Below are 1,153,433 nucleotides of genomic sequence, written 5' to 3' on the forward strand. Positions count from 1 at the left end.
AGTCTCCCCAGCCGCAAATGAAACCACAGTCACATGTCTTAACAGCTAAAGAGCTATGGCTGCTTATCTTCTTGGCTGATATATTTAGATTTTGTTCAGCACATGCTTGGTGAAGTTATACTTGCCAAATGAATTCAAGTTGGCTTGAATAAGAGCTTAGTCATGTGGGTCTCAAACTGGATGAAGCTGATTAATAATAAATGTCAGAATTTTAAATAATGAGTGAAATGCAAGAAATGTAGAAGAGAAGGCAGCCTTTTGACACAACCTCTTTCCTTTCAGAGCAGTGTCTGTTTGCTTCACCCTCACCAAAGGCAGGCTGCCAGGAGAGAGGTAGCTAGAGAATGATAAGTACTTTGTGAGTTCACCTTGCCCCTTTGTATGTATGCATGGGTAGGAACCATTTAGTTGCCTTGGGTGCTTTAGTTTCCTGAGTTCTGTGACTGCCCCTGGACTCATCTGAGTATTGTGTAGTACAGGGCAAGTATCCAAGGTGGGATCCTGCCAAGCTCCTCTTGCCCCAGAACTTGCCAGAGGTCTCCAGGATGCTCTGAAGATGGGCTAAAATAAGGCTATGCTTAGCCTGGCATCATGGAACCACAAAAGGAAAAGCCCCATTTGTTTGGCTTATTTTGGCCATGCTTGTTCAGCTTCTGAGCTTGTTGCTTCAAGTACAGGAATTTCAATCATAATTTAATGAGTTAGCAAAGATATATTTTTCTGACATCTAGAAGACACAAAGAAAAATGAGACAAGAAGGTCACAGTCTAGAGGAGCAGGATAACAGTTCTGCACAGGATGCCATGAGTATGCAGCGGGGGGCTTTCTCCAGCCAGCAGAGCATACAGGAGTCATGATGGCTTTCTCAAGGGGGTGACGCATGAAGTGGAGGTCTGATGAAAAATGACAAAAGTGCATTTTATTCATCCATTCATCAAATATCTCTTCAGCACCTACTAAACACCTGACATTTGACCAGTTTCTGGGGAAATATCAGTAAACAAGAGCAAATAGAGCAGGACCAGCCCAGACATGCTAGCAAGCAAACAAATGAAAAAGAAAGTCCTTTAAATTCTAACATGAACCTTGCTCTAAACACCCTATTCTCTACCAACAGGGGTGGAGGGTGGGAGTCGACTTGCCATTTCAAGGTTGCTATGTCTTTGGGTTCAGAACAGTCTCTTGTGGGTACACTCAGTTTCTTTGGGGCAACTGGTTGGCCTTTCAGAGCTTTCCTCCTCTTCCTTTTTCTTTCTTGTTGTGAAGCATCTGGAAACAGGTGGAATTGAGTTAACCTACTGGAGTTGGGGGGGTGTGGAGGGTGGCGAAGTGAATTTGATCCTAGGGACATCCTTCTCTGTTGGCACCTACTGACCTCAGCTTGTCTCGCCAGTTCCTGGGAACTGACTTCTGTCATCCCTTCATCTACTCTGTATACTGTAGGTAGTATTTGATCTTGGCACAGGGTATATGAAATGATCATGGCTTAGCAGCTTGAGTATCTCACTCTGTTGAATAGGCACTACCTCAGCTTTTACTTCCCAGGAGGCACTAGTGGTAAAGAACCTGCCTGCCAATGCAGGAGACATAAGAGATATGGATTCAGTCCCTGGGTCAGGAAGATCCCCTGGAGGAGGGTGTGGCCACCCCCTCCAGTATTCCTGCCTGGAGAATCCCATGGACAGAGGAGCCTGGCAGGCTATGGTTCATAGTGTTGCAGAGTCAGACATGACTGAAGCAACTTAGCACGCATGCAGCTCTTGCTAGGCACATGTAACCTCTAAGGTCTAAATATGACTCCTCCTCCAAACCTTGACTCCTCTAGATTATTACTCCTGCACCCCTTGGTACGTGGACATTTCAACCTTCACTTCAACAAGCTCTCAGTTTCTACCCTCAGCCTTCTTCCTTACCCTCTTCCATCTCTTCTGTTTAGTACATAACATGGAAGCCAGGGAAGACTAGGGGCACCATTTTCCTTTCTACTCTGCTGTGCTGCCTTCCCACAATTCCCAGTGGAAATTGGGGCTCAGACTCTTACTGATTTGACTTCTCTTTCAACCTAAGATTTCTATCTTCTTGACGCACTAAAGTTAGAGAATCCAAGCATCAGTTCTACCCTAGGTCCATCCTGGCTCCTTCCTTCAACTGGAAGAGTATTTCTTCCATGGACAATTGAGAGCTGCCTTTGTGTCATATCCCGAACTCTATCTATGGCTTGTGGTAAATTCTGTTATATCTCTAAGTTTTGTTCTTGGTATGTAAAATGACACTTCTGAAAATTATAGAAAAAATTTTTTACAGGAGCTAAAGTCTGGCTTTTCAACTCTTTGTGTTATGTTGACCTCAGAAGTTTATTTTAGGGGGAAAAATCTGAACATTTTTAAATTTGATTGCATTTCTGCTATATAAATTCTAGTGATTCCTCAAGTATCATTTGTCTCAGAATTAACAGAGGTGAGTTTTATATAAGAAAGAACAAAAGAGGAGTTAATAAAATACTCTGAATTATTTTCCTGAAAACTAGATGAGTTACAATATCTGCTTTCATTGAGTTTATATTTAGTCTCAGGAAACTAAACATAAAAGATGTTTCCTGATATTGGTAAAAGCATTTCAGATAAAACAAGAAGTAACGTAATGGAGTATGACTTTATGTAGGGTTGGGATGAGGGTTCCCTTTAGGCTGCCCAACCATCACCTTCTAGATAGCATCCATAGGTGATGGTTTCCCAGTGGCTTGTAGACTGGCTTCCTGATGGAGTCCACAGTGCAAGTGGCAGGAAGGATGTCTCTCTAATGCTCTACAAGAATTTTATCTGCCACTCTCCCAAGCTTGTTCCTCTCCCCAATTATAGAGAATCTGAGCTGCAGGAGAAAGCTGAGTCTTTGTGCCAGCACTTGGCACAGCTGGGGAAGCCAAGTGCTCACTCACCTGCTCTCCTTTCCTTCCTTGCAGGAGAAATTACAGAGCAAGAAGGTTTTGCTTAGTACTAAGCCATCATGCCTTGGGGGAGGGGTGATACGTGCACAGTCAAGCTGTTTCTCTTATCTGCTCTAAACTCGGTATTTCGTTCCTCCAGTGGAGTGCTGGAACTTCTCTGAAAATCTAGATTTGAACAAAGTCTCTCTGGTTTTTGGATGACTGTCCAAGTCAATGTTCTCTGCTTCCCATACAGTGGCCAAGAGGGGCTGGAACCAGTTCACAGGCCACTGCACGGACCCCAGCCATGGAGGTCTCTCTGCCTGTTATTTGATATACAAGTGGGTAAGACTCCTCCAGGGTTCCTTGGTGTATGGGGCCACAGTTCCCACACAGACACTTTTGTTAATGGATAAATCTCAAATTTTGTCATTGTAGAGGTCGGCAAAAAGAGGGACAGCCTATGTCACCATAATACTGACCTTCGTTCTCTTTCTTCCTTTTTTTTTTTTTTTTCTTAATAGTGACCATTTAATGGGTGAGAGGTGATGTCTTATAATTTTAATTTGAGTTTCTCTAATGAATAGTATTGGAGCTTCCTGGGTGGCACAGTAGTAAAGAATCTGCCTGCCAGTGCAGGGGATGTAGGTTCGATGCCTGGGTTGGGAAGATCCACTGGGGGAGGAAATGGCAACCCACTCCAGTAATTTTGCCTGGAAAATTCCAGAATAGAGGAGCCAGTTAGGCGCCAGCCCTTGGGGTCACAAAGAGTCAGATACGACTGAGCAGTTGAGCACACACACAATGATTAGTATTGCTTAGCATCTTTTTCAAATGTTTGTTGGCAACTTGTATTTTTTTTTTTCTGAGAAATGTCCATTCAAATCCTTTGCCTATAGTTTTAATTAGATTATTTTTTTTCTTTTTGTTGTTGAATTGTAGGAGTCTTTAAGTATGCTGGATATTAACCCTATATTAGATATATGGTTTACAAATATTTTCTCACATTTCCTAAGTTGCCTTTTAACTGTTGGTTGTTTTCTGGGATATGTAGGAGCTTTAATATCTGACACAGTTCCACTTGGTTGTCTTTACTTTTGTTGCCTGTGCCACTGTAGCCTTTTTGAAGGCCAAGTACACAATTCTCCATTCAGCTGCAGTAAAGAACTGCAACTAAACACAGGCTTCATGTCTGTGCTCCATCTGCTAAAGGGCACCATTTTGTAAGGTCTGGCCAAGGCGATCCTCTTCACCTTCATTTCACTGAAATGCCATTGACTTACTCAGCCATTTTTATAAGATGAAAATAATGACTTTTAAATCTCAGTGATAGATGTTGGAGCAGTTTTGGTGAAATTCCATGAGAATAGAAAAGTTTTGGAAATGTGTGAAGGATATATAAGCCTTTCTTTCCCTTTCTCCTGGGGAAGGGAAAGGCTACCCACTCCAGTATTCTGGCCTGGAGAATTCCATGGACTGTATAGTCCATGGGGTCACAAAGAGTCAGACACGACTTGCACACTTTCACTTCTTTTCTAATGTCCTGAAATATTTTCTTTCATTATCTGTAAGTGTGTGTACACATGGTTTGAAAACATGTCTAAACCTTCAGTCAGATGAATTATTGCTGTTTCTCTAAAGTTGCTAATTAAATGAAGGGCTGACTTTCACCTAGCCATAGTTCTTCAAGCTTCATTTGTGTCATATTTAGGTACCATACAAGATTTCCCCAATTTAATATTGAATTAAATTTTAAAAATATTTTTAAAATATTTAATTACAAATTGATTTTAAATGAAGCCACAAAATTCTACTTAACAGTTCTGAAATAGTGTTGCAACATGTTAGATTAAACATATAACAATAGAAATAAAATTATGTATGGTCTAAAGTGACCTTGTGTGGCATGCATACCAGATTTCTCCATTTGCTCACCATTATCTCCTAGTTGCTGAAAAGGCACCTCAAACTCAGGTTCAAAGTCAGGCTGCACAAATTCTAATCATCCTTATCAAACTCTCCCAGCGTCTCTTAATGGAAAGGACTGCCCTCTATCCAGTTGCTTGAGCAGGAAACCCAGGAATCATTCTACCCCTGCCTGAGCCCCCACTATCCACCTTACTCCTGCCTTCCCCACTAATTCACTATATGTAATCCATCATCAAGTCTTGTTAATTTTACCTCCTAAAAATTTGCCTCTTGGATCCATCCTGGCCTGAAACACATTGTCTCAGTCCTAGGCTGCTACAATGCCTCCTGACTGGTGTTGCATGATGCTTCAGTCACTCTGCACTCGGCCCCAAACACTGCAACAGATTGCTCATTTCAAAGAACAAACTTCTTAACAAGACCCTTCTGCACCTCTAGCCTAATTTCACATGGAATTCCTTCCCAGCCTCTTTCACAACTACTGGCCTCTCTCAACCTCTTTTGTGCCTTACACTCTGGTTATGGGGTATTTTCACATACGGACTCCCCTCCCTTCAAAACCTTTCTCTCTTTTAATATTCTTTAGCCTAGTTACTTCCTATTCTTCTTTCAGGTTTCAGCTCAATAACTACCTCCTCAGGGAAACTTCTTTTGACTTTAGTTACTAGGTCAAATTCACTTATTTTCAGTCCTCCTGGTTGATCAGTTCAGTTCAGTTCAGTCGCTCAGTCATGTCCGACTCTTTGTGACCCTGTGAACCACAGCATGCCAGGCCTCCCTGTCCATCACCAACTCCTGGAGTCCACCCAAACTCATGTCCATTGAGTCAGTGATGCCATCCAGCCATCTTATCCTCTGTTGTCCTCTTCTCCTCCTGCCCTCAATCTTTCCCAGCAGCAGGGTCTTTTCAAATGAGTCAGCTCTTCGCATCAGGTGGCCAAAGTACTGGAGTTTCAGTGGTAAAGAGTCCACCTGCCAGTGCAGGAGACGTGGGTTTGATTTCTGGGTCAAGAAGATCCCTTGGAGAAGGAATGTCAACCCACTCCAGTATTCTTGCCTGAGAAATCTCATGGACAGAAGAGCCTGGCAGGCCCAGTCAAGAGTCAGACATGACTTAGAGACTAAACAACAACTGCTTCAACTCTACTTCATTCCACTTACCAAAGTTACAATTTTACATGCATTTATGTGATAATTTGGTTAAACATTTGACTCCTTCATTAAACTGCAGGGCACCATCTGTGTCTATTTTGCTTTATCTTGTAAAACCATGTGCCTGTCATGGTTTCTGGCACATAGAATGACCTCCCTAAATACTTTCTGAAAAAAGTGAATGGATTTATAATGGGTTGTTAGACTGGAACATGAGAAAGAGATACAAGCTTCAGGATTTGCCAAGAAGAGAAATGCCCAGAGAACCAAGTTTAAAATTTCCCTCAAGAACAGGTTACACAGGCAAAGAGCTGGTTGAAAAGCTTCTCATGGTAACTCTTTAAAGACTGATTAAAACATAATCAAACATTGAGTTTGACAGATGTTTCAGAGGAAAGAGGAATGAAAACAGAAATAAAAAGACAAGATATTGTGGAGTAATTATCCTCCAATTAAAAATAAATAAATTTAAAAAAGACAGATATTGATCAAAGAGAGCAAGGCTGAGAAATTGGAGAGTTGAAAAATAGGTTAGAGGCAGAGTCTGGGAGAAAGAGCTGAAATGCTGGACTTATTTAATCTGAGGAATCAATGACTGAGGTGTCATTTAACAATGCCCTTAATATGCTACTGTGCAAGCCCGAGCCTGAGACTGTGGGGAGAGACTGCACACACAGAATTCTGTTTGATGAAGGAGGGTCTTCTCATCTTCATGGGTGACTATACCATGGCCCAGACTAATGGGGAGGCCTGATGAATCTTACTTGGAGATCCTTTAGAAATGAAAGAGACAACAGTTTATCTGGAGTAAAGGCTGTTGATAAACTAGTCTCATTCTTCACTCCTTTGTGCTTTTGGAATGGATCTCCCTGAGGAATCTTTTTTTCCCTGCCTTTTCTGCTCAGATCTACTCATAGAGGCTAGAGTTTTATCTGAGAATACGTTACAGTGAAGGACAGGCTCAGCTACTGCCACCTTACAAAGAAAATGAAGTCTTTCCATCGCCGGGTCCCTTTGAGCTGCCGTCCTGTCTTCTCTTTCCAGGCAAAGTTCTTTAAAGACGCATCTGTATTTGTTGACCTCCTTCCCCATTTATTCTTCTACCGCTGCATCCTGACGTCTTGTCTCCCTTCCTCCCCCCTCAACACTATGAATGCACTCTCATTGGTGTGCCCTAAGGTGTACTTTTATTCCTTATCTTGCTAAAACTTTTAAGAGTAATAACACTTGACTGGTCTCCTTCTTGATCACTTTTCCTCAGATGTTTTTGTTGATATATTTTTTAACTGTAGGAAAATATGTTAAACAGAAAAATTTCCATTTAAACTATTTTCAAGTGTATAATCCCATGACATTAAGTACATTTGCAATGTTATTAAACTATCACCTCTATCTTTTTCCAAATTTTCTCCTCGCTACTCACAGAAGCTCTGGACCCATTGAACAAGAGGTCACCATCTTTTCTTGGATTCTCTGACACCATACTCTTCCAGGTCTCTCTCTGTCTCATTCCCTCCCTTCCTCCAACCCTCTTATCCTTTTTGGGCTTCTCTTCAGTGTCATTTCCTTTGTCCATTGCTTAGTCTGCACTTTTTGAATACTCTCCTTGACCCTTGTCTCTTTTTACTATATTCATGTTTTTTGGAAGGGTTAATCTCAGTCTATCCTGAAGCTCCAATGAGCATCCAAGCTCAGATCTCTTTCTTGGGTCCTTTGATTTAATTTCTTACTTATCTCTTGCCACTTACCAGTGCTATCAGAATTTTTGTCCCTGTGTTTTGCATTATTTTTATGTTTTTGCTTTATATTATTTGTTATTTTTTCTTTAGCGGGATCCATGAATAGTGAGTAACTAAACAAAAAATGCTTGGCTTTATTATCAGTCTTTACTACAAAACTGTAAGATATCTGAAGCCTGGGAAGTATGTCCTGTTCAGTGTATTATTGCAGGAGCACCCCCAGTGAGGCCTGTTGAGGCCTCATTATATGTCTATGAAAGGAGCTAAGTGTGCTGGACTGTAAGTACATGGAACAGGAGTTTTAACTCATGTGGTTCAATTCCAAGGTTTGTGGTTTCCCTTTATCAAAAATCAATTATTATTAGCTAAATTTGAAAAGCATTGGAATATATGCCATTCATAAAAAAACCCTTCCTTTTCTTTGAGAGTGTTACATAAATGATTACTTGTGAGTGAATTACTGATTGATATAACTGGATTGCTCATTTTGTTTTTCAGTGGGACTATAAGCTCCTTGGGGTAAGGAGAGTGACTTGTTTTTTTCATCTAGTTTTATTGAGATACTATTGAAAAAACTTTAGTTTTTTCTTTTTCTCAATGGCACCCCACTCCAGTACTCTTGCCTGGAAAACCCCATGGGCAGAGGAGGCTGGTAGGCTGCAGTCCATGGGGTCACTGAGTTGGACACGACTGAGCAACTTCACTTTCACTTTTCACTTTCATGCATTGGAGAAGGAAATGGCAACCCACTCCAGTGTTCTTGCCTGGAGAATCCCAGGGATGGGGGAGCCTGGTGGGCTGCTGTCTATGGGGTCGCACAGAGTCGGACACGACTGAAGTGACTTAGCAGCAACAGCGGTATACTTGGAATTTATTTCTCCTTTTGCTTCAGTTCAGTTCAGTTCAGTTGCTCAGTCGTGTCCGACTCTTTGCGACCCTATGAATCACAGCACGCCAGGCCTCCCTGTCCATCACCAACTCCTGGAGTTCACCCAAACTCATGTGCATCGAGTTGGTGATGCCATCCAGCCATCTCATCCTCTGTTGTCCCCTTCTCCTCCTGGCCCCAATCCCTCCCAGAATCAGGGTCTTTTCCAATGAGTCAACTCTTCGTATGAGGTGGCCAAATACCCAGGACTGATTTCCTTTAGGATGGACTGGTTGGATCTCCTTGCAGTCCAAGGGACTCTCAAAAGAGTCTTCTCCAACACCACAGTTCAAAAGCATCAATTCTTTGGCGCTCAGCTTTCTTCTCAGTCCAACTCTCACATCCATACATGACTACTGGAAAAACCATAGCCTTGACTAGATGGACCTTTGTTGGCAAAGTAATATCTCTGCTTTTTAATATGCTATCTAGCTTGGTCATAACGTTCCTTCTAAGGAGTAAGTGTCTTTTAATTGCATGGCTGCAATCACCATCTGCAGTGATTTTGGAGCCCAGAAAAATAAAGTCTGACACTGTTTCCACTGTTTCCCCATCTATTTCCCATGAAGTGATGGGACCAGATGCCGTGATCTTAGTTTTCTGAATGTTGAGCTTTAAGCCGACTTTTTCACTCTCCTTTTTCACTTTCATCAAGAGGCTTTTTAGTTCCTCTTCATTTTCTGCCATAAGGGTGGTGTCATCTGCATATCTGAGGTTATTGATATTTCCCCTGGGAATCTTGATCCAGCTTGTGCTTCATCCAGCCCAGCATCTCTCATGATGTACTCTGCATAGAAGTTAAATAAGCAGGGTGACAATATACAGCCATGATGTACTCCTTTCCCTATTTGGAACCAGTCTGTTGTTTCATGTCCAGTTCTAACTGTTGCTTCCTCACCTGCATATAGGTTTCTCAAGAAGCAGGTCAGGTGGTCTGGTATTCCCATTCCTTTGCTTACTTTTCTTCATATTCCTAAGGTTTCAACTTGGAGGTTCCTTCTCCAGGGAGCAGGTTGGAAACTTCTCTTCTCTTACTATGCTGTCATTGCCAATCTTCCCTGCTAGTCTCTACATTCCATGAATGATATATTTAGATAAGAACTACCATATCTATTTTCCATAGCCTGGAAAACCCATGGACGGAGGAGCCTGGTAGGCTATAGTCTATGGGGTCGCAAAGAGTTGGACACGACTGAGCAACTTCACTCACTCACTCACTCACCATATCTATTGTGTATTTCCAGTCTCAGCATACAGTAGGCAATCATTAAATATCGATTCAAAGTAATGACTTTTATTGAATGAAGTTAGAAAGAAGTATGGAGGACATCTAAGTATCTTTATGCTGATAATTCTAGAGGCTGAAAATAATTGATCCTTTCTGGCCTTAGATTGTTGTGTGTGTGATGTAAAAACACTTTATGTCTTATTGAGGAACAGTTAAAAGTAACGATAGGGCTTTTATGGACAATTAACTAGAAGCTTCAAAACCTTATTTGAGACTTAGCTTGATGAATACATTAGCTTAATTGATATTTGTTGATTTAAGATAGTCTTATCTATCATTGTTTAAATTGAGGTTCTTTCTTTTTTTAATTAAAAAGTAAGGAAACAGCTATGAAGGAGAGATGCCTCTGTTCTGATTTATATAGAGCATGCAAATTTCTGGATGCTCTTGCTCTGTGAACTACCAGAAGGAGTCTGTAATGGCCTGTTTTGATGCTGTCTGTGTTCTAGGCACTTTGGAGGATGTGTATTTGCTTTGAAATAGAAAGCCTTGTGGCATTTCAGGTGGAGAGGGGTCTTGCTGAAGAAGATCCAGTTGTACTGAGCGGGGTATGAAAGGACAGTGTGATATCATACATCCTGCAACATCCCATAATTGTGAAATACATGTTTCTAAACCCTTGTTGATAGGAGTTCTATAAAAAGGGCTTGGAGGCATTTTCTAACAAAATTTCCATTATATATGTATTTTTTTTTAGATTTTATTTTATAGTCATAAACTTAGCCTAAAGTTTCATTATGTTTAAAATGACCTTAAGAAGTGTCCAAGTGGGTTGCAAAGACTTGGACATGACTGAGTGACTAACACTTTAAGAAGTAAGTCAGAATGAGAAAGACAGATACCATATGTGGAATCTAAAATATGGCACAAAGGAACCCGTCTATGGAACAGAAACCAACCCACAGACATAGGACTCAGACTTGCGGTTGCCAAGGGGAAAGACAAGAGGGAAAGGGAGGGCCTGGGGATTTGTGGTTGATAGATGGGAACTATGACATTCAGGATGGACAACAGCAAGATCTTACTTTGTAGCACAGGGAACTATATCTTATCTCCTGCGGTAAACCATAATGGAAAGAATATTTTAAAAAGAATATATTTGTGTAAAGTTGAGTCACTTTGCTGCACATCAGAGGTTGGCACAACATTGTAAATCAACTATACTTCAATGAAAAAAAAAATAGAAAAAAAAAATAAAAGGACCTAAGGATCTCAGTCTTAAAATAGCTTCAAGTAGCTTTCATGATTGAAAAAAAATGTATTTTTAAAATTCTTTTTCATGAGATGATACTTTAAAAAATAATTAAAAAAAACCTTAAAAGTCAAGCTTAGGAAAATACATGAAATCAGTAGTTAAAAAAACACAGCAAGTGAGGAAAATGGACAATGGAAATGAATAGTTCCAAATATAAAAATAATAAATGGATAATACATATGAAACAATTCAATTATATTTATAAAGAAATGCAAATTGACAGTAATAAGGTGAGAAAGCTCAGAGTTGTAAAGATATAAAAATTAAAGATAACTTTTTTGTTGGTAATGATAATGATTTTCAGTTATTGAGAGCTTACTTCATGCTAGATATAGCACTTAATTTTTTGCCTCTGCTAATGCTCTAAGCCATTATGAAAAATATTTGTGGTAGATGTTATGGTCAACTCATTTTTATAGATGAGAAAACTATGGCGGAATGATGATGAAAAATTGCTGAAGGATATGCGACTAGTAAGGAATGAGTCAGAAAGTTTGATATGACAACCATTATACCACACTGCTTCATGAACTATTAGGGGAATTGGTGCTGCCAGGAATGACTAATTGGGATGACTGTTGATAGGAATATTCTGGAAATCAGTGTTGGTCTCATTTGGGCTACAGAATATGTGGTTTAATTCTGCAATAGATGATCACCTCTGCTTCTCTTTCTGAAGAAATTTCTTTGTATCTTTTTCCAGTATCCTATCTGCTTTTGTTCCCATAAATATTATCACTATGATTGCATCTTACAATTTTATATCCCATGTCAACACTCATCTGCCCAAGAATTCACTTACCTAGGTATTCATCTTTGTTAACTATCATATTTCAAATCAGTTTTATCTTAGAACATCTTCTGTCTTAAGCTGAACCATACATCAGTGCAGGAAGACAAGGCCCCCAGTGGACTGAAATGACCCCTGTTAGAAGAGATGTGTATGTGAGTGCTCAATTGTGTCCAATTCTTTTTGGGTCGACCCCACGGACTGTAGCCTTCCAGGCTCCTCTGTCCATGGGATTTCCCAGGCAAGAATACTGGAGTGGGTTGTCATTTTCTCCTCCAGGGGATCTTCCTGACCCAGGGATTGAACCTGCGTCTCCAGTATCTCCTGCATGGGCAGGCGGATTCTTTACCACTGTGCCACCTGGGAAGCATTATGGGATTGTTCAAAAGCCATACTTTTCAACTGTGCCCAGAGTCACCTGTGGCCTGGATCATTCCATAGATCTGATAACTCAGAAAAAGGAGATGGCATGGAGATGCTTGAGGATGGCATATTTCCAGTCTCTACCTATGTAAACATATTCATCAATCTTAGCCATCAAGAACAGTGGTCCTAAACATTTTTTGCTCCTCTCCACACTGGCTGCTCCTTAGACAAAGTGCACCTCTCATTAAGAGTCATTCCCTACAGACCTGCCCCCATCTTTTCTACCCAGGGAGGTGTATCCTATGCTTTTTCAAGCTACGTGTTCTCCCCGCCCCATCCTTGCAGCATATACCACCACCCTTAGGAGTGTCTCGCCCACTTGCACCTGGAGAATTACTGTTCTGGATTAAGAGAAAGAATTTAGAAAATTCATGACATGATCTATTTTGCCAAATCAGGAACTTCCGAAACTTAAAATGGATTTATCTGGAGTGAGCGTGTGCTCCTCCTTATCAAGCTGCTCAAGGCCTGAAAGACAGATGCGTTCTGATCTGATCGCCTTCTCTCCAGCCTCCCACCCAGCGTCTGGCACTCCCATTCTGAGTGTAATTCCATTGCATTAATAAAAATGTAGCCCCTCAGACTTTATTTCTAGATCTATAAGCAGTACCCAAGAATATTCTCATGGGCTATGCTTGTTTGAATATGGATATGCTTTAATTTATATGTTTAGGTTAAAAGGCTTAATTTGATCTATAATGGGGATAATTCAGGGTGGGAAGAGTTCTGAGTTATTTATCTACGGATATTTAGTTAGCTGTAGCTCAAGGAAGGCACATTGCTGTTTAAAATCCTTTGAGAGATGTTTATCTAAGGAGTCAAAGAGTGGGATGTATTTGAACATTTTGGAAAAAAGCAGCTGCAGTATATTAAAAACAGCACAGCAAAAAGATTGTTTGGTTTGGAAAGTAAGACATATCAGATTAAGTAAATTCAGAACTTTGTGAGAAAATTAAATAGGGCTCAGTAAGACCAAGAAATAACTAGCAATAATAATCAATAACTAAATTTAAGATATATGGATTTTAGCAAATTATATAGATGAAATACCAATATACAAAGCTATTATTATAGTAAAATTGATACGATGTTCTCCACTCATAATCCTTCTTAATTTGATAATCAAAACAACCTCCTGATTTTACATCTCTGATCACTACTTGATCAGGTTTTTCATATATCGATTTTTTCAGGCTATGCCCTCTTTTGGGAATTGTCTGCACCCTTTGCCCATGTATCTATAGAAGTCTTGTTTTTTTAATTGATTTGCCATCTTTGTGGCGAGTATGTTTTGCTCTGTTTTTTATAGTCAAGTGTACTACTTAGTACGTTTGTAGGTGTTCAATAAATATTGATTGCATTTAAGAGGTGCATCTGTTTTTGTATTTAGAAGTATTTTTTCCCTTGTGTTATTGATTTATTTTATCTAGCATATGAATTTACTGCTGTATTTATTGCTTTAAAATACATTTTAGGTTTATTTGTTTTGTTTTAGTTTTATTTGTTTAGTTTTAGTTTTTAGTTTTATTGGTTTAGTTTTATTCCCAGAGCATTTCCTTTGGAGTCCCCCCCCTCTCCCAGTTCTAAAGCTTTCCATGATTGGTATAAGTACAGGAGAAATTTAAAATGTTCCACAAGGCTGAGTGCTTTCAAAAGAAAGCAGAAGTATCTGAATTTGGGATTCTCTTCTCTCTGCTAATAATAGCTCTCTGCTTTCCATGAGACACAAGTTGTTAAGGTGCTTAAAGGAGTTGAAATTGGAATAGAATGTAATAAATTGATGACAGAAAAGGTTTTTAAAAATGATACATAATTTGTAAGTTTTCTTATTCAAATGGTTTAATTCATTGAGTTGCCTGTTGGTTTTAGAGAGGCAATAAAATCTCTAGTGTAACTGCAAATCAAGTTAGTCTTTGTCATCTTCCTGCTTTCCTGGCAGTGTTAGGGGCTATGACTAATGAGGGACATCTCCTTGTAGGAACATATTCCAGCCCATCATGTTAAGCTCATATCTAAAACCAAGGCCTTCAAATGATTAGATATCCTGATGTTGAAATACAGCCAAATCTGTCTAATGGGTCTGGACTTCCATGGTTACTACTAGACAGTGACCACCATTGACCTTTCCCACTTTGACCAAATGGTCTTTGCTTCTACAAGTAAATTTCCTGATTTTGCTTTTAACTTCAGACTCTTGGATTTGAATGCCTGATGAACTAGAAAAGCTGATGGAAGAGGCTGAGAAGCTGTCTTCTTTCTTGCATAAGCTGTAATGAACTAGACACACTATACTTTTTAAATAAAACCAATCTTTCTATTGATGATTGGGTCATGTATGACAAACAAATCAAACTTAACCAAGATGAGGTTGAATATGAGGGAGGCCAGGAGCCTCTGAGATGATTGGCATTATCTATTTATTCATTCACTTCTCCAATTCAGTAAATATTTGAGGGCTAATCATGGTATGGGCTTTCCTGGTGGCTCAGTGGTAAAGAACCCACCTGCAATGCAAGAGATGCAAGTTTGATTTCTGGGTCAGGAAGATCCCCTGGAGAAGGAAATGGCAGCTCACTCCGGTATTCTTGCCTGGGAAATACCTGTGGACAGAGGATCCTGGTGGGCTACAGTCCACGGGGTCACAAAAGAATCAGATATGACTTAAGGACTAAACAGCAACAACAAATCATGTTATAGGGCCAGCACCTGTAATTGCGGCACTCTTCACAGATTGTATGGGGTTTATGGAGGCTATTGTCAGCACCAGGAAAATGTGTGTAGGTTTTCCTTCTTTCAAAGCAATAGTGAGCAAGCACGGGTCAGCGCCTGCTTTATAGGATGGCCCTGCTACAGAAGCATGAGACGCTGCCTCACTTGCGCTCACATTTTGGGTAAAGGTTCTACCTCTTTTTAAAGATCTTGGGAGGCTTGACCAAACCAATAACCACAGTTGTCCAGAGACTTTTTTTCATGGTGACTAAAAAGCCTGACATGTTCTCATATATTAGATATATTAGAATATTATGGTTCTTGATGAAGTCTTAATTTTGTAATAAAATTGGCTTAAGTTTAACTTCTGAACATTGTTAGAAAATTTTAGAAGAGCCAAATTTAAAATAAGTTTAAATGTTTTTAACTTAATTAATATTCAGACTCAGAAAAACTTTTTTTTTATCAATATATAGGGTTATAAATTTAAAATGGCTAGTCTTTCCCCATCCTTTCTTATCCATACTTACTCCCTTATGTATAATTTGCTATTGCTGGGATTATGAGTGTTTGCTGTTATTTTTATTACTTTTTCCTTTGTAGTCATATATACACATGCATATATACACACAAGCATACACATGTTCAAATACACTCACAAATATGCTTTTAAGCACATAAGGTTACATTGAAAGTGAAAGTGAAGTCGCTCAGTCGTGTCCGACTCTTTGCGACCCTATAGATTGTAGCCTACCAGGCTCCTCCATCCGTGGGATTCTTCAGGCAAGAGTACTGGAGTGGGTTGCCATTTCCTTCTCCAGGAAATCTTCCCAACCCAGGGCTCGAACCCAGGTCTCTTGCGTTGTAGGCAGACACTTTACCATCTGTGCTATATATGTTATAATGTATATATATAGCTTGCTCACTATATAATGTATATATTAAACATTATATATTAAAATTTTGGTTTTCTTTTTTTTTTCAGTAATGTACCATGGACATCCTTTCATGTCAGACTATGTAAATATAATACATTTTGCTTAATGACTTTATAGTATTCCTAGTTTGAACTGTTCATGATTTATTTAAGCATTCTCAAACTGATGGGCATTTAGGTTGATTTCAAATTTTTGCCTTTACTAAAAGTCCTGCCATGGACATCACTTGTCCACTTACTTTGGGATACTTGTACAAGAATTTCTTTAGGGTGTAGTCTTAGAAGTAGAGTTGCTTGGTCAAAAGCTAAGCATATTTAAAATTTTCAGAGATGCTAAGGAGAGAATATCAGAGATTTGAAAGTGCTTCTTGGCCTCTTTCCTCCCCTCCAGAAATGATCACTTCATGGAAAATAGATAGGGAAACAACTGAAACAATGACAGACTTTATTTTCTTGGGCTTCAAATCACTGTAGATGGTGGCTGCAGCCACGAAATTAAAAGATGCTTACTTCCTGGAAGAAAAGCTATGACAAACCTAGACAGTGTATTAAAGAGCAGAGACATTACTTTGCTTACAATGGTCCATATAGTTAAAGCTATGGTTTTTCCAGTAGTCATGGATGGATGTGAGAGTTGGACTATAAAGAAGGCTGAGCGCCAAAGAATTGATACTTTTGAACTGTCGTGTTGAAGAAGACTCTTGAGAGTCCATTGGACTTCAAAGAGATCAGACCAGTCAGCCCTAAAGGAAATCAATCCTGAATATTCACTGGAAGGTACAGATGCTGAAACTTAAGTGCCAATACTTTGGCCACCTGATGTGAAGAGCTGACTCATTAGAAAAGACCCTGATGCTGGGGAAGTGTGAAGGCAGGAGAAGGAGACGACAGAGGATGAGATGGTTGGATACCATCACTGACTCAATTGACATGAGTTTGAGCAAGCTTTGGAAGATGGCAAAAGACAAGGAAGCCTGGTGTGCTGCAGTCCATGGAGTCGGACACAACTGAGCAACTGAATAAGAACAACAACACAAAGGAATGTATCCACCATAGTTTGCCAGAGCTCTGCTCTAAGCCAGGATGTCAGAGGATAAACTATTGTATTAAGGAGAGTCAGTCAGCCAGTTCTCCTGCTTGGTATAAGAGCTTGAATTTATAAATAGAGAAAGGAATACTGATTTTGTTATTACTCAATCTGTTATAACGTTGCTTCCCAGATATTAAAAAAGTAATTTGCTTTGTTTTCGAGCCCAATTTCAAATGGTGTATTCCTTACATACCTTGAGAGGATTGTCTGTGGGCCTTACAAATCTCCTTCCGACTGGTGAGCCCTGGCTCTTTTTCCATCATGGAATCATTTTCCTCTTATTGATTCTCTAGTATTTCATAAGTAATGAATTTGCTGACCCACTGCTCGGTGGCCTATGCTGCTGTGTATGGTTTCACTCCTACCAACTTTAATGACTTCTTAGAAACACTATTGGAGAAGGCAATGGCACCCCACTCCAGTACTCTTGCCTGGAAAATCCCATGGATGGAGGAGCCTGGTGGGCTGCAGTCCATGGGGTCGCTAAGAGTCGGACACGACTGAGTGACTTCACTTTCACTTTTCACTTTCATGCATTGGAGGAGGAAATGGCAACCCACTCCAGTGTTCTTGCCTGGAGAATCCCAGGGACGGGGAAGCCTGGTGGGCTGCCGTCCATGGGGTCGCACGGAGTCGGACGAGACTGAAACAACTTAGCAGCAGCAGCAGCAGCAGTAGAAACACTATGATGGTAAAGGTCAGGTCTTCTTTAAAGTAAAAGAAAGAAAAAAGAAGTTCCCCTTTTTAGGCAATCTATCTTGAGTTTTCTTATCTATAACAATCCAGTGATGCTGGTAACCTTGGTTTATTCCCTCTGCTCCTGATTTTAATAGGTCTGAGAGTCTAATTAAAACCAGAATGATATTTATGTTTGTATATAAGTACCTTAAGCACATATACTAATTTTTAGTTACCTCATCAGTTTCAAATTAATGTCCGCACTGTTTTTCTCTCTGACCTTTAGCCCGCTGTGAGTATTACTGATTCCTCAGTTTCTGCCTTAAATTGAATATATGTTTCTGCTAAGTATACATTCCCTCAGTTGGATAATTTTTCAAGTCTGTTTTACTATAAAAGTAATAAGCATTTATAAGAAACTGTTTAGGAAATACACAAATGGGATATTTAGAAAGTAACCAAATCTCTATGCCTTAAGGAGATTGGCTGTTAATATTTTGTGCATTTTCCCCTAGGATTTAAACTTTTTTAATCTACATGATTTAAATCATTGTATATAAAATTTTTATCTTTATACATTTTTATCATTACACACTTTTGAGTATTTTGTATTGTGGTAAAATATGCATAATATAAAACAGGCCATTTTTATGTGTACTCCTCAGTGGCATTATAAAAGAAAATAGATCATTGTTAAGTGTATTCCTCAGTGGCATTATGAACATTTATATTGTTGTGATCCTATTACCACCATCCCTCCACAGAACTCTTTTCATCTTGTAAAACTGAAACTCTATACCTATTAAACAAGAACTCCCCTTTCCCTCTTCCCTCAGCCCCAGGCTGCCACCATTCTGCTTAACATCTGTATGAACTTGACTATTCTAGGAACTTCATATAAATGGAATCATACAGTATTTTTATTTTATTCATTTAGCATAATATTGTTAATGGTTATCCCATGTTGTGGCATGTGTCACAGTTTTTCCCTTGTTGAGACTGAATTCTATGTGCATTGTATGTGCATACCATATTTCTGATTTATTTATCTGCTGATGGACACTTGGGTTGCTTCCACTTTTTAGTAGTTGTGAATATGGGTGTAAAAATCTCTCTCCTAATCCCTGATTTCACTCCTTTTGGCACTTACATAAAATTGGAATCAAAGGATTCTTTGGGCATATATACAAAAGTGGATTTATATGTTTGATTTCTAAAGACTCGCCATACTGTTTTCCATAGCGGCAGCACCATTTTTTGGTGCACTAACAACCGTGCACATGTGTTACAATTTCTTCACATCCTGACCAACACTTGGTCTTTTCTTTTTTCCTTTTAATAATAGTCAGGTGGGCAGGGAGGCCTGGCATGCTGTGATTCATGGGGTCGCAAAGATTTGGACATGACTGAGCGACTGAACTGAACTGAACTGAATGAATATGAGGTAGTATCTCATTGTGGTCTGGATTTTCATTTCCCTAATGATTAGTGATGCTGGGTATATTTTTATGTGCTTAACTGACCATTTAGAAATCTTTGGAGAAATGTTTGTTCAAGTCCTTTGCCCATTTTTGCTTCTTTTGTTGTTGTTGAGTTGTGGTTTTTAGACATCTGGATGTTAATCTCTTTTCTTAGTTAGTTGCTGCTGCTATATCAAATTTTTTTTTGGTCAGAAAAAATCTTTATACCTTCTTAACTTTTCAAGGATAAATTCTCTGCTTACAGAAGTCTAGATTAGTGGGTTTTTAAAAAATCTCAAAAACTTAAATATTTCACTCTACTCTCTTCTTGCTTGCATGATTCCAATGAGAAATTAGATGTAATTCTTATCTTTGCTCCTGTCTAGGTAAAGGTACTTTCAATATATTAAAAAAAATGTGATATTCTGACGTTTGAATATGATTTGCCTAGATGTATTTTTCTTGGCATTTATCCTGTTCGGTGATCTCTGAGCTTCCTGGATCTATGGTTTGGTGTCTGGCATTAATTATCTCAGGCCTTTGGAGCCTTTATTACTCTGTTACATTAATGCTGCCTTCCCTCTGGGTCTCAAGCACACCAAGCTCCTTTCTAACCTTAAGGTCTACATTCTGCTATTCCTGCTCTTTGATATGCTTCAGCCTTAATTCTTCCTCTAACTTCATTTCATCCTTCAGGTCTGAGATGAACATTTATTTCTGTAGGAATGGAAAAAATAGGAAGTTGACGGGTACTCACTTCTGGCTCAGGCTCTTTTCTACTTCCTGTTGCTTTCTGCAGAGTACCAGGAAGGCATGAGTTTTAACAATTTGCCAGGGAAAACTTAAGGGCAGGAAGTGGATATTTGGTACAGTTTTGAAGGATTTATTTTCAGAGTGTAAACTTTGTAAGATAGTGTTCTGAAGAGATTTGAAGGACAGAGATCCTGTTGTTTAATTCTTTTGTGTTTATCATAGCAATGGATATTCATTATTTGGAAAGTTTGACATTTGCCATTAATACTGTGGTCATTATAAGAAATACTTATTGGCAGGTTGATTTCTAAGTATTTCTGTTTCATTAAGAGAGATTTACTCTTAAGTAGTCTAGTTTCTAGACTGGTCTGCTGTGTTTGTGTATTCTTTGGGCCTCTAGCAATGCACTTATATCTGATTCATTGATTTACCTAGTCACTCATCCATTCAACACACATTTTTTGAGACTTTTACATGGCAGGTGATATTGAAATTACAAAGAAAAATAAAGAATAATAATTGGCTCTGTCCTTAGAGCCAGTAGTTTGGTAAGGGAGACTGATTTGTGAAGAAACCTCTGTACTGTGGTATCAAATATGAGAACCAAGAAAGAATATTTATCAGGCTTTACTCTAGAGATAAAATATGAACAAGTTCTTCAGGAAGAAGTGCAAGCCAGGTAGAGTGAGTGGTGTGAACCAGGGCAGGAAGCTATAGAGATGACACACATATTTGGGAACTGAGGATGGTTAAAGTGATGGGAGTGTAAACTGTGTGTACAGAGAAGGAGAATGACAAAAGGGGAAATGAGAAAACTGAATAAGGACATTTGGTAAAGTAAGCCCTTAAATGTGACACAGCTGTGCTTGAATTTTCTCATGGACTTGATGGGATGGTGACAGTGGGAATGCCCTAATCCAGTTATTGTTTAGAGACTTAATTCTGGAATCAGTGAGGAGAATTTCCTGCATCTGTTGATACTGCATTGACTCAGTTACCCTGTTTACTTTCTCAGATGGTGAAAATCTGAGATAAAATCCTTTTATCTTTTATCCTGTATAAAATCCTTTATTGCTACCTAAAAATAATACAGCCACCCCCTTTTATGGGGGGAAAAAAAAGCTGACTGAGTATAAAACAATCACAGCAAAAAATACAAAAAGATTAATTCCAACCTTAAAAAAACACATCAACTGAAGTGATTTATTTCCTTCAAATTATTTTTCTTTATATAATTAGGTTTTTATTTCCATTTGAACATGCCACATAGTTTTTAATTAGACCTGTGCCTTATAAAATTGAATGATTATATGCTGATTAAACAGATTTTAAGCTTGTAGAGACTCAGAAATTGTTTTGAGAAATAAAGCCAGCACTTAGGTGTTTACAACAGAACACGTCTGTTGAGAGTGAAAAAGTTGAAGCAGACAAGTTTCTGTGAAGGCCTTGTATATCCTGCCACTTATTCCTCACACTTTTTCATTCAGAAGATTCATGAACAAACTAGGGAGATTCACACTCACCCCCTAACAGTCAATGTGTACGTTTACGGGTATAAGTAAAATAAAACTGTGAGTGAGAGTTGCCCTTCTGTAAGAGCTCAGAGTTGTACAGCTGTTTTCTCAGCAGCATTTCACCTCTTTTCTGTATCATTGGCTTTAAGTAGAAGCAGGAGAAACAAATCATTTTAGTGCTTGGAAGCAATGCCAATCATTTTGAGAGAATGAAAAACATCAGAATTTATCTCACTTTTTATGAAAGGTCACGCTAGACATGTGCTATTTCTGTGAAAAAGGGTTTCCTAACTGAGTAACTGAAAAATATCCTACAAGTCAACATCACTGATCCAAAAGACATGAGTTTGAGCAAACTTTGGGAGATTGTGAAGGACAGAGAAGCCTGGCATGCTGCAGTCCTTGGGGTCGCAAAGAGCCGGATACGACTGAGCGACCTAACAACATCCTCATAACCACATGTAGAGATCGAAGAGAAATGTTTATTTCCTTTCTACTTTTTCCAGAATAATTTTTGCCTGGGAAAAATGCTAATCCAGCCTGAAAAACAACTCATACTGATGTTGGTATGTGACCATTTTTCTTTTCTTTTTTTCTTTATTTGTCCAGTAAATATTTATTGTTTTGTTTTGGTTTTGGGGTTCCATGATCCAGCTCACAATTGGGACAAATCACTGGATGCTGGGCCACGAAAGATGCTTTTATTAGGGTTAGCAGCTGATGTGCCCTGTGCTAAGGCACTCTGGTCGTGTCTGACTTTTTGTGACCCTATGGGCTGTAGTCACCCGGGCTCCTCTGTCCACAGGATTCTCAGGCAGGAATACTGGAATACTGGAATTGGATTCTCTCCTCTAAAGGGATCTTCCCAATCCAGGGATCGAACACATGTCTCTTACATCTCTTGCATTGGCAGGTGGGTTCTTCACCACTAGAGCCACCTGGGAAGCCCCAATGTGCCCTGTGCCCCCTTGGAAAATTCTGTGTCTGGGCTTCTGCTAAGCTTGCACAAACAGTGCTCACCCTCTCCTCAGGGAAGTCTAACTGTGGCCAAAGAAAGTGAAGTTGCTCAGTTGTGTCTGACTCTTTGCGACCCCATGGACTGTAGCCTATCAGGATCCTCCGTCCATGGGATTTTCCAGGCAAGAGTGCTGGAGTGGATTGCCATTTCCTTCTCCGGGGGATCTTCCCAACCCAGGAATCGAACCCAGGTCTCCCACATTGCGGGCAGATGCTTTACCGTCTGAGCTACCAGGGAAGTCACTACTGTGGCCAAGGCAGTTGTAAATATCAGGACAGAAAAGTCCTCTCTGCTCCTGGGATATGGGATTAGGAGCTCTACTGTATTCTCTTTGGGATGGGGAGAGTTACTCTATTCATAGATAATTCAAAGAGAATTAGTCTCTCTAGAAGGATTATATTTTATATCAGAGAGCAACAGATATTTAAAGTGAGTCATGGTTAAAATCTTCAGGGATAGAAGAGACTTTCAAGGTCATCTGATGTTGAATTTCCCTCTCCGGCATTCTAATTGGTTTCTCCAGTAGGGAGCTTCCTGATTCTTTGGGTTACCTGTGACTGAACTTGTTAAAAAAACACACATAGATATTGTCCCCCTTATTTCTGCCTTAAATCTATTCTCCCTTATTTCTGCTTTAAATCTATTCTTTTAACTTTCTTTCTATTTGTCCTATTTATACAGTCTGGAGCCTGGATTAGCATCTGATTGTTTAGACCAGTGCTTCTCTACTTGGGCATACTTAAGAAATTGTTACAGTCCACTTTCCTGGGGTCCATCCCCAGATATTCTGACTCAGTAGGTCTGAGGTTCTGCCAGAGACTCTGCATTTCTAACAAGCTCCCAGGTGCTGCTGCTGGTCTGTAGATGACCTTTGAACAGCTGATTCAGACTATCCAATTCCTTCTCCCTTCCTTTGGGAACTGCACTTGGTTTTTCCTTTGGGGACTAACTTGTCTCCTCTGTAGGCAGACTGGTTGGGAGTGGCAGACAAGCCATCCACCAGCTGAGTGTGGGCATGTGACACAAGGTGGGCCAAAGGGATGCTGGTTCTTGAGAATGTGAACAAAGAGGAAGAGAAGTAGGAGCTCTAACACACTGTTGACCACAACTTCTGCCTAGTTCCCTGGGCCTGTCCTGTTTGCCACTGCTTCTGAGTTTAGAACTCAGGTTTTCCTTCTATTCTTTCAACTACCTCATGTATTTTCAATAAATGATGGTTTTTCTTCTAGTTCTATTTCAGTTCCCCCCACCCCCACCCTTCTTTCTCCTCCTTTTCTTCTTCCTCGCCTTTTAAAAAATTAACTGGTTAGTTTCTACTTCTTGCCACCAACAATATGAACAGATAAAGACTACAAAGAATACACCTGCTGTCTTGACTCTAGTCAACCTTCCACGTAAAGACAATGCTGACTTGCTCCTCCAGATCCAGTTTCCCTGTGCTTTCCACGATTCTCTGTAGAACATGCATTTCAAGTCTCCACGTTATCATGTTTTCTTTTGGTTCACCTACTAGTTTCCAGACTTCCCTGGTGGCTCAGTTGGTAAAGAATCCACCTGCAATGCAGGACATCCAGGTTTGATCCCTGGGTCGCGAAGATCCCCGGGAGAAGGAAATGGCTACCCACTCCTGTATTCTCGCTTGGGAAATCCCATGGGTAGAGGAGCCTGGAGGGCCACAGTCCATGGGGTTGCAAGTATCAGACATAGCAACTAAACCATTACTAGCTGTCTCCAGCCCTTTACCACTTCAATATGGCATGATCCAGACTGCAAGGAGGAAGGAGATGTTTACTGCCTCTGCTGTGGTCACTATACTCTGATGCCACCTAAAGCAGGAAGAAAAAAGAAAAAGGAACAATTACATAGCAGTTTGTTTGATAAGTGTCAACAGTGAATAGAGATCACCCAGGTTCCAAAGTGAATCTTTCCTACTGAATGGCTCTTGATTCTGCTGAAAAGCAAGAAGGGAAAGGTGCCTGAGATGGCAGAGAAAGCAAGGATTTCTTTGGACAGCATGTGCTCGGGGTTGGTCTTGTACCTAGGAGGAGACCCAGAGTCATTATCGTGTGTTTGGGGAGTGTGTTGGCAGTTCAGAAAAATAGTAGACACAAAAGGCTCTCCTGGGATTCTTCTTAAATGCAGACAAGACACTTGTTTAAGGGCTCTTTGGCCTTCTTCATTCTGGGAGAATCAGAGAATTCTGAGAGGGAAGCAGGGTAACTCAGGAGCATTAGGAATTAAAAATAGAAAAAACAAGGCATGGTTATTATTGCTATTCCATGTCAATACTCAGAAGTTTAACTTATCGACTTGATATGCATATTCATAACTAGTCATTCCTTGGGCGGGAACTTCTCTGGCAATAACAAATGTTTCTCTTTGTCAAAAGTGATTCTGAATTTAAAGCAGAATGACACAAAGCATTTGGTTTCTTGCCATAACTGTGGTAGGGAACAACAACAATACATCTTTGGATTTTTCCCTCTAACTTACTTAAAATTCCTGTCATGTGTCCCTGAGATTTAGGGTCAGGCTGCCTCTGTCCAGCAGAGTGAGGCTGGACAGAGGGACAGGATGAAGTATGATGCTCTTGCAACAAAGGCCTCCGAGATGCATGGGGAGGTCTACTGTTAGGACGGTCCATCAGAGTTGTCTCAAACTGTAGCAATGGGTCTGAGACATTGTGTTGCCTTATCAGCTGGTCACTGGATGCAGGCTGCCCTTGGCAGGGGATGTTACCTTGGCTGAGGGGGTGTGTTCTCTGTCTGACTGTGGTCTCCACGGATGGCCTCAGCTGAGAGCTGTGAGATGGTCATGATCCAGCAGCTGGCCAGAGGGTCCTGACTGGGGGATATGGAAAGGAGCTGGGCGGTGTTCCCACACCCACGACTGGTCCTGGCTGTCCCGGGGGATGCCTGGTGGGGGTGAGTGACACAGGGGAGTTAACATCTGCAGAGAGGGTTTTGATGGATGATGGGAGATGGAAAGGCACCAACCAATACATTCTCTCCTTTCTTTCCCCTGTTGCTGCTGCAACATGGTTCTTGAGATCAAGTAGGGAGCGCTGCATTGGTTGAAAAGGTGTAACTGGCTTGGTGAGGCCCCCTTGTCTGCACTGTCCCCTATTCTCTACTTCATTCCCTTTCCTTCCTGTTACTCACAAGAGCATACCTTTGCACCAAAACATCAGCACAGTATCTTTTGCCTTGACCCCTGTTTCCTAGGGAACCCAGGTTAAAGCCGGATCACCTTCCTGAAATTCCCAGAACTATAGAACTTCAGTTAGCAGGGGCCTTAAAAATCACCTCATCTAATCCTGCCCATTTTATGGGTCAGGAAGCAGAGGCTCAAATGGTTCAGCTATTTGAATGTATCCCAGACCAAGAACCTAGGCTTCCTGACTCCTTGTCCCAGGCTCTTATCTATGCTAACCTACTTGGAAAGTGATTTTACCCCAGAAAACGGCCCTGTGATGGGATGATAGCAATAGTTGGGGCCCATCCTGGATACACATGCAAGGAGCCTCATGTGAAAGCCTCTCGGAATTTGTCTCACTAGTCTGGTCTCCACACCATTAAAGCTGGTAGGGAATTGGGGGTCAGCAAGCCTTGTGTTTCCAACTAAATTACCATCACGGATCCCTTCTGTTACTTCCCTTCACCTCTACCCCATGATTCTTTTAAAAAAGATTTCTTCTGAATTGCTTTATTATGACTTAATTTCTTTTCTACTCTTTAACTAAAACCTTATAATATTTCCATTGTATTTAATACATAAGCTTACCATTTCAGCCTTATATAGGGTGGATACATACATGGCTTCTACTTATCTCTTGAAACTAGAGAAGAGAGTAATGTTACCATTACAGAATCCTCCCAAGGAATCCCAGGGATGGAACCACTCATCTGCCCTGCCCTCCACACCCACCCTCCACTGCCCCACCTATCAGAGACCCAGCAAATAACAGAGCCTGGACCAAAATCTGGGTCTTCCTACTTGAAGGAGAGGAGGCTCTTTCCAAATTCCTGGCAGCGTTCCTCCTTAAGAAGCTCCCAACCTCATCCGTCACAGTCAAGATCGAGACAGCAGACAGTGTCACTGACCAGATGCTCGCTGTGCCTGTCTCCCTTGGCCTCTCACTCTGTTGGGGATTCCTTGGCTTCATCTTCGGGCAGCCACCCTTCCATCTGGGGAGCCCATGTTACAGGGTCTTGTTAAACTCCAGTTGCTATTTATTCCTTTTCTAGCAGCAGTGGCTGGTGAACTGGCCATCCCACACTGCTCAGCTCCCAATCGCATGCATGACCAGGAGGGAGCGGACACGTGCACGTGGCCTCTGTGTGAGTGGCCGCCTTCAGGTCTGTCCATGTTCAGAGCTCCCTGAGAAGAGAAGCATTGTAGCTCCTGGGGAGAGGAGGTTGCGGCATGATTTCATGGGAGACGTTGTACTGGAGAGGAGTTCCTTTCTGTAGTTACTGTTGTTTGGTCACTCAGTCGTGGTTGACTCTTTGTGACTCCATGGACCGTAGCCTGCAAGTCTCTTCTGCCCGTGAGATTTCCCAGGCAAGATTACCTGAGTGGGTAGCCATTTCCTTCTCCAGGGCATCTTCCTGGACCAGGGATGGAACCCATGTCTCCTGCATTGGCAGGCAAATGCTTTCCCACTAAGCCACCAGAGAAGCCCCTGCATTAGTTATTGGGACTAATTAATTAAATAGATGGATTCTTATTAACCTCCTACGATCAGGCTGGGAATTGAGAGGACTAGGTTCTGGTCCTTACTCTACCGCTCATTTGCAGTGCTCTCTTGAGAACATCTGAACTGCTGTAGGGTTCTGTTTCTCATTTTATGAACAGGGACCATAATAACCATTTTAGCTTCCTGACAGTTGACCACTTTTTCTGCTGCTTTATCTTGGTTCAAGCCATAGTCATTTACCCTTGGACAGCTGCAAGATGGCCTCCCAGCTGCTTCTACTCTTCCTTCATAGGAAGTCCGTTCTCCACAGAAAAGTCAGAGTAATTAAAAAAAAATGGTCGACTATCACTTTCCCGCTTAAATCCCACCAATAGCTTGTTGTTAGATTTAAAATAACACATGAGTGGTTTGTTATGGCTTTCTGTAGTCTAACCTCTGTTTATCTCTTTGTTCTCACCTCTTCCCATTCTTGTGCTGGCATTCCCTGCTCCTGCCACATAGATGTTCTGCTTGATCTTGCAAAGCACCAAGCTTTCTTCCTGACTCAGGGCCTTTGCATTGCTGTCTCATCTGCCTGGAATGCTTTTCTACCCCTGGCTGCCTCCTCCTTCTCAGCTCATCTTGTTTATCCTGTGAGGTCTTTCCTCATTGTCCTATTTAAAGTAGTCCTTCATCCCTACCCTTAGACCTTCTTTATTCCATGATTATTTATCATTATCTTAGGTTATTTAACATCAGTAAATAAATAGATAAACCAGTTGAACAATCAATTAAGCAAGTGAGCCTTTAGTAGGTTTTCTCCCACTAAAATGCCAGCTCCATCAGCCGGGCCCAGGCTGGCCCCTTCACCACTGTATCTGTTTCAGCTACTAGACTCTCAGGGTTGATGTTTGTTAATGAAATGTTAAATGCTTTTATTCATTTCATGATGTTTATTGAGTTCCTACAACATGGTGGGTACTGCTCTAGCCATGAGGATTGGTGGTGGTTTAGTTGCTAAGTCATGTCTTAGCAACTTCATGACTCTTGCAACCTCATGGACTGTAGCCTGCCAAGCTCCTCTGTCCATGGGATTCTCCAGGCAAGAATACTGGAATGGGTTGCCATTTTCTTTTCCATGGGATCTTCCTGACCCAGGAATCAAACCCGGGTCTCCTGCATTGCAGGCAGGCAGATTCTTTACCAACTGAGCTACAAGGGAAGCCCACTTAAAGTACTTATGGTGGTGGTTGGTGGTTTAGCCATGAGGATCATCAGGGAACAAAATAGACAAAGCCCCTGACTTCCTGAAGCTTGTATTCAATGGGGGCTGGTATGGGGGAGAAATCTCAAGTATAAATAAATTAACAAATAAATACATGTCAGGTGGTAGCAAGAGCTGCAGGGTAAGATAAGACAGAGTAATGAGGTTTGGAGTCTCAGGTAAGGATGGAGATCAGGGAATTCTCTCATTTGATGGGAGACTTGCAGAGAATGAGAATACAATTGGTGAAGGCTGGGGATGGTGATGAAAGAACGTTCTGGGCAAGGGCCTCGAGGTGGGTGTGTGACTGGTGGATTTGGAGGAATAGCAGAAAGGTTGGTGTTGCTGCAACAGGGAGAACAGAGGGAAGCAGGAGGAGTCGGGGGGCAGGGGGTGGAGGACCAAGTCAGAGCTCATAGACTGTTAGGTCATGAAACATGAAAGGGTATGGGCTTAACTCCAAGTGAGAAGGAAACCTTTAGAGGCACAGGACTGAAAGTGCATACGATTTGTCTTATGTTTTGAAAAACACACTGGTCATGGCGCTAAGGATAGACTCGGTGGATGGTGAAGACAGGGAGATACTGAGGAGACCAAGGCAGGGATGTTCTGAGTCAAGGTCCATTTCATGGTGAAGCAGATAGGACTTGTTGATAGAGGGAGTGTGGGATGGGAGAGAAGAGAGTCCAAGTTGGTTCGAAGGTTTTGGCAGGAGCAATCAGAAGGCATGCATTGTGCTCAGTTGTGCTCAACTTGTTTGCAACCCCATTGACTAGCCCACCAGGCTCCTCTTGTCCATGGAATTTTCCAGGCAAGAGTACTGGAGTGCCGTTGCCATTGGGTTGCCATTTCCTACTGCAATCAAAAGAATAGGGTTGCTATTTATTGAGATGGAGGAAGTCTGTGGGAAGAGCAGGTTTTGGGGAAAATTAGATGGCAATTTTGGAGGAAAGAATTACAGTTGCTCCTTGAATGACAGGGTTTGAACGGCACAGTTTTGCTTACATGTTGATTTATTTTGATAGTAAATACTTTAGTAATACACCATCTGGGTTGGTAGGGACTGCAGATATAGGGGACCAACTATAAGTTAATGAAGATTTTTGACTGGGAGGAGGGTTGGCGCCCCCTAAGTCCTGCCTTGTTTGAGTCAACTTAAGGTGCCCTTGAGAGTTTTGTTAATTCTAACATCCTCTGCATTCATTTTAAAACCATTTTAATTTAAAAATTTCTTAAAAATATATGTGTGCATGTGTTTACATGTGTGTTTGGGACTTCCCTGGTGGCTCAGACGGTAAAGTGCCTGTCTATAATGCGGGAGATCCGGGTTCAATCCCTGGGTTGGGAAGATCCCCTGGAGAAGGAAATGGCAATCCACTCCAGTACTATTGCCTGGAAAATCCCATGGACAGAGGAGCCTGGTAGGCTACAGTCCATGGGGTTGCAAATAGTAGGACACGACTGAGCAACTTCACTTTGAGGGTATATATAAATGGCTGGAGGGCATGAATAAATCATGCCAGTAATTGACAGAAGCCTAGTTTTGCCATGATGCTAGCTGAGATGGCCCAGCCTCCCAACGCTCCATGTCATTTGGATACTAGACAAACAGGCCCATAGAGGTGAAATGCTCTATTTGAGGCTAAGGAGCTACTGAGTAGGGGAACCAGCCCTGGAATAAAGGTCTCTGCTCTGTCTGGCCTCTGCCCCTTCCACAGTATCACACTCACTCTTTACTACTGTTACATCACAATACAGCATCTGGTATCTTTTGCAGAGCAAGGATTAGACATAGCTTGAGTAAACTAGACATGCTGTTAAAGATCACTGTGTCCTCACAAGTGCTCAGAATCTCCCAAAAACCAGAGAGAAGAGGAGAGGAGGAAGCATGAATGTTTACAGTCACAGGATGTGAAGCACCAAGCATGTGTCTATAACTTACCCCCAAACTTGAGTATTTATTCCCTCTTCTTATGCTTGTAAAGCAGCAGGAAGAGACAAGCTGTTCCATTCAGAAACCACTGAGAGAGGCTTCCGTGATCTGAGGCTGCCTGTAGCATATGGGATAAATTCTTTGCATTTAAGATGCAAACATTCAACAGACTACCCTTCCCTCCCCGAGTCTCCGCCTGTGACAGGGGGCCCTCAGAAAGGACTGGCTGACTGTGCTTGCCTTGGGAGGGGGTGCTGAATCTGTACTCCCCTCCTTTCCCCACCCCAAGAGGGGTCTTTTGCTTGGGAAAGCTGTGAAAGTTCAGTAGAAAAATTGGCATGCTCAGTACTCTTCTTGGATGTTTCTTAAGGTTGGAAAGTGAATGATATAAATGTCTAATTAGAGAAGAAAGACACTTGCACATTTAATCTTGGTGGGGACTGGGGATCACACTTGATCTCATTATCGCCTCTGCTACGTACCGTCTTCCCTGACACTTCTCCTATTACTTTCCAGCAGCCGTGCCAGTCACTGCACTTGAGCAGCTGAGCGGCAGTTTGCTGCAGCTGTCGTTGATATAGACAAGATGGGAAGACCAAAGCTTGGGTCAAGTTTCTTTTATACTCCTTGGGAAAAAGCTACCAAATCCAGTGAAGGATCACAATGAGACTTTTGGCTCTAGATTAATCTGTAGAAAATTTCCTCCCTATAAGACAAGTGTTTGGATAGGTTTCTATAGAAAATACCAGGCTGTCATCTTCTGAGGAGGCATGATTTTTAAAGCAAATTGTTGCTGAGTCACCAAGTTTTGTCAGACTCTTTTGTGACCCCGTGGACTACAGCCTGCCAGCAGCCTCTGTCCATGGGATTTCCCAGGCAAGAATACTGGAGTGGGTTGCCATTTCCTTCTCCAGGGGATCTTTCCCACCCAGGGATCAAACCTGTGTCTCCTGCATTGGCAGGCGGGTTCTTTATCACCGAGCCACCGTGGTAAAGCAAATTAACCACTGGTATTTTGATGATTTTCAGCTTCTGAGCTTTTTCTATACTGTATGGGAACTTGATAGAGTACTACTCTTTAGATTTAAAAGCAAATATATGAATACTCAATGACTGTTTATAATTCCCAGTCTTGTAGCAGTAAAACATTGGGGAAGAGGATACACACACACACACACACACACACACATATATATATATATATATATATACACACACACACATACATATGTATACAACAAACATCAAACAGACCCAAGTGGAAATGTTAGGCTATTTGTCAGGGGTTGGGGCAGACGCTTACTCCTTGGAAGAAAAGTTATGACCAACCTAGATAGCATATTGAAAAGCAGAGACATTACTTTGCCAACAAAGGTCTGTCTAGTCAAAGCTATGGTTTTTCCAGTGGTCATGTATGGATGTGAGAGTTGGACTGTGAAGAAAGCTGAGCACCGAAGAATTGATGCTTTTGAACTGTGGTGTTGGAGAAGATTCTTGAGAGTCCCTTGGACTGCAAGGAGATCCAACCAGTCCATTCTAAAGGAGATCAGTCCTGGGTGTTCTTTGGAAGGAATGATGCTAAAGCTGAAACTCCAGTACTTTAGCCACCTCATGTGAAGAGTTGACTCATTGGAAAAGACTCTGATGCTGGGAGGGATTGGGGGTAGGAGGAGAAGGGGACGACAGAGGATGAGATGGCTGGATGGCATCACTGACTCGATGGACGTGAGTCTCAGTGAACTCCGGGAGTTGGTGATGGACAGGGAGGCCTGGCGTGCTGCGATTCATGGGGTCGCAAAGAGTCAGACATGACTGAGTGACTGAACTGAACTGGGGTGGGTTCATGATATTGTCTAATCACCAACCAGCACATTCCTTTGAGAGAAGAAATCTTAGTTTTCTTATTGCAGGGTGTCAGAAAACATATAGCAGAGTTTAAAAAGAAAAAAAGCACAATTCACAATACACAGTTTGTGTTTGGTTAAAGGCTTTTCAACCCCAATAGCAGAAATTATCCTTGGAATTCCAAAAGCTTTCCCAGTAATTCAAAGGGATGAGGATACCAACAGGCTGGGTTTCATGCCCAATCAACTCTCAACTCTATGTTGAACTCAGCATGTACTCCAATGGCTGACTTCAAACGTCACAGTGGTATTTTGAATTCAGGCTGTGGAAGATGCTCCCTGCCAGGGGTAGCTCCCAGTGCTGCTGGTGGAAAGCCCCCACACCCACAGCTTTTTTTTTCACTGCCCTTTTGGCAAATTAGCATACTTCATTAAAAAAAAAATCTTATTTTTCAAGGTAAAACCAGAGATCTGTTTCAAGAGTGACACCACATCGTGTCAGAAAGAGAGTCCCTGTGGCTGCCAGCGAGGCCCTCTCCGGAAGAGCGCCTGGGGGCCCAGCGCAGGTGTGGGTGGAGGCGCACGCAGCGGGCTGTGGACCGGGGCGGCCACGGGTGCTCTGCACCCAGGCCGCAGGCCTCTGCACAAGGCTGCGGGCGCTCTGCACCCAGGCCGCAGGCCTCTGCACCCAGGCCGCGGGCGCTCTGCACGGAGGCCGCGGGCGCTCTGCACCCAGGCCGCAGGCCTCTGCATCCTGGCCGCGGGCCTCTGCATCCAGGCCGCAGGAGCTCTGCACCCAGGCCGCAGACCTCGTCGCCCGCCATCTTGGCCTGGCGGGAACGGCGGGCGCTCCGCTCCGCCTGCTCCCTGGGAGTGCGCAGGCTGGGCGGGGACTGCGAGGAGGCGGCTAGCGGCTGGCTCTGACATGGCAAGGACTCAGCTCTCCTCTGGAGCAGTGTCTTCTTCGTGTCGGAGGTGGTGACGCTCCCAGGGACTGTGCCGTTCTTCTCTGCTGTTGCGTTTTTTTAAAATTTTTATTTATTCACAGAGCTTCTTGATCTCATGGAGCAGCAACATTCCTACGCAGAGGCTGAGCTCCCGGCCTCCCTCCTACAGGAGATCAGCCCCGGGAAGCCTTCTCTCTCCCACTCTCTCCTTTTTGGTGTTTCATGCAGATTGTATCTTGATTTAAAACTCATCAGAGGAGTACCAAATGCTGTCAGAACTGTAGCGAGCCAAAGGGAACAGCCTATTAATAAAGGGATATTAATTGGAGTACAGATTAAAGGATCAAAGCCAGAGGACAGAAATCCAGGAGGGGTGGCCAAGAGCAGTCTGTTGCAAGGCCCACTCTTGGGCGGAGGTTTTGACACCGGTGATATCGTTGGAATAAAGTCCAAAAAGCCAGAAATGCTTCTGCTTTGGCTCCTCAGGATGCATGGCATCCATTTAGGGCTTCCCACTCATAATCTATCTAAACTTCTTGAAATCTCTTTCTGTACTTTTAGGCACCTTTTACGAGCTGGGAAGGATCTAAGCCAGGAATAAGTGGTTTCTTTTTTTAAAGCTCCTATGTGCTGCCCCAAAGCCATTTAACAATTATGTTGTTAATTTGGAGACTTTTGATTTTGTTAATTGGGCTCCAGTATTTCTCCATGCCCTTCCCAATTAACCCAGTTTCATTTTGAGATAGGGAAATTCCCCAGTGGAAGTAACCCCTTCTAGTGCAGGCTTCTCATAGTGCAGAGATTTCCCCTCCCCCTCCCTATTTTTCTAACAAAGCAAAGCAGGCAGACCTTAGAACTGGTCATTTGAAATGAAGCCCGTGAAAATAGGTGAGCAGAAATGAAATTCTCAGTGTGCTGCAGGGACCAGTGGCTGAGTGAAAAGAACAGAGGTCTCGAGGATGATGGTCCTTTGCTGGAGTGGTTCTTGAAGAGTTGAGTTCCCAGTCCTCCTACAAAGATAGCAGGATAAAGAGGGGAAAAAAAATAGGAGAAAGCCACAAATGAAGTCCAAACCAGCTGCAGGCTCAAATGATGCAAAGAGTGAGCAACTGAGTGTTCTTATGGATTATGACAAAGTCCCAAGATGGCTTATGTAGAGCTGAATTCCTTTTTTCTCCCTCTAATTTTCATTTGCCATCTTCAGTTTCTCCTCACATTAAAAAAAATAAAAATTTCTTAGTTCAGTTTTCACTCCCCATATTTGGCTCATGTCCTGTCTGTGAATAGCCCACTGTCTCATGTCCTTTCCTATGTACTTTGTTTTCATTTTCTAGCCTTTTTTCTTCTCCCATCTTCTCTAACCTTCATTAAATATATGTGGGACACAGTAAAATGATTTCCTGAACAACTGATTTTCTGACAATTGAGAAATAAAGCATCTTTCTACAGCAATTTTTTTTCTTTTATTTTAGAGGCAAAGCTTGTTTGCTTATTAAAAGACATGAATTCTCATTAAATAGTCACCGCATCTATTAGGTTCTAGCCATGGTTAAAATGCTGGAATACACATTTGAATAAGGTAGTGAAAGCAGCTATTTTAGTGGTAAAAATCTGACTGCCAGTGCAGGAGACACAAGAGACGTGGGTTTCATCTGCTGGTCGGGAAGATCCCCTGGAGTAGGAAATGGCTACCCATTCTGGTACTCTTGCCTGGAAAATCCCATAAACAGAGGAGCCTGGTGGGCTACAGTCCATGGGGCCGCAGAGAGTTGACACGACTGAGTGACTGAGCACAGTAGCACTCTCTTCGGTTGTTGTTGTTCAGTTGCTCGGTCATGTCTGACTCTTTGTGACCCCATGGACTGCAGCACAGAAGGCTTCCCTGTCCTTCACCATCTCCTGGAGTTTGCTCAAACTCATGTCCATTGATGCCATACAACCATCTCATCCTCTGTTGTTTCCTTCTCCTCCTGCCTTCAGTATTTCCCAGCATCAGGGTCTTTTCAAATGAATCAACTCTTTGCATCAGATGGCCAAAGTATTGGTGCTTCACCTTCAGCATCACAGTGCTTAATTGTTTGTGTCTTTTTTTTTTTTTTCTGTGCTAACCCTCGCAGCCAGCTTTAGGAGAAAAGTTCAATTTCCTGCATTTTCAGATCATTGCCTTTAAGCATTGGGACCACAATATGAATCCAGCAATTTGGTTACGGAGCCCTGCCCTTAACAGCCAGCTCTACTACCTTCCTTAGTCCCTGCCATAGTGTAGCCTGCTGTTCAGTAAATGTGCATGCAAGCCTGCATGCAAAATCACTTCAGTCATGTCTGACTCTTTGCGACTCTTTGCCAGACTCCTCTGTCCATGTCGATGAGATTCTCCAGGCAAAAATACTAGAGTGGGTTGCCATGCCCTCCTCCAGGGAATCTTCCCAACCCACATCTTTTATATCTACCTGCATTGGCAGGCAGGTTATTTACCTCTAGTGCCACCTGGGAAGCCCCCCGTGAAGGTGGCTGACACGTAAAGTGTGGAGCACTGCTTCCCAGGTGGTTCAGTGGTAAAGAACCCACCTGCCAACAGGCTCCATCCCCAGGTCACGAAGACCCCCTGGAGATGGAAACTGCAACTCACTCCAGCATTCTTCCCTGGGGAATTCCATTGACAGAAGAGCCCCGAGGGCTCCAGTTCATGGAGTTGCAAGAGTCAGACACAATTTAGTGACTAAACAACAACTACAATAAGATGTGTGGGTTGCTGTGCTGTGTGTGTATAGTTGAGCAAGTTGTATATTGCACAACTCTAGGAAGTACCAGTCATCTGTCCTTAAGGATATCCAGTGCTCTAACAGGAGACACAAACTATACAAATACTTTGAATAGGGAAAATTTAATAAGAATTTTTGCCTAGTAATGGAGATTAACTACTAAAGGAGGGTAAAGAGATGTTAAAGAATACAGGAACGGCAGATACAAGACTTTAGTATTTGGATTCCTTTCTGAAACCAGAAAGGGCTTAAAGCATGAAAAAATTATTTTCAGCAGTTGTAAAGAATATTTCATTAACATCTCAAATGCAAATTAAGATTTAACTTCACATATCCAAATTAAGAGGTGTGAAGATGAACTAGTGTGTTTGAGAGATTGTTTTCCACAAGGAAACTAACTTCAGCGTGCTCATGTGTGCTAGACCTCCAGAGAAGAACTTCCCTCCGGTCACAGTCAACGGCCAAACCCCCACCGCGGGCGAAAGGACACAGGGACCAATCATATTTAACATTGGCCTGATGTTGCTTCCAAGAGCTATCAGGTAGCTTGTATTGCAATTAGCATTTGCCCTCCACATTATATGGAACCAGTGGCTTATTTAAGAACCAGTGAAATCAATGTGTGGTTATGTTCGATTTTATCATTCTTTTTCTGGGAAGACTTATGGCTCATAGTTCAAGGATGGAAGTAACCAGAGGACCTTGTAGAGGATAAAAGGACAGCCTGGTTTTTGCATCATGGAAACCTGGGCACTTCATTCAGTCTTACTGTAAATGCAGTTTCCACAGAGTAATACTCTAAATCATTCTCATATGACCAGGATATGCCAAATGCATCCTAGGAACAGGTTGGTTAGATTGCTCAGGTAGGTGTCAAGACCTGAGTCATTCTAGGAGCATGTTTGGTGCCTTCTGAGGGCACCACGTTTAAATGGTAATTTCTTGCTTTAGCTTCTACTCACTTATTTCTCTATGTAAGTCATGAGATTGGGAAAAGTCAGATGGCCAATCAGCTCCTTTCCCCCAAGAAAACCATAAAACAAAGCTCTCCCGCTCATCTTTTCCTATTAATTCAACAAGGTGTCCTGTAACAGCATCACTGGAGCCTTCATCCCTCCCACAGGAAATAGGATTATCATGTACTATTGCTTTCTTGGCTGGCTGCATACACGTCACTCTGCTTATGGTCAGGAAAGTACAAAAAAGCATTGAGTCAGGACAAAGCAGGCAGAACTCACCCCTGCCTTTTTCTTTTCTTTTTTTCTCTTCTACCAGTGTCATAAAGACCTCATGAATTGCAGAAGGCTGGAGATTTGTTTGTTTTTATCCAAAGGCAAAGCAGTGCACTTGGTGTTTGTTTTTGTAGAATTAGAAACCATAGCTCAAACCATCAAGAGAAGGTGAGGGTAAGGAGTATATGCCCGTGCCTTTGCACAGTTTACTCTTCTAGGTCCATGATAAATTTTTTCTTTGAAAAATAATAAACATGATTTCACATAGAAATTCTGAGAGTAGCTTTTTTTTTTTAAAGTAGAGGGTAAAAGGTTTATGTGATCTAAAGGGAAACCAGAATATAGTCTTGTTTTTTCAGTGTAGTGATGAAATGCCAATACTTAGAGACCTGGAGGGGACTAAACAAAGCTGACTGAATACAAGTTAATGAAGCCAAAAAGGGAGAAAATTGTGTTTGCATGTTATCTGTGTACATGGGTTTTCACTGGGTAAACATGGCCCAAGAGGGAATGGAAAAGTTCCTGGTGTGGGGCTGGGTCTGGAGGAAAGATCACTCACAGAATAGGACACAGGAAAGGGCTTGTGGAATATTCTGGTAGCTTCCAGTGCTTCTCTGTTTCTACTCTCAGATTTGAATTTTCTGCCTGATTTCCCTTTGTAAAGCAAGGCTTAAAAAACCCCAGCTTTATTGAAGTGTAATTAACATATTGTAAATTGCACATATTTAAGCTCTGTCGTTTCATGTGTTTCACATAGGGCTTCCCTGGTGGCTCAGATGGGAAAGAAATCTGCCTGCAATGCAGGAGACCCAGGTTCAATCCCTGGATTGGGAGGATGCCCTGGAGAAAAAATGACAACCATTCCCAGTATTCCTGCATGGAGAATTCCATGGACAGAGGGGCCTAGTGGGCTACAGTCCATGGGGTCACAAAGAGTCTGACACAGTTGAGCGGCTAACACTTTTTCACTTCACTTTTAGATATGTATACAGACTCACTACAATCAAGATTTGCGATGTTTAAGTGGCTGAAATAAATGTTAAAGGCTCAGCTGATATGCCTCAGGGAGCCTCTGGAGACCTGGTAAGTCCCGCTCTAAGCAGGGCTGGGGCTGATGGGGTGAGCAGAAGGCAGGGATACACGTCCTTGTGCTGTGGCTCAAATAGACATCTGCTTTTAACTGTTGTGAATCTCACATCTGGCATCACTGGAAATTATCCGTCTTTCTTTTTCTCTTTTTTGGTGCCTCTTGCTCAATATAGTGCAATCTAATCCAGATAACTGTCAGAACAGTTGTCCTCAGAGTTGTTTTTGAAATCATTGTGCTTTATTGATCAGTCAGTGTTTGGGGGAAGAGAGGAGTAGCAAATAAAAGTGAAGAGGAGGGGAAGGAAAGGAGTTAAGTAAGGGTCAAAGCCAAGGGAATCTGGGGTCTTATTGTCATGATTTAAAAAATCCTTTTACAGAGATGATATCTGTGACTCCTCCCTCCAACTTCTCTCCCTTCAAAGCTACTGCTGGTCTGCTTTCTGTAATGTAGATTTAGTTTGCATTTTGTAGACTTTGATGTAAATGGAATCTAATAGTCTGAATTCTTTTCCTCTGTCTGCTTTCATCAGCATCATTATTTTGAGAGTCAGGCATGGTGTTGCCTGCACCAATAAACCTATTCCTTTTCAGAGCTGAGTGTCATTGCCTTGTATGGTTATATCAGCTCACTTACCAGAATGAACTGGTTATATCAGATCATTGTTCATTTACCTTTTAATGGACTTGTGGGTTGTTTCTGGGTATTGGCTGTTACAAAAAAAGTGCTATAAACACTTACGTGCATGTCTTTGTATCAGTTCAGTTGAGTCGCTAAGTCGTGTCCAACTCTTTGCGACCCCATGGACTGCAGCATGCCAGGCTTCCCTGTCCATCACTAACTCCCGGAGCTTACACAAACTCATATACATTGAGTCGGTGATGCCATCCAACCATCTCACCCTCTGTCATCCCCTTTTCCACCTGCCTTCAATCTTTCCCAGCATCAGGGTCTTTTCCAAAGAGTCAGTTCTTCATATCAGGTGGCTAAGTATTGGAATTTCAGCTTCAGCCTCAGTCCTTCCAATCAATATTCAGAACAGATTTCCTTTAGGATGGGCTGGTTGGGTCTCCTTGCAGTCCAAGGGACTCTCAAAGGTCTTCTCCAACACCACAGTTCAAAAGCATCAATTCTTCGGCACTCAGCTCTCTTTATGGTCCAACTCTCACATCCATACATGACTACTATAAAAACCACAGCTTTGACTAGATGGACCTTTGTTGGCAAAGCAATGTCTTTGCTTTTTAATATGCTGTCTAAGTTGGTCATAGCTTTTCTTCCAAGGAGCAAGTGTCTTTTAATTTCATGGCTGCAGTCACCATCTGCAGTGATTTTGGAGGCCCCCCAAATAAAGTCTCTCACGGTTTCCACTGTTTCCCCATCTATTTCCCATGAAGTGATGGGACCGGATGCCATGATCTTAGTTTTCTGAATGTTGAGCTTTAAGCCAACTTTTTCACTCTCCTCTTTCACTTTCATCAAGAGGCTCTTTAGTTCTTCTTCGCTTTCTGCCATAAGGGTCATGTCATCTGCATATCTAAGGTTATTGATATTTCTCTAGGCAATCTTGATTCCAGCTTGTGCTTTATCCAGCCCAGCATTTCTCATGATGTACTGGAATGGGTGAATTTAACTCAGATGACCATTATATCTACTACTGTGGGCAGGAATCCCTCAGAAGAAATGGAGTAGCCATCATGGTCAACAAAAGAGTCCGAAATGCAGTACTTGGATGCACTCTCAAAAACGACAGAATGATTTTTGTTCGTTTCCAAGGCAAACCATTCAATATCACAGTAATCCAAGTCTATGCCCCAACAAGTAACACTGAAGAAGCTGAAGTTGAACAGTTCTATGAAGACCTACAAGACCTTTTAGAACTAATACCCCAAAAGGATGTCCTTTTTATTATAGGGGACTGGAATGCAAAAGTAGGAAGTCAAGAAACACCTGGAGTAGCAGGCAAATTTGGCTTGGAATATGGAATGAAGCAGGGCAAAGGCTAATAGAGTTTTTCCAAGAAAATGCACTGGTCATAGCAAACACCCTCTTCCAACAACACAAGAGAAGACTACACATGGACATCACCAGATGGTCAACACTGAAATCAGACTGATTATGTTCTTTGCAGCCAAAGATGGAGAAGCTCTATACAGTCAACACAAACAAGATCAGGAACTGACTGTGGCTCAGACCATGAACTCCTTATTGCCAAATTCAGACTTAAATTGAAGAAAGTAGGGAAAACCACAAGCCCATTCAGGTATGACCTAAATCAAATCCCTTATGATTATACAGTGGAAGTGAGAAATAAATTTAAGGGCCTAGATCTGATAGATAGAGTACCTGATGAACTATGGAATGAGGTTCATGACATTGTACAGGAGACAGGGATCAAGACCATCCCCATGGAAAAGAAATGCAAAAAAGCAAAATGGATGTTTGAGGAGGCCTTACAAATAGCTGTGAAAAGAAGAGAAGTGAAAAGCAAAGGAGAAAAGGAAAGATGTAAGGATCTGAATGCAGGGTTCCAAAGAATAGCAAGAAGAGACACGAAAGCCTTCCTCAGTGATCAATGCAAAGAAATAGAGGAAAACAACAGAATGGGAAAGACTAGAGATCTCTTAAAGAAAATTAGAGATACCAAGGGAACATTTCATGCAAAGATGGGCTCGATAAAGGACAGAAATGGTATGGACCTCACAGAAGCAGAAGATATTAAGAAGAGGTAGCAAGAATGCACAGAAGAACTGTACAAAAAAGGTCTTCACGACCCAGATAATCATGATGGTGTGATCACTGACCGAGAGCTAGACATCCTGGAATGTGAAGTCAAGTGGGCCTTAGAAAGCATCACTACAAACAAAGCTAGTGGAGGTGATGGAATTCCAGTTGAGCTTTTTGAAATCCTGAAAGATGATGCTGTGAAAGTGCTGCACTCAATATGCCAGCAAATTTGGAAAATTCAGCAGTGGCCACAGGACTGGAAAAGGTCAGTTTTCATTCCAATCCCAAAGAAAGGCAATGCCAAAGAATGTTCAAACTACTGCACAATTGCACTCATCTCACATGCTAGTAAAGTAACGCTCAAAATTCTCCAAGCCAGACTTCAGCAATACGTGAACTGTGAAGTTCCAGATGTTCAAGCTGGTTTTAGAAAAGGCAGAGGAACCAGAGATCAAATGGCCAACATCCACTGGATCATGGAAAAAGCAAGAGAGTTCCAGAAAAACCTCTCTTTCTTCTTTATTGACTATGACAAATCCTTTGACTGTGTGGATCACAATAAACTGTGGAAAATTCTGAAAGAGGAGGGAATACCAGACCACTTGACCTGCCTCTTGAGAGATCTGTATGCAGGTCAGGAAGCAACAGTTAGAACTGGACATGAAACAACAGACTGGTTCCAAATAGCAAAAGGAGTACATCAAGACTGTATATTGTCACCCTGCTTATTTAACTTCTATGCAGAGTACATCATGAGAAACGCTGGGCTCAAAGAAGCACAAGCTGGAGTCAAGATTGCTGGGAGAAATATCAATAACCTCAGATATGCAGATGACACCACCCTTATGGCAGAAAGTGAGGAGGAACTAAAGAGCGTCTTGATGAAAGTGAAAGAGGAGAGTGAAAAAGTTGGCTTAAAGCTCAACATTCAGAAAACGAAGATCATGGCATCTGGCCCCATCACTTCATGGGAAATAGATGGGGAAACAGTGGATACAGTGTCAGACTTTATTTTTTTGAGCTCCAAAATCACTGCAGATGGTGACTGCGGCCATAAAATTAAAAGACACTTACTCCTTGGAAGAAAAGGTATGACCAACCTAGATAGCATATTCAAAAGCAGAGACATTACTTTGCCAACAAAGGTCCATGTGGTCAAGGCTATGGTTTTTCCTGTGGTCATGTATGGATGTGAGAGTTGGACTGTGAAGAAGGCTGAGTGCCGAAGAATTGATGCTTTTGAACTGTGGTGTTGGAGAAGACTCTTGAGAGTCCCTTGGACTGCAAGGAGATCCAACCAGTCCATTCTGAAAGAGATCAGCCCTGGGATTTCTTTGGAAGGAATGATGCTAAAGCTGAAACTCCAGTACTTTGGCCACCTCATATGAAAAGTTGACTCATTGGAAAAGACTCTGATGTTGGGAGGGATTGGGGGCAGGAAGAGAAGGGGACGACAGAGGATGAGATGGCTGGATGGCATCACTGACTCGATGGACGTGAGTCTTAGTGAACTCCAGGAGTTGGTGATGGACAGGGAGGCCTGGCATGCTGCGATTCATGGGGTCGCAAAGAGTCGGACACGACTGAGTGAACTAAACTGAACTCTACATATAAGTTAAATAAGCAGGGTGAAAATATACAGCCTTGACATACTCATTTCACGATTTGGAGCCGGTCTGTTGTTCCATGTCCAGCTCTAACTGTTGCTTCTTGACCTCCATATAGATTTTCTCAGGAGGCAGGTCAGGTGGTCTGATATTCCCATCTCTTTAAGAATGTTCCACAGTTTGTTGTGATCCACACAGTCAAAGGCTTTGGCATAGTCAATAAAGCAGAAGTAGATGTTTTTCTCGAACTCTCTTGCTTTTTTGATTTTTCAATGGATGTAGGCAGTTTGATCTCTGGTTCCTCTGCCTTTTCTAAATCCAGCTTGAATATCTGGAAGTTCACGGTTCACATACCATTGAAGCCTGCCTTGGAGAATTTTGAGCATCACTTTGATAGAGTGTGAGATGAGTACAATTGTGTGGTAGTTTGAGCATTCTTTGGCATTGCCTTCCTTTGGGATTGAAATGAAAACAGATCTTTTGCAGTCCTGTGGACATTGCTGAGTTTTCCAAATTTGCTGGGATATTGAGTGCAACACTTTGACAGCATCATCTTTGAAGATTTGAAAAAGCTCACTGGAATTCCATCACCTCCACTAGCTTTGTTTGTAGTGATGTTTCCTAAGGCCCTGGAATGTGACTTCACATTCCAGGATGCCTGGCTCTAGGTGAATGATCTTCTTTACCATCTTTATTACCTCCACCATAGTTTGGCCACAGGTCAAACAACAGGGAGGGAACACAACCCTGCCCATCAACAGTAAATTGGATTAAAGATGTACTGAGCACGGCCCCACCCATCAGAATAAGGATAAAATTTTTAAGAATAAAACTGGGAGTTTCCCTCTCAATCAGTCTCTCCCATCAAGAAGCTTCCATAAGCCTCTTATCCTTGTCCATCAAAGGGCAAACAGAATGAAAACCACAATCACAGAAAACTAACCACTTTGATCGCATGGATCAAAGCCTTGTCTAACTCAAGGAAACTCTGAACCATGTCATGTAGGGCCACCAAAGATGGACAGGTCATGGTGGAGAGTTCTTACAAAACGTGGTCCACTGGAGAAAGGGATGGCAAACCAGTATTCTTGCCTTATGAACCCCATGAAAAGCATGAAAAAGCAAAAAGATAAGACACTGAAAGATAAAATCCCCAGGTTGGTAGGTACCCAATATGCTACTGGAGATCAGTGGAGATCTAACTCCAGAAAGAATTAAGAGACGGAACCAAAGCAAAAACAACACCCAGTTGTGGATGTGACTGGTGATGGAAGTAAAGTCCAATGCTGTAAAGACCAATATTGCATAGGAACCTGGAATGTTAGGTCCATGAATCAAGACAAATTGGAAGTGGTCAGACAGACGATGGCAAGAGTGAACATTGACATTCTAGGAATCAGCAAACTAAAATGGACTGGAATGGGTGAATTTAACTCAGATGACCGTTATATCTACTACTGTGGTTGGGAATCCCTTAGAAGAAATGGAGTAGCCATCATAGTCAACAAAAGAGTCCAAAAACAGTACTTGGGTGGAGCCTCAAAAATGATGGAATGATCTCTGTTTGTTTCCAAGGCAAACCATTCAATATCAAAGTAATCCAAGTCTATGCCCTGACCAGCATTGCTGAAGAAGCTGAAGTTGAACAGTTGTATTAAGACCTATAAGACTTTCTAGAACTAACATCCAAAAAAGATGTTCTTTTCATTATAGGGGACTGGAATGCAAAAGTAAGAAGTCAAGACATACCCGGAGTAACAAGCAAATTTGGCCTTGGAGTACAGAATGAAGCAGGGCAAAGGCTAATAGAGTTTTGCCAAGAGAACATACTGGTAATAGCAAACACTGTCTTCCAACAACCCAAGAGAAGACTCTACACAAGGAAATCACCAGATGGTCAATACTGAAATGAGATTGATTATATTCTTTGCAGCTAAAGATGGAGAAGCTCTATACAATCAGCAAAAACAAGACTGGGAGCTGACTGTGGCTCAGATCATGAACTGCTTATTGCCAAATTCAGACTTAAATTGAAGAAAGTAGGGAAAACCACTAGACCATTCAGGTATGACCTAAATAAAATCCCTTATGATTATACAGTGGAAGTGACAAATAGTTTCAATGGATTAGATCTGATAGAGTGCCTGAAGAACTATGGGCAGAGGTTCATGACATTGTACAGGAGGCAGTGGTCAAGACCATTTCCAAGAAAAAGAAATGCAAAAAGGAAAATGGTTGTCTAAGGAGGCCTTACAAATAGCTGAGAAAAGAAGAAAAGTCTAGGGCAAATGAGAAAAGGAAAGATATACCCATTTGAATGCAAAGTTCCAAAGAATAGCAAGAAGAGATAAGAAAGCGTTCCTTAGTGATCAGTGCAAAGAAATAGAGGAAGATAATATAACAGGAAAGACTAGAGATCTCTTCAAGAAAATTAGAGATACCAAGGGAGCATTTCATCCAAAGATGGGCCCAATGAAGGACAGAAAAAGTATGGACCTAACAGAAGCAGAAGATATTAAGAAGAGGTGGCAAAAATACACAGAAGAACTATACAAAAAACATCTTCATGACCCAGATAAGCACAATAGTGTGATCACTCACTTAGAGCCAGACATGCTGGAATGTGAAGTCACGCGGGCCTTAGGAAGCATCACTACAAACAAAGCTAAGGTGATATAATTCCAGTGAGCTGTTTCAAGTCCTGAAAGATGATGCTGTGAAAGTGCTGCACTCAATATGCCAGCAAATTTGGAAAACTCAGCAATGGCCACAGGACTGGAAAATGTCTGTTTTCATTTCAATCCCAAAGGAAGGCAATGCCAAAGAATGCTCAAACTACCACACAATTGTACTCATCTCACACTCTATCAAAGTGATGCTCAAAATTCTCCAAGGCAGGCTTCAATGGTATGTGAACTGTGAACTTCCGGATGTTTAAGCTGAATTTAGGAAAGACAGAGGAACCAGAGATCAAATTGCCAACATCCGTTGAATCATTGAAAAAGCAAGAGAGTTCCAGAAAACATCTACTTCTGCTTTATTGACTATGCCAAAGCCTTTGACTGTGTGGATCACAACAAACTGTGGAATATTCTTAAAGAGATGGAATACCAGACCACTTGGCCTGCCTCCTGAGAAAATCTGTATGGAGGTCAAGAAGCAACAGTTAGAGCTGGATATGGAACAACAGACTGGTTCCAAATTGGGAAAGGAGTATGTCAAGGCTGTATATTGTCACCCTGCTTATTTAACTTGTATGTAGAGTACATCATGAGAAATGCTGGGCTGGGTGAAGCACAAGCTGGAATCAAGATTGCCGGGAGGAATATCAATAACTTTAAATATGCAGATGACACCACCCTTATGGCAGAAAGCAAAGGAGAACTAAAGAGCATCTTGATGAAAGTGGAAGAGGAGAGTGAAAAAGTTGGCTTAAAGCTCAATATTCAGAAAACTAAGATCATGGCATCCGGTCCCATCACTTCATAGGAAATAGATGGGGAAACAGTGAAAATCGTGAGAGACTTTATTTTGGGGGGCTCCAAAATCACTGCAGATGGTGACTGCAGCCATGAAGCTAAAAGACACTCCTTGGAAGAAAAGCTATGACCAACCTAGAAAGCATATTAAAAAGTAGAGACATTACTTTGCCAACAAAGGTTCATCTAGTCAAAGCTGTGGTTTTTCCTGTGGTCACGTATGGATGTGAGATTTGGACTATAAAGAACGCTTAATGCCGAAGAATTGATGCTTTGAACTGTGGTGTTGGAGAAGACTCTTGAGAGTCCCTTGGACTGTGAGGAGACTGAACCAGTTCATCCTAAAGGAGATCAGTTCTGAATATTGATTGGAAGGACTGATGCTGAAGCTGAAATTCCAATACTTGGCCACCTGATGTGAAGAGCTGACTCATTTGAAAAGACCCTGATGCTGGGAAAGATTGAAGGCAGAAGGAGAAGGGGACGGCAGAGGGTGAGATGGTTGGATGGCATCATCGACTCAATGGACATGAGTTTGTGTAAGCTCTGGGATTTAGTGATGGACAGGGAAGCCTGGCATGCTGCAGACCATGGGATTGCAAAGAGTTGAACAGGACTGAGAGACTGAAGTGAACTGAATGAAGATAATGGTGATCTCCTTCAAAAGATCCATGCAGGCACTTGCACTGAGTGCCCCTGACCCTGCAACAGGCCACCACCAACCCACGCCTCCCCTGTAAACTCTTGGACACTCATGAGCAAGTCCAGTCCAATCTCTTGTGGGGTCACGGCTCCTTTCTCCTGGGTCCTGGTGCACACAAGATTCTGTTTGTGCCCTCCAAGACTCTATTTCCTCAGTGCCCTCCAAGACTCTATTTCCTCAGTCCTGTGTAAGTTCTTGCAGCTCTATGTTGGGTTAATGGTGACCTTCTCAAAGAGGGCTTATACCATACCGAGGTCCATTGCACCCAGAACCCCTGCCCCCAGGGCAAGCCACTGCATACTCGTACCTTCAGAGGAGACACTCAAGCACAGTTCTGGCTCAGTTTATGCAGGGTTTCTGGGTCCTGGTGCACACAAGCTTTGTTTGAGCCCTCTGAGCATCTTTGGAGAGGATATGTCTTTGTAAAGACATATACATTTATTTCTCCTAGGTAAATACCTAGAAATGGAATTGAAGGATAGTTTTATGTTTAATTAAAAAAAGAAAACAGTTTTAAGAAACTGCTAAGCTGTTTTTGAACGTGGTTTAATCACTTACCACTCCCAGTAGTTGGGTTTGAGGGTTCCAGTTTCTGCACATCCTCTCCAGCACTTGGTATGGTCAAATCTTTTCAATATTTGAAATCCTAATGTGTGAATACACACCAAATTATGGTTTTAACTTGAACTTTTCCTAATTGCCAATGATGATGAGCATTTTTTCAAGTGACTATTTGTCATCTTCTTGGATGATATGCATGTTCAAATCCTTTTTACCCATTAAAATAAAAAGTGGGTTATTTGCTTTCTTATACTTGAGTTTAGGTGGATACTTAATCTATTCTGAATGCAAGGACTTTAGCAGATACATGATTCTCAGTATTCTCTCCCAGTCTGTGGCTTATCTTTTTGGTTCTCTGTGTCTTTCAAAGAGCAGATGTTCCTGATTTGATGCAATCCAGTTTACCTTTTTATTTTTTTAATGGAATGTGCTTTTGGAGTTGTTTCTAAGGAATTTCTGATTTTCTCATGTGTTTCCCTCTAGAAGTTTTATTGTCTTGTTTGTATTTAGGTCTATAAATATATTTTCAGGTAATTTTTATATATGGTGCAAGTATGTGTCAAAGTTTAGTTTTTTTTTGATATGGATATGAAATCATTCAAGCACCATTTGTTGAAATGATTATTCTTTCCCCATTGAATTACCTTTGCATCTTTGTCTAAAACCAATTGACCATATTCATGTGGTTCTATTTCTGGAAACTCTATTATGTTCCATTGATCTATTTGTCTATCTTGGCACCAATACTATACTTTCTTGATCTCTGTTGTTTCATAAGTTTAGAAGTAAGGTAGTGAAAGTCCTTCATATTTGTTGTTTCTCAAAGTTGCTCTTCTTCTGGTAAATCCTTTGCATTTTCATATGAGTTTTAAAGTCATCTTGTCAATGTCAACCAAAGTGCCCATTGGGATTGTGTTGAATCTGCAAATTTATTTGGGGATAGTTATTTTTCCTTGTTAATGTTTTACTCCATTTTTAGTTTATTTATACACTCTATTTTGTGTTATGTATCTGATAATTCCTAGGACTCTAATTCTGCTGACAATTGTCTCTGCTGATTCTCATTCATGACAGTTTAAGTAATTATGTACCTTTGGAGTTTGAATCCATGTTCTGGGGGCTTTGTCTTTGGGAATCTTTTGAGCTTGAGTTGATGACATTTGTCTCCACAGTTGATCTGAGTTTGCTTCTAACTGGAGGAAGCTACCAATCTTTGTTAAGTTAACATTCTGCCTATTTTTCTTCCCTAAACTACTTTGGTAGTACAAGTTGAAATCTTAAACCCTTGTGAAGGCAAGCATGGGATCACATGTACTTGGAGAGATTTTCCTCCTCCTGAGTACAGACTAAGACAGACGAATTTTCTTATCATCTTTGTCAGCAAGCCAACTTCAGTATTCCATTCCTCCCCTGACCGTATAGTCCTGATGCAACCTGGACTTTACATGAGGGTCTCATTTCCAACTTCCACTTTCTCTTCCTGGCTCCTATGTGGTGGCCAGAAGTGAGGCTCTTTATTATCAAGATGGGCAAAGATAGACACATTGACTGTTGCGGCTACTTATCACCTAGTTTCCAGCATCTTCTTCCCTTTTGCTCCTGATCTCTCCTGATTGTTTTTTTCCCTTCAAGCTAAGTTCTGCATTTCAGTGGGGGGCAGTTGCATCTTATTCAATATTTCTTTGGTATTTTATTTTTGTGTTGGAAGGGATTTTACTTTTTTTATGCTATCTAGCAGACGAGAAGGCAATGGCACCCCACTCCAGTACTCTTGCCTGGAAAATCCCATGGACGGAGGAGCCTGGTGGGCTGTAGTCTATGGGATCGCAAAGAGTCGGATACGACTGAGCGACTTCACTTTCACTTCCCACTTTCATGCATTGGAGAAGGAAATGGCAATCCACTCCAGTGTTCTTGCCTGGAGAACCCCAGGGACAGGGGAGCCTGGTGGGCTGCCGTCTGTGGGGTCGCACAGAGTCGGACACAACTGAAGCAACTTAGCAGCAGCAGCATATCTTCATATACTAAATAAAGTAGAAAGAAATTAGTTCCCTCATCCCCCCGTCCCCCATTTAGTATCCCTCTTAATGCTGGATTGATTACCAGATCCACATGAAAGATGGCCAGATGTCATACAATCATGAGGTACTGCAAGGGACAAGAGGCGTTGGACTACATGGGGGGTGGGTTGTTGACAATGGTGTTCTCACTTATTTTCTTGCTTTCAATGTTTTGTAGCATATGGAGGTGTATGTGCATGTGGCTATATGGATTTATGTTTAAATTAACCCCCACAAAATAGACATATGACTTAAAAATATTCCTGCAAATAAGCCATGGACTGTGAGAGCATTAACTGTGCAGCACATGGAAACAGCAGGAGACAGGCAGAGTGAACACTCCTGCATCTAGGCTGAGATCTTCATCAGCCTCATTTTTCATCACTACCAGAATTTAAGGTCATTTTTTATTTTTTCTGTTTTATTTTCTGTGAAGTTTGGTTTGATATAATTGCTAGGTCTATAAAATCTTATTGTACCTGGTTTTCCATTTACTCTCATCAGCAGTGGTATCATGTAAAGGAGTTAGAATATAGTGAATCAGTCTTCCTGGGTTTGAGTTCTGGGGCCACACCCTTCTAATTCTAAGAGTTTACACGTTTCTTAACCCCAGTGCCTTAGATTTAACCACATGTAGTAATATCTACCTCACAGGTCTCTCATGAAGATGAAAGAAGATGCATGGAGTGTTACACAAATAAGCTCTCGCAATAACCTAGCATGTAGCAGATTTAAAAAGAGTGACCATCCCCTCTGTCTTCCTGTTACAGATGAGTTAGGAAGCACAGGTAAGAATTTGTAAGTAAAGTTGCATTGTAAAGGGTGAAGTGATATAACAAAACAAAGAATTATGAAGGTAATTCTCTAAATCAGGAGCCTTCCCGTGGAATACAACAGAGTTGTAGAAGGGAGAGGAACTTAGCAGGACAATGTTTAGGAAGTTTGGGGATGGAGTTCATGTCACAATTTGGACTTTTTTTCCCTTTGGGAAAGCCATTTTTAAATTTTTAAAAATTTTTATTGAAGTATAGTTAATTTAGAATGTTTCAGATGAGAAGTGTTCTATTTTAAACTCATGAAATAGGTGGCAAACTCTCCCTATAGTTATCTTCCAAACATTCCAGTATTCTGGCACTTAGGCAGCTGTGTTTTTATTGTTTCCGTGACTCTGACTGCTGTGTGGCCGGGAACAAGCCTCCTACCATCTCTGTGTTTCCCTTCCTTTTCCACACGTGTGGAAAGAAGATCCCAGCGTCTTTCCTGAGTGAATCTCAGAGCCAAGAGTGGATATTTGTTTTGTGTTTCAGCTGAAGGGTAAGCATTGTTTTCCCTTTGGCAGTCGCCAGTGACACAAGCTTGTCTGTTGAAAGAGGCAGTCTTCTGTGTGGTGTGCAGCTATGCTGTGTTGGAGGCCTCTTTATGGTACGTCCTTTGCCAGGGTTAGGCACCTCCTGCTATTAGCGGGATGTTATCGCCTATCCAAGGCAAGCCTGGCTCCTGCCTTTTCCCTGTGGAACTCCTCTGCCTGTGGCCGCACATCAAAGAGGCAGGACGTTCTTTTCACCGCTCACCACACTGACCGTCTTTAACAGGGTATCTATCTGCACTTCCATCGGGCTGCTGACAGACACACAGCTGGCTCCTTCTAAGTGTCTGTCTTTTGTTGAAAAAGATCATCATCTACAGTCTTTGATACAAAGAAAAGGAAAAAAAAAAAAAAAAACAAAATACAGGCTAAGGTATTTTAATTATATAGGATTATTCCCAGGTCAAGATTCTGCCCATAAACTCAAAGGAAACTAATTAAAATAATGACATAGTATCTTTTAATTTACTTATCTGACTATTGTGTCTCTTAGTGGTCACTATCTTTATCTTCTGAGAAAATGGTGAAGATGTGTTGTGAAGAAAAGGAGAGAAAAGAACTACAGAGCCTTCAGGAGAAAAGAAAGATCAGAAAGTGAGCTTTCCTTGTCTTACAGACCGTTATAGGCCTGGCAAGTTTCCTGGCTGGCCCTCTGTGTGAGTGTGCAAGGTTCCATTTGGGTGAAGGAAGGAGGCACGCTATTTCTTTTCCTCTTTGCAGAGATTGTAGCAGGCACTTAGAGCTCTTCCACTTCTAGCCGTGTGACATTAAATAGATGACTCCATTTTTCACTCTTCAGTCTCCTCATCTCTCAAATGGGAGTCATAATGGCATCTTCCTCATGCCACAGAGGTTTCCCAGCTGGCTCTAGTGGTAAAGAATAGAACTAATAAAGTGATCATTAATTGTGCAACAGTCACAAAACTAGACCCTTTATCCACACAGTCTAATTTGGACTTCCCACCAACCATGCATGCATGAGTGCTAACTGCCAGTGCAGGCGACATCAGAGATTCAAGTTTGATCCCTGGGTGGGAAAGATCCCCCAGAGAAGGAAACAGCAACCCATTCCAGTATTCTTGCCTGGGGAATCCCATGGACAGAGGAGCCTGGCAGGTTATAGTCCATGGGTCACAAAAGCATCGATACAACTTAGCAACTTAACAACAACAACAATAACACCACCACCTACTGGTGGTGTCCTCTAATTGCAGGCTAACAGGGTGTTGCCAGGAGAAATTAAACGTCTTCTCAAGGATAGGGTTGGACTCCCGACCTCCAAAGGGGTAATAATGTCTCAGTCACACACTGTTGACTTGCTGTGATGAGTATGGTGTAACTGACTTCAGGATTCTACAATCCATTTCCTAGAATGACTTAGGATGATACATTTTGTGCTTAGGTTAAAAAGATCAAAGTGCTCGAAGATAAATAGATTTCCCTTTGCTTCTCAGCCCAAAATAGAGATAGAAATAAAAAATCCTTCAAAGTATCTAGAGATTGCTTTTCTCGGAAGGATGAGCACCAGTAAGTATCGAGGTGTGCTCAAGGATTCTCTTACCAGCATTATAAGGTTTGAATTAACTGAAGAGGCTTTCCAACCTGTTAGAAAGCACTATACCTCTTAAAACAAGAGAACACTCTAAAAGCATTACAACACTATGCAAGAAATTAGAAAAAAATAGTCTGTGGCCCCAGCTGACTTTTGTTTTTTTGTTTCCGATGTTTGCGTTACAATGAAAGCTTTCCTTCCAGATAGGATGAACATGATGGCTGCCAGTTAACTGACATGATCATTTACCTTTAATGTCTGGATGAGCCGTGTCACTGGCTGTGCAATGCAGCCCCTTGGCAGAGCTTCCCAGGCCCCCAGGGAGCACCGTCAGCAGCTGCTTTTACTAATTTAGTTGGCATCTTGCATTATGTTTAAAGATCACCAGGACTCAGTGCTGTGGGATTATGAAATCCTCAGACAGGAGGGGGCCACTCACAGAGCCTCAGCCACAGTCCGAGCACTCCGTCATATTGCGTTACAAGGATACAAGAGAAACAGTTCTAGCATTTGAAAGTAGGGTGCAGCATAATTACAGGCAATTAACTAAGGACTCCTTGGGCAGCAGCTCAACTTGAGACTGTATCTGAGAGGCCTTCAGGGCCAGAGAGATGGGGAGAGATCTTATTTTAGCTGGGTTGGGGAAGAAAATGGCAAAGGTTACAGCTGATAGGAGTACATCATGTATAATGAGAAATGAAAAGCTTCTACTTCTGTCTTTGAAACTGTATGAAGCAATCACTTTCAACTACTTTGTACAGTACTGTCGGTCTAGGTGGGGTTCCTTTTTCGTGTCCTCTTACAGGACTGGAGACAACAGTAAAGGGAAGGCAGAGCAGGAACCAAATAGAGGCAAAGTGCATTAGCAACTTTCAGGTACAACCTCTGGTTCTCTACAAAACAAAAAGAAATGCTTTGAGATGATGATTTGGCACGTTCTTTCTATGACACAAGTCATTGCTAAACTTGGACATACTTCCTAGATATGAATGCACAGTGAATGCCTTTCCAGACCTCTTTCTTTCCTCTGCTGCTCAGGGTGAATATTAACTTTATAAAGAAATCAACACTTGTATTTGTTAAGTATGCTGACTCCAGATAAAATGCAAGCAATTCATTCTGGAAATCTAGGATTTGTTTTCTTACATATTTGCTCTAGCTTGGTGAAACTGCTTTGTGTGACAACAGAAATGTACTGTTAGGCTGAGGGAAATCGTTTTTTAATATTAGATAGACTGCTGATCTTCCTGTAACTTTGAGGAGTAAATGTTTGTGCACAGAATGGCTTCTATTAACTAAGGTGGGATTATTTCAGGAAAAAGCCTATCTTTCAAAGGAAGAATGAGGGTAAAATTATAAAGAAAGAATTACATAGGAATGAGAAAAAATTATGTAGGCTCATGAGAAATTATACCAGTTCTGTGCAAATGTCAGTGAATACTCAATGAATGTATTTTACAATAGTGAGCACTGCAGGAAATAGTCCTGGGAGAAATAGAAGACCCTAAGGGATCATTGGAGAAGGCAATGGCACCCCACTCCAGTACTCTTGCCTGGAAAATCCCATGGACGGAGGAGCCTGGTAGGCTGCAGTCCATGGGGTCGCTAAGAGTCGGACACGACTGAGCGACTTCACTTTCACTTTTCACTTTCATGCATTGGAGAAGGAAATGGCAACCCACTCCAGCGTTCTTGCCTGGAGAATCCCAGGGACGGGGGAGCCTGGTGGGCTGCCGTCTATGGGGTTGCACAGAGTTGGATACGACTGAAGCGACTTAGCAGCAGCAGCAGCAGCAGCAGCAAGGGATCATTCTAAAAGCCCAAGACAAATAACTTTGCTGCACACATAGGTTTTGCCTAGTGTTACCTGGCAGCGTTTTATTTGTAGTGGGTATATGCCATCTCCATCTATTCTGTCACTGGGCTACTGGAAGATTGTCTTTGCCTCAAGCTAATCCCAGGCACAACGTTCCGAGTCACAACGTTCGTCTCTTTTTTACCTTAAAGGGCAGGGTTTTCTATCCATCTAAGAATCTTCAGACTCTGGTATTTGGCTCTGGTCTTGTTCATCTCTCCTTTTGCCCCTGAGAGGAAGTGAGACCCCTTAATTACTAGAGGCAGTCAGCATCTGCATTTTCTAAGCGTGTATCTGGATCCTGCAAGCGCTTGCCCTCTTGCTCATTCTCTGTAACTGTAAAGATGCTGGATGAAGTTACTTAGGTATTAACTCTCAGCTCTCCTCCTCCCTTCCCTGCCTCCTACTGTTCCCTCCTTCCCTTTTCTGTTTTATTTTGTTAGTGGGGAGGATCACTGATTTTTTTTTTTTTAATGTGAAAGTTCCTCAGGCATGTCTGACTCTTTGCAACCCCGTGGACTATACAGTTCATGGAATTCTCCAGGCCAGAATACTGGAGTGGGTGGCCATTCCCTTCTCCAGGGGATCTTCCCAACACAGGAATCAAACCTAGGTCTCCTGCTTTGGAGGCGGATTATTTACGAGCTGAACCACAAGTGAAGCCCTTAAAAAATATATATATATATATATTTTTAATTGATTTATGATTGGTTTACAATATTGATTTGATTTCTGGCATACATCAACATGAATTAACCATAGGTGTACATATGTCCCCTCCCTCTTGAATCTCCCTCCCTGAGATAAATGGAGGGAGTAGCATGGATGCATCGGGGAAGGTGATGGCACCCCACTCCAGTACTCTTGCCTGGAAAATCCCATGGATGAAGGAGCCTGGTGGGCTGCAGTCCATGGGATCGCTAGGAGTCAGACATGACTGAGTGACTTCACTTTCACTTTCATGCATTGGAGAAGGAAATGGCAACCCACTCCAGTGTTCTTGCCTGGAGAATCCCAGGGACGGGGGAGCCTGGTGGGCTGCCGTCTATGGAGTCGCACAGAGTCGGACACGACTGAAGCGACTTAGCAGCAGAAGCAGCAGCATGGATGCATATACACTAATATATGTAAATAGATAGCTGATGGGAATTTGCTGTATGACTCAAGGAACTCAAACTGGGGCTCTGTAATATACTAACTGTCTTTTTTGGAGTAGGATTGACATATATACACTCATAGTGGTAAAGAATCCACCTGCCAGTGCAGGAGACACAAGAGATGCATGTTCAATCCCTGGGTCAGGAATATCCCCTGGAGAAGGGAATGCCCACCCACTCCAGTATTCTGGCCTAGAGAATTCCATGGACATGGGAGCCTGGCAGGCTACAGTCCGTGAAGTCTGGTCAGACATGACTGAGTGAATACACAGGCACACATGTAGAATAGATAGCTAGTGGCAAGCTGCTGTATAGCATGAGGAGCTCAGCTTGGTGCTCTGTCATGTCCTAGAGGGGTGAGATGGGGAGGGTGAGGAGGGAAGCTGAAGAGGGAAGGGACATACATATACTTATGGCTGAGTCACCTTGTGGTATGGCAGACACGAACACAACAGGGTAAAGCAATTATCCTCCAATAAAAGAAAGTTTATGTCTTATAGGTCAAAATTTGTTGTGGCAACAAACTCCCTAGTTGTGATCTTCTCGCTTAGTAGGAGGACCAAGTTTTGAGGTGTGATTTGGGTTGGATATTGCTTGAAATCAGTTCCGATGCCAAGTTTCTGGAGGAAAGAAAGAGGAGCCGAGTGGTAGAGGGCACACAGACTGGGAGGCAGCAGGCAGGTGATACCCAGTTGGCTCTCCTTCCGTGGAGAGCCGCTGTGCGTAGCTGGGACGGTCATTTCGCCTTGGGCCTGGGCGTTTCGACCTGCAGCACGAGAGCTTGAGATTTCTGGGAACTCTGTACTTTCTCCCCTTTCCTCAAGGCCTACCATTCTCTGTACCGGTTGAAATGGATTTACCTGGACTTCTGAATTTTCAGCTCCCCTGTCCCCATTCCTCTTCCTTTTCAGTTTTTGCAAGCACCCATCTTCACCTTTGTTTCTTTGTTTCTTAGGGTCCATTATTTCACAGCAGGGAAAAGGAGAATCAGAAAGGTTAAGTGATTTTCTTAAGGTTGCACAGTTAGTGACTAAGAACCTAAATGCATCTTTAGGGTTGGGCCTCTCTTTCTACTACAGTTCAGTTCAGTTCAGTTGCTGAGTCGTGTCTGACTCTTTGTGACCCCATGGACTGCAGCACACCAGGCCTCCCTGTCCATCACTAACTCCTGGAGCTTACTCAAACCCATGCCCATTGAGTCAGTGGTGCCATCCAACCATCTCATCCTCTCTCGTCCCCTTCTCCTCCCACCTTCAATCTTTCCCAGCCTCAGGGTCTTTTCCAATGAGTCAATTCTTTGCATCAGGTGGCCAAAGTATTGGAGTTTCAGCTTCAGCATCAGTCCTTCCAATGAGTATTCAGGACTGATTTCCTTTAGGATGGACTGGTTGGATCTCCTTACATGTCCATAATTTCTCTCTTGTTCTGTCCTTGTGATTCTTCTTATAGATAGTAAGAAGCCTTCAGAAACAAAAGATAGGTTATAGGCAATCATCTTGTATTTTTATCTCCGAACACAAGGACAGGGTCAGAGGGGGCTGGGCCGCGAGGGCTCTACAGAGGCTCTTCCTGCTGGCAGATGGGAAAGAAGCAGCCTGAGTGGGTCCTGGGAATGTTGCTTGTCTCAGAAACAGGGGTGAGAATGAGGCTAGCTGTTTAATGAACAGGATTTCATTGGGGAAGGCAGTGGGAAACAGCAATTGTGTCCACCACCCAAACCCACATTCTAGGTTCTGCTCCAAATGCGAGCCGGGTGGTGTTGAGCATGAGACGACACGAACCTCTTCGGGCCTGAGTTACTTATAAAATAAGCATTTGTTGATTATCAGTGTCAATAACTGGAGAAGGAAATGGCACCCCACTCCAGTATTCTTGCCTGGAAAATGCCATGGACAGAGGAACCTGGCACTTTGCAGTCAATGGGGTTGCGAAGAGTCGGACGCGACTGAGTGACTAACACAACAATGTCAGTAATAATAAAGAATCTGCTTCCAGAAAGGCTGGTTGCAGCATGTGGGTTCAATAGTTGTGGCTCCCGGCTCTGGAGCACAGGCTCAATAGCTGTGGCACATGGGCTTAGTTGCTCCCCAGCACGTGGGCTCTTCCTGGATCAGGGATCGAACCTGCATCTCCTGCACTGGCAGGAGGATTCTTTACCACTGAGCCACCAGGGAAGCACCCCCTTCTGGTTCTATATAGAACTGCATTGTATTTATAAGTCAATTACAATAATTAAAAAGTAGATAGACACTTTCCCGGCTCTTACCTGTCCTAGTAAGGCAGGCTTCCAGAGACAGAGCTCTCCCAGGCGGCCGCCTAGGAGTCCCGAGTATCGTCCTTTTCCTGCTCCATCACCGGCACTGGCACCTTCGCAGGTACCCCCGTCTGGCAGGCATCCCTCTCTCTTAGATGGCTGTTGCTGAGTCCCACCATGGTCCCAATGCCACCCTGGCCCTGCTTACTGACCAAGGGCAGACTCCTTTGCAGCACTACACACACACCTGCAGAAGGTCCTAAATGAGGCCTCTGGTGTCTGCACAGCGAGCCAGGACTCTGGATTTTCCTTAGTGTTTCTAGTTCCCAGTATGGATCCAACTCTGTGTGTTGGGAAGGAAGTAGAAAGGCTGGGCCAGCATGGCAAAGCTGAGTGAGGAACACCTCCACATGCTCAGATCCCGGCTGAGGCTTTGTTCTTGGGCCAAGCACGCTGTGCTCCACGGATGACCAGCTTTCCTGATCTCCTGAGATGGAGTTTCTCAGACAGAGACCCCACCCTGCTGAGACTGGGGAAGTCCCCAGTAACCTGAGAAGGTTGATCATCCTCACGACTCCCTTAGCCCGCATCCCTTTCCGTGGAGTCCCTCAGAGGCCTGGGCACTTAGCCATCTTTGAACCTCAGCAGTGTATGTAGATTACACTCAGTTTAGGACTGCTGCTCTATATCTATATCTATATCTATATAGCAGCTATATATATATATAATTTAGCATACATAAATCCCAATTTCTTCATTTTTTTTCATATTCAAAGAGAACCACTGTACTTGGCACATCACCCAAAAGGGGCAGCCCTTCTCACCTGGGGCATCAATCAGAGGCGATGGAAAGTGCTAAGACCTCAGCAACCTCAGCAAGTATTTACTGAATGTCTATCCAGACCTTATGCAGACCTTGGCCTCTTTAGGACAAACCTGAACTCTCTTCCTCTTAACAGACTATTGAAAGTATAGGAGGATTCTTCAACATTTTCACACACTTTTCTCAGAAAAACTCCAACCCCAAAGGGGATTTTCTGTTCTTTTGTGATTATATCAAAAATTAACAATACTATTTTAGGTAATACCACCTGGGAGTTAGGACCAACCTGGCAGCTTACAGAGATCAATCAGTTTCTCGGTTCTATTTTTTCTTTTACACCACGCAAAGGTAATTTAGCGAGCTTCTAATGGCAATGTATTTAATTACAATGCATGCAGATGTAAAATCAAGTGCTAACACAGGTTGCGATTAGATCATCATGTCAAAAAACCGTTGTGTGTCCGTGATGGTGGAATTAGAGGTGGAGGAGCCCTCAGAGATCACTTAGCTTGTTGTCCTATCGCAGAGCCTTCACACCGCGTTTGAGTAATGCTTTGTGTGCATCTCCTGTGATTTTTACATCACAAAAAGGGAGAAGGGATTGACACAAATATTTATTTTTTAGCCAGCAGCCACCAGACCTGATCTGGGAAGATGACAAAGATGGTTTCACTTCATCTGCCCAGGAGCCCTAGGAGGGAGGTACACACTTTACTCTTACATGTAGATCAGTTCTCAATGCTCAGAGAAATGATTTTTTCTAAGGGGTCACATAGGTGGTATAGGGATGAGCTGGTATGGATGGCCACTCTCGCCACCCTAGAACGTCAGCTGCTCTTGTTTTATGGGGGGAGAACACAAGATCCAAAAAGTGATTTGGCCAAGGCTCAGTGACAGGATGTGAGATGTGGAAGGGGTATTGGAGGTTATGGAGCTCAACTTGCTTATTTCCTGAGTGATACAATCAAGGTTTGGAGAAGATGGGTTGCACTTAAGGCCCATTGGTTAAAACTGTGAAGCCTGTATCCCTTTCCTCCTTCTTCCTACCCTCTCCCCAACTCTTTCCTTGCTCCCTTTCCCCCTCCACCCCCCTTCCCCTCCCTCTCTCTCTTCCCCTCCCTCCCTCTCTTCCCCTCCCTCTCTCTCTTCCCCTCCCTCTCTTCCCCTCCCTCTCTCTACTCCCCTCCCTCCCTCTCTTCCCCTCCCTCTCTCTCTTCCCCTCCCTTTCTCTCTTCTCTTCCGCCTCTTCCCCTCTCTCTCTCCCTCCCTCTCTCTTCCCCTCCCTTGCCCACTTCCTCTGCCCCTTCCCCTCTCTTTTTCCTCTCCTCCCCCTCCTTTTCTCACCCCACCAAGGCTCCAATGTTCCAGCTCAAACAGCCACCCCTCTGCTCTCCTGGACAGCCCCCATGTCAGAAGTCACCTCTGCATGATTAGTTATGCTGGCCTGACTGGTGCCTCTAAGGAAGGCAGGGTGGTAAGTGATGGAGAGCTGGCTTTCTCTCTCTGTAAGAACTCTTCTGCTCTTCTGGTGCCTAGGAACTTGTTTCCACAATCTAGGAAAATGTGACTATCCCCTAGGTGCAGAGATGGAATGACTCTATAAGCTGTAGCTGCGTCCGCTCTAAGGAGGAACCTCAGGCGCCTGAGCAGAGTTACAAGATGTTTTGCAAAACTGAATGTAATTCCCATCCTGGGTGAGTAGAAGTTCATTTGTGAATAATACTTTGTTGCTGCTGGTGGTCCTCAAACTAGCTCACATGTGAATCCAGAGGGCCTGGAAATACTCAAGACACCTTGGCCCTGATCACAGAGATTCTGACTCAGGAGGTCTGGGTTCGGGCTGAGAATTCCCATTTCTTCCTGGTCTCTGGGTGATGCTCAGGCAGTAAGACCAGATGCTGGCCGCCTCCCAGGAGCTGTGCTGCAGTCATGCACTTCGCTAAAGCCAGCCGGGCCTCTGTGTGCTGGCGGGCTCAGGACATGACAAACCTGAATATTTGAATATGGCTGTGCTTTTTAAAAAAGGGTTTTTAGTTTTCAGCAAAATGTAATTTATGAAGAAAGTACGAAGGAGGTCTCCCAGTTTGTCCATTTGTTGCCAATTTATTTTCTTTCCCTTGTAAACAATTGTAGGTTCTACAATTTGTTATGATATATAAATCTGGTTTTATGATGGGTGAAATCTCATCTTCTGAAATATGGCAATTGCACAACAGCGTAACACTTGAACAGTAACATCATTGTTCTACCCAGTGGATGCTACTGGGTTTTTATCCCACTTTGCCTGTCTACAGCATTTCTGTTCTTTCTTGTAGACACCCATGTCTGCATACCAGGCTCGTCTGTAATCTTGGCTTCTTACTGATGGCCCCAGTCTCTCTGGCCTTCCTTTTCCTTAGAGTAAGGAAGACAAAAAGTCACAGGCAGGACTCTATTTACATGGACGGGTTCCCCTTTTCAGTGGCCGTTCACTGATGAGAAGGTGTGAGATCATCTTGGCAGCAAAACTAAGAAACATATCGTGAAAAAATGACTAATTGATCAAAAGAATCAAAGGCTGAAGTGAGGAAATCACCTTTTAAACTGCAGCTTCTCCTTGCTTTAATTTGCAGGAGCACCACCAAACACTTACAGTGTAAAAACCGTGGAGGGGAAGGAGGAGGTATGTTGTTTTCCCTACACCTCCAGAGATAATTGTCCATGTTGACTTGTGATTTATTGCTTTCACTGAAAATTTAGAGAGGAGGAAGGTATTCAGGAGAACAGAAAAAGAATTTGAAGCATGTACTTTTTGGCTCAGAAGGTAAAGCGTCTGTCTACAATGTGGGAGACCCAGGTTTGATCCCTGGGTTGGGAAGATCCCCTGGAGAAGGAAATGGCAATCCACTCCAGGACTATTGCCTGGAAAATCCCATGGGCAGAGGAGCCTGGTAGCCTACAGGCCATGGGGTCGCAAAGAGTCGGACACTACTGAGCGACTTCAACCATCAACCAACTATAGAATGAAACAGCATAAAAAGGACTCTTGACAGCTTTCGTGATTAAATTTGATAAACAATTTGGTAAATCTTAGGATATTTACTTGTGGAATTTACCATAAAGAGCACACTTCTTTGAGGACTGAAAAGATCTGATTTTCCTGTAGAAAATGACATGGTTCTTTGAACTGGGGAAGTGAAGAAACCTGTAGAAACTTGAATTGGGCTGTGAACCCCCCACCGGCTGTCTTGCACCCAGGCCAGCCCAGAGGCTTTCTCTGCTTGCTTGAATTACATCACTCAGTTTGTAGTTGTGCTTTTCTCACCCCAAAAGGAAAAAACTGGAAAATGAATGCTTCATGCTTCTTCTTTTATAGTCTGCTATTTTGGGAGGTATTCGAGGCTGTCTTTGAAACTTATTTTATTTAAATTGTTTTTTCATGCAAATGTTTGCTCTCCACCTAATTTTGGTAATTTTTTTGCAATGCCCTTTCCCAGAAGAAAACCAAAAATAAGGGCTGGTGTCACTGTGTAAAAGCTTGTTACTCAAATGCCCTAAGAGTCCTTAATACAATTCTCTCATATCAGACAACTATAGCTGCTACTCCTGTTGAAAAGAGTATTTTCTCTGCTTCTGACAGATTCTTCCCTTATTGTCTTAATCCTAAGCCCTGCAATTATGGTTAAGTGTCCTGACTTTATGATGAAAGAAAGTGAAAGTGAAGTCGCTCAGTTGTGTCCGACTCTTTGCAACCCCATGGCCTGTAGCCTACCAGGTTCCTCTGTTCATGGGATTTTCCAGGCAATAGTCCTGGAGTGGATTTCCATTTCCTTCTCCAGTGGATCTTCCCGACCCAGGGATCAAACCCAGGTCTCCCGCATTGTAGACAGATGCTTTACCGTCTGACCCACCAGGGAAGTCTTTATGATACCTGAACATAAATGGTTCTTAAACATTTAGGTATTCTTTTGGCAGTTCATTATTTTGTCTTCTTCTTTCTTATGATAGTTATATAAAAAGATTTTCAAATTTTAATGGCTATGACAAAATCCGTTCCTCAAAGCTGAATAATTAAAAATTTTTTCTTATGTACATGATGCTTTTCCAGTTGCTCTTCTATTTAATCAGAAGACATTCCCAAGAGTGAGATTATTTGCTTGAAGGGTGTCATTGTTTTTAGGTCTTGAAACAGTTTGTCAGATCTATTCCAACATGCAACTACAGTTTCACCATGATTGTGCTGGAATTTGGTGTTATTATTTAAGTTTTCTTGGTGATCTTAGTAGGAAGAAATGGTGCCTATTATTTTTACATTTTCATATCTTGCATAACCAGTATGGTGATGCATTTTGTAATACATTTATGTGCCATTTGTATCTATCATTAAAAAATGATACTATGTATTGGTAAATACTGGTTAAGTGAATATTAGTTTAATTTACTGAGTTTACCGGAAATATTCTAGACATGGGCAGAATAGGTAGAGGGAGAGAGGAAGAAAAAGAAGGGGCCTGGGGAAGAAGGGAGAGCTCGTGTTCTAACAATAGTCATTGGCAGTGCTTGACCTTGCTCAAATATGGGCCCATCTTATAAAACCTGTCCTGATTTAAAATTAGACTACCATGAGGGACAGTCCAAATATGCCGGCTTCAGGAACCGAAACCTTCTGTTTAACTATTCTTTGCTTCTTTGTTATGAATGTGTTTAGTGATACCATATGTTCCTCTCCCTTTGAGACGGGCATTTTGCCATGTGTATAATGCTTTGCGACTATTAATTACTCTGTATGAAATAAGTTATTATTACTGTCCTTCTCTTCTGTGATGATTCCTGTTCTCCAGGAGAGGTGGGTTTTCATCTTGTTTGTTTTTAAACAGGCTGCTTTTTATTTTGAGACTTAGGTGTGGTGGCGGGACACGCAGTCATGGTGAGCGTTCATGATAACTCAGCTTTCTGGGGTCTGAATAGCTCGGAGGAGATATTCGTCACTGGTGACACTCTCGGAAGACTTGAACCTGCTGCATGGCTTCTGCTCTGCTTGGGGACACTGAGTGTCTCCTGTGTGCTTTCTTTTTGTGGCCACTGCCAGTGAGGACCCACAGACTTAGAGATGAACCGTCCAGTTCTCTTCCTCCTGGCCTTTAAATGCAGGTTCATCTCTATTTTTCTAGAGTCTGATACTGATGGATGATCTTAAGCTATTTCCCAGAGACAGATGGGAAGCAAATTAGGAAGGTATCCTGTTTTTTTTTTTTTTGCTGTGTGGTTGTTTGTATGTGTGGATGACTGTGTATATCCATATGACAAACACAAACACACACAATCACTCACACAGGCATCTAAAACTATGGAATCTGGGTATTGTAAGGGAGCTCAGAGCTCATCTCTTTTTCAGGAAACAGTTTAAGAGGGTTAGGTGACTTCACACAACCTGTTGGTAGCGGAGACAGCACTGAAATCGAATTCTCAATTCCTAAATCACCTGTACTTCCCTCTTTCTTATGTGTGCTGCGTCACCTCCATCTGCCTCCAAAGGATGCTCCTTTCCTGATAATTCTGTTTGAGAAGTATAGAGAAAAAGTAACAACTGTAGATGGTCATTCACTTCAAAATTATCACAAATTCTCCGAAATTAGCAATTAAGTTTGCAGAGGGACTGGGAGAAATTCTTTTATGTCGGCAGTTCCTCCTAGAGATCTTCAATTAATTATTTCTGCCACTACCTCTAGGTGGCACTGTTTCCTCGTTAACACTTGCGAGCAAGTTCACACCATACTTTCCTTATACTACAGACTGAAGGCAGGAGGAGAAGGGGAGGACAGAGGATGAGATGGTCGCATGGCATCCCTGACTCGATGGACATGAGTTTGAGCAAGCTCCGGGAATTGGAGATGGACAGGGAAGCCTGGCGTGCTGCAGTCCATGTGGTCGCAAAGAGTCCCACCCGGCGGAGCGACTGAACTGAACTGAGAATGGTGGAGGTGAGGTTGAAGATTGTATTTAAAAATCTTCAATGAAAGGTAGAGGAATAACTAAAAGTGTCTGCAGCCTGCAGACTCAGTCTACCCTGGTTTTTGTCCAGTTGCTGCAACTGGACAAAGGGTTCTAGAACCTGGGAGGTGCTAAATTAGAGAAACTGAGGTGGTAGCATGTGTCCAACTGGGGAGTGTATGGGGAGACATGCTGAAGTTGAAGGGATACAGAGAAATCACGTTCGAAGTGTGGGGCATATGGGAATTAAAAGGCAGTATAGCAAATTCATTTCAAGCCCTAAACATGAAAGAGTTAAAGAAAGGGCAAGAAGAAAATAGGAGGCTTGAAGGCAAGAAGAAAAAGAAAGCTTCTTGCAAGAAAGACAAGAAATGGCTGGGACCCAATAAATGTGGCTGTGAAGATGAGGAAGAAGGGAGTGTCTTGGGGATGGAGAAGAAAGCTGGGATTTGGGGAGAATCTGGTTATGCAGAGGAAATGGATGTGAAGAACTAACCTGGGCTTCTAGTTTTGAGTCTTTGTGTAAATTGAGAGGAGATGGAGAGTAAGTAGAGACAAATGTCCCTTGGCAGTGGGAGATTTTTTGGGGAAAAAATCTCTTTGGAAGAGTTGTTGACAGTGCATCCTGGAATCAGGAGAACTTAGGGGACCTGGTCCAGGAGAATGTACTAAGTACTGGTGTGATTTTTAGTAAGACAGAAAGGAGAATGGTGAATAAGGATAAATGGTTCTTCAGTTTTACCACTGCACATTTAAAGCCTACTCTCTACTTGCCAACATTACCTATAAAGTGATGCATAGTCACTTCTTTAAGTTGCACTTCTTGATATGTGTTTACACATAACACAGAAAGAAAATACTGTATGAGTTCAGCTCCTTATTGCTCTTTTCCCACCAGGAAATGATTCTTCTGACCAGAAGGGACTTTCAGTAAACATCCTTCACTGGGGAATGCTCGCCTATCTATGCTCACAGCAAGGGCCCAGAGGAGAGAGGCAGGGAGCTACAGCATCCCCAGCATGGCCGGCACCTGGCACAGCGGTGAGTAAACAAAGCCTCCAGCAGAAATCAGTGACGCTGCTGTATGCTGAGCAAATATAAGCAAAGACCAAGATTTAGTTACAAAGTTTTTGAAACAATAAGAAGTTTCCCTGGAGAAATTGAACTTTTCAGAGAGTATGGCACAGAACTTTTCCTTAGGTGAAGGGCAGGCCTGGCAATAGTTCCACAGGGAGGAGAGGCTGAGCACTGTACCTAGAATTACAACTGTATTCTTTCATGCATAAATATTATGGAGAGTTTCAATCCTCTATAAAAATAGACTGGTATACTTGTAACTCAACTTCAACAGTGATCAACTCATGGCCAATTTTGTTTCAATTGTCTTCTCTTTGTTCTCATATTATTATTTTAAATTGTATTTGTTTCATCTTGGCTGTGCTGGGTCTTCGTCGCTGCACAGGCTTTTCTCTAGTTGTGGCGAGCAGGAGCTACTCTCTAGCTGACAATGTGCGGGCTTCTTATCGTGTTGGCTTCTCTTGTTGCAGAGCAGGGGCTCTAGGCTGTGCAGGTTCAGTAGCTGTGGCGTGTGGGTTCGGTAGTTGCGGCTCCCTGGCTCTGGAAGCACAGGCTCAGTAATTGTGGTCCATGGGCTTAGTTGCTCCTCAGCATGTAGGATCTTCCCAGATCAGGGATCAAACACATGTCTCTTCTTTACCACTGAGCCACCAGGGAAGCCCCCTGGTATTATTTTTGAAGGATAACCCAGACAGTGCATTAATTTATCTTTAAACATTTTAATATACATGTATCAAATATATAATCAATATTCAAACTTCTGTCTCAGAATTGCTATATTTTTTTGTTTAAAGCAGAATCTGAATAAGGTGTACCATTGTGATTGGCATATGTATCTATCAATCCTTTAAAATTTACAGGAACACTTTACTGTCTTCTTTTGTTTATTCCTTGCAATCAATTTGTGGGAGACAACTATATTCTTAAATATAAGTTGTTTGAATGTAAGAATCTTGGTGGCAGAGCCTGGCTACACATTTGTGACTCCTGCTTCCTTTTCCTTCTAAGCACACAGCTAAACTAGTTTTCCTGCCCTTTTTCTGCAGTTAAATGTGACCAGATGACTTGAGTTTGGGTCAATGGAATGTGGGTGTAAGGGTAGGTGACACCACCTCTCAGCTCATAAAGACTTCCCACTGCCCTCTCCATGTTCTCTTCCCTAGTAAAGTGGAAGCCACGCATTAATGATGCTGGAGCCACAAGATGCAAAGAGCCTGCCTCCCTGAATCACCACTTGGAGGATAGTTCCTGGCTGTCTGGGAGTAACTTCTATTTTGTTATGGAGATTTTGGGTTTGTTTGTAACATCAGCTGGCATTTCCTTAACACAAAATTTTTTTTAAGGGAATCTCATTCTAGAATGGTGGTTCTCAACCCTGGCTGCATATTACAAACACCATGGAAACTCAAAAAAGACTGATCTTGATCCAGGACAATTCAATCTGAATCATTGAGAGGGGTTCAGTTCAGTTCAGTTGCTCAGTCGTGTCTGACTCTTTGCAACCCCATGAATCGCAGCACGCCAGGCCTCCCTGTCCATCACTAACTCCCGGAGTTCACTCAGACTCACGTCCATCGAGTCAGTGATGCCATCTAGCCATCTCATCCTCTGTCGTCCCCTTCTCCTCCTGCCCCCAGTCCCTCCCAGCATCAGAGTCTTTTCCAATGAGTCAAGTCTTTGCATGAGGTGGCCAAAGTACTGGAGTGTCAGCTTTAGCATCATTCCTTCCAAAGAAATCCCAGGGCTGATCTCCTTCAGAATGGACTGGTTGGATGTGAGGGGTGCAGGGCATTTAAACAGAGCACAGCATGTAATGCTAGTGTCATGGGCTTGAGAACTACTGTTACCAGTTGTGGGGTCAGTAATTCTTAGGGACTCCTTTTCTCATCTTCCTAAAATACTGAGCTGAAAAATACCTCTAGACAGCTTCTGGCAAATTAGGTTTGAAGAGGAAGAACATATAGAAGACAGACCCACAGCATCATTAAAAGCACAAATAAACGTATCATGAAATGTTAGACTTGGCAGGATGCAAGCCCTGATCTAGTCCAGTGATTTTCAAAGTATGGTCCATGGACCACTTGAAGGCCACAGGACCCTTCAGGTAGTTTTCAAGATCAAAACTATTTTCACTAGAATACTACACATGATTTGCCTTTTTCATCATGTTGACATTTATGTCAAGGGCACAAAGGTAATGGGGGGTGAAACGGTTGATACCTTAGCATGGGTCAAGGCAGTGACACTAAACTGTACTCTTCACTCACAGTAAAAAATAGTTTAAAAAAAAGCCAGTTTTGCTTAAGAATGTTCTTGATAAAACAGAAATTAATTTTATTAAATGTTGACCCCCCAAGTACATAACTTTGTACTCTTCAGTATGACAAAGCAGGAAGCATGCATAAAGCATTTCTGCTGCATATAGAAGTATGGTGACTGCCTTTCAGAAAAGCTCTTGGGTGATTGTTTGAGTTGCAAGCCTAACTAGCCTCTTTTTCATGGTATACTATTTTTATTCGGAAGAACAGACTATGCTTGTTCGGACCTGGGCAGATGGTGGGCATTTTCTTGAAGATAAAAACCTGCTATCTCAAGAAAAACATCTGAAAGTATTTGTTGGTGATGGAAATTTTAGCTTTTAAGCAAAAAACTAGAATTTTGAAAAACATATAACTACTACATATTTAATACTTTCCCAGTAATTAAAGATTTTCCTATGAGATAGGTTGGTAATGTTAATGAATATGACTTTTAAATGTTATACAAAGTAATGTGTCTGTATTTGTAAGATCTGAAATAAGGCAGTAAACCACAGGACCAATGCAGGCTTTCAGAAAATCATGTGTCAGTTAAAATAACATTGAAAGTGCAAGATGGACCATGGATGTAACAGAATATAAGAAGTTTTTGATATGCCTTCCATTTGCAACTGATCTTTAAGAGACTGCAACTTACGAAGTTCAGTATTGAATCATGGATGACTAATGACAATTATCTGGAAAGGCTGTTAAAATACCCCTCCTTTTTTCCTACTGTGTATTTGTGTCAGGCTGGATCTACTTCACCTATTGGGTTGGCCTAAAAGCTTGTTCAAGTTTTTCTGAACAATTTACAGAAAAACTTGAATGAACTTTTTGACCAACCTAACACTTCAACCTAAACCACATATCATAATAGACTGAATGCAGAATCATATTTGAGAATCTAGTTATCTCTTCTCAAGCCAGATATTGAATAGATTTATAAAATTGTAAAACAGTCCTACTCTTCTCATTTTTTTTTTTGTTTTGGAAAATAGTTATTTTTCAAAAAATTTGTTTTGTAGGTTAACATATAATGGATTTACTATTATTAATTTAAAACACTTTTTAATTTTAATTCCTAATATGTTAAATATTGATGGATGTAGTCTACCTAAATGAAAGATTTTGGGGACCTGCAACAATTCTTGTAAGTAAAGAGGGATCGTGAGACTAAAAAGGTCTGAGGACCACTGCTCTAGCCCATCACCTTATTGTTCTAATGGGGAAACAGAAGCAAGAACTAGATAAAAGGTGCATTAAACATCACTAGAATAAGCTGTCGAAATGTAGCTGGCAAAGGATGTGCCTGCAATGGAGACCTAGGTTCATTCCCTGGGTTGGGAAGATCCCCTGGAGAAGGAGACGGCTACCCACTCCAGTATTCTGGCCTGGAGAATTCCATGGATTGTACATATATAGTTGAAAAGAATCGGACAGAACTGAACAACTTTCACTTTCACTCCTTTTGCAGAAGAAACTGCTTTCAGATAGAAAACATACACACAAACAATTCTTTGGTAGAAGTGTTTTCGTTGAGTATTTTTATGACTTGGCAGTACAGTGGTGATCACTGGAGATCCTAAGCTTGAATAATGTATGACATGGTGCAACTTACCAGAAACAGATAATTTAGTTTATTATTCTAAATTTAAAAACCTTCAGTGTGCATCTCAGTCCCTTTTCTTTTTGGAAAACTACAAAAGAAAATAGTAGCAACAAAGAAGGAGTAGCAGCCATAGAGAATGGCTTACTGGTGGCAATTAGAGCTGGTTAGTGGCTGCCCTGGGGCCAGAAGTCCAAGGTTGCAGTCGTCAGCTCAGGTGACTACAAACGAGTCCATCAGCAGCTGTGGACTGTTGAGACACATGTGACTGAGGAGCACAGGGTGCTTTAAAACGCAGTTCCTGCAGGCCATGTCCCTGTCAGAGACACAGGAAGGCTCAGAGGATCAAAAATGTTCAAGGACCAGGGGTAGTGAATTTGAAGTCATGTAGAATTATCAGGGGCTACTGAGGGCTTCTCTGGTAGCTCAGATGGTAAAGAATCTGTCTGCAATGCAGGAGACCCGTGTTCGATCCCTGGGTCAGGAAGATCTCCTGGAGAAGGGAATGGCAACCTACTCCAGTTGTCTGGAGGAGTCTGACAGGCTACAGCCCATGGCTTCGCAAAGAGTCGGACATGATTGAGTGACTTTCACATCACTGAGGAATAGAAACAGCAGGGTTCTGGGTCTGAGGAGGTGGCGGGAAGAGAATGATTCAGACCCGGAGTCATGAGTAGCTTTAAATGCCAGAGATCAAGCTCTCAGAATATAGATCTGGGTAAGGGGACCCCTATGTATTAGAGGCCCCCAAGTTAGCCAGCTGTAACCATGGAGGGCCCCACACACAGGACTCAAGTCTGCAGGGCCCAGGGGACTTCCACTCACTCAGCCCATGCTGTTCACTCGTTGGCCACTTTCTGGGCTCAGGAAGGAGCCTGAGTTCAAGGCTCGTGGACTTCACTGCATAAACAACCCCATCCTGTTTCCATGCTGTCTGTCCTCCTGTGGGTGGGCCAGCCACCAGTGTGTGACCCTAAGTCTGAGGGGAGCTGGGAGTTGTCTATCTGAAGGGCAGGTGGTTGGAGCTTGGATGTGCGGTCTGTGGTGTCCATGCTCAAACACGTGAGGTTCCTTGTGGTGCCGCTGGAGTCCGGAGTCCTGGGTGGCTATCCTCATACGACATTATTCCTGCTGGGTTTAAGTCGGACCTTCTCTACTTCATCACCTCATTGTTGTCAGGGTAGACAGACAGAACCTATTTTTTAACAGTAGGGCTCCATTTGTACTCTTATCTGAGAACCCATAAATGTTAGGGGCCATTTTTCTTCAAAACCATGTTTGCAGATGTGCTGGTGGACCTTTAGTACTAGCATGTTCCTGGTGAGCCGTAGTCTCTATCTATCTTTGATCATTTCTTATCCAGAAACTTCAACACACATTATGAGTTCTTAGCAAAATAAACATGTTTGTGTCTAGGCATTATATCAGAGAATTGTTCAAGTCATTAAAGTTATCGTGAGTTCACTAAGCCTCTCCCTGAGTGGCAGTCAGCTGGGTCAGTGCCCGTGTTCTGAGCTGGCAGGCACATGGTGGTCATCCTTGGGGGAATATATCCAGAGTGTGTGTTTGTGTTGTTGCTGGAATCCTCCCGCACGTCAGTCCGGAGAGATAGCTGCCCCAGGGCAGGGTCACCATGGTATCTGCAGCTGGTGGGGAAGCTAAGTCTGCTAGTTCAGAGACTATCAGACCCAGAGGAGTGATGCACAGAACCAGAGCTCCTCAATCATGACACTGTCTGGGTGCACGCCATACATTGGAGAAATGCCTGTTGACTCACCATCCTCACGGCAGATGGCTCAATTAACAATCCGAACTGTGGCTGCTGTGGGGAGTTAAAGATAGGACGTTTGAAATCTTTGCAAGTCAGTCACAAATAGAGTTGCCTCTGTGGAGAGCTCCCTCCATACCACTAAGCACTTCATCGTCATTGTTGACTTGTTTTAATTTAAATTTGCATAACACGACTCTGAGCCCTCACTGATCTAAGCTTTAAACTATTACTTCATTAATATTAATAGCCTTGTATGGTAAGCGCAATGTTAATTTCATTGTACAGTTGAGGAAACTGAGGCGTAGAGCCCTTAGGTAAAGGACCCAAGGTTGTAAACTAGTATGTGGAGGATTGGGGGCGTGCCCTGGGGCAACCTGCCTCTGGGGTCCAGTTCTATTAATCGTATATTTGACTCAGTACAGGCACACACTGTTATCCCATGTCACGGAGAACATGAAGCTGAGCTCTCCAGTTTCTCCAGCTTCCCTGGAGAGGTTGCAGAGCTGTTGAGAGGTACTGGGGCTTGAGCCCTGTCTACTAAATCAGCTGGATTCTGGAGCTCCCCCACCCCTTTTCTGAGCATCCTGGATCCACAGGAGTTTGTCACATACTGAACAACCGACCGCTGTCAATGTCAAGCCATTGTGTCATTTCCATTCTCCTTAGTGCAGGATAAGGGTCTACAGATGGTCTGGAGGAGGCCCTTTGCATAACACTGGAGATCTGCAGGGAGGAAGGAGGCGCACTGCAGCGAATTGCTAGCCCTTGCTATTCTCATGACTTTGGACACCTTGGTGACTGAGTGCTCAGTTGACCCCTGTACAGTACTGGCGCTGTGGTAAAGAACCTGCCTGAGAGTGCAGGAGACGTGAGTTTGATCCCTGGGTTGGGAAGATCCCCTGCAGAAGGAAACGGCCACCCACCCTGGTATTCTTGCCTGGGAAATCCCAGGGACAGAGGAGCCTGGCGGGCTCCAGTTGGCTGTGACTGAGCACACGCACGCACAGTGGAAGGGCCCTGGTTTTGAAGGCTGGCAGACTCGGATTTGCGTTCCACCTCCCTTGGTTACTTGGCCTGCTTGGAGTCTCACTGCTTCCTCCTCAGGCGGTGGGGGTGGTGAAACTGGCTGCGGGGTGCAGGGGAGGGCAGCGCAGAGAGCAGGCAGCCCAGGGCTGTGCTGGTTTCCTTCCCTTTCTTCATTCAGAGCCTCACAGGAGCCCAGCAAAAACCCAGAGAAAGCTCCCTATACTGGGAATCTGGCTAGCAGGGAGAGTGTCATGCCAGCTTACCCGTCCCCTGGACTCCGGAAAGCGGAGACCTCCCTGGCCAGCAGTGTGGCCTGCTGAGCCCGCTGACGCAATGGCTCGGGCAGAAGGCCCGGCGCTGCCTGGCCCTTTGCCGGGGCTGCTTAAGCCAAAGAGGGCAGGAGCCAGGAGGCCTGGCTGGGGCATGCTGCCGTCTTCTCTCTTCAGTCCAGGGTCTGCATCCCTGGACCTAAAGGGATGTGTGGGGCATTTGCACAATAGAGGGACTGGTGCCAGCTTTCTTCTTTTCATTCCATCCATTCCATCCTGCTGGTTTTATTTTGTGGGGTGGGATCAAGCCAAGTGAGTGGTAAATGTGTTCCTGAGAAGCAATCAGAACTGGCAGTTTGCTCCCTGGGCCGGGACTGCACGGGGTCGGGGAGCTGTGCGGAACCTTACGGATTTTGTCCTCTTGGGTGGAAAGTAAGGAGTCCGGGTCTAGAACTATTTCTAAAGCATTTCCTCCGCTCCCCTAGGCTGGCTTGGAGGGAATACAGGGAGCGGAGCATATGTTCCGTATTGATTTGCATTTGCACACTTTCCTGCATCCATTATCTCACCTCATTAGGGCTTGGAAGGGGAAGCCGCGCCGAGTGTGGCAGCAGCATGCGCTTTCCTGCGCCCTGTGGAGAATTGTCCCGAACGGTAAATGAGACAGTTGCGAGGGCCGGCCAGGTGCCTGCAGGGGGCCTAGTGGAGCCTGGCCGGCTGCAAGGGCCCAGCTGTGCCCGCGTCACGTGGCCCAGCGCGGGTGCATCCTGGCCAGGCCGCTCCGTGAGGGACGATCCCCACTGGAGCTGCAGAGGCCACACCAGGCCCCGTGGATCCCACACAGGCCCCTTTCTTGGTTTTGTGTCCCATGCACTGTAAAACAAATGGCTGAAATGAAGCAACTCCTTCCCTCCTTCCCTGATGGCCACCTTCTAAAAGTGGGGGGTGAACAGAGAACTGTTTAGTTCTTAACGAGAATGACAGTAGGAAAATCGCAAGGTCAGGGCTGATCAAGAGGTGTGGGGAGTGGCGATGGGGTGAGGAGGGGACCTCTTCTGTGTCGCTTTCATGTACACCTCAGATTTATAGCCAAATAAGCCCCAATGTTCAGTTGTATTTTGTGTGAGAGTATTAAAATTATATATATGTATGTTTAATATATATGTGCATGTATATGTATGTATACATGTATCTATATATATGTTTGTGTGTATATGTATATGTATGTATATATGCACTGTATATATGTGTACATGTATGTATATGTGTATAATACACAGGCATGTATATATGTATGATATGTGTATATGCATGTCTTCTGTATCTGCATGTTTATGTATATGTGTGTGTACACATGTATATATCCATATATGTGTATATGTATGCACATATATGCATATAGTCAACCAAATCATTAAAAGACAGATATGGTTGTAGCCCAGGCATCACTAGATCTCTGAATAGCCCTGCTTAGGAGTAACCTTAAATATTTGTGTGATTGTCACCCTTGACCTTTGATGTATATCTTACAGTTTGTTTCTGAGACTTTCCTCTCTCATGGCATAAGAGACGTGTTAGTAGATCTGACTGTGTCTCTTGTTGGTTGTGTGAACATGGACGAACCACTTGACTCTCCTGGGTCTCAATTTCCTCATCTTCTGAGTAGACTGTGCCACGTTGACTGACCTAGTTATGAGGTTGAGGCCACTGAAAACAGAATGACCCAACAATACCTGCACCTATGCTTTTGTGGTGATGAAATGCTATGTAAAAGTGGAGTGGTATCATTTGGGAATGAATAAAGCCATTTTTCCTTTGCCTGTGAAAAATTGTCTTTATTAATTATCTCTTGAATCTTTCCCTTAAAGTATTCTGCACTAACTCAGGGCCTGCCATAAACAAAGCATCAGAAGACCAAAGTTTGGTTTTTGGAAATAAACAGAGTCCTTCATAAGCCTCCGTAAGTGTAGGAATTAAGCAAACTCAGGGCTTACTGAAGAAGGACTGTGACACAGAGAGGTGTTTGGTGGTGGTTCTTGCCTCCATCCAGAATGGGAAATGGGTGATGGAGACTTTGCTGCCCTGCCTTGTGGTCTCAGAGAGAAAGTGGTCCAGGCTGGAGTAGTGTCAGGAAGGCCACAGAGAGCCAGTGGCCAGAGAAGAGGCCCAGCCAGCCCTGGGCCATGGCATGAGCCTGGCACTGGGTGGAAGAGCATCATCTCATGGACTGTGGTCTCCACTGAGCAGACACAAGAGTTGTCAGGACTGCTTTCACCCCGTATCCTTGGAGAAAGATTTCTCATGGGTCTGTGTTTTACCATCTCTAAATTAAGTGGCTCACAATGCCATTTGCTTTAAGATAACTTGAAAAGAAATCATTAGGCCCCAGAACACACAGTACAGAAAAGTGGGGTGGATTAGAAAGTAAAATCAGGCATCAGGATGACAACAGTTTACCCTCATGGAAAGGAATATTCTGCCAACTGTTCCCATATACTTTTGTTTCAAACATCCCCTCATTACCATTTTAAAACATGTGCTTATTCAGCTGCTTTCCAATTCTGCAGCTTGGCAAAGTAAAGTTGGTAGTATTGGCCCAGGTGGGAGCCTGCTGGGTCCTTGGCACCCCAGGGTGTAGGGGTAGGTGGAGGAGGGGAAAGGTGGGTGCAGTCACAGAGTCCGGAAGCTGTTAGGCCCAGGTCCACAGTGGCAAACGGGCACAGCAGAGGAGGGCTCGGGATGAGGGCAAACCAAAGGATCAGGCAGACTGTGGTTGCTGTTCCTAGGCACCAGGATCATGCTGCCTTCAGCCTACGAGCAGGTTCCAGAAGACAGTGTAGAAGCAGAGTATACAGACCCAACCAAATGGACCGTGTGCCTGGCTTAGGCATGAGACAGGGCCACAGGCTGTACAAAGCAGGCAACAGGGCCTGTGGCCCCGTCAGCGTAACAGAGCTGGCCTGACAGAGCTGGCCGAGGGGCTTGCCCTGTCTGCCTGGGCTGGAGGTCTACCTGGCAGGCCAAACAAAAGCCCAGCTGTCTTGATGGGGTTTCTCGTCCCAGTTCAAACCCCCCTTGGCTGGCCAACTATGTGGTGATTGGGTTGGGAATGGAGGCTGCCTGAATCTGAAGGATGGATACTTGAGATGCTGATACAGGACTTAGAGAAGATAGAGGCTGAACTCTGGGGAGGGATTATATGGCTCTCTTAGATATCATTTGCATGGATTCAGTTTGGTACCAAATTACAAAACCCTTTTGAGATGACCATCCTTTATCCTTTTCATATTACCTTAGATGAAAATGGAATCCCAGTTGGCTCCAAGGGCACCTCACACATTCTTCCTACCCCACCCATGATCATTTTCATGGATTTGTTGGACAGGTGGCTGGAGTCAAAAGCAGTCAGCCAGCGTGACATATAGGGAAGGAAATGGGCTCAAACAGGACCTTTTGCCTTGGCCTCGTGACCTCAGGCTTTCCTCAGTTGAGCTAAACTCTCCATTTGGTTGGAGGTAGTTTTGACAACTGCTGCTGCCTTGAGGAGGCAGGAACAGTGTGCATGGTATCTCATAACCAGAGGAGGGAAGGCTCAGGAAGGGAGCTGGGCTCAGCGGCAGGTTGAGCTGTCCATCAGCCTTGTGTAAATAGTAGGACTTCACTTGAAAGTAACATGGAATCTGAAGTAACAAGAACTTTACCCTTGAATTTCCGAAAGGGAGAAGTCAGTCCTGTTTGACAGGGTTTTTGGGTTCTGAACAGCATCCTATCTTTTGAGAATGACAAATGTATATGGCTCAACGGACTGTGACAGACATTTTTCTTCAGTCCTGAGATTCTTTGGACAGTAGTACCTGAGTGTGAGACTTGCACAGGCAACTCAACAATGTGTCCAGGGAACTCTCTGAAAGTGCTTAACACGACCTGTAAATAATAAATAATGGTGATCAGGATGATGATAGTAAGAACTGAAGTGTATTTCTTGGGCCTAAACCGATACATTATCTTGCTAAGGGTTCAGCTTCCTATTGGCTTGCTAAATTACTCTTTTATTTATTTAAGGTACAAAGTTTAGTGATTTACTCCTCCTTGTAATTAGGCTGTGTGATTAGAGAAATCTTGTAGTGACTCTGTTCTTCCCCTTGAGTAACGTGCTCACAGGGAGTCTGAAGGTGACTGCTGCTTGCTGAGCAGAAGAACGTTTAGCATTGGTTCAGAACAGTTTTGCAAAGTGAAAATAAATTTAAATCTTCTCCAGAAATTACCATCAATAATGTCTGTATCAATGTGTGGCAAAATTTCAATGGCTGGTCTGTCTACCTTGAAAGATGTTTGGGAAAATAGCTCTTCCAAATGCAGCTACTAAAATTAGATCCGATGTCTCAAATTTTTGAAGTCTTGCTCCAGTAGAAGCTTCTAGAGGGTTAAGTAGGCCTTCCCAGGTGTTTCAGTGTAGAGAATACACCTGCAATGCAGGAGATGCAGATGTGGGTTTGATCCCTGAGTCGGGAAGATCCCCTGGAGAAGGAAATGTCAATCCCTTCTAGTATTTTTGCTTGGAGAATCCCATAGACAGAGGAGTCCATAGGGTTTCAAAGAGTCAGACACGACTGAGCAACAGCACAGAAAGCCAAATATGAGGCTAGAGTGATGTTACCATCTTGGCTTCATTGGTGGGGATTTCATTTTCAGAAGGGATATCGAATTTTTGTCTCTGCTGTTACAGATCATCTATAACATTTCCTTCAGAGGTGGACTTATTAATGGAGGCTGATTTTGCATGCAAAGGGGCATCCAGATTCAGTCAAGGCTCTGATGGAAAATGTCATTAACTTCCTATATCTGTTTCCTTTCCCCATGTGTGATGTATCATGGAAGAGTCTCAACCTACAAGATACTTGGCATAGATGAGCTTTCAGGAAGCCAGTTTTCTTAGTGATTATATTTAGCAACTTTGATAGCCTGTAATTTTAGTCTTAAAGAAGCACTGTTGTATTATCTGGGTAGTTTGCTCCTAGGATTAGAAAAGAGGGCACTTTATGGGGCATCAAGTGACATACCTGAGTTAGTGGGACTGAGGGTTCTTATGAAGTTTTAATAGGAGTCAGCACCAGGTTTGTTCATGAGAAAGATAAGAATACAATAGGGTGAACCCAAATGACAAGATAGTTTCCATTTTAATGTTCCCAGAGACATAACTCCAATATTTTTTCATTTATGTTATTTATAGATCTTACTTTCCCTCGGTGTAGGTTCAGCATTCCCAAAAAAGTCCCTTATGTTAAAGGTGACATTGCTTTCTCTTTTGGAACATGCACTTGGCAAGGAATTCATTAGCCAGACAGGTGTTTATGTCACTGTCAAACTGCAATTGCTACTTTTTTGGTTTGTTTCTGCCTATGGGAATAACACAGCTATTAGATGTTAATAAGAGGCAAATACCTTTCTATGACCTTTTCTAAGTTTAGGCATGCGAAAGAAACAGCAGCCATTACTCCAAAGGTTGCTTACAATTATTGTTTTCTCTCTACAAGCTTAAAATGACACGAGCCTGGAGGTAAATGGAGTTGTGTATGCTTGGGGACTAGTTGGAAGAGTATAAAATCAATGCAGGAGGCAGTTGGGAGCATCTCATGAGAAGTAAAAGTATCAGATAATACATGGAAGAGTTGATTGTTTCTGTCAAATTATATATAGAGGATGCGGAAGGAATAAAGAGAAAGGAGGCTATATTAGTAAGAATTGAGAAGTTTATACTGGAAAAGTTTATGCACAAATAAAAATGACATGGATGGGGGCTGAAACAAAGATTGAAGAATACATTTGAGCACTATCAATCATTCAGCAGTATTGGTGTTGGTTATGCTAGTTTTGTAGGCCAAAAAAAAAAAAAAAAATCAAGACTATCTCTAAGGTGAAGACATTAGAGAAGAAAGTGGACCTGCCAGCCTTTAGGAGTAAGATCAGAAGATAGTAAGCGAACAAGCTGTTACTAACTTCAAATGGTAGTTAAACATTAGAGGGGAAACGTGAAAAGTTAAAGCTGCAGGAAGCTTAGTAATTATTCAGAATGCTCATCCCAGAGGGGAGACTGGAATACAGCAAAGGTCAATGAGTTGGTTGGCTAGTTAGTGAGACACCTGGGACTACTGCTCATGCTTCTTAGTTCGTGTTTTATTCCAGAGTGCGCTGTCAATGCCTCATGGAAAATAAACAAGAGCGAAGGCTATCCTAGTGTTTTAGGCACCTATGTCATAGGCTAAAATAGAAGTCAGGACTGCACATGCAAGGTGGATACCAATGGTTTCACTATGAAGCAGTGTCCAGGAATGGCTTCTTTTGAACCAAGTGTATAAGATACAATATATGACGGAAAGGACATTTTAAAGAACTTCAATAGGAGGACTTAGATGTTGGGAGTTCCTGGGAGTACTCTAAATCTGAGGTGGAGCTCAGGGTTTGAAGGGTGTGGTTTGGGGCTAATACTAAGGGTAGGCAGTGTAGCTGTAACATACCTGAGAATTTGAAAATGGTCCTGTGGGGGCTCTCATCCCTACCCCCCACCTGTCAAGGCTGGTCAATATATTAGTGTTAGGTCAGAAGTATCTGTTGCCTTGGTTACTCTGACTGGAGATTTATAAATCAGCCTGGTGAACTGAAGGAGTCTTACTGCATCATCAAGTAATACCAGAGAAGACTCTGGGGCCTTAGTTAATTTCTTGAGCTGGTCAGAAGCCAAGTCTGGTTATTTTGAGAGTTTGAGGGCTTCTCAGGGGGACATAGGGATGATGAAAATAATTAATAGGCAGTAATTCCAAGGGTTGACCTTGACTCTTCAGGGATGACTTTGAGCAATCTGTCTCAACTCTGAGTTACAGAGCATCTCCTCATTTCAGTCACTCAGTCATGTCCGACTGTTTGCAACCCCATGGACTGCAGCATGCCAGGCTCCCCTGTCCATCACTAACTCCTGGAGCTTATTCAAACTCATGTCCATCGAGTCATTGATGCCATCCAACCATCTCATCCTCTGTCCTTCCCTTCTCCTCCCACCTTCAATCTTTCCCAGCATCAGGGTCTTTTCCAATGAGTTAGTTCTTCGCTTCAGCTGGCCGAAGAATTGGAGTTTCAGCTTCAGCATCAGTCCTTCCAATGAATATTCAGAACTGATTTCCTTTAGGATGGACTGGTTGGATCTCCTTGCAGTCCAAGGGACTCTTAAGAGTCTTCTCTAACACCACAGTTCAAAAGCATTAATTCTTCGGCACTTAGCTTTCTTTATAGTCCAACTCTCACATGCATACATGACCACTGGAAAAACCATAGCTTTGACTAGACGGACCTTTGTTAGCATCTCCTAGGGCCTCAGATAAAATGTTCCCTGGGAGCCGTTGTTAAGGGGAGCTTCCAGCTCTGCTTCACGTTCTCAACCAGTTCTCTTGACTGGACCCCTGTGTTTCATCTGAGACTAGCTTGTAAGTGCACAGCTCAGCTATGTGTAAGAGGGAACATATTAGAGCTGGTTTCAGAGGGATTACTAATGAAATGATTTCAGTGATGTATGGTGTTTGGTGGTTTAATTGCTAAGTCATGTCCAACTCTTATGACCCCATGGACTGTAGCCTGCCAGGCTCCTCTGTCCATGGGATTTTCCAGGCAAGAATACTGAGTGGATTGCCATTTCCTTCTCTAGGAGATCTTCCCGACCCAGGAATCGAAACTGGGTCTCCTGCATTGCAGGCAGATTCTTTATGACTGAGCTATAAGGGAAATGGTAGTATAGCCTGGTGGATAAGAACATTCAGACATGTCTTTGATACTTTAATTCCATGATCTTGAGCAAGTTGTTTAATTTGATTGAACCTCAGTTTCATCATCTATAAAATGGGCATAATAAAAATACCTGTGTTGTTGGGCTTGAAGGATGATTGAATGAGACAATGTATATGAGGTACTTAACCTTATGCCTTGCTTATGGGAAGCATTCCTTCAATGTCAGGTATTATTATTGTGACGTCTAGTGAGTGAAGAGTCTGGACTGTAGTTTGAAGACTGCTCTGGAAATCTTAGCCCTGGACTGCTATGTATCTTCAACCAGCAAGCAGTCTGGTCTCTCAGTGTATGGTGGGAAAAACTTCCCTGGGCCTAAGGGAAACCCACTGACTCAAGTGTTCATGCATTTGGAAGGAAGGCAGAATGTGGAAGTAAGAGGTGAGTTCAGCACCACCTCCCATCACCCCTAGGAAAGTGGGGTCTATGTATTTTGCAGTTTTGCAAGGGTATGAACCCTGGAGTTAACTGGTCCCCAACACTGAATTACCATGAGCTCCAAGCATGGGGATTTCTGGGTCTGGGCCCCAGTAGGAACAAAACTATTTGGATATTTAGGGAAGGGGGAAATTTGGGAAATGGTTCACCTTCAGGAGCACAGAGGCAAGAGTCAGAGTCTGCATGAAGTACTTGTGGTGGTGGAGACAGTGGGCTTCAGAGAGAGTAGGAAGAAGAAGACCTGGCTTATCAGGAACTCAAGGCCAAGGGCCTGACATTCTACGAGATGACAGGGAGTGAATTCCCACTACTTCTGGCCAGAGTCTCAGACCACAGGGAGGGTGAATGGTGGTGTCAGGCCTGGTTGGTGGGGCAGGTGTACAGGCACTCAGGTCCCCTGAAGGATCCAGGGGGCTCTGAACACAGAAAGAGCTCCTGTTGGAGGTGCAAAGAGTAACAGCAGGGACCAGTAATGGTGACTTCCACTTGCCTGGTGCTTTGCAAAGTGCTTCATGTTGAAGAATAACAAATCTGATCATTTTACTAAAGGGCATGAGTTTCTTTTACAAAAGTAATTGTATGTATGTATTAAATGCTTTGTTAAGCACTTAGGGACAGAAGATAAGGGCCTAAGGGTATGCTTTTTTAAAACAGGACAAAGAACTGCACTATTTTACATCAATGGACATAAATTTGGGGGTGGTAGGCGAGAGGAAAGACGTGCTGGGACTGAGGGAGCAGGACCGAAACAAGACTTAAACTACATCAGGGAGCTGAATGCTGTCTTGCTCAACAGGGCCCAGGGGATGCTGGATGCTGCGGAGTCACATATTTAATTTTAACTTGTTTTTCTTATGCTGTCATCCCCCTCCGTTTTCTCAACTTTCACTAATGTCTGCAACTCACCTGACAGCCTTGGGGAGTACATATGAGTGTGTGTGCAAGATGAAGGAAAGGCCCTGGGTCTGGTGGCTGGGTTGAAGTGGAGAGGAACCCACAACTGGAGTCTCCTCTCAGTCACCCTGTGCCAGTGTGGGTGCCAGTTAGGAGGAGGAGTAAGTCCCAACTTCTTAGGTATTTCATTTGTTCACCAAGTTAAGGTGGAGCAAGACATTTTTTAAACCCTAAAATAATAAAAATTTCTTTGACACAATTCTGTATCAGTTTATCAGGGACCTCATAAGACAAAACCCAGGGGAGAGAGGCATTGAGTGATCACTGTCTGTGGTTGGGACAGGCTAACACTCGTGTCTCTGCTGTTGAGAGGGGCCTGTTCTGGTGAGTGGTCTGCGGTGAATCAGTGTCTGCAGGGATCTTGCAACCCCATGAGCATCTTCCTGCCAGAGATCACAATACCCAAATTCTAGCATCATATGTAGCTGCTAAGTTACTTCAGTCGTGTCCGACTCTGTGCGACCCCATAGACGGCAGCCCACTAGGCTCCCCTGTCCCTGGGATTCTCCAGGCAAGAGCGCTGGAGTGGGTTGCCATTTCCTTCTGCAATGCATGAAAATGAAAAGTGAAAGTGAAGTCGCTCAGTCGTGTCCAACTCTTCACGACCCCATGGACTGCAGCCTACCGGGCTCCTTTGTCCATGGGATTTTCCAGGCAAGAGTACTGGAGTGGGGTGCCATTGCCTTCTCCAATCATGAGTAGAGTCCAGACACAAATTATTTTACATTCTGGAGTTCCCAGAGATTTAATCACAAGTGGCACCAGGTTCAGTATAACAGTTCCAGCTCCTTCTAGATTACTTATTTCCTTGCAGGGAATGAAGGAGGTTGGCATTCCACACGTTACTTCTTTATATCCTCCAGCACATTTTATCTAATACTCCTTGGGTTTTAAGTGCCACTGCCAAATGTCAGCCTTTCCAAATTTCTCTGTAGTCAAACTAGGCCTCCTCCGCCTCCCATTTGCAGTCTATTCAGGATCCGTCCCTGTTCTCCTCTTACATGAGATCTCTAGTGATTCACAAGCTCAGCTGCAATGAAAAATGCTGAGAAATTCCAGTGAGTTCATGGATCCTTATGGACTTTTTTCCTAGTAAAAAAAGCTTTTTAATCTACTGTATAAATGAACATGCTTAAAAGTGTAAACTGAAGATAGTTTTAATATATAACTTCCTTTTAATCTTCATTTTGTTCCTGTTGTTGTTTAATTGTGTTCGACTGTTTGCGACCCCATAGACCCCATGGACTGCAGCATGCCAGGCTTCCCTGTCCTTCACCAATTCCCAGAGCTTGCTCAAACTCATGTCTATTGAGTCAGTGATGCCATCCAACCATCTCATCCTCTGTCACCCTCTTCTCCTGCCTTCAATCTTTCCCAGAATCAGGATCTTTTCAAATGAGTCAGTTCTTCGCATCAGGTGGCCAAAGTATTGGAGCTTCAGCTTCAGCATCAGTCCTTCCAATGAATATTCAGGACTGATTTCCTTTAGGATGGACTGGTTTGATCTCCTTGCAGTCCAAGGGACTCTCAAGAGTCTTCTCCAACACCACAGTTCAAAAGCATCAATTTTTTGGTGCTCAGCCTTCTTTATAGTCCAACTCTCACATCCATACATGACTACTGGAAAACCCATAGCTATGATGCATTTCTCTTTGATTGGCTGTTTATTCTTCAGTGTTTTAAACTCAGATTCTTCATACAAAGTTTAGAAAGCAACATGCTGACACATAGTAAATTATTAGCTTCTTTTTTCTTTTGACATCTTGGTTCTAATTTTCCTTCCATTAGATATCTTCCCAATAATCATCAGAAGCAGCAGTATATCTGGCCTTTAATGTGAATGATCTTTGAACATAAGAGACATTCAGAGTAACTCTCACTGATAAATCTGCTTCTGAAAAAAAAATTTTAAAATTTATTTGTTTTTAATATATTCATATCATTTTGAAAAAGACATGAAAATCCTTATTAATGTACATTACTGATTTTTTTTTCTAGAGTTAAGACTAGTAACATGTTTCAATAAGTAGAATGTACAGGAGAACAGTACAGAAGTTGCTATTATTTCTGAGGACAAGATGGCCATCATTTATTTTTATTTTTTGTTAAAAAAATTTTTACAATGTTGTGTTGGTTTCTGCCATAGAACAACGTTAATCAGCCATAATTATACATACATCCCCTCCCTTCTTCCCCTCTCTCCCCTGGTCCTCATATCCCTCTGTGTCATCACAGAGCACCAGACTGGGCTCCCTGTCCTACACAGCAACTTCTCACCAGCCATCCATCTTAACATGATAGTGTGTGTGTGTATATATATATATATATATATATATATATATATATATATAGTGGTTCTACTTTCTCCATTTGTCCCATTCTTTCCCTCCCCCACTGTGTCCACAAGTCCATTCTCTACATCTTCACCTCTATTCCTTCCCTGCAAATGGGTTCATCAATATAATTTTCCTAGATTCAATACATATGTGTTCAGTTCAGGTCAGTTGCTCAGTCATGTCTGACTCTTTGCCACCCCATGGAAAGCAGTACGCCAGGCCTCCCTGTCCATCACCAACTCCCGGAGCTTACTCAAACCCATGTCCATTGAGTCGGTGATGCCATCCGACCATCTCATCCTCTCTTGTCCCCTTCTCCTGCCACCTTCAATCTTTCCTAGCATCAGGGTCTTTTCAAACGAGTCAGTTCTTCACATCAGGTGGCCAAAGTATTGGAGTTTCAGCATCAGTATCAGTCCTTCCAGTGAACACCTAGGACTGATTTCCTTTAGGATGGACTGGTTGGATCTCCTTGCAGTCCAAGGGACTCTCAAGAGTCTTCTCCAACACCACAGTTCAAAAGCATTAATTCTTTGGCGTTCAGCTTTCTTCATAGCCCAACTCCCACATCCATACGTGACTACTGGAAAAACCATAGCCTTGACTAGACAGACCTTTGTTGGTAAAGTAATGTCTCTGCTTTTTAATATGCTGTCTAGGTTGGCCATAGCTTTTCTTCCAAGGAGCAAGTGTCTTTTAATTTCATGGCTGCAGTCACCATCTGCAGTGATGTTGGAGCCCAGAAAAATAAAGTCAGCCACTGTTTCCACTGTTTCTCCATCTATTTGCCATGAAGTGATGAGACCAGATGCCATGATCTTCGTTGAGCTTTAAACCAACTTTTTCACTCTCCTCTTTCACTTTCATCAAGAGGCTCTTTAGTTCTTTGCTTTCTTCCATAAGGGTGGTATCATCTACATATCTGAGGTTATTGATATTTCTCTCTGTAATCTTGATTCCAGCTTTTCATCCAGCCCAGCATTTCTCATGATATACTCTGCGTATAAGTTAAATAAGCAAGATGACAATATACAGCCTTGGCATACTCCTTTTCCTATTTGGAGCCAGTCTGTTGTTCCATGTCCAGTTCTAACTGTTGCTTCCTGACCTGCATACAGATTTCTCAAGAGATAGGTCAGGTAGTCTGTATTTCTATCTCTCTAAGAATTTTCCAGTTTGTTGTGATCCACACAGTCAAAGGCTTTGGCATAGTCAATAAAGCAGAAATAAATGTTTTACTGGAACTCTTTTGCTTTTTCGATGCTCCAACGAACATTGGCAATTTTATCTCTGGTTACTCTGCCTTTTATAAATCCAGCTTGAACATCTGGAAGTTCACAGTTCAGGTACTGTTGAAGCCTGGCTTGGAGATTTTGGGCATTACTTTATTAGTGTATGGGATGAGTGTATTTGTGCGGTAGTTTGAAAATTCTTTGGCATTGCCTTTCTTTGGGACTAGAATGAAAACTGACTTTTTCCAGTCCTGTGGCCACTGCTAAGTTTTCCAAATTTGCTGGTACTTTCACAGCATCATCTTTCAGGATTTGAAATAGCTCAACTGGAATTCCATCATTTCCACTAGCTTTGTTCGTAGTGATGCTTCCTAAGGCCCACTTGATATCACATTCCAGAATGTCTGGCTCTAGGTAAGTGATCACACCATCTTGATTATCTGGGTTTTGAAGATCTTTTTTGTATAGTTCTTCTGTGTATTCTTGCCACCTCTTCTTAATATCTTCTGCTTCTGTTAGGTCCATACCATTTCTGTCCTTTATTGTGCCCATCTTTGCACAAAATGTTCTCTTGGTATCTCTAATTTTCTTGATGAGATCTCTAGTCTTTCCCATTCTATTGTTTTTTTCTATTTCTTTGCACTGATCCCTGAGGAAGGCTTTCTTATCTCTCTTTGCTATTCTTTAGAACTCTGCATTCAAATGAGTATATCTTTCCTTTTCTCCGTTGCCTTTCACTTCTCTTCCTTTCACAACTGTTTGTAAGGCCTCCCCAGACCACCATTTTGCCTTTTTGCATTTCTTTTTCTTGGGGATGGTCTTGATCACTGCCTCTTGTACATGTCATGAACCTCTATCATAGTTCTGCAGGCACTCTCTCTATCAGATCTAATCCCTTGAATCTATTTCTCACTTCCACTGTATAATTGTCAGGGATTTGATTTAGGTCAAATACTATATTTGACCTATTTTAGGTTAATATACTATATTTGTTTTTCTCTTTCTGATTTATTTCACTCCATTTAATAAGCTCTGGGTTCATCTACATCACTAACACTGACTCAAATATTCTTTTTATGGCTGAGTAATATTCCATGTTGGAAGCCTGGTGTGCTGCTGTCCATATGGTCGCAAAGAGTCGGTCACAACTGAGCGACTGAACTGAACTGAACTGAATATTCCATGGTATATACGTACTATATATTCTTTATTCATTGATCTGTCAATGGACATCTAGGTTGCTTCTATGTCCGGGGTGTTGTAAATAGTACTGCTATGAATAGTGGAGTACATGTGTCTTTTTCAACTATGGTTTTCTCAGGATATATGCCCAGTAGTGGGTTGCTGAATCATATAGATCCAACCAGTCCATTCTGAAGGAGATCAGCCCTGGGATTACTTTGGAAGGACTGATGCTAAAGCTGAAACTCCAGTACTTTGGCCACCTCATGCGAAGAGTTGACTCATTGAAAAAGACTCTGATGCTGTGAGGGATTGGGGGCAGGAGGAGAAGGGGACGACAGAGGATGAGATGTCTGGATGGCATCACTGACTCGTTGGATGTGAGTCTGAGTGAACTCCAGGAGTTGGTGATGGACAGGGAGGCCTGGTGTGCTGTGATTCATGGGGTCGCAAAGAGTCGGACATGACTGAGCGACTGATCTGATCTGATCTGATTCCTAGTTTTTTTTTTTAAGGAATCTCGTACTGTTCTGTGTAGTGGCTGTATCCGTTTACATTCCCACCAACAGTATAGGAGGGTTCCCTTTTCTCCACACCCTCTCCAGTGTTAATTGTTTGTAGATTTTTTTGATGATGGTCATTCTGACTAGTGGGAGGTGATCCCTCATTATAGTTTTGATTTGTGTTTCTCTAATAATTAGCGGTTTGTTATTTATTTTTAAAATAGAAAAATTTCCTAGCATATTCTTTCACAGAAACAAATGTTAGATTTTCTTAAATACATAAAATGTGGGCCCTGGTGGACATGTTCCCTTGGCCACAGCTCTTTAGTGAATGGGATGAGTGAAGCCAGGGCAGGACCAGAGCAGGGTTTTCTGAGCAAGGCCCAGCACAAGTGTCTACTTGCACAAAGTTTAAGGGTGTGCGGTGTCAGAAATAGAGGTTAGGCAGTGATACCTGAGAGACCCAGTAAGATATGGGGATAGAGCTATCAACCCTATAATGTGGCTAGATTTCAATCTATTAGGACCCCGGGTCCTGATGGATCTTGAGTTTCCTTTCACTATGAAACTGGAAAAAAAAAAAAAATCTGTAAGTAATGTGGTCACACTTTCATGTTCTGGAGTAACTCCCAAGAGGGTCCTCAAAGAGAAAAGTTATTTTAAATACATTTTATTTATCTCTTTTTATAAAGTATTACATGATCCCAGTATAAAATTCAAAGTATACAAACACTATTCAGTGAAAAATGTCTTTCTTATGCACTTAGCCTAGCTATCCAGTTATTTCCAAAAGCAACCATTGTTACCAGTTTTGTGTATATCTTTACAGAGGCAATTTTATGCATTTACCACCTAAATATACATATATTGTTATGCATTTTATTTTTTCCCCACTTAATATAATTTGGAGATTCCATACCCTATTGGTACATTTAGAGTTGCCATAAAAAAATGACATATTTTGCCTTTGGTCCTCTGTTTTCCCAGTAGTTTAATAACTGTGGTTAAAGATTAAAAAAGAGGATTTTATAGTTTGCCTGGAAATCTATAAAACTTTTGTATTTTTTCCATATTTCTTCTCCAAGCACTATCTTCTGAAGATTTAATGTAAAATTTGAGTGTTAGCAATTCAAGAGCAATTCATCTGTAACCATATTTAGATTCAATTTCCAGTTGTGGTTTTCACAAAGTAGATGAAATGCATAGACAATCAAAGATAAAAACCAGGTAGATTATTTCATTGAGACTTGTGATGGAAGATACTCCATCAGAATTCACTCTCTGATGATAAGAGTTATCTGAGGTTTTTCATAAATCAACAGTTTTCCAGGCTTCTCCTGGCTTAGGAAGTCTCATTCAGTGGGTCTGGAGTGGGAGCTGGAGATTTGTAGCTACAACAAGTATATTTAAAGTTATTGCATTAGTTATGCATTACCCCCAGTTCCCTCACAACTGTCTGGCTTAAAACAATCATCCTCAGGTCGAAGAGACTAGTGCAGGTGGCTTGCCTCTTCTTCACTGGTGTGTGGGGACTCAGATGAAAGGCTCAGGTTGGACCAGGAAGTGTCTGAAGCTGCTGTTCACTCACAGGTAGTTGATGCTGAACACCTAGGTGGGACTGTCAGCCAGAACACCCACATATGACCTCTCTGTGTGGCCTGGACTTCTTCACAATAAAGTTTGTGTGTCTCAAGGACAATTATCCTCAGAGAAGTGGAAGGAAAGACAGTAGAAGCTATATTCTTGATATGTCCTAGCCTCAGAAATTTAGATAGTATTACTTTGACCAAATCCATGTCCCCACTGATTGGGGCAGTGAACTCCTCCCTTCTCTCTTCCCTCAATTCAAGGGAATAAAACATAGATCCCACCTCCTAGTGAGGGGAGATCTGTCACTCTGTAAGAAGAGTCTGTGGGGTGGGATAAATACATAGATGTGGCCATCTGCTCTGTTCAGGCCACTCGATGGCCACAATTCATATTCCTCCATGTGCAGGGTATGCTCATCTCTTCCCCCGAGACAGCCCCCCCCCCACCCCCACCAACCCTGCAAGCCTCATCCCATCATAGCCTCTGGCTCAGGATTAAGGGCTAGAGATCGTCTGTCCCCATGAGCCTCATGTCATCTGACGTCATGGGATCACCTGCACTGGGTCAGGCTGACCCACATGCTGGAAGGAATACCACAAAATGGACAGTGTGTGACTTCTAAGGGCAGGTTGTAAAAGGCATTGCAGCTTCTGCTTGGTCTCTTGCTGCTTCGTCCGGAGGAAGCAAGCCTCCATGTTGTGAGGTCACTCAACAGCCGTGGGGCGAGACCACGTGGACAGGAACTGAGGCTTTCTAACAGCACTGACTTGCCAGTCTTGTGAGTAAACCACCTTGGAAGTAGTGCCTCTGTCCCCAGTTGGGCCTTCCAATGACAGCAGCCACAGTGGACGTCTGCCTGAAACCTTTGAGGGACTCTGAGTCAGAATTGCCAGCCAAGCTTCCTCTGAATTCTTGTCCCTAAATCTACTGAGTTTTGAGATGATTTGTTTCACAGCATTAAATAACGAATGTAGGTGCCCAGGTAAATCTCATCTTCACTAAAATTTGAGAACCTCACTGAAGACTTCACTGGTCATGCACAGGGAGGAACACCTTTGATCATTGTAAACAGTCTTGTTAGAAGTAAACTGTCCATCTGAGGTGGAAAGTAAAGGTTCCACTTCTCATTTCTGAGATATATCATGGAATGAGGTGAAGAAAAGTAGGGAAGACTGAGTCACATTTTCAAGTATTTTGGAAAGAAACAATTCTGGACCACAGTTGCTTTAGGAAGAAGGCTCCACGATGGCCAGTTTTATCCTCAGATTTTGATTTGAGTTTGTATGTGTCTTGGCAGGTGTTAGCCCTGGATCCCATTAGGAATAGAACTCTATATCACCATGCTTAACTCTTTCTTCTGAGATTAGGTCCCATGCAAAATAATAGTTTTCATGCCAGTTGTTTTTCCTGCAGGTTGCCTATCAGTTAGTAATTATTCTCCCAGGACAAGTCTACCAGGCTGACTCAGCTCTTCATGTCCTTTAAATCTGCCAGCCAGTTGGGCCCTAAGTGTGTTTTTGGAGTGGAAACCACCTTCCTGTGAGTTTATGGTGATATCAGCTACAAAATATGTTGTCAATGTTGTAGGTCGGCAAGGTTTTAATATGGGCTTCCCAGGTGGTACTAGTGGTAAACAACCCACCTTCCAATGCAGGAGACATAAGAAATGCAGGTTCAGTCCCTGGGTTGGGAAGATTCCCTGGAGGAGGGCATGGCAACCCACTCCAGTATTCTTGCCTGGAGAATCTTATGGGCAGAGCAGACTGGCTATATCAAATGATTCTTAAATATTCCATGATTTTTTCCCCTTTGGAAAAGGAGAACTGAAATATTGGCCATGATATTTTCCTATGGTAGGGATAATATGAAAAAGTGTAAAGAGCTAGAATAAATTAAATTTAAAAGATAGAATAAATAGAAAAAGTTCTCCTAGAGGTAGTGGGAGAACTAAAGAAGTAGAATTGAAAACTGAAAAGTAAACTAAATATAACACTTGCATCAGCCATTGGCTTCATCTTTTTTTATCTGCAGCCTTTGTGCCTTTTACTGATGCCAAATATTCACTCTGTTAGGGATCATGTTAGCGAGCACCCAGCCTTCTGATGCTGGAAAGTTCATAGCTCTTTAGGACATACTCTGATGTGAAGTGGCTGAGACTCTTATAGAAAAAATATAGACATAGACAGAGATGTCTGTGACATTTATGTCCTAGGGGACATAAATGATAAACGAGTGCTTGGATATCCCAAAAGAAGATTACCTGAAGGCAGGCCCTCAAATAATAGCTAAGAGTTTTGCAAGTTGTGAAAATAATACATATTACAGAAAACCAAACCAATACAAATAAGAACATGGAAGAAGAAAACCTGTTGTTTGACCACATAGAAATAACCAATTAACTTTGTGACCCCATGGACTATACAGTCCACGGAATTCTCCAGGCCAGAATACTGGAGTGAGTAGCTGTTCCTTTCTCCAGGGGATCTTCTCAACTCAGGGATTGAACCCAGCTCTCCTGAATTGCAGGCAGATTCTTAACCAGCTGAGTGAGCCACCAGGGAAGCCCTAACCAATTGACAGTAAAGTGTATAGTCTCTTGGGCTTCCCAGGTGGTGCTACTGGTAAAGAACCTGCCTGCCAATGCAGGAGACAAAAGAGATGTGGGTTCTCTCTTGTTCTTTATTCTGCTTAGTTATCTTGATGTTGTCAAAATCTACTCATTACATTTTAAAATTAAAGTTGGAATTACATTATATACATTCTGTCATTTCTTCTTAATATAGAGAGAGCATATTTCTTTAAAAAAATTTTAATTGGAGGATAATTGTTTTACAAAATTGTGTTAGTTTCTGCCATGCATATGAATCAGCCATATGCCCCTCCCTCTTGAAACTCCCTCACACCTCCCACCCCATCCCACCTCTCTAGGTTGTCACAGAGCACTGGGTTTGCATTCCCTGCTTCATAAAGGAAATTCTCCCTGGTATTCTAGTTTACATATGGTAATGTATATGTTTCTATGTTACTCTTTCAATTCATCCCTCCCTCTCCTTCCCCTACTGTGTCCACAGCCTGTTCTCTATGTCTGCAGAAAAAGCATATTTCTATATCAACAAATACCTCTCTGTAACATATAAAAATGACGGGCATCTTACTATTAAATATCCTATTGAACATTTAGGTTGTTTCCAATATTTCCCATTATAAATACTGCCTCTTGAGAAACCTGTATGCAGGTCAGGAAGCAACAGTTAAAACTGGACATGGAATAACAGACTTGTTCCAAATAGGAAAAGGAGTACATCAAGGCTGCATATTGTCACCCTGCTTATTTAACTTATATGCAGAGTACATCATGAGAAACTCTGGGCTGGATGAAGCACAAGCTGGAATCAAGATTGCTGGGAGAAATATCAATAACCTCAGATATACAGATGACACCACCCTTATGGCAGAAAGTGAAGAAGAACTAAAGAGCCTCTTGATGAAAGTGAAAGAGGAGAGTGAAAAATTGGCTTAAAGCTCAACATTCAGAAAACGAAGATCATGGCATCTGGTCCCATCACTTCATGGGAAATAGATGGGGAAACAATGGAAACAGTGGCTGACTTTATTTTTTTGGGCTCCAAAATCACTGCAGATGGTGACTGTGGCCATGAAATTAAAAGACGCTTACTCCTGGGAAGGAAAGTTATGACCAACCTAGACAGCACATTAAAAAGCAGAAACATTACTTTGCCAACAAAGTCTGTCTAGTCAAGGCTATGGTTTTTCCAGTAGTCATGTATGGATGTGAGAGTTGGACTATAAAGAAAGCTGAGGGCCGAAGAATTGATGCTTTTGAACTGTGGTGTTGGAGAAGACTCTTGAGAGTCCCTTGGACTGCAAGGAGATCTAACCAGTCCATTCTAAAGGAGATCAGTCCTGGGTGTTCGTTTGTAGGACTGATGTTGAAGCTGAAACTCCAGTACTTTGGCCACCTAATGTGAAGAGCTGACTCATTGGAAAAGACCCTGGGAGGGATTGAGAGCAGGAGGAGAAGGGGGCAACAGAGGATGAGATGGTTGGATGGCATCACCGACTCAATGGACACGGATTTGGGTGGACTCTGGGAGTTGGTGATGGACAGGGAGGCCTGGTGTGCTGTGGTTAATAGGTTGAAAAGAGTCGGACCCGACTGAGTGACTGAACTGAGCTGAACTGAACTGAACTTAATACTGGTAATATGAACATTCTTTTAGCCAACTTTTGTGCACATCCATTCCCGGGGGTGCTAGTGGTAAAGAATCTGCCTGTCAGTTCAGGAGACCTAAAAGATGAGAGTTTGATCCTTACATCAGGAAGAACCCTGGGGGAGGGCATGGTAACCCACTCTAGTATTCTTGCCTGGAGAATCCCATGGACAGAGGAGCCTGGCAGGCTACAGTTCATGGGGTTGCAAAGAGTTGGATATGACTGAAACGACTTAGCACAGCATGGCACATCATTTCCTTAGGATAAAGTCCTAAATGTGAAATTCTGAAAAAGTGTGTATGTAAAAGTTTAGAGCTTGTTGACAGTTGCTTTTCAGACAGTTTTGTTAGGTAGTTAGAATAGGAAAAAGGAGTCCAAAATGGTGGTGGCTAAAAGACAAGGAAGGGAAAAGCCTGGGGAAATAGAACAAAGGAAGGTCAAAGGGAGGTCCAAGGACCTGAGTGAGGACTTCAGGTAGAACAAACAGCACTCCTGGCTAGCCCAATTTGCATAGGGCAGGCCCAGGGGGAGGGAAAACCATAAAAAGAGGAGCCAAAGGGCTCTCTCTCTTTCTCTGTCCCCCGCGTGCTGGCTTGCTCCTCCACTCTCTTCTCTTTGCGTCTTTGGGTTGGCATGCCCTCATGCTTCGAGGGCGGATTTTCCTGCTATCTTCTAAATAAAATAGAGCTATAACACTGATTTGTCTTAAGAGCTATAACACGGTTTGTCCAAGACCCGAGAGCTGTGATACGTGGAGGGCTTTAATGTCTGTCTCTCCAAATCTTTGTTGTGACAAGACAGAACTGAGAAGCATACACTCGCCTGACATCTATGGTCTCATGACTCGGGTTTAACCTGGCTGAAAAACCTCGGCGTGGCCCCCTCAAGGAGGAGGCCAAGCATAGCGGGAGCCCAACTCAGCAAAAGCTCCTGCGGTAGAAGCAGAACGTCAAGAAAACCCAACGCAAGGGAACTGACAAGAGGCCCATTGTGCTGGCGATCAGGACAGCGAAAAACAAACTCAGCAGAAAGCTCATGTGGCTCAGCCTCAGATTCCAGAAGACCTCTGGTTAAGGTAGGAGGTCCTCGCTCCTATGGCTGGAGGGACATGCCTAACAAAATCTTAATTCCTTTACAATCTCTCGTTTCTTGTTTCCTAGAACTGCACCCCCCCACCCCCCCACCCCCCCCCCGCAAACAGGTGGGTGGCAGTGGGTGCAATTAAGGGACTCTGGAGAGGCTACTCTTTGGTATGTCCCAAAGGCACTATCTGCTGGGCCCCCAGTAGCTGTTACCCAAGCCGGTGGGAGTTCTTCTGTCCTTACTTTTCTCTGTGCCAAGAATCAGGCCAATGAAAACTGTGAGCACAGGTCAGGAATTTAGCAGATTTTCTGGCAGGCTATGAAGGGGATTCCTTGGCACGTTTTTCCCACTGCTTTTTCCTCCTGTCCTTCAGCTCTCTCCCGGGACTTGAGCCCGGCCAAAACCCAGGATGCCTGGCTTCAGGACCTAATGAAGCTCAGGCTCTGATGTCTCATTGCAAAAATTCATTGAGAGACAAAGCGATAAATAAGAGGTGGATTTGTTAGGATTCAGAGAGAAACCGCTCTTCAGGGTGTGGACCATTGCTGAGGGCAAGAAACGTGGCAAAACCTAGCCAGGCCATGGAATGTGGCCTGGCTAGGTTTTGCAAGTGGGGTGAATTCATATGCTAATGAGTGGGAGGATCATCCCAACCATTGGGTAACCACCCACTCCTCTGTCTTTTGACAGTGCCTTAGAGCTGTCCTGCCACCTCTGGGGATGTCTGTTGGCTTATAGATTGGGGATTAAGGTTTACTTGAATTTGACTTGTCATCTTGGACCCAGTTGATTTTAATTGGTTTACGTATGCCTTTGTGTGAAAGACTGGTTCCAAATAGAAAAAGGAGTACGTCAAGGCTGTATATTGTCACCCTGCTTATTTAACTTATATGCAGAGTACATCATGAGAAACTCTGGGCTGGATGAAGCACAAGCTGGAATCAAGGTTGCTGGGAGAAATATCAATAACCTCAGATATGCAGATGACACCACCCTTATGGTAGAAAGTGAAGAGGAACTACAAAGCCTCTTGAGAAAAGTGAAAGAGGAGAGTGAAAAAGTTGGCTTAAAGCTCAACATTCAGAAAACGAATATCATGGCATCTGGTCCCATTACTTCATGGCAAATAGATGGGGAAACAGTGGAAACAGTGTCAGACTTTATTATTTTGGGCTCCAAAATCACTGCAGATGGTGATTGCAGCCATGAAATTAAAAGACGCTTACTCCTTGGAAGGAAAGTTATGACCAACCTAGATAGCATATTAAAAAGCAGAGATATTACTTTGCCAGCAAAGGTCTGTCTAGTCAAGGCTATGGTTTTTCCTGTGGTCATGTATGGATGTGAGAGTTGGACTGTGAAGAAAGCTGAGGGCTGAAGAATTGATGCTTTTGAACTGTAGTATTGGAGAAGACTCTTGAGAGTCCCTTGGACTGCAAGAAGATCCAGCCAGTCCATTCTAAAGGAGATCAGTTCTGGGTGTTCATTGGAAGGACTGATGCTAAAGCTGAAGCTCCAATACTTTGGCCACCTCATGCGAAGAATTGACTCATTGGAAAAGACCCTGGGAGGGATTGACAGCAGGAGGAGAAGGGGATGACAGAGGATGAGATGACTGGATGGCATCACTGACTTGATGGACATGAGTTTGGGTAAACTCCAGGATTTGGTGATGGACAGGGAGGTCTGGCGTGCTGCGATTCATGGGGTCGCAAAGAGTCGGACATGACTGAGTGACTGAATTGAACTGAACTGAACTGAATGCCCTTGTGCTATGTCATTCTTTCAAAGGTTGTGCTCTGCCTCCTTCCCTCCTGTTTCATGCTCCTTTCCTCAGCCCCATCTGGGTCCACAATGTTGTCTCTACAATCTTCTGGAGGGACAACCAGAAAATAGCTGGCCTTGGGAGGGAAATACTGTGTAATATCCAACCCCTTAGTCCTACCCAGCACTGGTCATGTTGGAGATCTTAGGGACACCCAACTCCAGTCCAGGGGTCCCAGGAGGTCAACCTGCCTTGACCTGCCCAGGGATCTGGTCCTCAAAAGGTTGTCACGCCTCAACCTGCTTGGGGATCCATCAGTCCAGGGGTCCCAGGAGGTTGTCATGCTTCGACCTGCCCAGGGACCCAATTCTCAGGAGGCTGTCACACCTTGACCTGCCTGGGGATTTGATCTCTAGGAGGCTGTCATGCCTCAGCCTGCCTGGGGATCTGTACCCTGACCCGGGGATGCCTGGCTCTCAGCTTGCAACAGTACTGGGTAGGATAAGCTTCAGAAAGACTCATCCCAAAGGAAGTCCACCCATGAAAATTGAAGGAGGCCTATTAGTTTTCTTCTTTTTCTTTTCCTCCCTGTCATGACTGTCTTTCAGATGGGAAATAACCAATCCACTTCCCGGCAGATGCCTTTGAGATGCATCCTTGGTAACTGGAAGCTGTTCGATCCTCTAACTCTGAGGAGGAGTTGCTTAAAATTCTTTTGTGCCACTGCGTGGCCACAGTATCCACTGGGGGATGAGGAACACTGGCCTGAGGATGGGAGTTTAAATTACAATACCATCCTGCAGCTAGAATTATTCTGCAAAAGACAAGGAAAATGGACAGAGATCCCCTATGTCCAAATTTTCTTCCAACTAACAGATATGAAGGAACTCTGTCTTAAGTATGGGATTGTTGTATGCCCTAAAAGTGAGCTTACTAGGCAAATGGTGTTAGGCACAGGCAACCAAGAGAAGGAACCTCCCTGTGAAGGCTCACCTCCACAGCTCCCGAGTTGTTTGGTGCTTCTTCCTTGTATCCAAACATGCCCCCATATCCGGGAGCACCCCCTCCACAAAAGCCAATTCGAGTATGTCCCTTAGTTGAAACTGGAGGAGAATTTGGACCAACCCGGGTCCATAAGCCCTTCTCCCTCTTAGAACTAAGACTGATCAAACAAGACCTGGGAAGTTATACAGATGACCCAGGCAGATATATAGATACATTTCAACTTATTACCTTGGCCTTTGACTTGAAGTGGAAGGACATCATGGTCATATTTATTCAAATGATATAGGACCCTGAACATACTAGGGTCTTAAAGGAAGCCCGAAGGTATGCAATGGGGCTTCACATGTCCAGTGATTGATACCAGTAGAGGAAAGTGCAGTCCCCTCCTCTGATCCTAATTGGAATTATAATGACCCTGAGCACATCTGAGAAAGGGGCCTTTTCCTAATCTGTGTGAAGGCAGGACTGAAAGCAGCCCAACAAAAAGTAATCAGCTATGCCCGTGTCTCAGCAATAACTCTGGAGCCCAATGAGAACCTCATTGCCTTTCTGGAAAGGCTAAAGGAGGCCCTCCAAAAGTTTACCAATCTGGATTTAGACTCTTACAAGGGACAGGTGATTTTAAAGGACAAATTCCTGTCCCAATATGCATCAGATATCAGAATTAAGTTACAACAGCTACAGCAGCAGGACCCTGCTGCCTCTTTAGATGAGATGATCCAGACAGCCACCAATACCTTTTATAACAGAGAACAGGAGAAGGAGGCCAAGGCCCAGGAGAGGGAGAGAAGGAAAGAGACAAGGCATGTCCAGATGCTGGCCGTCCTCCAGGGAAGCCCTATGGCAAACCCTTAGTCCTTGAAGGACAAGGAAAATGCCTAATCTGTAGACAGGCAGGGAATTGGGCCAAAGAGTGTCCAAACTGTGACAAGTCTCCTAAAATGGCTTGCTACAAATGCCATCAGCTGGGACATTGGGTGGCACTCTGCCCTTGGGACCCAAGAGCCTCAAAGTCAAGCACCAAGCCTTCCCTCACGATGGTTCAACAGGACTGAAGTGGCGCGCTCCAGCCAGCCTGCATGTCACAGATAACCATCACAGGGCTGGAGCCAAGGGTGCAACTAGATGTGGCAGGTAGGTCTGAGAACTTCTTGGTTGACACAGGGGCTACCTATTCTGTCTTGATCTCCTACTTCGGAGCCTTCTCCTCCCAAACCTGTACCATTTTGGGTGCTACAGGAAAAGCAATTACTAAAAGATTCACCCGAGCACTTCTTTGTTGCTGGGATGGACAAATATTTTCTCACCAGTTTCTGGTGATCCCTGAGTGTCATACTCCCTTATTGGGAAGAGATATACTCACTAAACTGGGGACCACCCTTGTGATGGGAAGCTTTTCAGCCCCTAGAGCCCTACAGCTCCTGGTTACTACTGAAGAACCCATTGCACCCTCTCCAATAGAGAGGGACCAAAAACTATGAGAAGACAAAATAACCCCTAGGTGTGGGACCAGGGAATTCCTGGACGAGCCCACCAAGCTGAACCGGTCATCATTGTCCTCTGAGATCCCACTCGGTTTCCTAACCGGAAACAATATCCCCTCAGAAGAGAGGCTCGGGAGGGACTACAGCCTTTAATAAATAAATTTCTTGCTGTGGGCTATTGGTCCCCACCAGTTCGCCATGTAACGCCCCAATCCTCTCAGTAAAGAAAAAGGATGGAACCTGGTGAATGGTTCAAGATCTCTGGATCGTAAATGAAGCTATAGTCCCCCTCCATCCCACAGTACCCAATCCCTATGTAATCTTGGGAGAAATCCCACCCAATGCCAAGTGGTTTATAGTCTTGGATCTCAAAGATGCATTTTTTTTTTTTTTTTTTTGGCATCAGTTCAGTTCAGTTCAGTCACTCAGTCGTGTCCGACTCTTTGCGACCCCATGAATTGCAGCACGCCAGGCCTCCCTGTCCATCACCAACTCCTGGAGTTCACTCAGAATCACGTCCATCGAGTCAGTGATGCCATCCAGCCATCTCATCCTCTGTCGTCCCCTTCTCCCCCTGCCCCCCAATCCCTCCCAGCATCAGAGTCTTTTCCAGTGAGTCAACTCTTCGCATGAGGTGGCCAAAGTACTGGAGTTTCAGCTTTAGCATCATTCCTTCCAAAGAAATCCCAGGGCTGATCTCCTTCAGAATGGACTGGTTGGATCTCCTTGCAGTCCAAGGGACTCTCAAGAGTCTTCTCCAACACCACAGTTCAAAAGCATCAATTCTTCAGTGCTCAGCCTTCTTCACAGTCCAACTCTCATATCCATACATGACCACAGGAAAAACCATAACCTTTACTAGACGTACCTTAGTTGGCAAAGTAATGTCTCTGCTTTTGAATATGCTATCTAGGTTGGTCATAACTTTCCTTCCAAGGAGTAAGTGTCTTTTAATTTCATGGCTGCAATCACCATCTGCAGTGATTTTGGAGCCCAGAAAAATAAAGTCTGACACTGTTTCCACTGTTTCCCCATCTATTTTCCATGAAGTGATGGGACTGGATGCCATGATCTTTGTTTTCTGAATGTTGAGTTTTAAGCCAACTTTTTCACTCTCCACTTTCAGTTTCCTCAAGAGGCTTTGTAGTTCCTCTTCACTTTCTGCCATAAGGGTGGTGTCATCTGCATATCTGAGGTTATTGATATTTCTCCTGGCAATCTTGATTCCAGCTTGTGTTTCTTCCAGTCCAGGGTTCTCATGATGTACTCTGCATATAAGTTAAATAAGCAGGGTGACAATATACAGCCTTGACGAACTCCTTTTCCTATTTGGAACCAGTCTGTTGTTCCATGTCCAGTTCTAACTGTTGCTTCCTGACCTGCATACAGATTTCTCAAGAGGCAGATCAGGTGGTCTGGTATTCCCATCTCTTGAAGAATTTTCCACAGTTTATTGTGATCCACACAGTCAAAGGCTTTGGCATAGTCAATAAAGCAGAAATAGATGTTTTTCTGGAACTCTCTTGCTTTTTCCATGATTCAGCAGATGTTGGCAATTTGGTCTCTGGTTCCTCTGCCTTTTCTAAAACCAGCTTGCATACCACTGGCTAAAGAATCCAAATATCATTTTGCCTTTGAGTAGGAGGCCCCAGGAGAAAAACACCAACAGATGACTTGGACAGTATTACCTCAGGGGCTCAGAGATAACCCTCACCTGTTTGGACAGGCCTTTAGCTGGGATCTCCTAGATCTGGACCTGGGAACTAATGGGAAAATATTACAATATGTAGATGACCTACTATTCTGCTCTTCAGATGAGAAAAACACCCAACAACATGCAATTCAGGTTCTAAACTTTTTGGCAGAAAGGGGATATAAAGTCTCCCGTGCTAAGGTATAGATTGTTGAGACAAAGGTCACTTACCTGGGAGTTCAGATTACACAGGTGTCCAGAAGGCTGTCCTCTGATCGGGTACAAGGAATCCTCCAGTTGCTCTCCCCCACGACTCAAAAACAATTGCGAGCTTTCCTGGGACTAACTGGGTATTGTAGAATCTGGATACCCAACTATGATCTAATTGCCCAGCCCTTATGTGAAAGCTTGGAGAAGGCAATGGCACCCCACTCCAGTACTTTTGCCTGGAAAATCCCATGGGTGGAGGAGCCTGGTAGGCTGCAGTCCATGGGGTCGCTAAGAGTCAGACATGACTGAGGGACTTCACTTTCCCATTTCACTTTCATGCATTGGAGAAGGAAATGGCAACCCACTCCAGTGTTCTTGCCTGGAGAATCCCAGGGACGGGGAGGGTGGGGGGGGGGGTGGGGGGGGCCTGTTGGGATGCTGTCTATGGGGTCCCACAGAGTCGGGCATGACTAAAGTGACTTAGCAGTAGCAGTATATGAAAGCTTAAAGGGACAGAATGAGTCAATCCCACTGATGTGGGGAACTCAAAAGAAGGCAGAGGCTACACTAAAACAGGCCTTAACTCAGGCACCTGCCTTGAGGTTGCCAGACCCAGAAAAAGCATTCCAACTTTATGTCCATGAAAGAAAGGGAATAGCCTTGGGAGTGTTAACTCAAAGGTTGGGATCTGAGCCCCAGCCTGTAGCTTATTTATCCAAGAAGCTCGATCCAACCGCCTGAGACTGGCCCCCCTGCCTTCGAAATCTTGCAGCTATTGCAATCATGGTAGAAGATGCTTTAAAACTCTCCTTTGGGGGCAAACTAATTATTTTTACCAGCCACCAAGTAAAACAACTCCTAAATGGGAAAGGCCATTTATGGATGCAACAACAGACTGGTTCCAAATAGGAAAAGGAGTTCGTCAAGGCTGTATATTGTCACCCTGCTTATTTAACTTATATGCAGAGTACATCATGAGAAACGCTGGACTGGAAGAAACACAAACTGGAATCAAGATTGCCGGGAGAAATATCAATAACCTCAGATATGCAGATGACACCACCCTTATGGCAGAAAGTGAAGAGGAACTACAAAGCCTCTTGAGAAAAGTGAAAGTGGAGAGTGAAAAAGTTGGCTTAAAGCTCAACATTCAGAAAACGAAGATCATGGCATCCGGTCCTACCGCTTCATGGAAAATAGATGGGGAAACAGTGGAAACAGTGTCAGACTTTATTTTTCTGGGCTCCAAAATCACTGCAGATGGTGATTGCAGCCATGAAATTAAAAGACACTTACTCCTTGGAAGGAAAGTTATGACCAACCTAGATAGCATATTCAAAAGCAGAGACATTACTTTGCCAACAAAGTTACTTCTAGTCAAGGCTATGGTTTTTCCTGTGGTCATGTATGGATGTGAGAGTTGGACTGTGAAGAAGGCTGAGCACTGAAGAATTGATGCTTTTGAACCGTGGTGTTGGAGAAGACTCTTGAGAGTCCCTTGGACTGCAAGGAGATCCAACCAGTCCATTCTGAAGGAGATCAGCCCTGGGATTTCTTTGGAAGGAATGATGCTAAAGCTGAAACTCCAGTACTTTGGCCACCTCATGTGAAGAGTTGACTCATTGGAAAAGACTCTGATGCTGGGAGGCATTGGGGGCAGGGGGAGAAGGGGACAACAGAGGATGAGATGGCTGGATGGCATCACTGACTCGATGGACGTGAGTCTCAGTGAACTCCGGGAGTTGGTGATGGACAGGGAGGCCTGGCGTGCTGCGATTCATGGGGTCACAAAGAGTCAGACATGACTGAGCGACTGATCTGATCTGACCTGATCAAAGAATCCTCAGATATCAAGTAATGCTGACAGAAAATCCAGGCCTCACTATATCCTCTTCTGAGGTTCTTAACCCAGCTACCCTCCTGCCTACCCCCGAGGGCTCTCTCCCCTTTCACTCTTTTCTAGAAACCTTGGACCACTGGACAAAACCCCGAGAGGGATTGTCAGAAGATCCTCTGACCAATCCTGAGGAAATCTGAAACACTGATGGAAGAAGCTTTGTCTTAGATGGAAAAAGAAGAGCTGGGTATGCAGTAGTCTCCAGTTTTGAGACCAGAGAGGCTAAGTCTCTGCCACCAGGTACTTGACCCCCATTAGCTGAGCTCATAGCCCTGACTCGAGCTTTAGAGCTGGAAGAAGGAAAAAGAATAGCCGTTTACACTGACTCCAAGTATGCAGTTCTGGTGCTACATGCACATGTGGCTATTTGGAGAGAAAGGGGCCACTTGGCCACTCGAGGGTCCCCAATCAAATATGATGATCAAATTCTTAGACTCTTGGAGACAGTCCATCTGCCTACTGAGGTTTCAGTCTCCCACTGTAAAGGACACCAAAAAGGGAGCAGGGAAGTGGCACAAGGGAACCAAGCAGCTGATCAGGCAGCTAAGAGAGCAGCATTACAGAAGCATGACCTAATAGGGGTTGCCACCCTAGTTCCACAGACTAATTTGCCAGAAACTCCTTCATATACTGAAGGTGAGACTCTTAAAGCTAAGAGTGAGGGCTTTCAAGAAGATCATATGTGGTGGTTCCAAAAGGAGGGACTCATTTTGGAGTCCCTGGGAACCTCCAATGGAAGTTGGTTAACTCCTTACATGCCACCACTCGTTTAGAGGAAAAGGCCCTCCAAAAATTACTACAAAGGTCCTTCAGAGGAACAGGCCTCCAAACAACTATAAGGCAAGTGGTCTCCTCTTGTCCCACTTGCCAATTAAACAACCCACAAGGAGCTCGAAGACCCCAGCTGGCCCAGCTACCCAACGACATGGGACCTATCCAGGAGAGGACTGGCAGATGGACTTCACCCAGATGCCAAGTTCTCAAGGGTATAAATACCTATTAGTCATGATAAATACATTCACAGGATGGATTGAAGGCTTTCCCACCTAGACTGAGAAGGCTGAGGAGGTAGTAAAAAAACTGCTCCATGAAGTCATTCTAAGATTAGGTCTGCCCAGGTCATTACAAAGTGACAATGGAACATCATTTACTTCTAAGGTCACCCAGTTCAGTTCAGTTCAGTTCAGTCGTTCAGTAGTGTCCGACTCTGCGACCCCATGAATCACAGCACGCCAGGCCTCCCTGTCCATCACCAACTCCCAGAGTTCACTCAAACTCATGTCCATTGAATCGGTGATGCCATCCAACCATCTCATCCTCTGTCATCCCCTTCTCCTCCTGCCCCCAATCCCTCCCAACATCAGGGACTTTTCCAATGAGTCAACTCTTCGCATAAGGTGGCCAAAGTATTGGAGTTTCAGCTTTAGCATCAGTCCTTCCAATGAACACCCAGGACTGATTTTCTTTAGGATAGACTCGTTGGACCTCTTTGCAGTCCAAGGGGCTTTCAAGAGTCTTCTCCAACACCACAGTTCAAAAGCATCAATTCTTCAGTGCTCAGGTTTCTTCACAGTCCAACTGTCACATCCATACATGACTACTGGAAAAACCATAGCCTTGACTAGACTCAAAGTAATATCTCTGCTTTTCAATATACTACATAGTTTGGTCATAACTTTCCTTCCAAGGAGCAAGTGTCTTTTAATTTCATGGCTGCAGTCACCATCTGCAGTGATTTTGGGGCTCAAGAAAATAAAGTCAGCCACTGTTTCCACTGTTTCCCCATCTATTTCCCATGAAGTGATGGGACCGTATGCCATGATCTTCGTCTTCTGAATGTTGAGGTTTAAGCCAACTTCTTGCCTCTCCTCTTTCACTTTCCTCAAGAGGCTTTGTAGTTCCTCTTCACTTTCTGCCATAAGGGTAGTGTCATCTGCATATCTGAGGTTATTGATATTTCTCCTGGCAATCTTGATTCCAGCTTGTGCTTCTTCCAGTCCAGCGTTTCTCATGATGTACTCTGCATATAAGTTAAATAAGCAGGGTGACAATATACAGCCTTGATGTACTCCTTTTCCTATTTGGAACCAGTCTATTGTTCCATGTCCAGTTCTAACTGTTGCTTCCTGACCTGCATATAGGTTTCTCAAGAGGCAGGTCAGGTGGTTTGGTATTCCATCTCTTTCAGAATTTTCCACAGTTTATTGTAAGCATTGGGCATTACTTATTATCTCAATTGTGCCTGGAGGCCTCAGTCTTCAAGAAAAGTAGAAAGAGCCAACCAATTCTTAAAATCAGCAATAAAAAAGATAACCCAGGAGACCTCCCTGGGATGGAAGGAGGCTTTACCAATAGCCCTCCTCCACACCTGTATTGCCCATAAGGAACAGGTTGGTCTTAGTCCTTGTGAGATACTATATGGGAGACCTTTTGTTTATGTCAGTGACCTCTTCCTAGATCCAGAGGTTCAGACCCTCCAGTCTTATACCATGGCCATTGGACAATTCCAACAGGATATATGCTTGTGGGGTATGAACGAGGACCCAAAAGACTCTAAGGAGTCACCACTATATGCTCCAGGGACAGAAGTCCTAATTAAAGTCTGTAACGATGAATCCCCAAAGACTCAACTCCAGCCCATATGGAAGGGCCCCTACCCTGTAATACTTTCTACCCCCACAGGAGTCAAGGTACCAGGACATGACTCTTGGATTCACTACTCACGAGTCAAGCCATGGAAGAAAACAGAAGAGAACACTCAATACACCTGTGAGCCCTGGGAGATCTCAGATAGCTATTCAGGACTACCAATGAGTGCCATTCTAATGAACACCCCCAAAATCTGGTCTCTGGGGATAAGATTTTTCAGGACAGCTCTAAAGAGCCAACACAGCTTGGTAGGGACTGTACTCCAAAACAGGAAGGAGATAAATCTTCTGATCCTTGAACAAGGAGGGACTTGAGCCATCCTGCTGATGGGAATTTAGAATTGGCTAATGCCCCTACTAGTCCTTGTTACATCATACTGAGGCTGCTTATGATTGTTCCATGCATTATCAATTGTCTAACCTGTTTTGTCTCTGCTCGGATCAACAAGCCACAACATGCAGTGCCAGTTCAACCAAGATACAAAACTACAGCCGATGCTATGAGGACTCTGAGGCTTGAGACTAGCAAGAGGAGAGGCCCAATACCCCTCACCATCCCAATTCAGCAGGAAGTAGCCAGAAAGACCTTGACACCTCTATTCCCAAAGAATTGGGCCTCCCATCTCTTGAGGGGGGAATGTTAGGTAGTTAGAATAGGAAACAGGAGCCCAAAATGGCCATGGCTAAAAGACAAAGAAGGGAAAAGCCCGGGAAAATAGAACAAAGGAAGGTCAAAGGGAGGTCCGAGGACCAGAGTGAGGACTTCAGGTAGAGCAAACAGCACTCCTGGCTAGCCCAATTTGCATAGGGCAGGCCCAGGGGGTGGGAAAAATATAAAAAGAAGAGCCCAAGGGCTCTCTCTCTCTCTGTCCCCCACGTGCTGGTATGCTCCTCCACTCTCTTCTCTTTGCATTTTTGGGTTGGCATGCCCTCACGCTTCGAGGATGGATTCTCCTGCTATCTTCTAAATAAAATAGAGCTATAACACTGATTTGTCTAAGAGCTATAACATGGTTTGTCCAAGACCAGAGAGCTGTGATGTACCGAGGGCTTTAATGTCCGTCACTCCCAATCTTTGTTGTGACGAGACAGAACCCAGGAGCATACACTCGTCTGACAGTTTGTACCAATCACACTTCCATTAAGGATAGGTATAATTTTAATAGCAGTGGTGGAGAAGTAAGACATTTTAGGCACAGAAGTGATATGAGAAATGGATTGACAAAAAGTGTTTAGGAAGTTTGGCTGAAGCACAGATTCTGTGAAGCAAAGTGGTAGGGAAAATGAATGGGAAGTGTGCTAGATTGTAGAGGGCCTGAGTCCCAAATTTGGAATTTTTATATTTTTCCAGCAGGCAACTGAGAATCACTGAAGTTTTGAAAGAAGACAATAACAGAATTAAAATAAAGCTTTTAGGATATTATTCTTTAAAAATTTGCAGAACAATAATGTCAGAAAGTCCATATAGAAGGTCAAATTGCAGTGGTGGCAGAGAACAGACGTTTTCTCAGAATAGAAAATAAAGGAAATACATGTGAGACATTTGGAGTGTAAGAAAAGAGTTCATGTCAAAGGTCGCTGTGGGGTTTGGGGTCTACTTGAAATGATAATGATAACCATTAAATGGGTTAATGGGAGCCCTTGGGTTATAAAAGAAGAAAGAGCTGCTAGAGGAAGGAAAAGATAATAAGTTTTGTTTGGGATATATTTCAAGTGTTGGTGGTCAATTCAGATAGAATTCACTGGAAAATACCGGACTTCAACTTGGGAGAGAGATCTGGCCTGAAAAGGTTTGGGTGTAGTTTTAGGGATTTTGTTTAGGCTATGGGACTGATGAGATCTGAGGAGGAAACAAGTCAAGAAGCAATGATTAGAACTGGACATGGAACAACAGACTGGTTCCAAATCAGGAAAGGAGTATGTCAAGGCTGTATATTGTCACCCTGATTATTTAACTTATATGCAGAGTACACCATGAGAAATGCTGGGCTGGATGAAGCACAAGCTGGAATCAAGATTGCTGGGAGAAATATCAATAACCTCAGATATGCAGATGATACCACTCTTATGGCAGAAAGCGAAGAACTAAAGAGCCTTTTGATGAAAATGAAAGAGGAGAGTGAAAAAGTTGGCTTAAAGCTCAACATTCAGAAAACGAAGATCATGGCATACGGTCCCATCACTTCATGGGAAATAGATGGGGAAACAGTGGAAACAGTGGCTGACTTTATTTTCTTGGGCTCCAAAATCACTGCAGATGGTGACTGCAGCCATGAAATTAAAAGACACTTGCTCCTTGGAAGAAAAGCTATAACCAACCTAGATAGCATATTAAAAAGCAGAGACATTACTTTACCAACAAAGGTCTGTCTAGTCAAGGCTATGGTTTTTCCAGTAGTCATGTATGGATGTGAGAGTTGGACTATGAAGAAAGCTAAGCACCTGATGCTTTTGAACTGTGGTGTTGGAGAAGACTCTTGAGAGTTCTTTGGACTGCAAGGAGATTCAACCAGTCCTTCCTAAACAAAATCAGTCCTGGGTGTTCATTGGAAGGACTGATGTTGAAGCTGATACTCCAATACTTTGGCCACCTGATGTGAAGAACCAACTCATTTGAAAAGACCCTGATGCTGGGAAAGATTGAAGGTGGGAGGAGAAGGGGATGACAGAGGATGAGATGGTTGGATGGCATCACTGATGAAATGGACATGAGTTTGAGTAGGCTCTGGGAGTTGGTGATGGGCAGGGAAGCCTGGCGTGCTGCAGTCCATAGGGTTGCAAAGAGTCAGACATGACTGAGCGACTGAACTGAACTGAGGAAGAAAAGATAACAAAGTGTATTTAGTTGCTGCTGCTGCTGCTGAGTTGCTTCAGTCATGTCCGACTCTGTGCTACCCCATAGAAGACAGCCCACCAGGCTCTGCCATCCCTGGGATTCTCTAGGCAAGAACACTGGAGTGGGTTGCCATTTCCTTCTCCGGTGCATGAAAGTGAAAAGTGAACGTGAAGTCGCTCAGTCGTGTCCGACTCTTCGCAACCACATGGACTGCAGCCTACCAGGCTCCTCAGTCCATGGGATTTTCCAGGCAAGAGAACTGGATTGGGTTGCCATCGCCTTCTCTGGTATTTAGTTGAATAGCGATGATTTGTACACATGTGCCACAGAGGCCCGGAGGAAAAGTATATTGTTAAAAGATTCATATACCATATATGACATGGTATAAAATCACTGGAAGGTATATTCTACAAAACCCTAAAGCAATTACTATAATTAGCGCAGGAGCTGTTTTAGAATCATAAACTAATTCAAAAGAATCAGAAAATGACAAAAAGAAAACACAGCACAGATGAAACAAATGAAAAGGAAGTAGCCAGATAGTAGATTTAAACTTAATCACATCAGTGATCACATTAGGTGTAAATGATCTAAATAACGAATAGGAAAATATTGTCATATTGGATAAAAAAGCATGGAAGCTTATCCTGCCTGAGAGAAACACATTATAGTATATGGACACAAATAGTTTAAAGAATAGAAAAAGATTTCTGTGCTAACACTAATCAAAAGAGAGCTGGAGTGGCTATATTAATATCGGACAGAGTAGATATTTGAGCAAAGATTTTTACTAGGATGATAGAAGGTGATTTCTTAAACTTAGAGGTTGACTCATCAAGGGGATATCCTAACTTCTCTGGCTTAAACAATGAGGACATGTGATCTCATGCGATAGGAATGCTGCAATATCTGCTTCCAGGGTTGGCTAGTTCAACAGTTCAAAGACATCAAAAACTCAGGTTATTTCTGTGTTTTGGCTCTGCTATCCCTAGAACATCAGCTTGGTCCTTAGGCTGGCCTTCCTCATAAATGAAAGATGGCCACCATCATTCTAGAAGACACAGGAAGTGGATGAAAAGAAACCTCTTTTCTCACCAATTGCTCTCAGCTGACTTTTCCTCAAGGGTCATTTATCAGCACCATGTCAACCCTTGGGCACCTCTAAACTAAACCAAACTCAGGCAAAGGGAAAGGTATTGCTAACTGGATCGGACGAGCATTCAGCAATTTTTTTCTGTAGAGGGTCAGATGGCAAAAATGATAGTTCTGTAGGCCATATGCAGTTCTGCTATTGTAGCATGAAAGCATTCAGAGACGTAAATGATGACATGGCAGTGTATCTTTTTACATATAGAAACAGCCAATGAGCTGGATTTGACTCACAAAAGCCATTGTGTGCTCACCCTTGATACGAATCACCTGGAGTAGTGACAGGACTACCATTGTCACGGGCTGGGTGCTAAAACAAAATGAGTATTCTCTTAGCTAGGAAGTTGGAAGGCAAGGCTGTTGCGTTCGCAGTTAGCAGGATCTGTCACATACAGTGTCTTCTACAGTCCCTGAAGTTGTTTGGTGCTCAGTAAACCCTGGCTGGTTGAACGGTGAGAGATATATGCACTAGGAGAGTGAATGAGCACCTCTGCAGACAGACCTAAGCTTTGATAGGGAATTGTTGCCACATTCTCACCTCTTTGCCCCAGGGCCTTGCAAGCCCTTGACGTGAGATTTGCTCTCCTTACAGCTGTTGTGTGATACAATTTGGGTAAGCTGGAAGGCAACCAGGTGAAAGAGAGAGCTCATGGTGCTGAAGCGACACCTTTGCTCCACCAGGATGACTTGCCTCCCTCGGGTCCCTGACATCAAAGCTTCCCGGTGGCAGCAGCACAAATAATAAATTAAAAGGAAAAAGATCAAGCGTGACAGTGCATGGCTGAAAGGTTGAATGATGATGTTATGAAGCCAGAGAAAGACAGCCCTTCACCCCCTTTAAACCTAGAGTTACACTCCTTCCCTTGGCTAGTGAACACAGTTCTTTTATGTCTGCAAATGCCTTCTTTCTGTACTGAATGTGTAACATGCTGTGAAAATATGTGGGTGCCTACTAGGATGATTCATTTCCCCCCAAACATCTAGCAATTGGGGGAGTCATATCACCCCATGTAATTACAGGTTTGGGGCACCCCTTCCTGCAGCTAGCCAGGAACTACCATATTCATGAGCAATTTGCTGTTAATCTAACCAGGATCCTGGGGAATTCTGAGTGGGGGAGATACTTAAGAACTGACAAATCGGTAGTTGGCTTTTAAATGATTTTCTTACTGGGATGAATTCTAGGAAAGGAAACTTCAGGGTTGATTATAAGAATAGTTTGTTTCTAGAACTAAGAGCTTTCAGGAGTGTTGCCTTTAATTTAACAAAAACAGAAAAATTCTGAACATATAGGCGATGCCAAGTTCAGCTCCTTGACCCTTTTCTCTCAGTGCAAGGGCATTTGTCATAAAATGCAGTTAAGACATGGAGAACACAGCAACCTGTGTGGTGACCCCAGGACGAAAGAGCAGAGAAAACCAAGGAGGGTCTTGGAATGCAGGAACAGAAACACCAGACCCTTATTGTCTGTCCCCCACCCATGTTGTAACTATGAATAAATTTCAGGTCCTCCTGAGCAGTATGACCTGTCTCCCCTCCTACTCCATAGGGAGAAGGTATTTGCCTTACTCTCCCCCACCCCCATATGTGCCTCCTCCTATCAGCAAATGACCCACAAGACCCCTATTCTGCTCCTTATGCCCTGGCTATAAAAATGGACCAAGGACCTGCTCAATGTCTGTTCTCCCTTAGGCCAGCCCACGTTCTAACAGCGTCCCCCACTCTAATAAACTTTATTTCCCTCTCATTCTGTCTCATGTCTGGAAATTTTTTTCCAACCCGCGCATGGAGCCCGACACTCTGGACTCAAGCTTCTGGGTTCAAATCTCATTTCTATAATTCACTAGTTTTCTGAGTTTGGTCAAGTTTATCAAACTCTCCAAGCCTCTATTTATTTAACTTTAAAAGGGATGTGATAATAGCACCTGTCTCACAGAGGTACAATGGAGAGTCCAGCTATGTAAAATGCAAAGGAAGGGAAAGTGACCGAAAAGTTAGAAAGAAGTACAGGGACCATCCTGTTGCAAAAGGGCACGGAGGGCTGGAAAGGATGCTCTGGGGTTATACCTTCTTGTTCCTGCTCTGCGTGCATCCCAGCTTGGCTTTTCTAAATCATCCTCTGAGGAACATGACATTCTCTCAACAGAGAAAAAAATGCGCAGCATTTCCTGGGCGGTCCAGTTCGGGAAGTAAACAAAGGGGTGAACAATTAGTGTCCACCTGGCCCCTCATTGTATGAGGCTGGTAGAACTGGAATTCTAGGCAGAGCAGAAGTGGGTTTCCACTCTGGTTGTCTGAGCTGAGGCCTTCTGTGTCAGACTTCTAAAGATTTTTTGTTTGCTTTTTCCATTTTTTCTTCTCAAGTTTGAGCCAGCTCAGAAAAAACAAATTCCTAAATCTGTATTTTAACCTAGTTGTAAACACTGGTTTTCACAGACAACAATAGGAAACAGGAGCCAGGCTGGGGAAAGGTTTAAAGAATAGCCTAAGCACTATTGTGAAATGTTTTACAGAATGTTAAATTCTTTGAATATGATAATACATATTCATATTCTACTGGAGTCTTTTAATTTCAACAATCTACTTAAACCGCTTAAATTTACATAAATATGTGTTCAGTTTCTTGAATACGTGGTTTTCTTCAATCTGGAATGGTTATTTTCACCACTTACCCTGTATTAGATATTGATATTAGATACAAATTAGATATTTGTGTTGATATACTGATCATGACCCAGGCTTTCAAGGACATTGCATGTAGTTTTCGTTCTACAATCTTATTCTCATTGCTGCCTGAGTTAGTTTTGCTTCAGTTCATGGCAGTCAAGGGGTGGAATTATAGTCTCCAAATCTGCAAGATAGCATTCTCTGTCCTTTCAGGAAACAGTAATAACTAAGGAGCTTAGTGTGATTCCTGGTTCCAGCAGATGTTTCCAGTGTTAGATCCCATGTTACCTTTAATTCTGTCTTTTCTTTCTTTTTTGTTTACTGATTGAAGATTCAAGTACATTTCATACATGAGTTTCTGTCACTTTAAACATGGTTTAAATACCCAGGATGAGTGACAAAGAAGAGAGACTGAAGCCTTAAGGAAGAGGGCCTGAGGACCAAGGCTGACCCCCATTGTCTATTGATGGTCTGATCTTGAGAAAGTCACTGTGTCTCTCTCAGTTATATCTATGAGAATCATTTTAACTCCCATATTGTGAAAAGACCCTGATGCTGGGAAAGATTGAAGGCAAAAGAAGAAGTGGGCAGCAGAGGATGAGATGGTTAGACAGCATCACCGACTCAATGGACATGAATTTGACAAACTCCAGGAGATGGTGGAGGACAGAGGAACCTGGTGTGCTGCAGTCCATGGGGTTGCAAAGAGTCAGACACGACCTAGCAACTTAACAACATTGGGTTTAGTTGTTGGATTTGTTGGAGTTATCACCTGTGTGAAACTGCTTGTTAGTATTTGTTGAGCTACACTGAGCTCAGTTTCTTAGTGATCTTTGCTACTAATCTGTCAAGTAACCCAAAGCGCTCATTGCTTAATTCAATACTTTCTCACAACAGGAAGGAAAAGTTTCTACCCAAAGGAGTTGGATTTCCTGAATTCTTACATCACTGCTCAGATTATTAATTTAAATTGTAGGAATTCTACTTAGTCAGATTCTCTCTCTACTCTGCTTCCCCCTGGTTAATCATATCTATATATATAATTTTGCTTTCCCACTACAACTTCAGGATGGCTTTTGCAATCTCACAATTAAAAGAACAATTCCTGTTTTTCATGAAGTCTTTTCCTTGAGGGAAGACTTTAGTTAGCAGCTGACCAAATCCAAGATAAGGCTTTATTTTTATCAACTTCCGCATCTCACTTAGTTCCTGATGTAACAGTGACATCTTGTTCAATCTGCATAAGCGGCTGTGCAGAGAGGAAATTGCAAAAGGAACACGAATCACTATTATGCCTTTAACTAATTTATGCATGCGGGGTTCATTTCCTCCAGCAGAGTCCAGGATTAGAAGTGATGGATGCCTCCCAGGGGCCCCCATCCATCATTAGTCAGAATACTCTGCCACCTCCTGAAGGAAGAGACTGATTCTTTGAGAGCCTTTTTTTTTTTTTTTCCTTCTCCTTATTTTCTTGACTGTTTCTTGCTTGCAAGGATTATCTTTCTTCAATAACCCAGGCTTTACTGTGACCCTGAATAAGGAAGCCATTCATTCATGAATGGCACTTATCCATTCATTTATTTACTTAAAAACAGAAAAAAAAGCATATTGAAAGTCTACTTGGTGCTAGCCCCTCTACTATGCACTGAAAATAGACATGTGAAGACAAATTAGTTCTAGCCCTCAGGATTTCCAGTTTTGGAGAGGTACTGAAGAGATAAACTAGGCAATGCTTATAAGGGACTGAATGCTTGAAGAGAAGACTGTCTTGCTGTCTTTATACTATTGCTGTGGGGAATTGTGCTAGCTCATCTTTTAGGGCTTCCCTGGTGGCTCAGTTGATAAACAATCTGCCTGCAATGTGGGAGATCTGACTGAGTTTGATCCCTGAGTTGGTGAGATCCCCTGGAGGAGGGCATGGCAACCCACTCCAGTATTCTTGTCTGGAGAATCCCATGGACAGAGGAGCCTGGCGGGCTACAGTTCATAGGGTCACAAAGAGTCGGACACGACTGAGCAACTAAGCACAGCACGTCCTTTAAAGTTTTCACCATGTGCCAGGCACTGTTCTAAGCTCTTGATATGTATTAACTCATTTAATCCACACAACAACCTTATAAGGCAGATACAATTGTATCTACTATTATAGTTGGGAAAATAGGTACCCAGAATTTAAGCAATTTGCCCAGGGTCACAGAGCTGATGCTTTTTTTTAAAGGAAAGAGTAGCTGAGAGACATGGATCTCTGCTACTGGTGTGGGGCTTCCCTGGTGGCTCAGTGGTAACGAATCCGCCTGCCAAGCAGGAGATGTGGGTTTGATCCTGGGTGGGGAAGATCCCCCGGAGAAGGAAATGGCAACCCTTCCAGTGTTCTTGCCTGGGAAATCCCACGGACAGAGGAGCCTGGTGAGCTACAGTCCATGGGCTTGCAAAGAGCGGGACACGACTTAGTGACAGAGCATGCGTGCACTGCTGGTTCTTAGCGTGTTGTGATCAGACAGATAACACTGTTGTGGTTTGGGCACAGAAAAGTGAAAGTGAAAGTGGTAGTCACTCAGTCGTGTTGGACTCTTTGAGACCCCATGGACTGTAGCCCACCAGGCTCCTCTGTCCATGGGAGTCTCCAGGCAAGAATACTGCAGTGGGTAGTCATTCCTTTCTCCAGAGGATTTTCCCAACCCAGGGATCAGAAGCAGGTCTGCATTGCAGGCAGTTCTTTATGGTCTGAGCCATCAGGGATCAAACCTGATGGGCACAGGTTGCCCTTAAAAAGCATGACTATTTACCCAGTTCTCATCTGGGGAGATGTCAGTGTCTGGAAGGAAGGCCAAACTTGGATCCTGAGGAAGGGATGTTCCTCCTTTCCATGGGTTGCTCTTTTGGGCTTGGATTCATCCATGCTGGATAAAACTCAGGCTGCTCCTGCATAGGAAAGGATGGGACTGCCACCCAGGGAAGCCCAGAAGGTCATCAGGACTTTGGTCCTAAAAGGAGTCTGGGACCATGGGTCAGGGCCTGTGGGTTCCTGGAAGAGCTGTTCTAAAGAACAATAATAATAGTGATTGCCCCAACTGGGCCAGTCAAGATCATCATCATCATGATAATAGCTAATATTTATCAGGCACTTCTCCAGCAGACAGTGGTGCTCAACGCATTGACCATAGGAGTTCGCATTTTCTGGCTGAGCAACAAGACACGTAGTATTTGCATTTAGAGATAAGAATACTGAGGAGTGGAGAAATTCTATCATTTGCTCAGAACTGCACTAGGAAGTGAAGAAGTTGTCCCAAGGAACTGAGGAAAAGGCCTGTGGTCATGTTGGGTCCAGAATCATTAAGGGGAGGGCAGGGCCTTCATGCCAGAGGGGGCACTGCAGCAGAGGTGCAGGCCTGGGGGGTTGATGCAGTGAGGGACATGGAGGTGGCGACAGTGACACAGGGGACACAAGTGGCCCTCATGTGATAAGGGAGACTCTGGAGCAAGACAGAGGTGATGTGCAGCTGTAGCAAGGATGCCCACATGTCAGCTCCTTGCTGGGACCACTTGGATAGATGGCAAGGAAAGGTGAGCTCCTGAAACAAGAGTGCAGGTGGGGGCCACAAGTTCACAAAAGCTGCATACTTATCTGTGTTTTTCCAGTCCACCAAATATTTACTGAGCACCTGTTATGCCTCGGTATTGTTTTAGAAGCTGAGGATTCAACAATGGAACAGAGCACAAAAATATTCCTGTCTTCACAGACCTTATATGCACATAGGGAAGAAATCCGGTAAAGAGGTAGAGGAATGAAATACAATATACGTCTATGTGCTCCAGATAAAGATAAAGCAAGAATAGGGGAAAGGAAGTGAATGTGTGTATGTGTGTGTGTGTGTGTGTGTGTGTGTGTGTGTAGGGAGGTGGCTTCAATTTTCAATTAGAAGTCCAGGGAAGATCTCACTAAAAATGTGAAATTTGCAAACTTTCCCAGGTGAAGGAGGTGAGAGAAGAACCTCAGCTCTGAAAGAACAGGATGAGAGGTAGAGAAGGCAGCAAGTGTAAACCCTTGAGGAATGGCAAGGAGGCGGGGGAAGGCGGAGGCAGGATTGCAGGGGAGGAGGTGAGAAGCAGGAGGAGGAGACAGATAAGGTTATATTGATGACCATAAGAATCTTTCCTTTTGTTCTGAGGGATGGAAGTTAATGCAAGACCTTAAGAGTCCATCATCTGATCTACATTGTTACAGAATCTGTCTCTTGCATTGAAAGTAGGAGATCCAGAGAGGAAGCAGGGGGTTATACAGTCTTTGTAATAATCAGGTGAGAGATGATGGTGGACTGGCCCAAGCTGGTAGTGGTGGAGGTGGTGATTGTGTAATTTGAAGGTAGAGACTTCATATTTTGCTGCTGGATTAGATGTGGGGTATGAGCTGAAGAGGGGAGTTTAGGATGAATTCTGTGTCTTTGTTTTGAAGCCTTTGAGAGAGTGACCTTGCCATAGTCTGCAGTGGGGGAAGCCTGGGAAGAATAGGTTTGTGGAGTGTAGGATCAGGGCTCAGACTTGAACTGTTAATTTGGGAGCCTATTAGACATCCGAGTGCTGATGTGTGCTCATGTGTGCCCAAGACTTGTAGAGACTGGAGAGTACTCTGAATTGAATCAAGTCGAAGAAAAGAATGTGTTGAAAATTCTTAGATGTGACAGACAAAGCAAATTCTTGCAATTTCATGTCACTGTACACTTTCACCTTGCTTATTTAACTTATATGCAGAATACATCATGAGAAACGCTGGGCTGGATGAAGCACAAGCTGGAATCAAGATTGCTGGGAGAAATATCAATAACCTCAGATATGCAGATGACACCACCCTTATGGCAGAAAGTGAAGAAGAACTAAAGAGTCTCTTGATGAAAGTGAAAGAGGTAAGTAAAAAGTTGGCTTAAAGCTCAACATTCAGAAAACTAAGATCATGGCATCTCATCCCATCATCAGATGGGGAAACAGTGGAAACAGTGGCAGATTTAATTTTGGGGGGCTCCAAATTCACTGCAGATGCTGACTGTGGCCATGAAATAAAAAGATGCTTACTCCTTGGAAGAAAAGTTATGACCAACAGAGACAGCTTATTAAAAAGCAGAGGCATTACTTTGCCAACAAAGGTCCATCTAGTTGAAGCTATGGTTTTTCCAGTAGTCATGTAAGGATGTGAGAGTTGGACTATAAAGAAAGTTGAGTGCAGAAGAATTGATGGTTTTGAACTGTGGTGTTGGAGAAGACTCTTGAGAGTCCCTTGGACAGCAAGGAGATCCAACCAGTTCATCCTAAAGGAGATATTCAGTCTTGAATATTCATTGGAAGGACTAATGTTGAAGCTGAAACTCCAATACTTTGGCCACCTACTGGGAAGAACTGACTCATGTGAAAAGACCCTGATGCTGGGAAAGATTGAAGGCAGGAGGAGAAGGGGACGACAAAGGATGAGATGGTTGGATGGCATCACCGACTCAACAGGCATGGGTTTGAGTAAACTCTGGAAGTTGGTGATGGACAGGGAGGCCTGGCATACTATAGTCCATGGGGTCGCAAAGAGTTAGCCTTAATCCACAACTGAATGATTGAACTGACTGACTGAACTGATGTTGTTCACAAGTTCTTGTTTTGATGGATCCGTGGTGGGGAAGGCCTTTGTGGGGAAGTCCTTAAGCAGAGTGGTGAGTGGGGTATACTTCCAGAAACATGCTTTTGAGAAGTGATGTCTGAGACTCATAGATCTAGCAAAGGAATTATCAGTATTATAATGTGGATAATCTTTGGTATCCTTTCACTATGGTACCAGTAACTCTTCTGAAGATTGAAACCAGTTAATGTATTTTAGAGAACATCCTTGATTTTCATCATTTGAAATTCCAAGTTGAGTCATGGTCTATTACGTGTGTTGCTCAGGTTGAGATGGTCTGTGGATTAGGACATCTGATAGACCTGGCTCTACTGTTTGCCCTCCTTTCTACGTTTAAATAGATCGTCATCTACAAGGCTAAGTTTGAGAAATGTCTTGCCTAAAACATGTTTCTAACTTGAATCAGATAAGTTTAACTGCACTTAGGAAACCCAGAAGACTTCATGCAACATTACCCAGCAAAATTACTATTTACTCCACAGCAGATAGGTATCAATTATTTGGATTTTTGAGGCAGTGAAGTTTGATGTATTACTGATATCTCTGTAGCTATAGAAAGTCTCTTTTTATATGATCAAAGAGTTCCCAAATGTTTGCAAGTCAAAACATATCTTCTATAAGGCACAAAAAATTTAACAATAAAATGACTTAAGGCATTATTTCTATGAGGCCATTGTACCTAGGTACAAGTTTGTTTTTGTTAGATTCATAGCTTGGGTATGTTACTTTATTAAAGTGCTTTATCTAGTAAGGTCCTAAATATTGCACCTGGAGTAAGTTTTAAGAACAAGAGATTGGGGAGAGGTTCTTGATGGTGATCTGCCCATTGAAAGTAGAGTGTTACATCTGGGTTGTTGTATCTCAGAAGAGAACCTGGGTGGTAGGAAGGGACTGGGGACTTGGAGAACAACATTTAATGGGACTGAGGGTGACACTAGAGGAGATAAATGTAGTGGTAGATGAGTTTTGCTTGTTTGCAACTTTGCCTTAAACCAGCCTTGATCAACATGCATGGCTTGCTCTAGAGGTAGTCCTCTTAGATCATGGGTCCCAGTGAACATCTAGGGAGTAGAGGAGGTTGGGGCACTCAGTTGGAAGGCATGGTTCCTACACTTGCTGTGAAATGCAAAAACCACTAAACTTTCAATGCTGTGCCAGCTAGCAGAGGGTGAAGTCATGGTGCAGACACACCTGGCCACCTTGAAATCAGAGCTCCAGTTGTCGAAGCCATTTATAAAAGCCGACATCAGAACACATGCCACTATTAAGAGATCAAAGGGAAATTTCCCTTGTAGAAATTCTAGGGAGGACATGTCTTTGTTGAACATTACCATTCTGTAGCAGATGTGTACTGTCCAAGCTGCTGAAAGGAGCAAACAAGGTGAATGGTAATGCTTGTGGATCAGCTCTCACGGCAGGGCTGTTTTCTTTGGTCTCTCCTGGCAGAATCACAGGTGGGGATAAGTCAAATACCCTCAGGGCACTCAACTAGTGTGAGAATCAAGCAGAGCAGCCAAACCTCCATGGGCAGGGCACATGCCAAATAGGGCATATTTCCCATGATTTAGCTAAGTCTGCTCACTGTGTAGAACAAATTGGTAGAAAAGGCACGTCCTTTGATCATGGAAGAAATCTCTATAATCCCTAAGTGAAATGATTTTGAATCCTAAAGAAACATTTTTGGTTGCTAGGTTTCTAGGAGGGCAGAAAGTTCAATATTAATTTGTCTGGCAAAAATCTTCACTGTAGAGATGTGGTGAATACTTAAGGACAATCTATGTCTGCTCTGTCTGCTGTGGGAGCCCCTAGACTCAAGTGTCTACTTAAAAATAAATTAGGCAAAATAGAAATCTAGCTTCTCAGTCACACTCGTCACCTTTTGAGTGATCAATAGTCACTTGAGGCTAATGGTACTGTCCTGGACAGCACAGATATGGGACATTTCCACCCTCACTGAAGGTCCTATTGATCAGACTTGATCTGGATCATGACAGTGGCTTAAAGTTTGCTGTTTCACTAAAGAAAGACACAGGTGGAGATTATACACCTGGCACAGATTAGGTACTAAAACACACGTCCTGTGTGGGGAGGAAGGGGTGGTTCTTGGAGCCTGAGCTGCATGAAAATGTTGAAACATGTATATTATCATATGTGAAATAGATCACCAGTCCAGATGCATGAGGCAGGGTGCTCAAGGCTGGTGCACTGGGATGACCCAGAGGGATGGGACGGGGAGGGAGGTGGGAGGGGGATTCAGGATGGGGGACACATGTACACCCATGGCTGATTCATGTCAATGTACGCAAAAATCACCACAATATTGTAAAGTAATTAGCCTCCAATCAAAACAAAACAAAACAAAAAAAGAAAATGGTGCAAATAGTTTTTCTCATCCCCTTCTGTCTCTAAAAACTTGAGGTAAGAATAACCTGGGTTATTTCTTTTGAGTTGTTTTGCATGAATTTTATATATATCCTAGAACAGATATCTTTTGAACTATGGGCTGTGACCCATTAGGTTGTAAAATAAATTTAATGGGTTCCATTGGCATTGAAAACAAAGGAAATGGAATGAAAATATCATCATGTTTCATGTGTGGTGGGAGTGAATATTATTTTGTAAAATTTTGTAGGAGATGTGTACCTATTTGGGTATACTGGTTAACTGTAAAAATGTGTATTTTATTCTGAATCATGTTTACAGCATGTTTAAAAGCCAGCTCTGAAGCTATAAAACTGTGAAATGAGCTCTTCGGCTCTAAAGCAATGGCAAAAGGCAAGTAAATGTGCTAAGAAGCTCATTTAGTTATTTATACCAGTTATTTATACCAAAGTCCATTTATTAAGTCTTCTTTTAATGCTGTTTGTAGATGTAAAAGGGAACAGGGCATTTAGAGATCTTTAAGACAATCCTGTAGTGATCCATGGGGGCACGATAGGTGGGGTAGGATGATCTCTGTTGTCTAAGGTCTTTTAATCCCTAACTACAAATGAGTTTGAAAAGAACGCATTTTGTAAATGTCAAGTAGATAGCATGATATTTAATTCACTTAAGTATTTCATTTCCATTTTGTTGGAAGCAGTTTTAGCGCAAGAGTTGCTGGTAGCATTTCCATTGATTCTGCTAAGTCAGGTGGTTTGTATATATAACTTGCATGTGTAACTTCGTTTTATACCTCGATATAGTCTCTTTATGTATAATTAGGTCTTGAGTAGGAGTGGCAGTGAGAATTCAGTTTTTTGATACAAAAGTGCTTTTCAGAACTGTGAACAGAAGATGGATTCTTGCCTTTGTTCTTCAACAGTGGGTTTTTTTTTTTTTTTTTTTTGCCTAGGGGTGGTCTTTTTGTCTTTTTGCCTAGTTTGAGTAGGAATTTGCTAAAACATAAACAGGTAGTTTGATTGGTTCTGCTGACTTAGACTCTATAGCAGCCAGAGAGAAAGGACACAGATGGCAATAGGTACCAGCACTTTGTTTTTGGAGGTGTTGATTCTTGCCCGAGAGAGTCTCTAAGAGGATTTAACATGGCATTGTCAGAAAATTCTGCTCATTTGCATACTTGCTTTTTGCCTAGTGTCTGTTTATTAGGTGATAAGCTTTGTGAGAACATTAAACTTGCCTGTTTACAGCTGTCTCTGTGCACCTGGGTCGGTACTTGGGACATGGCAGGCACTTAACATAACAATTCAGTGCGATGATTCTCTAAGTGGTTCCCAGATCAGCCACAGGGAGGTGGTAGTCACACAAACTGTAGGGATCCTCCCACCTACTGAAACACTGGAGGTGGGGCCCAGCTGTCTGTGTTTAACAAGGCCCCACTCCCCACCCAGGTGATTCTGAGCTACAGTAAGTTTAGAATGACTTTGCTACGTCCTTCACTTTAGGAGAACTGAGGGCCTTCTGGGGGATTTTTGTATGCTCTTCTCAAGTGTAGTTATTTTTGTTTAGGTTTTCACCTAAGGTCCCATAGAATGAGTTAGAAGATGTGAGAATCCAAGTTTTTAGGAATAAGCCAGTGAACTGGTCTCTTGAAATCCTCATTTATCAGTTTTTAAAGACTCAGCTAAGATGGCCTACCCTGTCATACCTGTCAAGAAGGAATACCAAAGGTGAGAATTGTGTTTGATAGTGCATGGCTAATGTTAATCAATAAAATCATTGAAACCAACTTTCTAATATAAATATCCAGATAGAAAATCTTAATTTGAGCTAGCAGATTTTTACACATGGAATTATCTGAATAAATTGTCAGACATGCTATTATTGCTATTACAGCATTTGTCTAAAATCTTTTGCTACTATAACCTCCAAATGTCCAACTATAGCGGAATGTGCATGCATGCTCTGTCTCTCAGTTGTGTCGACTCTGACTCTTTGTGACCCCCTGGCCTGTAGCCCACCAGTCTCCTCTGTCCATGGAGTTTTCCAGGCAAGAATACTAGAAATGGTTGGCGCTTCCTATTCCAGGGGATCTCCCCGACCCAGGGATTGAACTTGCGTCAGCAGGCAGGTTCTTTACCACTGAGGCATCTGGAAAGCCAAAGTCGTCATCACCTATCACAGTGGAATAAGTAAGCAAAATTATGACACAGTCTTTCTTTGGATTATTATGTAACTAGTAAAATATTCTTAAAGATTTTAAGTGATGTGGAATGCTTAATATCTAAAGCTAAATTAGCAAAGCAGTTTACAGAACATTGTTTTATAAAGTGTGTATGTGAGTAAAGTGGTTAAGAACAGACAGGAAATATAATAGTGATACATTTTGGTTTGTTTTATTTGTTTACGAAGATATTTTAAAAATGGAAAAACTTATATTTCTATTTATGTTGCAAAATAGTAAAAAAGTTAAAAGGAAGAAACTTAACCAACCTTCTGCTGTGCTAGCATAACTGTGTCACTGTGTTCATTTTCCTTCTAGTTTTAGTCCTTATGTGTGCACGTAGTTTTTGATATGTTGATCAATCACATTTTGGCATTTTATAACTGGCCCTAAACACAACCGATTGTCAATTCCTGATGTTTTCTTTTTCAAACTGATGTTTTAGGGTTGCATATTTCTTGGTGTAGTTAAAACAGTTTCAGAATATTTAATGCCCTGAAATTTATTTGAAGAAAGAACACATTACACAGAACACACTGTCAGTTCAAGAGGTGCTTCTAGGGAGTATTTGAAGCATAGAAAACAGGGATCTGAAATGGTGAAGTCAACTTTTCCAAATAGAGATAAGAAGATAAGGACAGTGCGTGGGAAGGAAGTATGGAAGGAAGGGTGGGCAAAGGTCTAGAGAGCGTCCCGAAGCATGAGATTGCTGTCCATGAGGGTGGGCTTGGGGTTCAGACCTGAAAATGAGGAATATCCATTGTGTTCCAAGAACTAGGAAAATCATGGTCTCTATCTTTAGGAAACTTATTCTAGTGCTTATTTTATTACCTATTTTGAGTGAACTGTAACTTGGAAGAAAATAAAAGAAAATGCCGTTGGAACCCGTGGTTCTGAGTAGTGGAGGAAGCAGACTTGGGAGCATTGCAAAGCAGTGCCTACAGCAGCAGTTCCAGGGAGGTTTTTCTGAGCACCAGCCGAGACCTTGACGTTCCCTCTTGCAAAGGAGACACACTTCTGGTATCACACAGCACAATGGGCCGATTACTTTGTAGTTTTACTATAGGTTTACTACAAAAACAAAGATTTAAATATTTGATCATTTTGGAATTTACACTAGTATAGAAAGTATCTAGTATAATGTTGGGGTCCTTTAATGGACTGAAACCTGGTGGTCCGGAGTCGATGATAAGAAAGTAAAAGAGAGAGAGAAAGAGGCTGATATTCTCTGGTTTACGCAGAAAACCGGTAAAGCCCTTGACACAGGGCTTGGACTGCTTCACGTAGGCAGGGCACCCTCTTGAGGGGCTTTGCAAGCCCGGGCAAGAAAGTGAGTTCAGCGGGCTTCTGTGTGCCAAAGAATTAGCCTGAGAGAGAGAGAGAGAAAGAGAGAGAAAGAAAGAAAGACACGGGGACCCAAGCTCTGATGGAACAAGGGTGTTTTATTCAACATAGTGTGGGTATATATACTGTCTTACAAGGTATTTTTTCAGCAAAGATAAAGATCAAAAGTCCAGACTTACAAATTATCAAGGAAACATAAGACAATCCATATCAAAGAGAGAGGGTTGTAAATAATCACTTTTACCATATGGTCCATAAAAAGGAAGAGGGTTGTAAATAGATACTTTTCACCGTATGGGAAAGCTAACAAAGGAAATGCATGCATTCTTCAGCCCCAGGAGTGGTTTGCCACTCCTCTTAATTCCTGAATATTCAGGAATTAATAAGGAACAGAGGATTAATGACAGATCCAAAACAGCACACAAGAAGCCTCCTGTTAAATGCTTCCTGAGAGTATAATATGATCTTATAAGAAAAAAAAAAGTTTTTCCAGAACAGTGGGTAGTTATCTCAATATCATGAATTGGCTTGGAATGCCAAATTTATTCTACAACAAGTTCCTTATGTATTTAGGCCTGTTTCTGAATGCTAATCTCTGCTCTTTTTGCAGACATTGGTACCATTCCGTTTGTGATATGTTTGTAATGTTTTATTATCTGGTTAGGCTAGTCCCCATGACTCTCTTGTTTTAATGGAAAGTTTTGATTATATATGATCTTAAGAATCAACTTATTCAACTTCAAAATTAATGAGAAAATTTATCTTTACAACTTGAATCTTGGAACCCAAGAATAAGGCAAATCTTCCTATTTATCCATCATCCTGTGTATTCATCTTCAGTGTTTCAAACATTTCTTTATCTACAATGAGGTCATCTCTTGCAAATTTCACATCCACATATTTTATCCTTTTGTTTATGTTGTAATGAGTTTTTCTCTTATATTTTGTAATTGGTTATTGTTGTCATATAAAAAATCTATTGATTCTGATATATTAATATAATAACCAGATACATCACTGGATTCTATTACCATTTCTATTCTTTCACTTGAATTGCTGGGGGTTTACAGGTATGAAATTGTATATTCTAAAATGGTGAGTGTTCAACTTTTTTCTAAGATTTGTCTTTTATTTCTCTTAGCTAATTTAATTGAATACTTTCAAAACAGTGTTAAATAGTGACAATAATGTGTTTTTATTACTTTTTTGGGAAATGTTTCCAGTAATGGCTGTGATAATTATAAGTAGTAGTAGTTAACACATGTATGGTACTAAATATCTCCCCCAAAACTCTTCTAAGTATTTGATAAGTATTTAGCATGCAGAATGGTTGGCATTTGACATGAGATATATGTATTTTATCAGGCAATGGAGTTTCTATATATTTATCATTTATTAAAAATTAAAATTCTTCTTCCATACCATGTTATAAAGATGAATGCAATTTCAGCATCTGTATAGCTGATAATATACATGCTTTTATCCTTTTAACTTGTTGAGAGAGTGAATTATATTAGTATGTGCCTTAATATTGAATCATCCTTGGCATGGTTAGTGATACATCATTCTTTTAGGGTAATTCTGGCTTCTATCTGCTTATCTCTTTATATAGAGTTTTTTTTTTTATTAATATTCATGAATTGGATTAGATTATAGTGTTTTTTTTTCCTGCTATATTTATCAGATTTCTGTTTCACTATCATGCAGGCTTTTGAAAAAAATCGGCAATTTGTGTTCTCTCCATCTGTGTTGGAAAATTTTAAACAATTGAAATTGTTCTTTGAAGGTTTTTTAGAACTCACCTGTGACATTATCTGTATAGGTGCTTTTTGTGAGGAAAGTTTTGGATAACATTGTGGTTTTTTCCTACTTCTTATTTTTAGTGTCAGTTTTGAAAGTGAAAGTAGCTCAGTCATGTCTGACTTTTTGTGACCCCATGGACTATACAGTCCACGGAATTCTCCAGTCCAGAATAATGGAGTGGGTAGCCTTTCCCTTCTCCAGGTGATCTTCCCAACCCAGGAATTGAACCAGGGTTTCCTGCGTTGCAGGCAGATTCTTTACCAACTGAGCTATTTAGTAATGTATATTGTCTTTCTCATTTTTGGATTTTATTTGCATAGACTTTGAAACTTTGTAAGCATTCTCTTACAATTAGTATTTTAATTTTCTCTATCTCATATTTGTGTTTATATATTTTTCTTTGCTCTTCACCTCCCTCCATCCCCATGCTTCTAAATGAGGTTTGTTAGTGGTTTGTATTTCTCTCTCTGCTTCTGAAACCAATTTTACCTTCAGATTTAACCTCGAGGTTGTACCTATCTGAGAAATATTACTAAGTGGCTTTTATTAGCTCACTTTTACCCAAGTCTTTGCAAAATATTGACTTTGTTCTTGTCAAGGATCCAGGATCTTTAAAATAGCTTTGTTTTTTTTAGATTAAAAAGGTAACGGAAGAGTAGGTAAGATCATCAACCTCATTGCAGCTCAGTGGAGAGTTTGGAAGTGATGCAAGCCCTCAGCAGGGGAAAGAGGGTTGCCTTCAAGAGTCACCACTGTTCTTGTGACTATATGCTTTCAGGCTTTAGTGGAGAGTCAATTCTTTCTAACCAGTCAGACCTCAGACATAAAAGATCAGATAGCGCTTGTGATTTCATGTTGATCTTGAGCAATTTTCCCTTTTATTTCCCAATTTACCTCTCTATCCCATTAAAATCAATAGTGTTTGGTGACCAATTGGAGAGGAGGGGCAGGAGGGGAGAAGAATGTTAGAGTTTTCACTTGTTTCTAGGCTGGAAGACTGGATGGATGCAGAACCACTAAGCAAGATAGGAAAACAGAAGGAATATATTTGGTTGGAAATGTAATGAATTTCACTCTGTATATGTCATGTTTGCAAAGTCGACAAGATACCAAAAGTGAAATGTCCAGTATGTATTTAGATATGTGAAGACTCAAGTATTTCCCTATCTCTATCTGCAACCTCTGCCTTATTCTTATAATTTCATACATAATTATTGGAATAGCTCTGGTTTTCCTTGCTTGCAGTCTTGAGTTTCAATCATTAAATCCAGATGAAGTTCTTTCAAACTCTTTATGGAGTCTGGCAAGGTTCTTCACAGTTTGCTTTCTCTACTTTTTTCTCTCAAGCTTAACTTCCACAGCATTACTCCGGCCCTAACCCTGAAACAGACACCCCAGGGTCAGTTAGGCTGAACTATTTTATTCTCTGAACACTTTCTCTCATGACTCAAATGAATTTCACACATTTGCTTTTGTTAATTGCTCTACTGGTTGAAATTCAACTTCCCTAAAACTTGTACAACTGAATTCCTCATTCTTTGCAAAACATCCTAAATGCTGTCTCCTCTGTGAAATGTTCCAGACATCCCCCTGTAGGGTTGGCTCATGGTATGTTCACTGATCACCTGATAATAATTTGTTTTCTTATCTAATTTATTAAATAACAGACTTGATAGCAGAGACTCACTTTTATGTTGGTCTTGGTTTACATAGAGTGCTCTGGAGTGTTGGCTAAATGAATGGATTGACCTTTTAATCAGAATGATGATATAGTGAGAATTTCAGGTTGAATGATCAGTGGAGGTGAATTTTGAAATAAGCAGCTGAGATGTTTGGAGCCATAATGGTTATACCTAGCTCTGGGATTTATGAAACAGCCAGATCCACCCATGTGCTATGATAAAGGTGATACTTAAATTCATTGGACTATAGCAGTCACTGTGACTCCATCTGCTTACTTGTCTCTGCCCTCTTTGTGCTCTAATTCTCTCCTCTAAATTTGAACTCTTTGCAGTACCTTCCCAACCAAAATCCTACCTTCAACACCCTGGGACATAAGATATGCTCTTGTTGTTTTAGTTGCTAAGTCATGCCCAACTCTTTGTGACCTCATGGACTATAGCCCACCAGGCTCTTATGTTGAGGGGATTTTCCAGGAAGAATCCTGGAGTTGGTTGCCATTTCCTTCTCCTGAGAATCTTGCCAACCCAGGGATCAAACCTGCATCTCCTGCATTGGCAGGCAGATTCTTTACCACTAAGTCACCCAGGAAGCCCACAAGACATGCTCTTAATCTCACTTAATTTGATTCTTTTCATTCTCTTACTCGTCTGAAGTACCTTATAATAATTGTTCTCAATATATTGATACTGTGTCTGAGGCAGGAATTTCTGCCCCTCCCAAAATTGAAGAACTCACCTGCTGTATGAGAAACTAGATTTCTCATAAAGCAGGCTTGGTCTACTTTGAGGGGGAAATTGAGGTGAGCAATACTTTAAATGATTGCATTTTACCTTAAACTTTTATTTATTTATTTATATTTTACCATAAGTGGCCATAGACACATACAAAACATGGAGAAGGGAATGGCAACCCACTCCAGTATTCTTGCCAGTCCACTCCCATGGACTGAAGAGCCTGGCGAGCTACAGTCCATGGGGTCACAAAGTGTCAGACATGACTAAGCAACTGACACACACACACACACACACACACACGGATAATGATTTTAAGGTTTTGAGGAAATAACTAGTTAGTTTGAAGTATCACAAAGACAAATCTTGACTTTTTGCAAGAGGGTATGATGAAACATCATTAAGCAACGTCAGCCTATTCTGTTGAGAACTCTTTGGAGAGCTGAGGATAAGGCTGGGAGACAAAATCAAGACCTGTTCCTATGTGATGAGCTCTAAGAGGGGCCTGGCTTCCCCAGTATTTAACAACATATGAGTAATGTTAATGGCCATACTTAACTAATAGCTCAACAAGGAAAATCAAAAGCCTCTGTGAAGAGTTGAATAAAAATCCCTCAACTGGCTTTTGTTGAGTCTTGTCTCATGGGTATAAATGTCTTGCCTCTTTTTCTTTGTGCTTTGATTTCTGCCATTAAGTATAAAGTCATTTAGGAGGAGTAATATGCTAACAATTGCTGAGAATTTATTGTATAAAGTCACCATATGGATGAACTCATTTATCTTACAATAACCCTGTTAAGTAGGCAACATTATTTTCTCCCTTTCATAGGCAAATAAACTGCAAGTCAAAGAGGCTTAGTGACTTGTGTAAGTGACATGCTCAATGGGTGACAAAGCCCAGCATTGACTGATGGAAGCCTAACTCCAAGACCTGCACTTGGCTCTATTCTAACACTCCAACCTGAATCCATGTTTAAAGATGGTCTGTTGGATTTGTACACCACAGAACTGATTCTGGGGGGATCATCTCCCCAGTGCCCTGTATCAAAGAGCACAACAAGATAAACTGTGGGTGTAGACTGTGTTGGTGATGGGGAGAGTGATAAAAAACCCAGACAAGGCGAAAAAGCAAGGGGAGACAGTAGGAGAGTTGTGAAAGGACTAGATGTTCAGCCAAGTGGTGCAGAAATAGAAAAGTCTATGGCTTCCTGGAAACATCTTGACGAGATCAAAGGAGACAGAGAATTCCCTACAGGGGAGGCTGGCATGAGCCCATGTGTTGAACTCAAAGCAACAGGACTGGCATCTCCCAGCAGACAGGAGGGGGCCACCAGGAAAGGAGAGCTTACAATAGATTTGCACCTATTCTGTTGTAAAACTTTTCTTTGGCTTCCAAAGTCAAACTTGAGCAAATCATTTTGAAGTAGAATCATAGTCCAGAACCTCTTTGTCTACCAGAATTTTGCAATATTACTCACTTTAGGGGCTCTCATTTCCTCTGATGTCAAGACCCTGTAGTTTTACAACTAGTGATTGGAACTAGGTACACAGGGACTTATCTAGGTCATGTTTCATGATTAATATATTCTACCCTCAGGACTTTAAGAGCTTCTTTTTACTTATAATCAGATTTTTAAAAAAACTGATAATGACCTTTTAACCTATATTCAGGTAAAGTAAAACTCCTCTTTTGGGAATGGCAATTCCTTAATAGACTTATGAATTAAAGATCTCTTTAGAGAAAAATATTTTTTCTGGGGACTTGGGGAGAGCATCTTATACCAAATTTCCTTACTTTTTGAAAAAAAAAAAAAGTGTAGTTTGGCCCATTTTCAAGTAGTGAGAGCTCTAAATAGAAGCATACTTAAGAAAAAAAAAGTACTGTTGAAAAAAATTAGAAAGTTTGCTCAGATATTAAAAAAAATGTAAATGGAAATAAAAATAGGAACGCAAATGAGTCCCAGATTTAGCATAGATGACAGCCCTCTTTAATGTCACCATCCTAAGGCACCCTTTGTACACTCTTTTCTGTTACAAGGTTTTAATGGAAAGCAGCTGCCTTGGAAGGCATTGTTTACAATGGATCTCTGTCATTGCTCTGCATTGTAGCTATAAATAATGTCAACATGTTCTCCTATCCAGCAGCCTAGATGCGATGCCACCCATCCATACCAGATGAGGTTATATTATTCTCCTCAAACATATTCATTATCATCTTAGGCTGTCCCCATCCCTGAGGGTAATGATGACCCTTTGCAACACCATTCATCACTCCCTGTGATTGTTTGCAGCTGAGGCTGTTGGCCTGAGGGTCCTCTCCCACCCAGCTGCTTTGTTGCCTGGCAGTATCCTGTCTGCCTTGCTTTCTTTTGGATCTTTCTTGAAGACATTTTCATCTTTTTCAGTTTATACCTGTGGCTATAAAAGCAATGCAAAGCCAAGGTATTGATACATCTGTGTTAGCATCTGACATACTCCTGTAGTGGTCTTGGCAGTTTAACCAGGTAAGGGATGAGCCACTAACAGAGAGTCTAGGAGACCTTGAAAAGTGGATGGAAGGTCAGGGGAAAGCTGTGAAGTGGGGATTCAGATATATTTTCTTGGAAAAGCTGGAGTGAATGAAGGCCAGTGAGTCAGTGACATTTTCTTGTGTCCACTCTCCCCGGCAGGTTGGTTAGTGTCAGGGGGCCCTGAAGTGTCAGTATATATGTGTTATTCTGGGTAGAAGGTTACTTCATCTTATTGGATTCATGGTTGTAAACCACAGATACAAAATATAATGAATAAAAACGCAGCAGTGCTAAGACATAGGGAGAGGAGCCATCAGTGAACTAGAATTTGAAGACTACTTGAAAGACAGATGGCAGATTGGTGGGGAAACTAAGCTCAAAACAGGTAGAGGAGAAGATGGCTGCAGACTGTGAGATAAATATAGCGAGTCTCTAAAATCAGGTTTAGGTATCAAGTGCAGAAAGTGGTTCCAAGAGTATCGTCAGAAAACTGGTTTATGGATCAGAAAGTGGACTAGCCTCCACCTACCACACTGGCCACTGGGAAGAGTGAAAGGTTCTTTCACCTAGAAAATTATTTACTTGTGGATCATGACCTTCACCCTACTAACCGGAGAAAGGCTGTTGTAAAAATAATATCCACAAACAAGCTAATGGTGAATCAAGCAGAAAAACAAGCCAGCAACTCCAATCTCCAAATGTTTGTAGAACAAGCACCACCAACTCAACAGAGGACCTAATGTCTCAGGTTACAATGGAGTTTAACAATTAAATAGCACGAAATCAAAAAGAGATAAACAAGCACTATATATTAATGCATATATATGGAATATAGAAAAATAATACCGATGAACCTATTTGCAGGGAAGGAATGGAGACGCAGATGTAGAGACTGGACTTGTGGACACAGCAGGGGGGTAGAGGCTAGGATGAATTGAGAAAGTAGCACTGACATACATTATCAGTATATATTAACACTGTATTAACACTGACATACACGTATATTCATACATTACAATGTGTGAAATAGATAACTAGTGGGAAGCTGCTATGTAACACAGGGAGCCCAGCCTGGTATTTTGTGATGGGGATGGGAGGGGGGAGGGATGCTCAAGAGGAAGGGGATGTGTATATATATATAATATTATATATTATTATGTTATAATTATATTGATATTATAGTATCAATATAATTATATATATTATATAATGTAATTCTCATTGTTGTATGGCAGAAACCAGAAGAATGTTGTAAAGAAATTATCCTCCAATTAAAAAATAAACTTTAAAAATAAAAGGAGTATATCTGTTGGCTTCCATGAGATGATAGGATGTCATGTTTACAAAGCAAGAACATTCAATTACATGGTATAGCAAAATCCTTAGAGGTTTTAGGAATAGGAAATAAGATGACCCAGATTGAAAACCAAATGCTCTGTTAACCTGAATAACAAAAGAAACACAATTTATGCACCAAATATTGACCCAAGATACTGAGCAGAGCCCCTTCATGGATCCTTTGGGCTTCAAGGAGATCAAACTTGTCAATCCTATAGGAAATCAACCCAGAATATTGATTGGAAGGACTAATGCTGAAGCTCCAGTATTCTGGCCACCTGATGCGAAGAGCTGACTCATTGGAAAAGACCCTGATGCTGGGAAAGATTAAAGTCAAAAGGAGAAGGGGGCAACGGAGGATGAGATAGTTAGATAGCATCACCTACTCAATGGACACAAATTTGAGCAAACTCTGGGAGGTAGTGAAGACAGGGAAGCCTGGAGTGCTGCAGTCCATGGGGTTGCAAAGAATCAGACACAGCCAAGTGACTGAACAGCAACAACAATGAGCAGAAGATTATCCCGGAACCACCACAAAAAGGCATGGAAGCAAAAAAGCATGAAAAAAAAAAATAGCTGAAAGGAAAAAAACCTAGAAATTTCAAAGTTTATCAATAGGAGCACCCAAAGAAGGAAATAGAAGAGAGAATATGCTTAAAGAAATATTAGAAGATAATTTTCCCACAACTTAGAGGTTGAATGGGTACCTGATTTTGAATGGGCACACTGAGGCCTGGCGGAAGGAAGATGATGACGTATCTTCCTCAATTCACCAGGAAGGAATTCTCAGAACACCAAGTAAGCAGATACTTCTGAAGAAAGAAATCCAAAAAGACACACACATGGAAAAAGAGTTGGATTGCCATCATGTTTCTCAATGGCAACATTAGATAGAGGAAGGCAAAAGATTTGAACCCTGATTTATTAATAAATGTTTAGTCAAATTCTCATTTATCTGTAAGAGCAAATATATGTATCTTTTAGATTTAAAGAAGATAAATTCCACACAACTCCCAGTTAAAGAATAACCAGCATGTATTCTAGCAAAAAGAGCAGTATATGTAACCCCTCCAAAAAAAATGTATTACAAGAAATCAGGATGAGGAAGAATCTGAGAAAATAATGCTGCTGTTAAGTCTGAATAATTGTTCATTTCTAGACAAAAATTTGTATACTTTAATGGGAATTAGAGAATAAAAGAAGTATGAGCTAACCTGCCTTCCTCACTCAATGAGATAGATGTAACTAACTATATGTGGTAGGAAAATAAAAATAAATATTCATATACAAATAGGATGTTTGAATTCCAGATCGCAAAGGAGAAAAAAAAAAATCTAAATTTTTCACTCCAACTAAATACCAGAGAGGAAAGGAAATAAGAAAATATGTTAAATAAAAAAATAAGGTGGCTAACAAAAATTTAAATATACTGGTAATTCTAATAAATGGGAACTGATTAAATTCCCCAATTTGGGATAGAAATTCTGAGATTGGGTTAAAAAAATTAAGCTCCAAGATATTTCAGGAAACCTGTAAAACAAAAGGAAGCCAGAAGTTCAGAAATCAAATCAGGAAAGAGATCCTAACATTTGCCTTTCAAAAGAAAGCAAATAATACAAAACAGCAAGCAAAAATGACATTCAAGGCAGGAGGCACCAAATGACATTTTAACTACATAAATCAGTTAAGAAACATGAAGGACAAACCTTCATAAACCTAGTAACAAAGATTTATGATGTATAAAGCAAAACATTGAAACAGCAAAAGAAGAACAAATTCACAATCAAAGTGGAAGACTTGAAAAAAAATCCAAAAACTTCACTCAGAAATTGATCAAGTAGATAAAATGAATTAGAATATGGAGTGATACAATCTACAGATTTGACCAAATATGATCATCTATATATAAGTTTATAAAGTATGGAGTACAGTCTTCTCAGATATACAAGTTATATTCACAGAACTGGGATTAAAAGAAAATCAAAACTAAATTGAGAAATCATCAATGAATTAAATTGGAGTGAAAGAATTCTGATAAATTTATACATTTAAGGACATTTATTGGACAGCTAGAAACTTAATGTAAAAATAAATATTTTTAAGAAGAGATGTATAAAGATAAAATCATGTTAATAAAAAAAAAGTAGAGATAATCAGTTAAGGTATAAGTTTCCCCCCCCCCCCCTTAACTAGAATCTAGAAGATTCTTGGAGAAATCTAAATAGAAAAACAACAAAAAACCTAAACCTTTTCAAGAGTTAAAAATGGGGTAGAGTTAAAGATGCTAGGAAATTTTATATAAAAGATGTATAACATTATATTACTAAACTTGAGAGTCTAGAAAAAAATGGATGAATTTCTAAAAATTAAAATCATGAACCTTGGCTCATAAGGCAGCTTATTTGAATAGAGCTGTTATATAATAAAATTCAACTGAGTAAATTTAAAAGTTTTTGGCTTTATTTCAACCATTCTTGAATCAGGCAGCATCCCATCTAGCAGACAGAAGGATGCTCCAAGGAGCTTTATAAGATGAAAGCCTTTCACAGGCAAAAGGGAGCTGGAAAAGGAAGCTGAACTAGCAAAATGTGAATTTATTGTGGTAAGGTCACCTTCCTATAGGAAAGGGTAAGGTCTATTGGGCAGATGACCTCAAAAGTGCTGACCAGGTAATTCCAGAGTGACTGGTTCAAGATTCCATTCTTAGGAGATGGTGAAATTGTAAATAAGTGTTAAGTATTGGTTTGGTGATGTGTGCAGGCATAACTGTCTTGCTTTTAACAAAGCAAAAAGCATGAAAGTGAAAATACAATTTAAAAGAAAAAAAATTCTCCAAAAGGTGAGCTCTGCGTCTGAGTCAAAAAATAGAAGGAAAGACTAATAAGCAAATAATTACAAACGTCGTGAGTGTCACATAAGCAGAAAAAAGAATGCCTCCTTTTTATGTGGTTTTGCTAAAAATCCTTGAGGAAAAAGGGAAAAGGGTCTATTTTTCCATCTTTTTCCAGAAAACTCTTGCTGTTTTTAAACAATTTTGCCAGTTTTACACCCATTTTACTCCAGGATACAGGAAAGGAAGAAGCTCAGTTATCATAAAACAAATGAGCGAGAGAGAACTTTACTTTTCTTTTTTTTTTCAGTAATATTTTATCTTTGAAGGCAAAGATTAAAGCAGTGGCAATTATATGAGAAAGACACCCTGTTGTCTTGACTCACACAGAAAATGGAAAGAAAGCGTTTCTAATTTACAGTTCCACGTATATCACAGAATGGAAAACATATTATAACATTTAATGAGTAAATTAATTTTTATGGTGTTCAGTTAATTTGAAAACAATGCTGGAATACTAAGGAATGCTGGTGGTGTAAGATGGGCCTCTAAGCATAAGCGATGAAGTGTCAGGTGGAAGTTACATTAAGTTTGGCACACATCATTAAACACTGTCTCATATGAGCAGATGTTCAATTTTTCACACTGAAGAGGTGGTGCAGGAGATTCTGTTGTAACATAACGTGATGTAGCGGCATAATATGCCATGAAAGTAAAATAAGCCATCTATCTTGGATGTGGCAGTTGGTGTCTGTTTGTGATGTGTGCTAATAATTTCAGTGTTTCTATCTGCAGTGGAAACTGTTCTGAAGGTCCTAAATACCCCTCTATCTACAATTGTTTGTATTCATATTGTACTGAAACAGTACTCTGGGTGCCATACTCGAGTAGTTTATTTAAATATCTGATAATATTATTAGTGGTGTCTGTTAAGACTACTATCTCCCTAAATTTGCCATTATATCTTTTAATACTACCTCAGACTACCCACTTCCTATGTCCTAGAAGCCATGGGAAAGTTGCCAAAAATGAGTGTAGTAAATTTCTTAGAGTTTCAGTTTCCTAAAAGATCTCTTCTTGATACATTTTTCTACCTAAAGCCTGAGTTCTCTAGTTAGCTGGGGTTATTTTAAACTTTATTTTATACTGGAGTATAGGAGAAAGCAATGGCACCCTACTCCAGTACTCTTGCCTGGAAAATCCCATGGATGGAGGAGCCTGGTAGGCTGCAGTCCATGGGGTCACTAAGAGTTGGACACAACTGAGCTACTTCACTTTCACTTTTCACTTTCATGCATTGGAGAAGGAAATGGCAATCCACTCCAGTGTTCTTGCCTGGAGAATCCCAGGGACGGGGGAGTCTGGTGGGCTGCTGTCTATGGGGTCGCACAGAGTCAGACACTACTGAAGTGACTTAGCAGCAGCAGCTAGCTTAAGGTGGACAGTAAAGAGACTCAGCCGTATGTATACATATATCCATTCTCCCTGAAACTCTCATCCCATCCAGGCTGCCATATAATATTGAGCAGAGTTCCCCTGTGCTGTTAATATATAGTAGGTCCTTGTTAATTATCCATTTTAAATTTAACAGTGTGTGCTAGTCAGCTATTTTGAATGGTGATGTTTATTGTCATTCCTGTTTCTCAATTTTTTATGTGTCAGTATCTCAAAAAAAAAGCTGAGCCAAGGGTGGATGTATAGATTCAATTCTCCCAACTTCTCAAAAACAAAAACAAAAACAAAAAAAACAACAAACAATAAAAACAACACAACTCCACAAACCCTTTTCCATCACCATAACTAGGAGTCCGACTTCTAGTTACCAAACTTCAAGTTACCACTAACAGGAAGAATAAACATGAAATCCCAGCATACTGTCTCTCGTATTCCCTGCTGCAAGCCTTTGCGGCTTGTATGGGCACTTTAGCAAAAGACTGCTGCTGCTAAGTCGCTTCAGTCGTGTCCGACTCTGTGCGACCCCGTAGACAGAAGCCCACCAGGCTCCTCCTTCCATGGAATTCTCCAGGCAAGAACACTGGAGTGGGTTGCCGTTTCCGTCTCCAATGCATGAAAGTGAAAAGTGAAAGTGAAGTCACTCAGTCGTGTCCGACTCTTAGCGACCCCATGGACTACAGCCTACCAGGCTCCTCCATCCATGGGATTTTCCAGGCAAGAGTACTGGTAGCAAAAAACTACATAGAAGTAAATGGGGAGTGGGGAAAATTAATCCAATAGAAACTATCCGTAGAAAGAAAAAGGTAGAAAATATAGAAAAAGCATAGTGGTGTTAGGTCAGACCTCTAACTGTAGGGGAGGAACTCAAAAGTATTTGTGGGACATAAGTAAATATATAGTAACTGAGAAGTAACATTGCAGGCAAAGAGGAAGGTTAAGGTAATAGAGAGCCATCCTTGGAAAGTAGCTGGTGGAGGAGAAAGGAAACAAGATGGCGAAGTTTGGACAGAGAGAATCAAAATAGGAAATGACACACCACACCCCTTCCTCATTGCTCCAACCTCCAAAATATAATACTTGAGTAAAAAAAAAAAAAAACAAATCACTCCTTGTTACACTGCTATAAGAAGCTATTTGTTCTTTCTCACAAACACCCCAAATTGCTGGCTCTGTCCACAAAAATGCAGAAGAATGTTTCCATCTTCTTTTTCAGACTGTTACAAAAATAAAACAGAATGAGAATAATCCAGACATTCAGGTGATTAAAGGCTTATCTTCACCAGAACAAACGGCCAAACAGAAAGAAAATGAAATGCAACAATTCAGACTGGATTTAATATCCCCAAACAAGATGTTGTGGTTTCTAGAGAATGCTTTGAATTGTAAGCCCAAAATCTGAGAACAAAATGGACTAAAATGCAAATGAAACAACTTCATTAAAGAAAGAAATAGAAGAAAAAGTTAAAATCATATTGGAAATGTAGACTAGCATATAAGTTAGCCAAAGAATAAGAGACAAAAAAAACCTAAAGAACATAAACAAAAAGTTGAACAGAACTAATATTTACCACTATTAAAAGGACAAAAAGAAAAACTTTGTGTGTGTAAAGGACTTTTTGAAAGTGCTCCTTTTAATAGTGGTAAATATTAGTTCTGTTCAACTTTTTGTTTTTGTTCCTTAGGACTTCAACCATTTAAATGTTATTCCTTCTGTGGTTGTCTTTCAAACCAACCACTATCTCCCTGTGTCTTTTTACTTCTACATTTATCACATTTTCTTAGAGGCTTTCTACTTTTTTTTCTATGTTCTTTAGGTTTTTTCAAACAGTGAAATATGCCTAAATCAGTGATAATAGGGAAACAGTAGAACAAAATTTGTAGCATCTTTATCATAAAAGTGAAAGAATAGAAAAATTGCAAAGACAAAAGTTAGTAGATACCCCAGTGTAAACCAAAAGAGAACACAAGGAAAGACATACTACTGATGAAAGGAGTGATTAAAGAGAGTGATAGAAAACTAGATCTGATAAATTTGTGGTAATTAGAAAACATTAACAAAATAGACAAACCTATGGATACCATTGGACTTTCCTGGTGGCTCAGATGGGAAAGAATCCACCTGCAGTGTGGGAGACCTGGGTTCAATCCCTGGGTCAGGAAGATCCCCTGGAGGAGGGCATGGCAACCAACTCCAGTATTCTTGCCTGGAGAATCCCCATGGACAGAAGAGCCTGGTGGCTATAGTCTATGGAGTTGCAAAGAGTTGGGTATGACTGAGCAACTTAAGCACATGGATACCATGATCAAGAAAAAAAGTAACAAATCACAAATATATAAAATACGAAATGGCCAGAGTGAGTTGGACAAAATTTTAAAATATCATCAGCCTATTTTGCAAACCTCTAAGCAATAAATTTGAAAATGGAGATGAAATAGTTGATTTTCTAGGGCCATAAAAATTTACCAGATTAACCCAATTAAAGATAACTTGTTTGCTCAAACAAATTTCTCTACAAGAGACTGAAAAAGTTATCAGGATACCCCTAGAAAGTACCATGTTCAGGTGAGGATTCACAGGGGAATTCTAGTAAACGTCAAAGAGCAGATGTTCCCAATGCTTTATGTATTATTCCAGAGCATTGAAAATGAAGGAAAACTTGCTAATATTTTTATGAAGCAAGTATAACATTGACATATAAATTTGATAAAGATAGTAAAAAATTTTATGAGCCATTATCATCAATGAATATTGATGCAAGAGTTCAAAATAAAATGTGGTGAACAGAATCCAGTGTTATTGTAAGAAAGCAATATACAATGACTTGAGCTTATTTTAAGAATGTGAGGTTAGTTTAATGTTTGGAAGCCTGTTTATATATAACTAACTTGTATATCTAAGTGATATGTCTAAGGGAAAAACAATCAAAGTTTTGTCTCTACTGATGCTGAAAAAGCTTTCAGCAAATTTCAAAAGGTATTCCTGATAAAATGCACTCAAGCAAATAGGAATTGATGGATGCTTTCTTGGGGGGTACAGATTCAAATTTTAAAAAATGAGATATATATAATTAGGCTCACACCCTCCTGAATTAGGATGCTCTAGCTGGATTTCCAGTAACATGTGAGAGAAACAACTATAGTAGGGAATCTGGGTGAAGGTATCTAGGAATTCTTTTTACTAGTCTTGTAAATTTTGTCAAAGTCTGAACTTCTGTCAAAATAAAATATTTTAAACTGTGTAGAATGAGGTTACTAATGCCTCTTTTCTTTATTAGGACCCAGAACAGGTATCTCTAGCCGTCTACTCAATGCCTAGTTCCCCTTTCTTCCAAATTACTTTTCAGGGAGATCTGAGGTTAAATACTTTGTAGCCCAATTCTGTCCCCTAACATAAATTTGCAAGGGCAGGGCTCCTGGGAAAAATTTCAGAAAATGACAGGTTTGGCTGACAATACCTTCAGGCCTTTTGCCCTTCCATCCTTTCCTCCAGGGAGGCAGCAGTCCCTTTGTCTCCACAAGGAGGGAAGTCACAGGCTGAAGGTGAAGGAACAGGTATAGAATGAGCCTGAGTCCCTAGTGGAGTCAAGGAGTCATTATGGCAGCCAATTTCTGGACGTTTTGCATAATAGTTCATCTTACTTAGGCCATAGTTGATTGGGTTTACCATTTCTTGCATGAATTAAAAAATTTCTTTTTCATGTAGGTATGACATGGACTTTAAATGAGAAAATTAACATAGTTGAGAACCACCACATGATCTAGAATTAAATCTCAAACTGCATTTCCAAGAGAAGGAAGTTCACACTATGTTGAGAACCACTCCAATGCCTTGAGAAGAGCAGCACAAGGCAATAAACAGAGGGTATGCTTTCATCCTTTTTTATCAGTTCAACATGATTTGCTGAGAAACTACTGTCAAAAGTGCTGGAAAACAGCAGTGTGCTTCAGTAGTTCACAAGGACTTTATAATACCTACTAGCAAGTGAATAGGGATATATGTGTTTTAAGAAATAAAACCCACACGTATTATTGGGCTTCCCAGGTGGCACAGTGATAAAGAATCCGCCTGCCAATGCAGGAGATGCAAGAGATGTGGGTCAGAAAGATCCCCTGAAGAAGAAAATGGCAACTCCAGTATTCTTGCCTGGACAATTCTATGGACAGAGGAGCCTGCATGCTATCGTCCATAGGATCACAGAGTCGAACACAACTCAGCACTCACACACACATGCCATTATGTTAAAGATGTCAATAAGCAGTATGGATGGTACAAATCCTAGATGAATTCAAAGACTTGTACTGGATTAAGTGGAGAATTCAGGGAAGAGGTGGTATCTGAATAAGTCTTGGCAAAATGATAAAACTTGGATCATTGGAATGGATAGTGGGAAGGCATTTTTGGCAAAATACATGCCATCTACTGATGGGCGGAAATAATAAAGAAAGTGACATTTAGGGACAGTAAGACAGCCAGTTCTTTTTTTTTTTTAATTTTATTTTATTTTTAAACTTTACATAATTGTATTAGTTTTGCCAAATATCAAAATGAATCCGCCACAGGTATACATGTGTTCCCCATCCTGAACCCTCCTCCCTCCTCCCTCCCCATTCCATCCCTCTGGGTCATCCCAGTGCACCAGCCCCAAGCATCCAGTATCGTGCATCGAACCTGGACTGGCAACTCGTTTCATACATGATATTTTACATGTTTCAATGCCATTCTCCCAAATCTTCCCACCCTCTCCCTCTCTCACAGAGTCCATAAGACTGTTCTATACATCAGTGTCTCTTTTGCTGTCTCGTACACAGGGTTATTGTTACCATCTTTCTAAATTCCATATATATGCGTTAGTATACTGTATTGGTGTTTTTCTTTCTGGCTTACTTCACTCTGTATAATAGGCTCCAGTTTCATCCACCTCATTAGAACTGATTCAAATGTATTCTTTTTAATGGCTGAGTAATACTCCATTGTGTATATGTACCACTGCTTTCTTATCCATTCATCTGCTGATGGACATCTAGGTTGCTTCCATGTCCTGGCTATTATAAACAGTGCTGCGATGAACATTGGGGCACACGTCTCTTTCCCTTCTGGTTTCCTCAGTGTGTATGCCCAGCAGTGGGATTGCTGGATCATAAGGCAGTTCTATTTCCAGTTTTTTCAGGAATCTCCACACTGTTCTCCATAGTGGCTGTACTAGTTTGCATTCCCACCAACAGTGCAAGAGGGTTCCCTTTTCTCCACACCCTCTCCAGCATTTATTACTTGTAGACTTTTGGATCGCAGCCATTCTGACTGGTGTGAAATGGTACCTCATAGTGGTTTTGATTTGCATTTCTCTGATAATGAGTGATGTTGAGCATCTTTTCATGTGTTTGTTAGCCATCTGTATGTCTTCTTTGGAGAAATGTCTATTTAGTTCTTTGGCCCATTTTTTGATTGGGTCATTTATTTTTCTGGAGTTGAGCTGGAGGAGTTGCTTGTATATTCTCGAGATTAGTTGTTTGTCAGTGGCTTCATTTGCTATTATCTTCTCCCATTCTGAAGGCTGTCTTTTCACCTTGCTAATAGTTTCCTTTGATGTGCAGAAGCTTTTAAGGTTAATTAGGTCCCATTTGTTTATTTTTGCTTTTATTTCCAATATTCTGGGAGGTGGGTCATAGAGGATCCTGCTGTGATGTATGTCAGAGAGTGTTTTGCCTATGTTCTCCTCTAGGAGTTTTATAGTTTCTGGTCTTATGTTTAGATCTTTAATCCATTTTGAGTTTATTTTTGTGTATGGTGTTAGAAAGTGTTCTAATTTCATTCTTTTACAAGTGGTTGACCAGATTTCCCAGCACCACTTGTTAAAGAGATTGTCTTTAATCCATTGTATATTCTTGCCTCCTTTGTCAAAGATAAGGTGTCCATATGTGTGTGGATTTATCTCTGGGCTTTCTATTTTGTTCCATTGATCTATATTTCTGTCTTTGTGCCAGTACCATACTGTCTTGATAACTGTGGCTTTGTAGTAGAGCCTGAAGTCAGGTAGGTTGATTCCTCCAGTTCCATTCTTCTTTCTCAAGATCACTTTGGCTATTCAAGGTTTTTTGTATTTCCATACAAATTGTGAAATTATTTGTTCTAGCTCTGTGAAGAATGCTGTTGGTAGCTTGATAGGGATTGCATTGAATCTATAGATTGCTTTGGGTAGTATACTCATTTTAACTATATTGATTCTTCCAACCCATGAACAGCCAGTTCTTTTTGAATAGAAGGTTTTTGACATAATTCTTCAGGAGGATTATAGTCGGATTGAAGTAGAATTTTAAAGTTATCTAATATGTAGGATGAACAGAGGAAGCTTAGAATCGAACAGGATGAAGAATTTAGTAACTTTAATCATAGTTGGAGGAGTAAGAATGGGAAAGACAAATTCAAGAGCTCTTTCTAAGAAAAAATTCACATGCTTCCGTACCTTATCAGATTTATGAGTGGATCAGAAATTATCCTAAAGTTTCTAATGTAATTGCATATAAAAAATACTAGTGTCATTGACAGAAATGGATAGAAACAGGCCTCTTTCCTTGGAGAGAGGAGTGGAGAAGAGTAAGAAGATACTAATTTTCACTATTACACTTACTGTCAAAACTAATATTGGGTCTTTTTTGCATGAGAACATTTACAAATTTGGTTTAAACTCATTGTTCTTATTTTTAGTTATTTGAAAGCTATGACTCTACTCTAAAATATAAATTCTGGTTTCAAAAAATACACTATAATGTCTCCCTTTGTTACTATTGACAATGAAATAATAACCATTAAAGCTATGAAAATATTTTCCACCGTGTTATAGGTTGAAGCAATTTTTCCATTTTTATCTAAGTCCATTTATCTTATTATCATCTGTACTTTTAGACTTAAAATATTGTTTTCAACCTATCTTTCTGTAGACATCTTTTAATTATTTTCCATACATTCTTTGCTAATCTAACCATAAAGAAATAATTTTATTCAATGCTGTTATAAGGCGGCATTTAAAACAATACTCCTTAAGGTTTTTATTTAAAATTTTTACTCTCATACCATTTAATTGGGTATCCTTGTGTGTGTGTGTGTGTAAGGATGAGAAAGATTTATTATTGCTTTATTGCTTTCTTCCCTTGAGTAGCTTACCATCACAGAATTATTAGGAATTATTAGGGTAAGAATTGCTTTTAGATAAATATTTCTTTATTGTCTCTGTCCTTCATAGTATATAAGAAAATGCAATTTTTGGAGAAACTTCTTCCATCAAAACTGTGTTCTTTCATGCTTTGCTACTTCTTTTTCTTGGTGCTTGACATATGGATATTGTATGTAGGCATGCTTATATCTTGGTTAATTTTAATAAACAATATTGCATGGTTCTGATAGAACTCTTCCAAACTGTTGTTTGTCCTTTTTAGCTCAAGCAAGTGTTCTTGCACTTTGACTATTACTTTTATATTTTTTCCCCTAGATGTTATCTGTTAACAGAAATAGCAACAAAACTCTAAAAAACATTGAGAACTCTACTGGAGTTGATGTATTTCATCTTACCTTTTGTATAACATATTTGCAGTTTACATTTGAGATAGTAGAGATTTTGCTATTAATATTATTATCTAGGCATGGTCATTGGTAAACAATATGGTTAATCATAATTATAGACATTTCAGAGGTTTAAAGTAGTTGCTCTTTGATGGCAATTGTATCTGAATTCTAGGTGTTTCATAAGACTATTTTTGCAAAGAGACTTTAGAATATGGAGTAATTTATTTTTTCTGTTGCAGCAAAAAATAAGATATATTTTCTTATCATGCAGATACCATGTTTAATAGTAGTTAGAAGAACACGTGGCTTTAGAATAAGTGCTAAATGCAATAGCTTTAGAAAAAAAGGGCATATCTGAGGAACTAAAAACATTAAAAAACAGAGGTCAAAATAAGATGATTAACATAGGGAATATATGGCATGTAATGCTTTGCAGATATATTAAAAAAATAGCAGTAATATCTAGGCTGACTCTTGATTCTCTCTTCATTTGTTTTTTCTCATAATTTCAGTTGTCTCTGTGTTTGCATTCTGAGAGGTTTGAAGTTTCTCTTCTGCATAACTGATTTTATTTTCAGTAATGTAAAATATACTTTTTATTTCTTCCCCTGCTGATCTTAATTCTCATGTTGAATTTAAATTTTATAGTCATTCTTCATCCTATCCAACTTCCTTTTCATTTCTGCCTCTATCTTGGTTCTAGTTAGCTTTCTGTAATGTTAAGTTCTCTGCTTTTCTTTTATCATCTTGCCTAGAATATATTTCCGGGAGAAAGTTTTTCTTCTCTTTATTCACTGTTGTGTCCTCATTTATATTGTAGAATCTCTATGTAACCCCAGATTGACTGTTTCTGAAATCCTTTTTCCTATCCTATCCATGCCTATATGTAGATGTAAGTATTTAACAGACCAAATGATTTGTTTTACCTTACCCTTTCTGCCTTTTTATCTGTGAATTAACAGCCCCACTAAAGTGTTAACCTGATGGAAAGACTTCTGTTGATAAAAAAAAAAAAAAAAGTGAAAGTGTTAGTCCTCAATCATATCCTATTCTCTGCGAATCCATGGACTGTAGCTCTCAAGGGTCCTCTGTCCATGGAATTCTCCAGACAAGAATACTGGAGTGGGTAGCTATTTCTGTCTCCAGGAGATGTTCATAGCTCCATGACAAATCCCTGGTCCTTTTCCTGGGGTGATTCTGCTAGCCTGAGAAGGGATCTTTTCTTCTTCCTGTATTCTGCGTATCTACTGCTATTAAATTGTTCATAAGAGGACATATTGAGACTTTTCTCTTGGTCATGGATGATCGCTAGGCACAGGGAAGAGGACATGGGGTGTGGTAGCTTGAATTGGGATTTTAGTTTCCTAATGGAATTGAACCTGGGCTGTAGTGGTGAGAGGATCGAATCTTAACCACTAGATTACAAGGGCCAGTGAGCTTGAAAGAGGACCTCAGTCTCTGTCTTCTTTGAGGAAAGAATTCAGCCAGCAGACAGAAGCTAGTGAAGTTTGTAATGTGTTTATTAGAAGCTAAGCCCATGTGAAGGACACAGGTGGGTTCAGAGTAAGCCACATTTTTGGGGTGGCTAAAATTGCTTCCGTGGGGGCACTTTTTCCAGATTTTCTCTGCCAGTCATCTTGCTTATTGTCCATATCTAGTCTGACTCAGGGCCCTTCCTGATGTGCGCACGTATCTTTTAGCCAAGATGGATTCCAGCGTGAGGGTTACGGGGAAGCTGGCAGGGTATATTATGGGCTAGCACCCCCTCCCTTCCCTGGACCCTGAGGATCTTTTCTGCGCATGTGTGGTCTGAGAGGTCTCCTTGATCCCAAGACAAATGTGGCTTCCTTATCTTGTACTTAAGCAGAGCTCTACTTCTGTCATTATCTGTATCTTGAAGAAACAGGAGACAGGTTCCGGCAGCTCATCCTGGGGCCCCGCTATCTCCTGTCTCATTTCCAACACACGTGACCTCCTAGAAAGCAGTGCTTTCCCAGCTCTCTACTTCTCCCTCTTCCCATCACCAAGCTCTTCCTCAAGATGTAGGGTTCTGCCTACTCCTTCCACAAGCAAAAGAGGTGTTACATTCATTGGATGTTCATTAAGTCGGGTGTTCATCAAGTAGGTACAATAAAGGAAGCACTGATGAGGGTAGTAGGGATGAGAAATGCTTTTGTCTGACTCAAGCTGTTTTGAGCAGTAGCTGGGTCACTCCTTATTTTATATCAGAGAAGTCCTGCATCTCTGAAGAAAGGGTCTGCCATTCTGTTAGGTGCAAATTTTCCATGTCTTCTTTCTCACTCTGCTGATTCAGATAGGTTCTCTCCCTTTTCTTGGAGTTCCTCTGGATGTATTGCAAGCAGCTGTTTAATATTACCTGTGCTGCTCTACTTTGCACCTCTCAGGCTTCTATGAATATTTGAATAAGTGGATGAAGGAAAGAAAGCAAAATTCCTCTTCTCTGCCTTTTAAAATCAAGAAATCTCAAATTTCCTTTATTTTGACAGGGCATTCATGGTATCAGGAAGTTACTAGTTCACCAGTAACTGGGTTCATCTATTTTGGGCCATGACACCAGGACACAAGTCTGTGCATGGAACCAGGACACTGTGAAACCCTCAGAATCTGTATGGAGGCAGCAGGCACCGTACTCAGGATTTGGTCCCATGACACTCATACCACATGTCATATGTGGATAACTACCAAAAATCCATAAAACTCTTCAATACACAATGGTTTCAAGCAATTGTTTAGATTTTTTTATTTTGTAGAAATAGGTTCATTAGAGGGAGAATTTTAGTTTATTGTTAGAATAATGGGTGTAAAAGTTAGCTTCAGGGATCAGAAATGGACTTAATGACATACTAAGTAAAAAAAAAAAAAAGGTATATAAAAAGCTTCGATGTGGTTAAAAGAAATAAATGCTGATACCTACTGTGAATCCATATACATAAACCATATAGGACATAATCAGAAGGTGCTGGAGATCATGACTACACTGAGCACAGACTTAACATAACTTTCCAGGAAAGAGCAATGGCAGAAGTTTGCTTTAGTAAACACAGAATGCTGGTGTTGGAAAAGATCTGATAGTTCATCTGCTTCTTTATCTTACAAAGGAAGAAACTGAAACCAGGCAGGTAAAGTGACTTGAGATCAAATATGAGTTTAAGGACTCGTTCTGGGCCTAAACCCCAGTTCTCCTGTGTCCTAGTCCATACCCTTTCCCCACACTTGTATCAGGAAAAGCCCTTTTGGGAAAGATAACAAAAAATTGCCTTGAATATTTCAGTAAAAGTTCAATTGCTCAGTTGTGTCTGACTCTTTGCAACCCCATGGACTGCAGAATGCCAGGCCTCCCTGTCCATCACCAACTCCCAGAACTTGCTCAAACTCATGCCCATCAAGTTAGTGATGCCATCCAATCATCTCATTCTCTGTCATCCCCTTCTTCTCCTGCCTTCAATCTTTCCCAGCATCAGGGTCTTTTCAATGAGTCAGTTCTTCGCGTCAGGTAGCCAAAGTATAGGAGCTTCAGCTTTAGCATCAGTACTTTCAATGAATATTCAGGACTGATTTCCTTTAGGATGGACATTATTTGGAAAAGTAAAAAATCTGACAGTTGAGGGAAAGAAAAATTCCTTAAGGTTTTGAAGCAGAAATGAATAAAAGACAAAAAGGAGAAACTTGGTTCTTTCCTTAAACTTTTTTTTTTTTAACTTTTTTTTTAAAATTTTATTTTATTTTTAAACTTTACATAACTGTATTAGTTTTGCCAAATATCAAAATGAATCCGCCACAGGTATACATGTGTTCCCCATCCTGAACCCTCCTCCCTCCTCCCTCCCCATTCCATCCCTCTGGGTCATCCCAGTGCACCAGCCCCAAGCATCCAGTATCGTGCGTCGAACCTGGACTGGCAACTCATTTCATACATGATATTTTACATGTATCAATGCCATTCTCCCAAATCTTCCTACCCTCTCCCTCTCCCACAGAGTCCATAAGACTGTTCTATACATCAGTGTCTCTTTTGCTGTCTCGTACACAGGGTTATTGTTACCATCTTTCTAAATTCCATATATATGCGTTAGTATACTGTATTGGTGTTTTTCTTTCTGGCTTACTTCACTCTGTATAATAGGCTCCAGTTTCATCCACCTCATTAGAACTGATTCAAATGTATTCTTTTTAATGGCTGAGTAATACTCCATTGTGTATATGTACCACTGCTTTCTTATCCATTCATCTGCTGATGGACATCTAGGTTGCTTCCATGTCCTGGCTATTATAAACAGTGCTGCGATGAACATTGGGGTACTCGTGTCTCTTTCCCTTCTGGTTTTCTCAGTGTGTATGCCCAGCAGTGGGATTGCTGGATCATAAGGCAGTTCTATTTCCAGTTTTTTCAGGAATCTCCACACTGTTCTCCATAGTGGCTGTACTAGTTTGCATTCCCACCAACAGTGCAAGAGGGTTCCCTTTTCTCCACACCCTCTCCAGCATTTATTACTTGTAGACTTTTGGATCGCAGCCATTCTGACTGGTGTGAAATGGTACCTCATAGTGGTTTTGATTTGCATTTCTCTGATAATGAGTGATGTTGAGCATCTTTTCATGTGTTTGTTAGCCATCTGTATGTCTTCTTTGGAGAAATGTCTATTTAGTTCTTTGGCCCATTTTTTGATTGGGTCATTTATTTTTCTGGAGTTGAGCTGGAGGAGTTGCTTGTATATTCTCGAGATTAGTTGTTTGTCAGTGGCTTCATTTGCTATTATCTTCTCCCATTCTGAAGGCTGTCTTTTCACCTTGCTAATAGTTTCCTTTGATGTGCAGAAGCTTTTAAGGTTAATTAGGTCCCATTTGTTTATTTTTGCTTTTATTTCCAATATTCTGGGAGGTGGGTCATAGAGGATCCTGCTGTGATGTATGTCAGAGAGTGTTTTGCCTATGTTCTCCTCTAGGAGTTTTATAGTTTCTGGTCTTACGTTGAGATCTTTAATCCATTTTGAGTTTATTTTTGTGTATGGTGTTAGAAAGTGTTCTAGTTTCATTCTTTTACAAGTGGTTGACCAGATTTCCCAGCACCACTTGTTAAAGAGATTGTCTTTAATCCATTGTATATTCTTGCCTCCTTTGTCAAAGATAAGGTGTCCATATGTGCGTGGATTTATCTCTGGGCTTTCTATTTTGTTCCATTGATCTATATTTCTGTCTTTGTGCCAGTACCATACTGTCTTGATAACTGTGGCTTTGTAGCAGAGCCTGAAGTCAGGTAGGTTGATTCCTCCAGTTCCATTCTTCTTTCTCAAGATCGCTTTGGCTATTCGAGGTTTTTTGTTTTTCCATACAAATTGTGAAATTATTTGTTCTAGCTCTGTGAAGAATGCTGTTGGTAGCTTGATAGGGATTGCATTGAATCTATAGATTGCTTTGGGTAGTATACTCATTTTCACTATATTGATTCTTCCAATCCATGAACATGGTATATTTCTCCATCTGTTAGTGTCCTCTTTGATTTCTTTCACCAGTGTTTTATAGTTTTCTATATATAGGTCTTTAGATTCTTTAGGTAGATATATTCCTAAGTATTTTATTCTTTCCGTTGCAATGGTGAAAGGAATTGTTTCCTTAATTTCTCTTTCTGTTTTCTCATTATTAGTGTATAGGAATGCTAGGGATTTCTGTGTGTTGATTTTAAACTTTTTGAATCTCTTTTATTTATAATAAAATGGGGAATTTTTTAAAAGCTGAATTTAGTCCCAACTCTACTCTAGTACCTTTTCTTTCTTTTTCTTTTTTAAAGAGCAATGGTATTCATTGGCATGGCAAATGGCAGTTTCTGTTTTAAACTGTCCAGTAGTTTCAGCTATTGACTGCATCTTCCAACAATTATTTTGGTTTATTATTATTTATTATATGTATTATTGGAAAAGACCATGATGCTGGGAAATATTGAGGGCAAGAGGTGAAGGGGTGACAGAGGATGAGATGGTTGGATGGCATCATCGACTCAGTGGACATGAACTTGAGCAAACTATGGGAGTGAAGGACATGGAAGCCTGGAGTGCTGCAGTCCATGGGGTTGTAGAGTCAGACGTAACTGAACAACTGAAAAGCAAATGTATTTTGTAATATTAAGTTATTTTTGGAAGGTAACAGAAATAAAGGTATTGATTTAAAACTCCTATTCCCTTATTTGGATTTCTTTAAGATCATTGTTTTCATTCTCTTTTCTGAACCAAGTCACTAATTAGCATCTTGAATGGATACTCCTGGTTTCATCAGGGTTGATGATAAAGCCTCTAAGCTTGGTATATATATATATCTTAAATGCTTATTTTTCTAATAAAATCAGCTGATGGGAAGAGGAAAGGTGGGTTCTGCCTTAGTTTATTTGAGAAAGTAAAATACTTGTCCTAACTAGTTCAGAAAGGAAGAAGAGAAACCACCTACTCCTGGCCCATTAATATGCTTTTGAATTCATCAATTGTATAATTCAAAAGAGTGGAAGCTTTGGGAAGAATTCTGAATGAAGATTCTCCTTCCCAAGTCCTCCCTCTTCTTCCAGAAAGGACCGTGGATGCTGAGCCTCAGAACATGGAACAATCATATTCTGGGAAGGATGGACAAGCTTCTGGGAAGGATGAACAGGTGCTGGAGTCTCTCAGGAAGTCCACAGGCTTGAAGCTCCTGTCGAGATGAAATTCAAGTCCAAGACTGACAGAGTTCCAGTCTGTTGGCCTTTAGTATCTAAAGAGAATTTACTTGAAGAGGAAAGGATCTCTTCCTTTAGATTATTTTCCTATGAGCTAAGAGACCCTGGGTACCAGTTCTGTTTTTGTATGAACTTGGGCAAGTTAATGAACCTCTCTGGTGCTGTGTTTTCATCTGAAAAATGAGTTAACAGTGCTGTTCTACCTTCTTTATGAGGAAAAAAATGAAGTATTGATTGGTAAAAGTGCTTCAAAGAAATAAAAAGACCTGGCAAGTATTGTTATTCACTAATTCATTCTGTTAGAATCTCTACTTTGTCAAAAAGAATTGACTCCTTTTTTCCATGGGAACCATGTCTGATAGATTTTCTTTAATTCTCTTTTGTTTCTGTGCATTTAATTTCTGATTTTTTTTTTTATCATATTGGCAAACTAGATTTGGCTAATAAAAGCGGAAAACAGATGTTCTGAACTTACCATTGAAGGAGGAAACAGACAGAACAGGCTCCATCTTGAAAGCAGGACTCCATCTTGGGCCTGACTGTGGACTTTGAGATATATGCCCAATATCAATGAAAATGACATACCAACTGGAAAAACCAGGCCCCCCGGATGGAAGAACCCCAGGGCTCATACCTAAACTCTCCATTGCCTAAAAGAATACCCTAATTATCTGTGTAACCAAATAGAATCATAAATTCTATTATGCTTATTGGGGTATGACCACAGGCCTATTGATAATTGTCCACTGTTAACTACCTAGGCTTAAGGCATATGAATCATGGGTTAACTTTGACTGTCTTTCTCTTCCTTTGTTCAGACTAGTTTCAAGGAATTTGGGGAGGTGGGTTTGGGCACGTACACTTAGGGTATATAGAAGTGAATTGAAGTCGCTCAGTTGTGCCCGACTCTTTGTGACCCCATAGACTGTAGCCTACCAGGCTCCTCCTTCCATGGGATTCTCCAGGCAAGAGTACTGGAGTGGGTTGCCATTTCCTTCTCCAGAGGATCTTCCCAACCCAGGGACTGAACCCAGGTCTCCCACATTCGAGGCAGATGATTTAACCTCTGAGCCACAAAGGTTTTCACAAAAACTGGTCGGTGTCCTTAGCTAAGAGGAGACTCTGCCTTGGGCCCGCTGGTGTAATAAACTGGACTTCACTATCTGCATTGTCCTTCTGAGTGAGTTTGTTTCCCGAAACGCATGGCTACAACACCATCACTTTGATTCGAAAACTGCCTCAACATCTGGAAGAAAAAGAACACTGGTGATTATATTAAACTGAGCATATATGTTCAGTTTGAATATTTCCCATAAACTGTTATGCTTAATCAAGTTAGATACATGCTCTTAGCCAATGAAATTGTTGACTGAAAAAAAACCAACCAAGCCACCCCCCTAAAAGTTGAGAAAGATGCTTTATTTGGGGATATTATTGAAGATGACTAGGAAAGCAGCCTTTCAGAAAGTTCTGAGGAACTGCTCCAAAGAGTTAAGGTAGTAGTCAAGATTTGTAGGAATTTTTGCTGAAAACAACTTGTATTTGAACATCAGAAGGTTACTGCTAATCACAAAAACAAGATATCTCAAGTTAATGATTTTAGTGCTTTTCTATTTCTGGGAACATGCAAGAGACTGGGTTCCTTGAAATGCTGCCTTTGATATGTATCATAGCTACCTAGGGCCAGGATCCTGTTTTTCTCCCTTCTGAATTCCCCTCAGGTTGCTCCATTTTGGGGGCAGCTGCAGTGGCCGATGGCCTGCTGATGGGCATAATACATTGTTTACTAGAATTGCAGGCAACATTTTTGTTTACTGAAATGACAGACAACTTTGTTCTTTGTCCACAGAATAAATGGTGCATTTCAAGGGTCTTCCACAAAGGAATTTTTGGAAGTACTCTCTCCTTGCCTTGGTCTTGTGTGTGGGAGTCCTTTAATCAGCATTATTGTGAGAGTGTGTGGTGAGAGGTGGGTCCAGAGCAACCTTGGTAATGGCTGATGACCCCTTTCTTAGAGACAAATGAATGAGTCGGAGACTGGGAGCCCTGAGCGGGGAGAAGGGGAGAGGAGGGCTCGCTGAGTGCCCAGTGAGAAATGGAGTAGGGGAAGCGCACACCTATCACCATGGGCAAGAATCAGAAAGAAGGTGATTTGGGGCTTTATAGTGTGGGGAAACTAGAAGGAATCCAGGGCTAAATATTTCAGGGCTCTTGCTTTTTTGTGTGTAGAATTGGGCCCATGAAAGCCAAATGAGGTGATGTGAGGCCTCTAATCTTCTCAAAGAAAATGCAATGAGGGAACTGAGTTACATGATTTATTCATCTGCAGTCTCGTCACTGGCACCCGGAAGAGCATTAGAACTCCAGACAGCAGGTTGAGCTCCTTTGGAAACGCTAATAGACACATAGGAAGTTAAAATTCAAGTCAGGGGCTCAGATTATTTTAATTCCAAGTTCTTGAATATCCAGAGGCAAAATAAACTCGAGGGGTAAAAAGAGATGGGTTTTCATGTGTTTCTCCAGTGATGACTGTATCAGCCTGTCATATCACAGGCTCAGGTGACAGCATCCTGGGAAGGCTCAGTGGGAAAAGAACCAGCTTGTGAGTTTTATCACCAAAAACAGGGGCTAAATTGAAAGGCAGTCTCTTTTGCTTTCCAAGAAAGACAATACACTTAAATTAACGTGTGACCTCTCCCTTCCTCTTTATCAGCTGTCGAGGACCAGTTTTGCCTCTCTCAGGGCTCACTTCAGTAGTCTGTAATTACCAATCTTGTTTTCCCCTCTCTTTCTTTCAATCTAGTTAGGATTTCCAATCATTTTAAGACAAGGTCTCTGTCAGCTGGTTACAGGATCTTCCCAATGAGCACAGAGATTAAATTTCCCAGGTTTTAGTTTGCCAAACTGTTAAGTGGTAAGTAGTTTTGCCCTCTTTTATTTGATCAGCGGTGTGAACTCCTGCAGGCTGCAAATATATTTTGCCTGCAGGGAATCTGTATGTTGAACGGGAAAGAACACCGACCTAGTAGTGAGGACCTGAATCTTACCATCAGTTCTTGGATCTACTTAGGAGTTAGTTTACCTGTTTGAAATTTAGTTTCTCATCTTTAAAATGAGAATGAAAATGAAAAAATAATAGATGGTGTTCACAGCTTATGTGTATTAATCTATGTTACATGTATTAACACATCTCTGTGAAGTAGGTATTATTTTTTTTTTAATCATTTTCTCTATGTCTCAGGTGAGAAAACTAAGTCAAAGATAGTTGTACCTTATCCCCAATCTGAATCCAGGTGGACTGATGCTTAGTGAAGTTGAAGGACATGTTAAAGCATTCTTGGTCACCAAGATGGGAGTCAAATGATTGTATCTAGTCCAATCATGAAGGATGTCATGAAGGAGTTATTCTCCCATCTGTGCAGAGTGGCATTTGTTATCCTTGGATATGTTGTGGCCACTAGTTCAGCTTCCTGTTGAGTTTTGAATTTGTAAAAATGATCCTTCATTCAAATTCTAATTTATACTTGACTGAGAACACCAGGATGCTTTTCTCATACCAAATCTAACATTAACTCTGGGCAAAGACACGAAGTGGCTTCCCTGGTGGCTCAGACAGTAAAGAATCTGCCTGCCCACTGTTTACAATAGCTAGGACATGGAAGCAACCTAGATGTCCATCGGCAGATGAATGGATAAGAAAGCTGTGGTACATATACACAATGGAATATTACCCAACCATTAACAAGAATGCATTTGAATCAGTTCTAATGAGGTGGATGAAACTGGAGCCTATTATACAGAGTGAAGTAAGTCAGAAAGAAAAACACCAATACAGTATAATAACACATATATATGGAATTTAGAAAGATGGTAATGATGACCCTATATGCAAGAGAGCAAAAGAGACACAGATGTAAAGAACAGTGTTTTGGACTCTGTGGGAGAAGGCAAGGGTGGGATGATCTGAGAGAATAGCATTGAAACATGTATATTACCATATGTGAAACGGATCCCCAGTCCAGGTCTGATGCCTGAGACAGGGTGCTCAGGGCTGGTGCACTGGGATGACCCTGAGGGATGGGATGGGGAGAGAGGTGGGAGGGGGCTTCAGGACGGGGGACACATGTACACCCATGGCTGATTCATGTGAATATATGGCAAAAACCACTACAATATTGTAATTAGCCTCCAATTAAAATAAATTAGTTCAATAATAATAAAAAGGAATCTACCTGCCAGTGCAGGAGATGAAAGAGATGAGAGTTCAATCCCTAGGTTGGGAAGGTCCCTGGAGAAGGGACTGGAAACCTACTCCAGTATTCTTGCCTGGAGAATCCCATGGATGGAGGAGAATGGTGGGCTACAGTCCATGGGGTTGCAAGGAGTCAGACATGACTGAGCAACTAACAATTTAACTTTCACTTTTTCCAAAGACACTTCCCTTTACTATGTCACATTCAGTATCTTTCCTTTAAAGCCTAACTCTGTATATATTTTTTTATGGGACTTAATTATGCTTCTTTATATATACTAAATTGATTGTATTTTAAGTTTCCAATTTGATAAATTTTGACTGATATGTACACCCATAAAACTATCACTATAATCAAGATAATGAAAATATTCATATCCCCCACAAGTTGTCACATACACTTTTAACCTCAATACCTATTCCCATCCCTGAGCAAACTTGATCTGCTCTGTCTTTTTAGATTGGCTTGCACACTGTGTTTTATGAGTGAAGTCATACTGCATGTATTATTCTTTCCTCTGAGTGCTTCTACCCATACCCTGCATGATTATTTTGAGGTTCATCCTGGCTGTTGGGTGTGATGTTTGTTCTTTTCTGTTGCTAAAATGTTTTTCATTGTATGATTATACCATAGTTTGCTTATCTGTTCACTTGTTGATGGACATTGACATTGCTTACTGTTTTTTGTTATTATAAATAAGGCATGAATATTCATGAACAAGCCTTTTCCCAGATTTATGGAGGCAAAATTGACAAAACTGTAACATATTTAAAGTGTTCAATGTGATAATATCCACATGTACACTGTGAAAGAATTCCCACAATCAAGATTAATTAACACATCCATCAACTCAAAGTTACCTTTTTATTCCCTTAGTGAAATCACTTAAGATCACAAGCAAATTTCATGTATATTATACAGTATTATTACTATAGCCACTGTACTATACATAAGGGCCTCAGAATTTATTCATCTTATAATTAAATATTTAGTGTCATTTTGCCAAACTCTCCTCATTTCTCCCATCCCCAGCCTCTTGCGACCACCATGGTACTGTTTTTATGAGTTTACTTTTTTTTTAGGATTCCACATATAAGAGATATTAGGCAGTATTTCTCTTTCTGTCTGGTTTATTTAAGTTAGCATTATGCCCTCCAGTTTTATCCATGCTGTTGCAAATGGCAAAATTTCTTTCTTTTTTAAGGCCAAATAATATTTTGCTGTATACAAATACTATAATTTCTTTATCTCTTCATCTATTGATAGATATTTAGGTTGTTACCAAATCTTGGCTATTTATGAATAATGCTGCATTAAAATGGGAATATATGGGAGTTATTTCTTCTAGATAGTTATTTCTTTTCCTTTGGATATATATGCACAAGTGGGATTGCTAAATCCTATAGTAGTTAGTTTTAATATTTTGAGGAACCTCCGTATTGTTTTCCCCAGTGGTTATACCAATTTATATTCCCACCAACAGCATACTAGGGTTCCAATTTCTCCATTTACCTTATCAGCCTTTGTCTTTTTAATGTCCTCAGTGGTATAAGTTTTGATTTGCATTCCCTTGATGATTAGTGGTCTGAGGTCAGGGGCAGAAGCCAGGAGGACCCCATGCCTGAGGGGTGGCATGAGGAGTTACCCCATGTCTGAAGCCAGGGGTGGTGGCTGGGAGGAGCAACCCCACGTCCAAGGAGTGGTGGCTGCGTGGGCGCAGGAGGGCCTAGAGGAGCTATTCCACATTCAAAATCAGGAGGGGCGACGGTGAGGAGATACCCCTCGTCCAAGGTAAGGAGCAGCGGCTGCGCTTTGCTGGAGCAGCCGTGAAAAGATACCCCACGTCCAAGGTAAGAAAAACCCAAGTAAGATGGTAGGTGTTGCAAGTGGGCATCAGAGAGCAGACACACTGAAACCATAACCACAGAAAACTAGTCAATCTAATCACACTAGGACCACAGCCTTATCCAACTCAATGAAACTAAGCCATGCCCGTGGGGCCACCCAAGACAGGTGGGTCATGGTGGAGAGGTCTGACAGAATGTGGTCCACTGGAGAAGGGAATGGCAAACCACTTCAGTATTCTTGCCTTGAGAGCCCCATGAACAGTATGAAAAAGCAAAATGATAGGATACTGAAAGAGGAACTCCCCAGGTCAGTAGGGGCCCAATATGCTACTGGAGATCAGTGGAGAAATAACTCCAGAAAGCATGAAGGGATGGAGCCAAAGCAAAAACAATACCCAGCTGTGGATGTAACTGGTGATAGAAGCAAGGTCCAATGCTGTAAAGAGCAATATTGCATAGGAACCTGGAATGTCAGGTCCATGAATCAAGGCAAATTGGAAGTGGTCAAACAAGAGATGGCAAGACTGAACGTCGACGTTCTAGGAATCAGCGAACTAAAATGGACTGGAATGGGTGAATTTAACTCAGATGACCATTATATCTACTACTGCAGGCAGGAATCCCTCAGAAGAAATGGAGTGGCCATCATGGTCAACAAAAGAGTCCAAAATGCAGTACTTGGATGCAATCTCAAAAACAACAGAATGATCTCTGTTCAAAACCATTCAATATCACAGTAATCCAAGTCTGTGCCCCAACCAGTAATGCTGAAGAAGCTGAAGTTGAACGGTTCTATGAAGACCTACAAGACCTTTTAGAACGAACACCCAAAAAAGATCTCCTTTTCATTATATGGGACTGGAATGCAAAAGTAGGAAGTCAAGAAACACCTGGAGTAACAGGCAAATTTGGCCTTGGAATATGGCATGAAGCAGGGCAAAGACTAATAGAGTTTTGCCAAGAAAATGCACTGGTCATAGCAAACGCCCTCTCCCAACAACACAAGAGAAGACTCCACACATGGACACCACCAGATGGTCAACACCGAAATCAGATTGATTATAATCTTTGCAGCCAAAGATGGAGAAGCTCTATACAGTCAACAAAAACAAGATCAGGAGCTGACTGTGGCTCAGACCATGAACTCCTTATTGCCAAATTCAGACTTATATTGAAGAAAATAGGGAAAACCACTAGACCATTCAGGTATGACCTAAATAAAATCCCTTATGATTATACAGTGGAAGTGAGAAATAGATTTAAGGGCCTAGATCTGATAGATAGAGTGCCTGATGAAGTATGGACATTGTACAGGAGATGGGGATCAAGACCATCCCCATGGAAAAGAAATGCAAAAAAGCAAAATGGCTGTCTAAGGAAGCCTTACAAATAGCTGTGAAAAGAAGAGAAGCAAAAAGCAAAGGAGAAAAGGAAAGATATAAGCATCTGAATGCAAAGTTCTAAAGAATAGCAAGAAGAGATAAGAAAGCCTTCCTCAGCGATCAATGCAAAGAAATAGAGGAAAACAATGGAATGGGAAATACTACAGATCTCTTCAAGAAAATTAGAGATACCAAGGGAATATTTCATGCAAAGATGGGCTCGATAAAGGACAGAAATGGTATGGACCTAACAGAAGCAGAAGATATTAAGAAGAAATGGCAGGAATACACAGAAGAACTGTACAAAAAAAGATCTTCACGACCCAGATAATCACGATGGTGTGATCACTCACCTAGAGCCAGACATCCTGGAATGTGAAGTCAAGTGGGCCTTAGAAAGCATCACTATGAACAAAGCTAGTGGAGGTAATGGAATTCTAGTTGAGCTATTTCAAATCCTGAAAGATGATGCTGTGAAAGTGCTGTACTCAATATGCCAGCAAATTTGGAAAACTCAGCAGTGGCCACAGGACTGGAAAAGTCAGTTTTCATTCCAGTCTCAAAGAAAGGCAATGCCAAAAAATGCTCAAACTACCACACAATTGCCTCATCTCACACGCTAGTAAAGTAATGCTCATAATTCTCCAAGCCAGGCTTCAGCAATAAGTGAACCGTGAACTTCCAGATGTTCAAGCTGGTTTTAGAGAAGGCAGAGGAACCAGAGATCAAATTGCCAACAGCCACTAGATCATCGAAAAAGCAAAAGAGTTCCAGAAAAACATCTATTTCTGCTTTACTGACTATGCCAAAGCCTTTAACTGTGTGGATCACAATAAACTGTGGAAAATTCTGAAGGAGATGGGAATACCAGACCACCTGACCTGCCTCTTGAGAAACCTATATGCAGGTCAGGAAGCAACAGTTAGAACTGGACATGGAACAACAGACTGGTTCCAAATAGGAAAAGGAGTATGTCAGGGCTGTATATTGTCACCCTGCTTATTTAACTTATATGCAGAGTACCTCATGAGAAATGCTGGGCTGGAAGAAGCACAAGCTAGAATAAAGATTGCCAGGAGAAATATCAATAACCTCAGATATGCAGATGACACCACCCTTATGGTAGAAAGTGAAGAGGAACTAAAAAAGGAAAGTGAAAGTGGAGAGTGAAAAAGTTGGCCTAAAGCTCAACATTCAGAAAACGAAGATCATGGCATCTGGTCCCATCACTTCATGGGAAATAGATGGGGAAACAGTGGAAACAGTGTCAGACTTTATTTTTCTGGGCTCCAAAATCACTGCAGATGGTGACTGCAGCCATGAAATTAAAAAATGCTTACTCCTTGGAAGGAAAGTTATGACCAACCTAGATAGCATATTCAAAAGCAGAGACATTACTTTGCCAACTGAGGTCCATCTAGTCAAGGCTATGGTTTTTCCAGTGGTCCTGTATGGATGTGAGAGTTGGACTGTGAAGAAAGCTGAGTGCCAAAGAATTGATGCTTTTGAACTGTGGTGTTGGAGAAGACTCTTGAAAGTCCCTTGGACTGCAAGGAGATCCAGCCAGTCCATTCTGAAGGAGATCAGCCCTGGGATTTCTTTGGAAGGAATGATGCTAAAGCTGAAACTCCAATACTTTGGCCACCTCATGCGAAGAGTTGACTCATTGGAAAAGACTCTGATGCTGAGAAGGATTGGGGGCAGGAGGATAAGGGGACGACAGAGGATGAGATGGCTGGATGCATCACTGACTCTATGGATGTGAGTCTGAGTGAACTCCAGGGGTTGGTGATAGACAGGGAGGCCTGGCATGCTGCAATTCATGGGGTCGCAAGAGTCTGACACGACTGAGTGACTGAACTGAACTGATGATTAGTGAGGTTGAACATATTTTCATATATCTGTTAGTCAACTGTGAATCTTCTCTGGAAAAAATGTCTATTCAAATATTTTGTACATTTTCAAGTTGGGTTATTTGTGGGGTATTTTTTTGGCTTTTGATTTATACTATTGAACTCTTTGAGTTCTGTATATACTTGGATTCTAACCTTTTACCAAATATATAGTTTTGGCTCAGATGTTAAAGAATCCACCAGCAATGTAGGAAACCTGGGTTCAATCCCTGGGTTGGAAAGATCTCCTGGAGAAGTGAATGGATGCTCACTCCAGTATTCTTGCCTGGAGAATTCCATGGACAGAGGGGATTGGCAGGCTACAGTCCATGGGTTTGTAAAGAGTTGAACATGACTGAGTGACTTTCACCTTCACTTGCAATAGTTTATCCCATTCTGTAGGTTGCCTTTTAATTTTGTTAATTGTTTCCTTTGCTGTGCAGAAGCTTTTTAGTTGGATATAGTCCCATTTATTTTTGCTTTTGTTGCTTGTGCTTTTGGCGACAAATCCAAAAAATTATTGCCAAGGCCACCATCAAGGGATTACCTCCTGTGTGTTTTTCTAGAGTTTTATGGTTTAAGGTCTTGTGTTTTATTCCTAAATCTATTTTGAGTCAGTTTTTGTGTATGGTGTGAGATAATGGTCCAATTTCACCTTTTTGCATGTGGCTGTCTAGTTTTCTCAGTACCATCTATTGAAGAGAGTCTTCTCTCCTCCTGTATATTTTTGACACCTTTGTTATAAATTAATTGACTATATATTCATGGGTTTATCTTCTGGTTCTCTTTTCTGTTTCAGCGATCTATGTGGCTTCTTTTATTCCAATACCATCGTGATTTAATTATCATAACTTCATAAATAGTTGAAATCAGGAAGCTTGATGCCCCCAAATATATACTGCTTGCTCAAGATTTATTAAGCTATTCAGTTTCTTTTGTGGTTCATAAGAATTTTAGGATTATTTCCTCTATGTAAAAAATGCCATTGAAAATTTGATAAATATTGCATTGAACCAGTAGATAACTTTGAGTATTATGGAATATTGATTATTCCAGTCCATGAACACAAAATAGCATCTCTTTGTGTTTCCTTCAATTTCTTTCATAAGAGGTTTTATAGGTTTCAAATACTGTAGAAATCTTTTACTTCCTTGGTTAAATTTATTGCTAAGTATTTTCCTTTTTGATGATATTATATATGTTTTTTCCATAATTTCTTTTTCAGAGAGTTGGTTGTTAGTATATAGAAGTGCAACTGATTTTTGCATGTTTACTTTGTTCCTGAAACTTTACTGAGTTCATTTATTAGCTCTAACACTTTTTTTGGTAGAGAATTTAGTTTATATATAAATATGTATATTATTATACATACATATGTGTTCTTATGCACACACACACACACACACACACATATATCTATGTATGCATGTCATCTGCAGACAGAGGAAATTTTTTACTTGGATGCCTGACTTTTCCTTTCCTGATTGGTTTGGATAGGATTTCCAGTACTAGGTTGAAAAGAAGTGGCAAAAGTGGGCATCCTGGTCTTTTTCCTGATCTTAGAGGGAAAGTATTTACCTTTTCACTATTGAGTAGGATGTTCTCTGTGATCTTGACATATGTGGCTTCTATTATGTTGAGGTATATCCCTTCTAGATCCCTTTTGTTGAGAGTTTTTGTCAGGAACTGTCAAATTTTGTTGAGTACTGTCTCTGCAATTATTGAGATAACTGTACAATTTGTATCCTTCATTTTGTTACTGTGTTGTAGCAAGACTTCCCAAGTGCCTCAGTGGTAAAGATTCTGCCTGCTAATACAGGAAACAAAGGAGACATGGGTTCACTCCCTGGGTCGGGAAGATCCCCTGGAGGAGGGCATAGAAACCCACTCCAGTATTCTTGCCTGGGAAATCCCACGGACAGAGGAACCTGGTGAGTTACAGTCCATAGGATCACAAAGAGTCAAGCACGACTGAGCAACTAAGCACACACAGCGTGATTACTGATTTGTGTATGTTGAACCATCCTAGCATCCAAGGGCTACATTGCACTTGATCATGGCATATGATTCTTTTAATATTCTGTTGAATTGGGTTTGCTAGTATTTTGTTAAGAATTTTTGTTTCTCAGTTCATGATCAATATTGTAATGGAACTTTCTTTTGTAGTGTTCTTTTTTGACTCTTGTGTCAGGGTAATGCTGGCCAAGTGTTCTCTCCTCTTCAGTTTTATTGGAAGAGTTTGAGAAGGATTGGGGTTCATTCTTCTTTAAATGTTTGGTTAGTGAAACTATCTGGTCCTGAACTTTTCTTAATTGGGAGGTTTTGGTGTAGTGATCCAATGAGAAAAGAGTCTCATTATTGATTTTCTGTTTCTTTATGATGCATCCTTGATAGGTTGCATGTTCCTAGGAATTTATCCATTTCTTCTGGATTTTTAAACAGTCCCATTTTCTCTGAGTCTCTGATAATAATTCATAGAAATAATATTCCCCAAGATACAGATTGTTTTATTTTCTTCATCATTCTTAATTATAATAATTTCAAAGCTGTATTTTTCTGCCTCAAATTTAGAAATTGTCAAGGTATGGTGCTATCACCTATATTGTATACTCTAATCTACAGACCACAGGTGATCTCAATGAGCTAAAACTCAATGAAATAGTGAAAGAAATTCTAAAACTGTTTTAGGTCTCACAAAGCAAGGTTAATGGAAAGAGAGAGACATAAAGAAGACACGCTGATTGAATGACAGTGAAAGTGAAAGTCACTCAGTCATGTCCAACTCTTTGCCACACCATGGACTATACAGTCCATGGAATTCTCTAGGCTAACACAGAACAGCATTAATTACATCTATTATTTTGTACATCATATCTCCAGTACTTACATAGTCCATGGAATTCTCCAGGCCAGAATACTGGAGTGGGTAGCCTTTCCCTTCTTCAGGGGCTCTTCCCAACCCAGAGATCGAACCCAGGTCTCCCACATTGCAGGCAGATTCTTCAGTAGCTGAGCCACAGGGGAAGCCCGCTGATTGAGTGGGAAGAAAGTAATTTCTCATGAATTCTGCTTTCTTCACGCCTTGTTCTTAATAGGAATTTTAGTATTTAGAAGTGGAGCGAGGGAGCAGGACACAGTACCGGGGCCTGAGCAGGGATGCTAGTGAGGCAGGACAAGAGCTAGGAGAGTGTGGCCTCCTGGGTGCACAGGGAAGACGGTTCACTGACCAAAGTGTGAGAGATAATCAAGCTATTGAGCTTCAAGTGAATGAAGGATGGAAGGATGAAGTGATGGAAGATGAAGTGATGAAGAATGAAGGATGGAAGGATTTGAGTGAAAGAAGGATGTGTCATATCAGCAACAATCTCTTAAACTGGATTAGTGTCCTTTTATCTCATGGGATGAAACAAATGAGAAGAGGAGAATGTTTGAAAGGTTTTCTAAGTCTACTCACTCCTGGAGACTATACAAAATTTCAACTTACATGATTAAACCCTATCTTCAGTGAAATCCAGTATTTTTAACTTCCTGCAGATAGCTAGTCCCTTTTTAATAGTGTAGTTACAGCAAAGAAAAACATGACAGAGGTTATTATTTTAATGTAAATTTTAGTAAATGTTTTAAATTTAAAAAATTTTGAAGAAAAGCAGGCTTTTTTTTTTTTTTCCTGAAAAGAAACAATATCTAGTGGAACAAACATACTCATACTTTAAGCTTGTGGGATAATTTGTCATTTTCATTATTATTCATTAGCAGTTGGGTGACATAACCCTCCCCTTGTAAGAAAAGAACACAGCAGAATCTTTTGCATTTTCTTTGATGTCTGCCTTAAAAACATTTTTTCTTATTTTTTAAATAACAATGAGATTCAGGCCAAACTTATTTTTAGTCAGATATGATGTCCTCTATTAAGATATTGCTCGAACCCTTTTTGAGTATTTTCTACCTCAAAGATGAGGGGATTTTAAGAAGACTTTTGATTTCTTGGAGAGCTGGACAGTTGTGTATATGATGCCAGATGTTCCAAGGAGAAGGTTACAGAAAGACAGGAGCAGGGGGCACCTAGAAAGTTCCCAGTCACTCTCCAGGCAGGTAGTCTAGAAGTCATGGAGGAGAAAGTCATCTACATTTTCTTTGAGGAACAGAGCAGTGTTGTATTTTCATTGTAAATTTCAATGTTACATACAGTTGTGGACAAATTTTTTTCCTTTTGGCTAAATAACTCCTTGTAATTTTCAAATTTTACTTCAAGAAAAATGGTGGACAGAATCTCCTGTATTGGCCCTTTGTAATGACAATATTGTTGACAATGTTTGGCTTGGATTCTGATGTAATCCTCACATCATATATTTTAAATGTGATGTGTTTTGTATGGAAAGATAGCAGTTTCTTTCCTCATTAAATTCTATGTTTGCCTCCAATGATAGTCATTTTTGTTCATATCCACTCCTTTCATCAATATACCATGGGTATTTAAAATTTTTTTTCAAGATTTTAAGTGGTACATATTCCTATGAATCAATAATTTGTTTCTCTTAAATCCAGTCTTTAAAATATTTTAAATATATTTGTAAATAAGTATATAAAATTGGATTGACTGGAGAAGTGGTGAATAAGATTGTACATAGAGACCAATTTATAAAGTTTAAAATTATTTTCATTAAATTTAAAAAAAAATCAGGAAATGAACTATCTCTTAATGTTCTAAATAATTTAATTTGTTACTGAAGAATTTCTTTCTTCAAGGCTAAATTTTGAAAACTTATAACCAGCAGCCAATGCAGTATCTTGTTTTGATATTCTGCTCCTAAACACATTTTGTTATTGAATGAGATATTTTTGAAAGCTGGCTTCTCATGTTTTCTTTTGACTGACTTTTAAGTTGCTTAATTGCAATATGTGTTTTGTCTCACAGTGATTCTCAATAGTATGGTCCCTGAAAAAAAAAAAGAGATAATTTTTCTTTGCAAAGAGCCAAATTTTGAAAAGTTCATCTGGAAATTTTCAAATATACATGAAATAGAAAAGAACAATGATTATCTTTTTGCCTGTCACTCTGTTTCATCATTTATCAAGATTCTGCCCCATTCGCCCTTTGTTTTCCTTTGCTGAAGTTTTTAAAAACAAATGCCACACATTGTGTTGTTTCACTTCTGCATATGTAAGTATCCTTCCCTGAAAAATATAGACCACAATCTTACCATAGTTATCATAACTCCTTGATAACTTCTGATAACTACTCTACTATCAAATGTCTCCAGTTCTCATTGAAGGTCATCTTACAGTTGGTCTGGTTGAGTCAGCACCCAAATAAGGTACACATATTAATTTAGTTGATCTCTTTTTCTTAAATTTCTTTCAATCTGGTGTAGTCTTATTCCTCCTGCCTTTTTATTTTCTGCAGGTGATGTGTTGCAGAAACTGAGTTCATTCCTTAGAATGTTTTCTTTCTTGGGTTTGTCTGTTGGCTTCCTTGTGGTGCTGTTTAACTTGCTTTTCTATTCCTCTCTTGCCAGTAAATGAGAGATGTCTACAGGCTTGATTTTATTCTGGTTCACTTGTTTCCTAAAAACACTTCATAGGCAGGGTTATGTGCTTTGTGTTGTGTCCCACCATGAGAGACACGCAGTGTCTGATTTTCTCACTTCTAAGGATGCTAAGATTGATCACTGGTTCAGGTGGTAACACTTGGTCCCTCCATTGTAATGCTCCCCATCCTTCTATCTAATGTCTCTGTCCACTGGTGACTGTTGCAAGGGGTTGCACAAGGGTGATTTTCTAGTTATATTTTTCCTTTCATATCAATTATCTTAAATTATTCAGTAAAAAATAACTTTTCTCTTGGTTACCCTAACATATAATTTCTTCTAGGAAAGGTGGAATACATGTTTAATTTTTTAATTGAAAATATTTGCTCCTTTAGCCCCAGGCCCATTTGCTGCTATTTCCCTGTGGAACCCACAACTGGGCATTAGCCAAAGTAATCAGCCTCCCTTTGTCTGCAGACCTGGCCAGTGAACACTTGATTAGTGCATCGTGTGGATTCCTGAGTTTAGTAGATTAAATCCAGCCCTCAGAAACCTTTCATAAAAGCTTTCTGAAATTATGCTCAGAATTATGCTCCAAGTCAGATTGTGAAACTGAAGGAGTTTGGAGATTGCTCAGCCGGTGATGGAAGGTTTGTTTTCAGGGTTTCTGGTGAACATGCCATGTGAAAGGTGGAAAGTCTGTGTCAGTGTCCCTTCGTAGTATTGACACATCTTGAAACCACAGGTGTACTTATCATTTGACTGATATTCTCTCTCACTAGACTGTAATGTCAGAGGACCAACTGGGTGGGTTTGGCCACCCAATATGGAAGATAGAACTTACCTGGTTTTAAGAGATCGAAGTTCAACTCAAACTACAGTTGGCCCTTGAACAAAATGAGGGTTAGGCAGTGCTGACCCTCCATGTAGTCAAAAATCCTGAAAAAGTCTGCTTGTTAGTGGACAGGTGCAGTTCAACTTGCATTGGTAAAGGGTTGACTTAATGTGTGACACAAGGATGAATTGTTTGAAAGGTTATGGGGGTAGCTCACAGGGCTGAAGGACAAGTTATAGAATGTTCAGCTGCTCTAGGAATTTCAGGCACTTCAGTTGTACTTGAGTGTCTTCAACACTCTCTTTTCTTTTTACCTGTAGTTGACAGCTTTGTTCTCTCAAATACTTCCATGTGATGGTAGCCACAGCTATGAGTCACACCAGAAGCTGTGTCTTTCTAACATCAGGTTCTGATTGGTCTCTCAAGAAGCTGTGTCTTTCTAACATCAGGCTCTGATTGGTCCCTCAAGAAGCTGTGTCTTTCTAAAATCAGGCTCTGATTGGTCCCTCTGAGATGTGCTCATCTCCGGATCAATTACTATTCCCAGGGGAAGTGGGTGCTCTGGTTGGCCTACTTGGGGTCAAGTGTCCTGCTCTGTATTCATGAGTGGGGAGAGCAGTAATAGTTTCTGTCATTCAAATGATCAAGTAGAAGTGAAGCAGTTCCCCATAGAAACAGGGAGGTGCTGTTATTCATAAAATGAAAGATGTGTGCTTTGTAGGCAAAATGGATGTCTACTATACATTTGTATCTCCAGCACCCAAAAAAGTATATTGGATATAACAAAATGTTGTAGAAGAACAAATAGAATCAAGGAAGGCTAATAGCTTTCATTCAATGCATTATTAGGTTTGTAGATTCCATTAGACACATCATACTCCATAAAATCACAAAGATTTTATTTGCTCTTTGGGTTATCTGATCCTCAAAACATTTTACTTAAAATTGCTGCATTTTAATTAAAAAAAAAAAGACACACTTTGCTCTAGCCTTCATGAATTATCTAAAGTAATGGTGAATTCTCAAAGTTAAACCTTTATAATGACATAAATAATTTCTTTAGTACTAAAAATAGTGAGTCATCAGGACCTACAAATCTCAGCATATGTTCAAGTGCTGGATCCTTTCATGTTGGTTCTGGTACCCACCACTATTCTGTGCTTCAACATGAGAGCTGATAAACATAGAGAGTGAGCCAAACAAGCTTTTATTTTCAAATTTATTCACCAAGTGATGCTTTTTTATTCCAGCAAATAGATATTTATCTTTTTTTTCCTGGGAAAATGAAAGGCCACATAGTTTTTAATCATCATTTTCTGATTTTGTATTATATATATGAGTTAGTGTAGACTGAGAATTAAGACTCCCCGATACCTACTGCTTCAGACTTGACCTAAGTTTATCTATTAATAGTAAGGAATTATGACCCTAAATTCATTCTTCATGTGTGGGTTCATTCAGATCATTTAAAATCATAGGACTCCCTAGGAAGAAAGCAACAATTATCAGTGGCAGAAAAGTATAACATTTTTCATTTCCTAAATTAATGAAATCTTTAAGCAACTGAATACAATCTTTTTTTCTTATTAGTAAATGTGTCATAAAATGTATCACACAAAAATTGCAGCCTTTTTGCCTTGAGTAATTATTCAATTTTTAAATTGGACTCCTTACAATCACCATAAATATATGAATTTGGAATTATCTTAAAAATAAAATAAATATTTAGATGTCTTTAACATTTCATTCCTGTAACTCTTTTTGATGTGTACTGTCAAAGGGAAGTTCATATTTAAAGGTAACAAAGTGTTGAATTTATTGTCCCCTCTTTCCCATTATGGTAAATGTTCATCAAGTTGATAATGAAATCCGCAGTAATATCATGTTGTTTTGATGGCTTTAGATGCAGGAGAATTTGGAAGCCAATATGCAGTTCATTTAACTTGTGCCCAAGCCATCTGCTTATCTGCACCACTCAGCCAGCCAGCTTGCTTCTTTTCTCCTAGCGTCTACAGAGCTGATTAACCTGGATGAAGATTCCTGGCAGCCTCAATTCACTTCCTGAATCTTCCACACCATCCAGAATTCCCTGGTGGAGGTTGGCAGGATATTTGGAAAGGCAAAGAGGCTCTTTTGGCTTGAGATGTAGTGTAGATATAAAATGTCAGCTGCTGAACCATTGCTGGGGAGAATGACTTCAGGGTTCAAGGCTTGTTAGAAGTAAGTTTCAAGTTACCAGCCAACTTTAATAAAGAATCACCAAGAAGAGGGATATTTTGGTCGTGATAGTCTCATTTCTTTGTTTTATAGAAGTAGGAATGGTGTAGTTCAACTAAATTTAATGTGCCAACAAATTATTTATCAAAGTCACTTGGAGGATAAGACAGGTGACTTTTTCTTTTCCTTCCTTCCTGACCTATATTAGAAATGACCTTGTACTACAAGTCTTATTCTCTTGGAGGTGGGGGCTGTACTGTTTAATACGCCCAGGGATCTCATTATATTAAGATCCATTATAGAGGGTCAGCCAGGGCAGCAGTGTTATTTGGGCTAGTGACACCAAATCTCCTCTAAGGGAACCACAGAGTATTTAGCCATCCATTTGTACCATGAATATGGCTCAAGGATCCATCCTGCCTTTCTCCCTCATGAATGTGGTTTTAGTCACCTTGTCCATTTGACCTTTGACTGTGCAACTGCCAGAAACTGTCCAGTTTGAAGAGTATGAAAACTGATGTTAGAATACAGGACTGTAAATCAGAGAAGAAAAATCCCTATGCCAACAGCCCATACGCAGCAGAAAATTTTCTTGCCATGTTGCCATGCTGATGCTGAGCATCCAGACCACAGGGCACACCCACTCATCACTGGGTCATCAATCAGAATAATTCATGGCAGTCATACGTTGCCTTGAGTACAGCCCGACAGCATTTTCTTTTTATTATTTGGCATAGGGTTTCTTTAATGGCAATTGTGGAGAAAATATTTTCCTTTCTTTCTTTTTTTAATGTTCTTTTTTAAATTATTATTATTATTTTTACTTTACAATATTGTATTGGTTTTGCCATACATCAACATGCATCCGCCACGGGTATACATGTGTTCCCCATCCTGAACCCCGCTCCCACCTCCCTCCCCATACCATCCCTCGGGGTCATCCTTTTTCTGATGAAAGTTCCCAATATAAATAAGAAGGAAGATTTTTTAAAAAGCCAGATCTAAGAGTACTATATGTAAAGACAGAGGGATGGTTTACTGATAAATGCCCAAACACTTACTGAGGGTGAAGGCATTCCATCAGACATGACAGGCCCCATCCTCAGACTAAATTGTATGGATTTTGTTGACATTCCTCACACCTCTGCCCTGGACTGACTTTCTCAAAACTGGGAAGTCAGTCATGCCTGTCATCGGTGCCTCCCAGCTTTCTTGTTTGGCCCTATGTCTGTCTCCCTGGTCTCTCTCATGGGCACCCAGAGCCCTCCCACTGAGGGCCCCTCAGAGTCTTGCTCCCTTGGCTGCTCTTTTTATTGCAGCACAGCCCTCCCTCAACCCTCCTCAGTCCTATGCTTTGTCCCAAAAGCACCACTGAAACTGTACAACTGACTAGCAAGAACTGTGGAGTGTTAGGGAGAGAAGTCTGCTGATCTATGTCTTTTTCGGAGGACTGCAAGAGGCCACTGGTGCTGACGCTATGAAAGGACACATGAATGGTGGCATATCCCACTTTTCACCTCTCCTTAGTCCAAGATAATTAGGCTGAAAATTTGATATTGATGCTTGTTAACTATACTCCTTTGCTTCTAAGAGTGTGGTCCACTGACTTGAGGCATTGACCTCACCTGGGAACTTATTAGAACTGAACAACCTCAAGCTCTAACCCAAACTTACTAAATCAGAATCTGCTTTTTAACCAGGAGCCCCAGATAGTGATTTCTCACATTAATATTTGAGAGAAATTGATCTATTCCATACCAAGTTTCCGTGAAAATAAGTGCTATGTTGTGTCAGGTTTCTGGTGAAAATAGAAAATAAGGATCCTGACATAGGTAAACGTGCGAAAAGCTTCATTATTGAAACGTGAGTTACTGGGATCCACCCTCAGTTTCTGATTTAGGTCTAGAGGCCCCCTGAGAATTTACATTAATAAAAAGTCCCCAGGGTTTCCCCAGTGGCTCAGTGGTAAAGAATCTGCCTGCCAATGCAGGAGTCACAGGTTCGAACCCTGATTCGGGAAGATCCCATATGCCTCAGAGCAAATAAGCCTGTGCACCACAGCTACTGAGCTTGTGCTATAGAGCCCGTGCTCCACAAGAGAAGCCACTGCAGTGAGACACCCCTGCACTGCAACAAAGAGTAGCTTGCATTTGCTGCAACTAGAAAAAAGCCCATGCAGCAATGAAGACCCAGCACAGCCAAAAATAAATTAAAAAAATATTTTTAAAAATGTTCCCAGTTTATGCTGATCCTGCTGGTCCAGAGATAACACTTTAAGAACCAGTGATGCATAGTGATAGAAATAGAAACAATCTCTGTTGGTTGGAGTCCTGGACAGGAGCTTCATGGCGGGATCTCTGTTACGTCCTTATATATACAACAAGAACGCTGTTACTTAGAAGCCTTAGCTCAGAGCTTTAGGGCTGTCTTTACCATTGCCTGTCTGGGTGACCTTGTACAGGTCACACTGCCTCTCTTGACTTCAACTTCTGTATCTGACAAAATAAAGAGTGGCTTAGATGCTGTATATCATATCCACAATTTCTAAAATACTATGCTATGCCATTTTTTGTGTGTGTGTGGCTCCTTGAGACCTAACTCAGAGAAGTAATTCTAAGTGGAGGATCTCAGACCCAGGAGATGCAAAGGGGCATGAGCCATCATTAGAGTTAGTTGAGGATTATTTGAGACAATCAGTCATTTCTCTCAAAGTTGGCCAACATTGTGCCTGCAGGCACTCATCTTTCCCAACAACTTATTACCCCAGGAACTACTTTCTATTCTGGGGGATTGCAAAAAATTAAAAGTCCAAATTTTCAGCAGTGTGAACTATCTTAGAACCAAAGGATAGAGTGGTCTCAATATATTTGGAAACCAACTCGGTAGTTTTAATCTTTGGATTTCTGCCAAATGGGCAAACTATATTCTCAGTGAACACACAGCTCTAATTAAAAAATGACCTCACTGTTTCCATAGATTGGGTGTTAATGTCTAGGAATAAGTACAGTCAGGAATTTGGTCTTTCTATTGGTATTTGGGCAGTATTAAAAGCTGAATCTATGTTCTAATGAAATTTTACTTCTGTTGTGTAAGTAAATGGGTCAAGTATCAGGCATGATGATAGTAGCATCTGATAATTGGTGTCAAAGCTCATACATGTTTAAGTACCATCCCCATGTTAACCTGAAATGTTACCAGTTCTCTTGTGAAGGAGATAACCCTTCAGAGAAAGGAGACCTTAAGAGTCAGTTTATACATCCATACATTAGAATTGGGGATAGAGGTAGACAGTGTTATATCAGAATATGCTGAGGAGCAAGCAGAGACTTATGGATTTGTCATGGTGAGAATCTAGTTACCATAGATGATGCCTCAAGCATAAGGAGCAACAGTGAGAAAAAATGTGGAGTCAGTGGTTGTTGAATAGCTTGTAGGAGCATATTGTCACTTGGGTTTCTGATAATTGCTTCTCATATATGTGCCTTGAATTCTCTTTCTGTTCTCCTTCTTGGTGCATTTCATACGTGAAAGAATTTCTCTGGAGATGGCTTTAAAAAACTAACTAAAAATATCCTAGAAGACGAGAAAATACTTCAAGTTTCTGAGGTTTGTTTTATATTTTAAAATTTAAAAAGCATGGAGACCCTGATCTAGCACAAGATACAACATGAGGGCTGGCAGTTACCACCTTCTGAAGTGTGTAGGAAAGTTGGAGTGGGTAATCAAATAGAGCCAGTAACTGAGACGGTCTCACATAGCTCCTGGGACTTCTGCCTTCCTCCTTGGCCCTCTCACCAAACCCCTGTTGCTTTGCTTTCCCACTAATAATGACAATTCTCTCTCCTACTTTTTTTGTTACTAATATTTCTTTTTTTAAAATGAAAAAAAATATTTATGTGTTTATTACTGCCAGGTCTTAGTTGTGGCATGCAGGATCTTCAGTCTTCATTAAGGCATGAAGGATCTTTCTTGTTGCACATGCAAACTCCTAGTTGCAACATGTGGGATCTAGTTCCCTGACCAGGGGTCCAACCCAGGCCCCCTTCATTGTTAGCATGTAGTATTAGCCACTGGACCACCAGGGAAGTCCCCAGAATTTCTTAATTCGTAAGAAATTTTCTCATTTTATGTGTGTATGCTCCGTCAAGTATGACTCTTTTGAGACCCCAGGGACTGTAGCCTGCCAGCCTCCTCTATCCATGGGATTTCCCAGGCAAGAATACTGGAATGGGTTGCCATTTCTTCCTCCAAGGGATCTTCCTGACACAGAGATTGAACCCAGGTCTCCTGCATTGACAAGTGGACTCTTTACCAATGAGCCACCAGGGAAACCCTCCATTTGTGTTTTGATAATCCCCTATCTTTTCTTACTGTTTGCTCCATATGCATCTTGTATTTTCCCTGCCCTGTACCCAAAATCAGTCTTTTCTTTAAGAATCCCTAATTCCTTTTATTAGAAAACCAGGATCTGAACAACAGTCTTTTGATGATTTTCAGTCTTAGTTTATACCATTGTTGCTCTAAATATCCCTTGATCTAACTCTTTGCACATATCTGTGATCATTCTTTATGATAAATACCTAGAAGTAGCATTCTTGTCTTAAAGGAAATATTAGGCATTTTAGGCTTTCAAAATGTCAAATTGTATTCTAGAAAGATTGTACCCATTTATACGGCCATGAAGCATATAGAAATTTCTAGTTTTGGATTTTGAACAGCCAACTTACTTCATTTCCCTGCCAAGTGAGCTCATCGTCATTGCCAGCACACTCATTCACACACACCTCTCGCCTCTGTCACTGTAGGGACCTTGTAACTAGTCTCCTCCTCTGGTCCCACAATCTTCATCCTTTAGTGAAAAGTCAGAACAATGTTTTAAAAAGACTATATATATATATATATATAGAGAGAGAGAGAGAGAGAGAGAGGCTATGTTGTGTTTCTGCTATAAAACCTCTTAAGAGTATACAGAGAGTTAATCAGTGTGATACACCACATTAACAAATTGAAAGATAAAAACCATATGATTATCTCAATAGAGCAGAGAAAGCTTTTGAAAAAATCCAGCATCCATTTATGATAAAACCCCTCAGAAAGCAGGTATAGAGGGAACATACCTCAACATAATAAAAGCCATAAATGATAAACTCACAGCAAACATTATCCTCAATGGTGAAAAATTGAAAGCATTTCCCCTAAAGTCAGGAACAAGACAAGGATACCCACTTTCACCACTACTGTTCAACATAGTTTTGGAAGTTTAGGCACAGAAATCAGAGAAGAAAATGAAATAAAAGGAATCCAGATTGGAAAAGAAGAAGTAAAACTCTCACTGTTTGCAGATGACATGATCCTCTATATAGAAAACCCTAAAGACTCCACCAGAAAATTACTAAAGCTAATCAGTGAATATAGTAAAGTTTCTGGTTGTAAAATTAACACACAGAAATCCCTTGCATTCCTATACACTAACAATGAGAAAACAGAAAGAGAAATTAAGGAAACAATTCCATTCACCATTGCAAAAAAAAGAATAAAATACTTAGGAATAAATCTACCTAAAGAAACAAAAGACCTATATATAGAAAACTATAAAGCACTGATGAAAGAAATCAAAGATGACACAAATAGATGGAGAAATATACCATGTTCATGGATCATAAGAATCAATATAGTGAAAATGAGTATATTACCCAAAGCAATCTATAGATTCAGTGCAATCCCTATCAAGCTGCCAATGGTATTTTTCAGAGGACTAGAACAAATAATTTCACAGTTTGTATGGAAATACAAAAACCTTTAATAGCCAAAGAAATCTTGAGAAAGAAGAATGGAATTGGAGGAATCAACCTGCCTGACTTCAGACTATACTACAAAGCAACAGTCATCAAGGCAGTATGGTACTGGCATACCATACTGAAGACGGAAACATAGATCAATGGAACAAAATAGAAAGCCCAAAGATAAATCCATGCACCTTTGGACACTTTATCTTTGACAAGGGAGGCAAGAATATACAATGGAGAAAAGACAATCTCTTTAACAAGTAGTGCTGGGAAAACTGGTCAACCACTTGTAAAAGAATGAAACTAGAACACTTTCTAACACCATACACAAAAATAAACTCAAAATGGATTAAAGATATAAATGTAAGACCAGAAACTATAAAACTCCTAGAGGAAAACATAACCAAACACTCTCTGACATAAACCATAGCAGGATCCTCTATGACCCACCTCCCAGAGTAATGGAAATAAAAGCAAAAATAAACAAATGGGACCTAATTAAACTTAAAAGCTTCCATGTCCTGGCTATTATAAACAGTGCTGTGATGAACATTGGGGTACATGTGTCTCTTTCAATTCTGGTTTCCTTGGTGTGTATGCCCAAGCAGTGGGATTGCTGGGTCATAAGGCAGTTCTACAGATGTCCATCAGCAGATGAATGGATAAGAAAGCTGTGGTATATATACACAATGGAGTTTTACTCAGCCATTTAAAATAATACATTTTAATCAGTTCTAATGAGGTGAATAAAACTGAAGCCTATTATACAGAGTGAAGTAAGCCAGAAAGAAAAACACCAATACAGTATACTAACACATATATATGGAATTTAGAAAGATGGTAATGATAACCCTGTATGCAAGACAGCAAAAGAGACACAGATGTATAGAACAGCCTTTTGGACTCTGTTGGAGAGGGAGAGGGTGGGATGATTTGGGAGAATGGCATTGAAACATATATAATATCATATAAGAAACGAATTGCCAGTCCAGGTTTGATGCAGGATACAGGATGCTTGGGGCTGGTGCACTGGGATAACCCAGAGGGATGGTATGGGGAGGGAGGTGGGAGGGGGGATCAGAATGGGGAACACGTGTACACCTGTGGCAGATTCATGTTGATGTATGCAAAACCAATACAATACTGTAAAGTAATTAGCCTCCAATTAAAATAAATAAATTTAAATTAAAAAAAAGGAAAAAATAAAAGAAAAAAAACTTAAAAGCTTTTGCACAATGAAGGAAACGATAAGCAAGGTGAAAAGACAGCCTTCAGAATGGGAGAAAATAATAGCAAATGAAGCAACTGACAAAGAATTAATCTCAAAAATATGCAAGCAACTCCTGCTGCTCAATTCCAGAAAAATAAGCAACCCAATCAAAAAATGGGCCAAAGAACTAAACAGACATTTCTCCAAAGAAGACATACAGATGGCTAACAAACACATGAAAAGATGCTCAACTTCACTCATTATCAGAGAAATGCAAATCAAAACCACAGTGAGGTACCATCTCACACCGGTCAGAGTGGCTGCTATCCAAAAGTCTACAAACAATAAATTCTGGAGAGGGTGTGGAGAAAAGGGAACCCTTTTACACTGTTGGTGGGAATGCAAACTAGTACAGCCACTAAGGAGAACAGTGTGGAGACTCCTAAAAACTGGAAATAGAACTGCCATACGACCCAGCAATCCCACTGCTGGGCATACACACAGGAAATAGGAATTGAAAGAGACACATGTACCCCAATGTTTATTGCAGCACTGTTTACAATACCTAGGGCATGGAAGCAACCTAGATGTCCATCAGCAGACGAATGGATAAGAAAGCAGTGGTACATATACACAGTGGAATATTACTCAGCTATTAAAAAGAGTGCGTTTGAATCAGTTCTAATGAGGTGGATGAAACTGGAGCCTATTATACAGAGCGAAGTAAGTCAGAAAGAAAAACATCAATACAGTATATTAATGCATATATATGGAATTTAGAAAGATGGTAATGATGACCCTATATGTGAGACAGCAAAAGAGACACAGATATAAAGAACAGAATTTTGGACTCTGTGGGAAAAGGCGAGGGTGGGATGATTTGAGAGAATAGCATTGAAACATGTATATTACCATATATGAAATAGATTGCCAGTCCAGGTTCGATGCATGAAGCAGGGTGCTCAAGGCTAGTGCACTGGGATGACCCTGAGGAATGGGATGGGGAGGGAGGTGGGAGGGAGGGTCAGGTTGGGGAACACATGTACACCTGTGGCAGATTTGTGCCAATGTATGGCAAAAACCACTACAATATTTTAAAGTAATTAGCCTGCAATTAAAAAAAAAAAAAGAATCACGTAAAAAGAGTGTACAGAGAGTAAAGTATAAGATCTTTGATGTGGACATAAGGCAGTGGGTTTGGGTCTTGTCTGCCTCTCTTGTCTCCTGCTATGCCTCATCGCCCTCCCTCAGTAAGTACATTGGGAAAGCATTGGACTTCTTTATGTTTGTCCAATACGCTAACCTGTTTCCTGCTTCATGGCTTTTATATGAATTCTTTCCATTGCCTTGGAGAAGGAAATGACAACTACTGCCAGTACTCTTTCCTGTAAAATCCCATGGATGGAGGAGCCTAGGAGGCTACAGTCCATGGGGTAACAAAAGAGTCAGACACGATTAGGCAACTTCACTTCACTTCACTTCCCTACTGCCTGGAAATCTTTAAGTTCAGTTCAGTTCAGTTCAGTTCAGTTAAGTCACTCAGTTGTGTCCGACTCTTTGCGACCCCATGAATTGCAGCACTCCAGGCTTCCCTATCACTAACTCCCGGAGTTCACTCAAACTCATGTCCATCGAGTTGGTGATGTCATCCAGCCATCTCATCCTCTGTCATCCCCTTTTCCTCCTGCCCCCAATCCCTCCCAGCATCAGAGTCTTTTCCAGTGAGTCTACTCTTCGCATGAGGTGGCCAAAGTACTGGAGTTTCAGCTTTAGCATCATTCCTTCCAAAGAACACCCAGGACTGATCTCCTTCAGAATGGACTGGTTGGATCTCCTTGCAGTCCAAGGGACTCTTAAGAGTCTTCTCCAACACCACAGTTCAAAAGCATCAATTCTTCGGCGCTCAGCTTTCTTCACAGTCCAACTTTCACATCCATACATGACTACTGGAAAAACCATAGCCTTGACTAGAAGGATCTTTGTTGGCAAAGTAATGTCTCTGCTTTTGAATATGCTATCTAGGTTGGTCATAACTTTCCTTCCAAGGAGTAAGTGTCTTTTAATTTCATGGCTGCAATCACCATCTGCAGTGATTTTGGAGCCCAAAAACATAGAGTCTGACACTGTTTCCACTGTTTCCCCATCTATTTCCCATGAAGTGATGGGACCAGATGCCATGATCTTCGTTTTCTGAATGTTGAGTTTTAAGCCAACTTTTTCACTCTCCTCTTTTACTTTCATCAAGAGGCTTTTTAGTTCCTCTTCACTTTCTGCCGTAAGGGTGGTGTCATCTGCATATCTGAGGTGATTGATCTTGATTCCAGCTTGTGCTTCTTCCAGCACAAGAATTCTTCAAGTAATTCTTCAAGTCTCAGTTTAAATCTCAAATTCTTCATCCCTACTATAATTCTATATGAATGTCCTTTCACTGTGTCTTATACATTATTTTAAAAGCACTTCTACAATTGTTTGATTATTTCATATCCACCTCTCTAGTAGATTTTAGATCCATGAGAGCAAGAATGGTGTTCATGTTAATCAGCACCTAGCAGAGCTTGTGGCATTTAGTAGGAACTCAGCAATTATTTGTTGAATGATATGTGACTCTTGTGTTGAATTCACTCTGTGAAACATGCTCCAGGAGAATATCTGCATTAAAGGAGGTGCTGCTGCTGCTACAGCTGCTAAGTCGCTTCAGTCGTGTCCGACTCTGTGCAACCCCATGGACAGCAGCCCACCAGGCTCCCCCATCTCTGGGATTCTCCAGACAAGAATACTGGAGTGGGTAAGGGAGGTGCTATAGAAGTTTAATTATTTATATTTAGAAGATTATTAATTGATATATTTGAGGAGTGAATGGTCTATCCATTCCCCCACTTAGAATATGCTTTGACTTAGGGGGGAAAAGTTATTTTTGCATGTAAGGATTAGAGCATTTATAATAAGATGGTTGGATGGCTTCAGCTATTCAATGGACATGAACTTGGGCAAATTCCAGGAGCTGGTGAGGGACAGGGAAGCCTGGCATGCTGCAGTCCATGGAGTCACGAAGAATCAGACATGACTTGGTGACTGAAAAACAAAACACCTCTGGTTGATGCTGCTTTAGCCTTCAGAAAGATATCAGTTCACCTTTGGCCTTCTATAAGAGGATACATTTTCCTACAGGTTTTCTGTGGCAGACTGTTTTCTAAGGATGATCACAGCAGAATCTCCCCTCTCACATGGTCTTTATACAATATGACTTTGATACTCCTCACATTGAGAGATGGGGTTTGTTTATTCCTATAGAATTGGGCAGGTTTGTGACTTCAGTGGATTTGATACTATGTGACTCTGGAGGCTGGCTCACAAGGTGATAAGCTTCCATCTGCTTCCCTGGGCACCCTTGTCTTTGGGGGTCTGGGGCCCCACTATGTAATAAAAGCAACACCTCTATGCCAGGCCACATGGTGAGGACACAAGGGTATGGCCCACAGCCCCAGGTGAGTTCCCAGGTGACAGCCGGCTGATGCTATAGGAGTGAAGACACCTCCAAGTGATTCCTGTCTCCCACTGTCCCATCACTGTTCCTGAGTCTTGCCAGTTGAGGCTTTAGATATCATAGAGAAGAAACAAACTGCCCATTGTGCCTTTTCTGAACTTCTGACCCACAGAATCTGTAAACAGAATTAGATGGTGGTTTTTAAGTTGCCAAATGTTGGAGCAATTTATTTTGCAGCAATAAAAACTGAAAGAAACTTCAACATATGACTTTCAATTTTTCTTAGCATGTCTCAGAAACACGTTATTTCTCTTTGAGAATAGAAACCTGTTATTTAAATATGTATTCCTTCTATTACTTATAAGGTTGAAGACATCTTTTTATAAGTATTAACCACTTGTATCTCTTTTCCTATTATCCTTTCCCTGTTTTTCATAAATTCTTCTTTTGAACTTTTAAGACTTCTTTTTGTATCAGGGATATAAACCTTCTTTTTCTGTTATGTGTTTCAGATATTTTATTGTTATCTTCTTGGTCTATTAAGGTGTTATTTACTTGTATTTATTCTTTAAAGTCAGGCTAGAATATTTTTTAGATGTTGTTTCTGGTGAACTTGTGACCACTGAGTCATTGCTTCTCTAACCCCAAGCCAGTGTATTTAATTCCTAGTTTGTATGTTGAAGGGTGCAGTGTTCCCTCAGCTAAGAAAATGATTCCCATAACACTTCTATTTTTCTCTCTCAATTTTTTTTAGATATAATTGACACATAGCACTGTACAAGTTTAAGGTGTACAGCATAGCAATTTGATCTACCTACATCATGAAAACTGACCTCAATAGGCTTAGTCATCATCCACCATCTCATATAGATACAACATTAAGGATATGGAAAAAATTTTTTCCTTGTAACTAGACCTCTTAGATTTACTTTCTTGACAATTTCATGTATAACACAGAGCAGTATTAATTGCATCTATTGTGTTGTACATTATATCTCCAGTACTTATATAGTCCATGGACTTCTCCAGGCCAGAATACTGGAGTGGGTAGCCTTTCCCTTCTCCAGGGGATCTTCTCAACCCAGGGATTGAACCCAGGTCTCCTGCATTGCAGGCAGATTCTTTACCAGCTGAGCCACAAGGGAAGCTTAAGAACACTGGAGTGGGTAGCTTATCCCTTCTCCAGCGGATCGAACTGGGGTCTCCAGCATTGCAGACAGATTCTTTACCAACTGAGCTATCAGGGAAGCCATGTATAATGCAGAGCAGTGTTAATTACATCTATTATATTGTACATCACATCCCCAGTATTTATATATCTTAAATTTGGCATTTTGACTGTTCTTATCCAACTCCCCCCATACACAGCCCCTTCCCCATCCCTGCCTCTGGTAACTACAAATCTGATTTCTTTTTCTGAGTTTGTTTTTGAATATAATTTACCTACAATGCTATTTTAGCTCCTATCATACAACATAGCAATTGCATATTTCTACACATTTTAAAATGACCACCACAATCTAGTTTTATTATATCATCATACAAAAAGATACTACATATTACTATATTCCCTACACTCTATGTTTCATACCCATGATTCATTTATTTTGCAACTAGATCTTTGTACTTCTTAACCTTCCTCACTTCTTTCTTTCTTCCTCTACCCTCTCCCCTCTGGCAAACACCACTTTGTTCTCTGTATCTTTATCTCTGTTTGTTTTGTTATGTTTGTTGTTCATCTCTTTTGCTTTTTAGATTTCACAAAGAAGTGAAATCATAATGTTTGTCTTACTCTGACTTATTTCACTTAACATAATGCCCTCTAGGTTCACCCATGCTGTTGCGAAGGCAAGATTTAATTTTTTATGGCTGAGTAACATTCCATTGTATGTGTATGTACACACACACACACACACACACACACACACACATACACATACACACACACCAGCTTCTTTATCCTTTCATTTATTGATGAGCACTCATGGTGCTTCCATATCTTGGCTATTATAAATAACACTTCTATGTACATAGGGGTGCATGCTGCTGCTAAGTCTCTTCAGTCGTGTCTGACTCTGTGCGACCCCATAGATGGCAGCCCACCAGGCTCGGCTGTCCCTGGGATTCTCCAGGCAAGAACACTGGAGTGGGTTGCCATTTCCTTCTCCAATAGGGGTGCATACATCTTTTCAAATTAGTGTTTTTGCTTTCTTCAGAAGAACCAGAAGTGGTATTGTTGGTTATATAGTAGGTCTATTTTTTAATTTTTTGAGGAATCTCCATACACTTTTCCATAGTTGCTGCATCAATTTACATTTTTACCAACAGTGCACAGGGGTGCCTTTTCTCTGTGTCCTCCCTAACACTGGCTGTTTTTGTTTGTTTTTGATAATAGCCATTCTGACAGGTATGAAATGACACCTCTATTGTGGTTTCAATTTGCATTTCCCTGTTGATTAGTGATGTTGAGCATTTTTTCATGTGCATGTTGACTATTTTATATCTTCTTTGGAAAAATGTCAATTCGGAACCTTTGCCTATTTTTCAATCTTTTTTTGATATTGATTTGAATGAGTTCTTTGTATATTTTAAATATTAACTTCTTATCAGATAAATTTTTTGTGAATATCTTCTCTAGTTTTGTTGGTGTCCTTTTCATTTTGTTGATAGTTTCATCATACAATATGTTTTTTATTTGATGTAGCCCCATTTGTTTATTTTTGATTTTGTTTTCCTTGCCCAAAGAGAAATCAAAAAAAATTTAAGAAAACTGACATCAAAGAGCATAATGCCTGTTTTCTAATAAAAGTTATATGATTTCAGATCTTATACTTGTCTTTAGTCTATTTTGAATTTATTTTTATGCAAGGCATGAGAGTGTAGTTAAGTCTGATTCTTTTGCATGTAGCTGTCCAGTTTTCCTAACACCATTTGTTGAAGAGGCTGTCTTTTCTGCATTGTATATTGTTCCCTCCTTTGTCATAAATAAGTTGCCCATTGGGTTTATTTCTGGGCTGTCTATCGTTTTCCATTGAGTCAGTGGTGGAGTTGGTGATGTCATCCAACTGACTCAATGGACACGAGTTTGGGTAAGCTCCAGGAACTGGTGATGGGGAGGGAGGCCTGGTGTGCTGCAGTCCATGGGGTCGCAAAGAGTCAGACATGACTGAGTGACTGAACTGAACTGATCCTGTTCCATTGAACTTCGTGTTTGTTTTTGTGCATGTGCCATATTGTTTTGATGAACTCAGATTTGGGGTAGTGGAACCTGGATCCCCTTACTCTTTGGGGATTACCTGTGCAGTTGCAGTTATCCTCCCATTTGTGGATTGACCACCTGAGTTAGATATCTTGACTATACTGTGTCTCTACTCCTCCTACCCATCTCACTGTGATTATTTCTTTTTCTTTTTTAGCTGCAGAAGGAGATCTTGTCTGCTATTTTCCACTCTTTCTCATTAATAGTTACTCTGTAAATGTATTTTGATGTGTCCATGGTGAGCTTAGGGTTTTGCTATTCTGCCATCTTGGCCACTCCCCACTTCTAATTTTTCTTAAAACCTTGTTACAATTTGGTTAAATGTATTTTCTTTTCTTTTTTTAAATTTTATTTTATTTTTAAACTTTACAAAATTGTATTAGTTTTGCCAAATATCAAAATGAATCCGCAACAGGTATACATGTGTTAAATGTATTTTCAAAAAGTTATATTGTAGTAAAGCTTATAGTTATTTTAAATATTGAGCTTCTTAATAGAAAAGTGATTTAGTATTTATTTTTATCTTAATAGTTAAAATGTAGTGAAAAAAGACTGTGTTATAAATTGATGTAAACCACAAAGTAATCAGTGTAATGAGGAAATGAAGTACCTTACAGATAAAGGTAAAAAGAACTCTTGAAAAATTTAGAAACAAACAACTAGGAAATTACTAGTAAGAAAATAGTAATTATGAGGTATGTGTTAGCAAAAATTCAGATGAGATACACAGATGTATTGCTTATAGGTGAAGAAATGGGGAAAATCCAGATGCAAGGAGGGTACAAAAAACATAGTAGAATTTTACAAAAAACAAGAAAGGCCAAATATAAAAGGCTATGCCTATTGGTAGCTAAGGAAATGACATTTCAAGAAACTCAATAGATAATTGAAACAAGCCGTAGGCAGGTAAGAAAGGTGCCTATATTTGATACAAGCTTTTTATAGGCCTAAATTACAGAATTAAAGCCATAGATGAACCCTGGAGATATATCTTGTGAAAGATATTTAACCAAAAGTATACTGGTTGGAAAAGTATAATGAATGCAAAAGGAGGAAGTCAAGAGATACCTGGAGTAACAGGCAAATTTGGCTTCAGAGTACAAAATGAAGAAAGGCAAAGGCTAACAGAGTTTTGCCAAGAGAATGCACTGGTCATAGCAAATACCCTCTTCCAACAACACAAGAGAAGACTCTTCACATGGATATCACCAGATGGTCAATACCAAAATCAATTTGATTATATTCTTTGCAGTCAAAGATGGAGAAACTATACAGTCAGCAAAAACAAGACCGGGAACTGACTGTGGCTCAGATCATGAACTCCTTATTGCCAAATTCAGACTTAAATTGAAGAAAGTAGGGAAAACCACTAGATCATTCGGGTATGACCAAAGTCAAATCCCTTAACGATTATACAGTGGGAGTAAGAAATAGATTCGAGGGATTAGATCTGATAGACAGAATGCCTAAAGAATTATGGACAGAGTTTTATGACATTGTACAGGAGGCAGTGATCAAGACCATCCCCAAGAAAAAGAAATGCAAAAAGGCAAAATGGTTGTCTGAGGAGGCCTTACAAATAGCTGAGAAAAGAAGAGAAGCAAAGCAGAGGAGAAAAGGAAATATACACGCATCTGAATGCAGAGTTCCAAGAATAGCAAGAAGAGATAAGAAAGCCTTCCCTAGTGATACGATGCAAAGAAATAGAGAAAAACAATAGGATGAGAAAGACTAGAGATCTCTTCAAGAAAATTAGAGATACCAAGGGAACATTTCATGCAAAGATGGGCTCAATAAAGGACAGAAATGGTATGGACCTAAAGCAGAGGATATTAAGAAGAGGTGGCAAGAATACACAGAAGAACAGAAGAACTGTACAAAAAAGATCTTCACGACCCAGATAATCACGATGGTGTGATCACTCACCTAGAGCCAGACATCCTGGAATGCAAAGTCAAGTGGGCCTTAGGAAGCATCACTATGAACAATGCTAGTGGAAGTGATGGAATTCCAGTTGAGTTATTTCAAATCCTGGAAGATGATGCTGTGAAAGTGCTGCACTCAATATGCCAGCAAATTTGGAAAACTCAGCAGTGGCCACAGGACTGCAAAAGGTCAATTTTCATTCCAATCCCAAAGAAAGGCAATGCCAAAGAATGCTCAAACTACTGCACAATTGAACTCATCTCACATACTAGCAAAGTAATGCTCAAAATTCTCCAAGCCAGGCTTCAACGGTACATGAACTTCCAGATGTTCAAGCTGAATTTAGGAAAGACACAGGAAGCAGAAATCAAATTGCCAACATCCTACCTAGAAAAAGCAAGAGAGTTCCAGAAAAACATTCTACTTCTGTTTTATTGACTATGCCAAAGTTTTTGACTGTGTGGATCACAAGAAACTGTGGAAAATTCTTCAAGAGATGGGAATACCAGACCGCCTGACCTGCCTCCTGAGAAATCTGTATGCAGGTCAGGAAGCAACAGTTAGAACTGGACATGGAACAACAGACTGGTTCCAAATAGGGTAAGGAGTACATCAAGGCTGTATATTGTCACCCTGCTTAATTAACTTATATGCAGAGTATATCATGAGAAATGCTGGACTGGATGAAGCACAAGCTGGAATCAAAATTGCTGGGAGAAATATCAATAACCTCAGATATGTAGATGACACCACCCTTATGGCAGAAAGTCAAGAAAAACTAAAGAGCCTCTTGATGAAAGTGAAAGAAGAGAGTGAAAAAGTTGGCTTAAAACTCAACATTCAGAAAACTAAGATCATAGCATCTGGTCCCATCATTTCAGGGCAAATAGATGGGGAAAGAATGGAAACAGTGAGAGACTATTTTTTGGGGCTCCAAAATCATTGAAGGTGGTGACTGCAGCCATGAAATTAAATGATGCTTGCTTCTTGGAAGAAAAGCTATGGCCAACCTAGACAGCAAATTAAAAAGCAGAGACATTACCTTAACAACAAAGGTCTATCTAGTCAAAGCTATGGTTTTTCCAGTAGTCATGTATGGATGTGAGAGTTGGACTATAATGAAAGTTGAGCACTGCTTTTGAACTGTGGTGTTGGAGACTTTTGAGAGTTGTTTGGATTGCAAGGAGATTCAACCAGTCCATCCTAAAGGAGATCAGTCCTGATTATTCATTGGAAGGACTGATACTGAAGCTGAAATTCTGATACTTTGGCCACCTGATGTGAAGAACTGATTCATTGGAAGAGACCCTGATGCTAGGAAAAATTGAAGGCAGGAGGAGAAGGGGACGACAGAGGATTAGATGTTGGGTGGCATTACCGACTAGATGGATATGAGTTTGAACAAGCTTTGGGAATTGGTGATGGACAGGGAAGCCTGGCATGTTGCAGTCCATGGGGTTGCAAAAAGTTGGACAGGACTGAGAAACTGAACTGAACTGATAAAGACTGGGGTAGGTGGAAAGTCACATATAGTTCAATTCTGGTTTTTAAATTTGAGAATGCATTCTATAGTGAGTATTGGTATCTAAAGATTAACAGAATGTCATTGTAAATGCCCTATGAATTTTTATTTCTATAAGTCATGTTCATATGAATCTGTTCAAGAATGGTATTCTGAATCTTTGATTTACTTTCAGTTACCATGGGAAAGCAGATGGTGGGAAAGATTGTAGGCAGGAGGAGAAGGGGATGACAGAGGATGAGATGGTTGGATGGTATCACCAGCTAGATGGACATGAGTTTGAGCAAGCTCTTGGAGTTGGTGATGGACAGGGAAGCCTGGTGTCCTGCAGTCCATGGGGTCACAAAGAATTGGACATGGCTGAGTGACTGAACTGATTTGAACTGAACATAGGGCTTAACTTGAAAAGTCACTAGATAACATTGCTCTCTTATTAATCAAAAGTACCCTGGTTTTAACAAGTCACAGCAGGGATTTTCAAATTAGTTGTTATTGTTGTTGTTCAGTTACTAAGTCATATCTGACTCCGCTACCTCATGGACTGCAGCATATCAGGCTCTTCTATCCTCCACTATCTCCTACAGTTTGCTCACATTCTTGTCCATTGAGTTGGTGGTGTTATCTAACCATCTCATCCTCTTTCACCCTTGTATCCTTTTGCTGTCAATCCTTTCCAGCATCAGGGTCTTTTCCAATGTATTGGCTCTTCGCATCAAGTGGCCAAAGTATTCAAATGAGTCCAAGAGTCCAAGTCTTTTCTGTTCCATAGGAGTGTAAGGGGATTATAAGGCAATTGTATCCTTGCATAATGATTAAAATCAATGCATTCCTGCAGTGACATTCTAATATCCTTGATCTTAATCCTTAATCCTAGGTTTCATACATGAGAGAATTGTTATGAGTGTTAACATTTATTAAATATGTCAAGACTGCTGAGCACTACTGAGTGAACACAGACGAGGCCATACCAGTAACCTAAACGAATTGGAACCCCGGAGCAGTCTGTTCCCAAAGCCTGCCCTACTAGCTGGTGTACAGAGGGCACACTGCAGGGTTTCCTACCAAGTGAGACTGAAGCCAAAGTCACTCACTCATTCACCATGTTAAATACTATTTCGTTTGATTCCCTAACTATACAGAACAGGAGATTAAGAATCTAGAATCAGAAGGACAGTACAGATGTAGAACAATATATTCTAACTTTATTGCCTAGTCACTGATTCATACCTTTTAAGAGTTAGCTGATTTCATGATTTCCAAGTATCAGTTTGGTTGCTGCTAAGTCGCTTCAGTCGTGTCCGACTCTGTGCAACCCCATAGATGGCAGCCCACCAGGCTCCACCGTCTCTGGGATTCTCCAGGCAAGAACACTGGAGTGGGTTGCCATTTCCTTCTCCAATGCATGAAAGTGAAAAGTGAAAGTGAAGTCGCTCAGTCATGTCCGACTCTTCACTACCCCATGGACTGCAGCCTGCCAGGATCCTCAATCCATGGGATTTGCCAGGCAAGAGTACTAGAATGGGGTGCCAGCATGTAGATTGAAATGGAAATAGTTTGATATGGAGATAGACTATCAATACACAATTTAAAATGTCAAGAGAAGAGCACAACTTACTAGAGATTCTAATCAGGCAATTAATCAAGAAATTGTAAAAATTTACTTCTCTTTCTATTGGGTATCCGGCAGAGGAACCAGAGATCAAATTGCCAACATCTGCTGGATCATCGAAAAAGCAAGAGAGTTTCAGAAAAACATCTATTTCTGCTTTATTGACTATGCCAAAGCCTTTGACTGTGTGGCTCACAATAAACTGTGGAAAATTCTGAAGGAGATGGGAATACCAGACCACCTGACCTGCCTCTTGAGAAACCTATATGCAGGTCAGGAAGCAACAGTTAGAACTGGACATGGAACAACAGATTGGTTCCAAATAGGGAAAGGAGTACATCAAGGCTTTATATTGTCACCCTGCTTATTTAACTTGTATGCAGAGTACATCATGAGAAATGCTGGGCTGGAAGAAGCACAAGCTGGAATCAAGATTGCTGGGAGAAATATCAATACCCTCAGATATGCAGATAACACCACCCTTATGGCAGAAAGTTAAGAACTGAAGAGCCTCTTCATGGAACTGAAAGAGGAGAGTAAAAAAGTTGGCTTAAAACTCAACATTCATAAAACTAAGATCATAGCATCTGGTCCCATCACTTCATGGCAAGTAGATGGGGAAACAGTGGCTGACTTTATTTTTTGGGGCTCTAAAATCATTGCAGATAGTAACTGCAGCCATGAAATTAAAAGATGCTTACTCCTTGGAAGGAAAGTTATGACCAACCTAGACAGCATATTAAAAAGCAGAGACATTACTTTGTCCACAAACATCTGTCTAGTCAAGGCTATGGTTTTTCTAGTAGTCATGTATGGATGTGAGAGTTGGACTATAAAGAAAGCTGAGGGCCGAAGAATTGATGCTTTTGAACTGTGGTGTTGGAGAAGACTCTTGAGAGTCCCTTGGACTGCAAGGCGATCCAACCAGTCCATCCTATAGCAGATCAGTCCTGGGTGTTCATTGGAAGGACTGATGGTGAAGCTAAAACTCCAATACTTTGACCACCTGATGCGAAGAGCTGACTCATTGGAAAAGACCCTGGTGTTGGGAAAGATTGAGGGCAGGAGGAGAAGGGGATGACAGAGGATTAGATGGTTGGGTGGCATCACCGACTTGATGGACATGGGTTTGGGTAGACTCTGGCAGTTGGTGATGGACAGGGAGGCCTGGCGTGCTGTGGTTCCTGGGGTCGCAAAGAGTCAGACACGACTGAGTGAGCGAACAGAACTGATGTTGGGTATCCATTAACAAATTACTGTAGCTTTAGTAGTTATTTTTTAATACTCTTATCCTTTAACCTTTACACTAGAATTAAGTGGTTAACACATGACCATATTGTGGTATTAGTGTTTTCTGAGTTTGACTGCATGCTTACTTTTGCCAGGAAAAATTCCTTTTGCTAATTAGCATCTTTTCATTGTACTTCAAAGAACTTTCTTCTCCATGTCTTGTAAATCAGGTCTACTAGTGCCAAATTCCCTCAACTTTTGTTAGCTTGGGAGAGTCTATCCTTCATTTCTGAAGGGCAGCTTTACTAGATAAAGTATTCTTTGTTGGCAGTTTCTTTTCTTTTAACAATGTGAATATATCATCACACTCTCTCCTGGCCTAAAAAGTTTCTGCCTTATGGGGTTTTCCTTTTATGTGAAGATTTTTCTTTATTTTGTTGCTTTAAAAATTATCTGTTTTTAGTTTTAGTTGGTTCTATCATAATGTGCTTTGGAAAAGAGTTTTTGAGTTGAAATTTTAGGGGGACTTAGGAGCTTTGTGAACATGGATATTCAAATCTCTCCCAAGATTTTAGAACTTTTAGCCATTACTTCTTTAATAATCTTTTGCCCACTCCTTTTCCCTTTCTTTTCTTCTGGGATTCAATCATGCATGGGTTGTTTTTCTTAATGGTATTCGATAGTTCGTAGTATTCTTTACTTCTTTCATTCTTTTTTATTATTTTAATTTTTCTTTGCTATCCTCTGGCTAGATAATTTCAAGTGAACTGTCTTCTACTTCACAGATTCTTTATTCTGCTTGATCCAGTCTGATGTTGATGCTCTCTATTGCATTTTTTTATTCTTTATTGTTTTGTTCAACTAAAGGATTTGTTTGGTTCTTAAATTTTTTTTCTGTTAAATCTTATTTTGTTCATATATTGTTTTCCTGATTTTGTTGATTTGTTTTTAATTATTTTCTTGTGGCTCACTGACTTCCCTTAAAAGAACTATTCTGAATTCCGTATCAGGCAAATCACAGATCTCTTTTACTTTGGAGTCAATTACAGCAAAATTGTGTTCCTTCACTGGTATCATGTTTCAATGATTTTTCATGTTCCTTGAAGCCTTGTTTTGCTGTCTTTGTATTTGAAGAAGCAATCACCTCCTCTAGTCTTTATTGGTAGATTTCAAGAGAGAAATACCTCTTTCAGCTCTGTTAGGGATTCTGAGGCTTTCTCAGATCTTTTTTTTTGTGTTTACTACTGCCTTGCATTTCTTGTTTTCTTTGGTGGGAAATACTTAAGATCGTCTGCTTTCCTTTGATCCTGTAAAGCCAGGCCAGCTGCTGACAACCTTCTGTTTGCTTTCCTGTGGATGGTACTGAATACAAGCTTATGTGCTTTCTCCCAAACGTACAGAATCAGGCCAGCTTACTGCATGTGTTCACTAGCTCTCAGTGCTATTGAGAGCATGCACAGGAAGCTGGCTACAGGGAGGGGTGTGTATGGGTGAGTAATATGGAGTATTGAGAAAGCCTGTGGGCTAGTTGGTCAGACCTGTAGTCAGGGCAACCCCCCGTGGTTCATGAATGGGCTTCTTCCTGAAGTCCATGAAATGGTTTTTAGGGTCTCTGTCCCTTTGAATGCCCTCCAAGAGCCCTGGTTACTGTCTCCCAGCCACTCTCTGCAGACTCACCCAGCGATATAGCATACTTCAGTATTCTGAATAGAGTGAGAAGGAAATGGGCCTCTCTGGCAGCATGTGGCACAGCAAAGAGAGCTGATAACTCACTTACATGCTCCCAGTTCCCCAGAGGGATCCATTGTGGGCTGAGCAAGCTTCTCTTGGCACTTGAACTGTGCTGCCTTACGGGAGAAATGACAAGAGTAAAGTGAAACCATTCTTCTTACTCTTCAGTGCACAGAGTCTTGGATAATTTATTGTTGTTTTTCCATTGATGTCTGAAACTTCTCCATTGACTCACAGGCTTCCGCAAAGGTGCGCTCATCCATGGAAGACTGTCAAAATTGATGTTCTTTGGGGGAAGGGTGGTGGAACACTCCTACCTGTCATTTTGATGACATTCCCTAACATGGCTTAATATCATTCTTTTTGCCAACATAAATGTAATATAGAAATAGTTTCTACTAATGAAAAAAAATCTCTGGTGTTGACTGAGATAGGGATGGAAAGCTGCCTCTGGAATATGGCCTCTCAGATTAAATTAAGCTGTCCTCTGCTGAAATGGGCATTTGTGATTAGTGTCCTTGGAGAGTTGCCTTTACTCTCTGACACCTTATATGACACTATAATAATTTAAAACTAAGTTACAAGTATCATTACTGGATGGGCTGGGAGCTATGAAAGATTAAATGCTGTTCTTTTTCAAAAAGCTTATGAAAATGGGAGAGATCCATGCAGTTAAGATTTATCAGATGCTTTCTGTGTAAGAGGCAGCATTAGGCATTGGGGTTTTAGAGATGAGTAAGATGCTAGCCATGCTTTCAAAGGCATCACCTTTAGCAGAGGAGAAGGACATATAAACAAATAATTATAATTGCATAGGAAAGGCACAATGCTAGGATTATAATTATACACACACACACACACACACACACACACGTAGTTAGAGGAGCCAAAACCTCCAGAGGGGTGTTGAATCAGGGGAAACCTTCTCAGGAAAAGAGACACTTAATTTCACTTTTGGCAGCTAGAAAGAAAGAAAGGATAGTTTAGGTAGAGGGTCAGCACTTTGAGGGCAGGCAGTCAGAAGACAGCAGGCAGTGTTGGAGGAATCAATGTTAGTGCAGGGTTCCTGGGTCACAAAGCACTATAGCTTTTGTGACTGAAAGTTGGGTAGGTAAAGGCTGGATTGTAAATGACTTTGAACATTCAAATCTCTCAACAAGCAAACAAAAGTAACTAGGAAAAGTATTTCTCTTGTTTCACTTAGATGCTGAGGATTTTGTTAGAGGAACTGGCTTTCTATTGAGTGGCAGACTTCTCCTTTCTAAAAAAGTCAAGGCACAAAAATGACTGATGTTTAAGAGAGTTAAGGATCTTTATTAGGACCATCCAATGGTCAAGCTGAGAAGCACATTGAATTTGGCTTTGGGTGGCTTGATATTAAGGTTCACAGGACCCTGTCACAGCTTCCTCAGACTGCAAGTTTTTTTTTTTTTGGTGGGGGGAGTTACTTGGCTGTCTGTTCTACCAAAGCTCAGACTCCCATCCCCTTCAACTCCTCTTCTTACTGATTTTATCAACCAAGATGTCAGTGTCAGTGGTTTATTTTATCACACTAGGCTGTGATGGTAACGATGTGAACAAAATACTGACCAGAATTCCTGCTAGAGGAAGACTTGACTTTGAAAGAAATACTTTGATATTTTGCTTGGAAACGGTATAGCCAGTAGAGCATGCTCAAGCAACATTAAGTACTCAGAAAATGGCTATGACCCAGAGAAGAGGAGCCATTTGTTTTGTTTCAGAGGAAGAGAGGGAGAAGAGTTAAGAGAGAAAGAAATGGAGGTGGTGGGAAGGAAGAGTGGGTGTGGAGAGCAGATATTAATAATAGAAGACTATGCTCTGTGATGTCACTCAAGTCTTCAAGAGAAAGTTGACTGAATTTCAAAGTGCTTGGTGAATGGGTTGTATATGGGTTTGTTCATAAATCATTAAAATCATATGAATATGGATGTTGGAGGTGGAGGGGAGGCTTAGCTAGAGGCCACGAGGCAAATAAGACCAGAAGGGGTGAAGCTCTTTGAGTATTAATAGAAATTTTCAGGAGAACATTACCTTTCCTATGGCTACATTAAAGCTAATTCCATCCAGGTTTAAGGAGAGTTGGGATGGGGAGGATTCTCATGTATCATCTGAATTGCAGTTGTATTTGAAACATGGTTTCCTGGAAGTAATATGCAAAGCAAAAGAATAAGTATAAAGTTGGGAATTTCAGGTTATTGCAGGGGTCCCCAACCTCCAGGATTTAATGCCTGATGATCTAAGGCAAAGCTGATGTAATAATAATAGAGATAAATTGCACAGTAAATGCAATGCCCTTGAATTATTTCCAAACCACATCCACTCGGCCCTGGTCTGTGGAAAACTATTCCACGAAAGCAGTCCCTGGTGCCAAACTGGTTGGGGACCACTGAAAAATGCTGTGTTGGCTGGGCAAGCAGGCCTTCCACAACTCCTCCAGTAAAACTTGGCTCACATGAGGCAGATTGAACGTGTATTTTCTACTTGTTAAGGCCAACCTGAAGCAAGGTAGTTGGATTGGACCCTGAAGTTAACTTTGCTTCTGAGGGACTTTGTGTCCTTAGGTAACACTATCTCTGTAGTCTACAATAAAGCTGTGAAGTCAGCCCTCTTCTTTTCCTGTGTGGCTAGGATGGGGTGACCCTGAGCCTCTGCCTTTCTAGGGCAGACACTCCACAAGTCAGCAGAAAGCTATCTGATCAGGTATCCCTGTCTCTGCCCCCTCTCCTGTTTGCGGGCAAAGTGACCAGCCTGCAGCAGGTACCAGCCACAGTTCACGTTCCTATCAAGAGCTCTGAAAGGCTACTCTTCAAAAATAAAGGAATTCTCATTTCATCCCTTTCCATACAGCACTGGAGAGAGAGGTAAGGAAGCTGCAGACAGTCCTTTTGGATTCTCTGTTACCCAACTGCTTTCAAATGATGAATTCTGAAACTAGAGAGTAAAAGAAGAAAGGGAACTGAGACTCAGGTTCTGAGAGAGATAAAAAATATACTTCCTTTCTTTTCCTCTGGGGTGGGAATCCTACTGGCTGACTTACAATTTGGGGAAGAGATTTCTTTTAGGCTTTTCTTACAGGCTTCCCAGGTTTTCATGTATTTGTGACAGTTAACTTACATGGTGGCAAGTAGAGGATTTAAATTCAAATGCCATGGGAGGGAAGGAATACCAGAATCATCATTACTAGAATGATAGTTGTTAAAAATACTGTTCATAAGTTAGCATAGTTTTGATCTTGTTGCTTTAATATTATAATTACATGAATCATTGAGCTTTGAAAGGTTTGCCAAAATATTTTTAATGAATTTATACTTGTTATCATGGGATTTGGCATATGTAACAGTCAGAAATTAGGACAACAAATGACCAAAATTTATTAACAACTCACTAGGTTATGCCAAGATACTTTTCTTTATGAAAATAGGGGATGTTGAATCCTATGTTCATGGAATTTGTATTTTAGTTACAGAGAAGAACGTGAAATTGTAGACCAAATAGCGTGGTGCCTAATCAGAAAGGAATTCCATTACAGAAGAATCAGTAAAGTCCGGGATTGTCAAGCAAAATGCTTATCTGGATTTGGAAAGAGGATGTTTTGTACGAAAAAAAGTATGGGATGAGGAAACAATATTGAGGAGATTGTAGGACAAATGCACACAGCCACTCTGGAGTGGAAGGCATGTCTTCAGGAGCAGAGGGTGATGGATTTGACTCTCGAAAGATGGATTTGACTCTGGTAGGATGGAGGTCTCATTGAAGGTTTTTGAACAGAAAAATAGCTTTATCAAATGATGGGAAGTCTTGCTGTACATGCAATCAAGGAATTCTACTGATGTAATTCTGGCGACAGTGTTTGCATAGCAGATAATCTGGCCTCTGCTGCTGCTTAGTATGTTGGAAGAGCCAGGATGTCCCTGGGTTTATGTAATCCCTTACCAAAACACTTCCTTTCTCTCACACGCTTTCAATTCACTCCAGTTCTGCCAGGATATTTCTCTCCATATCCACAGTGTGTTATCACAGAACATGAAGTAGGTTTCAGTTTATTGAGAAAGGACATGGCATAACGTGGTTAACAGGCTGAGTTTAGGATGCTTGATTTACATTATGTCTGGAGCAGGGATGAGAGGACTTTCCCTTTTTAAAAAATAAAATACTTAGAAATATCAAGGCTGATTGCTCAGGCTAACAGCCTCATTGACTTAATTGGTTTATAGTCCAAAAAGAGAAGATGGTTTCAAGTGCTAAAGCTTGTATTGTCCACTGATGGCAATCCAGATACATATAGAAGTGTTCCCGAGTATTTATTTTTCTAGTGTCTCCTTGACTTCATAGCTCCTGCCTCTGTGGTGTTCCCTCTCCTTGGAGAAGCTTCACTGAGAGTCAAGTCTTCAAGAGGAACATCTCACCCTGAGTGTTTTAGTGGACACTCTCCTCCTTCAGTCTACACACCCTTCCCCAGTTTTTCCAACTGGACAGGAAACAGAATATGCAGTTTTAGGTTTAGTGCGACACTGTTGAAATTTCACTGAGATGAGAGAGCACTTCTGTACTCTGGAGGTTTTGGTTAGTCAGCCAGCCTCCCTTTCGAACTACTGCTGTGTTGGGAGTAGGGGAGGCAGAAAAGAGGCAGACAGTTCTCTTCCCAGGGACTTCTCCAAATAGTGAGACAGACTCTGCCTGAGCCTGAGATGACCAACCCTTTCCAGCCCTGTGAGTCTTTAATCAGGCTGCTCCTTTGTTCTGGGATTGGATTGCCCAAACTTAGATGCAATGCCCGTTTTTTAAAGGTGGATGTCCCTGGAAAGATGAACACTTTCATCTGTAGCAGAATGTTTTGTGGCTCTTGTAAGAGGAAACCTCCATGCTTGCTTCACTGATACAGCTCATTTTTTTTTTTTTTTTTTACTTTATTTGGTTTTTTAAAATGATACACTAGCGAACTACTATGACATAGTTCTCAGCTTTGAATACAGCTCTGAATTTTTGTCAAAGGGAAGATTTATACCACCAGCTTATAGGGATTCATTTGACCCTGGAGTCATTCAGGAGTGATTTAGCCAATTAGCAACACTGACAGTTAATTGTTTGTTTGGTGGAGCCTGAGAAAGAAAATTTAAACTCACTAGCAATTTGACTTCATAGGAGGACAAAATATTATATACATTTAACTGAAATACCCTGCTTATTTAACTTATATGCAGAGTACATCATGGAAAATGCTGGGCTGGAAGAAGCACAGCTGGAATCAAGATTGCTGGGAGAAATATCAATAACCTCAGATATGCAGAAGACACCACTACCCTTATGGCAGAAAGTGAAGAGGAACTAAAAAGCCTCTTGATGAAGGTGAAAGAGGAAAGTGAAAAAGTTGGCTTAAAACTCAACATTCAGAAAACTAAGATCATGGCATTCAGTCCCATCCCTTCATGGGAAATAGATGGGGAAACAGTGGAAACAGTGTCAGACTTTATTTTTTGGACTCCAAAATCACTGCTGATGGTGACTGCAGCCATGAAATTAAAAATGCTTACTCCTTGGAAGGAAAGTTATGACCAACCTAGATAGTATATTCAAAAGCAGAGACATTATTTGCCAACAAAGGTCCATCTAGTCAAGGCTATGGTTTTTCCAGTGGTCATGTATGGATGTGAGAGTTGGACTGTGAAGAAAGCTGAGTGCCGAAGAATTGATGCTTTTGAACTGTGATATTGGAGAAGACTCTTGAGAGTCCCTTGGACTGCAAGGAGATCCAACCAGTCCATCCTAAAGGAGACCAGTCCTGGGTTTTCATTGGAAGGACTGATGCTGAGGCTGAAACTCCAACACTTTGGCCACCTCATGAGAAGAGTTGACTCATTGGAAAAGACCCTGATGCTGGGAGGGATTGGGGGCAGGAGGAGAAGGGGACAACAGAGGATGAGATGGCTGGATGGCATCACTGACTCGATGGATGTGAATCTGAGTGAACTCCGGGAGTTGGTGATGGACAGGGAGGCCTGGTGTGCTGCGATTCATGGGGTCACAAAGAATTGGACACAACTGAGCGGCTGAACTGAACTGTAATAGCATTGTTATTGATATTATGTTTCTTGGTACTGTAAGTGGCTGAAGAACATGTGAAATGATAAATGATAGCATTGGAAGCCAGTCTTTGAAAATGAATATTATTAATACAAACAGCCAATGAACAGAGCATTCAGTTATAATGGTAAATGTACTAAAATGGAATGACTGTTGATTAGACTGCTGCCAAATAATTCTTATTAAATTTAATAAAATCAGTGGGCAGTATTCAGCTTTACCTTCATAAGCTTCTAGCCACTTATAGTGGAATTTCCCTTTTACTGAACTAGGGTTTATAAAGAAGGTTCTGAATTGATTTCAAGAGGTGTGAATGGCATGGTGATCTCTGCTTTTCATGAGCTATGGCATTTTGCCTAAGCCATTTTCCCTCTCCAAGCCCCAGTTTGTCACCTACAAAACTAAGTCATTTACCCAATGAGCTGAGGATATCACAGGGGAGGATGACATGGTCCCTGTTCTCAAGGAGACAGTATTGCTAGAGAAAGAGACAGCCAGGTAAATGAGCAAAATAATTTCAGATGGTGATGAGTGCAGTGAAAATCACAGAAAATGTATCAGAACGTAGTGGCTGAAGGGTATTTCAGATCAAGCATTCAAGGAAGACTTCTGTGGCATGGTGTCATTTGAACTGAGACCCAGATGACAAGGAGGAGCCAATCTGTGAAAGAGCTGAAGGAGAGATGTATGGAGCAGCCAGGGAGACAGCCCTACAGCCAGAGCACACGTGGTTGGTTCAGGAACAGAAAGGAGGTCAGTGAGCATGGCATACTCTGAGGAAGGGGACAAAAAGGGAGATGCAGAGGTGGGAGTGTGGCCGTGGCTGATTCTGTAGGCCTTGAAAGCCATGTGAGGGATTTCACTCTAAGCATGTGAGAAGCCATTGGAAAGGGTTGAACAAGTGGTGGTGCTTTATAAAGAATCTCCTGTCTGCTCTATGGGAGAAGGATCACAGAGGGACTGATGGAGACAGAGAGATGACTGAGAAAGCTAGCGTCATCATCCCAGGGGCAAGTGACATCACTGAACTTTGCTCAGTGTCCCTTTATCTCTGAGGATACAGATTCTCAACTAAGAAAAAATACTGAAATCCACTTGTCTAGCCTTATGCATTCTCAGGGGGTTATTGTACATCTTGAAGACAATCTATGAATTGCCTCCAGAGAGGGATGGATACTCACTCTGTTTCCTTCACCTCTTATACTATGTTTTGAATGTTTTTGGAGAGAAAGAAGCTATATACACTTTTTTGCATATCCATATTATCACAAAAATGAAAGAAAAAAGAAATATAAAAAGTTTGTTTAAAGTCCTTACTGTTATGTTGCTTGATTTTTCTGGTAATATATAGACTGCTACTGATTTTTTGTATGTGTTACTTCAGTAACTTCATTTTCAGAGCTTGAAGCCCTTCATCAACAATTTCACTATTTCTGATGTTTAAATATTTTGTAGTCTATTTTGGTAACTGCTCATTTTAGATATAGAAGATATTAAAGGTCAGGTAAGGAAGACTTCAGATTTTTATGATATGAAAGCAATTTTACTATATTCTCCTCTGTTTAAATACATAAAGTAATAAAAAAAATCACAAAAAAAGTGACTACAAAAATTCAAATAACAAAAACTAAAGAAGAAAATCCACCTTGAAAGACAGGGGAAAATATCCCCAGTCACAACCCCAAAACTAAGGTAGAAAAATGACCTGCCAAACAGAATGCAATATGGACTTGGGGAAGGAATATTAGAGCAATACAACTGTTGTTGTTGTTCATTCTCTCAGTCGTGTCCAACTCTTCACGACCCCTTGGACTGCAGCATGCCAGGCCTCCCTGTCCCTCACTATCTGCTAGAGTTTGCCCAAGTTCATGTTCATTGTGTTGGAGATGCTGTCCAGCCATTTTAGTGCATCCTCTGATGCCCTCTTCTCCTTCTTCCCTCAGCTTTTCCAGCATCAGGGGCTTTTCCAATGAAAAATCAAAGACCAAAATACTGGAGCTTCAGCATCAGACCTTCCAGTGAATATTCAGGGTTGATCTCGATTAAGACTGACTGATTTTATCTCCTTGCTGTCCAAGGGACTTTTGGGAGTCTTCTCCAACACCACAGTTTGAAGGTATCAATTCTTTGTCCTCCTATCTTCTTTACGGTCCAGCTCTCACAACTGTACATGACATTGGGAAGACAATAGCCTTGACTATATGGACCTTTGTCGGCAGAGTAATGTTTCTGCTTTTCAACATATTGTCTAGGTTTGTCAACATTTTCCTGCCAAAAGCAATTGTCTTCTAATTTCATGGCTACAGTAACCATCTGCAGTGATTTTGGAGCCCAATAAAAGGAAATCTGTCACTTCTTCCACATCTTCCCCTTCTATTTTCCATGCAGCAATAGGGGTGGGATGCCATGATCTTAGTTTTTTTAATACTTAATCTTAAGCTGGCTCTTGCACTCTCTTCCTTCACCCTCATCAAGAGGATCGTTAGTTCCTCTTCACTTTCTGCCATTAGAGTGGCATCATCCACGCATCTAAGGTTGTTGATGCTTCTCTCATCTATCTTGATTTCAACTTGTAACTCATCCAGCCTGACATGTCTCATGAAGTGCTCAGTGTATAGGTGAAACAAATAGATGATAGCAGACAGCCCTGTCATACTCCTTTCTTGATCTTGAACCAATTAGTTTTTCCATACAGGGTTCTAACTATTGCTTCTTGATCCACACACAGATTTCTCAGGAGACAGGTAAGACGGTCTGGTATTCCCATCTGTCTAAGAGATTTCCACAGATTGTCATGATTCACACAGTCAAAGGCTTTAGTATAGTTAATGAACAGAGATAGATATTTTTCTAAAATTCCCTTGCTTTCTCTATAATCCAGAGAATGTTGGCAATTTGATCTCTAGTTCCTTTTCCTTTTCTAAACCCAGCTTGGACATCTGGAAGCTCTTGGTTCACAAAATGCTAAAGCCTAGCATGCAAGATTTTAAGCATGACCTTACTAGCATGGGAGATAAGTGCAATTGTCCTGTGGTTAGCATATTCTTTGGTACTACCCTTCTTGGACATTGGCCAATCCTGTGGAAACTGCTTGGTCTTCCAGATTTGCTGACATAATGAATGTAAAACCTTGATGGCATTATCCTTTAGGGATTTGAATAGTTTTATTGGAGCTTCATCGCATTCACTAGCTTTATTAACAGCTGTGCTTCTTAAGGCTCACTTGACTTCACACTCCAGAATGCCTGGCTCTGGGTGATTATCCACACCATTGTAGTAATCCAGTTCATTAAGATCTTTTTATATTCAGTTCTTCCATGTATTCTTTCAGTTTCATTTTGATCTCTTCAGTATTTGCTAGGTCTTTTATCCTCTATTGTGCCCATCTTTGGGTGGAATGTTCCCTTGAGGTTTCCACTTTTCCTGAAGGGATCTCTAGTCTTTATGCTTTTGCTGTTTTCTTCTATTATTATGCACTATTCATTGAAAAAGGCCTTCTTGTCTCTTCTAGCAATTCTTTGAAACTAGGTTTAATTCGATGTATTTTTCCTTCTCTCCTTGCTTTTCACTTTATTCTTCCGCTATTTGTTAAGTATCCTCAGATAACCACTTTGCCTTCTTGCTTCTCTTTGGGATTGTTTTTGCTGTCTCCTGTACAATATTACAGACCTCTGTCCATAGTTCTTCAGGCACACTGTTAACTAGATACTAATCCCTTGAATCTATTCTTTACCTCTACTGTGAATTCATAGGGGATTTGATATAAGACATACCTGGCTGGCCTAGTGTTTCTCCTGGTTTTCTTTAGTTTAAGCCTGAATGTTGCTATGAGAAGCTGATGATCTGAGCCACAGTCAACCCCAGGTCTTGTTTTTGTTGACTGTACACAACTTCTCCATCTTCAGCTACAAAGAATGTAATCAATTTGATTTCGGTATTGACCATTTGCTGAGGTCCACGTGTAAAGTCGTCTCTTGTGTTGTTGAAAAAGCATATTTTCTGTGACTATTGGAAAACTCAGCAGTGGCCATAGGACTGGAAAATGTCAGTTTTCATTCCAATCCCAAAGAAAGGCAATGCCAAGGAACTTTCAAACGACTGCACAGTTGCACTCCTCTCACATGCTAGCAAAGTAATGCTCAAAATTCTCCAAGCCAGGCTTCAACAGTACATGAACTTCCAGATGTTCAAGCTGGAATTAGAAAAGGCAGGGGAACCAAAGATCAAACTGCCAGCATCCATTGGATTATCTAAAAAGGAAGAGAATTCCAGAAAAAAACATCTACTTCTGCTTTATTGACTAAGCCAAAGCCTTTGACTGTGTGGATCACAATAAACTGTGGAAAAAATTCCGAAAGACATGGGAATACCAGACCACCTGACCTGTCTCTTGAGAAATCTGTATGCAGGTCAGGAAGCAACAGTTAGAACTGGACATGGAACAACAGACTGGTTCCAAATAGGGAAAGGAGGACATCAAGACTTTATATTGTCACCCTGATTATTTAACTTGTATGCAGAATACATCATGAGAAACGCTGGGCTGGATGAAGCACAAGCTGGAATCAAGATTGCCGGGAGAAATATCAATAACCTCAGATATGCAGATGACACCACCCTTATGGCAGAAATCAAGGAAGAACTAAAGAGCCTCTTGATGAAAGTGAAAGAGGAGAGTGAAAAAGTTGGCTTAAAACTTGACATTCAGTAAACTAAGATCATGGCATCCGGTCCCATCACTTCATGCAAATAGATGGGGAAAAAATGGAAACAGTGAGAGATTTTATTTTGGGGGGCTCCAAAATCACTACAGATGGTGACTTCAGCCATGAAATTAAAAGACATCTGCTCCTTGGAAGCAAAGTTATGACCAACTTAGACAGTGTTTTAAAAAGCAGTGATGTTACTTTGCCAACAAAGGTCTGTCTAGTCAGAGCTATGTTTTTTTCCAGTAGTCATGTATGGATGTGAGAGTTGTACTGTAAAGAAAGCTGAGCACCAAAGAATTGATGCTTTTGAACTGTGGTGTTGGAGAAGACTCTTGAGAGTTCCTTGTACTGCAAGGAGATCCAACCAGTCCATCCTAAAGGAAATCAGTCCTGAATATTCATTGGGAGGACTGAAGCTGAAACTTCAATACTTTGGCCACCTGATGCAAAGAACTGACTCATTGAAAAGGACCCTGATGCTGGGAAAGATCGAAGGCAGGAGGAGAAGTGGACAACAGAGGATGAGATGGTTGGATGGCATCACTGACTCAATGGACATGAGTTTGAGTAAACTCTGGGTGTTGGTGATGGACAGGGAGGCCTGGCACGCTGCAGTCTGTGGGGCTGCAAAGAGTCAGACATGACTGAGCAACTGAACTGAACTGAGTGCATTCTCTTGGCAGAGTGAGCAATACAACAGGGCTCTTCTAAAACCAGGGGCCAGAACACTCTGAAGAGGGCTGAACTGAAGGCAGCAGGGAATAAGGAGGGTGGAAGTGAATGGCACACCCATACAGAAAAGACCACCATAGCTCAGTTCTAGCCAGTTTTGTCACGGAGGAAAACTTGCCCTTGAGGACTCCTAGATGATCTGTTTTTCAAGAAGTTGCTGGAAAATGGATTTTTATGTGAAATGTTCCTGTCTTTCAAACACTATGTGAGCCAAACCAAATTAACTGCCAGCTGGATCCCATCTGTAGGCTGCCATTCTGTGATCCCTGTTCAAAAACTAAGGGGCATAATCCTCAGCAACCCATCTAATCATTCTTTGATTAGACAGACAAGATCTAGGAGTGGAAAAGAAGCATCCTCTGAGATGTCTGATTCCACATTATAACCAGGTGGGGAAGTAGATTGCTCTATGACTAGGCTTTCAGGCAGGGCAGTTCCTTACATAAGGAGGGTGAGGGGAAGTCGCAACATTGGTCAACAGTTTCTGGGACTCTCAGGACTACACTGCGAGCTTCCCTGACTCTTCAGAGTGTGAGCACCGTGGGGAGATGTGGCTCGTGGCGGAAGACACACTCAATCTGGTTGCGTGTTGGAAATAAACCCAAATCAAAACTGGAAGTGCTTCAGGTTGCCGCTTTCCTCACCCTTCCCCTCCTGTGCTTTGGCAATCATTGGCCTGGATGGAATTACTGCAGAGATGATGAATCACCAGAAGACACAGCAAACGTGGGCCAATGAACCAGCAGGTATCCGTGCCTACCATACATAAAGGAATAGACGCAAAGAGAGGAACATCTGACCTTACATTGGCTCCTCCTAGAAAAAGAGAAGTCAGGCAGCTGCATTTCTCCAGTTTCAAAGAAATGAAAGACAACAAGGTTGAAGAAGAAATGTAAAACATCAAAGAAAGAGCAATAACGCAGGAAAGCTATGGGCCTTTCTGTTCAAAAATCACTAAATCAAAGGTTCTCTCTGATTATGATGTTCTTGCTTTCTGGCTGACTTATTCTCTCCTCCCCACAATGACTGTTCTCTGGATCCACAAACACTTTTATTCAGTCTGTTAATGTATCTTATTTCCTCCTATTTCTCTCTCCTTTCTTTTGTCCTTCTTCAGTCTTCTTAGATTTCACAGGCCAGTCTTCTAAGAATCCTGTCTTTTGGGGGATTAAGTTTGCTTTCTTTATTTGTGCTTTGGATACCAATCTCATCCATTTTCCCAGAAAATGTAAACTATGGTTTATATTTTCTCCATCTTCTGCATTCAACCTCTCCCTCTCAACAGGAGCTAGTCATTTATTAAAATGCTCAATTTCTCTTATTAAAACAAACAAACAAAAAATAATGACCCCAAGGAAAAAAAACAGCAAACACCCCTAACAAACAAAAAACAAGTGCTTGGCACCCACATCTACATCTAGCTAGCAGATCTTTTCCCTTTTTACTACTCTGGAATTTGCTCTGTTTTTCCTCAACTTTCTTGTGGCTTAACTAGTTGCAGATTGCCCCAGCTCTCCATCAGATCGTCTCTGCTGAAGACAGCAGTGACTCCTATGTCACTCTGCCCAGGAGATATTTTTCAGTCAACTTGTCCTCTCGGCTGATTTGACACTGCTGACCACTCCACCTGCTGGAACGCGTCTCATCTCCTGGCTTTGCAGGCCCCACACATGCTGTCACTCAGCCTCGCTGGCCTCTCCTCCTGTCTCCCTCCTAGGCCCCTGAGGGCTGCGTCCTGGATCCTCCTCCCTTCTGCTCAGAGTCCACCTCTCTCTCTTGTTGGTTACACTGGTAACCATCACTATAGCCATCACGTGTGTGCTTGACTCTCCGAGTCCACATCACCAGCCTCTTTTCCTTTCCCACTGCGCACCCCACTCAGGGGCGACATCTGGCCTTCTTCCAGAGCCATTGTTTGTCTTAGTGTGAGCTCTTTTCACACACATTCGTTCTGAGTAGGGCAACCCTTCTCAAACTCTCTGGGAGTTTTTTTTTAATTATCTAATCCATCACAGACTGATATTTTTATGAGGACAATACAAAGGAAACACTACAAAAGTAAAATGAATAAAAGACACACAAAATCCAAGCCTCAGTTTTTATTAGATTCAAGAGGTATAAAACAACTCTGTCATATTGCTCCAAAAATTTCTAAATGCTTACCCTCAATTACTGTACAGATGTCCCTGCAGCATGGTAACAAGACGTTCAAGGACAAGAATGGGTTAAATGCCCCTCATGTGCGCAGAACTCTGTCCCCCCTTTGCCTGGTGCGCTCATCAGATTTCAGCTGAAATGTGTCCAATTTAAGGAAGCCTTCCCTGATCTCCCTAAGTCACTTATATGTATGATGTATTCTGAAAGCTCACATGCCACTCCCCTGGACTGCCTTGAGCAGTTTTTACATTGTGACCTTTGCACTCTCAGGTAAGCACCATGGTGGCAGGATCTAGGTTTCTTCTTTTTCTATTCACTCCTGTATTTTCAGCACACAGTGCACATTAACAATTACTTTTTCACTGCGTAAGGAGGACAGTGCACAGAGTTAGGTTACCTATTACCTAACTCTGCCCATAGATTTCAGGTGAATTGACTTTTCATTGAGGTGCAGATGGTGGGAAATAGCATTTTGGTGAAGGAAGTGGCATATAGAAAAGCACAGATGCAGTAAAGCACGGAGCTTGTCTGAGGAAGGGGAAGTGGTTAAGGTGCTTGTAGCATGAAGTGAGCTAAGGTGGGGGAAAGGGCTGTGATTCTGTAGCATGGGGATATAGAAGAGAAGACACACTGTGGGCTGTTAAAGTCCTTGCTGTCAAACTAAGGAGTTCAGATTTTATTACTTCTAGCTAGAAAGTCATTCTTTCTAATGATAGAAAGTCATTAAATAATTTATAGCAGTAGAATACATGATTGGATTTGATTTTGTCAAAGATAATTGGTGGTTATGTTGAAGTAAGATTGAAAAGGTCAAGGGGGAGTGGTTCTCAGAATAGCCTACTTCGTGAGTAACTGAGTGGCCATGGGGAATGGAAAGGAACAGGTGAATGGGGGAAGGATTTAGATAAGGCAGCTCTGGGATGAGATTCTTGGGATGAGGAGAGACCATTCTAAAATTATATTCCCTGAGATGGCAGCATTGTGGATTTCTGTTTTATTGCTTTAGTTCTCTGACCATGGAATCTTTTGCTTCACCAGAGTGTTAGAAGTGAGCTCTTGGAGTGTATTTTTCTTGAGACCATAAGTCATAATATTAGCACAAATAACCCTACAAAAAAGTTATGCTTCATCCTCTGAATGTATCACACATCTTTATCAAAGATTATTTCCTCTAAATAACAATAGGTATTGATAATACTAGTCTCTCATGCCCGCACAATAATCAGATATTTTTTTAAGTTGATCTATGGTTCCATGACCTCTAAAAATATCAGCATCAAAACTGTAATATTGTACATCCAGAGTTTGGAGAAGTTGCCTCATATTCTCATTTCAGCTTGGACAGTCATTCTGTGCTGCTCCAGGAGAGCTACTGGGGCTTTGACCAGCCATGGGTCTGCAGGTGGGAGATAAGAATCATCAAGAAAGGCTGCCCGGGAGACAAGCGTGGTGGAGTGGGAGTCACTCCATGTCTGAGTGCTGCATTCTTGATCTCTGACATGTAGTTGATAATGCCTGCCACCAACCCAACTTTCAAAATGCTATCACCAGCTTTTGATTTTCCATTTCAACCTCCTTATTCTGTGCATGCTAAGTTGCTCTTTGCAGCCCTATGGACAGTAGCCCGCCAGGCTCCTCTGTCTGTGAGATTCTCAACTCAAAGATACTGGAGTGGGTTGCTTCCAGGACATCTTCCTGAGCCAGGGGTCAGACCCGAGTCTCTTTTGTCTCCTGCATTGGCAGGTGGATTCTTTACCACTAGCGCCACCTGGGAAGCCCTTATTGTACATGTGCCTTTTATTAAAATTTGCCCCATGCTCTTCAGATGTTTCAGATGGGGGTATTCTTTACATATAAATATCTTAACCATATTGTATGTAAATAATACTACATCCTTTGACATAACCTACTGTACTTTTTTTGGAAGAAAGAACTGGTATTATTTTAGCTTCCAGTTTTGACATCTTGCATGAGAGCTGGAAGAAATGGGCTGAAACTAAGAGGCATTTGTAACTTCAAAAAAACTGTAGGAAATTTTGACACAAGCGTATGAGCTGATTCAATCTGGCGTGGCAGAGAGAAATGTACTCTGCCTTATATCTAGATGATGCTGACTGCTTCCTTGTGGGCCACTTTTTCCTTGTGGAACCAGAGTTTGTCTTGCTAAACAGGAACTGCCAGATAGTAAGTGAATGAACTGAAGGTAGAGGCAGTTAGGGGGGAAAAAAGCCCAGGAAACCCTAGGGAAAAGTAGAGTCTCTTATTCTTTCTTATTTTCATTACCTGGATGTTAGCTTCCTGGGCGAAACTTCCACTGTGGAATTCTTTCTGCTCTTGCTACTATGGGCACTTTAGTTGTTCAAATTTCCCCAGATCTAAATGAGGCCTTTGCTTTGACTTCCTGCTGCTTCTAGACGGAGACCAATTTTGAAAAGTCAACCAAGCAGCTTCTCCAGCTTTGGGAGGTGGCAAAACTTTCCTTAATTTGACCTCGAAAAAAAAGAGAGAGAGAGAGTTCACAGATTGGGCACGGTGACGTGGTGAGCTCTCATTCCTGTCCTGGAGAAGTCAGGAGTGGAGGGGCAGGAGCTGGTGGCGGGGTGATGGAGGGAAAAAGGAGAGGGTGGACTGGAGAGGTGTTTAGAAGCTAGCGACTCTAGGATGAGGCTCTCAGTGTCTTGGGGACCTGCGGATGAGGAGGGATCACTGTTAATTCATCATCCCTGGAAAGGCAGCCTTGTGTTCTCTGCCATCCCCAAACTCCTTGTTCTCTGTAGCGGCAGCTACACTGATGAGTTTGTGTCAGCTGGAGTGGAGGGTTCTAGAAGTGGAGGCAGGCAGTGTTCATAAAATTTGTGAAAAGAAAGTCATAATCACCACCGTGTATATGCAGGAAAATCTCCCAACTCCTCATTCAGTGAATCTGAGTTAAATTTCCCTAAAAAGTAGCACTTTACACTCAGGTTCGAACAAGAAACTTTGTAGAGAATCCAGACTCAATTAAAAAAAAAAAGTGAGACCTTTTGGCTGTGGGATAGTTTCTCCAAAGCAAACAGCAAATGTCTCTATCAGGAAGGGCTAAGTCAAGTGCTTCCTCTCCAGTCATTCTGCTTTGAGTTACCTCAGAACACAACACAGGGGTGGACAGTCTCGTCCTTCCTCTGTGATCCAGTGACGCTTGGCCATAGCATTCATGTGATACATCACAATCTATGATTATGTCTTCGTCTTCAGCTGGAGCTCCTCAAGGGCAAGGACTGTTGCTTATTCATCTTTATGTACTTGGCTTTCGTGCAGAACAAGGCTGAGAGTTGGCATTCTATAAGCATTAGTGGAATAAGTTTGATGATGCTGACTGTTCTTGAAAGCCCCACGAGGAATCTCAAGACTGCTCATGTTGCCGATAGCGCTATGGCCTCTCTGTGGGAGGAGGTCACTAAGACTGTATCAGGAAGCAGGGTCACCATCCTGAACTGGAATGAGTCATGCTTAAAACCTCAAAACTGGACACAGTTCTCTCTCAGCCACTAGAACTCACATTGTTGTCCAATGCAATGTGCATTTGTATACCGAGGAGAAACTGAGTCTATCAAAGTTTGGTGACTGGTCCAACTAACTTGCTGATAACAGAACCCAGAAACTATATGACACAGGTCATACTCCTTTGGTGCTCTTTGTGTCTAGAGGCAATGCAACTTGCAATCCTTGATGATCACTTGAGTCCTCGTTCGCTGGCTTATTTGTGTGGTTATTTTATTAAGGTTAATCTCCCTGAAGGACTATGTCACTTCCTGCTCACCTTTGTTTCACAGCACATCATACAACACCTACAGATAGTGGTCGCTCAGAGACTATTTGAGGAGAAAGGGAAGTTGGGAAGGAAAGACATACTATGGTCTACTTTGGCTCACATCTTTGTTTTTCATCAAAACCACTACCCCTTTCCCAAATGCAACCACTTGATGTCCTCCTGTGTCACAGAGTTCCACAGATCTTACTTGTACTTAAAGGGGGATTTTCTCCTATTATTATCTGGCCACTAGATGTACATATCACTTAAGTAATTTCTTTAATCCCTTTCAACAGGACAGGGTAGAGGTGAATTATAGCCTTTCCTCTTAATTAAAAAATTAGGAGAGACAATACCTTCTAAACACAAAGAGCTAATTTGTTAATTCCAGACAAGTAGACAGGTTGGAAATTGGAAATTGGAGGCTCCGAGAGATGTGGCAGCTGTCTGATGTAGGGGTATCCAGGACGGATGCTGTTGTGCTATTTCAGTTAGGAAATTCTGCACTGTGCGGCACCTTCTGGGGCACACTGCAGAACACTTAGCATCACTGCCTGCCATTCATTAAATGCCAGCAGTGCCTCTCAGTCATTGTGACTACTAATGAAATTTCAAGTATTTCCAATTGCTGGGTAGTGGGAGAAGCGTGGTACTCAGCTGGGCTGAGCACTGCAAGGGGAAGATGGTACAGGAGGTGGAGATGACTTTGCCACCTCTGGATGAATTGCATTTTTAGTGGGTCCTTTTGGAAACTCCATTTCTCATTCCTAATGTATGATTCACTTTGATTATCTTGAAGCCAGAGTATAGGGCAGGGAGATTCTTCAACACTGAGTACTACAGTTGCTTCTCAGTAAGCAAGCCTCCTAAATGGACTTAGTGCTTTCAAGTATTCAGAATTTCCTGTTAGAAGTTCATGATGGTAGATTTGCCATGCTCTTGTCTTTTCTGGTTGTAACCTAACTTCAAGTTCTGTTAAATGAGTCTAAGTGTCTAGATCACTTAATGGTAGTCTATGAAAGCAATTTCACTTGCAGCTTTGAGCTCCCCTCTCACCTCAGCAAAATGACTCCTTCTTCAATCCCTTCAACCATTTGAGAAGGAGAATTTTTGTGTGTTTATAAGGTTAGGGCAAACTCCAGGAGATAGTAAGGGGCAGGGAGGCCTGGTGTGCTGCAGTTTATGGAGTCACAAAGAACTGAGCAAGTGAACAGCAACAACAATTAGATAAGGGAAGAAAGCAAGAGGAGTAGTAGAGAACACGGGCAGAGGAGAATTGAACATCATCTCTGGAAAATCCCATGGACGGAGGAGCCTGGTGGGCTGCAGTCCATGGGGTCGCTAAGAGTCAGACACGACTGAGCGACTTCACTTTGACTTTTCACTTTCATGCATTAGAGAAGGAAATGGCAATCCACTTCAGTGTTCTTGCCTGGAGAATCCCAGGGACAGGGGAGCCTGGTGGGCTGCCGTCTATGGGGTCGCACAGAGTCAGACACGACTGAAGTGACTTAGCAGCGGCAGCTGGAATTTATAGTTGACTAAATATCTAACCAACAAGAAACAGAGAAAGGTGTGTTTTCAGAACTGGTCTTCATTTGGGGCAGTGCTTTATTGCTCTGGCTCTTGCAGAGGACACATGAGCCCCTGGGCAGGGTCAGCCTGCTCAGAATCCCACCTCCTGAGGTGCACAGGGGTGTCATAAGTATGCCTGGGGATCAGGCAGTCCAACTTTGTGACACAGCCATTGGTTTAAGAAAATAAGGGAAGAAACAGTGCTTCCAATAAACAAATTAAAAAAAAGAAACAGTGCTTCCTAGACACGGAGATTTGTTTTTCTAGCACTTTTTTCACTCCCGCCTGCCTGACCATAACTTTTGGGTCACTTTGAATAAACATTCATTTCCATAAATTATTTTTGAAGGAAATATAATATTTAAATACTGTGTTTTATTTTATAAATGTGAAGGCCATGGCATCAAAGTTCTAACACCAATAGTAAATGCAATAAGAAATAATTGCTCCAGACTCAGAATTTTCTTTGCCAGTGCTGGAAATAGAATCTTAACCTTACAGCACGTTCTCTGCATGTGTGAGCCCTGGGTGTGGAAGGGTCCCTAGAGAGTGTCACAGTGTGGTGATAAATGCTGGAGGCCTTGAGTTCTGGTCGTCAGACTGCCTGGCTTCAAATTCTGACTTCAGCATTGATTAGTTAATCTACCTTTCTGGCCTCAGTTTCCCCTTTTCTAAAATAGGGATCATGAAAGCACCTACATCCCAGGACTTCTGTGATGACCAAACAAACCAAAATATGTCAAGTTCTCCAAACATCATCTGACTCATACACAGTACACTACAAGTATCAGCTATTTTTGGTTTATTATCTTGGGTAAAGCTTAATTTGCAGGCTTCTCTTTTAACTCTCTTTGCTATGCACACGGATGTCTTTTTGTCCTGGTATTAATAATGATGAAAAGTGTTAGCTTGAAAATTCTTGAAATGGAAACTTTGGGAGAATATGTTCAGAATACGTCCTGTTGCCCTGTCTCACTCCTTTTTCTCCTGTGCCTTTTTTTTCCCTCCAACAAACAACCTTCAGAACATTGTGAATTGGAGAGGTGTGCCCTGTTTCTTCGGAGAAGGCAATGGCATCCCACTCCAGTACTCTTGCCTGGAAAATCCCATGGACCGAGGAGCCTGGTTGGCTGTAGTCCATGGGTCGCTAAGAGTCAGACACGACTGAGCGACTTCACTTTCATTTTCACTTTCAGGCATTGGAGAAGGAAATGGCAACCCACTCCAGTGTTCTTGCCTGGAGAATCCCAGGGACGGGGGAGCCTGGTGGACTGCTGTCTATGGGGTCGCACAGAGTCGGACATGACTGAAGCGACTTAGCAGCAGCAGCAGCAGCAGCCCTGTTTCTTTACCTTTCTCTACCCTTGGGGCGCCCAGACCTCCAGGAACATACAACCTGTCTCCAGGAGACACCTCCACCTTTCTGGCCCTCATGGACCCTGCTTGGTCTTCCCTCACTGGTCCAAAGACCTATGTTAAATCGTTACCCCAGGTTGGGAAGCTAATTGTGGTGATGACCCCATGTGTTCCCATATCCTGGGATCTTTGCATTCTGTCCTTGAATCCCAGCAGAACCAACACCTAAGTGAATGAAATGAATATCGGTGGAATTTCAGGCATCATGTCATGGCAGCTGTGAGGATTATTTTTGGACAGGGCTCCCTTTAAGTGTCCCTCAGAATGTACTACATAGGCAGCTGCCCAGCCCACTCAGCGTTCCCATGTGTTTCAAGTGGTGAATGAGGCAAAAAGAAAAGCTGGTGCTTTTAAGGGAGGGTGATAATACTGTTAAATAAATATTTAGCTTTTCTTTCCTGGATATGGCTAAATCCCAGCTCAGAGATCAGTTGGGTTGCTGATAAGAAGGATCCTTGCTTACTTCTCAGGAAGGATTGTGAGTGAGGAATGAAAACATGAACAGAATTAGAAGTTTAATTATTTATAAGTCACTGAGTAGCCAGGGGTTATAATAGCTCCTTAAAGGGACTTCATGTTAGTCCAGGATTATTCTAGTCACCTCCTAGAAAGATTTACCCCTTGAAAATGATTGGCTGGAATGAGTTAGGGGCTCGTTTAGTTTGCTCTAATTGGAGATGGTTTCCCTAATCTTTTTAAAGGTCTGGATAAAAAATACTGCATTTTGAATTTGCTACTTTGTCAAAAATGATGGTGGCATTTTTCCTGTTTGGGCTTCCGCGGTGGCTCAGTGGTAAAGAACCCACCTGCTAACGCAGAGGATGTGTGTTCAAACCCTGGTTCAGGAAGATCCCCCAAGGAAGGAAATGGCAACCCTCTAAAAATTTTTGCCTGTTTAACCACTGAAGTTGTGAAACATGAAATGTTAGTTGTTATGGTAGATAGTCTCCAAAGATAACCATCTACAGCCTCCTGTCTCCCTCTGTGAATGCTTTTCTCATATCAAGTCTGGACTGTTGAATCTGGGCTGACCTTGGAATTTCCCTTGACCAATAGAACTTTTCACAAATGATGGTCTGGGATTTTGGAGTTGAGAACCCTAAGAGAACCAGGAGCTCTCCTTCTCTTGGAGCCCAGTTGCCTTGCTGTGAGAGAGTTCAGACTAGACTATGGAATAGTGTGAGAGACCCTGAAGGATCGGAGGTAAGACTATGGAATAGTGTGAGACCCTGAAGGATCGGGGGTACCTTACAGACCCCCAAGGTGAGCCCCCAGTCAAATGCAGCCACATGAATAGCCTCAGCTACACAACATGGAGCAGAAGACTTGTGGGCTGGGACCAGCCAACTTACAACTCATAGAATTATGAGCAATAGGAAATTATTGCTTTACCTCCAAGTGCCGGGATGCCTTTTAACGTAGCACAGTAGTATCTAAGTCAGAGGTTGATCGTCCCGATTCCCTGCAGTTTTCACTTCTTCTCTTGCACTTCACCTCTGGGACTTGCCTGGGCTGAATCACAGGTCCTTCACACCCCTGGGCTAGAAATGTCCAGCTGAGAAGGTATTGATGGGCTAGTGATCCTCCAGAAAAGCGTGCCTTGCTTGTGCCATCAAGCAGGGCATAGGCAAGTCTTTCCAATGGGCCTGAGGGATGTGAAAAAGGATTCATTCACTTGCATGTGTGGGGTTCAGACTGCGAGCTGTTCCATTATAAGTAAATGAAGTGTGCTTCATCTAGGTATTGTGCTGTAGCCTTCTGGTATGTTTCTTCCTATATGTTAGCAATACAGTGAGCCACTCAAATGTGCTGTAGGAGAGGTCCTTCATTTCTCTTCTTTTTTCCCTTCTCTTCTCGCCTCAGCAGCACTGGAGACAGGAAATTAGAGTCAAGCCTCCTGCACATACTTCCAGACAGGACAGAGTTTTCCGATATATGTCCTTCTGAATGTCAGTTCTGTTACGTGGAAAAGGAAGATTTATGGGCACTCAGGTTTAGGAAGAAAATGCTAATCTGAGGTTGGTTGGTTGGTTTGTCTTTTGCTGGATTTTTCAGAGCCTTTGATATATTAACAAGCTTTGTGAATCTCTGGGAGCATTTGTTACTTTGCTTTCTTTACCTATTACCATCGCAAGTTATCCCTTCATCTCAAAGAAAAGAGCATCTCTAGGGAAGAATATTTCATAGAATATTCTTTGGGCACTGTCCATTTGTAACAGGAGATTGTTGAAAACTGTTGGAAACTCAGTCATAAATTTGCATGAAGGAATGCAGATGTTATGATCAATTATCTTTTGCACCAAGAGAACAGTGGAATTGATGTCCTGCCAGAATATCAGATGTACACCTTTTATGGAAATCAGTTCTTTTTCCATATGGCGAGGGGAGAGCAAAGAATGCTTATTCCTAATTCTCTTTTTCGAATATCCTGCTGTATAGGAAAATGTCAAGAAAATGTTTTCACAGTCTGTCTTGTCACCTAGAATGTTTGGGTGTCACTTGACAGTCTGATGCTGGGAGGGATTGGGGGCAGGAGGAGAAGGGGACGACAGAGGATGAGATGGCTGGATGGTATCACTGACTCGATGAATGTGAGTCTGAGTGAACTCTGGGAGTTGGTGATGGACAGGGAGGCCTGGCGTGCTGCAATTCATGGGGTTACGAAGAGTCGGACACGACTGAGCGACTGAACTGAACTGAACTGAACTGACAGTGATAGTCATTCTGACCTTAGGCTCAGGATTCTCCTTTCAGACTTCTTCCCATGGTGAAAAGCCAAGAAACCTCAGACTCTGCTTCCCTAGCTGACTCCCTAGCTCTGTGCTCATTGAGCAATTGCTCCTATCATCTTGAAAGTTCGACAATGACAAGCCCTTACGACCTGTGGTGGTAGGTCAGAGGTTATCCCGTGGCTGGCTAATCATGGCTATGGCCTGATTTCTGACCCTCAACTATAACCTGAGGTTGAATTCTGTCTTATGGTGATTATGGGTTCTGACCTAAGTGGTAGCAATTCTATTCTATTCCTCATATTTCCTCAGAATGGGATTTTGTAGACTGGTAGGAAGGCCTGATCACATTCAGCTATGCTAACCAAAAGGCGGAATTAAACTTTTCTTCAAGAGATGCTTCTGGAGGACAGCTAAACTTAATGAAATCCTATTGCTGCATTATCCAAGAACATTGCCCAATGCAAGATGGGATTGACCCAGTGGTATAGACTGCTTGAGCCTACATTTGTTCCTCACAGTTACAAGGCACATACTTATGACCTTCACTGGGGTGAAATAGATGCCCTTTTAGATATCCTTAGGATGAGAAAATGTAAAGTGTCTCTAGATTAATGGAACACAAGTACCCTGTAACTCTGAATGCAAGGATGGCTGGTGAAACTGGACTGAAGGCAAGACAGAGGGCTGAATTCAAATAACTGCCTTTACTTCTCTGCTGAGTTGATAACAATCCAGCCTGCAATGATGGTCTGAAATGAGTCATTCATCCCACTTCATTGATTAGGACTATGTGTCTACTTGAAGATAAAGGAAGACAGAAAGGGATAAAATGGCCAAAGTGGCAATCATGCCAATGAGTGAAGTGGGATGCTCTAAAAAATTAGATCAGTGACTTTTCTTCCTTGGTAAGGATTGAGTAAAAGAGTGCAAAGAGAAGAAAGGAATGGATACCCCAACATTCCTACCTTGGGGGGAGAGGGAGCTTCAGCTGAAAGTCAGTAGAAATATGATATGAAAGAGAGTATCTCTTTTTTCAAAACAAGCACATTTTCTTAAAAAAATGCAAAGCCCTCCAAATTAGGTGAAACAGGAAACATCAATCTGCCAATTGCAAATGCTGTGTTATTCTGTAAAAAGAAGCTAATAAAATTTGTCATTTTTGCTGTAATGATGTTCCAAAGTTTGCAGTCTGGCATAGGCTGTGACATAGCCTTAGGGTTAGGAAATATTTGATTACTGATGATTCATAATTACTTCCGTTCAAAAACTTGACCCTTCCTGACACTATCTGGATGAATGGTATGACTGCGTGACTCAGTGAAGTCTGGCTAATGTGTCTTAAAAAAATTTTTTTTTTCATTTTATTTTTTTGTTAAAGGATAATTGCTTTACAGAATTTTGTTGTTTTCTGTCAAACCTCAATATAAATCAGACAGAGGTATACATATGTCCCCTCCCTCTTGAACCTCCCTCCCATCTCCCTCCCCACCTCTCTAGGTTGATACAGAGCCCCTGTTTGGCTATCTATTTTACATATGGTAATGTAAGTTTACATGTTACTCTTTCCATATATCCCACCCTCTCCTCCACCCCTCCCCATGTCCATAAGTCTGTTCTCTATGTCTGTTTCTCCATTGCTGCCCTGTAAATAAATTCTGCAGTACCATTTTTCTAGATTTCATATATGTGCATTAGAATATGATATTTATCTTTCTCTTTCTGACTCACCTCACTCTGTATAATAGATTCTAGGTTCATCCACCTCATCAGAACTGACTCAAATGCATTCCTTTTTATGGCTGAGTAATATTCCATTGTGCATATGTTCCACAACTTCTTTATCCATTCATCTGTTGATGGACATCTAGGTTGCTTCCATGTTCTAGCTTTTGTAAATAGTGCTGCAATGAACAGTGGTATACATGTGTCTTTTTCAATTTTGGTTTCCTCAGGGTATATACCTAGGAGTGGGATTGCTGGGTCATAATAGCAGGTTTATTCCTAGTTTTATTTAAGGAATTTCCACAGCGGCTGTATCAATTTCTATTCCCACCAACAGTGCAAGAGCATTCCCTTTTCTCCACACCTTCTCCAGCATTTATTGTTTGTAGACATTTTGATGATGGCGATTCTGACTGGTGTGAGGTGATATCTCATTGTGGTTTTGATTTGCATTTCTTTAATAATGAGCAATGTTGAGCATATTTTCATGGGTTTGTTAGCAGTCTGTATGTTTTTGGAGAAATGTCTGTGTCTTTTTCCCCCTTTTTGATTGGCTTGTTTGTTTTTCTGGTATTGAGTTGTATGAGCTGCTTGTATATTCGGAAATTAATCCTTTGTCAGTTGTTTCATTTGCTATTATTTTCTCCCATTCTGAGGGTTTTCTTTTCACCTTGTTTATAGTTTCCTCTACTGTGCAAAAGCTTCGCAGTTTAATCAGGTCCCACTTGTTTACTTTTGTTTTTATTTCTGTTACTCTAGGAGGTGGGTCATAGAGGATCTTGCTTTGATTTATGTCATTGAGATTTCTGCCTATGTTTTCCTCTAAGAGTTTTAGTTTTTGGTCTTACATTTAGATCTTTAATCCATTTTGAGTTTATCTTTGTATATGGTGTTAGGAAGTGTTCTAATTTCATTCTTTTACATGTAGCTGTCCAATTTCCCCAGCACCATTTATTGAAGAGGCTGTCTTTGCCCCATTGTATATTCTTGCCTCCTTTGTCAAAAATAAGGTACCCATAGGTGTATGGGTTTATTTCTGGGCTTTCTATCTTGTTCCGTTGGTCTATATTTCTGTTTTTGTGCCAGTACCATACTGTCTTAATGACTGTCGCTTTGTAGTATAATCTGGAGTCAGGAAGGTTGATTCCTCCAGTTCCATTCTTCTTTCTCAAAACTGCTTTGGCTATTCAGGGTCTTTTGTGCTTCCATATGAATTGTGAAGTTTTTTGTTCTAGTTCTGTAAAAAATGCCATTGGCAATTTGATAGGGATCACACTGAATCTGTAGATTGCATTTGGTGGTAGAGTCATTTTCACAGTATTGAGTCTTTCTGCCCAGGAACATGGAATCTCTCTCCATATGTTTATGTTGCCTTTGATTTCTTTTATCAGTGTCTTATAATTTTCTGTGTACAGTTCTTTTGTCTCCTTAGGTAAGTTTTTTCCTAGATATTTAATTCCTTTTGTTACAATGGTGAATGGGATTGATTCCTTAATTTCTCTTTCTGCTTTTAAAAAAAAATTATTTATTTTAATTGGAGGCTAATTACTTTACAATATTGTATTGGTTTTGCCATACATCAACATGAATCTGCCACAGATGTACACGTGTTCCCAATCCTGAACCCCCCTCCCACATCCCTTCCCATACCATCCCTCTGGGTCATCCCAGTGCACCAGCCCCAAGCATCCTGTATCATGCATCCAACCTGGACTGGCGATTCGTTTCTCATATGATATTATACATATAGAAATGCAAGTGATTTCTGTGTACCTATTTTGTACCCTGCAACTTTGCTAAATTCACTGATTAGCTCTAGTAATTTTCTGATAGTATCTTTAGGGTTTTCGATGTACAGTATCATGTCATCTGCAAACAGTGAGAGCTTTACTTCTTTTCTGATCTGGATTCATTTTACTTCTTTTTCTTCTCTGATGGCTATAGCTAAGACTTCCAGAACTATGTTGAATAATAGTGGTGAAAGGGGACACCCATGTCTTGTTCCTGATCTTAGGGGGAATGCTTTCAGTTTTTCACCATTGAGAATAATGTTTGCTGTAGGCTTGTCATATGTGGCCTTTACTATGTTGAGGTAGGTTCCTTCTCCACCAATTTTTTGAAGAGTTTTAATCATAAATGGGTGCTGAATTTTGTCAAAGGCTTTTTCTGCATCTATTTAGATGATCATATGGCTCTTATCTTTCAATTTGTTGATATGGTATATCACATTGATTGATTTGCATATATTGAAGAATACTTACATCCCTGGAATAAACCCAACTTGATCATAGTGTGTGAGCTTTTTGATATGTTGCTGATTTCTGTTTGCTCAGCTTTTGTTGAGGATTTTTGCATCTATGTTCATCAGTGATATTGGCCTGTAGTTTTCTTTTTTTGCATTGATTCCCTGTTGGCTCAGATGGTAAAGTGTCTGCCTGCAATGTGGGACCCTGGTTTGATCCCTGGGATGGGAAGATCCCCTGGAGAAGGAAATGGCAAGCCACTCCAGTAATCTTACCTAGAAAATTCCATGGATGGAGGAGCCTGGTGGGCTACAGTCCATGGAGTCGCAAAGAGTCAGACACGACTGAGCAACTTCACTTTACTTTACTTTTCTTTTCTTATGTTGTCTTCGTCTGGTTTTGGTATCAATGATGGTGGTCTCATAGAATGAGTTTGGAAGTGTTCCTTCCTCTGAAATTTTTTGAAAGAGTTTTAGAAGGATAGGCATTATCTCTTCTCTAAATGTTTGATAGAATTCTCCTGTGAAGCCATCTGGTCCTGGGAGTTTGTTTTTTGGGAGACGCTTGATCACAGCTTCAATTTCAGTGTTTGTCATTGGGTTGTTCATAATTTCTATTTCTTCCTGGTTCAGTCTTGGAAGATTGAACTTTTCTAAGAATCTGTCCATTTCTTCCAGGTTATCCATTTTATTGCCATATAGTTGTTCATAATAGTCTCTTATAATCCTTTGTATTTCTGCATTATCTTTTGTAACCTCTACTTGTTCATTTCTAATTTTGTTGATTTGATTCTTCTCTCTTCTTTTTCTTGGTGAATCTGGCTAAAGGTTTGTCAATTTTGTTTATCTTCTCAAAGAACCAGCTTTTAGTTTTATTAATCTTTACTATTGTTTTTTTCATTTATTTCTGCTCAGATTTTTCTGATTTCTTTCCTTCTACTAATTGTGGTGGGGTTTTTTTGTTTGTTTGTTTGCTTTTTTAATGTGTCTTTTGAGAGGTGTTTATCATCTGGTGATCTGCTTGTGAATGGCACATATTCATTTCAACTAAAAGATAGAATGTAGACACATCAAAACTGAAAAGCTCAGAAGCACTAAAGCTCAAATGCCTTGATCCTTCATAGTGTGTTATGAAGATATTAAACAGCCCGTTGAGGAGATGTAAAGGGAAGTAGAAGAAATGAAATGTATGTGTAATGACTGAGCATACAGGAAAAAGAATGAAACCTGACTTAAAGATAAATTAGATAGTGCTTTCAAGGGTTTGGACTAGCAGGTGAGCCAAAGATAGGCATTTTCTTTTACTACCCATGTAATATTTTCAACATTTCACAGCATGGAAACCACACAAAACTCCTGAGAGAGAGAAGTATTACCTTGGTCATTTTGCAAAGAGGGATAGGACTCAGGCTAAAATGACTTGTTTATGGTTGCTCAGCCCAGTATGTCAGAATTTAAACCCATTGTTCTTTTCACTGTATCATACCTACCTTGGTCTTTCCATATAGTCAATTTACTACCATGTCTCCTTGGCTCTGTCTCTGAGGTCCTCCTCCACTCCTACCCACCCACCCTGCTCATTTAAAAAACTGACCTAGAGCTAGGAGAGGATTGCAATCAATGGAAATCAGGAACAAGTCTACAAAAAGCTTTCTCACCCAGCCTGTCTTAGGATTTTCCACTCTCAGCCAGGACATGGGGAGTATTTCCTGCCAGTCTATCTCTAATATAAGGGAGGAAGCAATTTCTTAAGTGGAGATAAGCCATAGCTAACTGAAGCACAGTGAAAGTCCTAGCACTTCTGATACTTTTTTAGAAAGCTGAGCTTAACAGGCAGAAAGGAAGAGTGAAGAATCAACTCTTTCAGCTTTGTATCTGCAGTTTAAAGTCAGTCACACAGAAGGCCTTGTGGGTGTTAAGTTAATCTTATTTAGTATCTTTTCTATGATTTGGGATCAGTGAGAGGTGAACAGAACCACTTGTAATTTTTTCAGGAGCATCAGACTTTGCTGGAGACACAATAAGGGCAAGATATTCTTTTTCAAGCTTCAATTTCAAAACCTATCATAATGAAGTAAAGCTAAAAACAAGCTCTCCTCATTTTGCGAAATTTTCTTGAATGGGATTGAAGGGCTTGTTGCAAACAGCATATTTTGCCTTGGCAGGGAGTGGAATGAGATGTCTACTGGAAAAGGCAAAGATGTATAGTATTTTGTAAGAGGTGTTGATAATGATGTAGGTTGGACCATCCTCTCAGTGGATCAGATCCCAGCTTCAGATAATCCACATTGCTGATTTATTTATTTTTTTTTAAGTATAAAACATTTGAAAAAGAAAAGTTAAGAGTAATGCAATGAACTGTGTACCCATTGCTCACCTCTATTATATTCTATCACTTTGCCATATTTGTTTCAGTATAATTTAAAATAAGTGAAACATGATAGAATCAGAGGAAGCCCCCTGTTACCCATCTCCCCTTTACGGTCCCCATCCTCCTTTTCTTCAAAATATAGGTATACAAATATAGACATTCATTTCCATTGTGTTTTAAATTTTTTAGTTAACATTTTAACCAAATAACACACAGAGAAGTGAGCAAATCATAAGAGCAAATCATAAGGATAGATAATATGCATATAAAGATTATGTCCATCTCGATTGATGTTTGCCCATGTAATTGCTACCCCAATCAAGGTACAGGCTTTTACCAGGACTCTAGAAACCTCTCTTGGGTACCCTCATAATTATTCTCTCCTCTGAAACTAGTTACTATCCTAACCCCTATGATCATTGATTAACTTTGCCTTTTTTTTTTTAGCTTTTTTTTTTAACCACTTCTTTTTTTTTTTTAATTTATTTTATTTTTTAACTTTACAATATTGCATTGGTTTTGCCATGTACTATTTTGTGGGAGACTTCTTAGGCTCCATATTGTTTGTGAAATTAATATGTGTTGCTGCATATTACCAGTTCATTCTTTTCACTGCTGTATGGTGAATTTTACAAATAAGAGTTTACTTAACCTATTCTACAGCTGATGGATATTTGGGTGTTTTGACTCTTATGAACACTGTTGCCAAGACCAGAGATGACAGTAGGTGAGGCAAGAAAGGTGCTTGGGGTGCAAAATTTAAGGAAGCACTCACTGGTCAAGATCACACTGGCACTTTTATGACCCTGGGAGTGAGCACCTCCTCAAATTTTGAGCACTAGGCATCTTCCCTTACTTCTCCCTACTCCTGATACTGGCCAAGAACACCTTCACCTGTGTCTTTGCCTATAGGATATACCTAGGAATGGAACTGATAGATCACAGGATCCATGATGAGCAATTTGCGGCAACATGGATGGACCTAGAAAGTGTAAGTCAGTCAGACAATGAAGGAGAAATATTGTATGACGTACCCTATATGTGGACTCTAAAAAGAAATGACACAAATGAACGTACTTACAAAACAGAAAGAGACTCAGACTTAAAAAATGAACTTATGGTTGCCAGGGGAAAGGATTGGGGGAAGGGATAGTTAGGAAGTTTGGGATGGACATGTACACACTGTTGTATTTAAAATGGATAACCAACAAGGACCTACTGTATAGCACATGAAACTCAATGTTTTGTGGCAGCCTGGAAGGGAGGGGAGTTTGGGGGAACATGAATACACGTATATGTATGGCTAAGTCCCTTCGCTGTTCGCCTGAAACCATCACAACATCGTTAATGGGCTATACCCCAATACAAAATAAACAGTTAAAAAAAAAATAAAGGTACGGCCAAACAATTTCCCAGAGTGATTAAACTAATTTTACACTTAACAGTGTAGAGTTCTAGATGCTCCACATCTTTGCAGCAGTTGATATTGTTAAGGGGTTTTTGTTGTCCGTTGGTCATTTAAATATGCTTTTTGAGGTACCTAAGTCTTTTTCCTTATTATTAATTTAGTTACCTGTTTTTCTCTTTTTCTTGTTCACTTGTAGGAATTTATTTATTGTAGATTCTTTGGCTGTATATGCATTTGTCTGTATATGTATATGCATATAAAGGCTTCTTTCTCTTTCTGGCTTGACTTTTCATTCCTCAATGGCTTATTTTGATAAGCAAGAATTTTATATTTTTAATTCCAATTTATCAATCTTTTATTTACAGTTAGTGTCTTTTCCTCCCGTTTAGGAATTCTGCCTAACTGAAATTCATGACGATACTCTGTTATCTTCTAAAACTTTTACTCTTCTTTAAAAAAAGTAAATTATCTGGCTGCATTGGGTCTCAGTTGCAGCATGCAGGATCTTTGCTGTGGTGTGCTGGCTTCTCTAGTTGTGGGGGATGGGCTCCAGCGCGAGCGGGATAGTACTTGTGTGTGGGCTTAATTACCCCAAGGTATTTGGGATCTTAGTAGCCCCAACAGGGATTCAACCCACCTCCCCTGCTTTGGAAGGTGGAATTCTAACCACTGGATCACTATGGTGAAGTAGAGTTGATATACAATGCTGTGTTAGTTTTAGGTGTACAGCCAGAGGAATTCAGTTATGTTGATGCTCAGTCGCTCAGTCATGTCCAACTCTTTGCGACCCCATAGACAGCAGCGCGCCAGGCTTTTCTGTCCTTCACTATCTCCCAGAATTTTCTCAAACGTATGTCCTTTGAGTCAGTGATACCATCCAACCATCTCATCCTTTGTCATCCCCCTTCTCCTCCTGCCCTCAATTTTTCCCAGCAGCAGGGTTCTTTTCCAGTGAATCGGCTCTTCGCATCAGGTGGCCAAAGTATTGGAGCTTCAGCTTCAGCATCAGTCCTTCCAGTGAATATTCAGGACTGATTTCCTTTAGGATGGACTGGTTGAATCTCCTTGCAGTCCAAGGGACTCTCAAGAGTCTTCTCCAACACCACAGTTCAAAAGCATCAGTTCTTCAGTGCTCAGCTTTCTTTATAGTCCAACTCTCACATCCACACATGACTACTGGAAAAACCATAGCTTAGACTAGAGGGACCTTTGCTGACAAAGTAATGTCTCTGCTTTTTAATATACTGTCTAGGTTTGAAATTACTTTTCTTCCAAAGAGAAAGTGTTTTTTAATTTCATGGCTGCAGTCACTGTCCTCAGTGATTTTGGAGCCCAAGAATATAAAGTCTGTCACTGTTTCCATTGTTTCCCCATCTATTTGCCATGAAGTGATGGGACCAGATACCCTGATCTTAGTTTTTTGAATGTTGTTTTAATATGCATATTCTTTTTTATTTTCTTCTTCATTATAGGTTATTTAAAGACACTGAATATTGTTTACTGTGCTATGTAGTAGGACCGTGCTGTTTATCTTTATTATATATAAGTAGTTTGTGTCTGTGAATCCCCAACTCCTGATTTATCCCTTCCCCACTGTTTTCCATTTCAGTAACCAGTAGTTTTTTATGTCTGTGAGTCTGTTTCTGTTTTGTAAATAGGTTCATTTGTGTTTTAGATTTCACATATAAGTGACATCATGTGATATTTGTTTTTCTCTGATTTACTTCACTTAGCATAATCTCTAGGTCCATCCCTGATATTGCAAATGGCATAGTTTCATTTTTTTATACCTAATATTCCATTGTATAAATATACCACAGTTTCTTTATTCATTCATCTGTTGACGGGCATTTAGTTACTTCCATGTTTTGATTATTGTGAATTGAGCTGCAGTGAACATTGGGGTGCATCTATCTCTTTGAATTATGATTTTCCCTGGACATTTTATCCCAGGTGTGGGATTGCTGGATCATACGCTAACTCTATTTTTAGTTTTTTGAGGAATCTCCATACTGTTTTCTATAGTGACTGCAGCAGTTTACATTCCAACAGCTGTGTAGGAGGATTCCTTTTTTCACATTCTTGCCAACATTTATTGTAAAATCCTTATTCTTTTAATATTTATATCTAGAATCCACATGAGGTTAAATTTTATCTATGATGTAAGGAAGGAGTCAAAGCTTTTCTCCCCATATGTTAGCCAATTGCTTTAGCATCATTTATTGAAGAGATAAACCTTTCTCCATTGTGTTACAGTGACAACTTTGTCATAAATTAGGATATGTTTTTAGATATTATGTTTAGCTCAATTGCTCTGTATGTCTGTATGTCTTCTTTTGCACCAACAAAGGAAGCTTAAATTTTTATGTTCAATTTTTATGATTTATTTTTCCTCTCACCTAATTGCAATGGCTAGGCTGTCCAGTATAATTTTGAGTAGAAGCAATAAGAATCGGCATCTTTATGTTACCCTAATATTAAGTAGAAATTATTCAGTATTTCAAAGTTAGGTATCTTATTATCTGGGTCTTCCTTAGATGCTCTATTAAGTTAAGAAATTTGCTTCCAAGTTTGTGAGTACTTTTACCATAAATGGGTAGTAATACTGTGTCAAATTTTGTTCTATATCTATTATAATGATTATATAATTATTCTCCTTTAGTATGTTACTCTGATGACTTGTGTTCTTTGAGTCTCAAAATTAAGTCAATCTTGGATTCCTAAAATTAATCCCATTCATTTGTGACATATTATCCTTTTTTATTTATGTTTATATTCTATTTGCTAATATCATTATTACTGAGTCTGTGCTCATAAAGAATATAGTCTTCAATATGATTTTGTGATCTCGATGTCAGCATTATGTAAGCCTCATAGAATGAGCTGGCAAATTTTGTATACTCCTTCATTTTTTAAAAGAGTAGTCTGAAATTGATATTTCTTTCTTAAATGTTTGATAGTATTCATCAGTGAAACCATCTTGGAGTGATATTTTCTTTGTGGAGAAATTTTTAATTACAATTTAATTTCTTTAGTGAATATAGATATACTTACATTGTTCTTGTTCCAGTTTTTGTAAGTTTTTCCAAGGAATTTATGCACTTAATGTATGTGGCATAAAATTGTTCATAATTTTTCCTTTTAATGGCCTTGGTATGTTTTTTAGTTTATGTGGTGATGTTTTCTCATTAATTCTTGATATTTAGAATTCATAGTTTCTTTTTTCTTCACTCTTGCTAGAAATTTTTCAGTCTTTTTTTTTTTTTCAAAATAGAAATTCTGACATTAGTCATTTTCACTATTTATTGTTTTCTATTTTATTGATCTCTGTTGTCATTTTGATATTTTTTTCTCTTTTACTTGTGGGTCCAATTTACTCTTATACACCCCCTTAAAGAACAAGCATAGATCATTTATTGTGGCCTTTAAGTTAAAATTTCCTTACAAGTACTACTTTAGCTGTATTCTTCAATTTCATTGATTTTTCTCTGTGCTATATCCACTCTGCATCTAAGCCCATAAAAATAATTCTTCATCTTAGAATTCCCATTTTGAAGACGGCCCCTTCATATAGTTTCATGTGTCTGCTGAAATTATCTATCTGTTCATGCATGTCATCCCTCAGTTTGGTTCAGTTAAGTCGCTCAGTCATGTCTGACTCTTTGTGACCCCATGAATCACAGCACACCAGACCTCCCTGTCCATCATCAACTCTTTGAGTTCACTCAAGCTCATGTCCATCGAGTCAGTGATGCCATCCAGCCGTCTCATCCTCTGTCGTCCCCTTCTCCTCCTGCCCCCCAATCCCTCCCAGCATCAGAGTCTTTTCCAATAAGTCAACTCTTCACATGAGGTGGCCAAAGTACTGGAGTTTCAGCTTTAGCATCATTCCTTCCAAAGAAATCCCAGGGCTGATCTCCTTCAGAATGGACTGGTTGGATCTCCTTGCCGTCCAAGGGACTCTCAAGAGTCTTCTCCAACACCACAGTTCAAAAGCATCAGTTCTTCGGCACTCAGCTTTCTTCACAGTCCAACTCTCACATCCATACATGACCACTGGAAAAACCATAGCCTTGACTAGATGGACCTTTGTTGGCAAAGTAATATCTCTGCTTTTCAATATGCTATCTACCATACTTCACACTAAATTCTATAAGATATTCATATCTATTTTAAAGTCTGTGTCTTGATAAAAACCAGATCATTCTAGCAACCCAGACCTATTGTATAACTCCTGAAGCGAGAGAAACACCACAGGAAACTCCAAGATGCAAGTGAATTTCTCTAGTTACCATCTGCATCCTAAGTAGAATGAAAGCTCCAATAATGTTTTGTAGTTCAGTTTCATTCAGTTTATTCCTAGGATAGTAATGTTAGTCTGGATATTATGAGGAATTGTCTCTCACAGTTATGGAGACTGATAAGTTCTATGCTCTGCCATCTGCAAACTGGACACCCAAGAAAGCCAGTTGCTGTTGTTGTTCAGTCGCTAAATCAGGCTCGACTCTTTGCGATCCCAAGGGCTGCAGCATGCAAGGCTCTTCTGTCCTCCACTATCTCCCAGAGTTTGCTCAAATTCATGTCCATTGAGTCAGTGATACTATCTAGCCATCTCATCCTCTGCTGCCCCCTTCTTTTACTTTCAATCTTTCCCAGCATCAGTCTTTTCCAATTTGTTGGCTCTTGGCATCAAGTGGAAGAAAGCCAGTGGTGTAATTTAAATTCAAAGTAAAGAAGTTCAAGCCCAGTGTCTGAGAACCAGAGAAGGTGATGGTGTAAATCCCAATCTGAGGGCAGGAGAAGACAAGTTTCAGCTCAAGCAATGAGTAAGGAAAAAAAAGGGAAAGTCTCAGTGTTGTCTGACTCTTTGCGACCCCATGGACTCTACAGTCCATGGAATTCTCCAGGCCAGAATACTGGGTTGGGTAGCCTTTCCTCCTCCAGGGGATCTTCCCAACCCAGGTATTGAACCCTGTCTCCCACATTGCAGGTGGATTCTTTACCAACTGAGCTTATCAGGGAAGCCCTAAAAGTAGGGCTCTCCCCCACCTTTTGTTATATTCAGGCCCAAAATGAATTGCATGATGTATACCCACATTTTGGAGAGCAGTCTCCTTTACTAAGTACACCAATTCAAATAATAATCTCGTCCAGAAACACCCTCACAGACACACCCAGAAATCTGGGCATCCCATGGACAATCAAGTTGGTACATAAAATGAACCATCACAGTGTTTTATAATTTTCCACTTTTATATAAATATTATTATTTTATAAATTTTATTTTCTAATTGTTGCTAGTTCATAGAAATACAGTGATTTAAAAATTTTTATCTTGAATTTAGCAATATTTTCTAAATTAAATTATTAATTTTAAAATTCCAGGAAGTCTAACAGGTTCTTTGGATTTTTCTGTGAATACAATCATATTATTTGCAAATAAGAACTTTTTCATTTATTTACATCCTTAAACATTTTGCTTTATTGCAGTGGTCAAAATACTGTAGTATAGTGTCCATTAGAAGTTGTCAAAGCAGATGTCATTGTCTCATTTGTGATTTTCAGAAAAAGCTTTCAGTATTTCAACTTGAAGTGTAAGGCTTGCTAAACGGTCCTCTTTCTTCTTTCTACGTCATCTATTAAGTTAAAAAAATTTTTTCTGTTTTTAGCTTAGTAAAGCTTTTGCCATGAATGTTTTTAGAATTTTATCAAAGGTCTTCTCTGCATTGCCTGAAAAGATCATATTTTCTTTTCCTTTGGTTTGTTATTGTGGTAACATTTATTAATATTGATTATTGCTCTTGACTTCCATTTTCTAATACTTTGTTAAGAATTTTTTTTAATTTAATTTTATTTTTAAACTTTACATAACTGTATTAGTTTTGCCAAATATCAAAATGAATCCGCCACTTTGTTTTTAAGTGATACTGATTTTCAACTTTACTTTCTTGTAATATATTTATTAGTTTTGGTATCACATTTATCATATCCCAGTAGACCAAATTGGAGAGGGTTCCCTTTTTCTATACTCTGAGAGTTCTAATTAGATTGCAACTATTCTATAAAATGGTTAGTTTCCTATTCAGTTCAGTTGAGTCGCTCAGTCGTGTCAAACTCTTTGTGACCCCCATGAATCGCAGCACGCCAGGCCTCCCTGTCCATCACCAACTCCCAGAGTTCACTCAGACTCACGTCCATAGAGTCAGTGGTGCCATCCAGCCATCTCATCCTCTGTCGTCCCCTTCTCCTCCTGCCCCCAATCCCTCCCACCATCACAGTCTTTTCCAATGAGTCAACTCTTCGCATGAGGTGGCCAAAGTACTGGAATTTCAGCTTTAGCATCATTCCTTCCAAAGAAATCCCAGGGCTGATCTCCTTCAGAATGGACTGGTTGGATCTCCTTGCAGTCCAAGGGACTCTCAAGAGTCTTCTCCAACACCACAGTTCAAAAGCATCAGTTCTTCGGCACTCAGCTTTCTTCACAGTCCAACTCTCACATCCATACATGACCACTGGAAAAACCATAGCCTTGACTAGATGGACCTTTGTTGGCAAAGTAATGTCTCTGCTTTTGAATATGCTATCTAGGTTGGTCATAACTTTCCTTCCAAGGGCTGCCTTAAAAAATAATTACAAAATGGGAGGCTTGAAGCAACATAAATTACTCTCTCATAGTTCTGGAGGCAAGACACAAATTAAGGTTGGCAAGGCCATGCTATCTCTGAAGGCTATAGGAGAGGATTCTTCCCTGCCTTTTCCTACCTCCTGGGTAATAGTTGGCATTCCTTGCCTTAGGGAAACATCACCCCAGCATCTCCATTTTCACATGGCAGTCTCTGTATGTCAGGGCCTCTTCTCTTCTTCTTATGAAAATACCAGTTATATTTAATTTAGGGCCTACCCTAATGCAGTGTAATATGATCTTAACTAATTAAATCTACAGTGAACCTATTTCCAAATAAGATCACATTCTGAAGTTCTGGGAGGACAAAAGTTTTGGAGGGATACATTTCAACCTAGTACAATAAATATTTTGAGAAATTCACACTTGGAATCAGAAACACTTGGCCAAGAGTTTCTCTGTGGGGAAAGTCGTTATTTTGAGTTCAAATTATTCAGTTAAAATTTTCAGGTTTTTTTTTCCCTCAGTTTTGTTAAGTATTTTAATAGGCTTTGTCTCTTTTATTTAAATTTTCTGTTTTTGGTATAAAGTTGTTCATTATATTCTATGAACTTAACAACATCTATGTAGGATCTGTAGTGATTTTTTTTTCTGTTTCCTTGACCCCCTGGAGAAGGAAATGGCAACCCACTCTAGTATTCTCACTTGGAGAATTTCATGGACAGAGGAGCTTGACGGGTTACAGTCCATGGGGTCGCAGAGAATCAGACACCACTGAGTGACTATCACTCACTCACTTCCTTGACTAGTCTTGCTAGGGGTTTATCATTTTCTCAGCCTTTGCAAAAAACAATCTTTTAATAGTGTCAAATTTCTCTACTGTAAGTTTTGAATTAATTTCTGCTCTTTATTATTTCCTCCCTTTCATTTTGTCTGGGTGTAATTTGCCATTCATTTTCCTTTTTAAAAAGTTTTAATTGGAATACAGTTGATTTACAATGTTGTATTAGTAAAATTCTCCAAGCCAGGCTTCAGCAATATGTGAACTGTGAACTTCCTGATGTTCAAGCTGGTTTTAGAAAAGGCAGAGGAACCAGAGATCAAATTGCCAACATCTGCTGGATCATCGAAAAAGCAAGAGACTTCCAGAAAAACATCTATTTCTGCTTTATTGACTATGCCAAAGCCTTTGACTGTGTGGATCACAATAAACTGTGGGAAATTCTGAAAGAGATGGCAATACCAGACCACCTGATCTGCCTCTCGAGAAATTTGTATGCAGGTCAGGAAGCAACAGTTAGAACTGAACATGGAACAACAGACTGGTTCCAAATAGAAAAAGAAGTTTGTCAAGGCTGTATATTGTCACCCTGTTTATTTAACTTATATGCAGAGTACATCATGAGAAACGCTGGACTGGAAGAAACACAAGCTGGAATCAAGATTGCCGGGAGAAATATCAATCACCTCAGATATGGGGTTGCAAAGAGTCGGACATGACTAAGCGACTGATTTGATCTGATCTGATTAGTTGTACAGCAAAGTAAATTAGTTACACATATATTCACTCTTTTTAAGCTTTTTTTCCTTATAGGTCATTACAGAGTATTGAGTAGAATTCTCCTGTGTAGGTCCTTATTAGTTATCTATATTATATATAATAGTGTGTATATGTCAATCCCAATCTCCCAGTTTATCCCTTCCCACCTTATACCCTGGTAATCATAAGTTTGTTTTCTACATCTGTAACTCTATTTCTGTTTTGTAGATAAGTTCATTGGTATCCGCTTTTTATATTTCCACATATAGAAAATGATATTTGATACTTGTGATATTTAGTGATATTTCATATGACATTTGTATTTCTCTGACTTACTTCACTAGAGTATGACAATCTTTAGGTCCATCTATGTTGCTGCAAATGGCATTATTTTATTCTTTTCTGTGGCTGAGTAATATTCCATTGTCTGTGTAAAAACAATTTACATTCCTATAGTGTAGGATGGTTCTATTTTCTCACTGCCATTTATTTCTTAGCTTCTTGAGATAATTGATTTTCAATCCTTCTTCTCTGTATCTTTTCCTCTAAGCAGATCTTTAGTTAAACCCCATAAATTTTCATGATTATTCAGTTCATAGTATTTTGTAATTTTTGTTGTCATTATTTTGATCCTATGGTTATTTAGGAGTGTAATGGATAATTATAAACATTTTGGAGTTTTCTAATTATCTTCCTTACTGTTACTGATTTCTAGCTTAATTGTCAGAGAACATGTTCAAGATAATTTCAGTGCTTTGAAATTTGCTGAAACTGCTTTATGGCCCAGTTTATGGTCTATTTTATTAAATATTATAGATGTTCTTTGAAGAAATATTGACAATCTTTAGGTCAATACAACAGAAATTAGAATTTACAGAAATTAACTGCTGAAGAGACACAGAAGTTAAACAAATGATTTATCTCTCTATATAAGGTTAAATTTGCTAATTATGTTAAAAAAAAGTCTTCTATGTCAACTGTACCTCAATTAAAAAATAGAAATAAAAACTAGTTTGGGGACAAATTTTTAAAAATCTACATATCTAGTGATTTTATCTATTTTTAAAATGTTATGATAGATGTGAAAATCTCCAACTAATTAGAATTGTTATGTTTTCATTTATGTTTGATAAATTTCATAATTCTAAAATACCACTTTCAACCTCAAGTAAAACTTTAAGTCTACTTTATCTGATTTTTACATCAATCCATTGGCCTTCTTTCTGTTAATGTTTTCATTAAGTAGCTTTCCATTCTTTTTATATGTTCAAACTTTTTTCTTTTTGGTTGTTCTTTTAAGATCTGTCTCTTGGAAGCAACATATAGTTGTTCTTGGCTTTTTATTCATTTGGCATTTTTTACCTTTTAATTTAAGTATTTGGTTTGTTTAATATTAATGCAAACACCTGGAGTATTTTTGTAACCACTATTAAATATTTTCAGTATCAGTCATCATTATTTCTTTTTTATTCAACTAAGCATTTTCATTGCTTTTATTTTCCTATTCTTCTAGTTAGCTTACAAGCTATACTTTTATTACTGTTTTAGTGCTAACCCTAGTGATCAGAATATCTTTATTTCACATCTTATAATCTATCAGTTTTTACTGTTATGAACATGATTGCAATGAACATCATATAAAAACTTGAAATAATTTTGTTCTGGAGAATAATCTGGAAAAAGCACCCTGGGATTTAGGTTGAACTTGCACTGAATTTATGAATAATTTGGAAAGTGGCATTTCAAAAATATTAAATCCTATCATTTATGGGGATTTTGTTTTACATGCTTTTCTAACATTTTGCAGTCTTCTTCATAACAGTCTTGCATGTCCTTGGTTCCTCTAATTCTGGATATTTTATATATTTTGGTAGAGTTTTAATATATTTTATTATATTAACTTTAATAATTCCAAGTATTCAATAAGATTAATTATTTTTACATATTGTATAAATTTGTATATTAGTTATTTTTGTGGTCTCGTTTGATTTTGGATCCAGTTACCTTGATACACTCTCAGAAATGAATTTGCCATTTCACTTCCCTGGTGGAATAAGACAGACTCAGTATAAACAAATGCTGTTCTTTCTTTCTCTCTCTCCCTTTTCTTCTCTCCCCCTTTCTCCCTCTTTCACTCTTCTACTCTCTCTTACAAAAATCAGTAGGATGAACATGGTTATGCATATAGCTCTTCTGTGTTTTGGAATACATCCTTAGGATAGATTTCCAGAACTGTAATAACTGAGTTAAAGAATATCAACTTTTTATGGCTTTTGAAATATATTTCCAAATTGTCTTCCCAATGACAAAATCTTAAAATCTTGAGATTCCAACTTTCTATGGCTGGTGTATTAGCCACTAATGCACACTCCTTTCTGTGGCACTCTGTCTTTAGTCTGTTTAGACCATTTTTATTTGACCCCTGCTTCAGCTACTTGGGCTTCCCTGATAGCTCAGCTGGTTAAGAGTCTGCCTGCAATGAGGGACACCTGGGTTCGATCCCTGGGTTGGGAAGATCCCCTGGAGAAGGGAACGGAAACCCACTTCAGTACTCTGGCCTGGAGAATTCCATGGACTGTATAGTTCAGGGGGTCACAAAGAGTCAGACATAACTGAGTGACTTTCACTTCATTTTCAGCTACTCAAGTCTCTTTTCACTGAACTTCAATAACCTCCAGAACAACTATGAGCCTCTGAATGATGACCAGCTTGAGGATACAGGAAATGTATAGAATTTGGAATCATACAGTATGTGTGTTCTAAGTCACTTCAGTTGGGGTCTTTGCAACCCCCTGGACTACAGCCCCCCAGGCTCCTCTGTCCATGGGGATTCCGAGGCAAGAATACTGGAGTGAGTTACCATGCCCTCCTCCAGGGGATCTTCCTGACCCAAGGATCAAATCCACATCTCTTATGTCTCCTATGTGGGCGGGTGGATTCTTTACCACTAGATGCCACCTGAGAAGCCCCATGATCACACAGTTGTTGTTGTTTAGTCACTAAGTCATATCCGACTCTTTGAGACCACATGGACTCCAGCCTGCCAGGATCCTCTGTCTGTAGACCTGGGTTCAAACCTCAACTCCATCATTTCTTGGCTCCGTTATCTTCATCATCGTCAGTTCAGTCAGTCTTCTGACTCTTTGAGACCCCGTGGACTGCAGCACACCAGACCTCCCTGTCCATCACTATTTCCCAGAGCTTGCTCAAACTCATGTCCATTGAGTTGGTGATGCCATCCAACCATCTCACCCTCTGTCATCCCCTTCTCCTTCTGCCCTCAATCTTTCCCAGCATCAGGGTCTTTTCCAGTGCATCAGGTGGCCAAAGTAATGGAGCTTCAACTTCAGCATCAGTCCTTCCAATAAATATTCAGGGCTGATTTCCTTTAGGATTGACTGGTGTGATCTCCGTAATCTTGGACATGTTAATTAACTTCTCTGATCCTTGATTTTCTTATTTGTATAAAGGGAAACTACTTACTATCTCACAATATTGCTGTAAATTATTTGAGACAATATATGCAAGTGCCTCTCTAGGGCCTGAAAGTCTATGCTGTTTTTCTAATGCCAGTGAAAATTTAAAGCTTAAGGGAGATGTTCTATCTTGTCACTTACTGTTGTTAATGCTTTAGTGAGTTAAGCACATTTTAGACAAAATAGACACAACTGTGTCCATTATTGAAGAAGCACTAGCATAGAGGCCTGGGTATTTTTTGTGGCATCTGAGCAGAAGATTTTGCTGGATGGACATTATTGATGGATCATAGCATCACTTGAGCCAAACTACCAAATGCATGTTTCTTTCTTTTTAAAATACACTTATTTTTCCTTTATTATCCAACCTTTAATTTTTTTAAAAAAGACTTTATAGTTTTAGAGCAGTTTTAGGTTCACAGAAAAGAGAGACAGGAAGTACAGGAAGTTCTCTTATACCCGTTGCCTCTGACATGCATAATCTCCCCCTTTACTAGCATTCCCTCACCAGAGGGGTATATTTGTTACAAACTGATGAACCTACATTGTCACATTACAATCACCCGAAGTCTATGGTGTGCCTTTGGGGTCATTCTTGATGTTGTACATTTTAAGGATTTGGACCAAGGATGATGATATGTATGTATAATTATGGTGTCATACAGTATTTTCTGCTGTACAAATCCTTTATTCTCCACCTAGTCACCCTTTCCACTGCTGCCACTCACCCCAAACCCTGATAACCACTGATCTTTTTACTTTTGCCATAGTTTTGCTTATTATATAATGCTGTATAGCCAGAATCATGTAATATGTAGCCCTTCAAATTGGCTTCTTTCACTCAGTAATATGTATTTAAATTTTCTTCATGTCTTTCCCTGGTCTGACAACTCACTTCTTTGCAGCACTGGATAATATTCCATTGTCTGAAGGTACCACAGTTTTTATTTATCTATTCACCTACTAAAGGACATCTAGGTTGCCTCTAAGTATTAGTAAATACCACGAAGCATGATTACCACCAGATCATATGGTAGGAAAGTGTTTAGTTTTATAGGAAATTACCAAATTATCTTCCAAAGTAGTGTATTATTTTGCATTCCTACCAGCATTGAATGAGTTTCTCTTGCTCCAGATCCTTGTTTTTCTGTTTTCAGTGTTCTGAAATTTGGCCATTCTAAAAGGTGTGCAGTGACATCTCGTTGTTTTAAGTTGTTTTTTCCTGATGACATTTGATATCACGCATCTTTCTATGCTTATTTGCCCTCTGTGTGACTCTTTTAATGAAATACCTGTTGGCTGATTTTTTAAACCAAAATGTTCATTGTCTTATTATTGAGTCTTACTAGATCTTTATATATTTGGACAACAGTTGTTTATCAGATGTGACTTTTGCAAATATTTTATCCTAGTCTGTGGCTTGTCTTCTAATTTTCTTGACATTGTCTTTCACACAGCACAGATTTTTAATTTAAATGAAGTCCAGCTTCTTCTTTCATGACTTATACCTTTGGCATTGTATCTAAAAAGTCATCATCATATCCCAGGTCATCTAGGTTTTAGAGAGCCTGTAAAATTATCTACATAAATGTAGTCAACAGATCTTTGACAATAGAGCAAAGGCAATATGATGGAGCAAAGAGAGTCTTTTCAACAAATGGGTTTGGAACAACTTAGCATCCACATGCCAAAAAAAGAGAATCCAGACACAGACCTTATATCTTTCATAAAAATTAACTCAATAAAGATTTTAGATCTAAATGTAAAATGCAGATTCCTCTTGGGCTAAAACTTCTAATCACCTATTTTCCTGTATTGGCATAGTTATTAGTGCTAATATTAGGTCTAAGTAACACAAAATAGTTGCTGTTCTTATTAAAGTCCTTTGCTTAGATATGGCTTCCACTCAGGCCTCTGTGTGCTTATCATCAAAAAATTTTATGTATAATTTAACTTGAAAGATGTCATATTCTTCCTTCTTCACCACCAGTCAAATCTGTCACTCTGGACATAAATCACACATAGCTTCCTACTCTTAAAAGTGAAATTGCACTCATACAGGGACCTAGTGTGAATGACAAAGCAGATACAATGTTCTGTTCCACCTGAAACCACCTCACAAACCTACTGATTTTGGCAGGTTTCTCAGAATGTATAGAAAGTAGGAGATTAATAGCAATTTTAAAAGGCATGTACTTTTAGAAAATCATACCCAATTTGATTATACAGAGTGAAGTAAGCCAGAAAGAAAAACACCAATACAGTATACTAATGCATATATATGGAATTTAGAAAGATGGAAACGATAACCCTGTATGGGAGACAGCAAAAGAGACACAGATGTATAGAACAGTCTTTTGGACTCTGTGGGAGAGGGAAGGGGGGGGATGATTTGGGAAAATGGCATTGAAACATGTATAATATCATATAAGAAATGAATCACCAGTCCAGGTTTGATGCAGGATACAGGAAGCTTGGGGCTGGTGCACTGGGATGACCCAGAGGGATGGTATGGGGAGGAAGGTGGGAGGGGGATTCAGGATTGGGAACACGTGTACACCCATGGCTGATTCATGTTGATATATGGCAAAACCAATACAATATTGTAAAGTAATTAGCCTCCAATTAAAATAAATACATTTAATTAAGAAATTAAAAAAAATAAAAATTTGAATGGTTTATGAGTACTGACACTGGTGAGACTAAGATGGAACCTATGCTCCCATATTGGAATAGCTCCTGTTTTATGAAACAGACTGGCTGGTAAACAGATAATTTCAATCCAATGGAGTAAATGCTATGACAGAGGGATGTGTGATGTGTTATGAAATCAGAACAGAGGCTCCCTAAATTAGCTTGATGAGAGTGAGGAGTAGTCATGGAAAGTTTTGTTTTAGAACCAGTGTTGGTCCATCATAAGACAACCAGACATAGAAAGAACATTTTTGACCCTATCATTAAGTCAGTCAGCCAAAGCAATCAACCAAAAATTTTCTAATATTAACTTATAAACATTTTATAAAATTGGATCTTTTCAGGAGGGCAGACTTTTGTGTTCTTTCTAGCCATGACTGACAGGTGACAAGGGCCCAGGTCTGGGAATATCCACAACTAAGGATAAAGCACCAGAGAGCAGAAAACTCCTCCGAGGCAGAGGATTTTCTGTTTCTGCTCAGTTTAGGTGCTTCTGTTTGCTCTGTGGTCTTCTGGGCTTGGGACATCCTTTGCCTGTGGCTTGTGATGACTGCTGCTTCTCTCTGCCTTAGCTGACTGTATCAATATTTGACCCCTCTGGTTATTCCTGAGTGCCAGTCCTGACTCAGACAAAGAGACTCTCTTTGTCTCATGAACACTCATACTGAATTTTGATATGTGTTCTTCTCTATTTTTAACTCTTAATTTCCTAACACATTCTAACATCCTCTTGTGGTTGTGTGTTTATATGTGCATGTATATGAAATAAAGGATTTTTAGAGTATATAGAGGTCATGAGCACACTTTTTCAATTGGCCCTTCTGGATTTCAGAATGTCTATCATTAGAAGTTCTCTCTTTGGCTGGTAATAGGCATACAGACTGCACTAGTTTGTGGACCAAGTGGCACTTTCAGAGGTAATCTTTTGTGGCAGTAAAGTTCTGCCAACAGTTCCTTTGCAATACTAAAAATGAAGCATCTATCCTTTATTTTTCTAAATGCACTGGCTTTTTGATTAGCTTAAGCATGTTTGAGTTTCTGCTTTGATGGTTTAAAAGTAATACAAATCCCTGATAGTTTCCACTATCAGCCTTTTACTGGCATTTCTTTTCATGGTATTTCTTTCAGAGGCTGGTCAGTAAGATCCACGACAAAGCTACCAGTGTGAAAGTCCTTTGAGTAACCCAAGAGTTGTTGCTAATTACATCAATTAATCTTCCAGCAGAAAAGAATGCCATAGCTTTGACAAGGAGCTGTACACTTCTGAGAATTACCCACACCAAATTGCTAGCCAGTAAATCTTCTTTCCAAGTCCATAGATGTCATTGATTTTGGTAAGGGTGAGTCGTTGAGCAATGACAGCTTAAAATGAGAAATGAACTAGATACTATGGTGAAGGCTGGGTCTACTCTGGCCAAAAGAAGCTGAGCCATCAACGAATTAATGAGCTCCTCAATAGAGCTAAATTTTTTCTTCAAATAAGACATTTGCTTAGACTGCCTGCTCAAGCAGTTTTTTGGCAATAATCAATCTTTCCATACTGGGAATAGAATGGTAAACAAGATCATTATAATCATGGAGTCCATGAAGTTTCCAGTGTACTAGGAATAAAAAATTACACAGATTTTTTTATATTTAATTCCAATTTTTTATGAGATTTAAAAAGAACATATGAGACTTTGCAGGCATGAAGCAGGCTCCTCTGTCCAGTTTGGAACAAAAGGATTGCCCAGTAATTGAAAGGTGTGACAAGTTAGTCTGAGAAAGGCAAGAATGTTTCAAGACAAAATAGCATGAAAGAAGGACATAGGTAGACATGAGCTTCATACATTCAGGAGACTGAAAGGTAATGGTCTTTGTATGTGGTGGACAAAGAAAAAAGGGGTACAGGATGATTTGGTGAGAATATTCAGGGCCCCTTTGTGTTCAAAGCATTATATGCATCATGATCAATGTGAATAGTAGCCAACTGAGACCTTCAGGAGGTGGATGACTTAAGGAAAGAGGTGTGTTTGGAATAACCATGAAAACTCTTTAAGTTATCTAAGGTATCAGCTTCTTGCCTCATTAAAGATAAAAAAGGTTGTAGCTGCACATTTTAATTTAAAAATTTAATTTGTCTGCTGGTGTTAGTTTTTGCTGGGGTTGAGATGGACTCTTTTGGGTAAATGAGCAAGGATTAATGCCTTTGCTTGTAATGTCACTGGCTTGACATTAACTTGCAACACGAAAGTGATGTGACACACTTCTAACATGTCCTTTGGCATGGTAGAGTACTCATCTGAAATACCCAGGAGGAAAAGCCATTTCAGAATGGGCCTACCGGGGAGTCATTTACTCTGAGATTCATACTTCACCATTCTCAATGGCTTGTTTGTTTGAACCCAGCAAGTTAAGCTCTGATCTTCATTATAAAAATTTACCTTTTTTTAGAATATAAAATAGACCAATTCTTTCCACTGGAGAAGAGATTTGACCCCACCCTCATTGATTTGTTCAGGCCAAACTATTTTGTCAATAGACATCAACCCAGTGGACCAATGAGAAAAGGCTTTAAATGTTGGACCCAGCAAGTTATTAACATCTGCTTGGATGCATTTCCTTTATATATTCTGACTCTCAGTGCCTCTGAGGTTGCTAGAAAGAGTTTAAAATGTGGAAAGGGAAGACCCATTGTCCAGGCTCTGCATAAAGCAAGAGAATGCTGGGAATACATTACTGTGTCTTTCAGAGTCTCCATTCCTATCTGACAGGCTTCAGAATTCAGTTCAGTTCAGTTCAGTCGCTCAGTCGTGTCCAACTCTTTGCGACCCCATGGACTGCAGCATGCCAGGCCTCCCTGTCCATCACCAACTCCCAGAATTTACTCAAACTCATGTCCATTGAGTCAGTGATGCCATCCAACCATGTCGTCCCCTTCTCCTCCAGCCTTCACTCTTTCCCAGCATCAGGGCCTTTTCAAATGAGTCAGTTCTTCGTATCAGGTGGCCAAAGTATTGGAGTTTCAGCTTCAGTATCAGTCCTTCCAATGAATATTCAGGACTGATTTTCCTTAGGATGGACTGGTTGGATCTCCTTGCAGTCCAAGGGACTCTCAAGAGTCTTCTCCAACACCACAGTTCAAAAGCATCAATTCTTCGGCCCTCAGCTTTCGTTACAGTCCAACTCTCACATCCATACATGACTACTGGAAAAACCATAGCCTTGACTAGATGGACCTTTGTTGACAAAGTAATGTCTCTGCTTTTTAATATGCTGTCTAAGTTGGTCATAGTTTTTCTTCCAAGGAGTAAGCATCTTTTAATTTCATGGCTGAAGTCACCATCTGCAGTGATTTTGGAGCACAGCTTGTACTTCATCTAGCCAGCATTTTGCATGATGTACTCTGCATATAAATTAAATAAGCAGGATGACAATATACAGCCTTGATGTACTCCTTTCCCTATTTGGAATGAGTCCATTGTTTCATGTCCAGTTCTAACTGTTGCTTCTTGACCTGCATAGAGATTTCTCAGGAGGCAGGTCAGGTGGCCTGGTATTCCCATTTCCTTAAGAATTTTCCACAGTTTGTTGTGATCCACACAGTCAAAGTGTTTGGTATAGTCAATAAAGCAGAAATAGATGTTTTTTTCCAATGGATGTTGGCAATTTGATCTCTGGTTCCTCTGCCTTTTTAAAATCCAGCTTGAACATCTGAAGTTCTTGGTTCATGTACTGTTGAAGCCTGGCTTCGAGAATTTTGAGCATTACTTTGCTAGTGTGTGAGATGAGTGCAGTTGTGTGGTAGTGTGAACATTCTTTGGAACTGCCTTTCTTTGTGATTAGAATGAAAACTGACCTTTTCCAGTCCTGTGGCCACTGCTGAGTTTTCCAAATTTGCTGGCGTATTGAGTGCAACACTTTCACAGCATCATCTTTCAGGATTTGAAATATCTCAACTGGAATTCCATCACCTCCACTAGCTTTGTTCATAGTGATGGTTCCTAAGGCCCACTTGACTTCACATTCCAGGATGTCTGGCTCTAGGTGAGTGATCATACCATTGTGATTATCTGGGTCATGAAGATCTTTTTTGTACAGTTCTTCTGTGTATTCTTGCCACCTCTTCTTAATATCTTCTGCTTCTGTTAGATCCATACGTTTTCTGTCCTTTATTGAGCCCATCTTTGCATGAAATGTTCCCTTGGTATCTTTATTATTATTGTAAAAAAATGTAGAAGTAAATTGGACACTGTATATTGAATCTTCTTTTCTTACTTTACATTATCATTTCTTAATTTTCTTGAAGAGATCTCTAGTCTTTCCCATTCTGTTGTTTTCCTCTATTTCTTTGCATTGATTGCTGAGGAAGGCTATTTTATCTCTCCTTGCTATTCTTTGAAACTCTGCATTCAAATGGTTATATCTTTCCTTTTCTCCTTTGTTTTTCACTTCTCTTCTTTTCACAGATATTTGTAAGGCCTTCCTCAGACAGCCATTTTGCCTTTTTGCATTTCTTTTTCTTGGGAATGGTCTTAATCCCTGTTTCCTGTACAATGTCCCAAACCTCCATCCATAGTTCTTCAGACACTATGTCTATCAGATTGAATCCCTTGAATCTATTTCTCACTTCCACTGTATAATCGTAAGGGATTTGACTTAGGTAATACCTGAATGGTCTAGTGGTTTTCCCTACTTTCTTCCATTTAAGTCTGAATTTGGCAATAAGGAGTTCATGATCTGAGCCACAGTCAGCTCCCAGTCTTGTTTTTGCTGACTGTATAGAGTTTCTCTATCTTTGACTGCAAAGAATATAATCAAACTGATTTCAGTATTGACTACATGGTGATTTCCATGTTTAGAGCTCCCCTTGTGTTGTTGGAAGAGGGTGTTTGCTATGACCAGTGCATTCTTTTGGTGAAACTCTATTAGACTTTGCCCTGCTTCATTCTGTACTACAATGTCAAATTTGCCTGGTATTCCAGGTGCTTCTTGACTCCCTACTTTTGCATTCCAGTCTCCTATAATGTAAAGGACATCTTTTTTGGGTGTTAGTTTTAGAAGGTCTTATAGGTCTTCATCAGAGAAGGCAATGGCATCCCACTCCAGTACTCTTGCCTGGAAAATCCCAGGGACGGAGGAGCCTGGTAGGCTGCAGCCTATGGGGTCGCTAAGAGTCGACACAACTGAGCGACTTCACTTTCACACACAACTGAGCGACTTCACTTTCACTTTCATGCATTGGAGAAGGAAATGGCAACCCACTCCAGTGTTCTTGCCTGGAGAATCCCAGGGACGGGGAGCCTGGTGGGCTGCCATCTGTGGGGTCGCACAGAGTCGGACACGACTGAAGCGACTTAGCAGCAGTAGCAGCAGCATAGGTCTTCATAGAACTGTTCAACTTCAGCTTCTTCAGCATTACTGGTTGAGGAATAAATGGACTTGGATTACTGTGATAATGAATGGTTTGCCTTGGAGATGAACAGAGATCATTCTGTCGTTTTTGAGATTGCATCCAAGTACGGCATTTCTTACTCTTTTTGTTTACTATGATGGCTACTCCATTTCTTCTAATGGATTCTTGCACACAGTAGTAGATATAATGGTTATATGAGTTAAATTCACTGATTCCAGTCCATTTTAGTTCACTGATTACTAAAATGTTGACATTTGCTCTTGCTGTCTCCTGTTTGACCACTTCCAATTTCCCTTGATTCGTGGACCTAACATTCCAGGTTCCATCTTTATAATGGTTTATCCACTTTTTCTTTTTTGTATTTTGGTGTTTGTTTTTGCTTGGATATCTAAAAAATTGCTAAAATTTGGGCTTCCTGGATAGCTCAGTTGGTAAAGAGTCTGCCTGTGATGCAGGAGACGCTGGTTCGATTCCTGGGTCAGGAAGATGCACTGGAGAAGGGATAGGCTACCCACTCCAGTGTTCTTGGGCATCCCTTGTGGCTCAGCTGGTAATGAATCCGCCTGCAATGTGGGAGACCTGGGTTTGATCCCTGAGTTGGGAAGAATCCCTGGAGAAGGAAAACACTACCCACTCCAGTATTCTGGCCTGGAGAATTCCATGGGGTTGTGAAGAGTTGGAAATGACTGAGCAACTTGCACTTTCACTTTCTAAAATATTGCAAATGGGTGTTTTGTAAAACTCCATCTGCTTTTTGGCCTGGATAGCCATTTTAGTATATAGTTCCACTTACAAAGGTGGAGGCAGGTGGGGGAAGTTAACAGAGTGGGATCCAGTAAGAGGCAAGATGGGGTATAATATAATATTTGAGTAGAAGGATTTGCTTTGGCGAGGTGGGAGGAGACAAGGATGTATGTGTTCCTTTCAAAAGCAAATAATTATGGGGTCTAGTAGTGGAAGGTGGACAACAGAGATAATAATCCATTTTCCCAGTGAAATGTGTGTTAAATGCTCCAGACATGATGTTAGTTTTAGGAATGATCAGAAATCTCAAAGAAAGCAAATGATTACCAGTTTTATATATTTCTGAGATATATCAATCTTAATGCTAGAAGATGTTAGTTAACTTAAATTGCAGTTTGGATACTTTTTTTTTTTTGATTAATTATAGAAGAGCTCTAGTGAAAGAAATCTTTATTATTACTATAAAAAACATAGATGAAATCTTCTTTTCTTACTCTACATTATCATTTCTTAATGCATTTTATCTGCTTGCTTTTTCGAATATATTTTTTATATGCTTGGTGACATAATTGTTTTAGAAGTTCAGATACTGCATTCTGTATTTTACTAAGTGGGCATAACTAGAGCTTAGTTCCAAAGCTGCATTGCTAATTAATGAAACTTAATGTGACTGGTCCCATTGGGAAATGCACCTTGAAACTTACTGTATAGAAATAATACCAAAATATGTTTGAAAGGGAAGAAAAAGATAACAAAAAAGTTTTTAATCAGCCCTCTATAAATAATTTTATCTTTGATCTGGGGAATGATTAGAAGCCAATGAAGCACACAATGATTTTTTTTAGACAGTTTCTTCAAAAATCTTAACCATGGCTTTCATCTTTCCCGGCTGGTCAGAAACATGGTTTTGGTAGAGGATGAGAGTTCATTTGTTTCATTAGGTTAAAATGAAATGCTTAAGACTAAATGAATGTGGAGTAGAATGATTTACAATTGTGCTGAGATTGCACTGTCTCCAAATTCAAAAGAAAGGTTCATGGCCCCATTTATTTGTGTCCAGGCACAGATATACTCTCATGTACTCCTAGCCTCCAGTCTTCTCTTTTTCAGTTATCTCCCACAGAATATGTTTCTCAATGAATAAATTAGCAAACCAAGTTATTGTAAATTAACTGAGTTAAATATCCACTTAAAATTACATTTATTATTTATATACATTTTAATTTGTTGGTTCATATTTATTTATCAGTTTCCATTAACTATAGGAGGGTTGTTTCTTGTTTTCTGTCCAATAAAATTTAATTCTAGAATCTTGTTGATAAGCTGTGGAAAGAAAATCCCAAATCATGAGGATGTTGTACATTCCAATGACAATTTATTTCTGTGTATTTTTGTTACAAGGATATTCTTGGAGCAAAACAAGTGCACGTACTTCTGAACTGCATATGAATTGTTTGCCATAAATTATTATACATAGTGAACTCTGAAAGAGCCAGATATTTATTGTACTTTTTATTTTGAGCTTCCTAAAACCAGTTCAGATACAATGAATTTTTGGAAAAGGTTTTTAAGGACAGTATGAAAAACTTACACCTTGATCATTGGATTTAGTTTTCAATTTTGTCAGTTATATTCTTTGAAACTGAAAATTGTCTCTATAAGCCATTTATAAATATCTTTTCATTTTAAGAGACATCCACTCTAATAGTAATCTGGTGAGATCCATGATTGTGTTATACTATATGCAGTCTATGCAAATAGTTAAAAAAGTTTTTTACACTCTTATACATATTTTAAATGGAGAATTTATCATGACAATCTAAAGGCAACAGATAAATGATAATTTTTCTCTCCTGTCTTCTTTCATGCCATTTGAGAATGAGGAAAACAGTACCTCCTACAAAGCAGAGGGGTCCTATTCATTTTCCAGCCTATGATGCTTCTTGGTTCAGTTAAAGGTGCCCTTAAAAACCTTAGGTCCAAAACTTCTGAGATTCTATAGAATGGAAATCTAGAATAGTAGCAAAGTAAGGTGTCTGTGGTAAGCAGAATTATAAGATGGTTTCCAAGATCCCCACCTGCTGATATACATACTTAGCATAATTTTGTTCCATTGAAGGACTGTGGATATAACATATTTCACTCTGTAATTAGGTTTCATTGTATGACAACAGTGAAGGGATTTTGCAGATGTAATTAAAGGTCTCAAAACAGCTTTAGTAAATTGAAAAAAGAGATTATGGAATAAGGGAGGGGAGGGTCCATAGCCTAATCAAGATAGCCCTTAAAAGGACTAAGAAGTTTTGAAGGAAGAGATGCAGGCACGAGAAGAACTTTTCAGCTGCAAGGGAAGAAAGCAGAAAGCTATATTGTGAACTGTCTACGAGGGGCACAGAGCAAAGAACTGTGGGTACCCAGAAGAGCTCCAATCTCCAATAAAAATCTGAATTCTGTCAACAATCTGAATAAACTTGGAGAAGACTGCACATCTCACAAGGACTTAGAGTTACACTGAACACTTTGATTTCAGCCTGATGACACTCTGAGCAGATGAGCTAACCCATATTTGAACTTGTGACCTACAGGATCTGTTAGATAATAAATGGTACTTTTTTAAACTTTCAAGCTTGTGGTACTTCTTACATAGCAAGAAAAAATTAATATATATATATATTTAAAGTCCACATCTTATTCCATATTTTAATTACAACATTTTGGAGTGAGATCGTAGGGATTTCTATGTCAATCTTTGAGAGTCCTCAGATGGTATAAAATGTGAAGTCAGGGTTTTCTATGAATAGAAATACTTGGAGTAGGAAGTGTCCATAAGATGGAGTGTTGGGCAGCTTGGAGTAGGGTAAAAGAAGAAATGGTGATGTGTGAGGGGATTGGAGAAACATTGATTAACAAGGTATATGTATGCTTATCTAACTGCAGTAGCTGGTACTACAGTTAGAATCTATAATAGCTGGTATAATCAGTTTATAACTGCAGACTGACTAACCATGCATACTGTTTCTAGAAAAGGTAACCAGTTACAGAATTTTATGTTGTATACAGTATGTACAACACCTAAGAAAAAGATGGTATCTTGATAGTGATTTTGATCTTTAGATAAAGTGATCACATGATGCTTAAGAATTCCTATTCAACAGATTGACTTTAAGATAGAAATCTTTACGATGGCAGTGTAGTTTTCATATGCTTTCTTCTAGACTTCCATTCTTCACCTCATTTTATAAGCCAAGTATCTGAATGAATCATGTTTCACCTAGACTAGTTCTCTGCAACTAGATTTATTTAGAGTCCTTTCAGACAATGTATTTTGCTTAATTTTAAGCTGACTCTGGACTTCACAAAATTTTAGCTTATATTGTAAAATCTACATCATACTGTAGGATTTATCCTGTATTGTTAGATTACACAGACAGGAACTAGCAGACCCATTAGCAGACTAATTTCTAATCTTAGTCTGACTGCTTTATTCTTCTTTTTTATACAAGGAATTTTGTTGTATTGATTGGCACCTCAAGGAGCTCTATAAAATTCCCCAAAGATCTTTTAAAAGGCACAGTTTTGTTTTTTTCTTAACCAAGGTATAGTTGATTTACAACATTCTATTAGTTTCAGATGTTCAACATAGTGATTCAAAATTTCAAAGCTTATAGCCCATTTAAAGCTGTCATAAAGTGTTGACTATGTTCCCTGTGCTATGTAGTATACCCTTATAGCTTATTTATCTTATACACAGCAGTTTGTATCTCTTAATCACTTAAGTTGATAACCACTGGCTTGAGGTAGGATTGTAGAGATATAAACTGCCCTCTTGGGACTACTTTTGCTACAGTATGTCCCATAGATTTTAGATCATTGTATTTTATTTTCATTTTTCTCCAGGTAACTTTTTATTTCCTCTGATTTCTTCAGTGATCCATTGCTTGTTTAGTATCATATCTTTAGCTTTCCATGTGTTTGCATTTTTTGCAGTTTATTTTCTTGTAGTTGATTTCTAATCTCACAGAGCTAGGGTTTGGAAAAATGCTTGATATAATTTCAGTTTTCTTAAACTAACTGAGGTATGTTTTCTGGCCTAACATGTAATCTATCCTAGGTAATATTCCGTGTGCACTAGAAAAGAATGTGTATTTTGCTGCATTTGGATGGAATACTCTACATGTATTATTAAATCCTTTAGACTTAGTGTGACATTTAAATATAGTGTTTTCTTAAATATTTTCTGTTTGGATATTCTGTCTGTTGCTGTAATCAGGGTGTTAAATTAGTATTGCTGTGTTACTGTCGATTTCTCTCTTTGTGTCTGTTAATATTTGCCTTATCTTGGGTGCATATACATTTAGAATTATTATATCTTCTTGTATTTATTACTTGATCATTATGCAGTGTTGTTCTTTATTTTTACAATCTTTGTTTTAAGAGTACTTTGATATAAATATTGCTATCTCACTTTCTTTTGCTTTCCATTTGCATGCTATATCTTTTTTCATCTCCTCACCTTTTCCATTCCCTTACTTTGTATCCATTTGGCCACTTCGTACATGCTTGGTGATGTTGCAGTGGCCACTAATATTGTCCTCAGTTCTTTTTGTTGATTTTTCTCTTTTCTATTCAGCTTGTGTGATTTCTACTGTACTATCTTCTAGCTTGTGTATCTGTTCATCTGTAAGATTTACTCTACTACTGATTCCATCTAGCTTCTTTTTTATTTCAGTTACTGTATTCTTCATCTCTGGTTCTTCTTTATATTTCTGTTAAAAACTTCTTACTTCTCTCTCTGTTCATTCATTATTCTCCCAAGGTCTTTGATTTTCTCTATAATAATGACTTTGAACGCTTTCTTGGGTCGATTTCCTATCGCCACTTCACTTAGTTTTTCTGAGGTTTTCTCTTGTTCTTTCTCTTGGAATGAGTTCCCTTGTTGCTATGTTTTGTCTGATTTGCTGTTTTTATTTCTGTATATCTGGTACGTTATATCTCCCAAATTTGGAGAAGTAGTCTTTTGTAAGCAATGTCCTACGCATCTCAGAATTACACTTCCCAATAAGAGTCAGACACGACTGAACGACTGAACTGAACTGATGGTCATGAAAGTTATATTCTCAAGGGTTTCCCCCTCTGTGAGCTGTGTGTTTCCTTCTGTTGTGGCAGGGTGACTACCAAGAACAGTCTGGGAGGGTCACTGGCCTCTAGTCTGGCTGGTTTCCAGGCCCTGCTTTGTTTGGAGGTTGCCAGGCTAGCTCACAAGGCCGTTTGTTTGAAATCTCAGCAGTGGGGAGGGGCGAGGTCCCAAGAGCAATGCTGGCTCATGCTGGACAGAACTGGGTTGTGGGTGGGTGAATCGGGGGTCAGCGTTTTTAGATCTAATGTTGGCCTGCTGGGGTGTTGAACTATTTCTTTACGTGTCTGGCTATAGTTTTGAAGTATCCCATGGCTAGTGCTGGCCTGCTGGAGATTGGAGCTGGATCCCAAGGTGGCTGGTTGAAGGATCCGTAGTATGTCACAGCTAATATTGTCCTACCGGTGGGTGGGCCTGAGGCCTAGGAGGTCCCAGGTTTTGTACTCACTCACTGATGGGTGAAGCTGTTCCTGGGGTTTGTGCTTGCAGGGCTCTCAGGCTCCTGAATCTGGTGTCAGCCTGCTATGGGGCGGTGCTGGAGCCTGGGGCACCTAATGTTTCTCAGCGCTGGTGTCAGCTTGCTGCTGGGTGAGCTACATCCTGCATGGCACGCTATGGGTCTGCAGTGGTCCTGCAGCAAGTGTCCTCATGCTGGTGGGCAGGCTGGGACCCAGTCTGTTCTGGGACTGCTGCCTGCTCATTGCTCTGTGAGGCCAGTCCCAGGGCTGGGGCTGGTTTGCTAGAAACACAGCTGAGCTAGTTCAAGTCCTAAAAGATGAGGACATTTTGCTGGACAGAGCCATGACTAGGGGTTGCTATGGGCTCACAGAATCTTTAGGCAGTCTGCCTGCTCATGGCAGGGCTGTCTTCTCTAGTTGCCTGATGTGAAGTGTCCCAGTGCCCCCTGGTGGGTGGGGTTAGGGCTGTGTCCTGAGGCTAATAGGCTGAGCTATTCAAGTCCTAAAAGATGATGCTGTGAAAGTGCTGCACTCAATATGCCAGCAAATTTGGAAAACTCAGCAGTGGCCACAGGACTGGAAAAGGTCAGTTTTCATTCCAATCCCAGAAAAAGGCAATGCTAAAGAATGCTTAAACTACTGCACAATTGCACTCATCTTATACGCTAATAAAGTAATGCTCAAAATTCTCCAAGTGTTCTCCAAGTGAGGCTTCAATAGTATGTGAACCAAGAACTTCCAGATGTTCAAGCTGGGTTTAAAAAAGGCAGAGGAACAAGAGATCAAATTGGCAACCTCCAGTGGATCATCAACAAAGCAAGAGAGTTCCAGAAAAACATCTATTTCTGCTTTATTGACTACACCAAAGCCTTTGACTGTGTGGATTGCAACAAACTGGAAAATTCTTCAGGATACTGGAATACCAGACAACCTTACTTGCCTCCTGAGAAATCTGTACGCAGGTCAAGAAGCAACAGTTAGAACTGGACATGGAACAACAGACTGGTTCCAAATAGGGAAAGGAATACATCAAGGCTGTAAATTGTCACCCTGCTTATTTAACTTATATGTAGAGTACATCACACAATATGCCAGGCTGGATGAAACACCAGCTGGAATCAAGATTGCTGGGAGAAATATCAATAACCTCAGATATGCAGATGACACCCCCCTTATGGCAGAAAATGAAGAGGAACTGAAGAGCCTCTTAATGAAAGTGAAAGAGAAGAGTGAAAAAACTGGCTTGAAACTCAACATTCAGAAAACTAAGATCATGGCATCTGGTGTTATCACTTCATGGTAAATAGATGGGGATACAATGGAAACACTGAGAGTCTTTATTTTTTGGGCTCCAAAATCACTGCAGATGGTGACTGCAGCCATGAAATGAAAAGACACTTGCTCCTTGGAAGAAAAGCTATGACCAACCTAGACAGCATATTAAAAAGCAGAGACATTACTTTGCTGACAAAAGTCTGTCTAATGAAGGTTATGGTTTTTCCAGGAGTCATGTATGGATGTGAGAATTGGACTATGAAGAAAGCTGAGCACCTAAGAATTGATGCTTATATTAGAGAAGACTCTTGAGAGTCTCTTGGACTGCAAGGAAATCCAACCAGTCCATCCTGAAGGAACTCAGTCCTGAAATTCATTGGAAGGGCTGATGTTGAAGCTGAAATTCCAATACTTTGGTCACCTAATGAGAAGAACTGACTCATTTGAAAAGACCCTGCTGCTGGGAAAGACTGAAGGCAAGAGGAGAAGGGGACGACAAAGGATGAGATGGTTAGATGGCATCACCAACTTGATGGACATGAGTTTGAACAAGCTCCAGGAGTTGGTGATGGACAGGGAAGCCTGGCATGCTACAGTCCATGGAGTCACAAAGAGTTGGACACAACTGAGTGACTGAACTGAACTATCCCATCTGAATGGGAATAGAACATAGTTCAATAATCACTGCTATAAGGAAATCATTTATTTCTGCTAAAATGATGGCTTGAACAGTATGGCTAGTAGCATGCTAAGTTAAGGCCAATTGAAGGTCATACAAAAGATGATCCACAGTGCCACCCAAATACATTGATTAGGTTAACAAAAAGAAAAACAACAAAAAATCTGTATAGGATCCTGTATATCTTTAGAACTTCTTACTATCAGGAAAAAAAAATCTTATGAAATTGATACTTGTAGTCTGAAAAAGTATATGACTAATCTTGAAATTAACTAAGTCACCTAACTTTCTCACCTCATTTTGGAAGTTGGAGTTGATCTAAAACAGCGTTGTATTACACTGGAGATATGATAGGACTTGAATGCTGCTAAACACAGTTTTTTTATGCTCTTACTCTTGAGTAATCTTCTATATTATTTATAGGCAATAGGATCCATCTAGGGCTTATAATCCAGTGGTTCATTGACCAAATACCACTTTCCTGTGTTTTGGCATTTGTCAAAGTCCTCCTAGAAAGCACAGTCTATCCAGGGTTCATGGTGAAGAGCCAGTTTCAGAAACCCTTGGGCATGTATGCACTTTCTTGACATCTGTTCTTTTTGAAATGTCAGATCTGAAATTGTTGCTTTTAATTGCTAATATTTTTTGACCATTTACTACGGCAAGGCACTTTTTGTTATTTTATAGGTATTTTACCTAATTTTAACCTCCCTGGTGGCTCAGACGGTAAAGCGTCTGTTTACAATGCGGGAGACCCGGGTTCGATCCCTGGGTTGGGAAGATCCCCTGGAGAAGGAAATGGCAATCCACTCCAGGACTATGGCCTGGAAAATCCCATGGACAGAGAAGCCTGGTAGGCTACAGCCCATGGGGTTGAAAAGAGTCGGACACGACTGAGCGACTTCACTTTCACTTTACCTAATTTTATATAAACTACGAGGGAACTACTATAATTATACACTCTTGAAGCTAAAGAAAATAAAGACATTTGCTTGAAGATTACACAGCTAGAAAGTAATCGAGCCAGAAATTTAATCATGACCTAGACCTTACCCAGTTTATTGCTTCTGATTCTGGCAAAATGTAATGTCTTTCCACCTAAAGTTATTCAGGGGCCTTTTTGGAAAATTAATTAATTAACTGACTTATTTATTTGTTTTAGGCTGTGCTGGGTTTCGTTGCTGTGCTTGAGATTTCGGTTTTCTCGTGTTGTGGTGAGCAGGGGCTGCTCTTCGTTGCAGTGTGCTGGCTTCTCATGGCAGTGGCTTCTCTTGTCATGAACACAAGCTGCAGGGCAGCTGGGATCCGGTAGTTGTGGCACGTGGGCTCAGTATTGCAGTCCCCTGGCTCTAAAGCACAGGCTCAATTGTTGTCAGCCATGGGCTTAGTTGCTCCACAGCATGTGGGATCTTCCCAGATCAGGGATCAGACCCATGTCTCCTGCATTGGCAGGTGGGTTGGATTCCTTACCACTGAGCCACCAGGAAGCCCTCCCTCATGGACTCTTTCTAAAGAAAAAAGAATTCTCCTAAATTCCCAAGGTAGATGAATTATTTTTAGAATACTGTTACTTAGACATGCATAAATGTAAAACCAGAAATGAACTCTAGCCTTACAGGGTTTTACAATTATAAAACTGAATAAAAAGTAGCATTTAAAAACAACTCACAAACCTGTAAAATTCAGGTGAATAATATTAACAACGCTATAGATAATATTGTTTAAGGCAAAGTTGTCGATGTTGTGAGTAATAGTCAAAGAATGTATTTTCCAGTCTCATGCTTTATTTGTAGTCAAATGGGCCTTTCATTGAGCTTCCCAGGTGGCGCTAGTGGTAAAGAACCTGCCTGTCAATGCAGGAGACAGAAGAGACACAGATTCGATTCCTAGGTTAGGAAGATCCTCTGGCGGAGGGCATGGCAACCTATTCCAGTATTATTGCCTAGAGAATCCCATGCACAGAGGGCTACAGTCCATCGGGTCGCAATGAGTCCGACACTACTGAAGCTACTTAGCATACATGGGCTTTTCATTATTTTGAGTACAGTGTATCTTTGCTATTTTTCTTCTAAATATCAATATCTTTAGCTATGATGTATTATTTTGACGTGATAGCCAATGGTAGAATTTATTCCCCCAAATACCATGTACTGAATATTTTGCATTATATCTATATCACTATATTTTATGGTAATGAATTGTGGCAAGTTGTTGGGGCAAAAATGAGACCCATGTAATATGTCCCTCTAGCAGTGTATTATATCGACTGTCAGAGGTGAGTTGCTTCAAGTTCTGCATGCGTTTGTTTGTCTGATGAGGAATCAATTTCTTGACTACTTGTTTTTCTTTTAGAATGGACTTGACTTCTCTTTTGTATTGCTAACTCTCAGGTCATTTGTCCTTCAGTTGTGCCACCCAGAAAGTGAACATAAATGCAGTTTGTGTTCTCAGATAGAGGACTGAAACTGAATATTTGACAGTTTTGGTTCTGCCGTCAGGGCTATTATTGGAATGATATGTGTTCTTCTAATAACTTCAAAATAACATACTGTGGGCCAGCTCACGATCTAGTACGCAGCCTCAGTTCCCACATGAGGAAAAACATTTGTTTTACTTTGGTGAATCATTCAAAGGCTTTGAGTTCCTTCTGGTAGGAATACTGCAGTTGGAAACTGGTTATAGGAGCTTACCATACCCCCCAAATATGTTGGAAATGGAAATAAAATGTACAAACAAGATCAGATTCACTGGTGACTCAGACAGTAAAGAATCTGCCTGCAGTGCAGGAGATCAGATTAAATCCCTGGGTTGGGAAGATTCCCTGGAGAAGGGAATGGCTACCCACTCCAGTATTCTTGCCTGGGGAATTCCATGGACAGAGGAGCCTGACAGACAACATTCCATGGGTTGCAAAGAGTCAGACATGACTGAATGATGAACATTTTTACTTTTCACTACCTAGAGGAGTAGTAAGACATTTTTTGTCTGTTTTGAGGGACGTTAGCAGAGCTTGCATTTCTGCATAGCTCCTCTTTCATTTCTCAAGTCTAGCATATTTGCAGAGAAGGCAATGGCACCCCACTCCAGTACTCTTGCCTGGAAGATCCCATGGACGGAGGAGCCTGGAAGGCTGCAGTCTATGGGGTCGCTGAAGGTTGGACACGACTGAGCGACTTCACTTTCACTTTACACTTTCATGCATTGGAGAAGGAAATGGCAACCCACTCCAGTGTTCTTGCCTGGAGAATCCCAGGGACGGGGAGCCTGGTGGGCTGCCGTCTATGGGGTCGCACAGAGTCGGACTCCACTGAAGTGTATTAGCAGCAGCAGCATATTTGCATATTTTAAGTGCAAATGCCCCTGGGAAGAGGCAAATTATTGAACCATAGTATGGATTTTATGGAGTTACCATTTACTTCTAATGGTAGAATCAAAGGAAACTAGAAAGCATTGCTTTACTGGGTTAAAAAGGCAAACAAAACAAGAGGAAATGATGAGGGCACATTTTAAAACTTCTGCCTAGCACCAGTCCATGCTATGGCCTGGTCACATGTGATTTTTGTGTGTCTGACAGTATTTGTGCTGTTACAATTCCTGTACCTTAATCCCTGTATCACTGTGAACTGGGAAGAAAAGAAAAACTCTGATTCCTTCCCTGATAGCTCAGTTAGTAAAGAATCCGCCTGCAATGCAGGAGACCTGGGTTTGATTCCTGGGTCAGGAAAATCCGCTGGAGAAGGGATAGGCTACCCACTCCGGTATTCTTGAGCTTCCCTTGTGGCTCAGCTGGTAAAGAATCTGCCTGCAATGTGGGACACCTGGGTTCACTCCCTGGGTTGGGAAGATCCCCTAGAGAAAGGGATGGCTACCTGAAAAACTCTGATTCTCATCAAGTCAGGTGACTATTTACAATTTTCACCATCCTCCTGGGAATCATGATCACAAGTTAATCCTCAGGCTCTGACATTATAATCCTGTTTATTGTAAAGAAGAGAGGCAGGGCTGTGTTTCCACCCAGCACTCAGAACAGTTCAGGCAGCTCTGGAAGCAGCTGTTGCAGTTCCCCTGGGTAGAGGATAAGGGAGGTTAAAGTGTGTTCCTCTGGGCTCCTCCTGCGAGCCCACGCTTGGTTCTGTTCCTCAGCCACTCATTGCAGGCTCTGTAACTAAAGCTTCCTGCCAGGAGTTCTAGCCCATGTCCTGGGACTGTGCCCTGGTGGCCCTGAAGCCTACATGTCACAGTATTCTCTAGACCTCTCTCTATCCTTAGGACGGACTTCTCTAGCACATCCTCCCTTATTCTCATGTGAGTGAAGTGGAATGAAAGAAGACAAATTATTGGGATTAATTCATTCTGATGGTGGCACTCTCCAGACACTGCCTGTTAGTGAGTCAGTCAGTCAGTCAGTTCAGTCACTCAGTCGTGTCCAACTCTTTGCGACCCCATGAATCGTAGCACGCCAGGCCTCCCTGTCCATCACCAACTCCCGGAGTTCACTCAAACTCACGTCCATCGAGTCAGTGATACCATCCAGCCATCTCATCCTCTGCCGTCCCCTTCTCCTCCTGCCCCCAATCCCTCCCAGCATCAGAGTCTTTTCCAACGAGTCAACTCTTCGCATGAGGTGGCCAAAGTACTGGAGTTTCAGCTTTAGCATCATTCCTTCCAAAGAACACCCAGGGCTAATTCCCTTTAGAATGGACTGGTTGGATCTCCTTGCAGTCCAAGGGACTCTCAAGAGCCCATTAGGTGTTGTCTAATGGTTCCATGGACTGGTCCATTTGTTGCTGTGCTTCCATGGAGCTGGTCTTATTCCTGCTTCTGGTGAGGGCTTTTCTTTATTTCTGTGTAGCCCTCCAGTAAACTGTCTTTTTAAATCAAGATCTCTGATTTGTGCCATCCCTTTTCCCTGGAGACAAGATTCAGTGTCTTTCCATCACTTCCTCTCTTCAACCGTGGATCAGCTCACTCTTCATGTGAGTGCCACATTTGTTCTCTCTGGCCAAGTGAAAAGTGCTCCTCTCTCAAGCACCCCACAGTACTGCTTCCTGCCTGACTCAGAGCTGAACACATCTGTTGCACCTTATACCTGGGAACCTTTGTGTTCCATTTCATGTGGCTTCTACCAGGCGGTGCTAGTGGTAAAGAACTTACCTGCCAATGCAGGAGACGTAAGAGAGGCAGGTTTGATGCCTGGGTCAGGAAGATCCCCTGGAGAAGTGCATGGCAACCCACTCCAGTATTCTTGCCTGGAGAATCCCATGGACAGAGGAGCCTGGCGGTTTCCTGTCCATAGAGTCCCAGAGTAGGACATGACTGAAGTGACTTAGCATGCATCCATGCATCCTCTGTGTTAGTAATTGAAGCTTTCCTTCTGCCTCTTATCCATTAACCTTTCTGTCTTCCAGACTCAGCTTCCCTTGAACCCCAGGACTCCCCTATCTAATGTGAGAGAGAAGTAAAAGAAGAAGTGTAGTTTTTCTCATGCTGATAAAAGGTCAAAATTAAAAGGAAAACTGAAATTTAGAGAAGAGCAAATTATTTCAGATGAGAAGAGAGAAAAAAAATAGGGAGTCAAGGAAAACTGAGACAGGAGGACAGAAAGGAATAAAGAATATGAAGAAGTGAGACATCAGGCAGAAATTAAGGGGTTAAATAAAAGTGTTAGAAAATCTTCTTTTGTGAACTCCCTGAATGCTGCCTTCTCAAGAAACCTTCAATAAAGACATCTTTATCTTTTAGGGTTAAGCAAGTGCAATTTATTTTTCTTTTGAAAGTGTTTTTGTACTAGGATGACCCTTAAGGAGAGAGCAAGTTGGCCTAGTTTCATTTGAGATGCATTCTTCTCTCTAATGACATGAAAGTGGTGAGGAGGAAGAGTACCAGAGAGAAACTTGGATGGGGAGAATCCTATTATATGCTGTTCTTTTTGTCCAGGATATTTCGTGTACTGCAAGTTATAAACAAACTCCCACCTTATCCCAAATTATATTCAGACCTTTATTCAATCAGTATTTTCTTTTTATTTATACACATATACTCCTGACCACTGGTGAATATAGGTCTACCTATGGGGCCTGCAGTGCTCTAGGAAGGAAACCCTCCTGGGCGCTAACCTCTCTGTTCTCTGCTTAGGAAAACTCTAAGGACCCCAGCACTCCCCTCCCCACCCTCCACAAACAGTAGGCCTGGGGGCCATCATCAATACTGCGTTTCACTGGAAATTCATTTACTGGGTTGGTACTCTTCACAGCTCTCTGAGAACTGAGCATCATGGATTTGGGCTCAAAGAGGGGAGAGTTGTTTGGAATTTGGAATATATGGTGGTAGGATCAAGTCCCTCAGCGTCTGGAGATATGGAAAAAAATGTGGTGTTAGGAAGGCCCAGAGGCTCTCCTGAGAAAAGCAGTCCTATGCAAGATCCTTTTATATCATTATCCTCGAGTAGTTATGGGCCACTAAAAGGTAACATTTCTTTTAGGAAGTCTGCAAAGGGCAACCAGTGTTTTCCTAGTGGTTTTCAGAAATGTGCCATCTTGTAGTGATTAGAGCATGAAACGATTAGATTCATTTTTGTGGTACTAAACTTAGACACAGTAAAAGGAAACATACTCTTTAAAAATGTTTAAGGCTCAGAAGAGAATCCTGAGAAGCACATTTTCCATTTTAGTAAGGGAAAAAGGTACAAAGAACGTCAGTTAAAAAATTCATAAAGGTTGCATTACCCTCAGTGGAAACATTTCTTTGAAAAAGGAGAAGAGGCTGGTACTTAAAGATACAGTCACAGACATTGTATAGAGCCCTTCTAAGAAATAAGACCAAGCCTCTTCTCAAATGGAAAGAGTTTTAAAGAAACAGGAAACTTTTAGTTTCATGACGTGTATATGGGCAAAGTGGGTCCATGAAGACTTCTGTAATCACAAGCACAGGTGTTTCAGATAAAAGGATTGCGTTACCATTTATTCACATCAATGGTTATTTGAGGGCTCTCTGGAGACACAATAAATAATTCTGTCCATACGGGCTGTAGTCCATTCAGGTGGTCCCGTGAACAGTCAAGTCAGTTTCCTGGCCCCTGCTTGTCAAGAGTTGTACAAAAGCAAGGGATGGCATTGGCATGAGTTTTGGTTGTACATGCACTATAATTTACACTATAATTTGTTTGTCATTGATCTGTGTTGAAGCTGGAGTGCCTATACCCAGTATTGGGCTTCCCTGGTGGTTCAGATGGTAAAGAATCTGCCTGCAATACAGGAGAGCCAGGTTTGATTCCCAAGTGGGGAAGATCCTCTGGAGTAGGAAATGGTAACCCACTCTAGTATTCTTGCCTGAAGAATCCCATGGACAGAGGAGCCTGGCATGCTATAGTCTATGGGATTGCAAAGAGTTGGACACAACTGAGTGACTAACACTTTCACTTTTTTTTTTTCTTTCTTGCCCAGTATAAGGAAGTAAGAATAAGGCAGGTAGGACCAAGTGATAACTCTTTCTTGATTTTCTTTCCCAAGTCTTTACATGGGAAAAAGGCCAGTGCTTCCTTGAAATCCTGTCTCACCCAAATCTATTCCTGTCAGTGGGTGAGCCTTTCTTAGATCACGTCTTAGCCTGAAATCGTGTCTCACAGTTTCTGCTTGAGTGCCTCATTATTTATCACAGCCAGGTCTTACGTGTGTGTGCTAAGTCGGTTCAGTCGTGTCCGACTGCTTGCTACCGTATGGACTGGAGCCCGTCAGGCTCCTCTGTCCATGGGATTCTCCAGGCAAGAATACTGGAGTGGATTGCTATGCCCTCCTCCAGGGGATCTTCCAAACCCAGGGACTGAACCTGCATCTCTTATGTCTCTTGCTTTGGCAGGCAGGTTCTTTACCTCTACCACCATGCCTGGTCTTGGATATAAGTAAATCTCCACCAAATCTAAGTGCTAAAGATATCCTAGAGATAATCTGTGGCACATACCTCTTTGAGAAGATCTGCAGGGAGGGAAAGTGACTTGCCTAGGTTAGGCAATAGTTAATGGTAGAGTTGGTGACTTGGATTATATCTTTATAAATTGTTTTGGCCATTTTGTCCCATGTGTTAAATCTGTATTATTTGGTACTACTTTTTACCGGGAATCTGAAATCGATTTAGAACAAGAAGGCCCTTTGCTGTTAATTTAAATAACAATACAGGACTGGAGTGAGGCAAGGCTGCTCTGAAATAGCATTTTGCCAGTTGATTATAGTATCATCTACCAAACAACAAGAGCTATTTAATAGCTGGTAATTTTGTCTTAAAAGAGTTTTCCCCAGTGGACTATTACCTGCAGCATCATGATTTTGTGATTACATGTCCAAAAGTAGCATTTATCCCTGCTTTTATGTGAAGTACCTCTTAAAGGGTCTTTCTAGAAAGTAATTTTGAAGGCGTTTCCTTTTATATAGATAACATTTAAAACAATAAAACAAGAACAATACTGTTATCGTATTATTCTATCCTAAATCAAATACAGTCTTGGAACAGGTAATTACGTTAAGCTTCAGAATGCATTAATATTTCTCTCTTAAGAGCATAAGCTCTTATCTACACTGAAGATATTTGTAAAATTTAGCAAGGTTGAAATGTAGCTATAGTGTTGATATCCCAGCTATAAACTGGGAAAATCTTTTCATTCTTAGCTTTCTTTTCCTGTCATGCAATCCCACCTAATCTTGACATAGTCTAAGGCATCTGTATGCTTTTCCATGAAAGGTATTCCCTTTCCAGGGTTTTGCCTAGAAATGTTTTTGTGAGGTTTTCGCAGTGCTGACATCTGACTCCTGTCCTGTCCACCTGTGTTGATTTATTAATCAAACATTGACTGAATGCCTGCGATGCTTATATTGTTTCTCAGTCTTTTGTGTCTCACTTTTATAACTTCTTGAGAGAATGGATTCTGTGCCAGATGTTGAGGATAGAGGAGGGAAGAAAGACAAGAAAAATTCTTACTTCAGGGAACTTTTGTTCTGATGATATGACTCATGATAAATAAGCAATCAAATCAATAAACAAAAGAATTCTGGACAAAGGAGATAGCAAGTACAGAGGCCCCTCGGTTAGAAGTTCTTTCTACATTCTCAAAGAGCCACAGAATTTCAGGGGAGTGTAGTATGACAAGAGGTCAGGGAAGCAAAGAGCAGTCAGATCATGTTGGATTTGTAGGTCATGGGTTTTGAAACTTATTCTAAGGGCAATGAGAATCTGTCAGAAGGACTCAGGAAAATGGGCATTTCAGCATGCTAGAAGCTGGAGGCGCACATTCCTCCGGCATACCTGGGTGCTTTGCTTTTTCCCCTCATATGTGAGTTTGGCCTTGCTGATGGTTCAAGAACTGGACAAGCTTGTTGTGTGTCTATATTACCTTAACTGGAAACCTGTAGATGGTCCATATCATTGCCTAAAAATTGGCACCCCAAAGATATCCAGTCCTACTCTCCAGAACTTGTAAGTGGGACCTTATTTGGAGTAAAGGTCTTTGCAGATGTGAGTAAGTAAAGGATTTTAAAATGGATAGACAATCCTGGATTATCTAGATGGGCCATAAATGCTGTTACAGGTAAGTGAGAGGCAGAGGGATTTTGTATGCAGAGAGGAATGGTGCTGAGAAGTCAGAGCAGAAAGAGAGCTGAAGATGCTGGTTTTGAAGGCTGGAGTGATAGAGTCACAAGTTGAGAAATGACTGCAGCCAACAGAAGCTAAATACAAGAGACAAGGAATGGGTGTTTCTCTAGAGCCCGTAGAGAGAATTCAGCCATAGCCACACACTGATTTTAGCTCAGTGGTACTGATTTCAGACTTCTGGTCTCTAGAACTGGGAGAGAAGAAATTTCTATTGCTTTAAGCTACCAAGTTTGTGTCAACTTTATAGCAGCTACAGAAAATGAATAGGTCTCCATGTAAATATTCCTAGAAAGGTAACCTAAGTCTCAAGTACAAATGGAACTTTCTTATTTTATACAACAGGGCCCTTGGTACCTGTGTGTAATTCTCCTACTGGGGGTTCTGGAGACCAAGGGGAATCAGTGTGAAGGATGGAGCAGAGATCCAGTGTAAGAGATCCTCCCTGTTGTGGCCACCAAAATTCCAATATGATTTTATGTCCTGTCCTCTTGCAATCTACTAGAAGCTCTAGAGGGTGTTTTAAATTGGAAATCTGGTCTCTATGTGCTTAAAAAAAAAAGATCACTCCGACTGCTGTCAGACAGGTTGTAAGAAAACAGTAATAGAAATACTCAAAGTAATTCTGAGATGCGTGTTAGAGATGCCGTTCTTCCTTTACTTTTAAGAGATATTTGATTGGCTCATTCTACATTTCCATAACGTCTGTTTATATAGATCTTATTCTTGTTTCCATGTATAGCCATTTCTTTTAGGAACTCAAATATGTCAGATCTCTATTTCTTAGAAGCAAGGGCACTTTTCTCAAAGAGCTTATCAGCTAAAGTGTACAGATGGGCCCATACCTAAAAAGATAACTTAGTAATACAGAAAATTAAGTCTTTACATTCAGCCAAACAAATGTTTCAGACATTAAGACCTTGAGAATTTAGAGAAGACACGGTGACTATAGGCTGAAGTCCTAGGAAAAACTTTCTGGAGAAACTGGAATTTGATTTTGGAATGAAAAGACTTAGAATGTATCCAGTCCAAACCAGATTAGCATGGCTATTGACAATGTCTTAAACTTGGGTTTTGGTGGTATCTGAAGGGTGGAAAATCCCATGGATGGAGGAGCCTGGTAGGTTGCAGTTCATGAAGTTGCTAAGAGTCGGACATGACTGAGCGACTTCACTTTCAGTTTTCACTTTCATGCATTGGAGAAGGAAATGGCAACCCACTCCAGTGTTCTTGCCTGGAGAATCCCAGGGACGGGGGAGCCTGGTGGACTGCTGTCTATGGGGTCGCACAGAGTCGGACACGACTGAAGCGACTTAGCAGCAGAAGGGTGGAAACTAACACTTCAAATTCCATTTCAGAAAATTAATTTACCATTAATGCTTTCAAATATAATTATAAACTTCTTTTGAGTATCAAATGTGTAGAGAAAGAAATAACTTACTTTCCAAGGGTATCTTATGATTTAGATTTAAGTTACTCATCTAATTTAAATTGAGTGACCTGGTATGTGATGAAACCATGGTGTATGATGGGAATTTTTAAATTGCAGCAGGTGATGTCATGAGTGAGAGAAACTATTCAGGAGTGATTATGTGTATGCACTTGAGGAGCATATGAGAAGAGGTTCTGAGTACTATCTAGAAAATAATATTTTTAATATTTAGTGTAAATATATAATACACAGCACAGAAGCAAGTGATAAAAGCTATCATTATAATGAAAAGTATGGATCAGAAGACAAAGCTAAAGTAAAATGTATGAAATTGGACATTTTGGAAAAATCCAGCAGAGGCTACCAAAGCCATCTGGGGAAATAGTGGGTTGGTCAAAAAGTATGTAATCCACTCTCTATTGGCCAAGCTAACAGGAAAGATAAGGTGGAGAGTGGTGTATCCTCACAAAGATGAAAACAAGGTGAGCCTTGTTTTTTTTGTTTTGTTTTGTTAATTCTAACTTTTACTCTTATATAATTTGCAGAATAGAGTTGAAATGATTGCTATAGGTTTTAATATTGATAAGAATTGGACTATAATACAACTGAAATGCACTGGTGAGCTGAGCAAGTACATTTAAAAATGAACTCACAGACATGATTCTTCTATACATTTTTTGTTTGAGGAAAATTATAAAGTCAGCAAGCAGTCACAGATGAAACAACAAATAAAACAGGTGGACTAGAGAGTTAAGATAAGGAACGAAAATATCTGTTTAAGAGTTAAAAATGGGACAGAGTGGTTTATTTTGCAGCAAGAAGAGAAAACAGGGTGGTGGATGGCAACTGATGGAACAGCAGAGTGCTCAGCAACATTTGCTCTTCCAGCCTGTCACACCTCCTCCACTGCTGAAGTTGGACCAACTAAAGCTGAACCATGCTCAATGGCCCATGAAATAGATCTCTCTTCTCATGACAATGACATAATGAGAAAAGTCTCATGCAAGTGAAGTACAATTAGAGCCAGAGCTTCCAGCTTGGTGGAAGTTCTAGGCTGGACCCTGGGAAGACAGGCAAGAGTACTGGAGTGGGTTGCCATTGCCTTCTCTGCTATGAAGTGATAGTTAAGTGAAAACTTGCTGTGTGGGATGTATGGCTTTTGTCGCTCCTGCAGATGAGACATCATTTAGGAGCATGTTTACTCTCTCTCAACATATTTACACTTTTCTCTACTTGCCATCCCCACTTCCTTGGGAGGAACTTGGCACTGGGAAATGTTGGGAGCTCATTCTCCTGTCTTGGCCTGGAGGTGACTGTGCGGCATGCTTCTTAGATCGCTATTTTTAGCTGTTAAAACCTAGGATGGTTAGGGCAGACCAAAGTGGGTGTTTGATGCAGAACAAGACAAGGAGTCAAAGCAACGATTATTATAATTTTATACAAAGAAAGTTAGCCTCTTAACTGCTGAGCTTCCAAAGGTTGTGACTTTATAGGTCTGTCTTTCCCAGTCTTGGTGTCTCAAGTGTTGTTGGTGCGTCTCTGGTTTCAGCAGGCTCAGGGAAAGACAGCTTCAGCTGAGGACAACAGTCATGTAGCTCAGAACTTGGAAAGTGTCTAGTTGCTTCAGGTGTCCTGTAGGTCAGCAGGGTGTTAAGCTGATAACTTCAAATTTCTTCTTGATTCCTCCCCCCACCAAAAAAAGAAAAAAGATAAATGGAGATCCTTGGTTAATCTTGTCCCACATTTAAAATTTCTCCAGTTTAAAAAAAAAAAAAAGCAGAGAAGTTGTCTTCTTAATACTCACTATGAGTGAAATTCTTAGAGATAAGGGTTTGTTATCAACCCAGGTCCTCAGATTCTTTAATCAATAGAAACTGATAAGAGACCAGACAAGAAATTCAGGCAAGGTTTTACTGGGGCTCATGATGCAGCACAAGGGAGGGAAAAACAAGTGACAGGCTCCCTTGTACCTTCCCGGAGAAGGGTGGGGACCTGGTCCTTAATGGGGTGAGGTTGGGGCAGATTCATGGTTGGGCCAGAGGGGTGGCTTAGGTGGTTTTCCCATACCCTTAGTGGTACTGTATGTGGGGATCATGCCTGATATCCTGCTTTTGCTCCTGGCACCTTGGAAAGTTTGGTTTTTGGCCTTTATCATCTTATAGTTCATAACTTGCCCCGAGTGCACATGCATGCAGTTATTTTTTTTGTCCCTTATCATTTCTTTGTATTCTGTTGCTTAAGGAGACAATTGTCCAGGTACAAATGTGCTGAGTTTCTCAGTCATGTCAGACTCTTTGCAACCCCATGGATGTAGCCCATCAGGCTCCTGTGTCCATGGGGATTCTCCAGGTAAAAATACTGGAGTGGGTTGCCATGCCTTCCTCCAGGGGATCTTCCTGACCCAGGGATTGAACCCAGGTCTCCCACACTGTAGGTGGATTCTTCACCATCTGAACCACCAGGGAAGCTCATCCAGGTACAAGCAGTGCAATAAAGGGACCCAGATCCCAGCCTGTCTTAGATTCAACTGAAAATACTAGGTCCTTGGGATCTGCTATAATAGTCTGAAGGACAATGGGGAAATCACCACCATGTCAGTGCTTCTGCTCTCTTTAGGATCTTCAGTGAGATTAAGAGAAGTCAGACCCTGAGATTTACAAATAGAAGTAACATAGAAACCTATTATTAATTCCTAGCCAAGTAAGTACTTATTTAACTATTTGTCATCATTAAAGAGGAAGTATAAGGATTTAGGTAGCACAGCTATGAGGGAAACCTGAGCTCACAGGTGAAAATAGCCAGGTGCCTGAGAAGGACAAGCCCTCAACATCATGGTCAGCCAGCTGCAGCCCGTGGACAAAAGCTACTCTCTGTTGTTTATATATGGTCCCTCAGCTGAGAATGACCTGTATATTTTAAATGGTTGAATACAAAATGGATACTATTTTGTGACACATTAAAATTATATAAAATTCAGTCTACGGCCATCCCCCCCCAAACATGCCCTATCTCATCCATCTAAAATTATACAAAATTCCAATTTCAATGTCCATAAATAAAGTTTTATTGGAATACAGCCACATACTCATTTACGTGTTGCCTGTGGCTGCTTCACAGTGCAATGGCAGAGCTGAGTAGTTGCGACAGAGACCATCTGGCTCACGAAACCAAAAATACTTACTATCTAGCCTTTTACTAGGAGAAGGTGAAGGCACCCCTCTCCAGTACTCTTGCCTGGAAAATCCCATGGATGGAGGAGCCTGGTAGGCTGCAGTCCATGGGGTCGTGAAGAGTCGGACAGGACTGAGTGATGTCACTTCCACTTTTCACTTTCATGCATTGGAGAAGGAAATGGCAACCCACTCCAGTGTTCTTGCCTGGAGAATCCCAGGGACTGGGGGAGCCTGGTGGGCTGCTGTCTATGGGGTCACACAGGGTCGGACACGACTGAAGTGACTTAGCAGCAGCAGCAGCACCAGCCTTTTACTGAAAATCAGTGTGCTGACCTCAGCTCTATGAGAAAGAAAATAAACTGAAAAGCGTATCCAACCTGAAGGAGAGTTATTGGGACAGCTTAAAATAAGTATAATAAATATATTAAAGAGATAATAAGCTATAAATGAAAAGGAGTTATAGCAATGAAAAAGCAATGAATTTATTTTAAAACAATTGGAAATATTAGGTGTGGAAAACAGAATAGTTGAAGAACACTGTAGATGAGATAATTACTAGGGTAGGCAGTGCTGAAGAATGAATCTAATACTGCTATTTAATTCTTCTCTTTATCAATTTTCTAGAGATAATGAATTAGTTCCCCATCATTCTCTGAAGTTAACCATTTAGTTTATTTTGGTATCATTAGGACTCATGAATATAAAGATATTTGATGGGTTTTAATCTGTCATAATTGTTCAAGTAAGTTGCTGTGCCTGAGGCACAGTGAGGCAGAATGAACCAGGGCAGGGGAGCTGGGAGCAGAGGGAGACCTATTGCAGGCCTCTGAAAGGAGATGGGTGGCTCATGCCCTAAAAAGCCCTGAGATTCGCAAGGGTTTCAGGAAAGCATTTTTAAAAGCCAGGTGAAAGAGGACAGTCACAGGGTATGTGATCAGTCCTTGTACAACTCTCCGATTGGCTGATGGTGAGGTAACAGGGCAGTATCACAGGAGTTAACATTATCATTCCTGAGGATCCAGGAGGCCTGGGCCTATGAGCTCATGGTCATCAGGGAGGTTCATATCTGTAAAGCAATTCAGGAAGTGTGCATCAGATATTATCTAGGTACTTCTGAGAGAAGACGAAGTAGAGGATACAGGGGAAGGGCCTGTCCTAGGAAGCCCCTTAAGGTCCAGCTTGGTTGCACAATTATCTTCATTGAAGCTCAGATTTTCCCATATTGGGCCAGTAGAAGCCTGTTAACGATGGGCCCTGAGTCTTTTGATGTGACCATGAAGTCTTTGAGAACTTCTTTTCTACATGCTATGACAAGATTTTCCTCTTGTCACAGGAACCTCTTCTCCATTTCCTGCTCTAGACCGAGAATCAGCCATTCTCTAAGAAGTCCTGGCTTCTTGTGATTGTAAGTACAATTTCAGGACTACTGTCTCTGTCCTAGGGATGTTTAATATGACTGTGTTGCATGGTTCAGTGGTAAAGAATCCGTCTGCCAACACAAGAGATGTAAGAGATATGGATTCGATCCCTGGGTCAAGGAGATCCCCTGGAGGAGGAAATGGCAACCCACTGCAGTATTCTTTCCTGGAGAATCCCATGGACAGAGAAGCCTGGTGGGCTACAGTCCATGGGGTCACAAAGAGTCAGACACGACTGAGCATGGAAGGGTACATGCATGCTAGTCACTGTAGGCTTTGCCAGTGGTCTCTGTCTTTCACTTTATTTCCTCCTACACAGTTGCTGGTCTCATGCAGGCTTTTATGGCTACTGGTAGTTGGTCCTTACCCACCTGTTTTTTGGGATTCCCTGAAATATTTTATTACTTAGTTTTGCTGTAAAAGTTGTTAATGAGTTTAACAGTTTTGTATTTATTTAAAATTAGTTTTCAACTGTAGAAGAGATAAAACTAGCAAAATAAAACACAAAGGAATTGATAAAGACAAAGTACAGGTTAAATAAAGAAAAGCAAAAAGTTAAGTCAATGAATAAAACTAAGAACTTGTTCTTTAGAAAGACTAACAAGTAAGCTTTACACTGGAGCAATTGTTAAGAATGAGACACATACAATACGAGGAACAAAAATGCAATTTGATGGACAACAATATAACAGTTAATGTGAAAGCCCAAGCAGAAGATTATTTTCCAGGTAAGTATAAACTATAAAAAACAAGCTCAACAATAGAAAACTAAACAGACTAATGTGCAGAAATGTGTTAACACAGCAGGCTTGAAACAGCTTTCTTCAGAAAGACCTCCTTGCAAGTTGGCTCTTGGCTGGCATCTGAGATCTTGGCACTTGACCCATTCTCCCCACTGTTAAAGATGGTTCACTGTGCTTTGGACTGTGTAATCACTCTGACTTATGCTAAATACCTGCTTTCCTTCTGGGAACCTGGAATGTTGGAAAGTGCTCTTTGGAAGAGAAAGTGTGACCAGCCCCTCCATGAAAACCCTGGGCACTGGGTCTCCACTGGCCTCACTAGACAGAAACATTGCATGTTTGACTACATTTTTCATTGCTGGGAAAAGGAACATGTTGACTTCCAGGGATATCCTCCCAAGAAGGAAAGAATGCCTCTAGACACCACCCAAGTGTCCTTTCCTTGTGAATATCATTTTATGATAAGCCTTAGCTGTGAGTACAACTACATGCTGACTCCTTTAATTAACACCAGTGGACCACTGAATGTTACCTTCTGTAAATCACACACTGATAACCCAAAAATAAATGAAAAAGATAGTCAGATTTCTACCCCTCTAAATTTGTATCAGGTTCAGAGAGTTTCAGGAATATCCTACTAAGTTTTTAAAACACCAGGCTTTTAAATTCTCTTGAAAAGAACAAGAAAGTGAAGACACTCAGTCATGTCCAACTCTTTGTGACTCCATGGACTGTAGCCTACCAGGCCCCTCCGTCCATGGGATTCTCCAGAAAAGAGTACTGGTATGGGTTGCCATTTTCTTCTCCAGGGGATTTTCATGACACAAAGATTGAACCTGGGTCTTCCACACTGCAGCCAGATGCTTTTACTGTCTGAGGCAAATTCTCTTATTGAAATCTATTTTACTGATTTTTTCTTGATAGGGATTTCTAAGCAGGATCTTTTAATGTGTAACATTATTTGGTATTCTTTGCCTAGTTTTCTTCTATTACATATCTGTTGTTTAGAATAGAAAGATTTATGATTGTTATTGTCTTTTAATATTTTACCTCCATCTCAATGATGAAAACATCTTTTTATAGAAGATGTGCTCTGAAGTTAGATTTTCCAGATGTGTGTTTTCACTCTTGATAGCTATAAGACTTGTGCAATTTACTTATTTTTTTTATCTTTAGTTTCATCATGTGTAAAGTACTAATACAGAGTTCAGTTCAGTTCAGTCCCTCAGTCGTGTCCAACTCTGTGAGTCCCATGGACTGCAGCACACCAGGCCTCCCTGTCCATCGCCAAATCCTGCAGTTTACTCAAACTCATGTCTATTGAGTCGGTGATGTCATCCAACCATCTCATCCTCTGTTGTCCCCTTCTCTTCCTGCTTTCAATCTTTCCCAGTATCAGGGTCTTTTCAAATGAGTCAGTTCTTTACATCAGGCGGCCAAAGTATTGGAGTTTCAGCCTCAACATCAGGCCTTACAATGAATATTTGGTACTGATCTCCTTTAAAATGGACTGATTGGATCTCCTTGCAGTCCAAGGGACTCTCAAGAGTCTTCTCCAATACCACAATTCAAAAGTATCAATTCTTTGGCACTCAGCTTTCTTTATAGTCCAAATCTCACATCCATACATGACAAATGGAAAAACCATAGCCTTGACTAGATGGAACTTTGTTGGCAAAGTAATGTCTCAGCTTGTTAATATGCTGTCTAGGTTGGTCATAGCTTTTCTTCCAAGGAGTAAGCGTTTATTTTTTTTATTTTTTTTTTTTTATTTCATGGCTGCAGTCACCATCTGCAGTGATTTTGGAGCCTCTCAAAATAAAGTCTGTCACTGTTTCCACTGTTACCCCATCTATTTCCCATGAAGTGATGGGACCAGATACCATGATCTTAGTTTTCTGAATGTTGAGTTTTAAGCTAACTTTTTCACTCTCCTCTTTCGTTTTCATCAAGAAGCTCTTTAGTTCTTCACTTTCTGCCATAAGGGTGGTGTCATCTGAATTTCTGAGGTTATAGATATTTCTCCCGGCAATCTTGATTCCAGCTTGTAATTCATCCAGCCCGGCATTTCTCATGATGTACTCTGCATATAAGTTAAATAAGAAGGGTGACAATATCCAGCCTTGACATACTCCTTTTCCGATTTGGAACCAATCTGTTCATCCATGTCCAGTTCTAACTGTTGATTCTTGACCTGTGTACAGATTTCTCAGGAGGCAGGTCAGGTGGTCTGGTATTCCCATCTCTCTGTTTTTTTTAAATTTATTTATTTTAATTAGAGGCTAATTACTTTACAGTATTGTATTTGTTTTGCCATACATCAACATGAATCTGCCATGGGTGTACACGTGTTCCCAATCCTGAACCCCCCCTCTCACCTCCCTCCCCATACCATCCTTCTGGGTCATCCCAGGGCACCAGCCCCAAGCTTCCTGTATCCTGCATCGAACCTGGACTGGCAATTCATTTCATATATGATATTATACATGTTTCAATGCCATTCTCCCAAATCATGCCCCCCTCCCTCTCTGTTGTGATCCATATAGTCAGTTATTTTATTTTGATTACTGATGTGTGAAGTCATTTGCCAGGTGATTCCCAGGTGGCGCAAGTGGTAAAGAACCTGTCTGCCAATGCAGAAGATGTAGAGAAGTGGGTTTGATCTCCAGGTCAGAAGATCCCCTGGAGGAGGAAATGGCAATGCACTCCAGTATTTTTGTCTGGAAAATCCTATGGACAGAGGAGCCTAGCAGGCTACGGTCCATGGGACTGCAAAGAGCTGGACATGACTGAATGTCTAACCAGGAGCTGACTGTGGCTCAGATCATGAATTCCTTATTTCAAAATTCAGATTTAAATGGAAGAAAGTGGGGAAAACCACTAGACCATTTAGATATGACCTAAATCAAATCCCTTATGATTATACAGTGGAAATAAGAAATAGATTTAAGGGACTAGATTTGATAGACAGAGTGCCTGATGAACTATGGACAGAGGTTCATGACATTGTACAGAAAACAGGGATCAAGTCCATCCCCAAGAAAAAGAAATGCAAAAAAGCAATATGTCTGTCTGAGAAGGCCTTACAAATAGCTGTGAAAGGAATAGAAGTGAAAAGCAAAGGAGAAAAGGAAAGATATACCCATTTGAATGCAGAGTTCCAAAGAATAGCAAAGAAAGATAAGAAAACATTCCTCAATGATCAGTGCAAAGAAATGGAGGAAAATAATTGAATGGGAAAGACTAGAGATCTCTTCAAGAAAATTAGAGATACCAAGGGAATATTTCAGGCAAAGATGGACTCAATAAAGGACAGAAATGGTATAGACCTAAAAGAAGCAGAAGATGTTAAGAAGAGGTGGCAGGAATACACAGAAGAACTGTACAAAAAAGACCTCCATGACCCAGATAACCACGATGGTGTGATTACTCACCTAGGGCCAGACATCCTGGAATGTGAAGTTAAGTGGGCCTTAGGAAGCATCACTATGAACAAAGCTAGTGGAGGTGATGGAATTCCAGTTGAGCTATTACAAATCCTAAAAGATGATGCTGTGAAAGTGCTGCACTCAATATGTCATTAAATTTGGAAAACTCAGAAGTGGGCATAGGACTGGAAAAGGTCAGTTTTTATTCCAATCCCAAAGAAAGGCAATGCCAAAGAATGCTCAAACTACCTCACAATAGCCCTCATCTTACATGCTAGTAAAGGAATGTTCAAAATTCTCCAAGCCAGGATTCAGCAATACATGAACCATGAACTTCGAGATGTTCAAGCTGGATTTAGAAAAGGCAGAGGAACCAGAGATCAAATTGTCAACATCCATTGAATCATGGAAAAAGCAAGAGAGTTGCAGAAAAACATCTATTTCTGCTTTATTGACTATGCCAAAGCCTTTGACTGTGTGGATCACAACAAACTGTGGAAAATTCTGAAAGAGATGGGAATACCTGACCTGCCTCTTTAGAAATCTGTATGCATGTCAGGAAGCAACAGTTAGAACTGGACATGCAACAACAGACTGGTTCTAAATAGAAAAAGGAGTACATCAAGGCTGTATATTGTCACCCTTGTTATTTAACTTATATGCAGAGTACATCATGAGAAATGCCAGGCTGGATGAAGCACAAGCTGGAATCAAGATTGGCGGGAGAAATATCAATAACCTCAGATATGCAGATGACACCACCCTTATAGCAGAAAGTGAAGAAGAACTAAAGAGCCTTTTGATGAAAGTGAAAGGAGAGAGTGAAAATGCTAGCTTAAAATTCAACATTCAGAAAACTAAGATCATGGCATCCAGTCCCATCATTTCATGGCAAATAGATGGGGAAACAGTGGCTGACTTTATTTTTTGCAGCTCTAAAATCTGCAGTGATTCATGGCTGCTATCACCCATGGAATTAGAAGATGCTTACTCCTTGGAAGGAAAGTTATGACCAACCTAGACAGCATATTAAAAAGCAGAGACATTACTTTGTCAACAAAGTTCCATCTAGTCAAGGCTATGGTTTTTCCATTGGTCATGTATGGATGTGAGAGTTGTACTATAAACAAAGCTGAGCACCGAAGAATTGATGCTTTTGAACTGTGGTGTTGGAGAAGACTCTTGAGAGTCCTTTGGACTGCAAGGAGATCCAACCAGTCCATCCTAAAGGAGACCAGTCCTGGGTGTTCATTGGAAGGATTTGAGGCTGAAGCTGAAACTCCAATACTTTGGCTACCTGATGGGAAAAGCTGATTCATTTAAAAAGACCCTGATGCTGGGAAAGATTGAAGGCAGGAGGTGAAGAGGACGACAGAGGATGAGATGATTTGATGGCATTACGAACTCAATGGACATGGGTTTTGGTAAATTCCAGGAGTTGGTGGTGGACAGTGAGGACTGGCATGCTGTGGTTCAAGGGGTCTCAAAGAGTTGGACACGGCTGAGCGACTGAGAGTCTAACACTACTACTATTACTGATGTGTGAAATCATTTCAACCTATGAAGCGTTCCCCTGAAATAAATGTATTCATTTATGTTGGGTCGGCCAAAAAGTTTGTTTGGTTTTCCCTGCCATGGTACAAAACCCAAATGAACTTTTTGGCCAACACAATATATTCACTCACATATTCAGTCATCATTTGTTCACCCAATCTTTTTTTAAAATTAATTAGTTTATTTATGTCTGCCCCGAGTCTTTGCTGCTGCGTGCCGGCTCTCTCTAGTTGCAGTGAATGGGCTCCTCTGTGTGATGCGTGGGCTCTCGTTGCAGTGGAGTCTCTAGTTGCAGAGCACGGACTCTAGGCTTCAGTAGTCATGGTGCAGGGACTTTGCTCCGTGGCATGTGGAATCTTCCTGGACCGTGCATCCAGCCCGTGTCCCCTGCACTGGCAGGCATATTATTAATCACTGGACCACCAGCAAAGTTCTCTTCACCAATCTTAAATGCCAGGTGCTAGTCTGGGGCATGACATCTCGTAGCAAATAGAGATGGGATTGTACTCTGATAAAATGTATAATTGAGTGTTATAAAAACACAGGTAAATAAACCTATATTTTCTATCAACATCTAGAATATATTTTCTTCCAATTAAGTGAAGATTTTAGCATTCTTATATGACTCCCAACTTCCTTTTAATCCCATCCTGTCACCTCCAGTTAATCTACCATGTTAATAAACTTCAAAAGTTTTGCTTCAGAATATGGTTGTTCTTATTTACAAATGAACTCTGTAGATTAAACAATAATAACTATAGCTTTTTTCAACTAAATTAATCTTTTAAATTCATTACTTGTTTGTATTCTGGTTGTAGTCCTAGTGGCTAGACAATAACAACAGTATCAACAAATTGTGCAGGTAAAATCTTACATGCACAAAATGAAAATTTCACATTCTAAGAACTTTGAGAGATTCTTTGCTACTAATTTTTTCTTTTCTTCTTTGTATATGTGGAAACCTTAATTTTGTCCTCAAAGCTGTATTTTTTTTTTAACTGACCTGAAATTCTAGGCTCAAAAATAATTTTCTTTCAAAACTAGATAAATTCTTCTGGTATAACTGATAGAAATTTTATTAATCTATTCCAGAATTCTTTTTTAAAAGAGAATTTTCTCCTACCCTAGAAGCTTTTGGGCTTCTCTGGAGGCTCAGATGGAAAAGAATCCACCTGCAATGTGGGAAATCTGGGTTCAATCCCTGGGTCAGGAAGATCCCCTGGAGAAGGAAATGGCAACCCACTCCAGTATTCTGGCCTGGAGAATCCTAAGGACAGAGGAGCCACAGTCCATGGAGTGGCAAAGAGTTGGGCATGACTGAGCGACTAAACTTACACAGAAGCTTTTGGGTTTGCTTGTAACCATTAATCTGTCCTCCGTATCTATTATTTGTTATTTTAAGAGTGTTACATAAATGGAATCATACAATATGTAACTTTTTGTGATTGGCTTTTTTCTCTGACTCATCATTATTCCCTAGCAATTCATCCAAGTTATTGTGTATATCAGGAGTTTATTTTTTATTGATCAGTGTTCTGTGATATGTACATACCACAGTGTATTCAACCATTCACCTGTTGAAGGACACTTGAGTGTTTTTCAGTTTCTGGCTATAGTGAATAAATCTTCTGGGAACAATTGTGTACAGGATATTCTGTGATTATATGCTATTGTCTCTCTGATATAAATTCCCAAAGTGCAATAACTAGGTTTACGGCTAAGGCATATTTTGTTTTATAAGAAACTGCTATGTTCTTTTTAAGAGTAGCTATGTCATTTTATGTTCTCACCAGCAATGTATGAATAATTCAATTTCTTCACATCCTTCCTAGCATTTGGTGTTATTACTAAATTTTATTTTTTAACAAATTATTTCAGTTATTATTATATATATAGTGATATTTCATTTAGGGTTTAATTTGCATTTCTCTAATGGCATATGATGTCATCTATATGGCCTCTTCAATAAAATGCCCATGAATTTGACCTTTTTTAATTTGATTAATGGATTTTCAGTGTTGAGTTCTGAAACTCAACACAATATATAAAGTGTCCTTAATATATTCTAGATACAAGTCTTTTTTTGGATATGTGCTTTGCAAATATTTTCTTACACTCTTTTAATTCTCTTTGCAGAACAAGTTTTAAATTTTGTTGAGCTCCGACTTAGCAGTTTTTCCTTTTACACATCATGCTTTGGGTGTCAAGTCTAAGAATATTTTTCTAGTCCCCAAGTCCTGAAGAATTTCTTCTGTTTCTTTGTATAAGTTTTTAGTTTTATATTTAAGTGTGTTAATCATTTAGAGTTAATTTTTATAGAAAGTAAATTTTGTTTTCAATGTATTTATATTTTTCCTTGCAGTATCTTCTTGTTACCTTTTTAGAATTATTCATTTATGGCTGCCCTGGGTCTCTGTCGCTGCGGGTGGCTTTCTGCAGCTGCAGTGAGCGGGCTGGTCTCCTAGTTGCGGTGCTCGGGCTTCTCATCGCGGTGGCTTCTCCGGTTGCAGGCAGGGGCTCCAGGGCACCTGGGCTTCTGTAGTTGTGGTGCACACACTTAGTTGCCCCACAGCATGTGGAATCTTCCCGAAACAGGTATTGAATCTGTGTCCCCTGTATTGGCAGGCAGATTCTTAACCACTGGACCAACAGGGAGGTGCTCTTGCTAGCTTTTTATACTTCAGAAGTATAAGTGTGCATATGGGTACAGCTTAATGAATTTTCACAAACTGAGCAAATGCATGAAACCAGCATCCAGTCCAAGAAGTACACTATTAAAAGATCCCTGTGTCTCTTCCTGCTCTACTGATGGGGCATTTTTCCTGCTTTTTGAACGTCCTATTAACAAAGTCATGTTGTGTGTGTTATTTTGTTTCTAATTTCTTTCATTCAATATTATGTTTGTGAAATCCACCTACAGTGTTATGTGTAGTTCTAAGTTATTTATTGTTAAGACTATTATATGAATGTATTTTGATTGACTTACCTATTTCTGCATAGAGAGATACTTGGGTTGTTTCCAGTTTGGGACTGATATGAATAGCACCGCTTTGCTTATTCTTATTCACATATTTGAATGAACAATTATGACTTTGTTGTGTACATACTTGGAAGAACCTACACGGGTGTATATACTCAGCTGTCATAGATACCACCAAAGAGCTTTCCAAAAAGAAGTTCTAATTATCTTATCTCTTGTCCACACTTGCTATCTTCAGTCTTTAAGTTTTAGTCAGTCTAACGGATATGTGTCCCACTGCTACTTTTTTCTTTACGTATTTTTCAACTTTTGGTTTGGGGCCAATTTTGGACTTTGCAAAAAATTCAAAAATGAATGAAAAGAATTGCAATATTTCCTTCACCCAGATTCCTTAAATGTTAAATATGTATGTCTATGTCTATATCTATATCTATATATGGGCTTCCTTGGTGGCTCAGATAGTAAAGAATCTGCCTGCAATGCAGGAGACCCAGGTTCAATCCCTGGAGAGGAGAGAATTGCACCCCACTCCAGTATTCTTCGCTGGAATATCCCATGAACAGAGGAGACTAGTGGGCTACAATCCATGAGGTCACAAAGAGTTGGACACGACTGAACAACTAAGTACACACACAAACACATACACACACACACACACACACACACCATTCAAGAGTAAATTGCAGTAAATTCCGGTACTCCTAAACACAGTGTTTATTTTCTTAAAATAAAGACTTTCTCATATGACCATAGTCCATTGATCACAACTGAAACATTACCGTTATTACAGTAGTGTTATCAACAACACTTACTCAGATTTCATGAACTGTCGCACAATTGCTCTTTGTATCCCCAAAATTTATTCTGGTTTGAGGAGCTTCTCCCTTCTCTGACCCATCGTGCTCTGCCACACCAGCTTTCTTTTATTCCTGAACTGTGCAAACCTCATTTCGGCCTTCGAGGCTGGGCCCTGGCTGGTCCTTCTCCTTGTGGTTTTCTTTTCTCCAGGGTCCTAGATTTGCCTCCTTCCCCTTAAATCTTGGCTTCCATATTACTTCCTCAGAAAGATCTTCCCTATTCACCCATTCTCTCTCTCAAACTATTCTATTGTAATTATCTACATAGGACCCTTTGTTATTCATTTTGTTAGTGTATCATCCATGTCCACCAAAATGAGAGGCCTATGAGAGCAGGGAACTTGGTATCCATGTTCTTGACTGTGTTTCCATTGTCAAGGTAATGACTGACACATAATGTGTAATCAATACAGATGTGTTACTAAATGATTGAACTGATAGTTGATATCCATGGATGTCACATCAAACACTTCAAAGGTATCAGTCTATCTTTTCATGATAGTCTGTCTGAAATGCTTGAAATAAATTGACCAAATGTATTATCAAGAATCAGCACACACCAGGGTCCTACTGTATAGCACAGGGAACTACATTTAATACCTTATAGTAACCTAGAATGGAAAGAATCATAGGTATATCTGTATATGTATATATCTGAATCACTTTGCTGTATACCATAAGCTAACACAACACTGTAAATCAACTATGTGAAAAAAAGTGAAAGTATTAGTCACTCAGTCGTGTCTCTGTGACCCTATGGATTATAGCCCACCAGGCTTCTCTGTCCCTGGAATTCTTCAGGCAAGAATCCTGGGGTGGGTAGCCATTCCCTTCTCCAGGGAATCTTCCTGACCCAGGGATTGAACCCAGGTCTCCTGCATTGTAGGTGGATTCTTTACCATCTGAGCCATTCATTAGGGAAGCCAATCTACTTCCATTTTTAAAAAGCAGTAGTAATTAAGATAATCTCCCAGGACAGTGACTTTGTAATACAGAGGAAGGCTCTACTAGGATACCCATGATGCTACAATATATCGAGGACTAGCCAACGAGAACTGGTTCAGATGACCAATCTGTGACAACAGTGTGAAACTGCCACACTGGAGAGAGCCTAGATAAGGTCAAATAGAACCCTGAAGGTAGAGCATGGACAATTTGTTTTCTGCTCATACTTCTTTCAGGCTAAGTCTACTTTTAAAATTAAATTTGATTTGCAAATTAAATTAATTTGATTTTTTAAACCAAAAGCGGCAGCATTTTTTTTCAGACTTTCATTTACTTGTCCTCAGTCACCACTTTTTCATTTCTTGCTCTGAAACCTGTATGATTACAAATGTTCCAGAACATTAAATTCTGCCTCTTCTGATAATCATGTGGTTAATTCTCAAAGCTCATTGCTCAAATAGCAATCATAGAAAGATGTTTTCAGTGACATGTGAAATTACAGTTGTGCACATTGACACATATGTAACATGTGATAGCTATTCATGTAGTGTTATACCATGCTGTGAGTAGAGGTTGTACCTACTTTACCTCTATACATATGTGAAGAGGTTTACTGAATTGTTCCAAGTTATATAGAAAAGCTATAGTTTAGTTCTATAGGGGCAGCCACCTCTTTAACCATGATTTCAGTCAAAATTGATGAAGTATTATGAAGTCTACTCTTTGAGAATACTCATCCATGGGGCCTGGGGCAGGACCTAGAGAACTGTATTCTTAACTCTCCCCCAAATGACTCTAACTGATATTGAGAAATATTTAATAGTCATAATCCAATGATGGTTGTCTGATCTACCAAGAGAGAAATTTTAAAAATGTATTGGGAAGAGAGGTTCATGTTTCGATTTATACAAGTCCTGTCGGAACATTTTGGCTTTAGCTTGGTACCTCCCATGTACTAATTAGCCTGTTTTCCTGTTACAACCCCTCCTGAATTCTTCTAACTTAGTCACTCAGTCGTGTCTAACCCTATGTGATCCCATGGATCCCATGCAACCCCATGGATTATAGCCCACCAGACCCCTCTGTGCATGGAGTTTCCTGTCAGACATAAAATTACAACCCGTCCTAAATTCTTTTAACTTAGTCTCTCAATCACGTGTAACTCTGCAGTCCCATGGACTATAGCCCACCAGGCTCCTCTGTCCATGAAATTCTCCCGACAAGAATACTAGAGTGGCTAGCCATTCCCTTCTCCAGAGGATCTTCCCTACCCAGGGACTGAAGCTGGATCTCCTGCATTGCAGGCAGATTCTTTACCATCTGAGCCAACAGGGAAGCCCCTTTTAAACTTAATTTGGGATCAAAAAGGGCCACAGCTACTGAAAAAGATAACTGAAAAAGCAGTTATTAGATTGAGTCAGAAAGAACTATGATATTAAGAGGCTATATACTTTCAGGAAGAGTTTGTGAAGTTAAACTCCCTGCTGAAATAATCCCTGTTTAAAGACAGCTTGGGAGACAGATATTGAGAAGCAGCTTTATGAATAAGCTTTTGCAGGAAAAAAAAAATAAAATAAAAAGGAGAGGAAGCCAGATGTATTGGGTTTGCTCCTGTTTTTTGCTTTTTTCCCTCTGAGCTTTAATTCCTGTCTACCTGGTCTAAAGTTTTCTATTATCCGCACCTCACCTTCATCAGCATAACTAATATTTTCCTGTGCAAGTTTCCTTAGTGAGTGCATGAGATGCAAATTTCAAAGATGCTGTGAGAGGCTCAGAAGAAAGATACTCTGCTGGGGTGATTTGTTGGTAAGAGAGGGTAATAACAACTGTTTACTTGGAGCGCTTTCTAGCCCCTTGGGTCAGATTGCAAAATATTAGGGAAGGAGACCTCTTAGGAGCTGAATGTTCATTGAGTACTTTCATATGGAGAGAATTTTATGCCCCACTTCTGCTCTTCTTTCCTTAAGTATCAAAGAGTGATAATATTCTGTGGGCATACTGCCTTTCCAGGAGACAGGTAGCAAACGTCAGAATGCTTGTGTGATTAAGATTGTGGTTATGTGAAAACAAGACTAGGAAGATGTATTAAAGGAGAAGCCTAGGAAGAAAGCAACCTGGGTTCTTGTTCCTGATACTGACCAGTCATGTTTCTTCTCTTGGTGTGAATTTCCACATCTGTAAGAGGGTAGACTAGAGCAAGGGTGGGATCCGGTGGTCTACAGACACATTTTATCCACTTAATTTGGCTTTCATGATGCTTCTTTCTTCCCTTTGTCTTCTCCACCCCTTAATTTTTTTATCCTCCTCTTCCATGAAATTTAAAACAAAATCTGAACATTAGGAAAGCCCATATAACAATATATGTTTTTTATTTTAATTTATTGAAATCTAGTTGATTTACAATATTGGTTTCAGATGTATGAAGTATTAAATCAATAATAATTATTATCCCAGTTTAAGTTATTACAATATAATGACTATATTGCTCTGTGCTGTACAATATATCCTTGTTGTTTATTTGTTTGTTTTTAAATCCTTAAGTGAAGTACAGTTTATTTACAATCATTGTACTAATTTCAGGTATACAGTAAAGTGATTCAGTTATTTATCTATATATCTATCTTTCTTTCCTTCCATATTCTTTTCCCTTATAGATTATTACAAAATATTGAGTGTAGTTCACTGTCTTATATAGTAGGTCCTTGCTGGTTTTCTATTTTATATATAGTATATAGTAGTGTGTACCCGAGAAGGCGATGGCACCCCACTCCAGTACTCTTGCCTGGAAAATCCCATGGATGGAGGAGCCTGGTAGGCTGCAGTCCATGGAGTCACGAAGAGTCGGACATGACTGAGTGACTTCCCTTTCACTTTTCACTTTGATGCACTGGAGAAGGAAATGGCAACCCACTCCAGTGTTCTTGCCTGGAGAATCCCAGGGACGAGGAGCCTGGTGGGCTGCCGTCTGTGGGTCACACAGAGTCGGACACGACTGAAGCAACTTAGTAGCAGAAGCAGCAGCAGCAGCAGTGTGTATATGTTATATATAGTAGCATGTATATGTCAATCCCAAACTCTTGATTTATCCCTCACCCCTTTCTTCATTGGTTACCATGTTTGTTTCCTTTGTCTGTGGGTTTATTTCTGTTTGGCATGTTGTTTAGATTCTCCTAAGAGCTGAGGAGGGATGGTGGCACCAGATCTGGATGGCACCTGCCTGTCATTAGAAGTGGCATGTCAGGGTTTGTGATGTCTCTGTCACTGCCTACTGACTCCCAAACCCCACATTAATGTCAGCTTCTGTTCATCACAACATTGTTGTCTGTGTTGGATAGAGAAATGCATTTCTTACCCATGTCTCTAAAAGGGCTGAAAGTGAAAGACCATGAAGTCTGCAATAAAAAAAAAGGCGTGGTGACAGGGTATTGCATTTGCTCTCTTTCCTATTATCTTGGTCACACCTCTAATGTTCTCCTCCTGAGAAGCCGGCGCCAGAAGTGTGTCATGTTCAGCACACGTCTGACGTGTGCAGTCGCTGTGGTGAGGTGAACCCTGTGACCTGATGCCTGCGAGAGGATTTGATGTGACCTCTGCCCGACGCGGTGCAGCAGGGCCCAGGCCTGCCTGTGGGCATGCTGCTCTGTGCTCTTTCAAGCGAACATTCTCGGCATTTTTTTATATAAATTTATTAATTTTAATTGGAGGCTAATTACTTTACAATATTGTATTGGTTTTGCCATACATCAACGTGAATCCGCCACGGGTGTACACATGTTCCCCATCCTGAACCCCCCTCCCACCTCCCTCCCTGTACCATCCTTCTGGGTCATCCCAGTGCACCAGCCCCAAGGATCCTGTATCCTGCATCGAACCTGGACTGGTGATTCGTTTCTTATATGATATTATACATGTTTCAATGCCATTCTCCCAAATCATCCCTCCCTCTCCTTCTCCCACAGAGTCGAAAAGACTGTTCTATACATCAGTGTCTCTTTTGCTGTCTCGCTTACAGGATTATTGTTACCATCTTTCTAAATTCCATATATATGCATTAGTATACTGTATTGGTGTTTTTCTTTCTGGCTTACTTCACTCTGTATAATAGGCTCCAGTTACATCCACCTCATTAGAACTGATTCAAATGTATTCTTTTTAATGGCTGAGTAATACTCCATTGTGTATATGTACCACAGCTTTCTTATCCATTCATCTGCTGATGGACATCTAGGTTGCTTCCATGTCCTGGCTATTATAAACAGTGCTGCGATGAACACTGGGGTACATGTGTCTCTTTCAATTCTGGTTTCCTCAGTGTGTATGCCCAGTAGTGGGATTGCTGGGTCATAAGGCAGTTCTATTTCCAGTTTTTTCAGGAATCTCCACACTGTTCTCCATAGTGGCTGTACTAGTTTGCATTCCCACCAGCAGTGTAAGAGTGTTCCCTTTTCTCCACACCCTCTCCAGCATTCTCGGCATTTTGTTCTGTTCTTGAATTCTTTGCCTTTGCTTCTATTCTTTCACTGAGGAGGCAAAGACACGTGGGCTAAGGTATTTAATTTCTTGTTGAAACAAAATGCAAACTAAACTCCAGATGCTATATTTCAAATCTCCCAACTTTCATCTTAAATAAACTCAGTCATTTAGTAAGCATTTCCTTAGTGTCTACTACATTCCAGGATTTGTGCTCCACTTCATGATGAAGAGAAAAAAATACCCCTTGACTGACAGGCTAGTGAGAATGAGAGACAAGAAAATAATCGCCAGAGGGTAAAGTCCAAGGCTTTGCCAAAGAACAGCAGGGAAACCCATTGGTCATGCAAAGCTGGGTTCACTGGACTCGATGATCTAGGAGGGTACTACCTTGACTGATTCTCAATGACGTCTACAAAAAAGGGAAGTTAGAGTGATATTATTACTGAATTGGTGTTAGTGGGAGAGGAATGTGAGAACTTGGACTTGTCATAAGCTGGATTTAAGGCAGCAGTTAGCAAGTGAGATCTGGTAGACATTGTTCAAAATTTTCAAACTAGGTGAGTTGCTGGACCACCAATGGTGTTTCCTTCTAGAATTCACCTGGTGTGGGTGATTGGCCAGCATGTTAGGCTGATGGCTTTCCGAGCTTGTGCAGCTATGAGGCTGTTTATTTTCAAACTAACACAGAGCTGAGGAGAGGAATAGGGGGCCGCAAGACTTGTTCTTCCTGAGATTCAGCCATTTTTCTTTAGTAAATACTCCTTGGAGTTTTTGTAGGTCTTTGGTTTATTTCCAGAGTTCTAAAGAAGTAGACTGCGGTCATTTTTGCCAGTATTCTCCTTGTTTTCTGGAGGAGCAAAGTTTCAGTGGATCTCCAGCTCACTAGTGTTTCTTTTGGACTTTAAAGTCAGTTAGTCTGGGGTCTTATATGGATGTGAACACGCTGATGTTAAAAGGCTTTCAGCTTAGCTTGTCCTGCGGTTCTGTTTTGGTACAGCTCTGTGAGTCACAGGACATTTTAAAAGTTGTGATCTGTTTCTTTACACAATGGCTAGTTGTTCTGGATAGAGAGGCAATGGGCTGAGCCTGGGTTTGAAGTGAGGTAAGAGGGAAAAGGGCAGACAAGTCATCCTGGGAGGAATGATGCTGAAGAAGAGGAAGAATGAGCGCAGTGGAAGTGTTAGTGATGTCCTGGAGTGTGGCAGCATCAGCCAGTGATACAGAGGTGAACGCCGCCACCACCACCAGAATCCCTGCTTTTGTGGAATTTGTATTCTGATGCTGGTAATGCTATGAAGAAAATAATCTGGCAGGTGATGGAGACTGACTGTGGCACTATTTTTCACCGAGAGATCAGGAAATTCCTTTCTGATGAGAAGATATTAGAGCAGACTTGAATGAAGTGAGGAGTGAGCCCTGGGGCTTTCTCAGGGTAAAGTGTCCTGAGCACAAGCGATGGTGAAGGCAGATGCCTGGGGTGGGAACTGAAGAGTGAATAACCCTGGGTTTAGAGAAGTGACAAATTGGAGTGTGAAGAGACTTCCCTGGTGGTCCAATGGCTAAGACTCCAAGCTCTCAGTGCAAGGGGTCCAGGTTTGATCCCTGATCAGGGAACTAGATCCCACATACCACAACTAAGTATTCTCAGGCCGCAACTAAAGATCCCTTGTGATGAAACTAAGACCCAGTGTGGCCAAATGAATAAACAATAAAATATACTAAATTTTGTTTTAAAAATTGGGGTGTGAGGATTCAGGAGAAAAGATGCTGAGACTGTCAAGTCACAGAGACCAGAGGCAAGCACGGTGAGAAGAGCAGGGGCTTAGAATAAGGAATGTAGTTCCTTAGAGGGACTCATGGTGCTACCTTTAGGATGTGCCTAGGAAGACAATAGAGAGAGCCCGGTGACATCAGTCGTTGCAAGGTTCCCTAAGATTTCTTAGTCTGAGCTTGTTGTCGGGTGTCTGACCACCATGCTTAGCTGTCCTCACTGGCTCTGTAACCACCGTTGTGAAGTCCCTGCTCTGCCTTTCTGAGCAAGCACGGCAGGAGAGGACTGCCTAGTCTCACTCAGTCTGCCTAATCTTATGGAAGCCCCTCCGGGTTGGCCTAGGAGGACCCAGCATTCCACTGCCCTCAGGAACTGTGTGGTGAACAGGTATCAAAACAGCTACGTGAATATATTTTCATTCTGGGGGCTTCTCCAGTGAGACGATGCTTATGTTTTTCCACATTTTCCTAGCAAGCTTCACCAGTTTTAGAACTGTTAATAAAAGATAACGCATTGTCAGCTTCTTATTTGAATGAATTTGAGTTGCTGTGATCTGTTAGTAGAAAATTACTGTTTATCGCTTACTCCCTGCTGTATCCCCACTGTTGGGATAATAGTGATTCAGACAGAATTCGTTACATGAATTAATAAGTCTGTTAGAAGTGACATTTTAAAAAGTCTGGTATATTGTGAAATGTGATCCTTACCTCCTCTCCTGGGGTCTTTCTCTCTGAGGCTCCTTGCTTCAGCCTGTATAAATGCTTGGGTCTGTCTGTCCTTAAAACAAAATATCCTCTTTAATTCTTACTCCCTCTGGCCACTCCATATCTAGGTCTCATTTCCTTGTATTATTCAATCCCGAAGCCACAGCAGTCTTACTTCCACATGTGTACTGCCAGGTCTCTTTACACTATGGGTTTAAATTATGCTAATTGATTTATGGCTAAAATCAGTTGATGACTTTGGAGCCATGTTTTACTTCATATATAGTACTCTTGTTCTTCAGATATTTACCTCACTTTCATGACATACTTCTAGTTTCCATCTCTCTCTCCGAACAGTTCTCTTGTTTTGTTCACTGCTTCATTGCTGGTCTTCCTCAGAGTTCTGTCCCACCATTCTTGTCCCTTACTCTGTTCTTACAAAAAGACGCTTGGTCGAAGGATACATCTAATCTGAGCTTTACACATAGACTCAGACAGCCTCAAACTTAACAGTCCACAAACTTGAACTTGGATTTATTATCTGCTTTAATTCCTCTCCTGGAAATGTTATTCTTCTTTTCGTCTTGCTTTTCTTTCTCTTTCTCCATCACCTTAAAGACCCTTTCCTCCTGGACCATCACATCTCGTCTGTCCCTAAGAGCTGCCAATTCTGCCTGCTGCTCATGTCTTTTTTTTTCAGTTGCTAATCAGCTGAGCTTATTTTTTATTTGCTAAATGTTTATTTTTATTTACTTATTTTTATTATATAAAATAAAAATTTTACATTGGAATATAGTTGATTAACAATGTTGTGTTAGTTTTAGGTGTACAATAAAGTGATTCAGTCATACACAAACATGCATCTATTCTTTTCCAAATTCTTTTTCCATTAAGGTTGTTGCATAATATAGAGCAAGTTCCTTGCGCTATACTGTAGGTCTTTGTTGAATATCCATTTTAAATATAGCAGTGTGTACATGTCAGTCCCAAACTCCTTAACTACTCCTCCCCTGAGCCCCTCTTCCTGTCCCTGTCTTGAACTCCCATCCTCTGTATTATTTTCTCTCTGCTGACCTTGATTCAGAACTCCTCTGACTCTAGTCAGTGTTATTTAATCTCCTCTCTTCTACTCTCTTCACGGCTCTCCAATAACACACAGGAGAGTTATGTCATAAAGATCAAGTTCATATCTATTATGATATTTAAATTTTTTTTTCTATTGATCCATCAGAGACTGCTAAGAGGCAGCAATCCTTCTTCTGATTATACTTAATTTGTGATGCACACCATTGTTAGATAAGTGGTGAACTTGAGCAGGATCACTGATCTCGCTAATTCCTTTAAATTATGGCATTATCCTTATGGTTTGGAGCCCTTCCCTGTGTAGCAATTTTGGTTTCCTCTCCAAAGCCATTGCCCCATTTCTTTGACAATAGCCCCGTTTCCCCACAGCCGGCTCCTTCAGGGACGTCTAGCCACATGTCTAAGGCCAAGGCATGAAGCTATGATTACACTAGGTCAACCCTGGTAGTCCTTTTTTTTTTGCTTTCACATGGGCACAGGCACACGTAAAAATTCTGAGACTTGCATGGAGATCTGCTGGGAACTTCTGGGCTTGTCTTCCTTGCTGATACGAAACACACAGAACTGGCCCAGCATGGCTTGCGTTCTCCTCCTGCAGCTGCTGGTCAGGACATGGATCCAGAGCTGCTGCAGCGACCCGGTAAGCAGGGAAGAGCTGGGGGGGAGGCCCACTGCCGCAGGCGGCAGCATGGCAGAGTGTCAAGACATCGAGTCTTAGAGGACTTTTATTAGTAGCATGACTTCTGAAAATCTTCCAATGAGAAAGAAAGCATTTTCTTCCTATTTAGTAAATTATATTGAGGATTTCTTGAGGCCAAACTCATCCTAACTGATATCCCAAGACACTTTGCTATGGTGGCATATGCTTGAGAAGTCTTGTCTCAAGAACTGTTTTTTCTCAATTTGATTTTTTAAAAACATTAAAATCATATAAGGGGTAAAAGTAAATTTAGCAATCCTCCACTCTAACGTCTGTCAACTTCAGTTCTGAAACTGGCAAGGCATAAAACATAATGCCATCAATCCTAATCGTTCAATGTCTTTATTTTTACACATTCAAAACTGGAACTCAAAGAGATTAATGACTTGTTCACAGTCTCATCACAGTAGCAAGTGTGGGGTCAGAACCCAGGTGTCTTCCTCATTCTCCACTGTTGTGCTCACTTGGTTTCGTTCATATTTTACATATTGTCATTCTGTGCTTACTCCTCCTTTCACTCAGGAAGGGTACACTTGTTCTGTCACCTAGGTTCTGGGCCTTCTTATATCCTTGCTGATGGCCACTGTCAGTCTCTATGCCTCCTCAAATATTTAGTATACATGTATTTGACCCCACACAAAGACCTAGGAATTTTTGAAAAGTGATGGCTGATTCACTCTGAGCAAAGGCTTAGTAGATACCTTAGAGGCCAAGAAGATTGCTGGATTTGCTTTTATTTGGTGCCTATTAGTAACTGACTAGCAAATCCAATCAACTGTCCAAATAATTCAAGCCAAAGAAATGCACTTGCCTTCCATGTTTGTTTTTTTTTTTTATTTTGGAGGCCCAGGGTTTTGTTTTCATCTAGAGTACCACATCTTAGGGTAGTCCTGGATCCAGTGGTGTGCTAGAATCTGCCTGGAAGATCCCTCACTGAGATCTTTCTAAAATGATCAGAACAAAGTTGTCCAATGACATGAGCCAGGTGGGACTGCAACATGGCAAAGGAAGCAGGGTCCAACAGTGTGATTCCCTGAGCTCCAGACATAACTCTTGGGGCTGGGCTTTTCTGTTTCAGAATGACTGTCCTCTGGCTCATGTTTCAGAGAGGTCCCAACCAGCCCTTCTAAGCAGCTGCTGCATTCAGAAAGCAGAGGTCTTGCTTCTGATCTTTCCCTCTGATGTCCTGACCGAATGCTCCAACTAAAAACTCTCATAACATTCCATCATTACCTCATTTGCCTAGGGCTTGTTTTTTTTTTTGAGAAGCAGTAGAGTGAAAAAAAAATGTTATGGGGACAGTGTTGGGGTGAGTAATTGAATTGTACACATACTTAACATTGAGATCCTGGAGCAACCTAATTTAAGCTTTCATTTGTTCGAATGGATAAGATGTTCATTAAGTTTCAAGAGGTACTTTGAATTTCCCCTGGAGGGTCAATTTCCTTGTCTAGAGTCCTCTGTGTTGAATACCAGCTTGCCCACTGTTGTGACAGCTTGATGAACAAGATTACTGTGTGGAGGACTCAAGGGGAAGTTGGGGTACAAAAATAGTGGTTCTGTCCTCTGAGACATTGCCACCTTTAGATTATGTGTAGTCTAGAACAGTAATTTTCTTCCAGAAAAGAGTCATTTAATAGCTTGTAATTGAACATATTACCATACATTATTGGGTAAAAGCAGAGCTTAGGGATTTGATTTTGTTGTGAGGTAACCTTTGCCATTTATTATTAGTAGTGTCTCCCTTTCTTTCCTTGAGCTGCGATATTCAGGCAAGGACACAGGTGGGCAAGGAAGTGCTGCATTTTAATATTTCTTCCATTTCCCACAATAAGTGAAGTGATAGTATTAGTCATTCAGTCATGTCCAACTCTTTGTGACCCCATGGACATTTTGTTTGTAACCATACATGGCATATTGGATTGCCTTTGACAATTAAATATTAATTTTTTTTTGCTTGTTTCTCTATACACAACACATTTAAGTTAGGCTAAAACTTGCTTGGAGAAATATAAACTATAATTTTATGGTGCTTTTGCTTTGTTTTTAGTTTAAATAGGCTTTACTTTTGCTGATTCTAATACCAAGGGATATGGTGGTAGGGAGCGTTCAACTTTTATCAAGTCTAAATCTTATTCTGCTCTGCTTAAAATTGTCTTTAAGGAAGAATGATAGGAACTGATGGTGAGTTGAAAGGAAAGAGTAAAAACTCTTGAGGTGCGATATTCAGGTCTGGAGTTTGAAAGGAGAGGGAGGGTTGAGATGCCTACTGAATATTGTTAAATACAAGAATCCCTATCCCTGAGATGAGGGATTGTCATGGTGCCAGGTGTCTCAAGGCATTCTAGCGCCTTAAACAAGCCAGAGCAGGCTCATTATGTGCCTCATCATTTATTCTCCAGGGAGGTAATTCAAGCCCTACCTTCTTAGTCAGCTGTGCATCCTGTTGGGTACAGTTTTCCCCACCGTGTACACTGTTTCTGTAGTTGTGAGTCATTCGTTCTTTTAGAGAACGAGAGGTCATCTGATTCATTTCTAAATATTTGTATATTATTTCCTTCCTTTCTTTCTACCCTTCTTTTCCCCTTCTTCCCTCCCTCCCACACCTTCCCTTCCTCTTTTCCTTCTTTCCTTCTTACTCATTTATTCATTCAATCATTCATAATGATTTTTTTCTATTTGCAAAACACTGGGCAGAAACCAAAGATGTCCCTAGTCTACTAAGAAAGATCACTTTTGTATTCATATGATTATAATGCCATGTAGAAAGTGATAACAGGCCATGAGAGTGATGTGAGGGCAGGCAGGAATTGAGAGGATGGAGAGGTCTCCTCTGGTGGAAAAAAATCAGGCAAGTCTTCATATCTTTGCTTAGAAGAGTAGAATTTTTATTGTGAGGTAAAAAATTGATTTAAATGAGAAATATAGAAGGGACTGAAATTTAGTATGCTGACAGTCTGAGATAATTCATTCTCCTCTTCCTGTCTGAATTCATAAGGGGATTTTGGACTTTTTATCCTCTTAATCAGACCAAACCATCTTGATTGCAATGACTGTAAATGAATGAAGATTTGTTTTACTACCCTCTTGTCTCCCATAGATATTTGCATGGCATCTGTGAAATCAATTCCAGAATTCTAGAAGAGAAGCATTTAAAATATTTAAAAAAAAATAAGCCTCACGTGTGTGTGTGTGTGTGTGTGTCACTCAGTCATGTCCAACTCTTTGTGACCCCATGGACTGAAGCCAGCCGGGCTCCTCTATCCATGGGATTCTCCAGGCAAGAATACTGGAAGGGCTTGCCATTCTTTTCTCCAGGGGATCTTCCCAACCCAGGGATTGAACGTGGGTCTCCTGCATTGGATTTCTCCTAATTAGAACAAAGAATTTTGGAGCTACAGGGGTCTTCTGAGGTTATTGTCTAGGTTAACTAACTGCTCCCACTTCATAGATGAATAAACTGAGGCCCAAAGAAGCAAAGTAACTTGTGTCTCTTGTAAATGACCAAGTTAGAAGTGGAGCATAGATTAGAATAAAGGTTTCCTGTCTGCCCTTCCCAAGTTACACATTTCCTCTCTTTTTATAAGCATATAAAATCTGGATTAAGCAGGCATGAGTAATGTATGTGAAGTAGAACTGGGAGAAAGGTAGCAACAGGAAGATCATTTAGAATTTCTATTACTGCAGAAAGGGTAGACATTTTTTTTGCGGAAATATCTTCCTTTCTCATCTCTTTTCCTTTGCTTACACTCATCCTTCCACATTGTTGCTGCAACTCAGGAAATGAAGGTTACTTTTAACATCTAAATCATACCCACGTAGACAAACTTGCTTATCAGTATCTTAGGGTGTTTCCTATACTCGTACTTCTCATCTTACTCAAGGTCCAAGTGTGGATTTTGTTTTACCTCTACTTATTCCATCTTCAGTGTTCTTCCTTTCTTTATATAGGTCTGAATTTCCAATCTATATAATTTTCTTTTTCTCTAAAGAACTTCTTTTAACATTTATTGCAAGGCAGGATTATTGGCAACAAATTCAAGTTTTTATTTGTTTGAACAAGTCTTTATTTCTCCCTCACTTTTGAAGGATAATTTCACAGGGTACAGAATTCTGGGTTTTTTGTTTTTCTTTAAACAATTATTTCACTCCACTCTCTTCTCTCATGCATGATTTCGGATAAACTAAATGTAATTCTTACCTTTGTTTCACTATGAATAAGGGAGGTGTTTCTTTCAGGAATTTTTCTTTATCTTTGATTTTCTATAGTTTGAAAATGATATATCTCAGCATCGTATTTTGGGGGCATTTACTCTGCTTTATGTTCTCTGAGGTTCCCAGATCTTGGGTTTGGAGTTTCACATTAGTTTGGGAAAATTCTCAGTCATTATTGTTTAAAATATTTCTCTATTCCTTTCTTTCTTCTACTTTTGCAGTTGTCCCACAATCCTTGGCTGTTATGTTCTGTGGTTTTTTTTTTTTTTTTTTTTTTTTTTCAGTCCTTGAGGAGCCTACTGATATACCCACTAGCACAGAGATTCCTTCCTCAGTCATGTCCAATCTACTAATAAACCTGTTAAAATTCGTCTTCATTTTTACAGTGTTATTGATCTCTAGAATTTCTTTTTGATTCATCCTTAGGATTTCTATCTCTCTGCTTATATTGCTCATCTCTTTTAACATTCTGTCTCCTTTATTCATTAGCATCCTTACAGAGCTATTTTAAATTCCTGGTCTGTTAGTTCCAATGTCACTGTTGTGTCCGGTTCTGATGCTTGCTTTGTCTCTTCAAATGGTGTTTTTTGCCTTTTGGTATCTCTTGTAATTTTTTTTTTCCTTTTTGATAGCTAGACAGGATGTAACAGGTAAAAGAAATTCTGTAACAGGCTTTTAGTAATGTGGTGGTCAGGAGTGGGAGTGGGGAAACGGTCTAAAGTCCTATCATTGTCTGTCTCTCAGTGAACTTCAAAAGTGTTTCTCATTTTTTTTCCTCCTCCCTCATGGAAAATAGGGTGGCTAGAGGAATGGAATCTGAGTATTTCCTTTCCGCAGGTCATTAGGCTCTGATAATACCTCAGCAAGTTAGGCTGTGGTTAAATAGTTTCCCTAGAGGTCAGGCCTTGTTAAGAAGGTGAGTGCTCTGGCATATTTCTTTTTCCTTTTTTTAGAAAAAAATTTTTTCTTTTACTTTTAATTGGAGGATAATTGCTCTACAATACTGTGTTAGTTTATGCCATAATGAGAGCTCTATGTCCTGTCCAACTGTTGCGATTCCTGAACCATAGCCTACCAGGATCCTCTGTCCATGGGATTCTCCAGGCAAGAATACTGGAGTGGATTGCCCATTTCCTTCTCCATTCTGACATATTTCAAAATGATTCCTTTTCTCCTCCCCCTACCTGAAGCCTGAGGTCTTTTTCTTTGATATTTACATGAGAACCTGGTCAAGCTCCTGAAGGTAAATCACAAAATACTGTGTGCCTCTCCCCCTCCATCACCAAGTTCTCCTGAAGTTTTTAATTCTCAGAGTTGTCCTCACTGAGCCTCCAACAATTCATCTATTATAGTTCAGGTCTTCTTAACCTGGCATTGATTCCCAAGGGAGTCTCTGCTCGTGAACCTCTGCTTTGATAAGCCATGACTCTATTTTCCTATCTGTCTTTCCAGTCTTGGGACCAATGGTTTGCCCCGTGTTCTCTCCATTCTTAGGTATTTGAGCTGTTGACTTTTCAGTTTGTTCAGCTTTCTATTTGTTGTTACGACAGAGTGGTGGTTTCCAAGCTTCTAAGATCTAGAACCAGAAACCTGAAGTCTTAAGTATGAGTTTTGAAAGTTTCTTTTTTATGGTTTAATTCACTAAGCTCACAGTAGCTAGTCAGAAGAGGCACAATCAATCCTTCCTGCCCTCCCCCCCCCAAATAAATGTGTTTATGTATGTGTTTTAATCAGAAGTTCCAAGGGCATACTTGCTTCATTCCACACTGAATTTACTGAGCATATATGCTTTGAAAATAATAACATTTTTCAGAAATGTATTTGCATTTACCAGCACACACTGAATTAAGGATTATGCTACAGGTTGATGATGCAGCTGTAAAAAAAAACCTAGGCAGAACAAAGAAGGGGGATGAAGCTTGGAACATATATTTTTGCATAAGAAATATTTTTTGTTTCTTTTGGTCTGAGAAATCTCTGATACTGCTTTGAGCGTGCTTAGAGTAATTTAGTCCATTCTTATGACACTTAAAGAAGGCTTGGCCTGAGGAAAGTATTCAGGATTTAGCTTAAGAAATTTAGTAAAATGTGATACATTCATTCTGGAATTCAACTACACTGACTGAGTAGGATAAATGCATGGCATTGTTAATGAGTCCTGTGGTAATTTCAGTAACTACAAAGCAGCAGTCTTCCTCAAGGATGCAGATATCTACATATACTGGTGAGAAAATATCTAACCAAACGCTGACCTTTGGAAAACAGAAGTGAGCTGCAGTGGTTCCTGGCACTTAGTAAGTTCTTTTCTTACCATTTGTTGACTAAATCTACTCTTTGCTGGACAGTTTGACCTTTTATTGCTTATAGTCAGCAATCTGGGCTTCGGTCCAAATTGTCCATTCTAATCAGTCATTTCTGATGACTCTCAGATTCTAACTCTTTTCTTTTGTCTGTAATCTGTGGTGACTGCTTGTGGCTACCTTGTTCCCTTTATTGAGGTTTTGTTTTTTTTGTTTTTTACCGCTTTAGTCACCAGCTTGGGCTTCCCTGGTGGGCCAGTGGTTAAGAACCTGCTTGCCAATTCAGGAGTTGTAAGAGCATGGGTTTGTTCCCTGTACTGGGAAGATCCCCTGGAGAAGGAACTATCAACCCACTCAAGTATTCTTGCCTGGGAAATCCCATGGACAGAGGAGCCTGGAAGTCTATTTTCCATGGGGTCACAAAAGAGTCAGACACGACTTAGCAACTAAACAGCAACAGTCACCAGGTTAGCTTGTATGCTATTTCTAGCCTAAGTTATTAACCCCCATCTTGATTTGCTCAACTTATCTCTCTTCTAGAGACATCTCTGCTGTGACCCTGACTTAGAACTCCAATACATCTTGCTGACCAAACCTTATCTCTTCCTTCATTCATGAGTTTCCTGGAGAGCCTGCTTCCTCTAGAAAGTTAATTTTTTTTTTTCCCATGTGCGTCTTCCTCTGTTTGCTCCTAAGCACATGATATCTGCCTATAAAATAAGTTGAAAGCTCTATTTAGCTTCTTATCTTCATAGCTGATTGTCACTAACAGCCTTTTCTGTATATTTTAATGTTTTTGCTTATGGCAAAATGGTAGGGATGAGATTTTGCATTTCAAAGGTTTCATTTATGTGGAAAGGTGGAGGAGAGTCCATTATTTGCAAAGAAGTTGTTCCAAATCATGATACACAGTAAAGACCTCTGTTTAGTTAGTACAGATTACCTGAAGGAATAAGGCCTGAGTCAAATGCCATTCTCAGAAGCGTACATGTGATTCTAAGGCCAAAACACATTCTCATAATAATTAGTGAGCCCATATGTAGCCAAACATTGAACCAAATAAGCAAACATAATCCCTATTTTAGCGTATTCTGGATTATAACATTTTCTCACTACACTTTATAAATAACTTAACCAGTACAGCAATATCTATAAGATGTTAATTTTTTTTCCATATCACATTTTATTTTTTAACAATCTTAGAGTAACAGAATGTGGTCCACTGGAGAAGGGAATGGCAAACCACTAAGGTATTCTTGCCTTGAGAACCCCATGAACAGTATGAAAAGGCAAAATGATAGGATACTGAAAGAGGAACTCCCCAGGTCAGTAGGTGCCCAATATACTACTGGAGATCAGTGGAGAAATAACTCCAGAAAGAATGAAGGGATGGAGCCAAAGCAAAAACAATACCCAGTTGTGGATGTGACTGGTGATAGAAGCAAGGCCTGATGCTGTAAAGAGCAATATTGCATAGGAACCTGCAATGTCAGGTCCATGAATCAAGGCAAATTGGAAGTGGTCAAACAAGAGATGGCAAGAGTGAATGTTGACATTCTAGGAATCAGTGAACTAAAATGGACTGGAATGGGTTAATTTAACTCAGATGACCATTATATCTACTACTGTGGGCAGGAATCCCTTAGAAGAAATGGAGTAGCCATCATGGCCAACAAAAGAGTCTGAAATGCAGTACTTGGATGCAATCTCAAAAATGACAGAATGATCTCTGTTCGTTTCCAAGGCAAACTATTCAATATCATGGTAATCCAAGTCTATGCCCCAACCAGTAATGCTGAAGAAGCTGAAGTTGAATGGGTCTATGAAGACCTACGAGAACTTTTAGAACTAACACCAAAAAAAAAGTGTCCTTTTCATTATAGGGAACTGGAATGCAAAAGTAGGGAGTCAAGAAACACCTGGAGTAACAGGCAAATTTGGCCTTGGATGAAGCAGAGCAAAGGCTAATAGAGTTTTGCCAACAGAACGAACTGGTCTTAGCAAACACCCTCTTCCAACAACACAAGAGAGGACTCTATACATGGACATCACCAGATGGTCAACACCGAAATTAGATTGATTATATTCTTTGCAGCCAAAGATGGAGAAGCTTACAGTCAGCAAAAACAAGACCAGGAGCTGACTGTGGCTCAGATCATGAACTCCTTATTGCCAAATTCAGACTTAAATTGAAGAAAGTAGGGAAAACCACGAGACCATTCAGGTATAACCTAAATCAAATCCCTTATGATTATACAGTGGAAGTAAGAAATAGATTTAAGGGACTAGATCTGATATATAGAGTGCCTGATGAACTATGGATTGAGGTTCGTGACATTGTACAGGAGAAAGGGATCAAGACCATCCCCATGGAAAAGAAATGCAAAAGAGACACTGATGTATAGAACAGTCTTATGGACTCTCTGGGAGAGGGAGAGGGTGGGAAGATTTGATAGAATGGCTTTGAAACATGTATACTATCATGTATGAAACAAGTCGCCAGTCCAGGTTCGATGCTTGATACTGGATGCTTGGGGCTGGTGCACTGGGACGACCCAGAGGGATGGTATGGGGAGGGAGGAGGGAGGAGGGTTCAGGATGGGGAACACATGTATACCTGTGGCGGATTCATTTCTATATTTGGCAAAACCAATACAATATTGTAAAGCTTAAAAGTAAAATAAAAAAAAAAAAAAGAAATGCAAAAAAGCAAAATGGCTGTTTGGGGAGGCCTTACAAATAGCTGTGAAAAGAAGAGAAGGGAAAAGCAAAGGACAAAAGGAAAGATATAAGCATCTGAATGCAGAGTTCCAAAGAATAGCAAGAAGAGATAAAAAAAAAAGCCTTCCTCAGCGATCAATGCAAAGAAATAGAGGAAAACAACAGAATGGGAAAGACTAGAGATCTCTTCAAGAAAATTAGAGATACCAAGGGAACATTTCATGCAAAGATGGGCTCGATAAAGGACAGAAATGGTATGGACCTAAAAGAAGCAGAAGATATTAAGAAGAGGTGGCAAGAATACACAGAAGAACTGTACAAAAAAGATCTTCACGACCAAGATAGTCACGATGGTATGATCACTCACCTAGAGCCAGACATCCTGGAATGGGCCTTAGAAAGCATCACTACAAACAAAGCTAGTGGAGGTAATGGAATTCCAGTTGAGCTATTTCAAATCCTGAAAGATGATGCTGTGAAAGTGCTGCACTCAATATGCCAGAAAATTTGGGAAACTCAGCAGTGGCCACAGGACTGGAAAAGGTCAGTTTTCATTCCAATCCCTAAGAAAGGCAACGCCAAAGAATGCTCAAACTACTGCACAGTTGCACTCATCTCACATGCTAGTAAAGTAATGCTCAAAATTCTCCAAGCCAGGCTTCAGCAATACGTCAACAGTGAACTTCCAGATGTTCAAGCTGGCTTTAGAAAAGGCAGAGGAACCAGAGATCAAATTGCCAACATCCGCTGGATCATGGAAAAAGCAAGAGAGTTCCAGAAAAACATCTATTTCTGCGTTATTGACTATGCCAAAGACTTTGACTGTGTGGATCACAATAAACTGTGGAAAATTCTGAAAGAGATGGGAATACCAGATCACCTGACCTGCCTCTTGAGAAACCTGTATGCAGGTCAGGAAGCAACAGTTAGAACTGGACATGGAACAACAGACTGGTTCCAACTAGGAAAAGGAGTACATCAAGGCTGTATATTGTTACCCTGCTTATTTAACTTATATGCAGAGTACATCATGAGAAACGCTGGGCTGGAAGAAGCACAAAGGGGAATCAAGATTGCCAGGAGAAATATCAATAACCTCAGATATGTAGATGACACCACCCTTATGGAAGAAAGTGAAGAGGAATTAAAAAGCCTCTTGATGAAAGTGAAAGAGGAGAGTGAAAAAGTTGGCTTAAAGCTCAACATTCAAAAAATGAAGATCATGGCATCTGGTCCCATCACTTCATGGGAAGTAGAAGGGGAAACAGTGGAAACAATGTCAGACTTTATTTTTTTGGGCTCTGAAATCACTGCAGATGGTGATTGCAGCCATGAAATTAAAAGATGCTTACTCCTTGGAAGAAAAGTTATGACCAACCTAGATAGCATATTGAAAAGCAGAGACATTTCTTTGCCAACAAAGGTCCATCTAGTCAAGGCTATGGTTTTTCCGGTCGTCATGTATGGATGTGAGAGTTGGACTGTGAAGAAAGCTGAGCACTGAGGAATTGATGCTTTTGAACCATGGTGTTGGACTGCAAGGAGATCCAACCAGTCCATTCTAAAGGAGATCAGCCCTGGGTGTTCTTTGGAAGGAATGATGCTAAAGCTGAAATTCCAGTACTTTGGCCACCTCATGAGAAGAGTTGTCTCATTGGAAAAGACTCTGATGCTGGGAGGGATTGGGGGCAGGAGGAAAAGAGGATGACAGAGGATGAGATGGCTGGATGGCATCACCAACTGGATGGAGATGAGTTTGAGTGAACTCCAGCAGATGGTGATGGACAGGGAGGCCTGGCGTTCTGCGATTCATGGGGTCGCAAAGAGTCAGACACGACTGAGCAACTGAACTGAGAGTAAGAAAACATTTTAAAAGGCAGAACCTGTCATTTAAAATATTGATGCATTTTAATAACATGAAGTTTAACTTGGTATGAACTTTCCCAGTAGGGTATTCGCTGAAGGCAAAATCTTACCAGAGGTAACAAAAATTAAAGTTCTCATTAGGCCATTTCCTTCTATATTTAGGTTATGGTACCAGTATTAAAATTGTTCACAGTAAAAATTATGCACTCATATACTCATATTCAAGGGAATGTTTAACACATGATATTTTCTTTGTTTTTGAACCATCCTGAGCAGTACTCTTGCCTGGAAAATCCCATGAACAGAGCAGCCTGGTAGGCTGTAGTCCATGGGGTCACTAAGAGTCAGACATGACTGAGCGACTTCACTTTGACTTTTCACTTTCATGCATTGGAGAAGGAAATGGCAACCCACTCCAGTATTCTTGCCTAGAGAATCTCAGGGATGGGGGAGCCTGGTGGGCTGCCATCTATGGGGTCGCACAGGGTCAGACACAACTGAAGCGACTTTACAGCAGCAGCAGAGCAGTAGGAATGTCATATGCTTATCTCTGGAGGTGGGAAACAGGCAAGGATAAAAGGTAATCTCCCCATGCAGGTGTCTATGGATCATATATTTGCCTCCAGCTTTCCAGATGTCCAGAAACCACATATACCCAGAGAATTCTAACTCTGATTTCATTTTTGATAAAAATCTACAAGATTTATTGTCTCAAATGTAGACTTTTTTTCCCATTATTACTCTTTAGTTTCCTTCAGTCTTTTCTATTTTTCATTTTTCACTCAATATTTATCTTTCCTCCCTTCCCTCCTCTTCCTTCCTTCTTTTTTTTTTTTTTTTCCTTCCTTGGTTACAGAGATTGTGTCAATGACCTGAAATCTCAGGTCATTACTTAATCAACTTTATTGGTCCCTGAAAATCCTTCTGTATGTATTCTCCATTCTAATTTCTCTCTTCTCTATAGGCATCACATTCCAGTGTTTTCTAAATATCCTTTATTTTTACAAATTATGGCAAAATAAATACTATTATTTTGTGTGCGTGTGTGAGGGCTTATAACCCTCAATCTGTTTTACTTTTTTCATGCCATTTTGACCATTTATGACCTCTCCATTTTATCCGATTCTTTGTGGCCCCATGGACTGTAGCCCACCAAGCTCCTCCACCCATGGGATTCTCCAGGCAAGAATACTGGAGTGGGTCGCCATACCATCCTCCAGGAGATCTTCCCAGCCCATGGATTCAAACCCACGTCTCTTATGACTCCGGCATTGACTGGTGAGTTCTTTACCACTAGCACCACCTGGGAAGCCCCATTTTGCTATCTATGTCCATCCAGTTCATTGCTTCTAATTGCTGTTGTAGAAAGCTTTCACATAGTTTACTAATCCATTTCCCTTTGACAGATGCCCAAATTTCCTCCAAGTACCCAATTTCACAAATAGTTAGCACAAATCAGAACAAATGCTTATTAGGAGTCACAATACATGTAGAAGGGCCTCTGTCTTAATACCAAGTATCTTAAGTAACAAGTCCTTAGTCAAACCCTATTCTCAGAAAAAGAAAGAAGGGTTCCAAGGTCAAAATTTATTCTGTAAAGTCTCTATTCCCTGTGGTATGTGGCCATTGATGTCTCTACTTAGTTTAGCAGTCAGTTAATGATTGAATAGAGATTTCTTAAATGCCTTGAACCAATAAATCTTTCAGTTTTTATCGAAGGTTTTGTTTGCATGTGTTGGACCAAACATTCAATACTAAGGCAGCTTGTAAGTCTACCTTAACCTTTATTTTCTGCTTGTGCAGGGCCTCAAAGTCAACCAATCGGAAGAAAACGCTCAGGGCTCTCTTAAATCTTTGCTGGTCATATGCGGAAACCTGAACATTTGTGTGGCTTTCCTAGATCCCCAGAAATATGTCAGAACTTCTCAAGTCAGCTGTAGATATCTCATTACTCAGATCTTCTTTTACATTTTTTTTGGGGGGGTCGGGTTCTTGTTTGTTTCATTTTGCATCACTGCTTTAAGATGCTATGTTTTTAAACAATTGCTGTTTATTGTTTTTGACAAACAGCCTAAGGATGGAACTTATTTCAAACAGTCAGCTTCTAGTTAGGTCAAATAATGTTTTGTGGGGGTTGGGGGAGTGGGAGCCATGAGATAAACCAAATAGCAGCAACACACTGCTGATGGGCCTTGAGGGTGTGAAGTCCCTTATCTGCCTGTGATGGCAGCCTGACTCATGGTTTTATAGCTACTGCAGATGCAAAGCTACTGGTTTTCAAGGATGCATGGGATTTAGGAGAGAGGCAAGGGAGTAGACCAAGTTAACATGCCCCAAACACTGCCATTCTTACTGATGTTTTAGAGTTTTTTTAAAATAAACTGTTCTTCAGATTGTTATGATCCTTTGGTTAATTTGTAGAGTTCCTAAAAAGTTGATTTTGACAAGTTTGCAGGTGATTTTAATGATTTTATGAAAGAATATATTTACGGAGGCCCTCATCCCACCATTCCAGAAACCTCAGCTCTTGCATTAAAAAAAAAAAAAAAAATCTTACATATAAATCACTTTTTAAGACTTCTGTGGCTTCATCAAGTCCATATTCCTTATGTACTCAATATTAGGAATTATGGATTCAAATTTCTACAGGAATTAGGTATGTGACACAAATCACAGAATGAACTTGTGATAAGGATATAGGGAGTGACGGCAGGTACCATAAGCTCATGTTAGGGAGTGGTTACTTCTCAGGTCCAGCCCACTGGTCTGCACTTGGGAATAGGGACCAAATATTGCTAGATTTCCAGTTTACTGAAATAAGCAAGAAATTCAGATTAAAAAGGAAATATCTTTACATCTATTTCATATATTATTTAATGAAGTCAAATGGAACCCTTCTATAGATCAGATTCTACTTTGTTATTGTTCAGATGCTCAGTTGTGTCCAACTCTTTGTGACCCCATGGAATGAAGCATGCCAGTCTTCCCTGTCCTTCACCATCTTCTGGAACTTGCTTAAACTTATGTCCGTTGACTCGGTGATGTCATTCAACCATCTCATCCTCTGTCGTCTGCTTCTCCTCCTGCCTTCAATCCTTCCCAGCATCAGATTCTACTATCAGGTCACAAAATTGTGTCCCTTATTAATGATTGTGCTGTGCTTAGTCACTCAGTCATGTCAGATTTTTTGTGACCCCATGGACTGTGACCTGCCAGGGTCCTCTGTCCATGGGGATTCTCCAGACAAGAACACTGGAGTGGGTTGCCATGCCCTCCTCCAGGGGATCTTCCCAACCCAGGGATCGAACCTCCGTCTTCTCATTGCAGGTGGATTCTTTACCATCTGAGCCACTAGAGAAACTCGAACACCGGAGTGGGTAGCCTGTTCCTTCTCCAGGGGAATCTTCCTGACCTAGGAATTGAACTGGGGTCTCTTGCATTGCAGGTGGATTCTTTACTGGCTGAACTACCAGGGAAGCCCTATTAATAATTAGTGATGGTATAAGATAGGCATTGTCTTCGTATATTTATTTTCCGCAGAGAAAGTAACATTAAGCCAAATGCTTTTCTTCATGGTAATTGTCCTATTTTGTCATGTGGGGGAAATTTTTATGAGCCCCATATTAGAAGTTTTGTTTCTTTCTTTTTTTAAATTTTATTTTATTTTTAAACTTTACATAATTGTATTAGTTTTGCCAAATATCAAAATGAATCCACCACAGGTATACATGTGTTCCCCATCCTGAACCCTCCTCCCTCCTCCCTCCCTATACCATCCCTCTGGGTCGTCCCAGTGCACTAGCCCCAAAAATCCAGTATTGTGCATCGAACCTGGACTGGCAACTCGTTTCATACATGATATTATACATGTTTCAATGCCATTCTCCCAAATCTTCCTACCCTCTCCCTCTCCCACAGAGTCCATAAGACTGTTCTATACATCAGTGTCTCTTTTGCTGTCTCGTACACAGGGTTATTGTTACCATCTTTCTAAATTCCATATATATGCGTTAGTATACTGTATTGGTGTTTTTCTTTCTGGCTTACTTCACTCTGTATAATAGGCTCCAGTTTCATCCACCTCATTAGAACTGATTCAAATGTACTCTTTTTAATGGCTGAGTAATACTCCATTGTGTATATGTACCACCACTTTCTTATCCATTCATGTGCTGATGGACATCTAGGTTGCTTCCATGTCCTGGCTATTATAAACAGTGCTGCGATGAACATTGGGGTACACGTGTCTCTTTCCCTTCTGGTTTCCTCAGTGTGTATGCCCAGCAGTGGGATTGCTGGATCATAAGGCAGTTCTATTTCCAGTTTTTTCAGGAATCTCCGCACTGTTCTCCATAGTGGCTGTACTAGTTTACATTCCCACCAACAGTGCAAGAGGGTTCCCTTTTCTCCACACCCTCTCCAGCATTTATTACTTGTAGACTTTTGGATCGCAGCCATTCTGACTGGCGTGAAATGGTACCTCATAGTGGTTTTGATTTGCATTTCTCTGATAAGGAGTGATGTTGAGCATCTTTTCATGTGTTTGTTAGCCATCTGTATGTCTTCTTTGGAGAAATGTCTATTTAGTTCTTTGGCCCATTTTTTGATTGGGTCATTTATTTTTCTGGAGTTGAGCTGTAGGAGTTGCTTGTATATTTTTGAGATTAGTTGTTTGTCAGTTGCTTCATTTGCTATTATTTTCTCCCATTCTTTCCATGCAAATAGGGACCAAAAGAAAGCAGGAGTAGTAATACTCATATCAGATAAAATAGACTTTAAAACAAAGGCTGTGAAAAGAGACAAAGAAGGTCACTACATAATGATCAAAGGATCAATCCAAGAAGAAGATATAACAATTATAAATATATATGCACCCAACACGGGAGCACCGCAGTATGTAAGACAAATGCTAACAAGTATGAAAGGAGAAATTAACAATAACACAATAATAGTGGGAGACTTTAATACCCCACTCACACCTATGGATAGATCAACTAAACAAAATTAACAAGGAAACACAAACTTTAAATGATACAATAGACCAGTTAGACCTAATTGATATCTATAGGACATTTCATCCCAAAACAATGAATTTCACCTTTTTCTCAAGCACACACGGAACCTTCTCCAGGATAGATCACATCCTGGGCCATAAAGCTAGCCTTGGTAAATTAAAAAAAAATAGAAATCATTCCAAGCATCTTTTCTGACCACAATGCAGTAAGATTAGATCTCAATTACAGGAGAAAAACTATTAAAAATTCCAACATATGGAGGCTGAACAACATGCTGCTGAATAACCAACAAATCACAGAAGAAATCAAAAAGAAATCAAAATTTGCATAGAAACAAATGAAAATGAAAACACAACAACCCAAAACCTGTGGGACACGGTAAAAGCAGTCCTAAGGGGAAAGTTCATAGCAATACAGGCACACCTCAAGAAACAAGAAAAAAGTCAAATAAATAACCTAACTCTACACCTAAAGCAACTAGAAAAGGAAGAAATGAAGAACCCCAGGGTTAGTAGAAGGAAAGAAATCTTAAAACTTAGAGCAGAAATAAATGCAAAAGAAACAAAAGAGATCATAGCAAAAATCAACAAAACCAAAAGCTGGTTTTTTGAAAGGATAAATAAAATTGACAAACCATTAGCCAGACTCATCAAGAAACAAAGGGAGAAAAATCAAATCAATAAATTAGAAATGAAAATGGAGAGATCACAACAGACAACACAGAAATACAAAGGATCATAAGAGACTACTATCAACAATTATATGCCAATAAAATGGACAACGTGGAAGAAATGGACAAATTCTTAGAAAAGTACAACTTTCCAAAACTCGACCAGGAAGAAATAGAAAATCTTAACAGACCCATCACAAGTACGGAAATTGAAACTGTAATCAGAAATCTTCCAGCAAACAAAAGCCCAGGTCCAGACGGTTTCACAGCTGAATTCTACCAAAAATTTAGAGAAGAGCTAACATCTATCCTGCTCAAACTCTTCCAGAAAATTGCAGAGGAAGGTAAACTTCCAAACTCATTCTATGAGGCCACCATCACCCTAATACCAAAACCTGACAAAGATCCCACAAAAAAGGAAAACTACAGGCCAATATCACTGATGAACATAGATGCAAAAATCCTTAACAAAATTCTAGCAATCAGAATCCAACAACACATTAAAAAGATCATACACCATGACCAAGTGGGCTTTATCCCAGGGATGAAAGGATTCTTCAATATCCGCAAATCAATCAATGTAATACACCACATTAACAAATTGAAAAATAAAAACCATATGATTATCTCAATAGATGCAGAGAAAGCCTTTGACAAAATTCAACATCCATTTATGATCAAAACTCTCTGGAAAGCAGGAATAGAAGGAACATACCTCAACATAATCAAATCTATATATGACAAACCCACAGCAAACATTATCCTCAATGGTGAAAAATTGAAAGCATTTCCTCCAAAGTCAGGAACAAGACAAGGGTGCCCACTTTCACCATTACTATTCAACATAGTTTTGGAAGTTTTGGCCACAGCAATCAGAGCAGAAAAAGAAATAAAAGGAATCCAAATTGAAAAAGAAGAAGTAAAGCTCTCACTATTTGCAGATGACATGATCCTCTACATAGAAAACCCTAAAGACTCCACCAGAAAATTACTAGAACTATTCAATGACTATAGTAAAGTTGCAGGATATAAAATCAACACACAGAAATCCCTTGCATTCCTATACACTAATAATGAGAAAACAGAAAGAGAAATTAAGGAAACAATTCCATTCACCATTGCAACGAAAAGAATAAAATACTTAGGAATATATCTACCTAAAGAAACTAAAGACCTATATAGAAAACTATAAAACACTGGTGAAAGAAATCAAAGAGGACACTAACAGATGGAGAAATATACCATGTTCATGGATTGGAAGAATCAATATAGTGAAAATGAGTATACTACCCAAAGCAATTTATAGATTCAATGCAATCCCTATCAAGCTACCAACAGTATTCTTCACAGAGCTAGAACAAATAATTTCACAATTTGTATGGAAATACAAAAAACCTCGAATAGCCAAATCGATCTTGAGAAATAAGAATGGAACTGGAGGAATCAACCTACCTGACTTCAGGCTCTACTACAAAGCCACAGTTATCAAGACGGTATGGTACTGGCACAAAGACAGAAATATAGATCAATGGAACAAAATAGAAAGCCCAGAGATAAATCCACACACATATGGACACCTTATCTTTGACAAAGGAGGCAAGAATATACAATGGATTAAAGACAATCTCTTTAACCAGTGGTGCTGGGAAATCTGGTCAACCACTTGTAAAAGAATGAAATTAGAACACTTTCTAACACCATACACAAAAATAAACTCAAAATGGATTAAAGATCTAAACGTAAGACCAGAAACTATAAAACTCCTAGAGGAGAACATAGGCAAAACACTCTCTGACATACATCACAGCAGGATCCTCTATGACCCACCTCCCAGAATATTGGAAATAAAAGCAAAATAAACAAATGGGACCTAATTAACCTTAAAAGCTTCTGCACATCAAAGGAAACTATTAGCGAGGTGAAAAGACAGCCTTTAGAAGTTTTGTTTCTAATTTATTTTGCAGGAGGGGAGGTCTATCCCTCTGGAGTTTTCTGAGAGGAGGCATGAGTTGCTTTTGGATAACATCCTCTTTATATCCTTACCTGTAGGTCTCTCGGTGTAGTCTGATCGTGTAGACCTGGGCAAGCTTTTGTATGTTTTTATCAACTAAGTACTTACATGACACAATTCTGGAAATGGTCATCAAATGAATGATGATGACTTGATTCTTATGGGATCTTGCAACATGAGTTTTTTGATCATTCCTCACCATTACTAGCCAAAGCTCTCTCTCTTGAAATAGTCAGTGTTCAACTACAAACAGAATCAAGGACTACACTTTTAAAAAGAAAAGTACAATTGGAAGGGAAGATCAACTTTATTTGCTTCAAGCAGGAACTCATTTAAACCATCTCAGATCTGACAGAGATGTTTTTTGGACTTTATCCACTTATTCTAGGGAATGATAAGCATTGTGTTTTGCTTACCTAACTGTAAAATGTAGCAGCTTGCCCTGAAAACTTGTGAGTATTAGTAAAGGCAAGCAGGTGATTTTCCTTCTAGGAAAAATAATATGAGATTATCTTTTACCTTGCCCAGGCTATAGAATTCCTGTGAGTTAATCTTTTTTTTTTTTTTTTTAATTAACTGTATTCCTTTCTGTGGTCATTGCCATTGTTCTCTGTCAAGCCTTCTCTAACGGTATAATGAGGCATCATAAACGAAAAATTACTCTCAGTTCTTTTCCCCATCAGAGATGTATGCTTTTTTCTCTAGAATCCATAGCTTTAAAGCTTAAAGTGATATTTCTTTGTGGCTGTCCCAGTAAAGTTGCTGTTCAGTCACCAATTCATGTCCAACTCCTTGCAACCCCGTGGTCTGTAGCACACCAGGCTTCTCTGTCCCAGTAATAAACCCTAAGAAATTATCTTGCTATTAAGTCAAATATAGCTGGGCAACTTGAGGTGATAGGTATCCCATCTTAAAGTGTAGACAGAAATTCTCTAACTTAGTTCTCCTCTCCTAGTCCTCACAGGCAAAGACCAATTTACTGCTAATCTTTGGCAAGGGTGGGCTGCATACTAAAATCTGACAGTTTTTAAAATGGGCCCTTGGTGGCTCAGCAGTAAAGAATCTGTCTGCCAATGCAGGAGACGCATTCAATCCCTGGGTCGGGAAGATTCCCTGGAATAGGAAACAGCAACCCACTCCAATATTCTTGCCTGGAGAACCCCATGGATAGAGGTGCTTGGCGAGCTACAGTCCATGGGGTCACAAAGATTCAGACATGACTTAGTGACTAAACAACAGTAACAAAGGAAAAGAGAAAAAGAAATGTTTGAGGAACAGAATTTGAGGGATAAAAATCTATTATAATTAATTTGTGAACAAAATAGCTATTAATATAGATTGGATAAAATTTCTGCATTTCTGAATGTTGGAGGTGTCAGAAAATACTACTTGTAGAATTATCAGTTGGATATCTGAAGTTTACTTGAAGGGACAGACAGCCAAAGAAATATCCTATTCTCCCAAATAAGTACCTTTTTCTATGAGAAATGAAACTCAAGAAGAGTTCCTCCCATAGATTGGAAGGAAATATTTGCAAAATATGTGTCATGTAAGGCTTATCCAAAATATACAAATAATTCTACAAATACAAATATACAAATTCAGCAATAAGATAATAAACCCAACTTTAAAAAAATGGGCAAAGTCCTGAACAAACACCTCACAAAGAAGATATATAATTGACAAATAGGCATGTAAAAATACGTTCAACATCCTATGAATTTAGGTAATTGCAAATTAACAATGAAATACCCCTACTTATCTATTTAGGGTCAAAATTCAAAAACACTGGCAACACCAAATGCTGGTGAGAATGTGCAATAATAGGAACACTCATAGATTGCTGGTTGGAATGCAAAATGGTGCAGCCACTTTAGAAGACAGTTTGGCTGTTGCTTAAAAAGTTAAACATACTTTTACTATGGGATATAGCAGTATAAACACTCCTTGATATTTACCCAATGAAGTTGAAAACTTACGTCCACAGAAAAATCTGCAAATGGATATTTGTAACAGCTTTATTCATAATTGCCAAAAGTTGGAAGCAACCTAGATATCCTTCAGTTAGTGAATGGATAAATAAACTGTGATACATGTGGACGATGGGATATTATTCAGTGCTAAAAAGAAATGAGCTGTCAAGCTATGAAAAGATATGGAGGAACCTTAAATGCATCTTAGTAAGAGAAAGAAGCCAATCTGAAAAGAGTACATACCATATAAGTCCAACTGTATAACATTGGGTAAAAAGCAAAATTATGGAGACTATAAAAAAAAAAATCAATGTTGACCTGAATGGGGGAGGAAAATGATGTACAAGCGGAACACAGGATTTTTATGGCACTGGAACTATTCTGCATGACATTATTGTGGATATGTCATTATATAATTTTGCTGTGAACCTCAAAGTGATGTTTAAAAAATAACATCTGTTTTTAGAAACCTTCAATATGTAGCATGGGGTTATATTGTTATGTATGTTTCCAAAAAAGTATGTTATGGAAAAAGCAATTACTGGGGTTGCAGCAAATCACCCGAAACCTTGTTTGTATATTTATCCCAAGTAGCTTTGTGTTAAGACTTAATGAAAACTAAAATAGTAAACACAATTGATAAGTTCGGCAGGATATATGATGAGTACCTTTGAATGGGAAATTCTAAGTTCTTCTCCCAGGTGGTATTTGAAAAGGTCTTCTTCTCTTTCTCCATCTTTAAATGTGAGTACATTCATCATTCTTGTTTATTTGTTCACATTTTCCATCCATGTATTCTTTATAAAGGCAATGGTGCCAAGAACAAAAGCATTAATCTAAGCCTGATGTGAGCCAATTAATTAAAAATTTTAAGTTTGAAACAGTTTCTCAAAACCCTACATTCAGTGACGGGCTTTTTATTTCCCTGCTGTTTCCAAGGCTGGAATCTGCCCCTTTGATAAAGGAAAAAAACCCATGTCCCTCTTCTGGCTATAATTTGATGCTATGACATGGGAGAGTGAAAATTCAAGATGAGATTATGGAAACCTATTCTGTGAATGCCTTGTTTTTCTCTTTTGGTTGATCACATGGAAGCCAGTAAAAAATTTTAGATATAACTTTTTAATATGTGGACTTCCCTGGTGGCTCAGACGGTAAAGAATCTGCCTGCAATGCAGAAGATCTGGGTCCAATCCCTGGGTCTGGTCCAATCCCTGGACAAGGAAATGGCTACCCACTCCAGTATTCTTGCCTGGAGAATTCCATGGACAGAGGAGCCTGGTGAGCTGCAGTCCATGGGGGTCACAAAGAGCTAGACACGACTGATTGAATAACAGTACTTTTCTCATTTTTTATATGTAACTTTTTAATATATAACTTATAACTGAAGTTAGAATTCTTCTGGAGTGATCTCTTTTACCCCAGTTGAAATGAAATGAACTTGCTGCTCTTCTCAGACCTGTTTTACCTGCCACTTGTATTTAGCCTGAGGTATATTGCTGGTATATTCAGACAGACAGACTGTCACCAAAGATTGGATCCACTCCAGCATTGAGATACCCTGAAAAGGATTTAGAGTTCTTGATGCATTTTTTCCTCTGGTATAAAGGAGATTACATCAAGCTTGGGAAGATTCTGGCCACCAGGGCTTTACAGGTTATAGACAGACTGGGAAGGGAGCATCCTTTTCACAATAGCTCTAGATTGGAGCACTCTTGGATGACTCAAAATGAGAAATTTATAGACAACTTTAAGGCTTCCCTGTTAGATCAGTTGGTAAAGAATCCACCTACAATGCAGGAGACCCCAGTTTGATTCCTGGGTCAGAAAGATCTGCTGGAGAAGAGATAGGGTACCCACTTCAATATTTTTGGGCTTCCCTTATGGCTCAGCTGGTAAAGAACTTGCATGCAATGCAAGAGACCTGGGTTTGATCCCTGGGTTGGGAAGATCCCCTGGAGAAGGGAAAGGCTACCCACTCCAGTATTCTGGCCTAGAGAATTCCATGGACTGCATAGCCCATGAAGTCTCAAAGAGTCAGACACAACTGAGTCACTTTCACTTTCTTTAAAAACTTTAAGCTCTAAATAGGAATTTGCTTTGTATATAAGTACACTTTTTGTTCAATCATAGTTGCGATCTTGGCTGTATTTGCCTCTCCAGTGAGCACTTTTTCTGCACCTCTCCATGAAGAGTGAAGAACACATGTCCACAATGGTTACCATTCAGTTACTGCTGCTCTCGTAAGAGTTTTGTGGCCTAGTTCCTGGCACAGCACATAATTTTACAACTGGTAAAATTATGACCAAAATCTGTTTATCAGAAAATTGCTCTCAGAAAATCTTAAGGCTACAGTGTCCTCAATATGTTGTCTTTGTACTATTATGACATATATAATTGCTGATGATCACCAATAGAATGAATGGTGCTTATAAAAACATATGAATGTGTTTAGTTCACAAAAGGTAAAGGTGGCCAAATGCTTATTAGTTATAAAGTATAACTACTAAGTTATACTTTAACTCACATTTTCCTAGCAAGTCAATCTTGCACTGCTATTTAAAACTCTTATAAAAATAGTAAGAATTGTCAATAATTTAGTAAAAGTATTTTTAAAAATTTAAAATAGTATAATATTACCCAGTGAACAGACAAAGGGAGGTGAGATTATGTGAGGAAGAAGACACATTCATATTAGTGTCTCATTCTGTGAAAATACTAGGTTCTTTTAGTATTTTATTTCCAGTACCTCTAAAACATACAAATAATTCTATTTCAGATCGCAACAAATCCTCCTGTTTATTTATTTATTTGGCTGTGGTGGGCCTTAGTTGCTTCATGAGGAAACTTTAGTTGTTGCATGTGGGATCTAGTTCCCTGACCAACGATTGAACCTGGACCCTCTGCACAGGGAGCATGGAATCTTAGCCACTGGATCACCAGTTAAGTCCCCATCTTATATCCAACACTTTGAGTACCTTGAAGAATAATGATATAGAAACATAGGCCTATCTCCTTCCCCAACCCTCAGTATCTTTTTTCTTAGTTCTTTGTAAGATTCTCACCCACAGTGACTGAAATCCAAGGCAGCATCCATACATGTTCTGCTCAAGGGAATTTGCCATTGATAAACATATGTATGGCTGAGTCCAGCACCCAAGGCAAGTGCTCTCCTTTTGTCTGGTGATATGTAAGCTGCTGAATGAAATTGAATGCAGAGTTCCAAAGAATAGCAAGGAGAGATTAAGAAAGCCTTCCTCAGTGATCAGTGCAAAGAAATAGAGGAAAACAATAGAAAGGGAAAGACTAGAGGTATATTCACGAAAACTAGAGATACCAAGGGAACATTTCATGCCAAGATGGGCACAATAAAGGACAGAAATGATATGGACCTAACAGAAGCAAAAGATATTAAGAAGAGGTGGCAAGAATACACAGAAGAACTGTAGAAAAAAGATCTTCACGACCCAGATAATCACAATGGTTTGATCACTCACCTAGAGCCAGACATCCTGAAATGTAAAGTCAAGTGGGCCTAAGAAAGCGTCACAATGAATGAAGCTAGTGGAGGTGATGGAATTCCAGTTGAGCTATTTCAAATCCTAAACGATGATGCTGTGAAAATGTTTCACTCAATAGGCCAGCAAATTTGGAAAGCTTAGCAGTGGCCATGGGACTGGAAAAGGTCAGTTTTCATTCTAGTCCCAAAGAAAGGCAATGCCAAAGAATGCTTAGACTACCACACAATTGCACTCATTTCACACACTAGCAAAGTAATGCTCAAAACTCTCCAAGCCAGGCTTCAATAATACGTGAACTCTGAACTTCCATATGTTCAATCTGGTTTTAGAAAAGGCAGAGGAACCAAAGATCAAATTACCAACATCCGCTGGATCATTGAAAAAGCAAGAGAGTTCCAGAAAAACATCTATTTCTGCTCTATTGACTATGCCAAAGCCTTTGGCTGTGTGGATCACAATAAAATGTGGAAAATTCTGAAAGAGATGGGAATACCAGATCACCTGACCTGCCTCTTGAGAAATCTGTATGCAGGTCAGGAAGCAACATGTAGAACTGGACATGGAACAACAGACTGGTTCCAAATCTGGAAAGGAGTACGTCAAGGCTGTATATTTTCACCCCCTTTTTTTTTTTTTAACTTATATGCAGAGTAAATCATGAGAAATTCTGGGCTAGATGAAGCACAAGCTGGAATCAAGATGATAAAAGTGAAAGAGGAGAGTGAAAAAGTTGGCTTAAAACTCAGCATTTAGAAAACTAAGATCATGACATCCAGTCCTATCACTTCATGGCAAATAGATGGGGAAACAATGGAAACAGTGGCAGATTTTACTTTTGGGGGCTCCAAAATCGCTGCAGATGGTGACTGCAGCCATGAAATTAAAAGACACTTACTCCTTGGAAGAAAAACTATGACCAACCTAGACCTCATATTAAAAAGCAGAGACATTACTTTGTCAAAAATGGTCTGTCTAGTCGAGGCTATGGTTTTTCCAGTAGTCATGTTTGGATGTGAGAGTTGGACTATAAAGAAAGCTGAGTGCCAAAAAATTGATTCTTTTGAAACATGGTGTTGGAAAAGACTCTTGAGAGTCCCTTGGATTGCAAGAAGATCCAACCAGTCCATCCTAAAGGAAATCAGTCCTGAATGTTCATTGGAAGGACTGATGCTGAAGCTGAAACTCCATTACTTTGTCCACCGAATGCCAAGAACTGACTCCTTGGAAAAGACCCTGATGCTGGGAAAGATTGAAGACAGGAGGAGAAGGGGACGACACAGGATGAGATGGTTGGATGGCATCAAAGACTCAATGGACATGATTTTGAGTGAACTCCAGGAGTTGGTGATGGACAGGGAGGCCTGGCATGCTATAGTCCATGGGGTTGCAAAGAGTTGGACACGACTGAACTGAACTGAATGAAATAAATAAATGATTTTATGTCAAGATTGGAGACATATTTTTTAAAATGGTCCAAGGTAGAACAGCATGAGAAAAAGGGGGGGGAAAAAACCCACAACTTTTAGTCTTCAGTTTCTGAGCTGTGGACAGAGGTTTGATGTTCTAAAAATATTTAATTTGGAAATTTCTAGGGAAAAATTCTTTTGTACTTTTTAAGTAACACTCTTGCTGATTCCCTTGTTGCTTTCACAGTGTATCTCTGTAAGTAGACTGGATTTCCTTGTTCTCAGCCAAGTAGAGGTCATTGCATTACATTGCGGCATGGTTACAGGTTCTTCTCTACAGAGGCACAAAGTTCTTATTTTATGAAGTCCTGCCTTCCACTTCACTCCTTACAGCTGCCCAGTCATTCCCAAAGAGGATAATATTAATAGTGTAGGTAAAGGGGATCTTCAGTTCTCACCAAAAGTTGAGACTTCTCATAGAATAGAAAGAGGAAGAGTATAAATTTTCTTCTTTATATTGAAGAAAATCACTTTTTTTTTGTTACAGGATGTCAACTTTCTGACATGTGAACCCACATTTCTATGTAAGGGGCCTCTTCCTGGATCCTTTCTTGCTCTGACCCACATCTACCAGTGACCCTTCATTTTTTCATAGGTAAAAACTATTATTTTTTTCAAGAAAGCATTTCCCAGACTTTGAGACTGGATCCTCCTAATCCATGGGGTGCACATCTCTTGAGTTTGATGCTCACTGCTATATTGAAATGGTCTTATGGTATATCTGTTCTCTTATGTATCTCTGTACCCTCAATTATACTTCAGGTACAACTCCAGGGTAGACATTAATATTTGTAGTCAACTCAGATCTGTGTATTTCTTATCACAGCTTTCAGGTGAAGTAAAGAATCTTAGCAGTAAAGAATCTGGAGAAGAGGTGGCACTTGTATTTCTTAAAATGGCATCATTTGGACTTGTGACAAGGCTCATTTTTTCATTGTTTTATTCTTACAGTACAGAACTGGACAGGCAATATAAAATTTAAATAAAATGTTTGAATTTAGAAAGATGGTAACAATAACCCTGTATACGAGACAGCAAAAGAGACACTGATGTATAGAACAGTCTTTTGGACTCTGTGGGAGAGGGAGAGGGTGGGATGATTCGGGAGAATGGCATTGAAACATGTATAATATCATATATGAAACGAGTCGCCAGTCCAGGTTCGATGCATGATACTGGATGCTTGGGGCTGGTGCACTGGGACGACCCAGAGGGATGGTATGGGCAGGGAGGAGGGAGGAGGGTTCAGGATGGGGAACACATGTATACCTGTGGCAGATTCATTCCGATATCTGGCAAAACCAATACAATATTGTAAAGTTAAATAAAATAAAATTTAAAAAATAAAAAATAAAAAAAATAAAATGTTTGAGACAAGCAGGTGAATGAATGTATCATGCTCTCAATAAGAACTTTTCAAACCAAATTAAAGTATCCACTTTTTTGTTGCATTCCAAATCTGTGGTTTCTTTCCAAATACTTTTTCTCAATGGCTGTATGTGGTGGTGGTGGTGTTTAGTTGCTAAGTGCTAAATCGTGTCCAACTCTTTTATGAATGCATGGACTGTAGCTCTCCAGGCTCCTCTGTTCATGGGATTCTCCAGGCAAGAAAACTGGAGTGGGTAGCCATTTCATTCTCCAAGGGATCTTCCCGACCCAGGGATTGAACCAGCATCTCCTGTTTGGCAGACAGATTCTTTATCACTGAGCCACCAGGAAAGTCCAGCTATATGTGTACGTATACATTTATAATTTCCTGCACTTCTGAGTGTGCCTGAATGAAGTCATATCTTTGCAAACTTTGGCTCTTTTTCACAGTGTTCAATTATCACATTCCCAGGCCAATCACCCATCCATAACAAAACACCCTGGATTGAACTGCCTTCTGGCATTGTTAAAATGAATCCAGTTTCGACTTGGGTTTCTCTCTTAAAATGCTTGTTTGTTAGGAGAACATCAATTGAGTTCCCCTTAGACTCATTAAAGCTGGTGCTATTTTAATTAGCTTTAGTCAACAGGATTGATTAAAAGTTAACAAGAGCAGTTTTGGTGAAGCACTGAAGTCAAATATTTTGGCTGTTTTTCCAAACTGTGTTATGAACTTAGTAAATATAAATCCAGATTTGTTCAATAGTTTTGCCACCATTTATGGTAAATCTGTAAATTTGTGGCATTTAATAAAAAAAAACACATATAAAAACTACATAGTAAATATTAAAACAGGCATGCATATACAATTACTAGAAAACAAACTTTTCTAATTACATAAAAAATTTTTACTTGCCAGGAAAAAAGGTAAAAGGCAAACCATAAAAATGACTAGAGTTTTCCTTGCTACTGGGAAAAAATTATTTTTAATGTCAGATTTTTTAAATTAAAAAATATGGTTATTATATAACTAAAATGATATAAAAATGTATAAAGAATTAAATAATTTTCTCTCCTTTGCCTTCCCTAAGATAACATGATATATACCTTTACCTTTACCATTATTCTTACTCATTCAAACATAAATCCAGGTACAAAACTGTTTATAAAAATGAGAGCCCACTGTACATGTTTTTCTACTGTTTGCATTTTTCATTTATCCACGTATGACATAGACCCTCAGGAGAGTAGATAGAGATCTAAGCTGTTTTTTTTTTTTTTCTTTCCCCATGCTTACCTTGTATGTTATAGGATGGATGTCACATAATTCATGCAACTGTTTTCTTAGTATTGGATATTCAGATTGTTTCCCATTATGAACAATGATTCAATAAATATCCTTTGTATGTATATATTGGTACTTATTTTTCCTCTAAGAAATTATAAAGGGAATGTATGGATCAAAAATGTATATTTAAATTTTTTTTCATTTAAAAAATATTAAAATTTTTTAATATTCTGAAATAATTACAAAACTTTAAATACTTTGCTGAAATGTTATAGTTGCAGTCAGTTTTCAAACTAATTATTTTCTTAAATTCTTCAGATAAGTCTAGGTTACTTGGAGAGATCACCATTTTAAAAAGTTGTTTTTCAAAGTAACACAAAATATAAACCTAACTTCCATGATATTGTTCTCTTAAACCTATATTATTTATATATATATATATATATATATATATTTTTTTTTTTTTATTAAGCAACTGACCTGTCTAGAAATGTAGAATAGTAAGTTCAATAATCATGAGTTAGGATACTTCATTTCACCTAGAAACATGGGAAAAAATAAGGTTCAGGATTCATAAAATTCAGTAAATTAGATACTGAATGCTGTATTTGATTCCAAGGCATTATTGTATATCACATCCATATTTATTATAATCAAGTAGATGGTACCATACTCATGAATTCACTGGGCTTCCCTGTGATGGCTACATTCTCTCTGGAAGTGAACACTATTACCTCGCAGGGGTGGGTCTACTCCATGGCATGAAAGAGGAGAATGCTTTGGGAGACGGCATAATAAGCAAATTAATTGCATTGAATTGGTGTTTCTGAAAGTGTAATACCTCCATCTCTGATAGTATGCAAATTGATTGGGTTGTAAGAACAGATTGGTAATTTAATTTTTTAAAATTTTTATTGAAGTATAGTTGTTTTACTATGTTGTGTGAGTTTCTACTGTATAGCCAAATGAATCAGCCCTTCCCTTTTGGACTTCCTTCCCATTCAGGTAATTGTATTAGAATTTTAGTTATTTAAATATTAACTGAAAGAAACAACAAAATAGCAAACTCATAATTTCATATATATTTATGTTTATATATATACCTCCATGTGTGTATCTACTTATTCTCACATGGGTATATATAAAAGTATGCATTTTGCTTAATACAATACTAATGTGGGTATTTAAGTCCAACAGGTGAACCTATTGAAAGAAAAATATTAAGAACCGGCGATATGTATGTGTGTATATCTATACACAAACACACACACACACATCCACACGTGTGTGTGCATGCTCAGTCACTTCAGTCATGTCCTGTTGTTTTTAACTATGGATTCTCCAAGCTAAAACACTGGAGTGGGTTGCCATGCCCTCCTCCAGGGATCTTCCTGACCCAGGGATTAAACCCATGTCTCCTGGATCTCCTGCATTGCAGATGGATTCTTTACCCACTGAGCCATCTGGGAAACATCCCCCCCCCCCCCGCCCCCCACACACATATTTTCATTTAACAAATAACTATTGAGTACTTATCATGAGCCAGATGTTCTAAGCACTGGGCATAAAAATGATAACTTCAATCCTGCAAAGGTTATAAAATTGATGTAAAAATTACTGAAGTTTGGGAAAACCTGTGAAAATATACATAGCCATAACTTCATTTTCAGCTGGACTGCATAAATCTAATTTGTATAAACCTTGATATATGAGAGTGCTACATAGGTAGTACCCTCTCTATTTGAGATTTCACTAACCAGTTAGAGTATAATAACCAATAAGTAGTCTACAAATTGTACTTTTTCCAAGTGCATTAGAAATTTATTTCTCACTGTTGTAATAGAAATGAGCAGTGAAGAGGTGGGCACACCACCTTCCTCCACGTGGTCTTTCAAGTGGTAGCTGGTAGGGGCTCTGCCATTTTCCCACAGAGCTTCAAGCCAGCCTGGGAGTTGTCTTCACTCCTGGCACTTGGAGAGGAAAAGAACATGGTAGATTCTGTCATCTAGGCCTAAATCTGACACAGCACTCTTACTCTCATACAAGAACTCACTCAGGAGGTCCAGCTCACATCAAGAAATACTGAAGTGAATAGGCCAGCTCTGACCATGAGAGAATAAAAGGGAGCTGCCAACAGTCTCTACCACTGTGGATTCCTTAATGGTAAGGCGGTCACTATCAGTTCAGTTCAGTTCAGTCGCTCAGTCATGTCTGACTCTTTGTGACCCCATGAATTGCAGCACACCAGGCCTCCCTGTCCATCACCAACTCCTGGAGTTCACTCAGACTCACGTCCATCGAGTCAGTGATGCCATCCAGCCATCTCATCCTCTGTAGTCCCCTTCTCCTCCTGCCCCCAATCCCTGCCAGCATCAGAGTCTTTTCCAATGAGTCAATTCTTCGCATGAGGTGGCCAAAGTACTGGAGTTTCAGCTTTAGCATCATTCCTTCCAAAGAAATCCCAAGGCTGATCTCCTTCAGAATGGACTGGTTGGATCTCCTTGCAGTCCAAGGGACTCTCAAGAGTCTTCTCCAACACCACAGTTCAAAAGCATCAATTCTTCGGCGCTCAGCCTTCTTCACAGTCCAACTCTCACATCCATACATGACTACTGGAAAAACCATAGCCTTGACTAGACCGACCTTTGTTGGCAAAATAATGTCTCTGCTTTTGAATATGCTATCTGGGTTGGTCATAACTTTCCTTCCAAGGAGTAAGTGTCTTTTAATTTCATGCCTGCAATCACCATCTATAGTCTGTCTCTAACTCCCCAGTCTGGAATAATTATAAAGGCACCCTTTGGGTTATGTCTATAAGAAATAGTGTAAGGCATATTATCCTGTGGCCCAGGATGCTATGGAAATGTTTATGATAAGCACAAAATCTAATACCAAGATGGCTTGAACCATTCTCTCCTCCTTCCATAGGCAGACGTGTCAAATGACGAATCTCTGTAGTGCCTCTCCCTTGTCATCCTCTGTACTCATCAAATTTTCCCACCTCGATGCTCAGTAATTCTTCTCATCATTAAATCCAGTGCATTTCTCTCATCACTTGTTTGTTGACTACTTTTCCTGTAATTAGTTATGTAGGAAATACACAAAATACCTATGTTTCTGTAATAAAAGTATTTTTTTAAAAAGCACATACTACACATCAAGAACTATTCCATGTAGTATACAAATATCAATTAAATCCTCATAAAAACTTTATAGGGTAAATCTATTATTAATCTTATTTATAAGTGAAGACACTGAGGCATAAAGAAGGTCACCCAGCTAATAAGTGATGGGACTAAGATTTGCACTCAAACAGCCAGTCTTTAGGTTCTGGGCTCTCATCTTCCATGTGGTATTGATTCTTTTCTTCATTTCTGTTTTGAGCCATATTTTTCCAAATCATGGAAACTTAACCAAAGTTAATTTATGGCAAAATCATCTAATTCCTATTTTCTCAGTCAAATCAGAGCTCTTCACCATCTTTTCCTTCTCTTCTAGATTTCAAGTTTCATGAAGTCATACATAAAGTCAGGGCATGATAGAGTGGTGAGTACCTGGTTTTCCTTCTCCACCATTTCATGCTGACATTGGATATTAACATCAGTGTTTGTGGTCACTGTTACCCCTTCACCCCGCTCTCCATACTGCATCCTGTCACTTTGAACTTGTCATTTCTCAGCATCTTGTCAAAAGAATACCTTCTACTGAGGCTTGGTGATCTCTGTGCTTTGCTCTCAGACTCCATCTCTCTTGATCCACCTCTATTTCAGCACATCATGCAGACCCTGAAACTCTGCAAGGAACTACCACATGACCTCCTTCCACTCTGGAATTTCTGAGCATAACTGGTGCACATTGGCTTTCCCAGGAGACAGAGCATGGCAAAGGACAACACGGACCCTCAGAGATCCCGTGGTGTCCAACTTGTTCCTACTCCAGTCCTTACCTGTCTTTTGGAAAACTTCCCTCCTCATCCTCTGACCTTTGAAAGTTTTTCCTCTTTTGCCTTCTCTGCCAGCTTGTCCAACCTGGTTTTCTGTGTCTCTGGTTGATTTTCCCCTTTATCCTTGATGTCTTCTATTCTTGCTTTCCCTAACTTATAGAACTTCTCTAATGTTAGTTCTCAGTTCTAATCTATTTTCCTGTCACAGAATCATAAGAGAGAAGAATCCCTCTTATGATTTCAACTTTCATTTCTTTGTGACTCCCAAATCTCAGTTTCTGTTCTTTATCTTTCTCTTAGACTCCAGCCTCTAGTGTATATAGACACCTTCACCTGCCTACTATGATTCACCTTAAATTAAACTAGACCTGTCTCAAACCAAACTGACCATCTTGTCTCAAAACTTGGAAAGCAAGTTCCAGTTTGTTCTTATTCACTAGTGCCCTTCTGGGATTAGTAGAGCCTTGTAGTTAGCAGGCACTCAGTTATTTGTTGAATGAATGAATGTCTGTTGAAGGTCTCATGGCTTCTGCCTTTCTGCTACATTGACAACATCTCATGGCTGCCTTGTCATCATCCACTTCTCCCTCACCTTTGAAACTATTTAATAATATTTTGCACCAAGTCTCGTTTTGCTTAATGTGGAAGGCTGAATCTGGTTCATCTTCATTCCTGTATTATATTCTATTGAATGAATGTATTGCAGTTTATTGTTCAATCTATTGTCAGGAGACATGTGATTAGTTCTGGTTTTTTTTTTTACGACCATGAACAATGCTGCCATGACCCTCATTAATATAATTCTGTTCTCTATTTCATGTTTCAGTTCTTCCTGTTTGAGTTTCCCACAGCATCACAATTTGAATACCTAGGTCTATAGCACATGGTAAGCATGACTGTTAAACTTCATACACCCCTATAAATATATATATATATATATTTTAACGGGGAAAGCCCTGCCAAGTGCCCTTACAAATAAGTCTACACTTTTCTGTCCTGGCAGAGTGGATACTGAGGAAACAGAACTTCTTATATAACAGTCACTACAGAAAAGGACAGTGTGAGATGGGAATATAGTATGGTTTGCAAATCTAGGCCAGAAGAAAAAAGTAGATGGAGTTATGCAAAGAACCAGGTCTTGTAGACTGAATATGGGCTCTGCTTCCTTTTTTTTTTTTTTTTGTATTGGTTATGCCATACATCAACATGAATCTGCCACAGGTATACACATGTTCCCCATCCTGAACCCCCCTCCCTCCTCCCTCCCCGTACTATCCCTCTGGGTCATCCCAGTGCACCAGCCCCAAGCATCCAGTATCATGCATCGAACTTGGACTGGCGACTCATTTCATATATGCTATTATACATGTTTCAATGCCATACATTGGTTTTGCCATACATCAACATGAATCTGCCACAGGTATACACATGTTCCCCATCCTGAACCCCCCTCCCTCCTCCCTCCCCGTACTATCCCTCTGGGTCATCCCAGTGCACCAGCCCCAAGCATCCAGTATCATGCATTGAACCTGGACTGGCGACTCGTTTCATATATGCTGTTATACATGTTTCAATGCCATTCTCCCAAGTCATCCCACCCTCGCCCTCTCCCACAGAGTCCAAAAGACTGTTCTATATATCCATGTCTCTTTTGCTGTCTTGCATACAGGGTTATCGTTACCATCTTTCTAAATTCCATATATATGTGTTAGTATACTGTATTGGTGTTTTTCTTTCTGGCTTACTTCACTCTGTATAATAGGCTTCAGTTTCATCCACCTCATTAGAATTCATTCAAATGTATTCTTTTTAATGGCTGAGTATATGTACCACAGCTTTCTTATCCATTCATCTGCTGATGGACATCTAGGTTGCTTCCATGTCCTGGCTATTATAAACAGTGCTGCAATGAACATTGGGGTACACGTGTCTCTTTCCCTTCTGGTTTCCTCAGTGTGTATGCCCAGCAGTGGGATTGCTGGATCATAAGGCAGTTCTATTTCCAGTTTTTTAAGGAATCTCCACACTGTTCTCCATAGTGACTGTATTAGTTTGCATTCCCACCAACAGTGTAAGAGGGTTCCCTTTTCTCCACACCCTCTCCAGCATTTATTGTTTGTAGACTTTTGGATTGCAGCCATTCTGACTGGCATGAAATGGTACCTCATAGTGGTTTTGATTTGCATTTCTCTGATAATGAGTGATGTTGAGCATCTTTTCATGTGTTTGTTAGCCATCTGTGTGTCTTCTTTGGAGAAATGTCTATTTAGTTCTTTGGCCCATTTTTGGATTGGGTTGTTTATTTTTCTGGAATTGAGTTGCTTGTATATTTTGAGATTAGTTGTTTGTCAGTTGCTTCATTTGCTATTATTTTCTCCCATTCTGAAGGCTGTCTTTTCACTTTGCTTATAGTTTCCTTTGTTGTGCAGAAGCTTTTAAGTTTAATTAGGTCCCATTTGTTTATTTTAGCTTTTTTTTTCTTTTAAAAATTCCTTTAATATTTTTTTAAAGTAAACAATATAAAATCATCATAAAACATACTCCAATTTGAAGAAAAAAATTATCCAAATAAATCCACCTCACACTGTAAGCCAGGATTTGTTACTTTGCTTGTTTAGTTAAGTAGGTGGGTCTTGGATGATCCTGCTGTGATTTATGTCGGAGAGTGTTTTGCCTATGTTCTCCTCTAGGAGTTTTATAGTTTCTGATCTTATGTTTAGATCTTTAATCTATTTTGAGTTTATTTTTGTTTATGGTGTTAGAAAGTGTTCTAGTTTCATTCTTTTACAAGTAGTTGACCAGTTTTCCCAGCACCACTTGTTAAAGGGATTGTCTTTTCTCCATTGTATATTCTTGCCTCTTTTGTCAAAGATAAGGTGTACATAGGTGCGTGGATTTATCTCTGAGCTTTCTATTTTGTTCCATTGATCTATATTTCTGTCCTCCAGCTTCATTCTTCTTTCTCAAGATTGCTTTGGCTATTCGAGGTTTGTTGTATTTCCATACAAATTGTGAAATTATTTGTTCTAGCTCTATGAAGAATACCGTTGGTAGCTTGATAGGGATTGCATTGAATCTATAGATTGCTTTGGATAGTATACTCATTTTCACTATATTGATTCTTCCAATCCATGAACATGGTATATTTCTCCATCTGTTAGTGTCCTCTTTGATTTCTTTCACCAGTGTTTTATAGTTTTCTATATATAGGTCTTTAGTTTCTTTAGGTAGATATATTCCTAAGTATTTTATTCTTTCCGTTGCAATGGTGAATGGAATTGTTTCCTTAATTTCTCTTTCTATTTTCTCATTATTAGTGTATAGGAATGCAAGGGATTTCTGTGTGTTGGTTTTATATCCTACAACTTTACTATATTCATTGATTAGCTCTAGTAATTTTATGGTGGAGTCTTTAGGGTTTTCTGTGTGGAGGATCATGTCACCTGCAATCAGTGAGAGTTTTACTTCTTCTATTCCAATTTGGATTCCTTTTATTTCTTTTTCTGCTCTGATTGCTGTGGCCAAAACTTCCAAAACTATGTTGAATAATAATGGTGAAAGTGGGCACCCTTGTCTTGTTCCTGACTTTGGAGGAAATGCTTTCAATTTTTCACCATTGAGGATAATGTTTGCTGTGGGTTTGTCATATATAGCTTTGATTATGTTGAGGTATGTTCCTTCTATTCTTGCTTTCTGGAGAGTTTTTATCATAAATGGATGTTGGATTTTGTCAAAGGCTTTCTCTGCATCTATTGAGATAATCATATGGCTTTTATTTTTCAATTTGTTAATGTGGTGTATTACATTGATGAATTTGCAGATATTGAAGAATCCTTGCATCCTTGGGATAAAGCCCACTTGGTCATGGTATATGATATTTTTAAAGTGTTGTTGGAATCTGATTGCTAGAATTTTGTTAAGGATTTTCGCATCTATGTTCATCAGTGATATTGGCCTGTAGTTTTCTTTTTTTGTGGGATCTTTGTCAGGTTTTGGTATTAGGGTGATGGTGGCCTCATAGAATGAGTTTTGGAAGTTTACCTTCCTCTGCAATTTTCTGGAAGAGTTTGAGCAGGATAGGTGTTAGCTCTTCTTTAAATTTTTGGTAGAATTCAGCTGTGAAGCCGTCTGGACCTGGGCTTTTGTTTGCTGGAAGATTTCTGATTACAGTTTCAATTTCCATGCTTCTGATGGGTCTGTTAAGATTTTCTATTTCTTCTTGGTTCAGTTTTGGAAAGTTGTACTTTTCTAAGAATTTGTCCGTTTCTTCCACATTGTCCATTTTATTGGCATATAGTTGCTGATAGTAGTCTCTTATGATCCTTTGTATTTCTGTGTTGTCTGTTGTGATTGCCCCATTTTCATTTCTAATTTTATTGATTTGATTTTTCTCCCTTTGTTTCTTGAGTCTGGCTAATGGTTTGTCAATTTTATTTATCCTTTCAAAGAACCAGCTTTTGGCTTTGTTGATTTTTGCTATGGTCTCTTTTGTTTCTTTTGCATTTATTTCTGCCCTAATTTTTAAGATTTCTTTCCTTCTACTAACCCTGGGGTTCTTCATTTCTTCCTTTTCTAGTTGCTTTAGGTGTAGAGTTAGGTTATTTATTTGACTTTTTTCTTGTTTCTTGTGGTATGCCTGTATTGCTATGAACTTTCCCCTTAGCACTGCTTTTACAGTGTCCCACAGGTTTTGGGTTGTTGTGTTTTCATTTTCATTCGTTTCTATGCATATTTTGATTTCTTCTGTGATTTGTTGGTTATTCAGCAGCGTGATGTTCAGCCTCCATATGTTGGAATTTTTAATAGTTTTTCTCCTGTAATTGACATCTAATCTTACTGCAATGTGGTCAGAAAAGATGCCTGGAATGATTTCAATTTTTTTCAAATTTACCAAGGCTAGATTTATGGCCCAGGATGTGATCTATCCTGGAGAAGGTTCCGTGTGCACTTGAGAAAAAAGTGAAATTCATTGTTTTGGGGGGAAATGTCCTATAGATATCAATTAGGTCTAACTGGTCTATTGTATCATTTAAAGTTTGTGTTTCCTTGTTAATTTTCTGTTTAGTTGACCTATCCATAGGTGTGAGTGGGGTATTAAAGTCTCCCACTATTATTGTGTTATTGTTAATTTCCCCTTTCATCCTTGTTAGCATTTGTCTTACATACTGCGGTGCTCCTATTTTGGGTGCACATATATTTATAATTGTTATATCTTCTTCTTGGATTGATCCTTTTATCATTATGTAGTGTCCTTCTTTGTCTCTTTTCACAGCCTTTGTTTTAAAGTCTATTTTATCTGATATGAGTATTGCTACTCCTGCTTTCTTTTAGTCTCTATTTTCATGGAAATCTTTTTCCAGCCCTTCACTCTCAGTCTGTATGTGTCCCCTGTTTTGAGGTGGGTCTCTTGTAGACAACATATATAGGGGTCTTGTTTTTGTATCCATTCAGCCAGTCTTTGTCTTTTGGTTGGGGCATTCAACCCATTTATGTTTAAGGTAATTATTGATAGGTATGATCCCATTGCCATTTACTTTATTGTTTTGGGTTCAAGTTTATACACCATTTTTGTGTCTCCTATCTAGAGAATATCCTTTAGCATATGTTGGAGAGCTGGTTTGGTGGTGATGAATTCTCTCAGCTTTTGCTTGTCTGTGAAGCTTTTGTTTTCTCCTTCATATTTGATAGATATCCTTGCTGGGTACAGTAATCTGGGCTGTAGGTTATTTTCTTTCATTACTTTAAGTATGTCTTGCCATTCCCTCCTGGCTTGAAGAGTTTCTATTGACATATCAGCTGTTATCCTTATGGGAATCCCCTTGTGTGTTATTTGTTGTTTTTCCCTTGCTGCTTTTAATATTTGTTCTTTGTGTTTGATCTTTGTTAATTTGATTAATATGTGTCTTGGGGTGTTTTACCTTGGGTTTATCCTGTTTAGGACTCTCTGGGTTTCTTGGACTTGGGCAATTATTTCCTTCCCCATTTTAGGGAAGTTTTCAACTATTATCTCCTCAAGTATTTTCTCATGGTCTTTCTTTTTGTCCTCTTCTTCTGGGACTCCTATGATTCGAATGTTACAGCGTTTAACACTGTCCTGGAGGTCTCTGAGATTGTCCTCATTTCTTTTAATTCGTTTTTCTTTTACTCTCTCTGATTCATTTATTTCTACCATTCTATCTTTTAATTCACTAATCCTATCTTCTGCTTCTGTTATTCTATTATTTGTTGCCTCCAGAGTGTGTTTGATCTCATTTATTGCATTATTCCTTATTGACTCTTTTTTATTTCTTCTAGGTTTTTGTTAAACCTTTCTTGCATCTTCTCAATCCTTGTCTCCAGGCTATTTATCTGTGATTCCATTTTGATTTCAGGATTTTGGATCATTTTCACTATCATTATTCGGAATTCTTTATCAGGTAGATTCCCTATCTTTTCCTCTTTTGTTTGGTTTGGTGGGCATTTTTATCCTGTTCCTTTACCTGCTGGGTATTCCTCTGTCTCTTCATCTTGTTTATATTGCTTAGTTTGGGGTGTCCTTTCTGTATTCTGGCAGTTTGTGGAGTTCTATTTATTGTGGAGTTTCCTCGCTGTGGGTGGGGTTGTACAGGTGGCTTGTCAAGGTTTCTTGGTTAGGGAAGCCTGTGTGGTGTTCTGGTGGGTGGATCTGGATTTCTTCTCTCTGGAGTGCAATGAAGTGTCCAGTAATGAGTTATGAGATATCAATGGTTTTTGGAGTAACTTTGGGCAGCCTGTATATTGGAGCTCAGGGCTGTGTTCCTGTGTTGCTGGAGAAATTGCATGGTATGTCTTACTCTGGAACTTGTTGGCCCTTGGGTGGTGCTTGGTTTCAGTGTAGGTATGGAGGCATTTGATGAGCTCCTGTCAATTAATGTTCCCTGGAGTCAGGAGTTCTCTGGTGTTCTCAGGGTTTAGACTTAAGCCTCCTGCTTCTGGTTTTCAGTCTTATTTTTACAGTAGTCTCAAGACTTCTCCTTCTATACAGCACCATTGATAAAACATCTAGTTTAAAGATTAAAAGTTTCTCCACAGTGAGGGACACCCAGAGAGGTTCACAGAGTTACATGGAGAAGAGAAGAGAGAGAAGAGAGTTAGAGGTGACCCAAATGAGATGAGGTGGAATCAAAAGAGGAGAGAGCAAGCTACCCAGTAATCACTTCCTTATGTGCACTCCACAACTGGACCACTCAGAGATGTTCATGGAGTTATATAGAGAAGAGAAGAGGGAGGAAGGAGACAGAGGTGGCCAGGAGAATAAAAGGAGGGGGGAGGGTAATGAAAAGGAGAGAGACAGATCCAGCCAGTAATCAGTTCCCTAAGTGTTCTCCACCGTCTGGAATACACAGAAATTCACAGAGTTGGATAGAGAAGAGAAGGGGTAGGGAGGAGACACAGGCGACCTGGTGGAGAAAAAGAGTGTCCAAAGAGGGAGAGAGCAGTCAATCCAGTAATCTCACTCCCAAGTAAAAATGGGTACTGAAGATTGGGTTCTTAAAGGTACAAAATTAATAACAAATACCAAAAAGCAAAGATTAAAAATCTAGAGTAGAGTTTGGAATTTCAAAAATACAATATTAAAGAAAAGAAAAAAAAAAAAACAAAGTCGCAAAAATTATAAAAATATATATATATATATATATGAAGTTTGCTTTTAAAAAATAGTGTCTTTTTTTTTTTTTTTTGCAAAGTAATAGTAGGTTATAAAAGTGAAAATTAAAGGAGTAATAGAGGACTTAAAATTTTTAAAAAATTAAAAAAAATAATGATCCCCAAAATAGTAAAAATATATCTAGGACTTTCTTTGGTGTTGTTGTGGGTATTGTGGGGTCAGTTCATTTTCAGATAGTTCCTTGGTCCAGCTTATATTTCTCAATATCTATAGGCCCCTTCCTATGTAGTCAGTACTAACAACAGGGTTTTAATCTATTGCACCTGTCACTTCCAAGGCGGTTCCCTCTGTTTTAGCTTCTTCTAAAACAGAGGTCTCTTCAGTGTCTGATTTCCACCCTGACACAAAGGGGGGGTGGTGGACACTTTCTTTTAGGCTCACTTGTTCAGTCACGCTGTGGGGAGGGAGGGACGCTGCAAACAAATAACACTGGCGTGTGCTCGCAGTGCCTTAGCCACACTGGGCCTGCCCCGCTCACGGCGTGTGTGCCCTCCCTGCCCACACAGCTCAGGCTCTAGGTTGCTGCACCAGGAACCGTCCAAGGCTGGCCCTGGGCTGCCTGCACCTCCCAGGTCTAAGCCGCTCAGGTTCAGGCACTTGGGTAGTCCTCAGAGGCGCAGATTCGGTTGGGCCTGCGTTTTGTGCCCTTCCCAGGTCCTAGCAGCTCAGGTGATGAGGTGTTTGGCGAGCACGGTCACTGCGACTTATCGCCTCCCCCATCCCTGCTGCTCTGTTTTCTGGGTGTACAACCGGCGCATCTTCTCAGGTGGATGTTGACCATCCAGAACCCCAAGAAGTCTTAGCCAGCAAAGAAGCCTGCTTACAGTTTTGTAGATAATGTCTCTCTGGGGCTGCGATTGCCCTCTTCTGGCTCTGGCTGCCTGTCACCAGAGGGGGATGGTCTGCAGCCGACTATCTCTGTTCAGTCCTTTGTTCTGTGCACGGGCCTGGCGGTGTCTTAGGTTGGGGCTGGCTTTTTGCATGGTAGTTATCCCACAGTCTGGTTTGCTAGCCCAAGTTAGTTCACTCAGATTGCACTCAGGGCACTCAGGCCAGATCCTTACTCTAAGCAATGCAGCCCTTGCCTCCCTGCCCAGCCCCCACTTGCTAGTGGTGGGTGCAGCAGGTGTCTGCGCTGCTTCTCCACTGGGGGAGTTACCATTGGGCTCATAATCTGTGGGTTTTAATTATTTATTTATTTTTCCTCCCTGTTATGTTGCCCTCTGTGCTTCCAAGGCTCACCACAGACTCAGCAGTGAGAGTGTTTCCTGGTGTTTGGAAACTTCTCTCTTTTTAAGACTCCCTTCCCAGGATGGAGCTCTGTCCCTACCTCTTTTGTCTCTTTTTTTTTTCCTTTTATATTTTTTCCTACCTCCTTTTGAAGACAATGGGCTGCTTTTCTGGGTGCCTGATGTCCTCTGCCAGCATTCAGAAGTTGTTTTGTGGAATTTACTCAGTGTTTAAATGTTCTTTTGATGAATTTGTGGGGGAGAAAGTGGTCTCCCTGTCCTATTCCTCCACCATCTTAGGACTGCCCCTGGGCTCTACTTCTTAACACATTAGCAAACTGGAAAATTTTCTTCATTTCTCTGATTCTGTTTCCTCATGTGTAAAATGGGATAATATTGATCACTTACAAGGACTATTGGAGGAATTAACATATTGGTGCAGTGGTAAAGAATCTGCCTGCAATGCAGGAGATGCAAGAGATGTGGGTTCGGTCCCTGGGTCAGGAAGGTGCCCTGGAGGAGGGCATGGCAATCCACTCCATATCCTTTCCTGGAGAATACCATGGACAGAGGAGTCTGGCCGTCTACAGTTCCTGGGGTCACAAAGAGCACAGCATACACAGCACATAGTATGGTAATATCTAAGAATAGTCAATAAAATAGGCCATTTTCCTTACTTCTGAGTCTATTTCCAAAATAAGTAATTTATGTCACTATAACTCAGATTATGGTGAAAATGTTCTCTATATGTATGATTGTATATTAATAAAAATAGATTTCAATTAGAATTATAACCCAGGACACCTAGTATCTCTGTAAGGAGAATGTAATTCAGTTTCTTCGAGATAGTTCTCCTTTTTGTCAGAATTTATTACCTGAGAGGTTACAAAGTTCTGTCCATTATGTTAGGGCCAGTAAGCGAATATATCCTTTTTTTTGAATAGGTGGACTATCAAAAGTTGAGGATGTTATTATTAAGTCTTGTTTAAAAACCCATCACTGTCAAAGTGGTTCCAGTCTAAAGGAGCTGAGGCCACATTAAGCACCTAGAAAGAGGCAGTTAAGTGGGCTGCTGGCATTCAGTCATGCATCCTTTGTGACTGACCTCACCCTGATAGTGGGCATTATATTTAATGGCTAAATAAAGGTTCATTTTTCCTTCCAGTCAGACTGGAAAAGAGTAAAGCATTGAGGTAATGCTGTGTTATGCCAAAGGGGAACATGAATCAGGGAAACTGACACTTTGAACTTTTAAACTCTGATTTTTCAGGCTTTTAATACCTTTTGGTGAATGTGATTCCCCAGTGGAAATTTGGAAATAATTTGCTCACTGAGAAGTCGATACTTTATTTCTTAAAAGTGAAGAAAGTATTGGAATTGTGTTTTCTCTGGGTGGTTCTTCTGAAACTGATAAAATTTCCTCGCTAATCCATGGTGGTGGTGATTTATTTTCAATATTGTTGCCTTCTCTGAGTTCTTTTGAGAGTAAAGGTAGCATTGCTGTAAGATCTTGAATGCTTAGTAGTGTTTTAATAGCAGTATCATTACACACAGTTCATAGAACACTGACCTGAATCTTAAGGACCAGCCATGAAAGAGTATTTTCTGAGTACTTACCATGTGCCGTGCAACCTTCTAGGTGGTAGAGGATTGATGGATGGTAGGAGGAATACCCTTGCCCTGTGAATCTTCGGAATTAAAGATGTAACTGATATTAGTGTTACAAGTCTAAAATTATAGTCTGTGATGAGAGAACTAAAGGAAAAACACAAATACACACATATACATGCATTCAAACAAGAGTTATGCAGTGTGGTGGAAATGACAAAATATTTGTTGTTGTTGTTCAGTTGTGAAGTCTCACCTCTCTACGACCCCACAGACTGCAGCACGCCAAACTTCCCTGTCCTTCACTATCTCCAGAGTTTTCTAAAACTCATGTCTGTGAGTCAGTGAAGCCCTCCAACCATCTCATACTCTGTTGTCCCCTTTTCCTCCCACCTTCAATCTTTCCCAGCATCAGGGTCTTTTCCAGTGAGTCAGCTCTTCACATCAGGTGGCCAAAGTATTGGAGTTTCAGCTTCAGCATCAGTCCTTCCAATGAATATTCAGGACTGATTTCCTTTAGGATGGACTGGTTGGATCTCCTTGCAGTCCAAGGGACTCTCAAGAGTCTTCTCCAACACTACAGTTCGAAGGCATCAATTCTTCAGGACTCAGCCTTCTTTGTGGTCCAGCTCTCACATCCATACATGACTACTGGAAAAACCATAGCTTTGACTATATGGACCTTTGTCAGTAAAGTGATGTCTCTGCTTTTTAAAACACTGTCTAGGTTTGTTATAGCTATTCTTCCAAGGAGCAAGCATCTTTTGATTTTGTGGCTGTAGTCACTGTCTGCACTGATTTTGGAGACCAAGAAAATGAAATCTGACACTGTTTCCACATTTTCCCCATCTATTTGCCATGAAGTGATAGGACTGGATGCCATGATCTTCGTTTTTTGAATGCTGAGTTTTAAGCCAGCTTTTTCATTCTCCTCTTTCACCTTTATCAAGAGGCTCATTAGTTTCTATTCACTATCTGCCACAAAAGTGGTATCATTTGCATATCTGAGGTTGTTGATATTTCTCCCTGCAATCTTGATTCCAGCTTGTGACTCTGAGTTATGGTTAAAGCTGTGTTATCAAACATAAATATATTTAATATGTTTCTTGAAGTTTTTCTTAGCATAGTACCATTTATGTTAGATACACAAAGTTTTGCTTCTTTCTCTTAAGATGATGTGATTTTTCTCTCAAAAATTTTTCCAGCTGTTATTAAAATCTTGAGTAGGGGGGTCAGGTATATATACTTGGAGGAGTTAAGTATATTTCATAGGAGACAATAAATTGATTTGATTGCTTGCCATGCACAGTCAAGAAGACAAGTTTCTAGAGATCTGAAAAATATACATTAAAATTTGAGAAAAATATACCTGCAGGTTGGAAAACAGTTTTATCTAAAATATTTTTATTTTCTGTTCTAGATAGAATATAATATGTGAATAAACAGGCTGCTTGTGGAGTACAGATTTTAGGTTAATTCACTTTTATTAGCACAATAATAATTTACTAATGACAGATAATCTTTTGTTTATCTTTACAGAGAAATCTTAATATTTATAATATATTTTTTGGTTTTAGGGAAGGGTCAAAGCAGCTAAATTCCTAGGTATGAGATTACTAGATTAAAGGTTAAGAATATCTTTATAATCTTTTTATGAGTAGATCTGTATAATTCCAATACAAAATAAGATATTAATCTCTCTTGGTCTTGGTTTCTTCTTCTGCAAAAGTAAGATCAGAGACTTGCAATAAAAGCACTGTGTCTCCATCATAGGATATTGGGGAATAAAACAATTGGTGTCAAAGACCTTGTGAAGCATAAGTCAGTGTAAGTGTTAATCACGGCTTGAAAAATTACTTACAGTTAGGTCTTCCATTCCTTGAACCTTCCTGACCTTTTTATGAATCTTTCTAACTACATTTTTGGACACAGCTATAGCTCACTGGTCATTCTTTGTGAATTTATCTGCCTATGGATTCTGCACTCTCTGAAAGAATTACTTTTTTTCTTTTTCTTTATTCATCTTTGTATTCTCAACCTTCATTTACTGCCTAGTTGCATAAATCTTTGGATGAATGAGTGAATAATATTGAAGTAGCAGAGGATTTTGGCACACCACTCTTGTTTCTGTCAATGTTCATTTATCCATTCATTGTTTTATGTTTTCCAACCTCCCAAAGGAATTGTGTAGGTGAAGATGGGCTGGGATTTTGATTTTAATAACAGGAAACAACAAATTCCTTATTGGAGAGTTGTGGGATTTGTTTAGAAAGTTAAATAATGGAAACAGGGTGAGAAGGAAGAAAACTTTCCTTTTAAGAAATATTAGTACTCCTGCCCTTGTCCAGAATATCCTAATGACTGGGTATGTATTTCCCAATGATATCAGGGCAACTATATTTGGCACTGTGTGATGAGTATATCAAGGCTTCTCAGGTGGCTCAGTGGTATAGAATCTGGCTGCCAATGCAGGAGACATAGGAGACATGGGTTCAATCCCTGGCTGAGAAAGATCCCCTGGTGTAAGAAATGGCAAACCAAACCAGTATTCTTGCCTGGAGAATTCTATGGACAGAGAAGCATAGCAGGCTATAGTCCATGGGGTAGCAAAGACTCAGATATGACTGGGTACACACACAATGTTGAGTATATCATTGACTCCAAAAACTCAGAGATGGCTCAAAGGAATCATGAAAACTGCTTGGTACAAACTGATACAGATGAAGAAATGTAGGCATGCTGACTTGATGTCTCACATCAACTTAATGGTAGAACCTGAATTACTAACCTGTCAATTACAGTGCTGTGCTCCGACCATCCCATCTAATTTGACCTGATTGTTGTTCATTGTTCAGTTGTTTCTGACTCTTTGCAACCCCATGGACTGCAGCACACCAGGCTTCCCTGTACATTACCATCTCCCAGAGTTTGCTCATTCATGTCCATTGAGTTGGTGATGCCATCAAACCATCTCATTCTCTGTCCTCCCCTTCTCCTCCTGCCTTAAAACTATCCCAGCATCAGGTCTTTTCTAATGAGTCGGCTCTTCACGTCAGGTGGCCAAAGTACTGGAGCTTCAGCTTCAGCATCAATCCTTCCAATGAGTATTCAAGACTGATTTCCTTTAGGATTGACTGGTTGGATCTCCTTGCAGTCCAAGACTCTCAAGAGTCTTCTCCAGTATTTTGAAGGCATCAGTTATTCAGTGCTCAGCCTTTTTTTTATTGTCCAGCTCTCACATTTGTCCATGATTACTGGAAAAACCAGAACTTTGACGATATGAACCCTTGCCAGCAAAGTAATGTCTCTGTTTTTTAATACGGTGTCTAGGTTTGCCATTGCTTTTCCTCCAAGGAGCAAGTGTCTTTTAATTAAATGGCTGAAGTCACCATCTTCAGTGATTTTGGAGCCCAGTCTGTCACTGTTTCCATTGTTTCCCCATCTATTTGCCATGAAGTGATGGGACCAGATGCCATCATCTTAGTTTTTTGAATGTAGAGTTTTAAGCCAACTTTTTCATTCTCCTCTTTCACCTTCAAGAGGCTCTTTATTTCCTCTTTGCTTTCTGTCATAAGGGGGGGTGTCATCTGCATATCTTAGGTTATTGATACTTCTCCTGGCAATCTTGATTCCAGCTTGTGCTTCATCCAGCCTAGCATTTCTCATGATGTGTACTGCATATAAGTTAAATAAGCAGGGTGACAATATGCAGCCCTGATGTATTCCTTTCCCAATTTGGAACCAGTCTGTTGTTCCATGTTCAGTTCTAACTGTTGCTTCTTGACCTCCATACAGATTTCGCAGGAGGCAGGTCAGGTGGTCTGGTATTCACATCTCTTTAAGAATTTTCCACAATTTGTTGTGATCTACACAGTCAAAGGCTTTAGTGTAGTCTGTGAAGCAGAAGTAGATGTTTTTCTGGAATTGTTTAGCTTTTTCTGTGATCTAATGGATGTTGGCAATTTGATCTCTGGAATCAATTTGGTTCCTCTGTCTTTTCTAAATCCAGCCTGTACATCTGAAAGTTCTCTGTTCACATACTATTGAAGCCTAACTTGAAGGTTTTTGAGCAGTGTTTTTCCAGCATGGTAAAATGAATGCAATTGTGCAATAGTTTGAACATTCTTTGACATTATCCTTCTTTGTAATTGGAATGAATACTGACCTTTTCCAGTCCTGTGGCCACTGCTGAGTTTTCCATATTTGCTGGCATATTGAGTGCAGCACTTTCACAGTGTCATCTTTTAGGATTTGAAATAGGTCAGTGGGAATTCCATTACTTCCACTAGCTTTGTTTGTAGTGATGCTTCCTAAGGCCCACTTGACTTCACACTCCAAGATGTCTGACTCTGGTGATCACATCATCTTGGTTATCCAGGTTATTAAGATCTCTTTTGTATAGTTCTTCTCTGTATTCTTGCCACCTCTTAATATCTTCTGCTTCTGTTAGGTCCATACCATTTCTGTCATCTATTGTGTCTATCTTTTCATTAAATGTTCCCTTGGTATCTCTACTTTTCTTGAAGAGATCTCTAGTCTTTCCCATTGTATTGTTTTCCTCTATTTCTCTGCATTGTTTACTTTAAAAGGCTTTCTCATCTCTCCTTGCTATTCTCTGGAACTCTGCATTCAGATGGGTATAGCTTTACTTTTCTCCTTTGCCTTTTGCTTCTCTTCTTTTCTTTGTTATTTGTAAGACCTCCTCAGATGACCATTTTGTCTTTTGCATTTCTTTTTCTTGGGGATGATTTTGATCCCTGCTTCTTATACTGTATAAGTATGGTACAAACCTCCATCCATAGTCTCTATCAGATCTAATTCCTTGAATCTGTTTGTCACTTCCAGTGCATAATCATAAGGGATTTGATTTAGGTCACATGGGTTTGGGTGGACTCTGGGAGTTGGTGATGGACAGGGAGGCCTGGTGTGCAGGCCGTTCATGGGGTCACAAAGAATCGAACACGACTGAGCGACTGAACTGAACTGAACTGAACTGAATGGCCTAGTGGTTTTCCCTACTTTCTTCAATTTAAGTCTGAATTTGGCAATAAGCAGTTCATGATCTGAGCCCCAGTCAGCTCTCAGTCTTATTTTTGCTGACTGTATAAAGCATCTCCATCTTCAGCTGCAAAGAATATAATCAATCTGATTTTGGTTTTGACCACCTGGTGATGTCCATGTGTAGAGCTGTCTCTTGTGTTATTGGAAGAAGAAGTTTGCTATGAGCAGCAAGTTCTCTTGCTACTGCTACTGCTAAGTCACTTCAGTCGTGTCTGACGCTGTGTGACCCCATAGACAGGAGCCCACCAGGCTCCCCTGTCCCTGGGATTCTCTAGGCAAGAACACTGGAGTGGGTTGCCATTTCCTTCTCCAATGCATGAAAGTGAAACGTGAAAGTGAAGTCGCTCAGTCGTATCCGACTTAGCGACCCCATGGACTGCAGCCTACCAGGCTCCTCCATCCATGGGATTTTCCAGGCAAGAGTACTGGAGTAGGGTGCCATTGTCTTCTCCAAGCAAGTTCTCTTAGTAAAACTCTATTTGCTTTTGCCCTGCTTCATTTTGTACTCCGAGGCCAAACTTGGCTCTTACAGCACATATCTCTTGACCTCCTACTTTTGCATTCCAGTCCCCTGTGATGAAAAGGACATCTTTATTTGGCAGTTCCAGACGGTCTTGTAGGTCTCCACAGAACCATTCAACTTCAGCTTCTTTGGCATCAGTGTTTGGGGCATAGACTTGGATTACTGTGATATTGAATGGTTTGCCTGGGAAACAAACCGAGATCATTCTGTCGTTTTTGAGATTGCACCAAGTACTGCACTTCTGACTCTTTTGTTGACTATGAGGGCTACTCCATTTCTTCTAAGGGATACTTGCCCACAGTAGTAGATTGAATGGTCATTGAATTATATTCACCCATTTTAGTTTGATTCTTAAAATGTCAATGTTCACTCTTGTTCACTGAAGTCCTGTTCACTGATTCCTAAAATGTCCATGTTCCCTTTTGACATCTCCTGTTTGATTACTTCCAATTTACCTTCATTCATGGACCTAACATTCCAGGTTCCTATGTAATATTATTCTTTACAGCATCAACTTTACTTTAACCACAACTGGGTGCTGTTTCCACTTTGGCTCAGCCATCTTCATTTTTTTTCTGAAGCTATTTCTCCACTCTTCTCCAGTAGCATATTGGACACCTGGGGGGATTTATCTTTGAGTGTCATACCTTTTTGCCTTTTCATACTGTTCATGGGGTTCTCAAGGCAAGAATGCTGAAGTGGTTTGCCATTCACTTCCCCAGTGGAGCACGTTTTGTCAGAACTCTCCACTCTGACCCATCTATCTTGGATGGCCCTACATGGCATGGCTCATGGTTTCACTGAGTTAGGCAAAGTTGTGGTCCATATGATCAGTTTGGTTAGTTTTCTGTGATTGTGGTTGTCATTCTGTCTGCCTTCTGATGGATGACGTTAAGAAGCTTGTGTGATAGGTTTTGGTAATTGTTTCTGTCTGTTGAACTAGATTGATCAGCTATGAGGGCCACTATGTACTCACCTCATTTTTCAGAGCCTTCAAAATTGACATCTTAGATGTACACATATTCTTTTATCTTCCCCATAGGTAGGAAATAGCAAGAGGAGCTAAAAATGGTAGCTCTTGCTAGAGAAGGCCTGCCCTGTTGGAGAGTCTCCCATTTCAAGGACCAAATAAGAATCATACAGCAGGTGGGCCTGGGGACATAGGTAAATTCAGCTCCTTACACTGGGGTGGAGACTACAGTGTTCTACTGGAATGTTGCTGGTCTCTGGTACATTTCTGTGAATTGAACATGAAAATTTCCCTAGTTATCAGTGGTACATGGTTTATACAGCTTCAGGGAAATCTATCAACCTTGTCCAATTCTGTTCAGTTTTAAAGGAAAAGTATTACTTTCTGTCCCTCAGGCTGTGCCTAGTGACTTCTGGCTCTGATTCTGTTGCTTGTCAGAACAGCTGAGGGGACAGTGAGTGCTCTGGAATAGACATGAGAAGTAAAGTTGGGCTTGCACATAATTCAAGGACTTGTCATTCCCAGTCATGTGCAATTGGTGTACAGAATTAGGGACAGGGTTCCCAGAGGAAAACATTAAACATCTGCCACTGTCACTGCTATCTCATAAGCTTAAAGGCTTTATAAAAACTGGAGAACTTCAGGATGTGATACAGTTCCTCACACATGGTTCTCTGAAAGACATTAGAGTGTAACATGAAAATATGTAAGGTGACCAGCTTGCAGTGTAAGAAGTCTCATTCGTGGGTTTCTTAAGGATGGTGGTAATTATTCGCAATTATGGAAGGAGAGCAGTAATAGATTACATTCTCCCCAGGTTCAGGTTCTTTGCCATATGATTTTTCAGCTCCTTCCACAAGAGAAGGGGTATGTTTTTCAGCCCCTTAACTTGGAATTCTTATGTGGCTTACTTTATTCAACAGAATGTTATTGATCATAGTATGATCCAAAGCTATGGAAGTATTATGCTGTGGTTGTGCTCTCTGCCTTCACCATAAGAAGATGCCAATATTAGCCACTGGGTCTGAAAAGGAGATGGAGACTTCTGTTCAAACTTAGCCTTTGAAAAGTGAAATAGCACTAGTCCAACCCCACCCACAGGGAGCAAGCTCCACAATAAAGAGGAACCACAAACTTCCAGCCTACAGAAAGGCCACCCCGAACACAGCAATCTAAAAAAAAAAAAAAAAAAAAAAAAAAAAGAAAAGGCAGAGAAATATTCAGCAGGAAAAGCAACATGATAAATGCCCACCAAACCAAACAAAAGAGGAGGAGATACAGAGTCTATCTGAGAAAGAATTCAGAATAATGATAGTACAGATGATCCAAAATCTTGAAAACAAAATGGAGTTACAGATAAACAGACTAAAGACAAGGATTGAGAAGATGCAACAAATGTTTAACAAGGACCTAGAAGAAATAAAAAAAGAGTCAATCAATAATGAATAATGCGATAACTGAGATCAAAAGCACTCAGGAGGGACAAACAGTAGAATAACTGAGGCAGAAGATAGGATAAGTGAGGTGGAAGATAGAATGGTGGAAATAAATGAAGCAGAGAGGAAAATAGAAAAAAGAATTAAACTAAATGAGGACAAATTCAGAGACTGCTGGGACAATGTTAAACATCCCAACATTCGAATCATAGGAGTTCTAGAAGAAGAAGACAAAAAGAAAGGGTGTGAGAAAATACTTGAGGTGATAATAGTTGAAAACTTCCCCAAAATGGGGAAGGAAATAGCCACCCAGGTCCAAGAAACCCAGAGAGTCCCAAACAGGATAAACCCAAGGCAAAACCCCAAGACACATATTAATCAAATTAATGAAGATCAAACACAAAGAGCAAATATTAAAAGCAGCAAGGGAAAAGCAATAAATAACACACAAGGGGATCTCCTTATGGATAACAGCTGATCTTTCAATAGAAACTCTTCAGGCCAGCAGGGAATGGCAGGACATACTTAAAGTGATGAAAGAGAAAAACCTACAACCCAGATTACTGTACCCAGCAAGGATCTCATTCAAATATGAAGGAGAAATCAGAAGCTTTACAGACAAGCCAAAGCTGAGAGAATTCAGCACCACCAAACTAGTTCTTCAACAAACGCTGAAGGATCTTCTCCAGACAGGAAACACAGAAAAGATTTATAAACTTGAACCCCAAACAACAAAGTAAATGGCAATGGGATTATACTTCTCAACAATTACCTTAAGTGTAAATGGGTTGAATGCCCCAACCAAAAGACAAAGACTGGCTGAATGGATACAAAAACAAGACCGCTATATATACTGCACCACCTCAAACCAAGGGATACATACAGACTGAAAGTGAAGGGCTGGAAAAAGAATTTTTTCTCTATTTCATGCAAATAGAGACCAAAAGAAAGCAGGAGTAGCAATACTCATATTAGATAAAATAGACTTTTAAATAAAGGTCATGAAAAAAGACAAAGAAGGACACTACAAAATGATCAGAGGATCAATCCAAGAAGAAAATATAACAATAATAAATATATATGCATCCAACATGGGAGCACTGCAATATGTAAGGCAAATGCTAAGAAGTATGAAAGGGGAAATTAACAGTAACACAATAATAGTGGGAGACTTTAATACCCCATTCACACCTATGGTTAGATCAACCAAACAGAAAATTAGCAAGTAAACACAAACTTTAAATGATACAATGGACCAGTTAGACCTAATTGATATCTATAGGACATTTCACCCAAAAACAATGAATTTCACCTTTTTCTCAAGTTCACATGGAACATTCGCCAGGATCACAGCCTAGGCCATAAATCTAGCCTTGGAAAATTAAAAAAAATTCAAATCATTTCAAGCAACTTTTCTGATCATAATGCAGTAATATTAGATGTCAACTACAGGAAAAAAAACTATTAAAAATGCAAACATAATGAGATTAAACACACGCTTTTCAATAACCAACAAATCACAGAAGAAACCAAAATGTGCATAGAAACAAATGAAAAGGAAGACATGACAACCTATGGGATTCAGTAAAAGCAGTGCATAGAGGAAGGTTCATAGCAATGCAAGCTTACCTCAAGAAACAAGAGAAAAATAAAATAAATAACCTAACTTTACACCTAAAGCAACTAGAAAAAGAAGAAATGAAGAACCCCAGGGTTAGTAGAAGGAAAGAAATCATAAAAATTAGGGCAGGAATAAATAAAAAAGAAACGAAGGAGACTATAGTAAAAATCAACAAAACTAAAAGCTGGTTCTTTGAGAAGATAAATAAAATAGAAAAACCATTAGCCAGACTCATCAAGAAAAAAGGAAGAATCAAATCAACAAAATTAGAAAAAATATGAAAATGAAGAAATCACAACAGACAACACAGAAATACAAAGGATCATGAATGACTACTATAAGCAATTATATGACAATAAAATGGACAATTTGGAAGAAATGGATGAATTCTTAGAAAAGTATTACCTTCCAAAACTGAACAAAGAAGAAGTAGAAAATCTTAACAGACTCATCACAAGCACGGAAATTTAAAATGTAATCAAAAATCTTCCAACAAACAAAAGCCCAGGCTTCACAGCTGAATTCTACCAAAAATTTAGAGCAGAGCTAACACCTATCCTACTCAAACTCTTCCAGAAAATTGCAGAGGAAGGTAAACTGCCAAACTCATTCTATGAGGCCACCATCATCCTAATACTAAAACCAGACAAAGATGCCACAAAAAAGAAAACTATAGGCCAATATCACTGATGACCATAGATGCAAAAATCCTTAACAAAATTCTAGGAAATAGAATCCAACAACATTAAAAATATCATACATCATGACCAAGTGGGCTTTATCCCAGGGATGCAGGGATTCTTCAATATTCACAAATCAATTAGTGTGATACACCACATTATCAACTTGAAAGATAAAAACCATATGATTATCTCAATAGATGCAGAGAAAGCCTTTGACAAAATTCAACATCCATTTATGATAAAAACCCTCCAGAAAACAGAAATAGAAGACAGTTATGTAAAGTTTAAAAATAAAATAAAATTAAAAAAAAAATGACCAATCCTAAAAAAAAAAAAAAAAAGAAGAAGAAGAAGAAGAAACATACCTAAACATAATAAAAGCCATATATGACAAACCCACAGCAAACATTATCCTCAATGGTGAAAAATTGAAAGCAGTTCCCCTAAAGTCAGGAACAAGACAAGGGTGCCCACTCTAACCACTACTATTCAACATAGTTTTGGCAGTTTTAGCCACAGCAATAAGATAAAAAAAGAAATAAAAGGAATCCAGATTGGAAAAGAAGAAGTAAAACTCTCACTGTTTGCAGATGACATGATCCTCTATATAGAAAGCCCTAAAGACACCACTAGAAAATTACTAGAGTTAATCAATGAATATAGTAAAGTTTCAGGATATAAAATTAATACACAGAAATCCCTTGCATTCCTATACACCAACAATGAGAAAACAGTAAGAGAAATTAAGGAAACAATTCAATTCACCATTGCGACAAAAAGAATAAAATACTTAGGAATAAACCTACCTAAAGAAACAAAAGACTTATATATACAAAACTATAAAACACTGATGAAAGAAATAAAAAAATGACACAAAGAGATGCAGAAACATGCCATGTTCATGGATCGGAAGAATCAAAATATGAAAATAAGTATACTACCCAAAGCAATCTATAGATTCAATGCAATTCCTATCAAGCTATCAACAGTATTTTTCAGAGAAGTAGAAGAAATAATTTCAAAATTTGTACGGAAATACAAAAAAAACTCAAACAGCCAAAGCAATCTTGAGAAAGAAGAATGGAACTGGAGGAATCAACCTGCCAGACTTCAGAATATACTACAAAGCTACAGTCATCAAGACAGTATGGTACTGGCACAAAGACAGAAGTATACACCAATGGAACAAAATAGAAAGCCCAGAGATAAATCCACACACCCATGGACACCTTATCTTTAACAAAGGAGGCAAGAATATACAATGGAGAAAAGACAATCTCTTTAACAAGTGGTGCTGGGAAACTGGTCAGCCACTTGTAAAAGAATGAAACTAGAACACTTTCTAACACCATACACAAAAACAAACTCAAAATGGATTAAAGATCTAAATGTAAGACCAGAAACTATAAAACTCCCAGAGGAAAACTTACGCAAAACACCCTCTGACATAAATCACAGCAGGATTCTCTCTGACCCACCTCCCAGAGTAATGGAAATAGAAGCAAAAAAAAAAAAAAAAAAAAAAAAATGGGACCTAATTAAACTTAAAATATTTTGCACAATGAAGGAAACTATATGCAAGGTGAAAAGACAGCCTTCAGAATGGGAGAAATAATAGCAAATGAGGCAACTGACAAAGAATCTCAAAAATATATAAGCAGCTCACACAGCTCAGTACTGGAAAAATAAACGACCCAATCAAAGAATGGGCCAAAGAACATTTGTCCAAACAGACATTTCTCCAAAGAAGACATACAGATGGCTAGCAAACACATGAAAAGATGCTCAACATCACTCATTATCAGAGAAATGCAAATCAAAACCACAATGAGAAACCATTTCACACCAGTCAGAATGGCTGCGATCCAAAAGTCTACAAGTAATAAATGCTGGAGAGGGTGTGGAGAAAACGGAACACTCTCACACCGTTGGTGGGAATACAAGCTAGTACAGCCACTATGGAGAACAGTGCAGAAATTCCTTAAAAAAACTGGAAATAGAACTGCTTTATGACCCAGCAATCCCACTACTGGGCGTACACACCGAGGAAACCAGAATTGAAAGAGACACGTGTGCCCCAATGATCATCACCTCACTGTTTACAATAGCCAAGACATGGAAGCAACCTAGATGTCCATTAGGAGACAAATGGATAAGAAAGCTGTGGTACATATACACAATGGAATATTACTCAGCTATTAAAAAGAATACATTTGAATCAATTCTAATGAAGTGGATGAAACTGGAGCCTATTATACAGCATGAAGTAAGTCAGAAAGAAAAACGCCAATACAGTGCGTTAAAGCATATATATGGAATTTAGAAAGATGGTAATGGTGACCCTATATGCGAGACAGCAAAAAAGACACGGATATAAAGAACAGACTTCTGGACTCTGTGGGAGAAGGCTAGGGTGGGATGATTTGAGAGAATAGCATTGAAACATGTATATGGCCATATGTGAAATAGACGACAGTCCAAGTTCAGTGCATGAAATACAGCACTCAAAGCTGCTGCACTGGGATAACCCAGAGGGATGGGATGGGGTGGGAGGTGGGAGGGAGGATTCAGGATGGGGAACACACATACACCCATGGCTGATTTATGTCGATGTATGGCAAAAGCCACTACAATATTGTAAAGTAATTAGCCTCCAATTAAAATAAATTAATTAAAAAATAAAATAAAGCTTTAAACAAAAGAAAATAAAAAAGTGAAATAGATAACATTAATAAGTACATGGGACAGCACATGTAAACTGGTGCTGTCTTAAGAGAACCAAGATGTATACCACCCTAGACATAATGAGCTCTAAGCTTTTATTTCCGTTCAGTTCAGTTCAGTTCAGTTGCTCAGTTGTGTCCGACTCTTTGCGACCCCATGAGCTGTAGCACTCCAGGCCTCCCTGTGTTTACCCAGGGAGAATCCTTGATGTGTCAGAATTAAATAAGTTAAAAATAAACACGCTCTATTTTAATTCATTTTACTTATGTTGTTAAATTTTTTCAACATTTGCTAGGAACCAAACTGATTTCAAGTGGCCTACACTTCATCATGAATGATAAGAAATGGAAAAATTATGATGATCATATAGGCAATTGGTGTTTGGGGATTTTACAATCAGTGTCAGGGCTTGTTCAGACAAGCAAGTCCACAGCATGTAGAAATCTGAAATTCTACGGGGGTGTGGCTTTGAATCACTTGTACCTTTAGGCCGGTATTGGAAGAATGAGTACTTAGTGAGTGAGCTTACCCAATAGGCTTGTATCTCCTACTCAACTCTGCACCTCTTGATTTTTTAAAAAATTTATCATAAGTCCTGTGAGTTATGAAAAATGCTTCCTTGTGGAAAACTGTGACCACCCAAGTGACAAAAGCTGTAATGAAGGGCTGAAAATATAGCTAACTTGTATTGTGGGCATGGACACAGGAAACATAAAACTCCCCTGAGAAATTAAAGTAGGAATAAAGCTAGAAATTATAAACATATATATATATAAAACATATATAATTATAAAACATATAATTATATAACATATATAGTTATAAAAATTATATTTATATAATTATTATAAAATTATAATTATAAAAAATTATATTTAAAGCTAGGGCCTAGAGGTGGTTTTGGTTTCTTAAACTTTTTTACATTAAAATCAAGTAAAAAGATAAATAGAAAGGTATCCAAATTAATGACTTACCTAGATTAAAGGATCCAGATGAGGGGTAACTGCAGCTTCATTGCAGAGAACTCAGATACTCAGATGCATGTGGTTGTTTTGTTGCTAAGTCGTGTCTGACTTTTATGATCCCATGGACTATAGCCCAGGTTGAGCTATTTCAAATCCTAAAAGATGATGCTGTGAAGGTGCTGCACTCAATATTCCAGCAAATTTGGAAAACTCAGCAGTGCCCACATGACTGGAAAAGGTCTGTTTTCATTCCAGTCCCAAAGAAAGGCAATGCCAAAGAATGCTCAAACTACCACACAATTGCACTGATCTCACACGCTAGGAAAGTAATGTTCAAAATTCTCCAAAACAGTCTTCAACAGTACATTAACCATAAAACTCCAGATGTTCAAGCTAGATTTAGAAATGGCAAAGGAACCAGAGATCAAATTGCCAATATCTGTTGGATCATCGAAAAAGCAAGAGAGTTCCAGAAAAACATCTACTTCTGCTTTGTTGACTATGCCAAAGCCTTTGTGTGGATCACAACAAACTGTGGAAAATTCTTCAAGAGATGGGAATGCCAGACCACCTGACCTGCCTCCTGAGAAATCTGTATGCAGGTCAAGAAGCAACACTTAGAACTGGACATGGAACAACAGATTGGTTCCAAATCAGGAAACGAGTACATCAAGGATGTATATTGTCACCCTGCTTATTAAACTTATATGCAGAGTACATCTTGCAAAATGCCAGGCTAGATGAAGCACAAGCTGGAATCAAGATTGCCGGGAGAAATATCAATAACCTCAGATATGCAGATGACACCACCCTTATGGCAGAAAGCGAAGAAGAACTAAACAGCCTCTTGATGAAAGTGAAAGAGAGAGTGAAAAGTTTGGCTTAAAGCTCAACATTCAGAAAACTAAGATCATGGCATCTGGTCCCATCATTTCATGGCAAATAAATGGGGAAAGAATGGAAACAGTGAGAGACTTTAATTTTGGGCTCCAAAATCACTGCAGATGATGACTGCAGCCATGAAATGAAAAGACACTTGCTCCTTGGAAGAAAAACTATGACCAACCTAGACAGCATATTAAAAAGCAGAGACATTACTTTGCCAACAAAGGTCCATCTAGTCAAGGCTATGGTTTTTCCAGGAGTCATGTATGGATGTGAGAGTTGGACTACAAAGAAAGCTGAGCGCTGAAGAATTGATGCTTTTGAACTGTGGTGTTGGAGAAGACTCTTGAGAGTTCTTTGGACTGCAAGGAGATCCAACCAGTCCATCCTAAAGGAAATCAGTCCTGAATATTCATTGGAAGGACTGATGCTGAAGCTGAAACTCCAATACTTTGTCCACCTGATGCCAAGAACTGACTCACTGGAAAAGACCCTGATGCTAGGAAAGGTTGAAAGCAGGATAAGGGGATGACAGAGGATGAGGTGGTTGGATGGCATCACTGACTCAATGGACATAAGTTTGAGTAAATTCTGGGAGTTGGTCATGGACAGAGAAGGCCGACATGCTGAGGTTCATGGGGTCACAAAGAGTCAGACACGACTGAGCAACTGAACTGAACTGGACTATGGCTCTCCAGGCTCCTCTGTCCATGGGATTTCCCAGGCAAGAATACTGAAGTTACCATTTCATTTTCCAGGGGATCTTCCCAACCCAGGGATCAAATCCGAGTCTCCTACATTGGCAAAAGGATTCTTTACTGTCTGAGCCACGTGGGAAGCCCCTTCTGATGCATGTTCTGATGACCCAAGCCACCACACAGTGTTACATCTTGACCACAGGTTTAACAAAGACTGACTGACTAGATCGTGTCAGGATAGGAGGCAACCAAACCTGGGACCTTGAACTTAAATGCCTTGCAAGACATGTAGCCTCACTCTTTTGTCCTTATGTTATAGGTTATACAATGAGTAGTCCTAATTGCCATGCACAGTAGGGTAAAGAACATTCCTGTATCAGTATCCAATATGTGGCAGGCCCTGAGAGCCTCTTCTATGTTCAGTGTTGATGTTAGAAGAAATAGAATGTTATTAGTCCCCGGAGGACTTCCTCATACTTCTTTCTTCTTAATAATATACTCTTCCTGGTAATTACTATCATGAATTCTACTCTCACTGGTTATTCTCAAAGATTATATGAAAGAATAATTCACTACTTACATTTTTGTGGCTTGCATTTTGCTCAACATCAAATTCATTAATGTTATTGGATCTAGCTGTATCTTTCCATTTTGATACTATCTCATTGTATGGATATGCCATAATTTATCGATTCTTCTGTTGATTGATGTTTGAATTATTTCTAATTTATAACTAGAATAAATGCTACAATGCATATTCTGTTTTTCCTTTTTTTAAAAATTTTGTATTGAGGTATAGCTGATTAACACACAATATTGTGATAGCTTCAGGTAAATAGTGAAAGGGCTCAGTCATACAAATGCATGTATCCCCTCTCCCCCAAATTCCCCTCTCATCCAGCCTACTGCATAACATTGAGCAAAGTTCCAAGTGCTATATAGTAGGTACTTGTTGGTTATCCATTTAAAATAAAGCAGTGTGTATATGCCCATCCCGAACTCCCTAAGTATACTTTCCATCCATCCTTCCCCCTGGCAAGCTCCTACTTGAAGTCTGTGAGTCTGTTACTGTTTTGTAAGTAAGTTCATTTGTATCACTTCTTTTTAGATTCTGCATATCAGTTCAGTTCAGTCGCTCAGACATGTCCAACTCTTTGCGACCCTATGGACTGCAGCACACCAGGTTTCCCTGTCCATCACCAATTCCTAGAGTTTACACAAACTCATGTCAGTGATGCCATCCAACCATCTCATTCTCTGTCATCCCTTTCTCCTCCTGCCTTCAATCTTTCCCAGCATCAGAGTCTTTTCCAATGAGTCAGTTCTTGGCATCAGGTGGACAAAGTATCAGAGTTTCAGCTTCAGCATCAGTCCTTCCAATGAATATTCAGGACTGATTTCCTTTAGGATGGACTGGTTGAATCTCCTTACAGTCCAGAGGACTCTCAAGAGTCTTCTCCAACACCATAGTTAAAAAGCATCAATTCTTTGGCACTCAGCTTTCTTTATAATCCAACTCTCACATCTTTTCTTTTCTCATTTTTCTTTTGCTTCTCTTCTTTTCACAGCTATTTGTAAGCCTTCCTCAGACAGCCATTTTGCCTTTTTGCATTTTTTTTCCTTGGGGGTGGTCTTGATCACCGCCTCCTGTACAATGTCACAAACCTCCGTCCATAGTTCTTCAGGCACTCTATCAGATCGGATCCCTTGAATCTATTTGTCACTTCTACTGTATAGTCATAAGGGATTTGATTTGGGTCACACCTAAATGGTCTAGTGGTTTTCCCTACTTTCTTTCCTTTAAGTCTGAATTTTGCAATAAGGAGTTCATGATCTGAGCCACAGTCAGCTCCCGGTCTTGTTTTTGCTAACTTTATAGAGCTTCTTCATCTTTGGCTGCAGAGAATATAATCAATCTGAATTCGGTGATGTTCATGTGTAGTCTTCTCTTGTGTTGTTCGAAGAGGGTGTTTGCTTTGACCAGTGCGTTCTCTTGGCAAAACTCTGTTAACCTTTGGCTTGCTTTGTTTTGTACTCCAAGGCCAAATTTACCTGTTACTCCAGGTATCTCTTGACTTCCTACTTTTGCATTCCAGTCCCCTACAATGAAAAGGACATCATTTTTTGGGTGTTAGTTCTAGAACATCTTGTAGGTCTTCATAGAACCATTCAACTTCAGCTTCTTCAGTATTACTGGTTGGAGCATAGACTTGGATAACTGTGATATTGAATGGAAACGAACAGAGATCATTCTCTTTTTTTTGAAATTGCATCCAAGTACTGCATTTCAGACTCTTTTGTTGACTATGATGGCTACTCCATTTCTTCTAATCGATTCTCACCCACAGGAGTAGATATAATGGTCATCTGAGTTAAATTCACCCATTCCAGTCCATTTTAGTTCACTGATTCTTAAAATGTCAATGTTCACTCTCGCCATCTCCTGTTTGACTGCTTCCAATTTGCCTTGATTCATGGACCTAACATTCCAGGTTCCTTTGCAATATTGGTCTTACAGCATCAGATTTTACTTCCATCACCAGTCACATCCACAACTGGATGTTATTTTTGCTTTGGCTCCATCTCTTCATTCTTTTTGGAGTTATTTCTTCACTGATCTCCATTAGCATATTGGGTACTTACTGACCTGGGGAGTTCATCTTTCAGTGTCCTATCTTTTTGCCTTTTCATACTGTTCATGGGGTTCTCAAAGCAAGAATACTGAAATGCTTTGCCATTCCCTTCTCCAGTGGACCACTTTTTTCAGAACTCTCTACTCTGACCCATGTATCTTGGGTGGCCCTACATGGCGTAGCTTATAGTTTCATTGAGTTAGAGAAGGCTGTGGTCCATGTGATCAGATTGGTTAGTTTTCTGTGATTTTTGTTTTCATTCTGTCTGCTCTCTGATGGAGAAGGATAAGAAGCTCATGGAAGCTTCCTGATGGCAGAGACTGACTGAGGGGGAAACCGAATCTTGTTCTGATGTGCGGGGCAATTCTTAGTAAATATTTAATCCAATTTTCTGTTGATGGGTGGGGCTGGGTTCCCTCCTGGTTGTTTGACCTGAGGTCAAACTATGGTGGAGGTAATGAAGATAATGGTGACCTTCTTCAAAAGTTTCCATGCAGGCAATGCTGCACTCAGTGCCCCCAACTCTGCAACAGGCCACACCCGACCCACACCTCCGCTGGAGACTCCTGGACACTCATGGGCAAGTCCGGGTCAGTCTCTTGTGGGTTCACTGCTCCTTTTTCCTGGGTCCTGGTGTGCATAAACTTTTGTTTGTGCCCTCCAAGAGTCTGCTTCCCCAGTCCAGTGTAAGTTCTGGCAGCAGGCCTGTGATGGAGTTAATGCTGGGGGAAACAACTCATTGCTGAATGGCCATTGACAGGATAACGTTGGATACCACCAAAAAAAGATACCCCACATTCAACAGCAAAGGAGAAGCCCCAGCAAGACTGTAGGAGGGACAAAATTGCATTTAGAATCAAACCCCGTACTGGCCAGAGATGCTCGGAGGGCTCAAACAAACCTTGTCTGCACCAGGACCCAGAGACCCCACAGAAACTGAGCCAGAACTGTGTTTGGGTGTCTCCTGCAGTGGTATGGGTCAGCAGTAGACTGCTTCAGGGGCAGGGGCTCTGGTGCAGTAGACCTGGGTATGGCATAAGCCCTCTGGGAGGAGGTCACCATTGACCCCACCATAGATTGTTCATATAAAGGATGTCATATGATATTTCTCCTTCTCTGTCTGACTTACTTCACTCAGTATGACACTCTTGTATGACCATGTTGCTGCAAATGGCATTATTTCATTCTTTTTTATGACTGTATAATATTCCACTATATGTATGTACCACATCTTTGGTGGTGGTGGTGGTTTAGTCACTAAGTCATATCCGATTCTTGCAACCCCTTGGACTATAGCCCACCAGGCTTCTCTGTCTGTGGGATTCTCCAGGAAAGAATACTGGAATGGGTTGCCATTTCCTTCTCTAATATCTTCTTTCTTTTCTTGCAAAACCTTTTTGTTACACATAAGCATGTATTTCTGTTGAATATATGCTTAAGTATGGAATTGCTTGGTCCTAGGGCAAGGTTATTTTTAAGTAAAAACTGACAAAATATTTTCCACAGTGTCTATATCAATTTATACATATACTTCTTCAAATTCTTTTCCATTATAGGATATTGAATGAGTGAATGAGTGAGTGAAGTCACTCAGTTGTGTCCGACTCTTTGCGACCCCATGGACTGTAGCCTACCAGGCTCCTCCATCCATGGAATTTTCTTGGCAAGAGTACTGGAGTGGGTTGCCATTTCCTTCTCCAGGAGATCTTTCCGACAATACAATTGCTGTACAATAGGTCTGGTTTTTTATTTTATGTAAAGTAGTCTGAATATGTTAATCCAAAACTCCTCTTTTATCCCCTACCATATTTCCTTTGGTTACAAACTATAGGTTTGTTTTCTAAGTCTGTGAGTCTATTTCTGTTTCATAAATAAGTTCATTTGTAGCATTTTAAAAGATTCCACATGTAAGTGATAGCATATGATATTTTTTGTATTATCAATTTTTTGGCCAATCTTGTATGTGTATAGTTGTAATATTATTGCATTTTTAATTTTCAGTTCAGTTCAGTTCAGTCGCTCAGTCGTGTCTGACTCTTCGCGACCCAATGAATCGCAGCACGCCAGGCCTCCCTGTCCATCACCAACTCCCGGAGTTCACTCAGACTCACGTCCATCAAGTCGGTGATGCCATCCAGCCATCTCACCCTCTGTCGTCCCCTTCTCCTCCTGCCCCCAATCCCTCCCAGCATCAGAGTCTTTTCCAATGAGTCAACTCTTCGCATGAGGTGGCCAAAGTACTGGAGTTTCAGCTTTAGCATCATTCCTTCCAAAGAAATCCCAGGGCTGATCTCCTTCAGAATGGATTGGTTGGATCTCCTTGCAGTCCAAGGGACTCTCAAGAGTCTTCTCCAACACCACAGTTCACCTTTAAATCTAAGGTTTAGAATCTTTTAAAATGCGTATTATCTATTTGAATATCCTCTTTTGTGAAGTGCCTATTCATGTTTTCTTTATTTTTCTATTGGAATGTGAGTCATCTTTTTTACTGTTAGGAAGTCTTTATAAATTCAAAAAGTGAAACACTAGCTGGTTTTAAGTACAGTGAATCTTATCTCCCCATGCTATGACTTGCTTTTTCGCTATTCTGAAGATATCTTTTAAAAAACAGATTTTGTTAATTTTAATACAGTTTAATTTGGCAGTCTTTTCTTTTATGGATAGTGCTTTTATTCTGTTTATGATTTTTTTGTAATTCAAATTATGAAACTGTTTCCCAGGACAATCTTCCATGTGCTCCATTGTTTTCTTTAAAAATATTACAACTTGATCTGATAAATAATTTCTTACTCTTACTCAAGAATGTCTTGAATATTCTTCGCCATTTTAGTTTTCATATAAACTTTAACATAAGCTTGTCAATCCCCCCAATGACAGCTTGATTTTTTATTGATGCTGCATTGAAAATAGACCATTTTAAGAAGAAACTACTGATAATGATCCTTATGGTAGAGAGTTATCTAATTCATGAACATGACCATCTTATTCTAAAACTTTCAGAAAATACTAAAATGTATGAGAAGAGCCATGTTTTGTAGTCTCACTACTGAGATGAACACTGTTAGTCTTTGCTTTATGCGTTTAAAAATCTACTTGAATGATTTATATGTGCACATATATTAAATCTTATATAAGTATGTAAGTCCTTTAAAAATTACTCTTAGAATGCTTTTGACTTTATTATTAGTTCTTACATATGTTTTTATAGACTTATTTTAGATATTTCATATTTTTGGTATTATTGCAAATTATATCTATTTTAAAATTCATTTTCTATTTATTTGCTACTAGTATAAAGAATGTAATATTTAGACATTGGCCTTGTAACCAGTAGTTTATTGAGTACATTTATTACCTTAATGATTTGTCCGTATTTTCTTTTAAATCTTTATATATGCAATTGTCATTTAAAAATAGCAGTATTATTTCCTCTATTCTGAGTCTTTTTTTTCTTTTCTTTTCTTGCTTTATAACACTTATCAGACACCCAGTGCAATGTTTAATATAGTGACAGTGTTAGTCTGCATTCCTGTATAATTTCTAATCTTATAAAGAAAATTTTCTAACATTTTAACTCGAGAAATTTTGTTCCTGGTTTGCTAATAATTATAGTTTAATTTACTATGAATGGATGTTGGATTTTATCAAATGCTTTTTCTGAATCAAGTGTGATAATAGTATATTTTTCTTCCTTTATTCTGTTAATGAGGTGAATTACATTGATGGCTTTCAAATGTAGAACCTTCTTTTTATTTCCAGAATAAGCTCAGCCTCTTCATGATAGATCATCCTTGTTATATGTTGCTGAATTTGACAATTTTAAAAAGTTTTTTTCACCTATTGTTTTAAAATCAGCCTATACTTTTTCTTCTTTTTAATATGTGTGACAGGTTTTGACATCAAGATTATGCTAACCTCATAAAAATGATCTGAAAAGTTCATAAAATGATCTGAAATGAGGTTCATAAAACCTCATAAAATGATCTGAAAAGTTCTCTTTTTCTATTTTCTGGAAAAGTTTAAGTACAATTGGTGGTAATTTTTCTTTAAGTACTCAGTCAATTCATTGGTAAAACCATTTTGGTTTGGATTTTTCTTCGTGAATATGTTTTAAATTATAGATTCAGTTCCCTGATAATTAATTATATTAGGGTAAAGATTTTTTTCTGTGTCTTCTCATGTCAGTTTTGGTAAAATATTTTTCTAAGAGTTTTTGATATGTATTAGCATAAATGTTTATAGTATATGACCTGTAACCTCCTTTTTTCATTCTCTATATTGCTTATTTATCCTTTGTATTTCTTAAATTACTTTCACTAGGGTTTTATCGATTTGATTAATCTCTTCAAAAAACATCTTTTAACTGATTGTCTTCACTGTAGTTTTGATTCTTTATTTCTTTCTGCTCTTTATGATGCCCTGTCTTCTATTATTTTAAAATTTGATTAGCATTTCTTTTTCTAATTTTTAAGACAGAGGACTGTAGTGTTTATTTTTCAGCATCTTTATTTTCTAGTAAAAACTTAATATATAAAAAAAAGTAAAGCTTATATAAATGATAAGGTGTGATTCTCTTTACCTACATCCTATAGATTTTGCCCCTTTAAAAATCATTAATTTCACAAGCGTTTTATTTCCCTTGTGATTTCTTCTGTGATTCATGGTTTGTTCAGCAGTGTTTTGATTAACCTCCAAAGATGTGGAGAGTTATAGTTACATTTTCAAAGAGCAATTTCTAGCTTAATTCCAGTGTGGTCAGAGAGCATACTCTGACTTCAGTCCTTTGACAATTTTGGAAACTATCTTTGGGGACAGTATAAGATCAATTTTTATAAATAAGTGTTCTGTGTGTTCTTGCCAATAATGTATTTTTTAGCAGTTTACCAAACATTCATTGGTGTGTGGCTTGCTGCTGTGTTGGTCAAATCTTTCATAGTCATACTGAATTTTGTTTCTTTTAGTCTGATTGACCTCAGTAACAACTGAGAGAAGTTAAAAAAAAAAATCTCTACTTTCTTTGATTAACAAAATTATGTGGGCTTTTTTGGTTCAGTATTCTTTATGGTATTCTTTTTCATCCCTTTAGTTTTAAATGTTTGTATTCTTATATTTTTGAGTTGTTTCTAGACGTAGCATATAGTTGGGTTCAGTGTTTTTAAATATTTTGATGATTAAAAAATTTGAATATTTAGTACATTTAAATTTAGTATAATTACTGATATACATGGTTTTAAATCGACTTTAGCATTCTTTTGGAGAAGGAAATGGCAATCCACTCCAGTATGCTTGCCTGGAGAATTCCATGGACAGAGGAGCCTGGTGGGCTATAGTCCATGGGGTTGCACAGAGTCAGACATGACTGAGTGACTGACACTTCAGCATTCTTTATATTTAAAGATGTTTAACTTTTCCTCTTTCCTTGCCTTCTTCAGGATTAATTTTTATATTATACCCTTTTATCTTCTATTAACTTGTCATCTGTACACCTCTTATTTTACTTTTAATAATTATCCTAGTGACTAAGTATGTGCCCTTCACTTCTAAATACTTATTATAAATTTTGTATTTTAGCCCTTTCCTAAGAATGTAAGGCTCTTAAAATTCTTTAATGCTATTTATTCCCCTTCTTACTTAAACACTATTGTTTTGGTGTGTATGTCAATTAAATATAAATGTTTCATTATTTTTGTTTTTTTTTTTGTTATAACTCATTTTGTTAATATTTTCTACTGTTAGTGTTTATGCAGATGAATGGATAAGAAAGCTGTGGTACATATACACAATGGAGTATTACTCAGCTGTTAAAAAGAATACATTGGAATCAGTTCTAATGAGGTGGATGAAACTGGAGCCTATTATACAGAGTGAAGTAAGCCAGAAAGAAAAACACCAATACAATATACTAACGCATATATATGGAATTTAGAAAGATGGTAACAATAACCCTGTATATGAGACAGCAAAAGAGACACTGATGTATAGAACAGTCTTTTGGACTCTGTGGGAGATGGAGAGGGTGAAATATGTATAATATCATATATGAAACGAGTCGCCAGTCCAGGTTCGATGCATGATACTGGATGCTTGGGGCTGGTGCACTGGGACGACCCAGAGGGATGGTATGGGGAGGGAGGAGGGAGGAGGGTTCAGGATGGGAAACACGTGCATACCTGTGGTGGATTCATTTTGATATATGGCAAAACCAACACAATATTGTAAAGTTAAAAAATTAAATTAAATTAAATTAAAATAAAAACTACAAAACACTGAAAAAAAATAAATTTCCCATTCAGTAATCCTTTATATTACTCTTTATTTCTTATATCTTTGAGCATCTCTCTAGCATAAACTTTTTTATGCCTAGGAAATCTTCATAGTATTCTTTGATTAAAATGCTTCTCTTTATATTTTTCAAGAAAAATGTTTGCCTTTATATTTATTTTTGAGAGAAAATACTTGCTGGTTATGAAACACTAGTCTGGTAGTTATCATTTCTTTGCTTCTGTCAAAGTTAGCTACCAATATTTTTATTTCTTTGGAAATGATATATTTTATTCCTCTACTTTAAATTAAAAAAAAATTCTACAGCTTACTGTAATGTATTTTAGAGATTTAAGGAATTTTTGTCCATCATGCCTGGGGTTCATTAATTTGTGACTTGATATGTTTTCTCAGTTTTGAAGAATTCTTAGCCATTATATTTAAAAATATTATTTCTATTCCATTTTTCATTAACTCTATTTAGCTGGGGTTCTAACTACATGTGTATGAGATTTTCCTACTGAATTCTTATTACATTTCTTTGTCTCATTTATTTTGGGTCTTACACTTTTTTGTGTTTTTACCTTAGAAATTTTTTTTGACCCTGCATCAAGAATATTTTCTCTGACATTTCTTACACTTCACAAATCTTTCCTTTCATAAAGTCTTACTTGCTTTTAATTTTATCTTTTTAATTCTTAATATCAATTATTGTCTTTTGCAGTTTTAGGATTTTCAGTTGATTCTTTTTTATTTTCTATGAAAAAATTCAGTCTTCTGTTTTGTTGAATGTACAATTTACCCTTGAACAACACAGGTTTAAACTGTATAGGTCCCCTTATAAATGAATATTTTTTCAATAAATATATATACTATATAAATATATTTCCTCTTACGTTATTCTTAAACTTTTACTCTTCTGTAAGGATATAGTATATAATATATATAACATACAAAATATGTGTTAATCAACTGTTTGTTACTGGTAAGGCTTCTCGTCAACAGCAGACTGATAGAAGTTAAAGTTGGTTTTGTTTATTTGTTTGTTTGTTTTTTGTAGTAGTAGTAGTTACGTTTTTGAGGAGTTAAAAGTTTAAGTGTGAATTTTCAACTGCACTGGGGATCAGTGCCCCTAATCTTTGCATTGTTCAAGGATCTACTGTGTGAAGTTAAAGTCTGTGTCTGATAACTCCATTATGAAGGTCTCTTAAGGGTTTATTTCTATAATTTATTGTTTTTCTTGACTTTGTAAAATGTTGCTTACTCTGTAGCTAGTGATTTTTATAGTTGGGTTCGGGATATAGTAGGGATTCCCTGGTGGCTCAGATGATAAAGAATCTGCCTACAATGCGGAAGACTCAGGTTTGACCCCTGGGCTGGGAAGATCTCCTGGAATATGGGAATGGCTACCCATCCAAGTATTCTTGCCTGGAGAATTCCATGGACAAAGGAGTCTGGTGGGCTACAGTCCATGGGGTTGCAAAGAGATGGACTTGACTGAGCAGCTAACATTTTCATGCTTTTTTCAGGATATAATATATGAAACGATTTAGAGATAATGTGGAGTCTAAAGTGTGTGTCTGTTTTATCATCTTTGCAGAAGAGAGACATTTTTTTTCCCTTACAGAAAGGAGGGGCACTAGCCATCTGAATCACCTTAATACTGTTAAAACCAGAAATGATGCCAATCTGAGGTTTAAGTTCTGAAATATGATCAATTTCTTAGTCCACTTTTCTATTGCTAAGACGTCGATCTTCCTGTCTTCCTTTGTGTAGCCCGAACTCTAACCCATATTACTTTGTCACTGTGATTGTCCAAAGCTCTGCTCAACTTCTCAGTGTGCAGTTACAGAATCAGCAGATAATATGGGCATGAGTAGCCCCCAGTATTCTACTCAATTATCCACCTTTCCTTTATCTTACGGATATTGACTTACAATTCTGCACTTTTATTTATTTATTAGCTGCATGAGAACTCAAATGGATTTTTTAAATAATTTTTTCTAGTTATAGTTTTGGTAAGAGGGTCAAATTTCCTTGTTTACCACTAGTGAAAACAGAGCTCTATGCTTAACAGACTTTGACTGCAAGAAAGTATCATAGCCTGAGCATGGCATGGAGGGAGTCAGGTTTGAAGATACTGGCAGGATGTGGCTGATTGACTTGTCTAAAATAGAATGTTGTTTAGGGAGAACAGGGAGAGCTAATGTTCACTGGGGCCAGATGGTGGGTGGGTTTCATGTGCACAAATAAAACTTAAGACTTCACCCCATGGGAGAGTGGTAAGACACTTAGGATTTTGGAGTTGAGGAGAAAAATAATGTAAGTGGCATTTTAGAAAAATGAATTTAACAGCATATAGTACTGCATGAACTGATGTCACAAAATATTGTATCTGTTACCATCTTTCTAAATTCCATATATATGTGTTAGTATACTGTATTGGTGTTTTTCTTTCTGGCTTACTTCACTGGTAACAATAACCCTGTGTACAAGGCAGCAAAAGAGACACTGATGTATAGAACAGTCTTATGGACTCTGTGGGAGAGGGAGAGGGTGGGAGGATTTGGGAGAATGGCATTGAAACATGTAAAATATCATATATGAAATGAGTTGCCAGTCCAGGTTCGATGCACGATACTGGATGCTTGGGGCTGGTGCACTGGGACGACCCAGAGGGATGGTATGGGGAGGGAGGAGGGAGGAGGGTTCAGGATGGGGAACACATGTATGCCTGTGGCGGATTCATTTTGATATTTGGCAAAACTAATACAGTTATGTAAAGTTTAAAAATAAAATAAAAATTAAAAAAAAATAAATAAAACACTAAAGGAGGAAGAAAAAAAAATATTGTATCTGATGCCATGAAAAGATAAGTCTCACAGGAAGTATGCTATATTTTGAATACTATCATCAGCTCTTGTGATTGTTCTTGCTCAAATCTTATTTTCTACAGGACATGCCTTATGTTAGACTTGGGATTCAGAAGTAATTTTGACAAGGTGTTCCCAGGATATGCATGCATGCTCAGTTGTGTGTGACCCTTGGCAACCATAGATTATGTTAAAAGTCAAATAGCCACTGGGGAGAGAGAATATTCACTCCCTTACGCAATGGAAATCTGAAGAGTCTTGAAAATTGATACATGTCTAAGCTATCAATCTGATCTTTGGACTCCTGCAGGTTATCTGCAAAGAGTTTGCTATAAAAATATTTAAAAAAATCATTGAATATTTATGATATTCAGTGCTTCCCCATTGAAGTGTATTTACATTGCACACATCTCTTCCTTCATCAGGGAAATTCCAGTGCTTTGGAGCTGAGAATTTCAGAGTCATATAGAACTTTAGAAATCATCTAGTTCAACCTCCTTCATTTATAGATTGTTTATGGAATTTATCCAAAGCCACACAACTGGTTAATGAGACAGATGGAAATATAAACAGTATAATTTGGACAGTATCCTTCTAGAACACTTCTTATTCCAAGAAATATTTTAAGATCTCTAACAAGCTAAATGCAACTATGAATATGTAAATCAGCAGGTTAAATAGCAGATTATTAGTTAATAAAAGTTTTCTCTGGTGGCTCAGAATAAACTGTGGAAAATTCTGAAAGAGATGGAATACCAGACCACCTGATCTGCCTCTTGAGAAATGTGTATGCAGGTCAGAAAGAAACAGTTAGAACTGGACATGGAACAACAGACTGGTTCCAAATAGGAAAAGGAGTTCGTCAAGGCTGTATGTTGTCACCCTGCTTGTTTAACTTCTATGCAGAGTACATCATGAGAAATGCTGGGCTGGAAGAAGCACAAGCTGGAATCAAGATTGCTGGGAGAAATATCAATAACCTCAGATTTGCAGATGACACCACCCTTATGACAGAAAGTGAAGAGGAACTAAAAAGCCTCTTGATGAAAGTGAAAGAGGAGAGTGAAAAAGTTGGCTTAAAGCTCAACATTCAGAAAATGAAGATCATGGCATCTGGTCCCATCACTTCATGGGAAATAGATGGGGAAACAGTGGAAACAGTGTCAGACTTTATTTTTCTGGGCTCCAAAATCACTGCAGATGGTGATTGCAGCCATGAAATTAAAAGACGCTTACTCCTTGGAAGGAAAGTTATGCCCAACCTAGATAGCATATTCAAAAGCAGAGACATTACTTTGCCAACAAAGGTCCGTCTAGTCAAGGCTATGGTTTTTCCAGTGGTCATGTATGGATGTGAGAGTTGGACTGTGAAGAAAGCTGAGTGCCGAAGAATTGATGCTTTTGAAGTGTGGTGTTGGAGAAGACTCTTGAGAGTCCCTTGGACTGCAAGGAGATCCAACCAGTCCATTCTGAAGGAGATCAGCCCTGGGATTTCTTTGGAAGGAATGATGCTAAAGCTGAAACTCCAGTATTTTGGCCACCTCATGCGAAGAATTGACTCATTGGAAAAGACTCTGATGCTGGGAGGGATTGGGGGCAAGAGGAGAAGGGGACGACAGAGGGTGAGATGGCTGGATGGCATCACCGACACGATGGACGTGAATTTGAGTGAACTCTGGGAGTTGGTGATGGACGGGGAGGCCTGGCGTGCTGCAATTCATGGGGTCGCAGAGTCAGACACGACTGAGCGACTGAACTGAACTGAACTGGTGGCTCAGTCAGTAGAGTCTGCCTGCAGTGTGGGAGACCTGGGTTGGGAAGATCCCCTGGAGAAGGAAATGGCAACCCACTCCAGTATTCTTGCCTGGAGAATCCCATGGACAGAGGAGCCTGGTGGGCTACAGTCGATGGGGTCACAAAGAGACGGATGGAGAGGACTGAGTGACTAACAGTTTCACTTTCACTTTAAGTTAATAGAAAGACATTAGTAATTTTTAAAATTCTGTATAAAATTATTAATATGTACACTAGAAATGAGCTTCAGGGTACTCCTTGAATAACCTACATAATGTTGTATTATTCATGCATTTTTCTCTGGTAAAAATGTTTTTTTTTTTTTCCTTGCCCCTAGTTCTCAAAGGAGTTCATGAATCAGAAAAGATTAATAACCACAACCATAACTTCTTAGACAGCTGCAGTTACAGTGTAGTATTCATTCATTCCATAGTGTTAGTTTAGTACCAAAGTACAGATACTTTGTTAATGGCTCAGAGATAATTGATGTTATTTTCTCGGTAAATGACCCTACATTCTAGTCAGGGTGCAGGTAATGTGATGTGACAAGAAAGTCATACAAACTCCTTATTAGATGATCTGATTCCCAGTTCACTTCTTTGTCTGTCAGATCAAGATCGAATTGTTAGAGCCTGAATAGAAAACTGAAGCAATTATAGAATTAATCTAATCAAATCAGGTACCAAAACTCTGCAGACACAAGTCCAGATTCCTACCTAAAAGAATATGTTTTACTCATTTTTAGATTTCATATTAACAACAGTATCAAAAACACAGGAATGTCCTAACAAATGGTTGTTAACATTTGTCAGTGTTTTCTTAAAGCATTGATCCATGACTATATCTTACTGCCTTGCATGAAGTTAGCAAATCAGTCTGTTTTTTCTTAAAGGTAATTGAAAAAAATTATTTTTCTCTAGATGGACTATGGCAATAAAGAAGCTAATGACTTGCATAGTTAAGCACACCAGAATGGTCATTCAGCAAAATTAACATGCTGGGATGAGTTTTAACTGCACTAAGTGGAACATTTTTTTAAATCTACAATGTCAGTAGCTGTCAGCTTGTTTGGGTGCCAAACTATCCTAAATTACTAGTTTTATGAAGGTAACAAAAATAACATTAAAACCCAAACACTTCCAAAGCTGTTCACTGTTTCTATAGACTATGATGATGGAATATATAGCAAATGTGGGTTTAATAATCAGAGTCCGTGAAATTGCAATGCATTTTCTCTCAATAACAATGACATTTTTCTTTATCCTAAGGGTAAAAAGTATGTAGCAGAAAAAGTAGAATCTCCACTGATGTTCTCCTAGAAATTAGTTTCTCTAGGAAAGACACTGGACTCATGGTAGTGTTCATTTACTCTGAACAGAATTGTCAGGAGATCCACTAGAAATTATGCCAAAGCTTCTGGAGAGATCATTTGTCTTTGGATTACCGAACCTCATGGCATTCTGGAAAACTAAAACCATTGCCTTAGTTCCCAAGTTTTATATGTGCTGTGACATAAGCATTTCTTTTACTTTTTTAAAATATGGATATCCAATTGTTCAGGCCCCTTGCTGAAAATTATCCTTTCCTTCTTTAATTATCTTGGTGCATGTGTATATACACACTGACATATACATTACATATATTCTCTCTAAATATAAGTTTATTTGTAACTTTATGGTCTCTCTTCTGCTCCCTTGATGCATATATTAAATAGTATACCATTATGCCAGCATCACGGTGATTTCAAGTAAATGTTTGACTCCTCCAGATCTTTTCTTCTTTTTCAGTGCTGTTTTGGCTGTATTAGGTCATTTGCATTTCCATTTTTTAAATCAGCTTGTCAATTTTTATAGAAATACTTGCTGAGGTTTTAATGAGATTGCCTGAATCTATAAATCAATTCAGGGAGAATTAATGCTGTAACACAATATTAAGTACTCTGATGTATGAGCATAAAGTATAGTTGAAAAATTAAAGAACCAGAAAGCTTGAATGCTCTGGGCGATTGAACAGTCAGTTGATGGCAGAGATAGAGGAAGTCAAGTATACTAGACAATCAGTATATTGCTGATTTATTTAACCAAACATCCTTAAATGTGCATATTCCGTACATGCCCTCAGCTGGCTATTGTCTGATTTGAATCATCTGTCAACTCCTGCCTTTCTGAGTATTTCTCCCCACCTCTTTGAGCCAAATCTGAGACATAATTTCAGTTATAATGTAAAAGTGTTTTTCTTTATGTAGCTGTGCTGTGTGACATCTAAAGGAGGCAGGACACAGTTATCAAGTGAAAGGCTTCAAGAAACGTGGGATCAGAATATCTCTGCTATGATCTTAAGCTGATTAAACAATGAATGAACTGGAGAAAGCTGGTGAAACAAATAGTAATATTTCTGTGTGTACTAGTGAAGAGTTTTCTTGCCTACACAGGAATTTCAGACATTACTTCATTTGTTCCTACTTTAGATAGAGGAGCAGAGAGGTAGGGGATGATGAAAATGGTTTACAAATCCCATCAAACCAAACAGCAACATTTTTCAAGGTTGAAAAGTTTGGCTTTTCAAATATCTTTTTTTTCTGTACTTCTCCTTGCTTGCAATTTATTTATTAGCATCCTGGAAGATCTTAGCTCTTCTATATTATCTTCAGAGAGCTCTTTCTTAACATCTGAAAGAATTTTTTTTTTTTTGTAATACCTCTTCTGACTTTGGAAGAAACTTAATGAATCAGGTGGTCTCTCTGGACTTCTGTTTAATATCTATCAGATGACTCTTAAGTTCAAAAAAATGGAATTCTAAAATTTATTCAATTACTTAAAAAGGAGATAGAAAAGGAAGAGCAAAAAACAAATAGAACACATAAAAAAGAAACAAACTGGGAAGGTGTAGACTTACACTCCTCAACCATATCAGTGAATACATTAAATGTAAATGGACCAAAAATTTCAGTTAAAGGTTGTTAGACTGGATTAGAAATGAAAAGGAAGACTCAATTATTTGCTGTTTATAAGGGATTCACTTTAAAAGCAAATACACAGACAAATTGAAAGTTAAAATATGGAAAAAGATATCCATGCAAACTCTAATCATAAAAGGATCAGTTAGCTCTAATGATTTCAAACAAATAAGGCTTCAAGATAAGGAGTTACTAGAAATAATTGGGGCCATTTCATGAAGATAAAAGGTCAGTTCCTCAAGAAGACTACATTAATCCATCCTTGATAGTATCTGCCTCACATTCCACCTTCTCTCTACTTTGTTTGTAAGTTTGAATATGAAACAATAAGTAAATATGTTACCAAATGGTTCTGAGCATTGATGCTGTTGCTTTGCATAACACAGCCCTGTGACATATCCCAGACAAATACAAATATGACTCCCAGGGCTTGGAGGAGAGTTCACAGAGACCTCTACAAGAAGGCCTTCTTCAGGGGAATGGTTAAGCACAAAATAAAACAACTCCATTTGCAGCAAAATTTCCTAAAATTTCTCTTGAGCAATTGTTTGCCAAGTCTCACAGGACCCAGTAGCTTCCCTTATTTCCCTCCCTATCTTTTCTTCTTCACTTCTTAGCCTTTTCTACCCCATGTTCCTCCAGGTGTTCTTTTAGGACTATCTACCTCCTTCTTTGGGTTTGTTTCTTCATTTCTGCTTCATTCCATTGACCTTGAAGATACCTCTGTAGACCCACAACCAAACTCCTCTTCAGAAGGTGAGGGAAGGAGAATGCTTGGCAACACTTATGTTTTATTGCTGGTGTCTCTACAAACATCACATGGACTTAATCAGTGTTCTGGCTTTGAGAACTCCCTGATGTGAGGACCTGATATGGGTTTGAGTAAACTCCGGGAGTTGGTGATGGACAGGGAGGCCTGGCAGGCTGCAGTCCATGGGGCTGCAAAGAGTGGGACACGACTGAGCGACTGAACTGAACTGAGCTGAACTGATGTGAGGACCAGCTATATGCAGTGGAGCCAGTTAACTAGAACAAAGGAATCATTGCCCTTTTGATTTTGGGGCTCTGGTAGTATGGGGACCTACGAAAAGCCTGGTCTTGGTTAGAAGACCAGGACTTAACTTGAGGTATTGTGCATTGCAAGGCCTGTGCCATTGAATATGCTAAACTGACTTGAGACTTGGTTGGTCATCTTGTTCATTTATCCAACAAGTGTTCACAGAGTCCAGCACTCTGCCTGTCAGTGTGTATATAGACAATTTTCAGCCTGATCTCTTCTGAGGAAACTGACGATATGATTTGAGTAGAAGGACATAAACATAATTATATGCTAATTATAATAGTTACATCAGTGCTGTTTTAGAGGAATGAGAAGAGTGGGAGGGAGCCCAGCAGATGCAGCAGCCCACCTTCCTGGACAAGCCGTGCCATGTTTTAAATTGGTAGGTGATGTTTGCTCTAGATCCTGATGGTGAGGATTTAATTATAAGGAAGTAAACGCAGCTCTCAATCAAGAGGCATAAATTCCAATGCTTTCAGGGGCCAAACAACGGATATAAAGATACAAAGTGGAGTAGGGGTAGGCAGGGATTCCAAGGGAGTCTGTGGCAAACTGAAGAGTATATGCCTGCTTAAAGTTAGTCAAGCTCAAAATATTTTTCTAAAAGCTCTACTGACCAAACTAACAAAAATCTGTGGGCAGAGAGTGGTAATTCCATGCATAATATGTGTGAGAAACACACTGTAGGGTGCTTGGGGCAGCGGCTGCCAGCAAGGGCAGGGGAAAGCGCAAGGCAGAGGAGATTCGGAACTAGGTGTGAAGGGCCTGAGGAGGTTGGAGCTGATCTAGTGGACAGTACGGAGCCAGCTGTGTTCTTCCATGAGGAGGAGTGACATAATAAGTCTTGTAGGGTCATTTATCTTCCCTTCTCCTCCCGCCCCACTCCCCACCCCGCCCCGCACACCTGCAGAGGATGCCAAGATCTTGGAGTCGCACTGGCCAAACCCACAGTATTAGTGATGAGGCCTGAACCAAGGCAGTAACGGTGAGAATGTGAGGGGTTAAGTAAAAGGAGAGAGAGATTTGTGATGGAAAATGAACCAGTCTTTTGTGAGCTCTTTCAAAAGGGTGATGTGAGTGAAAGCAGTTCATAACCATCACAAAGTGGTGTGCATGGGAGGTGATGGTAACCCCTTACAGGCATGGAATATGGCCAGGCTCAGGGTCTCAGAGCCTGGCATTTTCTTCATCCATTGTCACGGCCTCAAGGCTGACCTCTTTGGTACAGAAGACAGGCCTCAACCTCAGTTAAACTTAGCCATTTCACCTGGGCCTGGGTGCCCATGAATGGCTTCTTCTGTGAGCCTTTGATTTCTTCACTAAGAGAAAAGGCTAAAAAGAGCAGACACTTATATCTGCAGAAATGTTACTCCATGTAAAAAATAACAACATGAATACATCTTACAACTTTTAGCCAAATCTGTTGGGCTGCTGCTATAGCAACCCCCACAGAAAGAATTCAACAAACCCCCAACCAATCCTCTCCCAAATCCATATACCTGACAGTCAGCCTCCTAGTGAGGCTATCTCTCTTACATTACACCCACTAAGTGAAGATCCAAAGCAAAGAGACAGAAAATAACATCTTCTAACAATCTGCTTGTCATTTAGAAAAAGCTCCCTGTATAAATGTCATGGAAACAAGCTGTTCTTGCAGAGACAGAAGAAGAAAGCCCTGCCTCACTTGCTTCCCTTTCAATTTTAATCTTCCTAATAAAAGGGTAACACAAAGCAAATGTTAAGTGTTTGAAAGCAAATATCCCTGGAGCCTGGTTGTGGTGTGGTTCAGCCATATTTAGCCTGCTCTTAGGCTCCAAGAAGCAGGAACTTGAGAGCAAGCTCTAGGTGAAGATCAACTGACTGCACAAGATAATATCTTGAGAACACTCAGCATTCCAAACACGCTGGTAGGAGATGAGAAATATTTTTCTTTAATCAGGATGGAGGATCCTTGCTAGGATATTGCCTGCAAGGCCAACATGTGTGCTCTGCTCAGTTGTGTCTGACTCTTTGTGGTGCTACAGAATGTAGCTCACCACGCTTCTCCATCCATGGAATTTTCCAGGCACGAATACTGGAATGGGGTGCAATTTTCCTACTCCAGGGGATCTTCCCAGCCTAGGGATTGAGCCTGTGTTTCTTGCATCTCCTGCAGATAGATTCTTTACCACTAGGCACCACTTGTACATGCTACATGCCCATGAATGTTTGTTAATTGAACAGAAATATGTTGGCCTTGCCATGGAAAAGGAAATGGCAAAGCCAATGTATTTCTGTTCAGTAAACAAACATTCATGGACACATAGCATCTACAATTCACTGCTTTGATTTCTTGAGGGCTGCCCAGATAAACACCTGTCTGTTCTCTGTTCGTGGGTTAGAGGTCTTGTATGTCTCAGGTGCAGCAGGAAGCAGGGCATGTTAAGCACATGAGGAAAATGAGAGGCCAGAAGAGGGCCCATTTATTTTCAACTGGGATGATCAGGGAAGACTACAGAGAAAGTAATATTTGAACTGAGCCCCAGAGGAGAGGTGGGATTCGAATAGCCTTTGCACATATGTGTATGAATGCAGAGACACATATGGTTTTGTGTGTTATGTAAGTGGAGTAGGAATTCATTTATTTTCCAAGTTTAGGAAGAAAACTATAATACTGTACCTTGGAGAGCTTTCCATGACTGTATATAGATCTATCCCATTCTTTTTATTTCCTGTAAAGAACTCTTCTTATTATATCTTCCCCCTGTTGATTGTACTTTTCTTTGGATATAATTCTGATATAATGTCAAACTTACAGAAAACTTGTAGAAACAATGCAAAGGTCTTTGGTATACTTTTCAACTAAATTCACTAATTGTTAACATTTTTTTCATAGCATTTTATTAGTCTCCCTTCAGCCCCCACCCCCTCCCTGTTTCTTGTCTCATAACGGGTGACATTTTTCTGGACCATTTGGGAGTAAGTTGAAGACATTATGCTCTTTTATGATAAATTTTAAATGTGCATTTTTTAAGAACAAAGCTTTGACTTGTATAATCACAAAAATGTTAGCAAAATAAGAAAATTTAAGATTGGTACAAATCATGACCTAATTGATAGTCCATGCTCAGATTTTGCGAGTTTTCCCTGAAAATGTTCTTCATAATTTGTTTTTTCTGCTAGTCCAGAATCTAATGCAGGAAATTGACTAGCATTTAGTTTATATATATATATTCAGTTTCTGTTTATCTAGAATATTTCCTCAGGCTTTCTTTGTCTTTTCTAAAATTGACAGTTTTGAAAAGTATTGGCTAGTTTTTTTTTTTAATCAATTTGCATTTTGGGGGATTTTTGTCTTTGAACTTTCTGCTAGTTCCTCATTACTAGATTCAGATCATGCGTTTTTAGCAGGAATATCACATGCATAATGGGACCTTCTTATTGCGTCATCAGCTCAGTTCAGTCACTCAGTTGTGTCTGACTCTTTGTGCCCCCATGGACTGCAGCATGCCAGGCTTCCCTGCCCATCACCAATTCCAGGAGTTTGCCCAAATTCATGTCCATCAAGTCGGTGATGCCATCCAACCATCTCATCCTCTGTCATCCCCTTCTCCTCCACCTTCAGTACTGCATCATATGAGGAGCCATATGACATTGGTTTGCACCATTACTGGTGATGCTTCTTTGTTTCCTTGATTGAAGAATTGGTCACTAGGTTTTTGTTTAGTTTTTTTTTTTTTCCAACAGTAAAATTACAATTAGTTCAGTTCAGTTCATTTGCTCAGTCGTGTCCGACTCTGTGAGCCCATGAATTGCAGCACACCAGGCCTCCCTGTCCATCACCAACTCCTGGAGTTCACTCATACTCACATCCATCAAGTTGGTGATGCCATCCAGCCATCTCATCCTCTGTCGTCTCCTTCTCCTCCTGCTCCCAATCCCTCCCAGCATCAGAGTCTTTTCCAATGAGTCAACTCTTCACATGAGGTGACCAAAGTACTGAAGTTTGAGCTTTAGCATCATTCCGTCCAAAGAACACCCAGGACTGATCTCCTTTAGAATGGACTGGTTGGATCTCCTTGCAGTCCAAGGGACTCTCAAGAGTCTTCTCCAACACCACAGTTCAAAAGCATCAATTCTTCTGCGCTCAGCTTTCTTCACAGTCCAACTCTCACATCAATACATCAGATCAGATCAGATCAGATCAGTTGCTCAGTCGTGTCCGACTCTTTGTGACCCCATGAATTGCAGCACGCCAGGCCTCCCTGCCCATCACCAACTCCTGGAGTTCACTCAGACTCATGTCCATCGAGTCAGTGATGCCATCCAGCCATCTCATCCTCCGTCGTCCCCTTCTCCTCTTGCCCCCAATCCCTCCCAGCATCAGAGTCTTTTCCAATGAGTCAACTCTTCTCATGAGGTGGCCAAAGTACTGGAGTTTCAGCTTTAGCATCATTCCTTCCAAAGAAATCCCAGAGTTGATCTCCTTTAGAATACATCAGTACATGACTACTGGAAAAACCATAGCCGTGACTAGATGGACCCTTGTTGGCAAAGTAATGTCAATTAACCCTTTGTAATTTGTAGGATAATGTATTGGGAGATATTTTGACACTTTGTAAATATCCATCCTGTTCTCCACAAACTTTCACACCCCATAAGGAAGAGTTTTGCTTTCTTATTTATTAGGCATGTGAAAGTCGCTCAGTCATTACTCTTTGTGACCCCATGGAACAGTCTATGGAATTCTCCTGGCCAGAATACTGGAGTGGGTTGCCATGCCCTCTCCTCCAGGTGATCTTCCCAACCCAGGGATCAAACCCAGGTCTCCTGAATTGCAGACAGATTCTTTACCATTTGAGCCAGGAGGGAAGCCCAAGAAGACTGGAGTGGGTAGCCTATCCCCATTGGATCTTCCCAACCCAGGAATCAAACCAGGGTCTCCTGCATTGCAGGTGGATTCTTTACCAGCTGAGCCATAAGGGAAGTCCATTTATTAAGCATGGACACATACATTCTCTTTTAATTTAATGGATTATAAACTGTTATAATATCAGTATTTTTGGTGCTCAAATTATCCAGATTTATGACTTTATGATTTGTGTACACTCAGAGTGCCCTTTGTGCCCTTGGGGCCCTCATGCTGTCATTTGAATGTTTCTTACTCTTGGCATAAGATGCCCAGGCTTATTTGAAACTTCCCTGCCCTACTCCTGGAATCTGCATTTCTTCAAGGAGAATGCTGTTGAATGTTTACTGGAGATTGGTTTTAAGAATGCAAGATGTGAGCACTAGGTTTGGATTTTTGTTTTTCTGTCTCTAGGTGCTTACAGTAAGCCAAATTAGGAAATCAACACACAAACATATGTGTACTTAAACATATATCTTGATGCCTGTATCCATGAGTCCATACTGAAACTTCAGTTCAATTCCAATGGCACAGGGTTGTTCCCAGTCTAACGTCATTCCTCCCTGATAACTCCCATCTCCAACAGTGAGAAACCTGGTCCCACTGCCCTCAATAGATGTACTCATTTTCTCAACTTTCCAATGTAGAGAAAGTAGTTTCAGAAATGCTAACCCACACTACTGTGAAAAATGAGCCGGATACATTTCTTTTTTTTTTCTTTTTTCTTTTATTCATTTCTTTTTTCATTTTCATTTTTCTTTTAAAATAAGGTCTGTAGTTAACATTGTACCCGTATTAATTTGTTTTTATAATTATACCATGGTTATTATGTAAGATGTTAACATTAAGGGAAGTGGAGTAAAGGATGTAAGGAAGTAGTGCTTTTGCAAATATTTTGTAATTCTATGATTAGTGCAAAATAAAAAGTTATACTACTAAGATTATTTCCCCTCCCAACACATGCACTTTTATATGGTTGTATTTTGTTTTAGGGTTTTTCTCATATTCTCATTGCTACAATTTTTTGAACCCTAAATATTAACAGGATTCAAAAAGTAAATATGTAATAAGTGCAGCTAGTCACTTGGACTGCAAGGAGATCCAACCGGTCCATCCTAAAGGAAATCAGTCCTGAATATTCATTGGAAGGACTGATGCTCAAGCTGAAACTCCAATACTTTGGCCACCTGATGCCAAGAACTGACTCATTGGAAAAGACCCTGACACTGGGAAAGATTGAAGGCAGGAGGAGAAGGGAATGACAGAGGATGAGATGGTTCGATGACATCACTGACTCAATGGACATGAGTTTGAGCAAGCTCTGAGAGATAGTGAAGGACTGGGAAGCCTGGTGAGCTGCTGCAGTTCATGGGGTCACAAAATGTCGGACACGACTGAGCGGTTGAACCAAAGTGTCAGCTACTCTTCCCCATCCTTTCCACTCTATTCCAAGCTTTGCCCTATATGTGTACAGTTTCATTACTGGTTCTGGCTCACCCTTCCAGTATTTCTGTTTGCAAAAATAGACGTATTTTTCTTATTTCTTCTTCATACATTTATACTGTTAGACTTCCCAGGTGGCTCAGTGGTAAAGAATCCGCCAGTCAGTGCAAGGAGACACTGGTTTGATCCCTGGATTGGGCTGATCCCCTGGAGAAGGAAATGGCAACCCACTCCAGTATTCTTGCCTGGAGAAGCCTATGGACAGAGGAGCCTGGTGGGCTGCTGTCTATAGGGTCATTAAAAGCCGACACACCTGAGCACACATGCACATATATACTGTTGCACTTAGCCTTCTTGACATTTATCAGTTAATCCTGGAAGTCATTTTCTATTTGTTCAGGAGATCATCCTTGGTCTTTTATGTAGCTGCGAAGTATTTCAATTTTGAAGAAAAAATTTTAAATCTCAGTATTTATATTGTATTTATTTTGCAATTACAAATAATACTATAATTTATGACTTTGTATATACTTTCATTATGTTGACGTTAAATCTTCAGAAAAAAATAAAAACCTAAAAGAAGGGTTTCTGGGTCAAAAAGAAATTCAATGTAGTTTCCTTAGATACTGTCAGATTTTCTTCCTGTGGCTTGGACCCTTTGGCATTCCCACATGCAAAGTATTAACATGCTTCTATACCTGTTTCCAAAAAATTATCCTGTCAAACTTTCAATTTTTGCCGGTTTAATAGGTGTGAAGTGGTATATCACTCACTCAGTTGTAGTTTTAATCTGCATTTCTCTTACTGTGAATGAAAAGAACATCTTTTGATATGTTTAAGGATAATTTTATATCATTCTTTGGTAAATCATCTATCTTTTGCCTAATTTTCTATTTTCTATCCGGGTTTTAGAATTTTTTATCCCAATTTTTGGGATTCTTTCTTTATATTAGAGATTTTGGTCCTTTGTAATAAATGTTGCAAATATTTCTTCCAGTTTATCAGCTTCTTTCGACTTTGTCACCTTTTCTTCCATGCTAGGCAGTAGCTCTTTTATTTTTATGTAATCAAATTAATCAGTCTTCTGTTGCCTTTGGAGTCTAGAAAATATTTCATCATCTTAGGTTTTAGAGAAATTCACGCACATAGTGTTCTAATACTTAAGCTGTTTTGGTTTTCACACTGAGCTCTCTGATTCATTTGGAATGTAGTCTTTTGTATGATGTGAAGTTTGGAAAGAGTATTATCTTTTTTTAAATGTCTGTCTAGTTCCTCCACGTCATTTATCAAAAAGTACATCTTTCATGTTTCTGTTAGTTCTTGGCCAATTCTAATAATAATTATTTTTCTTGATACCATGACTATTGATTTTGGTTCATTTGATCTCTCCAGGATAAAAGGGATCTTAAAATCTACCACAGCAATTGTTTTTCCTTTTATTTCTGGTAGGTTTGCTTTCTACGCCTTACTCTTTAGTGCATGCAATTCATGTCAGCTTTCTCTTCAAGGATCAATTTAACATGACCATCCTTGTGTGACTTCATATTGTTTCTCTTCGGTTCCATTAGTCTGAAATGGATGTTGTCATCACTGTTTTTGGTTGTTTGCACTAAACTAAATTATCCCCTGTAATTTGGGTTTTAATGTTTTTTTTCTATAATTTTATGTCCTTTCTAAAAAGCACATAGATGCATTTCATATTGAACTCCATCTTAGAGTATCTATCCTTGAAGAGTGTAAATTAAACCACTGTTACTTGTCAGGCTTCATGATATTCTTTACTTTGGACTCCTTGCTTTGTGCTTTCTCCTTTTCGTGCTTTCTTGCTGGTTTTTTGTTGTTTGTTTCCTCCAAAATCATTTTAATGTATAGTTTTCTAATCATCAAGATCAAGAATGAAGACCCATGTTATACTTTTTTCTCCTTTTTATAAACAAGTTTTCATTAAATACTTTTGCAAAGGTTTTTCCCCTAAATATTTAATCTTCAAATTAAAAAAAAATGCTTTTTAACCAATTTTTAGATTCTCTTTATTATTGATACCAAAAAGATATCTTATTAATGTGACTATTTCTAGAAAAAAGCAGGAACAGGAATCTCATAAAGATATAAAGGACTCCACACTGCAGCTATAGACCAATTGCTAGAAATTTTTTTTTTTAACCTTTTTTTCCCCCACTGCAACCTGATTTAAGAGCAATAACACCTTTGTCGTCAGTGTTCTCTGTTAAGTGAATTATAATCCTCAAACTCCCTGGACTTATTTTAGAACATATACAAGTAGTATTAACATTAAGCTTTTAAAGAAAGAAAGAAAATAAAAAGTGGCCCATTGCAGTTGTATTTAAGGAATTTCTACCTTTCCCCACAGTGGATATTATTTCCCCTACAAACTCAAAAATAAAAAATATTGACTCACTTAAAGTCTTTCAGAAAACGAAGATCATGGCATCTGGGCCCATCACTTCATGGGAAATAGATGGGGAAACAGTGGAAACAGTGTCAGACTTTATTTTTTTGGGCTCCAAAATCACTGCAGATGGTGATTGCAGCCATGAAATTAAAAGACGCTTACTCCTTGGAAGGAAAGTTATGACCAACCTAGATAGCATATTGAAAAGCAGAGACATTACTTTGCCAACAAAGGTCCATCTAGTCAAGGCTATGGTTTTTCCAGTGGTCACGTATGGATGTGAGAGTTGGACTGTGAAGAAAGCTGAGAGCTGAAGAATTGATGCTTTTGAACTGTGGTGTTGGAGAAGACTCTTGAGAGTCCCTTGGACTGCAAGGAGATCCAACCAGTCCATTCTGAAGGAGATCAGCCCTGGGATTTCTTTGGAAGGAATGATGCTAAAGCTGAAACTCCAGTACTTTGCCACCTCATGCGAAGAGTTGACTCATTGGAAAAGACTCTGATGCTGGGAGGGCTTGGGGGCAGGAGGAGAAGGGGATGACAGAGGGTGAGATGGCTGGATGGCATCACTGACTCGATGGACGTGAGTCTGAGTGAACTCCGGGAGTTGGTGATGGACAGGGAGGCCTGGCATGCTGCGATTCATGGGGTCGCAAAGAGTAGGACACGACTGAGCAACTGAACTGAACTGAACTGAAAGTCTTTTATCTAGGGGTTGTCAGTTTTCTCTCTGGGACACAGTGATTTTATCCAACAGAAAGGCTAATTTTGAGCTTATATTCCCTAAGGCCATGAAACTATGAATGTTTGACCTAACAGTTGCATTTATTAACAGTAACTGAATGAAAGTGAGAATGCATGAGAAAGAGGGGCGATAGGTGACATATGATCACATGATATGTGTAAAAACTGGAGAGACAGGCTGCATCTACTCTAGTCTCCTTAAAGGGATGGTTGTTGGCACGGTGAAAATGGTGGGCTTTGAGACAGAAAACTTATTTTTTAAATATTCATTAATTTGGCAGAACCAGGTTTTAGTTGTGGCATGTGGGATCTTCGATCTTTGTTGTGACATGTGGGATCTTGAGTTGCAGTGCATGAGCTCTTCACTGTAGCCTGTGGGATCTAGTTCCCTGACCGGGGGTTGTACCCTGACCCCCTGCATTTGGAGTGCAGGGTCTTAGTCACTTGACTATCAGGGAAATCCCAGAATAATGTAGGTTTGGTAAAGAACCTGCCTGCCAATGCAGGAGATATAAGAGACGTGGGTTCAGTCGCTGGGAAGATCCCCTGGAGGAGGAAATGGCAACCCACTCCAGTATTCTTGCTTGGAAAATCCCATGGACAGAGGAGACTAGTGGGCTACAGTCCCTGGGGTCACAAAGAGTTGGACACGACTGAGCGACTAACACTACTATTACTGGAATGCTATGACCACAGGTTGTTAGATTTTTGTTGGGCTTTGTACCAAACGTCTTCTTCCTAAAGCATTTTCAATTCTTCCTTTACAGTGAAGATACTGTTGTTGCTGTTCAGTCTCTCAGTCATGGCTGACTCTGTGACCCCAAGGACTGCAGCATGCCAGGCTTCCTTGTCCTTCACTATCTCTCAGAGTTTGCTCAGACTCATGTCCATTGAGCCAGTGATGTCATCCAACCATCTCATTGTCTGTCAATGCCTTCTTCTCCTGCCCTCAATCTTCCCCAGCATCAGGGTCTTTTCTGATGAGCCCACTATTCGTATCAGGTGGCCAAAGTATTGGAGCTTCAGCTTCAGCATCAGTCCTTCCTATGAATATTCAGGGTTGATTTCTTTGGGGGTTGCCAGAAGATACTGATGGTACCTTCATTTTAGTGTCATATCCCATCTCTCACCTTCCATCTGAGGAGGGCTGATGGTCACAAGTGTGTACAGTGCTGGCCTGTGTGACTAAGGGCTCAGGAACCACCCAGTTTCAGCAGAGGTGGTAGGTGCCTTTGACCCAGGACATGGGTGACCACCCAGGTTGTTCTATGACTTGTTTGAATCCCTTGTCACTCATAGCCACAAAATGTCCCACAGCACATGAGCATTTTTTCACTTGAGTGAAAGTCCTCAAATATTTCCATTCATTTACCTTGGCTGAGGGTACTAAGTTTCACTGCCCCCCTATATATATACTTTTTTTGGCCAGGGTAGGTGACCTCAGGGAAGTTGACAACTGAATAACTGGGCTCTGGTGAGAGACCAGAGCTGCTTCCCTAACAAGGAGTAGAGGAGGCAAGTTACTAAGAAAGTGGGAGCTGGGAGAGGAGGAAACCTCTTTGCGCTTGGCTGGAGTCTGCAGACCACTGCCTCCCTCACACTCAGCCTTTATCTGGATCTGAAGCTGAGCAGGCTCCAATCCAGAGGGTCTAACACTACCAGGATGAGCAGTCCCACAGTTTCTAATTCCTCTTGTAGCTGCTCCCCACCCCCAATACCATGTGGGAATGCCAAGAACATTGGGTCAGAGGAAAACCTGTAAGTGGAGAAAAGGACAGGTCTGGGGGGAAAAAATTCGAAGTATTTCTAACAACTCAAAATAAGCAATACCTGTGATATGTTTTCTATTTCTGGGTTCACTGACTTGTAACATATTGAATACAGTAAGTTTTAGAAAGCATCACTGCCAGGGCTTTTGTCTTTTTGTCCCCTGGCCTAGAAACCTGAAATACAGCACGCCCATCAGGGCCTCTTGCAATGGTGACAGCTAGGAGAGGTGTTCCTCGTGTCATGCCTTTCGATGCTCCAAGCCGCACGTCTTCCAGGACACTATCTGTTAAACCACCAGTTTGATAATTTTCTCTGAATAGATTGACTTGACAATTTTGCTAGAATGCACACACTGTTTCAGGGAGGGTTACACAGACAGGGAGAACTATGTTAAGGCTCCTGAACTAAAGGCATGGTTTCGGTCTAAGTCTTGGTTGAGCCCACCAGCACACCCCTAATCAAGTCTCCTAATCCTAAGCACAAGGCACAAGCACTATCTACATTTCTGGATCATATTTATGAAGAGATTCTGTGGGAAGGCGAGAAGAAAGAACAGGACAGAACCACAAAAAGCATATATATGCTATTTATATCCGCCTGCCAAGGCAGGAGACACAAGAGACATGGGTTCAATCCCTGGGTTGGGAAGATCTCCTGGAGTAGGAAATGGCAACCTACTCCAGTATTTCTTGCCTAGAAAATTCCATAGGCAGAGGAGCCTGGTGGGTTATAGTCCATGGGGTCGCAGAGTCAGACGCAACTCAGCAAGCACACACACAGACACACATTTTAGGATCACTTAAAAAAAAGAGTTACAGGACCAGGAAATCAATAAATGAATCCATAGTCCAGTAACTTGTTGTAAGAATTAACTAGGTGAGTGGAAGAATTCATAACCTCTACTATGAGGTATTAAAAGTTTAAAAGATAGGCAATGGGATGCTTGATATTTGTTGCGTTACATTGGAAATAACATTTAAAAATACCTACCGTCATTTAAGATAGATGCTAGGATTTACAGAGCTCCACTGATATCTGTGTCTTTTTATACTCATTTTGTAGATGAGAAAAAGGAGAAAAGGAGGTTCAGAAGGATTAAGGGTGCTTAAGTACACAGAACTAGCAAGAATTCAGTTCTAAACCCAATTCTGACTTTTAACCTCCTCTTTCCATTTTTTCATTCTACTTCTCAAGACTGGGCAAAGTTGAATAACAGGAATGTAAAACTTCAATCCATCTTTCAAGATTTGACTGCAACCCAACCAACAGATTTTTATCCTAATTTCCATATTGTTTTGGAATAGAATTATTTGATTGTTGCAGATGCTTTGATGGAGAGTCTCTGGCAAAACAGCTGCCAGTGGAGGTGACATTAGGGAGAAAGCATATAAAATTTTCTAGATCTACTACCTGTTATGACTTTGGTTGATGATTTTTTAAGAGCATGGAATCTTCTTTCTGGTGGCTAACTCATGACACTATGTATAAGTAGGGGAAGTGAATAAAAGTATTGAGGAAGGTGGTGGTGTTGTAGTTCACAATGATCAGCGGTGGGTGTGTGTTCTGCCATTGGCTGTAGAGGAGAGGCTGGGGCATGGTAGGTCAAGGTGTAACACATTCAGTTATCATTAGAAATTTGTGAAAATAAGAGTGTAATCTAGAGCAAGTTATAGAGCTCACTAAAGACTAATCTAAGGTCTCCTCAGAGGATCCTGTTTCATGTTCAATGCCATGTGGGGGAAGGCTTGGTACCATCAGGTAGAGTTACGTTCATTCAACAGATCATTGACCATGAATTCCATGCAACAGATGGGTTCTTGCCTCCTCTTCCAAATTGTGGATGTTTGGTATTATTTAAAATACAGAAACAAAAGACCATATACTTTTGTTTAATGATGACCGGTCTGTATATACTTTGCATAAACAGGAAAAGATGAATTAAATGACATCCTCCATGAGGGACAATTAATGGAGCCGGTGAACAAACACCAGGCATGAAATCTAAATTAAAACTCATTTCTCTGCTCTCTTCTTCAAAAAGAGGAACAATATATTATTTTTGCCCTTGTCTTCTAGTATTCTGGGACGGTGGTGCTAATTGATCAGTAAAGTGATAATTAAGCTTAATTATCTGCTATTATGGTTTTTAGTCACAGAGGTAGACTAGATAAGAACTGCAAGAATCACAAGAATTAATCATTTTTTCACAATTTCTCTCTTCCTTATATCCAGTGTTTATACCAAATACTTGATGTATTTTTGTATGTTACCCAAAATAAACTTTTATCTCATCCATGAAGTAGAAATCCTACTGGAGTAGGAATCTTAAGTTCATTTAACTCAGCAGTTTGTTCCTATAAGCAGTACTCTAATAGTTTTACTTATTTGCAAGCCTTGTCTTCATTCTACACTGAAATATATAAGGTGTGTGAAAGAGCTTTATTTTCAGTCGCTCTGCTTGAGTAATAATAAGTGATTCTCATGCAGTCTGAAGGAATCATACTTTTACGTTCTTGATCTTGAATGGAAACGTTTTAATTTTTGCATCAATTACGGAAAATAGTTATGAAAGTGATTTTATTCATTGAATTATGCAAGCTGATGAATATGTAGCTCTAGTTTTGTGTAAAGAAAAACACTTGGAGGCTGTCTCATAAGGCAGACACCAAAGGGTGCTGTGTAGAATCAAGGGGAAGAGGGCAAAGGCAGACTTCTCTGAAAATGAAGGAGTCTTTTTTAGGTGTAAGCCAGCCCAAGAGGGCTGGTTTCAGAGTTGTCCAAGTGAAGCCTGATTTTTATCATGTTACCCCTGCCAGCTCTTCCTAGGCTCTAGAGACTACCAGATTAAGGAAATCCAAACTGCTATTACCTCAAAGGTGGTTTTCCCAAACCCACTGGATTTTTAGAGTAATTCTGGAAAGAGATGTATTTGCACCAATAAATATTGAGTTCCTTTTCACAGAAACTGATCTTAACAGCCGTGACACAAGCATGCTAAAACTTTTGAAATTTAGCAGATGCCACTCACTTCCCAGTACCAAACATGTAACCACAGACCAAGAGTACAGACCGACCATTTGCTAGAGTTATGCTCATTTATGTTGATTATGCTATTAGGAGCTATGCAACCACATATGTATATGAACATGTATGTATATAATGCAAACAGAGTGAACCATGGGCCTCTCATAATAAATCCATGGGGAAAGATGAAATAAGTAGTTTACATCTAAAATTCTGCATCATTAGTTGATAGACAGTGGTGTACTCTGATACTTTCTTCAAGCAAATTTTCTGGTAAACTAGGAATAAAATAATTCTTGAAAGCATCGGTGTCCCTAGTTCATATTATAGGTTTTGATGTAACAGTCTCACTTTCCACATAACTTGGAAACAAAATTAAATAGAAATGACATGTGAACCCAAAGAATGGTAAGCTGGCTGGGTCAAACAGTTTTGACTATAATATTTCATAATGAGAGAAAATCTTAGTGACGAGGTATGGAGTAATTGGAAGACTTCTGCCTGGCCAAACTTTCGGAAATAAAAATGATCAAAGTGCGTTAGATGATAATCAATCATTTTACCTTGAAAATAATGTGAAAAGTAAGCCTTTAGAAATGTCGAGTGACCAAATGTGTGCAGAAATTAACTTTTTTTTATTATATATCATATAATGTAGTAGTAAAGTCTGTTTGAAGTGCATGAATAAAAAGTTAGTGAAATTACAGGAGGAACAATCTATATAGCAATAATAGGTGCATTCCCTGTGCATCTGAAAGAAAAAAAAAAAAGAGTTTTCACTCATTTTGGCCTAAAACTTAGTGTTCAGGTTCCCAGGATTCTGACATCAGAACCCGGATAACGCTGATTAGAACCATAGGGGCTTTACAATAAAAGCTAAAATATTGACCATATGATGGCAAAAAGTCTTATTTTGTGGTTAACTGATTCTCTTCTAGCTACTCTCTGATGAAGTTGGTGGCGCTGTAGAGGAGGACCGCCGCCTCCTGGACGAGGACCGGGACCGCTCAGCGTCGTAGGGGACGTGCTTGTCGTAGTTCTCCATCTGAGCCTCGAGGAAGTCTCTCTGCTGCTGCCTGATGGTTTGGCTTATGAGCCCAGGCAGGGCATGGATGCTACCAATCAAAGTCTCTAACTTCGTTTCCAGGGTAACGATCCTCTTCTCAAAGTCTTCACTTCTTTCATTTAAGTCAGAAATCATGTCATACATGATGTTCTGGGTCTAGAAAACAGGATTGAGAAGAACAGAGAGACAAAGAATGAAGGTTTAATTACACTTGCCCTGGAAGCAGACTAGCCAGCTATCAGAGCTTGAGGGCTGGTCGCCTTTTGGCAACTTGCAGTGCAACAGGGGCATCAGCTAACTGAACACGTGACCTGGCCAAACAAATTTGGTGTGTTTGTTCAATGCCAGGGCTTAGAAAAGTAAGACCATAGGAATTAATTTGATCCAGTTGCAGAAAATGGTGTGCAGGTATTGCTGGTGCTATGTCCAAGGATTTTAAGTGGTGTGTGGAGAGACAAACATGTTTTGATTTTATATTTATGTATATATTTTAAGGGTTGTTAGAAAAGTTAGCATGTCAAATTCATTATGTACCATGTAATACTAATTAGGGTAAGGCTGATTGTTAAAAACAAGCTGATTTTAAAGAACAACATATAATATTGCAGATGGTATTGGGATATAGCAGACATTTTGACTGGAATATGAATGAAGTTTAGGACAAACTGATTTGATCAAGTAATTTAGTAACTTAAAGCAATTAAAAATGCCTAAATATCTTTTTGCTGCCTTATGTTCCAAATTATAGGCTCTCCTTTGGGTCAAATATAATTTTTACAGATAACTAGCAATGGCACCCCACTCCGGTACTCTTGCCTGGAAAATCCCATGGATGGAGGAGCCTGGTAGGCTGCAGTCCATGGGGTAGCTAAGAGTCGGACACGACTGAGTGACTTGACTTTCACTTTTCACTTTCATGCATTGGAGAAGGAAATGGCAACCCACTCCAGTGTTCTTGCCTGGAGAATCCCAGGGACCGGGGGAGCCTGGTGGGCTGCTATCTATGGGGTCACACAGAGTCAGACACGACTGAAGTGACTTAGCAGCAGCAGCAGCAGCTAGAGAATAAATGTTAGAGGAGATACTAAAGTTACCAATCCACCTTGTTAGCTATGGCTTAATTAGAACTAAGTGGTTTGAAATATGAAAATGTTTTCAGTGTTCTAGCGAATTTTGCAACTGGCTGTCCTGATAAGAGGGTAATCATAACTGACTCCCAGTTATAGTTCTGGATATAGGGAGACAAGAGACAGGGAAAGAGGACTTCCGTGCTGACCAGCTCAGAATCAGAGAGGGAAGAGGGTGATCAAGAAAGGAAGGCTGGTGACATTAACCTTAGCCCACTGCAGCCTTTCCCAAGCCTCAGACCTTTATGGCTAAGCCTGCTCTCCTATCATATTTCCCTCTATAATACGTGTTCTTATCCTGTTTAACAACCCCTTAGTGATGATAAATGAACTTACTGAATAAGGAAGTTACTGTTCAGAACACAGGCAAACCTTCCTGGGTTTGGCCAGGAAGACAGTTCATTAATTCTATGTTTACTATACAGTCTTGAGACTATGTGAGACTATTCATTCAGCAAATACTAAACTCTTAATGTCATGGACAGTCCTACAATAATAATAAGCATGGCACTAAAGAAGTAACTGAAAGACACAGCATCTTGCCTCACAGATATATAATTTTACTTCAAGAGTACATTTATTATGTATAATAGTATATATTATAGTGAAATGATATATATTATATATATTATTTTCAAGTGACCTCTTTTATTTTTTCATAAAAATACCCAATTTCTTTTATCATTCGATCTAGGAGTGATAACAAGAACCTGCTCCTTCTTTGTTCACAACGTGTCCCAGTGAGAACCACGGGTGTAAATATTAGTTGAGCACATCTTCAGGCCTCATATATATGTGCTGCCCAGCTTAAATGAATGATACATGATCTCCTAGGGGTTCACTTTATTTCAGCCACTCAGTCGTGTCCGACTCTTTGTGATTCCATGGACCGCAGCACGCTAGGCCTCCCTGTCCATCACCAACTACCGGAGTTTACCCCACTGAGTCAGTGATGCCATCCAACCATCTCATCCTGTCATTCCCTTCTCCTCCTGCCTTCAATCTTTCCTAGCATCAGGAAAGATGCTAGGAGTCAGTTTTTGACTTTTCAAATGAGTCAGTTCTTTGCATCAGGTAGCCAAAGTAATGGAGTTTCAGCTTCAGCATCAGTCCTTCCAGTGAACACCCAGGACTGATTTCCTTTAGGATGGACTGGTTGGATTTCCTTGCAGTCCAAGGGACTCTCAAGAGTCTTCTCCAACACCACAGTTCAAAAGCATCAATTCTTTGGCACTCAGCTTTCTTTATAGTCCAACTCTCACAACCATACATGACTACTGGAAAAACCATAGCCTTGACTAGATGGACCTTTGTTGGCAAAGTAATGTCTCTGCTTTTTAATATGCTGTCTAGGTTGGTCATAACTTTCCTGTCAAGGAATAAGCGTCTTTTAATTTCATGGCTACAGTCACCATCTGCAGTGATTTTAGAGCCCCCCAAAATAAAGTCTGACACTGTTTCCCCATCTATTTGCCATGAATAGATGTAAATCTTACTCCTAGGAGTAAGTCACTAAATACTTCACTTCTATTTGTAAGATATCAAATATTCCACTCCAACATATTTATACAGTGTGTATTACTAATGGACAGGGAGGCCTGGTGTGCTGCGGTTCATGGGGTTGCAAAGAGTCGGACACAACTGAGCAAATGAACTGAACTGAACTGAACTGATATACACTAAAATGAATTTAATTAATGGCTCTAGGACAAATAGGTATAATTTTTGAAGAATATGATGGGGCCCTTGTAAAGGACATAGTTGTTCCAGCAAACAAAGAGCAGAACACAGTTTTGACTGAGAACTGCCTCTTTCAAAGCATTCATGTTAACAGGCTCAACACATGCATAAATGCTGTTCTAATGCCTCCTTTAAAATTTAGAACATTGAAAGGAATGTCGTCATTGTTGAAAAATATTCATATTTTGAAGTACAGTTCACTTGAAAGGAATAACCAAATTAAACCAGATAAAACATCTAAATGTAATATAAGAATTGGGGACTATTAATGTACTTTTAAAAAGTAGTGGAAGACATATAGATCAATGGAACAGGACAGAAAGCCGGTTGTTTAAAATAGGTAAAAAAAGATTTATTAATGAGTTCTATTTAGCCTTGAAAGTGAAAGTTGCTCAGTCATGTCTGACTCTTTGCAACCCCATGAACTACACAGTCCACGGAATTCTCCAGGCCAGAATACTGGAGTGGGCAGCCTTTCCCTTCTCCAGGGGATTGTCCCAACCAGGGACTGAATCCAGGTCTCCCACACTGCAGGAGGATTCTTTACCAGCTGAGCCAGAAGGGAAGCCCATTTAGCCTTGAACCTTATAGTAAAACCCAAGATCTGGCTCTGCTCTCATAGGGATGAGACTAAGCTACATATAAGCATCCCAAAGGTATTGTCTCATAGCTCATTTATATTTCTAACTGAACTTCAAATCCCTGTAAGCAGCGAAGCTTTTAGAATGGGGTTGAACATGTGTAGAGGGAAAGTGCACACTAAGCAAGAGTCTTAGAAAGATTCTTCTAAGCCGGGCCGTCACGTTGGTACGTTCTGCCTGTTTGATTGGTTAAATGTCTTTGGAGGGGCCGCCTCCTGAAGTGGTACTGTTTTCTCTGCAGGGGTTAGCTCCAACAGGTGTGAATATGGGGGCTGAGACCCCAAGCTCACCTTCGCCAGGTCCACCAAGGTGTTCGCCTGGTCGTTCAGCTTCCTCTGCTCCATTTTTACACTCCTCAATCTAAAAGACAGAATCTGAAGTCAGAAAGTTGTTTTTTTTTTTTTTTCTTTTCTGTGACTATCATAAGCCTTCCAAAGAGCATGCACAAAATTGACAAGAGCAAATAACTGCATGGATAATGCCTTGACTATTTGGGGATAAAGTCCCAATTGGTTATGTATCTGGTACAATGAGAAGCATGCTTCCCCAACACCGCAAAAAGGAAGGCAGAGAGAAACAGATAAGGTGTCCTTAGGACAACTATTTACCAGGGAGTCAAAGTTGAATTGAGAAAGGCTCATAAGGACTTGACCATATGAGAAAAGCCAAAACATTCCTTAAAGCCCCAGTATCGTGACAAATAGACATAGGAAGAAATATGCAAAGCAACAGAATTTTATCAGAGTTGGCACATGAGCACCTTCCTATGTCTACGTGACTAGATACAGGTGTTAGCCCTGTTTAGTCTGAAATGGATTGGGTTAGGTATTTGAACCTGATGAAACACAGTGATAAGTGAGATTCTCATTAGCAACAAGAAAACTTTTATTCAACCAGCAGCAAGATAACTCAAAATACATAATTCTCTTATTCTTCATTGTATTTATTTCACTTGACTTTTACACTGCCACTGAATTTGAAGGGAAGCCAGACCATTTCCTTGAGAGAATTTCCCTTCATTTTTTTTTATTGTAGATAAAAGTCACAGGACAATTCGAATGTCTGACAGATGGTATCTCTTCTACTTGTAAAGTTACTTTTAGAAACTTTTAAATAACATTGAGTATATCTGATTGACAGTCATAAAACCTTTTTTTTTAAATTCTGAATGAATACTTACTATGCTGTAACTGAGTGACAGTAATATTTCAACAAATATTTATTCAGTGCTCATTACCTAGCAAGAAATTAAGATTTTCCAACCAGAGAAAAGCAGTCTATTGCTCTTTAAGTCAACAATTCAAAGCCATGCTCCAAGAGAAGCAGGTCTCTGAGATACTTTGTGAAAACCCATGCTAACCTTATTACTCTGGTGACAAGTCATTTTACAAAGTATAGTGTTAATGCTGGAGCATGTATTCTTGATTATTTCCCAATTTAAATGAAAGGTAATTGGCTAGAAGGGATACAAAAATTCACAGGGCAAGATTTTACTGCCAGGGAGATTTCTGTAACACATGTTCACGATGCTCAGTGATTTTTGTTCTGAAATATGGATCTTCAATATGCCACCAAATCTGTCCAGAGTGAAAAGACAGCTCCTCCTGCCAGTGAGCTTTTAAGTGACACCTGCTTCCGACACGATCTTTACCAATCTCACATAGGTTACGGTCAGATCTTGTGATTGTGACTATGTGTTTCTTTATTAGAAGACTTAGAACTAATTTAACTGGCTCCTTTTTATGCTATTATAGTAATGGAATATGTTTTAGTCTAAAAGAAATCTACAAACACATATTTAAATCTAATATGTTGTTGAGAAATGTTTCTCTCTAAGTACTTAAAAGGGTTGCAGTTCTTGATGTGTGCCTTTTAAAAAGAGTAAAAAACAAAACAAAACAAAAAAAAACCCAAAAAAAAACCCAAACACAAGCAAACCACTTCAAACAGGTGTGGGTCATTCTAGAGAAATGTATCAGTGTCAGACACAGACCCTGTGTTCCTTGGCCCTAACCTGACATTCAGTTTCTTTGTGTGTGAAAAGAAGAGTGTTAGATTGGGATTTTCTTTCTGAAGAGCTGGATTTATACCAATGGAGGTGTTCTAGATGACTAAGTGATACTCAAGCAAGACATTAAAGAACACTAAACCAGATGGAGAGAGAGTTATTCCCTTTAATTCTCTTCCAATTCTTGAATTATTATAAGAAAAATCTCCCGGGCTAGTCCTATCCTGTTTTTATCTCCTAACACCTGCTCTTCCCCCTCCTTTTTTTTTTTTTTAAAGAGGGCGCAGAATCTCATCTCAGAGCTCTCTGCAGGCAACAGCTTGTGGCTTGAGTTCAATACCAGTGGCTTAGTTGTCAACCAGTTTACCGTTACCTCTCTCTCCTTGCTGGGAGTGACATATTTTTAAATCCATTTATGACAGGCATTTATATCAAGCTTTCTTTTCAAATTTAGGGAAGTCATAGCAGAGTTGGCACATGAATGACTCGAAGTTTGGGACCACCAGATGGGAAGTCTCCAGCATCGGGTCAGGACAGCACAGTTCTGAGCTCTGCAAGCCTGCTAGCAGGGCCAGTGCTGGGCCCCTGGCTTCCCCTTCCACACAACACACTTTTCTTGGCTAACTCTATTGTGCCTCTGACAGTAGAATTTTGCCCATTTTATTTTCTGCTAATCTGGAAAGCTGATGTAGAGTAGCCTTGAACTTAAATCATCTTGCCGTGTTGCCGCTTAGACTGCCTGAAAAGTAGAATTGGTACAAAAAGCCTATGTAAGCTGCAGCTGCCAGAATAAAAGGTAACATGCAGATGTGTATTTTACTTCTCCCCCCACCCCAAAAGAAGAATAAGAAACATATGTTGATTTCTTCCTTGTGAACTTCACTTATCACAGGAAAATATCATGATTTCGGAACACATTTCCACAGCAGCAATCAGACTACTAAAATTCACAATAGAGGGTCCGCTTGGATGCATGCAGCCGGCAGGAAATTCTGCAAATCTGAAAGGAGCGGCTCACACAACTTACTTCCGCGCTCTATGTTTCATTTTGTTGAAATAAAAAGACAAAACAAAAGAAAAGAAACTGTAAAATATTCTGGAACAAAACAACACAGAGTGGTGTTCAGTGTGCACAGGGGGCTCGATTCGCTAGCTGGAAGGTCCTGTTAAGATTCTGCAGGATTTGGGCATATTGATCAGAGAGAAACACTATTCCATTACGTCACCACCCTTCTGCACTGATACTGTACTCCCCCACCTGAAAGCACATAGCTTCCTCCAGAACTAGAGTTCGGAAGGAAGAACTTGGATCAAGTTGTCTTGGCCTCTTTGAAACGTGACATTCAAGTAAAATAGGAGATGTTTTTGCCTAGTGTGAATAGGATATTGTTAAATGGATACTACTCTAAACAATAGGATTACACTTTTTTTGGAGGGGATACATCTTTTCCAAGTCGGGGCTATTGGGAAGCCTGGTTTTCTGAAAGGTGGGTAATCTAACTCTCTCTGTTATAGAAATTATTGGCTTTTTGGCTTTGAGACAAGTGCATGTTAATTGATGAGTCTCTAGCTGAGACGTAAGAATGAGAAGCTGTAAAGTTGATACCAGAGAAAGTGGTAAAAGTTACAGAAACAGAATGCTTCATGGCACTAAGTGATGATCCCCAAAGACAGACAGGGTCCTAAAAAGAGGACACAGGCCTGCAGAGTTAGGCATCCATCGGAGACTAGAAAGTCCTGCATCCGGGAGAGAGGCCGTGAGGCTTGGGAAAGAGAAGGAGAGCTGAGACAGAGGAGGCTGATAGAGGGGACAAAGCTACTGCAAAGCTCTCAGGACAAATCAGAGGAGAGCAGAGGCCAGGAGAGCTCCAGTGAATGAATGGGTACATTTTTCCTCAACTGGCAAGGTCGGATTTCCCCTGCTGCTGATGGACAAGGCTGGGCAGTGAAGGCAATAAAGGCCATGCCCGTAGGAATCGAGCCCTATGTGCTTTCCTTTATGACTTCACTCACCAAGTTCAAATGAAAGGTAATTATGCATAATTAGAATAGTCTAGCCCCACCCAGCCCGTCTACTTTTCGCAAAGTTGTAAGGACCCTCCCACCTCAAAGGAAACCCCATAGTCCCAAGACTAATTTACAAAACAATTTATCTTTGAGTTGCTTGAAGCTCATCTGCTTTAGAAGTACACACAGCTACGGAAGAAACAGTGAGAAATGTCTGAAAGAAGCAGAAGAATCACGTGTGGCTTCCTCTGCCCAAAGGCAGCATGCTGAAAGACACATGACATCTACACCATGAAACCCTTCCCATCAGGTCAGTACGTCTGTGGCCGTACACCACTCACGTAGGAACAGCTTTTGCACTTAGTTTCCCCAAATATTTTTTTGCCTTTTTATTATAGGAATTTTCAAACCTACAGCAAAGTTGAAAAAAATTTTACAATGGATATCCCTAAGTTGTCCCCCAACGTTTTGAGTGTGAATGTATTCTGAGCTTAAGAGGTCTATGACAAACTTTTATAAATATATGAATAACCACCATTTATATATGGCTACAGAATTATGAGGAAAATTGTCAAAGCGTTTATTTGTTTCGGTTTGATGAAAGTTTATCAGTGCCATCAAAGGCAAGTGTCAGATTTCATTATACACTGGAGACACGGTACACTAGCAGGAAGGGGCACTGACACAATCCCAGAGGAAACGGGACGTGTTATTGCTGAACCCAGAGACTGACCCACTGGCTCAGTTCCACGTCACCTCTCAGCCTTTCATCCCAGGACACTACAACTTCTCACAACCACAAAGGTGAGTTTTCTTTTTAATAGATCCGAACAAAATAGGTTAGTATCGAAACATTCAAGTACAAAGAAAGAACTCTCCGCAGTATGCCATGTGTACCTCTTGTACGAACGCTGAGGTTACTGTGTTGTATGGTTTGGGGAGGCATGTAGGAATGATCACTCTACCAGGAAAGTTTACCAGGTGACTCTTGACGGGGAGGTGAAAGCTTAGCATCGCTCAGGGGACCCACTGTCTTAGGTCTAAGCCTTAAGAAATCAAGATGTGCAGGTAAGCAGTCCAGGTGTGGTACCTAGCTTTAAAGGTAGCTATGACTCGAGGAAGCAAGTTCCCGCTTGTGAGCTGGGTCTCATACAATGTTCCTCTTTCACTTTTCCTCTTCCCCAGACTTGGAAAGAGTACTACCTTAACATTCTTTTCTTTGTAATGCAGAAAATGCATAGTTGTGTGTGTCCAGTCAAGTCACAGAGCTGAAGCAGAAAGTCACTCTGGTGCTGGTGGCAGTGAGGGAAAGGACACGTGTGGATTGCTAAGACGGCAGTGAAGACCAGCTACTCTGCCGCATGTGCAGAACCTCCTATTTTAGAGCTTGGGTTCTTGGATTTTATTTTCATTAGGGAAGGGAGCAATTTCTGTATAAATACATGTATGTCTATAGACATAGACACATTCCATATTTTCAGTGTTACCTCCTTAAAAAGGGCAGTGGATGGGCAGGTGAAAAGGTAGAGATGAATGCTTGGTGATTTTCCACAGAATGTATGTGTAATATATGTATGAATTACCTAAATAAGTAAAATGAAAACTTCAACCTCAGAACTTCCTGTCTCTGTGCTAATTAGCTCTGAGAAAATACATCTCACTCTCTAATCTGGATACCTAGTATTTACCTACCTTTCCATGATTACCCTGGTAGGCTGCATGAGAAAAGCCAGTTTTCTGACCCACCAATGTGATGCATCTGCCCTTCTCCATATGGAAATGGCATTAAGAGCAAGGCTGCATGACATCACAGCTGACACCCACATAATGTACTTACGGTAACGATGCTGCCAGCCTGGGGGAGAAAGACCTGGTGCTTTCAAATTATCATGGAAACTTACTAGATAGAGATGTGTACTTTAAAGCCTATGATGGTATAACAATAAAATGGTATGAATGACTTAGACAAATTGAGTAACCGTGGCTTGGATAAAGTCCGAATAATGACAGAAGAGTATAAGGCCTATAGGAACTCTAAAATCAATAATGAACACATAGCATATAGAAAATCCCCCAAATCCTGATTAAAAACTAATTTAAAAATTCAAGTATTAAATCAATTGCATGTACTACCTTCATATAAAGATGTATGGCAGTATGTTAAAAAAATCCAAGTAGATCATAAAATGTTAAATTTCTTTTAAGGTTTTGTACTAGATACAAACTAAACATCTTAGAGAAAACTGTATGAATAAATAAACGTAAAAATAAGATTTTAACTGAAATTATTTCTTCTATTTAAAAAAAGAAACTGAATAGACACTTTAATTAATATATTATGTGGCTATTCTCCCAATAATAAATGATTTTTCATCATAAAATGAACTGACAAATGAAATTCTAAGAAAATTTATGGAATTATTAAAATGCCAAAAAATGTCTTCTGGGAACAAACATGATAATGTTCTCTTTTTCACTCCCGCATGAAAGAAGATTAAGTAGGTGCAAGAATTAAAAACCAGAGATACCAATGCAGAATGAAAGTGAAGAATGGTACTTACTGATGAATAGCTTGCAAGAATTTCCGTTGATGTTTTCTGACTTTTGCATGATCTATCTTTTTTACTAGCTTTGTATTTTTGTAAATTAGCCATGTTTCCCTGAGTACATTGGCAGCTGCATTTTTCACCTGTTAGGAAAACAAACAAACACAGCTGGTGATAAGTTTCAGAGCAGAATCCTTTGCAACTTGGTTGGGGGTCTACTCTTCAGCCTGATGATCATGGTAAGCTCTAGCTCTGCTTAGTAACTCAAAATTGTTTTCTTGAACCTGTGCCTTTTGAAAAGTACCTATATCTGTCTGGGAACACTTACAGGCTAACTTCCTCCTTGAGGAAACTTTCATTCACCACTTAGAGAAAAAAAAAAAAAAAAGAAGAAGAATCTACTGTTTTCTTCACCTTGTACTGCAATTGTTCTCTCCATGTTCTTCATTTCCCTGGAGAAAGGCAAGATGCCAGAAGGCCAAGGTTAACCTTGTCCTTTGCAGCTTGTTCAGCATTTCTGGCTGTGCTCTACAGGAAGGGCATATTCCCACTGCTGAATGTACAAGGAGACCCAGTCATCCAGCCTCCCAGCGTGACTCAGCAAATGGCATGCTTGTTAGCACACTTTAATCAACTGACAGAGAGTCTCTGTTGTCAAGATTTTGTTGGTAATTTAAATACACTGTGTTTCACATGGTCAGGACAAACCTAAAGGATGTTAGTGACACTGCCAAACCTATTGCAGCTGATGGAAAGTGTGAACACTTGCTAGTGAGACCTCAATCACTTGCTTTCTTGATTCGTCTTTAAAAATCCCTACAAGTCCTCTTTCTTGTTCATAAGACAAGAACTGATGACCCGGAGCTTTCAATTGTGTTTGTTATAAGCTACTTATTCTGAGGTCCATTCATTTAATTCTTTTGAATGGTAGATAAAGGATGTCTCACAAGGAGAACTGCAGGCTAAAGGGGGACTGGGTGGAGGAAGACAACTTTTTAAAGATGAAATAATATCATTTGCAGCACCATGGGTGGGCCTAGAGATTGTCATTCACAGTGAAATAAATCAGACAGAGAAGCAGAAGCATTGTATGGCATCCCTTATACGTGAACTAAAAACACATGATACAAATGAACTTATTTATAAAACAGATTCAAAGACTTAGAGAACACACTTATGGTTGTCAGGGGAAAAGATTAGGGGAATTAATAGTTAGGGAGCTTGGGATGGACATGTACACACTAGATATTTAAAGTGGATAACCAACAAGGGCCAACTCTATAGCACAGGGAACTCTGCTCAGTGTCATGTGACAGCCTGAATTGGAGGGGAGTTTGAGGGAGAATGGATACATGTATAGGGATACAATACAATGTATATGTATGGTTGAATCCCTTTGCCTTCCACCTGAAATTATCATACCATTGTTAACTGGCTATACCGCAATAGGAAATAAAAAGTTGCTTTGTTTTTTTTTAAAGGCAGTGTGGTGGGGAAAGACAGAACAATGAACTGGGCTTCAGAAACAGATTTTAAGTCCTTGACTTTGGACCAACCAAGTCAGGTCAAGGAGGTTAGCTAACCTTGTAGAACTTGAGTTTTCTCTAACATGAGAAGGTTAAACAGAATTATTGTCAGTCCTTTACAGCACTTAGAATCACAATAAGAGAGAGTATGATAATTTACCAAAACTATGGCCCAAGTAGGCATGTTAGCAGAGAAAGCATCAGCCTTGGTGGCTGATGGTGAATCCTTTTTCTTAGTGCTGAAATGTTTTCTTTTTGAGTGAAACTGGATTGCTAGAACCCACTTTAAGAAAATGGCTGGTATCTTAAGACTGCTTCTAGTTGAGACTTCCTTTGGATATTCATTAGACTCTGCACAGGGAACATTCTCCAACCAACAGAAAAATGACTGAAACATGGGATGCCGAACACCTGCAGTGCATGTTAAGTGACATCACCACCACCCACAGTGAAGTGAAAACGTGCTCCAGTTAATGCTTGGATCTTCACTCTTATGCAAACACATTTTTCTTCCTCACAGAGGTAGGAGTCTGTTCAGAAGGCTCTTCCATCTGACACTGACATCCTTTGTAAAGGTAAGAAATTGAATATAGTGTAAGTTGCTCAGGTTGGAGGACCCGGCTTTTGTTTAATTTTTATTTGGAGTAGAGTTGATTAACAATAGTGTGTTAGTTACAGGTGTACAGCAAAGTGATTCCGTTATACCCATACAAGTATCCATTATTTTTCAAATTATTTTCCCATTTATTTTGTTACAGAATATTGAACAGAATTTCCTGTGCTACAGAGTAGGCCCTGGTTGGTTATTTATTTGAAACACAGCTATGTGTACATGACAATCCTAAATTCCCAGTCTATCCCTCCTCATCCACCCTTTCTCCCTGATCATAGGTTCATTCTGTGTGTTCCTGTTTTGTAAATAAGTTCATTTGTATCATTTTTTTAGATTCTGCATATAAGCAATATCATATGATATTTGTCTGATTTACTTCGCTTAGTATGATAATCTCCAGGTCCATCCATGGTGCTTCAAATGGCATTATTTCATTCCTTTTATGGCTGAGTAATCTTACTCCTTGGAAGGAAAGTTATGACCAACCTAGATAGCATATTCAAAAGCAGAGACATTACTTTGCCAACAAAGGTCCGTCTAGTCAAGGCTATGGTTTTTCCAGTGGTCATGTATGGATGTGAGAGTTGGACTGTGAAGAAAGCTGAGCACCGAAGAATTGATGCTTTTAAACTATGGTGTTGGAGAAGACTCTTTGACTCTCCCTTGGACTGCAAGGAGATCCAACCAGTCCATTCTAAGGGAGATCAGTCCCGGGTGTTCTTTGGAAGGAATGATGCTAAAGCTGAAACTCCAGTACTTTGGCCACCTCATGCGAAGAGTTGACTCACTGGAAAAACTCTGACGCTGGGAGGGATTGGCGGCTGGAGGAGAAGGGGACGGCAGAGGATGAGATGGCTGGATGGCATCACCGACTCAATGGACGTGAGTTTGAATGAACTTCAGGAGTTGGTGATGGACAGGGAGGCCTGGAGTGCTTCAGTTCATGGGGTCGCAAAGAGTCAGACACGACTGAGAGACTGAACTGAACTGAATATCCCATTGTATATATGTACCACATTGAGGTTGGTTCCACATCTTGGCTATTGTAAACAATGAACGCTGGGTGCACGTATCCTTTCGAATCATGGTTTTCTCTGGATATAAAACCAGGAGTGGAATTGCTGGATCGTATGTAGCTCTGTTTTTAGTTTTGAAGGGAACTTCCATACTGCTGTCCATAGTGGTTGTACCAATTTACATTCCCATCAACAGGGTAGGAGGGTTTCCTTTTCTGCACACTCTCTCTAGTGTTTATGGTTTGGAGACTCTTTGATGATGGCCATTCTGACTGGTGTGAGATGATACCTCATTGTAGTTTTGATTTGCATTTCTCTAATACTTAGTGATGTCGAGCATCTTTTCATGTATATCTTGGCCATCTCTATGTCTTCCATGGAGAAATATCTATTTAGGTCTTTTGCTCATTTTTTGGGTTTGATTGTTTGTTTTTGATATAGAGACACGTGAGCTGTTTGTAAATTTTGTTAAAGAATATTATCATTTCATTCTTTCACATGGAGCTGTCCAGTTTTCTGGCACCACTTACTGAAGAGACTGTCTTTTCTCCATTGTATAGTCTTGCTTCCTTTGTCATAGATTAACTGACCAGAGGGGTGTGGGTTTATTTCTGGGCCTTCTATCCTGTTCCATTGATCTATATTTCTGTTTTGATGACTTCAGCTTTGCAGGAGGACCTTGTTTTTAAAGAGTGGAGAGGGAAGTGACTGACCAGCACTGCCTGGGGTTGGGACAGGCCCTTCCCCACTTAGCAAGGAGAAGGGCTGTTTACTGGAGGTCTCAGCTCTCTGAGCAGCTGTACTGCCTGGAAGACTGGTAAGGGATCTGATATATCCTCCCTTCCTGGTTTTATCAGCTCAAGACACAGAATAAGAACCTAGAACACAGACTGGCGAGGCAGCGAGAAAACTGGGTAAGCAGTACTGAGAAAAAACATGTTGAACATAGGAGTGTTTGGAACAGAACATAGCATCCGATTTTGGTTTGGATCCTCATCTACAAAGAGCAAATGTCAAATTGGTTAAGTCCATAAAATTTTCAAAAATGATCCAATGCTCATCCTTAATGTATTTTAAAAGGTTTTTTGGGATGGTAGAGGAATGACTGGAGGGGAGTAGGGACGAGTTATAGCTGAGAGTTCTGACAGAACACTTGCTCCTTGGAAGGAAAGCTATGACAAACCTAGACAGCATATTAAAAATCAGAGACATCACTTTTCTGACAAAGGTCTGTGTGGTCAAAGCTATGGTTTTCCCAGTAGTCATGTACAGATGTGTGAGCTGGACCATGAAGAAGGCTGAATGCCAAACAACTGATGCTTTCAAACTTGTGGTGTTGTAGAAGACTCTTGAGAGTCGCTTGGACAGCAAGGAGATCAAACCAGTCAATTCTAAAGGAAATCAACCCTGAATACTCATTGGAGGGACTGATGTTGAAGCTCCAATACTTTGGCCACCTGATATGAAGAGCAAACTCACTGGAAAAGACCCTGATTCTAGGAAAGATTGATGGCAGGAGAAGGGGGTGACAGAGGATGAGATGGTTGGATGGCATCATGGACTCAGTGGACGGAGACAGTGAAGGACAGGGAAGCCTGGCATGCTGCAGTCCATGGGGTTTCAAAGAGTCAGGCACAACTCAGTGGCTGAACAACAACAACAACAAAGAAATTTATACTACTAAAGGTATTGGGGTGCCCAAAAAGTTAGTTCAGGTTTTTCTGTAAGATGTTATGGAAAAACCCAAAGGAACTTTTTGGCCAACCCAACAGTAATAGTCTCCAGATGACTCCAACCCACTTCACAGGTATAAAGGACATGACATATTACTTTATAATTACTGATGAATCAGCAACATATTAAAGTCATAGGTACTAAGGTAAAATATATTTTTAAGTGAAACAATACTTTATAAACCACAAAACCTCTTATAGCTGATTGACTTTTAACTGAATATCTGCTTTGTTCAATCCTACAAGATACATAGAGCATTATATAACAGGCTACTTTGCTTATAAATTTCCTTTGATTTTTACTACTTTCTTTTTCAACTTGTATATAAGTTATATATATAAATATATTTCTGTCTTTTTCTATTTTCTTCTTCTTGCTTCTTCCTTTAGGGGCTTTTATGAGTGTCTTCCAAAATTCAAGGGGAAGGAACATAATCTGCTTTAAGAAGCAGAAGGGCTTCTTAACTCTTATTCTGATATTTATGGTAAACTGTTGCTCCATATACTATGGGTGATACCTCCAGGATGCCCATGGAGAAACAAAGGTCACTAAGTCTGTGCAGCTTAGCAGGATGTGTACTCTCTGCCCCTGTAGCAGCAGAGATGGATGTGCTTAGGGCACCAACCTTTCTCACCAGCCTGGTCCTTCTTTAGACCAGGTACCTGGGGCAGGGTGAATGGAGCAGGGCAAGGGCTCCATGCATTTGTATTTCGACCCACTAGGATATGTAGCCAAGCATGATATAAAAGCTATACAAAGTAAATCCTCTCGAATTTCTGTTCACTTGTTGAGAGACCTGCAAGAGAGAAAATTATATAACTGCATAATAGCGTTCTTATTATGGATCTGATTGAGAATTCTTAACAGGATTGGAAACACCCACTGTGGACATTAATATGTATAATTATCCTTCATGGTACATCTAGGGACTTGAAAAATTATGTCTGGGCTCTCAGAATTGCTTGTTTTCAAGTTTCTTTCCAAAACGTAAGTAACCAGAGGGCCAAACGCCAAGATTTCCTCTTGGTTCAGACCTGAATGTACAGTAATAGTGATATATTTCCCAAAGCTTTAGCACAGTAAACAGACTGTCTCTGTAAGGTGATTTGCTAGATATCTGTTAAATAGCTGGTCCTGTCTCAATAAGTCTACTGATAAGTTATCGCTATTATGCTTTCTTTTTGAAATTCTTAGAAATTCTGGTTACATGGGCCACCGGCCAGTTTTGAATTGCAGTGTGTCATGTAAACGGTTGTAACTACACAGGACAGTCCTCTGAATGTTAGTGCCGAATGAATTGTGTGTTCTACTTTCAAACACTGCATTTTGTGTGGTGAATGTAGTCCCACAGAGATAAGATTTCTGTATAAAATTGTTCCTCAAACTTTGTGCATGGGGGATAACTTTTCATGGAAATTGTTAAGATATACAATGGAAGACTTGGAAGGTTACATTTTTTCCTGCAAGAGTAATCTATCTTTTAACATTCATATTGCTTTTTCTTTAGGTTCATATTAAGATTTCAAAATGTTGTGACCATTATTACTCCTGTTGACCATCAGGAGTGTTTCAGGGAACGGTTGTAGTTTTGTCTAGCAATAAGGAGCACCCTTGAATTTGTCTTTTGAATCTGTCATGTTAGTAACTATGTGTGGCTTTTAGGTCCTTCTTTATTAAAAATTATAAATGGGCCCACTTAAAAATTCCATAAATAACTAAATGGAAAGGAATCAATTCCATTCATTGGTAACTATGACAAATGATATTCATTGATAACTATATAAAATAATGCAGAGAGAACCACAAAAAGGCTATCATTTTCAGATACTGTATTGAGTATAGTAATGGAATGGCTCTCATAAACTGGAAATTTATGTTTGATTCTAATGCCATCTTAACATTTGCTCTTGTACTTAGTGACATTTTGCCTATAAAAACAGATTTGTCAGCAAGCCTGCTTGAGTGTCTTTTTCAGACCTATTAAAGACTCTGGTCACAAGAAATATTGCAAAGTAGCTTCACTTTTAAGAAATAGTGAGATAATAGAATTAAAGCATAAACATGATGTGTGTGTGCGCTTAGTCACTCAGTTGTGTCTGACTCTTTGAGACCCATGGACTGCAGCCCGCCAGGCTCATCTGTCTTTGGGGATTCTCCAGGCAAGAACACTGGAGTGGGTTACCATGCTCTCTTCCAGGTCACCTTCCCAACCCAGGGATCAGACTCAGGTCTCCTGCATTTTGGGGCAGATTCTTTACTGTCTGAGCCATCAGGGAAGCCCAATAAGCATGATGCAGAATGTGAATTTTGAAAGTAGAACAGTACTTCTTACTGAAAAAGCTTTCTACAAACAATATGACTCTGAATTCAACATTGTTGTAGTTTGGTCTCTAAGTTGTGTCTGACTCTTTTGTGACCCCACGGACTGGAGTCTACCAGGCTCCTATGTCCACGGGATTTCCCAGGCGAGATTACTGGAGTGGGTTGCCATTTCCTTCTCCATAATTCAACACTATTGATAGGAAATTTATCAAATGTATATAAGAACTTACAACAGAAAAGCACTAACATCAGAAAACTTATCAGTTTGGGGAAATCAGTCCTAGTCGTTAAAACTAAAGGAAGGCCACTTAGCTCTCAGATCTAGATCCTTAAAGGGGACCCAAGTGCAATATTAGTGAGAACACAAGTCTTATTTTTGCCAAGCAGGAAGAGACACAACTTTCATCTGATTTGCTGAAGGAAGAGCATTATGAAAGTTTAAAATTCTCTGATCCCTGGAATACAGCTGCTGCTGCTGCTGCTAAGTTGCTTCAGTCGTGTCCGACTCTGTGCGACCCCATAGATGGCAGCCGACTAGGCTCCCCCATCCCTGGGATTCTCCAGGCAAGAACACTGGAGTGGGTTGCCATTTCCTTCTCCAATGCATGAAAGTGAAAAGTGAAAGTGAAATTGCTCAGTCCTTCAGAACCCCAACAATTTTAGACTTATGTGGTCTATTTTTATACTTGAGTAAATACCAAGGTTTCCCAATTATTTCCTGACTGACCTAAAGTTAGGAAAAGTTTAGTCTCCATGTGAAAAAATGGAACTGACTTCAAGAATGCTTTCACTTTAAACCATGCCATTTCAGCTTCAGATGTCAAAGTAAAACTATTATTGCCCAACAGTGATAGCAAACAAGAGCTCCGGACAAGACTCAGAGTAAAAGGATCTGCGCTTACTTTCTCTCACAAAAACACCAAAATCACAACTAACTGCTGAACAACCATCAGCAAAAAAGGACTAGAACCTACCAAAAAAGACAAGTTCCTTCCAAAGGAAGAAGCCACAACGAAACGGCAGGAGGGGTGCCTTGGTGATTCAGTCCAGTCCCATACCCTGCAGGTAGGCAACCCTCACATTGAAGAATAATTATATCACAGGATTCTCTCCCTCTGTTCTCCCACAGGAGTGAAGGTCTGAACCCACATAGGGTTCCCCAGACTAGGGGACTGGCATCAGGAGGAGACCCTAGAGCATGTATAACTAAATCACTTTGCTATATACCTGAAACTATAATGACATTGCAAATCAACTATATCCCAATATAAAATGATTTAAAACAAAGAAAGAAAAAACACGACTCTTCCCTTTGGAGATACAGGGGAGGTAACTTACTCTTTTTGTCAGCTGAGTGTCCATCATGAAGTTGTGCACGTGCTTTTCTGCTTTGGTAAGTTCTAGCTTCCTTGCTACCACAGCTACCACCAGGGCTGTGCAACCAGCACCCTGAAAAGCAGGAGAGAAGAGAAAACCCCTAGAGTTACTATTTTTGGTCTCAGCCCCATTAAATAATGTTTTGTACCATGTACATGACTACCTAGAGATAAAAGTACACTGTAATCATCGCTGTCTTCCATCAATATGACAGAAACTACATGGCCAATAAACATAAGTAACATGCCTTTAGACTGATGTTAAAAAATGTAAAATAGCTGAACTAAGAACTAAAGCATGATGTTTGTATCGAACATATTTTAATTATATGAAATGAACGGTAAAAGAGCAACTTGCTGAATTTTCAGACTTAAAAACAGAGCAAATCAGTTATACTTAAAGACAGAGCAAAACGGAAATATAAATCAGTGTCTGAGCATAAATTCACAGAAAGGAAATAATAATTATTCTTTAAAAAGTAAAATTCTATAATCTGTCAAGAAAAAACCAGCAGTCTTCAGGATGGTCAATCGTGAAAGGTCAGGAATGGAAAGAGATGCATTGTATGCACAGCTTCAAACTGGTCCACGCACAGAACAGAAAGGATCGCAGAAAGATCTGAACCTGGACAACACACATACAGGAAATGCTAAAGGTCAGGGATAACCACCTTACTGCTCCAGATGTTCACCAGTACGAAGAGAGGCACGTGCTACCTTGATTTTGAAAAACTCAACATTGGTCCCTTCTCTAAGTTATAGGCTATCGTACGGACCTCTTAGGAGAAGGGTGATACTGCCATGCCCCAGAGATGAAAGCCCTGCGGCTCTGGGGTCAAGGTGCATGCATTCCAAGTTGTGAGGCATGAGGTCTTCGTGATTCAAAGACCAATGATTACATTTGGGGTCAGGAGGCAAAGCTGGGGCACCTATGGGAGGGCCCAGGCTAGGAGGCCCTGCTTTAGACAGAGCCTCAACCTGGGGAGAACCACAGAGAACTGAGACTACCTAGCTGTCTAGGTACAGAGACAACAATGAACCACAGAAGAGGTGCACAAACAGGTTATGGTACTTGGGGATCTTGCAACAGACTGGAATCCTTTTAAACTACTTTTAAATAGCATCCCCTTTATGTTAGCTAAGATGATAGGATGCTCACTGAATAGCCCTCCAAGAGAATCTCAGATCCCCACAAGGAAACCTGATTTTCCTCATTCCCAATAGGTCTAAAAATCACTAGTTTTAATAGCAACTCTGCAGCCTCTTAAAACTGTGGTCTACATCTTAAATATTTAAGTTTAAGGGATTGGTTATTACTTACAGCATTTTCATATTCTAAAAATAATAAAATTTTATTCCTATAATATCTAAAGACTATAAAATTTAGACAAGTAAGTTAAAAACTTGTATATGTAACTTGCTTCTAATTTTATTTTTTTAAAAGGAATTCATATTTGGGAAGCAAAGAAGCCCAACCGTGAAAAGAGTTTCTCTCTCAATGGCTGGAATACCAGTAAGTTAATTTATTCTTTGTGCTTTCCTTAACAGTCCACATTATTTATATTGAATACATATTACTTATACAAACAAATGCTCACATTTAAAGTGACAAAGTTTGTAGTTTAAGAAAACATTTAACCTAACCTTTACCTATCTTTATTAACCTTAAAAAATTCAACCTAAGAAAATGATCTTTCTTCATAATTCATACTTATGTTTTATTATGTAATTGTAGAATCACTTTATTTGAATTAATAAGTGTAGTTTAGCCATTCAACTATTAACCAAAGAGGGAATTTTTTTTATCTTCTGAATGAGTTGTTACAAAGAGGGACAAGATTGAGGAGAGGAAAAGAAAATACACTGTTTTGTATTGCCACAATCTGATAATTACAAATATACAGAGATGGTCTTACTAATAGGGTAATGCTGTTTAAATACAGTATTTCCAGAGGGTTTAAATATCTCCATCCACCAAGCTCTGTGGAGAAATCAATATCCTCAGAAATGAAGTGATACTGATCATATCATCAGAGAAAGAGGCCAGAGGTTTTTAGACCTACCTGGTTTAACCTTCTGATTTTATTTATTTTTTAATTTTATTTTATTTTTAAACTTTACATAATTGTATTAGTTTTGCCAAATATCAAAATGAATCCGCCACAGGTATACATGTGTTCCCCATCCTGAACCCTCCTCCCTCCTCCCTCCCCATACCATCCCTCTGGGTCGTCCCAGTGAACCAGCCCCAAGCATCCAGTATCGTGCATCAAACCTGGACTGGTGACTCGTTTCATACATGATATTTTACATGTTTCAATGCCATTCTCCCAAATCTTCCCACCCTCTCCCTCTCCCACAGAGTCCATAAGACTGTTCTATACATCAGTGTCTCTTTTGCTGTCTCGTACACAGGGTTATTGTTACCATCTTTCTAAATTCCATATATATGCGTTAGTATATTGTATTGGTGTTTTTCTTTCTGGCTTACTTCACTCTGTATAATAGGCACCAGTTTCATCCACCTCATTAGAACTGATTCACATGTATTCTTTTTAATGGCTGAGTAATACTCCATTGTGTATATGTACCACAGCTTTCTTATCCATTCATCTGCTGATGGACATCTAGGTTGCTTCCATGTCCTGGCTATTATAAACAGTGCTGCGATGAACATTGGGGTACACGTGTCTCTTTCCCTTCTGGTTTCCTCAGTGTGTATGCCCAGCAGTGGGATTGCTGGGTCATAAGGCAGTTCTATTTCCAGGTTTTTCAGGAATCTCCACACTGTTCTCCATAGTGGCTGTACTAGTTTGCATTCCCACCAACAGTGTAAGAGTGTTCCCTTTTCTCCACACCCTCTCCAGCATTTATTACTTGTAGACTTTTGGATCGCAGCCATTCTGACTGGTGTGAAATGGTACCTCATAGTGGTTTTGATTTGCATTTCTCTGATAATGAGTGATGTTGAGCATCTTTTCATGTGTTTGTTAGCCATCTGTATGTCTTCTTTGGAGAAATGTCTATTTAGTTCTTTGGCCCATTTTTTGATTGGGTCATTTATTTTTCTGGGGTTGAGCTGTAGGAGTTGCTTGTATATTCTCGAGATTAGTTGTTTGTCAGTTGCTTCATTTGCTATTATCTTCTCCCATTCTGAAGGCTGTCTTTTCACCTTGCTAATAGTTTCCTTTGATGTGCAGAAGCTTTTAAGGTTAATTAGGTCCCATTTGTTTATTTTTGCTTTTATTTCCAATATTCTGGGAGGTGGGTCATAGAGGATCCTGCTGTGATGTATGTCAGAGAGTGTTTTGCCTATGTTCTCCTCTAGCAGTTTTATAGTTTCTGGTCTTACGTTTAGATCTTTAACCCATTTTGAGTTTATTTTTGTGTATGGTGTTAGAAAGTGTTCTAGTTTCATTCTTTTACAAGTGGTTGACCAGATTTCCCAGCACCACTTGTTAGAGAGATTGTCTTTAATCCATTGTATATTCTTGCCTCCTTTGTCAAAGATAAGGTGTCCATATATGCATGGATTTATCTCTGGGCTTTCTATTTTGTTCCATTGATCTATATTTCTGTCTTTGTGCCAGTACCATACTGTCTTGATAACTGTTAACCTTCTGATTTTAGAGATGAGGCAATTAAGGCAGAGTAAGTAATTATTCAATTATGGACTCTGACTACCATTGGTATATTTTCCACCCTTTACCCCCTCTCATAATACCTTTATCCATATGTAAGATCACATATATTCCTATTTGTGATCATTTCCATATCCATGACACAATATAGAGCACTGTATTTCTAAGCAAAACTTCAGCTTATTATAAACTCTTAAAGTATGAATGTTTAAAAACTGAGCACTATGGTTAGTTATCAACATAAGGCAAAACATTATTCTTATTGTTTGAGTGGTACAACTTTTAAGTCAAGTTATCTTGTGACTAGAATGTTTTAAAGGGCTCCATGTGATTCCAACATAGAGTCACTGCTTTAAGTGAAGGAGGATATGGAGAGAAAATGGCAAGCTACATCAACTGCTCTCTATTTTAAACACAAGATAAAGATTTTTACTTGAGTCATTTCACTTACTTATGAAGACTTTCAGGAAACGATAAACAAGGACCATAAATGAAGAGGGTAAAGAGCACAGGGTCAGCAATGTCTGAGTTGTGTTGTTAGCTATGCTGATATTTTGGGCCATGAGTGAAGCTGAAGTTGCTCAGTCGTGTCCGACTCTTCTTGACACCGTGGACTGTGGCCCGCCACACTCCTCTGTCCATGGAATTTTCCAGGCAAGAATACTGGAGAGGGTTGCCATTTCCTTCTCCAGGGAATCTTCCCCACCCAGGGATCAAACCCAGGTCTCCTACATTGCAGGCAGACGCCTTAAAGGGCCCTAAGCTTTAACTCTCTCAGTATTGACCCTCTCAGCTCACAGGGACCATGTGTAGACAATGAAATAAAGTGATTTTAGGGCTGTGTACTAATGAAGGAAAAGAATGGCCTTTTGAAGTATCTAAACCTATTATATTGCCACAAAATCTAAATAAGTTATAGTAAGAGAGGTTAGCCTGAATCAATGGAAGGAAGAAGTAACCACTCAGGCTAGCCATCAGTACCCACCCACGGCATGAGAACATTCTCTTGACAAGTACAGGGTCACCTGTTGCATGTCTGCTGCCGGCACTCATCAATCATGAGCAATGAGAAAGTCAAGAGCAGCAGTGGCTTTTTAATAAACAGCGAATATAAAAAAAGGAGGGGCTTCGACCACTAGAGAAATAGCTATAAATGGAAGTTGGCACTATATGCTGAATATTGTTCTCCGGTGGCAGGAGGCCACTGGTCCAATTCTTCTGGAAAGAAATCAAAATCCCAACAGGAGTGGAAAATCACTGGTATCAAGAGCATTTGGAAGTTGATTTTTATTTGTGTTTATTCTTGAGCTCTGCTTTTTCCTGCTGCTGGCCCATTTCTTGCTGAGTGTTCTCTAGCTCACCAAAAGTTTTGTATATTACAATTAGTATGTCTGTTGCAAAGTGCAGAAGCAAGGGAATCTGACAGTTAAGTAATTAGTGAAACTATTCCTTATATCCCTCACTCCATGATCACACTCGCACCCTTTTAATTATACCCCAAAAGCCACTTAGAAACCTTTTTTCCCAAAGTCCTTAGCTCCTTATATGTAAGTCTTATACCTTCCAAGTTCGTAATAAATCACAAGATGTTTTGATATGTATAGAATAGGATTTCAAAAAAGTAACTTTTACAATTATGCAAACTGAAGCTGGCTTATCCCCGAAAGTTTTCTAGGTTCAAAGTAAGTTCCTGCTAACACATTAATGATTATAGTAATTTAAGAAATGATGTGATATTATTGTCGACTCAGTATCTACTTCCTGAGCCATTCTGTTTCATAAAGTGAATAAGAATGAATGTAAATATGCTTTTACAACATTCTCTTCAAATCTTGCCATGATCACAATGGATATAGAAACAGTTGGGGCTAACATATGTTACTCTCCGAAATTAAAATCCCTGCATGCCTTTAACGAGATGAGTCATACTTCTTTCACCAAAGTCAGAAAATGTATCCTGGTTACTTTTCTTTCATTTCATTTGTGCTAATAAGAAAAACTAAGCAAATAACTAACCTGCCACTTCAAGATACTCAGAAAACTAATATGTGTGTGTGTGTGTGTGTGTGTGTGTGTGTGTATAAGTATTTCTCATTATGCTAGATTAAAGTGAGCAGACAAAAGACAATCAGAATACATAAGCTATAGTTGAATCCCAACACCTGGAGAGTCTTAGATGCTGACAAATTGAAATGAAGTCTCTGCACAGGAAAGGAAACGACAAAAAAAGATAACCCAAAGAATAGGAGAAGATACTTGTAAATGACACAACCAAAAAGGGCTTAAACTCCTAAATATACAAAGAGCTCATACAACTCAATAACAAAAAAGCCAATTGGAAAATGGGCAGAAGACCTAAATAGGCATTTCTCTTAAGAAGACATAGATAGCTAATTGGCACATGAAAAGATGCTCAACATCACTAATTATTAGAGAAATACAACTCAAAATTACAAGCTATCACCTCACACCAGTCAAAATGGCCATCATCAAAAAGTCTACAAACAATAAATGCTGGAGAGAGTGTGGAGAAAAGAGAACCCTCCTATGTTGATGGTGGGAATGTAATTTGGTACAGCCATTATGGAAAATAGTATGGAGGTTTCTCAGAAAATTAAAAATAGAGCTACCACATGATCCAGCAATTCCACTCCTGAGTATGTATCCAGGTAAAACTATAATTTGAAAAGACATATGCAGCCCTATTTTCATAGCAGTACTATTCACAATAGCTAGGCCATGAAGGCAACCTAAATGTCCTTCAACAGATGAATGGATAAAGACAATGTGGTATATACATACAATGGAAAACTACTCAACTATAAAAAGAATGAAGGAATGCATTTGCAGCAACATGGACGGACCTAGAGATTATTATAAAAAGGGAAGTTAGAAACAGAAAGACAAATAACATATGATATTATTTATATGTGGAATCTAAAATATGGCACAAATGAACCCCTCTAGAAAACAGAGAGAGACTCACAGACAAAGAGAACAGACTTGTGGTTGCCAAGGGAGGGGTGGGAAGGGAGAAGGATGGACTGGGAATTTGGGGTTAGTATATGCAAACTATTATATATACCATGGATAAACAACAAGGTCCTATGGTATAGCACAGGGCGCTGTATGCAATCTCCTGGGATAAACCGTAATGGAAAAGAGTGTAAGAAAGAGTATACACATGTGTATATGTAACTGAGTTATTTTGCTGTACAGCAGAAATGAACACAATGTTGTAGATCATTCACGTTATAAATACAGCAATAAGTAAAATGTACTGCCTTTCTCTGCTGTATTCTTCTCTAATATAGCACATACATGGGAAGCCACGTCAATCCCTAGAATGTAAGAAGTTCAAGTAGCTCATTTTCCCCAAGATCATTTATCACATAGTTCAAAAAATTCAGAGATATGACATATTTTTACATGAGATCACTAGTGATGCTCATCCTACAAATATACTTCTAAAAATCATGTTGAAGCACCACTTTGGGATCAAGCTTTAATAACTTAATATATAAGCCTATGGAAATGGAAATTCCTTTAACAGCACACTGGGAAAAGGTTTTGATTCTTTCCTTATTGAAAAAGGCATCTGCCAAATATTCAACATAATAATAATGAAATTTTTAACATGGAGGGTAGTTCCAGAATACTCACCACCACAGAGAATGACTGCAAAAATTTGCTAATGTTCAAATGATTCCACTGTTAAATTATCCTTCTGTCTTACAATAACTCCTAAAAGGTCAAGCTTCAGTTTTATAGCTGACTGATGGACTATCACTAATAAAAATTTGTTAACATACAGTTATTTTGAAAAAATCATATTTTCTACCAAAAATACATCTAAATTAATGAAATAGCTGAAAGATTACTTTCATTTTAAAATATTAATGTTTCCTTTAAAGGGAAATTGAAAACTTTGCCCATTTTTCTGTCCCTGGAGTTGATTGACTCAATACCCTAGAACAATAAATATATTTTCAATGCACTTTTCTGACACAATTATTTTTTCATAAAAATGCATAAAACAAGCATTCAGCTTTAGTATTATATCCCACTGGAGTTTTACAAGATCTCTTTAGGTCATGAGAATAAACAATATTCAAAATAACTTTGAAGACAAATTCCCTCTATTAAAATGCCCCTGCCTCTGAGTATCTTCAAATACAGTTGGCCCTTGAACAAAGAGGGGGCTGGGGACACAGACCCTCCTTGCAGTTGAAAATCAAGTATAACTTATAGTATAACTTATAGTGTGCCCTCTACTCACAAATTCAATCAACCACAGATTGTGTAGTATGTAGTATTTACTACTGAAAAATATCTGCATATAAGTGGACCCATGCAGTTCAAATCCATGTTGTTCAAGGATGAACTGGATTGTTGATAGGAGGGTAGAGGTCAGTTAAAATGTCCTCATCCTAAGGAAGCAGGGAGAAGGTATGTGTGTGCTTTTTGAGTTCAGTGGTAAAACCTGGGTTTAGGAACCCCAACTCTCCTTCAGACTGATTTGCTTGCTCAGCTCCTCCCTGTGCTTCAGTGGCTGGAAAGAAGGAAGCGGTGCATAGACCTGGTCTTCAACAATGAGTCATCTCTGAGTCTAAATCTCCTTCTTAGCAATGGTGCCAATGTGAGCACACGTATTTCAGAGACAGGAAGGGCAGCTCTGCCAACTCAAAGTGCTGATAGTTTAGAAAATTTAGGTGGCATTGTAGAGACAATGAGTTGAATATGAGAGGGTCACAACAACTTTCAGTTAAAAGCAGCTGCCTTATTTCTTAAGAAATTTTCTTGGGGAGAAGTGAAGGTCTGCTGAGGGCAATGGTGGAGAATTCAGCCTTAGGGCTGAAAAGGCCTATCATCTCTTCTAACTGTTGGGCACAAAATAGAAACTATAGTAAGAATTTAAGGACACAATCTTTTCAATGGGCTTTTATTTGATGAGATTCAATGAACACAGCTTTCCAAAATGGGAGACAATGAAGGACAGAAACAGTATGGACCTAACAGAAGCAGAAGAGTTTAAGAAGAGGTGACAAGAATATACAGAAGAACTGTACATAAAAGGTCTAATGACCCAGATAACCACAATGGTGTGGTCACTTACCTAGAGCCAGACATCCAGGAGTGTGAAGTCAAGTGGACCTTAGGAAACACTGTTGCTAATAAAGCTAGTGGAGGTGACGGAATTCCAGTTGAGCTATTTCAAATCCTAAAAGATGATGTTGTTAAGTGCTGCACTCAGTATCCCAGCAAATTAGGAAAACTCAGCAGTGGCCACATGACTGGAAAAGGACAATTTTCATTCAATCCCAAAAAAGGGCAATGCCAAAGAATGTTCAAACGACTGCACAATTGCACTCATCTGACATGCTAGCGAGATAATGGTCAAAATCCTTCAAGCTGGGCTTCAATACTATGTGAACCAAGAACTTAGAAAAGTTAGAGGAACCAGAGAGCAAACTGCTAACATTCATTGGATAATAGAAAAAGCAAGATAATTACAGAAAAACATCTATTTCTGCTTCACTGACTAAGCCTTTGACTTGTGGATCACAACAAACTGGAAAATTCTGAAAGAGATGGGGATACCAAACCACTTTACCTGTCCCCTGAGAAACCTGTATACAGGAATCAACAGAACCAGACATGGAACAATGGATTGGTTCCAAATTGGGAAAGGAATATATCAAGGCTATATACTATCACTTTGCTTTTTTAACTTATATGCAGAATACATCATGTTAAATGCCAGGCTGGATGAAGCAGAAGCTGGAATCAAGATTTCTGGGACAAATATCAATAACCTCAGATATGCAGATGACACCAACCTTATGGCAGAAAGTGAAGAGGAATTAAAGAGCCTATTGATGAAGGTGAAAGAGGAGAGTAAAAATGCTGGCTTAAAACTCAACATTCAGAAAATGATCATGGCATCCAGTTCTATCACTTCATGGCAAATAGATGGGGAAAAATGGAAACAGTGACAGACTTTATTTTCTTGGACTCCAAAATCACTGTGGATGGTGACTGCAGCCATGAATTAAAAGATATTTTATCCTTGGAAGAAAAGCTATGACCAACCTAGATAGCATATTAAAAAGCAGAAACATCACTTTGCCAACAAAAGTCCATATAGTCAAAGCTATGGTTTTCTAGTAGTCATGTATGGATGTGAGAGTTGGACCATAAAAAAGGTTGAGCACCGAGGAATTGATGCTTTTGAACTGTAATGTTGGAGAAGACTCTTGAGAGTGTCTTGGACAGCAAGGAGATCAAACCAGTCAATCCTAAAGGAAATCAATCCTAAATTCATTGGAAGAATTGTTGCTGAAGCTGAAGCTCCAATACTTCGGCCACCTGATGTGAAAAGCTGACTCATTGGAAAAGACCCTGATCCTGGGAAAGACTGAAGGAGGAGAAGGGGGCGACAGACGATGAAATGGTTGGATGGCATCACCGACTCAATGGACATGAGTTTGAGCAAATTCCCAGAGATGGTGAGAGACAGGGAAGTCCAATGTGCTGCAGTCCATGGGGTAACAAAGAGTTGGACATGACTTATAGGCTGAACAACAACATCAGAAAGAGCCAAAGGGCAAAAATAAAAGTAAAAACCTCTTCAAAATTATCACTTGGAATTAAACACCTCATGTCAACTTGTGTAAGACAGATAAAAGATTTTCTTTTTCCTTATTCACACACGCAACACCAAGGAATGGCTTTAGTCTCATTTTTCAAGACTCCTACTTCTACTGGCAGGGGAAAAGTAATGCTTAAATGCAGACAGGAAGTAGCAGGAATATAATTATACTTTAGGTTTAGCTTTCTTTAATATCAGTCATTCTCTTCATATAAGCTCTGGCTAAGTTATGGTCCTTTTACAAATGTCTAAAGAAACATTTAGACATACCCTAACATACCCTAACATACCCAAGGGTAGTGTTCCTACCCTTCAGGATGAAAACTACTGAACTCTGACAACTAAGAGTTTTTGATATCTGGTAAATTTGATGACAACAGAATTATGAAGTGTTCTTAACCTAATGTGGTGTAAAAAATGATTAAATACTTTGCTCCCTGAATAAAATTTTAAAAATTAACTAATATGATTTTTAAATGATTATGAACTAGAAAACTTTTATGCATTGCTTTTTTAAATACGGAATTACCAATATGATGGAAGAAGCTTAAATCACTCAAATCTGAAGTGACCTCACTTTTGTTGAGGAATCCATAGTGGACTCTGTTGAAATCTAATGTTCACTATCAATAGAGGACCTATTATTAGATAATAACCACTACCTGAAGGAATGTGAAAATACTGCTCCAGATTTTAAAATAATTTATGCCAAAAATGCAGTCATCCACTCTAAATAGTTAAAGGGCCAACAAAGTTGTCATAATTTTATGGAATTAGAGAAGCAAAAATTAAAAATGAATGACTTTCATTTTAATATAAGACAAGAGATACTCTTATGAATGAGGCTGTATTCTACTCTTGAAACAATCATATATACTCACAGGTAAGGAAAAATGACAGCTTTCAGCTTGTGTTGCATCTTTATGTACAGATATAAAATGGTAGATAGGGTAAATTTTTAAATGCTAAGCAAATCAACTGCTTTATAATAAAGTTGGAGAGACTGAGAAACTAGTTGGTATTAACAAAAAGGGAAATTCTATGATTTAACAACATTATTTGCCTACCTCTAATCAAAAGAATAAAGCCATTTAAACTTCATCCCAAATTTTATCATAACATCCACAACAATAAATCCTCAAGTCTTTAGTGCCTCCTCAAAAAGGGGAGGGTTAGGGGATTGGAATCAAGATGATGAAGTAGGATATGGAACACATATTTTACCACAGATACATCAAGAATACACCTACTGAACACTAGCAGACCTCAAACATCTGAAAGGACAAGAAAGACCTCTACAATAATCAAGTAGAAAAAAAGAAAAAGGAAGTGGAACAGGTTCTGTCCCTCTGGAAGGCAGTTCTGATGGTAAGTAGAGGTTCCCACATCCTGGGAAGTCCCCTCACTTCACTGCTGCTGCTGCTAAGTCGCTTCAGTCGTGTCCAACTCTGTGTGACCCCATGGACAGCGGCCCACCAGGCTCCTCTGTCCCTGGGATTCTCCAGGCAAGAATACTGGAGTGGGTTGCCATTTCCTTCTCCAATGCATGCATGCATGCTAAGTTACTTCAGTCGTGTCTGACTCTGTGCGACCCCATGGACAGCAGCCCACCAGGTTCCTCTGTCCACGGGATTCTCCAGGCAAGAATACTGGAGTGGGTTGCCATTCCCTTCTCCATCACTTCACTGGCAGGGAGATTAGCTGGGACAGAAAAGAAACTTCAGAGATTCCGAGGAGAGCACAACAACTCATTAGTGGCAGGACACAGGGAGACCTACACACATAGTCTGTGCGACTGCCCTGTGCACCCCAACTTGAGACACACACATGCTGGTACAGCTAGGGACTGCGTGCTGGAACACCGGGTTTAGAAGATAGAGCTATGGAGAGGGCTGCTGTTGGCGGCATGGAGACAGCCTGAGTGGGCTGGACTGTGGGAAGCAGCAACTAGGAGTGTTCAGGGAAGAACCCTGGGCTGCCATAAAAGTACAGTGCCATTGTCAAATGGCACACAAAGGCAGGAGTGTGGCTTCCATTCTAGCCTCTTTCCCCACCTCTGGCTATTGCCCCCACGGACTCTATGACAGGCTCCCACACAGGCAGGCCTGCACAGCCTGGCCCTTGCCCCAGTCCCCTCCCATTTGGGCAGGCTCTGGTTGCTCCAGCCACCACCTTGGTGGTTCTGGGAGCAGATGCCAGTGGTTGTCCATGCACAGAGGTGAGAATGAAATCACAGCTGAGATCCAGGGGTTGTGCAACTTAGGAAGCAGAGCTGAAATCTTTCCTTGTGGCTGCACAAGCTGCAGATTTACAACTCCACTGCCAGCTTTGTAAATTCAGCATCCATGGAACATTTTAATGAACAACTTGTGCTCCTGTGGCTGGGTCGCATCTGCACACAGCAGTTGTAGATTTTGTGGGTGTGTACAACAGAGGCTGGGTCAGGCCAGGGTGTGAGCTGCCTCAATAGCACCCACAGCCGGTACAGGTGCTTGACTACTACAGTCCTGGGGTCTTACTCCAGCGGATCTGTGCTGGTGGCCTCGTGAAAAACGAAGTGTGAAAGGCACCAGGGCTGATTGCCAGCATCCCTATGTTGGGGCCAAAAGCAGTGCCAACTACAACGTACTTTATGAGCCCACGCAATGGGTAAAAAGTGACATGACAGAGTATAGTCATAGGTGAACAGGCCCAGCAGAAGAATACTCAGTGACTTCTCTCCCAGTGGGACCATGCCAATCCTGCCAACCTCACAGTGCATAACAAACACAGCTCAGAAATGGAGCTGGGGGCTTCCACTCCAATAATTAGGGAGCAGACCGTGTCCTGGATAGGGCTGCTGCTGCTGCTGCTGCTGCGTTGCTTCAGTCTTGTCCGACTCTGTGCAACCCCATAGATGGCAGCCTATCAGGCTCCCCTGTCCCTGGGATTCTCCAGGCAAGAACACTGGAGTGGGTTGCCATTTCCTTCTCCAATGCATGAAAGTAAAAAGTGAAAGTGAAGTTGCTCAGCCGTGTCCGACTCTTCGCGACCCCACGGACTTCAGCCTTCCAGGCTCCTCCATCCATGGGATTTTCCAGGCAAGAGTACTGGGGTGGGGTGCCATCGCCTTCTCTGCTGGATAGGGCAGTGATAACCAAAGAGCAAAGAGGAGGCCCCACTCAATACCCAGTGCAGGATCCAATCACCACAGCATCAGTCACACCTCCTATCAAGGGGATGATGGCCAGCATACACTGAGGAAAAAGGTGACAGGTATCCATACTTCAAACGGCCCTCACACCAAAAATATTAAACCCATGCAAGCTACACAGGAGCATTCCAACATAAAAATAGCCCTCAAGGACCACAATAGATAATTGTTTCTCCTAAACTCGTGCCTGCTTGCTCAGTTGTATCCAACTCTTTGTGACCGACCCCATGGACGATAGCCCACCGGGCTCCTCTGTCCATACCATTTTCCAGGCAAGAATACTGGAGTGGGTTGCCAGCAAAGAAATATAAGTAAAATGAAGAAACTGAAAAACCACTTCCAATTAAAAAACTGAGAGAATTCTCCTGAAAGAACAAACAATGAAAGAGATCTATTTGGTCTAGTAGTCACTGAATTCAACAAGGAGACAGTGAGAATATTGAAGGAATTAAGAAAGGCTATCAACAGAAATGCAGATTACTATAAAAAGGAATTAGAAACCATAAGGAAGAGCCAAGAGAAATTAAAGAATTCATGTGAAGAAACAAGAGCTGAACTAAAGACTACGAAAAGCAGAATTAATAATGCAGAAGAATGAATAAGTGATATAGATGATAGAATAATTGAAATCACGCAATCAAGAGAGCAGACAGAAACACAAATTAAAAAAAAATATGAAAGCAACATAAGCAACCTATGGGATAATATAAAGAATGCCAATCTATGCCTAATAGGGATCTCAGAGAGAAAAGAAAGAGAAGAAAGTATTGCAAATGTATTTAAAGAAATTATGGCTGGAAACTTCTGAAACCTAAAGCAGGAAACAGATATCCAGATATAGGAAGCACAGGTAGACCTACACCAAGACATATTATAATAAAAATGGCAAAATTCAAGGAAAAATAGGACACACATCAATGAGCAGATATTTGGGACAAAAATCAATAAGGCAACAGAGACCCTAAATGATACAACAGAATACCTAGAGTTATTACGGACAATGTAGCTAAAAGAAGGAGAATATGCATCCTTTTCAAGTGCACTTGGAACATGCTCTAGGACTGACCACAAACAAGCCTAAACAGAAATTATTTAAATCATCTTTTCTGACTGCAATGGCATGACACTAGATATCAGCCACAGAAAAAGAAATGAGAAAAAACAGAAACAATTACTTGGTGACTAAACAACATGCTAACAAAACGAAAACAGACAAACAAATGGATCAATGATGAAATCAAAGAAGAAATTTAAAAATATCTTGAGGAAAATAACAACAAAAATACAGCCATTCAAAACCTATGGCATGCAGCAAAAACTATTCTTAGAGGAAAGTTCACACAGGCCTTCTTTAAGAAACAAGAAAAATATCAAAAACAACCTAATCCACCACCTAAAAGAATTAGAAAAAGAACAAACAAAACCTACATTCAGCAGAAGGAAGGAGATAACAAAGGTCAGAGAGGAGATAAATAAAATAGAGATTTAAAAAAATACAAAAAAAAAATCAATAAAACCAAGAGTTCGTTCTTTGAAAGGGTAAACAGAATTTACAAACCTCTGGCCAGGCTTATAGGGAAGACAGATGGCCCAAATGAAATAAGAAATGAAAGAGGAGAAATAACAAGATACTGCAGAGAAAGAAAAAAACAAACCAAGAGAATATTATGAAAAATTATAAGTTGACAATCTTAAAGATTGGACAATCTCAAAGAAATGAACAACCTTTGAGAAACATATAGCCCACTGAAACTGAATCAAGAAGAAATAGATAACTTGAACGGACCAGTCACTAGAAATGGAATCGTCATTAATTAAAAAAAAAAAAATCACTAAGTGCAAAAACCCATGATCAGAAGGCTTCAATGGAGAATTCTAACAAACATACAAAGAACTTATGCCAATACTTCTCAAACTCTTCGAAAAGACTGAAGTGGAAGAAACACTCCTGAAGACATTCTGTAACACCACTGTCACCAAAGACATTACTACAAAAGAAAATTACAAGCTAATATCTTTGGTAAATATAGACAGAAACATTTTCAACAAAATATTAGCAAACTGAATCTGAAAGCACATAAAAAAGGCCAAAAACCATAACCAAGTTGGATTCATCCCACGTTCACAAGGATGGTTCAACACATGCAAATTAATCAATGTGATACTCTACACCAGCAAAAGGACCAAACCCATATGATCACCTCAACAGATGCAGAAAAAGCACTTGATAAAATTCAATATTCATTTATGATAAAAATCCTGATGAAAATGTGTATAGAGTGAATATATCTCATCATAGTAAAAGCTGTTTATGACAAACCCGTAGCTAATATAATACTCAAAGCTGAAAGCCTTCTTACTAAAATCTAGAACAAGACAAGGATGCTGCTCTCACCACTTCTCTTTAAAAACTATTGGCAGTCTTTAAGCACAGCAATCAGACAAAAAAAAGAAATAAAATGTGTTCAAATTCATAGAGAAGAGGTAAAATTGTCATTATATGCAGATGACATGGTAAAATATATACAAAGAAAACCCTGAAGACTCCACTCAAAAATTACTAGAACTGATATACTGATTCAGCAACACAGCAGGATAAAAGATGGACATATGGAAAATGGTTGCATTTCTTTACACTAACAGTGAAATACTAAAAAGGGAATGTAAGCAATCTCTTTTAAAATCACACCAAAAAACCCCCACTAAAATTTAGGAATAAATCTCACCAAAGAGGTGAAAGACTTACATGCTGAAAATTCAAAACATTAATACAGAAAATGAAACATGATTCAAGGAAATGGAAAGATATCCCATGCTCTTGGATGGGAAGAATTAATATTTTTTAAGTGGTCATACTACTGATTCAATGTGATCCCTATTAAATTACCCATGATATTTTCCCACAGAAATAGAACAAATAATACTAAAGTTTATATGGAACCACAAAAGACCCAGAATCACCAAAGCAATCCTTAGGAAAAAGAACAAAGCTGGAGGCATAACCCTCCCAGACTCCAGACAATACTACAAGGCTACAGGAGTCAAAATAGCACGCTATTGGCACAGAAACTGACATACAGATAATGGAACAGAATACAGAGCCAAGAAATAGACCCACACACCTATGGGCAATTAATCTTCAACAAGGAGGCACGAACATACAACGAGGAAAAGACGTTCTCTTTAGCAAGTGGTGCTGGCAAAATTCGACAGTGGCATGTAAATCAGTGAAATCAGAACACACTCTCCCACCCTACACAAAAGTCAACTCAAAATTGCTTAAAAACCTAAATATAAGACAAGACACCATAAAATTCCTAGAAGAGAATATAGGCAAAACATTCTCTGACATAAATTCTACCAATGTTTTCTTAAGCCAGTGCCCCAAGGCAATGGAAATAAAAGCAAAAACAAACCAAAGGGAGCTAATCAAATTTACAAGCTTTTGAACAGCAAAGGAAATGAAGTGAAGTGAAAGTCGCTCAGTCGTGTCTGACTCTTGGCAACTCCATGGACTATACAGTCCCTGGAATTCTCCAGGCCAGAATACTGGAGTGGGTAGCCTTTTCCTTCTCCAGGGAATCTTCCCAAACCAGGGATCGAACCCAGGTCTTCCACATTGCAGGTGGATTCTTTACCGGCTGAGCCACAAGGGAAGCCTATAGCAAAGGAAACTATAAACAAAACAGCCTACAGAGTCAGAGAAAATACTTGCAAATGACACAACTGACAAGGTCTTCGGCTCCAAAACATACAAACAGCTAATACAACTTAATTTAAAAAAACACAACCCAATCCAAAAATGGGCACAAGAGCTAAACAGACATTTATCCAAAGACATACAGATGGCCATTAGGCACATGAAAAGATGCTCAACATTGCTAATTATTAGAGAAATGCAAACTAAAACTACAATGAGGTACCACTTCACACCAGTCAGAATGGCCATCATTAAGAAGTCTACAAATAGCAAATGCTGGAGAGGGTGTAGGGAAAAGGAAGTCTCATAGACTATTGCTGGGAGTGTAAGTTGGTTCAGCCACTATGGAGTAGAATTGCCATATGATCTAGCAGTCCCACTCCTGGGCATATATATTTTCAAAACTACAATTTGAAAAGATACATGTATCCTTGTGTACATAACAGCACTATCTACAATAGCTAAGACATGGCAACAACCTAAATGTCCATCAGCAGATGAAAGGATAAAGAAGATGTGGTATATATAAACAATGGAGTACTACTCAGCCATAAAAAGAAAGAAATAATGCCATTTGCAGCAACAAGGATGGGCCTAGAGATTATCATACTAAGTGAAGTAAGTCAGAAAGAGAAAGACAAGTACCATATAATACCGCTTATATGTGAAATCTGAAATACGACTGAAATCAACATATCTACAAAAGAAAAACAGACTCACAGACATACAGAATACACTTGTGGGTGTCAAAGAGGGTGGGATAGGGGAGGAAGAATTAGGAGTTTGGGATTAGCAGAGGCAAACTATTGCACACAGGATGGATAAGCAATAAGGTCCTACTGTAGAGCACAGGCAACTATACAATATTCAATATCCTGTGACAAATTATAACAAGACAATATGTGTGCATGTATCACTGAGTCACTTTGTTGTACAGAAGAAATTAACACAACATTGTAAAACAACTACACGAGTAAAATTCTTTTAAAAAGAGGAAGGATAGAAGAAGGAAAAAGACAAATAATGACAACCTCAGTGGTTTTCTCTTGAAGGGTAATGAGGACTTTGTCTATTAGGCAGCTCTATAATCTTGTGTTTTTAAAATAAGACCCATGGAAAGGGAAGAGATCTTTGTTTCATCAGCTCTAATATTAGTTAGGTCTTGACTCATTTGATCCATCACAACGGAATTCTTGTTCAGGCATTTTAACATATAAAACCCCTTGTTTTAATATTTTGATAATCATCTTTACATAGCATTGTAAACACAACCTAAAATTTATTTTAAAACCTTTCCATGATTGTCTTGGATTTACAACTTACATTTCAGCCAAGGAGAAGTTATTTTTTGATAAGACCATTTATTTCTTTCTTAGAAATATTATGGAAACTCTCTTCCCTCATGGTTTAACAATACATTTCTGCCAAGAACCATGGCAGAAATGAGCTTTATCTTAATGTCCTTGGCTCCCCAAAGTAATTCATGATATAAATTGTTATTTAAATTTTTTAAATGACAGTTTCATTTTGAGTTTTTAACCAATGAAATGTGAATATCTAAGATGATTCTATGAAATAATTCATTACTTTCATTAGCTTTACGAAGAAAACATGCACTGTTAATTTCTTTACATCTACATTTTTGAAATGGGAAAGCTTTGCAGGCGTTAGCATTCAGATCAACTGTATATTACATACTTCAAAGTGAAACAATCACATAGGGTATAAATTCTATCAAAATTTCATAAACACAAGAACAAGAAAATTGAAATATAAAAGAACATAAGGAATCTCAGTGCTTCAGAGATGATGTGCAAGACGATTCAGGGCTGACCCTGTGCTCTCCCAGGGCTGCTGTGACTTGTGCTTCTTTTTCACAGTTTATCAAAGACCAGAGAAACACTGAGCAATGACTCATGAGAAACGTGACAATGTACATTTTATCCAAACATGCATTGCAAAAGTGCAGGGGTGAATAGGCTGGAAGAAGAAAGAAAGAAAAATATATGAATAAAAGAGCCTGAAATTAAAAGCAAGTCATATCTGACTTAGGCAATTCCAATGCAAAAAACTGGTATTTAAATTTCATGTGATCAAAGGCAAAAAAAAAAAAAAAAAAAAAAGATGTCTGACAAAATTAAAACACAGTTCATCTAAAGGAAACTAACCTTTTATACAAACTCTGAGAAAACCTCTTATAGGAAACTAAATTTATCAGCCACTCTCTGTACAGTTTCTAGGTAATCTCAATACTTAGGCTCCTGATCCCCAGGAAGTTTACATGGGCTATAGCCAACTTCCCAGAAACACCCCCAGACCACTGCTTTGTGGCCTGAGTCTGTGTGAATTTGCTTGGCCAGTGGATAAAGACTATGCCACTGTATACAGTTTTGCAAATAGATTAGTCAAAGAGCACTCAACTTTTCTATATGAAGTACACAACTTCTCATCAAGTTAATTAAGAAACTGTTCTTAAGAGGGAAATGGAATGGAGCTCCTTAGATTAAGGACAGAGGGACTGAAGTTTACAGCAGGAGCTCAGAGGGCAGCAGGGAAGATAGTGTGAATTTCCCAGCATGCAATACTTTTGTGTCCATATAGATCAAGTGGCTTAGAACGTATTCTTTAAAAACAAAGTAAGATTACAGGTGAAACTTAAGCAAGGAAGTAGTTAAAGGCATGAAATAAAAGATTTGTGCTGTCAGATGAGACTTTGCAGGAGCTGCTCTTGAGATGCCAGGGACGGAGAAAAAAATCAAGGAAAGATAAAAGCATTACAAGAGCCAGGGAAGGTTAACCTCAAACTTGGCTCTGATCCATGGCAAATGAAGCGGTTTGTACAAACCCTGAGTCATACCTGATTCAAGAATAAAAGAGTGGATGTCTTGCCAAAAACCAATGCCAAAGAAGTTGTTTCTAAGAAGCATAAGGGGAAAAACTCTGCAATCACCAGTTCTGTGTGTATAAATAGCATCATTCATGTCCCTTGTGGGCTTGTTATGGGCCCTCCAAAAATACACCTATGCAAATTTTATTTCCCAAAGCATTATACTATATAATAAAATGCCATCTTTTGAGGAAAAAGAAAGGGATCCAAGAGTAATCATAAAGGACCATATCAATTGTAATAAAAATTACTAAAATTCATAAAACTGTATTTTCTTTTATAAGCAAAGAATGCTAAATTATATTTTCCACAAATAGTCATCTTGTTACAACTGGTAACCCTAAAATGAGCCCCCAGATTTTATTTTCACAGCTAGCTGTTCAGTACTACCAAGTGGGAGAAGAATGTTCCTACTTGGTATATGTCATGGACACTCAGTCCTTCCAGCTAGTTCTCACTCTTTGAACAATCTTCTTAAGCAGCTGCTACAAGGGTACACACTGCCCTGGCCATGCTTCAATGGTCCTTACTTTGAGAGCCTGCTTCTCTCGTGCCAACCTGAGGGTGGACACAGTGGAGGCGTTGGGCAGAGATGCCTGGCTTGAGGCATTCTGGGAATTTCCTGCCTATGGGGCTCCCAGTGCTAGCTCACATCCTTCTGTAGGCAGAAACCAAACCAGCACCAGGATGATGCTCTTTGCTGTAACCCAGCTGAAAAAGCAGATAGGAATGAGGGGAACCCAAGTCACTAAAACTGGAGCATCTGGGGCAGACATTTCAAAGTTCACATCACATGGCAGTAAATTTTAGACAATTTGATAGCCTTCCATTTTCTTACATCTCAAGTAAATGGTACACACCAGTCCTGGCCAGGTGAGGAAGGGACAAGGAACATGTCTGAGCCTGCTCAGTGTCCCAGCAGAGTGGCATGTCACGACAGGCAGCAAACCTCACTCAAAAGCTCCATAAGATCTGGCCTCCCACTCCCAGCCCTGTGTCTCTTTCCCAATTCACTCTGGACACTCCTGACCCAGCGGCCTTGTGTCCACATACCAAGTCCCTCCCTGGCCTCACTTTCTTCATACAAACCTTTTCCTCTCCCTGGAATGCCCTTCCTCCCTGACACTTTGCCTGGCTCCCACCCTTTCCCATCTCAGTTTCAAAGTCAACTTTCCAGGGATTTCTTTCTCTGAATAGATCCCATTCCTCTCCCTTAGTGCCCAAATCTGATCAGAAGTCTTAGTCCCTCACATACTTGTCAAAAATGTAATTAACCATCATTTGTTAATTAATAAAAAAAGGTGTTAATTATTAAAAAAAAAAAGTGGTCACCTATAAGCTCCATGAAAGGAAGACAGAGGCAGTTTGTCCTTTTTTTGCTCTATTTCCAGTTACTAGGTGAGCACTGTCATTGAGATAATAAAAAAGAAATATTCATTAAAATGATAAACACTAACTATTTAATTGAAAAAGTGTTATTCTTCAACCGTTTGATACATTTCAAGATAGTTTTCATGGCCCACATTTTATAGATGAGGAAAGTACATTTCAGAGAAGAGGATTTCATTTAAGTTCACCTGGCAAGTTGGAAATGGCAGAATCCAGACGTAAAGAAATTCTTGACCTTGAAGCTGAAGCTCTAAGATCAAATTTGCTCATCCCAAAGAGCAAATCCAGCAGCACTGTCTCCTCAACAGAGCTTCATGATGCAAATTAAGATGAAAACTGTGAACCCACGTACCTACAGTCAATTAACCTTTGACAAAGGAGGTAAGAATATACACTGGGAAAACATGTCTTCAGCAAGTGGTGTTGGGAAAGATGGACAGCCCCATGTAAATCAATTAAATTAGAACATACCCTTACACCATACACAAAAATCAACACAGAATCATTTAAAGACCTAAATAGATGACACGACACCATAAAACTCCTAGAAGAGGACATAGGCACATGTTCTCTGACACAAATCATACCAGTTTTCTTAGGGCAGTCTCTCAAGGCAGTAGAAATAAAAACAAAAACAAATGGGACCTAGTCAAACTTATAAGCTTTTGCAGAACAAAGGAAACCATAGACAGAATGAAAAGATAACCTACAGCATGGAAGAAAATATTTGCAAACAATGCCACCAACAAGGGATTAATTTCCCAAAGTATACAAACAGCTCGTACAACTCAACAACAACAAAAAACAACCCAGTTCAAAAATGGGCACAAGAGCTAAATAGACATTTCTCCAAAGACATACAGATGGCCATTGGATACAGGAAAAGATGCTCAACATTACTAATTGTTAGAGAAATGCAAATCAAAACCACAATGAGGTAATCGCCTCATACCATTCAGAACGGCCATCATTGAAAAGTCTACAAATGACAAGTGCTGGAGAGTGTGTGAGGAAAAGGGAGCCCTCCTACACTATTGGTGGGAGTGTAAATTGGTGCAGCCACCGTGGAAAACAATACAGAGACTCCTCAAAAAACTAAAACTAGAATTACCATATGATCCGGCAATCCCACTCTTGGGCATATATCCAGATGAAACTATAACTCAGAAAGAAACACACACCCTTTGTTCATATGAGCACTATTCACAATAGCTGAGACATGAAAACAACCTAAGTGCCCACTGACAGATGAATGGATCAAGAAGATGTGGGATATATACCTGATGAAATACTACTCAGCCATTAAAAAGAATGAAATAATGCCATTTGCAGCAACATGGATGAAACTAGAGATTATCATATTAAGTCAGAAAGAGAAAGAGAAGTACCATAGGGCATCACTTATATGTGGAATCTAAATAAGACACAAATGAACCGATCTATGAAACAGAAACATGGACATAGAGAACAGGCTTGTGGTGGCCAAGGGGGAAGGGTTTGGGAGAGGGGTGGAGAGGGAGGCTGGGGTTAGAAGATGTGAGCTTATATAGAGTGGATAAACAACAAGGTCCTACTGCACAGCACAGGGAACTATATTCAATATCCTATGATAAACCATAATGGAAAAGAATATTAAAAAAGAATATATATATATATACACACACACACACGTATAACTGAATCACTTTGCTATACAGCAGTAATTAACAACACTGCAAAACAACTATATTTCATTCAAATTAAAAAAGGATGAAAACTGTTGATGTTCTCTTCCAGTAGAAAATTGACTTATGTATGCTGCCATTCTGCTGTTGGGAAATAAAATATTTTACTATGACTTTACACATAGATGGAATGGACTAAGTGTCTTCGTGAGTATTCATAAAAGAGACGGACAGTGAAAAGACACTTACCATAATCCCAGTGAGCAAACAGACTCCCTTCCCACAATATGTGTTAGGCACCATGTCACCATAACCGATGGAGAGAAAAGTTATTGATATCAGCCACATTGCTCCAAGGAAGTTGCTAGTCACATCCTGTTGATCATGGTACCTGAAAAATAGCAAACAAAGCCAGTCCTTTATAATTAGTCTAGAGGAGGGCCACCAAGGGCAGTTTGACTCAATCCAGTGAATTTACTAAGTAGCTTCCACAAAATGCTCTATTTAGAGGTTTTCACAGCTCACTATTATAAGTAAAATTGGGGTTCTACCTAAGCAATGTGAAAGACATCAGGATTTCTTCAACTTTAAAAATAATTTGAAAGGGAAGCTGCAAAATATGAAAATAGCTTTTATCACTGGTGTTAGTTGACTAATGCACATTTATCTCTGAGTCCTGTTCTTTGCTCACAAAAATGTCCTCCTTCCTTGATGTTCACTGATGTGCCCAAAGTGTAGGACGATGTGCGGGTGCCAAATCTCCTTCCTCGCCTCTGTATCAGGAGAAGCCGTGGTGTCCCCTTTGCTATCTGATTCCCTAGTGGGCCAATGGTGACCCTTCAAAATCAGTTCAGTCAGGAGCCTCTTCTGTTTTTCTCCCAGCCCCTCCCGGGGGCTCCTCCCACAGGACTAGACTGTACTTGTCCTGTACTAGTCATCCTCCTTGAAGGTGGGAAAAATATCTTCGATTGCACAGTCCACACCCAGAACTAGAGCTTAATGTAAGTCATTGCCCCATGAGTTACACACACAGCATTTGTATTCAAAAGGAGAGATATGTAGTTTATCCTGGTTATCCTAGAAGGCGTCAGGTTTTTCTAACGAGGAGGAAGGTTTTTATATCAGAAAGAGATATTATACAATGTTTTTCTTGAATTACCGGTGTTAAACAGTAACCCGGGCCCCTCGTGGGGCACTACTGTTCTTCACGCATACAAGCGTGAGGCCATGCCAGTTGTCACCCGGGAGGAACTTGCCCTGGATGTGTGCTCTGCACAGTCGCGGGCAGGATGGCCCTCACCCAGGGTTGCAGTCATGGGCATTCTGTACTCTTCACTCTGCTTGTGTTAAGGACCACCCTTTCTTCCCAGCTCCCAGAGCCCACTAGGAACAGCTTGCCCTTCCTTGTTTCTTGGTCTCTGAAGCATGCTGATAACCCCCAAGCTGGCATTCACTCAGTTCTGCCTTTCAGCTCAACCATCTGTGTCGTCAGAGCTGTGGAGACAAGAAGCCTCCCTGTGACCTGAGCCCCAGGATTGATCCCATTCACAACCTACATTGCGCCATTACAACCTCTGAGATTTCTTTTTTCTGTACTTTATCTCATGCCAAGGCTTCTGCCATAACCCAAAGTGCAGAAAAGTTAGAGAGTATAAGCTTTCCCCTGTAGTGCTGTCCCTTTGACAGTGGAGACAGTGGGTCTTATCTCTGTCTTCGGACACAGAATGGCCCATGCTTATCACTTTTACACTCTTTTGTTTGCTTCCAAACAAGAGAGAAGCTAAGAAATGGTATTTCGTGTTACACTGGCCAGGAAAGAGAAAGCCCTGGCTGGAGTGAGTAGAAACCCAGAGCAAGGAGGCGTGATGGCATTACCGTATCTTCTGAAAGGGCAGGTATGCAGCAGCCAGCCCTGCTGAGCAGCATGCTGAGAGTCTCTGGTGGCAGGAGAACAGCAGCCTCACCACTCAGCTCCAGGAAACGGCCATCGTGACTCAGAGGCAGAGTCCCCTCTTCCTAGGATGGCTGAGTGGAGAGGCTGTCTCTGCCAAAAGGGAGGTCAAGATGTAGTCCTCATATTAGACAGATAGATAGACAGATAGATACACATGCTCAGTCATGCTTGACACTGTGCGACCTTATGGACTGTAGTCCACCAGACTCCTCTGTCCACGGGATTTCTCAGGCAAGAATACTGGAGTGGGTTGCCATTTCCTTTTCTAGCGGATCTTCCCCAACCAGGGATCGGACCCATGTCTCCTGCATCTCCTGCACGGCAGGCAGATTCTTTACCTTTTGAGCCACCAGGAAGCCTTAGTCCTCGTATTACTCAATCACTAAAAAACAAATGAAATAATGCCATTTGCAGTGACCTGGGTGGGCCTAGAGATGGTCATACTAAGTAAAGTAAGTCTGACAGAGAAAGACAAATATCATATGATATTGCTTATAGGTGGGATCTAAAAAAAAAATGAAACAAATGCACTTATTTACAAAACAGAAACAGACACAAAAAACAAACTCATGGTTATGAAAGAGGAGGGGAGGGGAGGGGCAATTTAGGAGTTTGGGATTAACAGATACATACTACCATAAATAACACTGATAAATAATAAGGCCTACCATAAATAGCATTGATAAAGAACATACATAGTAGAGAACTATAATAATCTATAACGGGAAAGAATCTGAAAAAAAAAAACATAGGTATGTATAACTGAATCACTTTGGTATACACTTGAAACCAATACAACATTGTAAGTCAACTATACTTCAATTTTTTTTTTTTAAAGATGTATTCCTAACTTTCAAGGAAGATAGATGAGTGCGCTTCCTCTGAGAACCTCTGATAAATAACACGCACATAAAAGCAGAGTGATGTGACACGTGTGAGCTCAGCTACGCGTGGGCTAGCAGGTTCTGTGGGCTGCTCGGGGAGGCTGTGATGCCTGTGTGATGGGGGTGCCATGGGAGAATGTGGTTTCTATTTCAAAAAGAACCCTCAGAAGCACGCTATGGATTATAATCCACTCACAATATTGAGGCTCTCTATGAACAGTCCTCATCAAGCAATTGCCTGAAACAGAGAATATATTACCTTGGCATGAGTGTGGGCTACACAGGAGAGGGGAGGCAAAAGCTTCATGTCCTATTCAATTTTCAGCTGTGACACAAAGTTCCTTCCTAACAAAGCACAATTTACATAAAGATCCGATACGTTTAGGAGCTGATGGCCCTGACTCCTTGATGCAGATGAAATATTTGCTGAGGCCTCACTATGTGTTCAGCACTGAACTTGCATTTTCTCTATTTACAATCTTTGGCTGAGACAACTATGGTCTTTACCCATTATCAACAGTGTTCTCAGTCGCTAGCCATGAAGAAAACATGACCACGTCTGAGTGATATCCTCAAGTTATCCTCATCATGAGTGACTAGCACATACCTGCCTCCTTGCCAGGCACATGCTGTTCCTCTGGTAGAGCAACTACAAAGAGGAAGTTTGAGATTTTGTACTATAAACAAAGGTCTTTAAGGGGCCTTCACTGCTGGGGTGCACAGGTCAGTCTCCTCAGCTTGGGCAAAGGTGTGAAAATCTTTGTCATCTGTTCTTCCTGAAGCGCTTTGATTTGGTTTTCAAAGTATAGAGCACTTAATGACTTTGAAAGTTACAATGAAAGTTAGTTGCCTACATTTAATAAATACACACGTCTAAAATATACAAATTTCTCCCATCCTTATTCAATTCTTCACCATCCTCAAGTATTATGCCATTATATCATTTAATCAGTATTAGTTATATGCTGGGCTGCAGTCCATGGGGTCACGAAGAGTTGGACACGACTGAGCGACTTCACTTTCATTTTTCACTTTCATGCATTGGAGAAGGAAATGGCAGCCCACTCCGGTGTTCTTGCCTGAGAATCCCAGGGACCGGGGGACCTTGTGGGCTGCCGTCTATGGGGTTGCACAGAGTCGGACACGACTGAAGCAACTTAGCAGCAGCAGCAGTTATATGCTACGCAAGTCTATTGGGTCAGACACTGTATTGCTATATGAAGGGTCTAATTAGAAACAGACAACTTTCTAGGAGTTGGCATTTAAATGGCTTGGGGTTCAATGGTAAATTACCTTTTTTTTTTCTTATTAACTAATTAACATGCCTGAAAGATAACTTAGAATGGAAAAAGAATATTTCATACTAATGTTTAAGTAACATTTCAGACACACTTATGACTAGTCAACATGAGGAAGGTAAGTAGGGACCACATTAGCTACTATTAGAACAATCAAAGTTTCTTTCTTGGAAACTCAGAAACAAATATTAAGACTTATCAACAGGATGACATTGCTTAGAACACTTCCAGGTTTTGAATAAATGCAGAGTGACACCATTGTGAATGATTAATATACACAATTTAAAAAGTTAAATATTTTCAAAATATTTCCTACAGTTTTTCACTTCAAAAACTTACTTAGATAATTCCAACCTTCTCCACAAGGAGAACTATTCTGGGAAAGACCTGAAAAAATAATTCATGGGGCAAATTTCAAATTCTAATCAATATGAATGCTTGTTTAATTAAGACATATTAAAGAAGATTAAAATTAGTGTAAGGAATTTCTGATGATCTCAAACTTTTAAAATAAGGGCTCTAGGGTTTACAGAAAGGACTTCGTGAACTGTTTTACAGAACTGCATACTGCAAAGACTTAAAGCTTGTGGGATCAGCTTTAAGGTTTTAAAAGAAGAAAATGTTTATTTTCGTAGTTTCCATTCATTTCTTCATTCACTCTTGGCTGTGGATCTATCACTATTTTTGAAATCACAAATATGACAGTTTTCCATTAGATTTGCTTAAGTTCACCAGGGTGATCTTTCCAAGGGCATTACTGAATTTTTCCCTCTGAATGAGATGGTCTCTACACAGAACTCCTGCCCCCCCTACAGCACCTTTCCATAAGCAACAGGAGCTCTGGCTATAGTAAGGGCGGGCAGTTAAGCCATCCCCTCCCCAGCTCTTTCTCTACAGGTACACTTCCTTCTGCCTAACAAAACCCTCCCCTACCTTCCTAGCCCTGATTTGTACTTTGAGAATCTGGTCATAATTCCTCTTTTCCAGGTTCCACATAGTAATTTTAGCACGGTACTCTGGGTTGGACCACAGAGTACTGTGTCCATTCTCTGTATACCAGGAGCCTCTTACAGGTATCTCTCATGCCATCAATGTCAACATGGCCCAGTAGGCATATAACATATGCTCAGCTTAATAAACAGGCACCAAGAATCTAAATTATAAAGAATTTGAGGACAAAGATTATGCTTTACTCATTGTTTTATCTTTACTTAAAAGAATATAGCAGGAAATTGGTATTTACGGAATTAACAAATATGACAATATGAAACATTTTTTCTCAAACTGACTTGTCCTTAGCTACATGTTAGGCCTTCAGGATCACATATATAGAGATACGAAAAGGGGATAGAAATGAGTCTTTCCCTTCAATCAGTATGAATCGGACTTATCAGTTATGTTCCAAGATCTGTATGCAACTTATAAGTTACTTTTACACATGTAAAAAATAATTCAACAATGGAGATTTACAGCTTATAAACTATGTTCATTAACCCTTTTCTATTAAACATACTATTAATACTATGGAATGTAAAAATACCTTAATTGTCAGCTCTAACCTCAAATGTCAGCCTCAGTTAAATGGTGAAAAGTATTACAGAGATTTACATTCATGTGATCAACCTGCCATCAATTCTTTCTCCTGAATCCACCATTCTCTCCTGAAATAACACTAAAATGATAGTAGAGCAATTGAAAAAGATATAAACCCATAAGAACAAAAGGAAGAGAGAAATCAGAGAATAAAAATTATCATATTTTAACGCAAACACAAGTACATGGGGAATTCTGCTTCCAGCTAAGATGGAACAACAAAGGACTGAATTTACACTGCTTCCTAAAACAACTACAAACCAGAAAAAATATTTGAAACAATAGTTACCACAACATAATTTAGTAACAAAGAACAATGACTCCTGTGAGGTGGTAAACAACTGAAGTGAGTCGTAAAAGTGCCCCAGCTTCACGCCTCAGGAAAGGCTTCAGAATGTCACTCAGGGATGGAGATCAGTGGAGCCCAGACGTCTTCCCAAATTGAGGACAGAACTGGGAATACACAGAGACCATGAGTTTACAGGGCCAAGAACCAGAGAGGAAACATTTGCACAGAGACAGATCCAGAGAACTGTAGAGAGGTCTCCTTGATTATTCAGCCAACTACTTACTGATCAGTATGTGCAGATAAAACTGTAAGGTTTGAGAAGTGAAAATACTGTATGTAAGGTGGTACAGTATCACTTGAAGGTAGACTGTAGTAAGTGACAGAATATCAGGTGAAGATAAGACTATGGTAATTTAGTTATAGTATACCTAAGTGTATAGGTATGCTATAAATCCTAAAAGAATAATTAAAAATAATATATCAAAGAGTAATGAGTTATAGCCTAGTAAAAGATATAAGATAGAATGAAAAAAAGATAAGCAATCCAAAATGAGGCAGAAATGGAAAAAAGGAGCAAAGAACAGATGGGATGAATAGAAAACAAGTAGCCAGAGGACATATTTACCCAAGCATATCTGTAACCACATTAAATATAAATGGCCTAAATACTCACAATTTAAAGGCATAGCTTATTATACAATCCATGGAAAGTTTACAACTTGGAAAAACCATGCAATGAGTGGGTAAAGTCCAAAGTTGAAAACAGGAGAAATTATGATGTCTGAGTATATGGAATAATAGATGCCCAGGTGCCTGCCCCTGCATGGTACTGCCAGACAGCTAACAGGAGACAGAGTTTTGTTCTCTGAGGAAAGACTGGAGATTCTGAGCCAGGGCCCAGCTAAGGTCAGGAAAGATGTTTGGATCTGAAAACATGGTGATTAAATTCAAGTTTCGAAGCTGAACAACATTCCTAACTTCCTTTCTTCACTCCCCGCTTTTGACCCTATATTAGAACTCACTAATACAGAGAAAGGATGTTTCTCTCTGGAGAAACAGAACTGTTTCAGTGAAAAGACTTTCATTACAGGAAGGGTTTTCTAATAAAAAATGCAGCTTTTTGCTTATATACCCCACAGAGAATTTCACCAGCTCCCTCCTCATGCAAAGCTTCCAATTTCCAGTCTGGAACATGAAAGAATAACAAATGATCAGTACACATTTGAAGTATTCTTTCTATAAAAATATACAGCCAAAAAAAATGGGAGGGGAAAAGGAAGGAAATAAGGGAAAAGGAAGAAATAAGAAGAATCTAGAGATAATGTAGAGTGACAGGGTGTGGGATTCCTGCACTTTCTGCACTACATCATGAAAGAGCTAAAGGAAAATATGCAATCTATAAAAAGGAACAGGATGCTACAAAGGAATGCAACTAAAGAATAAAAAAAGAGGAACTTTTAAAAAACCTTAAGATTATAATAAAAAATAATCATAATACAATTAGAATATAAACTGGTAGAAATCTTCCAGGCAGTAGGACAAAAAGAGAAGGGAAGGGAAAAAAGAGAACAAAAAAGATGTATTTTCAGAGAACATAGAGGGTCTAATAACTAACTTTTCAGAAGGAGAATAGAGAAGTGGAAGGAAAGATAAGGGAATTTAAAAAAATTTCTTTGACTTTCCAGGAAAACTGGAAGGTAGGCATCTCTAAAGAAAAGGTCTACTTAGTATCTGCATCAGTCAGTCAGTTCAGATCAGTTCAGTCGCTCAGTCATGTCCGACTCTTTGCGACCCCATGAATCGCAGCACGCCAGGCCTCCCTGTCCATCACCAACTCCCTGAGTTCACTCAAACTCATGTCCATCAAATTGGCAATGCCATCCAGCCATCTCATCCTCTGTCATCCCCTTCTCCTCCTGTCCCCAATCCCTCCCAGCATCAAGGTCTTTCCCAAAGAGTCAACTCTTCGCATGAGGTGGCCAAAGTATTGGAGTTTCAGCTTCAGCATCAGTCCTTCCAATGAACACCCAGGACTGATCTCCTTTAGGATGGACTGGTTGGATCTCCTTGCAGTCCAAGGGACTCATAGAGAATAACAAAAGACCTATGCAGAGAGGGATCATCCTAGATTTTTAATACTAGGAATAGAGAGAACTTCGAAAGTTACAGAGGGGAAAAAGAGATCACAGATAAACCTTAAAAATGGTTGCCTCACAAACACCAACATGTGGATCAATGGGACAGCACTGACAGCCCAAAAATAAACCCACACACCTATGGACAATTAACCTTTAATAGAGGAGGCAAGAATACACAATGGAGAAAAAATGGTCTCTTCAAATCTCTAGAAAAGTTGGACAGCCTCATGTAAATCACTGAAGTTAGAACACACCCTCACCCTAGACACAAACACAAACTCAGAATGACTTAAAGACATGACACCATTCAACTCCTGGGAGAGAATAGAGGCGAAACATTCTCTGACATAAATCATACCCATGTTTTCTTAGGTCAGTCTCCCAAGGCACTAGAAATTAAAATAAATAAATAAATAAACAAAGGGGACCTAATCAAACTTATAAGCTTCTGTACAACAAGGGAAAACATAAACAAAACAAAAAGACAACCTACAGACTAGGAGAAAGTATGTACAAATGACATGACCAAGAAGGGCTTACTTTCCAAAATATACAAACAACTTATATGACTCAACAGCCCCCCCCAAAAAAAAAAAAATCAAACAACCTAATCCAAAAATGTGCAGAAGACCTAAATAGACATTTCTCCAAAGAAGACATACAGATGGCTAGTAGGCACATGGAAAGATGCTCACCATCACTAACTATTAGAGAAATGCAAATCAAAACTAAAATGATATACCACCTCACACTGGTTATAATGGCCATCATTAAAGTCTACAAATCATAAATGCTGGACAGGCTGTGCAGAAATGGGAACCCTCCTATCGTACTGGTGGGAATGTAAATTGGTACAGCCATTATGGAAAACAGTATGGAGGTTCTTCAAAAAAGTAAAAATATAGTTGCCATATAAGCCAGCAATCCAAGTCCTGGACATATACCCACACAAAGCTATAATTTAAAAAGGTACATGTACCCTTATGGTCATAGCAGCTTTATTTACAATAGCTAAGACATGGAAACAACCTAAATGTCTTTTGAAGATGAACGGATAAACAAGATGTGGTCCATGTATAGCACAAGGAATGATATTCAACATCCTGTAATAAACCAAAATGGAAATGAATGTGAAAAAAAAAGGATATGGCAGGGATTCCCTGGTGGCTCAGATGGTAAAGAGTTCAGCTGCAATGCGGGAGACCCAGGTTCGATCCCTGGGTTGGGAAGATCCCCTGGAGAAGGGAATGGCAACCACTCCAGTATTCTTGCCTGGAGAATCACATGGACAGAGGAGCCTCCAAAGTAGAAAATATGAAGTATATAAATATGTATAACTGAGTCACTCTGCTGTACAGCAGAAACACAGCAAATAAACTATATTTCAATAAAATTTAAAAATATATAAATGGTTACCTCTGCTGCTGCTGCTGCTGCTGCTGCTGCATCGCTTCAGTCGTGTCCAACTCTGTGCGACCCCAGAGACAGCAGCCCACCAGGCTCCCCGTCCCTGGGATTCTCCAGGTAAGAACATTGGAGTGGGTTGCCATTTCCTTCTCCAATGCATGAAAGTGAAAAGTGAAAGTGAAGTTGCTCAGTCGTGTCCGACTCTTAGCGACCTCATGGACTGCAGCCTACCAGGTTCCTCCGTCCATGGGATTTTCCAGGCAAGAGTACTGGAGTGGGTTGCCATTGCCTTCTCCCTCTAACATTATTTAATTGTATTAACATGTGTGTGTGGTGGGGGGGTGTTGGGGGGAGGGAGGCAGTCTATCTTCCCAGAGGGGAAGGATGGAGAATCTGGGAGAATGAACTAAACAGGAGTGTTTAGTTCATTTAGTTCTCTCTGCTCTGCCTGCCCATGGAGGAGGCATATTTAATTCTCTATGTGATAAGCTTCCAGGGCCAGGGGTGATCCCCTTCAGAATATAGATGTGCACCTATGACTCCATCTAACTCAGTGCTGAGTTGTCGGAACACTGGGCAGCCCACTGGGATATGGGTCAAGCGATGGTGTCCAGATCTACTTCATGCCCACAATGAAGCTGATATTGTGATGCCTGCCAGTTGAAGACCCAGATTTTAAAGGTCCAAACCCTTGACTAAAATCCTTTCTGAGTAAGGGTGCTCTAAAGTGAAAACACTTTAGTTATATGTATAAAACTACTCGACTTACAGAAATACCCCCAGGTCAGAGAATTTGAACTGGCCCAATGGATGTGACCTGCTCCTCATCCCTTCCTCATACTCCTACTTTCTCCCCTATCACTGAGTCATGAAAACAGACATGATTTTAGGACCTTGGGGATTCCAGGATAGACCTCCTTCAGTACAATAAGTATCCAGAGCCACGCAGTAGATACAGGCCATACAATGTTACCTGTCAAGCCTAACTTTCATCTGGGCATAAGGCAGATTCAATTTTGATTAACTGTGTAATTCTTTAAAACATCAAAATCAGTTTTCTACTTTGAATTTATTTTGCTCCTAAATGGCACCCCCACTCCAGTATTCTTGCCTGGAGAATCCCATGGACAGAGGAGCCTGGTGGGCTACAGTCCATGGAGTTGCAGAGTCAGACACGATTGAGTGACTCACACTTGAACCTTGTACATTTGGAATTCTTTCCTCTCCTGTTAATTTAGAAAAGTCAAAAAGCTAAACATTTCTCTCTTCTTCTCTCCTTTCCCCTACTTTTCCCCTCCCTTTCCCTTTCCTCTGTGTCTATGTGTATCTGTGTCTATGTGTGTGTGTGAGGGAAAGAAAGAAAGAATTTCATTCACGATACAGACCACAGAAGACTGGTCTTTGAGTACAGAGCCTCACTGGGTATGTCAGCCTAAGAGCACGAGTTTCCTCTGAGATAAAGGTCAAAGTCCCTGAAGGAAAAGAGGGGCTAATAGAACATCCATTGATTTTCAAATTTGAAGAATTACATTCCTTACATTTCCCTGAAAAGATGATAAAATGTTTTATTGTCTTACTCTCTATTATTCATGTAGGTATTTTCATTTGTTTGAATAAGTGAGTTCAGAAATGACTCATTTGTCAATAAGCTAACAATCTTAGTTCTTATACATATATAACTATTTGACAATTATCTATGTTAAAAACTTACAGGAATACAATATTACCTCAACATACCCTAAACAGACCTGAAAATACTTATCAGCATTCAGGCTGTTTTTGATAAAAAGGGCTCATGAAATATGCCCAGCCCTAGGAAAGAACTTCCAGGTTAGAGAGTCATAGAAATTAAGAAATTAAAGGTTCCTAAAAATGAATGTGCAGAAAGACCCCAGGGCATAAGTGTCCATCATGAGAGATCTCCCTGAAGGGAAATACTCAGGCAAGGCTAACCTAGAAGACTTAAGAAGAAGTCAGTTGCTTGCACCTATATGTATTAATATAAGCACTTGAATACAGTTCAGGCTTATGAAAGCGTGTAGTTCTGGCAATTTAAATGCCACAGAGCATGATCATACCTAATGTGATTTTCTAAAATGTGAAAAACTTTTGGTCAAATTCCAAATAAAACAAATGACAATTTTCTCTCAATTCACACACTAATAACATTATTTAAAAAATAAGTGTATGTTACAAATGAGCACAAAAATTATGTTACATTTTAAATGGATATAGGTCTAATCTAAGAAAATTATAAATAGGCTTTTAGTACGTAGAATGTCCAACAAGTCAGTCTAATGTCAAATCGGATACAGAACAATTTTTTGTTGGGTAGGAATGTCCCATACAAACCCAATACAGAGTATCTGTGGTCCCACTCAATAACAGAAAAAATAAACCCTTCTCCAAAATGGCCCTGGGGAGCAGAACCACCCGCAGTGAGAACCACTGGTCCAGAGTTTCAGGAAGGTCAGCTGGGTCTCTGCGATAGCCATCAGAAAATCTGGAGCTAGCTTCATTTCCACACATCTGGAGAGCATCGAAACCAGACAACCATGGAATTTGGCACAAATTATACTCTTAGGCCCCAGCTACTTCCCAGGCAATCATAAAAATACCAAGTTTCAGAGCAATGTTATAATCGTGGCTTGCGTTTCCACCAAGGTTCTTTTCCCTTCTTGTTTACAAACTTCCCGACCAACCAGTAGTTCTTTTCATTTTTCTGGGCGACCTCCATTCCTTCTGCACCTGTGATGTGCCCAGCATCCTCCACGCACTGTGAGCTCCTCTAAGGGGCAGGTAGGCGCCTGCAGACGGCCATGGAACCACACTTGGTCAGGCCCAAGACTTCTTACCCCCAGATCAAACCTTCCCTTACCAAAACCATGGAATACAGTTCCTGTCTGACACACCCCAGGCCCTGCTGATGCAGAGAGAGCACGTCTACAAGGGCCTGGGCGGAGGGCTGCAGTTTTAGAAGACCCCACAGCCCCCGCCCCGCCGCCGTTTTCCACCAGGCTGACAGCCCACAGAGACTCACTTCCCTTCCGGGAAGAGCAGCGGGCGGGCAGTCACTAGGTGGCACTGCCACACCAGCTTATCCCCACGGCTGCCGGCTGAGCCAACCGGTCCATCCTCCTGAAGGAGAGCAGTCCTGAATACTCCATAGCAGGACTGGTGGTGAAGCTGCCACTCCAGTACTTTGGGCACCTGATGCGAAGAACTGACTCACTGGAAAAGACCCTGATGCTGGGAAAGATTGAAGGTGGAGAAGGGGACGACAGAGGATGAGATGGTTGGATGGCATCACCGACTCTATGGTCACGAGTTTGAGCAAGCTCCGGGAGTTGGTGATGGACAGGGAAGCCTGGCGTGCTGCAGTCCATGGGGTCGCAAAGAGTCGGACACGACTGAGCGACTGAACTGAACTGCCTGGCTGAGTTTGGGCCCGACCAGTGCAAGTCAGTTTATGAGGGGACTTCCCTGGGATTGCCTTCAGGCAAAAGCCCCTGTCGTGGGCATCATCCTGGAAGCACAGATTGTTCCATTTAAGAAATAGCAGCTACAACTGATATACACAAGCCGGGGCCACTCCCATACCAGCAGCCTCAGGTGTGACGGAGCAAGTTAGGGGCGTCATCTGAGGGGTGTGTGTGTGGGGGTGTGTGTGTGTGTGGGTGAATGTTGGGGTGTGGGTGGGTGTGAGTGTGTGTGGTGTCGGTGTGAGTGAGTGCGGGGGTGTGTGGGTGTGGGTGGGTGTGAGATGGGTGTGTATGAGTGTGTGTGGGTATGTGTGGGTGTCTGGGGGTGTGTGTGTGTGTGGTGTGTGTGTCTGGGATGTGTGTGTGTGGTGTGTGTGTCTCGGTGTGTCTGGGTGTGTGTGGGGTGTGTGTGTATCTGGGTGTGTGTGTGTGTGGTGTGTGTGTGTCTGAGTGTGTGTGTATGTGTGTGTCTGGGTACACATTCCATTCTAGATCCAATCTAAGGTAGCTGCATATCTTCACGTTTCACCCCTCTGAGATTCTCCAGATCAAATGCCACACTGTACCTTGTAAATGTGTAAGAAACAAAAATCCCTGTGCATTTTTCTAACTATGTTGGAGCTGAAGCAGCATTTGCAGACACAGATGTCAGGGTCTTGTTGACTCATCCTGAGAGCAAGTCCAGGAAGCGCTGCTCCGTATCCAGAGGTACTGCCCCTGCCCCAGTCCTTTCCTCAGAGCCGCGGTTCTTCACGCCTGAGCCCCCTTCACACTGTCACGAGAATCTCCTGGATGGCTGCCAGCACTGAGATCACGGAGTGCAAACCCCACACTACTTGATGAGTACATAACGACTGTGCTTCTTTCTACTTGACCAAATCCCTCTCCGTTTGTGTAAAAGCAGACACAGAGAAAAGTCACTGCTTTTGCAAGTGTGCCTTCTTGCACACAAGCAAGGTGGCAAACAGGGCTTTTCTGAGCACAGGCAGCTTTTAGTTTTGCTCCCTTCTGTTGCCACTGTCATGAGCACAGGAGCTATACCACTGAGCTTTACCACTCAGAAAGAGGACTTGGGGAAGGAAGGAGGGGGAAGCAGCAGTAAGGCAGGCACTATCTTGGCAGAGCCAAAGGAGCTGGGGTGAGAGGAGATCAGTCTGTAACACAAGGAGAATAAGAAGAAGAGGGATGCTCAGTAAGAAGTCTGAATGAGACAAAAGAAAAAGAAAACACCTCGCAGCCTTTCTATGACACTCTGTTCTCTGACTCCTCAGTCTCCCTCCCTCCCTCCCACAGTAGTACTTCCATCCTGGGGTGGGGGAAGCGATGGGAAAGTACATTTCAGCATCCTAGCATCTATTACACATTCCTGAGAAATTTCTGATGTCTGTTTAAGGCTCCAATTCGACTGAAAAAGAATATATCCCAGTGACCCCAATCAGCCCAGCTCTAAGTTGCCACATCAACAGTAGACAATTATCATGAATAGATTCTAAAGCTTTAGTTTTCAAAATACAGCAAATGAAAATTCCTACTTAGAACCAATGCTGACAAGCCGTTTAGCCTCCAGCACTTCATAGTTCCTGGCTATGTTTCTAGAAAACATTCCTGAATGTCGTTTTATGAGAGAGAGAGAGAGCCGACAAGGAGTGGAGTCAGAAAACCATGCCACCACACCGAGAAGAGAGCAGGGACAGCTCTCAAGAACACTAAGCTCATGGTGACTCCAGCGAGGCTGAGGAGCAGGACCACACACTTTCTGAGAAGGCCATCGCAAGGCTCGCCAGTTAAATTTTCCCACTTCAATTTTAAAAATTCATCCTCAAAGCCCTGCTAATTGTACTTTGCTTGCTTGAGCATGAGCAGCTTAAACGTAGACTGCAATGCCAAAGCATCATGAACTGAATTAAAACCCAGGCCTAGGCTCCTGGAGGGGGGACTTCTGTGTGGAAAAAGACCATCCTCAAGCCCGACTCAATGTCACCAAGGCTGTCAGCCCTCCACTATGTAAAGATCTCAGAGGTCTGCAATAGAAACACCGTGTCTTTGGACACACTGCTATATTTAAAATGATAACCAACAGGGACCGACTGTATAGTACATGGAACGCTGCTCAAAGTTATGCGGCAGCCTGGATGGGAGGGAAGTCCTTGGGGCGTGCATATGTGTGTCAGCTGTACCCCAATACAAAAGAAAAAGTTAAAAAAAAGAAACTATATGTCTCCTTAAGCCTAGGAAACATATCTTTATATGAGCAAAATAAAAGAGCAAAGACATGATGAGGAGAGGAGGGTAACGTGGAAAAAAGAGGCTGAAAATGAGAACGTGAGTAAAGATATAGTAGAAATTACTGCAAGTGAAACTCTGGAAAATGTGAATAAATGATTGGAGAAAAATCACTGCATGAGCCACAAAACTCGGAAACTTGATTGACTTAAAGCAATTAAAAATCAGGCTCATTTTCTACCATCATGCACAAATATAGCCCACAGCCTCTGCTAGTTCCTACTACTGTTTCCAACTACTCCAGAAAAAGAAAAAACAAGAAAAACAGAACCAACTCAAAAGTCTTATATCATCCTTCAGTTTTTAGTATTCTCAGCATTTAAAATGGTAATCAAAACCACTGCTGGCTGAGACGGCTTAGACTCTGCGCTCCGGATGCCGGGGGTCCAAATTCTATCCTTGGACAGGAAACTAGATCCCACATGCTGCAACTAGAGATCCCAGGTGCTGCAACTGAAAGATCCCACATGCCACAACTAGACCTGGCACATATAAATAATCAATAGATATTAAAAAAAAATCTGCTGGCTGAATGTGTATTACCTGCAGGAGCAATGTGGGAGAGCATACACTCAGCAAAGTGGGCGACACACTCGGCTCAACAAACAGACTGGTGCCAGAAACAGCACCCCTTCCCCAAAGAAACACAATTTTTGCTTCCCAAATAGGTGAGAGTCACTTTTTTTTTTTAATACAGAGAATTCAAGAATACAAAGGAATATTGCAAATGGAAACCTGGGTGGAAAATGACCTCTGCACTTGGGTTATGAGCAGGTAACCAAAAGCCACAGGGGTCAGGATTACAGCAATCACCTAACTCATGAACTTAAGCTTAGCTGTGTTATGCTTGTCAGTCACCTCTTCATCTCTTCAGTACAAGCACCGGTAATGAAATGATCTCTTTCAACTCTATTCCTCTTCAATCGCACTAACCGAATATGAATCTCCTAAGCCAGGAACATTTCCTTCTGCTAACATGGCACAACGGGGCTTATAGAAGCCAAGTGTGACAGCTGGATATAAAAGCAGAGTTCTCTGTGTGATGAACGTAGATGACGAAGGGCTAGCTATGCAGGTATAAGTCAACAGCTCAACACTGGGTTTCTCCTCCATCCCGTGAAACCTGGTTAAAACTCACTTTGTGCATAGCTTGGGAACCATAGAGTGCCCCAGGGGATAAAGTATTTGCATGGGTTCTACATCAGCTGTGAGGCATCTTATAGGAAATAGAAAGCAAAGCTACTGTTTTTTTGTCTAGTCAAAGCTATGGTTTTCCAGTAGTCATGTATGGATGTGAGAGTTGGACTATAAAGAAAGCTGAGTGCCAAAGAACTGATGCTTTTGAACTGTGGTGTTGGAGAAGACTCTTGAGAGTCCCTTGGACTGCAAGGAGATCCAACCAGTCCATCCTAAAGGAAATCAGTCCTGAATATTCATTGGAAGGACTGATGCTGAAGCTGAAACTCCAATACTTTGGCCACCTGATGCGAAGAGCTGACTCATTTGAAAAGACCCTGATGCTGGGAAAGACTGAAGCTGTGAGGAGAAGGGGATGACAGAGGATGAGATGACTGGATGACATCACCAACTCAATGGGCATGAGTTTGAATAAGCTCTGGGAGTTGGTGTTGCACAGGGAGGCCTGGCATGCAGCAGTGCATGGGGTTGCAAAGAGTTGGACACGACTGAGCGACTGAATTGAACTGAACCTGAAAACATGCAAATTAGAATAGGAAGTATGAACTACATTACAGGACTGCTTAATAGAACTTTATGCAAAAAAGTGTGAAACTGTTTACTAATTGTTGTAATTAGTTGTAATCTTTGTTGTCCTATTCAGTGGCCACTAACTAAAGGTGTCTCCCGGACATTTGAAATGTGGCTAGTGCAAATGAGGAACTAAGTTTTTCATTCTCATTTTAAACAATTTAAAATTAAATAGCCATGTGGGTTGTCTGGCTGCCATATTGGACAGTGAGGACAAATGGGCCACATTGTGGCAGGAGAACCACAGACTACACCTCATCAGGCTGTATTAACACAGCTGTTTTAATTCAGCCAGGCTTCCCTGATAGCTCAGTTGGTAAATATTCCACCTGCAATGCAAGAGACCCCGGTTCCATTCCTGGGTCGGGAAGATCCCCTGGAGAAGGGATAGGCTACCTACTCCAGTATTCTTGGGCTTCCCTTGTGGCTCAGCTGGTGAAGAAAACCCAGCTGCAATGTGGGAGACCTGGGTTTGATCCCTGGGTTGGGAAGATCCCCTGGAGAAGGGAAAGGCTACCCACTCCAGTATTCTGGCCTAGAGAATTCCATGGACTGTATAGTTCACGGTGTCACAAAGAGTCGGACAGTTTCACTTTTCAGTTCAGTTTCAAAACGTTCACACTAAACTTTCTCCCCATCAAAGTGAAATGGGATAAAAGAAGTACGATACTTTCTTGGACTTCTAAAACCTTACCCTACATATACATTTATATGATGTTCTGTGCTCCATTGTAATTTGGCTACTTATTTGGCTTCTTGGCTAAAGAAAAGGAGTATTTGATAGAAATAAATTGACTTTTGATTTCCTAGTGTATAACAGTTCATTCGGGCAGGCAATGCTCCCCTAGTTCATGGAGACTGTACCAGAAGCTGGGGCCAGCAGCGCAGACAAAGTACGCTGCTCAACATTCTGAAATCCACAGTGAGTGAAGAACTACCTTAGTCTCCAGAGGCTGGCAAAGCACCCCCAGTCTTCCTATCAGACCTACTTCAGTCATTTTCCATGATCCTGCCATTCCATGGGACACAGCTGGTGCCCCAAGAGGAGTCCACTGAAAAGATCATAGCAGGGCAGCTGTCTTTTGGGTTGACCGCTTTCTAAATCAGACAACCTAAACACTAGAGCACTTCTCTCATTGTCAGTATTCAGATTCTGCTCATGTGGCATCCTATTGAAAAAAAATGACAGAAGCAGTCTCCATTCATATATTTACAAGCTAATTCTGCTTAATGTTTAGTGGTATATATACTGATAGCAAAGTATAGAAAAACATCACGGGAATGGGTGCACAGATGACCTACCATTCTGCATCTTTTGATATATATCAACTTTATTTCAAAGTAGATGTTTCCAAGTGTAAATATTTTATTTATTTAGCTTACAAAGAAACTATTTTGAAGCAGTATGAAGAGTCATGCAGCCCACAATAGCTTTCTTTTGCTCCACTTGATGTAATTAATGTTTGTTTCTGAACTTGTATATTTTACTTAAAAATAACATTCCCATAAAGTCTCTCACTGATGTAAAGTCAGCTGAACACTTTATACAAGTGTTGACCTCTAAAATTAAAGAGGGACTTCAGGAATAACTGCCACATTTTTTTTTTTTTTTTTCTGAGTCAGTCCATGGAGAGAAGGTCTACTGTGGGGCATTTTTGTTTCTACATTAAGGATTTATATGATTCTCAGTTTATATATATGCATTATTAATATTAGTGGTACTTATCCTGCAATCACTTGGCAGGGGTCACTTCATATACTGTTCAGGGCATGGCTTTCAAACCTACAATCCTATCTATCTATCCATCCATCCACCTATCCATCTATCATGTTTCTGCTGTATTTAGAATTATGAGCTCCATCATATTCAGCTCAGGAGCCACTGAACCTCATTTTCTGGGAATTACCAGCATAGACATATGATGGCTCAGGAACAGAACACGATGAATAGCTAACAAAGACACACACTGTGCTTGGTGCAGTGTGGGGTGCAAGACAGAAGACCATTTCAGGAGCTATTCTGGGGCTAAGAGGAGCGGCAGGCTTCCTGCAGGTCTGTGTCCTAACCCCCTGGCTCCACGACGAGACAAGAGGTAGAGCGCTCACCACAGCAGTGGTCGGAGTGCACAGTGGCCTCTGGGGAGGCTTCGGCCAGTCAGCACTGAGACATACATTCTGGCTTCCAGTCTGCGCCCTTTCTGCAGCACGCTGCTGTCCCCCTCCATGACCCTCTCCTCTGTCTAGAGTATCTTCAGACACCAAGCTGCCCTAAGTCAGACAACCTGGGGTCACATGGATGCCTCTTCCCTATGATCAAGGAGCTGTGATGTTCTGAGGCATCCACCTGCTATTGTTCCTCAACCTAGCCGTTTCTTCTGGGCCTGGCCTCTCTGGCTTAGTTCCTGCTTGTTTCACACTTGGATTCTGAGCTCCAGCTGAAGAACTTTCACAGTTCACGGGGTATACATTTTCCTCACCCCTCCAGGCCTCTTCACATGCTGTCCTTTCTTCTTAAACTCTGAGAGAGAGTGAAGGACAGGGAAGCCTGGTGTGCTGCAGTCCATGGGGTTGCAAAGAGCTGGACACAATTTAGGGACTGAACAACAGCAGCAATCCCCATTTTAGCCTGACTTCTGGTCCTTGGAATCCAATCTAAAAGTCATGTCTTAACACTTGCACCCCTCTTCCTCCTGAGAAGGGGTCAGGCAGCCCTGTCTCACGGTCCCGACTCTGCACTCTACCGCCACTTGTCCACAGGGACACACATTATTTCTGGCTCAAAGCTACATGCCCAGTGCTAGTTAGTACTGTCACTGGTGCATGGTAGGTAAAGAAGATATTTTTTTAGTGAATGGACAAGTGAAAGATTCCCCATTCTCACTGTCATATTCTAGGGATGAGATGATGAAGCCTTAGTCAATTGCAACAGACACAATCCCAGCCTCCTTGTCTCTGGCGTCTCTTTCTGCATCTTCTTCCTCTCTGTTTCCTGAGTTATGTTTTTCTAAAACATAAATCTAACAATGTTACTTTGCCTCATAACCTTGGATGGAAAAGTGCCATCTCTTTAGCATAATATCCAAGGCCATTTACCTTGTGGTCCAACCCACTGTTGGTGGTCCAATCCACCATTCTTGCCATTTCTTCCTATCATCAGCTACATACCAAACTCTGCTGTTTTTATTCCTTGGCTTCTAATTGTCCTTAACCTTATTTCTCCATCTTCAACACCCATTCCATCTGAGAAGTATTTTTTAGTTTTCTGAGGCACAAGTCCTTAGGGATGTCACATCATTTGTGTTAAAGCTATAACTTTATTATTTGTTTCTTCCACTAGTCATTAAGAACCCAAAAGGGGCATGTCTTTTAAATCCCATTGGCTAGCTGACTATTTGGTTCCAGTAGGAGCCCAATAAATGTTTGAAACCTAAATTACAAGAAGTTTAAATCTTACATGCTTAATCACTAAAGAAATTTCAATTTTGGAAGTGATTTGCTTTAGATAGGAACACAAAGGCAGGATAAATCAATACAGGTGTATTTTTATTATGTAGGGATTTCCTAGTGGCTCAGTGGTAAAGAATCTGCCTGCCAACGCAGGAGATTGCGTTCAATCCCTGCATTGGGACGATACCTTGGATAAGGAAATGGCAAACAACTTCAGATTCATCCTTGGGAAATCCCATGAACAAGGAGCCCAGCGGGCTATAGTCCATGTGGTTGCAGAAGAGTTGGACACGACTTAGTGACTAAAATAATAACAACAATTTTTGTCATGTAGCCAAATAGTAAGAGAAATACGTTACTTAGAATATTAATGCCCACATTCTCACTTCTAGTTTGTATTGTTTTGTGTTGTAATATGTTGCAATTTGCTGGTTGCTTGTCAGTCTCAACATTAACAAATTTAGTGTATGCAAAGAAAATCTGGATTTTTATTAGTTTTGGTTCAATAATTCTGAACCTGTAAAATTAATTAAAATTATTATTACTTTCCCAAGATAAAAAGACACAAATTCCTCAAATTTCACACATTCCACAAATGTGTAGGATATTATATATTTTAGGCATTTATTAATTTGTGACTCTTGTGTTGTTGTTCTTTTTTTAACTCTTCAGTTTGATTTTTCTTTGCAAGAAAGATATTTCTTACATAATTCCAATGAAGCAGGACCTAATGATTCTAAAATTCTTTCTCAGCCATTAAAAAGAATACATTTGAATCAATTCTAATGAGGTGGATGAAACTGGAGCCTATTATACAGAGTGAAGTAAGCCAGAAAGAAAAACACCAATACAGTATACTAACACATATATATGGAATTTAGAAAGATGGTAACAATAACCCTGCATACAAGACAGCAAAAGAGACACTGATGTATAGAACAGTCTTTGGACTCTTTGGGAGAGGGAGAGGCTGGGATGATTTGGGAGAATGGCATTGAAATATGTATAATACCATATATGAAACGAGTCATCAGTCCAGGTTCGATGCACGATACTGGATGCTTGGGGCTGGTGCACTGGGACGACCCAGAGGGATGGTATGGGGAGGGAGGAGGGAGGAGGGTTCAGGATGGGGAACATGTGTATACCTGTGGCAGATCATGTTGATATATGGCAAAACCAATACAATATTGTAAAGTTAAAAAATAAAAGAAAAAAAAAGAAAAAAAATAATAAAATTCTTTCCATATGTGAACAATGAATATTAAGTCACAAAATGCTGGAAATAGCCTATAAGACTATGCACTGCAACAAAAAAAAAACAATTGCAAAACAACTGTTATTGCTGTATTAAATACCCCAAGTTATTAGCACGTATGTGTGTCACAGATAAATAGAAATACACCTTAGTTCCAAAGGGTCTGATGATTATAAAATCCACAGGGCAAAAACTAACAAAGATCTCTGAGAAAGTGAAGCTGATAAGTCTGGAAGTAACACAGTCACCTGAGTTTAAATAGCAATCAAAAAAAAACTTATTAAATAAAACAAGGTATACCCATACAATGGAGAAATAACTTGGACCCAGGAGTTTGGGATTGAAATATACACACTATGGACTTCCCTGGTGGTCCACTATTTAAGACTCCATGCTTCCAGTGCAGGGGTATATGTTCAATCCCTAGTCAAGAGAATTAAGATCCCACATGCTGCTTGGTGTGTGCCCTCAAGGAGAAACTCTATCTATACACACACACACACACACACACACACACGTACATAAAATAGATAACCAATAAGGACCTACTGTATAGCACACGGAATGATATTTAATATCTTGTAATAACTTATAATGAAAGGAAATATATAAAAGAATATACATCTGAAACTAACACAACACTGTAAACCAACTATATTTCAATACAGTTTTTAAAAATTAAGTTAAATTAAAAGATAATCCCCTGCCAGTTTCACTTTAGAGAAAATTGCAATATACTAATGACTAAATACTCAAGATTGCTGGGAGAAATATAAATAACCTCAGATATACAGATGACACTACTCTTAAGGCAGAAAGTGCAGAGGAACTAAAAAGCCTCTTGATGAAAGTGAAAGAGGAGAGTGAAAAAGTTGGCTTAAAGCTCAACATTCAAAAATGAAGATCATGGCATCTGGTACCATGGGAAATAGATGGGGAAACAGTGGCTGATTTTATTTTGGGGGGCTCCAAAATCACTGCAGATGGTGACTGTAGCCATGAAATTAAAAGACTCTTACTCCTTGGAAGGAAAATTATGACCAACCTAGATAGCATATTCAAAAGCAAAGACATTACTTTGCCAACAAAGGTCTGTCTAGTCAAGGCTATGGTTTTCCAGTGGTCATGTATGGATGTGAGAGTTGGACTGTGAAGAAAGCTGAGCGCCAAAGAATTGATGCTTTTGAACTGTGGTGTTGGAGAAGACTCTTGAGAGTCCCTTGGACTGCAAGGAGATCCAACCAGTCCATTCTAAAGGAGATCAGTCCTGGGTGTTCATTGGAAGGACTGATGTTGAAGCTGAAACTCCAATACTTTGGCCACCTCATGCGAAGAGTTAACTCATTGGAAAAGACCCTGATGCTGGGAGGGATTGGGGGCAGGAGGAGAAGAGGACGACAGAAGATGAGGTGGCTGGATGGCATCACTGACTTGATGGTCGTGAGTCTGAGTGAACTCCGGGAGTTGGTGATGGACAGGGAGGCCTGGGGTGCTGCGATTCATGGGGTCGCAAAGAGTCAGACACGACTGAGTGACTGAACTGAACTGAACTGAATGACTAAAATTTGAACTTGTCTCTGAAGTTTTTTTCTCTATTTGTTCATTGTCTTACTTTCCTATACTTATGAACTGATAAATGGATCGTAGAAGCCTTGCAGTTCAAGTTTCTCATTAACAGCTAAAGAAACAGGCCTAGAAATGTGAACTGACTGTCTAAGGTGAAAGAAGTAATGATCAGCAGACAGGAGCTAGAACCCAGGTGTTCTTACTTCCAATCACACACTCAGCCTTTCCCTCCTTATTGAATCTGAGCTCTGCTATTTGGCATCTAGGGTTCAAGATTTGCTACCCACGGACTTATTTCAAGGGCCTTTATAGATTATTTCTATGATAAAAATTTTAAAAGCTTCTAAAATCAGTACTGTTCATTAAACTGCTTTCCTGAGAGCCCTTGAGGGCAGAAAAATAATTTTAGTTAAATCCACTTATTCATAAGAAATTAAATATTTTATGCAATGGATAATTTGAGATCCTTGTGTTCTTGTTCTTTTTTAACTCTTCAATCTGATGTAGACTCGAGAAGCAAGACATTCCTTACATAATCTCCATGAGGCAGTTCCTAATGATTTTAAAGTTCTTTCTCCGCAAGAACAATGAACATTATGTGACCAAATGCTGCAAATAACCTACAAGACTTCCACTGAAGCAGAAACATTTTAAATCAACTGTTAGTACTGTATTAAAGACCCCTGTCCTCAGGCATTTAAATCATCAGTTATTCTCTTGTAGAAAACACTCTAAAAATCTCTTATGCTGGCATTTGGAGTCTGATAAATGAGGCTCTTTGCTGCCTTTCTGATTCTGCCTCTACACACTGTGTTGTCCAACAGAACAACTAACTTGTATGTCTTCTCTTCCATCTGTTCCACACCTATCCCTTGGTTCACAACTGTTGCATATTCTTCAGGTCCTCAAATGACACTTCTTTCACACTATCATCGAGTTTTCTGTCCCTCTCTTGGGCATGTGTCTCTTTCCAATTTGGATAGCTGGTGATGGAGCCCATTGTCCTGCTCTCCTCCTAACTGGTGAGCCCTCAAGGTGGGTCCTTGGTCCTTTTTGAATTGCATTCATCAGCCATGACAGCATCTGGCAAGGCCTGTTACAGAAGGCACTAGAGGAGGTTCCGCTGAGTGAGAGCAGGAAGGAGGTGCATCTACCCCAGCTGAGGAGCACAGAAGCAGCTGCTGAGTCCGAGAAAGCAGAAGTCCAGGTTGCCAAAGGCTCTTGCCGAAGTTTAGCCCCCACGAGGGAATTTCTGATCACTGAACCCCAAACAACCAGCTAACTTTCTGCATCAAATCATTTTGGCTGCTTACATAATTTTTTCCCTAGAAGTCACTACTTACATGTACTTGTCCTCCTGACTCACTCGACTATAAAGAACAGCAATTCCATTTTGACTCATGACAAAAACTTGCCTCTCTTTAGTTGACTCTAGGTATTTGTTCTCCTGAGACAGTGACACTGCACTGAGGAGTGACGTTTGTCTCCAAATGAGAAAGCACTAGACTGTGGTGTCTAGTGTGGTGACTTTCTCATTGCTTTGTATGTCGTACTCCCATGCAGACAGGCTGTCACTAACTGCTGTAATCCGCTTCAGTCAGGTCCTTCCTTGTCTCTTTTGCAGCTATTGGAGAAATGGGATTCCAAGCTGCACGAAAACATGTCTAATGAAAAAAGGCACGAATCTCTCACTGAGACTGTCAATTATTTTTTCTATAAATAAAGTACATTTCCATTTTAAGCCTATATATTTTTGCCTAGCTTTTGTCCCCTCAGTTGAATTCTGGAAGGACAGGCTCTTAGATAATAGATCACTGGGAGCAAAGAGAGTCTACCCAAGGTCGTGCCTCTATAAAAGAGCTCTTGTTTTAGATAGAAAGTTGCATTAGTAATCTATTATAGAAGGACCCCTCAGGTACTTTCGTGGAAGCCTCTCTGTGATGGCCTGCTGAATTAAAAGACACACAGGATGTTGTATCAAAAGAATAATCCATCATAAAGTCTATATTAATATACAGTTTGGAAGAATACAAACATTTATCATCATGAAGCTTTTTCTACAGAAACAGCCATTATTGCTAGGGTGCAGGAAGGCTAACATGACACGTTTTTAGTTTAAATTTAATTATTGTTCAGTTCAGTTCAGTTCAGTCGTGTCCGACTCTTTGCAATCCCATGAAACGCAGCACGCCAGGCCTCCCTGTCCATCACCAACTCCCGGAGTTCACTCAGACTCACGTCCATCGAGTCAGTGATGCCATCCAGCCATCTCATCCTCTGTCGTCCCCTTCTCCTCCTGCCCCCAATCCCTCCCAGCATCAGAGTCTTTTCCAATGAGTCAACTCTTCGCATGAGGTGGCCAAAGTACTGGAGTTTCAGCTTTGGCATCATTCCTTCCAAAGAAATCCCAGGGCTGATCTCCTTCAGAATGGACTGGTTGGATCTCCTTGCAGTCCAAGGGACTCTCAAGAGTCTTCTCCAACACCACAGTTCAAAAGCATCAATTCTTCGGCGCTCAGCCTTCTTCACAGACCAACTCTCACATCCATACACGACCACAGGAAAAACCATAGCCTTGACTAGATGGACCTTTGTTGGCAAAGTAATGTCTCTGCTTTTGAATATGCTATCTAGGTTGGTCATAACTTTCCTTCCAAGGAGTAAGTGTCTTTTAATTTCATGGCTGAAGTCACCATCTGCAGTGATTTTGGAGCCCAGAAAAATAAAGTCTGACACTGTTTCCACTGTTTCCCCATCTATTTCCCATGAAGTGGTGGGACTGGATGCCATGATGTTCGTTTTCTGAATGTTGAGCTTTAAGGCAACTTTTTCACTCTCCTCTTTCACTTTCATCAAGAGGCTTTTGAGTTCCTCTTCACCTTCTGCCATAAGGGTGGTAACATCTGCACATCTGAGGTTATTGATATTTCTCCTGGCAGTCTTGACTCCAGCTTGTGTTTCTTCCAGTCCAGCGTTTCTCATGATGTACTCTACATATATGTTAAATAAGCAGGATGACAATATACAGCCTTGACGTACTCCTTTTCCCATTTGGAACCAGTCTGTTGTTCCATGTCCAGTTCTAACTGTTGCTTCCTGACCTGCATATAGATTTCTCAAAAGGCAGATCAGGTGGTCTGGTATTCCCATCTCTTTCAGAATTTTCCACAGTTTATTGTGATCCACACAGTCAAAGGCTTTGGCATAGTCAATAAAGCAGAAATAGATGTTTTTCTGGAACTCTCTTGCTTTTTCCATGGTCCAGCAGATGTTGGCAATTTGATCTCTGGTTCCTCTGCCTTTTCTAAAACCAGCTTGAACATCAGAGTTTTGATTTCTAACTTCTCTGTACTATTATCCAAAAGCACAGACCATACATTGATTCTAACTCTAGGAAATATACTAAGATATATTTCACAGATCACATTTGGTCAATTACTGAAAAAGTCTATGAACATTAGAAAGAATGTATAGTCACTAATTGCTGGCTACAGGGCTGAATATAAGATCAAGTTTATTGTCATTCACATTACATATACATCATTTGCATCGTCACTAACTTCTGGTCTGCATGACCCATTGATGCTGCGGTGCATTAGGGATGTGCCTGTGGCGGTGCATCTGTGATGCATCTACGGTGCCCCCTGTGATGGTACGTGTGGAAATCTCTTCTTAGGATTTGTTCATTTTCGTATGTGTTTTTGAAGTTACATAATTAGACTCACACAGATGAGTTCAGAATTCTTAAATCTTTCTAGTGAAGTGTATATGTTATGTAATGATCTTTTTAACTCAATAAAGTTTTGCTTTAAAGACTATTTTTATTTGATAGACAAAGCCATGCCTATCTTCTTCTGATTCGTATTAAATATTTGCCTAATGTATATTTTCCCCTTTCATTTTCAACCTGTTCATGTACTTTAGATATATCTTTCATCAACTTTGTGTAGGTAGAATTTAAAAGAAAATTAATAATGTCACTTGCTGTGCTTACCTGTATCCATGGGTTTGTCTCTATCATAGTACTATGAATTTTTCTTTGCCCTATTTGTTGTACACCTTTTTCATACCACATATTTTTCTGTCCTCTATTTGCTTGGCTGTTACACATTGTAGTTTTATTTTACTGGTTGTCCTTAGAACTTTCAAGCAGAACTTTAGACTTTAAGTTCAGTAACCCTCCTCCCCTAAGTGCTACATGGCCCATAGAACTGAAATCTAATCCTTCTTTCTGAAGGATATCCTTTAGAAGTTCTATTAGGGAGGATCTATCAGGGGTAAACACACTATTTGATAATCTAATAATGTCTTTACATTGACCTTGTTTTAAAATGAACTTGAGATAGTTATAGAAGTCTAGATTGTCAGCTACTTTTTTTGCAACATTCTGCTGATATGTATTCTGCCTTCTGATTTTTGAAGTTGAGATGTCTACTTAAATAGGAATAGCAATCAGTGACAAGTTTCTTTCCTTTTCCTGATTCCTTTTAAGATCTTTCACTTCATGTTAAGTAATTTACTACAATATGTCTACATACATATTTCTTTTTCTTTACCTTCCTGTGATATATTTGGCTTCCTGAATCTGAGGATTCGTATCTCATTGGTCTTTAAAAATTTGAAGCCACATCCCCATTTTCATTATTATCTTCTTCTGGAAGTCTAAATTGAAGTACTTATACCTTCTCACTGTACCCATATGTCTCTTCATTTCTTAAATATTTCCCATCTACTTCTAGACATAAAGAATCTGTACCACTGGAGAAACATTTATTTAGCTCTGTCTTCTGGTTTACAAATTCTCTCTTAGATAGCTCTGTCTAATCTGCTACTTAACCACTGAGATTCTCATTTGGTACTTTTAAAGTTTCCCCCAGTCTTTTTGGTAGTGCATTCTGCTTTATGCTTCTCATTTATCTTTCTTCAATCAACTCAGAAATATCTATTTCTTATTGTGCATATCTGAAGTTCTGAAGGGCCTGGTGTTCAAGTGTTCTGTTGTTACTGCATTCTCTCCTGGTGGTTTGTAGCCTCATGCTTTTTTTGGAGCCTTGGATGATTGAGAATGGGATGGGGGGAGGTGTATGTCTCAGGTTAGGAAAGGCCTCCCGCTGGCCTGTGTTGAGGTATATCCCTTTGGAGACATTTGGGTCTGCTCTGCCAGGTGACTCAGGGTGTCACCTGCCACAGGTATGATGAGCCAGTGGTTATATATTCATTGGGGGAGCCTACTTTTTACCCCAACATACCGCCTAGGCTGGGAGACATGTACATTTTCTGTTTGTTTCATTTCCTTCTCTGGTAGGAGATTTTATATTTAGTCTACTCTTTCATCAAAGGTATATCCCCATAGAGTAGTGTTTTTCAAACTGCTGTCAAGTCCCATTAGTAGACAGTGAAATCAATTTAGTGCTATGGTTCTCAACCTTGGCTGTGCATTAGAATCACCCAGGGAGCTTTTAAAACCCTGACCGCCCGGCCACAACCCAAGAATCAATTAAATCAGAATCACAGAGGGTGGAAGCCAGTAATGTATATTTGTATAGCTCCCAGGTGACCTGAACGAACAGCCAAGATTGAGAACCACCATCATGACCAGCATTTTATAAATAAAATGGAATGGAATACAATAGAACAAAAAGTATATTAGCATTGATCCTTAGTAAGAACTCCACACATTGCTACAAGAGCTGCTGCTCAGTGCTGTGTGTTCTAATATAAATTCTATTCTTTACTGTGGTTTCCCCTTAGGGGGAAAAAAAAAAAACAGAAGCTAGAAACAGTAAGCCTCTCGGTTACCAAAATTAGAAGCTGTCTTCAGACTTGCTGAAGCATAACAGCCAGTTTCTTACCTGAGTCCTACTGCAGTTTTTTTGAGGGGGCATGTGGAGATTTTCCTAACTTTCTCAGACATCTAGCTGTACATTTCCATCTCATCCAGTTCCTCTAGGTGTTTGGTAAAAAGTTATCAGGATATCAAATCTTCTCTGCCATATTGCTGAATATAGACTTTCAGATTTCTTTATATACTTCTGCTTTGTTTGAGGTGTATTCAAAAACACACTATAATGCCTAAGTTAATTCTACATCTAAAATATGCTGTAATTATACTCTCTGGGTAGTAATATATTCTACAAAGACACCACAGAAAGTGACGAAGTGTGCCTTTCCAACTCATACACTCTAGCACCATGCCTGTCATACCTAGATCTGCAGGAAGAGATTCTTTAAGATCAGGGCTTTGAAGTTTTCATTCCCCAGTTCATTACAGCACCAGCAGTTTTCAGACAGGGAAATAAGACAGAATAGGCAGAACTCAAAAGGAAGAACCAGGGCAGAATTTCTTATTGACGAAGCGCTAAAAGTAAGATGAGAGGTGGGCAAAGTGAAGGGCATGGCTGAAGTGTAGAAACATTACCACTTCCCTATAAACTGAGCGGAGGCAGCATCATCGACGCTGTGCTTGCTGTTGCTGCTGTTGGTGGCTAAACTCCACCACTGGGAACATTTAAGCGCCTTCCCAAGGCTCTTTGGGACAGTATTTTTTTTAAGTGAGGCATGAGATTAGGGATTCTAGTTGTTAAGCCCCTTTACTATTCTGTCCCCAACACATCAAAAGATGCAACAGAAATATTTTTCTAATACTGCCATGTCCCATCTCTGGAATTCAACACTTTCTCCTATCTTAATCCTCTCAAATGCCACTGACCTGGCCAAAATTCCATCCACCCACATGGAGTGATAGGAATTGGTTTACAGTGCAGCCTGTCCAAACCAGGCTAAGCATTTCATTATCTAAAACTTGCAGCTCCTTCTGTGTTCCTACTGTGGTGCTCCGACATTTTAAACTGTAAATATAGTTAAGAATGTTCTCCTGGAATCATCATGTACAGAACTGTCACACCCAGACAACAACACAGAAATTTGGCAGATTGTAGGCAATCTGTTTTCTCTCTCCACGGAAGTAAACAGCTGCACAGTTGCTTTAGAAATGCTAAGAAGGAGATAAAGGTGAAACAAAATATATTAACAGATTGAGGTAAGGTGGGGATTTGCGATCTGTTTTGTTTTGGTTTAACCGGTCAAAACATTTAAATATGTTACTATGCCCATAAAACTGGATAATCCTTTGAGACAGATAAAAAAGCAAGAGAAATGTAACTAGACAAAAATAAATTTTTAACAACAACAAAAAAAAAGGAAGCAAGAAATAGGCTTTGGAGGAAAAACCTGTCCATCAGGACAGATGAAGTCTTACTCCTTACATATCACTCAAGCAACTGCTGCCTGACCTTCTCACCCCCAGAATCATAATTTGCCACTTTCCCACGAGGGTGGAGATCCCCTTACACAGGATTATCCTACAGGAATGTTAGTTCTTTAATTTCAAATTGGAAAAACTCTTGAGGTCATCATAAAGGATTTGATTTATGTAACACTTCCAGTAAATTTAACTCTTTTTATTTCTACTTGAATAGAAATTGAGAAGACTCTTGAGCATCCCTTGGACAGCAAGGAGATCCAGCCAGTCTATCTTAAAGGAAATCAGTCCTGAATATTCATTGGGAGGACTGATGTTGAAGCTGAAATTCCCAATACTTTGGCCACCTGGTGAAACGAACTGACTCATTGGGAAAAGACCCTGATGTTGGGAAAGATTGAAGGCAGGAGGAGAAGAGGGTGACAGAGGATGAGACAGTTGGATGGCATCACTGATTCGATGGACATGAGGCTGAATAATCTCTGGGAGTTGGTGATGGACAGGGAAGCCTGGTGTGCTGCAGTCCATGCGGTGGCAAAGAGTCGCACATGACTGAGTGACTGAATTGAACTGATTTCTACTTTTAACTCTATTTCCACTTTTAGCTCTTTCCATCATTAATTTGAAAATTAATTGTTATGGAGGAAGAAGCAGATTTTACTGTTGATTTAACTGTAACTTCATGAGTTTTCATTGTAGAAAGCAGATTAGTTTCCCCTACTGTATTAGAAAGCCAGTGTAGTGATTATACCTCCTTTAGAAGTTCTAAAATTTCAACAAGTAATTCCTACCTTCATCCATATCCTCCCTTCTTCTCTCTCTCCCACTGACTCCCTCTCTTTCTCCCTCTTTCTAGAAGACACTGTTTTCAATTCCTAGAGTGCTCTTCATTTTTCTGGGAAGAAGTCCATTTAATCTGTGCACCAAACTTATTATGCTTTAAATTATCTCTTGGACAATTCTTTCAGATTCTATATATAACCAATTCTATAGTTTTGGTGCCAATTTTTCTTTTGGATAGCTTTCTTTGGATGAAAGACTTGTCCTTAAACTTTTCTGACAACACATGCACACAGACACACACTCGATTTTATAGACATTAAAAAAAACCAACCGATCAACAAACAGAAGTCTAAATCTGTACTAGTCAATATGGTAGCCACTAGCCAAAAGTGCCTATTTAAATGCAACTAAAATTAAATACAATTTTAAAATCTGTACTTTAATAAGTGGCTACATACGGAATAGTGCAAAAGAACAATGTCTTCACTGCATAAAGTTGTATTCGACAGCATTGTTTTAAAATATCTTCAGCACTGGCAAATAACACTGGAAAACTGAAATACAAGATTCACTATTTTTTTCATGTTTTCACATTGCTTCCTTTAACCAAATGAAAAATCTACACAGATGTCTTTTACTAAATGTCAATGACGATACAGTCCAAAAGATAGGGAAATAAAGTATTATAAGGATAAAAATTAAACCACCCCCAGTCTAAGTGAGTTTCAGAAATAAACATTGAGGTCAAAAGTCAGGACTTTCAATGCTGAATTCACAGGGGTAAACTTTCTAAAGGCCTTATCCACCCAATCACATTCAACCAAAATTAAGATTGATATTAAGGCATTCTCTGCCCTCCTAATAGCTGAATGGTTCCATAGGGGAAAGAAGAGAACATGTGACCTATTTATTATTAAATGCATACACCCAGGTTGCTGTTGTTCAATCACTCAGTTGTGTCCAACTCTTTGCGACCCCATGACAGCGACCCCTGGTGGCACGCCAGCTTCCCTGTCTTTCCCCATCTCCAGGAGCTTGCTCAAACTGCTGTTCATTGAGTAAGTGATGCCATCCAACCATCTTGTCCTCTGTCATCCACTTCTCCCCCTGCCTTCAATCCTTCCCAGCATCAGGGAGGACACAACAAAACCTTGTAAACACCAGGACCCAGAAAAAAAGGCGCAGTGACCCCACAAGAGGCTGAGCCAGACTCACCTGTGAGTGTCCTCGAGTCTCCAGCGGGGGTGTGGGTTGACCTGCCACGGCATTGGGGCAGTGACTACAACATCCTGGGAGCTGTGGCACACTGTTGTCAGTCCTTCTGAGGGAGGTCACCATTACTGCCTTTACCCCATCATAGTTCGGCCTCAGGCCAAACTACAGGGAGGGAACACAGCCCCACCCATCAGCAGAAAATTCGATTAAAGATATACTGAGCATAGCCTTCCCCACCAAAGCGAGACCCAGTTTTCCAGACAGTCAGTCACTCCCATCAGGAATCTTCCACAAGCCTCTTATCCTCATCCATCAGAAAGCAGAAGGGATGAAAACCACAATCACAGAAAACTAACCAAAATGATCACATGTATCACAGCTTTATCTAACTCAATGAAACTAAGAGCCATGGTGGAGAGTTCTGACAAAACGTGGTCCACTGGAGAAGGGAATGGAAAACCACTTCAACATTCTTGCCTTGAGAACCCCATGAACAGTATGAAAAGACAAAAAGATATGATACTGAAAGATGAACTCCTCAGGTACGTAGATGCCCAATATGCTACTGGAGAAGATTGGAGAAATAGCTCCAAAAAGAATGAAGAGGCTGAGCCAAAGCAAAAACAATGCCCAGCTGTGGTGATGGAAGTAAAGTCTGATGCTGTAAAGAGCAATATTGCATAGGAACCTGGAATGTTAGGTCCATGAATCAAGGCAAATTGGAAGTGGGCAAACTGGAGATGGCAAGAGTGAACATTGACATTTCAGGAATCAGTGAACTAAAATGGACAGGAATGGGCAAATTTAATTCAGATGACCATTGTATCTATTACTGTGGGCAAGAATCCCTTAGAAGAAATGTAGTAGACCTAATAGTCAACAAAAGAATCCAAAATGCAGTACTTGGATGCAATCTCAAAATTGAAAGAATGATCTCTGTTCATTTCCAAGGCAAACAATTCAATAGCACAGTAATCCAAGTCTATGCCCCAGCTACTAATGCCGAAGAAGATGAAGTTTCTATGAAGACCTACAAGATCTTCTAGAACTAACACCCCAAAAAGATGTCCTTTTCATCATAGGGGACTGGAATCCAAAAGTAGGAAGTCAAGAGATACCTGGAGTAACAGGCAAGTTTAGCCTTGTAGTACAAAATGAAGCAGGGCAAAGGTTAATAGAGTTTTGCCAAGAGAACGCACTGGTCATAGCAAATACCTTCTTCCAACAACACAAGAGAAGACTCTACACATGGACATCACCAGATGGTCAATAACAAAATCAGACTGATTATATTCTTTGCAGCTGAAGATGGAGAAGCTCTATACAGTCAGCAAAGACAAGATTGGGGGCTAACTGTAGCTCAGATCGTGAACTCCTTATTGCAAAATTCAGACTTAAATTCAACAAAGTCGGGAAAACCACTAGACCATTCAGGTATGACCTAAATCAAATCCCTTATGATTATGCAGTAGAAGTGACAAATAGATTCAAGGGATTAGATGTGATAGACAGAGTGGTTATAGAACTATGGATGGAGGTTCATAACATTGTACAGGAGGCAGGGATCAAAACCATCCTCCAGGAAAAAGAAATGTAAAAAGGCAAAATGGTTGTCTGAGGACGTGTTACAAATAGCTGAGAAAAAAAGAGAAGCAAAAGGCACAGGAGAAAATGAAAGCATATATCCATCTGAATGCAGAGTTCCGAAAAATAGCAGGGAGAGATAAGAGAGCCTTCCAAAATGATCAAAGCAAAGAAATAGAGGAAAACAATAGAATGGGTAAGACTCCAGATCTCTTCCAGAAAATTAGAGATACCAAGGGAATATTTCATGCAAAGATGGTCACAATAAAGGACAGAAATGGTATGGACCTAATAGAAGCAGAAGATATTAAGAAGAGGTGGCAAGAATACACAGAAGAACTGTACAAAAAAGATCTTCATGAACCAGATAATGATGATGGTGTTATCACTCACCTAGAGCCAGACATCCTGGAATGTGAACTCAAGTGGGCCTTAGGAAGCATCACTATGAACAAAGCTAGTGGAGGTGATGGAATTCCAGTTAAGCAATTTCAAATCTTAAAAGATCATGCTGTTAAAGTGCTGTACTCAATATGCCAGCAAATTTGGAAAACTCAGCAGTGGCCACAGGACTGGAAAAGGTCAGTTTTCATTTCAAACCCAAAGAAGGGCAAGGCCAAAGAATGTTCATACTACCATACAATTGCACTCATTTCACATGCTAGTAATGCTCAAAATTCTCCAAGTCAAGATTCAACAATATGTGAAACAAGAACTTCCAGATGCTCAAGCTGGATTTAGAAAGGCAAAAGCATGAGAGATCGAATTGCCAACATCCATTGGATGATAGAAAAAGCAAGAGAGCTCCAAAAAAACATCTACTTCTGCTTCATTGACTATGCCAAACCTTTGACTGTGTGGATCACAACAAACTCTGACCATTCTTAAAGAGATGGGAATACCAGACCACCTGACCTGCCTCCTGAGAAGTATGTATGCAGGTCAAGAAACAACAGTTAGAACTGGACATGGAACAATGAACTGGTTCAAAATTGGGAAAGGCGTACGTCAATGATGTATATTGCCACCCTGCTTAATTAACATATATGCAGAGTACATCATGTGAAATGCCAGGCTGGATGAAGCACAAACTGAAATCAAGATTGCTAGGAGAAATATCAATAACCTCAGATATGTGGATGACATCACTGTTATGGCAGAAAGCAAAGAGGAACTAAAGGGCCTCTTGATGAAAGTGAAAGAGGAGAGTGAAAAAGCTGCTTTAAAAGTTTACATTAAAAAAACTATGATCATGACATCTGGTCCCATCACTTCATGGCAAATAGATAGGGAAACAACAGAAACAGTGACAGACTTTATTATTTTGGGGACTGCCATATTTTCTACTGTTAGTGTTTATGCAGATGAATGGATAAGAAAGCTGTGGTACATATATACAATGGAGTATTACTCAGCCATTAAAAAGAATACATTTGAATCAGTTCTAATGAGGTGGATGAAACTGGAGCCTATTATACAGAGTGAAGTAAGCCAGAAAGAAAAACACCAATTCAGTATACTAATGCATACATACGGAATTTAGAAAGATGAATATTAGCCCTATATGTAAGACAGCAAGAGAGACACAGATGTATAGAACAGTCTTTTGGACTCTGTGGGAGAAGGCAAGGGTGGGATGATCTGAGAGAATAGCATTGAAACATGTATATTATCATATGTAAAATAGATTGCTAGTCCAGGTTTGATGCATGAGACAGGGTGCTCAGGGATGGTGCACTGGGAATGACCCTGGGGGATGGGATGGGGAGGGAGGTGGGAGGGGGGCTCAGGATGGGGACGCATGGACTCCCATGGCTGATTAGTGTCAATGTATGGCAAAAACCACCACAATACTGTAAAGTGATTAGCCTCCAATTAAAATAAAAAAAAATACTAAGGAATCTGATGGAAAAAAACCAGACAATATGCAATAGTACTAGGAGATTAATAGTATAAGGAGTGATTAATATTATTATATTATATTATTATAGCATTATATATTATTATATATTATATTATATTAACAATAACATATTATTAACTAGTAATTAATAATAGTAATGTATTATATTATATTATATTGATGTTAATATATTATTATATATTATTAATATAATAATGTTATTATATATTACTAATATAATAATATTATATATTATTTAATAATAATATTACATTAGTAATATATTAATTTTAATATATTGTAAGATTAATTCTATAAGGACAGAGATGAAATCTGTAAGAAAGAACCAAACAGAAGCACTAGAGGTTGAAAACAAACCAAACACTGTAAGACTGGAAAAGGTTGAAGCTTAAAGTAATGTCAATAGAAACTTCCAAAACAGAAAATAGATAAGAATAAACACTGAAAAAAATAAAACAGAATATGTAAGAACTATAGGAGAACTACATGTTAACATGTAACATACATATTAACATAAATGTAACATACATGTATTGGGAATACCAGAGGAGAAAGGGAAAGAAGAAACATCTGAAGCAACTGTGATTGAGATTTTCCCTAAATTAATGTTAGACACTAATCAGTGGCTCAGGAAGCTCAGAGAACCTTCAGCAAGATAAGTGCCAAAAAGTCAACACCTGGGGATGTCATATTCCAACTACAGAAAATCAAAGAAAAGTCTTGAAAAAAGACATAGGGAAAACAACTTACCTATAGAGGGGAAAGGATAAGAAGTATATCAGATTTCTCAAAAATCATGCAATCAAGAAGAGGCAAGATCAAAATACTTAAAGTCTTGAAAGAAAAAAAAAAAAAGCTATAATTCTGTAACCAGAGAAATCATCCTTCAGAAGGAGAAATAAAGACTTTCTCAGACCACCAAAAACCAAAGGAATCTGTTGTCAGTAGATCTTGCAAAAATGTTAGAATTTCTTCAGAGAGAAAGAAAATGATACAGGTCAAAAACTTGAATGTCCATAAAGAACATAAAAAGCACTAGAGAAGGAATACGTGAAGGTAAATTTTTAATATTGCATTCTTTTTCTTATTCTTAATTGATACAACAGATAATAGTTTGATTAAATTAATAATGGCAACAATGTATTTGGTGATTGTAGATTATGGATAATTGAAATAACAACAGCAATGATATAAGACAAGAGGAAAGAATTACAAATACTTTGTTATAAGAAACTTGTACCACCCAGTGAAGCCATACAGAGGCGAGTCTGAGAGGTACTGTGGGTTCAGTTCCAGATCACTGCAATAAAATAAGTATCACAAAAAAGCAAGTCACAAAAGTTTTTCATTTCCCATAGAAAAGTTATGCTCTCTCTACACTGTAATCTGTTTAGTATGCAATAGCATTGTGTTTATAAAACAACATATATACCTTAATTTAAAAATACTTAATTGCTAAAATATGCTAACCATCATCTGAGACTTCAGTGTTTCATAGTAGTAACATAAAAGATCACTGATCACAGACCACCATAACAAATATAATAATAATAAAGCTTGAAATATTGTGAGAATTATAAAAATGTGAGACATAGACATAAAGTGAGCAAATGCTGTTCGAAAAATGGCACCAATAGACTTGCTTGACACAGGATTGTCACAAATCTTCACTTTGTAAAATATGCAGTACAAGTGACATCCACTAAAGCAAAGCACAATAAAACAAGGGATGCCTGTGGTGTTATGTGAAGGTGGACCTGGATTAGTTGCAAATGTCCACCGCAAACTCTAGGACAACCACTGGGAAAAGAAAAAAAAGAAGTATAATTGATATGTTAAGAAAGGAAAGAAAGGAAAATTACATAAAATGCTCAAATAAAAACAAAAAAGGTGAAAGGGGCTAAAGACAAAAAAGAGAAAGAATAAGAGCAACAAACAGAAAACAACAAATATGGTAGATATTAATCTGACTATATTAGTAATCACTCTAAATGTCACTGGTCTAATAGATCAATTAAAACACAGAGTAGTGTTTTCATTTGCATTTAGTTCAAATATTATTAACTAAATGAATGAATAAATCATGATTGAAATGAATGAATTAGAATCATTCAAGTGAATCGAAAACCAATACTAAACTATATGCTGTTCACAAAAAACCCACTTTAAAAGTAAAGACACATGTGAATTGACAGTAAGAAGATGGTGAAAGATATATCATTGCAATACTAATCAAAAAAAACCTGGAGTATCTGCAGTTATTTCAAACAGAGTAGATTTCAGAGCAAGGAAAATTAGCAGGAATAAAAACAGGATTATTATATAATGATAAAGGGGTTGATTTTGAATCAAAAACCTGGTAAAAATGGAAAGATAAATAGATAAACTCACTACTATAGGTGGAGACTGACATTTTGCTACTAGTAACTGTAAGTTCCAACAGGCAGTGATTACTAAGGATATAGTTGAACTGAACAGTATAATCAACTGGCTGGATTTCATTGACATTTATAGAATACTTTGCTCATTAACAGCAGAATACATATTTTTCTCAAGATCACATATTCACTAAGATAGACCACATTCTGGACCATTAAACAGACCTTAAACATATAAAAAAATAGAAATCATACTATGTATGCTTTTAGAGCAGAGAAAATTAAACCAGAAATCAATATCAGAAAGATAGCTGGAAAGTTTTAATACTTGGAGATTAAACAACATTCAAAACTTCACAAAGGTCCTAGGACAAGTCTCAAGAGAAATTAAAAAATATTTGAACTAAATGCAAATGAAAACACTAATCAAAATCTGTAGGATGAAGTGAAAGTAGTGTTTAGAAGGAAATTTACAGCACTGAATGCTTATATTAGCAAAGAATAAAGATATTAAAAAACTATCTAAGCCCTCACCCTTGTTTAGTCACTATGCCATGTCTAACTCTTTTGTGACCCCCATGGACTACAGCGTGCCAGGCTATTTTCTCCATGGGATTTTCCAGGCAAGAATACTGGAGTGGGTTTCCATTTCCTTCTCCAGAAGATCTTCCCAACCCAGGGATCAAACCCACATCTCCGACTTGGCAGGCAAATTCTTTACCATTGAGCCACCTGGAAAGCCCATAAATATTTATAAAAGCTTTACTAAGAATTGCTAAAACTCAGAAGCAACCAACATGCCTTTAAAAAATGAGTAGATAAATTTTGGTATGTCTAGACAATGGAGCATTATTCAACGCTAAAAAAATAAAAGAACTATAAAGTCATTAAAAGACATGGAGGAGCCTCAAATGCATACTGCTAAATGAAAAAAGCTAATCTTAAAAGGCCACATATTGTATGATTCCAACTATATAACATTTAAGAAAAGAATAGACAAAACTGTGAATACAGTAAAAAAAAAAAAATTAATGGTTGGCATAGGGTTTGGCGTAGGAAGGGAGGCATAAACAGGTGGAGAATGGGGAATTTTTAGGGCAGTCAAACTACTCTGTATGATACTGTAAATACTGTAAAGGTAGATACTTGTCATCCCACATTTTTCCACACTCAGAGAATGTATAACCCCAGGATGAGCTTTTACATAAATTGTGAACTTGGCTTGATGATGATGGGTCAACGAAGTTTCATCGCCTGTAACAAAGATACCATACTGATGCTGGATGTTGATGGAGGGGAAGGCTATGTGTGAGGAAGTGAGCGGGTATATGGGAATTCTTTCTGCTCAACCATGCTGTGCATCTAAAACTACTCTAAAAAATGAAGCCTCTTAAATATTAAAACATGCTTATATATCACAACTGTCGTAGTATAATGTTAAAAGCATACAATATTATGTATAGCATGACCTCAACTGAGTGAAAGGCACTGTATTAAGCAGTAGGAAAGAGTGATGAACAGAATAGATTACGGCCAAAGCGCTCACAGTCTGGTGACAGACAATCATCAAAACAAAATGCCAAAATCACCAAAATAAATATATGGCTGCAAACTTTAACAACCATTTTCAAGAAATGTGCCAGGAGCCCACCAGGGAGCCGAATTTAGACAGGAAATGGGAGTAGCATGGCACTAAAGGCCAGGCAATGTGACTTTGAGGAAATGCCATTAAGACTGGACCTAAAAGAGGAGCAGGGACTAACCCTGTCAAGAGATAGATGAAAGAATACATGTGAGGATGTTGTCCCCAGCACGGTGTAGGTGCCCGTCACTGGAGAAAGATAACTGTGGTAAGCATGTGCCGTGGAGCGCTGCCCCGGACTAGAATGGATAAGCTAGGCTGGCAAAACAGCAACAGAAATGGTTCCCAAAACAATGTTGGGAAGGGACGAGAAGCGGAACGAGATTTATCATGCAATACCATTAATGACACTTAAAAACACATACACTCACAGAAAGCACAATATATCAGAGATGGGCATATCTCTAAACACACACTTAACAAAATGGCTACTTTTGTGGGAAAGGGAAAAGGGAGAGAAGGCATGGGATCTGAAGAGAAAAAAATAATAAAACTAAAAAAGATGGAATGAACTGCAGAGTATGACAAACTCAATTTTGCGGCTGAAGGACAAAAAAAGAAAAGATGACACCGGAAAGGGAATTTGCTGGTAGAGGAAACATCATATTCCAAAGCACCAAGACAAGAAAAGTTCTGGCTTTCTGAGGAGCCCAAACGAAAGAGTTATGTGGTATCTGGAGCAACGAGAAGGGGAGGAAGACGTGGCTAAAATACAATTAAGAGCAAAGCACAGGCCAGACTAGCGTGTCCTCAAGAGGATGGGGAACACTTGTACGCCCGTGGCGGATTCATGTTGATATGTGGCAGAATCAATACAATATCGTAAAGTAATTAGCCTCCAATTAAAATAAATAAATATAAATTAAAATAAAAAAAAAAAAGACTCCACCAGGGGCTTTGGATTCCATCCTAGTTACAGAGTCTTGAGAAGTGAAAAGCCAATGAATAGAAAATTTAAAACCACTAGGAAAGAGTTACTTAACATTGATTACATCTGGATGAAATTCTCTTTGGTGGTCTTATAAAAAATGTACCTGTGTTTTAAAAATACTTTTAAAACAAATACTTCTATAGAAAGAAAAGTAGGTTATATTGAAAACACACTTTTCTAAAGTGTTCAAAACTAGCATTTTTGTAGGTTCAAGGAACAGAATTACAATTATGCTTTAGGAGATATCAACTATTCCATAGTATAATAACATATTGTAAATGTGTCTGCAAGAACAAATATTGCCCTTAAAGGGTGTAGTGGATTCATTTAATGCTTGTTCCTTTAAAGCATTTATTACTTTTTGTATTTGTTATTAAAATATTCTTTCATTATTCTAATGAGAAAATCCCCATAAAACAGAGAGAATGAAATGAAAATCCACAGTCTAACAAAATTACTTTCTAAAACCAAGAATTAATACAGATAAAAGAGCTATCATCTTGAATAAATATGAAAGATATAAAGAAACAGAGGAAGAGGCCATAATCATTGAGCAGCCCTTAAATACACTGAAATAAATACGGTTTATTACTCCTAACTCGTGACCCAGGTAGGCCTGAGGAATTACATTCCACTCCTCCTTATCTTCTCATGCATATATGGCCCTTTCATAAAAGCCAAATGGCCATTAGACGATGCATGCTCACAAGAGACAAAGGCTTATACAATTTCGGTCTGAAATAGCAATTTTAAATTAATGCTACTAATTTATTTATACATGTCTGTGACGGATTCACTCTGCTACGAAGCAATGCTAAATATAGCAAAAGGCATCATCAAACCTGGTGCTCTGTGACAACCTAAAGAAGTGGGATGGTATGGGAGGTGGGAGGGAGATTCAAGAGGGAGGGGACATATGCATGAAAGTGAAAATAGCTCAGTCGTGTCCGGCTCTTTGCTACCCATGGACTATACAGTCCATGGACTATATAGTCCATGGAATTCTCCAGGCCAGAATACTGGAGTGGGTAGCCTTTTCCTTCTCCAGTAGATCTTCCCAACCCAGGTATCGAACTCAGGTCTCCCGCATTGCAGGCAGATTCTTTACCAGCTGAGCCACAAGGGAAGCCCAAGAATACTGGAGTGGGTAGCCTATCCCTTCTCCAGGGGATCTTTCTGACCCAGGGATCAAACCAGGCTCTCCTGCATTGCAGGCAGATTCTTTACCAACTGAGCTATCATGGCTGATTCATGTTGATGTATGGCAGAAAGCAACACAACATTGTAAAGCAATTATCCAACTAAAATTTTTAAAAAGAAATTAAATAATCCTAATGATAAAAAAGATGGAACAGAATGAAACATTTAAGTGTTCAAAGGCCTATAGGTCTTTTAGCTTATTCCCCATCTTATTAATAGGCTTTCTCTCTGCATCCAGACCAATCTTCAAAACTTTTTCAAGAAAAAGCCTTTCTTTATCTGGGGAAGACCCCTTTACTGAAAACTGTGGGGAAATACTCCAGGAGAAATCAGCACACAAGAGGAATATTCTATATACAGCGCTTGTATCACCAACTGGAGGAAAGCAGTTTCAGAGAATTGAATCTATAAACTCTGAGACCAACATTAATTTTATTCAGGTTTTAATAAACAAGCCTGGGACAGGTTTGATGGGAATTTATAAGCCAGAGAAATACCCACAGAGCCCCTCGAGCTGTTGTCCTGCTCAGGAATCCCCATCCCCACCTACTGGAAAACCCTCACATAGGGGAGACCCCTCCTCCTCACCAGCCCTATTCAACGTCTCTTCTTCTCTTCTTTCTCCCCTGCATTCAAGCACTCCTACTGCACCCACATGTCAGATTTTTTTTTTATATTTATGGAAAATCTTTCCAAAAAATGGCAAGATTTCCAAAGTACCTGGTGAGCCGAAAGGAGAGACCTTGTTGAACCAAAAGAGAGGCGTTCCAGGCCCAAGGGTGCTCTGGGGAAAGGTACAGGGTGAAAGGGAACAGAAAGAAAACAGGTGTGCACAGCGATGGGCCAGAGATGACATCAGCATCTTTAAGGTCATAGGCAATAGGTATGGCCCACTTGGTTTATTAAAAGAAATCAATAATATATTCCTTGTAGTCTATGAAATGTGAAACTGTCCTTTCCTTTCTTACAGTGCTTCAACCCATGGAAAGATTTAGAACTTAGATTTATTCACTTCCATTAGAAAAATCTGCCTACAACCTGAGGGAAAAGATTGGAAAGGTAAAACTATAACCTTTAGAAAGCAGCTCCTGGACATGATTTGAAACATTCCTGGTGATTTTCCTCTCTTCGTGATGTGAAACCATTTAATACACAAGTCTAGAAAAGTTCTTATTTGGGTGTTATTTTTCATCCTATAACAGCAATATAAAATGCTACAACATTTAAAAAATTTAGTTCAAATAGTCACTGATATTCCAGATATTCATATTTGGCAGAAATTTTAAAAAATAAGCTAGATGGGACAGAAAGCCAGAGGAGAAGCCCAAAAAGACATCAATAAATTCTTTCAAATGTTTAAAGAAGAATTAATACCAATTCTTCATAAACACTTCTGAAAAAGAAAAGAGGAGGGGATATTTCCTAACTCATTCCATTAGCTAGTACTTACTTGACATTAAAATCAGACATCACAAGAGAAAAAACTATAGACTGATATCTATTATGAATATGGATGCAAGAATTCCACCCCTCCACCCCAATTCTGGCAAACTAAACCTAGCAATATATAAAAAGAATTAGACAACATGACCAAGTGGGATTTATCCTAGGAACACAAAAAATTGGTTCTACTCAAATGATTAAACAGAGTTATCACAGGATCTAGCAATTCTTGGCTCCTAGAAATAAACTCAAAAGAACTAAAAAATATGTACATGTAAAAACTTGTACATGAATCTTCACAGCAGCTTTATTCCTAATAGCCAAAAATGTGTGTGTGCGCGCGCACACTTAGTTGCTCAGTCGTTTCCAACTCTTTGAGACCCCATGGATTGTAGCCCGCCAGGCTCTTCTGTCCATGGGATTCTCCAGGCAAGAATATTGGAGTGGGTTGCCATGCCCTCCTCCAGGGGATCTTCCCAATCCAGGGATGGAACCCAGGTCTCCTGCATTGCAGGTGGATTCTTTACCAACTGAGCCACCAGGGAAGTCCATGAATACTTGAGTGGGCAGCCTATTCCGTCTCCAGGGGATTCTGGCTGAGCTACCAGGGAAGCCAAAAGATGGGGATAACCCAAATGTCTATCAACTGAGAAACGGGTTAGAAAAATGTGGTCTCTTCATACAATGGAATATTACTGAGCCATTAAAGGAATGAAGTATTGATACATGTGAGTTACTACTCAATGAAGTTATTAAACAAAAGATCAGTGAACTGAAATACACACAGTTTGACAAATGTTCACTATCAGCATGATTCAAGGGGATGAAGTGGACCAGTGGGAAAGAATGAAGAATTCAGTCACAATCAGGGAGATGGCTGCAATCAAAGCTCAAAAACTGAATAAAAAATTGCAAAAGAAGCAGGCAAGGAAAGCACACGAAATTGAGACTTAGAGGTGAGAATTAATTGAATCTAAAGAAGGTGGCCTCCAAATCTCGTTATCAGAACAACTAGAAGAAAAGGCCTGGCATGTCCCTCTGCAGTGTGGGTAGATCTAGTGATCAGATGAACACAGGCTTTCCGCCCTGTGTGTTACTCCGTGAACAGCTGGGTGGCTGCTTTAGACTGCCTTGGAGCAGAGAACCCTCGCCAAGCAGGCTGCATGTATGAATACTAACTAGGCTCAAAAGTTTACAGAAATAATGCCATATAACAATCCTTTTCTACTAGTTATTTTACAAGTAAAGTTTAGGATTAATCTATTATTTTTTAATCAGAGTTGTGATTTCATGCTAAGAGATGTTAAATCATTTGATTAAATTTGTAAAACAGTGTTAGGGTGTTTAAGTGAGTTTGATCTGCTGTAAGTCTAGTTTATTAGATAAATAAGAGTAGTTGAAGGGTTTGAGAAGTTTGGCTTGTTGGCATTGTAAATGTTTCTTGTCAGGCATTTCAAAGACTTAAAAAGAAAAATGAATACATTAAATTATAATAGAACTTAAATCAGTGAAAGCAATTTAATTAACCAAGTTTGTAAATGAGAACAACTGTTTAAGAATACAGTCGTATCAACTTGAATTAATCAACCATTAATGAAAGTATCAGTAAAGCTATTTTTAATTTAACTATATTTATCAGTTGAGATTTATAAGTTGAGCTTAAATTCTTAAGGGAGACTAGGTTTTAAATATATAATGTTAAGTAGATTTATCAAAAATTTACAACCTAAGTAACATATACTCTTATGTAAAAAAGGCCCCAGACTTTAGTGAAAATACTAATCTTTATATTAATTTCTTTAAACAACTAAATGATGCTTTTAAATACAGAGAGTAAAGCTAGCAGAATTCCTTCATTCTGGAGTGCCTACTAGGGTTCTAAGTGCTGGAGACACAGTAGAAACTGGAAGGAATTAAGTCTTGGTCTGCATGGACCTTACATTCCAGTAGGAGAGATAGGTAATAACAAATACTTATATTTCTAAAAATATATTTATATTGAACGTTTAACAGTGGAAGGCAGAATGGTTTGGAGCATGGATTCTGAAGTCAGACAGCCAAGCTCAAATGGTGGCTCCTTAACAGCTATCTGATCTCTGAAAGTGACTGAGCCTCTTGGTGTCTCAGTTCCCTCATTTGTAAACTGGGGGAATGATAATATTGTTACCCTACAGGATATTAAGAAGTTCAAAGAATTAATATCTGCAAAGCACTTAGAACACTGCCTGGCATGCAGAAACTACTATGACTTTCGTGACAGAAGAATGTCAGGGAACAAGAGGCAAACAGCAGAGTAAGGGGCAGATAGTGCTGGGTCTGGGGAGGGAGTGGGGACAGCTGTCAATGTGTTGTCAGACCCCCACTTCCCTGAAGAGGGGATGACTGATCCTGGGGCTGAGTGTGGTGAGGAAGACTGTGTGCAAAAGTGAGGAGGGTGCTCAGGGCAGAGGGAAGTGCACAGGCCTTGAGGCAGGGGCAGATGTGAGGAGTGTGAGGAAGAGGAGGAAGAAGCCAGTGTGGAGAAACAGCCAGAAGGAAAAGCCTTTGGATGTATTCAAAGTAGATGTCCATCAGCAGATGAATGGATAAGAAAGCTGTGGTACATATACACAATGGAGTATTACTCAGCCATTAAAAAGAATACATTTGAATCAGTTCTAATGAGGTGGATGAAACTGGAGCCTATTATACAGAGTGAAGTAAGCCAGAAAGAAAAACACCAATACAATATACTAACGCATATATATGGAATTTAGAAAGATGGTAACACTAACTCTGTATACGAGACAGCAAAAGAGACACTGATGTATAGAACAGTCTTTTGGACTCTGTGGGAGAGGGAGAGGGTGGGATGATTTGGGAGAATGGCATTGAAACATGTATAATATCATATATGAAACGAGTCGCCAGTCCAGGTTCGATGCACGATACTGGATGCTTGGGGCTGGTGCACTGGGATGACCCAGAGGGATAGTATAGGGAGGGAGGAGGGTTCAGGATGGGGAACACATGTATACCTGTGGCAGATTCATTTTGATATATGACAAAACCAATACAATATTGTAAAGTTAAATAAAATAAAATTTAAAAAAAAACAAAACAGAAAAAAAAACCCTAAGTATAATGGAAAGTTCCTGGAGGGTTTATATGATCGGATCTGCATTTTAAAGGATCTCTGGGTGCCGGGTGGGGACCTGCCATAGGTGCAGTGTGGCCAGAGGGAGCCCAGACAGGAGGCGATAATGCGAGTCAATCTTTTTCTTATTTAATTTTTAATTGAAGTATAGTTGATTAATAATATTATGTTAGTTTTAGGCATACAATAAAGTGATTTGGTGTGACTCATTCTTTACAACCTATTTCCCCTTTAATAATGAGAAATAGGGGTGACTTGGACTACAGCAATAGCTGGTAGATACTGGAAAGTGAATTAATGCTGGATAATATTTTGAAGGGAGAGCCAACAGGATTTGCAGGTGAGATGCTTTGGACAGTTGCGGGCCTTATTACTCAAATTGTGGTCCTTGGACGAACAGCATCAGTATCAACCAGAAGCCTGCAAGAAACACAGAATCTCAGGCCCCAGGTCAGACCTATTTTTTTTTTTATTTAATTTAATTTTATTTTTTAACTTTACAATATTGTATTGGTTTTGCCATATATCAACATGAATCTGCCACAGGTATACACGTGTTCCCCATCCTGAACCCTCCTCCCTCCTCCCTCCCCGTACCATATTGAATCTAACTTGTGTTTTAACAAGATCCCCAGGCAACTTCTCCAAATAGTAAAGCTTGAGAAGCACTAGTCTAGGCAGTGCCGTGGGAGTGGGTAGATGGGGTGGGACAGAGGACAAAGACAGCAAGCTCAAGGATCCAGGCGTCCAGGGTGAGGGATGTGCTGTCTATGCAGGTATTGACAGCTTAGGGAATGACGACTACCATGTAGTGGAGAGAAAGTCAGTAAATCTTCAGTATGCTCAGGGCAGTGGCCAAGAGGAAAGGAAAGAGCTGCAACCAGAAGGGGCATCTAAAGCAGATACTACAACACTGTTTACAATAGCTAAGACATGGAAACAACCTAAATCATCGACAGAGGAATGAATAAAGATGATGTGGTACATTTGTACAATGGACTATTAGTCAGTAAAAAGAATGAAATAATGCCATTTGCAGCAACATGGATGGACCTAGAGATTGTCATACTGAGTGAAGTAAGTCAGAGAAGGAGAAAGATCATGACATTCCTTTTATAAGGAATTTAAAAAGAAATGATACATTTGTATCATCTTACAAAACAGACTCAAAGACTTAGAGAAAGAACTTATGGTATACACTGTTATATTTAAAATGGATAACCAACAAGGGCCTACTGTATGGAACTCTGCTCAATGTCATGTGGCAGCCTGGATGGGAGGGGAGTTTGGGGGAGAATGGATACACGTATGTGTAGGGCTGAGTCCCTCCACTGTTCATTTGAAACTAACATAACATTGTTAATTGGCTATACACCAAAACAAAAGAAAAAGTTGAAAAAAGAAAAAAAGCAGGTGCTTCTACGAAGCAGGGTCTTCTAAGAAGTGTTCTGAGAAGCAAGGAGAGGGAAACATTGGTCCGAGAGCAGAAACCAGGACAAGGACCCCAGCAGCTCCTCCACTGAGAAGATAATTGAGGTTGTGAGTGAAAGCTACCTGAGAGAGCTACAAGAAGAGCAGGGTCCTCAGAGGCAGCCGCTTAGGTTACCAAATGTGACACGAACACAGCATCTGACCCGCAGCTGTCAAAGCGCCAGAAGCATCAAAGTGGGGCAGGTTTTGTTTCTTTGGGTTCTCCCGACAATGCAAACACACCTTGCAATATCTGCACCTCTAAGCATGAGATGCTTCAAAAACATGCCGAAATTTATTTAAATAATTTGCTTCTGGATAAGAGATAGTAACATATGCATACAACTTCAAAAACACTGATAAAAGTCTTTTTAAGTTCCGAAATGAAGATACCTAAACTCTGCACATAATAAGTCTTTAAAAGATTTTATTTTATTAATAATAGACCCTTACGTAACATTTAAAAATATTAACTTTTTGAATCCTCATAACAGTAAGTAGTTAGTAAGTGGGGACCATTCTACCCCCACTTTACAGATGCGTAAATTGAGGCCCAGAGGTTTGGGTACGTCCCACAAGCTCTCACAGTTGACAGACAGCAGAGCTGGGGTTCCGATCCAGGCCATGGAGCTCCAGGCTCTGCGCTGTCATCTCTGTGTTGCTTCTCTTCAACTCAATATAGGAAAATTTCTTTGGAAAAAAAAAAAAAATTAGAGACTCACTGGATATAAGAAACCTTCAGCAAATTATGTTTATTTTCAAGGCAGACTTATCCCAAGTTCATTCCAGACAGATAAGAAATCAATCCTATATTTAAAGAGCCTTTGGGAGGCCATGCCATCATTTCCCCTGATAACTGATTCCAATGTCGGATGCCTCTGACCGCCACGGTCCTCTTCTTCCACTTAACCTGAAACACTTGCAATGCTACAATGCAAGCCCATTTCCCCTTGGCAGCTCTCCGAAGACCAGCCTGCTAGGCTCTGAAATTTTAAATCCATTCCATTTCAGGGCCCCCTCCTTCTCGCCCTTTTTCCCTTGCACATCCTCGAAGTTTCCCCTGCTGAATCATTACATTCATTATTCAGTCCAAAATGCCCTAACTATGATTGCCCTGCAAATCCGCTCTTAACTTGGAGCATGAGAAGCCAGGGACATTGAACGTGTTGTGACCAAGTGTCCTTATGTGACTTGAGCGGAGATTACCTCGGTGGGGAGGCTGGGAGGACAAGCATGTGTCACCAAGGAGATGTGCCGCTCTTGGGTCTCACTCTCAGTAAACACAACCCAGAGGTCTGGCTACACACACAGGGGACCCGAAACTGCAGTGCCTTTTACAAATCACTTCTGCCTCCTCTTGTGTCATTTGCTAGTGACAACAAGAGGAGCAGTTGTGACATGAAGTCAATGATAAGAATGCACTACTATCTATAAGGTAAACAACAAGACCTACTGAACAGCACAGGGAGCTATATTCAATATCCTGGAAAACCTACTGTGGAAAAGAATATAAAAAAGAAAAAAGTGAATCACTTTGTGGTACACAACATTGTGATTCAACTATACTTCAATTTAAAAGAAAGAACTGAGTATCTCCTATGTTTGGGGGCTTTAAGTGTCTCAAAGGCTGAGAACCAATGAATGAGCAGAAGAAAGCAAATATGTGCAATGATCTGCCTAGTAGCTTTAACTTATGCCAATGACATAGGCTGAAAAAGTGTACAGAAGGGCCTTAAACTTACAGCCTAGCATCTTTTAAGGAGAAAGCAATGGCACCCCACTCCAGTACTCTTGCCTGGGAAATCCCATGGACGGGGGGGCCTGGAAGGCTGCAGTCCATGGGGTCGCTGGGGGTCGGACACGACTGAGCGACTTCACTTTCACTTTTCACTTTCATGCATTGGAGAAGGAAATGGCAACCCACTCCAGTGTTCTTGCCTGGGGAATCCCAGGGACGGGGGGCCTGGTGGGCTGCCGTCCATTGGGTCGCACAGAGTCGGACACGACTGAAGAGACTTAGCAGCAGCAGCAGCAGCAGCAGCATCTTTTAAAAACCCTGAAATGCCTTTCAAAAATCCATCTGGGCTATCATAGAAGTATGTGACATGAATTTAGCAGTTGCACCGTTGTCAGATACTTATCTGTGCATGGTAACAACCCGCTGACACACACTGGGAGCTTCCTTTCCCTGGTTCCCGGCCGCCCACTCTGCTGCCTCCATCAACATTTGGCTAAGCTTCATGAATCTAAAAGAATAAGCCCAAGTCTTTACATAAAGGCCACGCTGTTGACCCCCGCCCAGCCAGCTCACGTTCCCAAAGCACCGTGGTCTTCGGGATCAGTCAGAGGGGTTCAACCAAAGACAGGGCACCTCAGTTTCCTGAGTTACAGACTGTGCAGCTACATCCTAAGGATAAACTGCATCTCTCAACCTTTTTTTTCTATCACTCCCCCACTCCCTGCCAATACACCAAGAAGCCTTTATTAACCTAAACACCCGCATGATATTGTGATACCACAGGCTACTATAGATCCGATTTTGTACTTCATATATATTTAAATTTTATACATAAAGAGCAAAATTTATTCATCCCCCCCAAGAACCAATGCTTGCCCCTCTTGAAGATGCCATCACCCTTCTTGAGGGTGTATGGGATAATGATATCTACTTTCCAGTGCTGTTCAATAAAGAGTTCATGAGCATGACTGAGCTCCAGGCACAGTTGAGATCTTTCTTCTACGGCGCTGATGTCTTAGTGGTTAATCTGTGTATGTGCACATTTCCCTGACAACAAGGGAAGTGTTTATTCTTTATCATAATGCAATCCTGTAACACGCGTTGCTAGACTGGACTAAATAATGTAAATGGTGCAACAAAATTTGATCACTGTCCTGTGGACCCATCTCTAAAGCCCTACCAACAGCCTCCAAACTGCCACAGAGCACAAAGCACAGAATTGGGGCTGGGAGGGACAGAACTGGTTAATGTGGCCATGAGCAAATCAGATCTCTTTTCAATGTGGATGTGTATTTTTTTTTAACCTCAGTTCTCCATTGAAGGAGGCCCTCAATGGAGCTAGAAGCATATTTAGGTATTGATAAGCTGTATGTCTGGCTAAAATCCTTATAAAAATGAATACATCCTTTTGAATTTGTGAAACTTTCAGAAAGGAAAAGCAAAATATACTATTCGACTGTGCCTTAATATAAGTCGAGATAATTTAAAAAAAAAAAACACCTCCTTTATGTTATTTCATGCAAAAATGTTATACAATTTAGAAGTGGCTATGAAACAAGCTTTATTCATTTTTCTATTTCTTCTACTATCTGAATTTTTCAGTTAAGCTATGAAATCAAATCACAGAATCTCTTTTAAAGAGACGACAGTTTACATATAGCCATGTAGTCATTTCATGGGGATACCTGAAGGGACCTGACTCTTTATTATTTGTCCTGTAAATCAAAGTTCAGGGTTAGTTTTTCTTGACTGAGGATAATAAGCAAATCCTTGTTTCCCAGTTATTTTTAGGGGAAAACAAAAACATTATTAGCTAATTTTTACAGAATGAGCAGACTGAAGACTCACCCTCAGAGCACAGCGAGTCCTTCCCTCCCTACATGAAGCAAAGCACAACTCTGCCCCGAGGAGCCGAGACTGAACTGCGCCCCCAGGACCAGGAGCGGTGAAGGCCTCACCAGGGAGCAGAAGGCCCCGGGACAGGGCTGAAGCACATGCCCGTTAGAGGGAAAACACCCCCAGCACTGGAATTTGTCTCTTGGAGCTGCTGATGGTGTGCGAGCAGCAGGGGTAGGAGGAGGATGAGAAACGCTCGGGCCGGGCCATGTGGCCCAGGGACACCCGAGGACCAGCTTCCCCCCCTCTCACGGCTCCTAAGGGGAGGGTCAACCCTGCACCTGGCCACACTTGTGCCCCCAGTTCAGCTGTCCCTTCCAATACTCTTGAAAATAAGTGTTTTACCACCCACTTTTCTTCTCTGCGGTCTCAGCTGCAAGTCGAGGTGACCTCAAGCAGACATCGTGTGCACAGCAGCCAGAAACGAGGCCGAATCTGAAAGGGCCGCAAAGGAGAGGGCTTCCGCACCGGCTCCTTCTCCTTGCTTCCTGCCCCACCATCTCATCTCCAGGGCAGGCTCTCGTCCCTAAGGCTAGGTACCCGGCCCCGGCTTTGTTTAACTTTCTCTAAGTGTGTGTCATAACCTTAAATTCTGTGAGGACTGGGACATCTGCCTCCCCTTCTTACTCAGAAACAAAAGAGCTTCTCATCCTCCAAACTGTTCTCCAACAGTCTCCTGATTTGTCAGCTATTTATGGAGCAGTCTCAACGTGCCCAGCACTGGGTTAGGCCACTGTTTCACTCAGAGAGGAGTCAATAGATTGTAAGGACCGTGTCACTGTCCTCAATCTGGTGCTGGAAGAGAGGCTGGCATGCCACCGGCTGGCATATGTGGCTGACAGGCAGACAACTGAAGCAATGCATGAAAGAGAATGACTGCCCGAGCAAGCTGGCAGTCCAACCCCAAGAGCCAGAGTAGTATCACCCCAGGTAGAAAGTGAGGAGTGATGCTTGAGAAGGTTAGAGACAAAAATGTTCTAGAGGCTTTGAAGAGAAAACACAATGCATCTTAAAATCTGTATCTAAATGATATTTCACTATAACTGTTTAATTAAAATACTCTAACCATCATCAAACAGAAATAACCCTCTATTTGTATCAAGTAAACTCTTGCTATGAACCAAGATGTCAGCACGAGTCTGTCTTTTTGCTCTAGTAGAATTCACTTTTCACTTTCATGCATTGGAGAAGGAAATGGCAACCCACTCCAGTGTTCTTGCCTGGAGAATCCCAGGGACGGGGGAGCCTGGTGGGCTTCCGTCTATGGGGTCCCACAGAGTCGGACATGACTGAAGCGACTTAGCAGTAGCAGCAGAATTCAGTAGAGGGTGGGGAAAGATGTCATCAGGAAACTCAGGTTTAGCTAGCCAGTAAAGGTGCTAAGACTGTTTCATCACATTTTGATATATTTACAAAAAGAATAAGTTGGTCCAATGAAAGGCTTTTCTTTTTCAGAGTTGGCCAGGGCATCCTCTGATGTCTCAAGGATAGCTTGATGACCCTTTGTTTGGTTGACAGGATTGAAGAATTAAGTTGATAGCTGGCAAGGTAACTTTGAAAGTCCCTCTCATCGCTAAAGTTTCAAAATTCTGTGACTCTGACAGATGTGTGCATTTGGGGATTGTTGGTGGAGGTCACTCAGAACTAAGAAGGCAGGACCCTTCAGACACCCGTAAGAAACAGGGCATATGAGTTCCGAACTGAATGTCCTAAAGGATTATCATGTGAATCTGAGATTGTAATATTTTGAGATACATGCAGTGTTTGTAATACGACAGTTAAGCTTCTTATTCATACCTGGGCCTTGTGGAGAACAGATTAAGTTATCTTTCATTTACTGAATTTAGATTATTGTCCTTTCTGCACCAAATCTGCTTTCCATATATGGTTTTAACTTCCATTTCACAGAAACCAGAGGTTATCTGATGAAAATTCCCTTAATTTTACTTTCTTTGAGCCTTAACTACTTTCCTCCATTCCCTTCCTCCCATTTCTTTTTTTTTTTTTTTTTTTTTCAGATAAAATATTATAGGTTTATTTAAAACTTAATTCTCACCTTGAGTATGCAAAATACAAACTCCACAAAATGTTCATTTTTTTACTTTGTAGTTTACAAATATACAAAATAGAAGTTTGCTTAAATTTATATTACATATTTATTAAGGCAAGGAACTATATAGAAAAAAACATTTGTTCTGCTTAAGGCATACTTGGGAATAAACCATTGTACAAATTATTGCACATCTGAAACCACAGTGCATAACAGACTGTCTGCATAAAAAGATTAAAGTAAACCAGGTGTATTTACCTGACTTAGGTCATAAATGTAGATCGGAAGACAAAAATAGATTTTCCTTGTCAAAGTATGCAGCAGTTTGAGAACTTTGGCCTCATTTGGTACCTTTAGAACCAAGACTTACCAAGCACCATCGTTTAGGCTATTAAACACCATTTTCTGTACCTGAATTTCTTCCTCTTCTTCTAAGATCGTCAAAATGGCTTTTAGAAGGCAAACAGAATACAAGGTGATCTTTAGGCTTATATTGCATCAAAACAATTCTCAAGGGGTTCTGGTCTTCCCTCCCCCCCAACTCTCAGATCTAATTTATACCCTGATATCCACGACTTCCAGTCACCCCCTTGGCGTTTTGTAAGTCCAGGAATATATATATTCAAGTTGGATTTAGAATTGGAATGATAGAAGATCCAGTCACAGACCCCATTTTTTTTTTTTTTTCTTGAGTTTGTCTTTTGGTTTCCTTGTGTCTCCTGATTATCCATTCACAAGTTGACTTGTTGGGAACTTGACCATGATTGTAGTGCTTTCCAGCTGGGTTCCTCCCCTCACCGGGAAGAGAGTGTGAAAGGTAAAAAATACTGAATTCTCTTCTGGCAGTGTGGGCCACATCCACTGTTTGGGGGTTTAAAAGTGCCTCTTCATGTGTAAGGCGAGGTGGTCCGACCTCGAGAATGCCCGGTCGCACTTCTGGCACTGGAAGGGGCGGTGCCCGGTGTGTTTGCGGTAGTGCCTGGTCAGTTCATCTGAGCGGGCAAACTTCCACCCACAACCATCCCAGTCACAGTGGTAAGGTTTCTCACCTGTGTGGGTGCGCAGGTGTGCCTTGAGATGAGAACTCTTCGTGTAGGTTTTGCCGCAGCCTGCATAATCACAAGTGTGAGTGGCCGTCCTTTTCCGGGGCCACGACCGCCTTCCCCTCTTTGGTTTGGGCTCCTCCGGCATGCAGGAACCGGGTGGCATGAGCTCTTGGTAATGGAGCGGTGGGACCTGCGGCTGCATCTGGTCGGGCAGGAAGGGAGGGTAGTTGGGCCCGGGGTGGGGATGGAAGCCCGGGGGGAGCGGCAGGGCAGGATGACAGTCCCGGCTGCTCAGCAGTTCCTCGGCACCCAGGGTCGGGGTAGTCCTGCTGGGGAGCTGCCGCCCCAAGGGAAAGTCGTGAGCAGGCGGCCGGTGGCCATTGCTGAGAGGAGGTCCAGTGCCCAAGTGGGCCTCTAGGGGCCGACCGACGGTGCACGAGGAGACAGCCTCCTGCTTGATCTTGGGGCACATGCGTGGCGGCCCGCCGCTGTAGGGCGCCACCACCACCGGGTGGCTGCCGTCCGGGCTGCCTTTGCTAACACTGATGACCGACGGGCTGCCGTACTCGCTGCCAGGGGCACTCAGCGACGCCTTCAACACGAACTTGCCCATCAGCCCGCCACCTGGCGGCTGCGGCTGCTGCGGCGGAATGTACACTGGGTCCAATTCGGGCCGCAGGAGCTCGGCCACGAAGCCGCCGGAGGGGCTCACATCGTTGATGTCCGCCAGGTTGAAGGGAGCCGTCGGAGGCGGTGCAGACTCCCGGCCGTACAGGAGGCCGCCGCCCGCACCGCCCGGCGCCGCCACGCCCGGGTCGCCCCCGGCCCGGGTTGGATAGCTGAAGCTGCAGGTGGAGGGCGCACTGGCTGGACCGCTGCTCGACGGGGAGGACGAGGATGAGGCTGATGCCGACGAGGTCACTGTGGCGGCCACGGACTCCTGATGGGACAGCGAGTTGGAGAGGATAAAGTCCAGGTCCAGGAGATCATTGAACTCCTCCGTCTCCCTCCGCGGCAGGAGAGCCGGGTTGCTGCTGCCGCAAGCCGCGCCGACTCCTCCATTCTCCAGGTCGGTGGCCACGGTCGCCGCCGCCAGGTCGTAGGGGCGGCCGGGATCAAGCTGGTCTTAACCACCCTATTCTCTTCTTTCAGTATCTTTTTGGTACCTCCAAAAGAAATCCCTTCATTGCCCCATATTCAAGTCTCTTCTTCCATATTCAGTGTATCTTTAAATTTCCACAACACTCACCACTTCACACAAGTTAGAATCTCAGATTACTCTCCAAGCCTTCTCCCTGACCCCCACACATCACTGGGTACCACTCTCTCAGGACTTGGCACAGGAAAGGAGACAGCCTCTTAGTCTGGGCCCCTCCCTTCTGGCCTAGATCAGATCCTATGATAGGCTCTCGGATGGTTTTCCTGTCCCTAGAGCCCGTTACAATAGGCTGCCAAGGTTTTCCTTCTGAAGCACAGAGAGCATGTGTATTACTCAGATAACCTAAAGCCTGTCGTGCCCTCTCCAGTTCTCTAGCAGAGTTTCTCAAAGTGCAAGACGTAGGCAGTGACACAGGCCAAAGATTCAGGAGGCATCTGACAATGAAATACACTAGCACAGAGACTTGGGATTAAAAAATATCATTTTAATCATTTATTGTCATTTGAATCTTCTTGTGAACTTTTTGATGTGTTTAAGAAAAAGCATCAGTTAGGGTCAGCAGGTCAAGATCAGGCCGTAGACATCTGCCAGTCTCTTTTTAACAAGCCTATAGGCTCAGCTCAGAGCAGTAGTGAAGGAAGATTGTCAAAGGAGAATTTAATAACTCTGTTGGGTTTTCTGGATTTATTTAGAGCAAGTAATATGGGTTTACTATTGACCATAGTGATAGTACATTTCCTTTTAAAGTAAAGGTATTCAAGAAAAACAAAAGCCAATTTAGTAAAGGTTCTCAAAAAAAAAAAAAAAACACACAGGTGTTAATAACACAAGCATTGCAAAGGAAGTCTAAGAGAAAATCCAGACTCATTTTCCCGTGCATCAGCCCCAGTCTAACTAAATCTCCAACCACAGCCCTTCTTTATAAAGTCTCTGCTCTGTGACCCCTCCTGCTGTTGCCCTGCTCCATACCCGTATTTATGCTGTTCTTTCTGTCTGTACTAGTCTTCCTCACTTTTGGACCTTTTAAAATTCTATTTATTTTGAAGTCCTGACTCAGATCTTTTCTCCTCTGAGGAGTCTTCCCCAAGCATTTAAATTCTGATTTATGATCCATGTGCTTGTCCTTTGGCTATGGTGCTTATTTTATTCTCTCTCATGTTAGAGTGTGTTCACACAGCTACCCTAGTATACTGTAAATTCCTAGAGGGCAAAGATGATGCCCGTCTTTTAAAATACATATTTCTGCCCCAAGTACAGATATTGAGAATGACAATATATAAAAGTAAATATGTATGTATGTGTGCATATATATATGCAAATGAAATAATGAGTAGGAATTTTTGATCTTATCTCATTGTCTGCTCCAGAAGCCACAGATAGCATTTTTTTCTCTTAATAAATAACTTTAGAAATAAATCTTAACATAAATTAGAGCAACTCGAGCTTACTGAGTAGAAAACAACTTATGAAGCACTTCCTAAGTCTCTGAGGAGAATAGATTTCTATTAGTCTCCTCATTTAACATGTATGATTTTGTCTTTTTTGGCCTGTGTGTTTTTTGGGATTTTTGGTGGGACATGAGTAGGTGGGGAGCTGTGTTCCAATCTAATTAAGTCTTAGGACATGAAGAACAAAACTTAAATATTAGAATTAACCACTTATCCTTTTATGCAACAACTACTGACTGATGGCTGGCATGCCTCCTGGTACCAGGCACATGGAAAATCAAAGCCACCATGCTGCCCTGGTGGAGCCAAGCTGGGATCATTCACACCACACTCCGTGCAAACAGGGGCATGAGCCTTGCTGCTCTGCCTCAGGTGACTTGCAACTGACAGTTAATAGACTTACTGGACCCCAGCTTCTTGTGTTAGGTACTGGGGAGGTGTGCACTTATCTCTTTCAACTGTGTTTGCCATAGGGCATTATCCTAAGACAGGCCCTGGCCAATCAACAATAATGAGCCCCATGATTATAAAATAACGGGCTTGGAGAATTAAGGACGCTAACAATTATCCAAGTGCTAATCATTTGCCTGGCAAGATGCCAACTGGCCTTAGAAGAACTTGCTTTCTGGACGATTCCAGTCAGCCCTGTGGCAGTCATCTACAGGTCTCTGATGACAGCCCACCCCATGAGGCTCATGACTGCTCAGAGAGAGGAGCCAAAGCCTGTGCCCGAAGGAGAGGATGGGGTCAGACTCAGGGACCTGGCCTCGTCACCACAGGCGCCACGATGGCGAAAAGGACTGGAGCTGATCGGTAAGGTACTCAAAAGACTGCACCCAAACGATCAATGTATATAATTTGATATAATAATGTAATACCATCAGTATTATTTTGGGAGTGTCCAGCCATTTCTGGTCCTTAAGAGACCAGCACACACAGCCTATTTCTCTGCTTTATGGAAGACTAAGACACATCTGAACAATCTCCTTAATATGGAGATGCCGCCGGCAGCAGCAGGAGCTCGCCATCTGACTGAGTCATCTGCCCCTTTGTGCCTCGTGGTGATCTTAGAAAAGCCTCATTGGAAGAATGGGGCAGTTTTAGTAGACTACCAGTGACTACGCACTGCTAATGAAAACCTGGGGAGCAGAAAGGCCGCTCAGACACTGTACTTCCTTTCAAAGCATACCAAGAAAGTTCATTTCAATTTGAATAGAAGTGGGCAAATTACAGATACTTCTTTTAAAATGCATTCTACCTTAACAAGACTTAACCCACATGTTGGCTTTTTTTTCTTTTCTTTTTGACAATTTCACCTAAATAGGCTGGTTCACTAGTAAGTAATAACCATAACTCAGGATTTCTTCCTTTCCAACAAAGAAGTCTATAAAAAGGCTATGTAATATATGCTTAAATCAAGAACATCCAAGGCTATGTGCAAAATAAATTGGAAAGTGCTTAAGACAAGTTACGGCTCTATTGGAAAGGTACAAAAATCTGCAGCATTCAAAAAATAAATTTGTTTGGAGAAAGAAGCGTGTTTCAATTTTTAGTTACATCCCACCTATGTGTCTTCAGTATGAAAAAATGTGCCCATCAAAAACACTGGGTAAGGAAATGGAACATTATTTTTACCTAGGTTGAAAACTGCTATGAAAAGATAGTCCTCTGGGGCCAGATCAGGCCCAGCCAAAATGAGAAATATCTAGAGCCACTCTGAGGGATGGCATGGAATGAGGAGGTGGGAAGGGTGAAGCTGTGATGTGACACTAATGTGAAATTCTTATCAGGCTAAAACACCACTAAAGTTCTGGATCTCCTATAAAGCAAGTTTTGTGAATATTTTCTTAATTTAATATAAAAATGTTATCAGAACCATGGTACTGTCTGAGAAAGCTGGTGCCTACTCAGTCACTTCAGTGGTGTCTGACTTTGTGGACTGTAGCCCTCCAGGCTCCTCTGTCCATGGGATTCTCCAGGCAAGAATACTGGAGTGGGTTGCCATGCCCTCCTCCAGGGGAGATCTTCCTGACCCAGGGATCGAACCTACGTCTCCTGTGGCTCCTACACTGCAGCCAGATTTTTTACCGCTGAGCCACTGGGGAAGCTGGTATCTTTGCTAAATAATAGCTTCTTCCTTTACATTCTTCTGAGGAATGCACGTGATGTTTAGGGAAAAAGCAGTCATGTTTAAGAGAAATAGCAAGCAAACTTCATGAGAGGTCTTAATTCATAAGAAAATCAAATGGGAAGGCCCATGGTAAGTAACATCAGCTGACTTGATAGAAATAGTCCTGCATATGGAAGCAGAGATAGGGCAAAGGCATAGTATGTTATGATGCTACTTCATTGCATAACAGCAATAAAGACCGGATGACCCTTACAGGGGCCAATAGTGAGCAGCATGGAAACCTGTTGCACCCACAGCCCAGTTTACACACCGAGGAACAGGACTGCAAGCAGACTGTAGATGATTTTCTTAGGCAAAGGAAAGTCATTCTGCCAGTGACTACATTTTTTTTTTTTTTTTTTTTTTTTTTTTTTTTAATTTTATTTTATTTTTAAACTTTACATAACTGTATTAGATTTGCCAAATATCAAAATGAATCCGCCACAGGTTTACATATGTTCCCCATCCTGAACCCTCCTCCCTCCTCCCTCCCCATTCCATCCCTCTGGGTCGTCCCAGTGCACCAGCCCCAAGCATCCAGTATCGTGCATCGAACCTGGACTGGCAACTCATTTCATACATGATATTTTACATGTTTCAATGCCTATTATACAGAGTGAAGTAAGCCAGAAAGAAAAACACCAATACAGTATACTAACGCATATATATGGAATTTAGAAAGATGGTAACAATAACCCTGTGTACGAGACAGCAAAAGAGACACTGATGTATAGAACAGTCTTATGGACTCTGTGGGAGAGGGAGAGGGTGGGAAGATTTGGGAGAATGGCAGTGACTACATTTTAACAGCTTCAACTCTCAATCCATCTCATGATCTGTTCCTCCACAACACCCAGATCAGATTTTTTAATGACTCAGTGTTTCTACTGATGTTACCCAAGGTCAGTAAAGTCAAAACCCAGAAGAGCAGACTCCATGACAAATCAAAGGATTTCTTTCACATCTTGTTGAATTATCTTAAGGTGGACACCAGAGATGGGTTTATTTTTTCTTTAAAACATATATAAAAAAGACCTATGCTGGCATCTAGCTAGTACTAGTCAGTATAGCTTAGATCACTGACTTACATTTGGATGACATTTGTACCTAGTACTTGAGCCAATACCAACGTTTGATCCTTTGTCACCAAAAATAGTTTATAGCTAGTCCTAAATACAGTATAAAGATTATCTGGAAAAAACTCTCCTGATTTAAGCTGTGTCAAATATAAATTCATTGCCTGAACCTCAAAGTAAAACCAGAAAAATCCTTTTAAATTGATAATATCATACTGTGCTTGAAACAAACTTGACAAAAATGATGTTTTCTTTAAGACTGGGAGTCAGCAGTACTCTGTGACAACCTAGAGGGGTGGGAGGGCAGTGGAATGGAAGGGAGAATGAAAAGGGAGGGGACATACATGTACCATGACTGATTCACGTTGTTATATGGCAGAAACCAACACACTATAAGGCAATTATTCTCCAATTAAAAATAAATTAATTAAAAAAAACAAAGCTATGGTTTTTGTAGTAGTCATGCATGGATGTGAGAGTTAGACCATAAAGAAAGCTGAAGGTCAGAGAACTTATGCTTCTGAACTGTGGTGCTGGAGAAGACTCTTGAGAGTCCCTTGGACAGCAAGGAGATCAAAACAGTCAATCCTAAAGGAAATTAACCCTGAAAATTCATTGGAAGGACTGATGCTGAAGCTGAAGCTCCAATATTTTGGCCACCTGATGGGAAGAGCTAATTCATTGAAAAAGACCATGATGCTGGGAAACATTGAGGGCAGAAGGAAAAGGTGGCAACAGAGGATGAGACAGTTGGATGGCATCATCAATTCAATAACATGAGTTTGAGCAAACACCAGGAGATAGTGAAAGACAGGGAAGCCTGGCATGCTGCAGAGTCCATGGAGTCACAAAGAGTCGAACACGACTGAGTGACTAAACAACAACAAATTTTTAAAAAAGGGGGTTGGTAGGCAGTACACTTGTTTTATAAAATGCTAGATAGTAACTGTTATAAACTTTGCAAACCACATATGGTCTCTGTCATACAATACTCCCAAGTCAGTGATTTAAAAAGGTAAAAACTGTTCTTATTGTGGTTTGTTTGAAAACAAGCAGTGGGTCAAATCTGACTCATGGACCATAGTTTACAAAACCTTGCTTGAAATATCTCAGCACCCTGAGAATATATCCATTTCCTCAACTCATCCTAATATATGACCCTATACAAAATGATCAACAAGAAGCAGCCATTAAGACAAAGACCAATCCAGACCAGTTCAGTCGCTCAGTCGTGTCAGACTCTTTGTGATGCCACGGACTGCAGGACGCCAGGCTTCCCTGTCTATGACCAACTCCTGGAGCTTACTCAAACTCATGTCCATTAAGTCAGTGATGCCTTCCAAACATCTCATCCTCTGTCGTCCCCTTCTCCTCCTGCCTTCAATCTTTCCCAGCATCAGAGTCTTCTCCAGTAAGTCAGTTCTTCGCATCAGGTGTCCAAAGTATTGGAGTTTCAGCTTTAGCATCAGTCCTTCCAATGAATATTTAGGACTGATTTCCTTTAGGATGGACTGGTTGGATCTCCTTGCAGTCCAAGGGACTCTCAAGAGTCTTCTCCAACACCACACTTTGAAAGCATCACTTCTTCGCCACTCAGCTTTATTTTTTAATATACATTTATGTGTTTTAATTAGAGGTTAATCACTTTACAATATTGTATTGGTTTTGCCATACATCAACATGAATCTGCCATGGGTGTACACATGTTCCCCATCCTGAACCCCCCTCCCACCTCCCTCCATGTACCATCCCTCTTGGTCATCCCAGTGCACCAGCCCTAAGCATCCTGTATCCTGCATCAAACCTGGACTGGTGATTCATTTCATATATGATATTATACATGTTTCAATGCCATTCTCCCAAATCATCCCACCCTCTCCCTCTCCCACAGAGTCCAAAAGACTGTTCTATACATCTGTGTTTTTTTGCTGTCTCGCATACAGGGTTATCATTACCATCTTTCTAAATTCCATATATATGCATTAGAATACTGTTAGAAAAGGCAGAGGAACCAGAGACCATATTGCCAACATCCTCTGGATCATCGAAAAGGCAAGAGAGTTCCAGAAAAACATCTATTTCTGCTTTATTGACTATGCCAAAGCCTTTGACTGTGTGGATCACAATAAACTGTGGACAATTCTTCAAGAGATGGGAATACCAGACCACCTGACCTGCCTCTTGAGAAATCTGTATGCAAGTCAGGAAGCAACACTTAGAACTGGACATGGAACAACAGACTGGTTCCAAATAGGAAAAGGAGTACGTCAACGCTGTATATTGTCACTCTGCTTATTTAACTTCTATGCAGAGCACATCATGAGAAATGCTGGGCTGCAAGAAGCACAAGCTAGAATCAAGACTGCCGGGAGAAATATCAATAACCTCAGATATGCAGATGACACCACCCTTATGGCAAAAAGTGAAAAGGAACGAAAAAGCCTCTTGATGAAGGTGAAAGAGGAGAGTTAAAAAGTTGGCTTAAAACTCAACATTCAGAAAACGAAGATCATGGCATCTGGTCCCATCACTTCATGGGAAATAGATGGGGAAACAGTGGAAACAGTGTCAGACTTTATTTTTGGGGGCTCCAAAATCACTGCAGATGGTGACTTCAGCCATGAAATTAAAAGACGCTTACTCCTTGGAAGAAAAGTTATGATCAACCTACATAGCATATTGAAAAGCAGAGACATTACTTTGCCAACAAAGGTCCGTCTAGTCAGGGCTACGGTTTTTCCTGTGGCCATGTATGGATGTGAGAGTTGGACTGTGAAGAAAGCTGAGCGCCAAAGAATTGATGCTTTTGAACTGTGGTGTTGGAGAAGACTCTTTGAGAGTCCCTTGGACTGCAAGGAGATCCAACCAGTCCATTCTGAAGGAGATCAGCCCCGGGATTTCTTTGGAAGGAATGATGCTAAAACTGAAACTCCAGTACTTTGGCCACCTCATGCGAAGAGTTGACTCATTGAAAATGACTCTGATGCTGGGAGGAATTGGGGGCAGGAGGAGAAGGGGACGACAGAGGATGAGATGGCCGGATGGCATCACTGACTCGGTAGACGTGAGTTTGAATGAACTCCAGGAGTTGGTGATGGACAGGGAGGCCTGGCGTGCTGCGATTCATGGGGTTGCAAAGAGTTGGACACGACTGAGCAACTGAACTGAACTGAACTGATACTATATTGGTGTTTTTCTTTCTGGCTTACTTCACTCTGTATAATAGGCTCCATTTTCATCCACCTCATTAGAACTGATTCAAATGTATTCTTTTTAATGGCTGAGTATACTCCATTGTGTATATGTACCACAGCTTTCTTATCCATTCATCTGCTGATGGACATCTAGGTTGCTTTCATGTGCTGGCTATCATAAACAGTGCTGTGATGAACATTGGGGTACAAGTGTCTCTTTCAATTCTGTTTTCCTTGGTGTGTATGCGCAGTAGTGGGATTGCTGGGTCATAAGTCAGTTCTATTTCCAGTTTTTTAAGGAATCTCCACACTGTTCTCCATAGTGGCTGTACTAGTTTCCATTCCCACCAACAGTGTTAGGAGGGTTCCCTTTTCTCCACACACTCTCCAGCATTTATTGCTTGTAGACTTTTGGATCGCAGCCATTCTGACTGGTGTGAAATGGTACCTCATTGTGGTTTTGATTTGCATTTCTCTGATAATAAGTGATGTTGAGCATCTTTTCACATGTTTGTTAGCCATCTGTATGTCTTCTTTGGAGAAATGTCTATTTAGTTCTTTGGCCCATTTTTTGATTGGGTCGTTTATTTTTCTGGAATTGAGCTGCAGAAGTTGCTTGTATATTTTGAGATTAGTTGTTTGTCAGTTGCTTCATTTGCTATTATTTTCTCCCGTTTTGAAGGCTGTCTTTTCACCTTGCTTATAGTTTCCTTTGTTGTGCAGAAGCTTTTAATTTTAATTAGGTCCCATTTGTTTATTTTTGCTTTTATTTCCAATATTCTGGGAGATGGGTCACAGAGGATCCTGCTGTGATTTATGTCAGAGAGTGTTTTGCCTATGCTCTCCTCTAGGAGTTTTATAGTTCCTGGTCTTACGTTTAGATCTTTAATCCATTTTGAGTTTATTTTTGTGTATGGTGTTAGAAACTGTTCTAGTTTCATTCTTTTACAGGTGGTTGACCAGTTTTCCCACTTTCTTTATAGACCAACTCTCACATCCATACATGACTACTGGAAAAACCATATTTTGACTAGGTGGACCTTTGTAGGCATAGTAATGTCTCTGCTTTTTAATATGCTGTCTAGATTGGTCATAGCTTTTCTTCCAAGGAGCACGTGTCTTTTAATTTCATGACTTCAGTGATAGCTCAGTTGGTAAAGAATGTGCCCTCAATGCAGGAGACCCTGGTTCGATTCCTGGATTGGGAAAATCCACTGGAGAAGGGAAAAGCTACCCACTCCAGTATTCTGGCTTGGAAACCAGTCCATGGGGTTGCGAAGAGTCAGACAGGACTGAGCGATAGTCACAATCCAGATCAGACCTCCAATAAAACTCAAACTAGATAAAGGGCTATGACAAAGGGTCATGTTATCTTTCAAAGGGCTTACTTAGACTTCTGTATTGTTCTTACTGAAAATAGAATCCTTACAAGGAACCAAATCCTGGTGTTTCAAAACTCATGAGACTTCTTTCTGGAAGGCTGTGGTCAGGATTCTGGGAAGTTCCACAGACCAGGGGGAGTAGAACTTGCTGTAGGCATTCCTCACAGGAGTGGGACTAGGGTGTTTATATTAGTCATGTATGGATACTTTCATGTATGGAACATGTATGGATACATGTTCAGGAGGCTTTCGGGAGTGCCCATGACATGGAGCATGCTGTGGGCATGCGGTGGAGTGGCAGGGAGAACAGCAGTGGTCTTCATGAAAGGCAAGATGGAATGCTGTAGAAGGCAGACGCATTTCTGTGCCAGGGTTTCTCTGCACCGTGGAGTTCTCTCACTAATGTCACCTTGGGTGGGTTCCCTCTGCCTTCCCTTGGCAAACCCCAGCCAGTGCTCAGAGCCACACAGGTGCTGAGAACCCCTAAAGCAACACCCAAGATCAACAACTGAGAAACTCTATCAGAAGTCTGTGGCTCCAGCAGAGTCAATGAAGACCCTTCTAGGCTGAACACGGAGAGGCGTTGCTAGCAGAACTGTGCCAGGCCTGTCATGATTCCATGCGGCCGTCTGCCTGCCCGTCCAGCACACAAGGGAGGTTTCAGATTTCCAAGACCAATGTCTCTGCCCGCTTCAAAAGTTCACCAAATGCTATTTTTGCCCCTGCTTGAAAGAAATTTCAAATTAACAGAGTTCCTCATTAACCCCTTTTAACTTACTAACCAGTAAAGCTCTTGCCATTGAACCCATTTTTAGAAGATGATAAAATAAAGACATACAAATTCTTTTCTACATTGAACAGACATTATTCCCATTAGTAGTATTTTTCAAAGTGACTCTTCTAGGGTTCAGCTTTAATACATGAAGTCACTCATGCAGTGTTCCAAAATAGCCTTCTGTTGTCCTGACTCATGGGTAAACATTTGCATGGAATCATTTATAAGTCTTCATGGGGAGATGGTAGTGGTATCAATCTTGACCTGACAGAATTAGATGACTTGTAAGGTCTCCTCTGACCCAGATATTATAGGGCTCTGGACTAGGGGCTCAAGGTGGTACTAGATCTGGTTTTTATTCTTGAGAAGTTGAGCTCAGCTGGGGCATTTATAACTACACCCATTTGCACAGAATATAGAATACCACAGGTGCTCAAAGAATACCTTTAAACTGGAGAGAAAACTCATCCCCTCACCTAAGCAGGACCAGGTAAAAGTTTTGCTCATATTATACCAAAGACAAATAACTACAATCCCTTTTTCGTTCTTCCTCAAGACCACATCAAACCTGTCTAACAAGGCACCTTGAGTCCCTTTTGCCATCCAGCCACCCACTACCACACCTCTACCCAAATACGCGCTCCATCATGAGAAATGTCAATGACCTCAGGAGGATTAAAGAACAGGGATCCCAATGATACACGCATGGATGGTGGATGAGCAGAGGAACAAAAAATATCAGTATTTCAGAAATGAAGACTCCTTAAACAGGAATACAAAACTTGACAGAGTGGCCTCTTAATTCATAGTGACACCTCTGAGCTTCTTAGAACTTATTAAAAAAAACGCCTGACTAACTACTAGAAAGCACAGTAGACAGACTACCATAATAACAGTAGCGAAGTAACTCTAAGAAATTCATCCCTTTTCAGACATAGAACAAGCCAGAAATTCTAAGCGCTGGCCACCACTAAACCAGATTAAAACTACTGATCAAAGCTGATCTTTCTGTACTTGATGCTTCATTTAGTAAGGCTTTCTGGGATAAAAGCATAAAACCACCTCAAAGTAATAAGTGAAGATTCAGGATAATTCTCCACTGATACAGAGCCTCCCCCCAGTTTTATTCAAAAACAGAGTGCATATGATCTCTAATACGCCCAATCACATGAAATATTGGGTACCATTTCTTTAAATCAAGAAAGTTACTGAATTTAAGTTTCCACTGTGAACACTGGCAAAGATATTTTCTGCAAATCCAACTCAATTTGCATACATTGTGCCTTTCACTGTGGCTTTCGTATTTGCAGGCTATCATTCTTACATGAGCTAGTTACATGAGTTTCGTGAGGGGTTCTAAAGCTACAACAATCGACCCCATGGACTGCAGCCTACCAGGCTTCTCCATCCATGGGATTTTCCAGGCGAGAGTACTGGAGTGGGGTGCCATTTCCTTCTCCAATAGATATCACAAAGTCTGCTAAAACTTATTTTTAAATTGCATCTTCTGTTAGGGCTTCCTAGGTGGTGCCAGTGGTAAAGAATTCTCTTGCACATGCAGGAGACACGGGAGATATGGCTTCAATAGAGTACATTTTACGTAACACAGACAAACTTTTAGAATGTGAGATCTATAAGAAACCTCAATGTAAAGGCACTGGGTACTAGTCACTCAAAAATATTTTGCCCCTGAGCCACTGTGAAGTTCCGAGTGTGGAATGTCAATTGCCATGTCCCTATGATTTACACTCGGAAGAACAATCAAACAAGAGTCATCTGGTCAGGTAGCCCATAGCCAGAGCATCACTGTTTCAAAGTCATGACTATGGACTGTCATAAAATCTAGCAAGGTCATACAAAGAAGAGGGGGAGACTGGTTTTTAACAATCTTTACCTACATCCTTAAAACAGGCTCAGGCATGTTACAGATGCTTGCCTTTGGTCATGAAGAGAGCTGTGGATTAATTAAATCAAATTGTTGCCTCAACTTAGGAAGGGGAGTATCAAGTGAGGAACATCTTCACCTTAAGTGCAAAAATGACAGATAGTGTTCAGACTTCATTTTTCATAGCTACTACAATTATCAAAGCAATGCAAGAACTAGAAAAGTATTTAAGTTGAGCTGAAAAAACAATCTCCTTTGCTTCCATCTCTGTTTCCTGTTACTAGAAAATAGTGGTTACTAGAAAAGCAAGACTTCAGGGTAGGAAAAGGGCAGGAAGGAGAATCACATGAAACAGGAAACTTAACAAGAGATTCAAGTCTCTTCAAAGAGTTCACAGTCCACTGGGTATGTGTAGGTGGCTTTCATCTTGTAAGGCTTTGGGAGGCAAGGCTGATTTAGAGAAAGGCAAATGGACAAGGTTTCAGTGTGTTCAGAAAAACAGTAAAGAAAATGAAAAGAGAAGCCACAGAAAATATTTGCCAATCATATAGCTGATAAAGAACCAGAAGCTAGAATATATAAAGACCTCTTACAATTTAATAAGATAAATGACCCAGTTCTAAAAATGTTAAGACTAAACAGATATTTTAACAAAAGAGATACACAAATGGCTGGTGATCACATGAAAAGATGTTCATCATCACTAACCATTAGAGAACTGTAAATTAAAACAAGACCACCTGAAACTCACTAGAAAGATTATATGATTAGGTAACAAAAATAAGCTGAAACTCCAATACTTCTGCCACTTGATGCAAAGAACCGACTCACTGGAAAATACCCTGATGCTGGGATGGATTGGGGGCAGGAGGAGAAGGGGATGACAGAGGATGAGATGGTTGGATGGCATCACTGACTCAATAGACATGAGTTTGAGTAAACTCTGGGAGTTGGTGATGGACAGGGAGGCTTTCCACCTTTTCTCCTTCTATTTGCCATGAAGTAATGGGGCCAAATGGCATGATCTTAGCTTTTTTAATATTTTTTAATGTGTCTGGTCACAAAGAGTTGGGCACAAATGAATGACTAACACATGAATACAGAAGATGTGGTACATGTATACAATAGAATATTAGTCATAAAAAGGATGAAATAATGCCATTTGCATCAATGTGCATAGACCTAGAGATTATCATACTAAGTGAAATTAGAGAAAAACAAATACATGATATCACTTATAAGTGGAATCTAAAAAATTATACAAATGAACTTATTTACAAAACAGAAACAGACTCAGGCTTTGAAAACAAACTTACACTTACCAAAGAAAAAGATGGGGGGAGGGATAAATTCAGAGTTTGGGATCAATATATATACATTATTATATATAAGACAGATAACAAGGACTTGTATAGTACAAAGAACTCTACTCAACAGTCTATAATAACCTATATGGGAAAAGAATCTGATAAAGAATATATATATATATTATATATATATAACTTAATCATTTTGCTGTACACCTGAAACAAATACAATATTGTAAATCAGGTGTACTCTAATATAAAATAAAATGAAGTTTTAAAAAGCTACAATTAAAAGATAAATAAAGGATATGAAGTTTGAAAGGAAACAGAACATAGACAATCCTATAGGCAAGAAGAGAACACTTGTGCTTTTGCCAAACAAGCCCCACTGGATGTCTAAGAAATACACTAATTTTCTTAAAGACACAACAGCTTGACTGTCAGGACATCTACATTTAGACTTTACAATCTTTCTTTTTATCTGGCATGGTGGTTCTGAAGCTGGAGAGAAGAAGGACTTTGCCCAGAACTGTGTACACACACTCTGCATAATGTACTATATACAGATGACCAAAGGGTTTTCCAAAATGGGAAGACACTCAGAATGCATAGTGCATAGAATCTGGACATTGGAAAGAATGTCAGGATACAAGGACTGAGATGAGGTGACTGGATTGCGAGGTTGGATTGCTGAGCTGCTCGGCTTCTCATTTGTTTCTGCTTGAACACTGCTGGTATTTTCAAACTGTACTCAATCAGACCAGGATCTCAAAGGACCTTGCAAACAAATATTAATCCTCATTGTTATCTCAGAAGACACACCTAAAGACAAATCCTATCTACATAGGAATAAAGATAAAATCGAGTTGGAGAGAGTTCTGGCTTTCTTTCTGTAAGACTTTAACAACCAATCTATTTGGCAAACATTATACTGAGCATTGATGCTTTGTGAGGCACAGATGCACGATGAATGCTTTCAAACTGCCGACTTTTATAACTTGAAAGGGCCCATTTTAGAGTTGTGACTCACTTATGAGCCTGAAAATGCTATATCCGTATGTATGAATCAGACCCTGGAAGTATAAGTTTACAAAGTATTACATTACCATCAACCACAGATTACAAACCCATTGATGAAATGCTTAGTTTACTTGGCAACAGCTGAAACTTAAGTGGTGAAAAATAATCTAATTATCCAGGATATGGCAATAAATCAAGGTGCTGGCAGGATGCTTCCTAAGCACTGTGATGCCTCATTTATGACTACTTCTACAACTATCAAAGAAAATTGATCACAGGTAACTTGTTTCAAATTTAAGTAAATCAACAGGAATTGAGGCATCTCTGGGGATCAGGGCTTGAAAAAGGATAGGCCTCTGGATGATTTCCTAAAGATGTAAAAACTAAATCACATGTGGAAGATCAGGAAAACAAGCTTGTGTTCTATGTAGCTTCTCACTTTGCACTCCCCTACATGTGATCTTATTTAAATAATAAAGATAAATAAATAGAACAAATGAGACTTTCAGATCCCATCTACCTCTGTTCTTGAGAAACTGGTTTGCTGCTGTTGCTGCTAAGTCACTTCAGTTGTGTCCAACTCTGTGCGACCCCATAGACAGCAGCCCATCAGGCTCCCCCATCCCTGGGATTCTCCAGGCAAGAACACTGGAGTGGGTTGCCATTTCCTTCTCCAATGCATGAAAGTGAAAAGTTAAAGTGAAGTCGCTCAGTCATGTCTGACTCTTAGCGATCCCATGGACTGCAGCCCACCAGGCTCCTCCGCCCATGGGATTTTCCAGGCAAGAGTACTGGAGTGGGGTGCCATTGCCTTCTCTGAGAAACTGGTTTATATCATACTGAAAAACTAAAGCAAATGAAAACTTTTTTGAAACGAGAAATCGGAAAATTAGAACACAGATCACTTAACCATTTAAATACCTTATTACTTATTGAAACTTCAGGTTCAGTTTTATGTAAAATTGTCCTCTATATAGAGGAAGTTGTAAATGTATATGATTTTAGAGTGACAGGTTCACCTCTAGCTATAAAAAGGTAACGTCCACAATGGTTAATTAATTTCCTAGATGTAAACAGGTTCAATCCCTGAGTTGGGAAGATCCCCTGGAGGAGGAAATGACAACCTGCTAAGTATTCTTGCCTGGAAAATTCCATAGACAGAGTAGCCTGGTGGGCTACAGTCCAAGGGGTTGCAAAGGGCTGGACATGACTGAGCGACTGAGAACACAAACAACTACCATTCTAAATTTGGTTATTTTGGTTTTCAGGAATAAGGGTATTCATTTTATCTTAGTATGGATAAAATTTAGATGATTGATACTCAGGGTTCATATTCAATAGAAAGTGGAGGCCCAAATCAGATGTCCTTTATGAATTGGTGCTAAAAGGATAAAAATCTGTTTAGTTACAAAATAAGATATTCTAATTCTACCAGGATTTTCCTTAGCAAGTCCCCCTTCATAATACTGATGCCTGAATACATAACCAATCCTTGTGTTAAAAACAGCAGGCTGATGTATAGAATAGTCTTGTGGACTCTGTGGGAGAGGGGGAGGGTGGGATGATTTGGGAGAATGGCATTGAAACATGTATAATATCATATATGAAATGAGTCGCCAGTCCTTGTTCGATGCACGATACTGGATGCTTGGGGCTGGTGCACTGGGATGACCCAGAGGGATGGTATGGGGAGGGAGGAGGGAGGAGGGTGCAGGATGGGGAACACGTGTATACCTGTGGCAGATTCATGTTGATATATGGCAAAACCAATACAATATTGTAAAGTTAAAAAATAAAATTAAATTAAATTAAAAATAAAACACAAAACCCAGCAGGCTGGGCAGGCTGAAATGTATGTTGTACAAGGTTTCATTATGGACATGATTTGATGGTGATATTCCACAATATCCCACAGTATAATAAAGTAAGTTTCAATTGCATTTCAGAAATCACCTTCAAGCAATGAACAGAAATGAACTATAAGTGACAGAGGTGTGTTTTTTGTTTGTTTGTTTGTTTGTTTTTGTTTGTTTGTTTTTTTTAGGCATTATCATCTACTTTATTCTTGGATCTTGTCTCCAGAATTTAAAAAGTCCAAATTGATTAATGGAAGAAATGAAACGTGCCTTTAAGACACTGAATGGTAGATTCTAAATGCAATTGAAACTCCATTCCTCAGGTTGTCTTGGATAATTTAAAAAGTAAGTAACAAATTTATTTTCATCTGTTTTTAGTAATGGAAATAATTTATTCTTAATCCACCTAAAATGCAGTTTAGATGATAATAAGCTATTTAAAATAAATTTTATTGTTTGCTTCTCCAATTTTCCCACTTTGAAAAAAAAAAGCAAAGTATTCTTAAATCATTTTTAGAAAATTTTCTCTCAACTAGTGCCTATTAGTTAATGCATACTTAAATGCTCTTAGAGATAAAACAATGAGCTGAATAAAAACAGTGTTTCTGGCTAAAATGTCTTAACTAAAGGAATCTTTTCCAGTGACAGAAACAGTTCCTAGCGTCTCTAGTTTATTATAGACTTCCACAATGGTTGCTTTTCAGCTTGGTAACATTGCCACCTTTCTTTCCCCCTTCTTCAGCTCCACCCCAAAGTTGACCCCTCACCCACATTATAAAACGTGCAGCCAAAAGCAAAAGAATATATTGAACAAAGAAATATTTTTAAAAATTCTCAAACTGTGTCCAAAGTTACAATGCACCTTTCTTTATGTAGCACAGAGCTGGCCCACAGGATCCAGCCCCCACCACTTTCAAAACAGCTCCTCATCTTCCTTTGAAACAGCGTTCAGTGAAACACACTTTGGGATGAACACTACCTAAGCCATCTTCACAGAGCCAGTAAAGTCTGAAAAAGTGTAAGTCAGGATGGGATAATCCCAATTTTCAGGACCATGATCTCTGGAAGACAGACTTCTTTTAATACAAATGCTCCTGAAGTTTCTCTGAAACAGCCTGAGGCCACACTTCCCAGGGTGCTTCAAAAAGGAGTGTTCTTTGCAGGTCTGATGTCCGCAACACAAGGCCAGACCAGAATCAGGGAGAGGGATGCTGTGATCTGGTCTCAGGCAGCCTCCTCCTGACAAATGGAGGCCACAGAAATGATGCCAGATATTTGCCACTCTGCTTCCTCTTATCAAAGAAAGAGAGAAAGAGCGAGAGCGGCAGGAGGGAGGAAAGGAGGGAGGGAAGGAGGGCAGGAGGGGAGAAAGAAAGGAAAAAAAGGAAAAGTTCTTGAATACAGGCAAATCAGAGGTACATGGAAAGTAATGTCAGGAATAGATGCCTCCTATGGGATGCCTCCTCATCAGTGGAGAACATTTTCCAGAAACGTCTATATGTGCTGTACTTGGTAGAAGGGGACAGATAGGTTTGCAAAACAAACTGCTTCAGAAAGCCATCTGCCTGTCTCTCTCTCTCTCCAAAGCTCTCTCCTTAAAAAAAATATTTTTAGAGTTATTCTAATTAAGAAGAGAAGTTCTGTTGGGTGTGAATATCCTTTTATATGGAAAGAATGTTTGGAGGGCTCAAAGATGGGCCTGGTAGAGCTCATACAAATCCGAATTCCAAACCAAATAACAGGAGAGTTGTGTATTATATTGCAGTATTGCAAATTTCACAAAGGAAAAGAAGGCAGGCCAGAAAGCAAGCAGCTAAGGAAAAGAAATATGCAGGCTACATCACATCAAAATTAACTTGCGAAAACAAAGCAAATTTTTAAAATATCTTTGTATCTTACAAGTTATAGTCTAGAGATCTGTGCAACAAAATGGGAAATTTAATGAAAAACAGAATGGGGAAAATCTCCTACTATCACAACACTGGTTAATGATTTTCTTCTCTACACTTGTACAATTATAAATTGTTATCTTTGGAAGAGAAAAGTTTATAAATCCATGTAGTTTTCAATAAGGAATCCTAGGCAGAAAGAAGCAAATTGGTTGGCCCAAGGTTGTTCAGCCTCTAAATTGCTGATACTAAGCCCCAGTGTCCGAGTCACGAGTCCGGGCTTGCTCCCTTCCCCAACCCATGGATTTTGGTCTAGTTAGGTAACTCTTGGCTACAGACTCATTCCTGATATGAAACAACAATTTTCGCTTTCTTGTGCCTCTTTATATGAAAACAGGGAAGGTCCGTCATCTAATAACCTCAGTGTGTTAAAAAAAAACACAAATACTTCGGGATGTGAAAAGATTTGACACAGCTTGCCTCGGGCTTTCTGTATTTGGGGACAATGGATCAAAAAGTTAAGATGAACCATTTTGAAAAGGAAATGAATGACATGTGCAGGATACTGAAGCTATGTTATGCAACTGGCCCTTGGGAAGCAGATGCAGTAGGGATCAGATGCACTAAACATACATATTGTTCGACTATGCTTTTACCTCCACTGTTACACTGTTATGCACCATTTTGGGGCTTCCCTGGTGGCTCAGACAGTAAAGAATCTGCCTGCGATGCGGGAGACCTGGATTGATCCCCAGGTTGAGAAGGTCCGCAGGGGAAGAGAATGGCTACCCACTCCAGTATTCTTGCCTGGAGAATTCCATGGACAGAGGAGCTTGGCGGGCTACAGTACGTGGGTTCGCAAAGAGTCAGACATGACTGAGCAACTAACGCTTTAACACTATGCACAACTTTAAAGTAAGAGTCATCTTCATAGACCACACAGGTATATCAATTAAAGTTTACCATATTGATTCTCCAAATGTTACAGGTACAGCTGCTCCAGAAAATATCATAAGCCTCTAAGTACCATGATTGCTAGGAAAGAAAGCACACCATAAGGAGTCTACCTTTCTTTAAAAGGAAAATCTTTAATCCCTCAAATATCATATTTATGTAGAGAAGTTTTAAAAAAGATTCAGATACTTAGTAATAAAACCTAGTCACTAGGGAATTTCTCATAAAAGCAGGTGGACTCAACAAACACACAGGCCTCAGCTCCCTCCCTAAACCCTCTTAAAATGACTAGACAGCAAACAAAAAAGCACAACTCCTTCATGGGTTATAAGTGACAAGACGGTAATAAAGTAGCTAGAAAGCCAACTGACAAATGGTAAGTGGCTTACCTGACTTGAGAAATGAGAATTGTAGACCCGGATTGGTCAGAAAGCCGCCATATCTGCACTGAGAACTAGCAACCTTGCCCCTCCCTCAATACACACACCAAAGAATCAGGAATTCTCGGCACCAGTACCTCAGTGAGAGCAGACAATGATGGAGCTTTCAGTGAAAGGACAGGTTGAAATATTGTACAAAAGCAGTTAGACACCCAGATTCCTGCTTCTACTCTGTGTTGCTGGTAATGCCTTTCGCCAACCTGGCAGAAGTCTGCAAGTTTCTTGTCTGGAGAGGTAAAACCCAAGGTCTGTCAGCTGACTACAGGGCATTACACACTGGAGAGAGCCAGCCTAACTCCACTGCAACTAGGAAGATAAATAACTATTATATTCACATACTAAATGAAACCTCTTCTTTCTGTCCCATCTTTCAATTTCAACAATACTGTCACCCAGGCATCTACCTTCATTAGGACAGTACCCTGGTGGCACAGATGTAAAGAATCCGCCTGCATTGCAGGAGACCTGCGTTTGATCCCTGAGTTTCGAAGAGCCCTTGGAAAGGGAATGACAACCCACTGCAGTATTCTTGCCTGGAGAATTCCATGGACAGAGGAGCCTGGCGGGCTACAGTCCATGGGGTTGCAGACAGTTGGACGGGATTAACACTTTCACTTTTCACTTTTAAAACAGGTTACCCATGAGTCAGTTGGATTATTCAGAGAAAAGATACTGAAATCAATGTTCTACGCTCCCACCCTAATCACCATGTAGTGAAGTCCATGGTTGACAAGTTCTAGATCTGTACAGAAAGCTTCTAATCAGGTCTTTAGTTCCTCAATCTTAGATATAAGGGGACTGCTAAAGTTACTTAAATACTGAAGGAAAGCTTCTAAAAGAGACTGAAGCCAAAACAAAAACAAACAAACGAAAACCCAGAAAAGTACATCTCCAGTGAAACAGAAACTACACAAAGAGAAAAAATATTAAAGATTATCATTAACATATCTAAAGAAATAAAACAGTACATTTATGAATAAAAAAGCATGATGCTAGTTTAAAAATGGGTATTTGAAGATTAAATATGAGACAATGGATATTAATATATAGTAAAGAAGAAATAAAATTCCAAAAGAAAGACCTTGAAAGAAAAATTGAGATTATCTTCTATATATGAAGCAAAAACAGGTGGAAAACAACACTTAGGGAAATAAGAAAATTATAGAACTCATAGAGAAGGACCAATATCTACACAACAAAAAAGAGGAACAAAAATTATTAAATAATTCAAGAAAATTTCCAAGAACTGAAGGAGATTAATTCCAAGATTGGACAGGCTCAATGCATTAAAATAGAATAATTACACCATGATATACCCTTGTGCTGGAGAAGGAAATGGCAGCCCACTCCAGTATTCTTGCCTGGAGAATCCCATGGACAGAGGAGCCTGGAAGGCTACCGTACATAAGGTCACAAAGAGCTGGACACGACTGAGTGACTGAGCATGCATACCCTGCTGAAATTTTAGATCACTGATCCTAAAATTTTCCGTCAAAAAAAAGAAGATTAAAAAATGAGAACAGCATCAGACTGCTGCACCCTGGATGTCAGAAGGAAGTGAAGTCCCCAATGTTCCAAGAGAAATGCTTTTCAAACTAGAGCTTTCCATCCAGCAAGGGAGACGAATGAAGTTGCCATACCTGCAAGGTCTCAAAAAAATATCTCACCCACCACCTTTCCTCAGAAGCTACTGGAAGATGAATTTTGTTAAAATGAGGGAATAAGTGAAGAAAGAGGGAAAAATGAGGTTCAAGAAAAAAGATATGCAACATACAAATAAAGCAAAGGAAACTTCCACTTTGACTGACAAGCAGTTTAGAAAGTCCCCAGACATTCAAGTTTGAAGCAAAATTGATAGATTTCCCCTAATATATATATAAATCTAGTAAAATTATATGTAAATAATGTAGAAGGATTTAGATATGACTTAGTGGTAAGTATATAGAAAATTAGCAAAAACGAAGATATCTAATTAAATAAAAAACTAAGAAAACTAAGTAAAAAAAAAGAGGTGATTATTAATTTCAAAGAAAATAAAAGGATGTGCAGAAAAGGCAAAATGATTATAATATACCATGTAGTTCAACTACAAGTGCAGCTCACCCAGTAATAATAATGATGATGTAACTATGGAATATAGATGATTGGTGTTTATGTAACTTACTGGGAAGAAAAATTACTTTTTGTGGGGGAAGAGTCAGGAAAGCAATGTGTACATGAAAGTGAAAGAAAACTAAAACCCCAACTTCCCGAAAAATCTAGATGAAAAATCTAGAGGTAGCAGTATAAGCCAGAGAAGGCAATGGCACCCCACTCCAGTACTCTTGCCTGGAAAATCCCTTGGACACAGGAGCCTGGTGGGCTGCAGTCCATGTGGTCGCTAAGGGTCGGACACGACTGAGCGACTTCACTTTCACTTTTCACTTTCATGCATTGGAGAAGGAAATGGCAACCCACTCCAGTGTTCTTGCCTGGAGAATCCCAGGGACGGGGGAGACTGGTGGGCTGCCGTCTACGGGGTCGCACAGAGTCGGACACGACTGAAGTGACTTAGCAGCAGCAGCAGCAGTATAAGCAATATCATTTGGAACTTTGGAAAGTAGTTAACAAAGAAATGGCTAAATGAATTTAAAGTGATTGCTTCTGGAAAGAAGAAATGGGGGAGGTGTGTTCTGGGCTTGTTATTTTTGCAACAGTTTTCATACAGATATTTTTCTTTGTTAAACTATTTGTACGTATTTGTATGTGTACATTTTAGTTTCTTTCAAAAGCTAAATTTAAAAATACCTAGTTACTACAAACACCAACATCCCAATATTTAATAGTTCTATAAACTTCTAAGTCCTTGCTATATGTCTATTGCTAATTCCAACTGGAATTTTCTTCACCAAGGTCACAATAGATTCCCTCTCCAGTTCCTCCCATTTACGTAACAAGTCTATTTTTGCTTGTTTGTTAAATGGCAAGGTTAATATTGCAGATGCTCTAACTGATGAACCCAGACTCGCCAAGCAGTTCTGAGATTGCATCTAGCTCTGCACTACCAGAGCTCTTCAGACAATATATGAAATACACATGGACCCTTCTCACTAACTGTTGAGAGTTCAATAAAACCAAATATACACCTATAAGCCCCTTATCTGTAATCACATGAACACTATTAAAAGTAGGCACTACAATCAGCAAAGCACTTTGAGGCATCCCCACTTGTCTCAATAATAATCAACACTATAACCAAAGAGGCACCAAATGACTCAGTATTACCATTAGACAAGCATTTCTGATAGAAGTCTCCTACACAATGTGAAGGTCTCCAAGTTTTGATTATAAAGGCAGCAAAAGGCAGCCCTCTACTGAAAACTGGTCAGATTAGAAAGAAAAATACATAATCATCAAGCCATTGCTGTATGCGAAGTATCTTAAGAAAAGTTCTTTCTCATTCATTTAAAAGAAGCTCATAATAGAACCCCACATTTTCAAGCGTAAGTCTCTACATGTTTCTGGTCTAAAATGTGTTCTTTCTCCCACTTTTAAGGACACTATAAGGCAAATTATGTTCTCAGGAAAAGAAACAAACTTACCTTTCACAAGCTCGGACAGTCCATGCGGCAATTATCCATAATGAGATACTAAAAACCAAGAGTACAGTTCCTGGGCATATAGTCATTAAAGTCTTCATAACAAAACGCGTATTGAAGTTTATCTTATTAAGTGCTCCAATGCTTCTAGAGGAGGCATCAGTGAAAAGTTTGCTATGTAAAAGCATGACTCTGGCAATCAGATAGAGTCTTAAGAACATTGGTATAGATAAAATAATATCCACATCAGCGGTGGTGGTGGATGGGGCATAGGAGAAGGCAAGCCGGGCCGTCCATGTGAACGTATAATTCCCAGGTATGGGATGAATAGCACACACCAGTATTTCCAAGCAGATGAAGAAAATACGCTCATAAGTCATGGCTATTCTCCAGTCATCTGCTCCATTGTCCACCATGAACAACTGAAAAAATAAAGTAGAAAATCAGCTTCAGTATGGCATGAATGGTCCACAAGTGTTAGTGCAGATTTTTAAAATACATCACAGGTGACTTTAAGCAATCATGGCGAGCGCTAGGTCTTAACTTCTAAATGCTAGTAGCCAGGTACACTATTTTAAGAAAATGGCATTGGCACAGAAGAACTTTATTTTGTAAAAATTAAGATTACAAACTCACTAGACAGGAGCTGAAGCTATTTTGGAGTCTGTGCTCCTGTATAATCATGTCAGTGATATCATTTAAAAATAAGGGACTGGGGCCTATCAGAAATGTAGCCCCCCACCGCCCCCCGCCTTAGATGAAGTCAGAAAGACTTGTAACAAGCTGTTCTTCTCCTTGAGGATCTGGATTGAAACCTTGTGCAATTCTAGCCATATTCTCAGTGAAATTTATTTACAGTGCCTGGGCAATTGGGTATACCCTCTAATGCAACAATACAGGAGCATTCTTACAGATAATCTTATTTTTGGCTTCTGAAAGAAAATCACAAGGGACCACAGACAAATGTGGCAAAAACCTTTCTCCCAGCTTCCTTGCTACTGCTGTATATTTTACCTCATTCTCTCTGCTCTCCCGAAGCCTTCCCTTGGATTATTAATTTGTTTTCCATCTTTCTTTCTATAATAAAGGTTCCTTTCCCCTACTTCTGTCATTCCTCACTCCACAATGAACGAAAAGAAAGAAAAAGAAGATAGACGATAAAAGGAACAGAAAAGAATGTTTCCTGTCTTCCCTGGCTGTTCTGTAAACAAGTCCCCCAGGCTCTAGATCATAAACAGCCAGAGGCATCATTTCTGACTGTCACAGTGGCTTGTGAAGGCTACTGGCATTTACAGCCAGGAAGCCAGTGGTGCCAAGCTCGCTGTAGTTCTGAGAGTCCCACGCACAAAACAGACCTGTCTGCCCAGAATGCCAACAGTGCTCTCCCACTGAGAGAGATGACATATTCTTTGCCTTTTGGTAGGTAGCCAATTTCTGTAGAAAGCATGAGATGAAAGCAACCCAAGTGAGAACAGTGCGTTCTCAGGTAAGTGAGTTGCAAAGGAAGTTGGCTGAGCAGATCTTCAGGATGATTGGATTCTATGATCTCTTCTCCTCTGGAGTCAAAATAGTCATCTCCCCACCACTTGCCTGCTAAGTTGCTTCAGTCGTGTCCGACTCTTTGCAATCCTATGGACTGTAGCCCGCCAGGCCCCTCTGTCCATGGAATTCTCCAGACAAGACTACTGGAATGGGTTGCCAAGTTCTCCTCCTCCACCCAACACTTAGATGGTAACAAATTCCCATTCTAAGTTAATTGTCCTGCAGGTCACAGCTACTGCCCATACTGTTATCCAAACACTGCCATCGGTGCTGCTTGCAAGGACAGGAATTTGAGGACCAAATGATCACTTGTTTCTGGTACTTCAAAAAAGTTGGAGAATAAGCAGGATCTCTTATCAAGTTTTCAACAAATTATGGCAACATATAGTTTTCTGTATGCCTTTATCATTAACTTTCTACCTAGGGAACTCAGAGGGTTTGATAAATAAATGCTAAGAGACAGTAAAAATTAGACTTTCCAGTTTCCAAGAAAGAAACAGATCATAAATAAAGCCATGAAGTTGGTGACAGAAATATTCTTATGCAGTTCACCACTCTCAATACCACAGTGGCATAAAAGACTTCACTAATATACAAAAGATTGTATAGATACAATGGTAGAAGCCTTCTAAACTGTTTATCAGTGAGTATTTACAGGATACTCTCTAACTTTTCAGGAATGTGAACCCAAAATCTCTTGATGCTTATGTCCAAAAGGATGTCTTCCTCCAACTAGCTCCTTTGAGAGGCTCCATACATTCTAGAGACGCTATCACTACTCTTGGTAAAGAGCTATCAAGGGCCAGTGTAAGTCACGTAAGAAAAACAATACTGTTATTTAAGTCTACATTTCCATTTCTATTGAAAATGATATTACCCAGTTTGTCTCCTTTCTTCACCAAACATGGCTCTGAATGACTTGGAAACCAATCAATTCCACCCTCAAAAGGAGTCATAAGCACCAAGACACCGGATAGACAGAAGCTGTGCTACAGATTCTCAGCACGATTCCAAGACAGGCTTTCCCCACGCCCTTCTGGGCAATAGCAGCATCAGTGCAGAATGAGTGCCTTCTGAGGTGAGCGGTAAAGCGATGTATAATGCTGACGTTACTTCCAGGCTCCTATTTCTCCCGATCCTCCCCCATCACTCCCAGAGCACTTGGTCCCCTGACCTCACGCAGGCTACCCCCTCTTCCCAGGCCTTCCCATCGCCCTCCCTGCTCACTTCCCTAAGGAGGCTGATTCACTCCTTCCTTCCCAGCACCGCAGCCACCGTGCCGCCGGAGTCCTCAGCAGCCTTTTCCCTCGTGTTCCGGTGGGCCTGCCCCGGTAACTTTCCATCGGGTCATGCAGGTGGGCTGGGCCCACCACAGGCACGTGCCTTCAGTGCCAGCTGAACCCTCAGCGTCTCTGCCATCATCCCCCGACCCCTACAGCTTCTGCTCCAGACAGGAGTCTTTTCCCTGCAGAGCCAACTTTGTTTCTGTCAGTACACTTGCCCTCAGTATCAGAAATACCTCCATTTTATACTTCAGCCACAAGCTCACCTACATCTCATCCTTTTCTCCTTATTTGCACTCTCTTCTGTTCCACCTATTTACAGCAGTGTTCCACTGAAATCCAGTTCCCCTCCAGTTCCTGTGCTTTCTCCCTCTCAGCAGACGATACAAGCAAATTCAAATCCCCGCTGTTCATTAAAATCAGAGCAACACAAACAAGGGCTTCCCTGGTTGCTCAGATGGTAAAGCAATGCGGGAGACCCGGGTTCAATCCCTGGGTCGGGAAGATTCCCCTGGAGGAGGAAATGGCAATCCATTCCAGTTGCCTGGAAAATTCCATGGACAGAGGAGCCTTGTAGGCTACAGTCCATGGGGTCGCAAAGAGTCAGACACGACTGAATGACTTTACTTCAACACAGAGTCCCCACCGGCTGTGTCTGCCCTAAGCAGTCTTCATTTCCTAACTTTTCTTTCAGCTCCAACACCTCCGTGGGGCTTTCATCCTCATCACCCATTATTCTACCAATACAGCTCTGCCTAAGGGTCAGTCAAAACACCTTCATCATGAACTCTAGTTCTTCCAACTTAATCTTTATCTCACTTGATCTGATATTAATCATTTCTTCCTTTCTAAAAAAGATCTCTTCTCTTGGCTTGTGTGACATTGTTTTTTTAAAAAAATTGCTGCCATTCTGAAGAATCTATCTCATTTCCCTTTCCCCTTACAACCATTCATGAGCCCCTTCTCTAGTGAGCTTCATCTCTGATTCTTCTTTCTGTACTTTCCAGGAGGACCTCTTCCATGCCTTTTACCTCTACAACCAGATTTCTCCTACTGGAGACCTCCTGAAAATGGAAATTGTATAATCCTATTGCTATCAAGATTAAAACCATTCCAAGCCACCTTCCTCCTGTCAATTCAGCAATCTGGTTTTGCCTGTCTCTTCAAACTCATTGCCTATTTCTCCTCTTACATTTCCCTCTGGTTGCAGATTTCAGAACACACTACCCTAATCATTTTCCCTGTCTTTGTCCATTCTGTCTTAAGCAAAGTCTTTCCACCGAGAAAATTCTTATTCCTTTAAGACCAAACTCCACAGTCTCACCTTCCTTGGGACACCGTCTAGGCCGAGACAAATCTTCAAGTCTCCCCCTTTTGATGATCTCACCCACCATGATCTCTGTGTGTGCCCCTTATAGCTGCCACCACAGAGGACAATAAGGATTTCTTTGTCAGACTGTCACTCTACTCGTCTGCAAGGCTCCATATCTATCTGGTAAAGAATTATAAACACTTGGAAAATGAACTGCCTTGCTGTTTCTCAGTTAATATTGATTACTCTAATGATTTAACAGGTCCTAATGCTAATTGAGCACGCTCAAGGGAGAAGAGAATACTAACACGGAACACAAGTGAAATAAATCTATGATATTTTCCAAGTTTGTAGAGAACACACCCTATTAAATGCTAACTCATTGCAGCAGCATAATTCTGCAATTTGACAGCATGTTCAATAATGTCCCCAGAGAAATTTTCTATTGTGCAGTTGCTTTTTACCATCAGGGGTTTAATCAACACCTGAAATTATTTTAATTCTTGGTTTTATCACAGTACATACTTCAGTGCTAAAGAAAGAAATATTTCCTTCTACTCTTCACTTACCCCCCCATCCTGAATAGCTGCTTGTTCCTTTGTTTCTTTCATTTATTCACTAAATATTCAGTGTACTGAGTACCCACTATGTACCAGGCATTCTGCCATGTATTAGCCACAAGGTAGGATTTGCAGCAGACAGAGTCTGCCCCATGGAACTAACTTTCACCAAGAAAGAAAAACAAAATCAAAGAAGCACACGTAAAGCAATTTACTAAAGTAATTATGTCTGTGTATATCGCCAGGAAGGAAACAAACAAGAGATGAATAGAGAACGATAACTGGAGGTGACAGCACGCGTGGTCATCAGGGAAGTCATCTTGAGAAGTGGCACTTACGGCAACATCTGCAAGAAGAGAAGAGCCAGTCATATAAACCGCCAGAAGAAGAACATTCCAGCGAGGAGACAGCACATGTACAGGCCATAGGCTACAAAAGCTTAGCGTGCTTAAGGAAATGTAAGAAAACCAGAGTGGCAGGTCAAGGGGCAGAGAGAAAGGAGATGAGTTTGAAGAGACAAGGGTGGAAAGACATGTGGGACCTTGACGACTATAGTGTCAAGGCCGGATTTCAGTCCAAGGGCACTGAATCTGCTGGAGAGTGTTAGGCAAGGAACGACGCGATGTGATTTACAGGTTAAACCAGAGTTTACAAGGGAGGACACTAGTTAGGAAGTTCTATTGCAACTGACTGGTAGGTACTATCCCCCTGACCTGGACCAGGATTAGTGAGGGTTGCCATGGAAATGAATACAGTGGGTGCACTAGAGAAATATTTTGGAGATCTAGCTAGAACTTGCTGATGGGCTGAATGTGGGAGTCATTAAAAAAAAGAGAATCAGAGATGACCGAGCTTCTACTCTGACAAACACAGTTGATGTCTGTGCCACGTCCTGAGTGCAATGGGCTGGACATGGGGAGCAGGGGAGGTTCCGTTTTGGCCACCGCCATTTGAGTATAGATGCCAGGATTGCAAGTCACTCAGAGGCGAACTCTGGACTATTGAAATAAATTTGGAAGGCATCAGTATTTAGGTAGTTTTATGAGATCAAAAGAAACACTAGAGGAAATGAAGAGGACAGGACACAGGGCCAAGTCCTGAGGAACCCCAAATGTGGAGGGCAGCCGGAAAGCCAAGCCTGTCTGTGAAGCAGGAAGAAAAGAAAGTATTTTTAGAGTCAAGGGTGAGGGCTGTCAATTAGAAACTGTCAAATAATATTTACCAGGTTCAGAGCTATGATAAGGCACCCAATATTCTACCCAGAATAAGAAAACACTCTAAAGTTTCATCAAGTGACTCCAGGTCAAGAATGAAAATCCAACTGTAAAAATATTCCCATTACATTCAATATGACCCATATAATACATCAGATCAGATCAGATCAGTCTCTCAGTTGTGTCCGACTCTTTGCGACCCCATGAATCGCAGCATGCCAGGCCTCTCTGTCCATCACCAACTCCTGGAGTTCACTCAGACTCACGTCCATCGAGTCAGTGATGCCATCCAGCCATCTCATCCTCTGTCGTCCCCTTTTCCTCCTGCCCCCAATCCCTCCCAGCATCAGAGTCTTTTCCAATGAGTCGACTCTTCGCATGAGGTGGCCAAAGTACTGGAGTTTCAGCTTTAGCATCATTCCTTCCAAAGAAATCCCAGGGCTGATCTCCTTCAGAATGGACTGGTTGGATCTCCTTGCAGTCCAAGGGACTCTCAAGAGTCTTCTCCAACACCACAGTTCAAAAGCATCAATTCTTAGGCGCTCAGCCTTCTTCACAGTCCAACCTTCATAGATGATCTCTTTTAAGCTAACTTGTGGGGGAGTTAGAGTAGTCAAAATGACAGCTATTAAACCATCTCTATATTCATTTTTCATTTTGATGTTGATCAAAGAAGAAAGATTCTAGGGCCTAAAGCATGACGGTTTCATCTACTTTAATTCTGGAGCTGTGGTTAATGGTTTTGCCAGAGTAAAGTAACTTGTAGGCATAACAGGACATGCTCTCCAAATATATCCCATCACAAGCTTTCCATTTGCTCAGATATCCAACACACAATCTACTTCAAGCTCACTGTCCAAGATGACCTGGTAGCAAGAGTCAGCAGCAAAAAGAGGGTGGCACAGGCCCATTACATGATCAGGTCACGTGCTTGTACAAGGACCTCAGCTTAGCCAGCCGAGGAGAGTGAGGGACTGAGCGGCAGTGCCTCAGCCACCTTCTAATTGGAGAATAACTGCTTACAATGTCCTGTTAGTTTCTGCTGGGCAATGAACTTAATGAACTATATGTATATCCCCCCCTCCCCTTGAACCTCCCCACCCCTCCAACCCATCCCTCTAGGTTATCAGAGAGCACTGAGCTGAGCTCCCTGTGCCACATGGCTTCCCACAAGTTATCTATTTGCACATGGCACTGTATATATGTCAATCCTACTCTCTCGATTCTTCAGAAAAACAAATATGTATTAACACGTGTGTATGAAATCTAGAAAGATGGTACAGATGAGCCTGTGTGCAGGGCAGGAACAGAGATGCAGATACAGAGAACAGACTTGTGCACACAGAGGGGGAAGGGGAGCTGCCTTCGACACGTGCTCTTTCTCCTCAGTGAGGTGAAAGCTCTCTGGTCTGATCTCGGGACAGTGTCTTATACATCAAGTTTCCTTTTCAGTAGAGAATTCACAGCAGTGTTCAGCACAGAAGTGGTGCATGAAAATCATTCTGAATAAAATAAGTTTAGGCATGTATTTGTTAAAAAAGTAAGTATAGGTAGAATAACCCACCAAACAAACAAACAAAAAACCTCTGAAAAGGAAGAGTAAGATGGAGAAGCAGTTCTGATAGATTATTAAACAAGTTAATGATTGAAACCATGTGGTACTGGGACATAAACTCACTGAGAAGCCAATGGGACCGTACAGAAGACTAGACCAAATAGGCCCAACATACCAGGAAATTCACTTATTATAAAGCAGACCATCAAGTCAGTGAGGAAAACACAGTTTATTAAAAAATGATTTGGGGACAACTAAATAGCCGACTAGAGAAACATAAAGTTGAATGGATGCTTCACACCAAATATATCAAGAAAAATTCCAGGTGGATGAAAGATTTAGATATAAAAATGAAACTAAACTACTAACATAATAGAAGAAACCATGTAAGAATTATTTTGCAAGCTCACTAAAAGGAAGGCCTTTTAAATTATTTATTCACTTTTTATAGATGTATTGATGTACAATATTGTGTTAGTTTTAGGTGTAAGAAAAGTGATCCGGTTATACATGTATATGTATTTTCTTTTTCATATTGTTCTTTATTATGGTAAGGAAAGCCTTTTAACTGTGACAAAAACACCAGAGTCTTAAAAGAAAATATTGATACATTTTTTAATTGACTACACTAATCTTTTTGCTTTCTGCACCTGGCCAAAACTATAATAAAGAGAATAAAAAAGACAAACACCAAAACATGGGGAAACTCTTCATAACTGTTACCACAAAAAAAACTAATTTCCCTAATTGTATAAAATTTCCTTTAATTCTTTATGAAAGAGATAAGCAGACTAACAGAAAAATAAAGAAATGATAAAAAGAGCAGGTCATGGAAAAGGAAATAGAAATACTTCTTAAACCTGTTAAAAAAAAAAAAAGCTCAACTTCAATCATAAGGGGAAAATATGATACCATGTTTTGGACCTGTCATACTGAACAATATCTAAAAGTTTTATAACACACTACTAATGAAGGTGTGGAGAAATAGGAACGCTCATACACTGTGGGTGGAAGTGTAAATCAGTACAACCCCAGGGAGGGCAATTTATCAGGTTATAAATGTACATCTTCTTTGACCGTGCAATTTCATTTTCTTCGATGAAATCTGTCCTACTGACATATTTACATATGTGAGAATAAACATGTATGGATATTTTTATAGCATAGATTGTATATTAGCAAAAGACTAGAAATAATCTCAATATCCACTAAAAGGGAAAAGGGTTAAACAAATTAGAGATTTCCACAAAATGGATCAGTAGGCTGTTTAGAAAAGATGATAAAATTGTTATATATTATTCAAGGAAATGGTCTATTAAGTCACTCAGTTGAACAACAACAATAAAAGCATTCTATATGCTATTTGTGTAGCTTTGTAAATAGGAGAACATATATTCATATTTGTATGTGCAAAAAATATCTGAAAGAATATTCTAGAACTTACTTATAAATGTTGCTTAGTGGAGGTAAACTGAGTGGCTAGGGATGAGAAATGGAAGGCAGACTTTCAATTACACATTTTAAAAAATACTCTTATTGTGGAATCATGTGAATGAATAAATGCAAGTTAATTAACAACAAAAATAAGGAAATGACTAAAGAACAGAGGAAGGGAAAATGAGAATGACTGAGTTCATTAGACTTTCAATTGCAACCCTAACAAATAGTTTATATGTACAAACCTGATAAACTAGAAAGCAGTAACTGACATTCAAAATGATAATCTACAGACATGAAACGCACTGAATACAATTTATATTGAAACTGTTCTGCTTACCAAGGCAAAACCTTGAACCATTACATTACATAACTGTTTTCAACAACATGAACAAAAAATAAATAAGACTCTTTGGTTAACCTTTAAACCAAATAGTCAATAAGACCAAGTTCTGCTGTTCATTCAGATACCGAATGCTTCTGCTTGTAAGGTTCTATGGATACAAAGATTCAAAAGCCTCTTGGTGTTCAATAAGGAAGTGAAATATAAATGAATAATTACTGTGCTGGTGAAAATTTCCAAAAGAGAGGCATGAAGAAGACACTGAGAAAAATAAAGAGGAGGCTCCAACATAAACTAGTACCTGGTACCTCCCCCTTCTTCCCCTTCCATTGCCCGGACTCTTCATATAACTCAGGACTAAGAACTTCCATGCTGAGTTCTTGGATATCAAGGGGATAGTGGGCCAAAGGAAAATGTACAAAATGTGTTCATGCAAAAAAGAGAGTCCTTACTCAGAAAACAACTTTTGGATAAAAAAAGTGAAAAGTCTCTAAAGAGGTAAGACAAATAATGAGGATCTCCTCATTAAGGCATCAGGCTTCCCTGGTAGCTCAGCTGGTAAAGAATCCACCTGCAATGCAGGAGACCCTGGTTTGATTGCTGGGTCGGGAAGATCCCCTGGAGAAGGGATAGGCTATCCACTCCAGTATTCATGGGCTTCCCTGGTGGCTCAGACAATATAGAATCCACCTACAATGTGAGAGATCTGGGTTCGATCCCTAGGTTGGGAAGATCCCCTGGAGGAGGCCATGGCAACCCACTCCAGTATTCTTGCCTGAAGAATCCCCAAGACAGACGAGCCTGACAGGCTGTAGTCAATGGGGTTGCAAAGAGTCGGACACAACTAAGCAACTAAGCACAGCACAGTACAATACAAAATCAATGAAGAATTCAGACCACAACTCCCTGCCACAGACTAGGTCAAAGAACAAACAGGTGAAGGGAGAAGATGTCAGTGGTGTCACTGAGATTCCTGCCAAGACCCTCAGCCCAGGACTGGAGCAAAACCAGAAAGGCTATGTTTAGAATTAATATTCTGGGTTCACTGCTGAGCAAAACTGGGAAGATTTCCTTATCACCCACCTGGAGCCTTTCTTGCTTTTGGAGCCTCTTGCCCACCCCAGCAGTCCCGCGCACTCATGCTGTCCTGAGAGCTTTGTGCATCCAAGAAAGAGGATTTCCAAACTGCTGCACTAAAATATTAATCAATGAATTGCTAACTCTTCCCTGGGGAAAGAGCGTAAAGAACTGGACTGGAATGTAGGAAAGCCAGGCTCAGCTTCCAGATGGTCTAACTTGTTACAGGACCTTAGGAAGTCATGTGAACTTCATGGACCTATTTCTTCTGTCATCTGTAAAATGGAGATAATGCTATTTGCTGTCTCTGAAAGTAGTTGTAATGATGAAATAAACAGTCAGCATACATTAAGGCCAACACTGTGCCACTTCCTTCCCTCTTTTCTCTCTTCTCCATCTCCATTACAGAAATGTCCACTTTCCCAGACTCTTTTTCAGGTATATGTAGCCATGTGATATCATGACCAGACATCATAAGCAGGGGCACTCACTAGAATGTCTTTGCTTTTTTGGATAAAAATGATATCTTACTGGCACAGGATGCTTCATTCCCTTCCTCTGACCCTAAAAAGAGGTGATGTTGAGGTCTGCGGAAGTTATCTTGTGATCATAAGAAAAAGGTGAAAAGAATCACAGTCGTGCCATCCCTGACATCTGGAGCCACTGAGTCAGCAACCACTGACTCCATTTGCTTAAGCCACTATTAGTTGAGTTTTTTGTCAAGCAGCTAAAAGTATGTCTACATTTAATTTAATATACCTTCAACTGCTATGTAGGCTTCCTAGGTTGCTCAATGGTAAAGAACCTGCATGTCAATGCAGGAGACGCAGGTTCGGTTTATGGGTCAGATCCCCTGAAGTAGGAAGTGGCCACCACTCCAATATTTATTCTTGCATGGAAAATCCCATGGACAAAGGAGCCTGGCTGGCTACAGTCCAAAGACTCTTTGGGGTCGCAAAGAGTCAAACACAACTGAGCAACTGAGCACATACACGCTATGTACAGGTCTATAAAAATAGGTCTTCCCTCATAGCTCATTTGGTAAAGAATCTGCCTGTAATGCAGGAGACCTGGGTTCGATCCCTGGGTCAGGAAGATCCCCTGGAGAAGGAAATGACAGCCCACTCCAGTGGAGAATCCCATGGACAGAGGAGCCTGGCAGGTTATAGTCCATGGGGTTGTAAGAGTCGGACATACCTTAGCGACTAAACCACCACCATAAAAATAAGGAATAATCATCAACTTAAACACTCTCAAGAGTCCCTTGGACTGCAAAGAGATAAAACCAGTCAATCCTAAAGGAAATCAGCCTTAAATGCTCATTGGAAGGACTGATGCTAAAGCTCCAATATTTTGGCCACCTGATGTGAAGAGCAAACTCACTGGAAAAGACCCTGATGCTGGGTAAGATTGAGGGCAGGAAGAGAAGGGGATGATAGAGGATGAGATGGTTAGACAGTATCACTGACTCGATGGAGATGAATTTGAGCAAACTCCAGGAGATAGTGAAGGACAGGGGAGCTGGGCATGCTGCAGTCCATGGGGTGGCAGAGATTTGGACACAACTGAGTGACTGAACAACAAAACATGTAATGGAGAGAGCAGCCCATATTTCAAAAGGGATGTATATCAAATATTAGAATTTAAAGTATATATGGTAACTGTTGAGTGGCAGAGTTACTTCCTGGGAGGCTTTTGTTCATGCCTTTTATTTATTTTATTTTATTTTTTTTCTTTCATCAAGTCATTTATTTTTCAGTGCATCATACTTTCACCTCCTTGCTTAAATTTATTCTTATATATTTTAAATATCAACCAGCTGCTCAGATTATCAAATTGTATCAGTTCAGTTCAGTCACTCAGTCATCTCTGACTCTTTGCAACCCCATGGACTTCAGCATGCCAGGCCTCCCTGTCCATCGCCAACTCCCAGAGTTTAATTAAACTCCTGTCCATTGAGTTGGTGATGCCATCCAACCATCTCATCCTCTATTGTCCCCTTCTCCTCCTGCCTTCAATCTTTCCCAGAAATCTGTATGCAGGTCAGGAAGCAACAGTTAGAACTGGACATGGAACAGCAGACTAGTTCCAAATCGCGAAAGGAGTACGTCAAGGCTGTATATTGTCATCCTGCTTATTTAACTTATATGCAGGGTGCACCATGAGAAACGCTGGGCTGGAGGAAGCACAAGCTGGAATCAAGATTGCCAGGAGAAATATCAATAACCTCAGATATGCAGATGACACCACCCTTATGGCAGAAAGTGAAGAAGAACTAAAGAGCCTCTTGATGAAAGTGAAAGAGGAGAGTGAAAAAGTTGGCTTAAAGCTCAACATTCAGAAAACTAAGATCATGGCATCTGGTCCCATCACTTCATGGGAAATAGATGGGGAAACAGTGGAAAGAGTGTCAGACTTTATTTTTGGGGGGGCTCCAAAATCAATTAAAAGATGCTTGCTCCTTGGAAGAAAAGTTATGACCAACCTAGACAGCATATTAAAAAGCAGAGACATTAATTTGCCAACAAAGGTCCATCTCATCAAAGCTATGGTTTTTCCAGTAGTCATTATGGATATGAGAGTTGGACTGATAAAGAAAGCTGAGAGCCAAAGAATTGATACTTTTGAACTGTGGTGTTGGAGAAGACTCTTGAGAGTCCCTCGGTCTTCAAGGAGATCCAACCAGTCCATCCTAAAGGAAATCAGTCCTGAATGTTCATTGGAAGGACTGATGTTGAAGCTGAAACTCCAATACTTTGGCCACCTGATGCGAAGAGCTGACTCATTTGAAAAGACCCTGATGTCATTGTATGACTCATAGGAAATACACACAGATGTTTTGCAGCCAGTGACGCTTGTATTTAATTTTTGTCTTGACCACTTCCTAGCTAGTGGTTTGGGGCAAGATAAATAATCTCTCTAAATCTCAAGTTGCTCATCTACAAAAATTTAAGATAAAGTCAATCTTGCATGATTATCATGAGGCAATAACACACTCTGTAGACCCTGGTAAAAATGACCCCATGGATAAGTAATAATATTCCACAGAATCTTCAAGTGGGGCAAGAATATAAATTAAGTACTAACTTATAAAAATTAGAAAGTCAGTCATGGAAAAGGAGGAAGGGAAATGCAAAAGGAAAAATAGATCAAAGTCATTATTGAGAGGAGGTATAGAAACTTCAAATGTTTCTGAATTTTCCTTTTCTGACTTAGACAAGAGCTATGTCTACAGACCAAAATCTTACACTAGTCCAATTCGGTCCAGTAATTTAAGGTTATCAAAAATCCATGCCCTGCTGCTCTTAAAACTTATTTAAAAGCTTAACCCCCTTTTACATGGCTTCTCTCAATAGATCCACACCTTCTGTGGGCCCACTCAGGCATTTTACATGTGCTGATATATTATTGGGTAATTATGGTCACAGTGTCTTGGAATTCATGCAACCTGCAACTAAAAATTTCATTTTAATTCCATAAAGATAGAATAATTATTTTTTCCCTTTCGCTTCCCTCAACAGAAGTGATATGATGGAAAGCAGAAAGGTGTACGGCTTGGGAGGCTATGCTGTAGAATCTCCTGGACTTAGGCAGATCTAGTCTTCACTCTGACCTTCCACCACTGACTATACCTGACCTCAGCAAAACCACTTAAACTTTCTAAGCCTCAATTTCATCATCTGTTCAGAAGGTCTAGTCTCTCACAGGACTGATGGACAACTAGATGAGACAGTGATAAACAAATAATAGTTTCTTTCACAACAATTCATTTCTGTAGTGGGTCAACAGGTAGCCTCTGATGAAGGCACTCTTACCCTAACTGAAAGGAGACTAAGAGGAGATGGACACAGACATTGACATCAGTGATGATATTAACAGTATTGGAAAGGATGAAAATCAATATTATAGCAAACAAAAAACTGTAATAAAATTCCTCCATGGTCAATTTTTCACTAATGTTTCATTGACATGCTGGTCTAAGTGTCTATAAATTTTTGTAAGTGTCCTGACATCATTTTGGGAGTTGATAGGGAATAAACCACAAGCCGATCCTAAAGAAAATCAACCCTGAATATTCACTGGAAGGACTGAAGCTCCAATACTTTGGCCACCTGACGTGAAGAACTGACTCATTGGAAAAGACCCTGATGCTGGGAAAGATTGAAGGTGGGAGGAGAAGGGGGTGACAGAGGATGAGATGGTTGGATGGCATCATCGACTCAAATGACATGAGTTTGAGCAAACTCCAGGAGATAATGAAGGACAGGGAAGCCTGGTGTGCTGCAGGTTTTTTGCAACCATGGGGTTGCAAAAAACTGTACATGACTTAGTAACTGAACAACAACAAGAACAAGTATAATAAAATAAACATGGTAAGTCTTAAAGCCAGGAAATAGCTGAATATGAATGAATCTGTTGATTCTAAACATTTAATCTGAAGTGAAAACTGTACATTTTTTATTAAAAGCATTACAGCAATTATTGCCACATAGCTAAAATGTAGTATCATCACCTTAGTTATTTGAAGCACTTCAAAAAACTAGCTAAAAGCCTGTGCACATGTTTTAGCTCATTTGCCCTTATAACAGTCCAATTAAAGCACGGGCAATTGAAAGAATGTGGCCATGGTCAAACGGTGAGTTACTGAAAAGCCTGGAGTAAAAGTTCAGGTCATCCAGAATTCACATCATTTGACGGGGGCAGCAGGCTGAACAGAAAAGTTAGATGCAAATCAAACATTTAAAAAGCAAATAAAAGCTTCAATTTACATTAGGAATTCTAAAATGTCACCTCTATTCCCTGATGCTTTAGATGACAGCAGCTCCTGAGACCTCCCGCTTCACTGGCAGAAGCAAATACTTAAATAAAATTACACATTACATTCAACGCCCTGGGGGATAAACCTCTTCCTGGGTTAGCTTTTCTCCAAGTTAGATGTTCTTCATCCTGAATATTTGGTAAAAACTTCAGCTGAATAGAACCTCAAAGAACCTCTTCACCTGAATAGAACCTCAAACCACAGTACTTGAGATGAAACTTCAAAGCCGTTTGGAAGTGTGCGTAGGTCACCGCATGTTATTAGCGCCTGGCACTGCTCTAACCTGTATGTGTTTGTTGTTGCTCAGTCTCCAAGTCTGTCCAGCTCTTTGAGACCCCATGGACTGCAGCACACCAGGCCTCCCTGTCCCTCATGTGTATGTGTACATGTATGAATTCATATTAAATACTTATCTTAAAAGAGTAGATACAATTTCCATCTTTCTCTTAGGAATGAGGGAACTGAGGGGTTAGAGGGTGAATCAGGGTTATATGTGCTGAGGTATGGGTCTGGGATGTGAACCTAGGCACTCCAGCTTCAGATTTGCATCCAAAACAAATCTATGACTGCTCATCGCATACTCAGCCAGTTATAAAACAATTTTAGGAAGAAAATACAGACCACACTAACAACAATATCAAACAAACCCATGTATTATTGACAAGTCTGGTTATGTAGGGCACTAGCATTCAGCTAAGGAAAAACAAAAGATATACAATAAGGAAGGAAACCACAGATTAAAGGAAGGGAATTATTACATTTAGTCAATGAGTTGTAGCAGGAAGTCCTGGCAGAGAGGAAAGATACACACAACAGACAGTAAACACACACATCACACAAAAAGCAGACACAAGGTCTCAAAAGAGCCTACAGTCTTGACTCATTTAACGAAAGACTAAACAATCTTGTACAGCTCAGTCACCCAAAGGCCATGACTGCGTTACGACACACACAATCTCACGTTCCAGTAACAGCTCTGCCTGGAACGATGACTATGAGTTTTGACTGATCCTGTCTTGGAAGGCAGGAGTATGCAGAGTTATGATACCTCTCTCTAAATTTTAGAAAGGCTTCTATCTAGACTGATAAAATAAAAATTGATACAGAATAATTGACTAAAATCTTCAAAGTTCTAAAGAAAATAAGGGTCAGCCTGTATACCTCTATATATAGGTAAAATCTCTTTCAGAGGAAAAAAAGGTGAAAAAGATGATGAAGATAAAGAGCAGACTGGCTGCTAATGAACATACTACAAGCTCAGACTGAAGGGAAGAGGACCCAGAATAAAGGAGTTGGAAGAGAGAAGGAACCAGTAAGCACACTAGTAAGCCTAAATTTAAAATTGCAAATAATTATAGTTATCAGCATCATCATAAACATTAATTTGGATGAGGTTATAAAAGCAAGCTATAAATACTGGATATCAATAACACAGATGGAGGTATGGGATTAAATGAAGGCCTCCAGGGGTTGTGATTCAGTATGAACAAAGGAGGAAAATTCTGATTAACTTTAGATACTGTAAAATATACATATTTGATATAAAATAAAGAAAAAATAAATTTAAAAAATCCTCACATCACCCAACATAAGGAAAGAAAGGAGAAAGAAGTCATGAAAAAGTATTAACTCAAAGTAAATGTCAGAAATTGTTACAAAAAGCATAGTTGCTATAACTAATGTAACTGAACTAGACATTCAAAATATAGTGTTGAGTGAAAAAAAAAAAAAAAGCAAGTTGTACAATGACAGACACAGCATAGCATCTTTGTGAAATGTAAAGAACTCCAAATACTACAGATCGTTCATAAATACAGGTATATTGAGTGCACATATCAAAACATGGACTGGAAAAATGCACACATATTTCTGAATGGCCCTCATCACTACAGAAGGAAGCGATAAAATGAGACTTGGAGAAAAATGAAGAATATTTCAATTCTGTCTGTAATGTTCTGTTTCACCTATGATAAATAAAATCTCTGCTGACAGACAAAACCTAGAGTGCCTCTAGGAAGAAACCCCTCTGCAATTCAGGCTCAGAGCCTCCCTCCCAGCACTGGGCCGGGCAGTCTTTCTTCTTTCCTTTCTCATGTACAACAAAAAGGCTCTGTTGGAGCTGAACCCAGTGGAGAAGCTGTGAAAGAAGAAAGTCACCAGCATGGTTCTTTAAGCTCAGCTGCTCAGAGTCTCGGCAACTGGGAACACATCCCAGCAGTGTATGAAACAAGAGCCCCAAGTCTGTGTATAAACCACAAGGAAGAATCTTTTTTAGTTGTTTATTTTTATTTTTCTAAGTTCAGCCTTCTAAGTTAGCTAGCATGGAGCTTTATGAAACACAGTCAACCCAGTCTGATGACAGTCGAGGTTAAGCGAAAAATGAACTGAATTGTAGCTTAGTGTTGAATGCTCAAAACTTCCTTTTTAAAACATTCTCCTTTACTTGTTCACAACGGTTGTGTGTTGTTATGTTAACTGTTGCTGATTTGAAAACACAACAAGGTAGTCAATAAGTGGCTGCTGCTGCTGCTGCTGCTGCTAAGCCGCTTCAGTCGTGTCCGACTCTGTGCGACCCCATAGACAGCAGCCCACCAGGCTCCCCTGTCCCTGGGATTCTCCAGGCAAGAACACTGGAGTGGGTTGCCATTTCCTTCTCCAATGCATGAAAGAGAAAAGTGAAAGTGGCACATGTGTTACAATTAGCCATGCCTGTAATTAAGTCTGAATCATGGGGAGTAGCTCTGAACCTCCACATGGCAAAACCAGACAGGCACGGCTGCAACAGCTGATGTTTAATAAAGATCACAAATTTGTATTCTTTGGATTCAAACCAGCAAATATACTTGCTCAGTGCTCCAATAAAGAGATAATCAGAGGGGCCACAATGAAGTTTGTATTCTCTAGAATCTCTTTTTGGTCCATTTTGTTCTAATGCTCTTGGGAATGACACGAAGTCCTTCTAAAAACACTGCATCCTAAAGGCAGGCTGTAGAAAATAAGGTAAAAGTAAAAATGTACCTACTTCTTAAGGAACATTCTCTACCAAAAAGCAGAACCACCAAGCTTGTGGATAAATCAGAGGTGGTAAATAGAGAGGGGAACCAATTCCTGTCAAAATCAATCTGAGAGGTTAATTAAGCCAACTGGTTTTTTGCCTTATAAACAGTATCAGCCATACCTTCTTATATTCTTTAGTAGGTGTTTACAGTAGAGACAAAGAAATTAAGAATGAGAGAAAAACAATGTCACTCAATCCTTCAGATAGCAGGAATTTTAAAGTTCCATAACTCTTCTGAATGTATTAAATTCAAAACTAGGGCTACTGCCAATAAATGAAATTGAGGATACATGATTTTTAAATGTGCAGGGAATACACCAAAGTCTGAGGAACCACCAAAACAGAAAACCAGTTTATTATATGTTTCTATACTCCAAAATTCACAGACATGAAAGACCAGAAAGTCCATTACGAATGAGACTTCAGTCACATTTAATGGAACAATCACTCTGAGCCTGTACAACATGCCAGCCACTCCTGGAGATACTACAGTCCATGGTCTAATTTCCCAGGCCAGAATATGGATTGGGTAGCCTTTCCCTTCTCCAGGGGATCTTCCCAACCCAGGGATCCAACCCAGGTCTCCCGCATTGCAGCTGAGCCACAGTGGAGATAAAGAAATCAGCGACAGCCCCTGATGTCAAGGAAATGTTCTCACAACGCAGGGGAGAACAATCAGTGTAAACCAACACCTACACTTCTGTTGAAAAAGCTCCACCACACTCAAGCATTGTGATTGACCTTGAGCAAGTCTCTTTACTCCCTGTACTTCACTTTTCTCAATAAAATAATAACACCTAGCTCACTAAGTTATCACACGACTGTAAGATAAGCCAAATACGGCTGTTAGCATGTTCCCCGACACACAGAAAAGGCTGAGCGCATATTACCCACGTGCCTCATCCGTGTGGTTTATGATCGCAGCCTACCACAGTAGATCATGACACAGTGCTAACACAGAAACACAACTAGGTCAGTTGATGGGGTCAGGAAAAGCTTGCCACAGAGGGAAACCTGAGCCAGGTCCAAAGGCCGGTGGACAAAAGTAGTATATTCCAGGCCAAAGGTGCAACACGTAACACACAGAGGTACAAGAAGCTGAAAGAAGAGCAGTTTTGGCTCTCCATATAGTCTGGGATAGTTCCAATGATGTGTGTGTGTAGCGGGGGAGGCACTGTTAATGAATGCGGCTGAAGGGATGGGAAAGATCAGATCACAAAGAAACTTACAGGCCACGAGGAGGATTCTGGCTTTCCTTGCACAGTATGCATTGAAAGTGATTCTCATGGTTGATACCAGTTATATACAACAAGATGAATATGCACTTGTACATTTCAAATTGGAAACAATACAAGAAAAAGACTAACGTTTTAATTTTTAACTTTGGTTTAACTTCTGTTCAATGTTGCAGAGAAAGGGAGAGAAGATTTTGTTAAAGGGTGGGAAAGAAAGAGGCAAAGAAAAAGGAAGAGGACGGACAGAAATGAAAGAAGCCAACACAGGCACGCAGGCTGGAGGGGAAGACCAAAGGCCTGACCAGCGATTACGTCTTCAGACCCTGACTTCCGCAGCAGCAAATGGTGCAATGTGTCTGCACACCTTGAATGTTATGAGGTAGAGCATTCCACCACACTAAATGCACTCCACATTTATGAAGATCAGCTTCCTAAGACAGTGAAAGTGGCCTCCAGAATCCATCTCAAAGCTGTGCTACATGGACAACCAACCAATAGGAGTTGATGGTGAGAGGAAACTTATTGGCCACAGGCAACTAGAATGCATGTCTCCTTCCCAAGAAATCTTTCCCAAGATGTCACTTGTTTTGGTTGAACACAAGGCTACGCTCAGGAAATATGTGAAAGACCTGAATTAGGGGGTTAAGATGGGAATCCCAGAGTGGAGCATGGACATAGCACAGACTCACATATAGCATCCAGATTTTATTACACTCATCAGTGTTCCTTCCCATCCTCTCCTTCACTTTCCTGGCTAACTGAACACTGGCTTCTGTCCCAACACTGTGGCTCTTTCTGAACAACCCCTAGAGACAGATGAAAAAGACTAAATATGACATATTTTATAGAACGATTAGTTATGGATAAAGATTGCTCTTCCACAGTCTCCTTGTATCAACGGTGGTGAAGCGAAAAGCACATTGTAAAATTCAGAGGAAAAATCTCCCTCATCTACATTAAAGTGAGCCAAAGGCTTGAACATTGTCCATTTTCAAGAAATGGTTATGCTATTTTATCATTATAGCTGATACAGAAAGTAGCATTTTACTTATATATTTCAGATAAAATCACAGCTGAAAGTAAGGGTCATTTTGCAGGAGGAAAGAACTTTTGAACTCCTGGATCTCAATTTCATTCTCAACTTTGCTACTCACTAGCTGAATAAGAATTACAATCTAGATAAAATGAGGCAACATGTATAAATGTACTCAGCACTGTGCCTGTTCACAGTAGGTATATAACTGGCACATTGATTATTCTGATGTCTATTAGTTATTTCACATCTCCAAGGAATAGCCATTAAGCATGTACTAACAAATCCTGACTTCTATTTCATATGGCTCAACAATTTCCACATCAGTGTAGGGGATCTTCTGTTCCTACCCCATATCCACTCAAAGTATTCAGTGCTTATTAAGTCTTCCAGTATCTCCCCTTTGTCTCTCTCATCTTTCTAAGACCATATTTATCTTCAGGTAGTCAATCTTTTTGCATATTCCTTAAGAAATATCACTTTCATCTCACCATTACCTTAGTCATCACATTTAATTTTTGATATAATCATCAAATACCATATGAGTACAAGAGCAATAAGAAAATATAGGGTCAAAACATACACAGACCTCATTGTAGCCTGAGGCTCAGATTCAGAAACAGAAGACCTGGCCTAAAACAAAACAAAACAAAACAAAAAACAAAAAAAAACACCCTTCCAGTGATTGCACCAACCCAACTGAATGGTTTTTCCACTAAAGGTCATATTGGTTATTATAGCTTGCCACCTGGGCAATTTGGAAAATTCTTTTCTGAGATACTCATTTGTTCCCATGAACCCCAATGGCTACCCTCAAGAAGGTTCACACATTCATGAAATGGTTATTCCAACCATTTTAAAGCCAGGGAACATAATATTAAACACAAACAGCTCAGAGAGAAGTTCTGCACATGAGCAGGTTCACTTACAGGGGTTTCACGCAGGAGCTGATAATCCCGGGAGTGGGTGATTCCCAGGGTCAGACATGTGACCAGCAAGGTGGGAGCAGACGCCACCTATCCCTTAGGGCCAGGGGAGCGTCGCCTCTCCCAAGACAAGGGCGCTACTGACTCTTGAGTCAGGGAGAGAAACTCTCCCCAAGATGGTTTTTCTCCACCAACTTTCTCTGTTTTCCTCTAACATACAGAGGAAGAGGTATCGAGGCAAACACCTCAAAGCAGTTTCCTAATGTAACCATATGGAAATAGAGAACACAAATGCTGGTACGTGAATAGACAGAAGATGATAGATTTACTGTTTTTCCCAGAGGCAGCAATAATTGTATGTAGATACCTATACATTGGACAATTATAACTTGAGTTCAGGCTGGCAAATATCCACAACAGACAATTTACTTAATCTGCTAAAACTCCCAAATGATCATATATCACAGAAGCGGACATGGAGATATTATAGATCTCAGAAATGGTCACCTATTAGGACTAACTGAAAAGTTGGAAAATGGGTGTTAAATAGTCATGAAAGGCAAGTTTTGAGCTGCAGATTATTGCTAAAGGATAACAAAAAGGAAACATATGTCATGGCCTTCTAAGTTGCTTCCCACTGGGCAACCATTTTTGAAGCCTATTTGTGAACTGTGATTAAAATGTGGGCAAAGTTATATACATGAGAGAATACTGACCTCATGGCTCATCTGTCAACAGGATGGTAATCTGTCATTCTCTTGCAAGTACAAGTCTCCAGATCCAAGAAGAGGATCATACTTTATCAGATTACAGAGAAGTCTGTATAACCAAAGGATAGGTACCATGCCCTGCCCCCATCACTGCCCAGCACTATCTGGTACTGTCAGAAGAAAACATGGACAGCAGAGATGAACCAGCTCTTGCCTTGCCCCTCCTCTGGTTTAGCTCCATCAGTGTTCTGAATGGCAGCACACAATGATGCAGCTTGGGGGCAAACAGTTGTGCTGTTGTTTTAGTTTTTAAGTCGTGTCCCACTCTTGTGCGACCCCCCATGGACTGTGGCCCACCAGGCTCCTCTGTCCTTTGGCTTTCCCAGGGAAGAATCCTGGAGTGGGTTGTGTGGTTGCCATTTGCTATCCAGGGGATCTTCTCAGCTCAGGAATCCAACCCCTGTCTCCTGCATTGGCAGGTGGATTCTTTACCACTGAGCCACCAGAGAAGCCAAAACAGTTGTGTAACTGCCCATGGAAAGGTAAAGCATATCCACAGAAAACAACTCAAGGAGGCGTAAATACTCGATTATACAGAATGGGAATCAATACAAACAGTACTCAGAAAGAGAAAAAAAATGGTCTGAAATACTTAGACAGGCTTCAAAGAGAAGGTGATGTTTGTGATGAACTGAAGAAGTCCGAGAGTGTTTTTTAAGGATCGAGATGTAAAAAGGACAAGCACAGTGGGAGCCACCACAAACATCGTGCAGGAGATGAAGGGGAGACCCGAAGAGGAGGGTCCTGCCATCAGACAGAAGTGCCGGAAGCTGACCTGTCACCTCTTAGAGTCCCGTGGTTCCCAAGACCCTCCTAAAAGGACCAGGGCTTCCTAATCACAGCACGGCTGTATCTGGATAGGTTCATTTTCACATGTCTTTTGGCCAAATGTACAAAATCCATCTCTTTTGATAGAGTTATGAGGAAGAGAAACAAATGCACCGTTACAACCTCAACCAATGATGTTTAACTACACTTCTGCGTGTTTTAATACTTCGTTTTAATGATTTAAAGTCAAACTGAATTACAAATAGCTAAATTTCTTTTGGGATATAGAAATGGTGGTAGGAAAATACAACAGAGTAAAAAGAACTGATGCTAAGATAAGGCACGTGAAGCAACTATTGTTAGCATTACACTGCCACACCACCTCTAGGACAGGTCGTCTTACACACATGGTCAAGTGATGGCCGTCCCGCTTTCCCAGATGGTGATACAGGGACAGAGGAGACGACTGGCTCACTCACCATCATAGGGATCACAGCAAGATGTATGATTGCTAGATACACCCTCTGCAGGGCTGTTCACTGGGCTGCTCAGCCCTGGGAAGCAGAATCAGACATGACCCATGCCTGATGGATGCCGCTGTAATAGAGACCCCCAGTAATGGACCCCCAAGGCCACATGCTGTACCTGGCACTTCATGTTCTCTCCCAGCCTGACTGCCTCCCCAAACTCTGTGATGCTTTATCCCCAAAGACCCAGGAGAAAGTGAGGATCACAGAGGTCCTGGTTAAGCACAACAAAAACAATAAGAATGCCAAAGTCTGCCTGGTTACTGTGTGCCCAGCACTGGGCAAAGCACAAAATCTCAGTAAAATCCTCAGGGTAATCTCATGAGAGAGGCTCTATTATCCCCATTTTACAGATAAGAAACTGAGGCTCAGTTAACAGGTTGTCAGAAATCATCGGTAAGAAGTTGGAAAAACTTGGTTTGAATCAAGTTTCATTTCTCATCAGGGCTCTTCAGTTCAGTTCAGTCGCTCAGCCATGTCCAACTCTTTGTGACCCCATGAACCACAGCACACCAGGCCTCCCTGTCCATCACCAACTCCCGGAGTCCACCCAAACCCATGTGCATCAAGTCGGTGATGCCATCCAACTACCTCATCCTCTGTTGTCCCCTTCTCCTCCTGCCCTCAATCTTTCCCAGCATCAGGGTCTTTTCAAATGAGTCACTTATTTGCAACAGGAGGCCAAAGTATTGGAATTTCAGTTTCAGCATCAGTCCTTCCAGTGAATACCCAGGACTGATCTCCTTTAGGATGGACTTGTTGGATCTCCTTGCAGTCCAAGGGACTCTCAACAGTCTTCTCCAACACCACAGTTCAAAAGCACCAATTCTTCATCACTGTATAAAACTGGAGGGTAGCCAGGAAAATAAGGTGGGGGAAGTCAGAGGGAGTAAGGGGCTGGGCAGGGAAGGCTTCCTTGGCAGAGATGATCCCTCAATTGAATTTTCATGTACCAGCAGGATTCAGGCAAATAAAGGGGAAAGGGACTGCACACATAGAGGCATGGAACAGTGTGACATCTTTCAGGAACAAGTGATTCAGTCTTGCTGGAGGAGAGGCAGGATATACAGGGGATAAGAACAGGGCTGAATGGGGCTGACAGGCAGACGGGGGCCAGATCATGAGAACACTGTTGTGGGTTTCTGCATTAAAGAAAGTCATCCTGAAAACAACAGAGAGCCATGGGAACATTTTAGAATTGTTGCAACAGGATCAGGTTTATGTTTGGGACAAACATACATGCAGCACTTGGGAGATGGACCATCTGAAAGAGGTGGGAGAGGGGAGGAGAAAGGTCACACTGGGAGCAGGGAGACCACATTCACACACGCTAAAAACAAGGGTGACGCCCAAAGCAGAAATTTCCACAAGGAGCTTGATGTGTTCCTCTGAGATGACTCTAGGCTGAGTTGTTTATTTATAGTTTTAATTCCCTACATGTTAGAAAACATATGCAATTATGATGGATGTGTGTGTGTGTGTGCTCAATTGCTTCACTTGTGTCTGTAGCCACATGGACTGTAGCCCACCAGGCTCCTCTGTCCATGAACTTCTCCAGGCAAGAATACTGGAGTGGGTTGCCATTTCCTTCTTCAGGGGATCTTCCCGACCCAGGGACCGAATCCACATCTCCTGTGTTTCCTGCATTGCAGGTAGACCAGGAAAGTCTCATATGCAATTATACTACAAGTATAATTTCATAGATATTATTAAGATTAGGCTAAAAGAAGAGAGCTGATTTAAATAAAAATATAAATACAGAATAAAAATAAAAGTATGTAAATATTAAAATATGAAAAATAAAATAATATATAACTGCTATATAGTATATAAACATATTTCATGAAAAGTTTGGGAAACACAGAACTAAAGTCCTTGAGAATGTGACTAGGAAGGAGAAATAATGTAAAAGACACTGAGGTGGAAATACCTGTAGGACCCGTTGACTCTACTGGGGACAAGGGTTAGGGAGGAGAGTTGTGTGGAGGAAAGAGCAAGGGTCCTCAGTGGGGCCCTAGGTGGACCACCATTGTGAGGACAGCAGGCAGGAGAGGGCAAGGCAGAGGCCTGGGAATGGTAAGGGCTGCAGGGGCTTCCAAGGGGAGCTGTCCAGCAGGCAGCTGAGAATGGAGATGATGGACAGGAAATATAACTTGAATCACTAGGGAACAGGAGTACACATACTTAGTACATTATACATGCAGCCAGAATTCCAGACCTAAAGAAAAAAGGCAAGATTCTGTGTTGCTTCCCACGTTAATAATGACTTGTGTGTGTGTGTGTGCATGAGAAAATGTAGAGTTAAAACCCTTTTTTAAAAATTTGAAACAAATGAGCCTCTCTTCTTGGTGGAGACCAGCCCCACCAACAAGATCATGAAAATGTAAACCATTCCCCACCTAGCTTTGCAGAGACTAATTTACAGGGCACTGAGGTCTGCCAGGAATGTAGGAGACCTGGGTTCGATCCCTGGGTTGGGAAGATTCCCCTGGAGAAGGAAATGGCAACCCACTTCAGTATTCCTGCCTGGAAAAATCCCATGGATGGAGGAACCTGGCAGGCTACATAGTCCATGGGGGTCACAAAGAGTCGGACACGACTGAGAAACTTCATTTTAAGGGTCAGGCACGCCCAGTGTCTCATCACTGGTCACCAGAAAGGACTCTGAGTTGCAAAGCTAATGCTCAGACTCCCTGTGAAAGTAGTTCCTCCCACAACTATTCTATTCAGCTAAGATGACTTATTCCCCCAGGCCATTCCCCTCCATCCCAGAGTGCAGATCCTACAGGCAGCCCAAGGGCTTGGATTACTGCGGGGACCTCACTCCAGCAGAAATCTGCATTTCCAGATGCGAGCTGTGCTACCTGAACCTCTGCTCATCTAGACACTATCACACTGAGTCAGAAAGACAAAAATACTGCATATTAATCCATATATGTGGAATCTAGAAAAAAATGGTGCTGATGGGCCTATTGGCAAAGCAGAAATAGAGACACAAACATAGAGAATAACTGTGTGGACATGGATGGGGAAAAAGGGAAGTGGGATGAATTGGGAGATTGAGGATGGCATATATACACTATTATAAATAAAACTTGGAGAAGGAAATGGCAACCCACTCCAGTGCTCTTGCCTGGAGAATCCCATGGACGAAGAAGCCTGGTAGGCTGCAGTCCATGGGGTCGCACAGAGTCAGACACGACTGAAGCGACTTAGCAGCAGCAGCAGCATATATAAAACAGATCATTGACTAGAGCCTACTGTATAGCACAGGAAAATCTACTCGGTGCTCTGTGGTGACCTAAATGTGAAGGAAATCCAGAAAGGAGGAGATGTACAATATGTACAGGTGATTCGCTTCGCTGTACAGTAGAAACTAACACAACTAAAGCAACTATATTCCAACAAAAATTACAAATAAACAATTTTTAAAAAGAAGGCTAAAATTGGAGCAAGGAATAAAGTAAGCTATGAGGCAGAGGCAGAGAGAAACACACCTGTGTATGTTTCTCTCTGCCTCTGTTGACCAGCCTGGGCTCTAACTCAATGGTCAGCAAACTTTCTTCTGTAAAGTAAATATTTTAGGCTTTGTAGCCAAATGGTCTCCTTGTACTCAGCTCTGCTTGTAGCACAAGCTGTAGTGCAGAAGCAGCTGTATATGGCATGCAAACAAATGTGTGCCAATACAACTTTTTTTATACAAACAGGCAAGCTGGATTTACCCACGAGGCCAGATTTGGCCCATGGGCGCTAGTTTGCCAACCCCCTGCCCTAACTAATCAAGTATCTGTCTTCTCTGCCCAATCGCCCTGTTATCGGAACATCAGTCATCTCACTGTGATGACATGTGCTCATGTACAACAGTGCAGAGAAGGCCTCTTGTTTCTTAACTTCCTTGAAATATTATCCATTATTATCCAATCCCCTTCCCACTTTGAGAACCTCCAAGACTCTAGGTTCTGCTTCCCTGCTCGGTCTATGATACTTGCTTAATAATAGCAATGATGGAAGAGTAGTAGTGAAAGGGTTAACATTTACTGAATGTGTCGTATTATACTAGGTTTTTCATAAACACTGTCTCATTGAACCATCAAAACAGTCTAGTGAGATAGACGTAATTCTCATCTCCATTTTACAAATAAAGAAATGAGTCTGCCAGGGGTCACATTTCCTTCTCATGGTCACCCAGGGTAAGGCTGAGTTCTGACTCCAATCTGAGTTCTGACTGCAATCTGTCCAGATCCAAAGCCAGGGGTGACCACCACCCAGGGGCTGCTTCTCAGAGGCCCATGTGGGTGTCCAGATAAACGGGGCTGACACGGCCCCTCCTAACCTCCACTGTCCTCTGGGGGGAAGGGCATGCCTTCTGTTGCCCCAGCCTCTGCTGGACAGTGGCTGGCCCTGCCAGACAGCTGGGTCATGTCTAGGCACTGGCTTGTCTACACTACACAAAGCTTTAACACTCAGCATAAACACAAGCACAAGCGTCTGATATGATGCATGCATTTTCCATGACTGGAAAATATTCTATCTATGTCTCCGTCTCCTCCCTCCAACAACAGTGATGCACCCAAGGGTACGGAGAGCTCCTCAACTCAGCCCGCAGGTTCAGAGTCAGCTAGGGAATCCCGATGTGGCTGGAAATCTCAGAACACAGCATGTGTTCCCCCGGAATATTCCCCAGTGCAAACAAGGCTGGAGGAGCTGAGAGGGGTGCTTATGTAAACACACCCAGCAGGGACCTCAGAGACTGCTGGGTAGGCAGGGCTGCTCCTCAAAGGAAGGATTCAACGGGCAAATTTAAAGCAAAGTCAATGAGATGATTTGGAAATTCCCCTGTTCTTATCTTCTTGGTAAAGAGGACCAGATTTGTAGCATTTTTGTCATTTTCCCCACTGTGTTTAAGAAAAGAGGGTGAAAGTCATCAATGTTTTTTGATCCCATTATAACTGTACAGGTCATCGGCATACCACCAGAGGAGAGAGGAAAAGAAAGCCAATTAACAACAGTTCATCTTCAGCCTGGGAGTGCAGGTAGGACATACAGTACAGGGGCGGCTGAGCTCGTCACCTCCACCCCACCAGCCACCTGACCTGATCCTGTTCATCTTTATTGAATCTGGTTCCCCTATGGCAATACGCCACAGTTCAGATCCTGAAGACGAGCCTTCATCCCACCCTCCACCACATCAGTCATCTCACTGTGATGACATGTGCTCATGTACAACAGTGCAGAGAAGGCCTCTTGTTTCTAGGCAAACGCTGCAGAGAAAATGCTCGCCACTGAATGTGCTCCGTGGTCTTTGCCTGAGATGTTCTGACACGGGCGTGAGGGACAAAGTCCTAAACACACATCCGCTCTCCTCTGTGGCCAGTTGTATAAAACTGCAATAAGACGCACTTGATGGATTCACGATTTCAAAATAGCTGCCACAGAAGCAACCTGTGTACACAGTCTCAGACTAAGTGAGGGAGTGAACATGAAGCAAGGGGGCTGGATCTGCATCCCCAATGTACAGAGCACCCAAGGGACCCACTCTGAGGCGGGAGGCAGAACACGGCCCAAACGTAGTAACTGAAAAGTAGGTATGTTGTCAAAAAGGATAAAAAACGACTGTGTCAAGCAGATACACTGAAAGAAAAAAGCAAGAATACAGAAGATTAAGCTTAAAAAAATGATATCAAAAAAAACCTACAAGAGCTAGTGAATTGCAAATCAAGGACATTTTGAAAAATAGTTTTCAGCCTTAATATGGTACTCTTGCCTCTCCCTGCCCCAAGCAAATTAGAGATTTCTCTTTATATCACTATTGCTTAATTTTTGAGTCTGCCCAATGCATTTTCATTAAGTATCCTCTTTGACACAGACAAATGAGAACAAAGAGTGAGGATTCTTGACTAAGATACTAGCGGGAAAGAAGTAAAATTCTTTTCAAAATAATTTTCAACAATAGCATCAAAATTTACATTACCCACAAGTTTAAGCAGTAAGCTGAAGCTTTAAATGATCTTAAGCTATTTTTGCTTGATGGGGAACACATGTAAACCTGTGGCGGATTCATTTTGATATTTGGCAAATCTAATACAGTTATGTAAAGTTTAAAAATAAAATAAAATTAAAAAAAAAAAAAAAAAAAAAAAAAAGTAAGCAACCTGGATGAATACATGTAAACTTTAAAAAAAAAAATAAAAAAAAAAAAAATAAAAAGTCAGCAGTTAAAAAAAAAAAAAAAAAAAAAAAAAAAAAAAAACAAAGGACAGATAGCAATTCATGCTCTTTGATATAAAAACTTTTTCCAAATGTGGGGGGATTTACCAATATGAAAACTGACCTAAGGCAAGTTCCTACAAGCCAAGACTTTCATCTTAAATTTCATAATTAAATCCAAATAAATGAAATAGTGTTCAGTCAACAATTTTGCTTAAGTATATGACTAGAAGCATTAGATATATCTTTGAAAACGCATGAGGTAACTACTTTTGTATCATTTTACATGCATCCAATTTCAATAAATATTCAGCCCAATTATTGTTTTTCAATATTTTAAGTAATCTGTGACCTTAAAAATAAACCCAGTACTAGGATACAATTTCCCTTGACCACTCATGAAAACTTTAAGCAGTTTAAGGATTAGCACTGTGTATTTTTAACCCTCTTGACAGCAGACACTATCCTCAGAAAAGCACTGCTCTAGACCACGACAACCATACTACACTGCTTAATGCCTCCTCCCCAAATTCAGTATGTTAGAGTCAAAACCAATATATAAATATTACAATTTCCTTGGAAGACCAAAATTTTCTGATAGAAGACCACCTCAGTGGATAAAACCAGTAAGGGTTTCTACAGTCCGATTATTTTGTAAAAACCTCATCTTAATACCTTCTGGATAACCACGATGGGTAAATACATAACCAGGTAACAATGCTCAGACAGTCAAGCAAGCACATGGCAAGTTACAGATGTAAAACACTGGCTGTTACAATTCCTTGACACAGTTCAGTTTAAGGTATATGATGTCTAAATTCCCATGTGTTTCACAAACTCAAAAAGCAAGGAAGAAAACTCACCCAACACTATACTACACACATTACTAACTCATTGTTCACAAAGAGAGATAGGCATAATACAGATGCAAGTAATGGTCATTGGAAATGAAACAGAAGAGGAGATATAAGCCATCTGATAAAAGTAAACCCAATCACTGAACAACAAGTATTTTGAGATATTACTTGTCATATTGACACACAAAATTCTTCTCAATTCTTTCCAACCAATGTACTCCAAGCACAATGGTTGAGGATGGTGGCATGCTAAACAAAATTTAACAGAGATAAACCTAATCCAGAAAAAAGATCTAAATATATCATAAATCTTCAAATGAATACAGACAGAAATGCTGTCAATTACAATCCTTTCTACATATGCCTTTGGTTGTTTATTACCTCTTAACCTTTCAGCAGGGATTTCCTATCAGAATTTTCCATTACAAATTACTCCCTTTGCTTACTTTTCAGGGTGCTGTACTTAACTCTTTAAGTCACCGGGGTCCTAATTAGATGGAGATGCCATCAAGCTGTGACCTGAGTTCCTGAAGGAGTTAATGTAGCTCACAAAGAACCTTGCTTCCAGCGAGAAGCCAAACCTATGGTAGGTTTCCAGGCAAAACAGCTATTTTTGTAAAAATGGTGAGCCTAACATCATAGTACTCTAACACTAGTTTGCTGATCTGAAACCTGACAACCAAAATGTATACTTACTTCCTCAGATGGCCAACCTGCCCACAGGGAGAATCTGAACTAACTCAGTTTAAAAAAATATTGGCTGTGCTTAACGGAGAGCAAAGCTTTTGTTAAAAAAAGAACACACACACAGCTATTCGAGTTTAAGTGTTAATAAACTACTGAACCCTGTTTTGAATGCACACCTTTTTTTTTTCTGTTCCCTCCTGTAAGACTTGTAAAAGAAGAAAAAATATCACCACTGTTTCCCAAAGCCCATGGAGGCTGTGCTCCAATTCCTCCCCTTCCACCCCGACAACCCCCAAAGAAGCTAACGGTGACCAGCAGTGACACCCAAACAGCCTTCAGCACACAGCAGGCAGTGTTCTAAGTGACACATATATATGTGTACGGTTACACACACAGGCACACTCAACTCTCACAACAACCCGATGAGAGAAGTACTCTATAGTCCCCATTTCACAGACAAGGACAGCGAAGTGCAGAGAGACCACGTAGCGCACCCAAGGTCACACTGAGACCACGTAGCATGCCCAAGGTCACACTGCTAGTCAGCGGCAGAGCTGGGTGTGAGCCCAGGCAGACTAGCTTTAGAGTCAGTGCACAAAGCCACAGGACGATGCTGCAAAACACAGTAAACAATTCAAAAGCGAGTCTGATGCTTTGCTCAGCAGGGAAGTTTGCAGAGAACAATTTCAGAAATTATGGTTTTCATAGCTTTCTAGAATAAAAAAGATTGGGAACATCTGTAGACAAAGTTATCTTCCAATACTGCTTTTGCATCGGTTCTATACAAACTCTTCCTATCAAGCACAACTACCCTTCGACAAACCTGGTTAGCCAAGATTTAGAAACCAAAATCAAGGAGAAATAAGAAGCTATGAGAGACTCCAGGAGGCACATTTCTAGATTCACAAAGCAGGACAGTAGTCAAAATATGAACCAGAAGGTGAACACAGACACTCCAGAAAACAATTATATCAGTTATTTAACGAAGCGGTCTGTAAGTTCTTTCAAAATCAACGAACTGATATAAACTTTTGGGAGGATAATTTGACAAATTCTCAATTGTCTTAAATAATATCCTTTAAGTAATTACTGCCTTGGAAATTTATCCTTAGGAAATCATTAGACATCCTTATATAAATTCATTTGCAAAGTATTTATTATATAAATATTTAAAATAGGTTCTTTTTAATTTTTCTTTCTAATCTTTTTTAAGTGTCCAAAAATAAGGGAAAGGATTAAACTGAATATACCATATGATGCAAAAAAACTGGAATGGTCAATGGCATGGGGACATGAATAGAAAATTACATGAAAAGAACATTAAATTTCTTTATAGTGATATATAGAAAATATCAGGTCCATGTACTTCATATAAACACATTCTATCATAATAATACTTGTCTCTGGGTGGTGAGATTAAACTAGCATTCTTTTCACATTATCTATGTTTTATAGATTTTCTAACATAAATATTTATTAATTTTATCATCTGGAGAGAAAATCAAAATTTTTAAGAGAAAAGGCATTTGGTCATAAAGCTTAATATATTTTCATTCTTAAAATGACAAGCCAGTTAGTCTTGTTTCCTTCTTGGATATCATGAATAGACTGGCTGATCATGAGCACAGAATACATGGATTTCAGCACAGAATCTGACAGTCCTCATGACATTCTTGTTGAGAAATGTAGGCTGCCCTATAGTCAGGGCCCACAGAGTTGTTATGACATGAAAGGCCGAACCAAATACAACGGATGAGCAGATGGCGAACTGCAGAGAAGGTCCTGCTTCTCAGCTCTGACTGAGGCTCACTCATGCCTTGGGCATGCGTTTCTCAGGTACACTTTTCAAAGTCATGACTAGTGAGAAGCTAGGGACAGAGGTAAGTGTGGGCAAGCGGGGTGACAGCCAATAATATTGACCATGTTTCTGGAACAGAATTGATCACTGATTTGAGTTTTGCCAATGCCATAACCAGTGCATACACAGCATTTTCCATACCTAAATGAAGCGTGTGTCAAATAAACATCACAATTACAGTTCAAAGAATTCTGACAGGCTGAAACACTCATCTGAAACCAAGATGCTATTTAACAGAGTCAATAAATGCAAAGCCATACGTTCCATTCAGTAACAATTTTACAAGTGTACTTGGCAACAGTTTGTGTGAAGCAAAGACCATTTTAGAGGAAATAACAGTTGGTACAATGAAGCATTTTTGACAAAGGGAGGTAACAAGTTCACCGGCAGATGTTACCTGAAAATACTGAGTACATTTCTGACCTTCTTATTCAAAGAGGGAATTCAACAAAACAGAGTCGAAGTCCAGAAGGATAGGATCAGGGACATCCTAAGTGTGATCAGGAATATTCAAAGGAACTGATACTGTTTAAATAGGAGGCATTTAAAGAGACCTAAGGCAATGGCACCCCACTCCAGTACTCTTGCCTGGAAAATCCCAAGGATGAAGGAGCCTGGTGGGCTGCAGTCCGTGGGGTCACTAAGAGTCGGATACGACTGCGCGACTTCACTTTCACTTTTCACTTTCATGCGTTGGAGCAGGAAATGGCAACCCACTCCAGTGTTCTTGCCTGGAGAATCCCAGGGACGGGGGAGCCGGGTGGGCTGCCATCTATGGGGTCGCACAGAGTCGGACACAACTGAAGCAACTTAGCAGCAGCAACCAACGTTGAAATGTTTGTTCTACAATTCTTTGCAGGGAGGATTGACTTATCCTGTTATACTGGAAACTGCAGTCTGGTTTCTGTTTCTACTGTTCCACTGAAATTGTTCATCAAGGTCAGGGATGACTTCAACTCATCGAATCCAAAAGGCACCTCTTTACCTGACATTAACAGACTTCACAGTGTTCAGTACACAGCACTGTGCCCACCTTCCAACACTCCCATCTCCACCTCAGGGACAAGACATTCCTATTTCTTTTCTTTAGTTCCTCCTTCACACAATCTCTAGATGTCAGAGGTTGATCCACTCTCCACCTTTTTCTCTCATCTATTTTCTCTCAGTGATTTTATCTATTCCTATGGGTTTAAATAGCCTCTATGCTGATTACTTGCTAACTTAAATTTCTAGTCCATACATTTCCTCTGAATTCAAGATTCTCTTGTATAATCAGAAGCACTTCCATCAGCAACCCTGACTACACATCCTACCCTTCGGTGTGAGTCCTCCGCTTCAGCATCACACACTCAAGATGCTCCAACCAGAACCCTGGGGATCATCTTTGCATCATCCCTTGCCCTCAGCTGTCATAGCCAATCACTAAAATGTCCATTCTTCCTCCAACTTGGGTCTCAAACCAGACCACTTCCCCTCATTTCCACTGCTGTTAACCAAGCCAATTGAGCATCATGTCTACAATGTGAGTTGCTTAAGAGTCTAATGGTCTCCAGACCAATCTCCTCAGAGCTTCCCCGCCGCAACCCACCAAACAAAACATCTGTTTAAACGGTAAGCTGGATTGTGACTCGTCTTTGCTTCAGTGATGGTCTCATGCACTTTGAAGAAGGTATCACAAAGTATGGGCTCAGGACCCTTCAGTATAACAACCCTCACACCACCCAGTACCACTGTCCCCTTGCTGGGACTACACTGATTTGCTCTCAGTTGTGTAAGTGCAAGAAATCCCTTTCAGTCACAAGGCCTTTGAAAGGTTTTTCCTCCAGACTCTGCCAGTAACTGATAACTTCCTTTCCTTTATATCTTGGTTTAAAAGTCATTTCCTTGGAGAATACTCCCATAATCACCCTGTCTGATGACAACCGTCGGCCCCTAATGATTTTCTACCACAGTCCCTTTTATGGGGACTTTATGACACAACTTATCACAACTTCTAAGGATGTTCTTCCTCAATTTTTGTCTCTCTCCTTAGCCCACCTGCATGGAATGTCAGTTCCTGGAGAGAAGGAACCTGATTGTCTTATTCCTCACTGTATTAGCAGAGCTCAAAAACTATTAAATGTTGAATATGGGAAGACTTCACCCCAACATAAGGAAAACCTTCCTAAAAGTAAGAGCTGTCTGCCAATGGGCCAGCCTGTACTGACAAGCGGACCATCATGGTGAGAGGGTTCGGGCAGAAATGGGGTGGCTACTTTTATCTGAGATGGCATGCCGGCTGGGATCCTGGGCCAGATAACACTGCAGGTCTTTCCAGTTCTAAAAAGAGAATTCTAAAGGAGTTTGGGGTTAAAAATATACTCCCCAAGTAGCAAACATCATATTATTTTCTAATGAGCAGAAATTCTCTCTAAAATAGCCTCATGAGACCACTTTATACCCGGACCAAAAGTAACTCCCTGAAGTTAAATCAGCGCCGGCTTCCTCTGCCCACCCTGCCAGATGTGGTTTGGGGCGATGACAGTCCACAGTGGCCCTCTTACCGAGCAGAAGAAAAACATGGCCCAGAAACGACTTGGCAGAGCAAGCGAACCCACTTGCGGTAAACCTAAAGTTCCAGTCTTCATTCATTTGTGATGCTGCTCTGTAAACACAGCAGGATTGCTTTATTTAGTGTCACACCCATTAATAATGCAGAGATCTTTACACGGGCAGGTGGAGGAAATTAGTCCTGAGTGATTTCGTTACTACAGGGTATACGTGAAGTCAAAAGGACTCAGAGTCTCATTACAACTGAGGCAGAAGCTGATGGCAGTATAGACAGAGGTCATGGAGCTGCCCACCACACCACAAAGCAATATAAGCAAGGTACCCACCTCACGGCCTTTCAGTCTTAAAATGAGTTAATGTTTCTCTGCCTTGTAGATATGGGAGAGATCTAAGGACAACTTGAAGACCATTCCTTCTACTCTTTCACCTTCTTTTATCTCCAAAGTTTAAGTTAAAAAAAAGAAAAACCCAAATTTGGCAAATATTTGCTTCTGATGGTAACTTTACAAGGATTGGCCAGTTTGCCAGCGGATTCAATAATGTACCACTAGACACTGCAAAATGTTGCAAATAACCCTATGAGACCGTGAGCTTTGTCCTTAAGGAATTTTTCACAAAAAATATTTTTCAAGAAAATAGTAAACTTTGCAAATCCACAGTTATTTAAAATTCCTTTTTATAACATTCAATGTAAACAATGTTGTGGGGAAATAATGTGTGGGGAAGCAGAGAATGAAAACTCTGAAGATCTTTCTAAAGGATTGGGGGGCAGTACTTTTCCATTTACAATACAAACTCCCTTCCATTCAACAATCTGTCTGCTGGACATTTATCATATGTGCATTCTCTAATTAGCAGATTAAAATAAGCATGTATGTTTTACTATGGCTTATAATAGCAAAAGCCTAGAAAACGCCAAAGGCCTGTCAGTAAGGCACAGTGCATCCATACAATGGGGTAATAAACAGCGGAAAAAGGATGAGACAGGCCTCCATGTGCTGATGAAGAAAACCAAAATATATCAGCAATGAAAGCAGAGCACGTGTGTCTCTGTTGGTGTTGAGTTGCTAAGTAGTGTCCAACTTTTTGGCAACCCCATGGACTTGTAGCCTGCCAGGCTCCTCTGTCCAGGCAAGAATACTGGAGTGGACTGCCATTTCCTTTTCCCTGGGATCCTTCTGACCCAGGGATCAAACCTGAGTCTCCTGTATTGGCAGGTGGGTTCTTTACTGCTGAGTCACCAAGGGAAGCCCTGTGCGTGTCTCTCAACACAATTAAATATTCATTTTTTAAGATTCTGGAGAAATGCATGAGAAATTTAAAAGTGGTTGTTTATGAAAAATAGGACTGAGAATGTGACTATCATATTTATTTTAAGCTCGTCTGTACCAGTTATTTTTACTATGTATATTTATTTACTATTATTTTATTCACAAGAATAGCAACTATATGCAGCATTTTCTGTATGGTCTGGAAGTATCTAGTTGCTCTCTGCAGGAATACAAAAGCAAGCATCCTTCCCCCGCCCCCTCCACAGGGGAGCCACAGTCTACTCAGTGGACACTTAACCATCCCTCCCCAACCAGTCCAGGAGCCTTCAGAGGTTGTTAAAGTTCCTGTCCTCAGTCACTCCTTTCTCCTTTGTGTGGCCTACATGCACGAGTATAAAGAAATTTTAATTTTTGCCTTTCCAGTTTTAGATCTATAGCATCCATCTCTGAAAAGCTAATTTGAAGAAGAATGCATAGTTACTCTACTGCAAAAGATACCAAAGAAAAATCAGTGTTTTCTCTAGTCCTCTTTATTATATAACTATATTACCAAAACAAAATCAAGGAAGCAAAAGTGTTTTCAACTTTAAAGTATAGTACACTGCATTTTGCCACATCTCATAAGAACCAGAAAGATCATCCAAGATGCTTTCTTCCCAATCTTGTATTTGCCTGTCTCAAAAATACTAAATAGTTCTTTCAACTAAAATTCCTTTCACAAGAGAAACTCAACTACACTAAAGTTGAAAAGATAAAGTGAAATCTACATTCAACTTATTTGATATTAAAGATCTTAAAGAGCATTTGAGCATTGTTTTGTTCTTATTCCATCAAAGAAGAAGGGCAAGAAAAAGAAAAGTCACAGGAAATCATGCCTCTGTTTTCCCTATTATTTGATCTTGTACTTGAGATGAGGAAGCTACTTATTTAGTATCAAGCGACCTTTCCAAAGTGTATAAAACAATCCCCGTAGTACTTTTTCTTTGTCAGAAGATTGCAACAAAAGGCATTTGCTAAAATTTATTTTACATATCAATTCATAATTTTTTAATTTTGCTGCTGAATATAGGAAAGCCAAATATCTATTTGAGAAAACCTAACATCTACTTATTGGAGAAGGAAACAGCAACCCACTCCAGTGTTCTTGCCTGGAGTATCCCAGGGACGGGGGAACCGGGTGGGCTGTTGTCTATGGGGTCGCAGAGTTGGACACGACTGAAGCGACTTAGCAGCAGCAGCAACATCTACTTGGCTGAAAATGTGCCCCGCTAAACCTGATTTTATATAAGCATTCTGACCCACCCACCCCCAAAGAGCGACTTCATTTTTGTTTGCGGGCCGGGGTGTGAAGGTAATTAGTGAAATGAGCAAACGATGCATTGAGCGGGTGCATTGAGCTGTCTGTGGTACTGAAAAATGACAGCAAAGCTGAAATGTACTGAGCTAAGTCCTTACAAAGCCTCCCTATCACACTATTTTAATTCAACCACTTCCATCCATGACTCACCTGAACCATCTAATTTTGACAGACTGTGTATAAACATTTTATAAAAGGTCACACTGACTTGCTTTCCAAGGTTCTTCATGGAAATGTCAGGGCCTCCCCAAGCTTTGCAAAAGAAGTTCTAGTGGACAGCCAGACAGAACACTGGTTTTAACACTGATTTTTTCTGAATGCAGTGAGAAATCCTACCATGCACCAAAAACCCATACTAGCTAGCTCTCACTACCCAACCAACATACTGCTGTGCTAACAAGAAAAAGACTAAGTGTCACGTAAGACTGAATGCTATGTCCAGGAACATGCTTTGAATGGTGGCATGACCCCTACAGTGAGTTCTTTAACTCAAAGCTAATCAATATACTTGGGATTCTTAACAATAAACTGAGAAGTACCTATTTGCTTAAAACTTATGAAAGAAGTACATCTATACCAATGACATCAGTAAGTTAAAAAGGGCACACTTCACCACTTTCCACACATGGATACATTAGCCTGTGTACTCGACTTCACTGTGTTTCAGAGTGAAGTATTTCAGAAGCAATCACTGACTCTGCTCTCTGGTTGAATTAGAACACGCTTTTGTGGTTCTTGATTTCTAGCTCAGGGTCTCCATATTTATTTTGTCTTTTTCCATTTTATATTTTTTTAAAAAATGCAGCTCAGATAAAATTTGTAACTTTAGCTGGAGGAAAAAGTCTCTCAAGATTAAACAGTAACAGCTACATCCAAACAACTAAATGATATCACCCGAGCATCTAATTTGAAATTATCCTAAGTGAGGTTGGTTGGGTAGAAACCATGCATCACCAATTTAAAAAAATCTAACTTTTTGTGATGTTTATGCTGCCACAGCAGTAAAGGGGTTCACTGTGCTTATAACCCTTAGGTGCAGCATTCATGTCTTCACTTTTAACACCTGTGCTATATACATACTCTAATCGATATATCTATGCATTTGTATAACAGAAATTATCCTCAAAATTAGCCAGGAGTGGAATCCTTTCAAGTGTAAAGTGATCTTTAAAAATATGGTTTCTTTTATTTGTATTAAGTTTCAACAGTGTTATCAAATATGATCAAAATTTTTTTATGACACATAATTAACATCCAGCCAGTGTTTGGAGCTCTCAAACTCTTATAAGTTGTTTCAAAATAATTTTCCAATAAAAAATGAGTGTTTTCAGGAAGACAGTTTGTTCTTGATATTAACACCACCAGATGTTCTTCACCATGAGTGTCTGTTCAGCTGTGTGTTTTTCAGAAGGAACAGGAATAATCTGAAAGCTAATGTTTAAGTAAAAAAAAAAAAACAAAAACCAAAAATAAATAAATAAATAAAACAGCTAGGTCTCTTTCCAGCATAGATTAAGTAAAACTGCCCTAGTCTTAAAAAAAAAAAAATTAAGTTACTTGACTTTCATAAATACCTATGAAGATTTTGGAAAAATCTTTTAAGTTTAACCCAATTCAAATATCAAACTTTTGGATTTAGACAGGAACCACAGACAGACATGTCATGTTTCAGGGCTACTGATACGCAGTAGCAGAGCGCAGCGGGAAGCAAGATGGGTGGGTGCTAGGAGGACAGGGCAGTCAGGCTCTGCACTGTCTAGCTGTGGCATCTGGCAGGCAGGTCACCTCTTCTGATCACAGGTTTCTCATCTGGTAAACCAAGTCAAATGGCCATTAGACCTAGTTTGTTCCCCAGCCTTATGCATTTTCCTTCTAGTCAAAATGAAAAGATACTCTTATGTTTAAGTTACATTTCAGTATTACTTTAAAATAGTCAAAGAATCTCAAAAGCCCATGATCACTAGTGTTGAATTAAAGATGGACCTGTGTAAATTATTCAAATTTTAGAGTTCAAATGTGCTTGCCTTCTTTGGCTGGTGCAGTCTTATTACTTACCTCTAGATATTCTTACTCCTTCTAATTCTCCTTCTCTATCCTCAATCCTTCAATTTCACACTTTTCGAAGTCTTTGCAAATTTGAAAGCATGCTTATGTAATTTTTCCATCCTCATGTGGGATCAAGTGTATCTTTATTTTGCCTGGGTAGTAGTTAGAATTGGTTTCTTCTACTGTCTTTGTGAATTACTAACTTAAAATTAATTTAACTTTTAATTAATTAAATATAATTTAAATTTAATGGCAACTCCTAATGGAAAGCACCCTAAATTCAAGAGTTTAATAGTTTGGCCAAATAAATAACAGCTAATCAAAAAAACCAGAAAGTATATATTAGTGTAAGTCGTAAACTAGAAAATCCCAATCTTTCTAAATTTTTGAAAACTCTAGTTATTTTATTCACTAACTTTAGTATGCTGTTGACCAAAAGCTACAGCAAAGTAAAAATCCAAAAAGTGACCCATGAATTTTAGATCAAATATTCTGAAATTGCCAGTTATTGGTCATATCTAACAACAGAGTTCCTGGCTGCATTTAGACAAACATTTTCCTAAGAAGTCCACTCACAAGGGCAGTGGCCTTTGCTCTTAAGTGACATTTTAAATAATAAATGTACCTAAAAATCTACCAAACTACCAGATATACAGAATTTGTATTCTAAATTCACAACAGATTCTTTCTTCTCTCTCTAATGTTAGGGTAAGATATAGAAAAGGTTAGAATTCTCCTCTTGCCTTATTAATACCCATTAGCGAGGAATATCCCAGGACTCTTTTCTTTTTTAAGCTACAGTTGGTATGGAAGGTGATACAGATAGGCACAATCTTCCCTAATGACCCATCCATCTTGTTAAATGTGTATTAAAGGAGAATACTCATCTACCCTACAGATTAAGGCTAGTGCTTAACTGGCCTTAAGGAAAGCAAATGCAATGACAGTCATGGAGAAGTGGACCTACCTAAAGAAGAGAGGGGGGGAATCTGAGGTTTAACAAATACATCCTGGAAACTACTGCGTATTTACATGCTGCACTGTTTTGCTTTCAACTTCTTGAAAGAACAGGTCAGGTGCTAAGGTAAGAACACAGCATGTGTCTTCTATAACCTCAGGCAAGGACAGGAGAGCTTGGAAAAGCATCTGCTGCCTTGCACTTCCCCAGGTTGGGGTCATTCATAAACAGAAGAGCAGTAAGTTACCTGTATTTCCCTGGCGTGGTAAACGATGATCAGACCAAGCAGAATGATCGTGGAGAGACTGATAAGGCATTTCAGAGCTAAGGAATACAGTGACGCCTGCAACAAAGACAGAAGCACTTTTTTAAAAGAAGCACTTTTAAGCCCTGGGGGGGTCGGCCAATCCCCAGCAATTGGATCTTAGCTCCCAGGGGGAGGATGGAGGTAGGGGCACCTGTTTTGGCTCTGTGATCTGTCAGGAAAGTGAGGAGATTAGGGAAGGCCAAGCAGCAGCGGGGGCCGCAACTACACGGACCCAAGTGCAGCTTGTGGCTCTCGAAATGAAATCCATGAGGAAATTAGCTTTGAGTTTAAGCCTTTGGGTTTGAAAGAGACCTCCTAAATCGTGAGCCTCAGGAGAGAAATAAAGCATGCTTTCCCCCACGGAGTTCTGAAATCACTTCTTTAAAATACCCACACTGGCGGGGCATTCACTCCCTCCAGAACTTTGGCTGCGCGCGGAAAAGCTTCCTCTCCAGACTAGGGTTAAGGGTGCGAGTCGGAGTGGCACTCGTCCTCGAGGCGGACATCTCCGATCGTCAGGGGAAAGCTCGGGACCCGCAGGCAGCGAGTTCCCGCCAGCGACCGCCCCAACCACCAGGCGTCCGGCTCTGCGGCCCGGGAACTGTGGGCAAAGGGCTCGAGCACCTACCTTGTCGTAGGCGCCCCACGACAGCTCGGTCTCGATGACCATAACCACGATGCCGAACATGCCAAAGATGAGCGCATAGTCGCTGAGCCGCTTGCGCTTCTCGAACAGGGCGCGCCGGTGGCCCAGCTTGTAGCCGATGTTCTGGTTCTTCTTTTTGCTGGACTTGGTGCCACTGCTGCTGCCATGCCCGCTGCCGCCGCAGCCGCCACCACCACCGCCTCCTCCAGTGCTGCCGCCGCCGCCGGCTCCGTAGAGCGCCAGGTTATTGGAGTTGTTGTGCTCCGGCTTGGATACCACGATCTCCGGGGCTGAGGACGAAGCGGCGGCGGCCGCAGCAGCAGACGGGGAGGACGCGCCGCCACCTCCTCCGACAGACATCGGGGGCTGTAGGGGCTGCGCCTCGGAGTCCATCTCGTGCAGGTTCCGGCGGGACGCGCTCAAGTTGCTGAGCGGCCGCATGACGCCCCCGTTGTACCTACAGCTGCTCATGGCTATTTCGGTGAAGGGGTTGCTCTCGCGGCGCGCCTGGGGCTGGTGGTGCTGGTGGTGCGCCGGGTGCGGGTGGTGGTGGTAGTGCGAGAGCGGGGGCCCGGAGCCCAGGCTGCCGAGGCTGCCCGTGGGGCTGGCGGCGGGCTGCAGGCTGTGGCACTGGCGGTGCTGGGAGGCGGACGCTGGCTGTTGCGCGTACTGCTGCCGGAGCGCACTGGCATGGCTGGACGGCGTCAGCTCGCTCACATTGAGCTGGCTGCCCCGGCGCGACGAGCAGCAGCAGCAGCACGACGAGCCCGACAGCGGCGAGGAAGTGCGGGTCCGGAAGGCGCCGCCGCCGGGCGAGGAGGTACGGAGCAGCAGGGACAGGTTATCCCCCGCCCCCGCCCCCGGGGCACCGGAGGAGGCGCAGCTGTTGCACCGGAGGCATGGGCTGCTGCCGCCGCTGCCCGGCTGCTGGTGCGCGAGGTGCGGGTGGTGGTGAGGGTGCGGGAGGGGCGCGAAGGGCGCGCACGGCTTGTCCTGGCTCTGCTGCTGCTGCTGGCAATGCAGGTGCGAGGAGCGCGGCGGCGGCGGCTGCTCCGAGAAGAAGCCGCGCTGGAACTGCAATGGGGTTTCCATGTCAGGGCTGTTAAAGCTGCAGGGAGACCAGGCGGTGGTGCACCCTGCGCAATGCGTTATGGTCGGGAGCGGAGACTCCTGCTGCTGGTGCGAGGAAGGGCCCATGCCGGCTCCGGTAGAATCCAGGCGGCGAGTCCGATTGGTCGGGCGCACCAAAACAATGGGCATGACATCACCTGCGGGGACCGAGACTGAGTTTGCGGCGCGAGGTTTAGGGGAGCATGTGTGTGTGAGAGAGAGATGGGGAGGGGGGAATCTGCAGGATGAAAACCCTAGGGTGCTCAGGCTAGGACACGGGGAGGGCGAGGGTTCCACTTGCTGATGATCGGGGACTACCCTTGAGCCCCACGAGGGCTGGGGAGTGCAGCGGGTTTGCAGTGAGAGGGGGAAAAGGTAGGGGCGTCCCTCCTTCCCGCGCCACAGCCCCCCTAACTGTTGCCGGACGTGCAGTCTCGATCACTTGCCCGGCCGCTGCAGCACGTTGGGCCACCCCAGCCAGGGCGTCAGGCGAGGGAACGGTGTGGAACCCGGGGCCACTCCTTCACCGGCATGCACGCCTCTTAAGAGCTGCGGAGCAACAGCCCGCTCGCCCCACGCCTACGTCTCCCTGATTGTCCTACTGAGAGTGGGATGCCAGCCACCCGCCAAATAACTGTGAGGACACCCACTATGGAGAGAAAAGGTTTGATGGCTAGCTGAGCCAGTGCAGCAGGGCTTGGTGAGAACCCCGGTGCCTGAGCCCCAGGTTGGCCGCGGCGAGATCCAAGCGGCCCTCGAGCCCTACTCTTCCCCCGCCGCTGGGCTTCGGCGCCTGGTAGTCGGGATAGGCTGCGCGGTGCTCTCGCCCTAGTGCGCTGCGGCGCAGCAAGGGTTAACCGCCTCGGCGCCTGGGCCGGGGAGGATGGGGGCGGGGCCGGAGGAGGGGATCCCCTCCGTCCTCGCGAGGAGCTGGATTGGGCTTCCCGGGTCCCCCTGGCGGGGGTGGAGGGCTTTCCCAGCTACCGCCGCTCACATTTGCGCCTTCTGCGGAACATGAGGGGCTGGCGCCCCCGGCCGCCGGGTCCTGGGTTACGCGCTCAGGCCCTCTGGCCACCCCAGTGGGTAGGTCCGTGGGCTTTTCCTGCCTTGGAGAAGACGCTTGCTTGAGGGTCTTGGGGGATGCTCAGCGACCGCCAGCCACCACCAGCTCGTCTTCTGTTCCTCTTCCTCCTCTCCACCTGCAGCAGAGACACAAAGCAAAGGCGGATCACTGATGCGCAAACACCGAGCATCTTCTGTGCCTGACTGCAGCGGAGGATGGAGAGGGGCCTGGCACGGGCTGATTCACACCGTCAGTCATACGCTGGCTGGGAAATTACTAATAATGAGAACTCGGGCTGAATAATAGTTGCTTGAGGACAGTACTGGAGTTTTGCTCTAGTTAGGTATAATATTTATTTGCTAATAAACCAATAAAAATTACGTTTTGTGTCTCACAAATTTCCTGTGATGTGTTTTCCTTTTAGGCGATATATTGCACTAACAAAGCGGCAAGGGAACCTTTCAAGGGTTCTTTGTTACTGCTCCATCTTACGTCTTTGTCGTTTGTATTTCTTTGTAAATTGAGATCCCCATTTCCAGAAAATGGAATGAAATACACTGGCCAGTTGAATATTTACTTTTTAAATTGTAATTTTAAAGCATGATTTTTATGATAGACGTTATAAAGAGTTAGACTGACCAAGAAATTAAAGTGAAAGCGGATCACCTTCATTAGGTAATTGGAATTCTCAGCTGGATCCAGTTTCTGGATATTCTACTCGGCAGCTGCCCTAAAGTTGCTTACAAGGTACCTGCTCCTAAGAGAGTGTATGTGTTTCAATGCTATGGAGTGAATAATTCATTTTAGGATATCCTTTGGACATGAGTTAAAACAATTTAAAAATTTTTTGTGCACTCAAGCAAACAAATCCAGGAGAAAAAAAAAAAAAAAAAAGTAAAGAGTTGCTTTTAGTCCCAGAGAACGTGCATTTCTCAGTAGTCTTGGTCAAGAATAGAATTTGAATGGCTAAAAGCTGGAGATAGCATTTTATTTTTATATTCTATTATGATTTTTTGCAATTCAATAACACATTTAGAATTATTAAGCTCATAGAATCTTTGGGGTAGCTGAGTAGATCTGCATGAATTGTGTTGTGAGCATGACTTTTAAAAACAATTCTAACAAGTAATTTGAAATTACAACAAAAGCTTCCAAATTAAAATTTTTTCACCTTCTGGTGTGAAGTAAAATTCAACTCAAGCACAAAATTCATAATACATTTATTTTCACTTTGTAATGAATTATATGACCTCCTTCTAGTTGTTACACACAGCTGATTAAGTGAAAAAGTTTGATTCATCCTTCCAAATCTAAATACATCAAATATATTTATCATGGTAAATTAATATTCTCATTAGCCTTTTGTAAATTTAACTGAAAGACTACGTCAATACCCTCTCCAAATATAATAATTGCTACCACACTAAACTGTTAAAGATTTAGATATAAGGTTCTAGAGTTATTAAAATGTTGTTTTAAAAATGACTGCCAAAAAAAAAAAAGCAATATCTGCATCTTTTGTTGTCAAACTGACTTTCTCATATAGCAAACTCAAAGCTTCAAATAAGTTCTACAAACAAAATAACAGGGAAATAAATGTTGTATACTTTGTCTAGTACAAGATTAGGTGCAGTCCCTTTAATCATGTAGAAACAGACTGTTGAGATTTAAGGAGGGTTGGGAGGAAAGGATGCACAAGGTAAGAAAGAAATGGAGTTTTGGCACATAACATGAGGAACCGTAAGAATAACAAAGCTCAAATGATCAGTGCTTCCACTTAGCCAGCACCTTGCAGAAGCTCATGAAATAATATGAAACCCACTGTGATTGGAGAGAGATGAAAGAGTCAGTCAGATATTTATCATCTTTCTGTTTCAATGAATCATCTATCACACACACTCAAAAAATTTTCTTGGTAATAAACGTCTGCATTGGAGAGTATGATCATCCACTATTAGTATGATGATGAAAAATGACAAGATCTCATAGTAAGTTTCTGTTTTAGTCTGAATCCTCATAACATTATTGTTTAGGACATTTTACACTATTGGGTTATGACAGGGGCACGTTTAAGGAGTTCTTTTCATTAGCCTCTTTTCGTTGTAAAATTAACAAACCGATTTCAAGCTTATATGTAAACTTTTCATATAGTTTACCATCATTTTGCTATTTTTCTCCCTATATGAGATTATAGATGTACCATGTAAAGTTAAGTAGTTAGAACAACAAAGATAATATTCTTTCCATGGACAGTACTTCACACATAGTGAATACTCATTTTTATTTGTGAGAGTGAGGAGGGAAAGAGAGAGCAAGGAAATAAAAAGAGGTTGAAAGCAAGGTCACAATACAAGGGCTTGCAACCTCTAATAATAAGCTCTTGGAAAGTTGCATTTGCTTCTCTTTCTGTCATTAAGATGCATAAGTGCTGGAAATTTCTCTAGTTTAACACCAGAGGTCATACTCATCCACAAAATACATTTCAAATCCTATCATTTAAATGCCCTTTATTTTCTAGTGTCATGTTCTTATAAAAATTACCTGTTTCTTTTTTTTTTAACCTTGATGGGTTAGAAAGATTGCTTTTTCTTATTTGTTGTATTTCAAGCTAGTGAACAGACACATACATATAACACTCCCAAAGCACTCCACAAACACTTACTAACGGTCTTAGAAGGATGATTTTCCCAGACCACGGGGGCTTGGGAAAAAGCTTCAGGTCATTTGCACGTAATCCTTTACTTTATGCAGATTTATATTATGCCAACAGTTTTGTTGTTTTTTTTAATTCTCTTTTTCACAGGAATTACTAGTCTATGCTATTTCTGTTTCTTATAAAAAGCAGGACTCATGAATTTCGATGCTTCTGGTCTATTTGAAAAGGCTGTCAGAACAGCTGATGCAGGCACCAGGGCATCTGTTTGCCACATTGAGTGCTCTGAGAGACTCTTTGACCTACAAAGAAAGTGTTTTTCTGAGATTTTTCTTTGTCTTTGCCTGGGTGAGTAAATTATTTGATGGTGCCAACCACAGAAGTTGTAACAAGCCACAGCCTCTTTGAACTTAGTTTGCTTAGCATTTGATGCAAATGGGGACTTGGGAAAATATCAGAGTTGTTCTCTCAGCACAACAATTCTTTGTTTACTGACACATTTCATTAAAAAACACTTATTTTTAAACCACATACTGTTCTCAATTCATAAGAAATGTACATTTGAATAAAACAGTAAAATATCTTTATATATTATATTCTTTATGGTCCCACATTATTATTAGAAAGTATCAAGACCTGAATGAGCTTATTGGTGATAGTCTTGTTAATTTTTAGTAATACCACTATTATTCAGGGATTAATTATACTGTTAGGACTTATTCATTAATATCTTAACATTTCCAAATTTGTTTTACCCTCATCCTTGCTTCCTACCATGTCTCAGCTAATCACCATATCTATAAAAGTCTCACTTGTGCAGCAAAAAAAAAAAAAAAAAAAAAGATAGAAGCTATACTAGTTTTGCTAGTATAATTGAATGATGTTACATAATTAAATAGGTGAACAGGTTGAAATTATTAACTGTGATAAGTCCTTTAAAAATAGTCTATAGATTATATAGATGTACCTGGGCAACTAGAAACACATATTTGAGCTACCAAGTCATAAAAAAGACTTATTGAATAGCACATTCTAGTTTATAAAGCAGTTTCTCATGTATTATTTTATTTTCATCTCTCAAGCACCCTTACCCCAAGGCAAGGCAGTTTTTATGATCACTTCTGCTTTACAGGTAAGGATAAGCCTGAAATGTGGTGCCTGGGCTACCCCAGGTCATGCAGTTACTGAGTAGCAAGAAAAAGGTAACCCTCAAGTACGGTCTTCTGAATCTGTGTGGTGAGTCTGTTTAACATCCTTGTAGCCTTTCCTGCAGAGTAGAAGGATAACCTATTGACTATCTGCTCATACTGGCTGGCACCCCACTAAAAGTCAAGGAACAGAGAGCAGTAGCTGGTTATTACCATGCCTGTCTTTGAATGACCTCATGGACATGTCCTCCCTGGCTTGATTGGGATTCTGAGATTCTCAACTACTGTCATTTTGTTAACTTCATTTGATCAACAGAATAATTCATGAGGCTCTAATACAAGACTGGATAAAACCGCAGTGCTGTATGTATGCAGGTCCAAGGTGCCCAATTAAAAAATATTAAAAAATACAGATCCTAGTCTCTTCAGATACAGTATTCTGCTGACTTTGCTGGCACCCTTGGCATTTCCCATTTTTGGCAACATTCACGGTAAAAACTGAAGGCCAATTAAGACTACTTATTCTCACTAACAGAGTCCATTTTGTCTTTTTACATAATAAGGGAGAAGAAAGAGGCTCAAGCTCCTTGCCCTGTGGCTTAGAGGAACTTGTCTGCAGTCCTGCAGGTATCTAGCAGGACTGGCTGTCAGTTCTTCTGGGTATTTCTTGGCTCTTATAACTGAAAATATAATTACGGAATATGCCAGTTCTGTTTGTTTCAGAGCTTAAGACTTCATCAGGGTTCCAGCAACTTCCCTCAGGTGTTTTCATGTCATTATTCTCTTCCATATATATTGGTCAAACTAATTTACCTTATGGTAGGTAAAACGGCTGTAGCAGTTCTAGGTTTCATATACACAACCATGTTATTTAGAGGGAAGTGATCATTCCTGTCTCAATATTTCAAAAAACTCTGTTGACAAATGTACTGAACAAGCATGGTTCACAAGCCCAGTGCTGTATCATAATTAAAGAACGGCTAAAGGGAGGTATGATGGGAATGACTCATCAAACAGCAAATGCCAATAAAGAGATATAAATTATTTAAAAGAATAAAATGGAAATTCTGGAGTTGAAGAGTACAATAACCAACATGAAGAATTCACAAGAGGAGCTCAACAGATTTGAGCTGACAAGAAAAAAAAAAGATTATTGAACTTAGGGACATCACAAGAAAAGAAATCTAAAGACTCATATTATTTATGAACACAGATGCAAAATTCTCAACAAAATCCAATCATACTGAATATCAGTTCAGTTCAGTCACTCACTCATGTCCGACTCCTTGCAACCCCATGGACGGCAGCACGTGGGGCCTTCCTGTCCCTCATGATCTCCTGAAGTTTGCCCAAGTTCATGTCTTGCATCGGTAATACCATCCAGCCATATCATCCTCTGACGCCCTCTTCTCCTTCTGCCCTCAATCTTTCCCAACATTAGAGACTTTTTCCAATGAGTCTGTTCTTTGCATCAGATGACCAAAATACTGGAGCTTCAGCTTCAGCATCAGTCCTTCCAATGAGTATACAGGGTTGATTTCCCTGAAGTTTGACTGGTTTGATCTCCTTGCTGTCCAATGGACTTTCAGGAGTCTTCTCCAGACCACAGTTGGAAGGCATCAATTCTTCATCATTCTGCCTTCTTTATGGTCCAGTTCTCACAACCATACGTGACCACTGAGAAAACCATGGCCTTGACTAAATGGACCTTTGTCAGCAGAGTAATGTCTCTGCTTTCCAATACACTGCCTAGGTTTGGCATAGCTTTCCTGCCAAGAAGCAATCGTCTTTTTATTTCAAGGCTGCAGTCACGATCCACAGTGATTTGAGAGCCCAATAAGGAGAAAACTGCCACTTCTTTCACCTTTTCCCCTTCTATTTGCCATGAAGTATTGGGGCCGGATGCCCATGATCTTGGTTTTGGTCTTTTTTTAATATTTAGTTTTAAGCTGGCTCTTTCACTTTTCTCCTTCACCCTCATCAAGAAACTCTAGTTCCTCTTCATTTTCTGACATTGGGAGAAAATATTTGCAAGTCACAGATGTGAAAAAGGACTTGCACCCAAAATATAAAGAACTCTTTAAACTTGATAATGAAAAGAATAAATAACCCAAAGACAAAGTCTTTGAATAGACATTTCTAAAAGAAGGTATAATACTGACAAATAAGCACATGAAAATAAACACACAACATCATTAGCCACTAGGAAAATGTCAATCAAAACTATAATACCACTTCATAACCCCTAAGATGTCTTTAATCAGAAAGACAAGCAATAACAAGTGTTGGAGAGGACATGGTGAAATTTGAACACTCATACATTGCTGGTGGGAATGTAAAGGGGTACAAGCAGCTTTGGAAAACATTTAGAAGTGCCTTAAAATATTAATTCTAAAACCAGCATATTATCCAGAAATTCTACTCCTAGGCACATAGACTAGAGAAATGAAAATATATATCTGCAGAAAAACTTACACATGAATGTTTACAGCAGCATTATTTAAATAGCTAAAAACTGGAAAGAATTCAAAGGTCTATCAACTGGTAAGTGTATAAATAAAAACATGGTATATTTTTTAAATGGACTATTACTCATCAGTGAAAAGCAATGAAATATGATAAATGCTACAACAAGGAGGAACCTTGAAGAAGGTGAAGGAAAGTCAGTCACAAAAGACAACATGTATGATTCTATCCATAGGACATGTCCAGTATAAGCAAATCTATAAACAAGAAGTTACATCAGTGGTTGTCTTATGCTGGGGGTGAGGAGGCAGCAGAAATGGGGATTCATTAATGAGTAAAGTGTTTCTTACCGATGTGATAAAAATATTTTAAGGTGGCGCTAGTGATAAAAAATGTGCCTGCCAATCAATGCAGGAGATGTAAGAGACTCGGGTCTGATCCTGAGTCAGGGAGTCCCCCTGGAGAAGGGAATGGCAACCCACTCTAGTACTCTTGTCTGGAGAATCCCATGGAGGGATTCTCCTCCTCCCATGGAAGCTGAAGCTCCAGCCTCTCTCCTCCTCCCATGGAGGAGCCTGGTGGGCTACAGTCCATAGGTTTACAGAGTCGGACACAACTGAAGAGACTTGGCATAGCGTAGCATAGCATGGTAATAGTCACATAACTGTGAATGCGCTAAAAATCATTAATTTGTACACTTGGAATGGGTGACATATATACTATGTGAATTATATATGAAGAAAGTTGTTAACAACTGATGAGAGATATTCCCAAACATAACTGAATGCTAAAATGAAAGTATCAGTTTAAAATGAGCAGTGCTGAGGCAGTAGTAGATAGTTAGAGTGGAGCAGGAACAAGTTTTTCTAAGTAGCATGAGTTACTATTGTGGTGGTTTAGTCGCTAAGTTGTCTCTGACTCTTGTGACCCCAGGCTCTGTCCATGGGATTTCCCAGGCAAGAATATCCATGCATTTTAAGGAATTTGAGGATTCCAGACTTTCTTTTTGAGACTCTATCTAAATGGCCTTTAAATCTTAACAGTATCATGATTCAATAAATATACAAGAAGAATTTCAATAAAAAAATGAGCTGAGGAATTTTTATTTTGATTGTGGAATGTAAATTTCTCTTACATATAAGTAAAACTCAGTTATATTTTGTACTGAATTCTACAGTTAAAAATCACCATTATCATATGATTCTAACAGACAATGAAAAGGAACTAAGACTAAAGTATCCTTTGAAGATAAGTCATAATGGTCACTTGTGACCACTGATTAAGTTCTCTGTGATGTGTCGGCTCTATCCCCCTTAAGCAAATACAGTATGGTGAGACTAAAGTCTTTTTAAAGAGGTTAGCTGTGGAAATCTGGGGAGTTATACACTCTCAGTCTAGAGTGTTGGCAACAAAAGTGCACTCTGCACCCAACCAACAGCACGTGGTCCAGCTGTTTGAAGCAAACATCTTAGAGGACTCAGCAGTCAAGAGAGCACAGCACAGAGGAGGCACTGTGTAGGTGGCAGAGGTCTCATTTGATACTGACAAGTGACTGTAACTCCAGGATCAGACTTACTTCAGTGCTCACTTCAAAAGAGATCAGGAGAGTTAGAGGCCCTCTTAATGAAAGCCAAACCAATGTTCAAAGCTGTCACATGAATGGTTGTCTAGGGGGGCTCGGAATTGGGTATTAAACCAGGGGAATGCAAAATTCCCATTTCCCATTCTTACATGAAGAACTAATTTGTTCATGGAATGTTTTGTCTTTATCTCTAGCCGAGATAAAGGTCATGTTTTTGTTTAAGTTTATTAAATACTTCACTAAAACAGTTTTTTAATACTTTTCTTTTAGTGGTCTCATAGATAATGAAAAAAAAAAAGATTTAGAGAACAGAACACTTTGTTCTTGAGGATAAATATAATATGAAGTGTACTAAGCTATTGAAATAAGATTACTCAAAAAGATTTTTCTAGGTTATTAAGCAGAGTTCCAAGATAAAGTACTTTTATATTTCCTGTTATAGATGTTAGCATTTTGCTTATCCCAAGATCAGCACTGTGGAGAACAGCAAAGAAAAGAACAACAATTTTAAAACTGAATTTTACCCACAAGTAGTAAATTCTGACATAATTGAAGGAGTGCCACTTGCTACCTTAGCAGGCCAGAGTGTTGACCTTTTTTATTAGATCTCCACTCAGGGCAAAGGGTAGAGAAGTCAGTTCTGGTTGGATTTACCAAGATATGGCAAGGAAGGGCTTTTTGTTTCACTTTTGTCCCTTTCTTTAACAAGTAGCAAAGAAAATATCTTATGTTTCTATGTCTTAGACTTATAGTTCTTCAGTTCAGTTCAGTTCAGTCGTTCACTCGTGTCCGACTCTTTGCGACCCCATGAATCGCAGCACACCAGGCCTCCCTGTCCATCACCAACTCCCGGAGTTCACTCAGACTCATGTCCATTGAGTCAGTGATGCCATCCAGCCATCTCATCCTCTGTCGGCCCCTTTTCCTCCTGCCCCCAATCCCTCCCAGCATCAGAGTCTTTTCCAGTGAGTCAACTCTTCGCATGAGGTGGCCAAAGTACTGGAGTTTCAGCTTTAGCATCATCCCTTCCAAAGAAATCCCAGGGCTGATCTCCTTCAGAATGGACTGGTTGGATCTCCTTGCAGTCCAAGGGACTCTCAAGAGTCTTCTCCAACACCACAGTTCAAAAGCATCAATTCTTCGGCACTCAGCCTTCTTCACAGTCCAACACTCACATCCATATATGACCACTGGAAAAAGCATAGCCTTGACTAGACGGACCTTTGTTGGCAAAGTAATGTCTCTGCTTTTGAATATGCTGTCTAGGTTGGTCATAACTTTTCTTCCAAGGAGTAAGCGTCTTTTAATTTCATGGCTGCAGTCACCATCTGCAGTGATTTTGGAGCCCCCAAAAATAAAGTCTGACACTGTTTCCACTGTTTTCCCATCTATTTCCCATGAAGTGATGGGACCAGATGCCATGATCTTCGTTTTCTGAATGTTGAGCTTTAAGCCAACTTTTTCACTCTCCACCTTCACTTTCATCAAGAGGCTTTTCAGTTCCTCTTCACTTTCTGCCATAAGGGTGGTGTCATCGGCATATCTGAGGTTATTGATATTTCTCCCAGCAATCTTGATTCCAGCTTGTGCTTCTTCCAGTCCAGCGTTTCTGATGATGTACTCTGCATATAAGTTAAATAAGCAGGGTGACAATATACAGCCTTGACATACTCCTTTTCCTAGGAGGCCCTTATGATCTGTTTGTTTTTCTCATTTTTTTCCTCAAGGGACTGTGAGTTTTCCTAGGAAGCAGCCTTCATTATAGCAGGTTTGAGGAGGATCATGGTTTCACAGTCTTCAGGGCAGGTCAGAAAATGTGAGAAGGATGAAGTTTTCAGGTGACTAACTAGAGAAGCCTTGATTCCCAGCAGACCGGAAGAGGAAATAAACAAGAGGGAACATGAGTTCACATTTGAATGTAGTAAGGGATATGACACAGAGTATGTCTTTCGGAAGGTAAAAGGACAGGGGACTCAGTTTCTTATTTTATTTTTAAAAACAGACACTTGCCTCAAATGTTTAGAAAAGCTTTCTAAGCCTTCTTTATGTAGTTGATGTAACTAATCTTTAAAAACACAGCTCACTCGATTTAAGAAGAAAAACTACAGAAGTATAGAAGAAAATAAAGGAAATACAGTTTATGATCATAACATGAAAAAGGTTTTCCTAAAACTGACTACACTAAACAGCCATAAAGGAAAAGACAACTGATTTGATCTTATAGCATTACAAGACATCCATAGGAACCAAAACCAAAAAAAAGATGAGGGTCATATTTAACAGACAGAAGATTTTAATATCAAGAAATATGTTTTTTAAAAGGTTTAATAATTTGATATGAGAAAAAAGTAAAGAACTGAGTAGAAAACTAATACAAAGGACATGACACCAGTTTTTTCATATACCATAGATATGAGCATACATTGGTAAATCCTATTTGAAGCCAATTTGACAAGAATCCATCAGATGTTAAATGAATATTTTTCACTTAAGAAGTCCATTAATAAAAATCTATTCTTTATAAATATTTGCAAATGTGCACAAAGATATATTTACAATGATGTACATTATTGGAAAACAAAACAGAATAAAATAAATACCCATGAAAGACATCTTATAATAGTTTTTCTTAAAATGATGAATAAGTCCTATATGTAGAGGATGAATAAGACCTATAGAATTATCGCCCACACTCTTATCATTAAATAAAACCAAATGACAGAACAATTCATACCGTATGATCCCATATATAAAACTTACATGCTTCTATCTGGGGTTTCTCAGGTGACACAGTGGTAAAAGAATCCTGCTACTCCTGCAGGAGACACAGGAGACTCAAGCTCAACCCCTGGGTCGGGAAGATCCCCTGGAGGAGGAAATGGCAACCCACTCCAGTATTATTTCCTGAAAAATTCCATGGACAGAAGAGCCTGGTGGGCCACAGTCCATGGGGGTCACAACGAGTTGGACACAACCGAGCATGCGTACACCCACGCACACACCAGACGCATAGAAGTTCACAGGACAGACGCCATCCGGGCTGTAGTGGTAAGTGCTGAGGTGTACATGTGGCTGCGGCGATGAAGGGCAGCTCTTAGGTGTTGCTTCCCAGGTGAATCTTATACAATAAATATATTCTTTAAAATACAATAAAAAGAAAGGAAAATAAATCCATAAAGCTCAAGCATGTGAACCTATCCTTTTCTAGTCTCTTATATGCCGACCTCTCTATTTCCCCATATTGCAACAAATGATTCCCATTGTTTAAATTAGCATCCGATTCATGCGAGGTGTCCAAGTGTTTGTTGAATTAATATTTAGTTAAACTCATAAAGTTTCTGCCTAGTGGAAAAAAGTAAAACCTAGAGGCTACACAAACATCTGAGAATCGAAGTCTTATTTATTTACTGATGTATTAGTGAATTACTGAATTTTTAGATGTAAACTTAATTTTTGCTTTGCTTTGTTTTGCTTCGTGGAAAGGAAACTTCACTATGGTCTTTAATCAAGGTTGCTAAATGCTTGGTGTTGGTTGTCCATGAACTCAAGATGGTAAGTTACCATCCCAGAGTTAATTAGGCCTCTGTTGAAGTTTCTCTCTATTTCCAAAATGGAAACGGTTGTAACCATCAGGGCAAGAACTGGGTCAGAATCAGATTCTAACTAGCAGATTTTTATGCAGGTAAGAACAAAACTAGACATGACCCACAGATCGGGCTCAGTTTTACCACTGAAGTAGCTGAGTATTTACCTTATGGGGGTAACTGGTCTTTGGGGACTTTAGAGAAACTAAAATAACAATTTCCTAAACTTTGCTATAAAAAGTTAATTCCACTGAACTCTCTGGAACTATCTCATCTAGCACTGATTGAGGGAAAGATGGAGGTGGTCACAGCCATGTGACAACAGAGGTTCTCTGTAGAGTTACAAATCTTCAGCCTTTGTTTTATCCAAATAGCAAGTACAAAGAATAATTTTTTTTTCTATAATCCATGCTAAATGAGAATTATGGGCAAAAAAAAAAAAAAAAACACAATCAGTTAGCTTTTCAAGAAATTAAAGATATCAAATTTGAATCAAGAAAGTCTTCGAGAAAATAAAATATAAAGGGTAAAACTGATAGTTCAGGGAGCTGAAAATAGTAAGGCCACATGCAAATAATATTAATAAATAACCTCTTAAAACATTGCAATCATTGCAAATATAATATTTCCAAATAATATCTGATTTTTTTATGGATTACTGAATGCAATTTGCAAATATTTTGTTGAAGATTTTTACATCTATATTCAAAGATGTGCTGTGTTCTTAGTCACTCAGTCATGCCCAACTCTTTGAGACTCTATGGGCTACAGCCTGCCAGGCTCCTCTGTCCATGGGGATTCTCCAGGCAAGAATACTGGAGTGGGGTGCCATGCCCTCCTCCAAGGGATCTTCCCAACCCAGGAAACAAACCCAGGTCTCCCACATTGCAGGTGGATTCTTCACCAACTGAGCCACCAGGGAAGCCCAAGAATACTGGAGTGGGGGTAGCCTATCCCTTCTCCAGGGGATCCTCCCAACCCAGAAATCAAACTGGGATCTCCTGCATTGCAGGTGGATTTTTCACCAGCTGAGTTATCAGGGCGCCCATATATTCAAAGACATTGGCTTCCGATGTTCTTTTTTGTAGTCTTTGTTTGGTTTTGGTCACAGGGTGATGGTGGCTTCACAAAATGACTCTGGGAACGTTCCCTGCTCCTCAGTCTTTTGAAGTAGCTTGAAAAGGATTGGTGTATGTTTTTTATGTGTTTGGTGGACTTCTCCAGTAAAGCCATCTGGTCCTGGACTTTTGTTTGCAGGGATTTTTTTTTTTTTTTTTTAACAGATTCCATTTCACTTTTAGTGATCAGTTTGTTCCAAATCCTCTGTTTCCTCTTCACTCAGTTCTGGCAGGCTGTATGTTTCTAGAAACTTGTCCATTTCTTCTAGGTTGCCCAATTTGTTAGCATATGTTCATAGTATTTTCTTATGAATTTTTATATTTCAATGGTATCACTTATTTCTTCTCTTTGATTTCCTATTTTGCTTATTTGGGTTTTCTCTCTTTTCTTAGTATATCTGGCTAGAGGTTTGTCAGTTTTGTTTATCTTTTCAAAACACCAACTCATGGTTTTATTGATATTTTCTGTTTTTTTAAATCTCTATGATATTTATTTCATCTCTTATCTTTATTATACCTTCTGCTGACTGTGAGTTTGTTTGTTCTTCATTTCTAGTTCTTTGAATTTCTAGTTCTTTTGTTGTTTATTTGAGATTTTTCTTGTTTCTCAAGGAAAGCCTGTACTGCTTTGAACTTCCCTCTTAGAAATGCTTTAGCTGCATCTCATAGATTTAGTATAGTTGTATTTTCATTGTCATTTGTCTTGAAGTCCTTTCTTATTTCTTTTTCTATTTCACCAGTGACAAATTTGTTTTTCAGTCTCATGTGGTTTAGCCTCCTTGTGTTTGTTTTTGTTTACATTCTTCTTTCTCTTGTTGATTTCTAGTTTCATACCATTGTGGTCAGAAAGATGTTTCAAATAATTTCTATTTTCATAAATTCATTTGAACTTTTTTTGTGACTAAGTTGTGGTCTATCCTAGAGAATATATGATGCAATATTAAAGAGAATGTGTAATCTGAGGGTTTTTTTTTTTTTTTAGATGTAAGATCCTGTAAATATCAATTAAGTCAAACTAATCCATTGTGTCATTTAGGACATTTGTGCCTTACTGACTTCTTGTTTGGGCAATCTGTCAATTGATGTGTTAAATTGGTGTGTTAAAGTCTCCCACAACATTATTCCTGTTAATTTCTCCCTTTATGTCTTCTATTATTTGTTCTGTTGGGCTTCCCAGATGGTACTAGTGGTAAAGAACCCGCCTGTCAAGGCAGGAGCTATAAGAGACTCGGATTCGATCCCTGGGTTGGGAAGATCCCCTGGAGGAGGGCATGGCAACCCACTCCAGTATTCTTGCCTGGAGAATCCCATGGACAAAGGAGCCTGGTGGGCTACAGTCCATGGGGTCGCAAAGAGTTGGACACGACTGAAGTGACAGCATATATGCAAGCACATATTGGATAAATATATGTTAATGAATATAATTTCCTCTTCTTGTACTGATCTCTTTATCATCCCCACTCCACTACTCTTGCCTGGAAAATCCCACGGACAGAGGAGCCTGGTAGGCTGCAGTCCACAGGGTCGCTAAGAGTCGGACACGACTGAGCGACTTCACTTTCACTTTTCACTTTCATGCATTGGAGGGGAAATGGCAACCCACTCCAGTGTTCTTGCCTGGAGAATCCCAGGGACGGGGGAGCCTGGTGGGCTGCCGTCTCTGGGGTCGCACAGAGTCGGACATGACTGAAGCGACTTAGCAGCAGTAGTAGCAGCAGCAGCAGTGCCCTACTTTGTCTTTCTGTATAGCCTTTGTTTTAAAATCTACTTTTTTCTGTTATGAGTATTGCTACCCCAACTTTCTTGTCATTTCCATTTACATGACTGTATTTTTCTATCTCTTCTTTTTCAACCTGTATGTCTTTTGCCCTGAAGTGAGTCTCTTATAGGCAGCATATTGTAGGTTAAATTTTTTTTTAAATTCAATCTGCCATCCTATGCCTTTTAATCAGAGCATTTAGGACATTGGCATTTAAGTAATTGTTTTTTGCACAGCAAAGGCAACCACAAACAAACAAAAAGAGAACCCTCAGAATGGGAGAAAATATTTGCAAATGAAGCAGCTGACAATAGATTAATCTCCAAAATATACAAACAGCTCATGTAGCTTAATATCAAGAATATTAAATAACCCAATAAAAAAAAACTGGGCAGAAGAGCTAAGCAGACATTTCTCTGAAGAAGATACATAGATGGCCCAAAAGCACATGAAAAGATGCTCAACATCACTAATTACTAGAGAAATGCAAATCAAAATTACGAGGTATTATCTCACACTGGTCAGAGTGGCTCTCAGCAAAAAATCTACAAAAATAAACACTGGAGAGGGTGTAGAGACAAGGGAACCCTCCAACACTGTTGGTGGGAATGTAAATTGGTGGTAGTACAGTGTATGGAGAACAGTGCAGAGGTTCCTTAAAAAAGTAGAAACAGAACTACTATATGACCCAGGAATCCTACTCCTGGGAATATACCTGGAGAAAACCATAATTCAAAAAGATATATGTACCCCAATGTTCAATGCAGCACTATTTACAATAGCCAGGACACTGAAGCAACATAAATGTCATCAACACAGGAGCAAATAAAGAAGATGTGGTATATATATAAACAGTGGAATATTACTCAGCCATAAAAAAGAAAAAAATTGCCATTTACAGCAACAGGATGGACCTAGAGACTGCCATACTGAGTAAAGTAAGCTAGACACAGAAAGATGAATATCATATGATACTGCTTATATGTGGAATATAAATTAAAGTTACAAATGAACTTATTTACAAAACTGAAGTAGAGTCACAGGTGTAGAAAACAAACCATGGCTACCGGGGGATAAGGGAAGGTGGAGATAACCTTACAGACTGAGGCTAGGACTGACACACACGCAGCACGGCAAGTGCAACAGTAAGTAGTAAGGGGCTGCTATTTAGTACAGGGACCTCTACTCACTGCTCTGTAATGGCCTAATGAGAACGGAATCTTAAAAAAAGCGTGGAGATAGATATATTTCTGATTTACTTTGCTGCATACTGGAAACAAACACAAAATTGTAAATCAACTGTATTCCAATAAATTTTTTTAAAAAGATAATTATCGATAGGTTTCTACTGACTGCCAATTTAAACATTATTTTCTAGTTGATTTTGTATTTCTTTTTTAATTTCTTCTTTTTGTATTTCCTTTTGTGGTTTGATTTTTTTTTTATTTTGTAGTATGCTTGAGTTCCTTTCTTTTTGGTGTTTGTGAATTGACTGCGTGCTTGAGATTTGTGGTTACCCTGGTTTTCAAGTATGTTGACCCATAACTATATCTACCTGCTTTAAACTGATAGTCACATAAGTTCAAACAAAATCTAAAAGAACTACATTTTTATACTTCCTTCACCCACATTTTTTTATGTTGATGTCCTATTTTACATCTTCATATTTACCCTTTTGTTGTCAATTGTTGGTATAATCAGGTTTACAAAGTTTTTTGGTTGTTTTTTAATCTATCTTCTGGCCTCTTTAAGTGAGCTTCAATTCTTTATATTTTTGCCTTTCCTATTGTGATTTCCCCTTTACTATAGGTTCTTGCCTCTTTTCTATTTAGAGAAGAAATTTCAATATTTATTTTAGGGTAGGTTTAGTATTTCTGAATTCTTTTAGTTTTTGCTTGCCTGAGAAATACTTTCTTTCTCCTTCTATTCTGAATAATAATATTGCTCGGTAGAATATCCTAGGTTGCAGGCTTTTTCCTTGAAGGACTTTGAAAACATCATACACTACATTCTGGGCTGCAAAGTTTCTGCACAAAAATAAACCAATAGCCTTATGGGGATTCCCATGGACTCTATGTCTCTCAGAGCATCCTTTCTAAAGGCATTAGTAAGTTGACGCAGATGCACAGAATATCAAGAATTGCAGCTGTCTGGTCTCATACAAGCCATGCAGTGTATGTGGGGAGGGCGTTTGGGAGGGTGGCATGATAATTATTTGTGGAATGTAGATGAAAGTTCCCTCTAGAAATATTTCTTCATTGTTAACACTCAAAACCAACACATGTGACCTGAAAGTAAGTATCCCAGTAAAGTCTTAACAACTTCAGCTACAGTGAATTCTTGGATTATTTGTAGAACCTGTCCTACTTGACATTCATATGTTCCTCTGCCCTTTAAATTTCCTGTAAGTTGGTTAAATATGCAGTAGGTTAGGGTCACGTCTCCTCTGTTAGGTGCTCAGGGGGATCCATGTATGTGGATCAGGGGTGTGTAACCTCCTGTCCCCACCTATGTTGTTGGCTGCCCCTTGGCCCACTGCTTGGACAGTTGATCACAGCAGGTGAATCTAGAATTATTTGTAGAAAATAAAATTCTAAGACAAAGTTAATGATTTTGGAGCTAATTCTTTCTAAAATTACTTGTATACTTCCCTGTTTTATTAAAAGACTATGGTATACATAATTTAAAGTCTTATTGATTACTTAGGATTGCCACCTGCGATGATTCATTTTGTATGTCAATTTTCAAGATATTTGGTGAAACACTGACTGTTAACAATTAGTAAATCTTTCTGGGGGGAATGTTTTAAAATATTATGAAAAAATTTTAGTTTTGCTTTTATTTTAGTCAATAGCAGGTTTGTTTCATCATTAAGCAAAATCGAAAAGATTAAAAATTCTTAAAACTTCTGTTTCATAGAGACACAGATGTAGAGAACAAATGTATGGATACCAAGGGGGAAAGAAGGTGTGAAATGAACTGGGATATTGGAATTCACACACACGCACACACACACACACACACACAAATATAATTGATATGTACAAAACAGATAGCAAATGAGGACCTACTGTCTAGCTTAGGGACCTACTCAGTGCTCTGTGGTGACCTAAAGTGGAAGGAAATCCAAAAAAGAGGGGATATATGTAAATATATAGCTGATTCGCTTTGCTGTATGGCACAAACACAAGACCGTAAAGCAACTATACTGTTTACATGTATATTCTTTATATATTTGCATTTATATTCTTTATATATAAAGAAAGCTGAGCACTGAAGAATGGATGCTTTTGAACTATGGCATTGGATAAGATTCTTGAGAGTCCCTTGGACTACAAGGAGATGAAACCAGTCAATCCTAAAAGAAATTAGTCCCGAATATTCATTGGAAGGACTGATGCTGAAACTGAAACTCCAATACTTTGGCTACCTGATGTGAAGAACCGACTCATTAGAAAAGACCCTGATGCTGGGAAAGATTGAAGGCAGGAGGAGAAGGGGACGACAGAGGATGAGACTGTTGGACGGCATCACTGACTTGAAGGACATGAGTTTGAGCAAACTCTGGGAGTTGGTGATGAACAGGGAAGCCTGGTGTGATGAACAGGGAAGCCTGGTGTGCTGCAGTTCATGGGGTCACAGAGTTGGACACGACTGAGTGAAACTGAGTGAACTGAACTGAAATATACTCTAATTAAAAAAAAAAGGAGCATTAAAGAAACTTCTATATTTCAGCCATAAAACTAAAATTATTAATAGAAAAGTCTGTAAACTTGCATCATTATTATTGTATGAGTAAAATCTAATGATGTATTTTTATAGAAATTTACACTATATTCTGACTATAGTTTATTTTAATGGAAGATACCTGTTTGGAAAAGTAACACCAACCAGGGGAAAGACATCTATATATGTCTTTGTGTGCTTGACATCACACAGACACACAGCAATCTTCAGATCATAGTCATTTGGAATATAAGCAGTTGCATATAAATAATGAAAATATATGTATTGTACTCCATTGTAATTTGGTTGTCAAGTGGGAGGCTGGGACAAAAAAAGAACACAAGGATTGACAGTCTGCTCAGTCTTTTGGCAAATGATCATTTGAATTTGTCTTTTCATAGGTGAAGTTAAATATTTGCAGATGGAATCACTAAAAATCTCCTTTTGGGGTAGAAAACGTTAGCTTTTACTTTACAATGCATTCTTTTCATGGTGCAATGGAAAACATCTGGACTCTGGAGGCCCCAAGTCCTGAATTTAAACCCTGACTTAAGTTCTGTTGGGCTTCCCTGGTGGCTCAAATGGTAAATAATCTGCCCCCATCCCCACCCCCCAGGTTCAATCCCTGGGTCGGGAAGATAACCCACTCCAATATTTTTGCCTAGAGAATTTCAAGGACAGAGGAGCTTGGTGGGTTACAGTCCATGGGGTCACAAAGAGTCAGACATGACTGAGAGACTAACACTCTTAAGTTATGTATCCATAACAGAAGTGTTTCATCTTTTCTAAGCAAGTTTCTCCCATTGTATGTGGTTAGGATGAGTAAAAATGTAACGAGTGTGTTTTATTTCCCTCCTCTCTTACACTTCTCAAGAGGAAGATAGGAATTTGTATCTCAAAAAGGGACTCAATATCTAGGCAATATCCAGGCAAGTAAACTGGACTTTGTGATTTGAATGTCTAGGAAGACACTGCAAGCTCAAATACGTCCAGGATCCTGGCCTGAAACAAGTGAGTAGAGCTATTAGGGTATAACACAGGGGAGAGGTAGGAACTACAAAAACTGAGAAATATACGCCCCACTTAAAGGAAGCCTCCCAATTAAGCTGGATCAAGCTGTTCCCCTCGAGGTCTGAGGACTTGATAATGCCAGTTCTTGCATTTTTAAAATAAGTATGAAATCCAACATTTTACATTAGCTCTCCTAATCTTTAAATATGTGTGGCTTTAAACTGTTTTTAAACATAAGGCAGTAGATGGGGGAATGTTTTCTGCTCAGAGCTAGTCTAATACCACCAGTTTGCAACTTGGGGCCAGGACCATGAAGGACTGAAAAGCATGATCTGACAAGGTACGGAGGTGGGGATGGAGCAAAGGGGACCTGAGTTCCAGGTGTTCTTAGTAGCCAAGACTCCAGCCTTCTCAAATACTCTAGCTGGGGCAGCAAGATCCCAGTGAGAGCTGGCTATCTAGGTCACCGCAAGAAATCACACCATGTACTGTTGCTTGGGGAACCTTAGTGACAATCCCCCTTACCTGGAGTGGGTAGGGAAGGGAAGAAGAGAACCGCCAGTGAAGTTGCCCTACTCTGAACAGGCCAAGAGCAGACAGTGGCACCAATGACAGAACCGAAAGCCCCCGAGTTCTGTGGCCCAAGGCCAAGGAAACCCTTTTTATTTCCTGGAACTCATATGTTCCTCTTCTGGGTTTTCTCCCTTAATTTGCATCTTCTTCAGGAACTTCTAAGACAGGATGCACTGGAAAGCATCAGGTATCTGCCTGCTCCACGAGTCCGCCCTTCATTTGCTTTACCTTCAACCCCAGTGGAGACGCTGTCTTGGGCCGCTGGGGTCACAACAGAAATTCTCTGGGGTCAGAGAAATTCCAGTTCCCACTCCCTCAAGGAAATTCCCAGCCCAGAAATAATGCTAGGTTTTCAAAAGCTGTAACTAGCATCATTGTTCATTCCCTTATGGATTGTATCCAACTCTCCTGGCTGGGGCTGGTATCCAACCTCACTTCATAGTGATATGCATGTGTGTGTGTTCAGTCCCTAAGTCGTGTCCGACTCTTTGCAACCCCGTGGACTGTAGCCCACCAGACTCCTCTGTCTATGGGATTTCCCTGGCAAGAATACTGGAGTGTGCTGCCATTTCCTTCTCCAGGGGGGCTTCCCAACCCAGGGATCAAACCCACATTTCCTGCATTGGCAGGTAGGTTCTTTGCCACTGAGCCACATGGGAAGCCCATAGTCATGTAGAATCACCAAAAAAGCTATCAAGGAAGGAAGACTAGATTTCAATGCTGCTCCATTCATTTTCTAGTCAGATTAAATTTCAATATTTTAATCTGTAAAGTGAGGATAGCACTTACCTTTCTGGAATAGCATGAGAGTAACTCATATTGATAATTACTAAATGTACCAAAGGGCTTCCCTCGTGGTTCAGATAGTAAAGAATCTGCCTGCAATGCGGGAGACCCAGGTTCAAAGCCTGAGTTGGGAAGACCCTCTGAGAAGGAAATGGCAACCCACTCCAGTATTCTTGCCTGGAGAATTCCATGGACAGAAGACCATGGTGGGCTACAGTCCATGGGGTCACAAAGAGTTGGACACAATTGAGTGACTAACATACACACACACACACAAATGTACCAAAAGGACCTTTAGAACACGTTAGATGTGACCTGAAATATTCAAACTCTCTTACATGTACAACAAGAATATTGTTTGCTTTTCCCTAGATATACATGCATATTTAGAAATGATCAGTGGCATCTTTGGAGAAGGAAATGGCAACCCACTCCAGTGTTCTTGCCTGGAGAATCCCATGGCCGGAGAAGCCTGGTGGGCTGCAGTCCATGGGGTCGCACAGAGTCAGACACGACTGAAGTGACTTAGCAGCAGCAGCAGCAGCAGTGGCATCTTAGATCTATTTTATCATCACCTCCCTGGTGATTACTAATTCATGGAAGTCCTTTTAGCTCCAACCAGTTTTCTTTAGTAGGATTTCAGATGGAAATAGCACTTGAATAATTTGTGTTCACCTACCAAACTGTGTATGAAAAATAAGAAGGAAAGCAAAACTTAAAATACAGATGTAAAAGTACAATGTTGGCTTAATGGACCTTAAAAATTGCTCATAAAAAGTATTGCAAAAGGTACTCAAAGTGCATAGCTGGTTGATTTTGTTCAAGGAAATGACTTGAAAGCCTTGAGAAAAATGAAAACATAGCCAGCCTCTCCAGCTGGTATAAATCAAGACATCTCATCTTTTATTCCTAGTCACTACGTTTATAGAAGGTAGAATTCAGACTTGGGGCCTTAATTAATTTTTCTATCTAAAGGCAAGCCAAATGTAAATAAAACTTTTAATATGTGAGGTTATTTGTACCAGAAAAAGTACCAGAAAAAAAAAAATCTAGTGGACCGGAGTTACAAATTCATGCTGGGTTCTGAGTGTTAAAATTCAACACAAGCCAAGAGTAGATTTTTTTTCCCCTAGATGAAAACACTACTGACTATAGTCATTCACTAAGAGCAACTTGAAAGGACAACAGAAAATAAGGAGAGATCTGGCTACAAACTTTGTGTATTTGTTCTCTATGGCAGTTTAACAAGAGTATGTGCTCTGCTCACATATCAGATCATCACTCAAAGATGTTTCTTAAGGAGCCATCTTCACTGTCCTTTCAAGGGTTCTGCACTTCTGTCCCTTATCTGATTTCTTCATAACTTAACAAACTGCAATTATTTTAGCCATATATTTGTTTACTCTTTCAAGGTGGGGCCTAACCCAATAGAAAAGATGTGGGAAAACAAGAAAAATTCAGAAGGCATTGAAGAGGTTTGTAAGACAGTTAACTGTCACTGCATAAGGAATGAAGGATTCCTTCTACAGAAAAGAAATATGAAGTGGCCTTAAAGTGTCCTGAAAATTAAGACAGGCAGAATCCAATCTAGTAGTAAAGGATGCTTTCTGCAACCTTTGTGAGAATGCAGATGTATGTAAGGGGAATTTGAATGAAGGAGAAACCAGACTTCACTGAAAAGGAAGGAGTCTGATTTCTCCAGTAGTTATATTGACCATAGAAGTACAATGTGCCCATCTGTGACACAAGCAGAATCACTCTGAAAACATGACTTTTGAGACCTCTGTTCTGTTTAAACATCACTGGTTAATAATAAACCATACACCACTCACATGGGTCGAATTATTTTCTTTATGAGTAGATAGTTCTTATCCTTGCGAAAGATTAGAATTAAACAAATGAAATAAATTAAATGCATAGTACAAATACTTTAGTATAAAGGTCAAGATAATATCCATGTTTGATTTTTCTTAATGCTTGTAATGTGTGAGAAAAATTAGCAATATTAGAAAATCCAACAGATTAACTTTGAAATCCAGTTTCAAATGTAAAAAGAATTTTAGACTGTGATTTTTTAAATTGAAAGTTAAATTTTATTAATTATATTAAAACTATTAATATGCATCAAAGTTTGACATTATAAATGTACTTACAAATATATAAACTTTATTAGATTTATAAGAAATTGAATATTCATATTTGGAATGGTTTTCCTGTTAGGGTTCTAAATCCACCAAATCAGACAAGTGAAGTGTTTAAACATTAAATTAATTGTAGGGCACATTGTTTAATGGGGTTCACACATAGATCTGATAAATCTGAATTAACCAAAAATTATCAAAGGATCCCTTGAAAATAACTTTTCTTATTTTATATGATTGAGAATTATCAATAAAAATATTTGTAATTTTAATTTATGGGGTTAAAGAAAATTATATTGCAAATTTCAGATTTTAATAAATTCAGTATTAATTTCAAATTCCCTCAGTCATGTCTCTTTGTGACCCCATGTACTGTAGCCCAGCAGGCTACTCTGTCCATGGAGACAAGAATACTAGAGTGGGTTGCCATTCTCTTCTCTAAGCGATCTTCCCAACTCAGGGATTGAACCTGGGGGGCAGATTCTCATGGGTCTCCTGCAATGCAGGCAGATTTCCCAAGCGACCAGGAAGCCCCTAATTTCAAATTCAAGTAACTTTAAATACTTTTTTTTCTGTGCACAAAAGTTCCCCTTGCACATAAAACTGTCGTTGTAACCAGCTTAACTTCAGTCTCCCACTTACAGCTGCACCAGCCATACAGTCAGCACTGAACCTTTCATTTTTCTCTGCACGCTGGCTTCCCTTCCCAGTTTCTTTCAACGATCCCAAATTTTATCCCAGTCATTTTGGGTGGTTAATGACCCAAAATTGCCTGTCAATGAGTACAGGCAATTTTTGATGAAATGTTGAATACACTGAATCCTTTCTTTCCATTTGCAAAGCTTTTGTCATGCTTAAAGCTCTTAGTATCTCAAACCTTAATTAGGAAATAATCTGCTAATTCTGGTCCAGTCTTCTCACCAACACATGACAGGTTAATTACCATTTCCTTTTGTGAATGAACGGAAGAGGCTCACCTCCTGGAGACTTTCCCACAAAACTCTGACCCAGTATGGAATGTACTCCATGCTCCAGATATGCTATTACATGTTGTCTGCTAATGTTATATTTGTCAGCCTTGTTTCCACGGAGTGCAGACAGAGTTCACCTTCAGGGTTCTTCAGTTCAGTTCAGTTCAGTTCAGTTGCTTAGTCGTGTCCGACTCTTTTCGACCCCATGAATTGCAGCATGCCAAGCCTCCCTGTCCATCACCAACTCCTGGAGGGGTTCTTACCGGTATTATTAAAGATATTTCATGGTACCTAGTATGATGCTGGGCCATTTCAGTCAATGCATATTTTATACACTTTAACAAAATATTTACTATAGTCATAAGATTCCTCAGTGTAATTGCATGGAGATGTAGTTTATTAATATTCATTGTTCAGTGTTTATGTAGTTGCAGTGTTTACATGGTATCTTTCTTTTCCTTTTGTATTATCTTCCCCATATTTTTTAGCTTTAAAAAAAATTGAGATGTAGTTGTTCACAATATTATATAAATTTCATGTGTACAACATAGCAATTCATAGTTTTTGAAGATACACTCCATTTACAGCTATTATCCCTGTGCTGTGCCCTTCCCTCCCTTTTTGTGTCAGGATCCTGTACTGAGATGGGGCTTCCCTAGTGGCTCAGTGGTAAAGAATTCTCCTGCCGAGGCAGGAGATGTGGGTTTGATCTGAGAGTTGAGAAGATCCCCTGGAGAAGGAATTGGCAACCCACTCCAGTATTCTTGTCTGGGAAATCCCATGGACAGAGCAGTCTGGAGGGCTACAGTCTATGGGCTTGCAAAAGAGTCAGACACAACTTAGCAAATAAATAACAACAACTCTACTGAGATATTTATATTTTGTCATTTCTACTACAGAAGGAAGAAGAGAAGTTTCATCTTTCGTGATTCTAAGAAGCTTCATGTTCTGAATCTAGCTTCCAAAGTCTAAGGTAGTAGTGGTTTCAGTTAAAGAGCCAAAAATAGAAGCTGCAAAACACCCAGTTTATTGCCCCTCTTACAGACTGTCTGGAGAGTACAGGAAAATTAAAGAAGGCTTCTGCTAGAGGGGGCCAACAGGTAAAACTGCCCCCACATTTGTAGGAGTGATTCTGTTCCCCTGACCCTTGAGAAGCAGCAGTGCTGGGTGGGTTCATTAAACAAATAATCAGCCCTCGGGATCTGTGGATGGCGAAACCACAAATGCCTAGGGCTGACTATATTCACTGTATCACACCATCTCATAAAAGAGATACGGGCATCTGTGGGGGGCCCGGAACCAGTCCCCTTCAGATACCAAGGGACCACTGTAGAAACTGCCATCTCGCTGCATATTTGCAACTGAGGCTAAGTGATGCAATATCATGTTGGTGACAGTCCAATAAGATAGATGCATTTACAGTCACATGACTGTCTGGAGACCAGGCATGAGAATGAGAAATGTAAGCTTCTTGGGATGGTAAAAAGAAAAGTAATTCACCATTATTATAGCAGAAGGAACAAAACACAACTGAGTAGCTTAGTATTAATAAATGATCCTGCCAGTTTGTGCCTCTAACTTAACTAGCTCCATATCTTATTCTTTCTAGGCTCAGTAAATAACAAACAAGCTCATAAATTAGAATGTCACAAGAAATGCCCTAGACTCCATGCTCCCATGTTTCAGGACAGTGTATAAAGGAAGGCCTGTGCCTTTGTATTTATCTACATTACCCAACACCTGGTGGGCACTGAAGGATTACAGCAATAAAGTATCTGAAACACTGTAATAAAATATCTAAAACTATGCAAGTAATTCTGCAATCCAGGAACCTGTGATACATCTGTAAAATGCAAGTGTTCAGAAAGCAGCCAAGAATCTCTCCAAATATTTCCCTTTACTAACATATTCCAACAACAAAAATAAATGTAATCTACAGAAATACAGAATTACATCAGTTGGTAGTTGTTTATAAAATCACCTGCATGGAAAATATCAGAACTCAGCACCTACGACACTCAACAATTATGACACCAGCACCTGGGACCCCCAGCACAAATCAAATATACTTTATTCCTTCAGAATAAACCACTCCTAAAAGGGAAAGGATTCTGTGTTGTAAACTTTTATAGGAAACATTATTTTGGAGAGGAAATAATAGTTGATGACAACCTTCAGTATAAACATATCAAGACAGAATATGTAGGAATAAAATTCAGGCTATAATTAAGGCAAGAATAAGCAAAAAGATGAATAAACCTCATTTATAATCCCCAGGTAAATCTATATTTCTCTTTTAACTTTTTTCACTTGTTCCATCCCTAATTCCATCTAGTCAAAGCTATGGTTGTTCCAGTAGTCACATATGGATGTGAGAACTGGACCATAAAGAAGGCTGAACACCAAAGAACTGATGCTTTCTAATTGTGGTGCTGGAGAAGACTCTTGAGAGTCCCTTGGACAGCAAGGAGATCCAACCAGTCAATCCTAAAGGAAAGCAACCGTGAATATTCATTAGAAGGACTGATGCTGAAGCTGAAGCTCCAATACTTTGACCACATGTTGCAAAAAGGTGACTCATTGGAAAAGACCCTGATGCTGGGAAAGATTGAAGGCAGAAGGAAAAGAGGGTGACAGAGGATGAGAAAGTTGGATGACATCACTGACTCAATGGACATGAGTTTGCACAAACTCCAGCGAAGTCTGGCATGCTGCAGTCCATGGGCTTGCAAAGATTCGGACATGACTTAGAGAATGAACAACAACAACAACAATCCCTATTCCAATTTTCACTTGGGGTGAGTCTTCCTCATGTCCCCTCCATGCTTAATCCCATGTGGCCTTCCCCTTCGCCCTACTCTGTTTAAAACTAAAAAAACAGCATGCCACTTCCTCCTTTGGTGCTCTTTATTCTCACTCATATCAGCATTTCTTCTTTCAGACTATAAACTTTTAAAGGGTATGAATCACCATATGTTGCCCAATAAATATGACTTTTATGGGTCGAAAAAGTACTCATTAAGGTGAGCAAGGCCTGTGTTATTGTGAGGTGAGGCCAGGTGATGTATCAGCGCAGGTGGGAGAAGTGGGTCTCCCCAAGGGAGTTAGGTGACTGGCAGTGAGAACACTGTCCCAAATCCACATTTGGGGTTGTGGCCAATGAAAACAGGAGTGACATCTGATGGAGTCAAGAGAAATGTAGGAAAGCATGGTGCTTTGGGCTCTGTGAACGTGCAATTCAATTCACTAAGGCAGTTGAACCTACTATGAGGTGCTCCTCCATGGGTTCAACCCCTGAGCCAACAGCAGGTGTAGGAGTGTTGACTTCTACCCCTGACTTTCTTCAGCAAGAGTGGTGCTCAATGAACTGAGATCATGGCTTGCTGGGTACAGACAGTTCTGTCACTTTGGGGGAATAAGACCACTTCAGATCTTATTTCCCCTGGACCTAGTTAAATAAGCCCAAAGAAATGACAGATTCCTATTATGACAATTGAGCCATTTCATAATCCTTTTCCAGCTTTGCTTATCAAACCACTACTCATGTCCCCATCATTTAGCCTCTTCCAACTACTAAATATTTCTGGAATCCTCTATGCTACTTCTTTTCACTGGGTTATTGCTCCTAGCAGTGGGTGGGACAAGTGAAGGAGACATTCTCCACTGTCTAATAATCTCTTATCTGTCTCTCAAGACAGACTAGCTGCTAAGACGACCAGCACACCTCGGCTCAGGCAGTAAGAGAGCATCCACTTTTTGAACTAATTAATTACCAGCCTGTCTCTGTCATTTGCTCTGTCTCTTCTACTTAACCCTGCTCGAGACTTTAAACTCCTTGAAGGTAGAGAATATCTTCTACTTTTAATCTGCATGACCCCATGAAATGCAAAATCCTAGACAGGATATACATGAAATGAATGAACTAATCAAATCTTTGCCTCCTCTGAACTGCCAAAGAGCTCACGCATAACTCTTCCTACCATGGAACTTTTAAGTTTTTAGCTTTTGTATGGTAGACATTTTTGCGTACATAAGACTCCCAACTAAACTCTTAGCAACCTGCAAATAGATTTGATCTTGGTTCTGCTGCAGCCCCATCTGGAAAGCACAAGTCCTGGAATTGAGTGAAGGTTCAACATACAATAGATTACAACAAAGAAGGGGATAACCCTCCAAATGAGTGTTCTCTGAGAAGAGGATGAGTTTGCATGGGAAAAAAATTGGAACACCTTTCAAGAAATGCAGTCCTGTTACTTACAGACAAGTATTTATCATTAAAATATGTTATACTGACTGTAGTCTGACAGATGTTTATAGAGAACATACTTGGTCCTTTGTTGAAGAAGAAAATTAATCACTGTTTCTATGTAATCAGTGCTTCTAAAGTACTTGAAAGCAGTTTATTTTCTTAAGTAGATTAATTATTTATAATTTGCATAGTAAATTCTGCATAGAGCATAAAGCTACATGTTATCACATTCCCTTCAAATACCACAAATTTTGTTTTCACAGAGTTCAAATCAATTAGACTTCTTTGTTTCCTGATATTTTGTTAATACTATAAAATACCAACATGTCTTCTTGGCCTTTGTGTGGTTGAAGCATTGATAAATGAGCCTTACCCCACATCACACTGCCTTCTGCAGACTGGGAGGGGAGAACAGAACCTTTGCAGAGAAGCTCTGCCTCCATCACTCAGCACCCCTGTCCTGTGGTCCCCAACTCTTCCACTTCTACATCATCGACTACTCTCTGTGTATATCCAAACTGTGAGGTCTTCTAGATTTTTTTTCTTCCAAACTTTCCTTCATTCATTTCCACCCTTTTCCTTCAAAACTATCATTTCGCTTTTTGTCCATGCCTCAGAATTCTGTCATCTCTATTATCTGTGTGGACCCAGAACTGGACTACCTCTTCAATTGTTGTAGCAAAGGCATCAGGCAATCTATTGGCTCTGCAGCACTTCAACCAGTGACAGAAACAGAACAGACAATCCACTAGGGAAGTGGAAAATTTGGTGGGCACTTCATCCATGATGATAAGGTAGCTGTGTTTTGTAAACCAAGATGTGTGTATAATCATTCGTGTTCTTCTCTTCATACTTTGCCATCATTTAATTAACATTGCTGCTGCTAAGTTGCTTCAGTCGTGTCTGACTCTGTGTGACCCCATAGACAGCAGCCCACCAGGCTCTGCCATCCCTGGGATTCTCCAGGCAAGAACACTGGAGTGGGTTGCAATTTCCTTCTCCAATGCATGAAAGTGAAAAGTGAAAGTGAAGTCGCTCAGTCGTGTCCGACTCTAGTGACCCCATGGACTGCAGCCTACCAGGCTCCTCCGTCCATGGGATTTTCTAGGCAAAAGTACTGGAGTGGGGTGCCACTGCCTTCTCCAGCAGCTGCTAATTTGCTGTGCACTCAGTTGAGATGTAAATCTGAGTAAGTCAAGGTCATCCTGTTTAGCAGGGAAGTATGGTTTAATGTGAGAGAAAGATTCTGCTCATGGGTAATTACCACACAAGAAGCAAGTTCTCCAGCGTGAGCAGGTGCCCATGGGGCCCAGAGGAAGGAGCAGCTACAGCCATCAGGGAAAGCTTCACAAAGAACTGAGTTTTGAACTTGTCTGAGTGACTGAGTGGGCATTTATCAAATAGACAGATTGAGGGCAGGTTACTCCAAGAAAGGACACATCCTTTAGAGCCCTGGAGGTGTAAGAATCATATATGCTGAGAAAGGCAGACATCAGACTGTTACAGGAGGTCGGGGTGCTCACAGGTAGCAGGAAATGAGGTAAAAAGAACTGTGTGTGGCATGACAGGGGCCATTCTAAGAGCACTGCCATGTTGTAAATTCAGAATGTAGCAAATACCTAAGATGCACATGGATCTTGGTGGGAATTCACAACTGGCCAGAGGGCATAAGTGGGAAATGTGAAGAGTACGTCATTGGGGAGGGGTGGGGTGGGGGGAGAGAGAATGACTGGGGTCCTCGCTGGGTGAAGAGTGTTGATAAGGAGTGGCTTGTTCCACTTGGGGCCCCATGAAGTGCCTGATTGAGGCACAATAAGCAAGACCACCCCTTAGTTGAGAGGATGGAAGAATCTGAGAAGAGCATCAGCTTTGAAGCCCACACTAGAATTCACTTTGATTGAAGGCAACTAGATAAAGGTCAAGTTTCTAATAGGAGAATGAGCTGTACCTAGTACCCACACAGCCTATTTCAACATGTTCCCCTAACACAGTGGAGCCTTGGGCTCCATCCAGGAGACCAGGGGCCACAGAATAGAGTCTGTTTTCCCTTCACTGCTGCAAACCCCTGCAGAAGGCGGTTCTCACAGCAGCTTCAGGGCTGCTCTCTGCAGAGACAGTGAGCAGGACAGAGCAGCATCAGCGCCCACCATGCTTCACAGAGAAGTTTCTGGGAATTTCAGATTTTTGAGTGAGCTAGACTTCACAGGGGACTGGGCATCTTGCATCAGTGTGTTCAGTTCAGTCACTCGGTCATGTTCAACTTTGTGACCCTATGGACTGCAGCATGCCAGGCTTTCCTGTCCATCACCAACTCCAAGAGTTTACTCAAACTCATGTCCATCAAGTCAGTGAGGCCATCCAACCATCTCATCCTCTATCGTCTCCTTATCCTCCTGCCATCAATCTTTCCCAGCATCAGGGTCTTTTCCAAGGAGTCAATTCTTTGCATCAGGTGGCCAAAGTATTGGAGTTTCAGCTCCAGCATCAGTCCTTCCAATGAATATTCAGGACTGATTTGCTTAAGGATGGACTGGTTGGATCTCCTTGCAGTCCAAGGGACTCTCAAGAGTCTTCTCCAACACCACAGTTCAAAAGCATCAATTCTTCAGTGCTCAGCTTTCTTTATAGTCCAACTCTCACATTTCACACATGACTACTGGAAAAACCATAGCTTTGACTAGACAGACCTTTGCTGGCAAAGTAATGTCTCTGCTTTATAGTATGCTGTCATTTCTTCTAAGGAGCAAGCATCTTTTATTTCATGGCTGCAGTCACCACATGCAGTGATTTTGGAGCCCAAAGAAAATAAAGTCTGACACTGTTTCCACTGTTTCCCCATCTATTTCCCATGAAGTGATGGGACCGGATGCCATGATCTTAGTTTTCTGAATGTTGAATTTTAAGCCAGTGTTTTCACTCTCTCCTTTCACTTCCATCAAGAGGCTATTTAGTTCTTTGCTTTCTGCCATAAGGGTGGTGTCATCTGCATATCTGAGGTTATTGATATTTCTCCCAGCAATCTTGATTCCAGCTTGTGCTTCATCTAGCCTGGCATTTCACATAATGTAATCTGCATATAAGTTAAATAAGCAGGGTGACAATATACAGCCTTGATGTACTCCTTTCCCTGTTTGGAACCAGTCTGTTGTTCTGTGTCCAGTTCTAAGTGTTGCTTCTTGACCTGCATACAGATTTTTCAGGAGGCAGGTCAGGTGGTCTGGTATTCCCATCTCTTGAAGAATTGTCCAGTTTGTTGTGGTCCACACAGTCAAAGGCTTTGGCACAGTCAATAAAGGACATTCAGGGATGGATGGACCCTACTACTATACACGGAGAGGAAAGTCAGAAGGCCTATTTAGGCTAAAGAAAGAACTGTTGGCTGGGAATACAGGAAAGAAAATATGAACACAAAGGTTGGCTATGAGGCTATTGGAACATTCTAATGGAATGATGAGGGCAGGCGTGCACTGAGGATAGGGTTGTAGGAATATAATTAAGGAATTTATGAGATAGACGTATATCTCTTTTGGCCAGCTGAAAGGACAATGTCTTGTGGCAAGTGCTATCCTAGGGCTGGCAGCGTGAGGCGCAATGATCTGAAGCGCCCGAAAGTGATCCCTGGTGTCTACCTGGCACTGTTTACAATGATCTAGCTAAATGAGCTGGGGGCGGGGGGTGGTTAGGGTTCTTCCTATAGGAGGGGTGGCTCCAAAGCTCAATTTCCCATGTAACACTGACTTCTTTCTTGAAGAAGGGGGCTACAAGGTATGCCCCATGGTGACCAGGCACTGAATAGCCAGTTCCCTAGACCACCCTTGTAAACAGCTGTCCCTCAAACATGGCGTTGAGACCTCTGTGTAGCCCCTAGTAACAAAGCTGCACTCATACTTGAACTGCAAAAGAGAATGGGAGATGGGAAAGAACAGGAACATAAAGTGTCCCCAGAAGGCATCCTGAGATAGTGGGAAGGCGGCAGGGTGGTGGGGATGGGTTACCTTCCCTTTTCTTGCTGCTTCATGGCTTCATGAGTTTCTCCTGCTCTCAGTAAGGGTGGTTCCTTAACCCATGATACTGTGTTGCTAGAGAATTTGTCTCAGACCCTGAAGTATGACACCTAATGACTGACCCATTAAAGGATCAACCCAACATTACCTATGATTCAACCACAGTTGGTACATCATGGAGCTATGCATTTTAGTAAGAGCGTATAACATGACTAAAATTGTGGTTAGACTGAAGACTCACCAACAAATAAATAAAAGCCAACCACAAATTGACTAATACATTGACAGCGATATAGAATAAAAGGTTCCAAGAGCTCCCAAAGTAATCAGGATGAATCATAATGAAACACACAGTAGTCATTAAATGCTCAAAGGCTTCAGGATCCACATCTTAATAGAAGGCCACGTGCCTCTTCAGTAAGTAAAATGCACAGATTTCCTGCTGAAAGTAGAGTCAGATGGCAAGCAAAGAGATTGGCTGATTCAGGTTACAGTATTTCTGCTGCTGCTGCTAAGTCACTTCAGTCGTGTCCGACTCTGTGTGACCCCATAGATGGCAGCCCACCAGGCTCTACCACCCATGGGATTTTCCAGGCAAGGGTACTGGAGTGGGTTGCCATTGCCTTCTCTGACAATATTTCTAGAAGGTAGTTAAAATTACAAGAGAACTAACTGCTTGTCATGCCCTTATTATATTTTCATATACCACTTAGATTTATAAAATTAAACCAGCTGAACTCTCCTTTGGGAAGTGAATAATGAAACATCTTTGCCCAAGTTCAGCCTCACCTTTGGTCCAAGAGAAGTCACAGCACAGAAAGAAAAGCATGGATGGAGACACTTTAAATGACAATGATGACCAACTCACTGCCAATACAAGAAAATCACTCCTTTGATTCTACAAATTTATCTTGATGTAAATTTTAGTAATTTTTAGTAATTTTTCTAATTTTCTAATTCCAAGCATCTGCGCCCTACACAATTTCATTTACTTGTGTTGGACAGATAATCCTCAGCTCTTACATCATAGTTAAAATCAATTTAGGATAATTATTCTTTTCAAGATAGATTTGTGACTTTTGCCTGTGCTTTGAAGTGATGTAATTATGGTAGCTGTGTTAATAGATCAAAAAGCACCGCGCCAGAAATGCTTACTTGAATCCTACCGTAAAGTGAAGGACATTCAGAGGGACAACTTGGATCTGGGAGCTGCGGGACTCTGCTCCTGCATACGACAAGCTGAAATAAGGCCAACTTTCAAACATCTATTTCAAGGGAGGCAGATGAGAGAATTAAAACCAGTGATGCTTTAATACCCACCAAGACTGTGTTTCAGGGATTGTAGGGTGAAGGCTGGGCTCGTTAATATCTTTCAGAGCATCCTTGCAGAGTATCAAAATCAAGAATTGTTTTCATTTGATCTCAGGGCAAACTTGACATTTCATTGCCAGCAGAACACAATGTTTGCGTTTCTTTCCTGCTTACATTCCACCTCGCCTCGCACTTATATTTGTGTGTGTGTGTAACTTGCTCTTGCCCTCTTTAATTCCTCAGTATTTTGCCCTCTTTAGTTCCTCAGTAATTCCTCAGTATTGGGTGGGAGGAGGGAGAATATTCCACTTCTGCCGTATGTTCCCTCAGCTTGTATATAGCACCTTCTCTCTGTTGCAAGTCAGAGTCCACTGTTGCTAACGAAACAGAATCTGGTGTGTCCTGGGAAGAAATGACTGCAACAGTCAGGAGAAACTTGCCAAACAGGAAGGCAAGAACAGGCTCGACGACTCAGAGGACACCATGCATTAAAAAATGTAATTTATTTAAAAATGAAATTTCATCCTCAAAATTTCTTTGCCGGGATGCCTAGTGTGGCCAGATGGCTGTGAAGGCAATCAGATGTAGGAAGAGAGCCAAACTGGGGCCAGAGGGCATCGGGGAATTCCAGGCACAGTGTAGCAAGGTTTGGTTTCTCCTTGGCTTTCAGAAAAATTGTGGAGAAGCACAGTTTTCTAGAGGCACCCACCCTTTAACATAGGGCTGAAGGGAAAACTGGCCATGGTACTCCCTTTCTGGAAGCTTCTGGAAGATTATGCTGGTACAGAATAAAGCCCACACTCTTGCCTTCCCAGTCCGATAGGAGCTCTGTCTCTGCCACTGTCTGCTAAGTGCATAAGGTCCAGTCAAAGCGTCCTTCTCGCTGCCCTCAGGATGCATCTCTCAGTTCCAGTCTTTGCCTACTTTGCCCATGTTGGGTTTTTTACCAAGAATGGTTCCTTACCTCCCATGGCCCCTCTGTAAAACTCTAGCCACTATTTTGGGTCTAGTTCAGACTCTCCTAGACAGAATTAATACTTCATCCCAAAACACTCCCTTTGATTTCTCAGTATGGCTGAATATCTATTTCTGCATTTTTATATCTCTCTGTATTCTTCTCCCACTCTAGCACTCTTTCTTTACACACACACACACACAGACACACACAGTTGCTCTCTCTTGCTCTGCAATGCCAAAATCTCACCAATTTTGAAAGCTGAAAGGTGTTTTTTTTTTTTTTCCCCATAATTCACTTGGTAGCAACACTGGAATTGAATTTACTTGTAACCTTGATTGATTTCGCTGTTATGAGAATTCATGCATTTTCTGTACCCTCCCTTATAAACAAAGACAAAATAAAACACATGCTTGACCTAAGGCTGCCATGACAGACCTCACTGAAAGTACCAGATAATGTTTAGAATGTATGTAGTACTGCCCGAAGACTCGTGTGGATTCCAAGAACCAGAAGTGCTCCTGGAAAAATCCCCCTTTTTTTGGATACAAAGAACCAGCTGGGCTGGCAAGTCCAGGGGGAGAAACACCCAGACCCAGACCCACACCCACAGGGGCCCTTCCATTCCCCTCCTTCGGGGCACTGTGGAGTCCAGCCCAAGGACACCTGTACGTCAGCGTTCCACTCTGCAGTGGGGCTTGTCTGCAGGTCTTTCCTAGGTAATCCATGTATGTTCTTGGCTCTTGCTGAGATGGCTGGGGTCGGTGCCTTAAGCTTTCTAGAGGCTCCTGGAGTGTATCTCTTAATCTCAGTATTTTCTCAGGCATTAGCAAAGGTTGTATAGCACTACCTTTCACTACTCCTTCAGAGTATGCTTTCCTGACATTAAATCTCTTATTTTTAGTACTTTTGAAAACTGTCTAGGTAGATCATCACACCTTGGTTCTATTAATCCCCTCAATTTATCTCTCTTCTTTCATTTTACTGTAAGTAGCAAGAAAAAAAAAGGCTACACCTTCAAAATTTTATTTGAAAACCTCCTCAGGTAAATAGCCAAGTTCATTATTTACAAAAACTGCTTTCCACATACCTACAGGACCCAATTCTGCTAAGGTCTCTGCCACCATATATCAAGGATGTCCCGTGCTTCAGTTTCTAAGAAAAGTTCATTTCGTTCTGAGCTCTCACCAATAGTTACTTTCCCTTCCAGAGACAGTATTTTCACAACAATTAAGTGTTATTTAAGGTAGTTTATGTATCCTTTACCATTATCCTCACTTCTGAGTCCTCACTGAGTCATCAACAACCAAATTCCCACCAACAGCCTATTCAAGACAATCCAGGCTCTTCCAATCATGCTCTTCTAAACCCTTCCAGCCTCTTCCCAAAGCCCAATTCCAAGCCACCTCCACATTTCAGGTATCTGATACAGCACCTCCTGCTTCCAGGTATCAATATCTGTATCAGTTTCTATTGCTGCTGCAAGAAATTATCATGTGCTTAGTGGCTTTAAAAAGTCTATTATCTTACTGTACAGTTGGATAGATGGGCAGTCTGACATAAAATCGTGGGCTGTGTTCTTTTGTGACACCTTTAGGGGCAGATCTGTACTTTTCCTTTTCCAGCTCCCAGAGGCCATGGAGACCCCTGTCTCCCTTGGCTTTGGCTCTCTTTCTCCATCCTCAAAGCCAGTGCATCTTCCTGAGCCTTCTTCCATACTGACATCTGCATCTGACTCTAACCACAGGCAAAGAAGATTTCTCCTTGTAAGTACTCATGTGCTTAGGTTAGGCCTACCTGATAATCCAGATCAACCTCTATATTGTAAGGTGCTTAACTTTAATCACATCTGCAAAGACCCTTTTCTACTTTCATAGGAATTAGGACAGGAACATCTTTAGGGTGTCGTTATATTTTGCCAACTACTCAATGCTTACTTCAGATTTCACAGGCCTCGGTACAGAATGTGAAAAATATATCATAATGAAACTATTCTTTAATGAAGTTGACAAAAGATGATCAAACAGCAGTCATCTTCGGGCCCTGCCTTTTAGTTCATACTCATTGAACACCTGTTAATTAACGGTTTACAATAATAATGGTTGTTTCTATTTTATACAGCTTTATAGAATGAAACATGCTTTCGATCTCACGGATTAGCTGATGAAACCCTCACTATGTTAATATCATGCATTTACTCCCCGTGTTCAACATGTTTTTTCTCATGTTATCCAGACAGAAAACAAATCAAAAATATACAGTGAGTGTGACTTTAACTTAATTAAGTCAATGCAATTTATACTGTCAATGACAAAATAAATATTTTGCTTACCAAGGTAACTTTCCGTTTTACTGTCTTTAATGACAAGCTTAAGTGGTTGGACTTTAAATGTCAACTCAAGGGATATGCAGCATTTGGTGCTTATGATAGTATCTAAACGAGAAGAGTACTCCTATCAACTCCAGGTGGTACGTAAGAAAACACTGACACACAGATGTCAACAACTCTGCAAAAATTTAATAGCTGGTTAGTAGCAAATCCAGGTTTAAACTTAGAAAATGTGAGTTTAGAGTCTATGCTCTTAACCACTACACTTTGTAGCTTCCTAATGAGATTAGATTTATTGTTGATGGTGGCTTAAGGCTTAATAATTAGGTAATCTTAATGTAAGCTGGGCTCCTCATTGTCCAGTCCAGTCTGAGCAGGGACTCACATAACAGAATAGTAATTTTATTTTTTAAAATTGGGTTTAAACACATTACCATCAAAATGTCAAGCATACTCAATCTCTTAAGGAAGTAACAAAGGCAAGATTGCAGAAATCATCAAGATGCTCCTCAAACCTGTTTCCCTCACTCTCACAGTCTCTCATATGTTTAATTGTGGCCTCAAGCATCCACAAAACATTCTGCTACTCTGCTGTCTTAGAACCAAATTTGAGCGTGTGTGTGTGAGCATGCATGCACACGGACAGAGGCACACACTAAATCCCAAGTTTAACGACAAGACGACTGTCCCTAAACATACCTGATTTATAACTCTTGAACTGTAACTATTTAGCATCCTGACTCACAAAATAAACGGATATGACTACATGAGATGTAAGTCTCCAGCAAGTTCTGAAAATGCAGCCTCCAAGTGGAACTTGGAGACTACACTAAGCAAAGTCTTAGTGTTCAGCTGAATGGTGATTTTAAAAATTCTAAGAGTTGTAAAAGTCTTTTTAACATATTAAACATACTCTTTGGCCTTTAATTAACCTAGTTAACATCTCTCTTTTTCAGTTATGTGAACTGCTAAGTGGAGCGAATGAACTAAGAAAATTTCAAAGTTCCTTCAAGCACCAACATTCTATCATTCTCTGGGTAAGTAACTCGTACTACAGTGGGTTCTGCACACAAAAAAATTGAAATACAGCCAAGAGATTGGAAATTCAAACTGTTAAGTCTTCATGTATTTGCAGCTTAATTGTGGGTTTTATTGTAACAGGATATCAAATGGGACTTCAGTTGTCTAGAATTTCATTTAAAGCATCTAACTTTAAATGGAAACAGGGCAATAAATTCTACCATATTCTGAAGAGAGAAGTTAGATACATCTCTACAAATCTCTATAAAATTTCCAGTCACAACCACACATAAGAGCTTATATAACAGAAGGCAAGAGATCTATTGTAGAAAGGAAACCTCACGAAGAATCTTTCACAGGTGAGAACATTGTGGCATTTACCCTTCCTGCCCTGTGCTTTTAATTTCCTGCCACCAAATCAAGTGAGGGGTTGCCAAGAGAGCCACTCAGAGTAGCTGTTTTCCAGAAGAAGACACTTTTATTTCATTCATCCCCCAACTTGTACCAAAGTTCCTGTAGAAACAGATAGGCCTGCCCACGCTGCCATGAGAGAAGAGTAGCATAACAAAGATCTTGGCAGAGCTCAGGGTTCTTGCAGTTAGGGAACACATATGAACCCAAGACTCCTCATCTGGAGAAGATGAAGGTGAGAAAAAGCTTGAAACACCCCTCAATATAAAATAAGGAAACGGCATCGATGAGGGCAAACCGCACTTCCATGGTTTGGAAAAGCACGAGTTTCCCAGCAAGCAGCTCCATACAAAGATGGTTGCTAGGCTCAAGGTGCATTGAAAGGAATGCTCTGTGCAAAGATGTGGAGAAACAGAGATGCAGCAACTGGGGCAGGGGCTGGGAGAGGATTCTTAAGGGTTCAGCTGGAGACTGTGCCACCCCATTAGGGACTTGTGCAATATGGGTGACCCTGTGAAGTGGGTGTCCCCTCCAGTGAACCTATGAAAACACTGCATTTCAATGCTTGCCATAGCAGTAGCGTTAGTTCCTCAGTCAGGTCTGATTCTTTGTGACCCTGTGGACTGCAGCCCACCAGGCTTCTCTGTTCATGGGATTCTCCAGGCAAGAATACTGGAGTGGATTGCCATTCCCTTCTCCAGGGGATCTTCCCAACCTGGGGATCGAATCCAGGTCTCCTGCATTGCAGGCAGATTCTTTACTGTCTGAGCTGCAGGGAACTCATGGGATGCTTGCCACAATAGAGGATATTTGACACCTAAGAGAAGTGCGAGAAGAAGCCTTCAGCTAAGGAAACAAAGACAGAACGACATCCTTCTCCATTACTTTCACAAAAATGGGGAAACTACAGTACGTGAAGGGTGACCTTCACCAGCAAGATTACATTCTGGGTGGGAAGGCAAAGAAATCCACTGGCCTTGTCCACTCAGGCTCCTCCCATGTGCTCCTCGGTGGGATGGGGCCCTGGGCCTTACTCCACTGCTGTCTGCCACCTGAACTCCCCTGCAGGGAGCCTTCCTAAGAGGGACAAGGTATTTCCCTGAGAACCCTGAGGGTGAGTAAGAAGATCCTATGCAGGTGGATTTCCATGCAGTTCAGATCCAGTCTTTGTTGTTGCCCCTCTACCACCATTTGGCTACTTGCCTCAACGCAGTGGAAATTCACAGTTGGAATGAACTCCCTCATATACAGACATTTAGAATATAGCCTGAATTTCAGAGAGATAAAGAGGTATCTTTTTGGACCTATAAATATATTTAAAGCTGAGATGAGCTGCTGAGTAGAAAGTCATTGTTTCATAGGAAAATATCTACTCTGCTATGGTTATTATATTTCTTGTTCATGGTAAATACATTATTTATACAGTCAGGAAAAAGTTTGATATAAGTTGCACTGAAGTTAAACAAAATGTAGCATAACAGAGTAATTTCTTGCTCCTAAATCAAATCCTATATGCTTCATAATGCCTTACTCAATGTTCCATTATCATACCAAAATGCCATCATTTTTCCACTTTTTCAAAAATAAATTCAAACCAAAGACCCTTTGCACCACCCCATCTTCTATCTCACTCTCGTATGTTTCTGTGTGATAACTGTGATACATATAATAAGCTTAGAGAAACCTTCCATCTTTTTCCTGGTCATTAGTCAAAGGAAAGAATCCAACGTTTCCCTTGACACAGAGTCTAAAGACCTCCCATTTTCTTATCAGCCTGTTTAGCTCCTTGAAGGTCACTGGGATTATGGAGAAAATGGCCAACAGTGATGCTCCACTGTCTTCTTGGATGAAAGTTTTAACACAAATATAGACACAGATCCCGTTTCCCCTAGACCCCCAAACATGAATAAGTAATCCCCAAAGGAGAAACGATTTAAGGGGAATCATGTAACTTATGTATTTAATGGGTTAACTGCATACAGTGAAATCAGGTAAGAGCTTTATTTTTTTACCACTCCTTTAAAATAATCCCTGTCCTTCCTTAAATCTGGAGGCTCTCTGAGTTAGATCCCATATATTTTCTGAGTACTACTGAATATTAGGGTTAAAAAAAATTGAGTCAAATTTAAATAGACAGTGAGAAAGAATTCATCCAATTCCAAGTTTCTCTATCCCCAGTAGATCTGGCCCAGTTAGTGACTAACAGCCAGGACTGGAAGTGGGGGGTCTGGTCTGTTCCTCGCCACCTTTGATGTGTCTCCTTCCCCACTCTCCTAAGACAAAGTATAAAGTGGGAGTCTTGTATTCACTATTTTTGGCAAGTCAACTGTGAGAGGAGTTGGGATTTATGAATACATCCTCAAGGTTTGCACATGGTAGGGTACAAAGGAATGAAGACTAGAATGATAAAAATGTAGGATAGCGTGACTGACACAATATCTGCACCTCAGCTTACCCACAGTTAAAATCCCGCTTCTCCATGTCTCTTTCAGTTCTAATACTTAAATTGTTCAACAAGAATGGTTAAACATTACACGACTAAAATACTGAAACATCACAGGCTTATATAAGCAATACAAAAGGACCACAGTGGAGGGGATATGGGAAAGGATTTATGAAAGAAGAGTATTTAAAAGTGTAACTATGATTTAACCACAGTGTCTAAATTTAACCAGAGAACATTGAATAAAATTATGTTACATAAATAATGTAACTCTCAGCTCAGTTCAGTTCAGTCACTCAGTCATGTCCGACTGTTTGTGACCCCATGGACTGCAGCACTCCAGGCTTCCCTGTCTATCACCAGCTCCCAGAGCCTACTCAAACTCATGTCCATTGCATTGGTGATGCCATCCAACCATCTCATCCTCTGTCACACCCTTCTCCTCCTGCCCTCAATCTTTCCCAGCATCAGGGTCTTTTCCAATGAGTCAGCTCTTCGTATCAGGTGGCCAAAGTATTGGAATTTCAGTTTCAGCATCAGTCCTTCCAATGAATATTCAGGACTGATTTCCTTTAAGATTGACTGGTTGGATCTCCTTGCAGTTCAAGGGACCCTCAAGAGTCTTCTCCAACAGCACAGTTTAAAGGCATCAGTGCTTTGGTGTTTAGCTCTTTTTGCGGTCCAACTCACACATTTCATACATGACTACTGGAAAAACCATAGCTTTGACTAGACAGACCTTTGTTGGTAAAGTAATGTCTCTGCTTTTTAATATGCTATCTAGGTTGGTCATAACTTTCCTTCCAAGGAGCAAGCGTCTTTTAACTTATTTCATGGCTGCACTCACCATCTGCAGTGATTTTGGAGCCCCCCAAAATAGTCTCGCAACTGTTTCCATTGTTTCCCCATCTATTTGCCATGAAGTGATGGGACCGGATACCATGATCTTAGTTTTCTGAATGTTGAGTTTTAAGCCAACTTTTTCACTCTCCTCTTTAACTTTCATCAAGAGGCTTTTTAGTTCTTCTTCAGTTTCTGCCATAAAGGTGATGTCATCTGCATATCTGAGGTTATTGATATTTCTCCAGGCAATCTTGATTCCAGCTTGTGCTTCCTCCAGCCCAGCGTTTCTCATGATGTACTCTGCATTTAAGTTAAATAAGCAGGGTGATAACATATAGCCTTGACGTACTCCTTTTCCGATTTGGAACCAGTCTGTTGTTTCATGTCCGGTTCTAACTGTTGCTTCCTGACCTGCATACTGATTTCTCAGGAGGCAGGTCAGTGGTCTTGTATACCCATCTCTTGAAGAATTTTCCACAGTTTGTTGTGATCCACACAGTCAAAGGCCTTGGCATAGTCAATAAAGCAGAAATAGATGTTTTTCTGGAATTCTCTTGCTTTTTTGATGATCCAGGGATGTTGGCAATTTGATCTCTGGTTCCTCTGCTTTTTTTAAATCCAGCTTGAATGTCTGAAAATTCAAGGTTCACATATTGTTGAAGCCTGGCTTGGAGAATTTTGAGGATTACTTTACTAGCGTGCGGGATGAGTGCAATTGTGCGGTAGTTTGAACATTCTTTAGCATTGCCTTTCTTTGGGACTGGATTGAAAACTGACCTTTTCCAGTCCTGTGGCCCCTGCTGAGTTTTCCAAATTTGCTGGCATATTGAGTGCAGCACTTTCACAGCATCATCTTTCAGGATTTGAAATAGCTCCACTGGAATTCCATCACCTCCACTAGCTTTGTTCGTAGTGATGCTTCCTAAGGTCCACTTGAATTCACATTTCAGGATGTCTGGATCTAGGTGAGTGATCACACCATTGTGGTTATCTGGGTCATAAAGGTCTTTTTTTTAATAGTTCTGTGTATTCTTGCCACCTCTCCTAATATCTTCTGCTTCGGTTAGGTCCATACCATTTCTGTCCTTTACTGTGTCGTCTTTGCTATCAATAGTGACTAGTAATATAGTATACCCAATGTACATATAGTTATAAGAATTATCATCTGACACCATAAACTTCCTGGAAGAGATCACAGGCAAAATATTCTCTGACATAAATTGCACCAATGTTTTCTTAACTCAGTCCCCAAGGCAATAGAAATGAAAACAAAAATAAAAAAATGGGACCTAATCAAACTTACAAGCTTTTGCACAGCATAGGAAACAACAGACAAAATGAAAAGACAGCCTATGGACTGGGTGAAAATATTTGCAAATGATGTGACCAATAAAGGCTTAATTTCCAAAATATACAAACACCTTATACAACTCAATAACAAAAAACCAAACAACCTAATCCAAAAATGTGCAGAAGACGAAAGTAGACATTTCTCCAAAGGAGACATATAGACGGCCTATTACTAAGCACATGAAAAAATGCTCAATATTGCTAACTATTAGAGAAATGCAAATGAGAACTACAATAAGGAACCACCTCACACTGGTCAGGATGACCATCATTAAACAGTCTACAAATAGCAAATAATGGAGAGTGTGAAAAAAAGGGAGGCCTCCTATTCTGTTGGTAGAAATTTAAGTTGGTGTAGCCACTATGGAAAACAGTATGGAGGTTCTTCAGAAAACTAAAAATAGAATTACCATATGATCCAGCAATCCTATTCCAGGCAAAACTATAATTTAAAAAGATACATGCACCCCGGTGTTCATAGCAGCACTATTCACAACAAGTAAAACATGAGAAGAACCTAAATGTGTACTGACAGATGAATGGATAAAGAAGTTGTGGTACATATACAGAGGAATATTACTCAGCCATTAAAAATAACTAAATTATGCCATTTGCAGCAACATGGATGCAAGAGATTATCATACTAAGTGAAGTAAGTCAGAAAAACAAATACCATATGCTATCACTGATACATGGAATCTAACATATGATGCAAATAAACCTACCTACAAAAGAGAAATGGTCTCATAGAGAATAGACCTGTGGTTGCCAAGCAAAGGGGTTTGAGGGAAGGGTGGAGTGGGAGGCTGGGGTTAGTAGGGGTAATCTACAGGATATAGAAGGAATGAACAACAAGGTTCCACTGTACAGCACAGGGAACTATGTTCCATGCTTAATGGCAAACCATAATGAAAAAGAATATAAAAAGTGTATATATATATATATATATATATATATATATATAACTGAACCATTTTACTGTATAGAAGTTAACATTTAAAATCAATTATACTTCAATAAAAATAATTATCACATATAATCATATATTCTCATATAATTCAGTAATTAAATTGCAATTATTATTATAAGTATATAATTATATACATTGTATGATAATATAATAAATCACTGCTGCAGTTTATGTATTGTTTGAAGGCTCGACTCTTTCAGATCTAGGATTATACTCATTAAACAAAATACATCCTTTACAGATAGCTACATAAGGGGCCATCCTTCAGATTTTATTTAATACTAGGAAAGCAAAGATGTTACCTGAGGACATCAAACAAAAAATGAGTGATGACAAGAACCTGGCAATGGACTTCAAATATTCTGTACTGTCTGAGTCACCAGGGAAGCCCCTGACTTCAAATATTCTAAAATGAATTCTAGGCAACCTCTGCAGATAGGACATTTAGGGAACCTGTCTTAAAACCGTATTGCCTTTTCCTCAAAACACAGCCTTATCTTGCCTAAGCAAAAAGGAATCTAAACTAAGAAGCATTTCCAAAGAGTAGAAATGTAGTCAATGCAATTGAAGAGCAAGCAGGTAAGGAGCAGGATTCTGTCGGGTGTGGAGCAGCAACCACTGCAGTGCTGATGCATCAGTGCAGAAATGGAAATAAAAGCTGAGGAGGTATACATCGATTTCTCATTCCGGTTCGTTGTTGTTCAGTCACTAAGTCAACCCCTTGGATATAGCACCCTAGGCTCCTCTGGCCTCCACTATCTCTCGGAATTTGCTCAAATTCAAGTCCACTGAGTCAGTGATGCTATCTAACCTTCCCATCCTCTGCTGCCCCTTCCTCATTTTGCCTTCAAGCTTTTCCAATTTTTCCTAGTTCTGATACAGGGAACAAATAACCAGGTTTCTTGTGGTCTGTAGCTTTGGCCTGCCCGTTAGATCTGGCCCTATTTGGTCCCTTTTCTGTTTTCCTCAGTGTCTTACAACCCGTTTCATGGTCACACTCATGCTGCTGTGAAGATCAGCAGGCATGCTGCCCTAGATGGGCAGTTCCCTGGCAACACGTCATGTCCATTTTGCTCAACATATGATTATTGTGAAGTTGAGTATAATGGCTAATGTGTAAGTCACTTGCATTTCTACGGGTATTTCTCCTTTGTTTTGAATTGTCACCTCAGTTCAGTTGCTCAGTTGTGTCCAACTCTTTATGACCCCATGGACTGCAGCTCACCAGGCTTCCCTGTCCATCACCAACTCCCGGAGCTTGCTCAAACTCGTGTGCATCAAGTCAGTGATACCATGCAAACCATCTCATCCTCTGTGGTCCCCTTCTCCTCCAGCCTTCAATCTTTCCCAGCATCAGGGTCTTTTCCAATGAGTCAGTTCTTTGCATCAGGTGGCCAAAGTATTGGAGCTTCAGCATCAGTGCTTGCAATGAATATTCAGCACTGATTTCCTTTAGGATGGACTGGTTGGATCTCCTTGCAGTCCAAGCGACACTCAAGAGTCTTCTCCAACACCACAGTTCAAAAGCATCAATTCTTCAGCACTCAGCTCTCTTTATGGTCCAACTCTCACATCTTCACCTCAGCTCTCTGCTAGTAGATCTGCTTCTTACTGCCTCTCTCATTATTTCAATTCCACTTTACTGATACCACCACCAACCTCCTGACTGTATAAGGCACTTTATTTCTCCAAGCCCCTAATTCTCACTTGAAAAATGGCATTAGCAATTAGATAATCTTTCAAATTCTTCCTCCCTCGAAAACTTGCACACACCTCACAGAAGGGCAGGACTCCTCAGGATGATGGTCAACACCACCATAGAATAGCTAAACCCAAAACCAGGAGAGGAGGGTGGGTATCAGATATGAAAGTAAAACCCAACAGGAATCAATGTCAGAAAAATGTTAATTTCAAGGCACAGGGTTGAGCCTAACAATTCCAGTCTAAGGGAGAAGAGATCATTTTTGCTAATATTGCAAGCTTTCAACAATGATTAATAAAACTGGTATGAACCAACTGGGATCTTTTAATTAAGGGGTTGGGGTTTTTAAAGTTCAAATTACCTTCAGAGGGGACTGTTTAGTTGAGAGTGAATTGAGAAATGATCCTCTCATAAGAGCCTGAAGGTCAGGTGATATCAGCTTTGTGAAAAGTGTATTCCTTTAAGCTGGAGTTGAGACAATACAAAGCTGGCTGTTGGGAAAAAAAAAAAAAGTGAGATCAATAATTCTAAATTTCTGCAGTCCAGACAAGCCTCTATTTTCTTTTTTATTTCTACAAAATCTCAAGGGGCTCTGTCTCAAAAGCAGAAAGTTATGGTAGCAGCAAAGGGTCGATAGAGGTCCACAAGGAAGAGAGATAAGAGAACACAGCAAGTGGGGGAGGGGGAAAAATGGATCTGGGAAGAAGCTGCAAGGAGGCCACTCTTCTGAAAAGGCCCTTCTGAAGGGCATTCGCTGGTCTCCACGTGCTCTTGCATGAGTGCTGAATCTGGAATTTATTGCGTAAATATTTACTAAGTGAATGCAATGATTCAGAGGGCACACTGTACTACTCTCCTCCCTGCCTTCTTTTTGTGCATGTATGTATATGAACTTAGGTGTGATTACTACAGACCTATGTGAATATAAGCATATTTATAAATTCCATATAGTCCTCTTAATGTTATAATGACTTCACCGGAGCATGTCTTAAATGGTTGAGCTACATAGTAACATGTATTAAATATTTCTACACAAGTGGTTTTAATATGACTGGTTGTGTATGCCTCCTTCAAGGATTCATCTCTGGGGCCAGGTTAATAGCTTACCATGCACCATCATTCCTGAGAATCCTGGCCTTCTGAACTCAGAATAACATAGGATCAAAAGGAAACTACTGTTCAGCAATTCTTACTGAGGAAAATGTGTTTCATTGTGTATCTGGAGATCTATTCCCTTCAGATGGGCAATCTTCAAAAGGATACCTCATCTCTCTGAGCCTAGATTTTGACATCTGTATGTCAGGGTGGTTAGGCCAATCTAGTAGTTTCTGAGTCTTGTTTTCTGAAGTTTTAAGTTCAAAAGGATACCTCATCTCTCTGAGCCTAGATTTTGACATCTGTATGTCAGGGTGGTTAGGCCAATCTAGTAGTTTCTGAGTCTTGTTTTCTGAAGTTTTAAGTTTCCTCGAGAGTATCTTCGGTGCCACCTTAAGGGCCAGGAGGAGGCTCAGGTGACTTCTGGTTTTTAAGACATCAGTTCTGCTTCTGTCTTACATGATTGGGACTCTGCACATGGGAAAAAAGTTTAATGCTAAAGAGGAATTTATCATAATCCAGACCTATAAATTCTGTAAGGCACCATATAACTGTGCTGTGCTTAGTTGCTCGGTTGTGTCTGACTCTTTGCGACCCTATGGACTGCAGTCTGCCAGGCTCCTCTGTCCATGGGATTCTCCAGGAAAGAAGACTGGAGTGGGGTGCCATGCTCTCCTCCAGGGGATCTTCCCGACCCAGGGATCAAACCCAGGTCTTCTGCATTGCAGGTGGATTCTTTACTGTCTGAACCACCAGGGAAGCCCACCATATCACGTTTCCTCTAAGTTAGAAGATCTAAGCCACTTCGATTTTGGGGGCTCCTGATAAAGAAAAGCTAAAAACGGTTTCAAAGAGGATGAGCTGTAAGGGACGTGATGAACACATTTCAGTGATGTCAGTGTTCCTTGCTCCCATCTGCATCAACTTACTTGGTGACAGCCTCTCAATCTGAGGTCCTCGGTAAACATAAGGCCAAGGCTGAATGCTTCTCTTATCTTCCTCCAAATCCCACTCTCAGAATATTACCTAGCTCCTGTCAACTTCCCTTCTCTATGTATCTGCGAGTCTTAACCCTCACTTCTAGGATTGGAATGTTCCCATAAAATTACTCCAGAAGAAAGCTCTTCTATCAAGTATCCAAAGAACTTATAAGGGTTCTTCATATATTTCTATTATATCTTTCTAGATATCACCTTATTAAATGTCTTAACAAGGTTAGTTTATTTCAAGAATCACATTATTCCAACAATTAAAATATTTGATTAGCACAAACCCAATAAGATAAATAAATGTGAATGGATCTGTGAATTCACAGAAATGAGAGCTGACAACTATTGGAATCTGTGTTAAATCAGTGTTTCTTATTTCATAAAAGGTGAAAATCTAGCAAAAAACTTCATTTTTAAGGCCAAAAGGAGCAATAAGATATGAAGATGAATGACAAATAATGAAAACAGTTCCATTTTTTAAGACATAGAAGTGAGAAATATGTAAAAAAAATAAGTTTCTGCTTTTTATGGGTGGCTTTGTATAAAGCTGTTTATTTTCACTGTGTAGCATGAAATGCATTAATCTTGTCTTTTGATAGCTCTGTAAAATAAATGCTAGCACTGTATTCTATCAGATACCTAAAGAATTTGAATTATTAGGGTCCTGTAACTGGTGAGAGTGTGGCTTGAATTAGCGGGACTCACCAGGTACAGTCATTTATGAGAAATGTAAACCACCACACAACATTCAAGGAGACAGAAAAGCAGGTGTTTGTATCTTCTGGAGGCAAAGAGAGTTGAGTTGAGAGCAATGAAACTTTGTTGAGAGGATTCTAATTTCTACCTGTTCCTGTTGTAAGAGGTCTAGTTGGAGTCACTGACACTTTTAATTAACTGATTTAGGAATCAAGCTTAGCCTTGGGGGTGCAGAACAGCATTGAAACTTGTGTGATCTTGCTAGGGAAAGCAGCCTGTGGGACTCGGTCTAGCCTGGGGCTTCAGTTTACCTTTGGTGCATGTGGATTTACCCTCAGGATCATGAAGCCTCCCAAGAGCCCATGTGCGCAGCAATTTATCATGTTGTTAAGGGATAAATTTGACTCTTCAGCTTCCAGCGCTAATATGCGAGAGAGGCCCTGAGCAAGCTTACTAGGCCTCGAGGATACCAAGCAGCTCCTTTGTCCTGGTATCACACAAAACCTTTTTGCATTGCCCACTTCTTTGACCCCAGGAAACAGCCTTCATTCAGCCTCCAGGACCTTCCCTGAGTTCCAATGGGCAGATTCAAACAGTTCTTAATCAGGGAAGGGAGGAGATGTGAGACCAAGGAGAAACAGTCAAGAGCAGCCTTGGGGCAGGCTCTTGGAACCCCATCAACAGATATACTCAACAATATCTTTGAGCCATTCTGCAGATACTGAAACTCCCCCCAGGTGGGAGAAGCTGATGATTAACAGTGGCATGCTGCCCACAAGCATGCAGACCCCAGACCAGCTGGACCTGAAGGTTGATGATGCAGACTCCTTACCTCACCACCAACCCATCAGAGGAATGTCCATGAACTGATCATGTCCTCTTTGAACCATTACTGTAAAAACCTCTATCTTCACCAAGTTAGGATACAGTTTTGAGGGCACTAGCCTACTGTGCCCCCTTTTGCCTGGCAAAGTAATAAAACAGTCCTTTTTTTCACCTCACCCAAAACTCTGTCTCTGAGATTCGATTTGGCAATGGTATACAGAGAAGCTGAGCTTTCAACATCATAGGTGGTCTCCAAAAGGTGGTCTCTAAAACCGATAACTCAGGCTGGTTGTTTTATTCTACGTGTTTGCTATCTTGGCAATAACTTTTGGTGTAAATCTATATCCTTCTTGAAAAGAAAATCTTCCATTAGTTCAGTGATGAAAATGAAAGGAGTAATATAAGTCCAAGGCATGGTTCTTAGCCAGAAAACATAACAGTTTTGAACAGTGAACAGTATTAGCAAAGGCAACACTATAAAGATGGCAAGATGACGAGTGGTTGCCAGGAATCACTGCGGGGGAGGAGAGGTGAGAGAAAGGGACAAATAGGTGTACAGGGCATTTTGAGAACAGAGAAGATATTCTGTGTGATACTGTTACTGATATCATAGTGTTGCATCTATGATACTGCACACTTATCAAAAGCCATAGGACTGAACTACACAAAACATAAACCCTAGTGTAAACTATGGACTCCAGTTGATACTTTATTAATAACAGTTCATCAGTTATAATAAACATACTATGCAAATGCAAGATGTTCAAAGGAGAATTGTGTGCAGGCAAGGGGAGGCACGTAAGAACTCTTTACTTTCTGCTCAATTTATCTATCAATGTAACATTGCCCTAAAAAAAAAAAAAAGTATCAGAAGGTAGCTCAGATACAGAACAGGAACAACTATATAAATACTGTAGAAACAAAAAAAGTGGTCCATGGAACCATTTCAGCTAGAGCTACACTTGGTGTAAATGAGATATAAAGTGTTTATTAAAATGGTATAAGTCATTATCTGGTTACATTTAAAAAGAAAAACAAACTTTTAACTGAACAGTGACACTGAAATAAGCCAAAAGCCTTTGTACAAGTATTTCTATGAAGCAACCAGTAAGACTACTGGGCTGACCTTTTTCACAAGTAAAATTTAGTAAGAGTTTTCAGAAGTGTTTCATGCTGTGAATTTAGTAGGAGAGATCTGCTTAGCTACAAAAACATGTCTTCAGAGTGGAAGAAAGGAAATGGACATATAATAAAGGAAGATGCCTTTGCCACTGTGCACATCCAGGGAAGAAGTGATCTTGGAATCTAAGGAGTCCGAGGGCAGACTGTCTTCTCTAATACCTAGCAAATACACCCCAGGACCCAAGGTCACCGTCCAGAGCTGCTGGCCACCTTTCACTCTGCGTAACACATTTCATCTTCCTCTTCAGCCATGGCCACGTGTCTGCAAATTTTATCATCACTGAGGCAGTTTTGCTAATTTAGTTTACTAGCAAATGATTATAACGTAATAAAGGTTTGGACTTATTTTAGTCTTTAAAGCTATATACCTACAAATGACTTAAGCTCACGTATCTAGAAATGTTAAGGGTCTGAAGAGTTCAGTTAAAGTTTTAAGTGCTAGATGACTGGTGGAGAGAAGAAATGAAATGTTCCTTGAAATGAATCCACTGAGGATTCTCGAAGGCCTTGGGAAGGTCCCTTTTGAATGAGGAGGTCTGCTTCAATTTGAAGGAATTGAGAACATTCAGTGCCCCAGCAGAAGGCAAGTGAAAATCCTACTGTATTTCAGAATAAATGTTTGAATAATGAAGCTAACTATATAAGAGCAATGTAGATGGAAGCCATATGGACAAAAACAAAAGGAACATATAAAAACAACTCAGGCTAATATCTTCTTTTCTATAGAGATCAAAACAAGGTTTCAGAGAGGTAGGGTGGCTCATAAATATGATAGCAGTAGAACAAATCAGAAAAAGTAAACATTTCTAGCTCAAAATACAATTAACCTTGCACTTTGCAATTACTTGTGTTTTTCAGTCTTACAGATCTTCTTTGAGCTACATATGCTACTGAGAAAATTAGCCTGTTACATAGCAATAACATTAAAAGCATTACTTTGAAATGCACTACATATAAAATAAACATTGCCTTGAAAACTGGGAGGTTGCTAGGGAATTATGTCAAGCACAATCCTCTCCAGTTATATCTAATTTTTCCATTTTATACCTTCCTCAATCATTAGGGCTTAACCCCTACAGGAATTTACATGAGGATAGCTTACATACCTCAGCAAATATAAATTTTCCAGGGGTTCCATTCAGTCCTTAAAAGGTCTTAGGCATTAGTGCTAAGAATTTGGGGCAGGGTCAGCTGTTCTAGAAAAGGTCAACACTTGGGTTCCTGACTATAAGGGGGTTTGTACAGAACAGAAGATGGAAGTGGGCCTGGTGTATGTGGACATTTACATTTTCCCCTTCTGTTTCTACAGAATGAATCCAGGGGAAAAAGGCTTAGTGGCAAGCCAAATCAAGTGATTTGAGTTATTTTAAGAAGAAGCAATTCATTGCACTGGTTGCCAAACTTAAAATGCCTGGACAGCCTGTTCAAAGAGCCAGCAGCAGGAAGAGGAGGGATGGTGCCAGAAACTTGGGCCAAAAAGCAGGAGAGGACTGGGGAGCCCCCCTCCTGAGAATCAGCATGTCAGTGGTGCTCCTTCCCAGGGGTCTGAGAAAGCCAGGGACGCCATTTCCACAGTGGGTTGGCTCCTAAGATCTTTCTTTTCATTCATACTATCACTCTCTAGGAAGGGGGGCCATTATTTACTGATAAAATAGGAGTAGATAACAAAGGGAAAGAATTCATTGTGAGATCTGGATTTCTCTTCTTTTCAATGCTAATAGCTATAGCATGTACTGTACTTCACAGAATCCAAAGTGTTATCTTTATTGCATTTAGCATCTTGTTAAACCTCACAGCTTCCCAGATGGCTCAGCAGTAACGTATCTGACTGTCAATGCAGAAGACCCTGGTTTGATCCCTGGGTCTGGAAGATCCCCTAGAGGAGGAAATGGCAACCTACTCCATCTAGTATTCTTGCCTGGGAAATCCTATGGACAGAGGAGCCTGCAGGCTGCACTCCATGGTGTCACAAAGAGTCAGACAAGACTTAGCCATTGAGCACATACGCAAACCTAACAGCACCCTGTGAAATGATGTGCGTTTGCCCACTTAGAGCTGAGGAACTGAGGCCGAAGGAAACTGTAACTGATTGGTTCAATGTATCAACATAATAAGTGGCACAGCAAGAATTTGGAAGCTCAAGTCAAGTGTATTTCATTGAAAATGGAACCAAAGGTCCATTTCTAATCCATGCAGGAAGACTTCCTTAGTTACAGCAGTAAGAAACTGAGCACCTAGTAAATATCTGGTCCTGTGCTAGGTATTCGGCATGCCTGACTCTTTAAATCATTCTATTTGGCAAAACTAATACAATTATGTAAAGTTTAAAAATAAAATAAAATTAAAAAAAAATAAATCATTCTAAAACAAAACAAAGTAAGAGAAAAACATACTCACTGATGCAAGGCACAATGTGGACAGAGATGACCTGAGAATGATTTTCCAGGAGAGAGGGAGCCTGCCAAAATTGGTGAAAATTTTTGAAAGGAAAATTTTAATTTTCATTCAACTCTAAATGAAGAAGAGTCTGCCAAGGGGTGCTGGCCAAAAGCAGCCTCTAACTGGAGAGATTCCACATTCATGGCCACGGCTATTAAACTGTCAGGATTCTGATTTTATACATCAGTTGCTGCAAATAGAGTCACTTTAATTTCCGGAATCTAAAGAGTATCTTCATCAACCACAAATGAGATGGTAAACCAAAGGCCCATTTTCTTTATATTTTTACCTCTTCTTTCAATAACCACAAATATATCTAGGCTAAGTCATTTCTAGTCAGTGCTGTTATCTTTTGAGGAGATTTACCAATGCCTAAAAAAAAAATGCATGCCATGCAGAGACACAGTGTCACTTTAAATATAAAGTCCACTTAGGCTTCATGTTAATATGAGGGCCGTGCAGCTGGTCATTGCTCAGATGTACAGAAAAGCAGATTCTCCATCCAGAAAGCTTCCCTGTTTGCAGGCTGGTATGAGACAGGAAACTGTCAAGTGTTTTCAAAGGAAGACACTGTGACTGATGGGCAGCTCAAATATTACAGTGTATTGGACCTCAGATAGCGCTGCACCTCATTTCCTGGCACATATTTGCCTTCAGGGAAAGGAAAATGAGTTTTGCTCTAAAAACAGAGCATTAATTAGACATGGGTCATAGCTGATGAAACAGAATCTGGCTTCACATATATCCTTAAGCTCTCCACTTCCAATGGTGCTTATTCAACAGGTAGCTGCAGTTTTATCTGCCTACTTTCAGATATAGTGCCAACCCTTTAGGAACTTCCACTTTATGAAATATCCATGTCTAATACCGTCACAGTTGCTAGGTTCTAGCTCTCTGTTCATAATTTTGCAGTTTTCTCTGAATATATTTAGTAAACATTCATTTGAAAAATTTAACCTTTAAAATATTTTAGTGCAGATTCTGTATAGTCCCCCTGGAAATGGAGTATCTAAGGAAATGACATATCCTAAAAATACTGAGCTGAACTAGGTTTAGTTTTTTTTTTAATTATTGAAATATAGTTGACTTACAGTGTTGTGTTCGTTTGAAGTGGAAAACAGTGATATATAAACTCATTTTTAGATTATTTTCCATTATAGGTTATTACGAGATACAGAATATAGTTCCTTGTGCTACACAGTAGGTCCTTATCGATTATTTTATATAAGTGTGTGCCAAGTCACTTCCATTGTGTCTGACTTTTTGCAACCCTACAGCCCGTAGTCCAGCAGGCTCCTCTGTCCGTGGGATTCTCCTAGCAAGAATGCTGGAGTGGGTTGCCATGCCCTCCTCCAGGGGATCTTCGTGACCCAGGGATCAAACCCAGGTCTCTTATGTCTCCTGTATTGGCAGGTGGGTTCTTTACCACTAGCACCACCTACAGTAGTGTGTTTATTTTAATCCCAAACTCCTAATTTTTTATGTTTGTTAGTAAAGTAACACTTCATGTTTTTTCTGGCCCTCATTTAATAGGTTTTAAAACGTGTTTCTAATAGAAAAAAGAAAATTAACCTTATCACTTCTGCACTGCTGAACTGCTCTTCTGTAAAGACCTTTGAGAAGGGTGGCCTTGGGCTGTACGGGTCCTTCTGTTTATCATGTGGAGTGCTGTCGCGGGAGCGCTGTGGTCTGTGTGTGACGGTCCTCCCGCTTCTCTTCCAATCTTGTGTTAGTACACAAACACAGGAGAGCACGTGGCCAAAGGGCAGAAAAGAGGACTTGCCTGGTGAGGGAAATCTTACCTAGTAGTTAGAATAAAAATTCAAAATAAGACCAGAACAAAATCTACGAGCCTTGCTCCTCACTCATTCATGCCCCAATTTTCTTGCAAACTGACTCTTTCTGGAGTCCTGGATACTGGGGTTGCATGAAAGAGTCAGACATAACTCCAGCTGTGAGATGTCCCCTCTCTGGTAAGGGAATTGTGGCATGCATGCAGCAAAATGATCTCAATAATCTAAAACGGTGTGCTATAAAGGCTAGAGAAGAGATATAAAAAGCCTGATGATGAGGTGGTTCTGCACCTTAAGAGAATAAAAGCCTCATGAAAGAAGCTGTATTTGGGTTGATCCCTGAAGAATAGCAGAGTGGTTCTCTCCACACGGCTTGCCATTCCACCTCCACTGTCACCTTTCCAAACCCAAGTTATCCCTCCTTTGGACTCTAGCCTATTTGTGAAGCCACTCCTGAGGCCACACCAGAATCTGTTCATGCTTCTTTGCATTCCTTGGACCAGCAGTCCCTCTGCACTCCTCTTGTAGTTCTTCCTTGTACTACACTCATCTGTGAAGTTAGTACTTGGCTGTACTTGACGGCTAGTTCTTCCCAGCCTCCCTTTGTCCCTTTCGGCATGTAGCCTGGTTTGAATCATAGATCCCCAGGGAGTCTCTGTGACAAAAACTTGAATGAACTAATTTACCTTCCTCTTCATTACATCCACTGGCCTGTGGACTTACATGCCACTTCCTTCAACAAAGAGGGGCAGTCCAAGAAATTGCTTCTCTCCCTTTCCTGATATTGGGGGGAAGTACATAAAGAAGCTTCAACTTATACACCATGAAGACTGGACTTACAGCACGAGGCTGCAGTGTGCACGTTTGTCTCTTACAAGATTGCATGTAACTCAGGAGGAAAGCCGATCTAAAACCCTGATGCTGTGTTATTACACAGCTTCCTATGAATTCCTGGGCTGAAAGTGGGACTTGGTTATATCTAGTTATGTTATATTATGGACCCTAATTTTAACTGTGAATTGCTATTTTCCTCTGAAACATACTGCCCTAATTTTGTCTGCCTCAGGAAAAAACTGTTGGCCCACATAAAACATGTTAAAGGTAAAATGCAGCTTCTTAAATGGACACAAGTGAATGAGTAGAACTACTGACATGGCCTAAGTTAAATATATTTGCGACTGTTTACTAATGGTAAGAAAATAAATCAAACAAAAAGATGAATTTTCAGTTGCTTCAGGACTAACTCTCAGTTCAGTTCAGTCACTCAGTCATGTCTGACTCTTTGCGACCCCATGAATCGCAGCATGCCAGGCCTCCCTGTCCATCACCATCTCCCAGAGTTCACTCAAACTCAGTCCATCGAGTTGCTGATGCCATCCAGCCATCTCATCCTCTGTCATCCCCTTCTCCTCCTGCCCCCAATCCCTCCCAGCATCAGAGTCTTTTCCAATGAGTCAATTCTTCGCATGAGGTGGCCAAAGTACTGGAGTTTCAGCTTTAGCATCATTCCTTCCAAAGAACACCCAGGGCTGATCTCCTTTAGAATGGACTGGTTGGATCTCCTTGCAGTCCAAGGGACTCTCAAGAGTCTTCTCCAACACCAAAGTTCAAAAGCATCAATTCTTTGGCCCTCAGCTTCTTTATAGTCCAACTCTCACATCCATACATGGCCACTGGAAAAACCATAACGTTGATAGATGGACCTTTGTTGGCAAAGTAATGTCTCTGCTTTTGAGTATGCTGTCTACGTTGGTCACAACTTTTCTTCCAAGGAGTAAGCATCTTTTAATATCATGGCTGCAATCACCATCTGCAGTGATTTTGGAGCCCAGAAAAATAAAGTCTGACACTGTTTCCACTCTTTCCCCATCTATATGCCATGAAGTGATGAGACCAGATGCCATGATCTTAGTTTTCTGAACGTTTTTCACTCTCCTCCTTCACTTTCATCAAGAGGCTCTTTAGTTCTTCTTCACTTTCTGCCATAAGGGTCGTGTCATCTGCATATCTGAGGTTATTGATATTTCTCCTGGCAATCTTGATTCCAGCTTGTGCTTCCTCCAGCCCAGCATTTCTCATGATGTACTCTGCATAGAAGTTAAATAAGCAGGGTGACAATATACAGCCTTGACATACTCCTTTTCCTATTTGAAACCAGTCTGTTGTTCCATGTCCAGTTCTAACTGTTGCTTCCTGACCTGCATACAGATTTCTCAAGAGGCAGGTCAGGTAGTCTGGTATTCCCATCTCTTTCAGAATTTTCCACAGTTTATTGTGATAATCACGATGGTGTGATCACTCACGTAGAGCCAGACATCCTGGAATGTGCAGTTAAGTGGGCCTTAGGAAGCATCACTACGAACAAAGCTAGTGGAGGTGATGGAAATCCAGTTGAGCTATTTCAAATCCTGAAAGATGATGCTGTGAAAGTGCTGCACTCAATATGCCAGCAAATTTGGAAAACTCGGCAGTGGCCACAGGACTGGAAAAGGTCAGTTTTCAATCCAATCCCAAAGAAAGGCAATGCCAAAGAATGCTCAAACTACCGCACAATTGCACTCATCTCACATGCTAGTAAAGTAATGCTCAAAATTCTCCAAGCCGGGCTTCAGTAGTATGTCAACTGTGAACTTCCAGATGTTCAAGCTGGTTTTCGAAAAGGCAGAGGAACCAGAGATCAAATTGCCAACATCTGCTGGATCATGGAGAAAGCAAGAGAGTTCCAGAAAAACATCTATTTCTGCTTTATTGACTATGCCAAAGCCTTTGACTGTGTGGATCACAATAAACTGTGGAAAATTCCTAAGGAGATAATGTAGCATTAATTTTTGGTTCTGAATGTCAAGAGGTTAAGCAGAGAAATAGAGATTTGTTTATATTTTACTTAGTCCCTCCATCCATAACAATACTTCAGCCATCCATCCTGGTGTGAGTGGTTACAAAGTGTTCTCCCTTGATGATTCGGGTAACTCGTGCATTATTTCACACCCTTTCAGCCGCAGCGCTTACTAGAGCCATTCCCCATTGCCACCTGACCCATGCTGGCTTTGACCACCTTCATGCATGCCATGACAATGCCTCAGTCCAAACAGAGTGGTCTCACTTCCTATTTTGGGAGGTCTCTGGTATTTGTTTGTAGGATGTTTGTTGGAATACACCTGTTACATATACGTAACCTATCATTTGGGGCAGAGTTCATGGACATGAGGTTGCTGCTGCTGCTGCTAAGTCGCTTCAGTCGTGTCCTACTCTATGCGACCCCAGAGACGGCAGCCCACCAGGCTCCCCCATCCCTGGGATTCTCCAGGCAAGAACACTGGAGTGGGTTACTATTTCCTTCTCCAATGCATGAAAGTGAAAAGTGAAAGTGAAGTTACTCAGTCGTATCTGACTCTGTGCGACCCCATGGACTGTAGCCTACTAGGCTCCTCCATCCGTGGGATTTTCCAGGCAAGAGTACTGGAGTGGGTTGCCATTGCCATCTCTGGACATGAGGTTATTCCTGACCAATTCAGGTTCAAGGATCAGTCGTCTGCAATGTGGCCAACTCGATAATGTGATATTGTATGTTCTTTCTCTCCTTCTCTGCCTCCCCTCCCAAGGCCCTAATTCTAGGACCACTTCTCAAATAACCTACCTGTATTCAGTCCTTCATTGTAAGCTGAACTCTCAGGGGGACAAAGATAAAATGGTTGGTACCAGGACTGGCTGGAGAAAAATGTTATGAGATTTTGGAATTTGATCCCTTAACAGCCAAATAGCAGTAAGGACCTGTATGCAGGGTCACAGTGATACCTAGTATACAGTGGCATCAGAATTATTCTCAGATGTTACATATTAGGATGGAGTAGGAGAAAGGCCTAAAGAAGGAAATAGCAACCCACTCCAGTATTCTTGCTTGGGAAATCCCATGGACAGAGCCTGGCGGACTACATTTCATGGGATCACAAAATGTCGTAAATGATTGAGCAACTAACACACACACACACACACACACAGGAGAAACGCTTAACTGAGTCTGACATAGGAAACACAGTTCCTTCTCCTGGAGGAAATAAAGGAATTGGCCAATATGTCCCAGGAGGGATGAGCAAGGATGAGCAAGGATGAGCAGGGACGGGGCATGAGGACTTTGGACTATGGTATGGAGGAGGAATAAAGCTGAATAGGGGGTGTGAGGAGGAATAACACTGACGGCTGATATGCTTGCAGACCTCAGGGGTCTGCTCCTAATATGCTACTGGGATCAGTCCTTGAAGACGGGCCTCAACGATGCCTCCAGTGAACGATGTGGAGATGTTGAAACCATCTTGGTAGAGTATGAAGGTTAGATGCTTGAGGAGGTAGGAATGTTAGAATGGATTATATAGAATTAGAGAACTTATCCCTTGACTATTTCTCCAGAAGAGCCCAGAAAACAGTACTTTCATTAAGACAATTAAAAAAAAAATGCACTAGTGAGGAAACACTGAGATCTTCAAAACCCACAGTGATGGCCGTCCCCTATAGATCAGAGTTTGCAATGAGAGATTCTACCACAGGACTGGATTCCATAATATCAGTGAGGATGACAGGGGTCTAGAAGGGCAATAACGAGGTAGGTTGCATTAAACATCAGAGGCAAGGTTGATGTAATTGTCGAAATGGGCAATAAGACCAGAGTGCTTATCAGACTCATAGGACCTAGAGCAGCTGGGAGAAATATGTACATAATAGTGATTAATGCTACTTCCGTTTTTAAAATCAGAAATCAGCAAGCAGAGCGCTGATGTCAGTAGCTGCAGTGGAACAAACTGTGATTCCTTCTTTAGTCTCCAGACCTAAGTCAGTTAGCGGACCCACAACCCAGTGACTGATGAGATAATCCTGTAAGGCCACCAGGAACGCGTACAACAAATATTCCCACTATCTTCTCCTAATGGATCTACAGCCATTTACTGGTAACCATGCTAAAGAAAAGATAGTATCTAGACTTTTCCAGGATCAATGGGCACAGTCTACCCCTGACACTAGGGTAACCAAAACATCATCACAGTTCCTTTATTAAAGTGGGGACCTTCAGCTTTATTAAAGCGGAAGGCAGGTGCTAAATGTATGTTTGCCCCCAAGTAACCTTCACTAGGCTCTCAGACCAACCTTGTGTTTATTTTCCTGGGCCCTAAATATATAAATTGAGCTACCAATGATTAGTAGCTAGGAGAATTCCCATAATGGTTCTCTAACCAGTGAAATATGAATCATTTTTGTAGAAACAGTCAAATATAAGCCTCAAAAGCTACGCTTCATAATAATAGTAAATTAGAAACAATACTATATTCCAGGAGGAATTGCATAGATGAGTATAAATGTGAAAAAATTAAAGGCTAAAAATGATCTCCATACTTTCCTACTCAATTTATCTGCTTGTCTTCTGCGAAACCAGTAAAGAGTATGAGGCATGACAGTGGGCACTCATACAGTCAACTGAACTGTATCCCTCATCACAGCTGCTGTGCTGAATGAGGTATCTTACTGGGAGGATCAATGCAGACTCTGGCACTGGGCGTGCAGCCACATTGTCTTCATAGGTAAAGAATACATAGTGAATACATCCTTTCTTAACCCCATCAGGAAGGACACCAGAAGCAGTTTGCTTTTATGTAGCAAAGATACCAGTTCACATTCATGGTCTACCTCCAGGGCTATGACAATTCTTTGACACAATACAAGCTGTGTATCACAGAAGATCATGCTGTTTCACTATACTGATGACATCACGTCATTAGACCTGACCAGGAAACAACAGTTATCCTATGAGAAACATGCACGCCACATCCTGGGTGGCGAGGGGGTGGGGAGGGCAGTGAATCCCTCTGACAGTTACAAATTGATTACCTCAGATCCAAATGCACCCTTCATGAACAGCTTCTGTGGAAATACTTGGGAATTTAGGAACACAGATGCAGAGTCCCAAAGAATAACAAGAAGAGATAAGAAAGCCTTCCTCAGCGATCAATGCAAATAAATAGAGGAAAACAACAGAATGGGGAAGACTAGAGATATCTTCAAGAAAATTAGATACCAAGGGAATATTTCATGCAAAGATGGGCTTGATAAAGGACAGAAATGGTATGGACCTAACAGAAGCAGAAGATAGTAAGAAGAGGTGGCAAGAATACACAGAAGAACTGTACAAAAAATATCTTCGTGACCAAGATAATCATGATGGTGTGATCACTGACCTAGAGCCAGACATCCTGGAATGTGAAGTCAAGTGGGCCTTAGAAAGCATCAGTATGAACAAAGCTAGTGGAGGTGATGGAATTCCAGTTGAGCTCTTTCAAATCCTGAAAGATGATGCTGTGAAAGTGCTGCATTCAATATGCCAGCACATTTGGAAAATTCAGTAGTGGCCACAGGACTGGAAAAGGTCAGTTTTCATTCCAATCCCAAAGAAAGGCAATGCCAAAGAATGCTCAAACTACCGCACAAGTGCACTCATCTCACACGCTAGTAAAGTAATGCTCAAAATTCTCTAAGCTAGGCTTCAGCAATATGTGAACCATGAACTTCCAGATGTTCAAGCTAGTTTTAGAAAAGGCAGAGGAACCAGAGATCAAATTGCCAACATCCGCTGGATCATGGAGAAAGCAAGAGAGTTCCAGAAAAACATCTATTTCTGCTTTATTGACTATGCCAAGGCCTTTGACTGTGTGGATCACAATAAACTGTGGGAAATTCTGAAAGAGATGGGAATACCAGACCACCTGACCTGCCTCTTGAGAAATCTGTATGCAGGTCAGGAAGCAACAGTTAGAACTGGACATGGAACAACAGACTGTTTCCAAATAGGAAAAGGAGTACATCAAGGCTGTATATTGTCACCCTGTTTATTTAACTTCTATGCAGAGTACATCATGAGAAACGCTGGGCTGGAAGAAGCACAAGCTGGAATCAAGATTGTCGGGAGAAATATCAATTACTTCAGATATGCAGATGATACCACCCTTATGGCAGAAAGTGAAGAAGATCTAAAAAGCCTCTTGATGAAAGTGAAAGAGGAGAGTGAAAAAGTTGGCTTAAAGTTCAACATTCAGAAAACTAACATCATGGCATCTGGTCCCATCACTTCATTGCAAATAGATGGGGAAAGAGTGGAAACAGTGTCAGACTTTATTTTTTGGGGCTCCAAAATCACTGCAGATTGTGACTGCAGCCATGAAATTAAAAGACCCTTACTCCTTGGAACAAAAGTTATGACCAATCTAGATAGCATATTCAAAAGCAGAGACATTACTTTGTCAACAAAGGTCTGTCTAGTCAAGGCTATGGTTTTTCCAGTGGTCATGTATGGATGTGAGAGTTGGACTGTGAAGAAAGCTGAGTGCCGAAGAATTGATGCTTTTGAACTGTGGTGTTGGAGAAGACTCCTGAGAGTCTCTTGGACTGCAAGGAGATCCAACCAGTCCATTCTAAAGGAGATCAGCCCTGGGTGTTCTTTGGAGGGAATGATGCTAAAGGTGAAACTCCAATACTTTGGCCACCTCATGTGAAGAGTTGACTCATTGGAAAAGACTCTGATGCTGGGAGGGATTGGGGGCAGGAGGAAAAAGGGATGACAGAGGATGAGATGGCTGGATGGCATCACCGACTCGATGGACATGAGTTTGAGTGAACTCCAGGAGTTGGTGATAGACAGGGAGGCCTGGCGTGCTGCGATTCATGGGGTCACAAAGAGTTGGATGTGACTGAGCGACTGAACTGAACTGATGTATCTCTCCCTTTTCAGAGAGTTTAATATTAATCTTTGCCAATAGAGGGCAGTGGAGAGACTCTGCAGAGAAAGGGGCTTCTAATTTTGGTTCAATTCAGTTCAGCGCTCAGTAGTGTCCGACTCTTTGCGACCCCATGAACCACAGCACGCTGGGCCTCCCTATCCATCACCAACTCCCAGAGTCCACCCAAGCCCATGTCCATTGAGTCAGTGATGCCATCCAACCATCTCATCCTCTGTCGTCCCCTTCTCCTCCTGCCCTCAATCTTTCTCAGCATCAGGGTTTTTGCCAATGAGTTAGCTCTTCGCCTTAGGTGGCCTAAGTATTGGAGTTTCAGCTTCAACATCAGTCCTTCCAATGATCACCCAGGACTGGTCTCCTTTAGGATGGACTGGTTGGATCTCCTTGCAGTCCAAGCAACTGTCAAGAGTCTTCTCCAATACCACAGTTCAAAAGCATAAATTCTTCAGTGCTCAGCTTTCTATATAGTTCAACTCTCACATCCATACATGACCACTGGAAAACCATAGCTTAGACTAGACGAACCTTTTTTGGCAAAGTAATGTCTCTGCTTTTTAATGTGCTGTCTAGGTTGGTCACAGTTTTCCTTCCAAGGAGTAAGTGTCTTTTAATTTCATGGCTGCAATCACCATCTGCAGTGATTTTGGAGCTCAAGAAAATAAAGTTTCTTACTGTTTCCACTGTTTCCTCATCTATTTCCCGTGAAGTGATGGGACCAGATGCCATGATCTTCGTTTTCTGAATGTTGAGCTTTAAGCCAACTTTTTCACTCTCCTCTTTCATTTTCATCAAGAGGCTCTTTAGTTCTTCTTCACTTTCTGCGCTAAGGGTGGTGTCATCTGCATATCTGAGGTTATTGGCATTTCTCCCAACAGTCTTGACTCCAGCTTGTGCTTCTTCCCGCCATTTTAGTCCAGGTGTGCTGTTGTGATGCTTCTTCCTGTGCTGACACAGGCTCGTCACCTGCAGGTGATGCCACTGCTCTTAATCTGCCAGCGTCCTGTGCAGGTATTTCTTATCTGCCCAGGAAAACCAGAGAATTTTCTGTTAGCTGGTGGTTTGCAACCACATGTGTTCCACAATCTGAACTCCAGCCATGGGGAGGGGATCCTCTCCATTGGTACTATGGTAAATTAGTTTCTTGATATTAAACTTTGTGTTTCTAGCTTATGATTACACCCTGACAGATACAATCTCACAAAAACTCAGATCTGCTTCTTTGACGCTTCAAGAGTCAAATGGTCTTTGACATGCTAAGACATCATCTCTAAGGTAAAAGACAAAACCCTCATACCAAAAAACAGGCCTACGACTTGGTTGGTCTCATTAGATTTTGAAGGTACCATAGATCTTTATCCCTGGTTGAGATGAAATATTTGATTATGAGCCACAGACTGACCATGTTGACCAAAGTTCCCATCAGAAGGTGGTTTTATAAAATTTACCAAAATCCTAAGTGTGGGCATGCTCAGTAACAATCTACTGTATGGTCAGTTCAGTCGCTCAGTCATGTCTGACTCTTTGTGACCCTATGGACTTCAGCATGCCAGGCTTCCCTGTCCATCACCAACTCCTGGAGTGTACTCAAACTCACATCCATTGCATCTGTAATGCCATCCAGCCATCTCATTCTCTGTCATCCCCTTCTCCTCCTGCCTTCAATCTTTCCCAGCATCAGGGTCTTTTCAAATGAGTTAGTTCTTTGCATAAGGTGGCCAAAGTATTGGAGTTTCAGCTTTAGCATCAGTCCTTCCAATGAATATTCAAGACTGATTTCCTTTAGGATGGACTGGTTGGATCTCCTTGCAGTCCAAGGGACCCTCAAGAATCTTATCCAACACCACAGTTCAAAAACATCAATTCTTCTGTGCTCAGCTTTCTTTATAGTCCAGCTCTCACATCCATACGTGACTCTTGGAAAAACCAGTAGAAATGGTATATTCAAGGTTAGAGCCAACAGGTCCAGAAGGCCTTCAAAATTGCGTGTTACATGATGAGATGGCCCAGACAGCACCTGCTCTGTCACATAAACTTCTCTCCAGCAACTCACACCTATGGCCCCATGAGAAGTTCCTTCCAGCTAACTGATGGAAGAGGAAAGTCCCAAGCCTTCTTCACAGATGGGTTGGCTCAATATACTAGCAGTAGCTGAAAATAGACTGCTGTTGTCTAGATCCTCTTTGGGGGTAGCGCTAAAGGATAGTCATGAAGGGAAATTCATTTCAGCAGGCAGAGCTTTGATCAGTTCATGTGGTTTTCATTTTGTTTGTGAAAAATGTAGCTTAAGTGTGGATATGCATGGCCTCCTGGGCAATGGTGAATGGCTTGGCTGGTTGCTCAGGGGCCTGGAATAGATACTATTGGAGAATTGGAAATAAAACATTTTGGAGAATGAGTACATGGATGGATCTTTGGGAGAAGAATGGATTTTTGCCTTCTATTTTAATGTCTGCCAGAAACCACTCCTTGTATATGCCAACCAGCATGTTTTCCAGCAATGTTTCAATGGACTCATGAATGAAACAGCCACGAGAGAAAGGATGGTGGCTACCCCTAGGCCATTCCATCTCACCAAGCTACTGCTCACCAACCTACTCTCACATTAGCTACTGCTCCTGCTCATGTGTACTGATTGGGTTTCAGTCATGAGAGAAGCCAAGATTAGGCTCTAAGATTAAATATGTATATTCACCAATGGGCATATTTCTTTGATCACTGCACAAATCTCCTCTGAAGGTCCCATAGGATTGAGCAATGGTGGCCAACTTAATTATCTTTGTATCTGCTTCCTTTCCTTCCTATCTTATCTCCTCTCAATCTTTATTCCTGGCATCATATTTCAAATAATATACCTGAACACAGCCTTTGTCCTTGGCTCTGTTTATGGTTGAACTGTCCAAGACATTAGGTGCCCTTATTTCCCATCTCAAAAGCTTTCTTAATACTGCAATCCATCGTACAATTATTATTTTCTCAAATGGCAGACTTTTGTCTTATGTCCAAGATCACGTTTCCCATTTGTACCATCAACCCTATCACCTTCCACACCCTTCAGGAACTTGCACCATCAAGCATCCTTTCTCTGCCTTTTATCTTCAGTTTTTCCTTTCCATATGATTCTGCTCTGTAGATACACTCTTTGACTTGAGAGTCCTATTCTCTCTTTTATTTTCACCTTCTTGTCTCCTCTGGTTGACCCTCCTTCCCCTCAGCCAATCATCTACACACTCCCTAACATCTGATTGTATAGTGTTCCTGCCCATCATTCTACATCATATTATTTTTTAAATGCCACCAGTGACTTTTCCCTTTATTGAAATATTAAATGGTGTTCGGTCTTAGTTTCCTTGAGCTCTCTGAACTATTGACTCTACCGATAGACTCCTTCCTTCTCTGTTGCCACTGTCCTCTGAACACCAGTGTTCTCTTTTGCTTCTCCTCCTTCATGACTCCCTCTGGGTTTCTTCCTCATTGACTGAATGTACTTAGAGGCTTTGTCCTCAGCCTGACTCTTCTAACTATACCTTGCTTCCTAAGTAATTTGATTCAAATAAAATCTATAACAATATTTGGTACTGTTTCTTATTACTTTCTTTTTAACATAAATGGCTTCTAAATCATATCTCAGCCAAAACTTTTTCTAAGGGGAAGTCACAGATTTCCAGATTTTACAAATTTCCATCTATCAGAAGGAACTCTCTGCCTTTGTACACAACTGATACCTCAAATTCTCAATATCAAAAATATAATACATCACCCTTCCTCCTGAGTTTCCTCTTTAAAATGGCTTCCAAACTTCACTCAATAACTTCTCTTTTTCTAGTGTCCTATTCTAAATCCCTAATTTTTACTGACTTGCCGTTCCACCTCTCTTAAATCTGTTTTATTTTACCAATTTTCATTGTTATCCTAGTTAGGTTCTTATTTCTTATAGGATCTACTGCCACAGGCTTTTAAGTGTCTCTCTGACACTGCATACATTGATTGCTGCTGCTGCTGCTAAGTGGCTTCAGTCGTGTCCGACTCTGTGCAACCCCATGGACTGCAGCCCACCAGGCTCCTCCGTCCATGGGACTTTCCAGGCAAGAGTACTGGAGTGGGGTGCCATTGTCTTCTCTGCATACATTGATTATAAGATCAATTTTCTTCAAGCACAAATAAGGTACTGTCACTCTCTTTCTTCCAATGAATCCATGGTTCCAGATCCCAGGTTTAATAGTTGAGCTCTGGCCTCTGACTATAGAGCTATTTCCACCAATTTCCCTTCATAAACACTTTAACACTAACTTGGGTTGTGTGTTGAAGCAGAAACTACACGATGTTAAAACCAAAAAAATCTGTGTTCAAAAGGCACTCTTCAACTAGTCCCTGGAGTAGGAAATGGCAACTTCATCCAGAATTCCTGCCTGGAAAATTACATGGATAGAGGAGCCTGGCAGGGGATCACAAAGAGTTGGACATGACTAAGTGAATAAGCACTTAAACTAAATGACTGGGAGATCCTGAGGGGAAATTTTACCCTCTACATTGTATGATGTTCAGTTTTTTATTCTGAAAAATTAGCATAATTAATATACACCTTGCTCTAAGGGTGAAATATGCAAAGCACTGAGCACAGTGTCTAACATCTAGTATGAGAGCAATACATACTGTTTTATTCATCTCTTTTCCTTTTTATATATGTTCCAGGATTTCCAGAAGCAAGTCAATTTGCCAAAAATCAACTTGCCCAATGACCAGTATGCCAAAGTGAATTGACTTTTTGGCAAGCACATTGGCACATATCCAATTTTACTGCCTCTGTGCTTTGCTAAGGTTGCTCTATCTGCCTGATGTCACAGTCTATGGGGCCTCTTCTGGTCCCTTCCATTCACAAGTCTTCTCTATTCCATTTGAAAGTCCATAGTGGCTTGTTTGTGTCATCACTCACCTTCTGAGTCTGAGTAATGTAGCCCCTGAAAAGCAGAGTGACATGGGCTTCAGTAGCTCATTTAACCATCTTACGGCAGTTGTATTTTTGAGCTGCCTCAGACATACTGTGTTTCAAACCCAGGCTTGGTTGTATAATGTCTGTAATGTTCTTACACCAGAATGTACCAAACCCTCCAAACTGCTCTGCTTCAGTCTACTGGTCTCAGAATTCTCAGATCCAAGGTAAAATCACAGACCTAGAAAACTCCTCTGACTGCCTTTTCTTTCAGAACAATGTCATATCAAACAAATGAAATACAATAAAATTCTATTTGCATCCTGCCATGTGCTTTGTCTTCCTTTCCTTTGCCAACTACCTGTTCTCATTTTTCTAATTACTTCCAGCAGTTAAGACCTATTATCTTCTTCTGTTTCTTCCACTGCAGCTATTATTCCAATTGTGTTAGTTCCTCTACTGGTTAGATGAAAAATTTCCTTGTGATTAGGGACTTCATGTTTTTATATTGTGTCTACAGTAGCATCTCCTAACATGGTATTTTGAATGTAGTAGATTCTAAATAAATATTTTTGAAATAAGCAAATGTCTGATGTCTATATGTAGACATGATCTATATATCTTTACATATCTAATATGGTGATTTGAATGTAGTAGGTTTGAAATAAACATTTGTGAAATTAAATGTTCACTGTCTATGTATGTAAAGAAATATAGACAAAATCTCAATCCATAAGGAATTTACCTTTAAGTGGGAGATGTGTTACTTACAAATGAACTGTTAATGACTACGCAAGTTCAAGCATGATAACAAGTTCAATAACACATAAAGGAATGACTGTGAGAGACATCGTCTCCCAGCTAAGAGCACTTTCAATCAATGCTCTCCAATTCTTAGGAAGGGAAAAGCTATGAAACTTTACAGATGTAGACTTTAATTTGGGGTGGGGGTAGGGGGGAGGCAGTTGCTACCTAACACTGAGTATCAGTATTTTCAGATCTCAAATAGTAATACATGCCTCATGAGAATCTTCTGAAGGGAATATTCTAGATAATATGTGCAAACTGTTTTACACTTACTAATTACATAACAAGCCTTCTCTGTGAAACTGCCTTGGTCAAATACATTTGGTTTCACCTCAGCATAAGAACTGCCTTACCCTTACCCTGTGGGCTGGAATCTGTCCCCCATGAAGTAGATCAGTTTTACCCTCTTCTGTAGGATTCTACAGAACAACTTCTCAGTCAAGAAGCTAAGGAGGACTCAAGAGTCTGGTCAGGCTGGGCAGTGCTGACTGCAGCCAAGGTCAAGTTGTGTCAGCGCGGCTCCTGCACTGGCCTTCCCCTTGGAGCTCCCTGCAGAGGCCTCAGGAGGAGGCTATGAGGAAAGCGTGCGTCAGGAGCCGGAAAGAGCTCTCAGAAAGGGAGACCGTGAAGAAGGTTAGGAGAAGGGCAAACCCATGTATGCCAGAGGGTCTTTCATGGCACTAGTGGTAGAACAGAAATAGGTTTGTAGCTCTTTTTTAAATGGAGAAAAGGCCCCCCAAAGACGCCCTCAGCAGACAGAGGATGAGGGAAATGACAATAAGGACTTTTTGCTTATGTTATCTAATAATTCTAATCGGGAAATGACAATAAGGACTTTTTGCTTATGTTATCTAATAATTCTAATCATAGTGAAAGTAGCTACCAGGTTTGACATAATTTTCTCATTTAATCCTCACAGAAAACAGTAAGATAAGTTTATCATTCCCATTTTACAGAAGAGGAAACAGAGAGAGGTTAAATGTCCAAGCTTATAAGGCTAATAATTGCAGAAAAGCTACTGTTTCAACTCTAGGAATTAGTACAGTTCCAGGTAGAAGGTCCTCAGGAAAAAAACTGATTTCCCAGTAATGCAGGAATTCCCCAAAGCAGTCCATACATCCCAGTTTGGAAATAGAGTAAATTAATAAAAACAGACCCAAATACTAGTCTGAGGAACTAAAATTTTACTTTTTTAAAGGTTTTTCCATTGTGACTCATCACTAAAGAGAGAAAAAGTAGCTTTCAGTTATTTTAACATTATCATCTAAAGGAAAAATAAAAAAAAATGGAAATGGAGTGAGTATAGCTAAGAGCACTCTCTAAAATGAGGTCAGAGGCCATGGAGGAAGTGAGATATATGCCAGGTGGAATCTAACTCTTGATGGCTTATTGTATTAACATAGGCATCCAGAACATATGCCCCGTGACCCAGAAATTCAAAATACTTATCAGACCTTTATAACAACTCACGACAGCCATCCCTTAAGGACAAATATTTCCTTTCTTGTGTCAGAGTACATCTGCATGTCTTCTGCCTTTATAAACCCCTCTTTCTCATCCCTGGAACACTCTTTTGGTTTTACCTGAAATCTTTATCTCCAGCATCATAATTCATAAGGCCCAAAATAAGCCCTTTTCTTATTCAGTTCAGTCGCTCAGTCATGTCCTATTCTTTGTGACCCCATGGACTGCAGCACTCCAGGCCTCCCTGTCCATCACCAACTGCCGGAGCTTACTCAAACTCATGTCCATCGTTGGTGATGTCATCCAATCATCTCATCCTCTGTCACCCCCTTCTCCTCCTGCTCTCCATCTTTCCCAGCATCAGGGTCTTTTCAAATGAGTCAGTTCTTCTCATCAGGTGGCCAAAGTATTGGAGTTTCAGCTTCAGCATCAGTGCTTCCAATGAATATTCAGGACTGATTTTCTTTAGGATTGACTGGTTGGATTTCCTTGCAGTCCAAGGGACTCTCAAGAGTCTTCTCCAACACCACAGTTCAAAATCATCAATTCTTATTAGCAGCCCTCTACGCCTGGCATACTGTAGTCCATGGGGTTGCAAAGAGTCAGACATGACTTAGCGACTGAACAATGTGTTTTTAGTGGACACTTGTGACCTCACTTTGAGAGGCACTGGTGCAGCCCAGTTCGGTCACACAAACAGTACTGGGTAACAAAAGGAGGCAAACAATTTAAGAGAGTTAGAAAGGCAAATATGTGCTTTATGCTTTCTGAAGGTGATGATAAATGTGAAGTGCTGCTATTGATTGAAAGTTTGTGTCCCTTCAAAATTGGTATGTTGAAATCTAACCCTCAGTGTGATACCATTTGGATGTGGGGGTCTTTGGGAGGTGACTGGGTTATGAGAATCTGAAAGTCAGGCCCTCAAGATTGGGATTAGTGCCCCTATAAAAGAGACCCCAGAGAGCTCTCTCACCCTTTCTGCCATGTGAGGACACAATAAGAAGACACCTTCTACAAACTAGGAAGCAGCCCCTCACCAGACAGCAAATCTGCTGGCACCTCAATCCTGGACTTCCTAACCTCCAGAACTGGGAGAACTTTCTGCTGTTTATAAGTTACCCAGTGTATTTTTTTTTTTTGGCAGCCTAAATAGACCAAAACAAGTACCCTCTTGAGGGAAATGATAAATGTAATTGATAATTATCCCTACAAATACATAGATCAATTCCTACCTGATCTTTGCTAAAGGAGAAGCTCCTTATAGAGACTCTTGATCATATAATCCAGTAGAGCAAAGGTAAGCCACCAAAAAGAACTTCATTTCTCATTTCTTATCAAACTTCTACTCATTCTTCAAGAATTAGCTCAAGTCCCACTACTTTCATGATATCTGATTTCCCTTGCTAGAACTTAATTTTCTCTGAATCCCTATAGTGTTTAATGTCTGCATGATTCTTGGCATTTATTATGTCAGCAAGACAATGTTTAGAAATATTCCTTAATGTAACTACTTTAAACCTGTATTTTACCTTAAAGCCCTTCTGCAATTAAAAATCGACTTGGAGACTGAAAGCTATGGCTCCAGGGAAGAAAAAACAGAAAAGAACTTATTGAGAACAAAGAATTGATTTCCAGTCTTTTGAAATCCAAATTAGACTTTCAAAAACCTGTAGTAGAGACAACAGGCCTAAAAGACACTTTTAAATTCAAGAGAGTGAAAAAGTTGGGGAATTTTCAAAACTTTACTTGGAAACCAAGGGCAAAGCCCAAGAAAGTGGTCATAAAATTTATCCCATAGAAACTTTTAGAAAGAGCTAGTGGTGCTGTAAGAAGGGATGAATGTTGAGTATGAAGAGAGTAAGAGGGCCGGGTAAAGGGTATGGTGTGGACAACAAAATCCCACGTTTGGATCAATGACCTCCAGGCTTCCTAGAGTGTAACCCAAGAAGGGGAAAGCCTCATGGCAGAGGTGACTTTCCAACATGTCCCTGTGTATAGAGTAATGACTAAGGGGCAGTAGATGACTGGGTAGGCCTGGAGATACAAAGTCTGTGTTTAAGTTTTTCACCTTTTCTAAAAAAATTTTAAACATTTGAAAACGGGGACTTATTCAATAAATTTTCATTGCATTCTGAAACAATCAGGATAAATCTGTCTCCTTTGGCTCCGTAGTGATTCAGGAATAAGCATGTAACTCAATACTGTGCTAATGAGTATATTACATGCTTCCAGCCCAAGAGACTAGTTCAGGAATGACCACATGATCTAAGTTGGTCCAATCAGGACATTTGTGTCAATGAGGAGAGCAACAGCCTTTGTTGCTGCTGGCAAACATAGAGGAGGCAGTCTGAGGATAAAACCATCCTCATACAGAGGATGAAAGAGTAAGAAAACAAGACAAAAAAGAATGGGAGGGAGGAACTTCTTGGTGACATTGTTAAGCCATTAAATTAACCTTCACCTTTTGGATTAATTCCTAATAAATTCCCTCTGGTTGTTCAGGTTTGATTGGATGTTTATGATACTTTCAACTGAAAGTACTGTAATTTATACTGATATTGATCAAATGTCGATTTGCTATATATTTTTTTGGGCTCCAAAATCACTGCAGATGGTGACTGCAGCCATGAAATTAAAAGACGCTTACTCCTTGGAAGAAAAGTTATGACCAACCTAGATAGCATATTCAAAAGCAGAGATGTTACTTTGCCAACAAAGGTCCAGCTAGTCAAGGCTATGGTTTTTCCAGTGGCCATGTATGGATGTGAATTTGGACTATGAAGAAAGCTGAGCGCCTAAGAATTGATGCTTTTGAACTGTGGTGTTGGAGAAGACTCTTGAGAGTCCCTTGGACTGCAAGGAGATCCAACCAGTCCATTCTGAAGGAGATCAGCCCTGGGATTTCTTTGGAAGGAAGGATACTAAAGCTGAAACTGCAGTACTTTGGCCACCTCATGTGAAGAGTTGACTCATTGGAAAAGAGTGTGATGCTGGGAGGGACTGGGGGCAGGAGGAGAAGGGTACGACAGAGGATGAGATGGCTGGATGGCATCACTGACTTGATGGACGTGAGTCTGAGTGAACTCCGGGTGTTGGTGATGGACAGGGAGGCCTGGCGTGCTGCAATTCATGGAGTCACGATGAGTGGGACATGACTGAGTGACTGAACTGAACTGAACTGGCCAACACAGAAATTCCCCATGAAAAACACTGTACATCTGAAGTGGGTATGCAAAATAGAGGTATTACATGTGTTACAAGAAAGCTGAATTACTATCATTGCTTTTAGCTTACATGTTAATTTTAGCTTATAAGTATTTTTTTAGCTGATTTATTAATTTACCTTCTAATTATAAAATTTTAGAAAACAGAAAATTTGAAAGAGAACAAAATAATTTACCCAAGATTTTATATAATCCCTTATATAATCCACTATCTGTTATGTCATATTTAGACTGTCTTTTTAATTTCATAAATAGTGCTGTGGTGAATATATTTGCACAGAAAGATTTTTCAAGATCAACTTCTGGATACATTTTGGTTTCTTTAATCTGATCCTTGGTTTCTATTCAGGATGATTTCTAATAGCATATTTATGATGATATTCTATATCATAATTTTTCTTCTTGCTTTATTTACTTAATATATAATTGTAGGAATAAGCTGCACAATTATAAAGCCTGGGCTTGTGCTTTTATCACCGCACTAACACACCTCACTTGGTATATACAGCACAAATGCTTGAACATTTTCCATGCTGTTATAAACACTTAATATATACTATTTTTAATGGCCAAATATTATATCCCTTATATAACCCAACCTCTTTTATGTCATATTTAGAATGCCTTAATTTTTAATTTCATAAATAATGCTGTGATGAATATATCTTCACAGAAAGAATTTTTTGTATTTATGATTTTTCCCCAGGATAAATTCTTAGATGTGGAATTATGAAGTCTAATCATATTACTATTTTAATTTTCTTGAGATAAATTGCAACTTACTTCCCAAAAGTGTTGCAGCAATTTAATTCCCCAGCAGGAAAAGAGGAGAGAGTTCTCTTTCCCAAAATCTCACTATTATTAGATCTTACAGTATTCTTTTGTCAAACTGTTAAGAATAGCAAAGAATAAAATTTAATCATTCTTTCTCTAACTTGTTTTTTATAAGCAAATAATATTTTATAGTAATTAAGAAATAAAGATTGGAATAGGAAATGGCAATCCACTCCAGCATTCCTGCCTGGAGAACCCCATAGACAGAAAAGCCTGGTGGGCTCCAGTCCATAGGGTGGCAGAGAGTCAGACACAACTGAAGTGACTTAGCACAGCACAAGAAAGACAGATAAAAGAAATGACCTAAAGTTAACACCTTACAACTCAATCCTATATTTAAGATATGATTTTATATTATTGAAATAATTAATTATTTATGCTTAAAAAGAATCCAAATATTGCACAACTACATCAGTACCAACTCTTTCATCCATATAACACCAAGGAAATAACTAAGGATGGAATGTTATTCACAGAGAGCCACTGAAATAAAATGACCTGCCAAAGCCAATGTAAATAAAGTCTAAAGGGCTTACTTTACATCTCTCAATTAAAAGAAATAATAAAGATTAAATACATGGGAGTGAAGAAAGAAATATATATATATATATAACCACATTTTAATATTAAGGTGTGGACATGTTTCTTTAAAAAAATACTCACATTCTTCATATTGAGTCTCTGATGCTTGCTTTAACTTTTAAATGCCCTTTCTATTTGGTGACTTCAACTGAAGCCTTGAGAAGCTATAAATAGTTCCATCCCCTCTGTACCATGCTCTCCCTTTCACCCCTTTAGCGATTCATGGCCTCCCTGAGGAATGTGCTTGGGCCAGATGGCCTTCAGCCCAATTTCCTGTAAATATTCATTTTTAATGATAATAATTAAAAACACTAATTTGCTTTTACCCAAGGCCATTTCTACAGAGACTTTTTGGTGCTGCTAATACTAATTAAGCCTCAGAAATGAGACTTTTTTCTAGTCATACTAAATGCCTAAGAATTTGTCCCCAAAGCTACTTTATGAGGGTAGGCAATGAAGTTGGTAGCCGAAGCAAGAGCTTCAGCCTCTTCCTTCCATCAGGACACTGAGATTTGATTCTACTTTGGGACTGAGATGTCGCCAGAAGGGAAAAGTAAGTCTCTTCTCTAGGATGGAGATGACTTGTGGTAGGGCTAGGTAGAGTTGCCCATTCTCCTTCCTTTAACCTCCAAAAAGCACTTACCAATGGCTTAGAGCAGTGTTTTGAAATTAAAGAAAAACCCATTCGATGAAGTTCTTCACTTAGGGTTCTTAGGCCTACAGAGGGTGTGGGGATAGAATTCAGTATGTCTATGAGTTTCAGAAAAACGTGGCATCTTTATTTTTGCTAACCTTTAACTGAAATGTATTATTTCCTTTAATTACTAATTCCATTAATACTAAGTACCTATGACTTTGTCACCAAAAGAAATGATACATATTTTTATATCATATTAGATTATGTAGGTATCTTAAAATACTGTTCATATGTATTACAATTTTGAGATTCAGTTCAGTTCAGTTTAGTTTCTGAGTCGTGTCCGACTCTGCGACCCCATGAATCACAGCATGCCAGGCCTCCCTGTCCATCACCAACTCCTGGAGTTCACTCAAACTCATGTTCATCGAGTATGGTACCTTATTCAAGGTTTTAATTAAAGTCTCATTTATTATTATATCATAACATTTGAAGATATTTTAATAACTGTACAGTGTTTTTCATACTGGAGTGGGTAGCCTTTCCCTTCTCCAGGGGATCTTCCCAACCCAGAGATCAAACCCAGGTCTCATGCATTGCAAGCAGATTCTTTACCAACTGAGCTATGAGGGAAGCCCATATGTTTTAATAACTGTACAGTGTTTTTCATTATAATCCAATATATCATACTTGATGCACAAAATCATAGTCATAGCATAATGCACATTCTTCTCAAGTGTACATGAAACATTCACAAGGATAGAGCATATGTTAGGCCATAAAACAGATCTCAATAAATTTAAAAGATTGCAATTATCAAAATTATCTTTTCCGATGGAAATGGAATGACGTCAATAACAGGAAGGAAACTGGAAAATTCATAAGTATGTAGAAACTAAAAATCATACTCAAATAATCAGCAGCTCAAAGAACTAATCACAAGAGAAATCAGAAACAAAGGAAAACAAAAACAACATTAGCAAAATTTGTGGAACACTGCAAAAGCAATGCTCACAAGGAAGTTTATAGCTGTAGATGCTTACATTAACAAAAATAAACATTCCCAAATCAATAATCAAATTTTATATCTTAAAGAACTAAAAAAAGAAGGCAAGCTAAAGCCAAAGCTGGCAGAAGTAAGTAAATGATAACAGTAGAGATAAATGAAATAAAAAATAACAAAATAATAGAATCAATGAAACCAAAAGCTGATTCTTCAAAAACATAAACAATTGATAAACTTTTAGCTAGACTTACTAAGAGAAGAGAAGAGAGATGCACGAAAAGAAAATCAGAAATGAAAGTGGGGATATTACTACTGACCTGGTGTTTGGCAGAAACCAGCACAATTCTGTAAAGCAATTACCCTTCAATTAAAAAATAAATTTAAAATTAAAAAATAAATAAATAGGATTATAAAAGAATATCATAAACAACTATACACAAAAGTTAGATTACTTAGAGAAATAAAAACTAGAAATACATAAATTACCAAAACTGAATTGGGAAGAATAATAAATCTGCATATACCTAGAACAAGAGATTTTTTTTTTTTTTTTAATCAGTAATCAACCTTCCAATAGAGAAAAGTCCAGGATCAAGCTTCACTGGTGATTTCTACCAAACATATAGAGAAGAATTAACATCAATCTTTCTCAAACTATTCCAAAATAATAGAGCAGGAAGGAAAACATCATAATTCATTCTATGAGGCCTGTATTACCATGAAACCAAAGCCAGAAAAATATATCACAAGATAGGAAAATGATAAGCCAATATTCTTTATGAATAATAAGTAAATTCAAAAAGTTGCAGGATACAAGATCATGCACAATGTTAGTTGTCTTTTACATACCAGCAATGAATGAAAAAGGATATTAAGAAAATAATTCTATTTACAGTAGTATCCAAAAGAATAAAATACCTATGAATAAACTTGGCCAAAGACATGAAAGACTTTTATGCTGAAAACTGTAATACCTGACGAAAATAATTTTTTTTAAATCTAAGGAAATGGAAAGATATCCTAAGTTCATGAACTTGAAGACTTAATATTGTTAAAATGGCGAAATGATCTACAAATTCAAAGCAATCCTATCAAAACACATGTATACCTGTGGCGGATTCATTTTGATATTTGGCAAAACTAATACAATTATGTAAAGTTTAAAAATAAAATAAAATTAAAAAAAAAAAACTCTATTAGCCTTTTTCACAGAAATAGAAAAGCAAATTCTTAAATTCATATTTAAGTTAAACAATCTTGAAACTGGTTAAACTGTCAAAATAATCTTGAAAAAGAACAAATTTGGAGGATTCACTCCAGATTTCAAAAGTAATTACAAAACTAAAGTAATACCAACATTGTGGTGCTAGAAAAAGGATAAATATATATACAGCAATGAAACAGAATTGGGCCTAGAAAAAAATTTTTAACTCTATGACCAAGTGATTTTCAGCAAGGGTACCAAGATCACTTAATGGGGACAGAGACAGTCTTTTGAACAAATGGTACAAGGGTATTAACTGTATGCCCACATATAAAAGAAAGAAGTTGGACCCTTACCCCATATTATATATAAAAATTAACTAAAAATGAATCAGTGATCTAAATTAAGAACTAAAGTTATAGAAAAAATTATTTTTGACTGTGCTATGGAATCTTACTTCCCTGACAGGGACTGAACTCACACCCCTTGCATTGGAAGAATGGAATCTTAACCACTGAACTTCCACGGAAGTTCCTAGGAGTAAGTCTTTATCACCTTGGTTTAGCAAAGGATTCTTAAATTGACACTGAATACTCAAACAACAAAAGAAAAAAAAGTAAATAAATTGAACTACATCAATCTAATTTTTCATGCAAAGAACAGTACCAAAAGAGTGAAAAACAACCTACAGATTGGATGAAAATACTTGCAAATCACATATCTGACAAGGATTTATTATTTAAAACATAAAAATACATGTACAATTCAATAACAAAATAAAAACAAGCCAATTAAAAAATGACCAGAGACTTGAACTGAATGAAATTTCTCCAAAGGAGATATACAAATGTCTGACAAGCACACAAAAAGATGTTCAACATCATTAGTCATAACAGAAATGCAAATCAGAATCATGAGGTACTGCCTTAACCCACAAATGAAAGTGTTAATCGTTCAGTCATGTCTGACTCTGCGACCCCATGGACTGCAGCCCGCCAGACTCCTCTGTCCATGGGATTCTCCAGGTAAGAATACTGGAGTGGGTTGCCATGCCCTCCTCCAGGGGATCTTCCCAACCCAAGGATCAAACCCAGGTATCCCTCATTGGAGGCTAATTCTTCACTGTCTGAGCCACGAGGGAAGCCCATACTCACAAGAGCGGTTATCAAATAAACAAGCAAATAGATTTAAGTGTTGGCAAGGATACGAAGAAATTAGAAAATTTACACATTACTGGTAGAAATATAAAATGGTTAACTCCCTGTGGAAAACAGTTCAGGAATCTTCAAAAAGTTAAAGAATTTTACTTGCACCAACAATTCTAGGTATATACCCAAAATAATCAAAAACAGGTATTCAAATAAATAATACATGTTCACTGTTGTCCTATTTTAATAGCTAAAAGGTGAAAACAGCCCATATGTTCATCAGTGGGTGAATACATAAATAAATTGAGGCACAGACACAGAACAGAATATTATTCAGCCACAAAAATGAAGTACTGATACAAGGTACAAACTTGGCTAAACTTCAAAAATGTTATGTCAAGTAAAAGAAGCCAAATGCAAAAGGTCACATATTATATAATTTGCATAAAATATCCAGAATATATAAATCCACAGAGGAAGAAAGCGACTTGGTGCTTGCCAGGGAGTGAGGGAAGAGAGAAATAGAGAGCAAAAGCTTTTTGGTTGGCTTTTATCCTCTATTCTCTTGGTTCTTAGTATTCTCTAGGATTCTGTCTGTGGGCATTCTTTGAATATTCTTGCAGTAACTTTCCCCATTCTTAGAGTTTAGAATACCACTGACTGGCTGATGATTCTGAACTCACCTTCTATAGGAGTACCAGACACTAGACAAGTGATATTACATTTTGGAACTTTTTCCCTTTACATTGGAAAATAAAGACAAAGATAATATCGAGCTCAAAGTCAGCAATTGCTGGATGCATTTCCAACTGCTAATAGACATTTCTATTATGATATTCTGAAGTCACTTCAAATTAGCCATTTTTTCAAAAACTGTTCTGACTTCCCACATTAGTATGCCAATTTCATCTACTCAACTGGCCCGAGCACTATAACTCATTATCATCCTCGTTTATGCTTTTCATTAATCCCTCTGTTGTCAAATTTTTCTAGTCTTCCTGGTCAACCAAAAGTTCTGAAATAACACGCTTCAATTCCCTTCAGCACTGCTGTTATTTAATACCTAGACCACTGAACTAAAATGTTATTGTTCTCTCATTGAGTCTCTGCATCTGTTAAAGTGTTCCTCAAAATTTCATATTTGAATGTCTTCTTTGGATGATCTAATTGTTTTACTCAGTTTTAACTTCTGCTTAATCTCTGATGACTCCTAAATTAATATATTTATTCTGCAAATCCAGATTTCAAAAACTTCAGACTATTATGTCAAGCATCCTTTCAAACATTTCTAACTGCTCCTCTGATGCCTACATGGGGATGACCAAAACCAAACCCATTTGCTGCCCACCCTCCCCCATCTGTGCCCTTTCCATATGAATGTGAGCAGAATTGACGGCACAAGATCTATCCAGACATTTAAGCATAAAATCTACCCGTCCCGTGGAGGTGAATTTATCATGGAGCCAAAGCGGGGGGAGGGGGGGATTTTATAATTATGCATTATTTTCCATTAAAATAATCTCCCAAATTGTGTATGCATCATGTATTTAAAAATTGGGATTTGTTTCTGCCTGCAAAGAATCCCTTACATCTCTTGTTCTCTTAATTTTTACCTCAAAGACAACAATGAGATGTTATTTTTACCTACAGGGGTATTTAGATCCATGTCAGCTCTTTCCATCTTTACCTCCAGTATAGTGGTTTAAGCCTTTGTTGTCTGTTACCTTGAAGATCAGAATAGCTTCCTAATGATCTCCTCTCCCTCAGTTTATGTCCACAAAAATTTATCATTCACATGGCCTACAATTGTTGATTAAAAATGATAATTAAAAACAAAACAATAAATGTCATCTTGTGAATTTACTACTTAATTCTCATCTGCTTTTTTAGGACAAAATCCAAGTTCCTCAGTATGGAATTTAAGGGCTTCCATGAAATGACTCAATTTATTTATCATTATTTACTCATTATTGCCATTCTTCTTCATTCATCACAGTCTTGTTTTAATGTTCCAGCACTACTAATTCACTTGCACATACCCTGATGAACCAACCTTATTCTTTCTTCCATGTATTTGTTCAGATTTTCTCTAATTGGAATTCTCTATAAATTCTACCCAACTATTTGAGTCTGCTCAGGCTTCTGTAACAACAACAACAACAATAATATATCTTGGATACCTTAAACAGAAATTTATTTTCTCACAATTCTGGAGGCTAAAAGTCCTAGATGAAGATGCTAGCCACCTCAGGTCCCCGTGAGGGCTCTCTGCCTCGCCTGTAGCCAGCTGCCTCCTCACCATGTCCTCTCCTGGGCCTTCACTGTGCGTGTGCATGGACAGAAGACACCACTTTCTGGTGTCTTATAAAGATACTCATCCTATTGGATCAGACTCCCTACCATTAGGATCTCATTTAACCTTAATTATGCCTGCACGTAATTTCTAGCATTTCCATCAGATCATGTCTTATAATTTCTATCTCTAGTAAATTACTCATCTGATTATAGATGTTGCCAACCTTTTCAACTAGAGTTTTTAACACATTAATTTGCTTCTAACTGAATAAGTCATTTAAAGTTGAGCAGACTCTACCACCAGAAGACAAGGATAGCCCTGCTTACTACAAATTATATCCTTTGTTTTAGATGCCAAAAGGAGATCATTTCTTTTGAACAGCAAAACTTCCAAGTGCCAATTATCTAACTGACTAAATGTAACCTGATTAACAAAAGCCAACAATAAATAAATTTGAAGAAAATATTTTAGAGTATAGTAATTTGACATAAAATTATAAATTACAACCAGAAAATTTTCTGTTATCTAGGAAGATGTAGAATTGTGGTGCTCAGGTTAATAGCCTGAGGAAGTTCAATATTTTGTTCTTTTATCAAACATTGATAAAATAAAAGGATTTTAAATAACTATCAGCAAAATAGTTGTATGGGAAATTTTTGTATTAAATATTCAGAACAATCTCACATAAATCATGATATCTAGCAATGGAAAAAAAAAAAGAAAAGGAATTTTAAACCTATGTGTTTAAAGCTCACATGGGACATGATGACAGTCAACATATATTGAGCATTTACTACTTAAATGCCATGCATCACTCTAATTGTACTTTCTTTAGTAATCCAAGTAGGTACTATTATTGTCTTGAGATTAGAAACATGAAGTATAGAGGGACTATATTACTTGACCCAAATTACACAACTAATAAGTGAGAGCTCAGGTTATGTGGCTTCAGTGCCCATGCTGCTGCTGCTGCTCCTGCTAAGTCACTTCAGTCGTGTCCGACTGTGTGCGACCCCGTAGACGGCAGCCCACCAGGCTCTGCCGTCCCTGGGATTCTCCAGGCAAGAACACTGGAGTGGGTTGCCATTTCCTTCTCCAATGCATGAAAGTGAAAAGTGAAAGTGAAGTTGCTCAGTTGTGTCCGACTCTTCGCGACCCCATGGACTGCAGCCTGCCAGGCTCCTCCGTCCATGGGATTCTCCAGGCAAGAGTACTGGAGTGGGGTGCCACTGCCTTCTCCAGCCCATGCTGTTAACTGTCTTCAAAGGCCTGTGGAAGTTGTAAGTTTGAAAGTGATATAGAGGAGAATACCAGACTGTCTCTTTTTATAATGCCTAGTTTGTACTGAACATGGAAAATGTCCAGTTCTTTGCCTTTTGCTGGCATTAATTGCCCAAAGTGTGGTGGTGAAGTTCATCTATAAATCCATGTAGTGGATCCATAAGAGAGTGGATCACTCTCTTATGACAGGGCATGCCTAACTGTCTATTTTCATCCAATATACCCGAGCATATTTCAAACCAGAGTGATGAAGGCAACAGGACTGCAAATGGAGACTTTATCAGTCACTAATACTCAACTGTCTAGATCTGCTTTCAACATGAGCAGTCAATGAAAAATCATTAAACATGTCAGAAACTCATAATTTAAAAGGAGAATAACAAGTTGCCACCAGAAGAAAGAGCTTGAACTGAAATAGACTGGTACTAGAAATGAGTTTTTAAAAGAAAGAAAAACACCAATACAGTATACTAACACATATATATGGAATTTAGAAAGATGGTAACAACAACCCTGTATGTGAGACAGCAAAAGAGACACAGGTGTATAGAACAGTCTTTTGGACTCTGTGAGGGGGTGTGATTTGGGAGAATGGCATTAAAACGTATAATATCATATAAGAAATGAATCGTCAGTCCAGTTTCAATGCAGGATACAGGAAGCTTGGGGCTGGTGCACTGGGATGACCCAGAGAGATGGTATGGGGAGGGAGGTGGGAGGGGGTTCAGGATGGGGAACACGTGTACACCTGTGGCGGATGCATGTTGATGTATGGCAAAACCAATACAATATTGTAAAGTAAAAAAAAATTACAATAATAATAAAATAAAAAAAAATAAAAATTCAGTGTTCAGCATATTGTTCAACCTGCTGGCATAAAGTATAATAAAAAATAGTAAAACAAAAAAAAAGAAAACTAATTATTACAGTCACACAAACTCATACACATAAACATACACAGAGGTTTCCACTTGTGCTTATGACAGACTAGGCCATTGGCATCACCCCATGAAGACCACCAAAATATTTGGTGAAAAAGCCAGAAAATATCTTAATTTCAGTTTGGGTTTTTTTCTGTAACATCTTACAGGAAACCCAAACAGACTTTTGGGCCAACCCAGTAACATCAAACCGGAGAAGGCAATGGCAACCCATTCCAGTACTCTTGCCTGGAAAATCCCGTGGATGGAGGTGCCTGGTGCGCTGCAATCCATGGGGTTTTGAAGAGTCGGACACAACTGAGCTACTTCACTTTCACTTTTCACTTTCATGCATTGGAGAAGGAAATGGCAACCCACTCCAGTGTTCTTGCCTGGAGAATCCCAGGGACGGGAGCCTGGTGGGCTGCCGTCTATGGGGTCGCACAGAGTCGGACACGACTGAAGTGACTTAGCAGTAGCAGCAATAACATCAAACACCCAACAAGACATCATGGGATTTCTTGTTGAGAAGATAAAATAAAAAGAGATCCATTAGGGACCTTCTTTTCAGGCACACTGCCTATGTAGGAGAAGAACCTGAGAGGGAGAGTTCCTGAAATTGAGAAGCAGCAAGGTTTAGGTGCTGAAGATACCAGGATTCAATACCCTGAAGAGTATTCCCTCTTCCCTGGCTGATGCTTTTATACTAATTTGTCTATTTGGGGAGTAAGCACTGAAAGGCAAGTAGATATTTTATGTAAATTTCAGGAGCTGGAAGAATGAATCTGAATTTAGTGCCCACCAAAGGTAGAAAAGGTATTTGCTTCCCTCATAGACCAGTTGGTAAGGAATCTGCCTGCAATGCAGGAACCATTGGTTGGATTCCTGGGTCAGAAAGATCCACAGGAGAAGGAATAGGCTACCCACTCCAGTAGTCTTGGGTTTCCCTTGTGGCTCAGCTGATAAAGAATCTGCCTGCAATGTGGAAGACCTAGGTTTGGTCCCTGGGTTGGGAAGATCCCCTGGAGAAAGGAAAGGCTACCCACTCCAGTATTCTGACCTGGAGAATTCCATGGACTATACAGTCCATGGGGTTGCAAAGAGTCGGACACGACTGAGCGACTTTCACTCACTAAAGGTAGAAACTTAACACAGCATATACTCCATTGGTGGTGGGGAAACTTGGGGGCTGCACTCTGTTCTGACAGGTCAACTGGGTTAGCTTAGAAAATCCCTAAGCCTTGGTCTAAGACCACTCTCACTCTTAAGTACCAGTCACTAAAAAAGCATATTCTTCTCTGTTAGAAGATATATAAGTCTCAAATTATTCCTCAAAAATAAATTTTCAAATAAAATTTTTAGCAAATAATAAAAGACTATATAATACAGAAAAAAGGCAACAATAGTTAAAATCAACACAAACCATAGACAACCGAAATAAAATCAGTGTTTATGAATTATGTAATATACTTTACATATAAAGTAACGTAGTTATAGTTGCTATGATCAATGAGATAGAAGCTGAATTTAAGTATTATAATAAGCAACTGGGAAAAAGTAAGATGTGACACTAAAGATTTGAAAATTAACTGGAAGTTGTAGAAATGAACAATGCAATAATACAATTAAGGACTCGATAGGTGAGTTTAACACTACTAAAGAGAAAATCAAAAAACTAGAAGATAGATTAAAAGAAAACAGCTGGAGTGAAATGTGGGGAGACAAAAACATGAAACATACATTGGACAAGATAAGAGATGTTAAAAGACATAGTTTAACATACATTAATTTGATTTCCAGAAGAATAGGAAAGAAGCAGTGTTTAAAATGAACTGATATTTTAATTCAGATTGATGAAAGAAAACAGTTCTTATTCAATAAGCCTTAAGAAAAATTTACAGGATGAGTAAAAGCAAATCCAGACCTATATACATCAGAGTGAAGCTGCAGAAAACAAAGACATCAAGAAAATCTTAAATGCAAGGACTAAATAGGTAGGAGCAACACAGACTGACTTTGACCTCTCAATAATAATGTTGGAAGTATGAAGTAAGCATAAATATTTCTTTAACAAAACATAACTAGAAGTTGAACTGAATTCATTTATAAAGTCCAGTAAAACTTTCCCACAAAAAAAACTATGGGTTTAGATGGATTTTCCAGCAAGTTCTATCAAAGATATTGAAAAGATATCTTACACAAAGTCTTCTAGAGAATAGGAAAAAGAAGATACATCTCTTCTGGGCTCCTTCTTTTATGAGATTAACATAACTTTGTTATTAAAACTCAACAAAAGTAGTAGAAAAAGGACACAAGTCCAGGCCAGCTTTAGTCATGACCATAGAAGCAAATATCTCACAAAGTTGATTTAATGGCCATAAAGTTTTATACTTCAGTTAATACAGCACAAGAATGTGTAAATCAAAAATTAATAGAAATAAAGGACAATCAACATGATTGTTTTAATAAAGTACCATGAAAAATTAAAGAGAACATTGATAATGCAGTTATCTGGCTTGACTATAAATATAAATAAAACCTGTGTCCTATACATGTTCCAAAACATTTATAAAATGAAAATTTACCAAAAATGAGCTTGCTCTATTATGTGAAAATCTCAATATATTCTGAAGTGTAGACTCCTAGAGACTTTTTTTTTGCTATAATTCAACTAAAGTGAAAACAAATTTCCCTCATGGAGGAATTTATTAAACCACATGAAAGGAGTTAAAAAGGTATTAGAACCAAGTCTCCCTACCACCAAATAGCTGTATTAATAAATAAAACCAAGTAATAGAGACAGATATGACATATAAACTCTGGCATATTTACCAAGAGACCAAAATGTAACCAAATAATGAAAAACACAGACACATAAACATTAGGAATGATAAAAGAAACATAAAAGCATATACACAAAGACTTTAAAATATGAGAATATTATATAAATATTATACCATACATAAACCATATTAAGTGATTTAATTTCCAGAAAAATTAAATTTAATAATTTATGAAAAGGTATAAAATCTTCATGGATCTTAGAAAAACACAGAAGACTGTCAAATTATAACCTTGACCATTGACACTAGATCTAGATATTTTAAGTTTCTCTCAAGATTTCAAGGAAATAATTATGACCTTATTTTAACTTTAAAACTGTTTCAGATCATATGGATAAGCTTAAAATTTCCACTTAATTTTATTTTTTTTTATTTTTTATTTTTTTTACTTTTATTTTATTTTTAAACTTTACATAACTGTATTAGTTTTGCCAAATATAATTTTAAAGCTGGAAGGACTCTTACCTCAAAATCTGATAAGGATAGCATAAAAAACAGAGAAAGAGTGAGAACAACAAAGCCGGGTTCCCAATTCAGGTTCAACAGAGCAATATTGTATAAGCTTTTACTAGTGATATATGGGGGAAAACATTTATCACGTTTAAACAATTATGTGAAACAGGAAGGCCGTAAACAAGGTTAAACAGAATTGCCAGACTTCTAAGAGTCTTTAAAATGCCAAGGTAAATGTGACTTTCCATGACTGCACTTGGAAAGTGCTGTACCGATTGATTGATTCATCCTAAAAATAGCGTGCATGGAGTATCCACTATGCCCTAGGCACTGTTATCACCAGGGAAGACAAAGCAATAAACAACATAAAGACAGACTTCCAAAGAGTTTATATCCTAACAAAGAAACCACAATAAACAAACAAATTACTGTATAATATAATGTCAAGGGTTTTTAATTGTTAGGAAGACAAAACCTGAGCAAAAGGACAAAGACTATAGTGAATGAGATGCACCTCCAGGCAAGGTCGCTAGAAAATATTGCTCTAAGGAGCATGGGCTGTGGCGATCACAGCAATCCGTGGAAAATTCTTAAAGAGATGGGAATACCAGACCACCTGACCTGCCTCTTGAGAAATCTGTATGTAGGTCAAGAAGCAACAATTAGAACTAGACATGGAACAACAGACTAGGTCCAAATTGGGAAAGGAGTACATCAAGGCTGTATATTGTCACCCTGCTTATTTAACTCATTATGCAGAGTACATCATGAGAAACACTGGGCTGGAGGAAGCACAAGCTGGAATCAAGATTGCTGGGAGAAATATCAATAACCTCAGATATGCAGATGACACTACCCTTATGGCAGAAAGTGAAGAAGAACTAAAGAGTGTCTTGATGAAAGTGAAAGAAGAGAGTGAAAAAGTTGGCTTAAAGCTCAACGTTCAGAAAACTAAGATCATGGCATCTGGTCCCATCACTTCATGGCAAATAGATGGAGAAACAAAGGAAACAGTGAAAGACTTTATTTCTCTGGGCTCCAAAATCACTGCAGATGATGACTGAAGCCATGAAATTGAAAGATGCTTACTCCTTGGAAGAAAAGCTATGACCAATCTAGACAGCATATTAAAAAGCAGAGACATTACTTAACCAACAATAGTCCATCTAGTCAAAGCTATGGTTTTTCCAGTAGTCATGTATGGATGTGAGAACTGGACTATAAAGAAAGCTGAGTGCCAAAGAATTGATGCTTTTGAACTGTGGTGTTGGAGAATACTCTTGAGAGTCCCTTGGACTATAAGCAGATGCAACCAATCCATCCTAAAGGAAATCAGTCCTGAATATTCATTGGAAGGACTGATGTTGAAGCTGAAACTCCAATACTTTGGCCACCTGATGCGAAGAACTGACTCCTTGGAAAGACCCTGATGCTGGGAAAGATTGAAGGTGGAAGGAGAAGTGGGTGACAGAGAATCAGATATAATGGATGTGATTTTGAGTAAACTCTGGGAGTTGGTGATGGACAGGGAGGTCTGGCGTGCTGCAGTTCATGGGGTCGCAAAGAGCAGGACATGACTGAGTGACTGAACTGAACTGAAGGAGCATGTGTCTATATATGCAAACTGAGGAATGAGGTATAGGAATATCAGGATATAGAATAGTCCATAAAGAGGGAAATACAAGGGACTGGAGGCAAAAGCCTAGTTGGTGTGTTTGAGGAACAACAGGAAGACCAATTTAGCAAGATTGAGAACAGAATGGGAACAAATAAGAGTTTTAGGAAATAAGCCTGGAGAGGTAGTCAAGGATAAATTGTGTAGAAACTTTGCAGAAATTTGGAATTTATTCTAAATATGATTACAATGCCTGGAAACTTAACCATGGCATTGACAAGACTAGCTTTACATTTGAAAAAGATCATTCTGTTTAGGAACAACAGATTATAAAGAAGAAAAGATGGATACATACAGAACTCTTACCAAGTTACTGGAGTGACAGGCAAAACATCATCATGACTTGACCTATGAAGTAGTAGCAGAGATATTTAAAAGTAACTGGAGCATATATTTTGAGGGTATCTCCAACTGAATTTGTTAACAGATTGAATACAAATTATGAAAGATAGAAACCAAGAATGATTCTAAGGTTTCAGCAAACAAAATTTTATTTAAATGAAAAGAGCATTCCTAGCAAAGGCAAGAGTTAAACAAGGAAGATAGCATTTATAGTTATTCAACATATAATGGCAATTTTGGCCAATGCAGTAAAGAAAAACAGATGAAAAGTATTAGAATAAGACATAATTAAATTTTTTGCTCTTGATATGATGTCTACCTAGAAAATCTAAAGAATAAACTGAATAAAACTAAGAAAACAAACAGGAAAATTCAGTAAGGGAAACTGTTATAAGATAAAAATACCAAAATTAATAGCTTTCCTTCATAGTAGGAATAAAACTTTAGGATATAAATGAATTTTTAAATTATAGGAAAAAACATATAAAACCTTATGAAGAGAATGTTTACTCACATTGACATGGAAAGGTTTCTGGCATTTATCAAGTGAAAAATTCATGATTCTATAAAACATAACATTTAGTATAATTTCTTTAAAATTATCTATACAAATTTTGTGGATTTGCATATATACAAATTCCCTGATAGCTCAGTTGGTAAAGAATCTGCCTGCAATGCAGGAAATCCCAGTTTGATTCCTGGGGAGGGAAGACCCACTGAAGAAGGGATAGGCTACCCACTCCAGTATTCTTGGGCTTCCCTGACAGCTCAGCTGGTAATAAATTCTGCCTGCAATGCAAGAGACCTGGGTTAGATCCCTGGGTCAGGAAGATCCCCTGGAGAAGGGAAAGGATATCCAATCTAGTATTCTGGCCTGGAGAATTCCATGGACAGTATAGCCCATGGGGTCAGAAAGAGTCAGACACAACTGAGAAAATTTCACTTTCGCTTTCACATGCGTCTCTCTCTATATATTTATAACTATAGAAAAGTTTAACACTGTAAATATTGATGGTAGATAAAGAATGGGAAAGGGTATGTCAGGGCTATGTATTGTCATCCTGCTTATTTAACTTATATGCGGAGTACATCACGTGAAATGCCAGGCTAGATGAAGCACAAGCTGGAATCAAGATTGCTGGGAGAAATATCAATAACCTCAGATACACAGATGATACCACCCTTATGACAGAAAGTGAAGAACTAAAGAGCCTCTTGATGAAAATGAAAGAGGAGAGTGAAAAAGTTGGTTTAAAACTCAAGACTGAATAAACCAAGATCATGGCATCTGGTCCCATCATTTTATGGCAAATAGATGGGGAAACAATGGGAGACTTTTATTTTCTTGGGCTCCAAGAGCAGAGCTCCAATTTTCTCTGCTCCATTGCAGATGGTGACTGCAGCCATGAAATTAAAAGACACTTGCTCCTTTGAAGAAAAGCTATGACCAACCTAAACACTATAGTAAAAAGCAGAGATGTGACTTTGCTAACATGGTTCTTCCAGTAACCATGTATGCATGTGAGAGTTGGACTATAAAGAAAGCTGAGCACTGAAGAATTGATGCTTTTTAACTATGGTGTTGGAGAAGACTCTTGAGAGTCTCTTGGACTGCAAGGAGATCAAACCAGTCAATCCTAAAGGAAATCAGTCCTGAATATTCTTTGGAAGGACTGATACTGAAGCTGAAGCTCCAATACTTTGGCCACCTGATGTGAAGAACTGACTCATTGGAAAAGACAGTGATCCTGGGAAAGATTGAAGGCAGGAGGAGAAGGGGACAACAGAGAATGAGATGGTTGGATGGCATCACCGACACAATGGGCATGAGTTTGAGCAAGCTCAGGAGTTGGTGATGGACAGGGAGGCCTGGGGTGCTGCAGTCCATGGGGTCACAAAGAGTCGGACACGACTGAGCAATTGAACTTATTGAAAGAATGGGAGGAAACTACTATTTAAGAGAAGGTATTTTCTCTTCCTAATTAGCACATGTAAATACTGTTTATGAATAAGCATTATAAAAAAACTTACGATTAGAAAAAAGAAAAAGGGTTTTATTAAAGAGCACCACCAACATTCCCAGTAACAGTTAGCATAATAGTTATGTATTAAATACCAGATATTGCACTAAGAACTTCACATATATTTATTCATACATTCCCCATTTAGATAACTGTTCTTCCTTATGACAGTGGTATGACAATTTCCCCCATTTTATAGGAGATAAAGATGAAAAAAAAGGGAGATACAACTTCACACAGAATGAAAGTGACATGGCCAATTCTGGAAAAAGTGGTGACTCAAAGTCCAAACTCCTATCCAATATGCTATAATTGAGTTTAAATAAAAATGGTTTTACACATCATATATACCTTACAGAAAGTAGTCCATATTTTTAATTTTTTTAAATTTTTCTTTTTCTAATTTAATTTTATTTTTTAACTTTACAATATTGTATTGGTTTTGCCATATATCAACATGAATCCACCACAGGTATACATGTGTTCCCCATCCTGAACCCTTCTCCCTCCCCATACCATCCCTCTGGGTCATCCCAGTGCACCAGCCCCAAGCATCCAGTATCATGAATCAAACCTGGACTGGTGACTCGTTTCATATGTGATATTATACATGTTTCAATGCCATTCTCCCAAATCATCCCACCCTCTCCCCCTCCCACAGAGTCCAAAAGACTGTTCTATACATCTGTGTCTCTTTTGCTGTCTCATATACAGGGTTATTGTTACCATCTTTCTAAATTCCATATATAAGCGTTAGTATACTATATTGGTGTTTTTCTTTCTGGCTTACTTCACTCTGTATAATAAGCTCCAGTTTCATCCACCTCATTAGAACTGATTCAAATGTATTCTTTTTAATGGCTGAGTAATACTCCATTGTGTATATGTACCACAGCTTTCTTATCCATTCGTCTGCTGATGGACATCTAGGTTGCTTCCATGTCCTGGCTATTATAAACAGTGCTGCGATGAACACTGGGGTACATGTGACTCTTTCACTTCTGGTTTCCTCGGTGTGTATGCCCAGCAGTGGGATTGCTGGGTCATAAGGCAGTTCTATTTCCAGTTTTTTAAGGAATCTCCACACTGTTCTCCATAGTGGCTGTACTAGTTTGCAATCCCACCAACAGTGTAAGAGGGTTCCCTTTTCTCCAAACCCTCTCCAGCATTTATTAAAAATTAGGAATTAGAAAGGATGGTCATATTGAAATGAAAAGGAGAAAGCATAAGACATGATAGATGACTGAAAATTAAAAACTCCTGCTATCATGATAGAGGTTAAACTTCCCTATGGAGAGAAATCCCTCTCATTATACAGAGACCCTGGGGATAGGAACATCGGTGCTTTTAATTTCCTACTTTGTGTTTTTCTGCATTTTTAAGTTTTTACACTGTCTATGAAATTTATTTAATAGTAAACCTGCTACAAAGTGTTCTGAGTATAGGGTTATCAGATCTAGCAAACATAAATTGTCAACCTTAAATAATGGGAGTAAAACATGACACATATACAACATTTGTGAATGTAACTTAATGACTCCCATTATGCTTCAGCGTCAGACACATAAGCAGTTTCTGTATTAGTGGTTTCAAATGTATTAATAAGACCAGAGAATTATGATAAGATGCCAGATAAATCCATTTTATGATATGTTATCATATTCTTGTCTCAAAGGCCAAAATTTGATGTAAATGTAAGGGTTATTATCCATATTTTCAAAATATTATATAGCTAGAGCAAATGGCTCTGCACAGGCTGATTTGTTTGAAGTTATGAGACAATACAAGCAGCTTGAAATTTGAATAAGAACTCATATGATTGCTTATTATGACCCTTCATATAACCAACAATTACTATAAATTGTTTTATGTCTCAACAGAATTAAAAAATAAGTTGCAAGGTAAAACTATCTAGATCACTTTTAATACAGCAAAAGCTCTCAAAATATTAAGAACAAGGAAGAGCCATTTAATTCCTGATAGATTAACATGTTTCTTATGAACAACTTATAGTTACCCAGGGGGGATGTGAATAAAAATTAACCAAAAAATAATAATAACTTCTGTATGTGCTATTATGGAAAAGTCTAAGACTAACCCTCAATTCTACTATTTTTTTTAGGTAATTAATATTTGGATATTCCTCTGAATTCTGAATCCAGACTGATTAAATAATAAGAATTATTACTTTCACTGCCACCTGAAGCAATCAAATTATTTTCCACCATGAAAATTCTCTCTTCATATTTTGCCATCTGATGGGCAGATTTTCACTTTCACTAGGAGGTGAGGTTTTCTCTGGATCCTAGTCACTGGATCCTAGCCCTGGGGTTCATGCAGAGGTCAGGGAGTCATAAAATAACCTGCAAGTATGAATTAGTTTGCATATGCAGTTACATGAGGAGTGGGTCTACAGTATTCAGCAGATCTAGAGTGGTTCTGTGACGCCCATAAAAAAGTTAAGAAACACCAGGGGAAAGCTGACTTCATCAATCAAGTAGGAAGTGAAAAAGTCTCGGCAAAGAACTTGAGAGAAACCAGTATGTGTGTGTTCCCCTCAGGAAAGTCCATGTGTATAGCTGACAGAGCTGGTTTGGATGTTAGGAACTGCTACTGCTAAGTCACTTCAGTCGTGTCTGACTCTGTGTGACCCCATAGACGGAAGCCCACCAGGCTCCCCCGTTCCTGGGATTCTCCAGGCAAGAACACTGGAGTGGGTTGCCATTTCCTTCTCCAATGCATGAAAGTGAAAAGTGAAAGGGAAGTCACTCAGTCGTGTCTGACTCTTAGTGACCCCATGGACTGGAGCCTACCAGGCTCCTCCGTCCATGGGATTTTCTAGGCAAAAGTACTGGAGTGGGGTGCCATTGCCTTCTCCATTAGGAAAGGAGCCTAGAAAAATTAATTGAAACTTACATCATGCCAAATGCCTTTAGCAAAGCTAGTGTGGTTAAGTGTAGGCCATAATTTCAGGTTGCATAGTCACAGACAATACAAAATAATTAACATAGATGAACAGAAAACTGAGCATTTGAGATTCATTTTGGGTATCTATAGAATATGACTTCCCACTTTCTTGGAGAAACCTGAATGATAAGAACAGACCTAAAGGAGAAGAGAGTATTCTGTATGTGCTGGTGTATCATATAAAAAGAACTTGTAAGAGAAGCCTGTAAAGTTTTCAAGACTTTACAGATGGGTTTATCGCTTGAGGGCAGGCCTTGTCAATTGTAGGGTCCCTTCAGTATCTTGGGGTCCACAGAGAACCCCACAGATGGCTGAGAGACAGAGAGGACAACTTGCCTCTCCTTCCTACTTTGCATTTGCTGCCCAGACACTGGGAACTGCCCTTGTGTGCAGCATTCACATTCTTGAGTTGAAGTCCCCACCAGGAGCTCTAAAACTAAAAATAAAATAAGCCAGTGTTGTCTAGCTTGCAGCACCACCACCAGGAGCTGCTTCTCAGGGACCAGATCAACTGATTCTGTCTAGTAGAGAAATGACCCCTGAGACCTGGGGCCTCAGAACTCAGGCTAGGTTCTACAGGGTGGTTCTGGTCTGCTAAGTCCCCAGCTCCCCAGGTGGCACCTCTGATCATGTCCCACTGCCTCTGCTCTTTTGGCTTAAGTATCACCTACACAAACCCTGACCTCTCCTGCAGAAAAGTAAAAGGAGTCAGGCTGGTCTTTGCACAAAGATGGTTTCATGCCAACCCATGTAAGTCTAAAGTATAGACCAGAATACTGGGGTGGGTAGACTTTCCCTTCTCCAGGGGATCTTCCCAAACCAGGGATCGAACCCAGGTCTCCCACATTGCAGGCAGATTTCTTCACCAGCTGAGCCACAAGGGAAGCCCAGTGAAGGTAAGCAAATACATGATAACTGAATTGGTTCACTGGACTGGACATTGTTTTCTATTCATCGGTTTTCTGCATTTTCCTCTAATTTGGTTTAGATGGTTTGCCAAGGTTCATGGGTTTGATGGCTGTGAATGCACACTGTATGCAGCTTAGGGAGCACATGAGACGATCTGGGAAACATGGAGTAGGAAGTGTTAAGGGTGGGATCATAGGAAATGGCATTTAAAGTGTTCAGCACAATGTGGGAGCAAGACCCTGCAAAAGACCTGACATCCTCCCACAAAGAAACACTGGTCATACAAGCTTCTGAAGAGAGAAAAAGAAACACTAGTTTCCCACATCAAGAAAAAAAATCACTGCAACTTGACTCAAAACTCTGCATCTAGACCCAAGTGCCTGAATTAGCTACAATTTACATAACAAAGTCTGATGTTAATATAAATATTAACAGAATATGAAATTATTTTTTCCTCCTCAAGGGTAAAACAGTTTATTCACTACTTGGGGGAAAATTGTTTTCTCAGAGAAAATGAAATAATTTTTATCTAAGAGGACAGATCAGATCAGATCAGATCAGTCGCTCAGTCGTGTCCGACTCTTTGCGACCCCATGAATCGCAGCACACCAGGCCTCCCTGTCCATCACCAACTCCTGGAGTTCACCCAGACTCATGTCCATCGAGTCAGTGATGCCATCCAGCCATCTCATCCTCTGTTGTCCCCTTCTCCTCCTGCCCCCAATCCCTCCCAGCATCAGAGTCTTTTCCAATGAGTCAACTCTTCACATGAGGTGGCCAAAGTACAAAAGGGGATTTAAAAAACCAAAGTTATTCTATGCTGTATTAACCAATATTATATTCTAGGAAAATCACCACTATAGAACAATGAGCACTGGGTTCTAAGTCTATTCTGTCTCAAAATTCAAGATCAGGCATTCCTTTTAGAGGGTTCTTGTTCCTTGAAAGTTGAGATGAATTTTTTCCCTTGATATATCAGTGACATTGTCTGCCCTCAAACTGACACATAATAATGCCATCACCAAGGGCAGTTCTGTGAGCTGGAGAGAAGACTCAGACTGTGAAGAATGGAGGAGTGGGCTGGAAAAGAGACTCAAAGATGTCTTCACGTGAAGGTCTGCCTGGGAAAGCCACATTAAGAAAGAAAGAGGGAAGAGGACTCATGTAGCGTCTAAATATCAGTTATCCAAATGGGACATGGAGAGGGACCAGAAATGGAATTCTCATATTACCTTAGGGGTATGGTGTGGGGATGGATGAGGTGTCCTCAGGGGAGATGACAAAACTTTTATTTAAAAGGGGGATGCTGGTGAGAAGTATGAGTGAGTGGGATGCACATGATATACATTTGATGAGAATCAGCAAAATCTTACAATAGTAGAATATTTTCACGCAAGGAGGTCCTCATGTGGCATGGGATAGTAAATGTGACTTGGGAGTGAAGTGATACGAATAATGCAGAACAGAAAGTAATATCTAGGAGCAGGGTTGCCCAACAACCAGCCTACGCTAGTTCATAAAAAGTAGATAACCTTGTAACAGTACTTCTGATAGTCTGTAGATTTAGAGTAACTGCGGACCATCCACATCTGATTTTCCCAGGCAGCTTGTCCTGAGAAATTCCACTTGTGTTACATCAAATCCGCCAAACAGGTTCTTTCCCCAAACTCTCAGTTACTTGGATCTCAGACCATAACACAATGTGATTAAGACAGACAAGATAGAGCATTCCTAGCGAACTCTGGATTCACTGCCTATTCAGCAGCTCCTCGTCATGCGTGGCTACAGAGCACTTAGATTCTGGCTTGCTGGAACTGAGATGTGCTGAAGGGGCAAAGTACACACTGTTCAGAGACCAGATTCAAAAAATAGAGTGTAAAATATTTCATTAATAATTTTCATGTGATTGCAAAGTATAATACATTTTAGAATCCTGGGTAAAAGAAAACATATTTTTAAAGTTTATATTTTAAATGTATGGCTGCTAGAAAATCTAAAATTATACTCATGGTTCATGTTTGTGGCTCACCCGCTAATTCTAAGGGACAGCACAGCTCTAGAGGCCTGAAGAACATTGATGTTGAGATTAGCCCTGTCTGGTCCAGTCCCTCCAGGGCAGACATGGTCTGATTTTCTCTGCTTCAATCTTTTCCATTGCCTGGAAGGGAGCTGAGCACAGGGTAGGTAGTCAACGAACACCAATGCTGACTGCCAAAGAACCATATACCATGGATGTGATGGTTAATGTTACACGTCAGCTTGACTGGCCATGGAGTGTCCAGACATTTGGTCGTGTATTATCCTGGGCATTCTGAGGATGAAATGAACATTGAATTGGTAGGCTGAGTAAAGTCGATCATTCTCCCTAGTGTGAGTGAGATCATCCAGTCTATTTAAAGCATGCATAGAATAAAAATACCGAGTAAGACAGAACTCCTCCTGCTTGACTGCTTGGAGCTGGGGCTCTGGTTTTCAGATTTACACTGAAACACAGGCTCTTCTAGTGTCTCAAGCCTGCTGGCTTTTGGAACAGGATGTCTACAATCAGCTCTCCTGAGTCTCAGGCTTTGAGACACAAACTAGAATGACATGTCTGCTTAACAGTCTACCATTGTCAACTGCATGTCTTGGAAATTCTCAGCCTCCATAATGGTGAAAGCCAATTCCTTATAATAAATCATCTCTCTTCACACACACACACACACATACATGTATATGTATTGCATACACAAGCACAGCCTATTGGTTCTGTTTCTCTGGAAAACCCTAATATGATATGTGTAACACTGATTAATCTTATAATCTTCCACAGTATGGCAATTTTAAAATTTAATGAATAAGAGGTTTATTTTCTGATATATTTTACAGACGGCTTGATGACTGCCTAGTTTGGGAACACGGAGAAGTTATTTACTCTGAATCTCAATTTGCTCATTATAAAAACAGAACCTCCTTCACAAGGATAATGTGAAAGCTAAAGGAAAAGATGGCTAAGAGATTGCTTGGTCCCTCAAAAGCTCTCTACAAGCTCTAGTTAAAAGTTGCTTAGTCTCACCTTCTCTCTGTACAGAGAAAAATCAGATGGTGAATACAATTAGGAGATACATTCTCATTGAAGTACTGAAGTGTTGTTAGGTTTCCAAGGAATAGCTGGAATCCATCGTATACACTTACATCCCTTAGGGTACTTGCCCCTTTCATCCTCTGCAGGCCGGTTCCTGGGTCTACGGGGCAAAGTCTACAACCTAAGGAGCAGAGAGGCATATGGGGTCCTCTGGGTGGAATGCTGCTGTTAAGGGGTGCTATTTGTGCAGGAGGACTCATGTACAAGTAATGCTACCAGCAACACGTAGCTTAGCTCTCAATTCCAGACCTACAGGGCTCTTTACACTTTGCTTATGAGGCTAACTCGCTCTTAAAATTGTAAATATTCCAAAATAATCACCTGGGCCATTTTTTCCCCATATTTTCCAAGAGGACTGGGACCATGATGGACACAGATAAATTAACAACAAGAGATGGGCTTCCCTTGTGCAGTTGATAAGGAAGAAGCTTATGCTCTGCTTTCTTTCAACATTAATATCTTTTCTTGGGGGAAAAGATGAATTCTTTCCAAGTATCAAGGTAGAGTTGATCAATAAGGCATATTTAGGAGGGAGCTTAAAATAATCACCTAATTGGAGGGGTGTTTTCTTGTCCAAAAGTTCGCATAAACTTCCTCATTAAAACAGCAACAAAAAGGTGTTGCTGTTATTCAATAGTTCACAGTTTCTGACAAAAGCACCACAATGTTTAAATTTATATTTTATGAAATGTAGCTTTATATAAAGAAATCAGTTGATGTCTACCATTTATCACATGTTTTATATGTGTACAAACTAAGTGCTATGAGAAGGAAAGAACAGGGATTATGGATCATGAAAGATGCTAATAAAAAGCACGTATTCCAATTTATATAGAGAAAAGGTCACAGAATAAGAAATTAAGTATGTCTCAAGTAAGAAGAAAACACACAGAGACATAGAAATGATGAAAAGACGGGAAACTTCAAACTCTTGGGGGAAAGATGGACTGCTTCCAACTCTAAAGGTAGAGTCAGTCATTAAGGCCTGTTTAGCTGGGAGCATGAAATACCTAATTGGAAGGACATTTTTTTTTTTTTGTCTATAACTCATCTTCAGACCTGGTCTTACTTTTCTTGTTAAACTGCACGACACCACTGCGGGGTGGGGAATATTCTCACCACACCCCTGAGAGAGTAGACGCTCAGAGAGTCCTGCTTGCCTTTGGGTCCAGCTCAGAATGAATGTGAAGAGGTGGCTGAGACCCCCGCCTGGAGGTCAGGCACCTCATGCACAGTGTGGACAAGCCCTGTCCTGAGAAGAATCTCCCCAGAGTGTTCAACTCCTCTGTGAGACAAAGGGGAAAACGCACAGTCTGTAAGGTGCTGATCAAACTGACCATTTTATTATTTGATCATTTAGTATTTTAGCAAATAGAATCAATTTGCAGAAAAGGGAGGATTCCAAAAATGGAATATTCTGTATTTTATAAGCAAAAATTGTAAAAATTAAATTAAATTTTTTTAAGCTAAAAATAATAAAAATAGTTCACCCATTTCCCTTACCCATCCCCACCTCCTATAACCATCAATATGTTCTCTGCATCTATGAGCTTGTTTTGTTATTGTTGTTGTTTAGATTCTACTCATAAGAGAGATCACAGAGTGTCTATCTTTGTCTACTTCACTTAGTATAATGCCTTCGAGGTCCAGCCATGTTGCCACAAATGGCAATATTTCATTATTATTTATAGTTGAATAATATTTCATTGCATACACACACACACACACACACACACACACACACACACAATTTCTTTATCCATTCATCCATCAGTAGACACTTGGATTCTTTCCATGTGTTGGCTATTGTAAATAACACTACAATGAACATCTGGGTGCCGATATCTCTATAAATTAGTGTTTTCATTTTCTTTGGATAAATACCCAGAAGTGGAATTGCTGGATCTATGGTAGTTGTATTTTAATTTTCTTGAGGAATCTCTGTACTATTCTCTATAGAGGTTGCACCAATTTACATTGCCATCAGCAGTACACAAGTGTTCCCTGTGTACACATCCTCTCCAACATTCTCTATTTCTTGTCTTTTTGAGTGACCAGTCACTCAAACAGGTCTGTGGTAATATCCTGTGGTTCTGATGTGCATTTCCCTGATGAATAATGATTTCGAACATCTTTTTTGCACTCGTTGGCCATGTCTTCTTTGGAAAAATGTCTGTTCCAATATGCTATCCATGTTTTAACTGGATTACAAGAATGAGAAATAATTAGAGTTGTGTTGTTGGGACAGGAAGAAGCCTGGCTTTAGACAGCACTGGCCACTGAGGAAGAGCTGAGCAGGAAAGGGTTCAAGACAAGAATTCGGTTGAAGTTGGCAACTCAATCTGTGTATTCATCATAGTGTGAATGAGAGTTCTTTCTTATATAGAAATAACTTTGTCTGCCATGTGTTGTGTGTGCGTACATGTGTGCTCAGTCACGCCCAACTCTGCAACCAGTGGAAAGCAGCCAACCAGGCTCCTCTGTCCATGAAATTTTCCAGGCAAAGAATACTGGAGTGGGTTGCCATGTCCTACTCAAGGGAATCTTCCTGACCCAGGGATCAAACCCGTGTCTCCTGCATTGCCAGGCAGATTCTCTATCACTGTGCCACCTATTTTTAAATCAGCAAGAAAATAAATAACAGCTTTCTCATTCCCAATCCCATGGGGTGCAGGGCTTCATGTACTTTCTCTGGACATTGATTCTCTGGTTTCTTGAGACAAAATGCCTGCCTACACACACCCCATCCCCCCCACACAGCAAACCTACCTACAAGCTGGTGATCTTGTCAAAGCTTTTTTTTTATTTTTTCATCTTTCTACCAACATACTTATCAAGTGCCAGACAAGATCAAAAAGAACAACAAAAAGCTAGAGGTGAGGTGGATTAGAAAGACAACTAAGTGGCCAGGCCTGGACCCAATTGTTCTGACTCCAAGTAAAAAGAAATTTAAACACAATCTTTCCTTTCCATTTATACTTTTATTACTTTTACGACTTCTTTTTGAGACTCTCTTTCAAAGCATTTTCTTTAAACTCCAGGATGGAGGATATTATTGTAGAATCATAAAATTTAGTGTTATAGGAAAAATCGGAAATTATCTGGGCCAATCCCTATCTTTATAAATAAGAGGACTGAGTCTAGAAAAGTAAAATCATTTTTCAAGGTCACAGAGCTGGGGGATAGATATGCTACAAACAGGATCCTTTCAACCTTCCCATTACAATAAGCTTCCTGTCTATCAAAGTTATCATTAATGATGGCCCTGATAATACAGACAATAGTTGATTTTTAAAAACACATGTTTAGGCCAGTATTTGAAGCACTTTTCAGGCCTTACCAAATTTAATTAAATCAACCTCATTAAGAAGTTGCAACTATTTTTGCAATTATACAGGTAAGGAAACTGCAGCACAGCAAAATAAATTTCCCAAGATCATTCAGCTAGTCGGTTTCAGAGTCAGGATTCACTCCTAGACATTCTGGTTCAGCAACCCATGTTCTTATGCACTCTGCTAAAATGATTCTTAAAAAATGTTGGTAAGGCTTATATAAACTTGAGAAATCATGTGATATTTTTGTATTTTAACTGCAATTTGTTTTAATGAACCAAAACATGAATTTGCTAAGTGTCTCGTCTTTAGATTTAATTCTCCCTTTCTACAATCTGGGGATATTAAAAGTTTGTACTTTTTCAGGATCAACTATGAAAAAGACTAGCTGAGCCATTAATAGGAGGAGGTGGCTTTACTATACAGATTTAACAACAACAACAAAAAAAGGTGCAATGACAAAAGGCAGGTTCAGGAAAACTAGAAGGGCATAGTAATGAAGTCAAACTGGAAAGCAGAGATCAGCATTAGCAAGTTGCAGACACTAGGAAATTACAGATTGAGACATGAAGCTCCTTAAATTTGGTGTGTATATTTCTACAGCCTCATACTGAGATTTCTTGTAATAAAAACCATGTCACTATGAGTATTTAAAATGTCTAACAGAGTAGTACACAGTGCTGTGCTGGTTTTGAACCAGCCTCCCTGAGTTTTCCCAGGCTAGGTTTGCAGATGTGCACTTCACTAGGGACCATGCAAGGCAGTAGGCACCATATGCCTGGTTCTCCCAGGCCCTCTCCTGAATGGCCGCCACCTGCTCAGATAGGCCTGTGGACCACCAGCCTCTGGGTGATGTGAGAGACCCAGGCACATGGTGTAACCCAGGTTACACTACGAAGTAACCTAAGTCAATCTGCCATTCACAAGGAACAGATTCTTTAGTAAATGTAGACAGTTTCTGACAAGTGGAGTTATCTGCCTACTCCCACAACAATGTCATGAGCAGCAGTAAAAGGCATTAGAAATGATTTCCAGAGAGTACAAACATTTCTTGGGAAACATATCCAAACACATTACGCATCCTGCTCCCATAAGTTCAGAGATATTTGGGCTCTGCCTTTTGGGTGCTCTCATTAGTACTGAACACTTTATGTGAGGAAGCTTCCCTCTGAGGACAGCACACAAAAATCTGACTGTGAAGTCAGCCCTTCTCCCTGAATCACACGCTCAGGACGGGCACTAAGGGACGGTGAACGGCAGGACTGGACGCACTGAGGCCTGCGCCAGGCACGCTTTGTTGAGCTGCTGGGGTCACTGGAGGTAACACTCACGTGGGGCAGGTGTCTCAGGTCTTTGCTCTCATCATGAAAGGGCAGGGACACCTGGGTCATCCTAGCCAACTGGAAATTCTGAACACTACTCATTTTACCAGAAAAAGGCATTTCTATTATTACTGTTGTGATCCGTGGTGACTGCAGCCATGAAATTAAAAGATGGGTTTTCTTGGAAGAAAAGCTATAACAAATCTAGACAGTGTATTAAAGAGCAGAGACATTACTTTGCCAACAAATGTCCGTATAGTCAAAGCTGTGTTTTTTCCAGTAGTCATGTATGGATGTGATAGGTGGACCATAAAGAAGGCTGAGTGCTGAAGAAGTGATGATTTTGAACTGTGGTGTGGAGAAGACTTGAGAATCCCTTGGAATGCAAGGAGATCAAACCAGTCAATCCAAAAGGGAATCAATTCTGAATATTTACTGGAAGGACTGATACTGAAGCTCCAATACTTTGGCCACCTAATGCAAAGAACCAACTCATTAGAAAAGACCCTGTATAAAATCAACACACAGAAATCCCTTGTATTCCTATACATTAATAATGAGAAAATAGAAAGAGAAATTAAGGAAAAAATTCCATTCACCATTGCAATGAAAAGAAAAAAAATACTTAGGAATATATCTACCTAAAGAAACTAAAGACCTATATATAATATAGAAAACTATAAAACACTGGTGAAAGAAATCAAAGAGGACACTAACAGATGGAGAAATATACCATGTTCATGGATTTGAAGAATCAATATAGTGAAAATAAGTATACTACTCAAAGCAATTTATAGATTCAATGCAATCCCTATCAAGCTAACAATGGTATTCTTCACAGAGCTAGAATAAATAATTTCACAATTTGCATGGAAATACAAAAAACCTCGAATAGCCAAAGCAATCTTGAGAAAGAAGAATGGAACTGGAGGAATCAACCTGCCTGATTTCAGGCTCTACTACAAAGCCACAGTCATCAAGACAGTATGGTACTGGGACAAAGACAGAAATATAGATCAGTGGAACAAAACAGAAAGCCCAGAGATAAATCCAGGCACCGATGGATACCTTATATTTGACAAAGGAGTCAAGAATATACAATGGCAAAAAGACAATCTCTTTAACAAGTGGTGCTGGGAAAACTGGTCAACCACTTGTAAAAGAATGAAACTAGAACACTGTCTAACACCATACACAAAAATAAACTCAAAATGGATTAAAGATCTAAACGTAAGACCAGAAACTATAAAACTCCTAGAGGAGAACATAGGCAAAACACTCTCCGATATACATCACAGCATGATCCTCTATGACCACCTCCCAGAATATTGGAGATAAAAGCAAGAAATAAACAAATGGGACCTAATTAAACTTAAAAGCTTCTGCACAACAAAGGAAACTATAAGCAAGTTGAAAACACAGCCTTCAGACTGGGAGAAAATAATAGCAAATGAAGCAACTGACAAACAACTAAACTCAAAAATATAAAAGCAACTCCTGCAGCTGAATTCCAGAAAAATAAACGACCCAATCAAAAAATGGGCCTAAGAACTAAATAGACATTCCTCCAAAGAAGACATACAGATGGCTAACAAACACATGAAAAGATGTTCAAATCACTCATTATCAGAGAAATGCAAATCAAAACCACTCTGAGGTACCATTTCATGCCAGTCAGAATGGCTGTGATCCAAAAGTCTAAAAGCAATAAATGCTGGAGAGGGTGTGGAGAAAAGGGAACCCTCTTACACTGTTGGTGGGAATGCAAACTAGTACAGCCACTATGGAGAACAGTGTGGAGAATCCTTAAAAAACTGGAAATAGAACTGCCTTATGACCCAGCAATCCCACTGCTGTGCATATACACCAAGGAAACCAGAATTCGAAGAGACACGTGTACACCAATGTTCATCGCAGCACTGTTTATAATAGCCAGGACAAGGAAGCAACCTCGATGTCCATCAGCAGATGAATGGATAAGAAAGCTGTAGTACATATACACAATGGAGTATTACTCAACCATTAAAAAGAATACATTTGAATCAGTTCTAATGAGGTGGATGAAACTGGAGCCTATTACACAGAGTGAAGTAAGCCAGAAAGAAAAACACCAATACAGTATACTAACACATTTATATGGAATTTAGAAAGATGGTAACAAAAACCATATATCAGTTCAGTTCAGTTCAGTTGCTCAGTCATGTCTGACTTTCGCGACCCCATGAATCGCAGCATGCCAGGACTTCCTGTCCATCACCAACTCCTGGAGTTCACTCAAACTCACGTCCATCGAGTCAGTGATGCTATCCAGCCATCTCATCCTTTGTCGTCCCCTTCTCCTCCTGCCCCTAATCCCTCCCAGCATCAGAGTCTTTTCCAATGAGTCAACTCTTCGCATGAGGTGGCCAAAGTACTGGAATTTCAGCTTTAGCATCATTCCTTCCAAAGAAATCCCAGGGCTGATCTCCTTCAGAATGGACTGGTTGGATCTCCTTGCAGTCCAAGGGACTCTCAAGAGTCTTCTCCAACACCACAGTTCAAAAGCATCAATTCTTTGGTGCTCAGCCTTCTTCACAGTCGAACTCTCACATCCATACATGACCACAGGAAAAACCATAGCCTTGACTAGACGGACCTTTGTTGGCAAAGTAATGGCTCTGCTTTTGAATATGCTATCTAGGTTGGTCATAACTTTCCCTCCAAGGAGTAAGCGTCTTTTAATTTCATGGCTTCAGTCACCATCTGAAGTGATTTTGGAGCCCAAAAAAATAAACTCTGACACTGTTTCCACTGTTTCCCCATCTATTTCCCATGAAATGATGGGACCAGATGCCATGATCTTCGTTTTCTGAATGTTGAGCTTTAAGCCAACATTTTCACTCTCCTCTTTCACTTTCATCAAGAGGCTTTTTAGTTCCTCTTCACTTTCTGCCATAAGGGTGGTGTCATCTGCATACCTGAGGTTATTGATATTTCTCCTGGCAATCTTGATTCCAGCTTGTGTTTCTTCCAGTCCAGCATTTCTCATGATGTACTCTGCATAGAAGTTAAATAACCAGGGTGATAATATACAGCCTTGACGTACTCCTTTTCCTATTTGGAACCAGTCTGTTGTTCCATGTCCAGTTCTAACTGTTGCTTCCTGACCTGCATACAAATTTTTCAAGAGGCAGGTCAGGTGGTCTGGTATTCCCATCTCTTTCAGAATTTCCCACAGTTTATTGTGATCCACACAGTCAAAGGCTTTGGCATAGTCAATAAAGCAGAAATAGATGTTTTTCTGGAACTCTCTTGCTTTCTCCATGATCCAGCGGATATTGGCAATTTGATCTCTGATTCCTCTGCCTTTTCTAAAACCAGCTTGAACATCAGGAACTTCACGGTTCATGTATTGCTGAAGCCTGGCTTGGAGAATTTTGAGCATTACTTTACTAGCATGTGAGATGAGTGCAATTGTGTGGTAGTTTGAGCATTCTTTGGCATTGCCTTTCTTTGGGATTGGAATGAAAACGGACCTTTTCCAGTCCTGTGGTCACTGCTGAGTTTTCCAAATTTGCTGGCATATTGAGTGCAGCACTTTCACAGCATCATCTTTCAGGACTTGAAATAGTTCCACTGGAATTCCATCACCTCCAGTAGCTTTGTTCATACTGATGCTTTCTAAGGCCCACTTGACTTCACATTCCAGGACATCTGGCTCTAGGTGAGTGATCACACCATCGTGATTATCTGGGTCATGAAGGTCTTTTTTGTACAGTTCTTCTGTGTATTCTTGCCACCTCTTCTTAATATCTTCTGCTTCTGTTAGGTCCATACCATTTCTGTCCTTTATCGAGCCCATCTTTGCATGAAATGTTCCCTTGGTATCTCTAATTTTCTTGAAGAGATCTCTAGTCTTCCCCATTCTGTTGTTTTCCTCTATTTCTTTGCATTGATCACTGAGGAAGGCTTTCTTATCTCTTCTTGCTATTCTTTGGAACTCTGCATTCAGATGCTTATATCTTTCCTTTTCTTCTTTGCTTTTGCTTCTCTTCTTTCACAGCTATTTGTAAGGCCTCCCCAGATAGCGATTTTGTTTTTTTGCATTTCTTTTCCATGGGGATGGTCTTGATCCCTGTCTCCTGTACAATGTCATGAACCTCATTCCATAGTTCATCAGGCACTCTATCTATCAGATCTAGGCCCTTAAATCTATTTGTCACTTCCACTGTATAATCATAAGGGATTTGATTTAGGTCATACCTGAATGGTCTAGTGGTTTTCCCTACTTGAGACAGCAAAAGAGACACTGATATATCAACAGTCTTTTGGACTCTGTGGGAGAGGGAGAGGGTGGAATGATTTGGGAGAATGGCATTGAAACATGTACAATATCATATATGAAACCAGTCGCTAGTCCAGGTTTGATTCATGATACTGGATGCTTGGGGCTGGTGCACTGGGATGACCCAGAGGGATGGTACGGGGCGGGGTGGGGGGAGGAGGGAGGAGGGTTCAGGATGGGGAACACGTGTATACCTGTGGCAGATTCATGTTGATCTATGGCAAAACCAATACAATATTGTAAAGTTAAAAAATAGAATAAATTAAAAAAAAAAAAAGAAAAGACCCTGATGCTGGGAAAGATTGAAGGCAGGAGGAGAAAGGACGACAGAGGATGAGATGATTGGATGGCATCATTGACACAATGGACATGAGTTTGAGCAAGCTCTGGGAGATGGTGAAGGATGGGGAAGCCTGATGTGCTGCAGTCCATAGGGTCACAAAGAGTCAGACATGACTGAGTGACTGAACAACAACAAATCCATGAATCATCAGATATATAGGTTTAAATCATGATGTTGGAATCATTTTTCTAGAGGTCTTTGGAGAGTTGGCTCGTTGAATGGAGCACTTCCATTGTTAACAAAACACTGAGATTGTGCTATTAATTTATACACACTACATTGACCACATGTCTATACTGAATTATTTATTTTTTTAATTTTAATTTTTTCTGTTTTTTATTTTTCATTATTTATTTTATTTTATTTTTTAACTTTACAATATTGTATTGGTTTTGCCAAATATCAACATGAATCCACCACAGGTATACACGTGTTCCTCATCCTGAACCCTCCTCCCTCCTCCCTCCCCGTACCATCCCTCTGGAATTATTTAAAAATAAATCACAGTTAGCAAGACCATTGGAGAAGGCAATGGCACCCCACTCCAGTACTCTTGCCTGGGAAATCCCATGGATGGAGAAGTCTGGTGGGATGCAGTCCATGGGGTCGCTAAGAGTCGGACATGACTGAGCGACTTCCCTTTCACTTTTCACTTGCATGCATTGGTGAAGGAAATGGCAACCCACTCCAGTGTTCTTGCCTGGAGAATCCCAGGAACACGACTGAGTGACTTAGCAGCAGCAGCAGCAGCAGCAGCAGCAGCAGCAGCAGCAGCAAGACCATTCTAGGAAAATCAACACTGCAGGGTGCTTTCATGGTTGTAGCCTTAAGCCACATGGTCTTGAGGGAAAACAGTCTCCCTCTTTTCCCCCTCCTTCTCCCCAGTCTCACCTGGTGAGGCTTAGAGCATATTTGTGGCTTGCCTTTCTCCATGCAAACTCTCGAAATACAGAAATGCGGGAAGACTGCCAGTTTTCCATTTGTAAACAAAAGCCACCTGCATCTCCTGGAACATTCAGCTTTAAGAGGAGAGGAAGACAAACCAGACAGAGAAGAGAAAGGGATTCCCCTAAGAGCGATTTACTTCTCAGGAAAAAGGGAGCTAAAGGTATCAGGAGAGAGTTATTTTCTTTCATTTATTCACTCATTCTCAGAAATATTTATCTGCATTCTACTGTGTTGCAGGCCCTTACTGGATAAGATACTCAAAATTCTTGCTTTTAAAGTTCTTACATGACAATGAGAGATGACAGTATCTTCACATATAAATTTATACACACCAGAAATACAGATACTCAGGAGCAGCAAGATTTGAGCTGACCTGATTGACAAGAGGAGGCGAAACCATGGAAAGATCTGGAGAAAGAAGAATGCAGACAAAAGAAATGGGAAAAGCTTAGGAGGCTGATTTGTAGGATAATTTCAACATTAGGGTAGAGTGGGAAGCAATGACTCTGCATATTAGACCAGGGAAGGGCTTTAAGATTTAACACCAAATGTGAGTTGGGGTTGTTAGTAGGGGAGTGATATGGTCTGATGTACTTTTCAGAAGGGTCCCTCCACTGCTGTGGAGACAGTGGATTATTGGGGGACTAGAATGGAAAGGTGATGACAACTGGGAGCTACTAGAGGTTAGACAGAAGGCATGTTGGAGGAAGGTGGTGGGCATGGACAGAGCATAAAGGGAGAGACTTAGGGTGACTTCTGAGGTAGAACTGAAAAGACTTGCTGAAGAATTGGATGAGGGCTTGGAGGGGAAAAGAGAAAACAAGGATGATATCTGGATTTTATTTTCCTAACAACTTCTGAATCACAGAGTTGGAGGTCAACCTAAGCCCTGGATTTACTACCTGCTAAATGTTTGCTATGTACACCCATTGCCTCCAAATGCTTCCATTTAAGGCTCTGCCATCTCTGATCTGAATGTTAAAAGAACTCCAAACTGCTGCTGATCACAGCCTTCTGCAACCATTCCCTTACTGCTGCAGTCACCTTTCGAGAATGAAAATCTGATCATTGTACAGCGGCTCCTCCCTGTCCACAAGACAAAATCCATTTCTTTCCAGAAGCCTTACAAGGCCTTTCTTGATCTGGCTCCTACTTGCCTCTCACTCCCATGTCTCTCACGGTGTGTTTCTTACTTCCTCCACCTCTGCATATCCTTCATTAAAGGCCACAATAGGCTCTTTATGGTGACTGCATCATGAAATTAAAAGATGCTTGCTCCTTGGAAGGAAGCTATGACAGACTTAGTCAGCATACTAAAAAGCAGAGACATCATTTTGCTGACAGAAGTCCATATGGTCAAAGCTATGGTTTTTCCAATAGTCATGTACAGATATGAGAGTTGGACCAGAAAGAAGGCTGAGCACCAAAGAATTGATGCTTTCAAATTCTGGTGCTGGAGAAGACTCATGAGAGTACCCTGAACAGCAGGGAGATCAAACCAGTCAACCCTAAAAGAAATCAACCCAGACTATTCATTGGAAGGACTGATGCCAAAGCTCCAATACTTTGACCACCCAATGTGAAGACCAACTCAATGGAAAAGACCCTGATTCTGGGAAAGACTGAAAGAAAAAGGCAAAGGGAGTGAAAGAGGATTAGATGGCATCACTGACTCAATGCATGTGAATTTGAACAAACTCCAGGAGACAGTGAAGGACAGAAGAATCTGGTGTGCTGCAGTCCACGGGGTTGCAAAGAGTTGACACGACTTAGCGACTGAACACCAATAACAAGGCTCTTTACACTTTCAGAACACACCATGCTCTCTGTACATTGCCATCTTACTTAGAACACTTTCTTAACACCTAATATACTGGGAAAATGCCTCTTTCTCTTTCTAGAGTTTCCCTCTACCATCTCTCTTTCAGTCCAATTGTAGTTGGCATGGCCCCCTGTGTATGGCTCTAACACTACACTGCTTTGCACCTATAAGGTCTCCATCCTGTATCTTCCTCCTCTCTGGAGTGTAAACACCTGAAGGGCAGGGACAGGGAGTCACTGATATTCTCCTCTTTGTACAGCTGTGTGCCTTTCATAGTGACTCATATATACCAGATGATCTTAAATATTAACTGAACAATTAAATGGAAACCCTGTACATCATTTCCACCAAGTAGTCATCTGGCCTTTGCATGATCTTTACTGACTATGAAATAAGTAGACTTGTTCCATTACTAGGACCTCGTTGTGTTTTAAATTTTTTCACATATTTTTTAGATGCCAGGGTTCAAGGAGTCAACCAACTAGATAGGATCTCTATTTTCATATTATATTCTAATCTAGAGGAGAGAGAGTATGACAAAATATAAGTAAGGAAATTAAGTGCAGTCAGTTGCAAAAAAAAAAAAATCTTACATGTGAAATTGATAAAGATAACAAGGGTGCTTAAACTGGGTGATTCAGGAGTAGCTCTTTGAGGAAGTGACATTTAAACTAACATTTGATTTTTTTTTTTAAAGGCTCCAATCTTGAGAAAATTGGGACCAGCTGGCTCCACACAGAAGGGGCAGCTACTTCAAGGGCTCTAAGGTAGGAACATGCTCCAGGGAGTTCAGGGAATGGAGGTGTGATGTGGTTAAAAGATCATAAGCCACCGAAAGACTGGCAGAGGTGGGTATAGAAGAATGGGCAGAAGCCGGGTCACAGAGCATGCTGGAGGCATGGGATGGTGCTTGGATTCTGACCTAAGTGCCATGGAACACACCTGGAGGACTGGAATCAAGACAGTGGCATGACCTGCACCACCTGTTTCAAAGGATACTTTAAAAAGCTAGGAGTTTGGGATTAACATATACACACCACTACATATCAAACAGGTAAATAACAAGGGCCTGCTCAAGTCTTGTAATAGCCTATAATGGAAAAGAATCTGGGAAAGATCTACCTCTCTTTCTAAACTTAATCACTTTACTGTACCCTTGAACCTAACACAACATTGTAAACTGACCAGACCTCAATTTTAAAAATGTAATTATTTTAAAAAGGCATTTGGGCTATTGTAAAGAGACTGTGTTTTGCGAAAGTAAAGAGTAATAGTAAAGCAGAGAGAAGTGAAGAAATGCTGAGACCTTCTGGAACTGAAGTGAAGTGAAGTCGCTCAGTCATATCAACTCTTTGAGACCCCATGGACTGTAGCCTACCAGGCTCCTCTGTCCATGGAATATTCCAGGCAAGCGTATTGGAGTGGGTTGCCATTTCCTTCTGCAGCGGATCTTCCCAACTCAGGGAATCGAACCTGGGAGTCCTGCATTACAGGCAGATGCTTTACTGTCTGAGCGACCAGGAAAGCCCTAAGACCTTCTGGAAGTAGAGCCAATATTAAGAGATGGGGAAGCCTTCCATATACCTGAATCAGCTTATTGCTAAGACAAACATCCAGTTCTTGTTTATGGATACAATGGGGTCCCCTACCAGCCCTGGTCAGCCTTTCTCGGTCAGGGTTCCTAACCCAGGCACGATTCAGGAGTGTCTGAGTTAGGCAGACTGGTCTGTCCCTCAGCCTAGACAAAGCTCTCCTCTTAGGCGCCACAATCTCATTAGCCTTTCTGGAAGCCACAGGACCCTGTGAATACCTAGTGAACTCTTCATTAACACAGAGACGATCCTGTACTTCTGTCACAGATTTATTGAAGCTAAGAACAAGACTTCACTTTCACTGTAATAAATTCTTCTCATTAAAGTCACCCCATCATTCAGGAGCTCTCTCTGCTGCATCCAATTTCTTATCTTTACTTTCTCCTTTCCATCTACTCCCAGAGCTTCTATGTTTGAATTAACCAATGAATTCATTAAACAGCAATAAGCCCACAAGGGTCAGCCATGGTTCAATCTAGGACTAGGTATTCTTTAGAGAGAAAAAGGAACTATTTAGATTTTTAAATTTTAAAACAGAATTTACTTTGATCTTGCTATTGGTGATTAGTGAATTAAAGTACTTTTGTATTTTATAACCCATTTGAATATCAAAGGCTCCTGTTTCAACTGGGGAATTACACTAAGGAAACAATGGATGTGCTAATGTGAGACCTAATTAGAGTGGGGAAAAAAAAAAGCAGGGTTTGGAATTTGCTAAAGATATTTCTCAATTTGGACCATTTAGTTTTGGTTTTTAATAAATGCAGATACCCATGAAAGTGATCTTGAAAATAGCATAAGAGAAATGTGAAGTGTTAGTCTCTCAGTCATGTCCAGCTGTTTGGGACATCATGGACCATAGCCTACAAGGTTCTTCTGCCGGTAGGAGTCCCCAGGCCAGAATACTGGAGTGGGTAGCCATTCCCGTCTCCAGGGGATCTTCCCAACCCAGGGATCAAACTGGGTTCTCCAGGACTAAAAGCAGATTCTTCACCATCTGAGCCACTAGGAAAGCCCTAGAAAAGTGCAGGTCTATGACATATGCTAGAGAGCCACGTATCAAACCTTCCAGTCACTGTCAGGAAACTTTAGCAGTTCCCCTGTTCATCTGGGTTCCTACCTCCTTTTTAGAACTTGTCTGTAGAAGACAGAGATCTTTAAACACCACACTGCGTGTGACATCTCTCCAGCCAGCCCTTCCCATCTCCTCCCCTTCAACTCTACCACCACCTCACTCCCAACCAAATAAAAAGGACAAGGCAGACATGAAGCAAATGGTTTTCCTACTTTAGAACTCTCTAACTCGACAAGCAATGCTATGGAAACAAACCATTTACATGAGGGACACATCAATGAATTCTTATTGACTTACCAGAATGAGTAAATCCAACTTCATACATTCATCAGATTACTGAATATTTATTTTTGGTAAAGTTCAGCCTATAGATAGTGTCTGGGTAGCAAAATCAGAACGTTCAGCAAAATTATCTTTGGATTTTCGAGTAGAAGTAGTGTTAGTTGCTAGTTGTGTCCGACTCTTTGTGACTCCACGGATTGTAGCCTGCCAGGGTCCTCTGTCCATAGGAAGACCTAGGCAGCATCTTGTCCTAAGCAAGATACTGGAGTGGGTTGCCATTCTCTTCTCCAGAGAATCTTCCCAACCTAAGGATTGAACCAGGGTCAACTGTGTTGCAGGCAGATTCTTTACCATCTGAGCTACATCACATGTTGCGGATTTTCTAGAGTCAACTGAAAACACTTCCAATCACTTTCTTCCTCCAAGTAAATGAATATATTTCATGAAAATAGGCATTTTTTTTAAGACACAGTTTTAGGGGATTAAGGGATATAAGGATGGACACTGGCAAATGAGGCCAGAAAATAATTGTTTTGAAGCACAGATACGAAAAAGAAAAGGCTTCATCCAAGCACTATATTAAAATACAGGAAAACACAACACACACACACACTATAAGCTCATAGGACCTAATACCTATTATGATTGCTTATTTTTTTCCTGAAACATTTACTGTGATAACTTCTTTGAGAGCCCCGTCCTACAGAGTGGGGGCTGCTTTAGCTCAACAACTCTGCTCTCTCAAAGAGATGTTGAGAAAGCCCCTTCTGTAAAAATTAGATGACCTCTACTAGGGTATATTTAGATATATCTGGCTAAATATCAGTTTTAAAGAAATGAAGACTGTTTGTCATTTCAGAGATGCTGATATCTGCTCACCACAATCTCAAGATCAGTAAAATAAATGTTTCTAATCTGCGCATACACAGGATTCAGACATTGCACTTTGGAAGATCTTTTTTCCTTCATGTAGAAGCATTTAAAGGTCTTTTATAATACATTTGTTTATTTCACAAAAAATGGAAAGAAATACTGGGTATATTTTTATATTTGCTATCTTTTAGTATTGCTTTTCAGTACAATGGAGTTTCTTCTGAAGAGTCTAAACCAAAATACTGTAATATATTCTCAGGGTTTCATTTTTTTCACAAATATTTTCATTGGGTTTTTTTTAGTCAGTGAATCTCTGAATAAAAAGGTCTGTAAACTTTATAATTAAGCAAAAACTCTGTGTGCTGTCAAGTTTCTTCTGCTAAGCCTTCCTCAACGACAAAGCTGATGAAGTGCAGATCTATGCCTTTGTTTATGAAATAAAGGTCCTTAAAGTGGAGTGCCAAGACTCATGGATTAATTGCATAATAAGGACTCAATAAAGATTTAATAAGCATCCAACAATCTAATAAAATCATGAAACTCTTTCTGAAAAATAATTATAAAAGATTCATAACCTGTAAAAGCCCGTGGTACACACAGGATAGAGAGGAAATAGCTGTAATGAAAGAGACTAGATTGAAAATAGAGATCTCTTCTTCCTTCTTAAAGCATCATTTCTAACAACCTTTCCCACAACTGAAAAAAAGCTGCATTGTCAGTATTTATTTCTGTTAGTTTCACATGCGCAATCCAGATAAAATCTCAGTGCACCTGCGGCCCTGCTTTTCCCTGCTTCAGCTCTGCCCAGGTAGGAAGCTAGTTCTAGTCACTGTGAGCTTTACTATGTGCCCTGCTCCTCCCAGTGGATACACATTCTGTAAAGCAGCCATCGGAGAAGGTAATGGCACCCCACTCCAGTACTCTTGCCTGGAAAATCCCATGGACGGAGGAGCCTGGTGGGCTGCAGTCTATGGGGTCTCTAAGAGCGGACATGACTAAGCGACTTCACTTTCACTTTTCACTTGCATGCATTGGAGAAGGAAATGCCAACCCACTCCAGTCTTCTTGCCTGGAGAATCCCAGGGATGGGGGAGCCTGGTGGGCTGCCGTCTATGAGGTCGCACAGAGTCAGACATGACTGAAGCGACGCAGCAGCAGCAGCAGCAGCAAGGCAGCCTTGTCTCCCTTCTAACTATTAATTCCAGACACTCTGCATTTAGGGAATTAGGAAAAACATCTAGTAGAGGGAACCTATACTGTTGAGCAAAAATTACAAGGATTTTACACTGACCACTGGCGATGGACAGAAAGACTATTCACCAAGTGCTACTCACCAAAGAGAAACAGGGATTCTTCTCATCTGGGGGATGAATACAGTTTTTAATAAGCCAGGGGAAATACTGAGCCATCATGGAAGCCCAGTAAATATCACAGAAAGATTCTTAAGCCTTTGAGCCTTCCATTAAGCCATGGTGACTTCCCGTCAGTCTCAATCAGGGTTACAATGCTAAAAAAACAAATATTTCAAAAGGCTCAGCAGCAATAAAAATGGGAAAAGCAGGCAAGTTGTAAAGGCACCTGGCAGTACAGTTCAGCGTTGAACCAAGGCCTCCAGAGGTCACTTGTCGTACTTCTACAGGGAGTCTAGTTGACCATTACCAGGATGCAATGTGGTATTGGTATTACAGGAGCTTTCAATTATTCAGATAATTTAAAAGTCTATATATTTTTGTTTGAAATCACTCTATTTTTAAATGTTGGTGCTAATGAGGCCTGCTGATCAAGTCACAGTAGCATTTTCAGCACCATCTGGTGCCAGGATATGTCTTTAAATCCTTAAAGCCAGAGTTAACCTGCTTTTGTGTGTGTGTGTGGTCAGAGAATTATAATATACTCAGTCCTGTGGGTGGGCGAGGAATGGTCTCTGGACAGCTGGAGAGAAGTATGCAGCACCTTTCAATTAGCCCCAGGCTAGACGCAGGCAGTAGGAGCAACTCAGTCACACCCACATGGCTCTAAGTGTGACCCAGAATAGACCGTGGCCTAGCTTCCTCTAAATCCCGCTTGCTCGTTTCAGACTTCCGCCTGCATTCCTTCAGGGGCCATAGACACCATGACACATCCAGTCTCCAGCATCTCCTGGACGCCATTTTTGTCAGACTTGCTGAGATATGCCCGTGCACTTTACCTTTTGATATGATCAGCTGACTTTTCCATCCAAGTACTGGAAATGTCTCTAATTTTGTTCTGGACACATCAAAGGAGACACAGCAGGCTTTCATTTCTAAACCTCTGGTTTCAGAGAACCTTTGAAAATGAGCGCAGTACTAAGCGAGCTCTCTCTGCTCCTCAAGAAAAGAAGATACTTCATCCTCCAGAGACCCTATGTGTGTGGGCTTAGAAACCCAGCAAGACTGGGTTCGTGATGAAGTTGTGATGAAGCGGCTCTGGCCAGTTCCCCAATCCTAAATCCAAACATGCTAAGATGACAGAGAACCATGCTGCCTTTGGGGAGGGGCATTTATTAAAACAATAGTGGGCCTTGTTCATAATATAAATATACTATTCCTTTGACTAAAGGTTCACCTGAAATGCTCACACTAGTCTTGGTATTTCCAACCTCTTTACAAGACAAATGAAAATGAAGATATGGATTCACACTGTCATTAAAAGATTGCTTCCAATTCTCCTAGACTATTATCAGGATCTTACTAGAAACGTACATCCTTAATTTTGTGTATATAGCATGATGAAAAGTACAAGGAACCAGGGAATCCAGGCAGGTCTATACACGTTATCAGAAGAGCTCACATAAGGAAAATCTTCATGTAACCTAAGTCACCAAGATACTAAGCCACTCTTGGGTCACATCAAGTGGGGTACGAAATTCAGCATTTTCAATCTTACCTGCAATTCTTCTCTCTGAAGTCCTATCCACTACATTTTTGCAGAGAAACAGCTTTGCATACCTCTCGCTGAGAAAAAATGCCTCCCATTCACTTTTGTGGAAGCTAGAAAATGTTTTAAAAGTCCTTACCTGTTTAGCTTGTTATTCATTCAGTCTAACTCCAATTTATGCTTATTTTAATAGCTCAAATGATTGCTATAAATGTGAATCTATTACAATATTGTTTGTGAAAAATTCCATTAAGGACTCTACTAAGAATTTGAAGGATACCCTGTCTGTGTCTTCCACAAATGTGGTCCATAGCACTTAAAGCTTCAGACTTAAAAAAACAAAACAAATCAAAACAAAAAAAACCTAGGTTTCATAAACTAGCAATTATCAGCAGGACTCACAAAATGCCCAGCTAATTTGATTTGATTGTCTATACTTTCTTCTAGAATATGCCAAAATGATGTCCTTTTCATCATAGGGGATTGGAATGCAAAAGTAGAAAGTTAAAAGATACTCAAAATAACAGGCAAGTTTGGCATTGGAATATAAAAAGAAGCAGGGAGAAGGTTAACAGTTTTGTCAAGAGAATACGCTGGTCACAGCAAACACCCTTTGCCAACAACACAAGAGACGACTCTACACATGGACATCACCAGATAGTCAATACCAAAATCTGATCAATTATGTTCTTTGCAGCTAAAGAGAGAGAAGCTCTATTCAGTCAGCAAAAACAAGACCTGGGTCTGACTATGGTTCAGATCATGACCTCCTTACTGCACAATTCAGGCTCAAATTGAAGAAAGTAGGGAAAAACCATGAGGCCATTAGGTATGACCTAAATTAAATCCCTCACGATTATACAGTGCAGGTGACAGATACATTAAATGGATTGGATCTGGTAGAGTATATAAAGGACTATGGATGGAGGTCTGTAACATTTATGGGAGGTGATGACCAAAACCATCCCAAAGAAAAAGAAATGCAAGAAGGCAAAGTGGTTGTGTGAGGAGGCTTTACAAATAGCTGTGGAAAGAAAAGAAGTGAAAGGCAAGGGAGAAAGGGAAAGATATACACAATTGAATACAGAGTTCCAGAGAATAGCAAGGAGAGATAAGAAAGCCTTCTTAAGTGAATAATGCATAGAAATAGAGGAAAACAATAGAATGGCAAATTAGAAAAGAAAATTAGATACACTTTCAAGAAAATTAAAGATACCAAGGCTACATTTCATGTAAGGATGGGAATGAAGAAGGATAGAAATGGTATGGACCTAACTGAGAAGAGATTAAGAAGAGGTGGCAAGAAGACACAGAAGAACTCTACAGAAAGGTCTTAATGACTCAGATAACCATGATAGCGTGGCCACTCACCTAGAGTCAAAAATCCTGCAGGGTGAAGTCAAGTGGGCCTTAGGAAGCATCACTACAAACAAAGCTGGTGGAGGTGACACAGGTCCAGCTGAGCTATTTCAAATCCTAAAAGTTGATGCTGTGAAAGTGCTGCACTCAATATGCCAGCAAATTTGGAAAAGTCAGCAGTGGCCACAGGACTGGAAAAGGTCAGTTTTCATTCCAATACCAAAGAAGGGAAATACAAAAAAAAATGTTCAAACTACCATGCAATTGTGCTTATTTCACATGCTAGTGATGTTATGCTCAAAATCCTTCAAGGTAGGCTTCAGCAATATGTAAATCAAGAACTTTCAGATGTACAAGCTGGGTTTAGAAAAGGCAGAGGAACCACACATCAAATTGCGAACAGTTATTGGATCATGGAGAAAGCAAGGGAGTTCCCCAAAACATCTACTTCTGCTTCATTGACTACACTAAAGCCTTTCACTCTGTGGATCACAACAAACTGTGGAAAATTTTTAGAGATGGGAATACTAGACCACCTTACCTGTCTCCTGAGAAACTTGTATGTGGGTCAAGAAGCAACAGTTAGAACTGGACATGGAAAAACCAGCTGGTTCAAAATTAGGAAAGGAGTACAACAAGGCTGTATATTGTCAATCTGCTTATTTAACTTCTATGCAGAATACATCATGCAAAATGCCAGGCTGGATGAATCACAAGCTGGAATCAAGATTGTTGGGAGAAATATCAACAATCTCACGTATGCACATGATACCACTCTAATGTCAGAAAGCAAAGAGGAACTAAAATCCCGTTGATGAGTGTGAAAGAGGAGAGTGAAAAATTTGGCTTGAAACTCAAAATTAACAAAAGTGAGCTCATTGCACCCCCCCCCCCACTCCCCATCACTTCATGGCAAACAGATGGGTAAAAGTAGAAACAGTGACAGATTTTATTTTCTTGGGCTAAAAAATCATGGGCTTCCCTGATAGCTCCGCTGGTAAAGAATCTGCCTGCAATGCAGGAGACCCTGGTTTGTTTCCTGGGTCAGCAAGTTCCCTTGGAGAAGGGATAGGCTATTCTTGGGCTTCCCTGATGGCTCAGATAGTAAAGAATCTGCCTGCAATGCAGGAGGCCTGGGTTCAATCCCTGGGTTGGGAAGATCCTTTGAAGAAGGGAACAGCTACCCACCCCAGTATTCTTGCCTGGAGAATTCCATGGACAGAGGAGCCTTGGAGAGCTACAATCCATGGGGCTGCAAAGAGTTGGACATGACTGAGTGACTGTCACTTTTACTTTCAAAATCACTATAGACAGTAACTGCAGCCATGAAATTAAAAGATGCTTGCTCCTTGGAAGAAAAGCTATAACAAACCTAGACAACATATTAAAAAACAGAGACAGCACTTTGGTGACAAAAATCCATATAGTCAAAGCTATGGTTTTTCCAGTAGTCAAGTATGGATGTGAGAGTTGGACCATGGAGAAGGCAGTGCACTGAAGAACTGATGCTTTTGAACTGCGGTGTGAGAGAAGACGCTTGAGACTCCCTTGGGCAACAAGGAGATCAAATCAGTCACCCTAGAGGAAATCAACCTTTAATATTCATTGGAAGTACTGTTGCTGAAGCTAAAGCTCCAATACTCTGGCCACCTGATGTGAAGAGCTGACTCATTGGAAAAGAACCTGATGCTGGGAAAGATTGAAGGCAAAAGGAGAATGGGGACACAAAGGATGAGATGGTCAGGTAGTATCACTGACTCAACGGACATGAATTTGAGTAAACTCCAGGAGATAATGGAGGACTAAGGAGCCTGGCATTCTACAGCACATGGGGTCACAATTAGTTGGATACAACTCAGCATAGAAGATGTGGGTTTTTTTTCCCATGCTTTATTTTACAAAGCAACAAAACAACAACAACCCACTTTTATTCATGCTTTATTTTACATAACTTTGTGTCTATTGTCTTCTACTGGTAAAAATTTCCTTCCAATTGAGATCTGAAAGGGATCATATAGAAACCCTCTACTGAGGTGACCAAACGTTTCAGCTTTTGCCAGGACCGTCCTGGTTTTCATCTGTTTTTATGGTGTAATCATTGAAGACATTCTTTTTAATCCCAAATGTATTCCAGTTTGAATTATTCATTTAAATGGGCAGAACATGCTGTGAGTCTTTTCAAAGTACCCTCGGTAACTTACAGGTTAATAGGAACAATTTAAGTGTATTTGTTAATAATATATTCATTATCATGGGGCCAGCAAAATTATTGGAAATGTTTTCTTTTGGTAGTGTACAATATATCTCTCCATGATCAGAAATCAACCTGATAAATACTTGCTTGACTTTAATTTCAAGGATGATGCTTTTTTTTCTGTAAATAAATTTCATACCATTCTCCATTTGGTAAAAGAGGCTGCAAAATTGTGTACACTTATTTTTTGTTTTCAGATCAGATCAGTCGCTCAGTCGCGTCCGACTCTTTGTGACCCCATGAATCGCAGCACACCAGGCCTCCCTGTCCATCACCAACTCCTGCAGTTCACCCAGACTCACGTCCATCAAGTCAGTGATGCCATCCAGCCATCTCATCCTCTGTCGTCCCTTTCTCCTCCTGCCCCCAATCCCTCCCAGCATCAGAGTCTTTTCCAATGAGTCAACTCTTCGCATGAGGTGGCCAAAGTACTGGAGTTTCAGCTTTAGCTCTTAGCTGCCAGGAAATAAAGCCTAATGGATTGCATAAGCAGTATAGTTTTTCACAAAAGTGCCGAGAAAAATCTATTCCCTCTTCTTCCTTTGGGGTAGACTCTGAGCCCTTTGATCCATAAGTGCCTTACCTTTTTTTTTGTTTGTTTCATACATGATATTTTACATGTTTCAATGCCATTCTCCCAAATCTTCCCACCCTCTCCCTCTCCCACAGAGTCCATAAGACTGTTCTATACATCAGTGTCTCTTTTGCTGTCTCGTACACAGGGTTATCATCCACCTTATGTATTCTTTTGGAAGTTGGTCAAGTAACCATTTATATTAAGTGTAATATTCCAAAAATAACTAGCCCTTGTATTAGCCTTGCCAGTTCTAAGTGAGATAAGTTAGAAGAAGTACCTTGGAGTACCATTTCATGGTGAACTACCGTTGGTCAGCATTCTGCTGAGGATGTGAATTTTTTAATATCATTATGAGGATAACTCCACTCACAAGCTGAAATCATGTGTATCTGAATTATTTTGAGCCTGTAATATTCATTTCCCTCTTATATCCATGTAACAACCTGGGCAAAACAAAGAATGTTATTATACAATAAGGTCTAAGACTAACAGCGTCAAGTAAAACAACTACAACCCAACCCAAATAATGAAGAAAGCATGGCAAAACTTCTACAGCAGTAATCCAACTGATGAAGCACCTGGAGTCTTGCTCTAAATCAAGATGGAAAGCAAATGGAAAGAGGAAGTCCAGAGTCTCAAGTGGAAAAACATAAAGACAATTAATATTGAATTCTGAAAATAATTATGCTGAGAGAAGTAAACCAGGGCTACCAATTAAATTTGAAAGAAGTAAATACTACCAAATCCAGGTACCTACTGAAAACAACTCCTCTCCTGAAAAATCCCACTTAAATCATTAATAGATACCCTTTTGAGTACTGGTTATGTGCCAGACAATCTTGCTAGCAGTTTTCATGGATTAAGAAATTTACTGTAATTGATTACATCTAAGCTACTGTTAATTGTCTATTGAGTTCTCCAGGCAAGAATTAATGGCAGAAAGTGTAGAGGAACTAAAGAGCCTCTTGATGAGGTTGAAAGAGGAGAGTGAAAGTTGACTTGAAACTCAACATTTAAAAAAAAAAAAAAGCTAAGATCATGGCATCTAGTCCCATCACTTCATAGCAAATAGATGGGGGAAAAGTAGAAGCAATGACAGATTTTATTTTCCTGGGCTCCAAAATCACTGTGGACTTTACCTGCAGCCATGAAAAAAAAAAAAAAAAGATGCTTGCTCCTTGGAAGGAAAGCTGTGACAAACCTAGACAATGTATTGAAAAACTGAGTCATCATTTTGCTGACAGAAGTCTGTATAGTCAAAGCTATATTTGTCCAGTAATCATGTATGGATGCGAGTTGGACCATAAAGAAGGCTGAGTGCTGAAGAACTGATGGTTTTGATTTGTGGTGCTGGGGAAGACTTTTGAGAGTCCTTTGGACTGCAAAGAGATCAAACCTGCAAATCCTAAAGGAAATCAACCTTTAATATTTATTGAATGACTGATGTTGAAACTAAAGCTCCAGTACTTTGGCCACTTGATTTGAAGAGCCAACTCATTGGAAAAGACCCTGATGCTGCGAAAGACTGAAGTCAAAAGAAGAAGGAGGGAGACAGAGGATGAGATGGTTAGATAGCATCACTGTCTCAATGTAAATTTTGCTCATGAATTTGAGCAAAATCTAGGATACAGTGGAGGAGAGAGGAGCCCAGTGTGCTACATTCCATGGGGTTACAAAGAATTGGATATGACTTATTGAGTGAAAAACAAAAAAATATTTATTTTAAAAATAATCATTATGTTGTGTGCCACTAAGAAAGATTAATGCCATGGATATTAAGACATGCCATTGATTACATCAGTTCAGTTTGGTTGCTCAGTTGTGTCTGACTCTTTGCAACCCTGTGGACTGCAGCATGCCAGGATTCCCTGTTCATCACCAACTCGCAGAGCTTGCTCAAACTCATGTACCATTCAACCATTTTATTCTCTGCCGTCCCCTTCTCTTCCTGCCTTCCATCTTTGCCAACATCAGGGTCTTTCCCAAGGAGCCAGTCTTTGCATCAGGTGGCCAAAATATTGGAGTTTCAGCTTCAGCATCACTCCTTCCAATAATATTCAGGATTGATTTCCTTTAGGATGGACTGGTTGGATCTCCTTGCAGTCCAAGTGACTCTCAAGAGTCTTCTCCAACACCACAGTTCAAAGCACCATTTCTTTTGTGCTCAGCCTTCTTTATAGTCCAAATCTCACATCCATGACTACTGGAAAAACCATAGCTTTGACTAAGGGATCTTTGATGGCAAAGTAACGTCTCTGTTTTTTAATATGCTGTCTAGGTTGGTCATAGCTTTTCTTCCAAGGAGCAAGCATCTTTTAATGTCATGGCTGCAGTCACCATCTGCAGTGATTTTGGAGCCCCCCAAAATAAAGTGTCTCACAGTTTCCATTGCTTCCCCATCTGTTTGCCATGAAGTGATGGGACCAGATGCCATGATCTTAGTTTTCTGAATCTTGAGTTTCAAGCCAACTTTTTAACTCTCCTCTTTCACTTCCATCAAGAGGCTCTTTAGTTCTTCTTCACTTTCTGCCATAAGGGTGGTGTCATCTGCATATCTGAGGTTATTGATATTTCTCCCGGCAATCTTGATTTCAGCCTGTGCTTCATTCAGCCTGGCATTTTGCATGATGTACTCTGCATATAAGTTAAATAAGAAGGGTGACAATATACAGCCTTGTTCAGTTCAGTTCAGTCTCTCAGTCGTATCTGACTCTTTGCGACCCCATGAATCGCAGCACGCCAGGCCTCCCTGTCCATCACCAACTCCAGGAGTTTACTCAAACTCATGTTCATCGAGTCGGTGATGCCATCCAGCCATCTCATCCTCTGTTGTCCCCTTCTCCTCCTGCCCCCAATCCCTCCCAGCATCAGAGTATTTTCCAATGAGTCAACTCTTCACATGAGGTGGCCAAAGTATTGGAGTTTCACCTTTAGCATAAGTCCTTCCAATGAACACCCAGGACTGATCTCCTTTAGAATGGACTGGTTGGATCTCCTTGCAGTCCAAGGGACTCTCAAGAGTCTTCTCCAACACCACAGTTCAAAAGCATCAATTCTTTGGTGCTCAGCTTTCTTCACAGTCCAACTCTCACATCCATACATGACCACTGGAAAAACCATAGCCTTGACTAGATTACTCTAATTTCAGTGATAGTAAAATATTGCTTAAATACATTTTTAAAAATTTTAAATGTGATAGATGGTCATTGTTCCAACTATATTATGCATATAGGTACTACCTATTATCTCTGACTGAGGTAATGAGGACACTCTATCACTGTTGCTTGTCCAAGGTTAAGGAAATAGTGAGTAGGAAAATTAGCATTCAAACCTATGCACTTTGGCTTGAGAGACTGTGCTCTCAACCAACAAGCTATAGAACCATTTTATTTCAATTTCCATGACAATGACAGCAGTACTTTCAAAGAGCCCATTATTTTTTGGATAATTCTTAGGGTTAGAATATTACTTTTCTTTACTTAACTGAATAATGATAAGAACAACAATGGTAGCATCAGTAGCTACCATTTATATGCCAGATTGGGTATCAAATGCCTAACAAAATTCTAGAAGGGATCCCTAAGTGCTGGCCAAACAACACACACTGAGACAAATATACCAAAGTCTCACCCATCTTCTGTTAAAAGTAGAGTCTGTGGGGCCTTTGTCATGAGCTTCTGATTTTGCAGGTCTACAGTGGGGCTAGAAGCCAGATATTTTTGGAAAGATTCATAAAATACATCATTTTACCATTTTAACAACCTATGAAGTGGGTATCATTGCAATGTCTCAGTGGGCACATCTCCCCAATGGATCACAGTCTCTTGACTCACCTGAACTTCAATACACTTGTCATGCTTTCTGTAGTATCCAGATTAGCACTACGTGTCCAAGCTTATAGCTGTTCCAGCATCAAATCTGACTGTTTGAGGTTCTGGACCCGATCTGTTTATGGCAGGAGTGACCCTTTGGCAGCACCTCTGCTGTGTTCACACTGGAGAGATGAACCATGACTGCCCCTCAGTGGCATTTGGAACTGAAGAAATTCAGAACATGCTACCTCAGAATATATCCCCTTGGCAAACTGATTGTTCTGAGCTGAAAGCACATGAGAAAGAGCAGATGCAGGAAGAACTCTCTGACTTCCCTCTTCCCACCTGAAGGCAGGTCACCAAATTTCCCATGAGAAAGGTGCCCTCCTTGTTTGAGGAAGAAAAGCACATTCGTATCACCAGAGCCTGGAAGTCAGTGGCAAAACGGACCTTTACAAACCCTCTAAAATAAGCCTATCTGCTGTTGTTTAGTTGCCAAGTCGTATCTGTCTGTCTTGCAACTCCATGGACTGTAACCTGTCTGGCTCCTCTGTCCATGGGATTTTCCAGCAAGGATACTAGAGTGGGTTGCTATTTCCTTCTCCAGGGGCTCTTCCAGACCCAGGGATTGAGCCTACATCTGCTTGGCAGCAGATTCGTTACCACTGGGCCACCAGGGAAACTTATCTTCTGTTGGTTTCTGTTGTATATTTCCTAATCACTGTCCCACAGTTTACTGAACCTAGCCTATGTCTTGTTGCATCCCCATAATTTATCATTCTTCATATAAAAAAGGTATATAAATTTATGGTCCTAACAGTTTCTTTGGCTCTTCATTTGCCTCTCAGACCTCCATGTACAAGTAAAAACATGAAATGAAATTGTGTGTTGTTCTTTTTTCTGTTAATCTGTCTTATATCAGTTTAATTCTTAGGCCTAATTACAGAACCTAACAGGGTAGAAGGAAGTTTTTTCTCCTCTTCAGAACCAAAGCTTGACCTGGGAGTTAGATGGAGAAGAGGGTGAGGTGGTAATATTAAAATATGTTGCCATAGAGAACCTGCCTGAGTGCATGTTTGTGATGGAATTTTCCACTCTTGAGCTGCCTTCCTGTCACTAGGTAATGACCCAGTGAAACTCTCCATCCCAAACCTTCCTGGGAATGGCTTGCACAGAGGCACTGAACGAAGTCACATTGGCTCCTGGCACCAGCATCTTGTCCTCTTTTGAATCCTGACATCTTGAACGTTACATAGGATTTCAGGAAATGCAGCTGGCTTCATCTCCTCCTCTCTCCCTGACTTTCCCAGCCCCTGCTACCTCAGAAGGAAGTGACGGAGCCCAGCACATCACCACTGGCCCACTGGAGCCTCACAGCAACAGTCCAACCTAGCCAGCGTCTCTTCTTGGTTGAGGGGAAGAAACCCATCTCAGATAAAGATTTATAAAGGGATACACTGCCACAGAAGGCTTAGGGGATGCAGTTTGGAGTCGCTTAAACTCACCAGAGTTGTAAAGCTCTCTTTTAGGAGGTGAAGTGGTAAAGGATGTAGCATGAACAAAGAAAATTTCCAGCTTCCTTCCTCACCCTGTAGATAGTAAGGAACCTCTATTCACTCTCTGTGGGCTTCCCAGGTAGCCTAGTGGTTAAGAATCTGCCTGCCAATGCAGGGAGACCCTGGTTCGATTCCCAGGTTGGGAAGATTCCCTGGGGAAGGAAATGGTAACCCACTCCAGTATTCTTGCCTGGAAAATCCCATGGAAAGAGGAGCCTGGTGGGCTACAGTCCATGGGTCACAAAAGAGTAGGATGTGAATAAAGTAACTAAATAACAACAATATTCATCCTTTTTGTCCAATTCATAAGGCAGAACTGGTATAATAGGAGTGTCCACAGATACAGACACTGCAGTAACTGCTGCATATAAGGCCTGTAAGAGTTTACATAAAACTGGCAATGTTTGTGAATATCACAGATGATCAATACATGAACTACTTGGTGAAGTTCAAAGGTACTTGTTACGGCTTAATCTGTATCCCTCTGGGAAGGTAACAGAAATATGGCTCTCCAGAAGCAGCTGAGAAGCAGTCTCTCATGATACTGTTCAGAAAGTTCCCTACGCATTCTTGCTACTTTTTCTAGAATTGTCTCTTTCTTTATGGCCTGAGACAGCCTCTTGACACCTCAACAAGAAACTAAAAATTTCTCCAGTTGAAAAACATCCCATTTAGGAGTCAGAAGACCCTTAGAGGCTCTCCAAAGATACTCTCCAAGATATCTCAAGTGTATTCTTTTAAGACTAGACTTTCTCTCTGGCTCTTATGCAAGAAATCCACACCAACAGATGTGGACAATTGGGTCACAATGCCAGAAACTAGTTTTCCCCTGCCCTGCCCCCAGTTGCCATTTCAGGATCTTTCTTTTATATCCCCCTTGACAAGCGACCTCTACACACTTAATTTAAGATGTTCCCAAGGATTATCTCACCTGTGCTTATAAACACTACCCTCTCAAGCAATGCTTAAGATCTGTAACTTTCTTCATAGGACATAGGACTCTCTCTCTTCCTTGATTGTCCTGAGACAATCTCCAGTTGATTTATCCCAATTTCTTCTGCAACACTGATATGGACTGGTCTGTCAGCTACTCAGGCAGGTATGCCCCATAGAGTTCCCTGACTCAAGGGTTATTCTTTGCTACAACAGGTAATCCTCAATCTCAATATATTTCATGAACATTACAGTGGAATGCAAGCAGTCTTAGCTTTGCATGGTTCAGACATACATGCATTTCAGTTACCATGATTTAGTCAAATAATGCCAGCCTCCATAAAAGGGCAGTGCTGAAATTTCAGTTACCACCATATATAAGCCAGGAGAAAGTACATGAGACACAAACTCTGATGCTAGCTTTTCACTCTACAAACAAATTTCTTGTTCCAAAGCTTATTCTTGGTTGGTTACTGTCTACCTGTCACTCAGTTCACACACAGACAGCAAAGCATATAGATAGTTGTACTGCCTACTTATCCCCCAGTGATAAACCCACATGAAATATTACAAAAATTGTATTTAATGGAGGGAAACAATCAACAAAAATGAAATTGCAACGGAGAAACAAAAGGTTTCTGGAAGCGAATTTGGAATAGAAAGTAAATGGAGTTATAGAAGATAGCTAATCATGAGAATGGTGGGGTGCCAACATTCAAGAGACTGTGATATGCAGCCAGAGAAATTTAGTGAAGACGAATTTATGGCTGAAAAGTGGAGATGGAGATGTTTTAAAAGAACTGTTGTGAGCAAAAAAAAAAAAAAAAAACCACATTAAAGGAGGTTGTGGAACTATTTCATGACACTTGCAAAAAATAAAATATTAGAAATTAATATCACAGTAATCCAAGTCTATGCCCCAACCAGTAACACTGAAGAAGCTGAACAGTTCTATGAAGACCTACAAGACCTTTTAGAACTAACACCCCAAAAAGATGTCCTTTTCATTATAGGGGACTGGAATGCAAAATTAGGAAGTCAAGAAACATCTGGAGTAACAGGCAAATTTGGCCTTGGAATACAGAATGAAGCAGGGCAAAGACTAATAGAGTTTTGCCAAGAAAATGCACTGGTCATAGCAAACACCCTCTTCCAACAACACAAGAGAAGACTCTACACATGGACATCACCAGATGGTCAACACCGAAATCAGACTGATTATATTCTTTGCAGCCAAAGATGGAGAAGCTCTATACAGTCAGCAAAAACAAGACCAGGAGCTGACTGTGGCTCAGATCATGAACTTCTTATTACCAAATTCAGACCTAAATTGAAGAAAGTAGGTAAAACCACTAGACCATGCAAGTATGACCTAAATCAAATGCCTTATGATTATACAGTGAAAGTGAGAAATAGATTTAAGGGCCTAGATCTGATAGATAGAGTGCCTGATGAACTATGGAATGAGGTTCGTGACATTGTACAGGAGACAGGGATGAAGACCATCCCCATGGAAAAGAAATGCAAAAAAGCAAAATGGTTGTCTGGGGAGGCCTTACAAATAGCTATGAAAAGAAGAGAAGTGAAAAGCAAAAGAGAAAAGGAAAGATATAAGCATCTGAATGCAGAGTTCCAAAGAATAGCAAGAAGAGATAAGAAAGCCTTCCTCAGTGATCAATGCAAAGAAATAGAGGAAAACAACAGAATGGGAAAAACTAGAGATCTCTTCAAGAAAATTAGAGATACCAAGGGAACATTTCATACAAAGATGGGCTCAATAAAGGACAGAAATGGTATGGACCTAACAGAAGCAGAACATATTAAGAAGAGGTGACAAGAATACACAGAAGAACTGTACAAAAAAGATCTTCATGACCCAGATAATCACGATGGTGTGATCACTCACCTAGAGCCAGACATCCTGGAATGTGAAGCCAAGTGGGCCTTAGAAAGCATAACTACGAACAAAGCTACTGGAGGTGATGGAATTCCAGTGGAGCTATTTCAAATCCTGAAAGATGATGCTATGAAAGTGCTGCACTCAATATGCCAGCAAATTTGGAAAACTCAGCAGTGACCACAGGCCTGGAAAAGGTCCGTTTTCATTTCAATCCCAAAGAAAGGCAATGCCAAAGAATGCTCAAACTACCACACAATTGCACTCATCTCACATGCTAGTAAAGTAATGCTCAAAATTCTCCAAGCCAGGCTTCAGCAATACGTGAACCGTGAAGTTCCTGATGTTCAAGCTGGTTTTAGAAAAGGCAGAGGAACCAGAGATCAAATTGCCAACATCTGCTGGATCATGGAGAAAGCAAGAGAGTTCCAGAAAAACATCTATTTCTGCTTTATTGACTATGCCAAAGCCTTTGACTGTGTGGATCACAATAAACTGTGGAAAATTCTGAAAGAGATGGGAATACCAGACCACCTGATCTGCCTCTTGAGAAATCCGTATGCAGGTCAGGAAGCAACAGTTAGAATTGGACATGGGACAACAGACTGGTTCCAAATAGGAAAAGGAGTACGTAAAGGCTGTATATTGTCACCCTGTTTATTTAACTTCTATGCAGAGTACATCATGAGAAACGCTGGGCTGGAAGAAACACAAGTTGGAATCAAGATTGCCAGGAGAAATATCAATAACCTCTGATATGCAGATAACACCACCCTTATGGCAGAAAGTGAAGAGGAACTAAAAAGCCTCTTGATGAAAGTGAAAGAGGAGAGTGAAAAAGTTGGCTTAAAGCTCAACATTCAGAAAACGAAGATCATGGCATCCGGTCCCATCACTTCATGGGAAATAGATGGGGAAACAGTGGAAACAGTGTCAGAGTTTATTTTTTGGGGCTCCAAAATCACTGCAGATGGTGACTGCAGCCATGAAATTAAAAGAGCCTTACTCCTTGGAAGGAAAGGTATGGCCAACCTAGATAGCATATTCAAAAGCAGACACATTACTTTGCCAACAAAGGTCTATCTAATCAAGGCTATGGTTTTTCCTGTGGTCACGTATGGATGTGAGAGTTGGAGTGTGAGAAGGCTGAGCATCAAAGAATTGATGCTTTTCAACTGTGGTGTTGGAGAAGATTCTTGAGAGTCCCTTGGACTGCAAGGAGATCCAACCAGTCCATTCTGAAGGAGATCAGCCCTGGGATTTCTTTGGAAGGAATGATGCTAAAGCTGAAACTCCAGTACTTTGGCCACCTCATGCGAAGAGTTGACTTATTGGAAAAGACTCTGATGCTGGGAGGGATTGGGGGCAGGAGGAGAAGGGGATGACAGAGGATGAGATGGCTGGATGGCATCACTGACTTGACGGTCATGAGTTTGAGTGAACTCCGGGAGTTGGTGATGGACAGGGAGGCCTGGCATGCTGCAATTCATGTGGTCGCAGAGTCAGACACGACTGAGTGACTGAACTAAACTGAAAACAGACACTAGTTTTGCTATTTTTTAATTTTTTCTATTTCTTTGTATCCAACCGTAAAATATTTTTTAAGGTTTTGACAAAATTTTTTTTAAAGTTCACAGGACAATCCAAATTTTTCTCATTGACCATTAAGGTCCTTTTGTACATGTTCTGTTTGCACAGTCATTACCATGGTTCTGCACTTCTCGGCATAGTGAATACTCTTTGAGTAGTTTGCTGTATTATTATGGCACTTTGTCGTTAAATTAGAGGATCTCTATGTGACAAAAACTACACTGGCACTCTTTTTCTTTTAGTCCTTTGTTTCCAAACCAACACACTGCATTTTGATCAAGCTTAAGTGATTTTGCCCTTACAAAATCTGGAGTGGGCACAGATCACAAATGACCTGAGATGTTCTACACCTAGTCCCAAGCCCATCAAGTCACTATCCTTTCTATATACCTGCACGACACCTGGAAGCATTGCTCCAGACATTCCTGCTTGAGAACAGTGGAGAAGAACTACCTCTACACTCCTCAAAGAACTCAAGATAGTCTGCCAGATCCCATTGTGGTAAGGCCTGTGTGAGCACGTTCTTAGCAAGTTCAGTATACTGAAAAAGATCGGATGAGTTAATGACTTTCTGCTGTTGATCAAAGTACTCAATCCATCACTTGAAAGAGAATCTGAAATCTGCTTTCAATTCTGGTCCTTTTATTTAAAAGTGTTTAGAAGTTACTCAAGAAGAAAATTTGGGCCCTATTTTCAGCATTTTGCTAGCTTCTTGATACTTGTCAATAAAAGCCAGGCTTCCCCACTGGGTTGACAGGTAAAGAATCTGCCTGCAATGCAGGAGATACAGGAGATGTGGCTTTGATCCCTAGGTTAGGAAGATCCCCTGGAGTGGAAAATGGCAACCCACTTCAGTACTCTTGGTGGGCTACAGTTCATGTGGTCAAAAAGACTCCAAGCGACTAAGCACGCAATAAGAGCCAGCTTAAATCTAAATAATTAAAGTTTATAGTGCCTTGTTGCGATCTTTTAGTCTAACTGGAATTTTTATGGGTCGACAGTGATGGAGATTCATAACTCAAGTGAAGCACGAGAGGATCAGGCAGGTGGAGGGCATGGTCCCTGGCAGGCAGGGCAGGGGGCACCAGCTCTTCCTCACTCCTTTGGTATCACTGATCCTACTCTCTAGACAATGATGTAATCTTAACATTTCCAGACAACCTAAGTTTTGTTTGATTTTCATTCTTGGAATGATGAGGCAGATTAGAGCAAGAATATTCTAACAAAAGTATTATTTTCTTGTGTCAATTAAAAGGATTCCAGTAATTCATCAATTTATATTTTAGAAATTCCTATTAAATTATATTAGATGATAAAAGCATTATTCATTGAGGCTTATAAATGAAGTAAGAGTAACATTGGGTTCTTCTTTTGAAAGTTTAAAACCAACTGGCTTTGGAAATATCTTCGGGCACATGACAATCACAAATGCTTTCCTGTTTAATCAGCCTTAAACTAATATAAGAGTCAGTCATATGACACAAAGTGTTAGAGTTTTTAGTTTTATATGATGATAATGTTGACTTAACTTGGCACAATTATTGATCACTGTACAGCCTTTCTGGATTTTCAATGATTTATTCTCCTCTATAAACAATTCAGTTCAGAGGCCAAAATATATCATTACAATAGGTAGAAGTTCATAGACATGAAAAATGACCCTGATATTGTTTCTCTTCTAAAAATCTCAAGAACACAATTTATCTCTACATTAAAGTTTAGACCACTCTTGCTGCCTGAAGTGATCACAATAATTTTTATCAAACAGGATATATGATCACGCCAAATTACATTTAGTAGGTGCTTTTTATGAGTGCAAAATTTTAAAAGACAGTGTTTCTTGGCCTTTTTAGTATTAGACACACTTTTTTACCTCAAAATATTTGAGAATTTACTGAAACAACTTTATAGAGAAGCTATTCACACTTATAAAGGCAGGAATTCAAATTAGGGACAATTCAACCAACAGATTAGAGGAAAGCAGAAATCAAAATCATGACACTACCCTGAAGCCTGAAGCCTATCCTGATGCAGCAAGAAGTTATTTCTATTTTAGGAAATTTATTTGTATATCTTAATATCCCCAAGGGCTGTGAGGCTACAGTAACTACTGGCCCTTCAGAGTGAATTCTCCATAAGTTTTAGTGGAGGTGACATGAGCAAGGGAGGGAAAGAACAAGGTGTGGGCAGCTCAAGAAAGCACTTCTTGGCTTCGTGTGTGAGGCGTGCTGGCTCATTCCCAGCTTTTCAACTCGTCTCCAACACACTCAATGGCCTTGGCAGAGTTGTTTAACCATCACAGACCCTGCTTTCCCCATCTGTAAAATGAATGGCTTGAACTAGATCACCTCACGCAGTTCTGTGTGTTTTTCTCTTTCATTTTCTTGAGAAAAAATATTGAAATTTCTCAAGAAAATCGCTTTTTATTGTTATTTTACAGTCATATAAATTGCACTAGAGCAAACAGGCAAGCAGCCTTAACCAAAAAGACAGCTACACTGTGGATGAAAGCATGCTGTGAAAGAAATTAGAAAATCAACTTTTGGTATGGTTTCCATGTAAACTTAGGCAATTCATCTTTCCTCTCTGAACTTCATGCTAGTAACAACAGCCTTGAGAAGATTAAGTGAAATAATATAGGTGAAAGCACTTGGTGAAGTATGAAATGCTAAACAAATAAGGTGTTTTATTATAAGTCTAGAGAGAGATCACATTCATCAATAATCCTGCTAACATTCGGGCCACTTTAAGTCTGACCAGACATCCAAATTCCTCTCCACCTCCCCCACCTGCATACCAAGTGCACCCTCTGACTGCAGGTTCAGAGTTTTTGATTAAGGAAGAAAATGATCCAGATTTTCCATTGGGATAATTATTTTCATTAACTTTGACACCTTAATCAGCCTTTATTATTTCAAGGATTTAAATATTTTATCAGTACCTGCTTGCTTGATGAATTTGTTTGCAACTGGCTGAGCACTTTAAGACAATTCTTTTGAAACAGCTAATGCATTGTAAACCCATCAATTCTTGGGTTTTATGCTGAGTAATTTGACAGCCATTAACATTTTTTGGCTTTATTTTATTTGAGGCTTTCACCTGCATGCTTACCATTGAGTTATAGAACAATCGAGCAGTTTTAGGAGTTCCAAAATGAAAGCACCATTTCAAGTGATAAGCAATCTCACTAAGAAAATGAATTTGAATTTACGACTTTAGGGGCCCATAATCTGTGCTACTAGACTCATTGAGCAAAGCTGTTGATAGCACAGTTAATCAAAGACATAAATATAAAACCAAGAAACTGTTGCTGTTGTCCCAAACTTCAGCAAAGAAATATGTCTGGGCTAGTGTCTGAAAAAATCCACACACTTACTTTTCTATCTCTTTGTGTGTGTGTGCTTGTGTGTGCATGTTTAAAGAAACAAGCAAACAATCTTTCTAGCTATCAGGTCCAATTTTTCTACTGATGGTTCTGTCTGGATTCTGTTCACTACTTGCTGCAAAAGAAAAATGGTGCAGTCTCTTTAACTTCCCATTCAGATTTTCAGGAAGTTTCAGAATTTAGGAACAGGGCTAAGTTGATATGAATGAAACATCTTTAGAGGCTGTCTTTTCATTCTTGACTTGCATAACCACACTACTCAGGAGCATCCTCATATATGCTTGTATATTACTGGACCAACAACTGAGGCTAGGTTTGCCAGCAGTCACTGAAATTCAACATTAACTATATTCATCCTGTATCTATTTTTGGTGAGTCCTTCCTTTTGGGATCCTGTACTTACACTCTGCAGTGGTTGAAGACAGGGATTTAAGAGTGCTTTTATACTAATAAAGGACTCTAGATAGAAGCCTGCTCATCTTCTGCCCAGCGGAGAAGGCAATGGCAACCCACTCCAGCACTCTTGCCTGGAAAATCCCATGGACGGAGGAACCTGGTAGGCTGTAGTCCATGGGATAGCAGAGTTGGACACCACTGAGTGACTTCACTTTCACTTTTCACTTTCATTCATTGGAGAAGGAAATGGCAACCCACTCCATTGTTCTTGCCTGGAGAATCCCAGGGATGGTGGAGCCTGATGGGCTGCCATCTATGGGGTCGCACAGAGTCGGACACGACTGAAGTGACTTAGCAGCAGTAGCAGCATCTCCTGCCCAAAGTGAAACTTCCTTTGGTCCTTGGCGGTTCAGAGGGTAAAGAGTCTGCCTATAATGCAGGAGACCTGGGTTTGACCCTACGTCAGGAAGATTCCCTGGAGAAGGGAACAGCAACCCACTCCACCATACTTGCTTAGAGAATTATATGGACAGAGGAACCTGGCATGCTATAGCCCATGAGGTCACAAAGAGTTGGACATAACTGAGTGACTAACACACATAACCTAAGTAGCCACCGAATTGTTGGTATGTGGTTGACACTATATGTCACTGTAGCTTTTTGTTTCCTTTCCTGTTAACTGTAAGAATTTACAATACCTTTTGTCCAAGCTACGATTTAAAAAAATTAGATTTAGGTGATTTCTTTGTTTTTTTCAGTATGAAATATACTGCTGCTGCTAAGTCACTTTAGTCATGTCCAACTCTGTGCGACCCCACAGATGGCAGCCCACCAGGCTCCTCCATCCATGGGATTTTCCAGACAACAGTACTGGAGTGGGGTGCCATTGCCTTCTCTGATGAAATATACTATGTTCTAAGAAATTTGTATTGGAGAAGGGAATAGCAAACCACTCCAGTATTCTTGCCTTGAGAACCCCATGAGCAGTATGAAAAGACAAAAAGATATAACACCAGAAGATGAGTCCCCCAGGTCAGTAGGTGTCCAGTATGCTATGGTGGAAGAGCAAAGAAATAGCTCCAGAGAGAATGAAGAGGCTAGGCCAAAGCACAAACAATGCTTCATTCCAGATGTGTGTGGTGGTGAAAATGAAGTCTGAGGCTGTAAAGAACAATATTGCATAGGAACCTGGAATATTAGGTCCATGAATCAAGGTAAATTGGATGTGGTGAAGCAGGAGATGGCAAGAATGAACAGCTGTATTTTAGGAATCAACAGAAATGGGTGAACTTAATTCAGAAAACCATTGTATCTATGACTGTGGGCAAGAATCCCTTAGAAGAAACAGAGTAGCCTTCAGAGTCAACAAAAGAGTCTGAAATGCAGTACTTGAGTGAAATCTCAAAAATGGCAGAATGATCTCTGTTCATTTCCAAGGCAAACCATTCAATATAACAGTAATCCAAGTCTATGCCCCAACCACTAATCCCAAAGAAGCTGGAGTTGAACAGTTCTATGAAGACCTACAAGATATTCTAGAACTAACAACAACAACAAAAAGAAATGTCCTTTTCATCAAAGGGGATTAGAGTGAAAAAGTAGGAAATCAAGAGATACCAAACAGGGAAGTTTGGCCTTGGAGTACAAAATGAAGCAGGGCAAAGGCTAGCAGAGTTTTGTCAAGAGAACACACCGGTCATAGCAAAAACCCTCTTCCAACAAGCTCTACACATGGACATCACCAGATGGTCAGTATTGAAATCAGACTGATAATATTATTTGCAGCCAAAGATGCAGAAAGCTCTATACAGTCAGCAAAAACCTGGAGCTGACTATGGCTCAGATCATCAGCTCCTTATTGCAAACTTCAGACTCAAATTGAAGAAAGTAGGGAAAATTACTAGGCCATGCAGGTATGACCTAAATCAAATCCCTTACGATTATACAGTGGAGGTGACAAATAGATTCAAGGGATTAGATCTGGTAGGCATAGTATCTGAAGAACTATGGATGGAGGTTTGTAACATTTACAGGAGGTAGTGACCAAAACCATCCCAAAGAAATGCAAGAAGGCAAAGTGGTTGCCAGAAGAGGCTTTACATGTAACTGAGGAAAGAAAAGAAGTGAAAGGCAAAGGAGAAAGGGAGAATATACCCAACTGGATGCAGAATTCCAGAGAATAGCAAGGAGAGATAAGAAAGTCTTCTTAAGTGAACAATGCAAAGAAATAGAGGAAAACAACAGAATGGGAATGACTTGAGATCTCTTCAAGAAAATGGGAGACACCAAGGGAGCATTTTATGCGAAGATAGGCACAATAAAGAACAGAAAAGGAAAGGACCTAACAGAAGCAGAAGAGATTAAGAAGAGGTGGCAAGAATACACAGAAGAATTCTACAAGAAAGGTCTTAATGACCTAGATAACCGCCATGGTGTGGTCACTCAACTAGAGCCAGACATCCTGGAGTGTGAAGTCAAGTGGCCCTTAGGAAGCATCACTATGAACAAAGGTAGTGGAGGTAATAGAATTCCACCTGGGCCATTTCAAATCCTAAAAGATGATGCTGTTGAAATGCTGCACTCAATATGTCAGCAAATTTGGAAAACAGCAGTGAACACATGACTAGAAAAGGTCAGTTTTCATTCCACTCCAAAACAAGGGCTATGCCAAAGAATGCTCAAGCTAGTGTACAACTGTGCTCATTTCACATCATAGCAGGGTTATGCTCAAAATCCTTCAAGCTAGGCTAAGCAGTATGTGAACTGAGAACTTTCAGATGTTTAAGCTGGGTTTAGAAAAGGCAGAAAAACCAGAGGTCAAATTGCCAAAATCACTGGATCATAGAAAAAGCAAGAGAATTCCAGAAAAACATCTATTTCTGCTTCATTGACTACACTAAAGCCTTTGACCTTGTGGATCACAACAAACTGTAGAAAATTCTTCAGGAGATGAGAACACCAAATCACCTTACCTGTCTCCTGAGAAACCTGTATGTATGTCAAGAAGCAACAGTTAGAACCATTTATGGAACAATGAACTGGTCAAAAATTGGGGAAGGAGTACATCAAGGCTGTATATTGTCACCCTGATTATTTAACTTACATAAAGAGCACATCATGTGAAATGCCAGGCTGGATGAATTACAAGCTGGAATCAAGAATGCTGGGAGAAATATCAATAACCTCAGATATGCAGATGACACCATTCTTATGGCAGAAAGTGAAGAGTAACTAAAGAGCCTCTTGATGAGGTTGAAAGAAGAGAGTGAAAAAGCTGGCTTCAAACTCAACATTAAAAACCAAGATCATGGCATCCAGTCATATTACTTCATGGCAAACAGATGGGGAAAATATGGAAACAGTGACAGATTTTATTTTCTTGGGCTCCAAAATCACTATGGACAGTGACTGCAGCAATGAAATTAAAAGACATTTGCTCTTTGGAAGAAAAGCTATGACAAACCTAGACAGAGTATTAAAAAACAGAAACATCACTTTGCCTACAAAGTCCATATGCTCAAAGCTATGATTTTTCCAGTAGTCATGCAGGAATGTGAGAGTTGGACCATTAGGAAGGCTGAGTGGGGAAGAATTGATGCTTTTGAACTGTGATGTTAGAGAAGACTCTTGAGAGTCCCTTGCACTGCAAGGAGATCCAACCAGTCCATCCTAAAGGAAACCAAACCTGAATATTCATTAGAAGGACTGATGCTGAAGCTGAAGCTGTAATGCATGGGCCACTTGATACAAAGACCAATCCTTTAGAAATGACCCAGATGCTGGGAAAGATTGAAGGCAGGAGGAGAAGGGGGCAACATAGGATGAGATGGTTGGATGACATCATAAACTCAATGGACACAAGTTTGAGCAAACTCCAGGAGATAGAAGTTCAGGGAAGTCTGGTGTACTACAGTCTGTGGGGTTGCAAAGAGTCAGACATGACTGAGCGACTAATACACAATATATACATAACATATATATATATAATATTTATTGTGATATATTACAATATAATTAATTTTAATTTTAAAAGTATTGATATAACACATTTTGTATTTAATTTACTTGTGTTGAACTATCTTGCATACCTAGAAGTTAGTTTTACTTACTCACAGATTATTATTCTTTTAATATATGCCTGGATTAGATAAATTGACATATTATATAAATATTCCCAACATTTTTCATAAATGAAATCATCTTTAGTTCTTAGAGATCTCTGTAAGGTTTGGTTTAGAGTTTTTCTGCTTTCTTAAAATGAATTAGGAAGCTTCCATTTTTTACTTTAATTATTTAAGTAATTACAGGCATTACATTTGAAAAATGTTCAGTCAGAATTCAGCTATAAAATTATCTCAGTCTAAGGCTCCAAAAAGTTTAGATTTCTAATTATCTTTTGAAATCTCCTATGGCCATTGCTGGTTTGGTGTTTACAGTTGATGATTCAAAGGCTTTAACACCTGGGACATTAAGTGACAATTTCAGAAAGCTTCCTCAAGAAAACTGGTAAAATGCTTGGTTGGGAAGAGCAAAGTCCTACCAGAAAACCACTGGGGAGTTGCTTTATTAGCTTACATTGCAAAGAATCACCTCTCGTACTTGGATCTGAGTAACCTCTGGAAGCAGTAGAACAATCGAACCCAAACAAGAAGCTTTATTTGTTCCTTTGTTGAGTGTTCCTTCAACCAACAGGGAAAAAAAAAAAAAAACAAGGTTCTAGCCCATTTTCTTTGTCCCCAAACCTGCTTTGCCCCAGTTAGATTTTAAAGCATTTTAAAACAAAGTCAGGAAATAAAGTGGTCATTTTCATTGCAGAACTAATTGTTTAAGCTCCTAAAGATATTTCTCTAAATATTTCAATAAGCCTTTCCTCTCTGGCCTCTCTTCTTCATACTAGTTAACTTTCCCCTCTTCCTTCTCATAGTTTTCAGTGTCTTTTTATCAGGCAGCTTAAGTATGTCCCCTAATGCCAGGCGTTTCCTACATCATTCTGTTTATAATTTTATCTTTGCTTCCCTGAGTGAACTATCTTCCCAACCCTCCTGCCAGCTACACCCCCACATCAGGCATGGGCTTCTTTCCACTGTGCTCTTATTGTTGCTTTGAGTCACCAGAATCAACTTCCAAAGAACACACTAACTCAGCAGTGGTCCCTTCCCAAAATGATTTAATTGCTTCTGACTCAATATCTGGACTTCTCCTGATCATTAGCAATGTCCAAGTTAAATCTATTGTTTTAGAAAGTGAATCATATTGAGCATGCTGTACCACTGGGAGATGAGATGCAGAATGAGCTGTTAAAGGAGATATCGACAAGCTCAAAAATAAAATTAAGTCACATGAAGATAGTCAGAAAGACCATTTGTACTCTGTGTTCTCTTTCATCTCAGAGCAACATAAGAAAAAAAAAAAAAAAACAGGCATGCATTTTATGAGGGAAGTGCCTTGCATTTTGATCTGCATAGAAGGAAATAGATTGCTCAGTCTGACCTACTACTGCACATACTCCATGTGATAGAACCCAGAATTTTTTTAAATTAAATTTTAGTACAATAAAGACCAGTAACCCAATTTTTATATTTTACATTTCAACCCTAAAAGCAATAAAAGTATGGATCCTAACAGGAACACTGGATATTTTCCAGAACACAAAAGATTACACTGGAAATCTTTTGAAAGGATTAACTTGAGGATCACAAGGAACCTTTCTGAGAAAATCTCCACTATTTAACTGTATGTCACCTTGATTCTGATAACCTGCTACATCTGAATTATGCTTCTTGTACTTGGTACATGAGCTAGAGTCAACTGTGGACCAAATGTTCCATGTGTTCCCAGACATGTTCCAGCCATCCTTGTGATGAGCTGGGTTAGCCAATGGGCTGTGAACTCAACTGTCACTTCTGAGCTGAGTCAGTTAAAGCTGGATGTGCTCATCCCATTCTCCTCTTCCTTATGCTGCTACAACCTAAGAGGCCACAGGTGAGAACACAGCATCATAAGACTGAGACAGCCATGTCTCTGAGTTACCTGATGGAGGAGGGCCTCTGTCAATCGTAGCAAGCTTTGTGTGAGTTAAAAATAAATCTGCTGGCTAAGCCACTGAGCTGCTGCTTCTGCTAAGTCGCTTCAGTCGTGTCCGACTCTGTGCGACCCCAGAGACGACAGCCCACCATGCTCCCCCCGTCCCTGGGATTCTCCAGGCAAGAACATTGGAGTGGGTTGCCATTTCCTTCTCCAAATGCATGAAAGTGAAAAGTGAAAGTGAAGTTGCTCAGTCGTGTCTGACTCGTAGTGACCCCCATGGACTGCAGCCTACCAGGCTCCTCTGTCCATGGGATTTTCCAGGCAAGAGTACTGGAGTGGGGTGCCATTGCCTTCTCCGAAGCCACTGAGATTTCGGGCTTTATCAGTTGTATTAGCTAGCATGAATCGCTCTAAATGATACAGTGCATAATCACAGGACAATAGGGCAGAAAGGGACTTAAGAGATCACCTGTTCCAGCAAGTTTCTAACTTTTGATTTGACTTATCAACAGGAAAACTTTATCACATAGAATACAATAAAGGTAGAGATGAAAGTGCAACTTCTTTGTTTGTAGCATTGGTAGATCTCCTAGATTTCTAGCCTTGTCTCACCTTCCTTTCCTCTACTCCACCTTCATCTACCAAAATATCTCCAACATTCACACATTCATAGACATACAAAACAAAGTTGTCACGGGACATAGTTTGAAAGGTGCTAATCTAGCCCAACTTCCTCAATTTACAGATGTTCTAGGAGCTTCAGAGAGCAAAACCAGGGCTATTTCTTTGTGTGTGTGCACACAAGAGAGACAGAAAGAAATTTTTGAGAAGAGAGTTTGTGATGATGGTCTATTGGTTTGCCTCTAGGGTGAAGTCCTGCCCACTAACTATCTGGTGTTGCTGAATGAATATTCCCTGGTTCAATATTTATCAAAAGATGCATCAATGTTTGTATATATCCAAGGTACCAATAAAAATTTAAAATGTAAATGGGAAATGCTGCAAGCACACTGAAAATGAGTCTGATATTATATCCTAGAGATGAACCACAAAACTTCTGTGATTCAGACATTCCAATTTCATGAATATATGCTGAAGAGAAACATATGCACATGCACCAACAGAATTTCCAGTCAAGGGTAGTTTAGCAGCACTGTTCACTACTGGAAGAATCTATTGTGAATAGTGATCTACCATGGGAGAGCTCACGACTGTGAGGTGGTGTATTTCACAAAAGTTAAAAAGAACAAACTGTAGTGGCATATAAAGTATAGGTGAATCTTGGCAATTTAATATTAAAAAATTAATTCCAAAAGACTACGTATTGTATGATATACTTTTTTATAGGTTTAAACAATAAGTGTGTGCATAAATGTGTGTAAATGAATATGTGTAGTATACATGGAAGCAACAGACACAGATTTCACACATAAAAAGGAAGGATAATATTTAGCCTAGATTAAGAAAGACAACAGAACCAAGGTTATATGGTTAGATGAAGGGAAAATCAGTCATGTCTGATTCTTTGCAACCCCATGGACTATACAGTCCATGATATTCTCCAGGCCAGAATACTGGAGTGGGTAGCCTTTCTCTTCTCCAGGGGATCTTCCCAACCCAAGGATCGAACCCAGGTCTCCTGCATTGCAGGTGGATTCTTTACCATCTGAGCCACAAGGGAAGCCCAAGAATACTGGAGTGGGTAGCCTATCCTTTCTCCAGCAGATCTCCCCAACCTAGGAATCGAATCAGGGTCTACCAACTGCACTATGAGGGAAGCATGTGGTTAGATGCCGGTCATTATTTCCAAGGTGTTAGCTTTGGCTTTAGGCTTGTGTTCACATTTGCTTATCATTATTATTATTTTTGAATATTCAGCATTGTGATTTTTTTTAATTCTTAATTTTTAAATTTATTTATTTTAATTGGAGGCTAATTACTTTACAGTACTGTAGTGGATTTTGCCATACATTGACATGAATCAGCCATGGGTGTACATGTGTTCCCCATCCTGAACTTCACCCCCCTCCCACCTCCCTTCCCATCCCATCCATCAGGGTCATCCCAGTGCACCAGCCCTGAGCAGCCTGCCTCATGCATCAAACCTGGAATGGTGATTCATTTCACATATGGTAATATACATGTTTCAATGCTATTCTTTCAAATCATCTGACCCTTGCCATAGATATATGTGGACCAATACTGAGTATGTGATTTGAACCAAGAATGATTAATATAACTCTGGGCCTTCAATCTAAAGGAAAAAAATAATAATGTTAAAAATACTCCAATGGATTTTAAGACAAAAAAAGAAGCAAAACTTGTTTCCTCACCTCTCCATAAGCACACCCAACACAGCCTTTACTTGTTGTTGTTCAGTTGCTAAGTCGTGTCTGACTCTTTGTGACCCCATGGACTGCAGAACTCCAGGCTTCCCTGTCCCTCGCTATCTCCCAGAGTTTATTCAAACTCATGTCCATTGAGTTGGTGATGGCATCTAACCATCTCATCCTATTTCTCCCCCTTCTCCTCCTGTCCTCAATCTTTCCCAGCATCAGGGTCTTTTCCAATGAGCAGGCTTTGTATCAGGTGGTCAAAGTATTAGAACTTCAGCTTCAGCATCAGTCCTTCCAATGAATATTCAGGCTTGGTTTCCTTTAGGATAGACTGGTTGGATCTCCTTGCAGTCCAAGGGACTCTCAAGAGTCTTCTCCTGCACCGTAGTTCGAAAGAATCAACTTTTCATCACTCAGCCTTCTTTATGATCCAACTCTCACACCCATACATGACTACTAGAAACACAAATTTGGCTACTCTTGGTTTAAACATTGAAGGGAAAATAAGCAATTATCTGAAAATATCAGTACCTTTTGGAAAGACAGAAAAAGAACTATTCTAGCTGGCTGCTGCTACTGCTGCTGCTAAGGCATTTCAGTCGTGTCCGACTCTGTGTGACCCCATAGATGGCAGTCCACCAGGCTCCCCCATCCCTGGGATTCTCCAGGCAAGAACATTGGAGTGGGTTGCCATTTCCTTCTTCAATGCATGAAAGTAAAAAGTGAAAGGGAAGTTCCTCAGTCATGCCTGACTCTTCGCAACCCCATGGACTGCAGCCTACCAAGCTCCTCTGTCCATGGGATTTTCCAGGCAAGAGTACTGGAGTGGGGTGCCATCGCCTTCTCCTCTAGCTGGCTAACAGAGTACAAATGGTAAATGATAGCCAATTTAAGAGTAAAAATGGACTTTCATGCCTTAAGGGGGGGAAATATATATATATATATATATATATATATATATATATATATATATACACAAACACACACATACATATATGAAATCCATTAAATTATGAATGTTGACCTATATACAAATGCTCACCAAAGAAGGATAAAGTGACACCAGAATACATCAAACAGACTTTGAATGCATTCTACTTCTCTTTTTATTTACTTATTTTTAATTTTATTTTTTTTAAATTTTAATTGGAGGCTAATTACTTTACAATATTGTGGTAGTTTTTGCCATATATTCACATGAATCAGCCATGGGTGTATATGTGTTCCACATCCTGAACCCCCTCCCACCTCCCTCCCCATCTCATTCCTCAGGGTCATCCCAGTGCACCTGCCCTGAGCACCCTGTTTCATGCATCGGACCTGGACCGGCGATCTATTTCACATTGGTAATACACATGTTTCAATACTATTCTCTCAAATCATCCCACTCTCGTCTTCTCCCACAGAGTCCAAAAGTCTGTTCTTTACATCTGTGTCTCTTTTGCTGTCTCACATATAGGGTCATCATTACCATCTTTCTAAATTTCATATATATGCATTAATATACTGCATTGGTGTTTTTATTTCTGACTTACTTCACTCTGTATAATAGGCTCCAATTTCATCCACCTCATTAGAACTGATTCAAATGCATTCTTTTTAATAGCTGAGTAATATTCCATTGTGTATATGTAACACAGCTTTCTTATCCATTCATCTGCTGATGGACATCTAGGTTGCTTCCATGTCCTGGCTATTGTAAACAGTGCTGTGATGAACATTGGGGTACACGTGTCTCTTTCAATTCTGGTTTCCCTGGTGTGTATGCCCAGCAGTGGAATTGCTGGGTTAGGTCATTTATTTTTCTGGAATTGAGCTGCAGGACTTGCTTGTATATTTTTGAGGTTAATTATTTGCCAGTTGCTTCATTTGTTATTATTTTCTCCCATTCTGAAGGCTGTCTTTCACCTTGCTTATAGTTTCTTTCATTGTGCCAAAGCTTTTAAGTTTATAGGTCCCATTTGTTTATTTTTGCTTTTATTTCCAGTATTCTGGGAGGTGGGTCATGGAGGATCCTGCTGTGATTTACATCAGAGAGTGTTTTGCCTATGTTCTCCTCTAGGAGTTTTATAGTTTCTGGTCTTATGTTTAGATCTGTAATCCATTTTGAGTTTATTTTTGTGTGTGGTGTTAGACGGTGTTCTAGTTTCATTCTTTTACAAGTGGATGACCAGTTTTCCCAGCACCACTTGTTAAAGAGATTGTCTTTTCTCCACTGTATATTCTTGCTTCCCTTTTCAAAGATAAGGTGTCCATAAGTGTGTGGATTTATCTCTGGGCTTTCTATTTTGTTCCACTGATCTATGTTTCTGTCTTTGTGCCAGTATCATACTGTCTTGATGACTGTTGATTTGTAGTATAGCCTGAAGTCACGCAGGTTGATTCCTCCAGTTCCATTCTTCTTTCTCAAGATAGCTTTGGCTATTCGAAGTTTTTTGTATTTCCATAATAATTGTGAAATTATTTGTTCTAATTCTCTGAAAAATACCTTTGGTAGCTTGATAGGAATTGCATTGAATCTATAGATTGCTTTGGGTAGTATACTCATTTTCACTATATTGATTCTTCTGATCCACAAACATGGTATATTTTCCATCTATTTGTGTCATCTTTGATTTCTTTCATCAGTGTTTTATAGTTTTCTATATATAAGTCTTTTGTTTCTTTAGGTAGATATATTCCTAAATATTTTATTCTTTTCGTTGCAATGGTGAATGGAATCGTTTCTTAATTTCTACTTGTGTTTTCTCATTGTTAGTGTATAGGAATGCAAGGGATTTCTGTGTGTTAATTTTATACCCTGCAACTTTACTATATTCATTGATTAGCTCTAGTAATTTTCTGGTGGAGTCTTTAGGGTTTTCTATGTAGAGGATCATGCCATCTACAAACAGTGAGAGTTTTAATTCTTTCCAATCTTGATTCCTTTTATTTCTTTTTCTTCTTTGATTGCTGTGGCTAAAACTTCCAAAACTATGTTGAACAGTAGTGGTGAGAGTGGGCTTCCTTGTCCTGTTCGTGACTTTAGGGGAAATGCTTTCAATTTTTCACCATTGAGGATAATGTTTGCTGTGGGTTTATCATGAAAGTGAAAGTGAAGTTGCTCAGTCGTGTCCAACTCTTTGCGACCCCATGGACTGTAGCCTACAGGCTCCTCCGTCCATGGAATTTTCCAGGCAAGAGTACTGGAGTGGGTTGCCATTTCCTTCCCCAGGGGATCTTCCCAACCTAGGGATCGAACTGGGGTCTCCCACATTGCAGGCAGACGCTTTACCATCTGAGCCACCAGGGAAGATACCAGGGTTTATCATTTATGGCTTTTATTATGTTGAGGTAGGTTATTTCTATGCTTTCTTTCTGGAGGGTTTTTATCATAAATGGATGTTGGATGTTGTCAAAGGCTTTCTCTGAATCTGTTGAGATAATCATATGGTTTTTATCTTTCACTTTGTTAATGTGGTGTATGTATCACATTGATTTGTAAATATTGAAGAATCCTTGTTTCCCTGGGATAAAGCCCACTTGGTCATGATGTATGATCTTTTTAATATGTTGTTGGATTCTGTTTGCTAGAATTTTGTTAAGGATTTTTGCATCTATGTCCATCAGTGATATTGGCCTGTAGTTTTCTTTTTTTGTGGCATCTTTGTCTGCTTTTGGTATTAGGGTGATGGTGGGCTCTTAGAATGAGTTTGGAAGTTTACATCCTCTGCAATTTTCTGGAAGAGTTTGAATAGGATAGGTTTTAGCTCTTGTCTAGATTTTTGGTAGAATTCAGCTGTGAAGCCGTCTGGTCCTGGGCTTTTGTTTGCTGGAAGATTTATGATTACTGTTTTGATTTCCGTGCTTGATATGGGTCTGTTAAGCTTTTCTATTTCTTCCTGGTTCAGTTTTGGAAAGTTGTACTTTTCTAAGAATTTGTCCATTTCTTCTAGCTGTCCATTTTATTGGCATATAGTTGCTGATAATAGTCTCTTATGATCCTTTGTATTTCTGTGTTGTCTGTTGTGATTTCTCCATTTTCATTTCTATTTTTATTGATTTGATTCTTCTCCCTTTTTTTTTTTTGATGAGTCTGGCTAATGGTTTATCTATTTTATTTACCTTCTCAAAGAACCATCTTTTAGATTTGTTGATTTGGGCTATGGTCTCCTTTGTTTCTTTTGCACTTATTTCTGCCCTAGTTTTTATGATTTATTTCCTTCTACTAATCCTGGGGTGGTTCATTTCTTCTTTGTCTAGTTGCTTTAGGTGTAGAGTTAGGTTATTTATTTGATTTCTCTCCTGTTTCTTGAGGTAAGTTTATATTGCTATGAACCTTCCCCTTAGCACTGCTTTTACTGAATTCGATAGGCTTTGGGTTGTTGGTTTTCATTTTCATTCATTTCTATGTATATTTTTATTTCTTATTTTGATTTCTTCTGTGACTTGTTGGTTATTCAGAAGTGTGTTCTTTAGCCTCCATATGTTTGTATTTTTAGTAGCTTTTTTTCCTGTAGTTGACATCTAATCTTACCACATTGTGATCAGAAAAGATGCTTGAGATGATTTCATTTTTTTAAAATTTACCAAGGATAGATTTATGGCCTAGGATGTGATTTATCCTAGAGAAGGTTCCATGTGCACTTGAGAAAAAGGTGAAATTCATTGTTTTAGGGTGACATGTCCTATAGATATCAATTAGGTCTAACTGGTCCAATGTATCATTTAAAGTTTGTGTTTCCTTGCTAATTTTCTGTTTAGTTGATTACTTCTCTTTTTATATCCCAAACACTAGCACCCTGTACTTCCGCTCTGCCTAGTTTTACTCTCTGACCAGGTAGGTTACCTAGAGCATGCTGATCAACTAGTTTTTATACCCGTTTCACCACTGGTTCTTGTGAGTACAAGGGAGCAAAATTTTCCACCCCAAATTGTGTCTCTTTGGCATGAGGATTAATTCAAGCCGATAATTTTTAAGAAACAGAAGACTTAGAAAGTTTTTCATTTTACATCTCCCTTAGCTGCTAAAAAAATTTAGATTCCAGGCCTGTTTCTGGAATAGAGCTATCACAAGAGGTATCTGCCTAGAATATGCACTAAAATTGTAGAGGAAACTCCAGAGGGCCTAGAGATCAGAGTCCACTTTGTGTCCGTTATCTCTGTGTGGCCCAGTAAACATTTATTTACTTTTCTATTTTTATTTGAATTGCCTTCTTCCCCTCTGAAGTCCCAAACCACTATCTGCAACATTTTCTTTTGCCTTTAGCCAAAGATGATATTTAAGGTAAGGTCTTCGGCCGTTTTGGCAACTTACTTAGTTTCCCTGAGTCTCTCCCCATGTATATATGCTATTAAAATTTTGTTTGATTTTTCTCTTGTTAATCTATCTCATGTTAATTTAGTTTTTAGACCAGCCAGAAAAACATAGAGGAAAATTTCTTCCTCTCTGACATGAGCATTAGGAAATTAAAAAATCATTAATACAGGGTCTAATATTTAACATGTTTCAAAAAAAAATGTTGATTAAATATTTTAATCTCAAAGTAGACCAAAAGGAAAGTTGTTGAGATGCATATTCAGTGATGTTTTAAGTATGCTATAATCTGATAAAACAGATGTAAGTCCTTTAAAAATAAATAGCTAAGTCTCATTTCTTCCGCTTTCCTTAAACTATTCATCCAGCAACATAGAAAAAGAAAAATATTCATATATTGGTAATCTATAGGTATAGTTTAGTGGCTTTCTATTAAATAATAAATATTCATTTATAGCATATTTTGAGTTTCAGAGTGATTATTTTGTTCTATTTGGTGCTGTTATAATGAAGGTAATGAATTTCATCTTCATTTTTGTGCTAGAATTCCATTAAAACATTTACTAAAATTGGGTAATTTTTAAACCATGGGAACTTAATTGCGTTAATTATCCTTTCTTAACCTCAAATGTTTTATAATGAAACTAAATAATGGATGTAATAATGAAGCAAAGGACAAGTTGGATTTGCATATTTTATAAACATGCTCAGGAAGTAACTGTGCTATTTTGTTTGGAATGGTAGTTAGGTTAATCATGAGTTGATGAAAGACAGCCCAATTTCCTTGGGGGAGGAAAAGGTGAAGAACGGTGACTTTTAAATGATGTCCTGGGGTCCTCCTTTGCTCTCATATGGGAGAGAAGAATATAAGGTGTTCAGAAATATTCATATTTATATAGAAGATGATTATGTAACTTGAAGCAGTTTTTTCATTGCCCCCCATCAGAAACATAAATATGCTTCATTTATTGAGTGAAAATCTAGACTTAGAAAATCCTTTCAAGCCTTTAGCTCATGAAATGTTCTAAGCTTGCTTCATGATATAAAGATTATTATTAAAAAAAAAAAAAGTTGAAGAGGCTGATGCATTTTTGCTCATTAGTTCCAGAAAGGCCCATTGCTCACTAGGCTGGTAGCCATCCTGCTCCAGTTGCTAGCTCCCACCTTTCCAGGTAAGTAGAATGTTTCCTTGGCTACTCTTCCTCACTTCCCTCTTACACACACACACAACTGAGACTGCACATCCCTGACAACTGTAATGTAAGTAGCATGGTGTGCTTTTGGATCAGTATTTCTCCAAATGATATTTTATTGGGTGAAGAATCTATGAATAAAGAAACACTCTAATTCTTCTAGGAATTGTATTATTTGATATGCTACAGTAGTTCAACATCATAGAGATAACAAGGCCTTGGGGAAAAAAAAAAAAGAGGCACCTGAGCAAAACAGAGTATACTTTATGAAAATCTGACAGAAACTTGGAATTTAAGTGGACACTACTTTGTCTGCCTCAGAGTACATCATGCAAAATGCTGGGCTGCATGAATCACAAGCAGGAATCAAGATTGCTGGGAGAACAATAATATCAGACATGCAGATAGTACCACCGTAAATGGCAGAAAGTAAAGAGGAACTAAAGAGCCTCTTCACAAGGGTGAAAGAGGAGAGTGAAAAAGCTGGCTTAAAACTCTACATTCAAAAAACTATAATCACTGAATCTGGTCCTATCACTCCATGGCAAATAGAAGGGAAAAGGTGAAAATAGTGACCAATTTTATTTTCTTAGGCTCCAAAATCCCCACAGACATTAACTGCAGCCATGAAATTAAAAGACACTTGCTCCTTGGAAGAAAAGTTATGACAAACCTAGACAACACATTAAAAAGCAGAGACATCACTTTGCCTACAACGGAACATATAGTCAAAGCTATGGCTTTTCCAGTAGTCACATACGGATGTAAGAGGTGGACTATAAAGAAGGCTGAGCACCAAAGAAATGATCCTTTTCAATTGTAGTGCTGGTGAAGACTCTTCAGTGTCCTTTGGACAGCTAGGAGATCAAACTAGTCAATCCAAAAGGAAATCAATCCTGAATATTCATTGGAAGGACTGATGCTAAAGCTGAAGCTCCAATACTTTGGCCACATGATGCAAAGACTGACTCATTGGAAAAGACCCTGATGCTGGGAAAGATTGAGGGCAGGAGGAAAAGGGTCCAACCCAGGATAAAATAGTTGAATAGCATCATCAACTCAATGGACATGAGTTTGACCAACCTCCAGGAGATAGTGAAAGATGGAAGCCTGGTGTGCTACAGTTCATGGAGTTACAAAGAGTCAGACATGACTTAGCAACTAAACAACAACAGCCCAATATGTTTATCTGAGAGGAGAAGCTCTACATCACACCTGCGGATGAAATGAAAAACCAAGGTCAATCTTCTATTTCTGTTTACTGAAAGTTCTGATGTTATATTTGAGGACAGAGCAAGAAAAACATTATTTTTTTCCAAATTTCACGTGGCCTATGAAAAATATTGTCAAATAAGATAAATGACACTTCTGAACAATGACACTGCTGACACTCAGTTTTCTTCTGAGAAATCAGAAAAAAACTCCCAGGGACTGTTTGACATAGTCCACAAAGTTTAAGAGACATGACTGCTATTAAATAAAAGGAGGTTGTTATAAATAAACAGTTGAGGCAAAACATCAAACGAATGAGATAAGGAAGAATTGCTAAAAAATAATGCTATACACAAGTTAAAATTTGTGTTGTAGCAGGAAGGGTCAATTCTAAAAAGATGTATATCAGTTAAGTGTATTAAAAACTCAAGGGCCATCTCAGAAGAATGGGACAAAATTAAATGCAAAAGGAGATAACTGATGTAGAGGATGGAAAACAGAACAAAGTCAGCAAACGAGTCGTTCTCTTAAGCGAAAGAACAGAAGAATCAGAACACAAGCAATCAGAGAAAAGCACAGTCAACATTTTCTGAGCAAATTGAAGTGTCTTCATGTTCTAAGTATGACTGATTAAAATATACCTATTGATAAATTTCTTTTTTTTTTACATTAATGATAGAACTTTATTGAGTAGACAGAAACAAGAAAAAAAAAATCATTCCACCATTCCACCACAATTCCACCATTCACAAATAACTCTTAAAATGTTACTCTATATATTTTTTCCTCTATATACATTTTCCTCCTAAATGTACATGTATTTGTTAACAAAATAAGATTCTATGTATTGTTTTGTAATCTGTTTTTTTTATATTCTAATCCACTTTAAGCATATTGTCATTCTGAACTATAAGAAAAAAGGGAATTCTTGTATTCATTAAGCTATCAGAATGAAGAAATAAATTCTGCATTGATTAATTTAGAAAAAAGGAAGTGGTTTCCCAAAAAGTATTCAAACTAGGCTGACTCCAAACCTTTTCACCATCATATAGAATATGAGCTGAGGAAAAAAACATGCAAATAATGATAAGAGAAGACTGTGACCCAATTTTAAAAAAAATCTATGAAACCTATTTTTCATGAGCTAAGGAAGAAACTCGTCCTCAGACATGACATCTGGTATATATATGTTAGGTACATGAAGAGACACTCTAACCCAGAAACAGAGAATTGAAAATTGCCTATCCCCTTAAAAAAGGACTAATTTAAGCAGTAAAAATCTGTTTCAAAAGGCAAGAAACTAAATTATTTTTGTATTTGGTAAAAATACTAAATAGAATATAATAAATATTCCTGAAAATCAGTAATAAATATTCTTTCCTTCAAAAGCACCCTACTGCCTCCATGAACATCACTGCCAATCAATCACCTGCTGAGACCTTATGAAAACTCAGATTCCTACTCAACACGTTCTGAGTCTTCATTATCAATTTATTAGAATTGGCCTTTAAGATAAAACTATGTGACATCACAGGATTAAAGACTAGAACTTTTCAAGCTAGAGAATATAATCCAAAGGGAATTCTTTCTTAAAAGTTCCAACAAACAAGATCATCTAAAGATAACAAAGAAACTGTGAAGAAAAACTTTTAGTTAAGGCTGATTTATTGCGATATATTCCTTATTGAGACTATAGCAATGCATCCTCATGAATATGTACCAAGACCTGCTATAAACAGGAAATTACAAGGCTGGAATACACGGGGACAGATTGGAAGGCAATATGCAAATCTGCAAAGATTATTGATGTCTACAAGTGACTGTTCAGTTTTTTTTTTAATGAAATTTTTAATAATGTATAAAGGAAGAGAAGGAAATACTGAATGATTTAGGATGTACCTTTAATTTTTATAACACTAATTTAGTATTAAATTTAATGTAATACCTGGCAGATGAAATAGGATTGATGACATATGTTCTGATTCTACTTTCAATTCAGACAACACCACCAATTTTCTATTCCATGAAGCTTCTTACCTTAAAAATTTATTCCAATGTGCCATGTTCTACTCTAATTCAAAACAATAAGATGCGTGGCTAAATCACAGATTCTCAGTGGAATATAAAGTTACTGGATGCTTGGGGCTAGTGCACTGGGATGACCCAGAGGGATGGTATGGGGAGGGAGGAGGGAGGAGGGTTCAGGATGGGGAACACATGTATACCTGTGGCGGATTCATTTTGATATTTGGCAAAACTAATACAATTATGTAAAGTTTAAAAATAAAATAAAATTAAAAAAAAATAATAAAGTTACTGGGACTCTCACAATTTTTGCAACATTACTTAAATTCGGGCTATCAGTACATGTTTTAAAAGAAAAAAAAGAATGAAAGTAGTTGACCAGAATTATGTTTTTTATTGAATTCCATTCATTTGAATGTATTTTTGCCAATTCAGATGCTAGTAATCTCAGATCCAATTATCTTACAGATCTGTGTACCCCTAACAGTCTAATGCCAAGTAAAAGATTTAAACAAACAAACAAAAAACCCAAGGAATTTTGTGGGAAGGTAAAAATTAGAAAAGAGGACAAGTGATTAAGTCATCCAGTGATGACCAGGAAATTGGAGGATTCACTTGTCCTATTTACACAAAATTTAACCAACCAAATCAACCTAAAATTTCTCTTTATTTGACTGTCACAGTTTTAAACCATAACTGGCAAACTTAGTTTACACTTGGATTAGAAAAATACTAGAAGCAGATGACTAATAGATGTGACTCAGGGTGTCACTATTTTAGCAGGATTGGTCATAATGTCATCCACTATCACGCATGTAATAAGAGACTGAAAATCAAAGAATAAACCAGTTTCCCCAGGCAACTTTAAAATAAAGACACCACTACTCCTTGGGTCTACTTTTCTCAATAATTCTGGGAAATGAATCCTACTTTAGTGTTTAAATTGCAGTTCAGTTCACTCCCTCAGTCATGTCCAACTCTCTGTGACTCCATGGAGTATTTAAATTTACCTTTCACAATGCTGCTTGTAAATACATTTAAAGGACAAAATTAATTTCCAATTCATCTCAAAACAAATGCAATCACTTGCTGTTGTTTTTCGGTTACTTGGTCCTGTCTGACTATTTTGCGACTCCAAGGACTGCAGCATGCCAGGCTTCCCGGTCCTCAAAATCATGTGCATTGAGTCCATGATGCCATCCAATCATCTCATCCTCTGTCGTCCCCTTCTCTTCCTGCCTTCAATCTTTCCCAGCATCAGGCTTTTTTCCCAATGAGTCAGTCTTCGCATCAGGTGGTCAAAGTACTGGAGTTTCAGCTTCAGCATCAGTCCTTCCAATGAATATTCAAGGTTGATTTCCTTTAGGATTGACTGGCTTGATCGCCTTGCTGTCCAAGGGACCCTCAAGAGTCTTCTCCAGCATCACAATTAGAAAGCATCAATTTTTTGGCGCTCAGCCTTCTTTATGGCCCAACTCTCACATCTCAATCTCTTAGTTTTAGTCAAACTGTTTTAACTTCTATTGTGTTTGAGACATTTTTCACTTTTTTAAGTCTGTTACAGCAATTTGGTATATCTATCTAAAATACCTGGCATTCAATGCAAACAAAAAGAAAAAAATCTATGAGGTGTTCTCCATATATGAGGATGTACTCTGTGCAGGTTCAAGTTCATTCTCTGGACTCAATCCTCTGTCAGCCTCTATGCTTTGCCTTTGTCTCTGGCTTTAAAATGGGGACTTATTTCTTTGTCTTATCTTCCCCAGACTTCCAAATGTTTTCAAAGATCCAGTTGCTTTCATTTTTCTCAGTGGCACCACAATAATAATTTTTTTTTCCTGTTCAGTTCAGTCCCTCAGTCATGTCCAGCTCTTTGTGACCCCATGAACTGCAGCATGCCAGGCCTCCCTGTCCATCACAAACTCCCAGAGCCCACCCAAACCCATGTCCATTGAGTTGGTGATGCCATCCAACCATCTCATCTTCTGTCGTCCCCTTCTCCTCCTGCCCTCCATCTTTCCCAGCATCAGGGTCTTTTCAAATGAGTCAGCTCTTGGCATCAGGTGGCCAAAGTATTGCAGTTTCAGCTTCAACATCAGTCCATTAAGTAAACTTAGGTTATCTTTGCTTTGTTTAAAAAACAAACAAACAAACAACAAAAAAAAACTGTGTGTGTGTTGTGTGTGTATGTGCACACAGATAGATTTAACTGTTGCTTCCATTTCTTCAACTACTATGTCAAAGAATCACAAATAGAATAGATTTTTTTTGCTGTCTCATACACAGGGTTATTGTTACCATCTTTCTAAATTCCACATATATGTGTTAGTATACTATACTGGTGTTTTTCTTTCTGGCTTACTTCACTCTGTATAATAGGTTCCACTTTCATCCACCTCATTAGAACTGATTCAAATGTATTCTTTTTAATGGATGAGTAACACTCCATTGTGTATATGTACCATAGCTTTCTTATCTATTCATCTGCTGATGGACATCTAGGTTGCTTCCATGTCCTGGCTATTATAAACAGTACTGTGATGAACACTGGTGTACAGCAAAAGAGACACTGATGTATAGAACAGTCTTATGGACTCTGTTGCAGAGGGAGAGGGTGGGAAGATTTGGGAGAATGGCATTGAAACATGTATAATATCATGTATGAAACGAGTTGCCAGTCCAGGTTCGATGCATGATACCGGATGCTTGGGGCTAGTGCACTGGGACGACCCAGAGGGATGGTATGGGGAGGGAGGAGGGAGGAGGGTTCAGGATGGGGAACACATGTATACCTGTGGCTGATTCATTTTGATATTTGGCAAAACTAATACAATTTGTAAAGTTTAAAATAAAATAAAATTTAAAAAAAAGAAAATCTGTTTCTATAAACTATTTCTTTTTTTTTGATGTGTCTAATATATCTTTATTTATTTTTGTTGTTTTTTTTAAAATTTTATTTTATTTTTAAACTTTACATAATTGTATTAGTTTTGCCAAATATCAAAATGAATCCGCCACAGGTATACATGTGTTCCCCATCCTGAACCCTCCTCCCTCCTCCCTCCCCATTCCATCCCTCTGGGTCGTCCCAGTGCACCAGCCCCAAGCATCCAGTATCGTGCATTGAACCTGGACTGGCAACTCGTTTCATACATGATATTTTACATGTTTCAATGCCATTCTCCCAAATCTTCCCACCCTCTCCTTCTCTCACAGAGTCCATAAGACTGTTCTATACATCAGTGTCTCTTTTGCTGTCTCGTACACAGGGTTATTGTTACCATCTTTCTAAATTCCATATATATGCGTTAGTATACTGTATTGGTGTTTTTCTTTCTGGCTTACTTCACTCTGTATAATAGGCTCCAGTTTCATCCACCTCATTAGAACTGATTCAAATGTATTCTTTTTAATGGCTGAGTAATACTCCATTGTGTACATGTACCACAGCTTTCTTATCCATTCATCTGCTGATGGACATCTAGGTTGCTTCCATGTCCTGGCTATTATAAACAGTGCTGCGATGAACATTGGGGTACACGTGTCTCTTTCCCTTCTGGTTTCCTCAGTGTGTATGCCCAGCAGTGGGATTGCTGGATCATAAGGCATGTCTATTTCCAGTTTTTTAAGGAATCTCCACACTGTTCTCCATAGTGGCTGTACTAGTTTGCATTCCCACCAACAGTGCAAGAGGGTTCCCTTTTCTCCACACCCTCTCCAGCATTTATTGCTTGTAGACTTTTGGATCGCAGCCATTCTGACTGGTGTGAAATGGTACCTCATAGTGGTTTTGATTTGCATTTCTCTGATAATGAGTGATGTTGAGCATCTTTTCATGTATTTGTTAGCCATCTGTATGTCTTCTTTGGAGAAATGTCTATTTAGTTCTTTGGCCCATTTTTTGATTGGGTCATTTATTTTTCTGGAGTTGAGCTGTAGGAGTTGCTTGTATATTCTCGAGATTAGTTGTTTGTCAGTTGCTTCATTTGCTATTATTTTATCCCATTCTGAAGGCTGTCTTTTCACCTTGCTAATAGTTTCCTTTGATGTGCAGAAGCTTTTAAGGTTAATTAGGCCCCATTTGTTTATTTTTGCTTTTATTTCCAATATTCTGGGAGGTGGGTCATAGAGGATCCTCCTGTGATGTATGTCAGAGAGTGTTTTGCCTATGTTCTCCTCTAGGAGTTTTATATATAAACTATTTCTTATTATGATTATTCAAAAAGTAAATATAAAAGTTTTTTAAGCAGTTAAAAAATCTAAGAAAAGGAAATTTCAAGTCATAATTATACTCCTCTGTTTAAATTTTCAAATAATTGTGAGTGCTTCATTAGTTTGTATTTAGAACGCTACACTTACCTTCCCTTTTGATGAGAATCTTGTTAAAGAATTAGCACATTTCCTCAGGCTATGAGTTATAGAAAGTCTATATGTCTTTCAACATCTTGATATGCTACTTTATCTTTGCCTTTTATGTAAAATTAGATTTTTATATCAGATTTTTGATAATATTTTAAGCATATTTTATATTAAAAATAAAAATTAGGAAGATTAAAAAAAAAAGAAGAGATTTTTTAAGGAAAAGCCTTCTATAAATTTATAACATTTGAAAGAGTTTCATGGATTTGCATGTGAAACACATGAAAAAGGAGGCAGCAACTATACCAGTGAGAGTATAATTGCTATGTTTGAATACAACTTAAGTTCAGCAGAAAGTTCCTAACCAATAAAAGCAAAAAAGGAAATGCAAAAAGTAATGGGAGAAATCTTAGTAGATGGGAGAAGAAAACAAACTAATAGTTCATATTTCCCAGGAATCAAAATTCTAAGAAGAAATCATAATTGAATGAATCATTGTGAAAATGAACACTGAGTGATATAAAAGAAAACAGCTTTATCTGAAGTACTGAAAAGGGATCAGTGAATCTTTTTTATTTTCTAACTTCTAGGCAATCATGTATTTTTGGAGATTTACCTTTTCTATTATTTAGTGAAACTAGTTAAATATCATTGTAATAATTGAAATAATTAAGGAAAACAAATTAACTTCTCCTTGAGCTATTTTAATTGCTATCTTCAGGAATTTATTCTAAAGTTTTTTAAATATTAGGGGCCTTAGGCAGTATATCATGAAATATTTATTATGATTAAGCTATAATGACTTATTGCTGCTGTTGTCTTTTACTTTCGAAAGTAAAAAAGTCATGATATGTGTAAAGAGAAAATTAAAATGACAGATTTTATATGTCAAAAAAGAAAGCCACAATATAAAGCTTAACTTATATAAGCCCCAAAGTTACTTTTATTCTTGTATATAATTGACAATGTTTTAAAATTTCTGAGCCCCAAATTAAATAATGAAGAAGAGACAGTAGGAAACTCATGAAAATACACTTGTCAAGTAAGTAGCTGAGAAGAAAGCTCATTTTACATATCAGAAATGGAGTGACAAAGTAAATTACCAAAATTTAAATTTCAGACATTATACTGCTATTTGATCTATGTTTTGTAAAAAGAAGCTATTCCACCTAAAAAGCAGAATAATACACCACCATGATTTTATTTTGAAGACTCAGATAGACAGTTAAAGGCTATACATTTTAGGCTGCTTTTTAAATGAATTTGGTTGACATTTACGACCCAGAGGGATGGTATGGGGAGGGAGGAGGGAGGAGGGCTCAGGATGGGGAACACATGTATACCTGTGGCAGATTCATTTCGATATTTGGCAAAACCAATACAATATTGTAAAGTTTAAAAATAAAATAAAAAAAAAGAAACAAAAAAAAATTTGAAATGCAGCCACTAAATTTAGTCTTGCTGCTGCTGCTGCTGCTAAGTCGCATCAGTCATGTCCGACTCTGTGCGACCCCAGAGACGGCAGCCCACCAGACTCCCCTGATCCTGGGATTCTCCAGGCAAGAACACTGGAGTGGGTTGCCATTTCCTTCTCCAATGCATGAAAGTGAGAAGTGAAAGTGAAGTCATTCAGTCCTGTCCGACTCTCAGCGACCCCATAGACTGTAGCCTACCAGGCTCCTCCATCCATGGGATTTTCCAGGCAAGAGTACTGGAGTGGGGTTGTACTTCATATGCTAATACAGTTTATATAAATAGATTTTGCTTGTTTCACCTAAGAGATTCAAAAGTAATTCATAAGTTCTTCAATTTATCTGGACTTACATTGAGAGGAGTCTCTATGTTTAATAATTTTTTAATGAAGTAGAATTTGATCTCAGATTCATTAAACAAACATCTCAAGACTGGGATTCTCTTGTTCCAGCATAGTGTATACCTGAGATTTAAACATCTTAATCACTTAAATGAAAATGTATTTCCTTGTTTTTCATCCTTCCGCAAATTACAAACATCCATCAATGAAAACTCTAAGGTTTGGGACTTTTTTTTTTTTTTTATCATAATCACTGTCATAAGTCTCTGTCACAGAGCAAGCACTCGGTGTTTACTGAGCAAATGAATGAATCACCAAATACCCATCTGCTATGTTCCAAGAACTATGCTTCATATATGGCTGCTTGCAAACCTCACACATACATGTTTTGCTGTACATGTAAAAGGTTTCACTGTAACCTTGCAAGTTAGGAATTATAATCCTCATTTACAAAAAGGAAAGAGGTAGGTGGAGGTTAATTCAAAATGAATATACAAATGGCCAAACAAACACATGAAATTATTTTTTTAATATAAATTTATTTATTTTAATTGGAGGTTAATTACTTTACAATATTGTATTGGTTTTGCCATGAATCCACCACGGGTGTACATATCATCTCAGTGCACCAGCCCCAAGCAACCAGTATCATGCATCGAACCTGGACTGATGATTCGTTTCATATATGATATTATACATGTTTCAATGCCATCCTCCCAAATCATCCCACCCTCTCCCTCTCCCACAGAGTCCAAAAGACTGTTCTATACATCTGTGTCTCTTTTGCTGTCTCGCATACAGGGTTATCATTACCATCTTTCTAAATTCCATATATATGCGTTAGTGTACTGTATTGGTGTTTTTCTTTCTGGCTTACTTCACTCTGTATAATAGGCTCCAGTTTCATCCACCTCATTAGAACTGATTCAAATGTATTCTTTTAAGGGCTGAGTAATACTCCATTGTGTATATGTACCACTGCTTTCTTATCCATTCATCTGCTGATGGACATCGAGGTTGCTTCCATGTCCTGGCTATTATAAAGAGTGCTGCGATGAACATTGGGGTACATGTGTCTCTTTCTATTCTGGCTTCCTTGGTGTGTATGCCCAGCAGTGGGATTCCTGGGTCATAAAGCAGTTCTATTTCCAGTTTTTTAAGGAATCTCCACACTGTTCTCCATAGCGGCTGTACTAGTTTGCATTCCCACCAACAGTGTAAGAGGGTTCCCTTTTCTCCACACCCTCTCCAGCATTTATTGCTTGTAGACTTTTGGTTTTGGATAGCAGCCATTCTGACTGGAGTGAAATGATACCTCATTGTGGTTTTGATTTGCATTTCTCTGATAATGAGTGATGTTGAGCATCTTTTCATGTGTTTGTTAGCCATCTGTATATCTTCTTTGGAGAAATGTCTATTTAGTTCTTTGGCCCATTTTTTGATTGGGTCATTTATTTTTCTGGAATTGAGCTGTAGGAGTTGCTTGTATATTTTTGAGATTAGTTGTTTGTCAGTTGCTTCATTTGCTATTATTTTCTCCCATCCTGAAGGCTGTCTTTTCACATTGCTTATAGTTTCCTTTGTTGTGCAGAAACTTTTAAGTTTAATTAGGTCCCATTTGTTTATTTTTGCTTTTATTTTCAATATTCTGGGAGGTGGATCATAGAGGATCCTGCTGTGATGTATGTCGGAGAGTGTTTCGCCTATGTTCTCCTCTAAGAGTTTTTAGTTTCTGGTTTTACGTTTAGATCTTTAGTCCATTTTGAGTTTATTTTTGTGTATGGTGTTAGAAAGTGTTCTACTTTCATTCTTTTACAAGTGGTTGACCAGTTTTCCCAGCACCACATGTTAAAGAGATTGTCTTTTCTCCACTGTATATTCTTGCTTCCTTTGTCAAAGATGAGGTGTCCATAGGTGTGTGGATTTATCTCTGGGCTTTCTATTTTGTTCCATTGACCTATATTTCTGTCTTTGTGCCAGTACCATACTGTGTTGATGACTGTGGCTTTGTAGTAGAGCCTGAAGTCAGGCAGGTTGATTCCTCCAGTTCCATTCTTCTTTCTTAAGATTGCTTTGGCTATTCCAGGTTTGTTGTATTTCCATACAAATTGTGAAATTATTTGTTCTAGCTCTGCGAAGAATACCATTGGTAGCTTGATAGGGATTGCATTGAATCTGTAAATTGCTTTGGGTAGTATACTCATTTTCACTATATTGATTCTTCTGATCCATGAACATGGTATATTTCTCCATCTATTAGTGTCCTCTTTGATTCTTTCACCAGTTTTTTATAGTTTTCTATATATACGTCTTTAGTTTCTTTCAGATCAGTCGCTCAGTCGTGTCCGACTTTTTGCGACCCCATGAATCGCAGCACACCAGTCCTCCCTGTTCATCACCAACTCCCGGAGTTCACTGAGACTCACGTCCATCGAGTCAGTGATGCCATCCAGCCATCTCATCCTCTGTCGTCCCCTTCTTCTCCGGCCCCCAATCCTTCCCAGGATCAGAGTCTTTTCCAATGAGTCAACTCTTCGTATGAGGTGGCCAAAGTACTGGAGTTTCAGCTTCAGCATCATTCCTTCCAAAGAAATCCCAGGGCTGATCTCCTTCAGTTGGACCGGTTGGATCTCCTTGCAGTCCAAGGGACTCTCAAGAGTCGTCTCCAACACCACAGTTCAAAAGCATCAATTCTTCGGCATTCAGCCTTCTTCACAGTCCAACTCTCACATCCATACATGACCACAGGAAAAACGATAGCCTTGACTAGACGAACCTTTGCTGGCAAAGTAATGTCTCTGCTTTTGAATATGCTGTCTAGGTTGGTCATAACTTTCCTTCCAAGGAGTAAGTGTCTTTTAATTTCATGGCTACAGTCACCATCTGTAGTGATTTTGGAGCCCAGAAAAATAAAGTCTGACACTGTTTCCCCATCTATTTCCCATGAAGTGGTGGGACCAGATGCCATGATCTTCGTTTTCTGAATGTTGAGCTTTAAGCCAACTTTTTCACTCTCCACTTTCACTTTCATCAAGAGGCTTTTTAGTTCCTCTTCACTTTCTGCCATAAGGGTGGTGTCATCTGCATATCTGAGGTTATTGATATTTCTCCCGGCAATCTTGATTCCACTTTGTGTTTTTTCCAGTCCAGTGTTTCTCATGATGTACTCTGCATATAAGTTAAATAAACAGGGTTCAATATACAGCCTTGACGAACTCCTTTTCCTATTTGGAACCAGTCTGTTGTTCCATGTCTTAGTTTCTTTAGATAGATATATTCCTAAGTATTTTATTCTTTTCATTGCAATGGTGCATGAAATTGTTTCCTTAATTTCTCTTTCTATTTTCTCATTATTAGTGCATAGGAATGCAAGGGATTTCTGTGTGTTGATTTTATATCCTGCAACTTTACTACAGTCATTGATTAGTTCTAGTAATTTTCTGGTGGAGTCTTTAGGGTTTTCTATGTAAAGGATCATGTCATCTGCAAACAGTGAGAGTTTTACTTCTTCTTTTCCAATTTGGATTCCTTTTATTTCTTTTTCTGCTCTGATTGCTGTGGCCAAAACTTCCAAAACTATGTTGAATAGTAATGGTGAAAGTGGGCACCCTTGTCTTGTTCCTGACTTTAGGGGAAATGCTTTCAATTTTTCACCATTGAGGATAATGTTTGCTGTGGGCTTGTCATATATAGCTTTTATTATGTTGAGGTAAATTTATGAGGTAAATTTCATAAATGGATGTTGAATTTTGTTAAAGGCTTTCTCTGCATCTATTGAGATAATCATATGGTTTTTATTTTTCAATTTGTTAATGTGGTGTATTACATTGATTGATTTGCGGATATTGAAGAATCCTTGCATCCCTGGGATAAAGCCCACTTGGTCATGGTGTATGATCTTTTTAATGTGTTGTTGGATTCTGATTGCTAGAATTTTGTTAAGGATTTTTGCATCTATGTTCGTCAGTGATATTGGCCTGTAGTTTTCTTTTTTTGTGGCATCTTTGTCAGGTTTTGGTATTAGGGTGATGGTGGCCTCATAGAATGAGTTTGGAAGTTTACCTTCCTCTGCAATTTTCTGGAAGAGTTTGAGCAGAATAGGTGTTAGCTCTTCTCTAAATTTTTGGTAGAATTCAGCTGTGAAGCCGTCTGGACCTGGGCTTTTTTTTGCTGGAAGATTTCTGATTACACTTTCAATTTCCGTGCTTGTGATGGGTCTGTTAAGATTTTCTATTTCTTCCTGGTCCAGTTTTGGAAAGTTGTAATTTTCTAAGAATTTGTCTATTTCTTCCACGTTGTCCATTTTATTGGCATATAATTGCTGATAGTAGTGTCTTATGATCCTTTGTATTTCTGTGTTGTCTGTTGTGATCTCTCCAGTTTCATTTCTAATTTTATTGATTTGATTTTTCTCCCTTTGTTTCTTGATGAGTCTGGCTAATGGTTTGTCAATTTTATTTATCCTTTTAAAGAACAAGCTTTTGGCTTTGTTGATTTTTGCTATGGTCTTTTTTGTTTCTTTTGCATTTATTTCTGCCCTAATTTTTAAGATTTCTTTCCTTCTACTAACCCTGGGGTTCTTCATTTCTTCCTTTTCTAGTTGCTTTAGGTGTAGAGTTAGGTTATTTGTTTGACTTTTTTCTTGTTTCTTGAGGTATGCCTGTATTGCTATGAACTTTCCCCTTAGCACTGCTTTTACAGTGTCCCACAGGTTTTGGGTTGTTGTGTTTTCATTTTCATTCGTTTCTATGCATATTTTGATTTCTTTTATTTCTTCTTTGATTTGTTGGTTATTCAGCAGTGTGTTGTTCAGCCTCCATATGTTAGAATTTTTAATAGTTTTTCTCCTGTAATTGAGATCTAATTTTACTGCATTGTGGTCAGAAAAGATGCTTGGAATGACTTCTATTTTTTTGAATTTACCAAGGGTAGATTTATGGCCCAGGATGTGATCTATCCTGGAGAAGGTTCCGTGTGCACTTGAGAAAAAGGTGAAATTCATTGTTTTGGGGTGAAATGTCTTATAGATATCAATTAGGTCTAACTGGTCTATTGTATCATTTAAAGTTTGTGTTTCCTTGTTAATTTTTGTTTAGTTGATCTATCCATAGATGTGAGTGGGGTATTAAAGTCTCCCACTATTATTGTGTTATTGTTAATTTCCCCTTCCATACTTGTTATCATTTGTCTTACATATTGTGGTGCTCCTATGTTGGGTGCATATATATTTATAATTGTTATATCTTCTTCTTGGATTGATCCTTTGATCATTATGTAGTATCCTTCTTTGTCTCTTTTCACAGCCTTTGTTTTAAAGTCTAATTTATCAGATATGAGTATGCTCAATATTGCTCATTATTAGAGAAATACAAATCAAAACTACAATGAGGTACACCTTACAACAGTCAGAATGGCCATCATCAAAAATCTACAAATAATAAATGCTGGAAAGGATATAGAGAAAAGGGAACTCTCTTGCACTGTTGATGGGAATGTAAATTGACACAGCCATTATGGAGAACGATATGATGATTCCTTAAGAAACTAGGACTACCATATTATCCAGCAATCCCACTACTTGGCATATTCCCTAAGAAAATTATAATTCAAAAAGACACATGTACCCCAATGTTCATTGCAGCACTATTTACAATTGCCAGGGCACGGAAATAATCTAGATGTCCACTGACAGATGGATGGATAAAGAAGCAGTGGTACATATTACAATGGAATATTACTCAGCCATAAAGAAGGAACAAAATTGGGTCATTTGTAGTGATGTAGATGAACCTAGAGCCTATCATATAGAGTAAAATAGTCATAAAATGAAAACAAATATTTTATATTAACCATGTATAGGTCATCTAGAAAAATGGTACTGATGAATGTATTTGCAGAGCATGAATAGAGATGTCTCTATGTCTATAGAGAAGAGACTTCTGGACACAGTGGGGTAAGGACAAGGTGGGAAGAACTGAGAGCATTGGCATATACACACTACCATGCATAAAATAGATAGCTAGTGGGAACCTGCTGTATGAGACAGGGAGTCAACTTGGGGCTCTGTGATGATGTAAAGGGCTAGATGAGTGTGAGGAGTGGGCGGGAGGCTCAAGAGGAAGGGGATATATGTATAGGGATTGCTGATACACGTTGTTGTACAGTAGAAAAACTAACACAACATTGTAAATCAGTTCTCCTCCAATTAAAAAAGAATAAAAAGAGTATCATGCAACTTAGAATGAAAGAACTCTTTATTTTTTGGTTTCAAATTTGAACATTCTTCTACTAAGCCTATCAGAGTATTAAGGTACATATGGTAATACTGTCATTAAAATAAGAATTCTGTCAAGTTCAAGGTACAATGATCAGAGTGCTGGAGAACAGAAAGATAAATGGACATGGCCTCTGTTCTCAACAGTCTCTGATCCACTGAGAAGACAGCTGTGTAAACAACAAACGATGCTGTTATGATCAAAGCAAGATGGAGTGAGTGTGGACTGTAGTACAGGCTACTGCAGAGGCAGGAGCAAAGACAAGGTCACTTCCAAGGGAAGGAACTCAAAGGATCCTTCATGAATCAAGAAGCAGTGGAACTAGGTCTTGAAGAGTAAGTATAATTTGACAGGTAACAATATTTTCAGTAGAGGGAATAGCAGGAACAAAATTGAGGAAGTAGCAAGACACTGTGGGTTTATCCCTCACACTTGCATTCATTCATCAGTAACTTCTTGACTGCTATAAACACTGGGCATACAGCAAGTTAGACAATGCCCCTGTCTAAAAGGGCTTATATTCTCGAGGTAAACAGAGTAAAATATCAGATAAACAAATAAGTGAATGAAACTTTTCAGAGTATAAGAATTTTGAGTGAATTTAAAGTGTTTTGGACTGAGTGGTCAGGAAAAGTTTAAAGTCAAAGAAATTTAATAGCATTTGCTAAAATTAGATTCTCACATTTGACCTTGAAGTCTTTCCCTACACAAGAATAGTTGGTGAAGAATATTTATTATTAACAACAGCAACAAGAGCAAAACAGGCATGATCTTAAGAAGTACTAACCACTATGAAACATTATACAGCTATTTTAAAGAACAAATTAGAGCTCTCTTTTATAAGTCTCAAGGGATAACCATGATACACTGCTCAAATAAAGACTAAGCTTAAAAATATGATCAGATTGAGGAAAAAGTCATTTGATTATATCAAGTGTTGTGAAGGTACAGGAAAAAGTACTTTTAAGTACTGTTGACACAGTATAAATTGGCAAATTTTACTACAGAGAATTTGACAGTGTTGCTGTAGTTCATGGGGTCACAAAGATTTAGATACCACTTAGCTACTGTACAACAATCAACATTAAGAATGCTAATATAATTTGATCAAACATTTTTTTAAATGAAACACTCTAAAACATTCTTCTATACTCTGAGTTTTAAGAACATTTAACCTATGGTTTCCATTATGGTAAAACATACTTTTCAAAAAATTTAATGCATTACTATATTTACCTACTGAACAGAGCAGGAAAGATTTTTTCTTCCTCCTGTCTAGTAATCCCCACTCAAATCTCTCCCAGCTCCTGACCAACTGGCTCTTCTGTTAAAATCTTTGGGAATGTTAGTCCCAGGCTGTTATTTTTTCAATGAAGCATAATTACATAAACTTTGCTACGAGCTTTCCTGGTTCATTTGTTCCGCAGTCTATGTCCTCTTTCAATTCATTTTTCTTTTGCTAGAGCACAAGCTTAAATGCTCAGAGGATCTACAGATTAGTATGTTTCTGAGTCTTTGCATACTTGTAAATGTCTTATTTTATACTCACACTTAAATGTTAATGTGGCTGGCTATAAGATTTTATTTTCAAAATTAATTTCCCTCAGAATGTGAAATTTTGCCCCACTTGGTATTTCTCATCACATATAATGCAAATCTAATTCACAATTTTTTCTTTGTAGACACTTGGAATCTGTTTTTTTTTTTTCTTTAATATTGGTGTTCTCAAAATTTACCATTTTACATTTAGACTCCTTCATTCATTTGATAAATCTTTTTTGAGTATCTACTATGTGCCAAGCACTTGTTTAGTCTTCTAGGGATATGACTGTGAACACAATAGGCAAATTATGTGTCTTTCATTATTTAATTCACTGTAGCTTGGTGGGCCCTTTTAAATTAGTATAGTAGTCCACACTGAAAATGCTTTTTAAATAATTTATTTGGTTGTTTCTTACATTCCACCTCTCTTATTTTTTAAATTTTTATTTTCTTTGGCCACATGGCATGAGGGATCTTAGTTCCCTGACCAGGGAACAAACCCATTCCCCCTGCATTGGAAGCACCTAGTCTTAACCACTGGACCACCAAGGAAGTCCCTGCATTCTCTTTTTTATATGCTTGAAATGTTTGGAAGACAAAAATATTATGCATTTTGAACCCATTTTCCACAAAACAACTTTTTGTCATTTTTAATCTGTTTTTCCTCCATGGAGAAAAAACTTGACTTGTTAACTCGTTCTTTAGCTGTGTCTATTCTGCCTTTAAACCAACTAATCTTTAAATTTCTACCAAGGAATTTATATTGGCATAGATATTATTATTGATTCATGTTGCCGTGTTATGTCTTTTTTATTGAAGTATAATTGATTTACAATGTTATACTAGTTTCAGGTGTATAATAAAGTGATTTTTTATGATATATATGTTATATATATGATATACATGTTCTTTTTCAGATTATATTCTATCATAGGTTACTGTAAGATATTGTTCCCTGTGGTACACAGCAGGTCCTCATTGTTTATCTCTTTTCTATATAGTAGGGTGTATATGTTAATCCCAAACTCCTAATTTATTCCTCCTTCCCTTTTCCCCTATCATAGCCATAATTTTGTTTTCTAAGTCTGTAAATCTGTTTTGTAAATGAGTTCATTTATATCACTTTTTTTGATTCCACATAAAAGTGATATCATATGATATTTGTTTTTCTCGGTCTTACTTAAAATAATTAGTATTATAATCTCTAGATCCATCCATGTTGCTATATATGAATTATTTCATTCTTTTTGTGGCTGAGTAATAGCCAATGTGTGTGTATATATACTACATCTTCTTTATTCATTCAGCTGCTGATGTGCACTTAGGTTGCTTTCATGTCTTGGCTACTGTAAATGGTCTTGCTATGAACATTGGGCAAAACTACTAGAACTGATAAATGAATTCAGTAAGGTAGCAGGATATAAACTTACCATACAGAAATCTGCTGCATTTCTTTACTGTAATAAAATGCAACAGATTTCAATGAAATATCAGAAAGAGAATGCAAAAAAAAAAAAAAAAAAACAAACTTATAAAATCACATCAAAAAATAAAATACCTAGAAAAAAACCTGACCAAAGAGGTGAAAGACTTACATACTAGGAACTATTAAACATTGATAAATAATTTTGAAGATGATTCAAAGAAATGGAATGATATCTCATGCTCTTGGACTAGAAGAATTAATATGGTTAAAATGGCCATACTACCAAAGCAATCCACAGATTTAATGTAATCATTATCAAAATACCCATGACATTTATCATAGAACTAGAACAAATTATCCTAAAATTTATATGGAATCACAAAAGACCCAGAATTGGTAAAGCGCCCAGCTGGAAGCATAACCATTCCAGACTTCAGACAACACTACAAAGCTACAGTAATTAAAATGGCATAGTATTGGCACAAAAGCAGACATATAAATCAATGGAACAGAACAGATAGCCCAGAAATAAACCCACATATCTACATTCAGTTAATCTATGATAAAGGAGGCAAACCTATACAATGGAGAAAAGACATTCTCTTCAACAAGTGGTGTTTGGAAAGCTGGACAACTACATGTAAATCAACGAAACTGGAAAACTCCCTCACACCATACATGAAAATAAACTCTAAATGATTTAAATATCTAACTATAAGACATGACATCATAAAATTCCAAGAAGAGAACATAGGCAAAACATTTTTGGACATATCACAGCAAAATCTTCTTAGATCTATCTCCCAAGATAAAAAATAAACAAATGGGACCTAATCAAATGTAAAAGCTTTCACACATCAAAGGAAACCATCAACAAAATGGAAAGATGACCTATGGAACGGGAGAAAATATTTGCAAAAGATGCAACTGACAAGGGGTCAATATCCAAAATAAACAAACAGCTCATACAACTCAATATCAAAAAAACAAACAACTCAATCAAAATTGGGAACATGTGAATAAACATGTCTACAAAGAAGATATACAGATGGCGAACAGGCACATGAGAAGATACTCAACACTTCTCATTATCAGAGAAGTGTAAGTCAAAACCACCATGAGGTATCACCCAACAGTGCTCAGAACAGTTATCATCCAAAAGGCTACAAATGATAAATGCTGGAGAGGGGTGTAGAGAAAAGGGAACCCTTCCACATTGTTGCTGGGAATGTAAATTAGTACAGCCACTATGGAGACCAGTTATGAGGGTTCCTTAAATTGAGGGGTAAAATAAATAAAAATAGAGTTACCATATGATCTTATAATCCCAGCCCTGGACATATTTCTTCAGAATAGAAGAAAATTCTACTTTATGTAATGATACATGCACCTCAACATTAACTCGTTCTTTAGCTGTGTCTATTCAGCCTTGAAGAGAACTAAGATCTTAAGATTTCTATCAAAATACTTACATTGGTATAAATACTGTTGCTGATTCATGTTGTTCTGTATGAATTAAATTCATCTGCTTCCTTTTTCCCCCATATGCATTATCCTGAATTACAGTTTTATAAAACAATTAAGATTATTTTAAAATTATCAATGATTTATAATTACCAAGGCATTTGTTTTTCTTCTGATAATAGCCTTTAAAAAAATAGATATCATATCTTCAATATCCATTATAGTTCCTTTATTATTTTTCTTTGTCTACTCAAATAACTAAATTTTCAGGGGTAGTCATCTTTGTGAATTTGGTGACTTCCTTTCATAGTGACAGACCTTCTCATGCAATTCTTTATTGTCTATTCATCTTTGTATTTCAGAGTCACTGTTTGATCTTTTTCTTTCTTGGATAGTTTCCTCGGGTGTTTGTAGGAAAGGAACAGGGCATGTTTTGTAGGTGACTTTGTAGCTATTCTTCTACTCTCTGACCCAATGCTCCTTCCAGGGGTCATTAACCATATGAGGGACTTCCTCTGTGGCCCATAGCCTACACCGATCCCTTTATGTTGGCAGCAAACTGATACTGTCCCTGCTAGCCCCTTTGCAGATAAAGGGGTGGGGGCGCTGATTGGTTTTCCTCCTCAGAAAGAAATAACCCTATTATTCATCCCAATATTCAGAAGCCTGATCTGCTTCTCATATTCATTGACTTTTAGGTTCCAGCTCCCTCGGAACCACTCCCACATCTGCAGTGACATTCTCCAGCTTTCTTTTGGGATGTGCCTTTCCATCAGAATTCTTTTTTCCCCCTCTTTCTTTCTGTCATGAATTATTATTATTTTATAACATAATTAAGATTTTTAAAAACACCTCTTCAGCTATTTTAAGAAATTTGGGAAAGCACAAGCATATGTTGAGCCAACCATATTTATCCAACTAATTTCTTTTCAGACTCCACTTAATTAATTGAGCAAGAAAAATATTTTCTGGAAAAAAAATGATTATTTTTACTTAAAATACAAAGGTCAAAAGTATTATCTTTCATGAAATAATCATATAGATGATAAGAAAGACAGGTCAGTTTTATTTTATTTTGTTTTCTCCTATGCTCATTATTAAACTGTTACCTCTTAGCTTCAGGTCCACTCTTTTTTTTTTTTTTTTAATAATTAACAATACTATATTGTATATTTTAAAGTTGTTAAGAGAACAGATCCTAAAAGTTCTCATCACAAGAAAAAAATTGTAAGCATATGGTGATGGATGTTACCCAGACTTAACTGTGGCAGGTCCACTCTTGTATTCTTCACTTTTTGTGCTTCTGGGAGGAGCAGGGAGGTGGTGCAAACCATTTCTATTTGGCTAGTGGGATCAGTGTTAGGTTCTGACAATAGGGGGCACTAGAGAAAGAGTAGACAGGATAAAAGAAGGATAAAGAATGAACACTGTCCTTCTAGGTTATTTCCTGTTCCTGTTTTGATTCCTTTTACTCTCATTCAGTTCAGTTCAGTCGCTCAGTCGTGTCCGACTCTTTGCGACCCCATGAATTGCAGCACGCCAGGCCTCCCTGTCCATCACCAACTCCTGGAGTTCACTCAGACTCACGTCCATCGAGTCAGTGATGCCATCCAGCCATCTCATCCTCTGTCGTCGCCTTCTTCTCCTGCCCCCAATCCTTCCCAGGATCAGAGTCTTTTCCAATGAGTCAACTCTTCGCATGAGGTGGCCAAAGTACTAGAGTTTCAGCTTTAGCATCATTCCTTCCAAAGAAATCCCAGGGCTGATCTCCTTCAGAACGGACTGGTTGGATCTCCTTGCAGTCCAAGGGACTCTCAAGAGTCTTCTCCAACACCACAGTTCAAAAGCATCAATTCTTCAGTGCTCAGCTTTCTTCACAGTCCAACTCTCGCATCCATACATGACCACAGGAAAAACCATAGCCTTGACTAGATGGACCTTTGTTCACAAAGTAATGTCTCTGCTTTTCAATATGCTATCTAGGTTGGTCATAACTTTTCTTCCAAGGAGTAAGCGTCTTTTAATTTCATGGCTGCAGTCACCATCTGCAGTGATTTTGGAGCCCCCAAAAATAAACTCTGACACTGTTTCCACTGTTTCCCCATCTATTTCCCATGAAGTGATGGGACCAGATGCCATGATCTCTGTTCTCTGAATGTTGAGCTTTAAGCCAACTTTTTCACTCTCCTCTTTCACTTTCCTCAAGAGGCTTTATAGTTCCTCTTCACTTTCTGTCATAAGGGTGATGTCATCTGCATATCTGAGATTATTGATATTTCTCCTGGCAATCTTGATTCCAGCTTGTGCTTCTTCCAGCCCAGCATTTCTCATGATGTACTCTGCATAGAAGTTATTACCATCCAACAAAGAGGCACCTTTGGCTGGTTATTCCAGTAGTATAGCTGATTCCAGTAGCATTGGCAGGACCCACCTCACTGTGGTTTCTCGCTGGCCCCAGATGCAGCCAGCTGGTACCCCCTCCATAAAGGTCGCGCTCCCACACTTGTGCAGCACCTCAGTGCCTTTCCCAAGGCTCTAACACAGCTTGGCCCCACCCTCTCAGAAGTCTGAGCCCAAGCTCTGTGTGTTCCTCAGCCAAAATTTTAATTTTTGATAATTCTAAGCTGTTCCCTTAACTTTCTCAGCTCTAGGGACAGTCTATGAAATCTTAGTGTTCCTTTTGCCAGATGTCCAATTCCTGGATGACCATGTTTTATATTAAATTCTCCTGTTAAAATTACTTCTATCACCTAAGTAGACTCTGAATAATATACTTCCCTACTTACCATGGCTGTTTTCAAATTCTCAGTGAGCCTTCTGTCTTACTGTTAAAATAACCACTGATTTCATTGCAGGTGAAAAATATTGTATATTATGTACTTAATTGAAACACTGCAAAATACAGTTAAAGGAAAATGGACATGGTCCCCTCTGTCTCATAATTTCAAAGAAATGAGTTTGAAAAGGTAAACAAAAGCATTTCCATAAAATTTTTCTCTAAAGTTTTTCTGAAGCCCCAAACTTTATGTCTTTGGAAATCTTTTCATCACAGTAAATAAGAGTTATTTTTCTATCCTAAACTAGGAAAATGTTAATGTCAAATGGATGCTATCAATTGAAGTATAATTGTTTTTATATTTCTTTAACTCTTGATCTATATTATACATTTTCTTTTAAATAGGTAGCAAAAAGAGAGCAAAAACTGATTAGATATTTAACAGGTGTATGTTCAAAGGATATGAACTTGGGCAAACTCTACGAGATGGCAAGGGACAGGGAGGCCTGGCGGGTTGCAGTCTATGGGGTTGCAAAGAGTCAGACACAGCATAGCGACTGAACAACAACAGGTTTCTGTTTTATTTTTGTAAAAAATAAGTGGATGCTAACTAGCTATTAGTAGTCTGAAAGATGGTAGGTGTGAAAACAGAAAAGACTTCAACATGAATGAGGCCTGGCTTTTATCCTGATGCTAGATCAGCAACTCAATTTTAGCCGGCAGCCACATAACAAGTTTTAAGAATCAAAAACCCCAGATGATGAAACAACACAACATATACAAGACCTGGACTTTTCCATAGCTGGCTCACCAAGAAGTACCAAATAATACAGATCTGGGGACTAGACCCACCTGCCTCATGAAAAGTCTGGCTTTTAACAATGTGTCACACACCCTTGGCAAACATGAGCATATGGACAAAAGCCCTTTCTAAGGTAATCATAAAATTAAGTAAGGGACCTTGACTGTTAGTGCTGGTACCTTAAATATACCCAACTACTGATTGGCAAGCTGGGTATGGAGCAAAAGTGTAAGGAAATGACCATCACTCTGCCAAGATGATGATCTGATCACCAGATTGGAGCTGCCAGGCCATTTCAGAGATTTCCCTAAAGAAATACTAGGGCAGCACACAGCCTGGACAGAAAGTGCTTCTGGAATGATGGTGAGGACCTTGTCTGCCTTTTTTATGGAAAAATAACTGGGTGACGTATCCTGAAAGAATACTTTAAGAATTTATCTTTAAAATACCTACCTCCTTTCCAATCAAGAACCAGATTTTCATTGTTGCTCAGATAAAAGTCAAGATTTTTTTAAACCTAAGATTTATTTAAGACCTAAAAGAGAACTCTCAGAAAACTGTCTCCCCCAAAATTATTCTTTGCCAAAAGTTCTTGAAAAATGTAGACTTTGTAACATGTTTTAACTATAGCTTCATTTTTATCACTGTCTTCTGAGAAAAACAAACTAAGGATATGAACCTCTGATCACTAATCTTAGCACGGGCTGGAAAAGAGAATATATTATTCACTCAATAAATAAATTGATCACCTTTTACATGAGAGGAACTTATCTAAGCACTAGGTAAGCCTACCCAAGGCTTATAAAGACAAATACTTTCTGGTTTTCATCCTCTTATATTATTTAAATAGCAACTGTTTTCCTTTTCTTAGTGTAGTGGTAGTTAGCTAGCAGGAGAAACAGACACGTAATGGTCAATAAAGAGCAAGTCACTATACTGAAAATAGTTGAAACACAGGCAGAGAGGAGGGTGTAACTGAAGTAAACTCAGCTAAGTTTAACATTTTTTTTTCTCAATAAGACTCTGTGAGAGAGGGAGAGGGTGGGAAGATTTGGGAGAATGGCATTGAAACATGTAAAATATCATGTATGAAACGAGTTGCCGGTCCAGGTTCGATGCATGATACTGGATGCTTGGGACTGGTGCACTGGGACGACCCAGAGGGATGGTATGGGGAGAGAGGAGGGAGGAGGGTTCAGGATGGGGAACACATGTATACCTGTGGCGGATTCATTTTGATATTTGGCAAAACTAATACAATTATGTAAAATTTAAAAATAAAATAAAATTAAAACATAATAAAAAAATATATATATATATCCCTTAAAAAAAAAAAGAAAAAAAAATACCGTGTTACATTAGAACTAAATGTACATGTTTTACTCACTGTTGTTGCTTATATCCCACTCCATTCCTTAGATTCACTTATTCTTTTGCTGGAGTCCATCCTTTTGTAGTTCTCTCAGCAAGAATCTGTAAGAGATAAATTCTATTAGATGTTGCCCAACACTATTTATGGGCTTTCATGGTGGCTCAGATGGTAAAGACTCAGCCTTTATATGTAGGATACCCTGGTTCAACTGCTGGGTCAGGAAGATCCCCTGGAGAAGAAAATGGCAACCCACTCCAGTATTCTTGCCAGGGAAATCTTACGGGCAGAGGAGCCTGGCAGGCTAAAGGCCATGGGGTCACAAAGAGTCAGACACAACTGAGCAACTAACACTAAAACTATTTCATCCTTACTTCTGAATGACAATTTTAGTTGCTATACCATGCCTCAGGATGTGAATCCTTTTCCCTCAGCATTTAAAGAGTTTTATTCCACTGACTTCAAGCACACATTATCATACACATATGGGGGAAAAAAAAAAAAAAAACTACCACACAATCGCACTCATCTGACATGCCAGCAAAGTAATGCTCAAAATCCTCCTAGTCAGACTTCAACAGTAAGTGAACTGTAAAATTCCATATGTTCAAACTGGGTTTAGAAAAGGCAGAGGAATGAAAGGTCAAATTGGCAATATCTGTTGGGTCATAGAAAAAGCAAGAGAGTTCCAGAAAAACATCTACTTCTGCTTTATTGACTATGCCAAAGACTTTGACTGTGTGGATAACAACAAACTGTGGAAAATTCTGAAAGAGATGGAAATACCAGACCACCTGACCTGCTTCTGAGAAATCTGTATGCAGGTCAAGAAGCAACAGTTAGATCTGGACATGGAACAACAGACTGGTTCTAAATCGGGAAAGGAGTTCGTCAAGGCTGCATATTGTCACCCTGCTTATTTAACTTATATGCAGAATACATCACACAAAATGCAGGGCTGGATGAAGCACAAGCTGGAATCAAGATTGCCAAGAGAAATATCAATAACCTCAGATATGCAGGTTATGATAACCACGCTTATGTTAGAAAGCGAAGAAGAACTAAAGAGCCTCTTGATGAAAGTCAAAGAGGAGAGTGAAAAAGTTGGCTTAAAGCTCAACATTCAGAAAACTAAGATCATGGTATCTGGTCCCATCACTTCATGGCAAATAGATGGGAAAACAATGGAAACAGTGACAGAATTTATTTTGGGGAGCTCCAGAATCACTGCAGTTGGTGACTGCAGCCATGAAGTTAAAAGACGCTTACTCCTTGGAAGAAAAGCTATGACCAATCTAGACAGCATATTAAAAAGCAGAGACATTACTTTGCCAACAAAGGTGCATTTGACAGTCAAGGCTATGGTTTTTCCAGTAGTCATGTATGGATGTGAGAGTTGAACTATAAAGAAAGCTGAGTGCTGAAGAATTGATGCTTTTAAACTGTGGTGTTGGAGAACAGGGTCTTTGAACAGGGTGTTCTTGCCCTTTTCAAAGGAATATGGCTAGGGGAGCAACTAGAGGCAAAACCTAGGCCATGGGCTCCTCATCCAATCATGAAATTAATGGACAGTATGGACAGAAGGAACTGTTTTCTATTTCATCCAAAAGTGTCATACAGGGTGGCAGTGTTGCTATACTGTATTTAGGACTGACTGAACTTTTATTTCTAATATTTACCAAGAAGACACTGTCTCATTTCTTAAAATCTAGCCTCTTTCCCATTGCCACATTTCTTATTTTTGGAACATATATTAGGTATATGTTAGAATTTCTCAATCTATTTTATGATTTAGGTCTTTAATTTCATTTTCACTTTTTTCTCAAACTTTCAGAGTTTTGCTCTGGTCTTCAACTGATTATCTCTTTGATTACGTTCATCTATTAATTAAAACATGACAGTAATTTTCAATTCCGGAATCTCTAATTTGTTCTGTTTTGTTTTCCCTATTCTTGAGTCACATCTGTCTGTAATTCATAATTACCTTTTCTTATTTTATAAGTATAACTTATTCCTTTATCAGGCCTCCCAGGTGGCACAAGTGGTAAAGAACCTGTCTGCCAACACATAAGAGATACAAGTTCAATCCCTGAGTCTGGAAGATCTGGAGAAGGGCATGGCCACCCACTCCAGTATCCTTGCCTGGAGAATCCCATGGAAAGGGATTGCACAAAGTCAGGCACGACTGAAGAGACTTAGCATGCAAGCACATATGAATTCCTGTATCCCTTTTAAGATTTCAAAGATACTTGTTTTTTTAAAATCTGTTTTGGAAGATTGCCTTAATATATGTATTTCACTGAATGACAGTTCACCTGCTTACTGAGTTTATCAGCCACCTTTCATGAAGTTTTGTTTTCCTCTTCTTGGGTAAGACTCCTCTCTCCTTTTGCTCATTGTCATAGTGATGGAGCATCTAAGTACTACATCTGAATACTAGAGCGGGTAGCCTTTCCCTTCTCCAGGGGATCCTCCCATCCCAGGGTTTGAACCCAGGTCTCCCGCATTGCAGGTGGAATCTTTACCAACTGAGCCACCAGGGAAGCTCCATATACTTCAAGTATATGTTTAAAATATTTTGTCCAATATTGTTAGATTGAAGAAGGTGGATAATACATCACTCAACAACACCATTTTAATCAGAATATAGATTTCTAATCTATTATTTGTTAGACCAGGAGGTACTCAAAAATATTTTATCTATTTGCAAAGTTAGCATTCGGAACTTTTTCTGAAAGACCAATGTTTCTAATTACACAGTTCAGAGATTGGCAAGCTGTGGCCTAATCCAAATTGCCACTTCATTTTTAAGGATCATCAGCTGGCAATTGTTTTCACATTTTTGAGGAATTGTCAAAAAAAAAAAAGTATGTACACTAAAGACCATACTTTACCCTTTACAAAAAATGTTTGCTGACCCTGAAACAGTCTATATTTGATGCAAACCCAGTGATTTTGTTCCCTGGTTGTTTTTTTAAAAGACACAATTTAGAATTTTAGGTTCACAGGAAAATTGAGTGGAAGGTACAGATATTTTCCATAGACTCCCCACTGCAACACATGCATAGTCTCCCTCAATATCAATATACTCACTGGAGTGGTGGACAAATGTATAGTGATACGCATGCATCGTCACAGGATTATACACAGCAGTTTCACTGCCCTAAAAATCTTCTGTGCTCTACCTATTCATCCCTCTCTTCCCACTGGAAACCACTGATCTTTTTACTGTCTCCATAGTTTTGCCTTTTCCAGAATGTCATATAGCTGGAATCCTACATTATGCAGCCTTTTCAGACTTATTTCACTTAGTAATATACCTTTAGGGTTCCTCCATTTCTTGTCATGGCTTGATAGTTCATTTATTTGCAGCACTGAATAATATTCTATTGTAAGAACCACAATTTATTTATCCATTCATTTTGGAAGGACCTCTAGGTTGCTTCAAAGTTTCAGCAGTTGTAAAACTGCTCTGAACACCTGTGTGCAGGATTTTGTGTGGATGTGTTTTCAACTCCTTTGGTAAATACCAAGGAGTGTAATTGCTGAATCACATGGTAAGAATATATTTAGTTTTCTGTAAGAAACCAACAAACTCTTTTCCAAAGTTGCTGCACTGTTTTGCATTCCCACCAGCAATGCATGAGAATTCTGGTTGCTCTATGTCCTCTTCAGATTTAGATGTCCAGCTTTAGGTTCTGGATTTTGACCATTTAACAGATGTGAAATGGTATTTCATTGTTTTAATATGCATTTACCTGATGACATATGATGTTGAATATTTTTTTCACATGCTTAGTTGACATCTGTTCCTTCTTTGGTAAGGCATCTATTAAAGTCTTTGGCCTTTTTAAAAATCAGATTGTTGGATCTTATTGTTCAATTTTAATATACTTTGTATGTTATGGGTGGCTTCCCAGGTGGAACAGTGGAAAAAAATCCACCCGCCAATGAAGGAGATCCAAGAGATGTGTGTTTGAAACCTGGGTTGGGAAGACCCCTTGAAGTAGGAAATGGCAGCCCACTCCAGTATTTTTGTCTGGAAAATTCCATGGACAGAGGAGCCTGGCAGCTACAGTCGAGGGGGTCAGAGAGCATCAACATGACTGACTTAGCAGAGATATTTTGGATAATATTTGCTTATCAGACATGTCTTTTGCAGATATTTTCTCCTGGTTTGTGGCTTATCTTTTCATTCTCTTCATAGTGTCTTTCACAGAGCAGGAAAAAAATTTAATTTCAATGACATCCAACTTATCAATTCTTTATGAATTGTCCTTTGATATTATATCTAAAACTTAAGGCCATCTAGATTTTCATATGTTATCTCTAGGATATTTATAGTTTTGCATTTTACATTTAGGTCTATGATCCATTTTGAATTAATTTTGTGAGGGACATAAGGACAAGTCTTGATTTATTTATTTTTTTAATTATGCATTTTTAAAATTTATTTAATTTAATTAGAGGCTAATTACTTTATAATATTGTATTGGTTTTGCCATACATGAATATGATCCGCCACGGCTGTACACGTGTTCTCAATCCTGAACCCCCCTCCCACCTCCCTCCGCATACCATCCCTCTGGGTCATCCCAGTGCACCAGCCCCAAGCATCCGGTATCCTTCATCAAATCTGGACTGGCAATTCGTTTCTTATATCATGGTATACATGTTTCAATGCCAATCTCCCAAATTATGCCCCACCCCACAGAGTACAAAAGACTGTTCTATACATCTGTGTCTCTTTTGCTGTCTCGCATACAGGGTTGTCGTTACCATCTTTCTAAATTCCATATATATGTGTTAGTATACTGTATTCCATATATATGCGTTAGTATACTGTATTGGTGCTTTTCTTTCTGGCTTACTTCACTCTGTATAATAGGCTCCAGTTTCATCCACCTCATTAGAACTGATTCAAATGAATTCTTTTTAATGGCTGAGTAATACTCCATTGTGTATATGTACCACAGCTTTCTTATCCATTCATCTACTGATGGATATCGAGGTTGCTTCCATGTCCTGGCTATTATAAACAGTGCTGCGATGAACATTGGGGTACATGTGTCTCTTTCAATTCTGGTTTCCTCGGTGTGTATGCCCAGCAGTGGGATTGCTGGGTCATATGGCAGTTCTATTTCAGTTTTTTAAGGAATCTCCACACTGTTCTCCATAGTGGCTGTACTAGTTTGCCTTCCCACCAACAGTGCAAGAGGGTTCCCTTTTCTCCACATCCTCTCCAGCATTTATTGCTTGTAGACTTTTGGATCACAGCCATTCTGACTAGCGTGAAATGGTACCTCATTGTGGTTTTGATTTGCATTTCTCTGATAATGAGTGATGTTGAGCACCTTTTCATGTATTTGTTAGCCATCTGTATGTCTTCTTTGGAGAAATGTCTATTTAGTTCTTCGGCCCATTTTTTGATTGGGTCGTTTATTTTTCTGGAATTGAGCTGCAGGAGTTGCTTATATATTTTTGAGATTAGTTGTTTGTCAGTTGCTTCATTTGCTATTATTTTCTCCCATTCTGAAGGCTCTTTTCACCTTGCTTATAGTTTCTTTTGTTGTGCAGAAGCTTTTAAGTTTAATTAGATCCCATTTGTTTATTCTTGCTTTTATTTCCAATATTATGGGAAGTGGGTCATAGAGGATCCTGCTGTGATGTATGTCGGAGAGTGTTTTGCCTATGTTCTCCTCTAGGAGTTTTATAGTTTCTTGTCTTACGTTTAGATCTTTAATCCATTTTGAGTTTATTTTTGTGTATGGTGTTAGAAAGTGTTCTACTTTCATTCTTTTACAAGTGGTTGACCAGTTTTCGCAGCACCACTTGTTAAAGAGATTGTCTTTTCGCCATTGTATATTCTTGACTCCTTTGTCAAAGATAAGGTGTCCATAGGTGTGTGGGTTTATCTCTGGGCTTTCTATTTTGTTCCACTGATCTATATTTCTGTCTTTGTGCCAGTACCATACTGTCTTGATGACTGTGGCTTTGTAGTATAGCCTGAAGTCAAGCAGGTTGATTCCTCCAGTTCCATTCTTCTTTCTCAAGTTTGCTTTGGCTATTCGAGGTTTTTTGTATTTCCATACAAATTGTGAAATTATTTGTTCTAGCTCTGTGAAGAATACTGTGGGTAGCTTGATAGGGATTGCATTGAATCTATAGATTGCTTTGGGTAGTATACTCATTTTCACTATATTGATTCTTCTGATCCATAAACATGGTATATTTCTCCATTTATTAGTGTCCTCTTTGATTTCTTTCACCAGTGTTTTATAGTTTTCTGAATATAGGTCTTCAGTTTCTTTAGGTAGATATATTCCTAAGTATTTTATTTTTTGCCTGTGGATGTCCAGTTGTTCTAGTACCTTTTGTTGAAAGACTGTCTTTTCTCCATTGTATTACCTTTGCTCTTTTGTAAAAGATCAGTTGACTGAATTTACAGCGGGGGCTGTTTCTGGGCTCTCCATTTTGTTCAATTGATCTATTTGTCAATTCTTTCACCAATATCACACTTTCTCAATCAATGTAGCTTGTAGGAAATTCTTGAAGCCAGGTAATGTCAGTCCTCCAACTTTGATCTTTCCTTCAATGTTCTGTTGACTGTTCGGGGTCTTTTACCTTTCTGTATAAGCTTTACAGTCAGTTTGTCAATATCCACAAAATGACTTCCTGTGATTTTTATTAGAATTGCATTGAATCCAAAAATCAAGTTAGGAAGAACTGACATCTTCACAATACTGAGTTTTCCCACCAATAAGCATTGATTCTTTCTAAATTTATTCTTTGATTTCTTTCATCAGAGTTTTTTAGTTTTCTTCATATAGATATTGCACATATTTTATTGTTTTATTTCTAATTATATACATATAATATAATGTATTATATTATAATAATATAATAAAATGTAAAATATAATAATTTCTTAATACTTATTTCTAAGTATTTAGTATTGGGGGGAGCTAAGGTATATGGTATTTAGTTTTTAATTTCAAATTCTACTTGTTCACTGCAGGTATACAGAAAAGCAATTTACTTTTGTATATCAACCTAGTATTCTACAAACTTGCTCATTAATTTAGGTGCTGTAAGTGGTTCTGGATAGTCTTTATTAAATTGAGGAAGTTTTCCGCTTTTCCGAGTTTAATCAGAAATTTATTGAGTTGATGTTGAATATTGTCTAAAGTTCGTTCTGCATCTATTGATAGCATCTTAATGATTTTATTTAAAAAATCTGGAGTGATGCTCAGGAATTTATCTTTTTGATTAGAACCTCAAATCATTCTGATTCGTCTGAGACACCCTGTCCTAAGGAGTTAATACATCATACTGGCTTTGGGGACACTTTGAGATCTGCCAAATTAAATCTTCCAAAAATGATTACAATTGCATCTAAGCAGTTGAGCATTGTCACGGATTACAGAGTCATGTGCTAATAGTCAAGCATTCCCTATATATAGGTGCAGTCTCTTTTCTCTGACCAAAACTAAGAAAATAAGTTACTGTTTTTTATTTTTTCTCACACTGTTGAAATTTTAAACTATTTTCTTTTCTTGGTGTAACAATAGTAGACTGAAGAGAGAAAGGGGAAGTTACTGGCTGAAACAAATGAGTCACTAAATCAAGAATGTTTGAAAACCACAGACAGAGAGGAGAATCCCAGTTGAAGTGAATCCATTAGACCTAACTTAACATTCCTTTCAATAAACTAACTAAGTTCTATATTAAAATTAAAAAGAACCAAAAGCTACATTTGCCCAATTATAGTTTGGATAGCAGCCTAGTTAATAAACATGCTTCCAATTCTAGATGATGGAACCCTGAATCTTGTTTATTTCTTAGTCTAATTCTAGGCATTAAAAACTCCTGAAAATTTTCAGCCCAAACAGAATTATTTCAGGGCAAATTTACATCCCTTTTCTAACATAAAGGGGCAAGAAAGCTTCTAAAATTGCTTACAGAGCTAGTTTTCAAATATGTGAAGGCCATGGGTGACTTTTAGTTGGCGATGAGAAAACGTCCTTAACGCCTTTCCCTCCTTGGAGGCAGGGTGGGGCTGGGGGTGGGGGGCAGGGTGTGTGTGTGTCCCCCGACCCCCAGGAACTAACTGTGCAGAAACACAGGTGGACGTTTTCATAGGCAGAGAGAGTGGCTCAAGGAAGGAATGTAAAAGGAGGTCTCCTAACAGTTTCCTGTCTGGGGTTCTAATCTGATTTGTTGCTACAAACGTAGTGACAGCACCTGACTATTTTAAAGCCTGGAGACAGCATGATCCCTTCCCATCTTAGTCTCCATCCACAATCCTGCTGAAAGTGTTTTGTGTTACAGAACCTAAGGAATATGTTTCACAGAGAAGAAAGAAAAGTAACTCTCCTTTGCTATTCTTTATCTAGCTACTGATTTCTCTCTCACAGCTGAATATAAAGTATATTTTCCACTTAAAAAAAAATCACCCGTTAGAAATTTTATTCTTATTCATTGTGGCAGAGAAGATAAAAAGTGATTAGAATTTCTATCCTGAGGCTGGGATCCTGGTTACAGCTGACAAGTCTGTACTCCAGTAGAAATAAACTCTTAAATGATTGTTGCCTTGCTGGTTTCCTGTACAACACAACCCGTGAACCTAGTTCTTTAGAAAAACTGAAATATTTCATTAATTCTATCCAAGTTACACTCTTGGCAAAGCAAAACTGTCCTGTCATCAAACAAGGACATTTCTCCTCCTTCTCAGGCTCTAGATTATATGGAGGCAATAAGTAAGACTTCTCTCTGATCTTGGTTTCAAATGAAAAAGAGGAGCCATGATGTCTGGTATCAGTCATTCAGAAATGATGATGCCACCTGTTTCTCATTACCAAAATCACAAGGCTATAGCCTAAAAGTCGCTGATGATTTTACTAACTCCTTTTGATTACCATTGAGGTTGCTCTTAATTTTTCCAGATAAACTTTGTGTGTGTGTTTCTGTGTTTGCTTTTGAGGTGTTAGAGGACTGCAAAGCTCTCAGGTGGAGCTTCACCTCATGCAAATGACAACTGGTGATTTTGGTGCCATTAGTCCATTTTTATGATTCATCCTTGAAAGTAAGCATCTGAGGCAACAGAGCAACGAGCACTGAAAGAGCCTGCCCAGGTTGTGGATGGTGTTGTCGCTTAGTCACTCAATCGTATCCGACTCTTTGTGACACCAAGGACTGCAGCCCACCAGGCTCCTCTGTCCGTGGAATTCCCCAGGCAAGAATACTGGAGTGGGTTGCCATTTCCTTCTCCAGGGCATCTTCCCAAGTGAGGGGTTGAACTCGTGTCTCCATGGTTACTGCACTGCGGGTGGACTCTTTACCACTGCACCACCTGTGGGGAATCCCTCATCTCTTCCTCAAGCACCTTTGCTACTAGTATTGGCCCTGACTTCTGTCACCCTCTATCTCCCTTTAGTAAAGTTCTAGTATCTGACCAACTCATTTGAGGCTTTGAAATGACCATGCATTTTTTGACTCTCTGCCTAATAGCAAGAGTGTAATAATCTCTCTGGCTGCAGCAGAACTTAGTTTCATTACAATGTGTTCATTACTTCTACTTTTTAAAAATTATCTAAGGCAGGGATCCCCAACCTCCAGGATCTAATGCCTGATGATCTGAAGTGGAGCTGATATAATAGTAATAGAAATAAAGTGCACAATACATGTAATGTGTTTGAAGCATCCCAAAATCATCCCCCACCGCCAGATCCATGGAAAAACTGTCTTCCGTGAAACTAGTCCTTGCCGCCAAAAAGGATGGGGACTGCTGATATAAGGCAAAGATGAACAAACTACTGCCCACAGGCCAAATTCAGGCCACCACCTATTTACGTAAACAGCTTTACTGGAACACAACCACACTCATTCTTTACACATTTTCCTAGGGCTGTTTTCTTATGACAATAGCAGAGTTGAGTAATTGCAATAGAGACCATATGGTAAACAAAACTTAAAATATTTACTATGCCTTTATAAAGAATGTTCACAGACTCCTGATTGAGGGTACTGACACTACTTAGTGTTTTCTCTTACTTTCTGGGTGACCTTTTGATAACTCAGCTTTCTCATCTGTAAATTGGGGATAGAAATAGACCTCACTCACAGGAGTGTGAGGAAACGAGGTGCTGTATGGAAATATTCAGTAACTGTTAGTATTGTTGGGATTTGCTGTCTTATTTAAAGTTACCACTTTGAACTAGTTTTTGTGAATAAGTTCATGCAGAGAATAAGAGCTTTCAAGTCCAGGTTCAATCCATATAGTACAGGTTATTATTTATACTATATTAAGCAAGTTACTGTACCTTTTTTTATTCTATGTATATCATAGAAATAATAAAACCTATCACAGAGGGTCATCATACACATGGCGAATATCCCTTTCCAACATCTCCCAATGTCCAACTAAAAAGACAGCAAATTAAAAAGCCCAGATTCTACAAAGTCAGAGTGTTCGTGAAAACATGAAGTAAGTGAGAAATGCCAAGAACTATTAGCAAGGCAGAAAGCAGAACCTTAAGAGCGAACTGGTTAGAGAAAGCTGCAAGCTGAATGTGGACAGTGTGAAGAAGTGAAATCACTCAGTCCTGTCTCACTTTTTACCACCCCATGGACTGTAGTCCCCAGGCTCCTCTGTCCATGGGATTCTCCAGGCAAGGATACTGGAGTGGGTTGCCATGCCCTTATCCAGGGGATCTTCCTGACCCAGGAATAGAACAGGGGTCTCCCACATTGCAGGCAGATCCTTTACCAACTGAGCTACCAGGGAAGCCCAAAAAATGTGCACAGTGGTGGAAGATAAAAAGAAGCCAAGCCACACACTGCAAGAACAGTAAAGGACTGAGGAAAGGGAGGAACAAAGGATCTCAAAGATAGATGGTGTTTGTTCAAGAAGCAGTTAGGGCACTATTTCACCTCTCCTGTTCTGTCCTAAGACTGAAGTCTGGAACAACTGACCTGGAGGAACTCTGACCCCAGCATACAGCAGTGATGTTCACAAGGAGAGGCTATTATGCTGAAAACAGGGGGATTAAGTACAAGTGTCCATGTACCTGGGAAGAGTCTCACCCTTCTTTCCTCCTTGGCTCTGAGAAACGTTGACAGCAGTCTTAGTTCCCTGGGAGGAGAGCAAATAACTCTGTAGAAAAACGTCCTAACTCATGAAACATAGTGGGTATGATTGCACATCGATATGCTGCTATGTGGCTCAGCAACCAACCAAACCTCCAGTGTGATTCCTAGTACCTTGTGCTCAAATAAGAACAAACATCAAATGCCCAAAGACACTGAAGTAAAATGTCTCACACCAACATCAAGACAGACAAAAGTTAAAAAGCATGGTAGAAACAACATTTCAAAGAAACAAAAAACCCAAAGCTACCTGAGAAGACTCCAAAACTACTCTTAATTAGTATCCTTGGCAACAAAAGAAATATACTTATACCTATCAAAGACCCAGAATTAGCAAAATGCAAGCCTCCAAAACAATGAATAGCATTTAAAGTGTTCATTGTGCATGTTAAGAACAGCTCATGAACTCAGAACTTTCAAATTAAAAACTGATATAAAGCTCGGGGGGATGATGCCACAGAATTACTTATAATGTGAAAATGAGGATGTTGGTATTACAATGGGTATCTCCAGACAGCAGGGAATTTGGTGAAAAGTCATTAGCCTATGTCAACTTTAGGAAGGTGACTTAAGTTTCTTTTATGACTATCAGAGGCATTTACAAGAAATAGCCTAAGTTTCACTTATGTTCATGAAATAAGCTAGATTTAATTTTGCTTACATGACTCAAATAGTATCATCTGGTCAGGGAATACTCAAGTCCCATCTCTGTTTTGTATTGATATTTAATTTTAGCACACCCATTAAGATAAAATAGTATGTTATTAAGAAAAAAAGACATAGGTATGAAAATAATAGTTCCTAGAAACTAAATATATGATGGAAAAACATTTAAAAATTAAAAGAATACCAGCTATACTTTAATAAAAATTTAAAAATCAAAAGAAGTATTGGAAAATAAGATAACTTTTATAGGAAAGAAAAAAACAAAATAATTATGAAAAATTTATGGGAAGAATCAGAATTAGAAGATGAATTTAGAAAGATTCATTACCTGACTAGGTGTCTGAGGAAAAAATAACAGATAATTGAAAGGAGGAAAATTCAAAGGAAATAATACTTGGAAATTTCCCAGAATGAAATGGAAGACCTATCGAATCCCTGCAAGATGAATGAAACAAAGTCTTATGCTGAGACACAACACAATGAAATTTCAGAACACCAGAGACAAGGGAAATCCTTGACACTCCTAGTGAACATCAAGACCATCAGTGATGAGACAGATGACCAAGGTTGATGGAAGATCATAACAGACTTCTCAACAACAGTTTATTGTTGTTGTTTAGTCACTAAATCCTGTCCAGCTCTTTTGCAACCCCTTGGACTACAGTCGCCAGGCTTCTGTGTCCACGGGATTTCCCAGGCAAGAATACTGGAGTGGGTCGCAGTTTTCTCCTCCAGGGGAGCTTCCCAACAGAGGAATGGAGCTGCATCTCCTGCTTGGCAGGGGGAGCCTTTACCACTGAGCCACCAACAATGCTGGGAGCTAAAAGGAAATAAAGACATGCTTCCAACATCTTGGTGGAAATGGATTTTTCACCAGAATTCTTTCCTTAGACAAACTGTCATCTAAACACAAGAATAAAGACATTTCAGGAATTCAAATTTAAAAACACAGAATCAAAACAAACTTCCCCTAAGTTCTTTTTGGCAATTTATTGGAGGACATGACACATAGAAAAAAAATTAAAAGAAGAAACAATAAAAGAGGGTGATGTGCTTTCAGGAGCACTCTGGGAAGAAGATAGGGGTTGCATAACAGATTTTAAATTTTCCTGAATTACCTCTAAAGAAAAATCCAATAGAATAAATGAAACAAAAACTAACGGAATGGACAAAACCTACAACAAACCCCACAATGCATCTTCCACCATCAAGAAATATGAATGGGTGGGAAAGGACCACTGAAGTAGTAAAACCCGAGTTTTATCAACAGTGATGTGGGATGAAACATACTGGAAAGTGAGGTGAGGTGGAAGAGACATGGGAATTTCTAATTGCCTTGAGAACCAGAAGAACCAAACACTCAAAGTTTCTATTTGTTTCCTAGTCTAAAATTTGTTAATAACTTCCTCTCCCTCTTCCTCTCCCTTAGCATCTAATTCAAAGGAATATCTCTTTACTCTCAGGAATGCTTCAAAGGCAATTATTAGGCTTATGCTACTTTTTCATACTTACCCACTTCTCTCCCATCATTAGTAAATTACATTATCTATATTGTTAGAGCACAAGACTTTAAAAAAGCTACTATAATCCCATAACTTGAGAACATTCATGTAATTTACAAAGTCAAAAGGTTTTGAGGGACTTCTCTGGTAGTCCATGGCTAAGACTCTGAGTTCCCAATGCAGGGACCTGGGTTCAATCCCTGGTAAGGCAACTAGATCCCACATGCCTCAATTAGGAGTTCATATGCCACAACTAAAAGATCCTACATGCCACAACTAAGACTTAGCATGGTCAAATAAATATGCAATAAAATAAGTAAGTAATAAAACAAACATTTTTTCAAAGTTATAAAAAAAAGTTTTAAGAGTGAAGGGGATCAAGTTAATTGGGCCAAGACAGAGGTATAAACTGGTCTATACTGGCAAACTGGACATGTGATCATTCTATTTGTAACAACCATTTAGTCTTACTACTACAGGTGAATACATACTTAATATTTATCACCTGTCCTTACACTGATATTTTTCTACTCTGGCCTCCTGAAGGTCATTGTCTAGTACATTCTGCACAAAGAGTTCATGAGAGCAATATGCCTTGACTCTGAATGTTCATAGGAGTCTATTTATCCTTGACACTTAAAATTCACATAGTCTGAAGGTGAAAGGTGATTCATATTTCCTGTTAGTAAATTTTTATAGCAGCATTATTGAGATATCATTCACATTTAATGTAATTTACCCACTTAAAGTCACACTTCAATGGTTTTTAGTATACTCGCAAGGTTGTTCACAATAAACTGTGGAAAATTCTGAAAGAGATGGGAATACCAGACCACCTGACATGCCTCCTGAGAAATCTATATGCAGGTCAAGAAGTAACAGATTTGGATATGGAACAACAGACTGGTTCCAAATCAGGAAAGGAGTAAGTATGTCAAGACTGTATATTGTCACCCTGCTTATTTAACTTATATGCAGAGTACATCATGAGAAACACTGGGTTGGATGAAGCACAAGCTAGAATCAAGATTGCTTGGAGAAATATCAATAACCTCAGATATGCAGATGACACCACCCTTATGGTAGAAAACAGAAAGTTAAAGAGGACTGTGAAAAGTTGGCTTAAAACACAATATTCAGAAAACTAAGGTCATGGCATCTGGTCCCATCACTTCATGGCAAATAGATGGGGAAGCAATGGAAACAGTGACAGACTTTAATTTTGGGGGCTCCAAAGTCACTGCAGATGGTGATTGCAGCCATGAAATTAAAAGACGCTTACTCCTTGGAAGGAAAGTTATGTCCAACCTAGACAGCATGTTAAAAAGCAAAGACATTACTTTGCCAACAAAGGTCTGTCTAGTAAAAGGTTTGGTTTTTCTGGTAGTCATGTATGGATGTGAGAGCTGAACTATAAAGAAAGCTGAGTGCTGAAGAATTAGTGCTTTTGAACTGTGGTGTTGGAGAAGACTCTTGAGAGTCCCTTGGACTGCAAGGAGATCCAACCTGTCCATCCAAAAGGAAATCAGCCCTGAATATTCTTTGGAAGGACTGATGCTGAAGCTGAAATTCCAATACTTTGGCCACTTGATGCAAAAAACTGACTCCTTGGAAAAGACCCTGATGCTTTAAAAGATTGAAGGTGGGAGGATAAAGGACAGAGGATGAGATGGCTGGATGGCATCACCAACTCAATGGACATGAGTTTGAGTAAACTCCAGGAGTTGGTGATGGACAGGGAGCCCTGGCATGCTGCAGTCCATGGGGTCGCAAAGAGTTGGACACGACTGAGTGACTGAACTGAACTGAATGCATTATACAGTCTTTTGTAGCTGGTTTCATATATTTAGTACAATGTTACCAAGATTTAGCAATTTTATAGCAGGTATCAGTATTTCATTTCCTTTCATGGCTGAATAATATTCTACTGTATATGCAGACTCAAGCAAAATTAACATTTCAATGGAAAAAGAGTTGACAAAGTTTTAAAGAAATGGTTTGACTGAATTTTTTTCTCTATCAGCATTATAGTTGATATAGTTATCATATTAAGTATGATATGTGTTTAATATATACTTAACAAGTAGAGAATATATTTAGTAGGAAAATAAGTTTAATACAAGTAGAAAGTATTTTATATTTGAATAATTTTAATAAAAAGTTCAATACTTACTTGAATTAAAATGCTGAGTAGTTCATGAAACCAAGTAAAAACATGGTTATCAATATAGAGGAGAAATCAACCCTATTCAATGTCCAGGCATATAGACAAGTGGGAAGGAAAAAAATAAATTTCATGGATTTTTTTCCTATCTATATGGGAAATAGCATTCTCAATAAAGTCATCCTTTAGTGGGCCAATCACTATAACACCTTAAAATAACAGTTTTTTCAAAGCAAAAGGCCCTATCATTCAGTGAACACAGCACTGAGTGGTTAGTTTTCTTAGTGAGAAATGGTTAAAATTCCTGAGATCAAGTATGTGCTTGAGAAATAGTGCACATATCAATTCTAGGCATCAAGGTATAAACTATCTATTCCCTGTGCTTCTCACTACCACTAGTAACTACATTTTTGTTTGATGGGTATTTAGAACCTTCTTGAGAGTTTAAATTTTAAAATTACTGTAGCATTATACAGGTTTTTTTCCCCACTTTGATTATATGAATAGTAAAATTCACTCAAGTCAGTTATAGTAATACGGTATGCATGTGAAAAAAACATTACACCACGCTTATTACTAGATGGAGACGTGCTCTATCTAGAGTTCAATGGATCTGTTTCAACACAAAAGATGCTTGCTCTTGAGGAGGTTTTAAGCTAAGGACCTGTTTGTAAGCCTGGCTGCTCATGGACTCATTCAGGGAACTTTTAGAAGCTATTGATAAGTGAGTTTCACTCTCAGAGAGACTCAGATTTCATTGGCCAGAGTCAGAACCTGAGCATCAGTTTTGTAAAAGATGCCAGGTCATTCCTATGGGTAGCCAGGGTTGAGATCTACTGTTCTAGAAAGATGGACAGGCTGATCAATACACATTGGAACCATATAGTAGATCTGACCTTTGACATTGTCCTTGTATATTGAAAGAAATTAGCACTGAATGGATGAAAAGTTGGAATTTTAAGGAATTACATTTCATCTCCTTTACTTTCTACGAAGTTTAAGGTAAAATCTTCTACTGAGAGTGCAGACAGAAAGATTTAAGAGGTTGTTTATCCCAACAACTGGGGGACAGTTGGCCCATGTATATTTTCTGTTAGATTTGAGGACCCAGATGAAGTAAGAAACCTTGAATCTGTAGCAGCAATGATCTGTATCTGTGTCTGACTTTCTGTCACAGATGGAGAGGAGTGTGCGTTTCATCCTGTCAACAACATGTGAATTCCTCTCACCTTTGTTTCTACCTCTGAGTGCGTGATGTGGTGTCAGTAATGTTGATCTATGCAGACTCTGTAAGTGGTATAACAGATCTGGAAGGCAGTGCTAGTCCCAGCCCACTACCTAAGTCCCCATCATGGAATTTAGTTCTGACATGCACTGCCCCTTCTTGGTTTCATACATCTTGAAAATACTTCTGACTGAGCTGGGGCTTTTAATTAAACAACTGAATTTGATATCACTTTGATTCCTTGAGATAAGACATCTTCATTTTGTTCTAACATGACTTCAGCATGTAAATGGGGCTGGGTAACCAGTGTGTTGAGTAACACTAGAGAGATGAATATCAGTTAAGAAAGAGTTTAATGTTTTCTTTCCTAAACTGTCCTCAAGAGATAAATATAAGAAGACTTAATTTTCTGAAAGTCATCCTAAGAGAGAGACAGTGTATTAGGAGTGTTCCTGTTTGCCTTTCTTTCAAGGACAAGGAAAAACTCCTACAATGATTTTAAAAAGGTTGAGGGTGGAAGGGCAGAAAATAATGTTTCCAAACACCATCTAAATTAAAAGGCTTAAGATGTTGAAAATCAAGTAACATACATTAACTGAGAATTCATAGATCTTTCCAGAAAGATAACACAATACATTAGGTATGGATATTGAAAGTTAGCTGACAATTCATGGTCATAGAAAACATATGTGCAATGGACAGAATCATGGAATTGTATCAAGTGATACATGATTTTCAGTTCTTCCTTTTACACATGAGGAGGCCAAGTCCTAGGAAAGAAAGACCTTGTCCAAGGCAGTTTATTCACCAGCAAAAAATGCCCTGGATAGCAATTTTATCTACTGACACCATGAGGTGGTAAGAAAGTGAAGAACAAGACGTTCTCTGTTAAGTTCAGAGAGCAGTTGTTATGAGAGGTCTCCTCATAGTCCAGTGTTTCTCTGTCATGGTACAAAGCAGGGACCAGTCCCAAGACAGCAAGGTACAAAGACAGCTGTACCTTGCCTCAGCTCCCATCAAGAACAGCTAGCTATAGGATCCACTGTAGATGTCCACTAACTATGTGCCCAGTAAAGTAAAAAGTCTAAAAATAGAGAGGGATGTGATAAATACATACTGGATCTGGATGGGCATCAGTGTGACATTCTAAGTGAGAAATATGGACAGAACGATTCAAAATCAGAAAGAGGAACTAAGATTTTTGCTGGCTAGTCAACAGATTTGGCTTGGCTGGAATGGAGACTCTCGGTTAAGAAATAAGAGAAGGTGACAGACACCAGACCTATATAAATTCTTGAGTCTGTGACCTCACTCTACTCTATGGGCAAAAGAGATGCACAAGAGTGTTGCACTGGTGGAAACTGGGATGAAGAATGATGGGGAGGGCTGCTCTGCTCGTGTGGAGGACAGACTGGGCTCAGGAGGGGAGGCAGGGGATCAGCAACGGAACCCCTGGGGTAGTACTGTGAGAGTCGGGAAGGGCGAGGACGGTGAGGGAGGCAAGAGAAAGAAGAAGCTACTTGAGAGAAATTCACAGGACGACATGGTCTTGAAGAAAACATGGGGTGGAAAGGAAGTAAAGGAAAGAGAGGTAGAAAGGTGATTTGAAGGATCCAGGCCTGTGCTAGAGAAGAAATTTGGTGTTGCAGACAGAAATGATGAATTTAAGATCTACTTCTGAAGGAAAAAATCTAAAATTGGTTTTAGACACATTGAAATAAGGTATATCTTAAAAATTCAAATGGAAATACTCAGTGAAGGGATGGAGATTAGAACTAATACTAGAAGACAGGATAAAGTCTTAAGAGCTGTAGATATGGGAGTGCATGGATTTGAAGCCCATACATGATGTCACAGAAATATGTATCTTGGTTTGGCTGTTAGCAAATACATCAAGTTTTTTCTTGTTTTAGATTGAATTTAAGTAGTCTTTCAGGGTTGTCTACTTTGTAAAAGTAAAAACAAGACAAACAATAGGAGGAGAAAACAAATCCAACTAATTAGCAATTTCTATGAACTTTGAGTTTGAGGTCTTTCCTTGAATGAAACTAAAGAACAGTCACAGTGGGAAATTGAAAATTTAGCACTATCTAGCACATTAACCCGGAGAAGGCAATGGCACCCCACTCCAGCACTCTTGCCTGGAAAATCCCATGGATGGAGGAGCCTGGTAGGCTGTAGTCCATGGGGTCACTAAGAGTCGGACATGACTGAGTGACTTCCCTTTCACTTTCCACTTTCATGCATTGGAGAAGGAAATGGCAATCCACTCCAGTGTTCCTGCCTGGAGAATCCCAGGGACGGGGGAGCCTGGTGGGCTTCCGTCAATGGAGTCGCACAAAGTCGGACACAACTGAAGTGACTTAGCAGCAGCAGCAGCAGCACATTAACCAGGAGAAGGCAATGGCACCCCACTTCAGTACTCTTGCCTGGAGAATCCCATGGACGGATGAGCCTGGTGGGCTGCAGTCCATGGGGTCTCTGAGGGTCTGACATGACTGAACGACTTCACTTTCACTTTTCACTTTCATGCATTGGAGAAGGAAATGGCAACCCACCTCAGTGTTCTTGCCTGGAGAATCTCAGGGACGGGGGAGCCTGGTGGGCTGCCGTCTATGGGGTCGCACAGGGTCGGACACGACTGAAGTGACTTAGCAGCAGAAGCAGCACATTAACAATTGTAATTTTGAAAAATAAAACGATAAATCTGTCTTTTTCACACCCTCCCCTATCTAACTATAGTAGAAGGAGATGTCTTTGGAGAGGACTGACAGGTAATTTTTTTTTTAAAGGCTGTAAGTATCAGTGTGGTTTCTAATACTATATACTCTTATAGCAGTTTGGGTCTGGACATTTTAAATTAGAAGTAAAATATTGAGAAACAAATACTATTTTTAAAATAGAGACTGTCCTTAAGTGAATTATATTTATTCTTCATTTTATTAAGATTTAAATAAGTCACCATAAGTGTGTTTCAGGGGGATTTCTCTCTCAAAAAATCTTCCGAAAGATCTTTAGTCTAGTGATACATTCTGCTTAATGTTCCATTTACATTTGTGATGATAATACCATTTTGTTCTCCTATACCACCTACAGTGACCAAGGCTCATTCCTTTTAATTCACATTCTACTCATTTTTATAGATTATTTAATACTGCATAATAATTAGGCAATTAGGCCACAACCCAGTGCACTCTAAGCAGCATGGGAATGATCCAAAAAACACAAAATGAAGTTAATGTAACATAATAAGGACTGTGCAGTGTAGAAAGAAATCAGGTTACTGGTAAATACTTCAGTGTCATGAGGAGCCTCTGCAATGTCATTTAGCCAGTATTTCCCACATTGTGTGATTTTAACCAGACTATTCTCAAATCTGTTTAAAAACACATACATATTTTTTTAAAAGAGAAGAACCTTAAGTTTAAGTGCATGTCCTATGGGCTCTTTGTGTTACACACACAACAACCAAAACTCAGTCAGTTTTACCTATACACAGTGTTTCACCAAAAGACAGGCATGGCCTACTGAATTCTTTGACAGAAACTGTAGAATCCTCCCTTCTTTTGCCTTCATTTTGGCTTACTTGGTTCTACTATTCTTCAGCCAGCTGGCCAGAGGCTATATTCTTTTCAGTCCTCATTCTCAAAGAACTCAGTACAATGCTTTCAAACAGAGTCTTTTATGCAAAACTGGCTTGAGGCGATGCCTACAAAGTTTTGGAGTTTACACTAATAAGGAAATAGCAGGTTACGCTATGGTAATACATTGACCTCAAAATCTCAGGGGATTAACACAACAAAGTATACGTCTTTCTCCTTCTTCCTGTCTAAAACTGGTAAGCCCACAATGTGTTCCATGAAGCCACTCAGGGTTTTGGAGGCTCCAGTATCAGATGACACTGCCATTTCAAAAAATGTACCCTGTGACAAAGAAGATAGAATGTGAAGAACCGCCGACCTCATTCTCACTTCTACTCACTTGGCAAAGTTGTCTAGGAAACCCAGGGGGAGAAAAAGAACTGCTGGACACTAAGAACTGTCCTGACACCCTCAGAAGGTACCTCTTTTAGAGGCAGCACCATGAGCACAGAAAATTACTAGGCTTGGTGACAAGAAACCTGTCTAATTTGGACAAGATAATTCCATTTTTCTGGGCTTTAACTTGCAAAACGAGAAATTTAGGGGAAGAGGAACATTAGGATGTTAGAAACTCGTGTCCTAACACAGACGGCTCAAGGCTTTAAGTGGTAAGTTTCATCACATCGTAAGAATTTTCTCCCAATATTAAACAAAAGAGGTCTTAGTACTAAAATAGATTTGCTGCTTTTTGTTCAGTTGTCACGTCTAATTCATTGCGACCCCATGGACTGTAGCATGCCAGGCTCCTCCACTATCCCCCAGAGTTTACTCAAATTCACAGTAGTCATTAAATCCAAAGGGGCCAAAAAACTTAAAAGTCTCCTCCCTCCTTCCTTTATTGTCCAGAGCCTCTTCCACCCAGCAAAACAGCCTTGCATGGTGGGGCAAAAATAGAATGGCTTTCCTTTGCTATTAAGTTGGAATTCCTCTGTTAAACAAGCATGCTTCCAGAGTTTGAATCCAATTGGAGGTAATAAATATCTCTTCCTCATTTGATACATAATATCTGATATTTATGATTTTAATATCAAACAAGATATGTAAAATAAGGTTTATTCAAATTTGGGGGATGGAAACTAAGTTTCGTAAAGCACAGGGAACGCACAATGACAAGAGCTGCTACAACTCTCAGGATAAGAAGGAAAGGGAGCCCCACTCATGCTATTTCACTCGGTAAGTTTTCTAAGCTTCCTACCATATCTGCTGCCATTATACGAACATGGGTAAAGTACTATATTATAAAATGATTGGACTTGATGGGAAAGATCTAGAAAATTGTTTTAATTTGGGGGTTTATAAAATATTTAAGAATACTCTTTCTCTGAAGCACAATTATCTAGGTTGTTGCTTGACTCTCACAATATGGAGAAAGCCTGTGTCCAATGAAACCAATTTTGTCATGCAATGATTTCTACCTTAAATTGAATTTTACCAGGACTACAGGGGCCATGGCTACTAGGAGGAAATATAATCAGTAAGCTATTACAATTATAAAGCTGTATACTGTGCTTACAGTAGGGGTAATACCTTAGCTCCAGTCTTAAATCCAGGTAAGAAGCAGAGACCAATGTCAGGTTTGGCCTGAAGTTCAATGCCAGGTAACAAGTCACTGACAGAGGAGCCTGGCAGGCTACAGACCGTAGGGTCGCAAAGAGTCGGGCACGACTGAGCGACTGAAGAACAAGAAGTCACTGCACAAGCAAACCTAAGGACATGATGATCTGCCTGGATAAACTTCTAAGATTCTGTCCCCACAGTGCCATGTGAGGAAGCTCACTCACTGACTATAGCACATCTAAGTTTTCTTGGAACCAGAACAGATTCAGTGATTTTTACTGGATTCAAATTCAATAAAGCCATCTGTGTTCATGAATTAGCTAACAAACGGCAGATATACAGATTCCACAGATAGGAAACAGTTTATTGAATAAACCTTCTACAATTTCATGTTATTAATAGTGAAATGATCCTTATAAAATAATTAGTTAAATAAACCAAAAGTGGGGGAGGAAATATAAGGAAGCAATATATATATATATATATGTCTCATTATATTTCAGAATCTTCAAAAAGAGGGGAGTGGACTGTGGGAAGGAAGGAGTGAGGATTGGAAGACTCTCTCCCAGGAAAAACAATTTAACAGGTGCAAATTTAAAAGAAAAATTATTAATCATTCATATTCTCTGGAAATTTCCCTAAATGCATGTAACAAATGGATGAATATTCATTCAAGAAAATCTACTAAGTCTCAGTAGGAAGAGTGAGAGTCTGTAGCATCTGACCCATAACCCAGTCCATTACACCCATTTCCCCAGCTCCTGGGAAACTCTACCCTAGGCTTGTGCAGCCAAGGCAGGAGCCCTCTCTTCCTCCAACTCCCACTTTGAAATCATAGTTTCACTATAGGAAAAGGAGGCTTCTGCATTTCTCATCTCCCCTTCCTGCAACCCCCCATGTTGCAAAAGTGCTACTCCAGGCAAGTCCAAAAGGACTGGGTCTGTATTCCCCCACCCAGTTACAACGTACAGTGCAGGAGACGTACCTGCAATGCTATAATCTGAGAATACTGGGCCCTGATCACCTTTGCCTCCACTCGCTCATGGGATGGAAATTCCACACTGAGACGCAAGGTGAAAAGAAGCAAAACCAACAGAACTGTAGGGCAAAATAAGCAATTCAACAATGATAGCCGGAGGCTTTAATAGCCCAATAATATGTAGAACAAACTGGCAGAAGATTAACAGGAAACAGAAGACCTGAATAATTCTACAAACCAACTAGAACAAATCTCTGTAGAAAAACTCCACTGAACAGAATATACCTTCTTCTCAAGCACACACAACATTCTCCAGAGTAGACAAAGTGCTAAGCCACAAAACAAATCAAAACACATTTAAAACAACTGAAATAACAGAATGTATGTTTTCAGACCACAAAGGAATGAAATTAGAAATCAATAACTGAGGGAAATTTGGGAAATTGACAAATATCTGGAAGTTAAACACACTAATATCCTGCTGGTTAAAGAAGAGCAATAGAAAGGATTAGAAGAGGGTGCCGTAACAACTGTATGCCAACAAGTTAAATAACTTAGAAGAAACTGACAAATTCCTAGAAAGACACAAAACTACCAAAATTGACTCAAGAATAAACAGAAAATCTTAGTAGGCAAATCATGAATACAAAGATTGAATCAATCATTTACAAACTTCCCACAAAGTCCAGGCCCCAGCTGGCCCACTGGTGAATTCCACTCAGTTTTCAAAAAAGAATGAATACCAATCCTTTACAAACTCACGCAAAAAATAGAAGAGGAAGGGACATTGCCCAGCTCATTTTATGATACTAGTACAGCCCTGCTGGATAACATCACTGACTCAATGGACATGGATTTGGGCAAACTCTGGGAGACAGTGAAGGACAGAGGAGCTTGGCGTGCTGCAGTCCATGGCGTCACAAAGAGTTGGACAGCACTTAGTGACTGAACAACTGCCCTGCTACAAAAGACATGACAAGAAATGAAAACTGTAAAATAATGCCACTCATGAATACAGAAAAAAGATCCTAAACAAAATTGAAGTGAATTCCACAACATATAACAAATGTTAGATACTAAGGGGGAATTATGCCAGGAAGACTGGTTTAACATCTGAAAATCAATTAATATAATCACCATATTAATAGAAGATTGGGGAAAATTGTATAATCATCACAACAGAGACATAAAAAGTACTTTGAAAATCCAATACTACTTATAATAGAAGTGCCCAGCCAACTAAAAGTAGCTAAGTATCTACTTAACCTGATATAAAGTATCTACAAAAAACCTTCAGGTAATTTCATATTTGGTGCTGGAGAAGACCCTTGAGAGTCCCCTGGATTGCAAGATCAAACCAGTATATTCTAAAGGAAATCCGTCCTGAATATTCATTGGAAGGACTGATCTGAAGCTGAAGCTCCAATACTTTGACCACCTGATGCGAAGAACTGACTTATTAGAAAAGACCCTGATGCTGGACAAGACTAAAGGCAGGAGCAAGAATGAAGGCAGGAGGAGAAGGGAATGACAGAGGATGAGATGGTTGGATGGCATCACTGACTCGATTGATGGACATGAGTTTGAGCAAGCTCCAGGAGTTGGTGATGGACAGGGAAGCCTGGTGTGCTTCAGTCCATGAGGTTGCAAAGAGTCAGACATATCTCAGCGACTGAATGACAACAATATCATATTTAATGGTGAAAAAAACGAATGTTTTCTTTCCCTTAAGAACAAGAACAAAATAAGGGTGTTCTCATCACTTCTGTTCTACATTGTACTAGAGGTTTTAATTAAAGTAAATAACCAGCAAAAAGATATAAAAGATGTAGACTGAAAGGGATAGATGAACTACCTCTATTCATAGATGAAATGATCTTATACACAGAAAATCCTCAGGAATTAACGGAAATATTATTAAAACTAAGAAATTCAGCAAACCCTAGGGTAAATAAATTACAAAAACCCATTGAATTTTTATACACCAGCAGTAACACAAAAATAAAGAAAATCTCACTGATAATGGCAAAGAGAAAAAAATACTCAGATGTGCATTCTACAAAAGAATTGCAAACATACATTAAAACTATAAAGTATTATTAAAAGAAATTGAACAATTTGTAAATAAATGGAAAGACAGTTCACATGTTGGCATCCTCATCTGTAAAATGATGCAGTCAGGTTGGTAAACGATTTAGCAGTTCTTCAAGAGGTTAACAGAACACCCATTCCACTCCCAGGTATCAACTCAAGAGAAATGAAAACATATGTTTATACAAAACTTGTACATGAATATTCATAGCAGTATCATTCACACAAACCAAAAAGTGATCATCAACAGATGAATGGATAAATAAAATGAGCTATATTCATATCATGAAACATTATTCAGCCATAAAAAGGAATACGATACTGACACCAGCTATGACAGAGATGAAACTTGAAAACACGCGAAATGAAACAAGCCAGTTATGAAAGGTCTCACACTGTCCGATTCCATTTAGATGGAATACCCAGAACAGACAGATCCACGGAGACTGAAACTACACTGTTGCTTGCCTCGAGCAGGAGTAGTGGGGAAAGGGTAGGAATGTGGAGTGATTGCTAATGGATATGGGTTTCTTTTAGAGGGGGGTCAGATACTGTGTGAAGGATGCACAATGCTGTGGATACACTAAAAAACACTAAATTTTACACTTTAAATGGGTGAATGGTATAGCATGTGAATTATATCTCAATAAAGTTATTTAAGAAATATTTAAGAATAAAATCACACACATTTGTAGAGTAAATTTCTCTTTAGTCTTCAAAATTTTCCTTACTTCCTTAGACCTTCACTTTTTCATATGACCTTTGGAATCAGGTTTTCTGATTTCTCAAAAACTCCTTGAGGATTTGAGTTATAAATGAAGTGAGCTCATGGATTTGGGAGAACAGAGATTTCACAATGCTGAGTCTGACTTTCACGAGAAGGTTATATCCATACCCCCTCTTTATCGTCTTCCTTTTTCCAATTAAATATTTCATTTTTTCACTTGATGAACTTCTATAGTTTCATAAGGTTAACTCCTAGTTACTATTTTTTTTACAATAATGAATAAAATTTATTGTATGAATTCAGTTTCAATCTATTAGAGAATAGGGATTCTGTCACGTTTTATATATAGATCAATATATTTTATATATACATTCAATAAACTTGCTGTATTTTTATCAGTATTAAAAACTTACTTGTGTGGCACCTTGAATGCTCTGTGTACACTCTGTTTAGACTGCAGTTGACACCAGGATTGTACTTTCTAATCTCTGTATATTTTTATCATTCTTATCTTTTGTATTAAGACTTAGAATAAAACTTTTACACTGGCTTATTATTAACGTCCTAGCATTCTGAGACACAGGAACGTATATGGTATAAAGATAGTGTTTGCCTTCACTGTCTGTGGAAACATGCTGCAAGAAATAGCTCTGTGGCCATTTGCCTAGTTAATTGCTCTTCTCTAAAAGGATCAAGAGGGCCAAATGGTTACAGGCTGGACTAGGTCTCTAGGTTAAACCCGTAAGGTGCCAGGAAGACTGAAGCCCTACTTCCCTAGGTATTGACATTGCAAATCATATAAATGCCAGACTTTGAACACATCTCTAGCTCTTAAAGCCCAGGCAGCAGCCATTTATCAGGCCCTTGGAAAGATGTATATACATTTCTAAATGTTAGACTGAGAATCCAGGATCCTTTCTATCCCATTTCAAATAAATCAAAAAGCATGTCTTCTCTTTCATGAGGGAAGGAGGTGGCTGTCTCTCTCCTGTATATTAAAAGATTAAACTCATTTTTCTCCAACCCTCACCTAGAGTCAGACTACTCTTGTAGATTTGTCCATTTGGCTTTTATTGCGTTAAAACAAAGTGAGTCTTGGAATGAAGTGGTTAGGAGAGGCGATGTAGTTATTGTTTACTAAAGACAACTAATAATAACACACACACTCTCACTGAGAATGCCTCATAAGTCATACTGCTGCTGCTGCTGCTAAGTCGCTTCAGTCGTGTCCGACTCTGTGCGACCCCATAGACGGTAGCCCACCAGGCTCCCCTGTCCCTGGGATTCTCCAGGCAAGAACACTGGAGTGGGTTGCCATTTCCTTCTCCAATGCATGAAAGTGAAAAGTGAAAGTGAAGTCGCTCAGTCGTGCCCGACTCTTAGCGACCCCATGGACTACAGCCTACCAGGCTCCTCCATCCATGGGCTTTTCCAGGCAAGAGTACTGGAGTGGGGTGCCATTGCCTTCTCAAAGTCATACAGTACCAAATTAATAAACGTGAATATTAACAACTCACCATATTAGATTTTTCTAATGTTAAACATTTCTGCCTTCCTGAGACAAACCCCAATCGATAATAATGTATCTAATTTTAAACACTTTTTAATGATGGGTGTATCACATGAACTTCTGTATCAACATTCATATGGAGACTCTTGTGATTTTGTTACCCTTTTCTATCAAGTTTGTTATTACTGTTTTAAGAAGCTTAATAACTGGGTAGGTGGTTTAGCTTCTTTCTCTGTGACAGCTTGTATGAAATAAAAAGAATTTGCCCTTAAATAAAAATTATAAGCCTTGAAGGATTACTAATATATCCTGTAACACCATCTGAGCCTGGTGTCTTAATGGGGGAGGGTGGAAGGCAACTGGTTCCAAATCTTTAGTGCTTGATAGTTTATTTCTTCTCAAGTGAATATTTATAATTTCTAAATAAATTATGCCTTTCACTTATGCTTTCAAAATTAAGTTTTATAGTAGGTCTTAAGGCTGATATTGATTATGTTTTGTTGACTTTCAACTTTAGCGCACAAGCATCTCCCTGGCTATGCATTAATTTTTGTATCTGGGATCTTCCCTTCTTTGCTTTTATTTTTTTATTTTTTCAAAATGGCATTAGCTTTATTATTTTTTTTATTTTATTTTATTTTTAAACTTTACAAAATTGTATTAGTTTTGCCAAATATCACAATGAATCCACCACAGGTATACATGTGTTCCCCATCCTGAACCCTCCTCCCTCCTCCCTCCCCATACCATCCCTCTGGGTCGTCCCAGTGCACTAGCCCCAAGCATCCAGTATCGTGCATTGAACCTGGACTGGCAACTCATTTCATACATGATATTTTACATGTTTCAATGCCATTCTCCCAAATCTTCCCACCCTCTCCTTCTCCCACAGAGTCCATAAGACTGTTCTATACATCAGTGTCTCTTTTGCTGATTATTGACTTATTAATTATACTTTATCCAGTATGAATGAAATTTCTTTTATCAGCTCAGTCTTTCATATTGACCACAAAACTGCACTTTATTTTCCTCTCTCAGTGGCTATTTTCACCCTTTTCTCAGTCTTTATTCTAATTTCTGATGGGTTAATTTGAGAATACACTTTTGTAAATACTATCAAATACAATCCAGCCCTTTTTCATCTGGGATTATTGGGGGTTGCCATATTGTAGTCAAGTTTCCAGGACTATCTGATGACACCAAGTTGTAAGGCAAAAAACCACTTATAAACATGTACTGATTTAGTGTATTTGGTCATAGGACTAAATTATAATTTTCCACTAACAGATGGCGTCTAAGATTGCAGATATTCCACAATTCCTTAGTCAAAGAAAGAGGAAGGAAACTGACATTTAAATTTGCTAGAAATGAAATAATCAGTAACATGAAAAATATAGAGAAATGAACAATATGAATCAAGCTGCTCTCATTCTGCTCTAAAGGCTTTGGCCTCAGCTACAGAGTTCATCTCAACTATTACTACAAAGAAACACTCAACTGTCTCCTTAATGTAGTCACCATTACATTTCAGCCTGCTCCCAACACAACTCTCCTCAACCAGGTCACACCAAATGTTTTACCTGAATCAGCTGATGAGCACCTCTTAGCATGATTCTTTGGCTTTGGCTCCCTCCTTGTCATTAGCCAAATTCCTTGAACTTTGAGTAATCATCCAACTTTTGCTCATGGATAAAATGCAAGTCCCATTTGCCTGCTGAATCAATCACTGTCTTATTTTATAAGATTGCCAGATGGTCTAAAATAATACTCACATATAAGGATGGATAGTGTCTTAGATCTAAAAAGCATTCTTAACATTTTTGGAAGAGGAGATTTAGACCAAGAAAGGTTAAAAAGCTTGCACTAGGACACACACATGTACATAATGTTAGAGCAGGCCTTGAACTTCATTCTACTTACTCCTAGTCCTGTGCATTCTCCACTCTTTCATGTTTTCCCCTCTTTCCTTTTTCCCATTTTTAACTCCAGCATCCTGAATCACCTAGAAGATAGTACAAGATGCTCATGAAAACTATGAGCCATACTTATTCGTCATCCACCAACAACCTTTCTAAAAGGTGAAATAAAGGCTTATACTGCAGCATTTAAGTACTAAAAATGGTCTCACTAGACTAATAGATTTATTGTTCCTTATACTTAAAATTTTCTGTTATAAACGACTGAGATAAAATGACTATTAAATAATGCACAGACATATATTACAAAAATAAAAACAAAAAACTCCTTAGATTCAATAAAATTACACTTATTACAAAATCAGTTCCAAAAAGAATCATTTTAAGGAAAATCTGAAACCCCAGAAATTATGGTTAGTACGATAAGGAGAAAGGGATCAGATTTCTAACATCTGAGTGGTAATGGAGACAGGAAAATGGCAAGAATTTTCCATTATTTATCTCAATCTTTAAACAAAAGGGAATCACTAGAACTTCACTAGCTAGTTATTCTGACTAATTTTCAAAACATCAGCACATATTCTTAAATACAAGCATACATTCTTTTTTTTTTAATTTTATTTTTAAACTTTACAATATTGTATTGGTTTTGCCAAATATCGAAATGAATCCGCCACAGGTATACATGTGTTCCCCATCCTGAACCCTCCTCCCCGCTCCCTGCCCATACCAGCCCTCTGGGTCATCCCAGTGCACCAGCCCCAAGCATCCAGTATCGTGCATCAAACCTGGACTGGCGACTCGTTTCATACATTATAGTATACATGTTTCAATGCCATTCTCCCAAATCTTCCCACCCTCTCCCTCTCCCACACAGTCCATAAGACTGTTCTATACATCAGTGTCTCTTTTGCTGTCTCGTACACAGGGTTATTGTTACCATCTTTCTAAATTCCATATATATGCATTAGTATACTGTATTGGTGTTTTTCTTTCTGGCTTACTTCACTCTGTATAATAGGCTCCAGTTTCATCCATCTCATTAGAACTGATTCAAATGAATTCTTTTTAATGTCTGAGTAATACTCCATTGTGTATATGTACCACAGCTTTCTTATCCATTCATCTGCTGATGGACATCTAGGTTGCTTCCATGTCCTGGCTATTATAAACAGTGCTGCGATGAACACTGGGGTACACGTGTCTCTTTCCCTTCTGGTTTCCTCAGTGTGTATGCCCAGCAGTGGGATTGCTGGATCATAAGGCAGTTCTATTTCCAGTTTTTTGAGGAATCTCCATACTGTTCTCCATAATGGCTGTACTAGTTTGCATTCCCACCAACAGTGTAAGAGGGTTCCCTTTTCTTCACACCCTCTCCAGCATTTATTACTTGTAGACTTTTGGATCGCAGCCATTCTGACTGGTGTGAAATGGTACCTCATAGTGGTTTTGATTTGCATTTCTCTGATAATGACTGATGTTGAGCACCTTTTCATGTGTTTGTTAGCCATCTGTATGTCTTCTTTGGAGAAATGTCTATTTAGTTCTTTGGCCCATTTTTTGATTGGGTCATTTATTTTTCTGGAATTGAGGTGTAGGAGTTGCTTGTATATTTTTGAGATTAGTTGTTTGTCAATTGCTTCATTTGCTATTATTTTCTCCCATTCTGAAGGCTGTCTTTTCACCTTGCTAATAGTTTCCTTTGTTGTGCAGAAGCTTTTAAGTTAAATTAGGTCTCATTTGTTTATTTTTGCTTTTATTTCCAATATTCTGGGAGGTAGGTCATAGAGGATCCTGCTGTGATGTATGTCAGAGAGTGTTTCACCTATGTTCTCCTCTAGGAGTTTTATAGTTTCTGGTCTTATGTTTAGATCTTTAATCCATTTTGAGTTTATTTTTATGTATGGTGTTAGAAAGTATTCTAGTTTCATTCTTTTACAAGTGGTTGACCAGTTTTCCCAGCACCACTTGTTAAAGATATTGTCTTTTCTCCATTGTATATTCTTGCCTCCTTTGTCAAAGATAAGGTGTCCATATGTGCGTGGATTTATCTCTGGGCTTTCTATTTTGTTCCATTGATCTATATTTCTGTCTTTGTGCCAGTACCATACTGTCTTGATGACTGTGGCTTTGTAGTAGAGCCTGAAATCAGGTAGGTTGATTCCTCCAGTTCCATTCTTCTTTCTCAAGATTGCTTTGGCTAATCGAGGTTTTTTTATATTTCCATACAAATTGTGAAATTATTTGTTCTAGCTCTGTGAAGAATACTGTGGGTAGCTTGATAGGGATTGCATTGAATCTATAAACTGCTTTGGGTAGTATACTCATTTTCACTATATTGATTCTTCTGATCCATGAACATGGTATATTTCTCCATGTATTAGTGTCCTTTTTGATTTCTTTCACCAGTGTTTTATAGTTTTCTATATATAGGTCTTTAGTTTCTTTAGGTAGATATATTCCTAAGTATTTTATTCTTTCCGTTGCATTGGTGAATTGTTTCCTTAATTTCTCTTTCTGTTTTCTCATTATTAGTGTATAGGAATGCAAGGGATTTCTGTGTGTTGATTTTATATCCTGCAACTTTACTATAGTCATTGATTAGTTCTAGTAATTTTCTGGTGGAGTCTTTAGGGTTTTCTATGTAGAGGATCATGTCATCTGCAAACAGTGAGAGTTTTACTTCTTCTTTTCCAATTTGGATTCCTTTTATTTCTTTTTCTGCTCTGATTGCTGTGGCCAAAACTTCCAAAACTATGTTGAATAGTAATGGTGAAAGTGGGCACCCTTGTCTTGTTCCTGACTTTAGGGGAAATGGTTTCAATTTTTCACCATTGAGGATAATGTTTGCTGTGGGTTTGTCATATATAGCTTTTATTATGTTGAGGTATGTTCCTTCTATTCCTGGTTTCTGGAGTTTTTATCATAAATGAATGTTGAATTTTGTCAAAGGCTTTCTCTGCATCTATTGTGATAATCATATGGTTTTTATTTTTCAATTTGTTAATGTGGTGTATTACATTGATTGATTTGCGGATATTGAAGAATCCTTGCATCCCTGGGATAAAGCCCACTTGGGTCATGGTGTATGATCTTTTTAATGTGTTGTTGGATTCTGATTGCTAAAATTTTGTTAAGGATTTTTGCATCTATGTTCGTCAGTGATATTGGCCTGTAGTTTTCTTTTTTTGTGGGATCTTTGTCAGGTTTTGGTATTATGGTGATGGTGGCCTCATAGAATGAGTTTGGAAGTTTACCTTCCTCTGCAATTTTCTGGAAGAGTTTGAGCAGGATAGGTGTTAGCTCTTCTCTAAATTTTTGGTAGAATTCAGCTGTGAAGCCGTCTGGACCTGGGCTTTTGTTTGCTGGAAGATTTTTGATTACAGTTTCAATTTCCGTGCTTGTGATGGGTCTGTTAAGATTTTCTATTTCTTCCTGGCCCAGTTTTGGAAAGTTGTACTTTTCTAAGAATTTGTCCATTTCTTCCACGTTGTCCATTTTATTGGCATACAATTGTTGGTAGTAGTCTCTTATGATCCTTTGTATTTCTGTGTTGTCTGTTGTGATCTCTCCATTTTCATTTCTAATTTTATTGATTTGATTTTTCTCCCTTGTTTCTTGATGAGTCTGGCTAATGGTTTGTCAATTTTATTTATCCGTTCAAAGAACCAGCTTTTGGCTTTGTTGATTTTTGCTATGGTCTCTTTTGTTTCTTTTGCATTTATTTCTGCCCTAATTTTTAAGATTTCTTTCCTTCTACTAACCCTGGGGTTCTTCATTTCTTCCTTTTCTAGTTGCTTTAGGTGTAGAGTTAGGTTATTTATTTGACTTTTTTCTTGTTTCTTGAGGTATGCCTGTATTGCTATGAACTTTCCCCTTAGGACTGCTTTTACTGTGTCCCACAGGTTTTGGGTTGTTGTGTTTTCATTTTCATTTGTTTCTATGCAAATTTTGATTTCTTTTCTAATTTCTTCTGTGATTTGTTGGTTATTCAGCAGCGTGTTGTTCAGCCTCCGTATGTTGGAATTTAGGGAATGGCAAGACATACTTAAAGTGATGAAAGAAAATAACCTACAGCCCAGATTATTGTACCCAGCAAGGATCTCATTCAACTATGAAGGAGAAATCAAAAGCTTTTCAGACAAGCAAAAGCTGAGAGAATTCAGCACCACCAAACCAGCTCTCCAACAAATACTAAAGGATATTCTCTAGACAGGAAACACAAAAACGGTGTATAAATTCGAACCCAAAACAATAAAGTAAATGGCAACAGGATCATACTTATCAGTAATTACCTTAAACGTAAATGGGTTGAATGCCCCAACCAAAAGACAAAGACTGGCTGAATGGATACAAAAACAAGACCCCTACATATGTTGTCTACAAGAGACCCACCTCAAAACAGAGGACACATACAGACTGAAAGTGAAGGGCTGGAAAAAGATTTTCCATGCAAATAGGGACCCAAAGAAAGCAGGAGTAGCAATACTCATATCAGATAAAATAGACTTTAAAACAAAGGCTGTGAAAAGAGACAAAGAAGGTCACTACATAATGATCCAAGGATCAATCCAAGAAGAAGATATAGCAATTATAAATATATATGCACCCAACACGGGAGCACCGCAGTATGTAAGACAAATGCTAACAAGTATGAAAGGAGAAATTAACAATAACACAATAATAGTGGGAGACTTTAATACCCCACTCACACCTATGGATAGATCAACTAAACAAAAAATTAGCAAGGAAACACAAACTTTAAACGATACAATAGACCAGTTAGACCTAATTGATATCTATAGGACATTTCATCCCAAAACAATGAATTTCACTTTCTTCTCAAGCGCACATGGAACCTTCTCCAGGATAGATCACATCCTGGGCCATAAATCTAGCCTTGGTAAATTCAAAAAAAAATAGAAATCATTCCAAGCATCTTTTCTGACCACAATGCAGTAAGATTAGATCTCAATTACAGAAGAAAAACTATTACAATTTCCAACATATGGAGGCTGAACAACACGCTGCTGAATAACCAACAAGCATACATCCTTAACCTTGTGGCCAAGGTAAATTTGATAAAAATATCAGAGCACAGGGCCATAGTATAATATTATTCTAAAGAGGGCTTCCTTTGTGGCTCACTGATAAAGAACTGTCCATGCACGAGACACAGGTTTGATCCTTGGTCCAGGAAGATGCCACATGCTGCGGTGCAACTAAGCCCATGTACCACAACTACTGAGCCAGCGCTCTAGAGCCCATGAGCAGCAACTACTGAGCTGACAAATTCCAACTACAGAAGCCCACGTACCTAGAGCCTATGCATTGCAAGAGAAACCACTGCAATGAGAAACCCACATACTGCAACTAGAGAGTAGCCCTCAATTGCTGCAACTGGAGATGGTCCATGCATAGCAATGAAGATCCAGTGCAGCCATAAATAAATCTTAAAAAATAATATTGTAAAGGGTAACTCATACTCAAAATTATAAACTTTTCTCAATAATTCTGAAATCATGGCATATAGTTTCTTCACGATTGTAGAATATGAAATCAAAAACTCAATTTCAGAAGCTTTTATTTCTATAGCTTTCTTTATATTTTGATCTGACTCACTTGCTTTAATTGCCCAGTACTGTGAGGAGTTTATCAACATTGTTACCAAGCTGATAACGCTTTGGGGTTTTACCCGTTAAGTCATCCCTTTTGAATTCCTCACCAATCAAAGCATTTCCAAATGCTCTTCGGCAGTCCTGATCATTTATAGCATTTATTTATCAGTTAGGCATTGTACCTTAAGTTCTTTGCAGTAAACACAAGCTTTTCACATTTCACCATCCATAGAACAAACTAAAACATCTAAGTACTCAGAATGCTATAGATATAAGGGCAGAGATGAGGAAGTGAACAATGTGAACTAGTGGAAGAAACACTAGACTAAAAGCTATTAGATCATGTCTAAGATCTAAAGGAGAGATAAGAAAGCCTTCCTCAGCAATCAATGCAAAGAAATAGAGGAAAACAACAGAATGGGAAAGACTAGAGATCTCTCCAAGAAAATTAGAGATACCAAGGGAACATTTCATGCAAAGATGGGCTCGATAAAGGACAGAAATGGTATGGACCACACAGAAGCAGAAGATATTAAGAAGAGGTGGCAAGAATACACAGAAGAACTGTACAAAAAAGATCTTCACGACCCAGATAATTATGACGGTTTGATCACTTACCTAGAGCCAGACATCCTGGAATGTGAAGTCAAGTGGGTCTTAGGAAGCATCATTAGGAACAAAGCTAGTGGAGGTGATGGAATTCCAGCTGAACTATTTCAAATCCTAAAAGACGATGCTGAGAAAGTGCTGCATTCAATATACCAGTAAATTTGGAAAACTCAGCAGCAGCCACACTACTGGAAATGGTCAGTATGCATTCGAATCCCAAAGAAAGGCAATGCCAAAGAATGCCCAAACTACCGCACAATTGCACTCATCTCACATGCTAGTAAAGTAATGCTTACAATTCTCCAAGCAAGGCTTCAACAATATGTGAACTATGAACTTCCAGATGTTCAAGCTGGTTTTAGAAAAGGCAGAGGAACCAGAGATCAAATTGCCAACATCTGCTGGATCATGGAAAAAGCAAGAGAGTTCCAGAAAAACATATATTTCTGCTTTATTGACTATGCCAAAGTCTTTGACTGTGTGGATCGCAATAAACTGTAGAAAATTCTGAAAGAGATGGGAATATCAGACCACCTGACCTGCCTCTTGAGAAACCTGTATGCAGGTCAGGAAGCAACAGTTAGAACTGGACATGGAACAACAGACTGGTTCCAAATAGGAAAAGGAGTACATCAAGGCTGTAAATTGTCACCCTGCTTAATTAACTTATATGCAGAGTACATCATGAGAAATGCTGGGCTGAAGAAGCACAAGCTGGAATCAAGATTGCTGGGAGAAATGTCAATAACCTCAGATATGCAGATGACACCACCCTTATGGCAGAAAATGAAGAACTAAACAGCCTCTTGATGAAAGTGAAAGAAGGGAGTGAAAAAGTTGGCTTAAAGCTCAACATTCAGAAAACTAAGATAATGGCATCCAGTCCCATCACTTCATGGCAAATAGATGGGGAAACAGTGGAAACAGTGGTTGACTTTATTTTGGGGGGCTTCAAAATCACAGCAAATCAGCACATGATGATTGCAGCCATGAAATTAAAAGATGCTTGCTCCTTGGAAGGAAAGTTATGACCAACCTAGACAGCATATTCAAAAGCAGAGACATTGCTTTGCCAACAAAGGTCCATCTAGTGAAGGTTATGGTTTTTCCAGTGGTCATGTATGGATGTGAGAGTTGGACTATAAAGAAAGCTGAGCACCGAAGAATTGATGCTTTTGAACTGTGGTGTTGGAGAAGACTCTTGAGAGTCCCTTGGACTGCAAGGAGATCTAACCAGTCCATCCTAAAGGAGATCACTCCTGTGTGTTCATTGGAAGGACTGATGTTGTAGCTGAAATTCCAATACTTTGGCCACCTGATGTGAAGAGCTGACTCATTGGAAAAGACCCTGATGCTGGGAAAGATTGAGGGCAGGAGGAGAAGGGGACGATAGATGATGAGATGATTGGATGGCATCACTGACACAATGGACATGGGTTTGGGTGGACTCTGGGAGTTGGTGATGGACAGGGAGGCTTGGTGTGCTGCAGTTCATGGGGTCGCAAAGAGTCGGACACGACTGAGTGACTGAACTGAACTGAACTACATCAAACCAGCTAAAAAGGCTGCTTCATAAAATTCTTCTCATTCCTGTGGTATTTTTTTTTTAAAGAATCAGCATACCTATCACTATCACAGAGACAAGCCAAGACTAGATGCTGGCTTTCAAGATGGTAGAGTAGAAGAACCTTGTGCTTACCTCCTGTCATACACTCCAAAATCAGAACCTACTGCTGAACAACCATTGATTGATAAAGACTGGGATCGACCGAAAATATTTTGTATATCTAAAGACATAAAGAAGAAACCATGAAACAGTAAGATGGGGTACTCTTGTGATTTAGTCTAATCCCCTACCCTCCAAGTGGGTGACGCACAAACTGGAGAAGAATTCTATTCAGAGACTCTCCCAGCGGAGTGAGAATGTGATTCCCATACCAGGCTCCCCAGCCTAGGGCTCTGGCATCAGAAGGAGGAGCCCCTGGAGTATTTGGATTTGACTGCCTGTGGGGCTTAATTTCAGGATCTCCATGGACTTGGGGAAATTGGGGGGAGTGGAGGAGGCCCCTGTTAATTCTTAAAAGGAGTCAACAAAAGCTCATGTGCACTGAGACCAAAGGCAAAAACAGTGACTTCACAGCAGCCTGGACTTGGGGGATCTCCTGGGCAGGCAGAGGATGCCTGCGTCTCACTCTGCAGTCAGAAACGCTGCTGCTAGACACTTCAGGGAGTCCTGAACTCTCCTTGAAGCAGACGTCTCACTTGGGTCATTACTACCACAATCTGGTCCCACGCAACAATTTTTCTTGTTTTATTTAACTTCTCGGATAAATAAAGTTGATAAAGCTTTAGTCAGACTCATTAAGAAAAACAAAGACAGAGGGCCCAAATGAATAAAATCAGAAGTGAAAATAGAGAAGTTACAATCAACACAACCTAAATAATACACATGATTATAAGAGATTACTATTAGCAACTATATGCCAATGAAATGGATAACTAGAGGAAACAGACAAATTCTTATAAAGACTGGTCTCTGTCTTCGGCACTGTCTCTTTTTCCACCTCCCTCTCTCTCGTGTCTCTTTGGGAAAACCAAGTTTCAGGCTGTGATCAGCCTTGTGGAGATGCACACGTGAAACCAAAGCCTCAGGCCAACAGGCAGCAAGGAACTGAGGCGTGCCGACAGCCACTGGCATGGTTGTGCACACAGGCTCACCAGCTCCAGTTGAGTGATGAGAACCGCAGCCCTAGCCAACACCTTCCCTAAAATGAGAGAGAACTGGAGCCAGAACCATCTGGTTCAGCCCTGGCCAGATTTCTGACCCTCGGAAACTCTGAGATAATAAATGTTTACTGTTTAACTTGCTAAATTTGGGGGGTAATTTGTTACATAGCAATGGATAACTAAAACAGTTCCTTATATCTATGTTCTTTCAGATGAATTGCCTTGGAGGAATCTCAACAAACCTACAGGTGCTATTGTTTTTGCATTCAGTCTCCAAGGGCTAATCCACTTTCATAGTCCCTCTTAAACTACCACCAGAATTAGAGAAGATGAAAGATCATAGAAAAGAAACAAGCAGGAAAGACAGTTCATTTGCCAAGCACTTCTGGTCTTAACTCTGAAAATACATCAGTACAGAACATCAAAGTACAACCTAAATTTAATACAGCCACATGATGTGACCTTAACAAAATGACAAATGAAACCCTAACTCCATGACTAGCCTAACTTTTAGAAAGAAATAAAATGCAATGGGAAATTAACTGTTGTTTTCTTGGAATCGTTAAAAGAAAGCACTTACATTTTTCAAAAGAATAGTGTTCTATAAAACCAAGAGGAGCCTCCTAAAACAATAAATTAATTGAAGTGAAAAGTTTAAGTATTTAATAGTCTCTTTTTGCATGGAAATATGGTTTGTATTAGGCTTTGGAGGGAAAAGGTGATTGTATCTGTAATTTTTCACCAATACTTTCTGATAATTTTCCAAAGGCATTGAAAGTTATTTTACTTCCATAGAAACTGTCTTCAACATGTTTGACCACATGTAGTTTCTCCTGAAATGTAACATGATTACATAGCTTGTCCTATGTGTTAATTCATTTATCTTCAGATAGACACATTCTATTAGATGAAGCAAATCAGACCAAAGTGAAAGGCAATTGTCAGACAGAAAATAGTTTATGGAATTATCATTTGACCACTTTCCACCTATTTATTATAATTTTTAACTTATGGAAAAATATAAGCCTCTGTAGAAGTCATAACACACACACACACACATATCTAGAAGTCTGTGTATTTCTTATTTAAAGGTCGCCAGACAGAAGCGTAAAGAACACTTAACTGATTGATTTTGGTATGACTATTATCTTCATTTTCTTCCTTTGTGGAGGGGGATGGGTAGTGAATAGAAAGGCTGCAAAAGGATTGACATTTATGGTTAGGTTTATTGTATTTTAGGGCTGAATGAGACAATGTCATGCATTAAAACTGCAAAGGCATCTAAGTTTAACACAGGCTTATCTAAAATGGTAGGATCCTACAGAGGGTATGCTGCTTTACAAAGACCTCAAATCTATTTTTTGAAAGGCCTTTATTTTGAAGGAAGAAGAAAAATGGAGAAGAGATTGCCCACAGGGGAGAGAGATGTTCTGAATCTGGAAGGATTTACCTTTAAAGGGGTAAATATCGCTACTGAATATGAGTTCAGACACTATTAAGAAATCTGATTAAAAGTCCACAAGTCAGCAAAGTTCTATGTTAATCTGTAGACTTTTACCTTGTAAAGATGCAAGTTATTTCTATTTGATGGAAAATAGATCCCCAAAATTTATTCTTTACTTCCTCAGACAACATTAATCAGTTCTGGGTTTAAGATTTTTTTGATGAAATTGTCCATGAATATCCATGAACAGTTTAACATTTTAAAGAAATGTTTAACATAAGTTAACTTTATATTTAAATGAAAGTCATGACTAATGACTAATAGCTTCTAGTAATAATAACAGCACTGCCTTATTATACGTATCACCATAAGAAATTCCATTCTTCTCAGTCATTCACATGATGCCTTCTTTAGCCGTGAGTAAAATGTATAAACTAGCTTACTTGTTCAACCTTATTAAAGATTTTCAAGCCCTGGGAATAGCAGGCTCATGTTCACAATTTTCCTTGACATGAATAAATGAATTATTTCCAAGTGAAAAAGTAGTTAAGGGACTGAAAAAAATAGACATGGTATATTGCTTTGTCTGCAGTTCTCACTAAGAGGCAATTTGACAATCCAGGGGACACCTGATGACATGTTTGGTTACAACAACCAGGGGGAAGGTGCTACTGACGTCTTGTGATCAGAGGCCACGGATGATGCTAAAGAGTCTACGTCACACCAGACGTGTCCAACAAAAAAGAATTACCCAGCTCAAAATATTAGTAGTGCTAACCTTAAGAAACATAGGTCTACAGTAGGAAAATGAGCTGAGGAATTATCAGGTGAAAACAAAGGGGAAGACAATGACAGATGAAATGTAATTCTCTCCAAAAATTATGCATGAGAATATATTAACCTAAGAAATAAAAGTATAGCAATTACCTTTGAAACTCACTCTGTTTTCAGATAATACAACTTGTGATTCATTTCAGAATGGAAGTAGAACATTAAGAATAGCAAATTATTTTCATGTCTCATAATAACTTTGGCCAAATGATAAATCATACAGCAATTCAACTAAAGTAAAACAGCTATTAGGTTTATGGGCTATGTTAATTCTCAAAAAATAAAATATTTCATAGATTTATTTTAATCTTTGGTCATTTATCACATGTATTTTGGGACAAAAATTATTTATTTTTCCCCTGGAAAATATATGTCCATGAATATATCTGCCCATTATATCTCCTTTCAATATTCATTAATGGAACTGAGTAATTATTTCATTTACAGAACTACATATTTTTTAACTAGGATTTTCACAGCAAAAAGAATCCTACCAGGCTCTTCCCTTTGGACACATTAACAAAATCAAAAGCTTTGTAGACCCTTTCAAAAGCTATGCACATTCCATAATACCTAATTATGGATCTTATTCACCTCTGATGCATACAACTAACTTTATATGTAAATATTCAGAGATTCATAAGCACATTATTTTCGAGAAAGGAAACAAAAATCTCTATGTCGAGCAAAATAATGTGGCAGAGACTCAAAATCTGTATAAGTACAATTACTGGCAGAAACCGATCTCTAGTCCTTAGGGAGATTAAACGTCATGATACATATAAGGGACAGGATATAACATTTTCTTTATGTGCTAGAAGAATATTAAAGTAACAATTTTCCATAATCCTAACCTAAAGAGAGAACAGTTGTTAAAATGGCATCATTAATCATCTTAGCTGTTTTAGAAAAATACTTCTAAAACCACAGCTTATAAACTACCTCTCTCCAAACATGCCCAAGCTGATACTACATGGTGAGAAAAAAATGCGAAGTCCCCAGCAATAAATAGTATTAGATGTCAAAAGAAAAACGATGTTAAGGAAGCTGACAATTTTAATTATTTCCTGAAGTGAAGAAACAGCAAAACTTATACAGCCCATTGAGAAGGCTTTAATTTCATATACTGAGGGCTCACATGATAACTTCCTACTTGCTGCCTTGCCCTGGACACAAAATCCAGTTCATTTGGTTGATGTTTGGCAGTTTTCAGGGCAACCAAAATTATCCCAAGAATGGAATATTGAAAATTAATCCAAGACTGGAGGAAGTAGGCCTTTTAGAACTAATCAGGAATTTGATTTCATGAAATGCTGTTTCATGGTGAAGGGAAATAGATGAATTCATCTGCAAGAGCAGGCCAGACAGAGGCTTTCCACTGCATCTGAGCAAGCACAGCATTGTCTGTGCTCGATCAGACACTGAGTTGTCTGATGGTAGCTGAAATCTTTGAAATATACATCACATGCAGTACAGAGTAAATTCCTCCAGCCTTGTGGCACAGATCTTCCACTTTAGGCAAAGGTCAGTTAAAAAATATGCAATACTACAAAACATATGCTTTACAAAGTTAAAATGAGACAAAGGACAGGTCAGTTCCTATCACCTACTCTAAGTAATCCCACCTAGACTATTCTAAAGTCTACAGGCAGCCGTTACACATCTGTGGTGGGTCTTTCTGTGTCACTGCTTGGCTAGAAAGCAGACATCATCGAGGCAATCCTTGGAAACATCTTCTGTGTTATGTTCTAAGAGAGGACTAAGCTCCCAGTAGAATCCCTATACCTGTGAAGCCCAGTCACCAACAGGCTATACTGCTGCTGCTGCTAAGTCACTTCAGTCGTGTCCAACTCTGTGTCACCCCATAGACGGCAGCCCACCAGGCTCCCCCGTCCCTGGGATTCTCTAGGCAAGAACACTGGAGTGGGTTGCCATTTCCTTCTCCAATGCATGAAAGTGAAAAGTGAAAGTGAAGTCGCTCAGTCATGTCCGACCCTCAGCGATCCCATGGACTGCAGCCTACCAGGCTCCTCCATCCATGGGATTTTCCAGGCAAGAGTACTGGAGTGGGGTGCCACCGCCTTCTCCTACAGGCTATACTAGGGGCATAAAATTTTCCAGTTGCCCTTGGGTTTTCTACATTAATTTTCTCTTTAGCACTTCTATTTCAACTGTCCTTAATTTAAGCCCCATGATGAGATTAAGAAATCACATTGACACTATAAGAAATATTTGACTAAAAAGGCAATTTTGGGAAAATGTACCCATTTAGAACTTGTTTGTGAAATCTACTGATCGAAATAAATGCTCCTTTCATATAATACTCTGTCATGGAGACATTTCAGAAGACTTACCAAAGAAGACCTTATTTCATAACTACATTCTTACTAAATTCACCACCTGATTGCCAGTAACATGACATTTTTTGATTTGGTACTTTTAGGCATGGTCACTGACAGAAAATGAGTAATTTAATAAAATATTTTATATAAAAAATATTCTACACACTATGAACATCCATCAATCATACGAGGTAAAGTGTAATGCAAAGAAAATAAATTAAAAATCTCTTTTTTGCGAAGGAGACAGTGTTTCTATCGGAATTCTTTGAAGTGCCTCTTTCATATTTGTAGCATGTTAAATACCAATCCCTGAACATCAGTATGCTACAATTTCAGAGAAAAGTCGGTGCAAAACTTGAACTTCATACAAAATACACTAGTATGTATAGGTAGGACTTGAATCTTCTGATTCTGCCGATAGATGCTAGCTGTCTAGCACATGTTCAGCAAGAGAATGCATAACTTGTTAATTGCAGTAGGGATTACAATGTGAAAAACTGGCAATGACTTAAGTGATAATAAGAGAATATTTAAAGAGATGATATCATAAACTGGAAAAGTCATTGAAACAACCATGAAAACCAAATCTTCATGTACTAACAGAGAAAAATCTTAGTATATGCTGAAGTGAACTAATTAAGTGGAGTGTTTTTTTTACTCTCACACACACCATGTATAACATACAATGTAAACTGGAACTACATGTCAATCATCTCTTGCCATTTTTCCCAGCTGAAGGTTTCTGTGATGAAGTATAACTTTCTCACTCACTATATTTCTCTTAATCTCCAGAAGACCAGAGTCAGTCTTTGTAGTGTTAAAAACTGAATATCCCAAAGACAGATTAAAAAAAGAGGTGAGGGAGCTCAAGGCTATTCTTTGCTCTATAAAAATGTATTCAATTTACCGATTTTGATGCATATTGGTTACTGGGAGAATTCAGAATTAAACTATGTTGGTGAGTGGTAAGAAGGTTGGAATAACTGAAGACCATGGCTTAATAGATAAAATTATAAGTCTTCAATTTTTTTAAAATAATAAGCTGCTTGAAAACGGAAACATCTTTTCTACCTCCTTTGTTAATTTATTAAGTATGATGCCTTGCCCTTAATGAGCATGAAATAAATATTTGCTGAAGTAATGAATGCCGCTGGTCCTTTAAAGTGTGAAGATTATGCGGGGTGAAAAGGCGGAGTTTTGCAGAGTTGAATACCACTGGCGCAGTCCTCATGGTCATCACCAAGTGCCTATCCACCAGTCTTTGTCATGACGTTTCCTTAGTCAGGCCTGGCATGGGATGGCATCATAAGATCAATAAACTTTCCTAATTCCCAAGACCCAGAACAGATTCCATGCATTTTATCTTCACTGCTTTGACACACGAAAGGTAACAATGCTATGAACCCAATGAATTTAGCCAATTATACTGATGTTTTCTCCCCTCCCCAGTTTCAAGTTACATGATTCAAAGTCATAAAGACATGGTGAAACAGCCATAAAATGTTTTTTCATAGGTCAAAGACTGCATTTATAATCACCATGCAAAGTCAGTGAGCAGACCCCAAGGTACTGGATTCATAATTAGGCTTAGGCACCAGGGGGCAAGTAAGAAGGGACAAAGAACATGAACATCCAGAGGCATGAGAGAAGAGAAAGGCTCTGGATTCTAGAGGCGCTGTTGTTCACTAGCTCAGTCATGTCCAACTCTTCAACCCCATGGACTGCAGCATGCCAGGCTTCCTGGTCCTTCACTATGTCTGGAGGTTTGCTCAAACTCATGTCCATTGAGTCGATGATGCCATCAAACCATCCCATTCTCTGTCCTCCCTTTACTTCCCACCATCAATCTTTCCCAGCATCAAGGTCTTTTCAAATGAGTCGGCTCTTTGCATCAGGTGGCCAAAGTACTGGAGCTTTAGCTTCAGCATCAGTCCTTCCAATGAAAATTCAGGACTGATTTCCTTCAGCATGGACTGGTTGGATCTCCTTACTGTCCAAGGGATTCTTAAGAGTCTTCTCCAACTCCACAGTTTGAAAGCATCAATTATTCCGCACTCAACCTTCTTTATGGTCCAACTGACATCCATACATGACTACTGGAAAAACCATAGCTTTGAACAGACGAAACTTCGTTGGCAAAGTGATGTTTCTGCTGTTTAATATGATGTCTAGGTTGTCTTAGCTTTTCTTCCAATAAGTAAGAGTCTTTTAATTTCACAGCTATAGTTACCATCTACAGTGATTTTGTAGCCAAAGAAAATAAAGTCAGTCACTGCTTCGGTTTTTCCCATTTATTTTGCATGAAGTGATAGAACTGGATGCCATGATCTTCATTATTTGAATGTTGAGTTTTAAGTCAACTTTTTCACTCCCTTCTTTCACTTTCATCAAAAGGCTCTTCAGTTCCTCTTCCTTCCTGCCATAAGGTTGATGTCATTTGCATATCTAAGGTTATTGACATTTCCCTTAGCAATCTTTATTCCAGCTTGAGATTCATCAGCCTCGGCATTTCACATGATATACTCTGCAGGTAAGTTAAATAAGCAGGAAGACACCATATGGCCTTGACGTACTCCTTTTCCTATTTGGAACCAGTCTGTTGTTCCATGTCCAGTTCTAATTATTATTCTTGACCTACATACAGATTACTCAGGAGGCAGGTCAGGTGGTCTGGTATACCCATCTCTTTCAGAATTTTCCACAGTTTGTAGTTTTCCACAGTTTCCACACAGTTAAAGGCTTTGGCATAGTCAATAAAACAGAAGTAGATGTTTTTCTGGAACTCTCTTGCTTTTTCAATGATCCAGTGGATGTTGGCAATTTGATCTCTAGTTCCTCTGCCTTTTTTAAAACCAGCTTGAACATCTGGAAGTTCAGTTCATGTACTGTTGAAGCCTGGCTTGGAGAATTTTGAGCATGTGAGATGAGTGCAATTGTGTGGTAGTTTGAGCATTCTTTGGCATTGCCTTTCTTTGGGGTTGGAATGAAAACTGACCTTTTCCAGTCCTATGGCCACTGCTGAGTTTTTCAAATTTACTGGCATATTGAGTGCAGCATTTTCACAGCACCATCATTTAAGATATGAAATAGCTCAACTGGAATTCCATCACCTCCACTAACTCTGTTTGTAGTGATGCTTCCTAAGGGCCAGTTTACTTTGCATTCCATGTTGTCTGGCTCTAGGTGAGTGATCATACCATTGTGATTATCTGGGTCATGAAGATCTTTTTGTACAGTTCTTCTATGTATTCCTTTCACCTCTTCTTCATATCTTCTGCTTTCTGTTAGGTCCATACCATTTCTGTCCTTTATTATGCCTATCTTTGCATGAAAAGTTCCTCTGGTATCTCTAATTTTCTTAAAGAGATGTCTAGTCTTTCCCATCTTATTGTTTTCCTCTATTTCTTTGCATTGATCACTGAGGAAGGTTTTCTAATCTCTCCTTGCTATTCTTTAGAACTCTGCATTCAGATGGGTATATCTTTCCTTTTCTCCTTTGCCTTTCACTTTTCTTTTCATAGCCATTCTTAAGGCCTCCTCAGACAACCATTTTGCCTTTTTGCATTTTTCTTGGAGATGGTCTTGATCACTGCCTCCTGTACAATGTCATGAACCTCCATCCATAGTTCTTCAGGCACTATATCAGATATAATCCCTTGAATCTATTTGTCACTTCCACTGTATAATCATAAGGGTTTTGATTTCAGTCATACCCGAAAGGTCTAGTGGTTTTCCCTACTTTGTTCAATTTAAGTCTGAATTTGGCACTAATGAGGTCATGATCTGAGCCACAGTCAGCTCCCAGTCTTGTTTTTGCTGACTGTATAGAGCTTCTCCATCTTTGGCAGCAAACAATATAATCAATCTGATTTCAGTATTGACCACCTGGTAATGTCCATGTGTAGAGTCTTCTCTTGTATTGTTGGAAGAGGATATTTGCTATGATCAGTGTGTTCTCTTGGCAAAACTCTATTAGCCTTTGCCCTGCTTCATTCTGTACTCCAAGGCCAAATTTGCCTGTTACTCCAGGTAATGTGTCCAGACATGGACATAAAAATGTTCCCACTCTCATTTCATAAGGAGGTGTGTCACACAGGCATCTATAGGTAGGCTGAATTTGGGCTTTGGAAAAATTCTGTTCTTTCCAATACACAAACAAAGAAGGCTCACTGCTCTACCCCTAAAGAGCGCAGCCAAAATTATGTGACCATGGCAAAATTTCTATATGGTTTTTAACATTATCCTACTACTGACTTAATAAATTTTCAATAAAGCCCATATAAGATCTCATTTAATGCAAAGTAGTTTCTTTGGGAATCCTTCAAGATCGATTAGTTATAAAATATATTGCCAGGTAATTGAATGACTTGACCTGCTCTGTCAGAGTGTGGCATGGAAGTTAATTAAGTGATAAAGAATAACTGCCAAAAATATAATGCTTTGGGATTAGAATAGCTGATTTCAAGCCAAAGCTTTGACAATTATTAAATGATATAATCAATTTTCTATTTAGGTTGCTTCTGGTACCTGACAACATAACATACTAAGTGGGAAAGAAGAAGAATCACCTTTTTATTCAAAATACCAGGAACATGTGCCTATAATTAGTCTAGAAAATAATTCAAGTTAATAAGATGAAGGCTAATATGAAAGGAGTTTAAACTGTACTGCTAGTTAACATGAATCAAAACTTATTTGAAAAGATGTCATCAGTCCTTATCATCTTTGACATATTAAGTAGTGGATTCTATTAGAACATCAGTAACCTGGGATCCATACTAAGCTCTTATAACTTAGCCCAAGTGTCCCCAGAATAGAGGAAAGGAGAACACCTATGTCCCTGTTCAATATCTCTTTCAATCTCACTTCTCACCAGGAGGGGTAAACACGAAACTGATTGGTCAGATTCCAAGACCCTTACTGGGCCATATGTCAAGCAGGAGAGGTTGAAGTGCACTAGGAGATAACAGCTCTTTGGTATTCTTCCTATCTTGTTCTCAAGCTGCTGTTCAGTTCAGTCACTCAGTCATGTCCAACTCTTTGCAACCCCATAGACTGTAGCATGTCAGGCCTCCCTGTCCATCATCAACTCCTGGAGCTTGCTCAAACTCATGTCCATTGAGTCGGTGATGCCATCCAACCATCTCATTCTCAGTCGTCCCCTTCTCCTCCCACCTTCAATCTTTCCTAGCATCAGGGTCTTTTCCAATGAGTCAGCTTTTCGCATCAGGAGGCCAAAGTGTTGGAACTTCAGCTTCAGCATCAGTCCTTCCAATGAATATTTAGGACTGATTTCGCTTAGAATTGAATGGTTGGATCTCCTTGCAATCCAAGGGACTCTCAAGAGTCTTCTCCAATACCACAGTTCAAAAGCATCAATTCTTCAGCACTCAGCTTTCTTTATGGTCCAACCCTCAGATCCCTACTTGACTACTAGAAAAACCACAGCTTTGACTAGACAGACCTATGTTGGCAAAGTAATGTCTCTGCTTTTTAATATGCTGTCTAGGTTGGTCATAGTTTTTCTTCCAAGGAGCAAGCGTCTTGCCACAATCTAATCTTCTGAGTACGTTGACTCATTCCTCCCATTTGTCTCTGCTTTCATCCTGCAAGTCAGAACATCTTTTCCCATATGAGAGATTCAGCATTATTTTTCATATACCTTGTACTACTTTCTCACTTTGACTCAAATTTTGTTTGAGAAAGGTCAAGATTCCCCACACGAAACCTCTGGATTTTCTGGTCAAGTGATCTGGGTTCCAATGAGAAAGTTCCCATTTGACACTGTCCCTTGTAGGCATGTATGGATGGATATTATCCCCCGTGGGAGTTTTACTGGGACTGAGGAGACTGAGTAGGGGTGTAAGGCCAGAATTCTTGGGTCTACTGGCCATCTCTTATATACACTAGTATAACCTTACCCTAATCATTAACATTTGATATGATTTTACCAACTGTGAGAAGAGGAACTGCTTTGTGTTATACACTCTGTGATCAAATGACATAACATCACTGTGTCATCCGCTGAAGCTGAGAAAAGAGAGCTCTGACAATAAAACCTTCCTATCCACTGAACAAAACACAAAGAAAATATGGAGGAAAAATAAACATTTTGGGTTGCTCTCAATAAAGTTTACGGTAGCAAGCTGGTATAACCAATGCCAATTCTTCATGAAGAATGTTGCCTGAGAAATAGGCTTTTGATTTGTCAAGGATGGTGCTGGTTAGGTGATGAGAAGAAATTATCAAATCAATTAGAAATTTACATTCTGAGAGACTAAAAAAATGTCTTTTAGACAAAACAGACCAGACCATTTTGAACTAGATGATTAAGGATGGAGGGCTTGTCCTCTTATAAGAATCTAAACAGTGAGAGATTTTATATTTTGGGGCTTCAAAGTCATTGCAGATGGGGACTGTGGCCATGAAATTAAAAGATGCTTGCTCCTTGGAAGAAAAGCTATGACCAACCTATACAGTGTATTAAAAAGCAGAGACATTTCCCCACAAAGGTCCATCTAGGCAAAGCTATGGTTTTTCCAGTAGTCATGCATGGAATGTGAGGGTTGGACTATCAAGAAAGCTGAGCACCAAAGAATTCATGCTTTTGAACTGTGGTGTTGGAGAAGACTCTTGAGAGTCCCTTGGACTGCAAGGAAATCCAACCAGTCAATCCTAAAGGAAATCAGTCCTGAATATTCATTGGAAGGACCGATGCTGAAGCTGAAACTCCAATACTTTGGCCACCTGAAGTGAACAGCTGACTCATTGGAAAAGACCCTGATGCTGGGAAAAATTAAAGGCAGGAGGAGAAGGGGACAACAGAGGATGAGATGGTTGGATGGCATCACTGCCTCAGTGGATGTGAGTTTGAGCAGGCTCTAAGAGTTGATGATGGACAGGGAAGCCTGGCGTGCTGCAGTCCATGGGGTCACAAAGAGTCAGATACGACCGAGTGACTGAATTGAACTGAAAGTAAAACTTGATGGTGGCACAGAGAAAGAGAAACAGACCATTCAAGCTGAAGAGAGGACTTGTAATAAGACTCATATATTTGGGGTGACTACGTGTGTACTTTACTATACTATTCAGATTAGATAATAAACACAGATTCCCAAATTGGAAACCCAAAAGTCCAAGAACATGTGAATATAAGCCAGGACATAGCTATACAATGGCATAATATTCAGTAATAAGAACTTATGAATAACTGATATTTGCAACAAAATAAATGAAAGCCATTATGCTAAATGAAAGAACTCAGGCAAAAGAGAACCTGAATACACAAATTTATTCGTATAACAATCCCATTTATGAAAGGTTCTGTAACATGATTCTGTAACATGCCAACCAATCCACAGTGACATAAAGAATGTCACTGGTTGCCTGGGAATTGGGGTGGAGTATGAGCTGGACTACAACGAGCATGATGAAATGCCTGGGATTAAATGTTCACTGTCTTAATTTTGGTGGTGGTTTCTCAGGTAAACACATAAGTTAGAACTAGTCAACTTGTACAGTTTCAGTATATGCAGGTTATTACACTCCAATTATACCTCTATTTTTTTAAAGTGAGATGGGTCCAGCTCAAGAAAATGGGTTCAAAATATAACAAAATGAATAATAATCATTAGTTAACTGGCAAGCAGGAAAGGGTTACATAGTGGTTTGGAAAAGCCATGGAAAGAGTGAATTGGTCAGAGAAATACTACCAGGCAGCACATTAGGACTAACCCAAAGTTGGTGATGTCTGGTACATTGTAGAACCACCTGCTTTATTCTGTCTCCAGTGGTTTTCAGCTGCTACGGTTAAACATCAGGAAAGCAAACACCAGAGTACATCATTTACTGTGCTTCACAGGTAAAGCTTTTTTTTTTTTTTTTTTTTTTTTTACAAATTGAAGGTTTGCGGCGACCCTGCATTGAACAAACCCTTTGGCACTGTTTCTGCAACAGTGTTTGCTTACTTATGTCTCTGTGTAACAGTTTGGTAATTTTCCCAATGTTTCATACTTTTTCATTATTATATTTGTTATGGTGGTTTGTGATCAATCACTACTACAATACACTGAACGTTCTCAGATGATGGTTAGCACATTTAACAATATTTTTAATTAAGGAATGTACATTGTTTCTTAGACTTAATGCTATTGCACACTTAGAGTGCAGTCTATTTTACATGCCTTGAGAAACCAAAACATTCATGTCACTGGCCTTACTGTATTGTTTGCTTATTGAGGTGGCCTGGAGCCAAATGCACAATATCTTCAAGATGTGCCGATATTTGAGATCATGAGACATAAGGGTTTGCCAGGTGCAAAAACAAAGAGAAAAGGGAATTAAGGGTATCTGCAAGAGTGTTTGAATCATAGAATTATGTTGGATAAGAAAAAAGTTTTTTAAAAGTTAAGCTGGATATTACAATTTTTTTTTTAGTTGAGGGAACAGTTAACATACAGACTGTTTATTCTTATCAAGTAGAAAAATGATAAGAAAAAAATAAAAGCCACACTGGCAAGAATCAGAGCAAGTACAGAACAGTGATTAAAAACACAAGCCTAAAGCCAGACAACCTGGGTTTCAGTTCAGTTCAGTTCAGTCACTTAGTCATGTCTGACTCTTTGTGACCACATGGACTACAGCATGCCAGACTTCCCTGTACATTGCCAACTTCCGGAGTTTACTCAAACTCAAGTCCATTGAGTCAGTGATGCCATTCAACCATCTCATCCTCTGTCATCCCCTTCTCCTCCAACCTTCAATCCTTCCCAGCATCAGGGTCTTTTCTAGTGAGTCAGTTTTTCACATCAGGTGGCCAAAGTACTGGAGTTTCAGCATCAGTCCTTCCAATGAATATTCAGGACTGATTTCCTTTAGGATTGACTGGTTGGGTCTCCTTGCACTCCAAGGGATTCTCGAGAGTCTTCTCCAACACCACAGTTCAAAAGCATCAATTCTTCCGCACTCAGCTTTCTTTACAGTCCAACTCTCACATCCATACAGGATTACTGGAAAAACCATAGCCCTGACTAGACGGACCTTTACTGACAAAGTAATGTCTCTGCTTCTTAATATGCTGTCTAGGTTGGTCATAACTTTTTTCCCAAGGAGCAAGCGTCTTTTAATTTCATGGCTGCAATCACCATCTGCAGTGATTTTGGAGGCCAAAAAAATGAAGTCAGCCACTGTTTCCACTATTTCCCCATCTATTTGCCATGAAGTGATGGGACCAGATGCCATGATCTTAGTTTTCTGAATGTTGAGCTTTAAGCCAACTTTTTCACTCTCCTCTTTCATCAAGAGGCTCTTTAGTTCTTCTTCACTTTCCGCCATAAGGGTGATATCATCTGCATATCTGAGGTTATAGATATTTCTCTCAGTAATCTTGATTCCAGTTTGTGCTTCATCCAGCCCAGTGTTTCTCATGATGTACTCTGCATATAAGTTAAATAAGCAGGGTGACAATATACAGCCTTGATGTACTTCTGACTTTTACCACTAACTTGTTAATTCTAAGCATAGTAAACTTTCTATGTCTCAGTTTTCTCATCTGTATGATGGAATAACAGGCCATTCTTCATGGGATCATTAGGAACATTAAGCTGATTATTCTACATAAAGCACTTAACATAGTTTATAGCATACAGTGAGCAATAATTAAGCGCTATTATTAATATTAAAAAAGGCTGAAATAATTCTTGGTATATAATGGTTTCATCAGATGTCTTACTTGCAGTTTTAAAACCAGCTATATACGTCTGTGCTTAATAAAAGTCCTGGAGTCTACATTATTCTGTAGTTTATAGAATCTTTGTATCACTAAATTTAAATATGTATAACTCAAATATGTACCTACAATTTCAGGAACTTAATTCCAGTTACAGAATCTACATTTTAATGTAGACATTCTGACCTTTCTTGAAGATTTGTTGTGCTTGATTTCTCTTAGAAGCAATAATATTGTCTTTGAACAAATTGAATTCAAGAAATTTCCAAGGCTGCTGCTTCTTGATTTCATTCCATTCATATGGCGTCTCAACAGAGTACCCAAAATATGTTTAGTGTCCAATGGCCCTGACTGTCCATATCAGCACCCATGTGAAAGGAGGCAGTCAGTCTACTTTATCAATAATATCTTGACGGGAATGACTGTAGCACACATTTTTAATGTTCAAATGAAGATAAATCTAAACTGTTTGTGACTAAGGTATGAATAAATTCTTAATGCAGTTAAAGGATGCATTAGTTTTTAATGCCTCATCATACAAGGACTCCTTACACTAATTTTTGTTTCATCCTGGTTCTAATGACACTCATTAAACACAAATTTTCTGACTAGTGCTGATTCTTGGGCCACTAATTTGTCCTAAATATGTTGTATTTGCAAATTGGACTGATTATGCTATATCTCTCAGAAGAGTAATGTCCAGGTATTTTTCTAAATATGTTCATAATCTTTCCTATAAGACATAATACAATTCACTGTAAATTAGCAATTCACTTATTCTGAGAAAGGGGAAACTACCAAAGTAGTATTTTCAAGAACAGTGTGAAACGTAGATAAAATAAATAACTTTTAAACATTTATTTTTTGGGCTTCCCTGGTGGCTCAGATGGTAAAGAATCTGCCTGCAATGCAGGAGACCTGGGTTCAATCCGTGGGTTGGGAAGATCCCCTGGAGGAGGGCATGGCAACCTACTCCAGCTCCCCATGGACAGAGGAGCTTGGTGGGCTACAGTCGACTCTTTGGGACCCCATGGACTGTAGCCCACCTATATTCAACGTGTGCTTTCTCAGCTATCTGCCTCAGAAATACTTCAGTATAAAAATATTGTCTAGAAATGGAATGATTAACCTCTAAAAGATGCTGTGAGACTCAGGTATTTGTTACCGTGTATATACATGTACTAGGGCTCCCCAGGAGGCACTAGTGCTCAAGAACCTGCCTGCCAATGCAGGAGACATAAGAGACATGGGTTTGATCACTGGGTCAGCAAGATCCCCTGGAGTAGGAAATGGCAACACATTCCAGTATTCTTGCCTGGAGAATTCCATGGACAGAGGAACCTGGCAGACTGCAGTCCATGGGGTTGCACAAAGTTGGAGATAATTGAAGCAACTAGCACATTTTTGGTTTTGTTTCTCAATAGCCATTGATAAGTACACACACATATAAATGTACTTAGCATTTTACTGTCTAAATTTTAGATAGAAATGTCTGCCTTACTGGTGAACCTATCTGCAGGGCAGCAGTGGAGATGCAGACATAGAGAGCAGACGTGTGGACACAGTGAGGGAAGGAGAGGGCGGGAGGAGCTGAGACAGTAACATGAAACATACACATGATCACATGATATTTCTTTTATTGAACTGAAAATTTGTTATCCAAATATTTTTCATGACCTTATTAATACTTTTTGCATCCAAAAGTATCATTTTAAAAAATAGGTGACATTTTTCCCATAGCAATTTGTATCCCAATTAATATAGTAGAAACAAAATGGCAGTCAGAACTACAATTGAGATACATTCACTACTATTCCAAAGCATTTATTCTCATCCATAATTTCTGAGCTTTGATTTTTCTGGTTTTAATGCCTTTTTTATATTCAAAAAGGAAATGAATACACTGAAAGATAGGGATTAGCTCCACGTGAGTATAAACATTTTATCTACCACTATCTTATCACTCTGAGAACAAGAACAGTTTAATCTCCTCACTGGCGTCTATGAAGGTACAGCAGTGACACTGTATGAACACAAACATTAGGATTGCCATTTCCTATTTTAATTGAGAAAGATGATAAAGAGAAAGTACATTCCCTGTAGTCCCAGGCAGGAGTTTTATTTTTCTAGGCAGTCCCACCAAGTGTTAAACACCTAGTGTTAAACACCTGGATAAGGCATTGGAAAACACCTCTCCTCCTTACCTCAAACTCATCTGTGTCAGCTGCTGACACTGTGAGTCTAGGACGACTTCACCAGCAGTTGAGAAATTTTAAAATGCTATTAGGCATTTCATTTAAGTGTCCATATATCATCATATGCTTAACTTGATTGGGCTGGCCATTGAACTGACCTTTTATTTTTCGTCCCCATCATCTCTCTCTTTTACATGTTCTTTGTTGTATCTGAAACTCCTATGGAGAGCAAGAACAGATAAGCAACTCTAAATCTACATCTGATTTTCCTGACACTGTTCATTACATAGCGAGAGGAAGAGGAGCCAGACTAGCAGATTGTAATTGGATTAAAGCAGGGGGGTAAATGATACCTGAGTTTTGTCCCTTACTTGTTGCCATTTCATCTTCCTTTAACTCAGTGTCCAAAATTTTAAAAAAAATGAGTGGTGGGATTAATTCTATGGTCCATTAAGCTTTGTGATTTCTATTGCCAGGAGAGAGAGAAAAAAAATGTCATTTTTTTCTTAACTCAAATAGAACTTATATTTTATACTGTAAAATTTTTCACTGTTATTTGGTTTTAAAAAATAATGAGGATGACAGCAACTTTTTGCAACAGAATAATACATAGGAATCAATAAAAAACAGCCTTTTTTTAATTTCTCAATTTGTTGTTGTTCAGTCACTCAGTCGTGTCCAACTCTTTGAAACCCCATGGACTGCAGCACGCCAGGCTTCCCTGTCCATCACCAACTCCTGGAGCTTATTCAAACTATGACTGGTTTGATCTCTTTGCAGTCCAAGGGACTCTCAAGAGTCTTCTCCAACACCAGAGTTCAAAAACATCAATTCTTCCTGGCTCAGTCTTCTTTATGGTCCAACTCTCCATCTATACATGACCACTGGAAAAACCATAGCTTTGACTATACAGACTTTTGTCAGCAATGTAATAGCCACTTAAGAGTATATACAAAAAGCTAAATTCTAATTCTAAAACACTCATAACTAACATCAATTTAGTGAATTTGAGTTATCGGCATAATTTTGTGCTTCCTTAAGTCAATTTGCTTATTAGCAAATTAGAAAGTTACATTTTAATCAAGGTAGAAATTTTTAAATTTTTTAAACTGGATGATAATTGCTTTATAATATTGCATTGGCATCTGCCATACATCAATATGAATCAGCTGCAGGGATACATCTGTCCCCTTCCTCCTGACCCCCTTTCCATCTCCCACCCCTCTAGGCTGTCACAAAGCATGAGACTGAGCTCCCTGTTTCACACAGCAAATTCCCACTTGGGTCAGTTTTACATGTGATCATGTGTATGTTTCATGTTACTGTCTCAGCTCCTCCCGCCCTCTCCTTCCCTCACGGTGTCCACATGTCTGCTCTCTATGTCTGCATCTCCACTGCTGCCCTGCAGATAGGTTCACCAGTAAGGCAGACATTTCTATCTAAAATTTAGACAGTAAAATGCTAAGTACATTTATATGTGTGTGTACTTATCAATGGCTATTGAGAAACAAAACCAAAAATGTGCTAGTTGCTTCAATTATCTCCAACTTTGTGCAACCCCATGGACTGCAGTCTGCCAGGTTCCTCTGTCCATGGAATTCTCCAGGCAAGAATACTGGAATGTGTTGCCATTTCCTACTCCAGGGGATCTTGCTGACCCAGTGATCAAACCCATGTCTCTTATGTCTCCTGCATTGGCAGGCAGGTTCTTGAGCACTAGTGCCTCCTGGGGAGCCCTAGTACATGTATATACACGGTAACAAATACCTGAGTCTCACAGCATCTTTTAGAGGTTAATCATTCCATTTCTAGACAATATTTTTATACTGAAGTATTTCTGAGGCAGACAGCTGAGAAAGCACACGTTGAATATAGGGTGTGGAAGCAATGCATCAAAGCCCCTCACTCAGTAAGATACACAGAGGGCATAAGGCAAGCACATACATCACTTAGCAAGCAGCGAGAGGCTGATGACGTCAGCACAGGCATTCCAGGTGTAGCCTCAACCAAAGGTTTATTGAGTGGCTGTATCACCTGGAATAACAGATTTGGCCTTGGAGTACAGAATGAGGCAGGGCAAAGGCTAATAGAGCTTTGCCAAGAGAACGCACTGGTCATAGCAAACACCCTCTTCCAACAACACAAGAGAAGACTCTACACATGGACATTAGCAGATGGTCAACACCGAAATCAGATTGATTATATCCTTTGCAGCCAAAGAAGGAGAAGCTCTATACAGTCAGCAATAACAAGCCCAGGAGCTGACTGTGGCCCGATCATGAACTCCTTACTGCCAAATTCAGACTTAAATTGAAGAAAGTGGGGAAAACCACTAGACCATTCAGATATGACCTAAATCAAATCCCTTATGACTATACAGTGGAATTAAGAAATAGACTTAAGGGACTACCTCCGATAAAAAGAGTCCCTGATGAATTATGGACAGAGGTTCATGACATTCTATAGGAGAAAGGGATCAAGACAACCCCCAAGAAAAAGAAAGGCAAAAAAGCAAAATGGTAGTCTGAGGAGGCCTTACAAATAGCTGTGAAAAGAAGAGAAGCAAAAAGCAAAGAAGAAAAGGAAAGATATACCCATTTGAATGCAAAGTTCCAAAGAATAGCATGAAGAGATAAGAAAGCCTTCCTCAGTGATCAATGCAAGGAAACAGGAAAAAAATAGAATGGGAAAGACTAGAGATCTCGTCAAGAAAGTTAGAGATACCAAGGGAAAATTTAATGCAAAGATGGGCTCAATAAATGGTATGGACCTGACAGAAGCAGAAGATATTAACAAGAGGTGGCAAGAATACACAGAAGAACTATACAAAAAGATCTTCACGACCTAGATAATCAGAATGGTGTGATCACTCACCTAGAGCCAGACACCCTGGAATGTGAAGTCAAGTAGGCCTTAGGAAGCATCACTATGAACAAAGCTAGTGGAGGTGATGAAATTCCAGTTGAACTATTTCAAATCTTCAAAGATGATGCTGTGAAAGTGCTGCACTCAATATGCCAGCAAATTTGGAAAACTCAGCAGTGGCCACAGAACTGGAGAAGGTCAGTTTTCATTCCAGTCCCAAAGAAAGGTAATGCCAAAGAATGCTCAAACTACCACACAATTGCACTCATCTCACATGCTAGTAAAGTAATGCTCAAAATTCTTCAAGCAAGGCTTCAACAGTACATGACCCATGAACTTCCAGATGTTCAAGTTGGTTTTAGAAAAGGCAGAGAAACCAGAGGTCAAATTGCCAACATCTGCTGGATCATTGAGAAAGCAAGAGAGTTCCAGAAAAACATCTGTTTCTGATTTATTGACTATGCCAAAGCCTTTGACTGTGTGGATCACAATAAACTGTGGAAAATTCTGAGAGATGGGAATACCAGACTACCTGACCTGCCTCTTGAGAAACCTGTATGCAGGTCAGGAAGCAACAATTAGAACTGGACATGGAACAACAGACTGGTTCCCAATAGGAAAAGGAGTACATCAAGGCTGTATATTGTCACCCTGCTTATTTAACTTATATTCAGAGTACATCATGAGAAACACTGGGCTGGATGAAGTACAAGCTGGAATCAAGATTGCCAGGAGAAATATCAATAGTTTCAGATATGCAGATGACACCACCCTTATGGCAGAAAGTGAAGAAGAACTAAAGAGTCTCTTGATCAAAGTGAAAGAGGAGAGTGGAAAAAGATGGCTTAAAGCTCAACATTCAGAAAACGAACATCATGGCATCCAGTCCCATCACTTCATGGCAAATAGATGGGAAAACAGTGGAAACAGTGGCTGACTTCATTTTTGGGGGCTCCAAAATCACTGCAAATGGTGACTGCAGCCATGAAATTAAAAGACATTAACTCCTTGGAAGGAAAGTTATGACCAACCTAGACAGCATATTAAAAAGCAGAGACATTACTTTGCCAGCAAAGGTCCATCTAGTCAAGGCTATGGTTTTTCCAGTAGTCATATATGGATGTGAGAGTTGGACTGTGAAGAAAGCTGAGCGCCGAAGAATTGATGCTTTTGAACTGTGATGTTGGAGAAGACTCTTGAGAGTCCCTTGGACTGCAAGGAGATCCAACAAGTCCATCCTAAAGGAGATCAGTCCTGAGTGTTCATTGGAAGGACTGATGCTGAAGCTGAAACTCCAATACTTTGGCCACCTGATGGGAAGAGCTGACTCATTGGAAAAGACCCTGATGCTGGGAAAGATTGAGGGCAGGAGGAGAAGGGGACAACAAAGGATGAGACAGTTGGATGGCATCACCGACTCAATGGACATGGGTTTGGGTGGATTCTGGTCATTGGTGATGGACAGGGAGGCCTGGCGTGCTGCGGTCTGTGGAGTCACAAAGAGTCAGACATGACTGAGCAACTGAACTGAACTGATAGTTGAAAACAAATCTCATCGTATATGCCAACAAACCTACAAATTTTAGTCTCAGAATCCCTTTGCAATTTAAACAAATTTTGAAGGTCTCAAGAAAGTCTTTTCCAGATGGGCTATATCTATCATTAATACTGTGTAGGAAATTAAAACAGAGAAATTTTTTAAATATGCATTAATTTTAAAATAACAATAAGAAAACTATTTTATGAGAAGACAACATTTATATGTAAAATAATTGCTTCATAAAACAAAAATTATTTAGCAAGGAGAGTGGAATTGTTTTATATGTTTTTCAAATCTCTGGCTTTATACAAAACAAGTATTTTCTTTTATGTTTACCTATTTATTCTGTTGAAATAGTGTTGCTTTGATTGTAGCTTGTGAAAGAAAATCTGGTCTCATCTGGATATATAGTTGGAAGACAGGAGTGTTTTCATTTAATTTTGGATATTCTGAATGAACAGCTAAATGAACTGATCTAAAGTGAAGTAAATGACATATTACTAGATTTAAAAAGCAACTAGTTGATCAATATGTAGAATGACTTCTGATTTAAAAAATAAATGTACAAATATATATATATAGGTGATGTGTAGATATGACAGTATAAGCATAGGGAAGTTCATGAAACATAAATACTGTGCTATTTAAACTCTATAATATTTATTATACATTAATTTAGGGTATATATAAAAAGGATTTATTATGTTATTGCTATAATATCTATTTAACCTCTACCAATAAGCTCTCGAGGTGTGTGGCTCTCCAAAATTGACAAATGAATTGTGGGTAGGTTTTACTTTCCTGTGGGGTTTTCATGTGTGTGATTTTCATTGTTTTGCAAATTTTAAGAGTGGGATTTGGAGAGGAAGCCAGGCAAGTCTCAGACTTCTTTGTAACAAGTAGTGCCAAAAGACACTGGAAAATTTATAGAGTCCTCAGTAAAAATAGTTTTACTCAAAATTTCCTATCTACCAAATCATTTATTAATATGTGAAAACAACACAAAATTCTCAGATAAGCAAAAGATGCAGAAGAAACACCATATACATGTCCTCTTAAAAATTAAGATGTACTGCAGCCAGATAAAAGAGAAAATTCCAAGTTAAGAAGTGGTGAATAAGAAGACTGCCATGTAAAAGAACCAGTTATTAAATATGCTGTGTCTACCATAGGATATTGTAGGTTTCAACAGCAGCCCAATTACTTGAACTAAACACACAGAATAGATTTGGTGGCAAGCAAAACTGATGTAGAACCTACAGTATTCATTCCCTTTGCTTTGAAAACTCTCCCTCCCGCTAGTAAAACTGTCACAAAGTGTGTCCAGAAATCAAGTAAAAACCTTTCCAATAAATCAAAGTTCAGAAAGGAGACTGTAGAAATAAAACTGAAAACTGATAGCTTCTGACCTGTGTTTCTTTTCCTGCTTTAGCCTCATTTGTCTAATTCCTCTACTCTCTTCACTGTATTTCTTAAGTCTCTTATTTCAGGTTGAGAGAACCACTGCTCTACATGGATGCAGAATGGATGAATAGATCAAGATAATAATAGCATTATTGGCTATTCATCTAAAAATATATGTCCCAACTTCTGACTCCAAGGGGAAACAAAAATTTGGACTCCACATTTGGCTACTAAACCTATGACCTCCACTCAATTAGAAGAGAGGCATATATAACCTTGTGCAGTGCTAAGTCATTTCAGTCATGTCCAACTCTTTGCAACCCCATGGACCTAGCCCACCAAGCTGCTCTGTCCATGGGATTCTCCAGGCAAGAATACTGGAGTGGGTTGCCATTTCCTCCTCCAGGGGATCTTCCCAACCCAGGGATCAAACCTACAATTCATGTCTCTTGCATTGGCAGGCAGGTTCTTTACCACTGGTGTTACCTGGGAAACCCATATACACAACATTAAGGAAACTTTATTTTCTGACTCAATAAAAATGTACAGATAGAATGTCCATTATAGACATACACATATTCATTTACTCAAAAATATTTATTGAATACCTAGAGGTATCAAGAACTGTGCTAGATACTGAAGATATAATGAAATATTTATTTCATTTATAGTAGGCAGGTCCTGCCCTCCACTACTCAGGTTCTTTGTCATAATTTGCAAAGATAAGAAAACTCACTAAAGACAACAAATATACTTATAAAATATTCTCTTGAGAAACAGAGTATGTTAACAATCTTTCTTTTTCTTTTAAAGGAAAAAAACTTAACAGAATGTATGTTGGATTCAATGTCAATCTGTTTCCTAACAGTAAGCTGCAAAGTTTAAATAACTGGTCTGAAATTTTTTCCACATGCCTAAAAAAATAAATATTTTGAAATAAATTTAGCTAAATATTAACAAGATGAAAAAATTAATGAAAGTAAACCAGGAGGATGATTGCAAATCCTGACCATCTATAGCAAATGACAAAGACAGAAGCAATAAATTGATTTATTTTCCTGGAATTCTGTTCTTCGGAAGATTATATTTAACATAGTTCCATTTAAAATAACACTGCCACAAACACACTATACCAATTGACTTAAAAATACCAAACTTGAATGAGTTGTCATTATAATTGTTCATCCTACTGTTTCTCAATTTTTTCTAATATGCTCATTTTCCAGATATGCAATATTGTTACATTTCTTCATTACTATTTATCCAACTTTTTCTTGTTTAATTATCTTAATCTTTCCTCACAAATGATTCACCTTGCTTATCATCCTTGTCCTTTATGATACCTTCTAGATTTCTACAGTTAATGAGGTGATGAGAATTTAACAGTACTTAGCAAGCTGTTTTTCTCTGAGAACTAGATAAGGATTATTACCATCTTGTCCTATGTTATATTATTTATATTTACAAACCAAACCATCATATTTTATTTAGACATCATGATATTATGCAAAGGATTTATTATTTCATCTACTCTTAGGTCCTTTTTCACAACTTTCTTATTCAGGAAAATATCTCGCAATGGCTTTATTTCAAATCAATACAAAATTATGTATCCAGTGTCTACTCTCCAGTCCTCTCTGTGGTGTGTGTATGAAGGACCCCTTGTATCCAGAGAAGAAATAGGGCAATAAGGCCATGGACATTATGGAACTCAACCTGAAGAAGAATTGCCACAGAATTTTAAAAATAGATATTTCTGACATATATTAACAAAAACTCTGCTTCACTGACTATAATAAAGCCTTTGACTATGTGAATCACAACAAACTGTGGGAAATTCTGAAAGAGATGGGAACACCAGACCACCTGACCTGCCTCTTGAGCAATCTGTATGCAGGTCAGGAAGCAACAGTTAGAACTGGACATGGAACAACAGACTGGTTCCAAATTGGGAAAGGAGTACATCAAGGCTGTATATTGTCACCCTGCTTATTTAACTTCTATGCACAGTAAGCCATGTGAAATGCTGGAATGGATAAAGCACAAGCTGGAATCAAAATTGCCAGGAAAATATCAATAACCTCATATATGCAGATGACACCACCCTTATGGCAGAAAGTGAAGAAGAACCAAAGATCCGCTTGATGAAGGTGAAAGAGGAGAGTGAAAAAGCTGGCTTAACACTCAACATTCAAAAAACTAAGATTATGCCATCCAGTCCCATCACTTCATGGCAAATAAATGGGGAAACAATGGAAACAGTAATGGAGTTTGTTTTCTTGGGCTCCAAAAGTCACTGCAGATGGTGACCACATCCATGAAATTAAAAGATGCTTTCTCCTTAGAAGAAAAGCTATAACCAACCTAGACAGCATATTAAAAAGCACAGACGTTACTTTACCAACAAAGGTCCGTATAGTCAAAGCTATGGTTTTTCCATAGTCATGTGTGGATGTGAGAGTTGGACCATAAAGAAGGCTGAGCCTGGAAGGACTGATGCTTTTGAACTGTGGTGTTGGAGAAGACTTTGAGAGTCCCTTGGTCTGCAAGGAGATCCAACCAGTCAATTCTAAAGGAAATCAGTCTTGAATATTCATTGGAAGGACTGATGCTGAAGTTGAAGCTCCAATACTTTGGCCACTTGATGCGAAGAACTGACTCATTCGAAAAGAAAGACCTTGATGCTGGGGAAGATTGAAGGCAGGAGAAGAAGGGGACGACAGAGGATGAGATGGTTGGAAGGCATCACCAATTTGATGGACATGAGTTTGAGCAAACTCTGGGAGATAGAGAAGAAAAGGGACGTCTGATGTGCTGTAGTCCATGGGGTTGCAAAGAGTCAGACACGACTGAGCAACTGAACAAAAACAATTATTAACAAGCTTGGATCAGGTTGACTGTTACTTGATTTTAACAAGTATAAAGTATTGTAGTATACTTTGAAAATATTTTTATTTCTATTATGTAAATTTAGACATGTTAATGTAACAGTCTAATAACATTAATTCAAATGGTGTCTATTATGAATCTGGCACTGTTTGGAATAAAGATGAAAAAGCAGTTTCCATCTACAAGGAAAGGTAGTTGGTACAATAGGTAGGTGGCATCGACAGACAAGGCCGTGGTGAAATGTGGGCTCAGAGCTGAGACTCTCAGGCAAATATGACTTATTGTTTTAGCTGTGTGACTGAAACAGTTTTTTAATCTTGGTAACCCTAACCCTTCTCTACAGAGGCTTGGAAACACATAAAGAGGAGTTAAGGCCTGCCATTTGCTGAAGCTTACCTAAGGCTAGCACTTACTATAATTAAGTGCTTTATATGAATGATCTCATTCAGTCATGACTTTCCTTGTGAAGAAAAGACAGGTTCTGAGGGGTTAAGTCAAACAGTTAAAAAAAAAAAGAGAGAGAGAGAGAACGAGATAGAGATAGAGAGATTTGTGATTGGAAAATAGTTTTCCTTCTAATTTCACACCATTTCTTTCTGTTTCTATTCAAGTTTGTCTTAATCGATGATAGTTTATTTGGGCTTCTCTCATGGCTCAGATGGTAAAGAATCTGCCTACAATGCAGGAGACCTGGGTTTGATCCCTGGGTCAGGAAGATTCCCCTGGAGAAGGAAATGGCAACCCTTCCAGTAGTCTTGCCTGGAGAATTCCATGGACAGAGAGGAGCCCTGCAGGCTTCAGCCCATGGGCTTGCAAAGAGTCGGACATGACTGAGCAACTAACAAGAACATAAAAGGGCTTATTATGAAAACCATTAGTCTTCACAGGTCTACTTTTCACCATTTCCAGCTCCTCACAGTTAACTTCCTGTAAGTCTTTTGAGCTGTTTCTTTTGGTATTTACCTCCACATTACCAAATATTCCTATTTACAGTGTACCACTAGATTCGGGCAGGGATAAGGGGTGGGCAAGAGGGACAGATGAACTATTGGCTTTCCACAATGAAAGACGAGACTGAAGCACTCTTTCATCATTTCTACATGTCCATCCATTCCATTCTGCCCTCCCCTTCCATCCCCTCCTAATAACAATATACTGCATTCAGAATTGACATTATTATGTCTATTTCATATTTGTAGCTAAGTAGTAATTTGATTTCTTTTCTTGAACAACTTGTTTTCTTCAGATTTAGTAACTGTTCTAGTTCCCAGTGTGCTTAATGTTAATGTGTTTCCAATCTCTTCTCCAATTTGCTACATCTTTCAATGTATTTAAACCTACTAGGCATTTTTTAAAATGTTTTCTTTATTGGGGACATTTCTCCCAGACCTCTCCAACTTGTTTCACCCTGAGATGCTTGCCCTTTGTTAGCGCACAGTCCTCATCCTGTGCATTCTTTTCATAATCTCTAAAGAGGTGGAGTCCTTATTTCCTGAATCCCATTAATTCCTCTTTCTTCATGCATTCCCTTATTTTAGCAAAGCTATCCCTCTTGTAGCTTCCCAAGAAAGAGTTTTTAGGAGTTATGTTTTTGAGATTTTGCATGCCTGAAGATATTTTAGGCTTCCTTCATACATAATTGATGATTTTGCTAAGCATACAGTTTTAGATTGGATATTGTTTATCCTCAAAATTTGGAAGACTTTACTCTGCCACTTTGCTACTTTTGGTGCTGCTGTGAGGAACTCTGAGGATGTTCTGATTTCTGATCCTTTGCACGGTACAGTCACCTCCCCACTGTTTTTGATGCTTCTAGGATCTCCTGTTTGTCTAGAGTTCTGTTTCTAACATTTCTTGCCTTAGTTTGAGTTTCTTATCATCCATTGTTCTGGGAACTCTATTGGCCCTTTCAATCTAGAAAATCATTTCTTCAATTTGGGGGATTTTTCTCAAATAAATTCTCAAATGTTTTCCTTCCTTCCATGTTCTCTGTTCTTTCTGGAAGTTTTATTATTCAGATACTATATCTTTACTACTGAATTTCCAAACTTACTTCTCTTTTCAATTTTCCATGTGTATATATTAATTTTCAAGAGTCTTTCTCTGAATATTCCTTTAAAATGTATCTTGTTCTTATTTCACAGACATTTTTCTGAGAATGCTGCTGCCAAGTCACTTCAGTCGTGTCCAACTCTGTGTGACCCCATAGACAGCAGCCCACCAGGCTCCCCCGTCCCTGGGATTCTCCAGGCAAGAACACTGGAGTGGGTTGCCATTTCCTTCTCCAATGCATGAAAGTGAAAAGTGAAAGTGAAGTCGCTCAGTCATGCCAGACTCTTTGCAACCCCATGGACTGAAGCCCACCAGGCTCCTCCGTCCATGGGTTTTTCCAGCCAAGAATACTGGAGTGGGGTGCCATCGCCTTCTCCATTTCTGAGAATATTAATGATTAATTTTTAAAGGTTTAATTTCCATAAATCTGTTTTGTTTGCTTTAATCTCCTCTATGTCAGACACTTCATCAAATATTGTTCACTGTTGCCTAATCACTCATATCTAAAACACTGACTGTAAATTCTGTGGGCTACTTGATCACAGCCTTTCCATGGGGGAATGTGGCTAGTCTTTTTCATTTAAGAAATCCCATTATCAGTATCTTTAAATATTTTCTCTTAGACTTGTTTGAAATCCCAAAAACTCATCTTCCAATCACTCACATTTTGGAAGCACAGTGGGAAAAGAGGGCAGGGGTAGGAAGGTCTTAATGTTCGGGTGTAATCTTTCATTTAATACCCCCTTTTCAGCATGGTTCTCTTTTCTTACACGTGTCCAATTCAGTTTATTATCTACTGAGAAAAATATGCTTTATTATCTACAGAGAAAAACCTTCTGTTTACTGTTGGGTTGGAATAGGGGCAAGCGCTGAAGGGAAGGAGGAAACTGTTTCTTTAAAGGTCTTTCAGTCAATTCTCTTGAGCTAGCCCCAGCTTCACCCTCACTTTCTCAGCTATTTGGGACTACCAATTTGTGAGCATATTGGAGGTTTGCTGTGCAAACTGAGGTATTTTAAATGTTTCTCCATGACTAACTCAAGACTCAGCTCTCTCAGACCTACTGAGTCTATTATTTCTAAAATATTTCTGATGTTGTTGTCTCTCTTCTCCATCTATCTTATACCTTTAAAAATTCATATATATATATATATATATATATGTAAATTGTTGCTGGGGTTTTAGGAAATAATTTGGGAAGTGTATTCATGTGTGCCAGATAAATGTGTTCATCACATGCTTAGCCACTAACTCATGTTCGACTCTGCAACCCCATGGACTGTAGCCCGCCAGGCTCCTGTCTATGGAATTTTCCAGGCAAGAATACTGGAGTGGGTTGTCATGACCTCCTCCAGAGGATCTTCCTGACCCAAGGATCGAACCCATGTCTCCTGAGTCTCCTGCACTTGCAGGTGGATTCTTTACCACAGATCCACTTGGGAAGTTCAAATGTGTTCATCACCTATCTTTAACCAGAAGTCCTCAGATTTCATGCTTTCCCCACTATTCCAGGGTAGGGAAATATTGAAGTGTATTAATATTTTAGTTTTTCACATTTCCTTGTTTTTGGCTTTCCCTCTATTCAGCAAGAGACATGCATTGCTTTGAGGAAGATTAGGATTACCATATGCTCAGATGCTCAGTCATGTCCAACTGTTTGTGATCCCATGAACCGTAACCCACCAAGCTCCTCTGCCCACGGGGTTCTCCCAGCAAGAAAACTGGAGTGGGTTGTCATTTCCTCCTCCAGGGTATCTTCCCAACCCAGGTCTCCATGGCTGGAGTGCAAAGGAAAAATGTTGCAAAATAGGCTCCTAAAGCCCATTTCAGAAAAAAACACCTGAAAAGACAAGCTTTCCCTTATAAGAGCCATATTTTGTACTTAAGAGAGAAAAAAATAGGTCTCTAGATATAAAAATTTCCCAATAAATGTTAAGGGCCAAAGTTAAAAGTACCAAGCATTGCTTTTTATGTAAATTTAATATCCTATGTAAACTCATTGGATATGAAATTCCTGCTGTATAAGATGATATAAAACTTTCATCCCAGGGTAGAGTAACTGGCTTGGAGAAAGGGGAGAAAAGAGGAAGCCTCTCCCAGTACTGTGTGGGAAGAGACGCTGGTAACAGAGTATCTCAAGAGGAATTTAGCAATACATGAGCAACATACAGGTGGCTCCCCTGCCATATAGAATATGAGCAAAGACCTCCTTATGGATTATGTCCATCCAATACAGGGCAGGGGCAAGAAAGTTGTATAGTTAGGCAGATATAGTCCTTAAATGGAGTCAAAGTGAGAAATTTAGATAAACTGCTTCTGTGTAATAACAAACTGGAAATATTTTGGTTACCTCCTTAAGAAATGATTTAAAAAATAGAATCAGTATGCATTTTTAACCATCAGCAAGATACCAACAGGCACCTCACAAAGTAAAGACACATATGATGAGAATAGGCATTGATAACCTGAAGAAATATGGTAATAGTGTTAAATGCTTGTTTTTTCTATAACTGGTAAGATCTTCACTCATTCATTTATAACCTAATTCTCCATATAAAGATCCAAATTTCTTTTAGCTAACCTGTACAGTCCATGGGGTTGCAAAGAGTCAGACACGACTGAGTGACTAAGCACAGCACAGCGGCAGATTTCAGAGATCATAAAGCGACACCAGTGAGGTTACCAAAAGGATGAAGCCTCCCACGGCTCCTTTGGAAGCTACGGACTCCTATCTCAGTAACAAAGGCTCACAGAGAAGTAAGCAAACAGGGCACTCGCTTTCCTGCACTTCTCTGGGGTTAGAGGGACTTTTAATAGGCCAGACAACATATGGCATTGAGTTCCCCCAACGTTTCATTCCACAAACAAGTAATTACAAGGAACACTAACAATTACAAAGCAGTTTATCTAATTTTATCATTTTGACCAAAATAGCAAATCAAACCTAGTCAGTGCCTGTGCAAAGTAAAATTCCTATTCCTATTGTGATCATAATGTTCAAGAAGATAGGTGAAAAGTAAAATGGCAGATAAATCACATGGTACAAAAAGAATCATAAAAATAAAATACCTTGGGCTGTATTAGTCTATTCTCAAGGTTATGTTATACCCCTAGTGGCTCTAAAATAATGATAGAGGAATCTATTCCAGAAATAAAAATGTATAATTAGAATCAGTTAGATTATAAATAAAAGGCTGAGATAATAATCAGACTCCAAATAATGCCCAAATGAGATAGAAGTTCATCAGTTATGCTTCTTAAATTTAGGCAGACAGTAAAACCACAAAGAAATTTTTTTTTGTTTTTTGTTTTTTTAGTTTTGAAATATCCTAATCAGTACTGGGCATCAAGGGATTATGAATAAAAGAATCTTGCTTTCTCACTTGGATCAGGGTATATAAAAGGTCCCTTTCAATAGATCATCAGTGCTCATGCATCTTTTAGAATAGTCTGATCACAAGTGAAACAAGTATGACCTTCTACAGTTATGGTCAATGCTTAGACTAGTTTATGATGCAAAATATGCCAACTCATGTGAATTTCTCTAGCAAGCCATTTATCTTGCTTAATAAATTATAAATTAAGATATTAAACAAGACCTTGAAAGTGAAAGTGAAGTCACTCAGTCGCGTCCAACTCTTTGCGACCCCATGGACTGTAGCCTATCAGGCTCCTCCAGCCATGGGATTTTCCAGGCAAGAATGCTGGAGTGGATTGCCATTTCCTTCTCCAGGGGATCTTCCCAACCCAGGAATTGAAACCTGGGTCCCCCGCATTGCAGGCAGACGCTTTACCATCTGAGCCACCAGGGAAGCTAAACAAGACCTTATCTAAGACTAATTTTTATGGCACTGCATGGGATGCTTTCCTATTAATCATTATGCTTTATTTCTGATCCTTTAGCTATTTCCCTGCTAGCTCAGTTGGTAAAGAATCCGCCTGTAATGCAGGAGACCCTGGTTCAATTCCTGGGTCAGGAAGATCCGCTGGAGAAGAGATAGGCTACCCACTCCAGTATTCTAACCTGGAAAATTCCATGGAGTGTATAGTCCATGGGGTCACAGAGAGTAGGACAGGAATGAGTGACTTTCACTTTTCGCTATTTCAATCTAGGCTGCCCGGCTCTATAAGACAATTCAAAATAATAATGAAATGGATAATATGCTTCTCTAAAAATCAAGATGCTAGACATTAAGAATTACAGAGATATATTATCCATACCTAGTTCCTTATTTTTATAAGGTGAAAAATTAAGTACATTGGGCAGAATATAAATATGTCATTGTAAGAATACTGCTTGGGAAACCATATAGGTTTTTCCATTTATTTCTGGATATTCACAGTATTATTTTTGACCCAGAAAATTAGTCACTCACTTGCCATAGTCTGAAGCTTCTTCCAAACTGAGGTCAAACTCTCTGATCTATTCAAGGCGACTAGAGTAGTTGTATCAAAGCACTGAGCTTTTCTGAATGACCGCTGTACATGAACTTATATGAAAACCTGTGCCTCTACGAATACACAGGGTCTGTCTTTCGCATGCAGGGAATTGAGGTTCTCTGCATTTATACTTGGTTATAACTATATAACCAAGTAGACATTGGTTAATATGCCTGCAGGCACTGTGCTAGTTCTGGATTGTGAAAGACAAATTCTGCAAAGTATATTGCTTTCTTACATAGCGGGTAGAGATGAAGGGAAGCAAAGCTAGATGAGAGGATCCAGGTGGACCACAGGCCCAGAAACAGACAAAATCTACATCCAACTCTGCAAGTCAGAAGCGGCAGCAAATCTACAAAGCTGAGATGGCAGAACAGCATGGCACACAGCCGAGGACTCAGAATTAGAGGGTGACAGTCCACCAGAAGCGAGCAGTAGCCTTAAATTTGGGTAGACAAGGAAGAGAAACCTGGATCCTGTCCAAGGAGCTCCGACAGGCAGAACCGCAGCCTTCATTTCCTCCCATGGTCCTGTTTCCTGAATGAATTTAACAATTGCATGAGCCCACATTGCTCATCCTGCTTAAGTTCTGCTAGCACCTAAGTAAGCAGGAAAGAAATCTAAGGAGTGTATACCACTCTATTCTTGAAGAGACTGTAGATTTGAGGACATTTACACCAATTAAGCATGAACAACAAACATAAATTAGAGTGACTCATATAACTGTAAAACAAAAGAAAAAACCTGGAATGTAAAACAAATTTAAAGTACATGTTTAGTAAACTTTATATCAGAAAAATAACAATTGTAAGCAGCAACAGCCTTGCATTCTTAAATGATGACAGAAGCTGGTATACTAGACAAGAAGGCCAGAGGGGTGCCCCGTGTGATTTATCAGTATGATGTATATTAGACAGCTAATACTTAGTGCTGTCTCCACACCACCCGCTGCCAGAATGAATGGGCTGAGAACAAGAGTGGAGGTGGTAATGACTCCTCTCACCACTACATCTTTTTACCTAATTGAACAAGTTTGCACTTGATGCATTTGGAAATCCTAGGGTCCACAGAAGCAGTGATTCTACCAGGAACCAACTTACATAAAACAAAATGGAAACAGAATGTCCCCTTCATCTTGGGTCCCTCATGCTACCAAGACAACAGTCTGAGAAGCAGGTGTCCACACTGGCCATGACTAGTGGGTTACTATCACACAGTGGAGGACTAACACACGATGGGATTCACTGGGTCATATCTGAGTTTCTCTTTGTCGAATATGTGTTGTCAGTGAGAAACCAGAACCATCTAATATAAATAAGACCATGGAAGTCTCAGATACTACAAGAATAAAGAACTGGGCCACCAAGTAGGTAAAGAATATCATCCAGCTGTGTTTGTAGCAGAGTAGGAGAAACATGAAATGATGGGAGGAAAAGACAGCTATGATCAGGAAGGAAGAACTTTGTGTAGCCAGCTACCAGGCTCAGGGACTTTAGCAGCTACATTTTATGTTATCAAATTGTATTTCTAGCCCTCTTTCCCTGTCTCTTCTTGCTATTTTACATGAAGAGCATCAGTGGCACCTAATGTTTCAGGTGGGAGTCTGACCACTGGCATCATCCCTGAGTAAGAGAACTGAGGGGATTTCTTGCATCACCTTTGTTAGGTTTCAGTCAGAGGAAGGCACTAGAGTGGATGCTGACAGGCAGAAGGGTCTAGCTGTGCTGGATACCTTCTAATGCATCCCTATCTGCTCTCCATCTTTCTCCAATCTCTGTGCTGACCTGACATGTATGGACTAATTCAAAGGGCTCTCTTTTACTCTGGATTCCAACTGAGGTTGGCTAATGGAGAGCCACAGCAGAGGTTAGGAAAGAACAAGGAGACTAAGGTCAAGGTACCCATTTTTCTTGTTCCCTTCCATGTCCCACAATCAAAGGGTATTGCTACTCTTTCCATTAATGGCTCCTTCATCTCCTTCCTTCACATCTAGTAATAGCACTGATCTGCTACTGTTAAGCCAGGACACCAAACTCACACCTTCGCAGGTTTTCCTGTCTTTAAATCCCCCTTGAATTATTTGACTTTGAATGTGCCAGCTATTTTCAGATGTTTTAGACCCTGTCTAATACCAGCAAGACAGCACAATCAAAGACACTTTTTATTTAACTAGAAAACTGCAGTATTACTTTACAAGGGAGGAAAATTAAGTATTACTCTGTATCTGGAGTAAACTTGGGGGAATTAATTAACATAAGAAAGTTCAAATAAAACTTAGATTTACTAGAATTGTCTTTGAGGTTTTTTTCATTTGATTTTCTATTTTTAAGTATTAGACAGAAAATAACCTTAGTAAGGAATCCAGGCAGATTTAATGTTAAGTATCCCTTTGAGGGAAAGCAGGCAGATTTTAGACAAAGCACAGAGGCTTAAACTTGACATGAGTCCCAAAGAGAACATGAATCAATAGAATCACTGTTATGGGTCAAATTGTGTCTCTCCAAATGAAATGTTGAAACTGTAATCCCCAGTGCTTCAGGATGTGAAGTTAAATTAAGTAATTAGAGTAGGCCCTAATCAAATATGACTGGTGTCCTTATAAAGTTTGGAGAAATCTATACCCAGAGACCAACACACAGACGGGAGGCTGGTGTGACGAGATCCATGGGAAAAGGTCACGTGGAGACAGATGGCAGGAGTGATGCGGTATGAGCCAAGGAACGCCTGGGGCCACCAGAAGCCGGCAGAGACAAGAAAGGATTTCATCACAAGGTGTCAGACGGAGAATGGCCCTGCCAGGACCTTGAGTTTAGACTTCTATCTTCAAAATGAAGAGACAATAAGCTGTTGCTCTAAGCCACTCAATTTGGGTACTTTGTTACAGCAGCTCTAGGAAACTGATACAATCATTTTTCATTTTCTGTGTTGAGAGCTCCAGCAGTACAAGTTCTGAATTTTAATTAGAAAAATAACAAAACTGTATCTGAATTACTCAGTCTACATATCCAACAGACACTTTTAACTGGGTTTAAATACACTTGAATTGTTACTTGAACTTCCAAATGTTCAAGCTGGTTTTAGAAAAGGCAGAGGAACCAGAGACAAAATTGCCAACATCCGCTGGATCATCGAAAAAGCAAGAGAGTTCCAGAAAAACATCTATTCCTGCTTTATTGCCTATGCCAAAGCCTTTGACTGTGTGGATCACAATAAACTGTGGCAAATTCTGAAAGAGATGGGAGCACCAGACCACCTGACCTGCCTCTTGAGAAACCTGTATGCAGGTCAGAAAGCAACAGTTAGAACTGGACATGGAACAACAGACTGGTTCCAAATTGGGAAAGGAGTACATCAAGGCTGTATATCATCACCCTGCTTATTTAACTTCTATGCAGAGTACATCATGAGAAATGCTGGGCTGGATGAAGCACAAACTGGAATCAAAATTGCCAGGGAAATATCAATAATCTCAGATATGCAGATGACACCACTCTTATGGCAGAAAGTGAAGAACAACTAAAGAGACTCTTGATGAAAGTCAAAGAGGAGAGTGAAAAACTTGGCTTAAAGCTCAACATTCAGAAAACTAAGATCATGGCATCTGGTCCCATCACTTCATGGCAAATAGATGAGGAAACAGTGGCTGACTTCATTTTGGGGGGCCCCAAAATCACTGCGGATAGTGATTGCAGCCATGAAATTAAAAGACGCTTACTCTTTGGAAGGAAAGTCATGACCAATCTAGACAACATATTAAAAAGCAGAAATTTTGCCAACAAAAGTCTGTCTAGTCAAAGCTATGGTTTTTCCAGTAGTCATGTATGGATGTGAGAGTTGGGCTATAATGAAAGCTGAGCACGGAAGAATTGATGCTTTGAACTGTGGTGTTGGAGAAGACTCTTGAGAGTCCCTTGGACTGCAAGGAGATCCAACCAGTCCATTCTAAAGGAGATCAGTCCTGAATATTCTTTGGAAGGACTGATGTTGAAGCTGAAACTCCAATACTTTGGCCACCTGATGCGAAGAACTGACTCATTTGAAAAGACCTTGATGCTGGGAAAGATTGAAAGCAGGAGAAGAAGGGGATGACAGAGGATCAGATGGTTGGATGGCATCACTGACTCAATGGACATGAGTTTGAGTAAGCTCCGGGAGTTTGTGATGGACAGGGAGGCCTGGAATGCTGCCGATCATGGGGTCGCAAAGAGTTGGACATGAATGAGTGACTGAACTGAATTGAGCCCACCTCTCAAGTCTGGGGAAGTTATAAATATCTCTTCATGTCTACAGATGCAGACGTAGGATTTGAACCAGACACCCTGGCTCATAATATTGTACCTTTTCCACTGCTGTTTGGAGTCTGCCCTGGCTCTTCTGGATGGATCTATGACTTCAACAAGTGATTTAAGCTCTCTGAACCGCAGAATCCTTTTTAAAGAGTGAAGTGATAACATTTCCAAACTCACAGGATTCATATATGATTTCTTTTCATTACACACAAAGTATTTAAAACCAGAGCAAGCACATGGTAATTGTTCCACAAAGGCAAACCACTCTTAAGATGAGCCCATGCAGAGTCTGGGTTGACTTCAAGACTCTGCAGGTGACTATACTGCAAACACAGAGAAACAGAGAAACAGAGAAACCATCAAAGGAGTGAGTCCTTCCCTTTCTGGGAAGCTGTAGAGTAGAAGACATAGGGAAGAGAAATGAACATCTCTGCTATTTATTTCAAAATATACTTGGAAAGCAACACACCTACAATTCCATTTTCACTGTTTCATTCAGTTTTACACTAGCAAAGTTCATTAGAACAAATTTTTAAATACATTAATCCTAATGTAACAGGATATAGAAATGGAAGTATTGATCTCAACTGCAGCTAAGATCCAGAGACAACACAGAGGAAAGAGGTCCTATCCTCCCAAGAAAGATGGCAGATCACTTAGCAGGACTTTTAAAGAGTAGCTAACAGCTGTTTGTTGTCTGCCTAGTATCTATGATGAAAGTAGACTTCCCTGGCAACTCTATGCTTCCAATTCAGGGAGTAGGGCTTTGATCCTTGGTTGGGGAACTAAGTTACCAAATGCCATGTGGCATGGCCAAAAAAATTTTTTTTTTAATTCCTGAGGTTAACATATTCTGTTAAGACACTACTTCTCCAGTATAAATAAATTAGAGCAAGATTCTAGGTACCCAAGTGCCCTTTTAGTTGCAGTCTCCTTCATTCATTCAGCAAATATCTGCTGCTGGCTCACTATGTCCCAGGCACTACTCCAGTACTGGGGATACAGCCGTAATCAGAACAGAAAAAACCTTCCTCCTCCAAAGCTTAAAGCTCGTGAAGGGGAAAGATAAAAAACAAGATATATAACTAAAATACGATAATACATGTGGTAATGCCGAAGAGAAAAATGAAGCAGAGGAAAACAAATAGATATTGTGTGTGTGTGTGTTGGAGGTGTGCGCCATTTTTGGCAACCAGAGAAGAAAAGCCACTTTGCACTGGAGAGATTGAAAGGAAGTAAGGAGTCAAACTCTGAGAAAGACATCCAGAATATGGGAGATGGTGATTACAGAGTCCCCAAGTGCTTGCTGAGGATCAGAGAGGAGGCCACTGTGACTGGGACAGAGAGAGCAAGGTGGAGAACAGTAGGAGATGAGTCCCAGAGGTAACTGTGGGTGGGACAAGGGATTTTTTGAAGATACAAATTTTTATATAAAATTTTTTATAAAAGATAAAAAAAAAATTTTGGCCATGCCACGTGGCATTTGGGATCTTATAGTTTCTGTGTGCAATAATCTATATACTCCAAGGGCTTCCCTGGTAGCTCAGACATTAAAGAATCTTCCTGCAATGCTGGAGATCCAGGTTCAATGCCTGGGTCAGGAAGATCCTCTGGAGAAAGGAATGGCACCTATCAAGTCCCTTACTTCACTTTTCACAGTAAATTCCAGGGGGAAGATGATTGTGTGTGTTTTTCAAATTGACATATAGTTGATTTACAGTTTCCCAGTGGCACAGTGGTCACAGAATAGGCCTGCCAATAAAGGAGTCTTTTAGGACACTCTGGTTCGATCTAGAGAAGGAAATGCCAACCCATTCCACTGTTCTTCCCTCCACAGACAGAGGAATCTGGTGGGCTATAGTCCATGGGGTCGAAAAGAGTCAGACACAACTGAGCAGACACATGTGCTGTGATTTATAACACTGTATTAGTTTCGGGTGTACAACAGGGATTTTATATTCTTCATAGGTTATAATCAACTTAAAATTACTACAAAATACTGGCAGTATTCTATGCTCTGTACATTACACCCTTGTGTCTATGTTATATGAGTAGTTTGTACCTCTTAATCCTCTTCTTCGAAGTTTCCCCTCCCCCAACACCTCTCCAGTGGAGACCACTGGTTTGGTTTTTATATGAGTTTGTTTCTATTATACTCACTCATGTTACTTTTAAGATTCCACATGCAAGTGAAAGCATGCAGTACTTGTCATTCACTTATTTCACTAATGATAATACCCTCCAGGTCTATCCATGTTGTCACAAATGGCAAAATGTCATTCTTTTTTAAGGCTGAGTAGTATTCCATTCTCTCTCTCTCTCTCTGTGTTAAGCTTCTCCTTTATCCATTCATTTGTTGATGGACACTTCCATTGCTACCATATTTTGCTATTATATATAATCCTACAGTGAACACTGGGGTGTGTGAATTTTTATGAATGGATATTTTCATTTTTGTCAGACAGAAACCCAGGTTCTGAATTGCTGGATCATATGATAGTTCTGTTTTTAAGATTTTAAGGAACCTCCAACACTGTTTTCCACAGAAATTTTACCAATTTACATTCACACCACCAGTGGACTGCAGTTCCCGTTTCTCCACATCCAGGAAAACATTTATTTCATTCTGACGGGTGTGAGATGATATATCACTGCGGCCCTGCTTTGTGTTTCCCTGATGATTGGTCATGTTCAGCCTCTTTCCATGTGGCTGTTTTCTGATCTGTATATCTTCCTTGGAAAAATGTCAGGTTTTCTGCCCATTTTGCAGTTGAGCTGACCTTTTTGATATTGAGATGCAAGAACTCTTTATATATTTTGAATATTAACTCCTTGTCAGATATATAATTTGCAAATCTGTTCTCCCATTTAGGAGTTGGTTTTGACATTTTGTGCATGGTTTCCTTTACTCTGTTATGTTTATCTTCCTTTCTCTCTAGCTTTTGTGTATCTATTGCAGATTTTTTAATTGTGACTATGATCTGCCTCTTGAGAAATTTGTATGCAGGTCAGGAAGCAACAGTTAGAACTGGACATGAAACAACAGACTGGTTCCAAATAGGAAAAGGAGCACGTCAAGGCTGTATATTGTCACCCTGTTTATTTAACTTATATGCAGAGTACATCATGAGAAATGCTGGACTGGAAGAAACACAAGCTGGAATCAAGATTGCCGGGAGAAATATCAATAACCTCAGATATACAGATGACACCACCCTTATGGCAGAAAGTGAAGAGGAACTAAAAAGCCTCTTGATGAAGGTGAAAGTAGAGAGTGAAAAAGTTGGCTTAAAGCTCAACATTCAGAAAACTAAGATCATGGCGTCTGGTCCCATCACTTCATGGGAAATAGATGGGGAAATGGTGGAAACAGTGTCAGACTTTATTTTTCTGGGCTCCAAAATCACTGCAGTTGGTGACTGCAGCCATGAAATTAAAAGATGCTTACTCCTTGGAAGGAAAGTTATGACCAACCTAAATAGCATATTCAACAGCAGAGACATTACTTTGCCAACAAAGGTCCGTCTAGTCAAGGCTATGGTTTTTCCTGTGGTCATGTATGGATGTGACAGTTGGACTGTGAAGAAGGCTGAGCACCGAAGAATTGATGTTTTTGAACTGTGGTGTTGGAGAAGACTCTTGAGAGTCCCTTGGACTGCAAGGAGATCCAACCAGTCCATTCTGACTGATTCCAGAGATCAGCCCTGGGATTTCTTTGGAAGGAATGATGCTAAAGCTGAAACTCTAGTACTTTGGCCACCTCATGCAAAGAGTTGACTCATTGGAGAAAACTCTGATGCTGGGAGGGATTGGGGGCAAGAGGAGAAGGGGATGACAGAGGATGAGATGGCTGGGTGGCATCACTGACTTGATGGACGTGAGTCTGAGTGAATTCCAGGAGTTGGTGATGGACAGGGAGGCCTGGCATGCTGCGATTCATGGGGTCGCAGAGTCGGACACGACTGAGTGACTGATCTGATCTGATGATAGAGATTATATTTGTTGAGCTAAAACTATAAACCTGGTTTAAACTGACAGAAATTTAAACTTTTGTGGTTTCTCTGTCCGGTGTTTCTGAAAAAAAAAGTTGTCACTGTTCAATAATTACTTATGATTTTGGAGCAAAACTTGTTTTATGAAGAGTCATTTGAAGGTCATTATCTTTTTCTTTTATTTGAACATCAAACAACTATATGAAGTTATCCCTTTGGTAATTTCCATTTACTTACCATCTTGTCTCAGTTGAATTCAGTTGCTCAGTCTTGTTCAAATCTTTGGATTCGGACTGCAGCACCCCAGGCTTCCCTATCCATCACCAACTCTCAGAGTTTACACAAACTCATGTCCATTGAGTTGGTGATGCCATCCAACCATCTCATCATCCTCTGTCGTCCCCTTCTCCTCCTGCCTTTGATCCTTCTCAGCATCACCGTCTTTTCCAGTGAGGCAGTTCTTAGCATCAGATGGCCAAAGTATTGGAGCTTCAGCCTCAGCATCATTCCGTCCAATGAATATTCAGGACTGATTTCCTTTAGCATTGACTGGTTTGATCCCCTTGCAGTCTAAGAAACTCTCAAGAGTCTTCTCCAACACCACAGTTCAAAAGCATCAATTCTTTGGCATTCAACTTTCGTTATAGTCCAACTCTCACATCCATACATGACTACTAGAAAAACCATAGCTTTGACTAGATGGACCTTTGTTGGCAAAGCAATGTCTCTGCTTTTTAATATGCTGTCTAGGTTGGTCATAACTTTTCTTCCAAGGAGCAAGCATCTTTTAATTTCATGGCTGCAGTCACCATCTGCAGTGATTTTGGAGCCCAAAATAATAAAGCCTGTCATTGTTTCCACTGTTTCTCCATCTATTTGCCATGACGTGATGGGGCCAGATGCCATGATCTTAGTTTTCTGATGTTGAGTTTTAAGTGTACTTTTTCACTATCCTCTTTCACTTTCAACAAGAGGCTCTTTAGTTCTTCTTTACTTTCTGCCATAAGGGTGGTATCATCTGCATATCTGAGGTTATTGATATTTCTCCTAGAAATCTTGATTCCAGCTTGTGTTTCATCTAGCCTGGCATTCCTCATGATGTACTCTGCATATAAGTTTAATAAGCAGGGTGACAAGATACAACAGCCTTGATATATTCCTGATCTGAAACCAATCTGTTGTTCCACGTCCAGTTCTAACTGTTGCTTCCTGACCTGCATACTGATTTCTCAGGAGGCAGGTGAAGTGGCCGGGTATTCCCATCTCTTTCAGAATTTTCCACAGTTTGCTGTGATCCATACAAGTCAAAGGCTTTGACATAGTCAATAAAGCAGAAATAGATGTTTTTATGGTATTCTCTTGCTTTTTCAATGATCCAGCAGATGTTGGCAGTTTGATCTCTGGTTCCTCTGCCTTTTGTAAATCCAGCTTGAACATCTGGAAGTTCACGGTTCATGTGTTGTTGAAACCTGGCTTGTAGAATTTTGAGCATTACTTTACTAGCGTGTGAGATGAGTGCAATTGTGTGGTAGTTTGAACATTCTTTGGCTTTGCCTTTATTTGGGACCGGAATGAAAACTGATCTTTTCCAGTCCTGGCTCACTGCTGAGTTTTCCAAATTTGCTGGCATATTGAGTGCAGCACTTTCACAGCATCATCTTTTAGGATTTGAAACAGCTCAACTGGAATTCCATCACCTCCACTAGCTTTGTTCATAGTGATGCTTCCTAAGGCCCACTTGACTTCACACGCCAGCGTGTCTGGCTCTAGTCTAGCGAGCACACCATCATGGTTATCTGGGTCCTGAAGATCTTTTTTGTATAGTTCTTTAGTGTATTTTTGCCACCTCTTCTTAATATCCTCTGCTTCTGTTAGGTCCATACCGTTTTTGTCCTTTATTGAGCCCATCTTTGCATGAAAAGTTCCCTTGGCATCTCTAATTTTCTTGAAGAGATCTCTAGTATTTCCCATTCTATTGTTTTCTTCTATTTCTTTGCATTGATCACTGAGGAAGGCTTTCTTATCTCTCCTTGCTATTCTTTGGAACACTGCATTCAAATGGGTATATCTTTCCTTTTCTCCTTTGCCTTTCAGTTCAGTTAAGTTCAGTCACTCAGTCCTGTCTGACTCTTTGCAACCCCATGAACCGCAGCACACCAGGCCTCCCTGTCCATCACCAATCCTGGAGTTTACCCAAACTCATGTCCATTGAGTTGGTGATGTCATCCAACCATCTCATCCTCTGTCATCCCCTTCTCTTTCTGCCCTCAATCTTTCCCAGCATCAGCATCTTTTCAAGTGAGTCAGCTCTTCACATCAGGTGGCCAAAGCATTGCAATTTTAGCTTCAACATCAGTCCTTCCAATGAATACCCAGGATTGATCTCCTTTAGGATGGACTGGTTTAGGTCATACCTGAATGGTCTAGTGGTTTCCCCTTCTTTCTTCAGTTTAACTTTAGCAATAAGGAGTTCATGATCTGAGCCACAGTCAGCTCCCAGTCTTGTTTTACTGACTGTATAGGGCTTCTCCACCTTCAGCTGCAAAGAATACAATCAATGTGATTTCAGTATTGACTATCTGGTGATGTCCACGTATAGAGTCTTCTCTTGTGTTGTTGGAAGAGGATGTTTGCTATGACCCATGTGTCCTCTTGTCCTTTTTTATGGTAAGCATCTTAGCAGATCAAACTAACAGGAAATGAAGGAATATATACCTACAGCATGTTGTTCACAAACTACAATATTCACAAAGTTTTTATGACATCTTAACTACCATGATACAGACTTTTCAGTATAAAGGAACACTTTCTTTCTGGCTTACTTCACTCTGTATAATAGGCTCCAGTTTCATCCACCTCATTGGAACTGATTCCAATACAGTATACTAACGCATATATATGGAATTTAGAAAGATGGTAACAATAACCCTGTGTACGAGACAGCAAAAGAGATACTGATGTATAGAACAGTCTTATGGACTCTGTTGGAGAGGGAGAAGGTGGGAAGATTTGGGAGAATGGCATAGAAACATGTGTAATATCGTGTATGAAACGAGTTGCCAGTCCAGCTTCAATGCAAGATACTGGATGCTTGGGGCTGGTGCACTGGGACGACCCAGAGGGATGGTGTGGGGAAGGAGGAGGGAGGAGGGTTCAGGATGGGGAGCACATATATACCTGTGGCGGATTCGTTTTGATGTTTGGCAAAACTAATACAGTGTTTCAGGTTTAAAATTTAAAAAAAAAAAAAAAAAGAACACTTTCATTGCAAAAACTTGGGAAAGAAAGAATGCAGATAAGGATTTGACGACTTGACTGACAAGACCTGGTGTGGTCAAAAATTCTAATTAGTGAAAACAAGTAGAAAATAAGGAACCAGGGTAACTGCATAGGGAACACCTAACAGGGAAACGTTTTACAGGTGTTTATCACGAACCGGAAGTAGGCGTGCATACACTAGAAGAAACACAGCAGAGTGGCAGGAATCCCTGTGTTCAGAAACCAAAGACTAAAAAAGAACAAGGCCTAAAACAACATGAGGGAAATTTTGATTTGACAAAAAGGCCTTAACTCCCTAAGTACTGCAACTCAGTATAGGTGAAGCTATGTGAAGAATGCATCTGCTTCCTTTGAGTATATGCAGACCTCCAAGCACAGAGGAACAATGAACAAGAGAATAACAAGAGCTTGCAAATGTGATTAAAAAATCTTTCAAGATTTATTTGGAAAATTACAATGAATTAGAGATATAACAGATCTCTAAACAAAATAAAACATGGCCTCAATTAAAAAGAGTGCTGCCTGGTTCACTTATAATCTAAATTTATCTTTGTATTGCATTGTCGATTTTAAGCCATCTCTCTCACGTTGTTCTCTGTTCCATAAGTCTGCTCTGCAATAGATGGACACATCTCCTCAAAAGTTCTTATTACTAGTTGCAGAAAATGCTGTGTTTCCAAATACACCTGTATTTTTAAAATACAGGAATTTTACCTTCCATTTAAGAGCTTAATTTTATCTAACATTCTTAAATAGCTGCTTCCAGTAACTTCTCATCCCAGGGGCAATTTCTCTCTCAATATCTGCGCCCAGCAGGCTTCTCTTCTATGCCCTCTCACTGCCCTCATTTTTCCTCTCCTTGCTGAGAAGTTGTTGTTGTTCAATTATTCAGTTATGTCCAACTTTTTGAGACCCTATGGACTGCAGCATTGCAGGCTTCCCTGTCCTTCCAGAGTTTGTTCAAACTCATGTTCACTGAGTCAGTAAGGCCATCCAACCATCTCATCCTCTGTCACCCCCTTCTCTTCCTGTCCTCAATCTGTCCCAGCATCAGGGTTTTCTCCAATGAGTTGGCTCTTCACATCAAGTGGCTGAAGTAGGGGAGCTTCAGCTTCAGCATCAGTCCTTCTGATGAATATTCAGGGTTGATCATTGAGAAGTAGGATGCTTCTTATTTCTCTTTTTATTGGGGAGGGTAAATTCCAGCTTTGAGTCTGAAAGTAAAGTTGCTCCATCATGTCCGACTCTTTGAGACCCCATGGACTGTAGGCCAGGCTCCTCCATGCATGGGATTCTCCAGGGAAGAATACTGGAGTGGGCTGCCATCTCCTTCTCCAGGGCATCTTCCTGATCCAGGGATTGAACCTGGGTCTCCTGCACTGCAGGCAGACGCTTTACCATCTGAGCCACCAGGGAATCCCATAAGCTCAACACAAATCCTCCAATGGGCAGTGCAGAGAGCTTATTTCCTGTATACCACCAATAAATTACCCTGCCCAAGAGGGCCATCCCTAGGGCATGAGAGGCTCTTGGCAAATAACTTTGTGGTATCCTTCTCCAAAATGGTTAACACTGGCAAATTTATTTCTAAGGTGTAAAATAGAACTTATGGGCTCAGTCATAATGATTTTTTGATGAAGAGATAGATAATGGGTAGAGTAGACATGCATATTGGTTTATTTTCTTAGTGCCCAGGTACTAACTTTTCCTGTTTGGGTCCAGGAATCATCAATGTCAGTGTCTGTCACTCCGTCGTGTCCAACTCTTTGAGACCCCATGGACTGTAGCCTGCCAGGCTCCTCCATCCATGAGATTTTCCAGGAAAGAATACTGGAGTGGGTTTCCATTTCCTTCTCCAGGAAATATTTCCGACCAAGGGACTGAACCCGGGTCTCCCACATTGCAAGCAGAATCTTTACCATATGAGCCACCAGGAGGAATCACCAACACATGTTCTTTATTGTCACATGCATCATTCCTGGCTAATTTCTTATCACCCACTGGGAAAAAAAGGTAGCATGCTATTATTACTCACAGTGCCATGGCTCTTCAGAACCTTTTATATTTTTTAAAATGCAGGGCTTCTTGCCTCTGAAGTTTCTTTCTTCCACTTATTTAATGCTGGTTACTTCATTACTCCTGACACTATATCATCCATTGTGCTGCCCACGAATACTGGCTCTTGATGACTCTCACAGAAATTTTTATTGTGCTTCACTCATAATGTCCACAAAAAGAAGACTTACATAAAAGATGCAGAGAAATGCAAATGATAATTTGTTTTCTGGTCATGTAATCTGGGGCCTCCAGGGTAGCTCAGCTGGTAAAGAATCTGCCTGCAATATAGGAGATCCCAGTTCAATTCCTGGGTCAGGAAGTTCCCCTGGAGAAGGGATAGTCTACCACTCCAGTATTCATGGGCTTCCCTCATGGCTCAGATGGTAAAGAATCCACCTGCAATGCAGGAGACCTGGGTTCGATCACTGCGTAGGGAAGATCTCCTGGAGGAGGGCATAGCAACCCTTTCCAGTATTCTTGCCTGGAGAATTCCCATGGACAGAGGAGCCTGGTAGGCTACAGTCCATGGGGTTGCAAACAGTCAGACACAACTGAGTGACTAAGCATAACACAGCACATATTAAATTTATTGTACATAACTGTATGATATAAATATAGAACAATGCATCCTCCGATCCCATTTCTACTCTGAACTCTTTAAAACATCACCAGAGCTTTCCTAGAATGTACTGATCTCACCTTTGTCTTTTACACACTGTCACAAGTGGGGAAGACAACAGAAGTACCTGCCTTAGGGTAAGGAAGGCCTCTCCCTTGTCCAGCAACCTGGGAGAGCATGACATCACCATCTTGATCAGAGACAGGAGCAGATATGATATGGAAGGGTTCACTGGCACTACAGAGCAACAGCCTCAAAATGCCCGAGTGGATAAAGGCACGACTTCCCTCTAGGGCAAACCACTATGTAGTAGGGAGCCTATGGAGGGGTGGAGCAACTTTTCTGGGTGCCAGAAGGAAGGGGTCAGGAATAAGAAATATCTGCCTCCAATTCTGCATACTCGGGTGCTGGAGACTGGAAGTGACCCTTTAGCCATGATATGGACAAGCAAGAGCCAACACATGGGTCTAGATTCATGACTCAAGCTCAGGAGATACAGGTGGCCTGAAGGTACTCCCAAGGCCTAAACTTGTTCTATGTCCAACATGTATGAAAGCTCTTCAAAATGATTTCTACGTGAGCACCAGACAGCCCAATCTTGTGTGAGCTAAAAAAATATACTACACTGCACTGGCTAGCAGGAATAATCATCCCCACAGGCTACCCTTCTGGATCGGGCCCATCCATATGAGCCCTGCTACCATGGGGTGCTGAGATGATTCCACAAGGGCAAGTTCCACAGTGCCTCCGGATATCTGGTCAACCCATCATATAAGGTAGAGAGCGGCAAGTACTCCACCTGAGAGAAAATGAGACTGGGCTCACTGATGTGCCAAACCAGGCTCAGGGGGCTCTGGCTAGGCAGCACTCAAAGCCCCCAGCACAGGACCAAACATTTAAGGGGGGGCTAGAACATTTCAAGGACAGTACAGTCAGGGCACAGGGGCCTGGGACAAGGACCCCACTTGCTCAAATGTAAGGACAGTATTACCCCAGATGCAGCATCTCATACTTTTAACTATCACACATCCAGAATGACACTGTACATACACCTGTAATATATATCTCCTAGTTGATGTCAAACTAAATTTAATTCATATGTATTTCTTAACACTCCACCAAACGGCAAGATGTTTCACAATCTAAACATGGAAAATAATTATCACTTAGTCTGTTTTACTTCATTACTGATGAAACCAGCGCCACTCACTTGCCATTTCCCCTCCACCTCTTCACCCCAGCACTCACTCTATACCACTAATCAGGTTCCCAAAGTATAAGGTGGAGGTGGTGGCTGTTCAGCCTCTCAGTCTTGTCCAACTCTTTGTGACCCCATGGACTGCATTCTCAGCTAGACCCTGTGAAACAGCCTTGACTTCCTCAGCACAGTGTAAGATGTCGCTCACCAGCAGTGCTCAGTCAATACTTTCCAGATAAATGATCAAATTCCCATAACATGGATATGACTGAGAGTTCACTTAGCTCAGTTCAACATTGCACAGTGGTGATGATACAGCAAAAGTTTATGACCTTATGAACATGAAAAACTAGATCTCACAACCTAAAGAACCCTGAAATAAGAGCCTCAGCACTGACCTCAGTGATGGGATAAACAAACAGGCAACTGTGATCACTCCAATGTAATCCTATTAATCACAACAGCCCAGAATAAAGGAGGAGGAAACCATGAGGACCGCAGCAAGCACACTAAATTACCTTCCTCCACCACTGTCAACGGGAGGAAACAATTCATCATATTGAAGCCTGAAGCGCGTTTTCCACATGAAAAATGAACTTAAACATAATTTAATGAAACCTCAGAACACAGGTTCATTTCCATAATATTTGGGTATTTTAAAACTCTACAATTTCCTGACTAAATGATGATCAAAGACCACAATGCTACCCTAAATGAAGTTCATTTTAAAATAGCTACTTTTGACCTTTCCTGGCATGGAGTCCTTATATACTCTTTCTTGAATAAACAAACAGCTTTGCCACTGCGTACGTGTTTTTGCTTTTGGGGACTTTCCATTTTCCAATGGAAATGGAAATTATGACAATTATCTGCAGCAGCTCAACTGTCCTCAAACCCTATACTAAACACCTCCACCTCTCCATCAGCATGGCCACCTATCATTTTGCTTCATGTTGAAGTCTTTTTGGAGCTTTATAATAGATTTCAAGGACGATTTCTGCTATTCTCAAAAACTGGAGCAAATGTATGCGTTCAGAAAAACTGGAGAGGAAAAGGGACCTCAATCCATACCAAGAGCTTTTTAGAATATGCACATATTAAATTGAGCCTTGAGCAGAGGGGAGATATGACCGGTCATAAAGGAGGAAGGGGAGAGATTAGAATGCCCGAGGCACAGAGTGGAAAATAGAGAGGGCGTGAGGGATAGGAAGTCAGATGTTCCCGTGGAAAAGTGAGGACACCATTATCCAGAGCCTGGAAAAGCTGGTCTGGATTTCGCTTAACAGAGCAAGGTCATATAGTAGGTATGGATGGATGACTTTGCTTCACATATCCGCATTTCCAGCAACATAAGTATGTGTGTGTCAATTTGAGTGTTACTGTTGGTATGTTAGTGTGCTGTGAATGCCTGGGGAAGATGGCGGATGGGGGATGAACTGCAAGGATCTCCCCACAGCATCCAGGCTCCTGGAAATCATGAGTTAATGGTTTGCCTTTTTACCAGGCTGGGGAAACTACGAAGCAAGCCCTGCCTTTGACAGCTCTCTAGCTCCACAGCTGTACAACTGTGCCAGCTTGGCTAGCGGTGCTGGGCAGCTGTGTGTGTCACAGTGCAGGGCCAGCCTCTCCTCCTCATGGCAGTCATATCTGATCTGCTCCAGCCTCTGCCACTGACTAGCTTTGTGACCTCAGGCAGGTCCCTTCACTCCCCCACCCCTCAGCTTCTTTCCTCAGCACTGAGAATGGTAGCAGCGTGACAGCACCATCTACAGAGGTGAAATGACGTAACACGTGGCAAACATGGGGCAGAGTGCCTTGCACAGCAAGAGGCCTCAGGGAATGCTGACAATGCTGCTATTTCCAGTTTTGGTTCCTGTAGTTCTTCCAGTGCAGAAAGCGTCCCTTCCTCTTCACAGTGACATCTCTCAATGTTCCCACTCCTTTCCTCCAGTCCCCAGGGGTCATCTCTTTTATGGGTCCACACAGGCTGTCTGTCTCTTAGCCTGGGTCCACACAGGCTAACAGATAGTCCCACAGGTGCAGATGCTTCAGAGGTGTCCAGTCATCTCACAGGCAGGTTGTTGTCCCCTAAGAGCATGTTGCTGCTATGGAAGAAACAGTGCCCCAAGCACTGGCGCTGGCTACTTCCAAGTGTCAGATGGTTGGGACACTCGCCATATTTACTACAAGAAGAAGAAAGTCTGAGGCATTCAGAGGGTTGCAAACGCTGTCAGAATGGGTTAGGTAGGAGAAGGGCTAAGATTCAGGATGCCCTGCATAAGCCTTGTTCAAACGGTTCCTGAAACTGCCAGAGTGGTCACAGCCAGTACAGGTATGAGGGTGACCAGGTTAGAGAGTGACCAGGTTAGAAAGTTGGGTCCTAGGCATGCAGCTCTACAGCTACTTTTAAGCAAGCTTTTCTAACATGCCCAAGTCATGTCCCAACCTCTCCTATATAAATCAAGCCAGAAATTAAATGCCCCTCTTAGCGGTATGTGCTCATGCTTTATATCCCCATTGTTTCTCAGGCTGAATGTCTACCACTGTGAAGGTCACAGAGCCCTCCTAGCCCTCTTAGAAGCAGAGAAGGTAATAAGAGACTGTTATTAAGCAAGAGATGTCTGCCCCTCTCCTTACAGGGCCTCATACTCACGAAAGCAGATGGCGATTTTATGATGAATCAAACCAACTGGCAAGTAACTATCCAGGAAAGCAAAAGATGAAGACATATCCTCATCTCTAAAATCCAAGAAAAATTCTTTAAGCAGCACAAGTAAATCGACAGTTGTTCAAAACCAAAGTCACCTACTAAAACAAAACGGAACCCTGTGGGGCCCTCCCCAGAACCAAAGTTCCTGTGTGTGCCCTGCTTCTTATTTGTAGGAGGCAAATAAATAAATAAATAAACCTTCAGCCACCACAGCCTTCCCAGAGTTCCAAAGAGCAGACTCAAGCAGTTAATTATCAGGACGATAGAGTCCCAGGGCTTCTAGTTCCTTCTAAAGGACAGTACACAACAATCTGCTGTATACTTTTAAGTTGTTCTGCAGAAACCAAAACCCCCCAAGCAGGTGGAGGATGGGAATGACATACTGACCACAAGCACATAGAACCCAGACTAGTCAGAGCCCGAAGGCTGAGAGTCCAGAAACATCACACACCCGACCACCCTCCCCGCTAATTTAGACTTTAATCCTTATCTAAAAGCCACTGGACATTTGGGGTCTTCTGAGCGTAAGCTGCCCATTCTCCTTGCTTGCCCTTTGCAATAAATCTTTCTGTACCCAAGACTCTGGTGCTTTGGTTTGCTTGGCTTCACTGTGCATCCAGCACATGACCTCAGGGAAGGCCCAGGAGACTAAGGTCTTTCATTTTTACAAACAAGAAATGGGGGGGGGTGTCAGTGACAAACTGGCACTTGCCAAGGGCATTTGCCATCTGCCTCCGTGGGTATGAAGCCTGGGCTGCTGCAGCTGCTGACCTTCAATGCGCCCTGAAAGGAGTTCACGGGGGGAAAGAATGAGGCACTTTATGCTCCAAGAAAACTGGCAGAGCAGGTCTTTAGATAATTAGATGTTTTCAAGAACTGAATTTATGAGCCCAATCCTAGCACCTCCTCCATCTAGAAGAGCACTACACGCCTTCATGGTGACATCAGCTCCTTGTGACTAGCAGAAAGCCTTTTGTAAGATAAGTGCGTGACTGCATGAACTCCCCCACCACCAAAACCTCTCAGCCTCTTTGGAGCAGTTTCTCAGAGCAATCTGAACTGCTGTGCTCCAGGCTGCAGTCCTCATTTTGCCTCAAGTAAAACTTAAACCACAATGCTCACATTGGGCATCTTTTTAAGTCGAGTGGGGCTTTTGTACTCAGGAGAGACCTATAAGGTTTCAAACCCCCCTTTTCCCCTGATACTCCTCAATCTTGGTGGGAACAGGTATAGGTCAAGAAAAGGAAGAATGTTTTGGACAGAGATGTTAGCCATAAACTCAGCAGAGGAACTCTGTTTTTAACAGGGACTCAGTTTCACTACTACTTGCCAGAGGGTGAAAAATGGACGAAGTCCATGTAGAAATTTACCAAATTCAAATAACTGGGGAGGAGGAGAATGCCAGTAAGTTTGATTTACTAAATATCATTTTAAGTTTCAAAATGTAGCAGAAAGACACATTTATATGTATTAGTTATATTTGTATGAAGTAACAGATTGCTAAACTGCCTCCTAAAGTATTTACTCAAGCAGGTAAATACCAACTCTCTTCTGGTATCATTTCTCAGTGAGCCTTTTCTTCACACACCATATGAACCAAATTTCAACCTGATTCTGGTCAAATGATCATGAAATTAACAGTGATAAACAAAATAATGATTTGCCTTATTCTTTATATTTAAAAATTCTTTAAAAAATAAAAAATTTTACTGTGATTCCTCTTATAATGTGTGGGTCACTTTCATCAGATCAGAAAGCTGGTACTAGTGAACCTACTTGCAGGGCAGCCATGGAGACACAGACATAAAAAACAGGCTTGTGGGCACAGTGTGGGAGGCAGAGGGTGCATGCATTGAGAATAGCATGGAGACTTGTACTTTACCACCCGTAAAAGAGCAAGGAGGAATCTGCTGTGTGACACAGGGAGCTCAACCCAGTGTTCTGTGACAACCTAGAGGGGTGGGATGAGGATGGGGTGGGAGGTGGGAGGGGAGGTTCAGGAGGAAGGGAACACGTGTATACCTGTGAGTGATTCATGTTGAGGCATGCCACAATACTGTAGAGCAAATAGCCTACAAGAAAAAAAAATTTTAAAGGAAACTTCCAGTTGTTCAAAAACTCTCCTTTCATCTCTCTGACTACAGAGGAAATCCATCACTTCATTGCCTTAATATTCATTCTCCCTTTCTCTAGCAATGAAGCCACTGATTTCCTGATTTGTGGGAAGACTGACTTCCACTCTTGGGTCCTGGTGATCGTTTCATAGTCACATCAACTGGAAGGAAGTGGGATGGATAAGACTGTCCCCTATCCCCTATCTCCTCTATTCTCTGCCTTCTGCTTCATTTATCTCATCCTCCACAGGTCTACATTCTCCATTCCCTCATTCCCATGGCAGAATATAGTACGTTTTGTTGTTACAGCCCCTATCCAGTTCCAAAGGACCAAGACTGCAATGAGCACACATTTCTCTACTACTTGATCAAACAGATACTGCCATGAGTGCAGGGGCTTACATTAGTAGAAAGTTGTATGGCCCATTCCTCAAAAATATAGGATCAAACACAAAAGACAGGGTGGGTTCATCAGTTGGTGGCACCCCACCTGAAAGCTGTCTACTATAATCTTCACTTTTAATAATGCCTTTTTTTTCTTCTCCACAATATACCAACATTCCCAAATGATAGCATTCCATGATTCAAACAAGGCAACATTTTTGAAGTCTGGCTGTCAACAACAGTTATAAAGAGAATCTAACATTTCCAAGGTAACATCAGCATCAATGTCATTTTCCATAAAGGATGATGGAAGTTACCCAAGTCATTAGGCATGTTCACAAAGGCTTTATCATCAGCCTCATATATTCAGATGTCTTCATGCAAGAGTCCCAGTAGCTAACCCACAGCAAAGAAAGTTAATCTGCTGTCTTCATAATTTGCCCAATGGCAGCCAGAGTCTGAGGAATAATACAAGCATCACACAGGTGACAAATGATTGGTTTGTTTCAAGGACAAGTTAACAAAGAAAAGGATTATTTGCATAAATTACAAAAGTGTGAAGTATCCTTGAACATCTAGATTATTATCCAAATTCTGCAGCTGGAAGCATACATTTAACAAACAACCATATGGAATAATCACTAGGTTCAGTGAATTTAATGAAAGCTTGACATACAACTAAATGGATTCAGAGCAAAGAGATTCCCAAAAGGAAGGAGAATTAGAGCTTCACGTCATGTTGCCACAGAGATCCTATTAGTTGATAGCAATGAAAGCAGACATCAAATTATTTTTACATTATGTCTATTCCACCAACCAACATTGTGAAGGAAAAAAATATTTCATGACATAATTTAGCAAATACCTCCTCAGAATCTGAGCCATGCAGTCAGCTGTTAATCTTGTGCTGCCTTGCAAAAATCTCTTGATTGCCTTAGGTTGTCATGCAGTGATCTACGTTTGGACTTCCTCTTCTTAGCAAATTACAAGTTCCACGAGAGCCCTACACCTAGCATGAGTAGACTCAATTAATTTTGTTTGAACAACTGATTATAAAACCAATAACAGTGATGGGTCAACTGAAGATGCAATTACCAAGGAAGAATCCAGTTTCCAATTTTTAGACTCACCCCTACAATCATTCCATCATATTCATGGTCCATGAGGAAAAGTACATTTCAATTGTTTGTTTTACTTTCTCAGTTATAGCCTTAGAACTTTTAATGGTGCCTGGCACAATCTAGGGGCTGAATAAGCATCTGTTAAGGGAGCAAATGAATTCCACCAATGTGATCAAGAATAACAGGAAGGATCTGCATCAATTTAACTTTTCATATACAGACAGAACCATCCTTCTTCATTTCTATTTCTGATCCCTCCAAATCAACAGAAAAAACAGAAGACAAAAAAATATATACTGAGGGCTTAGAAAAGGGACTTTTGAGAAAAGGATTGGATGGCTGAAGTTGTTTCTCATGGTGTCAGCATTGGTTGTCTAGGCATCTTTACTTTTTTCTCATCCCAGGTGGTTTGAGTGGTAAAGAATCCATCTGCCACTATAGGAGACATGGGTTCGATCTGTGGGTTGGTCAGGAAGATCCCTTGCAAGAAGAAATGGCAACCCACTCCAGTATTCTTGACCAGAGAATCCCATGGACAGAGGAACCTGGTGGACTACAGTCCACGGGGTCACAAAGAGTCAGACACGACTGAGCACACTCACACCTCGCATACCACATTAATTGTGCAATGACACACCACTTGTTCAATTGGTGATTTTAACTCAGATGATGAGACTGAGAGCTGACTTCATTAATCTCCTTACTTATATGAAGAATTATTAAATGAAAGATTCTAGGGAGCTGCTGGTCATTTTGAATAAGAAGAAATGCCTTAAAGGGAAGCAAGAAAGAACTGGACTAGACATGAGAAAGAACTTCAAATTGATTAGATGTTGAGAATATTCCAAGTAATGGTCATAAAATGGTCCTATCAGATACCTTCAAAGCAGAGAAAAACTTTTTTAAAGTTTTACAAAATCCTCCAAGGAGACTATCTGCAATGGTTCCATAAGGTTCCTGCCTGTTCACTGAGACTTGATTGAGTCCCAATTCCCTCTGCTTCCTTAGGAGTGCATTCCCTGTCTCAGAATTTGAAATCAAAATATCAAACAATTCAGATGTTGATTAATTAAATTCTGCCTTTCAAATTTTCAGGTATTAAAAAAATTATCCAATAAGAGGAATTATTTTCTCTGCACTAAGGATGGAGCGAGGTGCCATTGCCACATACACACTGCAAAGCAATATGCCCTCACTCTCAGGCACAAAACTGGTATTACTTATATTTTCAAAAATCATTTTGATATTTGGCAAAACTAATACAATTATGTAAAGTTTAAAAATAAAATAAAATTTAAAAAAAATAAAAAATAAATAAAACTTTCCATAATAAAAAAAAATTTATTTTAATTCAGTTCTGGGAAAACGTTTAATATAGATTCTTTCCCTTCTCCATCCACACACTCATTTGCATTTTCAGTTTCTAGGTTTGTAATATATAGAAAAAATACTATTTAAATGTATAGTCCTTTGAGATTAACTGCTTTCTTCAGTTTACATATTTACAGAGAAATGGTCCAGGCCCAAAGTCACTGTAAATAATTGGTGGGAAAAAAGATCAAATTAGATCAATGTGTTTTTGCCAAAGCCCATGTGGCCCAGAAGCTGTTTTTAGATGTACATGGCATTGTGTTCATCTATTGCTCTGTATTTCTCATTCTGTGCTCATCTCTGGGTGATATCATTCATGCCCAGGAATTGTCAAGTGTTATCAAGAAGACCTACAGCCTTTACTCTGAATGCTGGACTCATCTAGCAACTGCAACCTGATATTTCCTTTTGGACATTTCAAATGCCTCTCAAAATCCACCAATTTAAACTTTAACTCATGAACTGCTCCTATGTCCTCCTCTGCCAAAACGCACGGCCTCCTCCAGGGATGTCTGCCTCAGGGACGAGAACTACCATCCACCGTGCTGTGCAAACCACAAAGCACTGTCCCATTAGGGCCTGCTGATCGACATGTCCTAAAATATCGTTCACACTTGTTTTCTGTATTTCCAGTGGCTCCACTCTAGTCCAGCCTACGTTATCTGTTTCTGCAATACCCATCCTACTGCTCTCCCTGAATTCATGCTTGCCTCCTCTTCAGTCCGTTCTGGACTCTGTAGGCAAAGTGATCTTCTAAAACTAAAATGTCTCTTCCATCCTGAAAATGTTTTAGGAACAATAAAATCCTCAACAGGGCATAAAACAATCTTTGTGACCAAGCCCATTCCTCTGCTATGGCCCATAATCAGGATATGTGTCTCCTGCTCTGTGCCCTATTACAGCCCTAGGTTTGCTATGTGTCCATGATATGTCCACTGATAAGTCTGACGCTTCACTAGACTAAACAATCTTAAAGGTGGGAATAATGTGCATTTTCCTCAGTCTCATGCTAGAAGTAACACAGTTCATAGCACCAATAGATGCCCCACAAATAACTTTTCAGTGGGTGATGAACAGGTGACCTTTTATTGAAGGGTAAGTAGCCCTCTGGAGAAACAATTTCAGAAAGATACAGATTCAGGATATTACTTTCCTATGGAACTCTATCTCTCCCAGAATATTTGAAATTCCAAGACTAAGGCACAAGGCCTTTTATTCCACTATTTGAAAGAAGGCTTAAAATAGAAAAGCCCTTGGGAGCTGGGGGAAATATATTTAGGCCCTGGAGACAGTATGTCAAAGAGAGAAAAAGGGAAGCTAAAAGGGAGGCTCCTTCCCTTGCAATCTCCCTGGGGCCTCAGAGGAGTTACCAGACAACAGATCAGGGTGTTTCTAAAGCTCCTTCTCCTTATAACTGTGGATTTAATTTCATTCCAGTTTCTAGACTCAATGCTGTCCAAGGGCAAGAGAAATTGAAGGACTTGGGAATCTCAAGCACTCCAGAATTCAGCTAAGCTTGTCTTGACCTTGTAATTTAGGCATAAGATCTGTGATTCTTTTTTTTTTTTTTTTTTTAAGGAGAAAACCATGCTTAATTGAAAAATAAAGCAATGCATCTGAGATAAGACTCTGTTTAACAACATAAATTGTAATTGCTGAGGCCTGTTAAGTGGTACTATGAAATTTAGGTATAAATTATCAACACAGTTTCTTCCCTTACCCCAATTCAGCCATCTGCATATTAAAAACAAGGACTGTCTCATTAATTTGAACTGTGTACCTGTAAAGCCAATCCCTATTCCCAAACAACTGATCAAAGGATGGGAAGTTTTAAACAAAGATTTCCATATTGAGGAGCTCCCAGATAACAGCAAAGAAAGTCAATATTTTCCTTATGAAAAACTTACATGAGGGAGAGGGTGGGATGATTTGGGAGAATGGCATTGTAACATGTATAATATCATATAAGAAACGAATCGCTAGTCCAGGTTCGATGCAGGATACAGGATGCTTGGGGCTGGTGCACTGGGATGACCCAGAGGGATGATATGGGGAGGGAGGTGGGAGGGGGGTTCAGGACTGGGAACATGTATACTCCCGTGGCAGATTCATGTTGATGTATGGCAAAACCAATACAATATTGTAAAGTAATTAGCCTCCAATCAAAATAAATAAATTTAAAAAAAAAACTTACATGAAAGACACATAAGACAATAAATGATATTTAACTAATCCACAAACCTTAAAACACAATTTCATCAAAATGACCTCTACAATTTTCCTTTAAAGACATTCTCAAATCTCAGAATGGTTTAACTTGACATACTGGAAGTACTACATTTTGAAAGAAAGTACTAAAGTTATTGACAGAATGTGGTCCACTGGAGAAGGAAATGGCAAACCACTTCAGTACTCTTGCCTTGAGAACCCCATGAACAGTATGAAAAGGCAAAATGATAGGATACTGAAAGAGGAACTCCCCAGGACTGAAGGTGCCCAATATGCTATTTGAGATCAGTGGAGAAATCACTCCAGAAAGAATGAAGGGATGGAGCCAAGGCAAAAACAACACCGAGATGTGGATGTGACTGGTGATGGAAGTAAAGTCCAATGCTGTAAAGAGCAATATTGCATAGGAACCTAGAATGTTAGGTCCATGAATCAAGGCAAACTGAATGTGGTCAAACAAGAGATGGCAAGACTGAACGTCAATATTCTAGGAATCAGCAAACTAAGATGGACTGGAATGGGTGAATTTAACTCAGATGACCATTATATCTACTACCGTGGGCAGGAATCCCTTATAAGAAATGGAGTAGCATCATAGTCAACAAAAGAGTCCAAAATGCAGCACTTGGATGCGATCTCAAAAACGACAGAATGATCTCTGTTCATTTCCAAGGCAAACCATTCAATATCACAGTAATCCAAGTCTATGCCCCAACCAGTAATGCTGAAGAAGCTGAAGTTGAACGGTTCTATGAAGACCTATGCTGCTGCTAAGTCGCTTCAGTCATGTCCGACTCTGTGAGACCCCAGAGATGACAGCCCACCAGGCTCCCCCGTCCCTGGGATTCTCCAGGCAAGAACACTGGAGTGGGTTGCCATTTCCTTCTCCAATGCATGAAAGTAAAAAGTGAAAGTGAAGTCACTCAGTCGTGTCTGACTCTTAGTGACCCCATGGACTGCAGCCTACCAGGCTCCTCTGTCCATGGGATTTTCCAGGCAAGAGTACTGGAGTGGGGTGCCATTGCCTTCTCCAATGAAGACCTATAAGACCCTTTAAAACTAATACCCCAGAAAGATGCCTTTTTCATTATAGGGGACTGGAATGAAAAAGTACAAAGTCAAGAAACACCTGGAGTAACAGGCAAATTTGGCCTTGGAGTAGAGTGAAGCAGGGCAAAGGCTAATAGAGTTTTGCCAAGAGAACACACCAGTCATAGAAAATCCTCTCTTCCAACAACACAAGAGAAGACTCTACACATGGACATCACCAGATGGCCAACACCAAAACCATATTGATTATATTCTTTGCAGCCAAAGATGGAGAAGCTCTATACAGTCAGAAAAAAAACAAGATGGGGAGCTGACTGTGGCTCAGATCATGAACTCCTTATTGCCAAATTCAGACTTAAATTGAAGAAAATGGGGAAAACCACTAGACCACTCAGGTATGACCTAAATCAAATCCCTTATGATTATACAGTGGAATTAAGAAATAGATTTAAGGGACTAGATATGATAGACAAGAGTGCCTGATGAACTATGAATGGAGATTCTTGACATTGTACAGGAGACAGGGATCAAAACCATCCCCAAGAAAAAGAAATGCAAAAAAGCAAAATGGCTATCTGAGAAGGTCTTACAAATAGCTGTGAATAGAAGAGAAGCAAAAAGCAAAGGAGAAAAGGAAAGATATACCCATTTGAATAAAGACTTTCAAAGAATAGCAAGGAGAGATAAGAAAGACTTCCTTAGCTATCAATGCTAAGAAATAGAGGAAAACAATAGGATGGGAAAGACTAGAGATCTCAAGAACATTAGATATACCAAGGGAACATGTCATGCAATGACAGGCTCAAAAAAGGACAGATATGGTATGTATCTAACAGAAGCAGTGGCAAGAATACACAGAAGAACTGTACAAAAAAGATCTTCACGACCCAGATAATCACAATGGTGTGATCACTCACCTAGAACCAGACATCCTGGAATGTGAAGTCAAGTGGGCCTTAGGAAGCATCACTACGAACAAAGCTAGTGGAGGTGATGGAACTCCACTTGAGCTATTTCAAATCCTAAAAGATGATGTAGTGAAAGTTCTGCACTCTATATGCCAGCAAATTTGGAAAATTTTGCAGTGGTCACAGGACTGGAAAAGGTCAGTTTTCATTCCAATCCCAAAGAAAGGCAATGCAAAAGAATGCTCAAACTACCACACAATTGCACTCATCTCACATGCTACTAACATAATGCTTAAACTTCTACAAGCAAGGCTTCAACAATATGTGACCTATGAACTTCCAGATGTTCAAACTGGTTTTAGAAAAGGCAGAGAAACCAGAGATCAAATTGCCAACATCTGCTGGATCATTGAAAAAGCAAGGGAGTTCCAGAAAAAAACATCTATTTCTGCTCTATTGACTATGCCAAAGCCTTTGACTGTGTGGATCACAATAAACTGTGGAAAATTCTGAAAGAGATGGGAATACCAGACTACCTGACCTGCCTCTTGAGAAACCTATATGCAGGTCAGGAAGCAAAAGTTAGAATTGGACATGGAACAACAGACTGGTTCCAAATAGGAAAAGGAGTACGTCAAGGCTGTATATTGTCACCCTGCTTATTTAACTTATATGCAGAGTATACCTTGAGAAATGTTGGGCTGGATGAAGCTCAAGCTGGAGTCAAGATTGCCGGGAGAAATATCAATATCCTCAGATATACAGATGACACCACCTTTATGGCAGAAAGTGAAGAAGAACTAAAGAGCCTCTTGATGAAAGTGAAAGAGGAGAGGGAAAAAGTTGGCTTAAAGCTCAACATTCAGAAAACTAAGATCATAGCATCTGGTCCCATCACTTCATGACAAATAGATGGGGAAACAGTGGCAGACTTTGTTCATTTGGGCTCCAAATTCACTGCAGATGGTGATTGCAGCCATGAAATTAAAAGATGCTTACTCTTGGAAGGAAAGTTATGACCAACCTAGATGTCATATTAAAAAGCAGAGACATTACTTTGCCAACAAAGATCCACCTAGTCAAGGCTATGTTTTTTTCTGGGTGGGAGTTGGACTATAAAGAATTGATGCTTTTGAACTGTGGTGTTGGAGAAGACTCTTGAGAGTCCCTTAAACTGCAAGGAGATCCAACCAGTCCATCCTAAAAGTGATCAGTCCTGAGTGTTCATTGGATTGACTGATGCTGAAACTGAAACTCCAATACTTTGGCCTCCTAATGCTAAGAGTGGACTCATTTGAAAAGCCCTGATGCTGGGAAAGATTGAAGGCAGGAGAAGAAGGGGATGACAGAGGATCAGATGGTTGGATGGCATCACCGATTTGATGGACATGAGTTTGGGTAAACTCCAGGAGTTGGTGATGGACAGGGAGGCCTGGTGTGCTGCAGTTCATGGGGTCACAAAGAGTCATACATGACTGAATAACTGAACTGAATGTAAGATAAGGACAAAAGGGATTCTCTTTTCAGCATTACAAGATAATATTGTAAGTTTTAACTTTTAACTTATCAAAATAATTTGTTTTTAGATGACCCACCTTTATTTTTCAATTAAAAATGCTAAAACAATAGACTGAACTATAGGCTTCCCTCATAGCTCAGTTGGTAAAGAATCTGCCTGCAATGCAGGAGACCCCAGTTCAATTCCTGGTTTGGGAAGATCTGCTGGAGAAGTAATAGGTTGCCCACTCCTGTATTCTTGGGCTTCCCTTGTGGCTCAGCTGGTAAAGAATCCACCTGCAATGCTGGAGACCTGGGTTCAATCCCTGGGTTGGTAAGATCCCCTGGAGAAAGGAACGGCTACCCACTCTAGTATTGTGGCCTAGAGAATTCCATGGACTGTATAGTCCATGGGGTCACAAAGAGTCGAACACGAGTGAGCCACTTTCACTTTCAATTTTATTAATATATACATCAACTTATTGAAACAGTGACTTCATAAAGTTTTCTCCTTGAAGATAGCACTTTCAGGTACAAAGATGCAGACATCTACAGCCTTCAGATGTTTATTTTAAAAAATTCTTCAACAGCATTTTGATAGCTAGTTTCCTCATCTAGCTGAAGATTCACAAATTCTCCGTAATCAAACTGATGTCTTTTGATTTAGATGACTAACAAAATTTCTAGTAATCTGGCTAGATCTCCCCAAGGAAGAGATACACAAATAGGACACATCCCAGGAACCATCCTGAAAGGTGATCACTGCCACAGTGATCCAGGAAATGCTCTCTCATATTTGATTCTTGACACAAAGGACACTTAAAAGTGGGATGCCCAGAAGAGCTTGTATTCTCTTGGTAAGATTCTGTGTTATCAGATGTGGATGTTTCACTCTTATTACTGTTCCCTACTTGCCAGGAGCCGGCATATTGCATATTGAGTGAGGATCTGTAATAGCTCAACTGGAATTCTATCACTGCCAGGAGCCAGCGTGAGGCACTCCGCCCATGACAAAGGTCATGAGGAAGGAGGCTCGGCATATGCAAAGGCGGGATCGAGCCTCAGGAGTCCCCCTGGAAATTCTCGAGCATCTACCCCCAAAACCAGAGTCTGCCTACTTTCTGCTTTGTGCTTTCACCTACACCTCTGACTTTACAGGGGGCTGTCTCCCACTACCTCTCTCTGAAAAAGAGTTAGCTTACAGCTCCAGTTAATAATTCTTGGATGTGACAGTGTTTAACCTACAAACTCCTTTGGAAATCCTCTAGCCTGCCTGAATAGGTTTTTCCGGCCACATGTGATTGTTCAGAGCCTCCCAACTGTGAGAGGCAGGAGATGTTCTAAACTGCCTAAACACAGATTCCTTTGAGTAGTTAAAAGATTGATTAGAAATTGTATTGGTGAAGGGTTTTTTCACTTGTTGGGCCAATGTTTGCTGCTAAGTCTCCATACTCCTTACCTACTGTGTCCTTGGCAGTGTATTGATTGATATAATGGGTGTATAGAAATGTAAAATGCAGCTTTGTCCAATGCTTTTTGGAAGGCTGGTGCCTGACTTTGGAATAATCACCTTTAGAGAAAAATAAGTTTCCTAAAATGTTAACAGGCCTCCGGGCCAGAAGATGATGTCAATCACCTGAACTTTTGCATATGATAAGTTTGCAGGAAGAAAGCCTGGCTTGCTGCATGACTCTACCCCTTCCCCCATTATCCTCTATGCATAACTTAAGGTATAAAAACTACTTTGGAAAATAAAGTGCGGGCCTTGTTCACTGAAACTTGGTCTCCCCATGTCACTCTCTCTCCCAAATTCTAGCTGAGTCTCCATCTGGAGCGCGGAACCCACCATGCTTGCTAATTATGCCTGGGCTTCTAAGATCCGACTGGGGAGGCCTCAGTGTCTCCTCTCCTTCGGGAGAACGGAAGGATGCCTGCGGCTTACGTAAGTGGTGCAAACTTCTTGTCTTGAAGTTTTATTGGTCTCCCGCGTAAACCAAGCTACTCAGCCTCTTTTCTCCACTGAATTTTCCTACTGAGCTATCCTCATTCTATTACTCTTTGTATCCTTAATTAACGTGTAATTAAGCAATTGTTTCCTGACCCTCGCCTATGCCGTCTCTCCTTCGAATACCTTGGATCAGCTGGGGCTGGACCCCGGCACCTACTGAATCTTGAGAGATCTGCAAGTTTGGAATGACAAAAGAAACAAACACCATATTCATCTCGATACTTCTTATGAGATTTGTAATGATGTCTCATGCAATAGAATTGAATCTGTTTTGCACAGCATCTGCAGCTACCAGAAAATTTCCTCATGATATTTTCAAGGTCTAAGGCCCATTCAGGACACACTCTTTCTATCCTAGTTACATTTCCATGACAGAAGGAACAGTTTATTCCACTTTCTCTCATTGCAGTCAGGAAACATTTTCTACAGAAAATGTGCAGACAGGTCGCGGTATACATGGGGGTTATGAACACCTCCTGACAGACAGGGCAAAAGAAAACATCCTTGATATAGGATGAGGCTTCAGAGAGCTCCTCACCCATGGTGGGGTATGGGGATGAAGGAAACCACAGGGGCAGTGGCCAAAGTAGTGGTGACCAGGGTTCTGACCCCCTGCATGAACCCTGATATCTATGACTCTTATCCCAATCCTTCTGTTTGAAATTTCTGCCCTAATGCTAACAACTGGTGCACAATTGTTATTTCTAAGATCTATGTCTTTTATATCTTGTCCAGTACTGTCTGCTTCCTTGTGTCCCTCCAAGTTCAAGATCTGCAGTACTGGTAGAAATCCCACCCCTTGACAGAATATGCTTTGTAGTTTCTAGTTAGTCGCTCAGTTGTATCCAAATCTTTGCCACCCCAAGGAATATAGAATGCCAGGCTCCTCTGTCCATTGGATTTTCCAGGCAAGAATGCTTGAATGGGTTGTCACTTTCTTCTCCAGGGGATCGTCCTGACCCAGGGATCACACTTGCATCTCCCACTTGCAGGAAGGTTCTTCAGCGCTGAGCCATCTGGGAGCCTCGAGAGGACATGGCAGAAGCTGGCAAGTCCTTGGTGGCGAGTTTTTGCCCCAACTGCCTGGATTCTCTACTCCTCTGCTCTGTCTGGACATCAGTTCAGTTCAGTCGCTCAGTGGTGTCCGACTCTTTGCAACCCCATGGACTGCAGCACGCCAGGCCTCCCTGTCCATCACCACCTCCTGCAGTCTACTCAAACTCATGTCCATTGAGTCTGTGATGGTATCCAAACATCTCATCCTCTGTCTTCCCCTCCCCCTCCCACCTTCAAGCTTTCCCAGCATCAGGGTCTTTTCCAGTGAGTCAGCTCTTCGCATCAGGTGGCCAAAGTAGTGGAGTTTCAGCTTCAACATCAGTCCTTCCAATGAACACACAGGACTGGTCTCCTTTAGTATGGACTGGTTGGATCTCCTTGCAGTCCAAGGGACTCTCAAGAGTCTTCTGCAACACCACAGTTCAAAAACATCAATTCTTTGGCACTCAGCTTTTTTCACAGTACAACTCTCACATCCATACATGACTACTGGAAAAACCATAGCCTTGACTAGATGGACCTTTGTTGGCAAAGCAATGTCTCTGCTTTTTAATATGCTGTCTAGGTTGGTCATAACATTCTTTCCAAGGAGTAAGCGTCTTTTAATTTCATCACTGCAGTCACCATTAGCAGTGATTTTGGAGCCCCAAAAAATAAAGTCTGTCACTGTTTCCCCATCTATTTCCCATGAAGAGATGGGACTGAATGCTATGATCTTAGTTTTGTGAATGTTGAGTTTTAAGCCAACTTTTTCACTCTCCTCTTTCACTTTCAACAATAGGCTCTTTAGTTCTTCACTTTCTGCCATAAGGGTGGTGTCATCTGCATATCTGAGGTTAATGTTATTTCTCCTGGCAATCTTGATTCCAGCTTGGGCTTCATTCAGACCACCATTTCTCATGATGTACTCTGCATATAAGTTAAACAAGCAGGGTGACAATATATAGCCTTGATGTACTAGTTTCCCTATTTGGAACCAGTCTGTTGTTCCATGTCCGGTTCTAAATGTTGCTTCTTGACCTGCATACAAATTTCTCAAGAGGTAGATCAGGTGGTCTGGTATTCCCATATCTTTCAGAATTTTCCACAGTTTGTTGTGATCCACACAGTCAAAGGCTTTGGCATAGTCAATAAAGCAGAAATAGATGCTTTTCTGGAACTCTCTTGATTTTTCAATGATCCAGTGGATGTTGGCACTTTGATCTCTGGTTTCTCTGCCTTTTCTAAATCCAATTGAACATCTGGAAGTTCACAGGTCATGTTCTGTTGAAGCCTGGCTTAGAGAATTTTAAGCATTACTTTGCTAGTTTATGAGATGAGTGCAATTGTGCAGTAGTTTGAGCATTCTTTGGCATTGCCTTTCTTTGGGATTGGAATGAAAACTGACCTTTTCCAGTCCTGTGGCCACTGCTCAGTTTTCCAAATTTGCTGACATATTGAGTGCAGCACTTTCACAGCATCACTTTTTAGGATTTAAAATAGCTCATCTGGAGTTCCATTACCTTCACTAGCTTTGTTTGTAGTGATGCTTCCTAAGGCCCACTTGACTTCACATTCCAGCATGTCTGGCTCTAAGTGAGTGATCATATCATCGTGATTATCTAGGTCATGAAGATCTTTTTTGTATAGTTCTGCTTCTTCATATCTTCTGTTTCTGTTAGGTCCACACATTTTCTGTCCTTTATTGAACCCATCTTTTCATGAAAAGTTCCCTTGGTATCTCTAACTTTCTTAAAGAGCTCTCTAGTCTTTCCCATTCTATTGTTCTCCTCTAATTCTTTGCATTGATCATTGAGGAAGGCTTTCTTATCTCTCCTTGCTATTCTTGGAACTCTGCATTCAAATGGTGTATCTTCTTCCTTTTCTCCTTTGCCTTTCTCGTCTCTTCTTTTCATAGCTGTTTGTAAGGCCTCCTCAGACAACCCATTTTGGTTTTTTGAATTTCTTTTTCTTGTGGAAGCTCTTGATCACTGCTTCCTTTTCAATGTCACAAACCTCCTTCATAGTTCTTCAGGCACTCTATCAGACCTAATCCCTTGAATCTATTTGTCACCTTCACTGTATATTCATAAGGGAGCTGATTTAAGTCATACCTTAATGATCTAGTGGTTTTTCCCACTTTCTTCAATTTAACTCTGAATTTGGCAATAAGGAGTTCAAGATCTGAGCGACAGTCAGCTCCTGGTCTTATTTTTGCTGACTGTATAGAGCTGCGGCGGCAACCGGGAGGAGCTACCCGACACCCGAGGCCAGGGGCCGTGGCTGGGAGGACCAACCCCACATCCAAGGAGCGGTGGATGCACGGGCGCAGGAGGGCATAGAGGAGCTATCCCACGTTGAAGGTCAGGAAGGGCAGTGGTGAGGAGATACCCCTCGTCCAAGGTAAGGAGCAGCGGCTGCGCTTTGCTGGAGCAGCCGTGAAGAGATACTCCATGCCCAAGGTAAGAGAAACCCAAGCAAGACGGTAGGTGTTGCAAGAGGGCATCAGAGGGCAGACACACTGAAACCATACTCACAGGAAATTAGTCAATCTAATCACACTAGGACCACAGCCTTGTCTAACTCAATGAAACTAAGCCATGCCCGTGGGGCAACCCAAGACGGGCGGGTCATGGTGGAGAGATCAGACAGAATGTGGTCCACTGGAGAAGGGAATGGCTCAAAATTCTCCAAGCCAGGCTTCAGCAATACATGAACCATGAACTTCCTGATGTTCAAGCTGGTTTTAGAAAAGGCAGAGGAACCAGAGATCAAATTGCTAACATCCGCTGGATCATGGATAAAGCAAGAGAGTTCCAGAAAAACATCTATTTCTGCTTTATTGACTATGCCAAAGCCTTTGACTGTGTGGATCACAACAAACTGTGGAAAATTCTGAAAGAGATGGGAATACCAGACCACCTGATCTGCCTCCTGAGAAATTTGTATGCAGGTCAGGAAGCAACAGTTAGAACTGGACATGGAACAACAGACTGGTTCCAAATAGGAAAAGGAGTCCGTCTAGGCTGTATATTGTCACCCTGCTTATTTAATGTATATGCAGAGTACATCATGAGAAACGCTGGACTGGAAGAAGCACGAGCTGGAATCAAGATTGCCGGGAGAAATATCAATAACCTCAGACATGCAGATAACACCACCCTTATGGCAGAAAGTGAAGAGGAACTAAAAAGCCTCTTGATGAAAGTGAAAGAGGAGAGTGAAAATGTTGGCTTAAAGTTTAACATTCAGAAAACGAAGATCATGGCATCTGGTCCCATCACGTCATGGGAAATAGATGGGGAAACAGTGGAAACAGTGTCAGACTTTATTTTTGGGGGCTCCAAAATCACGGCAGATGGTAACTGCAGCCATGAAATTAAAAGACGCTTACTCCTTGAAAGGAAAGTTATGACCAACCTAGATAGCATATTGAAAAGCAGAGACATTACTTTGCCAACAAAGGTCCATCTAGTCAAGGATATGGTTTTTCCTGTGGTCATGTATGGATGTGAGAGTTGGATTGTGAAGAAAGCTGAGCGCCGAAGAACTGATGCTTTTGAACTGTGGTGTTGGAGAAGACTCTTGAGAGTCCCTTGGACTGCAAGGAGATCCAGCCAGTCCATTCTGAAGGAGATCAGCCCTGGGATTTCTTTGGAAGGAATGATGCTAAAGCTGAAACTCCAGTACTTTGGCCACCTCATGCAAAGAGTTGACTCATTGGAAAAGACTCTGATGCTGGGAGGGATTGGGGGCAGGAGGGGAAGGGGATGACAGAGGATGAGATGGCTGGATGGCATCACTGACTCGATGGACGTGAGTCTGAGTGTACTCCAGGAGTTGATGATGGACAGGGAGGCCTGGCGTGCTGCGATTCATGGGGTCGCAAAGAGTAGGACATGACTGAGCAACTGAACTGCACTGAACTGATAAAGCTTCTCCATCTTTGGCTGCAAACAATATAATCAATCTGATTTCAGTATTGACCATCTGGTGATGTCCATGTAAATAGTCTTCTCTTGTGGACCACAGCCTCGTCTAACTCAATGGAACTATGAGCCAAGCCATGTAGGGCCACCCAAATGGACCAGTCATGGTGGAGAGTTCTGACAAAACGTGTTCCCCTGGAAAATGGAATAGCAAACCACTTCAGTATCCTTGCCTTGAGAACCCCATGAACAGTATGAAAAGGCAAAAAGTTAGGACACTGAAAGATGAAATCCCCAGGTCGGTAGGTGCCCAATATGCTACCATAAATCAGTGGATAAATAACTCCAGAAAGAATGAAGGGATGGAGCCAAGGCAAAAACAACACCGAGATGTGGATGTGACTGGTGATGGAAGTAAAGTCCAATGCTGTAAAGAGCAATATTGCATAGGAACCTGGAATGTTAGGTCCATGAATCAAGGCAAATTGGAAGTGGTCAAATAGGAGATGGCAAGAGTGAACGTCGATATTCTAGGAATCAGCAACTTAAAATGGACGGGAATGAATTTAACTCATTCCAATTGAGTAAATTTAACTGGGTGAATTTAACTCAGATGACCATTATATCTACTACTGTGGGCAAGAATCCCTTAGAAGAAATGGAGTAGCTATCATAGTCAACAAGAGTCCAAAATACAGCACTTGGATGCAATCTCAAAGACAACAGAATGATCTCTGTTCATTTCCAAGGCAAATCATTCAATATCACAGTAATCCAAGTAATGCACCAACCAATAACACTGAAGAAGCTGAAGTTGAATGGTTCTATGAAGACCTACGAGACCGTCTAGAACTAACACCCAAAAAAATGTCCTTTTTATTATAGGGGACTGGAATGCAAAAGCAGGAAGTCAAGAAATACCTTGAGTAACAGGCAAATTTTGGCAAAGGCAATGGCACCCCACTCCAGTACTCTTGCCTGGAAAATCCCATGGATGGAGGAGGCTGGTGTGCTGCAGTCCATGGGGTTGCTAAGAGTCAGACACAACTGAGTGACTTCACTTTCACTTTTCATTTTCATGCATTAGAGAAGGAAATGGCAACCCACTCCAGTGTTCTTGCCTGGAGAATCCCAGGGACTGGGGAGCCTGGTGGGCTGCACTGAGTCAGACATGACTGAAGCCACTTAGAAGCAGCAGCAGTAGCAGCAGCAGCAACAGGCAAATTTGGCCTTGGAGTAGAGAATGCAGCAGGGCAAAGGCTAATAGAGTTTTGCCAAGAGAATGCACTCATCAGGACATTAAGGAGGTCCTTTTTTGAACCATACTTGGACTGTTATCAGATGGCGGTCTATTACTCAAATCCTTCTTCCTGACAGTCTCTACTCCACATGAATGTGCAGGTCTAATATCAAATACTGATTCCTCCCTATTTGTCACACATCATTGATTTTATTTGTCCTATTCAGTTATATCATCACTCTCTAGGCTGAAAAGCAGAGACATTACTTTGCCAACAAAGGTCCATCTAGTCAAGGATGTGGTTTTTCCAGTGGTCATGTTTGGATGTAAGAGTTGGACTGTGAAGAAAGCTGAGTGCTGAAGAATTGATGCTTTTGAATTTGGTATTGGAGAAGACTCTTGAGAGTCCCTTGGACTGCAAGGAGATCCAACCAGTCCATTCTGAAGGAGATCAGCCCTGGGATTTCTTTGGAAGGAATGATGATAAAGCTGAAACTCCAGTACTTTGGCCACCTCATGCAAAGAGTTGACTCATTGGAAAAGACTCTGATGCTGGGAGGGATTGGGGGCCTGAGGAGAAGGGGACGACAGAGGATGAGATGGCTGGATGGCATCACTGACTCAATGGACGTGAGTCTGAGTGTACTCCGGGAGTTGGTGATGGACAGGGAGGCCTGGTGTGCTGAGATTCATGGGGTCGCAAACAGTAAGATACGACTGAGCGACTGAACTGAACTGAACTGAGGCTAAGAAGATTGAACAAAGTGCTTCTTTGGAGAAGAGATGCTAGGATGGCCCCAGTTAACCCCTCCTCCCGATATCCCATGTCCTGTACAATCTCCTTAGCCTGAGTGTTGGCAAGACCTGTGATTTATTTCTAAGCAGGGGAAAAAGGCAAAGTGGATGAGAAGTCATTTCCTTGATTATGTTACATTCAACTGTAACTTCCTTCTTGTCGGATAACTTTCTCTACTGATTCTATCCTATCCACTGATTTACTCACCGTTGGTTTTGACTACGTAAATTGCCCAATGCAGTATCCTACATGAGAAAGAACTCAGGGAAGCCTTCAGCTAACAGGCAGCAAGGAGCTGATATTCTTCAATAAGGAAATGGAAAAACAAGCTCTAATATATCCATATGATAGAATACAATTCAGCAATTTTAGAAGAGAATGAGGTATCAACTCACTTAAAGACAGGGGAGATTCTTAATTGCATTCAGTATTGGTGACTGAAAGAAGTCAGTCTCAAAGGCTATGTACCGTATAATTCTGTTTGTATAATGTTATCACAAATAAAAACTGAGACAGTGAACAGGTCAGTGATAGGTGAAGATTTGGAGGGGGGAGCTGTATAAGTGAAGCAGAAGAGATTTTTTGGTGCAGTTCAACTATATTGTATTATACTGTAATGGTGTATACATGATCCTACACATTTGTCAAAACCCATGGAATTTTAGAGGGGACTGAATTTTAAAGTATGCAGATTTTTAAAAAGTCATTTAGGAGTCCAGGGAATCCCAGAATGGAAATGCAGACTGTGACAAAAGAATATGCTTTCCAAATGTATACAACTGTGGGAATTAAGGCAATAAAATACAGACCTAAGTAACTTTGGAAACAAGCAGAGTTTGTAAGACTAAAGACAAAAGGAACTACACATAACCACTGTCCTCTAGTCTAAGGATATAGACAAACACATCTGAAATCACTATTCATGTATACCAGAATCAGTCAAGTGAATGAATAGCTGATGATAGAAGCCAGGTTTCTCACTGCTTAAGTGAGAGATCACAGAAAAACACTAAGAAAAGCCTAGATTGATCCATGTGATACCGAATTACATTTGGATGCATAGGAATGAACTCATCTTTAGCTTAGTACAGATATAGCTGGATATCTAGAACGAGGTATGTGTACGTTCATAGGTTCAGATACACACACATCTGGAGAAGGAAATGGCAACCCACTCCAGTACTCTTGCCTGGAAATTCCCATGGACGGAGGAGCCTGGTAGGCTACAGTCCATGGGGTCACAAAGAGTTGGACACAACTGAGTGACTTCACTTTCTTTCTTTCTATACACACACATACTATATTGTTTTGTCTACTAAATGGATCTGATAGCAATAACAAAACATCAGCTATAGATTTCTAATTATATCCTCCAATAAAAGGCACCAGGGCTCCCTGGAGAAATGGAGATTGAGTGGAGATGGAAACATACAAGATGAGCATTTTATGATGCCAGAACATAAGGAATTGCTAAATAATAGTAACAGTGACTATTACATAATAGGATTATACTAGGGGGACAGGAGGCAACTGAAGGAGTGCCCAATGTCCAAAGCTGGAATAATTAAGAGCAAAATATCAGAGTAGTACTGGCTTGTAAACCAAAAGATACAGTAAACAAACATAAACATACAGGAGGCTATACTGATATAACTGAATGAATAAATGACAATCAAACCAATTGTGCAGAAAATTCCAAATAATCGAGGTGGATACTCTACCTTTAAGGAGATGGGAGGATAACTTTATACTCCCTGAAGTATGAACTGACACAGTAAATTTCTTCCAATGAGTATGGTATGCAAAAGAGAAAGGAATGACTACAGTGGAGAAACCTGACAAACAGCACCTTAAGTCAGATGATTAACATCAACAAGAAGTCATGGTAACAGGATGCACCTTTGATATGAGGTGTTCAGATGGACACTTTACCTTTGTGATCATCCTCCCCAAATCCCATAAACACAGTCTAACTTATAAAAAAAGAAATGCCTACAAAACACTGGTCTAGTACTCCTCAAAACTATCAAAGGAGTAAAAAACATGACAAATTCTGAGAAACTGGCACAGTCAAGAGAAGCTTAAGGGTACAGAGGAACTAAATATGATATCTTGGATGGGCTCTGGGATAGATAAAGAAGACATTAGGTAAAAACCAAGAAAATATCAGTAACATATGGACTTAATTAATGATACTGCACCAGTATCGGTTCATTAATTATGACAAATGTACTATACTAACATAAGATTCATTGGAAACGTCTCTGATGCTGGGAGGGAGTGGGGGCAGGAGGAAAAGGGGACGACAGAGGATGAGATGGCTGGATGGCATCACCAACTAGATGGACGTGAGTCTGAGTGAACTCCGGGAGTTGGTGATGGACAGGGAGGCCTGGCGTGCTGCGATTCATGGGGTCGCAAAGAGTCGGACATGACTGAGCGACTGAACTGAACTGAATATAAGATATTACTAACATGAGAAACTGAGTGTGGGGTCTATGGAAGCTGTATTATCTCTGCAATGTCTCTGTAAATCTAAATCTATTCTCACATAAAAAAGATAATTTCAAAACAAGATAAGCCAGACACTGGCAGAAAATACTAGCAGTGTATATGTGTGATAAAGAAGTTATTCACAATATTTTAAGAACTCTAAAATTCAACAATTAAAAACAGTTCAATTTTTTAAATGGTCTAAAATCTTGAACAGATACTACCAAAAAAAAAAAAAAAGTATGTGAGTGGCCAGAAAGCACAGGACATGGAACTCAGCATCACCAGCTTGAGGGGATGCAAGTTAAAGCTATCAGGAGATGGTGCTTCACAGCCCTGGGATAGGTCAAAGGGAGAAACCACCACCAAGTACTGATGAGGATGCGAGGCAACTGCAACGCCCGGCCACTGATGATGGGAGGGCAAGATAAACAAACCACTTGGGAAAGCTCTTTGACAATTTATTATAACTTTAAATGGATACCTGCCTTATGATCTAATGGCAGAAAGCAAACAGGAACTAAAGAGCCTCTTGATGAGAATGAAAGAGGAGGGTGAAGAGCTGGCTTAAAACTCAACATTCAAAAATGTAAGATCATGGCATCTGGTCCCATAACTTCATGGTAAATAGAAGGGTAAAAAGTGGAAACAGTGACAGATTTTATTTTCTTGGGCTCCAAAATCACTGTGGACAGTGACTACAGCCACGAAGTTAAAAGATGCTTGCTCCTTGGAAGAAAATCTATGACAAATCTAGACAGTGTATTAAAAAATGGAGATATCACTTTGTTGACAAAAGTCTGTGTAGTCCAAGTTATGGTTTTTCTAGTAGTCATGCATGGATGTGAGAGCTGGACCATAAAGAAGGCTGAGCACTAAAGAATTGATGCCTTCAAACTGTAGTGCCGGAAAAGACTCTTGAGAGTCCCTTGGACAGCAAGATCAAACCAATCAATCCTAAAGGAAAACAAACCTGAATATTCATTGGAAGGACTGATGCTGAAAATGAAGTTCCAATACTTTGGCCACCTGATGTGAATAGCTGATTCATTGGAAAACACCCTGTTGCTGGGAAAGATTGAGGGCGGGAGGAGAAGGCAACAACAGAGGATAAGATGGTTGGATGACATCACCAACTCAATGGACATGAGTCTGAGCAAACTCTGGGAGCTAGTGAAGGACAGGGAAGCCTGGCGTTCTGCAGTTCATGCGGTCGCAAAGAGTCAGACACGACTTAGCGACTCAACAACAACAATCTTATGATGGAGCAGTTTCACTACCATTTACCCAAGTGAATGAAGACAAATGTCCACAAAATATTTTATAAGATTTCTAAGACATTTAGAAGACTGTTGACTGAAGTTTTAACTAAAAAGGTCCCAAAGTAAAAATAATCTGTCAGCTGATAGAACTGATAAACAAATTTTGGTCTATTCATTCAATGACATATTGCTCAATTTAAAAAACAAACAAACAAAAAATAAACTACTGACGCATGCCACAAGATCAATGAATCTCACAAACATTATGTTGTGACACAGAAAACTGAATACCCCTCCAAAAATATAATTATTCCTTTCACATCAAGTTCAAGAAAAAGGAGAAGCAATCTGTTAAAGAAGTAAAAAATGTGCTGGAAATTGATTGGAAGAGGGCACAAGGGAACTTTTAGTGTAATGAAAATATTCTAAATCTTGATAATGTTGTTGAATACTTGGGCAAAACTTGCCAAATTATAAACTTAAGTTCTGTACAGTTCACTGTGCGCACATTTTGCCTCAATTAAAAAAGACAAGAGACACTGTGAACAATTTTATGGAGATAAATTGGACAATATAGATGAAATTAATTTCTTCCATCTGGAAAACAGCCCTTAGCAAACCACGGATAGTGGCAAACCACAAATCTAACAAAGTGTTGCTAACCAACAAACAGAAAACATCTTACTGGTGTAATATAAAAACCTTTCCTTTTGAGTTTTCCCCTATTACCATATTTACAACAAGAAGTTCTGCTAAAAACCAGGTCTATTCAACACTACCCTGGAGAGCCTATCTAGAAAAAAGAAATACAAGGTATAAAGACTAAGGCTATTGGATAGTCTATATACAATATTAGAAAATAAAATTTCAAAACAATATAATGTCTAATAGCTTTAAGTTTCCTTAAATAATTTATAATAAATCTAATGAAAGAAATGGAGATACTACTGTAAAATATCACTAAGAGAAATTAAAGAACTAGATAAATGAAGTATTTTATATTATATCATATTACATTCAAGAATAAGAAAACTCAATATTGTTGTTTTCATCTGATACCAATTGATACATACGTTCAATGTGGTGGTAGTGGCTTAGTTGCTAAGTTGTGTTTGACTCTTACCACGCCCATGGACTGTAACCTGCCAGCCTCTGTCCCTGGGATTTCCCAGGCATGGATACTGGAGTGGGTTGCCATTTCCTCCTCCAGGGGATCCTCCTGACCCAGGGATTGAGCCCAGGTGTCCTGCATTGGCAGGCAGATTCTTCTACCAGGGAAGTCCACATTCAATTCTAAACAAAATTCCAGCAGTTTTACTTTGGGTGGAAATTGGCAAGCTCATTCTAAAATGCACGTAACACAAACTATGAATACTAGAAAAGGAGATAATGAGAGAACAAACTTGAAACACTGCTTTATTGGCATCCGTCAGTTCAGTCGCTCAGTAGTGTCTGACTCTTTGTGACCCCATGAACCACAGCACGCCAGGCCTCCCTGTCCATCACCAACTCCCAGAGTCCACCCAAACCCCATGTCCATTGAGTCAGTGTCCCCTTCTCCTCCTGCCTTCAATCTTTCCCAGCACCAGGGTCTTTTCCAATGAGTCAGCTCTTTGCATCAGGTGGCCAAAGTTTTGGAGTTTCAGCTTCAGCATCAGTCCTTCCAAAGAATATTCAGGACTGATCTCCTTTAGGATGGACTGGTTGGACCTCCTTGCAGTCCAAGGGACTCTCAAGAGTCTTCTCCAACACCACAGTTCAAAAGCATCAACTCTTAAGTGCTCAGCTTTCTTCACAGTTCAAGTCTCACATCCATACATGACCATTGGAAAACCACTGCCTTGACTAGACGGACCTTTGTTAACAAAGTAATGTCTCTGCTTTTTAATATGCTGTCTAGGTTGGTCATAACTTTCCTTCCAAGGAGTAAGCATCTTTTAATTTCATGGCTGCAATCACCATCTACAGTGATTTTGGAGCCCAGAAAAATAAAATCAGCTACTGTTTCCCCCTCTATTTTCCATGAAGTGATGGGACTGGATGCCATGATCTTTGTTTTCTGAATGTTGAGCCAAAAAAATGTTGCTTTAAAACCAACTTTTTCACTCTCCTCTTTCACTTTCATCAAGAGGCTGTTTAGTTCTTCTTCACTTTCTGCCATAAGGGTGGTGTCATCTGCATATCTGAGGTTACTGATATTTCTCCCAGCAATCTTGACTCCAGCTTGTGCTTCCTCCAGCCCAGCGTTTCTCATGATGTACTCTGCATATAAGTTAAATAAGCAAGGTAACAATGTACAACTTGACGTACTCCTTTTCCTATGTCCAGTTCCTATGTTGTTCCATGTCCAGTTCTAACTGTTGCTTCGTGACCTGTGAAAGATTCTTAAACAAGAGAGAAGTAGCATCAAGCACAAACAAAAAGGTTGATAAGTTGGATTCCATTAAAATATAAAACATCTGTACATCAAAAGTTACTGTTAAGAGAATAAGAAGATATACCACAAAGTAGAAGATGCTTTCAATACAGATATCTGAATAAAGACTTATAGAATATATAAAGATATTGTATAAATCAGTCAAAGAAAGCAGGTATTTTTAAAGAGTTAAAGTACAGAACAGGAATTTCACCCCCCAAAAATATTCAAATGACCAATAAACAAATATAAAGATACTTAATTTCATTAGTCATCCAGGAAATTTAAAATAAACTAACAATAAAATCTGTTATGCACCTGCGAAAACAGTTTAAAATAAAACAGAACAATGCCAAGTGTTTGTGAGGATGTGGATGGAGTACCAACAACTCTCATATATTGCTGTTATGATTTTAAATTATTACAATAATTTTGAAATTCATATTATCACTTGGGAAAACCTTTTGGCAACTCAGTATAGACCAAAACTGTACATATGTAAATCCTATGTGCTAGCAATTCCATTCCCAGAGATATACTCTACACCAATGAATGTACATGTACAACAGAATACTTGTAAAAGAATCCTTATTTCAGCATTCTTTCTAATTTAAAAAACTCAGAACTGGAGGCCCGGCGTGCTGCAGTTCATGGGGTCGCAAAGAGTCGGGCACGACTGAGCGACCGAACTGAACTGAGGACTGTAGAATGTATAAATTGTTAAAAAAAAAAAAAACAATTCAAGCAATGGAATATCACATGGCAATGAAAGAGATCAAAGCACTGCAACATGAAACATCTATAAATCTCACAGACATAATCTTGAGCTAAAAAGGGCAAACATAGTAGAGTCCATTTTCTAACGTTCCATTTATATTAAGTTCTAAAACAGACAAACCAATGCATATTGATAGAAGTTCTTAGAATACTGAGTCCTTTTATGGGGGTTGCTGACTGGAGGGAACAGGAGGAGGCCCACGCAGGTGTTCGTATTCCTTTTCTTGATATGAGTGGTGGTAACACTGATTCTACATACATAAAAACGTTTTGTGCACTATTATATTTTTCTTCAATTAAAACATATACCAGAAAACTGTATAAATCATCCCAGAAGCCAGATGTGTACGACTGATATGCTGTCAAATGCCTAGAATCTTGGTACAATTCATGTTCCATTTTTGAACCAACACCTGAAACCCAGTATTTTCCAGGAGGATGAATGATCAAACAACTACTTCAGAGACAAGAACTGCCATTAAAGCAATTTCCAATATCCCTACCTTGTCTCAGGAAGTTTGTGGCAAGTTACTCCATGAATAGAAGAACTAAATACTCAGTGACACAAATAGAAGGTTACTCCTGTACTCAACAGTTATGCTATTAAGCTTAGAAACGATTATATTGTGGCAAAATTATCACTGATTCAACGTAACTTTCTTACCATTGGTTATTTTGTGATGACTTAGGTCCAATTTTGAATCTTGACCATCAGACCACAGATGTGTTAAAGTAAAGGCCTAAAACATCATGGTTTTAAAGGTTAACTGTACTGAAAGGAACTAAGTGAAGATTTTAAACTCAAACTTTTGAAATATTTACTTGATAAAAGAAAGTCTCAATCTTGTCTTTGTAGTCCTTGGAAATGGATTCTGATTTTTATGTTGATTCCCTACATCTATGTTTACATGATCATAGAAATGGTGATTTTTTCTCCCTTTTTCTTTTTTTTTCCTACCTGTCCATACCTTCCAAGTTTTATTTTCTCTATAAATTTGGTCTTGCAAGATCAGCCACATAAACTCGATGCTTTCTACAACACTGTGGTTTTAATTCTAGCAAGGCTACCAGCTGTACAGTGATGTTCTGGGACAGAAATGTAGAAAGGAATTAGCTCGGCTTTACCAGGTGAGGCTAGCAGAGAGGAGCACTCACTTCAAATCTTCCTTTTCTTAATAAAATTGCTACTCTTTATTCATATATCAGCATCACGGGTCTTCACCTAAGTGCTACTGACATTAGGGCTTAATCATTTTAGAGGAAGAAGTTAAGAAATAGCAACCTCTAAATATGTCAGCAATGTTGTTTTTGAACCATGGTCCCCAGACCATTGTGTCAAAACATCTATGACACTAAATGTGAATGCAACTCCTCCCCGTGCCATGGAGACAGGCCCTGGGAATCTAAAACTCAACAAATCCTCGGGTGATTCTTATTCTTATTGCCACTAAAGTTTGAGAATCACTTTTTTGGGTCTTAGAGGTTTGTAATCACATACCAGAGGGCCAAACCATAATCTATTAATCAAGGTCTCCAGCTGCTGGCTTAGGCCCTTTATGAAGGCCTAATTCCTCAACTGTGGTCTCCAGACCCCCAAAAGCAACATCACTGAAGAACTCGCAAGGCCCCACCCAGAGCTACTCAGTCAGAACCTGTGCGGAACCTGTGGGGACGAGAATCAGGAATGTGCTCTAACAGGCTTTCTGGTATTTTGATACATACTAAGGTTTACAGACCATGGTCCTAAAAGATGGTCACAACTCCTTCATCTCCCACACATTACTGAGCTGCATTGCCACAATATTTACATGTTTCCCTTGCCAGAGGACACCCTTCAGAAGGAAGGGCACAGGCACACACAGCAAACAAAGCCAGAAATGATTCTTGGCACTGAGTTTCCAAGTACCAATGATTCTTGGTACTTGGTAAAGAGTTTCATGGTACTGCCCTCAGAAATTTGCATGTTTTACTCCTAGCACTGTAGAGATTGAGAAACTGTGCCTTAACCTTTAATCGCCTGTTTATAATTTACTACAAAGTAAATACAATTGCTTTCCCAAGACTGTTATTTTTCTGTGTTCTAGAGAAAGCTTCAGTTGATTCAAGAAAAAAATTACTTTCTTTCATTCTGAAGATTAAGTCTACATTTGACTTCTGGTGTTCTAAACTGCCCGTCCCTAAGAATTCATCCCTACATTTTTAGGAGACAGAACAACAAAAGTAATGAAATGATTCCTTGAGACTGCAAACCTCTGTAACAGTTTCTTCTTGATCTGGAGAAGAATTCATTAGCAACCATACTTCTAAATCCACTCTTCTCCTGGACCCATAAGGATTGATATTATCACAAAAAGGATACAGAGGGATATACTCATGAATTTAGATGTTTCTGCTAGCCACTGTCCTAATTTATTATGCTCTTTTCCTTCTGGATTTAAAAATTGTTAAAATTTAAAATAAAATTTGTTTAAATTATTAAAATACAGAAAAGTACAAATAAAGTACCATGACCTATGATCATTAACAATCTATCCTGTTATTCAATCAACTCACTTTTTATAAACTAGAAACTAATGCATATAGTAAAAAAAAAAAAAACTAAAAGCACTGAAAAACTTAAAATTAAAAGTTACTACTCTTTCCCTACAAACTCAGCCACTGTCAACAGCTTAATATGTATAGTTTCAGAAAAAAATAACATACCTTTTGTTTATATAAGGGGAATCATATTATGTATATTCTTGGCAGACTATTTAAAACATATCACCAGTCCCCTCAAAAGATATAGCATTTATCTAGTACAGAAGCAGACAGAACTTCAATTTTACCAATACTAGAAATGAAAAAGGAGACAGAACCGATAAAAGGGACTTAAAAATAAGTATTTTAAGAAAATTTTCTATGCAATTCAATGTGAAATGGAAAAATTCTTAGAAACATATAGTCTACCAAGACTGAATCAAGAACAAATAGAAAATTCAAATAGATCATTACTAGTAGAGACTGAATCAGTAGTCAAAAACCTCCAACAAAGAAAAGCCCAGGACCACATGGCTTCACTGGTGAATTTTACCAAACATTTAAAGAATTAACATCAATCCTTCTCAAATTCTTCCCAAAAAAATCAAAGAGGAGGGAACACTCCCAAACACATTTTATGAGGTCAGAAAAGGACACAATAGAAAACTACAGACAAATATCCCTGATAAATATAGACACGGAAATTCTCGATAAAATACTAGCAAACTGAATTCATCAGTATACTAAAAGGATCATTTACTATGATCAAAAATCCAACACATACAATACAATCACTGTGATAAATCACATTAACAAAATGAAAGAAAAGAACAGTATGATCATCTCGATGGACACAGAAAAAATATTTGACAAAATTCAACATCCATTATTAATAAAAACTCTTATACTAGGAATAGAATGAGTATATCTCAACATAGTAAAGGCCATCTATGACAAACCCACAGCTAATGTTATGATCAATGGTGAAGCTGAAGGCTTTTCCTCTAAGATGAAAAACAAGACAAGGTGCTCACCACTCCTGTTGAATATAGTACTAGAAGTCCTAGCTAGAATAATCAGGCAAGAAAAAGTAATAAAAGGCAACAAAATTGGAAAAGTAGTAAAATTGTCTCTATTTGCACAACATGATTTTGTATATAAAAAAATCTTAAAGATTCAACAACAACAAAATTCATTAGATCTAATCAATGAGTTCAGGAGACTTGCAGAATACAAAAATAATATGCAAAATTAACACACTTTCTATTCAAGTCTGAAAACTTAAAAAAAAATTTCTGAAAAATCAAAAATTGAACTCATTTACAATAGCATCAAAAACAACAAAATACTTTAAGAATAAATCTAACTAAAGAGGTGTAAGATCTCTATTTGGAAAATTTCAAGATAATAATGAAAGAATTCAAAGAAACAAATAGAAAAGTACCTCACATTCATGGATCGGAAGAATTAATATTGGTTAAAATGGTAATATTACCTAAGCCACCTGTAGATTCAAAGCAATTCCTAACATGATTTCAATGGCTTTTTTCAAACAAAAGTATTCATTTTGATATTTGGCAAAACTAATACAGTTATGAAAAGTTTAAAAATAAAATAAAATTTAAAAAAAATTAAAAAAAAAATAAATAAAAAATAAAACAGAAACACAAAAAACCCTGAATAGCCAATGAAGGGATCCAAAAATAAAAGTGAAATCGGTGCATTTATGGGAAAACAAGTTGAATAAAAAAGAATTACCATAAAAGTTTGCCTGGACAGATTCTTTCCAATCATTAAGGAAAAGATAATTCTCATGTTAGGACTTCTCTGGTGACTCAGTGGTAAAGAACCTACCTGCTTTCAATCCCTGAGTTGGGAATATCCCCTGGAGAAGGAAATGGCAACCCACTCCAGTATCCTTGCCTGGGAAATCCCATGGACAGAGGAGCCTGGTAGGCTATAGTCCATGGGGTTGCAAAAAAGTCTGACACAACTTAGCAACAATTCTCATGTTCCATCATGTGAATTACCAGATCACAGAAAAAGACAAATTATAAAGTAAGTATAATCAGTGTATGAGAATTTGGCAAACTCAAACAGAAACAAAAGTAATTAAAAAAATCTAACTTATCCATATGCTTAAGGAATAAAACACTAAGACCAATTAGGTTTTACTCAATGAATTATAAAGTGTTTTATTAGTAGGACATTTATTATCACAGCTTATCATACAAACCCCACTAGACTCTAATCCCCAAGAAGGCAGGATCCAGGCTCTTAGGAGTTTTTTTTGTTTTTTTTTTTTAATCCCTATAAGTACATTTAGTGCCAAGCACAGTGCCTGGGACAAAACAGGATTCCGATAAATATTTCATAAAGTAATGGATCAATCAATTACTTAATAAATTAATCAAAAAAAATCAAAGGAGTTTGAAAAAGAACATCTAAGCCAAATCACCAGCAATATCACACTGAACAAAAGATTTCTGAACATATTCTTCTCATTCATGAGATCAAGTCAAAAATAGCTATTAATATACATATATATCATCAATAGCTAGTTATATATATATATCAACAACATATATATCAACAATAGCTATTAATTATAAAGCATTTATTGAATTAAGCCAAGAAAGAAGAGGTATAATATTGATAAGTAGGAGGAAATTATTTGCAAATAATTTATTTGCAGTAATAATTATTACTTAATTATTTATCTAGATAATCCAAAAAAAATTGTTTTTAAAAAATCAAATGAAAAGGATTAGGAGTCATAGTAAACTATTGACACTAGAAACTAGAGACTAGGTACATGGATGTTCACTAAAAAATGCTTTTAATTTTTCAGTATGTTTGAAACTTTTCATATTAAAGTGTTAGAAAAAAAAGATTAGACCTAATAATATATTTCAGCAGCAGGTTAAGTTCAAAAGAAAATCACAGGTTGAACGATCACACTATAAGCACAATAACAACTTTGGAAAAATAAAAGATCATATTTGACTAAAAAATATATATATAATCTCTGAGAATAACCATAACAACAAAAAAAACAACATAGCTAAAAGATTTTAAAATTTTTATCCAACTCAGGCAAAGGAACTAAAAATACACTACCAAGCAAAACCAGTTGAGAACTGAGATTTACTTAGACATTCATGAACTTCCTTCAGGACTATCTTTATTTCCTGAAAATTTCACAAACATAACACAAAAAAGAGAGCAATGATGATAACCCATTAGCAACAAATTACCCTGGTATTTGGACAGCCAAATTAATGTGAAATATATTTGATATTTTAAAATAAAATTAGAAAAGAATCTGATTAGATGAAAGCAGTATGACATAAACATTGTTATAAATGGGAACATAATTTATCTTGATTTTTTTTAAGACTCATGATGGACTCATGTCATTTTATCAATGCAATGTTGTTTGCCTTATAGACAATTTGTATCGATTGCTAACAGGAAGCATACCAGAACAGAAGCAAACAGGACCCTGTCAGAGAAAATGGTATGCTTTTGCTCTTAGCTTCTCTGTTTTGCCTTTAGCTTTTGTATAAGCAGGGATATTATATCCAGCTCAAACATCTTTCTGTAATAATTATTTAAATTTCAGTTATATATATTGACAGAGACTTCAATAACCAGAACATCTCTGAAGATGAACTGCAGGCAATCAGTGGATTTTGCGGGTGTGCAAAGACAAGGAGGACACAGCTGCTGTCCTCTGCAACCAACAAGCTCTGGTCTAAAGCAATGATAATCTGAGACTGCATTGTAGAACACTTCCCAGGGTACACAATTGTACTTGTGATGAATAAATCTACTGTAACTTAAGGTGCCCCTTAATGAACCAGAGGAGATAGGGTAGGTGATACCACACAAGTTACTTAACCTTTTGCAGCCTCTAGTTTTTCTGGCCATTTCTTTTTTTCTGCAGCAGAACTATTTCTGCAGAACTGTTTCTACTCCTCGAGCATCATCTTCTGTCTTCACCTTAAGAGCTTGCAATTACATTGGCCTGAACAATCTTCATTCATCTCTTTCCTCTGCCTTTGTTCTTTACCCTGTCATTTTCAGTCAGGGCTCAGGGTAGATGAAATATTTTCCTAGGAAACCTCCCGCATGCTCCAGACCCTCCTACATTCTCCCACAGAAACCTGTCATGTTGCCTTTATCAACTGTGTATCTGCCTCTTCGTATGTGGATTGTCCTCTCCAGACTGAGAAGTCTCAGAGGTCTAGGAATGTTTTGTCTTTTTCACTATTTTATCTCAAGGAACCAGGGTGTTGTAAACAAGTATGTTTTTACTTGTGCTTTGCAAACCATAGGTGGTGCCTGTCCATAAACAGTCATATGAACTGTGATACCTAGAGACGTGTGGGAACAACCTGCACCGTCTCCACTATAATCCTGTCATGTCAAAGTCTTAATACATATTTGTGGGATGAATGAATATTAAACCAAAGTTTCCCTAAAATTCTTTCAATTCTAAAATTCTACAACTATTCATGACATTTACAAAATAGATCCCAGTATAAATTACAAAAACTTCCAATTGTATCCACAAAACTTACACACATAAATACTCAGTTCAAAATTTATAGGTACATTCATTTTTACTGTACAATCACCCCCATTTCACCCCTCTATGTCATCAGAGATGAACTATTATTTTTAGAGTAAATTCAGTCCTTTGAAGAAAAGTCTAATCCACAGTAAAATTTCTTCAAGTCATTTGTATTTTAATAGAAATGAATTTGTCTCGTTGTGAAATTTTCTAGCTAGGAGAGATATTAGTGAACTGGTGGAAGATTTCAATTACAGAATGTTATCTGGGACATAAAATGCTTTGTGTATGATCCAACAATGGATGTAATGTCTGATTCAAGATTGGAATCAAATTCCTGCTTCATGTTTCACGTCAGGTTCATGATACCACAGAACCTTTCTTCTTCCTTGAGAAGCCCTCCATAAGGAGGAGGTATGCAAGACTGAGCAATGGCCTCCAAAGCTATGTGGACACTTGCTAATCCCTGGAACCTATGGATATTATCTTACATGGTAAAAAGGAGCCTTGAAGTTATGATTAAAGACCTTGAGATGGTGAAATTATCCAAAGTGGGTCCAATGTAAATCACAAGGGTCCTTAAAAGAGGGAGGCAGCAAAGTCAGGGAAGGCCCAGAAATGAAGCAGAGGAAGAAAAGCTGAACAGCCAAGGAATGAAGACAGCATCTAGAAACTGGAAAAGGCAAGGAAATGGATTATCATCTGGAAGAAATCAGGCTGCCATTAGTTAGGCTTCCTAACATAAGTTAGGCAGCTAGGCTGCCATTGATTTGCTTGTATCTCTGTAAAATTTATTTTCGACTTCTGAACTGTAACATAATAAACTTGTGTTATTTTAAGCCCCTAAGCTGAGTGCCAAAGAATTGATGCTTTTGAACTGTGGTGTTGGAGAAGACTCTTGAGAGTCCCTTGGACTGCAACGAGATCCAACCAGTCCATTCTGAAGGAGATCAGCCCTGGGTGTTCAAGGACGGATGTCAAAGCTGAAACTCCAATACTTTGGCCACCTCATGCGAAGAGTTGACTCATTGGAAAAGACTCTGATGCTGGGAGGCATTGGGGGCACCGGAGAAGGGGACGACAGAGGATGAGATGGCTGGATGGCATCATCAACTCGATGGACAAGAGTTTGGGTGAACTCCGGGAGTTGGTGATAGACAGGGAGGCCTGGCATGCTGCAATTCATGGGGTCGCAGAGTCGGACACGACTGCTGCAATTCATGGGGTCGCAGAGTCGGACACGACTGAGCGACTGAACTGAACTGAAGCTTACGGAACTGTGTTACAGTAGCAAAAAAGAAGCCAATATAGGAAGTTGGAGGAAGCCTAGGGCACTAGAGACCAATTAGCGTAAAATTGCAGGCCATGGGTTGTCAAGAGTCGAACATGACTGAGCGACTGAACCACCACCCCGAGGGAAGTGGTGGCAACTGACGAAGGTGACTCACTTGGTAGATCTGGGTGAGCTGGTGGCCAGACCCAGAGTTTAAGGCGGAACAGAGGTTCTGATTAAAGAATTAGTATTCCAATACTTGAAATGGATGGGGACTTTACCTGCTTTGTCTATGAGGCCTGGATGAATGTTAAAGATACATAGTGACTTGTGACTCACCAACTACAGGACACAGTTTTCCAGCATTGCTAATGAATTTTCACAGATAATGCAACACTCTTTGCTTTTCCCTTGAGATGCTAGAACTCATTTACAGGTCAGTTTGTAATCTGAACACACTGAAACTGATTGGACTCTGTGGGGACCACCTGCCGAACCACAGCTACTTCCTGCCATGTGAAAACTAAGGTACACCAATATTTAACTGGCAGTGTCAACTGGGGGTGGGGGGGGAGTTTTCTTAACAGTTTATTGCAAAAGGAATTTCTTACCAAGTCTAAGCATTAAACTACATCTACCCTTTAGAATTGGAGAAGGAAATGGCAACCCACTCCAGTATTCTTGCCTGGAGAATCCCATGGACAGAGGAGCCTGGCAGGGGTCGCAAGAGTCAGACACAACTTAGCAACTAAACCACCACCACCACCCTTTAGAAGGAATACATTCAGGATCCCTTTGTAGCAAGAGATTTAAGAGACAGAGCACAGAATCAGACAGACCTGTTTTCAAATTCCATGCTCATCTACTTACTAGCTGGGTAATGCTGGGCCAGTTATTTGCAGTCACTTGGTCTCTCTAAGTCAGTTTCCTCACCTATAAAATGGAAGTAACAGCAGAACCTGCTTCAATAGGATTATGAAATGATTACATGGGATATGGTAGAGAAAGTATTCTTGGCTCAGCTGCTATTACTTGGGGTTACCCTCTAAAGGGTTAAAAATGAAGTTCTGTCTTTGAGCTGGTTTTCCTTCAGCTTGGTGGACCCTTAGATTTTCTGTGGCCAAGTCTCTGGGGACTTCCTGCTGAAGAAGAATGAAACCTTCAGGGCTGTGGATTCCCCCACCCCCCATCACCCCCATCAACTTTCATTAGAGCTGATACATGTTAGTCCAATAGAGAGGCTCAATAACCCCTCTATGCATACATTACGGGAGAATTTCCCTCCCTGCCATTTCTTCCCTGTTCCCGTCCGCATTGAGCACACGCCCCCATCATATTCTCCTTCTCCTCCTATAGGTTTGTACAGAGTCCCAAACAGAAATACCTGTGAGTGCTTCCTGGTATTTTGCTTTATATTTCTTTATCTGGCTGTGCCAGGTCTTAGTTGCAGCATGTGGATCTTCAGTTGAGTCCTGTGGGATTCTCATTTACTGACCAGGGATCAAACCCAGGCTCCCTGCACTGGGAGCATCGTGTCTTAAATCACTTGACCACCAGGGAAGACCCTGCTTCCTGGCATCTGTAACAGAAGCCTCAGCCCACAGGAGAACTGGAGTCAGGAGGGGCTGTGGAAGGATGGAGAGGAGAAGGTCTATGGGAAAGGGCAGAGCCTGGCAGTGTCAGGAGGCAGAGAGAGGCTGTCCTGAGGTTCCGTGGTACAGCTCACATGGAGAAAAGGGGAAAGGCTGAAGTCTGAATTCTGAGCAATATCCAGCAACAGAGAGGTGGCGGGAGAATGATACCCCATAGATGACCCTGTGAGGTTTGGGCTGTCATTATACAGAAAGGGTGAAAGTGTTGGTCACTCAGTTGCCGACTCTTTGTGACCCCATGGACTGTCACCCACCAGGCTCCTCTGTCCATGGGATTTACCAGGCGAGAAGACTGGAGTGGGTAGCCATTCCATTCTCCAGGGGATCTTTCCAACCCAGGGATGAAAGCCAGGTCTCCTGCATTTCAAGCAGATTCTTTACCGCTCTGAACCATCAGGGAAGCCAACTTGGTTACAAACTTCTTTATCAACTGGACAGTACAAGCCCTTATTTTGATTTCACTGTGTAACACAACTTGTAACTCCAGACTATGTTACCAAATCAGCCCAGGACCCAGTTTGCCCTGGTCAAAGTTGGTTTATCACTTTGTTTTATGTCTTTTAACATCCAAACCATGGATAGGAGTAGGACACTGCCTTGATACTGTGTTAAGTACTTTAAATGCCTGACCTCATCTAAATGGGACAATGAGGCCTAAGAAAAGGCAGTCTTGTTGTGTGATGGTTGAGATTCATGACCAAGATCATGAAACCTTGGGAGCTGCAGAGTCTGTTAGACTGGTGAGTTGGCTCTCTGTCATTAAATAATGCTATTCCAAGGCAGGGATCTCAACCTGTGGACTCAGACCCAGGAGACTGTCAAGTTATGGCAAGGGGGTCTGAAAGTCCATATGTGGGTTTTCCATAGACCAGATACATACTAGGGTTTCCAAGGTGGCATAGTGGTAAAAGAATCTGCCTGCCAATGCAGGAGACATTGGTTTGATGCCCGAGTAGAGAAGATTCCCTGGAGGAGGAAATGGCAACCCACAAATGGCAAGTGTCCTTGCTGGGAAAATCCCATGGACAGAGGAACCTGGCAGGCTACAGTACAGAGGGTCACAAAGAGTCAGACACGACTGAGCAATGAGAGCCCCCTTAGTCCAGAAACATACTAATACAGCCCATTTTCAAATATATGTAGTGTTGATGTGCCTAATAAAAGACAGACTCACTCACATAACTGCAGATTTAAATCACCTGTTTTAAGCACTATGTGGAAAGGATACAGGAGGTATAATACAGGGCCCAATTTTAAAGCCTTGAAGGAAATACAAGCCCAAGAAATATTGGGGACATAAGTGTACAGATGAGTAGAATATATAGTGAGAAGAATTAATCCCAGAGAAGAAAAGACAGGAGTTAAGCAAACCAAGCCCTAGAGGAAGTCTGCTGGACTAAGCGGAGAAATAAAGAAGATGCAAATAAGGAATTAAGGCCACGTGGATGGTAGTTAAGGACATGACGTTTGGAAAGAATCAGAACTGTATCTCAGTTTTGCCACATGCTTTGTGACCCAGGGAAATAGAACATGTTAAATAGAACCTTTTAGGAGAGAATCTGTAATTCCATCATGTTGCCAAATCTGCCCCTGGATCCAGTGTACCTAGATAGAAGTTTGTGTTCTGTTTTACCTCCAAGTTGCCTTCCTCTTATGAGATACATAGAGATCTTTTGAGTGCTAAGGGAGATAATATGTGTAAAGCATTTAGGACAGTGCCCGGGAATCTCGCTCTAAGCCTCGTCGTGAGGTTTCCGTTAGATAAGGCATAGTGCTGACACGTCACAAGTGGTCCGCAAAGTGCCAGGGACGGCTGGGTCTCTGGCCAAGTCCTGCTCCCTCTCTCCCTGAGACCCACTGATGCTTCGTGTCCAAGCCTGCCTGAAAACAACAGATGTAAATGGAAGAGTTATCTACATGTTAAGAGAAGGAAAAAACAGCCACAAATCCTTCACCCTCTACTCCAGAAGAGAGAGTAGGAGGCATGTGTCATGCCGACTATATATAAAAGAAGATTCAAAGCAACAGCAAAGAACATATTACCAACCATAAAAAGGAGCAATTAGTAGATAAAATTACAATATATAGGAAAATACATTTAAAAAACAGAATGGAATTATTAAAAAGCAATGAGTAGTCCACTGAGAGGTCATCCAGAAACAACAAAACCTCTAAGTGTCTAAGGAAATAGTTCCTACTAGGAAAAGGGTGATTCAAAAAGCCAAGCAGGAGTGTATGCAATGAATGTTAGATAAATTTCAACCTTATAATGTTCAAAATAGCTTTCTGTAAAGTTTTGGGTGCTTACAGTGTTTCTTTAAAATTCACTTATGGAGCAGCTTTTTCTCCAGTCAGCTGAATTGGGAAGTATTACTGTATCTAACCTTTAAAGAATCACATTACTTGTTCCTTTCCTTTTCTTATTGCTCACAAAATGTAGAAGTATTTTCCCTCAAGTCTCAGCCCATTTTTCTGCCATTAGGGCTCACAGGGATGGCTGGGGACTGTTTAGGGACAGGCAGGCCGGTCGACACAGGTTGAAACAAACAAGGAGAATCTTTTCTTTTACCTTCACCAACCCACTCCAGGGTGCCTTCAGAAAGATTCTGCAACAGTGGAGACCCATTCTGAGATACAGTGGTCAGCACAGATGGATCGGATCAGAATCGGATTTCAAATGACTCAAGCCTGGTAGATGTGGTTTGTTAGATAATCTCTTCTGAGAGGAAGACCAGGAGCATAGAAATCTGGTCGTGAGGGGGCAGGACAGGCAGAGAGTGTCTGTAGAGCCATGCGGTCACACAGACATCATCCCTCGAGCAGAAGAGCTTATATAGTCAGATCAGCAAACCTTCTTTAGGGAAAAGAAGGATCAGCCACGCACACATACACAAACAAGAAAACAACCACGAGATATTTATTATTAAGCAGCATGGTAATGGGCAGACAGAATGAGTAGCTGAATTGAGAATAAGCTTTATCAAGTTTTCACACTATATAGTGGAGAAACTATATATATATATATATATGGGTCACTTAACCTCACAGAGCCTCAGTTTTCCATCTGTGAAATGTGGCCAAAGTAACTGCAATAGGGAAGATGCTTTAGGTTGCAAATGAAATAATCTATTGTCATGAACTGAATGGCTGTATCCCCTGCCCATAGATTCATATGTTGAAACTCTACTCCCCACTGTGATGGCATTCGGAAGTGACCCTTTGGTCTAGAGGAGGACTTAAGGGTGAATCCCTCATGTGTCACATCAGTGCCCTTATAAGAGTCATCAGAGCTTGCTGCTTCTCTCTGCTGTATGAGGGTACAGGAGAAGACAACAGTCTACAGTCTGGAAGTGGGCTGTCACCAGAACTCAACCATGCCAACATCCTGATTTCCAGTCTCCAGAACTCTGAGAAATAGATTTCTGTTGTTTACAAGCCACCTACTTTGTTACAGAAGCCTGGATGAACTAAGTAAGGGGAAAATCATCTTAAACTACCTTAAGAAAAAAGGCATTTATTAGCTCATAAAACATGGTCAAATGTGGCTGGACCCAGGGTTCAATCCATTGAGTAACTATCTTTTTATTTCATATGTTCTCATCTCAAAGTTAACTCCAATTCTCTCCTATTCTAGACAACTGGGATTTTCAAAGCATCTCCAAATTCATATTGATCTAGTAACAAGAGCCCAAAAAGCAAGAAGACATTTTCTCTATATTCATTTCAGCAGCAAAGTGCAGGGAGAGCTCACATAAGGCCCTAGAAACCACATACAATTTCTCAGTCACTATGAATAGGAAGGTGCAGGTGGCAATCCTGACTGACCAGACACTGCAGCTAGGGAGCAGCTACAGACAGGACTACGATTAACAGCCTTACTTGGAACCATGTCAGCAGAGCAGGCATTTCCCTAAGGAAGCTGGAAGATGGTTATTGGTATCAGAAGATAGGAAACTGGAAAAGGTGCTGAGCAGAGAACACCATAAGTATCATGAAATTCTATACTCTCTTTCTCACAGTAGGTAATAAGAGGACTAAAATAATATGAAAAATATTTTGCAATCCATAAAGCTCTATTCAAATGTCCTTATTCAATTTGTGCTTGTATCCCCTCAAAATTCAGAACTGTAAAGACATACTATTGTCAGACTTTATTTGGACTATGAAGATTATCGGCTGGTTCTCAACTGATCATAAGATTTGAGATCTAAAGTATCACAATGCTAGTTTCAGTCTGACTAAGGGAAGAATTCCTTCTGAGAGAAAGCTGAAAAAGAATATGATAAATTATAGCCTTCCTTTACTCAAGAAATTTAATAAGAGGAGGCAACTTGTACAGTAATGGTTACAGATGCAGTCTTTCCTGTAGGATACATGAAGCTGTGAGGATTTTATCCAGCCTACCAATTTTAGATAGTTAACCATGCCGGTTCTCTGCAAAACAATAGAACCAGTTCTCCTCCTTAGGTTATACAGGTACTGATGCATTTTTTTCCTGGGAATTTTAGCTCATTGTTGTGATATCTGAGTATGCCTTAGAAGAAAACTTAAGAGAATCAAAGTATCCTGATATTTTTCTCTCTCTCTTAAGGCTTATCAACCACTGTAAAACTGTTAAGATTTTCCTGAATTTTTACCTGTCAATTTATATAGCACTACAAGATATACCACACCTCTCAGATTTTAGATCATTGAAAATCTATAAAATTGCCTTTTTTCTAAATACATGAAAAGACACCTGAAGTGACAAGACAGGATAGTCAGCATAGTTTACATTCCAAAATACTGACTCAAGCCCTTCAGTTTTTCCTGAGACACAACCATGAGAATAAATATTCAATCTCCAATCTCAAAAAGAAAATACTATAAAACAATATAAAAGTATAAAACTGAAGGATGCTTTATCACCACTCATTTGACAGTGCCTCCCATGCAATTCGGAGAAAGCAATGGCACCCCACTCCAGCACTGTTGCCTGGAAAATCCCATGGATGGAGGAGCCTGGTGGGCTGCAGTCCATGGGGTCGCTAAGAGTCGGACACGACTGAGCGACTTCACTTTCACTTTTCACTTTCATGCCTTGGAGAAGGAAATGGCAGCCCACTCCAGTGTTCTCGCCTGGAGAATCCCAGGGATGGGGAGCCTGGTGGGCTGCTGTCTATGGGGACGGCACATAGTTGTCGCACAGAGTTGGACACGACTGAAGCGACTTAGCAGCAGCAGCAGCCCATGCAATTCAAACACACCCAGTAAGCCCAAACAGTCTAATATTCCTCTGAGATGGAGAGAAAACAAATAATTTGAGGTGTTCCAGGGACCCTCTGGCAAACCCAAAAGTTAGCTAAAGGTCAGATGAACCCTACTTAGAACTTGATCTTTGGGAAGTTTGTAAAAAATATCAAAAAAAATTTAACCCATCATAAAAGATCAATGCAAATACAGATCACTTAAAGAAACAGTTACCAAAAGCAGTTCAATGTTTTAAGAAAACTGTGTCCTCTTAGAGAACCAAAAATTCAGGTTTTGTACCACTTTACCTTTAAGATTTTAATTAATTAATTAAGATTTTAATGCTTTTGAACTGTGGTGTTGGAGAAGACTCTTGAGAGTCCCTTGGACTGCAAGATGATCCAACCAGTCCATCCTAAAGGAGATCAGTCCTGGGTGTCCATTGGAAAGACTGATGTTGAAGCTGAAACTCCAATATTTTAGCCACCTGATGCGAAGAGCTGACTCATTTGAAAAGACCCTGATGCTGGGAAAGATTGAGGGCAGGAGGAGAAGGGGACGACAGAGGATGAAATGACTGGATGGCATCACTGACTCAATGGACATGAGTTTGGGTGGACTCCGTGAGTTGGTGATGGACAGGGAGGCCTGGCATGCTGCGGTTCATGGGGTCACAAAGAGTCGGACACGACTGAGTGACTGAGACAGCAAAAGAGACACTGACGTATAGATCAGTCTTATGGACTCTGTGGGAGAGGGAGAGGGTGGGGAGATTTGGGGAAATGGCATTGAAACATGTATAATATCATGTATGAAACAAGTTGCCAGTCCAGGTTCGATGCACGATACTGGATGCTTGGGGCTGGTGCACTGGGACGACCCAGAGGGAGGGTATGGGGAGGGAGGAGGGAGGAGGGTTCAGGATGGGGAACACAGGTATACCTGTGGCGGATTCATTTCGATATTTGGCAAAACTAATACAATATTGTAAAGTTTAAAAAAAAAAAGAAAAAAATTAAAGAAACATATTATATCCCTTATTTGTACTTCAAATATGGAAGTAGAGGACTGAAAACTTCCAGAAGTTCTGTCAAACAAGTTCTTCAAATACTCAATTATCTAAGACAGTGGTTTAACACATATTATGCCCAAGTAAGCACAAGCTAGTGTCAATAATTATTGTGAGAGGTTTCAATACTTTTTCAGCAACTAGTGGAATTAAAGATAAAGTTCAGTAAGATGCAGAAGATTAAAAAAAAACACTATCAAACAACTAACTTAAAGACATTTATAGAACAATCTACTCAATAACTGCAAAATAAAATTACTTTCAAGTGCACTTGGAACATTTACAAAGTTTGATCACATGCTGGGTTATAAAACATATCTGAAATTTAAAATGATTGAAATTTTATAGACTGCATTCTCTTATACAACAGAATTTAACCAGAAATCAATTTTTTAAATCTAGGATTACAATAAAATTAAAGATACAAGGTTAATATAAAAGAGTGAATTGCTTTTCTATATAGTCCAGCAATAAGCTATTGGGATTTGAAATTAAAAACATAATACCACTTATAACAGGAATGCCCCAAAATGAAATACATAAGTCTAGTAAAATATGTGCATGATCTCTATAGAGAAAACTTCAGAATGCCAATGAAAAGCAATTTTAAAAGATCTATATAAATGGAGAGAGTTAATATGGATGGATCTGAAGATTTGTTATTGTTAACATGTCAGCTCTTCCCAACTTGACCTATAGATTCAACACAATCCCAATCAAAATCTCAGCAATTTATTTGGTAAAAATCAATAAACTGATTGTAAGGTTTATGTGAAAAGGTAAAAGACCCATAACAGCCAAAACAATACTGAAGAGAAAGAACAAAGTTGAAGAACAGATACAAGTGACTTTAGGACTTACTATAAAGCTACATTAATCAAGATAGCGTGATATTGGAGAAAAACAGACCCATTTATCATGGAATAGAAATATGGCCCAGAAATATATCCACACAAAGTCAACTGATGGTTGACAAATGTGCAAAGGCAATTCAATAGAAAAAGCACAGTATTTTCAACAAATGGTGCCAGAACAATTTGATGCTGCTGCTGCTGCTGCTAAGTCGCTTCAGTCGTGTCCGACTCTGTGCGACCCCGTAGATGGCAGTCCACCAGGCTTCCCTGTCCCTGGGATTTTCCAGGCAAGAGTACTTAAGAGTACTGCCTTCTCCATAGATGAGCTTAGGTTTCATAATTTTTAGAAAAATACCTAAAGCAAGATACATGACAGAAAAAAAAAAATCCTGGTTAAGTAGGGCCTAATAAAAGTTAAAATTTTCTGCTCTATGAATAACATTTTTAAGAGAATATAAAGCTAAGCCACAGACTCAGAAAAAATATTTGCAACCTATATCTCATAAAGGATCTGTATCTACAGTATACAAAGACTATTAAAAATCAATGATAAGGGGAAAAACTCCAAAATTTGAAAATGAGCAAAAGATATAAACAACTTGAAGATATACAGATGGAAAATAAACATATGAAGCTCTACATCACATGTCACTGCTAAGCCACTTCAGTCGTGTCTGACTGTGAGACCCCATAGACAGCGGCCCACCAGGCTCCCCATCCATGGGATTCTCCAGGCAAGAACACTGGAGCGGGTTGCTATTTCCTTCTCCAATACATGAAAGTGAAGTTGCTCAGTTGTGTCCGACTCTAAGCAAACCCATGGACTGCAGCCTACCAGGCTCCTCCATCCATGGGATTTTCCAGGCACGAATACTGCAGTGGGGTGCCATGTCACTCATTCAGTTCAGTTCAGTTGCTCAGTCGTGTCCGACTCTTTGCGACCCCATGAATCGCAGCACGCCAGGCCTCCCTGTCCATCACCAACTCCTGGAGTTCACTCAGACTCACGTCCATCGAGTCAGTGATGCCATCCAGCCATCTCATCATCTGTTGTCCCCTTCTCCTCCTGCCCCCAATCCCTCCCAGCATCAGAGTCTTTTCCAATGAGTCAACTCTTCGCATGAGGTGGCCAAAGTACTGGAGTGTGAGCTTTAGTATCATTCCTTCCAAAGAAATCCCAGGGCTGATCTTCAGAATGGACTGGTTGGATTTCCTTGCAGTCCACGGGACTCTCAAGAGTCTTCTCCAACACCACAGTTCAAAAGCATCAATTCATTGGCGCTCAGCTCTCTTCACAGTCCAACTCTCACATCCATACATGACCATTGGAAAAACAATAGCCTTGACTAGATGGACCTTTGTTGGCAAAGCAATGTCTCTGCTTTTCAATATGCTATCTAGATTGGTCATAACTTTTCTTCCAAGGAGTAAGCGTCTTTTAATTTCATGGCTACAGTCACCATCTGCAGTGATTTTGGAGCCCCCCAAAAATAAAGTTTGACACTGTTTCCACTGTTTCCCCATCTAGTTCCCATGAAATGATGGGACCAGATGCCATGATCTTCATCTTCTGAATGTTGAGTTTTATGCCAACTTTTTCACTCTCCTCCTTCACATTCATCAAGAGGCTTTAGTTCCTCTTCACTTTCTTCCATAAGGGTGGTGTCATCTGCATATCTGAGGTTATTGATATTTCTCCCGGCAATCTTGATTCCAGCTTGTGCTTCTTCCAGCCCAGCGTTTCTCATGATGTACTCTGCATATAAGTTAAATAAGCAGGGTGAAAATATACAGCCTTGATGTACTCCTTTTCCTATTTGGAACCAGTCTGTTGTTCCATGTCCAGTTCTAACTGTTGCTTCCTGACCTGCATACAAATTTCTCAAGAGGCAGGTCAGGTGGTCTGGTATACCCATCTCTTTCAGAATTTTCCACAGTTTACTGTGATCCACACAGTCAAAAGTCTTGGCATAGTCAATAAAGCAGAAATAGATGTTTTTCTGGAACTCTCTTGCTTTTTTGATGATCCAGCGGATGTTGGCAATTTGGTCTCTGGTTCCTCTGCCTTTTCTAAAACCAGCTTGAACATCTGGAAGTTCACAGTTCACATATTGCTGAAGCCTGGCTTGGAGAATTTTGAGCACTATTTTACTAGCGTGTGAGATGAGTGCAATGGTGCAGTCGTTTGAGCATTCTTTGGCATTGCCTTTCTTTGGGATTGGAATGAAAACTGACCATTTTCAGTCCTGTGGCCCCTGCTCAGTTTTCCAAATTTGCTGGCATATTGAGTGCAGCACTTTCACAGCATCATCTTTCAGGATTTGAAATAGCTCAACTGGAATCCTATCACCTCCACTAGCTTTGTTTGTAGTGATGCTTTCTAAGGCCCACTTGACTTCACATTCCAGGATGTCTGGCTCTAGGTCAGTGATCACACCATCGTGATTATCAGGGTCATGAAGATCTTTTTTGTACAGTTCTTCTGTGTATTCTTGCCACCTCTTCTTAATATCTTCTGCTTCTGTTAGGTTCATACCATTTCTGTCCTTTATCGAGCTCATATTTGCATGAAATGTTCCCTTGGTATCTCTAATTTTCTTGAAGAGATCTCTAGTCTTTCCCATTCTGTTGTTTTCCTCTATTTCTTTGCATTGATCACTGAGGAAGGCTTTCTTATCTCTTCTTGCTATTCTTTGGAACTCTGCATTCAGATGCTTATATCTTTCCTTTTCTCCTTTGCTTTTAGCTTCTCTTCTTTTCACAGCTATTTGTAAGGCCTCCCCAGACAGCCATCTTGCTTTTTTTCATATCTTTTCCATGGGGATGGTCTTGATCCCTGTCTCCTGTACAATGTCACGAACCTCCGTCGATAGTTCATCAGGCACTCTATCTATCAGATCTATCCCTTAAATCTATTTCTCACTTCTACTGTATAATCATAAAGGATTGGATTTACGTCATACCTGAATGGTCTAGAGGTTTTCCCTACTTTCTTCAATTTAAGTCTGAATTTGGCAATAAGGAGTTCATGATCTGAGCCACAGTCAGCTCCTGGTCTTTTTTTTTGTTGACTGTATAGAGCGTCTCCATCTTTGGCTGCAAAAAACATAATCAGTCTGATTTTGGTGTTGACCATCTGGTGATGTCCATGTGTAGAGTCTTCGCTTGTGTTATTGGAAAAGGGTGTTTGCTATGACCAGTGCATTTTCTTGGCAAAACTCTATTAGTCTTTGCTCTGCTTCATTCCATATTCCAAGGCCAAATTTGCCTGTTACTCCAGGTGTTTCTTGACTTCCTACTTTTGCATTCCAGTCCCCTATAATGAAAAGGACATCTTTTTTGGGTGTTAGTTCTAAAAGGTCTTGTAGGTCTTCATAGAACCATTCAACTTCAGCTTCTTCAGTGTTACTGGTTGGGGCATAGGCTTGGATTACTGTGATATTGAATGGTTTGCCTTGGAAACGAACAGAGAATTCTGTCGTTTTTGAGATTGCATCCAAGTACTGCATTTCGAACTCTTTTGTTGACCATGATGGCTACTCCATTTCTTCTGAGGGATTCCTACCCGCAGTAGTAGATATAATGGTCATCTGAGTTAAATTCACCCATTCCAGTCCATTTTAGTTCGCTGATCACTAGAATGTCGACATTCACTCTTGCCATCTCTTGTTTGACCACTTCCAATTTGCCTTGATTCATGGACCTGACGTTTCAGGTTCCTATGCAATATTGCTCTTTACGCATTGGACCTTGCTTCTATCACCAGTCACATCCACAACTGGGTATTGTTTTTGCTTTGGCTCCATCCGTTTATTCTTTCTGGAGTTATTTGTCTACTGATCTCCAGGCATACTGGGCACCTACTGACCTTGGGAGTTCCTCTTTAAGTATCCTATCATTTTGCCTTTTCATACTGTTCATGGGGTTCTCAAGGCAAGAATACTAAAGTGGTTTGCCATTCCCTTCTCCAGTGGACCACATTCTTGCAAATCAAAGCAACAATGAAATGCCACTACATACCTCTAAGAATGGCTAAAATGAAAAATTGACAAAACAAGGATGTGGAGCAAAAATAATTCTCATTCATTGCTGGTGAGGATGCAAAATGAGAACCACTCTGAAAGACAGTTTTAATGTGTGTGTGTTTTCCCCAAAACGAAGCATAGTCTTATTACTTGATTCAACCCTCATGAACCTGTTTACAAAACTGATCTGAAAACATATGCACACAATAGCCTGCATATGAAGTGTGTGTGGCAGCTTTATTCACAATTGTCAAAAACAGGAAGCAGCCACGATATCCTTCAAAAGGTAAGAGGACAGACAGATTGGCAGATCCACACGATGGAGTATCAGTCAGCAATAAAAGGACACGAATTATCAAACCATAAAAAAACAAAGGAATCTTAAATGCATATGATTAAGAGAAAGAAGTCAGTCTGAAAAAGTGCTACAGACTCTATGATTGCAACATTCTGGGAAAAGCAAAACTATAGACACAAAAATGTAAAGGGTTGCCAGGGACTGGAGTGGAGAGAAAGGGATGAATCAGTGGACCACAAGGGATTTTTAGGGCTGTGAAACTATTCTGTGTGATACTGTTATGATGGATACAGGACATTACTCTTTTATCAAAACCCACAGAACTGTAGAAATCAAAGAGGGAACTGTAATGTAAACTATGTACTTTAATAATACTGTATCACTATTGTTTCAGCAATTATAACACAGATCCCACACTCACGTTAATAACTGGGGGAACTGAACAAGAGAGAAAGGGGGTATATGGGAATGATCTGTACTTTCTGCTCAATTTTCTGTAAACCTAAAATTAGTCTAAAATAGTCTATGAATTCTTAAAACCCATTTTTAAAAATAGGTCAACAAGGAAATAAAGAAAATTAGAAAATATCTGAACTAAATGAAAATAAAAACATAAATTTCAAAACTTATGAGATTCAATTAAAGCATTGCTTAGAGAGAAACTTACAGCTCCAAACCCTTATACAATAAAGGAAAAAAAGTGTCTAAAGTTAATTATGTAAGCTTCTCTCTCAAGAAGTCAAATGGCTAACTGAACACAAAGTAAGTAGAAAGGAGATATAATTAAGAAATGAGAAACATATCAAAAAAATGAAAAAATCAAATAAAAAGTTAATTTTCAAAAAAAAAATCCTCTCGATAATCAAAAATAAAAGACAAAACAGCACTTGAGCTCCTACAGAATCATACAAAAAAATAAGGGATTATATTGTAAATAATTTTATATTGACAAATTTATTAAAATAATAAATTCCATGGAAGACTCAAAAGAAATTATGATCTAAATAGTCCCCTGTCTAAAGAAATTGATTGTGTAAATAAAAATCTTCTCACAAACATACCCACAGGCCCAAAAGGCTTCACTAGTATATTCTATCAAAATATATATAAGATATTGCATAAATTCTTTCTGAAAACAGAAAACAAAATCTCTCAACTCTTTATATGGCTTGGATTCCTTTGGTAGCAAAATCAGAACATTACTGTGTGACTAGTCCTATCCCTGCTAATTTCCACTCTGTCATTGCTTAATTTAGAAAAAGCTTAACTTGGTTCTGATTATAATTGATTTTTATTTTATCATGGCTAATGGTGCTATATTATACTTACTGCATCTCCATTACATTTCTGAATGACTAATTCTGGATTTGAAGTTTTTATGAGAATACATTTAAAATTCTGCTGGGTGGAAATGCAAAAAATTCTTAAATACACTTTTTCTCTTAATCATAAAGTAGAAATAAGCAACTTACCAGAGAGAGTCCTTGACCTCACCCAGAAACTTAGTGAGTGGGTGCCTCTGCAAAGGTTTTTACACAGGCAGTTAGGTGTTTGGTTATATTTGAAGCCGGGAGTAGTTACGGAAGTGTGATTATCAGATCAGATCAGATCAGTTGCTCAGTCGTGTCCGACTCTTTGCAACCACATGAATCATAGCACGCCAGGCCTCCCTGTCCATCACCAACTCCTGGAGTTCACTCAGACTCACATCCATCGAGTCAGTGATACCATCCAACTATCTCATCCTCTGTCGTCCCCTTCTCCGCTTGCCCCCAATCCCTCCCAGCATGAGAGTCTTTTCCAATGAGTCAACTCTTCACATGAGGTGGCCAAAGTACTGGAGTTTCAGCTTTAGCATCATTCCTTCCAAAGAAATGCCAGAGCTGATCTCCTTTAGAATGGACTGGTTGGATCTCCTTGCAGTCCCAGGGACTTTGAAGAGTCTTCTCCAACACCACACTTCAAAAGCATCAATTCTTCGGCGCTCAGCCTTCTTCACAGTCCAACTCTCACATCCATACATGACCACAGGAAAAACCATAGCCTTGACTAGACGGACCTTTGTTGGCAAAGTAATGTCTCTGCTTTTGAATATGCTATGTAGGTTGGTCATAACTTTCCTTCCAAGGAGTAAGCGTCTTTTAATTTCATGGCTGCAGTCACCGTCTGTAGTGTGTGATTATACTCGGGCTATAAAAATCAAGTCCTAATCCAAACCTCACAATGCAAATGGGAACTTTCATGTAAATTTCTGATGCCAGACCATAAGACTGATAGACATATGCCAAAAAATATCATATCTTTTCTTGCTAATAATTCTGACAAATACCTCCTCTGCATGTGATATGAGCAGTTTCCCTGCTCACAGTGATGATAGAGAATGAGGCATCAAGTCCCAATTTCTGATTTGAAGTCCCAAACTCCTGGCAATAGAGCTAGACTCCACATTTTCTTGTCCACTCTTCAGCTACAACAGAAAGCAAGCCACTTTCTGAAGATTCCTCTAGGCCTCCAAACACTCTTCTAGAAAAGATATATTCATCTTCATCTTTGAGCAGCCTGTGAGGCTCAAGTACCTTTTCTTTCATAAAATCTCATCCCCATGGGAACTGATCTCTTTCCATTTGCTTGTCAGAGAAAGCTGCATAATCGTCTGATGCCCAGCTCATCATGTGTCCTTATCAGGGTGAGGGGCATGGGGAAAGGAGCCCGGATGGATTGTCCTTTCTTCCTAGACACTCCTGCTGCTGCTGCTGCTGCTGCTAAGTCGCTTCAGTCGTGTCCAACTCTGTGCGACCCCAGAGACGGCAGCCCACCAGGCTCCCCCATCCCTGGGATTCTCCAGGCAAGAACACTGGAGTGGGTTGCCATTTCCTTCTCCAATGCATGAAAGTGAAAAGTCAAAGTGAAGTCGCTCAGTCGTGTCCGACTCTTAGAGACCACATGGACTACAGCCTATCAGGCTCCTCTGTCCATGGGATTTTCCAGGCAAGAGTACTGGAGTGGGGTGCCATTGCCTTCTCCTGCTTTCTTACTATTCCCAGCCTCAAATATGCCCAACCCCCTAAGATCCTGTCTCCTGTCTTCCTAATGACTAGCTCAATCATAACCCCAATTAGGAACTGAATAAAGACCAAATACATGTTAATTCATGTATGCAAAGGAATATCAAGCCAAGAAAGAAAAGCTCTCCTAGCTCACATGTCACCAGGACAGAGGTGAATCAGCCCCCATTCTCAATTCACTGCATTGTGGGGCCCATGTGTTCCATATTCTTATTTACCTTAAATCATCGATGTGATTCTCAATTTGGATTTCCAATTTAAAGCAAGACCCTTAAGGTATTTTCCATTATTTTTTAAAATCCCTTTTAATCACTTTTTAATACCCACCAGAAGCTTGAAATTGAAATGTTATGACTAGACTGCCCTCATTTTCCTTGTGCTACAGCCACACAATGAATGGTCTTCAGATCTGCACTCTAAGTGTACAGATCATTTTCCTTATATTCCTTTTCCTTACTGGAAGAAGCATTATTAAACCAACATCAGAGATGAAAAAACATGCCCAGAAAGAAAGGCTTGGGAATGTTTTAAAAATACATCGAAGACAAATACATCTGCCTCAGCAAATGATGTCTCTCCTGATCTCCACGTCTGATCACAGAGTGGCTAGTGGGGAGCGCAGCAGGCCTCCACCAGCCCCGCTCTGATCCTCAGTCACAGGGAGGCCTCCCGCTGGTTGGAGGAGAGTCGAGTTTCCCCATTTCACACCCCTTGCTTTATGTCTGGCAGTGCTTTATGGATGATGCCTCGACATGACGGCCCGCCTGCCCCGGTGCCAGGCGGGCCTGAGGCCTTCCAGAGAACACACGTGTGTCCTCCCGCCATGGTTACGGCCCCCCGCTTCTCCTCCATGGTTACAGCCCCCCACTTCTCCTCCACGGTTACGACCCCCTGCTTCTCCTCCATGGTTAGGGCTCCCCGCTTCTCCATCCTGAGCTTTCCACACAACAACCAGTCTCAGTGATCTTAGTGAAGATCAACGGGAAAAGGATGGTCCAAAGGGGCCACCTGTCACCTGAACAGAGAAGAGCTGCGGGGCCTCGGAGTCCAGGGCGGGGCTGATCCTGGGATGTGAACACCCTTGCACATATAGTGTCTTGCATCCTACACACCCTGTTACCACTAAGGTGCAGCAGGACCCCCACAGCACAGGATCAAGTCTGGCAACTGTGGCTGTTAGCACCCCAGACCTCTCCCTGCTGAACCGAGCCTCACCCTAACGTGAGGTCTGAGTAATGTGGGGAATGGGGGGCAGTTCTGGGGTCCCCCATGTGGACAAAGTGTGCTCCATGGTGCCATCAGTGTCTGAACTAAGGCAGACCCCACACGTAGAGGTGTAAGTTCCCACAGAGCCCACCCCCCATCCAACCGCCTGCCACCCTGGCTGACTGGGGAAGACATTTAGGCTTCCAAACATCACCAGGAATGCCTAAGTTGTAGCTCCATCTCCAAAGCACTTCTCAAATGCAGCAGTCACTTAAACAGGATGACGCAAATTTTAAAGGGAAAATGGGCACCTGTCTCACAGTACAATCAAATTATTTCCTAGGGATAATTCAGCATACCCCAGATATTTAATTTATCATTTTGGTTAAGTTTTCTCCAGACCTACATTCCACTTTTGAAAGATCTTAAATCATGTGAGAAAAGCAAACCTGATGAGAATGGAATGGAAATAATCCCCAGATCTGGAATGAGAAGACTTCTGTTCCAGTCCCAGATCTGGCACTCATATATCACGGGACCTTGGGCCAGCGACAAAGCTCTCTGTGCAAGGATCCTCTTTTGTAAAATGAGAAGATGGAACAATCTTTAAGGTGCCACCAGCTCTCAAATGCTATCTCCCCTGATTCTTATCCAATTATCCCTCCACCTTTGCCCTAATTATGAAACACCAGAGGTCCCAAAATGAGCTGGACTCACATTACAGTGTGGACCTCTCTGGGAGAGGCCAGCAGTGGCACCAGCAGAAGCGCTGCCCCTCTGGGCACTGACCACCACGCCAGAGACACCAGCACCAAAGGAACCATGAGTCAGAGAGGAGGAGCACAGGTGAGTCATGGTGGTCAAGAGTATTATACCTCAAAGAACATTAGCAGTATCCACCAGGGACCCCTAGAACTAGTGAGGAGGAATTTAAGAAAGGGTGGAATGCCCACACAGCAGGACCAGAGTGTAGTAGTTATCTATCGCTGCATAACAAATCATTCCCACCCGAGTCGCTGAAAACAGCTATTTGCCAAGCTCATGAGGTAGGCCGAGCATGGCAGGATGCTCCTGCTGCGTGTCTCACATGGGCCCAAGCGTGCACGCGTCGGGAGCTAGGCAGCTCTACTTCTGCCACCAGCTGTGCTCTGTGTCCTGTCTTCACCCACTGGGTGGTCTCTGTGTCTTGTCCTCACCCACTGGGTGGTCCAGGCGTCCTCACGTGCAGAGGCCTGTGCCGTAAAGCACAAGCCCGATAGGCAAGCAGTTTCCAAGACTCTTCTTGAGGCTCATGTGCTAATGCCCTACTGGCTAAAGTCAGTCACACGGCCAACCCAGACTGAAGGGGTTAAGGACAAGGACTCCACCTGTTGATAACAGGACTGCTAACATCACGTTCTATGTGTATAAGTGAAAAAGGATTTGGGGCCATTCACACAACCTACTGTGAAGAGAAATAGAGGTGTGTGCCTGGTAATGTGACCATGGCCTTCCCTTGTGGCTCAGCTGGTAAAGAATCCACCTGCAATGTGGGAGACCTGGGTTCGATCCCTGGGTTGGGAAGATCCCCTGGAGAAGGGAAAGGCTACCCACTCCAGTATTCTGGCCTGGAGAATTCTATGGACTCTCTATGGGGTCCATGGAGTCACAAAGAGTCGGACATGACTAAGCAACTTTATATATAATGTGACCTTATTTTTACTCCCAAATTCATATTGCCAAGTAAATAAGTGAAATTACCCTTGAATTTTACTCAACAGCACATTTTACAGTAAAATGTTAAATGAAATTTGTGAGCCTGTAGATCAAAGAGAAATTTGGAGAATTTTTTTTTTTTTTTTTTTGCAAATTGTCAGCCTAGCTTAACGTTTAGGACTCCATCTAAAATTACATGTGGAAATGCAAATGTACAAAATTCCTCATGGATGGCTTGCTCCTGTATCTCCTATTATCCTTGGCCTTCCAAAATCCAACCCTCTGAGCTCATGCCTTCAGGCAAGTCCCTCAATGACATCTTTAAGAAATTCATGAGTAATCACAGCTATTTAGAATTTTTAAATCTCTGAAGTACATGACTATGTAATATATACTACTTTTTCCAATCTCCAATCTGTGTTTGGCAATTAAACTGAGCATTACAGTACTTATTTAATGTATATTTCATACCAATTAAGTATGTACTAGATACTGTGCTAAGGGTTTAGATATAACAGAGACAGGAAGGAAGGCAGAGAAGAAATAAATTGGCCTTGTTGTATCTTGGGGTTCAGTAGGATGCAAACCAGTGACTTTTACAAGGAACACAGTTGAAGAACTTCAATTTATTTTCAAATTTAAAGTGAATTTTGCATTTTAAACAACCTCCAATGGATCACTTTAAATTTTCATACAGTCTGGCTCTTCTGAAGTTTCAAAAGTGACTTTTCACTGTCAAATTGTCACCAAGTTCTTTTTAATTCTGACAGTGTCCTCAAGCTCCTTCTGAAGGTATTAATTTCTTTGGGCAGTTGAAAAAACTTCTGAGTCAATTTCGTCTTACATAGAACCAGTCTCCCACTTAGAGAATACTTCAAAGGAAGTTTGCTGGACTAGAGCACAGGACTAGAGCTGCATGGAGAGGGGCTGAGGACATGGGCCAGTGTCACTGCCCCCAATACTTCTCTTTAAAAACCCACAAAGGCTGGTTCTCAACAAATTTAAAACAAGCAAAGTCCACTTCTGGCCCCTGATCTATTTATACTTTCAAATGTTCTTCTTGATGTTTTCCTCTCTATCTTAACTGTATAAACCATAGAGATTTTTGTCACTATTTTAACTATAACTTATTTGTCTCCTTGTGGAAGTTTTCATTTTTAATAGGCTACCTTAAAGATCCTCCCTTTCCTTCTCTCTCTCTCATATACCACAGCCTTTAAAATTCAAGAGAGATGAACTCTGTTGATGAAATTTTAGATAATACAGAAAGAGATGCCTGGTCCCAAGACAGGTCCCATCACTCAGAAGCCCAGAGCATATCAGTTTTACCTAGCTTTGCTAATCAGTTTAAAGTTCCTACATTTTCCAAGGAAGACATAAAGACAGCCAACAGGTACATGAAAAGATGCTCAACATCACTAACCATCAGGGAAATGCAAATCAAAATCATGATAACATATCACCTCATACCTGCCAGAATGGCTCATATCAAAAAGACAACAAATAGTAAGTACTGGTGAGGATATGGAGAAAAGGGAATCCTGTGTACTGTTGGTGGAAAACTAAGTTGATGCAACCTCTATGGAAAATAGCGTAGATGTTCCCCCAAAAGTTAAAAACATAACTGCTATATGATACAGCCATTCCACTTCTGGATATGTATCAGGAGGAGTGACGACACTTCTGTGAGAAGACACGGGCAGCCCCGTGCTCACTGCAGCATTGTGTGCAATAGGTTAGAAAAAGCATAACCTAAGTGTCCGTCAATGGATGAATGGATAGGGGAAACGTACCTGGCATATTATTCAGCCACAAGAAAGACAGAAATCTTGCCATTTGTGCCAACACTAATGGACTTGCAGGGCATTATGCTCAGTGAAGTAGGTCAGAGAAAGGCAAACAGGATATGATCTCACTTATATAAAATCTAAAAAAAAGTTAAAAACAAACACCAAATTCACAGAAGCAAGAACAGATTGGTGGCTTCAGTGGCAGGAGGTGTGGTGGGTGAAACAGATGAAGGGCATATAAGGCACAAACTTCCCGTTAAAAAATAAATAAGTCATGGGATACAATGTACAGCAGGATGACTGAAGTTAGTAATGCTGGATACTTGGAAGTTGATAAGAGAGTGAAAGTTTTTATTTATCACAAGAAAAAAACCATCACTGTGAGGTGACCCATGTTAATTAGACTTACCAGGGCGATCATTTCGCTATATGTAAACAAATATCAAATCATTATGCTGTACACCTGAAACCAACATAATGTTCTATGCCAATTAAAGCTCAATAAAAATTCCTTCCTTAGATCCCCACAGAAAACTGAGGAAAAATCACTTAAGAAATTTTTTTAAATACATAATTTTTCCTCGAAGAACAATATATGGACAGTAAGCAGAAATCCTAATACAATCCAGGCAAAATTCTGAAAGTTGATGGTATTATCCTTAAAATGCCATCCTGAGAAACTTGAAAGAAAAACAATTCCTTCCTACCACCACAATGTGTTCAAATGAAATCCTACATTATACTGTACAAAGGGAAGAACTCATTTGTCTGATTTAGTGACTGTTTACTGAGGCAAGTATTAATTGCAGCTTATTTTCCATCACTGAAGTGAATACTCAATAATGTTTTCCTTTTATCCTGAAATAGCTTTATCTGTATATACTAGTTATAAAGATCCTGGTACTAGTTATCAAGATCCTAGTTATAAAAAGTTATTGAACATCTACCGTGGGTCAGGCACAGTGCCAGAAAATAGGAACACAATGCTGAAAAGACCTGAGCTCAAGGGATCTCAAAGGCAAATACAAGGAGTGAAGAGTCTTACACATGTTGCTCAGCTGCTGCTGCTGCTAAGTCACTTCAGTTGTATCCAACTCTATGCGACCCCCAGGACTGCAGCCCACCAGGCTCCTCCGTCCATGGGATTTTCCAGGCAAGAGTACTGGAGTGGGGTGCCATTGGCTTCTCTGGCTGTTCAGCTGACACATGTCTATTTTCTACAGGAGAGACAGTGGTGATGGGCAGAAGCTTTAGATTTGAGTGTTATCAGCTTTGTGGGACTGGAAATGGTAAGGCTTTTTTGAATCCACGTTGAATCAGGTCTTCAGCAGAGAGAATGATGTACTCCTCAGACTAAACCTCTGGGACACAACTGATGAGACTATTCCAGTAAGGTCATTTTGATTTCCTATTTGTAAAATTGTATATTGGAGGGCCAATGCATATAAACTATAACAAAAGTTGCCTCCTTCTCATGAGTGACCAGAGAAAAATTACTGTGACTGAGCAATGGTCACCATGCATCATCTGCATATAAGATCACAGGTAGAGGATTCAAATTGCTCTAATGATCTGAAAATAGACATTATTAGCAGCATGTAATTTATCTAAAAATGTTTATATACCTCTTATTTTTAAGCACTGTTTTAAATACTTTGAAAATACCAATTTATTTGTCTTTGCTGCTACCTAATCTATCAATACCTCCATGACACAGATGAGTAAACTGAGAAGTTAACGGTTCAAGTTCCAGGAGCCAGGCAATGAGAGACTCAGGACTGGAACCCATGCACTTGGGCTCCAAAGTCCATGTGCTTCATGAAGACATCATCCCATCTCACAGACTATCACTTATGGGTGTGAATATATTAAGGAGAACCTGGGCCACCGGTGTGCTGGTGCCTCTCAGAGAAGAGGCTGGGACGCCAACAGAAGAGCAACAGTGACGTTAACATCACCACCTACTCGGAGATCTGCATACCCACCACCATGGAAACTTTTTTTTTTTTTTTTTTTGCAAATGCAATACATATACTCTGTCTGGGGCTGGTGCACTGGGACGACCCATAGGGATGGAATGGGGAGGGAGGAGGGAGGAGGGTTCAGGATGGGGAACACATGTATACCTGTGGTGGATTCATTTTGATATTTGGCAAAACTAATACAGTTATGTAAACTTTAAAAATAAAATAAAATTAAAAAAAAATTTTTAGGTGCTAAATCAATGAACTTTTTTTTTCTTTTTTTTTTACTGTGGCAGAAGTGCATTTTGACTTAACCCCTATTTCAGTCTCCTAGAGGTCAGAGAACCAAAAATCATTTCTTGCAATCTCCTGCAATCGTGATACAAGCATGTGACCTAAGTTTTTTCAGACAAACTTCATAAAATTTCACTGTGGGAATGAACAATGTTATTTTGCTTTTTCAGCTCAGAGTAGGAGTTTAGATTTCCTGACAAGATTGAGGGTGGTGAAGATACTTCTGGGGCAGTTGTAATGGAACAATGGTGCTTCTGCCAAATAGTATTTCTTGGTGGTCTGGGGTATGTCTCTTGTCTGTGTGCTTCTTAGTACCAGTAACCCTGCATTATTATCCCCCAGGCTGATTCTCCTGGCCTTCTAGAAACACTGGGAGCTACCTGACATGCTTTAATAAAAATTATTCCTGATTAAACAAGTTAGAGTAGATACTATTGTTTGTAACCAATTATCTTTTCCAATTTTTAAAATTTATTTTTAAATAAGGATAATTGCTTTACACTATTGTATTGGTTTCTGCCAAACATCAACATGAAATCAGCCATAGGTATACCTATGTGCCCTATACCTATGTGAACCTCCCTCCCACCTCTCTCCCCATCCCACCCCTCTAGGTTGTTACAGAGCCCTGGTTTAAGTTCCCTGAGTCATACAGCAAAGTCCCATTGGCTATCTACTTTACATACGATAATGTATGTTTCCATGTTACTCTCTCCATACATAATATGTATAATACACACATGCTATAAGACATGTATCTGGCTAGTGAATCAAAATTTATGATTTCAAAAAAGAAATCATTACTTTACACGAAGTTAATGTTAAAAGAAGTAGTTAAGAAAACTATTTAGGACAGGTGGTGATGCACATGGATTTGAGTCGTACTAATTGAGTTCCACAGAGAAGGCAATGGCACCCCACTCCAGTACTCTTGCCTGGAAAATCCCATGGGTGGAGGAGCCTGGTAGGCTGCAGTCCATGGGGTCGCTAAGAGTCAGATACAACTGAGCTACTTCACTTTCACTTTTCACTTTCATGTATTGGAGAAGGAAATGGCAATCCACTCCAGTGTTCTTGCCTGGAGAATCCCAGAGACGGGGGGCCCGGGTGGGCTGCCATCTATAGGGTTGCACAGAGTCGGATACGACTGAAGCGACTTAGCAGCAGCAGCAGCAGCAGCAGCAACTGAGTTCCAAACCTGGGTCTACCCTTGACGGAGTCTTTGAACTTGGAAAATCTCATTAACTTCTGCATGAATGACTAGAATCTAGAAAAGGGCATTAATTCTTCACACTTCTCAGAAATAAAAAGTATAATTTCCTCAATCCTACATGCAAATACACTAACATTTAGAGAGGTCTGGTGCCCTGCCCAATGTCACACACTAGTAACCATGAACCTCAGTCTATCTCACTCAGGGACACATGCGTGTAGCATCACACTCGGCTGTAGTTATAGCTGACAAATAAAACTAACGAATTACCACCAGAGCTCACAGCTTTGTCTCCATGAGTTTGATTAGTCAGCACCAGTTCTCAGGATACTGTCCATTGCTGAAGACACTGGCAAAATACCAGTTTCAGGACGTGCTGGAACAAGTGCTGGTTCCTGGTGTATGGCAATTCACAAAGCTAACTCTCACTTATGTGCTAACTGGCCCCTTTAAGAAGCCCAGAAAAACTCCTCTGAGAAGATGCTGAGACTAGCTCCTGAAGAAGTGTGGGCATTACCAAAAAAAAGGAAAACAGGAGAGAGAGAATAGTATAGGTAAAAGCAAAGCTCATTGGGTAAATAATAAGTAATGAAGTGCATCAGAAACATGAAAATCTTTCTAGTTGAGCAGTGAAAGAGAAGGCTAGAGAGTAGCAGAAATGAATGCATGAGAGCCTCATATGCCCTGCTGGTGAGTTAGGACAGAAGCCAAAGGAACATCTGAAAGGTTGAAACAGAGAGTGCATGAACAGATTCCATTCCAAAAGAGGTCATGATGTCATGATGCCCAGATATGGAAAGTTGGCGAGACTGGTAGGAAGACTAGTCAGGAGATAATAGCTAGAGTCTAAGGTTGAGAATCCAGTAGTCATGTATAGATGTGAGAGTTGAACCATAAAGAAAGCTGAGTGCCAAAAAATTGATGCTTTTGAAGTGCGATGTTGGAGAAGACTCTTGAGAGTCCCTTGGACTGCAAGGAGATCAAACCAGTCAATCCTAAAGGAAATCAATCCTGAATATTCCTTGGAGGGACTAATACTGAAGCTCCAATACTCTGGCCACCTAATGTGAAGAGCCCACTCAATGGAAAAGACCCTGATGCTGGGAAAGACTGAGGGCAGAAGAAGGGGACGACAAGGATGAGACGGTTGGATGGCATCACTGACTCAATGGACGTGAGTCTGAACAAGCTCCAGGAGATGCTGAAGGACAGGAAAGCCTGGCGTGCTGCAGTCCATAGGGTTGCAAAGAGTCAGACGTGACTGAGTGACTGAACAACAACAAGGTTGAGATGATTAATGATGGCCTACATTATCAGAGGAAAGCAGAGATAAAAAGTAAATATGCAGACTATTAAGGAAGAGGAGCCTAGTTTGATGGTTGTCCCCCCCAAATTATCAGCAACACAGTGAAAATAAAAGGTATCTGGGCAAAATGTTTGAGATGCCTCTCCAGAATTCCCTCAGAAATAAATAACTGGGTAAAGTAGGATGCATTCATACTCTCAATAAATCAAGCTTTCAATAAATCTTGAAATAAATCCATTGGAGAAGGAAATGGCAACCCACTCCAGTGTTCTTGCCTGGAGAATCTCAGGGACGGGGGAGCCTGATGGGCTGCCATCTATGGGGTCGCACAGAGTCGAACACGACTGAAGTGACTTAACCTTCAATAAATCTAGTTATAACTCTATAAAACGTTCTCTTACTGATATCTTTGTGGCACATCCATGATCACCTGCACTCTCTCTGCTGTATCTCTGACCTTTAGCTGAGATTAACTGATGAGGGAGTGACAACGTGATGGGTTGGATTCATGATGGTGTGTACCCGAGAAGCCAGCGTCACTCAGGGCTAACCCAAAAGCCAATTTATGACCTCTAGAGGCAGGAATAGGGAATTAGGCTTTGTGGTCCAAAACAATGTGCAGTGATTTTGAGATTTTCATCCTATAACTGAAAATTTTTTATGGCTTATGATATAAATGGTCATTGTGGAGACCCAAAAGAACTTAGAGAAAAGGAAAATAAAGCTGGCCTTAGAATCCTATGAGCAAAAAAAAGAAAAGAAAAAAATATTACCATGAATCCTACTAAATGGTTTAAAAGTCTTGGAAATCTATAGTTGAAGGTTTTCATCTTCAACAGTATTTAAAAACTGGAGAGAAAGTATTTGCAAAAGTACTTCGAGAAGGAAATTACTTTTTATGTATTTATCATAGAAAGATCAGAGACAACAGACTGCATGCAAATTTTCCTGGTGGGGGTGGAGGCAGTGGGCTGTAATCTTGAGGAAGGGAGAGTTAGGCAGGAAAAGGAGAGTAAACGTGAGGGAGTAAGTAAAGGAGCCCGCAATGGCTCCACTATGGACAAGCAGGCTGTGCAGGCCTCCACCCACCTCCACGTGAGGACAGACTCCTGCACCTTAGAATGGTCTGCAGGTAAGAGAAGGACTGTCTGGTCTGAGAGCGTCTTTATAGCCTTGAAAAAAGATGGAAAATACCACTGATGATAACCATAAGCAGTGGTTATCACAAGCTATTCTATCTCCTGTTTATTCCCTTAGAAATCAATTTCTTCATCCTAAAGAAACTTCTTCTCCCCTTTCTTTTCCTTTGTGACATTAATACAAAAGCTTCTAAGTTAAGCCATTTGCTAGCTACTTTTTTGTGAACTCTAATATACATAAGAATAAAGTTGGGTTTCCTTCCTATTTAAAGTAAAAAAAGGCAAGCAGTTTATCCACAGGCTCCTCCTCTCCTATCTCTCTTTGGTCAACATCCATTTCATATTAAATTCCTCTCCACTCCTCTGGATTGTCACCAGCCCCTCCAGCATCCCAGAGCAAGGCAGAGTCTCTGAAGTCTCTCTTGTGAGTCTATCCTTTATGGGAGGTGGGGGAGGGAGGGGACTGGAGTGTGAAACAGCAGAAGTGACAGCACCCTGAGCTTTCACCCATGGAAACAGGATAAATAAACGCTTGGTCAGTTCTGGTTGCAAATCTGTGGCCCGGGGTGCCCGCAGGGCTAGGCTGACCTGGAACCGTGAATCAGTAGAGTCGGCGATGACTGCAGACCACAGGTAGTCATAACATTTTTCTGTGATCATAAATTTTCTGTTAAATCCATATTTCTTCTCTATCTTAAAAGCTAAAGTTGAGGTTCTGCACAAGTCTGTCTTCTAAAAGGGATAAAATCTTGCAAATAATGTTCAGAGATGTAATTTATAGCTATCTTTCAGGGATGATTGTCCCTGAGGCTAAGTACATTTGTTATACAAAATACATTCATGAGAATATTTCATGTAAAAGTTTTTTTTAATTAAACTTAGAAACAATTTCGATTAACAGGAGGCCAAATGTATTTAACAATATTGTGACAATTAACCATCCAACCATGTTCTCTATGACTTGGTTATAATATTTCCTAATTAAGAATGTATCTAAAAATCTCCCTCCTAGAAGTTACCTTTTGTTTGTAAAATAAATGTGATTCTATCTGTTTAAAGTAAAACACATCTCATTCTTTTACATTTGTAAAAACTACACACAATATACAATTAAGGATCTGTGAGAATAAAATTCTGTCTATAAAATAAGTGAATGAAAATTTTGAGAACAGCCATTAATATCATGTAAGCGCATGGGGTCACAAGGGTCAGGACACAACCTAATGACTGAACAACAATTACAAAGTGAAGAGAAATGATACGGAAAGATGCTTTCAAATTAAACAGCAGTAAATAAAGCAAGAATCAACTGTTACATACAATATACTCAGACTGCCGTGTGGAAGGAATAGGATATAGACACCCACACATAGAAAAAGAAGTCAAATTACAGCTGATTTTAACTAAATGAATTATATATTTCCATTCATTCCCAATTTTCTACATTATTACTTTCTAACCAAAATTTTATAATTAAAGTGAATCTAAAAATACTGTAAACTGAGCACTACGATGGGTAATCAAAACCAAACTGTTCACAATTTATTAAGCAGAAATCTGATCATTTATACCCTATTAGAATAAAGACTGTCAAGTGGGTTCAGTAAGCTTACAGGAGAATACAGTCTCTCCAGGCTCAGTTAATATGAGTCTATTCCTGAAACTCGGGTCCATTTTCAGATAACTGACAAAATGTGGCAAATGAGTTCTCAAAGCTAAAGTCTCGCATCTAGGAGGTAGTGGGTCCCGTTCCTAAAGAAGTGACTGTGGTTTGTTTGTTTGTTTGTTTTCCTTTTTACTAGAATGGCATATTTTTCCATTTTTCCAGTACAGCATCTTGAATTTCCCTGGGAAATCACTTCTCTTACATTCTCAAATTCCTCCCAAATTTGAACATGACTTCACTTTCATTTTTCACTTTCATGCATTGGAGAAGGAAATGGCAACCCACTCCAGTGTTCTTGCCTGGAGAATCCCAGGGACAGGGGAGCCTGGTGGGCTGCCGTCTATGGGGTCGCACAGAGTCGGACACGACTGAAGCGACTTAGCAGCAGCAGCAGCAGCATCCTTTTAAACTCAATCTTAAAATTTGTGTTAAACAAAACTAAACTTTAGAGGTAAAGCCTAGATCTGTTGGTATGGCATGAAGCCACCATGCCGTGGTACACCCACACAAAGAATCAAGAGTTAGTGATAAAATTAGAAAAAGCAAAAAAAGGAGAGCTCTTTATAATACCGTTGCTTAATTCCTGGATAAGGTTGGTCCTATCCACAACCGTTGTCTTATGTGAGCCAAGGAATTATTTTTCATTTGAGCCAGTTTGAACTGACATCTTTCACTCACTTAGGAGTCTTAAGTAAAACAATATCTCTGTGTGTCCACAGACAGAGTATACCTTCCATTCAGGAGAAAAAATTAAGTCCAAAGATCTACCACTTGCTGAGGGGAACATTTGGAAAATCCATCCTCATAGGAAGCATAGGCTATCTGGACATTAAATGCATGCCAAATCTCCTTCATTTGTGAATAAGGTGAACCTAGGAATTGTCACTGGAAAACAAAGATACCATAGGCTTAGGACTTTGCAACAGGGGGAGGGAACAAAGGCATGAGATGTTCTACAATTTCTATAACATGATTGATGGCACATGAGTCTTCCCATGCTCAGTACTTAGAAATATTTCTATAAAAATGAGAGGAAGTCCACCTCTCTGTGCCCCAAGTAAAGAAGAAAAATTGATAACCAGATCTAGTCAGTTACCTCAGTCATGGGAAATAGGAGGGGAGATTACCTGTCCACAGGAAAGGCAATGGCCAGATTAACTTCACAGACTTTAATTATAGACAAGATTTGTTTGCCTACCTTTTTGGAGTTAGATGATCTTCACTACTTACATACATAAAGACAATTGAAAGGAACAAAATCAGCAGCAAACTGATGAGAAACTAGTGAAAACAAGCCCCCCACCCCAATCAACACTGACAATAAATCCTTCAATCTATTCAACAGGCTTTTGATTCTCCTACACAATGGCTCCTTCAACTAGAGTGGGACTGGGTTGCAAAATACAGTGCTATCAGTTACATAAAGCCCTCGATGTTCAGGAGCTACTAGCCTCATGAAATAACTAAACATGGCATGTTTTTGCTCCTCATCTCTTTACCTGTTGCAAAAAAGACTTGACTAGAAAAAGAGTTAACAGCTCATCAAAAAGGATAGGTGTCCAGAAGTGACAGCTCATTGGCGTCCTGCTTCTCTCAAGGTTAGAAAGCACACACACTCCACTCTATATGAGAAAAGACTGGGCTCTGCCTAACAGTAAAATAAAAACAAACTTCTTGGTGTTGACGTTTGCCAACGTCCAGGGATATGGTGGTGTTCAGTAAGATTATTGAAAGGGAAGAGCAGTTAAGACTAATATTGTATTTATATTGGAATTGATACTGAACACATGGCGAAAAGCAGGATGATGATCTACATTAATGGATCATTTCAGCCTCAGAATGTAATTTGCAAGTGTGAAGTGAAAGTCATTCAGTCCTGTCTGACTCTTTGCGACCCCATGGACTATATAGTTCACGGAATTCTCTAAGCCAGAATACTGGAGTGGGTAGCCTTTCCCTTTTCCAGGGGATCTTCCCAACCCAGGGATCGAACCCAGGTCTCCTGTATTGCAGGCAGATTCTTTACCACTGAGCCACAAGGGAAGCCCATAATTTGCCAAAACAAATTATATTTTGTAATTTGCAAAAACAGTATCAAAGTCAGATACCTCAGAGTATGTTTTAGTAAAAACAAGCAAACAAACAAAAAATACAGAAAAAGACTATGACATGGTGCCCAGATTCCTGAGCAGCCACAGAGAGTCAGGAGTACAGAGAATTAACTTCCTGGGGAGTAAAATTTCATCAGTGAGAAGTGAAATTAGAAGGAGCCGGGAAGCTAAGTTCCTCTTTTTCTCTTCTGTGCACTACACGAAGGTTTTGTTCCTTTCTGCAGTGCTTCCAGGGGAGCCCAAACACTGAGCCAGTGCAGAGTGACACAGCGTGTCTTAGCACAGCTCCCTGCTTTTAGACCGCAGCCGGTGTGGCGATACATAGCATTACACAGAATCACATCACGCACTCTTGTGCCTCATCACCCTCATACTCTGGGTTGCACAGCCCAGAAGAACTGATAGCACTCTAAGCACTGCCTTGGGCTCTGCTTTTTCAGAAAACCTAAGAGAAGGCACGGTTGAAGCTACTACGATAACAACAGTGAAATCTTTGTCACTATCATGAATAATTTTATTAACATAGTAATTTTTATTTCCCCTTCAAATATTCAGCAATATGGTTTCAGTTTGCATCGTACTTTGATCAGGATGACAAATAAGTTGTTCCTCATTCACACAGAACCTTCCAAAATGCCTCCTTTGCATTATTATTACCAATAAGTTCAAGAAATACACTTGTGTTTCAGCTATATATTATTCCAAAACCAATCACCCAAAATGAAATGACTTCAGGCAAAGATGAGGGGGGCTTGCCGGCATGGTTCCAAAATCCTGGTGACATCAACTGGGGTCACTCACTTCGCCAAATTTAGCTGTTAGCTGGACCAGACTAGAAGGTCCAAGAAAGCTCCTCTCATATATGTGTGCCCAGCTCCTTCACGCAGCGACTTGCTCTCCCCAAGGCAAGCTGGGGCTTCCTCACAGCAAACTCAGGACAGTCAGACCTCTCACAAGGAGGCTGGCTTCCAAGAGAGAGGAGCCCAGTGCCACCAGGCTACAAGCCCCAGATTTCACTGTCATTAAATTTCATTATTCAAAGCAAGTCAAAAGACAGAAAACTGACATACCCTCTGGCAACCAGGAAGAGAGCAGAAAGGAGGGCGTGTCGATGGCAGCCATCTCGGAAACTCTACCACAGTGACGCCCCCACTGGCCTATGGATTGGGATCACCTGGGGACCTTTCAAACCTAGAAGCACCCAGTTCACATCTTAAACCAATTAATTCACAATGCAGGAGAGGGTAGAACACAGGTATCCCGTTCTTTTTTTTTTTTTAAGTTCCCCAGGTGATTCCAACGTGCACACAAGTTTAGAAACACCCAATCCACTACAACTTTTAAGAGATTTAGAAAAGCTGAAGATGCAGACTGGCAATCCTTAGTTGCATGTGATTACGTGTCAATTCACAGCATGCTTTGGCTTTTCCTGGGTTTAAAATATAAGCCAAACACCATCACTTCAAAGTACCACAAAGCTACCATGATACACCAGTCCAGTCTGCCTTGGAAGATGACCAATCTTCTAGTTGGCCTGAAAGTTTAAGACTTTCAGTTTTAAAACCAAGACAATCAGGGTCCAACTGGATGGCTGGTCACACTAGCATTGCCTTCCCTCCCTCTGCAAGAAGAGTCATGTTCTTGTGAGTTTTGTTTCTGAAGTGCATTCTCAGTGTTAACACCTATGCTTCCTTGAAATTAATGATGTAGGCCAGTGCTGCCTGAAGTGTGGTCCATGAACCTGCAAGCATTTGCATCACCTGAGAGCTTGTTAGAAAATGCTGCTGCTGCTAAGTCGCTTCAGTCGTGTCTGACTCGGTGTGACCCCACAGACAGCAGCCCACCAGGCTCCGTCGTCTCTGGGGTTCTCCAGGCAAGAACACTGGAGTGGGTTGCCATTTCCTTCTCCAATGCATGAAAGTGAAAAGTGAAAGTGAAGTCACTCAGTTGTGTCCAACTCTTCTCAACCCCATGGACTGCAGCCTACCAGGCTCCTCTGTCCATGGGATTTTCCAGGCAAGAGTACTGGAGTGGGGTGCCATTGCCTTCTCCTTGTTAGAAATGGGGTCTTGAAAAATTCTAACAGACAGTATCTGAGATTAGGGCCTAGAAATCTGTGTTTTGAAAAACAGGAATTTGAAAAGCACTGGTCTGGCTTGTCCTGCTTTCATTTCCATCTATCTCTACCATTCCACATGAGGCAAGATCAGTTTCTATTTTTCAGTAAAATTATAAAACACAAACCAGAAAGATTCAATGCTAATTTGCCAGAGATGCCTTGACTAAGGGCAGCCAGTATCTTCAGACATATACATGATAATCACATTTTGGACATAGTGTTTGCCAGCCATTTATCTGAGGGGCTGTACAAAAATTGTTTATATTAACAATGGAGGCTGGGGTCTGGAATGAGGGGTGTGCTGAGCACAGCTGTTTGAAGTTGGCAAGGCTCTTCTCTTTTAGAACACATCAAAATTGTCGGTTACAAGTCAGGTGATAATTTTTTCTCCAACCTGAAAGGAAAAAAATCTTTCCCTGAAAGTTAAGCAGAAAACCAACCTTATCTGGGACTGGATGCTTGGTTTTCAATTTGAATTTACAGTAAAAATCATTTAGGTTTCAGTAGTTTAGAAAGTAGGTTCTGTTGAATTATCTTGAACTGAAGTTATTTAGGAACAATGCAAGTTCTGCTGAGCAAATTAACACCCTAAAATGTTAACCACTTTGAAACAAAAGGAGATTTGTTGAAGGACTAACCTGTTTATATTCAACTGATTTTAACAAGTCCGTATGAATTTTACCTGCACATGAGGAAACTCTCATCCAATTCACTCTGCTGGTACTACTACTGCATGAACTGAAAGTATAACAAAGATATTTCATAAAGCACTCACAATGTGGTTCAGACCTTTTACAATTCAGACCAGTCTCCCTGAATATAGAACGAAATTTTTAGTAGTATTTCTTTACCAGTCAATTAACATATAGCTTGATCCTCAATACACTGAAGCAAATGGAATTTTAAAATCCCTTTTGAAAACTCACCTTCGATAAAGTATGGCTTTTATTTATATTGTGTTTTACAAACATCATATTTAAATTAAAAAAAAAAATGACCTGTTAACCAATCCCCCTCCCCCTCACAAAATAATCTAATCCAAGTTATCCTGGTTAGAGATCTGGGGAGGAGATTGTTCCTTCAGTATTTCTGAACTGCTACAGGCAAAACCATCCTCTTGCTGCACTGCAGGCCTGGCAGGAGGTGTCTGAGATGCCCCACCCACACATTCTGTGGGCAGCAAAAACACCAAAAAACATCTTTCACAAAGATGAAAAACACAATAGATTTGAAAAACACATTTTCTCAGCAACAAACTCACTCTTCCGTGTTACAGTCACAGGACCAGTCTGTGAGATTTTACTTTCCCCAAGTAAATTTAAACACATAAAATTATTTGTGTAAATAACCATAAGCAGATTTCAATCAATGATGTAACCTGTATCAGAAGACTTCTATGAATTTCATAAATGACTTAACTGCAGTGAAACATCTCTGAGAAAGTGTAAATAAGTCATTCCATCTTTAAAGAGGTTCAAGTGACTCCTATATTCTTTCCCTTTTTAGGAGAAACATCCAGGAATACAACTGACTGAATCACTGTGGAACTGGGAAACAAAGAGATTCTTCTGTCACTTCCTCCACTTCCCCACTTCAAAAGCACAGTTAATGAACACAGTGCCTGTGGCTTTCTCAGGGATGCTGTTACAACCCTCCCCTGGGCTTTGCCTCTTGGCCAGTGGCCAGTACCACAATGGAGTCCTAGAGATCAGAAGGGTGGCCCAAGGCTAACTGAGTAGGATCAGTCATCAGTGTAAGTCTGTAGAGAACACAGGTCCCAACACGGAAGCTAAACCTGCCCCTCAAACCCAAGGAGAAAAACTCAGAATCATGACTAAAGCCCGGTCCACAAGGGTGGTGAACTTGACAGACCTCTGCACGGGGACAGTGGGAGAGGCTGGAAGGACAGATCATGGCCCAAGACAGCCTGACTTAATGTAAACACAAGTGGTCACTGGAGTCTTAGGTTGCATTCATAAAATGAGTAGTGATCACGACCTACCTTATACAGTTGTTACGAAAATCAAAAGAAAGAATTCAAAGTGAACCTGATTTGTGAAAGTGAAAGTCGCTCAGTCGTGTCGGACTCTTTGCGACCCCATGGACTATTCAGTCCGTGGAATTCTCCAAGCCAGAATACTGGAATGGGTAGCCTTTCCCTTCTCCAGGGGATCTTCTCAACCCAGGGATCAAACCCAGGTCTCCCTCATTGCAGGCAGATTCTTTACCAGCTGAGCCACCAGAGAAGCCCAAGAATACTGGAGTCATAGCCTATCCCTTCTCCAGTTGATCTTCCAGACCCAGGAATTGAACTGGGGTCTCCTGCATTGCAGATGGAATCTATACCAACTGGGTTATCAGGGAAGCCCGAACGTGATTTGTACATTGTAAATATATCTACAAATACCATGACTATTACTAAGACAGCCTGGGACCTGGGACACTTTACCTGCTTGCACCTGGACAAAGGGCTTCTCCGGCAGCAGAATACAAAGAAACTATAAGGGACTAAAAATAACTGTGGCTTGTGCAGTCAGAGAAAATCACAAACAGTAAGGTACAAACGCCACAAACCAACTGCCATTTCTGAGGTGGGAGGAACAAAAACAGCATACTGGGCATGATGCCTGCACAAAGCACCACCAAGGGTGTGGGCAGGCCACATAAGTCACCCGAACAGCCCAAGCCATGGACCTGCCGCCCTCCCTCAGCCCGCTTAAGGAACCAGCCCATCCTCCTGGGGTGCCAGCAAGGGCACCTGTTACTTGTTTTCATTCCCTTGTGCTGCAGCATGAACCGCAATAAAGCTTTGCTTGAAATTCTCATCTGGCCTCTTCTCAGTTTCTATTGACTAAAGAGTCCAAGGACCCAGATCGGTAACATTACTATGTTCACACCCATCTTGCCAGGGCTGGGCAGAAGTGGGGGTGTGGAGGTCTGGACCAGAAGTAATCCTGTGACTATGTGAATTGTCATTGTCGGTTTATTTGTCTGCCTTCCTAACCAGACTGTGATTTCCTTGAAAGCAGGGGCTGTGTCTTAGGCATCATTGCATCTCCATTTACATAGTAAGACATTCAATCACAGTTTATGAAATGCTGAATGAATAAATTCTGAATCCTCACTGTTATTCAGACTCCTGGCTGGCCAAGAATTATGTACAGTGGAATACTACATGGCATAATGTGAAGAATAAGACAGCAAATGCCCACATGCCCAGGAAATGTTTCCTTTGCCAAAAATGCCTACTACCTCACTGCCAGAGCACAGGCACCTCTGGATAAGGAGGCTTGATTCTCAGAATTAGAAGCATTTCCTTGAAGTTCATCAATAAAGAAGGCATTGACAATTAAACGTCTTAGAAAATATGAATATCTAAACTGTGAAAGTCACTCAGTCATATCCGATTCTTTGTGACCCCAAGGACCATACAGTCCATGGAATTCTCTTTACCAGCTGAGCCACCAGAGAAGCCCAAGAATACTGGAGTTGGTAGCCTATCCCTTCTGCAGTGGATCTTTCCAACCCAGAAACTGAACTGGGGTCTCCAGTATTGCAGACGGGAGAAGGCAATGGCACCCCACTCCAGTACTCTTGCCTGGAAAATCCCATGGACAGAGGAGCCTGGTGGGCTGCAGTCCATGGGGTCGCTGAGGGTCGGACACGACTGAGCAACTTCACTTTCACCTTTCACTTTCAGGCATTGGAGAAGGAAAGGGCAACCCGCTCCAGTGTTCTTGCCTGGAGAATCCCAGGGACGGGGGAGCCTGGTGGGCTGCTGTCTATGGGGTCGCACAGAGTTGGACACGACTGAAGTGACTTAGCAGCAGCAGCAGCAGCATTACAGGCAGATTCTTTACCAATGGAGTTATCAGGGAAGCCCAATACCTAAACTTTACAGTGACCCTATTTTATGCCGGGCACTGTGCTTAGAAGCTTCACATCATTACCTTCTTTAAAACTCACAATGACAACGTTAGGGAGGTTTTGTTATTTTCTGCATTTGACAGATGAAAAAAACTGAGTCTTTGAGAACTGACCCCCCTAGCTATTTGCGTTAGGGCCTGAAATGAATTCCAGTTGATTTTATTCCAAAGTTTACATTCTTAAGCAATACTGTATCCAGCTGTCCAAGGAAAGAGAGGACTTTGTGTGTTTATCTTTAGTGAGAAGGGGATGGTCTCATCCTGATCATCTTAAAGCCAAACAAAAAGGGGAATTTTTCCTCCTCCCTCCTGCTTTTCACAATCCCTGTGCAATGTCCCTTAAGCCAGTCTCTGCTCAGACCAGAGATACACCAGTGAATAGACACAAGGGCCTCGCCAAAAGGAAGGAGACGGGTAAGTAAGGAGACGTGAACTGCAATGTGCAAGGGTGGCGGCTGGGGAACTAGATGGCAGAGTGATGGCACGGTGGCATGGGAGAACCTTATCGGCACAAGCGTAGTCAGGGAGGTCAGCTCAAGCCTGGCTGTGCAGGGTATTGTGGGGGCCAGTGCTGCTCAGGAGGCTCCGCAGGATGATGGGATGGGGTATCTGAGATGGACAGGCCTCAAAGGACAGCACAGCTTGGGGTCTTGTGGACCTGGGGCATATAAGAAGATTGTGGCCAGCCCCAAGGTAGGTAGCTGGTGATTATCAATACGCCTATAATATACACTGGACTTGACACCAAATCTATGGCTCCATTGGTAACAACTCCCTTGCCTTTCCTTTGGTTCAGCCTCTGGGTCCTCTCTCCTCTTGCTGATTTCACCTGTCCCTGCCCCAGCAAGCTCTGCTGCGTTCCTGGCTGAGTACCTGTGCCAGCTCCGTGCTTCTGCATTGGCCTCCCTGACCCTCAGGGCTCTCCCGGCCATCCTTTTCCTTTACTCTCTAGTCTGTGCCATTTGGGGCTGCTGTGAATAGCTCTGGGTACCACATGGAACAGTGGCTCCAAGACCCTGGCTCACATCTTCCTAAAGGGTTGGCATCTCCATTAGACTTGCTTCAGCCTCAGGAGGAACAGGAAAGGACACAGCCTCAACTTTTGGACACCGGTAGGGTCATCTAGGACATTCCCTCCATGGTCCCTCGATTTCTCCACCTCTGCACTGTTGATGCATCCCTCTGGTATCTATTCAACCAATATTTATGGATAACCTATTCTACTTTACCCTCCTCTGAGGATTAAAAAAACAAAATTCCTCTGCCCCCAGGGAATTCACAATCTGACAGTGACAACTTAAGTGAAGGAATTTGGACTCAACCATCTACAGGCTTATACTTTCCACACTTAAGTCTCTTGCCGCAGATTGTCCTTCAAGGTTCACACTCAAACCAACTCCCTACCTGACATGTACACCTGACTGTCTAACAGAATTTCAAAATTAATATACTTAAAATAAGATTTTTTCCATTCGCTGTAAACAGCATCAATATCCTCACAGTCAAATAAAAAAAAAAACAAAAACGCAGGTGTCACTTTTGACTCCTCTCTTTCCCTAACACCCGTCTCTAATCCATCAAGAGGCCCTGTCCATTCTACCTTCAACATGTGTCCCGAATCCATCAACTTCTCTTCAAGTCCATGCTCATGGCACTGATCCCCCTGGGCTGCTGCTGACCCACAGAGCCCTGAGCGCCAATCTCAGAACAGTGCTCTTCCTCCAGGCCTTCAAAGCCCTGTGACAAGGACATTTCCTGACAAGGGAGCAAGAACTAGATTTTGACCTCCACCTGACCTCCAGGCTAGTGCCCGATGCAGTAAGTAACGTGCAGAAACACAGCTGCACCCACGCCATCTCCTCTCCTTTCTTACTACAGTGGCCTCTGAAGTGCCCTTCCCATCGTCTATTCTCCACACAGCCACAGAGGAGCCTTTGAAAACCTTAAATCCAATGTTATTTCACTCTCTCCTTAAAACCCTTCAATCTTTAGCTTGACCTACAAGGCTCTGCAAGATCTGGTTCCAGACCACCTGTCTGATTTGCTGGCCAACCCTGACTCTGGCTGCCCTCCTCATTCTGAGAAACATCAGCCTCCCTTTGCCAGACTGAGGTGTCTACTTCTGTTCTTTCCTACCTTTCCAACACAGAACACGGTTACTTCTGTTCTTTCCTACCTTTCCAACACAGAACACGGTTAGTCTTAATGTTTAATTCATCATTTACTTTCATTAGCTGCATGCGTGGCCTGTCACCTTTCATTATTTACAAGTTATTTTTAACAATGTAACAAGCAGATCTGGCCCTACCAGTCAAAACCTAGGTGAGACCCTGCCACTGACTCACCCCTAAGGAACCACATGGTCACCTGGCTTCTCCCCATCTAAGGTAACCACAAGTACAAATCTCAGAGTCTTATTGTCTTGCTTTCGTATTTTCATAAATTTCCTATTTTTGTATATGCATCTACATATATTCCTAAGTGGTAGGGTTTTTTGTTAATTTTCAACATTATGAGATTGTCTTGCGGTATGTAATCTTTCAGCCAATTTTCACTTAATATTCTATAGCTTGTATGCAATCATATTGTTATGTGTCACCCAGTTAATCCTTTTTGACTGCTGTATAATATTCCTCTTAGTGAAAATATTACACTGTTTATCTATTCCTTGGTGATGGGCATCGGAGTTCTCTCCAAACTTTCATTAAAATCAGACTGTTATGAATGTTCATATACATGTCTCCTGTTGAACGAATCCAAGAGTTTTTAATATATATAAATCTAGGAGTGAGTTGAACAATTGGATCACAGGTGTACAAATGTTCAAATTAGGGCACAATGCCAAACATTTCCCAAAGTCATTGTGCCAGTTTACATTCCCATCAGCAATGTTGGAAGGTCCTGTGCATTTACATCCTCTTAAATCACTTGATATTTTCAAACTTCTTAATTCAAGGCCAACCAAATGGGTTGAGTATCCCATGACTTTGATTTGCATTCCTGTAATTACTAAAGTTAATAACTAGTACACATTCACTAGCTATTTGTACTTCCTTTCCTCAGTGCTTTAAGGTCTCAGCCTGAAAGTTCCCACCACAAAGAGAATGTCCCTCTCTATTCTTGACGTGAAGGTCGCCACTCCCTAGTACAAACTCTGTTCTCTTTCCTTTGTGGCATCTACCACTGCCTGAAGTTATCCAGTCTATCTGCTGAATATATTGTTTGTTTCCCTTAACTAAAATACAGACTCCAAGGATTTTGGTTGCCTTGTTCATCCATCTCAGATAGATGGGCAAATATCTAAGGACACAGATATATAATAAAGAGTTGTGATCCAGAGTCTGATGTTCTGTGTTCCAATCGCAGCTCTCCCACTTAATAGTTGTGTGATCATGAACAAATTATTTAAATCTTCCGTTCCTATGTCACGTGTAAAAAATAATAGTAGTCATTACTTCTTGGGGTTGTTACGAGGTTTAAATGAGTGAATACTTGTAAAGTTCTTAGAACAATACCACAAACACAGTGAGTGCTTGATAAATGGTTACATGATTAATGTGTGATTAATTATCAGGCCTCCAAGGAGTGAGAGCATAGAGGCACCCAACTAGCCTGGATCTAAGACACTCCCTCTTCTTCCTCCTGTCCTGCAGACGTCCACTCCTGCAGCCTAGAGGAAAGCAGAGAGGTTCTCAGGGAAAAGCTGAGAGGCAGTTTATTTTTGAGAAAATGGTCTGGTCATTGAATACAGGAAGAAGTGTGCAGAGTGAGTGCTCAACAATGGTTGATGAATAAATGCTTCATAAACCATCAACCCATCACCCTATCACTCCAGCAGTACATTACAGTCACAACATTCCCGCCTCCCTCCCTGCCTTATGGTTCAAATTTTTGAAGAGAGAAAAGGAAACTTAGAAAGGAGGATGATAAAGAAAGAAAAGTAGGCTGCATCAGGAAAGAGGGGAGCAGGGAACTCAGTCAAGGGAGAAGGGAGGAGAGGTGGAAGAGAAGGAGGGGCGATGGGAAATTTCAGGTCGCACTGTGGCATCTGCGACTAGCCTAGAACCTGAACATGCCGAAAATAAGAACGTAAGGGAGTCTCTCCACCACCCACCCACCCAGGCGAATGTTTCTTTTTAACTTAGGAGCGGAGGCAGGGAAAAGATAAAGCAGAGAAGGCCTGGGAGGGTGAACGGGAGTAGAAGACCAAGGCAAACTTCCTTTCACCATCTTGGCTGGGAGAGGAGGGTCCCATTAAATCTGTGCCCCACCACCCCACCCCAGCCCCTGGCAATGCCACCTTCGTCTCCAGCTTACCGTGTTCTGCAACCGACAGCCCCGCTCCATTTGGCACCTTCCTCTTCTCACGGGGATAAATGCGGCCTCGGTTAAATGTACCAGGAGGCTAAACCCGAGTGAGACTCCATTGAGAATTCCAGCAGGTTCACCTGGAGAAACTGTTTCCATCTGAGAAGAAATCAGGAGTCCTGGCCAGGAACCAGTTGCCTCTCCGGTCTTCAAATTCCGGGACAGCTCGCGGCCTGGGAGAGCCCCGCGCCCCTCCCCGCTCCTCCTCTCCGGGGTCTCCGAGCACCCCCGGGGGAGTCCTGGCGCGCCGAGCGGCCCGGCCGGGTCCCTGCCGCCCAGTGGCGGCTGTTCGGGGTCCACCCTCCGGAGCCCAGCTTCCCCGCGCCCGGCCCTGCTTCAGCACCGACCTTGCTGGACGCTGAAACCGCTCGCAGAACGCCCTGCCGGGACGGGGGACTCCCTCTCTCTCCGTCCCTGCCTGGCAGGGCCGAGCCCGGACGGCGGGGGGCCGGGAAAGCTCAGGGTATTGCCGACCTTGAGGCTACCGAGGGGTGTGCATGCGCCGAAAACAACACACGCGCGCGCACACACACACACCTCGCTTGACAGTTCCCTCCCGAGGAAAGGAACTGTCCAGAGCAGCACGGGGGAGGGTACGCCACGCTGAAATAGGACAGCCAACATGATTCCTCAAACCAAATTTGGGATGGTTTTAAAAGATCTGGATTTCAGCCGCTCGACTTCAAGTCAGGGAACAAACCCCCTCTTGTGTATTTCAAGGCCGGATTTCAAGGGTTAACCAAAGCTCGAAGGGCAAGAGAAGGGGGTGGAGAGATCCCTGGTGGAGGGTTGCCAGGCCCAGGTGAGAAGCGTGTCTCCGTTTCCCTTCCCAGCCGGTTCGCCATCACGCCCTCCCCGCCGGTAGCTGTTTCCCGGAGCTACCCGGAATGGCGAGGGTTAAGGCGGCAGGCCCGCCGCGCAGGCTTCCCCGTCCGGGAGCGCGCGCCGCAGGCGGAGGGTGGGGAGCGGAGAGCCGGGGATCTCCAGCCCGCCCCCTGAGCAGGGCGCTTCCCGCCCCGCTCTATTTATAGCTCACTTCCAGCAGCGGCGGGGAACTCACCAAGCCGCGCTCAGCCTTTGGAGCTGGGAGAGCCTTCCACAGATAGGCTGTTTTCCTGAATTCTGTGAATGGCAAAATGTCTCTAGCGTTCGGAATCTTGTTGCTACTGTTCAGTATGTCTTCACACGTTTCCATTTCCAATTTTATTTATTTTTAAGAGAGCCAAGAGGATTTTGATACAGTTGAATTGCAGGCAGGCAGTTTATCATGCTGGAGACCTTCTGTTATCAGCTGCCTAGAAAAAAAAAAAAATTCCTCCGTGGATTTACAGGCTTCAGGCTTATTTCATATTTTCTGCAACACTCAACCTGTCTGGGTTTTTAATCAGTCACATGGTCATCACAGGTTCGAAGTGACTTCAAGGGCAATGAAGAATCATATCCTTTGCTATCTGATTGCCTTCTTACCAGGGGTCTCAGAGCTGGCTGTCAGCATAATACACACCTCTGGCTGGTTTCTGGGTCAAATCCCACAATGACACCCCTTCCCCTATTAAAAAACAGGCCAGTTACGGTGTCATATATGGGTTCTTGGCCCCAGTGGATACTGACACAGGAGAAAACAACATCTGAGTCCCACCTTTAGCATAGCATGGAGCACAGTGCACCAGTCTGGAAAGCCCTAAACTGATAGCTGCCTTCCAACCCCCTTCTTTCAAGTACTCCTTCCCAAAACAGTTCTTGAGCCCCCGGGGCTGTGCAACTCCCCGGAGGACTCCTAGGTGCTTCAGAGGAGCATTAAACATCTGCCCTCACAGACCTTAACTAGAAGGGCTCTGTCGGTCCACTAGGTGTGGGGGGAGCGAGCGTGGACCCCATCACAGGGCACTCCTCCAGGTCTGACTGGAGGTGCTAAGCCCATCCAGCCTCACCTCTTCTTCCCTTTCACTTTCAGGGTTTTTCCTTTAAAACTCATCCCCAAAGAGTAAGAGGTTACTATTTATTTCACTGTATTTAATCAGAACAATTCTAAAATAGGGCATATAATTAATTTTGCAGTTATTTGTAGGCTGAGGGGAAACTCTTGCTTTAAGTGTTTGTTTTTGCTGAAACACTTTTTCCTGTATTCACTTTCCGGCCTTACTTAGAACAGAGAGGGTACTGGATGTATTATTTCTGGGATGAGTCAGGACCCAGGAGTGAATCGGGGAAATGTAAGAGAAGGGCTCCAGAGTATCAGTCTTGAGTTCAACCTCTTGTTGAATTTATTTTGTGTGCTGCACTTCCTTATCTGTAAAATATGAATAATAGTGATAGTAAATACTCTGAGGTTCTAGTGAGTTTTCATGTGCTAATCTACTTACATTGCTTAGACCAGTGCCTTGCTTAGACCAGTGCCTGGCCTGTGATAAAGCTCCATAGACATAATATATGTCTTACATAATATATGTACTGGAGTTGATTTGGTTGAATTTGTACACACAAAGAGGCATTTTGTCTATGTAAATCCATGATTTCCTTTGCATTGTACTAAAGCAGAGCCCCAAAGGCATTCCATTTACTGAAGTCCCTGGTCGCTGACCCTGCATTTTCTTCTTCCTGAGAAGAAAGCATCCCCTCAAGGCTTTTAAGAAGTGCTGCTGCTAATCTATAGAAGATATCCTCTGATACCTAGGGTACAGAATCACCTGCTGATAGTGCTTCACTGCTGTCCTGGGAATCATACTTTATATATGAAAGGTATTTTTTTTTTTTTTTTTTTTTTACATAAAAACACTCCATGAAGGTTTCCAAGGGACCATGAAGGGGAAGTCCTGAATATTCATTGGAATGACTGATGCTGAAGCTCCAATACTTTGGCCACTTGATGTAAAGAACTGACTCAGTGTTAAAGACCCTGATGCTAGGAAAGACTGACAGCAAGAGGAGAAGGGGACGACCAAGGATGAGATAGTTGGATGGCATCACCGACCCTATGGACACGTGAGCAATCTCCGGGAGGTGGTGATGGACAGGGAAGCCTGGAGTGCTGCAGTCCATGGGGTCACAAAGAGTCGGACACGACTGAGCGACTGAACTGAACTGATGAAGGGGAAGTATTTCTGTTTACGAAGCTTAACACACAGGTTTGTACAATATATTATTTCCCCTCCTAAAAATTAGGCTTCAGAAGATAGGAACTGCGTCCTGTAAAGAGTAGTCCTCTGACTGAAAGGATTAGTTAGCAACCCCAAGTTCGTCCTCCCTTTCAAAAGAAGAGAACCTGTCATTTTGAGACATACAGCCAAATACGCTCTGCTCGATCCGGCCAAGGAGCTATAAAATACATCGGCATCTGGGAGCTTCCAAAAAACCTCCCCAGAGATACCTTGGTGGTGGTGGTTTTATACTGTGTCAGCCTAGCTCAAGTGGAGCAGTGTTTCCCAAGCTCCCCTCCTCTAGTTTGGTCCTGGACTAGGATGGGCTCAGGAGACATTCCCACAAGGTCAGGAAGGCAGAAGTGCAGCGGCAGCCATGGCTACACTAGGAAGGTCACAGGAAAGTCGGGGGCCCTTGCAGCTGGCGCACCGTGTCACAGATCCGCTGGCTCGTCCTGTCCTGTCAGCATGACAGAGCAGCTGGGCCTGCCGCAGTCCCCTCCCTGCTGGATCCTGCTGCTTCTCTAGCTCCTGGACAAGGTGGGTTAGCTGCATGACAAAGCCAGCTTTCCACCAGCCTCCTTGCAGCTGGAGGCTTGGAGGCAGTTAAAGATGAATGCAGCTTCTACTTCCTCTGCGTGGGTTCCAGGGCATCCTTGTTTCTCTCCCCCAAAGTCTGTGCCATCAGGGTTTTGCCAGAGACACAGAACCAGCAGGAGATACAAATTCAGAGAGTCATTACGAGGAACTGTCTTCCACTGAAAGCCAGCTGTCTGTTAGGTAGGCCATCAGGAAGGGCAGGCTGGACCTCACAGACATGAAGGGAAGCTGCAGTTGGGAGGTGGAATTTCTTCTTCTGGGCAGCCTCGGTTCTGCCTTTTGACGGATTGAATCAGTCCTACCCAGATTACCAAGGATAATCTTCCTTACTTAAACTGATTATAGACTTCAGTCACAAATACAAAATCCCTACACAGCACCTGGCTGAATGACAGGGGGTGGCAGCCTTACCAAGGTGACACATAAAACTGACCATGAACACGTCCATCTTTCAGATGGCCTGCCCTGCTCTCCTCAGGCTCAGCACCCATACACAAAACCAGCACAGCAGAACAGAAACAGTTTAACCTATACCCACAGTTTGGAAGGTCAAGTCCCTCAAATAAATCCCCTATTTACTTCACTCTTACTAGTCCTGCTTTTCTGATCACACCTGACTGACACTGACTCAGTAACATTCATATTTTACCTCTTTCTTCTCTTTCCAAAATCCTGCTGTCTAGAATACAGATATGATGGACAGACAAGCCAACCTGGATAGGAGGACAAGGGCCACACTCCAGGGATGGTGGAGAGCTGAGCAAGAAGGACCTGAAACATGCAGATTGCTGGCTCACCACCCCTGAGCAGCCTATCTCTGCATGTCTTTTATAAGAGAGAGAAATCAGTGTCTTTTTAAAGTCACTGCTGTGTTGGTGTTTACTATTGCTTTCAACAAAGCCCTTTCTGACTGGTGTAAGTGCTACATCTTCCACGGAGAGATATACCACAAGTAAACATCAATTGGAAGACTCAGTGTTGGAACATCATGCCCTGAGGTAGGGGGAAGGGAAGTCAAGAAATGATTTGATTTGATTTTCATCTGCTTTTCAGGTGAAATCTGTTACAATTAATCTTACATCTGACAAAGGCAGTCAGACACTCTGAAGACGTAAACCAAGCTTCTTTAAATTTCCAGCCCTCAAATGTCACGTCTGCAGAATAAGACATTTGGACCAGATGGTTTCCAGTATACTTACAGATCTGACGTGTGTGATATCAACTGAGAACAGGACACCCAGAGGAAAGCGGTGCTTACCAGGACAGAAATACTGTTTGTCAGAAAGGCAAGTGGAACTATCAGGTGGGAAATTTTCTTTCCAGAAAACCTATGCAAACTGTTTTACATGAATTATCCACACCTACCCTGAGCCCTCCCTGTACATGGCTTCCCTGGTGGCTCAAATGGTTAAGAGTCTGCCTGCAATGCAGGAGATCTGGGTTCAATCCCTGGACGAGGAAGATCCCCTAGAGAAGTGAATGGTAACTGACTCCAATATTTTTGCCTGAAAAATTTCATAGACAGAGGAACCTGGTGGGCTACAGTTCATGGGGTCACAAAGAGTCAGACATGACTAAAGTGACTTAGCATGCACTCATTAATATGTTGTTGTTGCTAAGTCGCTTCAGTCGTGTCCGATTCTGTGCGACCCCATAGACGGCAGCCCACCAGGTTCTGCCATCCCTGGTATTCTTCATAGATAGTGAATATCTAAAAAGGACTAAATGTTTTTAAGTTATAAAAAAGTTGTTATTCATATTTAGGCACAATGTTTGAACATGGGTCAACTAGCCAATCAAAGTATTAATATTACCCTCTTGATCAGCTAACTTACTCAAGAATTTTGGGATAGCCAGAAAGAAGAAAAAGGGAAAACTATAAGAGCTGAATCAGTGAACTAAAATGGACTGGAATGGGTGAATTTAACTGAGATGCCCATTATATCTACTACAGTGGGCAAAAATCCCTTAGAAGAAATGGAGTAGCCATCATAGTCAACAGAAGAGTCTGAAATGCAGTACTTGGGCACAATCTCAAAATGACAGAATGATCTCTGTTTATTTCCAAGGCGAACCATTCAATATCATAGTAAATCCAAATCTATGCCCCGACCAGTAATGCTGAAGAAGCTGAAGTTGAATGGTTCTATCAGGACCTACAAGACCTTCTAGAACTAATACCCAAAAAAGATGTACTGTTCATCATAAGGGACTGAAAGGCAAAAGTAAGAAGTCAAGAGATACCTAGGGTAACAGGCATTTTGGCCTTGGAGTACAAAATGAAGCACATCAAAGGCTAACAGAGTTTTGCCAAGACAATGCACTGGTCATAGCAAACACCCTCTTCCAACAGCTCAAGAGATGACTCAACACGTGGACATCACCAGATGCTCAATATCAAAATCAGATTGATTATATTATTTGCAGCCAAAGATGGAGAAGCTGTATACAGTCAGCAAACACAAGACTGGGAGCTGACTATGGCTCAGATCATGTAATCCTTATTGCCAAATTCAGACTTAAACTGAAGAAAGTAGGGAAAACCACTAGACCATTCAGGTATGACCTAAGTTCTTTACAATTAAACAGTGGAAGTGACAAATAGATTCAAAGGATTAGATCTGATAGAGTGCCTGAAGAACTATGGACGGAGGTTCGTGACATTGTACAGGAGGCAGTGATCAAGACCATCCCCAAGAAAAAGAAATGCAAAAAGGCAAAATGGTAGTCTGAGGAGGCCTTACAAATAGCTGAGAAAAGAAGAGAAGCTAAATACAAAGGAGAAAAGGAAAGGCATAGGCATCTGAGTGCAGAGTTCCAAAGAATAGCAAGGAGAGATAAGAAAGCCTTCCTCAGTGATCAATGCAAAGAAATAGAGGAAAACAATAGACTGGGAAAGACTAGAGATCTCTTCAAGAAAATTAGAGATACCAAGGGAACATTTCATGCAAAGATGGGCTCAATAAAGGACAGAAATGGTATGGACCTAACAGAAGCAGAAGATGTCAAGAAGAGGTAGCAGGAATATACAGAAGAACTGTACAAAAAAGATCTTTACGACTCAGATAATTATAATGGTGTGATTACTCACACTCACCTAGAGCCAGACATCCTGGAATGTGAAGTCAAGTGGGCCTTAGGAGGCATCACTATGAACAGCTAGTGGAGGTGATGGAATACCAGTTGAGCTATTTAAATCCTAAAAGATGATGCTGTGAAAGTACTACACTCAATACGCCAGCAAATTTGGAAAACTCAGCAGTGGCCACAGGATTGGAAAAGGTCAGTTTTCATTCCAATCTCAAAGAAAGGCAATGCCAAAGAATGTTCAAACTACCGCACAATTGCACTCATCTCACATGCTAGCAAAGTAACGCTCAAAATTCTCCAAACCAGGCTTCAACAGTACGTGAACCATGAACTTCCAGATGTTCAAGCTGGATTTTCAAAAGGCAGAGGAACCAGAGATCAAATTGCCAACGTCTACTGGATCATTGAGAAAGCAAGAGAGTTCCAGAAAAACATCTACTGCTTTATTGACTATGCAAAAGCCTTCGACTGTGTAGATCACAACAAACTGTGGAAAATTCTGAAAGAGATGGGGATACTGGGCAACCTTACCTGCCTCCTGAGAAATCTGTATGGAGGTCAAGAAGCAGCAGTTAGAACTGGACATGGAACAACAAACTGGTTCAAAATCAGGAAAGGAGTACATTAAGGCTATATATTGTCACCCTGCTTATTTAACTTATATGCAGAATACATCATGCAAAATCTGGGGCTGGATAAAGCACAAGCTGGATTCAAGATTGCCAGGAGAAATATCAATAACCTCAGATATGCAGATGACACCACCCTTATGGCAGAAAGCGAAGAAGAACTAAAGAACCTCTTGATGAAAGTGAAAGAGGAGAGTGAAAAAGTTAGCTTAAAACTCAGCATTCATTCCATCCCTGGGAGGAGGGAAGAGGGTTCAGGATGGGGAACGCATGTATACCTGTGGCGGATTCATTTTGATATTTGGCAAATCTAATACAGTTATGTAAAGTTTAAAAATAAAATAAAATTAAAAAAACAAACAAACAAAAAAAAAAACTCAGCATTCAGAAAACTAAGATCATGGCATCCAGTCCCATCACTTCATGGCAAATAGATTAGGAAATAATGGAAACAATGAGAGACTTTATTTTTTGGGACTCCAAAATCACTGCAGATGGTGAATGCAGCCATGAAATTAAAAGATGCTTGCTCCTTGGAAGAAAAGTTACGACCAACCTATACAGCATATTAAAAAGCAGAGACATTACTTTGCCTACAAAGGTCCGTCTAGTCGAGGCTATGGTTTTTCCAGTAGCCATGTACGAATGTGAGAGTTGCACTATAAAGAAAGCTGAGCACCAAAGAATTGATGCTTTTGAACTGTGGTGTTGGAGAAGACTTGAGAGCCCATTGGACTGCAAGAAGATCCAATGAGTCCATCCTAAAGGAAATCAGTCCTGAATATTCATTGGAAGGACTGATGCTAAAGCTGAAACAACAATACTTGACCTACCTGATGCAAAGAACTGACTCATTTGAAAAGACCCTGATGCTGGGAAAGTTTGAAGGCAGGAGGAGAAGGGGACGACAGAGGATAAGATGGTTAGATGGCATCACCGATTTCGATGGACATGAATTTGAGCAACCTCCAGGAATTGGTGATGGACAGGGAAGCCTGGTGTGCTGCATTTCATGGGCTTGCAAAGAGTCAGATACGACTGAGCAACTGAACTGAGAGAGGAAACATTACCTTTAGATTGAGTGAGTAATGCTTCTCTTGTTCATAGGATACAGGTTGTATAAGGATAGCAATCTTTGCCTATTTTGATCACTAATATATCTTAGAATGGCAACCAATATAATGCAAGCTCTCAGTAAATGTTTGTTGAATAAATGAATGATACCAGTGTTATATCCACATTTGGTTGGAAGGAGAACTTCAAATTAACTGAGTAAACCAGTTAGTGATTCAAGTGCTGCCAATTCCCAGCCAAGTAAATTTGGTCTCATTAAACATTATTTTAATTTCACCTCAAAAAACCTAATTCATGAACCACAACTTCCCAATCCAAATGGTAACCTATAAAGATGCTCAAGAAATTGTCACTTTTAGGACAGAGCTAAGGGCCATAGACAACAATGAGCAAGGGATCTCTTCCTAAGAGTATTTTCAGGGCCTTACTAATGAGCAGTCCTCACTCCTAGAGTATGTGGCCCTGACCATATATGCCAGTGGATTTCAGAAAAGGTACAAAGAAACACTATTGTGTATCTTTCATTTTTTTTCATCACAAATTAAAAGACGCTTACTCCTTGGAAGAAAAGTTATGACCAACACAGACAGCATATTAAAAAGCAGAGACATTACTTTGCCTACAAAGGTCCGTCTAGTTGAGGCTATGGGGTTGTTTATTACTGTTATCCTTTTTCATGCCACCATATATATTGCATATGTGGCATGAGGCCAGGTGAGGTAACTTGTGTTTTTATTTCAGAATTCTTAGAATCAATAGTAATCACAGCTGAATCTGACAACCACTACACATTATCCTTTGATAGGAAGAATATTTTGTATCATTCATAGATCCTGGACTTTGATCTTAATGCCATGATTGATTGAGAATTTGAGATTATCTCAATTGTTAAGGGTCCACTGAATGCAGTCCATCCCATGAAATTATGTGGCTATGTGAAATGTGAGTGAAAATACGTCCCTTTGGGGCAGAAGCATTTAATTGCCAGGGCAAGAAATTTCTACCTCTCTCCCCCTCTACTAAATTGCACCCTAAATAATCTCACCCTACTCCAGTACTCTTGCCTGGAAAATCCCATGGATGGAGCCTGGTAGGCTGCAGTCCATGGGGTCGCTAAGAGTTGGACACGACTGAGCAACTTCACTTCTTTTCACTTTCATGCATTGGAGAAGGAAATGGCAACCCACTCCAGTGTTCTTGCCTGGAGAATCCCAGGGACGGGGGAGCCTGGTGGGTTGCCGTCTATGGGGTCGCACAGAGTCGGACACGACTTAAGTGACTTAGCAGCAGCATCAGCAAGATGGTTTTGCCTCCATCAAACTAAAATGATCTGATGCCTTTTGCCAACCAACTGTGTGTATCTAGCTTAAGTGAGAAATACAAATTTTCTGTTTCAAGTCACTGAGGAACATTTGTTGTTCTTGTTATTGTTAACTCATCATAACTTAGCTTATCCCAGTAAATGCTGGTTTATTAAGTGATTCTGTAGAATCTGAATTGTTTGGAAACTTTAATACCAGCTCTAGAAGTTATACCTGTACGAAGTGCAACAGTTAATACTTGTTCATTATTCACCTTCCCTGATAAGCTACAGACTTCACGAGGGTAGGGGTTCTCTTGTTAATTGCCATGTCCCCTATGCACCTAATGCAGGTAAAGTGGGTTCACAACACCTAGTTTAAAAATGAGTGTGTGCTGGACCATAACAAATTAATGCTATTACACTCCATTTCATTATCTTAGGACAACAACTTGATTCTGTTTCCACAGTCATATAAGTAGTAATATTACTGCTACTTTTGTACTTCAAAATCATACATATCTTAAAAAGAGAAAACACTTATCATATCAATATTTTTCATTTTAGATACTTAGCCAATCCTGCAAATAAATACTAAAATTACCACACACACAAAATTTATTCTCTTCAAAAATGGATAGATGGTGAAATAATACTACATTTTTCACCCTTTCCAAAAGAGACAAATACTTGTTCCTAGTAAACATGAAAAATATAGTATAGAGTAAATGACGTTTTGCAGAATATCAAATAGTAACACATATAAAAAAGTATACTTTCTAGACAGCAGTGATTTTTTTTTAAATGTAGTATGATTACAGTAAGACTAACACAAGCTATGCTATACTGACACAGGACATGTTATTAATTTATAATTCTATGAATGTTTCCTCTAAAATGTAGTCTTTGATAATTGATTAAAGTAGTGAGTCAGTAGATATTTAATTTATACTTAGAGAAATTGCTTTGACAAGGTTAAGTTTTATTAGCTTGTTGGTCAACTTGTATTTTGATAACTGAATTCAATTTTTGTAGCCATTCCTAGATCTATTATGATACAGTATCATATTAAGCCAAGTAGACTTTGAATCTTCATTTTCCAAGATAATTTACATGAAAATTTAAGAAAATTTGCCTTATATTTTCTTTAATTTTGAAAGAGAATTTATTCAAGTTCTTTTTTTATGTACTCTTTACTAAAGAAGTAAAGAACACAGAATTTTAAAATAAAAAAGAATAAAAACCTTTCTCTAACATATATAATTAGTACCTGCTGCTGCTGCTGCTGCTGCTAAGTAGCTTCAGTCATGTCGGACTCTGTGCGACCCCATAAACGGCAGCCCACCAGGCTCCCCCGTCCCTGGGATTCTCCAGGCAAGAACAATGGAGTGGCTTGCCATTTCCTTCTCCAATGCATGAAAGTGAAAAATGAAAGCGAAGTCGCTCAGTCGTGTCCGACCCTTAGCGACCACATGGACTGCAGCCCACCAGGCTCCTCCGTAGGTATTTTCCAGGCAAGAGAACCAGAGTGGGTTGCCATTGCCTTCTCCGACAATTAGTACCTATATTATGGCAAAACTAATATAATTTCTTATAAACATCTGAAGCTAACATTTGCTAGTTCTATTTCCTTAAATAATAACACTCACTGAATTGTTTGTATAATAGTGAATCCAAACTTCTGGGCTCCCACAATTTGCTCCTTACAATGAGGTAAAGCTGAAAGATACATGGGATACTTTTCATTTTTCTGGGACCTGACCCAAGGTCAACGGTAATTCTTTTAATCAGCTACAGCTGTGCTGTAACCTCCACTCTGTCTAAGCCAGGGCAAGTACTGTCCACCCAGAGAAATCAACACTAAGAGGAGTTGATTTCCCAGCAAAAGCAATGCAAGACCTAAGAAAATAATGGCTCTTAAAAGGATGACAGGAAAGCAGCCATCAGATTTCCCAGGTGGCTCAGTGGTAAGGAGTCCTCCTGACAGTGCAGGACAGGTGGGTTCGATCCCAGATTCAAGAAGATCTCACCCGCCGTGGAGCAATAAAGTCCGTGTAGCACAGCTTGTGAGCCTGTGCGGGACGCCCGGAGCCAGTACTGAGCCCACTTACCACAACTACTGAACCCAAGTGCCCTGGAGCCTGCGCTCCACAGCGAGAGGGCCGCAGCAGTGAGAAGCCCGCACACTGCAGCTAGAGGGGACCCCCCCCCCCCCGCGGCCCTCACTACAGGTGGGGAAAAGCCCGCGCGGCAGTGAAGACGCAGCACAACTAAAAATAAATATTTTTTTAAAAGGTAACCATCAAGCTGCAATTGAATACCTATTAACATTATCATTCAAGCCTCCCCCCTCAAAAAAAAAAACAAAAACAAAACACAGAAATACTGAAACTTGGTCCAAAAAATCAAGAAAAAAATTAAATAAATACTATTTGGCAAAACGTGAGTGGGGAGGGTGAGGAACGAGCTTGAATAAAAACAGTTTCCTTATCGGCAATCTCTCACTAGAGAAAAGAAGCCCGATGACAGAGGAATAATGATCACAGGAGGAAGGCCAGACCCGTAGAAGGGACAGAATGTACCCCGTGGTAAACACAAAGGCGGGGTATCCACAGAGCTGTTATTCTGCAGCATTTCCAGGACGATGTGAACCTTTTTCCAAATGTCAAATCCCAAGAAAATCAGCTGAGAAACTTGAGAAAATTTGGAAAAGTATAATTCTGCTCTGAGGCCTAGGGTTTAATCAACACAGATATGTCATGATTATGTTATTTAAGGAAATACAACTGGCATGTGTTAGTTTCAGGTGTTTGTAAGAAGTTATATTACTGTTTTGCTACAAAATAGGCTCAGAGGAATCCACCCAGGGCAAGCAAGGTGAGGAAACACTAGCAGGTGCCCGGGGTATGGAAGGGAGAAGTCACCGCTATCGAATTCATCCTGCGTGTTACACTACGGTGTTGTAAGTGTGTCTCTGTGGTCCCGTCTGTTGCCATCAATGAGTCATTCTTGCAAATGAAATTAAGGAAGAAATGTATATACATAATATACTCCATCCAAATCCTTTAAACAGCATTTAAAAAAATAACTTTTGGTAGCAAAATAAGTCGTTAAACTGGCAAAGTTGACACGTGATTCTGTGAAGTAGTGTTAATCTGGCTAGGATATTGGAACATTACATTTTTTTTTAAATACCCAATAAAGGTTGCTTGGTTTTTCCACTGTTTGAATTATTCAGTATAGGCTAGCATTAGAGGGAATGCAAAGCAAAGATGTGAATGTTGAAGGTTGTGAAATATTCCTTTGTAAAATCAGAAACTGATCTAAAATCCAAATTAGTAAAACAATGTATCAATTCCAACAACAACATTAAAACCAGGGCAAGCAGAAAACGTGTTTTATCTCCGTGCAATCATTATAGAAGGACATAAAGGACAGATACACTAACACCCACTTAAACAGACTTTTGGATTCGCTCTTAGAAATTTGACTAATGTCAATACAAAATTAAAATTTTCTATGAAGATATGATATATTTTTACATATTATGATTGAACCATAAGAAACTGAGGGTTTTGTGTATGCAGATATATGTATGTGTACAAGACTGTGTCTGTATGGCTGGGGAGAGAGGAAGAGAGTAAAAATACAGCATAATGTCAAAAAATACCATGGGCTGTAGCTGCGGTTGCAGATAGAGTGATGCTCAGATGAAAATTACACCTGTAATTGCTTATACTAGAAGTGAAGACTTTTTCTAACATTTCACATAGTTAGAAAAAGAAAATACAAAAAACCCAAATGATGTAGAAGTGAAATAGTAATATCAGAAATAAATACAATGAAATACTACCATATAATAGAAAGGATCAACAAAATCAAAGTCTGTGCTTTGAAAAGCCTAGTTTAAAAAATTATTTGTCAAGATTAATCAAGAAAAAAGGAGATATGAATAGACAACATTAGTAAGGAAAGGGGAGAGAGAACTCTAGATGGAACGGATTTAAAAGATAAGAGCATATTATGAGCAACTTTATATCAACACATTAAAGATATAAATGAAATGCACACATTCCCAGGAAAATATAAATTACCAAACTTATTTAAGAAGAAAATTAAAAATCATTAATTGCTTGAGAAATTGAATCAGTAGTAAATATTTTTCCTTGAAGACAGCATCAAACCTACATAGCTTTTTGCTCAAGTGCTACTAAACACTAGAGTTAATAGAAATAGTTACAGAAATAATAATAACACGCTTAAACTTTTAACAAGGGGAAAAAGAAAAAATACAATCCAACTCATTTTATAAGACAAGTATAAATCTGATATAAAAATGTGACATACTATAAAAATAAAAATTTCTCATATTTAATAACTAAATAGACATTTCTCCAAAGAAGACATACAGATGGCTAACAAACACATGAAAAGATGCTCAACATCACTCATTATCAGAGAAATGCAAATCAAAACCACTATGAGGTACCATTTCACGCAGAATGGCTGCGATCCAAACGTCTACAAGCAATAAATGCTGGAGAGGGTGTAGAGAAAAGGGAACCCTCTTACACTGTTGGTGGGAATGCAAACTAGTACAGCCACTATGGAGAACAGTGTGGAGATTCCTTAAAAAACTGGAAATAGAACTGCCTTATGATCCAGCAATCCCACTGCTGGGCATACACACTGAGGAAACCAGAAGGGAAAGAGACACGTGTACCCCAATGTTCATCGCAGCACTGTTTATAATAGCCAGGACATGGAAGCAACCTAGATGTCCATCAGCAGATGAATGGATAAGAAAGCTGTGGTACATATACACAATGGAGTATTACTCAGCCATTAAAAAAATACATTTGAATCAGTTCTAATGAGGTGGATGAAACTGGAGCCTATTATACAGAGTGAAGTAAGCCAGAAAGAAAAACACCAATACAGTATACTAACACATATATATGGAATTTAGATAAATGGGAACAATAACCCTGTATACGAGACAGCAAAAGAGACACTGATGTATAGAACAGTCTTTTCGACTCTGTGGGAGGGGGAGAGGGTGGGATGATTTGGCAAAATGGCATTGAAACATGTATAATATCATATATGAAACAAGTTGCCAGTCCAGGTTCGATGCACAATACTGGATGCTTGGGGCTGGTGCATTGGGATGACCCAGAGGGATGGTACAGGGAGGGAGGACGGAGGAGGGTTCAAGATGGGGAACACGTGTATACCTGTGGCAGATTCATGTTGATATATGGCAAAACCAATACGATATTGTAAAGTTAAAAAAAAAACAGAAAAAAATATATATATTAAAAAAATAATATATATATATAAGTATTTTTCTGGGCTCCAAAATCACTACAGATGGTGACTGCAGCCATGAAATTAAAAGACGCTTACTCCTTGGAAGGAAAGTTATGAGCAACCTAGACAGCATATTCAAAAGCAGAGACATTACTTTGCCAACAAAGGTTCGTCTAGTCAAGGCTATGGTTTTTCCAGTGGTCATGTATGGATTGTGAGAGTTGGACTGTGAAGAAGGCTGAGCGCTGAAGAATTGATGCTTTTGAAGTGTGGTGTTGGAGAAGACTCTTGAGAGTCTCTTGGACTGCAAGGAGATCCAACCAGTCCATTCTGAAGGAGATCAGCCCTGGGATTTCTTGGAAGGACTGATGCTAAAGCTGAAACTCCAGTACTTTGGCCACCTCATGAGAAGAGTTGACTCAATGGAAAAGACTCTGATTCTGGGAGGGATTGGGGGCAAGAGGAGAAGGGGACGACAGAGGATGAGATGGCTGGATGGCATCACTGACTCGATGGACGTGAGTCTGAGTGAACTCCAGGAGTTGGTGATGGACAGGGAGGCCTGGCGTGCTGCGATTCGTGGGGTCGCAAAGAGTCGGACATGACTGAGCGACTGAACTGAACTGAACATCCCTCTTGGTCTCACTAAATGCCTTTGGGTTTGAAGGTCCTTTTATGACATCAGGTTTGTTTCAGTTTTCTTTGAGTATGCATTTGTTTTATATATCTTTGTTTAATCTTACACTTCTCTATCATTTTGTTTTAAATGTATTACAAATGAAAGAAGTACTGGATTTTTAACCTAATCTCACTGTCTTTCAGTGGGGGATTCAGCACTTCTCATTTATTACAACGGCCAATATATACATGGATTTCTTTCCACCATCTTATTTTTACTATTTAATAAGCTTTAAACAACAGAATGGGAAAGACTAGAGATCTCATCAAGAAAATTAGAGATACCAAGGGAATATTTCATGCAAAGATGGGCTCAATAAAAGACAGAAATGGTATGGACCTAACAGAAGCAGAAGATATCAAGAAGAGGTGGCAAGAATACACAGAAGAACTGTACAAGAAAGATCGTCATGTCCCAGATAATCACGATGGTGTGATCACTGACCTAGAGCCAGACATCTTGGAATGTGAAGTCAATGGGCCTTAGAAAGCATCACTATGAACAAAGCTAGTGGAGGTGATGGAATTCCAGTGGAGCTAATTCAAATCCTGAAAGATGATGCTGTGAAAGTGCTGCACTCAATATGCCAGCAAATTTGGAAAACTCTACAGTGGCCACAGGACTGGAAAAGGTCAGTTTTCATTCCGATCCCAAAGAAAGGCAATGCCAAAGAATGCTCAATATGCTAAGTCGCTTCAGTTGTGTCCGACTTTGTCCGATCCCATAGATGGCAGCCCACCAGGCTCCCCCATCCCTGGGATTCTCCAGGCAAGAGCACTGGAGTGGGTTGCCATTTCCTTCTACAATGCATGAAAGTGAAAAGTGAAACTGAAGTCATTCAGTCGTGTCCAACTCTTAGCTACCCCATGGACTGCAGCTTACCAGGCTCCTCCATCCATGGGATTCGCCAGGCAAGAGTACTGGAGTGGGGTGCCAGTGCCTTCTAAACTACCGCACAGTTGCACTCATCTCACATGCTAGTACAGTAATGCTCAAAATTCTCCAAGCCAGGCTTCAGCAATATGTGAACCATGAACTTCCTGATGTTCAAGCTGGTTTTAGAAAAGGCAGAGGAACCAGAGATCAAATTACCAACATCCGCTGGATCATGGAAAAAGCAAGAGAGTTCGAGAAAAACATCTATTTCTACTTTATTGACTATGCCAAAGCCTTTGACTGTGTGGATCACAATAAACTGTGGAAAATTCTGAAAGGGATGGGAATACCAGACCACTTGACCTGCCTCTTGAGAAATCTGTATGCAGGTCAGGAAGCAACAGTTAGAACTGGACATGGAACAGCAGACTGGTTCCAAATAGGAAAAGGAGTACGTCAAGGCTGTATATTGTCACCCTGCTTATTTAACTTATATGCAGAGTACATCATGAGAAACGCTGGGCTGGAAGAAACACAAGCTGGAATCAAGATTGCTGGGAGAAATATCAATAACCTCAGATATGCAGGTGACACCACCCTTATGGCAGAAAGTGAAGAGGAACTAAAAAGCCTCTTGATGAAAGTGAAAGTGGAGAGTGAAAAAGTTGGCTTAAAGCTCAACATTCAGAAAACGAAGATCATGGTATCCGGTCCCATCACTTCATGGGAAATAGATGGGGAAACAGTGGAAGCAGTGTCAGACTTTATTTTTTAGGGCTCCAAAATCACTGCAGATGGGACTTCAGCCATGAAATTAAAAGACGTTTACTCCTTGGAAGGAAAGTTATGACCAACCTAGATAGCATATTCAAAAGCAGAGACATTACCTTGCCAATAAAGCTTCTTTTCTCCTTTCCTCACTTTTGCTGGCTGAGTGAACTGCCTCTTCATTCTACCTCCTCAGCTAAAGTCCTGGGTGATTTTTCCTCTGGTCTCCTATCCCTACTCTCTTGACCAAGTAAGCCTTTAAGAAGACAGGCTGACACTCCACCACCAACCCCTTTCATTCCCTGGACTTTGCTGAGATCATTTAGATTTGTACAGAGCAGCTTAACTCAGTAACACTATATTAACCTTCATCTACACCACCTGCAATAAGAGGTTCGGTGCTCATCCCTGTTGACCCTCTGTTTACTCTCTTCTATCTGGAGATTTCTGTTTTGACTCAAAGGGAATACTTTCTTTAGTGCTTCCTTAAAGATATGGTATGGGGTAGAATGCTCTCTGAAAACATATATGGTTGAAAATATCTTTGTATTAATTTTGTATTGCTGCATAACATATGATGAGTGACTCAGACAGTAAGGAATCTGCCTGCAATGCGGGAGACTTGAGTTCGATCCCTGGGTTGGGAAGATCCCCTGGAGAAGGGAAAGGCTACTCACTCCAGTATTCTTGCCTGAAGAATCCCCATAGACAGAGGAGCCTGGTGGGCTACAGTCCATGAGGTTGCAAAGAGTCGGACATGACTGAGCGACTAAGCACGGCACAGAACATGAACCTTACAATGTATAAAACCACAATGACATATCACTTCACATGTGTTGGAATGGCCATCATTAAAAAGACAAGAGATAACAAACCCTAGGAAGGATGTATAGAAAAGAGAACCCTTGTGTACTTTAATTGGAAATGTAAATTGGTGGATCCACTATAGAAAACAGTATGGATATTTCTCAAAAAAGTAAAAGTAGAACTATCATATGACTTAGTAAATACTTACACTTCTGGGAATGTATCCAAAGGGGAAAAAAACCCCCACTAATTTGAAAAGATATCTACATTCCCATATTCATAGCAGCATTATTTACCATATCCAACAAATGGAAACACCACTAAGTGTCCATGGATGGATGAATGGATAAAGAAGTTGTGATATATACATAAAATGAAGTATTACTCAGCCATAAAAAATGAGGAAATCCTACCATTTGTGACAGCACATATGGAATTTAAAGGCATCATGTTAAGTGAAATAAGTCCAACAGAGACAGACAAATATTGTATGACCTCACTTATATGTGGAATCTGCAAAAAAAAAAAAAAAAACTCATAGAAAGTGAGAGTATGGGGAGAAAGGTTAGAGGAAGGTGGTCACATGGTACAAACTTCCAGTTATAAGATAAATAATTATTAGGGAGGTACTATTGAGTCATCACTCCGCATGATGACTACAGTTAACACTGCCATATGGTATGTAGGGAAGACGAGAGTTAATCCTAGGAGCACTTATCACAAGGAGAAAAAGGTTTTTTTCTTTTTTCTTCTTTAAAACTGTATTCATAAGAGATGATGAACTTCCCTCGTGGCTCAGTGGTAAACAATCTGTCTGCCAATGCAGGAGATGCAGGTTCAATCCTTGGGTCAGGAAGATCCCCTGGAGAAGGAAATGGCAACCCACTCCAGTATTCTTACCTGGAGAATCCCACAGACAGAGGAGCCTGGCTGGCTACAGTCCGTGGGGTCACAAAGAGTTGGACACAAGTTAGTGACTAAACAACAAAACAAATACAGAAAATGAACTTCTGCAGCACTGCTAAACATACAGACACACACACACACGCACACACACACACACACAATTTTTTAGAGTGAGAGAGCACAGTAACTGAAAAAATCAGAAAATAATCAAAACACTGCAGCCAGGGCACCTGCCCTCCACAGGTGACAGCTGATGAGACGGCACCATTTGCACCTGCCCTGTGGGTTGCCAGGGCACAAGCTTTCCCAAAGAAAGAGTGTCTTTCTATGTGGCCTCAGACTCACAACCGCGGCTCCTTACTGAGCAGAAAATTAGCTTGGGATAGTTCATAGCTGATTTACTCTTTGAGGTGGTACCAGACCCATCTCTACTAGTCACTGTTCATTATGTATTCATGAGCCAGGCTGGCTATCTTTCATTCTTTATTGTATTCAAGAAAAAAAAAAAAGCCACATAAAACCATTTTCCTGGCTGAATGGGTGAAATAATTTAAAAGCCAATATGTTAGTCTGGCAGCTTGTCTAACAACCAGAACAATAATTAAAGTAGCTCTTTCTTTATTATATAAATTATTCATTCACTTTTTAACATCAGGTGAATGTTTATGTTATAAAGAATGAGTACTGAAGGCAGTTTCACTATTCCAAGAGTCACCTCCCATTAGCTTGTCACACTTTCATCATGAAATGAAGCTCCCGTGCACCGGCTTTCCTGCAAAGTGAGTATCTTTAACTTACATAGATATGTGATTGCACAAGAAGATTAGTGTGTTTACACTGACTATCTGACTACCTATCGCAAAGGTAGGCATCTACTCAACAGGAACAGAAGTATCCTCAAGAGCAAGAAAACATTTTGTGGATGTCTCCTCCTACACATCCTGGAAACACTGGACTAAAGACATCGTCTCCCTGAGGTGCAGTTCATGGAGACAAGAGGAGAAGATGAAGATTTCTTAGTACCGAGTACAAGCAGTGTGTTAAGACTCCAAATATTCTTTAGGTGCAGGAAGTCCCACCGCTGACCCGTTCACGCTCCATCACCCACCTCACGCACTCACGACCCACCTCACTTGCCTAGACTCCATGCTGTTGCTACGGTCACTTTCTGGTCCATATCCTGAATTCACCTGCCTCTATCCTTCTGTAATACTCAACTGGCTAAACTCGACCAGGTTGAGCTCAACTCTCCACTGACACTTATTAACTATCATTTTTAAATTTTAGCCATCATTATTTGAGTGTAGTATTTCACTGTGATTTTAATTTGCACTGCTTTGAAGAATAATAATATTGAGCACTTTCCCATGTGTATTTATCCATTTAAATATCATTTTCTGTCAAGTACTAGTTCAAGAATTCTGTCCATTTTTCAAATGAGTCATTTGTCTTTTTCTTATTTCATATATTCTAGATATATATCGTTTAAAGTTTATATATATATTTAAGAGTTTTCTCCCAGTCTAATTTTAATGATGTTAATGTTTGCTTTTTGTCCTGTGTAAGAAGTCTTTGTGAACGAACTTAAGATTTATGAATTCACTGAGAGATTAGAAATAACCAAAAGACAGCTTCTATACCCTGACAAACAACAAATCCATCAACTTACCTACCCTTCTACTCACAAATGCTGCCCTCCATCCTTCTGTGTGCATGCTTTGTCATTCAGTTATGTGCAATGCTTTGCAACCCCATGAACTGTAGCCCACCAGGTTCCTCTGTCCATGGAATTTTCCAGCCAAGAATACTGGAGTGGGTTGCCATTTCCTACTCCAGGGGATCTTCCTGACACAGGGATCGAACCCTCATCTCTTGCACCTCTTGTATTGGCAGGCGGATTCCTTACCACTGAGCCACCTGGGAAACCCACTCTTACCCTGCTACAATGGATAAATTTTCCCTGCTCCTTAGTAAGGCGAAACTTGTTGCTGCTTCTTTTCCATGCTTATCTACAATCTTCTCTCTTGCCAGTAGCTTTTTTCTCTTCTTCATCATCAAGTTTTCCTTCTCTACCAGATCATACTCATCAGTATACAAACATGCTGCAATATCATGCATTGCAAGAAGCCAGCAAGAAGTTGATGGCACCAAACTAGGGTGATGTGAGGAGGATTTATAAATGGCCATTTACAAAGGCAAGGGCAGGGTGTAGGAAAAGCATGAAAACTCTGGATTATGACATGATTTGTCCAATGACACTGCAGCCAAGTCTAGATCCCTAGTAGAGAAAGAGATTACTGCTGCTGCTGCTAAGTCACTTCAGTCGTGTCCGACTCTGTGCGACCCCATAGACGGAAGCCCACCGGGCTCCCCTGTCCCTGGAATTCTCCAGGCAAGAACATTGGAGTGGGCTAAAGAGATTACTAGCACTCACAAAGAGGCAGGCAGGCGACTGACTATTGAGAAAAGTAGTAAAGGGAACAAGATAGCTCCCTCCTGTATGGAAACGACTGGAGGAATAAATATCATGAACTTTCCTCTTCTCCAATCTCCAACTGGGATTCTCCATTGCCTTGCTGTTGTTCAGTGGCTAAGTTACATCCATCTATTCATGATTCCATGGACTACAGCATGCCAGGCTTCTCTGTTCTTCACTGTCTCCCAGAGTTTCTACAGATTCATGTCCATTGAGTTAGTGACGCTATCTAATAACCATCTCATCCTCTGCCTCCTCCTTCTCCTTTTGCTTTTAATCTTTCCCAGCAGCAGGGTCTTTTCCAATAAGTCAGTTCTTTGCATCAGGTGGCCAAAGTATTGGGGCTTCAGCATCAGTTCTTTCAATGAATATTCAAGTTTGATTTCCTTTAGCATTGACTGTATGCAGGTGTCTCAGGAGACAGGTAAGGTGGTCTGGTATTCCCATATCTTTAAGAATTTTCCACAATCTGTTGTGATCCACACAGTCAAAGTCATAGTCAATGAATCCAAAGTAGACATTTTTCTGGGATTCCCTTGCTTTCTCTGTGATCCAACAGATGTTGGCAATTTGATCTCTGGTTCCTCTGCCCTTTCTAAATCCAGCTTGAACATCTGGAAGTTCTCAGTTCACTTACTGGTTTCCCACTGGTCAAACTCAATTGGAAGCTAGAGGTTAAGCAGTCCTTTGTTTGTGTAATTCTTATAGATCAGCTTCCTGTGGCACAGAGAAGGGTGGGGAAGGACAGTTCTGAACTGGCAAATGACAAGCAGATTGCACAGCCTAGCCCTTCACCGCTCTTCATCAGTTCTTATTCTTCAAATGGGTGAAAAGTCTGTGTTCCTTAACACAAGGAATACACATTTCATTTAGTTCCCATATTATCACAAAGTAATGCTAATTTAGTCACACTTCCATCTGAGATCTAAAATATTAGTATTACTAGTGTTCTTTATATAAGACAAGAGGGTAAGGGGAAGGGAAAAGAAATAATTATAGTCCCTACCTTTGTGGCAGGAGTCAACACCTAGATTGGTAATTAGGATTGCCTTTTATTTTTTTTAATCATCCATGCCACGCTTCACTCAACTTCTATTAGGACCTCGTCTGAATGCAGTTTTTCAAGGAAAGAAGTGTACTCAATGACTATCATTCATCAGACTGCCCTGATTTTCCGCCACCCTTTACTACTGGGCCATGGAATATTAAGAGACGCTCTCGTCATTCTGTTAGGTTCCAGACACATCGTCTTTGTCCCTACTCTGTAGCAGAGGTACAGTTTCTCCTTGAAACTACAATCAGTTACCCCCACCCATACAGTGACTCATTTCTCTGTTGGTTCATCAGCAGTAAAAACCCAAAATGGTCATGGGGTAGTCTCATTTTTCAGCTCATCAGAACTATGACTATATTTCCTTATGAAAGCATTCCTCCCCTTGGGCACTGAACCTCCAAATTCATCATTTATGGGAATTAAAGCCCCCCCCCCAAATAAAAATCAAGTGAATTACAGGTGATAATACTGAGAGGGGCCAGTTCCACTTCTTCCTTTGCCTTGATGTATTCTGACTATGGAGGAAGCATCATATACTGGCTTTTTAGTTTAAGGCAAGAATCTCACCCTACAGGACAACTCCTCAATTGTCCAAGATACTCTATTTCAGCTGGCACCCAAAATTAGTTTTTATCAGGCTCTTGACCATTCTATTAAGCCAGGTACTACAAGGTGGTAGGGTAAATCCAATGCATTTCACAAGAACAGGCTTACTTCCTTTACCATAAAATGTACTCCCTGGTCAAAGATGATGTTGCGTGGGACACCATGGCCATGAATAAAGCATGCATTCTGTTATTCCGCAAATGGTAATGCCATCAGAAACTTACAGGTAGAGAAGACAAATTCCTTGTGAAATCTGCATCTTCCTTAAAAGGATAGTGATGTACTTTACATAATGGGAGTTGTGGAGCAGAATTAATCTGAACTAGGTAGTCAGCTTGCCTCTGGGTAAATGGTACCACAGAGGATCAGCATCAATGTTTGGTCTGAGAAGACCAGACATTCAGCACAGCAGTAACCAGATAAGGGAAAAACTATTACAGCTTCAATTCCCAGTCATAGCCTCAATTCTGCTATGACCTCATGGTACGTAGATCTAGTTAGGTAGGTTCCAAGGTGGCTGAGAAAAGAGGCTGACATCTAGACAAAGACCTGTCTTGTCCGCCTGATTACTGAGGGTCTCTTCCTGAGTGGTTGCCAGGTACACTGGCAACCAGGTACACATCTCCCTGACATGAGTAACTTCATATCCTGTACCACTTTGAGAAGAGCATCTGTATCTCTTTTCTCCAGAAATCTTTCTTGACAATAGGCCAGTTTGTTGCTATCCATGAGTAGCAAGTCAATGTGTTTGCTCCTGTCTCTGAGTAAATGTATATTTGCACCTTAGACCATCTCTCCTTGAATGCCAAGTTGCTAACAGATGCACCACCCTAAATTCTACCCACTGGGAGAATTTCTCTCCACCACTGCACCCCACCCTCAGTGAGAGGGTAGTCTAGTGGCTGTTTTGCCCTGGCGTATGGAGGGTAAACCTGTAACCAGGCTCATGCTTGTCCTTCTTCCTTTCACCAGCCAGAGGGAGCCCATCAGGAAGGCACAGGTGTGGACAGAGGGCAAGGGAGCCAAGTGAGAGGGACAGGCACCCTGGGGGTCTGAGCCACTCGATCATGCCGTTTACTTCTGTCTCCTGGATCTGCTCAGACCTGGTCCCTCTATTCAACTTTCACTTTATAATAGACTGTACTGTGCATGTCCAATGTTATGGTTCAATGGATTGCTGCTGCTGCTGCTAAGTCACTTCAGTCGTGTCTGACTCTGTGCGACCCCATAGACAGCAGCCCACCAGGCTCACCCGTCCCTGGGATTCTCCAGGCAAGAACCCTGGAGTGGGTTGCCATTTCCTTCTCCAATGCATGAAAGTGAAAAGTAAAAGTGAAGTCGCTCAGTCCTGTCTGACTTTAGCGACCCCATGGACTGCAGTCCACCAGGCTCCTCTGCCCATGGGAGTTTCCGGGCAAGAGTACTGGAGTTGGGGTGCCATTGCCTTCAGATAATGCCAATTCACAACTGATGTCTGAGGTCACGGACTCATTTGATGCCCCACAGCCATTCCCTCAGTGCCCATGAGGATGCAGTAGCAAAACAGAGGCTCAGTTTTAGGCAGAAAATAGCTGTTGGCAAAGATGACAAAAATTTATTTTAAAACCTTTTATTCCCCTACTGTGCTTTGTGAAAATAAAAGATAAATAAATATATATATGATATAAAATCTGTAAGTATATATTTATACTCATTTTATCTAATATTTCATAGTAAATTAATGACATCTTGATACTACACCTGCAAATATCTTAGTATGCATTTCTAAAATTAAAAATACTCTCCTACTTAGCCAAAATATTTAAGTACTTGTTATGTACATTATACTTAACAAAATTAAAGTCCCTATTTAAATTTATTTAATTGTGGGACATCCCTTTCATTAAGTTACTACATTTGCAATATTTCTTAGCCTGATATTTTTAAAATGTCAATTGTAGAGAAAAAAGTGCAAAATCAGACAAAATTAAATTAGACTGCCTAAAATTGCATCAGTTTTAGAAAGGATGCTTTTGAACTGTGGTTCTGGAGAAGACTCTTTAGAGTCCCTTGGATAGCAGGCAGAGCAAACCAGTCAATCCTAAAGGAAATCAACCCTGAATATTCATTGGAAGGACTGGTTTTGAAGCTGAAGCTCCAATACTCTGGCCACCTGCTGGGAAAAGCAGACTCATTGGAAAAGACCTTGATGCTGGCAAAGATTGAGGGCAGGAAGAGAAGGGGGCGACAGAAGATGAGATGGTTGGAGGGCATCATTGGCTCAACGGACATGAGCTTGAGTAAACTCAGGGCGGTAGCAGACAGGGAAGCCTGGTGTGCTGCAGTCTCTGGGGTCGCAAAGAGTCAGACATGGGTGAGTGACTGAACAACAAAAAAAACTGCATACATAACTAGCAAACCTTGAAATAATAGAAGGTAAATGTAGGACAGTGGTTAACTTCGAGGAAAGGGTTATGACTGTAATCAATTAGGTGCCAACAAGGAGCCTTAGGATGCTGGCAGTGTACTATTTCTTGACCTGAGTGATGGATGCATAAGGATTTCCATTATGAATATTCATTAAATTATAACTATATGCTTATTCATATGCAAACAAAGGTGTGATATAAAATATGAATATATATATATTAAAATTACTTTTGGAAAGCAAATTGATATACAACTGTTCAACATTCTTATATTAAGTAAAAAGAAAAGAGCAGAACTTTCACAGTAATCTTTCATTTATAGTGACCAAATCTAAATATATATGGCTTTTGGAATCTGAACTGTTGAAGTTCATCCTGTCAAAAGACATTACCAAGGATCTATTTTTGAGGATAACATTACAATAATGACATCTTATTTTTTATATAAGGCTGCTGGCTTGTATCATAACTTATGAACATCAATTCTAAATCTTGTCTTATCTGTTATTCTAAATAATTCCCATGCATTGTAATATTATTTTCACAGCTTGCTTTGAGAAATGTTCTAACAAACACTATTTGAGGATTTTACAAGAGGACTCAGGAAGGAATTTGTACAGTTATAAAATTTTATGTTTAAAAGCTAAAAATGTCCTTTATTGTCAAATACACACGCAATTAATCTCCTGCTGAAGAGAATGTCCTTCAGGTTTTACCAGGGAGTACAGTCAAGACTGGCTTAGTGGGTTGCAAATAATAGAGCATTCCAATTTCTCCAAATCTTTAGACTCATACCTCTCCAGTGTTTCAGGGAAATTTCAGGTTTTCACCTTTTTAAAATCTAGGGCATTACTGAGATTATGCTTAGATTTGGTAGGCCTGCAGAGGGTAAGTCTCCCAGGGTTCCACTTCTTGAACCAGCACATCAGATCCTAGCTCTTTGATGGTAAGCCCATAGCAATGCATTTGGCCATCTGAGCTGTATATCTCATCTCCCCCACCCTTGTTCAAATTCCTTGTTCCAGCACCCTAGAATCCACTGCCACATGCTCCCCAGGCTCCTGTTCATATGGACTGCTGAGGTCTTAATGAATTTTTGGTCTACAGACCATCTCAACTCTAAGGAACCCTTCTATTTAATCCTTCCAGCCCTTCTATTTAAAAAGTGTAACTGCCCTGAATATAGTAAGAGGTCATAGGGACTGCAGCTGAAGAGCACTGACATCAGTTTGGGAGGCTAATGCCTAAAGTGTAGTCACTGAAAAGCTTTTATAGAAATCCCTCAGTAGTCAAAGGGAATTTAGGAGAAGTTCAAGACATTTTCATCCGGCCAAGGTCAGTCCAAAGGTCTCTATCCTACTTTTCAGGGTCCCACTTCTTCCCTAGTAGTGTCTTTATCTTAGAGTAAGAGGCTTACCAAGACTTCCATCTGCAACCCTATAATCTGTCCTGGGGTTGATCCATAGTCCTATCCATTGTCCTATTACAGGATGAACCCTGAAACTTTAGGAGACAAAGCATTCTTTCAAAGCTATCATTGAGATCTTCCAGTTTTCCAAGTGTGTTCACTGGAAGCCCATGGCCTTTAACTTTCCCTATGTATGCTCACCAGAACCATATTAAGAAGGCTGATGATTCCATCATCTTTATAATCACTTCATTGTTATGATGACAACATTTAACTTTCCGCTCTATTCCATTCTACAGTGAGAACCCAAGTGACTATGATTTCACTGCTTGCTATGGGTTACCCTGATCCTTGCTCCCCTAGTCCTCTATTCCAGGAGGTTATAATACTTGGACATATGAGAAATGTCATCCAGGAATGTGACTCTGAGGATCTGTTCATGAGCCATTTTAATTAAATCCTGTTTGAGTTCCTAAAAAACTGTGCCGTTTTAAGTCACTAAAAACAGTTATTTGTTACAACAGAAAAAAGACACAAACACATCAACTAATAATTGCTATTTCAGGACATCCACCTTCCTTTATTTTACTAACGGATAGAGTTTAGTTACCTTGTCGTTGTTCAGTCCCAAAGTTGTGTCCAACTCTTTGTGACCTCGTGGACTGCAGCATGCCAGGCTCCCCTGTCCTTCACTGTCTGCTGGAACTTGCTCAGATTTATGTCCATTGAGTAGGTGAGCTATCTAATCATCTCATGCTCTGCCTCCCTCTTCTACTTTTGCCTCTATCTTTCCCAATATCAGGGTCTTTTCTAACGAGTCAGTGCTTCCCATCAGGTGGCAGAAGTATTAGAGCTTCACCATCAGTCCAATGAATATCCAGGGTTGTTTTCTTTTACAGTTGATGGGTTTGATCTCCTTGTAGTCCAAGAGACTCTCAAGAGTCTTTTCCAGCAGCATAGTTCAAAACCATCAATTCTTCAGCACTCAGTCTTCTTTATGGTCCAACTCTCACTTGCATACATGACTATTGGAAAAACCATAGCTTTGCCTATACAAACCTTTCTCTGAAAACAGACATCTTTGTTTTTTAATACTTTATCTCAGCTTATCATAGCTTTCCTTCCAAGGAGCAAGAGTCTTTTAATTTCATGGCTGCAGTCACTATCCACAGTGATTTTGGAGCCTAAGAAAAGGAAATATGTCACTGTTTCCACTTTTTCCCTTTTTATTTGCCATGGAGTGATGGGACCAGATGTCATGATCTTGGTTATTTGGATGTTGAGCTTTAAGGCAGCTTTTTCACTCTCCTCTTTCAGCCTCATCAAGAGGCTCTTTAGTTACTCTTCACTTTCTGCCATTAGAGTGATATCATCTACATATTTGTGACTGTTGGTATTTCTCCCAGAAATCTGAATTCCAGCTTGTGATTCATCCAGCCTGGCATTTCACGTGATTTACTCTGAATGTAAGTAAAATAATCAGGGTACCAATAAACAGCTTTGTTGTGCTCCTTTCCCACTTTTGAACCAGTCTGTTGTTCCATGTCCAATTCTAACTGTTGTTTTTTGACCTGTGTACAGGTCAAAAAGGAGGCAGGTAAGGTGGTCTGGTATTCCCATCTCTTTAAGAATTTTCCATAGTTTGTTTTGATCCACACAATCAAAGGCTTTAGATTAGTCAATGAGGAAGAAATAGATGTTTTTCTGGAACTCCCTGGGTTCTTCTACCATTTTTTAAATCCAGCTTGTATATCTGGAAGTTCTCAGTTCATGTACTACTGAGGCCTAGCTTGAAGGATTTTTAGTGTAACTTTGCTAGCATGTGAAATGAGCACAATTGTATGGTAGTTTGAACATTCTTTGGCATTGCTCTTCCTTGGGATGTAATGAAAATTGACTTTTTCCAGTCCTGTGGCCACTGCTGAGTTTTCCGAATTTGCTGACATATTAACAGCATCATCTTTTAGGATTTGAAACAGCTCAGCTTGAATTCCATCACCTCCACTAGCTTCGTTCACAGTAATGCAACTTAAGGCCCACTTGACCTCACACTCCAGGATGTCTAGCTCTAGGAGAGTGACCACACCATTGTGGTTAGCTGAGTCATTAAGACCTTTCTTGTAGAGTTCTGTGCATTCTCGCCAACTTTTTTTAAAATCTCTTCTGTTTCTGTTAGGTCTTTACCATTTCTGTCCTTTGTAGTGTCCATCCTTGCATGAAATATACCCCTGATATCTCCAATTTTCTTGAAGTGATCTCTAGTCTTTCCCATTCTATTGTTTTTGTCTATTTCTTTGCATTGTTTATTTAAGTAGTGCTTCTTATCTCTCATTGCTCTTCTCTGGATCTCTGCATTCAGTTGAGTATATTTTCCCCTTTCTCCTTTTGCCTTTCACTTCTCTGCTTTCCTCAGCTATTTGTAAAGCCTCCTCAGACAACCACTTTTTGCCGTTGCATTTCTTTTTCTTTGAGATGGTTTTGCTTTCTCAGCATCAGTGGTTGGGACGTGGACGTGGATTACTGTAATGTTGAATGATTTGCTAGGAAATGAACCAAAATTAGTCTGTGGTTTCTGAGATTGCAACCAAATACTGCATTTGGAACTTTCCTGCTGATTCTGAAGGCTACTCTATACTCCATCAGTTCAGTTCAGTTCAGTTGCTCAGTTGTGTCCGACTCTTTGCAACCCATGAATTGCAGCATGCCAGGCCTCCCTGTCCATCACAAACTCCCGGAGTTCACTCAAACTCACATCCATCGAGTCAGTGATGCCATCCAGCCATCTCATCCTCTGTCATCCCCTTCTCCTCCTGCCCCCAATCCCTCCCAGCATCAGAGTCTTTTCCAATGAGTCAGCTCTTCACATGAGGTGGCCAAAGTACTGGAGTTTCAGCTTTAGCATCAGTCCTTCCAATGAACACCCAGGACTGATCTCCTTTAGAATGGACTGGTTGGATCTCCTTGCAGTCCAAAGGACTCTCAAGAGTCTTCTCCAACACCACAGTTCAAAAGCATCAATTCTTCAGTGCTCAGCTTTCTTCACAGTCCAACTCTCATATCCATACATGACTACTGGAAAAACCATAGCCTTGACTAGACAGACCTTTGTTGGCAAAGTAATGTCTCTGCTTTTGAATATGCTATCTAGGTTGGTCATAACTTTCCTTCCAAGGAGTAAACGTCTTTTAATTTCATGGTTGCAATCACCATCTACAGTGATTTTGGAGGCCCAAAAATAAAGTCTGACACTGTTTCCACCATTTCCCCATCTATTTCCCATGAAGTAATGGGACCGGATGCCATGATCTTCATTTTCTGAATGTTGAGCTTTAAGCCAACTTTTTCACTCTCCACTTTCACTTTCATCAAGAGGCTTTTTAGTTCCTCTTCACTTTCTGCCATAAGGGTGGTGTTATCTGCGTATCTGAGGATATTGATATTTCTCCCAGCAATCTTGACTCCAGCTTGTGATTCTTCCAGCCCAGCGTTTCTCATGATGTACTCTGCATAGAAGTTAAATAAGCAGGGTGACAGTATACAGCCTTGATGTACTCCTTTTCCTATTTGGAACCAGTCTGTTGTCCCATGTCCAGTTCTAACTGTTGCTTCCTGACCTGCATATAGGTTTCTCAAGAGGCAGGTGAGGTGGTCTGGTGCTCCCATCTCTTTCAGAATTTTCCACAGTTTATTGTGATCTACACAGTCAAAGGCTTTGGCATAGTCAATAAAGCAGAAATAGATGTTTTTCTGGAACTCTCTTGCTTTTTCCATGATTCAGCAGATGTTGACAATTTGATCTCTGGTTCCTCTGCCTTTTCGAAAACCATAGGACAATGTAAATTTTTTCCTTTTCCTTTTTATTTGGGAGAGATATAATACAGAAAATTCAGAAGGACAACAAAAGAGTATTATCATCCACTTGTTTACATATTTTATTGAATGCGCCTTTAAAAAAAATACACACACTACTTTTAATTATAACCCTGGAAGTTATTACTCTGGAGAATTAGTACTATTATTTTTTTGTTAATTTAAAAACTAGATAAAGTCTTGGCATGGTTTGGATACCTGCTTAAGATCATGTAGTTAATATGTGCCTGGATCAGAAGTCAGGACTTACCTGTAGCTCAGATGGTAAAGAATCTGCCTGCAATGCAGGAGACCTGGGTTCAATCCACATGTCAGAAAGATCCCCCAGAGAAGGAAACAGCAACCCAGTCCAGTATTCTTGCCTGGAGAATTCCATGGACAGAGGAGCCTGGTGGGCTACAGTCAAGCAGTTTCAGAGTCAGATAGGACTGAGCGACTAACACACACAACACAGGCCCAGAGGTCAACTCCTAGAACTGTTGGAATTCCAAGTCCATGTTCATTTCATGATGCAGCATGGCTTCCATCACAACAACATTATACTCTAAGCATCTTACGTCAAGCTCGTCCTCCCTTTAGTGTAGCATGAAAGAGCTGTGTATGTAATAATAAAAATCAGTGCCTACTGAGTAAGATTTGTGAGGAGAGGATGTCAGTGAGTGTAGTTTCCCATTTTTATTCCAGCATTTTGTTTCAACTGACCTCAGCTTGCCCCAATAAAGAGGAACTTTGAAGGAGCCAGAGGGTACAGTAAGCAAGTACAGAAACTAATCTCTCAATCACAGCCCTGGATCATATTAAATCAGGTTGCATTTAGTCCTGGGACTTCTGGCCCCACTTAAAGAGCTTCAGAGCATCAGACGATAAATGAGAAAAATTGAAATGGTATTAACTCATTGATAGGGGCTCAGAATGTCACTTTATTTCTATGGATCATGAAATTTGGGATGTACACTCTAGAAAAACTGGTATACATATTTATCAAAAGTATATTCTCACCTATGGGCCCAGATGGACATCAAGTTGGTATCAACATGGACAGCAACTGTGAAAATCTGTTTTACAACATTCTATTTTATTGGCTTCTCCCTTCTACAACATTTACAAGATAAAACTTTAAAGAACAAAATCAGTCCTGAATAATCATTGGAAGGACTGATGCTGAAGCTGAAGCTCCAATACTTTGGCCACCTAACTGGGAAGAACAGACATTGGAAAAGACCTTGATGCTGGGAAAGATTGAAGGTATGAGGAGAAGGGGAAGAGAGAGGATGAGATGGTTTCATATAGGCTTCAATAGTACGTGAACTGAGAACTTCCAGATGTTCAAGCTGGATTTAGAAAAGGCAGAGGAACCAGAGATCAAATTGTCAACATCCATTGGATCACAGAAAAAGCAAAGGAGTTCCACAAAAAACATCTACTTCTGCTTCATTGACTACGCTAAAGCCTTTGACAGTGTGGATCACAACAAACTGTGGAAAATTCTTAAGAAGATGGGAATACCAGACCACCTTACCTGCCTCCTGAGAAGATCTGTATGCAGGTCAAGAAACAAAAGTTAGAACCGGACATGGAACAACAGACTGGTATAAAATGAGGAAAGGAGTATGTCACGGCTGTATACTGCCACCTTGCTTATTTAGCAGAGTACAAGATGCAGGCTGGATGAAGCACAAGCTGGAATCAAGATTCCTGGGAGAAATATCAATACCATCAGATATGCAAATGACACCACCCTATGGCATTAATCAAGGAGGAACTGAACAGCCTCTTGATGAAGTTGAAGGAGGAGAGTGAAAAAGCTGGCTTAAAACTTGATATTCAAAAAATGAAGATCATGGCATTGGGTCCTACCACTTCATGGCAAATAGGTGGGGAAACAATGGAAACAGTGAAAGACTTTATTTTCTTGGGCTCCAAAATCACCACAATGATGATTGCAGCCATGAAGCTAAAAGACATTTACTCCTTGGAAGGAAAGTTATGACCAACCTAGATAGCATATTCAAAAGCAGAGACATTACTTTGCCAACAAAGGTCCATCTAGTCAAGGCTATGGTTTTTCCAGTGGTCATGTATGGATGTGAGAGTTGGACTGTGAAGAAGTTGAGTGCTGAAGAATTGATGCTTTTGAAGTGTGGTGTTGGAGAAGACTCTTGAGAGTCCCTTGGACTGCAAGGAGATCCAACCAGTCCATCCTAAAGGAGATCAGTTCTGGGTGTTCATTGGAAGGACTGATGTTGAAGCTGAAACTCCAGTACTTTGGCCACCTGATGGGAAGAGCTGACTCATTTGAAAAGACCCTGATGCTGGGAAAGATTGAGGGCAGGAGGAGAAGGGGACAACAAAAGATGAGATGGTTGGATGGCGTCACCGACTCAATGGACATGGGTTTGGGTAGACTCTGGGAGTTTGTGATGGACAGGGAAGCCTGGCATGCTGTGGTTCATGGAGTTGCAAAGAGTCGGATATGACTGACCGACTGAACTGAACTCCTTGGAAGAAAACCTATGATCAATCTAGACAGCATATTAAAAAGCAGAGACATTATTTTGCTTACAAAGGTCTGTCTCATCAAAGCTGTGGTTTTTCCAGTAGTCATGTATGGATGTGAGAGTTGGACCATAAAGAAAGCTGAGCACTGAAGAACTGATGCTTTTGAACTATGGTGTCGGAAAAGACTCTTCAGAGTCCCTTGGGCTGCAAGAAGATCAAACCAGTCCATTTTAAAGGAAATCAGTCCTGAATATTCACTGGAAAGACTGATGCTAAAGCTGAAGCTCCATTATTTTGGCCACTTGATGTGAAGAGCTGACCCACTGGAAAAGACCCTGATGTTGGGAAAGATTGAGGGCAGGAGGAGAAGGGGACGACAGAGGATGAGATGGTTGGATGGCATCACCGACTCAATGGACATGGGTTTGTGCTAGCTCTGGGAGTTGGTGATGGACAGGGAAGGAAGCCTGGCGTGCTGCAGTCTGTGGGGTCACAAAGAGTCGGACACAACTGAGCAACTGAACTGATAATGCCACACACTGTAGGATTTTGTCACTCAGATTCTGGGAAAGTTTGTCTCCAGTAAAGTTTGTCTCCATATCACATTCCATTCATTTTTACAGTAGAGTATTCTATATTTTGCTTGGTAACTGGCCTTACACAAGTAAGAAAATTGAGTTTACAATCATGTTTTATTCTTTGAAATTAAACGGTTCTGCTCTTATAAATAACCAGGATTTCACCTTTATCAACAGGAATCTTCAAGTGACTGAATGGTCATCTGCACAGAGTGTTGTCAGAGTGATTTCTGCAAGATGTTGTTATTTTCTCTTCATGCCATTAACCCAAACAGCAGGACCCAGACTACCAACCTTAAGTTGCTAAAGTGGCATCAAACAAGGAAGCTGGTTAAGATGCAACCACTCATAATTTGAACTAGAATCTATGAATCAGGACTAGGACAAAGAATAAATGTCCTTTTGTCAGTAAAAACTTTTTTTTTTCCAATAGCAAAAAGAGCAAGAGTGACACTTGGTGGTCAGTACAAGGCATCGCAAAGGACCGTACCATAAGAAATACTCTCAGGGAACTTGGCCTGGAGTTTTGAAGGCAGGAGAGAACTCTGCTGTTCATAGCGAAACAAGACTCATGTGTGCAAGAATAGCATCACTCTTGCTCTGGTTAGATGCCAAGTATCAGAAGTGATACCACACTGCTGCTATTGTGAATAAACAGAAGTCAGTGTGTCCAAAGAACATTCCAGGGGGAAAAAAAAATTAGACAACTGTTAAAAGTCTGGGCAAAACCCCATGTGATAAATAACAACTGTAAATAAAGAATTATCTGCCACTGCACAGAACTTGGTCACTCATTCTTACGCTCTGAACTTATCATTCTTCCTGGGCTTAAATTGAAACCCCATTTATTAATATTTCTTAGCATAACTGAGTTATTTCCAATCACTGTAACTATCTTCTTATCTTTTGTCAGTTAAAACCCAGACCAAAGAAAGAGCCTATTTTAAAGTGTCTATTAAATACATACATGTGGAAGTGAATGAACAAGGCCAAACAAATGGGAACCAGAATGGTTTAAGGAAATATGACAACGACTGATGGAGAACAGAAGTAGACAACTTCTAAAACACAGCTTTCCAGGAGCAACAGAGAACAAAAATTTCCAAGGGATACCACAAAGGGCTGCATTCTGTCTTTATCCTCTGGGAATAGAGATGGAAAATGTGTTCTAGTGAGCATGTCAGCGTTTATGCCTCAGGTGACCACTCGGCGTGTAGTCTCTGGCAGTGGTTTTCAACTTGGCTACACATTAGATCCACCAGCACAGATTTTAAAATCATTTCATCCAGGCTACAAGGCACATCACTTAATCAGAATTTCTGAGGCTGGGATCTAAGGGTGAGAATTGTTTAAAGGTCCCCAGTCGACTCAGTTGTGCAGCCATGATTGAGAACCACCACATAAAGGGAGAATAACAAAGGCATTCTCAAACATTTGGGTTTCAAGATTTTTCCCTTATTAAAAAAAAAAAAAAAAATTGACCCCGCAGTGTGGCTTGCAGGAGCTCAGGTTCCCCGACGATGGATCAAACCCCAGACCCACAGCAGTGAAAGCATTGCCCACTGAAGCCCCAGGGCATTCTCAAGACCTTTCCACGTTCTTAAAGATTACTGAGGACTCCAAAGAGCTTCTGTTTAGATGAGTTCTGTTTATTGATATTTTTATTAAAACTAAAATAAAAAAAGTACCTATTAATTCATTCAAAATAATAACAATAAATCCATGTTAGCATAAATAACATATATTTATGAAAAAAACTATATTTTCTTAAACCAAAATGTTTAGTGGGAAGAGTAGCACTGCTTTACAATTTTGCAAATTTATGTATGTCTGACCTAGGAGACATAGAGATGCCATGTGTGATTCTGCCTTCATTCTGTTTTAATATTCTACTTTGATAGAAGTAGATGAAGAAAACCTGGTCTCCCTCAGGTACATAGTTGGGAAAGGAAGAAGTATTTTAATTAATACTTTTTCGGACAACTGTGGATCTTCTTCTTTGATACTACATTAAAATTGAACAAATGATAATTGCTTAAAGGATGGCTACAATGTGGAATCTGAACCCACATCAATGAGCTTTTTGAACTTGTTACATTAAAATCCTTTGGTAAATTTTACCATTTGAATTGATCTTTTACCCAGGCATGAGTTAGCAAAATTATGCTACATTCATTGGGAAAATACTGGTTCATGAATTATCCAGACCTTTTAAATATTGACACATTTCATTATATATTATCAAAAGGTTGATTTATTTAAATAATACCATTCTGATATGTACTATTTTAGGGCAGCCAGGCATGAGGATTGTGTTTCTTAGACTTCCAATATCTGTATACTACTCAGAACACTGTCAGTGAACACAGAGATCATAAATTTTTTGGAACACTTAAAACAAAATGGTAAATTCCTTATAATGTTTAAAAATTAAAAAGGTGAATGTCTTTCAAAATTCTTTTAGGGGATATTTGGTAAATTTTACCATTTGAATTGACCTTTTACCCAAGCATGAGGTAAAATTGATGCGGATGGTGACTTCAGCCATGAAATTAAAAGACAGTTTCTATGGAAGAAAAGCTATGACCAACCTAGACAGCATATTAAAAAAGCAGAGACGTTACTTTGCTGACAAAAGTCCGTCTAGTCAAAGCTATGGTTTTTCCAGCAGTTATGTATGGATGTGAGATTTGGACCATAAAGAAAGCTGAGTGCAAAAGAACTGATGCTTTTGAACTGTGGTGTTGGAGAAGACTCTTGAGAGTCCCTTGGACTGTAAGGAGATCCAACCAGTCCATCCTAAAGGAAATCAGTCCTGAATATTCATTGGAAGGACTGATGCTAAAGCTGAAGCTCCAATACTTTGGCCACCTGATGTACAGAACTGACTCATTGGAAAAGACCCTGATGCTGGAAAAGATTGAAGGTGGAAGGAGACGGGGACGACAGGGGATGAGATGATTTGATGGCATCAGTGACTTGATGGACATGAGTTTGAGCAAGTTCTGGGAATTGGTGATGGACAACTTGTTGTAGTCTGGCATGCTGCAGTCCATGGGGTCACAAAGAGTTGGACATGACTGACTGAACTGAACTGAACTGAGGTAAAATTTGAAGGCCACCGAGTTGGCATATTTCTAAACCTTGCTGTTCCCCTTCGCAATTTGCCAGTTTAAGGTTTTATAATATAGCACAAATGTTGTGTGGATTTGGGGCATTTTGTTTTTGTTTGAGAACACAAGATCTCTGTGGGGATCTACAGAGTGTGGAACTCTGCCCACTGGAAAGTTTCTGATTGTCCAGGCAGAGAACTCTGAGTTAACTGTTACAAATAGATCTTTACTCACATATACTATTAAAGACAGAATAGAAAACCACAGTTCATACACAAAAAGGAATAACAGTAATTTTAAAAAGCCTATTCTGGGCTCAAAGCAAAGGACTCCCAGTCCTTTAGTCTCTTTTCTTTAGTCTTTATGATGTAAACATAAGAATTTATAACTAGAAATAATCAGAATAATGCAATTTTAAAGGATTTTTACTAAAAGGTCAGTCTTTATTACCATAACAATTTCAGAAAATGATGATTAATAATTGACTTTCAACACAAAGAGGTCCTAAATACTTTGTCTATTTTATTCAGCTTAATCTTGACCTTCATTAGTACCTAGGGACAGGCAGTCTTTGTGGCACCAGATCTATTCAGTTCAGTTCAATCGCTCAGTCGTGGCAGACTCTTTGCAACCCCATGAATTGCAGCACGCCAGGCCTCCTTGATTATCACCAACTCCCAGAGTTTACCCAAACTCATGTCCATTGAGTTGATGATGCCATCCAGCCATCTCATCCTCTGTTGTCCCCTTCTCCTGCCCCCAATCCCTTCCAGCATCAGGGTCTTTTCCAATGAGTCAACTCTTCGCATGAGGTGGCCAAAGTATTGGAGTTTCAGCTTCAACACCAGTCCTTCTAATGAACACCCAGGACTGATCTCCTTTAGGATGGACTGGTTGGATCTCCTTGCAGTCCAAGGGACTCTCAAGAGTCTTCTCCAACACCACAGTTCAAAAGCATCAATTCTTCAGCGCTCAGCTTTCTTCACACTCCAACTCTCACATCCATACATGACCACTGGAAAAATCATAGCCTTGACTAGATGGAACTTTGTTGGCAAAGTAATGTCTCTGCTTTTGAATATGCTATCTAGGTTGGTCATAACTTTCCTTCCAAGGAGTAAGCATCTTCTAATTTCATGGCTGCAGTCACCATCTGCAGTGATTTTGGAGCCCCCCCAAAATAAAGTCTGACACTGTTTCCACTGTTTCCCCATCTATTTCCCATGAAGTGATGGGACCAGAGGCCATGATCTTCGTTTTCTGAATGTTGAGCTTTAAGCCAACTTTTTCACTCTCCTCTTTCACTTTCATCAAGAGGCTTTTTAGTTCCTCTTCACTTTCTGCCATAAGGGTGGTGTCATCTGCATATCTGAGGTTATTGATATTTCTCCTGGCAATCTTAATTCCAGCTTGTGATTCTTCCAGCCCAGTGTTTCTCATGATGCATTCTGCATATAAGTTAAATAAGCAGGGTGACAATATACAGCCTTGACATACTCCTTTTCCTATTTGGAACCAGTCTGTTGTTCCATGTCCAGTTCTAACCAGATCTATGGGCCTTGTATATGGGAATGGGACTTCTTAGGATCAGTGTCAAATAATGGTTGCTTGTCTGTTCATCTGAGAGGTTAGAAATTCATCACCAGAAATTAAATGAAGTATTTTAGACCCATAAGCATTGGTCAGCCAGTTTCATGGATGTGTTCTATCCCTACCTTCAAGTTCTCTGGGATGCAAAAAGGGACGGGAGAGGGTAGGGTAAGAGAGTGGAGTAAAAGGGAAAGTCCAGTTTCTCCTAGGCCTTGGTAGCCTGGATATATAAGTAGAAATAGAGGGGACTTCCAGCTAGCCCAACAGCAGTCAAGAACTCTGTTCAGTTTACTTTTGTATCCACATTACTGAGCACACAGACTGGTGCAGAGTCAGGCTTTCATCAGCAATGTTTATTTCTAACATTCCTCGTGTCACAGGCCAAGTGTGCCATTCCAGATCTTCAGAGCTGTTGTAGGTCAAACTCTTAAACAATTGTTTGTGGGCATTTAAAAACTGCTTAAGAAAATTTTCCAGAGTAGAATTTAACATTTTTACTATAATAAGTAATTAGCCTTTGAGATTTGCTCAAAAGTAATGATAATTTGTCTTAAATCTTTAATGTACATAATAAAACAAACACAAACATAAGTTAAAATGGAAATGAACTATCTGGAGATGAATGGAATTTCCATCTCAAAAGATATTTCGTATTGGAACAATATAGAAACTCTCTGGGTTAGAGTAAAGAGGAATTCTACCTATGACTAGTAATAATAGCTACCAATTATTGCTATTGCCAAAATTGCTACTTGTCCTGTAGCAAGTAGCTACAGTGTTAGTAGTACTGTGCTCTATCTGTATAATAATCCCATAAATATTCATATCCCCTTTCATTGGGGGAACAAATAAGGTTAGAGAGGCTAAATTACCTGGCCATGGTCAGAGAACTGATAAATGGTAGAGCAAAGATTCAAACCCAGATGTTAACCTAGATAGGGTCCAGGAGCATCTCCAGCTGTGAGATTCAGTGATTGTTTGCCAGTCTCCCAGGAGCCACAGGAATGGCTTGCCCATAAATGGATTGTGAGGCAATGAAAGCTGGAATGAGCTGTGTGGGTTGTAGCTGTGTGCAGCTGAGTCCTACCCAGTTCTGTGTGAGATTTTACTGTGCTGTGGAACTCCAGCACCTTTTCCTGTGGGGATCATTATCTGATTAAGCCCATTGGTAGGCTTCCTAGTGTTCAGCAATTCACTAAAAGCAAGTATAATATAGATGAGCCATGCTTGGTTAAGTCCATCTATAATTTAAGATCAGCCCAATTGGACTCAAAGTTTTTCTACTATTCAGTTGCCAGTTTAAAAAATAACTTTTGGAGCAAGATCAACAGTAGTGCAAAGCATTTTTCCACATGAAGAAGTGCATGTGACAGCTGGGATTTCAATTCTAGTTGCAAATTGCTTTCCAAAGAAACCCACAGTTAACATGTTCAATATACATTTGATTTCTCAAAGGTCTAGATTGTAATTGCCACAGTTTTCTCTGCCTCCATCTATTTCTTTAAACCAATGAAATTCAGCTCCCCGTAAGCAGCTATTATTGCCCTGTGACCCAAAATTCATCATTTAAAAATGTACAAATACTTCTTTATAATCATAAGATAGCAGGATCTACAGAAAGTATCAGATCAGCAAGTATTATTTAAATATAGATGGAAACTCCTAGCCAGATTCTGGCTGGTAAGAAAATATCAATTAGCAGATGACTAAATTGGAAGAATCCACATTTGGTTTTCAGATATCTTGGCTACTGTAGTCTTGTTTTTAGCCCATGGCAAGCCAGATCTATCCAGTCACTCAATAAACTGAAACTCTGAATACAACTAGGGCCCTTTCAGGCTCCCAGGTGGTTCAAGTGGTAAAAAATCCCCCTGCTAGTGCAGGAGACACAAGAGACGTGGGTTCGATCCCTGGGTCAGGTTGGGAAGATCCTGTGGAGTAGGAAATGGAAACCCACTCCAGTATTCTTGCCTGGGGAACCCCATGGACAGAGGAGTCCGGCAGGTTACAGTTCCTGGTGTCACAAAGAGTTGGATATGACCTAGCGCACACACACACACACAGGACCTTTTTTAAAAAACAACTAAAACAGGAAGTACACATTTTTTTTAAAGAACACCGTGTATGCACCTGCTGTTGTCCTTTGTTTCTTAGTCTTGATGACAGTAGGATCAAGATCATGATCTTGAGGATCATGTACGAGAATGTCTAGTTTCGTGCATGAAATTTATCCCAGAAAATTGGCCTAAAATTCAGCAGCTTTGGTACATGACTCCATGGCACTGCTCTAAAGCATTATCATTTCCTGCCCATGTGACCCTAGAAAAGTCACTTAACCTATTAAATGAAGTATTTATATTACTACAGGCAGTTGTCATGAGAATTATGCAGAATACTGTACATGAAATACTTAACACCAGTACTGGTACAAAGTAAATGCTCAATAATGTATAATATTAACATATGTCATTAGATTTCAGAGAAAACTAACATTATTCTGTAAATTCACAACAGTAGTTATGAGTCAAACAGATCTGCTTTCAAATCTAAATTCTACTGTTTTCTAGTGATTTGACTTTGAGAATGTCATTTAATCTCTCTGAATCTTTAAAATTCCAACTGATCTTTCTGAGGAACTAGGCTCTTTTTTTTAAAGCATATTAGGAAGCATCTTATAGAAGAAATATATGCTTAAATTTTGCTACTTCTCAAAATTATGTCTCTTCCATGACCAAGGAAGGGAAGTACATGAAGGGGAGGGGAGGTGATGTGAGAATACCGTTCAGATGTAAAGCCTAAGGGTTGTATTGTCTTCAGATAATATTTAAAAACAATAATTCAACTATAATTGTTATACTAAAAGTTGATATATTAAAAAAAAAAACAATAATTCAAGCTGGATTTAAAAAAGGCAGAGGAACCAGAGATCAAATTGCCAACATCCACTGAATCATAGAAAAAGCAAGGTAATTCCAGAAAAACATCTACTTCTGCTTCATTGACTATGCTAAAGCCTTTGACTGTGTGGATCACAACAAACTGCAGAATCTTCATAAAGAGATGGGAATACCAGACCACCTTGCCTACCTCCTGCAAAACCTGTGTGCAAGTCAAGAAGCAACAGTTAGAACCAAACATGGAACAATAGACTGGTTCAGAATTGGGAAAGGAGTACGTCAAGGTTGTATACTGTCACCCCGCTTATTTAACTTCTATGCAGAATACATCATGTGAAATACCAGGCTGGATGAAGCACTAGCTGGAATCAAGAATGCTGGGAGAAATATCAATAACCTCACATATGCAGATGACACCACTCTTATGGAAGAAAGTGAAGAGGAACTAAAGAGCCTTTTTATGAGGGTGAAAGAGGAGAGTGAAAAAGCTGGCTAAAAACTCAACATTTAAAAAACTACAATCATGGCATCTGGTCCCATCACTTCATGGCAAATAGATAGGGAAACAATGGAAACAGTGACAGAATTTATTTTCCTGGAGTCCAAAATCACTGCAGATGGTGACTGCAGCCATGAAATTAAAAGACGCTTGCTCCTTGGAAAAAAACCTATGACAAACGTAGACAGCATTATTGAAAAGCAGAGACATTACTTTGCTGACAAAGGTCTTTCTAGTCAAAGCTATGGTTTTTCCAGTAGTCAAGAATGGGTATGAGAGTTGGACCATAAAGAAGGCTGAGCACTAAAGATGCCTTCAAACTGTGGTGCTAGAAAAGACTCTTGAGAGTCCCTTAGACAGCAAGAAGATCAAACCAGTCAATTATAAAGGAAATCAGTCCTGAATACTCACTGGAAGGACTGATGCTAAAACTAGAGCTCCAATAGTTTGGCCACCTGATGAGAAGAGCTGACTCACTGAAAAAGCCCTTATGTATGGGAAAGGTTGAGGGTAGGAGGAGAAGGTGGCGACAGAGGACGAGATGGTTGGATGGCTTCATCAACTCAATAGACATGAGTTTGAACAAACTCTGGGGGATAGTGAAGGACAGGGAAGCCTGGCGTGCTGCAGTCCATGGAGTTGCAAAGAGTGGGATATGACTGAGCAACTGAACAACAACAAAAGTAGAGCTTTCCTCATTTTTGTGCTCAAGGGGATTTCCCAGCCCATTCATGAGCAGAGAAGGTCCTTAGGGGTCAACAGATGGAGGGGGCACCAGCCCATAATATGTTCTGCTAACCTCCCAGAAACTCTTGTCCTGGAATCCATCTTGGCTGAAAGATGCACATATATATCAAGGAGCTCCCTGAATCAGATCAAATATCAGCATATGCCCATATACTTTATCTGCTTTGCAATCTCTGTCTCTTTGTTGAATTCTTTCTTCAAAGAAGACAAGGACCAAGGTCCTGCTTCAAGCTACCACATCTCTCATCCTCTAGCTCTGAGATCAAAATTTTGTCTTCTTTTTCTCATCACTATGATTAGATATCAGATTTCAGTCTTTTAAGGATTTTATCATTCCAAGTTTTAAGTTTGTCCTTATGGAAACATATCTATTTTATTTTATTAATATATTAGTATTTCCTTCTCTTTTGTATTTAATATCATGCCATGTGTTATACGTGAAAGTAGATTTTAAGTTGACTGCTGAAATACTACTATTTCTTCATCCAAAGACATTTTATTTGTACAGACTTTATTGAGCATTTTATACTAGAGTGAAGACATTAGAGACATGATGAGTCACAGCTTAACTAGACTGTCACCAAGAATCAGTCTGAGACAGTTAGTACTCTCAGACAACCAGTCAAGCAGTTAATGACTGAGAAAATCCCCTAGTTAATTTGTCAGCTGAAGTCTCAGTGGTTACATGACTTGCATCCTACTCTATAAACTGTCATCTAAAGACCCCAAAAATGGCTAACAGGTAGAAATTCTCTCCCTCCCTTCTGGAATTACTGCTTCCTATGGAAAAGAGGATTCCTGTCAATGCCTAGCCATGTGACAAGGCTGATGAACAACAAGCATAGAAAGACCAACAGCTTGCAGCCTGCTATGGTCCCAGGGAGCCCAAAGCTGTGAATAAGGACATTACTGCCATTTTGGCCAGGGACCCATGCCAGAGAGTGTAAATGAAAACATGTCTTATGCAGAATTGACGTTTTGGACTATTCTTACTGAACTCAAAATACCAGAGTCAGAAACACAATTTGGGCATAAAATCATTTCTAGGAAGTTAGCATATATATGTGTCATATTGATTCAGAGAACGGTAAGGGATCTTCCCAAGACCTTCTGAGAGCAACATGCACCGGATGTAAGGGAGGCAGAAGTTATCCATGCCTGCTAGAAGTAGGAACATTCCCTCACTGCTTGGAAGTCCTCAAGTCCTGGAGTCTGTACTCCTGACTACAAATACTGAAGCTGCTTCAACTTTAATATATGAAGAGAAGAGGAAAGTATGAACAAACAACGGAGGAACAGACAACAAATGACTGAATATAAAATAACTTTTATATTCACAACCAGAACAGAGAGGAAAATGGGCATGGGAATGACAAAATGCTAAAATTCATCTATTACAGAATCTGAATTCTGTATGCTTCTTCTAAAGCTATTTTCTTAATGTGCCAGTTTTCTGGGGAAGCTCTCTGGGAAATTTGATCACATAGTTACATCACTATCCTAGCCTCTCAGAAAGTAGGTTTGAAAGGGATTTAGAAAGTTTCTAGTCCAGTAACTTCATCTTAGGAAAACGAAAATCAGAGCAGTAAGATGTTTTCCCCAAGGTTGTAAGTTAAATTAGAAGTAAAGCTGAGACTAGATGCAAGTCTTGACCCCCCCCGTACAATGACACTTTTTCTCTTCTGTGTATGTGACAAGGGACAATGAAATATCCTGCTCCCAAGTCTCAAACCAGTCATTCTGGTTACAAGGCTACATTGATGTTTTCCTATGAAGGTTTCCTTGGGATGAAACTGGGAAACAACATTTTATTCTTCCCTATGTACAGTTTGTTATAAAGACCTGCCCTGCAGCCCCTGATTCTTCAGGGGTTCTCATGCTAACTTTCTATCCTAAATTTCCCCCTTGGGCAACTCCCTAAGCCTGCTCACAATCCATTTCTCTTAAACTAAAATTTATCTGTCCTGTGCTCTATTCTCTCAAAGAAACTGAAGTTGTTCATTTGTGTCCAACTCTTTGCGATACTATGGACTGTAGCCCACCAGGCTCCTCCGCCTATGGGATTTTCCAAGCTAGAATACGAAAGTAGGTTGCCATTCCTTCTCCAGGAGATCTTCATGATCCAGGGATCGAACCCGGGTCTTCTGCATTGCAGGCAGACTACAGTCTGAGCCGCCAGGGAATCCACTATTTTTTCAAAGTCTCAGCAAACATTTGGCTGAAAATCTGTTGAATCTACCTATATACATGAGGTTCCTTAACCTATAGCCACTTAGCTGACTCTCCAGATTAACTGGCATGGTCCATTCCCGCTTGTGCCCTTAGCACGCTGAGAACTTCCAGCTAGCCTACTAACATATGCAAGCGTGTGTGGTGTGTGTTTTACAGTATGGTGTGTGTGCATATGTGTGTGTGTGCACAATATATATTTTTTGAGAATTTCTATAAAATCTTTGCAGTTTCACAGTAGTAATATTACCAAAAGCACGACCACAAAGTGAAACAGCTAATTTCTGTGTCCTCCTACTTCCTCTTCACTAAAAGCTACCAAAAGTTAAAAGTGTTAGAGACTTAAAACTTGATTACTTTGTGATTGAACCCATAAACTCAGAAGGAAAGAAATTATAAAGAAGGGGAAACAAGTAAGAGGAATAGGGTCTTGTTGACTATTCATCATCTTAACTAAGCACATCCCCTGTTTAGACTTATTTTGCAACAATGCACCATGATTTTTATATCTCCCTGGTTTTTTGATATTATTTCTGTTTTTACATTTGCTTTCATTTAATTTGCTACAAACTTTTTTAATATGTTGAATTGCTCCTAACAGTTAATTTTTTATTAGAATGATGAAAATGTTTTATTTCTACCTTTTATTTCAATTCTCCAGATTTTATAAGGCATAAAAACTTCCTTATTTCTTGAGGAAATATTTCCTTCCAAGTAAAGAGAATGTAGGCTATTATTCTGAGAAAAGAAAAGTCAAGTTTTATTTCAGTAACCACCACATTGATCATGTTTATAATTCTGTCTACCTGAGCACAAAGCAAATTAATCCTGCTCTTAGATTATTGGCAGATTGGAAGAAAACACAAAAACAGTCTCCTGAGAAGATATAACTTATTAAAGTGCTGTCTTAAGATTGTTTAATAAATTTAGAATGAACTGCTTGTCTTTGCCAAATGAACAGAACCAAGTAGAAACCTGAACACCATATTACCTAGATTTTAAGAAATTCTCTTCTTAACCATATACATGCATTTTTAAATAAAAAATTTTAGAATCATTTTTAATTTACAGAGGAGTCATAAATATTTATAGAGAGTTTTTGTATACCTTGAGCTCAATTTCCCCTGATTCCAACATCTGACATTAGTATGGCACATTTGTCATGACTAATAAGCCAATATTAAAATACTGTTTTTAGCTGAAGTCCAGTTCTTATTCAGATATCCTGGGGGTTTTTTTGGCCATGCCACACAGCATGTGGGATCTTAATTCCCTGGCCAGGGATGGAGCTCGCATCCCCTGCATTGGAAGGGTAGAGTCTTAGGCACTGGACCACCAGGGAAGTTCCAGATTTCTACAGGTTTTACCTAATGGCCATGGTTCAGTTCCAGGACACTGTATAGAATACAGTTGAAATCATTAATCGACTCAGTATCAAAACTAAAACAATCTACATACCCCATAGAGTCCCATTTCAACTGCATAATGCAACTTCCTCCTTTTACAAAGTGTGTCCCAAAGGCACAAGATAGCTACCAGATTTATACAAAGTTGGTAAAACTTCAAGTCAATCCAGTGAATCAAAATTATCTACAAGGTTGTTTGCCTAAATAGCCTAACTAACCAAAATTGGTGTTTCAATAACAACTCATAGAAGTAGCTTGTGAACGAGAAGTGGCAAGCTGGGTCTTTCACTGGCTGAACAGGAAGTGAAGTACCTGAAGGACAGGAGATGCTCGCAGGCTGTCCTTTGGGACTTTGTACTTCCCTCTGAGCATCCTGTGTCTTCTTTTCCAATTCCAGATTGTTCTAGGCTCAATAGCTAATCTTTTTTTGCCTCTTTTTATTTTATATTAGGCACTGCTGATCGAAAATAAAGTCTCCTTTGAGTCAGGTTATGCATTCCTTTAGTTTTTCCTATCACATCAGCTGACATACCACAGTCTGTGTGGGAACAAGGATATGAGTATGTGTGTGGTTTCTTTTCCTCTGTGCTTTCCCCAGCAAGAAAATCACAGGGCTCATCCAGACTCCTGCTACAGCTGGTAAATGATTCTGGGCTATCTGGCCATCTGAACTTGAGTAAACCAAGACAGGAACAGCAAAAAAAGGAAACTTTACAAGTGGCTATTCAAATGACTTACCATGTTTTACCAAAGTGTATTACAGAAATGCCCTGAAACCTTCAAATTGGATACTAAAATCCATGGGGGTGCAATCTGTAGACATAAAGAAGGTCCCTTGAGTAGTTTCAAATTTTAAAACTTTCATTTTTATAGTCACTAGCTTATTGCCAGTGCATCTTTTAGCTAAGTTTTGCAAACTATGCTAACTTCTCATCCTACTCTAAGTAATCCACAGCCTTTACTGATCCTGCTAGGATGTGTAACTAATTACTTTAAGACCTTATGCTTAGGAGCCAGACTCCCAAGGCAGGTTTCCCCAGGTTTCTGTTTGGCTAACCTTTAAGTTGCATATAAATACCCCAGGCATAAAACTGGTATCTGGATTTCCCAGACCAGTATTTCTCAACATGTGGTCCACAGGTCAACAATGCCAGAATCTCCAGATGTTACTTAAAATGAAGATTCCAGGGTTTCAGGCAAACTGTCACATTGGGATCTCTCCTGAGGGTGGAGGAGGACAGAGAACTCACTTTTAAATAAGACTATAAGCCACTGTGATAATTGACAGTTATATATGAGTGTGTGTATATATATGTGTGTGTATGGTGTGTGTGTGTATAATCAAGGACAAGATATTTTGATTGTGGGATGGGACTTTTGGATATATGTTTTCAGGAAGGATTTCAGGCTTAGACCATGCTGACCTGAAGCCCTGACCTTCAAGGTCTGATTTATCTGGTACTAAAACTCCTTTGTTGTGTTTGTTATTCAGTCTCTCAGGGATGTCTGACTCTTTGCGACCCCATGGACATTGAGACAAGCACCATCTGAGAGGTGTGACCTGAAGAATGAGGTAGCCAAATATTTCGGGAACAGGGAATGATATGCACCAGAGCCTAAAGAAATGGAAAGGAGGCCAGTGTAGCAAGAGCCCTGGTAACCAAAGGAGAGAGCACTGGGAGACAAGTTTTGGCAATTAAGAGTGTAAGGCAAGAAGATGGCTATATAATGTTTGTAGTCATACTAGTGTATTATCTAAGAAGATGCCTAAGAGTACTCTGACTCTTGGAGGTTGTAACTCACTATTTACCATTGATTAAAGTCAGGGATTTTATATCTCTGTAGAGGTATATATTAATTTACAGGAAATCCATAAACTAATTTTTTCCTTGTAAATAATCCCAAAGGCTATGATTTTATTTCTCTGTAGTATTTAATCCATGTTATATCTAACTCAATATTACTTCTCCAACTTCCTTTGTTTTTAATTTTTCCATTGATCCTCTACATATTTGTGTCTTACATCCTTCTCTAAACCAACTTTTTCATCTTACAGTTTTCCTCATTAATGAATTACATAATTGTTTGAAAATTACACTTTTGCAGTTGCAGAGACAGGCAAGAACTGCTCATATGTGGCCTTGTATGCCTTGTATGCCTGCTGGATGCCTTTTAGACAACAGGTATGAAGGAGGAATGGCAGTAACAGAGAGACTGCTAGAAGCCGACTGCAGTAGGGCAAGCAAGAGATGAAGTCAGACAGAAGAGGGGGATTCTGTGGAGACAGAAAGAAATAGATAAAGTTAAGAATAAACTTACAACCAGCTATTTAGTGAGACTTTGATTTAATAGGATTCAGGGTAGCAGGTAAGTTTCGATATGTGAATAGCATGGTGAAAGAGGGGAAATGTCAAGAAATAATTCTATCAGATCATGAAAATATTAGGAGGAAAACCCAGAGTATAAGACCATTTTGTAGGACATAAAACAACACACCTTTTTAAGATGATAAATAAGGTTCTTGCTCTTTTCAATCAGTCTTACATGAAATAATGCTCCAATAAATTGATATAATAAGAGGAAAATATAAAATAAATTTATAAACATTTAACTTTGTAAAGAGTAGAAAGAGCATGCCTATTAAAGTTCTACACATGGACATCACCAGATGGTCGACACAAAAATCAGATTGATTATATTCTTTGCAGCGAAAGATAGAGAAGCTCTATACAGTCAGCAAAAACAAGACCTGGAGCTGACTGTGGATCAGATCATGAACTTCTTATTGCCAAATTCAGACTGAAATTGAAGAAAGTGGAGAAAACCACTAGATCATTCAGGTATTACTTAAATCAAATCCCTTATGACTATACAGTGGAAGTGAGAAATAGATTTAAGGGACTAGATCTGATAGACAGAGTGCCTGATGAACCGTGAATGGAGGTATGTGACATTGTCCAGGAGACAGGAATCAAGACCATCCCCAAGAAAAAGAAATGCAAAAAAGCAAAATGGCTGTCTGAGGAGGCCTTACAAATAGCTGTGAAATGAAGGGAAGTGAAAAGCAAAGGAGAAAAGGAAAGATATACCCATTTGAATGCAGAGTTCCAAAAAACAGCAAGGAGAGATAAGAAAGCCTTCCTCAGTGATCAATGCAAAGAAATAGAGGAAAACAATAGAATTGGAAAGACGAGAGATCCCTTCAAGAAAATTAGAGATACCAAGGGAACATTTCATGCAAAGATGGGCTCAATAAAGGACAGAAATGGTATGGACCTAACAGAAGCAGAAGATATTAAAAAGAGGTGTTAAGAATACAGAGAAGAACTGCACAAAAAAAGATCTTCACAACCCGGATAATCTAGAACCAAACATCCTGGAATGTGAAGTCAAGTGGGCCTTAGGAAGCATCACTACGAACAAAGCTAATGGAGGTGATGGAATTCCAGTTGAGCTATTTCAAATTCTGAAAGATGATGCTGTGAAATAGCTGCACTCAATATGCCAGCAAATTTGGAAAACTCAGCAGCGGCCACAGGACTGGAAAAGGTCAATTTTCATTCCAGTCCCAAAGAAAGGCAATGCCAAAGAATGCTCAAACTACCACACAATTGTACTCATCTCAGTTCAGTTCAGTTCAGTTCAGCCGCTCAGTCATGTCCAACTCTTTGTGACCCCATGAATCGCAGCATGCCAGAGACACTTAAAATTCTCCAAGCCAGGCTTCAGTAATATGTGAACCGTGAACTTCCAGATGTTCAAGCTGGTTTTAGAAAAGGCAGAGGAATGAAAGATCACACTGCCAACATCTCCTGGATCATTGAAAAAGCAAGAGAATTCCAGAAAATCATCTATTTCTGCTTGATTGACTATGCCAAAGCCTTTGACTGTGGATCACAATAAACTGTGGAAAATTCTGAAAGAGAGGGGAATACCAGACCATCTGACCTGCCTCTTGAGAAACCTGTATGTCAGGAAGCAGCAGTTAGTTAGAACTGGACATGGAACAACAGACTGGTTCCAAATAGGGAAAGGAGTACATCAAGACTATATATTGTCACCCTGCTTATTTAACTTATATGCAGAGTACATCATGAGAAACGCTGGGCTGGAGGAAGCACAAGCTGGAGTCAAGATTGCCGGGAAAAATATCAATAACCTCAGATATGCAGATGACACCACCCTTATGGCAGAAAGTGAAGAAGAACCAAAGAACCTCTGATGAAAGTGAAAGAGGAGAGTGAAAAAGTTGGCTTTAAAGCCAACATTTTTTTGGTTCAACATTCAGAAAACTAAGATCATGGAATCTAGTCCAATCGCTTCATGGAAAATAGATGGGGAAAGAGTGGAAACAGTGGCTGACTTTATTTTTCTGGGCTCCAAAATCACTGTAGATTGTGATTCTAGCCATGAAATGAACAGACACTTACTCCTTAGAAGGAAAGTTATGACCAGCCTAGACAGTGTATTCAAAAGCAGAGACATTACTTTGCCAACAAAGGTCCGTCTAGTCAAGGCTATGGTTTTTCCAGTAGTCATGTATGGATGTGAGTTGGACTGTGAAGAAAGCTGAGTGCTGAAGAACTGATGCTTTTGAACTGTGATGTTGGAGAAGACTCTTGAGAGTCCCTTGGACTACAAGGAGGTCCAACCAGTCCATCCTAAGGGATATCAGTCCTGGGTGTTCACTGGAAGGACTGATGTTGGAGCTAAAACTCCAATACTTTGGCCACCTCATGCGAAGAGTTGACTCATTGGAAAAGACCGTGAGGCTGAGAAACATTGAGGGTAGGAGGTGAAGGGGATGACAGAGGATGAGCTGGTTGGATGGCATCACCGACTCAATGGACATGGGTTTGGGTGGACTCTGGGATTTGATGATGGACAGGGAGATCTGGCGTGCTGCAGTTCATGAGGTTGCAAATAATCAGACATGACTGAGCGACTGAATTGAACTGAACTGAACTGATTAAAGTTCAGTGTTAAAGTTAAGAAAAAGTAGACTTAAGTAGACATTACTAACTGAGCAGGAAAAAAATTAGGCCTCCAGAGAATATGTAAGAAAAAGCTCTTCCTAGACTGGGAAGAAGTTTAGATAAGTAAGAAATCTATTTTACTCAATATATTTAGGAAATTTCTGAATATGAAACTCAGCATTTTACCCCATGCATGATTTTCAGAAATAAATTTAATGACAGAATTACAGGATTTTCAATTTACCTACCAAACTACTAGGAAATTTTACTTTATATGATTCATAAAATCTTTACATCACTTTCTCAAAGTTTATTTACTTTTCACTTGAATTTCAATACAAACAAGTGATTTTCTTTTGTAGTCATTTCTTTTATCACTCTACCACTTTAGTTTTATACTAGTACCTTTTCTGACAGCAAAGCCACGGATTGTTAACAGATACTACTAAACTAATTTTCCATATTAGAGCTATAACAAAAGAGAAAGTACTCTCATCAGTAAGTTCTGCCTTTAAAAGCATGTATGCCCTCAAATACCTGCAATAGGTCTTACAAATGAGAAGTCCTTGTTCAAATTAAGCTGCATGCATCATGAGTCAAAGTTAAAATAAGCAATTGCAAATTACAAAGACAGAATAAAGATGTTCTGTCATTTTGGTACATGTAGTGGGGAAAGTATGAAAGCAAAAGAGATCATATATCAACAGTATCACTGTTGTATAGTTATTGAACCCTCATAAGCAGGAATTCCCAAGTGATTACTCAGTGCTGAAGGTCCAGACTTATTACATAAAGTATCTATCAAAGCCAAGATGATGATTGATAAGCAACTTCTGTGTGATTAATAGGTACAGGAGTACAAAGCAAAGGAGATTTAAAAAGCCAATGGGTTTTATTGATAGAGTCAACCTCAACTCTCAACAAGGCAAAATACTCATTTAATCAGCAACCCAGTAAGCTGCTTAGAAAAATACTTCTCTGCCCCAGGTGAAAAACTAGCATGAGTTTGTAGATGATAGCACATTTAACAAATTCATTCATGACATTCAATAAGAAAATTATTTCTCAAAAGCAACTAAATCAAGATTGTCCTTTAATGGAGGAACAGGGTTTTATCTCATCTAGTAAACCTCTTGAGTTCAGTTGAAAAAATACACTGAAGCTGCTATAGATTAAATTAAGAATGCAAAACCAATACAATGTTGTAAAGTAGCCTCCAATTAAAATAAATAAATTTAAATTAAAAAACATTAAAAAATAAAATAAACATTAAACTAAAAACAAAAAAAGAATGAGCTGCATACACGGTGCTAATCCAAGTAATTCCTCCTGTTTGTTGTTCTGTGTGTGTGTGTCTGTCTTAGGGCAGCCAGATTTAGCAAGTAAAAATACAGAACACCCAGTAAAATTTGATTTCATATAAAAACAGATAAAATTTATTATGTGTAAAATTATCTATTGTTTGTCTGAAATTCAAATTTAACTAGGTTTCCTATACTTTGTCTGCCAAACTAGCACACCAATGTATGTATGTCTCTGTGTATACAGTTGTCTTGTTATAACTACTGTTTTTTTAACACAAGAACAGCTAATATTTACATAGATCATATCCTTAGAACTACAGAGTTTAGAGCAGGAAGATCCATAGACATAATGTAGTTTAATAATTTTATTCTATAATTAAGCAAACTGAGATGCAAACAAATTAAATGACTTGTCAAGATCCCACAGCTAGTTAATATTCAGAGAAAGAACTACAATATAGTTGTCCTGGATCCTATTTCTTTCTAACACTATATATATTCTCTCTTAAGTCTGAACTACTAATTGGTTTCTCAGCAACAAATTTGGGCCAGACTGATGACTTCATTAAGACAGATACACCTATTTATGCATCATTTTTGTTTCTGCATATGGGATAAAATACATACAAACACATACATAGCTGCAAGGAGAGTTTCAAGGCAATACATTATATAGAAAGAACATCTGTTGCTGGAGGCTTCCCAGAATCCATGCCTCCTTTAAATATTAGCACCCAAAATTCATTTTAGGAAAGGAACCTAGCCCACTGAATACAGTCTGATAGAGCTATTGACTGGAACATCTTTCCCAGTCATTAAGTGAACATATGACCCACTCAACAAGCTAAGCTAGTTGACAATTTTCATTTCCAGACTGCTGCTAGACTTCAGTTTTAATTTTGAGGCAAGTAGCTAAGGGATTGGAGAAGGCAATGGCACCCAAATCCAGTACTCTTGCCTGGAAAATCCCATGGACGGAGGAGCCTGGTAGGCTGCAGTCCATGGGGTCACGAACAGTCAGACACAACTGAGCAACTTCACTTTCACTTTTTACTTTCATGCATTGGAGAGGGAAATGGCAACCCACTCCAGTGTTCTTGCCTGGAGAATCCCAGGGATGGGGGAGCCTGGTGGGCTGCCGTCTATGGGGTCTCACAGTGTCAGACATGACTGAAGTGACTTAGCAGCAGCAGCAGCCAAAGGATGATTCCTCCAACCTTACCCCACCCAGACAATGAGATGGTTTCAGGTCATTTGTTACAGTGGAAATGATGAAGCAAGTTCTTACTTCCAAGACCTTTTAAAGTTAATTAGTTCCTTCTGTATAAAGCCAGGTTCTTCAGCTCTTTCATAGTCTTCCAATAAGTCACCTGTTTAGCTAATAGAAGCAGAGTTGGCTTCTGGCTTCTATTGCTTTCAACTAAGGAACTGTGATTAAGAAACAATATATGTACACTTCAAAAAGAAATTGAATTGTAATGTTGATATGCAAATAACTTTTAGCATTATAGGCAATCCAATAACTGAGAGGTGCAAAAGAAAGAATACTGAGTCACTGAAAAATTTAAATATATTAAATGTATATGTTATATTTTATATATTTTATTTGAGTGATTTTAAAATTAATCTAAAATGTTCAGTTGCAAAAAGTCAAAATAAAACTGTTATGTAGATTATTAATCAACTTTCAAAAATTTAAATGTAAAAATTTGGAGTATAAAGATTATAGAACAAACATAGGAGAAAATTGTTTTTACCTTGAGTTAGACCAAGATTTCTTGAAAAGTCACAAAAAGCATAAACCATACAAAGAAAATAGTGATAAACCGGTCCTCACCAAAACTGTAAATTTTGCTCTTTAAAAGATATTGTTCAGGAAGTGGAAAGACAAGCCACAAACCACAGACTGGGAGTAAAAATTTGTAAAAAAGTATATATACATATAAATATATGTATATATATATATACGTGTGTGTGTGCATTAGCCCGTGCACTCAGTTGCTAAGTCATGTCCGACTCTTTGCGATCCCAAGGGCTGTAGTCCACCAGGTTCCTTTGTCCATAGGATTTTCCAGGCAAGAATACTGGAGTGGGTTGCTATTTCCTCTTTCAGGGGACCTTCCCTACTCAGGAATCAAACTTGTGTCTCTTGTGTCTCCTGCATTAGTAGGCAGATTCTTTACCAGGGGCTAAGAAATAGATTTAAGGGACTAGATCTGATAGACAGAGTGCCTGATGAACTATGGACAGAGGTACGTGACATTGTACAGGAGACAGGGATCAGGACTACCCCCAAGAAAAAGAAATGCAAAAAAGCAAAATGGCTGTCTGAGGAGGCCTTAAAAATAGCTATGATAAGAAGGGAAATGAAAAGCAGAGGAGAAAAGGAAAGATATAAGCATCTGAATGCAGAGTTCCAAAAAATAGCAAGGAGAGATAAGAAAGCCTTCCTCAGCGATCAATGCAAAGAAATAGAGGAAAACAACAGAATTGGAAAGACTAGAAAATCAAGAAAATTAGAGATACCAAGGGAACATTTCATGCAAAGATGGGCTTGATAAAGGACAGAAATGGTATGGACCTAACAGAAGCAGAAGATATTAAGAAGAGGGAGCAAGAATACACAGAAGAACTGCACAAAAAAGATCTTCATGACCCAGATAATCATGATGGTGTGATCACTCACCTAGAGCCAGACATCCTGGAATGTGAAGTCAAGTGGGGCCTTAGAAAGCATCACTACGAACAAAGCTAATGGAGGTGATGGAATTCCGGTTGAGCTATTTCAAATCCTGAAAGATGATGCTGTGAAAGTGCTGCACTCAATATGCTAGCACATTTGGAAAACTCAGCAGTGGCCACAGGACTGGAAAAGGTCAGTTTTCATTCCAATCCCAAAGAAAGGCAATGCCAAAGAATGCTCAAACTACTGCACAATTGCACTCATTTCACAGGCTAGTAAAGTAATGCTTAAAATTCTCCAAGCCAGGCTTCAGTAATATGTGAACTGTGAACTTCCAGACGTTCAAGCTAGTTTTAGAAAAGGCAGAGAAACCAGAGATCACATTGCCAACATCCACTAGATCATGGAAAAAGCAAGAGAGTTCCAGAAAAAGGTCTATTTCTGCTTGATTGACTGTGGAAAATTCTTCAAGAGATGGGAATACCAGACCACCTGACCTGCCTCTTGAGAAACCTGTATGCAGGTCAGGAAGCAACAGTTAGAACTGTCCAGTTAGAACTGGACATGGAACAACAGACTGGTTCCAAATAGGAAAAGGAGCATGTCAAGGCTATATATTGTCACCCTGCTTATTTAACTTATATTCAGAGTAAGTACATCATGAGAAATGCTGGGCTGGAGAAAGCATAAACTGGAATCAAGATTGCCGGGAGAAATATCAATAACATCAGATATGCAGATGATACCACCCTTATGGCAGAAAGTGAAGAAGAACTAAAGAGCCTCTTGATGAAAGTAAAAGAGGAGAGTGAAAAAGTTGGGGTAAAGCTCAACATTCAGAAACTAAGACCATGGCATCTGGTCCAATCACTTCATGGAAAATAGATGGGTAAACAGTGGAAACAGTGTCAGACTTTATTTTTCTGGGCTCCAAAATCACTGCAGATGGTGATTGCAGCCATGAAATTAAAAGATGCTTACTCCTTGGAAGGAAAGTTATGACCAACCTAGACAGCATATTAAAAAGCAGAGACATTACTTTGCAAGCAAAGGTCTGTCTAGTCAAGGCTATGGTTTTTCCAGTAGTCATGTATGGTTGTGAGAGTTGGACTATAAAGAAAGCTGAGCGCCAAAGAATTGATGCTTTTGAACTGTGATGTTGGAGAAGACTCTTGAGAATCCCTTGGACTGCAAGGAGATCCAACCAGTGTTCACTGAGAGGACTGATGTTGAAGCTGAAACTCCAATACTTTGGCCACCTCATGCAAAGAGCTGACTCATTGGAAAAGACCCTGATGCTGGGAAAGATTGAGGGCAGAAGATGAAGGGGATGATAGAGAATGAGATGGTTGGATGGCATCACTGACTCAGTGAACATGGGTTTGGATGGATTCTGTCATTGGTGATGGACAGGCAGGCCTGGAGTGCTGTGGTTCATGGGGTCGCAAAGAGTCGGACATGACTGAGGAACTGAACTGAACTGAACTGAACAGAACATGGTAAAGAATCTGCCTGCAATGCGGGAGACCTGGGTTTAATTCCTGGGTTGGGAAGATCCCCTGGAGGAGGGATTGGTAACCCACTCCAGTATTCTTGGCCTGGAGAATCTCCATGGACAGAGGAGCCCAGAGTTGGACATAACTGAAGTGACTAAACAGTATATATATATATATTTAAAACTTGTAGCCAGAATATTTAACAAAATCTCTCAAAACTCTCAAAACTGTAGAAAAATAATAAAAATCGGAAAAGATTTGAATAGACACTTTACCAAAGAAGACACCCATATGCAAGTGAGCATATGCAAATATGTTCAATATCACTAATTATTAGAAAAGTACAAACTAAAAACACAATGGAAAAAAATTTCACAACCAAAAGGAGCCTAAGGATTCATGACAACTTAATATAATTTGTTATTCTACACAGCACCCTAGAATCTGGGAAAGATTCTGGGAAAGAGTCTAGGAAAATCTAAATAAAGGGATAATAAATAAATAAATCTAAATAAGGAAATCTACATAAAGTATGGACTTTGGTTAATGATAATATATTCAATATAGATTCATTATTTGTATACCTGTGGTGGATTCATTTTGATATTTGGCCAAACTAATACAATTATGTAAAGTTTAAAAATAAAATAAAATTAAAAAAAAAAGATTCATTATTGTAGCAAATGTGCTATACTAGTATAGGACATTACTAATAGCAGAAACTGGGTGCATCATATATGGAAACTTCCTGTATTTCAGTAAATCAAAATTTTTCAGTCAATCAAAAGCTGTTCTAAATAATTAAGCCTATTAAACACACACACAACTATTAGAATCGTTAAAATTAAAAGAGTGACTATAGCAAGTTTTGATGAAGACATTGAGTTATTAGCACTCTTAAGTACTACTGGCAGGGATGTAAAATAGACAACTTTGTAAAAGAGTTTGAAAAAACAGATATCTAACTTAAAAATATAAACCTGTATCCAGAATATATTTTTAAAAACTTTTACAATGCATCAGTAAGAAGACAACAACTGAAAAATGAACAGAAGATCTGAACAAATACTTAACCAAAGAAAGTATACAAAGGCCAATAAGTACATGAAAAATAATGAAAAGCATTACCCATTGGTGAAGTGATACAAATGCCAACAAGTACATGAAAATTAATGAACAGCATTACCCATTAGGAAAACACAAATTAATAACCACAACAAAATATCACTACACCGCTAAAATGGCTAAATTTTTAAAAGAACTATGATGCCAGTCACTGGTAAGGGTGCAGAGCAACTAGAATTCTCATCTCCTGTTGGTAGAAGTACAAAATAGGATAATAGTATAACCTGTATGGAAAAGAGATTGCTCATTTCACATGAGGATGAATATACATTTACCATATGAGTCAACAATTCCTCTTGTGGGTATTTATCCAAGAGAAATGAAAACATATGTCCATACAAAGGCTTCTATGTGAATGCTTACAGCAGCTTGGTTCTAACAGTTGGAATCTAGAAACAATCCAAATGTGTAACAACAAATAAATGAATTGAATGGATAAGCAAACTGTAGTATATCATGCAATGGAATTGTACTCGGAAATAAAAGGATGAAACATTGATACATGCAAAAATGCAAATGAATCTCAAGACTATTATGCTAAGTAAAAGAAGCTGGACAGTTAAAGTGATATACTATATGCTTTCTCTATGTGACATTCTGGAAAAACCAAAACCATAGGGATGGAAATCATACCAATGATTATCAGAGGCTGAAGGACAGGAGAGGAGACTGACTGCAAAGGGGTCACTTTTTGTATTGATGAAAACGTTACATATTTTGATTACAGTGGTGATTACAGTGATTACATTTGGCAAAACTCAACAAACCAGTCGAATGAGAAGAACAAATTTTATTTTATATGAAGAATACCACTAAATACCTTTTAAAAATTGAGGCAAACAGAAATTAAAAAAAAAAACAACACAATTCCCAGAGAGATATTAAAAGGAGTCTGATATATGTCAATGCAAACATAAAGGCTTTTTCCAAGGTACTAAAACTGAATGATTAGTGGTAAAGGAGAGAAGCGATTATGTACACAGAGTGTTTGAAGTAGAGAGTGAAGTACGTACAGAGGATTGCTGGTAGCAGGAAATACAGTACACCCTGGTCTGGGAAAATGACAGGGAGCTACAGTGGCTGGGCACAGAACGCAGTGCCAGACAGAGACATGAGCAAAATTTCACAGCATCGGGTGTAAAAGAGGGGCGCAGGTTTCCAGCTTACTGAATGGAATGGACAAGGTGCATCTCCTAATGAGGGAAAGCAGCTTTGCAAGAGAAGATCATGAGGTTGTTCTTATATATGTGGACTGAAAGTTTTCCTCCAGGTGCTACAAATATGACAAGTAAGGCAACTGGAGAGTTGAGGTTAAACCATATGAAAATACTAATATTCAACCACTGTGACCTATAAAAGGTAACTCCTATGTTTGGATCTAGTAAGTTCCTAGAGCTCCTATCCAGCCAAGAGTGATACCATTGCCTGCATTTTTTTTTAAAAAAAGCAAACACTGACTATTCTTCAAGCAAAATTATTATAGCAACTACACTTTTAATGTAGAACCAGTAACAAAGAATATGTAAGTTTCAAAGTTGCATACGATGTGAAATATATTTATGCATCATATATTTTCGGCAGTAGTTATTAATCATTTTATTTAAAAACAAATTAAAGTAATTATGATCCACCACAGAAGCTGATATAAATAACTAAAGGCTTTTGGAAAAGAAGCCACCATTGGATATTTGTTGAAAAATAAATTATTCAAGTATGGCTCACAGTTGCTCCTCTGAGATCAGTTAACTCCTTCTATAAGTCAAACTTCAGATTCCAAAGACTCAAATATGCTATAAAATTCCTTCTGTTGTAATATTTGTGCAAAATTTTACCAATTACTATTCAACTGTAGGTAAGAAAATGCAATCTAATCACCGACTGTAACAGGAATAGGTTTCAGGAGATAACTAATAGGTTCCCATTCAATAGGAAAGAATATATATATAATATATATACACACATATACTATATATTGTCATACATATACACACATGTGTACATAAGTTGAGCACATATATGTTGTCATACATATATGTACACATAAGTGTATACGTGTGTGTGTGTGTGTGTGTGTGTGTGTGTGTAGGGCTTCCCAGGTGGCATTTGTGGTAAAGAACCTGCCTGACTGTGCAGGAGATGTAAGAGACTCAGGTTTGATCCCTGGGTCAGGAAGACTGCTTGGAGGAGAGTATGGCAACCCACTCCAGTATTCTTGCTTGGAGAATCCCTTGAACAGAGGAGCCTCATCGATTACAGTGCATAGGGTCACATAGAGTCAGACATGACTGAAGCAACTCAGCATACACACACACAAAAACACAAATGACCGAACTGAATATGTGACTGAACTGAACTGATAATTGATGTACAATGCTGTGTTAATTTCTGCTATTCAGCAAAGTGATTCAGTTCAGTTGCTCAGTCATTTTCAACTCTTTGCAACCCCATGGACTGCAACATGCCAGGCTTCCCTGTCCATCACCAACACCTGGAGCATGCTCAAACGCACATCCATCAAGTCAGTGATGCCATCCAACTATCTTGTCCTCTGTCACCCCCTTCTCCTCCTGCCTTCAATCTTTCCCAGCATCAGGGTCTTTTCTAATGAGTCAGCTCTTTGCATCAGGTGGCCAAAGTATTGGAGCTTCAGCTTCAGCATCAGTCCTAATGAATATTTAGGACTGATTTCCTTTAGGATGGGCTGGTTGGATCTCCTTTCTGTCCAAGGGACTGTCAAGAGTCTTCTCCAAGACCACAGTTCAAAAGCATCAATTCTTCAATGCTCAGCTTTCTTTTTGGTCCAACTCTTAGATCCATCCATGACTAGTGGAAAAACCATAGCTTTGACTCTATGGATCTTTGTCAGCAAAGTAATGTCTTTGCTTTTTGATATGCTGTCCAGGTTGGTCATAGCCTTTCTTCCAAAGAGTCTTTTAATTTCATGGCTGCAGTCAACATCTGCAATGATTTTGGAGCCCAAGAAAATAAAGCCTGTCACTGTTTCCATTGTTTGCCCATCTATTAGCCATGAAGCGATGAGACCAGATGCCATGATCTTCTCTTTTTGAATGTTGAGTTTTCAGCCAGCTTTTTCACTTTCCTCTTTCATTTTCATCAGGAGGCTCTTTCATTCCTCTTCACTTTCTGCCATAAGGGTGATGTCATCTGCATATCTGAGGTATTGACATCAACTCTACTTCAGTTAAAAGAAAAACAATGGAAGAATAGGAAGATCCTGAGTGTACCTTCTGCCATGGATACACCAAACTACAACTTCACATAGAACAACTATATGTGTGAATGATTGCATGTGTGTATGCCCAGTTGCTCAGGTGTGTCCAACTCTTTGCAATCCTATGGACAGGAGCCTGCCATGCTCCTCTGTCCATGGGATTGTCCAGGCAAGAATACTGGAGTAGGTTGCCATTTCCTACTCCAGAGGATCTTCCCGAAACAGGGATTGAACCCACATCTCCTGCGTCTCCTGAATTGGTAGGTGGATTCTTTACCACTGAGCCACCTAGGAAGCCCAAATGACCTGGAGACTACCAAAACAGTTCTACAACTAAGGATATAAAGAAAAGGCTATGTTGAGATGGGTAGGACCAGGCAGAGATGTGGTATAGTTTGAACTGAGACCCGTGGTGTGGTGACCCATACACTAGAGGGATATCACAACCTTGGAGGTCCCCACTGAGGAGTGAGGAGTCTGAGGCCCATGTCAGGCTCCCAGCTGAGGGGACCTGCACCAGGAAGATGAGCCCCCGTAATGTCTGGCTATGAAAATTAGCAGAGCTTACATCCAGGAAAGCTGGATGCAACCCATCCAGTTGGGTTAACCCAGGTTTAACCCATCCACCTGGGCTTACCCCTCCAAAGCAACCTCCACCCAGCCCCACTCAGCAGGGCATCTCAGCCAGCACCAAGGTTCCTCCAAACTTGCTCTGCCCAACCTAGCAGGTGGTCCTGACCAGCACTGCCTCTAAAACAGCTTTCACTTCCGGGGCCCAGCCTCACACTCCAGCAAGGCCACTGCAACATTTGCAGCCAGGCATCACAGCCACTCACACGGAGGAGCGGCCCTGTGCATTCCTGCACCTGCAGTAGTCTTGGCCAGGCCTCCTAGCTAACCAGACTGAGGACAAGTCCTGCCCACCAGGACACCCGCCACAATCACATGCAAGCTTCAAAGCCAGCCGAGCTGGGAGCCGATCATGTCTACCAGCAGCAACCATAACAGGTGTGTGCTGGCAGCCCACACAGAGTAGACCCCTAACGTTAATTGGAAATGATATGTACACCCTACAGTTCACTGAGTATATTTACAATAGCCAAGATACAGAAGCAACCCAAGTGTCCACAGATGGATGAATGGATAAAGAGTATGTGCTTACATTATACAATGGAATATTTACTCAGTTATAAAAAGCAATGAAGTCTTTCCAACAGCAACAGCATGGATGGACTTATAGAGGGCATTATGTTAAGTGAAATAAAAGCCAGAGAAAGACAAATACCATGTGATCTCACTAATATGTGAAATCTAAAATACAGAACAAACAAAACAGAAAAAGACTCACAGAATAACTGGTGGCTGCAGAAGAGGCAACCACCTGAGGACTTGGATGAAATAGGTGGAGTGTAAGAAGTATAAACCCACAGTCATAAAATAAATAGGTCATGGGGATCTAATGTAAAGTAAAGGAATACAGCTAGTAATATTCTAATAACTTGTATGGTGACAGACGGTTACTAAACTGATTGTGGTGGTCATTTGTAATGTGTACAAATGCTGACTCACAGTTACACACCTGAAGCCAATATGGTATTATACGTAAACTATACTTCAATTAAAAGCAAAAAAGAGAGACTATTAATAAAGGGAAACACAAATGCATTAAATCAGAAGCATGATGTTTGATCTGTAATTATGCCATTTTCATTATACAAAGATGAGGAATATATCACAAGTCACATTTGAAAACTCAGATTCATTTTTGACATGTAATATTTTGTCTCTCTCCATCTGCCACAACTACTGTGCTTCAAATCATTATAGTTAAAACTGTCTAAAGGTGTCAATCTATAAAAACTAGTGTAGCCTACAAATTTCATTTGAGTCTTACCTGAGATTATTTATCTTCTATGTCATTAGAAACTATTTTTATGTTACATTAGGGAAGACTTTCAGAGAAGGCAATGGCAACCCACTCCAGTACTCTTGCCTGGCAAATCCCATGGACGGAGGAGCCTGGTAGGCTGCAGTCCATGGGGTCGCTAGGAGTCAGACACGACTGGGTGAATTCACTTTCACTTTTCACTTTCATGCATTGGAGAAGGAAATGGCAACCCACTCCAGTTTTCTTGCCTGGAGAATCCCAGGGACTGGGGAGCCTGGTGGGCTGCCATCTTAGAGGTCACACACAGTCAGACATGACTAAAGCAACTTAGCAGCAGCAGCAGCAGCAAGGAAGACTTTTGAATTTCTTTGAGAGATAAGTTTTCAATCTGCTATTCTGTAAGTAACAAGAGAAGTATTAAACCAAAAAGGTAGCAATACTATATAATTTAGCTCTAATTCTTTTGCTATTATGGTCAGCAATTATACATTTCAAATAGAACAAAACTGGAAATCTGGTTATCTGGGTTCTGTCTGCCCAGAGTGGCTTTATGTATTAGTATTTTTCATACCCCTAATAAACTAGTTAACTAAAGGTTATCTAATAATTAAATTTCCTTACATTTCAGAAACTCCATGATATTCTGAAAGTCTGCAAAAATACAAACTTGAAATGATTGTATTAGTACTGCTTTTCTGTAACTTTCCCACCAAAGTGACTCCAATGGCAAATATCAAGGTCTCCATAACTACCTCATGGGTTGGTCTTGGGTGTAGCCTGAGGCAGCTACATGAAGCAGGATTTTTAAAAAATTTCTAGATTGATCTTTAAATCCACTCCACATTGCATTTCATAATATATCTAAGTTGCCCTTAATATAAAAATACTGTGTTTTATAAAACTTAAGGCACAATTCACACTCTAGCAAGGTCTATTATGTTTACTGAATGACACAATATACCCCACAGACCACCTTATAATCCATATCCTGTTTTGAGAAATAAAGACCACCAGCAGAAAAAAGTTCTCTATGCCAAGGTTGACGCCTCAAACGTTAAGAAGCTGAGCAGGAAACATGAGTGATTCAGGGCAGTAGTGCAGAAGGCTGTGGTGGGGAAAGTGTCGCTCTCTGGATGACCTAAAGCAACAGTTGCTGCTCAAATTCAGTTAGTCTGTTGCACAGTGTGGCCAAATATTCTGATTCATCAAGCAGGTGAAAGGAGAATTTTATATAAAATTCCTCCTCTTTGTAAAACATAATGCATACAAAATAAAACAGGTTAGGTGGCCAGATTTGGGTCAAATTTTTCTGGTTTTGAGTGCTCAGTTCTAAAGCCTGCTTCAGGAAATGAGTTCAGTTGCATAAGAGAGAGAGTGTCTCTATGGGGAATAAAGTAGAAAACATTTTCAGTGGGTCAGAGTGAAGGCTATGGACTTCTGAGGGCAACAGGGAAATTTTCTTCCTTTCAGTTAGATCATTAGAAGCTGAAAAGGCATCAAATTTTCACAATCATCATGAGTAGCTTAGCCTGGATCAAACAGACTCTACAGACTGACTTCCAGGTTGATGGGAAAGTTATGCCTGCATTTTACCTTGGAATAATGACAACGTATTTTAAAATCAGGTCAAAAAGCTATGGCATGTAAATGAAATCCATTTAGACCATAGGAGTATTACATATACCAAGCTATGGTACCTATGGCAAATGATGATATGGAGACTTCAACTTTTTCAATAATGTGAGAAAGAAAGCAGAGTAGCAATCATAGACATTCAGAAGCTGCTCTGGTACCCACAACTAGTCTATAATATTGATTCACTGAATATTAACAATCTCCAAATCTCATAATCCTCAGACAAGATTACTCTAAGAAGCTTGAGTGCTGAAGAATTGATGCTTTTGAATTGCGGTGCTGGAGAAAACTCCTGAGAGTCCTTTGGACAGCAAAGACTTCAAACCAGTCAATCCTAAAGGAAACCAACCCTGAATACTCATTGGAAGGACTGATGCTGAAGCTGAAGCTCCAATACTTTGGCCACCTGATGCAAAGAACTGACTCATTAGAAAAGACCCTGAGGCTGGGAAAGATTGAAGGCAAAAGGAGAAGAAGGCGGCAGAGGATGAGATGGTTGGATAGCTTCACCGACTCAATGGATTTGAACTTGGGAAAACTTTAGGAGATAGTGAGGGACAGGGAGGCAGAAAGCAGAAGCAAAAATCAAGGTCACTTTGGCCACCTGATGGGAAGAGCTGACTCAATGGAAAAGACCTGATGCTGGGCAAAATTAAGTGTCACCCATAAAATGTCAACACCTCAATTTCTTGGTTAAGATGAGTGATGGCTACTTTACCAGTCAGATCTCTGTCCTCATTCTATTTCCCCCTCCCCACAGATAAGATTTAGATACCCATAGAATTGTCTCTGCTTTCTGACAGCCAGCTTAGAGAAAAGCCCAGCTTCCTTAGACCCTCTCCCAAACCTTTTCCTAAAGATGCTCTTTCTAATATCCAAGGTAGGCTTCAACAGTACATGAACTGAGAACATCCAGATGTTCAAGCTGGATTTAGAAAAGGCAGAGGAACCAGAGACCAAATTGCCAATATCCATAGAATCATAGAAAAAGCACAGGAATTTCAGAACATCTGCTTCATTGACTGTGCCAAATCCTTTGACTGTGTGGATCACAACAAACTGTGGAAAATTCTCCAAGAGATGGGAATACCAGACCACCTTACCTTCCTCCTGAGAAACCTGTATACTGGTCAAGAAGCAACAGTTAGAACCTGACATGGAACAACAGACTGGTTCAAAATTGGGAAAGGAATACGTCAAGCTGTATATTGTCACCCTGCTTACTTAACTTATATGCAGAATACATGCAGAATATGTGAAATGCCAGGCTGGATGAAGCACAAGCTGGAATCAAGATTGCCGGGAGAAATATCAATAACCTCAGATATGCAGATGACACCACCCTTATGGTGTCAGAACACTTCAGAAAGCAAAGAAGAACTAAAGAGCCTCTTGATGAGGGTGAAAGAGGAGAGTGAAAAAGCTGGCTGGAAAATCAACTTTCAAAAAACTAAGATCACGACATCCGGTCCCATCACTTCATAGCAAATAGATGGGGAAACAATGGAAACAGTGCCAGACTTTATTTTCTTGGGCTCCAAAATCACTGTAGATGGTGACTGCAGCCATGATACCAAAAGACACTTGTTCCTTGGGGAAAAAAAGCTATGACAAACCTAGATAGCATATTAAAAAGCAGAGACATTACTTTGCCGACAAAGGTCTGTCTTGTCAAAGCTATGGTTTTTGTCATGTGTGGATGTGAGAGTTGGATCATAAGGAAGGCTGAGCACTGAAGAATTGATGCCTTTGAACTGTGGTGTTGGAGAAGACTCTTGAGAGTCCCTTGGACTGCAAGGAGATCCAACCAGTCCATCCAAAGATCAATCCTGAATATTCATTGGAAGGACTGATGTTGAAGCTGAAACTCCTATACTTTGGCCTCCTGATGCGAAGAGCTGACTCACTGGAAAAGACCCTGATGCTGGGAAAGACTGAAGGCAAGAAGAGAAGGGGACAACAGAGGGTGGGATGGTTGGATGGCATCACTGACTTGATGGACATGAGTTTGAGCAAGTTCCGGGAGTTGATAATGGACTGTGTAGCCTGTGGTGCAGCAGTGCATGGGGTTGCAAAGTGTCAGATGTGACTGAGCGACTGAACAACAGCAATATCCTCTTAATAAGACACCAGGAGATCTCTGTGGTGACTGCTCTCCATTGTCACAATGGGTAATGAACTCTCTCTTCATTATTAGGTGTGTTCCTGCTGGTCTTTGCCCAAAGGGCACTGACAGGTGAACAATCAGCGTGGTTTACCACACAATCAATCCATTCACGTCAAAAGGTGCTGAAGGTGGCTGAAATGATTCTGCTGAGCAGAACACACTTTCCCTGCCAGGTCAGGCCCTACTTCATTCTATTTCTGCTCCTTTCATGTTCTTGAATAGGCATTTTTATTTTTTTCTGTCTCTGATGATGGAGAGGGTTTGCAGGCCTCCCTAAGAGTCATTATTCAGATAACAAATAACCAGTGTCTACACATTTACTCTTATGTGACCTTACTCAAAAAGCCAGTTCCTCTTAAAATGATCAAATTGAAAGTAAAATTATTGTTGCGAGGAAAACAAACAGACTTCAAGGAAGGCAATGTACGTTTTTTGTTTTCTACATTCTCTTTCAGTTGCACAAAAGACAAGCAATTAAATTCCAAAATGCTATTAAGCATGGCATTTAACAGGAAAATATATTCTGCTTTGTGTGACTTCAGAAGACAACAAATGGAATCATGTCCAGTACAGGATGTAGTCTGGCAAATTTGTAGGCACAAGGGAATGATTATACTCAGTTTGGGTAAATGAGGGTTAAGACAGTGAAATGTAAAACCAGGAAATCCAACATTATTAGAAGCCTGCAGCGTTTCCTTGACATTAATTCTGATGATAACACAGAGCCAGGTATGCTGACGTTTACCGACAACTTAAAATATCAGAATTGTTAAACATTGATTATGGATTTGAAAACAAAAATATAAAGATAAAAATAAGACAATGACCCATAATCCTGCTGATCTATTAAATGTAACATATATACACCTAAAAAACACATAATAGAAAGTTACAAGGAAAATGTCTATTTTTCCTCTTGCTTTCATATTGTTTTCCTCAATATAACCCTTGTTGATCATTTCTATGCATCCTTTGAAAATGTGATATTTCAATGAGATACCAGTACACTTATTAGAAGAACTTTCTAATAAACTTATTAGAAGAGCTTTAAAATGTTGTATAATTCTAAATGCTGGTGGTTACAGAGAAACTGTAACTCTTGTACACTGCTGGTCAGAATATAAAATGGTATGGCCATTCTGGAAAGTTGTTTGGTGTCTCTTTAAAAAGTTAAACATTAACTATATGACCCAGAAATCACATCCTTGGGCATTTAATCCAGAGAAATGAAAATGTCTATTAACACACACCAAAAAATTAAATAAAATAAAAAGCTGTGTGTAAATGTTCATGGAAGCTTTATTTATAAAAGCAAAAACTGAAAACAACCCAAATGTCCTTTCAGATCAGAACAAATTCTAGCACATCCATATAATGAACACACTACTTATATATGCAACAAACTGTTCTTAAGAGCATTATGCTTAGGGAAAAAATCAGTCTCAAAAGTAATTCCATTTAAATAACATCTTCAAAATGATAAAATTCTAGGCTAACAGGAGTTGTTAGTTGTCAGTGGTTGTTAGAGTAGGTGGGATGTAAAAGGATAGCAGAAAGGAGTTCCTTGGAGATGATGGAACAATTCTTGATTGTGGTGGTAGCTTCAGAACTCTATATACAGAAAAAAAAAAATGCACAGACTCACACACACAGAGGAATGTATGTAAAACAGTGAAAACTCAGTAAGATCTGTAGTATTGCACCAAAATCAGTTTTGTGGTTTTGATATTGTACTGTGCTTATACAAGTTATTATCTTTGAGGGATGCAAGATGAAATATAGGCAGCTATTTCTACACTATTTTTGCAGCTACTTGTGAGTCTATGATGACTTCAACATAAAAATGTGTGTGTGTGTGTTTTTTAAGTTACAGATATAGCAGCTGTAAAATTAGGATACTTTTGGCTACAAGTAGTTCAGTTCAGTTCAGTCACTCAGTCATGTCTGACTCACGACCCCATGTACCACAGCATGCCAGGCCTCCCTGTCCATCACCAACACCCAGAGTCCACCCAAACCCATGTCCATTGAGTCAGTGATGCCATCCAACCATCTCACCCTCTGTTGTCCCCTTCTCCTCCTGCCTTCAATCTTTTCCAATATCAGGTCTTTTCTAATGAGTCAGCTCTTCCCATAAGGTGGCCAAAGTATTGGAGTTTCAGCTTCATCATCAGTCCTTCCAATGAACACCCAGGACTGATCTCCTTTAGGATGGACTGGTTGGATCTCCTTGCAGTCCAGGGGACTTTCAAGAGTCTTCTCCAACACCATAGTTCAAAAGCATCAATTCTTTGGTGCTTAGCTTTCTTTATAGTCCAACTCTCACATCCATACATGACTACTGGAAAAACCATAGCCTTCACTAGGCAGACCATTTTTGGTAAAGTAATGTCTCTGCTTTTTAATATGCTGTCTAGGTTGGTCATAACTTTCTTTCCAAGGAATAAGTGTCTTTTAATTTCACGGCCGAAGTCACCATCTGCTGACTTTGGAGCCCCCCAAAATAAAGTCAGCCACTGTTTCCCCATCTATTTGCCATGAAGTGATGGGACCGGATGCCATGATCTTAGTTTTCTGAATGTTGAGCTTTAAGCCAACTTTCTCACTCTCCTCTTTCACCCTCAAGAGGCTCTTTAGTTCTTCTTCACTTTCTGCTATGAGGGTGGTGCTACAAGTAGTAGAAAATTCTAATTCAATTGGCTTAAAAAATAGAAATATATCTTACTATCTAATCCAACAAGAAGTATGGAGATAGGTTAGCTCTGTCAATTCAGTCAGTCAGTTCAGTAGCCCAGTCATGTCCGACTCTTTGTGACCCCATGAATCGCAGCACGCCAGGCCTCCCTGTCCATCACCAGCTCCCGGAGTTCACTCAAACTCACATCCATCGAGTCGGTGATGCCATCCAGCCATCTCATCCTCTGTCGTCTCCTTCTCCTCCTGCCCCCAATCCCTCCCAGCATCAGAGTCTTTTCCAATGAGTCAACTCTTCGCATGAGGTGCCAAAGTACTGGAGTTTCAGCTTTAGCATCAGTCCTTCCAAAGAACACCCAGGACTGATCTCCTTCAGAATGTACTGGTTGGATCTCCTTGCAGTCCAAGGGACTCTCAAGAGTCTTCTCCAACACCACAGTTCAAAAGCATCAATTCTTCGGTGCTCAGGTTTCTTCACAGTCGAACTCTCACATCCATACATGACCACTGGAAAAACCATAGCCTTGACTAGATGGGCCTTTGTTGGCAAAGTAATGTCTCTGCTTTTAGGTTAGCTCTGGGACTAAGTAATTAAGTGTTCATCAAAATCATCAAGAATGCAGAATCTTTCCATAGTTCCGCTCTGTCATCATTAGCAAATAAGTGTGTTCCTTAGGCTAGCTTGTACCATGGCCCCAAGATGGCTATCAAAGTTAAAAGTTATCACATCCAGTGGTAGAGGGACCATTTCCTATTAGTATCTCTTTTATTAATAATCATAGAGGCAAACATTTTCCAGAAGCCCTTCTGATAGCTCTTGTTCATGTCTCATTGGCAGGGTCACATGCCAACTCCTAAAGCAAATGCTGGGGCTAGGGGAGATGGAGGGGGTGTTGGGGTGGGGGAGAGGAATGCAGAAATGGAACCACCATGATTGACGTAGACCAAGCATGATCAACTCCAGAGGTTTCAAAAGAAAATGGATGGCTATAAGTAAGAGTTAAATCAATGCACACACAGACAACAAGATATCATACAGCCACAAAAATGAACTAGATATTTATGGGCTGATAAAAAATCCTCAAAAATATAAATGGAAAAACAAGTTACAGAAGCATATATATAACATAATGCTTATTGGGACGATTTTTCAAAAGGATAATAAGCAATATTCATGTTATGAACTGAATGTTTGAGTCCCCTCAAAACTCACACTGAAATTCTAAGCCCCAAGGTGTTGGTATTAGAGGGTAAGGAGTCTGGGAGGTAATCAGGTCATGAGGGTGGTACCCAACCATACATACGCCAGAAACAGGCCCACCCTACACACTGGATCTGCTGGTGCTTTCCTCTTAGACTTCCCAGCTTCCAGAAATGTGGGAAATAAATGTTTATTTATTTCTAAATAAATAAATGTTTAAGCTTCTAGTTTAAGCTTCTAGTCTACAGTATTTTTATTAAAGCAGCTCAAACTGACCAAAACAGTATATTGTAATTCCTTGTTTCTCATCATTTACTTTAGAATCTCTATTTTATTAAAAAAAAAAAAACACATTTATTTGATGAATATGGCAAGTTCCTATACCTTTACTAGTACCAAACATATACATTTTTGCCAATTTAATAGATTTTAAAAGGGATGTCACTATTGTTTAGACATATTTTTTAACAAGTGAGATTAAACATCTCTTCATATTCTTTTGACATTTGACTGTATTTTCTTTAACATTTTCAATCAAGTTGTGCTTCTTTTACTTACTCAATTACACAAATCTTTATACACCCAAGGAAATTACCTTTTAATCTGTCACTACAGTTGCAAATATTTTCCATCTTTGTTATTTTGTTTTACTTTGTTGATAATATACTTGACTATGCAGAACTTTCTAATTTTCATATAATAAAATTTGTCAAATTCTCCCTTTTTAGGTTTTATAACCTGCTTTGAGAAGCTTTTTTTCTGTAACATTATAAATAAGTCCACCCAGTTGTCTTGTAGAACTTTCTCAGTGGTATAAATGTTCTATATCTGCACTATTCAATATGGTAGCCACCTAGCCCCAAGGGGTGAGTACTTGAAATGTAGTTAGTAAAACACAGGAGCTGAATTTTCAATTTTATTTAATTTTAATGTAAATAGTTACAAGTGATGATGGCTACTATGTTGGATAGTGCAATTATAAAATCTTTGTTTTTACTTTATAAAATATCCAAATGTTTGTGTCATTAGGAATCTATTTGGATAAAAGAGTGGATAATCAGGATTTAAATCAGTGACTTCTGTGTTATATTAAGAATACATATTTAAGATTTGAATGAAAGTTGTGGAAAACATCCCCCACAAAATAAATATGTAGAGATAGAGGCAGAGTTATGCATCTTATATTCCAGTGGCATGGATAAACAATACATAAGTACATCATAAATCGAGATAATTTCTGATGATGATAAAAATCAAGAAAGAAATGAGCCAGAGTTATGAGATAGAGACTGACTGTATGAGATGGAGGGTAGGAGACACTACTTCACCAACAACGGACAGGACAGGCCCTTCGAGGGAGGGGACATTTGAGCTGGAAACTCAATGATGAATAGGAACCAGCAATCCGAAGAGCTGGATAAAGAGCATACTAAGCTGAAGAACAACACAGGCAAAAGCTTGAATACAGGAGTAAGTTTCATTCCTTGGAGGTCAGATAAGAGAACTGGTATAGTTAGAGCCTAGTGACTGAGGGAAGAGTGAGATGACAAGAGATGAGCAGGCTCAGGGATCACATTATATCTCTGCTCAATTGTAAAATTGAAACTTGAACAAGCTCAGTAAGTAGACCAAATTCACACATGGGTGAAGTGGCTGAGTCTAGACTCTAGTTACTCCAGAGTCCCTACTTTAAACCACGGCAGTGCACATCCTGTGGTGTCCTTCGCATTCCAGTCTGTTTCTCCATGACTTAAATAACGCCACCTGATACAACCCTTATTTTTTCCTCTAGTCTCATTTCTTGCTACCAATATTCTATTATCCCAAACTATTGGCATGTCCTCAGAGACGTCATCCTGGCTCTGTTCTAATGGCTCCTTATGCCTGTAAAGCCCTCTCTTCCCATTTATGCCTCATAAACAGTTACTCATCTCAATTATATTCTAATCCTATGATCTTCCTGAACTTCTGCCTGTCCTGCTGCTCCTGCAGGTACACTGACCACTCCCTGAATAGCCCACAATGGGCTGTACACACTGCTATGGATCTACTTATGACATTTGATGGCATGTTTTGTTAATATTTCGTCACTTCCAACTAAGTCTCCTTAATACCATAGATCATGTCTTACTCATCTTAGCACATGGTCTGATACACACATTTTTCTGAATGAATGACTAAATTAATGAGTCAGTTTCCCCAGAAGGACACACTTTACATTCTGTCCCTTGTTATGAACCAAAACAAGCACACTATGTTGCTCAGCTGATAATGCAAATAAAGGCTCTATTTGTTTGGAAATGTGGAGCTGAGGTTTGACTGGTGCTTCAGCCCTACTGCTGACTTTCTAGTATATTAAGATAATGCTTTCAAGCTCTCCATATAGTCAAATTAAGTCCTATCTAATAAGGAGCCTATCATTTTTATCTTTCTCTTGAGTTCTTAGTTAATAATTATTCAATTCTTTACTCAGCATATTCTGGAAAGCCTAGTCTATTATTGTCAAAACCTACACAGACTTGATGCTTTGTATTCATACTATGTTAAGCATTCAGGAAGCTCAGAAAATTGTATAATGAACAACATGATTCTCAAGCTATCATTTGAGTATCTAACACCAAAAATCACTCTCTCATTAAAGAGGGACTTAAATAGCTTTGCCTTGAATGAGTCAATAGCTTGGTATGATCCAGCTTTCATTTTCTATGTCATGACTTAGTTTAATTTAACACTGATTGAGCAAGCTGAGTAAATATAAATTGAATTTTTTCAAGAATGATGCTTTGATCATTTAGATCTCTATGTAGCTTATATCTATAGTCATTATGGAGAGAAACCAAGAAACAGAATCGAAGCAGTGTCATACTCATTGGAGAATTACTGCTTATCTAATGTGTGTGAACAAAGTGACCTTGTCAAATAGCAAACGAAACATCAAGTACTGTGAAATTTTAAAGTGATATAATCAAGTATCAGAGCCAAGGCCTACCTTAGACCAGATGATTTAGAAAAAACATTTATTGTTACTACCCAGGACCTTCCTTTCAATGTCTATCTACAGTAAAATTTCTGATAATGCCATCTGGTTGGGAAGTGTAATACCACCATGATAATTTGGTCTAGTTAAAGTACTCCAACATGGGAGGGCCATCAACAGCTGGCATGTGAAGGAAGGCCATAGGACATGCCAAAGAGTCTAACCATGCTTTTGGTGGAACAATTCATACAATTGAATATTTTGCCAAGAATATAAAAGTTTCATCTTTTACTTCCAGTATAGCCATGCAATACATCCTGAATCTTATCTTTGCAGACAACTCTACAAACTTGGGACGAAAACAACATAAAGCAAATCAGAAATGTTCTACCACCATAGGATGACTAAAAGAAGACTGAGTCTAGAGGAAAGTCACTTGGAGGAAAGGACCAGCAGTGTGAGTTGCTCATTTCTAGAGCTTTTAGCCTGAGAGCCATTCATTGTCAGAAGCATGTCATTCTCTAATCATACATTTCTCTTGCTCAAAATATTCAATATCCTATACGATACCTTATATCCTATATAATGAACTCAAAACTTTCAAAAATATCATCCAAAGCCCTTCATGAAAAGGTATGACTTTAGAACTTTATATCATTTCATTCGCCAGGTTTTCTAAGTTTCTGGACTCCTATTCAGGCCAAATCCATCTCTTGGGCACTAGATTCTGTTTTCAATTGCCAGCTCAAAAACATGATTCCTGGGGTTGTCCCTTTCTTCTCTGCCTCATTCCCTTTCTCCTCTAAACCCTGTATCCCTTCAGCTACTGCTTCAGCTCTTGGATCCTGTTTTTAACATAAGTCCTTGAGAGAGTTGTCTGTAGTCTTTCCACTTGCTATCTCCTGAACCTCCTCCAATTGTGCTTTCTGCTTTCAGTCCTCCACTGAAACTGCTCTTGTTAAATCATGAATGACTTTTCAGTTGCTAAATCAAGCAGTTGATTCACAGTCCCCAAACTACATAAACCACCAATAGCAGCTGCATATATGACCCCAGCCTTTTCCTTAAAACACCTTATTCTTGTCCTTTGGGATGCCATGGTGGCTCAGATGGTAAAGAATCCACCGAGATCCAGGTTCATTCCCTGGGTTGGGAAGATCCCCTGGAGAAGGGAATGGCTACCCATGCCAGTATTCTTGCCTGGAGGATCCCATGGACAGAGGAGTCTGAGAGGGTACAATCCTTGGGGTCACAAAGAGTCAGACATGACTCAGCAACTAACACTTTTTCACTTTGGGATGCCGTGTTCTCCAAGATCTCCTTTCCCTCAATAGCTGTTCCTTCTCTCTCTCCTGTACTGGATTCTTCTTACCTTCTGGGTCTCTAAAGATTGGAGTCTTTGAGAATAATTTCTCAGAACCATTCTCTTTCTACATTCCCTTTCTAGGTGATCCCATCTAACCCTAATATTTTGAATATAAACAATATACTTAGTAATCATGAATTTATGTATCAAGCCCAGTCTCTTCACTGAACCTTTATCTGTGATATCTAACTGCCTACTCAACATCTCCAACTTGGATGTCCAATAGATGTCTCAGACTTTATATATCATAAACTGAATTCTTGATTCCAACCCCATACCCACCTTGCTGCCCAGCTTTTTTTTCCTGTGACCTTCTGCATCTCAATCAATAACAACTCTGCCCCTTCCTGTTGGAGTCAGGTCCAACATCTTAGCATCATCTTTCATTCAACTGTTTCTCTCAAGCTTTTAAATCCAATGAATTAACAAAATCTATTGGTTCTACCTTCAAAATACATCCCAAACTATCACTTATCACTGCCACCCTAGTTTGAGCTTTACTATCCACAAATACCAGAGAAAAATAAGCTATAGCTCAATAAACACCTTCTACTATCACCAAAACAAAAGGGAAATATCACTGTGCTGTAGCTGGTGTGCAGGGAATGGTGAGGACACTGCCGCAGCTCTGGTTTCTCCTGTGGTCACATGTGGATGTGAGAGTTGGATTGTGAAGAAAGCTGAGCTCAGAAGAATCGATGCTTTTGAACTGTGGTGTTGGAGAAGACGCTTGAGAGTCCTTTGGACTGCAAGGAGATCCAACCAGTCCATCCTAAAGGAAATCAGTCCTGACTATACATTGGAAGGACTGATGCGGAAGCTGAAACTCCAATACTTTGGCCACCTGATGCGAAGAACTGACTCATTGGAAAAGACCCTAATGTTGGCAAAGACTGAAGGCAGGAGAAGGGGATGACAGAGGATGAGATGGTTGGATGGGGTCACTGACTCTATGGACATGAATTTCAACAAGCTCTGGGAGTTGGTGATGGACAGAGAAGCCTGGTGTGCTGCAGCCCATGGGGTTGCAAAGAGTCAGACATGACCGAGCGACTGAACTGAGCTGCCACAGTGGACAGTGTGCTGCACTAGGAATCAAGAGAATGAGGCCTCTGCTCTGACAGATGCAAGTGACTCTGAGACCATCCACTTCATTTCATTTTGTTCATTTCTTTAGTATTTTATTTGCTCACTCAACCACACTGCATTCTGTTTATTATACATGGGCCTCTTGTAAATACATGGTCTTCTATGGGCAGGGACCATTATTTCTTCCTGATAAGACTGAAGTAGGTACTTAAAAAGTGTTTATTGGCATAGAAATTATTTTTGAAGGTTTTAGTTGGGTTAAATTTGGAGTAGATAGTAAGAAAATGAAATCAAGAAATATTTCAACAATCCAGATATAGATGATAGGAACCAGTGCCTATGATAGGAACCAATGCACATGGAATGGAGATAAAGGAGCTAAATGCGTAGCTAAGTTTCTTAGAGGGACAAGAATTGGATGAATAATTTAGGTATAAGGGAGGATTCACTAATGACCTTGATGTTTCTAGCTTGGGAAAACATGTGGATGGGATTGTCATTAGCTAATGTAATGAAAGCAGAAGGATGAGGCTGAAAAAATGTAGAGACTGAAAAACTAGTGAGACACATTTTAGGTGTGTTTTACTGAAGTATTTTTGCACGTCAAGTTGAAAATGCTCAATAGTAATTTGCAAACCACGTGTGAAGCTGGGTCTTGGGCATGTGTGATGGGTGATATCAGTAATGAACACTACCAGGGTGGATGAAACTGGCTAGAGAGTATGTAAAGAAAGAAGAAAGAACAATCCTAAATTCTGGAGACACAAGTCAAGAGGCAGATGGAGAAGTTGATATAGAAGAGTTAGGAAAACTATGCTCAGTGGACAAGAAGAAAACCAAAATAATATCAGAAACCAATGGGAATAAATCTTCAAGATGAAGGGATTAGTTATTACCACCAAAGTCCACAAAGAAATGAAATAAGATGAGAACTAAAAGAAGACAATTGATGGTTTCCATTAGTCCTTTTGACCTAGTAGCCAAGATAAATCAAATAGCAAAACAGTGAATACAGGAGTAAGGTTAAAACAGATGCACCCTTTCCAGAAGTCCTGTGATGTCAGGAAGGAGAGAGAGGACATTAATAATCAAGGCAGGATTGGTACACATTTTCTTTTTAAATAGAGAGATTTGATTGTGTTTTTAGGGTCCAAAGAAGAAGGAATAATAATAGCTAAGACATTACAGAGGGGACAAAAAGAAAAATAAGCAAAATCTCAGAGAAGATGAATCTCTAAAGTATAGAATGAGAAAATGACATAGAAGAGAAAAGACCCTAATGTTCACACCTTCAAAAAACATATTTACTGAGCATCTATTATATGCTAGGCACTGTTCCAGATCCTTGGGATATATATATGAAGAAAACAAACAAAAAAGCCTGCCCTTATGCAGTTTATATTCTAGAAAAATTGATGGGGGGGGGATGTAATAGAACAAAGAACACAATAAATATATAAATTAAGGTTTGTTAGAAGGTGACAAATGCCACAGAGTAAAAAAATACAGCATTTGGTGGGGTAGGTAAGGGAGACTGAGAGAGTCAAGATGGGAGACTAAGGTATACTTTTTTCATAGCATTATAAAGTAGAGATTATTGAAAAAGTAAGACTTGAAGAAAATGAGGGGATTAGGCCTGTGTTATATGGGCAAAAGGACAGGACGGGCACATACATAGATATATATGGAGGCTGGAGGGAAAATTGCATTTTTAGTATCACAGAAATAAAGATAAATTAGCTAGCAAAAGAAAAATTATTGGTGAAATTTAGCTAAATGTTTATTGGTAGGAAGAAACAGAAAAAAAGAATAACATATGGGCCTTTGTATCTATGAGTTCAATGTCCATGGATTTAACCAGGTACAGATTGAAAAAAAAGTATTTTAATTCCAGGAAGTTCCAAAAAGTGAAACTTGAATTTGTCCAATGCTGGTGATATTTACATAGCATTTACATTGTATCAGGGATTATAAGTAAACTAGAGATGATTTAAACTGTATGGGAAGATGCATGTGGCTTTGTGCAAACACTACGTTTTATATAAGGGACTCGTGCATCTGCAAACTTTGGCATCACTGGTGGTTCTGGAATCAATTCCCCGTGGATCCTGAGGGCTGACTGCAATCTCTGGATGGTTCTCTGGGGAGCCACTCTGGTATCTCTGGTTAGTGTATTAAACATCTGTTAGCAGTGGAGTCAATCAAAGGTCACAGAAGTCACACTACAGAGAATCTAAGCAGGTAGTTCCGTCTCATTATTACAAAACAGCCAAGCAAGGAACTTTACAGTTACTTCTCATGCTTCTCTTTACTGATTCATTTGGTTAGTGATAATTTATTATTAAACTAAATTTACTCAGCATGCTCTTGCATATAGTAAATAATGCCTCTAAACTCACACATGAAGCAAATTTAAATAAAATTACACACTGCCTTTCAGCTAAAAACAGCAACAACATCAAGGAAAAGTCAGTCTAGACAAGGAAGGAACTTCTGAGACTTAATGAAACCAAGAAAAAATGATTACATACCTTATGTCCAATTTTCTCACATGTTCTGTATTTTCAGGAACCAGGAGAGTATGGCTCCCAATTGAAAATGGTATTGTTCCAGCCACGTTGATGTACACTCAAAACTTCCCATGGTGAAGAGCCCTCTGAAAGATGAAACCTCAGATTTTCTCAAAAACCACTGCAGAAGCTGAGGACTTTCCATGAACTCTGAAAGGTTATAGGGTAAAACTGAGAAAAGCTATTCTGATTTGCCACCTGTCTGAAAGCAGGTAGAAGGATATTGTGTTCCTCCTCCACCCACTGAGTCCCCATGCGGAGACTCTAACTCGGGAAACAATTTTTAAATATAATCTGTCAGTTCTTGATTGGTGTTCCTGAAGTAAGCAGATCATGCCTCCCTTTATAGTTTCTCTGTATCCATCGAGAGGCAATAAACCAAGCAGGCCTGTACTGCGTGTGGCACAGTCTAATCTAGGATATACAGATCACACCGAGGGGTACTCTAGCTGGGCATAGAAATTCCCCGGCAGAAAAAACCCTGGCAGTGGTTTGTACTATAATTATAGCTTCTCATGGATCGCATCTGTTCAAAATGTCAGACTGCCAAAAAGAGGGAGCAGGGGAAGCTCCCACCTCAGTACAGCCAAGATGCATTAGACAAACGCCTGCTGAACACTAGGAAGTTGTCTGGATGCTGTCCACTTCAATCTTGCCTCTAAGCAGTAGACTTGACAAGGGGATTTGACCAATACCCAAGCTGACACTGAGAAAAGCCAAGGGAATTCCACACATCCCGTCCTTTGACAAAGAGAGTGTATAGATATTTCCTGCCTTGTTTCAATCAAAGTGAGAGAAAAGCTTTGGCCCCATGAGAGTATCTGCAGAATAAGGAGAAAGGAACATTATCCTACACATTCAAAGTAATAGCAGATGAGTGAAATCACTTCTTACAAGAAATAAGTATTTTTGGAAAACACGTGTCCCTCAAGGACCCAAGAAACAACTGTCTATATATAAAGAAAACCACAAGAAGTAAACGGCAAGGCAAAAATATAACAGGACAAGTTGCAAAGATATTAAATTAAGATTAAAAATGAGCCTAATGCATTGCAAAAGAGTATAAAGAAATGAAAATTTCACTAGATAAAGTTTAAAGGAAAGAAAGTTCAAAGGAAAGAAAAGCAGAAATGTTATATCAGAATTTAAAATCATAGATGTAGAAAAATATCTTGGGGAAATGAGTCCAAAACCCATGAATAGCTTTTGGTGGAGCACTGAAATCAGAAACTTAACGGAAATCAAAGAGAGTAAAATCCAGATCACATATCTTATCTAAACTCTACCATTCCCCATATGCCCATATTTATAAATGTAGCCTCCAGCACTAGAAAAGTAAAAGGGAAGCAACCTCACTCTCAAAGAATGATTTGGAGGGAAAGAGAAAACAGACTCAGACTAGGTGTGATGAACACTATGGAGAATTAACCCACATTACGTTAGAGTATAAGAAGATCTGGGCAGAGCCACTGAAACATAAGCAAGAGGAAAAGTGGAGGGATGGCACCTCTGCCAGTATTCTGAATCCTGGATGGCTCCCATCGGCCCTTATCTCTAGCCCCTTTCCACGCATCTCCCTCCTACACTAACACCCCGGAAGGTTGATGTTCACCACATTTACCTGCTGGCTTCCTACTAGAAGACACTTGCAAAAGGTTAGAAGAAAGGAGAGGAATGAGGCTGGGGAGTTTATTCTCTCTCATCTGACCTCATGTGACCATGGAGAAGCCTGACCCTTTCTTAAAAGGACACAGTTTCTGTCAGGCAGTCTTCTCCGCAGCTGCCTTCCCTAGGCTCCAGGAGGTAAACCATCTCTTCATCCCTTTAGGCTTGAGGGTGGTAATAGTTGGTTCCCGTGTGTTGCTGGCCTAGGGATGCTGCTGATTTGGGCATCCTGGAAGCCTGCCAGTACCTTTGTAAAGTTTCTTTATTAAACTTTCCTTAGTAATCCAGGTTTTCATGTACCATTTACTTCCTGCCAGGACCTTAACTGAAACATATATTGTAATAAATAAAGTAAAACAAAGTAAGAGAAATAACATGCAAAAGGGAGAGAAACAGCTCAGAATTGAAGAAAACATAATCTGTGTGACAAGATTCCTTATATATTTTTGCAAAGAATTGTGAAATTAATTCAACTAATAAGAGCTCAAAAAAAAAAAAGACCATGGAGTAAAGAATAAAATTTAAAAGGAGATTACAGAAAGAATGCAACAAATTGATAACCAATACAATATACTGTCAGAGAAGGCAATGGCACCCCACTCCAGTACTCTTGCCTGGAGAATCCCAGGGACGGGGGAGCCTGGCGGGCTGCTGTCTATGGGGTCACACAGAGTTGGACACGACTGAGTGACTTCACTTTCACTTTCACGCCTTGGAGAAGAAAATGGCAACCCCCTCCAGTGTTCTCGCCTGGAGAATCCCAGAGACAGGGAGCCTGGTGGGCTGCCGTCTATGGGGTCACACAGAGTCACACACGACTGAAGTGACTTAGCAGCAGCGGCAGCAGCACAATATACTGCTCATTAGTGACATAAAAATTAAATAGCAAAAAATAGAATAGAGTTGACAAGCAAAATAATGACATTGAGAAAGAAGACAAAAGAAAGAATACAGTCTAAAGCAAAGGTACGTGGAAGACAAATACAATACAATATAAGGATAATCAAAATCTTTGAAGAACCCCAAAAGTGACACCAAAAATATTTTTAAGTATTTAGGCAGAACCGAAACTGCAAATAAAAATGTCATCTTTTGACTTAAATGGATCAATATCAAGATTTCTGGGAAATACACTTTAATAATAAAAAATGATTCTTTTAGATACGCAGGCACAGAAGGGTAAGAAACCACCCCAGCCTCTGCTTTTCCCACAGCAGTAACAATGCTGAAGGTTAGGAGACATGTCTACATGGCTAGGGGAAAACAAGCAGAAATGGGCAGTGCCCGACTCAGACACATGAAAATTCAATTATAAAAGGAAGAGGAAGACACAATCAAATGTGAAAACATCCAAGGATCGCAATAATTCCCAAAGAACTTTTTGAAAAATTGCCCCATACAACAAGAAAAGGGTAGTAATGATGTTTAGAGCAAGCAAGAAATTGTGACCTGGTGGAAAACGCTGAATTCATCTAGACAAAAGAATGAAGGAATATGGTTGTAAAAAACTTTGAATGTTACAAATGCTAAATAAAATTGAACAACAGAAAATGCAGAGGTGACAGGAAATGAAAAGGAATAATAAAAGAGTGCTAACTTATTCGTTGTTAGCACTCATTGTTAGCATTGACGCATAGCTAGGAGTCAATGAATAAAACAGAAACATGTCTATTATGGGTTTTTCCTTAATATTAGAGGAATGCTTTAGAAATAAATATGTCTTGAAGTAAAGACACATTATTCTGAAGTTTAATAATTCATTTTGTTTTCCTTTAGTTTTCTTTTATTCTAAGTTAAAATACAATAAAATCTAATATTCAGTTTTGAATAAGAATACAATATTATTCTTATGAAATTATTTACATTTACTTATCTATCTGTCCATCTTTATATTTGTATATATACACTGAGTCTGGACTGATGATTGAAAGATGTTAATATTTGTTCAGGATGATGGGATTTAGGGTGACTTTTATGATTTTTTAATATTCTTTAAGTTGTGCTGGAAAACTTTTGTAGCAAACATGTGTCCTATTTAATTTAAAAAGTAAGATATTATAGCATACCTCATTTTATTTTGCTTTGCAGATTTTTTTTTTTTTAAACAAATTGGAAGTTTGTGGCAACTCTGCGTAGAGCAAGTCTACTGATATTTCTTTTCTGACAACACTTCCTCACTTCACGTCTCTGTCACATTTTGGTAATTCTCAGAATATTCCATGCTTTTCATTACTATCATATTAGTCATGGTGACCTGCGAGCAGTGACATTTGGTATTACATTGTAGTAACCACAACTACTTGATGGCTGAACGATGGCTAGCATTTTTTAGCAATAAAATATTTTACATTATGATTGGTAATCTTTTTAGACATAATGCTGTTTCACACTTAACAGAGCACAGTACTGTGTAAACACAACTTGTACATGCACTGGGAAACCAAGAAGTTTGTGTAACTTGCTTTACTGTGATATTCACTTTATCGCAGTGGTCTGGAACTGAACCAAAATATCTCTGAGGTGTGCCTGCCCTTCTAAAGTCAAATAGGCAAAGTTAGAGAAAGTTTCTGGACCCAAAAGATAGAAACAGTTGAAGTGTATAGAAAATATCTATAAGCCTCAACATCTAGGAAGAAAAGACAGGTTTCCTTCTGAGGAAGAAAAATTCCCCTGAGTCCTGGGAAAGGGATAAAGCATTTATTATTCAAGAGTTTGACATCAAACCATTCATGTATGAAGGCAACAGAAAAAATTTAAATGCACAGGGCTCAGAAAATACATCATGTATAAAATATACTAAATATTCCAAATGCTTTGAAACCCGAAGAATAGCTTAGATAATCAATAAATGAATTTGCTCTCAGAGTTCACAAATTGGAAAGATACTGTATAAAAATACCTACAGTTTTCTACTGTTGAAAGTAAATTCTAGTAGGCCAAGTCTCAACTGTGGAAATACTCATATCCAGGGATATCGGTCACTTCACAACCCAAGGTTACTCACATATGTCTGGTTTCTCCACCAAACCTAAGATTCTGAGAAACACTGATCTTAGGGGTGGTGTGGTGGTGATGGCAAGTAAAGAAAACATTGTGCTGAAATTAGGGCCAAAATATACAAATAAATGGCCTGACATTCCTAGTACTGGGTAAGATACAGTAAGAAGCTTGACATTCACACTAAAAATAATTTGAAACTCCCAGGCTTTGGAACTACAAGGACTAAAATTCTAGAGAGAGGAGACACTTTCAGAGTGAACTAAGATCAGTCATGGGCAGTGGCTGACTCTGACTATGGCCCAGGTTGGAGAATCAGCACTCGTCCCTGGCAGAGGATCCACGGATGGGGAGCAGAGAAGCCAGCAGAGTTTACAGTGAAGTGGTGACGAAGCTGCAAACTCGAGGGGTTTCAACTACATGGATGATTCCCCCAACAGCTGCAGAATTCCAAAGCTGTGCTGGGCTGGAGACTAAAATCAGAAGGTGAAGTATAATTTTCTGCATTCTCTTTATGCTTTAGAGAAAAGTAACTGCCAACCAGAGGAGCCCCTAAGCTTAAACATCTTTAGATGGAATAAATCGTTCACATTGATGAGCTGCAACTGTTATTTATTTATTTATTTATTTTTGGTAAGGAGAATATGCCAACTTGGGCTGCATAGAGGCTTGGAATCCAGAATCCAGATCTGGTTCCCAGTATAGGAACAACAACAACAACAAACACAGAAGTTTTGGGCAGCTATATGGGGGCTAGAATGATACAAGTGGAGATTTGAAGGGTCAAAAACACACTACTGGTCTCCCTGTAGAATAATTATTACAGTCTATAGTTATATGGAATAGAAGAGGGGGAAGCTAAGCTTTAAATCTCTAAAAGTAAAACAGAAGTACAAATAACTGGTACACTCTCAAGAGAAAGGCAAGAATAGTGAAAGCCTTGGAATCGGGATAAAGCAAGTAGACTGGATCTCACTTACAGTGCAGCTCAGGTGTGACTCATTTACTTTCTGGCTAAATCAAGGGATTATCTCCCTTGATTTAAGGATCATCTCCATACTCTATAGAGGAAACGGTGAACCTCTCTGGTGGAAATAGCGTCATCTGGTAACTCTCTCTTTTTTTTCTTATAATAAACAAGTCCTTCATTCAGTAACTAATTACTAGGCATGACAAGGCACAGGACCCATATGACACATGCCAAGAAAAAAATATCCAATAGAAGAAAACTCATAGATGATCCAGATCCTGGAGTCAGCAGAATCAAAAGGACATCCTAGAATAGAAAAAAAAAAAATTAGATAAGTTTAATTAAAAATTGAATCTAGTAGAAGAAAGATTATTGAACTTGAAAACAACTTAATAAATATACCCAAACTGAACTGCAATAAGAAAAGGGAGTGGAAAAAAATAATTAACTTCCCATTTAATAGCAATAACTGGTTAGAGAAAGTTGTTTTTTTTTTTTTAAAGATCCCATTCACATCGCAACATAAATAATAAAGCATGTAGGGATAAACCATAGAAGAAATTTGCAGGAACTGTGGAGAAAGACCATAAGAATTCTTATGGTCAGAGAATAAAAACGGCAAGAATAAATGGTGAGATATATATCATGCCCATGGCTAGAGACACTAGGATTTAGAATTAATATTGTAATATTAAAATATATAAATTCTACCAAAATTAATCTGTATGTACAAAAAAATCTATGAAAAAATAATCTTTAAAAAATAGTGAGAAAGTATGAAGGATTTAACGAACAGTAATGGAACAATTGACTATCCATTTGGGAAAAAATAGGCTTCAATGTTTGCTATAGTCTGACTCTTTGATATTTCTATTTTTATCCATATATACTATTGGGCTTACAAATGAAGTCGAATTCTTAACAGACAAGAAATTGGCAGGGGTGGTGGAGATATGGAAGAAAACTGATGAGATCAGTTTGAACATTTTAATCACAGTTCAGAACATGTTTAGAAGATTAATGCTGCAAAAGTTGGAAACGTTACCAAGAGTATTTCACCTTTAGAGATGATAAGTACAAGAAGAAGGAGCTGAGGGATCTGACAGAATTCTTAGTTGCCATGCTGTAGCAGGATCATCTGGGTGAGAAGATAGCCACACATTTCCCTCGCCCCAGCTAGACTAAGCAACAATGAAAGTGTTTGCCATCAGCCAGGATAACAGATTACGAGAGCTCAGTTTGGAGAGAGGGTCTCCATAGGGGTTATAAATATCCAGGAAGACTGGAAAATGCTCAGATCTCAAAGAACAGGCAAATTCATAGAACCACATGTCGCATTATATCTTAAGAGAGTTTAGCAATGTTTCCAGTTAGGAGGCCAATCTATTACAATCAATATCCACTATCAAAACCAATTAGAAAACGTAGTAAGAAAAAAAAGGATACCTTTCAAAATAGAAACTAAAACATAATTAGAATTAAACACTATAAGCAATAGACAAGATCTTTATAGAGAAAAGGCCAAAGTTTTAATGAAGGACATAAAAGAAGTCTTGAAGAAAATGACATTTTCTCCAAATTCATCTAAAATCAATGCCATCTCAAAAAAAATGTTACACGGAGCTTGACAAGTTGATTCTAAAATTCATAAGGAATAGTAAATAAGCTGGAGTTAAATAAATTCTGAAAATATGAAAACAGATTGTGTGAAGAAGGTTGAAAGTTTATTTTTACCAGATATAAAACATATTGAAAGGAGGTAAAATATTATACTATTGATGACATTAATAATTTTAACAATCCAGAAATAGACATAATTGTATATAAAAATATAATTTATGAAAAAGTTACCATTTCACATCATGGGGGAAAGGATAGACTTTAATCATTGGTATTATGAAATTTATCCTTTTGAGAAAAAAGAATTCAGATACTAAGATGCTGAAACAAATTCATTTATTCAAATAAATATTTGATCTCTTGATCTTTGTTCATATTATTCTCCATTGTACAGAAACAAATCCAACTGTGCTCACTGCAGTATAGTTTGCAGTACTGGAAAACTTGAAAAAAACAAAAACAAAAACAAATGTCCATCAAGTATGTATGTTTAAATTAAATTTTCTCTTAAGGAAGCAACCATATCATGGAATACATGTGGCAGGTTTTTTTTTTAAAGATATGGGTACTAATACTAACAGATAGTCAAGAAGATTGCTAAGTGAAAAATGCAAGTTGTGTTTGCTAAAAAGTAAAAGTAACTATACCAATGAATGTAGCTTTAATGAAAGCTAGAGAAGCTCATCTTTTCCGTCTGTTCAATCCTGTTGCTTTCAATTCCCAACAGATGTTCATTCCAAAAACATCCTCCTATGAATTTCCTGCATGTATATCTGTCTCAAAGTGTGCTTTCCAGGGAAGCAAACTGCTACATCAACCTCCTCTCCCACCTCCTCCCCCAAAACCTAGTTTCCCACTGCCCCCCGCAAACAGCTTTAGCTTCTGCCAAGCTGTTCTGCCTCTTGCCCTGCTCATCCATGAATTCAGTTCTGGTGCACTGTTTCCCTTGTCTCTAAATTTCTCATCTCTCTCCTTGGGCTTTTCGACCCCTACCATCTTCAAGTTAACACAAGATCCACTTCCAAATGCCTTTCCCAAACACTGCATCCTACAATGTCTGTATTCCTACTTGATTCATATTATGCATCAACAGGTATTTCAATAATCTTTCTCTTGTTCTTTTTGAACATGCTTGGTTACAGTTCTAGCAAGATTCAACCTGCTCACAGAGCCAGCAGTCTTCCTGTTGAAACCCTGACCAGTCCTACTCCTTTGTATTTGATGCTGGCATCACTACACCCACCCATTCAGAGTGGACTCGGCCCTGGGCAGTTTGTTTCACCTTCTTAGAAGGTTGGAAATGCATTTCTTATGTAATCTTTGTGCCAAAGGCATTCTGAACTGGTCTTTTTCAAGTCTTGATAACTCAATAAGGATTTCCTGTCACTTAAATGTATTTTTTTAACTAATAGCATAATGCTTGAAAAAATATTATTAGTTCTCTGTGATGATTTTACAAAGAGTATAGAAGCCTGCAATGAAGGAGACAAAGAAAAATTTTCCCTAATGTCCTGAAAAGCTAATGAACATTTACAATATGAATTGGGATATAGCCACCCCTAAGACCACATGCTTATATATTTTTCCTTTTCTCCTTGGCTTTTTGCTTCTCTTTTTTTTTTCACAGCTATTTGTAAGGCCTCCCCATATAGCCGTTTTGTTTTTTTGCATTTCTTTTCCATGGGGATGGTCTTGATCCCTGTCTCCTGTACAATGTCACGAACCTCATTCCATAGTTCATCAGGCACTCTATCAGATCTAGGCCCTTAAATCTATTTCTCACTTCCACTGTATAAATCATAAGGGATTTGATTTAGGTCATACCTGAATGGTCTAGTGGTTTTCCCTACTGTCTTCAATTTAAGTCTGAATTTGGTAAAAAGGAGTTCATAATCTGAGCCACAGTCAGCTCCTGGTCTTGTTTTTGTTGACTGTATAGAGCTTCTCCATTTTTGGCTGCAAAGAATATAATCAATCGGATTTCGGTGTTGACCATCTGGTGATGTCCATGTATAGAGTCTTCTCTTGTGTTGTTGGAAGAGGGTGTTTGCTATGACAAGTGCATTTTCTTGGCAAAACTCTATTAGTCTTTGCCCTGCTTCATTCCGTATTCCAAGGCCAAATTTGCCCGTTACTCCAGGCATTTCTTGACTTCCTACTTTTGCATTCCAGTCCCCTATAATGAAAAGGACATCTTTTTTGGGTGTTAGTTCTAAAAGGTCTTGTAGGTCTTCATAGAACCGTTCAACTTCAGCTTCTTCAGTGTTACTGGTTGGGGCATAGGCTTGGATTACTGTGATATTGAATGATTTGCCTTGGAAACAAACAGAGATCATTCTGTCGTCTTTGAGATTGCATCCAAGTACTGCATTTCGGACTCTTTTGTTGACCATGATGACTACTCCATTTCTTCTGAGGGATTCCTGCCCGCAGTAGTAGATATAATGGTCATCTGAGTTAAGTTCACCCATTCCAGTCCATTTGAGTTCACTGATTCCTAGAATGTCGACATTCACTCTTGCCATCTCTTGTTTGACCACTTCCAATTTGCCTTGATTCATGGATCTGACATTCCAGGTTCCTATGCAATATTGCTCTTTACGCATCAGACCTTGCTTCTATCACCAGTCAATCCATAGCTGGGTATTCTTTTTGCTTTGGCTCCATCCCTTCATTCTTTCTGGAGTTATTTCTCCACTGATTCCAGTAGCATATTGGGCACCTACTGACCTGGGGAGTGCCTCTTTCAGTATCCTATCATTTTGCCTTTTCATACTGTTCATGGGGTTCTCAAGGCAAGAATATTGAAGTGGTTTGCCATTTCCTTCTCCAGTGGACCACATTCTGTCAGATCTCTCCACCATGACCCGCCTGTCTTGGTTTGCCCCACAGGCATGGCTTAGTTTCACTGAGTTAGACAAGGCTGTGGCCTAGGTCCTAGTGTGATTAGACTGACTAGTTTTCTGTGAGTATGGTTTCAGTGTGTCTGCCCTCTGATGCCCTCTTGCAACACCTACCGTCTTACTTGGGTTTCTCTTACCTTGGATGTGGGGTATCTCTTCACGGCTGCTCCAGCAAAGCACAGCCGCTGCTCCTTACCTTGGACGAGGGGTATCTCCTCACCGTCACCCTTCCTGACCTTCAACGTGGGATAGCTCCTCTAGGCCCTCCTGCACCCGCGCAGCCACCGCTTCTTGGATGTGGGGTTGCTCCTCCTGGCCGCCGCCCCTGGCCTCGGGTGTGGGGTAGTTCCTCTCGGCTGCTGCCCCTGACCCCGGACTTGGGTAGCACCTCTCGGCCGTTCCTGCACCATCCCAGCCTGGCACTCTTGGCCACTGCCCCTGATCTCGGATGTGGCATAACTCCTCCTGGCTGCTGCCCTTTGGGCATGGGGTCCTTCAGGCTTCTGCCCCTGATCTCGGATGTGGGGTAGCTCCTCTCAGCTGTGCTTAGTGCACTGGTCGCAGCCCCCGGCAAGAAGAGATAAGAAGGACTTCCTCAGCAATCAATGCAAAGAAATAGAGGAAAACAACAGAATGGGAAAGACTAGAGATCTCTTCAAGAAAATTAGAGATACAGGGAACATTTCATGCAAAGATGGGCTCAATAAAGGACAGAAATGGTATGGACCTAACAGAAGCAGAAGATATTAAGAAAAGGTGGCAAGAATACACAGAAGAACTGCACAAAAAAGATCTTCATGACCCAGATAATCATGATGGTGTGATCACTCATCTAGAGCCAAACATTCTGCAATGTGTCAAGCGGTCCTTAGAAAGCATCACTACGAACAAAGCTAGTGGAGGTGATGGAACTCCAGTTGAGCTATTTCAAATCTTGAAAGATGATGCTGTGAAAGTGCTGCACTCAATATGCCAGCAAATTTGGAAAACTCATCAGTGGCCACAGGACTGGAAAAGGTCAGTTTTCATTCCAATCCCAAAGAAAGGCAATGCCAAAGAATGCTCAAACTACTATACAATTGCACTCATCTCACATGCTAGTAAAGTAATGCTCAAAATTCTCCAAGCCAGGCTTCAGCAATACGTGAACCGTGAACTTCCAAATGTTCAAGCTGGTTTTAGAAAAGGCAGAGGAACCAGAGGTCAAATTGCCAACATCCGCTGGATCATGGAAAAAGCAAGAGAGTTCCAGAAAAACATCTATTTCTGCTTTATTGACTATGCCAAAGCCTTGACTGTGTGGATCACAATAAACTGTGGAATATTCTGAAAGAGATGGGAATACCAGACCACCTGCCCTGCCTCTTGAGAAACCTGTATGCAGGTCAGGAGGCAACAGTTAGTAATGGACATGGGACAACAGACTGGTTCCAAATAGGAAAAGGAGTACGTCAAGGCTGTATATTGTCACTCTGCTTATTTAACTTATATGCAGAGTACATCATGAGAAATGCTGGACTGGAAGAAACACAAGCTGGAATCAAGATTGCTGGGAGAAATGTCAATAACCTCAGATATGCAGATGACACCAACCTTATGGCAGAAAGTGAAGAGGAACTAAAAAGCCTCTTGATGAAAGTGAAAGAGGAGAGTGAAAAAGTTGGCTTAAAGCTCAACATTCAGAAAACGAAGATCATGGCATTCCATCACTTCACAGGAAATGGATGGGGAAACAGTAGAAACAGTGTCAGACTTTATTTTGGGGGGCTCAAAAATCACTGCAGATGGTGATTGCAGCCATGAAATGAAGGACGTTTACTCCTTGGAAGGAAAGTTATGACCAACCTAGATAGCATATTCAAAAGCAGAGACATTACTGTGCCATCAAAGGTTCGTCTAGTCAAGCCTATGGTTTTTCCTGTGGTCATGTATGGATGTGAGAGTTGGACTGTGAAGAAGGCTGAGCACTGAAGAATTGATGCTTTTGAACTGTGGTGTTGGAGAAGACGCTTGAGAGCCCCTTGGACTGCAAGGAGATCCAACCAGTCCATTCTGAAGGAGATCAGCCCTGGGATTTTTTTGGAAGGAATGATGCTAATGCTGAAACTCCAGTACTTTGGCCACCTCATGAGAAGAGTTGACTCATTGGAAAAGACTGTGATGCTGGGAGGGATTGGGGACAGGAGGAGAAGGGGACGACAAAGGATGAGATGGCTTGATGGCATCACTGACTCAATGGACGTGAGTCTAAGTGAACTCCAGGAGTTGGTGATGGACAGGGAGGCCTGGCATGCTGCAATTCATGGGGTCACAAAGAGTCGGACACGACTGAGTGACTGAACTGAACTGAACTGAACTGAAGACCACATGAAACAGATGTACCTCCTTCAGGGGAGCTTCCCAACCCAGGGATCAAACCCACATCTCCCACATTGCAGGTGGATTCTTTACTATCTGAGCCACAAGGGAAGCCCAAGAGTACTGGAGAGGGTAGTCTATCCCTTCTCCAGGGGAACTTTCTGACCCAGGAATCGAACTGGGGTCTTCTGCATTGCAGGCAGATTCTTTACCAGCTGAGCTACTGGGGAAGCCCAAAACAGAAGTAACCTGGAATTAAATTAGCACATTCTGGAGTTTCCACAGAAAAGGTCAAAACCAATAACTAACAAATTTCCTAACGAAATAAATTGTTTCCTGTAAAAAGAGCTTTTTTCTTCTTATTATATCAATAATATCTTTTGTGATACCAGCATTGCTTATTTTTATTCTATTTAATTCTCAAAATGGCCCTGGGAATTAAGTTAACCTGCATTTTACACAAGGAGAAACTGATACTTGGGAGGTTAAATTACACATCTAATATTACACAACTAATAAATAGCCAGGTGGAATTTTGAGTCTTAATCTTCTGGCAGTCTAATACCTTTTCCAGTACTTGTACTGCTCTCCACTGGATATTGGGCTTTAACACTAAGCTATTTGTTTGCAAACGGAGGCCATTATTTCAGGCACTAGGCCCCCAGGGGAAATGCAGTACACTTCCTCTAGCCATCAGCATTCTTCTGCAAGCAGCCCTGGCTGCGGCGACTCTCCTTGGTCAAGAGAGTAACTGTGAGGCTGACCATTCTCCTAGGAGTCTGGGTGGTGTGCTTTGTTTCACTTGGATAAGAGATGTTGGCAACTGAGTAGGAACTTGATCTCTAAAGCAGGAAGACAAGAGTTTTCTGAAAAGCTGATTAATTCAGCCTCAACACAGTGACAAAATTAATTACTTTAAAGCTTGTGGTATTCAATTATGAGGTGTTTCCACAAAGAAAAACCACTAGGCTCTACTTTTAAAACAATTTGTATCTTTAGCTTAGAGACAGCCCCAAATCAAGACATTTCCAGAGAGTTCCAAGTAATAGAAGTATACCACCACTACTTAAATATAGCTTTGGTTTTTCTAACCAGCTTCTTTAAAACCTTAAGACTCTGTAAGTTCCATATATATGCAAAAAATATAGCAGAAACACTTCCCGTATGAGCTAACAAACAGCATTTTACAACCAACAATGATGACTCTCAGACTAAGGGTTTTCTCCAACAGTGGGAGTATAAAATCACAGGCAGGAGGAGAAGTGGGTGACAGAGGATGAGATGATTGGATGGCATCACCAACTCAATGGACACGAGTTTGAGCAAACTCTGGGAGATAGTGAAGGACAGAGAAGCCTGGCATGCTACAGTCCATGGGGTCGCAAAATTGGACACCACTTAGCAACTGAACAAGAAATGCCCAGACTGCAGATATGGTTGGGCTTCCCAGGTGGTGCTAGTGGTAATAAATAAGCCATCTGCCAATGCAGGAGATGTAATAGAGGCAGGTTCAATCCCTGGATTGGGAAGATCCCCTGGACAAAGGCATGGCAACCTACTCCAGTATTCTTGCCTCGGGAAGCCCATGGACAGAGGAGCCTGGTAGGCTATAGTCCATGGGGGCACGAAGAGCCGGATGTGACAAAAGTGACTCAGCACAGCACACAGTCCAAGCAGAAGTAACTAGCCACAAGTGTGAGAGGAAGGGACAGGGAGCCTCCCTCATCCAACGGTGACCTGAATTGGTGGGTAAACACCCCACCTTCTTTGTCTCCAGGGCAGAGCAGTTCTGAGCTGTGCTCTGTCTCTCACAGATGCTTAGATATGTAAGCATCCAGGCTAAGAACCTGCTGCACCCAAGGTAACAAGCGTGGCAGACATCTTCTAGAAACCATTGCTGGGAAGCAAAGCCTCACTTTAGAGATCACTAAACAAGCACTCACAGGCAGAGCAAGCGGGCATAGACACAGAGAATCTGCTGAAGTCTAGCCCAGGAAAGGACAAGAGAATAGCAAGGACGCACAGAAAACACGAGCAGCTCCAGGAGAAAGAACCAGATCAGACTCAGGCTGGAGGATTGCAGCCTGGAGATTGAGTTCTGAATCTCAGTCCTCCCTTCTCTTCTCTCGGTCTGCTTTGTCTCATTTTGTGTCAACATCAAAATATTTTATTGTGGTGGCTTTATAGCAATAATATCTGTTAGGCATAGTTCCTCCTTAGAGTTTTCTTCTTTTTAATAACTTAGTCACATGCACATGAATTTTAGAGCAAGTTTATCAAATTCCTCAATCAGTTCAGTTCAGTCGCTCAGTAATGTCTGACTCTTTGTGACCCCATGGACTGCAGCACCTCAGGCTTCCCTGTCCATCACCAACTCCCGGAGTTTACTCAAACTCATATCCATTGAGTTGGTGATGCCATCCAACCATCTCATCCTCTGTTGTCCCCTTTTCCTCCCACCTTCAATTTTTCCCAGAATCAGGGTCTTTGCAAAAGAGTCAGTTCTTAACATCAGGTGGCCAAAGTATTGGAGTTTCAGCTTCAGCATTGGTCCTTCCAATGAATATTCAGGGCTGATTTCCTTTAGGATGGACTGGTTGGATCTCCTTGCAGACCAAAGGACTCTCAAGAGTCTTCTCCAACATCCAATTTCAAAAGCATCAGTTCTTCAATGCTCAGCTTTCTGTATAGTCCAACTCTCACAACCATACACGACCACTGGAAAAACCATAGCCTTGACTAGATATAACCATAGCCTTTGTTGACAAAGCAATGTCTCTGCTTTTTAATATGCTGTCTGGGTTGGTCAAACTTACCTTCCAAGGGGTAAGTGTCTTTTAATTTCATGGCTGCAATCACCATCTGCAGTGATTTTGGAGCCCCCCAAAATAAAGTCAGCCACTGTTTCCACTATTTCCCCATCTATTTCCCATGAAGTGATGGGACCAGATGCCATGATCTTTGTTTTCTGAATGTTGAGTTTCAAGTCAACTTTTTCACTGACCTCTTTCACTTTAATCAAGAGGCTCTTTAGTTCTTTGTTTTCTGCCATAAGCGTAGTGTCATTTGTATATGTGAGGTTACTGATGTTTCTCCCAGCAATCTTGATTCCAGCTTGTGCTTCATCCAGCCCAGCATTTCATATGATGTACTCTGCATATAAGTTAAATAAGCAGAGTGACAAGATACAGCTTTGACATACTCCTTTCTTAATTTGGAATCCGTCTGTTGTTCCATGTCCAGTTCTAACTGTTGCTTCCTGACCTGCATACAGATTTCTTAGGAGGCAGGTCAGGTGGTTTGATATACCCATCTTATTTCAGAATTTTCCACAGTTTGTTGTGATCCACACAGTCAAAGGCTTTGGCACAGTCAATAAAGCAGAAGTAGATGTTTTTCTGAAACTCTCTTGCTTTTTCGATGATCCAAAGAATGTTGGCAATTTGATCTCTGGTTCCTCTGCCTTTTCTAAATCCATCTTGAACATCTGAAAGTTCACAATTCACATACTGTTGAAGCCTGGCCTGAAGAATTTTAAGCATTACATTTTTAGCATGTGAGATAAGTGCAATTGTGCAGTAGTTTGAACATTCTTTGGCATTGCCTTTCTTTGAGATTGGAATGATACTGATCTTTTCCAGTCCTGTGGCCACTGTTGAGTTTTCCAAATTTGCTGGCATATTGAGTGCTGCACTTTCACAGCATCATCTTTTAAGATTTGAAATAGCTCAACTGGAATTCCATCACCTCCACTAGCTTTGTTCATAGTGATGCTTCCTAAGGCCCACTTGACTTTGCATTCCAGGATGTTTGGCTATAGGTGAGCAATCATACCATCATGATTATCTGGGCTGTGAAGGTCCTTTTTGTATAGTTCTTTAGTGTATTCTTGCCACCTCTTCTTAATATCCTCTGCTTCTGTTGTGTGTGCATTAGTCGCTCAGTCATGTCTGACTCTTTGCGACCCCATGGACTGTAGCCTGCCAGGCTCCTCTGTCCATGGGATTCTCCAGGCAAGAATACTGGAGTGGGTTGCCCTTCCATTTTCCAGAGGAACTTCCCAACCCAGAGATTGAACCCTGGTCTCCTCCATCGCAGGCAGATTCTTTACTGTTTGAGAGACAGGGAAGTCTTGGTCCATATCATTTCTGTCCTTTATTGAGCCCATCTTCACATGAAATATTCCCTTGGTATCTCTAATTTTCTTGAAGAGATCTCTAGTCTTTCTCATTCTATTGTTTTCCTCTTTTTCTTTGCATTGGTCACTGAGGAAGGCTTTCTTATCTCTCCTTGCTATTCTTTGAAACTCTGCATTCAAATGGGTATATATTTCCTTTTCTCCTTTGTCTTTTGCTTCTCTTCTTTTCACAACTATTTGTAAGGCCTCCCCAGACAGCCATTTTGCTTTTTTGCATTTCTTTTTCTTGGGGATGGTCTTGATCACTGCCTCCTGTATAATGTCATGAACCTCCATCCATAGTTCTTCAGGCACTCTGTCTATCAGATCTAGTCCCTTGAATCTATTTGTCACTTCTACTGTTTAATTATAAGGGATTTGATTTAGGTCATATCTGAATGACCTCTTCTCTTTCACCCTTCACCTTCACCTTGTCCTGTTCTCTTCATTCACAGTTATGTTGCTCTCTAGTTAGTTTTTTAAAAATGTCAATGTTTCTGTAGCTTGAGAGCCTTCCACAAAGTTTTCCTTCCACCTGAACTGCTCTCAGCACAAGGCACCACTACCATAACTTGTATTTATAGTATCTCTTCTTCAGACTTGTGGTTGCCAAGGGGCAAAATGTTGGGAGAGGGAAGAAGTAGGAGGCTGGGGTTAGCAGGTGTATGCTTTTATATAGAGAATGGATAAACAACAAGGTCCTACTGTGTAGTAGAGGATCTATACATACAGAACCTCTGTATTCAACACCCTATCAAAAAGCACAGTGGAAAAGAGCATTAAAAAGGAATGTATATGTATGTATAACTGAATCACTTTGCTGCAGCAGAAATTCACACATTATAAATCAACTTTGCTTCAATTACAAAATAAAATAAATTATCTGTTCTTCAGTGAAACCTTCTAAACCCACTCACACAAGCCATACGAGGTTAGGTTTCCCTATTATATGCTCTGGCTAATGGAATTCATAAATCTGTCAGGATCTGCTGTGTTTTATTATATTAATGTAATAGAAGGTTATCTTCCTGCTGAAGACCCAAAAATAACCTGAAATCTGTTATCCTCATAAATGAATATGCTTTAAAATAATACAAATCATGTCAAACTACAAGGAGAGTTCTGGAGGACAGAGAATAAATTCTCTGCCTCAGCAGTTTGTTTGGAGACTAAAATTTCCTCATAGGTTTGCTACTCAAGGGGTTCAGCCTTATTTTGAATACTAAACTGTGATTCAGTAGAAGTGCCCCCAACCTGCATGAAGAATGGGGCAAATCAATATTTGCATTATTGTCTGGGGTGTGGGCGAGGAGTGGGAGATGAATGCCCAGATGAGGTAGAGATCTTTCTACTTGAATATTCCAGATCCTGAGTTATTCTTGATTCTGCTGTAGATCAGCATCTTAGAGCACCTGCCTCTCCACAGAGCCCAGACTATCTCCAATCCTCCGGTGATGTTATATTGTCTCTGCTGTGAATGGTGTGCAACTAGATTTTGGTAGAAAATTGCATTGCTAGAGCTTTTATCATCCACTGACACCTCTTTCTAGGGAGGTGAGTGACTGAGAGAAGTCTCAAGACTTAAGGAGAGGAACACATCCCTTGGGCTTTACTAGCTGTTATCATTAGAAATTAGTCCGCAAGTTATCCTATCCCTCAAAAGCTGATTTTCATGGTAATGATTTTACATATTTAGTTACTGAAAATAGCTTCCCATTCTTAAGGATAGGCAATAGCACCCCACTCCAGTACTCCTGCCTGGAAAATCCCATGGATGGAGGAGCCTGGAAGGCTGCAGTCCATGGGGTCGCTGAGGGTCGGACATGACTGAGCGACTTCACTTTCACTTTTCACTTTCATGCATTGGAGAAGGAAATGACAACCCACTCCAATGTTCTTGCCTGGAGAATCCCAGGGACGGGGGAGTCTGGTGGGCTGCCGTCTATGGGGTCGCACAGAGTCAGACACGACTAAAGTGACTTAGCAGCAGCAGCAGCAGATAGGCAATTCCTTTTGTGCCTTACTTTATAGTGAGTTGAACAATTAATAGCAATATGAAACTACAAAGCCCGTTTTCATGCTTTCATATACCTTTTTATAAGTTTTTATCATCTAAAATTTCTAGTCATACTGTTTTTTTAACAAATAGAAACAATTTGATTAAACCATAGACTTTGTGTGTATATGATTGGGTCAGGAATATAAGAAATCATTAAATATTTGCCTTTTGGAATGGAATTAGAGGTAGCTTGACACTGTAAAGCAATATATACCAGAGAATGTGAGGAGTGTGGGCCCAGGCTGACCTCTTAAGATATTGGCATCTGGTACTTTTTAAGAAATCTCATCCTAGCCTATGGGACAGGACCTAGGATTTGTTCTAAGACCAAAAATATAGATTCTCAGAGGGGCCAAGCTTACATTAGCAAATGCCAGAATGTCTTTCTTCATGATCCAGGAATGGAAGCCTCCAGTTGCTGGTAGGTTTTATTTTTTCAGAGGCAACTCTTCAGCTCTGGGGTTGAGATCAGCAAAATGAGGGAGAAAGAAGTAATGCGTATTTGCTGCCAGCAGTCTTTGCTAGCCTGCCTATCGGTAGGGTAAATGACATCAAGTTCGCAGAAGGCCTGATTTAGTGTGTGATTTGTTAGGTTGCATCTGTCTAACGTCAATAACTTCACAGCTCAACTGAATATATCCCCACAGGAATGTCAGCTCCATGAAAAGAGGTACAATATCTATTCAACACAGTATTCCCACGGCCTAAAACAGTGTTGAACATGTTATAGGCACTCAGTAAATCTTTACTGGATAAGTGTTATTTGGTTTAATCGACAAAGAACATACGTTATGTCACCACTAAAACTCAGTTTATACGTTATGATAATTATTAAATTAACTATTCACTAATAAAGGCTGTAGTTACCTGTGCAGAATATAACTGACAGTCATAGAGGTGTGCTGTTTTGATCTCCCTTAGAAAAAGAACTTCCTTCTTATCTTCAAAGTCTATAATGTCTAGAATCTTCAGGATCTGCCTTAAGTTTTCTACCAAGGCCATGTTCTTCCCAAGCAGCACTCACACCATGAAAGCAGATCTGGCTATTTCCAAGATTACTCTATCAAGCAGTCTTTGGGATAGAGCTTCCTGGTGAACAGATTGAGAGTTTATTAGATCTAAATGTGATACAGAAGTACTTGAAGAAAGAAAAAAAAAAAAGAAAAGGAAAAAGAACTTCAATTAACCATATACAAACCTTATATAATATAAAAATTAAGTCAATATGAACCAAAGACCTAAGTAAACAACCCTAAAGCCATTAAAAATCATTTTAAAAGTATAGGAGAAAATCTTTGTGACCTTTGGCTAGACAAAGATCTCTTTTAAAAAACTGGTAAGATGAACTTCATCAAAATTAGTAACTTCTATTTTTTGAAAGATGCTGTTAAGAGAAGAATAAAACAAGTCACAGACATGAGAAAATAATCTGCAACTCACATACCTGACAAAGGAATTGTAAACAAAATCTCAAAAGAACTGTAAAACTCAATAGTAGGGAAAAAAGCAAATCAAACAAAAAACAGGCAAGAAATCTGAACATAAATTTCATCAAATAAACATATATCAAGGAAAAGTATGAAAAGATTTTCAACATTATTACTATGAAGGAGATGCAAACAGAAACCACAGTGAGATACAAATACAAATCTATTAGAATCTATTATAGTGCCCAAAATTAAAAAAAAAAAAAAACTAACCATATTAAGTGCTAGGATGTGGAGGAGCTGAACTCTTCTATACTTCTAATGGGAAGGCAAAATGGCAAAACTCTGGAATATTGTTTGGCAGTTTCTTAAAATATTAAACATAAACCTACCATGACCAGCCACTCTACTCCTAGTTATTTACTTATGAGAAGTGAAAGTAGATGTTCACAAAAATTTTATACACAGAGTTAGTATTTCTGCCATAGATGACACCACCCTTATGGCAGAAAGTGAAGAGGAACTAAAAAGCCTCTTGATGAAGGTGAAAGAGGAGAGTGGAAAAAGTTGGCTTAACACTCAACATTCAGAAAACGAAGATCATGGCATCTGGTCCCATCATTTCATGGCAAATAGATGGGGGAAACAGTGGAAACAGTGTCAGACTTTATTTTGGGGGCTCCAAAATCACTTCAGATGGTGACTGAAGCCATGAAATTAAAAGACACTTACTCCTTGGAAGGAAAGTTATGACCAACCTAGATAGCATATTCAAAAGCACAGACATTACTTTGCCAACAAAGGTCCATCTAGTCAAGGATATGGTTTTTCCAGTAATCATGTATGGATATGAGAGTTGGACTGTGAAGAAAGCTGAGTGCTGAAGAATTGATGCTTTTGAACTGTGGTGTTGGAGAAAACTCTTGAGAGTCCCTTGGACTGCAAGGAGATCCAACCAGTCCATTGTAAAGGAGATCAGTCCTGGGTATTCTTTGGAAGGAATGATGCTAAAACTGAAACTCCAGTACTTTGGCCACCTCATGCGAAGAGCTGACTCATTGGAAAAGACTCTGATGCTTGGAGGGATTGGGGGCAGAAGGAGAAGGGGACGGCAGAGGATGAGATCGCTGGATGGCATCACCAACTCGATGGATATGAGTCTGAGTGAACTCCGGGAGTTGGTGATGGACAGGGAGGCCTGGTGTGCTGCAATTCATGGGGTCGCAAAGAGTCAGACACGACTGAGTGACTGAACTGAACTGAACTGATAATACCCCAAACTGAAAGCCATCTAAATATATATTAACCAGTGAATGGATAAACAAATTATGATAGATTCACCTTTATGATGCAATAGTACTCAGCAATAAATATAAGTCAGCAGTATTCCATGGTGTAAGAAAGCAGATCAATGACTGCCTGGGGTAGGAGTTAGGTATGGATAGGAAGAAGCAGGAGAAAGGGGAATTTTTTAAGGAGCAAGAGGAAATTTGGATGTGATGGAGATATTTAATATCTTAATTGAGATCATAGTTTCAAAGGTGTGCACATGTGTCAAACTTCAACAAACTGAACAACTTAAATACATGAAGTTTTAAATTCTATGTCAATTATACCTCAAATATCTTTTATTAGGCAGTATATCAGTGATTTTTGATTATCCACTCTCATCACGGATACGCATAGTGCTTTTACAAACATCGCCTAATACCACATTTATCACTTTCTAACTAAAAACTGATTTACTGATGAATAGATGAGATTAGATTTGTAATAGATTCAGAAACTCATGAAAGTAAAGGCAAAATAATATTGGCTTAAAAATACGATTTTATGTTCTTATTTAAAGTGTTCACAAGTGGGCAGTCCAGGGAAGAATAGCAGTTTTATAGAGTTGTCAGGAACCCAGGATTCTATAACTTTGACTGCATCATAAGTTAAGATAGCTCTTTAAGAATAAGCATTATTAAAGCCATTCCAGTAGCAGGAATCAAAACCCTTACGATTACACAGTGGAAGTGACAAACAGAGTCAAGGAACTAGGATCTGATAGAGTGCATGAACAACTATAGATAGAATTTCGTAACACTGTATAGGAGGTGATGATCAAAACAGTCCCCAAGAAAAAGAAACGCAAAAAACAAAATGTTTCTCTGAGAAGGTCTTACAAATCGCTTAGAAAAGAAGAGAAGTGAAAGGCAAAGGAGAAAGGGAAAGACATACCCATCTGAATGCAGAGTTCCAGAGAATAGCAAGAAGAGATAAGAAAACCTTCCTATATGATCAATGCAAAGAAATAAACAATAGAATGGGAAAGACTAGAGATCTCTCCCAGAAAATGAGAGATATGAAGGGAACATTTCATGCAAAGATGGGCACAATAAAAGACCAAAATGGTATGGATCTAACAGAAGCAGAAGATATTAAGAAGAGGTGGCAAGAATACACAGAAAGCGTTAGTTGCTCAGTCGTGTCTCACTCTTTGTGACCCCATGGACTGTAGCTTGCCAGGCTCTTCTATCCATGGGATTCTCCAGGCAAGAATACACAGAAGACAATACAAAAAAGATCTTAATGACTCAGATAACCATAATGGTGCAATCACTCACCTACAGCCAGACATCCTGGAGTATGAAGTGAGCCTTAAGAAGCACCACTACGAACAAAGCTAGTGGAGGTGATGGAATTCCAGCTGATTTATTTCAAATCCTAAAAGATGATGCTGTGAAAGTACTGCACTTATTATGCCAGCATAATTTGGAAAACAGTAGCCACAGGACTGGAAAAGATCAGTTTTCATTCCAATCCCAAAGAAGGGCAATGCCAAAGAATATTCAAACTACTGCACAATTGCAGTCATCTGCAGATGGTGACTGCAGCCATGAAATTAAAAGACACTTGCTCCTTGGGGGGGGTGGGGAACTATGACAAATCTAGACAGCATATTAAAAAGCAGAGACATTACTTTGCTGACAAAGATCCATATAGTCAAATCTATAGTTTTTCCAGGAGTCATGTAAGGATGTGAGAGTTGGACCATAAAAAAGACTGAGTGGTAAAGAATTGATAATTTTGAACTATGGTGTTGGAGAAGACTCTTGAGAGTCCCTTGGACTACAAGATCAAATCAGTCAATTCTAAAGGAAATCAACCCTGAATATTCATTGCCAGGACTGATACTGAAGCTCCAATACTTTGGCCACCTGATGTGAAGTGGCAACTCATTAGAAAAGATCCTGATGCTAGGAAAGATTCAAGGCAGGAGGAAAAGGGGATGACAGAGGGTGAGATGGTTGGATGGCATCATAGACTCAATGGACATGAGTTTGAGCAAGCTCTGGGAGATGGTGATGGACAGGAAAGTCTAGCATGCTGCAGTCCATGGGGTCTCAAAGTGTCAGAAACGACTGAGTGACTGAACAAGAAGTAGCAGGAAAAACACAGGGACAAAGATGAACATGCTTTTCCCTTTAAGGACATTTCCCACAAATAAAACTGGACACTTTTACCTGCATTTGATAGACCCAAAGTAAGTCACAGGCCACATATACCTGCAAGGGAGGCTGGGAAATGTAGTCTTTACTCTAGATTCCATTAGGGCCAGCTAAAATCTGATGTGTCATTAGTGAGAAAGAGAGGGAGAATAGATATTAAAAGGCAACTGGTAGGCCCAGATTTCCACAGGAGGTAAATAACTGAAAAAATAAATTGTGTAATTTTTCAGTCATGAGCAAATGACCATTTTCAATTTTGACAATAATTTCCACATGTGGATCTCATACATTCACTGTTCATCTTCACTAGTCAATAAGCGACAATGAAAGAGGCAGGGAGAGAGGAAGGAAGAGTTTTGAATGTTTTCCAATAGTAATGTTAGTCCATTATTGTCACATATAAACATCTCTCAACATCTGTAACTGGTATAAAATGGAAATGAACAAACCATTAGCTTTGTAACAGATTGCTATGTGCTGATTAATTAATTTGGTGGTTTTAGTTAGGGAAAGTGGTGCATATGTCACACACTTCCCTTGTGCATCAATCAAGGACAACTTGGATAGGATCAAGCCATATTAAATAGACGTACATATCAACTGTATATTTTTCTGCAATAGAGTTTCTGTAAAGTTCAATGGGATCCTTTTGCCATCCATCTTTTCCTCCATCCATGCCAGGGCAGAGATTAATAGAAGGAAATGGCAACCCACTCCAGTACTCTTTCCTGGAAAATTCCATGGATGGAGGAGCCTCATAAGTTACAGTCCATGGAGTCGCAAAGAGTCGGACACAACTGAGTGACTTCATTTTCAGTTTCAAGTACCTACAAAGACCTGTGATTTTCAGATTTGGTAGAGGTATTTTTGCTTGTTCTCATTCCACACATTTCCAATCTTGTTGCCTTCTTATGGGACACAGGGTTAATACAAAGACACCAAGTCATTGCAGTTATACTGAAAAAAGTGTGTGAACAATGGATTGAAGTAGAAGTTGGGAGGCAGAGATAGATTAGATTTACCCTTCCTATTCTTTTGATCTTGGCCCCTTTGGGAGAAAAGCTACTGCTTCTAGTGCCTGGAGATTTGAGATTTTGAAAATCCTGTATTCCTAAATTACCTAAATTTCTAAATTCTCTGGTTGAAAAGAAAATGGAGGAGAAGCAAGCAGAAAAAGAGGGCACCGTACACTCAACAACTGCAACAGTCTCCTAAATTCCCACTCCTATCCGTCTTTCAAATACCACCAGTTCCCACTTATTCACTTGCTCGTTAATTAAAAATTGAGTTTCTATATGGTACCACCCAGGGTCTCTCAAAAGTTGAGAGAGAACTAAGTTAGTTTCATATTTTTAAAATTTGGGGATGTTAAAAATGAATAGTGAAGTTTCTGGAATGATAGAATAAGGAATGTAGTGAGCGTACTCACACACAGACAATTAACTATTGAAAAAATATATATGTTAAAAATCTTTTAGAGGTTTTGAAAACTGTCCTATGGAGATACAACAAATTAAAAAAAATATGCATTAAAAAAATCAACTAAGAACTGTGTTTCAGTAAGAACTGTGGCATTTGAGCCAAGGCCACTCCATTCCCACCCATCCCCAATCAGTTTCATGTCATGAGAGTTCTACCCCAGATGTGTGCAGCCAAGATGGGGGACGAGTTTAGATCTACTCCTTCCTCCAGCTCGTAGTAGTCTGTGGCTATGCTTTTATCCTGGAAGGAATAGTCTACTGGTGTTTTGTCTTCAACCCCAACCCCTTGATGCAGAAACTCTATTCTAGGCCAAGAAAATGAGGTCTCTCCTCCCCCATCCAGCCTCATCTCTGGGGTAGATACCATACCCCAGGCACAAAAGAAACAAAATGCTGCACCCTGATCATCACCCCTACTTCAGCTCATTTGTAAGAGGCTTTTTGGGTGTGTGTTGCGATGAAAAGGATCCACAAACACTTTATTAGCAAAAGGAATAAAAAATGCAACATGGGAAAAAGAAGAGCTCTTCCTTTCCCTTCAAGGGCAGCATTAGACCTCTAAAGAAAAAGGAGGATTACCAGAGCGTGCAGAGTAGACACCAGAGTCTCAGATGGGTTGGAATTGAATAAAAGTGATCCATGTCCAGGCAGTAGTGACCTGCCAGATGTTTAACTCCTCCTGCTCATCTAGAGCTGCCTGGACTTGGGAAGGTATAAAGTCACAGGATATGCAGAGAAGCTCTCTTTGGAAAACTGAAAACTTTGGTCCTCTGAGACCAACAGATAGTAGCAAAAATCACATCTGCTGGTCTCTGGGTCCTACTGAAAAGTTGTTGCTGAACTACGCAAGACACCAGGCTTATTGACCTCCAGAGGAGAATTCAATCTGGGGCCAGAGACGAGGCTTGATCACTCAGAGCTTTTGTGTAATAAAGTTTTATTAAAGTATAAAAGGGATAGTGAACCCTTCTGACATAGACATCAGAAGGGGGCAGAAAGAGTGCCCCTTCACTAGTATAAGCAATGGAGTTATATACTTTTTAATTACTTATTACAGTGAATCAAAAGAATGTCTCGAGGTTGTAAAGACCTTAGCAGACCCACTCCCATAATTTACATTTTAAGATAACAGGATTAGCCACAAGTTTTTTTTCCAGAAACTGTCCTCAAGCAGAATACATTCTAAGGAATGTAGAGGAAAAAAACCATTTGTCCTTTTGAGAATTCCAGACCCTTCTCTCCTTGGGGACCCCCGGACTTCTTATCAACCTGCCTAGGAATTGACTCTCTCATTCCTCCCTTTTCTTCTAGGAGAATTATGTTGCCAAGGGAAAGGGACATTGTTTTCGTCCCATAACTACTTCCTGCTGTTTAGGGGCATGGTCCCTAAATTACTGAGGCAACATATTCTCCTAACCCTGGTCTCTGATCCAGGGGCCCCAAGTAATAGTTGGAGGGGGCTGTGCCACTCCTAGGAGCTTGGACAACCATTTGTAACTTAAAAGCTTTCAGACGGTTAGAAACAAACCCTGTTTTACAGTTACAGATGTAAGGCAAAACAGTCATTACACCAAGACAATGTATAATCAAAATTAAAAGTCACATTATGTCCATAGTTAAAGTACAAAGTGTTGCACCAGTCCATCTTAGAGTTGTTAGATGTCATCACAGAGTTGAAGAGAGTCCTCTCCTTGAAGTGGAGAAACCCACCAGGGGGAGTCTTCCATTTGAGGAGGGGAGTGCTCCACAAACCCAGCGATTAGACTGATCGTGGAATGTGGCATAGGAATGAGGCCAGGACAAGAAGGCATTGTCTTGTGGGTCAAACAGCAGACTCAGGATTTTTGGAGTCAGCAGAAGTAGGCTCACATAGATTATCAGGCCCATCTGAAAAGTACAAAGTCAGAGCATAGAAAGTAAAGACATAAAATGATGTTGCTTAGTTCTGATCAGGGTGCCACCTCTTAACTCGAGTGAGATGCACCCACGAATCAATTCCTGGCACTTTGACAGCTGTGGGAGAAGAAAGAATAACCTGGCAAGGGCCTTCCCAGAGGGTCTCGAGAGATTGGCCCCAGATCCCAATGATTTTGTCAGGACCTCAGTTCCTGGCTCAAAAAGAGACTTGCTTAACTTAGAGGCTGGGTCAGGAGTCACCTCCTGGAGTTCCATTAATGCCTATTGAAAAGCTGAGAGCTGAGTTACATAATTAGTTAATTCTAAGGCTTCAGGTCTTATGTCTGTGCATAAGAAAGGCCTTCCATAAATACATTCAAAGGGGTATAGTCCCTCCTTTTTGGGAGGCAGTCCAAGCCTTCATTTATTATTTGTAAATTTTGAACTAGTCTCCATTTACCATTTGATTTCTTTTTACCCAAAATAGGAGTGTTGCATGGACTGTTACAGGGAATTAATAGCCCCTGCTCCTTTAAATTCTCAATGACAGGGTTTAACCTGTCCTTAATCTCAGGTTTCAATAGATACTGCTTCTTATGTGGAAATAAGTTTGGGTCTTTGAGCTTGAAAACTACAGGAATAACATTTTGTGCTCAGTCCACAGATCTTCCATCAGCCCACACTCTAACTTACATTTTGTTCAATTAAAAGGGAGGGCTCCATATTCATGAAAACAGAGGTATGGACTTTGCTCAGTATATCACTCCCCAAAACGGGTGAGGGAGACTCTGGCACGATTAGAAAGTCATGTGAAAATAGCACACAGCCCCAGGTACAGCTTAAAGAACAACTAAGGTAATACCTTTCAGCTTGTCCAGACAGTTCAGTACAGAAGCAGATCAGGAAGAAAGTGGGCCAGGGGCTTCAGTAAGCCCAGAATAAGTTGTCCCAATGTCTAAAAGGAAATCGACGGATTGGTCCCCCACAGTTATTAATGCCTGGGGTTCCTCGGGTGTAATTAGGATGGGAGCTTGTGTGGGGACCCCTGGGCACCTTCAGTCCTGATTGTCTTGAGAGTCCAACCCCTGAAACCTACACTTCTGAGGGCAGTCTCTCCTCTAGTGCGGTCCCTTGGAGACCGGTCATGGAGCCAGGGGCGGCTTAGATGCCTGAGGGAATCCTGCTTGAAGTTCCCCTCCTTTCCACAGTAATAGCAAGCCCATTCTTTTTCACCTGGGTCCCTCTGGGCATTTTTCTCAGGCTGTTTAAGAACGATTCTGACAGCCATTACAAGGGCTTCTGCCTGTTCCTTTGTCTTTTTCTGCCTTTCTTTCTTTTCCTCATATTCCCTACCATAATAGATTGTTTGAGCCAGTTGCAACAGATTATCTAAAGACTGATTTGGCCCATATGCCTGTTTCAATAGCTTACAGAGGATATCTGGAGCCGACTGAGTGAGAAATCTATCTTTTAAGATCACTCTGCCCGCTTCACTTTTGGGATCAATCTCAGTGAATCTGTGAAGGGCTTTTCTCAGTCTATCTAGGAATTTACCAGGAGCTTCCTTCTCCTCCTGTTCTATATTTGCCAATTTGGCATAGTTTAAAGTCTTAGCACGCGCTTGCTAAGAATACGTCCTTCAAGAATACATCTGACAAAATGACTCTGATTCCATCTTCCTTTAGCTGTATTATAGTCCCAGTCTGGTTCTATAGTTGGGATCGCCTGATTCCCAATGGGAAATTCCCATATGCTACTTCTATCCATTTCCCTTGTTTTCCACAGAACTGGTCCAATTGTAAAACAGTAATAATTGAGATCCTTCAACCAGCCACCGTTTGCCATCCTCCAATGGATACCCTGGCCATGCTGTATCACATAGGAAGATCAGGTGTGTCTTCTTTAAGCTCTGTGGATCAAGTCTATCCCAGTATTTCAGGATATAGTTCAAAGGAATGAAGCTGGAATTGTTAGCTCCCATCTGTAAGAGAGAAAAAAAGTGACAAGCACCATCTTTCTACCAGAGGCGTCCCTCCCTGCTCTAAATGGGGGTGTAGACAGACTTTACACCAAAGCTTTCCTGTCTTGGTCGGATTTAGTCTGTCTCTTACTGATACAGGCACCGAACTTGTGCCTCCCTGTCTACCACCGAGATGGGTGGAGATGCACCGGGGGTAGACCTGATGGCAGACTGATGTCCAGTTCTTCACCATTAAAACCTCGCTTGCCTCTGATGCCACCCAGGGTGAAATCAGAGTAACCTTCCAGAATGCCTCCCAATCTAAGACCTCTGGGGGAAACATTCATCAACTGAGTGCCTGTGCACGACCCTGAGTATATTCCTGACCACAATAAGAACATAAAACTAAGATGTTCCTTCCAAGCATCACCACACCAGTAAGCGATAGAAAGAGATGGTAAAGGGCTGGCCAGTGAGGAAAAAGTGATTTTTGTCCTTGAGTTATTAGGTCCAGTCCTTCCAGTTCATTCCCACAGATTCCACAGACAGAATATCTAAGGAGTTGGGACAAAAGCCACTGGAAAGCCTCCTCTGGCCCACTAAGAGCTAGCTTTACCAAAGGAAGAAACTCATTGTACTTCCAATCTGAGTAACCTTTAACCTTAGACATGCTCTTGGAGCTAGAGCTCCATCTAGCTTCCAAACTTCTGACTCCTAGCGAGGCTAGGTGCTTCCTGACTACCAATGCAAGTTTGGGACCTAAGTAACAGTACACAGAAACAGCATGGATCACAAGTCCCTTGAAACTCTATGATCCGACAGATAGGTTAGCAGTTTGAATTCCCAAGAAGTTATGAAATAGTCAAAGAGACCAGAAAGTTTGACCGAGAAAGGACAGTTTGGTCCACACACTTTGCCCATTTCTGGTTGGTCCCTGAGGCAGACATTGAGTGCCTCTTGGCATTGGCAGGTTTCTGCCATAAGCTGTATGAGGTCACCGTGGAACTGTAGAGCAGGGATCCTCACTTGCTTCATGTAGGGTGTGTCATTCATTCACACAAGCACACTGTAGAGTTAGTAAAGTACAGCAGAAAACTTGTTCACTAGAAGAACAAAGAATTAGAGCTCCAAGCATCCTTACCTTGTCCTGAAGAATCCTGGATGAGCCCCCAAGATGAAAGGTTGTTGCTGAACCACGCAAGACACTGGGATTCTTGGCCTCTGCAGGAGAAGAATTCAATCCGGGGCCAGAGATAAGGCTTGATCGCTCAGAGCTTTTGTGTAATAAAGTTTTATTAAAGTATAAAAGGGATAGAGAACGCTTCTGACATAGACATCAGAAGGGGGCAGAAAGAGTGCCCCATCGTTAGTATTAGCAATGGAGTTATATACTTTTTAATTACTTATTACAGTGAATCAAAAGAATGTCTGGAGGTTGTAAAGACCTTAGTAGACCCACTCCCATAATTTACATTTTAAGATAACAGGATTAGCCAGAAGTTTTTTTCCAGAAACTGTCCTCAAGCAGGATACATTAATGTTATATCAGTTCAGCTCAGTTCAGTTGCTCAGCCGTGTCCAGCTCTTTGTGACCCCCATGAATCGCAGCACACCAGGCCTCCCTCTCCATCACCAACTCCCGGAGTTCACCCAAACTCATGTCCATCAAATTGGTGATGCCATCCAGCCATCTCATCCTCTGTCGTCCCCTTCTCCTCCTGCCCCCAATACCTCCCAGCATCAGAGTCTTTTCCAATGAGTCAACTCTTCACATGAGGTGGCCAAAGTATTGGAGATTCAGCTTTAGCATCAGTCCTTCCAATGACTACCCAGGACTGATCTCCTTTAGGATGGACTGGTTGGATCTCCTTGAAGTCCAGGGACTCTCAAAAGTCTTCTCCAACACCACAGTTCAAAAGCATCAATTCTTTGGTGCTCTGCTTTCTTCACAGTCCAACTCTCACATCCATACATGACTACTGGAAAAACCATAGCCTTGACTAGACAGACCTTTGCTGGCAAAGTAATGTCTCTGCTTTTGAATATGCTATCTAGGTCATAACTTTCCTTCCAAGGAGTAAACGTCTTTTAATTTCATGGCTGCAATCACCATCTGCAGTGATTTTGGAGCCCCCCAAAATAGAGTCTGACACTTTTTCCACTGTTTCTCCATCTATTTGCCATGAAATGATGGGACCAGATGCCATGATCTTCGTTTTCTGAATGTTGAGCTTTAAGCCAACTTTTTCACTCTCCTCTTTCACTTTCCTCAAGAGGCTTTTTAGTTCCTCTTCACTTTCTACCATAAGGGTGGTGTCATCTGCAAGCTGCTGATGCTAAGTCGCTTCAGTTGTGTCCGACTCTGTGCGACCCCATAGACGGCAGCCCAGCAGGCTCCCCCATCCCTAGGATTCTCCAGGCAAGAACACTGGAGTGGGTTGCCATTTCCTTCTCCAATGCATGAAAGTGAAAAGTGAAAGTGAAGTCACTCAGTCATGTCCGACCCTCAGCGACCCCATGGACTGCAGCCTTCCAGGCTCCTCCATCCATGGGATTTTCTAGGCAAGAGTACTGGAGTGGGGTGCATATCTGAGGTTATTGATATTTCTCCCAGCAATCTTGATTCCAGCTTGTGCTTCCTCCAGCCCAGCATTTCTCATGATGTACTCTGCATATAAGTTAAATAAGCAGGGTGACAATATACAGCCTTGATGTACTCCTTTTCCTATTTGGAACCAGTCTGTTGTTCCATGTCCAGTTCTAACTGTTGCTTCCTGACCTGCATACAGGTTTCTCAAGAGGCAGGTCAGGTGGTCTGGTATTCCCATCTGTTTCAGAATTTTCCACAGTTTACTGTGATCCACACAGTCAAGGCTTTGGCATAGTCAATAAAGCAGAAATAGATGTTTTTCTGGAACTCTCTTGCTTTTTCGATGTTCCAGCGGATGTCTCCCACATTGCAGACAGACGCTTTACCATCTGAACCACCAGGGAAGCCCATATTGTTATATAATACTAAGGTATATAGAAGGGAAAAACTGTTTGTCCTTTCCTCCTCCTTGAGAATTTTAGACCCCTTGAGAATTTTAGGTCCCCCTTGGGGACCCCCAGACTTCTTATCAATCTGCCTAGGAGTTGACTCTCTCACTATCTATTTGCCCTTTGTCACCTAGAAGAGAGCTCTTTGACACCACCGTTACCCTATGGCTTCACTCACATCTTCCTTCTCCACTGTGTCCACCATTTGCAGATGTCCCAGAGTAGAGGTACCCTGGAAAGAGGGGAACCTGAGAAGACCAGGGACTGCATCCCTTCTCCAGTACTCACTCACAGAGTGTCATGCCTAGAAAGAAGATCATTTCTCCCAGCTCACACTGGGTGCCCAGGGGACTTTCCTGATATAGAAGAAGGCCACGAGAATAAAAAGTCCTGCAATATGCCTGAAGCGACTAATTTATCTGGAATAGGAAGTGGCAAACTCCATGCCTAAGGCCATTGTCCAAAGCAATAGATATCTTGGATAAGAGAATGTATGGTAGTTCCACAAACTAAATATCAGAGTAGTCAGTTTAACACTGAGAACGAGGGAAAGAGACAGCCAAGAAGAGCAACCCTACCGCACCAGGGCCAACACTGGGTGTTGGAAAGGCTGTGCAATTCTGCTAAGCTGAACCCACTCATGAGTGGTCATAGTGGATGGAGGCAAACTTGAAAGAAACTCCAATCCACACATAGACCCATCAACACACAGGTCAGAATGCACTGACACAAGAGGCTTGAGCACAGCCTACGACTAAATACCATCTGAACAAAGAGCTGTTCTGCCCCAGAGATGACTCCTAGGAAGCCAGGTTTATATATTATTTCTAAACACAGCCATTCCTTTCCCTGCAGACAAAAGACTGTGTGTGTGTCCAAGCTGTGCCGTCTCAGGAGCCATCGGAGAAGGAAACTCCGAGCTACTGGTTCTAATCCAAACATGGGGCAAAACAAACAAAAGCAACAGCATAAATTCCCTCAACTGGAGAGCAGCAAGCCTTACACACTAGTAAAGGCTCAAAATCCAACTGGCTAAGGGACATTGACCAATATACTGAACTCTGGGTAGCCAAACTAGAAGATAAAAACAAGGGGGCAAGTCTGTGCGTAGCCATCAGAGGCTGTGCACTGTGTGGGACTTTGGCTGAGTCATCATAGTCAAGCAAATTATCAGCCGAGTGTATGCTTCTCGGTTCTTGTCTCGTCACAACAATGATTTGGAGCGATGGACATTAAAGCCCTTGGTGCATCACAGCTCTTGGGTCTTGAACAAACCGTGTCATAGCTCTTAGACAAATCAGTGTTACAGCTCTATTTTATTTAGAAGACAGCAGGAGAATCCATCCTCGAAGAAGAGATATAGGTGTAATGGAAAGTGGGTGGATCATACAAAAAGAACATTTAGACCCTGTGTAAAACATAGCTAGTTCAGGGAGCTCAGCTCAGTGCTATGTGATGATCCAGAGGGCTGAGGATGGGGGTTGGGAGAGAGATCTTAAGAGGGAGGGGATTCATGTATCTATATAGCTGATTCCCTTCACTGTACAGCAGAAACTAATACAACATTGTAAAGCAACTATACTCCCAATTTTTTACAAAATTCTGGAAAATGTACTTAAAATCCTAAATGTTAAATGTATGTAAAAGTTTTATAACTTTTAGTGAGGTATTTACATATTTACTTCTGAATCTTAAAAAATACTGAATAATAAATGTTTAGCTCTTAAAAAAAAAAGGAAAAAATAAGATATGTATCTTAAACAACTGAAGCCTGGAAATATAGGGGAAATAACAAGAGTTGGGGAAAAAATCATGAGCTCTGTCTTATCCTAATTGAATCTGAATATACCGTGGGGAAGAGCTATTCAGTAGGCAGTTAGACTTGTCTGAAAACGATGTACTGTGACCAAACAAGAAGTAAAGAGGCAGATGGGATCTAAGGAACAGGTTGGTGGCATTCACTACTAATCTTGCCACTGTCCATTTCTACCCCAGATATGTCAGGTCTCCAATCTAGCTTTTATTCACATGACAAAGGAAGGTACTAAATGTACAATCCTTGCATTTCTGTTCAGCTGTAAAATTCTAATCCTCAAATTTCACCTAGCACTCATGACCCTTGTGCTCCCAAATTATGACACATTTCATCTTTGTTGATTATTCTGTCTGTTAAGTCTGAACTATGCTTCCCTGATCTTGTACCACCAGTCCCCCAACAGTCCCTCATCTTGTATCACTTATAATACTTTTGTTTCTGAGTACAAAATTCTTAATTTGAATTAGCCTAAATGGTTAAGTAAATTTGTCAGCTTGTGAAAGGAAGGATTTCAAGTTTCAAATATAGGTTGGCTGAGTACTGAGGTTCCATTTTTCTGCCCTTCTCTCTGTTCTGTGCCCCTTGCCTGGATCAACGTTAGGCTTGCTTCCCTCACTGAGACTATAGTTCACCGTTTCATATCTATACACTACAGAAACTAGAAGGAAAGACAGTACACATGTCATGGAATTCCCAGAAAATTTGACAGATGTCTGAGGTCTGGCAAAATGAATTAAGCCTGGATTACCTGAATTAATTACAGTGGAAAGGAAGCAGGATTCCCTAAATAGACTGGACCAATTAAGGCATATCCAGTGAAAAGATTAGTTCAGTTCAGTTCAGTCGCTCAGTCGTGTCTGACTCTTTGCCACCCCATGGACTGGAGCACTCCAGGCTTCCCTGTCCATCACCAACTTTTGCAGCTTGCTAAAATTCATGTCCATTGAGTCAGTGATGCCATCCAACCATCTCATCTTCTGTTGTTCCCTTCTCCAACTGCCTTCAATCTTTCCCAACATCAGGGTCTTTTCCAATGAGTCAGTTGTTCACATCAGGTGGCCAAAGTATTGTAGTTTCAGATTCAGCATCAATCCTTCCAATGAATATTCAGGACTGGTTTCCTTTGGGATGGACTGATTTGATCTCCTTGCAGTCCAAGGGACTCTCAAGAGTCTTCTCTGACACCACAGTTCAAAAGCATCAATTCTTCAGTGCTCAGCTTTCTTTATAGTCCAACTTTCACATCCATACATGACTACTGGAAAAACCATAGCTTTGACTAGATGGACCTTTGATGACAAAGTAATGTCTCTGCTTTTTAATATGCTGTCTAGGTTGGTCACGGCTTTTCTTCCAAGGGGCAAGCATCTTAGTTTCATGGCTGCAGTCACCATCTGCAGTCATTTTTGGAGCTCCCAAAATAAAGTCTGTCACTGTTTCCACTGTTTCCCCATCTATTTGTCATGAAGTGATGGGACCGGATGCCATGATCTTAGTTTTCTGAATGTTGAGTTTTAAGCCAAATTTTCCACTCTCCTCTTTCACTTTCATGAAGAGGCTCTTTATTTCTTTTTCGCTTTCTGCCATAAAGGTGGTGTCATCTGAATATCTGAGGTTATTGATATTTCTCCCAGCAATCTTGATTCCAGCTTGTGCTTTATTCAGCCTGGCATTTCACAAGATATATTCTGCATATAACTTACACAAGCAGGGTGACAATATACAGCCTTGACATACTCCTTTCCTGATTTGGAACCAGTCTGTTGTTCCATGTCCAGTTCTAACTGTTGCTTCTTGACCTGCATACACATTTCTCAGGAGGCAGGTAAGGTGGTCTCATATTCCCATCTTTTTCAGAGTTTTCCACAGTTTGTTGTGATCCACTCTGCTGAAGACTTTGGAGTAGTCAATAAAGCAGAAGTAGATATTTTTCTGGAACTCTCTTGCTTTTTTGATAATCCAACGGATGTTGGCAATTTGATTTCTGGTTCTTCTGCCTTTTGTAAATCCAGCTTGAACATCTGGAAGTTCACAGATCACATACTGTTGAAGCCTGGCTTGAAGAATCATTTCTTGCAAAGAAATAGAGGAAAACAATAGAATGGGAAAGATTAGAGATCTCTTCAAGAATATTAGAGATACCAAGGGAACATTTCATGCAAAGATGGGCACAATAAAGGACAGAAATGGTATGGACCTAACAGAAGCAGAAGATATTAAGAAGAGGTGGCAAGAATACACAGAAGAACTGTACAAAAAAGATCTTCATGACCCAGATAATCACGGTGGTGTGATCACTCATCTAGAGCCAGACATCCTGGAATGTGAAGTCAAGTGGTCCTTAGAAAGCATCACTACAAACAAAGCTAGTGGAGGTGATGGAATTCCAGTTGAGCTATTTCAAATCCTGAAAGATGATGCTGTGAAAGTTCTGTACTCAATATGCTAGCAAATTTGGAAAACTCAACAGTGGCCACAGGAGTGGAAAAGGTCAGTTTTCATCCCAATCCCAAAGAAAGGCAATGCCAAAGAATGCTCAAACTACCGCACAATTACACTCATCTTACATGTTAGCAAAGTAATGCTCAAAATTCTCTATGGAGAAGACATAGGGTCAATATCATTCAAACTACATTGCTGTGACCTAGCCAACATATTGGCTTGATGCTGAGGAGAAAATCATAACATCTACTAAGCGTGTGTGTGTGTGTGTGTGTGCTGTGTGCTCAGTCATGTTTGACTCTTTGTATCCCCATGGACTGTATCAATAGTTGTCAAAAACATTTTTCATTGTTTACTCCTTCAGATGCTACCTCTTTTCACAGAGTCTTTTCTTATTCACTAAGTAAAGTATAATATTTCCCACCTCTGTTCTATACTTTCCATGCTGCATGTATTTTTAGAATCTATTTTATCTTTTAGCCTATAAGCCTCAGGACAAGAACTATGTTCTATTTCTCTCTCCATTTTCCAATTATCCAATACAATATAGCTTTAGTGATGCTTAATAGATATTTATTGAACTAAATATACGTAAAATATACTGGATGGCTGAAAATGCAGCCTCGTTTTCCTACTACCAATTCTTGGAAGGCAGAAATCACCCACGGGTAAGTAGGGGAGTACCAGAAGTACAAAAGAGATAAGTGGGTCTTTGAGCAATAATTCTCAATATTTAAAATATTCTAACCACATATTAGTTCTTCTTGACTTTTATGACTCCTTGAGGCAGTGAGTGACAAGAGTTTTTAATTTGAATCACTTCACTACAAATAGTTAATTTCCCTCCCCTTCTTTATTGGGAGACCTGAAATCATGGAGAAGAGACCTAAAATATAAATAAATCACCCATACTCCCCTTTAGGAATGATTGAAGAGTCTGTGCCCTTTCTATCTTCAAGAAAGGGAAAGGATGACTGGTTTTTCTTTACTGATGATCTCAGCTCCAGTTTTAATGGACTGCTAAGCTCTACTGTAAAACATCAAAGTTTTTGAGGGAAAGAATGAAGAAGGCTTCTGGGGAGGCAGGCTGTGTTAGAGGATCTTGGGAAGACTGAGAGGAATTCACCCAAGCAATGGCTTTGTGAGATCTTGTACCTGTACCAGCCCTTCCCTGCCCGGCACTGAGAATAAGGTTGGAGCACGCCTGGGAAATCCTGGTGAGCAGCAAAAGCCAAGCTGCCCCAGCCCTGGACTGCCAACCACTGAGCTGTCACACTGAACACTTTCGTACAGCCATCCACAGGCCTCCAGAAGACTGACTGTCTACTCTGCTTCTGCTCATCTGCACCAGTACATCAGCAGCTCACACTTGGAGGTAGCAACTTTTCATCTACTCACAAGTCCTGGGTCTGTTCTGAACCTATTAGATGTCAAGAAAATATCCCTAAATGCCCACAAATAGCTGTAAGCCTAGAGATCATCAGAGGACAGCCCTATATCTGCCCTTGAGGGGCTGAAGCAAGTTAGTTTAAGACCTAGAACAAAGTTGTGGTTAGTAATGCCCACAAATACTATTTTCAAAACATGAAACTGAATATTATTGTATTTGTTTAGAGAATTTGAAAAATTAGTTATAGCCCCTCAAGAAACTAGAGATTCCCCGAGATACTGTAAAACTAAAAATTGTGAGTTTTCCAACAACAACCTAGAGATGGGAGTGGCAGATTCTTCTGTAAATACAACACCTTGGTGGCTCAGACAGTAAAGAATCTGCCCGCAATGCAGGAGACCTGGGTGAAAGATCCTCTTGGGGAAGAAAGGTAACCCACTCCAGTATTCTTGCTTGCAGAATTCCACAGACAAAGGAGCCTGGAGGGCTACAATCCATGGGGTTGCAAAGAGTCAGACACGACTGAGCAACTAACACTTTCAGACACGAGGTATGTAAAAGTAAACTTTTCAGACTTCTGGTCTTCGGTTCCACGTGTAAGGCGCTTAGAAGTCACCACCTCATCTTAACAAGTAAAAAGCTGAACAAACTGAAAAATCATCAACTCTTCTTAGACCTGTAAGAGAACTAAGGTCACAGGGCAAACTTCTGACCCTACACTGAAGAAACAGACAGGCAAATAAATACAAAGAATCACAACACACCAGAGCTGAAGACTCCATGGGAACCAGTGTTGGGGCAGGAAAACCTGAACTGTAATTAACTAGCTGCTGGAGGCTCAGTGTGGACAAGTCTGAGAGCTAAAAATTCCAGGAGGGTCCAGTCAGAGAGAGGCACACCTTTGTGAGTTTTACCTCTAGAAGCTCGACCTGGTTCTCACGGTGAATGCTGGAGAAAAATCTCCTTATGCCTCCTCCAATAGAAGGAGAGGAAAAGGAAGCATTCTTAATGCCCCTCTTTTTTTTTTTCAAGCTGAAGAGCAGGACTGCCCTGATGGTCCAGTGAGACTCTGCACTCCCAAAGCAGGAGGACCAGGCTCAATCCCTGACCAGGAAACTAGATCCCACATGCTGCAACTAAAGATCCTGTGTACTGCAACTCAAACTTGGCACAGTCAAAAACTAAATTAATAAACGCACCAGAGCATTCTGTTCTGAGTAAGGCCTGTCCTCAGGAGAAATGAGTGAACCAGAGCCTAAGCTGCTGGGGTATTTTCAGAACCCACCTACCAATTCCAGCCCCCTTTAACCATCCTGTCCCACCTAAAATAGGAGACATATAACTGAGAAACACTGTGAAATTCACAGTCAAGAGGCACAGGCTCCCTGATAGAGACCTGCTCGTGGGGCACACCACCACATCACTGCAGGAGTACCTTTACCCAGTCATCATGTCTGGCTATTAATAAAATTACAAGGCATATCAAAAGGAAAACACTGTGAAAAGACAGAGCAAGTATCAGAGCCATACAAGGTAGAGATGCTGGAATTATCAGACTGAGAATTTAGAAATAAACTATGATGAAAACACTGAGGGCTTGAATGGATAGATAGCATGCAAAGGAAACCTTCCAGAACATTTGGGAAGGTTTGAAACTGTTCATCTCTTGAGATCTATCTTTTGTTCTTCACATAAGGACTGAGACAAACCAGCTAGCAGAACAAATACAGAAGGCACAGGGAATCACAGAGTATCAGAGCAGGGCTTATGCTCAAAGAGCTTGCCCTCTGACCTTCCGAGGCTGCTCAGCAACCCAGAGGCAATACAAGAGCAGATCCAGGTCTCCGGACTCGGCCAGCTGATCTTCCCCTGAACCGACTCTCCTCGAGCAGACTAAAAGCTGTCTTCTGCTCTCCCTCAAACTGTACATTTCCTATTTTGGACCCTACCCCGTGCTCCAAGCCCTTCTCCATGATCAAGTGCAGAACTCCTTCAGCTTGAAAGAAAAGCAGCTCAGGAACTCATTTCTTTGAAGGGTAAATTAGCAGCTAAAAGTGGCACAGCTCCCCCGGGTGTCTGCATTATAAAACAGGAGCTTTGAAGCACGAAGGCAGATTTTAGAATTTATGATTCCAGGTTAAGGGACTTGGGTGGGGCTTGGAAGTAGAGCTGGGTCTCTTTCTAAATTTCCCAAACTGCACAGGGGCAGCTTAACCATTCACTCTAGGGCTATAAACACTCAAAGTCACTGTCTCTTTGCCAGGGAGGAGAGATTTTCACTAATGGGCTCTTTTTTGAGCTCTCTGACACTCAGAGTTCACAGGCAGCTAATGCTTCTACTTAGAGGTACATTAACTACCGGATGAACTGGGGTATAGTTGGGGACATTGCAACAGATGAATCTGGCTAACCTGTGATGTTTCAACCAGGAAGGTACAGTTTTTAAATACTGAAACAAGGTCTTATATTCTTTTATTTCAATCAGACCCCAAATTAAATCTTTCACCACATTTCAGGAAAGTGTAAAAACTAACAAACATGGGATATGTTTCCTTTGCCTCATCTTCCTTCTGCCACACAAGTGCTAATGAGCAACAAAATGACCCTCCTAAAGAGTAATACCTGGAGAAGGGAATGGCAACTCACTCCAGTATTCTTGCCTGGAGAATTTCAAGGAGAGAGAAGCCTTGTGGGCTACAGGCCATGGGATTGCAAAGAGTCAGGCATGACTGAGCGACTCACACACACACACACACACACAAACACAGTAATAACAACAGGTTTTCTGCACTTGATTGCATAACAGAGTCGGGCACTGTTCTAAGTGCTTGACATGCAGTGCTTCATTTCATCTTCATGAAGAGAGTTAGGCGTTTTCATTATCCCCATGTTCAATGGTTTGTCCAAGCTTTGCAGATAGTAAACAGCAGAGCTGAAAACTGGAGTGCATGACGCTCTTACCATACTACTACTCCTCATCAGAAAAACTCCCATCCTTTCTGATACCTCACCAGAAAAGAAGATCTGGATGAGTGCTAAATAAAGGAAAACTGCTGTTTACAGATTTCAACATTTTTATAATAGCAACATAATTTAAGAGGTAGAAATATAACATAAATAGAATAGATTATCTTAACAAAGATTCTCTATTTTGATAGACTCATTAAACATGTGATATAGCCTATGACAAAGGGTTAGTACAGACAAAGTTATCACTTTTTCAGTGGTCATGTACAGATGTGAGAGTTGGACCATAAAGAAGGCTGAGTGTCGAAGAATTGATGCTTTGGAACTGTGGTGTTGGAGAAGACTCTTGAGAGTCCCTTGCACTGCAAGGGGATCAAACCAGTCATTCCTAAAGGAAATCAACCCTAAATGTTATTGGAAGGACTGATTCTAAAGCTAAAGCTACAATACTTTGGCCACCTGATTCAAAGAACCAATTCATTGGAAAAGACCCTGATGCTGGGGAAGATGCTGGGAAAGGCAGGAGGAGAAGGGGGCAGCAGAGGATAAGATGGTTAGACAGCATCACTGACTCAACTGACATGAATTTGAGCAAACTGGAGACACTGGAGGACAGAGAAGCCTGGTGTGCTATAGTCCATGGGGTTGCAGAGTCAAAGGTAACTGAACAACATCAACAAAGCCTCTGAGCCCCTGCGGAGTTGCCCGTAAAATGATGATAGCAGCTAGTATCTTAATTTGTATATAAAGTTATGTACATGAAATTTCTTAAAAAAATGTCGGACCTCATCCAAGTGTCAGAAGCAATTATTTTTATACATATGCAGGATTAAAATGCAAAATACAAATTGTGTAACTTCAGTGATTCTGCATAAAAGTTAAAAGCTTCTATTTAAACCTGGCATTTTGTATGATATAAAATGAATGTTAAAATTCAAGCTAATAATTTAAAATTTAATTTTTCTTTACTAAGCATTTTATCTATATATTTCATTATATTTTAGCACTTTTAATTGTATATTTTTCCTGGGGTTTTTTTTTTTTTTTTGAAAAGAGATCCCACATATTTTGCACTGGTGCAAAATGAAAAAAAAAGTCCCACAAATGATGTAGTTAGGCCTGGACTCGAGATGGTTCTCCATGAAAGCTCAAAGACATACTCCAAGGCAGATTATACTCTTATTAAACTGATCATCTGATAAAGACAGCATGTCATCACCCTGCATTCCCACACATCACCCATGTGATACATCTACTGTTAACACCATTAACTATCAATACAGGACAATTCATTCTTAGGCTTACTTGACTTATTAAAGACTAAGTAACGTGTACATTACAGATATTCTCCAGAGAAGGCAGTAAAACACGACAATCTTTCTGTGCTAGTTTATTCTTGAGTTTCCTTAACTCTTTGCTTATATATTTGTGAGAAGAATCTTCTTGAAAAGAAAACAAGCTTGCCAAGCTGACAACATACAAATTGATAAAAGCATTTTAACTTTAATTGCTTTTATTGTCATAAAGTCAGTCCAACACTGCTGCTGCTGCTAAGTTGCTTCAGTCGTGTCTGACTCTGTGTGACCCCATAGACGGCAGCCCTCAATGTTTTTGTAATTAGAGTCTAGTTGAAACAATCATAGGATGACTGGTGTCCGCTGCCCTGTTGCTAATGGTAAATAGCTCTTGTGCTTAACCTCAGGCTCTTTTCTGTCTCCTAAACCTAGAGGCCATTATGAGTTTCCTTTTGGTCCCAAGATCAGTAATACTGAGGCCAAGCTTTGTAATCCCCTCTCTCGGATAACAGAAGAAACTTTTGTAAGTAAAAGTTTTGTTTTAAACTGATTACATTTTGCTCTTTTGTTAGTACTGTATCTAGTATCTAGATTCCACTCTGTAAATTTACAGAGTCTATCAGTTACATACTGATAGACTGAATCAATGAATAAATGAACAAAGGGATAAATGACTGAGTGAGATAGGAAGTTAAAAGAAGCCTCTGGAAGTCTCTAACAGAAATCCTTTTAAAAAGGCAAGTAAGGGACAAACATACAGAATATCGGATGTTGTGGGGAATCTCAGGAAGCTCCCACTCTTCTGCTCCCAGCGAGGTCTGGAATTCCCCTGAAACTAGCCATGTAACACATTCCCTTTTTATTGTGATACAGAATGTTAGTAGTTCTTATAAATGTTTCTAAGAGAGATACGGCAAAGATAGTAACAGCCTTTTGAATAAATCACTTCTATATGTTTTTATTTTTTATTTTTTTTTGGAAGGACATGACACCTGCAAACACCAAGATTTGTTTAAGGATCCTGCTGCCTTGACTTTTCACATCATTTCTTTATTTAAAGAGAAAGGTATCATCCTGGTATGCACTTTGCCAGCCAGGTCTAGTATGATAAACCTAAGGAGGCTGTGAGTAGATTTCATCATTCAGCTACAAACTTTACACTTAATTTACAGAAAGTAACCAAGACAGCTTGTGGAGAAGCGCCAACAGGGTCTCCTGTGTCCTTGCTGTCACTCTGCCAACACAGATGCAGGACCTTGGAATGAGAGATACTTCCCACTTTAGGAGGGCTGAAGGCTGTGCAGGTTATGTCTAGAAGCTACATGTAATAGGAAGCAAAACAGCTTGTGCAACTCACAGTTTTTAATCTCTTGAGGCTCTGGAAAAAAAAAAAACAACAAACCTGTCTCTTTGAAGTTAGAAGAGTAAAGAAGGTTGTCCCAGAAATAAGAGTTACCAGTGATCTGGAGCATATCCTGAAATCCTAGTCATCTCTCCTTGTGAAGGGGTTTCAGAAAGAGGGTGATGGTACGTAGAAACAGGCAATTCTGCACACCAATCACAGAAAAATAAAAAGTCTAATACAAACACCACATAATGAAGTAAACAGGGAACCAGGAGTTGGCCCTGAAAGTAAGGCACAATGAACACGGGAGCAAAAGGGGGTAGTGCCAGTTTGCATGGAAAAGTATGGCTTCACAAGCCTCACAGCAGGGGAACCTTAACACAGAGAAAACCCACTCCAAAATATGCTCGTTCAAATGACCACGGAAGATGCAACCAGGTCCAGTACCCCACAGAGCATCAATCCAGAAAGGGCATTTTCCGCTCTGGTATGTGGATGGCTTCCCTTGAGAGCAAATGTGACTAGCTAATGTTAGCCATAGAAATAGATATACAAGTAATGAAGCAAGGAACAACACTCACGGTATGGATATTTTAAAACAGTTGTTAATTATTTTCATCATACCTTCTGTAATTATTGCCATAATGATATGTGTTTTAAAGGTGAATAAAACATTTAAGAAAAATCATCTTCTGGGATTTGTAACTTTATTGAAATGTTTAAGTAATTTCAATGAATTGGTGTTCGAGGTTTAAGGAAATTAGATACATAAGGTTTGTGAGTTTAAATGTATTACGGTTTAAATAATGATCAAATATTTTTAACAATGTCCTTAATCAATTCAGTAATAGCAATTATTCCTGCCTGTGCATAACATTTTGTCAGATGTTTAATACCCCAAAGGCATATAAGGCGAAGTTCAAAACTGAATAACTTCCATGTTGTTACATTAATAAAAATCGAATTTTCAATTTTTATAAAATATGTCCAGTAAAATTTATGTTAATTTCATTTAATTCACTTAAATACTTCTATCAGTTCAGTTCAGTTCAGTTGCTCAGCCATGTCCAACTCTGCGACCCCATGGACTGCAGCACACCAGGCTTCCCTGTCCATCACCAACTCCCGGAGCCTGCTCAAACTCATGTTCATCAAATCAGTGATGCCATCCAACCATCTCATCCTCTGTCAGCCCCTCCTTCTCCTGCCTTCAATCTTTCCTAGCATCCGGGTCTTTTCAAATGAGTCAGTTCTTCTCATCAGGTGACCAAAGTTTTGGAGCTTCAGCTTCAGCATCAGTCCTCCCAATGAACACCCAGGACTAATCTCCTTTAGGATGGACTGGTTGGACCTCCTTGCAGTACAAGGGACTCTCAAGAGTCTTCTCTAACACCACAGTTCAAAAGTATCAATTCTTCAGCACTCAGCTTTTTTCATAGTCCAACTGTCACATCCATACATGAATAACTGCTGGCTATCATGCTACAAAGTGCTGGAGGAATATGAGAATAACTGAGGCATACCCTTTGCCCAAAGAGAAGTTAAGTCTCATGAGACACAGATGTGCAAAAATAACAGGACCTGTATATTCAATGGAGAAGAGAAAGGCCAGGAAGAGAAAAGCCACAGATCATTATTCCTGCCCGGAAACAACTGAGAAAGCAGGGAAATGCAAAGTTGATTTTGGTAGATAATCAGTCCTAAATTTCTCTGTACCAGACAAATTACCACATTAAAAAAAAAAAAAAAAAGGAACACACACTCCAAAAAGCAAGAACTCCTAGGAAAGCAGTTTTCACATGTTCAGTATGCTTAATTGTGTTTTTGCTCTCCTTTATGCATGACTTATGCCAAAAAAAATAGTATATGAAGAATTACCATAACTACCAAGGGCTTCTAATTTTAGTTCAGTTAAGTTGCTCAGTCGTGTCCAACTCGTTGTGTCCCCATGAATTGCAGCACGCCAGGCCTCCCTGTCCATCACCAACTCCCGGAGTTCACTCAAACTCATGTCCATCACATCAGTGATGCCATCCAGCCATCTCATCCTCCGTCGTCCCCTTCTCCTCCTGCCCCCAATACCTCCCAGCATCAGAGTCTTTTCCAATGAGTCAACTCTTCGCATGAGGTGGCCAAAGTATTGGAGTTTCAGCTTTAGCATCAGTCCTTCCAATGAACACCCAGGACTGATTTCCTTCAGAATGGACTGGTTAGACTTCCTTGCAGTGCAAGGGACTCTCAAGAGTCTTCTCCAACACCACAGTTCAAAAGCATCAATTCTTCGGCACTCAGCCTTCTTCACAGTCCAACTCTCACATCCATACATGACCACAGGAAAAACCATAGCCTTGACTAGACAGATCTTTGTTGGCAAAGTAATGTCTCTGCTTTTAAATATGCTATCTAAGTTGGTCATAACTTTCCTTCCAAGGAGTAAACGTCTTTTAATTTCATGGCTGCAATCACCATCTGCAGTGATTTTGGAGCCCCCCAAAATAAAGTCTGACACTGTTTCCACTATTTCCCCATCTATTTCCCATGAACTAATTTTAACCATCAGCCAAATAGAATGAGAGATTCCACTGGGGAAAATGGTTAACCTAGTAGGACCAAGGTTGTTCTGTTTAGAAAGGACACCTTGGTAGGAAGTCCTCTGGCTGGCATCAGGGAACTTAGCTTTTGGACCATTCCAACTCCTCTTGATCCATTATTTCTAACACATACCCTATCCTACCATGTTGCCTGCATCCATCTCCACAAAAGTCCCTATCTCAGGACAGGGAAGTCCTAAGTGACATAAATGACCTCTCCCTTTACTACACATCTTCAAGCAGACTCCCATGCCTCTCGCCCATTGTATTCCCCGGACTCATCCCTTCAGTGACCATCCTCTCAGCCTCTTTAATATGCTCCTTAGTTCCCTTGCACATTTTCATCATCCATTAGTTTCTCCCACATAACGCTGCATATTTCCACTGACATTCCACATGCCTCACAACTATAATTCTCTTGTGATTCTTCCCTTTGAAATACCCATTTCATGCCAATTGCACACATATGCATATATCTTGCTTATAAGCTGAATTTACTTTTCTGCCTATATTACCATGTCTTTCCTGTATATTGTCAGGTGTGTTTTTTACTTTTGTGTGTAAGTATATATGTCTTAAAAGAGCAAATGAATTTTGACACCTTCTGTACAGGACTCAATATATTACAAATGGATTCTTACAATGAATTAAATATTAAAATTATAAAGGATAAGACTAGTAAGGTATCCTAAAGAGCATTAAGCTCAAGTTTTTACTTAAGTATTTTTTACAGACCTATATTTCCAGGAGTACTTAAAAGTTGCTATTTTTTAAAAGCAAAATGGAAAGTTCTTCTGGTCAGATAATTTTTGGCAATGCTAGATAAAATGGTATTTGGCAGATTTCTTTAATGTAGCAATTCTCACAGTTCATGTACTTTGTGAATCTATGATAAGGAGATGTTGCTTCCTGAATTGTCCATGGAATCATTGGGAAGTAACTGTTCCCAAGACTAGTGTTCCATGGAATATATATTAGAGAATGATAATCTATCCTGCAGAGGTGGCACTGGTCACCCACTCCAGTACTCTTGCCTGGAAAATCCCATGGATGGGGAGCCTGATAGGCTGCAGTCCATGGGGTCGCTAAGAGTCAGATGCGACTAAGCGACTTCACTTTCACTTTTCACTTTCATGCATTGGAGAAGGAAATGGCAACCCACTCCATCCAGTGTTCTTGCCTGGAGAATTCCAGAGACAGGGGAGCCTGGGGGGCTGCCATCTATGGGGTTGCATAGAGTTGGACACAACTGATGCGACTTAGCAGCAGCAGCAGCAGCAGCAGTCTATCCTAATCTCCACTCCACCACCAACACACAAGCCAAATAAAGCAATTTTTCTTTTCACGTGGCTGAAGGAAGAATGATGGCCAGAACTTACACCTCTAGATTTCCAGACAAGGCCCCTCACTTTATGTCATAGAAAATCAGTACTAAGGTAGATATGCAAGAATAAACTTTACTAAAATTACCCTTATCTTTCATTAGTTTCTCCCATATATCTACCTTCCCACAACTGACCACCCTTTGAAGTTTATATCCTTTTCTTTTTTCTTGTTACTTCTCCATAAATTTGTTAGAATGGTATATAAGCCCCTGAAACTAACCACCTCTTTGGGGGTCTTCATTTCTTATCTATGAAGACCTCAATGCACATAAACATTAAAATATAAACATCACAAAAACTATATGCCCTTTCTCTTGTTAATCTGGTTTTCATCAATTTAATTAGCAGGTCCTAATGACTGAACAAAAGAGAGTAGAGGAAAAACATTGTTTCCTACCTTGTACCCTCCAACTTGACTTTGAAAAACCACCTCTAATATATCTTATGTGTGCTTAGATCATTAAATCAGATCAAAGCAGAAAAAGAGAGAGCAAAGCTCAAAAATGGTGTGCCGAATTAAAAGGAATAACTATTATGGACAAATGCTGGGCTGGATGAAGCATAAGCTGGAATCAAGATTTCCAGGAGAAATATCAATAACCTCACATCTGTATACAGATGACACCACCATTATGGTAGAAAATGAAGAAGAAATAAAGAGCCTCTTGATGAAAATGAAAGAGGAGAGTGAAAAAGCTGGCCTAAAACTCAACATTCAGAAAACTAAGATCATGGCATCTGGTCCCATCACTTCATGGCAAATAGATGGGGAAACAATGGAAACAGTAACAGACTTTATTTGGGGGGGCTTCAAAATCACTGCAGATGGTGACCACATCCATGAAATTAAAAGACACTTGCCCCTTGGAAGAAATGTTATGAGTAACCTAGATAGCATATTAAAAAGCAGGACCTTACTTTGCCAACAAATGTCCATCTTGACAAAGCTATAGTTTTTCGAGTAGTCATGTATGGATGTGAGACTTGGATCATAAAGAAAACTGAGCACCAAAGACTTGATGCTTTTGAACTGTGGTGTTGGAGAAGACTCTTGAGAGTCCCTTGGATTGCAAGGAGATCAAACCAGTCCATCCTAAAGAAATCAGTCCTAAATATTCATTGGAAGGACTGATGCTGAAACCAAAACTCCAATACTTTGGCCACCTGATGCTAAGAACTGATGCATTTGCAAAGCCCCAGATCCTAGGAAAGATTGAAGGTAGGAGGAGAACGGGATGAAAGAGGATGAGATGGTTGGATGGCATCACTGATGTGACAGACATGAATTTGAGTAAGCTCCAGTAGTTGGTGATAGACAGGGAGGCCTGGTAAGTGGCAGTCCATGGGGTTGCAAAGAGTCATACAGGACTGAGCGACTGAACTGAACTGACTGATTATGGACAAAGACTAAATATCATAGGACATGAGGCTGTACTTTCCAACATATGCATTAATTAATGTAAGCTTTTACTTGTGTATACTCATCTACATCCACAAACCTTCTTAAAAATTCATAGTTCAGCTAAATCTATTCAGAGGAGTCCACACTGGTATTATTTACAGAAAGCATCTTCACATTCTGTGGTTTTACCAAAGTATCTTCAGGAGATTCCAGATTCAGAATCCTTTTAAACAGCTAAGCAAGTTTGATTGTACACTTGATTTGCTTCCTATCTTCCTTCAATAACTTGTTAACCAATCAATAAGCAGAGATGTGCAAGTCTAATAAGGTTTGGGGGCTTTTAATCTTGGGATATAGTCCATATGATTTTTCTAAAGTAAACAGTCCTTTTTACCTTTAGAACTTCATACCCAGGTTACCCTTCCACAGATCAAAATCCAAAAGGCCCCAAAAGTGAGATCAACATAAAACCCATGGGGAGGAGAAAAAGTCCTTTACATGTAGCCTAACTGAACATCTGCTTCATCCTGGACTGGTGGCCTGATTCTCTAAAAGCCCATCGGGTTTTCAGGCTTTAGCTAGAGATGACTACACACGAGCAAGACCCAGCTCTTCATAAATCATTTCCTTCTTCCTTCTCTATTCTACTCCTCCTAATAGTTTCATCAGCAAATGCCAACTAACAGTTACTTCTTATGTGTAAATAATTACTCTGCTAGCATCCTCACAATTTGACTTCTACATGAATGTTAACCACTGCTATGACAATAATCACTGTTACATTTTTACCCACAACACCTCACAGAAGAAGATCATGCCCTGTGTTGTCGAGGGAAGAAACACAGCAAGGCTAATGAGTGAGGATTCTTCACATAACTAAGATCTTTTGATCTAGTTTCTGCAGGACGAGGTGTGAACATATCAAGGGCACCAGTTTCTAATGCAATTTCTAGTTCTGCTCATTTTAACAAGCATTTTTTACAACAACTTAAATATATGCTGATTAAAAAGACCCAAGGTCTTGCCCCCAAAGACTTGAGTTAAGTGAAAGCAAGAGAAATGGGAAAAGGCGTTTTGAAGGTAGTGTGGAGAGTACTGATCAGAGGCAAATTTACTGCGATGGTGATGAAACCCAGGCTTCTGTATCCACAGGCCCTTCTGAGAAGGGAGGATCTTAGCAACATGTTCCCATGAACATAAGCTTTTGTGAGCGACAAAATGTAAATATTTGCGCACACTTTTTCTTAAGAATGGCTGCCCAAACTGTTCAGGCCCCAGGTCCTATGCTATTAGACATCTGTCCTGATGCTACCCTCATGTATTTACAGGGCTCAGTGGATTTCGACTGTTAAGGACTTAGAAATCCACCCTCTAAGCCAGCACATAGACACCTTGTAACACAAATAATAAGTCCACACCACTACGACACTGCTGCTATTAGCAAAGACCTCAACCATGATAATGCAAAGACCTCAAAAATGATCATTTTTTTTCAACATGAAATCAAGACAAAAGTCAATTAAGTAAATAGTTAAAGCTCAATCACTCATCACTGAAGCTACTGAAAGGACTGGCTATCTTCTGAAGGCTCTGAACATCATTAGCAAAGCAACTTTGGTAGAGAAGTGTATAACATGCTAGCTTTCCGAAATGGAAATTTTCATGTGAAGATGAGATAAAGCAATTCATAACACTAACTGGGATGTTATGGAATTTGGGATCAATAAGCCTTGGGAATTCTCCAATTCTAACTATCTATGGAGTATATTGATAGATATATAAAATATAAACATATTTACATACATGTTTATGCATACACATGTGATTTTAATTATGTCAATCCAAATTCCAAGTGTACTTGGATGACTCTACCCAAAACAACCTGCTGTCTTTCAACATGTCACAGAAGCTATGGCAGAGAGCTAAACTCACAACTCTGTTTCTGTCTTATTACCATCCTTAAGTAATGAAACACAGAAGATTGAGAACAAAATCAGACAGACATCAGTTATTATTTGACAGTTGAATGTAAGGAAAAGTAGCAATGGATCTTGCAGTTCAGTTGTTAACATGGCCGGTTTCTGGTTTCCAAATATCATGACTTTTCTCCAAGGCTACAGTCCATCTCTTGAACCATGCTTTAGAGTTAAGGCAGAAGATATTAAGCCTGCCACCTACTGCTCACAGGAAACTAGCCATTCTGAGAGTATGCCCTTCAGAACGCCAAACTGTTTCTATCTCTACTGCTTCTAACACTAGGGACAATAGCTGTGATCCTTCCTATTATTGTCACCATCCTATCTCCTCTTCTCCCACCTTTTCTTATTTTTTTTTTTTCCTTTTCTGTCTTATTCAGAACCTCTCACATTTCCATTTTTTTTTTTTTTTTTTTTGAAAACCAGCTTGTAAAGCATTTGGCTTTTTTTCCTTTTTTATCCAGAAAAAAATACTTAATAAGAATCTTAAACTGGTTTTCAAAAGCTTTTGCCATTTTGTTTTACTCATCCAAAAAAAAAATATTTTTTAGATCCTTTTTTTTAATTGGCTAGATGCCAGTGAGAGAAAGGAAGGACCCTCTCCTTGGACTCCCACTGTGTTCTTCCCTGGGTCTTGTCTAGGTTGTAATGTAGCTATTGTGTGCTTGTCCAATCTCTACTGTGCAGGCTGTAAGCTCCTTTACAGCAAGGTTACTGTCTATCTTCCAAAGTCCTTCACTGGCAGAGACCTTTTCACATAGAAGGGATGCTCAGAAATTACTTTGGAAGGAGGGGGAATAATGCCTGTGAGATTTCATGTGGCATAAAGCATTCAACAGGACTATCCCCATTCCCTTCCTTTTAGATGACAATTAAAGTCTGTCAGCTGTAATATTCCAGTTTTGATAAGTCACCTAGCTGGAAAATCAATTCTAGGTTCTGCTATTAACTAGCTATGTGAGTTTAGACAACCTCACTGAAGATGTTTCCTTGTATGTAAAATGGAGATAATATTTCTACATCATTGAAATATTGAAATAAATAAAAGATGATTTATTTTTACCTAATTAATAAATTTATTTTTATTAGTACCTAATAAGTAGGTACTATTATGACTAATATTATGATGTAAATGCGAAGTATGATGCCTGGTACAAAGTAGGTATTCTCTTTGATATTATCAGCTATATTTATAAGTGCCAGGCACTTAAGGGCCTCTGTTCAGATAATAATGCAAGATGAAGTCTTGTTTCTATTGTGGAGCTCTTTTTTCAATCATGGCGCTTTCACCAAAGTTCCAGAAGATGGACTTTAATGAAAAGTTGTCAGTTCAAAGAACATTTCTGGGAGCTTGAACACTCTATGGAAATATTACACCTAATTTAGACCATTTTGTTTTTTTTTCTCTTTCCCAATGAAGATGCAATAGAGGATTCTACAGTGGTTAAGCCAGTAGCGATAGAGAAATAAAAAGAATTATTAGGCCATTAACTGAGAGTATTACCAACTTCAGCCTTTTAGAGTGGTTGCATTATTTTGTGCTGTGAAGCATGTTGTTAGCAGTCAGATCAAGTTCCAACTCCTAATTCTATCATCCTTTAGTTTTGAGACTCAACACATCTTTTCGGAACCATTCACATCAAAGTTTTCACATCTCTAAAATAAAGATAATGATTGCACACACATGCACACCCCGCAGGGTAACTGTGATGATTTTGTTAAATAATGTATGTGAAACACAGGTGCTCAGTAAATGTCAATATTCCCTTTGGTGAGGGCAGCAGAACACAAAGATTTACTATTGAACAGATGTTACGATCAAGAACAGATTGCATACCCATTTGTGCTCTAATATTTAATAAGATTCTACAAAGACACAAATTATGAACAAATGTAGCTAAGAAATTTTGAAATGAGATATAGAGCAGTAAAGATTTTCCTAACCAATTTTCCCAGAATTATACAAATAATAAAGAAAAAATTACCATGTATAAATTCTTCCATTCTTACATTATCTAAATTTGGAAATCACATTAATTCTTCTTACAATGACTACCTCACTAATGAGTTTACCAACTGATATACTATGTTGCCTGTAAATATTTCATCTTATTCACTTACTAGGTTTATTAACTGAATTTATCATGTGTTTATTTACTGATTTCATCTATTCAATCCATATTATATATCTGAAAAAAAGACTAAGATATAAATGAACCAGACTGCAAATCCCATGAGAGCAAAACCAAATCTAATAAAGTCCACAGAATATGGGTAACCACTGAGTCACATAGCTAGCAAAGAAAAAATTCCTTTCTAATTGCTGATATGAATAAATCTTTACATATGAAATGTGTACCCTCCCCAATAGTGCAATACACACACACAGGAACTGAATTATGCTAGAAACTATTATCTTATATGTTATGAATTTCTCTCATTCTCAGAAAACACAATTCTTTGCAAAGATGGTTGATTATTCAGAAAAAGATTTTAGTCATTTTTAGTGTGTGTGTGTATGTGTTTCAATGTTGGGTAGAGGAACATAGAAAATATCCTGGACCTCAGATGGCCTCAGGATGTGATTAATTACCCTGCTAGTGGATGAACTAGAGGAAAACATCTATTCACCTTTTCTTTTTTTTTTTTAACCATGTTCCCAATTCCTGAGGCTAATGAGGAGTAAACAGCTTAAACTTTCTAGGCTTACTCTAACTGTGGTGTTGGAGAAGACTCCTGAGAGTCCCTTGTTCTGCAAGGAGATCCAACCAGTCCATTCTGAAGGAGATCAGCCCTGGGATTTCTTTGGAAGGAATGATGCTAAAGCTGAAACTCCAGTACTATGGCCAACTCATGCAAAGAGTTGACTCATTGGAGAAGACTCTGATGCTGGGAGGGATTGGGGGCAGGAGGAGAAGGGGACAGCAGAGGATGAGATGGCCGGATGGCATCACTGACTCGATGGACATGAGTCTGAGTGAACTCCAGGAATTGGTGATGGACAGGGAGGCCTGGTGTGCTGCAATTCATGGGGTCACAAAGAGTCGGACACAACTGAGCGGCTGAACTGAACTGAATGCCTATATCCTAGACACACTAGCTTCTGAAATTTAAAAATTTAAATCACCTTTTTTGAAAAGAGAAAGAAAAGCTGACAAGATGGCAGAGTAGCAGGTGGACATGGAGTACATCTCTCTTCACAGATACATCAGGAACATACCATCAGACACAGAAGTACATGCAGAACACCAGCTGAGAGCAGACAGGAGTACCTGCCCAGCGGAAAAGAATATATAGAACCACACAAAACTCAAGATCAAGCCCTATACCTTTGGAGTGGGAGAACTAACTCCATGACCCTAGACTAAGAGAACTAACCCTCGGGAGTATCAAATAGTAAGAACTCCCACAAAGGAAACCACTTGAATACAAGACCCAGCATCACCCAACCACCAGTAGCACCCTGTTACAGGATGCCTCATCCAAACAACAACCAAAAAAAAAACAAAAATACAAACCCAATCATCAGCATACAGGATTAGCACCTCACTCAGCCTTGCCCATCAGAGGAAAAACAAAACAACAACAACAAAACTCAGCAGAAATCTCACCCTATATGAAGCTTATAAAAGTCACTGCACCAATCTTAAGGAGGGCAGAAACCAAAAGGAAGAAAGAATTCAACCCTGAAGGCTTGGAAAAGGGGACCTCAAACACAATAAATTAAAAAAAATAATAATAAATAACAAAAAGGCAAAGAAATACTGAACAAATGAAGGAACAAACTAGAAACACAGAAGTCCAAATAAATGAAGAGCAAATAGGCAAACCACCTGAAAAAGAAATCAGAATAATTATAGTAAAGATGATCAATAACCTTGAAAACATAATGGAGAAAATGCAAGAATCAATTAACAAAGACCTAGAAGAATTAAAGAATAAACATACAGAGACAAGCAACACAAGTACTGAAATTAAAAATTCTCTAGAGGGAATCAATAGCAGAATATCTGAAGCAGAAGACTGAATCAGTGAGCTGGAAGATAAATTCATGGAAATAACTTCTGAAGAGCAGAATAAAGTAAAAAGAATGAAAAGAACTGAAGATAGCCTCAGAGACCTCTCGGACAATATCAAATGCACCAACATTCAAATCATAGGGGTTCTAGAAGAAGAAGAGAAAAAGAAAGGGGATGAGAATATTTTTGAAGAGATTATAGTTGAAACTTTTCCCAACATGGAAAAGGAAATAGTCAATCAAGCCCAAGAGATGCAAAGAGTTCCATACAAGATAAACCCAAGGACAAACATGCCAAAACACATACTAATCAAACTAACAAAGATAAAACACAAATAAAGAATATTAAAAGCAGCAAGGGAAAAGCAACAAATAATACACAAGAGAAACCCCATAAGCTTAACAGATGATCTTTCAGCAGTAACTCTGCAGGCCAGAAGGGAATGGCAGGATATATTTAAAGTACAGAAAGGGAAAAATCTACAACCAAGATTACTGTACCCAACAAGGATCTCATTCAAAATTTGCTTTTCAGACAAGCAAAAATTAAGAGAATTCAGTACCACCAAGCTAGCTTTACAACAAATGTTAAAGGGACTTATATAGTCTAGAAATACAAGAGAAGAAAAAGATATATAAAATCAAACACCAAACAATTAAGAAAATGGCAATAGGAACATTTATAACAATAATTACTTTAAATGTAAACAGATTAAATGCTCCAACCAAACGACACAGACTGGCTGAATGGATACAAAAATTATATATATACTGTCTTTCTCTCTCTCTCTCTCTCTCTCTCTATATATATATATATATATATATATATACTGTCTACAAGAAACCCACTTCAGACCTCAAGATACATATAGACTGAAAGTGAGAGGATGGAAAAATATATTCCATGCAAATGGGGAGCAAAAGAAAGCTGGAGTAACAATCCTCAGATCAGACAAAATAGACCTTAAAATAAAGAAGATTATAAGAGATAAGGAAGGACACTACATAATGATCAAGGGGTCCATCCAAGAGGAAGAATAACAATTGTAAATATCTATACACCCAACATAGGAGCACCTCAATACATAAGACAAACACTAACAGACATAAAAGGAGAAGTTAAAAGAAACACAATAATAGTAGGAGACTTTAACACCTTACTCACACCAATGGACAGATCATCAAAACAGAAAATTAATAAGGAAACACAAGTCTTAAATGATACATTAGATGAGATGGATCTCATTGATATCCTCAGGGCATTTCATCCAAATGCAGAAGAATACACCTTCTTCTCAAGTGCACATGGAACATTCTCCAGGATAGACCGCACCTTGGGTCACAAATCAAACCTCAGTAAATTTAAGAAAAATGAAATCATATCAAGCATCTTTTCCAACCACAATGCTATGAGACTAGATATCAATCACAGAAACAAACTGTAATGCCGGAGTCCAGCTCCAGCATCCAGGGATTCAACCTGAAGGGGTGAGCGGTGTCAGTGAGAAACTGAGGCAGCTTCTCATTTTACTTGGACTGCCTGTTTATTTCAAGCTTATGATTCTCTTTTATACTTTTACAAAAGCATTAGGTCAGAGGTTTGATATTTTTAGTTCCCATGGACCCAGATTTATTTTTCTCCAAAAATCATTGTTGCCCCTCAAAAGGAGTTCCTTCCTCAGCGATTCTCTTATCTACTTTTTCTCATGTGTCCTTGTGAATACACTGTAACTCATGCTAATGTCTGGGCTGCATACCACATTCCTCAGTTTAAAACTTATCTTTCTAAGTCCTGTTTGCCCCTAGTATCCTAAGCTCACTATTTCTTAGAAAGGGCTTCTACCTAATAATATCTCTAAAGTCCCTAATTTCTATAAGCTATAGTAGAATATGCTAACATTACAGCAATCCTTAAATCTTTAGCTTCTAACTATTTTAATTATTCCTAAGCCCTAAATTCAGCAAACTCCTTTGCCATAAACTTTTCTCACAAATGGGCTTCAGATAGCAATCCCTTCCATGGCCTCAAGCTGCAGTCTGTGTGCTCACCCTGGAACACTTTTTTGTAAAAGTCCTTGAACAAATGTCAGTGATTAACTTTATGAATTATTCTTTGAGCACAGCTGCAGAAGGCTTTATGCCTTCTCATGATCCTCTCAAAAACAATAAGCACCTTAATATTCTCTTCAGTCAACTCAGCCCGAGGAAAGAGAAAAACAAGTCAGAATCACAAAGCCTAACTCCTTCATTCCGGGTCCGTGCCTATGGAACAAAGGGAGGGGATTTAAGGCCGTGCCTCTATTTTGTCAGTAATGCCTAATGTGGCTCCTGACACTGTAAAGAACACAAACACGTGGAGAATAAACAATACATTTCCAAATAATCAACCAGTTACTGGAGAAATCAAAAGGGAAATAAAAAAATTTACAGAAACAAATGGCAATGAGAACACGACAACTCAAAACCTATGGGATGCAGAAAAAGCAGTCCTAAGAGGGAAGTTTATAGCAATACAATCCTACCTCAAGAAACATAAAAAAACATTGTATAGACAATGTAACTTTACACCAAAAACAACTGGAAAAAGAAGACCCCCCCCCCCCCAAAAAAAACCCAAAATTAGCAAAAGGAAAGAAACCATAAGGATCTGAGTGGAAATAACTGAAAAAGAAATGAAAGAAACAATAGTAAAGATTAATAAAACTAAAAGGTGGTTCTCTGAGAAGATAAAATTGACAAACCTTTAGCCAGACTCACCAAGAAAAAAAAAGAAAAGAATCAAATCAATAAAATTAGAAATGAAAAAGGAGAGGTTACAACAGACAATACAGAAATGCAAAGGATTATAAGAGACTATTATGGACAACTATATGTCAATAAAATGGATAACCTGGAAGAAATGGATCGATTGTTAGAGAAGTTCACTTTTCCAAGACTGAACCAGGAAGAAATAGATACTATGAATAACCCAACGACAAGCACTGAAATCAAAGCTGTGATCAAAAATCTCCCCAAAACCAAAAGCCTAGGACCAGAAGACCTCACAAGAGAAGTCTATCAAACATTTGGAGAAGAGCTAGTGCCTATCCTTCTAAAACTCTTTCCAAAAACTGCAGAGGAAGGAACACTTCCAAACTCATTCCATGAGGCCACCATCACTCTGATACCAAAACTAGACAAAGACAACACAAAAAAAGAAAACTACAAGCCAATATCACTGGTGAACACAGATGCAAAAATCCTCAACAAAATTTTATCAAACAGAATTCAACAACACATCAAAAAGCTCATACATCATGATCAAGTTGGGTTTATTCCAGGGATGCAAGGATTCTTCAATATACTCAAATCAATCACTGTGATACACCATGTTAACAAATTGAAAGATAAAAACCATATGATAATTTCAATAGATGCAGAAAAAGGCTTTGACAAAATTCAGCACCTATTTATGATTAAAACTCTTCAAAAAATGAACATAGAAGGAATCTACCTCAACATAGTAAAGGCCATATATGATAAGCCTTCAGCAAATATTATTCTCAATGGTGAAAAACTGAAAGCATTCCCCTAAAATCAGGAACAAGACAAGGGTACCCACTTTCACAACTATTATTCAATGTAGTTTTGGAAGTTCTAACTACAGCAATCAGAAAAGAAAAATAAATAAAAGGAATCCAGATCAGAAAAGAAGTAAAGCTCTCACTGTTTGCTGATGACATGAAACTGTACATAGAAAACCCTAAAAATACTATCAGAAAATTACTCAAACTAATCAGTGAATTTAGCAAAGTCACAGGATACAAAATCAATACATAGAAATCACTTGCATTTCCATATACTAACAATAAAAAATCAGAAAGAGAAATTAAGGAATCAATCCCATTAACATTGCAACAAAAAGAATAAAATATCTAGGAATAAACTTACCAAAGGAGACAAAAGAATTGTACAAAGAAAATTATAAGCCACTGATGAAAGAAATTGAAGATAACATAAACAGATGGAGAGATATTCTATGTTCCTGGGTAGAAAGAATCAATATTGTGAAAAATGACTATACTACCAAACTCAATCTACAGATTCAATGCAATCCCCATCAAATTAACAATGGCATTTTTCACAGAACTAGGACAAAAAATTTCACAATTCATATGTAAACACAAAAGACCCCAAATAACCAAAGCAATCTTGAGAAGAATGGAGCTGGAGGAATCAACCTTTTTGACTTGATGAGCAACAGTCATCAAGACAGTATGGTACTGGCACAAAAACAGAAATATAGACCAATGGAACAAGATAGAAAGCTCAGACATAAACCCATGCACCTATGGGTGCCTTATTTTTGACAAAGGAGGCAAGAATATACAATGGGGCAAAGACAGCTTCTTCAATAAATGGTGCTGGGAAAACTGGACAGCTACATGTTAAAGAATGAAATTAGAACACTTCCTAACTGTGGATCACAACAAACTGGAAAATTCTTAAAGAGATGGGAATACCAGACCACCTGACCTGCCTCCTGAGAAATCAGTATGCAGGTAAAGAAGCAACAGTTAGAACCAAACATGGAACAGCAGACTGGTTCCAAATCGGAAAAGGAGTTCGTCAAGGCTGTATATTGTCACCTTGCTTACTTAACTTATATACAGAGTACATCATGAGAAATGCTGGGCTGAATGAAGCACAAGCTGGAATCAAGATTGCTGGGAGAAATATCAATAATCTCAGATATGCAGATGACACCACCCTTATGGAAGAAAGTGAAGAAGAATTAAACAGCCTGTTGATAAAGCAAAAGAGAAAAGTGAAAAAGTTGGCTTAAAACTCAACATTCAGAAAACTAAGATTATGGCATCCAGTCCCATCATATCATGGCAAATAGATGGGGAAATAACGGAAACAGTGAGAGACTTTATTTTGGGGGCTCCAAAATCACTGCAGATGGTGATTGCAGCCATGATATTGAAAGACGCCTGTTCCTTGGAAGAAAAGTTATGACCAACCTAGACAGCATATTAAAAAGCAGAGACATTACTTTGCTGACAAAAGTTCATCTTGTTAAAACTATGGTTTTTCCATTAGCCATGTATGGATGTGAGAGTTGGACTATAAAGAAAGCTGAGTGCTGAAGGATTGATGTTTCTGAACTGTGGTGTTGGAGAAGACTCTTGAGAGTCCCAGTCCATCTTAAAGGAAATCAGTCCTGAATATTCATTGGAAGGACTGATGCTAATGCTGAAACTCCAATACTTTGGCCACCTGATGCAAAGAACTGACTATTGGAATAGACCCTGATGCTAGGAAAGATTGAAGGTGGGAGGAGAAGGGGATGACAGAGGATAGGTTGGTTTCATGGCATCACTAACTCGGTGGCATGAGTTTGTGTAAGCTCCGGGAGTTAGTGATGGACAGGGAAGCCTGGTGTGCTGCCATCCTTGGGGTTGCAAAGAGTCGGATACGACTGAGCAGCTGAACTGAGTGGAACAGGATACACAGCGATAAACTCAAAATTCAAGACCTAAATGTAAGACCAGAAACTATAAAACTCTTAGAGAAAAACACAGGCAGAACACTCGAGGGCATAAATCAAAGCACGATCCTCTATGACCCACCTCCTAGAGTAATGGAAATAAAAACAAAAGTACACAAGTGGGACCTGATTAAACTTAAAAGCTTTTGCACGGCAAAGGAAACTATAAGGTGAAAAGACAACCCTAAGAATGGGAGAAAATAATAGCAAATGAAACAACTGACAAAGGGTTAATTTCCAAAAGATGTAAGCAGCTCATACAACTGAATGCCAAAAAAACAAACAACCCAATCAAAGAGTGGGAAAAAGACCTCATTTCTCCAAAGAAGACGTAGAGATGGCTAACAAACACATGAAAAAGATGCTCAACACTGCTCATTATTAGATAAATCCAAATCAAAACTACAATGAGATATCACCTCAAAATTGTCAGAATGACCATCATCAAAAGTCTACAAACAGTAAATGTTGGAGAGGGTGTGGAAAAAAGGGGATGCTCTTGCACTGTTGGTGAGAATGTAAATTTATACAGTCATTATGGAAGACAGTATGGAGATTCCTTAAAAACTAGGAATAAAACCACCAAGTGACCCAGCAATCCCACTCCTAGGCATATACCCTGAGGAAACCAACACTGAAAAAGACACATGCATATCATTGTTCACTGCAGCACTATTTACAATAGCTACAACACGGAAGCAACCTAGATGTCCATCGACATGAACACAGAAATTTTGGCACATATACACAATAGAATATTACTCAGCCATAAAAACGAACACATTTGAGTTCATTCTAATGAGGTGAATGAACCTAGAGCCTATTATACAGAGTGAAGTAAGTCAGAAAGAGAAAGATAAATATCATATACTAATGCATATATATGGAATCTAAAAATATGGTACTGAAGAATTTATTTGCAGGGCAGCAATGGAGAAACAGACATAGAGAACAGACTTATGGACATGGGGAGAAGGGAGGAGAGGGTGAGATGTATGGAGAGAGTAACATGGAAACTTACATTACCATGTGTAAAATAGATAGCCACTGAGAATTTGCTGTGTGGCTCAGGAAACTCAAACAGGGGCTCTGTTTCAACCTAGAGGGGTGGGCTGGGAAGGGAGATGAGGGAGGTTCAAAAGGGAGGGGATATATGTATACCTATGGCTGATTCATATTGAGGTTTGACAGAAAACAACAAAATTCTGTAAAGCAATTATCATTCAATTAAAAAATAAATAATTTTTTTAAAAAGAGGAAAGAGAAATACAAACCAACTCAGAGATCTGTATTAATATTCATAGACTAGAAGGTATTACAATGATAAACATAAGAGAAACCTGAGCTAATAAATAAGAAATAAAATAAGAAATATAATGTTTGAAATAAAATTTCTTACATTTTGTTAGCTCAAATAATTTCAGCATGGCAGAAAGAAGGAAAAATCTTGTATGTGACAGAGGGAGTCACCATGGGGGCATGGGGAGGGCCATGGAGTGAGGGTTAAGAGGCCTGGGTAATGTCCCAGCTGAGCCCTTGGTAGGCTGTGTGACCTTTCACAAGACCTTAATAGGGCGCAGAATCCTGTTGTATAAAATATAATACGTGGGCCAAAGAATGTTTGTGTAATCTTAGAGATGACTTCTAATGCTTTTTTTCTACAAGTATATGTATGTGTCTATATCTATAAATCCATATTTTATTCTTCAGTGAGGAGACTGAATTGAGCTAAAAACAGGTTAGCTGTCCTGGGGCTGCTGGGCTGGTGGGTGTGGGCAGGAGCTTGGGGATGCAGAAAGGTATTCAGGGACTTCTTTGTATATAATAAGGTGGTGGGCCTTATTCAGGGACTTCTTTGCATATAATAAGGTGGTGGGCCTTATTCAGGGACTTCTTTGCATATAATAAGGTGGGAGAAGAGTAAGTAGCTCAAAGAAGACCACAGTTACAGCTGTAATACAAAAGTGGATTTCAAGGTTATCACAAGGCAGTCAACGGTCATAGAAAATGCAGATGCCCAGACACTGGAGCCAGGGTGCGGAAAGAGAGAAGAGCCCAAAGGTGAGGATGGAGCAGTCACAGGAAGTCAACGGTCAGGATAATTCGTGAGGGAAATCGTAGAAGGATACTGCCTACTGCTGTGATTTAATTACAAATACCTATTTTTAGAAACAGAAGATACTATGCAAACAAAAAGCAGCAGAAGTATCAAAGTCATCCATCTGTTTTCTCACTCCTTTTCAGCCTCTTTGGTAGCCCTCAGAAACAGGAGAAAGATTTAGTGACATCGGGAGGCTCTCAGCATTGCCATAATTGCCACACAACTCACAGCCGCCAATTGTTCCCCATCTCCCTAAGAACCAGCTCTTATAAAACTAGACAGCGGAGGAGAAGAGGAAGCAAAGCCAGCATCACCCTGAGGCCCAAGCAAGAGGGACCCCAAGCTCTGGCCAACCTTATCTCCACAGGGCTGAGAAACCAGGGGTCAGGGTGGGTGCCCCAGGCTCTGGGCCTTCTTCCTTCAAGACTATGTTCCTGGATCCAGAAATCTTTCTTGCTGAGCCTGTTTGCAGGAAGTGAGTGAGTGAGTGTGTGTGTGAGACTCAGTCATGTCAGACTCTGAGACCTCCTCCATCCATGGGATTCTCCAGGCAAGAATACTGGAGTAGGTAGCCATTCCCTTCTCCAGGGGATCTTCCTGATCCAGAGATCGAACCCAGGTCTCCTGTATTGTTGTAGGCAGATTCATTACTGTCTGGGTCACCAAGGAAGCCCTCCAGGGACTATATAGACATATTCTTCAGATCTGTCACCTAAGAAGCAACCACACCACCAAAAGGCATATCCCTCAGCCCAAGCATCAGACTGAGGGTGACTCCAGGGATTTTCAGGACAGAGCTTAGATTCACAGACTGGGTGTCCATATATGCATGCAAGCAGATCCTCCAGTGTGAGAACTGGGGATATGACGATATCTAGCATGCAGTATTGGCTGGGGGGTGCTAAAATCTGGGGAACCAGGGGCCTCATGATACCACATTCTGGCATGGAATTTCCAAGAGTGATACTATGCAGGGCCCTGTGGGGCTCCTGGGCACAAGGCCTTTGTGTCCATTTCCTTGATTATGGGAATAGCCTTCATTCAGCCTCCATGACCCTCCCTGACTTCCAAAGGGCAGATTCAAGCAATTGTTAATTAGGGAAGGGGGCACATGAAAGACCAAGGAGAAACAGTCAAGAGCAGCCTTGGGGCAAGGTCCTTTTTCCTTACCAACAGATTCACACAACAATATCTTTGAGCCATCTGTAGATAGTGAACCCCTCCCCAAAGTGGGAGAAGTTAATGATTAACAGTGGTGTGCTGACTGCAAGCATGTAGACTCCAGACCAGCTGGACCTGAAGGTTGATGACGCAGACTCCCACTGACCTCACCACCAACCCATCAGAGGGAAGTCCACGAGCTGATCAAGTTCTCTGAACCATTACTATAAAACTTGGCACTATCTTCCCCAAGTGGGGACACTTGGTTTTGAAGGCATTAGCCTACTGTACTCCACTTTGCCTGGCAAAACAATAAAACTGTTGTTTTCAACCTCACCCCAAACTTGGTCTCCAAGATTTGACATGGCACAGATATACAGAGAAGCTGAACTTTCAGCATTAAGAGTTTGAGAACTCCAAATTAACCCTGGCTCCTCAAATCATCCAGTTGTAGATGGAGGAAAATCCAAATCAAGGTGATTCAGAAAAAATAACAGTATATGAGTGTGTGTTGGGGAGGGAGAAGGGTAGTTTCTTGTCCTGTGTAAGTAAAATGTCCAGAAGCACACATGTCTAGGCTCAGCTTACCCTGTATTACCAGGACCTGGTCTCTTCCCATTCCTTGGCTCACTTCTACTCCATAGGGGCTTCACTGTCAGTTTCCAACTTGGGGCAGGATGACTGCTAGCAGCTTCAACCCTATCCCATCCTCCCAGGTTCAAGTCCAAAGCCAAAAAGAACTTTCTCTACTAACAAACAGTGAAAGCATGATTCTTGAACCTATCCTTGAGCCAATCAATGAGATCAGAGAAATAGAACATGTTAATCAGCCAGGTCCAAGTCATTCCCTCCACCCTCTAATCCCCCCAAGAGCAAGGGAGAACAAAAGTCAACTTCACTCAGATCACAAGGGTTGAGAGTTGGGGCAAGATGAGTCCCCAAATGGAAACTCAAAAAGAAACAAGAAATATTCCAAACAGACTATGACTGCTAAGGTTACTTCTGGTTCCAAATTTGCTTGACTCTATGAAAGATTCCTTAAAAATCAGAAATAAAGTTGAATATTTTATTTGGCATTATAAATCCCATTGAAATAAATTTGGATTCTTAATCATGGGAAAAACAGTTTAAAGTAATGCTTTGTGATTGATGAATAGAGCTAAGGTATGAAAGCATGGTTACCAATAGTCTAACTCGAGAAAAACTTCACAGCAAATGTATCTATTCTTCTAGGAAAAACAAATCAGGCAAAATTCTTAGTGCTACTGTGATACCGAGAGGCCAACTTCATGACGTACAAAGATATAAGGGAATATCCCCTCTTACTATTGTGGAAGCAGTTGCAAAAAACTAAAGATGACATGAAACTTTCTAGTAGGAAAGCTGTCAAAAGCAAGTAGGTACTGATTGTTACTGGGGAGGAAAACAGGGTAATTAAAAAAAGAATTGAGGTGTGTATTAATATTAAAGGAAGGAGACCAATAATTTTTTACATGTTCAGAAATCAAAAGTGGTCCATGGCATTCATTTTATCTGTTTGTTGTTGTTGTTGTTTGCTTTTGGATCCTGTACAAACACAAAAAAACCTTTGCTTCAGCAGAAATTGATAAGATAAGCATTTGCTGTCTGCAGCCTGTGCCTCTGCTGGACGCTGATCCCCAGGGGCTCCTAGGACCCAGGAACACCAAAGGGCTACACACTGGGCTTGAGAAGCAGGTCAGGGGAGGGCGGGTGGGGAGGTGGGTATCTTTTGTAGAGGGCACAGCTGGAGATGTGGTCAGTGAAATGCCTGCACCATGACTTCTATGATGGACAATGAATGTCCACTGTGATTCTGATCCACTGTGATCATGCAGCCTCCTTTCCCTGTGGGTGGCCAGATACCATTTCTTTTTCCAGTGACTTGTTAAGCCATTGACAGATACCCTGCCAGCCGACACAAGTGCAGGCAAGTGGGAGAAAAGTGAATGGATGAAAAACATGCAGCACTTTTAAAAGAATCAGTATCATACTCTCCACAGTTCTCACGGAAGCCCTGAACAGGTCGTGAGTGTTATGTCCATCACTGTCTCACAGACAATGCCCTCAGCCACACGTGCCTGCTGTTCTGTAGCCGAGAGGCAAAGCCCAGGAATCAGGGGCTGGCATCTTGTGTCAAGTCTGCCACTGACTCCCGGCAAGACCCAGAAAAATCATTTGACTTCTGGGGCTTGATTCCTTGTTTTATCTACAGACAGTGGACGTGAGGCCACTGTTGGAAAATAACAGGCTGCCAGGATGCTACAGGAACTGAAGATTTTATCTTTTAAAAAGCTGGTTTAAGCTTGTTTTGGTCCCACAATGCTTTGTTCATGAGGTATGTTTCAGAATGCAAAGGCAAAAACACACAGAATAAATGGGCTGACAGCACAGAACCCACCTGTCCTCCTCCTCCTTGTTCACGCCTCAGGAGCTCCTAAGGGGGCTTTGAGGAGGTGGAGATTTAGAACCATTTGGAAACCAGTCTTTTACAGATGATAGCCCTGAAGCTGAGAGGGAGTAATTAATTGGCTTGCAGCTAGTTAATGGAAAGCTGTGATGAACATAGGGCCATTGACCTCTGGTCTAACGATCATTGTTAGACACCAGGTGACGGCTTTAATGAAGATTGGCAGACTTCAGAAGGCACAGTCTGACTCTTTAAAATGAGCCTGGGAATTGAGTTCCCATAATATGTTTTCTAGCTAATCTAAACACCCCTCCAGCTACAACTAGAAATGCTGGGTAGGATATAGCAAATATTGTTTTAAGTGCAAAGTTGAGCTCACAAGAAACAGTGAAATCTTTAGTTTGTTAGGGCTGCCACAACAAGGTAACACAGGCTGGGTGGCTTAAGTAATAGAAATTCATTTTCTCACAGTTCTGAAGGCAGTCAAAGACCAAGGTTGGTCGGGTTGGTTTCTTCTGAGGCCCCGCTTCTTTGTTCATGAATGACCACCTATTCACCACGTCCTCACATGGTATTTGCTCTGTAGGTATCCATGTCCAAATTTCCTCATCGTACAAGGACACCAGTTCTAGTGGATAGGGTCCAGCCCAATGGACCCTATCATTTTAACTTAATCACTTTGTTGAAGACTCTAAACCCAAATACAATCACAGTCTGAAGACTAGAGGACTAGGACTTCAACATGACTGTGAGATGTGGAGGTGCTGGGCGGGCTACAGGGGGAGATGAAATGCAGTCCCAAACAGTGATTTACTAGTTTCCAAAACTAACTAGAGATGAACTGATAATTGTTAGTGTGTTTGAGCTGTTGTGGTGGATGCCTTGAGCAGGCTGGAGGAATGACTGTCTCAGTAACAAAGTACTTGAGCCCCCATTGGAGACAAGAGATAAGGTTTTGAGCCTCAGCAAGACAAGTGTTAGAACCAAGGTCTTCGAATGCCTGCACCTTCAGTGAGAACAGGGGCTCAAAATGATCCACTCACTATCACTCAGTGACAAGGAAGCTCAGCTCAACCTGGATTTGGGGGGGGCTAAGGGAAGGGATGGCTTCATAAGGACGTGTAACCAGGAGTCTGTCTATACCTCAAACTGTGCATGCGTGCATGTGTGCTCAGTCGTGTCTGACTGTGCAACCTGCATGGACTGTAGCCCACCAGGCTCCTCTGTGTAGGATTACCCAGGCAAGAATACTGGAGCAGGTTGCCATTTCCTTCTCCAGGGGATCTTCCTGACCCAGGGATTGAACCCAGATCTCTTGTGTCTCCTGTACTGGCAGGTGGGTTTTTCACCACCTGAACCACCAGGGAAACCCAGAGCCTCAGACTGGTATGGAGAGAAATTTGATAATGTCAGTATGACCTGAGAAGCTTTGAGCTTAGGAATTAAGCTATTAATTTTTGTGCTGTAGCATAAAAGCAGATAACTTAAAAATTAATAATAATAATATTTTGAAAAGTGATTGGATAATGAATGCCCTTAATTTCTCAATCTCTAGTCTAGAACACAGGTTTCCCCAGGTGGCTCAAACTATAAAGAATCTGCCTGCAATGCAGAAGACCTGGGTTCTGTCCTTGGGTTGGGAAGATCCTGGAAAAGGGAATGGTTACCCACTCCAGTATTCTTGCCAGGAGAATTTCATGGACAGAAAAGCCTAGACATAGTCCATGGGGTCGCAGGAGTCAGACATGACTGAGTGACTAACACACATTGTCCAGAACACATTATATAAGATTGTTCCTTAAATGAGGAAGATCTTGCTTATAAAATCATCTGGTCTGTGTGTGTGTGTGTGTGTGTGTGTGTGTGTGTGTGCATGGGTTTGGTACAGTTTTACAGTTTCAATTTCATTAATGGCTATATATCTATTAGATGTCCAGAAAAACATTTACTTCTGCTTCATTGACTACACCAAAGCCTCCGACTGTGTGGATCACAACAAACTATGGAAAAAATTCTTCAAGAGATGGAAATACCAGACCACCTTACCTGTCTCCTGAGAAATATCTATGCAGATCAAGAAGCAACAGTCAGAACAGGACATGAAAAAATGGACTGGTTCAAAATTGGGAAAGAAATATGTCAAGGCTGTATACTGTCGCCCTGCTTACTCAGCATCTATTTAGAGTACATCATGTGAAATGCCTGGCTGAATGAAGACAAGCTGGAATCAAGATTGTGGGAAGAAATATCAATAACCTCAGATATGCAGATGACACCACCTTAATGGCAGAAAGTGAAGAGGAACTAAAGAGTCTCTTGATGAAAGTGAAAGAGGAAAGTGAAAAAGCTGGTTTAAAACTCAGCTTTCAAAACACTAAAATCATGGCATCTGGTCCCATCACTTCATGGCAAATAGATGGGGAAACAATGGAAACACTGACAGACTTGATTTTCTTGGGCTCCAAAATCACTTCAGATGGTGACTGCAGCCATGTAATTAAAAGACGCTTGCTCCTTAGAAGAAAAGCTATGACCAACCTGCTGCAGCTGCTGCTAAGTTGCTTCAGTCGTGTCCGACTCTGTGCGACCCCATAGACGGCAGCCCACCAGGCTCCCTGTCCCTGGGATTCTCCAGGAAAGAACACTGGAGTGGGTTGCCATTTCCTTCTCCAATGCATGAAAGTCAAAAGTGAAAGTGAAGTCGCTCAGTCATATCCGACTCTTCGCGACCCTATGGACTGCAGCCTACCAGGCTCCTCTGTCCATGGGATTTTCCAGGCAAGAGTACTGTAGTGGGGTGCCATTGCCTTCTCCTAAGGCAGCATATTAAAAAGCAGAGATACTACTTTGCCACCAAAGTCCATCTAGTCAAAGCTATGGTTTTTCCAGTAGTCATGTATGGATGTGGGAGTTGGAAAAGAAGAAGGCTGAACTCCAAAGATTGGAACTTTTGAACTGTGGTGTTGGAGAAGACTTTTACGTGTCCCTTGGACTGCAAGATCAAACCAATCAATCCTAAAGGAAATCATTCCTGAATATTCATTGGGAGGACTGATGCTGAAGCTGAAGCTCCAATACCTTGGCCACCTGTTGTGAAGAGCTGACTAATTGGAAAAGACCCTGACGCTGGGAAAGACTGAAGGCAGAAGGAGAAAGGGACAATGGAGGATGACACGGTTGGATGGCATCAGCGATTCAATGGGTGAGTTTGAGCAAGTTCTGGGATTGCTGAGGACAGAGAGGCCTGGCATGTTGCAGTCCATGGAGTCTCAAAGAGCTGGACATGACTGAGTGACTGAACAACAACAATAAATTCATTCTTGAGTCAAAACCAATATTTTCAGTTAATTTTTACTCTCTAAATAAAATATATATTTAGTTCAAGTTTTCGGATTTGAATAGAATTCTATTGTTTATATTCTACTATAATTTTATATCCCTGAACTGTAGCACTGATTTTTATGTCCCCTGTTCCCTCTTTAAAGATGTTTATTTCCCCCTCATTTTTATGGTTAATTTTACTAAAAGTTTGTTTTTTACTAATGTTTTTCAAGAATTAGCTCTTGGCTCTTCTGGAGTTCTCTATTTTCTCTTTCTTATTTCATGGATTTTGGCTTTCAATTTTATTTCCTTCCTTCTACTTATTTGGGATTTAATCCGTTTTTCTATTTTTATATATAGGCTATATGATCTCTGATGCACTTCTGTTCTGTAGCATAAAAGCAGACAATACACAGACAAATGGGCAAAACTATGTTTCAACAAAACTATACCTACAAAAACAGGCAATGGACCAAATTCAGCAAACAGGCCATAGTTTGCCAATGCCTATTCTAGACAATAGAAAAAAAGAGGAAAATCTCTTCAATTAATTTAGTGAGACTACTATTACCTTAGTACCAAAATCACACATGGAAAAGAAAGAAAAAGAAAGGTCAATGCTACTTGTGAATACAGAAGTAAAAATCCTACATAAAACATTACTAAGCTGAATATAACAATATAGAAAGGTGATAATGCAACATGATGAAATAAGGACTGTCCCAGGAGTTAAAAAGTCATCTAACTTAGACCATCTATTAATTCATTTAGTACAATTTTAATCAAAAACTCAACAGCTTCTTAAGCAACTTGTCATGTTGATACTTGAATTCACTCAGTAGACCAGGAATGGCCAAAGCTATTTCTAACAATAAGGGTTCTTTTCATAAGTATAGACTTACTTTAAGACTATAAGAAACACTGCTATATTGGCTCAGCAAGCCCATATATATATATGGGAGCTAGTATATGACAGAACAGATACAACAAATCAAATGGTGAAAAAAATACACTTTAATAATTGGTGCTGAACATTTTGGTAATCCATATAGCAAAACATAAAAGCAGGTCTCCAATCAGTGAATAAAAAATTAATATCTTTAGTGTAAGAAGCAAATCTCTAAAATTTGGGGAAATATTTTTATAACTTCAGTATAAAAATTAATTTCTGTTTTCAGGATGAAAATTAATTTCTGAAACATGAGACAAAACCCCAAAACCATAAGAGAAATTATTATTTGACTACATTAAAATTAAAAACTATTACAAAAGGCACAGCAAAGTAAAAAGGCAAATCACAGGCTGAAAGAAGACTTAAGTAATGCATAAATCAAATAAACATTTGTGAAAAAAGACACACAATCCAAAAGAAAGATGTATAATTGATAAGAACTGAGAAATCACAAACATCCAAATGGCCAATGAATGTATACAACAATGATTAACCTCACTAATAAGAGAAACTTTATTCACTGAAAATTCCATATAGTTATTGAAATGAATTAAATAGCAATATGAAATACAATTTATATGCATCAGAGTGGCAAAATATTAAAATGTTGAATAAATCTAGTGATTGATGTATAAGAAGGTAGGGCATTTTTTTATGAGGTATAACTTCATAACATCATTCCCTGAGTGTTTTAGAGGCTTCCCAGGTGGCACTAGGGTTAAAGAACCACCTACCAATGAAGGATAGACATAAGAGATGTTGGTTCGATCCCTAGATTGGGAAGATCCCCTAGAGGAGGGCATGGCAACCCACTCCAGTATTCTTGCCTGGGGAATCCCCATGGACAGAGGAGTTTGGAGGGCTGCAGTCCATCAGCTCGCACAGAATCAGACTCGACTGAAGTAACTTAGCATATACAGAGGGTTTTACACGCTTCAAAAAATGATTGCTGAGAAAATGGAAATTCTCCAGAGAGTGGCCACTGGCAGACAAATTTGGCCTATCAAACATTCTATATGGTTTGATACAAACTACTTTCCAGGTTCATAAGAACAACTCTTTTATGCTATCAATGAAGTGTAAATTGGCAAAACTGCCTTGAAAGAGAACTGGATAATATTTAACAAAGTTGAATATGTATGTCTAGATAGATAGATGATAGATTGATAAATAGATTATGATCCACAATGAGCAGAAATATACTCCTGATGTCTATCCTAGAAAACTGTTTACAAATATTCACAAAGAAATGGACTCTTTATATTCATCACAGTACTGCTTATAATAGAAAAACTGGAAAATCTAAATGTCAATAAACCAAAGAACAGATAAATTAATTCAGTTCAGTTCAGTTGCTCAGTCATGTCCAACTCTTTGCGACCTCATGAACCACAGCACACCAGGCCTCCCTGTCCATCACCAACTCCTAGAGTTCACTCAAACTCATGTCCATTGAGTCGGTGATGCCATCCAGCCATCTCATCCTCTGTCGTCCCCTTCTCTTCCTGCCTTCAAACTTTCCCAGCATCAGGGTCTTTTCAAATGAGTCAGTTCTTTGCATCAGGTGGCCAAAGTACTGGAGCTTCAGCTTTAGCATTAGTCCTTCCAATGAGCACCCAGGACTGATCTCCTTTAGAATGGACTGGTTGGATCTCCTTGCAGTCCAAGGGACTCTCAAGAGTCTTCTCCAACACCACAGTTCAAAAGCATCAATTCTTCAGCGCTCAGCTTTCTTCACAGTCCAACTCTCACATCCATACATGACCACTGGAAAAACCATGGCCTTGACTAGATGGACCTTTGTTGGCAAAGTAATGTCTCTGCTTTTCAATATGCTATCTAGGTTGGTCATAACTTTCCTTCCAAGGAGTAAGCGTCTTTTCATTTCATGGCTACGTCACCATCTGCAGTGATTTGGGAGCCCCCCAAAATAAAGTCTGACACTGTTTCCACTGTTTCCCCATCTATTTCCCATGAAGTGATGGAACCAGATGCCATGATCTTCGTTTTTTGAATGTTGAGCTTTAAGCCAACTTTTCCACTCTCCTCTTTCACTTTCATCAAGAGGCTTTTTAGTTCCTCTTCACTTTCTGCCATAAGGGTGGTGTCATCTGCATATCTGAGGTTATTGATATTTCTCCCGGCAATCTTGATTCCAGCTTGTGCTTCCTCCAGCCCAACGTTTCTCATGATGTACTCTGCATAGAAGTTAAATAAGCAGGGTGACAAACTAATTCAAGGGTAGAATAAATTCTAAGAGCTAAAAACGTTTAAAAGAGAACATGAGTCAACAAGAACAGACTTAAAAAGCATGATGTGAGATACATAAACACTAACAAAAAATCAGTTTTCATAAATATATAAGGTATAATAAAAGCACAAAAACATGCTTAGGAATAATAAAAATACACTTCTGGAGTAAGAGGAAGATGGAAAGTGAAGGGATAGATTTTTTTATCCATTCATAATGCTTTATTTTCTACAAAGTAAAAACTAAAAGAGAACGAGAAACTTGAAGGAAAACAGCAAAAGTTAAATATTTGTTTAATTTTAGTGATGATATATGGTATAGACGGGCATCCTTTGGCTCAGTGGGTTAAGAATCTGGCTGCAATGCAGGAGACAGGGGAGATGTGGATATGATTTCTGAGTCAGGAAGATCCCTTGGAGAAGGAAATGGCAACCCACTGCAGTATTCTTGCCTGAAAAATCCCATGGACAGAGGAGCCTGGTGGGCTATAGTCCAAAGGGTAGCAGAGTTGTATATGACTAAGCAACTAAACATATTGTATGTACCATATTTCTTTTGACTTTCATATATTTGAAATATTCCATAATTGAAATTAATGTTTAAAGGAGGCTGGAATCAATATATAAAGTTTTAATTTCAAATTTTCTTATTGAAGTTAATTATTTTCTTTTTAATGAACAAATTTCCCAAATAAAATTGCCAAAAGAACAAAAGTAAACACAAAAGAAAGGCCTTTAACAAAGTTGATTTATTCATCCTTCCTACATCTGTGTTTACCTGGTAAGCAACAGAAATAATAAAAGATGAAGAAAGAAAGAGGAAGGCAAAGCCCAGTTTGCATGGTTCTCAGATGGTAAGACGGAGACTCATAAACGGCAAGAGCACCTCACATCCGCAGGAGTACAGCAAAGCAGCATAGGTGCTTGTCACGGAAGTGGGAGGTGAGCACCCCTCTTTAGAAGCCTTGCTTTCATCCCCCCATGAGGCGCACTCTGACCACAGGGGACAGATCAGGCCCCGCCAGTCCCAGCCCTCAGAGTCTCTCCCAGGATGGAGCTCCTCACTGCTCCCTCATCCCTTCTGAACTTCTCTGCACACCATCTTGCCTCTCTTGACAGGTTTTACTTAACTTTATGGATATTTTATGCCATATTTGAGCTAAGTTTTTTTGTATATTTTAATTCTATTTTTGGTATATTTTACATTTGTATAATTTTCAAGTGCAAGTTTATGTAGATGTATGGATGGATGGACAAGAGGAGCCCAGCAGGCAAAGAGGCGTGCACAACCGAGCAACTAAGCACAGCACAGAATGGATGGGTGGATGGATGGATGGATGAAGAGATGATGGATGGGTTAATAGATTTATAGAGAAGAGAAGTAACGAATGCAACAGAAAGACGTTAGACGCCCCCAACTGAGAGCTAAGTCCCCGGTTTCTTGTTTCTATGAAGTACAGTTAACCAATCTAGGGAAGGAAGGAGTTACAGCAGCTCGCTTCATCCTAGTTACTGAAATGAAAGAAGACAGGTGACCCAGAATAACTGTAATCATGCTGATGACCATCTTTCTGGTAGAGAGATGAATAGCATCTGCTATGAGGAAGACTCTATGGATCACAGCCTTGTCTAACTCAATGAAACTATGAGCTATGCTGTGCAGGGCCACCCAAAATGGATGGGTCATGGTGAACAGTTGGACAGAATGTGGTCCAATAGGAAAGGGAATGGGAAACCACTTCAGTATTCTTGCCTTGAGAACCCCATGAACAGTATGAAAAGGCAAACAGATATGACACTGAAAACTTAACAACAACAACAAAATAATGTCCTTTTCATCATAGGGGACTGGAATGCAAAAGTAAAAAGTAAGAGATACCTGGAGTAACAGGCAAGTTTGGCTTTGGAGTTCAAAATGAAGCAGGGCAAAGCTAACAAAGTTTTGCCAGGAGAATGCACTGGGGTCATAGAATACAGCCTCTTCCAACAACACAAGAGACAACTCTATACATGGATATCACCAGATGGTCAACACCAAAATCAGATTGATTATATTCTTTGCAGCCAAAGATGGAGAACCTCTATACAGTCAGCAAAAACAAAACCAGTGGCAGACTGTGACTCAGATCATGAACTCCTTATTGCCAAATTCAGACTTAAATTGAAGAAAGTAGGGAAAACCACTAAACCATTCAGTAATTACTTAAATTAAATCTCTTATGATTACTCAGTGGAAGTGACAAATAGATTCAAGAGATTAGAACTGACAAAGTGCCTGAAGAACTATGGAAGGAGATTGGTAACATTTTATATGAGGTGGTGATCAAAACTGTCATCAAGAAGAAATGCAAAAAGACAAAATGATTCTCTGAGGAGGCCTTACACGTAGCTGAGAAAAGAAGAGACACTAAAGGCAAAGGAGAAAAGGAAAGATCTACACATCTGAATGCAGAGTTTCAAAGAATAGCAAGGAAAGATAAGAAAGGCTTCCTAAATGATCAATGCAAAGAAATAGATAAAAACAATAGAATGGGAAAGACTAGAGATCTCTTCAAGAAAATTAGAGATACCAAAGGAACATTTCATGCAAAGATGGGCACAATAAAGGACAGAAATGGTATGGATCTAACAGATGCAGAAGATATTAAGAAGAGGTGGCAAGAATACACAGAAGAACTATACAAAAAGATCTTCATGACAAAGATAACCATGATGGTGTGATCACTCACCTAGAGTCAGACCTCCTAGAATGTAAAGTCAAGTGGGCCTTAGGAAGAATCACTACAAACAAAGATAGTGGAGGTGATGGAATTTCAGTTGAGCTATTTCAAATCCTAAAAGATGATGCGGTGAAAGTGCTTCACTCAATATACCAGCAAATTTGGAAAACTGAGCAGTGGCCACAAGACTGGAAAAGGTCAGCTTTCATTTCAATCCCAAAGAAGGGCAATGCCAGAGAATGTTCCAACTACTGCACAATTGCTCTATTTCACACACTAGCAGGGTAATGCTCAAAATCGCCAGTCCAGGTTCGATGCATGATACTGGATGCTTGGGGCTGGTGCACTGGGATGACCCAGAGGGATGGTACAGGGAGGGAGGAGGGAGGAGTGTTCAGGATGGGGAACACGTGTATACCTGTGGTGGATTCATGTTGATATATGGCAAAAACCAATACAATATTGTAAAGTTAAAAAAAAAATTCTCCAAGTCAGGCTTCCATAGTATATGAACCGTGAACTTCCAGATGTTCAAGCTGGATTTAGAAAAGGAAAAGGAAGCAGAGATTAAATTGCCAACCTAGCTGTATCATAGAAAAAGCAAGAGAATTCCAGAAAAACATCTACTTCTCCTTCGTTGACTATGCTAAAGCCTTTGACTGTGTGGATCACCAACAAACTGGAAAATTCTTCAAGAGATGGGAATACCAGACAGCTTACCTGTCTCCTGGGAAACCCATATGCAGGTCAAGAAGCAACAGTTAGAACCAGACATGGAACAACAGACTGGCTCAAAATTTAGAAAGGAGTATGTCAAGGCTGTATATTGTCACCCTGCTTATTTAACTTACATGTGGAGTACATCATGAGAAATGCTGGGCTAGATGAAACACAAGCTGGAATCAATATTGCAGGGAAATATATCAATAACCTCAGATATGCAGATGAAACCACCCTTATGGCAGAAAACAAAGAAGAACTAAAGAGCCTCTTGATGAAAGTGAAAGAAGAGAGTGAAAAAACTAGTTTAAAACTCAGCATTCAAATACTAACATCATGGCATCTGGTCCCATCACTTCATGGCAAATAGATGGGGAAACAATGGAAACACTGAAAGATTTTATTTTCTTGGGCTCCAAAATCACTGCAGATGGTGATTGCAGCCATGAAATTAAAAGATGCTTGCTCTTTGGAAGGAAAGTTATGACCAACCTAGACAGCATATTAAAAAGCAGAGGCATTACTTTGCAAACAAAATTCCATATAGTCAAAGCTATGGTTTTTCCAATAGTCATGGACATGTGTGAGAGTTGGACCATGAAGAAGGCTGAGTCCTGAAGAACTGATGCTTTTGAACTGTGGTGTTGGAGAAGACTCTTTAGAATTGCTTGGACTGCAAGGAGATCAAACCTGCCAATCCTAAAGGAAATCAATCCTGACTATCCATAGGAAGGACCTATGCCAGAAGCTCCACTACTTTGGTCAGCTGATGCAAAGAGCTGACTCATCGGAAAAGACCCTGATGCAGGGAAAGATTGAAGGCAGGAGGAAAAGGGGATGACAGAGGATGAGATGGTTCGATGGCATTACCCACTCAATGGACATGAGTTTGAGCAAGCTCTGGGAGTTGGTGATGGAGAAGGAAGTCTGGTGTGCTGCAGTCCATGGGGTCACAAAGAGTCAGACATGACTGAGTGACTGAACTGACCTGAACTGATGAGGAAGACATTCCTTACCTGTGAAATGCTCTTAGCTAGAAGTCTCTGGATTAGGATTGTCAAAGGAAGAATAATGTTTCCCCAAAGTTACCCATTCTCTAATATTCTGAAGGCATAAAGATCAACTTTGTCAAGCAAGTATTCCAGAATGCATTTCTTTCTTCAGGGCTATATTAACCCTGTAAGGCATAGTCTCTAACGAACTTCAGCATCCTCACAGCTTACGTGTCATCATGCTGGTTCACTGTACTGACAACGTCATGCTATCTGAACTTGATGGGCAAACAGGTCACGTACCCAAGATGCTCTAGTAAGAGATGTATGCCAGAGGATTGTCAACAAGCCTGACAGCAGGGAACTGCCACTTCTGTAAAGTTTTGAGGGATCCAAAATCCTAGGGTTCAGTTCAGTTCAGTTCAGTCGCTCAGTCATGTCCGACTCTTTGCGACTCCATGAATCGCAGCACACCAGGCCTCCCTGTCCATCACCAACTCCCGGAGTTCACCCAGACTCATGTCCATGGAGTCAGTGATGCCATCCAGCCATCTCAACCTCTGTCGTCCCCTTCTCCTCCTGCCCCCAATGCCTCCCAGCATCAGAGTCTTTTCCAATGAGTCAACTCTTCGCATGAGGAGGCCAAAGTACTGGAGTTTCCGCTTTAGCATCATTCTTTCCAAAGAAATCCCAGGGCTGATCTCCTTCAGAATGGACTGGTTGGATCTCTTTGGAGTCCAAGGGACTCTCAAGAGTCTTCTCCAACACCACAGTTCAAAAGCATCAATTCTTTGGTGCCCAGCCTTCTTCACAGTCCAACTCTCACATCCATACATGAGCACAGGAAAAACCATAGCCTTGACTAGACGAAACTTTGTTGGCAAAGTAATGTCTCTGCTTTTTAATATGCTGTCTAGGTTGGTCATAACTTTCCTTCCAAGGAGTAAGTGTCTTTTAATTTCATGGCTATGTCACAATCTGCAGTGATTTTGGAGCCCCCAAAAATAAAGTCTGACACTTTCCACTGTTTCCCCACCTATTTCCCATGAAGTGATGGGACCAGATGCCATGATCTTCGTTTTCTGAATGTTGAGCTTTAAGCCAACTTTTTCACTCTCCATTTTCACTTTCATCAAGAGGCTTTTTAGTTCCTCTTCACTTTCTCTAAATTAAAAGATAAAACTTATTGTACCTTATACCTCCTACCACTAAGCACAACGCACAACGCTCAGCACTTAGTAGGGCTCTTTGGATTTTGGAGGTAAGATATGTTGGACTTTGGAAAACTGATCCCACATATCAATCAAGTAAGCAACCAAAGGCTGCCAGTTCCTTGTAGGGTCCAAATCAAAAGAAAGCTCTGCAGCAGATCCAAACTGAGTACAAGGGCTTTATTTTCTTGGGCTGTTTGACCCAGCAGGTATGGCTATATCAGAGTTCCCTGTGGAAGATGAAGTTGCTATATAGTCTCTAAAAAGCCCCAATAGAAGACTGACAGTACAGTTCCTGGGAGTTTAGAGCAGGGGCTTGCCCTTACAACAAAGGACTACTCACCACTCAACAAAAACTCCTGAAGAGCTAACAGGCCACAACAGAGATTGTGGTCCTGAGCACTGGACATCACTAAGTAAACAACTTGAGCTCTTCATTAAATGTTTTGTGTTATCTGCTACAACAAGTCATAAGGTCAGTTGCCGGGAGCCAGCGTGAGGAACTCCGCCCATGGCAAAGGTCATGAGGAAGGAGACTCAGCATATGCAAAGGTGGGATCGAGCCCCAGGAGTCCCCCTGGAAATTCTCAAGCATCTACCCCCAAAATCAGAGTCTGCCTACTTTACTGCTTTGTGCTCTCACCTGCACCTCTGACTTTACTGGGGGCTGTCCACCACCACTTCTCTCTGAAAAAGAGTTAACTTACAGCTCCAGTTAATAAAGTTCCTGAGCGTGACAAGAGTGTTTCAACCTACAAATTCCTTTGGAAGTCTTCTAGCCTGCCTGAACAGGTTCTTCCGGCCACATGTGATTGTGCACAGCCTCCCAACCATGAGAGGCATGAGATGTTCTAAACTGTCTAAATACAGATTCCTTTGAGCAGTTAAAAGATTGATTAGAAATTGTATTGGTGAAGGGTTTTTCACTTTTTGGGCCAATGTTTGCTGCTAAGTTTCCATATCCCTTACCTACTGTGTCCCTGGCAGTGTACTGATTAATATAATTGGCGTATAGGAATGTAAGTAATAGCTTTAATGTTTGTAACCTTGGACCCTTGAGTTAATTCTTTTCTTGTTATAGCCCACCACACCTTTGCCCTATAGGAATGCAACTTTATCTAATGCTTTTGGAGGGTGGTGCCTGACTTTAGAATAATCACCTTTAGAGAAAAATAAGTTTTCTGAAGAAAGAGCCATAAAATGTTAACAGGCCTCCTGGCCAGAAGATGATGTAAATCACCTAAACTTTTGCATATGATAAGTTTGCAGGAAGAAAGCCTGGCTTCGATTAGGATCAAGGACTGCTGTCCTTGCATGACTCTACCCCTATCCCTTCCCTCATTATCCTCTATGCACAACTTAAGGTATAAAAACTACTTTGGAAAATAAAGTGCGGGCCTTGTTCACCGAAGCTTGGTCTCCCCATGTTGTTCTTTCTCTCACCTTCTGGCTGAATTCCCATCTGGAGCGTGGAGGCTCGTCAAGCCTACTAATTTTGCCTGGGCTTCTAAGATCTGATCAGGGAGGCCTTAGTGTCTCCTCTCCTTCGGGAAAACAGGAGGACGCCTGCGGCCTACGTAGGTGACTCAAATTCCTTATCTTGGAATTTTATTAGCTTTCCACGTAAACCAAGTTATTCAGCCTCTTTTCTCCACTGAATTTTCTCACTGAGCTATCCTTATTTGATCACTCTTTATATCTTTAATTCTATTGTATCCTGATCGCCGAAGCCGTCTCTCCTTTGAATTCCCTGGATCCACCAGGGCTGGACCCCGGCAGCCAGTAGCATTCCAAAGTACCAGAGAAGTGATGCACTCGGAATTAAACGGGTTTAGAAGGCAAGGATCAATTACATGATTGAGTGGCTCAGACTCTTAAGCAATCTATTTCAGTTGCAATAGCTTCACTCAGTCCACACTTAGGACCTCAAAGGGGCTTCCCTTTGAATTTGTTTTCCTTATAGCCAAGAGCAACAACAACAACAAAAGGAACCTAAACAAATGACAGTATGCACCAGAAAGTTAAAGAGCTCAATGTTCTCCCAGATCCTCTTGTTTAGTCTAATGAAACAGTCTCCTACTTGTCCCATGACTTCTACTTTCATCCCCCAATAATCTATTCACACAACATCCAAAGTGATCATTTTCAAGTGTGTATCAGACCATGCTGCCCCACTCACAAGCCTCTAATGACTGGTCCCCACTACATTCTAAATAAAACCTCAAGTGCTTACCACTGGCCAATAAGACCTGTATCATCTGGACCATGATCAGCTTCCTGACCTTATCTTTCTCCTTCATTCCTCCTGAGTCACCCCACCTTCTTGTTGTTCTTTGAACATGTTGTTCCCTTTTTCTAGAAATTTATTGCCCCTGCTCCAATATTTCTATGGCTTGCTTCCTTGCTTGACTTACATCTCTACTGAAATGTCACCTCTCAGTAAGATCTTCCCTGACATACCATCCACATCCCACCCTACCTCTGTATCATTCGTTAACTATCCTCACCACCACTTTTCACTAGTAAACTTATGTATCATTTGTTTACATCTCTTCTGTGAGAGAAGGTAACAAATTGCTCCATTAGTTGCTGGACGTAGAATAATGGACATAGAATAATGCCAGAACAGTACCTGGGATGTGGTAGTGGCTCAGTTAACATTCAATGAATGAATGAATGGACAAATGGAATGCTTCTGGTTTTGCAGTAACATCAGTAGCAAGATTCCATCATCTTTTTCTTTGAGACTTCCTCCCATTTAAGCTTTTCATTCAGCACAAAGGGATTTTAAAAATCTCTCTGATTGTATATTTAAACACTTTGGTTTGAAATTCCTTTTCTAAAACTACAACATTAATGTGCTCTTTGTGAATAATATAATTTAAAAAAAATAGTAAGTTATCCCTCTCCAATCTCATTCTTACTTCACACCCCTAACTCAAGACATCAAAGTTTAAAAGTGATGTGTCTTATTCCATCTTTTCCCCATGAAAATGCAGGGAGTTAGTAATTTTCTAAGCATTGGTAATCTTAGTTTTTTAAAAATAAGATCATATATTGGTCTTCCCTTGTGGCTCAGTTGGTAAAGAATCTGCCTGCAATGCGGGAGACCTGGGCTCGATCCCTGGGTTGGGAAGATCCCCTGGAGAAGGGAAAGGCCACCCACTCCAGTATTCTGGCCTGGAGAAGTCCACAGACTGTATAGTCCTTGGTGTCTCAAAGAGTCGGACACGACTGAGCAACTTTCACTTTCACTATATATATTTACTACAATGCATTTTTCTCACTTAAGGGAACAAAATAATAAAAACAAGCCTTAGAACAATTACATAGAAACATACAAATAATTATATTCCTGTAAACTCATTACAAGATGAGCTTCACAAAATCTCTCAGTGGCTTCCAGCTAGAGAATAAGCACCATACATGTATTATCTGCTAGAAACGTTTGCAAATTTAAGTCCCAGTTGCCATCTGTGACAGCAGAAATATGAGACTGTTCAGAGTCTAAGTGGATGGCACCACAATCACGAGCCCCCAGGCCACACCACACTGTGGGGTTCACATTTGCATGCTGTGAGTGACAGCAGGTCCCCATTGACAGGCGACAACTAGACCCTCTGGCCAGGCTGCTACTTACACCACTTTTGACTGTGTGTTTAAACAGCTCTCCTCTGCCTCACAAGGTCACAGGTACCCAGGCTCCCCGATTATAAGCACAGACGGAAATCGGAGCAATGTATCCACTTGTGAATTTCATGCTCACTTTATTCAGATTCGGCAAAGGCCAATGTCTGGGTTCTCTTCCCAAAAACTTGTTCTAACTGGTCTATGGTGAGGACTAGCTGGTTCATATACATGTTAAGGGTTATAAGAAAAAATCCTTGATTTTGAAAAATGTTCATGATATTTTCATAAGTTACAAAGACATTCTGCATTTTCCCAGGCCTGGATTCAGAGCATCTCACATATATCCTCCTTGAGCTTACATATATCATCACTTTCCCAATTTAGACCTCCAGCCTGGAGCCCCAGTAGGTGACTGGGTATGGTTGGGCTCCAAATGGTTACTCCAAAACATACTATAAGCATGTTTTGCTCTGCTGCTTTTTATTTATTGTTCTACTGCTTTTATATCCTAGTACTAAAGGAATGGAGAAAATGTATAAGAATAAAGCACACAGACCTCTGAGGATTTGTGAGTCTGAGCACATCAAGTTTTAAGTTTCATGGATCATATTGCTAAGTAAGCACAAGTTGTGTCACTCTCTCTGCCTAGTTTAGCATTTGAAAAGGACCTTCTGGAAAATATATTCCATATTCTACCCACCCTAGACACTAGCCCACAGGTACCCCTTGAAGAGCACCCCATGGTTGGGAAAAAGTTCAAGTTATAGATAAATGAGTATGTATCAATGAGTCTGAAATTATACTGAAAAAGTCATACTGTATTGATTTTATTTCAAAGAATCCCTTCTGTGATTTTCATCAAGCCTGCCTTACTAATCCAGAGCCAGGCAAGCACAATACCTTCCAATCAGTGACCAATTAATTACATTAATGCAATTCATTAATTATATTGTGATAGGCATATATTTATATGCCTATATAAAGATAGGCATATTGTTATTCCTTAAAACAATTTTAAAGTATGATAGTGACCAACAATTATTGCCACTGAATTATTGCCTATGGTTTTCCAATGTTAAAAAATAAAGGTATAGAGCTGTAATTGGAGAGTATGATCCCATTCTTATAAAATTTCACTTGTTTGTATGTGGCTATGTGTACACATATATAGAAAGACATCCAGAAGGATGTCATTCATTGAACAAATACTTTCTATGCCAGACACTGTTCTATGTGCTGACAATAATTACAGAGGACAAACCAAATCAGCATCTTCATGGAGTTAAATTTTATACTAACAAGAAAACAAAAAACAAATAACGGAAGCACACAGAAAATATTTCAAATAGTGGTGAATAGGTGCTTTGATGAGAAATAAAGCCAAGTATGCTGGACTGCACTCTTGCCACCTTGACTGAGGCTAAGAATTACATTTCCCAGAATTCCTTTCCCTCTAGGGCCACTGGTTAATAGCAGACCTAAAAGGGAACCTGAATGATGTTTAGGAGGCAGAAATGAAGCAGCAGCCAGTGCTGTCCAAGGGCCATGGCCACCACAGTGACTGGCAGATATACGTACACCCGTAGGCTGCAGCTTGCGGCTTGTCACCCCTCTACTGGACCTGCAGACAGACAGCAGCCATGACCCAAGCCCCAGCACTGCACCACAATGCCCTGGGAGGCATTCTACTACTACCCCTGAGCATTTTTACTCTCCACCCGCTTAGATGACCATTCTACACCACTCCCTCTTCCCTCAAACCCTGAACTCTCCTGCCTCTCTACCCCCTCACTTCCTGTTTCACTGAGAAGTGAGAGAACTTCCACAAGTCCACATAACTATATCTAATAAAAGATCACCCAAATGTCCTGCCTTCCTTTCTATGACAAAGATTGGCTAGAAGTTCATCCATTCTTTTTCCTTCCTAAAAGCACAAACCTGCATTTCTCAGCCTTCCTTCTCACTGGGTTACAGCACGAATGGAAATGAAAGGAATAGGGGTGAAATTAATGAAAGCCATTTCTCCATTTGGCCCCTAAAGTCTTCCTTGAGATTCTTGGCTCACAGTCTTTCTGACCCTTGCATGATTGGAAGTGCTGGAGTCCAGGACTGCAGAGCCACACCACGGGAGAAACTCCAATTCCAGAATCACCACTTGGAAGAGTGCTGCCCAGGACAGAGGTCTGTCCTCAGAGGACTGTAGTATGAACAAGGAATACACTGCTGATTATTTTACAGTATCTTATAGGCTGACTACTATACCTCTGTCTTTGCAGATGAACTGCCCAATTTTTCCCCCCCTACTAGGTCAATCCCAGCATATAAACATGCTCTGATATCTCCCATCTCTAACAATGACAAATTAATGATTTTATCTAGGTGATGGGACTTTTAAAATAAATTTTTACTTTTTCCTTTCTTTGCCCTGAATTGCTTAAATGAATCCATTTTACAAGAAACACTTTACATCTATTAGGATGGTTACTATCAAAATAAAAATAAAAATGGAAAATAAGTATTGGCAAGGATACGGAGAAACTGCAACCCTGGTGCACTGTTGGAAGGAATGTAAAATGGTGCAGTCATTATAGAAACATTATGGCAGTTTCTCAAAAAACTAAACATAAAATTACCATCAGTTCAGTTCAGTTCAGTCACTCAGTTGTATTCGACTCTTTGAGACCCCATGAATTGCAGCACGCCAGGCCTCCCTGTTCATCACCAACTCCTGGAGTTCACTCAAACTCACGTCCGTCAGGTCAGTGATGCCATCCAGCTATCTCATCCTCTGTCGTCCCCTTTTCCTCCTGTCCCCAATCCCGCCCAGCATCAGTCTTTTCCAATGAGTCAACTCTTCGCATGAGGTGGCCAAAGTACTGGAGTTTCAGCTTTAGCATCAGTCCTTCCAAAGAACACCCAGGGCTGATCTTTAGAATGGACTGGTTGGATCTCCTTGCAGTCCAAGGAACTCTCAAGTCTTCTCCCACACCACAGTTCAAAAGCATCAATTCTTCGGCGCTCAGCTTTCTTCACAGTCCAACTCTCACATCCATACATGACCACAGGAAAAACCATAGCCTTGACTAGACGGACCTTTGTTGGCAAAGTAATGTCTCTGCTTTTGAATATGCTGTCTAGGTTGGTCGTAACTTTCCTCCCAAGGAGTAAGCGTCTTTTAATTTCATGGCTGCAATCACCATCTGCAGTGATTTCGTTTTCTGAATGTTGAGCTTTAAGCCAACTTTTTCACTCTCCTCTTTCACTTTCATCAAGAGGCTTTTTAGTTCCTCTTCACTTTCTGCCATAAGGGTGGTGTCATCTGCATATCTGAGGTTATTGATATTTCTCCCAGCAATCTTGATTCCAGCTTGTGCTTCTTCCAGCCCAGCATTTCTCATGATGTACTCTGCATATAAGTTAAATAAGCAGGGTGACAATATACAGCCTTGACGTACTCCTTTTCCTATTTGGAACCAGTCTGTTGTTCCATGTCCAGTTCTAACCGTTGCCTCCTGACCTGCATATAGGTTTCTCAAGAGGCAGGGCAGGTGGTCTGGTATTCCTATCTCTTTCAGAATTTACCGTATGATCCAACAATTTGACTTCTAGGTATATACCCAAAAGAATTGAAAGAAGGATCACGAGAAGACATTTGCAGACCCATGTTAATAGCAGCACTGTTCACAACAGTCAAAAGGGAAAAACAACCCAAGTGTTCAAATGTCCATTGACAGATGAATGGCTAAGCAAAATACAGTATATACACGCTGTTCATGTTAAATGCAAACTGACCAAATCTCAAAATTCCCTAGGCAGACAAAACTGTTTAAAGCAAATAGGTGAAACAATTTAGGCTACTCTTTAAAACATGTGGAACTTAACTTGGTCATTGAAAAACATAATCAAAACTTAAGTTGCTCCCCTAAAGTGGCATAAAGTAATGACTTGTAACCAATCCTGTATCATCAGGAACTCTAATCCTATAACCAATCGTTGTAAAGAATTAATAGTCTCTGCATTTTCACTATATAAGCTGTTTTATAAGAATATACCTCTGTACTTCATTAACTCTTGGTTTGAGAGCTCTCAGTTAGTGAACTGTTTTGTATGTGCAATAAATTCTCACTAAATACTAAAAAACAAACAAAAACCAGAAAAAAAAAATGCTATCACCTCTGGAGAAGTTCTTTGAAATACATGACATTACCAGTGATTTCTTTTCCCACGCTGGGCATTCCCTGGGGCTCCTCCATTCATTCATCAGTGTTCCTGGAGCCTGACTCTCAGAACCTTCTTGCTGCAGTCTCTCCATTCTTTGAGCATACACAAAGAATGTTAGGAAATGGAAAGAGACACAGGGCAGCTCCTTCCTTTCTGAGAGCTAGTATTCCCTGCTGCTGTTGCTGCTAAGTCACTTCAGTCCTGTCCGACTCTATGAGACCCCATAGACGGCAGCCCACCAGGCTCCCCTGTCCCTGGGATTCTCCAGGCAAGAACACTGGAGTGGGTTGCCATTTCCTTCTCCAAGGCATGAAAGTGAAAAGGGAAAGTGAAGTTGTTCAGTCCTGTCCGACTCTTAGCGACCCCATGGACTGCAGCCCACCAGGCTCCTCCATCCATGGGATTTTCCAGGCAAGAGCACTGAAGTAGGGTGCCATTGCCACAGTATAATCCAGGTGATATTCATCAACAGGTGCTTCTTCTCAAAACCAGGGGCACAATCTCTTCACCTGGTGCCTTTCTTTTCTGTCCCTCCACCATCAAAACTACATATATGATTTCATTCATATATATATGCATGCATGCTAAGTCACTTCAGTCATGTTCAACTCTGTGCAACACTATGGACTGTAGCCCACCAGGCTCCTCTGTTCATGGGATTCTCCAGGCAAAAATAGTGGAGTGGGCTGCCGTGCCCTCCCAGGTGATCTTCCCCACCCAGGGATCGAACCCGCGTCTCTTACGTCTCCTGTATTGAAAGGCAGATTCTTTACCACTATCACTAATTTAACTATATGACTGAATACACGATACATGATTGATTCAACTAATTTACAACTTGGAAATTTCAAATAAATTCTATTTAACTCCATCCAAATCAATCATTGCTTCCCTGGTGGCTCAGAGGTTAAAGCTGCCTGCAATGTGGGAGACCTAGGTTCAAACCCTGGGTGGGGAAGATCCCCTGGAGAAGGAAATGGCAACCCGCTCCAGTATTCTTGCCTGGAGAATCCCATAGATGGAAGATCCTAGTGGGCTACAGTCCACGGGGTCGCAAAGAGTCGGACACGACTGAGCGACTTCACTTTCACTTTCAAATCAATGAGTTATCTTTTCTTGGGTTTATAACCCAAAACTTTGACACATCTGCTGCTGCCAAGTCGCTTCAGTCGTGTCCGACTCTGTGCGACCCCACAGATGGCAGCCCACCAGGCTCCCCCGTCCCTGGGATTCTCCAGGCAAGAACACTGGGGTGGGTTGCCATTTCCTTCTCCAATGCATGAAAGTGAAAAGTCAAAGTAAATTCGCTCAGTCGTGTCTGACTCTTAGTGACCTCATGGACTGTGGCCTACCAGGCTCCTCCGTCCATGGGATTTTCCAGGCAAGAGTACTGGAGTGGGGTGCCATTGCCTTCTCCATTGACACATCTAGCTCTTAAAAAGAGAGAGAGAGAGAAAAAAAAAAAAAAAAACCCTTTTCACTTTCCAGGCTTAATTTTAAAACTCTAAAGAGAAAGTGTTTTCTAAATGGAAACAAATCGGTTCCTTCACATAGTCATTTCAGTAATGGACATTAGCTGCTTTTGTATACACACTTCACAAAAGTACCTCTTTAGGGGAGAATTTTTAACTGTCTGCCAGTCCTGAAAGCAAGATTTTCTGCTTCATTTGGGCATGGATCGAGGCATCTGCGGTTTTCCTAAATGTTTCAGTGCAGGCTGAGCAGTGCCCAAGGTACAACAGATTGACTGGTTACTGCAGAAATTCTGAAGAATGTCAGCCTGTCATCCAACCCTCGCTTGTTATTCAGCCAGAAGTCTATTTGCTGTCAGTCTTCAGGGGTATAGAATAATTTTAGGACAAAACAAGTCAGATAATCCCCTGCCGCCCTGAAGATCCTGCTGTCAGGAGTGACTCCGGGCCACACCAAATGTCACCCCTAAGGAAACAAACAAGAATCTGGAGAGCAGAGGTGGCAGCTGCCTGCATTTCAGTGGCATTCTTTCTCATAAGATTATTGGCTAAAACTTCATGTTAAAAAAAAAAAAAAAGCCTGTAAGGTAATCACTTTTAATTTTTTTTTAGCCACCTGAATTTAATTTGCTTTAATTTCAACTCATAAAAGAGTTTAATGAGAACCATGGAACTTTATCTAGCATATACTATAGTGGGGGAGGGGGCCGAGAAACTGTATCTTCACCACATGCTTCAGAGTTTGCATCCAGCAGAGATGATGATCCCAAATGCAGGGGTAGGCACATTCTCATGTAAAACACAGAGGAATATGCCTACAGGTCCCCAGGTTTCTTATTAGAGTTAATCAATTTCCATGCGGTCAGTCAACAGGTATGAATTGAACATCTGCTATGTATCGAACTTGAGGATTTGGAAGAAACAAAGCATTGAGTTGGATTTGAATCAGAAACAGCCAGGGGCATCTTTATTCCAATACCAGCAGCTGCAGGGGAAAAGAGCAAGCAGAACGGATTTCTTTCCTCCCAGAGTTTTATGGAATACAGTTATATATTAGGAGAACAAAGGGAAAGGGGAAAAAGCTGGAAAGATAGATTGTTTACAGCTTACGTGTAATATGGCATCTGTATTATTATACTATCATTATACTATTTCTTATAAAAAACATATATTAATCCAAGTTAACCTCATATGTTCTACAAACTTTTAGCTTTAAAACAAGCCTTAGGATTAAGAGCTAGATTGTCTAGCTGAGACAGGATCTCAATTTGACCTTAAGAGTCTTTATGTCTTTGCACTGAATGTCAGGAAAACACCACAGAGAAGACAAGTTTAATCTTATCTAAGTCTTTGTCAGTCTAATTAATCAATTAATATGATTCTGGGTTTAGCTTACGAAGTCAAAGACACCCTTCAACCTTCCCCATCCTTATCAGTGCACAGAAAGGTAATTGAAGCCCACGATCTGAATACACAAAGTGATGGAGCCCAAGGCCACTGTTTTCTTTGCAAATCTCAATACCTATACTGGCTTGTAGTCAGGGCTAAGTAAGAAGAGATTTATATGCAATTTCATTTCCCGGTTTTCTTCTGAAACAAAAGACAATCCACTTTCTGATTCCACAGATTCTGATTCTGTATCCCAAACAGATACTGGCTCAGGATTTGTTCCCTAACCTTAATAAGCTCTGGGGGAGGAAAAAAAAATCTAATATATTTAAGACAATGAGAAGTCAGCTAAGGATTTAACTGTGGAGCCCTGAGTAAAATAGGACATCAGAATAAAGGGATTCTTCTGGCTAGAAGAGGTGGAAAAGACGGGTTTGAGCTGAGTCCTACCTCAGTTACTTCATCTGGTTTCCCCACTTTCATCGACCCATCCAGACGAGTTTGTTCATGGACTTACTTCCTCCTTAGTAATATCTTTCCTAAAGAGAGACATTACCCTCCTAAATGATGTAAGAGTCTGCAATGTGCACAAACCAATTTTTTTTTTTTATTTATTAAAATTTTATTTATTTATTAAAGCCTATCTGTTTAATGGAGGCTCCCTTCCTTCCACTGTTGCCTCTGAATCTCTATTACTTTGAACAAAATAATTTTAGATTGTATTAGAAAATATATAACAAAGAGCTGCAGGTTCCTGTCTCTCTACCAGCATCCGTCAGGGCCTCCCACAACCCTGACTGGCTCCCACCCTTAAGGGAGTAAGACCTAGAGGGGGTGCTGACGGCCCACGGTCAAGGGCTCGAGCAGGGCCTGGTGACCCCAGGACACCTGGATACAAGGGAGTTTCTGCATAGCTTGCATCAGACCTTGCCTAACGGGTGGAGCTCATCCACAGTGCGGTGGGAACAGCCTGTGAAGACCTGAGGTCTCAGGTTCCTGTGGCTCCCCAGCAGCACATAGGCACTGCAGCTTTTCAGCCTGGACGTCTTAGAGGGCGAGTGGGCTCACTCGTGTGACATCAGGACCACATGCTCTCCATGCACTGCCTGCTAGAAATCAACATCCAGCAACAGCCCTCTGAACACACACTGCTAAGTTCTAGAAACACCCATAAAACCTTTAAGTACCTGCAACAAAGTCCAGCTGAAGCAGATTCTCCAAGAGCCCTGGCACCAGCTGTCCAGCCTCTCTCACTATGTTGTTTTATCATTTTCTCTTTGGTCCGTCCTTTCCTTGATTTCTGTATAGGATTCTCTATCTTAAGGTGTACTGCCATTTTTATTTGTTTCTGCTTTAAAATTAAATTATATTTGGGAGCATGGCATTGAAACATGTATAATATTATATATGAAACGAATTGCCAGTCCAGGTTCGATGCATGATACAGGATGCTTGGGGCTGGTGCAATGAGATGATCCAGAGGGATGGTACGGGGAGGGAGGTGGGAGGGGGGTTCAGGATGGGGAACACGTGTATACCCGTGGTGGATTCATGTTGATGTATGGCAAAACCAATACAATATTGTAAAGTAATTAGCCTCCAATTAAATAAATTGATATTAAAAAAATAAAAAATAAAAAAAATTAAATTAAATCTCTTGTTGAGCCATTGTAAAGAAAATATTAAATATATTTGGGTTTTTTTTTTTTTAAGGAAATTTTGTAATAAAGTATACAGATTAAAACCTTAGCAATAACTATTTCCAGGCCAAGAAAGGGAAAATGTATAGGGGCTATGGAAGACTTGATTAATTCAGCCCCAAAATAGAAAATAAAAATGTACTAAAGAAAAAGAAGGATTGAGAAAAAAGTGGTTAAATTATCACTTGCATACAATATGATTGGCTACATTCAAAATTTAACAGACTCTGACCACAAGAATATCATGTATTCCATTATAGCTAATCTATTAGAATTAAGAACCAGGTTCAGCAAAGGTGCTGAATTAAAGACCAACCAAATTTATACAATTACATTCTTATATAACAGCCCACTGATAATAAAAGATAAAAAGAAAATATATGATATTAACAAAAGAATAAAAAAAATCTTAGGAACTTAAACATAAACATAAGCATCCATGAACAAACTTTTATTAGTGTTAGTCACTCAGTCGTATCCAACTCTTTGCAACCACATGGACTATAGCCCACCAGTTTCCTGCATCCACAGAATTCTCCGGGTGAGAATATTTGAGTGGGTTGCCATTTCCTTCTCCAGGTGATCCTCCCAACCTAGGGATAGAACCCAGGTCTCCCACATTGCAGACAGGCTCTTTACCGCCTGAGCCACAAACTTTTATTAAGAAATTTGCAAAAGTATCTCAAAGGATATAAAAGAAGATGAATAAAAGAAATGCACAGTTAGCACTCTTCCTCAGAGGCAAAGCCCCGCCCCACCCCCCCAACTTTCCAGACCTATTCTCTGCAGATACAGGTCAATGAGACTAGATATCTAACTATTCCTTGAAAATTTGCTTCATTGTTTAACCAGGCATATAGAATTCTATAATGTAGCATCATTTATTTCATCAGTTCCTCTTAATGGACATTTAGATTATTTCTAGGTTTTTGCAACTGTAAGTAATTCTGCCATAAACATCCTTGTGTTATTTCTTTCTCAGGTCAAATTCCAAGAAGTCAAACTGCTGGCTCCAAGAAGGTGGATAAGATGAGGGGGTTCACATTAGAGATGACTACTAGGAATGTTTTTCTGAGCTGTTTTCATCTAGTTTTCTCACCTGACAAGATAATCAGAAATCTATCAGGGATTGTGTAGAAGGGAGAATGGGAAACCAAATTGGGAATATTTCAGGTAATAAAATATAAAACCAAAATAAATTAAAAGGACAGAGATTTTTTATCAGTTTAGTTCAGTCACTAAGTCATGTCTGACTCTTTGTGACCCCACGGACTGCAACACTCCAGGCTTCACTGTCCATCACCAACTCCCGGAGCTTACTCAAACTCATGTCCATCGAGTCAGTGATGCCATTCAACCATCTCATCTTCTGTCTTCCCCTTCTCCTCCTGCCCTCAATCTTTCCCAGCATCAGGGTCTTTTCTAACGACTCAGTTCTTTGCATCAGGTGGCCAAAGTATTGGAGTTTCAGCTTCAGCATCAGTCCTTCCAATGAATATTCAGGACTGATCTCCTTTAAAATGGACTGGTTGGATCTCCTCGCAGTCCAAGGGACTCTGAAGAGTCTTCTCCAACACTGCAGTTCAAAAGCATCAATTCTTCTGCCCTCAGCTTTCTTTATAGTCCAACTCTCACATCTGTACATGACTACTAGAAAAACCATAGCTTTGACTAGATGGAACTTGTCAGCAAAGTAATGTCTCTGCTTTGTAATATGCTGTCTAGGTTGGTCATAGCTTTTCTTCCAAGGAGCAAGTGTCTTTAAATTTCATGGCTGAAGTCACCATCTGCAGTGATTTTGGAGCCCAAGAAAGTAAAATGTGTCACTGTTTCCATTGTTTCCCTATTTGCCATGAAGTGATGGGACTGGATGCCAGATTTTTTATAGGCTCCTCTAATAAGGAAATACAGGAAGATAGAAAAACAGATGCAAGCCTTGATCCTCTAAATTTTGCTAGAAACCAGGGGTAATATTTGTTTATCCTCTATGAGATTTGCTGTAACTGGTGACTTCACTGTTACTTTAGCTAATCCTGTCTGCTTCTATGTAGTTACCTGCAGCAAAGTTTCTTTAAAGCAGACAAACAGGTAGGAGAGCTGGGGAACATGCATCTCAAGTCAAAGAGGTCAATGTGGTGAGCTGAAAACCCAGGTGATAGAGGGGGCAAGGAGGATGTGAGGAGAGGGTGGAGGCTGAGCTTCAGGCCTGCAGCATGGACACTGGGCCAGTGGGGACTGCACGGAACTCCAGTCACTCGGCTCCTTCCACCAGCATTTACTGAGACCCTACCATGCGCACAGTGCCATTCTAGGTGTGGAGAGTAGAGCAGCGAACAAAGCAGACAAAAACTTCCCTTTTAGGCTGGTAATGTTGTGGATTGGAGTGCAGAGTGGTAAAAAAGAGAATAATGGGCACATTTTACAATCTGTTAAGTAATCAATGTAGTTAGTAGAAAAATAGAGAAGATAGCAATTTTAGATTCAGTGTCCAGAGGTGCCCTCACTAAGCAAGTGCCATTTTAGTAAAGATCAGGAAGAAGTAAATAGGTGTGGTGTATGATTATCTGGGCAAATAGCATCAAGGCAGAGAAAACAAAAAGCGCAAAGGCCCTGAGGTGTAGCATGACTGTGACACAGAGAAACTGCAAAAATGCAGTGTTATTGGGGCAGTCATCAATTCTCATTTTTCAGAAGTTTTTGCCTTTAATCAGATAAAGGAAGTTCTCGGAAGATGCCTTTCTGTGTTTGTTGATTTTCATTTGCCTCTAGCTCAAAATAACTTTCACGCCAAATAGCATATTTGAGGGTAGCACATTTCTGGTTCCTTTGCAAGCAGAATGGAAAACAAAGTCCTACCACTTTGTTGCTATACCTTTATCAATTCAGATCCTTGCCTTTCACATACATACAGGTCCTAAGTGCTGCAGAATCTTGCTGATTCTGCTTTAAGCTTAACAAGCTCTCAAGGCTGGGTCTGTAATGATTTATATACTGACAACTTAAAATATTCCCTAGCATTTCTGTTCTTTCAACCAGAAGATCTCCATAGACTCTTTCCCCATGCAAATTTAATTGGCTGTTAGACAAAGTAACAAGCATGAAGTTGTAGAAAGGTCATTCAAAGCAAGGCCAGGTTCCTCCAAGATGCTCCTTTTGGGGAGAGGGTACATCTGAATTATCACTGCATTTCTCTTCACTTATCAAAGTAGGACAAAGAGCTTTTGTTGGTAGCAAAATGCTACCAAAATCCTGGGTGAGTTTCAGTGGTAAGACAGCCATTTCAGGAGAGAACAGTCTTTTCTCTCTTGTCATGAGAATGGAAAATTTCCAATTACCCTAGTGAGAGAAGGAAGCTGTTCTGACCAAGTTCTCACAAGTCATTGGTCACTCTAACTTTTAATTCATTTATCCAAAGCATATTCACTGAAGGTCATATTACCAAAATGGTCCAAAGCTAAAGTCAAGTCCCCAGTAGACATGTAAAGCTCATAATTCATGATGAAATGTCTACTGTCATTCTTAAATTGCTTGGGGACAATATTCCAGGCTTTTTATTGGAACCCAATTAAAGAGAGGCATTGATCAGCACAGGGAATATTGTAGAGGATTTTTCTTCCCCTTCTCCCACCTTTCAGGTCTCCCAGCTTATAAGCTAATTGGGAAAGTAATATATAGAAGAACTATAAAAATTTATAAAGCATATGCATATTAAATATTGACATAAGACAACAATATAATATATATCACAAGATTATATATATGGGCAAATAATATGATATTGTACATTCACAGGAGGGAGAGATCTTTGTGGGTTGGAATATGCTGGCAGGGGGAGGGAAGATCATGGTGGAGATTTGGGAAATTCAGGTGGTTGCAAAATGTCCAGAAAGGGCAGACAAAGCATCAGGAAAAATTGTTCTTAAAAGGGCAGATAATGATGGTTCCCCAGGAGCCTGAGAAAATACTTGGGGGAACTTGGGTTATCCCCCAAAATGGGTGTGCCCTCCTGACTTTCAATGGGTAGAGGTCGGGGACGCTAAGACCACTCTGATACCCAGGAAGTGCCACTCCAGGGAGAACTGTTCCCCCAAGCACTCCACCAGTCCCTCTCAGTTCAGAAACATTACAGAATCATAAGAAAATGTTCCACGAGTAAAGGTTTACATTTTAAACAATAACAAGCAAGCCATTAAATGTTTTGGAACAAACAGATAACTCTTTCCCACTCACCTCCCGAATAGGTATAAATTATTTCCAAAAAGTTTGTGGAAAACTGTAAGATTTTCCTCTGTGGCAGGCCAATGCTGAATTCCCACTTAAAGGATTCTAAGGGTTCAGGCCAACAAATGTCTCCTTAAATCAGTGGTCACCTCAAAAAAACCTGTACCTTTGTTTGGCATATTTAATGTACTATATGTGTGTGCATGCTCACTCAGTCATATCTGATTCTTTGCGACCCTTTGGACTGTAGCCCACCAGGCTTCTCTGTCCATGGGATTTTACAGACAAGAATACTGGGATGGGTTGTCATGCCCTCCTCCAGGGGACCTTTCTGACCCAGGGATCGAACCCTCAACTCATGGCTCCTGCACAGGCAGGTGGGTTCTTTAATACTGAGCCACCAGGGAAGCCCCTTAATGTATTATGATTTCTGTTAAAAACAAAGAAAACTTAAAATTTAAGGATAAGGTAAAAAGTTAATAGTCATTTCTAATTTTCTTTTGACATCTTATAGAATTAGATAAGCTGACTTTTTCAGGCAAGAAAATGGCAAAGCCCTGGCCGTGCCTTCAGAAAAGACACTGTCTCCTCCTGCCCAGACTGGTGGCCACTGACAGTGAGCGTTTATGGAGAGAACCATGATCTCTGGCAGATATGTGAATTTGATCATGCCCCATCCACAGTTACTTGTTATGAATTGTTGTTTTACACATAGTTTTGAACTTTCCACTATGAAGGTATATTTGCTAATCCAGAAGAATATTTATTTGAAAGTTTGTTAGTCTGATTTATATTAATAATAAGCATTTAGACATATGGTACATAGGCCTCCATTTGCACTCTTGCCTGGACCCTGAAAATATAAAATGAGACTATCCAGGCGTTCTCCTGTGTAAGAAGTCAAGTGCCAATGTGTGAGCATCCATGATGGGCCAGAAACTGACTCTAAATTGTCATTTTACTTAAACCTCCCAGCGATTTTATGAGGTTAAACAGATACATGAACAAACTGAGGATCAGAAAAGTTAACATCTTTGGCCAAGATCACATAGCTAATAAGCAAGGGCCTGGAACTCCAACAAAATCTTTCCAACCACAAAGCATTTTCTTTCCACTAGTTATGCCTCAATTTAATCCAGTGTTGATGCAGGTAAAAATGGCAGCTTAGCTGCTCTTCGCCTTCGTTTTCATTTAGAATGGGGGAAATGAACCAACAACTGCCTCCTTATCCAAGCAGTGTCTCCTTGGAGAGACCCAGACTCTACAAGCATGTCTTTTCCAAGTTCCTTGTAATAGTAATAAGATGCTTTCCCAAGGATCCCAAGGTGCTCCTTGGAAGCTCCTTTGGCTTCTAGGAGTACCAACAGATAGTCTCAGTGCTGCAAATCAGGAGGACAAAACTGTCCCTCACTTGAAGATAAAGTAGAGGATAAGCAAACTGCTGGATGGGGAGTTGTGTTCTGAAGTTGTGTGTGTGTGTGTGTGTGTGTGTGTGTGTGTGTGTGTGTGAGGGAGAGAGAGAGAGAGAGAGAGGCATTCCTTTTACTGTTCAAAGACCACCAGCAAAAGCCAAGCTTGTGAAAAAATTCCTTCTGCTGACAAATATCAGAACCTTTTTAAGAGTTTTATTCTTCATATTTTAAAAGTAGCTTCTTTTTACTTTTAGCTCCACTGAAAAATGTAACTGTCAAAGAAGTGGATCCATTTTCCTATTACTTTTATTATCTTTCAAAACCACATATCTGGTCATGTTATTCCCCTACTTTAAAATGCTTCAGAGGGCGAGGGTGGGATGATACGGGAGACTGGCATTGAAACATGTATAATATCATATGTGAAATGAATCGCCAGTCCAGGTTTGATGCATGATACAGGATGCTTGGGGCTGGTGCTCTAGGATGACCCAGAGGGATGGTATGAGGAGGGAGGTGGGAGGGGGGGGTCAGGATGGGGAACACATGTACACCTGTGGCAGATTCATGTTGATGTATGGCAAAACCAATACAATATTGTAAAGTAATTAGCCTCCAATTATAATAAATAAATTTATATTAAAAAATAATAATAAAAAAAATAAAATGCTTCAGTAGTTCCAACCACCTAGTAGATCAAATCTAAATTCTCTATGATGACATTCAAGGTCTTTTAATATCTGAATCAGGCCAATTACTTCATCTTCAGTGCTTGCCATTTCCTTCATGATCTGTCCTTTAAAATAGGCCAAAAGAGGTGCCATGCCCCAAACAGGCCTCACCTTGTCACATCAAGGGCTTACACTGAGGTCCCTGTCTTGTTCATTATGCCTCAAAATTGTATTTATTCTTGAAGATGCATTTCAGAATAATCTATACACTAAAGCCTTCTCCAACCTAGACAAGTGACTATCAAGTTTTGAAATACAAACATAAATAAGGGAGTCTTAATATTGGATTGCTCAGTTTTACTTTGTCAAGTAAGAATACACACACACACACCTATCATAATATATTAGAAACAAAAAAGAAGCATATAATCTCAGAATAAATGACAATAAATGACACCTTGTCAAGTTAATAAATTTTCTTTTTATAAAAATCTCACTCATTAGGTTTTTCTTAATTTTCTCATTTGCCACAGGTAAACAAACCAACAAATAAGCCATGGACTTACATTTGAGAACTGTCCGAGACTGCAGATAGAATTATTTCATTAATTGTCTTCTAATGTCTGATGTCCAATGACTGATCAAAGAGTTCCTTCAGTTTTTTCCATAACACCTTATGAAAAACCCCAGTGAATATTTTGGCCAACCCAATACTTCATACAGATTTGCTATACTGAGTTGAAATTTTACTGAATCTTTTTTACTCTCTTCTCATTGAGTTTTGAATTTTTGAGTATAGGGATTATCATTGCTGCTGCTACTGCTAAGTCACTTCAGTCGTGTCCGACTCTGTGTGACCCCATAGACGGCAGCCCACCAGGCTCCCCCGTCCCTAGGATTCTCCAGGCAAGAACACTGGAGTGGGTTGCCATTTCCTTCTCCAATGCATGAAAGTGAAAAGTGAAAGTGAAGTCGCTCAGTCGTGTCCGACCCTCAGAGACCCCATGGACTGCAGCCTACCAGGCTCCTCCATCCATGGGATTTCCAGGCAAGAGTACTGGAGTGGGGTGCCATTGCCTTCTCCGGGATTATCATTATTATTCTCCATATTCTAAGCATCTGGTACATCATAGGTGTTCAATGAATATCTGCTAAATTAATATTCATACAAGTGACTCTGCATGTAGAAGGTATGCCAAGGCAGACCAGTCCCCAAAATCTTCCTTGTCATTCTGGTTAAAGAATCAACTGCCACTGCATGAGACACAAGATGTGCAGTTTGAATCCCTGGGTCAGGAAGATTTCCTGGAGTAGGAAATGGCAACCCCACTCAAGTATTCTGGAAAATCCCATGGACAGAGGAGCCTGGTGGGCTACAGTCCATGGAACCACAAAGAGTTGGACACAACTGAGCACAAGCATAGTTCCATTTTCAGATGTTTCTTATTATTGATATTTCCTGCACCATGTAATGTCATCTGTGAGACACTTCTCACACAAGGTGCTGAACAAAATGTCAAGCAATATTCCCCTAGGTTATAATCATCCTCTCCTTTATCACCATCCTTTAAAGGCATGGGCTTCCCTGGTGGCTCAGATGGTAAAGAATCCTCCTGCAATGCAGCAGACCTGGGATCGATTCCTGGGTTGGGAAGATCCCCTGGAGGTGGGCATGGCAATCCACTCCAGTATTCTTACCCGGAGAATCCCTGTGGACAGAAGAGCCTGGTGGGCTACAGCCCATGGGGTCGCAAAGGGCTGGACACAACTGAGTGACAAGGCACAATTTAAAGGTGTCCTCTTCTGTGTAACCTTCCAGGGATTTTTACAAAATGAGCATTTCACCTGCTTTTTGTGGTCATTAGGATGGCTTAGGTTATAAATAATAGGAGTGCAACCCAAACTCAATTAAACAAAAAAGTAATTCATTGATTTATGTAACTGAAAAGTTTCTTGGCTAAAGCTTGACTCAATAGTTCACTGATGCCATTTTGAACCTAATTTCTCCTTATTTTGTACTTCTGCCTTCAGTGTGGTTTTATTCATCCAGCACTGGTTCCTTTCATGGTCTTGAGAGAAAGAGCTATCAGCATCTCCACACACTAGATACTTTTTATTCCTCATATTTCAAAAAAGAATTTTCCCTTCATTCCCACAAATTCAATCTAATAATAATTTAGGTTACCTGACCACATCTGAACCGAGGCTAGAGGAATAAAATGGAATGACTAATTACAATCTTAAGTTCTAACACTGAAGCTAGAACACAGAGATAGAGTCCACTTTCCAGGAAACATGTGAATTCCCACATGGAACTGTAGGGTTGCTGCAAAGAAATAGAGCAGTAGCAGTTGTTGGCCCAACTGTCCACTACGTTCTGTACAAGTGATCCTTTTCTGAAGATATAAGTATTCTCAAAACATTAGGACTTTCACAAATACGGTTATTTTAAAATCTTTCTCTCTCTTAAAGAAAATGATACCTTCCCCAAACTCTTATCCCACCCCCACAAAAAGCAGTCACATTATTCTTTCTTTAACAAAGTAGAATTTAAAGATCTCTTCTAGAAAAAAGATGGATAATGATAAAGGAGCTGTTTCAAGAGCTGACCCAGAAAGTAATGATTAATTATATTCTTTCAGGCTGAACTGTCCAATGTATTAATACTAGAGGGCATCATCTTTCTTCTAGTTTCTAAAGAGGCCAAAAGACTCTTTGCCTGTGGCAGTGAGATATGAATGGAAGGTTAGTCACTTGATCTTTCCACAGAAGCAATAATTCACTGCCTCCAAGAAGAGCTCTCCAAGGAAGCACATTTGAGGGACTATATAAAACCAGTCCTCTCATCTAAAATGGACAGATTCTTAGAAGCTGTTTTAATGATCACCTGCTTTTACCTGAAGAATTCAGATTGGCTACCCATTTAGACTAAATTCCCCTATGGACTAAATCAGATGAAGTATTATGATCTAAGAAATGACTAAAGTTTTCTTATCTTAAAGGGATAATAAGACTAAAATTTTGTCATAGAATTTTTAGTTAACTCAGATTTCAACTCCACTTAGATTTTTAATTACCCTTGAAGCAAACTGCTGTAGTAATGACCCCAGGGAATTACATCTTTCAGTATCCACACACACTGGGTATTACACACACACACACACACACAGTGCTTCCCTGGCGGCTCAGTTGGTAAAGAATCCACCTGTGATACAGAACTCTGCCTGAAATGCAGGAGTCCTGGGTTGGATCACCGTGTCAGCCAGATGTCCTGGAGAAGGAAATGGCAACCGACTCCAATATTCTTGCCTGAGAAATCCCATGGGCAGAGGAGCCTGGCAGGCTACATACAGCCCCTGGGGTCACTAGAGTCAGGCTTAACAACTAAACCACCACCACCCCCACCCCCCCCCCCCCCACACACACACACAGATTCTGAGCTTGGCCATATGACTTGCTTTGGGTGATGGAACATTATCAAACATCACAACAAAGGTTTGTAAAGCACTAGCCTAATGGGAACTATTCCACCTTTATGTGGAAAAGCCCAGATAGCTCTGGGAGGATATGAGAGCTTATGGAGTCAAGTCCCTGCTGTTTCAGCCACCCCAGCTCTTTAAGACATCCTAGGACACGACTGACAGAGAACGCGATGGCACCCCACTCCAGTACTCTTGCCTGAAAAATCCCATGGATGGAGGAGCGGGGTAGGCTGCAGTCTATGGGGTCGCTACAAGTCAGACACAACTGAGTGACTTCACTTTCACTTTTCACTTTCATGCATTGGAGGAGGAAATGGCAACCCACTCCAGAATTCTTGCCTGGAGAATCCCATGGATGGGGGAGCCTAGTGGGCTGCCGTCTATGGGGTTGCATAGAGTCGGACACGACTGAAGCGACTTAGCAGCAGCAGCAACAGCAGCCAAAGCCCAAATGCACATATGAGTCCCACCAGCACCGTGTGGAGCAGAAATGAAATTTACCAAATTGAGCTCAACCCATACTGCCACGGTAAAGAATTATGAGCAAATAAATGGATGTTGTTTTGAGGCACTAATTCTTGGGCTACACTGGTAGATAATAAACTATAATTGGCACAACTCTTAAGACTTTAGAAAACTACACACCTTAGCCTACACAGTAGATGACCAACAAATGTTTAGTGAATTATTTAATAAATTAAATTAAATAAATCTAATTGTGCTGGTCATCCATTTGAATTGTATATTTGTAAAAAGCTTTTCTAACAGAATATCAGAAAAGATAAAAGGTTTCACAGAAAAATTAATTTGGCCTTTATTTATTCAAAAGAAGACATATAGGATGCCATCCTAGTTAGTCGAGTAAAGTCACAAAGTAAACTTTAATAGTAAGGGAAGTAATTGACCTGTAATACTTAGTTTAGTTTCTGACCCTTGATATGTGTTATATAACCAATAACAATGAGGATGGCTTTGAATACTGATGATGACTGTAAACTTCTCAAGGATGGGGCTATTTTAGTCCATATTTTACTCATGGTACATTATTTACAATATCATGGATATATTTTGAAGGTGAGGTTCATTATGACGAGGATGATAATATTAGATAATGAGTAGAGCAGGGAGGATTTTCAAATCCTAAAAGATGATACTGTGAAAGTGCTGCACTCATTATGCCAGCAAATTTGGAAAATTCAGAAGTGGCCACAGGACTGGAAAAGGTCAGTTTTCATTCCAATCCCAAAGAAAGACAATGGCAAAGAATGCTCAAACTACCACACAGTTGCACTCATCTCACATGCAGCAAAGTAATGCTCAAAATTCTCCAAGCCAGGCTTCAACAGTGTGTGAACCATGAACTCCCAGATGTTCAAGCTGGATTTAGAAAGACAGAGGAACCAGAGATCAAATTGCCAACATCTGTTGGATCATCGAAAAAAGCACGAGAGTTCTACAAAAACATCTATTTCTGCTTTATTGACTATGCCAGAGACTTTGACTGTGGATCACAACAAATTATGGAGAATTCTTTGAGAGATGGGAATACCAGACCACCTGACCTGCCTCCTGAGAAATCTGTATGCAGGTCAAGAAGCAACAGTTAGAACTGAATATGGAACAACAGACTGGCTCCAAATAAGGAAAGAAGTACGTCAAGGCTGTATATTGTCACCCTGCTTATTTAACTTATATGCAGAGTACATCATGAGAAATGCCAGGCTGTATGAAGCACAAGCTGGAATCAAGATTTCCAGGAGAAATATCAATAACCTCAGATATGCAGATGACACCACCCTTATGGCAGAAAATGAAGAAGAACTAAAGAGCCTCTTGATGAAACTGAAAGAGGAGAGTGAAGAAGTTGGCTTAAAGCTCAACATTCAGAAAATGAAGATCATGGCATCTGGTCCCATCACTTCATGGGAAATAGATGGGAAAACAGTGGAAACAGTGTCAGACTTTATTTTTTGGGGCTCCAAAATCACTGTAGATGGTGATTGCAGCCATGAAATTAAAAGACGCTTACTCCTTGGAAGGAAAGTTACAACCAACCTAGATCACATATTGAAAAGCAGAGATATTACTTTGCCAACAAAGGTCTGTCTAGTCAAGGCTATGATTTTTCCAGTAGTCATGCATGGATGTGAGAGTTGGACTGTGAAGAAGGCTGAGTGCCGAAGAATTGATGCTTTTGAACTGTGGTGTTGGAGAAGACTCTTGAGAGTCCCTTGGACTGCAAGAAGACCCAACCAGTCCATCCTAAAGGAGATCAGTCCTGGGTGTTCATTGCAAGGACTGATGCTGAAGCTGAAACTCCAATACTTTGGCCACCTCATGCAAAGAGTTGACTCATTGGAAAAGACCCTGATGCTGGGAGGGACTGAGGGCAGGAGGAGAAGGGGACGACAGAGGATGAGATGGCTGGATGGCATCACCGATGTGATGGACATGAGTTTGAGTGAACTCCGGGAGTTGGTGATGGACAGGGAGGCCTGGCGTGCTGTGATTCATGGGGTCACAAAGAGTCGGACATGACTGAGTGACTGAACTGAACTGAATCTTTCCAATTATCTTATCTGTTAGACCCCCTAGGAATTTTACTTTAATGATATTAGTTCAACGAATTCTCTCTTCTATGCCTAATAATCTATTGCACTCATCTCTCATGCTTATAATTTCAAGGATTATGTTCTTTATTCACAGATGTCTGCTTTGGTCTTTTCTATTCTATCTAATATTTTTATACAATTTTATTTTTTCATTGTGCTATGTATTTATTCTTTATCTTTCCAATTACTTTAAATTTTCTTATTTTATAGTTTCTTTCTGATTTATAATGCTTAGATCTTAGAATACTAAGTATTCTGTTGGTTGTATCTGCTCAATCTTGATATGTAATATGTAGTTTTTAAACATGAGTTCATCTTCAAGGTTAAATATTTGTTCCTTGGGATTCCTATGTTTTCTAGTTTGTAAAATTATTAGAATGAAATGATTTCAGCCTTTTCGATGCCTAGAGAATAAGGAGATTCAACAGTTCAGCACCATTTTTAAGGACCTGATAGGATGCCACGTCCTTTTTGGCTACCTCTGGACAGAACCCCAGGTTCCAGTCCAACTGCACCCCTCAGTAGTTATCTAACTAAGACAAACTTGCTCCTCCCCTCTCCCAGATAATGTGTCTTATAGTAGCTGTAATTCCTAATGTATCCTAAGCACAGTCAGAATCAGTCTCTACACAGTCATCTTTCTTCCTGTTCTCTCTTCTTCTCCATCTTAAGCTTTTGCCCTTCACTCCCCTCCTTTTGGTAACATGTTAATCCAATTTGGTCTCTGGCTTTACCTCCTCAAATTCCTCCTCCTCCATGTGCACTGGAATGACTTACTACAATCCTGTTTTGAGTTACAAAGTAAGGGTATGCTCAGATGACTCTGATCTCAAAAGGGAGCACACACAGTATATACACAGCATTTGGGAGGATTTTTCACATTATAAAATTTATTTATGAATCTGAGACTAAGTTTTATGAAGAATAAAAATAACAAAATTGGCCTTCAGAATATTGGCCTTAAATCTACCTAACAGAAGAATTGCCAAAAACCAACAATAATGGTTCTACAAACGTTTAAACTTGGGGTAGAAGAATGGTGGGCTCAGTCACTCAGTCATGTGACCCCATGGACTGTCGGCCCCCAGGTTGCTCTTGCCTAGGGAATTTTCCAGGCAGGAATTCTGGAATGAGTTGCCATTTTCCTCCTTTAGGGGACCTTCCCAACTCAGGGATCCAATCTGCTTCTCTTTCATCTCCTGCGTTGACAGGCAGGTTCTTTACCACTGGCACCACCTGGGAAGCCCCAGAAGAAAGGTGTAGTTCCAGAAAAACTAAAAATGGTTCATTTTTCTGACAAGATTCTTGATAAAACAGTATCAATAAAAAAAATTGCAGGGTCATAAAAAAGGGGCCTAATTCTCTAAAATTAATGGTCACTGTATTTCCCATTAAGTAGACTCACTAGAAATAGCTCTACGTGAACAGCGAAAAAAAAAAGTTTGTTTTTTTTTTTAAACTGAGTTTATGAATTTAGAAATGAGAAAATTGATGTGCGCACAGTTCTAGAGGATATCTTTGAAATTTCTCTTTATTATACAGGTCTTGGAAAATGAAACCAGCTAGTAAAGGGATGGTAGGGACAAAGCAGAGATCTCCATGCCATTACCCACAACATCCATGAGGGAGAGAAACTGGGAGCAGAAACCTACTCCCATAGCCACACACACTGGGAAACATGGAGGGACTGCAGGGGTAGAGATGGTTAGCGTTGTATCCACTCATTTAGCAATAATCCATGAGAACCGTCTTCATGGACGGCACTGCTGTGCTGAGCAGAGAAGGAGATGAAAGCTATTTCAGATGAATCCTCTATCCTCTAAAATTTTGTAATCTGGTATAAAACAAAAATAGGATAAAATGTCACGTCAAAGTCCCACATGAGTAATACAGTAAAAAGTTTAACACATCCAGGAGATAGAAAAAAAATTTTTTTTCAGTTTTTAAGAACCTACTTCTGGTTAAAGAAATAAGTAAAAGTTTATTACCAGTTAGGCAGGAGATGGGTGGGCCCTAGAGCGAGCCCCTGGAGCGTGTTCCCTGTGGACAGAAACCCCGTAACAGCAGGATCGAGAAAGGAGCTGGACCTTGCCCAAATAAAAGGTAAAAAGACCACGTATTTCTCTGTCTCAAAGTCAAGAAGACCCTCCTGACTACACATACACAGAAAGACCTGCTGGAAGTCAAAAAGACAGGGGGCATTCCCCCCTCCCAGAGTAAGTGATGCCAACCTACCCTCAGGCCTTTTCACTAGAATCCACCTTGGCTACGAGATGCGCACACACACATGGGAGGATCCTGAGATAAACCAAATATAGCTTCAGAACGAGAAACCCAGAAAATGTCCCACAGAAGTGATTCAAACTGCTAGGCGGGCACGGCTCTCTCTGATCCCTCCCACGGGTCTATCCACATGTGCCCTTTTCCCTCCTAATAAGCGCTTTCCTTGTTTCACACTAACTTTCCATCTCAATGTGGAAATTTATCACATAGCTGGCAGGAAGAGCCTTGTCACTGCCCACTGGTCCTTGTCACTGGTCCACACCTCTCCGTAGTCTAGCAGCTAGGGTTCAGCGGTCTCACTGACACGGCCCGACCTCAGTCTCTGACCAGAGACCAAAATCATGCTTCAAGCTGTTGCAGGCTGAGACCACCCGAGAGCACTAGCACCTCCTGACTCCAGGCCAGGAATTCCCTGAAGAAGGTCAAGTTTTCTCAAATGTTTAGTCAGAGAAAAAGCAGCCCCAAGCCTGTCATCCCCATTTACGTCTTCAGCGTAAAACAGAAGAAGGGCACTCTCAGTGTCGGAAACACAAGACCGTCTGAGAGGCCACACCTCCTCATGGGCAGCTTCAGCATACGACGCTCTGTCAAGGAAGCGGCTCCCTGATCTGCTTCAGCAGCTGGTCACAGCTGGCCACCCCCCAAATGCCATTCTCAGTTTCTTGGATCTAATAGAAAAGAAACAAAATGCTATCCAGAGCTACAAAGCCCCATTCAACTTCATCCAACAGCCAGGAATCGCCCCCTTGATGGGACCTGACGCCCTGGCCAGGGAGATTCAGCCTCGGCTCTTCCAGCACACAGCTGGGGCCTCCTGGACAGGAATTTCACTTCTCAGGGTTCCTGCCTGCACAGTGAACAGCAGCACAGCAGAGATTATCTCTAAAGCCCATCTCGTCCTGGGTTTTATGAGACTAAGAGATTTCTAAACTGCCAAGTGCCACGCTGCTCATTTAATGAGAACATTCACATAAGCTAATCTCAGCAAAACTGTCGAGCTGCTAGTGCTGTTTTAAATAGGAATTTACTACAGACTCACTCTTCTTCGCTTTTCCTGGATGTTCGTAGAGAGCCCTGCCCTCTACAACTTGGGTAAATGGGTATTATTTTCCCCTCTTAATCATCACACAGCAAGTCTCCAAATCCAAGTGCAGAAACAGTGGCTCCTCAGAGGCGACAACATGCAATTAGATGTCTGCAGTTTGCATATTCCAAGCAAGCAATTTAAAATGTCAAATAGTGAGCCATTTCTCTGTGCTCCATAAAGACTCCCCCTGATTCCCCCAGACAACCCATTTGCAGAATTGCTAGTAAATCAACATAATTTGTTTTCCCTGAGACTGTGTTCTGCTAGGGAAACCTCCTTCAAAACTGCTGAAGCTGCTGCAATTATATAAAATTATTACATCTCACAATAAGGAACTTCCCTATAATTGGTCATGCAAATGAGGGACAATAATATATATATAATTTAGACAGTCTGACTGTTGTTCCCAAGTTAGTTTAATTTCGTCAGTGTTCCCTGTGTTTCATAAAACCCCAGAATTCTACAATTCAGCAGATATGAGCTATCCCAGAGACAGACATTTTGCATGCACAAATTCAAATATTTAGTATGTAATTCATGTTAAATATTTGCAGTATTTAAATGCAAATATACCATCACTGTGATGTCTGTCACAGCAGAATGGAGAATAATTAGACTTCATTTTAATGCAGTTGACAGGCAGTTTTTCCAAAAGTCTCATAGAAAGCCTGCAGGCAAGTCAACAGTGCCCAAGTCCACACACCTGGCACCACCAAAGAAAATGGATCAGAGTCCAAGGTGGGGAACTTTGTGATGCTCTTTCCCCAGAAGACAGAGCAGCCCTAAGGCTCACCCTTGAATGGTATACAGATATGGAGATAGACTTGCTCAAAGAATGTCCCCGAAATGTAAAAAGGCAGTTAAATCTGGGGGCAAAAAGAATACTCAAAGAAACTCAAGAACAATGGCTCCTAGTATAGCTTTGACTAGATCTAAGATCATCATACCTATGATAAATGTTTGCTATTACACACAAGTTAAGGCAAGAATGTAGTCTTAGGTCAGGGGTTGAATCTCAGTTTTAAGGTATTAGCTGCATGAGTCTTTTACAAGGTTCTAGCTCTCTGAACCATAGCTTCTTCATCTTTAAAATGAATTTGGTGACAAGAGGGGAGGATTAAGTGTTTACCTGGTATACAGCCAATTGTAACACACTTAGCCTACACACAAAAATTAAGACATCCCTAGGCAAGGTTGTGAAATGAGTTGAGACTGCCTAGAACCCCTTCTCTCCCCGCATTTTTTTACTTTTATTTAAACTTACACCCCTTCCTTTATGCTATTTCCTTCTCCCAAGCATAATTTAGCCAAACTAAGATTAGGGAAATACAGAGTATTAGCAGTATTTATACTCAACATGCTATAGAAGCTGAGAGCACAATATCTAGATTCAGACAGATCTGGGTTCAAATCCTGATTCCATCCTTCTCCAGTAACATGACCCTAGGCAAGTTAATTCATTTCTTTATGTCTCAAATTCTCCTTCTATAAAATGGGGATAATGCTAATAATTACCTGTACAGAGTTGAGGTAAAGACTAAAATGTTCATGACATGGTTAGTATTATGTTAAAGTGAGCACCTAATGGGCTTCTCTGGTAGTTCAGATAGTAAAGAATCTGTCTGCAATGTGGAAGACCTGGGTTTGATCCCTGGGTGGGGAAGATCCCCTTGAGAAGGGAATGGCTACTCACTCCAGTATTCTTTACTGGAGAATTTCATGAATAGAGGAGCCTGGTAGGCTACAGTCCATGAGTTTGCAAAGAGTATGGCTCTGGTTATATTTAGTCCCTCATTCTGCTAATAGCTCAATAGATAGATACATAAATCTATCTTTACACAGGAACTTGAACCACATTTCCCTTCTCCTGCTCAACTGATTTATAAAAATCCATTACAGTCTTTATATTCTACCTTTTTCAATTTTACTTTGTTCTCTTGAGTCCTGCATGTACTTCTCTTATTCTCTCCAATCTTTCTGTAGAAGAAAAAAAGGCAGTCCCTTGAGTTCTACTTTCCTAGGAGTCCACCCTCAAATTTCTAGCATCATTAGTTCCTTCTCATTCATTCCTCTGTGCCTCCAATTATGCAATAATCTTTGAATGAGCATCTCTTATTTGCCAATCTTGGTTAAGAGCTGGGAATACAAAAATAGCAGAAACTGCCTTCAAACAGATAACTGCAGGATGGATCCAAGAGACACATTTGAAAGACATTAAGGAGTCAAAATCAACAGGACTTGAGACTGATGGATGTGGCAGGCTAGGAGCAAAGTTCACTCTTAAATTCCTCCCCAAGTTCCTTTAAGAGGTTGTGTATGAATATGCTTTTGTCTGAATATTCTCTCTACCAAGCACCATGATAAGGAAGACTATGCAACATCAGGAGTATTAACATAATGGGGAGACATTTTTAGCTTCTGGAAATACACAGACACACACACACATGTATTTTCATGGAAAAAAATTTTTTTGGTTTTTTTTTTAGAAAAAAATTTTCTAGCTGAAATAGGCAGAAACTGACTCATGGAAAGCAAAACTTAAGTACATAAATACAAGATTAATAAGATGGTTTGGGACCTTCAGAGTCTTTAAGAATAATTTTTCATCTCAAACTTGTGAAGGTCTTTTAAGAGCCAGGGCTCTACTGATGAAAAATACAAAATAGCATCACTGAATGTGCTTCACTCTGCAAAGGAAAGCAAAGGCTATTCTGGAACTGCACAGTTGAGTCAACAAGCAACTAAACTTAAAATTGCTCTGCAAAAATAATGTAAAAAGTTAACAGCTAGGAAATGACTTGCTTACTGTGTCCTTATAAGGCACATAAGGAAAGGGGATGGGGTTGTGAGATCCGGGAAAATAGGGATGAGAAAGTAAAGATAGGAAAGGAAACATTTATACTGGAAGATCAATGCCTCCTAGTAACATGGCTGCAGCCCAGAGCCAAGAAGAAAACAGGGTTGGTACGTGGTACAAATGTTGCATATGGATAGACCCCAGAGGCAGCAACATGTGCTTCCAGAGTTGTTTGCCTTTTCTGCAGTATAATCCACGTCTCTCACCCTCTTTGCCTCCCTAAAACTCAGTAAAGTCTATTTAAAACCTTTTGCACCCATTAGGTGAAGAATATATAAAGGAAGGGCTATATCCATGCACAGGGTGAAGAGGGGTAGGGAAGCATCTCAATAATGTGGAAAAGCTTCCTGCAGGCAGGCAAAAAAGAAAAGGCAGAGAAGCCCAGAGCAGTGGTTCAAAAGGAAGTGTGGCCAACAAAGAGACCCAGTGTTCCTCGGCAGTGCCATCCTTGCAAGGAGGAGTCGACTTCCTAGGCTCACAACAGCTACAGGCTCAGATGATTGTTTTTTGGATGTTAAAGAAGTAACTGAGAAATGCTAGTGATCTTGGGGAAACTGGCACACAAGGAAAGTTCTTACAGAAGAAAATGAGCCAGGTTTATAAGAGAAGGTCAGAATGCAACCTACTGCATACTGAATCTACTTCATTCAATAGGGCATAAGCAAAAACTCAAAAGGTCACAAATCCCAGGCCTCCCTCCCCAAAGAGAGTTTCTAAGGGTCTTCAACCTTCATAAAGACATGGTTGAAAGATGCTATGAGAAGAAAATCAGCAAAGTTCAACAATCCTAGTCAGGAGCTTCATTCTCCTATTTATTTCTCATATCAGGGATGTCCTCAGAGATGCACGAAGACCTCCCATTCCCAGAGAAAATTCAAGACAGAAACCCAAAGGATTGTCAACTTTTCTGCTAAATGTCGTGCAAGATGGGAAATCTGGTACTTCTCTTCATAGCCTTCTCCAGTTTTTAAATCACTTACAGTCAAAGAGCTCTTATCATCAAACCAATTATCTTGTACAGCAATCCTAGCTCAATCCATCTTCCTCTGACTCTCCGTGGAAAAGAAGAGCCACTAGCCAGCACTCTCTGAACTTCTCTACAGCTGTGACTAAAGAGTCATAGCGTGACCCCTTCTCATTTTCTCACACAGGCTAGACAACACTAATTTTGCCTCCCGGACCATTTCTCCAATGCATCCCCTTCACAGTTTCTACTGTTTTAGCTTCTCTGGCTTTCTGCACCTTCATGTTAAATTGAAAAGCAAATCAGAAACAGTACATTTAAGACCAATAAAAAGCAGACTAAGAAGACAGATGACTTCACTTTCATAGAATAATTGTACTGATGGCATAGTCATTTTGAAACTTTCTCTAAAATGTCATTATGCACTCAACTTTAGAAACCTGTATCCATTGTGTCAATCTGCTGTGTGCTGAAGCAGTGACATTTTCAATTCTGTTAAACAATGCTTTGCTCTACTGAAAGATTTCTAAAACATGTAGTTTAAAGGGACAACCCAGAGGGATGGTATGGAGAGGGAGGAGGGGGGGGGGTGTTCGGGATGGGGAACACGTGTATACCTGTGGTGGATTCATGTCGATGTATGGCAAAACCAATACAATATTGTAAAGTAATTAGCCTCCAATTAAAATAAATAAGTTTATATAAAAAATCCCGTTATTAGAGGAGTTGCTCAGGGAATCTACCAGGCACGCCTGAAAGTTCACCTCGACACTGAAAACAGTTATTTTCTGTCAAAGCCATTCTTTTTCTGATCAGGTCATTAAGGACCTCTATCTGCCTGATCAAATCACATTTCCTGACATCAGACTTGAGCCTCGATCAACCGTCCTCACAAAGGAATCCTCCTTTGAAAAGTGCTCTCCCCTTTCTTTCTGCAGCCTCACCCTCTGGTTTTCCTCTTCCCGCTCTACTATTGCTTCTCACTCTCTTTGGCCTACTCCTTTTCCTAATGTTTAACTCCTAAAGTTTCTCAGAGTCATCTCAAGACATCTTGTCTCCTTTGAAGCATTCATAACATCCTTTATGGTTTTAATTACCACTTATAAATCAAGGACTTCCAATGTGTAATTCCAGTCCAGACCTTTATTTGAAACTTCATAAAAATATATCTAATTTACTCATCAATATCTCCTTTTAGACATCTAACAGGCAACTCCAACTCTTTGTGTCTAGGACTGAATATATAATTACTCACTTCCCACTGCTTGCTCCTACACCTGAAAAATCTGCTTGCTGTGCTCCCAACATTTCCTGGCTCAATAGTTGCTCTCGAAAGAAACCTACTGCCATCACTAAGACCTTTTTCATCCTCCACATTCAATCACCCACCTCAACTTCCTAGACTTCTCAAATGCATGTATTTTAGCTTTCATGGCTCCTTTCTTTATCCAAGTCACTACCACCTCTCTCCTGGACTTCTGAAAAACCCCTAAATGGTCTCCCAGCCCTATTCTTATCCTCTCCAATAATATCTTCACTTTGCAGTCAGGGTGATGTTTTAAAATACAAAGGTCACAATGTCACTGCCTTGCTTAACATTCTGCAGTGGATTTCTATTTAGTATGAAGGATCAGAAATGTTTAGCAGTGTCTGCAAGCCCTGATCCTGCCTGATCTACCTTCTGCCTGTTTTCTAACATGAGCTCTCACTGCCCTTCTTCTTTCTACATTACAGCCACACTGGTCATCTTTCAATTTCTCAAATGTATCAGGCTCTTTCCCATCTCATAGTCTCCATATGCATAGCTCCCTCTGCCTAAAATGCTTTCCCACCTATTTTTCTGATTACTGTTACTCTTGTCTAATGTGTTAGCTGGAATAAATGTCTCTTCCTCAAAAAAAAAAAATCTCTTGATTCCTGCACTGAGTGTGGCAAAGACAAGAGTAACCACCACATACTCTCAGTGCTCATCAATATTTTTCCAGAATTTCCTGCTGTTAGACAGGGTTTTGTGACTAGCTTCAGTCCACTTGCTGGGGATAATGACATCACTCTCATCTGAAGGATTTAAAACTGAGTAGAACATCTCCAAATTCTCTCACTTGCTTATGTAGCTGAAAGCAGAGAATTTCATGATGGTAGAATTGTAAGATTATAACATGAGTGAGAAATGAAACTTTGTGGAATTAAGCCACTGAAACCTTGAGATTTTTTTCACCACAACATAGTTTAGCTCAAGAACAGTTAGATCCCACAGTATCCAGTCTCATATCACCTTGTATTATTATTAATAAAAACTTGGCATCCAGCACAGTTTTGACATTTAATAAGCTCTGGAAAATACATGTTAAATAAGTAAACAAATGAGTAAAATACCAGACTGTACAGATTGAGAATGATTTCCTTTCAAAGAGGTAAAAAGGATTTAAGACAACAGAGTAAAATTCTTTGTTAGGATTCACAGAAGACTCTGGAGATTTATGGTCACCTCTAATATGATCCTGAGGACTTTACTCATCTTCTGGAGGAACAGACAATGAATGGCAAAGACATATGTAGGTAAAATACCCTACACAGTCCCTTTCTGGAAGACAGAGTAGATGTGTATCAGAAGAATTATTTCTTATGCCTGCTTTGCCCAGAAACCTAGCTAGATAAACACAATACTAAAAGAGATTTCATGGGTGAAGGAACAAAAAACCTACTAGCTTCCCTTTTCAGCTACATACACAAATATAAAAGGCTATGAATTAAATAATTGATCATTTTATTAATTCACTTAAGATATTAGCATAATAATAAAATAACTTTAATCTTAATAATAAATAAGCAATAACAAATATTAGAAAAAATAAAAATCTGTTTTTGGCTAGAGCATGGTGCAAGTTATAATTGTCTCTCAGAATTTCATTTCTGTGAAGTGTTACTCTAAAAGAATCATCTCGGCTAATTTTAAGTTGGGTACATTTAATTTTATTCATTTAAAAATTAAGTATTTCTAAGTACAAAGATAGGAGCAACCTCCCCTACATGTAGGAGGCTACCCACCAAATCTCTAGGAGGGCTAAAGCCTGGCTCTGCACCTACACCACCCAGGCTCCATTCAGCCTTCTGGAAAAGCACCAGGAAACCACAGAAGCAATGCTCTGAAGATAAAATCTTCAAAATTAAGGTGACAAAATGACAGCTAATGTCATAGTCAATGAGGACCCAGAAAATATAATCAAGAGAATTATGATTAGGAAAAATGTAGCAATTACCACACACAACAACAGGGCTGCCATGCCAGAGTTAACCATCCACAACTTCAAGGACACAAGGGATTTAGACACTCATGGTATATTTCCCCAAATTTCTTGAGTTTAATGCTTAATTTATTCCTATTCTTTCTTTTTTGTTAAAAGTTTATAGCTACTTAGGGATCATCATGGCAGAGTAGAAGAAAATTGAGTTCACTTCCCCCACCCCCAAAGACATCAAAAATACATCTACTGCTGCTGCTACTGCTAAGTCACTTCAGTCGTGTCTGACTCTGTGTGACCCCATAGACGGCAGCCCACCAGGCTCCCCCGTCCCTGGGATTCTCCAGGCAAGAACACTGGAGTGGGTTGCCATTTCCTTCTCCAATGCATCTACAGTGTGGAAAAATTCTCACTAAAAACAAATAGGAAACTTGCAGACAGATTTATACACCCAAGGCTGTAAGTAAAGATTCACCTGGAGTCAGTTAGGAAGAAAACAGAAGTGATGGCTTTGGGACTTGTACACCTGAAGGGGACCCAGAAGAGGAGGGGATTACATAGGCACAGAGATTCTCCCTGGAGACTGAGCAGTTCAAACTACACACTGGGCCCCCTAGCCTGGAGAAAAGTACTGGCAAGACAAGCCCCTTAGCTGGTTTGAAAACCAGTGGGACTAATAGGAGGGCTGGAGAAAATAAAAAGTTTCACTCATGAAGATTGTGCACTTACTTACTTACTCCTGGGGCAAAGCAAAAAAAGTAAATTGAAACTACCTGGGACTCTGGCTAATTTCCTGCAACCTACCAAGCACGCACACTGGCCCACACCAAACAACTACACTCTTGCTGTGCAAGGAAGCTCCTCACTAAGGTGGAAGCCTGCCACTGCCAACTGAGCCTTGCTCAGTTGCAAGGCTCTCAGACCTGATACGGAGTCCAAATGTGGAGAAGCAACCATTGCTGGTGCTTGCAGGGTCAGCTGACTGAGAGAGGTCTGGAGCTTTGGCTGGTGTGCCAGGACCGTCCCAGAATGCAGCCTGGCCCACACCAAGCACCTGTTCCAGCCACTCTGGCTGAACTGCTGTTCCCCTTTGGGGTGAATGTGCCATTTCTGGGATGGGGGAGAGTGCACACTTAAATGGAACAGGAGAAACTTGGACCCAATCCTCAGGTCTTCTACTCTAGAACCTTGTAACACAATTCTACCCATCAATAGGGCAATGTTGGTCACTGAGCATCTGAGAAGACCCAATTCACAACTGGTTCATGACCCAGCACCTCCATCTCCAACTCCACTTCTTACCAAGAAAATAGCTTCCAGCACAGCCTGGGGAAGACATGACCTGTGTTCATCTCAGATCCACCTCTCCCACCAAAGCCACTGGGCACACGGAAACTGCATATGAATGCTCCCATATAAGGATATCCCTTCAAGAATGGGATAGCGAACTATTTTACCTTATTTCATAGAGAAAGGCAAGCAAGCTGAATAGAGGAGCTTGTTTCAAATGAAAGAACAAGAAAAATATCTGAAAAAGCAACTAATGAGACAGAGATAAATAAGTTACCAGAAAGAGTTCAAATCATTAGTAAAAGGAATGCTAACTGAACTAGGGGAAAGAAAAGATGCATACAGTGAAATTTTTATCAAGGAACTAGAAAACATAAAAAAGAATCAGTCAGATGTGAAGAATACAATAACTGAAATGAAAAACACACTAGAAGAAATTAAAAGCAGATTTAGTGATAGACAAGAACACATAAGTGATCAATCACCTAATCAGAAAGCCAAGAGGAAAAATAAAATTTAAAAATGAGAACAGATTAAGGGTCCTCTAAGAAAGGCTTTTGAGTTCCTCTTCACTTTCTGCCATAAGGGTGGTGTCATCTGCATATCTGAGGTTATTGATATTTCTCCCGGCAATCTTGATTCCAGCTTGTGTTTCTTCCAGTCTAGTGTTTCTCATGATGTACTCTGCATATAAGTTAAATAAAAAGGGTGACAATATACAGCCTTGACAAACTCCTTTTCCTATTTGGAACCAGTCTGTTGTTCCATGTCCAGATCTAACTGTTGCTTCTTGACCTGCATACAAATTTCTCAAGAGGCAGATCAGGTGGTCTGGTATTCCCATCTCTTGAAGAATTTTCCACAGTTTATTGTGATCCACACAGTCGAACTGATGCTTTTGAACTGTGGTGTTGGAGAAGACTCTTGAGAGTCCCTTGGGCTGCAAGGAGATCCAACCAGTCCATTCTGAAGGAGATCAGCCCTGGGATTTCTTTGGAAGGAATGATGCTAAAGCTGAAACTCCAGTACTTTGGCCACCTCATATGAAGAGTTGACTCATTGGAAAAGACTCTGATGCTGGGAGGGATTGGGGGCAGGAGGAGAAGGGGACGACGGAGGATGAGATGGCTGGATGGCATCACTGACTCGATGGATGTGAGTCTGAGTGAACTCCGGGAGTTGGTGATGGACAGGGAGGCCTGGCATGCTGTGATTCCTGGGGTCGCAAAGAGTCGGACACTACTGAGCGACTTATCTGATCTGATCTGATCTGAAGAAAACATCAGGCGTATTAACATTTGTATTACAGGAGTTCCAGAAGAAGAGAAGTGGAAAATGATAAAAATGTATTTGATGAAATTATGCCTGAAAACTTCCCAAACATAAAGAAGGAAACCAATATACAGGTACAGAAAGAAAAGAGAATTCCAAAAAAGATGAAGCCAAAGAAATACACACTAAGATATACAATTATCATAAAATGGAAAATGTATGATGAAGAGAGAATTCTAAAGGAAGCAAAAGAAAAACACAGAGTCATATAGAAGAGATTCCCCATAAGACTGTTAGTTGATTTTTTGCAGAAAAAAATTTAGAATTTAGGTCAAAAGGGACTGGCATGATATATTTAAAGTGATAATAGGGAAAATCCTACAACCTAGGGAACTCTACTCAGCAAGGTTGTCATTTAGAAGGAGAATGAAAGAGAGATAAAGAACTTTTCAGACAAGGAAACAACAAAAGACTTCATCAATAATAAACCACCCCTACATGAATTGATAAAGAGTCTTCTCCAAGTGGAAAAGGCTACAACAAGAAGCAAGAATTTACAGGAAATGAAAACTTCCACTAGTAAAGGCAAGTATATAGTAAAGTCTGGATCAAACACTTAAATAATTGAAAATGAAGAGTAAATGAAGAAAATTATAAAATACACTGCATTGTATGTTCTTACCAGTTAAGAAATAGACATGTAGGAGACATAAGTAATGATAGAAAAAAAATAAAACACAGGGGAGAAGAGTTCAAAATGCAGATCTTTTAGGGTGTGTTTGAATTTAATGACAGTTTTTAAAACTGGATATAGTTGTAAGTTAACATATATGAAACACATGGTAAGCACAGGTCAAAGACCTAAAACAGATACACAAAAACTAGAGAGAAAGGAACACAAGGGTACTGCTAAATAAAATAATCAAACCACAAAAGAAAAAGCAAACCGAAGAAACAGACAGAGAACTACAAAAACAACCAGAAACAAAACAGCAGTGAGTATGTACCTATGTACCTATCAATTATCACTTTAAAAATCAATGGACTAAACCCACACATCTATGGACACTTTATTTTTGACAAAGGAGGCAAGAATATACAATGGAGAAAAGACAGACTCGTTAATAAGTGGTGCTGGGAAAACTTCACAGCTACATGTAAAAGAATGAAACTAAAATACCTTCTAACATCACACAAAAAATAAACTGTTTTTAAATTCAAAAAAATGGATTAAAGATTTAAATGTAAGGCCAGAAACTATAAAGCTCTTAGAGAAAAATATAGGCAGTACATACTTTGACATACATCAGAGCAAGATCCTCTTTGACCCACCTCCTAGAGTAATGGAAATAAAAACAAAAGTAAGCAAATGGGACTAAATTAAACTTAAAAGATTTTGCACAGCAAAGGAAACAATAAATAAGATTAAGAGACAACCCTCAGAATGGGAGAAAATAGTTGCAGATGAAACAACTGAAAAAGGGTTAATCTCCAAAATATACAAGCAGCTCAATAGCAGAAAAACAAATGATCCAATCAGAAATGGGCTGAAGACTTAAACAGACATTTCTCCAAAGAAGACATGCAGATGGCCAACAAAGACATGAAAAGATGTTCAACATCGCTCACTACCAGAGAAATGCAAATCAAAACTACAATGAGGTATCATCTCACACCGGTCAGAATGGTCATCATTAAAATATCTACATACAATAAATGCTGGAGAGGATGTGGAGGAAAGGGGAACTCTCTTGCACTGCTGGGAGGAATGTAAATTGACATAACCACTATGGAAGACAGTATGGAGATTCTTTAAAAAACTAAGAATAGAACTACCATACGACCCAATAAGCGCACTACTGGGCATATACCCCGAGAAAACCATAACTGAAAGAGATGCCTGCGCTCCAGTGTTTGTTGCAGCACTTTTTAGAATATGTAGGACATGGAAGCAACTTAGATGTCCATGGACAGATGAATGAATACAGAAATTTTGCCACATATATACAGTGGAATATTACTCAGTTATAAAAAAGAGCCCAAGAGCCTATTATATAGAGTGAAGTAAGTCAGAAAGAGAAATGAACATTGCATAGTAATGCATGTGTATGGAATCTAGAAAGGTGGTGCTGATGAGCCTATCTGCAGGACAGCAATGGAAATGTAGACATAAAGAACAGACTTGTGGACACAGGATGGGAAAGACAGGGAGGGACTAATTAAGAGAGTAGCATGGAAATATAAACATTACCCTGTGTAAAGCAGATGGCCAGTAGGAGTTTGCTGCCTAATGCAGGGAGCTCAGCCCAGTGCTCTGTGACAACCTAGAGGTGTGGGATGGGGTGGGAGATGGGAGAGAGGTTCAAGGGGGCAGGGCATGTGTATCCTTGTGGTTGGTTCATGATGATGTATGGCAGAAACCTCACAATATTGTAAAGCAATAATCCTACAAAAAAAAAAAAAAAAAGCTACCTCTGCCCCCCCAAATAATAATGGACTAAATGCCCCAATCAAGAGATGTAGGATTGAATACTGGGAGAATATAACATTCATTAACATCTGTTATCTGTTATTACATAATATACATAACATAATATATTATAACATATATGTGCTTAATATATATTGGTATATTGGGTTCCATAAGATGCTACAGAAAAATCCAAATGAACTTTTTGACCAACTCAGTGTATTGTAACATATGTACATATGCATGATATAGAAGCATATGATATAGAAGTACCTAAATATAACACAGAGATAGTAACAGACATAAAATAAGAACTTGACATAATACAATAGTAGTAGGGAACTTTAACACCCATTTGCATCAATGGACAGATCAGCCAGACAGAACATCAACAAGGAAACAGTTGTCTTAAATAACACACTAGGTCAGGTGAACTTAAGAGATATTAAGTTCAGATACAGGGCATTCTATCCAAAATAGCAGAAAATATTCTTTACAGCTGTACATGGAAAGTTGTCCAGAATAGATCACATTCCAGGCCACAAAACAAGTTTGAACAAAATTTAAAGGATAGAAATTGTATCAAGCCATTTTCCACCTAAGATGGAGTGAAACTAGCAATCAACTATGGAAGAAAAATGGGAAAAACACAAACATGCAGAGAGTAAACAACATGCTACTAAAACACAAAGGTTCAATAAAGAAATCAAAAGCAAATCATAAAACTTTGAGATAAATAAAGATGAAAACACAACTGTCTAAAATCTATGGGACACAGTGAAAGCAGTTCTATACTGGAAGTTTATAGTGACATAGGACTATTTTAACAAATAAAAACTTCAAATAGACAACTAACCTACCGTGTAAAGGAACTAGAAGAAACCAAGTCAGTAGGAGGAAGGAAATAATAAAGAACAGACAAAATAGGGGAAAAAAACACAACAGAAAATATTAATGGCCCAAAATATATAAGCTATAGAATTGCCCATCAACAGATGAATGGACAAAGACATGAGGTACAGAAACACACACAAGAGAGGAATTATAGTTCCAATCTAAAGGCAGTCTGCTGGCAGAATTCACTTTTCATTGGGGAGGCCAGTTTTTTCTCTATTGGGGCCTTTGATAGACTAAATGAGTTCTGCCCATATTATGAATGGTAATCTGCTCCAGTGAAAGCTCACTTATTTAATCATATCAAAAAATTATCTCCACAGAAACATGTAGAGAAATGTTCAACCAAATATCTGTGTACCTTGGCATACCCAAGTTGAAACAAAATAGACATTACATACATAAGGACACAATATTCTTTTAGGCTTACAAACTTTACCACATATAAGATTTCCCTACAAAATGTGTTAAATCACAAGCCAATAATATGCACAAGCCCCTAGCATTATTGACTACCATTTCTGATTCTGGTGATTTAACAATAAATTTTTGAGAAACTACTCCAAGATCTTCTAAGTGTCTTCAAAGGGGCCTCAGAACATCTCTAAGGATTGGAGGGAAGCCCAACAGAAACCTTTCTATTTTCTCAATATTTTCATAAAAGTAAAGCTAGGGTAAAAAAAAAAAAAAATCAAGCTTAAACTTGAAAAAGTAAAGAAGTCATAAAAGGATAATAATATGCCATCAAATAGGTAGGAAACAAGGAAAAGCAGTTCTGTAATTTCATTTCAATATAGAATACAATTAGGAGTAATATATGCTGCTGCTGCTGCTAAGTCACTTCAGTCGTCTCCGACTCTCTGTGACCCCATAGACGGCCTCCTACCAGGCTCCCCTGTCCCTGGGATTCTCCAGGCAAGAACACTGGAGTGGGTTGCCATTTCCTTCTCCAATGCATGAGAGTGAAAAGTGAAAGGGAAGTCGCTCAGTTGTGTCCAACTCAGCAACCTCATGGACTATAGCCCACCAGGCTCCTCCGTCCATGGGATTTTCCAGGCAAGGGTACTGGAGTGGGGTGCCATTGCCTTCTCCGAGGAGTAATATATAGATATAATTTTATACACACACACACACTCACACATATATACTTATCTCCAGATTTTTATTGCAGAATCTTCTGGAAAAAATATATTCTTCTTACCCACTGCTCCCACATTGAGGCTCAGTCCAAAACTCATGGCTCTGGAGTCTCACCATCACCTGGAGAACTAAAGACTGTGGTGTGCTCCACAGGTATTCCTCCAGGACTGAAGGATCTGATCCTCTGGGGATCACTATGGCTGACAGCTCTCAATTGTCACCTCTCTCCAGAAATTGTTTCCGCTGAAGACAGCTTCTTACCCCAGGCTGCACCTCCTTCCTGGGGGCAGCCTGCATTCAGTGACAATCAACACAAGAACATAAAAATCAAGTTCCCTTGTTGCAATGTGGGGTAATACCAGTTTCAGAACTTTCCATCAAGTTATTTGAGAATATCCTCAAGACTACCCAACTTCCTCTGATCAGTCCTGGTTCCCTCTTTTCCTTTCCCTTCCCTTCCCCAGATGTTGATCCTGAGAGCATTCCCTAAGAAACTCCCACATAACAATACTGATCTGAGAATCTGCTGAGATATGGGCGAAGAACCCAGTTTATAGTAGAAGAAGATGGCTCTGCAGCCATTGGGTCTTCTTTTCCCAATATAAGATCCTCTTCTGAGGCCTCCATAGTTAATTAGAGCCTCCCACTAAATCCCACTGGGTATTTTCCTTCCGCAGCTGCAAACAAAGTGGTCTCTGTGGCCACAATAAATAGAGGAAGTGACAGAATACCATGGATACACTTAGTACTGATTTGCAGCAAGAACCAGAAGCTTCTTTCATGCAGAATTAATTAGTAAGTAGAGAAACCCATTCTATTTCCTTCTTAATGTGCGTATCATGCTGTGCAACATTTGCCCTGAGGTGTAGGGGTTAGGGTGAGATGCATGGAAATATCTTGCTCAGAAAGATACATTCTTAGCACACTAGGAAACTAACAACCTTAGAGGTGAGCATTCTGCTGTAATAACTAAAATGTAAAACCCTTATGCCAGCTATTGATATTATCTTATTACTTGGCATTTAGATAGCTACAGGGAGCAAAGAGGCTTTAAAAAGTCTGAGAAAATGGAAATAATCCTACTTTACTACCAGTGACACCCAGACAGCCATTAAAAATTCCGTTGTCAGATAAATGAAGTTGCATTAGAGTTGTCCTATTTTGAAATAAGCAGGGCGGGAAGTACTTTTAAAATCGCTTTTCTGGAAATCCGTCTTATCAGCTTTCAGTGACATTGGATTTGTGCATTTATCTGGGAATCAGAGGTGATTTCTGTCAATCCCTTGTTGTAGTCACATTTCAATTAAAAACCTGAAGGAGTGCTCTTATCAGGCCCCAGCATTCGTCTGAGTCATCACTGAATATACTTTCCTCCTAGATAAGATTTGTATTTTCTTCTTCATTGACTACAGAATTTATTCCAGCTTAAATTTGGCTTTACTCACCAACTTACTTTTCAAAATTAAAGATAAGGTTCTAGGTTAGCAGGATACACTGCCTTCCACCACCAAAGTAAATGCAACAGCTCATGATAATGTTTTATGCAAACTCCAGAAAAACTGAGAGTCATTTAATAGTGGTTCATTGAAAAAAATATTTTAATTATGAGAATTTAAATTTTGGCCCTTAGGAAACTCCATCAACTCAATTAATAGACATAATCATTAATGAGAGTCCTAGCACTTAGAAAATGTACCTAATATTTGTAAGGTCAATTATCAAACAAGAGTCAAAATATTTTATTTTCAAGGAAAGCTACTGTTAATGGCACATTTGAGGGGTTTTCTGTTATCTCACAACTTCTAAAATCTTTGTTAATTTTCTACATATTAAATACTACAGAAGAAATCATATTTATCTATATTCATATACACGTCTATGCACAAAACATGTGTAAATAAAGCCTTTTGTCTTCCAAAGATATCTACATTGATCAGTGTATTTGAATTGAGAATATGAATATCAAGAACTATAATTCCCTATAAGATTTTAACTGATCTTAGGATTCATAACATTTACAAAAACTTAAGGCATGAAAAACCTTGGTATCATGTTGTCCAACTTTAGTTTAACATAAAAGGGCATGGAGAGATCTGGAGGATCTCATCTGAGATATAGTTAAATGAAAGCAGAAGCTTTAAACCCAAAAGTACATGGATTCAAATCCTTCACCTAACACTTAGCCTAAGCAAGTTACTTAAAAGCTTTCAGCTTCAGTTTCCTCACCTATAAGACGGGATTAATAGAAGTCAACTTGAAAGGCATTTTAAAGTGTATGGAAACATTAAACCTCAAGCCCGGCACAGGATCTCCAGTAATTATGATGGCAGTTATTATTACATGTGCCTAGTAACTCACTAGGTATCATGAAGTAGCCATGAAAAATAAGTATAATATTAGATTAAAATAATTCAGATTAAAGGATCCAAAGTTGAGAAGATACTAGATAAACTGAAATGAGGTGGTGACTCTGGACTAGGATAGTAACTCTGAGGGTAGGGAGGAGAAATGCTTCCACTGATACAAAAAGCTTAAGAGATAAGGCCTAAAAATTTTACTCAAGAAGTAAAATTTACTTCTTGACTACAAGAAATAAATTGAGTTTCACAACCAACTCAGTTACCACATACATTCCCCTACCAGGTGGGTTTCCACATAAGCTCACTTTCCCTCCACTGCTACATATCAGTTTACCATTAATCATATTTATCATTAATTTTACCAGGATTAAAATGTTAGAGAAGAGGCTGGATAACATATCAGGCCCTTATAGATTGTCACTTCCATCTAGTACTTTATTGCTGATCATAGTAGAAATTATACAGAGCCATTAAAATCATGGAAAAATGAAATGTATTTTAAATTTATTTGAAAAAGTGCTAAATGAATCAATATGCTATGAAACATAAGAAAAAAGAAAAAATATACTCTAGAATAAGTGCTTTTTTAAAACAAGAATAACTTCAAAAAAATCTGCAACACGTTTTTCAAATAGAGCACTACAGTCAATTAAATATATAGAACACACTATGTGCCCAATGTTCTAGAGAATATAAAAAAACAAAGAAGCATCATGGTTCTTACCTACAAAATGTTTACAGATTACTTGGAGATATGACTAATGCACAAAAAACCATTACTGAATTATTAAACTCCATAGGAAGTCAGTGTGAGCTAAAGAGATCAGACAGTAATAAAAATTCTAATCCTAGCTCTTTTACATATGTAGCCTCAGTTTACCTACGCAAGATCCTGTGAGAAGTGTATCATTATCCACAGTGAGGTGATAAACTGAAACTCAAAAGCCCTCAGGACTCTGAATGTAGCCTGAGTACACCTAGATCAGAAGAGGAAATATATGGTAAACACACAGGATTCCTATCGAGCAATCCATCACCCACTTTTTGTTTAAATCCAGGATTCTGTACATAGATGGGCCTTACGGAAATCCAGCCTCACCCCAGGTCCAAGGTAGACCAGAGGTTTGCAGGAAACCCATCTCTCTTGCTGGCAGTTAAATTAGGAACAGACTCTTTACCCAATTTGATCCAGTTGTGTTGCGATGCCTATTACGGGGCTCCTGAAAAAGGGTTTGTGATTCCTACGTGGTTGTTAGCTCCTCAAAGATGCAGTCAGGAAGAGCCTGCCATCTATTCTTCTACCCATCTCTGAGGAGCTGATAACCATTTCAGAAGCCCGTCTTATTCTAAAAGCTCCATCGTGTGAGATATGGAGTTAACTTGTTGGTAGAACCAATTAAGAGGGTTCAGGTGTGTTCTGGTTTTTATTTTGACTTATCACTAAAAGCATCCTAAAAGTACCCTGAAACACAGAACTGTAATTCAAATACAAGCCTTCGGATTTTGGGTTCCACTTGCTTTCCTACTGACCAACGTTACTCTTCTTTCTCCTTGGAACAAATCGGACTCTCACTGATAGGTCAAGATTGGGAACTTAATCTGAAGCAGAGCGGGGATGATACCTGGGGTGTGGAAGAATTTAAGGTCTCAGAACGAGGTGAGAGTGTGAAGCCACACTGTAATGCTCTGTTCCTATGCCAGCTGAGCATTTCCCTTGTCCTGAATTTGACATTTGGAAAAAGAGGCGATGCTGTGTGCTCCAAAATTCTGTTTGTTGCCATCATCATTCTTTCTTAACCCCCGCCCCTTCTTGCTCCTCCTCCTTAATGCTTAGTCTGGACAGACTAAGTTCCCACTGTACCAAACTAAGGTCCTGGGTTAGGCCATCAACCCCTAAGTTTTCTTAAAATCCTTGCTCATGTTCACCACTCTGATGACTAGCATTGGGGATTACAGAAAGTATTGAGAACATGACCTACACCCTTGGGGAGACCATACTGTGGTCAGGACACAAAAGGCAACACTATAATGATAAAAACAGCTATCATTTATTAGTGCATATGAAGTGCTAGATATTGTAGCAGTTATTTATCTACATTCTCCTCTATGCTCACTAAGGCAAGTAGTAAGTATTAAAAGAGTATATAAAAGCACTTAATATAATGGCTCTTCATAACAATGTCATAGAAGTTTCGACAAAAATAGCCAACATCTAATTCTCCAAAATACTTATTGCATAGAGTGCTGGGATGTTGAGAGATTCAAGCCTCCAATTTCTCATTCTGTAATGTTGAAATATTGTTTTTGAAACTAACAGTGCATGAATAAGATTCATTGTAGAAGTAAATAACTAAATTCTGAGTCTATCTCATTTGAAAAATGAAGATGACTCTTAGCAATGAGATATGTGTAAGAAAAATGTTAAATAATAAACTGCACACAGTCTAAGGACAGTGAATTCTTAATCAACATTAATGATCTTTTCCTTTCCTAAGAAAGATGTCATGTTATAATTTTGCCTAGAAAAAATGTCAAGTACTGAATTTGTATTTACAAACACATTGATACCTAATGGAAAGCATTAGCATGTGTATGTATGTGCTCAGCCACGTCTGACTCTTTGCAATCCCATGGACTGTAGCCCACCAGGCTTCTCTGTTCATGAGATTTTACAGGCAAGAATACTGGAATGGGTTGCCATTTCTTCCTCCTAGGGAATCTTCCTGACCCAGGGATCGAACATATGTCTCCTGCATCTCCTTCACTGAGAGGTGGATTCTTTACCACTAAGCCACCTGGGAAGCTCAAGGATTAGCATAGATGAAAGGAAAAATCAACTATTTCTCTACTCATTGCAATAGTCTAATGCCATGACACATATGAGAGGGAAATACCCTAAGACACAGAGGGTGTTTTTTAAAATCGTAAATAATAGTCTAGGTTTTAAAATTTTCCCACGTTACCCAAATAAAGTTGCTAGATCAATACCAGCAGTAAATATACATACACTGAAAAATATATGATCATCTCAAAAGATGCAGAAAAAGCATTTGACAAACTTAAATATCCATTAGTGGTAAAAATCACTCAGCATAGTAGGAACAGAAGGAAACGAACTCAATCTGATAAAAAAAAAAAAAAAAAAAACAACTCAGAAACACACACACACAAACTTATAGCTAATGTACTTAATGGTGAAAGACTGAATACTCTTCCCATAAGGGCAGAAAGAGGATGATGCCTGCTCTCACAACACGTACTTAACACTGTATTAGAATTCCTAGTCATTGGACATATTGAAATGTCATTACATAAAATTATCTATTTTAAATATTTTTATAATAAACATGAAATCATTAACATAACACAGAGACTAGAGACTATGAGTATGAGTAGGGTAAAGTGAGAACTGGCAACGTTCAGACACGGAAAATTCTTACACACTAGGCTCCCAAGTTTGGACTTTATTCTGTAGGTGAGTGTTTCTCAAACATAAGCATGAATCAGAGTCCCCTGGAAGATGTGTTAAAATACAGATTGCTGAGCCCTACTCCCAGCATTTCTGAGTTAATAGGTCTGAGTGTAAGCTAGGTCATTTGTATTTCTAACAAGTTTCTAGGTGCTGCTGAAACTGCTGGTCTGGAGTACACACTTGGAGAACCACTGAGAAGCTTAAAAATGTTAAGAATAAATGTGACACAATCAAATTTACACTAAAGGACACCTGGTGTGGTGGTTTTCCACTTTGGCTGCACACTGAAATGATCTAGGTGTGAAGACATCAGAGTAAATAAACAAAAACTCTTGAGGGTAGACCTGGGTATTAGCATTTTTTAAAACTGATAGGTGGTTTCAAAAGGTATCCAATTCGTGAACTGTGATGATAGTGTTGGAGGCAAGTGAGAGGCTAGTTGAGATGGTGATTCCCAAACCTGGTTTCCCAGAACTCAGGGACCGACAAGGAGGCAAGACTCTTACTTCCATAATTACAATAAAGCAGTTATGCTTTTATCTTTTCAAATAGTCATTTAAAAAGAAAGAAAAGGGTTTTATTGCTCTAAAATGAACAGTTTTGACAATCCTGAGTCAGGAGTTTATTGAAATAAACTTGGCTAAGATATTGTCAGGAGCATTTAAGAATGGCTCAGTTCAGTTCAGTCGCTCAGTCGTGTCCGACTCTTTGCGACCCCATGAATCGCAGCATGCCAGGCCTCCCTGTCCATCACCAACTCCCGGAGTTCACTCAGACTCACGTCCATCGAGTCAGTGATGCCATCCAGCCATCTCATCCTCTGTAGTCTCCTTCTCCTCCTGCCCCCAATCCCTCCCAGCATCACAGTCTTTTCCAATGAGTCAACTCTTTACATGAGGTGGCCAAAGTACTGGAGTTTCAGCTTAAGCATCATTCCTTCCAAAGAAATCCCAGGGCTGATCTCCTTCAGAATGGACTGGTTGGATCTCTTTGCAGTTCAAGGGACTCTCAAGCGTCTTCTCCAACACCACAGTTCAAAACCATCAATTCTTCAGCGCTCAGCTTTCTTCACAGTCCAACTCTCACATCCATACATGACCACAGGAAAAACCACAGCCTTGACTAGATGGACGTTTGTTGGCAAAGTAATGTCTCTGCTTTTGAATATGCTATCTAGGTTGGACATAACTTTCTTTCCAAGGAGTAAGTGTCTTTTAATTTCATGGCTGCAGTCACCATCTGCAGTGATTTTGGAGCCCAAAAAAATAAAGTCTGACACTGTTTCCACTGTTTCCCCATCTAGTTCCCATGAAGTGATGGGACTGGATGCCATGATCTTCATTTTCTCAATGTTGAACTTTAAGCCAACTTTTTCACTCTCCACTTTCACTTTCATCAAGAGGCTTTTTAGTTCCTCTTCACTTTCTGCCATAAAGGTGGTGTCATCTGCATATCTGAGGTTATTGATATTTCTCCTGGCAATCTTGATTCCAGCTTGTGTTTCTTCCAGTCCAGCGTTTCTCATGATGTACTCTGCATATAAGTTAAATAAGCAGGGTGATATTATACAGCCTTGACGTACTCCTTTTCCTATATGGAACCAGTCTGTTGTTCCATGTCCAGACCTAACTGTTGCTTCCTGACCTGTATACAGATTTCTCAAGAGGCAGGTCAGGTGGTCTGGTATTCCCATCTCTTTCAGAATTTCCCACAGTTTATTGTGACCCACAGAGTCAAAGGCTTTGGCATAGTCAATAAAGCAGAAATAGATGTTTTTCTGGAACTCTCTTGCTTTTTCCATGATCCAGCAGATGTTGGCAATGTGATCTCTGGTTCCTCTGCCTTTTCTAAAACCAGCTTGAAAATCAGGAAGTTCAAGGTTCACATATTGCTGAAGCCTGGCTTGGAGAATTTTGAGCATTACTGTACTAGCGTGTGAGATGAGTGCAATTGTGCGGTAGTTTGAGCATTCTTTGGCATTGCCTTTCTTTGGGATTGGAATGAAAACTGACCTTTTCCAGTCCTGTGGCTACTGCTGAGTTTTCCAAATTTGCTGGCATATTGAGTGCAGCACTTTCACAGCATCATCTTTCAGGATTTTAAAGAGCTCAACTGGAATTCCATCACCTCCACTAGCTTTGTTCGTAGTGATGCTTTCTAAGGCCCACTTGACTTCACATTCCACGATGTCTGGCTCTAGATGAGTGATCGCACCATCATGATTACCTGGGTCGTGAAGATCTTTTTTGTACAGTTCTTCTGAGGCACTAATGAAGTTGAGGATCAGAGCTGTTGAAAAGGGAGTGGTTAGAGATTGATGTCTATAACTGTGGTCATTCATCCAGGAGGCAGGTTCAGATGTTGTTATGGGGGCATTTTCAGGGTGAATTCCCCACTGGGAACCTGAAATCCCTCTGGTACCAGGAATATGACCATTTTTCCTTCCCATAAAACAAACTCTGTAAGCACTGGTCATTGTTCCAAAGCAAAGTATGCCCAAGGTCATACAAAACATTTTATGAAAGACAATTACATATTTACACTGAGGAAAACACATAATAAATAAAGACACTAAGGATATTGGTGGCTTGGTTTAGGGCAGTAGCCTCCAAATTTAAAAATGCATACTTCCTGAGGGTCTACCAAGTTTTCCAAAAGAATAAAAGCTTGGTTGTTTTTGAGGGAATCAATTTAAGACTCAACTATTTCTTCAAAAATGGACCAGCTGACCATATCATATACAAATAATGAATTATGTTGAATACCTGAAACTAATACATTATATGTCAATTACATCTCAATAAAAAAAAATATACGCCAGTTGAGAATATCACTGACATAGAGACATTATGCTGATTCTCCTTTTGTTCTCTTCTGCAGTGTAGTGCTGTTTACAACAGCCAAGATGTGGAAGCAACCTAAACAGATGAGCTGATAAGTAAGATGTGGTACAGATACATTGGAATATTACTCAGACATTAAAAAGAATGAAATAATGCCATTTACTCCAACATGGATGAATTTGGAGATTACCATACTAAGTAAAAGTTGGCTTAAAACTCAACATTCAGAAAACGAAGATCATGGCATCTGGCCCCATCACTTCATGGCAAATAGATGGGGAAACAAGGGAAACAGTGACAGACTTTATTTTGGGGGGCTTCAAAATCACTGCACATGGTGACTGCAGCCATGAAAATAAAAGACACTTGCCCCTTGGAAAAGTTGTGACCAACCTAGACAGCATATTAAAAAGGAGAGACATTACTTTGCTGACAAAGGTCCGTCTAGTCAAAGCTATGGTTTTTCCAGTAGTCATGTATGGATGAGAGAGTTGGACTATAAAGAAAGCAGAGTGCCGAAGAATTGATGCTTTTGACCTCTGGTGTTTGGAGAAGACTCTTGAGAGTCCCTTGGACTGCAAGGATATCCAACCAGTCCATCCTAAAGGAGATCAGTCCTGAATATTCATTGGAAGGACTGATGCTGAAGCTGAAACTCCAATACTTGGCCACCTGATGTGAAGAGCTGACTCATTTGAAAAGACCCTGATGCTGGGAAAGATTGAAGGAAGAGGAGAAGGGGACAACACAGGATGAGATGGTTGGCTGGCATCACCAACTCTATGGACATGAATTTGAGCAAGCTCTGGGGCTTGTTTGTTGATGGACAGGGAAACCTGGCGTCCTGCCATGGGATTGCAAAGAGTCAGATATGACTGAGTTACTGAACTGAACTGATACTAAGTAAAGTGAGTCAAACAGAGAAAGACAAATATATAATATTATTTATTTACAGAAGCTAAAAAAATATGATGCAAATGAACTTATTTACAAAATAGAAAGAAACTCACGGGCCTCAAACAACAAATTCATGGTTACCAGGGGAAACAGGTGGGTGGGAGAGGTGGATTGGGACTTTAGGAATGACATGTACACACTGCTATATTTAGAATTATCAACAAGGACCTACTGTATAGCACAAGAAACTCTGTCCAATATTATGTAATAATCTAAAGGGGGAAAGAATTAAAAAAAAAATAAGATACACATATATGTAAAACTGAATCACTTTACTGTACATCTGAAACTAACACATTTTTAATCAACTATGCTCCAATATAAAATAAAATTTTTAAAGAAAGAAAGATCAACTTTCACTTACCCTAATCCTGCTATGGTGCACCGTCTCAGGATTTATAAAGCTCCAGGATGCCAAAGGACATCATCATTTCCATTCTGCATAATCATCACTCCTAAATGAGAATCCCTAGAGATCAAAGCCAGGAGCATAATGGTACAGAAGATGGCAAAGCCCAGAGCCTTATTTCATCTGAGCACTAACCTTTGGCAAGACTTCATGCCTTAAACACCTATATGTTTTACAATTAGAAGGTAGCGAGAAGACAGTTGTCCCTAGGATGGGTATCTGAATGAAAAGTGTACTTGAACCAAAGATTTTTATTGAGAAAAAGCCTCATTGGACAGGTTTAACAGTCAACACTGGCTTTGCAAATTCGATAGTCAACACATTTTCCATAAATAGCAGGAGCTAAATCTAAAGCTCAAGTTTGTGACATACACATCTATATCTATATCCATTTCCATACCCATCTCTCTCTATCTGTACACACAAATGTGAGGGGAAGAAATTAAAGCATTTTAATAATAAGTACTGAGTTGACAAAAAAACTTTAAAATTAATGATATTTCTGTTTTCCAACCCTTTCTGAACATATCATATTCAACAAAATCCACAAAAGTAAAAAGTGATGGGAATAATTAATTATCCATTGGCAAGTTTTGATAAAGCTTTTTTGAAATACATTCCAGAAACTGGGAAAGAAAATTGCTCTACTGACTAGATAATACATTTATTTGGTAATCAGGTAGTTTTCCGTTCCTTAATTTCAACATAATTGAAGTTATTAGCTAAAAAGATGTTATTAAAAATCATTTGTGATAACACAAAACTATGTTATCAAATATTTGACAAGGGTATGATTTGGAGGTATAACTTGGAAGAAGTTCAAAAATTCATATAATAAAACTCCTTCCATTCTTACATATTTATATGGGAACATGACTTTGGGTGCTTATATCTATAAAATAAAAATATAAATAAAAGTGATGCTCATGGATGTATGCATGCTAAGTTACTTCAGTTGGGTCAGATTCTTTGCAACCCCATGGACTGTAGCCCACTAAGCTCCTCTGTCCTTGGGGATTCTCCAGGCAAGAACACTGGAGTGGGTTGCCATGCCCTCCTCTAGGAGATCTTCCCAACCCACAGAATGAACCCATGTCTCCTGTGGCTCCTGCATTGCAGGTGGATTCTTTACCCTTGAGCCACAACCAGGGAAGCCCTAACGTGATGTCAGTCCTATTTTACTCTAGCAATGATCACCATTTATTCATGGACTCACAAATTAACTGGACAGAAAAAAATCCATTAGTTTTATTAGGAGATAAATTTCCTTAAAATTTTACATCATGTTTAAAAGTCATTCATCAAGAATTTTAATTATCTATTATATTTTAATTAATTGTGCAGGAAAAAGTCATTATGATGATAACTCAATCTGGAAAATAGTTTCTTTCAAAAATAATTTAGAAAGAGTATCATGGTAAGGCCAAACTTAGAAAAAATAAATTTCAATTTACCTAAATATTTCTGTTGCAGAGACATATGGTCATGATCAGAAAAAGAATTCTAAGCATAGTTATCTGGTGTGCAAATTTAAGTCCAAGAATAAATGGAGTGACATAAAATTTCTGTTCAAGAAACTTATTTATCTTGTAAGCTGATGATGTAGGGTATCAAATCTAAATGGCATTTGGATTCCCCTTGAAACATTTGAGAGACCAATATACACAATTAAGTACAACAGAAATTATCATTCTTTGCAAATATTTTTAACTTACATTTAAAAATAATTACCCACTTTTAATTTTTGGGGGGTGAGTTACATAATTTTCAAAATTCCTTGAGTAGGTATGGAAGAATAAAATGTTTGAAACCAATGCCCTAGTGAACATTGCTAACTACACTATTTAGGAAAAGGTATGTTCCTTTATTTCTCAAATAAGATTGCCTTGAATAATGTTTGTCTATCAGGTTTAAGCCCAAGAGAACAGTAATAGATTTCAGCTTTAAACTGCCAACCCTGCCTTCTGATGCCCAGAAAGATCATGAGAAGACACGAGGATCCATGATCAGAAACACTCAGATAAAGAAGATAACGGTACATATATACAATGGAATATTACTCAGCCATCAAAAATGAAATCATCCCATTTACAGCAACATGGATGGCCCTGGAAATTATCATACTAAGTGAAGTAAGTCAGAGAGAGAAAGTCAAATATTATATGGTATCGCTTATAATAGAATCTTTAAAAAATGGAATCAAAAAATGATAGAAATGAACTTATTGACAAAAAAGAAACCAACTCACAGACTTAGAGAAAAAACTTATTGTTATTGGGGGGAAGGGTGGGGTGGAGGGATAGATTGGAAGTTTGGGCTTCCCTGGAGGCTCATCTGATAAAGAATCCGCCTGCAATGTGGCAGACCTGCGTTTGATCCCTGGGTTGAGAAGATCCCTTGGAAAAGAGAATGGCTACCCAGTCCAGTATTCTGGACTGTACAGTCCATGGGGTCACAAAGAGACATGACTGAATGATTTTCACTTTCACTTGGGATTAACATGTACACACTGCTATTACTTAAAATAAAATGCCTTTCCATGGAAAAAGTAAATAAATAAAAGGAGAGAGAGAGAGATACTCCACACAGGCTCAGCTAGCAGCTGAGAGCATTCAAACTTCCCACTTCAGATAAGGACTGAAAGCAAGGAAATAATATCTAAGTACTGTTTAGCTGTTCCACTACTAAAGAAGAAAGTTTATTTCCAATGGAATTTTTAAAAATTGGAGCAGTCTGACACAGGGAGAGGTGTGTCAGTTGCTCAGTTGTGTTCGACTCTGTGACCCCATGGACTGTACCCCATCAGGCTCCTCTGTCTATAGGATTCTTTGGGCAAGAATCCTGGAGTGGGTTGCCGTTTCCTTCTCCAAGGGATCTTCCTGACCAGGGATCGAAGCCGGATCTCCCACAGTGCAGGCAGATTCTTTACCATCTGAGCCACCAGGGAAGGGAGAGGGGTTCCCCCAAATTTGAGCATCATATATATTTAGATAGGCATTTTTATTTGAAGGTAGTTTCCATCTTGAAGTCTGCTGAACAAACGAGACTCCATAAATGATATGAAGAACAAATTTAACTCTTTCAAATGTCATAGCAATTTTGGAATTCTTGGGAACCTTGAATTTCATACATATACAAAACCTGTGTCTTAAATAAGTTCAATATCCTGCCCAAGGTTACATAGCATTTTAGTGACAGATGTAAGAGAGAGACTGCTTTTCCGATCTTCTCTGTCATTTGCTCTTTCTACATTATGGCCTAAAAAGCTATGCCAAAAATAGTCTCTTGACAGCTGATTTCCCGCATGACATCATCTAATAGTCTACATATGGGGAAGTGTTGTTAAGATCACTATCACAGCATCTAGCGTAGCTTAAAACCCTGAGGACAAAGAAGCCAGGCTCCTGTGTGCATGATACTTTCCTCAACATCATACTAAGACGAAAATAACTTCAAAAACGCCACCAAAAACCCCTTTTTTCTAATGAATACCATACCAACGTTGATTTAAAAGCTTCATCTGGTAAAATTTCCCTCTTTCTCTTTCCTGAGATAGGAGAAACCTGTGGGTTCCTTTCCTAATCTGGCTGCTGTTCAAAGCAGAGAAAAATTCTCCTGTGATTTTATGTCTGCATACAGCAAACATCACTCTCCTACAAGCAAGACAAAGAAAACAATACAGGGTTTATTTGCAATTAAATCTGTAAATAGGAGTTCAGGAAATATAAATCCAAACCTTCATCAGAAAACTGAACTAACGGGATGGAAGATAAACTTTTCCACCAAGCTACTGATACATCATTTTCTTGAAAACAACCATGATATGGCACATTGGCTCCTATTGGTTCGACTGTAAATAGCTAAATGAGTGCCTATAGATAACTGGCGTTTCCAGGATCTGGTTTATAGAAAGAAAGAGGAAGGTCCTTAAAATACATGTTCTACAAGATCTGCATTCAGACACAAATTAGATTTCATCCAGACTACAGAAGAGAATAGCTGACTGATAGAATAAGCTGGAAAGGACTTGACTGGCAGACCTGAGTTTTGACAGGAGGTTAAAATAGGAGAAGGAACAGGAAAGCAAGAAAGTGCAGGGAACAAGGACCACGGAGCACAGCACCGGTCAGCTAGACAACTGGAGGTTGCTTGGGCCCTGGTGAACAAAAGAAAAGAGGTACAGAGAAGATTTTGAATTACTTTGATTCCCAAGAGACTGGGACTTCTCGCTCCAAGGAGGAGTCAGAAAAGGAACAATGCTCAAGTGAAAGTCCAGAGGAGCCAGTGGGCCAGCTGCCCTCTCTTTCCCCCCAAAATCAGGGCTGAGCAAGGAGGAGATGGTGAGGACGAGGGCCAGCACCAGCTGCCCATTTTAAATTTCAAGTACTCAGATGCAAAAAGGAAATGAAAGACCACACCTATCAGCTGACTTTGAACTTTTCTTTGCCTCCAAGGGAGAATCTCATCATTGCGTTTTCTGGGGTACTATAGTTAGGCCATGCTCATGCACCTACGAATTTAAAGTACTGTCGGTAAGGGCACTGTGTCATGAGCCTGCTTATGTCCTATGTCCAGACAGTTCTCCAGGTGTATGGGAGATTGTTTTAAACACTGTGCAGCTTATCTGATGAGTCACCTAATGTTTAGGATCATGGACTAGAGCTCTGGGGATTATGTGATCCTTGTAGTCACTACGAGGGTTGGGCAGGTTGTAGTTATTCCATGCTATGACACTCAGGTCTGTGTTCATAACAAAAAATGGTTTCTCTGTTAATAAAGTTGAATGCATTACGCAGACACTATGTTTTCCCATTGATTTCAGGCAATATCATGGACAGAATTTGTATTTACTTCCTAGGTCTCTGACTCTAGCTGTAATTTCTCCTATAATGAAGGCCTGTTAACTTGAACTTCTTCCAACAATGAACATTAAAAATCACGGGCTTACTTAAGTCACTTCCTCATTTTATAAAATGAGGTGTCTATTTAGTTAATGAAACAGTTTTTTTTTAACACGTACAACTCAAAACTAGGAAATAAGAAATAATCAGAGTCCTACGTCTGTTCCCTGTGCAGTGTCTAAGGCTCCACAGCTCTTCTCACCTGAGCTCTGTTTTACGAGATTGCCCTTGGACATTCCCCAACTCTTCACATTCCTTCCCTCAGGATACCTTGATATCCCCAGGGCTTCTGAATGGGGCAGTTTTATATATCCATTTCCTTTGTGGAATGTCAGACTCCCTCCTGGAGACCATGACCTCCAGTTGCACTTGGCGTCTCCAGGTATCTCTGAGCGCCCCTCCACCGGCAGCTCTCTGCCTATAGCAGGCGAAAGCAGCAGAGCAGCTCTGCCCTGCTCAGGGTCGCTGTCCACTTCACTTTCTTCACTGGAATATGGAGATTGGACTAACGTAGTGGCTGGAGGCCCATAAGTTCTGACTTTAAAGCTGCCTAAGGGCTTCCCTCGTGGCTCAGCTGGTAAAGAATCCACCTGCAATGTGGGAGACCTGGGTTCGAACCCTGGGTTGGGAAGATCCCCTGAAGAAGGGAAAGGCTACCCAGTCCAGTATTCTGGCCTGGAGAATCAGTCCATGGGGTTGCAAAGAGTCGGACACGACTGAGTGATTTTCACTCACTTAAGCAAAAGGCTTAACTGATTCGCCTACCTTACTTTGTCCTCCCTTCAACTGCGAGATGCAGAGCCTGTGAAATTCTCAATGGCCTCATCTGCTTAGAAAGGCTGATTTAAACTCTGTGAGGACCTAACCATCTTTGTGATGTTATGACCATAGTCATGAAACAAAGTACATTTCTAATGGGGTGGAGGTGGCTGTGTGTTGATGACTAACATGTCCTCCCTAAATATTTTATTTCCCTTGCAAACAGTGAGAGTAGTTACTCCTGATTCACTTTGTCAGGTGAGAAATTCATCTTTGAAATCTCACTGGACAGTTAAGATATTTTAGATCCCATTTGAATTCTTATTACATATTTCACTAAAAAGCCAATGGGAGCAAAACTTATTACGATAAGTCAATAACTTGAATGTTAGACCTTAGGACCCTGAGTGTCAGACCTTTAACCTGAGGGACTAATGGGTGGCAAAAACACTGAGGCAAAATATTTCATTTCCTCCATTAAAATTGCTTCCATATTTAGCATTCTAAGGGTAATAACTAATATTTGTTTAGCATCCATAAAAATTACAAAGCTTGGTGCTTATTTGTGGAGGGTTTCCCATTGCCTGAAAAAAAACTAAAAAAAAAAAAAAGAGTTATAAAATTAAATTATAAAAATTAAATTTATAAATTAAAAAAGGAATTGAAATAAGTCTTCAAGATTCCCAAAATTTTAAATATCTGTTCTTTCATCAAAGCTGGCAACAGCTTTGTGACGTACGTAATTTTATGTCCACACTGGAAATAAGGAAACAGGGCTCAGAGAGGTGAAGTGACAATGAAGAGCATACAAAAAGAAATTTTCAGACAGGAGTCTATTCTGTCCACAACCAGGTGCATCACTTTCAGCTCCCAACAAGCTGTAAATGTAAAAGAACCCACACTTTACTGTCACTTATTTTTTCTCTGATGTGCTTCCTTTCATCATGTTGATCCTAATTTATGACCTATATCATTTTCCTTCTCCCTGAAGAACTTCTTTTAACATTTCTTGTAAGGCAAGTCTATCAGAGACAAATTCCCCCAGGTTTTGCTTGTCTGAGAAAGCCTCTATTTCTCTTTCACTCTTATAGGATAATTTTGCTGGATACTAAATTCTAGTTTGGGGGGTTTTCTTTTAACACTTTAAATATTTCACTCCTCTGTCATCTTTGAATAGATTCTGATTAGAGGTCTCATGAAATTCTTTTTTTTTTTTTCTTAAAAATTTATTTTATTGAAGTTTAGTTGATTTACAATGCTGTGTTAATTTCTGCTGTATAGCAGAATGATTTGGTTATACATATATGTTTTTTCATATTCTTTTCCATTGTGGTTTAATCCCAGGGTATTGAATATAGTTCCTTGCCCTGTAGATAGGACCTTGCCATTTATCTCTTCTATATATAATAGTTCAGTTCAGTTCAGTCGCTCAGTCGTTTCCGACTCTTTGCAACCCCATGAATCGCAGCACGCCAGGCCTCCCTGTCCATCACCAACTCCCGGAGTTCACTCAAAGTCACGTCCATGAGTCGGTGATGCCACCCAGCCATCTCATCCTCTGTTGTCCCCTTTTCCTCCTGCCCCCAATCCCTCCCAGTATCAGAGTCTTTTCCAATGAGTCAACTCTTCGCATGAGGTGGCCAAAGTACTATAGTTTCAGCTTTAGCATCATTCCTTCCAAAGAACACCCAGGGCTGATCTCCTGTAGAATGGACTGGTTGGATCTCCTTGCAGGCCAAGGGACTCTCAAGAGTCTTCTCCAACACCACAGTTCAAAAGCATAAATTCTTTGGCACTCAGCTTGGCATCTGCTAATTCTAGACTCCCAATCCATCCCTCTTGTGGCCCCCTTGGCAACCACAAGTCTGCTCTTTATATCTGTGAGTCTGTTTCTCTTTCATAAATCAGTTCATTTGGGTCATATTTTAGATTCCGCATATAAGTAATATCATATGGTATTTGTCTTTCTCTTTCTGACTTCACTCAGTATAATAATCTCAGTCCATCCACGTTGCTGCAAATGGCATTATTCCTTTCTTTTTTATGGCTGAGTAATATTTCAGTGTGTGTGCATGTGTGCTCATCACTCAGTAGTGTCTGACACTTTGAGACCCCATGAACTGTAGCCAGCCAGGATCCTCTATCCATGGAATTCTCCAGGCAAGAATACTGAAGTGGGTTGCCATTTCCTTCTCCAGGAGATCTTCCCAACCCAGAGATTAAACCCATGTCTCTTGCATTGCAGGCAGATTCTTTCCATTTGAGCCACACACACACATACCCCTCGGTCCCATATATATATATGTGTGTGTGTGTGTGTGCGTGTGTGTGTATATATATATATACACACACACACATACATACATGCCACATCTTCTTTATCCATTCATCTGTCGATGGACATTTAGATTGTTTCCATGTCTTGGCTACTGAGTCTAGAGTCTTGAGTCTATAGAGTTCTAAGTGCTGTGCCTGTCTTGCTGCTGCTGCTGCTGCCAAGTCACTTCAGTCATGTCTGACTCTGTGCAACCCCATAGACAGCAGCCCACTCGGCTTCCCTGTCCCTGGGATTCTCCAGGCAAGAACACTGGAGTGGGTTGCCATTTCCTTCTCCAATGCATGAAAGTGAAAAGTGAAAGTGAAGTCGCTCAGTTGTGTCTGACTCTTAGTGACCCCATGGACTACAGCCCACCAGGCTCCTCCTTTCCAGGCAAGAGTACTGGAGTGGGGTGCCATTGCCTTTTCCAGTGCCTATCCTAATCACAAATTAATTTCTCTGTCTACACTGGAACCCAGGACAGATGTACACAGGACAGTGGGCAGCCTGAGGTTTCTGAGAAAAAACCATCCAATGAGAGGTATTGATTCTCATGTCCTTAATCATGTTCACCCTTATCAAGTGATGCCATCTCCTGAAATTCTTAACTTTGTTCCTCCATAGGTTCCTTCCTCTCTAACCTTATTCAAGATTCTCTCTTTGTCTTTGGTTTTCTGAAGTTTGAAAATATGTCTAGGCATATATATATTTTTTTAGTATTTGTTCCCTTTGATCTCCGAACTTCCTGGATCTGTGGTTTGGTTTCTGTTATTAATTTTAGAAAATGCTCAGCTGTTGTCACAAGAAAGAATGAAAGAAAGAAATATGGAGGGAGGCAGGAAGGAAAGGAGGCAGGAAGGAAAAAGAGGAAAAGAAAGACAGAGCACATGTCTGTGTAACATCTCAAGAATATTAGAACCAGGTTACCGTCAGAGTTTGGATAATGTCAAGATGACACCTTGGAACAGTGTGGGGGAGAGTGGTACTCTCCCGGGAAGTCCATTAGAGTACCACACTAGAGAGGAGAGACACAAATGTGCAGGAAGAGTCCAGAAAAGCAAGGTCACGTCCAGGGACCTAGAAAGCATGTTGAGCTGAGCAAACAATACCTTCAGAATGGACAATCAAGTTAGAGGACAAAGTAGAGGAATGGAAATGACATGTGTAGTATAAAGTGTACAAAACATATCATTGAGAAGATCACATTGTTGCAAGCTGCTAAGTCCTGTATGATTCTTTGCGACCACATGGACTGCAGGATGCCAGGCTTCTCTGTCCTTCATTATGCCCAGAATTTGCTCAAATGCATGTCCATTGAGTCAGTGATGCCATTCAACCATCTCATTCTCTGTCAATCCCCTCTCCTTTTGCCTCCAGTCTTTCCTAGCACCAAGGTCTTTTCCAATGAGTCAGATCTTTTCCAATGAGTCAGCTCTTCACATTAGGTGGCCAAAGTATCGGAGCTTCAGCATCAGTCCTCCCAATGGATATTTAGGGTTTATTTCTTTTAAGATTGACTTCTTTGATCTCCTTACAGTTCAGGTAACTCTCGAGAGTCTTCTCCAACACCACAATTCATAAGCATCAATTCTTTGGTGCTTAGCCTTCTTTATGGTCCAACTCTCACATCTGTACATGACTATTGGAAAAACCAGAGCTTTGACTAGACGGACCTTTGCTGGAAAATGATGTCTCTGCTTTTTAATACACTATCTAGGTTTGTCATAGCTTTTCTTTCAAGGAGCAAGCATCTTTTAATTTCATGACTGCAGTCACTATCCACAGTGATTTTGGAGCCCAGGAAAATAAAGTCTGTTACTGTTTCCATTGTTTTCCCATCTATTTGCCATGAAGTGATGGGACCAGATGCCATGATTTTAGTTTTTTGAATGTTGAGTTTTAAGATTATGTTAAACCTGACAATAAAGCAGAGCCCAGTAAAGATCAAGAGAGCTCCCCAAATATGCCACATCTCATAAGGTACTGGTCCAAGCTTTAAAACCTCCTTGCTTTGCTGCTTGGGTTTGCTTGATTGACAGCAAGGGAAAATGGGTGGGGGTGGGGGGAGCAGTCTACAGTAGAGCAGGGCTCTCTTTCCCCCATTGGCTACAACATACAAGTTGCCCTTTGTCCTTATCCTAAGTCAAGCCATACTCTACCCCACCTAAAGGCCATTTTTGTGCTCTTTCCCCTGCTCTTCCCACATATTTTCTAATTATATATGTTATTTTTGCTCATTTGACTTCCACCCCCCGCCACTACCTATAGGGTGCAGGAAGGCAGGTATAAACTCAGTTTTATTCACCACTAAATAACCTGCAGGGCTTAAAACAGGTACGAACCCATGAATATTTAATAAATGAATGACTAGCTAGGCCGCTGTGGTGAGAATTCTCATTCCTTTTACACAATTACCAGAATAGGACATGGATGAAAGGTAGCATCAGAGCTGACTAAGGAAGGAGAGGGAGAAGAGGTGGAGGAGGGAGGCAGTACGAGTGTTGAAAGAGAGCCAAGTGATAGCTAAGAGACTAAATCACCTGTCAAGGTAATGGGGCACTGGAACAGCTCTGATGCAAACATTTAACAAGCCATGACTGGGAAGCCAAGCACCTTGAGAGGGAATAGCATACAGTACAGAATGCTTGAGGTAAGGCAAGCTTCACATACCCAATGGTCACTTTTTAACAGTGCCAGGTGGGGCTATTTCTTAATGGCACTAGTGTTGACAAGTTAACAAGAGATCAAACTTCCATTTGATTTCACTGGCTTCACAAAGCAGTGTGACCCGACAGCAAAACTAAGTTTCTTAAGACAATAGAAATGCAAAGAATTGGACATGAGTCAAAAATGCCTCACTTTCCATATTTACAAAGCTAATTATCCTCTTAAGAAAGGAGAAATTAAATCTTTGAATGATGTAAGAGCAACCTAGTGACTTTATTTAAAATTTGTTATCTAGTTTGATAATAGCTCGGCTGGTAAAGAATTTGCCTGTAATGAGGGAGACCTGGGTTCACTCCCTGGGTTGGGAAGACCCCTGGAGAAGGGAATGGCTACCCACTCCAGTAGTCTGGTCTGGAGAATTCCATGGACTATATAGTCCATGGGGTCACAAAGAGTTGGACACAACTGAGCAACTTTCACTTTATCTAGTTTAAAACCAGCAAAAATTCATCACTTTCACCTGAGTTGCTTATCAGTCAAATCTATACACCTGTTAAGATACTAAGTTAAAAAATTATGCAGTTGAAAAACTAGTTTGATCTGATTGAATTGATCCAATAAGACTTGTGTCTATGATACCAGGAATGTTTGATTTTGGTTAAATCTGTTGAGATACTAAATCCTTGGACTTCTTCTTCTGAAATACAAAGGAGGTATATTTCTGTCCATCTTATTACTGGGGTGGCCAGAGGAGGTATATTTCTCTCCATCTTATTACCAGGTTGGCCAAAGAGTTCATTTGGGTCATATATATGATTTCCATTAAGGACTGATGGTTATCCAAATTGAAAGTACCATGTGTGTATATATAATTTTTCCCCTAAATCAAAGAATGAAAGCCCAAGGTCACTCAGCTACTAAGGTCAAATCACAAATTTAAGGTCATCAGTTGAATACCATAAATTTCTAAACATATTCATAGACTAATTTTTGTTGTTGCTATTAAATTAGGACATTTTATCAACCTAGTTTAGAACTTTCAAATACCATGTCTTTTAAGTTGTTTGTTTCCTTTCTCCCTTGTTGAACTTAAGTCTACAAGAATAAAATTTTGGTTCTATTCACCCTGAGAAATTATTTGACCAAATGTTAGCTCTATATGATAAGATGAAAAGGACTCATCCCTACCTATTTTCTTGATGGTATCTTTGCTCTCCCCTTGTGTTTACCCCAGATAACACTCAACATCTTTCTAAGCAATCTCTCCTAAGTCCTCTGAGCTGATAATCAGAGCAAATTCAGGTCTTTGAACATCTAAAACAAACTAAATAGGAAGAAATTCGAGTGTACAGACACATTTCACATTTTAAAATTTTAACTGAAGATAGGAAAGGGATAGATGAAAACAGTTGAAAGATTCCAGATGTTTACCGACATAAAAGTGATGACTTAAGGAGTAAAGAAGCAAGTAAAGAGTAAAGGAGTAAAGAAGGGTGGGCCTAAGGATAGTCTGGCTGAGAATGGAAAGCAGTGGTTCTCCATGAACTGGGATGTGGGCTTCCAGAGGACATCTGACAGTGCCTGGAGACATTTCTGATTGTCACAAGTGAAGTGAATGCTATAGCCATCTAGTGGGTACGAGCCAAAGATGCTGCTGAATATTCTCCAATGCATAAGACAGCCTCACCCCCATTAAGAATGATATGGCCCTAAAGAATAGTGTCAAGGCTGAGAAACCCTGTTCTAAAACAATCAGTATGCTGTTCCTGTCTCTTCAGCATCCCCTTAATATGTTGGAAATGTTTACCTTTTAGGTTTTTCAAAATGAAAATATATTCCATAAAGCAATTATGCTTTCCTATTGCCAAAGTTGGGTGGTAGACTACTAGGCACATTCTTTCTTTTCCTAACTCCCCAGTACAATCTAATTCCCTAATACAACCTAGCCCCAATGTCCTTATTTATGTGCCTGACAACTATGAACAGGGAATAAGCTTCCTTTTTTATAAGATTCTTGGGAGACTGTTTGGGGACAATATCATGTCTCTCTTGCCTGACATTCCACACTGCAACATCAGTTCAAGGGTTGTAGTCCAAGGCGGGGTATCACCTAGTAGAAGAAAAAGGAAGAAGAAAGGGGGTGCTGATACAATGATATAACATCCTGATCCAAAGTCCTACAAGTCACATCAGTGGGACACTTCAGTGGGACACTCTGAGGCCAGGGCAGCTGCCAGTGAGAAGATAAGTTTGTCATTTCCCACCCTCCCACTCAACCCACAGGTAAACTAGGTTATTCTAGATTCTTCCAAGGCTTCAAATATATGAGTCCCTGAGGTCCTGATCAGATTCATGATTATTAAGCATTAGAAATGACTGCTCTACAATAAATATTTTCTCTTTATAAAAGACAGAATATAAGAGGTGAAAAAAAAAATCAATTCATGTATTACCTGCAATTAAATTGTCCAAGATGGTATTTAATCTAATTTTAGGTTTTAAATGAAATGATAATAATCTTAAGCACTTTTTAGGAAATAGAAATTTAAAGAGTTATGTTACTAGATTATGTAAAAAAGAGACAAATATCCACCTTATACCATTTCTACTTTGATTAGGAATGTAACAACTACTATATATTAGATTTAGTCTTTTATCAGCTTAAACTCCTTTATCGGAATCTTACTACACTATGAATAAAATCTAAATTTCTAAAGATCCATCTAGGCAAAATAATTATTTTTTAAAGACCAATAATGTGAGTAAATCTTGCCCCTCCATATCTGAGATAATAAATGTGTTAAAATTGTTAAAATAAAATAAAATGGAGATGATTCCTCTGAGTATACAAAATCAGTTAAACTATGTAAGCAAAACTTAACTTAGGTTATTTCTTGTAAATGCCTCTGATAGTCATAAATTAAAGTTAAGTCATCCATCTAAAATTGTAAAAGAAAATCACTTTTAACATATATTCCCTGCTGTCTAGACAACTATCCCCAACCCCCTGTCAAGGTTAAACAGCTTCTTCATTTTCACTTTATATGCCATCTTGTGCCATCATGCCTCTGATCTTTTTACCACTTTCAATAGTTTAAGTTTGAAGTATTTCTTTTTACAAACAGCTTCTCTCTCACTCAATAAAATATTCATATAAAGTAAAAATTAATAATAAAAATAAAAGTCCTTCTGTGATGGTTGTTATTTCCCCTGCTCCTCCTGGCTCCCTGGGCTCCCTGTCCCTAACTTCCTCTCTGTCATTCAAGCATCCCAACCTCTTTGTTGCTGCAGTGCCTTGGCACTCACTCTTCAGCCTACACTAGAGCACTCTTCCTTAAGTTCTGCAGCATGGCTGACTCTTATTCTCAGGCCTCAGCTCAAGTGCCACCTCTTTAAAGAAACCTCCCTAGACCACTTCTCACCTCCACACCAGTTATTTTCACACGAGCCCATTTCCTTTCCCTCTGCGCACCTTTTACAATTATCATTACTCTTTTCAGTGTGCTTTTTACATATTGTGTGTCTTTCGCCACTAGAAGGCTAGCTGCCTGAGCACAGGAATCTTATCTGCACTTGTTGACTGCTGCCAGAGCCTCACAGTACCTGGCATGTGACAGTGACTGACCACATTTGTTGCATTAATGAAGGAAGAATCTAAAAAAATGGCACTGAAGAATTTATTTGCAGGGCAGCAATAGAGAAACAGACATAGAGAACAGACTTATGGACATGGGGAGAGGGGAGGAGAGGGTGAGAAGTACGGAAAGAGTATCATGGAAACTTACATTACCATATGTAAAATAGACAGCCAATGGGAATTTGCTGTATGGCTCAGGAAACTCAAACAGGGGGTCTGCATCAACCTAGAGGGGTGGGATGGGGAGGGAGATGAGGGAGGTTCAAAAGGGAGGGGATATATGTATACCTATGGCTGATTCATGTTGAGGTTTGACAGAAAACAACAAAATTCTGTAAAGCAATTATCCTTCAATAAAAAAATAATTAATTAAAAAAAAAGAAGTCCATATGAGCAAGACATTTTCCACAAGCAGAGATCATTCAAACTATTTCTTGCAGAAATTTCAAATGTGAAATCACATGACCTGAGCCAATATACAGAAGCCAAAGTATCAGTTCCTAAACTCTGAAAGGAGCAGGACATAGAAATTAGCAGATACACTGACATTATTGAATACACCATACAAATAACCTAGTTTGCCAGAGAAAGGTAGTGTGTCTGTGTTTTACAAGTTGATCCAGCAAAATAACATAAAACAGTCCCCTTTCTGTATCAGCATAAATTGAATTTGTATGCTCTTTGCAAAAGTGAACATTTTATAAATTACTTCCACCAAGTAGAAATTATAAAGAAATAAAGTGGAAACTATTCTAAAGACTTCTGTAAACAACACATCTTGTGGGAAAGTTAAATAATAACAATGTATTGACAAAGGAAGGCAATTGGAACACTCATCAACTGAACATTAAATAAACATATATACGTACCTATATATGTACAAGACTAAAGCATTTCCAAGTTACTATGCAACACTGTAGTACAACTGCAGTCTAGATACTGAAAGAAAAGATACACCAATTATATGAAAACCTTACCCTATCATCTGATAAACTTCGATATTTAAAATAAAGAGCTGTATATTCCAGTTATTAGAGAAAAGCACAAAACAAAGTCTAGGTTTATAAAGTTGTCAAATTCACATAAGTTGGAAGTTGAAAAAAAAAGAACTGGCTTATAAAAAATAATGCTTAAAATGTTTTTAAAAGTATAAATAATAATTTAAACTCTAAGGCACATAAGGTCCTTCAGCTCACCTGCCTCGGTTTCTGCCGCTGGCATCATGGATGTGAGTCACAGGATGGTCAGACCCACTCCAAAGTGATGACCTTTGCTACCCAGGTGCTTCCCAGGGAAGCATGATCTAGGACCCTAGAGTCTTAGTTAAGTCTTTCATACATGGGGGTCAACCTGTGAAATTACTGATGCTTTTCATATTTTTAGGACATGAGGGTTCTGTTTCCAAATCTTGATCCTTTTTCTCTCAGTCAGTTTGCACTCACCTTCAGTTGTAATGCTGCATTTGTTTCAGAGTATAATCAAATATTATAGCTTCCTCCAAAGCTAGTGGAGGTGATTTCAGATGAGCTGTTTCAAATCCTAAAAGATGATGCTGTTAAAGTGCTTCACTCAATATGCTAGCAAATTTGGAAAACTCAGCAGTGGCCACAGGACTGGAAAAAGTCAGTTTTAATTCCAATCCCAAAAAAGGCAATGCCAAAGAATGTTCAAACTAACACACTATTGCACTCATCTCATATACTAGTAAAGAAACATTAAAAATCCTCCAAGCCAGGCTTCAACAGTATGTGACCTGTGAACTTCCAGATGTTCAAGCTGGATTTACAAAAGGCAGAGGAACCAGAGATCAAATTGCCACATCCGTTGGATCATTGAAAAAGCAAAAGAATTCCAGAAAAACATCTACTTCTGCTTTATTGACCACGCTAATGCCTTTGACTGTGTAGATCACAACAAACTGTGGAACATTCTTAAGGAGATAGGAATAGCAGATCACTTTACCTGCCTCCTAAGAAATCTGTATGTATGTCAAGAAGCAATAGAACTGGACATGGAACAATGGACTGGTTCAAAATTGTTGGGGGCGGGGGGGGGATGTACATGAAAGCTGTATATTGTCACTCTGGTTATTTAACTTATATGCAGAGTACATCATGCTAAATGTCAGGCTGGATGAAGCACAAGCTGGAATCAAAATTGCTGGAAGAAATATCAATAATCTCAGATATGCAGATGACACCACCCTTATGGCAGAAAGTGAAGAAGAACTAAAGAGCCTCTTGATGAAAGTGAAAGAGGAGAGTGAAAAGCTGCCTTAAAGCTCAACATTCAAAAAAGGAAGATCATGGCATCCAGTTCCATCACTTCATGGCAAATAGGTGGGAAAATAATGGAAACAGTGACCAACTTTTTATTTTATTTGGCTCCAAAATCACTGCAGATGGTGACTGCAGCCATGAAATTAAGAGACTTGCTCCTTGGAAGAAAAGCCATGACCAAACTAGATGCATATTAAAAAGAGACATTACTTTGCCAACAATGGTCTGTCTAGTCAAAGCTATGGTTTTTCCAATAGTCATGTATGGATGTGAGAGTTGGACTATAAAGAAAACTGAGCGCCAAAGAATTGATGCCTTTGAACTGTGGTGTTGGAGAAGACTCTTGAGAGTCCCTTGGACTGCAAGGAGATCCAACCAGTCAATCCTAAATATTCCAGAATATTCAATGGAACGTCTGATGCTGAAGGTGAAGCTCCAACACTTTGGCCACCTGATGTGAAGAACTGATTCACTGGAAAAGACACTGATGTTGGGAAAGATTGAAAGCAGGAGAAGAAGTGGACAACAGAGGATGAGATGGTTGGAGGCATTACCGACTTAGTGGACATGAGTTTGAGTAAGCTCCAGGAGTTGGTGATGGACATGGAGGCCTGGCGTGCTACAGTCCATGGGGTCGCAAAGAGTTGGACATGACTGAATGCCTGTACTGAATTAACAGCTTCCCAGGTGGTGCAGTGGTAAAGAATCTGCCTACCAATGCAGGAGACACAAGAGACCTGGGTTCGATCCCTGGGTTCAGAAGATCCCCTGGAGTAGGAAATGGCAACCCACTGCAGTATTCTTGCCTGGAAAATTTCATGGACAATGGAGCCTGGTGGGCTACAGCCCATGGGGCCACAGAGAGTTGGACATGACTGAGCAAGTGAGCACACAGCACACACACATAATTAAATATAAGCCAAGAAGCCGGCCATACAATTGTTGGTAGCTATCAGCAAATATATTAATTAAATATATATATTAAAAACTTGTATTCATCGCATTTGTATCACAACCAGGTGAAGAGCATCCAAAGAGAGGAATTTTAATACAGAATCTTACAACCCTCCTCCCCCTTCTCCCACCAGGCTCCTCTGTCCATAGAGTCTTCCAGGCTAGAATACTGGAGTAGGTTGCCTCTTTCCCTTAATATTTACTAATTTAATTCTATTTTAGAGTTCTCTACACATAACTGCTTAAGGTAAATCACCGGCCTTTGATTCATTTTCTTTAACAACGATAAATTTTGGTTAAGACAAGTATTTCCTGTGTACACACAATGTCAAGCTTACTTAGACCTCTGAGGAAAGAGGGTTGCCTAGCTGGTACTACTGTATTCAAGAAGGCATAATGAGGTTGGTTCATAGAATGTGGAAGTCAAATCTGGAGACCTGAACCAAATGCACTGCCAGGATAAAGGGGTATTGCTGGCAGGAGCAGGGTGCAAACTGGACAGAGTGTGTCTCTTCTCCTTCCAGCCTTCTGAGGCACTCTCCAGTGCTTCCTACAGGTATCCTCACTAAAACCCAGCAGGCAAAAGAGAAACGTGTTTTGCACAGTCCCAGTCCCAGCATTACAAACCGAGTATAGACAGGTGGATCTGAAACTGAAAACCAGCAGCACATCTCTGTCCCACCTGACCTCAGGGCTCAGCAGTGTGTTCACTTCACCTGCCTCTTGGCAACAACTCGGGGCTGTTCATTTGAAAAATTCAACTTGTCTCCTCTAGAAACAGATATGGGTTTTTGTTATTAATGTTCAAACAGAGCACACAAGTCACCCACTAAATCTCCACTAACAGAAGCAATGAAACTGATGCCAGAGATGAATAAACGCAACCTTGATTGTGTGAAGCATCTTAACTGGTGAAATATAAATATAAATTGGCCCAAAATCTCTCAGAATAACAAAATCAATCTTCGTAAGTCATTTTATCCGAATACGCAGGTCTGCTTCTCCTCTCTATTCTAAAGTGAATGTGGATTTCTCAGTAAGCCAAGGACTGACAGGCTTGTAGATAGATTTTTGTGTTTTTTTCCTTTCTTCTCACTGGTACCTTTCTCTTCAGCACTTCCTCTAGAAAGGAAATGCAGCAGTGAACTTCCAATGAATCCACTCAGTGAATTTCCAGTGAACTCATTCAGCTGCTCTCTCCACTGCTTTCTCAGAGTTTCAATGGGAAAGAACATAGAAACATGCAACAAACTCTGAGGCCCTGCAGCCAGATTCTGTGAAGTCTGGGGGTATGCAGAGCCCTTGCCTCATGCCTTGGGCAGGACACAGACTTCCTTAAAAGTTTACAGATATCAGATGTGTTGCTACTGACCCTATGACGGCCTGCTAAGGTGTAGGGTCATGCAGTATCCTGCGGAACTTGGAGTGTTCCTGTACAGATCATCCCAACAATGCAAAATAAGGCAGGGGAGGCGGGGCTGTAGGAGGACCATGTTGCCAGGCTGTTCCAGCTACCTGTGATGAGCATCTGAACCAAGGAAACTCCCACTGGTAAGGCTGGGGGAAAACAGGCACCAGTCAGGAGCTGCAAATCATGAATCAGGAAGTCTATACCTACAGGACTCATGAGAAAAAGGAACTAACAAATTTAAGGGAAGAGATTTAAGACAGAAAACCAAAGCAGAAGTTTAGAATGATTATGATCACTCTTTCTCCTCTTTTCCACCAATTCATTCCATCCCACATTCTATAAGGTGGCCAAGCAAATTCCAAGATAAGCAACAATTTAGAACATATGCACAAAAATCTACCAACAAAAAGAGGGAGGTATAATAAAATACGAGCAATGGGCAAATAGACAACACATTGCAAAGGGGAATCGTCAAAAAGAAACACAGAAAGAATTCACAGTCATAGTCATCTGTAGCCTCAAAGAAATTGCAGAAAGCTTATTAATTATTTTTAAAAATCTCAAAGAGATTCAATGGTTCAAAGGAGAGATTATGAGTTATTATGAATGAATGAATGAAAATTAAACAGGCAGAATTTAAAAAATAAAAGAAAACAGATAAAATAGGTAAAGGATAAGCCACACATAAACCCTGTGTACGAGACAGCAAAAGAGACACTGATGTATAGAACAGTCTTATGGACTCTGTAGGAGAGGGAGAGGGTGGGAAGATTTGGGAGAATGGCATTGAAACATGTAAAATACCATGTATGAAATGAGTTGCCAGTCCAGGTTCAATGCACGATACTGGATGCTTGGGGCTGGTGCACTGGGACGACCCAGAGGGATGGTACGGGGAGGGAGCGGGGAGGAGGGTTCAGGATGGGGAACACATGTATACCTGTGGCGGATTCATTTTGATATTTGGCAAAACTAATACAATTTTGTAAAGTTTAAAAATAAAATAAAATTTAAAAAACAAACAAACAAACAAACAAAAAACCATATCCAATAGAAGCCAAACTTGTGTTCATTAATCAAGGCATCAATTAGAATATATGGGAAAAATTTTTAAAAACAATAAGCATAATTTAAGTATAGAAAATAATATACTGGAAAACAGATCAACAAAATAAGCAAAAAAGTATAAATAGATAGGAAGAAATTAATACAGTTTTTAAAAGATAAACTTAATGAAAGAAATTACAAATAATAAAAAGGAAAAAAGGAATAAAACAAAAGCTGCTTCTAAAAATTTTAAATAGATGAATCCCTGGAGAAGGGAGAAAACAAAAGTTAATAATATTACAAATAAAATCAAAGATTTAAATACAGAAGAGATCAAAGGACTTAAGGGAATATCATCTTCAATTCCATATCAACATTTTTGAAAAACTAGAGGAAATGGATGGTTTTCTAACAAAATAGATGCCAAAGCTGGTCCAAGAAAAGGGAGAAAAATTTAAAATACCAACAGGTAAAAAATTGGTAGTAAATATTAAAAAACCAATTTTTAAAGTATGCCATCTTAAAAAGACACTTTCCCCAGACATTTTTATTGTGGGCTTTACAGACAAGTCAATATAAAACAGATAGTTCCCAGTCATATGATAGTTAAACTGCTGCAGACCACAGCAAAAAAAAAAAAAAAAAAAAAAAGGAGAGTTATTTACAAAGTTAATATTACCTTAACACCAATATTAATTAAAGTATGCAAATTCCATTCATGAATATAGATACAAAAATTCAAAATAAAATATTAGCAAATTAAATGCACAGTATATTGAAAAAATAACACACCATGACCAAGAAGTATTTCTTTAGAGGAATGTAGGCAGTTCTTTTAGGAAACTCAAAAGGCAATGAATGCCATTATGATCCAAAAAACTGATTAACCCCAAAACGTATATTAAAGAAGTGACTGAGCTTCGAGTATATTTTAAAAATATAGACATTTACACCAATAAAGCATGTCATATGGGGCAAAAAAATCAGAGTGTTCTTAGATTTCTTTATAACAACGAAGTGAAAGTGAATGAAAGTGAAAATGTTAAGTTGCTCAGTCATGTCCAACTCCTTGAGACCCCACAGATTGTAGCTCCTCTGTCCATGGAATTCTCCAGGCAAGAATAGGGAGCAGGTAGCCTTTCTCTTCTACAGAGGATCTTCCCAACTCAGGGATCAAATCCGGGTTCCCTGCATTGCGGGCAGATTCTTCACCATCTAGGCCACCAGGACTGCTTATAGAAGAATCTGCTACTCCCATCTCTGGGTGCATGTTGGGGAACTCACACCAATAGTTGTGTAATACCTCAAGGGAGGAAAGTGCAGTGGTGTCTCCACATTTCCAAAGTAGAAAATGTTTGATTCAAGACTTCTTCTTGCAAGACTGACATTCTCAGCTGAAGTAAGAATTTAAGGATTCCAATCCCAAAAACTCATTTTTTACAAATACACACGTGTGTGTACCTGCACACACAACATGCAAAGAAATCCACTTACACACTGGCACACAGATGTGCACACATACAAAATAGGCATTTATGCAAATCCATCGCACCACAGGCATGCACACAGACATGCTCGTGTGCACATTTTGTTTTCTAAATCCTTTTTCTTAACTGTAGGGGGATTTTTAAGTACAAATATACAGTGAAACGGAGAAGGCAATGGCACCCCACTCCAGTATCCTTGCCTGGAGAATCCCATGGATGGAGGAGCCTGGTAGGCTGCAGTCCATGGGGTCACTAAGAGTCAGACAGGACTGAGCGACTTCACTTTCACTTTTTACTTTCACGCATTGGAGAAGGAAATGGCAACCCACTCCAGTGTTCTTGCCTGGAGAATCCCAGGGATGGGGGAGCTGGATGGGCTGCCGTCTATGGGGTTGCACAGAGTCGGACACGACTGAAGTGACTTAGCAGCATACAGTGAAAATTATTTACTGTATTTCAGCAACTCCTTCAGTTTAATTTTAGGGTCTTTTAAATAGAAATAGATTCATAGACATAGAAAACAAATAAAAGGTTACCAAAGGAGAAAGGGAGATGGTGAAGGAAAGGAGGTCTGGCACGCTGCAGTCCATGGGTCTGAAGAGTCAAACACACATGACTGGGTGACTGAACGGCCCCCGCAAAGGAGAAAGGGGGCGGGATAAATTAGGAGCTTGAGATTAATACACACACACTACTATATATAAGGGCTTCTATGTATACAATAGATAATCAAGAAAGGCCTACATATAGCACATAGAACTCTACTCAATATTCTGTAATAACATAAACAGGGAAAGAATCTGAAAAAGAATATATATATGTATATTTATATATATATAGCAGCATCACTTTTCCATATACCTGAAACCAACACAACCTTATAAATCAATTATAACTTTAAAATTTTTTCAGTGTCTTTTTTTTCAAAAATCAAGTGAAAGTCAAGGAAAGTTCTATTTAATATATTTTATTTAAATTAGCATGTTTCATAAGAGCTCAGTTTTCTAAATTATTTTTACCTATCCTGTTTGAATGTATAGATTAAAATACCTATAGAATAGAGTTCATCAAATATAAAGAATGCTATTTCTGAACGAACTTTTGAGTGATTCTAGTTTATTACTTGAATCTCTTATATCCTTTTCTACAAAGGAATTTTATATCCTTTTCTACAAACCTCATACAGTTCATTGTTTACAAAATAAAAATAGGGGGAAATAAGAATAAAAGAGAAAAAAAATCATATAACCAAAATGTTTTGGTGTGTCTGCTGAATGAGTCAAAGAAAATAGTATAATGGAGTTTCAAGTCTGTAAATCAAACTTTACAACAGGAAACATGAGATGAGACAGCCATTCCAAACACTTAATGGGCATCCCTACCTTTCTCTTATTCAATAATAGAAATTAGAGCTGGATAAGGCCTTCCCATCTCCTGTGTTTCCTGCGGTGTATTTTCTTGGGTTCTTTTAGTTTCATATTAAATGGCTCAAGTGTCAGGGTTTCATCTATTTCCCATTACAGAAACCAACTGTTCTCTTACATCTACAAGATGACAATGGCCCCTAAAAATGTGAGGGAAGATTACACCTCATTATTGAGTTCTAACAGGGCCCTGCCTGAGGACCTTCTAGTCAGGCCACAGGCACCAGATTCTGATTAAGCAGCTATGACACTATAAATTAGACTCATGGTGGGTATTTTCAGTAACAAGAAGAAAACCTGAGGCCCGCTTTTGAGTATTCGTATATTCTTGGCCACGATGCCTTGCTAACCCTATGTCAAAGCTTGTGAAATTATAAATGGTCATTTAAGAAAAAGAGATTCTAGCCCTGCCCAACTTCATGTGGAAATAGAATTCTGAAGTCTACTCCTCCTAGACCCCATGTCAGTTTTGAACTCACTTTGCTTCTCCTTCCTAAGCATACACACAAGCCCGTACACACACACACACACATACCCACAGACCCACATACACATCCCACACGTGGGGCTGCCTTCCTGAGAAGCATAGTGACCAACGGAGCTCCAGTGGGAATATGCTATTTTTTATGGTTGAGAGAATAGACATAAAATTCTACAGTGTGAATGAGGAATGCAAGGTGGTGACAGCTAGTGAAATGGGCTAAATCGAATCTAGACCCACAAATAACAACATGACTACTGCTCTCAGTTTGGATTTTGGATGACTTCCAGTTCTGATTTTTCCATGTGTTAAGAATGAATGCATTATTTTATAAGAAAAAAAAAACAAGTTTTTTAAAGGATAGTTTTCTCCCCTCTCAGCCTCACTCCTCTTCCTCAAACTCTCTGAAGACAGTTCCAAAAACTGAATCCCTATTCCTTTCATTTGAGTGACTCTGGCAAAAACCAAACTAATCAGCTCTGAAAGGATCTATTAAGATTTCCTGCTAATATTAATAGAAACCAGGACATCTTGAGAAATGGCTATTCTAGGGTGGGGACAGAGAAGATGCAAGATTCGCCTGGAACTTCAGTTTGCTTCAGAGCAAGGAAGTGCTCAAAAATAAATGATGAGGCGTGTCACAAGGTTACAGCTACCAGGTTACGTGAGATGGCTACCCAAGACAAATACGAAACAATTTAAATGCCAAACAATTAAAGGATTAGTAAACTATAAGGCTTTGAGGAAAAACTGGGACTCTGTGAGTCTGTAATGAAAACAAATAAGGAAAGAAAGATACAGGATAAGGGTACACATTTGATGCAAGAGAATGTCAAGTACCAACTGCTAAAGTGGACTGAATGCTGGAGCTGGCAAATCATCATTCTGCAACCATTATAATAAGGACTGGTTCAAGGTAGAATCATAAACAGATACTAAATATAGGAGGGAAATTGCCAACTATAGGGAGGCAAAATTTACACATAATATTAATAAGAGGTACCCTTTATTTGTACAGTTAGAAGTTTCAACAGATTTTTTCACTGTTGTAGCCACCACTAAAATCAAGATTAGAAACATTTCTATCTCCTCAAAATTCCTACGTGCCCCCCTTCAGTCAACACATCCCCACCAGCCTTAGTCTCTAGCAACCAATAATGCCTTCTTTTACTAGATATTAGTTTTACCTTTTCTAGAATCTCACATAAATGGAATCATACAGTACCTATTCTTTGCCTGGTTTCCTTCTCAGAACATAATAGTTTTGAGATTCATCCATTCTGTTGCATGTATAAGAATGCCATTCTTTTTTTTAACTACTGAGTAGTATTCCATGGTATCAGCATGCTATAACTTGTATATGTGGTCCCCTCTTGATGGGCATTTGAGTTGTTTTTGGTTTGGGACTATTGTGAATAAGGATGATGTGTACATTCATGCACAAGTCTTTGTGTGGACTTGTGCTTTCATTTCTCTTGGGTTAACAACTAAGCGCAAAACTCCTAGGGCATATGAGAAGTGCATGGTTTTTTTTTGTTTGTTTTTTTTTTTTAAACTTTACATAACTGTATTAGTTTTGCCAAATATCAAAATGAATCCGCCACAGGTATACATGTGTTCCCCATCCTGAACCCTCCTCCCTCCTCCCTCCCCATTCCATCCCTCTGGGTCATCCCAGTGCACCAGCCCCAAGCATCCAGTATCGTGCATCAAACCTGGACTGGCAACTCGTTTCATACATGATATTTTACATGTTTCAATGCCATTCTCCCAAATCTTAGAAGTGCATGTTTAACTTCATAAGAAACTGCTGGATATTGTTCAAGGCAGCTGCACCACTTTCCATTCCCACAGTAAGCATGAGAATTACAGTTGCTTCACATGCTTGTTATGATCAGTCTTCATAATTTTAGCCATTCTAGTGGGTGGATGGTAGTACATCTCATGGGAGTTTTAACTTCATTTGAAGAATAAGCTTTGATAAGGAGTGGGATATTTGCAAGGCCTTAAAACATCTCACCACAGGCTGTTTATTAGTAGCGAGAGAAAATGACAGCATCCACACAGTGGAGAAATATGGCAAAATTAACATCACAAATGGCAGGCAAGTGGAAATCATATACCTCCAGACTACATACACTAAGAAGAATACATTGTCACTTGTGTATAGTACCATTCTGACTGAGGGTATATAGCTAATCATCACAGAGGGGCTTCCTTGGTGGCTCAGTGGTAAAGAAACTGTCAGCCAATTTAGGAAATGCAGATTCAATCCCTGGGTCGGGAAGATGCCCTGGAGAAGGAAATGGCAACCCACTCCCAGTATTCTTGCCTGTAAAATCCCATGGGCAGAGGAGCGTGGTGAGCTACAGTCCACTTGGTCACAAAAGAGTCAGACACAACCTAACGACTGAAAAACAAATCATCACGAAACATACATAGACCAAAAATGAAGAACATTCTTCTTTTAAAAGAAATTGCATTATTTGAAAATGTCAACGGCATAAAAGAAAAAGAATTTTTTTTTTCCTAATCTGGAAGAATTCCTTAATCTGGGGAATTATTTCAGATTAGGGAGACTAAAACTCCCAATAGTTAAACTTGATCCTAAATGGATCCTGCAGTACAGGAGAAAAATCCACACACATGTACAGAAATATTATAATAGGCCTTATAGAGTAAATTGGTCTAAAACTGGTCTATAATGAAGTATATTAGGTAAAAGTGTTATACCTATGCTAACTTTACTGAGGTTGATCAATGTATTAAAGTCATGAAGAAAATAGTCTGCTTCTTTGGAAATCTACACTGAAGTATTTAGGGGTACACAATTATATTGTTTTCAACTTTCAAATGGTTCCCATGAAAGAATATATGAAAGAGAGATGAAATGATTGAGCTGCTGCTGCTGCTGCTAAATCACTTCAGAAATAGGTCCAAATGGGGCTAAAATCTGGGTAAAGGGTGTACTGCAATTCATTGTACTATGTCTATAACTTTTGAAGTTTGAAATTATTTCTAAATAAAAAAATCTTTAAGTAGTTAAGCCAGATTGGATTAAATGGCACCCACTTTGTTTCCCATCTAAAAATCCCTAGAAATTAGAAGGAAAAGGTGAGTTTTTCAACAATCAATAACAGCAATAAGAAAATACAAGTGGCATATGTGGACCAGAAATGTTGTGGTCCTAATACCATAATAAGCAGAGAAGGGAGAATTTAGAAGTCAAAACAAGTATATACTTCTTACCACTTCCCCTACAAACACCAAAATCCAGATCTAAAAATGGTCAGTTGGTTTCAAGTTAGGTACAAGCACAGGAGAATGAACTTTGAACTCTTACACCTTAACTGGGTCTTGAAGGAGAAGCCGTTTACAAGTTCCGGGACCGTAGGTGACGGCAGAGATGCGGCTCTGTCCCTCTGCACTGACAAAGCGTGAAGTTCTTCTGGGGGTCCCGACCCAGGCCTGGCCATGGTTAACAGTGTGGGCCCAGAGTTCCCGTGACCAATAGGAATCGGTACACAGGACCCAGGGAGGACACAGCCTCTGCTTTCAGAGCAGGTCTTTATTTCAGTGTTGCCTGTGCCTGTGTTGCTCTTTTCAAATCTCTCTGACCCCTAGTCTCTAGTCCTCAATACTGCTTTTCTCAGACAAAATGAACTTCTCTGCATCACTAAACAGCTGACAAAGCCCATCTGGCCAAACCTGTTCTGTTACCAGTTTAGTGGTTTCCTGAAAGTGCACAATCTCACTCTGGGTTACGGATTTCCAAGGCTCTCTCGTCGTTAGCCTCGGGTCTGCTAATCCACGCTTTCTCCTGAGAACTCCTACTTTTCAGTGCTTGGCAAGATAAATCATGTCTCTCCCTTACTTTGAGAAGTTATAAATCTTTTGTTAACAACTTATAAATAGATCATCCTTTTCCTTTGTCCTTACAAGCCAATCTTTCTAATTTCCTAATTTCCCAAAGAGTCCCATTGCTTTTCTCAGAAGCCCTTTTCAGCCACGTTGAAGTATTGGAAGCAAGCTGCCAAGCAGTCACTTTTGATTCCATTCAAAGTGATACATTGGAACCTTCGTTAATTACTAATAGGGAAAGGTCAAAGGTCACCTTCCCTCAACTGCCAGGTATGTCATTTCATATTAAAGAGCAAAGAAAGTATAACCAGGAATATCAAGTAATTAATGAGCCTAATTTTTAGAAGCTTTTACACCAGCTTCCAAAAATCATATTGAGATCCAACCAGATCTAACTTAGCTATTTCCATGCCACAGGACATTTACAACGCATGACTTACCTGCTACCCCTCAGGTCAAGTCCTCTGGCCTATCTGGTTTTCTTTTTTCAGTTCTCTCTCATGAAAGTGTGGATTCTGAATCTTTGTAAAGGCGGTAGTCTAGATTTGTCTGTTCAGTAGAAATCTCATACTATCCCTTCTCTGTAGTCATAGCCTGGGTAGGATTTACTGGTGAAATGTCAGCCTGGCACCGGCGATGGCTCCCCTTCCTCAGGCACAAGTATTTCTCTTGAATAAAACAAGCCCAAACAAGCATATCCTGGACCTCTACTGGCCAACACCATGGGCCATTCACCTGCTTTACTCACCAACAGGGTGCATTTTAAGATGAAATTTTTAAAACAAATCAATGAAGATTTAAGGAAAGCATTTCCAACAGATTTACCCATTCCGGGCTGCTTATAATGGTGTGTGTAACAAAGCCAGATACCAAGAGAATGTGAATTGTTCAATGTCAGTAAATTACATGAGACACTATTTGAGGCCCTTTATCTTTTATTTTTATAATTTCATGCAAAGATATCAGTTAATGTGGATTTATATGATTTCTCCATAATTAATCATTAGATCACACTTATTAAAGGGCTTCTGCTAAGTGCTTTATTTGTAGTACCACTTGAGTCTTTACAATAATAATACTCTGAGGTAGATACTATTGCCTTCATTTTACAGAGGAGGAAACTGAGGCTTAGCAAGATTAAATAAATTGACCAAGATCACACAGTAAAGGACAGTAGAAGGACTCAAAGCCAGACTGGACTCATGATTAACTGTGTTCTAACTCTTCTGTATCTCACCTCTTTTTTATCTCAGTGTCTGTTCGTGTGTTTCCATAGTCAATGGAGTTAGATTTATTAGAACCTACTGTCAAGAACCGTTCTACTTAAAACTATTTCAAACTGCTCTCTCTTCCATAATATTTTCAAAATGAATTGGCAACAAGTCTGTAAATTAGCTAAGTAGCATCTTCAGGCCTGAAGAGCCGGCATCTGCAGGCTTGTTGATTCATATTCATTCCAATTTTACAAGTGCTGCCTCTCCTGTGTTTTACTGATAGCTGTTTTACAAGATCTTCATTACTTCCTAATTGTTCAGACTTCTATATTAAGTTTTGCTTGTGAAGACAGATGGTTTGCATGCTTGTAAAGTTGGAATAATAAAAGAAAATGAGAATGCTATACCATCATCCCCAGGACTGATAAATTAGTAAATTAAATGTTCCTTTTTTAGAGTGTACCTCCATTGGCCAGTTTCTTATAAAACTCTGCAGAGAAGCAGAAGCCAAGAATAAATGAAGGGAACATTAATCCATTTCATTAACAAGGAAACCTGTCCACCACACAAGTAATCTGTTACTGAACCTTGAACAGAGGTGAACATTTCTCCTTCTCTCTTAAAAACCGCTATCTCCTAAGAAAGCCTGAAGTTTACAGGCATTCTGTGCCTTCCTCACAATGTATCTTTGTTTAGAAAGTTATTTCCCAATGGGAGGGTAACAGGCAGGAAGGCCAGGGGTCTCCAAAAGGAGGAAATAGCCTGCAAGTGTCAGACATTTTTTCTCTCTCTTAAGCGCCAGAAGGAAAGAAACTAGTGATATTTTTTCCTTCTCTATACAAATTCAAAAGGAGGTTTCTCTTAAAATACTGTGTTGCCATAATGCCACCTGGTTTCACCTGAAGTTAACTATTCTCAAACCTAGAGATAACCAATGCCTTTTTCTTATGGAAATGTTTGTCTTAAGCTATGCTAATGTACTATGCATTTACCCCAGACTCTGTCTACAAGTTGTTCCCCCTCTTGGCTCGGAACCTACTTGACAAACCAGTATGTTAGACTCAGATATTGTTCCCCTAATCTATGTAAATGAAACTATTTGTATGGTGGTCTGCCTTTCTTCAAGATTCAAGTTAATCATTTTATGGCCCAGGATAAACCATTTGGTGCCAAGATTATCCCAAAATGTATCTTATGGGTGAGGGGCCTGGTGCCATTCTGAATTTTAAGACATTCCTTTCTTTCATTAACAGACTGCTAGTGACTATATAACATCCAGCTGAAGACTAGCAGTGGGGTACTCGTTCTGCCCCCTTCTGATGCCTATGTCAGAAGCTTTCTCTATCTCCTTTATAAAACTTTATTACACAAAAGCTCTGAACGATCAAGCCTCATCTCTGGCCCCGGATTGAATTCTTCTCCTCTGGGGGCCAAGAATCCCGGCGTCTTTGTGTGATTCAACAACAACCTTTCACCCCCTTTCCCCACAACTTCAACTCCTACCCTTAAGGTTGTTGTCGTTTAGTCTCGACATCGTGTCTGACTCTGTTGCAATCCCAGGGACTGTAGCCCACAAGGCTCCTCTGACCATGGGATTTCCCAGGTTAAGAATACTGGACTGGGTAGCCACTCCCTTCTCCAGGGGATCTTCCCAACCCAGGGATCAAACTCAGGTCTCCTACATTGCAGGCAGATTCTTTACCATCTGAGCCACCAGGGAAGCCCTTTCCACTAGCTGTTAGTAAATGCTGAAGGAATGAACAAATAAATGGCAAAATGTGGCATCCCAACTCATAGCATTTAACTCAGATTCACCAGACACACCTGCCAAAAAGTCAAGACAGAGACCACAATGCACATATGGCATGAGATCCCAGCCATCATTCACACAATGAGCACATCCTACAAGCAGACATAACATTAGATAGGTTACCCTGATTTTCCTACCTATCTCCATTACTTCAATTCTTACCAGCTATGATCCTAAAAGTTAAAAAGTATAATTTTATGATGGTGCCTAAATGTAAGCCAAATATCTTTTCAGACTCAAGAAAGAATTCTGAAACTCCTTTTGCCTAAAATGATACATGTTTTGATTAATATGCAATAGAGCTGTAAATGTGCTACCACACTTTTTAAATACCAAACAGCTAGTCCCTTGGACTGCACTTTCTACCCCCACAGCAGTCAAGGTACCAGGACATGACTCCTGGATTCACTACTCACGAGTCAAGCCATGGAAGAAAACAGAAGAGGACACTCAATACACCTGTGAGCCCCTGGAAGATCTCAGATACCTATTCAGAACTACCAATGTGTGCCATTCTAATGAACACCCCCAAAATCTGGTTTCTGGGGATAAGATTTCTCAGGATAAGTCTAAGGAGCCAACACAGCTTGACAGAGACTGTACTCCAAAACAGACAGGAGATAGATCTTCTGATGCCTGAACAAGGAGGGACTTGAGCTATCCTGGTGATGTGAATTTAAAATTGACCAATGTCCCTACTAGTCCTTGTTATGCTATCTTGATGATGCCCATGATTATTCCATGTACTGTCAATTGTCTAACCTGTTTTGTCTCTGCCCAGGTCAACCAGCTACAACATGCAGTGCCAGTTCAACAAAGATATAAAACTACAGCCAACCACAGAAAATATCACACACCCTTGGACACTGCTATAAGGACTCTGAGGATTGAGACTAGCAAGAGGGGGAGGCCCAATACCCCTCGCCGCCCCAGTTCAGCAGGAAGTAGCCAGAAAGACCTCAACGCCCCTATTCCCAAAGAATTGGGCCTCCCATCTCTTGAGGGGGGAATATTAGGTAGATAGAATTGGGAAAAGGAGTCCAAAATGGTGGTGGCTAAAAGACAAGGAAGGTCCGAGGACCAGAGTGAAGACTTCAGGCAGAACAAACAGAACAAACAGCACTCCTGGCTAAGCCCAATTTGCATAGGGCAGGCCCAGGTGGAGGAAAAAAAACATATAAAAGGAGGAGCCAAAGCGCTTTCTCTCCGACTCTCTCTCCCGAGTGCATGCGCATGCACTCTCTCTCTCTTTCTCTCTCTCTCTTTCTCCCTCCCCACGCACTCCTCCACTCTCTTCTCTTCGAGTCTTGGATTCTCCTGCTATCTTCTAAATAAAATGGAGGTGTAACACTGAAAAAATAAAAAATAAAATAAAGGAAATCAGTCCTGAATATTCAGTGGAAGGACTGATGCTGAAGCTGAAACTCCAATACTTTGGCCACCTGATGTGAAGAACTGACTCATTGGAAAAGACCCTGATGCTGGGAAAGATTGAAGGCAGGAGGAGAAGGGGATGACAGAGGATGAAATAGTTGAATGGCATCACCGACTCGATGGACATGAGTTTGAGTAGTCTCTGGGAGTTGGTGATGGACAGGGAGGCCTGGTGTGCTGCAGTCCATGGGGTCTCAAAGAGTCGGACATGACAGAGCAACTGAACTTAACTGACTGAAGTAGTATAGCCTCAAATTCTCCCCTTTAATTGACCCTTTTTTTTCCTGCCTGCCCCTCACTTTATACACTTTATACTCCACAGAGGAGCCATTTTCAACTAACACAATACTTCTAAACATTTGAACTGAACTCAAAATTCTCCAAGCCAGGCTTCAGCAATATGTGAACCATGAACTTCCAGATGTTCAAGCTGGTTTTAGAAAACGCAGAGGAACCAGACATCATATTGCCAACATCTGCTGGATCATCAAAAAAGCAAGAGAGTTCCAGAAAAACATCTATTTCTGCTTTATTGACTATGCCAAAGCCTTTGACTGTGTGGATCACAATAAACTGTGGAAAATTCTTCAAGAGACAGGAATACCAGACCACCTGACCTGCCTCTTGAGAAACCTGTATGCAGGTCAGGAAGCAACAGTCAGAACCAGACATGGAACAACAGACTGGTTCCAAATAGGAAAAGGAGTACATCAAGGCTGTATATTGTCACCCTGTTTATTTAACTTCTATCCAGAGTACATCATGAGAAATGTTGGGCTGGAAGAAGCACAAGCTGGAATCAAGATTGCCGGGAGAAATATCAATAACCTCAGATATGCAGATGACACCACCCTTATGGCAGAAAGTGAAGAGGAACTAAAAAGCTTCTTGATGAAAGTGAAAGTGGAGAGTGAAAAAGTTGGCTTAAACCTTAACATTCAGAAAACAAAGATCACGGCATCTGGTCCCATCACTTCATGGGAACTAGATGGGGAAAACAGTGGAAACAGTGTCAGACTTTATTTTTGGGGGCTCCAAAATCACTGTAGATGGTGACTGCAGCCATCTACATGAAATTAAAAGACACTTACTCCTTGGAAGGAAAGTTATGACCAACCTAGATAGCATATTGAAAAGCAGAGACATTACTTTGCCAACAAAGGTCCATCTAGTCAAGGCTATGGTTTTTCCAGTGGTCATGTATGGATGTGAGAGTTGGACTGTGATGAAAGCTGAGCACTGAAGAATTGATGCTTTTGAAGTGTGGTGTTGGAGAAGACTCTTGAGAGTCCCTTGGACTGCAAGGAGATCCAATCAGTCCATTCTGAAGGAGATCAGCCTTGGGATTTCTTTGCAAGGAATGATGCTAAAGCTGAAACTCCAGTACTTTGGCCACCTCATGTGAAGAGTTGACTCATTGGAAAAGACTCTGATGCTGGGAGGGATTGGGGACAGGAGGAAAAGGGGACAACAGAGGATAAGATGGCTGGATGGCATCACCGACTTGATGGACGTGAGTTTGAGTGAACTCCGGGAGTTGGTGATGGACAGGGAGGCCTGGCGTGCTGCCATTCCTGGAGTTGCAAAGAGTCGGAGACGACTGAGCGACTGAACTGAACCGAACTGAAGCCATCTGCAGTCAGCACATGGTCCACACTGGTGGGAGAGCATATGTTTGGTTCTCAGTACTTAATATTATTGACACCATTCTGAGTCGTGCATCATTTAGATGTAAAAAATTATAAGAAGTCACTAAATTCAGGCCAACCATCAAAATACCAAGGTCTGGCTGCAGTGACAATTATTCCAAATTCAGTGGCTTAAAATAACAGAAGTTTATTTTCTTGCAGTCCTAGAGGCCAGGAGTGTGAAATCAGGCCAATTTAAGATGTTAGCAGGACTGTGCCCCTTCTAGCGTTTCTAGGGGAGAATCTATTTCTTGCCTCTTCCAGTTTGCGGTGGCTGCTGGCATTCTTTGGCTCATGACCACATCTTCCAGCCAGATTTCTCTACCTTGTTTCCATTACACCTTCTTCTCTGTGTTTGTGTAACATCCCTCTCTGCTCCCTCTTACAACCATATGTGTGATAGAATTTAGAACCCAGGATAACATTCCCCCCTCAAGATTCTTAACTTAATCACATCTATAAGAACAGTGTTTCCATATGAGGCAACATTTACAGATTCCAGGCATTACCTGGTACTTTTGGGGAGTCATTATTCAGCTTACCACATCTCTGCAAAAGTATAGATAAATTAAGACAACTTTGAATGGTTCAAGTAATGGATGCATACTGGAATCCAATAGCAGCTGACTATAGATCAAAGTTGGTTTTCTCCTGATCTCTGATACATGTCAGGGGATTAAAAGAACTGATTACCTTGACTATGCAGATACATCTCATCTCCCCTGAGCAGCCTTGGCTCATGACCCCACTATGAGGTTACACCCAAGCTTCTGTCACACTCCCAATTGATTTCATCAAGGAATAACAGAACATTTACTGAAAACTGAAGAGGGGAGGGGAAAGTAGAAGGACAGTGGAAAAGAGAACAACACACAGCACATTTTCATTTTAAACAATTCCTCCTGAGGCAACGTTTTCCCTCCTGCAGTTGCCGCTATAGTCGCTAAACCTTTCATCATCCTTGTCTCCGTTATTCTTCAAAAATCTTCTTGATTGTCACAAGCAACTCAGTTCTTGCACTAAGCTTGCAAATTTCAGTTAGCAAAGCAAAATCCCTGCAGTTATTTAATCCTGCCACCCTCAAAGTAATTTGAAAAAAAGCCATCAGATCTTGAGCAAGTCCTCTGCTGTCTTAGCTCCAACTGTGTATCAGCTTGTTCACTTGACCAACACAGCTCTTCCTAAAAAGGAATCTGCTGCTACATAAAATAACAATGTTCATAATAAAATCCTGACAGTGAATGAATCATTGTTTCTACCTCTCTTCACAGTCCTCAACAACTTGTCCTCTGAAGTGAAGTGAAGTGAAGTCGCTCAGTCATGTCCGACTCTTTGCGACCCCATGGACTATAGCCTACCGGGCTCCTCCGTCCATGGGATTTTCCAGGCAAGAATACTGGAGTGGGGTGCCATTGCCTTCTCAAGAAGTTATTTCCAACCCAGGGCTCAAACCCGGGTCTCCCGCAGTGTAGGCAGACGCTTTACCATCTGAGCCACAAGGGAAGCCCTGTATTGTCCTCTAAAGAAGGAGGGGAAAAAAATCCCCCACTTCATCAAAAGACTCCATATAAATTATAGAATTCCACAGAGATGAATTCTTATTGCTGTCCCTCTCAAAAATCTAACTTCATTGCTTTTATGTTATCATGGTTCCTAGTAAACATTTCTGGAGCAAACACATTATTTTCTATTTAGGCTTTACAAGAGTTAAGAAAAAGTTTTTAAATGTTTAAAACATTTTTTTCTGGGCTTTTCCTTTCACAAGCTAGTAGGTTTCCAAGAGATTTTAAAAATTCTCCAAATATGCCTGGCAGCATTGTGGAAATAACAGAATTTTGGATATATTTTCTGGATCATGTTCTGTATCTAGTTATCTAGTTTATAAGTATCTGGAAAGATTAATTTTTTTCAATAAATAATTTAGTAGTTAGACATCCATAATGAAAAGGCTTTGCCCTTCTCAGCTTCACATGAATCATTTCTTCCGGCTTTCTGACACATACAGACTTTTTACAAGGATTAAATTAAATTAGCTGAAATCCCAATCTGTCTTCTAGGCACCATGAATGAGTGACATCCTCACCACCAAGAAGCATGCGGGATAGGAGAGGACAGTAACTCAGCGGTTTACCCAGCAATCACAAAGGCATAAGCACATTAAGTCATTGGTAACAAATGACAACACAGGGAAGCTGTTTTTCATCACCTGTTTTAGGGCCAAAATTGCTTTTCACACTAGAGATTAGAAGACTCTGAAGATCAGGTGAGAAGGTGATGGCATGCCACTCCAGTACTCTTGCCTGGAAAATCCCATGGACGCAGGAGCCTGGTGGGCTGCAGTCCTTGGGGTCACTAGGAGTCGGACATGACTGAGTGACTTCACTTTCACTTTTCACTTTCACGCACTGGAGAAGGAAATGGCAACCCACTCCAGTGTTCTTGCCTGGAGAATCCCAGGGACAGGGGAGCCTGGTGGGCTGCCATCTATGGGGTCGCATAGAGTCGAACATGACTGAAGTGACTTCAGCAGCAGCAGCAGCAAGATCAGGTAGTTTGAGAATGTAGCCTAGCATTTGGGGGCCCAATTTGCATAAACATCTCTCAGAAATAGCAACAAGAGATAAAAGTGAATCAACATTGATTTTAAAACCCATATGATAGATCAAAAATAGTCCACTGTCCTCAAAGAAATTAGACAAGAAAGAGAAGGAGCCAGAAGTAGAGAAAGAAAAGAGGAAAAGGAAGAAGAGTAGGTATGAAAGGATCACAGTTCTCAAAATGAAATTGTAGTGACAAAAGGTGTGTGTACACAGCACACTTACAGGTCCAAACTCTGCACTCAGAACAACTAGGTTCAGCTGGAATTCTTCGCTGGAGTCTGCACAGGAGCATCAGAGGAGCAAGAGCCACCTCCCCGGGAAGGAAAGGCACTGCGCCAGGCTGGAGGCAGCTGGAGATGAGAAGGAAGCGGAACCAACACTCCCCTCGGGGCCTCACCGAGCAGAAGACAAACCAGGGTCCTCATTATCGGAACTATACTAATTCCTCTTTGATTTGGCCTTTTTGGGAAACAATTAGGAAACTCACAACATCTACCTCATTGGGTTATTGTGAGAATTCAATGAAGAATTCTGGATGGGTTTACTCTTTCCTGTACACTGTGTTGGGGATCACAAACAAAACAATCCAAGATGATAACAGAATGACAAGCCAAATGCAGGCTACTTTAGAGAATTGCAGCGGTAGCTGAGTTTTTCTTAATTTGTATGCTCAGGGTGCTAAGAGTCTAGTTCTAACTAGGGAAACCTTTTCAGATTGTGATCTGGTATCCTGGGGCTTCTGGTCTCCACATATGGTACAAGCCTGGAGACAGAGAAAAATGAGATCAGCAACCTGCAAAAGCATGGGGTGGGAGTAGGGGGTCATAAACAGGAAGCCTTTGAAAATGTCTTATAATCTCTAAAAATAAAAACGCCTTTAGCTACTCGCTGGAGCATTCCAGAAGCTGTGCCTCTGAAGAAGGACAAGGCACTCTTTAGAGCTGACAGTTTTCAGGAGTCAAACAGTGTGAAAATACAATTTCTATTCTTACACAGCAAACTCCAAAGCCTCATGACTGTATCCAGGAGCAGAAGAGGTGCCTGCATAGCTCTGCTATTTGCTGGCCTGCAGTGAAGGGCATTGGCGACGACAAAAGGTATTTTCCCTCCTGCAGCAGCAAGCAGCCCATCTGTTATCCTGCCCCGGCACAGTGCCAGGGAAATCCTTCACGAACTAGAAGCCTCCTGCCAGAGATCCCTGGAAACACTCCCCAGACGATTCTGCCCACGCGCAGGAGCGCACACTTCTTCCCAGCCTGCCTTTTTGTAATTTTCCTTTTTATTGCTCCAGAGAACAGCGCCTATGATTTAAAAGTAGCAGGAGGGTCTGCCTTCAAAGTTGTCAGGAATTTTTCTCATTATTTTAACCCTAGAATGGCAATGATTGCCTCGATTCAGAGATACATATGGCTAAGGATGGCGTCTTGTGGACAAGCTCACTGGATGGGGAAGCTCATCAAAGCTGTCTCCATGCTTAAGCAGAGACCCTCCAAAGATCACTGAGACATGTGAACTGCATAGAAACAGCACCCCTATGGCTGCTGGCTAGACTGCTGACACAGTCACCTGTCCTGCTGAGGGCCAGGTTGCAAGGACCTAGAGCTGAAGTGACAGCTCTGGGCACCTGAGCAGGGAGGACTCCCCCCTCCCTTGGGCTCCAGAAAGAAGGAGGAGAGGGAGCCAGGTGCATCAGAGCCTTGTGCATCCCATGGGTTCAAAGGTGAGTCCTCGGAGGGGGACAAATGCAGAATTGTCTCAGGTTTGGGGCACCCAAGACACATTTGGTCATCATCTAGAGGCAGGCATATGTACCTCTAGCCTGCTTTGGAAGGCTTCTGTGCAAAATACCTATTAGCTTCCCTACTGCTTGGCTTTGGGGATACAGAAATCTCTCCACCCACCCGCAAAGCGCTGCTTTCCTTGTGCTTTGCTTCAAGAGTTAATTCAAGTTTTCTCTGACCTGATTTGTGCTTTGGGGAATGCTGGAGAGCTTTCTGAAACGTACTCCATCAGCCTCGGGTTTGCCTCCACAGATCAGATTGTCAGTCTGTTGCAATCAGCTCTGCCTCCTCAGCCAATGCCTGTATGTGATGCTTCTCTGTAAAAGTGACAGTACCCAGCCAAGGCACCTGGCAACCTGTGGGACACCAGGCACGGGAGCCAGGAGGATGCTGGCAGGCTGTCCCTGACCTTCAGAAGTCCCTGGCTTGTGCTCTGAGTCACAGCGCTGAGCGCTGCTTTCTTCTTTACCTCGCTGCCAATTGCTGGTAATGATCCGGGGAGGGAAAGCCCTAAGCGAAGTCATTTTCAACAGAGAAACAAGAATAGCGCAGTAGCACCACCATTCTCAAGCGGGCAGAACTGCAGGAGAGAAACCGAAGGAAATCCTGGATGGATAAACAACAGTCCTTTTGTTAGTGCCTAAATGAAACCTTTGCCCACATCCATCTGACAATGCAGAAAGAAAGAAGTCGTGTAACCCACTTTATAACTATCACAAAACAAGAGGAGGAGAGTTTTTACTGATCTGTTGAAGATAATTGATTCAAGCAACCAATCAGGATATTCCAGTAATAAAACTACAAGAGGATTTTTGGCCTTTTGGTTTTCAGTATTTTGATTATCTACACAGATCGAAACAGTTGTATAATGGGCAGATCTTCATTTGATTCTGTATAGACACAGCCTTCTATGCTACTGAAGGAAACTAAGAATAGAATTCCTTCTTTTACAAACTTAAAATTTCAGCTCCATCATTGCAGGTACAATATATTTTTGTATAAGTAGGCAAGTCAACCCCCACGTCCTAGTGCTCTTTGGCACAAAGCATATTACATTTTCAAAACTGGGAGAAAGTCTTTGAGTTGAGAAGTCTAAAGAACAACGTTTTAGGGGAGGGATGGATTGAGAATTTAGGATTAGCAGAGGGAAACTATTATATATAGGATGGACAAGAACAAGGTCCTACTGTACAGCCCAGGGAACCATATTCAATATCCTACAATAAACCATAATTGAAGGGAATATGAAAAACAATGTATGTGTATATGTTTATATATACATATACATGGGCTTCCCCGGTGGCTCAGATGGTAAAGAATCCGCCTGCAGTGCAGGAGACTCAGGTTTGATCTTTGGGTAGGGAAGATCTCCTGGAGAAGGAAATGGCTACTCACTCCAGTATTCTTGCCTGGAGAATTCCATGGACCGAGGAGCCTGGTGGGCTACAGTCCATGGGGTCACAAAGAGTCAAACACAACTGACCAAATAACACTTCACTTCACATACATATACATACATATGTATACACACGTACATATATAAAATTGAACCACTTTGCTGTGTACCAGAAACTAAACTAAACTAGTCATCATTGATGACCAGCTTCCCAGGAAATGAAAACAACAAAAAGCAAGTGCTACATGGGGGAGAAATGGCCCTTCTGAGACGTGTAATGAGTAGGAGGCCAGACTGCATTATTATTATTAATTCATTCCTTAGCCCTGCAGCGGGGAGCCTGCAATTACTGAACAAGTGAAGTAAAACAGTACAATGGAAGACTTGGGTATGTGTCATTCCTCATTTCTTCACCCCAACTATCATGGCTTTTTAAGAAATATACAGACAATCTTCTGCAAGAGGATGACTGGAAAATGGGGCTACTTTATTAACATTTCCAAGTAATTTATCTTCAGATTTACTCATAATGTCTTTGTTCTGTCCAACTTGTTTTAGTTCAAAGGACATAGAAAAGGGACTGTACACAGATCTTCCCCTGTTTATTGAGCTTTCTCGCTGACATTTTGCTAGGTACTTTATATGTTTTGTCTCATTTTTATACATCTACCAGTTCTATGAGTTGGGCATTATTTAAAAAAAAAAAATAAGGAAGAAGTATGGGGCTTCCCTAGTGGTTCAGATGGTAAAGAATCTGCCCACAATGTGGGAGACCCAGGTTCGATCCCTGGGTTGGGAGGATCCCCTGAAGAAGGAAATGGCTACTCACTCCAGTATTTTTGCTTGGAATTCCATGGACAGAGTAGCCTGGCAGATCCATGTGGTCACAAAGAGTCAGGCACAATTGAGCTACTAACACTTTTTCTCATCACGTTCACTAACTTCAGACTACACAACAGTCAGTTCAGTCGCTCACTTGTGTCCAACTCTGTGTGACCCCATGGACTGCAGCACACTAGGCCTCCCTGTCCATCACCAACTCCTAGAGCTTACTCAAACTCATGTCCATAAAGCCGGTGATGCCACTCATCTCATCTCATCCTGTGTTGTCCCCTTCTCCTCCCACCTTCAATCTTTCTCAGCATCAGGGTCTTTTCCAATGAGTCAGTTCTTCACACCGGGTGGCCAAAGTATTGGAGTTTCAGCTTCAATATCAGCTCTCCCAGTGAATATTCAGGACTGATTTCCTTTAGGATGGACTGGTTGGATCTCCTTGCAGTTCAGGGGACTCTTGAGTCTTCTCCAACACCACAGTTAAAAAGAATTAATTCTTCGGTGCTCAGCTTTCTTTATAGTCCAACTCTCACATCCATACATGACTACTGGAAAAACCATAGCTTTGACTAGATGGACTTTTGTTGGCAAACTAATGTCTCTGCTTTTTAATATGCTGTCTAGGTTGGTCACAGCTTTTCTTCCAAGGAGCAACTGTCTTAACTTCATGGCTGCAGTCACCATCTGAACCAAGAAAATAAAGTCTGTCACTGTTTTCATTGTTTTCCCATCTATTTGCCATGAAGTGAGGGGACCGGGTGCCATGATCTTCATTTTCTGAATGTTGAGCTTTTTTTTTTTTCCTTTGTTTTTTGAATGTTGAGTTTTTTTGTTTTTTTTTAATTTTATTTTATTTTTAAACTTTACATAACTGTATTAGATTTGCCAAATATCAAAATGAATCCGCCACAGGTTTACATGTGTTCCCCATCCTGAACCCTCCTCCCTCCTCCCTCCCCATTCCATCCCTCTGGGTCGTCCCAGTGCACCAGCCCCAAGCATCCAGTATCGTGCATCGAACCTGGACTGGCAACTCATTTCATACATGATATTTTACATGTTTCAATGCCATTCTCCCAAATCTTCCCACCCTCTCCCTCTCCCACAGAGTCCATAAGACTGTTCTATACATCGGTGTCTCTTTTGCTGTCTCGTACACAGGGTTATTGTTACCATCTTTCTAAATTCCATATATATGCGTTAGTATACTGTATTGGTGTTTTTCTTTCTGGCTTACTTCACTCTGTATAATAGGCTCCAGTTTCATCCACCTCATTAGAACTGATTCAAATGTATTCTTTTTAATGGCTGAATAATACTCCATTGTGTATATGTACCACAGCTTTCTTATCCATTCATCTGTTGATGGACATCTAGGTTGCTTCCATGTCCTGGCTATTATATACAGTGCTGCGATGAACATTGGGGTACTCATGTCTCTTTCCCTTCTGGTTTTCTCAGTGTGTATGCCCAGCAGTGGGATTGCTGGATCATAAGGCAGCTCTATTTCCAGTTTTTTAAGGAATCTCCACACTGTTCTCCATAGTGGCTGTACTAGTTTGCATTCCCACCAACAGTGTAAGAGGGTTCCCTTTTCTCCACACCCTCTCCAGCATTTATTACTTGTAGACTTTTGGATTGCAGCCATTCTGACTGGTGTGAAATGGTACCTCATAGTGGTTTTGATTTGCATTTCTCTGATAATGAGTGATGTGGAGCATCTTTTCATGTGTTTGTTAGCCATCTGTATGTCTTCTTTGGAGAAATGTCTATTTAGTTCTTTGGCCCGTTTTTTGACTGGGTCATTTATTTTTCTGGAGTTGAGCTGTAGGAGTTGCTTGTATATTTTTGAGATTAGTTGTTTGTCAGTTGCTTCATTTGCTATTATTCTCTCCCATTCTGAAGGCTGTCTTTTCACCTTGCTAATAGTTTCCTTTGATGTGCAGAAGCTTTTAAGGTTAATTAGGTCCCATTTGTTTATTTTTGCTTTTATTTCCAATATTCTGGGAGGTGGGTCATAGAGGATCCTGCTGTGATGTATGTCAGAGAGTGTTTTGCCTATGTTCTCCTTTAGGAGTTTTATAGTTTCTGGTCTTACGTTGAGATCTTTAATCCATTTTGAGTTTATTTTTGTGTATGGTGTTAGAAAGTGTTCTAGTTTCATTCTTTTACAAGTGGTTGACCAGATTTCCCAGCACCACTTGTTAATATAGATCAATGGAACAAAATAGAAAGCCCAGAGATAAATCCACGCACATATGGACACCTTATCTTTGACAAAGGAGGCAAGAATATAAAATGGATTAAAGACAATCTCTGAATGTTGAGTTTTAAGCCAAAGTTTTCACTCTCCTCTTTCACTTTCATCAAGAGGCTCTTTAGTTCCTCTTTGCTTTCTGCCAAAAGGATGGTGTCATCTGCATATCTGAGGTTATTGATATTTCTTCCAGCAATCTTGACTCCAGCTTGTGCTTCATTCAACCCATCATTTCACATGATGTAATCTGCATATAAGTTAAATAAGCAGGGTGACAATATATAGCCTTGACATACTCCTTTCCTGATTTGGAACCAATCTGCTGTTCCATGTATAGTTCTAACTATTGCTTCTTGACCTGAATACAGATTTCTCAGGAGGCAGGTATGGTGGTCTGGTATTCCCATCTCTTGAAGAATTTTCCACAGTTTGTTGTGATCCACACAGTCAAAGGCTTTGGCATAGTCAATAAAGCAGAAGTAGATGTTTTTCTGGAACTCTCTTGCCTTTCTATGATTCAATGGATGTTGGCAATTTGATCTCTGGTTCCTTTGCCTTTTCTAAATCCAGCTTAAACATCTGGAAGTTCATGGTTTGTGTCCTGTTGAAGCTTGGCTTGGACTATACTACAAAGCTACAGTAATCTAAACAGTATAAGTTAAGCATTATTTCATCTGTTGTGCACTAAATGAAACCAAAGCACATGCTTAGGTTAGTAGATAGCAGAGAGGTCCTTAATTGCCTGACCTGTTAGGCTGAACACTCCATGAGATCAGAGACCACTTCACCACTGTTTCCAGTTATAAACATGACCCTTAGTAAATACACACACAGCACAGTTCTTGACACACAGTAGATGTCCAATTAATAACTGCTGAAGGACTAAGCAAAAGAAAAAGAGGGGAAAAAAGATTATCTTGAAAGTAGAAAGACTGCTGCTGCTGCTGCTGCTAAGTCGCTTCAGTCCTGTCCGACTCTATGAGACCCCATAGACAGCAGCCCATCAGGCTCCCCTGTCCCTGGGATTCTCCAGGCAAGAACACTGGAGTGGGTTGCCATTTCCTTCTCCAATGCAGGAAAGTGAAAAGTGAAAGTGAAGTCGCTCAGTCGTGTCCGACTCTTAGTGACCCCATGGACTGCAGCCTACCAGGCTCCTCCATCCATGGGATTTTCCAAGAAAGAGTACTGGAGTGGGGTGCCATTGCCTTCTCCAGGGTAGAAAGACTAAGAAACCATAAATAAATCTTTGGTTAGCCATTCTTATTTTTTATTTTGATGATAATTTCTCAGCTCCCATACTTCTATTGGTTTTGAATAAATACATAAGGAAAGTTGAAGTTATTTTTTTCCCAGCCATCGTAAGACATGAATAAAAGAACCCAAAATTGGCCAAAATTCCACAACACTCCCTACTAAAAAGGAAGGAGCCTCTGGACCCTGGGGATTAAGAGTTGCATGGAAATTGGGGTTTTTTTTTTAGAAATAATAGACTTACAGCACCAGAATAAATCTCAGTGTTATCTAGCTCACCTCCTAGCTTCAAACACAGAAACACTTAACTCAGCCAATACAGAACCTTGAGTCTAAGGAAAAGCAACTTCATACAAGAAGGCCAGCAAAGATAAGCCTCTAATTACAATTTTGTGTCAGACAAAGTTGGAAGAGACCCTCAGGGATCAACAGCCATTCATTTACTCATCAAATATTGGGAGCTCTGAATACTTTTTCTCATGAATATAAAAGCTAAGTGCCTTTTTTAAGAGCTTAAAATTTCAGTTGTGAAGTGAGAAAGGTCTATAGTAAAGAGATGCTATGTTCTTTCAATCTAAAAAGTGAGCAGCTATTTTTGTAGTATTTGAAGTCTATAGTTTTGCTAAAGTTAGTTAGAATCAGTGTCTCTCATGAAAGAATCTCAGGGACTGCTTACTGTAGTTCTATACAGTGGAAATCCCATGTGCTATGGAGTCTGCTCTGGGTCTGGTTTGCCTTCTCCCAAGGCTCAAGATTGAGTCTTAAGTGCCTTACAAACACTACTTCAGCTTCTAGTCAAGACCATGGCAGCCCCCAGGCAGTGCCACCTAAGTATGTGAAACCTGGGGTATTCTCAAGTCACTTCCACTGTCTCCCACAAGTCCACCAAGGAGCAGAGCTGCAGTGTTGATCTGTACCACATATCTCTTTCTGTGCTTTTACCAACCTTTCTCCTATTAACAAAGACACAGCTATATATTCATGGGGCTAGGGAGGAAACAGAGTTGGTAGACAGATTGTAGGGAGTATTCAAGTCCACCTTAGTATAAGTCTCTCCCAAGAGAAACCTGAGTCCTTCATGCAGTGCTCTCCTGGCAGGCTGCCCTACCTGTTCCCAGGCATGCTTACAGCCGACCAGCAGTGGGTATTCTCTCATCTAAAGTTGGGGCAGTGCTCCACGTTTTCGTCAGAAGAAGTGACAGGATAAACAGAATTTCAATCCAACCTCTTCTCTAACCACAAAGAAAAATTTGTTACCCAAGTTTTAGAAATTTCAGTCCCATATGCCAACACAAAAATGTCAGCCTTTGTCAACTGACAGAGAAAAAAACAAAATGCTTATGAGTGAAGAAAAAAGCTCAAGCAAATAATCAAACTGGTGCAGTCAACTGAGGCTATATTTAACAGATGGACACCAGCTTCAAAAAATTCTCTTGAATGTGTAATTTGTTTTAATATTGAGTGATAAATATCATAACTTATGTCTGAAAGATGCAAGTAAACATCATATAACATTAATAGAATAAAAAAATACCATTGATAGAAAGAACATATTCTTCATTCAATGTGCCATACATAGAGAACAGTGAATAATACAGGATATCAGGAATAAGAACATATTTGAGAGTCTCTGTTAAATTGTAAATTCTATTCAAACAAAACATATTATTATGCAAATGTAAAAGCTATAGTATAATACTTTGAAAATTAATGACTTCTTTCTATACTCAGATTTAATAAAGTAAAAAGGAAGTACCTAAAGAATGTGGCTACTCAGGAATAAATGTAAGTGCTCCAGTGTCATTTTTAATTATCTCTGCCTAATCATTCCTTCTTTTAGCACTTAGATTTACTTTTCATAAAGCTTAACCCTAGCACATCCTCACAGAGTATTATTTCTGCTTCTTCCTATTCCCTTTTCCCTTCTCCTCCTCTTCTTCTTTCTCCTTCTCTCTTCCTCCTTCTCCTTTGTCTTTGTCTTCTTCTTTTAATTTAGCTTGCTCCTTCCACATATTATTTAAAGGGAATAAAAAGATGAAACCAACTATAATCCCACAAAAGCCTGCCAAACTTAGTTTCTCTACTCATTCTTACTGCTTTTAAAATTTCTTTTTTCTTTTCTGCCAGTTTTCTTTCTTTCTTTCTTTCTTTTTAATGTTACTTTGACTCCTCAAAAACAACAAGTCTTTAAACCCCAGTCAGCCGAGGCTCTGAGAATACTTTCAGAGTTCTCTGAAGTTAGATCCAGTTCACCCTGGGACACTGGATTTTCTGCCAGTCACTAATCTTAATAATCATTATTGCTGCCAAAAATATAGGCCTCTTTTGATATAAATCATGGTAAAGGGCAGGAGTTGAATAGTTTTTAAAGTAATTGGTTTTCCAATTAAAACCACAGTCTCCTATGCTAAAAAGTCACAATGTTGAAAATCACTCTGTCAAAATAGACCTGGACTCTAGGGAAAAAAATGTATTTTTAGCTGTGACAAATGTTAATAGAAATCAGCATAGGAAACATTGGTGAATCATCGGACTGGGTGTTTGGAAGCCACCCCATTATAATGGGTATATAAACTGAGCAGCCTTCTTCAATAACACTCCAATTTATGACATTTTAATAGAAACAGAACACTGAAAGAAAGCTTAGTGATTTAATAGTTAAGCCCTGACTTTATTTTACATTTTTGTTTATCCAAAATAAGATCTACTTTTACTCCATTTAATTTTAAATGGATAATGAATTCATATGAGTTTACAGTATGAAAAAAATCTGGAAAGAGTCTTACCTCCCTTTCATCATCTCTCCAGTTTCCTTACACACTATGCCTGCCCCATTAAGTAATGACTTTTTATTCTATCAAACACTGGTTCCCCTAAAGTCACCAACACAAGCTATTGATAAGACAAAGCTGAGTGTTCTCTTTACTGCAGTAAAAGAGGATACTACATTGCAAAACTCTGTAGTATTAGGTCAAAATTTAATGAAAATTGGAAGCTTAGTTTAAGGCTTGTCTTTTAACACAATGACTTGATTGGAATTGCATAAGAATCTCCACACAACAGTCCAGAATTAATGAAATCATCAAAGTGAGGATTTTAAGAACTAAGAATTCAAAGAATCTTAAGGCACGAATGGTTGATGTTTTCCAGTGAAGAGTAGATAAGTCTTTGGGCAAGTTCCTGTAATGAACAACCTAGACATCTGCTTGAGCATAACTGTCCCAGAGGAGGAAGGAAATGCTATTGGAAACAGTGGGAAAGCAAAGGCATGTTAGTGTAGACATAAAATATGGTTCCCACCTCAGGGTCCAGGCTGAGTATGGGAAAAGATGGGCTTGGTTTTTAATTAGTTTCTTGTGTCTCCTTCCAAAGTTTCTGCATGCAAATAAGCTTAAGAATTAGTATGCATTCTTGTTCATCTCTTCTTTTAAACAAAATTGCACATTAGACACATTCTTCTGAATCTTGCTTTTTTGATTTAATATATATTGGACAACTTTCCATATCAATAATGGAGTACAGCTGTGCAACATACAGAGGTACTGACATTTATATGACCAATCCCCTACTGGGTTGCTGCCAAACTTACAATAATACAAACAATGCAGCAATGGATGTCTTTGGTAAATCTCTCATTCACAATCTGAAGGATTAAATTGTGGAAATGGGATTGATCTAAATGTATATACATGTGTAATTTCTGACAAATATTTTCAGTTGACTTCGCTAGGGCTTGTACCAATTCACCTCCCTACCAGCTCCCATTTCATACACTCAGACTGCAGCCCAGAAAGATCAAATCACCTGCTTAGTTCACCCAACCTGTTAGTGAACATGAGGCTCTAACACCCAAGTCTCATAAATCCCACTCCAAGTTTCCTATTTTCCTGAATTTTTCAGAATATGAGGTTGGCCAATGCTGACCCCCAAGAATCCAACTGGGTGATCTCTGAAACCTCTTGATTAATGTCCAGTTTGGGAAGCCCAAGGGTATTTCCTAATCTGCACCTCCTAACCCAGTTGAAATAACTAAGTGGATCCCACCAGAAGGAAAAGAGGGCAAAAAATACTTAAGTGGAAGATAAGGAAAAAAATCCATGAAGGAGCAATAACATAAGAGTCACCTTGTGCTATGAGACAGATTGGCTGTATTAGTGTGTGTCTTTAAAAATAGCAACCTCATTAACAAATGCAGTAGTAATTTGCATTTTCAGACTTTAAGAACCTACTTGGTTTAATACAGTCTCCATCTCCTGCCATCCAGGTTAGTTTGGCATCATCCTTTATACTCTAGCTCACAAAAATAAAAGCCACTACATTAATTTTGGAAGTTGTAAAACCCCATATGCACAGATCATTAACAGGCTTATTTGTTTGCTTGATCTGCCTCTGTCTGGCCTCCCAAACCTTGGCTGTTTTAGATCAGTTCATCAAGAATCAACTCCCTTGATAATAATTTGGCTAAAGGACCAAAAAGGCCATAAAACACCCAGTCTCCTGCCATATCCAAACATCTTTGATTATCTGATTCTGCTAAGTCCAAAGTTAAGGTTACAAAGCATGCATTTCTCCCGGATCTAAAAGAACTAGAAATAAATACTGAGTGTTTTACATAAAGGAGGCATTTAGAAAATGTAAGCTGGTAATAAGGTCTGTCCTTAAAACAATTAAAAAAGACGATACACCTCATTATTAGCAATGAACATTTGTTTAAAAAATGGGGCATCTCCAGCTGGGGCAACCACCTGTACTAGAATTACAGGGAGGAGGGAAAAGGAAGGCAAGAGGATTGACTGGTGACTGATTCGCCAGACTCCAAAGGTCCCAGTTGGAGTGGAGGCCCCAAATGCATTTGAGCATCCCCAGTAAGCCCTCTGTTTGTTGTTACTGCTGCTGTTTGGGCTGCACTGTGCAGTATGTGAGATCTCAGCTCCCCAGGGATCGACCCCATGGCCCCTGCAGTGGAAGTGTGGAGTCTTAACCACTGGACCACAGCGAACTCTCCAATGAGCCCTTTGAACCCTGAGTAGGACTGACATGAAGGGAGACACAGAAGATGAAGAGATGTTCCATGACTGAAGTGGGGAAGGCATCTCATGGCAGAGGCAGGCACAGAGGCCTGCCTATCTGTAGATCAAATACTCAAAAAGAGAGATTGTCTTGTGCTAACAACACAACGAGCAGCAACCTAAAGGACCTCATTTATTGCAAATGAAACACAAATACCTACACAACTAACAAAATGCTTTTAATCCAATACATAGTAATTAGAGAAAAATCAGGAGGCAAAACGCCTTCTCTTTTCCTTACCCGCTAAGCCAGACATAGTGCCAAGTTCTAATTTGAGGGTTATGACTTCAATGAGAATTCTGTAGCTAAATTATATTGCTCCAGGTTTTAGATCTCCAAAACATCTGGCCTAATAGTATGCGTGTTCTAGTCTGGATAATTAATTTAACTAGCTGTGATTCTTCACTTTAGTGAACAGAGGATGAAGGAAAATGCAGAATTTAACACATATACAAAAGTTGTTAATTTCTTAAAGTTTCAACCAACCAAAGATAAAACAAATAAGTTGCCTGCACTGTTCGTACATGAATATAAAGATGTGACTTTGGAGTGGTGAGACTTTTTTATATGTGGGGTGTGAAACTTTTCCTATTACTTTATGGTCATATAAACTTCCACACCTTTCATACAAATAGCTTGATGATTGCCTTGTAGGGTTTTGTTCCTTCAAATATCTAATTAATGTGGGCAGTTCCTCATCATACAAACATTATTTTTTTTTTTGGTGTGTAGATGACATGTTCTTAGTCTCCTCCTTAACTTCAGGCATTCCACTGCTTTTAAAAACTCCAGCAAAAAGCAGATTTCAGGAGGAGACAATTTGATTCAATTTATGTTAAAGAAATTAATGGAAATAAAAGCTATGTATATATTTACATATAGGTATGTAAACAAAAGAGAACTGTCTGGAAACTTGGCAGTATTTCCCTCTGTTAAAAGAAATGAGATAATTGGAAGGGAGAGATATTTTTCATTTCAAATATTTAATGAAGTGATAATGTATTTATATATTACTTATAAGAAATGATCTAAAATAAAACTTACTGATTAAATTTCAATTATAAAATAAAATTTCAGTCTACACTGCAAAATTTATATGCTTAATTGTACTCCCCAAAGAATATAATCTCTCAGAAAAACTTTTTTTGCATGTAGAGATATAATTGGTATCAAATGGAATAATCTGAGAAAAGAGTTTTTGTTTTTTTTTAAAATAAATGCTTAGAAAAGTTCAGTGGCTATAGACACTGGATCCTTTTGTCACCTGTATTCTGCTGCCATGAAAGAGGAATATTATCTATCCTAAGTGTTTTTTACTCAACCCCTCATTCTGCATAGTAGAGATTCTGTACAATCAGTTCCAATCAAGTTCGTTCCCGTGTTCTTTTGGATTCTTTCAAAGAATGTTCTTTTTTCAAAGCCAGTATCTTGTGCTATTAACCTTTGAGCATCCCTTTGCTAGAGCTGCACATCAGACTGTGTTTGATCAGAGCATTCTGATCGCTCTCCCCTCAACCTATCAGTCCTCTCTTATTGCTTTGCTTGGCTCTTTGCCAAACTTTTCGAGCAGCCAGCCTACACCAGGAGGTCTAAATAAACTGTTCTAAGAGAACAAGGCTTTAAAAGCATTTCCCTGTATTTGATCAGGAAACCCACTTATTCCTCTCCTCCAAGGACAAATTAAATTTAAAAAATCCTGTAGGCCATCATCTAATTCTATTCATCTAGGATTCATTGAGTCTTGAGATGTTTAAGACATTCAAATAGATACTGTAACATCTACAATAAGATAATGTTTCTGTCCTCAAGAAGTTTACAATCTACCAAAACTAAATCATCATCCTTTAATTCCACAGCTTACCTGGTATTATAATGTATGTACTCTTAGAATCTTTGCAGAATTTTTTTCCCTTTTCTATTTCAGTAAAACAAATATGGCATAAAATTTACCATTTTAATTATTTTTAAGTGTACAATTCAGTGGCATTAAGCACAGTCACAGAATTGTGCAACCATCACCACTATCCATTTCCAGAACTTTTTCATCAGTCCAAATAGAAAATTCTGTACCCATTAAATGATAAATTTCCAACCCCCTCCCCCCCAGCACCTGCTTTCTGTCTCCGTGAATTTGTCTATCTTAGGTATCGAAGAGGAACTAAAAACCCTCTTGATGAAAGTGAAAGTGGAGAGTGAAAAAGTTGACTTAAAGCTCAACATTCAGAAAACAAAGATCATGGCATCTGGTCCCATCACTTCATGGGAAATAGATGGAGAAACAGTGGAAACAGTGTCAGACTTTATTTTCTTGGGCTCCAAAATCACTGCAGATGGTGATTGCAGCCATTAAATTAAAAGATGCTTACTCCTTGGAAGGAAAGTTATGACCAACCTAGATAGCATATTGAAAAGCAGAGACATTACTTTGCCAACAAAGGTCCATCTAGTCAAGGCTATGGTTTTTCCAGTGGTCATGTGAGAGTTGGACTGTGAAGAAGGCTGAGCGCCAAAGAATTGATGCTTTTGAACTGTGGTGTTGGAGAAGACTCTTGAGAGTCCCTTGGACTGCAAGGAGATCCAGCCAGTTCATTCTGAAGGAGATCAGCCCTGGGATTTCTTTGGAGAGAATGATGCTAAAGCTTAAACTCCAGTACTTTGGCCACTTCATGCAAAGAGTTGACTCATTGGAAAAGACTCTGATGCTTGGAGGGATTGGGGGCAGGAGGAGAAGAGGACGACAGAGGATGAGATGGCTGGATGGCATCACTGACTCGATGGATGTGAGTCTGAGTGAATTCCGGGAGTTGGTGATGGTCAGGGAGGCCTGGCGTGCTGCGATTCATGGGGTCGCAAGGAGTCAGACACGACTGAGCAACTGAACTGAACTGAAGAGGAATCATATGGTACTTGCCCTTTGTGTCTGTCTTCTTTCATTTAGCATATCATTTTCAAGGTTTATTTATGTTACAGCATATATTTCAATTCCATTCCTTCTTAAAGCCAAGTAATATTCCTTCATATGTATTTTTTATTTTTTTTTTTCATCTGTTGATGGACACTTGAGTCATTGCACCTTTGTGACTGTTTTTTTTTTTCTTATTAAGGGAATCTTTTTCATATTTCTACAATATGTATATTTGGTTTAGTTTGAGAAACCCAGATCAGTCTTTTTCAAGTGTCCTCGGCCTCTTTGATATGGATACAATGCTCTATACAATGAAAAACAAGTCACAGAGAAGTAAAATCATGTGTGCAGTGGGCCTCAGCTTTAACAAGGCACAACTTCTTCTGCTGGTATGCACATTTCCATCTGCTACATGCATGCACACTACACACACATACCACGTGTTGATGTCTGGTGAAAGGCATGTTAAGTTCTATTTTATAATTAAAGAAGGAACATATTTTTCACTGGATCTTATAACAAAATTTGCCAAGGAGCATGAAGAGGATGGTATGCTGCCTATTTCTCTTCAGATCTTCTAGGTTTGACCCCCTACTGGAAGACTAAGGATTATAATATAGAATATTCTTTAGAGATTTTTTGGTGACATTTTCAAGATAAGCAGAGTTGCATCAAGGCTCAAGTGACAATATGCCTCCAAGCTTCTGAAACAAATCCAGCATTAAGGATTTCAGAGACTAAAGACCATCAGCAAGCACAGACAGAACTGTCTTCCTGGTGGGCAGTCACAGGGGTGGCCTTCTTCCTTCTGCTAGCAGCTCTGAGGAATAGACATGGCTAGAACAAGAGCAGGGAAAGAACCCAGATGTGACACGGTGCTCACAGGTGACAAACTGCTGTGGGGATACACATGAGGCATCTTCTGGGAAAATATTGGTAAATACTTTTAGGAGAAATGAGATTCTGCTAATATGTGGTGGGAGTATTATCTGATGCTACAATGTCTTTGGAATATATGTTGTTGTTGTTTAGTTGCTAACTCAAGTCCAACTCTTTTGCAACCCCATGGACTGTATCCCACCAGGCTCCTCTGTCCACAGGATTTCCCAGGCATGAATACTGGAGTGGGTCGGCATTTCCTTCTCCAGGGGACCTTCCCAACCCAGGGATCAAACCCTCATCTTCTGCATTGTGAGGTGGGTTTCTTACTACTGAGCCACCAGGGAAGCCCTTGGTACATACAGGCCTGCTTCCAGGCCTACTGTAAGCCTGATTCCAGCTTTTGAACCATCAAATTCTAAGTCTACATGAACCTGAGTATATGTTATAGGCACCTCCTAAGAAACTCTTTGGCATTGCCTTTCTTTGGGATTGGAATGAAAATGGACCTTTTCCAGTCCTGTGGCCACTGCTGAGTTTTCCAAATTTGCTGGCATATTGAGTGCAGCATTTTCACAGAATCATCTTTCAGGATTTGAAATACCTCAACTGGAATTCCATCACCTCCACTAGCTTTATTCATAGTGATGCTTTCTAAGGCCCACTTGACTTCACATTCCAGGATGTCTGGCTCTAGGTCAGTGATCACACCATCGTCATTATCTGGGTCGTGAAGATCTTTTTTGTACAGTTCTTCTGTGTATTCTTGCCACCTCTTCTTAATATCTTCTGCTTCTGTTAGGTCCATACCATTTCTGTCCTTTATTGAGCCCATCTTTGCATGAAATGTTCCCTTGGTATCTCTAATTTTCTTGAAGAGATCTCTAATCTTTCCCATTCTGTTGTTTTCCTCTATTTCTTTGCATTGATCGCTGAGGAAGGCTTTCTTATCTCTTCTTGCTATTCTTTGGAACTCTGCCTTCAGGTGCTTATGTCTTTCCTTTTCTCTGCTTTTCACTTCTCTTCTTTTCACAGCTATTTGCAAGGCCTCCCCAGACAGCCATTTTGCTTTTCTGCATTTATTTTCCATGGGGATGGTCTTGATCCCTGTCTCCTGTACAATGTCATGAACCTCAGTCCATAATTCATCAGGCACTCTATCTGTCAGATCTAGTCCCTTAAACCTATTTCTCACTTCCACTGTATAATCATAAGGGATTTGATTTAGGTCACACCTAAATGGTCTAGTGGTTTTCCCTACTTTCTTCAACTTAAGTCTGAATTTGGCAATAAGGAGTTCATGATCTGAGCCACAGTCAGCTCCCGGTATTGTTTTTGCTGACTATATTGAGCTTTTCCATCTTTGGCTGCAAAGAATATAATCAATCTGATTTCGGTGTTGACCATCTGGTGATGTCCATGTATAGAGTCTTCTCTTGTGTTGTTGGAAGAGGGTGTTTGCTATGAGCAGTGCATTCTCTTGTCAGATGGTGCTTGCAGCCATGAAATTAAAAGACACTTACTCCTTGGAAGGAAAGTTATGACCAACCTAGATAGCATATTGAAAAGCAGAGACATTACTTTGCCAACAAAGGTCCATCTAGTCAAGGCTATGGTTTTTCCAGTTGTCATGTATGGATGTGAGAGTTGGACTGTGAAGAAAGCTGAGCACCAAAGAATTGACGCTTTTGAACTGTGGTGTTGGAGAAGGCTCTTGAGAGTCCTTTGGACTGCAAGGAGATCCAACCAGTCCATTCTAAAGGAGATCAGTCCTGGGTGTTCTTTGGAAGGACTGATGCTAAAGCTGAAACTCCAGTACTTTGGCCACCTCATGCGAAGAGTTGACTCATTGGAAAAGGCTCTGATGCTGGGAGGGATTGGGGACAGGAGGAGAAGGGGATGACAGAGGATGAGATGGCTGGATAGCATCACCGACTTGATGGGCATGAGTTTGAGTGAACTCCAAGGGTTGGTGATGGACAGGGAGGCCTGGCGTGCTGCAATTTGTGGGATTGCAAAGAGTCAGACATGACTGAGCGACTGAACTGAACTGAACTGAAACTCTGGATTTCCACTGCCAACAATATAAAGATCATTATTTTTCAGAGTTCTATACTAAATCTGCTCTAAGTGACAATATTAACCAGCTGTTGATACTATTTGCCACACGAAAAATAGTGGACACGCTGAAAATGTCCTTAGTGTCAATATAATTTTTAGAGTAAAATGAATAATGACAAAAGATGGTAATTTGGGGCTCTTCAAAGACATGACTATAAGGAAACAGTCAATCTGTTTCAGCAAGAGACATACAATACATGTCAAATATAAAGTGAGGTATATTCTCAAACTATTCCTTATTAAAATGGGGGTGACTGTATAGCCATGTCTAGGCAATGATTTATATGATAGTGAAACTCTCTATTGTTTTATTTTACTCATTTAGAGAAGACATATAATTAGCCAGGGAGGGCAAGGCCATGCTGTGACGATAAAGTAGCTTCGAAGTCCATGTGACTTGACACACTCGTTTATTTCTCTCACACAACCTGTCCCTCACAGGTTCACAGACCTCAGTTCCATGCGGTCACCCAGGAATCCAGGATGCTTGCGTCTCCACTATATTGTAATTACACCATGTGGAATATGTCTTGTCAACAATAGACAGGACTACAAACTTGTGCACAGATTTTTCCCTACCTTAGGTAGGAAGAGACCCAAATGCTGCCCCCATTTGCATTGGCCAAAACTCTCCACTTAAATTCATCTAATTGCAAGGGGGCTGGGAAGTATAAGAAAGGAATGCAATATTTGGTGAGCTTTAGTCTCTGCTCCATTAACTTGACATGACCTACGTCAGTCTTTGTTTGGAATGTGTAATAGTGGTCAGCTGACAGCCTGTGTTTTAAAAGGGAAAATAAAAAATTTAACACAAATTGAAATTTAAAAAATTTTTGTAAACAAATTTTTAAAGATAATTTGAAAGCAACCCAATGAGTAGTTACATTGTACTGATCTCATCTACACACTGAAAATAAATTTTAAAAATATTTTGATAATTGGCAAAACTAATACAATTATGTAAAGTTTAAAATAAAATTTAAAAATAAAAAATAAATTAAAAAAATATTTTTTACTGTTATACAAGAGAGTACTTATGACTCGAGATAGTGTCTGCTGACAGCATCATACATGGATTCAGAAAGATATCTTCACAAGGCAGAAGTGACACTTTAAACACCATGAGCCCAAAGGCAGCACAGTCAGCCAGTGTGCAGGAGTGTGCAGCAGTCGTCTCCCTGTGAGCTCACCCCTCCTCCGCCTCCTCCACACCACAGCTTGGCACCAGGTCTGGGGCAGCCAGGTCCTTGGATAAGAGTGCGTCTGTGGAGGCCATCCATGCTCATGGGGCTTTGTGCAAAAAGGAGCATTCACAGCAATGGTGTTTTCCAATGAAACCTCCATACCACCACCACCTCCTCTACTTTCTCGATCCTTGAAGTGGGTCAGGGACTCCAGAGCCACAGAGTTGCTTCAAGACATTTCCTCTGAAAGTCTGCTCAAGGGTGATGTGGCAACACACTCTGGAGCTTCACGTTTACCCAACCCCGGGGTTCAGTGGGATCATCCTTTTTGATGCAGTTACATAAAAGACTGGGCAAGGCCAGCTGGGTCTCCAGTCAGAGGGCCAGGGCTTGGTCTCCTGAGAGTCAGGGGTCCTATACAAAGGATGCTGAAGCAGAATGAGCCAAAGATACAAAAGGGCCTTGTGTTGAAAGGGCCAAGTCAAAAAGTCAGAAAATTAAGACAGCATACAGTGAGCAAGGCACAGGGCAGGAGTGGCATGATGAACATGGGAAACAGAATCAAGATTCAGAATCTGGACCAATGTTGGAACAGGAGCAACTTAGGGATCAATGAGATTTGGAACAATTTCAGTAAGGCATTCTAGTACATAAATGAGATGGAAAACCTATGCTGGAGACCTTGCACTTTTTTCCTCTATTTAATTTCCTAAAGCGGGTTAGCTCTCTGCTTAAGGTACACTCAACCAAATTCTCTAGAAATTGCAAGAAGCCCTCAGAGATTTCCATAAGCTAAACAACAGAAGGAGTCCCAGCACTGCCTCTTCCCCCTCATAGGAGAGCAGCAATCCCAACCCCAGGAGCTGCCAGCTTTATAAAGTCTTGTGACAACCAACCTACTTGGAAAGAATAGGTTTCTATCCTCACAACCCATTCTTTCCCACTGCTACTCCAACACTGGCCATTCCTGCTCTTGAGCACATACCAAAAGGCAGCACTTGAACGGTCAGTCTCACCAGCAACCAGAACCAGCGACAACCCAGCTCAGCGTGTTTTAGTAGCAAACTCTTAATACTGCTGAGAAAATGGAAACCATCTGCTGTTCTCACACCCAGCCAGAAACTGCCACTCTACATGTCCAAATGGTCTGACTGAACTTCTGGACCACCAGACACGAGCTCCCTAACAGAATAAAGTCAGACAAGATGTCTTTTTGGTATCAAGGGCCACTGTGATTTTCCTGCTTTGTGTGCAAGTTGGATGACTTGCAACAGACTTTGCAAACAACAACTCCACAGTTCATAGCTAATGATACAGCCTTAGCATTCATTTTTATCTTATAGAACATGGCCTCACCTTCTTCATCTCTCCTGATTTCTTCTTCATCTACCTATCTGTGTATCGTCTATCTATCTGCCTAACTACCTATCAATTTATCCATCTGTCCAGCCATTCGCCCATCTCCCCATGCACGTAACTACATATCTCCTATCTATCTATTTTCCTGTTTATACAACTTCCTTTCTGTATTGGTTTCCTAGGGATGCTGTAACACATACCACAGACTAAGTGGCTTAGAATAAATATATTTTTTCACAGTCCTAGAGGCTAGATGTATGAAATCAAGGTTTCAGCAGGGCTGGAGCCCCCTGAGGATTATGAAAGAGAATCTAAGCGGCCTCTCTCCTAGCTTCTGGTGGCTTGCTGACAATCACTGGCATCTTTACCTATGGATGTAGCACTTTGATCTCTTATTTCACCTTCACATGACATTCTCCCTGTATGTGTCTGTCTCTGTGTCTAAATTTTTCCTTTTCATAAGGACATTGGTTTAGGGTCCAGTCTAATAACTTCATATTAACTTGATCATCTGTAAAGTCCCTATTTCCAAATAAGGTCACATTCACAGGCACTGGGGATTAAGACTTTAACATACTGGGGAAGACACAGTTCAATCCATAACACTCTGTCCAATGCAAGGTTCTCCAACTTTTCTCATCAAGCCCCATGTTAGAAGGATAAAGAGAAACCACAGCCCCTTGGCTTCACTTATTCCCATATATAAGTGGCAAATGAAGCCAGTAATAAGAGTGAATATAGAGTTTAGGAAAATTACATACAAATTTACATTAGCAATAGGACTATGGGTGATTTGTATCTGAATTATATTCATATTTAAATACCTAGTTTTAAGAAAATTATTGCATCAACACAAACTTAAGGTTAATCAATAAATCCACAGAAAATTTTAACTGATGTACAAATACAAGCTAAAAATTATTTATAATTAAAAAACTAGAATAAGAGTGATACAAAGCAGTGAACCACTCAAGACCACACTGGTGACTGATAGGTGCCTTGATAAAAGAGTCCTTCCTGAAAAAATTTTAAAATCCAATTGTTTGCATTTGCACTCTGCAACAGGACCTTTGCAACAGTGCTAAACCTTACGGGACCCAAGTTTCTTAAAGAATATTGAAAAATCATGCTGAGTCAACTGTAGAAATGCCAGAGTTTTTGCAGACATCCAGGTGACCATCCATACCGGAGTCATATAAATAACACCCTCTGGAAATATACATGGACCACAACTATGATGTCATATAAACTAGCCCTGAGAAACACGCCAGCTTAAATTATAAAAATAAAATATTTTCATTCTAATGCCAAAGAAAGGCAATGCCAAAGAATGCTCAAACTACCACAAAATTGCACTCTTTTCACATGCTAGCAAAATAATGTTCAAAATTCTCCAAGCCAGGCTTCAACAGTACATGAACCAAGAACCTTCAGATGTTTAAGCTGGATTTAGAAAAGGCAAAGGAACCAGAGACCAAATTGCCAACATCCATTGGATCATAGAAAAGCAAGAGAATTCCAGAAATACATCATTTCTGCTTTATTGACTACACTAAAGGCTTTGACTGTGTGGATAACAACAAACTGTGGAAAATTCTTCAAGAGCTGGGAATACTGGACCACCTTACTGCCTGCTGAGAAACCTGTATGCAGGTCAAGAAGCAACAGTTAGAACTGGACATGGAAGGACAGACTGGTTCCAAATAGGAAAAGGAGTTTGTCAAGGTTGTATATTATCACCCTGCTTATTTAACTTATATGCAGAGTACATCATGAGAAACGCTGGACTGGAAGAAACACAAGCTGGAATCAAGATTTCTGGGAGAAATATCAATAACCTCAGATATCCAGATGACACCATCCTTATGGCAGAAAGTGAAGAACTAAAGAGCCTCTTGATGAAAGTGAAAGAGGAGAGTGAAAAAGCTGGCTTAAAGCTCAACATTCAAAAAACAAAGATCATAGCATCTGGTCCCATCACTTCATGGCAAATACATGGGGAAACAATGGAAAGAGTGACAGACTTCACTTTGGGGGGGCTCCAAAATCACTGCAGATGGTGACTGAAGCCATGAAATTAAAAGACACTTGCTCCTTGGAAGAAAAGCTGTGACCAACCTAGACAGCATATTAAAAAGCAGAGATATTACTTTGCCAACAAAATTCCATATAGTCAAAGCTATGGTTTTTCCAGAAGTCACATATAGATATAAGAGTTGGACCATAAAGAAGGCCGAGCACCAAAGAATTGATGCTTTTAAACTGTGGTGTTGGAGAAGACTCTTGAGAGTCCCTTGAACTGCAAGGAGATCAAACCAGTCAATCCTAAAGGAAATCAATCCTGAATATTCATTGGAAGACTGATATTGAAGCTGAAGCTCCAATACTTTGGCCACCTGATGCGAAGAGATGGAAAGACTGGAGAAGAAGGGGACGACAGAACACGAGATGGTTAGATGGCATTACCTACTCAATGAACGTGAGTTTGAGCAAGCTCTGGGAGATAGTGAAGAACAGGGAAGCCTGGCATGCTGTAGTCCATGGGGTTAGAAAGAGCTGGACACTACTGAGTATCTGAATAACAACAACAAATCAATAATGATTCTCAGTTTCTAGTAACTAGCTCCTAATTGCTTTTAAAAATGATGGGTTATGTAATTAATATAATTTACCTGAAGAAATAAAATACTTGTTTACATTAGTTCACAAGCACTGTATTGTGAACCTCTGACTGAGCTCTACTAATAGTCCATGAGATCAAACCCTCCTCTTTACAAAGAATGGCCACCACTTTCAATCACGTGACTACTGCAAGATAAGCTATTTCATACAATATAACACATATCATAACTCCTGGCCATCTCTGACAGGTCCAAGTCTGTGTATCGAAACCAAGTTGAACCAGTGAGTCATTTTTCAGAAGACAAACAAGAAGTAAAATAGAAGAAAATATAAAAATTACAACATTTGTTGCATGTTTACTCTATTTCAATGGCTATTCTAAGAATGTTCTATATAATAACTCATTTAATCCCATTCTGTAGGAGCTGTTAATACTCTCATTTTACATATAAGAGTACTAAGGGTCACAGAGGTCAAGTTACTTGCTCAAACTTAAACAGCTAGTAAATGGCAAAGTCATAACTCAAACCAGATGGTTTAGTTCAATAAGCCATTCCTTTGTCCAGCATGGTATACTACTTCTTTGATCTTAAGAGATACAGAAGAGGAGAGAGTTCTTCTATGGCTGATGTGCTGCATGTAACAAGGAACATAAGAGAGAGAGAAAACATAATAATTCAGGAAACAGACAAAGTAGATCACATTTAAGTTCCTGTTTCCAGTCATTCTGCAGACAAAAAAAAAGTTTCTGTTTTAGGATCCCAAGAGATTCTCTAGTGTTTGTATGATATAACTTGCAGGCAAACAAGTCTAACTAACAAAACGATTAGAATTTTTTTTCTCTATCTTCTAGTCCTTTGCCTCTTTGGAAAAGAGATAAAATTTTCATGGGTTTCTGTTTACAAAAGCATATGATTTAGGATACTTCTACTAAGATGGTGTCCATGGCACAGAAACAATAGCATCAGCTGAGAGTCTGTGAGAAATGCAAAATCTCAGACCCTCTCCCAGATCCACTGAAATAGAGCTGGCATTTTAATATGGTTGCCAGGTGATGTATATGAATATTAAATTTAAGAAACCCTGATCTGAATAACCTTAAAAGCCCTTCCATCCAAAGCATCCAGAGGAGCATGATAAGAACATTCCATTTACACACATGACCAATGACCTAAAAGTAAAAGAAAAGCTCTGAAATGAAGAGGAAAACTAAAAAACTGAAATTCAGTAGATGCTGAAATGGTAAATGGATCTAAAGCTTTGTTGATATCAGGAAATAGAGAATGAGGGGTGGTTCTAGAAGGATTAGTATATTAAAAGACATACAGTGATGAACTTTAGCTTGGGAAAGTCAGGGTGCTGAAACAGACTCCACACAAAGAGGGTATCCTCAAAGGGATCCACTTTTGAGAAAGACTGGATCAGGAAGAGAACATTTTAAGTATCTAAAGGACAAACCTATTTGTTGAAGTAACAGAACTTTAGGGAATGAATACATAATGCATAGGTAGAGAGGCAGATTCAAAATCTGAAGAGGAAGACAGATGTGAAGAAAGGATTAAGGATGAAACCAATATAAATAGAGATGCAAACCAGGAAAGTGAGCTTCAGGAGAGCAGAAGAGAGAATGAGAAGGTCCAGCATGTATTTTTAAAGAGGGTGGCAGGAGGGAAAGGAGGAAACAGGAAAGAGGCAATATTGAAAAAGATAATAGCTGTGACTTTTTTCACAGGTGATTAAAGAATCCTTAGTTACAGGAACCCTAATGAGTCTCAAGTAGAATTAATACAGCTAAATCTATATACATCAGCCCTCAGCCTGAAACCACAAGAAAACAATAAAAAGTGAAAAAGCCAGAGTAAAATGATCAATTATTTATCAAGGGACACTAATTATTAGGCTGACAACAGACTTCTCAATGATAACAACAGAAGAAAACAATTCAACATCTTCCAAGTACTGAGGAAAATAAGCCATCATTCCAAAATTTTAAATGCAGCCAAACCATAATTTCAAAAGAGTGAAATTCATTTTCAGGGCTTCCCAGGTGGCGCTGATGGTAAAGAACCCACCTGCCAATGCAGGCAGACATGAGAGATGGGGGTTTGAGCCCTGGGATTATCCCCTGGCATCATCCTCTGGGTTGGGAAGATCCCCTGGAGGAGGGCATGGCAACCTACTCCAGTATTCTTGTCTGGAGATCTATCCCTTAATCCTGTAACCTAAAAGTTTTAAAAGTGTCTATGATTCTCTCCATCCGTGAGTAGTATCAGCACCAATTAGAAGGCAACAAGATACCAGAAAATGCCTTCTGATGACAAAAAATGACGACTCCTACACTGAGCAGTGTCTCTGGTGGAAATCACCCCTTTGTGGAGCTTTGTGGAAAATGAACAGGATCTTAGGTGCTGAGTCAGGAAATTTGCATCCAAGTTCTAGCCCTACTGAAAAGTGGCCATGGGACTTCGAACAATTTACTCTGGTTTCTTGTGTATAAAAAGAAGCAAGTGAGCTTCTTTTTACACAACTTTACAACTCCAGTTTCTATCTCTCTGTATTTCTCCCTGCACCTTCCTGACTGATGTGAATTGGCATCTACCCAAGGACCACACATGATTATTTCACAAAATGTAATCAAGATTGTTGTTCAGTCGCTCAGTAATGTCCAACTCTTTGCAAACCCATGGACTACAGTATGCCAGGCCTCCCTGTCCTTCACCAGCTCCCTGAGTTTGTGCAAACTCATTCTCATTTAGTTGGCAATGTCATCCAACAATCAAGATGGGTTTCACACTTTCACTGCAAAAATCTCAAGCTGAAAATCTCAGTCCAACAAATACAGAGTGGCAGACTGCTTCTGCTGCTAAGTCGCTTCGGTCCTGTCCAACTCTGTGCGACCTCATAGACAGCAGCCCACCAGGCTCCTCTGTCCCTGGGATTCTCCAGGCAAGAATACTGGAGTGGGTTGCCATTTCCTTCTTCAATGCATGCATGCATGCTAAGTAGCTTTGCCTGTGTCTGACTCTGTGCAACCCCATGGACAGCAGCCCAGCAGGCTCTTCTGTCCACAGGATTCTCTATGCAAGAATACTAGAGTAGTTTGTCATTTCCTTCTCCAACAGAGTGGCAGACTAGAAACTCTTTATATCAACTTCTGCCCTGGAGTTGGCAACCCACTCCAGTATTCTGGCCTGGAGAATTCCACGGGCAGAGGAGCCTAGCAGTACCATCCATGGGGTAACAGAGAGTCGGACATGACTAAACATCTTCTACTTCACTTCACTTCACATCAACTTCTCAAAAGAAAAACTCCTATAAGACTGTTCGAGTCTTATGGACTCTGTGGGAGAGGGAGAGGGTGGGAAGATTTGGGAGAATGGCATTGAAACATGTAAAATATCACGTATGAAACGAGTTGCCAGTCCAGGTTCAATGCACGATACTGGATGCTTGGGGCTGGTGCACTGGGACGACCCAGAGGGATGGTATGGGGAGGGAGGGGGGAGGAGGGTTCAGGATGGGGAACACATGTATACCTGTGGCGGATTCATTTCGATGTTTGGCAAAACTAATACAATTATGTAAAATTTAAAAATAAAATAAAATTTAAAAAAAAAGAAAATGTAAAAAAAAAAACAAAACTCTTAAAAGTTCAAATTTCAAGCCAATTCTACCCTTATCTCGCACCCCATGCCTACACCAAAAAGTCATAACTCTTCTGAGTTTTGCCACATTTAGCTGATGAGACTCACCAAGACTCCTATGAATTTCCATCCTCCTGGCACCACCCCAGACTTGTTCTTCCTTCTAAACACATCAGCACTTTCTTTGTGATTTAAGTTACCATGCTCCTACTTCCAACAGAGAATGAAAAAGATGATTTATCATTTTGCCTTTAATGGGTACAAGAAATATTGAATTCTTCTGGCCCAAAAGTACATTTCTCACAGGGGATCATCTTAAATCTTAATTACAAGTTTATGTATTATTCAGGCAATGCTAGAAACTTAGCTTTGGGTTAGCACTACACCATTAGTCTTCATTCGCTCCTTCTTGGATTTTCCCCTCATTTCCAAATGATGGTCATTCCGGTCTTCTTGCTTCTTTAATTACACTTCAGTTACAATCACCTTTTCCCCAGAGCGCCTGACTTTCTCTGGCAGAATGCCCATGACTTCTTCAACAAAAGGGCTTGACTCTCCACTGGGCTCCTTGCTGACAAGCGTTATACAAACGGGCTATTTATTGCAACAGAAGTGATCTCTCATAGGGAAGGGTCAACGACTTAATACAAAGAGAGTTCTCTTCTCACAGTGTACATTTGAGTACATACACATGCACACACTCACACATTCTATACACACATTCAAAGATTTTTAAAAAGGCAGACAACTCTTCACCAGTTGCCAGATGTGGCATTTATTGGCTTTATTAAAAGCCTAAGATTTGCATCAATAGCTAATACTTGTCAAGAGCTTTCTGTGCAAGGTTATCTCACTACACACCTGAGCCCTTTAGCACTGCTCTCTGTACAACTTTATGGCTTTCCGTTTATGTCTCCAGGGTGCTCTCTGCACTTGATTCTCCATGTGCTGTGAAGCCTTTGTAAGTGAGCCTTTTACATCTTTCTATACAGGGTGTGATGAACAAACTCCCCATCCCCTTGGTCTCTCTCAGAAAGTGTCCAAAAATCAAAGAATTCAATTTGAAAACGATGCCACTCCTAGCAGGAGACAAAAAGGTCAACCCAAGAGCTGTTACGATTTCTGTTCTGTTGTATGATGCTAGGCTTTCCTTAGGACAGAAAAGAGCCAAATACTCCAAAGCACGATCACAGAAATCTATCACTCCAAACATGCAAAGCCAGGAACGTGCTAACAAAAGAAATATTCTTTCCCTTTTTAGAGTCTTTCTTTTTTAGATGTATGATTTTCATACTGTTAAGTGTACATTATTAACTCTACAGCTAAGTAAATTTTTATTTTATTTACTTTTTACCTGTGTATGCATCACCCAGATCAAGATATAGGCATTTATGTCACTTGAGAAAATTCCCTGCACCTCTTCCCAGTGCAATACTCACCTCAAAGACACCCTCTGCACTGACTTGAATCATCATCGATTATTTCTATCTGCCTTTAACTTCACATATATGGAATCACACAGGGTGTACACAGTCTGGCCTAGTTTCACTAGTCTGAAAGAATGCTTCTGAGATTGAGCCACGTTTCTGTGTTTATGCACCCCTTCTTTCCACGGCTGCATAGCAGTAGTCCATTCCATAAATACATTTTACTACTGCTTGCTCCTACATTCTCCTACCATTCGACATTTGTACTCTTTCCAGTTTGGGGCTAACTAAGAATCCCAAGGACAGAGGAGCCTGGTGGGCTGCAGTCTATGGGGTTGTGAAGAGTCCGACAGAACTGAGCAACTTCACTTTCACTTTCATGCATTGGAGAAGGGCAATGGCACCCCACTCCAGTACTCTTGCCTGGAGAATCCCAGGGATGGGGGAGCCTGGTGAGCTGCCGTCTATGGGGTCGCACAGAGTCGGACACGACTGAAGCGACTTAGCAGCAGCAGCAGCAAAGCTTCAAAAAGCATTTTATATGCCTTTTGGTAAATACAGATGCTCATTTTTCTTGGAAATATACGTGGAAATAGAATTGCTGCGTCACAACATCGGAGTATGTTTGGCTTTAACAGATGCCAACTAAATTTTCCAAAGTAACTGAACCAGTTTACACTCCCCTCAGCAACTTCGGATACTCTGTTATCCCCTATGTTTTCAGTATTTTAATTACAGACATTCTATGGTTTTGTTCTATTCTCCTATTGTGGCATTCACTTGAGTTATATGCTTTACCTTTATTGATTTACTGATGCTTAATATCTATACATGCTGGATATGAGTCCTTTGTCAGGTTTGTGTGTGTGTGTGTATGTGTGTATATAATATATATATACATATATATATATATATATACATACATATATATATATAGGAGAAGAAAATGGCAATCCACTCCAGTACTCTTGCCTGGAAAATCCCATGGACAAAGGAGCCTGGTAGGCTACAGTCCATGGGGTCACAAAGAGTTGGACACGACTGAGTGACTTCATATATATATATATATATATATATATATATATATGTATATCACACACACACACACACACACACATAATGAATGTCTTTATTCAATGTGAGGTTTGCCCAGTTTCTTAATGATATCTTCTGATGAACAGAAGTTCTTACTTTTAATGAAGTTTAATATATCTTCTTTTTTCTCTTCTTTTATACCTTAATGCGTTTTGGGAGTCTTATTGAAGTAATCTTGCCTAATCCATGGTATTTTCCTTTGTTGCATTCTAAAGCCTTTCTTGTTTTACCAGTCACATTCAGATCTATGGCCCACTTGAATTAATTTTAATGGTGAGGTCAATTTAAGATTCATTTTTCCCCAAATAGATACTACTTTCTCCAGCACCATTCATTGAAAAGTAGTCATTTGTCCACTGAAGGCAAGGCACTTTTATCAAATCATGTTACCATGTATGTACCACCCTTTCATTTCAGGACCCTATCTGCTCCACTGCTCTATTTGCCAACCATCCTTGCACCAAAATGTGATTTCCACAAGCCAAGACTAGCTTGTGTGTCTCTGATGAATGTAAGGTACCTCGCATCATGATAAACCCTCACTGACTTCACTGTTGTTCCACTCCAAACCCTCCCTTCTCACCCAGCTGTGTGATGCTGGGACTGGGACTCTGTAGACAGCTCTCCTGTCCCAGCGGCTTCCTGTTAGTTTTTGCCAATAGAGGTCATTACAGGCAGACTGTGAGCTGGAGGAAGAACAAAGAACTTTCTCCTTCCTACTCGCCATCTTCATTCCCATCAGCGTTGCCCAGCCATGGTTCCTAACAGCAGCAGCAGCAGTTAACTGCTGATTCGAGCTTCACCTTTATTTCCTCACTCCCAGAGCTGGCTTCAGCGCACTCCCTCAGAGATGCCAGCACCGGGCAGCAGCTCCCATCTGCAGGTCTGGGTGTCAGCTCTGGGGGACCGCAACATCAACCTTCAGAGTCCCATTAACCTCACGCTCTTCTACTTCCTCTGCTCTAGGGTAACAGTCACTTCATGAAGTTCCTATCTCTGCATTACCTCACTCATCCCATATAAGAAAGCCTTTGAAAGTGAACAATGCAAAGAACAGAGGAAAACAATAGAATGGCAAAGTCTAGAGATCTCTTCAAGAAAATTAGAGATACCAAGGGAACATTTCATGCAAAAATGGACACAATAAAGGACAGAAAGGTGTGGACCTAACAGAAGAAGAAGATATTAAGAAGAGGTAGCAAGAATACACATAAGAACTGTACAAAAAAAAGGTCTTAATGACCCGTATAATCATGACAGTGTGATTACTCACCTAGAGCCAGACATCCTGGAGTGTGAAGTCAAGTGGGCCCTAGGAAGCATGTCTACCAACAAAGCTAGTGGAGGTGATGGAATTCCAGCTGAGCTATTTAACATCCTAAAAGTTGATGATGTGAAAGTGCTACACCAATATGTCAGCAAATTTGGGTAATTCAGCAGTGGCCACAGGACTGGAAAAGGTCAGTTTTCATTCTAATCCCAAAAAAGAGAAATGCCAAAGA

General features: G+C 40.0%; 2 protein-coding genes, 2 long non-coding RNA genes and 1 pseudogene across 6 annotated transcripts; 2 read left to right on the forward strand and 3 right to left on the reverse strand.

Moving 5' to 3' along the window:
* Positions 1-373,966: 373,966 nt before the first annotated feature.
* On the reverse strand, positions 373,967-957,502 carry KCNN2 (potassium calcium-activated channel subfamily N member 2). 3 transcript variants are annotated; one of them, XM_044925504.2, is made up of 15 exons: positions 957,345-957,502; positions 955,685-955,873; positions 876,711-878,056; positions 741,949-742,030; positions 712,837-712,922; positions 539,702-539,906; positions 537,580-538,865; positions 536,892-536,987; positions 495,398-495,816; positions 416,448-416,589; positions 393,035-393,145; positions 384,501-384,628; positions 380,960-380,968; positions 378,215-378,284; positions 373,967-374,572 (listed from the first exon to the last, which is right to left on the reverse strand). In XM_044925504.2, the coding sequence occupies exons 6-15, from the start codon at positions 539,721-539,723 to the stop codon at positions 374,285-374,287; spliced, it is 2,571 nt and encodes an 856-aa protein (XP_044781439.1). In that variant the 5' UTR covers positions 539,724-539,906; positions 712,837-712,922; positions 741,949-742,030; positions 876,711-878,056; positions 955,685-955,873; positions 957,345-957,502; the 3' UTR covers positions 373,967-374,284. The 3 variants fall into 3 exon arrangements, with proteins under 3 accessions (XP_044781439.1, XP_044781441.1, XP_044781440.1); XM_044925506.2 differs by lacking the exons at positions 380,960-380,968; positions 741,949-742,030; XM_044925505.2 differs by lacking the exons at positions 712,837-712,922; positions 741,949-742,030; positions 876,711-878,056; positions 955,685-955,873; positions 957,345-957,502 and adding an exon at positions 585,237-585,329.
* On the reverse strand, positions 470,188-473,534 carry LOC123464720 (Krueppel-like factor 4). Its single transcript, XM_045162150.1, has 2 exons — positions 473,390-473,534; positions 470,188-472,386 (listed from the first exon to the last, which is right to left on the reverse strand). Exons 1-2 carry the CDS (start codon positions 473,532-473,534, stop codon positions 471,089-471,091), a joined length of 1,443 nt encoding a protein of 480 aa, XP_045018085.1. The 3' UTR covers positions 470,188-471,088.
* LOC112587941 lies at positions 538,870-540,168 on the forward strand. The gene is made up of 2 exons (XR_003112486.2): positions 538,870-539,371; positions 539,913-540,168. It is a non-coding gene; the product is annotated as an uncharacterized LOC112587941 (long non-coding RNA).
* LOC112587942 lies at positions 686,449-751,943 on the forward strand. Its single transcript, XR_003112487.3, has 3 exons — positions 686,449-686,532; positions 687,665-687,734; positions 751,111-751,943. It is a non-coding gene; the product is annotated as an uncharacterized LOC112587942 (long non-coding RNA).
* On the reverse strand, positions 811,800-814,658 carry LOC102408828 (annotated as a pseudogene).
* Positions 957,503-1,153,433: the final 195,931 nt, after the last annotated feature.

The sequence above is a fragment of the Bubalus bubalis genome, chromosome 11 (genome assembly GCF_019923935.1).
Source record: "Bubalus bubalis isolate 160015118507 breed Murrah chromosome 11, NDDB_SH_1, whole genome shotgun sequence".
NCBI lineage: Eukaryota > Metazoa > Chordata > Mammalia > Artiodactyla > Bovidae > Bubalus > Bubalus bubalis.

Excerpts from the sequence above, each read along its gene's own strand:
- LOC123464720 (XM_045162150.1), bottom strand. The coding sequence starts at position 473,534 with ATGGATCATAAATCAGAATTTAAATGCTTGGGGAAGACTCCTCAGAGG. Across the intron at positions 472,387-473,389 it reads AAAGAACAGCATAAATACGG|ACCAGCTTGATCCCGGCCGC; the intron begins GTATGGAGCAGG and ends AGGGTGGTTAAG.
- KCNN2 (XM_044925504.2), bottom strand. The coding sequence starts at position 539,723 with ATGTTCCGCAGAAGGCGCAAAT. Across the intron at positions 536,988-537,579 it reads CGTGGGGCGCCTACGACAAG|GCGTCACTGTATTCCTTAGC; the intron begins GTAGGTGCTCGA and ends TCTTTGTTGCAG. Across the intron at positions 384,629-393,034 it reads ACACTCAGCTGACAAAAAGA|GTGAAAAATGCAGCTGCCAA; the intron begins GTAAGTTACCTC and ends TTTTCCTAACAG.